This window comes from Odocoileus virginianus, chromosome 11 (genome assembly GCF_023699985.2).
Source record: "Odocoileus virginianus isolate 20LAN1187 ecotype Illinois chromosome 11, Ovbor_1.2, whole genome shotgun sequence".
Classification (NCBI taxonomy): Eukaryota; Metazoa; Chordata; class Mammalia; order Artiodactyla; family Cervidae; genus Odocoileus; species Odocoileus virginianus.
The window spans coordinates 47,267,786-48,421,218 of record NC_069684.1 but is presented as its reverse complement, the minus strand read 5'-3'; the positions used below and the strand labels follow the sequence as shown (position 1 = coordinate 48,421,218).

The 1,153,433-nt window shown below is 39.5% G+C and overlaps 8 protein-coding genes, 5 long non-coding RNA genes, 2 other non-coding genes and 2 pseudogenes across 32 annotated transcripts; 9 read left to right on the top strand and 8 right to left on the bottom strand.

The window, feature by feature from the left end:
* The first annotated feature begins 4,078 nt into the window (after nucleotides 1-4,078).
* Nucleotides 4,079-90,169, top strand: AHCTF1 (AT-hook containing transcription factor 1). Of its 9 annotated transcripts, none has more exons than XM_070474413.1 (38): nucleotides 4,079-4,355; nucleotides 19,212-19,339; nucleotides 21,643-21,896; nucleotides 25,182-25,362; nucleotides 29,978-30,185; nucleotides 31,794-31,910; nucleotides 32,442-32,489; nucleotides 33,225-33,309; nucleotides 34,630-34,780; nucleotides 38,719-38,851; nucleotides 38,956-39,137; nucleotides 39,560-39,621; nucleotides 40,465-40,593; nucleotides 45,246-45,336; nucleotides 46,248-46,337; nucleotides 47,005-47,145; nucleotides 47,808-47,912; nucleotides 48,789-48,882; nucleotides 50,331-50,454; nucleotides 50,611-50,667; nucleotides 51,550-51,696; nucleotides 52,252-52,439; nucleotides 54,837-54,968; nucleotides 61,458-61,602; nucleotides 61,683-61,814; nucleotides 62,486-62,636; nucleotides 64,055-64,205; nucleotides 64,536-64,643; nucleotides 68,083-68,275; nucleotides 69,679-69,882; nucleotides 70,550-70,964; nucleotides 74,874-74,997; nucleotides 76,913-76,995; nucleotides 77,963-78,171; nucleotides 79,659-81,492; nucleotides 85,943-86,076; nucleotides 87,141-87,223; nucleotides 88,908-90,169. In XM_070474413.1, the coding sequence occupies exons 2-38, from the start codon at nucleotides 19,219-19,221 to the stop codon at nucleotides 89,095-89,097; spliced, it is 6,996 nt and encodes a 2,331-aa protein (XP_070330514.1). In that variant the 5' UTR covers nucleotides 4,079-4,355; nucleotides 19,212-19,218; the 3' UTR covers nucleotides 89,098-90,169. The 9 variants fall into 9 exon arrangements, with proteins under 9 accessions (XP_070330514.1, XP_070330513.1, XP_070330515.1 ...); XM_070474412.1 differs by having other exon boundaries at nucleotides 4,079-4,485; XM_070474414.1 differs by lacking the exon at nucleotides 4,079-4,355 and adding an exon at nucleotides 4,818-4,920.
* A 5,653-nt stretch (nucleotides 90,170-95,822) lies between these two features.
* LOC110151847 (kinesin-like protein KIF28P) lies at nucleotides 95,823-161,467 on the top strand. Its single transcript, XM_020915283.2, has 22 exons — nucleotides 95,823-98,613; nucleotides 104,237-104,440; nucleotides 108,187-108,222; nucleotides 113,104-113,328; nucleotides 116,384-116,538; nucleotides 121,931-122,042; nucleotides 123,188-123,255; nucleotides 125,678-125,787; nucleotides 130,966-131,072; nucleotides 132,194-132,284; nucleotides 133,816-133,870; nucleotides 135,361-135,484; nucleotides 136,782-136,926; nucleotides 140,638-140,756; nucleotides 141,404-141,511; nucleotides 148,185-148,459; nucleotides 150,366-150,500; nucleotides 151,354-151,520; nucleotides 151,756-151,862; nucleotides 152,130-152,277; nucleotides 152,850-153,043; nucleotides 156,613-161,467. The coding sequence occupies exons 1-22, from the start codon at nucleotides 98,455-98,457 to the stop codon at nucleotides 156,763-156,765; spliced, it is 2,997 nt and encodes a 998-aa protein (XP_020770942.2). The 5' UTR covers nucleotides 95,823-98,454; the 3' UTR covers nucleotides 156,766-161,467.
* On the bottom strand, nucleotides 157,850-187,831 carry SCCPDH (saccharopine dehydrogenase (putative)). Its single transcript, XM_020915253.2, has 12 exons — nucleotides 187,549-187,831; nucleotides 184,856-184,968; nucleotides 179,413-179,493; nucleotides 177,163-177,292; nucleotides 174,874-174,923; nucleotides 169,053-169,183; nucleotides 168,286-168,403; nucleotides 167,379-167,498; nucleotides 167,232-167,288; nucleotides 161,263-161,374; nucleotides 159,738-159,819; nucleotides 157,850-158,487 (listed from the first exon to the last, which is right to left on the bottom strand). The coding sequence occupies exons 1-12, from the start codon at nucleotides 187,736-187,738 to the stop codon at nucleotides 158,382-158,384; spliced, it is 1,290 nt and encodes a 429-aa protein (XP_020770912.2). The 5' UTR covers nucleotides 187,739-187,831; the 3' UTR covers nucleotides 157,850-158,381.
* Nucleotides 187,832-187,957: 126 nt separating this feature from the next.
* On the top strand, nucleotides 187,958-210,608 carry LOC110151819 (uncharacterized). Its single transcript, XR_002318169.2, has 4 exons — nucleotides 187,958-188,526; nucleotides 189,816-189,884; nucleotides 200,214-200,301; nucleotides 208,051-210,608. It is a non-coding gene; the product is annotated as an uncharacterized lncRNA (long non-coding RNA).
* LOC139037518 (uncharacterized) lies at nucleotides 196,540-199,611 on the bottom strand. The gene is made up of 2 exons (XR_011490387.1): nucleotides 198,111-199,611; nucleotides 196,540-197,954 (listed from the first exon to the last, which is right to left on the bottom strand). It is a non-coding gene; the product is annotated as an uncharacterized lncRNA (long non-coding RNA).
* On the bottom strand, nucleotides 201,442-228,733 carry LOC139037517 (uncharacterized). Of its 3 annotated transcripts, XM_070474419.1 has the most exons (13): nucleotides 228,619-228,733; nucleotides 224,007-224,132; nucleotides 222,260-222,327; nucleotides 221,364-221,448; nucleotides 220,391-220,461; nucleotides 219,258-219,282; nucleotides 214,337-214,395; nucleotides 213,838-213,862; nucleotides 209,195-209,242; nucleotides 207,887-207,934; nucleotides 205,900-205,952; nucleotides 205,425-205,533; nucleotides 201,442-203,834 (listed from the first exon to the last, which is right to left on the bottom strand). In XM_070474419.1, the coding sequence occupies exons 1-12, from the start codon at nucleotides 228,644-228,646 to the stop codon at nucleotides 205,447-205,449; spliced, it is 723 nt and encodes a 240-aa protein (XP_070330520.1). In that variant the 5' UTR covers nucleotides 228,647-228,733; the 3' UTR covers nucleotides 201,442-203,834; nucleotides 205,425-205,446. The 3 variants fall into 3 exon arrangements, with proteins under 3 accessions (XP_070330520.1, XP_070330521.1, XP_070330522.1); XM_070474420.1 differs by lacking the exon at nucleotides 209,195-209,242; XM_070474421.1 differs by lacking the exons at nucleotides 220,391-220,461; nucleotides 221,364-221,448.
* A 10,812-nt stretch (nucleotides 228,734-239,545) lies between these two features.
* On the top strand, nucleotides 239,546-244,096 carry LOC110151826 (histone H3.3C-like). Its single transcript, XM_020915254.2, has 2 exons — nucleotides 239,546-239,951; nucleotides 243,842-244,096. Exons 1-2 carry the CDS (start codon nucleotides 239,649-239,651, stop codon nucleotides 243,947-243,949), a joined length of 411 nt encoding a protein of 136 aa, XP_020770913.2. The 5' UTR covers nucleotides 239,546-239,648; the 3' UTR covers nucleotides 243,950-244,096.
* An 11,138-nt stretch (nucleotides 244,097-255,234) lies between these two features.
* On the bottom strand, nucleotides 255,235-256,630 carry LOC110151797 (hypoxanthine-guanine phosphoribosyltransferase pseudogene; annotated as a pseudogene).
* A 3,378-nt stretch (nucleotides 256,631-260,008) lies between these two features.
* Nucleotides 260,009-270,108, top strand: LOC139037516 (uncharacterized). The gene is made up of 2 exons (XR_011490386.1): nucleotides 260,009-260,126; nucleotides 267,128-270,108. It is a non-coding gene; the product is annotated as an uncharacterized lncRNA (long non-coding RNA).
* Nucleotides 270,109-273,872: 3,764 nt separating this feature from the next.
* Nucleotides 273,873-368,098, bottom strand: CNST (consortin, connexin sorting protein). 3 transcript variants are annotated; one of them, XM_020915202.2, is made up of 12 exons: nucleotides 368,007-368,098; nucleotides 343,734-343,942; nucleotides 333,973-334,401; nucleotides 315,822-316,027; nucleotides 306,940-306,970; nucleotides 304,834-304,920; nucleotides 304,288-304,402; nucleotides 302,066-302,087; nucleotides 301,791-301,887; nucleotides 292,042-292,928; nucleotides 278,182-278,317; nucleotides 273,873-276,502 (listed from the first exon to the last, which is right to left on the bottom strand). In XM_020915202.2, the coding sequence occupies exons 3-12, from the start codon at nucleotides 334,349-334,351 to the stop codon at nucleotides 276,297-276,299; spliced, it is 2,166 nt and encodes a 721-aa protein (XP_020770861.2). In that variant the 5' UTR covers nucleotides 334,352-334,401; nucleotides 343,734-343,942; nucleotides 368,007-368,098; the 3' UTR covers nucleotides 273,873-276,296. The 3 variants fall into 3 exon arrangements, with proteins under 3 accessions (XP_020770861.2, XP_020770860.2, XP_070330510.1); XM_020915201.2 differs by lacking the exon at nucleotides 343,734-343,942 and having other exon boundaries at nucleotides 368,007-368,096; XM_070474409.1 differs by lacking the exons at nucleotides 333,973-334,401; nucleotides 343,734-343,942 and having other exon boundaries at nucleotides 368,007-368,094.
* Nucleotides 368,099-368,405: 307 nt separating this feature from the next.
* TFB2M (transcription factor B2, mitochondrial) lies at nucleotides 368,406-386,600 on the top strand. Of its 2 annotated transcripts, XM_020915265.2 has the most exons (8): nucleotides 368,407-368,842; nucleotides 369,522-369,610; nucleotides 376,201-376,354; nucleotides 376,687-376,835; nucleotides 379,461-379,550; nucleotides 382,064-382,126; nucleotides 384,581-384,732; nucleotides 385,869-386,600. In XM_020915265.2, exons 1-8 carry the CDS (start codon nucleotides 368,533-368,535, stop codon nucleotides 386,044-386,046), a joined length of 1,185 nt encoding a protein of 394 aa, XP_020770924.1. In that variant the 5' UTR covers nucleotides 368,407-368,532; the 3' UTR covers nucleotides 386,047-386,600. The 2 variants fall into 2 exon arrangements, with proteins under 2 accessions (XP_020770925.1, XP_020770924.1); XM_020915266.2 differs by lacking the exon at nucleotides 379,461-379,550 and having other exon boundaries at nucleotides 368,406-368,842.
* A 13,431-nt stretch (nucleotides 386,601-400,031) lies between these two features.
* SMYD3 (SET and MYND domain containing 3) lies at nucleotides 400,032-1,116,852 on the top strand. 4 transcript variants are annotated; one of them, XM_020915229.2, is made up of 12 exons: nucleotides 400,035-400,296; nucleotides 555,335-555,398; nucleotides 576,404-576,511; nucleotides 578,044-578,101; nucleotides 579,808-579,944; nucleotides 951,411-951,478; nucleotides 953,009-953,111; nucleotides 962,849-962,959; nucleotides 1,007,925-1,008,012; nucleotides 1,012,340-1,012,514; nucleotides 1,096,809-1,096,917; nucleotides 1,116,539-1,116,852. In XM_020915229.2, exons 1-12 carry the CDS (start codon nucleotides 400,133-400,135, stop codon nucleotides 1,116,638-1,116,640), a joined length of 1,287 nt encoding a protein of 428 aa, XP_020770888.2. In that variant the 5' UTR covers nucleotides 400,035-400,132; the 3' UTR covers nucleotides 1,116,641-1,116,852. The 4 variants fall into 4 exon arrangements, with proteins under 4 accessions (XP_070330507.1, XP_070330508.1, XP_020770888.2 ...); XM_070474408.1 differs by lacking the exon at nucleotides 400,035-400,296 and adding an exon at nucleotides 419,989-420,008; XM_070474406.1 differs by lacking the exon at nucleotides 962,849-962,959 and having other exon boundaries at nucleotides 400,032-400,296.
* LOC139037591 (small nucleolar RNA SNORA18) lies at nucleotides 431,329-431,459 on the top strand. Its single transcript, XR_011490473.1, has one exon. It is a non-coding gene; the product is annotated as a small nucleolar RNA SNORA18 (small nucleolar RNA).
* Nucleotides 760,413-760,526, bottom strand: LOC139037605 (U2 spliceosomal RNA; annotated as a pseudogene).
* Nucleotides 770,222-770,328, top strand: LOC139037620 (U6 spliceosomal RNA). Its single transcript, XR_011490495.1, has one exon. It is a non-coding gene; the product is annotated as a U6 spliceosomal RNA (small nuclear RNA).
* LOC110151810 (uncharacterized) lies at nucleotides 1,023,730-1,025,421 on the bottom strand. The gene is made up of 3 exons (XR_002318164.2): nucleotides 1,025,045-1,025,421; nucleotides 1,024,814-1,024,956; nucleotides 1,023,730-1,023,971 (listed from the first exon to the last, which is right to left on the bottom strand). It is a non-coding gene; the product is annotated as an uncharacterized lncRNA (long non-coding RNA).
* Nucleotides 1,085,296-1,150,064, bottom strand: LOC110151811 (uncharacterized). 2 transcript variants are annotated; one of them, XR_011490385.1, is made up of 3 exons: nucleotides 1,149,496-1,150,064; nucleotides 1,148,176-1,148,264; nucleotides 1,085,296-1,087,486 (listed from the first exon to the last, which is right to left on the bottom strand). It is a non-coding gene; the product is annotated as an uncharacterized lncRNA (long non-coding RNA). The 2 variants fall into 2 exon arrangements; XR_002318166.2 differs by lacking the exon at nucleotides 1,149,496-1,150,064 and adding an exon at nucleotides 1,148,892-1,149,002.
* Between the last annotated feature and the right edge of the window lie 3,369 nt (nucleotides 1,150,065-1,153,433).

The following is a 1,153,433-nucleotide window of genomic DNA, read 5'->3' as shown; positions in this document are numbered from 1 at the left end:
TCCCTCAGTAGAGTATCAGACCTGACTGTTCTCATGTCCGTCACTTTCCAACACGGCAGAGTCAACTTTTAACACGGCTTCCTTAGAGGCAGGAAGCTTCAGGCAAGTGGAAGATTTGTGACTTGTGAGTAATACTTACAACACCGTTGACTAAAAGAAGCATAAAAATTACTATGTGCCCCCTATAATTTGGTATAACAATGCTCTAAGGCAGGCATGAATCTTGAGGAATTAAAGATTGAAAATGAAAAATGCAGTGATATGTAAGTACATAACCTGTAGCTCACCTAGCAGAATTTCAGGATCCATCACTAACAGTGATCTTTGTGGTTAAGAAACAGAGAAACCATAACCATGATAGTTTTAATTAAAACATTTAGTTAAAACATAAACAGAATTTAAAGTAGCTTTAAAAGAGGAAGATGTGAAAGAAAGGGAGAGGTAGAAAGGGAAACAATTTTTAAGACGAAATTAAATTTTAATATCATGTTTATGCAAATATTACTAGTGTTCATTGGAAGAAAATCTATGACTTTTGGGGGGTACCATTCATGAAAAACAATTTTTTTTTCAAGTGCACAAAGACTATATTTTAAACAAGGAAAATATTTACATTGCTTTACAACTATATATTTGATTCAATGTCTATTTTTTTAAACAAAACAAAATTCATCCCCAAATCATTTGATAAATCTGTTTCCCCCTTCCTTAGAACAAGATGTTCAACCTAGAAAATGTGTAGGGTCCTTTTTGATCAAAATATTGTATATATTTTGCTTTTTGAATGGTGAAATCAATAAGTATATAGCCATTCACTAAATAATTATTTTTGCATTTATTTAGATGCTGGTCACTATTCCATCACTGGAAATAAACAGGAAAAATGTGACTCTTCACCACCAATCTTATTGTCAATTTGAAAAATCAAGGTTGGGGTACTGCTTGCTATAACCAACAATCTCCACAATGATGAAAACAGAGCTATCAGGGCAGAGGCATTGCCACTGTCTGAGGCAGACAAGCTCCGTTTTGTTGTTGCTGCTAAAATATCATGTTGTTTTTTTTCCTATTACTTTGCAAAACAAACGAGTTCTAATTCAGAGCACTTCAATGAGGTTCTAAGTTCTCTGAGATCAGACGGCTGTCTGTTCCTACCAGGGTGCTGGATTGGTAGTGAAATAGCTCTTGAATAAAACATTCCAAATGGAAGCGTCCATACTAGTTATTACCATTTTCTAAGCCTTTTACCAAAATAACTAACAACTGATCATATAAGTAGAAAGAGAATGAAGTTTTGAGTGGGGCACATACTTCCCTCTACTCTTTGCAACAGTTGTGAAAGGAAAATAAGTAACAGCCTTTCTTTTCAGGTGAGAAAACAGGCCAAGAGAGTAAAGCAATTCCATTAAAGTCATGTTTCAAGAAAGTAGTGAAATGGATTAAAACTTGAGTTTGTCTGGTTTCAAATAACCATGTTCTTTCCACTACAGAGTGCTTCCTACAGTGAGAGGAAGCTTGGAAGCCTTGTTTATCAGTCCATTCTGTGGAACACTGATGAGACAAAATGTTCCACAAGCATAGATGGACTCATGCGACGGTCAAGTAACTTTGGGAAATGCTGAGCATATTAAAGGCAGTGAGGTATCACATAAAAGAAATGTTTAATTTTATCTTTTCCTCAAACTCATCTGACTACCAAACCCAGATTTTTGTTTACATTTTAATACTTATTAGCATCTCTTGAAACGAAAACAATTTGGCATGTGCTTTTTCCTTCAACTTTTTGGTTGAGACTCAGGGCGTGTGGGGTCTTACTTCCCTGACCAGAGCTTGAACCCCTGCCCCCTGCATCAAAAGTGTGGAGTCTTAACCAATGGGCCTCCAGGGAAGTCCTTGGCATATGATTAAATGACTGAAAAGAGAAAAGATGAATGAATGAGAGCTTTAAAGTAGAAATTCAGTTTACAAAGCAATTGAAATAAAAAAGCTAGTAGTTATGAGGGAAGCATTTGAAAAAAGTATAAGATCCAGTCTGTTTTCAGTGTAGCTGAGAGATGGGGGCATTGGGTGGATGGATGGAGTCAGAGTCAAAAGGGGAGGCAGACATAAAATAATACACACAGCATATTTTCAGTACAAGTTTTTAGTGATTAATATGGGCTGAAGTTGAGAAGATTTTGAGAGAAAAGAGTCTTAGTTGGACCATTTTCAGTGGAAGATGATGAGAAGCAGAAACGTGTTTGCAGGGAAGTGAAGCAAAGATTCTCAGGAACTACAAATAAAACAGGACAGGTAGGATTGGTCCAGATTATAGACAACCGTACAGAAACCATACCAGCATTCTGTCAGTAATTATGGAAAGAAAGACTAAAATCTGAAGGATAGTTTTAGAAACTCAGTTTGGATAAGTATGATGATTTTGAATTTTACAACTGGTAACAAATTCTTGTCTAAGGAATCCGTTGAACCTCTAAGTCATCCTTGCTCTACCAGCATTCTGGAGTTGAGAATCTGCTTCTTCAGATTACAGAGAAGTACAGCACCTATGAACTGAGTATAAAATGGTGCCAAGAAAAGGAAGTATAAAATGGAGGGCAAGACCAGGACATGAATTCCCACATCTGTTTGGAGAAGTCTATTTAAAATAGTCAAGACAATCAAAAACCTCTTTAACTTCTTCTCTGCCACAACTTAGCTAGTACCTTTTGTAAACCACTATGTTTCTGATGGCCCAGTGGATAAAGAATCCGCCTGTAATGCTGGAGACCTGTGTTCCGTTCCTGGGTGGGGAAGATCCCCTGGAGGAGGGCACCGCAACCCACTCCTGCCTGGCGGGCTGCAGTTCCTAGGGTCGCACAGAGTCGGACACGACTGAAGCGACTTACTTCGCAAACACGCCTGTTACTTTTAGAGATCGCTGTCAATAAAGAGACAAAAAATATGGGGGAAAAAGAATATTACATTTCTAAAAGACAAACTTTGACAAAAATCATATGCGAAAGGATAACAGAAAAGGATAAACTTTCCTGGTTAAAACAAAAGTGGCTTGCTAGAATCCTACCCCTATCTCCCGTTTTATTATTTTTCTTATTTATTATTATTTTCACTTTCATTATGGTTATATTCCCACATCTGTTTGAAAAGTGTGTGGTGCTGGGATTGACGTCAAAGATCCCGTGTGCTTAGTCACTATGTCGTGTCCAACTCTTCTGCGACCCCCATAGACTGTAGCGCATCCTGTAGCTCCTGTCCATAGGATTTCCCAGGCAAGAATACTGGAGGGGGTTGTCATTTCCTTCTCCAGGGGAGCTTCCCAACTCGGATCCAACCCGCCCTTCCTGCATTGGAGGCGGATTCTTTGCCACTGAGATACCAGGGAAGCCCATCAACTTCAAAGATACTAACCACAAATAAAAGAAATTCCACAATGAAACCCCAGGGTGACCAAGTATGCAACACTGGTTTGGGGTAAAATTTTGATTTAGAAGATTACACTAGATCTCGTGAGCACCTTGGCCACGAAAGCACGATGGCATATTCAAACATATAGAAGAGGGGGAAAGAAGCTTTCCCCCAAAGTCAGGCGCCCCGGCACAGAAAGTCGTAGCAGGGAGAATGAAAAACACCGAGGGCAAAGATTATCACTCGGCCGCCAGCAAGCGGAGCCAGAAGATAATGTGACAACTCTCCCGCCACGGAAGACTCCGGGAGGGATCGGGAGGCGGGCCCTACCTCGGGTACAGACTACCACTCCCAAGTCCGCCCTGGGCTCAAGGGCTGGGCAGCCAAAGAGGCTCAACGCGCAAGGCATTATGGGACTCGTAGTCTTTGTTCCCTTCAGCTCTTCGGAGGCAGGGCGCTCCTGTTTTATGTAAATACCCGGCCCTTTCAGACCCTGCTTCCTTTCCTCCCTTTCCCTCCCTCCGCCCCCCACCCCCACCCCCTCTCCCATGTTCTTTCGCGGAGAGTTTGAAATTCCCGCAGAGCAGGCGCCAGAGGCCAGAACCCTCGCGAGAACTCAGGTCTCCGCGCCGCGATCTCCTCTCTGTCTCCCACCTCCCCGCCCTTCCCCGCCCCTCCCCTCCCCTCCCCGGTGAGTGGGACTCCGTGTGCCTGCCGGGGGTAATGCGCAAAGCCGGGCCTGCGCTGCCGAAGCGGAGGAAGCAGAGGCTGAGTCGCGTGGGGGAGGACCCGGAACCGCGGCGCAGGCACCGGCTGCGTTTTACGCGCTGAGCGGTCGGCCGGTCTGCAGCCGGCGAAGGCGCTCGCTGAGTCGGGGGTGTGTGGATCTCAGCTGGCTGGGGCGGTCGCAGGCGGAGGCCCGCGAAGAGGCAAGCGGCTTCCGCGGAGCGGAGGTGAGCGCGCCCTGCCGGTGGCGGCCGTGCCTCCCGGGAGATGCTGTGACGGACTCGCGCGGGAGGAGCTCGCGCCTCGCCTCGCGCGCCCACTGGACTCTGCGGCGGCTCGGTCACCCGCCCTACTCTGGTAGGGGGAAGGGAAGCAGGGGGTTGGGCCGGGGCGGCGGAGGGTGGGTCGGCGCGGCCTGGGCCCGGAGCCGCGGCCCGGCTTCTCCCGCCGCGCCTGGCCCGCCGGGCCCTCCTCGCGCCGGGCCTAGGCCATGCTTATGGCCGTTCAGCGCGCAGCGGCGGCCGGGCTCGCGGAGCCGGCTCGAGGGAACGAAGGCGGGCGTTGGCGGGTGCGGCACGCTCCATGGCTCCGGGAGTTTGTTATATAACCTTCTTCTCTGCCGAGCGGCGGCACATGGCGGCGGAGAGGCGCCTTGGGGTCCAACCCCCGCGCCTAACGCGCCGGCAGTCGGGTCCTCACTCTGTCCGGGTGGGCCTGGACCGCGGCGCCTCTTCCCACGGTCTTCCGATGCGGTTGAGACCTTGGCGAGCTTTCCCCCTGGGCAGCCTGCTGGTACTTTGAGTCTCTGTTACGTTGATGGGTGCTCCGCATGCTGCCGGACGTGGCTATGATGAGTCTCGGGCGGAGAAGTTTGACCGGTGATTTGAAAAGTGCAGTGAATTGGTCCGATAAAGGGGATTTAAAATAACTGTACATCTTGGAGTGGGTACTAATTTGCCTTGCCTTGTGCCTCCTGGAAACTTGAGGACGATGACTTTTGCTACTCGTTGACTGTTTTGGGGGGACGTGGGGAGGTTAGTTTGTTCTCATAAGCCAGCGAGGTTCAAACTATCCGTCATTATGTTTTTTCAGATAGGCAGTTTGAGAACGTAATTGATAAAAACCTGGGTCCTTTAGAATAAAATACAGGTCTCTTGGAAATCTTAAATTCAGTTTATCCTTAAAATTAAAGAGACAGTAGATTTTAAGAACTTTCTTTAGTGCTCTTTGATTGATTGAGTCTGGGAGGAGAGAAATTAGGATAGATTTATTGATTTTGGAGGATTTGATTATGGATGACAAGCCCAGCTCAAGTTTAATGTCTTGGGGGATGCTCGTGTGTTAAAGCTCAATGGGAAGCCTGCATTCTCCCCGTACTGTAATTTTTGATTCTGATTTTTCAATAACCTAGTTCCAAAATGTCACCAATTGGCAAACAGCAATAATTATTATTTTTTAAATTTCAAAGATTGTTTACAACAGTTTGGGGATGGACATATATTTATTTTTAATTTTAAGGAATAAAGACTTGTTTCTTTCCTAACTTAAAAAAATTCCTGGAGATTTTTCACTGTTTTCTTCAGAATAGAGTTTCATTTCCCTCGCTTAGGTCATCGGTCTCAACAATAAATCTTGTCTACTGTCCACCCTCAACTCTTCACAGATGTATGCTTCAGCTATTCCAGAATCATCCCCAGTCCTGGGCCCGTTTTCTTGAGATGTGCTTTGATATTCCTTTGCTCCTGTCCTTCAGCCTGGAGTGCCATCTCTGCCTTTTCAAAGTTGCATGCGTGCTCAGTCACTTCAGCCTGTGTCCGACTCTTTGCGACCCCATAGACTGGGACCTGCCAGGTTCCTCTGTCCATGGGATTCTCTAGGCAAGAATACTGGAGTGGATTACCATTTCCTTCTCCAGGGACTCTTCCTAACCCGGGGATCGAACCCTCGTATCTTATGTCTTGTGCATTGGCACTAGCGCCATTTTCAGCTTTCAAATCCTCCTTAGCTTAAATGCCATCTTTTCTATATACTTTAGTTTCTCTGTATCCCATTTTTCTTCTTTCCTGGGATCTCACAGAGTATATATCTTAATTGCAGCATTTATTCTCATGGTTTATTATGTATCTCCTAGAATATAAACTCCTTGAGGTCAGGAAGTAGGTTATCTTTGTGCCTTTGTATTGCCCCCCCAACGCTATGTTTTAAAAGTAGTTGGTGTTTGATAATTGTTGAAGTTTGAAAGAACAACTACTAAAAGACTGGAAGTTTCTGGGTCCCTGGATAGTTTACATTTATATCATAATTTTTAATCTTTTTTAAAAAGTAAAAATGCGTACAGAATGTTTCGTATAAATGTTTGCTCAGTATATGCTGCAGTACAGTTATTGAACAACTAGTTTAGAGTTTTATTTTCTGTGGTGGAGTTCAGCAGCTTTCTAGGATGAGTGTATTTCACACAGCTGATTTTTGGTATTGTGTCAGTATCTTTCCCAGTACCTTTGCAGAGTTTGCTTCTTAATATTGAAACAATGTATATTTACTTAAAAATAAGTTAGATCCAATATTGAGTTTATTCTTTTTAATACACTTTATTTTTTAAAGCAGTTTTAAGTGGAAGGTACAGAGATTTCCAGTATTTGCTTTCCCTGCTCTAATTCATGCATAAATTTCCCCATTAGCAGCATCCCTTAGTAGACTGGAACATTTGTTACAATTGATGAACCTGTATTAACACATCATCACCCAAAGTTCCTAGTTTACCTTACTCTTCACCCTTGTGGTGTAAATTGTCTGGGTTTGGATAAATGTGTAATGGCATGTATCTACCATTCTAGTATCATTCAGAGTAGTTTTCACCACCCTAGAAATCTTCTGTGCTCCCCTGTCTTTCCTTCCCTCTCTGTTAACCCCTGGCAACCACTGATCTTTTTGTCACCATAGTTTTACCTTTTTCAGAATTGTCCTATAATTGGAATCAGGCACTGTGTAGCCTTTTCAGATTGACTTTCTTCACCTTATAATTCGAATTTAAGCTTTTTCCAAGTCTTTGCTTGATGACTCATTTCTTTTCAGCACTGCATAATATTCCGTTGTTTGGATGTACCACAATTTATCCATTCACCTTCTGAAGTCCATTTTGATTATTTCCAGGTTTTGACAATTATTAATAAAACTTAAAAATATCCATGTGCAGGGTTTTGTGTTTTATATAAGTTTTACCTAACTCCTTTGGGTAAATACCAGGGAGCATGATTGCTGGATCTTATGCTAAGAATATGTTTAGTTTTGTAAGAAACTGCCCAGTTGTCTTCTGAAGTGGCATTGTACCAATTTGCATTCCCAGCATCAGTGAATGAGAATTCCCGTTATTCCACATTCCCACCAGTGTTTGGTTGTTGTCAGTGACTGGATTTTGGTCATTCTACTAAGTATGTAGTGGTACATCGTTGTTTGAATATGCATTTTCCTAATGACATAAGATGTGGAACATCTTTTCATGTGCCTATTTGCGGTCTGTATATCTTTGTTAATGAAGTGTCTATTAATAGCTTTGGCCATTTTTTAATTGGGTTGTTTTCTCATTGGGTTTCAAGAATATTGAGTTTTTAAAAATTGATTTTGTTATTCAACATGTCAATTCTTGCCTTGCTAGTATCTTACCATCCTAATTTATGACATGTTTAGGACCTGTTGTAAGGTATTGTGACCCTCTGGAATTCATAGGAATAAGATACGATTTTTGATTTTTGGGAATTCATAGTGTTCTGGGGAAGACTGACAAATACAAATAGTGGATTTCAAAAATCATTTTTAGGATTGCTAACATAAATGTGGAAAGGAATGAGCTCAGAAATGAGATTAAATCGGAAAGGATTGATTTACCCAGACCACACTGGGAATCTAGTCCTTAAATGATGTGTGGGGCTTTGGCAGATGGAGATGGAGGAAGGAACAGCATAAACAAAAGAATGAATATGCCAGGTAATAGAAAGCTGATGAAGGAAGGGCCTTGGGGAGACAAACCTGTGAAGACAGGCTGACCCTGCCAGATTGTGGAGGACTTTGATTACCTGTGACTGAAGATGTCTGTCTTTATATGCAGTAGAGGAGTCATTGGAGGTTTTTGAGAAGGGAATGACGGTCCATCTGTGCTTTATCAAGAAAATAAACAAAATTTTTATTGACATTAGGCACAGTGTTCCTGTTCTACTTATCTAGAACTTGGAAGGAGTTGAAAGTTTGTAAAATACTTTTTAAGGGGTTGGTAATATTATGTCATCAAGGCTAGGACTCTACCTAATTTTGTACAGTACTGAACACAGCTGCTTGATGTGTGTTTTGTGAAGAGAGAGATACAGATATAGATGATATATATATAGACATAGATGTCTTTCTATAAGATGTTCTTTCTAATAAAATTTTTAGAAGTTCTCTTTAGTGTGCTTAAAATGTTAACAGTTCACACTGTAAATTCAGTATATGAAAGGTTCTGAAGCCAGAAACCAGTGTTTGCCCTGTATTTTCAAAATGTTTGTGTGCTCAGTCGTGTCTGACTCTTTCAACCCCACGGACTGTAGCCTGCCAGGCTCCTCTGTCCATGGAATTTTCCAGGCAAGAATGCTGGAGTGGGTTGTCATTTACTTTTCCAGGGAATCTTCCCAACCCAGGGATTGAACCCGTCTCCTGTATCTCCTGTGTTACAGGTTGATTCTTTACCACTGAGCTGTCATAGAAGCCCATCACAGATTCAAAGGCTCACTTCTAAATTTGGAAAACTTTTTCTTTCAGTGAACTTTTTTTTGAACTCCTTTTGTGTCAAAATTGACCACTTTGTTGTCAGGAAATGACCTTCTTTATTCCTGATAATATTTTTTGCTCTGAATTCTACTTTGGTGTTAATAAGTGGCTTCTGTTTGTTTTGTTTTGTTTTTGTTAATGTTAGCATGATACATCTTCTGTTATTTACTTTTAACCTATCTAGGCTTTTTATTTATAGCGTTAAGAACCTGGTAGCAATATGTTCCTCTTTAGGCCTTTCTGCTGTTTTGTGGTTTGTTTCCCTTGTATTATAAATATGTTATGGACTCCTGCTTTAAATAGATGATTGCCTTTTTTTTTTCCTTGACGATTGTCTTTTAGATGATTATCTTTTGTTTTCTTTTTTGATGATTGTCTTTTAAAAAAATTTAAAAATAAGGGGAAAAAGTGTTTTGACTGTTTTTGGTGGTCTGTATTTTTTTAAATAGATCCAGGTTTCTGTCTGGTAGCATTTTGCTTCTGCCTGAAAGAATTCTTTTAACATTCCTTGTGGTGTAGATCTGGTGATGATATCTTCAATGCTCCTTTGTCTGAAAAGTCTTTATTTTACCTTCATTTTTGAAAGATAGTTTCACTGGATATAAAATTCTAGGTTCACAACTTGCTTTTTTTCACAACTTAAGATCCATTACTCCACTGTCCCTTGCTTATGATGTTTCCAGTGAGACTTCTTTGAATTATCTTTGTTGCTCTGCAATGTGCTACTTTTAAGATTTTTTCTTTGTCCCCTGATTAGGATGTATCTTGGTGGAATTTCTTCATGTTTCACATGCTGGAGGTTTACTGACCTTTTTGATTTGTTGCTTTGTTCAGTTCAGTTCAGTTTCTCAGTCATGTCCCACTCTTTGTGAACCCCATGGACTGCGGCACCGCCAGGCTTCCCTGTCCATCACCAACTCCCAGAGTTTGCTCAAACTCATGTCTATTGAGTCAGTGATTCCATCCAAACATCTAGTCTTCTGTTGTCCCCTTCTCCTCCTGCCTTCAATCTTTCCCAGCATCAGGGTCTTTTCTAATGAGTCAGTTGTTTGCATCAGGTGGCCTGAGTATTGCAGCTTCAGCTTCAGCATCAGCCTTCCAGTGAATATTCAGGACTGATTTCCTTTAGGATGAACTGGTTTGATCTCGTTGCAGTCCACAGGACTCTCAGGAGTCTTTTCCAACACCACAGTTCAAAAGCATCAATTCTTTGGCGCTCAGCTTTCTTTATGGTCCAACTCTCACATCCATACATGACTACTGGAAAAAAACAGCTTTAACTAGATGGACTTTGTTGGCAAAGTAATGTCTTTGCTTTTTAATATTCTGTCTAGGTTTGTCATAGCTCTTCTTCCAAGGAGAAAGCATTCCTTCTGCAGTGATTTTGGAGCCCAAGAAAATAAAGCCTCTCACTGTTTCCATTGTTTCCCTATCCGCTTGCCATGAAGTGATGGGACTGGATGCCATGATCTTAGTTTTCTAAATGTTGAGTTTTAAGCCAACTTTTTCAGTGTCCTCTTACTTTCATCAGTAGGTTCTTTAGTTCCTTTTTGCTTTCTGCTGGAAGAGTGGTGTCATTTGCATATCTGAGGTTGTTGATATTTCTCCCAGCAATCTTGTTTCCAGCTTGTGCTTCATCCAGCCTGGCAGTTCACATGATGTACTCTGCATATGAGTTAAATAAGCAGGGTGACAGTATACAACCTTGATGTACTCCTTTCCCAGTTTGGAACCAGTCCATTGTTCCATGTCTGGTTCTAATTGTTGCATCTTGACCTGCATACAGATTTCTCAGGAGGCAGGTAAGGTGGTTTGGTATTCTCATCTCTTTAAGAATTATCCACAGTTTATTGTTATCCACACAGTCAAAGGCTGTGGCGTAGTCAATAAAGCAGAAGTAGATGTTTTTCTGAAACTCTCTTGCTTTTTCCATGATCCAGTGGATGCTGGCAGTTTGATCTCTGGGTCCTCTGGCTTTTCTAAATCCAGCTTGAACATCTGGAAGTTCATGGTTCACATACTGTTAAAGCCTGGCTTGGAGAATTTTGAACATCACTTGGCTAGTGTGTGAGATTAGCGTGATTGTGCGGTAGTTTGAACATTCTTTGGCATGGCCTTTCTTTGGGATTGGAATGAAAACTGACCTTTTCCAGTCCTGTGGCCACTGTTGAGTTTTCCAAATTTGCTGGCATATTGAGTGCAGCACTTTCACAGCATCATCTTTCAGGATTTGAAATAGCTCAACTGGAATTCCATCACCTCCACTAGCTTTGTTCGTAGTGATGCTTCCTGAGGCCCACTTGACTTCTCATTCCAAGATGTCTGGCTCTAGGTGAATGATCATACCATCGTGGTTATCTTGGTCATTAAGATCTTTTTTGTATAGTTCTTCTGTATATTCTTGCCACTTCTTAATATATTCTGCTTGTGTTAGGTCCATAATGTTTCTGTCCTTTATTTTGCCCATCTTTGCATGAAATATTCTGTTGGTATCTGATTTTCTTGAAGAAAGCTCTAGTCTTTCCCATTCTTTTGTTTTCCTCTATTTCTTTGCATTGATCACCAAAGAAGGCTTTCTTATCTCTCCTTGCTATTCTTTGGAACTCTGTATGCAGGTGGGTATAGCTTTCCTTTTCTCCTTTGTCTTTTGCATCTCTTCTTTTCTTGGCTATCTGTAAAGCCTCCTCAGACAAACATTTTGCCTTTTTGCATTATTTTTCTTGGGGATGGTCTTGATCACCACCCCCTATACGATGTCACGAACCTCCGTCCATAGTTCCTCAGGCACTCTGTCTATCAGATGTAGTCCCTTGAATCTATTTGTCACTTCCACTGTATAATTGTAAGAGGTTTGATTTAGGTCATACCTGAATGTTCTAGTGGTTTTCCCTACTTTCTTCAATTTAAGTCTGAATTTTGCAGTAAGGAGTTCATGATCTGAGCCACAGTTCGCTTGCTCCCAGTCTTGTTTTTGCTGACACTATATAGCTTCTCCATCTTCGGCTGCAAATAACATGATCAGTCTGATTTCGATATTGACCATCTGGTGATGTCTCATGAGTAGAGTTGTCTCTTGTGTTGTTCGAAGAGGGTGTTTGCTATGACCAGTGAGTTCTCTTGACAAAACTCTGTTAGCCTTTGCCCTGCTTCATTTTGTACTCCAAGGCCAAACTTGCCTGTTAGTCCAGGTATCTCTTGACTTCCTGCTTTTGCATTCCAGCCCCCTATGATATAAAGGACATCTTTTTTTCTTGTTAGCTCTAGACAGTTTTGTAGGTCATAATTTTCATCAAATTGAGGGAGAATTTGGCCATTGATTTTTCCAGATATTTCTGTCTTCTTTTGGAGATTGAAAAGACCCTGATGCTGGGAGTGATTGGGAGCAGGAGGAGAAGGGGACGACAGAGGATGAGATGGCTGGATGGCATCCCCGACTCTATGAACTTGAGTTTGAGTAAACTCTGAGAGTTGGTGATGGACAGGGAGGCCTGGCGTGCTGTGATTCATGGGGTCGCAAAGAGTCGGGCACGACTTAGCAACTGAACTGAACTGAATACATGTATTAGGTCACTCAGATTGTCTCATAGCTCACTGATGCTTTCTCCTTTCTTTCCTCACCCCAGTCTTTTTTTCTTACTGTGCTTCATTTTAGTGTCTACTATGGATGTTTAAGTTAACTTATACTTTCTGTGTCTAATCTGTTAATCCCATCCAGTATATTTTCTCATTGCTAGAAATTTGATTTAGACTTTGGATATCTTCCATATCTTTCCTTAATGTGTTCATGCTTTCCTCTATCTTGTTGGATGTAGCGACTCTAGCAAGAATAACTTAATTGATTTACGTTTCTTGTCCAGTAATTCTAACTTCTGTGTGATTTCTAGGTCTGTTTCAGTTTGTTGTTTTTTTCCACTAAAGGGTCGTATTTTGCTGTTTCTTTGGATGTCTGCCATTTTTCAGTTGGATGCCAGACACTGTGAATTTTATTTTCCTGAGTACTGGATATTTTTGCAGATATTTATATATTCTTGAGCTTTGTTTGGGGATGCAGCTGAGTTTCTCGGAAGCAGTTTTATTCTTTTGAGGCTTGCTTGTTTTAGACCAAAACAGCCTTTAAACAGGGCCTGATTTTTCTCCCCACCCCTGAAGTAGTCAGGACCTTTCTGAGTACTCTGCTCAGTACCCATGTTTTAGGGCCCCCCCCACACACACACTCTGGAGTTATACCTGGGCCTGTGAACATTTTGTGGATCATTTCCAGTGACTCATTCCTTGGTCTCTGGTACTTTCCTTATATGCTTATGTTAATCATATGAAGATCCAGGGGAACCCACTGCAGATCCCTGGAGTTCTTTGTGTGACCCTTTGTACTAGAGTTACTCCACCCTGTGAATTCTAGCCACCTTTGAGTTCTCAACCCTGTTTCAGTTCAAGGAAACCCTTGGGCCTTATTTGGGTTCCCTCTCAGCTCTGTGTCCTGGATTCTCTCTATACATAGTAACATTGTTCAGTCCTAGAGGTCATCTTGTTTTTCTTCTCTGTTCTACCTATTGTCCTGTTTCTGAACAACCTGTTTTCATATGTTTTCTTTTTTTTTTATAAGGTGGGAGAGTATATTGGGAATCGAAATGACAATTATGTTCTTGAATATTATGACTGAGCCATTTCTTCTACATCATAATACTTGGTGTTTTGTTTTTTTTTAATTAAAAAGAATGTAACAGAAAATACATCCAGCCTGAGAAATGAACAATTTTCAAAAATTTGATTATTGTGCACCTGTCAGATGAGTTTTAGAATCACTTTGTGAAAGTCTTCTAAAAATTCTTTTAGGGTAATGTTGATTGAATTGCAGTGATCATGGAACTTTTTTGCTTAATGGCCATGAACTGATTATACTTTGGGTAAAGCTACCCAGAGTGTTTGGAATTTTGAAGGTTTTAGCTCTAGAGAAATGATTTTGGTTTCAAGTTTAATAGGAAAAATGTATTCACTTCAGTTTACCATTATATTCTTTTAAATCAAGGCATTAAAGGGCCATCAGAGATGAAATCCTCTTTCCTGCCTAAATTTGTGTAAAATTTCCTTTGGTGCTAAAATGTTTAGAAGAGGTATACAATCAATTTCTGAAAACATAATGCTTCCAGCATCTAAAACTTGAGCCTAGGTTGTCATGTAAATATAAGATGTTAATATAAGAGGCTAATGAATGGACAGTACTTTTCACTGACTATATGTTATAGTAATAATAGTTTAATTTAGTTTGATTATACTTTGGATCTGTTTTGGATAAAAACATTTCCACCTTTAATGACTGGGAAATCTCAAACATAACTTTTTTTTTAGTTTTTTTGAGTTAATGCTAACAAATATGTTTTTTGAGGTAGTCGATTAGACTTTTGTCTAGAAGATAGCATTTATAGCCTGAATAGAAAATTGTAGCTAATGTTTTATTAACTTTCTGAGTAACCTTTTCAATTCTGTTTTTTCTTTTCACATAAATTGGTAGTGGGTCTAAGTACTTGCCAATTATAGAATGACCAGAAAGAACAGGAAACTGGAGATCAAAAGACCAATAGTCTAGTCTTTGACAAAGACTGAATCACTGGAATTCAGAGATTTATTTATTTGTAAAATGAGTGGGTTTTATTAACAGTTTGTATTGCATGGTAAAGGGTGGAAAAATAAATCACTTATTATGTAGTTAGTCAATATTCTTTGTCCCCTTTAGTGAAACTAGTAGGGTTAAAGTAAGTAAGATCGAATCTGTCCCCTAGAGAACTTTCTAGTTGGGGATACAAAGAGTCAGTTGCAGAGTGCGTAAGTGCCATCCATGATAGGGAAAGTACCAGGTTCATCAGAAACAAACAGAATTTTAACAACCTGGACAATGAAAGTTTTCTTTGTTTTTTTTTTTTTTGAAGAATCATTTTTTTAACTAAGTCCTCAAAGTTTCTGCATAGTGATGGAATCATTAACCCAGAGAAGAAACAGAAGAATAGAAACAAATCTGTAGAGAGGAGGAAGAAAGATTGTTTCATTTTGGAAATGTTGACTTTGAGGTGTCATGGTAGCAGCGACATAGGGAATGGTTAGTCGTGTCTGTCACTTTGGAAGGAATGTGGTGTTGCTGTCTTAGAATATTTGAAGCCTGGATTTTTTTCTTCTGATGATCTGATGTGATGATCTGATGATGAGATAGAGGATATAGCATGGCATTTTCTTTTTCTTTTTTTAAGAAGAGTGATTTCATTTCTAGTGTCTAGAAATAATATCTAATTTAAGAAAATTTCCATTTTAAACATTTTATTAATTTTTATTTGTCTCTGCTCGGTCTTAGTGATGGCACTTGGGATCTTCAGTCTTTGGTTGTGGCATGTGGGATATAGTTCCCAGACCAGGAATCTTTAACCTGGGCCCTCTGCGCTGGGAGCTCGGGGTCTTTCTGCCACTGGACCACCGGGGAAGTCCCAAAATGGCATTTTCTTGATTGTTAAGTGAATATTAGTTTGATTGGCACCTTCTTCCCATCTTAGGTTATATAAATATCTCCTGTATTTTCAAAGTTTTATTTTTATTTTAGATTTGTTTTTTTAATTAATTATTGATTTTATAAAAATGAAAGACATTAAAAAAAATTGAAGCCATATCAAAACATAAAGAGAGGAACAAATCACCCCAAAGTAAGTAGTGCTACTATGTTGTATTTCAGACATCGCTATAGCCAATACCAATAGAAGATTTCATAGAGATTAGTTTTATGAAATGAAATAGACTGTAAATGTCACTTTTTAGAAAGATTTCACATACAGAATAGTTTTATGAAATGAATAAAATTAAAATAATGTTATTTTTTAGAAAATTAATTTTATAAGAAAAACTGAAAGGACAGGAATTTAGTAATTTCTGTGTTTAGTAATTTATGATAATTCCTTTAACACGTCAGTCATTTGTTTCTAAAGGTGATAGTTTTTGGTTTGGTTTGATTTTTAAGAAACATCTTTTAGGCATGCTCAGTTTCTCAGCTGTGTCTCTCTGCGACCTCTCAGTCTCTTTATGTGTCTCTGAGTTGTGACTCTTTGTGACCTCATGGACTCTAGCTTTCCAGGCTCCTCTGTCCATGGGATTAATCCAAGCAAGAATCCTGGAGTGGGTCACCATTTCTTCAGGGGATCTTTCCAATGAGGGATTGAACCTGCATCTCCTGCATTAGTGGGTGGATTCTTTACCACTGAGCTACCTGGGAAGCCCTATCTTTTAATGATGTTTGTTAACTATTGTTTTGACATAGTTTCAGTCTGGTAGTATTGATTTTATTTTCTGAGAATGGCCTGGGCTGAGGATTAGAGTTGTGTGTGGTCCCTGCTGGGGAACCTTGTACCTCGGAAAATGACTTGTACCTGGTTGATGTCGTTCTCCTGGTAGGGACTGTCCTTTGGACATTAATGTCTTTCTCCCAAGAAAGTAGCACAGTGCTCTGGAATATGGCACTCTAACGAGGTCCAGGGCTTTCCTGATTGTTGGTAAAGAGCAATGCAGGAGACCCCCATTTGGTTCCTGGGTTGGGAAGATCTGTTGGAGAAGAGATAGGAAAGAGGTCCAGTGTTACATAGTATGTAATGAGAGGCTTTTTAATCTGGTATTTTCCTCGGGTTATCTATATTCACCCTTTTAATTTACTTCTTTCCAAACTGAAGAATATTCAAATTCTATGGATTTTTTAACTAATCTTTTTTTTCCTGTATTATTTCATTCTGTACACATACACATGTACTTTTATTCATTTTGTAGCTATTAGAGGAGTGTATAGTGGTATGTGTGTGGATCACTTGTTTTGCTCTACCAACGCGTAGCTTCTTTGCAGGAAATGAGTAGCAGATTGTCCCAGTAACTTTAATTGAATAATCCATATTTCTGCTCTGGTTTGAAATATCCAAATATCGTCTAAATTTTTGTGGTTCTGTGTCTAAATTACCTGTTTCAGTGACTTATTTGTGCATCACTAGCATATTATAGGTATTACAGTTCATCTATTTACCAGGGCTTTGACAAACCATTCTTTCTGTATCTTAGAAGTTGTGTTTGATCATTATTCTATCTGAAGCCTTCCCTTAGAATTCCCTTTAAGGAGGATCTGTTTGTGCAAAACTTAAGTTTTTGTCAAAAAATGTGTTTTCATATTTGTTTGGGGGGATCATTTCAGTGATAGATAAATTACATGTTGACAACCATTTTTGCTTAGAATTTTAAAGATATTCCAGACTTCTGATTTCTGCTGTTGTTGAAAAGTCGCTTCTTTTTATTTGATCTAGAATTTACTGCTCTTCCTGATTTCAGTAAATTTGTCTTTACAAATCTCGGAAACATCTTTTAGAATATTGTCTCTTTCTTGCTGTTAGTATTATATTTGGGGGGATTCTGAATAAACATATGTTAGATTTTTTCCCCCTGTATTGTCTGTAACTTTTAAATACTCATCTCTGTCTCTTGTGCTGCATTTTTTTCTCTCTACAGCTTTTCTTATCTTTTGAGTGTGTTTTTGTTGACTATTAAGTAGGTGCAAAATAATTATTTGTTAAAAAAAAGAATATTTGTTGAGTGGGTACAAAAGAATATTTGTAAATAACAAAGAAGCATGATGCAAAGAATACCTGTGTGCTCACTACCACGTTTTAGAAAAAGAAAGCTAATTACTTGGTGTCCCTCACTGTTCCTCTCCATCCAGTCCCCTCTCTCCTCTCACTTTGTGTTTATGGTGTCCTTTGTTTTATTCAGTTTTGCTCCATGAGTTTGTATTCTTAGGCAATAGTTTGTTTAGTTTTGCAGTCTTTTAAACTTTATGTAGGGTTTCCCTAATAGCTCAGTTGTAAGTGTAGTTCTGCGTGTATTTTCTCTACTTTTAATATACTTTGATGTTGGTCCGTATTGTTGCATTGTAGCTGCTACATTCTCACTGCTCCATTGAGGTTTTTTCCCCCCTTGAGTTCTAAATTTTACTTATTTCACTTTTCATTCCAGCAGTTCTTCCCCCATTCCCCAAATCTATTTGACCAATTTTCATTGTAATTTTTAGTTTATTCCTCATTAGCAAGCTAGATCTTTGGTTTCTTTAAACCTATTAAACATACCTATTTTTTATTCTCTTATTTCAGTATCTGAATGAAGTCTTTGATAGGTTAATTCTGCTTGCTATTGATCATGATATCCTTGTTTTGTTATTTTGACTGTAAGTTCATTTTCTTTGAAACTTCATCTTTGAGAACTCTTGAGATTCTAGAAAATATTTGGTAGTTTCTGTGGGTTGCTTGGAGCGTTACCAACCTGAGACTACTTTATATGATATTTTTAACCTGAGTATTTTCTGGTACCATGCCTTGAATTCTGGATACTAATTTGTATGAAGGGAATTTTTCTTTTTCATGTGTAGAAACTTTAGGTTGTGGTCAAAATGAACTGCTCCCTCTCCTGCACAGAGAGTGTTTCTCTCACTCACCTATTTGCTGATACAGCCCTGTGGAGTTTAATGGGGTTGGGGTGGGGTGGGGGGAGGCCCTCAGCTTCCATTGGCTTTGTTAGCCCTAAGGTTTTTTTTCTTTGGACCTCAGGATGCTCAAAACAAGATTAGGGTCATCAGGACTGTATTTAGTAGCTAATCTTCAAGATCCAAGCCAGCTTTTATATCTTGCAAAATTCATACTGTTTCTACATTTGGATTTGCCAGTAATCATTCAGAAAGATACTTTTAGAGTTCAGCCGTCATTTTTTCTTGTTTACAGTGGGAAAGTCATTTAGGACTTTCTAGTCTTCTATATACTGGAAAGGAAAGAATTTTTTTTTTTATCCAATTAAAGACATATACCACACTCAGTTCCTGAGGTGAGTTTGGCATTTTTCCTGGACTTTCTCCTCTTTTACTGTGGTGGTAACTGCTCTAAAACAGTATGATTTTTTTCCTGTTTTGTGTGTGAAGTGCTTTTTGAGAGTGAATGTAGCAATGCGATTAATTGCATTGAACCCAGCCTTCAAAGAATCTGTGTAGGATTCATGTGTATCCTTAGGACATCTGGTTTAATGAATCTTTACTCTCCTCAGGCTGTTTGGGAAATACTTTCTTAGAGAATATCCCAGACCTAGAGGCACATAATATGTATTTCATAATCAGATTTTAGTTTCAGTTTATTTACTTTTGTATGGTTATCTTTTTCTTTTCTCCTTCTGGCTAGAGATAATGAAATGTCTATGGTACAAATATATCATAATAATCTTACTTTAAAAATTATTTGCAGTGGAAGTATGCGAGACCTAACGGCGCAGGTGACTAGTGGTCTTCTGCAGTTCCCAGAAGTGACTATCCAAGCCCTTGGAGAAGACGAAATAACATTAGAATCTGTGCTTCATGGAAAGTTTGCTGCAGGTAAAATAATGTTGCTGAAAATTTACTTATTTGATTTGTAAGATTAATAGTAATAAACATATACTGTGATTCCTTTAATGTGGAAGAAAAAAAAGCAGAACCCACTTAGAGGGGTCTTATATGTAAGTATATTACATCTACAACTGCATATGTAATAATTTCTACTTCCTTGAGCACATTTTCATTGAATATCCTGGGATATTATAGTTCATTTTTCTTTATTACAATACCGTATATTTTATACCTTTTCATATTGAGTATCTGCATTTAAAAAGTAGAAATAATACATGGCTGGTTTTTCTTTGTAATTAGGCAGAGTTGATGAGTTTAGATTAGTACCCGAGTAATCCTGTGGGTAGAAAAACCTGACTGTGGTGCCCTGTGTGTGCATGCTCAGTCACTCTTTGCGACCCCGTGGACTGTAGCCCATCACGCTCCTCTGTCCATGGATTTTCCATGCCCTCCCCCAGGGTATTTTCCCACCCAGAGATGAACCTGCATCTCCTGCACTGATAGGTGGGTTCTTTACCACTGAGTCGCCTGGAGGTCTGTAGTGCCCTAGGTGATAAAATATATTCAGAAAGTCTTATTGCTCAATTCCATTAATCTGAACAATACCTTAATAATGATCATGTTTTAAACTATGTAACATAGCAGAAAATTATACCAAAGAAACCATTAAATTAGGGATTTCAGTCTAGTGAAATATATTGCAGAAGATTTCTCTAAAAATGAATTTGATAGCCACTCTTCCTAGCAGAAAGACAATATAGACATATAGATTAGTAATTTACCTATTTATGGAGCTGTTCTCTTGACTATTAAAGGTAATAATACTACTTCTGTTCCCTGGTGGCTCAGATGGCAAAGCGTCTGCCTACAATGCGGGAGATCTGGGTTCAATCCCTGGGTCAGGAAGATCTCCTGGAGAAGGAAATGGCAACCCACTCCAGTATTCTTGCCTGGAAAATCCTATGGACAGAGGAACCTGGTAGGCTACAGTCCATGGGGTCACAAAGAGTCAGACATGACTGAGCGACTTCACTTTCACTTTCTCTTGACTATTAAAGGTAATAAGACTACTTCTGTTACATACTAGGCACCATAACAACTTTTAATTGAGAGACTACTAGGTTTTTCTAATTAGGCACTTTTCTTTATAACTGAAAATCAGATAGGTTAAGAATTTGGTCCCAGTACACAGAAAGCAAGTTGTAAAAATGAGCTTTGAACCCATGTTTTCTGGGTCCCACTGTGCCATGCTATTTTTCAAAACTCTTCTATCAGCTGTAGTCTAGTATATACAGCTACTTGTTTAGATACGTGGTTCAGTTCATTTCAGTGACTCAGTCGTGTCAGACTCCTTGCGACCCCATCGACTTTAGCACGTCAGGCCTCAATTCAGTAGTAAAAGTTACATTGTGCATCTAACTGTTGAAGGAGAAATTGCAGGGGCTAGTTCTTGATTCTTCTGTGTTACTCACTTCCTATATATTATTCATCAGCAAGCAAATCCTCTTAGTTTTGCCTCTGAGATGAGTCTCTAGCCAGTTCACTCTTGTTTGTTCATGGCCGCCAACCAAGCACAGGCTATCATCTCCCTACTGCCGCTCTGGCCCCAGCCTTTTGTCCATTTGCTGCTTAGCAGCTGGACCGGCATTTAAAACCATAAATCAGATTGTCGCTGCCCTGCTCAAAATCCAGTTACTTTACCTTGCATGCAGAATGAAATCCAGATAAGACTAGTCAGGGGCCTCAAAGGGCTTCTGGTATCTCCTACTATTATACTAGTTATGTCTTGTCTCCTAGATTTTGAACTTTTCAGCAACAGAATCATGTGTTATATATTTCTAACTCCTGTAACACGTAATTTAACTCTTAATGTATAATGTAGTAAAAATATGAGTTTGGGAGTTAAGGAGACTTGGAATCCACTTTTGGCTCTGGTATTCATAGCTCCATGGGTTTTGGGCAAGTTTATTCATTCATACAGTTGTATGAAAGTTTAGTTGTCTTATTTCTGTATTGAAGTGTAACAAGGAGTAATGAGATAATGTATTTAAGCATATAGCACGGTACCTTTACTGGTTATTTTATTCTTAATGCAGTAGTAGTTCAATTTATTTTACTGTTTTGAGGACCACTCTGTTCTATAAATGCTTAGATTTCAATTTGAAGATAATGAGTTATAGATTATATATGTAACAGAGCTTACTGCTATTTAGTTTTGTTGCATACAGTATTAAAATAAGAAAAAAAAATTTTTTTTTAAATAAAAATTTTTAATTTCTTTTTTCTTTTAGGGAAAAATGGACTTGCTTACTTGGCCTGTGGTCCACAACTTGAGGTAGTGAATTCTCTAACAGGAGAGCGGTTATCTGCATATAGATTCAGTGGAGTAAATGAACAGCCTCCTATAGTCCTAGCTGTGAAAGAATTCTCTTGGCAGAAGAGAACTGGATTGTTAATTGGATTGGAAGAAGCAGAAGGGAGTGTTCTCTGTCTTTATGACCTTGGTTTATCAAGAGTGGTTAAAGCCATTGTTCTTCCTGGACGGGTAGGTACTGCTTAAGATATATGGCATTCTGTTTTCAAAACTAAAGCCCTGCTGGTTACATGGGTATGTTCACTTTGTAAAAATTCATTGAACTGTATACATTTATTTTTAGATTACTTTTGGGAAGTTTGTTATTTTTCATTAAAATGTTTAAAGAGGTTAAAAATACTATCAAAGCAACATAACATTTAAAGTAAAACTTTAATTGGATAAAGAAGATATATGTATATATACATACATAGTGGAATATTTCTCAGCCATCAAAAAGAATGAAATAACACCATTTGCAGCAACATGGGTGAACCTTGAGATTATAATACTAAGCAGATTGTCAGAAAGAGAAAGATAAATGCTGTATGTGAAATCTAAAATATACAAATCAACGTGTCTGTGAGACAGAAACAGACTGACAGATGTAGAGAACAGATCTGTGGTTGCCAGAGGGGCTGGGCGGAGAACAGAGGAGGGAAGGGTTGGGGGGTCGGGATTAGCACAGGCAAACTATTATTTACAGGGTGGATAAACAACGAGGTCCTGCTGTGTGGAACAGGAAACTATATTCTATTCCGTGACAAACTGTAATGGAAAAGAGTATATAGAAGGAATATATATGTGTATAACTCAGTCACTTTGCTGTACAGAAGAAATTGACACACCATTGTCAATCAGCTGTACTTAAGTAAAATTTAAATTATAGCTTACTTTTGGTTAGAAAATTACAAAGTAAAAATAATGACATGTAGTGTTCTAATCTTTTATATGACAGGTATCATCTAAGTCTTATTGTTAACTTCCAGTTTTATGAGGACACTGAAAATTTATAAAAATACTGTATTCATTACTATGACATGTTTTCCTTGCCTTTTTTATTTTTTCTCTTTTAATTTGAGACTGCAGCCTTGGAGTAATATGGGAAGTATGTCTTTATTACCATTTATGATTTGAGTAATACATTTAAATAGTGGGTTTCTTTATATTCATATTTATTAATTCTAACATATGTATGCCTTCTATATGCCAGATATCTTATCTGGTAGTAGTTATAGAAATCGAGTTGTTTCTTCAGATTTATTACTCCTTTTTTTCCGTGGTGAGAAAATGTATACACTCACAAATACATACAGTCAAAAATCATGAAAGAGTAGATGCCTGTGTGAAAGAAGTATGCACTTAGATACATACAAAAGTATATGTAGGTTTGTATGCATATGTATATATATATATATGTAATATATATAGTCTTAGAACAGAATTTTTAAACTTAAAAGGGAGCTTAATGACAAAAGATAGTTTTTATAGTGAAGAAACGGACCCAGTGGGCTAATGTAAAGTCTGAAATAATTTATAACCTGATATCTTAAATGTACTTGCCAGTGATAATGATTTTAAAGCCAGAATTATTTGGCAGTTTTTTGAGTGCTTACTGTAAATCAAGCTATGTGCTAGATTTTACAAATAAGTAGATGAATTGAACTTGGTCCATGCTGTCCGAAAAGGCTTGTAGTCTAGTAGGAGAAGACAGATTATAGGATTATAGCATAAATAAGTACTTTGATAACATTTTAGCACTCGGGGCATGAAGAACACCTGGATGACTTCTACTCACAAAGATTGGACATTTCAGGCTAAGAGACCCAACATGGAAAATGTCACAGTATTTGGAACATTTGGGAAACTAGACTTATTTAAAATGGCAGGGAAGAGTAGAAGGAGGAAGTGGGAGCCAGAAATGGTGAGGATTGAGATTGTGAATGGCCTGTTGTGTAGTTAGAGACCTCCTTCTAAAGCCTGTAGGTGAAATATTTAAAGCAGAATTGTAGTGTAAAAAGCCCTTTGGTTGGGTAGTTCAGGTAAATAAGGAAGATGAACTGAACTGAGGAAATGACATAAGAAATGAAGACTGTGGAACAGATTGCAAAGGTATATTCCTGAAGTGACATGGACAGAACTTGTTGAGTTTTAATTGGATGAGTGGTTGATACCAGATGAAATATAGGGGAAGGAAAAGATTGGGAGGGGAGTGATAGATATCTTCAAAAGGAGTTCAGTCAACTGACTTTTTTTTTTTTTTTGAAACAAGGGCACAGTACCCCCTCTTAAATTTGCTTTTAACTGCCTTTAAAATTACTTAAGGTAGCATTATCAATAGCTTCATATGTATTATTTATATGTGGAATGCTGATTACTTATCCTTCACTGAAGTAATTACAGAAAACATACTTCAGTGTTATAGACATTATTATCATAATTTAGAAAAGGAAGATAATCCATGAAATTATAGCTTTCAGAATTAGAAACACTAAAGAATGTTTTGTGTACTAATGAAATACTGAGAAAGCCAGTGTTTTGTCTGTAATATTAGGTTACAGCCTGAAACAAACTTTAACCTTACATTAACACGTAAACCACTGATAGCAAATTTTCTCTTTTCTTTCTAGGATGTTCATCAGTATTATAGTAGAAATCACCAAATACTTAATTATCAAGTATCGTACCAAATTAATTTCTGTGAATCAATAGGAAACAGAAGGAAAGCTAAGTGTAAACTAAAATACAGACTATTAGGTACAGACATTGAAAATTTGACTCATGAGATGAAAAGGGAAAATAGAACTCCATAGTGTAACAACAGTATGATTTTCTTTAAGTAATTTCAGTCCTTGTTAAATTCAGCCATCCAATTAGTGTGAAAGCTTTGTGTGAAGTCCATTATAATGTAGTGCTTTTGAAGGTTAGACCGCTTCAGGTTTTACGGCATAAAAAGGACTTAAAAAAAAAAAACGTAAACAGTAAATTTTTATGGAATGGTTTATTTTTTAGTCTTCTTTGGAGAAGAGGCTGTATATACTTTTACAGTAGCTGGTTTAGAGTTTTAAAGTAAGAAGCATCTAGGTTTGAATTTTAATGGCTTAATGACTGTGTGACTTGAATAACTCAGCTAAATTTTCTAAGCCTCAGAGTGTTTCATCTTTAAACGGGTGTAACTATTATATAGTCCAGTATCAAAGGGTTATCATGCATTAATTAGCATAATGTCTGGAATATGGTAAACTCTAGGTAAACATCAATTGTTGTTCCATCTGCATGTTGTAATTCTTACATCTGAAGATTTCATAATGTTACTCAGATTCACAAGTATCAAATGCAGATTTGTGCTTCTGTGTTGAAAATGTTAATATCTGTATAACTAGTAACCTGCTTTAACTTCAGAATTTGTTTCTTGTGTATTTAATTGTGTTTTCTCACTTTGTTTGAGGAAAACAAATAATACATTCTGCTTTCTAGGTAACAGCTATTGAACCTATAATTAACCATGGAGGAGCCAGTGCAAGCACTCAGCATTTACACCCAAGTCTGCGATGGCTTTTTGGTGTGGCAGCTGTGGTAACTGATGTTGGACAGATCCTTCTTATTGATCTATGTTTGGATGACTTGTCATGCAATCAGAATGAAGTAGAGGCATCAGGTAATTAATTAGTCATTCTTGGCTTAAAACCCAAAATTGAGCACCTGAATATTGTGATGCGTTGGGTTGTTTGTTTTTTTTTTTAATAATAATAATAAAAAAAAAGAGTCAAAAACTCATTTATGTGTCTTTTTAAAAATTGTTTGCTTGTATTGTTTTATTGTTTTGGGCGCTGTGGATTTTTTTTGCATGAGTTACTATGTTTTATTGATTAAGTGTTTATAAGCTAAAGTAGTTCTTGAAAGAGAGAGGGACATGTTCTCAGATATACAACTGAATAACATCATTCAAATTATTAAGTAAATACAAAGAAGGGCTGAAAGGTATAAAAATCTTGATCCTTATCAGACAATATAAAATTATCCAACTGTGTAGGATCTAGCATACTATTTATGTTCCTGTGGTAAGCCTAAGATAGAAATAAAGTAATTTGATAGAAAACAACAGTAATTTAAAAGTCTTCCCGCACAAAATAGCATCTTGAGGTGGAACTAGAGCTTAATTAATTAATAAGGAAAGAGAGGGCGGTGACTCAGTGGTAGAGGATCCGCCTGCCAGTGCTAGAGACTGGGCTTCTCTCTCTGACCCCACAAGACCTCACGTGCCACAGCTACTGAGCCTGCACTCTAGAGCCTGGGAGCCGCGGCTGCTGAAGCCTTCTGGGCCTGGAGCCTGTGCTCCGAGGCAAGAGAAGCTGCCCACGCTGAGAAGCCAGCACATCCAACCAGAGCATGGCCGGTGCTCACCACTAGAAAAAAGCCCACCCAGCAGTGAAGATGCAGCACAGCCAAAACTGAATAAATAAATAAAAATTTTTTATAGAATATAGAGAGACAGTTTCCCCTTTTAGTACTATTGTGCTTAGTCGCTCAGTCATGTCTGACTCTTGGAACCCCCTGGACTGTAGCCCGCCAGGCTCCTCTGTTCTTGGAATTCTCCAGGCAAGAAGACTGGAGTGGGTTGCTATTTCCTACTCCAGGGGATCTTTTCAACCCAGGAATCGAACCTGGATCTTCTGCATTGCAGGCAGACTCTTAACTGATTGAGCTAGAGGGAAGCCCCTTTTTTTTTTTTTTTTTTTTTTAAGTACTATGGGTATATTTATAAATCTACTCTTGAGTAGTAGTTTGTTTTTGTGATTCATGTTACTCTTGATTGGTTTATGTAGGGAGAAGAGCTAACCTAAAAACTTTAAAAATATGTCTTTTATCTATTAAGTTTTAGGAAAGGACTATTTAACCTTGAGGACCTTCTTGATTTTTAAAATAGTCCTGTAATATTAGTGCAGATCTTTTTATTTTGGGATCAGCTAACAAACAGATACAAATAATCAATATTTTGTCCCAATATATAATAATGAGTATGACTATTAAGAACTGTTGGTATGTAATAAGACTGATTAAAACTACAAATTTGGTAAAAATTATGTTTGACAAGAAATTGAAGAACCAGATTATCTGATCAAAATTTAGATCTGCAAAATATTATGTAGAAGAGTTTGATTTGGTAGAAATAATGGCCCCAAATGCACTTAAGGGAAAAAAGTTCTCATAGTGATGGAAACTACACCTTGAGATTTGAGGTGTGTATGTATTGAGGTCTGATTGGTCTTAATAAAATTTTAGGTACAGTATAAATGAAAAGAATCGATTAGTAAGAATGGCAGTAACTAAAAATGAATTTGTGGACTATTAGAAATGATTTAGCTACTCTTTGTAAAAAATTGATGAAAGAATTAAATAGTCTTAATGGAGTTTTGCTCCAGAGTGTGTTTGGTGCATGATATCATTACAGTTGTAAGGCTAATTAAAATATCGGTATTCATAATTAAAACTCATCAGATCGAAATAGTAGAGTTGAAAACACATTTTATTTCAGTAGTCAGTAGTTCCTTTCCATACAAGAGTTAATTTTATAGTGACATTTTATAATTTTAATTTTATAGTGAATTTTTTCTCAACTATGAGAATTAGGAAGCTGGTGAATTTTATAGCATACAAAAAGTTGAGTTTTGGGGTTTAAGCAAAATGTATATTTTTGTTTACATAAATAATTTATGATTACAATTATTTAGACCACGGAAACACACACAACATAGAAAATGAAGTTCCTAACATTTATCATACTATAAGTACTGTTAACAGTGTTTCTTATACATTCCAAACTTAATAGTGTTTCTTATACATTCTTTACACACATCACTACATAAAGAGTCTGCTTTATTTTCTAGAATAACTTTACAGTATTCCATTGAATGGATTAGTTATTTTGGCAAAGTTTAATCACTTGCTATTTTCTGAGGAGAAAAATCAGAAGCAGAATGGATTGGGGGGTACTCATACAACTATAATGTGATAGGATTTTTTCCTCTTCATTAACAGCATTGAGGGAATATACCCTTGCACAACAGTTAGAGCAATAAATGAGCCTGAATTTTTTAAATGTAAACATTTGGGACATTGTCAAGTAGAATAATAAAAGAATTCCCACAAACCTGTTACCTAAATTCAAGTTAGTTCATATGGTAGATTCAAAATTTACCATATGTGCATCTGTTCTATTTCCCTTTCCTCCCTTCTTTCTTTTAGTCTATTAATTTAAAGCAAATAATGATTATTTTACTACTAATCATGATGCCATTTACCACTGTTGAAAGCATTAATGATTACTTGGTATAGTGTTAATTACTAGTCCATAATGAAATTGCTATGATTTTCTCTAAAGCATCTTTTTGTATTTGAATTGTTTGAACCAGGATCCAAACACATTACATTTGACAGTTTGCATCTCATGTCTGTTTAAATGTAGAACAATCCTCCCTCTATCCTCTCCTTATTTATTTATTTTTAGTTCCACTGTGTTGCTAAAGATATTATTTTGGAATGATCTATGTATCTTCACATGGTGTCATTTACATTTTATATTTTCTGTAAATGTAAGTTAGCTCAGATTAGATTCAGATTTAACATTTGACAGGTATGTTTCAGAAGTGCTGGCTATTTCATAATGTTTCACATCAGGAGGCACGTTGTGTCTTGTTTTATATTTAGTGATCAGTGGGTTTAGGTGATGACAGCATGATCCATCCACCTTTGTACCAGTGGTTCTCAACTGGGGGTGATTTTTTTGCCCTCTAGATTTTTGGTCATATCTAAAGATAGTTTTGGCTGTTAATACTGGAGAGAGTAGGTGCTAATGGCGTCTAGTAGACAGAGGCCAAAGATGCTGTTAACATCCTTACCATCTTTCTAAATTCCATATATATGTGTTAGTATACTGTAATGGTCTTTATCTTTCTGGCTTACTTCACTCTGTATAATGGGCTCCAGTTTCATCCATCTCATTAGAACTGATTCAAATGAATTCTTTTTAATGGCTGAGTAATTCTATAAAGCACAACAGAGAATTATCTGACCCAAAATGTTAATAGGGCCAAGGTTGAAAAATCATACTTGAAATTAGTTGTTTCTCCATTGACACTGTTGCCTAGATCTCTTATTTTAATAGGGCTGCAAAAATGATTTTAAAGTTCTGATAATCTAAAAGAAGAATTTTTTTTATTAATTAGGCATATTTGTTTATCTTGAAATACAATTTGTACAGAAAAGGCAGAATAAATGCATATTCTGCTGTTTATTTAAGTACTGATTTTCCGAGTAAGAAGCTGGTACTCAGCTACTTTCAGTGGTTCAGTAAGGTCTCTTAAAAGTAAAGAAGGTAGAAACTCATGGGGTTTTACATAATACTTACTATGCTTTATTCGTTTATTTTCATTATTTTTTATTGTTGTTCTTAAAAGTGTCCTGTTTTTGCTAATGAAGTCACCTTCATGGAATCTGACACATCACCTTAGAGTTTGATAGCTTCCTAGATTTCTGGCACAAGATATACCAGGCTCATCTTACATACTTTCTGTTTCTGACTTGGAACCAGCCATTCTCTGAGGGGAATATTTAGGTTGTTACTCCTGAATTTGAGTAAAGAAACCGTCAGCTTTGTTTATGATGTTAAGGAAGTTTATTCTTCTTTACTCATTTGTTTCTGGCTGTGCTGGGTCTTTGTTGCTGGGCACAGGCTTTCTCTAGTTGCAGTGAGCAGGGGCTGCTCTCTAGTTGCGATGCACAGGCTTCTCAGCATTGGCTTCTCTTCTGCTGAGCACGGACTGACTCCAGGGCTCTCAGGCTTCAGCAACTGTGGTACCCAGGCTCTAGAGCGCAGGCTCAGTAGTTGTGGCGCATGGGCTTGGTTAGTTACCCCACAGCGTGAGGGAATCTTCCCAGATCAGGGATTGAACCCGTTTCTCTCTCCTGCATTGGAACGCGGATTCTTTACCGTTGAGCCACCAGGGAAACCCCAAGAAAATTAGTTCTGTTAAAATGGGTAACATTTGATATGTACTGTGAGATTTTAAAGATATTACACAATTAAATGTGTTTTGAAAATTATAACATTTAAAATAAAGGTGGCTAGTTCATATAGTCAGTATGCTTTGTTATCACTAATCTTATTTTAATTGACCCTAGTAGTTTTCAGCTGCTGATTGAATAATGGGTGACATACTTGGTTTTATGCTGTTTATAGTTTGTTAATCTTACTTGTCCTATTTGTTTTTTAGACCTTGAAGTTGTAACTGGTATCCCAGCTGAAGTGCCGCACATCAGAGAAAATGTGATGCGAGAAGGACGCCATCTGTGTTTTCAGTTAGTCAGCCCATCAGGAACAGCCGTTTCAGCCCTTAGTTACATAAACCGGACAAATCAGCTTGCTGTAGGTTTTTCTGATGGCTATCTAGCACTTTGGAACATGAAAAGCATGAAAAGAGAGTAAGGACAACTTTTTAGTTATTTGATTTATTAGTAATTTTTTTCTGAATATACTCAATTACTAATATTTAAAGATTGGCATAAACAGGAAAAGATAGGGTAGACTAAGGATTGAATGGCTGCATAAGTTTCCATTGCATGAAATAATGACTTAGTATAAAAAGGAGTGACTTAGCATATCAATTTAAGTTGAGTCAATGTATTTAAAAGGAATTTTGATGAATTTTCTACTAGTCCAGTGGTTTGGACTCTACACTTTAACTGCTGTAGTACGGATTCAATCCCTGGTCAGGGAACCAAGATCCTGCAAGCCGCACGGCACAGCGGGAAAAAAAAAAAAAAATCCCTCAAAATCTGGCATTTTAGTCATTGTGGAGTTCAGTTTGCTAGTAAACTATGACTCTACTAAGATACCTGGTATGAATTCTTTCAGAAGTACTTTTCTGCATAACCATAATAATAGTAGTAGTTTTCAGTTGACAGAAAAAAAACAGACTTTTCAAGAAAATGGCAAAATACTGTATTTAAAATTTTTATGCTGTCAGAAACTTTCCCCAAATATAATTGTTTTGATACTTTTTAATTAAGCCTTTATTAAAATTGCTGAGGAATCCATTTTATTACTTTACCTTTATTTATTGAATTATTGAATTAACTCCATTTATTGAGGGAGGTAAGGCACTATAGGTTTTAAATCATATCTCTTGAATTAAATAGATACCTATTTGTCCTTTAAGTTGTCAATTTAATATTTCTTCTTTTTTCTTCCAAGTAATATCGGAATATTTTCTTGAGTAACTTGTCTTTCAAATGAGTCAACAAAATAGTCACCTTTCCAAACTTTCTGCTCAGTTTTTCTCACCAACAAATTGGTGCCTACTTGGCAGTGTTTGGTTGATTATAAATGTTTGCCAAGTTTAAAGTGAAGGAGAGAGAGAGAGATGGAAAATAACAATGTATATATACCAGGTCTATTTTTTTTTTTAAAGTAAACATTGACTGTCCTTGCACTTCCTCACACTCAGTTTTTCTGTACAGTGCCAGTGGTGAAGTGACATGCTGTTGCCTAGTAGCTCCCTATGGGAATTCCATCTTCACTGTCTTTGTTTATACCCTTTTATCAGCTCTTGTCTTTGAATTGTTCACAGAGGAATGCCTGGAGAACCTGTCTTCTAGAGGATTTTCTTGAGCTCAGTCTTCTCTTCACTAATTATGCTTTTTCGAGGGATTTGTGAGAACTCTTCAGATTCTAACTCATTCTGTTGTAGTAATGGGAAACTGAAGCCGCTAAGGTGGAGTGTTGTGGTGGTATTTCATCTCTTTTTAAAGTACCTGTTATTGGGGAACAGGATGTAGTGGCATACATTTATATGACTAGGAGGAATAGTTCGTGCTTTAGTGAGTCTGACCCTTCCCAGTTCTACCTGGGAAATGGGATGCCATGCTCATTTTCTTGATGTCTTGTACCCTGTGTGTTTTTGAGGATAAGATGATTGTAAGAGCAGTAGTTGTTCTAACCCAAATTCTTACACATGAGGCATCTTCTTCCTTTTTCATGACATTGTAACTTAGAAGTATGAAGTGTACTGATTTTTGTGCCTGTTATAGATACTACACACAGTTGGAAGGTGGAAGAGTTCCTGTATATGCTGTCACTTTTCAAGAACCTGAAAATGATCCTCGCAATTGCTGTTATCTCTGGGCTGCTCAGTCTACACAAGATAGGTAAATGTGACATATGTGGTTTTTCATAATATTTGTCAAGAGTGGCATGGCAGTTAATTTCTTTTGCAAAGCTTTATGCTATCTTGCCTCTTTTTAATGAGAGCCACATAATTCAGTGAATTAGTAAGTGGCAGTTGAAATGACTTTAAAAGGTAAATAATTGTTCCTATATGTTTGAGTAAGTCTGAGGTATCAGTAAGAAGAAATTGCGCTTGCTTGACTTGTTTGGATGTAATATATATTTCAGAGAGTAAGCTGATAACACATGAGTAGGCAGCTTCTCATTCCTCAGACAGTTGTTACGGCTTTCTGTGTTCTCTCATAAGAACATCTTTTCCTCTTTTATAATCTCATTTTTTTTCTTTATTGTATATGCCTCTCATTTTTATCTATCCCTACTTTGTTCTCTAGTTCTTCTGTTGTACTTGTTGTTTGCAGTATATTCCTAAGGTTAATTTGGTTAGTTTTTCCTTCTCTCTCATAAGCTTTAATTTTATCTCAGTGTAGCTTTTGAGAAATCTTTCCTTTCAGTTTAATTTTCAGCTGGTTAAGCTCATTCATTTCCAGTGCTGGAACAGTGTAAGTATTGATTTTCTCTTATTTTTCATTGATGTTTAGTGCTTTGTTTGGTGTTATCAATATGTTCTCTTCCCAAGGCTGTTCTACTTTAAATTTTAGATACCTGAATTGTGGTCAACTTAGGTTTTTGTGTTAGCTTCCGTCACTTTGAGGTTTTGTCTTAAGCTTTAGTACATCAGTGAAAGAAGAATTAATTGATTTGTCACTTCTGTCAATCCTGGAGGAAAATTGAAATAAAAATATAGAGACAGCTATTGGAATAGTCCTCATTAGGTCCATATTTCCATCCAAGTGTGATGTGGGCTGGCAGCAGCTTGAATAATGTGCCTTATGAAGACTCCATATGGTGAATAAGAAAGGACATTTATCTCAACAATTTTTGTATCCCATTTATTTTTTCTTCCAATACTGTCTAACTAAAACACACCTATTGAAGAAAGGGAGAAAGAATGAATTTTGAGTAGAGTTATAGTCTCAGTCATGTAAGGTGTCACCTACAGTACGCAAGCAACATAAGCTTAAGTTAATTAGAATCAATAAAAATTAAATCAGCTATTATTTCAAAGGACTACATTTTGTGAAAACAACCAAGTAAAACTAAATTCTTTATAGTAACCTCGGTTTTGTCACATGCACTCAGTATTTTATGCAAATTAAACTTATTTGAGCAATAAGAGGTTCTTAATGCATTAATATGGTATTTAGTATTTCTCAGCTAATTTCTGTTTCTTTCAGTGAAGGGGATGTTTTGAGTTTACATCTGCTTCAGCTGGCCTTTGGTGACAGGAAGTGTTTGGCATCAGGACAAATCTTATATGAGGTAAGTGGTGATATGGGTTGATAGTATCAGTTTTGTTTATTTGCCTATTTTAAGTCTTTGTTTTAAGATACTGAGATATTACAATGTTTTCTTCTTTTCAAGTTAATACTGTATTCATAATGTAAAAAGTATTAGATTTAGGGACCAGGACACTGGTATTTTACCAAGGTGGCAAGCTTAAAATCTTCAGGTGTAATTTTTCTCCAGAATGAGGAGATTAGACTCAAGCTTACAGCCTAGTTGGTAGCCAGGAGAAAGAACCCCGCTTCATTGCTCTCACACAACAAGCAGCGAGCCACGGGTAGGCCTTATAGTCCGGACGCCTACAGTGGTAAGAGAGGATATTGCATCCAGCATTTTAAATGACTGTTTCTGGCTGAATTCTTGAGGAAGTAGTGAAGTGCTGCTAATAACCAAATAACCATATCTGGTTAGCTGTCACAATACTTTCTTTAGAACAGGCGTTTCAACCTCGTATTTGAGGGTGTGTGGTTGGGTTTTAGGGAGTTCCTGAAGCCCTTCAATTTTGTGTGGTATTTTTATGATCACGGTGTCCATGTTGTCCCCGAACCCCCCTCTTCCAACTCTCCAGTTCCACATCTGTGGATTCAGTCAATCTTGGATCAGAAATACGGAGGTGGGGGAGGAATTCCAGAAGGTTCCAGAACACAAAACTTGACTTTGCTGTGCCACAGCAACTATTTATATGGCATTCACATTGTATTAGGTATTAATAAGTGACCTAGAAATGATTCAAAGTATATAGTAGGATGTGTGTAGGTTATATGCAAGTATTACACCATTTTGTGTAAGAGACTTGAGCATCCACAGATTTTGATATTGGAAGAAGGTCCTGGAACTAGTTCTTCGTGGCGAACAAGGGAGAATTATGCATTCTTCTAGAGAAAATTTCATAGCTTTTGTCAAATTCTTGCAGGGATCAATGAATAAAAATTTAAGAACTAGAGTAAGAACTTCAGTAAAAACGTAGAAGTAGGTTTGCTGGTTTAGAGAATGTATGTATTTGTAATTTCATTGCTTAGGTCCAGTGTATATGCCAAACAGTAATGCATGAAGGTTCCTGTGTTTGACAACTTTAGAAGATTTATTGGTAATTATTTTTGAGAAACAAAATTAGCCTTTTTATTTGTGTTTTATCTCATGTGCAAATTTTAGAGCCTTCTTCAATAATTTGTTCTCTTCAGTCTTAACTTTTTTGTTTTCTTTATATTGTGTGGAAATTCTTGAACATTTAATTTTAGAATAACTTTTTCTTAGAACCCTATTAAGATACAGATTGGTGTACATTTTATATTTCAGGGGTTGGAGTACTGTGAAGAAAGATACACACTGGACCTCACAGGTGGCATGTTTCCTTTGAGGGGACAGACTGGTAATACCAAACTTCTGGGATGCCAGAGTATAGAGAAGTTTCGATCTCATGGTGACAGGGAGGAAAGCATGAATGAAGGTTGGTTTAAAGCACTTTTATTATATATCATGTGAATGCTTAAGAGTTGTCTTGATTTAAGATATATGACAGGTATTGGTTTCTAGAGTTTGTACTCCTGGCAGTTAAGAAGTTCGAATACTAATTGTGGGATTTATTAGGACTGTGTGAGATCCGAGATATTTCTTGTTCTCCAGATTGTGTTGTGTAGAACTCAAGAATTGAATAGATTAAGGAAATGAGCACCTTCTTTATTTTGACCTGGCTCTCAAAACACACACACACAAAAAGGTCTCTAGTTGTGACTGGTATGAGTAGTCTCTGAATAATGTTTACTTCTGTATTTTTTGAGACATACACAGCAAACATGCTTTTGTTGCCTTGGATTTTCTGTTTCCTCTAGTGTCATCCCTTCTTCCTGGTAAATATCGTGACAGAATGAAAATGGCATAGATTTTAGAATGCAAAATGGATTCAAATCCCAGCTCTGTCACTAGTTGTAACCTTTCACAAATTATTTGACTAAGCCTTTGTTTCCTTATCTGTGAGTGGAATAATATATTTATACCTTCCTCAAAGGGTGGTTGTTAATAATTGAATGGGATAACATGATAGGTTTATTCAGTTCTGGGAGTGCTTAGTGGGGGCCCTGGTTTAGCTTGTTCGTATTGGGATTTATTCTCCTGTATAGCTTATTCATCCCAGAGATTTCCTTTGTCCTGGTCCCCATTTTTCATATCCAACTAAACATATCAAAACAGAATTTATGGAACTCAGTCTCTTACTCCCCACTCATATTTTTTTTATATTTCCTATTAGTTATGTCTTGGATTTTTACTTTCCTTTCTATTGGTCTCTCATCTTTGCTCCTATCTTTCCATTCCACATACCATTTGGGTACCTGTCTCTCTCCCCTACCACCACCTGCCTTAGCATATAGCTGGATCAGTCCTTCTCAGCTAGAATTCTTCTACAGAATTAAGCCCTAAAGCGCAAAGGCATCCATTTTAAGTATTAATTCTCTGGGCTTCCCAGGTGACTCAGAGGTAAAGAATCCTCCTGCCAGGAATAGAAGGAACATACCTCAACATAATAAAAGCTATATACAACAAACCCACAGCAAGCATCACCCTCAATGGTGAAAAATTGAAAGCATTTCCCCTGAAATCAGGAACAAGACAAGGGTGCCCACTCTCACCACTACTATTCAACATAGTTTTGGAAGTGTTGGCCACAGCAATCAGGGCAGAAGAAGAAGTAAAAGGAATCCAGATAGGAAAAGAAGAAGTGAAACTCTCTCTGTTTGCAGATGACATGATCCTCTACATAGAAAACCCTAAAGACTCCACCAGAAAATTACTAGAGCTAATCAATGAATACAGTAAAGTTGCAGGATATAAAATTAACACACAGAAATCTCTTGCATTCCTATACACTATCAATGAGAAAACAGAAAGAGAAATTAAGGAATCGATACCATTCACCATTGCAACAAAAAGAATAAAATACTTAGGAGTATATCTACCTAAAGAAACAAAAGACCTATACATAGAAAACTATAAAGAAAGAAATCAAAGAGGACACAAACAGATGGAGGAATATACCGTGTTCATGGATTGGAAGAATCAATATTGTCAAAATGGCTATTCTACCCAAAGCAATCTATAGATTCAGTGCAATCCCTATCAAACTACCAAAGGTATTTTTCACAGAACTAGAACAAATAATTTCACAGTTTGTATGGAAATACAAAAAACCTCGAATAGCCAAAGTAACCTTGAGAAAGAAGAATGGAACTGGAGGAATCAACCTGCCTGACTTCAGACTATACTACAAAGCCACAGTCATCAAGACAGTATGGTACTGGCACAAAGACAGAAATATAGATCAATGGAACAGAATAGAAAGCCCAGAGATAAATCCACGAACCTATGGTCACCTTATCTTCGACAAAGGAGGCAAGGATATACAATGGAAAAAAGACAACCTCTTTAACAAGTGGTGCTGGGAAAACTGGTCAACCACCTGTAAAAGAATGAAACTAGAACACTTTCTAACACCATACACAAAAATAAACTCAAAATGGATTAAAGATCTAAATGTAAGACCAGAAACTATAAAACTACTAGAGGAGAACATAGGCAAAACACTCTCCGACATAAATCACAGCAGGATCCTCTATGACCCACATCCCAGAATTTTAGAAACAAAAGCAAAAATAAACAAATGGGACCTAATGAAACTTAAAAGCTTTTGCACAACAAAGGAAACTATAAGCAAGGTGAAAAGACAGCCCTCAGATTGGGAGAAAATAATAGCAAATGAAGCAACAGACAAAGGATTAATCTCAAAAATATACAAGCAACTCCTGCAGCTCAATTCCAGAAAAATAAATGACCCAATCAAAAAATGGGCCAAAGAACTAAACAGACATTTCTCCAAGGGAGACATACGGATGGCAAAAAAACACATGAAAAGATGCTCAACATCACTCATTATCAGAGAAATGCAAATCAAAACCACAATGAGGTACCATTACACGCCAGTCAGGATGGCTGCTATCCAAAAGTCTACAAGCAATAAATGCTGGAGAGGGTGTGGAGAAAAGGGAACCCTCTTACACTATTGGTGGGAATGCAAATTAGTACAGCCACTATGGAAAACAGTGTGGAGATTCCTTAAAAAGCTGGAAATAGATCTGCCATATGACCCAGCAATACCACTTCTAGGCATACACACTGAGGAAACCAGATCTGAAAGAGACACGTGCACCCCAGTGTTCATCGCAGCACTGTTTATAATAGCCAGGTCATGGAAGCAACCTAGATGCCCATCAGCAGACGAATGGATGAGGAAGCTATGTTACATATACACCATGGAATATTACTCAGCCATTAAAAAGAATTCATTTGAATCAGTTCTAATGAGATGGATGAAACTGGAACCCATTATACAGAGTGAAGTAAGCCAGAAAGATAAAGACCATTACAGTATACTAACACATATATATGGAATTTAGAAAGATGGTAACAATAACCTTATATGCAAAAAAAGAAAAAGAGACTCAGATGTATAGAACAGACTTATGGACTCTGTGGGAGAAGGTGAGGGTGGGATGTTTCAAGAGAACAGCATCGAAACATGTATATCTAGGGTGAAACAGATCACCAGCCCAGGTTGGATGCATGAGACAAGTGCTCAGGCCTGGTGCACTGGGAAGACCCAGAGGGATGGGGTGGAGAGGGAGGTGGGAGGGGGGACCGGGATGGGAAATACATGTAAATCCATGGCTAATTCATTTCAATGTATGACAAAAACCACTGCAATGTTGTAAAGTAATTAGCCTCCAACAAATAAAAATAAATGGAAGGAAAAAAAAAAAAATAAATAAATAAAATGTAAAAAAAAAAAAAAAAAAGAATCCTCCTGCCAGAACAGGAGATGTGGGTTCAATTCCTGGGTCAGGACGATCCCCTGGAGGAGGAAATGGCAATTCACCCCAGTATTCTTGCCTGGGAAATCCCATGGACAGAGGAACCTGGCCGGCTACAGTCCACAGGGTTGCAAGAGTCAGACATGACTGAGCTTGCACACGTGTGTGCGCACACACACACACACATAGTCTCTTGTATTCACAATCATTTATTTGTGGGAGAACTTTCATTCAAATCATTTTCTATGATTTCTCCTTACAGCATCTTGAAGTTGCCAAACTTAACTGAAGCCAAGCCAAAGTTACTCTTTTTCTGATGAATACATTTTAATAAGGTCTTGAAATAGAAAAACAGTCAAGGCAGAAGTGAATGAATCTCTTGTTACAGAATAAATGATAGAAATGTGTTTTAACAAATCAGATATGAGTTAAACCTCTTAATTTATGGGAAAATCTTCCTAATTGTATTTGTTGTATTTATTTTGATATTATTTATTCTGTTTCTAAAAATTATCTCTTCTTTCAGCTCTGTCTCCTGACACCAGTGTTTCAGTCTTTACCTGGCAGGTGAATATATATGGACAGGGAAAGCCTTCTGTATATTTGGGGCTTTTCGACATAAATCGTTGGTACCATGCGCAAATGCCAGATTCATTAAGGTATGATTTCTCTATCTCTGTCTATATATGTATGTATTTATATTTATAGGAATTTTTATGTGTAGTAGTTTATTGACTTAATCATTGTATAAAATTTCTTTTAGATCAGGAGAATATCTGCATAATTGCTCTTATTTTGCATTGTGGTCACTGGATGCTGTTGTAAGTAGGACTTCTCCACATTACATCTTGGATATATTAGTACATGAGAGAAGTTTAAGTCGAGGAGTTCCTCCTTCATATCCACCTCCTGAGCAGTTTTTTAACCCAAGTACTTATAATTTTGGTACGTATTTATTTAACATTACTTTTTGAGAAAAATAACATGTAAGAGTATGTATATTTGTGCTGTGTGTAGTGTATTATCGTTCATCTCTCATTATTATTAGTTAACATATATGGATAAGTTATGACGTTAACTTGATATATGTACACAAGAAATTTAATGATTATATGTTTTATAGAAAAATTACCAGCATTTGAATTTGCTGTAAAACATTAGCTGTTTCATATTAAGTGAAGTTGTGATAAGGTTTGGTGTCTTGTTAGGATCGAAATACATGGACAAATTATTTTAAAATTTATTGTATGTAGTAATACCATGCCTTGCCTAGTAATCTGTTCTTAGAATAAATTTTGTTGTACTAATACCATCCCAAATATAACATGTAAGTGGATTTTTTAAGTCTTTTTTCTTTTTTTTTCCAGATGCCACTTGTTTGTTAAACTCAGGAGTTGTTCATGTAACATGTACTGGCTTTCAGAAGGAGGTGAGTCAGAAATAACAATTTGGACAGAGTGTTTCTTCTTGAGCTGAAGTCAGATCATGGATTTAAACTTTAGTGTTATTTATAAACTTTAGTGTTATTTATATAAACTACTCTTTGATCTTAAAAGTTAACTTCTGCTGGGTATGTGATATAACAGCTAGTAGCATCAATTACTGACGTCAACCTTCTAGGAAGAGGTATTAGGGTGTTTATAGCAGCTTTATATGGATGTTAGCTCCTGAACCCCAAGCAAAAGTCAGTCAGTACCTTACTTTAATCCACCCTCTTAATTCTCTTCCTTCTTAAAAAGCTTATGGGTAAAGGAAGTAATGCAAAAAAGGTACCTAGCACAGTAGCACAGTGACCAGCTCAGGGTGGGTGAAGACTCTATATTGAAAATACTTTTCCAGGAAAACATGAAGTGGCATATCCTTAAAGTGATAATCAGCTAGATATGGATGAATGTCATATTTATACTTCATATCAGATCTCTTTCACATTAGACCAAGAAGAATAAACTTCAAGATTTTTCTTTTGTGTGTATTAAGTTTGTTAAGATCTGTTACCAAGTCTGTCAGCTTTATAGAAGATAACAGGGTTACCTTCTATATAAGCAATTTAAAATACCATTATCAGGAGTAGCATCTGTGACTGACAGACACTGGTTACCTCTCTTCCTTGCAAGAAGTGCAGAAATGCGGTCTTCCACAGTTTTCAGTCACTGCCTTTTAGTTTTCTTCATGTTGTTAAGTGTAAAGTAGGGTAATGGGTTTATTAGTTATTCTTAAATTTGATTGCTTGAATTGATTATTGACTGATATCTTATTAATCAATCTGTTATAGACTTTGACTTTTTTAAAGAAATCAGGGCCATCTCTCAATGAAGTCATTCCTGATGGCTATAATCGATGTCTTGTGGCTGGCCTTCTCTCACCAAGACTTATTGATATTCAACCTTCCAGTTTAAGTCAGGTGAGAGATTTTTAACTCTTGTTTCTTTTGGATCATGTCATTAGCTTTCTATCACAACAAAAATCTATTACATAATTTCTTAAAAAGTAAGTTAAGTAATGTAATGCCACCGTTGCATGTCGGTAGCCATGGTTCTTGGATTTGGCTTAAAATTCATACCTCCAGGATCCCATAGGTACACCAGGTCTGTAGACTAGTGAAAAAAAGCTGACTTAAAACTCAGCATTCAGAAAACAAAGATCATGGCATCTGGTCTCATCACTATATAGCAGATAGATAGGGAAACAATGAAAACAGTGAGCCTTTATTTTCTTGGGCTCCAAAATCACTGCAGATGGTGACTGCAGCCATGAATTTAAAAGACTCTTGCTCCTTGGAAGAAAAGCTATGACCATCCTAGACAGCATTTAAAAAGCAAGGATGTTATTTTACTGACAAAGGTCCATCTAGTCAGAGCTATGGTTTTTCCAGTAGTCATGTTTGAATGTGAGAGTTGGACTACAACAAAAGCTGAGCACCGAAGAATTGATGCTTTTGAACTGTAGTACTGAAAAGGACTCTTGAGAGTCTCTTGTACTGCAAGGAGATCCACCCAGTCAATCCTAAAGGAAATCAGTCCTGAATATTTATTAGAAGGACTGATGCTGAAGCTGAAGCTCCAATACTTTGGCCACCTGATGGGAAGAACTGAGTCATTTAAAAAGACCCTGATGCTGGGAAGGGTTGAAGGTGGGAGGAGAAGGGGACGACAGAGGATGAGATGGTTGGATGACATCACCAACTCAACAGATATGAGTTTGCGTAAACACTGGGAGGTGGTGATGGACAGGGAAGCCTGGTGTGCTGAGTCCCTGGGGTCACAAAGAGCTGGACACGACTGAGCGAGACTGAACTGAACTATAGGCTAGGACACATCATGGATGCACCAGACATGTCATGAGTAGAGGTCATAGTTGTTTTAATAAGCCCTTGATGTGATTTCTGATGGTTTGAGAACCACTGCTTTATAAAAACTGCTCTTATGAAAGCCTATTAGTGAAGATTCCAGGTTTCTGCAAAACACAAGACAGTTAAAAGAGTCAGACTTAGTCACCGGAAGCCAGGCTTAATTTCCCAATAGATGCATAAATAAAAATATTATAAAATCCACACAGTTTTTAGAGTCACAATACATTTTACCAGTCAGGAGACAGTTTTAAACAGTGTTGTCTGATGACAACTTATAGTTCACATTTTAACTTGGTATTTGCTGGAAGTAAACAAATCCCAGGTTGTTTTTCCTTGAGAAAGAGAAAATGTTTTAATAACTCTTTCCCCTCAAATAATGTTTGAAATAAGTTATTTAAATAATTTCTGAATGTAGCGTAATGAATTGTTAGGGAAGGAACCTTTTAAATATCAGATGAATTGTGAATATTGCTGCTGACGATTTACACCTGCAGCTGGAATTTAATACCTAATGTCATGAAAATAAGAGAAATAGTCAATCTATTATCAGGATTTTTTTTTCCTTTCTCCCCTCCTCCCTTTTGTATTACTGTACTGAGCAAATATTGACCATGTAGTCATATTCAGTTAACCCTCTACCCATGAGGGATTGGTTCCTGGACGCCCATAGATACCAAAATTGAAGGATGCTCAATTAACTTATATAATAAGGTGTGGTATTTGCATATAACCTGTTCACACCCACCTATGTACTTTAAATCATCTCTAAAGTACTTAATACAACATACATGCTTGTCAGTAGTTGCTGGCACACACAAATTCAAGTTTTGTTTTTTTAGAACTTTCTGTAATCTCCCCCCACCCCCAAATGTTTCCTGTCTGTGCACCCTAGAGCCCATGCTCTGCAACAAGAGAAGCCACTGCAATGAGAAGCCCAAGTACCGCAACTAGAGCAGCTCCCACTCGTGGCAATTAGAGAAAAACCCACGCAGCAATGAAGAACCCCATAGCCAAATATAAATAAATAAGTTTTTTTAAATAAGAAAAAATGAAAAAAAATTAGCTGTAATTCAACCATTCAGCCATGTTAGCCAAATAACATTTAATATCTTTTTGTGATTATTTTGAATCTGATGATCCAATTCTTGGTTTCTTTCCACTTGCATGGGTAAAACATGAATAATTTCAATTTGGAAAATTGAAGTATGTGGAGGCATGCAAATATTGGCATTTTGTTGACTTTTTTCATGTATCTTTTTAAAAACTTCCTAAAATAGACCAAATTGAGCTGAATTGTTTTAGTAATGGCTACGTAGAGGTGAAACAAAAGAGGCGAGGAAGAGATTCCTGCAAAATGTTAGAGTGGTTGCCATGGAGGGTGGGAGGAGTGAGTGGCAGTGTCTTTGGATTGGGTAGCAGGAGGCAGGGCTTCTGGGAAATACTCTCCGTCTAGACTTGGACCAGCTTCCGCAGTGTCTAGTTGGTAATTGGTTGTTAGTTATACGTATGGTATGTGGGCTTTCTGACATGTGTACTTTCCTGTATCTCTTTATCCTGCCATATACAATAAAAAAATGATAGCATATATACATTTATTTGTTTTCAGGGTTCTGTTAATTACACATTGATAGGCTTTACTTTTTCTCTAATTGGGTTGTTTATGGAAATTCTTTATAAAATATGTAGATATTTATCCTGTCATAAACCTTACAGATAGTACCCCTTTTGCTTACTCTTCACTGTTTCATGATATCTCTTACCACATTCAAAATAATATTTTTATAGTCAAATGCATTTTATAGCTCTGACTCTGGCTTAAAATTTAACATTTAACACCTGAATGTTTCTTTAATAAAATAAAGGTTCAGTTATTTTTTCCCCAGATTATTAGTCTAGCTGTGTTATATCATTTGTGAAACAGGACCCAAAATATTTTTTTCTCATGCTACTGAAATATTGCCTTTATCTGATATTATATGTCCGTATCAACTGGGTTCTATTTCCGGGCTTTTATCTTATCTCATAAATCTAGTTACCTATTTCTATACCATTTTAATATATTGCTTTGATATTTGGAAATGCAGCCTGGTTTTTTAATCTGTAATTTTTGGAAATTCATAGGCACTTACTCTTTTTATTAATTATAAGATGGTTTTATCCAGTATTCCTGTTGGAATTCTTTTGAGAATTTTATTATATTCACATGTTAATTTGGGGGAGAGTTGGCATTTGTATCTTTCCATTTATTTAGGGTTTATTTTTACATCTGTTGTAAGAGTTAATGGTTATTTTCTAGTGAGTTTCTATTTTTATCCCTAAATGTTTTATAGTATTTTTTATGAGTAGACCATTTTCCCCATATTCATCCAGAAATGGAGTTGATTTTTGTATATTCATTTGATGCTATTAATACTTGGCTAGATTAAAATCTCTTAGATTTTCAAGGCATGCAGTCATCAGCAAATATAGGCTTTCTGCACCCCTCCCGTCAGTTTATTACTTTATTTTCTCATGCCATTTGGTGGAATCTCTACAAATTATAGAAAAATAATGGTACTACCAGACATCCTTGTTTTGTCCTTGATTTTAATGTAAATTGTTCTATTGAATCTCCATTTAGAATCATGCTGTAGTTTTGGGGTATCTTTATCATATTTTAGTTCTCTTTATTCCTTATCTATTTAACTCATCTATTTATTCCTGTGATTCCTTTTTAAAAATATCTTTGTTGTAATGAATGAAATTCATAGATTCTTAAAGTATAAAATAAATTGTACATAAAGTGTAATAAAACACCTTTGTTGAGATTTAATTCCTATAATTCAGTTCAGTGGATAGAGTTGTGCAAGTGTCACAACATTCAATTTCAGAATATTTTTATCACCTCCCTCCAAACCCCATACCAGTCAATTCCTTTTTCTCCTTTCTTCCAGTCTTTGGTGACCACTAATCTACTCTGTCTTTGTGGATTTATTTGCTCTAGACATATTGTGTGTGTGTCAGTCACTTCAGTTGTTTGTGTGTGCATGTTAGTCGCTCCAGTTGTGTCTGACTCTTTGTAACCCCATGGACTGTAGCCTGCCAGGCTCTTCTGTCCATGGGATTCTCCAGGCAAGAATATTGGAATGGGTTGCCACTGACATTTTATATAAATAGACTCAAATATTATATGGCCTTTTGTGACTAACTTCTTTGACTTAGAACAATGTTTTCAAGATTTATCCATGTTACAGCACATATCAGAACTTCATCCCATTTTATGGCTGTGTAATATTCCACTGTATGATATACCACATTTTATGTATCCATTCTTCAGTTTCAGGGCATTTTGGTTGTTTTCATTTTTTGGCTGTTAGAAATAATGCTTCGTATACAGTTTTTGTGTGGGTGTTTGTTTTTCAGTTCTCTTGGGTGCATACCTAAGTGTGAAACTGCTAGGTCATATGATAACTTTATATTTAAGATTTTGAGAAACTACCAGGCTGTTTTCCAAAGCGGCTGTCTCACTGTAACATTCCCACTAACAGTGTACGAGGATTTTCAACACCATCACCAGTGCTTGTCGTTTATTTGTGTATAGCCATCCTGGGGAATCATAATGATTTTTAATCCTTTAAAATTTTGTCTTGTGGACTGGAACATGATACCTCTGTCTCTGATCACATGTCCTTTCTTTTTTTTTTTTTTTTTTAAACATGGTTTAGGAAGAACAGTTAGAGGCTATATTGTCAGCAGCAATCCAGACAAGTTCTCTGGGACTTTTGACAGGGTGTATCAAAAGATGGATAACAGAAGGTAAGATTATGATTTTTAACAATTAAAAAATACTTTGTAGTTTTAAAATTGTCAATTTACTGTTGGGAGGGTTAAGTTAACTTTATTTTGAGATGATTGTGGATTACATGCAATTGTCTATTTCTATAATTTTGTCATTTCAAAAGTGTTCATAAATGGAATCCGACAGTATGTAACCTCTTAGGGTTGACTCTTTATCACTCAAAAGTTCTCTGGGGATTCAAGTTGTGTGTATTACTCTTAATAAAAACACTTCACACACATGCACTGTTTTTCTTTTGACCATTTGATCAGAATAAAGTTGAAGGCATCGTGCTTCTTTATTCAAAGTATTTCAATATGTTTCCTTCTAAGAACAAGGATATTCACTTAACAAAACACTTTGGAGTTAGAAAAATCAGGAAAATTAATATTGATACATGCTATTATCTAATCTACAGATTCTATTGGAATATCATTAATTGCCCCACTAATGTCCTTTGTAACATTTTTAGGGAGAGGGAATTCAGAATCCCATCCAGAATATATTTTGTATTTAGTTTTCATGTTGTTTTACTCGCTCGTAATATTGTGTAATTCTTCTTAAGCATTTGTCTTTGAAGAAATTGACATTTTTAAAGAATATGGGCCTATTATTTTGTAGCCTGCCTCTCAGGTTGTATTTGTTGATATTTCCTCATGATTAGATTTAGAGTTTACATTTTTCATAGCAGCATCACGTCAATTGACACTCTCCCTAATGTGATGCCCTGAGCACAGATGCAGCCGTTTGTCTCCACCAATATTGATGTTAACGTTGCTCACTTGGTTAGGGTGGTTTTTGTCAGGTTTCTTCACTGAAAAGTTTCTAATTTTTTTTTTTTGTAATTAGTAACCATTCTTCATTTTTCCCTTCCATATTTACAAATAAGAACAACCAAATTCTGCTGCTAATTTACGCTTTGTTCTTGAATGGACATGGAATAAAGTGATTCTCACAAAAGAGGAATTTGACAGACTATGTAAGTATTATATAAAAAACTAACTTTGGTTTATGTCTTGAGTACATAACAATAAATTTTTAATTATTTTGAAGTTGCAAACTCTGAAGAAGTCCCAGAAAGAAACTATTTCATTTTATATTAGAGTGACAAAATTATTTTTTTGATCAAGATTTTGCAACAGATTGTTTAAATTGGCAACATGTTAGGCATATTCACAGTAACAAGTTTCAGAATTATGTCTTTTGATATAAAATGCACAAAAATGCATTTGTGAACTCAACCTTAAGCTTGAAATGAGAGGACAGCCAAGTCTACAATATATTATAGCAAGCATGCAGTTAATATTAATTTTAGTGTCTCACTTTTCTAAAGACTGGAGGTGGAAGAAAGAGTTCTTATAAAATAATGATCACACAGCAACATAGTACTGATTTCTAGTGAATCTGAAGTTGAATCTATATCACTTTTGTCTGTGCTCACCTCATTCTGCATTTTTTAAAAGTAGAATTTGTAGCTGTCCTTTCTATATTCCTTGAGGATATTTGTCATTTGAAGCTTGTCTTTTTAAATCTCATAATGTAGAGTAATTCTATGATTAAAGAAATTTGAGATACTTAGCATTTATTATTTTAATTAAGTCAAGATTTAGTGTGTCAAAACTAATCTTGTCTTTTATTCTTGAAAGGTACACCGTTATTTGATGGTTCATGTCGTTTCATTGATCCACAAACTATACAGTCTCTCCAGCAGTGCCATTTACTTCTTAGCAATCTTAGTACAGTCTTAAGCTGTTTTGCAACTGAGGCCCACGACATCACTGAGAGAGGTGTGCTCCTTGTCTTATGTAAATGAATATTTCATTGACTTTTGCTTCTTAGCTTGGGACAGAATATATTTCCTATGCATTAGATGGATTATTGGGCAAAGAGGCCATTATTTCTCAAATGCTAGACTTTTTTTTTTTTTTTTTTCAAATGAAAAGCTACGAATGTTATTAGATGAACCATGAGTCCATGATTAAATAAGGTTGGGAAATTGGGGATTTAAGGATTGTTAAGGCAGTGTGTTAGTGGTAGAACTTCAGATTTTTAAATTATATTTAACTTTTTGTGCATAGAGTTGGGCTTCATCATTTTTCTCCTCTGGTTTTCCATTGAAACAAAATAGCTAGTTCCATATAAAGGCCTGGTTTGAACAGCCTGTATTAATGATATTGTACTAGCTTGTTTTAATGTATAAATCTGATTATTGAAATTAGCTAAATGGGAGCATAGCTAATATGGAAGCATATTTACTTAAAATGTCTATTTTAGTCAGTGAGTTGGTTTATTTTGGAGATTATTTGTTCAAGCTAAATTTGTTTAAAAATACATGCATATTGTTTAAAATCACCAAGTAATTACTGTTTTTGAAAACTGTAGAGTGCCTTGATTTTTCATTTGTGGTTGATAAATTGAAAACTAAACAACTGATTTCAACTCTTTACAGGTCTTACAGATTTAAGCAATAAGTATATGGTTACCCAGCTCATCTGTCAATATGCACAAGTGGTTCTTTGGTTCTCTCATTCTGGGCTTTTACCAGAGGGCTTAGGTAAAATATTTCCTTAATCTATATATATTAATGGTAACATTCTTAAATCTTTATAATTTTGTTGTTCTATTGTTGGGGTTTCCTTTCTTCTACCACCTCTCTTGGGTTTTCTTTTATTCTTACCTTCTTTTCTTGTTTTCTCTTAGTACCTTCAGTGCTTCACCCCATGCCTGATATACAGATGTTGTGTGCATGTTTATTGGGTTGAAAAAAAGAATATTTGGCAAAACATGGCTTCTGAAGATGGGTTCAGTGATATCACCCGCTATAATTTAGATCCATAGAAGTATGAGTTTAAAATCTAATTTTCCCATCTTTTTCTCTTCAAGGTTCTTTTAATATAGTTATTAACCAATACTTTTTGTCATCAATTACTTACCCCATTTTATCTAAAAATTCATGCTAATACCAGGAATTAGAGAATTTGACTTTTACTACATTTGTGTAGGACAAAAGCCTCTAACTTCTTTTATTTCCAGGATTCACAGACTTAGAAGTGTTTCTGCCACTGTGCATAATTACTGTTGATCTTATTCTTTCATAATTCTCTTAGATTTTTTATTTGAACAAATAGTGAATTTGCTTACTTTTAGATTATAATTTGTGCCTAAGGGAGTAAAATAATTTTCTATAATAGTTTTTCTAGGGTCTTTAGCTGGCATCCTGTTGTTACAAGACTTTCTTGAGACACTCAGTTTTCTCATTTATGCATCTGTTAATAAAGGGGTGTGCAGTGTTCTTTTATTACTTTAAGAAGCCTACAATTTAAAGAACATTATTAAATTGTAGTAAAATATCAATTATGTAACCTTAAGTTTATGGGGAGTGTTTTGGAAATATTACTAGCTTTTCTTCCAACTCTTATAAAACATCTAGATGATGCTGTGCAGTTGTCAAGGTTATGCTACAACTACCCCGTAATTCAGAATTACTACACCAGTCGTCGACAGAAGTGTGAGCGTTCATCAAGGTATAGTACATCCAGAACCTTCAAAAACCATTTTAGAAGTTACCTGTATAAGAAATCAAAGCTTTCTCAGAATAGAATTCATTATGTTATTAAAAAAAAAGATTAAATGGGTGGCATTCTCAGTAAAGTATATGAATTTGTCACCAGCGTGACCTACTGTTTACATCTTTATTTTGGAATTTGAATATAGCTATTTATTATTTCTAAATCTGTTAACCACATGATTGATTTATTGGAGGAGATTCTATAAGTATACATTTTTTCCTGAGAATTCTTATTCAGAAGAAAACTTGAAGCAACTGTTACTAAAGCCGAAAATATGTCATGTTAGTTATTTTACGTTCTTTCCATTAACATTTGCATTTCAGCACTTCATCCATTTTTTTCTTTTATTGCCTTTATCTCTCTTTTCTTTAAGTATAAACTCCCCCTTCCCCTTAAATACATATGTAGTTGGGTCCTTTGAAATAAAGATATAAAAGTAATAAAAGAAAAAAGAGTAATGTTTTACAGCCTTGATTCTACCTTGGAGTTATAAATAGCCTTCTTCCTCAAGTTGGAATGACAGAATTGTAGAGTGGATTATAACATTTAGAGCAATTATTCACAAACCTTGATTTCAGGTTTGTTGTCAGAATCACTTGGAAACCTGTACAAAGTTACGCATAGTTAGAGGATCCAAAATCTAATCTAGGATTGGATTAGAATAACTAATAACTAATCTAGGATAGTGAGCATGGACTTGGGAAATGTATAAGGTGTATTTAAAATTTCTAGATTTGTTATTTCCTAAGTGTATGACCTTGAGCAGTTTGGATAAACTTTCTAATCCTATTTGTCACAAATTATAAACTCGATATAAAGTAAATAAAAAGATGAAATAAAATATATGCAAGGCACTTCTTTCAATGCCTTATTCAAGAAAATTCATCCAATAAGTAGTAACTGCTACTGTTGTTATTAATATTAGATGAGGAAACAGACAAGATCAGTATCTGCTTATCACCTGTGTGTGCTCAATAATATATAATAATATGTATTAGGAGGGAATTAATGAGGTTTAAAAACTAGTCCAGGTGATAAAACTGAAAGTAAAACTTTTTTGACTTTGAACTACAGTATTACTTTCTCTATACTGAGATGTCATGCTCTTTGGTAATTTGCTCAAGATGGTAAAAAGTAAACAGCATTTTGCTGACTAGTCCACTTTCTCCCCTGGAACCTGACCTTCACTTAACCAACTTGGCTAATAACCAAACTTGAGGCTTCTTCAGGGTTTATCTGACTAACTTTATTTGATGTCCAGATTTCTCATGATGGGATCCTGTCCTCAAAGTTCTTCTGCCTTTGATAGTTGAGATTGTTACTTTTAAGAGTTTGGTGCTGGTTGTTCTGGTAATAATAATATGCACTAATGCTCAGTATCCTTAATGTTGCCCTTATTGCAGAGGGAAGTGGAACCCTGATTGCTTGATGATTGATGGAATGATTTCTCAGTTAGGAGATCGAGTAGAGAAGTTGTGGAAACGGGATGAAGGAGGCACAGGAAAATATCCTCCTACTAGTCTACATGTAGGTTTACAATAACATGATATCATTTAGTCTCAAAAGTTGGGCTGGGAGAGGGAGGAATGCTTAATTGGATTTTTTCATACCTGGCATGGGCTTGGGAAAACAGGGAGCATAAATGAATGAATATGTAAAATGCACTGAATTTTTTTTTAATAGGCGTTACTTGACATATACCTACTAGACAACATTACTGAAGCAAGCAAGCATTCTGTTGTATCCTTTAAAGTTTTATCAAGTAATTCACATATTACCAAAATCATACAATGTCAGAATAATAGGACCCTTATGCATCTAATCCAATCTCAGTTTCACATTTGAATTTGTTTTAAAGAAAATATTCTTAATCCAGGACCTGTTGGTTGGATTCAGATGGTCTGTTGTTAACCTTGAAACTATGCAAAATTTTTATGTTTATTTTTCTAGAGATACAGTTCTTGGCTTTCATCAGACTCAAGTGTGTCCAGGACATTCCCGAAGTTAAAGACAGCTCTAGAACATTGCTAGCAAGTGGTCATTCTCTATGAGATTTTATGTGCTGGATGGGAATGCATTAATTAATGCATTAGCTTAAATTACTTAGGCCTTGTGGTCTCTTAAATAAGATTTTTGTACTAATGTCTATTTCTTAGTCAAAATGCCTAGTTTTATTCATAATTTATAAAATAATGTGTTTGGTTAACTGCCAGGGTTTGCTGGATAACTGGAATTCATCTTTGGCTTTGTTTCTTAAATTTGTTAATCTGCTAACTTGGTGAAGAAAGTATGCTTTAGTTCATCGTGTGGTGCCTGTGTGCTAAAGTTGCTTCAGTTGTGTGTGACGCTGTGGACTGTAGCCCACCAGGCTCCTCTGTCCGTGGGGATTCTCTAGGCAGGAATACTGGAGTGGGTTGCCATTTCTTCTCCAGGAGACAAAGTACCTTTGTGGTGGTACTTAATAGAGAATGAATGAAGTTGGTTGTGGGGTTGGCTGTACCCACATTTAATAAAACTGTCTTAAGCCTTTTTTTCTGATATCTTCTATTGTTACCTATTGCAGATATACATGTAGGAGTTTTCCTTTTTGTTTATTGTCCTTAATCCTCTTTTTTTTTAAAGACTATTTATTTGCTACTTGATATTATGTATTCCTTTCCAAACAAAACGGATACTTCCATTGAATCATTTCCAACTGCCTTTGCCATTTCTTGGGGCCAGGTTAAACTTATTCAAGGGTTTTGGCTAATAGATCATAATGACTATGAGGTAAGTCTGTATAGTTCATTTAGAATGTTAAGCTTTTGTAAACTATTAGAATTTTAGGAAAAATACATTTAATATTAAAGATATGACACAGTCTACCTCCAGAGGTATTTTAAGGATTGAGTTTAATCAGTACCTTTATCAAGCACCATTTCAGGCAATAAGAATATACAAAGATAAAATAGTTTAGAACCCCAAGAACCTTATTGTCTAAAGAAGGAAACATACAAACAATTACCAGTAGTGCAAATATAGTGATTTTTATGTTACAGATATATTTGGTGTGTTGGGTGAACCAGAGAAGCCAGAATTTGACATTGATTTATGAAATTGATGATGGAAAGATTTTATATACTCACTTGACAAGATCTCAAAAGTATGAGGCTTTTGATAAGACTTTTACTTAAAATAAAATATACAGTAGATTAAAGTAGATATTTTCAGATATATTTAAACTGGTTTTATTTTAATTTGCATAGGTTTAGTATATTGCCCTTTTTTTTTTCAGTGTGCAAAGCATTATGTTTAATTTACCAATTTTTACTGTCATTTTTGCAGAGTGGTTTGGATCTTCTGTTTCACCCAGCTACCGCAAAACCTGTGTCATGGCAACATTCAAAGATTATTGAAGCCTTCATGAGTCAGGGTGAGCACAGACAAGCCCTCAGATATATTCAGACAATGAAGCCAACAATGTCCAGTGGTAGAGATGTTATCCTTCACCTCACTGTTTTGCTTTTTAATAGGTAAGTACCTATTTTGAAAGTACAGTCGAACTCTTGGCCATGTATTAATAAAATGGAACTGATGAAATAGAGTAATATATATTTTAATTTGGTTGCATTGCACAGTATTCTTCATCTTTCATCATTGAGAAGAATGTAATGCACCTTTTACCTAGAATAAGATGAATAAAAGAAGTAATGAGTAAAAGGGGAAACAGACTGAGGTTTAAAAATTATGTCGCTTTCTACCTGGCAGTATTGACAGTTTTCTGCGTGGACAGTTGAGGTTTGATTATGCTGAGGAGCAGCCAGAAATAGAGAAAGAATGAAGTTTATGCTAGTTGATAAATTATATTCTTTGACGGTATATTCCAGTGATGGTACTCTTGATATTTTTGTTAGTCTTGCTTGGGTGTTGCAGTTCTTTAATTTTGTTGTTGCATTACAGCAATACCCAGTTGCTATAATACTTATATTTGTCATGTATATACTAACTGAAGATTAAATGGCATGATTGGAAATACAGTGGTCTGGTTATTGGGTTTTCTTGATACCTAGGTAGTTGGGAAACTTGTTTGGGACTGGAATTTCTTAGATTGTAACTATTTTTATTTAATTCATACTGGTTTTTTGTTGAATCTTATTGGTTGAGTCATTTTATATTGTCTTTATATATTTAAAAATTGGCCACTTTATTCACCCCAGATTGTCATTTATGAATTACAGCTCTGAGGAGAGAGGATTGAATCTTTACATTTCAGACAGATCTACAATTTAATAATAGACTTGTTAGACATTGAAACTTACATTGTCCTCAAAAGTAATGAACTGCTAAAATATTTGTTGAAATAATTTTGGTTAGCAAAAGTATTTGGCTCAGCTGAATAAATCAGGAATGAATATAAGAACAAAAAGTTAAAGAAGCTAAAGAACATAAATGTTTGATAAATGGGTTAAGGAGTTCTAGTACTTGATAATGTTTACAATAATGCAGCCTTTATATAATGTAGTTTCAAAATTGTATTTCTCGAGTACAGTAAAGGCTCAGTTATCTAGTCTCCAGAAAAATAGCATCATTAAGTGTCCTTTACAGTAAGTGCAAAAGTTAAAACAGGACCACTCAGAATGCCATTTGTGAGATAGCATGTTTTCAAATTCAATAAATGTTTAAAATAATTACTGAGGTATTGTTTGGTTTTCTAGCTGTTGTGTGAATTTATATTAATAATGATACTGTTTATTAATTAATCTACATTTTAAAATGACAGTATTGGAATAATTACTGATTGTAACAGTTGACAGTCTTTAGACTCAGATAGATCTGAATTTATACCGGAACTCTGCTACATTCTGAAATATGATCAGAAGCAGTTAAATTGTCCTTTCTGAGCCCAGGTTTCCTCCTGGGTTAATAATGACTGCTTTGCAACATTTTGAGGTTTAGTTAAATGGCATGAGCACTATTACAGTTGCAAGTAGTAAATCATTAGTAAATGATGGTGAAAGTGAAAGTTGCTCAGTTGTGTCTGACTCTTTGCAACCTCATGGACTGTAGCCCGGCAGGCTCCTCTGTCCATGGAAGGAGCCTGAAGGGCTCTCCAGGCAAGAGTACTGGAGTGGGTAGCCTTTCCCTTCTCCAGGGGATCTTCCCAACCCACGGATCAAACCTCAGTCTCCCGCATTGCAGGAGGATTCTTTCTGGTCTGAGCCGCCAGGGAAGGCCCAGTAAAGGCTGCTAGATGGAGCCTTCTTGAATTAACCATCGTTGTATCATTTGTTTAACTTTCTGGCCTAACGCCTGCCTATATCCTCTACCACCTCTTCTTTATTAAGACTATATTTCTCTTTCTGTGAAACCTTTCTGCTGGTAGCTTTTAAGTTATATGAGCTTCCTTTATGGACATACCATCACAGTTACGGCAAATAGGTTTACCTAAAAGTAATCGTGATGCACAGTACACGATAGCCTCAAAGTAACAGTTTTGATTTTCAGCCCTTAACATCACGTATTCGGTCTTAGTAAAATAGAAGTACAATAGAACTGGAAAACCTTTTTGTTTAGGTGTAATCATTATCTTTATTCTTTCCACTTTCTGTGGGTTTCATTCTGCTCTACTTTTTAACTCAAGTTGGTTTCTCATTTTCAACCTTTTATCTTTACTAACATAAAAATATAAATCTGAATGTTCTGCATATTACTTTGGCATCATCCCACAATTTCTTTTATTTTTTCCTTAAGTATTTTAAATTTTCATTATGATTTTTTAATTTTCTTATTAATTGTTTAGAACCTTTAATGTACAAATACGGGTTTAAAAAATTCTTTTCTCTTTTAATTGCATTGTGACTGCATAATGTGATCTACACATGGACATCAGATGGCCAACACCAAAATCAGATTGATTATATTCTTTGCAGCCAAAGATGGAGAAGCTCTATACAGTCAGCAAAACCAAGACCGGGAGCCGACTGTGGCTCAGATCATGAACTCCTTATTGCCAAATTCAGACTTATATTGAACAAAGGGGGGAAAACCACTAGATCATTCAGGTATGACCTAAATCAAATCCCTTATTATTATACAGTAGAAGTGACAAATAGATTTAAGGGACTAGATCTGATAGACAGAGTGCCTGATGAACTATGGACGGAGGTTTGTGACATTGTACAGAAGATAGGGAGCAAGACCATCCCCAAGAAAAAGAAATGCAAAAAAGCAAAATGGCTGTCTGAGGAGGCCTTACAAATGCTGTGAAGAGAAGAGAAGCCAAAAGCAAAGGAGAAAAGGAAAGATATGCTCATTTGAATGCAGAGTTCCAAAGAATAGCCAGGAGAGATAAGAAAGCCTTTCTCAGTGATCAGTGCAAAGAAATAGAGGAAAACAATGGAATGGGAAAGACTAGAGATCTCTTCAAGAAAACTAGAGATACCAAGGGAGCATTTCATGCAAAGATGGGCTCAATAAAGGACAGAAACAGTATGGACCTAACAGAAGCAGAAGATATTAAGAAGAGGTGGCAAGAATACACAGAAGAACTGTACAAAAAAGATCTTCATGACCCACTTAATCACGATGGTGTGATCACTCACCTAGAGCCAGATATCCTGGAATGTGAAGTCAAGTGGGCCTTAGGAAGCATCACTACAAACAAAGCTAGTGGAGATGATGGAACTCCAGTTGAGCTATTTCAAATCCTAAAAGATGATTCTGTGAAAGTGCTGCACTCAATATGCCAGCAAATTTGGAACACTCAGCAGTGGCCACAGGACTGGAAAAGGTTAGTTTTCGTGGAAATGCCAAAGAATGCTCAAACAACTGCAAAATTGCACTCATTTCACATGCTAGCAAAGTAATGCTCAAAATTTTCCAAGCCAGGCTTCAGCAATACGTGAACTGTGAACTTCCAGGTGTTCAAGCTGGTTTTAGAAAAGGCAGAGGAATCAGACATCAAATTGCCAACATCCTCTGGATCATCGAAAAAGTGAGAGTTCCAGAAAAACATCAATTTCTGCTTTATTGACTATGCCAAAGCCTTTGACTTTGTGGATCACAATAAACTGTGGAAAATTCTGAAAGAGATGGGAATACCAAACCACCTGACCTGCCTCTTGAGAAATTTTATGCCGGTCAGGAAGCAACAGTTAGACCTGGACATGGAACAACAGGCTGGTTCCAAATAGGAAAAGGAGTACGTCAAGGCTGTATATTGTCACCCTGCTTGTTTAACTTATATGCGGAATACATCATGAGAAATGCTGGGCTGGATGAGGCGCAAGCTGGAATCAGGATTGCCTGAAGAAATATCAATAACCTCAGATATGCAGATGACACCACCCTTATGGCAGAAAGTGAAGAACTGAAGAGCCTCTTGGTGAAAGAGGAGAGTGGGAAAGTTGGCTTAAAACTCAACATTGAGAAAACTAAGATCATGGCATCCGATCCCATCACTTCATGGCAAATAGATGAGGAAACAATGAAAATAGTGGTAGACTTTATTTTGGGGGGCTCCAAAGTCACTGCAGATGGTGACTGCACCATGGTGGAAAAAGATGCTTGCTCTTTGGAAGAAAAGTTATGACCAACCTAGACCCCATATTACAAAGCAAAGGCATTACTTTGCCAACAAAGGTCCGTCTAGTCAAAGCTATGGTTTTTCCAGTAGTCATGTATGAATGTGAGCATTAGACTATAAAGAAATCTGAGCGCCGAGGAATTGATGCTTTTGAACTATGGTATTAGAGAAGATTTGAAGGTCCCTTGGATTGCAGGGAGATCCAACCAGTCTATCCTAAAAGGAAATCAGTCCAGAATACTCATTGGAAGGACTGATGCTGAAACTCAAACTCCAATACTTTGGCCATCTGATGCAAAGAACTGACTCATTGGAAGAGACCTTGATGCTGGGAAAGATTGAAGGCAGGAGAAGAAGTGGACAACAGAGGACTAGATGGTTAGATGGCATTACTGACTCAATGGACATGAGTTTGAGCAAGCTCTGGGAATGGGTGCTGCTGTCCATGGGGTCGCAAAGAGTCGGACATGACTGAGCGACTGAACTCATGTGACTGAAGGAAGATTTGCTGGATTTCTCGGTGGTTTAGTGGTTAAGACTCCTCACTTCCATGACAGGGAGTGAGCTTCGATCCCTGATTGGGAAACTAAGATCCTGCATGCCTTGCAGCGCACCCAAAAAATAAACGAAGAAAAATGAAAAAGAAACGTTTGCATGTTGCCTCCTATAGTACGTATGTGTCTATTCCTTGTAATACTGCTAACTTTTTGTATTTTGAATACAGTATTAGGTACATAAGAGTTTAAAATTGGTATTTTTTAATGACTTTAACCTCTTATTGTAGAATAACCTTCATCACGAGTAATTGTTAATATAGCTACAACAACTTTCTGTTATTTATGATTCATCTTTTCCTAATATTTTAACTTTTACACTAATGACTGGGAATTAGTAGTTGCTTGTTTACATTTCTGAATTATTTTTTTCATTGTGATCTCCATGATCCATTTCAAAAGACTGTTTATATTTGATCTGTCATTTTTAGAGCCTGTCACAGGAGTGTTTCTAAGGCTGTCTTCTTGCTGTGTTGCCAAGAACCCCCATACATTTCTTAACTTTACTGTTAGCATGCTAGTTTTAGCCTTTTATCAATTGAAGTGATTTTCTTACTGCTTTTGTTGGCATCATGCCTTCCTGCCATGGGGAGCAGGAGAGTAGTGGGCATATGAGAGTTACTTGTTTTAAAATTTATGTTTAAGTGTTGGCCCAAAATGGAGCATCAGTTTCTTGAAGTTGAAGGTAACTATGCCTTCTCCTGCTGTGGGAGAAACTGAGAGAAATATACTATCATTTGTCTTTTGCTTTCTTTCAGGTATGCTTACTGTTATTAGATTAGTTTTTGATAAGTCATAAATAAATTAATCTTATTAGTATATCTGCTCACTGGGAGTGGATATCATACTTTAAAGTGGAAAACTTGAAACATATCCAGGGACTTCTCTGATGTTCCAGTGGTTAAAAAAATCTGCCTTGTAGTGCAGGGGACATGGGTTTGATCCTTGGTAGGGGAGTAAAGATCGCACATGCATCAGAGCAACTAACCCCTTGGGCAGCAACTAGAGAATCTGTGAGCTGTGAATATCTCACATGACACAGTGAAGATCCTGTGTGCTGTAACTAAGACCTAATGCAGCCAAATAAGTATATGTGTGTGTGTGTGTGTGTGTGTGTGTGTGGTTATATATATATATACATACACACACATTATGTATAGCATATATATAATATTTTATATATGTGCGACCGCATGGACTGTAGCCTGTCAGGCTCCTCTGTCCATGGAATTCTCCAGGCCAGAAAACAGGAGTGGGTGTCTGTCTGCTTCGCCAGGTGATCTTCCCAATCCAGGGATTGAACCCAGGTCTCCCACATTCTAGGCAGATTATCTACCATCTGAGTCACCAGGGAAGCCTATATGTATATAGTCTGGGAGAAGAGGGGCAAGAATATGGTTCTTTTTGTTTTTTGAATAATAAGATATTTACATGCTTTTTTCTAAAATTACAAAAGGATACACAGTAAATTCCCAGCCTCCTAAGCTTCCTCACAGTACCCAAACAGTGTTAATAATCTCTAGTGTATCTTCCCTAAGACATTCTGGGACATACTGAACAAATGCACATGTATGTCGTGCCACCCCTCCCCTGCTTTAAAAAATACATGCTGTCATCCATCTGCAGTATATTTTTAAAAGTAATTTAGTTTGGAATTCATTTCCTGATAGTACATAAAGAGCTTCCTTATTTTAATTCATGATATTTCATTATGTGGATGTACCAGTATTTGTTTAACTCCCTTCGCTTAGAGAAACTGAGTGGTTTTAGTCTTATGCCATTTCAAACACTGCTGTGTATGAGTAACCACCCATTTTACACAAGTGCAAATTTATTTTGTAAAATCCTGGGAGTAGAATTACTGGGTGAAAAGTGTAAGCGTTAGTCCCTCAGTTGTGTCCAACTCCTTGTGACCCCATGGACTGTAGCTCACCAGGCTCCTCCGTCCAGGGAATTCTCCAGGCAAGAATACTGGAGTGGGTTGCCATTTCCTTCTCCAACTGGGTGAAAGGATATTTGCAGTTTTAATTTTGATAATGGCATATTGCCTTCCATGTATGTCGCACTTTGTGTTATACCCTTTAGATAGATATTTATCCAGTTGATTGGTGAAAATGGTTATGTGATTAGTCTCAATATAATAATAGTGAGACTTCTTTTTTTCATAAAGAGCTATTTTATGAAGTTAGAATTGCCTATGTTTTATGACTTTTTGTCTCTTCTATTTCAATATTATTTAATCCTCTCACTGTTTCTGTTACTATTTTGTGATTTTTGTTTTATCATTTAAGTTTTTGATACAGCTGAAATTTATTTTGGTTCAAGCATTTTGTAAGAAGATTCCAGATTATGAAAAAGTAAAATAGTACTATAGTACTATGAAAATTCTATACACCCATCCTACATCAGATTTAACAGATACAAGATTTTATTATACCCACTTCATCTATTTCTTTATATTAAAATTAATGATTAGATGTTCATTCATCTTTATTATCTACTTTTCTTTCTATAGAAATGGTGTGCTCATTTTTAACACTCCCAGATTTTTGATTTAGGGAAAAAAACTCTCTCTTAGATACTCAGGTTATAACAACCACACTGTCATGCCTGTCCTGGTAGAAAAAGGAGTGCAAGGCAATTTCAGATGTAGATTTTTAGGTAATACCCCTAAATGTTTTACTTATTTGCACTTTTGTTTTTTATGAGTTTTGTAGAATATGTAAAATATTCTAGTCAAACAATAAAAATTTTAGGGTCCTGAACTGCCAACAGTGGGATTTGCTTCCCCAAGAAACTTTGTATCTACAGAAAGTTTGGGACAGTGCTGCTAAAATTTCCTCAGATGCATTTTCATTATGAATAGTAATTGCTGTAACTTTGTTCATGTATTCTGCATTTTTTATGCATGTCAGTTATTTATTTACAAGTTGTTGTTTCAATTTTTGTGATTATTTCAATAAAAGCTATAGTTAAAGCTTTTGGTAGGGGGTGCTGTGCCTGGTCTTAGTTGTGGCATGTGGGATCTACTTCCCTGGCCAGGAATGGAACCTGGGCCTCCTGCACAGGAAATGCAGAGTCTTAGCCACTGGACTATTAAAATCAAAATTAATCTATTCACTTAAAATTAGGAATGATGACTTTTTTTTAGAAAATCATTCCTATCTACTTGCCATTTTTTATTCTACTCCTGCTTCTGCCTTGACACTTATCAGCCCTTCCAAAAATTTTACATGTGAAACTAATCATTGTTAATCTTAGTGTGTGTCTTTCAAGACATTTTGTTATTTATGTAAATACATAAAGATTTATAGGCTTTGTTTATTGGTTAATTTTTAGAAATTCTTATTATTCATGTTGTTTTAAGCTTATTTTTACTTATCAGTGTATCATGAGATACATTGCTTCATTTAATGACCTATTGCCTACAGAAGGATGTTTCAGCAGCCCCACTTGTTTCTAAAACTGATTTGACCTAAGTTCTCCCATCAGATCTTGCTGTAGATAAGCCAGAATCTTCTTACTAAGATTCACTAAGCTAGGTCCTCTACTTTCCCGTAAATACAGCATGCTGTTTCTGTCTCTGCGTCTTTGCTCATTTTCTTTTCTACTCATCTTATGCTCACTGTCAACTTTCTTAAGAACCTCACTTGAATATTTCAGTTCTGTCCAGATCACATTAGATTTTTGTCTTCTTGAACTCTTTTCAGATGGTTCCTGACTTCCGATGCCTGAACTTATAATTTTTTCAACTTTAAAATGGTACAAAGCAGTATGCATAAATGAAGTAGTAACCATACTTTGAATTTTGATCTTTTCCTAAGCTAAGTATATGCAGTGTGATTCTCTAATGATGGGCATCGACAGTGAGCTGCAGCTCCCACCCACATGATCACACGAGTAGACAACTCATACACTGAAAACCATTCTCTAGCCAAACAACAATTCTGCTTTTTATTTTTGGTGGAATAGTCGATAAATTACATGAAATAGTCAACATTTTATGATGAAATAAAGTATTTAAAGATGCCTTATTTTCTTTACTACTTCACAGTGATTAGTATTCAATAAAATTTTAAAGTACTTTTAAATAATATGTACATAGTATCTTTTGGGGCTTCCCAGATGGCTCACTGCTAAAGAACTCACCTGCCAGTGCAGGAGACACGAGTTTGATCCTTGGGTCAGGAAGATCCCCTGGGGGAGAAAATGGCAGCTCACTCCAATGTTCTTGCCTGGGAAATCCCACAGATGGAGGAGCCTTGCAGGCTACAGTCCATTTTGGTTGCAAAGAGTAGGACATGACTTAGATGCACGCACAAAGTATCTTTGGGATTCTTCAGGTGGATGTCTTGTTTTGAACATTTTAAATAGCTTTTCTAAAACTAAACTTTGATAAATATTGATTTCAGGTGCATGGTGGAGGCCTGGACTTTACTGCGACAGCATTCTAATAGGTTGAATATAGAGGAGCTGCTCAAGCACACATATGAAGCCTGTCAGGAGATGGGCTTAATGGAGGATTTACTGAAGCTGCCGTTCACAGACACTGAGCAGGTAATGATTTGTCAGTGTAAACTTACATCCAGAAATTCAGGATAAGTTAGTAGCTTACAAATCTATTTTGTTCTTTCTAGGAGTGTTTGGTGAGATTTTTACAGTCCAGCGCAAGTGTTCAGAATCATGAATTCCTTTTAGTTCACCATTTGCAGCGTGCCAATTATATTCCTGCCTTGAAGCTGAACCAGACTCTGAAGATTAATCTTATGGTACAGTTGAACTTGTTTTATTATGGGGGGGACAAGAAAATAGGGAAAACAGATGACTTCATTATATAAGAGCTTTGTATAGTCTTGAATTTAGAAAATCCTCACTTTCTGTAGCAGAATTGACAAACAGGGTGTTGTTACTTATCCAGTTCTTTTTATATGTGCCATTTCTGTTTAGGTATCTGCCCACAGTCTTGCCAGACTAACTACTTTACGCACTCAGGGAAAATAGCAATTGGTAGAGGACAACAGTAGGAAATAAATAGTGCAAAAAGCGTGGACTTTAGGGGTTGGACTAATTGTTCATTGGCTCTGTGTGTTTGGAACACACTCTGAACCTTGGTTTCCTTAATTGTAAAATGACAGTATCTTTTGTGAGGATGCACAGAGGTGTGTGTGATGGAACATGTTGCTTAGTAAATGAAAATCATTGCTTTTATTAGTTGTGAATAATCAAGGCTGGGAAGGAGAGACTTGGAATTTATTGATGGGTAAGAATTGATGAAGCAGTTAGGTTGTGTGTATGATGTCTTTGGTTTGCAAGAATGGGTATGTAGAAAGGAGGAAGGTATTCTTGTGTATTCATAATTATATTTTAAATAGTAAATAATAGACATAGCGCCTGACATTTTTGAAGATTAAATTTTTACCAGTTATGTTATATTCTATAGAATGATCGTGATCCTCGTTTGAGAGAGAGATCAGTGACTCGAAATTCTATAATAGACCAATATGGGAAAATTCTTCCTAGAGTCCAGCGAAAATTAGCCATTGAGCGAGCAAAGCCTTACCATCTGTCAGCCTCATCAGTTTTTCGAGAAGGTAAGATTTCATTGAAAAATGTCCTAAAATATTGTGCTAGAAAAGATACTGAATGATTATCTTCTGAAACCTTTGTTATCTTCTGTTTAGCTCAATTTTGCTTTGATTCATCACCGTGATGCTTTGTGGTTTTATTTGTTTGTTTTTTTACTGGTGGTTCTACCCCAAGAAATCAAAAGATTCCTTGGAACTTTAAACTTTCTAGTTTATTTAGTACAGAGTGACAGAACTCTTGATTTCATTTGAAGCCTACTAACTTTTATTTATTTATTTATTTCATTTATTTTTTATTAGTTGGAGGCTAATTACAGTATTGTAGTGGTTTTTGCCATACATTGACATGAATCAGCCATGGATTTACATATGTTCCCCATCCTGATCCCCCCTCCCACCTCCCTCCCCATCCCATCCCTCTGGGTCTTCCCAGTGCACCAGCCCTGAGCACTTGTCTCATGTATCCAACCAGGGCTGGCGATCTGTTTCACCCTTGATAATATACATGTTTCAATGCTGTTCTCTCAGATCATCCCACCCTCGCCTTCTCCCACAGAGTGCAAAAGTCTGTTCTATGCATCTGTGTCTCTTTTTCTGTCCTGAATATAGGGTTATTGTTACCATCTTTCTAAATTCCATATATATGCGTTAGTATACTGTATTGGTGTTTTTCTTTCTGGCTTACTTCACTCTGTATAATGGGCTCCAGTTTCATCCATCTCATTAGAACTGATTCAAATGAATTCTTTTTAATGGCTGAGTAATATTCCATTGTGTATATGTACCACAGCTTCCTTATCCATTCGTCTGCTGATGGGCATCTAGGTTGCTTCCATGACCTGGCTATTATAAACAGTGCTGCGATGAACATTCGGGGTACACGTGTCTCTTTCAGATCTGGTTTCCTTGGTGTGTGTGCCCAGGAGTGGGATTGCTGGGTCATATGGCAGTTCTATTTCCAGTTTTTTAAGGAATCTCCACACTGTTCTCCATAGTGGCTGTACTAGATTGCATTCCCACCAACAGTGTAAGAGGGTTCCCTTTTCTCCACTCTCTCTCCAGCATTTATTGCTTGTAGACTTTTGGATAGCAGCCATTCTGACTGGTGTGTAGTGGTGCCTCATTGTGGCTTTTATTTGCATTTCTCTGATAATGAGTGATGTTGAGCATCTTTTCATGTGTTTGTTAGCCATCTGTATTTCTTTTTTGGAGAAATGGAAGACTACTAACTTTTAGAAAACATGTAGAATAATTATTTCACCATCTCCTAAAAGCCAAAACTTAAATTTCCGCACAGACATTGCTAAACCAAATATAATTTTAACTACTCATGTTTTGTTTTCTCCAATCACTTTGCCATATCAGTCTACTTTAAAATCCTGGTGTTAGAAATGAAATTAAATACTACCTTTTTTGTTTCACAGTTTCTAGACCAAAACCATTATCAGCAGTTCCAAAACAGGCTGTAACCGGGACTGTGTTAACAAGATCTACTTTCATCAATAATGTGTTATCTAAAATTGGAGAGATCTGGGCAAGTAATGAACCTGAAAATAACATCTCTGTCTACAATAGGTATGTTTTTCTTCCACCTTTTACAATCATGCTACTTGCTTATCTTCCCTGGGTTGTCAGCTGCATTCATATACAATCCAGCATTAGCGCTTATTAGTGTATATAGGAAAAGTGTTTTGTGTTGTCTACTTTTCTTGCAAGAAGAACATTCTTTATTCTTAAATTCGAAATCGGTTATGTTCATTGTTATTGTAAATAAGCAGAAATATACATGGTAAAAAAAAGAAAGCCCCCTTCCCATCTAACCTCACCTTCTTAGAGTGTTTGTATTGATAATTTAGTCTTCTTTGTGATACATAATCAAAAGTTAAGTTTTTATTTTCTCTGTAGTCCTAAAGTAGAGGAACCATCTCCTGTAGCATATTCTCTCCCAGATCCAGAGCTGCCTGAGGCATTTGTTGGAACACCAGTTACAAAGGCATCACAAAGAATTTCTAGGTAAGAATTTATTTAATCATTTTTAAAAGGCAGTGTTAGACAAGAATTACACTGGTAAGATGTTTGTCTTAAGTTCAGTTACTTCACTTAGTAATGGTATTCCCTAGGTTCATCCATGTTGCTTACAAATAGCAATATTTCATTCCTTTTTTTGACTTAATTCCATTATATATATATATATATGTCCATTATATATTTTTTAAGGAAGCTCCATACTGTTTTCCATGGTGACTATACCAATTTACATTCCCACTAGCAGTGTAAGAGGGTTCCCTGTTCTCCATACCCTCTTTAGCTTTTATTATTTGAAGACTTCTTGATGATAGTCTGACCAGTGTGAGATGATACTTAATAATTACACTATAATTTTAAAATTATCTTTAAAGTCTTCATAAGTACTGTTTTAAATTCTTGAAGGAGTTTTTAATGCTTCCTTTAAAAAAAATAATTTGGGCAGTTTTTTTAGTAATTTTAAGGAACTTTACATCAGCTGATAATCTACTTAGAATTTTGGCTTAATGATTTCAGACTGGTTAAAGAAAAGCAAACTTTGTTATATTAAAATCATAAGCAAAATAAATTATTAATTTGTTTTCTTTAATCTCTCTGATTCAGACCCATGAATGAAGGTTTTTTTTTTGTAACTCCCAGCTAATCTTGGTTGACTTCTTAAAACTTACTCCTGTTTAGCTGAGCCTACTAAAATGTCTTAAGTGGCTTTAGTACAGTAATACTTTTGTTTTTAATCCTATGGTTATTAGAAAAGTAAATAGTTAAATTCAAATTTTGCATCCAAGTTGGAACTGTGGTTGTTTATTTAAGAGCATTAGAGAGTGGAGAAGTGTTCATAATCACCAATAGCAGAGTACAAAAATTATCTCTTAATGTAATGATTCTTTCTCTTTAATAATGTGATCATAATTGTTGAAAAATTTTGACTTCTTACAGTTTATCTGTGACAAAATGACCTAATTTTTGGAAATAGTTATGATACTAAGAATAAAGGTACTCAGAATAAGTTAATAACTTAAAAACAATTGGGCGCAACCCATTTGTAGTATACATAATGGACATCTTTTCAAATCATGAAAGGATTTTCCCTTTTTTGGGTTAGATTTTATTAAATTGAGATTCTTTTCCTTTATTACCATAAGGAGATGGTGAGAAGGTTGCTTCTGACATGGCTTTTTTTACCAATAGTTTTGGTATTTTCCCCACAAGTCACTTTTTCTCAGTTTCTTTGTACTTGCATAGGTCTGAAATTCAAGAAGGGAGAGATAATAAGTGTTCAGGCCTACTAATGACCTAAGGACTATTATGAGAATCCTTTAAAGCCAGTGTTAATGCATATGGAATAGAGCTGATTGAGGTGTGAATATTTACCTTTTATAAAAATCATTCCACCTCTTGCTTCTATATTTTTCAAATTGGGTGTGCGTTGGTGTAAGTAAAATTTAATGGATTGTGGTTTAGTATGGATAATATCAATGGGCACTGAATATAATAAGGCTAAATGCCGTTTTATGTAATTCATGTTTTGTATATGTGTATAATCTAAAATGCATTACTTACTTGGATCATGGTCAAAAAGTTGTTGAGGAAATAAAAGACCTAATGTGACATTTAACACTTTCTTCAGAAAACATTCAAAAAAATTTTTCTTAATATCTTTTGTAAGTATAACTTAAACACATCAAGTCTTGTTAGTATAAGAATTTCGCTTAAAAAAAAAAAAAAAAGAATTTCGCTTTTACTGAGTACGCTTACCACTTGTTGCACAGACCTTGCTTTTGAGAAATAATCTTTCCTAAATAGGCACCTTAAACATAAATTTCAGCCCAATGCAAGGCATTTAACAAAATACCTATTTCAGATAGCTCAATAAAAAAGTGAGCAAAAGATTACAAATATATAATTTGAATGCAAATGAAGTAGAGAAGGAAAGAAGAATTAGAAGACGATAGAGAAAGAAATGTCTAGCAACCTGGTTGAATATTCTTGGTTTGCTAGAAATCTCAGAGCTGTGCTTAGTACAGAATAACAAATGCAAAGATGCTGTATTTAGAGGAAGAAAATACTTCCTGTAAATATTTCCCTACCGTATAAGTTGTCTTGAAGCACCTACCTATGATTTTGGTTGGTCTGCCATCTCTTATAGCAAAAATCTTGAACTTAAAAGATAGAATGGCAAAGAAGGCATAGCAGCAAGAAATTATTATTTCTGGGCACCAGATATATTTTTCTGGTTATTCTCAGTTGAAACACATAGGTATCTTGGGGTAGTGTTTTTGTTGCTAGGAATGTAGCCATAAAATAAACTATTAGGAAATTGGGACAGGAGTGACCATATGTTTATGAATGGTCCACAAAAACTGTAATCTGAAAATTTCACCTTCAAGTTTATTTATTTGTAAATTAGGTTTTTAAGCTGTTTGGACTATGCATACTTAGTACAAGTCATCAGTGAGATCATTTTTATCATTTGATAAGAATGTCCAGGACACTGTAGGAAAAAAAAACTTTGAGTATAGTCCTGGGATTCTCTTTTGCTACTAACCTCATTAATTTGAGAAAATTAACATTTCCTTTGGTTGCTAAGTGTAGTGGATCAGAACCTTAAAGGTAAATAAACCAGTATTCATTACATACATTACATGTAGGTGAAAGGAATTTCTATGTTGATGAAAGTGAATTTCAGTGAATGGCTTGCTAGGGAAGCGTTAGCTTGTTTTCTTGAGCGCTTAAATCATTAACAGTTTGTCTTCATTTGAAAATAAATGCTTTGCACATAGAGGGGCTCAGTAAATATTGGTTAAGGGAGGGAGGAGGGCCCCCTTTTGGGGGGTGGGGAGCATGATCCGAGAAGGAAATGGCAACCCACTCCAGTACGCTTGCCTGGAAAATCCCATGGATGGAGGAGCCTGGTAGGCTGCAGCCCACGGGGTCGAGAAGAGTCCAGACACTACTGAGCGACTTTACTTTCACTTTTCACTTTCATTCATTGGAGGAGGAAATGGCAACCCACTCCAGTGTTCTTGCCTGGAGAATCCCAGGGACAGAGGAGCCTGGTGGGCTGCCGTCTGTGGGGTCGCACAGAGTTGGACACGACTGAAGCGACTTAGCAGCAGCAGCAGCAGCAGGAGCATGATCAAATTGCTATCTAGGTTTCATAATTCTCTTTTTTCACTACTGAATGAATTAGTTCTGATTTTTGAATTCTCTTTTTTCACTACTGAATTAATTCTGATTTTTGAAACTAAGGGTGGCATTACAGACAATAATGTACTTGTCTGGATTTATATTTTCATATGGTTATCATATTTACCAGTGAGTATAGAAGTTTGCATAATTAAATGGGATACTAATTATTTTTGTTTCTTAAGTATAACTCAAATATGTTACCAGGATTTTTCTATTTATATGTATACTGTGATTATAGGCTGCTGGATTTGGTTGTTCAGCCTGTCCCCCAGCCTTCTGAGTGTTTGGAGTTTATTCAGCAAAGCCCCACAAGGTCTCCTTGGTCCCTGGCATCTGGTTCATTGCCAGTAAGTTCACAATTAAAAGGATCACGTCAGAATGCCTCCAGGGCTTCAGAATTACATTTACTTGAAACTCCTCTTGTTGTTAAGGTAAATATTATGTTACATATCTAGCATCTAGTGCTCATAGTGAAGCTAGGTAGTTCCTTACAAATAGCAGAGAGAAGTAAAACTATTTATAATTGACATCTCTGGGTAATAGGGATTTTAAGCCTTTATTTTCCCTTTTTCTGTGGATATGTTTCCAAAATGCTTACTGTATTATAAATTAGCCTTTTTTCTTTGAAAAATGCTTTCATGTTCATGTTGTGTTTTTTTTTTTTCCTGATGATACCATTTTGCTATTCTTTCATCAAATGCTTTCTCATAAAGTGTTACTCTTTCCTACAATCAGTAGGAAATTGCTTTTTCCTTCACCCTTTCAGATAAATTACCAGCAGAGAAACCACAGCTAAACTTGTGATGACAGGTGACAGTGGACTTTACTTTCCTGTTGGAAAGCCATTTTCACATATGTTGTCTGCAAGTTCCTTGTCCAGTATTCTGGATTAAGTCCTGGAACTTTTTATTTCCTTTTTCCTTAATTTTTTCTGGATATCCAGCATTTAAAGTGAAGCCAAGGAATTCTTATTTTTCAAATTGGATAAAAGATACTTCAATAAATGCTGTTCCTAAAATAATTATTAAAAGAAATTGAAATGGTGGTTGCTAAGATTAAGTTCCTAATATTTAATATCTAGTATAGTATTTCTCACTTTTTTCTTCTATAAAAAAACACTCACATTTTATGTTCTCTGCTGTTAAGTTCAAATGAAATTAAATGAAGGAGTAATTTTGTACTTGCTACTAAAAAGAATCTGGAAAAAAATCAATATATTCTTATGGTGGATCTAATGGAATTTAATAATCTAATAGGATCCAGTAATTTGTTTACGAATCCTTTAGAGGAGAGGTTAAGTGAGGAAATTGTTTTTGCTAACTAGTTCATCTGCTAATTATTTGTAATCATTGTAGTAAACCGTCAGAATTCTCATAGGTAATTCAGTTACTATTGGATTCATGTAATGGAATTATATTTTTCTAAAACATTCTTAAAATCAGTCTTATTAATTTAGATTAGCTTGCCGTAATTAAACTAGGTTCTGTTCACACAGTATCATCTCTTTCACCTACTACATTTTTCTAAGCAGTAGTTAAATAATTTATCTTGTATCAGCACTTTATTTTTTAAGTTGAACTTAAACCTGGGAATAATCAAGGTTTAGAATGATTATAGATGCAATTTTATGTTTTATGCAAATTTATGTTATAAATAGAAAGCTCCGAGTAGAATTTTATGTTTTCTTTCCAGTAATCTATAATAATTCTTACTATTGATGTTTTTATTAGAGATGAGAATTTAGTCACCATTGCCACTCATTTGGCTTTGTCTGTCCTTACGTAAGTGTCTTTTACAAATGCTAATGGTGAATTGCATTTGCTCTGTGTCATAGAAAGCTAAGACTTTGGCTATGTCAGTTACTTCCTCTGGATTTGCTGAGTTCACTCCTCAATCCATCCTGAGGTCTGGTCTTCGAACAACACCTTTAGCATCTCCCTCTCTGTCGCCTGGAAGATCTCTTACTCCTCCTTTACGACTCAAGGAAACTAGAATTTCGTTCATGGAAGAAGGCATTACCACGAAATGGACTGCTGGAGTAAGTTTGATAATAGTTGGAACAAAAGGACTTCTTAATAAGAATATATTAAGCTCCTATCAATGTAAATGATATCACTATAGATTTTTATATACAGTCTTGCAGATAGTCATAAAATCAGAAAACATTAGTTCAGAGAGAAACTTTAGGTCCTTGGCTAAGCCAAACCTATCATTTACAGGTGAAGAAAATAGGACTAGAAGCACCAAGTTAAATTGTCTATAACCACATAGTTATTTGATGGAAGAAATGGGACTGGAATTAAGATCCATGGTTGGTTTTGTTTGTTTGTTTTGTAATATCTTTGTTTTTTAACCTGTATTGTACTACTTCTCTTGGTAAGTTCCTAGTTTGTTGTCTGTTTGGGAGGGTATGTCTTCAGAGCTTCACTATAGGTTAATAGGAACCCATTGGTGGTTATTGGGCATCTTGCCTATTCTGTATTTTAGTCTTTTGGAAGTACTGATCTATTACCAATTAGAGAATCATTAACAATTAACTTTTAATCATCAGTCTGAGGAGAATGGATTTAGAGTAAGTAAATTTTGATGGAGAAAAGAATTTGTAAATAGAACAGGGAAAGGGTGGGTATGATTGGGGTGGATAAGTTAGACTTAACTGATTTTTACTAGTAAAATTTTTTTTCTCCAAACTCTTTACTTAATAGACTATAGATGACAGCAAAACAAAAACATTTATTACTGCATCTTTACATAAATGTGGAGCTCCAGCAGAAACTGAATGGCTGAAGAACAAAGATAAGACAACATCTTTCCCCCTGGATAGTCCTGAAAAGGACCATCAAGAAATGGATGTCAGGCCACAGGATACAACTTCACAAAGTTTGGAGAAACTGGATGTGAGCGTAGAAAATAGCAATACTTCCACCAGATCAGACCAGACTACCTTAGAGTATCAGGATGCTCCATTACCAGAAGACTTTGAAGATATTTTGATAGCCTCTAAGTCAGTGAGCTCTTCCACTGAACTGATTACTAATTTAACTGAACAGACTGAGAAGAACAGTGATAAAGATACATTTGAACCAGGAGTAACTCCTCCAGAGCCAGAGAAACATATGGGTAAGGACTCATCCCAGATATTCAAAATGGCCATTGATATCCTTCAGTAAAATTTGTAATAGAAGTTTTTCTACCATAAGAAAAGCAACAGGGTTAAATAATTACATGATCATAGCACAGTGGGTTCTAGCCATAGTACACATATCTTATGCTTTCCACTTACAAACTTTCATTCTAAGTATGTATGAGGTTTGAGGAGAGGAGAACTTAATGTGTGTTCTATTTTCATTTGGAAATGAAATTTAGAAAAGAACAGTAATGATTAAGGAAGCAATGTCAAATATCAGTGTGACTTAAGGTCTTCCTATAGTTATGAGAAATAATACTACTACCTTTACAGACTAGATTAACTTACCCATCCAGCAGCCTCAACTTTCTAGAAAGCTGCTCAGAAAATAGGAAATTCATTCTACTCTCCATCCCTACCTCCAAAATAATCACTAGAAAGTGAAAATGAATGTCCAAAGACCCATGAATTTATTGTCTTTATATTCATTTATCAAAAAATGTTTGAGCCCCTAATCTTGTGCACCGGACAGGGTCCTGCTTTGTGTGTGTTAGGTGTTAAGGATAAATAAAGTAGAAGATAATAAAAATGTGCTAGATGTTAAGGATAAAGTAAGTAGACGTGGCACTTGCCTGCATGTAATATAAAGTCTAGTGAGTGAGTGATAGTTGCTCAGTCATGCCTGACTCTTTGCTACCCCATGGACTGTAGCCTGCCAGGCTCCTCTGTCCAGGTAAGATTACTGGAGTGGATTGTGGATTATGTCAAACAAGTGTGTACAATGCAGTTTGATAAATGCTATGCTGGGAGACACAGTAGGAACCAGTGGAACACAAGAAAGAGGAGAGACTTTGCTTAGAATTGGTGGATCAGAAAACTTAGTCTATTTTTATCTTTCTTACTCCTGCACAGATTTAACAAGCTTATTTAAAGATAATTCCTATCTTTAAATCTGTAAAACTGGTGTAAAAATGTGTGTCATAGTGATTTCTTTGGGAAAATATTTTCTACCTAGGCTGAACTAAGGTTTCTTAAAATGTGAATCCGGTGAAGTTGGGGTTAATGTTGTCTTTATTTAATAAATATACACATTATTAATTTCTCTAAGAATTACAGTTCAGTTCAGGTCAGTTGCTCAGTTGTGTCCCACTCTTTGTGACCACATGGACTGTGGCACGCCAGGCCTCCCTGTCCATCACCAACTCCCGGAGGCTACTCAGACTCACGTCCATTGAGTCAGTGATGCCATCCAGCCATTTCATCCTCTGTTATCCCCTTCTCCTGCTGCCTTCAGTCTTTCCCAGCATCAAGGTCTTTTCAAATGAGTCAATTCTTCGCATCAGGTGGCCAGAGTATTAGAGTTTCAGCTTCAGGATCAGTCCTTCCAATGAATATTCAGGACTGATTTCCTTTAGGATTGACTGGTTGGCTCTCCTTGCACTCCAAGGGACTCTCAAGAGTCTTCACCAACACCTTAGTTCAAAAGCATCAATTCTTCAGTGCTCAACTTTCTTTATAGTCCAACTCTCATATCCATACATGACAACTGGAAAAACCATAGCTTTGACTTGGATGGATCTTTGTTGGCAAAGGCATGTCTCTGTTTTTTAATATGCTATCTAAGTTGGCCATAACTTTTCTTCCAAGGAGCAAGCATCTTTTAATTTCATGGCTGCAGTCACCATCTGCAGTCATTTTTGAGCCCCCCAAAATAAAGTCTGTCACTGTTTCCACTGTTTCCCCATCTATTTCCCATGAAGTGATGGGACCAGATGCCATGATCTTAGTTTTCTGAATGTTGAATTTTAAGCCAACTTTTTCACTCTCCTCTTTCACTTTCATCAAGAGGCTCTTTAGTTCTTCTTCACTTTCTGCCATAAGGGTGGTGTCATCTGCATAACTGAGGTTATTTATATTTCTCCCGGCAGTCTTGATTCCATCTTATGCTTCATCCAGCCCAGCATTTCTCATGATGTATTCTGCATGTAAGTTAAATAAGCAGGGTGACAATATACAGCCTTGACATACTCCTTTTCCTATTTGGAACCAGTCTGTTGTTCCATGTCCACTTCTAACTGATGCTTCCTGACCTGCATACAGATTTTTTTTAAGAGTCAGGTCAGGTGGTCTGGTATTCCCATCTCATTTTCCAGAATTTGTTGTGGTCCACACAGTCAAAGGCTTTGGCATAGTTAATAAAGCAGCAATAGATGTTTTTCTGGAACTCTCTTGCTTTTTCGATGGTCCAGTGGATGTTGGCAATTTGATCTCTGGGTCCTCTGCCTTTTCTAAATCCAACTTGAACATCTGGAAGTTCACAGTTCACATACTACTGAAGCTTGGCTTGGAGAATTTTGAGCATCACTTTACTAGCGTGTGAGATGAGTGCATTTGTGTGGTAGTTTGAGCATTCTTTGGCATTGCCTTTCTTTGGGATTGGAATGAAAACTGACCTTTTCCAGTCCTGTGGCCACTGCTGAGTTTTCCAAATTTGCTGATATATTGAGTGAAGCACTTTCACAGCATCATCTTTTAGGATTTGAAATAGCTCAACTGGAATTCCATCACCTTCACTAGCTTTGTTCATAGTGATGCTTCCTAAGGCCCACTTGACTTTGCATCCAGGATGTCTGGCTCTAGGTTGGTGATCACACCATCATGATTATCTGGGTCTTGAAGATCATTTTTCTATAGTTCTTCTGTGTATTCTTGCCACCTCTTCTTGATATCTTCTACTTCTGTTAGCCATACCATTTCTGTCCTTTATTGAGCCCATCTTTGCATGAAATGTTTCCTTGGTATCTCTAATTTTAGAGTTCTCTAATCTTTCCCATTCTGTTGTTTTCCTCTATTTCTTTGCATTAATCACAGAGGAAGTCTTTATCTCTCCTTGCTATTTTTTGGAACTCTGCATTCAAATAGGTATACCTTTCCTTTTCTCCTTTGCCTTTTGTTTCTCTTCTATTCACAGCTATTTGTAAGGCCTCCTCAGACAGCCATTTTGCCTTTTTGCATTTCTTTTCCTTGGGGATGGTCTTGATCCCTGCCTCCTGTACAGTGTCATGAAATTCCGTCCATAGTTCTTCGGGCACCCTATCAGGTCTAATGCTTTGAATCTATTTGTCACTTCCACTGTATAATCGTAATCTTAAGAATTTAGGACTGTCTTTATAAATAGCATATCTTTAGAAGTTCACATACTCTTTTGATGTGCTGTGTTCCACTAAAATATTTGAATGGCAATTGTTTGATGAGGATGTTATTGGCAGTACTTTCACTCAGTTCAGTTGTTCAGTCATGTCTGACTCTTTGCAACCCCATGGACCTCCAGCACGCCAGTATTGAGTAGCATGGAGGCTACTCCATACTCAAACTCACTGAGTCAGTAATGCCATCCATCCATCTCATCCTCTTATCATCCCCTTCTCCTACTTTCAATCTTTCCCAGCTTCTAGGTCTTTTCAGATGAGTCAGTTCTTCACATCAGATGGCCACAGTATTGGAGCTTCAGCTTCAGCATCAGTCCTTCCAATGAATATAGTATTTTCATTGATTAGTCCTAAAATGATGAGGCAGTCTCAAATAGACATTTTTGTTTTGTGGGGGGGATTATATAGCACAGACTTTAGAGTGAAATCAGCTAGATTTGAATCTTACACTAGCTCAGCTAGTTACTAACCCGTTAAGCCAAAAGTATTAGTTATAGATGAGAGAGGGGGTTGGGATGGGATTTGGCCTAGGCTCAGAGAATTAGAAGGAACTGGTAGTCTGATGCCAAAGGAATAAACTAAAAGTATGCAAAAAAGCAGACCCAACAACTTATTAAAAAGTAATAAACCAAGACTGGCAGTGATTGCTAAACATTTAGTAAATATATATGTTCTTAACTGTATTATTTACAGGCACCTTAGAAGATGCAGAAACAAAGAATGGCTTAGTTGTGGAGGGTGTACTTTCGGAATTAAATCACTTAAGCCCCATTCAAGGAGTTGAAGCTTCTCTTTGTGTACCTTCAGTCCATGAAGAGTAAGTTTATAGAGAAAATTTCAAATATTGATAAAGTTTAATGAAGCTGTGAAACAGTAGTACATATTGGTATTTGTTCCACGCATAGATTAGCTCTTATTTAGATCTTTGTCTCTGTCATTTCCATTTTGGTACTGTAATCTGTCATATAAGAAATTCATTTGTACAGTTCAGTGTTATTTAGTAGTTATTATGAAATGATACCAGATGTTTCCTAAACATATAGAGACGTGATAAATTGAGGCAGAACTCTTTAGATCACCAAAGAATATTATTTTTGTTGCAAAACAAAAGTTTCGCTTATGGTCACGCATTCTTCAATGCTCTCCTGTTTTCGGTGGTCTCAGAGTAATCCGGTATGTATCCGTAGCACCAGGGCAGATCATACGGGAGCTGGTTCAGAGGCAGTATTGATCCTTGCCATTTGGTTGCTACAAGACTCAGGTTAGAAGTTACTGTTTTCCAGTGATAGCTTGAACTATTATGCTCCCAATTCTTCAGTTTCATTTAGCACTTACACATTCAGCCAGTATACTAGGTGATATAGGACAATGCTACTTAAAGTATGTACTAGTAAAGTTGATGCCAGTTACTGAAGACTTCACTGTCTGCAACAAGATAGCAGCTTGTATTAAAATACTTATCAGTAGCCTTTTTGGAAGTTAGCTGAACTAATCATTGAGGTAATTGATTGACCTTCTGGCATAAACTCCTTATCTCATTGCAAGACTGGACACATTGTATATCAGCACTTTGGAGAAATGAATGCTTTTGTAGAGAATACAATAAAAAGTTGCAGCTTCAATTATCAAAAAGTTGTAAGGATATAATTTACTAAGATTAACCCACATAAAACATGACAACTTAAGAAACTGTAAATGCTTCACTGTAAGTTCTGAGACCACCCATAAAAAAGTCAGTATTATAATCGTCACCTCTCATACATTGAACTCAGTCATATTCTTCACTTCTGAGAGTGAAATCGTGGTATCTGCAGTCCTTCATGGAAAAGGAGGGAGAAAATAGTATGAAAGGATCATCAAGATTGTTGTTTAATTCTAAGGTTTTAAATTTTTTAATGAAAATAAGTATAAAGTATAATGGTTCAGTGGATTACAGCAACAACAAATCAAAAAACAGTCACTTGATCAGAAACTTGGCATTCATCAGTGACAATCTAGGCAAATATTCAGCATCTTGGCGAGCTGATTCCTTTTTAAATGTAAACTTATTTTGTTGTTGGTTCTTGGTTATCCTTACTGTAAACATTGTGATTGAGATAAGTCTTACAAATATACCTATAAATAAATGTGTGCATATTCCAAATGCACACTTTTTCTTGAACTTTATAATTTATTTGTCCCATTTAAAAAATCAGCATGCTTTAGTTGGCTTCAGGGGAAGGCCACCTCAGAATGCAAAGGGACCACTGTCAATATCTTCCTAGAACTTTTGTCAAGTAGATTAATAGAGGTCACACTGGTCTCCCATTCTGAGTCATTTATCATACTTTTCCAGTTGGCCTTAAGATATTGAATCTACTGAGTATATAGGGGAAATGTCCATAATATTTGATGAATTTACTATAAGAACATGGCCACTGATAATTAAAAATTGACATCCGTGTAATTGATACTGACCAGCATTTTAAAATCATTTTATTTGTAGTTTAAGGTTATGCCATTGTTTTCAACAAAGTAAAATATTAGAAAATAAGAAAAACAAATACAACATTACTTGTTTCTAAATTCACTTGTAAATTATATAATATTATTCAGAATGAACTTGCATTGTATATTCTCTGAACCTTGGTTTTCATCAGTAGAGGGAAAAGTAAGAGTTGGGGCAGGGTTAAAGCAGGTCAGAGCAGATGGGATCTTCTTAAATACTGAAGTATATGCTTCTGTTCCTGAAGGGAACTCACCGTGAAGTCCACAGAACATGTTTTAGACGAAGAACTGGTCTCTCTTGAAACCTGTACCTCTGCAATTAGAGCAGGTAACAATATATGTATGTATTATTTTGACTTCAGAATCATTTCACTTTAGTGTTTTGTCTAAAGAGTGTTCTATTCTTAGGGCAAAAGAATCTGGACAACAGTCCAAACTATTATGTGTTATGCCTCTCCAGTTGTTTCCCTAGCTAAAAATAGAATTCTGAGGAAGCATGTCAGCTATCAGAGCAGTTGGTTGCTTATAAAACACTCTGTAGTTCTAACAGTAGAAGTCTTAGAATGGTTTTTGTGGACATATTTAAAGAGGAAAAAAGTAAATTACCAGTCCCCACCCAAGACTGTGTACCTGTTTTTTGACCTTCTAGGTTTCAGGTATCTACACAGGGTTACTTCCATATTTATTCTGTGTTTGTGATAACTTACAGCCAAGATTGGCTTATTGTTATTAGAAAATAATCACAAATGTCTGAATTTGCTCCAGGGAAGATTAACAGATGTATGGAATTCATTTGACTTTTTTTTCCCCAGTGAATTTTTTTCCTTCCTTCCTTCCTTTTTTTTTTTTTTTGGAGTGTCTCCTCTCAGTTAGACACTGGCTTTTCAGAGATGAGTTTGTTTTGCTAATTCATTTCTGCAGTGAATATTACTCTTTTTACATCTTTGCACGTTCTGTGTCAGTGTTTCTTTCACATAGATTCCCAAGCATGGCCTTGCTAGGTCAACAGGTGTGCACAGGTTTTTAATATTTTATTGTTTATATTTTATCTTTTTGAAAAGCAAATATGTATTGTCTAAACTGAGTGAGTGGATTCTGATGAAGGAGGAGTATTGTATAGATCCCCTTAGGCTTTTCCTCTTCGAAGATGTTAGAAACGTTTTGACACTTGACAGTTGTTCAAGGAAACATTAAGTGCAGTGCAGCCTTTCCCCTTCTGTTTGCTTCCCCAATTATGTATATATCTCTTTTGTTTAGCTTAAACCATGGAAGATTTACTCATTTTTTTTTTTCAGCCATGGCCGAAGTCCCTGGTGATGGTGGAAGATCTGGACCAGTTACCTCTGAAAGCCCTATGGTCTCTGAACATAGACTTGACCAGGAAGTAGAGTTGAACTTAAAAGAAGATCATGAAATAGAAGTTGATGTACTAAAAGCAAGTGTTGACCTACCAGAAGACAAGCCTCCAATTTCTGATGATCCTCCTGATACTCAAGAAATTCATGTAAAAAAAATAATTTTTTATTTCTTTTTTAGTCTCTCAGTGTTGGTTTAGTTAGGTTTCAAACCATAGCTCTAATGTAATCATGTATTTCACTACTATATAGAAATCCCTTTATAAAAATCTGTGTTTGAGAAAGTATATAAAATACATCATCCTTTAAGAAATTGGTTTCATGAAAACCAAAAGACTGTGTTAAAGAAGTGACAGTTTCAGTAATTTTCACTCAGTATCCAGTTCAAATGAAAGGTCTTTTAGCCATAAGAAAACAGATATTAGCTACTCTTGAAACATGCGTGACATCAAAACTATCCAGAGCATATATCTGAAAATAGTTGAGTACAGTTAGTTAAATAGAATTCTCTACCATTTTCCCTCCCTTCATACTTGTGGGAAAATGATATTCTGCTGCCTGGGGTTTAACTTATATACTCCAGAAAGGTGGGATTTTTTTTGCTATTTAAAATGACTTACATTTCCTAAAAATCCCACCAAATCTGTTTTATTATCAACAAGTAAGTTTTGCATGATAAGTGACTTTAAGGTGAAGAAAAATAATCTCTTCTAATTATTTATGATTGTATAGTAGTTGGGAAGTTTAACTCATAAAAATGTCTTGGTTATCCATATTCAATTTCATGAGTATTTTCACTGTGAATTAGATGGATAAAGTCCCTTTTCCTTCAGCCAGGAAGTTAATAAAATTTATGGGCATAGTGTAAATGGGAATCCTCATTTCTGGGTATTTCCAGTCTTTCAGTGAATGTGTGGGGAGTGGGAAAATGTCATTGTTTAGGTGGGTGGTAATGTTCTACCTTCTTGGTCAGGAGATCTCTCTGTTACTTTCTGCCTCCTCCTTTTTCTCCCCTTCCCTTACCAAAAGGTAAATGCAAGGACCATTCCTTCTTCCACCAAACCCTTGCAAGAGAGGTACTGAACTTGAAAGCCTTAGGAATTTCATGGTTTATGCAGCCCCAGCAAAGGGAAGAGGATTGAGTCTAGCCCAAGGGAGCTTATGTAGGTGAACTCTTCTTCAACCTTATGGGGATCATGCTGTTTAGGAAAAGTGTGGTTAGTTAGGTAATTTGGGGATTATCATTAGAACATAGTTTGGGGGTTGTTTCTTTTTCTCCGGTTCATTTTTTTTTCCTTGGGTAAGAATAGAATAAGTCCTTAATTATTGCAACTGTTAGCATCATTATAATTTTTAACATTTTTGTTAAGACTGTCTTTTTTAGCCAGGGAAATGTAGACTTCTACTTTAATTCCATTCAGAATTTCGATCTTTTTCTATCTAGTTATTTTGACTGAGTGAGAAAGTCTGATTGCTTAAATAGCTATTTTAATAAAGTAAACCCTTAAGTATATGCCATATTGATGTAGTTTATGTTTAACAATTCATACACCAAGGGTGAGATGGTCTTTAAAAAAATTTATGCTTTAGGTTAAAATACATATGTTAACAGTCTCTTATCTTTAATTTATTTTAGGTAATTGAACATGAAAAGCTTGAAGGTCAAGATTCAGGACAAGAGGCTAGGAATCTTTCATTTAATGAGTTGTATGCCTCAGGAACTCTTAAGCTTCAATACAATTTTGATACCATTGAGCAACAGTTTTGTGACTTACCTGATAATAAAGACTCTGCTGAGTGTGACGTTGCTGAGGTAGATGGAGAACATTTTGTGACACAGAGCAACTTTACCTTGATTTTGGAAGGTGAAGAAGGAGAAGTAGAGACAGATGATTGTGCAGCATCTGATGTGTTAGCTAAAGCAGCTAATGCAGCCGCTGAGGAAAAACATGTATGCAGTGAGGACAGTGAGAATCACAGACATGTTGCAAATTTGCCATCTGTCATAACTAGTGATCAGGAGTCCCAGAGGGTAGAGACATTACCATATGTGCCTGAACCAATTAAAGTAACAATTGCAGAAAATTTATTAGATGTAATTAAAGACACAAGAAGTAAAGAAATTACTTCAGACACAGTGGAACAGTCCATTCAAGAAAACATACCTTTAATAAGCCAAAAGGTAATGTGTTCCACCAAGTTGGCCAACTCTACAACTAATACTGTTCAGGAAACAAGTGCAGTGACTATAAATGTCAGCGAGGTTAATGACATGATTTCCTCCCGAACTCGCAAGAGAGTACGTGTCCAAAACCTGAATGTCAAATCAGCACAACAGGAAGAGCCAGCAGCTGTTGCTACTCCTGAGATGCTGGGGCTTTCAGTTACAAAGAAAACTAGGAAAACGAAAGAAATTGCAGGGGCTTTGGAAAGTGCCTGTTCTGATGACAAGGAAGTATCTCATAACCAGCAAATACCTCAAAATTCTGTTACTCCTAGGAGAGGAAGGAGAAAAAAAGACGTTAATCAAGACATATTAGAAAATGCTAATTCTGTGGAACAAGAATTACAAGTTACTCCAGGTAGGGAATTAAGAAGGTTAAAATCATCTCAGCTGTTGGAAGCAGCAACTGAAGAAAGTTATTTTAGAAAAGAAGTTAAGCTTTTGTCTGCTACAAAAAGGACTCCTAGAAGAACTAAATCTGTAGAAAATCAGGAAGGTGTTGAAGTTATAAATGATCTGAAAGTCAGCAAAGTAGCAGGTCCTAGCAGAAGTACCAGAAAATTGAGAAGTACTAATTTGGAAGCTTCTGAAGGTGTAGGATATAAACAAGAAGGGGAGTCCACTGAACAACAACTGCCTATTCAACGTAGTAAAAGGGTTAAAAAGAAAGAAGTTAGTGCGTTGGATGTTATAGAAGATTCCAAACTTGATTCCTCCCAGTTGACTATTCAAGCAGATTTTGGCACGCCTGCTACACCTAGGAAACGTGGTAGACCAAGAAAAATCAAAACATCTGAAGATGTACAATCTAAGGCTTTTACGGAAGCAAGAAGTCTCAAGGAGAGAGAAGGTCTCGGCATCCAAAGGAGATCCACAAGAAACACCCCAGCTAAAAGTGAAAATACTGATGTCGGAAAACCAACGTTAGAAGAGTCAGTTTCCATGCCAAATGAGGAACTTGCTGCAGTGATGAGCTCTAAGAAGAAACTTACAAAAAGGACTGAAAACCAAAGCCAAAAACGTTCATTACGTTCAATACCAGAAAAGAACATAGATGAAGAAACGGCACACAAAGAGCCAGATGACCAAGAAGAAAAATTGCTTGCTACCGTTGCTTTGACTAAGTCTTCCCGTAGCACACGGACTAGATCTAGCAAGGCCATCTTGTTGCCGGACCTTTCTGAACCAAAAAATGAGTCTCTTTTATTTTCTCCTCCTGTGTCAAAGATTCCAAGGAAAGAGAAAGGTACTTTTATTTCCGTTTGAAGAATAATTTCCATCTCATTTAAAGTCTTCAGCTTAAACTTAAATCAGTTCAAACATGATTAGATTTTGTTAAGGCACTATTGGATCATATCTCCTAAGAATGATTTTTGGTTACAGGGAATTCCTCTCCCTTCCAAAAAAAACTTTTTTTGATCTTTTAGTAGTTGAATATTAATGTTTTAATTTTAAAGTTTATTTTTAGATTCAAGAATTTTCTGCTTCACTGTGACTTTTTAAATCTTATAATTAACTTTGACATAGGTTTAATTTTTTTAGAATAGGATCATTTCTCTTCATTCTGTCCTTATAAGTGACTTGCTTTTGGTTTTTCCCCTAGATAGAACCTTCATTTTTGTCTCATATTCCAGATGATTTAAAGTCCACAACTTCAAATTGTTTTGAAGGGAAGCAGCAGTAGAATTATCTTGATTATGATACAGAAATTATTTAAATCCTTATTTCTTGTTGTCCATGAACTGACAAGGCTACATGCCCAACTTCCCTCACTGATGATATGAGCTTTTAATTGTGTTGTTTGATAGGTATAGTTCATGTCATCTCAACAGGAGTGAAGTCTCTTACTCTTCATGTATAGTGTCTGTTAGTCACTCAGGCATGTCCTAGGCTTTGCTATCCCATGGACTGTAGCCCACCAGGCTCCTCTGTACATGGGATTCTCCAGGCAAGAATACTAGAGTGGGTTGCCATGCCCTCCTTCAGGGCATCTTCCCAACCCAGGGACTGAACCCAGGTCTCCTGTCTGAGCTACCAGGGAAGCCCATGTATAAAGCGGAGATATACATAAAGTACATAAACAGATGCACAGTATATTTGTGCTTTTAAGATTTCTTGTTGGGCAGAATTCAGTGAGGGAGACAGTTAAGAAAAAGATCTAAAAAGGTGTGCTGATAAAGCAGATTAGGGACTTGTAAGTAAAGTGGGTGACTGTTGTACTAAACTCTTGCATGTATTTTTTAATGCATTGGTGAACATTCTATATAGTTGCCTCCTGACTTGAGGAAGGCCAGAAGATGAGTCATTTAAAAATCCACAAATTAAAATTTTCTGTCTTCAGCATTCTCTGTGCAGAAACCTCTTTAAATATATTGTATTCGTGCAAGTTGTTTTATTTACATAAGAGCCTAGGAAAGGATGCTTTGCCATAGATTTGATCACTTGTTCTAAAAATGAATCTGTAATTATTAGGAATTCCTTTTTCGCATCCCATCCCACATTTCTGAGTACATTTTGATTTTTATTTTGGTTTATTCATGCTGTTAGGAAAGTGTGGTTATTCCTGTCTTTCCATGGAGGAAAACGAAATGACCAAATATGTGAGATTTTAGCTAACTTTACTAAGCTACTATTTTAGATAAAAGTTAACATGAAAAAGGGCAATGAATGGTAGAAGAATGTCATTAACAATTCTTTCATACTTTTCTCATGACTATCATAGCCAGACACCTCAATAATTCTGATCTTTGTTATCTTTATGTTCTTCATCCATATACATATTAACTGTAACTTTTTTCTGTAATAAAAATAATACATGCCTGCCACAGAAAATTAGAAATTAAAAGTATTTAATGTAGCCATCTAAAGGACCAGTAGCGACTGTTTACATCTGCTTGTATGTCCTTCTAGCTGAATATATACTTTGTTTTTTTATAAAACCCAATGTGTAATAGTTTGTGTGCATGTTTACGTATTACTCCTCCCATCTGCTACTTATTTCATGAGCATTTTTCAGATTCTGGGAAATATCCTCAAAACCCTGCGTGTTCATGGTTTGGTGTTTTGTGTTTTACAATTGATAATGTGTAAAAGTTTACATGTGTAGCATTTCACCTCACTTATGTGCCACAGATTGCTCAGACATTCTCCTGGTAGATGTTTGAATCATTTTCAGATTTTCTAGTATTAAAAATAAGCACCTTCTAGTATGAGTTAAAAAGAAGTTTGGAACTTATCTCTCATTTCTGCCACTTAACTAGCTTTCTGAATCTTGTTTTCTCACCTTTATAGTGAAGGTAATAATGCCAACTCTGTAGGATTCTTGTGTATTCACTACTTTAACAAAGCAATTGCTGCCAAGATTAATTTGCTTTCTTACTTTGCGCTTAGATCATAGGTTCTACACTCTTACAATTCCTTCTTGTCCCTTGTGCCAACTAACTTTTTTAGGGAGGGATAGGAGGTACAGAGAAGAGTGGATACAGAAATAACATGATTAGAAAGCTGGAGGCCATCTTCTTTTTAATTGAAACATGTCAAAGAAACACATATCTTAGAATCACTAGCTAAAAAGAATGTAAAGTTGGACATTTCAATAGATTTTCTGTAATTCCGTTACTCAGCAGCGGATATTTAAGAAGGGTTTGCTTATATGCCTGAGTCTATACTAGGGTATACATTTATCAGTTCATTTGATTCTAAGTATAACCAAGTGTAGTATAGGTACCATTATCCTTTTTTTCCACAGTGAAGAAATTGAAGTTCAGTGAAACTGAGCACCCATGACACCCAGTAATGAGTAAATAGTGGTGTCTTGGGGCCTATTCCCACTGGCTGATGAGAGCCAATTGCTAAATACTCAGGAATTTTTTTTTTGAGTCAACCACGGAACATTTATAGCACTGAAATAGGCAAATGCTGTAAGTCAGAGCTGTGTTTTTGTTGTTGTTTGTTGTTGTTTTCCTTCCCAGAAAGCTGTTTACCAGTATATTACTATAGGACTGAATCTATAGGACTTTTGAACTTCCTAGGCCTTACGTCTGGCCATCAGAGCTTTACCCCAGGAAGCTTACAGAAGCGGGCAAGAAATTGACATACAAAGAACTGTAACCAACTCTTGTCTGGCTGATAGAAGCATATGGAAGGAATGTGGAGCTAAACATTTTTGCATGTGATAAGACATTTTTGTTCCTTTGGGTGCAGAGGGAAACTCGGTGAGGAATATGAGTTTGTCTTTGAAAAGCCAAAGAAGCTGTTGCTTCAGGTAGCCTGGAAGGAGAAAAATAGAATATATCATTTTTATAGAAAGATTATAGGTTTGTCTGTCTGTTTTTTTACCCACACAAGAGGAGAATTACTACCAGTGCCATTTATGCCACTTGTCAGCTAGGAGCAGAGAGGACTTTTATTTCTGACCTCACTCCTCTTTTTTCTTTTATTAAGAATCACATGCTTTAAGAGCAGAATTTGGCATTTTTTAGAACTCTTGATTGTCCCAGTAGATGAAATAATATTGAACTCTATAATTTGGAAATTTTCTTGCAGAGATTGGTAAATTACATTCTTTATATTCTTTAAATAATAATATAACATGCAAGCATCTGTAAAACACTTACTAACATATACTAACATTATTCTAATCTTTAATCTTCACAGTAATGTTAAAGCACTATTATGAATATTATAGAAACTGAGGCACAGAGAGGTTTAGGTGACTTGCTTTTGATACCACAGCTTGTAAATCCAGAAGCTAGGATTTAACTTGCAAACTGGTTCAGCTGTACCCTGCCACTTCCATGATTGCATTGCTAATCACCATTAATACAGAGGCAAGAATGTGATAAATATTTTTAATTACATATTTTCAACTAATTTGTAAACTGTTTCTGTTTTTCTGTGGAATATCTTCCTATCAATCTGTTTTTCTATATTATTACTTTTCTGCTTGCTTTCTTCCTTTTATGCTGTGGACTTTTCTGTTCCTCTTGCCTGGAACAACTGGCTCAGAATGAGCTGAAAGGAAAGAGTTTGAGTGTCTACTTTGTAAACAAAATCGCTTTTTAAAATAAAAACCTTGCAGCTGGAGAAGTAGGAATTAAGGAACAAAGTAGTTCAGGTTATACTGACAGGTTATACCATGGAAATATTTGCAGATTAGGTTCCTTACTATCATAATAAAGCAAATATCACAGTAAAGCAGATCACGCACATTTTTTTGGTTTCCTAGTGCATATAAAAATCATGTTTACACAATACTATAGTCTTTTAAGTGTATGGTAGTATTAAAAATAATTCATTGGAAAAATAATGCTGATCATCATATGAGTTTTAAGTGAGTCTAATCTTTTTGCAACAATCCAAGATCACTGATTACCATAGCAAATACAGTTAATAGTGGAAAAGTTTGAAATATTGCGAGAATTACCACAATGTGCCAGACAGACATGAAGTTAGCAAATGCTGTTGGAAAAATGGCGCTGATAGTAAACTTGCCACAAACCTTCATTTCACCTTATTTTAGACCTTCAGATATGCTGAACCTCACCTCTTCTGTTGTGCCTTGCTTTATTTCCCTTAATCACACTTCACAGGTGTTAACTTTTTTTTGCAAGTTGAATTTATCTGTGTGTGTGTGTGTATATATATATATATAATGCATATATATATGATGTTTTGTTCTTTGCTTCTACCTTTAGCTAAAAAAATAGAGGCTCCTGCACAGCTGCAAGAATTAGTTTCAGACTTACCTTCTCAATTTGTCTCCTCACCTCCTGCTTTAAGGACCAGGCAGAAAAACCCATTGAATACATCCAGACGTACAGATGGACTGGTAAGAAATGCATGGTTTTATTTGTATGCATGCTTTTTATTTTTTAAGCAGTGCTTCCTAGGTAAACTTCTTTAAAAATAGCAGGTGTTTATACTCAAGACCAAAATTATCTTTTGGGGATCATAGCTTTAAGATAGATTGGTATGTTACTCTTGGTGTATTATTGGCAGCTGCAGTTGAAATTGCCTATTAGGGGAAAGGTTTTAAGACTGTAGTGTCCCATAAGAATTACTTGAATCTATTTATTTAAAATGCAGGTCCCAGGCCCCCTGGAATGTCATCCACAGACCACACTTAGAGTGTATCAGAGTTGACTAGTTTTATGTAACTCTAAATTAAAAATAGTTTATGGATTAAGTATAAGCTTGAGAGCTTTATATTTACCAATCTTAACTCATCAGCATTTCTTGAATTATCTGCTCTGAGCCATTACTATGCAGTGACAAAGACACAAAAATAATTCAGGCAGATTCCTTGTTTTTCAGGAGTTCAGTTTAAATGAAGAGGCAGAAATACAAATAATTATTCCACAGAACAATAAGAATCATTTATACTCAGATAACGCTGCAGACAGAAGGTAAAGGAGACAGGCACTGCCGGAAGAGAGGACAGCAGATGCAGAAGCACAGTGGCCTGGCAGTGCCCGAGGGTGGGGGTGGGGCTGTTTACAAGCTGGCAAATAACCATGTGCATGTTTTAAGTAATTTCAGTGAAAAGTGAACTCTAGGGAGGAAAAAATATTTGATGGTGGTCTAATCCTTACGCAGCAATGAGAGCCTTGATTTGGACAGAGGCAGTGGAACACTGCAGTGGACAGTGGAAACATTCCAGAATAAGATTGATAAGATTTGGAGATGAATTGAATGTGTGGGGATGCAGGATAATCAGCTGTCCTAGATGACCAAGGTTTCTACCAAAAAAATACACAGAGTCCATTTGATTATTTATTGAGGTTAAATTCAGCTAGCACTGTCTGGCTATAGTCCTTGACTCAGAACTTTTTCAGTTTAAATTTTGAATATTTAATTAGCTAATATTGATCCTTCAAAAATTTTAACCCATAGGAAAATGATGGCCAATCAACTGAAACTGAGGGAAAGCAACAAGTGAAAAGAATCAGGACTGCAAAAACAAAACAAGCAAGCAAGTAAGACTTTTTCCAGGCTGTCATTTTTATTTTCAGTTTTGTTTCTTAAAATTATATTGGTGAAGACTCAAAAGAGAGAAATGAAGCTCATCAGAAAAAGGTCATTCTTTGGGGCATTTATATGCACTAGCTCTGTGTAATTGTTAGATTTCACTGCAAAAGGTGACTTTCTTACATAGCATGGAAGTCAGTCAGTCAGTTCAGTCGCTCAGTCGTGTCTGACCATTTGCCACCCCATGGACTGCAGCACGCCAGGCCTCCCTGTCCATGATCAACTCCCAGAGTTCACCCAAACTCATATCCATTGAGTCAGTGATGCCATCCAGCCATCTCATCCTCTTGTCGTCCCCTTCTCCTCCCACCTTCAATCTTTCCCAACATCAGGGTCTTTTCAAAAGAATCAGTTCTTCCCATCAGGTGGCCAAAGTATTGGAGCTTCAGTTTCAGCATCAGTCCTTCCAGTGAATCTTCAGGACTGACCTCTTTTAGGATGAACTGGTTGGATCTCCTTGCAGTCCAAGGGACTCTGAAGAGTCTTCTCCAACACCACAGTTCAAAAGCATTAGTTCTTCAGCGCTCAGCTTTCTTTATGGTCCAACTCTCACATCCATACATGACTACTGAAAACACCATAGCTTTGACTAGACAGACCTTTGTCAGTAAAGTAATGTCTCTGCTTTTTAATATGCTTTTTAACACAGCATGAAAAGCCCTTCTTTAAAAAGGATGAGTGAAGGGCTTCCCTGGTGACTCAGACGGTAAAAAATCTGCCTGCAGTGCGGGAGACCTGGGTTCGATTCCTGGGTTGGGAAGAATCCCTGGAGGAGGGCATGCAGCCCACTCCAGGATTCTTGCCTGGAGAATCCCATGGACAGAGGAGCCTGGGGGGCTACAGTCCGTGGGGTTACAAAGAGTCGGGCATGACTGCACGACTAAGCACAGTAGGGTGGGGGTAGTTGAATACTCAACAAAGCTTTGTTTTTTTACAATGAATTTGGGGAGGGGAGTGCAATGTTTCACCTTTTCTTTAGTGAAGAGGGATAAAACTATCAGTAAAAGTCATTAAAAACATAAAAGTCCTGTGATTATGTCACTATTGGCAATTAAAACTTTATCCATGGCAAAATTACTCCCATTTCAGATATATTTTGCTTAGATATGGTTGAATTTCGTAAAAGTACAAAGTAATTCATTTTATCTTTAAAAACTGATTTAATGAGAGCTTTTGACTATAATTAATACACTACATGTAAATTGTCTTTGTGTATATGTAGAAAACTACTTCATATTATGAAATACATACATAGTTTCTAATTGCTGGTATTTGAGAATTCCCATTTCTCATATATTTTATGAGCCTACTGAGCTCTCCTATGATCCGACTACTGATATTTGGCCCTTCCTTGTAAAGCAGTATTATTTATTAATACATATGAAATATTTAAATGAAAATTCAAACAGTAATTGTTTTGAGGATCCCAAACATAAAGGATAATTTCTGTCATGTGAATTTTTAACTCTGCTTCAAATTAGTTTATTTGACCAAAGTTTTATTTTACTTCTCCTTTATAAAATGAAATCTCTAGAAAAAGGTAGTATCTAAGATTTCTTCATATATTGGGAAGTGGACTACATTTTATACTATAACATGTTTATTCTTACTTGAGTTATATCTTTATTTCAGAAACACAGAAAGAGAAAGTTGGTCACCTCCTCCAGTAGAAATTAAGCTGATTTCTCCCTTGGCAAGCCCAGTTGATGGAGTCAAGAGCAAACCAAGAAAGACTGCAGAAGTAACAGGAAAAACTGTTGGAAGGAGCAGGAAGAAGTTGTCTTCTTTTCCAAAGCAAGTTCTACGCAGAAAAATGCTGTAATTTTTTCAAGTTTTTTAATGTACACCTGTTTGTAAAGTCATCAGAATTGTGTGGATTATTAAAATCATTAATTTGGAAGAAAATAATTTATATAAATTATTGTAAATTTTTGTAAACAGTGTCTTCAATAAGTAAAGTAACTCCATATGGAGTGTGATTCTTTTAGTCCAGGCAGTTTTTTCTATTTTATATTAAGACTTCATACATTTATATAATATGTAAATATGGCTTATTGGAATGTTAAATAAAGTATACTTTACAGTAGTCTGTGTCTGTTAGATTTTTGAGAGGGGATTTCTGTTTTACTAATGATTTTATATGCTAGTAGATATTGGTTCCATTTTCTTTGTCTATAGTTAAAAGTATTAGACCAGTTTGAAGATGACTTAACTTTTTTTTTTAAGTTGCTGTTTTATAATTTATGCACTTTGCTTCTGTGATTAAGACTTCTAATCTTAAATTGAGGGAGGTTGTTACTATGTTGAAATTGAATTATGGGCATGTAATTTTGCCACTTTTTTGTAGTTTAACATATTTTGTGTATTCTACCTCAAATTAGTAATTTTCCAAGTAATGCATTGATTAAATATAATGTTGGCATTTCTTGTTCAGCAAGCTTAAAGGCTATTATCTTTGAAGTCTCTTAATTATTCAGAGACTAATTATCCAGGTTAGACTGACCGGTTCACTGCTCACTAGCAACTTCTTAAAGGGGTTTGAGTAGTAAGAAAGGAAATGTTTAAAAAGAAAGCTGTTTCGTGGCTATTCAGTGCACTTTGTATGTGCCTAACATTAATAGAATGAAAAGTTTGAACAAATTTTATAAACATTCTTGCTGTGAAGGAGCTTGCTACTGAATCACAGAAATCCCTTAACATTCAGGTTTTAAAATGACAAATACTCATAAGACCTCAGGCACAGAGTATTGAGGATGGGTAAAGAGTGTGAGTAGATGTGGAAAAAGGAAAAAAAAAACCACTCTGTTTTCTGCAATGTGACTGTGTGCAATTAAGTGGTGATACTTGATGTGGGCTGTAAAATTCATCAATAAATAAGTATTGTAAAATTATAACAGGTAAATTGATAGTGTGTAATGAATGGACCATTAATAATTGATTGTCTAGAAACAGACAGCTTTTGTTGGCTAAGCTTTCAGTGTTTCAGTGTGAAGCATAAGCGGTGTACCTTCTACATTATTTTTCTACCAAATAACAATACGAATAATGGGAAAATGATGAAAACGCCTATGCCAAGTATTGATGGTGTGAAAGTAGCAGTACGAGTGCGGCCGTTTAGTCAGGTTAGTGATAAATGTTCCATTGCCTTGTTGAAAGTTTGACTATGACTTTCATTTTATTAATTTTTTAAATAATTATTATCAGACTTGTATTGAAGCTGCTTGTCCTTTACCGAATATTAAATTTATTTAAATGAACTTGTTAAATGAGTAATTTAAAGATCTAAATTAAACATAATTCAGAAAACAATTTCATTCCTTTGCACAAGTAGCACAATAAAAAAAGAAATTGACAAGAAAAATGTTTTGTCAATAATTTTTTAAGCCAATGCAGTTTGGTGAATATAGACATGTGCTATGTATTTTTAATAATGTACTTCTCCCCCCCCCAAAAAAAAAACAACAGATCATAAGCAAACAAATTTGCAGTTCTGAATGAACTCTATGTATTTTATATGCTTTTATGTATAATTGTATTTGTATAACTTTTTACAAAAATACCAATCATTAAACTGTTGCTACAACATTTTAGGATAAAATATGAGTTATACTTATTCTGGGACCTTTAGCAATTGCCTGTCTTTGATTATCAATAGAGTAGTTGAATTTTAAGATAATTGTGAACAGTTGATCCATTCAGCAGACTTTTGCTTATTTGTTGTGGATCAAACATGAACTCGAAACTGAGGATACAGAGGAAAGTCCGTGTTCTCTAGCAGCGTGTAGTCTTATGTATGTTATTAATTTACCGCAATATGTACCATGGCAATGTGAATCATCTTGGCACCCAGAGAAAGACTGGGTACAGTTCATTCTGCCTGCACAGAACTTGAAGACTTCCTAGAGCTAGAAGAATTTGAGATGACCATAAAGGAGATAAGTAAGATCTTGATAAGAGTATGCTGAAACAACATGCAAAGCCTTATTTGATAATAATTCTGAATGGGATACAGTGTAGTGATGACCTCATATCACATCTACTTTCTCACTTTGTATAGTTTGCTGCTTTTATTCTCGTCTGTTAATACAAAATATTGCTTTGCACATATTCAGTTGATATCAATTCTGTCCTATCCCTTAACATTCCTCTATATTGCGGAAAATACTTTAGGAATCAGGCAGACGTGTGATTAGATAACTTTATAACTAGACATGAGTGTGGTTATGTCTCACTTAAGTGGAACCGTTAGATAAGGTTTCTAAAGTGGCCTAGTTTCTCAGGGAACAGATTCAAAACATGTCAGAGTTAACTTGTGATCAGTAAATTAAATGACCACATTGAAGGACAGTTAACTATGATATAGAAATGGGCAGTAAAACAGTTATATATTTAGGTCCTCTTTGATTCATATCTACCACCAAAGTTGATTATCTTAGGCTGGAATAGTAGGAGGAAAGAAAATGAATTCAGAAAATGGTTTGGGGGTAGTTACGGATCACATCCGAACAACTGTTAAACTGCCTTGGTGACCTAGACCCTGCCTCGTTTTCTAACTTCATATCCAGTCTTGCTTTCACTGTGGGATCAGAGATCCAACTTGATGAGACTTCCTTTGTTGTAAGACAATGGCTGTCAGGAGCCTTGGGGGTCTGGGGGTACACTGGGTCTTTGTTGCGATGCATGGGTTCTTCATTTCTGTGCTTTTTGTTGCAGTGTGGGCTTTCTTTAGTTGCAGCAAGTTGGAGCTACTCTAGGTGCAGCGTGTGGACTTCTCATTGCAGTGGCTTGTTGCGGAGCATGGCTCTGGAGCTGTGGGCTTCAGAAGTTGCAACTTGCAGGCTTTAGAGCACTGCCTCAGTAGTTTTAGCACACAAGCTTAGTTGCTGGCAGAATGTGAGATCTTCCAGGATGGGTCAAGGATGAAACCCGTGTTCCCCGGGGTGGATTCTTAACCACTAGACTACCAAGGAAGTCCCGACTATCAGGGGCCTTTGAAGTCAGATGAACTTGAGTTCAAAACCTGACTTTATCCCTTACCTCCTGTGTGGTTTTGAGCAAGGTTTTAAGCTCTGAGCCTTGATTTCCTTAAGTCTAAAATAGAGATGTTGGTACCTCACAGGATTGCTGTTAGAAACACTAGTTGAAGTAATCTGTAAATTACTAAGCACGATGTTTGACAAGTACTTTCAATATTAGCTACTATAGTTATTTTCACCGTTGTGTTAGTCACTCAGTATCTGACTCCTTGCAACCCCATAGCCTATAGACTCCTCTGTCCATAAGATTCTCCAGGTAAGAATACAGGAGTGGATTACTATTCCTTTCTCCAGGGTATCTTTCCAACCCAGGGATTGAGCCTGGGTCTCCCACATCGCAGGCAGATTCTTTACCATCTCAGCCACCTTTTAAATGGTTTTATTAAGATAATTTACATAGGACACATTTAGCTCACTTATGGTGTATAATTTAGTGACTTTTAATGGATTCACAGCTGCAACCATCACCACGATCAGATTTATAACGTTTTGAATCACCTCATTGCCCTAGTCCTAAACAACCAGTAAACTAATCTCTGTTTCTGCATATTTCCCTGTTGTGTACAATTCATATCAATAGAATTATATAGTCTTTTGTGGCTGCCTTCTTTCAGCATAATGTTTTCAAGGTTTATCTATGTTGTATCATATAATAAGACATGATATTTTTATGTTGTGTCATCTCTGTTGTATCAAAAGTTCATTTCTTTATGGCTGGATAATATTTCATTGTATGGATATACCACATTGTGTTCATCCATTCCTCAGTGAATGTGGGTGGTTTCCACCTGTTCGCTGTTAGCTTTTATGAATCATGCTGCTATAAATATTTGTTTACAGATTTTCGTGTGGACACAAGTTTATTTCTTTTGGTTATATACCTAGGCATGGAATTGCTGAGCCATCTAGTAACTGTGTTATCTTTCAAGAAATTGTCAAGTCTTTTCCAAGCAGCTACACCTACTTGGAAATTTTTATATTCCTACTAGCAGTGTATGAGGGTTCCAATTTTTCCAATCCAAGCCAACACTTACCTTACTTCATTATAGCCATTCTAGTTGGTGTGAAGTGGTATATCATGGTTTTTTGATTTGCATTTTCCTGATAACTAATGATGCCATGGATCTTTTCATGTACTATTGCCCATTAGTGTATCTTCCTTGGGGAAATGTCCATTCTGATCCTTTGTTCATTTTTAAATTGAACTATTTATCTTTTTATATTGAGCTGTACTTTACATTTTCTAGTTACAATTTCTTATTAGATATATAACTTGCAAATTTTCTCCCATTCAAAGGGTTACCTTTTCATCCTTTGAAGCACAAACATTTTTAATTTTGATGAAGTCCATTTTTAAAAATTGTGCTTTTGGTGTTTTATCTGTCTTTGCCCACTCCAATGTCATGAAGATTTATATTTTCTATTTTAGTTTTAGCTCTTACATTTGTCTTTGGTCCATTTTGAGTTGCATTTTATATATCATATAAAGTAATGTGAAGTAATGATCCAAGTTCATTCTTCTGTGTGTGATCATCGAGTTTTCCCAGTGCCATTCCTTGTAAAGGCCATTCTTCATTTTGGCAGCCTTGTTGAAAATCAGTTGATCATAGACGTTTGGATTTGTATCTGGACTCTCCACTTTATTACATTAATCTGCATGTCTGTCATTATGCCAGTGCCACACTTTCTTGATCACTGTTGGTTGTACTAAATTGTGAGATTGGTGTTAATCCTACTTTTTTTCTTTTTTAAGATTGAAGATTTTGGCTATTCTGGATGCCTGTCAGGTCCATATGAATTTTACAATCAGCTTGTTAATTTATACAAAGAAAGTGGGCTTTTGATAGAGTTGAATTGAATGTACATCCGTTTGGGGGGTTTTCTCCTAATAATAGGCTTCCCTGGTGGCTCAGATGGTAAAGAATCTGCCTGCAATAATGCCAATTCCTTTGATCTATGAAATGGGGTGTTTTTCTAAATTTTAAATCTTTAGTTTCTTCCAACAATGTTTTGAGGTATTCAGGGTATGTTTTGTACTTCTTTTGTTAACCTTATTCTTAAGTATTTTATTCTTTGTGGTAGTGATAGAAATGAAATTTTCTTAATTTCATTTTCAGATTGTTTAAAGTGTATAAAAACAGTCTATTGTATATTGATTTTACATCCTGCAACCTTACTGAACTCATTTGCTAGTTGTAATAGTTTCTAGTGGATTCCTCAGGATTTTCTAAGATCATATCATCTGCAAATAGCCATCATTTTACCTCTTCCTTTTCTATCTGGATGCTTTTGTTTCCTTTTCTTGTTTAATTTCCCTGGTTAGACCCTCCCATGCAATGTTGAATAGAAACATCAAGAGTAGGAATCCTTGTCTTCTTCCGTTCTTAGAGAGTAGTAGTCAGCCTTAACTGTTCAGTATGATAGCAGTCATGAGTTTTTCATAGATGCCCCTGTGAGACTGATGAAGTCCCATTCTGTTGCTGATGTGTTTTGAGTGTGTTTATCATGAAAGAATGTTGAATTTTGTCGTATGCATTTTCTACATGTTGAGATGATACGTGATTTTTTTTATTCTATTGATACATATTACATTGATCATTATTTTAAAGTGTACCCAAGATTTGTTTTAATCAGATATAATGTAACAGATTCAGCATCACTGCCTTATAGAATTTTCAAGGGAAAGGAGCATTTCATGTAGCCATACAGGGAAGTATCAAAGGGAGAAAAGGATGCCTGGCCCACACCCTTATTGTGGTTTCCACAGGAAGGAATGGGCAAGGCACAGCAGGCAAGTTTGAGCAGTTTTAGGATTGGATAGTTAGTATAGTTTCCATGAAATCTAGACTTCAGTTGGTCAGGTGCAGCCTCGTTGTTAGGTTCCTGGTTCTGGGGTAATGTGAGTTGGGAGAAACACTGGCTTGGGGTATGAATTAGATAAAGGAGGTGCTTGGGATGTGGCCTTCAGATTGGTTGATATGCACGAAAGGTTAAGTTGTTCACTATCTCTATGAATTCATGGATGTCAAAGGTCATAAAATTGAAACAGAAACGTTTTCAGATGTTAAACCCAATCTTGCATCCCTAGGATAAATCTCATTTGGTTATGGTATATAATTCTGTTTATATGTTGCAGGATTCACATTAGTAATGATTTGTTGAGGCTTCTTGCAGTATCTTACAAGAGATACTGGTTTGTAGCTTTTTTTTCTTGAGATATCTTTGTCTCTAGTATCAGGATAATAATACTGGCTTCATAAAAATAAGTTAGGGAGTATTCCCTCTGCTATGTTTTGGAAGAGTTTATGAAGAATTGGTATTAATTCTGTAAATGTTTGATAGAATCAAGCAGCCTAGCCATTTGTTCATGAGTAGTTTTGTTTTTACTACAATCTCTTCATTTGTTATGGGTCTACTCAAATTGTCTATTTCTTGAGTTTTTCGTACTTGGTGTCTAGGAATTTGTCCATTTCATCTAAATTATCTAATGTAATCAGTTGTTTATATTATTCCTTTATAATCTTTCCTTTATTTCTTTAATCTGGTTTCCTTCAGTGCTGTGAATATATTTATAGTTTTTACTTTTCTGGTAACTCCTGCATCAGATCACTCAGTTTCTGTTTCCAGAAATAGAGTTGCCAGTTTGTTGCCAGTTCTGTTGCTTCCCTTCAAGTATATGGATCTTATTTGCCTATTTCTTTGCAGTCACAGTTTTTTATTGGACAGACTGGACATTTTAGATAATGCATTGTAGCAAATCTGAGTGCTGGTCTTCCCACCCCTCTGTAGCTTGTTACTGTTATTCGCTTGTTTATTTGTTGTTTTGCTGAAAGATTTGCCTCCTGCTGAAGAACGTTCAGGTTCAGAGGATTCACTGGCAAAATAACCACTTTGTCTTTAAGTAGGCAAGAATTAAGGAAGTTTCTTACAGTAAGTTACAGTATGAGGACAAGCAATATAGCAAGAGATAAATATATATACATCACCAAATTGGGGAAACACTACATCCAGATTCAAGCCACAGCCCCAGTTGGAAGATCCACAAGCAGTATAGCAGGAAATACATATCCATATACATCACCAAATGGGGGAACACCTATATCCAGAGTTAAGGAACACTGGGAAGTTCCTGGAACAGCAATCTGGAATCCCCAGTTTGAAGGTCTTAGGCAGTGCATCCATTCCATGGGTGAGACTTGAGAGTGCCATCCAAAGGAGTCCTGCTTTTATCGCTAAGCTGCAGGCTGGCTGGTAGTCATCAGCTTACATACAAATATGCAGGTTTGGCTATTGTGTTAAATGTTCATATTTCTAGTCGTAAGTCTCAGAATGTTCACTGATCCCTGGGATCTGGCCAGATTCCCAAGGCCTAGGAAGTTTTGTGACTCATTCCCGTTCATGTTATTTATTCCCTTAACTGTTGGTTCTCCAGGCCTACTTGCAGCATTCCTGCCAGTCAGCAGTTTGGCATGTAATTCCTTTCAGGGTCTCTGATCAGTCAAAGGCCTATTGCTCTTTCTGAAGCCTGGACAAGACTACTTGTATGAACTTCCCCAACATTTGTTTAGTGATTGGCTGGATTATTTTAGTGAAGTCTTATCTCCTACCTGGTCACTGTGGGATGGTAACAGTTTTTATAGGGCCCCCTTTCTCTCTTGACCACACCAAACTGTGAAGTCCACTGATTGCCAACTGATTGCTCTGTTTTCAACAATATCCAGGGGCATAAATTGCTCTACGAACTATTTCAATCAAATTCTGGTTCATTTTAAAGGATTAGTTTCTGAGATGAGTGATTGATATTTTTTCTGAGTCCAGGTGGGTTCCTCCCCAGCAAACCAGACAAAAAAAAAACGTGAAAGTCACTCAGTTGTGTCTGACTCTTTGCAACCCCATGTAGCTCTCCAGGCTCCTCTGTCCATGGAATTTCCCCAGGCAAGAATGCTGGAGTGGGTTGCCATTTCCTTCTCCAGGGGATCTTTCTACCCAGGGACTGAACCCGGGTCTCCTGCATTGCAGGCCAGTTCTCAACTATCTAAGCCACCAGGGAAGCCGAACCAGAGAAACCTGTACTTTAACCTGTCATCTTGAATCTCTGAATTGCCCTTCATCACAGCCACCTCTGTTCTTAAGAGTGCTCTTCATGTGGAACTTCTCTAAGGGGGCAAAGGAAGTCAGTTCCTTTGGGAAGAGGTTAAGTGCCCAGGCAAGATCTCTAAACCAGGGCTCTGGATTTGTGGGTGGGGACACAAGGAAGCTACTCTGTATGATGGCTCTGCTCTAGAGCCCAGTGTTTGGTCAGTGTGGAACAACTACCTGCAGTCTTCTCAGCTTTGTCTCTCCTGGCAAAGAACCGCCACCTCGGGAGCCAGGGCAAGTGTGATCAGCACCCCAGTATTCTCAGCACGCTGCAACCAAGGTAGTGGAAACTGGGTAAGAGAAGGGGCTCCCACCTCTCACCCACACTTTCCCACATGAAGCCTCAGTCACAGGTCGAAGGCGGCAGGGTGAGAAATGCCGACGCTCTCCTCTCAGGAAGAAATCCCTCCTCCTGGGACCCAGGGAGAAGGAGCCCTGTGCTCGCAGCTCCAGCGGTCTGGAGTTGTCTCTCCTTGGCTGAGCTGACAGTGGAGAGAGAAGGAATAATCTTGCTTAAACACCATGGACTCTCCTTTCTTACAAATTTTGATAGATTTCTTGAATAGATCTTTCTTCATTGGCTGTTGCTCTTAGAATCATTTCCATTTCCTTTTTTTTTTTTCATTTTTTAATTAATACTTTTCACCAGTTGGAGAGTGGGACAGTGGAGCGTCTTACGTTGTCATGTTGGGAATGGATCTCTGATGCTGTAGTTTATGCTATTAGCATAGTTGAGGGTTAGATATGCTATTCTCAGAAAGTTAATACGACTAGAGACAAGCCTTTCAAAAATTCTGAGGACCCATAACAGCAACTGTTGTCCTAACAGCTGCTAAGAGTAATCAGAGAACAAAATGAATGAATGGTAAGTTATTGGCTTAATTTCTTACTAGATGTAAAGACCTGCAAAAAAATTGGATGACAGGAAAACTGTAATGATTGACTTGAATTTGTGATTTTGACTATAGAGAGAGAAGAATTCTGGGAGCAAATGTGTGATTTCCATGCATTCCAGGACCACCACCATTATACAAGACCCTAAGAATCCAGGACATACAAAGACGTTTACTTTTGACCTGGCATATTGGTCTCACAGTGGATTTCAAAAGGATAAAGATGGTGTGTTTATTTCAGCTGATCCTGGCAGTAAATTTGCAGGCCAGGTAAGTTACTTTAAAATAGCATCAATGGAAGTTTTTTTTTTTTTAAGTGTTAACAATATATTAGTACCTTGATTTTTTATGAAGTCCAAAAGTGTAGCTGTTGCCTAAGTAATTTTTTAGACACTTAAGTCTGTTATTTTTTATGTATTTACTTGTTTTGAAAAGGGAATATTGGTCAAGTCAGTTATATTTTCCTCTCTGATATAAGCAAAATAAGCCAAACTTGTGTGGCACTTGGCATTTGAGAATTTTGGTTTTTTGAGTACCATGTGCCATACACTATTCTGCCTGAAAGTTGCTCAGAATTTGATGTAGGGAGACAGGCAAAAAAGTGCATTCAAATGTTCCAGGTTCTATAATAATATATGTGGGATACAATGGAGTACAAATGAAAAGTGGTCATTTCAATGTGGATAGAGCTCATTAATCTGCATAAATCCATGTGTTCGTAATTTCCACTTTGAGAAAATTTCAACCATAATTTCTCCAAGTATTTTTTGTCTCCCCTTATTCCTTCTATGGGTCCAGTTACATGTATGCTTGAGATTTCCCCATAGGTTACTGAGGCTGTGTTCATTTCTTTCCAACCTTTTCTCTCTGTTCTTCTTGTCTACCTACTCATCTTAAAACTCAGCTCAAAGATTATAGCCTTTATTAAACAACGCCTAAAAATACTCTGTCAAATTGTTCTGACTTCACAAACGGACTGAAAGAATTTCATAGGTCTTCTCGGAAGTATAACTAATGAGTCAACTGTGGGAAAATGAAATTATGAAAGAAACTTGGAGCATGGCAGGAAAAGAGTGGGAGGGAGAAACAAAGAGGAGATGAAATAAGCAGAATACAAATAGCAAGATAGTAGATTCGGTGCCAACCACTGGTTATTTTATCAGGTGTAAATAAACATGCTAATTAGATGGTACAGATAATCAGATTGGATAGGAAAAGCTGGATCCAACTATGTCATCTTAAGTGTGTGAGTGCTCAGTTGCGTCCCACTCCTTGCAACCCCATGGGATGGAGGCCTTCAGGCTCCTCTGTCCAAGGGGTTCTCCAGGCAAGAATACTGGAGCGGCAGCCAGTTCCTACTCTAGGGGAATCTCCTGTATCTCCTACATTGGCGGGCAGGTTCTTTATCACTGAGCCACCTGGGAAGCCTCATATTTGTCTACACAAACACAATTTAAATAAATAGATACTCATGTTAACACTAAAAAGAAGAAAACTACAGATGCTATATTTATATCACACAAAGTAGACTTCAGTACAAGAAATATTGCATACATACCATCCTAAGTGGGTATGTACTTATTAACAGAACTTCAAAGTACACAAAGCAGAAGCTGATGGACACCGAAAGAGAAATATTCAAATCTACCATTGATTGGTGACTTCATCACTCCTCTCTGAGTAATAGAGCAAATAACCCCAAATCAATAGTACAGATGACCAGAACAATATTATCAACCTAATTGACAACTATAGAACAATTTTGTTACCCTCCGTTCAGCTACAGCACTACACAATTTTTTTCAAGTGAGCATGGACTTTATGGTAAATTATATTCTGGATCATAAAACTAGTCCCAATAGATGTAAGATAACTGAAATCATACAAAGTATCTTCTCTGACCACAGTGGAATCAAACTAGAAAGGAATGACTGAAAGTTATTAGGAAACTCCACTAGTATTTAGAAAATGTCTTCTAAATAATCCATAGGTCAGGGAATAAAGAATACAAGAAATTAGTAAATATTTTGAACTGAATGAAAATCAAAACATTTATCAAAACTTGTGGGATGCAGCCAAATCAGGACTTAGAGCATTAAGTGATTATATTAGAGAACAATCTCAAATCAACAGCCTAGGCTTCCTCCACCTAAGAATTTAGAAAAAGAAAAGTATAGAAAAAGCACGAAAGGGATCAAAGAAAACTAATATAAGACAGTAAAATAATAGAAAAAAAATCAATGAAACCAAAACCTGGGAGAAAGGAGAAAAGATACAAAATACAAAGATGAGAAATGAAACAGATATTGCTATGTATCTTACAGACATTAAAAAATAATAAGAGAATATTATGAACAACTTAATGCCAATAAATTTAACAACATAGATGAAATGGATACAATCTACTGAAGTCCACACAAAAATAGACAACTCAAGTATCCCTGTATCTATTAAAGAAATTTATAGTTTAACTTCTGCTCCCAAAACCTAAGCCCAGATGACTTTTCTATGAATTCTACTAAAGGAAGAAATAGTGATAATTCAGAAAAAAAAAAATCTTGTAGATGATAGAAGGACCATTCATTTTTGAAGCCAATATTACACCAAAACCCAGCCAAATACTACAAAAAAACACTATAGATCAATACCCTTCTTCATGAACATAGACACAAACATTATTAACAAAATTTTAGCAAATAGAATCCAACAGTATATTTTTTAAAATACATCATTGTAAAGTGAGACTTTATATCAGTTTAACATATGAATATCGATGTAATTAATCATATGAACAGAATCAGGAGGGGGAAAATATATATGATCAGATGCAGAAAAAGCAATTGATGAAATTCAATACCCAGTCATGATAAAAAACTCTCAGCAAATTTGAAATTAGGAGGGAGCCTCTTAGAAATAGAACTTCCCTCAAATACGTAAGTAACATCACCTTTGATGGTGAAACACTGAATGTGTTGCCCCTCAGAATGGGGACAAGGCAAGGAGGTCCAATCTCATTATTTCTATATAACATCCCCTGCAGGCCCCAGCCAGGGCAATAAGGCAATTAATAGGAAATGAATGATATGCAGATTGAAAATGAAGAAGTATAACTACTTGCAGATAACATAATTATCTATGAAAACAGCCCTAAGGAATCTGCTGAAAAAGAGGGTGAAAAGCTACTACAGTGAATAAGTTTGTTAACCAAGGTCAATATACAAGAATTAATAGAATTTCCCTATGCTACATGCATGTTTATTTGTATCCAACTCTGTGACCCAATGGACTCCAGCTCGCCAGGCTCCTCTGTCCATGGGATTCTCCAGGCCACAGTATTGGAATGGGTTGCCAGTTCCTCTTCCAGTGGATCTTCCCTACCCAGGGATTGAACCCGCCATCTCCTGTGTCTCCTCTATTGGCAAGAGGATTCTTTACCACTGAGCCACCTGAGAAGCCATCTCTCTATGCCAGCAATGAGCAACTGGAAATTAAGATTGTAATTTACTTATGTAATTACATATACTTATAATCACATATAATTACAATAATACAATTGTAATTAAGATTGTAAAATATCTACAGCAACATCAAAACCATGAAATGGTTAAATTTACAAAATCTATGCAAAATCTGTGCACCATAAAACATTAAGAGGAGGAAGACAAATCAGAAGACTCAACATTATTAAGAAGTCATATTGATCAACAGATTCAAAAAAATCTCAATCAAAATGCCAACAGTAACTTTTTACAGAAATTACACTATTTCAATAATTTACATGGGATTGTAAAGGACTTACAGTAGCCAACATTAATTTGAAGAACTGAAACCCACTGTAGATAGATCTACAGTAATCAAGACAATTGATAAAGAAAATGTATATATATATGCAGTTCTGTGCTTAGTCACTCAGTCATGCCTGACTCTTTGCAACACCATGAACTGTAGCCCACCAGGCTCCTCTGTCCATGGGATTCTCCAGGCAAGAATCCTGGAGTGTGTTGTCTCCAGGGCATCTTCCCAACCCAGGGATCAAACCCGGGTCTCCTGCATTGCAAGCAAGATTCTTTACCCTGAGCCACCAAGAAATATATATGTATATATACATACACAAATAGACAATAGAATATTATTCAGCCATTAAAAAGAAGGAAATGCCACCATTTGCAACAACATGGATGGGCCTTGGGGACATTATGCTAAGTAAAGTTGGACAGAAAAAGAAATACTAAATGTGGAATATTTTTAAAAATGAACGTGATAACAGAGAACAAATTAGTGGTTTCTAGAGGCAGGGACTTAGTGTTCAGTGTTGGAGTTGAGTGGGGTGAGACAGATATTTGGGTGAAAATGGGAAGGTCATCAAAAGTTACAAACTTCCAGTAAGATAAACAAGTCCTAGAGATGTAATGTATAGCATGGTGATTATACAGGTGCTTTGCTTTATTGCACTTTTCAGATACAGCATTTAGGCATTTTGTTTTTGTTTTCACAAATTGAAGATTTCTGGCAGTCCTGAATCAAGCAAGCTTAAGTCAATTGGTGCCATTTTCCCAACATTGCTCACTTCATGTCTCTGTGTCACATTTTAGTAACTTTCCCAAATATTTAAGACTTTTTCTTTCTATTTCTCATCGTAATCTGTGATCAGTGATCTTTGATGATACTATTGAAAAAGATTATGACTCCTTGAAGACTCAGATGATGGGTAGCATTTTTGAGCAGTAAGATATTTTTTAATTGATATATACATTTTTTTAGATGTCATGCTATTGCACACTTAATAAATTACAATATAGTGTAAATATAACTTTTATGTGCACTGGAAAACCAAAAAAATTGTGTGACTCATGTTACCGCATTACTTTCTTTATTGTGATGGTTTGGAACTGAACCCACAGTATCTCTGAGGTATGCCTGGAGTTAACAATCCAACATTGTATATTCGAAGGTTGCTAAGAGAGTAGATTTTAAGTGTTCTCATTGAAGAAAAAAATGTTTAACTCTATGAAGTAATGGGTGTGAACTTCTGGTCATCATTTCTCAATAAATTATTCTGGTAATCATTTCTCAATAAATACATATATCAAATCATTATGCTATACATTTGAAACTATTTAATGTTATATGTCAGTTCTATCTCTGTTTTTAAAAGACAGTTTTAAAAGACTGCAAGAATTGTGATAGTTGACCTTGAACTTCAAGCAGTCTACTCAACCATGGAACATATCCAGGGAAACCAACCACAAACCACTTTTAACACATTTGATCAGCCACAACACCTTCTCCATACACTGCATAATTTTTTTTACTTTTCTTGAAATAATATGCACAGTATGCCAAAATGTTGCTTTTATTTTTCCATCTTCAATATTAAAATGGTTATACAAAAATTCACCAAATTCTGATAAGTTTTTATAAATGCACGCTGAGATGACAGCTGTCACAATGCAATGTAACAAAATTTTTTCAAATGAAGTTAAAGACTATTAAGAGTTACTACAACCATCTTTCAGAAAAAAACGAACGCTTTGGCCAACCCAATAGAAAACACTTTGGCTGGTCTGTGTCCCTTGCAGCCTTGAAGTTTTTGTCTAATTGCTGAATTTTAAAGACCTATCCCATGTTTTGTAAAATACACAAGTCCGTTACTGATGGGTACTAGCTAGTTGAAGATCTGTGGTGATCCCATGGTGATCAGTATCTTCCAAACTGACAAATCTTTTTTTGGTTTCCAGCTTTAGTCCATTGGTTCTAAGATAGCATCTGAGTTATATTTCAAGTAAGTTGAATGATACTAATTGAGGTGGAATTCTTCAAAACCAGAATGTTAGATTTTAAAAGTACTGTGAAAAATCTGTGCTGAACATAATACCTGCAATTTTCTTTCCAGAAAGAGGTTTTTCATGATCTTGGCAGAGGAATTCTGGACAGTGCTTGGCAAGGCTATAATACTACTCTCTTGGCCTATGGGCAGACTGGTTCTGGAAAAAGCTATTCCATGATTGGGTTTGGTGCAAACAAGGGTATCATTCCAAATGTGTGCGAAGAGCTATTTCAAGCAATTGAGAACCGAGACAAAAATCAAGAATACCAGGTATGTATTATTATAGAATCTCTTCTTTAAGGAAAAAAAATTTGTTTTCATTTTGGAAATTCCTTGCCTCCAGTGGAAGTTATCAGCATATCTATTTTAGGATAATGTTAATTTTCCATACCAAAATCCTTATATCATTACAAAATCAAATAAAATGTTGAATTTTTCTGGTTCTATGGAGGCAAACCCAGGAAAATATTTTTTAAAGGCACTTTGAGTGTCATAGAAGCAGACATCTTAAGGTGTGTTCTCATCTTAATTTATTTTTATTTCTAAATTAAGAATATTATCTTGTTTCTTAACTGTCTTAACATAGTTTCTTACTTTTCCTAGAAAGTGAAACACCTGTACACAGAAAACTATAGTACACTGATGAAAGAAACTGAGGAAGACACAAATAAATGGAATTGCATCCCATGTTCATGAGTTGGAAGAATTAATATTATTTGAATGCCCATACTACTCAAATTTATCTACTGATTCAATACAATCCCTATCAAAAGTCTAATGGCAAATTTCACAGAAGTAGAAAAATTCTAGAATTTGTATAGAACTGCAAAAGATCCCAAATAGTCAAAACAATCTTGAGAAAAAAGAGCAAAGCTGAAAGCATCACACTCCCTTGTTTAAAACTATACTACGAAACTATAATGATCAAAAAAAAATATGATACTACACTGCTATATTTAAAATGGATAACCAAGAAGGACCTACTGTAAAGCACATGGAACTCTGCTCAATGTTATGTGACATCCTGGATGGGAGGGGAGTTTGGGGAGAATGGATACATGTATATGTACGACTGAGTCCCTCCTGTTCACCTGAATCTATCACCACATTATTAATCAGCTCTACCCCAGTACAAAATAAAAAGTTTTTTAAAAAGTGAAAAATAATTACAGTATTCTTTAGTGTCAGACACTCACTTTTTCAAAAAGTGTTTTTTAGAAGTTTCCTGATTTTATCTTTTTCTTTCAGTGGTAGGATTTTAAATAATTTCTCTGGAATTATATTTTCAAATATTTAGGAATTCATTAAATTTTAAATTGAAAAAAGTATGGTACTGGTACAAAAACAGACACAGAGATCAATAGAACAGAACTGAGAGCCCAGAAATCAACTCATACATATATGGATGATTAATTTTTGACAAAGGAGTGAAGAACATGCAGTGAGAAAAGGAGAATCTGTTCAATAAACAGTGTTGGGAAAACTGGCTAGTCACATGCAAAAGAATGAAACTAGACCACTATCTTGTATCATAGGGCTTCCCTGGCGGCTCAGATGGTAAAGAGTTTGCCTGTAATGCCGGAGACCTAGGTTCAGTCCCCTGGGTCAGGAAGATCCCCTGGAGAAGGAAATGGCAGCCCACTCCAGTATTCCTGCCTGGAAAATTCCGTGGACAGAGGAGCCTGGCAGGCTACAGTCCATTGGGTTGCAAAGAGTCAGACGTGACTGAGTAACTAAAACTTCGCTTCATCTTATACCATACACAAAATTAACTTAATATGTATTAAATACTTGAATGTAAGACTTGAAACCATTCAATTTCTAGAAGAAAGCATAGGCAGTAACTGCACTGAAATCAGTCTTAGCAATATTTTTGTGGCTCTGACTCAAAAGTAAGGGAAAGAGAAGCAAACATAAACAAATGGGATCGATAAAATGAAAAACCTTTTGCACAGAGAAGGAAATCATCATTAAAATGAAAAGGCAGCCTATTGAATGGGAGAAGATATTTGCAAATCATACATCCAATAAGAGGTCAATTTTCAAAATATATAACGAACACATACAACTCAACAGCAAAAAAACAAACTACCCAATTTAAAAATGGGCAGAGGACCTGAATAAGCACTTATCCAAAGAATATATACAGATGACCAACAGGGACATGAAAAGATGTTCAACATCACTAATTATTAGGGAAATGAAGCTCAAAACCACAATGAGATATTGTTACCAAAAGTGGGGTAACTGCTCGCTGCTCAAAAGCCAATATAGATGACTGTACAATTTTTTTTTGTCTTTTATTTTCATGAAGTGAAGTGAAGTGAAAGTCACTTAGTCGTGTCTGACTCTTTGCGACCCCATGGACTATACAGTCCTTGGAATTCTCCAGGCTATAATACTGCAGTGGGTAGCCCTTCCCTTCTCCAGGGGATCTTCCCAACCCAGGATCGAACCCAGATCTCCCACATTGTAGGCGATTCTTCACCAACTGAGCTATGAGGGAAGCCCATTTATCTTCATACTAGTTTGTTTCATTGGTTGATCCACAGCCATTATTATATATTTACCTTTACTAGTGGGATTTTTCATTTCCTATAGATTCTTACTTGTTGTAGCCTTTTCTTTTTCCACTTAGAGAAGACCTATTAACATTGCTTCTAGGGTTGACTTAGTATTGATAAACTCTTAGTTTTTGCTTGTCTGGGAAGTTCTGGAAATGGAGGGGCTAGGGCCATAGCCAGGCGTGAGCTGAGGCTTCTCCTCTCTCAGCGGCTGTCACTGCCCCGTAGGGAGCGGCGTCGAGTCCCAAGTTGCCAGAGCAGAAGCCTAGAGGGCTGGGTCCCAGAGGGCTCCCGCGTTCTAAGTGTCTGCTCTCCCCGCTCCCAGCACCAGCACCCTTACCCGCAGAGGGCAGCAGTGCTGAGACAAGATGGGTGGAGTGGCTACTGGACTCTGGCTGGGGGCGGGGCACGCCAGGGCAGTTGCAGGAAACTGACCAGAGTCCCACGCAGTTCTAATCTGTCTTCGGTGCCTTGTTTCTGGAGTGAGCAAGTGTGGGCACATTCTCACGAGTGGAGTCTAGGTTGCTTACAGCCCGCTGTGAGTCCCGCTGGTTTCCGGCCCCGCTCCTGGGACTCATGGCCACTAGTGACAGATCCTGGGCTGGGTTGCCCATTTTGTTTTCATACCTCTCACTCCCTTCAAGCTGGTAATCTCTCTCCTCTTCTGTGTCCCTCCCAGGGGAGCAGACCCCAAACTGATTCCTTCTCTTCCTTTCCTACCTAATTCTGTGTGGATCTCTTCCCCCGCCTTGGTTGTGTAAGAGTCTTTCAGCCAGTTTCCAACTAAATTTTGCTGAGAATTGCTCCATATGTGGATATATTACTGATGTGTGCATGGAGAGAAGTAAGCTTCATGTCCTCCTATTCTACCGTTTTGACCTTCCCTCCCATTTGTTCATTTTAAACCTGTGATGCTCTCTGAAGCTAGCTGGAAGTTCTTGGGAGGTGGGGTTTGACTGGCCAGACTCACCGAAGGGTGGCTAACAGACAAGCCAGCTTTTCCCGAGGAGGGTATAGTGGTGGCAAAGTGTCAGTATCTCAGAGCCTTTTGTCTAGACTAGTCACTCAGTTTCCTCCAATCTTCTGTTTAGGAGGTAGGAGATGGGCTAACGTTGCTCCAAATGCATGGTAAAGTAAAGACCAATCTTTTTCTCTGCATATGTTCAGATTGGAGAGTGAACAATAAAGAAAAAGCTTTTTTTTCTGTTCACAATCGAGACCCAAACACACACACACTTTTGAATCTGTTTTTGGTTTATATTAAGAACTTCCTCCACATCATTAACATTATTTCAGAATCTCATATTGCATGTGAAGTTGTGTTTCACTATTTTAATATTTAGCTTTTTCCTTTGTTGTACATTTATGTTGTTTCCATAGTCCTTTTTTTTTTCTCCCAAAGGTGACTGTTTCAAGAGAATCTTAATTTACTTTATGCTCTTTCCTATACAGGTTACATTCAGCATGCTGGAAATTTACAACGAACAGGTAACAGTGATTATATTTTCTGACAGACAATTCTGAGTGATTCTCTGCAGCTTAAAAAATGGCAGGGGCTTCCCCCCGTCCATCCTACAGATAAAGTCAACACCCTTAAGCCTGGCGTCAGCTATCCAGCCCTAACCTACCTCATTTTAGCTAGGTTCCACTTCATCTTATGTCTTTCTATCTCTACACACTCCTTGAATCAGCCACATAGGAACTTTCTCCCTTTCCACAATACGTCCTTCCCTCCTACATCTATCCTTCCTCTGCCTGGAATACCCTTCTTGGTTTCTCTGGTCTTAGAGAAACCACTGAACTTCAAGTCCAGTTCAAATGTCAGCTTATCTATACATCCTAAAGCAGTTGGCTTCAGTATGGGGGTTGGCTAACTTTATCTTTAAAGTACAGACATAAAGTATTTTAGACTTTGAGGGCCTTAAAGTATCTATCACAACTACTGTACTCTGCCCTCAGAGAGCAAAAATGGCCACAGCTGAAGTGTAAGTGAAGTGTAAGTGAGCTGTGTACCAAGACAACTTTGTTTATAGACACTGAGGCTTGAATTTCACATAATTTCCATGTGTCACAAAATATTTTTCTTTTGATTTTTTTTCAGCCGTTTAGCAAATCTGATCATAGTTGGAGTATGGTTTCAGATCCCAGCTCTCTCAGTTATTAGCTTTGTGACTTTGGACAACTACTTTATCTCAGAGCTCAGATTGCTTATTTATAAAGCAGAGAATTTAAAATAAGACACAACCGGGGACCTCCCTGGTGATCTAGTGGCTAAGACTCCACACTCCCAGTGCAGGAGGCCAGGGTTTGATCTCTGGTCAGGGAACTAGAGCCAACATGACGCAGCTAAAAATCCTGCCTGCTGCAGTGAAGATCAAAGATCCCCCATGCTGAACTAAGACCCAGCACAGCTAGATAAATAAATATTGTTTAAAATAAATACAATAAACTAGACTGCACATTGAGATGTAGTGCTAAGCAAACACTCGGGGTTCAGAAAGTCCTTTTTCATTCTACCCTTTCCCTTTGCCCTTACACTATAAAATTTTATTTCCATATTTATATTTCCAGAACAAAGGATTACACCTTTCTATTTGCAATACTTAGTATAATTTGGTTTAGTTTGGTTTGGTTTAGTATAGTTTGGTTTAAAATGGATGCCCCTAAGTTTTGCTGCATGGATAAATTCACAAAGGTATCTTTAATTGTAAGTTTCTTAAGGGCAGTTTCATATCCTAAGATTTCTTATATAACTCCAAACACTATCCAAAGTCTTGCACTTAATCATTGCTAAATAAACATTGATGGAATAAATCTGTCCATGTTTTTCTCTTTATATTAAGGAGAGAAAATACCCATTTTGTTTCTCATATGCTTCCATGAGTCATTTACTATTGTTGAAGGTTGATAGCAAATTCAAATGGGTTGTTATGCTAAAGTCACTGACTAAGTTTCTATTTCTTTCAAAGTGATGGGCCTGGAAGACAATATGACTCCTTTATTTCATACCAAATAGGCAGCTTCACTTCATTACCAAGTTCAGATGGAAGGAACAGGGAAATGGCATCACCTTGTGGACCCCCTACTGATACCTATTAATGAAGATAATCTCTCTGGAACTTTGTTTTCTCATCTCTAAAATAAGGACATGGACATGCTTATAACCTCTTCATGTCTCACCAGCTAGGAGTCTGGTATTTTTCCAGTAGTACTTCAATAGTCAAAGTGAAGTTTGTTAGATACTTTTAATGTTTCAGACATCACACTAGACTCTGAGGATGAATAAAACCTAAGAAGTGATTTCTGCCATGGAGAAGCTTGGTGGGAGACTTTACAACCTCTCCATACATTCATGTATGCTGCATGAATGGTAAAAAGTCGTAGAAGAGAGAGAGCAACTAATACTACCTGTGATTGTTGGTGCTGTTTGTAAACAGAGGAGTTAGAATGGGTCTTGAAAGATGCATGAGTTTGGTGAGCCGGGAGGAGGAGGGTTGGGGGCATTTTAGGTGGCATGGTTAGTACCAGCAAGTCCAGGAACATGTGAAAGCACACGGGGTTTAAGGAAACAGTGAGGGCTCTAGGTAGCCAGAGTTAGAAGCATGCAGGGAGGTAAGAATGGGGAAGCATCAGGAGATGGAGCTAAACATCAGTTGCCAGAAGGCAAAGGCCCTTTGGTACACAATGGAGCATCAGCGAAAGATTCTAAACAGGGAAATAAGAGAATCAGCCTTGGTTTTAGAAGATTTCTCTAGCAGCAGAGTGAAGTTGTATTTGAAGGAGTGCCAGATAGAGGCAGAGCTAGGAGAGTCCCATCGGGGCTGAAGTGAGTGAGGAAGGTCTCATGATAATCACTGACTCTATCTCCAGGTACAACCTGGAGAGTCCAGTGCCAGGAACTGCCCTCATCTCTGGGCCCTCTCATTTGCATTCTATCTGGTTAAACCTACTTAGCTTTTTTTCTAATGAGCCCTATTCAGACATATCTTCAGCCTTAGATGCCACTTGTTAACAATTTATGTCGCTCAGTGGAAGTTATAGAAAAGGCTTCCTAGCTAAGGCAGAAGTTGTCACCATTTCAACATCTTCCTATCTTTGGCTCTTCTGTCCACTGTCCTAATTTTTCTTGCCTGAATTCAATCTGTGTGTGATCTTGCCTCTGTTGCAGGAAGGGGAACCCTTTCCTGGGCCAAGAGTGAGTTCTTACCTAGCCCTCAGAAAAGAATTATCCGAGAGATACATAGGACAAAGCAAAAGACCTTATTGGGAAGGGGCGCCTGGGAGGACGGCAGTGGGGTAAGGGGATCCAGGAGAACTGCTCTGCCACGTGGCTGGCAGTCTGGGGTGTTGTGGTGATGGGGTTAGTTTCTAGGTTGTCTCTGGCCAGTCATCTCGCTTGGCCCAGAACTCAGGGTCCTTCCTTTTGGCATGAGCAACTCTCAGCTAAGATGGACCCCAGCATGAAGGATTCTGGGAGGTTAGTAAGACATATTATGGGGTGGTGTCTGCTCTCTCCTTCTGGCCCCTCCTGAATTCTCCCAGTTAATTTTCTGCGCCAGTACCAAGTTCCTTATCAGGAGGGGCTTCCTGGTGTGAGACAGCTCCTGCAAGTGGTTATCACTGTGCCTGGCCCAGGGCGGTGGTTTCTGTCAGTGTTTCCCGAACAACTTGACTCTAGGACTTAAAGCTACAGAATATTTGAGCTGGGGGAGATCTTAGAAATCATTTAGTCCATTCCCATCCTCTTATGAGGAAAAAACTGGCAGTGTAGGAGACTCTCCAAAGCTCTCACAGTTAGGAGGCAGAACCAGAAGTAAGAACCCAGGTCAGATTCCCAGCCCAGACCTCACTGCATCATGTAACACCAACTCTCCTCTGCAGGGCTCAGGCACTAGCAGGCTCCCATAGCTCGACCTGCTATGCCTGGGCAGAAGTGGCTTTCTGGGGGGAAATGCAACATGGGCTTTCACCTGAGGCCACGGTCTAAGTGTGACATCACACAAATCTCCAATAATAAAGATAATAATAATAATAATAATAATAATAATGAGATCCAAAGAATTACCTATATTCTTGTGTTAGGTTTGCCTATAGCAAATCCTGTTTGGCTTAGATAAGTTTCTTGGAAGTAGAGATTCAGAGTGGTAGCGTTTGTGGCAGCATGATTTAACCTAGGTAGAACATTAGGTACTTTGAATGTTATGAACTTTTAATTAAGTTTCACTTATAACTGTTCTTAGAAAAGTAAGACTTCATTATTTAGTGATACAAAATTTGTGACAATTCAGAAAGAGATCATTTATTTTTATGTTATCCACAAAGGAGTTGCTAATCAACTGCAAGAGTTAACAAGATTACTAGGAGCATATTTAGGTTAATAAAAAACCAATATTTTCAACCACAAATGCTTTAAAATCACCACTGGGACTTCCCCAGTGGTTTAGATGGTAAAGAATCTGCCTGCAACACAGAAGACAAGATTCGATCCCTGGGTCAGAAAGATCCCCTGGATAAGGGGATGGCTACCCACTCCAGTATTCTTGCCTGGAGAATTCCATGAGTAGAGGAGTCTGGCAGGCTCCATGTGGTCACAAAGACTCAAACATGACTGAGCAACTAACAGTTTCACTTTCATTTAAAGTCAGACAACTGTAGATGCCAACTAAAATTTTTTTCAAGCTATAGAAGCAGTTCCCCCAATATCCTACATGCAATGTATTAAACATTTCTTGTTAACTTAGCTCCAGTTACACTGTTCTCTCCAGAAGCATTTCACTGGGTGCCTACTATGTGTCAGGAGCTATGTTAGGATTTACTAGTCAACTCCTGCCCTCAGGGAGTTTGCAGTCTGGTTGAACTGCTCTTGTTGTTTAGTCATTCAGTCATGTCCAATTCTGTGCGACCCCATGGACCGTAGCCCACCAGGCTCCTCTGTCCATGGGTTTCTTACTTCTGGTTCTGCCTCCAAACTGTGAATACTGGAGTGGGTTGCCATTTCCAGGGGATCTTCCACACCCAGGGACTGAACCTGCGTCTCCTGCATTGGCAGGCAGATTCTTTACCATCTGAGTCACCCAGGAAGCCCTGAAGTGCTCTAGGTACTTGAAAATAATAAAACTGAATTCCTTAAAAAAAAAAAAAAGCTTCTGATTTCACTAACTACAACAGGTTTCTCTATTTTCTTATTTGTCATTTCTCTGTTTCTTACTTATCTAAGCTATGAGGCTGTCTGGTACCTACAGAACTTTAACCTTTATTTATTCATCCAATATATATTTACTGAGCATGTAATATATTCAAGGAGCTATAGCAGTGAAGCAAACAAAACTCCGTGCCTTCCTGAAGTTTCCATTACTTGTTTTGCCACAGGTAAGAGATTTGTTATCCAGGATCAAGAAACCCGGAGGGCTAAAAGTAAGGGAGGACCAACAGCTGGGCTTTTATGTGGATGGTCTGAAGTCAGTGCCTTGTGAGAACTATGCCCAGATTGAAAGACTGATGGAACAAGGAGCAAAAATAAGGACCACAGCTCCGACCAGCATGAATGCCAGCAGCAGCCGGTCTCACATGGTCATCACCATTCAGTTCAAGCAGGTGAGATTCAACTGGATGCCAGTGTCCCCACCTCTCACCAAGGGGGTCTGGGGATGTGTTCCCAGTAGCATTATGGGCTGCTGAGTATTATGGAGTTTTTTTAGATTTGATCTATGGATTAAGATAGCTATTTCCAAACATAGACTATAGGGTCAGAAGCAGGAGAAAGTAAGACACTTGTCTTTTCCTGCCTCCCTCCCGCCACATCCATGCCCCACTCTGGCCTAAGTGATCCCATTACTGATAGAGGGTCACTAGTAAGGTCCCAGAAATGCCCACAGGGCTAAAGGCTGTTTTCCCTCAAGTAAATTACATACTTTGAGAAACAGGTTTTGACCCCCAGTTTGATGAAATTGTGGAAATAGGAGAATGAGTCTGTGGTTTGTCATGGAAAATTCCTATTAACAGTCCTTCCGTGCATCACCAATATAATGATGGTCAGCTTTCAGATCCATGAGCCTAGAGGACAACCAGATACTGAAGTGTCTTTCTGAAATTTGAAATTCCAAGATAAAGCCTTTGAAACCACATCATCCATGTAATGCTCCACTAGCTAGAATCTTTGATAAGCTAAAGCACACTTTTCTCCTCCATTCTCCTTGGTTGGGAATGATGTAGGGAATGATAGCTACAGTTATGGACAGTTTGATTCAGAAATGGTTATCTTAAAGCCTGGGTAAGCAATTTTACCACCCCCTTCTCCTAAGCCACAGCACTAGTAATAGATAAAACAGTAATAAATGAAGATCGTCCTGTTCTAACCAGGATTGGTAAAAGAACACTAGACCATGTATGACTCCGTTTACCAGCTCTGAAATTGTGGGAAATAATTTACCTTTCCTGAGTCACAGCTTCTTGTTCTGTAAAATGAGACAAATAATTATCCTCGTAGAAACGTTGGGAAGTTTAAATATTACATTAAAAAATTTTTATTTATCTTGTTTTTGGCTGGACTGGATCTTCATTGCTATGCAGGCTTTTCTCTAGTTGCAGTGAGCAGGGTCTACTCTCTAGTTGTAGTGCACAGGCTTCTCATTGAGATGGCTTCTCTTGCTGTGGACCACGGGCTCTAGAGCACAGGCTCAATAGTTGAGGTACATGGGCTTAGTTGCCCCATGGCATGTGGGATCTTCCAGCACCAGGGTTTAAACCCATGTCTCCTGCATTGACATGTAAACTGTTTACCACTGAGCCACCAGAGAAGACCAAGATACTACATTTTAAAGAACTCTGTAAACTTCCCTGGGGACTCAGATGGTGAAGAATCCACCTACCATGCAGGAGATCTGGGTTCTATCCCTGGGTCAGGAAGATCCCCAAGAAAAGGGAATGGCTACCCAACTGTAGTATTCTTGCCTGGAGAATCCCATGGACAGAGGAGCCTGGCAGACTACAGCTCATGGGGTCGCAAAGAGTTAGACAGAACTGAGCAACTAAGAACACAAGTAAACTTTTAATTATTATCCACTTGATTTTACAATGTAGGTAAGATGTTACATTAATAGACTTCATATGAATATAGCATTCACTCCATATTCATAGACTTTTTATGTACTATATTTACAATGAATATAAAGTGTTACATTCATAGACTTTATAGACGGTTTTCTGTGCTATTTTTTAATTTGGAATTTTAGAGGTAGGAGATAAAATTAACTGGATAAAAACAAGCATACTCTGTTTATTGGTGTCAGTAGCAATATTAGCACCTAAAGAGCCTCTTGATGAAAGTGAAAGAGGAGAGTGAAAAAGTTGACTTAAAGCTCAACACTCAGAAAACTAAGATCATGGCATCCGGTCCCATCACTTCATGGCAAATAGATGGGGAAACAGTGGAAACGGTAGCTGACTTTATTTTTCTGGGCTCCAAAATCACTGCGGATGGTGACTGCAGCCATGAAATTAAAAGATGCTTACTCCTTGGAAGGGAAGTTATGACCAACCTGGACAGCATAAGCAGAGACATTACTTTGCCAACAAAGGTCCATCTAGTCAAGGCTATGGCTTTTCCAGTGGTCATGTATGGATGTGAGAGTTGGACTATAAAGAAAGCTGAGCACAGAAGAATTGATGCTTTTGAACTGTGAAGTTGGAGAAGACTCCTGAAAGTCCCTTAGACTGCAAGGAGATCCAACCAGTCCATCCTAAAGGAGATCAATCCTGGGTGTTCACTGGAAGGACTGATGTTGAAGCTGAAACTCCAATACTTTGCCCACCTGATGCGAAGAGTTGACTCATTTGAAAAGACCCTGATGCTGGGAAAGATTGAGGGCAGCAGGAGAAGGGGATGACAGAGGATGAGATGGATGCTGGATGGCATCACCGACTCAATGGACATGGGTTTGGGTGGACTCCAGGAGTTGGTGATGGACAGGAAGGCCTGGCGTGCTGCGGTTCATGGGGTCGCAAACAGTCAGACACGACGGAGCAACTGAACTGAACTGAGTGTATGCCAGGCATGATTAGAACCATTACATCTATTATACTTTATCTTCATCCCAATAATATGCTATCATCCCAATTTTACAACTGAGAAAAGTTAAATCATTTGCTCACAATTACATGACAGCAAGAGAACCTGTAGCATTCTTTCCACTACATGACTACACCATCCTGAACAGTTACTTATTTTGCAAATTTCACAGTATCTTTAAAATATTTATTGATTGGGAAGTGGTTAGGACTCTGCACTTCCACTGAAGGGGGCACGTGTTTGATCCCTGTCAGAGAACTAAGATCCCACTTGCCACCTGACATGGCCAGAAGAAAAAGCACTTAATGATTACAGAAATATTAGGACAATAGTTGGTATCTAATACATAACTGGAAATAACGTTACAGAAGGGAAGGGGCAACTGAGATGTTTGGACCTAATAATGTTATTGTAAAATGTCATTATAAAGAGAACGACATTTTAACTTGCAAATTTTATTATATCTTTTTTGGGTGTGAAATACAATTAGAAAAATATTTCAGAATGTAAATGTAAAATAGATTGACTTCTCGTGTAGCCTGCTACGCCTCTAATAGCATTACTTGTGGTGCTTTCCTGCAGGTTTTCCTAGACAGAGACCTCACCAAACAGTCCAGTATTAACTTGGTAGATTTAGCTGGAAGTGAAAGACAGAAATCTTCAGGATCGGAAGGAGACAGACTGCGGGAAGGATCACGAGTTAACTTAAGTTTAACCAATTTAGGAAATGTCATCAGGTAAATAATCAGTGGGCAGGTACTTATTTGTGCCATAAAAATGACCTCAGATATCAAATTTAGATTAATCATAACCCTTGGTTCATGACCAACTGGCATCATTGGTTTATTCCTGGTCCTCTCCTAGATTTTATTTTAAACTAATTAATTGCTTTTAGATGAAATAACAAACACTAATAAAACTACCACCAAATCCAAAAACAGTTGGACGTAATCACCATCTTGCTCCCCTTGGAGGTGACCATCATCTTGAATTTTATGTTTTATGTATGTCCCTCCCTCCCACTTTCTTCCTTTTCTCCCCTTCCTTTCTTCCCTCTTTCTTTCTTTTCTTATTTTATCATACATGAATATTATATTCAGTAGCACTGATTTTTGAATTTTATAAAAAGGTAAAATATTATATTATTTTCTGGATCTTGTATTTTTAAAGTTATTTAGGTATAAATTACATTATAGTAAAGTGCACAAATCTTAAATGTTCAGCTCAATGGATTTTTATATATGTATATATCTATGTAATTAATAACTAGACTGAGATATAGACATTTCCAAAACCCAGAAAACCCCCTCATGCCTTCTCCTTCTTTTAATCCCAATGAAAGAAATTAACCTCTGTTATCAAAGATTTATTTTTGCCTAGCTGTATTGATTTTCATATAAATGCAATCACTTATACCAGATCATTGTCTTTTATATCTTGCTTCATTCACTAAGGATTGTTTCTATGGGACTTATCCATGACGTTTTGCTTAGCAATTATCCGTTCTTTTTCATTGTTATGGATTATTGTATTGTAGGAATATACCATTATTTATCCATTCTTCTACCGATGGGCATTTAGTTTGTTTCCAGGTTTTAACCATTATGAATAAAGTTGTTACAAACGTTCTTGCACATATAATTTGGGGAAAATAATTACTCATTTCTCTTAAGTATATACCCAGGAGTATAGTTTGTTTTTAGATTCAACATTATTAACAACATCCATCTGTCTTAAGTGTGGCTCTAGTTAATTTATTTTCTGTTCTTTTACTAAACATTGTGTCTATGAGATTCATCCATATTGTTACAGTAGCAGTTGTTACAGCATCCATGTTATTACTTCTTTTTCATTATTATGTAGTCATCCATTGTGGGAATATGCCACAATTTATTCCTTCATTCTCATGTTAGTTGTTGATTTGGTTGTTTCCAAGATTTTTTTTTTTTTTGCTTTTACAAATAGTGCTACTATGAACATTCTCATAAAGTCACTGAATATCAGTATACTAAAGGATTTTCTGATATCGACAAAGAACTGAAATTATTGTGCTTTATATATAAGGTGTGTGAATACCTAATTTTTCAAGATGGTGGTAAATTGTTCTCCAAAGTTGTTGGTCCAGTTAACACTCCCAGTGGCAATGTATAACATATCCCATTAATCCACATCTTTTCTAAGGCTTGATGTTGTCAGATTTCTTGACATTTACCAATTAAATGGGCATAAACATACTTTGGGCTTCCGGGATAGCTCAGTTGGTAAAGAATCCACCTGCAATGCAGGAGACCCTGGTTCGATTCCCGGGTCAGGAAAATTCCCTGGAGAAGAGATAGGCTCCCCACTCCAGTATTCTTGGGCTTCCCTGGTGGCTCAGCTGGTAAAGAATCGGCTCGCAACGTGGGAGACCTGGGTTCAATCCCTGGGTTGGGAAGATCCCCTGGAGAAGGAAAGTGCCTGGAGAATTCCGTGTACAGTCCATGGGGTTGTAAAGAGTAAGAGACCACTGAGCGACTTTCACTTTCAAACATACTTTACTATGGTCTTGAGAGTCCTGGTTACTAGCAAGCTTGAGCAACATTTGATTTCTTTTTTAGCAGTATATTTTCTCTCAAAAATACCTGTGCTTATGTTTTCCCCTTTATTCTATTTATTTATTGTCTTTTTCATTGATCTGTAGATGTTTTAAACATATTTTTATTACTCTTTTCTCAGGTGTATGTATCATAAGTATCTTCTTCCAGTTAGTAGATTGTGTTTTCACTTGTTAAAAGATGTCTATTGATGAGCAGAAGTTATGGTGTATGTTTTGCATTTTTTCATTTTCTGTGTCTTGTTTAAGAAAATTTGTACTTAAACCCTATCTATCTGGAGATGATTTCTGTGTATAGTGTAAAGTAGGCATCCTTTTCTGCCGGGGTCCAGCCCCAGCAGGATCCAGGGGAATCCTCAGGATGAACGGCATCGGCGAATGAGAGAGAGACAGTGAGACAAAGCTCGGGGCTGAGTCTGGAGTTTATTTCTGCATGGCCCCTTTATACCTTCAACAACATCTTTTTGGGGGAAGTGCATATTGCTTACAGACAGGTCATCTCAAAACATTACAGCAACTTGACCTTCAACAGAAACAGGATGTCACTCACATACGTTTTGTTCACAAGAGTCTTTCTCATCATTTGGCCTTCAGGCCTGCTGACATTTTATGGCTTGCACCTGGTGTGACTTAAGCAACTTCAGTAGCCGACCCTGTTTTTCTTATGATTAATCTATTTTCTTTCTAATAGGTGTCATCTCTATGGGAACTAGTTAGGATTACATTTTTACAGAACAGAAATGCAAAGGACTGCAAAAACAGTAGATATAGCACAAAACAGGCTCTTAGTCTAAAAGTTAATTACCTGCAAGAAGTCACCAGCTAATCTCTATCTGAAGTATTTTCTATTAGGCACATTTGTGGCTATTATATTTGTGGAGCTTTTCTCACCCTGCGAAGGGGCCTATGCTTAATAGTTGCTTTTGTTAGCATACTGTGCTGAGGATGTTTAAAACAATCATGAGCACTTTTTGCAATGAGAGCACACATTTATCAAACAAGCCAGAATGCCAGCAAAAGGGTTTGAATTGAAGCATTTCCTTCATCCCTGGCCCCTTCATAGGGTACCAGCGTCTAGAAGATTTATTAATTAGGGTTTTAAGTTGGTCCTCATTCAGGGAAAGAGGAGCAGGAGAGCTCTCGGCAGGCAACACAAGAATCCACAGCAGGGCAAATAAGAACAGCAGAAAAGAGGGGGAGGATACAGGGTGGGGTAGAGGCCGAGGCCAACCTGGAGGGTCCCTTATCCTAGACGGCCTTGCCTGTCAGGTTTTTTCCTCATGACCTCGTCATGGATGGGGTCCTGGATGGCCTTGCCTGTCCAGTATTTTCTTCATGACCTCATCATGGGCGGGATCTCCCATAATGGCTCCCGGCACTTTTCATTACCTTTTTCTTACAGATTACCAATTTTTTTTGTGTGTCTCATTTGCTGAATAGTCTGTCCTCTCCCCAGTGATCTTCTATGCTACCTCTGTCATATGTCAAAATTCAACATTTTTTAAAAAAACTATTTCCTGGCTTTTTCGTCTTTTCAGTGGTCAAAGTCTAAAAATAATAAATACTTCAACCTAATCCTGGATAATGGGCTTCTCAGGTGGTGCAGTGGTAAAGAATCCACCTGCCAGTGCAGAAGATGCCAGAGACACAGGTTCCATCCCTGGTCAGGAAGATCCCCTGGAGAAGGAAATGGCAATCCGCTCCAGTATTCTTGCCTGGAGAATCCCATGGACAGTGAAGCCTGGTGGGCTACAGTCCATGGGGGTGTAAAGAGTTGGACACAACTGAGCGACTGAGCACACACATCCTTGGATAATATGAAGATCTCCATCTTACATATGTCACTGTTGACATGTATTCTAATTCTATTCTTTAACCCCCAAATGTTATTATTACTGTTTCATACAGTTAGTGTTCATTCACATTTATCTATTTTTTAAAATTATTTTTATTCATTCCTTCTTAAACTTCAGAGCTGCTATATAAAACAATTTCCTTCTGATTGAAATATTCTCTAGATTCCCCTTGATGACCATTTGCTGACAGAAAATTCAGGTTTTGTTTGTTTGAAATTTCTTATTTCAACTCATTTTTGAAAGATAATTTAGCTGGGTATATAATTCTGCTGCTGCTAAGTTACGTCAGTCGTGTCCGACTCTGTGCGAACCCATAGATGGCAGCCCACCAGGCTCCTCTGTCCCTGGGATTCTCCAGGCAAGAACACTGGAGTGGGCTGCCATTTCCTTCTCCAACGCATGAAAGTGAAAAGTGAAAGTGAAGTCGCTCAGTCGTGTCTGACTCTTAGCGACCCCGTGGACTGCAGCCTACCAGGCTCCTCCATCCATGGCAGTTTCCAGGCAAGAGTACTGGAGTGGGTTGCCAGTGCCTTCTCTGATATAATTCTAGATAAGGAGTATTTTCTTTCAGCTTATTAATGATACCATTCTACTGTTTTCTGTTGTTGGCCTAATTGCTGTTCCACTGAAGACAATCTTTTTCCCTAACTACTTTTAAGGTCTTCTTTTTTGGTGTTCTCTAATTTAATTCTGTTGCATTTTATTTATCCTGCTTGGAATTTCTTAGTCTCCATAGCTCTGATAGTGATTTTCATCAACACTCGAAAATTCTCAGTCATTATCTTTCACATATTGCTTCTGCACATTTTTTTTTCTCCTTTCTCTTCTGAAACTTCAATTACCCTATTTGAATCTTCTTTTCCCGTCCTCCATGTCTCCTAACCTATCTTTCTGATTTTTACTCTCTATGTCTCCAGGCTGCAATCTAGATTTCTTCTGAACTCTCTAGTTCACTAATTCAATTATTACAGTGTCTACTGTTGAACTTATCTATAGGGTTTTTAATTTCAATTGCTGTATCTAATCCTTTCTAGATGATCATTTTGTTTTCTTTTCTGTACCTGGTAGCTTAAGTTTTTGGATTTCTTTTCTTTGTTTGTGATTATAATTTATCAGAGATGGGATTTCCTCCCTCCTCCCCACTCTTCAGTGCCTACACTGCTCCCTCTGAAGCACCCTGAGTGACATTTACTTATCATTCACTCTTGCTTGATTCTGTAGCCTCTCAGGTCCTAACTCTATGGGATCTTCCTAAGGCAATATGAGAGAAAGACCAGAAAGGATTTAAATGTGCTCCCCATACCTGTCTCCACATTGCTAGCCTACTACCCTCTGCCTCAGGTCAAAACCCTTCTCTGTACACACACAAAAAGACCCTTCTCTGCAGGCTCTGGGTTTTCCTCCCAAGGTTTACTGTGTTAGTGGCCAGATCTGGGCCTCCCTCTCTGTTATGGTTTCCCCGGGGTTGACCTTGGAGAGGGAGCCAGCTGCTCCTATCTTCAGTACTCCAGTGTCCTTGTACAGAAGGTATCTCAGCTATTGGATGTTCCTTAGTGTCACGTCTGGTATACAGGGTTGACAAGGATATTTGAGGGCTGTTTCTGACCCACACACAAAGAGGCAGCTTTCTTTGCGATATATTTAAAATGTTTTATTGTTTTATATTTTCTTTTCATTTAGTGCTCTGGCTGATGCAGCCATGGGGAAGAAAGTCCTCCACGTTCCCTACAGAGACTCTGTACTGACCAAACTGCTCCAGTCAGCTCTGGGTGGGAACAGCAGAACTGCTCTGGTAAAGTGACTTTCCTACCACACTTTAGACTGTTTAGACTCATGCAGCTCTCATGATTGCTGTTTTTATTATCATTAAAGTTATTCTTCACAAGAATCTTGTCAGTTCTTGACAGGATTCTCAGTTTCAGTGCACTTACTGTGGAGCCTCATTTCCTTCCTTCCTAAAGTGAAGAAAACGATATCGCCTTGAAACTGTGGTTGTGATGATTAAACGAAATATAATGAACAAGCTTTAAAAGTTGCAAAGCTGGACAAAGATAAATGATTATTCATCAGGCCCTTATGCTCTGAATCATGGCCTCCAGGTCCATAGATTAGGAGTCGCCACATGGGCAGTCACATTCCCTCCTGTTCACGCTCAGTGATTCTGCCCACCTCCAGCTCATCAAAATGTTTATTTTCTCACTTGAATTCTAGAATAGTTAAGCTAAAGTCAACACCAGATTTGAAACCATTTAAGTGGGTACTCAGTAATGATTTATTTATTAGTCTCTGCAGTACTACCATTCAATTGTCATTTAAATTCCTGAGGAAATCTGTTGGGGACTCAGTGCTGAGGGTTGTGTAGTACAGAGGTTAGCAGCATAGTTGTTCAAGTCAGGGCAGGTTCAGGTCCCAGCTCCACCAGTTATAGGTGACCTTGGCACATTACTCTTATCTAAGCCTCAGTTTTCTGAGTTATAAAGTTTAAACAAACCACAAGTTCCAACATATTCCATGAATGTTAGCTGTGTAAAATCAACAATAGCAATGTGCTGTGTGTTTAGTCACTCAGTCGTGTCTGACTCTCTGTGACCCCATGCACTGTAGCCCACCAGGCTCCTCTGTCCATGGGGATTCTCCAGGCAAGAGTACTGGAGTGGATTGCCTTGCCCTGCTTCAGGGGATCTTCCCAACCCAAGGATCAAACCCAGGTCTCGCGCATTACAGAGGGATTCTTTACCATCTGAGCCACCAGGGAAACCCAAGAATACTATAGTGTGTAGCCTATCCCTTCTCCAGGGGATCTTCCTGACCCAGGAATCAAACTGGGATCTCCTGCATTGTAGGTGGATTCTTTACCAACTGAGCGACCAGGGAAGCCCAACAATAGCTATATATGCTATATAAAAAACAAAATCTGAAAAGGATATTTGTTTACAGATAGCAGCAATAAGTCCAGCTGACATCTGCTATGAGGAAACTTTATCAACACTAAGATATGCTGAAAGGTACGATTATGAATACTTATTATCTATAGTGGTTCTAAGTTCTAAATCTGGCAAATTCTTCTAGTACTCTTAAACTTGATGAGCTGGTGTCTTGGGAAAGGGTCCAGAAAAAAGAAGAACAAAATGATTTGTGAGAGAAGAGGGAGAGAAAAGAAAATAAGTAAGAGGAGACAGAAATAGGGGCTCAGGGCCCTCCTAGCCTGTCATTCTGTCACTGCAGTCCTGGATGGGGGAGGAGCCACAGGCTCGAATTCATGGGAGGAGCATTGATCCCACCCCTGAAGTGCTCAGTTCTCTGTCTCCCTGCATTTTTCTGTCAAATAGCATTTCCATTCATAGATGCTCCTTTTGTCCTATGGGTCACAGGTAGAGAATAGTGGCAGTCAGGGAATTTTTGTGCTAATGATAAAGATGAGCATGTAAGAGGCTCCCAAAGCTGGGAACCAGCCCTGCGCCCTGCCCCTTTCCCGCTGTTTCTCAAATCTCCAGGCCCCACACAGCAGGTCAGAGGCGGCTCTTCCCAGGGAGGGGCTGTCCACACACATTCCTGCCTTCCCACTTGGCCCAGGAAGCAAGCCCACCCCTGGCAGGTTAGTCCTAGCAGGAGGCTGTGGCTGAGCCGAATTTCTGCTTTTCAAGGCAGGCAGAAATCTGCTTCCCCTGACCCTTTTGGGAAAGTGAGGGTCTGGGGAGAGGGAGGCTCTAACCAGGAGTTGGAACCCCATGGTGTCACCACCCCTGCATCCCATTCAGCATGGCCGACATGGAGAGTCCCCCTCTGCAGCTTTCCCATCAGCTTCGTTCAGGAGCTTGGAGTTCTCAGCCAGCGTTCCAGGTGACTGGAGCTGGCGTGTGAAACGAACCTGGTTCCTATTCTAATACATCACTTGTCAGGTCTACGGGCCAGTGTGTCAGACAGAATCTGGCCCTATTCCCTCCAAGACCTGAACCTTACTGCCTCTTGGTGAGTTCACATGCTGAAGGAGGTGACACCTCCCTCTCTGGGCTGAGTGAAGACTCTGTGAGATGGTTCATGAACCATTTCTGGCTAAGTTCTGCCTGGCACGGCGCTGAAGCTCAAAATGACAGTTGTTATGATGTTTCCAAGTAGTTCTCTTGGTTGTTCCGTGGCCTCTTCTCTAGGGAAAGGCCTTTGCGTTTTAGGGACAAACCCTTGCATTCTCATTCCTCACTGCCAGGCCTCAGTATCATTTTGCTTCATTTGTTTTTCTCTGTTTTCTTCCAGCATCTATGCTAAAAACTCAGAACTTAAGGTTGAATTTTGCCTTTAGTATTATGTGCTGTGCTCTGCTTAGTCACTCGATAGTGTCTGACTCTGCGATCCCATGGACTGTAGCCCACCAGGCTCCTCTGTCCATGGGATTCTCCACACATGAATTCTGGAGTGGGTTGGGATCTTCCCAACCCAGGGATCGAACCTAGGACTCCTGCACTGCAGGCAGCTTCTTTACAGTCTGAGCCACCAGGGAAGCCCTTAGTATGTAGAATGTTCATTTTCTCTCCACTTGTCGGATCTAAACTGTTGCTAGCACTTTTTACGTGAGAGACTGTGTGATGCCGAGGAAGAAGAAAATGATCCCCAAGGGTCCTGGGCTCCAGGCCTGGATCTGTTGTGGACCCTGTGACTGGGGGCAAGCCTTGCAAACCCTATTCCTCAGGGAGAGGAGTAAGGCTGCCAGATGTAGCAAATGAAAATATAGGATGCCCAATTACATTTGAATTTCAGGTAAAGAACAAGTCATGTTTTAACATAACTATGTCCCATGCAGCACTAGCCAGGAGTGAACAAGGACAGCAGTCCCCAACCTTTTGGCACCAGGGACTAGTTTCGTGCAAGACAATTTTTCCAGGGACTGGGGGTCAGGAGAGGTGGGGAAGGGTAGTAGGGGTGGTTTGGGGGTGATTCAAGCACATTACATTTATTGTGCCCTTTATTTCTGTTGTTATTATATCAGCTCCACCTCAGATCATCAGGCCTTAGATCTTGGAGCTTGGAGATCCTAAACTAGGCAAAGTCCAAGCCCACTCCTGGCCTGGCACTCTTGGCAGAGCAGTTGCTGGCAGCCTCCAGGGTTTGTGTTGTTACAGAAACAGTAGAGATTGAAGAGATTGTTTTCATTAACCAAGTCCGCCCAACTAGGGGAGTGTGTTTGGGGCCCAAAACACATTGGGGGGTGGGCTCCAGACTTGGGCTGAAGGGCTCATGTTTGAGCCCTGGATGCCACTGAGTCCCTTCTGGTCTTAGTGGTTTACTGGAAACTTACACAGTGGAAGCTCAAGTTACTAGGAAGTAAAAAGCTCCCATTTTGACCACTCGAGACCAGTTTCCCACCAGTGCTCTGGTAGTACTGCTCCAGCTGCAAAAGACCCAGGGCCTGAGTGTGTGTCCACCTTTGCACAGGGCTAAGAAGATCCGGAACAAAGCTGTTGTCAACACTTCCACCCTGATGAGGGAGTCCAGGGCAGAGAATGACAGACTGCTGCTCGGGTGTGGAAACAGCACAATGGCAGGTAAACTGACTCAGGAGTCAGCGCAGGTCCAAGGCAGCAGTCAGGAGGCTGGAAGTGGGAGGGAGGGAGAAAGGGGCGCGGCCAAGCCTGGTTGCAGGGTCGGGGCTGTGGGGAGATAGGCGAGTGGGGGGTGTTGCACTGGAAGGGCAGGAGCCAGGAGCCCTTGCATTTAGTCTGAGGGGAGCCCTAGGGCAGGCCAGGACATCCCTGGACCTTTGTCCAGGACATTTTGGCCTGAATGTAATTCTCATGTGACTGTAAGAAATACTGGCCCTGGCCTTTTGAAATGGTCATTTTAGTCTCATTTTTTAGTTGCCATTTTTATTTTGAGGCTGTTCTTTCCCCCGGGACTACTCTCTCCTTAACCAGATTTGGACAGTGGCCATTTGGCATTTGTTCTGCTGATGGCCTCCTGTAGTTAAGTGATGTTTTGGGACCCAAGAAGCGCTAGCCCCCGAACCCTCTTCTAAGACTCTACTCAGCCCTGGATGCACGTTAGAGTCACCTGGGGACTGGGCACCACTTGGACCAATTACCCATCCCCAGGGCAGCGGCTCACCTTAGGTGGCTCCACTGGGCAGTTATTGAGAACCATTGCTTTGAGTGAAGGTTTTAGTTTTTTGTGTGGCAGCTTGAGTTGTGTGTAACTTTATGTGCATTAACAATTTAGCATAGGATTTGTGAAAAGGGCAAAATATAAAACTGTTGAAGTAGAATTGGTAAAGGCGTTCAGCATCAAAAGAGCCAGAGCAGAAGGTGGGGAAACCCTGTACTCAGTGCTCTTAGCGGAGCGTGACATGTTGTCCTGCCCTTGGTACCTGTTCCCCTTCCCCAAGTTGGGCTCCCTCAAGCCACATGGGTCCTCTCTCTGGTGGTAGTGGCTCTTCTGACCCTAACACACACAACTTCATGGATGTTCCTCTTGAGGGCAGGTTGTTTCCACCTGGCATATCTCTGTGTTCCCACGTCCTTACTCAATAAGGCTTCAGCCTCAACACGGAACTTCCTAAATTAGAGTCTATACCCATGTCTGGTCCAGGGTGACACTGATGGGTCACAAATCTCTGCACCTGGACAAGCCAGATGTTGACCTAAATGTTGCATCTGATTCCCATTGTTCATAAGCATAGACACAGAACTAATGAAAAACAAGGGAAGATAAATCTTTGATTCTTCCTAAATCCCCTGACTTGACAGGAATTCCCTGAAACCGTCTTGCATGCCCACACAGTTGAAAAACATAAAGTTGAGCTTCCTGCTCTTCTGATAAAGGATCTCTTTGCTCTAGTTTCCTATGAATTAAAGGGTGAACCTAGTCTTTTTTTAGTTTTTTAAGAAGATTTTTTATTGAAATATAGTTAATTTATAATATGTTAGTTTCAAGTGTATACAAAGGGATTCATTTGTATATAGATAGATAAGTATATACATATAAATGTATATAATTTTTTTTCAGATTCCTTTCCATTATATAAAATTCTTTTTCAGATTCTTTTCCATTATAGGTTTTTATGAGATAGTGAGTATAGTTACTTGTGCTATATAATATGCCCTTGTTGCTTATCTATTTTATATAGAATAATGTGTATCTTTTAATCCCAAACTCCTAGTTTACCTCCCACCTCCACCCCCAGCTACCCCTTTTGATGATTATAAGTTTTTTATTTTTTTTATTTTTTAAATGTATTTTAATTGGAGGCTAATTGCTTTACAATATTGTGGTGGTTTTTGCCATACATTCACATGAATCAGCCATGGGTGTACATGTGTTCCCCATCTTGAACCCCCCTCCCACCTTCCTCCCCATCCCATCCCTCAGGGTCATCCCAGTGCATCAGCCCTGAGCACTCTGTCTCATGCATCAAACCTGAATTGGCGATCTATTTCACATATGGTAATATACATGTTTCAATGCTATTCTCTCAAATCATCCCACCCTTGCCTTCTCCCACAGAGTCCAAAAGTCTGTTCTTTACATCTGTGTCTCTTTTGCTGTCTCGCATATAGGGTCATCGTTACCACCTTTCTAAATTCCATATATATACGATAGTATACTGTATTGGTGTTTTTCTTTCTGACTTACTTCACTCTCTATAATGGGCTCCAGTTTCATGCATCTCATTAGAACTGTTTCAAATGCATTCTTTTTTATAGCTGATAATATTCCATTGTGTATATGTACCACAGCTTTCTTATCCATTCATCTGCTGATGGACATCTAGGTTGCTTCCATGTCCTGGCTATTATAAACAGTGCTGCGATGAACATTGGGGTACACGTGTCTCTTTCAATTCTGGTTTTCTCGGTGTGTATGCCCAGCAGTGGGATTGCTGGGTCATATGGCAGTTTTATTTCCAGTTTTTTAAGGAATCTCCACACTGTTCTCCATAGTGGCTGTACTAGTTTGCATTCCCACCAACATGTAAGAGGGTTCCCTTTTCTCCACACCCTCTCCAGCATTTATTGCTTGTAGACTTTTGGATAGCAGCCATTCTGGCTGGTGTGTAATGTTACCTCATTGTGGTTTTGATTTGCATTTCTCTGATAATGAGTGATGTTGAGCATCTTTTCATGTGTTTGTTAGCCATCTGTATGTCTTCTTTGGAGAAATGTCTGTTTAGTTCTTTGGCCCATTTTTTGATTGGGTCACTTGTTTTTCTGGAATTGAATTGCAGGAGTTGCTTGTTTGTTTTTGAGATTAATTCTTTGTCAGTTGCTTCATTTGCTATTATTTTCTCCCAATCTGAGGGCTGTCTTTTCACCTTGCTTATAGTTTCCTTTGTTGTGCAGAAACTTTTAGTTTTTTAGGTCCCATTTGTTTATTTTTGCTTTTATTTCCATTACTCTGGGAGGTGGGTCATAGAGCATCTTGCTATGATTTACATCAGAGAGTGTTTTTGCCTATGTTTTCCTCTAGGAGTTTTATAGTTTCTGGTCTTACATTTAGATCTTTAATCTGTTTTTAGTTTATTTTTGTATATGGTGTTAGAAATTGTTCTAGTTTCATTCTTTTACAAGTGATTGACCAGTTTTCCCAGCATCACTTGTTAAAAAGATTATCTTTTCTCCATTGTATATTCTTGCCTCCTTTGCCAAAGATAAGGTGTCCATAGGTTCATGGATTTATCTCTGGGCTTTCTGTTTTGTTCCATTGATCTATATTTCTGTGTTTGTGCCAGTACCATACTGTCTTGATGACTGGAGCTTTATAGTACAGCCTGAAGTCAGGCAGGTTGATTTCTCCAGTTCCATTCTTCTTTCTCAATATTGCTTTGGCTATTCGAGGTTTTTGTATTTCCATACAAATTGTGAAATTATTTGTTCTAGTTCTGAAAAATACCTTTGGTAGCTTGAATCTATAGATTGCTTTGCATAGTATACTCATTTTCACAATATTGATTCTTCCAATCCATGAACATGGTGTATTTCTCCATCTATTTATGTCATCTTTGATTTCTTTCATCAGTGTTTTATAGTTTTCTATATATAGGTCTTTTGTTTCTTTAGGTAACTTTATTCCTAAGTATTTTATTCTTTTTGTTGCAATTGTGAATGGAATTGTTTCCTTAATTTCTCTTTCTGTTTTCTCATTGTTAGTGTATAGGAATGCAAGGGATTTCTGTGTGTTAATTTTATATCCTGTAACTTTACTATATTCATTGATTAGCTCTAGTAATTTTCTGGTGGAGTCTTTAGGGTTTTCTATGTAGAGGGTCACATCATCTGCAAACAGTGAGAGTTTTACTTCTTCTTTCCCAATCTGGATTCCTTTTATTTCTTTTTCTTCTCTAATTGCTGTGGCTAAAACTTCCAAAACTGTGTTGAATAGTAGTGGTGAGAGTGGGCATCCTTCTCTTGTTCCTGACTTTAGGGGAAATTTTTTCAGCTTTTTACCATTGAGGATAATGTTTGTTGTGGGTTTATCATATATGGCTTTTATTATGTTGAGGTATGTTCCTTCTATGCCTGCTTTCTGGAGGATTTTTATCATAAATGGATGTTGAATTTTGTCAAAGACTTTCTCTGCATCTATTGAGATAATCATATGGTTTTTACCTTTCAATTTGTTAAGGTGGTGTATCACATTGATTGATTTGCAAGTATTGAAGAATCCTTGCATCCCTGGGATAAAGCCCACTTGGTCATGATGGATGATCTTTTTATTTTTTATTTTTTTATTGTTCTTTTTCATTTGGCTGATCTTTTTAATATGGTGTTGGAATATATTCTGTTACAAAAATACCAACAGTATTTTTCAGAGAACTAGAACAAATAATTTCACAATTTGTATGGAAATACAAAAAACCTTGAATAGCCAAAGCAATCTGTTGGAATATGTTCTGTTTGCTAGGATTTTGTTAAGGATTTTTGCATCTATGTTCATCAGTGATATTGGCGTGTAGTTTTCTTTTTTTGTGTGGCATCTTTGTTTGGTTTTGGTATTAGGGTGATGGTGACTCTGTGGGAGAAGGCAAGGGTGAGATGATTTGAGAGAATACCATTGAAACATGTATATTATCATATGTGAAACAGATCATCAGTCCAGGTTCAATGTATGAGACAGGGTACTCAGGGCTGGTGCACTGGGATGACCCTGAGGGATGGAATGGGGACGAAGGTGGGAGGAGAGTTCAAGATGGGATTTAAATAAATCAGATTAAGAAAAAAAAAATAGAATGAGTTTGGAAGTTTACCTTCCCCTGCAATTTCTGGAAGAATGACTATAAGTTTGTTTTCTAATTCTGTGAGTCTGTTTCTGTTTTGTAAATAAGCTCATTTGTATCATTTTTTAAAGATTCCACATATAAGTGATACTATATTATATTAATATTTGTCTTTATGATAATCTCTAGGTCCATGCATATTGAGGCAAATGGTGTTACTTTTTATGGCTGAGTAATATTCCCTTGTACATATGTACCACGTCTTCTTTATTCATTCCTCTGTTGATGGACCTTTAGATTGCTCCCATGTCATGACTATCGTGTCTAGTGCTGTTATGAAGATCCTGGCCTTCACAGCACTTTCCAGGCTCAGTTAGTGCAGTTCCGTTTCCCACTCCTGCTGAGAGTCCCTTGTTTTCACTCAGAACAGAATAGCAACATTCTGCGCCTCACCTTTGACACTGCAAACCTTAAAGCTGGCCTCCAGTTTCTTAAAATACCTCCCTCCTTCCAGAGCTGCCAGCCTGTTTACTTGGGCCTCCCACTGACCAGATGAGCTGGGCGAAGCAGCTGGAGCAGGCCCGGTGGGAATGGCAGCAGCACTATGTGGCCATCGCCCAGGTGAGCTCACCACCTCTACCTGCTGAGGCCGACTACCTGGGAGGGGGATGGGGCAGCCTTGCACCTTAACCAGACACTTGGTGATGCCTGGGCAGCTGACAGGTGGATAATTGGGTAATCGGGCAATATATCTATTATGTGTAATGTGTGATTATGACAAGTGATACATGACATATGACTTTAAATTATTGGCAGAGTTGGGGATAGAATGGCAGGGCATGAAAAGGAAGGAAGCAGAGAGGCCTTGGTGCATCTGATGCATGAGGCTGAGGATAGAATTCAAAGCTGTTGAAAATAAGAATTTGAGGAAAATTTGAGGAATGTGATTGTCTTCTGGGGACTGTGTTGTGATCCTGAACCATGGATCTGGCATTCACCACCAACTCCGGATCATAAATGGGCTGTGATGTGAAGTTTGTTCCTGGGCCAGGGAGATGCCTTCTCTGCCTTCTGTTAACACTATACCTCCCATAACCTTACTCCCCAAAGCTATGGGGACAAGCTCCAGAGTCATGGGCTAGCCCTGGAGGACTTTAGCAGTGGTGGGAGGGATCCAGTCCAGATTCCAGAAGGTTCCTGGAGCCAGAATAGATGGGAGCCTCAAGTGTTGGGAGTGGAGTGGGGTGGAGGTCTGTGGCTGCAGGGGGTCAGGATGAGTTAGGGTCCAAGGACACTAGAGGTGTGGGCATAATGTGGCTGCACACATTAGCGAGAAATGCCAAGAAAATGACCTTCTGTGTAATCTGGAGTGCAAGAGTCAAGAGGGGTCCAGAGTGAAGAACCTAGGACTCTTGTTTTGTGTGGATAGTTACAACCAGAAGGACTTTCATCCTCTTTATCAGAACTTCCGGATTCAAAGCTTTCCTTGTGCCCATATAGTTTATTCCAGTTCTGTTTGACTGTCAATCCTCTATAACCACAATACCAATCACTACCTGTATTAAAGAATGAAATGCATTTCCATAACCAAGAGAAGGCGATGCCACAGGCCCCATTTTGCCATCAGCACCTTTTGGGTGATGAGGTCACTGGAGGACTGGGAGCAGTGGATGGGAAGGAACTCTGCCCTTTGCGCTGTGCTGCCCCATCTGGTGAGGCTACCCTCCGTGTTTCTCCTCCAGGAGCAGCAGATGATGAAAACCTTCCCCCACCTTCTCAACGTCAATGAAGACCCGCAGCTCACGGGGGTTCTCAAGCACTTCATTCAGGCTGGTACTTACCCCTCTCAACTCGCACGGTAGGAAAGCAGAGGGAAGACAGTCGAGAGGCACTTACTTGCCTGCTGGCTTTGGTTTGTAAGGTCTCTGGCCAAACTGTCTGGGCCTGGACCTTCTAATTTGCAGAGTGATGTTAACTGACCTGGTACTTCCTCAGAAGTTGATTATGGTTCTGTTCATGCCTCTTGCCCGGGCATGTTTCTTTTTCTTTTTAATTTTTTGTTATGGTAAAATACACATTATAGAAAACTCACCATGTTAATCATTTTTAAGTGTACAGTGCAATGACATTAAGTGCCTTTGCATGGTTGTGCAACTATTTTGTGTGTGTGTGTGTGCATTCACATGCTCACACGCACTCAGTTGCTCAGTTGTGCCCGACATTTTGTGACCCCATGGACTGTAGCTCACTAGGCTCCTCTGTCCCTGGGATTAGCCATGCAAGAATACTGGAGTGGGTTGCCTTTTCCTCCTCCAAGGGATCTTCCAGACCCAGGGATTGAACCCACGTGTCCTGCATCTCCTGCATTGGCAGACAGAGTCTACCACTGAGCCACCTGGGAGGCCCTGTGCAACCATTACCTGCACCCACCTCCAGATTGTTTTTGTCTTCCCAAACTGAAACTCTGTCCCCATTATGCAATAACTCCCTGTTATCCCCTCCCCTAGTCCTTGGCAACCACCATTCTACTTCCTGTCTCTATGAAATTAACCATTCCAGGTGCTTTTATAAGTGGAGTTATACAGTATTTGTCCTTTTGTGTCTGGCTTACTTCACTTAGCATAATGTCTTCCAGGTTCATCCATACTGAAGCATGTATCAGGATTTTCTCCCTTTTTAAGACTGAACAATACACCATTTTACATGTTTACCACATTTATTTATCCATTCATCCTCTGGAAAATGGCACCAGTATTTCGTCACATCTGGCTTCTGCACTCTAGCCCTATGCACACTCAGGACAGGAGAGGCTCTTGCAGGACAGTAGTTGGGGCTGGAGATAGAAACTGACATATACTTGCTACTATATATAAAATAGATAATTAATAAGAACCTACTGTATAGCACAGGGAACTCTATTTAATACTCTGTAATGACCTACATGGGGAAATAACCTAAAATAGAGTGGATATATGTATATGTATAACTGATTCACTTTGCTACACAGAAGAAACTAGCACAATATTGTAAGCCAACTATACTCCAATAAAAATTAATGAAAATTTATTTAAAGTAACAACAATAAATCCATTAAATGTTAACATAAATGACACACTCTTAAATTAAAAACATTTTCCTAAGCAAACAAACAGAAAGTTAGTAATATCACAAAAAAGGCAGAAATTAAAGCAATTATCCCCCAGGCAAGGTGATGTCCATGTACCATCATGATTGAAAATCACAGTGAGAAAATGCCTTCAAGTGATCCACTTGGAGAGGAAATGGCACTTCCTAAACATCAGATATGTTACTAAGATCAAATCCTGAAAAAAATTGAAAAAAAAGTTATTTTAATTCTTTTCAGGTTCGTGTGATGCTGGTCAGGCAGCTTCAAATGCCATTACTCTTCAAGGTTTGGGGTAAGTGGATAGACTCAGCACCTTTGTCCAGCATTACAGAATTGAGACCCCTGCATCCAGAGGACACTCTCAGAATTCATCTAGTCATTGTCAGGGCAGGCTACAAGCCCTGCCAGACAGCCAAGGATGAGAACTGACCAGATGTATCTTGGGACCCACTCTAATACTTATTATGGAAGATCGCATGGGAGGGTTTTCTTCCCTCACCGAAATCCCTCTTGCTGGGCTCAGTCTGTTTTCTTGGATCTGGTCTTGGGAGAAAGGGACTTATTCTCACAAATGGACCTGAGTAGATGGGGGCAGGAAATAAAGAGAGTTAAGAGGACAGGCCCAGTACGGTGGCGCGGGCCTTTCATGGTCTCACCACCAAGAGCAAAGGCATCTCTGTGCTCGGAGCCCTTGCCAACTGGACTAACACAAAGCCCAGACTTGGAGCTGATCCCTCCCTGAGGGACCCAAGGCAGGTTTATAAACTCAGAGTAGGGGGCCACACTTCTGTGGCCTCTCTCCCGGGGAGGCTGCTGCTCCAGGGTTCCGCCCCTGACTCCAGCCCCGCTGTGTCGTGACTGACCACAGATTTCCAGCCAGTAGACTCGGGGCATTACTGACCAGTCCCCTGTGACAGACCTCAGCCCTCCATAGCCCACCCCAGCCCTTGTGTGTGGCTGTATGCGTGAGTTGGCAGCAGAGAGTGGGTGGGAGGGTGGGGGGCGGTAGGGAGGGGCCTGTTGGTACTAACTCACCCTGACCTATGGCCTCTAGCCCCTTTCCCCCAGTTCTTCCTGGGGATCCCCTCATCCCTCTCTCCAGGCCACTTCCTGTGGGGACCCTGGTCCAAAAACCCACAGGTCTGGAACTGGCTGGACTGCAGCTGAGCTGAGGTTAAAACCTTGCTCCTGAGGACCCCTGAGCCTGAGTGTGTCTCAGCTTCTCAAACATTCACAACAGCCGAGGAGCCCAGGGACATTCTAGAACAGTTAGGCCACACAGATGACATCTGTTGGGAGCCAAACTGATGCCTCTGATACTGGCCCCAAATCTTGTAACATCTCAAGTCTGGATTTGTATAGATAAAAACCAAGAAACAGACCTAAACTTCTCGGCGATGTGTAGGCTTGTTATTAAATCTCCTTCCCAAGAGTCTCCTCTGAAACACCTTTCTTTCCATTTCCCTCCACTCCGTCCCACCGACTTGTGAGTCCCTGCGGGCTCCAGCTTGACTGTGTCTCCTGGCCCCAGGGGGATGGGGAGGGGTTGGGAGTGGGGGTTGGTTCTACAAATAAACAATTGCTTTGTTGTCTCCCCTCTTGCTCAAGGCAGGGTCCCTCGCACCCACCTCTCCACTTCCACCCACTGAGCACACAGGAGCCCCATCGGATGTCCATAGCAGCTGCAGGCCTTACCTAATTGTGCAAATAAGAAAGAACTGCCTACACTGTTCACAAAACTGTGATTTATTTGGTCACTTAGACACATTCTTGTCCTTTTAGAATTTCAGATAAACATGCTTCCTTCACGAATTCAGGTGGTAAAGTGACGGTGACTCCATATGGCAAATGCAAGGTCATCGTTAATGGGGTGCCCATCACGACCAAGACGAAGCTGCAACATTTGGTAAACTCCCCTGTGGAGCCACAGGATTTCCTATGTCCAACCAGGAGAGCTGGAGTGAGGCCGGCAGGGCTAGGCACTAAGTCCCTCCTGTCCCTCTGCCACCGTGTCCCAGTGATGATGAGGTCACAGCTGTGGACTTGGGAGACCTGAAGTTAACTCATCAAGTGTCTGGGGGAAGTCATTTCACCTCCCTGGACCTTGCTTACAAAACAGAGGGGTGAACTAGGTGTTTGCCAAGATACTTCCAGCTCTAACGCTGTATGATATTTTAGATTTTAACAACCTGCCATGGAGGGACTTCCCTGATGGTCCAGTGGCTAAGATTCTGAGCTCCCAATGCAGGGGGCCCGGGTTCGATCCCTGGTCAGGGAACTAGATCCCACATGCTGCAACTAAGACCTGACACAGCCAAATAAATGAATAAATATTAAGAAGAAAAAAAACCCTACCATGGAGAGGGACTGCCAGCACCTTGCCAACAGTGGGCTGTCCACATCTCCCCACCACCCTGCCGGCAGCACAGGGGTTCCAGACGCCTCTCCTGTCCCTTCTCCATGCTGAAGCCACAGAAAGTCTTCTATTTTATTTTATTTTTTTTAATTTGAGGATAATTGCTTTACAATGTTGTGGTGGTCTTTGCTGTACATCAAATCAGTCATATATATAAAACCCCTCAATCTTGAGCCTCCCCCCACACCCCACCCATTCCAATCCTGTACACAGAGATCCTTTTAGACTAGCACACTGGAGCAAGCTACTCCTTTCTTGGAAATCCTTCAGTGACTCCCCCTTTTATGAGACCAGAGCGAGCCCATCACCTGCCTCTCTGGCCTCACTGCTCTGCCTGGGCTTCCCTTGGTCACAGGACCCTTTGATGCTCAGATCTTCCAGGCTCTGGTCAACAGTACTCTTCTCAGCCTCACCAAAACTTAGCACTCTTGAAGTGTCACTTTCAATAGTGCACCTTCCCAGAGGTCCTCTGTAATCCCCAGTGTGAATTAGCCCGGTACACTCTGTGGAAGCCCTGCCCTTTTCCTCCCCATCCCGCTCAGGCTGTGATTACAGTCAAGTCCTAGAGGGGAGGGATGGGTCTGTCTAGTCCCCACTGACTCCCCCAGTGGCTGACAGATTGCAGAATAAAGGATTAGTCAATGAAAGCACAAAAAAGCAAGAGGCCCCTCTTCTCTCATCTACAGGTCTCTTCTCTTGGGGATTCACGAGGTCCCGTGATCCTCGCAGAGGAGCTGACCTCACCCACTCTACCCTCCTCCCTCTGAGCGCACTATCTCCTTCCTAGGACCGGATTATTTTGGGATCCAACAGCGCCTACCTCTACATCGGGTTTCCTTCTGAGCGAGGCAGTGAGGACTTGAACAGATTTGATTATGACTTTTTCCAGCTGGAGAGAGCCGCTGCTGAGGGAGTGAGCGCTGACAAGCTTGGTGAGCAGCCCAGGCCAGGCTTCTGGCATTTTCCATGGGTGGATGTGACTGTGTGCAATCCTGCTTTCCTTAAGAAAATAATCTTTGACTGTTACTTTTACAATGTTTAGAAAATTAAGGTATGATTTTCATATAGAGTAAGCACATGTGGAAGATTTATTTAATTCATAAAATTAATTATGAGGGTAAAGATGCTAATGTAGGTTCAATCCTTGGGTTGGGAAGATCCCCTGGAGGAGGGCATGGCAATGCCTGGAAAATTGAAGGATACTCCAGTATTCTTGCCTGGAGAATCCCATAGACAGAGGAACCTGGTGGGCTACAGTCCATGGGGTAGCAAAAAGTCAGACATGACTGAGCATCCTTAAACACTTCATTGTGTTATTCCTAAGGAAAAGGACTTTCTCTTAATAACTACAGTACAATTCTCAATACCAGAAAATTAACATTGATACTATTATTTACTCTATGAATTTCATGCATATTTACCTAATTGTTTCAAAAATCTCCCTTTTAAAAAATTGAGGTACAGGGTCCAATCCAGGACCACATTTAGTTGTCACATCTCTTTAATGTCCTTAAATCTGGAACAATTCACCAGGTCTGTTTTTGTCTTTCATGGCCTCAACATTTTTGAAGAGTAAACATCAGTCATTTTTTTTAGGTTTTTAAGATGTTTCCTCATGATTGGATTGAGGTGATAGGTTTTTTTTGGCAGGAACACCAGCGAAGTGATGATGTATCCTCTGTGCCTGCATCAGAAGGCACCTGGTGTCAGTTTGTCCATTTTTGATGGCGTTAATTGTGATCACTTGGTTAAAGAGCAGGCAGGACCCTGCCCAGACCACATATTTCTTATTCTCACAGTGAGAAGACTTCCCTGACCACACATGTGCAGAAAGACTCCTTAGAGGTTCAAAGAGGAGTGACCTTTTGCCTTCAGTCTTTCCCAGCACTATCTATCTACACATCCTGTACTCTTTTTCCTTCCTGATAAATACTTTACTTGCTTCCCTACTTTCTGTCTTTGTGGGAATTCTCTTCTGCAAAGCTGAAGGGCCACGGCCCTGGTCACTGTCCACTGGTCTAGTGATGAGGATTTGGTGCTCTCACCGCCAAAACCCCAGAACCCCACTTCAGTCTCTGGTGGCGGAACCAAAGCCCCGCTTCCAGCCGCTGCAGGCTGAGGCCACCTGAGAGCAATCCTATCTTTTCAATTAATATTTTATGGGGAGAGACTTTGATATGTAGATATCCTATACCTCATTACAATTTCATCCACTAGTTTTATCATCCTTTGATTGTTGGATGATTAGTATGGATTTTTGTCAAATGGTGAATTTCTAGCTCCACAATTTCCTCTACCTTTATTTGAAAAAACAAAAGTTAGTATAAGAAATGTTTTATCTGTTGATTTGTTTATTCATTTATTTATGTCAGTGTGGACTCAGACTCCTGTTTTACTCAATAAGTTATCTGTTGCTTTCATAATTCATTTTGATGTGCAAACTATCCTCATTTTGGTCATTGGGCACCCCTTCAAGCTGGATTCTGTGTCTTCCTGACATTCCTCATTAGGCACTAGCTTACTTTCTGACATCAAAAATGTTTCAGGTGCTTCTTTTGGGTTTTCAGTCCCAGCTCAGGGACTGAAACCACCATACTAATCACCCAGCTCAGGTGTCAGTCATTTCCCCAAGGATCCTGATTCCTTTTAGTAAAGAATTACATTTATAAATCAAGATCTAGGGATACATGTGCAAACTGCTATCTTAATACATGTGTTCCCCCACACATATTAAAGCTTTACCTATTCTGTAAAACCATAAGTTCATACTCATACGGCCAATCCCAGTTCAATAACGTAGAGTTTATTTTAGTTTTCCCTGAATTGGCAAACATAATGTCTGTCAATTTTCCTCCATCTGTTCTCTGGATTCTCTCCCCTCTCACTATCTCAAGCATTTGTCTCTGAGAAGGCCCTTCTCTTTTGCATCACTAAAGGCTCTCCATGGATCATTCCATCACATGCAAATGTCCTCCACTATCTTCTGCCATAAAAACAAACCTAGAAAGTCCTACATGGACCCACATCTCCATTTGTTGTTCAGTTGCTCAGTCGTGTCTGACTCTTTGAGATCCCATGGACTGCAGCACACCAGGTTTCCCTGTCCATCACCATCTCCCAGAGTTTACTCAAACTCATGTCCATTGAGTCCGTGATGCCATCCAACCATCTCGTCCTCTGTCGTCCCCTTCTCCTCCTCAATTCAGTTCGGTCGCTGTCTTACCTGACTCTTTGCAAACCCATGGACTGCAGCAAGCCAGGGTTCCCTGTCCACCACCAACTTCCGGAGCTTACTCAAACTCATGTCCGTTGAGTTGGTGATGCCATCCAAGCACCTCATCCCCTGTTGTTCCCTTCTCCCGCATTTAATCTTTCCCAGCCTCACGGTCTTTTCCAATGAGAAAAGACCTCTAGCTACTCTAGCTCCTTCTAGATACATCTCCCTCTAGCTACTGCTGTATTTAAACTCCCCCACAACAACCTGGGAGTCCTTGTCCGCAGGAACATTCAGGAGCTTTGTCAATTCTCTTTGTTCATCTCTTGCGTTGCCTCAGATGGAGGTTCTTGACCACCTTGCCTCCCCTCTCATCCCCAGACCCCAGGTCACTCCCCTCAGAGGAGGCTGTGGTAGCAGGGCCCACCTGCTGCCCACCCGCACCCCCAACCCCGTCCAGTCAGGCGAGTGTGGGCTCTGCTGAGGCCTCTGGCTATGTTGAACTCCCAAAGGTGGAATGTTTCACGTTGTGCCTGTGCAAACTTGTCTTATAAACTCACGAGCAGAGTGTTGTGGGTGCAGCTACATATGTGCAGAATAGATCGTCCCTTTTTCCTGCACCAAACGTTTTGCTTCAGAATTTTAGCAAAATAAATGGATTTGAAAGTGACCTCTTTGTTCGTTGTCTGCAAGGTACTGAACAAAACAAGTCTACAAGATTCTAATACCAAACCTGCACACCCTATATATTCATTTACTTATTTACAGAGTTGAATTTCCCAGCTGCACAGTGATGTTGAATAAGCCCCTGACCCTGGTCAAAAGTGTTTAGCACCAGCAAAGACTGAGTCCTCAGCAAGGTGGCTGTTGGGCAGCTCTGGGGATTCAGACCTAAGCACAGGAAATCCCTAAATGACTGAGAGTTCTTGACAGGAGGCAGCACCAGCCAGGGTCTGGCAGGGGGATTGGCTCACCCATCATGTCCACGATCCCCTCCTCTAAGCCACCCCAAACAGAAGTAAGGACAAGTTACTTCTGTGCCAGCTGTGGTTTCAGGAGAAGCCCCCAGACCTTCCTTTAGCCAGCTGTATTATTCTTGCCCCAGGCTCCTCACTGGACAGTCTGGAGCTACCTTGGGTCAAGGACACAAGACCAAGACTGAAAATCATTGGCAAGGAACCTCCTGTCACAATGTTGCCAAGATTCATGGGTTGAGATGAGCAAGGGAGGCAGTAACTTTTCTTTCCTACTTAGTTTTCTTTCTTGTTTTTTAAAAAATTACACGTTTATAAATTTAAAATAGAAATATTTGATGAACAGTTGAATGAATGACTGAATGAAGGAAGCAAAGAGCATGCAAGTTTATTCATGGCTGAAAGGTGTCCCAGAGCCAGTGAGTGACCTCCCCTCCCTCTCCAATCTTTCCTAGGTGCTATGAACAGCGGGGATGGGAAGGCGGACCCCAGTGTCCTGGCCGTGTTCCAGGACTACGTCAAACTGATGCCACTGGTTGCAGAAGCAAATCAAATGAGCGAAGAGCTAAAGAAGGTAAGGGCAGAAAATGGTAAAATCTGGGTCTAGAAAGGACCTCAGAGGACAGATTCAATGAGCCCCTCTTTCCCACTGCCCTGCACTGGCTTCATAGTGTAGACATGCCAGATACTCAGGCCTGGACAGGGCAGGTGCTTTGCCTGAGACCCCACAGTGAGCTAGTGACAGGGCCTCAGTCAAATACCCCAGGCCTCCCCAGTCCCAGCCTCAAGTCCATTCCTTCTACCTCTGGCCCCCATGGGTCCAGGACCACCAAGACACCAGACCAATGCTTGCCCACCCCATGGTCACCCCACCCCAGATTTTCCTCCAGAGTCCTTCTCTGGGTGCACGCACCCTGATGGCTTCTCCACCCCAGAGAAGGCCTGGGTTCAGATGCACTCCCTGGTGACACAGGATCCCAGTCATCAGGAAACTTGCACAAGAATCATTCACTTTGGGAGGCTTACACATGAAATAGTTCCAGGATGCTGCTGAGAAATTCTGGGTGCTTTGTCATTTCCCTTGATGGGAATTCCGAGGAGCAAGAGGTAGATCATCTTCTTTCAGAAAGTCTGAGTGTGGAGAGGATGAAAAATAAATTGCAAAGATGGTACATGCTGAGAAATGTAGGGTTATTTAGTGAGAAGTGTTTTTCTTACCAGGGACTTAATATGGAGCTGAAAGTGAAAAATTTAGCTTCATCAGATTCCAGGGGCTGTGACCTACAAAAAGAGGTCACGGTGAAGGTGACCCATCAAAGGACTCATCAGGTGAGGCTGCCCCTGGGGGCTGGTGTGCAACTCCATGAGGGGTTTCTGAGGAGGTTTCCTAGGGATACAGATTAGTTTTACATGTTACAGCCTGTGGAGCCCCAGTGAAGGGGCAAGATAGGCTCCAAGTATGAGTGGGATTCTGGGGGACCAACTCTGGGGAGAGGAGGACCCTCCGAGTTTCCCCTTCTGGTTCCTCTATCGCACACAACACCGAGACCTGGGATCTTTCCCACCCACAGGCAGTGAACACTTTCTGTTTATTTTTATCATGACTCCAAAGTTTTAGTATCCGAAGGAAGCCTGAAAGTTTGTCCAGCTGAAAATGGTGTTCGTGTGAGTGCCCAAGAGAGAGGGCTACCATTCTGAGCAATGAGAAAATGCACAGTTTCGTTAAGACTCCAGAAGGTGGGCTTTCCTGGTGGTCCAGTGGTAAAGAATCCACGTGCCAATGCAAGTGTTATTGTTGCTGTTCAGTCGCTCAGTTGTGTCCAACTCTTTGTGACCCCATGGACTGCAGCACACCAGGCTTCCTTGTCCTTCACCATCTCTTGAAGCTTGCTCAAACTCATATCCATTGAGTCAGTGATGCCATCCAACCATCTCATCCTCTGTTGCTCCCTTCTCCTCCTGCCCTCAATCTTTCCCAGCATCAGGGTCTTTTCCAATGAGTCGGCTCTTCGCATCAGGTGGCCAAGTATTAGAGCTTCAGCTTCAGCATCAGTCCTTTCAGTGAATATTCAGTATTTATTTCCTTTAGGATTGACTGGTTTGCTCTCCTTGTAGACCAAATGCAGGGGACATGGGTTTGATCCCTCGTCCAGGAAGATCCCAAGTGCCTCAGGGCAACTAAGCCCATGTGCCACAACTTCTGAAGCCCACACGCCCTGGAGTCTGTGCTCCTCAACAAGAGAAGTCACTGCAATGAGAAGCCCGTGCAGCAAAACTAGAGAGTAGCCCCCACTCTCAGCAACCAGAGAAAAGTTTGAGCAGCAGTGAAGACCCAGCACAGCCAAATAAATTAGAAAATTTTAAAAAGGACTCCAGAAGAGACCATTTTATAAATTCCACAGGCTGGTGCATTCCCCCATGTGACATTACTGACTGTCAGGAAGGCCCTTCTCAGGCACTTCAGATGCCTCTTCTCTCCCTCTGATGAACAGAAGAGTGAGGCTATAGCCAGTGTCCCTTATGTTTTCGGAGCAGCCCTCCAGCTGAATGCACTCCTTAGTGCATCTTCAGAGGATGTGCCGCTAATTCTCAGGTGACCATTGGGTAGGCTGCTCCCTCCCAATCCTTGGTCACACGTGCCCCCTTAGAAACAGTGAGTCTTGTAGTGACCATGCTGCTGGAGAAGGCGCTGGCTGTGGCTGGGGACTTGTCTGTCATTGGATGGTCTGGTCTACTGAACAACTGACTGACTGGTGCCTCTCTGGGTTTAACTTTTCTGCTTATTGCTTTTGTTGTTGCTCAGTCACTAAGGCATGTCCAACTCTTTGCAACCCCATGGACTGTAGCATGCCAGGCTTCCCTGTCCTTCACTATCTCCTGGACTTTTCTCAGATTCATATCTGTTGAGTCAGTGATGCTATGTAACCATCTCACCCTCTGTCTTTGTGGCTCCATACAAATTTTAGAATTGTTTGTTCTAGTTCTGAAAAATGTCATGGGAATTTTGGTAGGACTTGCATTAAATCTGTAGATTGCTCTGGGTAGGTATGGACTAAAGGTATGGACTCTTTAACAGTATTAATTTTTCCAATCCATGAACACAGGATATCTTTGCATTTCTTTAAATCATCTTTAATTTCCTTCACTAGTGTCATATAGTTTTTAGAGTATAGATCTTTCACCTCCTTGGTTATGTTTATTCCCAGCTATTTTATTCTCTTTTTTGAAATTATAAATGGGACTGTTTTCTCAAGTTCTCTTTCTGATAGTTCATTATCAGTGTATGGGAAAGCAACAGATTTCTTGTATCTTGCAAATTTACTGAATTTATTTAGTAGCTCCAATGTAGACTCTATGGTTTTCTAAATATCGAATTATGTCATCTGCCAATAGTGACGGTTTTACATCTTTCCTTCCAATTTGGATGCCTTTACTGCTTTTTATGGTCTGACTGCCATGGCTAGGACTTCTAATACTATGTTAATTAGAAATGCTAACAGTGGGCCTCCTTTTCTTGTTCCTGATTTTAAAGAAAAGGCTTTCAGCTTTTTACCATTGAGTATGATGTTATTAATAGCTATGGATTTGTCATAAATGCCATTTATTATGTTAAGATATGTTCTTTCTATACCCACTTTGATGAAAGTGTTTATCATGAATGTAAAGCCAGTTTTGTGGTGCTGAACTCTTTCACCTTTTGCTTCTCTATAAAATTTTTATCTCTCCTTCTCCTTTAAATCTGAATTATAGCCTTGCTGGGTACATATTCTTGCTTGTAGAGTTTTTTTCCTTCCATCATTTAAAATATGCCATGCCATTCCCTTTGACCAAAGTTTCTGCTGAAAAGTTAGCTAATAGCGTTATGGGAGTTCTCTTGTATGTTGCTTTTCTCTTTCTGCTTTTAAGAGTCTGTCTTTAAGTTTTGCCATTTTAATTACAGTGTTTCTTGGTGTAAATATCTTTGGGATCATCTTGTTTGGGACTCTCGATGCTTCCCAGACTTGAATGTCTGTTTCCTTTCCCAAGTTAAAGAAGTTTTCAGCTATTATTTCTCAAATAAATTCTCTGCACTTTTCTCTCTCTCCTCCTTCTGGGACCCTTATAATGTAAATGTTAATATGATTAATGTTGTCCCAGAGATCTATTAAACTGTTTTCTTTTCAAAAATTATTTTTTTCTTTTTATGTTCAGCTTCAGTAATTTTTACGACTCTCTTCCAATTTGTTGATGTGTTCCTCTGTATCATCTAATCTACTATTGATTCTTTCTAGTGTATTTTTTTCATTTCAATTATTCCTCAGCTCTGATTCTTTTTTATATTTTCTAAATCTTTGTTAAACATTTCGTTGTGTTCCTCCATTCTTCTCCCAAGTTCTTTTATCATCTTTATTTGCTGACAAAGTTCCGTATAGCCAAAGCAATGGTTTTTCCAGTAGTCTTGTATAGATATGAGAGTTGGACCATAAAGAAGGCTGAGCGCCGAAGAATTGATGCTTTTGAACTGTAGTACTGAAAAAGACTCTTGAGGGTCCCTTGGACAGCAAGGAGATCAAACCAGTCAATCCTAAAGGAAATTAACCCTGAATATTCATTGGAAGGACTAATGCTGAAGATCCAACACTTTCACCACCTGATTTGTAGAGCTGACTCATTTGAAAAGGCCCTGATGCTGGGAAAGATTGAAGGCAGGAGGAGAAGGGGACAACAGAGGATAAGATGGTTGGATGGCATCACTGACTGAATGGACACCAGTTTGAGCAAGCTCTGAGAGATGGTGAAGGACAGGGAAGCCTGGCGTGCTGCAGTCCATGGGGTCGCAGAGTTGGACATGACTGAGCGACTGAACAACAACATACTCAGAATTCTTTATTGGGTAGGTTGCTTATCTCCACTTCACTTTGTTCTTGTTGTTGTTTTTTTTAATCTTATTCCCTTATTTGGAACGTATCTCTTTATTGCCTTATCGTGACTAATTTTCTGTTTTATTTCTGTATGTCTGGTAGGTTGCTTACATCTCCCAATCTTGGAGAAGTGGCCTTTTGTAGGAGACAGCCTATGTGTCCCAGAAGTGCCCTCCCCTCTGGTCTCCAGGGCTATGTGCTCTAGGGGTGTCTCCCGCATGGGCGGTGTGGGCCCTTCTGCTGTAGTGGGATGACTACTGTGGGTGGTCTCGTAGGCCTGGCTGCCTCCTGGTCTGGTTGGTTTCCAGGGCCTGCTTTTTGGAGGTTGCCAGCCACCTGTGGTTGGGGCTGGGTGGAGGAGGTGGCTAGCCACCTGAGGTGGCTAGCTATAGAGGCCCAGGGGTCCTGGGCTAGTCCTGGCCCATTGATGAGTGGAATGGAGCTGGGTTCTGTTTTCAAGGCCAGGGGTCTTGGTGCTACTGTTGCCTGTGGGTGGGTGAGGCCGGTTCCTGATGTGTCTGGCTGTGGGACCTAGGGTGTCCCACTGCTGGTGTCAGCCCACTGGTGAGTGGAGCTGGATCCTGAGGCAGCTCTTGAGATGTCCAAGTTTCCCAGAGCTGCCCTGAGCTTGCTGGTGGGCTGGGTGGAGGCTTGTGGGGTCCCAGGGCTATTGCTGGCCTGCTGGTGAAGCCAGGTCTTAGGTCTCTGGCTGCAGAGTCCTGCAGGTCCTGGAGTTGCTGTGGACCTCCTGGTGGTGAGCTTGTGTCCTGCAGGCTCTGGGTGCACGGTCCTGTGGGGCCTAGAGCTGGTTTTGGTGCACTACTGGGCAGGCCTGGGGCCTGGGCCCTCTGGTGGATGGGGCTGGGTCCCCTGGCAGCCAGGGGTTCAGGGGCTCCTTAGGAAACAGCCTATGGTGGTTGGGGCTGTACCCCTGCCACTGCCTGCTTGGTCTGAGGTAACCTAGGACTGGTGCTGACTTGTTGGCGCATGGGGCCAGATCCTAGGGCTAATAAACTAGAGGGAAGACTCAATCCAGTGCTTGTCGGCACTTGTATCCTCTTGGTAGAACAGCCCTCCCTGCCCTTCCCAAGGCTTTCATCAGCATCTGTGTCCCCTGGGGGAGCTCCAGTTGCCTCTTGTCTCTCCAGGAGGTTCTCCAAGATCAGCCAGGGAATCTGACCCAAGCATATTTCAAACTACTAGCTCTGTACTGGATTTTGGAGCATGTGAGATCTTGCATGGGCGCTTTAAGAGTGAGGGGCTTAGCTGATGGATCAGATGGTAAAGAATCTGCCTGCAATGCAGGCGACCCCGGTTTGATCCCGGGAATGAAGAAGGGAATGGCAACCCACTCCAGTATTCTTGCCTGGAGAATTCCATGGACAGAGGAGTCTGGCGGGCTACAGTCCAAAGAGTCAGACACGACTGAGCGACTAACACTTTCACTTTAAGAGTGAAGTCTACATTTCCTACAGCCTTCTAACTCTCCTGAAAATAAGCCCGGCTTGGCCTTCAAAGGCAAACATTCTGGAGGCTGGTCTTCCCAGTGCAGGACTCCCAGGCCAGGGTGCCGGATGTGGGGCTCAGACCCCTCACTCGTTGGCGAGAACCTCCGTGATGGTAATCATCTTCCTGTTTGTGAGTTGCCTGCCTGGGGGCGGGTCATGATTATGCTGTGTCTCTGCCCCTCCTACCCATCCTCTTCTGGTTCCCCCTTTATACCTTCAGTTGCCAGGGATCCTTTCTGCTTGTCTTCGGTTCTTCCTCACCAACAGCTGCCCTGTAAATAGTTCTAATTTTGGCATGCCGACAGGAGGAGGCAAGCTCAGGACCTTCCTACTCCTCCATGGTGGCCATGCCTCCTGGTAACCACTTCTGATGTGGCATTTATCATCAAGCAATTTTCTGCCTACCTGGAATTCTTCTTATTTTGGCTTATGCTTTTGTCCACTCTCTCAGTAATCACTGCCCTGTCTCTCACCTACTGAGGGGACGGACCAGTGCCAGGCTCTTTTCCTGGATTTTCTGCTTACTGGGTGTGAGCGCACCAATTTATTATCTTCTAGTTCAGTAGATTAGAAGCCCAACACTGGACTTCTCTGGTGGTGCAGTGGATAAGAGTTGGCCTGCCACTGCGGGGGACAAAGGTTTGATCCCTGGACTGGAGAGATTCCACTTGCTGTGGAGCAATGAAGCCCATGTGCCACAACTAGAGCCCAGGAGCGGCAACAGCCGAGCCCGTGTGCTGCATCTGTGTGAGGCCCACGTGCCTACAGCCTGTGCTCCGCAACAAGAGAAATCACTACTGTGAGAAGCCTATGCATCTCAACAAAGAGTAGCCCCCACTCAGCACAGTGAGAGAAAGTCCACACAAAGAAAGCCCAGCACAACCAAAATTAAATAAAATTAATAAATGAATTTGTAAAAAGCGCAACGCAGATGTCTCTGGGTTAAAAGCAAGGTATCAGGAGGGATGTTTTGCTCTCTGGAGGCTTGAGGGGAGAATACGTTTTGTTGCTTTTTCAAACTTCTAGAGCCACTTACATTCCTTGGCTCATGGCCATCTTCAAAGTTATCCATATAGCATCCCTGACCCTGCTTCTGTTGCCATCTATATTTCTCTGACCCTCTCTTCTGCCTCCCTCTTCTACCTTTAAGGCCCATGTGATTACACTGGGCCCATCTGGATAATGCAAGCTAATCTCCCTATTTTAAGGTTGGTTGATAAACAAACTTAATTCCTCTTTGCCATGTAAGATAACATATTCACAGGTTCCAGAGACTGGAACAAGGATATCTCTGAAAGTCTTTCTTCTGTATACCACAAGCTCAAACTTTCATCTCTCCTAGGAAAGTGTTTTCTAAGTCCATCATTTCCTCTAAGTCATTTCCTGGGATCCAGCAAAGCTGAAGTAGATAGGTCAGCAATGAATGTAGTGCTCTTGAAGATCCTCACCAAAGCTGAGTTTGATGACACTGTCATTGGTCTTGGATACCCAAAACCCAATCCATCAGAGACAGCATGCTGGGAAAACCATAGAAATTAATTGTTAGAGCAGCAGATGGAATCAAATATTGATGATGTACCTTTGTGTTCCCAGGTGTGGATTTGGTCAAAAGCCAAATTTATCAATAGGAAATTCCTAATGGAGGAACTTTACCAGCGTTTTCTTGATGGAGAAGACAGCCAGGTAGCCCAGGAAGATGACCCTTTCTGGGATCCTGTCGAAGTTGTTCACCTGGGTTCTGCTCACATCTGGCTCCAGTCCCTTGCCTACTGCATGAAGTTCGAGGAACAAGTGGAATTTCTGAACTGTGATGGACTGGAAGAGGCAGTGTTGCATATCCACATAAACCCCTGCTCCCCGACAGGACAGTGGGTATCTCCGCCACCCCCTTGTCTAGTTCTGGGTCATACAGAAAACTCACAGCAAGCCTGAGTTCTCCTGGAAGGGGAGAACTTGGTACCCTGAAGAGGTCACTCCTGAGACAAACAAATGAGCTCGTTCATTCATAATTTGGCCTCATCATATCTGATTTTGCCAAGGCAGCCAAATCAGCTGCCCTGGAATATTTAAAACCTCACATCCAGTGGTCTTTGAGCAGCTCACACTGCCCTAGAGGACCAAAGGAATGAGGAGAATACCCTGCAGGGGCAGGACTGTAGTAGAAGGAAACATGGACATGAGCCCAGAGAGCTGGGTCGGTAGAGAAGCCAAGGGTGCCATAGAACCTTCCACCCTCCCCCGCCCTTCCTGGCACCTGTGAGGTCTGGGACCCACCACACACATTTGTTCTTTCCAGCATTAGTCCTCAGCCTTGCTGACCAGGCCCAAGAGCCAGAAGCAGGAAGCTGATTTTGTAGCTCACCCTGCGTCCCTGGACAGGCTCTGTTGATTTCTTTGTTCCTTTTCTCAAGGAAGAAGCTGTGGTATCTTTGTTTCCTTATGTGGCCCCATTCTGAGGGGTTATCTGATCTTTGTGTTAACTCCACTGTATAACCTTTACTGTCCCCTCTGGTTGTCTCTGGGGCTTTCCTGGTGGCTCAGATAGTGAAGAATCCACCTGCAGTGCAGGAGACATGGGTTCAATCCCTGGGTCAAGAAGATCCCCTGGAGAAGGAAATGGCAACCCACTCCAGTGTTCTTGCCTGGAGAATTCCATGGACAGAGGAGCCTGGCGGGCTATAGTCCACAGGGTCACATAGAGTCGGACATGACTGAGAGACTTACACACACAAAGATTGTCTCCCGGTTTCCTCTCTTTGGGCCAAAGGCAGTTGAGAGAGTTTTTACAAAAGCTAACACTTCTTAGCAATTCTAAGTAAAGAGGCTGGCAGGCCTGGTCTGGGTGCCAGTGTCCTCAGGGGCTAGCCGATGCAAACTTTTTGTCTTTCTGAAGAAGAAACAGTCAACAAGTGAGCAACAAAACTGCCAAGTCTTGTGACTAAAAGACTAAGATGGCCAGTGCCTCGCTGTCTTTATTGGAACTCTAAGTAACTTCCTGGGCATTTTGCTACCCCAGGCTCCTAGGCTGCCTGATGGTTATATTTCTCACTCTGAATTAGTAAAGTGGCATTATAGTTTACAGGTTTCAATCTCTGTGAGCTCAGTTGATGTGAGAGAGGTGCCCTGTTGGAAAGCTGTCCAAACTGTTTTCTGAGGCTGTAGGCCTGGAGTTGACTCTGAACCGTGAAGGGTTCACAAGGAGAATGACACCTGGAGAGTGGCCAGCCAGCTGGCTTTCTCTAGGTGGCAGCCCCTCTGCCCACTGGGGAACCTACCTAAATCTTCAGTGGCAGTTTGGCGTCCACACATGGGTGCATTTATTGCAAGAAGCTGTTATATTCCTGTCTCCTCCTTGAGATAGTCCATATCTTAAAGTACAAGAACAGAGTGGGCTCTTGTGATATGTCTCTTGAATGAATGAATTCTACAGCTGGTAGTATCACCCATCCTTCCTTCAGAGAATTTGGCTGTCTCTTAGGGCTTCCCTGGTGGCTCAGATTGCAAGGAATCCACCTGCAATGATGCAGGAGACCCAGCTTCGATTCCTGGGTCAGGATCCCTGGAGAAGGGAATGGCTACTCACTCCAGTATTCTTGCCTGGAGAATTCCGTGGACAGAGGAGCCTGCCCGGCTGCATTCCACTGGGTGACAAAGAGTCCACCACGACTGAGTGACTGACACACACAAGGCCTCTATGTCATCTTCACTGACATCAGTCTCACTTGCTTGGGCCCAGGGTAACCTGTGATCAGTGTTTACCTCTTCTGTTTACAGAGCACGTGGTGAGGAAGATGTGGTTACTGACCCAGTGGACCTGCTGGGCAAGAGGATGGATTTCCAGATTCGCCTTGTGCAGTGCCTTGGCACCAAGTGGCTGAAGGAAGATGCGGAGAGGGGTGTTCAGATGGGGTACCAGCCTGCCCTGCCGAGCTGCTGAGCGTGAACCACCCGGCCTGTGTGCCCTGATGGGAGGGGGCCTCTCCTCAAGTTTTAAGAATGAGTTTATCATGACATTTGCTTAAGTTTTTCTGCTTGTTCAACTCCCCAACGACTATTTTCTCCTTCTACTTAACAGAGGGAGAAGTTACATGTCCCTCCAGGTCACTGTGTACAGGTCAACATGTACTGATTCTTCTAAGTAATTGAAGCCAAGAGTCAGGCATTTTAATTATCAGAAAGAGCATCTAGTGAACTTGTGTTATCAAAGTAGGATGATTGTGTTTATTTTCTTTTTTTAGTTGGAAACAAAAGGACTGTGTGTGACGATGTGATAGAGGCACCAGATATGCTTAAACTAATTAGGCTAAAATGATACTAAAAGATGAAGCAATAAAGAAGGGAGATTTTGAAGGACAAAAAACAAACCACAACCTCTTATGGAAAATTAATAACTTTATATTATCTAAGTAGAAAGTATCAAAATCCTTTTCTCTTTTTTTTAGACTTTTAGTAAGTATTATCTATGTAATGAAGATATCTGTGTTGAATAGCTGAGATGTTGGAGATGGCAATCAGGAGAATCAATTGTAGGTCATCTTTTATCAACTAAATGGTAACCCACTCCAGTATTTTTGCCTGCAAAATCCCGTGGACAACAGAGCCTGGCAGGCTACAATCCATGCGGTTACAGAACTGGACACGACTGAGCATGCACACCTTATCAACTAAACAAAGCAGGCTACAATTCCTTGGCTTATCTGACACTTTCCTTTAGAAATGTATCCCTTATGGTTTTGAATTATGGTTTCTGTTCTTTTCTCAGGTACAGAATTTATGATCTTCCAAGCACTTTATATACCAAGCCTGTATGGAAAATTGTGAATCCCCAAATTGATGAGACTGTCCAATTTACAACCTTAAATGCATCTCAGGAGTTTCTGAATTATTTACAGACAAACGCTCTCATTGTTGATTTATGGGGTCTTCAAGGTACCATGCTTACCTCCCCTTTTGCATGATGCAACTTCCGTCAGATGTCATGATGTATATCTTAGGGCTGCAGAGGGAGGTTGTCAGGGTCTTGACAGCGGAGTCCAAGAGGTGTCTCTCCTGAGCCTCTGGGTTTTGGTCCACAGTTGATGACATGGTTTAAACCTCCTCACACAACACTTCGAGTGGAGGATGAGACATTTCTTTCCTGATGGGTCTCTCCCTCACACTACAGAAGGCTGTGCTGAACTCAGCTGCTCTCGGCTGAACCTCATGGTCACAGGTGAAGGCCACATCCTGGTGGACACGAAGAAAACTTCCCCTCTGATGGACACAGGTCAGGTGTGTTTATTTAAGTCACATTAAAAATAGATGTCACAGATGACTGAAAAAAAAATCTCAGATAATAGTTGCTTGGGGATCATCAATGTTCCCTCCCATTAAAAAGCCTCTTTCTTGATTTACTCCTGTGTATCTTGAGGGTCTTAAATCTTGGTTACCACCCACCCCTCACTGCACCCCATCCAGTTTTCATAAGATAGGAACAAGGGCCAGTCTCAAAGGATATGCAAATAATGCACGTAAGACTAACCCAACTTGTTTCTGTAGAGTACATCAAACCAGATACCAGAGCTTTATCTGAAGCTGCTCAAGTTAGAACAGGAGACAGAACTGCTCAGAAACATAAACAGAGTCCTCAGAGAGGAAAATATTCTTCTTAAAGAATCTGTTGAGAGAACCAGTTCTAGTCAACAAGGTGAGAGGCCACTCAAATCTTGGTGTTTAAACTTCTACATTTGTGATGTGTATTTTCTTTCTAAGAAATGAGCTATTAAATGAGTTCATATCTTGTTTCAGTTTTTTTAAAAAAGCAGAACATTTTTTCCTTGTAAGATTTCTTTGGATGGGTCCCAATTGGTACCTGATAAATGAGGATGTAGTACAATGCCATCAAGATAATTAAATATATAAATATGTGGATAAATAGTTGGTGGTCACTTAGTCATGTCCGACTCTGAGACCCAAAGGACTGCAGCATGCAAGGCTTCCCTGTCCTTCACAACTCCCAGAGTTTGCTCAAATTCATGTCCATTGAGTTGGTGATGCCATCCAACCATCTCATCCTCTGCCACCCACTTCTACTCCTGCCCTCAGTCTTTCCCAGGATCAGAGTCTTTTCCAATGAGTCAGCTCTTCACATCAGGTAGACAAAGTATTGGGGCTTCAGCTTCAGCATTAGCCCTCCCAATGAATATTCAGGGTTGATTTCCTTTAGGATTGACTGGTTTGAGATGAACAAATAAAGGTTCTCTTATCTTCCACCTTCAGCACATCAGCCTTCCAGTACCCGAAAGATCACTTGGATGACAGCACAAGGGCCAGCAGCCAGAGAGAATAATCAAATGTGCACCACTCAGCAAGCCAGCTACGACAGAGAATTCGCCAGAGCTCTTAAGGTGTTCTACCAAAGCATGAATGTGGCCAGAGGGCAGTTTCTCAAACTGAGACATTATAAACCTCCTGTAAGTATCCAGCATCCTGGGAGCCAAAGGATTATCTTTCCCTTAAATATAACTCTTGGATAGAACAGCATTTCCCGAGGGTGGGGTGGGTGTGTGTTTAAGAAGAGCAGGTCAAGGCCGGGAACACTGTGAGTCTGCTGCTTTCAGGCTTCCACCCACCTCTGCTCCCATTTTTCACTTTAGTGTATATCTGGTTGGTTCAAGGAGGCTGTGGCCCCTGCAGGATTGAGATTCCTGCACTTTATGACATATAGAATATCCCGGAAGTACACATTTGCTTTATTGTTATAAAACCAAAGAAATATAATTCATCACACTAAGATATTATAGGAGAAAAATCATGGTCACTTCAATAGATACTGAAAAAGCATGTGATAAAATTCAGCAGCCTCCCACAATAAAAACCCTTAGCAAACTAGGAACAAAATGGACATTTCTTACTGACAAAGGCAGTCTTAAACACACAGGAAGCATAATCTTAATGGTAAATCATAGATGTCAGCTATCTTCACTTTTTTTTTACATTGTACTTTAGGTTCTAGCCAGTGTAGCAAGGCCAGAAATAAAAGGTATAAAGATTGGAAAGGGGGATAAAAAGTAATAATCATAATAGCAAACATTTATATAACACTTGGGGGCTTCCCAGGTGGCACTAGTGGTAGAGAACCCGCCTACCAATGCAGGTTAGATGTAAGAGACATGGGTTCAATCCTGGGGCAGGAAGATACCCTGGAGAAGGGAATGCCTACCCACTCCTGTATCTTGCCTGGGAAATCCTACATGGATAGAGGAAACTTGTGGACTATAGTCCATGGGGTTGCAGAGTTGGACACCACTTGACAACTAAAAACAACATAATACATACTAAGTGTTTTTATATTTACTGAGTTCTCACAACCACCAGATGGGTGTGTGTATGTGTTAGTCGCTCAGTTATGTCCAACTCTTTGTGACCCTATGGACTGTAGCCCACCAGGTTCCTCTGTCCATGAAATTCTCCAGGCAAGAATACTGGAGTGGGCCGCCAATCCCTTCTCCAGGGGACCTTCCCGACACAGGGATTGAACCCTGGTCTCCTGCATGGGCAAATTCTTAAGCACTGAGCCACCAGGGAAGCCCATAAATCAGTATAAAAACTTAAAAAATTGTTGCTATTTATCTAATAAAAATCAAAGATGCACCTCCCCTATAAGCCTGCAACCCAACTCCTCTTCTCCACAGAGTAAACTGGTTCTGCAGAGAACTGCGCCCTCATGCCTTGAGGCAGAGGGTCTTGGAGTGTGGTCCTCCCCTCAGCAGCTGCAGCATTATCTGGAATCTTGTCAGAAATGCAAATTCCAGGGTCCCCTCCCAGACCTACTGTGTCAGAATCTCTGGATGTGAGGTCCAGTCAACTGTGCTTTAACAAGCCCTCTAGGTGATTCTGCCTTCAACTCAAGTTTGAACCACCTCTCTTGGCATGCTATGTATGTAATTAATTAATTTTTCTCCTACCTATCTGGAATGGCCCTTGTTATACACTATTCCTGAAAGAACTGGGAAGATAGTCATTCATTTTCTGTTCTGTGGTTCAGATGGTGGTCCAGGTGAAAAATCCTGTAGAAACCCACGCATATATGCATAAGATGGTATTTTAATCATTTTCCATTATAGCCCCCCAGATGGGAACATCCTAATGCACATCCACAGAAGATAGGTAAATTACGGCACAAGTGGCCAGAAAACAGGCAAAATATAGGGCTGGTTAGAGCTGCATTCTAGGTGGCAAGAAAATGACGATCGACTTAGGTTAGTGGTTGCTTCTGGGAGTGGGGAAATGGGTGTGACCAGGAGGAAATCAAGAGACAGAGTGTTTTCTTGAGCAGACATGTTTAATTTGTACCTATGCATACATTTTGGGCACTCTTGGATATACCAGTTCAGTTCAGTTGCTCAGTCGTGTCCGACTCTTTGCAACCCCATGGACTGAAGCACGCCAGGCTTCCCTGTCCATCACCAACTCCTGGAGCTTGCTCAAACTCATGTCCATTGAGTCGATGATGCCATCCAGCCATCTCATCCTCTGTCATCCCCTTCTCCTCCTGCCCCCAATCCCTCCCAGCATCAGGGTCTTTCCCAATGAGTCAGTTCTTCCCATCAGGTGGCCAAAGGATTGAAGCTTCAGCTTCAACATGAGTCCTTCCAATGAATAGTCAGGACTGATTTCCTTTAGGATGGACTGGTTGGATCTCCTTGCAGTCCAAGGGACTCTCAAGAGTCTTCTCCAACACCACAGTTCTAAAGCATCAATTCTTCAGCGCTCAGCTCACAATAAAGAAAGAAGGAAAAACTAGTGTGGTGAAAGACACTAAAGTGAAAAATAAGCCACAACCTGGGAGAGTCTATTTGTATTGTTGTTGTTGTTGTTCAGGCACTCAGTCGTGTCCAGCTCTTTGTGACTCCATGGACTGCAGCACACCAGGCCTCCCTGTCCTTCACCATCTCCCAGAGTTTGCTCAAACTCGTGTCCGCTGAGTCAGTGATGTTAATATCCAGAATAAACAAACAACTACATATTTATTTCCTTAAAATAAGAAAGACAACACGTGGCAAAACACATTGGAAAAAATGGCCAAAGTATTTGAGCAGGCATTTCACTAATCATCAGGGAAAAGAAACTAAAAGGAGATGCCCTGACACACTACCTGCCCCTTGCCTGCTCCCCATCTCTGTGAGCACCGTTCACCTCCTCTTACCATTGCTCACAGGCTCCCTGGCCCACAGGGGTACCTGCAGTAGTCCCTTCTCCTATAGGGCAGGGGTATACCAGTCAACTCTATCTATGGGAGAATCCCCACCCACATGGTCCTTTGCAAACTTCAGAACGTCTACAGTATTATACCAGTCCCCAACATTTGGATTCTCTCACCAATTTTCCCTGTTGACAATAAGTAACCAGACCAGACCTGTTCCTAGGTGAATTGTTGCCTCTGGTAGCAGCTTTCAAATGCAGCTTTCCAGCTCAAAGGGAGACCTTACTGGGCACCCCTTCATGTACACACATCATCCTTTTACCGTAATGAAGTGAGTCCATTAAGATTGAAACTAAGCGGGACACTTCAGGCCCTTCTGAGTACAAATCCCCTCCATGTTCCTCATTTCTTGTTTGGAGAAAAAGACTTTCCTCTCCTAGACCTTCCCTGAGTTCCAAAGAGCAGATCAAGCAATTACTAACTAGGGGAGTGAGGGAACACAGACACAAAGGAAAAGCAAGCCCAGCATCATCTTTTCCATGATTGTCAGCTTAAAACAATGCGCTGACTTATGACCCCAAACTGTGGAGATAATGCTCAATCAAATGGCCCTAAGTGTGAGGTGAATCACACTGACTGAAACCACTCACCCTGGCCAGCCAGCAGGATGGATCTGAGATGAGTCTAGGTCTCTCATCTTCAGAGCTGGCGCCTTCTTAACTAATACAAGCTTCTCTGCTCCAAACTTCACTATTTCAGCTTGTTTGGCTTCACTGTGCATCGGGCATATGAATTTGGGGTTTGACAATATCATTTTTTCCTTTCATTTATTTTTAGGAAGATGATCAAATGCTTCGGTCATTTGTACACCAACAGTCACAAATGCTAAAGGACTTTGGGGACCTACTTGAATCCAGCTTGTGGAAACTGAAAAATGATGTTGCTCTTATAGTGAAACAGAAGAAAGAATGTTTATTGCATATGGAATAGTGTTCAGTTCAGTTGCTCAGGCCTGTCCGACTCTTCGCGGACATAGACTGCAGCACGCCAGGCTTCCCTGTCAATCACCAACACTTGGAGCTTGCTCAAACTCATGTCCATCAAGTCAGTGATACCATCCAATCGTCTCATCCTCTGTCGTCCCCTTCTCCTCATGCCTTCAATCTTTCCCAGAGGATACACCAACTGAAAACATTTGAGCTTTGAGTTGTCAAGATTATTTAATTAACTTGGCTATCGGAGCTGAACTGTGAACTCAACCTAGTCAACCCATTTCTCACTCACACAACCTATTACACTGCTTTCAAGCAAAATTCCTTTTTATTTAAAATCATGTAAAAATGAATTCAGGCTGAAGGTGAGGTGGAAAATATGAGCAGAGAATGGTTAGCACTCTGAGCAAGAGGATCAACAGCCTGGAGCTGAATCCATGACTAATCAGTTCTGTGGTTTGGAGCAAGCGTTGTCCCTTATCTAAGCCTCTTTCCTTATCTGTTCTTTAAGTTAAAGACACTCTTTCTTCTATACAGTTTGTACAGCTGCTGCTGCTGCTAAGTCACTTCAGTCGAGTCTGACTCTGTGTGACCCCAGCCCACTAGGCTCCCCCGTCCCTGGGATTCTCCAGGCAAGAACACTGGAGTGGGTTGCCATTTCCTTCTTCAATGCATGAAAGTGAAAAGTGACAGAGTTGTCTCCTAACATGAGTAAGATTCTTATCAGTTTCATGCCTCTCACTGTATTGCAGAAATTCCATAAAGGAAATGGTTGTCCTCTTTACATGATGAATGTAACAGAACACTTATTTGTGTTTATGGTATGATTACAAAAGGAAAAGTTTTTGCCTTATTTTTGGGCTTCAGTGGAAAATGTAGTTAAATATAAAAAGTAAATTAGACAAAACTTTTGCTTAGGTAGTGAAAATCAGTAGAAACTTACCAGCTATATCCTTCAAACTAACCACAGGTATAGAACCAGGGAAAATGAATGATAAACCCAGTTATTAGCAGGACACAGACCACTTGGGAAGCACATTTCTACCATTACTCAATTACACAGATATGTCCAAACACAAATCCACTGTTCAACTGACAATCCTTTATTATTAAACTTAGGTAAGAGTCCAAAATCAGTCAGTGTAGATGGGTGAAAAACTAGGCTAAAACAGCAAAAACTGCAGTTTCATTTGGCAAAGGCCTACACTATGCAGAGAAATTCATGGGAAAGTGAGATCCCATTTGATACCATGACAGAAAATAGCAGCCACTATCTCACATGACCACCAGCCTGGGTGTGTCAGCAACACAGACAGAGCCACCCATCCCATCCTCTGATCTGCCAGCTCACTTATAAAAAATGACCATGAATTCTTCAATGAAAAAGTCAGTCAAATATTGTTTTCTCTCAAAAACAATAAAATCACAAAAATCAGCTAAGATTTGAAATTTAGGGTAAGCTAGTACAATTTCCTGCTTTTTAATGTATACATATTTTAGATTTGACAATCTTTTCCACATATAGTCAGATAGATTTATAGAAGCATTTCAACATATCAAATTAAAAAGCTGTTAATTCATACATTTTATGACTTCAATTAATTATTAAAATGTTTAGACTTCAGTGCTGCTAATGACACTAAATTCAATGCCACGTTCGTTGAGTCTGTCAATCAACTTTGTTCTGCAGAAAGCTGCTCCAGGCGTGAAGACTCCACCCCTGAAAGACAACAGGGTGAAAACAGTGCACAATGCCCAGCTCCAGCCCCTTCCTCTGCTAGTATGATCTGCTGGACAGCTAGCTCTCAAATCAATGCAAGACTTATAAAAACCTGATTCTTGATTTCCTTATGGATTGTTTTCGGTTCCATTTCTAAAACCAGCCAAGTGAGCAGTAGCTATTATTCAAGAGGAAACCAGTACCTAGCAAACCTGTCTAGACTGGTTCAGTGATAAGGAGACTGTTTCCACAACGCTGGTGTGTGTGTTGGAAGGGGCACATGGAGGGTTATCAACCCAAGTAACAGTTGCTGTTTATAAAGTCAGCCCTAAGACTCGGGAAGATTAAATATACACATGCGTGTGTGCTAAGTCGCTTCACTTGTGTCCAACTCTTTGCAACCCCATGTACTGCAGCCTGCCAGGCTCCTCTGGAATTCTCCAGGCAAGAATACTGGAGTGGGCTGCCATGCCCTTCTTCAGGGGACTGTCTCTACCTAGGGATTGAACCCGTGTCTCTGTCTCCTGCACCGGCAGGCGGGTTCTTTACTACCAGAGCCACCTAGGAGGCCTCTAAACACACACGTGGACAAAATAAACTTAGGTGATCGATCCCTAACAGAGCACACACAGGACAAGCAGGGTGAAAAAGAAGTGGTTTTTTTAAGTGTAATGGCTACCATTCAGAAAATGCTAAATATTTTCAAAGAGTATACAAATATTTGAAGAAAATGTAATTAAGTTTCACTTCATATAATTTTTATGTTTATTACTTACTAGTTTTAGGTCATACCTGATTTGTTTCTAAGCCTGCAAGCCTATGCTTATTTGTAAAGCTGGCCTACTTTTAGGCTAACAGCTAAATCCTCCAGTAAGATAGTGCACTTAATAATTATCTAGCCAGGATGCCATGAATCAAGGCACTCACTGCCAGCTGGGTATCATTCAGCATGGATTAAGGGCTCCTGCCAATAACACTGAACTATGGTGACCTTTTTTGAGTAGCTAACTTTGGATCTAAGTTATTTTTTGAAGGAACTGAAGCCAACTTACATGGCTCTCAACTTCTGTCTCCTCTCATTTATTTCTGCACTGTTCCTAGAAGTCAGTAAGGAACTGTCCTCACGATTTTAAGTTCATCTCTCTCTTCGGATCAAACGTACTGTAAACCCAATGCCTGAAAACTGAACTAAAATAAGCTAAAATATAAATGAAAAAGATATCTTTAAATTTGAAGAAAACCAGACTTACGCCTTAGGAAGATCAGAGACATCATTTAGAAGAGTCATGGCTGCCTGGACCATGGCTATGGGGGTAGCTACATAGCCAGCTTCTGCAGAAAACCGGTGATTAAGAAAAAGAAAGTGTCCATAAACTAGACATTTAACAGCTCCCAAAAATCAAATGGTAAATTTTATATCTTAGTGTACAGAATTTCCTTAATATTCTGTTCATGAAATAACAGAAATAACAATTAACATTTATATAGTCCTTACTAAGTGTTAGGAACTGTATTAAGTGCTTTAAATCTATTAAACTCATTTAATCCTCTTAACAATCATACAAGGTTAGTACTATTTTATATCCATTTTACAGATGAGGAAACTGAGGCATAGAGAGGTTAAGTGCCTCATTCACATTCACAGAGTTAGACACTGGTTGAACCAGAATCACATGCGGGCAGCTAGCTCAAGCCAACACTCTTACCAACGATCCTGGATTTATTCATACACTGTGTGATCTTTGCGACCCCTTAGACTGCAGCCCATTCAGCTCCTCTGTCCACGGGATTCTCCAGGCAAGAATACTGGAGTGGGTTGCCATTTCCTTCTCCAGGGGATCTTCCCGACCCAGGGATCAAACCCTGGTCTCCTGCACTGCAGGCAGACTCTTTACCATCTGAGCCACCAGGGAAGCCCAACTCATACACTAAACTGACCTTTATCAATCAAATACACTAAACTTCACTTTAAAAAACAGACTCAGTTTCTTAAAGGACAACTGAGTAACTCTCAAAGAAGTCTAACTTTAAGAAGTAACTTTAAAAGAAGTCTATAAACCAGTAGAACATTGGTGTTTATATCCATGTCAAATAAGAACACAGCCTATCCTAAAAACCCAAGTGGAAATTTGAAAAAAATGCAAGATGCAAAGATATCTTTGCTATTGGGCTTCATTAAAACTGTACAACAGATACCTGTGATCTATTAGGAAGGAGAGTAATGAAATGTAACTCACAGTGGGACTGTCTCTGTATAGTTCTCTAAAATGTACAGTACTAGTTACTGAATGTTTTGGGGTGAGTTTTTTTTAACAACCTATCAAAATTTTTACCCTCCCTGGAAAAACACACATGTGCACATATTTTACAAGCAATGTCAGGGTGATCACAGACTCCAAAGAAAGCTTGGACCACAGCCTTGATTACAATTATGCTACTGTTATAAGTAAAAGGCTTTAAAGTGACCCTTGAGGAAGAGCACAGAACAGATAAATATCGATCAGTCCCTTGTCTTCTCATATTAAAAATTCCATTCAGAATTACTGAGTCATACTGAAAGAAAAAAAATCAGAGAGGGACACAACAATAAAACTGAATAATACCAATAATTCCAATCCTTTTGACAGAATTATCATTTTTGTATTTATCATTATTAAATAACTGTGCAAATTTATTTCTAAAACAACTTTTAAAAAGAAATTAGGACTAACACACCACTTTATAGCTCAAGACAATGTAAAACTCCCAAACGTTCTTAAGTCACATGTGAAATACCTGGTCCTTTCACCTGAGTACAAATTCTGATATTTGGTTTGTTCTTAACAGGAGAGACGTCTTGGCTGAATCCTTGACCAAAAAATGTCATCGTAAATGATGAGGCATCAATCTGAGGAAGAGAAAGCAAAGAGTTTATTCAATAAATATGTCATTTCCTCCTTGAACACAATAAAACATTCTATCAACATTATACTTCATATAAGACATTTTTAATAGATAACAACAATCAATATTCTATTAGATAGAATATCCTGTCATCCTTAACTAAGCATGGAACAACAAATAATTCTTTGAAGAACCGTAAGTTTTGTTGACTGGTGTAATGTTCTGGGGACAGAGGTAGTGAGGAATAAAGCTGAATCTTAGTGAAGAATAAAGATGAATCTTAGGCTGTGGCTGAAAGAACAGCATCACTAAAACAGGCAGTTTCAGAGGAAAAGCTGGAGGTAGTTTTTATTTTTGGACAGAATATGTTACTCTGGTTTTAGATATGTTTCAGATGAGAAGACAAAAATAGTCAGCAAGTAATGGTAATATGGGCCTAGGATATAGACACAAAACTGCTCCATTTAGAAGTATAAAAATTTGATTCAAAATTAAATTATAAAAGATTTATCCAAGCATCTGTCATAATCACTAAACTTAGATATAAGGTAACAAAGCCATGGTGAACAAATTTTTATTAAGTATAAACCAAGGGTCAGACATTATGTTAGGTCCTGAGACATAAAGTATTTATAAAATAAAATATATGGCACTTCTAGAGCTTAGTTTAGGGGAAGGGGGAAGATTGTGTGTGTGTGTGTGTGTGTGTGTGTGTACACACACATGAAATCTAGTAACAATATGAAACATGAATTAGAAGTACAGGGCTAGTTTAGTGGACAGCATTATTAAATTTACTGAGCAGGAGGCCAGGGTTTTGAATTGTGTGTGTCCTCACAGCACACATACATTCTAATACAGAAGTTTATTACAAAGAAAAGTAAGGTAGGTACCAGAAAGGAGAAATCATTATTTAAAGGCAAAACCAGACAAGGTGGCTATAAGAAATGAAAATTACAGCCCATATCTCTGATGAATGTGAGTGCAAAATGAAAGTGAAAGTCAGTCAGTTGTATCTGACTCTTTGCGATCCCATGGACTGTAGCCCGTCAGGTTCCTCTGTCCATGGAATTCTCCAGGCTAGAATAATGAAGTGGGTAGCCAGCCATTCCCTTCTCCAGGGGATCTTCCCAACCCAGGAACTGAACCCAGGTCTCCCGCATTGAAGGGGGATTCTTTGCCAAGTGAGACACCAGGGAAGCCTCAGTTTCCTGTGCAAAGTCCTCAGCAAAATATTAACAAACTGAATTCAACAATACATTGAATGGACCATAAGCTATAATTAGGATCTGGCTATCAAGCTAGTGATAAAGAACCCGCCTGACAATGCAGGAGGCATAAAAGACATGGGTTCAATCCCTGGGTCAGGAAGATGCCCTGGAGGAGGGCATGGCAACCCACTCCAGTATTCTTGCCTGGAGAATCCCATGGACAGAGGAGCCTGGTGGGCTACCGTCCATAGGGCCACAAAGAGTTGGACACAACTGAAGTGACTTCACACAGCACAACACAGCACATATTATACTTAAGTGGGATTTAGTTTAGGGATGCAAACATGTTCAACATCCACAAATAAGTCAATGTGATATTCCACATTAACAAAATAAAGGATAAAAATCATATAATCATCTCAAACACAGGAAAAGCACTTGACAAAATTCAACATCCATTTATAAAAAAAGTCTCAACAAAGTGTGTATATAGAGGGGACATATTTCAACATAATAAAGACCATATATGACAAACCCATAGCTAACAGCATACTCAGTGGTAAAAAGCTGAGAGCTTTTCTGAAAGCTTTTCTTCTAAGATCAGAAACAAGACAAGAGCACCCACTCTTGCCACTTCTATTCAACATAGTATTTGGAAGTCCTAGTCACAACCATCAGACAAGAAACAGAATACAAGGAATCTAAACTGGAAAATAAGAAGTAAAATTGTCACTGTATGCAGAGGTCATGATATTACATATAGAATATCCTAAAGGTACCACCAAAAAACTATTAAAACTAATAAATGAACTCAGTAAAGTTGCAGGATATAAATACAAAGTTAACATACAGAAATTCATTGCACTTCTATATACTAACAATCCAAAAGAGAAATTAAGAAAACAACCTTATTTACAATCCCATCAAAAGGAATAATACCAAGAAATAAATCTAATCAAGGATGTAAAACACTTGTGCTTGAGAAACTATGACACTAATGAAAGAAACTGAAGATGACACATAGAAATATATACCATGCTCTTGGATTGTAAGAACTAATATTGTTAAAATGACAATACTACCAAAGAAAATCTACAGAGTCAATGCAATACCTATCAAAATACCAATGGCATTTTTCACAGAATCAGATAATTCTTAATAATAATTAAGATTATCAAATAATATCAGATAATCAAATAATTCTTTTTTTTTTTTTCAGATAATCAAATAATTCTTAAATTTGAAGTCTAAAGACCTCAAAGAGTCAAAGTAATCCTGAGAAAGAATAACAAAGCTGGAAGTATCATCTTCTCTAATTTCAAATTATAGTACAAAAGTACAGTAATCAAAACAGTATGGTACTGAGAACTCCCTGGCGATACAGGGGTTAGAACTCCATGCTTCCACTGCAGAGAGCATGGGTTCAATCTCTGGTTGGGGAACTAAGATCCTGTAAGCTGTGCAGCATGGCCAAAAAAATCCCCAAAAACCAGTATGGTATTGGCACAAAAAAAAAAACAGACACATAGATCAATGGAACAGAATAGAGAGCTCAGAGATAATCCCACACTTACATGTTCAATTAATCTACAACAGAGGAGGCAAGAACATACAACAGAAAAGACAGTCTCTTTAATAAACTGTGTTGGGAAAACTGGACAGCTACATGCAAAAAATCAAACTGGACTACTGTTTCACAACATACAGAAAAACAAACTCAAAATGAATTACGAACTGAAATATAAGACTTGAAACCACAAAACTCCTGAGAGGAAAACATAGGTAGTTTGTTCTTTCACACTGGTCTTAGTGGTTTTTTTTTCCATTCATTTTTATTAGTTGGAGGCTAATTACTTTACAATATTGTAGTGGATTTTGCCATACATTGACACGAATCAGCCAGGGATTTACATGTGTTTCCCATCCCGATCCCCCCTCCCTGGTCTTAGTATTTTACTGGATGTCTCCTTAGTCAAGAGAAACAAAAGCAAAAATAAACAAGTGGAACTACATTAAACTGAATTCTGCACAGTGAAACTATCAACAAAACAAAAAGACTGCCTACTGAACGGAAGAAGATACTTGCAAAAAATGTATCCAATAAGGAGTTAATACCTAAAATATACAAAAATACATACAATTCAACCAAACAATCTGATTAAAAATGGGCCTGAATAGACATTTTTCCAAAAATACATACAGGTGACTAACAAAACATGCTCAATATCAGTAATCATCAAGGAAATGCAAATCATATGATCCAGCAAGTCCACTTCCAGATATTTATTTGAAGCAAACAAAAACACTAATTTGAAAAAATATATGCACCTCCATGTTCACTGCAGCATTATTTACAATAGCTGACATATGGAAACAACCTAAATATCTGCTTATGTGTAAAGAAAATGTAGTGTGTGTGTGTGTGTGTGTGTGTGTGTGTACACGTACACAGACAAACACACAGAGGAATCTTATTTAGCCATAAAAAAGAATGAAATCCTGCCATCTGTGATGACATGGATGGACTTCAAGTAAAGTAAGACAAAGATAAACACTGTATGTTCTCTCATTGGTGAGAACGTAAATCGGTACAGCCACCATAGAAAACAGTATGGAGGTTCTTTAAAAAAACTAAAAACAGCTACCATATGATCCAGCAATCCCACTCCTGGTCATATATCCAGAATAAAGGAAAACTTTAATTCAAAAAATAAATGCATGTCAATGTTCATAGCAGCACTATTTATAATAGCCAAGACACGGAAACAATCCAAGTGTTCATCAACAGACAACTGGCTTAAGGAGATGTGATATGTATGGTGGTGGTGGTGGTTTAGTCGCTAAGTCATGTCTGACTCTTACGACCCCATGAACTGTAGCCCGCCAGGCTCCTCTGTCCATAGGATTTTCCAGGCAAGAATACTGGATTGGATTGCCATTTCCTTCTCCAGGGGATCTTCCCGACCCAGGAAATGAACCTGGGTCTCCTGCATTGCAGGCAGATTCTTTACCGACTGGGCTATGAGGGAAGCCCATGATATGTATATATACAATGAAATATAACTGTTATAAAAAAAGAATGAAATATTGCTGTTTGAAGCAACACGGATGGACCTAGAGAATACCATACTAAGTGAAGTAAGTCAAACAGAGAAAGACAAATATTATGTGATATCATTTATATGTAGAAATTAAAAACTGATACAAAATATAAACAAACTCAGACATAGAAAATAAATTTGTTACCAAAGAGCAAAGGGGGGGCAGATAAATTAAGAGTAGGGTATTAATAACTACAAACTACTACACACAGAATAGATCAGCAACATGGATTTACTGTATAACAGAAGGAACTATATTCAATACCTATAATGCAAAATAATGTGAAATATATATTTATGTATAACTCAGTTACTTTGCCGTATACCTGAAACTAACACAATATAGTAAATCAACTACACTTCAGTAAACAATTACATCTGACCCTGTTATCACCTTCTTTAAAATACTGGCCTGACTTACTGCTTTGCCAATGACTCTTAGACCTGGGACTTTATACATCAGAGTCACTCAGGGAGCTTTTTTCAAATACACGTTGTGACCCCGGCATCTGGACATTCTGATTCAGGAGGTGTGATGTGAAACCTCATGGCAGAGATCTCAGCTTTGGGAGAGAGCCCAAAACGGATGACCAGAGATGCAGGTTTGACAGGTGTAGAATGTGGCTTGGGCACTGGACTTTTTGAAAGCTCTTCAGTGATGTTAATGCACACTCAATTTCATAAAAGCATTATTCAAAATAGACAAAAGATAGAAGTAACCCAAATGTCAATGCACAGATGAGTGGATAAGCAAAATAGGGTATATACAATCAGCCCTCTGTATCCCTGATGAACTAAAATGGTTAAGATGGGAAATTTTATGTCATGCATATTTTAATTTTACTACAATTAGAAGGAAGTGGTGGAGAAGGGATACAGGAGAGAAGAGAGAGGGAACTAAGGTAGTTGTGATGGATTTGGAGAAAAATCTGGAGTGACGCCTATGTTCTTGATTGGGCAGATGATAGTGCCACCAACTGACATGGGAAACATAGAAGGAAGAAGAGGGTCTGATGGAAAGAAGTTCAGATTTTACACGTTATATTTGAAGTGCCTAAAGCAGTCAGATTGAGGATATTGGACAGGTGACAATTCAATTCATCTACCATGGGAATCCAGGGTGTGTGAAAGAGGAAAAAGGAAGTAACTTTGGGAGAGGGACAGAGGAGGTAAAAAGGATGAGATAATGAAGGAGTAAAACTGAAGAACAAAAATTCTGAAATTTCTATGATGTAAAGAGAGCACAATTTCTGGAGCCAAACAGCTCAGTTCTCATTGTAGCCTGGCCATCTACTCACTACAGGACTTTGGCAAATTTCTTAGCCTCTCTGTTACTTATTTTCCTCATTTATAAAATGGATATAACACCTCCCTTAAGGAGTGTTTGAAAAGATTCAGTAATCTAATGTATATAAAGAACATAAGAATGTTTGAAACACAGGGAGTGCTTCATCAAGCTTAGCTATTATTATCACTGCACTGAGGAAAAGTAAAAACAAAATTAAGAAAAATATTATTTTAGAGACCTAGATACAAAGGAAAGAGTTACCTGTTTTTGTGTTGGACCTTGTTTTGAAAAATAACCAAAGGAGAAGAGCCATGGGAACTAAAGGGGAAAAAAAAATACCATTAGTTGTATTTTTTAAAATTCATAGAAAATACTTCTATAGGTTTAATTTCATAAAAACTTACTTACTTTTATGAGAAGTTGCCTTCCAATGCCAAACCTCACAAAGAATAAAAAGAAGAGACCAGCAAACATCAGCTTAATAACAGAAGTGATGCCTCCCACAGTTACATAAGCAGCATACTGAACCTAGATGAAGAATATAAAATCAGAATGTTATGCCTTTCTTAGACCAAGTAATGCAAAAATGTTAGCTACTAATAACTTACTGTATAGTCAGAAATGTAAAATGAAAGCAATTTTCACTTTATGAATGTGTTATGTTCTAAAAGCTTGTTTAGAAAACAGACACTACAGGGACATTTTTTAAAAGGAATTGTTGCAAACAATAATTAGCTCCCCCTGCTTGAATACAAATATGAAAAGTTCATAATCATATACCTGAGTTTAACAATTATACATTATAGAATGTATACTCCACTTACAACCTCTTTAAGAAAATTTTTTTTTAACTTAAATAGTTTCCTCTTCGAGTCTTGGCAGTGGGAATAATGACCTCCCTCACCAATTGAGGACGGGTGGTAGGACGGGACTCCAGAGGTAGCAAGGAGAGAAGAGAGAAGAACCCAGACATCTCCATAAGCAACAGAGAGAGTACTCTGGCAGCTGAAACTCTCAACAGGACTGCTGGGTGAGTACAACACCAGGATTTCCTGCACTGAACTTGCTTCTACTGTCTCATGTAGAAAATATATTCAGAAGGTCAGATCTGAATTGTGGGAGGAGGCTATTACCACCCCCATAAAATTCAAAATGCTCTACACTACTAATTCTTTATGCTCCCAGAAACTGAATCATGCACTATTCAACTCTTTCTCTTTTGGATTTATAAACATAAAAATCCTACATTAAACTGATAGAGGAAGTGAAACCAACTAGAATACTCTTTATTAAAAAATAAATCATATACACTTACAGGTGACTGCTCTAAATTTTCATGCAAGTAACGCTGAGTTCGCTTCACAACAGACACATCTGCTCCCAAGAAAGGAATGGAATAACTGTTGAGTTCTCTGCAGTAAGAAATTGGCCACCTGCAAGACAGACCCATGTTGCATCTTTTCCATTTACAGTGACCACAACTTTAACTGGTAAATTTTTGAATAAAAACCTTAACTCTTGCTGAGGCAATTAATGATAACAATAATGATGGCAGATCTGCTCTTCATTAAAATTTACTTTAGTATTCATCCTCTGTTCTCTACATTTGCACCCAAATAAGTGACAAGTTAGAACACTAGTGTTCTTCATACCATGGGCACTTAACACATACATAATTTAACCACGTTTTGTACCCCAACAATCTCCCCAGATAATGATAAAAAGAACACTCATTTCAATAGCCAAACTCTGAGTTCAGAGTTCTCACATATAAATACTATTAATATATTGATTAATATATATAAGATCATCAGATTTTTATTGTATAAAATTTAATTGATGTTTAATTTTGATACTGATGCTGAAGTCATAAAACTAGTTTTCCCCAGAATCCAAATGTATTATTATATATGAAGTAGTTAAACTTAGTGTAACATATTAATTATATTTTATTTATCTTTGAAAACAACAGTGAACTCACTACGAAAGTCTCCAGGCTTTTTAAATAGCATATGGTATTAACAGTCAGATAAACAACAATAGGCTTAGAAAAACTGAAGAACAGATTTTGAGATAATATACCTTCTTTTCAATTTTGGTCCAACAATTGGGACAGGCTTCATATCTGACTCATTTCGTAGTTTTTTCAAATTACTCTTATCTCCAAAACCATAAACTGCTGACTTCCAGGTACCATCATGAAGGACCAACCCCTAACAAAATAATTCAAGAGTTAAAGAAACATGTAAACTCATACAACACTGTAAATCAACTGCACTCAAAAAAAAATTAAAATATTAAAAAGAAACATGTCAAGGGATAATTACTAAAAAGTAAAACCAAGTCATTTATAATCAATACAAAGGACATTTCATCTTATTTGAGCAAGGCATAATCTCTAATTCAATAATCTTGAGATGAATTTTTATCACTGGCTAGGCAGCAGTAACTGCAGAAGGAAATGGCAACCCACTCCAGTGCTCTTGCCTGGAGAATCCCAGGGACTGGGGGAGCGTGGTGGGCTGCCGTCTATGGGGTCGCATAGAGTCGGACACGACTGAAGTGACTTAGCAGCAGCAGCAGCAGGCAGCAGTAACATTCATTAATACAATCATATTCACTGTTTACACCCTTTTTACATACTACATATTTACAACATGTGCCCTTTCTTCTTTCCTCCTACCATTATTTATACTCTATAAACAAGCCAGTGAGTTTCACTTCATCACTTTCACTTAACTATCATGATTGCTTTAAGCAGGAAAAAAGAAATAATAAAACCATCAGAAGATTCATGTTTTCACATGACAGCTTTGATGAAACTGAAAGGTAGAGAGATACCAATCTAACTTCCATTTTGTTACAGATTAATCACTTCTGTTTTGCTAAAACTAAAACAGAGCTAAAAGTCTTCTGAGTTTAATTTGTGAAACTATTCTCAATCTGCGCCTAGCCAATTTGACCTATTTGCAAAGATATCTTAAAATCAGGGGAAAACAGATTTTTTAAAAACTTGAGTATCTTCTTATACAAATAAGCCATTAAAAAGACAAAAATTACATCTCTTTTAAAAAACCTTTTACTTTATTTTGCTAAAAAATAGAAAAGTGCACAGAACATAAAAGCATAATTTAATGTAATTATGAGGCTAACATCTATTTAAGCCCAGAAAGCTTTCCTTCTTTCCTGCCTTTGTGATAATCAAGAAAAAACATTTTTTTTTTTTAGTTTTACCACCTAAGAATTCATTTCTAGACAGTGTAGTAAATTTTGCCTGTTTCTAAATTTTATAGAAATGGAAACATATAGTGTATATTTCTTGAGTTTTGCCTCTTTTGTTCAAAATTGTGATGTTGGGCTTCATCATGTGTTAGAAATACCTCTTTACTCTGCAGCTGATCATAACATTTTCTTTGATTAAAAAAATACTCAATTTAAAAATTTTAAATGTATACAAAAATACTATATAGCATATTAGAAATTTGCTGAGAGATGATTTTCTAAGTTCTCATCACAAGAAAAAAAATTATAACTAAGTATGGTGATAGATATTAACTAGTGGTGATCATTTTGTAATACATACAAATACTGAATTATGTTGTACATCTGAATAGTATAATGTTATATGTCAATTACACCTCAATAAAAATAAATTAATAAAATATATTTCTGGGCAAAAAGAAGCCATTCCTGACCTTGAGGCCATGAAATGTCACCTTCTAAAAGCTTAGTGTTTTGCCTTATTCATTAAGGTCTATAACCCACCTAAACATTGTTTCTCCATACCCATCATCTTCTGAAAACTCTTTACCATAAATCAAGTGCTCATATATGCACAAACTACTTTGAGCTCTTTATCCTGTTCTGTTGACCTATTGCTATCTCCCTGCCAATATTACACTGACTTGATATTCAAGAGCATTGTTCTACCTTATTCTCCTTTAAGAAAGTGTTGCCTATTTTCAGCACTCTGCATTTTCATACACATTTTAGAACTAGTCTGTCAAGCTGCACACTAAAAGAAAACAAGCAAAAAAAAAAAAAAAGACCTGTTTGGGATTTTGATTGGAATAATATAGGATTATAAATCAATTTAAGGAAAATTGACATCTTAGCAAAATCGAGTATTCCAATCCATGAATATGGTGGATTCTTATATTTACTTGCCTTCAGTTTTGGCTGCAACGGTTCTTTGTTGCACACACAGGCTTCTCAAGCTGTGGTGTGTGGGCTTCTCGTGTTGTGGGGCCGAGCTCTAGAGCACACAGCCTCAGTAGTTGCTATGCATGGGCTCGGTTTCTCTGTGTCATGTGGGATCTCAGTTCCCGGACCAGGGATTGAACCCGCATCCCCTGCACTGGGAGACAGTTTCTTAACCACTGGACCATCAGGGAAGTCCCTGAAAGTACTTGATTTTTTAATGCTACTATAAATGGTCTCTTTTTCAAAACAATTCATTTTCTAACTGTGGCTGGTATATAGAAATGCAACTGATTTTTATATTTCTGTTTTCCATTCTAGTCTTCTAGCAATAATAAAGACTAGAGTGGAAATAAACAAAACAAAGAAAAGAAAAACAATAAAGTCAATGAAACCAAAGCTGGTTCTTTAAAGAAATCCATCAAATTGAAGAACCTTTAGCAGGACTGACAGAGAAACAGAGAGAGAGGGGGAGGGGGCTCAAATTGCTAAAATCAGGAATGAAAGAAGTGGCATTACCAATCTTACAGAAAGAAAAAGGAGTATAAGGAAATACTATGAACAGTTGTATGCCAAACAAATTATATAACCTAGATGAAATGAACAAATTCTCAAAAAGACACAGTTATGGATCAAGTTGTGTCCTTGCCCCAGATTTCTATGTTGAAGGCCTAACTCCCAGCACCTCAGAATGTACCTTATTTGGAAATAGGTTGTTGCAGGTTTAACTAGTTGAGGGCATGCTGGAGGAAGTGGACCCCCAACCCAAAATTACTGATGTCCTTATACAAAGGAGAAATCTGGACACGCACACACATTATGTGACGATGAAAAAGAGGTCTGAGTGATGCATCAACAAACAAAGGAACACCAAAGAGCACCAGCAAACACCCAAAGCTAGGAGAAAGCATAGAGCTCCCTCACAGTCCTCAAAAGAAACCAACCCCGCCAACATCTTGATCATGGACTTCTAGCCTTCTATCTAGATCTAGACTGCTAGCTAGATCCAGACTGTTAGCTAGATATAGACTTCTGGCCTTAAACACTGTTTCCCTTGTTTAATCCAGTTTGTGGTACTTTATTATGGCAGTCCTAGGGAACTAAACCAGACACAAACTATCAAAACTGACTTAGGAGTATATAGAAAATCCTAAAAACCTGTAAGAAGTGAAGAGACTGAATTCTTGTTATCTCTTCACTGATTTCTAGTATATAATTTCTAGAATATAATCATATTATAGCCTGAAACACACTAAAACAACAACTGGCACACTATTTCTGTAAAAGGTCAAACTAAGTATTTTGGGGTGTGTAGGCCAAATATGGTCTCTGTTACACATTCTTCTTTGTTTTCCATTACAGCTCTTTAACTATATTAGAATTACTCTTAGCTTGCAGCCACATAAGAGCAGGCTGTGGGCTGACACCTGCACTGGAGCTGCACTATCCAGTATGGAAGTCATTATACAGCATATATGGAAAACTGGCATCATCGTGGGAAGATGTACTGGACAGCACTGTCTTAAGAATATGATTTGAATCCTCTGAAATTCTTTGAATCTTGCTTTATGGTCCAATACATTGTCTATGACTCAATTTTTACATAAAGTAATAAAGCTTAAGGGGAAAAGTAGAAGAAGGAGCAGGAGGAGACCAATCCTGGGTCAAGGGATGCATAGAATCAAGGGAGTTATTTTTGTCCATCCTTGGAAAATTAAGGCTCCATATTTTGCTTTAAGGGGAATGAGAAGGCGCTGCATTGATTTTGATGTTTTCAAATCTTTGGTCTGGATCAAGCTCCAACTTTGAGTCCTTTTAATAACAGGACTTAACAATATTTATTGAGTGATTACTAAATGTCAACCACTGTTCTGATTTATATTCACTGACTAATTTAATCCTCAAAATAATTATATGAAGGAGACAGTATTATCATTTTGTATTATAGATCATCTCCTGCTGCTCTTTCAAAAGAAGTCTTTTTTTTTTTTAGCTCTACTTATTTTCTCATTATCTCCCTGTAGTGGACATCTGTTTTTGTCAGTTCTACACTGTTCCCCTGCAGGAAATTTTAAATTCTGCTACCCTGTCTTCTGCTTACAAAACTCTGTTTCCTATTTGGAATTTGTTCCATGATGTTCAGAAGGGCTTGTTCCTACGATCCCCCTCCAGAGGCCCATGACCCAGGCAGGCCTGGGCTATCTGAGTACTCCATTATACCCCATGTCTCACTGTTTGGCTCAAGAATGACCAAATAAACCAATACCTGAGTAATCTTCCCTAATTTTGCATATTCAAACTCTGCCAGCTGTTCCTGGGAGATCATGAACCTTAAGTACAATGTGTATCTGAGGCCGCCAGCACTTCCCCACCATTGAGAGAGCCTCCACTGAGGAACACAGAATCTCTGAAGAGACGCCAAGAGGACAAGGGGAAAAAATGAGTTCTAATAACATCAGAACATCCAGATCCAGCCATGCTGTTTACCTGCAGACATTCGGTTACAAGAGTCAATAAGCTCCTTTCTGTTTTGTTTAAACCAGGCTGAGTTGGCTTTCGATAACTCATGTTCCCCAGAGTTCCAAGCACATCTTTCATTCTCATTTCTGTGCTTCTATTTTAGGTTGCTGCCTCTCACCTTCCAAATGCTATTCACTTTTCAAGGTTCAACTTAATAAGGCCTTCATGAGGCACTCTCAAATTATTCAGTCCTACTATCACTTCCCTTCCCTCTGATACTCTAGCAGATATTATTTGTAACACAAATTTTAGCATGTTTTACAGAGTTCTTTGTGTTCACCAATCTGAACCCATAATTCAAAGGAAAAGACTCATTACTTAAAACGTGCTCCACACCATCCCACAGTTACATCTTGACGAAACTATTTCCTCTCCCTTATCTACATCTCCTCAGCACCAATCTTTAAAATTCAGTCCATATCCCAGCTTCTCCAAAAACTCCATGATTTCTGGCCTCCTAGGAAGATGTAGTCCCCAGTCTCAGAATCCTACAGTATTTCACCTGACCTCTTTAATAATAATTCTTGTCTCCTGCTAGTTTAAGTTATTACCTCTTTAAGGATTTGCATGTTGTTCATTGATATGTCACACTATCTTGCACTATTACATATACTTGCATTACACAATACCTAAAATACTATTTTTTTTAAAAGAGAACAAATACTTATGAAGCCTCAAGTATAGACACAGAATTGGGTTACACACTATTGGCAATAAAAGTACTACCACAAAACATGGTCCTATCCATAAAATGCAATTATCTTATGTTCCCAAATAGACCATAAATTCAGTAAGATTACATTTACATCATATATTTCCTGTATGGCCACAAGAGCATCCAACTCCAAGTTAGGCACATAATAAAAACGCACTGATCTGCAGTAAGGTGATAATTTTCTAGGGTGACACCATTTCACCACATAACAATGAGAAATGCTTAGTGTTAGGATAAAGGTAGCTGATTCTAATATAATGAATTGGGCAATTGTTTTAAAATAAATTCTAAGTCAAAATAATTCTCAGCAATCTTTAATTTTTAAAATTAAACCTAGTGACTTTCATGCACTAAAATTTACAACTATATATACAATTTAATTAATTTAAACCTTTTTAACAGGCAAGTATCATTTCCAAAATGTTTTTTCATATTAACTTAGAAGACATGTGACAAACAAAAACTAACCTCAGGTCCTGAATGTATGGTCAGGAAACTTTCCACAGCAGTTAGTGTACCTAAAAGAGGGGGGAAATGGTAAAAGTAAAAATCAAATAAAAATCTACTAACCCAGGACAAATAATAATAAGCTATTCCTATTCATTTAGGAAACATTTTTATTAAGCTTATAACTGACATAATCAGGAAAATCTGTGCTATAACAGTATTATTAGGTTACTGTAAACAGATTTAAGGAGCAGCTAAAGCCAGATAAATTATTTTAAAAAAGTACTTTAACATAAACTAACTGCTGGTACTGACAAAATGTTTTCCAGCAGTCAAACTGCCACTGCAAAAAATCTTTTCCAATAAGGCAACAATTTAGCTCATTCATTCTGGCAGCCCATCAGTTCTCAAAACTACACCTATGGGAATTATTCTATCTTCCAATATGAAAGCTTTCAAGAAGACTCATTAGTAGTGACTTATAATAAATGTACAAAAACCCTACCAAAGTGGGCCTTTGTGATGGCTTATTAAATACTTAAAGTAAGGCTGTTTAATTGAAATAAAAATGTAGAGAGTAAAAATAAAAGTAGAAAACCAAGGCCAGAAAAAAAGGGGAGAAATCAATTATATTAACCATGAGAACTAATATATATGTAGAGTGGTTAAGAATTTAATTAGTCTTTGAGCTTATTGAGAGCAGTAAGACAAAAGAAAAACATAATGGGCTAGCTAATTCTTAAAATGTGATAAAACGAAATACATCCATTTCTTAAGAGACAGTATTCCCAGTTTTAATTCCAAGAAAAAATTAAAGCATGAGGCCTTAGAAAGCTGACAGTGAGTAAGGTGATGAATAACTATGTCATCTACAAAGATGTTAACACCAGAGAAGAACTAAAGCCACATGAACACCTTTCTTAACACAATGAATGTCACAAAGCAGCAGCCAACAATGAAACACTAGAATCATTCCTAATAAAGAGAAGGGCATGAATTGAATAACTTTAAAATATCTGTCAAAACCAAAAATAGATCATTAAATTCTAGGTCATTGGAGAGGATTCTGAGAGTTGTTATGAGAATGTGGCCAAAAAAAAAAAAAGAGAGAGAGAATGTGGCCTGAATATATGGCTCTGTGATCTAACCCTATGCACAGGAAGAACATGCACCACCTAATATGTATGTATGTAATAAAATGTGAACCACGTGAATCAACAATTAGCTGGGGTATTTGCTAAAATGCTGACTCCTAGCTTTCAGTATCTGAAAAAAAGTTTTAAAACAAATCTCAAAGTAGTATTTCTCCTTTAAAAGTAAAAAAAAAAAAGGACTTATCCAAAATAACAACTACTAAATATTTAAGAATAACCTCAATGAGAAACGTGTAGGAACATCATGAAAAACAGTCCAAGCTTTTTTAGTAAATGAAGATCTAGTAAGTTTTTTAATAAATGTAAATATACTAGATCCATGGGTTGGAAGACTAAATAAGTATTTTAAAGATGCTCAATTCATGCCCTTTTCTTTAGTAGGAATGGTTCTAGTGTTTCATTATTAAGTATGATGTTAGCTACTGCTTTCTGACATTCATTATGTTAACAAAGTATTCTATTCCTCAATTTCTAAAAATCTAAAATCAGTAAATGGTATGCATGTGCATTACATTTGTGGAGCTTCGTTATCAAAGCTACCTTTCTAACATAAACTGGAACACATTCCATCTTTTTAAGCTCTGGAATGGTTTATACAGAACTGGACTTACAGGCTTTAGATCATTTCCTAAAGGGACATTTTTCTGTATATGTATGACATTAGTAACTTCCATTGTTTTACTACATTAGTAATTTTTTACCATTCTTATTGTCTCCATTTTTATAAATGAGCTAAAAAAAAAGATATCAAAAACTTTGTTCAATACTTCCCAGCTTTGTTCATTAAAAAATTAAAATTTTTCAATTTAGTATGATACTTTAAGATGTAGTAATTCCTAAACAAAGCAAGTTTGAATTTAAAATGCTTGCTAAAAAATTTTTCCACAACTAGATTTCCACAACTATAACCACAACTAGATTTAAAAAATGGAGAATTCCTTCCTTTAGAACACTTATAGTACTATCCATACCTCAAAAACCAATAGTGTCAGTAGCATTTTCTAACATGCAGAGTTACATTAAAACAAAGTATGTGTTTTAATATTACCCACTAATAATTATGTTTCTTTTCCCAAGCAGATTTGAGTTCATCACAATTACCAACATGAAACCACTCTATTTTAAATTCCATTATTGCTTATTGATCAATAATTACCATTCATTTTATTTCTGGTATATATTACTCCCAGATCTGCTGGAATGGAGTCAAAGCCACTGCTTCCAATGATATAAACCCCCTTTTCTGCAGCTTTCTCATGATACTTCCAATACATTAGTTCCAGAAACTAAAGATTCAAGACAAAAGATCTAAATCAGAGGTACATAGAAACATCTAGATCAATATTAAAAAACAAAGCAATTAAAAAGCAAATTTAAATGTAAACAATTTAAAAAACAAAGCAATTAAACTGTGAAAATGCTAACTAAGATGCCTCTGCAGCAAAACATTAACTGTGAAAATAGTTGGCACTTATTCAGCAAACATACCTACTCTGTTCCAGGTGAGAGAGATGTTGATCTGAATTAATTCATTTTTTAGAACAATTTTTAAATGTAAAAGTAATTGCTATTATGAAAAATTAATATAAAAATATACAAAGAAAGCCAAACAAAGCTACCCCAAATCACATCTTCCTGATGAACATCATTACAAACACGGATCTGTGCGCATATATAAATAGAAAGATAAGAATGGTCAGAAAGGAGGGGATGCAAGAAGGTAATAACATCTGTTCAAATTCTTTGCCTGTTTTTTAATAATTACTTTTTTAAAACAATTTTAGATTTATAGGGGAAAAAATTGAGTAGTAGAGTGTTCCTAGGCACTCTGCACTCAGCTAACCCTATCATTTCATCTTGCACATTAATGTGTTATAATTTATGAACCAATGTTGATACATTATAACTAACTGAAGTCTATACTTTGTTCAGGTTTCCTTTGCTTTTACCTAATGTCCTTCTTCCATCCAGGATCCCATTCAAGATACTGTTCTACATTTAGTCATCATGTCTTCTTAGGCTCCTCTGGCTGTGATGGTTTTTCAGAATTTTCTAGCTTTTTATGACCTTTACAGTACTGTCCAGGTACTTGGTAGAATGCCCCTCTACTGAAATTTATTTCATGATTTTCTCATTATTATAGTGAAGTTATAGGTTTTGGGGAGGAAGATCACAGGGGTAAAGTGCCACTTCATGATGTCATATCAGCAGTACATACTGTCTCACAAATATATGGTTACCAAAGCCAGGGGGAGGGTGGGAGAGAGGGATAAATTAGGAGCATGGGATTAAAAGATACACCACTAATATAAAATAGATAAACAATAAGGATTTACTCTATAGCACAGGAACTATATCCCATAATGGAAAAGGATCTGAAAATACACATAGCTGAAACATTTTGCTATACATCTGAAACTAACACCATATTGTAAATTAACTGTACTTCAATTAAAAGAGTACACACTATCAACATAACTTATCACTGCTGATGTTGACCCTGAGCACCTGGCTGAGCTACTGTTCTCCAGTTTCTCCACTGTAGAGCTTTTCTTTTTCCTTCTCTGTTCTCTACTATACTCCCTGGAAGGAAGCGACTGTGTGCAGCCCACACATAAGAAGGCAGGCGTTGTTTCCCCTCTGAGGGCAGAGATGCTACATGAATTACACGGAATTCTTTCGCACAGGAGATTTGCCTCTTTTCCTCCCTTGCCCTTTTTTTAAACTGAGTTACTTAAATTTGCATTTTCGGTGTACACTCTTTCTGGATCACTATTAGGTTTTGATACCACATTCATAGTACTTTACAAGGTAACTTGGAAGCTTTTCACCATTTTCTTTGTTCTAGAATATTTTAAATAAGAGTCAGTTTTTCTTACATTCATGCTTCTGACTTCTTGCATCAGTCTTGGTAAGTTACACTTTCTCAGCACTTTCCAGTATCACCAACTGGTAAGCTCTAAGCATGTATATACTATACTGGCACATGATGACAGGACTGAGATTATAGGGACATAGCAGGTTATAGTTATAAAGGAATCAGTGTAGCTTTGTTCTTAAAATACTCCACTCCCTGCAGTCAGGCAAACTTCGAGTCCTAGCTTTTCAACTTAATGGTTGTATGAGCAAGTTTTAATTAATTCTGTTTACCACATGCAGTAGTGATATAAATCAACACATACTATACACAAAGGCTTTGAAAGAAATCAGGTTGTTGGGAACAAATTCAGAAAAAATGAAGAGAATACCTCATCACCATGCTTTCCTTCAAGCTTTTAATGAAATACTATCTTTAAAAGGTAGGGAGGAATCCTTTTACCTTCTAAAATATGTCTGCAAAATTGCACCATTTTTCATGTGAACAGAAGTTGTATTATTAATTCTGTTCTCTTTTCATTTTACATACCTGAGGTTCTCCAGAGATGTCAATACAGCTAGTTCCATTTTCAATACATGCTTTTATTACAGGTTCTCCATAAAATCGGTACTGGGAGAATAAAGAAAACCAACAATTTACTCTTACTTGGCAAGCTTAAATGAAGGAATACCACTGAGTTTTGGAGATACAGTCTTGGTTATCAAGAAATCAAATAGTCTAAATAGAAAATGAGAAAATAATATAACTGCAATATACTGACACTCACAATGTAAATAAAGGACTGATGGAATTATCTCTAACTGAAGATAAACTCAGAAGTTTCATAGAATCAGTGACTCATTTGAGTTGAATTCTGAAGAACAGTAAGGATTTGCCAGGAAAAAGAAAATCCAAACAAAAGAAAAATTATAGTAAAAGTGTAAAGAAGAGTGATGCCCAAGATACCTGAAGCACAGAATATGAGAGGGAAGTGTAAAGATGAGTCTGGAGAGAAATACTTGGGTCAGATCAGGAATGACTCTAAGTGCCATGCTATCAAGACTGAACTTTATCTTTTCTGCATTGCTGAGTCCTCCTGGAGGATTTGAAATAGGACAGTGATGAAAAATTTATAGCACAGACATATCACTCTGCCTGTGGCATTAGAAAACAAAACTTATGGCAGGTAAGAAATGAAGGACAAAACTAAGGAAGGGGAAGGATTTACTAAGGGTGAGATACACTTAAGAGAAATTATTTGACTTCCTGATTAGCAGGACATGGAGGCCAAAAACCAGTGGCTATATTAGACAAAATAAAGAAAAATAGGATGAAGAGATTTGGAAGGGATAAGTTTAATATCGGACACAGTAGATAATCTGAGTGATTTTATCTCCCAAACTATTTGTTGCTCAAACTCAAGGAATTAAATGTTTAAAAACTGTACATAATAGTTAATACATCAGAGTCAGTCTCATTTCAAAAGAAGCATAATGAATTTTTCCTTTTGAGAGCAGGGTAGGAGAAGAACAAGCTCCTCTGCTTCTCTCATTCCTCACAGCAAAAGATGGAGAATGGAGATGATCTGCTTCTTCTAGACTTTAAGAAACAGGTAAAGGGACACCTAAAAGACAGGGCACTGCAGGGACTGACCTTTTCAAGCAGGTTACAGGTTCCTCTCTACCTAACTCCACAGCCTCATCTCCACAGCCTTCTCTCCCCCTTCTTAAAAACAGCAAATGACACTGGAATGACAGGACTGGGAAAGTGTGTTTAAGTTCTAGTTCATCCTCTGCCACTAGCCAACACTAAAATTACTGAAGCACTTCACTTCTGAGGCAACACAGCATAGTGGAACAAACAAGGGCTTTCCAGGCACCAAGACCTAAGTTCACATTTTAAATCCATCATCTACTAAATTGTATGAATTTATTTACAAATCACGGGCATGGATTACTATACTAATATACATTTTTAAACATACATAAAAGTCAAAGTCTATTTTCTTCCTGGACTCAATGGATCATCTGAGGTAATATTTACACACATCCATTTGAAACTCATTTAGTGACTTCCTTGGCCTCCTGATTATTTTACCCCCAAATATCTCAAGCTACCAGTAGTCTACTTGTGTCAGAATCACCTGGGCCCTCGTTAAGCCTGCTGGTTATTCAGTCCCCCGCCAATGCCCTCCAGTAAGAAGTGTTGTGGGTTAGACTCCGGGAACCATCATTATAAATAAGCCTCACTGATGACTCCAATGTACATTAGAGGTAGAGAATTGCCTCCCTAGACATTGTCCCCAGAAAATCTCACCTACTCTCTGGATTTTAATTAAAATATGTATGCTGATGACTTTCAACTCCTATCTTCAGAGCTGCTCACTGATGAGGCTGCTTCATCTGCAGCTTCTGTCATAAAATTCAGGATCCACAAAAGCACAGAACATGTGGCAAAACTAATTTCTCTTAGGCTTCATTTTCCTTCCTCTATTTCCTCTTCATCTTGATTTCATCACTTATTTACAGAAAATAATTCCATTATAATTCCATTACATATTTCCCGTCTTAACTTAAAAATATCTAGCATACACCTCAGTTTCAATATATCCAAAATCAGATTCATCATCTATCTCTCAAAAGCAGTTTTCCCCTCTCCACTTCCGAGCGCAGAAGACCATAAAGAATAATGCTTAAAAGTATTCATTCAGTCATTTTCTGTATATTTTGACATACTGCTTGAGATTCATCATCTATCTCTCAAAAGCAGTTTTCCCCTCTCCACTTCCGAGCACAGAAGACCATAAAGAATAATGCTTAAAAGTATTCATTCAGTCATTTTCTGTATATTTTGACATACTGCTTGTTTATAAATGCCTGATTAGTTCTACACATATCATTTAGTTCTCATGAAAGAGACCCTCACAAAGTAGAGAAATGGGTTTTAAAAAATACCTTCAAAGAAACAAATTATGACACCCAAACTAGCAAACTGCCATCTACCCTGGGAGAATAATCCATATTACAAAGTAAAAACAACCTTCAGAGTGTAGGTTAAGGAGCAGAATGTTTTGGAGGCAAAAAGCTAGAGAAGATTGTAAACCATCCAACTGGAAACATCCAGAAGGTAATTAGATCCACCAGTCTGGAGTTTAAGGGGTAGGTTTTCAGTGGAAATAAGTTAATGTAGGCACCATCAGCATACAGATGGTACTGAAAGCCATGGATTTCTAATCTTTCTATGACCCTAAGAAATTCATTTCACATAGTGACTCCATACACAAATGTTATCTGACATGAAACCTTCATGAACCAATACTTACCTTTATTATGTGCAATTCATCCTGTTTTCTACTTCAGTCTATCAAATTATTTTGTTTTTACTGCCTAGTCTTAAATCCACTGAATTGATTTCACAAGGTTTAAAAAATACTGGCCCAGTTACAATTTCTGTTTAGGGTAACGAAAATGTTCTGGGAATAAAGTGCTGATAGTTCTATGAGACTGTGAATATACTTAATGTTACTAAAGTGCATACTTAAAAATGGTTAAAATGCTAAATTTAATGTTATATGTATTTTACCACAATCATAATCACATTTAAAAATGGTCCAGCAAATGTAAACAGAAAAGAGTTTCTAAGGTGTAAGCTCCAAGGCCTCTGGCATTCACAGGAGGATAAAAAGCTGCGGGGGTGGGGGTGGGTTGGGCGGAACTAGGAAAGGGCAAGAATTTAGAAACTAAATGAAGAAAGGAAAAAGTGATCAACTGGAACAAACGCTGAGTGGTTTGACTAAGGTGAGCAATGAGAACTGACAACTGGATTTGACAGGACAGGGATGTTGGCATAGTAGTTTCATTGAAGGCCTAAGGATAAAAGCCTGACAAGACTAGGGAGAGGAGAAGGTGAGGAAGAGGAGACAATAAATAAAGAGAACTTTTTCAAGGAGTTTTGCTAAAAAAAAGAGGCACAGAAAAATGTGAGTAGTTAGAAGGGTATGTAGAACTAAGGGATGTTTTTCTTTAAATGAGAGATATAATCCCACATTTGTATGTTGAGAGGAATAATCCATCAAGATGGAAAATTTGATGATAACAAGAACACATGTAACTATCAACCTGTAACTATAAAGTCTTTCAATATGGTGCCCAACAGAAGCAGGGGCAGTTTTTCCTTATAAAAGGAGGTAAGGCAAAGTCAAGGCATAATGCAGGTAAGTAGGTAGTATAAATTCTCCCACAGGCAGCGAGAGGAGGAGGGAGAAAGGGAAGGAGAAAGAAAGAAAGACAAAGAAAGGAAGAAAGTTACCAGGTAAGAGTGAGAAAAAAGGAAAAAAGGAATGGGATGTCAAAAGTATGAGAAAAAAGAAGTTATAAAACTGTTGCTTCAGAGAATAGAAGAGAAAATAGCCTAGGGAGATAGAACTGCTGGATGTACTGAGACTGCACATGAGGTTTGTAATCACACATTTTAAGTGGGACCAATCAACATCATGATGCATTTTTTTCTCCAGCCACACTGGGTTACACATGTTCAGGTAAACAGTAAGCAGGGAGCTGGAACAATCAGGGCTCGGGTCTTTCCAGAATATGGGTAGGGAGGGACAAGTTGGTTGAGGATGTGTATAAGACAGTGATTCAAGCCAACAAACCACAGAGCCACATTCTAAGCTAGTTAAGAACAAAATAAATTGAAATAAACAATAGAAATATATTTTATTTTATGACAATCAAAAATTTTCTGGTTTCATTTAACAAAATTATCAACAATTTCCTAAATGCTTTGATAATTAGGACTGCTTCCTCAGATCAGTAAATGTCACCAACATTCACTGTGTTACACAGACCACAAGTATCTCTTTCTCATCCAGGCCAACAGCAGCAGCCAGAGGTTCTCTTGTCAAAATATCTGGGCTCAACCACATCTCTCCCCCTCTAACACTCCTACCCTGTCCGTGGCTTGCTTGCATCAGTCTACTCTTGGTTCCCTACCATCTATTTTTCCTCTCAGAAGCCAAAGAATTTCAAAACTGTAAATCAAATTATGTCAACCTGCTTTCAACCATTCAATAACTCTGTCAAATTCAGAAGAAAATTCCAAACCCCAACCTTGACCTTTCAGACCTAACCACCTAGCTCCTGGATATCTCTCCAATCTAACTCCCCATCTCTCTGCCCTGCTCATGCCCAACTACACTGGCCTCTCTCACATTCCTCCGTCTCTCCAAGAACATGCTCATCTCAGGACCTTTGTATTTGCTCTTCCCTGCAACTCAATACCCTCCAATATACACAGTTTATTCCCTCACTGCATTTAGGTCTCTCTGCAAAGTAATACACACACCGCTTATTCCCTCACTGCATTCAGGTCTCTCTGCAAAGTTCCTTATAGAGACCTTCCCTGACCATCCACCCAATAGAGACTGGTGTGTCAATCGTTTTCTCTCTCTTCCCTGTTGTATTTTTCTTCAAAGCACCTGTCACTTACCCACTATTACAACATTATTTTTCTGTCTCCCCACTGGACTATCAGCTCCATGAGAGATTTTCTGTGTATTTTCTATATATATATTTCAATAAATATTTATTGAATAAATGAATGAGTCCTTTTAAAATATCTTTCTTTGTACATGCATTAACATATACACTGGTACAGCAGTACACAATGCAATTTTAAAAATAAATAAAAAGATTGTGGGTATCTGCTCACTTTTTTAGTTAACGGGTATATAGCACACAAAAAAAGCAATTATAACTGTAGCCACTAAATAAAACAGCAACAGTCCTAGAGTCTAGCATCACTCTCTCTTTCAGGAGACTTTGGTCGTATTCATTTGCTTCTCATGAGAAGTAAAAACTCCTTATAAGGGGTTAAGGTTCTGAATCAATTCTTCTGTCCCTTGCCCTTATGTTTCTCTGGAATACAAAATACCAGACTCTGCTAGAAATGAATAGATTTTTTGTTCTGACACAAAGAAGGGCAGATTACTTACTGGGCCTACACAGTTGAGGACAACTGTTGCCTGTTTAGCCATTTCATCAAGTGAGGCTGGATTAGAGATATCACAAATTATTATTCCAACTTCAGATGGCAGTGTCGGTCTTCCTGAAATAAAGAATAAATCATTTTAGGCAAATCCCAATACAGTATTAGATCTCCTAGATCTTCCTTTCTTAACAACCAGTGATGGCAAATGTACTAAGAGCTAACTCTTCCTCTCAAACAAAAGATAAAACTGTTTTTAACAAGGTAATTTAAAAAAGGGAAAAGACTATGAGGAAAGTGGAGTTAATGCTAAGGGTTAATAAAACGTTGTTGTTGTTGTTGTTTAGTTGCTAAGTTGTGTCTGACTCTTTGCTGCCCCAGGGACTGTAGTCCACCAGGCTCCTCTGTCCATGGGATTTCCCAGGCAAGAATACTTTGCCAGTTCCTTCTCCGGGGGATATTCCAGACTCGGATCGAACCCCTGTCTGCTGCACTGAGGGGATTCTTGACCACTAAGCCACTGGGGAAGCTCCCAATAAAATAATTTATTAATGTTTAAAAGAAAATCTAACATAAGAAATGTGTAAATGCACTGAGGAAACCAGATCTGAAAGAGACACGTGCACCCCAATGTTCATCGCAGCACTGTTTATAATAGCCAGGACATGGAAGCAACCTAGATGCCCATCAGCAGATGGATGGATAAGAAAGCTGTGGTACATATACTGAATGGAATATTACTCAGCCATTAAAAAGAATACATTTGAATCAGTTCTAATGAGGTGGATGAAACTGGAGCCTATTATACAGAGTGAAGTAAGTCAGAAAGAAAAACACCAATACACTATACTAACACATATATATGGAATTTAGAAAGATGGTAACGATAACCCTGTATGCGAGATAGCAAGAGAGACACAGATGTATTGAACAGTCTTTTGGGCTCTGTGGGAGAGGGTGAGGGCGGGATGATATGGGAGAATGACACTGAAACATGTAAATTATCCTATGTGAAACGAATCACCAGTCCAGGTTTGATGCATGATACAGGATGCTCGGGGCTGGTGCACTGGGATGACCCAGAGGGATGGGATGGGAAGGGAGTTGGGAGGGGGGTTCAGGATGTGGAACACATGTACACCCATGGCGGATTCAAGTCAATGTATGGCAAAACCAATACAATATCGTAAAGTAAAAGAAATAAATAATTTAAAAAAAAAGAAATGTGTAAATGACAACTCTATGTAAAATGCCAATTTTACAAGTTTTCAGAAGATGATTTTCCTGACTTCCTCTCCAGGAAGAATTATAAATGCAGTTTCTTATCAACTATTAAATAACTACATATAATAAAATTGAGGTGGAGAGGAGTTAACATTAACATAATGAAACAAAACAGGACTGAAGCGTAAAACACAGTCTAGGGGAAAACATTCAGGTTCATAATAAGGAAATAATTGGAATAAACTGAATCAATAGAGTACGAAGGTTTCATGGGTCAAGGTATATTCCCTGCAGTAACCTGATGTGTGTACTGTAAGTGGCAGTTAACTAGGCTGTATCCGTACCATCTTCTTGAACAAAAAAAAAAAAAAAAAAAAGGAGGAATTTTTTAAAAGGAAATTTTAATAATGAAAGTATTTCTTCTGGAAAAGTAAAGAAAGACCAAAAAGCTCTTTGGAAAAGATTCTGTACTTGGTAGTGGCAGCAGGAGAGCTGCAGAAGAGTCAGCCTACATGGTATCTCCTGTACAAACCACAAACAAAATAGGTTCCAAACTCCCACCATAACAGGGTTCTGTGTAGAATTAGAAGGAAGTGAGATGAAGCTTAAACAGAAGAATGAAGAATATCCAGAACTCTAACAGGTGCTATTTGTCTGTATGAAGGGGCAGTAGGGTGAAAAATTACAGTTAAAAGCAACCGACTCCTAACCTAAAAGTCTTCCTGCAACCCCAGGGCCATGAGGTTAGAGTGTCTGTGTATGTGACGACTCCTCATCATCTGAACTCCCAGCATTTAGAATAGGACCTGACGTTTAAAAGACCACTCAATAAAAACATGTTCCAATGAATGCAGAAGGAGTAAGTAAACACCCAAAACAAAACCACACCAAAAAACTTGGGGAAGGATTAATAGTGGGACTACTGGAGAATTCTTACAAGCAAAAATGAAGTTAAAAATTAAAGCCACCAAAAAAAAAAAAAATTAAAGTCACAACAATGTTATCATTAAAAGTCCTAAGCTTTCTCTCCCATTTCCAAAACACGGCAAAGAGAGAGTACAAACAATGCTGAAGAAGCCAGTGCTCTACTGTTGTATCCGATCAAGTATCTAGAATTTCCAGCCCCTGAACCCTGGAAGTAGGGTACAAGGTACCCCTGCTCTAGACGGGGAGGGAGCAGAAAGGAAAAACTAAAGTTCCTGTTTCGCCAGAGGGCATTCCCTAAGGGAGAAACTGAAGGGGGGATTTCTCTCTTTTTGTTTTAGGAAATGGGGACAAGCTCTCTGACACCATGTGAAGCATTGCTCTCTTCTTCCTGGCCTCTAGCAGGTTTGGGGACCTCAACGGGCACCCAAGGGAGAGAAGCGCCTATTTCAGGCGACGGGAACCCCTCAGCCGGGAGAAGGGGACTTGGTGACAGCCGCGGCGGCGGGGCCGAGCCCGAGGTCCCGGGGCGTCCCAGCCCACCCCCTTTACCCAGCTTCATGGCAGCCCGATCCAGCACTCGCAGCAGCTTCTCCCGGGAACGGCCCGCCACGGCCCAGGGCAGATGGGAGGTCCGCTCTGGGGACACCTGCTCCCGCGCCACCTCCTCGGTCACGAACTGGCCGGTAAAGCCAGAAGCGCCGAACACCACCAGGTGGAAAGGCCTCTGCTGGGTCGCCATGACGAACCCACAGCGATGCAAGGCCCGGGCGGGCTGAGCCCACGGCGCCTGCGCCTCAGGCAGCGACCACAGTACCGGGCGCAGCAACCGCCTCCGCCGCCGCCGCTGCGATCTCAGCAGCCGGCGCGCCGCGCTCCCGAAGTCCAGCGCGCGCCGCCTCGCCACAGCCAGGCCCGAGGCCCCGCCCACGCCTTCGGGTGCCCGGGGGGCTGCCACGCCCACTCCTCACGGGTGTTCGCCCGAGGGGCTGCTGGGGGCCCTGGCCCGCTTCCCAGGTTGGCGGGAGCAGACGGTGGCCATCCTCCGACCCGTCGATGGTCTGGCACAGCTCTGATCATCTTTTCGCTCTTCCTCAGGCTGGAGGGAGCGGCGGCTGCAGCCAGTTACTCCTGGGTTTTTTGTTTTTGTTTTTTGTTTTTGGCAAGAGGAGGCTGCTCAAAGCGAGAGTTCGCGAAAACCTGATGGATGGGAACTCTGCCCACGCCAAAAATCCTTATCTTTTTGTTTGTTTGCTTACGAAGCACGTTACCCAGAGTGTCTGCCAAGCCAGGTGGAAGTGGAGGGTGGACACGGTATCTGGATCACCCTCCCAGGGCCCAGGGCCGACTTTGCAGCGCCCTCTGCCGCAGGCTCCGCCTCCACCGTCTGCGTGCCCTCCGGTCACCTCAGGGACCCTCCTTGGTGATGCAGAACACAGTTAACGGTGAAGCTCCGCTTAATAAGGACTATTGTCCAGGTCACAGCCTCTCAGATGCCTCTGAGGAGCTATTCTGAAGAGATGGGGAGAGGTCAGTATATATGGGACTTTAGTGAAGGGGAAGCAAGCACACAGTTTGGCAGAAGGTTGTTGCTTACTTAGGAGGCAGAGATGTCTCCGTTAATGATTTTAGTGCTTTTCTAGGTATGAGAAAATGTAAGGGATTGGGCTCATAAAATCTCCTCCAAATAGCTGACTATCTGAAGATCTGTTCTGCCAACTTTCCCCAGGACACAGAGTGGTTTTTGCGGGGTGGGGGGGGGGGGGGAGTGTTGAAGGTCAGTGATTGCAGAGGCTAGTGACTCCATTCTTGTAGAACCAGATGGCGAGTGACAGCTTTTAGTTGACTGTATGCATATGAAATATTAGAAGAATAAATGGCAAATCTTTATTTTTAAAAAGAGCTGTGGGAGCTTCCCTGGTGGCTCAGTGGTAAAGAAATCACCTGCCAGTGCAGGAGACAGGGTTCCGTTCCTGATCTGGGAAGATCCCAAAGTTGCAGAGCTACTAAGCCCGTGCATCACAACTATTGAGCCTGTGCTCTAGAGCCCAGAAGCGGAAACTACTGAGCCCACATGCCCTAGAGTCTGTGCCCTGCAGCTAGAGAAGACAGTGCCATGAGAAGCCCTGGCACCGCAACTAGAGAGTAGCCCCTGCTCTCAGCAACTAGAGAAAAGCCCGTACAGCAACGAAGACCCAGGACAGCCAAAAATAAATAATTTTTTAAAGAGCTGTAAAATGCTTAAAAACACCTTGCATATCTTAAATAGTCAATACACATTAGCTATTGTTAATAGTAATAGCAATAATTATTGAGGAATGGGTTTGTATGAATTAGAGAGGAGGAAAGGGACTTGTACTTTTCACTTTTTAACCTATTTATATTGCAATAACTTTTGTTTTTATCTATTTGACTGTGCCGGGTCTTAGTTGCAATATGTGGGATCTAGTTCCCTGACCAAGGATCAAACCTGGGCCTCCTACGTCAGGAGTGCAGAGTCTTAGCCACTGGACCACCAGGGATGTCCCTAAACTTTAAAAAAAAAAAACAAAAAACAGCAAGTATATTACTTTTATAATCAGAATTTTTTAAAAAGGAACAGGAGCCCGCTTTGAGAAGGGGCTAGGGAGCAGCTGTGGGGATCATCCCGATCATTTGCAGTCCTGCTGCTGAGGCCGGTTCCTGTTGCCACCTGGACAGGATTTTTGGTCCACTGTCACACACAATAATATGAATAAATCTCATAAACACTAATTTGAATAAAGAAAGTTGGGTAAAGAAAGAATACATCTGTATGATTCCCTTTATTTGAATTTCAGAACGAGGCAAAACCCATCTATGGTGACAGGAGTCTTGGAAGGATTTGCTCTTGTGTTGAGCAGTCCCAGGTCAGGCTCTTTTCTTTTCTTTTTTTTTTAATTTACTTTATTGAACTAGAGTTGATTTGCAATGTTGTATAAGTTTCTGGTGTACAGCAAGGTAATTCATTGTACATATATAAATGCTATTTTTCATATTCTTTCCATTATAGTTTGTTATAAGATATTGAATATAGTTCCCTGTGATATATAGTAGGATCTTGTTTCTTTATCTATTCTATGTGTAATAGTTTGCATCTGCTAATCCTAAACTCCCAGTCCATCCCTCTCTCATATCCCCTTCCCCTTGGCAACCACAAAGTCTGTTGCCTATATTTGTCTGCTTCTATGTCCTAAATAAGTTCATTTGTGTCATACTTTAGATCCCATGTATAAATAACATCATGGTATTTGTCTTTCTCTTTCTGGCTTATTACACTTAGTATGATAATCTCTAGATCCATCCATGTTGTTGCAAATGGCATTATTTTATTAATTTTATGGTTGAGTCGTATTCCATTGTATGTATGTACCACATCTTCTTTATCCATTCATCTGTTGATGAGCGTTTAAGTTGCTTCCATGTCTTGGCTATAGTAAATAGTGCTGCTATGAACATAGCATGTATCATTTCAAATTATAGTTTTATCCAGATATATGCCCAGAAGTGGGATTGCTGGATCATACGGCAACTCTAGTTTTTTAAGGAACCTTCTTACTGTTTTCTATAGTGGTTACACCAATGTACATTCCCACCAACAGTGTAGGAGGTTTCAGGCTGTTCTTAAAGTAACCCTCTATTTGATGGATTTCCAAGGAATTCCTTCTCTCTAGGAACCAACAAAGAGGTTCATTTCAATCCCAACATAGCACCAAGAAGGGAAGATGCCTCCCCCTACAACAGAAGATGGGTTGATTTGTGGACAAGGCTGCTGACCTTCACAGAGATGGAGACCCTGTCCTCTGAGGCTCAGGGGTGAAGGGTAGGAAGTAGCAGGGGAGGGGAGTGAGAAGGGAGAATTCAACTGTGAGTGGTTGCTAGGTAACAGCTTTTCTCCTTGACCATCAGCTGGGAGTGGTTGCTAGGTAACAAAGCTTTTCTCCTTGACCAAATTCTAGCCAGGCTCCTCTGAGCCCTGTTCACAACCAGGCTTCAACCTTGGTCTACAAAGACCTGGGCAAACACTGATGTAGTTTATAACAGCTCAAGAATGCAGCCCTAGGATGACACTACACTCCCTTAAAGTGCCTTCAGGAGAAACATCAGGGCTGCAAAAATAATGTACTGTGTGTTGCAGCCAATGCCTGAAGATAGGGCTTCTGTCTCCCAGCCTCAGTGGAAGGGCAGGAGCCTGACTTCAGTAAACACTGATTAGCAAGTCCAGATTGGTAGCACACAGACCAACTGCTTACCACCTTTTGTGATTTTTCCCTGACTCTACTGAGTTCATCTACGTCCCTATTCCCTCCTGATCCCTTTAATTGTCCAGACACCTCTGTTGAGTTCAGTTTACACTGGACTCTTTTCCCGACTGTAATAATGTATTGCTGATTAAAATCTGTCCTTACACATTAACTAGTATTTGGCTTTGTTCATCTTTGATGTAGTAAACCATAAAGAGATAAATATAGGAACATTGAGGTCATCCTAAGGGTCCATTTGCAGCTGAAAGAAGAGAAAAACCAACTTGCACTATGCAGGTGGGGCCGCAGCACTCTAGGGCCCAGCAGGCAGAAAGCAGACATGGACATGACCCATATGAGGACATGGTGTGGCTGTTATGGGTAAATGTGAAGGGGCAGAAGGATGGGGAGTCGGTTAGAAGGTTTTTTGATTGCCAGAATTACCTGCTGAGCTCCAGCGAGTAAATTATGCCTCTAAACATAAGCAGAAAGCAAGGAAAGCAACAAATCCAAGTCAGAAATTCCCTCATGGGCGTTTAGAACACATTGTGCTGTCAGCATACTGAAAGCTGCAGAATGGTGCAACACAGGTCCAGTCTTTCCGCCAACCTCTGCCCATCCTGCTGGAATGACTCAATGAAAAGGAATTAGTTTGGGTTGATCTTATAATAAATCAAAAGAAATTAAGGTTTTTTTTTTTCACCAACTAAAATAGCTATTTCTTTTTTTCTTCCCTTTATTTTTATGTATGATTTCCTCCTTTTTTCTACAGTTAATCTAAAGATATGTCTGTTAATGAAAAGTCCTTTGTATAAATCCTCAGAAATCTGTGCTTTATTATTTTTAACAAATGAAGTAGCCAGTGGTGCAATAAGACCAGTTATTAAATTTTCAGAAATTTTGTGAGCCAGTTGACGCCATATTGGTAATTTGAAATCAGCCATGGTGGGAGTATTCACATTATGAAAACTGGAAAGCACTAGAAATCTGGACTTTTCCTTTAAGAGACTGTTAATATTCACCAGCATATCACCAGAAACATTGTAAAAAAAAAAAAGGTAAAAATCGAGAATATTGTAGAAAGCAAGAGAAGTCTGAAAAAAGCTCTTTGATGATAAAATTAAAGATCAGTTTAAAAGAGAGAAATCTAATTTTCCTGACCCTGTCAATGAATCTGTTTGTTATAGGCTAATTATTCAACCTCTGGTTTCTGAATTTCCTTTGGGTAGAAAGATAATAGGACCTGATGACAAGCCCTTATTTAATAAAAGTATGATAAAGCCGTGCTGAGGTTCATGGGGTCACAAAGAGTCGGACACGGCTGAGCAACTGAACTGAACTGAACTGAAAGCATATATGTATTTAAGCAGTGATAATTTTCTATTTTGAAGTGAATGTACCTGATCTTATAAGTGATATAACTTTGTCAGGCAGTGTCATCCTCAAATAATGACCTGAGGTATCCTGAGCAGTCTTTTTCAATTTGCAAACCAAAGATTGCAAAGACAACGTCCCATGAAGCAATACATAATATCTTAATCTTCCCATATGCTCAAAAACTTAATCCTTCAGAAACATTTTACTCATATCTACCTGCCAACTGACAAAAGTCAAACAGCTTTCCACCCTTCAACAGCGAAAACAACGAGCCTTCAGAGAGATCAGAGACCAGCACAGAAATCTCACAGGTGCTTCTATATTCAGCAAATGACATGACATTCCTGCTGAGGCCCACAGGAGACCACCATGCCATCTATAAAGAGTACTGAGTTGATATTTTTGTACTGCTATCTGTCATTTTTAGTGCATGTGATACTTGGAAAAAAAAAAAAAGCCTAAGATTAACATTGTGTGAAACTGAGAACCTACTATGTGATAAAAACCATGCACATCCCTTTTAGACACTGCTGTTGCTGCCAGCAAGTAGAGACTTTTATTAAGCTGTAGTGAACAGAAGTTCTCCAGTCAACCTTTGAGCCTTGTGTTACAAAGATCAAATTTTGAAACATTGATCTATTAGGAAACTCTGCATACCACACTGCCAGTTTACTGGTAAGACAGGCAGTTAGACTATTTGGTCTGTATTTCCAGAGGACTCATAGTAATAATAGCTACCTATTATGTACCAAGTACATGCCAGACACTTTACAAATATTTACAGCTCTGCAAGTTACACATGTACTTTTCATATTGTTACCAAACTGAACTTGGGTTGGCTTGTCCATGTGCAACAAAGCCAATGTAGTCACAGTGTAGAGGACCAAGCAAGAATGGGCAGCTAATGCTCAGAAGACCCATACTCCCTGATGGTTTTCAAGGCAGGCTTTTGAGAGGCAATATTTGGGATGAGTGTTGCAATTCATGGACTTAATTTTGATTGGTTGGTGTTGAGGTAACAAGATGCTGTTTTGGGAATCTTTAATCATCAGCTTTCTGGTTCCCCTCAGTCTGGGGTCTACATAATGTGGTCAGCATGTAGGCACCATCCTCCACCTGGGTGAGGGGCTTAGTTTCTGCAGAATAACCCAAAATATTCATCAGATTGTTATATATATCCTTTGAGGAAGAACTACGACTTTGTTTTATCCCTGAAGAATTGTTAAAGCTGTCATTAACTTTCTTGCTGGACTGCTTTTCCTTTTTTCCCCTGTTTCCTCACTTCCTTAATTAGTAACTGCTCTTTGAAAGTTAGAGAAGGTCTAGGAGACTAAAGCCTTTTCTCAACAAAGAAGAAAAGAGGGACAGTGATACCTCATTATAGTTTTGATTTTCATTTCTCTAATAAGTAGTGATGTTCAGCATCTTTTCATGTGCCTATTGGTCATCTGTATGTCTTCTCTGGAGAACTGTCTTTTTTAGGTCTTCTGCTTACTTTTTGAATAGGATTGTTTTTTGTTGTTGAGTTGCACGAGCTGTTTGTATATTTTGGAAATTAATCCCTTGTTGCCTGCATCGCTTACAAATGTTTTCTCCCATTCTGTGAGGGGAGGGACTCTTTTGGTTTTGTTAATGGTTTTCTTTGCCGTGAAAAAACCTTTAAGTAGTCCTGTTTGTTTATTTTTGCTTTACTTTTCGTTGAAAGACCAATCAAGAAAATATTTTAAAATATTGCTGCAATTTATGTCAAAGACTGTTCTGTGTGTTTTCCCTTAGGAGTTTTAGAGTATCTGGTCTTACCTTTAGGTCTTTATTCCATTTTTAATTTTATTTTTTAAAATGAAAATTACTGCAAAAATCCATGATGAACAAAATATGAAATTTTAAAATAAAGACAGAACCAGTGTTTCTGGTTTTTGAGCAAAAAAAAAGTAGGGGTGGGGGCTCAAGATTTGTGTTGGCATGGGATGGTGGTAGCTATTAAGGCATCAGTTTTGGTCATGTTAAGTTTGGGATGTTTATGTAACATCCAGGTGAGGACTGTCAAGTAAGCAATTAGAGATTCTCTATTGCAAGTGAGTTCCTGGTGGGCTACAGTCTGTTGGGTCGCAAAGAGTCAGACACAACTTAGTGACTGAACAACAGCAACAGCGAATTGCAGCTCAGGGTTGAGATCTGCCTGGAGTTATATGTTTGGAGTTATTGGTGTATGTTGGTATGTAAAGCCATGTAATGTGACTGGATAATCTTATTAAGATCATGAGTATAGGCAGAAAAAGGAAGAGGACTAAGAACTGAGCCCTGGGATACGCCATTCTCTAGAGTAACCCTGTTCAATACAATAGTCTCTACCCACATGTGGCTATTACAATTATATTTTTAATTAAATCTAAAATTCTGTTCTAAAAAGTAGTCACAGGTGGTTTTTTTTTTTTTTTTTTTTGGCCAAGCAGCATGCAGAATGCAGGATAGTTCCCTGACCAGGGATCGAACCTGGGCTTCACAGTGAAAGTTCCACATCTTAACCACTAGGCCACCAGGGAACCCCGACTAGCCACTTTTTATGTGGTTAATAGCCACACGTGTCTACTATATTTTCCAGTTCACATAGAGGACGTTTCTGTAATTTCAGGAAGTCCCACTGGCCCGTCTGGATTTAGAGTGGAGGAAGGTGAAAAGAAATCAGCAAAGGAGAATGAGAAAGGACTAGAATGGTACAGATAAAACCAGGAGAGTGTAGCATCTTGGAAGCCAACTGAAAAAGTGTGTTTCAGAGAAGACACTTGTTCCCTGAGCCAAATGCTACTATGCTCAATCATGTCCAACTTTTTGTGACCGTATGTCTGTAGCCCGCCAGACCCCTCTGTCCATGGGATTTCCCGGCCTAGAAGACTGGAGCGGGCTGCCATTTTCACCTCCAGGGGATCTTCCTAATCCAGTGATCAAACCTTCACCTCTTGCATTGGCAGGGGAGTTCTTTACCTCTGCGTTACCTAGGAAGCCCTGATAATATGTTATGTAATATGCTATCTTGTTCCCCAACAACCTTTGTCCTTTCACTCAATAGTTGTGATGAGCATTCTTGTACATATATCTAATTTCTTGTGTGTCCTCATGTCCTGGATATATATCTAGGAGTGAAGTGCTGAGTTACAAAGTTGGTATATGTTTAGCTATAGTAGATACTGCTTAACAGTTTTCAAAAGTGGCTATTTCAGTTAACATTCCAATCATTTAAGAGAATGTTCCAGTTGCTCCATATCCTTACCAGCACTTGGTATTGTTGTTCTTTAAAATTTTTAAGTCATTCTGGTTGGCATATAGTGGCATTTCATTGTGTTTTAAATTTTGTCTTTACATGGTAATTATTGATATAGATCACCTTTTTGTATTTTTATTGATCATTTGCTTATAGCAGTTATTTTCTCACTTGTGAAGAATGTGTTCAAAGTATTCCCTTTCCCCAACTTTTTGGTCTTATCGCTGATGTTAAGTTTGATTACTTGATTAGGTGATATCTGCCTTAATTCGCAACTTGAAAGGTTCCTTTTTCTCCTTTGTCATCAGTGAGTGATCTGTGGGGAGAGACTTGGAGACTGTATGAATATTTGGTTCAGTGGTGCTACCATCTATTGATGTTTGCCTTGATAAGCTATAACAGTGATAGTACAATGGGCACTCGTATTTTTTGGTTTCTTAGTTGGTTTATTTGGGTCTTCTCTCTTTTCTTCTTGGTGAGCCTGGCCAGAGGCTTGTTTTGTTTATCTTTTCAAAAAAAACCAGTTGGTTTTATAGACTATTTTCTATTTTTTTATCTCTATTTCCTCTTCGTTATTTCCTTTCATCTGCTGACTATGCTTTGTCTATTCTTTTTCTAATTCTTTTAGGTAGTAGCTTAGGTTGCTTATTTGAGATTTTTCTTGTTTTTGAAGAAGGCCTGTATTGCTTTGAACTTCCCTCTTAGGACTGGTGTTGCTCCATCCCATAGATTTTGTATGGCTGTGGTTTCATTGTCATTTGTCTCGAGGTATTTTTAAGTTTGCTCTTTGATTTCAGCATTGACCCTTTGGTTTTTTAGTAGCATGTTGTTTAGATCAACTGTATTTTTGAAGGGACTCCAAGTGATCCTAATAGTTTTGCCAGTTTTTAAATTGAGTTGTGTGTCTCTTAGTGACTTGCAGGAGTTCTTTCTTAACAGACGTGCTTCATCAGAGATAAGAAAGCAAAGTGTCTCCCAGTCTGTGGCTTTCATTTTAACTGTCTTAATAGTATTTTTCCTGAACAGAATTTCTTAATTTTCATGAAGCTCAGTTTATCATTTTTCTTTTAAGGTTAGTGCCTTTTGTGTTCTATTTAAGACAACCTCGCCTACTCCAAATCTATGTGTTCATCAAAAACTTTGTTTTCCTTTACACATTCAGGTCTGTGATCCACCTTAATTGAGTGTGTGTGTCAGATAGAGTGTCAATATTCATTTTTATACAGATAGCCAATGATTCTATCAACACTTACTGAAACAAATGTTTAAATTTATTAAAAACAGAACATCTGAAAAAATTTACGAGCCAATTGGAAAGATTTGAACACTGAATATTTGATGGTATTGAAGTGCTGATGTTATTTTTCTTAGGTGTGACAGTGGTACTGTAGTTAAATATTTTAAAAACTTGCAGAGATTCCAAGTGAATTTTTTTTACTGGTACAATGATACAGTTTCTAGGTTGGCTTCAAGATAATGCAGAAAATATATTGGCATCACAAGTTAAAAGTTCTTTGCCCACCCCCCCACCAGGCAGAATAATTACTTCTTCTCTCTGGATAAATTTGTTATGAAAATTAAAACCCCAGGATAAGTAAGGAGGATTATTATGTTACATGTAATAATACATACTTATTTCCTCATGTACTGTTTCCAGTCAATTACACACCCACACCTTGCTGTCAGGCAGCTCTCACTGGTGTTCTCAACTACTGCCTGTACATGTCAGTATTTGTATCCACCAGGGTCCAATTAGGAGAGAGAAATCACTGTGTAATCCTAACATGAAAAGTTCAAGGTAAAGAATTCTACATCACAGTCAGTCAGTTCAGTTGCTCAGTTGTATCCGACTCTTTGCGACCCCATGGACTGCAGCATGCCAGGCCTCCCTGGCCATCACCAACTCCCAGAGTTTACCCAAACTCATGTCCATCCAGTCAGTGATGCCATCCAACCATCTCATCCTCTGTCTTCCCTTTCTCCTCCTGCCCTCAATCTTTCCCAGCATCAGGGTCTTTTTCCATGAGTCAGTTCGCATCAGGTGGCCAATAAGGGATTGACTAGTAACAAATAAAGAGAACCTTAACCAGTATAGAAATAGCAGATATAAAGACCAGCCAGTACCCACAGGAAGAGAAGCAGCATCCAAGGAAGAGTCCCCCCCCCCCCCACCCCAGCTTTAGGCTGAGGTCCAGATCTGTGCAGCTGTGACTTACCCAATGGTAGAGAAGTTATTGTTGGTGCCAGACGGTGGAAGTTTCTAGGAAGCTACTCTCTGAAGTGTGAAGGAAAAGTGTTCATGGGCAGTGGTCTTGATCACTAGAGGCACTCCACTGTAAAACTGCATGGGAGTGTGGAGACACCTAGGGTGGGGTCGGGGAGGTGGGGTCTGTGGGTGCTGCTGGCTGCAGGGCAGGACAGGGCGGAGGCTGGGCACCAGGGCACCTCTGAGCGCGGGAGGAGCCGGGTGCACGGTGTCCCCGCAGGTGCAGGAAAACTGCTGAGGAAGCACCCTAAAGAAAGTGAAAGTGAAGTCGCTCAGTCGTGTCCGACTCTTTGCGACCCCATGGACTGTAGCCTACCAGAGTCCTCTGTCCATGGGATTTTCCAGGCAAGAATACTGGAGTGGGTAGCCATTTCCTTCTCCAGGGGATCTTCCCAACCCAGGGATCGAACCCGCGTCTCCTGCATGCAGGCAGATGCTTTACCGTCTGAGCCACCAGGAAAGTCCTTTTTCTTCTGTATTGTCTCTCTGGCGCCCTCTATTGACAAAACTTCAGCGCCAGCGCCGCAGGAAAAATTAGACCAGAATCCATCTTCACAGGCAGGTCCCAAACCACGAATAATGTGGAACTGAGAATCAGTCAATCCGTAAGTGACACAATACCTAAAATAATGACTTTGTGCCGGGGAAATATTTACTTAGATTTGGATTTAGAAGCAGAAAAGCAGCCAGTCAGTATTTAACGCCTTTTATGTGCTGTGTTTAGATTTGACTCAACAAAAACCACTGCAATGATGTAAAGTAATTAGCCTCCAACTAATAAAAATAAGTGGAAAAAAATAATAATAAAGTCGAGGAGCTACAACAGAGGGGGGGGGGGAAGTAAGCACTAATAAAACAACAAAAAAAGAAAGAAAAAAAAAAGAAACTGAATGCCCTAAAATTTCCCATGAAATTTGAAGGGGATGAAAATAAATGAGTGAGCAAAGGCTTGAAAAAGGCTTGAAAGAGGCTTGAAAATCCCCTAACAATATTATTTAATTTAGAATAGATACATCTCAAAATTATATTTTTATAACTTCAATAACAAGTTAATCCCTCTCCTCAAGGTTGTGAATCAATAAAAACTATGTGAACGCCAAAAAAAAAAAAGGGGGGATTTGACTCAAATAGAGATTAGGCATTGTAGATTATTGAGCAGTAGTGTGATATGATGGGAACAGTTCTATCACATGTGGACAATTCTTAGATACCTACAATCATTGTACAGAAAAGTTTGCTTCCTCTCTCATAATTAAAGCAATTAAATTTAAAATTACTTCTTTGTACCATTTTATACCACTTTATTTGGCAAAAACAAATGAGATAATGAAACCTAGTACTGGTCAGGTATTGAATATGGATATACGCAACATTGTCAGCATCTTCAGTTTACTGCAAGAGTTAAGGAAAAAAATTTAAAGAATTTTAAAATAATTACATTCCTTTATTCAGTAATTAATACCTCCAAGTATATTCTTTAAGAAATGATTCAAAATAAAGATTTACCTGTTTAAGATAGTATTATCATTATTAATAATTATACAAAATATTATATTTTAAAATTAATGTTTTAGTAATATATTGACAAAATTAATGTTATAACTATTGTCAATTAATGAGATTAATAATTATAATAATTTTAGAAGTAGAATGCCCACATGTCCAGTGAATAGAGAATGGCTATGTAACTGAAGATATGGCAACACCAATGTAAAATGATAAATGCAAAAACAACATGAAAGCACAGAAATAATGGAGATAAAATTAGGCAAAATGAAAACGAAGCAAAAAAATAAATTGTTTTTTCCATCGGACTTAATGAATACTGTAAAAACCACTGAACTGTACACTTTAAAATGGTGAACTTCATGATGTGAGAATTATATTTCAATTTTTAAAAAAATTCTAAATGAGACTACCAAGATATGTAAAATATTTCTATGGTAAACTAAGGAGATATTTTGCTTATGTTTTCCTCCAAAGTTTAATATTTCCTATTACTTGGCAAGATTCATTATACAATAGCAAATGATATTTTTGATATTTGTTACAGTGTTTATAAGGAGTCAAGAGACAGCAAGAGGAAACTCTGGGGACCAAGGGCTCCCCTGCCTCCCCAACATATTCCTTCAGGAAAGAAGGTAAGATTGAGTCATGAGGACATGAGTGTCAGCATTGAAAACGCTTAGGATTGTGGGATTCACAGGACAGAGTGCAGTAGGACACACCATAAGAGAGGAAAAAACAAGGCATTTTGTATAATTGATGAGCATCAGGAACAAAACAAAACAGGTTGCTCAGTCCCAATGCCCGCTGAGAAGTGGAAAAATGCTTAATAAGTTGCCAAACATCAATAATAGAAACAGTTATCAACAGGGTTATGACTTTTAACTCTGTCAACACACATATGCCTTTAGCAAAAAGGCATTAGATCAGAGACCAAATAAGCCAACAGAACACTGCAAACAATGTTTCCATGTTAATTATTATAACCCATACCCAGACATTGCTTCTTTATAGTCACACACATGTATCCTGACCAAAACACAACCCATTGTGACCTTAATGAGCTAATCATTTTGGTCAGTGCTGAAATCATCACAAATTCAGGTTTAATTGTAATTTTAGTCCATAATGGAGAGTATAATTTAGAATTATCTACTAAATACAATGCAAGAATGATTCTCATTTTTTTTTCAGCTATAATAATATCTATGTGTATTTTGTCTTCTTCTTTGAAAATACATTGTTCATAGCAGCTTGGGTAACAAGATGACAATACAATTAGTTCCGAAGAAGTTTGTGAGTCACTTTGTCATATCTGAGCCAGTATAAGTTTATTGGCATCAAATATGCAGATAAGTTTTAATATTTATTATTCTTTAGAGAAAAAAACAAAGTCAGAAACTGAACATAAATTTATAGACTTGTTAACATGTGATGCATGCTCAGTCACTTCAGTCATGTCCGACCCTTTGCGATCAATGGACTGTAGCCTGCTAGGCTTCTCTGTCCATGGGATTCTCCAGGCAAGAATACTGGAGTGGGTTGCCATGCCCTCCTCCAGGGGATCTTCCCAACGCAGGGACTGAACCCACGTCTCTTACATTTCCTGCATTGCAGGCAGATTCTTTACCACTGAGCACCAGGGAAGCCCAGATTTTTTAATACTTGGGATTAAATAGCAGATTTTAAGATGGGGAAAATACTCTTTCCACTAAATCCTATGGCATGATATTTTCCTTCTTTACACAAATAATTTTTTCTCTCTGTTCTTTTGCAAAGAAATCTGCCTTTTCATGCATCCCCACGTTTTCTTTCTTTTCTCTATAGTTCTGCATTCCAGCCTTTATCCTCTCAGTCAGCCCATTAACACAGAAACAAATTTGGTTTGCAATCAAAATGTTTTTTTATTAAAGTTGGTTTTAGAATTTGTATATATGTACCATTCAGTGTCACTCTCAATAAATCATAGTTATTAAAAAATACCAACTTTAGGTATAGGAATGTAAAGAAACATCAGAACTTCAAAAAAATTCATGAACTCATTCCTAGTTTCAGCAAATTATGTGTATGAATCAGGTTAAAAACTATGTCCTAAAATTTTTTCTACTTTTAAAGAGTCTAATAGTAAAGAAAAAAAGGGAATAGTCATTAAGAGCTGGAGAATGAGGTGAAATATAGTAGGCTGTATTATTAGGCAATATCTTAAGTAATATATCAAGTATGAAGTTTTCCCCAAAAAATTAAAAGCAGAACTACAATACAATCCATCAATTCCATCCTGGGTATTCTGAAGAAAAAAAATAATTTGAAAAGATATATTTAGCTCTGTGTTTATTGAAGCATCATTTTAATGGCCAAGATAAGGAAGCAGCCAGTGTCCATTGATAGATGAATGGATAAAAAGATGATGTGGTTACTCATGGAATGGAATGATATTCAGCCATAAAAGAGAATGAAATCTTGCCATTTGCTACAACATGGATGAAACTAGAAAGTACTATGCAAAGTGAAATGACAGATACAGATGAATAGCATATGATGTGACTTATATGTGGAAATCTAAAAAAACAAAATAAGTGAAGAAACACAACAGACTCATAGATACAGAGAACAAACAACTGGTTGCCAGGGGGAAGTGGGATTGAGTGATAAATAAATTGTTGCAGGAGATTAAGGGTTGCAGACTTCCAGTTCCCAAAGGAATGAGTCAAGGGGATGAAATATACAACATGGGGAATATAGTCAGTAATAGTGTGGTAATTTTGTATCACAGCACATGGGAACTAGTCCTGTTGCTTGATCATTTTGTTCTGTACCAGGATGTGGAGCCACTGCTTTGTACAGCTGAAAGTATCAGGATGTATGTCAATTGTACTTCAGTTAACAAACAAAAAAGGACTTGGAGTGATGAACCCCTACACAAATGCTTAACGATTCTTCATGGGTGTGACCATTCTCTTTTCATGGGTGATGCTATGAATTAATAATGAACACTAAAATTACATCATAGATCAGAATTAAGAAAACTCAGAAACAAAGACATGAAACTCCCAAAAGAATAAGAAAATATTGAAAAGCACACGTAAATGAAATTTAAACAGAAACATGCTGTCAAATAATGCCTTGTAAGAAATGAAACAGTAAGGAGGTAGAACTTAAACACTGTTTAAAAACACTCCTGGAAAATAAATTAAGCAAAAAATTATAAAATATTTCTTGAGTGTGTTAAAAGTGAAATATAATCATAAGGGATCTGATATTTGAAAGATTCAAGGACCTGAAAGAGAAAAATCAATAAAGATGCAAAGCAAATAATAGGCATTATTGTCCAAATTTTTCTTATAATATTAAAAACAACTTTTAAATTGTCTTTTGAAGAGAACCATGTGCATTCACTTGTAATGACTAAAGGCAGATGATATTCTAATGAACTTACAGGGCTTTAAAGAAAAACAAATATCTTTTGGGCATCTAGAACAAAAGAGCAAGTGGCGTATAACAGAACAAAAAATCAGAATTCAAACTTTGTGGAGAGACATACTCTGTGCCGGAAGAAGATAGAGCAATGTATTTGAACTGCTCAAGGAGAGAAATGATGAATCATGAATTTTCTAGCAGGCAAGTAACTGGGTATCAAAGGCCCTGTCATTCAAGTTATCGTGAAAGATCTAGGGAAATACTGTTCCCATGATCAAAAGAATGAACAGACTTCAGAAAACAGAATCCTTAGAAAGACACATCAGGACAGATGGTATGGACTAAATTCACCGTCACCTGATGTAATGAAGACTGAATGAGGGTGACATGAGAGAGGGCATGACCTTGGTGGTGGGCACGAGGGTGAATGCCTGACAACAATTCATTCAGTCCTGCCTCTGATAAGGGTGATTTTCATAGGAAAATATGTTAAAAGCAACTAGATAGATGAATGTCATTTAATATAGAAAGCTTCCATAGTATATATAAAACATATATCTGAACATAATACTAAAGCTATACAATAAAAAAAAACTAAGCTGTATTAATGAGGTTCCTTAGGAGATGAGCAGTGAGGCCAACCCTGTTCCTTGTCCAGTTGGAAACCTCCTGACTCTGTACTGCGTCCTTCCCCTCTGAGGCCCAGGCTGAGGCCCCCAGGTGAAGGCCTTCACAGGTGTCAGAGCAGAACCTGCCACACAAACACAAGGGCTGGAATCACTGAGGAGGCACAAAGACATGGAAGAAGGCTCCCTGGGCTGTGTGTGTAGGGAGTGTGCAGGAGCCAGAAGACTCCACAGGCTGGGGAAGTAGCCTCAGGTCCTGACCTCCCCAGAGGTCAGCTCCACAGGGCACTGGGGTCTCTTTGCTGCTCTTTGCTGAAGGTGTTGTCTGCTAGCAGAGAGGGACTATGAATGTCCCTCTGGAGCAATCGAATTGGTCGTTTGTCTGGGTAGCCTTCAAGTCCCTGGACAGAGAAACTGGTGCAGAGGAAAGGGGAAGGTCTGGGGATCTGGGGCAAAGAAGCCGAGCGCCTCTCCCCTGGAACCTGTGAGGAGCCGGGGCTCTGATAACACAGGTGGGAGGGGTGACCCTGCCCCTCCAGCCCACACAATACCACTAATCATGAGATCTGCCCGGTGGAAATGACAGAGACATGGGCAGCTGCCTTTATCCCTGATCATTCCTTCTAGATCCCCTGGAGAAGGAAACAGTAACCCACTCCAGTGTTTTTGCCTGGAGAATCCCATGCACAGAGGAGCCTGGCGGGCTACAGCCCACGGGGTCGCAAAGAGTTGGACACGACTTAATAACTAAACGACAATGATTCTAAGCCCCCAGCAGAGCTTTGCCTGTGCTTTTAATTTAAAAAAATCCTTAAGCTGTGGTAATAAAAACATGGATTTATCTCAGTGGTATATTGCAACATGAAAAGTTTACAGAAGACACTGCTTAAAATGTAATAAAAAAAAGTGATGTTCATGTTAAAATAAATACGAATAAGTAAAAGGTACAAAAAGTAACTTGAATCCTGCCCTGTAACTCATCCCAGGCGAACCCTGATTTGAATTGTTCTCAGGTGTTTAGTGGGAATTTGACACATAGACTAGAATCTACAGAACTTCAAACTTCAGTGTGAGAAATGGTCCCCCCAGGCGACCTAAGTGCTCCACTGGCCTCCCCAGAAGCTTGGACAGCTCCCACTCAGGTTGGGATCCTTCAGTATCCTCTACTTGATGCCAGGACTACTAAGCACCACAGGGATGCCAGGCTGGGCAGGTGGGGCTGTCCTGCTTTCTGAGCACTGGGGGACCTGTGTCTTCTTCACTCTTTTTTCCCAAACCTTTGGAACTGAGGAAGTCAATGCCATCACCTAGTGATTAAGTGGGGGTGCCCTGGGCTGACGACAGGCTTGAAAGGGCAGGACCAGGTCTGCGGATGGCGATGATGCGCCACTCCAGTGGTGCTCTTCACAAAGAAACAGTTTGAACAGCATCTGCTGGAGTCAGACACACGCTGGCTCCTCCCCTCCAGTGTGAGAGCTACTGGAGGACAACACCTAGGAACCTCGGGGTCTTCTGTGAAAGGATACCAGTCCCCCTAGGAGATATGCTCAGCTCACAGCATTCTCCACCTGTCTGCATGAATCATTACAATCCTCTTTTCTCCACATTTGTGTCACATGCAATAGCAGCTGCCTCAGTGTTTGTGCTGGTCTTTCCGAAATGCCATCAAGTAAGTTAGGGGCGTGAGGGAGAACACGTGCACTTGTGTGCCTTACCTTTCATCCCCCGCCTCCATATTTATGTCTCCTCCTCCATGTCATCTTCTTTGCTGACTGCAGACCCAAGAGCTTCTCTTAAGAGGAGAAGGAGAGAGTATCTTGACATCTGGAGGGAAGAAAATGGTTGCATGTGTCCAGAGCTGTCCAAGGCAGCAGAACACCCACGTGGGGGACCCCAGGGCAGGGACAGATTTCAAAGGGGTCTGACTCAAAGCCAGCTTCCTGCCTGGACCACTCTGAGTAGCTCCACCAGATTCAATGGTGCAGAAGTGGGGTCAGGAGCCAGGGAGATGCCAGGGGGAGGAGGGCTGCAGAGAGCTTTTTATAAAAGATCCCAGGACACATGTGCCTGCATGAGGTCAGATCCTTCAGGACAAGAATCAACCAAAATGGGGATGCAAAAGTGCTACAAAGAGGAGCTTATGATTAGAAGAAAAGAGAAAGTGGAGAAGAGATGAAAGAAATAAATTACATGCAGACTGGTGCTCTCCTGATCCGATTCTTCATTAGACTCGAAGTAGTAGTCTAGTGTCCAAGGGCAGCAACGATGCAGTGGCCAAGAGAAAGGAAAGCAGAGAATTAGAGTCAAGATGAGAACTAGGGGCCTTGATGCTCCTGGGATCATGTAGCCTGCTCTCAGAATCCCTTCTTTCCTCATGTCCATGGTCCTTCCAGGGCACTGATTGTTTCATCCCTGCAAAGAAGGAGTGGGTCTCTGACCTCTCACATACTTTTGCAGCCCTCAGATTCCCTACATGTGACCATGAATGAAGGCCTGTGTCATCCTGTTCCTCCTTCCAGCAGCCTCTGTGTTCAGCATCTCTGTGCATGAGGTTGCCTTCCTCTCTCTCCATCCTCCTCCTCACTCCTTCCTTTCCTTATTTCTCTCTTAATTAGTGCTTCTTTCCTTTCTCCTGTCCCCCTCCATCAATCATATAGTTTGCCAATATGGGCACATTGGAGGAATGTCCACGAGTATACTGTCACCGTCTTCAGTCAGACGATGGATCAACTAGGCAATCCATCCTTTCCATGGAGTAGCAGGCATGGGCCTGATACTGTGTGGGCCACATAAGAAGTGACTGTCCTGAGCCTGGGGTGACTGGAGGCACCTGGGAGATACTTAATCCTCATGCCAACTCCATAGGTCTCCTAGCCCCTGACAGAAGATGAGAGTCAAATCAGAGGAAAAGTAAGTAGTCCAAATTCCCTTAATGTGAAAATGATTCAACACAAGTCCTGCATGAATACACCGTACCTGCCCATGTTTGCCCTGAACCGTAAAGAGACGGAAGGAGCAGACCAGGGCAGGCCCGAGGAAAGGTCACAGGATGAGCGTAACGGAGGCTGGGGCCTCTACAGAGGCATGTCTGGTTGGAGCAGAGGGATCTAAGATCAGCAGGGCCCTCTGGCTTTGCTATCCTGAAGCTCTGTCCTGAGACCTGGACAGTCACAGGCGACAAAGGTCGGCAGTGTGTGAAGCAAGTCCGGCAGCCCCTGCACACGGTCCACCAGAACTCCTGCCTACCAGGGAGGTTCTCTAGGGGCCACTGGATATGGACATCCCAGAAATGGAAGTACATTCATGACGCAAGCCTTGGGTGAGGTGAGGAGGCAGACATGAGATCAAGGATACTGGAGCATACGCAGTAACCCCAGAGGACGGATCCTTTAACTCCTCCACACTGGGGGTGCCCTTTACATGAGGAACAAACAGTGAGGGCAGAACATGAATGTGATGCCATTAAAGTACAGAGGGAGAGACTTCTCATCCACCTCCACACTCAGCAGAAGAACTTGATGTCCAGGTTCAAGTGCCAATGAGAGTTTTGTGTCCCAGCAGATTATGTGCATCATAGACCAATAAAGAAAACAACACCAAAATCTCTCATGCATAATACCCTCAGGGTGCTAATCAGAAACCATGCGTTCACAGTAGGCAGTAACAAAAGCAGGAAAAATCGTAGGTAAACACTTTTTGCATACCAAAGGCAGAAAAGATGATTGTAGACAATACCACATTCAAAGACCATGGACACATTTCCATTTACTCTTATATATTTAAAATACAAAGGGCTTCCCTGGTGGCTCAGTTGGTAAAGAATTTGGCTGCAATGCAGGAGACCTGGATTCAGTCCCTGGGTTGGGCAGATCCCCTGGAGAAGGAAATGACAACCCACTCCAGTATTCTTGCCTGGAGAATTCCATGGACAGAGGAGCTTGGAAAGCTACAGACCATGGGGTCACAAAGAGTCAGACATGACTCAGTGACTAACACTTTCACTTTTCATTTAAAATAAAACAAAAAACCCCACACCAAATCCAATTTCTACCCATATTTCGACATTTCCCCCCAGTTCATACATATCCACCTTCCTCAGTCTCCAAACAAGCATGTGTAACCCAAGTGCTCCCAGGACCCCTCTCCTATTGGACCCTACCGGAGTGTCATTCCCTACCTGTAGCATCTTCATCCTGGCTGCTATATGTGCTCTCCAGCATCTGGCCTGTAGAAATCCAAACATGAGTGATAACATTGTTAGAAAGTGTGACCAACCTGTCTCTCCTACTTCACTTGAGGTTATTGTGGGTCTCAGAGCATCACCCTGATTTTTTCTTCCAGATTCTCAGGTTCTCCTTATTATGTTCCATGGAGTAAGACCACTCGATAAGACATTGCTCACAGTTAAAAAGTTCATATGAGAGAAAGATTCTGAAGATGCACCTCTAAACTTCTCACTTCTACAGACCCATGAGAGCTCTTCCCTCTAAATTTACAAACCTGAAATTCCAACTGTATGAACAAACTTGAAATGTGCCTAGTGGGATTGAGCGATTGGATGAGTTTCATGTTTTATATTAATAGAGTGAGTTAATTATTGAATTAGATAACTGTGAACAGGTACCTTTGGCTAATGGCTATCACACTGTATAACACAGATCTAAAGTATCAAAGATGAAGGAGCTATTGTTGCTCTTCCTGTGGTTTTTCCTACTGCAGAGTATTGTGCTGGTCTGATCTGATCATTCATTTGTAAGTATTTCCTGAGCTCATGCATACAAGCCACAAATTCTCAAAGTGTAGAGGGAGAGAATTTATTCTGGTCCAACAGCTGACACTCAGATGAAGAATTTGGTGTCCAGGTGCAAGTGCCTATGGGAGTTTTGTGTCCCAGAAGATTGTATGCCACGTAGGTCAGTAATAAACACAAAACCACAATCTCTTGTGCACAATACCCTTTGGGTACTCATCAGACACCAGTCTTTCAAGTTGGCAGTGACCAAAAGAAAGAGCAGACCTTATAGAAAAGATGGTTTTTACATACAAAGGAAGATGTGCGCGCGTGCTAAGTCACTTCAGTCGTGTCCCAACTCCTTGTGACCCTATGGGTTGTAACCGGCCAGGCACCTCTGTCCATGGGATTCTCCAGGCAAGAGTCCTGGACTGGATTGCCACTTCCTCCTCCAGCGGATCTTCCTCACCCAGGGATCGAGCCCTCGTCTCCTGCCTTGCAGGCGGATTCTTTACCTCTGAGCCATCAGGGAAGTCCACAAAGGAAGATAAGCAATTACAATCACAGCACAGACAGAGCTCGTGGCCAGTCCTTCTTACTTTGAATATTAAAATATGAAAAAAAAATGTGAAATGGACATTTCTACATGTATTTCCTGTTTTTCAATGTCTACATCTTCCTCAACAGCATGTGTAACCCGAGTGTTCCCAGGAGCCCTTTCAAGTTGTACCCTACCTGAATGTCATTCCCTACCTGTACTGCATTTATTTTCACTGTCATATATGCTTTCCAAAATGCATTCTGAGAAACAAAAATATGAGTAATAAAGTTATTAGGAAGTGTGACCCACACATTTCTCCTGCTTAACTTGAGGTTATTCTGGATCACACAGAGAAATCCTGTGGTTTCCTCCAGGTTCTGAGATCTTCTCTGGGCTCTGTGAACTCAGTAATCTTCAATAAGACATTGGTCACAGTTGCAAACCTTCAAAAGTAGGGAGAAGCTGAAGAATAACCTTTCAACTTCTCACTTCCATGAATCTATCTATAGTTCTTACCTCCAAGATAACAAACCTGAATTTCTAGCATTTAAAATGTGACTAGTATGACTATGCAGTTGGATGTTTTGTTTTGTTTCCCTTTAATAGATTGGGTTAGTTATTGATGGAATTAATTGTGAACAGGTACACCCACCTAGTGGCTGCCATTGAATAGAGCAGCTATAGAGATACAACGCCAAAGAATGCTCAAACTACTGCACACTTGCACTCATCTCACACACTAGCAAAGTAATGCTCAAAATTCTCCAAGTCAGGCTTCAACAGTACATGAACCGTGAACTTCCAGATGTTCAAACTGGATTTAGAAAATGCAGAGGAAGCCAGAGATCAAATTGCTAATATCCGTTGGATCATTGAAAAAGCAAGAGAGTTCCAGAAAAACATCTATTGCTGCTTTATTGACTATGCCAAAGCATTTGACTGTGTGGATCACAACAAACTGGAAAATTCTTAAAGAGATGGGAATACCAGACCACCTGACCTGCCTCCTGAGAAATCTGTATGCAGGTCAAGAAGCAACATTTAGAACTGGACATGGAACAACAGACTGGTTCCAAATAGGGAAAGGAGTATGTAAAGGCTGTATATTGTCACTCTGCTTACATAACGTATATGCAGAGTACATCATGAGAAATGCTGGACTGGATGAAGCACAAGCTGGAATCAAGATTGCTGGGAGAAATATCAATAACCTCAGATATGCAGATGACACCACCCTTATGGCAGAAAGCAAAGAACTAAAGAGTCTCTTGATGAAAGTGAAAAAGGAGAGTGAAAAAGTTGGCTTAAAACTCAACATTCAGGAAACTAAGACCATGGCATCTGGTCCCATCACTTCATGGCAAATAGATGGGGAAACAGTGGAAACAGTGAGAGACTTTATTTTTTTGGCCTCCAAAATCATTGCAGATGGTGAATGTAGCCATGAAATTAAAAGACACTTGCTCCTTAGAAGAAAAGTTATGGTCAACCTAGACAGCATATTAAAAAGCAGAGACATTACTTTGCCAACAAAGCTCTGTCTAGTCAAAGCTATAGTTTTTCCAATAGTCATGTATGGATGTGAGAGTTGGACTATAAAGAAAGCTGAGCACCGAAGAATTGATGCTTTTGAACTGTGATGTTGGAGAAGACTCTTGAGAGTACCTTGGACTGCAAACCACTTCATCCTAAAGAAAATCAGTCCTGACTGTTCATTGGAAGGACTGATGTTGAAACTGAAACTCCAATACTTTGGCCACCTGATGCGAAGAACTGACTCATTTGAAAAGACCCTGATGCTGGGAAAGATTGAAGGTGGGAGGAGAAGGGGACAATAGAGGATGAGATGGTTGGATGGCATCACCGACTCAATGGACGTGAGTTTGAGTAAACTCCAGGAGTTGTTGATGGACAGGGAGGCCTGGTGTGCTGTAGTTCATGGGGTCGCAAAGAGTCAGACATGACTGAGTGACTGAAGTGAACTGAACTGAGAGACACAGATGAGGAAGGGGCATTCACCCCTCTCCTGTTTTTTTCCTTGTTGCAGAGTAGTTTATTGGTCTGATCTGAGCATTCATTTGTATTTCCTGCTTTCATCCACATGTGCCAGGAATTATGTGAGGCCTTTGTGTTGTTGATGTTTAGTTGCTAAGTCATGCTGACTCTTTTGCGACCCCATGGACTGTCCATGGGATTTTCCAGGCAAGAATACTGGAGTGGGTTTCCATTTCCTTCTGCAGGGGATCTTCCTGACCCAGGGATCAAACCCACAGCTCCTGCCACGTCTCCTGCGTTGCAGGCAGGTTGTTTACTGCTGAGCCCTGAGGAAGCCCCATTTGAGGCCTTGGGACACACTCAAACAGTAATGTCAACAGCTAGGTCATAGATGAATTCTTAGCAGGGGGCATATAAGCTGAGGTGCTAGGGTTTGCCCGGTGCACCTGTGCTAGACATAATCCAAGAGGAGGGGCAGGGACAGGGTGGACACTTTCCTGGAATCATGAACCCATCCTTCTCACCCCAGCTCTGGAAGGGTCAGGAGGTCAAGGACAAAGGTCCTAACAACTTGTATACAGAAAACTTCAAAACATTGCTGAAAGAATTAAATAAGAGCCACTAACTGGAATGATAGCATCACCAATTCAATGGCCATGAATTTGAGCAAACTCCAGGAGATGGTGAGGGACAGGGAAGCCTGGAGCGCTGCAGCCCTTGGGGTCGCAAAGAGTCGGACCCAACTTAGTAACTGAACAGAAAACAAAGTTGGAATGAAATGCCATGTTCATACACTGAAGTCAATATTGTTGAGATTTCCATACCCAAAGTGATGTACAGATTCACTGCAACACCTAACAGAAATCCAATGGCATTTTATAGAAAGGGAAATTTTTTTCTTAAAATATGTAGGAAACCAGAGAGAACCCAAAGAGCCAAGGCAATCTTGATAGCAAGAACAAAATTGGAGGCTTCACACTTCCTGAATTCAAAGCATATTGCAAAATCACAGCAGTCAAAAGAGTTGGGTAATGGCATCAAAACAGGCAGATAGACCCATGGACCAGAAGAAAAGCTTTCAAAGTCATTCTTACATACTGAAACAATGACCTTCACCAATGTTCTAAGACTGTACAGTGGTGAAAGAATAGTCTCCAGCAATCAACAGAATGAAGAGACATCCTACAGCATGGGAGAAAATATTTGCAAATCTAATATTTGAGAAGGGAGCTAATATCCAAAATATATAATAAACTACTAGAACTCAATTGCATCATAAAGGGCAAATAATTCTGTTTTAAAATGGGCTGCAAACTTGAATAAACATTCCTCCTAAGAAGATATATGAATAGCCAACACACATATGGAAATGTGCTCAACATCACTCATCATCCTGGAAATGCAAATCTAAACCACAGTGAGGTATCACCTCACACCCATTCAGATGTGGGTGTGAGTAAATAAAAAATTGTTTAAAGAAAATCAAATTGGTGCAGATGTGGATAATTGGAAATTTCGTACACGGTTGGAGGGAATATAAAATGATACAGCCATTATGGAAGACAGTACGAAGTTTCCTCAAAAAACTACAAACAGACCCTACCATATGATCCAGGAATCCCAAATCTGGTATATATCCGAAAGAAGAGAAATCAGCATCTGGAAGACAGATCTGCAATCTCATGATCACTGCAGCACTATATACTATATACTATACATGATATCTGAGATAGAAATACAGCCCCAGGTCCATAGGCAGATATATTGAGGAAGAAAATGTGGTGAATATATAAAATGAGGTGCCATTCAGCCTTTATGGAAGATGGAGATCCTGTCATTTGCAGCATCATGAACAAAGAGAACACTATTTGAAGTGAAATAAGCCACTCACAGAAGGATGGATACTGTATGAGGCCATTGAAATGGGGTATCTGAAATAACAGTCATAAGCAGATTGTAGAAGGGTGGTTGCCAGCAGCAGGAGGAACTGGAAATGGGAGTGTTAAGTCCTGCAAGATGAAAATGTTCTAAATATCTGCTATACAAAAATGTGCATATAGTTAAAAATAATGTACTGTACACAAACAACTTGATGTTAGAGCTCATGTCATGTGTTTTAAATCACAATTAAAAATAAGGGAAAATAAAATGCAAAGAAAAGAAAGAGGGGGGAAGGAAGGAAAGAGGAAAATGGAAGGTGTCTGGAGTGTCACAAAGGCGGCTGGAGACAAAGACAGAACAAGAGAAAGTTCCTCTCGCAGGTCTTAAAGAAGATGCCTGTCCAGTGTTCACTCCAACAAGATGGCCCTGTGCTTTCTCACCCCCAGTCAAGAAGGACCCCAAAGAGCATCCTCCGTGAGGGCCTGACTGGGCTCAGGTGCTGTACCCCGATTCCTGATCTTGAAACCAAGCACCTGATCACCACGGGGCCTGGGTGCCTTCCTCTGTCTTCCTTCTGCTCCTCTAAAGTGTTTCCTCTTCAAGTCATGCCCAAGGATCTTGGTGCTGTTTCCACACATGAGACCACTAGCCTTATCTTTGAGTTCTTATTTACAAAGCTAAGACATGGAAGCAATGCAAGTGCCCATCAACAGATTCACAGCACATGAATTCATTTATAGACACTCCCACACCCATTTACACAGACTGACATCACCTAACCATCATACAGCTGCTTCCTGGCATGCTAATTCTTGGCCTTAGTTCTTTACCTGGAAAATTACATTCCATCCCCAGGTCCCGTATTCCCAGTCCCAGCAGGAAACCAGAATCGGGTGGCTCTCCACAGGAAAACCAGCAAGAAAGCCCCATCTTTCACACCTTCTAAACTTTTCTACCCGAGTGATTTGAGGATACATACCGTTTTCACTTTCTACTGAGACCACCTGCAATTACAGAAGAGAAAACACTATGAGGATCAGGTCATGCTGTGGCCCATTTGCACAGGTTTTTGTTCATTTGGTGACAGTGGAAATCCAGGTGGGAAAGACTGGCAAAGTCAAGAGAACCCAGCAAGAACAGAGCAAACCTCCTCAGGCCAAAAGGCATGAACTTTTCCTGGAGAATGTGTCTCCCAAGTTCATTTTTCTTGGCTGTGACAAGATTATTTTCCTAGGAGGAAAAATTGCTGAAAGAATACGAACTCACTACTGTACAGTGTACAGCTGATGTTGTCAAGTTGTTAATTCCCTTTGGAATCCAGTATCATCAGTTGGTAATAGACTCCCACTCCATATTCTCCCACTCAAGGAAATTGTATGCATCATCTAGGATGCACATGTTCAGTTTTCCATATCTTAATTCCATAGAAAGAGATATAGATTAACCTTTCTATCTCAGGGTAAGAAAGGTGAGCTTACTTTAGAAATAGGTGAAGCTTCTTCCTCTGCTCTGTCCTTCAACGAATCCTCCGGGGGAGCTAAGCAGACACAGAGTAAATGTTAACACCTTAGTTGTATTCATCAGAAGCTACTCAAGTAGTTTGGCTTGATGTGGACAAGGGCTGGGATTGTGTGGACATGCGTGCATGTGTACATGATCAGTCACTTCAGTCACATCCAACTCTTTGTGACCCTATGGACTGTAGCCTGCCAGGCTCCTCTGTACATGGGATTCTCCAGGCAAGAAAACTGGAGTGGGTTACCACATCCTCCTCCAGAGGATCTTTCCAACCCAGGGATCAAACCTGCATCTTCTGTGGCTCCTGCATTGCAGGGGGATTTTTTCCCTTGAGCTACCGAGGAAGCCCTGATTGTGCGCATGTGGGTGGTTAATATGTTTAGATTAGGCTACCTTTGGGGAGTTTGGATGATGAAGACAAAAGAGTAAAAAAATGAAAACAGAGCCACTGACTTTCCATCTCTGGAGAACCTAATCATGTGAAATAGTCTGTAAAAGAGTAAACACTAAAATGCATGCTTTGTTTCACTGACAGAATCCCGTGACTCCTGCTGTCTGTTTCACAGGTGAACTAAATTCTACTCTCTCCTTGTTTTCTTCCAAGATCACTTCTTCCTCCTGGATTCACAGTTGCTGCTACTGTATTTATAATCATATCTAGAGGATTTTGTACTTGATTAAAAGCAAACATCATTGGGGAACTGAATTCCATGTGAGGCAAATCATGATATTATATTTATTCACTTTTAGCTTTCATAAGGAAAATCAAAAACAGCACCCAGTTGTGGATGTGACTGGTGATAGAAGCAAGGTCTGATGCTGTAAAGAGCAATATTGCATAGGAACCTGGAATGTTAGGTCCATGAATCAAGGCAAATTGGAATTGGTCAAACAGGAGATGGCAAGAGTGAACATCAACCTTCTAGGAATCAGCAAACTAAAATGGACTGGAATGGGTGAATTTAACTCAGATGACCATTATATCTACTACTGTGGGCAGGAATCCCTTAGAAGAAATGGAGTAGCCATCATAGTCAATGAAAGAGTCCGAAATGCAGTACTTGGGTACAATCTCAAAAACGACAGAATGATCTCTGTTTCCGAAGCAAACCATTCAACATCACGGTAATCCAAATTTATGTTCTGACCAGTAACACTGAAGAAGCTGAAGTTGAACGGTACTATGAAGACCTACAAGACTTTTTATAACTAACACACAGAAAAGATGTCCTTTTCATTATAGGGGACTGGAATGCAAAAGTAGGAAGTCAAGAAACAACTGGAGTAACAGGCAGATTTGGCCTTGGAGTACAGAATTAAGCAGGGCAAAGACTAATAGAGTTTTGCCAAGAGAAGGCACTGGTCATAGCAAACACTCTCTTCCAACAACACAAGAGAAGACTCTACACTTCGACATCACCAGATGGCCAACACCGAAATCAGATTGATTATATTCTTTGCAGCCAAAGATGGAGAAGCTCTATAGAGTCAGCAAAAAGACCAGGAGCTGACTGTCGCTTAGATTATGAACTCCTTATTGCCAAGTTCAGACTTAAATTTAAGAAAGTGGGGAAAACCACTAGACCATTCAGGTATGACCTAAATCAAATCCCTTATGATTATACAGTGGAAGTGAGAAATAGATTAAAGGGATTAGATCTGATAGAGTGCCTGAAGAACTATGGATGGAGGTTCGTGACATTGCACAGGAGACAGGGATCAAGACCATCATCACGAAAAAGAAATGCAAAAAAGCAAAATGGCTGTCTGAGGAGGCCTTACAGATAGCTGTGAAAAGAAGAGAAAAGCAAAGGAGAAAGGGAAAGATATACCCATTTGAATGCAGAGTTCCAAAGAATAGCAAGGAGAGATAAGAAAGCCTTCCTCAGCGATCAATGCAAAGAAATAGAGGAAAACAATAGAATGGGAAAGACTAGAGATCTCTTCAAGAAAATTAGAGATACCAAGGGAACATTTCATGCAAAGATGGGCTCAATAAAGGTCAGAAATGGTATGGACCTAACAGAAGCAGAAGATACTAAGAAGAGGTGGCAAGAATACACAGAACTATACAAAAAATATCTTCACGACCCAGATAATCATGATGATGTGATCACTCACCAAGAGCCAGACATCCTGGAATGTGAAGTCAAGTGGGCCTTAGGAAGCATCACTATGAACAAAACTAGTGGAGGTGATAGAATTCCAGTTGAGCTATTGCAAATCCTAAAAGCTAGTGCTGTGAAAGTGCTGCACTTAATATGCCAGCAAATTTGGAAAACTCAGCAGTGGCCACAGGACTGGAAACGCTGTTTTCATTCCAATCCCAAAGAAAGGAAATGCCAAAAAATGCTTGAACTACCACACAGTTGCACTCATCTCACACGCTAATATAGTAATGCTCAAAATTCTCCAAGCCAGGTTTCAGCAATATGTGAACCATGATCTTCCAGATGTTCAAGCTGGTTTTAGAAAAGGCAGCGGAACCAGAGATCAAACTGCCAACATCCGCTGTATCATTGAAAAAGCAATAGAGTTCCAGAAAAACATCTATTGCTGCTTTATTGACTATGCCAAAGCCTTTGACTGTGTGTGTGGGTCACGATAAATGGTGGAAAATTCTGGAAGAGATGGGAATACCAGACCACCTGACCTGCCTCCTGAGAAAACTGTATGCAGGTCAGGAAGCAACAGTTAGAACTGGACATGGAACAACAGACTGGTTCCAGATAGGGAAAGGAGTACATAAGGCTGTATATTGTCACTCTGCTTATTTAACTTATATGCAGAGTACATCATGAGAAACTCTCAGCTGGAGGAAGGACAAGCTGGAATCAAGATTGCCAGGAGAAAAATCAATAACCTCAGATATGTAGATGACACCATACTTATGGCAGAAAGCAAAGAAGAACTAAAGAGCCTCTTGATGAAAGTGAAAGAGGAGAGTGAAAAAGTTGGCTTAAAGCTCAACATTCAGAAAACTAAGATCATGGCATCTGGTCCCATCACTTCATAGCAAATAGATGGGGAAACAGTGAAAACAGTGGCTGTCTTTATTTTGGGGGGCTCCAAAATCACTGCAGATGGTGATTGCAGCCATGAAATTAAAAGATGCTTACTCCTTGGAAGGAAAGTTATGGCCAACCTAGATAGCATATTAAAAGAGACATTACTTTGCCCATAAAGGTCTGTCTAGTCAATGCTATGGTTTTTCCAGTGGTCATGTATGGAGTCGGACTATAAAGAAAGCTGAGCACCAAAGAATTGATGCTTTTGAACTGTGGTGTTGGAGAAAACTCTCGAGAGTCCCTTGGACTGCAAGGAGATCCAACCAGTCCATCCTAAAGGAGATCAGTCCTGGGTGTTCTTTGGAGGGACTCATGTTGAAGCTGAAACTCCAATACTTCGGCCACCTGATGTGAAGAGCTGACTTATTTGAAAAGACCCTGATTCTGGGAAAGATTGAGGGCAGGAGGAGAAGGGGATGACAGAGGATGAGATGGTTGGATGGCATCACCGACTCAATGGACATGAGTTTGAGTAAACTCCGGGAGTTGGTGATGGATAGGGAGGCCTGGCGTGCTGCGGTTCATGGGGTCGCAAAGACCCGGGCACAACTGAGTGACTGAACTGAACTGAACTGAACTGAAGGAAAATAAAATATAAATGTTAGAAAATACTAAGATCTTACTGCTTAAAAATTGACACTATCAATCATGTGCCATTTTCTTCCCCGTCTTCTTTTTGTAAACAATGTGTGCGTGTCCGCTGATAGGTGGCAGTTCACACTCCCATGGGCCATCCAACCAGAGGAACAGTTCATTACAGAGAGGAAGGCTGGAGTGAGTGCTGATGTCTCTAACCCAGCCGTGCAGGAGGTTTGGAAAAAGGCTGATTGGCACCAGGTCTAACAATCAAATTCATTTAGACTTCTTTGCCACTGTGCCATCAGTGAGTGTTTACAGGATTCTAGCATTTCTAAGGCTTGTGGTAGTAGTATCCAACACAATAAATACCTCCCTCATTCTTGCTGTGTTGGGTCAAATGCTAAACAATGACCCCAGCACTGAAAGATGTTGACCTGCACTGTCCTATGTGGAACCTCACACCTCTCAGAATCTGTGAGCTGAGCACAGTGTGCTGGCTTTCTGGGTGTGCTTCGTACGCTTGACTCTGCCCAGGTTGGCTACTGAATGCCTCAACAGCTGCCCTGGGTTCTGTGAGCCACCTTAGAGTGATGGCCAGTGTATGGGACCTCTGGATAGCCTAGTGCTGCCAGGCATGTACACAGAGCAGAGATCCCCTTGACCCGGGACTGATGATCCTGTGGCTGAGTGATAAGTACAGGTCAGTGGTCCAGAGCATCACATTGGGACCCTCATCTGGGTTCCCATTTTGACTTTTCCCTTTAGGAAGTCAAGAGTTTTGGCCATTTATCTCTGTCCCATCTCTCTCTGAGGAGAGAGAATATCATCCAAACCTCTGGGAACAGCTGTGGTGAAGGAAGAATGAGGTGGTGTTTTTTTTTTTTTTTAACAGAAAGTTGACAGGAGTGTTCTGTGTAAGCGGGATATAGCTCTTGGGGGAATCAACACATTTATACACACAGAGTGACAATCATACCTGTAACCTCACATGTGGACAGCCTGTTAGTCCTCACACACACAAGCCAACATCATCTAAATGATCTCACAGCTTCCAGGGACTATACAACAAGTTCAATACTCTTTTGAGGGAAATTCATTTCTTTCACTAAATCCTTCAACCCTCTTTCCTAGTGGGAACCCAGAATCAGGGTGTTTCTCCAACCAAAGCAGGCAAGACAGCCCCACATTCTTCATTACTTTTTCCTCTGAAGAGGAGTAGTTTCAGAATACGTACAGTTTTCACCAGCTGTTGCATCCTCCTGGGAAGAGAGAGAAGAGGACACTGTGAGGACTCACAGATAACATAGAACAAACTAGAGGTTACCAATGCGGAGAAGAAAAGGTTCCCCTTTCCTCAGTGCCATGAGTGTTGGACGGATTTAAAGGGTACAAACTACTTTGTATAAAATAGAGGAGCAACCAGGATGTATTGTAGAGCTCCGAAAATTACAGCCATTCTTTTTTTCTTTTAGGATTTATTTGTTTATTTAATTTTTGGCTATGCTGGGTCCTCAATGCTATGTGCAGGCTTTCTCTATTTGTGTCGAGTGAGGGCTCCTCTTCATTATGGTGCATGGGCTTCTCCCTATGGTGGTATTCTTCTTGTGGACCACGGGCTCCAGGCGTGTTTGCTTCACTAGTTGTGGCTCACGGGCTCAGTATTTGTAGCTCTTCTGCTCTATAGTGCAGGCTCAGTAGTTGAGGCACATGGGCTTAGTTGCTCTGCAGCATGTGGGATCTTCCCAGACCAGGGATTGAACCCATGTCCCCTGAATTGGCAGGTGGATTCTTAACCATTAGACCACCAGGGAAGCCCAAGCCATTATTTTCTAACAACTTTTATGCAGTATAATTGGAAAAACACTGAACCACTATGCTATACATTTAATATAATATTGTAAATCAACTATAATTCAATTAAAAAATTTTAAACCTCTGGGGATGGCAGCATCCTGTGAATGGTGGGTACAGTTAGTTCTTTGGGTGACTTTAGGAAACCAGATTGGAAACAGGTTGTCGAGTTTATGGCCCCAGTGAAACAGTGAAGACACCTGCAGAAAACTCTTGGACTATTCATGGAAGAACTTCCCAAGTCCATGTTGACTGGCAAATACAAAATTCTTTTTCCAGTGGGAAAATACTCTGTTTGGGGAAAAAGCTATCTTCCAGTTTCTAAGTGATGCTATCATTTTTGAAATGTCCTTTCAACCAAGTATCTGTTGGTAATAGACTTTCACTCAACATTCCCTCGACCAAGGAAATTGTAAGTATCATCTATATTGAACATTGTCAGATGTCTGAATTTGATTGGGAAGGAAAAAGAGATTAACCAACATTTTCATCTCAGGTAAAGAAAGGGGAGCTGACCTTGGGAGTAAGGGGGATCTCTCCCTCTGTCCTGTCATTAGGCAGGTCCTCCAACAGGTCCGCAGGGGGAGCTAAGAGGACAGAGAGTAAACATCAGCATGTTGGTGGTGGAGCTCAGGAACTAGAGAGAGTTCACTGCTGTGGACGTGGGATGGGATGTGGGTGGTTAATAAATATAGACTGAACTGTGGTTTGGCATCATGTTGGTGGACTGAAGGAAGGCAAGGTGAGAAGAAAGTAAAAAGTGGGGAAAAAAAGAAGCCTTTAGTTTTCTAGCCATGGGGATCATGCTCAATAGGAAATAGTCTGAAAAACAAGGACCCCTCTTGACCCAGGACTGATGATCCTGTGGCTGAGTGATAAGTACAGGTCAGTGGTCCAGAGTGTCCACGTTGGAACCCTTGCCTGGGTTCCCATTTTGACTTTTGCCTTTAAGAGGTCAAGAGCTTGGGCCATTTATCTTCTGCCCCATCTCCATCCGAGGAGAGAGAATATTATCCACATTTCCAGGAATAGCTGTGTGAGGGAAGAAGGAGTGTACAGACAGTGAGCAGTGGTGATGAGTCATTTTTTTTTTACAGAGCCTTGACAGGTGTATCATGCTGTGTGAGTGGGAAATAGCTCCTGAGGAAACAGGCACTCCTCCACACACACAGATTCACAATCACACCAACAGGCTCACACAGGGACACTCAATTTTCATTGACACAAACCCACACCCGATAACCACTCTCGTATTTTCAAGGGACTGTGCAACATGGGGTTGCTCTTTGCTGCATGCATGCTCAGTTGCAACCCCATGTACTGTAGCCCGCCAGGCTCTTCTGTCCATGGTATTCCCAGGAAAGAATATGGGAGTGGGTTGCCATTCCCAGTGGGAAATCAATTTCATTCGCTGCATCCCCACCCCTTATTCCCTGTAGCAAGCCGGAATGGGGTGTCTCTCCAATCCCAGCAGGCAGGACAGTCCCACCTTCTTCATCAGCATCAGCTAAATTTCTCATCAGCAGAGGAGTGGTTCCAACACATATACTGTCGTCATTGTTTGTCCCATCCGCCTGCAATCAGAGAAAAGAAAACACTGCGAAGGTCACAGCATCCTCTGCACTGTGGGCTCAGGTCTGCTCTCTACTGGTGACCTTAGGAAACCATCTGTAAAACCAGAGTTGAGTCAGTTTCCTCAAAAGAAAACTGTGAAGACACTTTTGGAAAAGGCTTGAGCTTTTCATGGAAGATTTTCCAAGTAAGTCCATGTTGATCAGAAAAAAAAAAATCATTATCAAGAAGGAATATTTTCGGGCTTCCCTGGTATCTCAGTGGTAAAGAATCTGCCTGCCAATGCAGGAAACACGAGTTCAATCCCCGGTCGGGGAAGATCCCACAGGCCGCGGAGCAGCTGGGGCTGGGCGCCACAGCTATTGAGCCTGTGCTCTGGAGCCTGGGAGCTGCAACTACTGAAGCCAGCGAGCCCTAGAGCCCGTGCTCCGCAGCAAGAGAAGCCCCCGCAATGAGAAGCCCGCACACTGCACCTAGAGAGTGGCCCCTGCTCTCTGCCACTAGAGGAAAGCCCCCACAGCAGTGAAGACCCAGCCTAGCCAAAAATAAATAAATAAATACAAATTATATTTTTAAAAAGAAGGAATATTTTCCGCAGAAGAAAATGCTCACTCTGCTCACTTTGTAACTGGTCCTGCCCTTCTTTCAAATGTTCTTTGAATCAGTTATTTGTTGATAACAAACTTTTACCCAGCATTTCCCCAAACAAGGGGTTTGTATATGTCATCTATAACATACAGTGTCACATTTTCATGTCTGAATTAGTTAAAAAGAAACAAAGCAAATTTTTATCTCAAAGAAAGGCGAACTTACCTTGGGGGTAGGCGGGGCCTTCTCTGCCCTGTCACTGGGCAGGTCCTCCAGCACGGCCTCAGTGGGAGCTAAGAGGGCATAGAGTAAGAGTCAGGATGTCGGTGCTGCTGCTCGGGAATTACTCAAGCCTTATCTGACTGGACGTGGGGTGGCTGTGTGTGGATGTGAGGGGTTGAAAAGTATGGACTGAGCTACTATTGGGCCTCGTCCTAGGTGGACTGAAGGAAGGCTAAGTGGTGGCTCAGATGGTAAAGAGTCTGCCTGCAAGGCAACAGACCTGGTTCAATTCCTGGGTGGGGAAGATTCCTGGGAGAAGGAAATGGCAACCCACGCTAGTATTCTTGCCTGGGAGATCACATGAACAGGGGAACCTGGTGGGCTACAGTCCATGGGGTCACAAAGAGTCGGACACAACTGAGCAACTAACACTTTCATGGAAGAGAGGCACTTGGAAAAAATGAGCAACTGAGCCTTCAGCTTTCAAGTTCATGGGAACATATTCAATTGAATAGAGTCAGTCTCAAAAAGGGTACACTAAAATGCAGGCTGTTTCGGTGTGAGTGTCTCATGGCTCCTCCTGCCCATTTTAAAGTTCAGCCAAATTTCCATTTTTCCTGAAATATTACAGGATAGTTTCACACATGCTGCTACTATGTTCCTCATCTATTGATTGGATTTTTTTTACTTCTTTTATATATATATATATTTGAAATATACATAATATTTACCCTTGTAATAATTTATATGTAGTCAGTTTAGTGATATTACCTTCACAATGCAATGTACCCTTCACAATTATCTGTACATAATCTTTTTCATCATATCTTAACCTCTGTACCCATTCAGAAATAACTCCACCTTCACCCCTGCTTCCACTTTTTAGTAATCACTGCTTTCTGTCTTTGATTATCTGGCTATTCTGTTTACCTCATATATATGGAATAATACTTTTCTTGTTTTTCTGTGCCTGCTTGATGTCACGACTGATATATATACATATATATATACATATACATATATATATATATTGTCTATCCATGTTTGAATATGTAACATATTTCAAAATTTACTTCCTCTTTCTGGCTGAATATTATTTAACTGCAAGTATATATTACATTTTATTTATCCATTGATCACAATGAAATTCGACATAGGTTCCTTCTGTGAACAGTGGTGTACAGATTTCTGTATGGTGACACCTGACATTATATATTTGTCAGAACTCACCCAATGTCACAGCACAATGAGTGAACTTTAATGTAAACTTGGACTTTTAATTAATTAATAATGCACCGGCATTGTTTTGCTAATTTTAACAAATGTACTGCAGTAATGTTAGATGTAGTTAATACGGGAACCTGCAGGGACTGAATATGGGAACTTTCTGTATTATCTGTTCAACTTTTATTTTAGTATGATTTGGTGCTAAATAGTATCTAATCATATTTTAAAATCTGGAAATGAGGTTTCAGGGATAGATCTATTTCAGCTAATATTAAAAAACCAGCTAAGGTCTAAACATGACTGAGGCCATCTTAACTATTAAACATAAACTGAATTTTGAGTTTTAAATTCATCATCACTTTTATAGTCATAAAACTACCAACTGAGTCAGCCAATTTTAAGTTTCAAATAATCTAAAAGAAGAATATGGCTTAGAATTTTTATAGTTCTTTCTTAAATATGGAACGCTGAATGAGCTAGAATAATCGCTCTTGAATGAACTTAGAGCTACTTTTCACAGTACCTTCTTCTGAGTCATTGATAGGGTGCACCCTGTTGTGTGGCCAGAAGTGGATTATTCTGGCCCAGCTAGTGGGTGATTTTCTTGACTTCAGATGAATGTTTCTTCTTTCACCCCTGAAGCAAGATCCTGGAAAATGAATTACAGCAGACAGAACTACTACCTTGATTTCAGAAGATGACAATGAAATTGCTAATAACTGGCTCACAGGCCAGTCTTTGACCCCTTATTAACGGATAGCCCAGCAAGAGCCTCCAGAGTCAAAGCTGAACTTAGTAAGATCTTGTCTTTTAGGTTTTGTGGGCAAACACCTTTGTGTAGCAGAGACATTCTAGATATATACAGCAAAGCACAGTGACCATGCCTGAAGGCCTGATTTCAAATCCCCTTTATTAGAAGCACATACCTGAGAAAGTGACGTAGATTTGTCTGTACCCCAATTCCCTGTTCTGAGATGTAGAAATGTTAATATGACCCACATATTTATATTGTGTAAAGTGGCCAAAAATGATTCATTACAGGTAAAGCCTTGAGAAAAATAAAGGACTGCTGCTTCATGATTGTTTTATGAGTATTCACTTATTGAACGCCTGCAAGAATAAGCTAGGTATGTGCTAGTGGTTGAACCCAGAGAGGTGATTTGGATGGTGCCAGAGCAAGGGAGGAGGGAAGCATTCTCTCCAGCCTATGTGCAAGAAGGATGCTTTACAGCTCACAAAGAACATCTATTACTGTTTCCTCTGATCCCCACATCAGTCCAGTTTCAGGTGAAAGCCATAAAAAGCAGGTGCTGTAATCCATGTTTTCAGTGGTAGACACTGCAATTTAGAGAAACTTTCCAAGAGTCACAACTATGATGAGGAACTATGATGAGTGATGGATCTGGGACAGGAATGTACTTGCTTGCTGATGACAGAGTTCCCTGAACCCCCTGAGAACCACCCAAGACTGAGATAATGTGCTGCACCTTTGAATCAAGAGCTCCCCTCCCCATACTCACATTCTCAAATCCTCCCGCCCCAGTTTACGGGGGGTGAGACTTGAAGGCTCGAGGAGATGTCTGAGCCCAGACGACAGTCTACATCCTCTTCCAGTATGTTACCTCCATGTTTCAATCCCTGATCCATATACAGGAGTTTCCTCCAAATAAATCCCCTCTAAAGGACCAACATCACTGACTCAATGGGCATGAGTTTGAGCAAACTCTGGGAGATGGTGAAGGACAGGGAAGCCTGGTGTGCTGCAGTCCATGGGGTTGCAAACAGCCGGACTCGACTTAGTGACTGAACAACAACAAAGGACCAGAGGAAGTTCAGCTGTGGCCATCCTCCCCAGCATCTTCACATTGTCACTGTCTCACATGACACCTTCACAATGACCAGGTGACCACCTCAAGTGACCAGTGAGTAGTCTGTTTGGTTTGAAGGGCTCTCAAGATGGCTACTGAGCATCAGAGGGCTTAATAAGCCATCAGATGGCTTCACAATGGCCTAAGCCAAATGCCCCACTCTGCCAAGAATTATCTTCCCCTCAGCTGAGCAAACCTGTGTGGGCAGTTAATGTGAACTCACTAGGGAGGTGGCCATCTGGGCTGGTGCTTTGATGGTTTAGGAAATCTAGTCTGTGATGCTGAATGTCTCACTGACTTTCGATCTAGGTACATGTTGAGCAGCCTGGACCAAGGCCTGTTTGAGAATGGGCAGGAGATCAAGTCTTTCTTCACCGAAATCCAGTCTCTGCTCTATAAACATCTCCTCCATCTATAGATCCTGTAGAGGTAGGAACAGAGTACCATATTCCTTTAGAGAGTCCCCTCCATGTCCTCAGCCTGAACACCCCAGCCCATGTCAAACCTTCCCTCCTTCAGTTGCCAAATACTCATTACTTAATTTGATGGCACTGTCCCTTCTCACTACACTCCCAGGCAATACCCAAAGAGTCTATGATCCTGTCCTCATCAAACCATGGAAATCTTGCCTGGAAATCCCAGTTGCTTTCCATTCTAAAAATGTCTGCATTTCAACTGCCATTATTTGGTTTCGGATTTTGACATCTACATTCAGAAGAGCTGAGCTGTTCCCCTTTCCTGTGATGTTTATTGCAGGGGTGCATCAAGATTCTCCTGCTTCAATGAGAGTTGTGTGATACAGTGCCTGTGTCTCTGCTCCAGAAGAGTGTACACAAAATTGAAGAATTAAGATATAGAATTTTTTCCTGACAGAAATTAAAAAGTACCTTAAGTAATACAACAAAGTTAATTAATAGATTTATATCAATAAGTCTATATGTAGAGTGGTGGAAATGAAAAAAAAAAAAAAAACGGTGAGAATATTTTCACTCAAAGTTAATCTCCCATTTGAAGGAATAGCCTTTAGAGGATCAGTATAATGTACCTAAAAATAACAATTTGGATTTCCCATTTTCAAACATTTGAGGTATGAAGGTGAGAGCTTCTCACCTGTTACCAAATTTGAACCTCTCAGCTCATAGACTGACAGTTGGAATGGAAAACAGGATGAGCATCATCACATTACCATGGAAACCAGTCATCACAGAACTTTCAGGGTGAAGGCAACTCTGCCCACTCTGAGTCCACATGCTCTGCCTAGACTAGTGTGTGTTCCCATGGACAAGTGTGGCATTTCAGAGTGAACATTTCATTTCAAAAATTGAATCCTAGCCTCACACATTATTGGTCTCTGATTAAGAAAACAAGTTATGTGAGAGGAAAAGACCTCCCCAAATACCTTTGATAAGTCAAAATTTTAGGGTGAGGAGGAACAAAACATGGGGAAGACTTTACATAGGAAGAACGCCTTACTGCTCATGGAGAATATCTATTAGCTTCTCATCTGATCCCTGCTACAGCCCAGTTGCAGGGGAAGACAAATGCAAAGCAGGGGCTATAATCCATATTTTTTCAGTGGAAGACATCATAGTTTAGAATAGCTTTCCAAGAGTCACAACAGTGAGTGGATCTAGGATAGGAATGTTCTTGGTTCCTTGAGGACAGAGATCCCTGAACCCCTGATAGCCACCCAGAGCTGAGATCATGACCTAGACCCTTGAATCAAGAGTCCCCCTCACTCTTTCCCTCAAATCCTCCTTCTGGTGAGTGTTGATACCCTAGGGAGATGTTTGAGCCAAGATAACCATCCAAAATCCCATCCAACATTTTCATCCATCTTTCAATCCTTGATCAATGATACAGGAGTTTCCTTCAGACAAAGCACCTCTGAAGAACCAGGGGAAGGATAGCTGCCATAGCTGTTATCCTCCCCAGCCTTTACACATTGTCAGCTGTCTCTCAGGACACCTTCACAATGACCAGGTGACCACCTCAAGTCACCAGTGGTCCATTTGGCTCTCAAGATGGCTCAGAGTTCAGAACAGTCTGAACCAAATGCCACATGATGGCTCTGTCAAGAATTAGCTTCCTTTAGCTGACCAACCCTGGATGAGCTGTTAATGTGAACTCACTGGGGAGGTGGCCGTCCGGGCTGATGCTTTGGTCATTTAGAAAATCTAGTCTGTGATGCTGAATGTCTCAGTGACTTTAGATCTAGGTATATATATATATATATTTAATTTTTAATTTTTTTTTCCCATTTATTTTTATTAGTTGGAGGCGAATCAGTTCTAATGAGATGGATGAAACTGGAGCCCATTATACAGAGCGAAGTAAGCCAGAAAGATAAAGACCATTACAGTATACTAACACATATATATGGAATTTAGAAAGATGGTAATGATAACCCTATATGCAAAACAGAAAAAGAGACTCAGATGTATAGAACTGACTTGTGGACTCTGGGAGAAGGCGAGGGTGGGATGTTTCAATAGATCTAGGTATATTTTTGAGCAGCCTGGACCAAGGCCTGTCTGAGAATGGGCAGGGGCTCAAGTCTTTCTTCACCAAAATCCAGTTTCTATAAACTCCTCATCCTTCTATAGACCCTGTAGTAACAGGGACAGAGTCCCATATTCCCTTTGAGCATCCCCTCCAGATCCTCAGCCTGAATACCTCATCCCAGGACTCTCTTTAAGGACTGCAGACAGACACTCCTTCCCTGAACCAGTTGCCAAATGTTCATTCCTTAATTCAATGGCACTGTCTCTTCCCACCACACTCCCAGGTAACACCCAAGCAGCCTGTGATCTTGTCCTTATCAACCCATGGAAATCCTGCCTGGAAAGTCCGGTTGCTTTCCTTTTAACATTTCTCCTGCTAATATTTGGTTTCAGATTTTGACATCTACATTCAGAAGAGTTGAGCTGTAATCCCCCTTTTCTGTCTATTGAAGGGGTAGCATCAAGATTTTCCTGCTTCGATGAGAGATGTGTGATGTTTCTTGTGTCTGTGCTCTGCAAGGGTGTGTATAAAATTGGCATTAGAAATAGCATATTTTTCTAAATTTAGAAAAATATTTGAGGCAGCCAGGTTGATAGCAGAATTTTAAAGATACCTTAAGTAATATAACAAAGCTGTACAATAGACTTACAAGTCAATAAAAAAATTACAGTGGCAGAAATGGGGGAAAAAAGGTGAGAAAAAATATATTTCTTCATCCATTTGAAGAAATAACCTGCCTTTAGAGTATCAATATGAACATACCTCCAAAATAACAATTCAGATTTCCCATTATTCAAACACTCGAGGTGTGAGGGTGACAGCTTCTCATCTGTCACCAAATTTGAACCTCTCAGCTCACAGAGTGACAGTTGGAATGGAAGGTAGGATGTGCATCATCACATTACCATGGAAACCAGTCATCATAGAACTTGCAGAGTGAAGGCAGCCCTGCTCTGTGCAGACTATTGTGTGTTTTCATGGACAAGTGTGGCATTTCAGAGTCAACACTTTACTTCAAAAATTGAATCCCAGGACCACACATTATTACTCTCTGATTAAGAAAACAAGTTATATGAGAGGAAAAAGACCTCCCCAAATAGAGTTGCTATTGAAATTTTCAGAGTGAAGAGGAAAAAACTAATATGTTGAGAATAAAAAGAAGTTTCATTCTTGGTGGAAATACCATTTCTACTATTTCTGAGTCAGTAGACATTTGTTTATCAAACAACTAAATTTTTTTCCAGATGAAAAGCAGCAATAATAAGAATTCAACTGTAAAATGTCACATTCTCTCTCTGAGCATATACTTAACAAATCTTTGTCTCATTCGTTATTACTTTCTTTTTCTCTGAATGTGACTAATTTTGTAGACTTGATTATGTCTCAGTCCCTGTGTATTCATTAAAAAAATGTCCTTGTCATTGTTTATGCACAAGATTGTGTATCAACGAGCTAAAAGAATAAATAGTGTATTTTCACCAGTGAGTTGAGTGAAAATATATAATTAAATCTTTCCTATACAAAAAATTTTAGATAACCCAAACTGTAGGATTAAATATATGTTCTGGCTCAAAATTTAACACCTAATCACACCATTCCTGTGTTAGGTCATGAAATCTAGCTTTGAAAGTAGCAGCCCCACCCCTACCTCTGGCCTCAGTACAAGTAAAAATTCTAGAAGATGAGAGAATTGCCATGTTTAAAACAAAGCAGGTAGTGTTCAAGTTTTGGAATGCTTTGTACAAATCTCTATCATTGCTGATACACCACAAAAACTACAAGTAAGAAATCAAACAGGGCACTGATGAGGTATTACAAGAATATAGATGGTGTCATGTTTTCTTCAGGATTACCCTATCTCAATTGCTGTTCCTCAGAGTGATTGAACAAGGATGAAAAAGAAGAGGTAAAATTATACATCTCTAAATTAAGAATTTTATTGCATCCCAGCTTGGTAGAAAATAATATATGTGCTACCATGTATAAAATAGGTAACGAATGAGAACCTCAGTTCAGTTCAATTCAGTTCAGTCGCTCAGTCGTGTCCGACTCTTTGCGACCCCATGGACTGCAGCACGCCAGGCCTCCCTGTCCATTGCCAACAAAGTTTACTCAAACTCATGTCCATTGAGTTGGTGATGCCATCCAACCATCTCATCCTCTGTCATTCCCTTCTCCCGTCTTCAATCTTTCCCAGCATCAGGGTCTTTTCCAATTAGTCAGTTCTTTACATCAGGTGGCCAAAGTATTGGAGTTTCAGCTTCAGCATCAGTCTTTCCAATGAATATTCAGAACTGATTTCCTGAATGGACTGATTGGACTGATTGGATCTCCTCGGAGTCCAAGGGACTCTCAAGCGTCTTCTCCAGCACCACAGTTCAAAAGCATCAATTCTTCGGCGCTCAGCTTTCTTTATAGTCCAGCTCTCACATCCATACATGACTACTGGAAAAACCATAGCCTTGACTAGGTGGATCTTTGTTGGCAAAGTAATGTCTCTGCTTTTTAATATGCTGTCTAGGTTGGTCATAACTATTCTCCCAAGGAGCAAGCATCTTTTAATTTCATGACTGCAGTCACCATCTGCCGTGATTTTGGAGCCCCCCAAAATAAAGTCTGTCACTGTTTCCACTGTTTTCCCATCTATTTGCCATGAAGTGATGGGACCAGATGCCATGATCTTAGTTTTCTGAATATTGAGTTTTAAACCAACTTTTTCACTCTCCTTTTTCACTTTCATCAAGAGGCTCTTTAGTTTTTCTTCGCTTTCTGCAATAAGGGTGGTGTCATCTGCATATCTGAGATAACTGATGTTTCTCCCAGCTATCTTGATTCCAGCTTGTGCTTCATCCAGCCCAGCGTTTCTCATGATGTACTCTGCATATAAGTTAAATAATCAGGGTGACCATATACAGCCTTGACATCTTCCTTTCCCTATTTGGAACTAATCTGTTGTTCCATGTCCAGTTCTAACTGTTGCTTCCTGACCTGCATACAGATTTCTCAAGAGGCAGGTCAGGTGGTCTGTATTCCCATCTCTTTAAGAATTTTCCAGAGTTTGTTGTGGTCACTGTATAGCATAGAGAACTCTACTCTGTTCTCTGGTGACCTAAATAAGGAAATGAAAGAAATAAGGGATATATGTCCAGGCATAGCTGATTCACTTTGTTGTAGAGCAGAAACTAACACAACATTGTAAAACAACTATACTCCAATAAAAATTATTTTTTTTAAAAGAAAAGTGTGTGTGTAGATAAGAAACTTGAGGAACGAAATAAAAAAGAATTGGGGAATATATTATGAAAAATACACTCATCTGAGGGGAGGAACAGCATTCAAAAGACAACACTGAAAAACAGTTAAGATTTCCATTCTTGGAAAATGATGGTAACAGAGGGTTTCCCTTTCTCCTGCCACCTGAGTATCTGTAAATGAAGAAGACAGGAGTAAACATAGGAAAAGCCCTGAGAAAAATGCTCGTCAGAGTGGCAGTGCCATATAACTGCTCAGTTACTAAATCTGGAAGAAATACAGACACGTAACAGTTGTTGCTTCCAGATACAAACCCAGGAGAGGAAGGAAACAGATTGTAGGGTGAGTTCTATGGCACCTCCTGAACTTGCACATTTGTGTTATTTTTCTTGCTCTTAAAGTAATTTTTAATGAACTAACCTCCAAAATTGTGGCATTGAATACCCACTTTATTCGTTCATGGTCACAGGGCAAGTTTAGACAGGGCACAGTGGGAAAGGCTCTTTTCTGCTCTGTGATGCTGGGCCCTCAGTAGAGAAGCTCTGGGCTGAAGGATCAGGACAAGTAGAAGCTAGAATCCTCTGGAGGTCACTTCACTCCCACACCTGCAGCTGAAGCAGGATTTTCTGGAGCACTTCCGTGACACCTCCCCCGCGGGGCCTGGACTTCCAGGCACCAGGGCAGGCTCAGGACAGTCAGACCTCTTACTTGGTGGCTGAAACCACCATAGGGAGTAACCTGAGTGACCAGAGAGCCCTCTTGCCTTTTCAAGCAAAGCCTTGGCTATTGTAATGTGTTATTTCCAGGAGATTAAGGAAAAAACCTGTCTGAGGTCAAGATGAATGGACAGACAAGTTCCTTTTGCTAAGGTCCTCATCTTGACCTTATAAATACTTGAGGGAAAGGCAAAACTAAGCCAGAGAAAAGTCTGATTACTTGATAAGAAATGCACTGCTGATCGTCCTGTAGATTTGCCAGTTACTGTGTGACACTGGATAAATTATTTCATGATCAGGAACATCTGAATGAATGAAGTAGCAAAAAAAAAAATCTTTACACATTCCCTATAATACCTCCTTATTAATACCTGTTTTACCATTCTACATTTTTTTTCATTTTAATATATTACTAAGATGTTTATTCTATGTCACAATGGTGCTTTCCAGTGTTCACAATTTACAGTTTCAGTTTGTACAAATGTAATTCACTAACATAAGGGACAGTTATTACTATCACAAACTATCCCTAAAGAGAAAACACAGAACTCTGAAAATGGTATGACTTAAAACAGATTAATGCAACATGGTTTTTGATTTTTTAGCCATTTTCTAAACACCAGCATGTAAACTTGTCTATTTCATATGAGAGTTAAAACTTTATTCACTGAGAAATTATGTTAATTTTAATTATCTAACTTGTTAACTCAAGAATTTTGCGTTAAAAGAAATTTCTTTTTAAAGGGTTAATTTGGGGACAACTTTTTTTCTGTTTACAATGTATTTATCACCTCCTTTCTTTCTCTTTCTCAAAAAAAAAGAAAAAAGATTTGGAATTCACAGAAACGGAACCATTCTACATTTTTAAGAGAAATGAGTACACTAATGACCATAAGACACAGCTTCTGTATGTTTTTATATATGAAATAATACGATGACTATTCTTAGAATGGTAAGAATATGAGGGGCTGGAAATAACATTTAGGCATGCCAGACTTCCTCTGTTGGCTTAAGATCCCATCCAGACACCCCCATCCCTAATACATGTGAATGGCCGTTTATTCTTCATTTTCAAACATATTTGCCTGAATAAAGTTAAAGAAACTTTTTTAAAAGTAGGACTTTCCTGACGGTCCAGTGGTTAAGACACCATATGTCCACTGCAGGGGACACAGGTTAGATCCCTGGTATGGGAACTAAGATCCCACATGCTGAGTGGTGCAGCCAAAATAAATACATATGATTTTTAATGATGATATAAGCTATAGGGTATTAGGGTTGTAACCAAACCCATTAGTGAGTACCTGACATAATTTATTTCTTGCTGAAAAGATTTCCTATAGAATATAATTTGCTAGCTATGAGAGTGTAATCAAAAAGGTCTTGGTCTCAGTTTTAAATCTAAAATTTATCAGTTATTATGTGACACTGTATAGATTATTTCATGCTTTTTGCCTGAGTATTTTATATGTAAGATTGAATTAACCATGTCACCTACTTTCAGCAATGTTCTGAGTATTAAATGAGATTTTGTTTAAATGCTAATTTCAGTTTTGGTGCACGTTAGGGGTTCAATGGAGAAGGAAATGGCAACCCACTCCACTGTTCTTGCCTGGAGAATCCCAGGGACAGAGGAGCCTGGTGGGCTGCTGTCTATGGGGTTGCACAGAGTCGGACATGACTGAAGTGACGCAGCAGGGATTCAATAAATGAGAGCTAGTAAATAGTTGTAAAACAGTGACAGTGGTAGCAACAGTAGTTGTAACAATACTCAACAATACCTCAACAGTATTGCAAATATAGTAGTTCAGTTCAGTTCAGTCGCTCACTCATGTCCGACTCTTTGTGACCCCATGAACCCTCAATCTTTCCTAGCATCAGGGTCTTTTCAAATGAGTCAGCTCTTTGCATCAGGTGGCCAAAGTATTGGAGTTTCAGCTTCAACATCAGTCCCTCCAATGAACACCCAGGACTGATCTCCTTTAGGATGGACTGGTTAGATCTCCTTGCAGTCCAAGGGACTCTCAAGAGTCTTCTCCAACACCACAGTTGAAAAGCATCAATTCTTCTGTGCTCAACTTCCTTTATAGTCCAACTCTCACATCCATACATGACTACTGGAAAAACCATAGCCTTGACTAGACGGACTTTGTTGGCAAAGTAATGTCTTTGCTTTTTAATATGCTGCCTAAGTTGGTCATAACTTTCCTTCCAAGGAGCAAGGGTCTTTCAATTTCATGGCTACAATCAACATCCACAGTGATTTTGGAGCCCAGAAAATTAAAGTCAGCCAATTTCCACTGTTTCCCCATCTATTTGCCATGAAGTGATGAGGCCAGATGCCATGATCTTAGTTTTCTGAATGTTGAGCTTTAAGCCAACTTTTTCACTCTCCTCTTTCACTTTCATCAAGAGGCTCTTTAGTTCTTCTTCACTTTCTGCCATAAGGGTGGTGTCATCTGCATATCTGAAGTTATTGATATTTCTCCCGGCAATCTTGATTCCAGCTTGTGCTTCCTCCAGCCCAGCGTTTACTATTGCAAGTAGCGCAAGTATACCTCTTGCACTATACTTTGATATTGTGAATTCTTTGTCTTTTTTCAAACATGATATCTTCACATGTAATGTGGTTGACTGAAATCTGTAAAATGTTTATATCTGTAATCATCTATAGATAATCTGGAATAATTTAATAAATTGTATTTCCTTTCCTGACTAGTAAACACTATGCTCTTTCTCAGCCTGTGAGTTTATTCTCTACTCTTTTTATAAGATAAATCATCAGAGAGAATCTTTATGAGAAACAATCCCCTAAAAAAAAATAATTCACTCTTGTTATTTGGTTGCTCAGTTGTGTCTGACTCTTTGGGACCCCATGGATTGCAGCATGACAGGATTCACTCTTGGATAACACTTTGTTCTCTTTTGGAAGCATGGTTAACTAGAGTAATTTTAGAAATATTCAATATGGTAGAATTGAATAATAACGCATGAAGAAAAACCCAGAGTATTAAAAAAAAGCCTTTATTTATGACTTTTCTAAGTAGAAACAGAACATTTCTAAGTAGAAATTCACCAAATAACTTGATAGAATTAATAGAAAAATAACATTATCTTACCAGCATGAAGTATTAATAGCCAACCCAGTGTTGGTACTGAAAGGCCAAAAGGATAGTACTTGATACTTGAAATTACCTCAACAGTTTATTAAATATAGACATCTATTTCTATATATATCAAATTTATGTAGTCGCATAAGAATTTGAGGCTATATCTTAATTAAAATTCTACTTATGAAAGCATTTATATTGAATGAAACAGTATAAAACTAAATATTCAGTACCTGATCAGTCTTCCTTGATAAATGGTGCTTCAACAGCTGGAGAACCTACTCACTAGAAAGGAGGTAAGATCTGCAGAAAATATAATCTGAGCTTTAGATTTTAAGTTCTAATAGCATCCAGAAGAATTTTTAAAACCTAGGAATAATCTTAACAAAGAAGATGAGAGATCTTTACAAACTATAGGACACTTATGACAGAAATTAAGGATTACAAAATAAATGAAAATGAAAAGGTAGTCTATGCTCATCAATTGCAAAAATTAATATTGTTGAAATGTCCGTGTTACTCAAAGCAATCTATAGACTCAATGTAAGCCCTACCAAAATTCCAAAAGCATTTTCTACAGAAATAAACCAAACAGTTCTAAAATGTGCGTGGACCCACAAAAGACCCAAATAGCTGAAAGAGTTTTGAGAAAAAAAGAAAAGCTGGAGGTATTATGTTCTCTGACTTAAAATTATATTAAAAGCTGTAGTAATCAAAGAAATTGACTTTATTGACTATGCTAAAGCCTTTGACTGTGTGGATTACAACAAACTGTGGAAAATTCTTAAAGAGATGGGAATACTAGACCACCTGACCTGCCTCCTGAGAAATCTGTATGCAGATCAAGAAGCAACAGTTAGAACTGGACATAGAACAGTGGACTGGTTCCAAATTGGGAAAGTAGTAGGTCAAGGCTATATATTGTCACTCTGCTTATTTAACTTATATGCAGAGTACATCATGTGAAATGCCAAGTTGGCTAAAGCACAAGCTGGAATCAAGATTGCCAGTAGAAATATCAATAACCTCAGATACGCAGATGACACCACCCTTATGGCAGAAAGTGAAGAACTAAAAAGCCTCTTGATTAAAGTGAAAAAGGCGAGTGAAAAGCCTGGCTTAAAACTCAGCATTCAAAAAATGAAGATCATGGCATCTGGTCCCATCACTTCGTGGCAAATAGGTGGGGAAACAGTGGAAACAGTGGCAGACTTTGTTTTCTTGGGCTCCGAGATCACTGCAGATGGTAACTGCAGCCATGAAATTAAAAGACGCTTGCTCCTTGGAAGAATAGTTATGACCAACCTAGACATCATATTAAAAAGCAGAGACATTACTTTGCCAATAAAGGTCCATCTAGTCAAAGCTATGTTTTTTTTCAGTAGTCATGTATGGAGGTGAGAGTTGGACCATAAAGAAGACTGAGTGTCCAAGAATTGATGCTTTTGAACTGTGGTGTTAGAGAAGACTCTTGAGAGTCCCTTGGACTGCAAGGAGATCAGACCAGTCAATCCTAAAGGAAACCAGTCCTGACTATTCATTGGAATGACTGATGCTGAAGCTGAAACTCCAATCCTCTGGCCACCTGATGTGAAGAACTGACTCATTTGAAAAGACCCTGATTCTGGTAAAAAATGAAGGCAGGAGGAGAAGGGAATGACAGAGGATGAGATGGTTGGATGGCATCACTGACTCAATGGATATGAGTTAGAGCAAGCTCCGGGAGTCGGTAATGGGCAGGGAAGCTTGGCCTGCTGTGGTCCATGGAGTCACAAAGAGTCAGACATGACTGAGCAACTGAACTGAACTGAATCAAAGCAATATTGTATTGGCATAAAAACAGACACATATTCAATGGGACAGAATAGAGAGCCCAGAAATAAGTTCGCACATCAGTCATCAACTAAAGGAGCCAAGATACAGTGAAGAAAAGGCGAGGGTGGGATGTTTCAAGAGAACAGCATCGAAACATGTATATTATCTATGGTGAAACAGATCACCAGCCCAGGTTGGATGCATGAGACAAGTGCTCGGGCCTGGTGCACTGGGAAGACCCAGAGGGATCGGGTAGAGAGGGAGGTGGGAGGGGGGATCGGGATGGGGAATACATGTAAATCCATGGCTGATTCATGTCAATGTATGATAAAAACAACTACAATACTGTAAAGTAATTAGCCTCCAACTAATAAAAATAAATGAAAAAAAAAAGAAAGAATAGTTTCTTCAATAAATGATGTTGGAGAAAATAGATGGCCACATGCAAAAAAGGTAACCAGACCCCTATCTTACACCATACACAAAAATCAATGCAAAACAGATTAAATATTTGGACATGATACCCAAACCATGAAATTCCTAGAAGAAAATATCAGAAGTAAATTCCATGACATCAGTCTTGACAAGGGGTTTTTGGATTTGACACCAAAAGCAAAAATAAATGAGAGGACCACATCAAACTTAAAACCTTCTGCACAGGAAACAATTTTAAAAATGAAAAGGCAACCCATAGAATGAGAGAAAATATTTGCAAATCATAAATCTGATAATAGGTTAATATCCAAAATGTATGTAATCATGCAATTCAATGGGAGGGGGGAGGCACTATGATAAAAAAATGGACAAAGGACCTAAATAGACATTTTCCCAAAGAAGACATACAACTGGCCAACAGGTGCGTGAAAAGGTGCTCAGCATCACTAAGTAACAGGAAGTACAAATCAAAACTGCAGTGAGATATAACCTCATAACTGTCAGAAAGCTTATCATCAAAAAGATAAGATGCTACAAGTATTACAGAGGATGTGGAGATAAGGGAACCCTCATACACTGTTGGTGGGAATGTACGTTGGTACAGCCACTATGGAAAACATTATGTTGTTTCTTCAAAATAAAAACAGAACTACAGTGTGATACAGTCATTCCACTTGTGAGTGTTTATCCAAAGGAAATGAAAACCGGGTATCAAAGAGATGTCTCACTCCCATGTTCATTGCAGCATTATTCCCATTAGCCAAGGTATGTGTGTGTGTGCTGAGTCCCTTCAGTCATGCCCACCTCTGTGCGACCCTGTGGACTGCAGCCTGCCAGATGCCTTGTCCATAGGATTCTCCAGCAAGAATACTGGAGTGGGTTGCTGTGCCCTTCTCCAGGGAATCTTCCTGACCCAGGGATCTAACCCTTGTCTCTTATGTCTCCTGCACTGGCAGGAGGGTTCTTTATAGAAGCAACCTAAATGTCCATCAAAGGATGAATGAATAAAAAGCCACACACACATACTCAATGGAATATTAACCAGCCACAAAAAAGGAGGAAATCCTTCCATTTTCAAAAACATTGATGGAATTTGGGGGCATTGTGCAAAATAAATAAGCCAGACTACATGCTATCACATACATGTGGAATCTGGAGGGGTAGAATGTCAAATTCATAGAAACAGAGAGTAGAAAAAATGATTTCCAAGGGCTAGAGGCTGGGAAATAACAAGAGAGTGGTAAATGTTACAGTGAATAAATTACAGTGACAAGATTAATAAGGTTTCAGGATCTAATGTTAAACATGGTGACTATAGTTGATAACACTATTTGTAACTGAAATTTGCTAAGAGTAGAATTTGGATTTTCAAATACAAAAAATTAATAAATACAAAAAAGACATAAATATTTGGAGTGATGGATGAGAATTCTTTTACCATGTATATGTATGTCAAACCACCATGACATACACTTTAAATATTCTACAATTTTATGTCAATTATGCTTTAACAAAGCTGAAATTATAGATTTATAAATAAATAAAATTCAAAGAATGAGATTTTAAATCTTTCACTGGCTTTTTTTCAGTCATTAGCTTAGTCATAATTTATTCTCTAAAAACATAACCGGACAAAGAAATACACTTCATATATACTGAGACCAATTTGATCCAGACTCTCTGATAAGAACAGAAGTTAAAAACAAAATGGAAAATAAGATTTGATGGTGAATTGATACAAATTTACATACTAGCTCTGTAGAAATGGTTTTGAAAACTCTGGCAAGCCATTTGCTTAATCTGAATCTCAATTTTCACATGTATGTATTTAAAATAACAAGAATGTGTTGTTGTAACCACTGAATTTGGGAAAATATTTTTAAAACTGAGAAAAACTTCTATGGAAAGCAAGTGTATTATCTGTTTTGCATGAAACTAATAATCTGTATTTTATTATTTGTTATTTACTGAAGTGACAGATAAAATGTATTGGTGAAATGTATTTTACACATAAAGTCAAGTCACTCAGTCGTGTCTGACTCTTTGTGACTCCATGGACTGTAGCCTACCAGGCTCCTCTGTCCATGGGATTTTCCAGGCAAGAATACTGGAGTGGGTTGCCATTTCCTTCTCCATGCCCAAATAGCATTCAGTGATCCACCTGTCTTAGAAAATTTTATTATCAATAAAATAACTGTATTTTAAGACAATTATATTTTAAGCCTAATCTGCTATTTATGAATACATAGTCTTTCTAAGGTATTTCAGACTCTTCAAGATTTTTGTTTTGTCTGATCTTTAAAAAACTGCCAGTCCGTCAGGGTAACAGGAAGAACAGCGCGGTGGAGCGGTTTGGTCGTTCGTTAGAGGGGGTTCCGCCCTTCGCCCGGCTCTCCGTTGGGCAGCAGAGGAGGCGCCGCGTTCGAAGAAGTGGCCTAGGACTTGGGCAGCGGTCTCAAAGAAAATGGCCCGGACCAAGAGGTCAGCCTGTAAATGCAAGGGTGGGAAAGCGTCCCACAAACAGCTGGTCATCGAAGCGGCAGGGAAAAGCGACCCCTCTACCAGCGGGATGGCAAAAGCTCATCGCTACAGGCCCGGGACCGTTGCCCTCCGAGAAATCCGTCCTTACCAGAAATCCACCCATCTTCTGATTCGGAAGCTGCCTTTCCAGAGGTTGGTGAGGGAGATCGGCCAGGATTTCAAAACCGGCTTGAAGTTCCAGAGTGCCGCCATCCGTACGCTGCAGGAGGCTAGCGAAGCGTACCTGGTGGGTTTGTCTGAAGAGACTCAGCTGTGCGCTGACTGTGGTGACTCCATGCGTCGCCATCACGCCCCAAGGACATCCGGTTGCTCGCTGGGTAGGGGAGGGGGCCGGAGGGGAGCTTTCAGTGAAGACAGTTTTTGTGGTGTTTTGTAGTGAATTCTGTAAAATACTGTGGTGTTTTGTAGTGAATTCTGTAAAATACTTTGGCTTAGTTTGTGACTTTTTTTGGCAGGAAGTTGTTTACGTTGCGTTTGTACTTAAGTCGTTCCATCTTTCACTCAGGATGAATGGGAAAAGTGGCCATTCACAGACCTCAGTTAATATGAGCACTGTTGCTCAGAAAAGACAAGTTGTTAATATGCGAAAGGGACGAGTGATATTTCTTGCTTCTCATGATGCATGTTTTCTGTAGGTTAATGACCTGTTGGGTAATGATTATGGTACTAGAATTGATAAACCTATACTGGGTCCTTTTGCAGTAAAAGTGATTATGAGTTGATCTAAGTGTTTTTAACAGTTGGGGCTGTGAAGTCTGACCATACATCACTGTGATAGAACGTGGGCTTTTTCAAGGGATGAAGATACAAGTCTTAACCACAGTGTAACTTGCAGTTTCCTTAAAAAAAAAAAAAAGTAAACCTCGAAGCTATAGAATACACTAGGTGCATTTATAACAGCTATTTTGTATATTGTAGTGTCGGCGTTTTAAAATTAAGTGTTTCACATTGACATGTAGTGGGGAGTCTTGTCATTAAGCCGTGTGGGATTCAGAGTATAGTTGATTTTCTCCTAACTAGAGTGCACCTGTTTTCCTACATAGTTAAAGTGCTTTTGCACATTATACCTTGTATAAGTCCTCATTGTACCACGTGTTAACTAACCCTCTAGGTGATAATGCAAACACTGATGGGGGGATTGCTTTATAAGGGCCCTAGAATATAATACAAGATATTCATACCAACATCATCTGTTACTTATAGTTAGTGCAGCTTTTCTTTGTGTTGTGGTTGGTTTCATAGCTATGTTGAGTTGTTCTCCATCAAGAGGGAACAACGCTGAAGTTATTTTCCTTGTGGAGTTTGTATTATAATAATCCTTTGAGTAAACTTGCTGTGGGGGCACACATAGCTTCAGTTTACAGAACCTCTGTCAGTTAAAATAGGGCTTTCCAGGTGGCACTAGTGGTAAAGAATGTGCCTGCCAATACAGGGCGAAGACGTGGGTTCAGTCCCTGGGTTGGGAAGATCCCCTGGAGGAAGAAACAGCAGCCTACTCCAGTATTCTTGCCTGAGAATCCCCATGTAGCCTGGCGGGGGTCATGAAAGAGTCAGACAGACAGCACTGACGCGACTTAGCACACTCACTCACCAGTTAAAATGGTGTCATCTGGCATAAGGTCCAGCGAAAATCATTTCATAAAGATGTCTTTCCAAGTGATTTTAAAATTTATCCTTCTACTGAAGTTTTTAGGTCAGTTATGTATGTTGACTAATTTTACAAGTGAACTTATTTACCAAAAAATATACCCCAATCCATCTTTTATACTTTATAATTAGTACACACCCAATATATTTCATATTTTAATTCCTTTAATACATTTACATTTAATTTTTAAAATACAGTTATACCACTGGTAAAAATTACTTTGTAAGAATTTCTATTTAACCGTTCTCTCTGGGTCATGTAATTTAGGCACATAGTTTGAAAAGAAGTTGGTACAAACTCCTAGTGAAACCCCAATCAATTTTAATTTTTTACAAAGGCTTGTAGGTGTTTTCGGAGAAGGAAATGGTAACCCACTCCAGTACTCTTGCCTGGAAAATCCCATGGACGGAGGAGCCTGGTGGGCTGCAGTCCATGGAGTCGCTGCGAGTCGTCATGACTGAGAGACTTCACTTTCACTTTTCACTTCCACGCAGTGGAGAAGGAAATGGCAACCCACTCCAGTGTTCTTGCCTGGAGAATCCCAGGGACGGGAAAGCCTGGTGGGCTGCCGTCTATAGGGTTGCACAGAGTCGGACACGACTGAAGCGACTTAGCAGCAGTAGCAGCAGCAGTAGGTGTTTTGAATTATTCCTTCGATCATGTAAAAAACTGAATGGGAAAATGCAGGTGCATTTATGCAAATAACTATCCTTAATGAAAACATGAAATCTCATATGACCATTGCTTTTACTTATTTATACACAAAACATGCTTAAATGTTGTGATATGTATAAAACCATACAGAAGGTAACATTAAAAATAAATAAACCATCTGTAAGTGGACCAACAGCCTCTTATATCTAATCGTTTCACAGTATTTGCTGGTTTTTTAAATTTAATTTTATGAAAATAAACAGATTTTTAAAAATGATACCATAAATTAATGTTTTGTTTTGCTGCAAAAACTACTATGATTTTATCATAGGAAAAATTAAGGAAACAGACTTTTAGTTCCAATTCTGAAAACATACTAATGTTCCTCAACATAGTTAATGTAATGGTTAATACACATTTATAGCTGGAACTAATATGAGTTTTTTTTTTTTTTAGTCATTTGGCTTAATATTTCCTTAACATAGTAGATATATTAAGAAAATTTTACTGTTATTTACATTGCTTTTATTGTTGTTGCAAGTACAATCACACAGTCACTGACATTTTATGTATTTAATTTATTTATTTATTTTGGGGTCTTCATTGCTTTGCATGGGCTTTCTCTGGTTTCAGCAGGCTACTCTTCGTTTCAGTGTGCAGGCTTCTAATTGTGATGACTTCTCTTGTTCTGAAGCACAGGCTCTAGAGGCTGCAAGCTCAGTAGTTGGGGCTTAGTTGCTCTGAGCCATGTGGAATCTTCCCGGATTAGGACTGAACCCATGTCCCATGCGTTGGCAAGTGAATTCTTATTCACTGCACTACCAGGGAAGTCCTATTTATAGATGTAATTATTTATTAAAATGTAATCACTAACTGACAACATAAGATTATCTCATCAACAATTAGATATTGACATGATACTGAAACAGCTATAACATATTTTTGTAAATACTGATTTTTTAATTTTATTTCTTTGTAAAATTTGCAGCTATGATAAAAAATGGTTTACCCAAATATAAAATAAAATGAAATTTAAAATGTGGAACCAAAGTTATTTGTGTTCTAATAGATAATTTTTAAGCAAGTTCTGCCATCAATAATTAGGTTACTATTATAACATGATAATGCTGTCTTTGATCACTCTTTTGTATTTGCTGATATTATAAAATACAAACATATTTTTCTGAGGGATGACCTGAGTTTGGCTTTTTGCATGGTCAAATAGTTCATTTCCCATGTTAAAAATTTAAGGTGGCTTTGTATGATTTTATTTCATTGTGTTTTACTTCAAGGACAGAGAAGCAGCTGCCTAGATGGGTTGTCATTTAAGTGATGTTGAGCTGCTGAAATGAGAAAAGGTCAAGACCTTGCAAAGTGTAAAGCTGTCTTCAGATTGGCCTCTGCTCTTCTTTTGCGTTACTTTCTTCAGGCTCTTTCTTAGGGCTTGTGATTTAGTATGTGCTGTGCTTGTGTGTGTGTGATCAGTCAAGTCTGTCTCTTGGCGCCCCCATGAACTGTAGCCCAGCAGGCTCCTCCATCCAAGGAATTTTTCAGGCAAGAGTACTGGAGCGGGTTGCCATTTCCTACTCCAGAGGATCTTCCTGACCCAGGGATTGAACCTGCGTCTCTTGCATTTCCTGCATTGGCAGGTGGATTCTTTACCAGCGTGCCACCTAGGAAGCCCTCCTGGCTACTGGGCACTACTAAAGCAGCCTCATCCTGTAACATTCAGTAAGATGTCTTAAGTGAGTACTGGCTGAGATGAAGTTTCTTTCTTGATTGTTTTTTTAATCTATTTTCTTTCCACTCAACAGGTTGTATTCCTTGAGTCCAAGCAGCATAGTAATCTGGCAAGAATGTACTCCCAGAGTAAGAGCTTTCCATGGCTTGAAGGAAAAAGGAGACAGCCACAACCCATGTAAGATGAGAACGGGGGCCTGAGAAGAGCTCTGGGACACTGCTGAAGTAGCCCCGAGCCTGTGGTGGAAGTGCTCATTCACATCCCTGAGTTTACTGTAAAACAAGCACTGTCTCAAAACACAAAGAGAAAAGTAAAAAATAAACAGGAATCCCTGTCTCTCTGGTATTTATGTTCTAATGGGAGTGGAGAGGAAGCAGATGGTTAATGAATAATGAAAGCAAATTACATTAGTGAGGAATAAGTGTGACAGGGAAGAATAAAGCAGGAAATTGGATTTGCTATTATTAGAAAATTGAAACATTAAAAAGTAAAGTCTGGGTTGAATCAGTAAAAACTTTACACTTAAAAATAGACATAGGCTTCCCTGGTGGCTCAGTGGTAAGGAATCCGCCTGCCAATGCAGGAGACACGGGTTTGATCCCTGGTCCGGGAAGGCCCCACATGCCTCAGAGCAGCTAAGTTCGTGTGCTGCAAATGTTGGGCCTGTGCACTAGAGCCTGTGCTCCACAACGAGAGAAGCCGCCCCAATGAGGGGCCACAGCTGGAGAGTAGCCCCCACTCGCCACAACACGAAGAGAGCCCTCGCTGCAACAAAGACCCAGCACAGCCAAAAATAAATAAATGAATAATTTAAAAAATAACCGTAAAGTAGGTGGGGTCACTGGGGCTTCCCTGGTAGCTCAGCTGGTAAAGAATCCACCTGCAATGGAGGAAATCCTGATTTGATTCCTGGGTGGGGAAGAATCCCCTGGAGAAGGGCATGGCTACCCATTCCAGTATTCTTGGGCTTTCCTGGTGGCTCAGATGGTAAAGAATCTGCCTGCAATGTGGGAGACCTGGGTTCGATCCCTGAGTTGGGAAGACCCCCTGGAGGAGGGCACGGCAACACACTCTAGTATTCTTGCCTGGAGAATCCCCAAGGACAGAGCAGCCTGGCAAGCTATATAGTCCATGGGGTCACAAAGAGTCGGACATGACTGAGCACCTAAGCACAGCACAGCATAGGTGAGGTTACTAGCCATATGAATAGTTCTGGGAAAAGTGTCTAAACGGAGGAAGCACATGTGCAGTCTTGGACATCTCCTTAGCCTCAGGAGTGATAGATGTAGTCATCTCATCTCTTTGTTCCAGCAGAACTCAGTTCCTGCCGTTAACTTTATCCTTGAGGTGTCAGAGGAAACAAAACTCCAGTTCACTCCACTTGACGAACTCCAGTTATTCAATCCAGAGGCCCAGCTACCTCCTACCTCAGCATGAGACCAAGTTTGTTTTATCCTAAGAGCTAAAAAGATAGGTATGAGAAGGTCATAGCTGATTTTTGGCTGAAGCGGAGAGAAAGAGATCAGAAGTAAGGTTTTAGGCATGTTAAGTTTGAGAAGTTTCTCAGACAGCCACGCGGAGATGCTCAGAAAGTATGTAGGATATCAGTTCAGTTCAGTCTCTCAGTCATCTCCAACTCTTTGCGACCCTATGGACTATATGCATACAGCCTTGACATACTCCTTTCCCAATTTGGAACCAGTCCATTGTTCCCATGTCTGGTTCTAACTGTTGCTTCTTGACCTGCATACTGATTTCTCAGGAGGCAGGTCAGGTGGTCTGGTATTCCCATCTCTTTAAGAATTGTCCACAGTTTGTTGTGATCCACACAGTCAAAGGCTTTAGCATAGTCAATAAAGAAATAGATGTTTTTCTGGAATTCTCTTGCTTTTTCTATGATCTAACAGATGTTGGCAATTTGATCTCTTGTTCCCCTGCCTTTTCTAAATCCAGCTTGAACATCTGGAAGTTCTCAGTTCATGTACTGTTGAAGCTTATACAAAGATCCATGTATCTATGCGTTTACTTATTACCTCTAAGCTTGTTTTAATTTTTAATTCAATGATTTTGCATGATTATTCTTTTTATATTGCTGTCTAATGAAACTTCTACTTTATTTGTCTAATGTGAGTGAATCAGTAATTGGCCAATTAAAAAGCTCAAATTGGCAGATGCATAGCTGACTGTTCCTTTGAGATCAATGCTCACAGATAGATGTAAACTACAGAAAAAAATCCTCATTTGATATTTTAAGGATTATGGTAATAAATATTTTCTAGAAATATTTAAGGCAAAAGGAGATCAGAGCAGCAGAGGCTGAGATGGTTGGATAGGACATTCAAAGGACATGAATTTGGGCAAACTCTAGTAGACAGTCAAAGACAGGGAAGCCTGGTGTGCTACAGCCCATGGGGTCACAAAGAGCTGGACACAACTTAGCAATAGAACAACAACAATAAATATTTTCTAGAACCTAAATTTTTCCCATGGAACAAATATAATTGGTAACATTAAATATTCAGATAAATATATGTTGTATTTTCATATGTAATTCAGTCATATATGCATGTAAGTGGTATAGATTTTAGAAATACAATCCCATATTCCAAATTCCAAAAATGTTGATCTGTACTGAAAGAGATACTGTCTGAGTTACTGACCAATTGGCCACCTGAATCAATCAGTACTTACTGTAGAAAAAGACATATTTACAGGTTTTCAAGTCAAAGGTATCAAAGATAGGGAATCAGACACTTATAAAATTGTTTAGGTACTAAAGAATTAAAAGCCAAGGGGAGAATTTGTAGGTTTCAAATTTTACTCATGAGTTTTGGGGCTTCCCTGTTGCCTCAGATGGTTAGGAATCTGTCTGAATTGCAGGAGACTTGGGTTCGAACTCTGGGTCAGGAAGATTCCCGCTGGAGAAGGAAATGACTACCCACTCCAGTATTCTTGCCTGAAGAATTCCATGGATAGAGGAGCCTGGTGGGCTCCAGTCCATGGGGTCACAGGGAGTTGGACACGACTGAGCAACTAATGCTTCACTTCACTTCTCACCTCACCACTTTGTCAAGATACTGTCACCATTACTACTCCGGCCTTGTAAAGCCAGGCAAGTGCATGAGAAATAACCCATATTGATGGGGGATAAAAAGACCCCAAACCCTTACTTGTAGAAAAGCACAGAGTTCTGGCTGTTCAGCTGGAACCACCGTCTTCCAGTAATTCACCAAAATGACCGAAACGAAGGGAACGAGGGGAAGCACCTGTTATGTCTTCTCCGTGTGCTCAGTCGCTCAGCCGTGTCTCTTTGTGACCCCATGGACCGGAGCCCACCAGGCTCCTCTGTCCATGGGATTTCCCAGCAAGGATACTGGAGGGGGTTGTCTTCTTCTTCTCCAGGAGACTCTTCCCAATCCAGAGATGGAACCCACATCTGCACTGGCAGGCAAATTCTTTACCACTGAGCCACCTGGGAAACCCTAGGCCTTCAGAAAACATGGAATTGTTCCTTTGGCCACATACATGTGAGTCTACAAGAAAGCTGATATTGCAGACATCAAGGGAATGGGTACTGTTCAAAGAGGGATGCCCCACAAATGTCACCACAGCAAATCTGGGAGAGTCTACAATGTCACCCGGAATGCTGTTGCCATTGTAATAAACAAAGGCGAGATTCTGGCCAAGAGAATTAATGTGTGATTGAGCGTATGAAGCGCTCTAAAACCCTAGGTTGCTTCTTGAAACATGTGAAGGAAGATGATAATAAAGAGGAAGCCATAGGACTTCCCTGGTGATCCAGTGGCTAAGACTCCACGCTCCCTAGTCAGGGAGCCCAGGTTCAATACCTGCTTAGGGAACTAGATCCTGCATGTTGCAACTAAGAGCTGGCTCACTCAAATAATTAAATATTTAAAAGGAAAAAAAGAAGGAAGGCAAAGAGAAAGATTGTTGGGTTCAGTTGAAGTACCAGCCTGCTCCACCCAGAGACACACATTTCATGAGAACCAATGGAAAGGAGCCTGAATTGTTTGGATCCATTCCCTGTGAATTCATAGCATAACAGGTGTGAGAAAAAAGATCTGGATGATAAAAAACACATATAAAAACTAACAAACATGTACTTCTGCTCACCACTCACTTAAGTGAAAATGTCCTGAGAGAGTGAAACTCTCTCAAGGTAGAGATCCACAGTTGAATCAATCACTGTATCCATCTCTGGGGAATGGTTATGTCTTGTTTTTCCTAATGAAGATACACCGTTCTATGATAATTAGAGATAAAATTATAAGGTATAGCTGCACCAACACATCTTACATGTAATATTTAGGAAGAAAGAAAATAATGGCTAATATATGCTAATTAAAATGAAGAATTTGCTGCTGCTGCTAAGTCACTTCAGTCGTGTCCTATTCTTAGCAACCCCATGGACTGCAGCCCACCAGGCTCCTCCGTCCATGGGATTTTCCAAGCAAGAGGACTGGAATGGGGTGCTATTGCCTTCTCTAAAGAATTTGCTAGCTATTTCTAAATGCTTAAAACTAGTAATGAGGGGGGATCGGGACGGGGAATACATGTAAATCCATGGCTAATTCATGTCAATGTATGATAAAAACCACTACAATATTGTAAAGTAATTAGCCTCCAACTAATAAAAATAAATGAAAAAAAAAAAAAGATAACTTTTTTTCTTAAAAAAAAAAAAACTAGTAATGAGATGCTGGTGCTTTTAATTTCACTTTTCTACTACATAGTCTGTCTCTTTCTTGCCCTCAAATCATTTTTGTTGCTTATGATTATTTACTTGGTGAAAATGTCTCAGTAGCCCTACATGCACTAGTTTCAGGAGTCTTCACTAATTAGACAGGAAGTACAATGAAGTACCCTTTGGAAATCTTCTGGATTCCAGACCCACATCCCTTCATAACTGTTAGGTAGCAGTATTAGTCACTCCAACCACCATAATAACCCACACAATTGCCTGCTGGTTTCAGAGCCATGAAGCACAAACTATCTAGTATGCAGTCTCAATGCTCAAATCTAAATCCTTCCATATAGATTCAGTTGAAATTTAAGGGTGATACTTCTTCCTAATTAATGCTCTAAATTTCACGTAAGACTTAGCTATGCTATTAATTCATTCACCTATTAGTTCTGGAACCAAAAGTATTAGATGGGGCTATAAAAATGGCTGTGTTCTGCTACTATAAAAATATAAAAAATCAGGACTTCCCTTGTAGTCCGGTGGCTAAGACTCCACACTCCCAAAGGAGGAGGCTTGAGTTTAATCCTTGATCCGAGAGCTAGATCATGCTACATGCCACAACTAAAGATCCCACATGCTGCAACTAAGATGGAAGATCTTGTATCGAAAACTAAGACCTGACCCAGCCAAATAAATAAGCACATGTTTTAAAAAAATAAGTAAAAGTTCACTTAAGGGTGATTGAAATGCGCTTTTTATCACATTGCTTGAAAGCTCTTTTTATCACATTTTGATTGAGAATTTAAATTCCCAAACTAGTAATTTTCCACTTACAGGCTATTCCATGTTAACAAAGTCAACCAGTCCACCATCAAGTCTTGCAGTGATTAATCTTTCATACTGTTTCTTTTATAACAGCCAGTTTACCTCCCTAACCCATGCCTTCAAAGGGCACATTATTCAGGGACGCATAATAATTTAAGGAGTTATTTTCAATTTCATGGCATGGAAAACCAGTATATATATTCCACTTAGGACCTTCCAAAACAATCTGCAGAAGTAAAACAACTTCCAGCTGCCATTTTTGATGATCTAGTTCTTGGAAACATTTTTGATTCTTCATTATATTTTATTCAAGTCGTGTAAAGAAGCCAAAAACCTCTAAGTATTTCAAGCAAGCAAAAGTTAACATAGAGAATTGGTACTTATAAAACCATTAGAAGTATTAGATGAATGAAAATCTCCAGATTGCTTTTTGGGTTTTTTAGCTGTGATTGAAATAATCAGAAATTCACTGTTAGGACAAATGTTATAAAATGACTGGAAATCGTCACTGATTACTGAGACCTCCATGAATATTTGTGGAGTTAAGGGAGAATAGGGGCTTTCCACACTGGTAAAGAATCTTCTTGCCAATGCAGGAGACATGGGTTCAATCCCTGGGACAGGAAGATCCTCTGGAGAAGGAAATGGCAACCCACTCCAGTATTCTTGCCTGGAAAATTCCAGAGACAGAGGAACCTGGTGGGCTACAGTCCGTGGGGTAGAAAAGAGTCAGACACAACTGAGGACAGCACATACAAGGGAGAATAACTTGCAGGACCTGTAATGTGTGATTATAGGACTCACCCAGAAGGGAAGGAAATAATTCCACTGAAATAAAAGGAAAAAGAAAAGACCTCAACATAGACGTCCACCTCAGGGTTTTGATGTAATGAACATGGAAAATATGATACAGATTGTTGCATTTTGATTCACATTTTTGTGGATACTCTTTAAATGATACAATATGAAAAATAGTTAACCTTGAGAAAGTTAGAGCAAACATTATCTCTCTTCTCCCACAACTTACAGTCTAGGGAGAAATACAGATGAGTAAGCAGAGTATCTAGGGACACTTTTCTAGATTCATGAACTGATCCTTCTCACCCCTGGCTCTGGAAGAGCCAAGAAGGCAGGGGCAAAGGGCCCTAAGGAAATAAACCACTTGTATACTGAAAATTTCAAGACATTGCTGAAAGAATTATATAAACTCATTAATTGGAATGACATGCTATATTCATACACTGGAAGACAATATTGTTGACATTTCCATATTACCCAAAGTGATGTACAAATTCACTGCAACACCTAACAGAACTCCAAAGCCATTTAAAAATAAATGAAAAAAAAATTCTTAAAATACATATGAAACCACAAAGGGCCCCAAAGAGCCCAAACAATCTTGACAGCAAAGAACAAAGATGAAGGTTTCACATGTCCTGACTTCAAAATATTATGAAGTCTGTAGCAATTGGAACAGAATGACACTGGCATAGAAACAGGCAGATAGATCCATGGACCAGAATGAAGAGTCCCCAAATAAACTCACACATATGTGGCCAAGTGATGATTTCTGAGTATCTAAGATAACACAATGGGGAAAGGATAGTCTCTTCAACAGCAACAGAATGAAAAGGCAACATATTTGCAATCCTTATACCTTAAAAAAACAACTTACACCCCAAATACATAAGAACTACTACAACTCACTTGAAAAAATATGTTTTTAATGAACAAAAGAGTTGGATATATATTACTTCAAAGAAAACATACAAATAGCCAACAGACATTTGAAAAGTTGCTCAGCATCACTAATCATCATGGAAATGCAAATCAAAACCCCAGTGAGATATCACCTCACACTTGCTAGGATGTGTATTATAAAGAAAAAAAAATTAACATAGTAAAGTTGGCAAAGAAGTGGAGAATTAGAACTTTTGGCCGCTCTTGATGGAAATGTAAAATGGTGAAGCTGTTATGGAAAACAGTGTGGAGGTTCCTCAAAACATGACAAAAGAAGTCACACTTCCAGGAATATAACCAATGGAACAAAATCGTTATAACAGAGAGATAACTGTCACTCCATGTTCATTGCAGCATTTTAAACACTAGCCAAGAAGGGTCGATCTCGGGTGCAGTGGGAAGCTGGAAACTCACAGGTGTGTGGAGATGGTCGCTGCATTGAGAGAACGCAGCAGGCAGAGCTCCCAACCCTGGCCCAGTCTCAGAGCACACCCATCCTTGCCCTGGACGGGCAGGTATGTTTACGTAAACTGTTAATATTTCCAAGCCATTGTCTGGAGACTGGGACACCTTTGTTGGCATACACTGTTCCCCAGAAGTGCTCCAGGGCTTAAGTCTGCACAGCCTGAAAAGCCTTATAAATACCCTATCTGCAACACTCCTATTGCCACAGACAAGAGGAAAGATGAGATGGTAAACACAAAGAGCTATGTATTCCTCTGCGAAAAGCTACTCACAGGTTTGTATTTACAGACATCCTCCGTGTGATTTCAGGCCCTTGGGTAACTGTAAGCTATTTGGAAGACCCCCAGGGGTTAGTCCTGTGCAAATGAGCAGCCCTAAGGTTTCCACCTTCCTCAAAACAATCTCTTTCTTCTAGGCCCTTCGATTCATTAGTAAGGTGACCATATGTCCTAGTTTGCATGGGACAACCCCTGTTTGCATCTACTGTCCTGGAGTAAGTAGAACAGCTCCAAAGTATCCTAGTTTGTTCCATAAATTGTAGACCATCCTCTCCCTTAGCCATACCTGTGTTTCAAGTTAATTCTGCCCTCTAGCGGTTAGAAAGTCCCGGACGCAGATGGCCCTGGAGGAGGCCCCTCCGGGGTAACATCTGTACAGGTAACATCTGACGTTGCCTGCAGGGGTGTGAGGGACAAGAGAGGAGAGCAGAGAGAGGAGAGGCTACCTTGGAAAGTGGAGCTGGTGTCTACACCCCAGGAGACAGGTGAGTCCCTCAACTCCAGAGGGACTCTCATGATTATTAATAAACACCCCTGGGAAGGCAGAGGGCAGGTTACAAAGGCAAAATAAGCCAGGTTCCCAGACCCCAAGAAACTTCTAATTGAGTTGAGTAGACATAAAAAAATAAACAACAGCACAAGATCAAGTGTGCCAGGCCCTTGCAGGTGTATATTTATTGAATCATTTATTCATTCAACAAACATGAATTAAAATATCCCGAGCTCCATGCTAGAGATATTTGTTGTCTAGACTGGTATAAACTCCAGATAGAAGGTGCTATGTGTCAGAGCTGTGGTGGGTTCATTGGGTCTTATTCTAAAGTTGCCTTGCAAGGTTCTCATGAAATTAACTTTTTTTCTCAGTTTTACAGAACATTTTATTATTATTTTAATTTTATTGAAGTATGTGGAATTTAAAATAGGACACAAATCAATGAAGCAACAACAGACTCACACCATAAAACAGACTCACATCATAGAAGACTTGGGGTTGCCAAAGGAGAGAGAAGTTGGGGAGGGAAGGATTGGAGTCTGGGATTAGCAGACGCAAATTATTACATATAGGATGGATAAACAATAAAGTCCAGTTGTATAGCACAGGGAACTATATTCAATATCCTTTAACAAGCCATAATGGAACAGAGTATGAATATATACATGTATGTGTGTGTTAAATTGCTTTATTCGTGTCTGACTCTTTGTGACCCTATGAACTATAGCCCACCAGGCTCCTCTGTCCATGGGATTTTACAGCAAGAATACTGGAGTGGGTTGCCATTTCTTCCTCCTGGGGATCTTCCCAACCTAGGGAGTAAACCCATGCCTCTTATGTCTCCTGCATTGGCGGGCAGGTTGTTTACCACTAGCACCACCCGAGAAGCCCCCATATATGTATGTATGACTCAGTATAACTGAGTCACTTTGCTGTACAGAAGAAATAAACAACTTCACTTATTTTTGCATGATGGTAAATAGCATTTAACCCAACATACTGACCCAGGCATTGGAGAAGAATGAAAGCTCACTGGTTTGCGCTGGAAGAGGCAGCTCTGGAGCTGTGATGTGGGAGGAGGAAGAAGTGATATGGCTGGAATGGGGAGCTCATTTCCATCCTGGAAACCCAGCCCATCAACACCGTAAGTGGAACTTCCCATCCTACTGATCTCTGAATGCCCAAAGTGCCAGGTACTGAGTAATAATATTTCGATAAATGAATAAATGGAAGAATATTCCCACAGCTCTAAAATATTAACTAAAGAACCCTCGGGGGCCTGAGGGAGGGCCTGGTCTAGCTGCTTAACCATTTTGAGGTCTTAATCATGTGAATTTGCTTCTCCTAGAGAATGGGGACAAGACCGTGTTTTTGTTCTGATTCTGAACTCCGGGCATGGGAAGCAGTCACCATCTCTGCCGACCTAGACAGATCAGAGGCCCTCTGGGATCCCAGCTTCAGTGAAAAGCTGAGCTGGTGTAGATGGAAACGACAATGAATCTTTGTCCAATTTAAAATGCTGATTAACGAGCTCCCAGGGCTACCCACAGGCACTCCCTGGGGAGGTGATCCTTCTGGCAGAAGGGGTGACTCAGGTCATACATTTGCATAACTGGATCTACTTGCTTTCTTGAGAGTTTGAGGGATTCTTGGTCAATTGCTGAGCCATATCTGGAAGACTCCCCGTATTCCACCTACCTCCTTCCCTTGCTCATCACCTGTTCAGCCACTGACTTGATGGAGAAGACCTCGGTCACTCAGAATGACCTCAGGCGTCTCTAACCTTTCTTCTCTGTCCCCTCACCCTCACTTCTCTTCTCTGCCCCTGAGCCCTTGGTCTCTTTCTCTCCCTCCTCTTCTGGGGAGCACAGGCCATCAGTCATTCCTCTCCCTCATCCTCAGTCCCTCCTCCCCACACACCTTCTCTTATCTGCACACTTCTCTTGACCTTGCTGTTCTTTCCAGTTACCTCTTCTTTCTTTTTAATTTCAAACTTACTTTTTTGTTTGAAAAGCATTATCTGTATATTAGAGAAAGTTGGAAAATACAAAAAGGTATCAGAAGGAAAAAGATTGCCTATTATTCCACAACCATGAGATGACCACTTTTAAATTAACTGTCCTGATGATGCCTAAATTCCTGTGTGTGTACAACACACATCTTCATAAACTTGGTGGCATGTTGCATTCACTGTTATAAAATAATTTCCCATTTAATGTATCTTGGACATTTTGTCATATGATATTGTTAAAATATATATTTTATGATTGCTATCTCAAAATGACTGTATTTAACCAATTTTTATTAGATATTTAATGTTTTCTATCTTTTTTCTTTTATTTTTTTTATTATTTTTTTTCCTTCATCAACTTTTAATTTTATTGATCTTTTTTTTTTCCCTTTAATGACAATCTTTTTTTTTTATTAGTTGGAGGCTAATTACTTTATAATATCTTTTTTCTTTTAAAGAGTCAGTTATTATTTTAAGAATTTTTATACTGAAGAGTTCAAAAGAGGTGAAAGTAAGTGTTACTCATTTAGTCATGTTAAACTCTTTGTGACCTCATGGACTATAGCTTGCCAGGCTCCTCTGTGCATGGGATTCTCCAGGCAAGAATACTGGAGTGGGTTGCCATTTCTTACTTCAGGGGATCTTCTTGACCCAGGGATCAAGCCCACGTCTCCTGCACTGCAGGCAGATTCCTCACTATCTGAGCCACCAGAGAAACCCATCAAAAAATGGTAGCTTTTTTATAATTTATTGACCTGTATTTAAAAGGAACTTTTGACAAAGATTCACTGGAAATAACCTGAACAAGCAGGAGCATAGTTATTACTACTGAAACCTACAAAAATAGTTCCAGGACAGAGAGTTTATCCAATATAATAACACCTCTAAATACTGTCACTGATATAAAACACTGGTTCTCACTTTTCTAAACACACAGTGGTATAATTAATAATATTCAATCACTTCTATTCTTTATTCAGTATATAAAAATTAAAATATCAATTAAAAATGAACATATCCTCCTCTTTAAATGTTTCTCACAGATGTAATTTCAATATTTTTATTCAATAGTGGTGTGGTTTAAGAGATTTTTCATTCATGAGTCCAACAACAATCCACCTCAAAGGGAACTGACAGTCTATAGGCTCACAGTGCAAATAAAAGAGTTCAGGAATGCAGCTACAGACATTTCTAAAACACAAAACAGATAAAATTCTTAGAAGATACATGCAATAAGCTCTGCTAAGCAGCTGGCCATAGAACTAGAAGATTTAGTAATTTTACTGGTGATTTCCATGGGACTCCAGATGTTACCAAACTCAGCCTTAACTCTCAGCTTCAGATTTGTATTTTGCTTTTCCAGTTTCACTAATGACGCAAACATGATTCAAACCCCTGAGGTATTCATTATAGTCAAGGGCATACCTTATGACAAACTTGTCTGGAATTTCAAATCCAACAAAATCTGGTCTATAGCCAATGCTTCTAGGGGTCCTTTTCACCAGCAAGCTGGCAACCTCAACCATCTTTGGATTATGCTGCTGGACCAAGGACAGCAAGGCTTGCATTGTTTTGCCCATGTCAATTATATCTTCAACAATCAAGATGTTCTTTCCAGCCAAAGTTGAGAGATTATCTCCACCAGTGACTTTGATGGTGCCTATTGACCGGACATTACAGCAGCTCTTAAAAAATCTAGTCTGATAAAATCTACAGTCGTAGGGATGGACCTATCACTATTTCTGTCCAGCTCTTTAATGCAGTCCAGCAGGTCCGCAAAGAATGTATAGGTCCGCCTTGGGCACACAGAGGGCCACGACGTGGTGGCCTCCCATATCCTCCATCACATCCCGGGCCAGCTTTTCCGTCCTGTCCAGAATGAGTCCATGAGATATAAACACCTTTTCCAAGTCCTCAGCACAATGGTTAGGTACACAAAATAAATCTAGGCCATAACCTGGTTCCTCATCACTAATCATGATGCAGGGGCTGCGGCATAACGGAGTTGGCTGGTGCAGGGGCCGAGGGCAGCCTGGCAGGAGGCGGCGGGGCAGCGCGGGGGAAGCCAGAGGGCCCACCCGGTGCTCTTCCTAGTGTCTGCTGTTTTCCGCTGTCTTAACTGTGGCCATCATTTATTATCTATGGGAATAAATTCCTAGAAATATAACGATGGGTGTATGTCAACATTTTTCAGGCATTTGCCATTTTATCAAATTATGAGCCAAAACATTTGCATAAATGTGTATTCTCCCGGCAACTCTGTATTTGCCTTCTCTGAGCACCCCCTGGGGATATTCCCTCCCTCAATGGGGTATTGCCATTTTAGAAAGCAATTGCTTTCCCTGTGCTATACAGTAAAAGAATATGGAAAATAACGTGTATATATATATATATATATATATATATATATATATATGTATGAATAACTGAGTCACTCTGGTAGACAGCAGTAATTAACACATTGTAAGTCAACTATAATTTTTTTAAAAGTTGCTAATTGAACAATATTCTCTATCTCCAGGTTTTCCGTATTTTCACCACCTATTTATTTTTTTAATCTCTTGCAATGTGACTTCTGGTCTCAGAGCTTTTCTAATCCAAAAGTCTTTTTCAGACTTGATTCTTCTTGTTCCTTTGATTTATTTCTTAATCTCTTGAGGCTCTGCATGCCATGCAGCCTGGAGCCCTGAAGTTAGACCTCCCCCTATGGGGCTCCACAGTCCTCTAGCAGACTTCTCGCTGGCAGCCTCTCTCAGTGAGCTTGAGATTCCGGACTTTGGGGCAAACTTTAATACACCCAAGATCCAAATGGATGGATGGATGGATGGATGGATGAATGGATCATAAACCTGTGTCCTCTCCTTAGTCTCTGGCTCTTCCTACACCTTTGGCTTTCCTGCTCAGACTACAAACACTCCTGTCTCCCTCTACCACCACCATCAATAGTCTCCTCTGCTCCAGTTGGGGTGATATCTCTAGGGCTGGATCCTAGCTCATGTCTCTACCCAGAGACTCAATCCTGAGACCTGGACAATTCTATGTCTCTTGAATGTCTTCTTCTGGATGTCTGTCCAGTTCATCAACTCCTGTCAACAACTTTGATATCCAATTCAAAGTCTCCCTCTTTCTCTAAGACCCTCTTCCTTACTTCCTCTACTTTTGTTTGTGGCTAAATGGACCATGACACATGTGACTCCTCTCCCCCTCTTGCTCCCTGTCTAGCACCTATTGTCCACAAGCCCCCTAGGAGAACATCTTCCTGGTGGATTTCTCCCTCTTCAGCCTTCTTGCCAGTCTCACAGCCACTGCTTTAGCTCAGGCCGTCATCTTCTCTTCTCTGGACAATCTCATTAACTTCTTTGCTACTGATACCCTTCGCCTAGCCTCTTCCTGCTCCAATTCAGCCCATACTCTCAGTGGTTACCAAAGGCTCTTACCTGAGCCATCTCCTTGAAGCATTTCTAATCATCTAAATTATCTGCTTAAGATTTGTCGTTAGTCAGTAGTTCCTCACTGACCACAGAATACCCACCTCAACCTCTTCAGACCTATCTTATAAAAACACTTTCAGTTTTAGCTCTGGTCTTTACTCTTAGCCTAAAGTCCCACCCCACCCAGCAAAGCTCAGTCTGATATGGTCACTCACATGTTACAGGAACGTGCCTTACTCTTCCCCATCTACACATCTTTGTTGATGTCATTCTTTTCAATTGATTTACCATGCTTCAGGGACCAGATTAAATCTTACATCTTCCACAGAAACAGCCCTCATTCTTAAAAAAATTAAGTGACCCTTTACCTTCTGAATTCTTACACCATTTACAAGTAACATACTTGAACATCCTTGTGTAGGTCTGTCTGGCACGGAGGAAGTTTCCTGAGATGAAGGCTGGAGGCTGGAGGGACTGGGATGAGCTAATCACTACACACTCCTAGTACTTACCACAAAATGCATTAATAATGCTAACTTTTACTGGGCATTTACATGAGAAAGCATATTGCATGCATTGCCTCATTTAATTTTCACAGTACGTGAGGTAAACTGGTAGCTATGTAGGAGGGACTTAAGGGCTGCGGTCTAACTGGAAGCAGAAAATGACAAGTAAACATGTTGTTTTTACTTAGATTTTTATACAGATTCAAGGTGGCTTTGGAGGATGCCGAGAGCAGTTATGGAAAAGAGGGACAAAATCTTCCCAGCCTACCACTTGGAAATGCAAACTGCTAAGGTAGGAGTTCTTATGCTCATTACACAAATGAGAAAATTGATGCTTAGAGAGGTTGAGTGACTTGCCCAAGGTCACACAGCTGACCCAGGTGGAGCTGGACCTTGAGCTCAGTCCTTGTGATGACAAAACCCAGGCTTTATGGCATCATCATTATTGCAGTACAGCTTGTCTTACCAAAAGTTTCCCTCTTTGGAGGTAGGATTTTGCTTTTTTTACAAAGTTATTTTTCCCAAATCAGTTATCACAATGCTTACCATGTAGTTGGAGCCCAGTGACTGTTGTTTGAATGGATGAGTAAATGAATAGGGAGTGAATACAAGAGACATAGCCATCACAGTAGCCTTTTTCTTTTTATACTCAGATTACTGTCCTCAGAAAATCCAGTGATCTTATGTCCAGAAACCCCCCTTGTCCCTTCTTGGGTAGAGAGTCTATGTTTGCCTGCATACATTGGTGTAAATACATTGGCTGGCCTGGCCAATGCTAAGATTTCCTGGACGAAGTAGTGTGGATATAATGATACTCACAGCTACGAGAGAAGACAACAACAGCATTTTAAAAAGCTAAGATTGTTGCATGACTCACAGCTATCAAGCATCCTTTATTCCTCTAAGGGAAGGAGCCATTTCCTGTAATTTTCAAAAAAGCTTATAATAAAGAGAAGCCATGTATTTAAAAAAGGCTGCGATTGGCTTCTTGTTCAGCAGCTTTAATTATGTAGCTGTACAATTACTCCTTCAAGCATAACCTGGCTAGCTCTGTTACTGAATTTGATCTTTTACAACACTGGGCTGGATGTGTGCTAAAGTGTACTGTCTATCTAGGATACAGTAAAACCTCGGGATTTTGTTATGGACTGAACTGTGGCCTTCCGAAATTCTTATATTGAAGGCCTAACTCCTGTACCTCAGAATGTGACTTTTTGGAAATAGGGCCTTTAAAGAGATAATAAAGGTAAAATGAAGTTAAATGGGTGGGCCCTAATCTATTATAACTGAAGTCTTTACAAGAAGAAGAGATGAAAACATAGACACAAGGACTTACCCAGTGATCAAAACTCCATTTTCCAATGCAGGGGGCGTGGGTTCAATCCCTGGTCAGGGAACCAAGATCCCACATACCACAAGGTGTGGCCAAAAATTAAAAGTAAGTAAATAAAAAATTTGCATGTATGCACTTCCACTTACCACCTCACTCTTCTAGACTCCCTCAAATTGTATGTAATCATTTTATATTGTTAAGTTAGACTTGTTCCCATTATGGCTTGCAATTGTAATTATCTATTATTTTTTTGTCTGGCTATTGATTGTGAAAACTGATAAACATGTTTTACTATTGTGGGAAAAAAACAAACCAAGGACTTCCCTGGCAGTCCTGTGATTAAGACACACTTCCAACTGCAGGGGGCGCAAGCTTGATCCCTGGTGAGGGAACTAAGATCCCACAGGCCACGTGGCCTAAATAAAGAAAATTAAAAAAAAAAAACAGACACACAGAGGGAAGACTATCTGAAGACAGGGAGAAAGCAGTCCTCAGCTAACCTAAGGAGAGAGGCCTCAGAAGAAATAAAACCTGCTGACACCTTGATCTTGGACTTCTAGCCTCCAGAACGGTGAGGAAATAAATTTCTGTTGTTTAAGCCACACAGTCTGTGGTACTTGGTTATGGCAGCCCTAGCAAACTAATACAGATATTAAGGTCTTGATGCAGGAAAAAACTTGGAGGGCATCCAGCCCATCCACCCTTAGGATTCTTGCTTTCACTACTTCACATCCCCCTCATCTTTCTAACAGTGTTTTTCTTTGAACATCTCCTCTTTGAAGATCTCCTGATTCATGTCAATATATGGCAAAAACCACTACAATATTGTAAAGTAATTAGCTTCCAACTAATAAAAATAAATGAAAAAAAAAAAAAACCTAAAAAAAAAAAAAGATGCTTATTTCATTTCAGGCAGCTTTGACTAACAGTGAGCCTTGCGGATGGAACAAAATCTTTGTCCAAATTCTGAAGGCAGCTCTGCAACTGTGCTATCACCAGCACAGAGCAGAGAACTGGCACAATCTCTTTGCAGGCTGGGTTCCTTGGGATGCAGACTCTGAAGTGGAGTTTAGGGGCAGGATGTTTATAAAGGAGCGTCCTCAAGATCAACACCTGTGGAAGAGAGGGGCCAAAGCAGGAGTGGGCAGAGGGAGATGTGGACCTGAGTACAGCCCCAGCCACAGCCTTGCAGAACCCACAAGGGTCTCTGGCTTTGACTCATCATGGGATGTGGCCCCCTGGGTGGGGCTGTGATCTTGACAGGCGGCTCATGGAAGCTGAGGGAATTCCTGATGCAGAAGAGACCTGTATGCAGAAGAGTAGCCTCTCAGTCAAGGCCTAGCCTGTGGAATCTCTTATCTGAGGGTGAACAATGTGAGCCTGCCATGGAGTTTATTTATGAAACAAACTCACTCACAGAGCTTCCCTGAGCAGCTGTCTCTAGGAATCTTTATAGCTCAACTAGAACTGGAGCTGGGTCACCAAGTAATCTCACCATAGCACCCCAGCAGTTAAGGCAACAAGTCTGGGCAGGCTCTGGAAGCACACCACTGTGTTTACCACAGAAGCCTGGGTTTCCAAATGACATTTGTAATGAATGTAGTCTAAGGCATGCTATTAGCATATGGAAACACATACCACTACTGGCTTCTAATGACTGTGCAGGCATGCTAAGTCACTTTGGTCGTATCTGACTCTTTGCAACCCTATGGACTGTAGCCCACCAGGCTCCTCTGTCCGTGGGGATTTTCCGGGCAAGAATACTGGAGTGGGCTGCATGCCCTCCAGGGGATCTTCCCCACCTAGGGATCAAACCCACATCTCCTGCAGCTCCTGCATTGCAGGTGGATTCTTTACCCCTGAGCCATCAGGGAAGCCCTAATGACTGTCCACTGAACCCTTAATTTTTTTTTATTTCTGCCTGCCCAGATCCTGGAACTCAAAGTACCTGTGAGACTAGTTTTCTTAGAATAAAATTTTAAAAAATTTTAATTTTGTAACCTGTACCTGCTTCTTCCCTCATCCTCACCAAGCGCCACCCAAATAATACTCCACTTGCACAATAATTTTATTAGGCAGTGACTGGGGAGACTGCACTAGACTGATTTCTTTAATAAGAGATTTGTATTGCAAAGGGCAATAAATTCCATTTAATGAATTAGGAAAAATTTTCTTTGTCTGCAATGTCAAAAGTCTTGGGAACATTTGTGTGAAACTGATATGCTTTCAATTTATTCATGTGATGTTTCTGACCTTTACTGCCCAGTGAAATGGTCTGGAAGGCCTTCCATTAATCTGGTTTTATGGGAGCAAAGGGTAATGTGAAAGACAATGTTTCTGCAGAAGTAGGAGAGGAGCCAAAGCAAACACTCCCAAACAGAATCAACCCAAATGACTGGAAGGGGGATAGAAGGGGAAAAAGACAGCTGAGCATGTGGTCCAGAGTGGGACCATGCCCAGAGAATGCTGGGCCTTCTGACACAGGGAGCTTGAAGCCACATGTGCAAGGGAGGGGTGATCTCTACTTGTTTTGCTCTAGTACCCTGCACTCTATTTTCAAGACACACATAGGGGTCTTTAAAAAAGCCAAAACAATCCTATTACATTTAAATTCTAAAAACTGCCCTACCTTGCCCTGCCCTCCCTTCTCTTTGCTCTTCTCTTCTTTTCTGTAATCATAGGAACAGAGCCGCAGAGACCTGGACTTACAGCATTTATGCAGAGTCACCATCAATCTACATGAAGCTAATTCCCATGGGCTTTGATGACAAATGCTTTCTTTTTGTCTGCAGCCTTGATTGGTAGATAAGAGTTAGAAGGTTGGCTCTGCTTGGCAGGGGAATTGGTGGGCAATCGGGAGGGTGCAAGCCTTGATTGGAGGAAAGACGAGGAGATGAGGGCCTGGCTCTGATTGGTAGGGGAGCCTACCATTTGCAAACCCTTGACTGGTGGAGAGGAGAGAGGAGTCATGCTCTGATTGGCTGGGAGTTCTCTGAGCCATGTTTACCTCCGTGCCTCTGGCGACTGGTATTGCCTGTTTCAAACCGCTTGTCTGCAGCTCTCCCTCTCTCCAGCATGGGGTCCACTTTGGAATCTATCTGGGTGCTAATCCCTCCTCACCCCAGAGGGGCGCTGCTGAATCCCCACCTGCCATGCTGTCAGCCTCCCCAGGTTGTAAGGAGGGCCTTCTCCAAGCCACCAACTCCACTTTTTTCAAGGGCAAGGGCCTAGCTTGTCTCCAGTGATCACTGCTGCAGAAAGCATGAGAGGCATTGAAATAGCATGTCAGTAATTCTCTTTGAAACTTACTAGAAAATATGAAAAATAATGCACCTCACCTCCTTGTCCCCATCTGTAGATTTAGAAACATTACCAAAGAAAGCAAAAGGTTTTCTCCCCAGTGCCTGACTCCTCATTGGTTTAACTGACTTTGAGGACCTGCATTAACAGCTGCTGATGACAGGCTTTGTGCCCTTCCCGGCCCCCACTTCCATCCTCTTCTCCAGCGGTCCATGTGTTTTCATGAGGTCTTCAGGCTCAGATTGGTGAACCCACCAAACATTCCTCCTTGTAATCATGTGAGGCAAGAGCTGATGTCTCAGAAAGGCATCTGGAAATTGAAAACTGGGTTTCTCTCCTTTTGAGGTCTTCTGAGGCTTCTTACTTCTCTCAATTTACCCTTAATGGGAATAATAAAACTTTTCATTTTCACCAGAGTATTTCACAGAATAACTAAAAAAAAACAAAAAACAAACAAACCTGTAGGTGACAATGTAGGGAAAAACAATACTATTAGAAATAGGAGCTAGAATATTTAAGGAGGAAAGGGCGAGGTGTGGGAGGGTCCTAACCCATAAGTAACCCAAGAAAGAATGTGGTGGCTGACTGCACTTTCCACCTTGTAGCTAAGACAACACGCAGAATGTGAGGTCACTGGAAGGTTGTTGTGGAAGTTTCCCCGGGGACACTGTCTCTGGGCCTCGGGGGAAGGGAAACAGGTGCTGGGCGGAGGTCTGTTGGCTGTGTGAGCACCTTCGGAACAAAGGCTTTTGCAGACAGGTACCTCTCATCTCAGGGCTTCCCTGATAGCTCAGTTGCTAAAGGGTCCGCCTGCGATGCAGGAGACCCCAGTTCGATTCCCAGGTTGGGAAGGTCCCCTGGAGAAGGGATAGGCTACCCCCTCCAGTATTCTTGGGCTTCCCTTGTGGCTTGGGTGGTAAAGAATGCACCTGCAATGTGGAAGACCTGGGTTTGATCCCTGAGTTGGAAAGATCCCCTGGAGAAGGGAAAGGCTACCCACTCCAGTATTCTGGCCTGGAGAATTCAGGGGGTCATCTGAATTTAATGACCCCAGTTTTCAGTTTCCAGATGAGCTTCTGAGACATCAACTCTTGTCTTACATGATTACAAGGAGGAATGTTTGGCAGGTGCATCAGTCTGAGCCTGAAGACCCAGCCCATGGGGTCACAGAGTGGGACACGATCGAGTGACTTTCCCTTTCACCTTTTCACCTCTCATCTCTCCCCACTCTGTCCTCATTCAGGCTTGCACTTGGGATTTTTGTTTTTTACCATTTTGATGTTAGCCATATGAATTTATTGTTATTTAAATGATTGATCTCTTAAGTGTTTATGCCTTGCTAGACTGAATAGTAACTAACCAGACGGGGGAAACACACACATGCTCAAAATGCATGATTTCTGAAATCCGGTTTATCTTTCATTGTTTTCCCCTCTCTTCTTACTATTTTTGCCTCTGACAAATTAAGGCTGCTTTGCAGACGTGTAGGCAGACATGGCATTTACTGCGTCCTGTATTATATCTGCTGCAGCCAGAAAGCTCTGGGGAGGGTGCTTCCCAGGCCGCACCAGGAGCCTAGCATCTGTGCCCAGACTGTGGCTCTGCAGGGCCCGGCCTGGCCTGCTCCCCCACCCTCCCCTTCCTGTCCTTTTGCCAATTCATCACTCTGCGCAGAAGGGAAGCGACCAGATGGATTTTGGCCACCGCTAATGTACTTCTATTTATGAGTAATCATTTTAAACAGAAAATGGGGTTTGCTGTCCCGAGAGAAGGTCAGACAGAGAAGACCAAAGCTCTCATCCTGAGAATCTGCTTTCCCTGAGTGAGAACAAAAAGGCAGAGGGGCTAAAAGGTTGTTGTTGGTGAAGAGCAGTAGCAGTCGAAAGCTAAGCCTATGGATACACCAAATGGAAAAGCCATCCATCTTTTTTCATTAGAGGAGGAAATGAATAATTTAGTTTTGGCTAGGTACAACCACCCCAGTCATATATCGGGAACAAGGGCTCAATAAAAACTCGATGACCTAGGAGCTAAAAAAAAGGAGTAGTAGAGGACATATTTTCTATTTGTGTCATTGTTGTTGTTCAGTCACTCAATCGTGTCCGACTCTTTGTGACCCCATGGCAGCACACCAGGCTTCCCTGTCCTTCAATATCTCCCAGAGCTTGCTCAAACTCACGTCCAGTGAGTCTGTGGTGCCATCCAACCATCTCATCTTCCGTCGTTATTAGGTGGTGCCATCTGAAAGCCAGGAGTAAAACACAATTCCATGAATTCAGATTGTTGACGGTCACGAGCACCGTAGGACAAACATCACACAGATCCACATTCGGAAGGTTTTTACTACATTAATTTTTTGGCATCACATTCTAAGCTCTGATTGAATTCTCCTTTCTGTGTTAGACTGAAAGCCCTTTAAAGCCTCCAGACTAAGTTTTGAGTACTACCTGTGTGCACCTGCTCAGCTGTGTCAGACTGTTTGCAGCCCCGCAGGCTGCCCGCCAGGCTCCTCTGTCCATGGGACTTTCCAGGCGAGAAGACCGGAGTGGGTTGCCATTTCCTTCTCCAGGGGATCTTTTTGACCAACAAATTCTGGCCGCTTTCTGCCCTGTTGTAGACACGTTGATTCTAATCGCTGAGTTGATGCACTGTCTTCTGTCTATACACCAAGAAACTGCAGGTGCTGAGGGAGTCCAGAAAAGGGGGCTGAACGCTGCTCCCCAGAGCTCCTGGCGCCTAAGTCACTGCTCCCTCTCGTCCTCGGAGTCCGTGCTATGCTGTGGCACCAAGAGGGGTTGCCTTCATTTCGTAAACAAAAATATAGGATGCCCAGTTAAATTTGAATTTCAGATAAACAACCAACAATTGTGTAGTATAAATTTGTCTCATGTGATCACTGGCATCCTGTATTTTATCTGGCATCCCTAGGCTATGTTTAGACTGTTTGCCAGGGAAGTCTCTGCCTTCTCACCAGGATCCCCTAGGGTCCCTTACAAAAGCCCCGCACACCAGCTGCCCCGTGCCTGTGGCCTGCAGTACGGGGCAACTGCCTCTGCTGTTTTTTTCCCACATGTAAGACCCAGAGTGGACTTCCCTGGTGACTCAGTAGTAAAGAATCTGCCTGCCAATGCCAGAGTCCCAGGTTCGATCCCTGAGTCAGGAAGATCCCCTGGAGAAGGAAACCTACTCTAACCCACTCTAGTATTCTTGCCTGGGAAATCCCATGGACAGAGGAGCCTGGTGGGCTACAGCCCTTGGGGTCACAAAAGAGTCGGACACAACTGAGCAACTAAACAGCAGCAAAGACCCAGAGTAATAGTGATCTAGTGTACAAAGTTGTAGGAAATAAAAAACAGTAGGAGGAGGATGCAGTGGCACCCCCAGGAGAAATGCTCTGTAGATATTTCCATCTTCAAGTTCATAAGTGGAGAATCTTTGACTTATTCTCTTGATCTTGACCTTAAGGAAGTCACTGGAACTCCTTGGATCCCAGCTTCATTTCAGACATAACAATGCCCACCTGATAACTCTAAAGGAACATGGTCTTAAAGAGCCAGGCAATATATGACCCAGCAATCCCACTTCTGGGCATACACACCGAGGAAACCAGATCTGAAAGAGACACGTGCACCCCAATGTTCATCGCAGCACTGTTTATAATAGCCAGGACATGGAAGCAACCTAGACGAATGGATAAGGAAGCTGTGGTACATATACACCATGGAATATTACTCAGCCATTAATAAGAATTCATTTGAATCAGTTCTAATGAGATGGATGAAACTGGAGCCCATTATACAGAGTGAAGTAAGCCAGAAAGATAAAGACCATTACAGTATACTAACGCATATATATGGAATTTAGAAAGATGGTAACGATAACCCTATATGCAAAACAGAAAAAGAGACACAGATGTACAGAACAGACTTTTGGACTCTGTGGGAGAAGGCGAGGGTGGGATGTTTCGTGAGAACAGCATTGAAACATATATATTATCTAGGGTGAAACAGATCACCAGCCCAGGTTGGATGCATGAGACAAGTGCTTGGGCCTGGTGCACTGGGAAGACCCAGAGGGATTGGGTAGAGGGGGAGGTGGAAGGGGGGATATATGTAAATCCATGGCTGATTCATGTCAATGTATGACAAAAACCACTACAATATCGTAAAGTAATTAGCCTCCAACTAATAAAAAAATAAAATAAAATAAAGAGCCAGGCAATACTTACATACAAGAGCTGCTGCATAGCTAGTTTTTCCTCTTCCTTTGCAGGAAAGAGACACTTTCCAAGGTCACCAAGTGCCAGGGCTTCTGGAAATGGAGTGTTGTTTGGGTGATGGATCTTGGTGATTCCAGACGTTTCCGCTCTCTGCTCTGGAGGCTCCGTTGTTTGGGGGACTGCAGCTGATGTGGTTTCTCTGATGACTGCCCCACTTCTCCTCCTTCCTCTTTGCCAGGGCTGGATACAAAGTCTGGACCCCAAATTCAAAGGATCTGAGAGAGCATCTGCTGAGGCAGATACTATTAACTGAAACTCCTGATTCAATGTTGTTTTGGAGACTAGACATGTGTCCAGATCACTATCTTTCCTCATGTTCAGACTTGAAGGAATGCATCAGGCTGGGGCACCAAGCCCCAGATCTAAACAACTGTGACCTGAGTTTTAGGATGATGGACCACAGCACTTAGCACTTTGTTGAGAATGGACCACCTGGCAGTCTCTTCCTCCAAAGGGGCTTTGGGCAAAGTTGGCACTTCAAGTCTCTGAGTGGATTTCCACCTCCTATCCTCATGCACAACTTCAAAGAACCTCCGCCGACCCTGATGCCGCCATTGCATTTATCCACCAAATACAGACTTCCAAGTGGTCCTTCCTCCATGATGGCAAATAGAAAGCTTTTGGTTGTTCAAAAGATCATGAAGTTACGTTAGAAATACATAGAAGGGGCAATTCCCTGGTGGTCTGGTGGCTAAAATGCTATAACTCCCAGTGCAGGGGGCCTGGGTTTGATCGCTGGTCAGGGAAGTAGATCTAACATGCCACAACTAAAGATCCCAGATCCCGTGTGCTGTGACTAAGACCTGGCACAGCCAAATAAATAAATAAAATATTAAAAAAAAATAAATATATAGAAGGGGAAGCTGAAGTGCAGAGAGGAGACTAAACAGCTAGTTGTTGTGATCTCATTCATCACCCAGATTCCAACTGTGGGGACTGCCTCCCTTCTTTGCCTTTTATTTACCACCAAACTATCCTATATCCTAATCTCCTCTCTAGTGATGGTTGAACTACTATTCCTATCTTGATAATTTAGTTTTTCCAATCAAGAAAAAATGAAATTAAATAAAAAGCAGACTGCCTATATTTATAGTTACTTTTGGACTAAGTTCCTATCCGGACCAGAGCTTAGGCAAGGATTTTTTTTTTTTCCTTCCTTGTTTAGTTTGTGCAGATCTTGTCAACCCCCCAATCTTGTATTTGGAAAATAACAACCAGCCATTTATGGGCTGTCATCATTCTGATGAATGATATGAGCCTTCTCTGCTTCCTAAGTGCATATCTTCTTCCTGACCCTTGATCCAAGGCAATTAAGAAAAGCAATAAAATCACAAAACCTCACTCTTGATCAATGTATTCCGGTCAGAGGGAGATCAGGTTGTCCTTACAGAATACCTATAATTAGATTGGGTTTGAAATTTGGACTGCTACATCAAGTAGAAAAAAAAAAGCATAGTCTTTTCTCTATGCATTTTTTAAGCATAGAAAAAAAATCACCATCCCAACATTTCTGAAGGAGCCAGAGAGATCCAAAAGCTGTGAACAGACTTAGGACTGAAATCAAGGCATTTCAAACTAGGGACCTTATTGTGACACTTTCTAAGTAGACAGTTGTGTAGTAGTTAGGTCTTGTACAAACAAGCGGAGGTACTTGGAAGTCACCAAAACTTTTGTGTAGCCCAAATAAGCAACAACAGTGAAAGGGAATAAAGTATTCTTATAGCAACGATTCCCTTACCACTCATGATACCTTGAGATGCTGTGAAGCTACAAACTGAACTTCTTTTTTTAATAACAGTTTTATTGAGGTATAATTTATGCACATAACTGCATCTATGTAAAGTGTACAATGCATTTTGAAAGATGTATAAACCCGTGAAACTATGACCACAATCAAGGTACATTTCTATCAATTTCAGAAGTTGCTCTGTGACCTTTATAATTCATCTTCCCACCATCCTTTGCCCCTCAAGGATCTGTTTCTGTTACTATGGGATTAGTTTGCACTTTCTAAAATTTCATATAACTGGAAACATACAATATACAGTCTTTTGTTCCTGGCTTCTTTAACTCAGAATAGTTATTGTGAGACTCAACCATGTTTGTTTGTGTATCCATAGTTTGTTCTTTTTTATTGCTGAATAATAGTCTATTGTGTTAGTGATGAACTATGGGGTGTTTCCATTTTTTGGCTATTATGGCTGCTATGGACTTTTGTCCATTTTATCTCTCTTAGGTATGAACCTAGGTGTGGAATTGCTGAGTCATGCGGAGATCTGTACTTAACTTTATAAGAAACTACCAAGCTGTTTTCCAAATGGTTGGTGCCATTTCATATTCCCCCTCGCTGTGTATGAGAATTTGGTTGGTTCACATCCTCACCAACACTTGGTAGCAAGTGTGCACACATGCATGTGTGGTAAAATATGTGTAACATAAAATTTGCCATCTTAACTATTTTCAAGTGTACAATTCAGTGGCAATAAGTATATTTACAAAGTTGTGAAGCAACGCCACCAGTATCTTAAAAAAATTTTTTTTCTCCTCCAAACAGACACAGTAAGTTTTAGCTTTTACATTTATACCCATATAACTTTCCTCTCCCCCTTCCCTCAGCCCCTGTTAACCATTGTTCTACTTCATGTCTCTTTGAATTTACCTATTAGCAGATGTTTAAGTCAAATCACACTATTTGTTCTTGTTTCTGGCTTATTTCACATGACATGTTTTTGAGGTTTGTCCATGTTTTAGTATGTACCATTTCATTCATCTTGTTGTTTTGATTTGCATTTCCCTGATGATCAATGATGTTGAGCATCTTTTCATGTATTTATTGGTCATTTGTAGATCTTCTTTGGAGAAATGTGTATTCAAGTCTCCTGCCCATTTTAAAATTGGGTTGCTTGTCTTTTTGTTGAACTATCAATGATCTTTCTATATTCTGGATATTAAACCTTTACCAGATATCTGAATTGCACATATGTCCTCCCTTTCTGTGGGTTGTCTTTTCATTATCTTGATAATTTCCTTTGATACACAAATTTAAAAAATATTTTTTGAGGAAGTCCTATTTACCTGTTTTCTCTTTTGTTTCTTGTGCTTTTTGTGTCATACCTAAGAATCCATTCCCAAATTCATCATTATGAAGATGTACCCTTATGCTGTATACACCCCTGAGTTTTGTGGATTTAGCTCATATTTAGATTATCAATCCATTTGGGATGATTTTTGTATATGTTGTGAGGCAGGGGTTCCATTTCATTCTTTTGCATGTGGAAATCCAGGTGTCTTGGAACTATTTCTTTCCTCACTGAATGAACCTGATGCCCTTATCATAAATCAACTGGGCAAAGAGGTACAGGCTTATTTCTGGATTCTTAATCCTATTCCATTGGTCTATGAGTGAGTGAGTGAAGGTCACTCAGTCGTGTCTGACTCTTTGTGACCCCATGGATTATACAGTCCATGGAATTCTCTAGGCCAGAATACTGGAGTGGGTAGCCTTTCCCTTCTCCCGGGGATCTTCCCAACCCAGGGATCGAACCCAGGCCTCCCTCATTGCAGGTGATTCTTTACCAGCTGAGCCACAAAGGAAGCCCCCACTGGTCTACAGGTCTATCTTTATGCCAGCATCACACCATTTTGGTTACTGAAGTTTTGTAGTGGGTTTTGAAGTTGGGAAATGTGAGTCCTCCAATTTTGTCTTTTTTCAAGACTGTTTTGGCTTTTCGGGCCCCCTTTCACTGCCATATAATTTTTATAATTGGTGTTTCTACTTTGGAAAAATAGGCTCTTAAAATTTTGATAGGGATTATATTCAATCTGTAGATCACTTTAGGTATTATTAACTTAACAATATCTCCCCATTCATCGATACCTTTCCATTTATATAGATATTATTTAATTTCTTTTATGTTTTGTAGTTTTCAATGTACAATTTTCTCTTCCTTGGTTAAATTTATTCCTGGGTATTTTATTCTTTCAGATTCCATTGCAAATGAAATTGCTGTCTTAATTTTCCTTTTCTTAATGTCCTTAATTTTACTAAAGAATGTTGAATTTTGTCAAATGTTTTTTCTGCATCAGTTGGGAAAATCATGAAGTTCTTTCCCCTTATCCTATCAATGTGATGAATTACACTGATTTTCTTAGGCTGAACCACCCTTGCATTCTTGGGGTAATGTCAGTCTTTTAATCATTCCAGCAGGTGTGTGGTGGTATCAGTTCTCATTTGCATCTTGATGACTAATGATATTCAGCAACTTCTCATGTGCTCATTAGGCGTGGTGTATGTATACACCACGCCTAATGTAAATAAATTTATCCAGTAAAGGCCTTGTATTCAGTACTGAAAGTGGTTTTAATGGGTTGTCATAATATTGAGTTGCATGAGTTCTTTACATATTCTGAATACAAGGCCTTTACTTGATAAATTTATTGTGAATTTCCTACCCCCCATCTTCAGCTTGGTTTTTCATTTTCCTAACCATGTTCAAAGAGCATGTGTTTTAACAGCTGATCAATTTTTTTTCCTTTTATGGTGTACTTTGTATTCTAAGAAATCTTTACTTACTCAAAGGTTGTGAAGATTTTTTCTTGTTTTAGAAGTTTTATAGTTTTAGCTTTTGCATTTAGATCCATTTATTTCAAGTTAATTGTTGTGTTGTGTGAGGTAAAAGTTTAAGTTTATTCTCCAGTGGGACACAGAGTTGTTGCAGCATTATTTGCTGAAGATGTCCTTTCTCCCCTAACTGCCTTGGCATGTTAGTAGATCATTTGAACACATACACAGGGCTTTCCTTTTGCCAAACCACAGTTTTGAGTATTGCAGCATTCAGTTTTGAAATCAAGAAGTTCAAGTCTAACTTTTTGTTAGACTTTTGTCAGTTTTGTTTTAACAAGTTCACCGCTATCTTCTAGGTCATATGCATCTCCAAACATATTTTAAAATCAGCCTGTCAACTTCTAAAAATTGCTGGAATTCTAAGAGGGACAGTGTCAGGTCTATGGATCAATATTATTTTCGTAAAATGAGTTAGCAAGTGAATTTTCTCTTTAGTGTTTTGTTGGATAGGTACTATTTCTTACTTAAATGACTGCTAGAATTTACTGGAGAAGCATCTAGATATGCAGTTCTGTGAGAAAGTTTTCCATTGTGCTATTCAGAGCTATTCAGACTTTAGATTTTGAAGAAGGCTCCTGCCAAGAAGCTTTTTACTCTTGGAAAACTCATCCACTATTAATGCCACAGATGCTAACAAGAAGCAAAAAGTAGTAATTACCAGAATTTTGGCTGGAGAAGATTCCTGTCTATCAAGGTGCTATGCAGGTGGCCTAGACAGAATTTTACTTTTATTCCTAATGCATGATACATGGTAGAAAGGAATGAACTTAAGTTTCCACCTCCATGAGTAGTAGTATTCTGTTTCTTCATGCTCCCCTCCCTTTCACAAATATATTTACCTTGTCAGACGCTAACGTCTTTAAGCTGGTACTATGTCTTGTTTCGAGAGCCCCAGCACCCAGCTCAGTGCTAGGTAAACTGTAGGCATTCCAGTTTGTCAAGGTATAGATAACAATTAACACTGTCGCTCATGGTACTGCAGTGTTTTGGGGGCAACAGGCAAGAGACTGAGTTTAGGACTTAACTCTTCTTAGGACTGTGAAGAACAGATGCCTAGTAGCCTCCACCAAGAGAGACTGAAATGCTACCAGAATTCGTTAAAGAAAATTCTTTAGCACATAAGGCTCACTAATTTATCCTTGATGTTATTGAAATATCAGCTGGCACTAAAATTTGTACCATAAACCTTAGATCACTCTTATTCTTTTTGAAGATGGAAGCAACATGATAGAAGTGAATGCATAATGGATTCTGGAATTACAAGGCCTGATTTAAGGGATGTATGCTTACTAATCTAAGCATCAAATGAATAAATGTGCAAATACTATGTACACTTCATAAGTAAGTATACAAGTGTACTGAAAATGTTAGTTGCTCAGTTGTGTCCGACTCTTTGTGATCCCATAGGCTGTAGCCCACCAGGCTCCTCTGTCCATGGAATTTTCCAGGCAAAAATACTGGAGTGGGTTGTCATTTCCTTCTCCAGAGGATCTTTCTGACAGAGATTGAACCCACATCTCCTGCATTGGCAGTTGGATTCTTTACCACTGCACCACAAGGGTAAGTTAATATTAACTGAGCCCACAGAAATAAATAGAGTTATACAGGTCAGGTTGGTGGGAACACAAACATTTAGTCTCTCTCTGGATTGGGGTTAAATGCCACAAAGTCAGCTTCAGCAATACAGGTACTAGGTAAAAGATTTCTTTGTTCTTTTCCCAATCTTCCCTCTTCATTTCTCAATTCCTATCCCTTTCTCCACCTTACCATTTCAGCAAGACCCAATTCACATCTGTCCTTTCAAAACATGGCCTATCTCCAAATTTTAAATCCTCTTAGCATAATACACAAATTCACAGCTCAATATAGTAAACCTCCCAGAGAGATTTGATTTTTAAATCTGAAGGAATGAATTTTTACAGTGAATTTCAGTGGCTGTTTCAGGCAGATGGGGAGATGTTTTAGAAGCACAGGAGCATTACATAGGGACCTATTAGACTACCCAAAGTAATCCACTTGCGGGGCCAGACCAACTTCTGAAATTACTTTACTTTCACTTTAAATAAAGCGGCTTTTCTCAGTTCCCAAGAGGTTCAGATAAACTCTCTGAGACATTTTGTTGGTGTAGATTTTAAATTACAAGCTTGATCTGTCACCCCCAATACAGTTTTTAAGGAAGATTAGTTACAAATCGTTGTCAGTACTTTCCAATGACAGAAAAAAATCACATGATAGTAAAACTGGATGAATTCTTTATGTGAGAGATAACAATTCTCTCATCACCAGATGGAATTACTCCAATTCATGCAATAAATGACCATTACATTTTTAAAAGTTGCCCTAGTTTTTCTAGGTGAGATTTCATGCCTATTTTAAATCAAGACATCAGTATGCTCTTGAGCTCACCTCACTCTCCATGGGAAGCAGTGAGGACACACATGGTTGTTCTGAGATACCACTGGACTCCAGAGGGCCACAGTGTCATCTCAGATCTTTCACCTCTGTGTGAAGGTGCCTAGGAGATCTTCAGTTTCAGAAGCAATGGCCCTGGTGGCCAATGTAACACTACAGATTATTTAGAACTTCAATAGTGATCAAAAAAAGGAGCAGGAAGGAAATTTTGACTTATCTTGACATAAAAGCGGCAGAAATCAGCATTGCCAAATTTCTGTAACTATAAATCATGAGGGTAAAACAGAAGAGGTTCGTCTATGTAGGGGATACCCACACAGTAGACTTTGTGAATGTCTCTTACAGAACCACATAAGATAGTACCATCAATATTTTATATATTTACATACAAGTTGAATACAAATTCTTAAAATTTATAATAGAACATTAAAATAATCTTCTAATAAAATCAGCCTTAAGTATAAGGAATCTAGATTTCAGTATCTTGTACACTTCTAAATAAATATCTTTGATCTATAATCCTTGAAAATATTATAGTTTATGGTGGCATGATAGAGACAAGTCAAACAGTATTATGAGTAAAAATAAAACATTAATTTAAAAATAAGCCTAAAAACACACTGGGTTGAAATTATAGAAAATCAAAACACTAAGTATACAGTAATTAAATATCAGGTATAACCAAATGCGTGCTAAATGACACAATTTCAACTTCTATAAAAAGCCCTTTAAAAATCATAAGTCTAAATAAATAAGCTGAAACATGAAGGGATGTACTGTACCAGCCAGTAACAACTAGTAAGAAAATTCTCTTTTTCTTTTAAATGATCCTAACTGAAAAACATGAAATAATGATCATTGCTAAAAAACTATAATTCATGTGTTTTGTTTCTTTTAGAATGCTATCAATGAGATTAAAAAGTTAAAGAAAGGCTTCCTAATTGTTAGGTCACTACTTTAGAAAAGGAAAACTGACAGATTTAAATAAAAATCAGACATTTGTCTATTTAAGATATGATTGAATTTTCATCTAATGACCCCATATTAGGTCTGAATCAAGCCCATGATATGAATGCACACTCAAGTATCTGAATGTCTGATCTGTTAATACTGAATTATATATGATGATTTAATTTCATTCACTAAAGTATTAATTTATTTTACTGAAGACCAGAATCAAAACATCTAGAGCAGGAACTAATATCTTATTTATCTTTGTAGAAGGGGTCTTAGATTCTCAGAACATAATAGGTGCTCAATAGGTCTTTACTGAATTGAGCTGAATCTGGCATTCATTACAGGAAGCATTGAATCCATGATGAAACTGGCTGCCTGAGACTCAGAGGGAGCTATTCAGTTTTATCTCTAGGCCTGTGATGAACTTCTGGCTAGTTAACCAAGTTAACTGTCACTGTAACTGCCATAGTTTCTCAATTCAGGGCCAAGATTTCTGTAACTCATCTGTTTCACAGTTAAGCCTTCTTGAAAGTTTTGTGCCGGCACATTTATAGTCATGTTGAAAGAATAATCTTTGTTATTCTATGTTGGGTTTTTGCTTATGACAGCTGTCTGAAATACACACACACACAGAAAACCATTTTGCAAGTGGAAAACAGAATCTGGAAAGAGTGCACAAAGCCTAAATTACATAGCTCTGGAGGTGAACTAAAAAAAGACACTGAAACCATAAGGAAACTCCTTTTCATTACACACACACTTATTGCGTGATGGCTGGAAGCAACGTCTTTGGACCAACAACTGTAAATCAAGAGTGTCCTTTAACCATTAGCTTGAAGGTAGCCAAAAATGGTTTGGCTCCAACACTGCCCTGTCCAGTTCTGCACAGTGTAGCTCATTACACCAGGAAGCAGCGAGGAGGAGGTGGACATGCCGTCCAAAGACCATTCCTTCCATCCACAGTGCTCAGATCAATATCATTCCATTATGTGATTATTCTAAGAGTTCCTCTGGATTGCCATTTACAGTTGCTGTTTCTGATGTTTGCTGTTCCTCTGTGGGGAACGGGCGGGGGCGGGTGCATTACAGAACTCCTGAAATAAAAGCTGCTCAGAAAGTTTCACTCTTTGCTTCTCACTGCCAGCATGCCTGTCCTTCTTGAACGCTTGCTAGGAGAGGTAGATCCAGTGTTTAAGTTCTGCTATTCCCTGTAGTAACTTAGTGTAATAGAAGTCCATGTTGTCTGCAAAGTCTGTACAAACGGGTGACTCCATGTCCCCAAAAGTGCAGTATAACGCAGTTCCTCCCACACTAAGCAAAACCGTCACTATGCAGAGCAAGACCAGTAAAATACAGGAACCACCTCCAACCTCATCTGCAAACAGGAAAACAGAGTAAGGTTAAGCTGACACAAGAGTCAAACTCTAGTATCTTGTCTCACTGACTAAGGTAACTAGATGTTTCTAATATTAGTCCTCTATGGACAGTCCCTGATAGAAAGCTAGTGTACCAACGACTGTATGAGGACCTGTTACCAGTGGAACTTGTGAATGCTAAAATTAAAACTAGTTCATTTATCCAATGATATAACCACTTCCATTAAAAGAGAAGAAAGAATTTGGCAGTGTATCTCAGATCAAACACATGTGGTTAAGGATTTTTATAGAAACAGGATTATGTAATTGTATTCTCCTTTGATTGACATATTTAGTTTAGCAGATCTTCATAGTTAATAGACCTTAAGAGATTTAATAGTTTATACTTAGTATACTTTTAATAATATATATATATTTTATATATATTATATATAATAATATAATAATAGTATACTTAGTATACATACAAATAAAAAGGATTGTATCATTTGTGCTGTGTTTCTTAGTTTTTTGGGGGGTTCTGGTCAGTTCAATACTTTTATCATCTTTTCTGTTTTTGCCATGATTCGCACTCACCCTCTCATCTTTGTGAGCAATCTGTTTTTTCAGCTATTTCTCCTTTATCATATATTTATTAAAACATTTAGATACAATTTATTTTAAAACATCTATTTTGTTTTATTTATCTACATGCACTGACGCTGTTTAGAGTTGTGCTATCCAACATGGAAGCCAAGAAGCGCAGGTGGCCACTGAGGACAAGTTATATGACTTAGTCTGAGATGATATGGTTCCTAAGGGAACTAGGGACTGTCAGTTCTAAATCCAGGGTTCCTCCTACTAAGCAACAATTCAGTACTGATAGGTACAAACAAAGAACTGAGCACTTTATCTGGAGGAGACTGTGATAGTTACAAGCAAGGTTCAGGGTAAAAATGAGGAGTGAGAACAGATTATTTCCACGGCTCCTGCCAGCTTTATAGTTGTAAAAATTGAGAAACATCTACTGCTATCACTTTATGTCATACTTAGAAATTGTGTCTACACATTGACATCATTATTTAATAAGGCAGTTGTTTTATAAACATGAAAAGCACACTGGTAGATTCTTGGCCACATTTCTACTCACTCTGATTTACCTAGGCATTAGGTAAACTTAACAACAACCTTAAATACAAGCCCAGGAGGGAAAAAAAAAAATCTAACAATAGCAACAGTGTTAAACTACTGCTCCTGAGAGACACTTTTTTTTCCATAGAGTAGAGAAGAAATCACCAAAGAGAATATATTTGTAATTTATAAATATCTCCCTCAACAATCAAGGAGTATTGACTGCCACTGAAAAGAAGACAAAAACAGCAGGCTCACTAAAAACAAAAAGTCAGAAAACAAAATACTAAACAAAGAAACTGAAATGAGCTCTCAACACTGACAACTATCTGTGGGACAGGAAGGCAAGGAGATGGATTTTGCAACTGGTCACTTATTTGAGCAAATAGAATACTTAGGACTTACTTAAGAACTGATGATAGTTCACTTCTCTGTGTTTCTTTATATAATGCAACTAAGTCTACATATTCTTGACAAATCCTATTACCAAACGTCTTATTGTACATTAATTCATCCTTTTGGCAAACACTGATCAAATCTGTGCCAGAGACAGTGCTGAGCACTCTACCTTGATCTAAGCTGTCGTCTATTTCCTGGAATCTCACTCTTCGCTTGGATGGTTTCTGCTGCATCTGGGCAGGATGATCTCCTACAGTGTCATTCCTCTTCTTCAATATAGAGACCAACCCTTCAGCAGGAACAGCCTGGCAGAAATGATAAGAACCGCCTGTTACATTATGGTAAGACACATCAGTGATACTTTTACATGTAGTGGTAAGAAGGCTAATTCAATTCAACAAGTACTGCAATTCCTATTAGAGTTTTAACCATAGGAAAAAAAATATAACAATTATCAAAATTTTACAGAATAACACTTTCACTTGTATTCAGATACTGCCAAATACACACTTCTAAAATACTGATTTCTTTTCTAAAGCCTTGAATTGAATCCAGGGCCAGGCAGTGTGATACAGCATCGACTGGAAATCAGACCTCCTTTAAAGCTCCCCTTACCTGTTACGTCATCTATAAAATGATTCCTAACTGCCCCTCTTTGCTTAATCATGAGTGCTGGGTTGTGCTTTACAACAGAGGCTTTTTTTCATTCATCGGCAACTTTTAAGACATGAATATGTGAGGCTAAAAATACACTTGATACCAACTTTTAACATCAAAATCAGTGCTGTCCTCAATTTCTCTGAGAAACTACACATTTACTAAATAATGTTACAGTGCTCTAAACACTTTAAGAACTCTTCTAGAATATCTCTCAGACCTAGTTTACTAGGCATGTATTACCATGTAGTATGCATAGTGTGGCAAACTATGGCCAGTAGGCCAAAGGCCCACTGCCTAGTTTTGTAAATACAATTTAATTGGAACACAGCCAAGCTCACTCATCCACATACTGTATATGCCTGCTACGATGGGAAAACTAAATACAGGCCAGAAAGTAAAAAATATTAAATCCTTGGCCCTTCATAGAGTTTGCTATTATCTCTTTAGTTCACACCTCTACCCCTTTCTATGCTGTCTTTCTGGTTTTCACTTGGGATACCTCTCTTCTCCCTCCACCCCACCCCTTATTTAGGATCAAAGAAAAAACAGAAACCCTTGCCATTGTGGAATGAAAAGACTCCGAGGTGTAGGGAGAAAGAGAAGAGAATTGGTTCATAGAGCCAGGTTGGGAAGCTAGAGGCCTTATTGAAGGCCCCCTAAGCGGTAGGTTGATTCACACAGGTTGACTTGTGGTTGCCTGCTTGGACAAGCTGTAGGTGATGACATAGTTGGGCACTGTGTGCCTAACACTGTACATGTCAGTGATTTGCTGGTATCACATCACTGTAAGCTGACCACTTCCTGTAATGTCATTTATCTGATCAATGGTATAAAATACTTAATATGACTTGGAGTTCCAGCCAACTCCAACTTGGAGTTCCAGTTTATTTGATAATAAACTATATATAAATATAGATTCTATTAGTTCTTTTTATAACTCAAGGCTTTTAGGGTCAAATAACTCAATACTGTCTTCTACTGGGCTTCCCTGAACATGAATCTATAGAAACCATTATCTCAAAAAAAAAAATAAATAAATAAAAAAATCAATGTTAGTAATTTATTCTTTTTATAGAAAATATGTATTTCAGATGATGTATTTCTTTTGAGAAAGCTAAAGTACTTTAGTGACATTAAAATGATAAGTACAAATTATGTAAAGGAATAGTTTTTCAATCTTTCATCAGAAAGCAAAACATTAAAGAGAATCTTCATAAAACAAAGAAAAACTTTACGAGTATCATGCTGAAACTGGGTACTTAAGGGAGAAAAAGAAGTCCTAATAAGTTTCTAAAGGGCAAGGCATGGAAAATGGAAATTAATTTTTCATAGATTCATTTACTATCGATTTTCTCCATAAAATAGTATTTACCAAAAGTGATGTCACCTATCACAGGTGCTTTCAAATTGCTTTAACTACTTAGAATAAACAATTCTATTAAGAATAGCTCTGAAGAAGACCCCCAGAATTGCATTACTATTAACTGTATATCATTGTGACCTGAGTTTTGAATCTGTAAATTCAAGAAACAGACCCAACAGTAAATTGAAAGAACTGCAACTATGAATAAATGGATGGTGAAAGGCCAAGAGAAACTCTCAAAATCATCTGGAAAGACACAGATGGTGCTTCTAAGACCTAGAAGTTATATTAGGTGTAGGAGCTGTTAGGCCCCCACTTTAGCTCCTGCTTGGCCTAATTTGGGGTGTTTGGCTCCAGAACTCAAGTAGCTACAGGATACAAGCCTTTCCAAGTGGCCCCATCTCATTTACCATGGGTGGCAGTGAACTTTGGCAAATTTTTGAAAGAGGGAAGAAGAAAGAGTATGAGAAATTACAGTTATGTGGGATGAGCCAGCATGCTGTCTTAACACCCTCCCCACTCAACCCTTAATTCCTGGCAAAAATCTAACCACAGGCTTTACTTTCTTTTCCTTTTTCTCTCCCACCAAGAACATGTTTCAGCAAGACAGTGTCTGAAGTGAAGGAATGTGCTCTTTTCCATTATTTCCTTTCAGTCTTGCTCAGGGATCTTCTCCAGGGATCCTTCTTTTTTAACTGCCCTCTGGTCCTACAGACTATAGGGATGGTGGGACCAAGTTTAGGCATAGGAGATGCAAGCCAAAAAGGAAACTCTTAGAAGACAGGTCTTTTCTATTCTGGGAGGAGTTTCGAATAAAGGTCTTAGAACCTATCCCTAGCATGGCAATTCCTACTTACCATGCTAAGGCAATTGGACAAAAAATTTCAGAAATGATATCGGTAGAGTTTAATTTTATGGTAGAAGGGCAAGTTAGTTAAAACAAGATCATGGTGTTAGTCTGGGGTCTCATTCAAAAGTTTGCCAAGTGTTTCTAAGTTTAGGGGACACAGAAATGTGTCTTCTTCAAACTACTTAAAAAAAAAATTTCTATGTTTCTATGCCTTTTAATTTTTTAATCATAATGTCAATATTAAAAGGTCAAGAAATTTTAAACCTCAAAAAACAAAGCTTTAAAAACTAAACTTAGGTAATTCTCTGGTGATCCAGTGGTCAGGACTCTGTGCTCTCACTGCTGAGGGCCCAGGTTCAATCCCTGGTTGGGGGAACTAAGATCCCACAAGCTACATGGCACAGCAAAAAAAGAAAAAGAGAGAGAGAAAATAAAACTAAACTAAATTTAGTTTCCCACTTCAATTACCAAATTCCTTTCCTACCAAAACAAAGTATACCAAGACTTTACACTGAGAACAAAAAGAATCTCTAAGCTGCAATTAGTGTAATTGTTACTGGTACTACACTATGAATTAGTGCAGAATTTAAAAAAATAATGAAATATCCACCTGGCCTAGCTCTGCATGGGCTTCCCAAATTGCATTAGTGGTAAAGAACCTGCCTGCCAATGCAGGAGATTTAAGAGACATGAGTTCCATCCCTTTGTAGGAAAGATCCCCTGGAGGAGGGCATGGCAACGCACTCTAGTATTCTTGCCTGGAGAATCCCATGGACAGAGGAGCCTGGCAGGCTACAGTCCACAGGGTTGCACAGAGTTGGACACAACTGAAGCGAGTTAGCGTGCATGGTAGCTCTGTATATTTGTAAATAAATAGCTCTCCTGCAGTTCCCCTCAAACATCAATGATCATCACAAACAGCATTTTAAGAATGAACTGGTTGTAAAAACAAGATTATTCTGCAACTCTGCTGGCACAGGAAATCATAATATGACAAGGAAAAAAACACTCAGACAGGCCTTGCTATTAAATCTGCCTCCTCAAAGGAGAAAATAGATATTAAAAAATATTATTTTATTGATCTAGGCTTTGCTCAACCCAGAACCTTAAGGCTGGTAAATTTTGCTTTGTTTGCAACTAACTTGATAATTAATATTCATAAATCATATTAGTATATTACAATTAGCTTGAACGCCAGCAATCTCACTGTAGAAACACATGTCAAGTTTTCTGCTACTCTTCTTCACTGAAGGAAAAAGTCATGGTTCTCTGTTTAGTCCTTTAGATCTGGGTTCCATAATAAGAACTATAGTGAATCTCTATGCTTTCTGTAAAGACATTTACATAGTAATGTCATCAGTTCAGTTCAGTTCAGTCGCTCAGTCGTGTCCGACTCTTTGCTACCCCATGAACTGCAGCACACCAGGCCTCCCTGTCCATCACCAACTCCCAGAGTCCACCCAAACCCATGTCCATTGAGTCGGTGATGCCATCCAACCATCTCATCCTCTGTCATCCCCTTCTCCTCCTGCCTTCAATCTTTCCCAGCATCAGAGTCTTTTCAAATGAGTCAGTTCTTTACATCAGGTGGCCAAAGTACTGGAGTTTCAGCTTCAGCATCAGTCCTTCCAATGAACACCCAGGACTGATCTCCTTTAGGACGGACTGGTTGGATCTCCTTGCAGTCCAAGGGACTCTCAAGAGTCTCTTCAACACCACAGTTCAAGCATCAATTCTTCAGCACTCAGCTTTCTTTATAGTCCAACTCTCACATCCATACATGACCCACTGGAAAAACCATAGCCTTGACTAGATGGACCTTTGTTGATAAAGTAATGTCTCTGCTTTTTAATATGCTGTCTAGGTTGGTCATTAACTTTCCTTTCAAGGAGTAATCATCTTTTAGTTTCATGGCTGCAGTCACCATCTGCGCTGATTTTGGAGCCCAGAAATATGTCATATTAATTATGTCATATTAATATGTCATACTTAAGTCCTATTTTACAGATGAAGAAGTCAAGCTGAGACAGCTTAAATAACTTGCTTACATTTGTAGCACCAGCTATTGGCAGAGTTGAATACAAACACAAGATTAAACCTCCTGCCATTTCCTTAATGAGAAAAGATCTTATTTTCCATGATTATTAAAATTTTGCTTAGTGTCATTTGTTATATATTACAATTAAAATGAGATGAACAGAACTTTCAAATAAACCTAGTAAGTTTCTTTTGTCTTTCCAAAGCACTTTATACAACAAATCCTTATCTTATAAATCACCTGAATTAAGATATACTTAAACTAATGGCTAAATCTATCTATCTAGAGACACTGGGGAGGAGATGGTTAGATGAAAGATCATTTGTGTCATTCAATTCATCTGGAAGTAGATTAATGCTACTACTACAGCAAATTAACATAACAAGTCACAGCTGGAGCAACAGGAACTGAGGCTAAATGGAGGATAGTCATCTTCTAGAAAGAAACACAATGGTTATCTCTAACCCCACGATGCTGCATCTTAGAACACTGCAATTTGGAGAGTGAAAAACAAATGATGATGAAGTACAGTGATTCTGAATTTTTCCAAGATTAATTTAAAAAGGAAAAAAGTTTTTTAAAATAAAAATATGAGTTTTATAATGTACCTAAGTTTCTAAATTAGGCACTATCTGTTGTTTTTGTAATTAGGTTTTATTTGTTTAAAGGGACAATTTAATAAGTATAAAATAGAAATGGGTAAGAATGTCAAGACACCATTCCACTTTTTAATCCCCAGTAAATCACTTAAAAAGGTAAATTCCAAAACAGAACTCGTGATTCTCTTTCCCTCAAAACTGCTCCATTAGAAAATCTTGTTAGTTCCTCCTTCATAAAAATATATCTTCACCACATCCATTGCTACTGAGTCTTCACTATTTCTCACCTGAATAATTGCAATAACTGGATCGATCCCCTTTCTCTGGCCTCTGTCTTCACTTTTCTAGTCTCCGTAAAGCAGGCAGGAAACAAATAAAATCACATCTTCTGCTCAAAATCCATTTCAAAATGTTACCACCAATTAAATTTAATCCTAGTTCCTTACCTTGGTCTACGAGGTCCTCAAGGAACCAGCCCAGCTGGTCGTCCCCACCTGAACGTCCGACTGTCCCGTTCACTGTGCTCTAGCTTTGCTGGCCCTCCTGCTGGTCCGCTCACTGCCCTCCCCTCCACCCTGGCTAGCAGAGCCCATTCCTCCAACCTACCCAGCACGTGGGTCTCTCTATACCCCTTCATCCTGCTAAAACTTCTTCAGGGCCATTATCAATATATGAAACAATACTGTTTATTTTTATGTGAACTTAGCTTATTACATGTCTCTCCCTCTAGAGAGTAAGTATCATGAGGGCAGGTGAAGTGAAGTGAAAGTGAAGTCGCTCAGTCATGTCTGACTCTTTGTGACCCCGTGGACTGTAGCCTACCAGGCTCCTCCATCCTTGGGATTTTCCAGGCAAGAGTACTGGAATGAGTTGATCTGTATTCACTGGTATCTCCTTAGTTTCTAAAATACAGTAGGTGCTCAATAAATATGCCAAAGAGCAAATGAATATACAGATGAGCAATTTATACAAAGCTCCTAACCTATACTTACTCAAATAACATAGCCTTTCCCCTTAAAATAATCAAAACCAAATCTATCCTTAAAGGTGATTTATTTTTCTAAGTGAACTAGGTCAAAAGAAGAAAAGAGAAGAAGGGGAAGGCTTATCATATACAGGTGGCTGTTGGGCTTTGCAGAGAATAAAAAAATGCATTCAGCAGGATCCCCACCCTTCAGGAACTTGCAATTTAGTGAAGAGGGAAATATACAAACACGTGTGTGTGTCCTTTAATAACAGGACAGGTAGACAGAACTTTGGGAGGAATGATGTTCAGGCCCCTCCCTCATCTTCAAGTCAGAGGAAAAAAACATTATGGACTTGGGTGTACTTAGGAGTATATCTACCTAAAGAAACAAAAGACCTATATATAGAAAACTATAAAACACTGATGAAAGAAATCAAAGAGGACACAAATAGATGGAGAAATATACCGTGTTCATGGATTGGAAGAATCAATATTGTGAAAATGAGTATACTACCCAAAGCAATATATAGATTCAATGCAATCCCTATCAAGCTACCAACAGTATTTTTCACAGAACTAGAGCAAATAATTTCACAATTTGCATGGAAATACAAAAAACCTCAAATAGCCAAAGCAATCTTGAGAAAGAAGAATGGAACAGGAGGAATCAACCTGCCTGACTTCAGACTCTACTACAAAGCCACAGTCATCAAGATAGTATGGTGCTGGCACAAAGACAGAAATATAGATCAATGGAACAAAATAGAAAGCCCAGAGATAAATCCACGTACCTATGGACACCTTATCTTTGACAAAGGAGGCAAGACTATACAATGGAAAAAAGACAACCTCTTTAGCAAGTGGTGCTGGGAACACTGGTCAACCACTTGTGAAAGAATGAAACTAGAACACTTTCTAACACCATACACAAAAATAAACTCAAAATGGATTAAAGATCTAAATGTAAGGCCAGAAACTATAAAACTCCTAGAGAAGAACATAGGCAAAACACTCTCTGACATAAATCACAGCAAGATCCTCTATGACCCACCTCCCAGAATATTGGAAATAAAAGCAAAAATAAACAAATGGGACCTAATTAAACTTAAAAGCTCTTGCACAACAAAGGAAACTATAAGCAAGGTGAAAAGACAGCCCTCAGATTGGGAGAAAATAATAGCAAATGAAGCAACAGACAAAGGATTAATCTCAAAAATATATAAGCAACTCCTGCAGCTCAGTTCCAGAAAAATAAATGACCCAGTCAAAAAATGGGCCAAAGATCTAAACAGACATTCCTCCAAAGAAGACATACAGATGGCTAACAAACACATGAAAAGATGCTCAACATCACTCATTAACAGAGAAATGCAAATCAAAACCACAATGAGGTACCATTACACACCAGTCCGAATGGCTGCTATCCAAAAGTCTACAAGCAATAAATGCTGGAGAGGGTGTGGAGAAAAGGGAACCCTCTTACACTGTTGGTGGGAACGCAGACTAGTACAGCCACTATGGAGAACACAGTGTGGAGATTCCTTAAAAAACTGGAAATAGAACTGCCATATGACCCAGCAATCCCACTCCTGGGCATACACACCACGGAAACCAGAACTAAAAGAGACACATGTACCCCAATGTTCATTGCAGCACTGTTTATAATAGCCAGGAGATGGAAGCAACCTAGATGCCCATCAGCAGACAAATGGATAAGGAAGCTATGGTACATATACACAATGGAGTATTACTCAGCCATTAAAAAGAATACATTTGAATCAGTTCTAATGAGATGGATGAAACTGGAGCCCATTATAGAGAGTGAAGTAAGCCAGAAAGATAAACACCATTACAGTATACTAATGCATATATGTGGAATTTGGAAAGATGGTAACGATAACCCTATATGCAAGACAGAAAAAGAGACACAGATGTATGGAACAGACTTTTGGACTCTATGGGAGAAAGTGAGGGTGGGATGATCTCAGAGAATAGCACTGAAGCATGTATATTATCATATGTTAAACAGACTGCCCGTCCAGGTTGGATGCATGAGACAAGTGCTCAGGGCTGGTGCACTGGGATGACCCAGAGGGATGGGACGGGGAGGGAGGTAGGAGGGGGGTTCAGGATGGGGAACACATGTAAATCCATGGCTGAATCACATCAATGTATGGCAAAAACCGCTACAATACTGTAAAGTAATTAGCCTCCAACTAATAAAAATAAAGGAAAAAAAATTAAAAAAAAAATAATGGCAGCAGCTAGCATTTATTGAGTACTGCCCATGATGGGCACTGTGCTTGGCACTCTACATGCTAAAAAGGGCAGAGCCTAGACCTCAAGGGTGAACAAGATATAAATGTGTGGGTAAAGAGTTGGTCACTCCAGAGCAGACTAACACAGAAGGTGAAGACGAGAGGTGACAATATTCGAGTAATACCTGGAGGCAGCAGGGAGGCCAGGCTGACAACATTAACAGTTTTAGAACAAAGGAACAGCAGGAGATGGTGTTTGAAAGGTAAAGTGGGCCAGATTACCAAGTGTCTTGAATATCAAGCCATTTACTATACAGCCCTTATCCTGGAGCCAAATGGAGTCATGGGAGAAGACTGACAAGCAAACATTATTTTATAGCAGAGGTTTAAACTCACAGTCTATGTGTTAGATCCAGACCCGCAGGTGTGTTTGGTTTCACCTAGAGAATTTAAAAAAGCTATTCAGCTTTCTAGACAAGAAATGGGAACGTTCCCCCATCACCTACAACTGAGTCATTTCATTTACCCGTGTTGCCTGAGTGGCTGGGTGATCCTATTGAGACACTACTTTTATACCGTATTAAATATAAGACCATTTGAAGGGGGAGAAGATGATACAAGCAATGGGGAAACTTATTAAGTAGTTACTGCAAGAGTCCAGAAAGAGGCAGTAAAGACGTAAATTTAAAGAACGATTTAAATGGAAAAGAAAAGGAGCTGGGTCCAAGATACATGACAAATAAGAGATGCAGTAAGTAATCAGAAAATTTAGAGGGCAGGATAAAAAAGAAAGGCAAAGATGAGACCATCTGGCACAGAGAAAAGATAGGTAATCCCTGGATAATCCTCTGGGGCTCATTAGACACTTACATAAATCCTGGGTCAAGCATTTTCCATGGACCCTCTTACGTTATTGGAAGACTGTATTTCCTCTATGGTGATGAAGCTGGGCTTACCCTGCTCCCCTTAAAACAGTCATTCAAAAACACCATGATTGCTGTTTCTACGACCCTCCTTTGTCTGAGATTCACCAAAGAGCTAACTATATGATTTCCTAAAATCCTGCTGCTTTATCCTAGCCTAGCATCTTACGTTGGTAAGGGAATCCCACAGTGGTTACTCTTAATGTAACTTAATCCCCGATCCCACCCAAGAGACAGAGATGACTGCTGCACGGAAGTCACTTAGATTAGTTTCTCTGGAGACAAACTTAATACCAACTCTGTGTTGTTACCTTTCTCCCCGTCAGAAAGTTCTAGGTTATGTCCTTCCCTATTTTGGTTCCTGTGAGACAGGTAGACCTAAAGCTAAGTAATGCTGCCAATATAGACACAGGACAAGGAACATGTGTTGTCCTCTTTCAGATTAAAAGTTTTTTAAAGACCCAAGCAGTAGTAAAGGAGTAAAGAAATTATGATATTATTTCTAAAAACAAAAATCACTTCAATCTGAAGCCTTTAGTTTTCTGAACATACGACATCTCCGCCAACAGATTACATATACATATGTTAAATGAAGAAAAATGAATGGTTTATTTCCATATGGCATATCATGTTGCTAAAATCTGCTCATAAAGGGATCTTTGAATTATATACTATGATTATTTTCAATGTGAATAGATTAATTTTTGTAAAAATCTATCCAATACTTGATGTGCTACTTATTTAGAAAACAAAACATTCCCTCTTCTCCACATATGTAATAGTCTACTCTGAGTGGACTTTTATTATCAATAGCAGTATGAGGCTGGATCCTAATGCCTCTTTGAATTTGTATAGCATATATCCTCCTAAGGTTCTGATGCTAGGAACAGCTAAAGAGTTTAAAGAAAAGATAATGCAATCCTCCCAGGTTCCAGAACAAAGCAAGTCAGGGATGTATTAGCATTACTAGGTTGCTGGGTAAGAGGAGTTTGGATTCTAACATTAAAATAATGTCAGTGTATTATGGATATTGAGATAAAATTTCATCTTTTTCTAAAAACTAGGATACTCAAATTCAGTAAACAGGTAGTACTTGCAGTCAGACAACTGTTGGACTGAGGCTTCACACATATAGCCTCTTTCTCTGAATTTTTAATCACTGCATCTGTAATGTCATGGCACTCAGAAGTTACATAAAAATCACTGAATGAGGGGATAAGTGAGTGAATTGCTCTAACGTACAGACACTCCACATGTGATAAACTTTTTTCTTAAGAATCTAAGAAATGAACATAAATGTTTTTGATGCTTTTTGAAAACAGCAGAGAGGGGTAGAATGGGGAGGGAGGTGGAAGGGATGTTCAAGTGGGAGGGGACACGGGTAAACCTATGGCTGATTCATGTTGATGTTTGGTAGAAATCAACACAATACTGTAAAGCAATTATCCTTCCATTAAAAACAAAGTTTTCTAAAAGATTAAAAAAAAAACAGTAGATATTATACGTTTGATGACAGTGTGTCAGGTTCTAGGTTCTTTTTTTTACATAAGAAAGAACAGCAATGCTTCGGATACTAAGCTATTATTTTACTCAGCAAAATTATTCTGGCTTTGAAAACATTTCCCAAACCTAGAAAAGTTTCATTTATACATATTTCTTTATTAATAAATTAGATTAGTGTACATGTTTTTAGTTCTCTATGAGATTTTGTATAAATTATCTCATCTTAATGAAATAATGATGAACCTAAGTGTTTTAAATAAAACAACAAACACTTCCACTGTGCTGGTAATGGTTATCAGGGTCAAGTTCCACTGAAGACAGAGCTGAGCCATGCAGAAATGGCAAGAGAATGAAAGCAGAGAGAGATATGGCAATGAGACAACATACCATTATATTCTACCATAAACACAGTGGCAGAAAGTGTGACAGGCTGTAAGGAGATCTGTGAGGGGCGGAGTCACTGACAAGAAATGATAAATTTGGGAGAGAAGGACTCATAAGGAAAGCACGGTTATATGGAGGAACACAGGCTACGAGCCTCAGTGCCTCCTGAGGGCAGGAAAAATATCCGTGAATATTGTTTAGTTATTAAGGAATTATGTTCTGTATCCTCTGTTCACAAAAGTATGGACAAGTGTGGCAGAAGAGAGTCCCTCAAATGCCGTGAACTTCTGCTTCCTCACTGCATCTTCATCACCTGACACACGGAAGACATCCTAACACAGTTTCACTGAAAGCACGAAATAAACAGTGTTTGGATTAAAAAGAAGTTTGCGCTTAAAAGCAAACCCCCTATTACCTGAACTAAATTTACTGAGCTCAAAACTTCATTTTTAAGGTACTAAGGAAACAGTAAGCACAGTGATTTTCAAAGTTTAAAAACTTTTCCTGACACAGTTAGGCAGATTTTATTAAAGTATATTTTTTAGGATGGGGAAGGAGTATTCAGAAACAGTCTGTTTAGCATTATCATAGAAAAGTAAACTAGCATTGTCAGTCATATGCAGCTTTGGGGGTTTTAAAAACAGTACAACTTAACAGACCAATAGACTTTTAGGAAAGGGGACTATCGTGTATAAAAAGTAATTTCGCAGGAAGGACAATTTTAAGATGTACATAGCATAATCTCCATGGAGGAAACCTAGGAAAAACTGACATGAGTTTGAGGAAGGACTATTCCATTTAGTTGTAGTACAGTGTTAATTCAACAGTTAATTCCCCACCATAAATGTCCATTAAGGCAGGGAAGCTCAACAGGAGCACTCTGTCCTCCACAGTTTATATTTAAAAAAGCAAAACTAGACCATACAACAAGTCAGCTTGATTCAACTTGAAAAGAAGCAGTTAGACAGTAGTAAACTTCTGGCATTAAACCTAGATTTGAATATGGTTGTGACTTTGCTTTGATAATTCCCTGTACCAGAAGTCTGATGACAATAAAGAGAAGGAGTTCTGGGTCCAGTGTTATACTGTTAGATCTATTTAAAATCTTTTTTTTTACTATTCTTAAAAATTATGATACAAAAATTATATATACACACACACACATATAACATTGCCATTTTAACCATTTTTAGGTGAAATTATATTCATGTTGTATAACCACCACCAATATCTATTTCTAAAATTTTCATCACCCCAACAGAAACTCTGCACTCATTAAGCACTACTAAACAATTTTAAGGAAAAAATTAAGAAGAAAAGTCAGTTTATGGAGGATTGACTGTCAATGGCAATAAAAAGATCTACTTAAAATAAAAAGAATGACTATTTTATCTATTTTGTGAAGAAAAAAATTTAAAAAATCATTGTTGATAGTTGACTATAAACTGCAAGAAAGCAAGCTAGTAACATGACAGTAATTATCTTAGGACGCTCTCACAGGGTTTCATTTCCATATGTACTCTGTTGTCTACTTTGGCTTGGCTACATTTCCATCTTCTACTTGATAGTTTTTTATTTCAGTGATAACGCAGAATCAGAAAACAACAGATACAAATTAAAATAAAAGCTTACTTGGAAAAAATACAAGATGAGAGAAGAAAAGCCGTTAGCATCCTAATTCTCAGAGAAATAAACAGAATTAGACGGTAACTCCATAAGGCTGGTAACAGCATTTGAAGTCAGCATTTGAAGGCTGAGTCAGTATTTGAACTAAGGTTGTCACACACTGCTCTTTCTACTAGGCCAGGCTGCCTTTTGGAGGTGCTATAGTTTTGGTATGGTGCCCCCTGCCCCTGCCTGAACTTTAAACAATTGTATTCTCAAACAAAGGAGGATGGTCACTTTGATATCCTCTCCTGCTCTCTGTTTTGGTTTTGATTAGCTTAAATACTATTTAGAGAAACTTTAAAATTTTGAATTATTTGTAAAATTTGACTTAGTCAAGGAGTATTTAGTTTGTTCAAACCTAGGGCTGATAAATCCATTCAGTATTTCCAACTCTTACTGTATCTTAAAATGTTTCATTCATTGTTATAATGTTTTAAAGACTTTCAAAACACATTAGTATTAAGAAGAAACAGTAGTATTTTATCTTCTAGATGTACGACAAGAAACATAAGATTTCCTTACAAGAATGTAACTAATCTTATCTTGTTCATAATTCCCAGGCCTGCCAAATGAAAATTATAAAAGTATGAAAAATGGTGTATATAATACTTATTATACTGGAGGCATGCAATATAATTAGCTGAGGTATAAACATCATGATTATACATAGTGAGTCAAAGTTTATGCTAACTAAATTTCCCTGCTACGTTTGAGGCCAGAGAAAAATTCACAAAAGCAAGGCAATATTTAACATATATGTGCTTTCAAATTTCATCTTACTTTTAAAATTATATTTATATTAAATCTCAAATTTACCTCTGCGATCTCTATCCTTTTTGCAAGATCATCGAGAGAGAGACAGCTTTCATCAGAAGGCAGGTTCTCCTGTAGGCTATAGGATGCTTCTTCAGGAGAAAGATCTTGAAGCAAATCAGAGTCTTCCTCTTGGTTATCTTCATATGAGAGGGAATCTTCAGTATCTTTTAAGCATCCTTCTAAAAGGCTGTTCAAATAGTCGTCTGTCTCTTTACTGACTTGTTCTTCCTTATCTCCCTGTTCCTCTGGGGCCATATACACCTCTGGAAGCACTGTACTTAAATCAGACACTGGATTATTTTCACAAAGTACACTCTCAGAGCCCTCTGAGTCAGCCTGCCCCTGTGGTGATTTTCCATCACGCTCTGTGAGATCAGGTTGCTGCAGCCCATTTAATTCATTGTTCTCAAGTTGGTCTGTGGGCAACGCCTCAGAAGCATCCCGGAGTGGCAACCGGAGTTCCTTTCTTTGTGAGTATTTACCCTCAGATATCAATGCAGGAGGTATATGATCAGAGCCTGGTAAAATCAATGGCTCTGTCACTGACTGGCTGGAAACCTTAGGGTCTTTAGCAATGTGCTCTCTTTCGGCCACGTCTTGGCAGGCCTCTGTCTGAGCCAGCTGCAGGCGGCTGTCCTCCTCGGGAGTGTTCCCTGAGGAGTGGGGGCTGGACCTGCTCCCTGCCGACTCCGAGGGCTGGGCGTGGAGCTCCTGCGCGGCTTCGGCGCTGCAGAGTGGCTCCTCCGTGTGGCCCTTCCCTGCAGTTACTGGGAGGCTCCGGGGATCTGCCTGCCTGACCATCTCATCACAGCAGGGACTGCTCTCCGGGGCTTCTTCTTTACGTTGGTTCTCTTTTCCTGATTCCATGCCAAGACAAGTTTCACTCTCTGAAGATGAAGAAAAACAAGTGGTTTTAAGATTCAACACGGCATTTTGTACAGAAGGGAAGAGAAAGGACACGAATTGTACGGTGGGACACAGTAATACTCTGCACCTCTGAAATGGAAATTCTACCTGTTGGATTATAGCATCTTTAAGTAGAAGAAATACTCTAAACATTTAGTAAGTAATCCTTTAGATATAAAAATTAACAGAGATTATTCAAAAACATGTTAAGGACAAGAATATATTGCTTAGTCTTCATTATAATTGAAAAAAGTCATTTTTCAAAGGTTTAAAAGACATTCTAAACTTTATTAGCTGCATCTATTTAAACAAATATTTTAAATATTTTAAAGTGTGGGAAAATTATTTTCAGTATGTTTATGAAATATACTGTATTATATTGTAAGAAAAACAATACTGGTTCTGATCTACTAAGGCTAATTAAGGAAAATGCTGTGCTGTGCTTAGTCACTCAGTCGTGTCTGACTCTCTGTGACCCCATGGACTGCAGCCCACCAGGCTCCTCTGTCCATGGGGATTCTCTAGGCAAGAGTACTGGAGTGGGTGGCATGCCCTCCTCCAGGGATCTTCCCAATCCAGGGATTGAACCCAGGTCTCCCACATTGCAGGAGGATTCTTTACCACCTGTGCCACCAGGGAAGCCCAATAATCCTGGAGTGGGTAGCCTATCCCTTCTCTAGAGATATTCCTGACCCAGGAATCAAACCAGGCTCTCCTGCATTGCAGGTGGATTCTTTACCAGCTGAGCTTCCAGGGAAGCCCCTAAGGAACATAAATCTGTTTAATTTATTTAAGCATCATTAATAATAAAGTCCTTAATTAATATATTAGAAAATTACTTGTAACTTCTCAAGGGGAAGTAGTAACAGGTAGTGGTAAAAAGCAAAGCATAAGTCTTGGTACCAGGGAGAAATAGGTTTGGAATTTTGACATTTCTTTCAATTTCTATTTTAAATAAAATCAATTTAAAATAATTCCCTTTGACTTTAAAATTAAACTATTAAAAACTTTCACAAAATATATACTAAATGCATACATAAATTAGTAGATCACAGAGAAGCTTGTTCATGATTCAGTTTTTGGTTGATTGTGCTATGTCACTTCAGTCACTTTCACTTCGGCTAAGTTAAAAAGTCACTGACTCTTTGTGATCCTATGGGCTGCAGCCCACCAGGCTCCTCTGTCCATTGGATTCTCCAGGCAAGAATACGGGAGTGGGTGCCATGCCCTTCGCCAGGGGATGTTCCTGACCCAGGGATTGAACCTGTGTCTCCTGCCTTGGCAGGTTGGTTCTTTACCACTACTGCACCTGGGAAGCCCTTTTGGTTGATCAAGCATTCCTAACTCCTGGCATGTTGCACTTCATGGGGTTGCAAGGAGTTGGACTTAGCAACTGAACAACTATCACAGAAGTTTTAACTTTTTCTTTTTCTTAACTTTTTCTTTTATCATATATTATTTAATTTAAAAATGATGTAAATTAAGTAATATATGATGGGCCAAAGGTTAAAATCAAGGATGAAATATAGTGATGATTATATTATACCTGGTTTTTCATCTATTGGTACATCAATAATTACCAATTAGCAACGGTGGCACATACCATAACAAAGAAAAGGCAAGACTTAAATGCCATCTTCTGATTTCAGAGAATCAGGGAAAGAAACTGGCAACCTCAGCTCTGCACTGCTGAGCTCGTATTACTTCTCCCAACACCTTAAATCAAAGTCAGATGAGGAGAGGACAAGGAAAAAGAGGTCTCTTTGGGGGAGAATAGAGCATTCTTTCTTTTGTCCCACCCCAAAGAATCACTCAGGGAGATGGTAAAGCTCCACGAGATGGTGAAGGACAGGGAAGCCAGGCTTGCTGCAGTCCAAGGGGTTGTAAAGAGTCAGACATGAATTGACCGTTGAACAACAACAAAGAATCGTTCAAAGTTGGGAAGGCTGCAGAAAACCATTTTAATCCCCATTAGGTTGTCAGCTTCACCACTGAGCTTGCTGGTCTGCCTCTCTGTTAAGACGGGGGAGGTCTGAGCAAAGAGGGCCCCAGCTAGCTGCAAAGGGATCCAAGCTCTCCTCTCCAAGTTCCCAGTACCCAAAGGTTCAGAAGACAGCCCTCCAAACACATCCATGGTATTCAAAGAGTTAAGAGCATAAACACATGGCAGAGAGGCCCTCACAGCAGAGGAATGGGGTATGCTGTCTCAAGCTGAAGGTCAGTTACCTGAAGGACCACAAATGTCCAGGAAAGTGACTTGGAAGTAAGCTCCTCCTCACTGGGTCCTGCCGGAGCCACCAATGTCCCTATAGACTAGATTCAGGCCTATGCACTAATCTAGAGAGCTCAAAAGGGAACAGACCATGCACCCAGCCCCCACAGAGCTGGTGGACAGAGAAGGGCTTTGAATAAAATGAGATTTAAGTGTTAAATTTAGAACGGAATAGGACTAAGTCATAAAGAATCAAAATGAGATTATTTAATAGCTATAAATTACTGAAAAGTTAGAGAATCAGTCTGAGATGGCATTCTATTGTAATAGGGAAGAGCAAATTCTGACTCTATGTTGGATCTGTTTCTTTTATTTTAACCTTTGCTTTTTATTGCTTTTGTTATTATAATTACCATGGACAACTGTAAGCATACACAATGGCCTGCCACAGGGAACCCTGCCCCTCCAACCTGTTAAACTAAAGTACCTTTGTTAAGCTCACAGAGAGACATTCTGATCCTGCTCACCTGTGAAAGCCTGCAGAAAAGAAATTAACATAACCCCTCCACAAGACTGGTTATTTCAGAGATTTCTGCAAGACTTAGGACCTTTTTACTTTATTTCCTCACCTCCTTCCCATCTCTGTTCTATAAAAGAACCTAACATCCAGGATCCCATAAGATGGTTATTTTGAGACATTAATCTGCCATCTTTTTGGTCTGCTAGCTTTTTGAACAGTCGTATTCCTTGCCTCCAACATCTCGTCTCTGATGTACTGGCCTGTTGTGTGGTAAGCAGAGAGTGGGCTTGGACTCGGTAACAATACAACCAGAAAGTGAAGTGGCCGACTATAGTTACCAGACAAAACACAATCAATTTAAGTAGTTCCTAATGAAGCAAGATAACACCTAAGTGGTGTGTAATAAAGACTATCATCGGTACAATGTATTATTTATAAAATACTAGCCTGAAAACAGTTGCTTCATTCCACTATTAGAAACAATATAAAATACTAAAAAAATAGTAATTTAAGATGTAAAGGCAAAATTTTCAAACTAGATCAAGACAGTAGCTGTAATTTATGTGTGATGCCATATAAAGTATAAATGATGTTTTTAATACATATTCAGTCTCCAAATCAAACAAGACATATGCTATTTTATAATTTGTTGTATCAAATTATGCTTTTGGAGAAAAGCTTAAAACCTGTCTTGACTGGTTCTGCCTTAGTCTTCCATCTGTCTGATGTCTGCTCTCTAGGGGCAGCTACTTTTCAATTCCTTTAGCTGTTTCTGCTCATATTTACCCTCCATTTCTAGAGAAGATTTCCACTTTTATCTATTGACTTTTCAGTTTTAGAGACCACCTACTAACTTCCTACTAAGGAAGAGAGTTAGTTCTCATGGTTCTTTAGATTCCTTTCTCCCACAGTGATGTTTTCTTTCCCCTCTAGCTCCCATTACAATTCAACATAAATCTGGGGCAAATCAATATTCAAAGTTTACAGTACTATGGCTTTGTAAGTATTCACAAGATACCCAGACTGTATATTATGGCACATTTTTCTTTCTCATTTATGTTGTTTTCTTTTGTGTTGATAACAGCCTCATTACTTTGTTAAAAATAATTTTAATCTATGCATCTTTGAACTCTGACAGATAACTATGGCATAGGTAACAACAGATAATCTTTCAGTTTTAAGCCACATTCTTCTTGAGTCCCTGACCTGGAACTCCTTTCCAGGCTTGCTACACTAGTATTGTCCTCGAATTTCCTTTCCTAATGATCCTAGGAATTCATTTTGGCTCTATTTTGGAAACCTTGTTTTCTCCGAATCCCAGGTCTTCCTCTTTGTTTATTTTCTCTATAAGGACATTTCCTAAGAAAATGTCCATGGAAGGTAAACGTTTTAAGATTATTCACATCTGAAACTCTTTACTCCTTCACCACTGACTAAAACTTTGGTTGGGTAAAGTTTTCTAGGTTAGAAATCATTTTCTCTCACAATTTTGAAGACACTGCTGTATTGTCTAACTTCCAGTAGGGATTCCTACCTGGTAGAGAGGGGATATAAAGGTCTAAATGCTTCTTGCACAGCTTTTTAACTTAAATTTAGAGCCACTCTCTGTGCTTCTAGTTCCCAAACCCTCTCAGGCAGAAATGAACCTTTTCCTTGTAGACACTTAGTTTTCGGCTTTCTCTGGTATGTTAAGTTGGGCTTCCCTGGTGGCTCAGTGGTAAAGAATCCATTTCCAATGCAGGAGGTGCAGGTTCTATCCCTGGGTGGGGAAGATCCCCTGAAGAAGGAAATGGCAACCCTCTCTGGTATTCTTGCCTGGAGAATCTCATGTAGAGAGGAGCCTGGTGGGCTACAAACCATGGAGTTGCAAAGACACAACTGAGTGACTGAGCATGCATGGTATGTTAAGCCAGTTGTCACCCATCCATCTGCTTTCCAGCTTCCAACATTTTCTGGATGTCATATCTGCTGCTGGTTCCTTGCCAGTTCTGTCCTCCTGGCTTTCTGCCTTTAAGGGTCCCTTTGTGACATTTCAATAGCATTTTTTAAAAAAAAGTAGAAGTAAATGGTTGATCCACTATGTTTAACCAAAAATATATTCTGAATTTTCTACAAGCAGGTATTGTAGTATGAACTTATTGCCAATGTTTCTGTTAATACTAACATGAATTTCTGTTAACCAGCTTTCTTGAACCCAAAGATCTAGTAAGGTAAGTCTACTAATCCCTATTGCATTCACTCAAGACACACTAAAAAAAAAATTCTACTCTGATGAAATAAAAATGGAATTACAGTTGAATGTATGACATACTTAATAATACCAAATTAAAGAGGTAGTTCTCAAATGAGAAGTTGGACTTAGTTCTAACATGTGCTCTACAAACGCACATGCCTTTGAGTTACTCTCTCAACTCTCATTCTGCCATGAATTCTCTTTAGGGAAAAATTCCCCATGTAATTTATGGATGAGACTAAAGCATTCATGAATTAACATGTTTCTTACAGTTTCTCAATATCTCACTAATTATCATTGGGTAAAAACATTTTAGTGATATCAGGCTTGAAAAATAAATTTTCAATGTTAATACTTATTTTGGCAGATTGATGAAAAAATGTGCCTTAATTAAGTCTGAAATGTTGATAATAGTATAAATTAATACAACTTCTACAGAGGTTAATGCAAAACTAAAAATGTATACACTTGGTCCTCAGGGAAAAGCAAGTTAAAAACCATAATGATATGCATATCTACTAAAATGACTTTAAAGAAAAAAAAAGACTGACAATATTAAATGTCAGCAAGGATTTAAAAGCAATTGAAATTTTCATATATTGCTGGCAGGGTATAAAATGGGACAACAGCATTGTAGAACTGTTTGACAGCTTCTGATAAAGTTAAACATGTGTCTTCCCTATGACCCTGATTCTACCTTCAGTTCTTTTTACCCAAGAGAAATGAAAACATATATCAACAAAAACAAAAAAACAACTTCCTATCAGTTTTATTCATGATATCTCCAACTTGGAAACTACTCAAATGTCTATCAACAAGTATGTGGATAAACAAATCGTGTAAAGTTAAAAGAATACTACTCAGCAATAAAAAAGAATGTGTTAATGGTATATTTAGTCATAAGGGTAATTCTCAAAAGAAAGTATGCTGAGCAATTCTATTTGTATTACATTTTAAAACAAGGAAAACCTATCAATAATAACAGAAAGCACTGGTGGCCTGGGACTGGAGGTGGGAAGGACTGAGTATAATAATATTGGAAGAAAGATTTTGGAGTGATAAAAATGATCCATATTCTGACTGGGGTAGTAGTTATATGGGTGTACACAACTGCCAACACTCATCATATTGTACACTTGAGATGGGTACATTTTATTGCATGGAAATTGTACTTCAATAAAGTTGATTAAAAAGTGGGAAGAGATGGGACTTCCCTGATGGTCCAGTGGTTAAGACTCTGCTTCCAGTGCAGGGGGAAAGAGTTCAATCCCTGGTCAGGGAACTAAGATCCCATATGCTGTGTAGATAGCCAGAAGATAAAAATAAATCAAAGAATAATAAAGTAATTTAAAAAAAAAAAGTGGGAAGAGAATGATAAATGGAGAACTCAGGATAAGGACTACCTAGGGGCAGGGAAGTGAAGCAGTGATGGGATAGAAAGGAACACAAAGGTAGTTTTAACAGGAGGACTGACAATAATCTAGTCCCTCTGTTGGGTGTAAGGTTCACAGGTCTTCATTTTTTTAATACATTGTTATAATGTATATATGTGACATATTTTCACATATAAATATTACTTAATAAAAATGAATTAAAATATAATAAAAATACACGGGCCTCAAGGTCAGAAAACAGGGTTTTAACTTTGCAGTTCTGTTTGGATAAGTCATTTACCTTCCCTGAGTTTCTTAAAATGACTTAGCCTACCTTAAATCAGTTAAGAGGAAAAGATGAAACAATATACATAAAAGTACACTGAAAATATAAAGTAATATGTAAATAACTTGGAGACTTTAATCATGGTAGATTAATTAGAAAAGTAGCAATGAATAACACATAGAGAACATTAATGGAATACCAGCCACAGGGGGTAGTGATAACATGGGGAGGAAGTGGTGGAGGAAGGGTAATGAGAGCAGTGAGCATGTAGTTTTCTTACCTTGTGCCAGGTACTGTTCTAAACCTTAGTGAAATTACTAATTTAATCCCCATAAAAATCCTATGAGGTAAAAAATAACCCACATTTGGAGCTGAGCAAAGGGAGGGACAGAAAAAAGTTAAGCAACTTGTCTATGGTCACACAAATTTTTCTTTTTGGCCACACTATGTGGCATGCAGGATCTCAGCTCCTCGATCAGAGATTAAACCTGTCCCCTGCATTGGGAGTGCGGAGTCTTAACCACTGGATTGCCAGGGAAGTCTCTTAAGGTCACACAAACTTAAGTGGTGGAGAGAGGATTCAAACCAGACAAGTTTGATACCAGAAACAACCACACACAGACAAAAGCAAGTTATTTATTATATAAGGAGTTTAAGACCAAGACATACATAAAGAAAGAAAAGCAAAACTCTACACTGTAGAACATGTAAGATATTAGAAATAAGGAATATGGGGTAAAACAAAGAGAATATATTAAATACAAACCATTTAAAGTAATATTTTCATATTTCTATTTTTTTCATATTCTTTCTTACATTTCTCTGTATTTATTCATAGAATAACGCGTCTGGGTAGACTATGAGAGATTTGACATTTTTCTTTAAAAGATACTATTTTATCAGACTTGGCAAGATTTCTTTCTCTAGAATTTAGTTCACACCCTCCCCATAACATGGTTATTAATGAAATGTCTGCACTGTGGAATTTGATAATCCACACAACTTCCTTAGCAGAAGCATGCTGCAATTCAGTTAGAAACCAGAAGACACAGGTTCTAGTTGTGAGTCAAAGCACCAAGCAAATGGCTTATGTGTGGTATCTCAGTTTCCCGGTCTGCGCCACACATCCTGCGGCAGAGTCCAAGCTGGAAGCAGTGCCGAGCTATTGCTGGGCAGAGTCAGACTCAAACTTAGAATAGCCTTCTTCCCAATGTGCACAACACAGAGACATATTCACACCCAAACTAGTGACTGATTTGTGATGTATCCCCTAAAATGTTTATGAAGCTCATTATATTCTGATTTCCAACATAAAAATGACCAGAAAAGAGAGACAGGAAGAACAGAATATAGTAGGATTAACCTAAGGCAACCCAAATTTGCCACATAAGAGAAGAGGGGATAAAGTAAAGATCTGAGGGGGGAAAACTTAAGAGAAAAAGGCAAGTGAAATTGAAGGCATCATCACTGTCATTTTATCTCCTTAGGCAACTCAGTTAAGACATGTGACGCTGCCTGTTTAATATCACCATTTTCAGGCCCAGGAATATAAAGTAGTACTAAAATCATAATACATGGAAAAATAAATGCCCTAAAACACAGTTTTAAAAATCTATGTTTAGTTTCTAAAGTTTTTATAATGTACATACATTATTACTATAAGAAAATAAATTTCTAAAACTCTTAACTTTTGACATAAGACACAGTGATATAAAACATAACTATAAATGCTTTAGAAATAGATATATATAAAGTACCCCATATTAGCCAACAAAAAAAGAAGAGAATAAATTACCATAGATAAGCTATCAAGATACAGAGCTTATCTTGATAATATCTAGATTTACAGAAAAAAATTTCTGGTAAAGTTTGTAAAAAAATTGTTGGTTTTTATACAGAAAAGGATGCTTGAATACACTAAAACCAATTCCCTTTCAGAGCTTATTTGCACAGTCTTGTCATATTCTCTTAGACACATATAACCACTACAGAAAACATGTAATAATTTTATGTTTTTATAAGAATTTAGATTTTACAATTTCTACTACTAGATATCTAAAAATAGGATTATATGATGTTAAAAAAAAACACCTTGCTTTGCTATTTGTCTAGGAGCAGTATGTGCAAAAAAGCTCCTTCACAGCAACTCAGATGTAATACTTGTAAAATATTACATGAGGCAGGCATTTTTAATGTCTACTTCTAATTTAAAAACATACCCAGCTCTTTGGCTGTCGCTCCTCTTTCCTTTGGATCTTCAGTCACTATTAACTGCGTAAAGCATTTCCTTCCCAGAGACTTCTGGACAGCTGCTATCTAAAAAGTTTTTCAAAAAGAAAGGAAAAAAAAAAAAAACTTTGGGGGAAACTGTTGCATTAAGTTAGAAAGCTGAAAACAATTTGAGGAAGGTTTCATTATTTGCTAAACCAGTCCATACAACAAAACATGATACTCTACACTGTTCCTATAAACATTTTCAAAGAAAATCTCTTACCTTATCTTTGGATAAAAGAGGACTGTAGGAAAAAAGAGAGAGAGGAAAAAAAAGAATTAAAAAAGATATTATAGCAGCAAAATGCTTCCAAACAAATGTCACTGAAACGGCTGTAAAAAAAAAAAAATACAGCTTCTCTGGATTCTAATATTAGCACAGAACATTTCCACTGCTGAAACATTACCACTGGTTCACACAGTTCAAAGTGCAACTATATCATGTGTTAATCTTCCTAGATGGCCAATAACTAATGAAAACCTCCAAAGAAGCTATAAATACTGAGATTCAGCGAGGGGAAGAATGTCAACCTTTTGCTAATAATGTATTTCAAGAGTATTTTACACATATTAAAGTTTCAGTTTATTTCATTATCTAAAGTTGATTATGGTGGAAGATAATTTTATTCCCATTTTCCACAGAAAAGGATAAAAAAAGACGTAATCTGTAAATAAACTTTAGGGAACATTCAAGATAAAAAAATGCATACATTCACCAAAAAGCATACACAATACTGTTCACAGCCATTTTATTCATAATATTAAAAAACTGGAAACAATCCAAATGTCTATTAACAATATAATGGATAAATAAATTGCTGCACAGTCATATAATGAATCCACACAGGAGTAAAGCAGAGCAAACTACCACTGCATGTAACAACATGTAACACAGATGTAATCATGTGCAAAAAAGCTAGATACAAAAATCTAGTCTGTGTGATTACATTTATGCAAAACAAATACAAATACAATACAAATACAGGCAAATACAGTGTTACAGAACTCAGATAGCAGTTACTATCTGAGGGGGATAGGTGCTGACTTTGTACACAAATTAGGGGGCTTTCTGAGGGGCTGGACTGTTTTGATTCTTGGTCAGAGTATTAGTTACATATATGTATCTGTACATGTAAAAATTTAGCTGTGTACTTTAATATTCAAACATTTTATATTAATTTTAGGAGTATAATTTGGGATAATTATCAAATATAAGCATAAAATTTTAGGTTTGGTTTACAATACTATTTACTGTTCACAAATCAGAAATTCTCTAGTGATGTGAAGCAATGTGACCGAAGACCAGTTTTTAAATTATGTGTTAGCACTAATAAGGACCTACTGTATGGCATAGGGAACTCTATTCAATACTCTGTAATGACCCATATGGGAAAAGAATCTAGAAAAGAGCAGGTATATGTATAAAAGGATAACTGATTCACTTTCCTGTATATCTGAAACTAACACAACATTATGAATCAACTATACCGCAATAAAAATTAAAAGAACATTTTGTGTTGGCAAGTTGCCTTATATTTAAAAAGAGAAAAAAAAAAAGAAAAAAAGTCACATCTATATTAGGTTCAATAAATATTTATTTTTAAATAATTAAAACATTTCTAACACATTCAACAATTATTAGATCCCTGGGAAGAGCAGAAAAAGTGTTCAAATTCAAAATACTGAATATCTTGAAAGTAAGAAAACAATCTCCCTTATCTATTTTTAACATTCCATTATTTAGAAGTTTTACACAGCCAAAAGTTAACCTATTTAACATGCTAAAATTAGGTTATAATGCAGAATCCATAAAAAGACTGTTTCAAAAGTTCAAACTAACACAAGAAAATTGTACATCCCAGGGATCTGCACTAGTTTAAAAACTATCATCCCCCCTCACCTTTATAATTCTGAGTCTTCAAATAATAAATTAAAATATATATATTTAAGTGCTTTATTATTACTATGTTCAGTTTTAAAAATCCAACTGTTTGATACAAATCAAATAATTTAAAATTATCTGGTATTCTGATTAAATGCATTTGCATTCCAGTATTAGGCTACTCTTAAAAATGTGTTTTTACTACAATATACAAACAGTGACAGACATACAAACACTGAAAAACAATTATAATAAAAAATCCTAACATAAATTTTTCCATCTGAATCACCTAAACTCTTAAGCAAAAAGTAATCGAAATTAGAAGTTACATTTAAAAATTTATAATTAGAAGGTGCTTAAATTTTGTAAAGCAGACCTTTTGCTAAGTTTAGTGTAAGAAACTGAGATAAAAGCTAAGAAAGGAACCTAATCATTTTATTAATTTTAATTTCTCCAGTTAGCATGAACAAAACAGAGAAATGAATTTTGCATTTTAAATATTCAGTACTACAATGCTTCTCCAATATTCTATTTCAATTCATTGTAAACAGTCAAGTACTTACTCTTGATGTGTTGCACAAAATTTAGCAAGCCGTTCAAAATCTTCACCATTAAATCCTTTTTCTGAATTCCTCAAAGGTGTAACTGTATGTGGTTGTACAGTTTTCCATTTTGTTTCTAAATTTGAAATATTTGTTAGTCACTAGCTATTACAAAACATGTTTAGAAGGGAAAAAATACTTAACTGGCACCACTGATTATCATGAAAAATTTATCTTTTCAGCCCAAAGTGAACACAGAAATAGCTAAGTGATTGCTTTTAGATCTAAGTATATATCCCAGAGACTCAATCAGCCAAGGACATCAGAAGAAATGAAAAATTTGCAAGTGTTCTTTTCTTGGCACTGGCATGAAAAACAAAATACAAAGACAAAAACTTTCTTAAAATGAGGTAAACTTGCGGTAAAAATGCTACTTTCTTTGCAACACTAACTTGACTAGAAACATCTACTTCCTGACTTAGAAAACCAGGTCAAATATGTTAACTTTCTAGATAGCAATTTGTTAGATTATTGATAATTCTGCATTCTACATTAGTTTGTACTCACCCCACTGTTCTTGAATGGCAGAAAGATTTGCGAGCAATTGCTCATGATACAGTCGTTCGAGCTGAATGAATTTCATTGCTTTCTCATCTGAACAGAAAATTTGAGGAAAATAGGAATCCAGGCTAAAGAATAATGTCCTAGATCAACTGATAATTTTGAAGTTTATCAAAAAACGAGAGGACTCTAAATATTTTTAAATTTAAACAAAAAAGTAAGGTTTCTTGGTTTTGAAGTAGGTAAATTTTAATGTTGCATATCATGCAGTAGCTACCTGGTTTCTATTCTATCAGTAAACAGGAGACACAAAAAGAAGGTTTTAATGTTCAAGAAATGCCTGCTTGCTAATAATACCTAGCAGAGTCAATTAAATATAATTTAATTGGAAATAGGACCCATATGGAATCCATAATCTAAGTGTCTCCCCCTCCTTTTTCTCTCCTTAAATTACATTCTGTCAAGCCACTATGTTCAGTTCAGTTACCCCCTAGTCAAATGTTTGTTTGTGATTTCAACTCCCAGTGATCCTTATTTCTCACTGAATGCTTTTTTTTTTTTTTTGTAAAGTAACTTGCCACAGTGATTTTTATAATTATGTGATTTGACTTTTTTGGATAGATTTTCTTATGAACTTCTGCCTTCTCCATCTGTATCACACATTTAGCATTATACGAGGTCATGACAAACTGTCCAACTGTCTAGCTTCCTTTGGGCCATGTTCTAAATGTTGACCCAGAAAGAAGGGAGAGAAAAAATTCATTGTTCAGCTTTTAAGCCTTCCCATGGTCACTCAGAGGTTCAGTTCTCTCTCTCATTTGTGACTTAAAGATATGCCAGGGATCATAAAATAGACCAAGGAGAAGCAGAGACAATTCTATTTCCCTCTGCTCGTAACTTAAAAATATACCAATGTTTCTCACACTTCACTGAACATAAATGTTATTTGAAAATCTTGGTAAAATATAGATTCATGAGTCTGATCCCCAGAAGCTCTGATTCTAAAGCCCACGAGTCTGCATTTCTAGGAAGTTCCCAGGGAAGTTGATGTGATCTGCACTGTACTACCTCATACTCATCATTTGGGTAGTTCTAAGCTTCATTTCCATAAGAATTTGATTTCCTCCAGACTTAGTGATGAACAGCCACTGTCTGAAGTTTCTACCACACTTTACTAGTTTACTTGATAGGGTTCAGGATGACAACTGCTTGTCCCCTAATCTGTAGTGAAAATCAGTAAGGTTAGGAGAAAAATGAAATCACACAAATGGGGAAATAAAGATACTAAGGATGAGTTCTCTCTAGAATGTATATATGGGACCTTCTCTGAAAAAATAAATACAATTTTAAGAGAGGGAAATTGGAATAAATCTTTCTTTAACAAAAGTTATGGGCTTCCCACGTGGTGCTAGTGGTAAAGAACCTGCCTGCCAATACAGGTAGACGTAAGAGACGTGGGTTCAATCCCTGGGTCTGAAAAATCCCCTGGAGAAGGGCATGGCAATCGACTCCAGTATTCTTGCCTGGAGAATCCCATGGACAGAGGAGCCTGGTGGGCTACAGTCCACTGGGTTATAAAGAGTCAGACATGACTGAAGAGACAACACAAACAAAAGTTAACATGCAGTCTTTCTTGACAGCAGTTATTCTGTTCATTGCTAATGAATAACTCAATCTTCCCTTTGCTATATATATATATAGCTATAATATGAGTCATGAGATTTGCTATGCATAATACAGCTGACGAACTCTACCATATGAATATTACTTCAATTGTACTTCTGTTTAATTCAAAAGAAAACAAATCCTACAGGTTTTTATTCTTTTGTAACGTGCCTTCTCCCTTCCTCCACACACAAATATTTAGATTTTGGTAAAATTAGAGCTTGTCCACAGGAGGTCAAACTTGGGTGGTTCTAGAGAATTTTTTGGGGTAACAAATTTCCTACATCTTGCTTTCTGAGATGGTTACATGGGTACATGAAACAAAATCCAGTGAAAACAACAGATCATACATTCATTGTAGGTAAATCTCAATTTTAAAAATGGGCAATTCACTAAGCATTCTTAGTGAACACTTGGCATTTCTTCTTGTAATTAAAAAAAGGATACAGTCCTCCTCCTGGAAATAAGACTCTGCTATCTGTTAAAAGCAAATAAAAAGAACAGCATTGAAACATGTATATTATCTAGGGTGAAACAGATAACCAGCTCAGGTTGGGTACATGAGGCAAGTGCTCGGGCCTGGTGCACTGGGAAGACCCAGAGGGATCGGGTGGAGAGGGAGGTGGGAGGGGGGACTGGGATGGGGAATACATGTAAATCCATGGCTAATTCATTTCAATGTATAACAAAAACTACTGTAATGATGTAAAGTAATTAGCCTCCAACTAATTAAAAAAAAAAAAGCAAATAAAAAACAGGGAAAGTTAAATTAACAGTTGAATAAAAAGACAAATTTGGAAGAAACCAAAACTTTGAAACTCTCAAAGTCTTTGATATCAAACTAAGAAAACTCTTATTTAACTATATTCACCAGTTCAGAAAAAATATGACTCTAGGCACAAGACACATTTCTGAAGTCACTTGTCTCAAGAAAAGCAAACACAGACATTCTTTGGTCCGTACACAATCTCATTCTTTCTATTCTATTTCAAGTCAAAGCAAACATCACTGATTCATTAGAGTTTAGAATAAGAACTCTAAAGAGGGAGAGAAATGCTATCCAGGCTTATAAAAGTAGAACATGAATGAAAGGGTGGCTTTATCATAAACTAAAAAACTGAAATATGTCATGTCACAAGGGATTTTAAAACCCATTTGTCCCATTAGTATTTCACAAACTACCTCCTGGGACACTGATTTTTCATTCTCTTTTGATATTTCAGAAAAGGACAGACCAAGTGTTACTAGTTGAGCGATGACGTTTGGAATATATGCAAGGTGCTGCGCAGGATAAGGGGCACTGGATGGAAGGGCAGGGTCCAGGGACGCAGCACCTGGACCCAGCTGATTCATTCTAGGGCAACTTTAAATTTAAAAATTCTTTGATTCTAAAAACTTTGGGATCCTTTATTCAGATATAGCATTTATAAATGGAACAGTAAAACCAAAAGTATACATGGAGAAATATTTGCATGAATTGACTATTGTCATACTTAAAATACTTAAGTAGTTTACACTTTCAAACAGTTTGCCCTGATTTTTCCTAAGTCTCTAATGAAAAAGGTATTCTGTTTATGGATCACAATCTCTACTCTCCAGGAAGCTATCAGTACCCAGAGCAATAAAGCACTAGTCAAACCTATAAATTAGAAATGAAAAAGGAATGAAGGAAATAGTTGCCGAGCTTAAAATTTATTCTATATATCTAACATTCTTCCAGGAGCAATACAACAATATAGATGGACCCAATCACCTCCCTGTAAATTGTCAGTTTAATCAATTAGCTTTCAGACTTCTGGGACAGTTCCAGTCCCATAAGTGCAACAATAAGGATAGGATCATGAAACCCAAGGCCTCAAAAGTAGAAAGGCACTTCCAGGTGATAGGGCAGCTTGAAAAATAAACATACAGGGTGCTTCCTCATATAAAAACCTATTCTTGGCAAGTCGAGCAGGGTGAAAGAAGGTGTGATTTTCTTGGATGCCCCAAATGTCTAAATCCGGGAGGTAGCTTGGTAGAGCAGAAAAACATGAAGTTTGAAGGTGAAAAACCTGACTGTGTTCTAGACCAAGCTTTGCTACTACCAGCTGTGTGACTCTCAACGTGTCATTTCATGTCTCAACCTTGGCTTCCTTATTTGTGAAACAGGGTCAATAATACCCACAACTCTAGGAGACAGAACATGTGTCTAGTACAGTGCCCAGGACGCAACAGCAAGTGCTTAAGATGGTTTGCACTTGCTGACTCTGGACCAGAAATGGTTTACTCTACCAGTGTAGACTAGAATCGTGAAGAAGTGAGTTGAAAATCACTTTGGGAGGGCAGTAATTTTAAGGTTTTCCTGGTTTCAGGCATCTTTTATCTACAGGGAAAAAAAAGGAATTAGGAAGGTGTATCTGTTTGTCTGCAGTCTCAGAGTGGTTTCAAGGATCCCAGTGAAGCCATTTCTGCTTGAGTCAGAGAGGAGTTTCAGGACATGTTCACTGAGCACAGAGTACTTGAGAGCACCTGAACTTCTCCTTACTTCTATATGAAAAACTCTCAAGTTTATGACTTGTTATACATGTAAAGCTAATCTGCCATTATATTAACAAAGTCAGTGTATAAGAGATTACTCAAACCCAAGAAAAATAATTCTTTTTTTTTGGCCATACTACACGGCCTGTGGACCTTCCCTGATGAGCGATCAGCCCCATGCCCCCTGGTTATAATAATGTGTCATTCTGATAGTATTACTGTGAGGATTAAACGGGCTAAAAAACCTAGAATAGTGCTACTAAAACAGTATTTCCTATTTTAGTATTCTTATTATTGAGGCTGTTATTAGTACTGTTATGCCCATACTGACAGAGATTTACAATGGATGCTTGGAAAACAAGAATCAATAAAACATATTAAGTGCCAAAAGAAAAAAGAGAGTTCAGAGAGCTAAAAATGTAAGTGAATATCTGCAGTGATCATAGTCATTAATATCAAATGTCCTTTAGCATATACTCATCCATATAATATGTTAAAAATAATAACTATCCTGTAATTAACTCTACATTAATACTTCCTTATTTCTGTCAGTGGTACTACCATTCCTTCTAACTGGGTATTCCTATAATTAATCTTCTCTGATTTCTTTATCATCCCTTTTTTCATTATCTACACCAAGTCCTTATGTCAAGATTCCAAATTCACCTCTCCGTGTTTCCACTGTCAGCACCTTAACCTAGAAGCTATTCTCATTTTATGTTTGAATTATAAAGTTACTCTTTTACCCCTTATCTTTATAAAAAATATACATTTATATGGTTTAAAGAGTCAAATGGTTCTATAAGGTGTGTTAAGAAAGGCCCTACTGTTCATGTCCTATTCTTTCTTCAGGAGTAAGTGCTTAGGTATCTCTTTTTAAAAAAATGCTATAGCTCTAAATATTATGCTTATATTTGCTATTTCTTGATTTTTTCAGTTTTAGAAAATGGGGATGGAGTCTTTTGCTCCTTCCTCTACAAACATATATCACACACACTTTCTCTCACATATTGACCTATCCCATATTGTTATGTTGTATGTAGTAAAAGGTAGATAAACATTTAATGTTTACCTTATTATGAGTAAGCCATGCAGTAAACTCTTAATATTTTTCCTTTGCTGAAAACTTTCTGTTTTCTCTGGAGTTTCTTTTTTTTCTTTTTTTTTTGGGTATAGTTTTCCACGCACTTACCGCTTATACAACTCTAGTCTATCAAGAGTTGAAATCTTCCCTCAATGTATTCAGACACACCAAATATTCAGAAATTGGAAAATGATATAAAAGTTTCTTCCTAGACCCTCTGATTTGCTCAAATAGAAATGGGTACTATCTCCTTCTTGGTACAAAGCTGTCATCTAAGACTCTCTCTTCACCTAGAGATCCCCTTCACCCATCTCCAGGGTAGCACCCCATTTTCTTGTATCTTAATCTTTCTGTTCCTTGGTTTACTCTCTTGTTTCGGTGGAGCACATCATATAGTGACTCCCTGAGAAAGGATGAAAAGCAAATATCACAGCCCCTGATGTAGGAATATTCCTGGTATAGCTGAGGAAGTGCTAGGAGCCCAGTGTATCTGGAAAGAAGTGAATAAGAAGGAGAGTTTTAGGAATTAAGGTCTAAGAGGTAACAGGGCCAGATCATGGAGTGTCTTGCCATGGTAAGGATTTTGGCTTTTACTCTGAATGTGAAAAGAAGTCAGTGGATGGTTTTGAACAGAGAAGTCTCATGATCCCAGCTAACATTTTATCTGGATCACAACGACTGCTGTGTAGAGGGGGGAAAAAAAACCTAAATGGAAATAAAGGTAAAGCAGAGAGGGTTCTACAATTAGTTTACTGCAAGAATCTGAATGAAATCTCATAGTGTCTTGTATTGAGATGGCAGCAATGAAGGAGGAAAGAAGACATCAGAATCTGCATGGTTTTTAAATAGATTGGCAGGATCTGCTGACTGGATATGGACATGGGTAAAAGTGAAGCATGACTTCAAAGTATTTGGTCTCAGCAACTAGAGGGATGGATATGCCATCTAACAAAAAGGAGAAAAAAAAAATCAAAGTCTGATTTTGGGCATCTTAAGTTTGAAAGGCCCATAAGATGCCTCAGGAAGCTGGATGTTTAGTCTATACCACAGAACTGAATCCTCAAGCACTCCAATGTTTAACAATCAGTAAAATTTGGAGGACTCAACAAATGACCCAGAGAAGGCATATCCAGTGAGGTAAGATATAAATGTGGAAAGGGGGGTCCTAAAAAGCAAAAGAAAATGCTGCAAAAAAAAAGCATGTGATCAACTTGTCAGAGCTTCTAATACTTCCAGTAGGAAGAAAACTGAGGACTAACAACTAGATTCACATGAGCATGCAACATGAAGATCAATCCTGGCATTTACAATGCAATTCTGGTGGAGTAGTTGGCACAAAGGCCAGACTGGAGTGACTTCAAGAGACATCTGAATATGGAATGTTACCTAGGTAGAATTCTTGCCCAATATATTTTAACCTGAATCAAATCATGAAGAAATAATCAGACAGATCCTAATTATGGGACATTTTTACATGAATTCTTAACTCTTCAGATGTGTCAATGTTATACAAGCAAAAATAAACAAACAAATAAAACAGAAGGCAGGGAACTGTTCTGGATTACTAAGGATTAAAGAATGTTCACAACCAAATGCAGTGTGTGCTCCTTCACTGAATCCTGGATCAGAAGGGAACTAGTTATAATGAATATTTGTAGAATAACCTGAAGAAACAAATATAGGCTCTGTATTAAATAATACTAAACCAACATCTCATTTCTTAGGGTTGATAATGGCATTGTAAGTTATTTAGGAGAGTGTCATTGTTCTTGGGAAATTTATGTGCAAGTATTTAAGGGTGAAGTGATGTAATGCCTGAAAATTACTTTAAGATGTTTCATGGAAAGTAAATATGTAGGGTAGGGTTGAGTGGGAGGAGAGAAAACGAAAATCTGGCAAAATGTCAACAACTGTCAAATTCAAGTGAAAGGCACAGTGTGAACTTCTGGGAATTACTAAATAATGGGGAAAAAAAAAGTCACTCCACTTCTCTCTGACTTATGTTTCCCTTGAGACTAACTGACAGGATATTCTGTATTCTTTTTTTTTTTTTAATTTTTTTAAATTTTTTTTTAATACTTGCAGGATATTCTGTATTCTTGGACTATGGAAGGCAGTCACCAGCTGACTCCTGCTGCCCTGGTGTCTCCGCTTACTGCAGTTTCAGCCATCTCTTTCCAACAAGCAATGTTTGAATCAGTGACAGAGAAATACAGTTATACCACTTAATGTTTAATTACTTTTATGTTAAGCATACCAAGTGTTATTGATATGTTAAGTACTTTTACATGCAGTATTTCAATGAGTCCTCTACAACATTACAGACGATGAAACTTAGTTTGTTAGCAGTAGGGTTAAGAGTTAGATTTTAAAGTAGAGCCAGAGCCCATACTTTAAAGGCACCACTATACTCTCTAATCTTCTTTGCCGGGAGAGGACAGACTGCTGAGGTATTTCAGAAGCATATTCTGTAGGTTATGCAAACTGATATGTTCCTAGGGGATGAAGGTGGAGTTTTACTTTGAGACATTAAAAAAATGAAATAATCTGCATCTGATCAAGACTATCATCTTCCTGACTAAAAATGTGATCTTCTACTAGATCTGCTTCAGCTATAGGATCACCTGCTAGTAGAAAAGAGCATTCTCCTTATATTTAATGTAACAATAGCCCAGTGACATAAACTGCTTGAAAAGATTTGGCTACACTTAGCTGTTTTACTCCAAATGTCCATTTCCCCAACTTTCTATTGAAATTCTATAGAAGACTTCAAAGAATAGTAAAATCAACAGTCATATACCTTTTATTTAGATTTGTCAATTATTGACATTTTGCCAAATCTTCTCTTTCTCTTTCCATTTCTTACACATTTCTTCCCCACTGAAATGTCTTAAGTTGCAGGCATTATGTAACTTTATCCTAAATACTACTTGCACGTGTGTCTCCCAAGAATAAAGACACTCTCCTACATGACCTTCAATTCCATTATCAATTTCAAGAAATTTGACAATGATGCAATAGTTATTATCATTATATAGTCAATATTCAAATTTCTGTCAAGTTGTCCCCAAAACACATGCTTTGAGAGATGTGGGTTTGATCCCTGGGTCGGAAAGAGCCCCTAGAATAGGAGATGGCAACCCACTCCAGTATTCTTGCCTGGAAAATTCCATGGATGGACGAGCCTGATGGGCTACAATCCATGGGGCTGCAAAGAATCAGACATGACTGAGCAACTGAGCACAAAACAAAGCCCTACAACCATAAGGAACCTGCTTTGTGAGGGAGTCTTTTATCTCCCATTTGTACAGATGATGACAGTACATCTCTAGATTGTTTGGAGAATGAAATAATAGTTAGTATAAATATCCTTCACAAACTCAATCCATTGTACAAATTCAAAGAAGGCTGAACTGTTTATAATAGCCAGGACATGGAGGCAACCTAGATGCCCATCAGCAGACGAATGGATAAGGAAGCTGTGGTACATATACACAATAGAATATTACTCAGCCATTAAAAAGAATTCATTTGAATCAGTTCTAATGAGGTGGATGAAACTGGAGCCCATTATACAGAGTGAAGTAAGCCAGAAAGATAAAGACCAATACAGTATACTAACGCATATATATGGAATTTAGAAAGATGGTAACGATAACCCTATATGCAGGACAGAAAAAGAGATACATGTATATGTATATTATCTAGGGTGAAACAGATAACCAGCCCAGGTTGGGTACATGAGACAAGTGCTCGGGCCTGGTGCACTGGGAAGACCCAGAGGGATCGGGTGGAGAGGGAGGTGGGAGGGGGGACTGGGATGGGGAATACATGTAAATCCATGGCTAATTCATTTCAATGTATAACAAAAACTACTGTAATGATGTAAAGTAATTAGCCTCCAACTAATAAAAATAAAAAAAATTTAAAAAAAATAAAATAAAAAAAGAAAAAGAAAAAGAGATACATGTATAGAACGGACTTTTGGACTCTGTGGGAGAAGACGAGGGTGGGATGATCTGAGAGGATAGCACTGAAACAAGTATACTATCAAGGGTAAAACAGATCACCAGCCCAGGTTGGATGCATGAGACAAGTGTTCAGGGCTGGTGCACTGGGAAGACCCAGAGGGATGGGATGGGATGGGAAGGGAGGCAGGAGGGGGTATCAGGATGGGGAACACATGTAAATCCATGGCTGATTCATGTCAATGTATGGCAAAAACCACTACAATATTGTAAAGTAATTAGCCTCCAACTAATAAAAATAAATGAAAAAAAAAAAAAAAAAGAAGGCTGAAAGATTAGAAAGCTGCCTTGGTACTGGTGGTTCTCAACTACAGTTCTCAACTATGGTAAACATGTATTATATATGTTAGCAACACACCAGAGGTCAAAAAAGTAGTACACATTTTCTCAAAGGCATTCCTCAAGCCCACCAAGGAGTTAATGTAAATTTGTAAGAATATATGTTTTCCTGCCTTGGGACAAAAACTATTTTACTTTTAAAAAATTATTCACTGCTTATCGCAAATGTTTAATGAAACAGGAAGAGTGAGTGAAATAAAACAGAAGCTTCTTCCATTCCCATATATGAATTATTTTCATTTCAAAAGAAGATAAAATGCAGCTCATAAATACTTTAATCTTTTGAGAATTATCTCGTATAAAAAAACTTCTATATTACTGTCCTTAAGGTCTCCCAGTCTCCAGGCTCTCCGTCTTCTAGTTTACCCTCTCAATCATCAAGAATTATATTTCTAGAATTCTAATTTTGGCACCTGCATAATTAAAAGCTCTCAGCCTCTAAAAGCAAGACCTTAATGTTACAAGTTATCCAATCTTAATTCTTGTCTCTCTTCCATCTTAATCTTCAAAATAATATCCCAGTCATGTCTTTGCAAAGGCTGATCTCTTTCTGTACCAGTTCACATTCTTTATCTATTGTGAGCCTATACATCCTGCAAAACCCAGCTCAAGAATCACCTTCTTTCTGCCTAATGTCCAAAGGACAAAGTTAATCAGGCATTTTGTGCTTTTGCTGAACCTGAAGCACACACCTACTCTAATACTTTATACAGACTTCTACCATTAGTTACCTACATAATTGTTTCTCCTATTCCACAGTGTCTGTCTTAAGGACATGCTCTTATGTAATCTATTTCCCCAGTGTCTAGCTTAGTTTTGGGCACCTTGGTGGTACTTACTAAGCACTTTCTACGTTGACCCATTTGTGCACTACGCCGACCCTCATCTGTACACACTAAGAGAAGGGGCTTCCCTCGTGGCTCAGTAGTAACCAATCTGCCTGTAATGAGACACAGGAACCGCGGGTTTGATCCCTAGGTTAGCAAGATTCCCCAGGAGGAGGAAATGGCAACCCACTCCAGTATTCTTGCCTGAGAAATTCCATTGAACAGAGGAGCCTGGCAGGCTACAGTCCATGGAGTTTCAAGAGTCGGACACAACTTATTGACTAAACCACCACCACCACCAAGTAAAAGCAGCTGGTGATTGTATGAGCCACAGACCAATGATCCAAGCCAACATGTGGCCACCAGTCAGAGATGTGCCAGATTTCCTACCAGCTGCGGACCCACGGTCACCTTCTCCTGGACTCACCAATGACAGCTGGAGCAGAATCAATGACAGAGAACTGCACTTTAGATTATTACAAATATTGGCCCCAGAATTTCAGCGAGGCTACAATTGAAAGTTCAGCAAGATACCTGGTGAAGGCAAAGGGGAAGTGCTCTTGAATCCAACTGCTCAACTTCACCTCGTATGAGTGAGCACAGAGACTGCAGAACCAGCTTTGGGGCTTCTAGTTGATCGTTAGCATTTACTTCTGCAGAGTCTTCATCACTAACTGCATGTGTGGCTACACGTAGTACATTTTCTTGCATTAAAGGTGTGGTATCTTCTGAAGAAAGTCCTTTGAGAGTAAATAAAATGCCTATGTTAGAATAAATTTCCACCATGGTAGAACACCTTAAAATAATTATGCCTTTTAACCATAAACTTTTCAAATAAAACTGATTATATGAAAAAGAAACCCCATAGAAGCCACAAGTTATTCTCCTCAGTAAGTTAAGATTGTGCTTGACATCTGATTCTTTGTATTAGCAATTAGTTAACAGAAGCAATTCTGTTAGTTCTATATAAACTTTTCTATTTACAATACATTATAGATTAAGAATATAATTTATATTCTTAATTAAGACTACTAAAAAAAAGAGATATCTAAAGAGAAGTATGTAGGTTAAAATCTGACCAAAAACTTGACTCTCCCAAAGGAAAAATGAATTAACTATAATTTGAAGTCATACCTTGCCCCAAATGAAATAGCACTAAATGAGGAAGTAAATGTGGCTCTCATAACAAAGGCTAAGGAAGTTACGCCTTCTCTAAACTCTGGTCTGATAACTTTAGAACTACCTCTGGAGCCCAGGAGAGCAGAGGGAATCAGATGTCCAGAGCTAATGGTCACAGAAACTTTCTTCCTAGTAAAAAAGAATAAAACAAACTTGGAAAAAAAAAAAATCAGCGAATAAATCCTCGGCCCAGAGCTCCTGAAATAACACACCAAATTTTAAAACTCTAAACATACCACATTATAACTTTACCCTTCACTGAAATCTTAGCATGAGTTCTAATTTTCATATTGAAATTGAATAGACTGTGTGCATCTGTACTTACCTTCAGCTAGTCCATCTTGGGAAGGATCTTTCTCAGTAATTTAGTATATGCATACCATGACTGAAGATGCCTTCGGCCTGGAGATGGCCTGCCATTTTATTTACTGTTTTCTTTCCATTTCCTCCAAGCCACACTACTATACTCAAGACACTAAATTACATTAAGTCTGTGATAAGGCTAATTACCCAAATTCTATACTTCTCTTAATTAAATTCTTCTTAATTTTTCATTAAATGTTTGGTAGAATTCACCAAGGGGCTTCCCAGGTGGTTCAATGGTAAAGAACCCACCTGTCAATGAAGAAGACCCAGGTTCAATCCCTGGGTCAGGAAGATCCCCTGGAGGAAGGCATGGTAACCCACTCTGGTACTCTTATCTGGAAAATCCTATGGACAGAGGAACCTGGAGGGCTATAGCCCATAGGGTCACAAAGAGTCAAACACGACGGAGTGACTGAACAACAACAATAACAAAATTCACCTATGAATTAAAAGTTAGGTAGAATTCATTTAATGAAAAATAAGTGTCAATCCTTCTCAGACTTTTCCAAAAATCAAAGAGCAGGAGAACAGTTTCAATCTCATTTTTTTACAAAGCCAGCATTACCCTGATACTAAAGCCAAATAAAGATATTACATAAAAAGTAAACTACAAATAAATGTCTCTGATGAATACAGATTCAAAAATTCTCAACAAAATACTCAGCAACTCAATTCAACAGCACATTTAAAGGACTGGACACCGTGATCAAGCAGAATTTATTCCTGGGATGCAAGGTTGATTCAACATACATTAACCAATCAATGTCATACAGCACATTAACTGAATGAAGGATAAATATCACATGGTCATCTCAATGGATGTGGGAAAAATTATTTAACAAAATTCAATATCCTTTAATGATAAAACTCTCAACATAGTAGGTACAGAAGAATGTACCTCAACATGATAAAAGCCATATATGACAAACTCACAGATAACATCATACTCAACAATGAAAGGTTAACATATTTTCCTCGAAGATCTGGAACAAGACAAGGGTGCCTACCCTCACCACTCCTAGTCAACATAGTACTGGAAATTCTGGTCAGAGCAATCAAGCAAGAAGAAGAAATGAAAGGCATCCAACTCAGAAAGGAAGATGTCAAACTGTCTCTGCTTGCAGATAATATAATGTTATAGATGGAAAACCCTCAACCCTTCACTAAAAAACTGTTAGAACCAACCAACAAATGATTTCAGTAAAGTTACAGGATATATAATCATCATATAAAAATCAGTTGCATTGCTATATACTAACAGTGAACTATCTGAAAAAGAAAACCATATTATTTACAATAGTATTAAAACAACAAAGTACTTAGGAATAAATTTAACAAAGTAGATGAAAGCTATTGTTGTTGTTCTTCAGTTGCTCAGTCATGTCTGACTCTTTGCAAACCCATGGACTGCAGCATCCAGGCTTCCCTGTCCTTCACCATCTCCCAGAACCTGCTCAAACTCATGTTCATCGAGTCCGTGATACCATCCAACCATCTCATCCTCTGTCGTCCCCTTTTCTTCCTGCCTTCAATCTTTCCCAGCAGCAGGGTCTTTTCTAATGAGTTGGCTCTTTGCATCAGGTGGCCAAAGTACTGGAGCTTCAGCTTCACCATGTGTCCTTCCAATGAATATTCAGGATTGACTTCCTTTAGGAATGACTGGTTTGATCTCCTTGCTGTCCAAGGGACCCTCAAGAGTCTTTTCCAACACCACAGGTCAAAAGCATCAATTCTTTGGTGTTCAGCCTTCTTGATGGTCCAACTCTGACATCCGTACATGACTACTGGAAAAACCACAGCTTTGCCTATACAGACCTTTGTTGGCAAAGTAGCCCTCCAGGCTCCTCTGTCCACAGGGATTCTCCAGGCAAGATTACTGGAGTAGGTTGCCATGCCGTCCTCCAGGGGATCTTCCCAACCCAGGGATAGAACCCAGATCTCCTGCATTGCAGATGATTCTTTACCATCTGAGCCACCAGGGAAGCCCATGAATACTAGAGTGGGTAGCCTATCCCTTCTCCAGGGAATTTTCCCAACCCAGAAATTGAACCGGGGTCTCCTGCACTGCAGACGGAATCTTTACCAGCTGAGTTACCTGGGAAGCCTGAAAGCTACTGAAGAAGACACAAATAAATAGAAAGATATGCTATGCTCATGGGTTGGAAGAATTAAAAAATAACTACATTACTCATAGCAATCCTCAGATTCAATGGAATCCCTATCAAATTGCAATGGCATTTTTCAAAGTATTAGAAAAGGTCTTAAAATTTATATGGAACCATAAAAGATCACATATAGCCAGAGCAATCATAAGCAAAAAAAAAAAAAAAAAATTAGTAGCATCTGACCATGAGATTTCAAAAACTACTACAAAATTATAGTAATCAACAATAACATAGTTGGCATAATAACAGATGCACAGAACACTGGAACACAATAGAGCATCACAATAGAGAAATACATTTGTTTCTACACATTTATGATCTTTATAAAAAATGCAAAGAACACACACAATTAGAGAAAGGATAGTTTCTTCAACAAAGAGTGCTAAGAAACCTGGTTTTCCACAAGTGGAAGAATGAAATTGAACTCATCTCACTACATATGCAAAAAATCAACTTGATATGGAATTGAGATTTGATTGTAAGACCTGAAACCATGCAACTATTAGAAGAAAATATAGGGGAAAAACTTCCTGACACTGATGTAGGTAACACTGTTTCGGACATGACACCAAAAGCACAGGCACCAAAAGCAAAAGTAGACAGATGGGATTTCATCAAACTAAAAAGCTTCTTGCACAGTAAAGGAAACAATCACCAAAGGGAAGAGACAATCTATAAAGTGGGAGAAAATATTTGCTAACCATCCATCTGAAAAGGGGTGAATATCCAAAATATGTAAGGAATTCAAACCACTCAATCGCAAGAAAACAATTTGAATGAACTGTTGGTGGAAATGCATATTGGTACAGCTATTATGAAAAACAGTACCAACACTCCTCAAAAACCTAAGACTAGAACTACCCTATCATCCAGTAATTCCACTTCTGGGTATGCACACAAAGGGAACAAAATCAAGAATCAAAACGATTATCTGCACCCCCAGGTTCATTACAGCATCACTACAGTAGTTCAGATATGGAAAGAAACCAAGTGTCTGTCAATGGATCAACAGCTGAAGAAAAGGTGACACACAGATAAAATGAAGTATTATTCAACTGTGAGAAAGAAGGAAATGCTACCTTATATGACAACTTGGATGAATTAGGAGGTCATCATGCTGAGTGAAATAAGGTAGGCAGAGAAAGACAAATGCTACATAATTTCACTTATAAGTGCAATCTAAAAAATAAAATTTTAAAGTGAAACTCAAAGAAGCAAAGTAATATAATGATGGTTACCAAGGGCTGGTGGGGGCAGATGGGGAGATGCTGATCAAAAGGTACAGAGCTGCAGTTATGTAAGATGAATAATCTAGACGTCTAATGTACAGGCATGATGACTCTACATAATAATACTGTGTTGAACACTGAAAATACACCAAGAGAGTAGCTTTTAGCTGTACTCATCACACAGTAATAAATGATAACTATGAGATGAGACATGTTAATTAGTCTGACTGCATTATGTGTATCAAATCATCATGTTATACACCTCAAATATGCACAACTTAAATAAATGAAATGTAAAATACTGCTGTGAACAAGGCTGTTCAATCATTCAAGAAAACTGAAGATAAGGGTACCTGTGTAATACAAGTATCTTCTAGCTGCTCCACACCCCACATGCTGTATTTTTTTAACCACTGTGACTATTTTGCATAAACTGTGGATTGCATAAACAGAAGCATATCAGAGTTTGCAAGAAAATAACGGAATGGCCGTGCAAAAAGAATTATGCATCATTCCACACTAAAGAGCAGGTTTCTGTTTTCAGTGTTGTTAAGCTTTTAGGGAAATAATTTTGGGGCTTCCCTGGTAGCTCAGATGGTAAAAAAAAATAACATCTGCTTGCAATGGAGGAGACCCCGGTTCAATCCCTGGGTCAGGAAGATCTCCTGGAGAAGGGAATGGCCACCAACTCCAGTATTCTTGTGTAGAGAATTCCATGGAGAGACCGAGGGGTCACAAAGAGTCGGACACGACTGAGCGACTAACACAACACAACACAGGATGGCGCAACGGTAAGCATCCGCCTGCAATGTGGGAGATGCAGGCTTCATCCCTGGGTGGAGTAGACCCCCTGGAGAAGGAAATGGAAACCCATTCCAATATTCTTGCATGGGAAATCCCATGGACAGAGGAGGCTGGCAGGCTGCAGTCCATCGGGTCGCAAGAGTCGGACATGATTAGTGACTAGACCCCCACCACCAAAGAAACATAAATTGTTATCATATATGTAGTTAAGTGACAAGGATATATTTTACATATAAAATTCAATAGGAAAACAATAGTTGGCCAAATTCTAGCTACATCAATTTTTAAACTACTTAAAATACATCCTGATTAATTTCACATTGCTAGAATAAAAAACTTGCATTGAGAAACCTATTCCCCCAAAGCTAGAAGAAGAATGACAGGGACATAAGGGCAGCCCTGAGTGCCCTCCCTGTCTCCAGCACTTATTGGCTATTCCTATGGCACATCAGTCAATCCTTCACTCCCTAGCCTCCCAATCGATCTCTAAACTGGGTGTTCTACCATCTTATAAAACTATTTTGAGAATTAAATGAGATCGTAAATGTAAAAGGCAGGTATCCTCCCAAAGATCATCCTTAAAATAATATCCTGACGCTTCACAGTCACTTGAATTAAAAAGGTCACAGGACTTGTAAAGCACTTCTGAGACAGCACTGTTTTTTTAATTTGAAGAAAACATTAAGAGGGAAGTGTAAATAAAGCTAATGAAGCTCATATTTCTATTGCCATATTGAATAACAGGAATTATAAAAACTATGTTGGAATATCAAATTGCTTATTTATTACTCACTAATATTATAAGTTTGAACATGCCTGAACTTAATTTTAGTAAAGACAATAAGGAAAATAAATACTTGTGTAACCATGAGTACTCAGAATGACTAGCATGTTTTGAATTGATACGTTCATAATGTACTAGAACATTTTAAAGTAGTCGTAAGAAAGCATTTATGTCATAATATGGAAGTTCCAGTATTTTCCCATGTGAATTTCAAATTATTTTTCATGTCACATTGGTCTTAAAAAGTTTTGCTTGAAAAAGAATGTCACCAATTAATAGGAAAATTCCTTCTAATAACATGGTAAAGACATATTTTAATGGTAAAGATACATTTATTGTGAATGAGAAAAGCCAAATCAAAACATATACTGGTACATATAATTTCACCTTCACTACAAACTGTCATTCAATATAAATGAAGCTTTCTTGTATCAGATATGAATCTATACATCCAGACAGGAACAAAAAATTCTATTTGTCTTCATCTGTGGGCTACGGTTAAAACTTGCTGCTAACCAATTTGGAGTTCTATTTGTAAGTATATGTGGGTGGTGACAGTCAAATCATAGGCCTTCATTTCACTTAATATCTGTCAACTTCGTCAAGCTCTAAAATAGACATCACAGTTTACATGTACCTATTGAGGTTTTACACTTAAAAAATTACTTGTAACTGCCTTGGGCCAGAGATTAGAGGAGTAACTTTACCTGAGAGATTTTACTCAATTTATCATACCATAAAATTCGTAACTGAACTGTGTGTCAGTTTTGACATGTAGTTTTATTCAACTCAGAATCTGTCTCTCATAGTGGTCAAGAGACATATCCAGGGGAGAACAGTGCTGGTACCCTTTACCTTAACTCATTAGGGATGTATTCTAACACTAAATTACTAGGAGTATTCTCCTTTAATAATCTAGCATTGATCTGCCATTTGTTAATATACTGAAGAGATAGTAACTATTTCTCTACATGACAGGGAAAATGATGTAACTACATAACTTAAATGCAAAAATCTCATAGCTAGTACTTGAGGTTGTAATTAATCAAGATAATGAAAATTATCACAGGCAAAATGGGGTTTGAAAAGATGCTACAATGAGACATCCAGGTCTAGGTAAAGATAGCAGCAATGACTATACTTAGGATAAAACAGTGAAAGTAATGATGTAAACTAGGCTGATGGGGATGTTTGGGATGGAAGAAGGGTTATTTAAAGGCTTAATGTATTTCACCTCTACGTTCACAGTAGAACTATCCACAATAGCCAAGAAATGGAAAGAACCTAACTCCATTGACAGATGAAGGAATAAGGAAGATGTAGTACCTACATTCAGTGGAATATTACTCAGCCATAAAAATGAAATAATGCCATTTGCAGCAATATGGATACAACTAGATAATATCATACTAAGTGAAGTAAGTCAGAAAGATAAATATCATATGATATCACTTGTATGTGGAATCAAAAATACAACACAGATGAACCTATCTATGAAACAGAAATAGACTCACAGGCACAGAGAACTGATCTGTGGTGGTTAATGGGGAGAGAGTTGGGAGAAGGATGGAGTAGGAGGCTGGGGTTAGCAAATGTAAGCTAATATATATAATATATATAATATATATAAATAGTATATAAATATTATATATATTATATAAATATTATATATATTATATAAATATATAAAACAAAGTCCTACTGTATAGGATGGGGAACTATATTTCAGTATCCTATGATAAACCCAAATGGAAAAGACTATTTTAAAAAACAATGTCTATTTATATAATTCAATCATTTTGCTGCATAGCTGAAATTAACACAAAATTATAAAACAACTATACTTCAAATTAAAACAATAAAAGTTCAATCATTTCAAATACTGTCTACTACTATTCAGAGTATAAGGATGCCTTCTTATATGCAGGTTAGTGTGACTTTAGAAAACAACCTGCTTTTTGTTCATGCTGGTCCCTCTGCCTGGTCAGTTAGCTTTTGAAGGGTAGAGGTATGCTTCATCACTGTGACATCAACAGTAAGCACGGTGCCTGACACACAGCACGTACTTAGAACACTTCTTGGGGAAAATGTGGATTAAACATTATGTACCACAGGGTACACTACGAGCCTATATTCACTATGCCACTAAATCCTCACAACATTATAAAGTAGGGATGAGAAATTATAGATGAAGCAACTGAAATTAATCAGAGATTAAATGAGAGCCTTGGCTTGGAAGTCAAGTGCCTGGCTGTGAATTCAAAAATCAACTGCTTTCTAGTTCTGTAACTCTAGGCAAGTCAATCTCTTTAATCCTTTATTTTTCTACCTGTTAAACAGGAATATACCCTATATGGACTCTCCTAAGAAACTTCATTTAGATGAGAGGTAAAGAAACAGTCACGTCTGACTCTTTGTGACATGTATAGTTGCAAAGACTCTTTGGACTGTATAGTCCATGGGATTCTCCAGGCCAGAATACTGGAGTGGGTAGCCTTTCCCTTCTCCAGGGGATCTTCCCAACCGAGGGATCGAACCCAGGTCTCCAACATAGCAGGCTGCTTCTTTACTAGCTGAGCCACAAGGGAAATCCAAGAATACTGGAGTGGATAGCCTATCCTTTCTCCAGTGGATCTTCCTGACCCAGGAATCGAACCAGGGTCTCCTACATTGAAGGCGGAATCTTTACCAACTGAGCTATCAGGGAAGCCTGCCCATCAGAACAAGACCCAGTTTCCCCCTCAGTCAGTCTCTCCCATCAGAAAGCTTCCATAAGCCTCTTATCCTTCTCCATCAGAGGGCAGACAGACTGAAAACCACAATCACAGAAAACTAGCCAATCTGATCACAGGACCACAGCCTTGTCTAACTCAATGAAACTATGAGCTATGCCATGTAGGGCCACCCAAGACGGACGGGTCATGGTGGAGTGGTCTGATAAAACGTGGTCCACTGGTGAAGGGAATGGCAAACCACTTCAGTATTCTTGCCTTTAGAACCCCATGAACAGTATGAAAAGGCGATGAGGAAGCTGTGGTACATATACACCATGGAATATTACTCAGCCATTAAAAAGAATTCATTTGAATCAGTTCTAATGAGATGGATGAAACTGGAGCCTATTATACAGAGCGAAGTAAGCCAGAAAGATAAAGACCATTACAGTATACTAACACATATATATGGACTTTAGAAAGATGGTAACGATAACCCTATATGCAAAACAGAAAAAGAGACTCAGATATATAGAACAGACTTGTGGACTCTGGGAGAAGGCGAGGGTGGGATGTTTCAAGAGAACAGCATTGAAACATGTATATTATCTAGGGTGAAACAGATCACCAGCCCAGGTTGGGTACATGAGACAGGTGCTCGGGCCTGGTGCACTGGGAAGACCCGGAGGGATCGGGTGGAGAGGGAGGTGGGAGGGGGGACTGGGATGGGGAATGCATGTAAATCCATGGCTGATTCATTTCAATGTATGACAAAAACTACTGTAATGATGTAAAGTAATTAGCCTCCAACTAATAAAAATAAATGGAAAAAAAAAATAAATACTTTTAAAAAACTGAAAGAAAAAAAAAAAAATAGGACACTGAAAGATGAATACCCCAGGTCGGTAGGTGCCCAATATGCTACTGGAGATCAGTGGAGAATGAACTCCAGAAAGAATGAAGAGACAGAGACAAAACAAAAAGAACACTCAGTTGTGGATGTGACTGGGGATGGAAGTAAAGTCCAATGCTGTAAAGAGCAATACTGCATAGGAACCTGGAATGTTAGGTCCATGAATCAAGGGAAATTGGAAGTGGTCAAACAGGAGGTGGCAGGAGTGAACATCGACATTTAGGAATCAGCGAACTAAGATGGACTGGAATGGGTGAGTTTAACTCAGATGACCATGATATCTACTACTGTGGGCAAGAATCCCTTAGAAAAAATGGAGTAGCCATCATAGTCAACAAAAGGGTCTGAAATGCAGCACTTGGAGGCAATCTCAAAAATGACAGAATGATCTGTTTCCAAGGGAAATCATTCAATATCACAATAATCCAAGTCTATGCCCCAACCAATAATGCTGAAGCTGAAGTCGAACAGTTCTATGAAGACCTTTAGAACCTTCTAGAACTAACACCCCCAAAAAGATGTCCTTTTTATTATAGGGGACTGGAATGCAAAAGTAGGAAGTCAAGAAATACTCAGAGTGACAGGCAAATTTGGCCTTGGAGTACAGAATGAAGCAGGGCAAAGGTTAACAAGAGTTTTGCCAAGAGAACGCACTGGTCATAGCAAATGTTATTGGAAGGACTGATGCTGAAGCTGAAACGCCAATATTTTGGCCACCTGATGCAAAGAACTGACTCTTTTGAAAAGACCCTAATGCTGGGAAAGATTGAAGGCAGGAGGAGAAGGGGACAACAAAGGATGAGATGGTTGGATGGCATCACCGACTCAATGGACATGAGTTTGAGTAAACTCTGCGAGTTGGTAATGGACAGGGAGGCCTGGTGTGCTGCAGTCCATGGGGTTGCAAAGAGTCGGACACAACTGAGGGACTAAACTGAACTGAACACTGCTATTTATTCACAATTCCATGATCTATCTACTTTCAACTAAGAACATTGAGTTTTCAAAGAAAGATATTTGGAAACAAAACTACATTCACTGCTTAAAAAAAAAAAAAAACTTTCCCTGGAGAAAGAAATGGCAACCCACTCCAGTATTCTTGCCTGGAAAATTCCACGGACAGAGGAGCCTGGTGGGCTACAGTCTATGAGGTGGCAAAGAGTTGAACATGACTGAATGACTAAATGACAACAAGAGGCAGGATGAAGATTTCCAAGGTGTTCAAAAAACGGTTTGAGAGGACAGGGAATGGTGATTGACTTGATGTATTTAAGGGAATACTTGATGAGGCTTGAACTTTGAACTTCCAGTTAGTGTTAAAGGGAGTCCTCGGGCTTTTTTAATCAGCTTGCTCTGGCTAAAAGGGAAGAAACTGTCCAGAAGACTAAAAGATGTCAGTGGGGATTCCCAGGTGGTGCTAGTGGTAAAGAACTCTAGGAGAAGTGGGTTCAATCCCTGGGTTGGGAAGATTCCCTGGAGGAGGGCATGGCAACCCACTCTAGTATTCTTGCCTGGAGAATCCCATGGACAGAGGAGCCTGGTATGTTTTCTGTGGTCCACATGGTCACAGAGAGTCAGGTAAGACTGAAGCGACTTAGCATAAAGGTTATTTTTATCCTAGATTAATAAAAAACAAAACTGTCCTTGACCCAACTGTTGACAGTCCCTCTCACTACATTGAGGTTAGATCAACTAAAGAATCTGAGAATTCAGAGACAATGAAACAAACCAAACTCCACCACTTCCTTCAGGGTGAACCAACACCCTTTTCTCTGATCGTGTTTCATCTTGCTAAGGCTAGTAAGCAGGAATTGTTCTGAAGAAGCGTGGCTGGCAACACACTCAGAAAGTGTGTGTGAAATGGTCCTGTGGCAAAGCATGTTAAGTTGGACATGAAACAGAACTTTTCTTTAAACACACTTCAAAATTAGAAAATGTCAAATAGCGTAGTTTAACTATCAGGCTCAGTTTGAAGTCAGACTGGCTCGGATCAAATCCTGAGTGTCATCTGTCAGCAGTACAATCCCGGGCAAGTTACTTCTCTCTGTGCTTTCGGATTCTTCCCCTAGAGATTGAGGTTAATCGTGGTACTTAACAAGAAGATTAAATGAGATATTTCATACAAAGCAGGTATCACAGTGGCACTCACACACTAAGTGCTCAGAAAATGTTCAAGAACCTTTGTTTTTAAAACTCAGCAAGCTGCAATCAAATTAAATTAAATATGTCCGTGACAGTGAATTTGGAACTCTCTGAATTGTTAGTTGGTGATTTTTTAATATGTAACATAAAACTTAACATTTTAACCCTTTTGAACTGTATGAAAAAGTAACATTACATTCACAATGTTGTACAATCATCACCACTTACCATTTGCAGAACTTTTCATCACCCAAACAGAAACTCTGCACCCATTAAACACTAACTCCCCATTTCCCTCCTGCTTTACATCTGGAATCCTCTGTGGATGAAAAATGTTGCCTGCCATTTCAGTAAACAAAGGATGTTGCGGCCATCACATCATTAGCCCCTGCAGCTGCCCAGCTGGTAAGCCCTGAGAGAACTCAGGATGGACACAAACAAGCTGCCAGCCACTGATATCAGCTACTGCAGCCTCTCCCCCATGGTACATCCTGAGGGTATTTAGGATGGAAAAAAGTAAGATACAGGCCCTAGATAATTATAATGCATATCAAAGGAATGATTTCAGTGAGCCCAGACTCTCACATCTTCCTATACATAGAAAAGCACTGAATTTATTAACTTGAGAGGTCTAGTTTTCTTTATTTAATGGTAATTTTTCATCTGGTTTTTGTTGCAAAAACTGCTCTGTTTCCCAGTTGTTACCTTACCTCTTGGGAACAGTCTCTCTGGAAAAAGGTTGACTCCTGGGTTTAAATCCTCAGAAAGTCTGCCAAATTAAACAATCTCTCTTCTAGGTTGTACTTTTTTTTTCAAGTCAACAGCTCTACTCTACTTTCTGTCTCCATGAATTTGCCTAGACTAAGTACCTCTTCTAAGTAGAGTCACACAATGTTTGTCTTTTTTCGTCTGGCTTGTGTCACTCAGCACAATGTCTTCAAGATTCATCCATGTTGCAGCATGTATCAGATTATTACCCCTTTCAAGGCTGAACAATGTTTCCATATATATATATTTTTTTTCTTCATATATTTTATCAATGGACATATGGGGTGTTAACACCTTTTGGTTACTTTGAATAAGCTGCCCTGAACACTGGTGTACAGCTATCTGAGGCATTACTTTCAATTATTCTGGGTACATATCTAGAAGTAGAATTGGTGGATTTAATGATAATTCTATGTTTAACGTTTCAAGGAATTACCAAACTATCTTCCAGGAGCTCTACAGAATTTAAACTCCTTCTCAACCAACGTATCTTTATGAGGCTGCAATAGTTATGCGTTTCCCCCTCCCTCCATCTCTAAGACAAAAATAATATTACTTCCCAAAGATTGAGGTGATGATTCTTAATTAACAATATGTCTACCTCAAAAGTTATATGATACAGTAGTATTCTTCAGAGTATTTTAATTTAAATCCATGCCTCTGGACATAGTTTATGGATTCTTTTTCCTGCTTGCTGAAATCTGCTGTTGAATCCCCTTAAGTGAAATTTTCATTTCAATTACTGTATTCTTAAGTTCCAGAATTTTGGCTTCACTTCTATTAATAATTACTAAACTAGATTTTATATACAACAGATGTGAAAAAGAAATGAACTTCATGAAACTCCAAGGGAATTTAACAAATGCATGCCCATGAGAGCTCCCACAGGCTGTCAGAGGGGAAAAAAAAAAAAAAATCCCACCTGCCATATCAGTAAACACAGGATGTCGCAATCATCAAGCCATCATGCCATCACATCACAGCTGCCCAGAAGGTGAACCCTGAGGGAACTCAGGATAGAAACAGGATGCTCACTATTTAGTAGTCAGTCACTGCAGCCACCCCGGTGAGGTACCCAGAGAGTCAGGACAAGAAAGCACAGGATACTGGTCCCAGAGGGCGGAGGTGCATACCAAATGGGTGATCTCAGCAAGCCCTTGCATCTTCCCATTTGTAGAGAAGTACTAAATTCCTTAACTCGAGATGTCTCGTTTTCTTTAATTAACAGCGATCTTGTAATATTCCCACTTCCTGGCCTTTGTTGTGAAAACTCCTATGTATCTTGGCTCCTCCCTTACCTATTTGGAGCAGTTCTGATGAGAGGCTGCATCCTGGGCTTAAGTTCTGTTTTGTCTGTCAAAGAAAGTATGATTCTCAACCTTCAGGCTGTGATTTTTTTTTTTAGTTGACAAAGATAATTATCCTATCAGACAACAATTCAATCTTGAAAACTGTGCTACTACTTGGAGTGTCTCCTAAGTGCTTGGGTTCACTCTATTATGTCTTTAATTTAATCCTTAGCCAATAATTTATAAGGATCCAGGTTGAGAGGATTCAGGTCGCTTACCTTAGGTCACAGGGCAGCGTGACTGGAGCCTGAGATCTTAATCACAGCCCTGTGCTGCTCCCTCTAAAGGCAGAGGCCGCCACCTGAGGGCACAGGAGGAGAATTCGCTGCCCCAGCAGATGGTAATTACGCTATAACTACATAAGATAACCCTCTGACCCCAGGTTAGGTCAGAAAGGAGCTGACTCATTTTTCAACCTTGTCCCTCATAATACTAGTATGTAGTGTTAAGGAAAAGGAAGGAATATTTCCTTTTAACTGCTTAAATGTGTTTAGCCAACAACTGAAGATATTTAAACGCTGAACACTCTTCTATTTTCATAGCACTAACTTGAACCTTTGAAAGAGGAAATTTTGGAAGGAAGAAGGAACAAAGCATAGCAAATTTAGCATAGAAACTGCATACTCATATATTAAAATTTATTTCTGATTCATTTCCCAAGTTCATGGCCAAGACAGGCATCAGCATACACAGGCGATTTGAGGAATTTTAGTTATGCAATGGTTCTAAGAATCATAACATGAAATCACAGCAATGAAGACTTTTTTTCAATGTCACTATAAGGAAGGAAAGACATAGAAATAGCCACAACTTTATTTTACAACAGAGGAGCCTTGGTGGGCTACGGTTCATAGGGTAGCAGAGTCAGCCACAACTGAACGACTGAGGACATGAAAATTACTATGAATGCTTCATGACTTTTGGGGGATGGGACTCAAGGCTGAAAGACCACCCCTTTCACTACCTAAATCACCTGTTTTAAGTGTTTTAGTAGGAATGTGCCATCATAGCAGTTTCTGACATAAACATATTCAAAAGAATATCCTTATTTTCTTCTCAGATGCCACGAAGGACACTTATCTTGAGAGGGAAGAACAACACTTCTTTCAGCTTGCTTGCTTTGCTGAACTCCTAAAGAAGTAGAACTTCAGAAAATTTAACGAGCCACACGAAGCCACGGTCTGGTTCTGTAAGTTTACCTTATTATTTAAGCACCTTGATATCCAGCCAGACTGTCTTAAACTCAGAAACCATTATTTCCTTTCTCCTTTCATATAAAAGGCTCACTGAGGGCACACAACTGCCTGAGTAACCTAAACTCAACATTTAGATTTTATATATAGCAGATCTGAAAAAGTACTTCAAGAAATGAACTTCATGAAACTCCAAGGGAATTTAACAAATGAATGCCCATGAGAGTTCCCATAGCCTGCTTCAGGGCAGAGTAAATAGAATGACTGTTGATAGGTACGGGGTTTCTTTTTGTGGTAATGAAAATAAACTAAACTGTCTAAAACTGACCATGGTAATGACTGCATGGCTTTGTGAATGTACTAAAAATCACTGAATTGTACACTTTATTATATGAGTGAATTATATGGTATGTGAATTGTATCTCAATCAAGCTGTTAAAAAAATTTATTGGTTTTAACTATAATTCAATAAAACATAAAAAATGTATTGATTTTCACTTGTTTTTAGGATATTTACCTAAGCTCCACCAGATTTGGCCACAGGGAAAACTTGATGGAATGCAGCTTGAAACCCTGTTTAGTTGACTATATCAAGGGGCTTCCATTCTCTTTGGGAAAAAAAAATTCTCGTAATATAATGACAACTAGATTTTCCTGGGGACAAGTTCCAGGTTTTAGCATGTTTACAGAAATTCGAACTCCAGAAAACCAGTAAATAATGATGTCTCCTAATACTACTACTCCAATTTTTTTTCCCCTAGTACTAGCTACTGGATACATGAAAAATTACTACAATTTAAGCATAATGTGTGCATGTATGCTAAGTCACTTCAGTTGTGTCTGTTGAGTCCCTATGGACTGTAGCCTGCTAGGCTCCTCTGTCCATGGGATTCTAAAGGCGAGAATACTGGAGTGGGCTGCCATGCCCTCCTCCAGGGGATCTTCCCGACCCAGGGATTGAACCCACAGCTCTTAGGTCTCCTGCACTGGCCGGCGGGTTCTTTACCACTAGCACCACCTGTAAGCATAATAGTAAATAAGTTCACCTTAATGTTTGTTTCCAATAAACAACTGTTGAAAGGGCACCCAGCTATAAAAAACTTACTTCAGGTTTGGGATTGAACATCATGTTTTATATGTCTTTCAAATCACATTTGAGAAGCTATTCTATTATTAGAAAAGTATTTATCTGCAAAATTGTGAGACTTTATTTATGTAGGATCTTGGAATTAAATACTGAAAAGACCAAATATGCCCATGTCTAGATCTCTAACTATAAACTCTCTGCCTTTTTAATCCTAACATGCAGAATGGATTAGCAGAACATAAGATGGAAGAAATGTTTGCAGAGGGCTTTTACAGTACTCCAGTTAAAGATGATGTTTAAAAACAAAAATGTACCAATGTATTGCTTACACATGAAAAACTCAACAGATACACTAGAGAGGAATTACTAAATTTTAATTGAGTTTAGACTGTACCATCTCGATTCAGAAATCTGAGAAATTCACAGTTCAAAAAGGAATTTTATAGATATATGTAGATAAACATCATCATTACACAGATGTGGAAACTAAAATACAGAATGGTTAAGACTCACCAGGTGACCAAGAACCAGAAGTAATAAGATTTGAACTTAGGGTTTACAACTCATAATTCAGTTTTTTTATACTCTTAAACTCATTTTATTAAAGGTATATAAAATAATTTTAAAAATAATCTGTATAAAAAGTGTCCCTAAGTTTTATAAATCATATATTTCAAATGCATTAGGGATACCAATTCTATACATATCTACTCACTGGATAATAAGTACTAAATAACTTGAAATTATATAATCATACCTAGGATAACTGGAATAAGATCATGGAAGAAATAAAAGGAGCCATCACTCTTGAAGCTGGGACTGACTGACACACATATGCAACTAGGTCTCAGTTCTTAAAAGCATCACGAGGTCACATTAGAGAGGAACAAATAACTCTTGACTTATGTTTACAGAATAAATCAATTTACATACAAATAGCACTGTATATATCATCTGTTTACACTTAGGTCTTTTAAGAAAATGCTTTCAAATCTCTCATCAAAATTTTTTTTGTGTTAAGTTTACTAAGAAAAAGCAAAGAAAAAGGGATCCATTAATTGGAAAGCCAAATGATGAGTTACAGTAAAAAGCTGTCAAATTGCCCTACTGAACAACCAAGGATTTGTAGAAACTGAAAAGTTTCATATTTTACTCCAAATAAACAAACACAAATAAAAAACAGGATATGGACAGACTGACCATATTTCTCAATCAGCCAAAGAAGAAGAGAGCAGATGAGACAGTCCATTTCGTCCTCCAAAGCCTCACACAGGTTGGAGGTGTAGGTAAAGTGGTGCTACACTAAGGTGTCCCAGACTAAGGTGTCCAGAACTCTCTAGACCCCACATGGTTCTGATCAAAAAATAACCAGAGGCTGCCTTTTCCCATGGGTGCCTTGTCATTCAGGCAAAAAAAGTCCATAGCTCCAAATTTTAACTGGCAAATTATACGCCAGATGAAAAATACTCTGTAACCAAAGTAATATAAAGCTAGATGTCTTACTCAACATTGTTATATGATGTATATTACTATACATTAATGAAGTAAGATGTAAAGATCCAAAAAAATCTGTGTAAGACTGGACTAGCCCATAAACTCACTGGTTAGAAATCAAAGCCAAAGTGACAACGGAAGGAAATTTTTAATACTGATATTGGTAGAAAATGGTCTAATAGATATAGGAAAAGGCTATACATACATAAAAAGCATCTAGTGAGAAGACATGTACAAAAAATGCCAACTTCAACACATTTGTTGTAGAATACTGGGAATAGCCATGTGGTTAAATACTTCATAGTACACCCATACAACGAACACTATAGAGACACATGTCACATACATGGCATGCCACACAGCTGTGGTTTGCATGTGCTATCACAGAACTAGCTCTGGAACATATTAAGAGAAGAAAAGCAAGAAGCAGGACAATACACACAGTATGGGATGGGAAGACTGTTTATTCTTAGTTAAAAATAATTTAAAAACAAATACCTTGTGGTATCTTCCTTACAGTGCCTCTTTTGCTTCTTGAACTTCTGCTTCCAGGTATCCTGTGGTCCTTTCTCAAGAAGGGCTGCCTGTCTTTGGGGCTTTCACAAGAAATGTTTTCCGAGTTCTCACTTGCAGCCACCTCACAGCTTGGTGTGCAGCTTTCATTATTGTTCAGACTGTCCTGCTGAAACACTTCAGGTTTGCCCATTGCACTGTCACTGCTGGTCAGAAGCTCAAGCCCATCCCCATCAAGTTGATTTTCATTTTCATCTGATGCAGAAGGCAAGCATGTTACTATACTTTCCACGCTGTCACCAGGATGACATCCATCTTGTGGTTCTATCTGCAGATTACATGCAGGAGTTTCGCTGTCATCCATTAGAGCATCTTTTGTTGAACCATTTAAGTTTCATTAAAGTCCTTCAATGTCTACAATGACAAAAAGAAAAATCTAGTTCATTTTTTGAACTCTGGATTTTCAGTGATCTTTGATTTTCCTCTTCTCCTGGATTGTTTTACTGTAAATATGGAAGAAACAGAAATTACAAAGGCTCACTCCTATTTCTACTTTTCTTACAACCCTACCCCACCTCACCTGGTTCCTGTTTGAATACAATGGTTCTAAATCCTGGGTGCATGTTTATTACCTGTGGAGCTTGTCCAATTTCTACTGTAGACCTATGAAATCAAAATTTCTGGGGGCTAAGCCTAAATACCGATGTATTTTTTGAAGTTCTCAAGATATTCTAATGGTGCAAAATGCTGGGACCACCTCCTTGATGAAAGAAATTATTGGTTAAATAAGGCTGTCTGCTAAAACCAATCATTCATTTTATCCCTGGACACTTAACAGACATGTGAAAGTTACTTGTATAAGTCCTTATATGGCCAAGCGGCAGCAATATTTATAAATGAAAACATTTAAAAATAGTTTTAAGATAAATTTTTTTAAAAGTATATGGGGGAAAATTCAGGTAGCATATATTCTCATTACATACTTTACTTTCTAAAAATAAGCCCTGAAAAGTACTTTAGAATTGTCAGCAAATTTCTTTTATTCAGTTTAAAAAAAGAGAGAATCATGATTAACTCTAAGCTATTTAGTTTAGACTTGGAAAAAATGTAAATCTACTTCAAGAATCCTTGTAACATTTTAAAGACATACAGATAAGACTTTAAGCCTTGTATCAGTCATGTTTTTTTCCCTTCTTCTGATCCGAAAGTATATCATATTTTAAGAAAAATGATACCAGCCAGATTTAGGTATTTTATGCTTGCCAAGTTTTGCTTTGGGTTTGAATCAAATATAATTCAGCAATTTTGAGAAAAACACAGTGATAAGAATTTTGTAAATTCTTCAAATTAATAAATAGAAATGCTATTTGCTCTTTAGAAACAGCAAATATATAAATATTATATTTAAGTAATTTTTTTAAAAAACAGGAAAACAAAGTATAAAACAAAACATGAATCCTACACTGACTGTATCACATGCTTTCAATTATCTTACAACTGGAATATTTTAGCTGATTCAGTACTGCCTATCAAATATAAAAAATATCTAAATCTGGCTGGTATCATTTTCCTTAAAGTATATACTATATTTCTTCATTAACAGATACATAATATAAAAAGTAAAAGGACTTAACTTGACTAAGAATAACTTAGTTTAGACCTAAAATGAATTCAAACTAGAATATAATTTTTAATTGAAAAGTGATTAATACAGTATTTTCAGGATCTGTATCATGAGAAAATCCAAATTCTAGCAAGAGCTTAAAAGTGCATGTGGCTAATATGGTGTCCCATGATGGATAAAGAGATAAGCAAAATATAACATTTATACAACAGAATCTTATTCAACCATAAAAAGGAATAAAGTTCCAATACATGCCACATCATGAATGAACCTTAAAAATAGTAAGCCTGACACAAAAGGATAAATACTATATGGTTTCACTTATATGTAATACTCATAACAGGCAAATGCACAGAGATAGAAACTAGATTAAAAGGTCTGAGGGCAAAGGCGGAAGTTACTGCTTAAAGGCTACAGAGATTTTGCTTAGAATGATGGGTAAGATCTGGAAAGAGACAGTGGTAACAGTTACACAACAGTACCACTGAACCGCAGGCTTAAAAATGGTTAAAATGGCATATTTTTTGTCATATATTTTTACCACAATAAAAGTAAAAATAGTGAAAATTTTATGTGGCTATGTAAGAGAAATGTCAGTTCTTAAAACTGTCAACAGCCTCAGCTGTTTTCTAATGTAAACAATGAAGTTATTTTCTGGCATGTATCTGCAGTTGGAAGCATAAAGGTTATTTTTATCTGAAAGAGACACAGAGATCTCTTGCCAAGGCGGAAGGCAGAAAGCGATCTGGAGCCCCAAACAACAACAGTCACCTCTCGCTGAGTCTGTCAGGTGTTAGAGATTGTGCCAGGTGCTTCACGGATCTGATTTCTAATCCTCCAAACAGGCCTACGTGGAGGTATTCATACTGTGTTTGAGATGAAGACTCTGGGGCTCGGAAAGGAAAAAATATCTTGTTTAAAATCATATTTATTCCTAGAAATAAGTGGAATTGAATCTGAAACCAGGTCTTTCTGATTTGAATCCTGTGCAGTTCAGCATAATGTCTGAGAACACAGGCATACCTAGGCTCAATTTCTGGCTCTGCCATTTAACAAACTGTCTACGTGACCTTAGGCAAATTACCTAGCATCTCCAAGCTTTAATTTCCTCTTTGTAAAAGTGAAGAACTGTAATACCTACCTCAAAGAGTCATTTTTGAGGCTTAGATGACATGGCAGGTATAGCATGTAAGCAGAGTACCTGGCCCACAGTAAATGTTCAAGAAAGTCAGCCATAAATACTGCCCCCAAAATCTCACAGATGGGCATAGTAGCAGGTTTATTCGAGTGGCTTAAGGTTCAGAAACAGAGCTTTTCTAAACCTCCTGAAAATTAGTAGGTTCCTAATAACAGACTAACACTAAGCAGCATCATTTGAGAATGCTGAAGTATTGATTTATGATAGGGATATCTCAGCAAGCTCCTGGGACTTCTAACTATCTCTTCTATACACCATTTCAGATGATAAAGATATCTAGAAATTAGTGATTAAGGCTCCCTGGTGAGTATAAAATCACAAATCACATTTTGCAACTTTATCAAGCATCATGTGCCAGTTAAACTGTTCAAACCAACACTCTATTCAATTCTCACAATTTCTCTAGCACATGGCCAATTTTTAGTTCTATTATACTAATGAAGAAACTAAGTCTCATAATCTCGTCAAAGCTCAGCTAATAAATTTAGAAACAGAACATGGAATGGTTGTGATCCTGAGGCTGCACTCATTAATTATGCTCTATGGACAATGGCGCAAAGCAAGTTAATATTTCGTTCCAGTTGTGGCGTACCTCAGATAAGAATCTCACCCTACAATAGAGGACACACTTCTAACAACCAAGAAGCTCAAGTTCCTGGAAGTTCTCTCTTTCCCTGGGAACTGCTGGATTCACACAATATACAATTTATTATCTAGCCCACCTTCTTCAGTTGAGAACTTAAAAAAAAAAAAGATGTATAAACTAATATACTATTTATGTTAAATATCTATTACCAGTAAAGTGTGTCTTACTTCTTTGGGTCTAGAGACATTTTGCCTCCTATTATTTTGTAAAGATGTTTTATTATTGAGAATTAGTTTAATTCTCAAAAGCCCACTTTGTAAACTATTTTCTAATACTAATACTTTTAAGTATGAATGTCCTGTAATTATTATTAGACACTGACCAATTCTTTGTGGCTTGGTGCAAAAGTCACTCCAATTTGTCTTCTCTGACTTCTACATTCTGTAAGATATAATGTATACCTCTACGGCATGCATGCACAGAGTTTCTCCCAAATACAGTTTTCTGCAGTGTATATATGTACATATGTATATATGAAGGAGTATGGGACTTATTTTCTACAGTTTCCCTCTAAAAAGCAGAAAGGCACACAGATTTCTATATACTCCTCTGCCTATACTCTGAGAGGTAAAGGAAACTATTACATAATATTTGGCTTCTATCTTCATTTCTAACAAATTTCATTTGTAACACTTTAAGCAGTAGGATAATATTCTTAATGGGATGTCAAATTAGTATAGTCCTACTGCTTTCAGAAACAGTTATAAATTAAAGTGTTATTTTTGTCTCTTCTTCCTCCTCTTTCCTTTCCCTCAATGCTACACTGACAGCATTTCAAAAAGTTGATATTCATGATACCTGTTATTGCACTATATAAAAGCATTTAGCCAAGAGAAAATCATAGCAAGAAGCCTCAGTTAACACACAGTACTTTAAAATATGCCCTAATATTATATTGACTTTCCTAGTGGCTTAGTGGTAAAGAACCTGCTTGCCAATGAAGGAGATGCGGGTTCAATCCCCAGGTTGGGAAGATCCCTTGGAGAAGAAAAGGGTAACGCACTCCAGTAATCTTGCCTGGGAAATCCCCTAGACAGAGGAGACTGGTGGGCGACAGTTCATGGGGTTGCTAAAGAGTTGGACACAACTTAGCGACTAACAACAACACTGGAGGTTAGAAGTCCAGTTGAAATAGCAATCTAAGTTATTTGTTGTATCTAAATTGTATGTCTGTTATGTGAGAGACCCTGTGACTGCACCAATTCTCACAAAAGAAACAGTGACACAGTGCAGTCACTGCATAGCACTGACTCGGGCATAATTTTTGCCAGTTTTTGCCTTTTTAAAGCATGATAGTAAGTGCTGCCCAAGTTTTCAGCCTCTTGTGGTAAAAGAGCATACCAAATATGTACGTTGCATAAAAGTTATTTGACATGTTGACTCCACACTGAAGAATTTCAAGCAAACTATTCATGAGGCTTACATAAAACTTGAAAAAAATTTTTTTAAAAACTCTGAGGAAGCAGCTTTAAATAAATAGATGAACAAATCTACATTTTGTCAAAAAAACAATCTCACTCCCAGGTATGATTTGACTTAATTTTTTTTTTTTTACTATCTGAGTCATCAGGGTCCCTGACTTCTTTTTTTTTTTTTTTAATAAATTTGACTTCATTTTTTGATACATCTTAATGGATTATCTGGCAAGACTAAATATCAAGTGTCACTAAAATTAAAACATTAATTTATAAGAATGGGTAAATATGTAATAATAAATTTTTTAATTAAAATGCTTTAAGAAGATTTTGAGTGCCATTTTTCTGTAATTCATGTAAATGAGGCCTAAACACTACACTTACTTTTACCTTTGCAAGAAGCCAAGATTCTTCTTAAAAATTAAGATGCAACCCCAAGCTTAAATTTGATGACTTACAGTCAAACCAAAATTGAGAAGAAGACAAATTACCAAAACAATAACATATTCTATTAACCATAAATTCAAATCTGCCTACTCATAATAACTCAGAATTGAGGAAGAAATTCACTACAAGCCTACGTTGTGTCTATGAAGGTAGCTACATATCACTTTACATTTTGCCATCTTTCTCACTTGATGTGTTCTAATACTACTTATACCTCATTACTAAACCTACAGTTTTCTGTGATTAATGTTTTGTTTAGACATATGTACTTGTAGGAAATATTTAGTATATCAGCAATCAAAAGCATGCCCCAGAAAAACAATTCTCAAAAATTTTGCAGCCCCAAATTAACAATTCATTTTTTCATTGAGATCATGTGCATACAAAATACACACTAAGAAATAAAAAATAAAAAAACTGAAGCAAAGGTTAGACTACACACACATGAAGTACTCTGATACATTCTCCATTCTGTTCAATACTATTTCTTATTTTCTTTAAATGCTACTCAAGGTTCACTAGGCAGATTTCATACCCCACTAATGAGCACCAATCAGAGCAATAAGGCAGTTTCTAGGAAATAATAGAATCTCAACCTGAAGACCACAAACTGAGCACTAGATAAGTTTGCAATTATCTCCACAGTTTTTCTGAAAATGATGCAGACCATATGACACTCAGACATAAACTTCACTTAAAATGTTATCCCCATAATATCAATAAAATAATTTTTGCTAATTTATATCATTCCCTTCACATTAAAATTTAGCTAAAATAATACGCTTGATTCAGGGTCCTTTAGTTGACATTTTCAGTTGTTAGCTATATTCTGTCTCTACGTTAACCAATGGTAACCACTAACTACATATGGCTCCTGAGTAATTGAAACATGAACTGTGAGACTAAGGAACTCAATTTTTACTTTAATTTTAATTAATTTAAATTCTAAAACAGTTGTTGATTCAATTATTGAAAAAATTATGCATGTTTGGAGTAAACTGGGTATGTGAATTTGCTTTTTCACCTAAATTTTAGGAAATCTAAATATAGATCAAACATTGCCAATAAAAAAAGTGTCCAAATTGAGATGTGCTATATTTGTAAAATAAACACCATATTTCAAAGGCTTATTGGGAATGGCAATAGTGTAAAATAATAGACCTTTAATAATTTTAAATGTTTATTACATGCTAAAATAACATTTTGATCTAATGGATTAAATAAACTCTCTTATTAAAATTAATCTCACCTTTTAAAAATAAATTTAAAAAGTTAGTTTCATCTTTTCAAACACTTTTCTAATGTGGTTACTAGAAAACAGAATTCTATATATGGCTCACATTCTATTTCTATTAGACCATGTTGCTCTCCATTATACTGCACTGATGGTGCCACCATAGCCAAAGTCATGGCTCATAGCGAACCACTCCATTTATGATTCTTTCTTGCTAATACTAGTTATTCGGTTAGCATTCCCTGAGTACAGACATTATTATTACTATAATTTAACAAGGTAAATACCTAGTGAAAGAAATAGATACTAAAAGCTTTTAAAATTAATTTGTAAGTACTTGGTTATATCCTATTTTCAGGATCATGTTGTCCCCCTTTTTGGGTACTTTCCCATATTCAAAATATTCCTGGTACTTAAGAAATGTTGAATAGTAATTATAACAAGTAAGATGCCTGGCTCCAAACAGGGAAAGGAGTGCGTCAAGACTGTATACTGTCACCCTGCTTATTTAACTTCTATGCAGAGGACATCATGAGAAACAGTGGGCTGGAGGAAGCACAAGCTTCAATCAAGATTGCTGGGAGAAATACAATAACCTCAGATATGCAGATGACACGACCCTTATAGCAGAAAGTGAAGAGGAACTGAGGAGCCTCTTGATGAAAGTGAAAGAGGAGAGTGAAAAAGCTGGCTTAAAACTCAACATTCAGAAAACGAAGATCATGGCATCTGGTCCCATCACTTCATGGGAAATAGACGGGGAAACAGTGGCAGACTTTATTTTTTTGGGCTCCAAAATCACTGCAGATGGTGACTGCAGCTATGAAATTAAAAGATGTTTGCTCTTTGGAAGAAAAGTTATGACCAACCTAAACAGCATATTAAAAAGTAGAGACATTACTTTGCCAACAAAGGTTCACCAAGTCAAAGCTATAGTTTTTCCAGTAGTCATGTATGGATGTGAGAGTTGGACTATAAGGAAAGCTGACAGCCGAAGAATTGATGCTTTTGAACTATGTGTTGGAGAAGACGCTTGAGAGTCCCTTGGACAGCAAGGAGATCAAACCAGTTCATCCCAAAGGAAATCAGTCCTGAATATTCATTGGAAGGACTGATGCTGAAGCTGAAACTCCAATACTTTGGCCACCTGATAAGAAGAACTGACTCATTTGAGAAGACCCTGACGCTGGGCAAGATTGAAGGCGGGAGAAGGGGACAACAGAGGATGAGATGGTTGGATGGCATCACCGACTCAATGGACACGAATCTGAGTAAACTCTGGGAGCTGGAAATGGACAGGGAGGCCTGGTGTGCTGCAGTCCATGGGGTCACAAAGAGTCGGACACGACAGAGTGACTGAACTGAACTGAAGATGCCTGCATGGTAATCTTTCTAAATAATTTCTATATGATACTATGTACAAAGGTAAGCTAGAATGTTTTATTTAATAAAAATAAAAAGCTCTATCTCACAATAAGGAATTTACTCTTAATAAATTGAAAGCATAGAAAACTTAGGTCTTAAGAAGATTAAAAATGTAACAAAAGACATAGATGCAAAGTATTACATATAAAATGGATACACAACAAGGTCTTACTGTATAGCACAAGAAACTATATTTAATACCCTGGGATAAACCATAACAGAAAAGAATATAAAAAAACAATGTATATATGTGTATAACTAAGCCACTCTGCTATATAGCACACACTGTAAATCAACTATACTTCAATAAAAAAATAAATGAAAAAATAACAAAAACACAACAAATTATATAACAGATTCTTTACCAGCTGAGCCACAAGGGAAGCCCAAGAATACAGGAGTGGGTAGCCTATCCGTTCTCCAGCAGATCTTCCTGACCTAGGAATCGAACTGGGGTCTCCTGCATTGTAGGCAGATTCTTACCCACTGAGCTAGCAAGGAAGCTCAAATGAAAGTGAAAGTGGCTCAATCGTGCCTGACTCTTTGCAACCCCATGGACTATACAGTCTATGGAATTCTCCAGGCCAGAATACTGGAGTTGGATAGCTATTCCCTTCTCCGGGGGATCTTCCCAACCCAGGGATCAAACCCAAGACTCTCGCATCACAGTCGGATGCTTTACTGTCTGAGCCACCAGGGAAACCCAAGAATACTGGAGTAGGTAGCCTATCCCTTCTCCAGGGGATCCTCCTGACCCAGGAATTGAACCTGGGTCTCCCGAATTGCAGGCAGATTCTTTACCAGCTGAGCTACCAGAGAAGCCCTATATAACACAACTAAAAGGATATAAAAAGAAAATCAAGAAAAACAAATGCTTGATTATTGTAAAATGTGAAGGTAATGATTCTAAGAGAGAATACAGCAAACATGGATTTTATTTATGCATAGAAGGTATTCTTGCAACAGCCCAGAGGGGTGGGATGGGGAGGGAGGTGGGAGGGAGGTTCAGGAGGAAGGGGATGCATGTATACCTATGGCTGACTCATGTTGAGAGTTGGCAAAAACAAAATTTTGTAAAGCAATTATCCTTCAATTAAAAAATAAATTAAAAAAAGAAAAAAATTACTAGTTGATGTACATTAGATTTCCTTACTGTATGACCTACATCACTGACTCTTTTATAATTTCTCTTTATATTTCTGTATTGAGATTGGTGGCTTGAATTCCAAATCAAACATAACATCCAGTGAACAACTACTTTCTTCAGCTGTATAAGATTTGTTGCTTAATTTGTTCACTCAGTTTATTTTTGTGATTTTTATTTTCACAAGTCATATGGTACTATTTAAAATATCTTTAACTTTTTCATAGCACCTTTTTCCTTTTTATCCCATTTTATTAATTTTATTAAAATATTATAAGCATATAATTATAAAGAAAATACTCATTCTTAGGAGTCTGAATCTATTGTTTGTTGTTTCTGTTGATCGTGGCGAATTATTTTGTGATTTTGGATAATCTGCTCTGTAGGGATCTTGCATAGGTAGATTTAAGGATCACTTCTTCCAGATTGCTTTAGCTTTTCCCAGGTATCCCTGGTTATGTTACCAGACAGGGCCAATTATTGTATTAATTCTTAACTGAGGAAACCATTAATATGAACCTCAAACTTCAGAGTTAATAGACTCATGGTTACAAACACAAAAAGAAGCCACTTTCCAACAGAGTATCAAGGCAGAGACAGAAAAACTCCTTACCTCTTTGCTACTAGGCAGACGCCCCCTTCCCCTAAATCCATCACTGGAGGACTGAGACCCTCAGGGTCCTGGCTGTGTGTGCAGCTCTCAGTTCCAATGCCCTGCTCAGGTTCCTTGGCTTGGACTTAAGGCCTCCTTTTCTGTCCCGATGTGGCAGTTAAAATCCAAGTCTACTGGATAATTGTTCCTATTCTGATGTCCTAAAACAGCTGCAGATTATATGTGATTATTTATCAACATTTAATGAATGCCAGGTATTACACTAACACTTCACGCATCTTATTTCATTTCATTCTCATGGAAATCCTTCTATTTTTCATTTCATTCTCATGGAAACATAAAGGGAAATGAGTAACTTGCTCAAAATTTATATAGCAAGAAAGAAGCAGGACTGAGATTTGAACCGAGATTTATGTGAATCTGGAATGTGCCCTGTTAATTACCATACACTGCCACTTTTAAAAACATCTTTCTAGTGCCTAGGCTAGTGCTAGATGCAAAGAAACCACTCAAGAATTTTCTGTTGAATGAACATTCTCCTTCAGTGTGTAAGCTTGGTATTGGAAATCCTGAGAAGAATTAAATATTTGGTAGATTTTTAATGTGCTTAGTTGCTCAGTTGTGCGTGTCTCTTTGCGACCCCATGGATTGCAGCCTGCCAGGCTCCTCTGTCCATGTGGATTCTCCAGGCAAGAATTCTGGAGTGGGTTGCCATGCCCTCTTCCAGTGGATCTTCCCAACCCAGGGATCAAATCCAGGTCTCCCACACTGCAGGCAGATCCTTTACCAACTGGGCCACTGGGGAAGCCCAAGTATAAAGCAGTGGGTAGATTACAGGATATGACCCAAACTACTGAGTAGAAATAATGTTGGATGGCACTTCCAGCTATGATTTATACTTGAATCACAATATTAAAATGTTTGATGGACTAATTACGAAATTCTAATGATAGCAAGATGCATGATATTGTGATGAGTAATTGTTGCATTTGTCATTTGTCATCATTATCGAGACAGAATGCTTCCTTGAGAAGAACTTACAGGCTATTGGAGAGCACATGTGTATAACATACATAGTCAGACATAATGAATAAATACTTAACAGAAAAAGAGAAAACAAGGGAAAAAAAAGTTAACCAGGGATCTGTAAATTCATAGGATGATAAGTGAACATTTCCTGATAACATCAATTGACTCCAAAAACTGAGGTGGGAACTATTTGTATGTTAAAACAGATGTTATGAAGCATGATTTAAAAAAACATAAAATTCCAAAAAATATTTAGGTTCAAATACATGCCTTCATAGAATGATTACACTTATTGTGAGGAATAACCATAACAACAGAATGTGAGAATAAAAGCAAATATTCATACAGTCTTATTCTGTGCCCTGGATATATTGATACATTTAGCCTCACAACAATCCTCTTAGGTAGTTATTATTAGCACCTCTATTTTATGGGTGAGCAAGCCAAAGCACTGATAGGTTAAGTACTTCTCAGGTCAAACAGCTGTCAGAATTGAAACTCAAACCGAGGCTGACAGGCTCCAGAGTCTGTGCTGCCTCTGATGACGACATACAAGGTACAACCTGAGCTAAGTTGTTGAAGATGAAAAGTTGGGACAAATTAGGAGGAGGAAAGGAAACTGTAATATAACTTACAATACATATAATACCAATTTATTCTTTGTCCTTAGAGAAGTCCAGTCATAGATGGAGACAGCTTACACTGGATCTATGCTAACACATTTACAAAGACCTTTTTTTTTTTTTTTAATGAAGTAAACACTGTATTTTAAAAAATATCTAGTGTAGCCTTTTAGGCATCAGGGACTGGTTTCATGGAAGACAATTTTTCCACAGACAGGGGGTGAGGGGGTTGGTTTCAGGATGAATCAAGTACATTTACTGTGCATTGAATTTCTATTATTACGTTGTGATACATCATGAAATGATTATACAATTCACCACAATGGGAATCAGTGGGAGCCCTGAGCTTGTTTTCCTGCAACTAGACGGTCCCACCTAGGGCTGATGGGAGACAGTGACACCGAAGTGTGTTGCTTATGTCCAGTCTACTCTGTGATTTTGTTTTGGTTGCGGTCCTTGCAGAAAACTCTGCTTCACAAAAACAGGATGGTGGAAATATAAGCAGGCTTTTCAGGGCTTCTGTGGAAATCTCAGGATATTCTGCCTTGACTTTGATCTAGAACGTGTGAAGATTTGAAGGTGACTTAAACCTACTTTTAAGGCCACCATCATTTGTGATCTCAAGTAGTTGATCCTCTTCTACCATGGACAAAACTGATTCACCTGGCGTCCATTCCTTCCCAGTTGAGGGGTCTTTTGTGGTAAGGGAGTAATGCTCAAACTCTTTTGAAAGCTGAGGCAAGTAATAATGCATCCAGTTGGGAGAAAGAAGGCCCTGGCTCAATCTCTTTCAAAATCTCTTTAAACGTTCAAAACATCAACAATCCCAACTGTTCACTCATCGCTCCCATAATTCCAGTCTGGCTTCGAATGCAGTCACTCTATCTGCTGACTTGAACACAGTTGTCATTCTCCCCTGAAGTGACAGAGTGAGTTCTTTGAGCAGGTTGACTATGTCACACAAGTAATCAAGTTTTGCCACCAGTTCTGTGTCACTGAAATATGCTGCCAGTGGTGACTGTTTTTCTAAAAGAAATCTCTGGAGCAGCTCTTGTAACTCAAAAACTCTGGCCAGTGATCTTCCTTCACAAAGACACCTCACTTCTGTGTATAAAAGCAGATGTGTGTGCTCTTCTGTCCATCTCACTGAGCTGTGCTAACAGATGTGAATTATGGGTGTGTGCTTAAATGTGATCTTTTTAATCACACCCTGCAAAACATTGTTATGTTCAGGTGACATTTTTCAGCTAGCCAGCATTTCTGCATGGATGACTCACATTCAGAAGCAACCTCTTGGTGACCTGAGTAGTGTAACCAGAAAGTTTTAGTCATGGCAGCAGCTCTGTCTGTATATACTGACATGGAATGACCAATTCCATGTATCACCAATTTCCTGATATGTAATCATTCAAAGACTTGAATAGTTCTGCACCTATGGTGTTGGCTGGTATGGTGTTGGCTGGCAACAAAGGTGCGCGTAACATATCCTAATGTACATCCTCCTGAAAAATATATGCACAAAAATAAGCACTGTTGCCTTGTCGTTAACATCAGTAGACTTGTCAACCTGGACTGTGTACCACAGTGACTCATTAATCCTCTATTAATTATGCCTCAATGCCTCAATATCCTCTGCAAGGAGGAACATGTGCCATCTTGTGAACTGCAGTCTCTTCTAAAAGTTCACGACAAATATCCTAAGCAGCAAGCAGGATCAACTCTTCACCAATAGGAAAGGGTTTCTTAGCTTCAGTAATGCAGTTAGCCACTAAGAACAATGCTCTCAGTGCAGAAACATTTGATGAAGTGGTGGCCTTCAATAACTGCTTCTGTTCTTCATGTTTACGCTTTTTCCTTTGGAAAATCTCCAAAGGCTTGTCCTTTAATGCAGGGTGTTTCATCTCCATGTGGCAAAGCAGTTGTGAAGGTTTCATGACTTCAATGGACAGTCAGTCGCGACATATTATAAAAAGCAGGCTTGGAGAATATGAATCAGTTGTTTCAATGAACCCATAACTTAAGTAGGACTCTTGGTATTTTCTTTAAAATGCAGCTTTCTTTTTGTTGGCAGTGTTAGAGTCTTCTGCTGTCTCATCATTGGGTCTTTCTCTCTTTTCAAAGAAGCTCTCCAGCAACATTTGTTTTTCACTCATTTTGGTGAAGGTTATATTGTGGCTTTCCCAAAATTGTGTGAGACAAGTATGCAGTGTAGGAAAAAGAAATGGATGGAAGTGGTATATAAAATAATGGATGGACCACACATGGACTAAAATAAGTGTTGGATTCTGACTTAGAGCCTGCTACCAGATGTAGCTTAGTTGTCACTTGCCACTCACTCATTGATAGAGTTTTGATGAGTCTGCAAACAATTGATGTATTATGGTTTCTGCAGTTAACCTCTTTGCTAATGAATCTGCATCTGCAGTCACTCCCTAGCGCTAGCATCACCGCCTCAGCTCCACTTCAGATCATCAGGCATTAGATTCTCATAAGGAGTCCACAACCTAGATCTCTCACATGCTCATTCACAGTAGGGTTCTCATTCCTATGAGAATCTAATTACAGGAGGTGGAGTTCAGACGGTAACGTGGGCAATGGGATGTGGCTGTAAATACAGAAGCTTCTTGTACTCACCCACTCACCTCCTGCTGTATGGCCTGATTCCTAATAGAGTTGGGGACCCCCATCTAGTGGGTGCTGCCTCAAATTTGCTTACTTATTGCTTTAGGCTTTTTCACAAGCTATTCCAATGCAAGTATATTATTTTCTAAGGTAGAATCCAAGTGCCTGACGTAAGAGAATGTATTACTTCTTTTGCAATGCTTACCAGAGCAAAGCTCTAGGCGCATAATAGGTGCTAAATAATGACTGTTCAGTTGAACTAAAACACTAACATCCCTTTTTCACTACCTCTTACCTAAGGAAATAAACTTAGGAAAAATGGTTACATCACTCAATATTTAAACTTTATTTAACAAAGAAGACCCCACAAATATTATCTGGTAGGAAACAGAAATAGAGGGGAAACTCTGAAAGAGCACTTTTGTCATTGAAAGATTAAATATAAGGGCAAGTCAGCAAATCTGAAAAAAAAAAAAAAAGCAGCATGAATTAGAACAAAAAGCAAAGATTCAATTAAATGGGGCCACTCTACCTTCTGATCCAGAAAATTTTGAGTCTCTAATTACAAATCCTTCATTTTATGCTATGTAAATTAAAGGATAAGGTTTAACTATTCAACGAACATACAGAAGAATTGTTTTAAGTTCCTTTCAAATATAGAGATGAGACAAACAGAACTAGACCAAGGTCAAATTTATTTTAATCTAGAATTTCCTTTTTTTCAATAACAATTTTACTTGAAAGTTTCATCATCTCACATTCTTGATTGGATTTCTCCACTAAAGAAAAACATAAAAAGATATTCCAATAAAAATTATGACCACTCTTACTGAAATTAAGAAAATATATTATTTTACTAATAGGGCTCTCCTGAAATTTTAAAAGTAAAAGGCTAAAATAATAGAGTAACCTCAGAGGTCCAAGTGAAAGTAGCAATATAGTTTGAGAATTTGACTGATGGGTGTAAAATAGTGGATGAATTACAGAACATCACCCTGACTACTACCGAGTTTCCTTGGCCCAAAGTTAGTTCAAAATCAGACCCAGAAGAATGGTCAGAAGGTCTAGAAAGAGAATTAGAATAGGGAAGTAAAACTAGGAGAGTGAAGAGGCTATTGGGGGGGGTGTGTGTGTGGCGGACAACAGTCAAAATAATAGTGCAACAGGATTACTGTTTACATTTTTATTTCAAAAGAATTGTCCATGAAGATGTTTCAACCACAAAAACATCTGCACCTAAATCATTTTAGTACGTTCTTTTCTTTACTAAAAGGAATATGTCCAACTTAGCAATCTTCAAAAAAGCCTATAACTTTGCAATGATCCATCAACAACAGAGGGTAGGATGACTTCTAAAAAGCTAAGAATTGAATTAAGAGAATTCTCTGGTGGCCAGTCATTAGGACTCCTTGCTTTCATTGCTGAGACGGCCAGTGCAGTGTGACCAAAAAAAAAAAAAAAAAAAAAACCCCAAAACCCAAAATCAATATTTTATGGAAAAAGTGTTACTTTATTTGCTCCATATTAGAACAAGACTTCCAAAGGTTTGCACTCTGGCCCAAGCTTGAATTTTGAAGGTCAAATTTCCATGGCTCCCAGAAGGCAAAGTTAAAACCCTTTAATAACATCTACTGAGAGCCAACCAAGTCTATAACACCAGGCTCAGTGCAGTGTACACTGCGGGTGGAGTAGGGTGGAGCGGGGTGAAGAGGAGCATAGGTCAAAAAGAACTGAGGTGTAATTTGTGTCCAAAAGTGCTCTATTTGAGGTGACAAAGCATATATGAAAGAAAGAAATCACAGGAGAAGGCAAGCTATTAATAATAATTGAGAATAAGTCAAAGGAAAAAAGTGATAAAAAGCATAAGAGAAAAAAACATTAGGCTACAAATATTGAAATCTGAATTCTAACCAAGCCCTAAACTTGTTTGAAAAGCTTGAGCAAGAAAACCCTCTGAGCCTTAATTTCTTCAGCAATAAAATCATGTGCCCTTTTAATTCTAACTATTTATGTCATTATTCCTCTTGAATGGCTATTAAAAGAAATAATTATGATAGTCCTTAAGAACTGATAAATTATTTTTACTTAAAATTTAAAAGATGCAAAAATAGAATTGTTTATAACTTCAATACAATTATTAAACCAAAACAAAATTTAAAATTAATACAAGCAATAAAAACACCAATAATATTAAAATTAACATTAATTTAATATGATGTATCATGCTGCTCTGTAAAAATTAAATGTCTGTTCATAACTTGAATTTGGTGTTAACTGTGATGACACAAGGTTCCCTCGAGTTCAGCAACTCTATTTACCATGAGCACCTTAAGACTCAGCTTTCCCATTACTTTTCTCTACCAACTACTGAAAAACCTTTGTTTTTACAACATGCTATAATGTTGCTCCAAAGACGTAACTTATTAATTTTACCCTGTGATTATAAAAAGAAATTTGAGCACTGAAATCCTATAGCAGAAAGTTGTTTATGGCAGTGTTCATGATGATCTTGAATAAGTTTATGCTTTTTTCTTTTGGGAGAAGGAAATGGCAACCCACTCCAGTATTCTTGCCTGGAGAATCCCAGGGACAGAGGAGCCTGGTGGGCTGCTGTCTATGGGGTCACACAGAGTCGGACACAACTGAAGTGACTTAGCAGCAGCAGCAGCATATTCTTTTAGCTTATCATAAAAATGAAAATAGGAAAAATTTTAAATTCTAACAATTTTTTTCTTTTTATACTTCTCTATGTTTTATACATTCTCTATGATAAACATGAATTTTTTTCCAACTGAGCTTTTAAACGCTAGCTTTACTGAGATATCACTCACATACCACAGAATTTACACATTTAAAATGTACAAGTCAACTGTTTTCAGTTAGTCACAAAGCTGTGCACATACGTCACAATAAATTTTGGAACATTTTCATCATTCCAAAAAGAACCTCCCTGCTCCTCAATACCCACATACCCATTAGTAGTCACTTTCCATTCTCTCAGCTCCCCCAGCCAGCTCTAGGCAACCACTGGTCTACTTTCTTTCTCTATGATCAATCCATTCTGAATATTCCATATCAAGAAAATCACATAATATGTAGTTTTCATAATTATCATCTTTCACTCAGCATAATCAAGGTATATCTATGTTGTAGCATATTATCAATACTGCATTTCTTTTATTGTCAAATAACATTCCATTACATTGATTTACCACTTTATCTGTTAATCAGTTGATGGATATTTGGGTTGTTTCTACTATCTGGCTATTATGAATAATGTTGCTACAAACATTCTTATATAAGCTTTTGGGTTGTTTTTATAACATCTGTTTTCAATTCTTTTCAGTATGTTCCTAGGAATGGAATTATGAGTCACATGTTAATTTGATGTTTAAGTTACTGAGAAGGCATCATATTATTTTCCACAGAGGGCGTGCCATTTTACACTCTTACCAGCAATGTAAAAGGTTACAATTTCCTTATCTACCGATATGAAGTAGTATACGTAGTTTTGATTTGCATTTCCCTGACGGCTAATGACGTCGAGCATCCTTCCATGTATTTATTGGTCATTTGTCTCTTTGGAGAAATGTCTATTCAGATCTTCTGCCCAATTTTTAAGTAGGTTATTATTTACTGAGCTGTAAGTTGCATTATTTCTGTTCTCAGAAAAAAAAATTTTTTAAAGGCATTGAACATATGCCAATATATGTTTTTTAATCACTAAGAATGTGGCAAGGTTACTATAAATACTGAGTGTTATGAAGAAACTTCCCTCACTCCTGATGTCTTCCTTTGGATTCATCTCTGGGGAGGTACACTGATTTATCAGTTTGGTAAATTTGGTAATACCTAAGCTGAACTGTCTCAGCCATCTTTCTCTCGAGTGACCCCGCCAACAGAGAACAGACTGCTCTGCTCCGTTGTTCTGGCTGGGTGGGCCTCCCATACAGGAAAAGACAAGGGGAGAAAAGATTGAAACGAAGACTAAGAAGGAAAAATTAGACAGATGGGCAATAAAGAGAGGTGGGATAAGACAGGCACTATAGTACAGATACAAAGACTAGGAGTCGATAGAGAAACATGAGTGTGATAGGTTGGCTGGATGGGAAAAGTGTAAGAAGTAGCTAGAGGCCTACTGAGCTGCCTTCTCAACTCACACTGCCCTTTGTTGTTGTTTAGTTGAGAAGTTGTGTCTGACACTTTTGAAACCCCAGGGACTGTAGCCCGCCAGGCTTCTCTGAGAGCCTGAGGGTCCTGGAGGGCTACAGTCCATGGGGTTGCAGAAGAGTCAGACATGAGTAGTGACTAAATAACAACAATCTTCTACTGAAATAGGCATTGTCACATGCTGTTCAGTTCGAATATAAACTGGCACAATTTATCAGAAAACAATTTTGTAACATGTTCCTGATAGCTCAGTTGGTAAAGAATATACCTGCAGTGCGGGAGACCCAGGTTTTATCCCTGGGTCGGGAAGATCTGCTGGAGAAGGGATACTACCCACCCCAGTGTTCTTCGGCTTCCCGTGTGGCTCAGCTGATAATCTACCTGCAATGTGGAAGACCTGGGTTTGATCCCTGGGTTGGGACGATACCCTTGAGAACGGAAAGGCTACCCACTCCAATATTCTGGCCTAAAAACTTCCATGCACTGTAAGTCACAGAGTTGGACACGACTGAGTGGCCCTCCCTTTCAGGGGAAAGATTAAATAAATTAGCTTATACCCTAGATGTTTAGTTCAGTTCAGTCGCTCAATCATGTCCGACTCTCTGCGACCCCATGAATCGCAGCACACCAGGCCTCCCTGTCCATCACCAACTCCCAGAGTTTACTCAAACTCATGTCCATCCAGTTGGTGATGCCATCCAGCCACCTCATTCTCTGTCACCCCCTTCTCCTCCGGCCTCCAGTCCCTCCCAACATCAGGGTCTTTTCCAATGAGTCAACTCTTCACATGAGGTGGCCAAAGTACTGGAGTTTCAGCTTCAACATCAGTCCTTCCAATGAACATCCAGGACTGATCTTCTTTAGGATGGATTGGTTGGATCTCCTTGCAGTCCAAGGGACTCTCAAGAGTCTTCTCCAACACCACAGTTCAAAAGCATCAATTCTTCAGCACTCAGCTTTCTTCACAGTCCAACTCTCACATCCATACATGACCACTGGAAAAACCATAGCCTTGACTAGATGGACCTTTGTTGGCAAAGTAATGTCTCTGCTTTTTAATACGCTATCTAGGTTGGTCATAACTTTCCTTCCAAGGACTAAGCATCTTTTAATTTCATGGCTGCAATCACCATCTGCAGTGATTTTGGAGCTCAAAAAAATAAAGTCTGACACTGTTTCCACTGTTTCCCCATCTATTTCCCATGAAGTGATGGGACCAGATGCCATGATCTTAGTTTTCTGAATGTTGAGCTTTAAGCCAACTTTTTCACTCTCCTCTTTCACTTTCATCAAGAGGCTTTTTAGTTCTTCTTCACTTCCTGCATAAGGGTGGTGTCATCTGCATATCTGAGGTTATTGATATTTTTCCCAGCAGTCTTGATTCCAGCTTGTGCTTCTTCCAGACCAGGTTTCTCATGATGTACTCTGCATATAAGTTAAATAAGCAGGGTGACAATATACAGCCTTGACATACTCCTTTTCCTATTTGGAATCAGTTTGTTGTTCCATGTCCAGTTCTAACTGTTGCTTCCTGACCTGCATACAGGTTTATCAAGAGGCAGGTCAGGTGGCCTGATTCCCATCTCTTTCAAAATTTTCCATAGTTTATTGTGATTCACACAGTCAAAGGCTTTGGCATAGTCAATAAGCAGAAATAGATGTTTTTCTGGAACTCTCTTGCTTTTTTGATGACCCAGTGGATGTTGGCAATTTGATCTCTGGTTCCTCTGCCTTTCCAAAAACCAGCTTGAACATCTGGAAGTTCACGGTTCACATATTGCTGAAGCCTAGCTTGGAGAATTTTGAACATTACTTAACTAGCGTGTGAGATGAGTGCAATTGTGCAGTAGTTTGAGCATTCTTTGGGATTGCCTTTCTTTGGGGTTGGAATGAAAACTGACCTTTTCTAGTCCTGTGGCCACTGCTGAGTTTTCCAAATTTGCTGGCATATTAAGTGCAGCACTTTCACAGCATCATCTTTCAGGATTTGAAATAACTCAACTGGAATTCCATCACCTCCACTAGCTTTGTTCGTAGTGATGCTTCCTAAGGCCCACTTAACTTCACATTCCAGGATGTCTGGCTCTAGGTGAGTGATCACACCATTGTGATTATCTGGGTCATGAAGATCTTTTTTGTATAGTTCTTCTGTGTATTCTTGCCACCTCTTCTTTAATATCTTCTGCTTCTGTTAGGTCCATACCATTTCTGTCCTTTATCAAACCCATCTTTGCATGAAATGTTACCTTGGTATCTCTAACTTTCTTGAAGAGATCTCTGTCTTTCCCATTCTGTTGTTTTCCTCTATTTCTTTGCATTGATCGCTGAGGAAGGCTATCTTATCTCTCCTTGCTATTCTTTGGAACTCTGCATTCAAATGGGAATATCTTTCCTTTTCTCCTTTGCTTTTCACTTCTCTTCTTTTCACAGCTATTTGTAAGGCCTCCTCAGACAGCCATTTTGCTTTTTTGCATTTCTTTTTCCATGGGGATGGTCTTGATTCCTGTCTCCTGTACAATGTCACGAACCTCCGTCCATAGTTCATCAGGCACTCTGTCTATCAGATCTAGTCCCTTAAATCTATTTATCACTTCCACTGTATAATCATAAGGGATTTGATTTAGGTCATAGCTGAATGGTCTAGTGGTTTTCCTGACTTTCTTCAATTTAAGTCTGAATTTGGCAATAAGGAGTTCATGATCTGGGCCACAGTCAGCTCCCGGTCTTGTTTTTGCTGACTGCATAGAGCTTCTCCAGCTTTGTGGAGAAGCTTCTCCATCTTTGTGGCTTTCTGCCACTAGGAGCCCGCTGAGGTGCAGGCCTGAAGGAACGCTCCCAGTGGAGGCACTGCAGTGCCCAAGGTGACGCACACTCGCCTCCCGGGGAAGGAGCGGCGAGGCCGGGGGCCTGGAGGGTCGCGGGGATGGAGTGCTGGGTGGTGGCAGCGGTGTGCGCGCTGCTGCTGGTTTTCCTGCCTGCCTGGCGCAGGCCAGTGGCGGAGGTCAGAAGCAGTCAAATTTGGCAATTTGGTTCAACCTAGTAGGAGGGTCGAGAGGAGCTACTCCACGTTCAAGGTCAAGAGGGGTGGCCGTGAGGAGATACCCCTCGTCCAAGGCAAGAGAAACCCAAGTAAGACGGTAGGTGTTGCGAGAGGCCATCAGAGGGCAGACACACTAAAACCATAATCACAGAAAACGAGCCAATCTGATCACAGGACCACAGTCTTGTCTAACTCAACGAAACTAGGTCATGCTGTGTGGGGCCACCCAAGATGGTCGGGACATGGTGGAAGGTCTGACGGAATGTGGTCCACTGGAGAAGCGAATGGCAAACCATCTCAGTATTCTTGCCTTGAGAACCCCATGAACAGTATGAAAAGGCAAAATGATAGGACACTGAAAGATGAACTCCCCAGGTCAGTAGGTGCCCAGTATGCTACTGGAGATCAGTGGAGAAATCACTCCAGAAAGAATGAAGGGATGGAGACAAAGCAAAAACAATACCCAGTTGTGGATGTGACTGGTGATAGAAGCAAGGTCCGATGCTGTAAAGAGGAATATTGCATAGGAACCTGGAATGTTAGGTCCATGAATCAAGGCAAATTGGAAGTGGTCAAACAGGAGATGGCAAGAGCAAACGTCGACATTCTAGGAATAGGCGAACTAAAATGGACTGGAATGGGTGAATTTAACTCAGATGACCATTATGTTTACTACTGTGGGCAGGAATCCCTTAGAAGAAATAGAGTAGCCATCATGGTCAACAAGAGTTTGAAATGCAGTAGTTGGATGCAATCTCAAAAACGACAGAATGATCTCTGTTAGTTTTCAAGGCAAACCATTCAATATCACACTAATCAAAGCCTATGCCTCAACCAGCAACACTGAAGAAGCTGAAATTGAACGGTTCTATGAATACCTACAAGACCTTTTAGAACTAAAACCCAAAGATGTCCTTTTCATCACAGGGGACTGGAATGCAAAAGTAGGAAGTCAAGAAACACCTGGAGTAACAGGCAAATTTGGCCCTGGAGTTCGGAATGAAGCATGTTAAAGGCTAATAAGAGTTTTGCCAAGAGAATGCACTGGTCATAGCAAACACCCTCTTTCAACAACACAAGAGAAGGCTCTACCCATGGACATCACCCTAGATGTTACAACACCACAAAATGTGCACATTGTGAATCTACAATAAATATAACTTAAAATCATAAATATGATCTCAGCTATGCCTACACACACTCCAGGGACACAAAGTACACATACAGAAACGTTCACAGTTCTTGCTGTTGGCTGATGGGAGTACTTTTTAAAAAAAAAAATTCTCTGTATTTTGCTGTATTTCTTTTCTGTATTACCTTCTGTATTTCTGTATATTTAACACACTATATTTTTCTATTCAAGAAAAACGTCATTGAATCAAGGACACAACATTTTTTAATAACTCCTAAGAATGCTACACAGTGAATCAATATATTAATACTGTTCACCTCTTTATAAATAATACAAATAAATACAAGGTTATCACAAAGTTTAGCAAATTAAAAACAAAACAACCAATTTACTAAGTGCTCTGTGCTTAACACTGAGGAAGGCAGTCACTTTAACATGCATTATATCATGTAATAAATGTGTTTTTCTTTTGGAAAGTGTTTTTATCCACTATTTCAAAGGACTCTCATTGCCTTAAGACCCTATTTTAGAGCAGCAAATAATCACTGGATATACTTGCCAATAACCTACAGAAACAGGAGTTCCTACAAAGCCAGTTCTCAAGGGCACAAAGTAGAAACCTCTATGGTGGAACACTATAGATCTTAAAAATGAATTCATCTAAACTGTTACATAACTTTTCCCTATTATGTTTACCAAACCCTATGTCAAAAAGGTTGTGTTTAAAATTCTGGAAAAATGAGGAAATAAATTCTACAAAATATTTAGTAAATTAACTATAAATTAGACAAAAACAATAAAGGTTTTCATGTAAATTTCTTTCCTTTTCTTAAAAAATTACCTATACATATTTGAGACTTGTATTTTTCATCACATGTTTTGATGAAAGGGCTCATTTTTACTGCATTTCACACAGTGCTTAGTATAATGCTGATCACCTATGGGCTCAAACATTAGCCAATGAACTAATAGGAACTAATGCTAGGTTCAAGGTCATTGACAAGTTACCATATTTCCAAACTATTCACCAAAGTGTAAATGGACATTTTAATGGGCAGGTTCAAATGGATATCAGTAAATTAAAATCAACCTATCAATTCAACTATGATAAAGAACAAAATCATTTTAATAGTATTTTAAAACTATAAACCTAAGCTAGGAGCTCCTCAGTTTACTCTCTAGTCCCCTTTTGAACAAAAGGTAAAAATTTATTAATTCTATCATTTCAGAAGTTAGGAAATTTCAAAAAGAGTTTAGGCTGATATGTTTACTTTTAATTAAGGTTTTCTCTCATAAGCCAGAGGCAGATTACTGTTCAGAAAACACTACCTTTGAAAAGCAATGATACTCCAATAAAAATCAATTAATTTAAAAATACTAATAAAATTTTAAAAAGAATACACTATCTGTGTTCTACATAGGAAAATCAGTGACTTAACAGACTTATGGAATACATGTTTCTTTGTGTCTCAAAAATCTGTAATGACATTATTGTCTGGTCAATTTAGCAACTGTCACCCTAGTCTTAAATTTTACTGAGCATCAAAACACTCTATTCATCTCAGGTGAGTCTCCATATCTCCAACTACCAATATCCCATTGTCTGGTTCTAAATTCCTATTCTTTTTAACTCTCAATCTTTACTGTCATTACCTCACTACCATTACCCAGTTCAACCACATCAAAAACTCCAGATTCAGGAGTTCCCTTGTGGCCAAGTGGTTAGCATTCTAGGCTTTCACTGCCAAGGCCTGGGTTCAGTCCCTACTTGGGGAACTGAAATCCCGCAAGTAATGCATCATGGACCAAATGAAAAGAAAAAAAAAGAACAAAATTAAATTATTAAAAAACAAACCAAAAACGCCAGACTCCTGCATTTTCTTTTTTTAAACATTAGTCAGACTCCTGACATTCTTTCAAGCACAGAATTCACATATCATCTCTAGCTACTTCCTTTGTTATCTTATACATCTATTGCACCCACCCTATAAACCCCAGGCCTGATCAACCTGACCACCTTCTCTGCTCTTATACCCAGACTGCTAAAGAAAATCATAACTATGCAGATTGGAAACTATAAAAGCAGTATCCATCCAACATCAGGTGCAACCTCAATGCTGGCCAGACAGCCTTCCTCAATTAGCTCCCAGAACCACATCCCCAGAGCTACACTAATCTTCACCAGTGGCCTCCAGTCCTCTTCCTATTCCTAACTCAGTAGTCTCAACTGGGCCACAGGTAAACAGAAGTTACCAGATGTCAGTTGGTAATCAGTTATTTTCCCTTCTCATCTCAGTAGCAGAATGTTACTATATAGTGTTCAAGGGTAATCTCTCTACTTGTACCCAGTTTCTTACTTTTTTCTACTTCATCAGGAGCATGCGTATATAATCAACCTATCTGTGAATGCATTCCTTTCACTGGGTAGGGGAGCCTCATAAAATGCAGCTTTCCTTTATCCTGATTCTGAGTTTATTAACAACTCTTTGAACTGCCAGGAAAAATTCAACCACTAAGAATTAATCATCTTTCTGTAAAATGCACAGATGGTAAACAAATTTTAAAAACAAACAAAGTAACCACAGAACTGTGTAAAGGCATACAAAATAAAAGGTAAGATATTTGAGGGAGATCTGCTTTTTTAAAAAACAATCACTGTGCCTTTTCTTATAAAATAATCTATTAAATTATTTTTGTCATAAATAAAATATTATCAAAAAAACAAAGCTTATATATAGGAATGTTTATAAAACTATAGCTGCTTATAAGGATTAGCAATTTATAATCAAGCTCAAATTAACTCTGTGAGTCTTATCCTCTTCTGGGTCATGGATCCTTTGAAGAATCTGACAAAGGCTAAGAAATGTTTCCTCAGAAAAATACACATCAAAAAAGAAGAAAAATGCACATATACTACCACTAAGTTATGAGAGCTATTTCAGGTGGCTCACAGACCCCTTGAAGCCTGTTCTTGGACCCAGGGTTAAAAACTTTGTTTCCAGAGATTATATTTTATCCATGTCAAATAGGTAGATACTGTTTTCCTTTCCTATAATAAAATGTCTAAATAAACATTAATGATATTAATTCTTACTGTGATGCGACACAACAGTGACATGCTAATTTATATCTCTAGCATACCGAAAGTTAATAGGAAGGCAAGAATGGAGACAGGTGTAAAAGTGAATATGCCTTCTCACCCTTAGCCATTCAAGAGAAATATTATGATGGAGGTTTGGGGAAAAAAAAAAAATTCCAGAGTAAGGCAGCTTATTCTAGGTAAGAAATTCTTAGAAAAGAATAAAAAAAACCAGTACAGAAAAAACCTGTCTCAGAGGAAGATAACTTGCAATGCTTTGAAAGACTGCTGATAGAATACAATTTTTCCCCAAGATATTTTATTTCAGAGGAGAATATTCCCTAAAGGAAACACATATGACAAAAGAGACACTATTAAATTTATTCTAGCAGGAGTTCCTTGGCAGTCCACTAGTTAGTTAGGCCTGAGTGGTTTAACTACTGACGGCCCAGGTACAATCCTTGATTGGGGAACTAAGATCCCACAAACTGCATGGCACAGTCAAATAAATAAACACACACACACACAAACACATATACTGGTTGGGGAACTAAGGTCCCACAAGCTGCATGGCACAACCAAATAAATAAATAAATTATATATATGTGTATATATTTCTAGCACTGTCTCATATTAGTGCAAAGTTTCCCTGTGTAATAGGGAAGAACAAGTCTGACATCTTATTGGATCTATTTCTTCTACTTTAACTCTTTGTATTCTATTACTTTTGACAGAAGTTTAGAATGTTGCCAATAGCCTAAAATATACAGGACAGCCTAATCTCAAAGACTCTGATCTCTAAAGGTGAAATACTTTTCTGTTCACATAAGGATAAAAAATAACATCTGTCTTGCTGGAGGATTATAGGAACACTGACTGGCTACCTGGAAAGCAGCAAGAACAAAGGATTTCCGCACCAAGAAGTTCCCAGCAACCAACCACAGGCACATTCCTTTTGGCATAAGAGAAGACTGACTTCTAACTGGAGGAATGGTTCTCTGGGACACCAGTCCATCACCTTTTCAGTCTGTTGGCTTTCTGAATAAAGTCACTATTCCTTGCCCCAAGAACTCGTTTCCCAAGCAGTATTGCTAACATTTGTACTCAAAGTTTCTTCCTGGCAAGTCCACCAGACATCAAAGGTAGGACAAGAGAGATCAATGGATTCTGACTGCTAAATTAAAGCTTCTGCCCAACTTTCATTATAGGCAAAAGGACTAATTTTTGAAAAACCATGTTTCCCTTAAATTAGAATTCAGCTTCCTTTCCCCCACCCCTCTCTCTGGAACACAATTACTTCTGTAACAGAGAAGAAAGAGAGGAAAAAAGAAAGGAGTAAAATTTGTTGTACTCTGACCACCCCCCCCACCCCCACCCCCCCACTGCCAACGTTATACTAAACCATGACCTATTCTGACTTTTGAACTTTACATGGAAGACAGAATAGGAAAAAACCAAAAGGTGAAGTTAGGCAGAATAAACTATAGGAGATATTATTCTGGATATCTTTTTACACACTTTGAAGCACTGGAATAAAATGAAAACTCTCCAGCAAAATATACAGTTTTATGCAAAGTTTTATACAACTACGTGGAAACTGTCATTTTAAGACAGTCTTAGAACATCTGTTACATCACCATAGGTAAGTGTTCCTGAAGCAGAATTTTTGTTCGTAAGTTTTCTGCACACACACATTTACTCTTGGAGGCTGTCAGGAAAAGTAAGCCATATTCTCAAGGGTCAAAGACCTGTCATGATTTACTAGGGAATCCCTAGGTTTTCCCCAGGTAAACAGCTGAAAGAGGACAAAAAGGCTGTAGGCATCAAAATCCACAAAATTATAAATTAACCAAGAGGGTACCTAATATAATAAAAAATTACCTCCTGAATTAAATAGTTTACTTTAGGTTAATTTGAAATAGATCTTTCTCTGGCTAGCAAAAATATGAACTCTGGTTGACATAAGACCTATTAAGTCAATTTTAAACTAGGGTTCAACCGTAAGACTAATAAGACAAACCATTTCATCTTACAAAACATTTAATTATATGATCAAAGAAGTCACATGACATTGCCTCTCATTTTGGCTCTTCACAGTGCTGATGCAATGCTATAGGTATAAACTCTAATTGGAATGACAAAGAACTCCAGAACATTTTTTTTTTAACTACTGAAGCAAAAGGAACCTAGTGATTACTTTGTAAACTGTCGAAGAAAATAAAGCCTAATGACTGATTGTGGATTAGGAAGTCACAAATGGATATAAAGTCTTTTCCTCATGAAACTAAACTTTGCAATTTTCTAATCAGCATAGTTTATACCAAATTTCATTTCTCTTTTAATTTGGGTTGAACATGAGGGAGGAAATCAAGCCTGTTACTTGCTATGAATCCTTCTGAGACCTGACTTAAGAGATGCTTTTCATGCCCACAGTGGAAAAAAGAAAAATCTAATCTTTGGTGCTTCATAAGGGGAAAAAAAAAAAACTCCATGAGGATTCAATAAATAAAATGCAAGTTCACAAAAGTAAGTCCTTGCTGAAAAATCTTAAAGGAAGATGTTTCAGTTCATTTAATACTTTTAAGATTTATCTGTATAGTGTTAATACCTGTAGAAGAGAGAAATAGTGAACAAGAAAAACAATGCATGCATAAAGTAAAAATACAAGTGGTATGCTCTCCAATATCCAGGAACAACAGTATTCTTTATGTTATTATTAAGTTCACATATTTTAAGGGAACTATTTATCTAAAAATCTATAACATAAACGGCTCTTCAAAACAAAAGTCTTGTTCAAAACCTTCAAACAAAAAGGTTGTTTGCCTTCATTCAAGTTACAAAACCACAGCCACCTAATTCACTGGGTTTTCAAGATGCAGCAAACATAGAAAAAATGTAATTATTTAATCAGGTAGTAGTTTTCAAAAAAAATCAGTATTCTCATAAGAGGATTTAATGGGTATGGCAATTACAAGAAAGCAAGAGAGTTCCAGAAAAACAACTACTTCTGCTTTACTAACTACGCCAAAGCCTTTGACTGTGTGGATCACAGCAAACTGTGGAAATTCTTCAAGAGATGGGACTACCAGACCACCTTACCTGCCTCCTGAGAAATCTGTATGCAGGTCAAGAAGCAACAGTTAGAAATGGATATGGAACAACAGACTGGTTCCAAATCGGGAAAGGAATACGTCAAAGCTGTGTACTGTCACCCTGATTATTTAACTTATATGCAGAGTACACTATGTAAAATGCTGGGCTGGATGAAGCACAAGCTGGAATCAAGATTGCCAGGAGAGATAACAATCTCAGATATGCAGATGACACCACCCTTACTGCAGAAAGCGAAGAAGAATTAAAGAGCTTCTAGATGAAAGTGAAAGAGGAGAGTGAAAGAGCTAGCTCAACATTGAGAACATGCCATCTGGTCCCATCACTTCATGGCAAATAGATGGGAAAACAGTGACAGACTTTATCTTTTTGGGCTCCAAAATCACTGCAGTTGGTGACTGCAGCCAAGAAATTAAAAGATGCTTGCTCCTTGGAAGAAAAATTATGACCAACCTAGACAGAATATTAAAAAGCAAAGACATTACTTTGCCAACAAAAGTCCATTTAGTCAAAGCTATGGTTTTTCCACTGCTGGAGATCAAACCAGTCCATCCCAAAGGCAATCAGTCCTGAATATTCATTGGAAGGACTGATGCAAAGCTGAAACTCCAATACTTTGGCCACCTGATGCAAAGAACTGACTCCTTGAAAAAGACCCTGATGCTGGGAAAGATGGAAGGCAGGAGGAGAAGGGGATGACAGAGGATTAGATGGTTGGATGGCATTACCGACTCAATGGACAGGAGTTTGAGCAAGTTCCGGGAGCTGGTGATGGATAGGGAAGCCTAGCGTGCTGCAGTCCATGGGATCGCAAACAGTCAGATACGACTGAGCAACTGAACTGAAACACAGGTATTGTTAATTCCTAAAATCTCTTGTGAAGTTGCTCAGTCATGTCCAACTGTTCGAGACTCCATGGACTGTAGACTGCTAACCTCCTCTCTCCATGGGATTTTCCAGGCAAGAATACTAGAGTGGGTTGCCATTTCCTTCTCCAGGGGATCTTCCCAGGGATCGAACTCAGGTCTCCTGCACTGCAGGGAGACTCTTTACCATCTGAGCTACCAGGGAAACCCTTAAAATCTCTTAGGTACAGTCAATTAAAATATCAAATGCTCCAATGTTAATAAAAATGACTAAATCTGTCATTAAAACTTTTTAAAAATTTATCCTACAGTCAAAGGGAAAAATAATCTTGAACTGTATTTTGACAAACACACACTACCTTTCCTCTCCACATGGCTAATGATGATGAACGGGGGTGGTGGGGGCAGGGCGGGGGAGCCCTAAGAGATGGCAGGGAGGAGGTCATATAAAGGCAAAAAGTTTCCATCTCCAAATATGGTAAAGAGCAGAATCTGAAAACTGTGACTAAACAATTTAAGAAATCTCAAGCTATTATAAGATTCAGAACTTTTTAATGATGTATTTTTTTTGAAGATTATTCAGATATGATTTTTTTTTATTTTTTATGAAAGAATATTACAAAATAGTTATTTCAAATGCATTTTTAAAAAGTATCCCTTGGTTAAAAGGAAATGTAATTTCCCCCCAAAGGAATGATCCATAAATAAAGAAAAGGCTATATTCACAAGAATCTTCAAAGCCCTAAACAAAAGAACACACTCATAAGAGTACTGAGACATAGGTTACTGAATGTAGAACTTCTCAATAAAAATATAATCCTCGTAGAGGCCACTTAAATTGAGCTTTTTAAAAACTTCCAGGACTTCACTGGTGGTCCAGCGGTTAAGAATCTGCCTGCCAATGCAGCGGATACAGGTTCAATCCCTGATCCAGGAAGATATCACATGCTATGGGGCAACCAAGCCCATGCACAACTAGAGAGCAGCCCCAGCTTGCCACATCGAGAGAAAAGCCCATGCAGCAGCAAAGACCCAGCACAGTAAAAAATAAATAAAACTGAAAAAAAAGTGCAAATTGCCAGACTCTCAATTATTCATCCTTAACTAACTAAAGAAAAACTGGCTAAGGCTAATTTGTAGGAACAAAACAGTGTATTTCCTCTCTTATCCAACTAAAATGGTAGCAACAGATAGCCACCTATATTTAAAAACAAATGAAAATGCTACATTTTCCTACATAACATACATGCACCTCTCATGAAACAAGCAACAACCAGTAACTATCCCTTGCCCAAATCTGTCCTTGATCCTTTAATACCACACACACTGCCAACACTGTGCTAGGTCTATACTGACCAGATTTTACAGAAGGAATCTGTTTACTGATCAGATAAATTTAAGATTTATTTACACCATAGAAGTTGTGGAGGAGGCAAGTTTCTCACATTAAATTAAAATGAATATTAATTACTCCTTCAGGAACGCTTTGACATTAAGTGTAAATGTAAAACAGTGCAGCTAAAATAGTATTTAGGTAAGTTTAACAGAATACAGACATCAAGATAGGAACAATGAAGGGTCATAGTAACCCACTGAAGTCTGTGAGCTGCAGAGTTACCTTTCCAGGCTAGCTTTCAGTCCTAACAGCTCTGAACAAGAGATGTTCCATGTAAACCACCATCTCTGTTGCAAAAACAAGTTAAAACACCTTTCTAGTCAATGTGTCAGTAGCTTTCTCTAAAAACTGCCATATTTCCTTTACAGTTTACCCAAACCACCATACACATTTGTGTTTTGCTACTACTCCCAGTGTTTTGGAGTCAAAAAACATACCCTCTTCCTTCCTAATTTCTGCTAAAAAGATTTTATCTTTCCTTTGATAACACCATCCTATAGAGAAGCACATATACAAAACTCTTAGCCATACCTGAAAGTGCTTCAGGAAATGTCTCCAACAGCAGAGATTCTACCTGTTCACCAGAAGCTCAAACTTCTGTCTTCAGGCTCTCCCTACTTAATGCCAACAGACTAAGTAGACAAAGACCCATACAGTTCCTTGACACATTGTTGACATGCAGATGTAAACAACTGTAACAATGACACCCCAGGAAATGACTGAGCACTCTATACACCTCATGACCCTCACTAAACAAGCACAGGGCAACCTGTTCATCCTCCTCATTATTAACGCAGTCAACACCAAGAGGAAGAAGCTCTTCAGGACTTTCATCCTGCTTAGAATCATCTCAGTTTGAACATCCTAGCACTTTAGGAAAAGGATTTTTAAATTTTCCTCACAGAGTTTACCCCAGACTCTCAGGATAAGAAGACATCTTAAGAATCACACAGAAATCCTATAGATAATATGCTAGCCAATAAGGTCTTAGCCACGAGCTAAGACCAGTAGCTAGTCAGAATTCAAATTACTGTAAATGTAAAATACACACGAAATTTCACAGACTCAGTATGAAAGAATGTAAAATATCTCATTGTTAACTTTTAAAACAGATCACTTGTTGAAATGATATATACAGGATTAAATAAAACATGTTGAAATTAATCCTACCTATTTCTTTTTTACTTTGGTAATGTGACTAAAAAACTTTAGTATCTCTATTGGACGGTACTACTGTAGACCCACAGCCTTAATTCTGACAACAAACTTTACCACCTGGCATTTCCCAATCACAACAGTAACATAAAAGTAAAAAGAAAAGAAGTATTTTGGTTTCTTTATCAGTTAAATTGAGATAATAATTAAAAAAAAAACTTGAAAATAGTCAGTAGAATCATTTTGCCTGACACCAAAGAGATATTACATTACTTCAAAAAGGCAAAAATAGTACCAGATGCAAAAACTATATTTCTTAAGAAAATAAGAGGGAATAAACAACCAAGGTTTTTCTAATAAAGTAGGTCTAAATGCTGATTATAAGGTTCATCTTTAAAGTAAAACAGACATTTCTTTCATTTCTAGCACCTGGGACTTCAGAAAAATAAAATGTGTAATATTCTGTCCCTTGTGTTATTTAAGCACCTACAGCCTCAAACAAACCACTATTAACACTATAAAAGGGGAGATTTATCATAACCTAATTCTCTCATCCAAAATCAGAAGAGAATAACACTACTCAAAAGCAAAATTTAAAATGACATCAATTTCTCCAGGGCTGAATATTATGAAGAAACCAAATTTTAAGATAAGTATTTTTATCACAATTTTTAAAAGTATATTTTAAAAGTGAGAAATTGAACCACATAGTTCTGTAACTGAACTATTTCTTCCTTTACTGTAATACACCTTTCTGCTTTGACTTTAACAATATTTAGACCTCCAGAGCTCCTGTCTTTCTGAATCTACAAAAATGCTTTTATAAGGAGAGAGGGGACAACTCAGTAAAAGGATGGGAGGTGGTCTGGTGTTCACTCAGGTGTTCAGAGGGTGCAAGAATAATAACTTCTAGAGAACTGTCAATGGCAAAATCGCATTTTAAAAAGAATTTTTAAAAATTAAGACCAAAGGGTTCCCAGGGCTCCACAACAGTTGATAAGATACTTTCTACGCTGTCCTAACAAATTTATCGTCGGAGAAAGATCACAGTTGGCCATCAATTCCTTCTCCATTTGATATTCATCAGCTGAGTAAATCCTCAGACTTCTATTTGCTAAGTGATACATTCCTTAGAAACCTTTTCCTTGTGCATTTAAAATGCCAAGATCAATTACGCGGCCAGTAAAGTATGCAGAAAGAATGGTGCATATTTTAAAATAGGAAGTTGAATGCCTGCAGCTTCCTGCCTTGGTAGAAAGAGTGATGCTGTTAAAGCTCTTGAGTATAATCCTTAAATACTGAAATCACTCTCAAAGAATTGAGGCTTCTAACACTGCCTAAGAGGTTAAAAAGACTGCCAAAATTTCCATTAGGGCATCCTATTTTTAGAGTCTTTGGAATCTCTCTTTTAAATTGCATTCCACAGTAGGATGTGTTGGACTAAGTTCACAAAAGAAACAAAATAAGCATGCTAACACCTTAATGTTTCCAAGCTTAGGAAGGAATGCTAAGCTTTTACATCTTTTTTTAAAAATCTTAACTTTACACCTTTAATAACACGCAAATAAAAATAAAAACAAAGGTAAATATTGGCCCATTGGCCCGGAGGGAGGAATGGAAGGGAGGCACTAGGTGCTTCTTGACAGCCTAAGTGGCGAGGCGAGGGCGGGGAACAGGTATGCAGGAAAATACAAATCACCCGCAGAGGTGGAGAGACTGTGGGCAACAGAATGAAAAGGAACAGAAGCGCAGAGGAAGCCGCAGGCTCCGCGGGCAGCCGGGCGAGGGAGGACTTCTGGCGCGAGTGCCCTAGGGAGGGAGAAATGGGCGCGCGGCGCAGGGAGAGGCCACGGCGGCGAGAGAAAAAGAGGAAAACAGGGGAGCGGAGAAGGGGCGGAGGTGAGGGAACGGGGCTCCACTGCACCCGGTGGGCAGAGGCGGCGCTGCCAGAGGAGGACAGCGCCGGGGAAGGAACGAGGGGGGCTCCCAAAAGCTTTCCCCTCGGCCGCCAGCCGGCAGGTCTCCTGCATCTCGCTCTTCCTCTCCTTACCTGGGAACAGGAGACGCAAGGAGGGCTACCGCCGGGCGCCGAATCTGTTTCCAGCCCCGCTCGCTGACATGGCGGCCGACGAGCTGTCACAGAGGTTGCTCAGGTCTCCCGCCGGTCGGGTGGAGGAGACACCTCTCGCCTTCCCGCCCCGCCTCCTTCTGCGCACCCCTCCCGGCAGGCGGGCGGGCGGCCGGCGGCCAGCGACCGCGGAGCATAGAGCGCGGAGGCTAGAGAGGAGGTACAGAGGGCGGACGACCATAGAGTCCGAGTTCAGACACCGCCTAGATGGGGCCTTCTCTCTCCCCGGCTGTCCACTCGCAATCCTCCGGCGTCTGCGCCGGCACGGAAACGGAAGTGACGGCAAAGGCAAGACAGAGAGGTCATTCGCAGGCACAGCGCGGAGTGTTTACTTCCGCCGGCCTAGTCCTGGAGTAGGGCTCAGTGGCACGTGGGGTGTACCCTGTATGGAGTTAGTCGACAATGTAACGATCCTGGTCGACCCTGGGACAGGCCTTAGAGGGTGAGAATGTGGGTCCCAGGGGCGAGAATTCCCTCTCGGCTGACGCTTTCAGCCTTTACCCGCGCTGGGCGATCTTGCGTTGTGAATTCCGTAGCGGCGAGGTGGAAGGACGTCCCGGCAGAGAACTGTCGTGGCTTGTATGATTTCCATCCTCAACTGGAGTCCGATGTGGGATTTGTAAAAGCGTCCTCGCGCCTGTACAAGTCCCGCTCCGAGACCAAGCGGTACGTAACCAGTCCGAGATTGGCTGAGACCATGGTGCGCATGCTGCGGGGAAAACGAAAAGCTGGCCAGCTAATCCTGGAGTGCAATCCAGGTGAGTCCCTCTCGGACTGCACTTTCATGTCTGCGTATTGTCAGAAGTATGACCTCTTCGTTTAAGGAACTTTTATGGCCTGTGTTAATCGTGACTTCACATATTTCTGTTATCAGTTTGCAGTTCACAAAATATTTTGATAAGACATGCTCTTAGATTTCACTATCTTCCCAAAAGAACTTTTCATCTTACTCTTTAGTGCATTTTCCATAGACCGTAGCAGGATGCTGGGAATGCAAGATTTATAGACTTACTGAAAAATAATTTCTTTAAAGCACCATTTCCTATCATGAACAGTCAAGTTCTGTTTAGGTTTCGCAGTATCTTTGCTATTAAAATATTCGGATAGTCCATAAGTAAGTGCTAAGCTAGAGGCACCCTTTTTTGTTTGTTTTTTCTTGAGAAGTAGTGAAACATTGTAATTAAGAGCGCGGGTTTTTCACTCTTTCACGGAATGCTTTCAGAGCCATGTAGCACCACGTACTGGTTGTGAAGTTGGAGTAAAGTGACTATCTAATTCCCGGTTTCCTTATGTGTAAATAAGGAGTATAATATCTACTTTGGGGATGTTGTGAGAATTAAAATTAGATCATACAGGTAAAACATCTAATTTCTTTCAATTGAAAAAGATTATGGTGTTTCTTTTGCAAATAAACTTTTCGTTCTTTTAATGTGCTAGGTCCTGGAGTACTGACCCGAGCATTGCTTGAAAGTGGTGCCAGAGTGGTTGCCCTTGAAAGTGAGAAAACTTTTATTCCAGAATTGAAGGTATATTTTTGTTTTTAAAAATAATTTATTGTTCAGTCAGCTACATTCCAGTGTTTTAGGGAAGTAAAATTAAGCACACAGATTATTTTTAAAAAATCACTCTTACAGGCTATGCCATGAATATCTCCTTACCCTCAATGGATAGAACAAAGTAGGTATCAGTGATTGCTGAATGACTGAAAGATAGGATTCAAACTTGTGTTTGCTAATTTCAGCTCTGCTACACATGGGTGACTTTGAATAAAATGTATAACTGGTGTCTCTAGGCTTGTTTCCTCAACACTAGTGGACTATCCTGTGCCTCTTTCCTAGAACGGGCTTGGAAGGGAGCTTAGAATCTAGTTGCTAGGACTATGCTAATCCTGGACTTAAGGACTCAGAGGCAAGAGAAGTTTGATGTATTCTTATAAAACTGCACAGAGTAAAGGTATTATCCAAATGGGATTTTTAGTGAATTCGGCTTCATGTATGGCTGACAAGTTCAGTAAACGGTAAAGTGGAAATTTCTGGCCTCATTGACCGCCTCTTTTTCTTTCTTTCTTTCCTTTCCTTCCTTCTTTTATAAATCATTTGATTCAATTCAGGAAAATAAAACCATACAACACATTTGATGGCTGTTTTTCTACAACTGAAAAAAATCAAGATTATAATAAGGTTATTTAATTGATGTTAAATCTGCTGAAATTCCAAAAACATGACAAGAAAAAGAACACATAAAATTGTTCAGAGATTCAAGATCTTGAGTGTGATTTAGTAAACAAAGCCATCTGTAATTTCAACCTGGAAATTAAAAACAAGATAACTTTTATTTTGGTACTTAGAAGGGTGCCTACTTTTGAAGATTAACCTACATGTTCAGAGTTTTGCCAAGAGAAGGCACTGGTCATAGCAAACACCCTCTTCCAACAACACAAGAGAAGTCTCTGCACATGGACACCACCAGGTGGTCAATACTGAAATCAGATTGATTATATTCTTTGAAGCCAAAGATGGAGAAGCTCTATATAGTCAGCAAGAACAAGACCAGGAGCTGACTGTGGCTCAGATCATGAACTCCTTATTGCAAAATTCAAACTTAAGTTGAAGAAAGTAGGTGAAATCACTAGATCATACAGGTATGAACTAAATCAAATCCCTTATGATTATACAGTGGGAGTGACAGATTAAAGGGATTAGATCTGATAGACAGAGTGCCTGAAGAACTATGGAGGCATGACATTGAATAGGAGACAGTGATCAAGACCATCCCCAAGAAAAAGAAATGCAAAAAGGCAAAATGGCTGTCTGAGAAGGCCTTACAAATAGCTGAGAAAAGAAGAGAAGGTAAAGGCAAAGGAGAAAAGGAAAGATATACCCTTTTGAATGACTGAAGTGAAGTGAACTATAGATATCATTAATATGTCCTGTTTACAGTTTGTTATCCTGTAACACAGTGGTTGATTTTCTATAAGATCAAAGTAACAGTCTCAAAATAATTGAATCAATGAAAAAAGGATAATTAGGGTCTGGAGAATTCCTCACACACAGTGTTTCTTGAGAGAATGTAAGACTACTGTTGAAAATGTTTCTGAAACTGTTAATATAAGCACAAAATTTAAATGTCTTAACTCTTCATTCGCACCTCCTCTTAGCAATAACTTGAACTCAGCCTTTAACTCGTTATAAAGTGCAGCCAAAAATGGAGAGGCTCCATACAGTCAGCAAAAAGAAAACCAGGAGCTGACTGTGGCTCAGATCATGAACTCCTTATTGCCAAATTCAGACTTAATTGAAGAAACTAAGGAAAATCACTAGACCATTCAGTTATGGCCTAAATCAGATCCCTTACGACTATACAGAGGAAGTGACAAATAGATTCAAGGGATTAGATCTGATAGAGTGCCTGAAGAACTATGGATGGAGGTTTGTGACATTCTACAGGAGGCAGTGATCAAGACCATCCCCAAGAAAAATAAATGTAAAAAAGCAAAATGGTTGTCTCAGGAGGCCTTACAAATAGCTGTGAGAAGAAGAAAAGCGAAGGCAAAGGAGAAAAGGAAAGATATACCTATTTGAATGCAGAGTTCCAAAGAATAGCAAGAGGAGATAAGAAAGCCTTCCTAAATGATCAATGCAAAGAAATAGAGGGAAATAATAGAATGGGAAAGACTAGAGATCTCTTCAAGAAAATTAGAGATACCAAGGGAACATTTCATTTAAGATGGGGACATTAAAGGACAGAAATGGTACAGACCTAACAGAAGCAGAAGATATTAAGAAGAGGTGGCAAGAGTGCACAGAACTATACAAAAAAGATCTTCATGACCCAGATAACCACAATGGTGTGATCACTCACCTAGAGCCAGACATCGTGGAATGTGAAGTCAAGTGGGCCTTACGAAGCATCACTACGAACAAAGCTAGTGGAGGTGATGGAATTCCAGTTGAGCTATTTCAAATCCTAAAAGATGATGTTGTGAAAGTGCTGTACTCAATATGCCAGCAAATTTGGAAAACTCAGCAGTGGCCACAGGACTGGAAAAGATCCATTTTCATTCCAACCCCAAAGAAAGGCAATGCCAAAGAATGCTCAAACTACCACACAAATGCACTCATCTCACACACTAGTAAAGTAATGCTCAAAATTCTCCTAGCCAGGCTTCAACAATACATGAACCGTGAACTTCCAGATCTTCAAACTGGATTTAGAAAAGCCAGAGGAACCAGAGTTCAAATTGCCAATATCCGTTGGATCATCAGAAAGGCAAGAGAGTTGCAGAAAAACATCTTTATTGACTATGCCGAAGCCTTTGACTGTGTGGATCACAACAAACTGTGGAAAATTCTTAGAGATAGGAATTCCAGACCACCTGACCTACCTCTTTGGAAGTCTGTATGCAAGTCAGGAAGCATCAGTTAGAACTGGACATAGAACAACAGACTGATTCCAAATTGGGAAAGAAGTATGTCAGGGCTGTATAGTGTCACCCTGCTTATTTAACTTATATGCAGAATACATCATGAGAAACGCTGGGCTGGATGAAGCACAAGCTGGAATCAAGTTTGCTGGGAGAAATATCAGTAACCTCAGATATGCAGATGACACCACCTTTATGGCAGAAAATGAAGAATTAAAGAGCCCCTTGACGAAAGTGAAAGAGGAGAGTGAAAAAGTGGGCTTAAAACTCAACATTCAGAAAACTAAGATCATGGCATCTGGTCCCATCACTTCATGGGAAATAGATGGGGAAACAGTGACAGACTTTTTCTTTTTGAGCTCCAAAATCACTGCAGATGGTGACTGCAGCCAAGAAATTAAAAGATGCTTGCTCCTTGGAAGAAAAGTTATGACCAACCTAGACAGCATCTTAAAAAACAAAGCCATTAATTTGCCAACAAAGGTCCGCCTTGTCAAAGCTATGGTTTTTCCAGTAGTCATGTGTGGATTTGAGAGTTTGGCTATAAAAAATGCTGAGTGCCAAAGAATTGATGCTCTTGAATTATGTGTTGGAGAAGACTCTTGAGAGTCCCTTGGACTGCAAGGAGATCCAACTAGTCCATCCTAAAGGAAGTCAGTCCTGAGTATTCATTGGAAGGACCGATGCTGAAGCTGAAACTTCAATTTTGGCCACCTGATTTGAAGAACTGACTCACTAGAAAAGACCCTGATGCTGGGAAAGATTGAAGGCAGGAGGAGGAGGGAAAGACAGAGGATGAGATGGTTGGATGGCATCGCTGACTCAATGGACATAAGTTTGAGTAAACTCTGTGAGTTGGTGATGGACAGAGAGCCCTGGTGTGCTACAGTCCAAGGGGTTGCAAAGAGTTGGACACGACTGAGCCACTGAACTGAACTGAACTGAAAGTGAAGAGCCATTCAAAGTTTTGTGTGAAATCATATATATGTGCCAGAATAAAAGAGAAGTAATTAAATAGAACCTTTGCAACCCTAAATCAGGGCCTTAAGTGGTGCTCTTAGCAAGCAGTGCTTCCAGCCACCTAAAGGCTCTCAGTTGTACTAAAAACTAAAAGGATTTTCAAGATTAATGCTTGACTCAGCATGTTTACCTAAGTTTAAAATCCTTCTCTCCCTTAGTCTACTTCCCTGATAAAATTCCTCAGATTCCACATTAACAGTGTTTCAAACAGTAAGTTTGTTTTCCTATTTGGATGTGCTAGAGATACACATGTTGCAAGTTGTGTTCTATAATGATAAATTGTCACAACTTTTGTAAATCAACTATAGTTGTGGTTTTTTCCCCTAATAGATCGAGTTACATCTCATTTGAATTTTGAAGACTATTGTTGCAGAAATAGCTGTGTGTATTCAGTAGAAGAGACATCATCTTTTGTGGTGGTTGTTCAGTTGCTCAGTTGTGTTCAACTCTTTGCGACCCCATGGACTGCAACTCACCAGGCTTCTTTGTCCTTCACTATCTCCCAGAGTTTGATCAAACTATTGTCCATTGAGTCAGTGGTGTCATCCAACCATCTCATCCTCTGTCTCCTGCTTCTCCTCCTTCCCTCAGTCTTTCCCAGCATCAGGGTCTTTTCCATTGAGTTGGCTCTTCACAATAGGTGGCCAAAATATTGCAGCTTCAGCTTCAACATCAGTCATTCCAATGAGTATTCAGGGTTGATTTCGTTTAGGATTCACTGGTTTGATCTCCTTGCAGTCCAAGGGACTCTCAAGAGTGTTCTCCAGTACTGCACTTCGAAAGCATCAATTCTTCAGTGCTTAGCCTTCTTTATAGGCCAATTCTCATATCCGTACATGACTACAGCAAAAACGATAGCTTTGACTAGATGGATTTTGTCAGCAAAGTGATGTCTCTGCTTTTTAATATGCTGTCTAGGTTGGTAATAGCTTTTCTTCCAAGGAGCAGTTGTCTTTTATTTTTATGGTTGCAGTCATAATCCACAGTGATTTTGGAGCCCAAGAAAATAAAGTCTGCCACTGTTTCCATTGTTTCCCCATCTCTTTGCCATGAAGTGATGGGATTGAATGCACTCTCCTCTCTCACTTTCATCAAGAGGCTCTTCAGTTCCTCTTGACTATCTGCTGTAAGGGTGGTATCATCTGCATATCTGAGGTTATTAATATTTCTCCCAGCAATCTTGATTCCAGCTTGCACTTCATCCATACCAGCATTTTGCTTGATACACTCTGCATTGAAGTTAAGTAAGCAGGGTGTCAATATACAGCCTTGAAGTATTCCTTTCCCAATTTGGAAACAGTCTGTTGTTCCATGTCTGCTTCTAACTGTTGCTTTCTGACCTGCATATAGATTTCTCAAGAGGCAGGCCGGGTGGTCTGGTAGCCCCATCTCTTTAAGAATTTTCCACATTTTGTTGTGATCCACACAGTCAAAGGGTTTAGTAGAATGAAGCAGAAGTAGTTGTTTTTCTGGAATATCCTTACCTTTTCTATGATTCAGCAAATCCTGGCAGTTTGATCTCTGGTTCCTCTGCTTTTTCTAAATCCGGCTTGAACGTCTGGAAATTCTTGTTTCACGTACTGTTGAAGCCTTGATTGAAGGATTTTGAGCATTATCTTGCTAATATGTGAAATGAGTGCAATTGTATGGTAGTTTGAACATTCTTCGGCGTTGCCCTTCTTTGGTATTGGAATGAAAACTGACCTTTTCCAGTCCTGTCGCCACTGCTGAGTTTTCCAAATTTGTTGGCATATTGAGTGCAGCACTTTTAACAGCATCATCTTGTAGGATTTGAAATAGCTCAGCTGGAATTCCATCCCCTCCGCTTGGTTTGTTCATAGCAGTGCTTCCAGAGGCCCACTTCCTAAGGCTTTTGTGGTAAACCGTGTCTTGTTTCAGCTCGTTTATGTCTTCAGCCTGTGCTTCAGTGTCCAGGTCTGCAACTTCCTACCTGCATCTCCACTTAAGTCCCGTAATAGGTGTGTCAAAATTATCATGACCAAAAATATATTGTTTCCATTCCCAACTCTGTTCCTTTCTCTAGCACTAGTTTTTTTTTAAGGGTCCTCTTGAAAGTAATCATTAAATACTAAATTTAGAAATAGAGTCATTTATAGGTTGAATTCAAACAGTTAAGATAGCTTAGTTGTTTTTTTTTTTTTTAACTCATAACTTTAAATTGCAGATTTCACTGAAACCTTGATAAATATCTGTAGAATTTTCTGTGCATGAGAACCTCAGTGTGCACATCAAAACCTTGCTTTCTTCTATTGGATTTTTAGTAACTTCGAATTAAGTTTGTAGAGTCTGTAACTAATACTTCCTTTCACTAGTAAGTTCTCAAGCACTGCCAGGTGAAAAACATATGGGCAGTAAAAAGATTGAGGTGTATTTTATGTCTTCTGGCAGGCAAGGAGCTTTCCTTCTGTTGCTGGCTGTGACTTTAGGAAAAATAAAGGAAAAATTAACAGGAAATTAGTGAGTGCCCTACAGAATGAGCCAAGTTTGGTGAAGGACTGACTGAATTGTTCTGGGGAGAAAAAGAAGTACTCTCTTGATCTATCTAAAAATACTTTCTTGAATCTTTCACTTTAATATTTTTATTGTTATGTTATAAAGCATCTTGCCATTTTTAAACACTAAAATTTCTAAACAATTTCTGTCTCTTTCTAGTCCTTAGGAGACAGTGTGAATGGAAGACTAGAAGTGATCTATTGTGACTTCTTTAAACTGGACCCTAGAAGTCATGGCACAGTGACACCGCCCGTTATGACTTCAGATATGCTTTTTCAATATTTGGGAATGAAAGCACATCCTTGGAAAAAAGGTGATTTTTGTCTTTCAGTAAAGAAGTATCTTATAGTTTGTCAGCTTTCTTTAGCCATATACCAGGTTTGTTGAGATTTGTGTAAATATTTACATAGTACAGTTTATGGGCAGTTGCTCTTAAATTGATTATGGCTTTCCCTCACCTAGATTCAGTCAAAGCAGTTTTGTAGCGGCTAAGTTCTAGATCAGGAAATGGTGCTAAGGCTTAGTTATCACTGAAGTAACTTTAAAATAATATAGTTTGTTAACCTAATTTGAATCAGTAAAGTATACACATAGGAAAAAAATGTTAAGAGTTTATTTAAATGCTTTTGCTTGTGTTCTTAACAGGTTTCCCTTTAAAAGTAGTTGGGATCTTACCAGTTAAAACTGAGAGAAACACACTTTGGAAAATTTTACATGACCTGTATTCCTGTTCTTCTGTATATAAATTTGGACGAGCAGAACTAAATTTGTTTATCTCTGAAAAGGAATGCCGGGTAGGTTGTTACAAGTACCTGATTAGTTTTTTGTTTTGAAAGAGTGCTGTGATTTTTATCAGATTAGTCTTAATCTGCGTGATTTTAATTTGGTCTCATGACATTTGAGAGTACCAAGGTTGTTTTAAATTTCTGTAGAGCACTCCTTTATTTTTTAAAAGGTTTTTTGTGTGATAAAATATTCATAACTAAAGTTTACCATTGTAACTCTTTTTAAGTGTACAGTTGCATGGCAGTAAGTACATTCATGTGTGGTACAGCTGTTACTAGCATCCATCTCTTCACAGAACTTTTTCATCATTCCATTCTAAAACTGTGTGCCCACTAAACAACTCATTCCCCTTCCCCCATCTCCTGGACCCCTAGTAACCGTTGTTTTATTTTCTGCCTCTGTGAATTTGACTAGTCTGTGTTCCTCATGTAAATTGAATCGTACAGTATTCCACTTTGTGCCTGGTTTATTTTACTTACCGTGCTGTCTTTTTAGGGTTCATCCAAATTGTAGCATGTGTCAGAATGTCATTCTTTGTTAAGGCTTAATAATAACTCTGTAGTATATTTACACCACCCCACCATCTTTCATTTATTCATTTTTATCAATGGATATAATTGACATGTAGCACTGTATAAGTTTAAAGTATATAGTATAATGTTTGGACTTATCAATTCAGTCGCTCAGTCATGTCCGACTCTTTGCAACCCCATGATTCCCAGCACACCAGACCTCCCTGTCCATCACCTACTCCCAGAGTTTACTCAAACTCATGTCCATCAAGTCAGTGATGCCATCCAGCCATCTCATCCTCTGTCTTCCCCTTCTCCTCCTGCCCCCAATCCCTCCCAGCATCAGGGTCTTTTCCAATGAGTCAACTCTTCCCATGAGGTGGCCAAAGTACTGGAGTTTCAGCTTCAGCATCAGTCCTTCCAGTGAAGACCCAGGACTGATCTCCTTTAGGATGGACTGGTTGGATCTCTGTGCAGTCCAAGGGACTCTCGAGTCTTCTCCAACACCACAGTTCAAAAGCATCAATTCTTCAGCACTCAGCTTTCTTCACAGTCCCAACTCTCACATCCATACATGACCATTGGAAAAACCATAGCCTTGACCAGACGGACCTTTGTTGGCAAAGTAATGTCTCTGCTTTTTAATATGCTGTCTAGGTTGGTCATAACTTTCCTTCCAAGGAGTAAGCATCTTTTAATTTCATAGCTGCAATCACCATCTGCAGTGATTTGGAGTCCCCCCAAAATAAAAGGTTTTGACTTACATACAGAATGAAATGATTGTCATAATAAGTTTGGTAAGAATCCATCATCTCATGCAGATAGAAACTTTAAAAAAAATACTTGTGAAGAGAACTCTTAGGGTGTATTAATTTGTTTCTTGAAGTATAATTGATCTAAACACTACGTTAGTTCCTGATATATAACATGGTGATTTAAAATGTCTATGTATTAGAAAATGATCACCATGGTAAATCTAGCTAGCATCTGTCATCACACCGAGATGTATTATTATTGACTATATTTCCCAGACTGTACCTTTCATCCCTCTGATTCATTTATATTGTAACTGAGAGCATGTGCCTGCTAATTTCTTTTACCTATTTCATTTATTCCTACACCCCCTTACCTCTGGCAGCCTTCCGTTCTATCTGTAATTCTGTTTCTGTTTTATGTTATTTGTTTTTTAGATTCCGCATGTGAATAAAATTATACAGTATTTGCCTTTCTCTGTCTGACTTGTTTGACATAGCTTAATACTCTGTAGATCCATCCTTTGTTGTCAAAAATGACAGGAGATTTTTCATTCTCTTTTAATGCTGAGTTATATTTTGTGTGTCTGTGTGTAATATGTATATATGTGTCTATATATACATACATATTTTTAAAGAACATATCCATCTTTATTCATCTTCTTTACCTATGGAACTATCAGTGGGCACTTAGATTATATTTCTTTCTTGGCTGTTGTGAATGATGCTGTAGTGAACATACAGTTGTAGAGTTTTTATTCTCTGAAATAGGGCCGCCTCTAGTCCTCGAAAGTTATGTTTCTTTGCTGCTCAGAATGCTTCATGTTATTCATGTTTTAATCCAAGATTACTGGAAATGCTTATTTGTTTAAGAGCTACAGATTGGGATGGGGGTTATGGGGGACCAGGGGCCAGATAGGAAAAGATGATTTGCTCACCCAAATGCAAATAGTAAGTAAATGGTGACTGTCCCTGGAAAGAGATGAACTTCCCAGACGGCTCAGTGGTAGAGAATTCACCTACTAATGCAAGAGCCACAGGAGACGCGAATTCAATCCCTGGGCCAGGAACATCCCCTGGAGTAGGAAATGTCAGCCCATTCCGTGTTCTTGCCAGGATAATTGCATGTGCAGTGGAGCCTGGTGCACTACATTCAGTCCATATGTAGCCCATCAGGCTCACATGTTAAATGTACAGCATGATATATTTCAGTGTGAAAGTTTAAGGAGACTTTTACTTGAAATGGTTAAGATTTTGCATTTAATTCTCGTTTTATTTCATTTCTAGACACTATTAAGATATTCCTATTACCATTTCTAGATACTATTAAGATCTGACAGTTGATTTTGGTATATTTTCCTTTTACTAGAAACTAACGGCAAATCCCCAAACTCCAGGCTTGTATCAGTCATTAAGTGTGCTCGGTCAAATAGCTTGTGGGATTAAGGTACTGTGTACGGTGAGTAAAATCCTTCTAAATTTCAACAAAGAGCTTCATTGTTTTTCAAAGAGGCTGCATTTCCATAAGCAGTAAATGAAGAAAAATTAAATTTCTTTTTTCCCAAGTATTTAAGATAATAGAGCACTGTGGTGATGTTTTGTGTCACAAATATGTATTTCATTGTGAAAGTTTTTATTCTTTTACAGGGGAGATTTTACCTTTTTAAAAATTTGATAGCTAATAGTTAATTACAAAAATTTTTTCCCTTCTAGCTAAACATTTTTCTTGTTTTTAATGGCTATTTAATATCTCATTATAGAGTATTCTCCTTTTTAGTTTATTTCCTTAGGCAAGATCAGAGCTATCAAATAGAGACATAATACAAACCACATCTGTAATTTTACATTTTTAAACAGTATCATTATGAAAAGTAAAAAAAGGTTATTATATAATTTACATTTTTCTTTGTGTACTAAAAATCCAGTGTATATTTTACACTTAAAACCAATTCAGACTGGACACATTTTATGTGTTCAGGAGCTACATATGACTTGTGGCTACCATTTTGTGTGTGTGTGTGTGTGTGTATGTCTGCCATTTTTAATAGAGGCCTAAAATATAACGAAAAAATGATAAATACCATTTCTTTCATAGCATAATTTGCCCATTCTGTTTTTTATTATGGTAGATTATCCATCAGACTATTGTTAGAAGGAATATGTTTGTGAATATTTTATGAACCCTTGTTCTTCCAAAGATATATTTGTTTAATTTTAAAGTCGTGTACAGTATTTCTCCATGTAGTCTCTTCATTGCTTTTGTCCAGGATCACCTTAAGATCTTCAGTACATACTTGGTCGTTAGAATGTAATCTCATTTGATTTTAGCTTTTGTTCCGATTTTGGTTTTTCCCTCCAAAACATTACCAGGTTCTTAGTTTAGATCTCTCGTACCTTGTCTTATTTCTATCATGCTGTCATCCTTTTTCTGTATTCCTAGAAATTTTTTTCGCCTTTGACCTTCATGGCACTGATCGTGCTTTCTGCCCATAGCATATAATGCAATCTTGGTGCTGTAGTTCTTGGTTTCCCTAAAATCCTCTCTTAACCCCACTGATCTCATTCTGTTGGCTTTGCATCTCAGCTCTTCTCTCCTCCTGACTTTTGTTTAGTTTCTTCATAGAGGCCCTCAGAGGACTTCACCTTTCAGGATAGTTTTATTTTTTTGCAGTATTTATTTTCAAAAGCCCCATGTTGACTTTTGCATTTATTAACCTTCAGAAAGGACAAGTTGCTCCAGACCCAGCATTTTAAACAGTTTTCCATTACATTAATATGTCTGCTACTGGAGGGTCCATTGTTAAACCCGGTTCCCAAGGCCTTGTAGGTTTTCCTCTCCTCTGGGTTTGGTATATAGAAGTGAGGTCTACTGTGCCCACTGCAGGGCCCTCAACTACTGTGGATAGACTAGGTGTGGGAGTATGCTGTGACTGCCTGCTGTTCCTGCTGTTGCTCTGCCTTCCTTCTCTTCGTGACATTCGAGAAACTTCTGGGAATTTCACAGAGGGGCAACAATTGCATTTTTCATTCTATGTCAGCAGCAACTGCAATTAGTAAAAATTATCATTTTTCACAGTAGCCTTTTAAACCTTACACCCGCTATTATGTCTTAGTCTTTTAAGTCTGTGTCAAATGCTGTTCTTTTGGAATTAAATGTGTGTGTGTGTGTGTGTGTGTGTGTGTGTATGAAAGTGAAAATTGCTCAGTTATTTCCAGCTCTTTGCAACCCCATGAAGCCTGCCAGGCTCTTCTGTCCATGGAATTCTCCAGGCAAGAATACTGGAGTGGGTTGCCATTTCCTCCAGGGGATTTTTCTAACATAGGGATTGAACCTAGGTCTCCTGCATTGCAGACTGATTCTCTACCATCTGAGCCACCAGGGAAGCCAAATATGTGTTTAATGTATGTACACATATTAAGTACTTTCTTGTATATATACACATACACACATACATCACACACACACACAATTTTTCAGTTGGTCATCTTTTAAAATTGCTTCACATACAAAATTGTTTGTCTCAAAGTTAGATACAAAGAAGTAATGATTCTTTTAAAAATTGACTTAGTTTGTCTCCTTACATGTCCCAGCATATTCATATCAGTGACTTTTCCACTAAAGTAGGGCAGAAACATCCTCAGTATTGATCTGATGGCCCCTAAACTGATTGTGCCTATAATAGAGAAGTGCTTGCTAACTTAAGAATATATTTACATAATTATATTAAGGGCAGCCGTATTTATCTAAGCAAGTAATAGAGTTACCAGTATTGGGATAGACCTTTGACCCTCCTTTTATCTAAAAAAAACAGAGAAGAAAAATGTGTATGATTTAACTGTCACATATTTTTCTTAAATTCAGTTAGACTTGGCTTTAATTCAAAAGCCATTTTTTAAGGCAGTAATGATGTGTGGCACTTTGTCCGAAAAGAAATGAAAGAAAATTTTTTTTTTAACTTATCTTCCCTCAAGGAGCCTTCCTCATCATTTGACATGTATACCATCAAGGGACAGCTGGAAAGGCAAAGGCATAGGGTAAGAATGAATGAATACCTTTTCCTTTCTTCTTCTAAATGTAACATTCTTTGTTTTCTTTTGCATTACCTGGTATTCTATTATTTACTGAAATTTTTAATTTTAGAATATCTAGAACTTTATAAAAAATATATCTTATTGCTTTTAATATATATTCAAATTATTTTGAAGAAGAGTTGTATTTTTCAGCTATTTATACAGTGAATGCCAGCATAATAATAGGCTTAAACCCAGATTCTGTCTTCTCTTTTTAATTTTTGAATTGAAGATACATCTCAAATTTGGAAAATATGGTTATTTTAATATTCATCTAATTTGATAAACTAAAAACAAGATTTTATTTTTTCCCTTTATAACAAACCAAAGTGATGATATTATAAGGTGATTTTCCATTTAGATTATATAGAGCTACTTATAACAATTTTGGGGCTTAATTCAGAAGTTCCACTTGGGGATTAAAATGCTAATGTGCCCTAATCTCAGTGTATTAGCTCAGTCTGACATTCCCAATCACTTCCTACTTTTTTTTTTCCTCTTGCCACTAAAGGAAAAAGGAAAATTTTCAATTTTTAAATAATCCTGATTTCAGAGTAACCAGCGATCATTGTAATTTTAGTTGTATTTCCCTGTCTATAAACATAATTTATGTAGCCTCACAAAATAGGAGTGCGTTTTGGCTTGGCACCACTGGGTATTTATCCACATGACCTGAAAATGAGTAACTCCCCTACATTTGATACACTTTCTCATTTTCTCAATGAGAGTGTCAAAAGGTAAAATATTTTTTTGGCCAATATAATTGTTTAAACTTTTAGAGATGAAGATGAAATAACCAAATGTTACATTTCATGAGAAATTTTTATTCAGATATTTCATGTGTGTCTTAGATGTTGGTGTGTTCATAATTGTTAAGAAGCTCTTTTAGATATTTAACAGATTTTCTAAAGCACATGATCTTCATTATCTACTTGGTTTGAGGTTTCCACTTTTTTGAAGCCATGTTTTTGTGTTGTTCCTGGAAATTTTTTCCTAAGCTATTAAATACGAATAGCTCTTTGTTGACATCAGGGAAGTTTTTTTTCTTCCTTATTTATCAAATGAACCAATAGCTGTAACTCCAGATCTATATACAAGGTGCTTTAAAGTCACCTTCAAAAACTTGTTAACAACGCTTTCAATTGTAGGGTTTTCCCCTCCCTAGTTAATAATTGCTAAATATTTTAAAATTTTACTGCCTTGCTTTTTTATTAACTTATTCAGCTACAAGCTACAAGAATTCAAAAGTAGAAACCAAAGCTGATTGAAATTTTCTTTTTTGGCCATCGTGTCTTCCACAGATAGTATTTTTGTTTACATATGTGTATGTATACATTTATTTTTATAAAGAAAGGGATTGTTGTTTAGTTGCTAAGTCATGTCTGACTCTTTTGTGACTCCATGGGCTGTAGCCCACCAGGCTCCTCTGTCCATGGGATTTCCCAGGCAAGAATACTGGAGTGGGCTGCCATTTCCTTCTCTGGGGGATTTTCCAGACCAAGGGCTCAAACCCATGTCTCCTGCTTGACAGGTGGATTCTTTACCACTGAGCCACCTGGGCAGCCTAAATAAGAGATTACTAGCTAATATGTGAGATTTTTTAAGAACTCAAACATAAGGCTCCCTCTGCTCTGAGGAATTAATTTTAGGGAGGAGAAACAGCTTAACGTTACATCAAGTCATATACAGTTTTTATTTTAATCTGTATAACACCATATACTAGAGCAGGTTGGCAAACCTTTTGTGTAAAAGAGAGTAAATATTTTACTCTGCAGGCCACATACAGTCTATCCTTTGTGGGTTTGTTGTTATCGTTTGTTTTCTAAGAATCCTTTATATATCTAAAAACCATTTGTAGTTCCGTAGTATACAAAAACAGGCAGGTCATGCTTGCTAATCCTATATTTTTTTAAACCAAATAAAAATTATAAGGCAACAATTTTTTTATGTTTAGTATTTGCTGTCATGCCTCAAATACAGAAGAGACTCAGTATGTACTAGCATCACATTTAGGATCTCACTTTCCCCTGCTTACAAGTTAATGAGCTATTACTCTTTCATGGTGCTGGCCAGAGACACATACCCCTGTGTCCCTTGGAAAAATGTGACATTGCTTGGTTGAGTGGTGTGCATGCGGTGGGTTTGCCTTGCATCTGAGGAACACAGCTGGGGGCGTCCGTCCCTTTTATAGCAAACCTTTTGTCCTGTAGAGGGGCGGTGTCTCATCCCCCGGGAGAATAGCCCAGGTTAAGAGCAACTGGGGCCTTGCTTTATTGGCACATCCAAAAGGAAGCTGTAGAGGCGCTCAGGGTCCATAATGAGTCTCTCTGCCGAAAGGTGAACTGAATGCAGCAGTGAACAGTGTCTTTCACGGGCAGTATTTTATGACTAACACGTTTTCTTTTCCTTTCTCTGCAGGGATCATTAGAACAAAACCTGTGTTTTATTCAATTGACTCCTCATAGAAATTTATTTTCAGGAACCTTAACACCTTTTAACTATGATGTATTTTTTCACATGTTAAGGCAATGTTTTATGAAACGCAATGCCAAGCTAATAGACCACTTACCGTAAGTAAGAATTACACAAGCAGATACAAACGTAGCAACTTAATGTGAGAATTGTGCTTTCGTGTTAAGAGCTTTGTTTTTTTTATATCTTTTACGGCTTCATTAACAGTGAGGGACCATGTTTTCACTCATCTATTAATATTGCTTCAAAATACTTCCTTCTTGCTGGTACACATATTGAGGAAAATATATTTTCCACATAATTTTCCAATTAAGCTCTCCTGAGCTTAGTTATTTTTTCCCCCCTTCTTTGAAAAAAACAACTAGGGATGCCTTAAAATTTGTTTTATCTTTGTCGCAATTAATCTACTTGAAGAACTGGCTCCTTGCCACTGGCATTAGTGGTGGCATACCCACCATCTGCCTCTTGTCATTGCCTGTCCTTGGTTCTGTTTCCTAACCAAAGTAGGCACAAATCATTATACCTCCCTAGTCCTCCTATGTGGGTCAGACTCTGTATTTCTATCTAAAGCTTTGGAGATCCTATGAATTGCAAGGATGTTTATACCTGTGACCAGGATTCCATTCACAGTCAGAAAAGTATCAGAAATATTTTCCACCAAAACATTTTACTACAGTTCTTTACTTGTTATTGTCAGAGGCTCACTGGTGGTTTCTCGATAGACCAATACAGAATAAGACAGTGCTTATTTATTTATAATTATAAATTATAGGTTTATTATCTGCTTTGAATGTATTCACAGTAATATTTACACAAAAATGTGAAAAATTATTTCCTCTTTGAAAACAGTAGTTTCTGCTGTTTGTATACTTATTGAACTTCTACATAAACCTAAATGGAGTTAATAATTTTTTTGCAAAGAGAGTTAAAAGGTGAAACAGGTAGGCAGCATAATTTTTTTGAAGGACAAATGTTAAACTAGTGTTTTGCTTAAGAATCAATTAGAACACATTAAAGCCTAAATCTGCTCTTTGCATTGCAGGCAAGCCATGAAACTTTAGGAATAGACATAGTTAAAGCTATTTATAATATGCAGGCTCTTAAACTGAATATGATTAATTTACATATATTGTTAGACATTTAAACCTGGGCTTAGAAACCACCTCTACAGCATTCACTGCCTGTTTTGTTATAAAAAAGAATTAAGTAGATTTATTTTGTATTTATTTTGCAGTTCATTGAGTCCCATTGATGCAGTGCATATACTGAAGCAAATAAAAAAACATAAAGATGTGAGAGTAATAGATATGTACCCTGAAGACTTTCAGCGCCTTTTTGAAACCATAGAATGTTCGAAAGATGATACCTGTAAGTGGTTATATGATGAATTCATGGAGGATACACTCTCATAGTGAAGTGGACTGCTAAGACATTAACTGGAACTGTTTATTATTTTGAAAATTATGACACAAATGAAAAAGCACTGAGTTTGAAAAGCTCACATCCTTTCAGAAGATATCTGTTACTGTTTTGCACAACTAGGCAGATCATTTCTTCTGCCACTAATAATGGTTTATTGAATAAAACAGTGGTTGCTATTTTATCCAAATGAATGAAATGAAAACGTCTGTTAATTGTGGATTTAATCAAATTGAATTTGTCTTGTTTTATATTCCTGTCTGTTGTACGCATACTGGTAGTGATAGGGTATTACTAGATGAAATTTAGTTTTAGAAATTCTTTTGGCCTTATATCGTACGCTGTATTTAAGTTTTCCATTTTCGCTTTCGATTTTTATATCCTCCTGGGGGAGCAGAAGAGTGTACATAAACATGGAAAGTAAACTGATTTAATTGGTTTGTTTTACTTTTCAGTTTATTGAATGTATTATCAAGTACTGTACAGTTATTTAAATTTTAATATGGTTTAAACTTTTTTAGAAATTAAAATATTTTAAGTAATAGGATTTTGTGACTTTTGTTTCTATCTGTTCAAACATAAAGCTGACCCTGACTTACCCACTTTAAATTCTGTCTTGTATAGTCAGTGTACTTCATTGAGTCATTCAGTCTGTGTTATTCAAAAGTTTCATGCATTTTTGTTTCGTCAAGAACATCCGAAGTTAAGACTTTTACATAAACCTAAATGGAATTAAGAATATCTGTTTTCTTAGCTCTTTGAAGAAGCTTCTAGATTTTACCTGAGGCATATCTAACCTCCTCTGTTAAATTTCTTTGGTGTTATATATAACACTTCATAATACCTAAGACATATTATTAGTAACTCACTGTAAGGCACATTAGTAATAATACTTAGCAAAACCATTTCTTCCTGACTTTCCTGCTATTGTCCTTGGTTTACAGTCCAGCTAGAAACTGAGTCCTTTTTTCTCTTGTAATTCCTATCCTGCTATTACATAATCTGCCTGATCTTTATAATGTCTTTCAGTCTTCCTTCTCAGTCGTATGCCTTAAGTCTAAATTTCTCCTGAAACTTAACTACTTCTCTCTCATTTTCATTACATCTTGTTTATTACTGCTATATTAATCTTTCTAAAACATTTATTTCACCATAGATGCTTCTAAGGCCTTGGTTTCCTAATGAGTAATAGTGGCATTTATCAGGGTTATTGTCACGAGTGGTGGGGCTTCCCAGGTGGCATTAGTGGTAAAGAACCTGCCTGCCAATGCAGGAGATGTAAGAGATGTGGGTTCAGTCCCTGGGTCAGGAACATCCCTGGAGGAGGGCATGGCAACCCACTCTAGTATTCTTGCTTGGAGAATCCTGTGGACAGAGGAGCCTGGCAAGCTACAATCCATGGGGTCACAGAGTCAGACACGACTGAAGTGACTTAGCAGCATCAGGTGTGGTAGTGGTAAATGATATAATACAGAGTTTAAGAAAAGAAATTAACAATTATTCAACAAAAGATAAAGTCATTAGTGAGGCTTAATATGTGGGGATAGTTGCTCATGGTAACAGGTGCCCCAAGAATTTTGAATTAAAGTTAGACTTGTTGCACAGTAAAAACACAGGGGAGTCAATAGTAACCAAAGCCTCTGGAGAGGTCAGTTAAGGAAAAATATACAACCAATATAATTATCAGTTAGGCCAGTTTCAAATAAATGGTGGGAGTGTGTGCTTTGTGATAAACTTGGCTGTATAGGGCAAGAAAAAGAAGTCAAGATGTAGGATGGGTCCCTATAGTTCTTAGTTTATTTTTCTTAAATGAGACATTTAAATAGGTTGTTCAGTGGTGTTTGACTTTTTGTGACCCCGTGAGCTGCAACACACCAGGCTTTCCTGTCCTTCAGTATCTCCTGGAGTTTGCTCAAACTACGTTCATTGAGTCAGTGATGCTATCTAACCATCTTGTTCTCTGCTGCAGTCTTGCCTTCAGTCTCCCAGCATCAGGGTATTTCCCAGTGGGTCAGCTCTTCACATTAGGTGGCCAAAGTATTGGAGCTTCACCATCAGTCATTTCAATGAATATTCGGGGTTGATTTCCTTTAGGATTGACTGGTTTGATCTTGCAGTCCAAGGGACTCAAGAGTCTTCTCCAGCATCACAATTCGGAAGCATCAATTCTTCAGTGCTCAGCCTTCTTTATGGTCCAGTTCTCACATCCATACGTGACTACTGAAAAACCATAGCTTTGGCTATAGGGACATTGTTGGAGAAGTGATGTCTCTGCTTTTTAAAATGCTGTCTAGCTTTGTCATAGCTTTCCTTCCAAGAAGCAAGCATCTTTTAGTTCCATGGCTGCAGTCACCATCTGCAGTAATATTAGAGCCCAAGAGAATAAAATCTGTCACTGTTTCCATTGTTTCCCCATTTATTTGCCATGAATTGATGGGACTGGATGCCATGATCTTAGTTTTTTGAATTTTGAGTTTTAAGCCAACTTTTTCACTCTCCTCTTTCACTCTCATCAAGAGGCTCTTTAGTTCCTCTTCGCTTTCTGTATAAGGGGTGGTGTTGTCTGCATATCTGAAGTTGTTGATATTTCTCCTGGCAGTCTTAATCCCAGCTTGTGATTCCTCCAGTCCATGACATACTCTGCATACAGGGCTTCCCAGGTGGCTCAGCGATAAAGAATCCACCTGCAATGAAGGAGTTTCAGGAGACAAGTTTAATCCTTGGGTCTGCAAGACCCCCTGGAGGAGGGCATGGCAACCCACTCAAGTTTTCTTGCCTGGAGAATCCCATGGACGGATGAGCCTGGCAGGCTACAGTCCATAAAGTTAAAAAAAGTCAGACATGACTGAAGCGACTTGGCACACACCCATGCACTCTGTGTATAAGTTAAACAGTGTGACAGTATACAGCCTTGATGTATTCCTTTCCCAATTTGAACTGGTTCATTGTTCCATATCCAGTTTTAACTTTGCTTCTTGGCCTGCATACAGGTTTCTCAGGAGGTAGATAAGATGGTCTGGTATTCCCATTTCTTTCAGAATTGTCCATAGTTTGTTGTGATCCACACAGTTAAAGGCTTTGGCATAGTCAATGAAGCAGAAGTAGATATTTTTCTGGAATTCCCTTGCTTTTTCGATGATCCAGTGAATGTTGGCAATTTGATCTCTGATTCCTCTGCCTTTTCTAAATCCAGCTTGTACCTCTGGAAGTCCTTGGTTCACTCATTGCTAAAGGGTAGCTTGAAAGGATTTTGAGCATTACCTGGTAGCATGTGAAATGAGCACAATTGTATGGTAGTTAGAACATTCTTTGGCATTGCCCTTCTTTGGGATTGGAATTTTCTAGTCCTTTGGCCACTGCTGAGTTTTCTGAATTTGCTGACATATTGAATGCAGCACTTTAACAGCATCACCTTTTAAAAAGGATTCAGTCCTGTCAGATTCTTTGTGACCCCATGTCCTGTAGCCCGTTCGCCAGGCTCCTTTGTCCCCAGGATTCTCCAGGCAAGAATACTGGAGTGGGTTGCTATGCCCTCCTCCAGGGGGTCTTCTTCACCCAGGGATCAAACCCATATCTCTTATTGGCAGGTAGGTTCTTTATCACTAGCGCCACCTGGGAAGACTTTAAACATGTTACTAGGTTACAGGAATGAAGTCAGCTGAGAAAATCATGTTAAATAAAGCTCAGAAGGATTAGCTGATGTTTTTAAGAAATGGTATGATGTCAAAAGACCAGAAAAGTACATTTTGTGGAAACTAGATAAAAGAGTTGGGTATGGGTGCTGATACAGATATATGCAGGGAGCAAAAGATGAATTAATGCCTTTTAACTGGGAGAACCTGGGGACAGGAAGGATCAACCTGAAATAATGGACATGAAGCTAACAGGACCTGCCAGTAAAAAAAGGATCTGAAGCTGGGTTATACCAGTGATGGTTCCTTGTTCATTACTTAGAACCCTGAGCTTTCAGTCTTTACACTGAATTCCTGTTTCCCTCTCTTTCTGTCTTACACACATCCTCTGAGCCAGAGTGATGTCTGCTCCTGATAAGAGACCTTAGCTGCAGAGCTGCTTAATCTCTACGTGGTGTCTCTTTTCTGATGGGCAGAAAGAGGATTTATAAGTTTACTTGCACAAACTGCCTAGGATGGTGTCTGACAAATAGTAGGCACTCAATTAATGTTAGCTATTAGTATCACAAAAAACAAATCGCCATTCTTGTTACCTTTCCCTGTATTTTGTTTCCCTCATTGCTCAGTTGGTAATGAATCTGCCTGCAATGCAGGAGACCAGGGTTCAATTCCTGGGTTAGGAAGATCCCCTGGAGAAAGAAATGGCAACTGACTCCAGTATTCTTGCCTGGAGAATCACATGGACAGAGGAGCCTGGCAGGCTACAGCCCATGGGGTCGCAAGAGTCAGACACAACTTGCCAATAAACCACAACTGGTATATACTCTTGAGAAATATTAGGCAGTGTCACTTTTGGTGGAGTGGAAGAGGGGATTTGAGAATGACAAAGATTTGTCAAGTGCTGTGGGCAATTGGGGAATTAAGGAAAGGCTAATACAGAGGGTCTAACTAAGAATGGAACAAAATTTACAGTTGTATCATTTTATTTTACACTACTCTTTCATTGTAGGACTAGAGCAATGGTGAAAAAAGGACAATTAGCTTAATATAAAGTGAAAGTTGTGTTTGAGGACATTAGCTATTAGATCTGTGTGTGTGAGTGATTTGTGTTAGTGAGAAATTAGTCTGATATTCACTGTCTTTCAGATGGGATGGATGCAGCTTAAAGTCAGTGATGGTGGGGCCACATCTGTGTGGGGAGCAATTTGACTGGTGTCCCCAGCTTCTTACTCCTTCAGTCTACCACTATATTTATGCCAAAGGCCACACTGCTTACAGGCTGCTCCTGGACTAAGCATGGTGAAAGTACTGAGAAAGTCCCCATCTGATGACACAGAAATCCAAAGGGCACTTTGGCGGTTTTCCTGGTGGTCCAGTAACAGAGACTCTGTGCTCCCAATCCGGGTACTTGGGATCGATTCCTGGTCAGGGAACTAGATAGCGCGCTACAACTAGGAGTTTGCATGCTGCAGCTAAAGATCATTCATACAAAAGCTAACATCTGGCACAGACAAATAAAAATATTTAGAAGACAAAAACATTTTATCTTTTTAAATTTATTTTAATTGGAGGCTAATTACACAATATTGTAGTGGTTTTTGCCATACATTGACATGAATCAGCCATTGGTTTACATGTGTTCCCCATCCTGAACCCCCCTCCCACCTCCCTCCCCATCCCATCCCTCTGGGTCATCCCAGTGCAGCAGCCCCGAGCACCCTGTCTCATGCATCGAACCTGGACTGGTGATCTGTTTAACATATGATAATATACATGTTTCAATGCTATTCTCTCAGATCATCACACCCTTGCCCCCTCCTACAGAGTCCAAAATACTGTTCTTTACATCTGTGTCTCTTTTGCTGTCTCGCATATCGGGTTTTCGTTAACCATCTTTCTAAATTCCATATATATGCATTAGTATACTCTATTGGTGTTTTTCTTTCTGGCTTACTTCACTCTGTATAATAGGCTCCAGTTTCATCCACCTCATTAGAACTGATTCAAATGTATTCTTTTTAATGGCTGAGTGATATTCCATTGTGTATATGTACCACAGCTTTCTCAAAAACATTTTCAAAGGGCAATTTTGACTTAAGGACTCCCTATTGAACCAAAACTTTCTTTGAATTTTGCTGTGTTTTGGGACTTCCTATCCAATCTTCCTGCCTTTCCTCTCTCTTTCCATAGATCACCCTGCAGTCAGAATCTGAAGCCCTTCCTGCCTTCTGCTCCCTTCTCTTAAAAACTTTTTACATGTCTAATCTTATCTTAGCATCTGCCTCTCTATGGACCCAAACTTACTGAAGAGTCAAGGAATGTGAAAGTAATAGGGAGAAGAATGGTTGGAATAATTGAAACATGTGTTAGAAAGTTGAGTCATTTAAATTCTGATAATAAGATACCAGAGATGGAGTGATTACTAATTATGCAAAGATCCAGTACTACGTAATTTGGGATTAAGCACTTTGAAAGATATTTTGCCAAAAGGCCTTTCATTTTTGCTGGCGGCTGAGGATAATGAAGGGTCATTTGATTCATTTGAATACCCCAAACCTGGTGAGTTTAGTAGAATGTCCAAATGGAATACTGGGGACATGGCCTGGTGTCTCTGAAGAAAAGGTTTCACTAGAAAAGTAAAATAGCTGCCCATACAATTAGCTCTAGGTAAGATCATGGCTAAAGATTTCTAGGAGAGCTAAAAGTTTACAACAGGAGATCCTTTTTCAGTAGTATTTATGAATCTTCTTATGTGTTTGTTTTGGAATATTGATAAATTTCCATTAAGAAAATCGATATTTTTCTCTATAGAGTATATAAGGACGCAGTCAGCATAAATGCAGAAGGTGATTAGGACCAAAATAGACTTGCTCTATATTAGCAGAATTTAAAAATAAAAGTTCTTTGTTATTGTGCAATATAACCATTTGTTCTCTCATCACTGAAGTGTAGAATAGCAATTAGCAAGTTACTTAACTGGGTCTTGGTTTGTATGTGCATGATAGAAGGATTTAACTATGTGCAAGGAGATCCAACCAGTCCATCCTAAAGGAGATCAGTCCTGGATGTTCATTGGAAGGACTGATGCTGAAGCTGAAGCTCCAATACTTTGACCACTTGATGCAAAGAGCTGACTCACTTGAAAAGACCCTGATGCTGGGAAAGACTGAAGGCAGGAGGAGAAGGGGACGACAGAGGTGAGATGGTTGGATGGCATCACCGACTCAATGGACATGAATTTGGGTAAACTCCAGGAGTTGGTGATGGACAGGGAGGCCTGGCATGCTGCGGTTCATGGGTCGCAAAGAGTCTGACTCGACTGAGCGACTGAACTGAACTGAACTGAATATTCTATAATTATCTGACTGTGTTTTCAAAAGTTTATTTCCTATAGGGAGGAAAACTTCTTTTTTGCCCACCACATAAGGAGGATCTTCTAAAGAATGAAGTCAACATGAGAAAGCATGGAAATAGGGAGACATCACTCTGTTATTTGAACCCCTGGCTCCAGCTATACCTGAAGCCATGGTGGTAGTGATTTAGCTGCTAAGTCGTGTCCAACGCTTGCAGCCCCATGGACTGTAGCCTGCCAGGCTCCTCTCGGGATTTCCTAGGCAAGAATACTGGAGTGGGTTGCCATTTCCTTCTTCAAGGGGTCTTTCTGACCCAGAAATGGAAACTCCGAGCTTCTGCACTGCAGGTGGTCTCCTGTATTGCAGGCGGATTCTTTACTGACTGAGCCAGCAGGGAACCCCACCTGAAGCCACATAAATGTTCAAAGCAAAGGAAATGCCTGAAGTCAATCCATTTCCTATTTTGTTTAAAGTAGTTTGGGATTGAGTTCTGTTACTTTTAATTCAGAGTTCTTATATAAATACTCTCTTAATAGCACTCATCAATAGCATCCCGTTCCTATATTAATACAGAGACTCTTCCGAGTTTAACTACTACAAATTAGCAGGCGTCTAGCGCCAAAGAATATGCCATGATCTTCGTTTTTTGAATGTTGAGTTTTAAGCCAGCCTTTTCACTCTCCTCTTGCACTTTCATTAAGAGGCCCTTTAGTTCTTCTTCACTTTCTGCCATAAGGGTGGTGTCATCTGTGTATCTGAGCTTATTGATATTTCTCCCAGCAATCTTGATTCCAGCTTGTGCTTCATCCAGCCCAGCATTTCGCATTCTGCATATAAGTTAAATAATCAGGGTGACAATATACAGCCTTGATGTACTCCTTTCCCAATTTGGAAACAGTCTGTTGGTCCATGTCCAGTTCTAACTGTTGCTTCTTGATCTGCATACAGATTTCTCAGGAGGCAGGTAAGGTAGTCTGGTATTCCCTTCTCTTGAAGAATTTTCCACAGTTTGTTGTGATCCACACAAAGGCTTTGGTGTAGTCAATAAAGCAGAAATAGATGTTCTTCTGGAACTCTCTTGCTTTTTTGATGATCCAACGGATATTGGCAATTTGATCTCTGGTCCCTCTCCCTTTTCTAAATCCAGGTTGAACATCTGGAAGTTCTCGGTCCATGTACTGTTGAAGCCAGGCTTGGAGAATTTTGAACATTACTTTGCTACCCTATGAGATGAGTGTAATTGTGTGGTAGTTGGAACATTCTTTGCATTGCTTTTCTTTGGGATTGGAATGAAAACTGACCTTTTCCAGTCATGTGGCCACTGCTGAGTTTTCCAAATTTGCTGGCATATTTAGTGCAGCACTTTAACAGCGTCTTTTGGGACTTGAAGTAGCTCACCTGGAATTCCATCACCTTGACTAGCTTTGTTTGTACCAAGTGATACTTCCTAAGGCCTACTTGACTTCAAATTCTGGGGTGTCTGGCTCTAGGTGAGTGATTACACCGTAATCACAACCACCGTTGTGGTTATCTGGGTCGTTAAGATCTTTTTTGTATAATTCTTCTGTGTATTCTTGCACCTCTTCTTAATATCTTCTGCTTCCATTAGGTCCATACCATTTCTCTTTGTCTTTCACTTCTCTTCTTTTCTTAGCTATTTAAGGCCTCCTCATTCAACCATTTTGCCTTTTTGCATTTCTTTTTCTTGGGGATGGTCTTGATCACTGCTTCCTGTACAATGTCAAGAATCTCTGTCCATAGTTCTTCAGGCACTCTCAGATCTAATCCCTTGAATCTATTTGTCACTCCCACTGTACAATCGTAAGGCATTTGATTTAGGTCATAATTGAATGATCTAGTGGTTTTCCCTACTTTCTTCAATTTAAGTCTGAATTTGGCAATAAGGAGTTCATGATCTGAGCCACAGTCAGCTCCCAGTCTTGTTTTTGCTGACTGTATAGAGCTTCTCCATCTTTGGCTGCAAAGAATATAATCAATCTGATTTTGGTGTTGACCATCTGGTGATGTTCATGTGTGAAGTTGTCTCTTGTTTTGTTGGAAGAGGGTGTTTGCTATGACCAATGTGTTCTCTTGAGAAAAACTCTATTAGCCTTTGCTCTATTTCATTTTGTACTCCAAGGCCAAACTTGCCTGTTACTCCAGGTATCTCTTGACTTCCTACCTTTGCATTCCAGTCCCCTATGATGAAAAGGACACCTTTTTTTTGGTGTTAGTTCTAGAAGGTATTATAGGTCCTCATAGAACCGTTCAACTTCAGCTTCTTTGGCATTAGTGGTTGGGGCATAGACTTGGATTACTGTGATACTGTGTGGTTTGCCTTGAAAATTAACAGAGATCATTGTATCATTTTTGAGATTGTACCCAGGTACTGCATTTTGGACTCTTTTGTTTACTATGAGGGGCTACTCCATTTCTTCTAAGGGATTCTTGCCCAGTGTAGTAGATACAATGGTCATCTGAATTAAATTTCCCCATTCCAGTCCATTTTAGTTTGCTGATTCCTAAAATGTTGATGCCTGCTCTTGTCATCTCCTGTTTGACCTCCTGTTTGATTCATGGACCTAACATTCCAGGTTCCTATGCAATATTGTTCCTTATAGCATCAGACGTTACTTCCATCACCAGACACATCCACAACAGGGTGTTAGCATGTTGCCACAAACTAATTCTGAGCCCAGAGAGCAAGTTTATATTATAATATTATAATATAACATTATAGTTTCTATAGCGAGGGTGAAAAGATAATTTAGTCTTCCCTCTAACATAGTTGCCTAAAATTTCTTTTTTTTTTTTTTTCATTAGCAGCAGTTTGAATTGTTTTCTTTCATCCTCTTAACTAATTGGTGATTCCATGTCCTTCACTTCCTCTGCATTATTTTGTACTGGCTGTGCCTTTCAGCTGAGGGCAAGCCCCTGGGGGCTCCAGCCCTTTGATCTCCCTCCACACTGCCCCAGGTCCAGTTCCAAGAAGTACCTGGTCCTCCCCATTCCCTGACCCTTGTCTCTGCCAGGTTGGTCTTGGATTGGTGAGTGAAGTCTGGATCATAATGGTCCGAAGCAGCGACTCATTTAGCCTTTTCTCCTTGGGATCAAAGATGTGAATGTGGAGGGACTGCTGACAATCTCAAGACTGCCACCAGGGAATAGAGGATGACCCCCAGTGCTCCGTGGCTTCCATGGGCCTGAGACTCCTGCTTCCTTCTTTGTTCATTGAGGAAAACTAAGAGCCTTGGAAAGGGGCTTTTCAAGTGAAGGACTCTGAGTATGAAGTTTCCTTAGTCTCTGTCCACTGGCCAAGCATGGGACAGTGGGTGACCTATTTGGTAAGAAAGATGCTTTGCAGGAGGTAGGCTACTTCCCAATTCTTGAAGCCCTCATTTTGTTCATAGTTGGGTCCCAAAGATCCTCAACACTAGGCTCAGTACTCTAAACTCAAATCAGGGATTATTTAACTCATTCCAACTTTACATTCTGTGGCTCAACATTGAGTTATCTTGGTTTCACATAACATCTCAATAACTGAAATTCTTGGACTTTTCTGGTAGTCCAGTGATTAAGAACTCACTTGGCAATGCAGGGGATGTGGGTTCAATCCTTGGCTGGGGAACTAAGATCCCACATGCCACAGAGCAACTAAACTTTTGTGCCACAACCGTAAAAGCCCAAGTGGCCCCAACAAAGAACCCCTTGAGCTGCAATAAAGACCCAGTGCAGCCAAAAATACCCCCAAACAATAAAGAACCCCCCAAATTAAATCCTACATTCTTTCTGTGCCTTAAACCTTCAGTTGAAGAGCTCATGCCTTCTCTTGCCGGTGTACTGGTCACAGGCACACAGCATCACACTCAGTTTCATGAAACAACCACAAGAATAGGGACTGAAACCCTGCCATTCATTCATCTGTCAAATCTCTGCATGCTAATTATGAGCAAGGCATTATTTAAGAGTGCAAGAAGATGGAAGTTTGCACGCCTGAAACTGCCCATGTTTTTTTGCTTTGTAGCTATCTTTCTGATGCCCAGCATCTGCTTCTGAGATCAAAAGTTTTGAGTCCATTTTGCCATGTATGGGCCCAAAGAGAGATCTCTTGTGCATAGCCCCTTGGACACTGAGCTTTTCTGGAAGCATATGACCTCTTGTGGTATAAGCATCTTGATGAGAGTAACTAGCTTCTCTTGGCTCTTGTGGAAGTATCTGACACTTGTTCCAGGCATTTCTTGCCTGCCCTGGCTCCTGCTGTTCCTGAAAAATGAACGTGAGCAGGGAACGAAGAAAAATAAAGGTACGTGTTAGCAAAAAGTGCCTCTGTAACTCTGCATGGGAAGACCAGATGGGCAGAGCCCAGGTATTGCACTTTAGATACTAAAGAGGCTGGGATGTAGTGACAATGGTTTTCTCTCTTTAACACAGACCGAAATAAGAGTTATTTAACCAAGCTGTCTCTTCCATGGAAATGTCCAGTTAGGTGAACAGTTGGAAGTGTAGGGCTCTTCTTTTCTTATTGCATCATTGTCTGGGATATTGCTTTTTTCTTCATGGGAGGTGATGGCTTACCACCAGCCAAGTTCCAACCAGTGGGAAATGAGAAACTTATATATGCACGCACTAGGAAAAAGTGAGACTGCAGGAATAGGATATTTTTCTAAGAGTGGGGCAGCTGGCTTTCTGCATCAGAGGGAAGGGAAACAAGTCATACATTAGAGGAAAAGGGATTATGTCCGGGTAGCTGGAACCACATCCCAGAAAGGAAGGACTAAGTCATCTCCTCTCTGAGTATGGAGCCCAGCATCATGTTTCCCTTGAGAACTCTTTTCACATGCTTTAGTGACAGGGAATATTCTATGGTACAGTTAGCCCCTGGTTCTCTGGAACTCCTTATGACATATTATTTAGTTCAGTAAGAGGTTTGTGAGTTGATTCTATGTATTATGCTTCATGCTAAGTACTGGTATGAGATGATTATACCAGTAGTGTTGGTGAATGCTCAGGCATTAACCTAAACTTACCTTTCCTCAGAATAACGACTCCCTACATTTGTAAGGTGAGTTAAAGATTTTTAAAAATACTTTCATAGGATTTCTTCTCACCACTTTGTCAGGTATTATAATCTTCATTATAACATTACTAAACAGGCTTGGAAAAGTCGCCAGAGCTCACACAGCAGAACTGGGACTCAAAGTCATGTTTTTGAAATCCTCACCCACAGCTCTCTCCACTATAGCACCATTACTGCTAGACTACTTCACGAAGTGCAGAAGTTTGCCTCTCAAGGTTGTGAAAGTCAAGCTATTCTTAGGGTGCGAGAATATTACCTCAAAGATCACTAACTAATAGCAGAGGTAAAATGTACATTTACAAAGAAGAGTTTTAGCAGCCCCCACTTTTACCAGCTGATCAAACTTAGTTTTATTAGTAGCAAACAACCGGATATTATGCACACTCTGATATGATCTGATGCAATGTGAAGTGAACAATCTATATTTTGTAGTGTGTTTTTACTAAAAAACACTTAAACTTGAATCAAGTCAAACCTCTATTTTCTAACATCTAGATCTAGCCTGAATTTTATAGGGCATGCAGGGAATTGAGGGACAAGGGAAATGACACTAGGAGAAAATAACAGGCAAATACAGAATTTGGAACATTTTAACAAGAATCCTCGCTTAGGATCTTAAAAGGGTCAATGTCATGAAAAAGAAAATGCAGTCTTGTTTTAAGAAGAAAAAGTTACCAAAGCCATTCTTAGAATGAATGTGTTTTTTGTTTGCTATTATAGAATAATTTTTTTTGGTTGCATGTCTTGTGGGTTCTTAGTTCCTGGACCAGGGATTGAACCCACACCCTTGGCAGTGAAAGTACAGAGTCTTAACTACTGGATCACCAGGGAATTCCCAGAATAAATTTTTAAAATTTGGAATATCTTTGTTTTTATATAATTTTAAAGTGATTGAAAATAGCACAAATAATAATGATCATAGTTGTAACTGACATATATATTAAATACTATGTGCCAACACTGCTATATGCATTTTACTTGTTCTAACTAAATCTCCACAACAGCACTGTGTGGGAGGCAGTATTATTTTCCCCATTTTTTGATGCAGAAACTGAGGCTCAGAAGTTTGATAGACTAGGCAAGGTCATTTAATAGGTATCATTACCTATTACAAAGATCATTACCTATTATCTTCCAAAGGAGAATGGACAACCTCTTGGCTTCAGTTTTTTAATTTAAATTGGAATATAATTGCTCTACAATGTTGCATTAGTTTCTGCTGAAACAACACAACATGAATCCTACAAACAGCAAGAATTAGCTATATTTATACATATATCCCTTCCCTTTTGAGCCTCCCTCCCACCCCCAATCCCCATCCGACACTTCTAGGTCATCACAGAGGAGCGAACTGAGCTCCGTGTGCAATATAACAGCTTCCCGTTAGTTATTTGTTTTATATATGGCAGTGCTACTCTCTATCAGAATAATTTTCTTAGATGTGATGATATTGTTGTTTTACAGAATACTGTTTGTATTCTGCGGAAATGCATGTTACAGTACTTAATTATGACATGTCATGATGTAAAGTGTTAGTTATGAAACGTTATGATGTCTGCAGTTTTCAAATGGTTCAACACAACTTACTTTGAGGTGTTTGAATCACTATTATAAACGTACATACATAGCGGGAGAAAATGAGCAGAAACTGCAAAATGCTAAGAAGTGTGTGATCCAGGTGGAGGGTATACAGGTGTTCACTGTGCTCTCAACTTTCTGTCTGCATTGAGAAATGATCATAATAAAATGTTAGCGGAGGAAAAAAACCGCCTCTCCTTGCAGCGCCGCCCTGGGAACGAACGGTCAGGGGAGCACAAATGACAGCTCACGCCTCCTCGCCCCGGCCGGCGGGGCCCGCCTTGAAGGGACCCCATCTGGGCATGCTCAGAGGCCGCACGCGCCCGCCCCGCCCCTCGGGCGTACGTGTGCGCAGAGCGCAGGCGCGTGGCTCCCGGTGGCCCACGAGACCCTAGCTGCTAGTCCAGGCAGACGCCAGAGGTGTCCGATCTCGGCGAGGATGGAGCCATCGAAGGTGGAAAAGTTCAGCACCACCGACAGGGGAAACGGGCTGCGCGCGTTGGCACCACTGCGGCCGGGAGAACTGCTTTTCCGCTCAGATCCTTTGGCGTACACGGTGAGCAAGGGGAGTCGTGGTGTCGTCTGCGACCGCTGCCTTCTCGGGTACGTATCGCCCTCGCCCATCTGAGTCCACAACAGTGCGGGGTCCGGGATCCCGGGGACGTAGCGGGGCAGTTCTCCCCGGACTCTCCCGGGCCGTGGCTGCACTAGAACTCCGCGGTGTTGCCCAGATGCTCAGCCCCGTACTTCCCTTAGACGCGCGGCTCCCCGAGGGCACCTCGCAGCAGACCGGCTCCGCCTGGCCGTCGCCCGAACTGCCGCGGCAGGTGGCTGGAGGGACCCCAGGCTCATCGCCTGCAGCTGTGCAGGGCACAGCTGGACCCGCTGCAGGATGGGTTGGGGAGAGCCGGTGGGCAGACTCAAAAGGAAGCGTTGAGTCGTGGGTAGTTTTGCTGGGGAGCAAAAAAAGTCTGTGTCCTGGGCTATAAGCTTCGTTGGTGCAGTTGCGGAAATCACAGTTGGCGGAGGCAGGGGTGAGTGGGAGCAGGGATGGTGTAAATCGGGATCACAGCGGAGGCCTAGCCAAGAAAGTACTGAGCTTGCAGGAGGCGGGAGACTCTTGGTGTTTACGGAGCACTTCCTGTGGTCCAGATTCTGTTGGGCGTGTTGATAAGATGAACGGGACATCCTTAAGAATCTTTTAAGTAGCAGATGAGTGAGTGAGATGATTAATTACAGTGTATCAGAAGGGCTGAAATTGAGATGCCTCCCAGGGGGCGCTAGTGGTAAAGACCCCGCCTGCCAATAGAGACATAGGAGACCTGGGTTCGATCCCTGGGTCGGGAAGATCCCTGGAGGAGGGCATGGCTACCCATTTCAGTATTCTTGCCTGGAGAATCCCATGGACAGAGGAACCTAGCAGGCTACAGTCCACAGTGTCGGACACGACTGGAGCGACTTAGCACACGCAGGCACTGTACAGTAGGACCATAGGTTATTGAGGTTCCATAGTGTGCTTTGCATTTAATAACTGTGCAGGCAGCTCTAATTCTTAGCCATCTAGCTAGATGCAAGAATTTATGTGAAAATGTTTTATAAGCCTGGACACATTGGACCAATGTAAAGTGCTCTGCGACAGCAATTTATGGAAATGTGTAACATAATATTTATGCACAGTCATAGGAATTGTATTTAAGGAACAATTGTTATTGAGCTATTATAGGTCAAGGAGAAGAGCTCTGTTTGAGATGGGCAGGATGATTTTTTCCCCAGGACTTCTTTTCCAGACCTATTAAGCTGGGATTGGGATGGTGGAGGTGAGGGGGTTAAGTGCAAAGCTTAAGTCAGTAGCTTGACCATTAATACTGTTATGTCCTTATTTGTTTCATAATTGAGGAATTTATTTAATTTCATATCTTAAAGTTACTTAATTGTATTTTATTTGTTGCTTCCTAAAGTAATGATCACAGTAACAATAACAAAAATTTGTTGAGAAGAGAACACCTTGACATTTCTGTAAACTATGTGGTTGAAAACAATTCATTCCTTTCAAGTAATGAAATGCTGAAGGCTTCAGCGTTGAAAGGTATAGATCTTTGATTCTTATTCAGACAAGTTAGAAAGCTGGGCCTTTCCTCCTGTCCAAGAATATCCTGTTCAAGAATATCCTGCCAAGATATTCTGTAGTTGGACTAGAAAAGTTTTGTAATAAATACAGTATGACCAAGTATTAATTAAATTATCAGAGCTAAACTTGAGTCACAAGACAGATGAAATAATAATCATCCCTTTTCCAAAATAAACTACAGCCCTTCGTGTGTAGGGTGCTTCTTGATTTACCATACAATTCCGTTACTGCTATCACTTATTTTTCTTATTAACAAAAAGTGTCATGATTTACATTTTTTAAAAAAGGTATTTCATGAAATGGTATTGGGGAGTTCTCAGCATTCTTTTAAAGTTTGGAGGAAACCCAGCTCTGAAAATGGGCGGGACCGGGGGAGTTCCACCGTTGAAATTGCACTGCAGAAGTAGCTGGAGCTGGGGCTCCGGGAGTGCATGGCCTCTGATGCTGCCTGGCAACTCTGGTTCTGCTGCATGTGTCACCAGCATCCTGACAAGGGGCCCCACTGCTTGGGGAACTGGTTATTGCTGGAAAGTTGCTGTCTCAACTCTGCTTCTTTGTGATGTTAGTTTTTATTTTTGGGGTGTGGGAGGGGATGTGTTGCACTGCAAGGCTTGCAGGATCTCAATTTCTGGACCAGGAATTGAACCCAGGCAGTGTTCAAATAGTGTGTAAAAGGCATTCTCTGGGTTTACAGCTGGGTTTTCTGAACTATACCAGCACCAGGTGCAAGTAAACTGCTGCAGTGTTGTAGACTCTTCCTGAGGGCATGAGCTTGGAAGGTGGAAAGACTAGTGAAATCCTCTCAAGGGTCATAAAACCTTGAGAAATGCCTTGAAATCAGGATTTGCACATTCCTGGGCAAGGGCTAATGGGTTTACTGGTGGGTCAAGGACTTGGAATAAATAAAATAGAAGGATCGGTAATGAGGTGGGTTGGGAAAGGTCTTGTTGGATATGACTTCCATTTTTCTTTTTTTGAGAGGGAGTTATAATTCCTGTTTCTTTTGCTTCTTCCTTTTCTTCTGCAAGGAGGTTTGGGAAAGGGCTGTATGTCAGAGCCCTGAGCCTGAAAACATTTGGTCCATGTGAATGCCACAGCAGAGGACGTTCTTAATCAGACAGCATGACCTGCTTTGTGGATAGCAGTAAGTTCTCCTTCTTCAGAGAGCCTGGTGCTTGTTCAAGGGCTCAAGAACAGAGCGACCATGGAGACAGGGATGGAGGCTGGTGCCTGGACCTCAACAGTGCAGACTTCCTCTCACCACAGCCATCGTGGCTTCTACTGTTACAGTTTGTGAGGGATCCTGAGTTCCCCAAATGGCAGCACATGTCTGGGGACAGCCAGCTGGCCAACTGGGTTGGGTTTTTATTTTAGACCCTTTTGTCATGAAGGGATCACTGATTTGTTCTCATTGGAACACTCATGTTTTTCAGTGCACTTGGATTTGCCTTTTCTACTTGTGCTGCATCTCTTGAGACCGTATGAAATCTTCTGTGAAGGCACAGTTTTCCTCTCAAGGTTGCCTCTGACCTTCAGAGAGAGGGAAGTGAAGCAATGGGCTGCTTAATACCTATGGTTTGACTGCTCTTGATTTATGCTGTCATTTGAAGCAGCTGATTTCATAGATGTGGTTCTTAAACTTCAGTCTCAGAATTCCTTTACTCTCTTAAAAATTATAAAGATTTCCTAGGAGGGTTTTTAAAAAAATGTACTTAGGACCCTGAAGAGGTGTAAAGGAAACCATAACCACATGAATAATATGGTTATATTTGTTGATTTTGCTGCTTAAAAATATAAATTGATAAGTTTTGTAATTATGTATAGTTGGCCATCCATGGATCAAAAAATTTTCAGGGGACAGAAAGATTATAGAAAGTTCCAAAAAGCAAAACTTGAGTTTTCAGTGTGAAGGCAACTATTTACAGACCATTTAACTTTTATTTACAACTATTTCCATATATTTATGGGGGTTCTCTGGAGGCTCAGACAGTAAAGAATACACTTGCAATGCAGGAGACCTGGGTTCAATCTATGGGTTGGGAAGATCCTCTGGAGAAGGGATTGGCAACCCACTCCAGTATTCTTGCCTAACGTACATTTACATTGTATTAGATTGTATTACAATTGTACATTGTATTAGATTCTAGAGATGATTTAAAGTATATGAAAGGATGTGTATAGGTTCTGTGCAAATAAGATGCCATTTTACATAAGGGACTTGAGTATCTGTGGATTTTATTATTGATAGGGTCCTGAAACCAGTCCACAGCAGATACCAAGGGACGGCAGGATTTAAACATAATAAATCATTACATTTTGACAAGGATTTTAATGAAGTGGATTATATTTTCAAAGCAAAAGAAAACTTAGTGAGAAAACTTGCTTGTTTTACATTTTTGAATATCTCTTTACTGTCTGGCTTAGTAGAAGACCCACAGATTGTCATCGCTGCTCCTGCATTTAGTGTATTGTAAAATCATACTTCATTTAGCTTCTAGAAGACTCCACTGTATACTATGAGAGGAAGAGAAGAGAACAGACAAAAAATGTCTTGTTATCAAAATAGTTTTGACCTCGTGGGCCTCCTGAAAGGGCTTCTGAGTCCCTGGACCATCCTTTGAGAGCCTCTGTTGTAAAACACTGTACATGTCTTATAACATTTGGAGAGTCTGGGGTTTCTTCTTTAATGTTTGTTGTGACCCACAGATAATATTTGGCTTTGGTTTTTGCATAATCTGCCAGGATGTATTGGGATCAGGAACTAAAGTATAGAGTTAGTGCTTGTCTGTTAAAATGACTCACTTCTCACTCCGGCTGGTTCTGGTTGTTTAAGAGTCAAAGGATTTGGATGGTGATTAACCTTGATTTTCAAAGGAAAGTAAGAGCCATTTTCTACTTACTTGTTACCATAATACATGTTGATTGAAAATTATTATTCAGTAGGTTACTATCATTTACTAAGCAATGGCAGGGGCTTCCCAGGTGGCACCTAGTGGTAAAGAACCCGCCTACCAGTGCAGGAGACATAAGAGATGTGGGTTCGATTCCTGGGTTGGGAAGATCCCCTGGAGAAGGAAATGGCAACCCACTCCAGTTTTCTTGCCTGGGAAATCCCATGGACAGAGGAGCCTGGAGGGCTACCGTCCACAGGGTCGCAAAGAGTCGGACATGACTAAGTCGGAAGTGACTTAGCATGCACTAAGCAGTGACAGGCATGATTTTAAGCACTTTACCTTATGTACTGCTTCATTTAATTCTCATAATGACTCTAAAACAGCACGTCCATTATGTTCCTTATAAGCACAGATAGGGACTAGAGAGCTTTTATACCTTTGTAGACTGTGAATTGGTGTGCTCCTTTGGAGGGCAATTTGGTAAGTACCTAGCAAAATTGAGCACTTTGATTATTTTGACTCTATTTTAGGGGATTCTGACAAATAAAAATAACATCAGTTGCACAAGGATACTTAGCATAGCATTTTGGTGATGAAAAGAAAGGGAGAGAGAATTTTAATGTCCATTAACAGGGACTGGTTAAATTATGCTGCAGCTATATTGTAGAATACCACGTGGCTGTTAAGACTGAAGTGGATCTTTTTTCTGCAGATGTGGATGGATGTCAATAACACATTACTGGGTAAATAAAGTTGTAGAGCAATGTATGTATTTGAAAATCTTTGTATATGTGCCTGTGTATAGAAAAGATCTGAAAGAACATCCTTCCAGATGTTAGAATCGTAAGAATTATCTTACGATTACTTTTGGAGAATGAGACTTGGAGGGGGGGGAAGATATCCCTTGCTCCTTTATATATTTTGTATTTTTCAAAGCTTGTATCATTTTTTGTAATTAGAGATTTGAATAAACTTTGAGAAAATCTTATGTTTCATTTGGAATTGTAAAAGGGTGCTATTGCTTGGGATGAAGATGTTTTTGAAATGCTTGCCAGTTTATGTCTGCTTTTTTTTTTTTTTTAAGTTGCATTTGAAGGAGAAAGAAATGGCAACCCACTCAAGTATTCTTGCCTGGAAAATTCTGTGGACAGCGGAGCCTGGTGGGCTACGTCCATGGGGTTGCAAAAGTGTCAGACATGACTTAGCGACCAAACAACAGTCCCTTTCTTTGTAAAAAAAAAAAATGTATGTATACACATATGTAAACAAAAATACTGTTTATGGAAGACATGGCTGAAAAAGAAAATTTCAATCAGCTCTGGTTTCTATTTTTGAGTTCTTATAGCTGAAGAATGTCTTTGCTGTTTGACTTTTGCAGATGACAGGGTTTAGGAAGTATGCAGGTTTGTGCAAATATGCATGTATGTACACATACATGGGCTTCCCAGGTGGCACTAGTGGTGAAGAATCCACCTGCCAGTGGAGAAGATGTGGGTTCAATCCCTGGGTTGGGAAGGTCCTCTTGAGTAGGAAATGGCAACCCACTCCAATATTCTTGCCTGGAAAAATTCCATGGACAGAGCAGCCTGGCAGGCTGCAGTCCCTGGGGTCGAAAAGAATCGGACATGACTGAGCACACACACACATACGCATATAATATGTATTTTAGAAGTCATGAGTTCACATCAGTACTTTCAATTCAGATTTGTCTCCTCAGGGCTCTTAACACTTTTCTTCATTCCATAATCCTTTTTTCCTCAATGAGATCTCTGACCCTTGAAAGCCTCAGCATATTTACTCATTTGCTCAATTCTGTATATCATCTAAAATTGTTTCAGAATTGCTTTGCCCACATTGTTACCAAAAGGACCAGTACGGAATTTGTTTGGGATTTCCCCTTTCTTTCTACTCTGCCAGAGACTGAGAATATGTCATTAAATACTGTATTCGTTTTACATTCTTTCCTTTTTTCCCCCCTTCGGTATGTTTATTGGTATTCATTAGAAATACAGTTGAATTCATTTGTTTTACTTTGCTTTGTTTTAGTTTTTCTCCCTTATCCTTTTGATTTAATTTTGTATTTTGAATATATGAACATTCATATGCTTCCAAAACTCAAATTATAAAAAAGAGAAATGTCACCCCTTCCATATTCATACTGTTTCCCACTCCCACCCATGCCGGTAACCAACATCAGTTTTCTGGTGTATCTCTCTCTCTCTCTGGTAAAGAGAAACACATGTATGTGTGTGTGTCTTATTTTCCATTCATATACAAAAGGTAGCATAGTGTATTTGCTCTTTTGCACATGCTTTCTTCACTTAAAGAATCTACTGGAAATCACTCCGTGTTTACAGAGATCTTTCTTACTCTTTTTTATTGCTCCATAATACTCCATTTTATGAATGTACCACAGTTTCTAATTTTGCTATGCTTGTACATTTAGGTAATTTTGAGTATTTTGCAGTGGTGAGTAGTGCTGTCATGAACAACCTTGCACATAGGTATTTTCATATTGTTTCAGGTGTATACTCGGGGTAAAGTCCTAGGAGTGGGATTGCTAGGTCATAGTGTGAATACCTGTGAGGGCGGGGGTGGTACCATTTTCTGTTTCCACTAGCAGTGTATGAATGCTTGTTTCCCTCAGTTTCACAGACTTAGTATGTAGTCAGAGTTTTGAATTTTTACCAATCTGATGGGTGAGAAGTGGTATCTTAGTATATTTTTGATTTGCATTTAAATTGTACTATCAAAACGTTACTGTGTGTCAACAAAATGTAACTAATTTTGCATATACTTACTATGATTGCATTTTGCAATTCAATATACCCTGTACTATTAAGTTTATGTATGTTAAAGTAAAGAGCCATTTTCCTGAAAAACAATTGTTTTATCAGTAGAGTTAAACATCTTTTCATATGCTTAAAGGCCATGTTGATATCTCTTTGTGAATTATCTGTATATATCTTTAGCCCATTTTTCTGTAAGACTTTTGTTCTTTTCTTTCCTCCAAGTTTAAAACATTTTTTTGTCTATTAGAGATATTAGATTTATGTTTGATAAATATTGCAAATATTTTCTTGCTGGCTGTCCCTTGTCTTTTAATGTTTCTTGTGATAGAGCGATTCACGCATGTTTTCTTCTAGAACTTGTTTACTGGGTTAGCCAGCAAGTTGTTTGGGTTTTCCCATAGCTGCTTATGGAAAAACCCAAAAGAATTTTTTTTTTATTAAGTACAAGGGAAAAATACAGTAACTTTACAATGGGAAAACTTGGCAGACATTATTTAAACAGGTAATCAAAGTTAGTATCACAGGTAATCAAAGTTAGTATCACCAGTAGCAGCACAAATTGACATCATGTGCTTCTTGATATGCCCTGAACAGGATACAGCATCACTTTTGTGATATATAGATGCCAGAACATGCAACCTGAATTTAGTCGTGAGGACACTTCAGTAAACCCAGCTGTGAGTACATGTTAAGTCACTTCAGTTGTGTCCAAGTCTTTGTGACCCCATGGACGGTAGCCTTCTAGGGTCCATGGGATTCTCCGGGCAGCAATACTGGAGTGAGTTGCCATGCCCTCCTCCAGGGGATCTTCCCGACCCAGGGATCCAGACTGTGTCCTTTGTGTCTCCTGCATTGGCAGGCGGATTCTTGACCACTAGCGCCACTTGGGAAGCCAACTGAGGGAGAGTCTACAAAGTAACTAGGCAGTGCCCTAGTTAAAAGTAACTAGGCAGTGCCCTGCAAAAATGTCAAGGATGTGAGTGACGGGCAGAGACTGAAGAACTCTCAAAGGAATTCAGGGAAGCCTGGCAACTAAATGCAAGTGTGATCCTGGCTAAAGAATTGGACAGTTGTGGGACACCTGATGAAATTTGAATAAAACCCATAGATGTGATAAAAGTACCAAATCAGTGTTAATATTTTGATTTTGTTAATTGTTCTTTAGTTTTGTAAGATACTAACATGGGGAATCTTTTTGAAGGACACCTGAAAATTCTTTACTATTTCTTACAACTTCTAAAAAGACTGATAAAAATCAATCTGAAATTAACAATGAAAGCTTTATCTTTTTGAGATAGATAATGGATGACGTGACAGGCTGTCTGGTGTTTAAAGTAATGGAATTGGGAGGTACTGGGGAGTTTTAAGTTATGTAAGATTGGTTATGTATTGATAATTTCTGAAGCAAGATGATGGGTTTTTTATTATACTATTCTCTCTACTTTGGGGAATGTTTGAAATTTTCTATGAAAAGGAAAAAGAAAAGGAAAGGAAAAGAGTCCTTAAGTGTCTGCTCACTCTTGGCCAGTTGTATTTAAAAGTGAGACACCAAAAAGTTTTAGGTTAAAAAAATTCTGGGAATTTATTTGTACAGATTCTTTCCCAGTGGGTCACTATATATATGGTCAGCTGGTGTCTCCCAGCTGTCAAGGCTATTCTCTGAGGCTGGTCAGTTTTTGTGGGAAGGGATTATATCATTTAGGGTTTGATCAGAGAAGCAGAATCCTTGAATGACAGAGGATAAGGATTATAGAGATTAGAGTTGACATGATAGGTTGGTAAAGATACTGTTGTTGTTTAGTTGCTCAGTTTCATCCAAGTCTTTGCAACCCAGTGAACTGAGCACACCAGGCTTCCCTGTCCTTCACTATCTCCTGGAGTTTGCACAAGCTCATGTCCATTGAGTTGATGCCATCCAACCATCTCATCCCCCTTCTCCTGCCCTCAATCTTTTCCAGTATCAAGGTCTTTTCCAATGAGTCGGCTCTGCATCAAGTGGCCAAAGTATTAGAGCTTCAGCTTCAGCATCAATCCTTCCAATGATTCAGGGGTGATTTCCTTTGGGATTGACTTGTTTGATCACCTTGCTGTCCATGGAACTCTGTAGAGCCTTCTCCAGCACCACAGTTGGAAAGAATCAATTCTTTGGCACTTAGCTTTTTTGATGGTCCAACTCTCATATCTGTACATGACTACTGGAAGAACCACAGCTTTGACTAGATGGACCTTTGTCGACAAAGTGATGTCTCTGCTTTTTAATACTCTGTCTAGGTTGGTCATAGCTTTAGGAGCAATTAATTTCATGGCTGCAGTCACTCTCTGCAGTGATTTTGGAGCCCAAGAAGATAAAGTCTCTCCCTGTTTCCATTTTTCCCCCATCTGTTTGCCATGAAGTGATGGAACTGGATGCCATGGTCTTAGGTTTTTGAATGTTGAGTTTTAAGCCAACCTTTCAACTCTCCTCTTTCACCTTTATCAAGAAGCTCTTTAGTTCCTCTTTGTTTTCTGCCAGTAGGGTGATGTCATCTGCAAATCTGAGGTTACTGATATTTCTAACCAAAATGATCACATGAATCACAGCCTTGTGTAACTCAATGAAACTATGAGCCATGCCATGAGGGCGACCCAACACGAATTGGTCTTGGTGGAGAGTTCTGACAAAACATGGTCCACTGGAGAAGGGGATGGCAAAGCACTTAAGCATTCTTGCCTTGAGAACCCCATGAACAATATGAAAAGATGCTATTGCCTCTGCTTTATGTAGTGGGCCTGAAAACTTGGTAAGTCAGCAGAACTGGTGGAAAGATAATCTGATATCAAGTGGAAGAAAGGAAGAACAAATTGGAATCCAACTAGAACTAATAGGACCATTGGAACCTGTGTCTATCATTGCCTTCCCCCTCAATGACACCGATGGCCTGCAGAAATTGCTGATGCTTTTTGCCACAGTACTGTTTGCCTTGAAGAACATTCCAGAAGAGATAATGGTGGGAATTGTTGGAGGAAAGAGTTTGCCTGCTGCCGCAGGCCATACAGTGAGCCTTTAGATAAGTGACAGTGTATACAAGCTGCAACAGTGCATGGTACCCTACACAGACTTTCAGAATACAATATCAGTTGCTGCACTTCTGCCCTCCAAATCTCACCCATGTTTTTTTGGGCAACCTTCATGTAGAATCACACAGAGAGGGAGTTTTGGTAAATGTAGTTCCAGTTTGCTATGTTGCTAAACTGCAGAAGCCACCACAGGTCACCCCTTGTCATCTACACATACTTCATTTAACTGTACTGAACTGTACTTAACAGACAAGTGCAAACTCACTCTCCCACCTGACTATCCTTTGCACAACTGAAAACACTAGCCCTCTCCCAGAAAGAGTATCCAAAGTCTCTTTACCCATCTTTGGGTGATTTCATTCTTCTTAGAGCTGAATCACATTCTCCTTTCAATAGTCTATAACTTTGATATCCAGGGATTACTGTGATTCTCTGAGATCCATCTGTCTTCTCCGTTGCTATATAGGCAAGGTAAATGAGGATGTGGGAGGGATCATCACCTTTGCCTCTCACCAACCACTGATGGTAGCATTACACCCTCCAGAAATGCAGTGATGGTTTTGGTTCAGTGTTTAGGAGGGTAAAGACAGTTCTAGTGGCTTCCACTTGAGCCGTAGGAGCCATTACTGCATGGGTTAGGGAATGAGTGGGGATTCTAACATCTGTTGATGATGTTCTTCCCAAATATGCATTCTAGAACTGGAGACTGTAACCGTGAGGTCGATCTGGGGGCTTACCAAGCCCACTGTGAAATGAATGTGAGCTAAAATCCTGTTGATTCTCTGACTGCCACAAGCTTCTATTTCTGAGAGATTGGACCAAATTTTGGTTCTGGGCTAGTGCAAAGTTATCCTTGTAAATGGCTGTAGATGTCTTTTGGGAAGCCTAGGAGGAAAATTTATGTTATCCATATTTGGCTCTGTGGTAGAGTTCTTCAAGGACCTGACCTTCCTTTCTCTCAAGGGGCTCTGGGTCTGTGAAATGGTTCAAGTCTGGGAATTGGTGGGAGGAAAGGGGGCCAGGGGATGAGATGGTTGGATGGCGTCATTGACTCAATGGACATGAGTTTGAGCAAACTCCAGGAGATAGTGAAGGACAAGGAAGCCTGGTGTGCTGCAGTCCATGGAGGTCGCAAAAAGTCAGACACAACTGAGCGACTGAGCAAATACAGCACTTTATTTTTTCAGTGATGTAAGTCATACTTCTGTTTGCCAGACCTAGAAGTTTTCTCCGTATATTAATCAGGTAAAACTTCAGTAGATTGCCTTTCTATTTCAGTTCTAGGGACACAGTGATTAATTAGGCTATGTCAAAGATCTCTGCAGTTCAAATCTTTCTGGTTACTGCTTTGGCTGTCTTTATAGTATCTACTCCCACCTTCTCTTTGGTGACTGAGTACTGTCATCCCTTCTACCATGGGGCCCCACTGTCCCCCATTCAGTTTTGGGAGCCCTGTTTGATGGCAGGAGTTCACACTTTTATTCCTGGCCTCTGGAGAATAGCCACCACGGAGCTCTTAAGGGAGGCCAGGGCTTCTCTCATGCAGGTATTTCTTTTACTTGGTGAATGGCAAGTTATCTGGATCCTTCCTGGGATGTGGTTCAGGGGTGGGTAAGCAAGTCTTACATATTAAATCCACTCAGCATTGTGATCTCCTTAAGCCATCAGATAACTTCCTCCTCAGTGTGTGAAACTTTGGACATTGCAGTTTCATTTAGTGTAGGTCACCTTTAAATTGGAAAAGACTCGGATGCTGGGAAAGATTGAGGGCAAGAGGAGAAGGGGATGACAGAGGATAACATGGTTGGATGGTGTCACCAACTCCATGGACATGAATTTTAGCAAACTCCGAGAGAGTGAAGGATAGGAAGCCTGGCACGCTGCGGTCCGTGGAACCGCAAAGAGTTGGACACGATTGAACCACTGAATAGCAACAAACTTTAGTTCAGCTCTCAGCCAACCAAGCAGACTGTTAAGAGTCATTTCCAGCTGCTTGAGCCAACCTATTGAATTCACAGTCTTGGCTCCATATCAATAAATCCACTTACATCAATAAATTCAGCTCAATCCAGAATTATTGGGGCTTCCATGGTGGTCCAGTGGTTAAGAATCCACCTGCCAATTCTGGTGATGTGGGTTTGATCCCTGGTCAGGTAACAAAGATCCTACATGGCATGGGGAAGCTGAGCGCATGTACTCTAGAGCCTGTGTTTCACAAGAGAGGCCCTTGTGCCGCAACAAGACAGACCACGTGCTGCAACTAGAGAAAGCCCACTCACCACAGTGGAGACCCAGAGCAGCTGAAAAAATCCAGGGATTTCCCTGGTGGTCCAGTGGGTAAGACACCAAACTCCCAATGCAGGGGACCTGGGTTTGATCCCTCGTCAGGGAACTATATCCCAGTTCAGTTCAGTTCAGTCACTCAGTCGTATCCAACTCTTTGCGACCCCATGAACCACAGCATGCCAGGCCTCCCTGTCCATCACCAGCTCCCAGAGTCCACCCAACCCATGTCCATTGAGTTGGTGATGCCATCCAACCATCTCATCCTCTGTCATCCCCTTCTCCTCCTGCCTTCAATCTTCCCCAGCATCAGGGTCTTTTCAAATGAGTCAGCTCTTTGCATCAGGTGGCCAAAGTACTGGAGTTTCAGCTTCAACATCTGTCCTTCCAGTGAACACCCAGAACTGATCTCCTTTAGGATGGACTGGTTGGATCTCCTTGCAGTCCAAGGGACTCTCACAGAGAGTCCACTGAGAGCCACAGAGAAGACCCACTGCAGCCAAATAAATAAAAATAAATAAATATTAAAAAAAATCCAGCGTTATCTTTCACCTGAACCCAACACTACAGCACTCTTAGCATCCTTTCCCATATGTGTTTCCCAAGTTTTTGTTGATATAAATTGGCAAAATCTTGCAGTTCTTTTGGTGTGTTATTCACCTCCAAATAGGTCACTTTTTTTAGCTTTGTCCTTGGGGCCCAACCAGACTCGAATCTGGCCATAGATCTAGAAACCCTCAAAGGTGGTGAAAGTAGTTCCAGAGAGGATCAGTAGTCCTTTATAAGGCACTTGGCATAGGGAAGGCCTTTGCAGCTTCTTCAGGCAAAGGGAAACCAACCTCTTCAGAGTACTTTTACTGGTAAAGGTGATTCAACATAATATGGGAGTTCAAGGTGCCAAGTTTCATGAGTATCTGCCCAAATGTTTGCATTTCATATTTAGGGCCCCACTCCTTACCCATCAGTTCCCTCACTTTATGGAAGAGTTAAACACATGAGTTTGGAAATTCAGCTTATGTTGTCATCCAGTTCTTGCTGAATGTGGTCTGTGAATCGGTAGCATCTCTGTCAACTGGGAGCTTGTTAGCAATGCAGAGTTCTCTGCTGCACCACAGACTTACTGAGTCAGAATATACATTTTCTGTGTGTGACTTCAAGATATCTGTGTCACTTGTATTTACATTAAATTAAGGTAGTGATTTCTATAAGTACTTTTAAACTTTGTAAGTTCTCAGCAGTCCAATAATTGGGTAAATATTACATTTGAGATTATTTTGGGGATTTTTATGATTTTTTAAACTTTTAAATCTATATATACATCTAAAATTTTTGCAGGTTAATGTTTTAGATGATTTCTACTTTCTATTTGGGAGTTCTGCAAGCAGTCTTAATTAGATGTGATGCTCCCTCTGGTGGACAGTGGATGAAAAGCATGCAGACATTTTTCAGGATACTGAGGGGCTTGGTTTTTGGCTATTAAAGCTTAATATGGGGACTTCCTGGTGGTCCAGTGGTTAAGAATCCTCCTTGCTAATGCAAGGGACACAGGATTGGTTCCTGGTCAGGAAACGACGATCCCACATGTGGTGGAGCAACTAAGCCCACATGCTGGAACTCCTGAACCTGCAAACCACAACCAGAGACTCCCGTGCCACAACGGAAGGTCCCACCCGAGGCAGCGAAGGTCGCACGTGCCACAACTAAAGACCCAGGGCAGCCAAATGAATGAATACATGGTTCCCGACCCAGGGATTGAACCCCTGTGTCCTGCATTACAGGCAGATTCTTTACTGTCTGAGCCACCAGGAAAGCCCAAAGAAATATTAAAAAAAAAAAAAAAAATTATTTTCTCTGAGTGATCATCTTCAGGACCCTCCCTTCCAAACTGTTCTCAACCTCTGACGTTTCCCATAACGTTTGTTTTGAATTTGAACCCAAAATACTCCAACCCGAATCACATTTTGTCATAATTATCTATATAAAACTCACCGTAATGAAAGAGCGCTGGGCAAACTGATACGGTAACAGTGCCTTATTTTTTGGTTTGGCCATGCTGTGAGACCTGTTGGATGTTAGTTCCCGGACCAGGGATTGAAGCCGAGCCCTTGGCAGTGACAGTGTGGAGTCCCAACCTTTGCGTCACCAGGAAATTCCAACAGTGCCTTTTTAATAATATTGATCATGTTATTCACATTGAGAGTCAAAAGATCTTGTCTGAAACTGGTAGTTGAGTTTGTGATGATGTGGGAGAAAAATTGTGCCTTTGATCTATTTATAATGGAATTTATTACTATGAAATATTTTGTGCAAATAATTTCCCCCCTTGCTATAATGCTTACTAGGATGAAAATAATAAATTTGACTGGGTGCAATGACCTTTTCTTCTATTTCACATTTTGATCTTAGAACTCAAATGGTTGCTTTTCCAGGGGCATAGGTATATATCTGAACAGTTCCTTTTCAGTTCACCCATGTGACAAACACCTTAGACATTTTGTTTTAAAAGTAAAAGTTGTCAAAACCATTACTTCATTTGTCTTAATCCAGTAAAAAAATTGCCTTTTTAAAGTGAGCTTGTTGCCATTTTACTATTTTACACATGGCCTATTCATGTTCAATTTAAAATACTTAAGGGCATTTATAGTCCTGGATTAATGTTGATTTTTATTCATTACTTTGGTTGAAAATTATGATGTTATGAAGTTCTCTGGTTTGTTTTTTTTTTTTGTTGTTAGCCGTCAAAGCAAAAACGATGAGAGAAATCTCATAAGGAAATAAAGATAGATGGATAGATCAACAGATTTGGCTTCATGAAAGAACTGTCTTATAATGGGAAGCCAAGAAACTGAGGAAAATATTTGTAACACAGAAAGGCATATATCTTTAATATATAAAATTCATTCAATAAAAGAACTAGGACCTTCCCCCTCTTTGTTGCAGTCTCTAAACAGTTGTGAGCCTCAGATTTCTCTGGGAGATTTTCTGATTCATAGGTTCTCAACATTGTCTACCCATTGGAAGCAGCTGAGGAGCTTTAAAAGAATACTGATGCATGGGTCCCACCCAGAGATTCTGGTTTATTTGGTTTAGAGTATGGTTTGAGCATAGAAATTTTAAGACTCTCCAGGTTTTTATAATGTTCAGTCTGAGTTCACAACTACTCTCTTTTTCACCATAACTAACTCCCTTCTTTGTGTCTTTAAATTCAAGTGCTAGGGTGAAATTGGCACAGCTGGGTTTAGTCAAGCTGCTTAGGATACCATAAATAATTCTGCAGTTGAATTTCAAACTGGATATTTACATTAGCATGTTCCGTTCATATTTAAATAATCATCATATGTGAGACAAGCATGTATTAAGTTGTGTTTTTGATTTCAATGGTTGTGATATTTCTCACAAATCAACTTCATGAGTATATAAAAATTTAATTCTTGTTGGCATTTTTCAACTACTGTGTTTGCTCTTGTTAAGAACTACATGTTAATTAGAAAGATTGATGTTGTACAAGTGATCAAGAAAAGAATGCTTGGATATTTAGGAAATAGTTTCTCTGGATTGTTTTTTATTTTTTGACTGTATGATATTAGATAGTTTACGTGCTGAAAACTTAACCATTTTACAGAAGACTTTCTTAAAGTCTATGAAACATTGGTGTTCACTCCTTGTAAAATTTACTTATAGAATTTTAAAAAATATCCAGATATCTGGGCCACATCTTTAAAGCCCTACAGGTAAGGCTGATGCATAGGTAAGGCTGAACTGAGAACTTTTTGAAAGGGGGGGAAAGATATAAGTAAATATAAGTTAAATAGATAATAGCTATGGGGTATAACTAATGGAGAGATACATATAGATTCTATTCATGTCTGATCAGTCACTTCAATCATATCTGACTCTTTATGACCCTCTGGACTGTAGCCCACCAGGCTCCTCTCTCCATAGGATTTTCTACAGGCAAGAATACTGGAGTGGGTTGTCATGCCCTCCTCCAGGGGATCTTTCTGATCCAGGGATTGACCCTGTGTCTCTTATGTCTTCTGCTTTGGCAGGCGGGTTCTTTACTACCAGCGCAACCTGGGAAGCCCATAGATTCTGTAGCAGATCATTTTGGCTATATTGGAATGTTATTTGTATGGAAGGTTATAGTGAATAGGGTTGGAATAGATTCTGGAATACAGAAAGCCTTGATGGTCAGGCTAAATAATTTGAGCTCTATTTTGTAGGTATTGAGGAGCTCATAAACATTTTTGAGTAGCAATATGAAATGTACAGAAGTTGAGAAGACTTGTGCAGGAGAACTGGTTTGGTGAATGTGACTGGGGAGAGATGTGGAAAGACTGGAGATGGGGATTCCGGTTAAGGGAAAATTTCCTTTACTTGCGTATGAAGTAGTGAAGGCCTAAGTTAGGAGGGTGTTAGAGAGCCTGGCAATAAAACAGGTCCTTTTGAGAGAAGAGTTGATACAGTTCATTGACTGATTATCAGGCGAGGGAGAAGTAAAAGATGAATGCAGGTTTTTGGCTTTAATTGTTGGAATAATGACACTAGTAGCAGTGATAGTGGTGCTATTTGAAGTCATTGGTGTGGCTGAGATCCTCAGGTAATAAGTTACTGAACAAAAGATAGCACTGTTGAGGATCAAGCTTAAGAAAAATCAGTTTTCGGAGCTGGGAGACAAGAGAAGGCTATTAAATAAGGTAACAGTGCCCTTTTGGGGGGCTTAGGTTTTACTGTCTGTGTAACATAAGTGATTTAATTCTCTGAGCCTCAATTTTACTGTTTTTGAAATGAAGGGGGCTTGAAATGAAGGGTTGAATGATTTCTGACATCCTTTTGAAACTCTTCCACAGTTCTTGAGATCATTCCTGTATTTGTTGCCTCTTCCTCCCTTTTTTTTTGTAACAGATTTATTGAGATATAGTTCTTATACCATATCATATATTCAGTGATATAACATAAAAGACCATTTTTTCTGTTTTTAACTGTGTAATTAATTGTCATTTAAGTACATTGAAATGTTACACAACCATCTCCACAATTTTAGCACACTTTCAACACCCCCAAAAGAAACCCTGTACCTTAAGCCTATCTTCTACTCTAAATAAACAGAGGAAAACCTTATGATTTAAACCCTTGAATTCAGCTTGTTTTCCACCTGCCTTGCAACCAAATGAATTCACAGCCGCATAGAAATCACTCAGTTCAAATCAGCTCCTTGCCATTTTGACCCGCTAGGTGGCAGTGTGGGAACACCAGGTAGGAAACGTGAATGGAGGACTCTTTCTCGTTTCTATTTCTGCACAGCTACATCAGGCACTACACAATTACATCTGTTTGTGGTAGTAGGTGTGGTTGCTATGCAGGCACCCTCAGAGGACTGAACGTCTCCCACCCAAAGACTTTGATAATGCCGAATACTGTCTTTACCAGTCGACCGTATTTCCAGTCACCTAAACCTATCTTCACAGTCCGCTCTGGTTTCTGTGTATCATTTGTTAACTCCAGTGCCTCCTTTATCATTTTCATTGCTCTGTATCTTGGAATCCTGTTCAGTCTTCAAGCCAGTGTTTTCATTTTAGCTTTTGGCTCCAGTAATTCCTTGGGTCTTTTTTCACCTTTCCTGTTGCTTTTCCTTCTTCCTCCTAGTCTGAACATCCTCTGCGATAGTGATTCTTGACTTTGCTCTTGGAACCACCTGGGGAGCTTTAAAACCTCCTGATGCTCAAGCTACACTCAAGGTTAATTCAGATTCTGTTAAATCAGATCCTTTGGAATTGGAACCCAGACATCATTATTATTTAATCTCTAAATTGCCTACTAAATATTTTTATCATCCTTTATCTTTTATACAGTGTATGAGAAATGAGCTAATTTAACTAGATCCACTCTAAGTTCATAATATTTCAGTATTCCAAGTGATGTATGTCTTGATTTTTTTTCTTGTTTGTCTGTTACTAGTTCTTTTCATTCTTATCTGAATATGTCTCTTTTCTGTGTTCCCACTGCCTCTGGCTTAGTACAGGCTCCTGTCTCTGTCAGTACCCCCCTCTACCCAAAGACTACTAGGAAAGTACAAGCCATTGAATGAAGTGGGGTTTATTAATTCATTGCAATGAGAAAACTCACAGACCGTGGGGGAATTGTGGGGTGTCTCAGAGGATATTGGAAGGGATTTGTTATAGGATTTGGCTTGTATTTGGCAAGTGGTTTGGAGAGGGCTCAAGGAAGTAAGACTTTGCTTGAAGTTGGATGTGGTCAGGAAGCTGGGCAATTCAGTGATTTAAATCTTACCTAGAAGGCAGGAGGAATGAATTGAGGCTACAACTATGATTGATAAAGAAGCTGCAGTCACCTGTGTTAGGCAGGATGGGGAATGTTTGATCATTTTTGTGACTTGGACATTGTTCATGTTTTTTGTTCATGGTTAGAGAGAGGTCTTTTTTTTTTTTTTTGTCTTGATCCATCTTTGCCACAGAATAGCTTTGTCTGATGATGATGCTTGTGGAATTACCTTCAACAGGGGGACACCACCCACTAGCTATGAGTGTTGGGCAGCTTCTAGCACTGTGTCTACAGCCAACACCTGAGACGTTTTCCTTATACTTTGACATTTTCTCCTTTCCTCAATTAGCCAAAGCTGATCGTGCCAGGCTGGCTCTGACAGTGAGGGGCAGCTTCTTTCTAGAGCAGTTTGTTAGACGACTGTATCTTTTTTATAGATCTTCCCTCTTTCGGTTTCTTTTGTGCAGTACTGACATAATAGTCTCCCTTAATGAATGTCCCTTCAATGACTGATTCTTAGCGCTCTCAGATTAGCAGGTGGTCCTGTCTTATCCGGCCCGTCTCTGCTCAGCTTACCTCCCAGTGTACCTTCTGTCTCGGTCGGACTGGTTTCCTCTGAGCCAGTCATTCTCCCCTTGCTCTTGGCTGCTGTCACGTGTGTTGTCTTTGCTGGTTTTGTGAGTTGAGGGAAGTGACTTCCTGCTCTGAAGTGACTTCCTGCTCTGATCTTTGCTTTCTTCACCTTGAACGCTGCCTCTCAGGTATTCTTAGAATGAAAAGAGATAACATGTCTGAAAGTGTTTGGTACGTAAGAGGCGTTCATACTTAACGTTCTTGCTCTACTTCTCACTGATTGCCTTCACTGATCTGCGGTATTAGGTAATATTACATAATTTAGTTCCCAAGTTGGTTCTTACTAGATTTTATTTCGCATTTGGTTTTAGCCTCCTTGAGGACAAGAATGTAGTCTTATTTTCCTGTGAATTTCCAGGGCCTGGCACAGTACTGAGCATACAGGGATGCTTCATAAGCGTTTCAGTTTCTGTGATTTACAGGGTTATCAGAGCACTGTGTCTACAGCCAGCTCCTGAGACGTTTTCCTTATACTTTGAAACTTTCTCCTTCCCTTATTTAGTTAATATGCTCTGTCGGTACTACCAGTTAAGAGAGCTAGTATATGTTGGGCCACAGGCTGAATTCTTTTTATCAAAATTATAATTCTATGTAATCACCAAGAAGTTTATATCAAAATAAATTTTAATAGGTGAGTATTTAATTTACTTGTTAAAGATGACTGAAAGTTCAAAGAAAGTAAATTTTAAACATAGATAACTTCATACCAATGTACTTTTATTCTCTGCCTCAGCCTACATGTAGTCAGCTACAGAGATAATTTTAGTTTTTTTTAAAAAATTGAAGTATAGTTGATTTACAATGTTGTGCCAATCTCTGCTGTATAGCAAAGTGACTGAGTTATACACATGTAGACATTCTCTTTACAGAGATAATTTTAAATAATTATTTAATCGTGTATAATTTTTAGCGTTGATCTTTCATGACTCTGTGTCTTTGAGTGACACAAGATAATGAAACTCTCTGATTTCCTATTATTTTTATTTTTGAATGATTTTAATGATTTTTAGAGTATTTGATTTTCAGCTTCTTTAGTTTACTCTCAAGTTGCTGTCTAATAAAGCAAACTTCTCTTCCGTCCTTTTTCTTTCTCTCTAGTTGTTTAAGTTTGGGTCTTCTGTCCTTTTTCTTTCTCTTTAGTTGTTTAATTTTGGGCACCTTAACCCCTGGACTTTTGTTTCCTCATTCATAAAGTAAGAATAATATCTATGTCATGTGATCTTTATGAAGGTTAAGTGAAAGAACACATCTGAGAGTACCTAGTATAATGCCTGGAATATTGCTGTTTCTCAAAGTATGACCCACAACCATCAGAATGAGCTGGCAGTGGGCTTATTTTAAAATTTGTTTCTCTGTGTTTCTCATAATTGCTACCATTTTAGGCACAGTAGTGTACATTCTTACTAGACTACCTGGGTGATGTTGGTATGCAGCAAATTTTAAGACATGCTTCCCTGCAGGATAAGAACACATTCCTTATGGAATCTGTCTTTTTGCCTACTTTGTCGTATTGGCACTGAAATTTGAGAATACTAGGGTGAAATAAGTATTACTTGAATGTAAATATTTGCAGCATATCTCAATAACGGCCTGATTAAAGTTTTTACTGTTTTTCTCTATGCTTAGCTCTGACCTTTTTCTTGGCAAACTTCACTTTTATCTATCTTAACTTTGCTTTTTGATTGATTTTCTTGAACCTGACCTTTTAATATTGGAGATCTATAGTAAGATCTTCTGTTGTCTTTAGTTAAGATGTACAACTCAAGCTAGCAGATGATTCAAGAAGTCTGCTTTAAAATGGTCAAGGAAGAACTGTCTTTAGTCATTAATTTATCAGTTACAGAATGAGTAACTTGATTTAAATATAACTTGGAGCCCACCTCTTAATGAGCAGGATTTAGTGAGCAGTGCATTTGTGGATGGTCAATTTATTGGCAGGTCAAATGATTCATGTACTGGGCATCGGAAATGGAGAAGCATAGTAAGTGGCAGCTATGTTAGAAACTGAGCTTAGTTTTCTGCAGCAGACTGACGCCTTCTGAAACTCTTTTCTTGTATTTTGAAGCATCTCCTATTTTTTCTTTTTTCTTTCTGTAGATCAACAGATTACTCAATTACCCTGTTTGTTAAAGTGTTACTCTCTTTTCCATGTACTCATAGCATATATCTTTTATTCTGTACTACATTGTATTTTAGTTAATTACTTGAACTTGCATTTATTATATAATTTTCTGTCTCCCTTGGAATCTCTGATTGCAGGAACTATGTCTTTTAGTACTGCCAATATATACCAATTCTGATGGTTCTCCCTCATATATATTAAATTCCTCAGTCTAGTTTTCAACCTTATTTTCTTTATTTTTCTTTAGTACAGGTAAATAATTTTATTTTCCTATCTTGGAGACTGTGATCCTCTGCCTTCCTTCTAGGTCCAGCAGCCATCCTTTTCAAAGAGTGTTAACGCTCCTTCTTCTTTCTCTCAATGTTGTCATTTGGAGAACAGCACATTGTTTTGTCTTTAAGGCTTTTGATCATGGATGAGAATGAGTGTGATGTGTGGACTTCTTTTGGGGGGAGCCATTACTCTTTTTAGGGAAGCAGTTACTCTTTTTTGAGATTAGTTTTTAATATTTATTAACCTGTTTGTCTACATGTTGTGGTAAAAAAAAATATAGCTCTTTACTTGAGGCAAGGAGATTTAAGTTTGAGTCCTTCTTCTGTTACTTGTCAGATTTGTGACTTTTCACTTGCCTCATCTGATAAGATGATAGTTCCTATCTATATCCATGGGATTATAGTGAAGATCAATTTTTTATACTTAATATTATATACCAAAGAATTGTGTAAATATGGCATATTATCAAAATCATCACTTGCATCCCTGAAATAGCTTTTAAAAAAATGAAAGAATTGGGTTTTTCTGTTTCTGGCTGAAGCATTCAGAAGTTGGTATAGTTACTTGTAGGTGAATGTCACCTATAATGTCTTTTGGATAATTAATCTGTTATTACTCATTCTAGAGGAATTTCAACCTGTTAATACTTATGTCATACCTGTTAAGGAGCTTTGTTATCAGATACATTTTGGTTCGGGTTCTGGTTTTGCCATTTACTAGAATTTTCCCTGATGCTCAGCAGGAAAGAATCTTTCTGCAATGCAGGAGATGTGAGTTTGATCCCTAGGTCAGGAAGATCCCTGGGTGAAGAAAATGGCAACCCATTCCAATATTCCTGCTTGGAAAATCCCAGGGACAGAGGAGCCTGGTAGTCCATTAACTCGCAAAGAGTTGGAGACAGCTTATTGACTAAACAACAACAACAACAACAAGCCATTTATTAATTGTATGAACCTGAAAAATTACTTGCTGAACCCAGCTTCTTCATTGATAAATGGGGTTGATAGTAACAATAACAACAGGACCTACCTTATGAGATTGTTGAAAGAAAGAAATGAGAATACCTGTGATAAAGTATCCAGCATCCAGTGCAATGCCTGAGATATTATTTGTGATTGATAAGTAAATAGTAATAGTGATAGATGGTACCACCCTTATGGCAGAAAGCAAAGAGAAACTAAAGAGCTTCTTGCTGAAGGTGAAATCTCAACATTCAAAAAACAAAGATCATGGCATCCAGTCCCATCACTTCGTGGCAAATAGATGGGAAAACAATGCAAACAGTGACAGACTTTATTTTCTTGGGCTCCAAAACCACTGCAGACGGTGACTGCAGCCATGCAACTAAAAGATGCCTGCTCCTTGGAAGAAAAACTATGACAAACCTAGATGGTGTATTAAAAAGCAGAGACATTACTTTGCCAACAAAGTTCTGTATAATCAAAGCTATATGGTTTTTCCAGTAGTCATGTATAGATATGAGAGTTGGACCATAAAGAATTCTTCGGCTGAACGCCGAAAAATTGATGCTTTTGAACTGTGGTGTTGGAAAAGACTTGAGAGTCCCTTGGACTGCAAGGAGATCAGAGCAGTCAATCCTAAAGGAAATCAACCCTGAATATTAATTGGAAGGACTGATGCTGAAGCTGAAGCTCCAATACTTCAACCACCTGATGCGAAGAGCCGACTCATTGGAAAAGACCCGGATGCTGTGAGGGATAGAAGGCAGGAGGAGAAGGGGACGACAGAGGATGAGATGGTTGGATGGCATCATCAACTCAACGGACATGAGTTTGAGCAAACTCCGGAAGATGGTGAAGGACAGGGAGGCCTGGTGTGCCGCAGTCCATGGGGTCATGAAGAATCGGACACGCTGAGAGACTGAACAGCAACAAAATGGTGAGAGTGAGTATAGAGGATGATGATATTTAACACTTCTAGAGTACTCGCCTTGTCAGGAACAACGCCAAGGCTTTCAGCGTGCATTATCTTATATAATCTCACAAAATATCTTGAGGTCTCTGTGAAAGTGTTAGTCACTCAGTCGTGTCTGACTTTTTGCGACCCCATGAACTGTAGCCTGCCAGGCTCCTCTGCCCATGGAATTCTCCAGGCAAGAATACTGGAGTGGGTAGCCATTCCTTTCTCCCCGGGATCTTCCCGACCCAGGGAATCCAACTCACCATCTCCTGCTTTGTAGGCAGATTCTTTACTGTCTGAACCGCCAGGAAAGCCCATGAGGCCCATGAGGTAGATATTCTTATTATTCCCATTTTATAGATAAGGGAACTAAAATTTAGGTAAGTTCTAACTTGCCCTAGGCATCCAGCTAATGCTATTATTCCTGAAGTCAGAGCCCATGAACTTTATTATTAATTAAGCTTTTCTTTCCTGTTGAAATTTGTCAGATGTCAATAGTAATTATACATTCTGTGATGTAATAAAATCAACGATAAAATAATCTCTCTTAGAGATTAGGGAAAATTGTACAGACAAGATTGAATATATAAAACCCTTTCTTGTAATGTGTAACTAGCCCAGTAGTTTAGAGAGTTAGGTCGAAAGTTATGTATTTTTTGTCCTTCATTATCTTAAAAACTTTTTTGTGAATAGCATCGGTTAAAACAGTGAAAAAACAATGATCCATTTATTAATATATGAAATATTATTTGTAATTAACCACAAACTACTTGGACTGCATTGAGACTTTGTCTTTATCACAAAGACCCCAAATAGCAGAATGGCTGAAAGGGGGAGAGAGAGAAAGAGAGAAGAGAAGAGAGAGATACAGATTATTATGTTTTCTGTGAATGCTCATTGCTGGTATTTATAAATATATATATTTTTTCTCTGTTGTGCTGTCTTATTTGCTCCATGCTCTTGTAAGAAAGCTGATGTGAGAGTCACGGCTGTATGAGAGAACATAATTACATAATTACACAACCTTCTTTCCCATAAATGGTCCCTTAAGCCTTTAGGTCAGCAATAGAGATAACTTAGTGGCTGTTCTTGTAAAGAACAAAGAAGTTCTATAGTTTTGTTTTTAGAGAAAGCAATCTTTGTGTTTGCATACAACAATGCTTTGGTAAATGCTGTGTATTTAAGGGAAGAATAGGGTACCTTTGGGGGCTCAGTGAGTATTTTGATATTAGTTTTAAAGCATATTTTCATGCTGTGAATGATAACTTGTGATAAACTGATGCTCTGGGTGTCTTAATGGTTGTTCTTTTCATCGCCAGTTTAGTATGACTCATTATGTAATGCTCTTTAATGTTTTGCTTGAATTAATGTGAATGTTTTATGAGAATACCAGATTTCAAGGACTTATCAACAGCTTAATTCTTAGTTTAATGTTAAAGCACATCAACTGAGGTATATATATCATCAAGGGAGAACTCTTCCTTTCATTGCCTTAACTTAAAAAGGAACATTAGAAAAGAAGTCATGTGGGTGCAGTAGAAAATCAGTTTTGTTGCTGTGAGCAGTAAATCCTCTCTAAATGTACAACTGGGTTTTGTTTAGGTTCAAGAGAGGGCCAGTGAGATCAATCTGGTTGCGTAAGAACATATGGTCTAAGTCAGAAGAAACCTGAAATTTGGGGTAACTAGTTTTATCTCTTTGGGAAATCTACTTACAACCATAGACTCTTGGGAATCTTAGAGGTTCCCTGGTCCCCCTTTGCTTGTGGTGTAATGTTTTCTTCTCTATGTTCTTGCCTGGCAGTTTTCCAGGATCTTATTGGACATTTCTCCTAGTGAGAAATATATGACTTTGATTTTCTTGCACTTGAAATTGGATTAATACTTGTTTCTCACTGTCTCCTAGGTTATTGTATTTATAAAAGATGTGTAGCTTGTTACCTTAATTTTACCAGCTGAAGTTCTCTTAGTTCAGGGGCTGGCCACATCTTTAGAAAAAGGTGCTGCACTGAGATGAGTAGCTGTTTATCCTAGGACCTGTGAGAGGATGGGTGTGTGTGCCTCTGACTGAGCATTGTGGAGAGCCTATCTTGGTTGTTGCTGCTTATGCTTGGCCATGATCTAGGCCAGGAAAGGGAATGAGATGGCTTCCAGCCATTGTAGCTGTTAAAAAAAAAATCTGATGGAACTTGTATCACATGGGTGCTTTTGTGTTTGATGGAACTAGATACATGACTAATTAATTTGTAAAGTGATAAAAAGTGCCTAGTGTGTGCCTGTAACTTTGAGGATTGGGTCGGTGAGGAGGAGTGCCCTGACTTTACACATGATAGCCTCAACTGAGATCATCAGTAGAGAGGCTGTTTGTCCTGGCCTGACCCAGAGTGTCACGTCACCTTTCATGCCAGACTGAAAAGAGTTAGTGGCACACAGTCACATCCAACTCTTTGTGGCCCCATGGACGGTAGTCCGCCAGGCTCCTCTGTCCATGGGATTCTCCAGGCAAGAATACTGGAGTGGATTGCCATTTCCTTCTCCAGGGGATCTTCCAACTCAGGGATCAAACTCGGGTCTCCTGCACTGCAGGCAGACTCTTTACCCTCTGAGCCACCAGAGAAGCCGGGATTCTCATGGTGAACTGAGAATCACTTTAATGAGAGATGGTATGGACGTGTTTTAAGCTCCTCAGAGAAAAGATGACATACTGATCTGAAGGTCTTTGGAGCAGACTTATTTATTAACTTTCTAAGCAAATATTTGTTTCCTTATTTATGGCTGTGCTGATCTTTGCTGCTGTGTGCGGGCTTTCTCTAGTTACGGAGAGCGGGGGCCACTCTCTTGTGCTCAGGTCTCATTGCAGTGGCTTGTCTTGTCATGAAGCGCAGGCTGTAGGTGCTTGGACTTCAGTAGTTGCAGCACATGGGCTCAGTAGTTGTGGATCACCGCCTTAGTTGCCCCGTGACACGTGGGATCCTCTTGGACCAGGGATCAAACCTGTGTCTTCCGCATTGGCAAGCAGACTCTTAACCACTAGACCATTAGGGAAATCATCGAGCTGATTTATTACATTCATAATCTTTGTGTAGCAAGGTTCCCTGTTGGTTCTTTTCAAAATTGAAATTTAAAGAGATCCTTTAAAACAACAACAACAGCACAACGAAAAACCTTGCTTGCATTGCTTTGAAATTTGCTTTTAATTTATCAGGAAGACCCAAAATAGCAGGATGGAAGGGCTTAGGAGAGGATTGATTGCTATATTTTTTGTGAATGCTCATTGCTAATAAAATTTATTTTTGCTGTGCAGTGCCATCTTATAAGAGAGCCGAAGTTGTATGAGAGAGCATAAACACATACCTTCTGCTTTCTCTTAGACTAGGAACTAATAGCTATGTCCAAATAAGTAGTTTGTAAGGCTTACCTTGCTAAGAGTTGGGAAACATATTTTAATACAGTGAAAAATGTGTTGCTTATTGTTGAAGCTGGTTGATGAATACATGAAGGTGCATCATGCTTCTTTGTATGTTTTAATATTTTATTGTACAAAATGTTCAATTAAAAACACTGTAAGTATGTGACAAAATCTCACATGGAGTCTTAGGAGCTAGACTTCTAAATCTTATTAAAAACAAATGAGGAGACTTGAACTTCTGGCAGTGCTTACATATGTATGTTCTCAAGAAGGCTGAATCCAACAAAGGTTATAGCAGAGGGAATAGTTTCTGGTCCACCTGGTACTAACCAGTTTCTTCACTATTTAGCAAGATATTTATTTAAAGCCTTCTACTTGTCAGTCATTGTTCTAAGTACTGAGCAACAGCAGGGGACAAAACTGACAAAAATCCCTGGGTTGTTCTTGACACATGCCAAGCACATTACACGTATTTTCACACCTTATCCACAGTGCCCAGTGAAATGCTAGATGGTGAGGTATACCTTCAGTGAAAATGTGTTAAATGAATAACTGTATGGGGTAAGTGTGATTTTTATTCCCATTTGACAGTTGACGTCACTAAGGCTTAAAGAAGTTACTTGACTAAAGTCACACAGCTGTTAATGACGGAGCTAGATCTTAAACTCAGGTCCCTGTGACCTCAGGTCCATACTGTGAACCGTGACCTTGTACTGCCTCCAAGATACAGGATAGGCGGCTACAACTGAGCCCTTGCGTGTCCATAGACACTTTCTCACCCGCTATCACTTTTACACAGACGAGCCTTAGTATCTAGGTGAGTGGGTTGTTGTTGTTTAGTTGCTAAGACGTGCCCGATATTTTTGTGACCCCATGGACTGTAGCCTGCCAGGCTCCTCTGACCATGGGATTTCCCAGGCAAGGATACTGGAGTGGGTTGCTGTTTTTTTTTCTCCAACCTAGGGATCAAACCTGAGTCTTCTGCATTGGCAGACAGCTTTTTTTTTAACCACTGAACCACCAGAAAAGCCCTTAGGGTGAATATCCTGAGATGTAATTAAATTAAATCTCCTATCATTTAAAACATCAGCTATTAGATATTCTTATTGTGGTTTAAGTTGGTTTATTTTTCTTGTCTTAAGTCTTATCTTTAGTCTTAGTCCCTCTTATAATATTTGGTAAAATACTACTCTAGCACTATGCTCTCATAGTGGGTCTTCAATAGATGTTTTTTAGAATAAAAACCTGGGAGGGTCTAATAGCTAATTTTCTCAGTCATCTTTGTCCTCAGCTACATAGGTTAGTGTGTTTACTTGAGATTCACCTTTATGTTTTTCCCATCCAGTTAGTTGATATTTGATAATTGGTTGTCTTACTACCAATACTGTAGATGTAGGTGGCATTTGTGATACAGTATAGGTATAGGCTTTTAAAAATTAAAGATCCACTTGGTGTGTGAGAAATACTTGTTATCTCTGTTAAGCAATCAATAACTCTACCTTAGAAATGCAATACCTGGGTCAGAGGAGATATCATGGGCTTTGGAATCAGATAGAGCTGAATTTATTCTTTTTTTTTCAGCTACTATGTGACCTTCGACAAGTTGCATAAATTCCATGAAGTTTAACTTTCTCTTTTATAATATAAAGGGTTCTATAATATCTCTTGCAATAATAATTATGTGAGTGGTTACTATATGAAAAACCAAGAATTATGGCATAGCAAGTTTAGATAAACCTGCCCTTAGGTCACACAGTCACTAAGAGTGAATATAAATCCAGATCTACCTAATTGCCAAACCTGTACCTATATGCTGATAGGAAAGCCATAAAAAATAGTCCCTTCTACCCTTTTTTTCCAAGTAGTTTCTCTACGTTTCAAAAAGAACATTAGAATATATTTATGTTGAAAGGTGATTTTAAAATGCAGTGCTTTTTTTTTTTTAGTATTCTTTTTTTAAAAAAGGTACCCGTTGGAGAAAGTTTTATAGATAATTTGGTTCATAAGACCAGATTTTAATTTCAAAATCTAATAAGTGCCTTGATTATATCTATTCAAATATTACATAAAGAGGAAAAATAGAGTGCATGAACACAGAAAACTCTGGGTAGTCCTCAAAAGAGACAAGATAATTTTTAGAAATGGCTTGACTTTGAGAAAGAGAAATGAGGTTTAAATATATTAGGAATTAACCATATTTTAATGTTGGTCTAGATTCAAACAAGTAAGTCTATTTCAGTTCGTGTCAGAGGTGTCTTTAAGTGTAAGAACTTGAAGCGTGTTGTTTTTGGTAGACAAGCATGACTAGTTGGAACAATATCTTTTTGTAATCCCGCCTTTAAAAAGTTGCTGAGCAGGAGAAATCCAGAGACAAGCTGTCTTTGAAGCTTTTTGTGGCATATTTGAGAATTGAGTAGTCAAGAGCTTTGTGTCTTAATGATGTGTCTGCTTTTATGTGTAATGTTCAGTCAAATGCCAAGTTCTAAAAGCTTGTCTACCTCCCCACTCCCCGTAATTAAAAAAAAAAAAAGTTGTTTTTCTTCTGTATATCTGCATGGGAATAGGAGAAATAGGCTTTTGTCCTAAGAATAGAAAAAAAGACATTGCACAAATCAAGTGTATTTTAGTTGGGTCTAGAACTTCCTTGTAAATTGAAACTCTTCACATAGATTGAAAACAGCACCTTGATTCAGTACTTAAAGTTAGGATATAAATGCCTTTTTGCTTAGGTCACTGGATCCTAAGTTAAATATCATTCTCTTCTAGTGTATAGTTGGGCAGCAGAGTGAAGTGATCTAGAATTTATTACTAAAAGTGTGGTCTGTGGACCAGCAGCATTAGTGTCTTTTGGAAATGTAAAATGTCAGACCCAGCCCTTTAGCCAGCTTAATCAAAGTATTCAGGTGATTTGTGTGTGTCTCAGAGTCTGAGAAGCACCAATTGAACATGAGCTATGGACATGAATCTGATACTTTCTCATGTTGTGACATTGGGCAAGTTATTTAACCTCCTGAGTTTCAGTTTCCTTATTTGTAGAACAGAGATAATAATGGTATATGTGCAGTGCTTAGAGGAATGGAGTTCACAGGAAGTGCTTCATTAGAATTAGCAGGGTATTTTTAAGGTGTAGGGTACCCTATGTGTAGCACATAAGTAATTACAGAGTAAAATGCCAATGTTTGTTACCATGAACCCCATTATTAATTTATTGGTAAGGGTATTAAAAATAGCTCTAGGATCATATACTAGTATTATCTTTCTGTATCAGTGTTACTTGTCATGGAATAGCAAAGTGAAAAGTAGATAACTTACAACTTTTGAGCATGAATAAAATCAATTTAAGTACAAATTCACAGTAAGAACTTTAAGCATCCCATAAATCACCAGAAGGTTGTAGTTGAGGATTTGACCACCTTTGCCAAAAGTACCAAAGGCAACACCTTAAGTTTATCATAGGGCTGTTTTCTTTCTACCTGAATTGCCTCTTAAAACTGTACCTTGTTAGAAAGAGGGTGGAAGAAAGGAAGGTGGAGAATGACCTGCAGACTCTCTTCTTCCCCCCACCTCTTCCTGTCTACCTTCTTTCCTCCATTAACCTCCAAGAGTTGTTGACTTCTGCTTTAGATGTTGGAATCCTCTTATACATATTAGTGCCTACATTTTATAATCCTATATGTAGAATTAAGTTTTGCTATTAGTAATTGTTTAATATTAGTTTTTAAAAACACTAGTCAAACCTTGTTACTCTCTAATTTCTATAAGAACTGTGTAAAATGTATGTCTGTCTTGTCTGTGGGGGAAAACTACAGACTGCAAAGTTTAAGTAAAAGCTGAAAGTGCCCCTTTGAGGTCTGTCCTGATGGGGCTTTCTTTATCTGTAAACCTACATTGTTGGAAATGCTTCGTAGAGTAACTATGTGGTTTCCTTTACTCATAGAACTGTTAGGTCAGTGGGACAGAATTACAAGACAGAGTTGCCAAGTAAACTATGAAAAACGTAACAGTCAGACTTCTAAAATCTTAGATATTGGCATATCCCAACAATCTGTACTGTTCTAAGGTGTGATAGCTTAGGAGTGGATGTGATTTGAATTTAGTATATTTTTAGAGAGTGTCAAATTCAGAACTAGCAGATCTATCTTCTGACCCTAACCATGGTCCTAAAGTAAATTGCTTCAGGAAATTGGATCCCAAAGATTACCATCTTTTTCCTTAGGTGGGAAATTTTGAAGTGTGTCTGTATTCCATTGGAGATCAAAGAGATGAAAGAATTTTGTGCTGATTGACGTGACAGCTGTGGATTGGGCCCTTCTATTTGAAAGGGCTATCTTACCTTGAAGACTTGGGAAGAACTAAGGTGAAGCAGTAGAAAGAATCAGAACATGTGCAATTCCTTAAAAATTTATTGGCTTAAATAAAAATTTCACCTGTGTTATACATAATTAAAAGACCCTTTACACTTTGTGCAGAAAAAAAAAAAAGCTGGAAGTGCCCTAACGTAGAATTAGAATATTTTATATTTTATTTCACTTTATTTAGGTGTTAAATGTGATTAAGCATATATAGGATTAGGTTGGGCTTCCCTGGTGGTTCAAATGGTAAAGAATCTGCCTGCATTGCAGGGCACCCGGGTTTGATCCCTGGGTTGGAAAGATCCCCTGGGGGAGGGCATGGCAACCCACTCCAGTATTCTTGCCCGGAGAATCCCATGGACAGAGGAGCCTGGTGGGTTACAGTCCATGGGGTTGCAAAGAGTCAGACACAATTGAGCAACTGACACTTTCACTTTTTTTTTTTTTCAGGATTAGGTTACAAATAAATCTTGGGAACTTTTGGTAGGCTTATGGTATACTGAATTTGATGGCCCTACAGATTTGTTTTGTTTTGAATATCAAACCCTCAGCCTTATTAGTGATAGACCATTTGGAAAAAATGACTTTGGTGTATGGCATCAGTTTGCCTCCACAGGATTGGGCAACAGAGCCAACTTAGTCTCCTGGCATCACTGAATGACCCCAGGCTTTCCGCTGAGGGGCAGGGCTGCCTCTCTGCAGGTCATGACGCAGATGAGTTACCCCAGGAAAGAACTCTGAAGGGACTGAGCCATTTGTGTCCAGCTTCCCAGACCCGCCAGTCGTGTAAGTCATAAATGGGTCTTGGACTTTCAGTACATGTTGTGTGTCTGCTATTTTAGTACAGAAAAATGTTTCTTGACCCTTACAAGACCTATTAAAAAAGTAATGTCCTGAGCCAAAAGCAAATGAAGTTGTAAAACAATGTTTTTAGAAAAATGGTTCTGAAATAAGCCTGGAGTAGTGATTTATAGAGCTAGTCATAAAAGATTTTTCTTCCCTGAAATGAACAGAGTACCCATCAACAAAAGTAACCAAGAGCCAAGATACTTTCTTCAGTTTAAAAAAACATGTATAATAAAATAAATAGTACCATAATAAATCAGATTTATTCTGAATATACTCTAGACCCAGACTACTAAAGTAGTCTCCAAGATATAAAGCAAGTTAGACTTAGTTTACTGGTTTTCCTTATTATCAGAACCTAGCAGCGTAAAAGGATTAACTAAAGCATTAAGATACATGCTAAATAAGGGAATGTAAAAGATTAATAAATATGTATTTATTAATGGAGACCAGATTGACAAGAAACTCTTATTTGTTGGTAATAATCAAGCTGTAAGAAAACATAGGAAATCTTTAAATAGAACTGTTTCATTTCCTCCATTCAATTGAACAACAAATATTGTCAACTGTTCCTTTGGTGTGTAACTTGAATTTGAACGTTTCTCTTTATTTGCACAGCAGCCGACATTGTCTAAACAAACACACATGCATACATACACACACAAACACAAGCTTGTTTATTTCTGTGTAGCTATATCCATCTGTTGGTACACACATACACTGTGTGTGTGTATGTGTTTTAAGAGAAGAAATGGTCTGACGAAACTTTATGTACTACATTTGGGTTTTGGAGAAGTAAACCTGAAACAGTTCTTTTTGTTCTGGCCTAGACTTGGGTGTTTATCTTAGAGCAGAAGCAGGGAGCATTAAAATACGTAGAGGCGGTTATGTCATCAAAGAAGAGTGAGTCCATGGTATACAGGCCTCTATATTAGCTTTATTGGGTGTACCGAAATCATGAATTTGATCTCTTAGATCAGAAATGTTGGATATGTGTCATGCATGCTAGTATTCCTTTTTTCCTGAGCACACTTGACTAACTTCCTATGGTATTGTGGAATTGACTTCGAGTCCCTCTTAATACCTTTCTCTTCCTAGCAGGCCATTATCATCTGATTATAGATTATAACATGAAGCCCTTTCAGACTTATTGTATAAATGAGGGCCCTGGGCAGTGTCATCTCCTAAGGCTTCATATACCATTATTGTGTTTAGGACTCTGAAACCTTTATGGCTTAGATCCTAGTTACAGTAGCTAGACTTAAACTCTAGAGTCTCTCCTCTGCAGTGGGCAGCAACTGAAGTCTCTGTTTATTTCTGTTAGCTTTATTTTGGCTGCTTGCATCTTGCTCTGCCTGCATGCTCAGTTGCTCAGTGATGTCCAACTCTTTGCTACCCCATGAACTGTAGCCCATGAGGCTCTTCTGTCCATGGAATTTCCCAGGCAAGAATACTGGAGTGAGTTGCTATTTCTTTTTCCAGGAGATCTTCCTGACCCAGGGATTGAGCCTGTGTCTCTTGCATCTCCTGCATTGGCAGGTGGGTTCTTTACCACTAGTGCCACCTGTGAAGTCCACATCTTGCCCTATCTGTGTGTGATGTTTGAGTGTCAGCCAAAAATTTTGGTAGAATTTATACTTAGAAATTGGGGGACACATGCTCTTCTCTTTGAGTCTTTCTTTTTTCATTTCTTCCCTGCATTTGCTAGCTGTTTTAGTTGCCCCAAACCCTGGTTTTTCAAACCAGTAAGTTAAGTCTGTGAATTTTTATTTTAATTTTAGCTGTCCCGCATAGCACAAATTGGGACCTGCCTTCAGAATAAAAGTCATTCAAACCAAGCAAGCAACCTGGAAATTCACGCAGGACTATTCCCTTCTTCCAAGGATAACCCCCGACTCCGTATCTCCCCACACTTTTGTCTTCTCCTGTGATTTTCTCTCTGCTTTTGTAGCTCTCCAGTGCCTTTGGTAGTTGATTTTTTAATATTTTGCCCAGAGTTTATAGTTGTTATGGGCAGGAAAATTGCCCCATATAGGAGCAGTTACCCATGGCTTCTTTGTTCTTTCCTTTTTTATGTAATTTATTTATTTTGGTTGTACTGGGTCTTCATTGTGTGGGCTTTCTTTAGTTGTGGGGAGTGGGGGCTGCTCTCTCATTGTGGGGTGCTGGCTCCCTATTAGGGTGGCCTCTCTTGCTGGGGAGCAAAGGCTGTCGATGCAGGGCCTGCAGTGGTTGTAGGACTCAGTTGCACGGCATGGACTCAGTTGCCGTGTGGCATGTGGAATCCTCCTGGACCAGGGCTCGAACCTGTTTCCCTTGCATTGGCAGGTCCTATCCATTGTGCCCCCAGGGAAGTCCCCTGTTCTTTCCTTTTTTTAACAATTGACATGTAGCTAAAATACCACAATTTATTTATTTCTAATACTGCTTCAATTATACTGGACTGAAGCTCTGTAACCACTAAGTAGTAACTCTCCTCTCTTTCTTCCCCAGCCCCTGGTAACCCCGAATCTAATTTCTGTTTCTATGAATTTGCCTCTCCTAGATACTTCATATAAGTGGAATCATATAATATGTGGCCTTTTATGACTGACTTCTTTCACTTGGTGTAATGTTTTCAGGGTTTATCCATGTGGTTGCATATATCAACTTCATTCCTTTTTATGGCCGAATAATATTCTATTGTATGTATATATTTCATTTTGATTATCCATTCGTCAGTTGATGGACACTCACATTGTTCCAACTTGTTGGCTATAATATGTAAGTAATGCTGCTGTGAACATTCACAATATAAATTTTTGTGTGGACATTTTCATTTTTCTTGGGAATATGTGTAGGACTGAATCATGCATGTTTTTATTTCATGTGTGTTTAATTTCTGAATTATGTATGTTTAATCATTTGGAGAACTGCCAGATTGTTTCCCAGTGTGGTTGTGCCATTTTACATTCTTACCAACATATGTGGAGGGTTCTCATTTCTCCACATCCTTGCCAGCATCTGTAGTCTGTGGTTTGGTTGTAGCCATCACAGTGGGTTAGAAATGTATTTCCTTGTGGTTTTAATTTGTAATTCCCTGATGGCTGATGTCTCCCTTATTCTTAAAATACCTAAGTCTCTTGACTTGCATGTAGTACCACACTTTCTTGGTTTCCCTATTATCTCACTGTCTACTTCTTAGTCTCTTTTGTTGATTCTGCCTCTTCTGCCTGACCTTGAAAAATGGAGTTCCTCAGGTACAATCTGGGTCGTCTTGTCTTTCTGAACATTTTTCTTAGGGAACTTTGTTCAGTCTCAGAAATATCTTCTGTAGTAGAGGCAGTCCCTCTAGGCCTTCATATTCCTTGACTTTTAGATATGATATCATGAGACTCCCTTAAAATAACCACCAAGTGACTGGCCAAATTAAAATCTGTGGTTCTAAAATTGTGAGCAGTTTGCTTTTGGTTTTCTAAGTGTTAGTTTGAACTTTAGATGAGTGTGTATGTTGGTGTGGGGGATAGAGAGGGAAGCTTTTGGGCACACTTGTTGGCAGCTGAAAATTCTGAGGATTTTTTTGGAGCACCTGGGAATTTGCTCACCTGCTGAGACCTTCTCACATGTAGAAGAGCTGTTTCTCATCTGACCAGAAGCGGCTCAAGGAGTCAGTGTCATAGGTGACTGACAGGTTGCTGGGATGGTGGCTTGCTTTCTTCCCTTCTGTACAGGCTTTATTGCTTAGTGAGATTGTGGAGCATTCCTTCTGACCAGGAATCGCACTTTCTTCTCCTTTTGGGTTAAGGACAGGTGGGAGTCAATAATAAGTAAATTTTTATATTCAGTCTGCAAGTGTTCTGTGTCATTTTGTGATACCAAAGGTGAACCTGAGATAATCTATTACCAAGTTTGTGTGTGTGTGTGTGTGTGTGTGTGTGTGTATGCACACTCAGTCATGTCCGACTCTTTGCAACCACATGGATTATAGCCTGCCAGATCCTCTGTCCATGGGATTTCCCAGGCACGAACACTGAAGTGGGTTGCTGTGGCATCCTCCAGGGGATCTTCCCAACCCAAGGATTGAACCTGAACCCATGACTCCTGTGTCTCCTGCATTGCAGGCGGATTCTTTGCTGCTGAGCCATCGGGAAAGCCTTAGACAGGTTTATTACCAAGTTTACACCCAAGTTTATAAGCCTGAGACAGATATTTGTTCATATGCTAAGTTGTGACCCACTCTTTGCAACCCCATGGACTGCAGTTTGCCAGGCTTCCCTGTCCTTCACTATCCTAGAGTTTGCTCAAACTCATGTCTGTTGAGTCGGTGATGCTATCCAACCATCTCATCCAATGTCGCCCTCTTCTCCTGCCCTACATTTTTCCCAGCATAAGGGTCTTTTCCAGTGAGTCAGCTCTTTGCATCAGGTGGTCAAAGTATCAGAGCTTCAGCTTCAGCATCAGTCCTTCCAGTGAATATTCAGGATTGATTTCCTTTAGGATTGGCTGACTGTCTCTTAAAACATTACCTGTAAATTAATGATTCTCAAATGTATGTCTTCAGTTTCCACCTCTATCCTCAGCTCCAGGAGACTACCTGTAGGGCAGTGAAATGTCAGGATGACGGCTTATAATATGCATTTGGTTCAAATTAGAAGAGAAGGCCATTTGTTTTCTAATCTAAGCTATAGATAGGGTGAGTAAAAAGTGCACAGAAAACATAAAGGAAACAAATTCCAAAGGGGGAAATAGTGCAATAAATTCTGATCTAAATATGAATCAAATTAAAACTTGGTATGCTTTGGAGCAACTGGTAGTAGTATTGTATTGTGACATTCAGTTCAGTTCAGTCGCTCAGTCGTGTCTGACTCTTTGTGACCCCATGAATCGCAGCTTGCTAGGCCTCCCTGTCTATCACCAACTCCCGGAGTTTACTCAAACTCGTCCATCGAGTCGGTGAGGCCATCCAACCATCTCATCCTCTGTCGTCCCCTTCTCCTCCTGCCCCCAATCCCTCCCAGCATCAGGGTCTTTTCCAGTGAGTCAACTCTTCGTATGAGGTGGCCAAAGTATTGGAGTTTCAGCTTCAGCATCAGTCCTTCCAATGAACACCTAGGACTGATTTCCTTTAGGATGGACTGGTTGGATCTCCTTGCAGTCCAAGGGACTCTCAAGAGTCTTCTCCAACACCAGAGTTCAAAAGCATCAATTCTTGTGACATTAGAGCATTCTTTCTCTAGTAGCCAAAAGGTCATGACCTTATAAGCATAGAGAACGAAATGTGTAGGGAAAGAGCAAATTAGCCAACATGGCATGGTCAGGTTCTTTTGCCCCATGTTTTGTAAATGATTATGTAATAGCTGAGATCACTTATAGCACTGTGCATGCAAGTCATGAGGTACTCACTTGGCCATGTGCAACTTTTTGTTCTGTAAGCATATGTAAGCTCCACCTGGAAAGCCCTTGTGGGTGTGTTCTGTTCGGTCATGTTATGACTGCTGCTACAGCTGTTGTGCCAGCCAGGAGAGAAGAAACATGTCTGCAATTCCTATGGCTCATATTTTCTTCCAGCTTCTTCTTAGCTCAAGTCTTGTCTACCATGGATTCAGCAAACAGTGTGCACAGTGAGATACAGTGAGACAGCTGTAATCTTAACTTATCTTTTGACCCATTATTGAGCAATATCCTTTATTGGTTTTTACCTTTAGAATTATCCTTTAAACCAGCGGTCTTCAGAGTTGAGTCCCTGGACCAGAATCATCCCTGGGAACTTGTTAGAACTGCAAAGATTCAGGCCACATCTCAGATCTGTAGAATCAGAAACTCATCAGGTGAAGTCCAAGTCTTATGTTTTAACAAGTTTTCCAGGTGATTCTGATTCACATGGCAGTTTAAGAACCACTGCTACAGACAGTGCATGAATGACACATAAAATTATGGCTATGTAATGGAATGTAAATTTTATTTAAAAAATATTTATTTATTTGGCTGTACTAGGTCTTAGTCTCCTTTATGCAGAATCTAACCCTCTGACCAAGGATAGAGCCCAGGGCCCCTGCATTGGAAGCATGGAGTCCAGCCACTTAGCCAAGGAAGTCCCTGGAATGTGAATTTTAAATCTTAACAATATAGGATAAAAATGAAGCAGAGCTGAGGGAAGTTGGGAGGAGATATAGAAGAATGGGTACAGGTTCTGATAGTCTTGTTTTGTGAAGGAGTCATCAAAGTATTTTGTATTTGATAGAACAAAAAAGAAATTGGAGTATATCTAAAAAGTAACTAACGAACTAAAATTAGTGATATACATTGAGAGGAATAGAGAGGGTGTTTTTGGCAAGTGTAAGTTAACTAAAGCATCAGTCCTATCAGAAGTATCTCACAGATACCTATAGGTGATAAATGAAGCTGCTGCTGCTAAGTCGCTTCAGTCGTGTCTGACTCTTAGTGACCCCATGGACTGCAGCCCACCAGGCTCCTCCGTCCATGGGATTTTCCAGGCAAGAGTACTGGAGTGGGGTACCATTGCCTTCTCCAAGGTGGTAAATGAAGAAGTATTGGTAAAAGTGAATTATTTAGAAAATTGAGAGTAACTGCAGGAAAACTCCTAAAATGAAATGGTTAAATATGGTTGCCTTTAGAAACAGGAGATCAGAGCCCTTGGTCCTCCTTGACTTTTTAACCATATGCTATATATTACTTTGATTACAAATTTAAAGACAAAAGAAAACATGCTTCAATTGTGGAGGAGTATCCACTCATTAAATTGCAGAAAGGGCTACCTGTCACTGTTCTGAGTTCTTTTTCATATGGTTGAAAGCCTCTGATTCTTGTAATTACACATGGCACTTGTGTTTGAGCGTTAGATGAGTGGGTTTGTAGAAGTGTGGTGTGTGTGTTTTTCTGAGGCCCCTGTGGCTTGTGCTGGGTAATTAATCTTTAGTTTATATTCTTCCCATGTTTTTTTATTACTTAAAGAGCATAAAAATCATCGGCAAACTAAAATCAGGCATTTTAGTTCAATGCTTACATATTTTTATAGAATCATCCATAGCATAAGACTTCATAAGTAACAACTTAAGTTTTTATTTCCCAAGATAGGTCTGAATGTTCTCCACTTTCTATATTTGAATTGGGCTTCCTGCTAACTAGCTTTTAAAGGCTAATGAGATTAAGAGTCAAATTTGGTGCCTGTGCAGTTCTTAACCTAGTTGACTTTATGAGCTGTCTTTCTCCATTTTTATAGAACTTCTTTTATATCCAAATGTAATGATCTATTTATAGATAAGAGATAAAGTGTTTTAATCTTTCTCAGGGGATCCCTGATGAGCCCCAAATGAAATCCAAGTGATACAATAAGCTGAGCACCAGTGCATAATTGCTATACTAGCTGAAGCTTTAATCCTCTCATAAAATATTTATCTATGCTTTATATCACAGATTAAAGATCTTTTCCATCGGAAGGTATATTTTATTAGTTTTCTAATTATGGCTGACATGAAAGACAAAGTGTGAATGCATTCTTAGTTTTAAATATGTTTTTAAATTGGTTAAACCACTTAAAAAGCTTTATTTTGGAATAATTTTAATATTATAGAATAGTGAAGGAATAGTACAGAAGACTCACATGTCTGTTATCCAAATTCAGCAAATTTTAACTTTTTGCTACATTAGGTTTATCATATTTGTTTTTTCCTCTATCTATACTCACACTCATACACACACACACACACACACACACACACACATTGGCACACACTATTTTTTGAGTATGCTGCATCCATAATGTCCATTTTACTTAATATTTTATTGTGTCTTTCTTAAGAACAGCAATATTCTCTTATATCACCACTGTACACTCAGTAAAATCAAGAAAACATTTACACAATACTTGTATCTTTAGTCCATATTGCTAATTTTGTCAGTTGTTCTAATAATGTCCTTTGTGTGTTTTTCCCCTTCCCATTCAAGATCCAGGGTAGAATTGCATGTAGTTGCTATTGCTTGGTAGTTTTCTATAACCTGAAATATTCCTCAGCCTTTCTTAGTCTTATGACACTAATATTTTTATGATGTTAATATTTTGGAATAATGCAGGGTGGTTGTTTTATAGTGTGTTCCTAAAACAGGATTTGTCTGGTGTTTCCTCATGGTGAGATTTGGATTATTCACCCCCAGCCAGAGGGCAACATAAACGATGATGTGTTCTCAGGGTCTCATGTCAGGAGGCACACAATGTCCATGTGCTCCTCACTGATGAAATTTTGATCGCCTGGTCAAGGTACTGCCTGGTTTAAGTAGGTAATATTTTTCCTCTTGTAACTTGTAAGCCAGTCTGTGGGGAAGATACTTTGAGACCATGGAAACATCTAATCCTCATCATTTTTTTCTCCATATGTTTAGCATCTCTTTATGATTGGTTCTTGCCTGAACCAAAATTTACTATGATGGTTGTAAAATGATGATTTTTAAATTCATTTACTCCCTCCATATTTATAAGTGTTTATTCTTTTCAAAGGAAGAGCTCCCCCTTCTTAATTACTTATTATCTGTTGATATCAGTATGTTAGGTTCAAAAAAATAAAAAGCTGATTTTATTCAGTGAGTTACAATCCATTATTGTTCTTTTTGCTTAGATGTTGAAGTTATCACAGATTTGACTAAAAGAGCCCCTTAAATCTGGCTCTTGTATTTTTGATCTTCCGCTATATTTTTTGAACACATTTTTTTCTCTGGCACAACAGAATATTTTAGGTTTGTCTAGTTTAGTCTCCCTCCTTGAATCAGCCATTTTTATGAATTCCTATAGTTTCTTTTTTTAAAAAAATTATTTTAATTTATTTTTAAACATTTTATTGAAGTATAGTTGATTTACAATGTTAATTTCTTCTGTGCAGCAAAATATGTGATTCAGTTACACATATATGTATTCTTTTTCACATTCTTTCTTTTATGGTTTGTCACAGGATATTGAATATAGTTCCCTACTATGCTATATAGTAGGACCTTGTTATTTATCCATCCTATATATAACAGCTTGCATCTGTCCTTTAGCTTCTTTTGATATCCTAACAACCACATCTAGACTATGAGGTAGAGAAATTTATGATATTTAGGGCTTTTTCCACCAAGGGAAAGTGTGGGAAGAGGAAAAAGACCCAGATTAAAGAAGTAGTTGGTAAGACTTGACCTGTTGGGGAGGTGTGTTTGATTTTGGAGGTGGTGACAGTGGAGAGCAGAGAGCCAGTCTGGTGGGTGGCCACAGAGGTGGGCCAGATATGACAGCTGGTTCTTCATGGCATGTTTTATACTTGTCACACCGTGATTCCACAAGTTCTGGAGGCACTGAATGGGCTAGTGGGTCCTGGGTTTAGGATGGAAAGGCTGCCATGTGTGGTGACTGTGGCTGTGGACCACGGCGGTGCGTGGTGGCACAGTCCCTCGACAGCCCATTTGGCAGGGGTAAGGGATGGAGAGAGGGGTTAAGTACAAAGGCGCACCGCAAGAGAATTTGGGGAATGATAGAACTTTTCTGTCTATGCATTTTTGAAAAATTATAGAATTGTATATCAAAAGAGTGATTTTAACAATATATAAATTTTTTTAAAAAGCATGTTGGGTGCTTCTTGTCAAGGTAAAGAGAAGCCATCCTACATTGTATGATAACTCTAGTTTATCAAACATTATGCGTCTTTTGGCCTAAATAATGGAATGATACCAATTTCCCAGTGTTTTAGTGATAGATGTCCTTTCAATGTCTCTTCCAAACTCTAGAAATTCTTCCATTAATTTATATTTTAGTATCAGCACTGAATCCCTATGCCAGAGCAAGAGTTATTAGCAGGGTATTTGACACAATTCCAGAAGTAGATGCTATCATATTGTGGCCATCTTCAGAGTGATGGCAGTGTAGAGTTCCTGCAGGTGCATTACTTAGTAGGTTTGTGAATTAGTCCATTTTTCCTGAAGCAAGTCACATTGTTGGAGAAAGGATTCAAATTATCTGGTAGAACACTGTCTCCTGCTACCTCTGTTGGGTTTGATGAGACATATTTTGACAGGAATCCATCAGTTGGTATTTGGGCATTTCCCCTCCTCCAGCTGTATTAAATATATAGTTGAATATTGTGAAAGTTTAAAGTTTACAATGTAATGATACATGTATATATTGCAAAATGTTTGCCACAGTAATGTTAGTCAACATATCATTCACCTCATGTAATTACCATTTTTTGGTTGTTCTTGAGGGTAGTTTTCCATCTTCTTCTTATTACCATCTTGAAGGACAGTAGCATCTGGAAAGCATAAATAAGAAGTTTAGTTGAGAGCTTTTAGTTTTATTTAGTTTATCCCTGCATTTTGTACTTCTCACTTGCAGGGAATTTGTTTCCTAAAGCAGGAAGATACACAAAATGACAGTCTCAAATCCCTTAAATCAAGTTAATGAGAGAGTATATAACACAACCATCATCATTCTTCCTTTGCTTTAACATACTGGACCGAGTAAGACCTTACTTAAAATAAACAAACATTCCCAATCTCTGGGGGAAAAAAGACCCCACAGAACAATATGTTAGTGCTAAGTCCAGATTAACCATGACCAATGGGCTGGAAAAACTGAAAATCTGGTGGACTGCTTCTTCAACCACCACCCTAAAGCCACACAAACTTCAGTTTAACCAGAAACCATCTGGGAGAGGAGGAGCTGTTCCCCCCATGTGGAACAGCCCATTTTCTAGCCTTGTGGGGATTTATACTATTGAATATCATTTTCTCTTGTGTTGTTAATCTTTCTCTCTTTACTGACTCATCCTTTCAAGCACTTAAATGTGTTACATTGCCTTCCATCCCAAATAAAATGGCACCCCTCTACCTTAGTCTCTTGTCTCTCAAGGCTGCTTTCTGTATTTATCTTCTCTTTTTCATAAGCACAGTTCTCAAAAGCTGTGTTTACAATGGAAAACTCCACTTCAGTTTCACATGTAGGCTTTCCCTTCCCCTAGCATCTGAAGTTAAGATTTTAGATCTTTTCAGCACCTGTTCCTAGGCCATCTTTTCAGGACACATTCTTTCTTATCCTCTGGTGATCTCGGGTATCGTTGCAATTAATTATAGACTAGCAGTTCCCCAAATTATAGTTTTAGTGTAAAGAGGCCTCTCTTTTGAGAGATCTGTATATTCAGCTGTCTGCTTGATATTTCTTCTTAGATATCTCAGAGGTGAACATGTTTAAAATACTGTGTTTCTCAGTCGTCTTAAATCATCTTTCCTCCACTTTATTTCAATTATTGTTAACACCATTTTTGCCCCTGTGATGCCTTGGGAGGGATCTCTGACATTCTCTCTCTCTCTCTCTCTGCCATATCAGTCCAATAATCAGTGAATCCTACTGGTTTTAGCAATGAAGTATTTCTTTTTTTAACTTTAAAATTTTTTGGAAATGTTTTTTAAATACATGTTTATCTCAGTATCTCTACTGGCTTCACCCTAGTTGAAACCATCATGCTATCATGCCATAACCTCTCATATAAACTACTGTAGTAGATTCCTAATTTGTCACCTTGTATCCATTTTTATTCCCCTCCTAGCGATTGTTCTTTTTTGTTTATTGGAGTGTGACTGCTTTACAATGTCGTGTTAGTTTCTGCTGCACAAAAGAAGTGAATGAGTTGTGTATATACATGTCTCCTCTCCCTCTTGAGCCTCCTTCTCCTGCCCCCATCCCACCGGTCTAGGTCATCACAGAGCGCAGACCTGAGTTCCCTGTGCTATACACCAGCTTCCAACTAGCTATCTACTTTACACATTAGGTATATATGTCACTGTTAATTGTCAATTTGACCCACCCTCTCCTTCAGTTCAGTTCAGTCGCTCAGTCATGTCTGACCCTTTGTGACCCCATGAACCGCAGCACGCCAGGCCTCCCTGTCCATCACCAACTGCCAGAGTCCACCCAAACCCTTGTCCATTGAGTCAGTGATGCCATCCAACCGTCTCATTCTCTGTCTTCCCCTTCTCCTCCTGCCCTCAATCTTTCCCAGCATCAGGGTCTTTTCAAATGAGTCAGCTCTGAAAAAAAAAAAAAAAAAAGAGCCAGCTCTTCACATCAGGTGGCCAAAGTATTGGAGTTTAGCTTCAACATCAGTTGTTCCAATGAACACCCAGGACTGATCTCGTTTAGGATGGACTGGTTGGATCTTCTTGTAGTCCAAGGGACTCTCAAGAGTCTTCTCCAACACTACAGTTCAAGAGCATCAATTTCTCAGCGCTCAGCTTTCTTTATAGTCCAGCTCTCACATCCATACATGACCACTGGAAAAACCATAGCCTTGACTAGACGGACCTTTGTTGACAAAGTAATGTCTCTGTTTTTTTTAATATGCTGTCTAGGTTGGTCATAACTTTCCTTCCAAGGAGTAAGCATCTTTTAATTTCATGGCTGCAAACACCATCTGCTCTGATTTTGGAGCCCAGAAAAATAAAGCCAGCCACTGTTTCTACTGTATCCCTATCTATTTGCCATGAAGTGATCGGGCCGGATGCCATGATCTTAGTTTTCTGAATGTTGAGCTTTAAGCCAGCTTTTTCACTCTCCTCTTTCACTTTCATTAAGAGGCTTTTTAGTTCTTCACTTTCTGCCATAAGGGTGGTGTCATCTGCATATCTGAGGTTATTAATATTTCTCCTGGCAATCTTGAAAACCCTCTCCTTCACCCCACCCCATTCCTGCTCTACCAATAGATAGCTATTGTTCTTAATTTAGGGCTAAAAAATCCTTCCATGCATGCATTCCTCCCCCCACCTCCATCTTGAGCCATTTCTTACCCCTTTCCCATTCTTTCTTCTCTTTCTAATTAAGTCCAGCTGTCTTTATGGTCTGTATTACTAAATTTTGCTTGAGTTCTCCTTCTTTCCATACCTACTACCAATGTCAGAGTTTAGACCTCTGTTATTTCCCTTGAATATCATCCCTGACAGAGCCTCTTAAAGGTGGTTTTACTGCCTCCTGACTTATTCACCAGTCCATCCTCTTAGCCACCAGAATAAGTTATGTGAAATTTGTTTGGATCCTGATTTCTTATAACATCAAGACCCACTCAGTGGACATTAATCTGAGCAAACTCCAGGAGATAGTGAAGGACAGGGAAGCCTGGCATGCTGACGTCCATAGGGTTGCAAAGAGTCAGACATGAGTTAGCGACTGAACAACAAGTCTAAACTCCTCAGTGTGTTTCTTTAGTCCTGCAGTCCCGATCGTCCTCCCCACTCTGGGCTCATCTCCTGATTGTCTCTGCCCTGAACTTGTTTCAGCTAGACTGGATTGCCTGAAGCCAATCCTCCTGTCCCCCACCGTACCCAGCAAGCTGATTCTTTTCTCGAGGGCTGTACTCGAAATTCCAGGCTTCTCCCCACATCTATACACAACACACACACACACACACATGCACACCTGCCTAACCCCCCCGCGCCCCCCACCCCATCCAACTTGGCTACCTTTCTGTGTTAGATTTAGCTCCTTCATGGAATGGAACCCTTCCTTGCTCTACCTACCACCTCACACTGCATTAGGTACCCCACTCTGTTACACTTCCCAAATTAAATTACAGTTAGGCTTATGTGTTTGTTTCTTTTCTAAACAGTGAGTACCTTTATGTCTTTAGAATTAGGCAGATGATTTAGAATTTAGATAATGAACACATAAACATGAGTGTTCTGAGAGCTAAGGAGTATGTACCACAGCAAAAATCAAATAATAATACTTTTACTATGTTAGAAAAAAATATGTGTGGATATTTTCTCAAATATAATTTTTTTACATACATTTTTCTTAACTTTCAGTTGCATATTTCTTCTTAGCAAAATTAATGAATAATTATGCTTCCCAGAAGGCACTAATGGTAAAGAATCCACCTGCCAATGCAGGAGATGCAAGAGATGCAAGTTTGATCCCCAGGTTGGGAAGATCCCCTGGAGAAGGAAATGGCAACCCACTCCAGTATTCTTGCCTGGAAAATTCCATGGACAGAGGAGCCTGGCAGGCTACAGCCCACGGGACTGAAAAGAGTTGGACATGACTGAGCAACTGAGCACACAATGATATATGTTCGAAAAAACATGGAAATGGACTGCTAATGACAGGTTTTTGTTTTTCTACAGAAACATGCTTATGACATGATCACTTTCTGCCATTAAAATTGTCCTAAGTTTTTATGATGAATTTGAAAAAAATTTGTTGAAGTATAATTGATTTATAATGTATTAATTTCTGCTGTACAGAAAGGTGATTCACTTACCAGTTCAGTTTGGTTGCTCAGTCGTATCTGACTCTTTGCGACCCCATGGACTGCTGTTCACCAGGCTTCCCTGTCCACCACCAACTCCTGGAGCTTGCTCAAACTCAGGTCCATCGAGTTGGTGATGCCATCCAACCATCTCATCCTCTGTCATCCCCTTCTCCTCCTGCCTTCAATTTCTCCCAGCCTCAGGGTCTTTTCCAATGAGTCCGTTCTTTGCATCAGGTGGCCCGAGTATTGGAGTTTCAGCTTCAGCATCAGTTGTCCCAGTGAATATTCAGGACTGATTTCCTTTAGGATTCACTGATTTGATCTCTTTGCAGTCCAAGGGACTCTCCAGAGTCTTCTCCAACACAGCAGTTCAAAAGCATCAATTCTTTGGCGCTCAGCTTTCTTTATAGTCCACCTTTCACATCCATATATGCCTACTGGAAAAACCATAGCCTTGACTAGATGGACCTTTGTTGACAAAGTAATCTCTCTGCTTTTTATTTTTTGTCTCTGCTTTTTAATATGCTGTCTAGGTTGGTCTAGCTTTTCTTCCAAGGAGCAAACGTCTTTTCATTTCATGGCTGCCGTCACCATCTGCAGTGATTTTGGAGCCCCCCAAAATAAAGTCTGTCACTGTTTCCATTGTTTCCCCATCTATTTGTCATGGGGAAATAGTGATGGGACTGGGTACCATGATCGTTGTTTTTTGAATGTTGAGTTTTAAGCCAACCTTTTCACTCTCCTCTTTCACTTTCATCAAGAGGCTCTTCAGTTCCTCTTCCTGCCATAAGGGTGGTGTCATCTGCATATCTGAGGTTATTGATAATTCTCTCTGAAATCTTGATTCCAGCTTGTACTTCATCCAGCCTGGCATTTTGCATGATATACTCTGCATAGAAGTTAAATAGGCAGGGTGACAATATACAGCCTTGACGTACTCCTTTCCCAATTTGGAACCAGTCTGTTGTTCCATGTCCAGTTCTAACTGTTGCTTCTTGACCTGCATACACATTTCTTTGGAGGCAGGTAAGGTGGTCTGATATTCCCATCTCTTGAAGAAGTTTCCACAGTTTGTTGTGATCTGCACAGTCAAAGGCTTTGGTATATACATATGTATATGCCACTTATACATATGTATATATTCATATTCTTTTCCATTATGGTATCATAGGACATTTATTATAGTTCACTATGCTATAGAGTAGAACCTGGTTGTCTGTCTGTCCTATATATAATAATTTGCCTCTGAGAATCCCAAACTCTCAGTCCTTTCCTCCCCTTGGCAACCACAAGTCTGTTCTCTATATCTGTTTGTCTGTTTCTGTTTTGTAGATATGTTCATTTGTGTCATGTTTTAGATTCCACATTTAGGTGATATCTTGTGGAATTTTTCTTTATGACATTTTGTTTAGTATGATAATCTCTGGGTCCATCCATGTTGCTGCAAATGGCGTTATTTCATTCTTTTTAAGGGCTGAGTAATATTGCACTACACACCCACACACACACAAACACCGCATCTTCTTTATCCATTCAGCTGTAAGTGGACATTTAGGTCATTTCCATGTCCCGGCTATTGTGAGTAGTGGTGCTGTGAACATAGGGGTGCATGTATCTTTTTGCACTATAGTTTTGTCTATGTATATGCCCCGGAGTGGAATTGCTGGATCACATGGCAATTCTAGTTTTAGTTTTTTTGAGGAGCATCCTTATTGTTTCCCATGATGACTGACCAGCTTACATTTCCAGCAACATGTAAGAGGGTTCCCTTTCTCCATACCCTCTCCAGCATTTGTTATTTGTAGACTTTATAATGATGACCATCCTGCCTGGTGTGAGGTGGTAGCTCATTGTAGTTTTGATTTGCATTTCTCTAATAATTAGGGATGATAAGCTTCTTTTCATGTGCCTATTGGCTATTTGTGTGTTTTCTTTGTAGGGTTGTCTACTTAAGTCTTCTGCCTGTTTTGAATTGGGTTCTTTGTTTTTCGGTTGTTGACTTGTATGAGCTGTTTGTGTATTTTGGAAATTAGGCCCTTGTTGGTCACATCATTTGTAAGTATTTTCTGTTATTCCATAAGCTATCTTTTTGTTTCGTTCATAGTTTCCTTTGCTGTGCAAAAGCTTATAAGTTTGAAGAGGTCCCATTTGTTTATTTTAATTTTCTTTTAAATTTGTTTGCACTAGGTCCTTGTGTGGCACGTGGGCTTCTCTCTAGGTGTGGCTCACGGGCATCTCTGGGGGATCACGGGCCCTAGAGCATGCGGGCTCAGTAGTTGTGGTACATGGGCTTAGTTGCTCCACGGCATCTGGAATCTTAGTTCCCTAACCAGGGATTGAACTCCTGTCCCCTGCATTGCAATGCAGATTCTTAACTACTGGACCACCAGGGAAGGCCCCCATTTGTTTATTTTTGCTTTTATTTCTATTGTCTTGGCAGACTGACTATGATGAGTTTTAAAGTATCAATGTTTCAAGGCATTCCACATTATTTATGTTGTTCTGCATAATTCCTAGAGCAGCATGTACTGGGTGCTCAGGAAAGATTCTTCTTGACTAATCAAGGGTATCATAACTCCTGCTAGCTGATAACGATTGGGAGTCTTTAGAGAGTAAATGTGTTTGAAATCATTTTCCTTGAAAATGAAATCAGATTTTTAGGTTTAAGATAATGTGGAAAATACACAAAATGCCAGGATACACCCAAGTGTCATTTGCTGTATTCTTCTTACATTCTCTTCAATTAATGTTTTTCAGAAATTACCTTAGACCATTTAGAGGCATTGTAGACTTTTAATAATATTTGAACTCTGATATTTTCTGCCTCATGGTCGTCTTTTTCTAGGCTAACTTGTCATCTCTTGTAGCGCAGTAGTTACCCTGGTGATGATTGGGTTTTCTCCCAGTCGGCATTCATTGTAAGTAAGGCAGAAACTTACTAAATTTATACTCGGCTAATTAAGAGTTTATAGTAATTCTGACATGCTGATTTGAGCTTTTCTTTGTACTGTTTAAGGCAAAGAGAAAAGGATTTGCTTAGCTAATTAAAACTAAACAAGGAGGACTATTTAATGTACTTGAGGTGAACCAATAACTGTTTTCAAGCATGTAAAATAAACACAAACTAAGGATACACCAATTAAAATTATATTTTATTAATTTAAGCACTAATGGATTCTCTGAGGCACAACTTCTGTCTGGTATTTGTTGAGGTTATTAAGAAATACTGATCCACTGGTATTTTTCAAACTCTTTGTTCATGACTTACTTAGAAATACATATTATATAGCTATCCATTGCGAACACACATGTAGCTGAAAGAAAAGTTATAGAAAGCAATATTTAACCTTACCACTTATTTCTACTTTTATTTTCATATATTTCAAAATTTTAAAAAGTACTTCTAGGAACCCACTAATTGATCAAGACTCACATTTGACGTAAGTACTTTGCTAGATTATGAATGAGTGCAGGGTCCATGGCTTCCTAGTCATCCTGTTGCCAGATGCTAGCAGTGCCTGGCATGAAGTAGGTGCCCATTAGATGCTACTTGAATACATTGGAGGTTGGAAAGATGAGTAAGAAATGAAACAGGATTTATAAAAGAAGTAGATGTTTCTGGCAATGAAGTTTTTGGATGTAATCAAGGCAGCAGAGGCAAAGCACTTGTGGTGTTAATATTTACTTAAGATTTTTTGTTTTTGGGTAACAGAAACCAGTTTGAGCTAGCTTAAGCAAAGATGAATACACTAAAAGGATTCAGGGTGTCTTACAGAACTGAAGGGCAGGGGTACATCTCACAACCTGGGAAGGGGTTGAAACTCGGACTGGAAAGGCTTCAAGATCCCAGGCATGTTCTGCATTGTGTCACCTGTATTTCGTTCTGCTTCACTGCTTTAGTTTTTTTTGTTTTTCTGCAGAATGGTTTGCTGTGATGCCCGGTCCACATGACAATTTATGTCCAAAGCTCCTTCTTTTATATTTCAGTCCAGCTTTTTTTTTTAATTGAGTATGACTTGTATATGTTAGAATAAATTGGTCTTTTGATATGTGCTGTGTGATGGATGTTAGTAATCTCAAGTCACTGCTTTTAGATTACATCTGCTCTGATACCTTGCTCTAAAATTAGTGTTTCTAATGTCTTTGTTTTGCCTTCTGGGTCATATGAAGACACTCTGTATACATGTATGCATAAATAATTACCGCTTGCAAAAGTGTTAATTAATTCAGCATAGTTTTGCAGCATCCATTCCTATTACTAGGTTAGGCTATAGGATGGTTACAGAGATTAATATAATGTATTTAGAATCGTTTTGCCCCTTGAAGGTTATGGCCCTGTTCCAACGAAGTGATCCACTGAAGCTTTGTTCATGATGTTAGCTCAAAAATTAATCTTCAATTTTCCCATACCTCCGTTTCATCTCTGCCTGCCCCATTTGTCTCTTTCACCTCTATCCTTTTCATCTGGGATGAAGATCTTATTTCACCTTTCTTCACTTTCACTATTTGTATTCTACACATGGGCTCAGGCTAATGTCAGTCCTCGAAGCCTTATCCAGGACCCCCCACAGTTATGAGCTGACCTCAAGGAGGGGCTCTTTACTAGGCATAGCCTGGCATGCCGGGCTCCTCTTGGACCCAAGAAAGAAAAACAAGAGAGCTGGACCAGAAATTACAGTTCTTATCTTCAAGAAATGTATAGACAGATGAAGAAGATAAAGTCACAAGTGTTATTAATACATCATTATAACTGTCATAACTCAAGTTTGAACACGGTACCAAAGGAATGTTTATACCAATGCCTGTCACATAGTAAGGCCTTTAGAAGAACTTGTAGAATCAGTACAGTGAGTGTGTTCATCTGTTGTAGCTTCACTGTAGAGGTAACAGCTGAGCTGATTTTTTTGCAGGATCTGTGAAAGTTGGAAGATGGGAGGGTAATGGGTTGACATTTTTCCTGTAAGAACAGCTTGTGTGCAGGAACTAAGCTGTGAGCTGGTCAAGTGTGAATGTAGCATTGGTACATGTAGCATTGGTACAAGGTAGGAGAATAGCGGAAGAGATTGGTTAGAGCCAGCTTGAGGAAGGTCTTACAGGTCATGGTAGAGAATCTGGACTTCGATCTCGGAGCTACATGAGAATTTCCAGTGAAGGAGTAATGAGAGGAGATTTTCTCTTTAAAGGCTACTCTGTGGTGAGTCTAAGCTTGGGGTGGCAAGGAATGGGCAGTATAAGCATGAACTGTGAGGTTGTTTTAAAAGTCCAGGCAAAGACACTGAAGACTCCATCCACCTAAGGTCTATAGCAATGAGGGTGAAAAGTACTTATATTTGATTTACTTTGGGGGGATAGATTTCTCAGGATTGTTAGCTCCAGCACAGGATCAGATTTAATCGATCTAGTCCACTTCGTGTATGGGCTGGAGGCTCAGGTGCACCATCCTCTCCCTTCTGTGTCCTCCTCCGTGACTGTCATCCTGTGTTTTCCTGGTTAATCATCCCTTAGCTATTTCTCTTGTTTTCCAGCCTTGCAGCTACTTCTTAGAACTGATTGTAAAAGTTTGGTTGGTCTTTTTGGCTATCACTTACCCTCTGGTGCCACCCATTTGTGGATGCTTGGGATACTAAAATGAAAAAAGAAAATCCAGTCTTACGGGGATGATGGACTTATGCACAGTTCCAGTAAATGGTGATGGATGCTCTCATTGGGGCATGGACAGAATTCTGTGGAAGACTGGAGGAAGGACCATCTAATGCTCCTGGAGTCAGTTAAGGAAGAAGAGAAGAAAACTTTCTAGTTTAGTGCTGGTGGAAGCACATTTCAGATAGGAGAGAAGTTTGAGGGGGTCTGTGGGATACTCAGGTGAGGGTCATCGGGAAGGTTGATGTGATGGATCGGGAAGAGCAGTAGGTCTGGATCTTGACTGCCTGCTAGGGAAACTAAACAACAACAAAATCATGACCTGGTGCTACTTATAGAGATTCTGATTTAATTAATGTGGGATGGGGACCCAGCTTGTTATGTTTTAAAAGCTACTGAGGTCATGCTAAGGTGCAGCCAAGGTTGTCAGTCACTTTAATTCTAGAAATTGTGGAATGCAGGTGACAGCTGATGCCTTGGTCAGTTTGGGAACAGGGAGAATTAGAAGAAAATAGAATTAGACAAAAACCCTTATTAAGAAACACCAAGGGCTTCCTATGTGATCATCATGAAACTATGAGCCATGCCCTGTAGGGACACCCAAGATGGATAGGTCATGGTGGAGAGTTCTGACAAAACGTGGTCCACTGGAGAAGGGAATGGCAAACCACTTCAGTATTCTTGCCTTGAGAACCCCATGAACAGTATGAAAAGGCAAAAAGATAGGACATTGAAAGATGAACTTCCCAGGTCTGTAGGTGCCCAATATGCTACTGGAGATCAGTGGAGAACTAACTCCAGAAAGAATGAAGAGATGGAGCCAAAGCAAAGACAACACCCAGTTATAGATGTGACAGGTGATGGAAGTAAAGTCTGATGCTATAAAGAGCAATATTGCACAGGAACCTGGAATGTTAGTTCCATGAATCAAGGCAAATTGGAAGTGGTCAAACAGGAGATGGCAGGAGTGAACATCAACATTCTAGGAATCAGTGAACTAAAATGAACTGGAATCAGTGAATGGGTGAATTTAACTCAGATGACCATTATATTTACTGCCGTGGGCAAGAATCCCTTAGAAGAAATGGAGTAGCCATCATAGTCAACATAAAAGTCTGAAATGCAGTACTTGGATACAATCTCAAAAATGGCAGAATGATCTCTGTTCATTTCCAAGGCAAAGAATTCAACATCACAGTAACCCAAGTCTATGCCCTGACCAATAATGCTGAAGAAGCTGAAGTTGAACGGTTCTATGAAGACCTATAAGACCTTCTAGAACTAACACCCAGAAAAGATGTCCTTTTCGTTATAGAGGGCTGGAATGCAAAAGGAGGAAGTCAAGAAGTCCTGGAGTAACAGGCAAATTTGGCCTTGGAATACAGAATGAAGCAGGGCAAAGACTAGTAGAGTTTTGCCAAGAGAATGCACTGGTCATAGCGAACACCCTCTTCCAACAACACAAGAGAAGACTCTACACATGGACATCACCAGATGGTCAATACTGAAATCAGATTGATTATATTCTTTGCAGCTGAAGATGGAGAAGCTCTATACGGTTAGCAAAAACAAGATAGGGAGCTTACTGTGGCTCAGATCATGAACTCCTTATGGTGAAATTCAGACTTAAACTGAAGAAAGTAGGGAAAACCACTGGACCATTCAGGTATGACCTAAATCAAATCCCTTATGACTATACAGTGGAAGTGACAAATAGATTCAAGGGACTAGATCTGATAGACAGAGTGCCTGAAGAACTATGGATGGCGGTTCATGACATTGTACAGGAGGCAGGGATCAAGACCATCTCCAAGAAAAAGAAATACAAAAAGGCTAAATGGTTGTCTGAGGAGGGCCTACAAACAGCTATGAAAAGAGAAGCAAAAGGCAAAGGAGAAAAGGAAAGATATACCCATTTGAATGAAGAGTTCCAAAGAATAGCAAGGAGAGATGAGAAATCCTTCTTCAGTGATCAGTGCAAAGAAATAGAGGAAAACAATAGAATGGGAAAGACTAGAGATCTCTTCAAGAACTTCCCTGATGGCTCAGAGGTTAAAGCGTCTGTCTGCAATGCGGGATACCAGGGTTTGATCCCTGGGTCGGGAAGATCCCCTGGAGAAGGAGATGGCAACCCATTCCAGTATTCTTGTCTGGAGAATCCCATGGTCAGAGGAGCCTAGTAGGCTACAGTCCATGGGGTCGCAAAGAGTCGGACATGACTGAGCGACTTCACTTTCTTTCACTTTCTAAGGGAACATTTCATGCAAAGATGGGCTCAATAAAGGACAGAAATGGTAGGGACTGAACAGAAGCAGAAGATATTAAGAAGAGGTGGCAAGAATACACAGAACTGTACAAAAAAGGTCGTCACAGCCCAGATAATCATGATGGTGTGATTACTCACCTAGAGCCAGACATCCTGGAATGTGAAGTCAAGTGGGCCTTAGGAAGCATCACTACGAAGAAAGCTAGTGGAGGTGATGGAATACCAGTTGAGCTATTTCAGATCTAAAAGATGATGCTGTGAAAGTGCTGTACTCAATATGCCAGCAAATTTGGAAAACTCAGCAGTGGCCACAGGCCTGGAAAAGGTCAGTTTTCATTCCAGTCCCAAAGAAAGTTAATGCGAAAGAATGCTCAAACTACTGCACAATTGCACTCATCTCACATGCTAGCAAAGTAATGCTCAAAATTCTCCAAGCCAGGCTTCAACAGCATGTGTACCATGAACTTCCAGATGTTCAAGCTGGATTTAGAAAAGGCAGAGGAAGAGATCAAATTGCCAATATCCACTGGATCATTGAAAAAGCAAGAGAGTTCCAGAAAAAACATCTACTTCTGCTTTATTGACTATGCCAAAGCCTTTGACTGTGGATCACAACAAACTGTGGAAAATTCTTAAAGAGATGGGAATACCAGACCACCTTACCTGCCTCCTGAGAAATCTGTATGCAGGTCAAGAAGCAACAGTTAGAACTGGATATGGAACAATGGACCGTTCAAAATAGGGAAAGGAATACATCAAGGCTGTATATTGTCACCCTGCTTATTTAACTTATATGCAGAGTACATGGGCTGGATGAAGCACAAGAGGAATCAAGATTGCGGGAGAAGTAACAACCTCAGATATGCAGATGACACCACCCTTATGGCAGAAAGCAAAGAACTAAAGAGCCTCTTGATGAAAGTGAAAGAGGAGAGTGTAAAAGTTGGCTTAAAACTCAGAAAACTAAGAATATGGCATCTGGTCCCATCACTTCATGGCAAATAGATGGAGAAACAGTGGAAACAGTGACAGACTCTATTTTTTTGGGCTCCAGAATCACTGCAGATGGTGATTGTAGCCATGAAATTAAAAGACACTTGCTCCTTGAAAGAAAAGTTATGACCAACCTAGACAGCTTATTAGAAAGCAGAGAGATTACTTTGCCAACAAAGGTCAGTCTAGTCAAAGCTATGGTTTTTCCAGTAGTCATGCATGGATGTGAGAGTTGGACTATAAAGAAAGCGGAATGCCGAAGAATTGATGCTTTTGAACTGTGGTGTTGGAGAAGACTCTTGAGAGTCCCTTGGACTGCAAGGAGATCAAACCAGTCCATCCTAAAGGTAATCAGTCCTAAATATTCATTGGAAGTACTGATGCTGTAGCTGAAACTCCAATACTTTGGCCACCTGATGCAAAGAATGGACTCATTGGAAAAGACCCTGATGCTGGGAAAGATTGAAGGCAGGAGGAGAAGGGGACAACAGAGGATAAGATGGTTGGATGGCATCACTGACTCAGTGGACGTGAGTTTGAGTAGACTCCAGGAGTTGGTGATGGACAGCGAGGCCTGGCATGTTGCAGTCCATGGGATCGTAGAGTCGGACACGACTGAGTGACTGAACTGAACTGAACTGAAGGCCTTCCCAGGTGGCTCTAGTAATAAAGAGTCTGCCTGCCAATGCTGGAGACTTAAGAGATGCTGCTTTAGTCCCTGGGTGGATAATATTCTCTGGAGTAGGAAATGGCAACTTGCTCCAGCACTTTTGCCTGGATAATCCCATGGACAGGAGAGCCTGGCGTGCTACAGTCCATCGGGCTGCAAAGGGCGGGGGACTTGACTAAAATGCCTTAGGATACTTGCAACTTAGAGGTAGGTATAAGGATGTGCGAGCCGAGGAGAACCTACCTGTAAACATAATTCCTAAATCTTAATTATACCCTGTTTTAATTAAGTTATTAATGTGAGTTTTGCATAATTCTTCCCTTTTATGACCCACGGTGAATAGTCTTTCTCCTGATACCTTAAATGCTAGATTCATGTATATATATTGTTGATTGACAGACTGATGCAAATGATAAACATTAATCCTTTGGTCATTGATATAGAAAATCATGACCTTTAATTTTTATCAGTAGCAAATACCTATACCTGCTTCCAAGTTTATTTAAAAGAAGGCTGCATGAAAGTAACAATTTCCAAGAATCTATTTTATTTTCTGAATTCTAAGTCACCTGTCATTTTTGCCATAAATTCTTTGAGGCATGAAATAGCCTGTCAGTTGTCTGTTGCTCTCAAAGTTAATGAATGGTTATCAATTTATCATGGGTAATAACCTAACTGCAAATTGTAAAGAAGGCATTCTATCACTTCCTAGCATTTTTGCCTCAAGGCTGTATCTGCCTTTTCCACAGGATATAGAGGCTCAGTGTTCCCAAAGCTTTCAATAGTACACATTTCTTACTTGAAAACCTCTTACGCTTGGTAATGGGGCCATGAAATATTAGCTGTTTATATCTTGCTTTTTTGAATAGATTTTGCATAAATAAAATTTCTTGATGTAGGATTTCATAGTTTTACATTGAACCAGTACAACATTATAGTTTTAGAGATATTTAATTTTATTTCCAATTCACATTCCAGTCATTCATTACAAGTACAGTGTAGTGATGTTCCAGCTTTGTAGGCTCTTGGTTAGGCAGTTAATGATTGGAAAAACAGGATTGTTTCAAGGAGCCTTACTTTTTAAAGGCATGCCATTTTTTTTTTACCACCAACAAAGACAAAGAACTCTGTAACATGAGCCCTTTTAGATCAGGAATTGGACTTGACTGTATATTTATTTAAAAACACAATAAACCGAGTCCACATCTTACTCAACTTCACATTTCAGGTACTGAGCATAGTATGAAAACTCAGTACATATTTGTTGAATTAATGTAAACTGCCACCTGTACTTCCTCAAAGTTGGGTTATCTTAGGGATGGGAGGACGTTGATTTAATCTCATCACCAGTTTTTAATCTTAGCAGTATAAACAGAGGTGACTATGTAGCTACATGTGCTTATTTTCAGTTACAAACTCAAGAATTTCAGTCCCAGTTCTTTCTTTGTTAATGAGCTGCCCTCAGAACTTGCTTCCAGTTCTGTAACAGGCATTATATAAGATTTCCTTGAATATTTTCTTTTCTTTTTTTTTTTTTCCCATTTATTTTTATTAGTTGGAGGCTAATTACTTTACAACATTGCAGTGGTTTTTGTCATACATTGAAATGAATTAGCCATGGATTTACATGTATTCCCCATCCCGGTCCCCCCTCCCACCTCCCTCTCCACCCCTCAGTTGGAGCCTAGCATAGTGTCTTGTGAATATAGTTGTGATTAATTAAATTAATTAGTTAATATGCTTTGTTAGGTGGGAGAATAGACATTACTGAGATTTCTTTAAGATGTTAGTATGTTTTCAATAATCTCTGATCAGTTATTACCATTGTGATAGATTATTTACCTGTGTCTGTTAAAACTTCAAATCCTTTTAGCTTCTGAAAGTTAGAGGAAGTAAACTGTTCGGATTGACTGCTTCTTGTGTTCTTATCCCTAACTCATATGTGGGAAATCAGGGAGAGAATTAGGTTGCCTCATCCATCTCATGTATTGTTTTGTTCTCTTCCTGTGTTTAATCTGTCTCCCCAACCGTGAAATAGGTATTTATCTTGATGGAACCCTATCTTACATTTTCTTATAACTGCTGCAGAAGTGTGCACATAGTAGGAACCCCCTAAATTATCGATTGGTTGCTTAGCTGACTGATGAGTTAAGGGGTATCCTTGACAATGAAAGCATCTTCACCATCTCCATGCATGACAGTTTCTTAATGGTTGTGTATCTGTCTTCGAATCCCAGGTTCTCTCGTCAACTGATTTCATATTAAAATGACCTTTTTTTTTTTTTCGGGAAGTGTATTTCTATATACTTGTTCAGGATTTCTCTTTTTGCCTCCTGTGAACTGTGTACTCACATAGGCTCTAATGTGAGTCAGCTGGCCTGAAGCAGCTGCCTTCATCCTGGCATGAACGGCCTTCATCAAGGTCTCTCAGGGAAGAGGAGCCGATGGGAAGATCTGTGGTCGTGGTTCCATCAGATTCCCTCCCCCTCTCCTTGTTTCGAGATTTGGTGCTTCGTTGGGTGATAGAAATGTGGCCTGCTGTGCACACACAGTGGAGGTTCACTGATAATGTGCTGGAGAGTTACTTCGTGTCACATCCCCGGGCTTCCCTGCTCTTTGTGTATGCTTGGCTGCTCAGTCGTGTCTGACTCCTCGCGGCCCCATGAACTGTAACCCGCCAGGCTCTTCTGTCCATTGAATCCTCCAGGCAAGAATACTGGAGTGGGTTGCTGTTTCCTGCTCTAGGAGATCTTCCTAACCCAGGGATTGGACCTGATCTTACCACTAGCGCCACCTGGGAAGCTACTACACCACCACCACCATAACATTTTGCATTTTTCAGTTATGTTAAGGAAAAAGTCACCTATTGCTGTTTTGCTAAGGGTTAAAAATCAGCTGAGCACTGAAAAATTGATGCTTTTGAACTATGGTGTTGGAGAAGACTGTTCAGAGTCCCTTGGACTGCAAGGAGATCCAACCAGTCCATCCTAAAGGAAATCAGTCCTGCGTGTTCATTGGAAGGACTGATGTTGAAGCTGAAACTCCGATACTTTGGCCACCTCATGCGAAGAGCTGACTCTTTGGAAAAGACCCTGATGCTGGGACGGATTGGGGGCAGGAGGAGAAGGGGACGACAGAGGATGAGATGGTTGGATGGCATCACCGACTTGATGGACATGAGTTTGAGTAAACTCCAGGAGTTGGTGATGGACAGGGAGGCCTGGCGTGCTGCGATTCATGGGGTCACAAAGAGTCGGACACGACTGAGTGACTGAACTAACTAACTAACTAACTAACTAACAATCAGGAGTGGTTTTATAATTTTTTCAAAAACATGTTTGACATATACTGACATGGTCATCAACTTTTGTTTTTTGACCTATTTGTGTGGTTATTATTTATATGAGTAAAGTTAATATTTAATAATCCTTCTATTACTAGACTGAACATTTTGTGCTCAGAGCATATCTTTCATTTAACGTATCCCTGAGTTCTTTTGGTCATCACTTTAAGAGTTTTTGCAGTAATTTTTAATATCGTCTTTGTCAGATTTTGGTGTCAGTATGATGCTGTAAATATTTGACAGTTTTCTTTCTTTCTCTATACCTTAGAAAAATTTAACTTGTTTTATGTCTTCATTTAAAATTAAAAAAATGTTATATCAGGAAGGGAACTGAGAGATTTCGTCTAGTTGTCTTAATTTTACAGATGAAGACCCAGTGACTTGTTGATAGCTGCTTGATGGCAGCTGCTTGGGATGTGGAATTAGGGCTGTACCACAGAGGTGAGGACTGTTCCTGGTAGCTCAGTTGGTAAAGAATCTGCCTGCAATGCAGGAGACCCAGGCTTGATTCCTGGCTGGGAAAGATCCCTCGGAGAAGGAAATGGCAACCCACTCCAGTGTTCTTGCCTGGAGAATCCTATGGACAGAGAAGCCCAGCAGGCTACAGTCCATGAGGTCGCAAGAGTTGGACATGACTTAGCGACTAAACCGTCACCACAGAGGTGAGGAAATAAAATTTACTGAGCATTCACTTAGGTATTTAAAACCAGTATCATAGTTTTTGATGTACTCATTAGATGTGGGTTTGCTTATTTGAACATCAGGTTAAAAATCATATTGTTTTTTAGAAGCAGACCATTTACAAGAGCAGTTTTAGGTTCATAGCAAAGTTGAGTAGAAAGTACAGAGCCTCCATATACCTCCTACCCCCACACATGCACGGGCTTCCCCACTGTCAACATCCCCCACCAGAGTGGTACACTTGTTATAACTGATGAACTCACATTACCACATCGTTATCATCTAGAGTCCATAGTTTACATTAGGGTTGAACATTCCATGGGTTTTGACAAATGTATAACTACATGTTTCCACTAATAAAATACCACACAGAATAGTTTCGCTGCCCTAAAAATCCTGTGCTCTGCCTATCAATCTCTTCCTCCTCCCAACACCTTGAGACCACTGATATTTTTTTTGCTATCTCTATAGCTTTGCCCTTTTCAGAATGTAATATAGTTGGAATAATATATGTAGCCTTTTCTGACTAGCTTCTTTTTCTTAGTATAATATGTATTTAAGGTTCCTTTATGTCTTTTCAATGGCTTGATAGTTGTATCTGTGTGTATGTGTGTGTGCATGCATGCATGTTGAATAATATTCCGTGGCCTGGATAAAATTCTGTTGGCTTTGGATGGCTGAATGCCTTTACTGAAGACCATGACTCAGTCTTCTTTTAATCCTTAGAATCTAGTCAGTCAGCTTACAGATGTTTACTGAAAGCTACCCATGTATATTAGGGTTCTCCTGGTGGTCAGCAGTACAGAATCAGCCTGCAATGCAGGAGCTGCGGGAGACCTGGGTTCTATCCTTGGGTCAGAAAGATCCCCTGGAGGAGAGCATGGCAACCCACTCCAGTGTTCTTGACTGGGAAATCCCATGGACAGAGGAGCCTGGTGGGCTACGCTCCATAGGGTTGCGAAGTGTTGGATACAACTGAAGCGACCTGAGCACGCATGAACAAAGTATATTGTCACTCTTCTTGATTCTAGTGATACAGCAGTGATCAAAACAGTCATGATCTTTGCCTGTCCTCATGGAACCTGGCATAATTTCCAGAAGCTAGCAGCTGCCTGGTTAATGTGATTGAAATGGGTTTGCTCATGGTCCCTCAACCCAGTTGAAAATTTTCTTCTTTAAGGAGTTTGCAGTCATGGTAATGTGCATTTATTTCCACTAGGTGGCGGTAGCGTCATGTAGCCAGAGCAGTTTGCCCCGTAATTGTCACTAATTGTTTGCTTATAAATAAATATACTTCTCTTTATAATAAGTAAAATTTAAATCGGTTTATATTAATTAGAATGTAATTACTAATTAAAATGAGAACTTTTAACATACATTTCAGGATGAATTCCAGTAAGTAAAATTTCTCATTTTCGTAAGTTTGTCTTCCTTTGTTTAATAATGAAACATTTATTGGGATTTGGCTACGTGCTAGGCATTGTACTATTGTTGGGGATTTAGAATTGAATACGATTTCCTTTTTGTCTTTGACATGTCACAGTTTGATGAAAGAGATAGGAAAAGAGATTCAAAAGTACAATGAAATGTGTACGTGTTAAGTGTCCCATTAGATGAGTATTGATAAACGTATATACATGTGAAAGAAAGTTAGTCGCTGAGTTGTGTCTGACTCTTTGTGACCCCTGTGGACTGTACGTCCCAGGCTCCTCTGTTTGAGGAATTCTCCAGGCAAGGATACTGGAGTGGGTGGCCATGCCCCTTTCCAGAGGATGTTCCCGACCCAGGGATTGAACCCAGGTCTCCTGCATTGCAGGCAGGCTCTTTACCCTTTGAGCCACCAGGGAAGGCCGAAAGACTTATATACACGTGTTTAAACCCAAATCCCTATCATGTTAGATCATTACCTCTTGGAGTGGCTATTTTTAAGGGCCATGTGTAGGCTGAGTTAACAGAAGCAGCCTGTTGACCGAGAAGTAAGCGTGATGAAACCAAGCGTTTCCTGAGAGAGTAGTAACCTGGTTTCTTGAACTTCTGTTTATTAATTTAAATTCAGTCCTTTTCAGTCCTAGATGTACTTTAGATCTGTGTGTGGGACTTTACATGAGCTGGTTTTGGTGGTTTTCTGTCACTTGCAGTCAGAACATCACTTTCATGCTGTGCTTAACTTTCTAAGATGAGGGACTTGGCACCATATTGCTAATAACATAACTTAGAAACAAAAGATGACTACCAACCTTAATAGCAGGTTATTGAATCACAGAGTTAAGTGTTTCAATGCTGAACACTGTAGCCTAATCACAGCAGCTAACTTCGCTGAGGACTTATTCTGTGCCAGGCGCTGTTCCTCTTCTGTGTTCATCATCTCTTTTTAGGGCAGTTAGCAGTAGGTGGTTACTGTTCCCTCAGTCAGGAACATTGGCAAGGAAGCTGATGTTCAAAGAAATTATAGCACTTCCATAAGGTCATAGCTAGAGGAGTCAGATCTTGAAACCCAGGTCTCTCTGGTTCCAAAGCAGCCCCCCCTCGGCCCCCCTCCGCAATATATCATACTGTCTTAGAAGAAGGGATTTTTAAGATACGGAGCAGAAACATCACAAAAATAAAATGAGGACCTCACCTCCTTTTATCCTAGTTGTGGAAGTAAATGAAGACCAACCGAATGAGACCAACCAATGGCTATTCATTTAGTGCTTGCCGTAACAAGGGAATCAACCATGCTTGTATTTGTCAGAGATTCAAAGGCAAATAGGGGAGTGGGAAACCTTGATAGTGGAAAGGAAAGTTCAGGTGTGCCTTGATGAGAGGCTACTTGTGGGGAAGCTGTAGGCAGGCTAATTAGAAGCAGGTCATCCTATGCGACTGGGCTTTCCAGATGGCTCAGTGGTAAGGAATCTGCCTGCCAATACAGATCGATCCCTGGGTTGGGAAGATCCCCTGGAGCAGGAAATGGCAACCCACTCCAGTATTCTTGCCTGGGAAATCACATGGGCGGAGGAGCCTGGTGGGCTACTGTCCGTGGGGTCACAAAGAGTCGGATATGTCTGAAGAGTAGCACAGGCCACATTCTCTGGAAGGTGTAGTGATAGATGAAGCAGTGGAACCCAGGCCAGTTTGACTATAAAACTCATGTTCAAGTAAACTTTGTGTTTTGTTCATTTTGCCTCAATAAAAACCAACCGACCAAACAACAACAGCAAACTAAAACTGTATTAGTTTCCTAGGGCTGCCTTAACAATTAATACAAATTCGGTAACTTAAGGGAAAGATGTCTTTCCTCCTAGTTTTGGAGGCTAGAAGTCTAAAATCAAGGTTTGGCAGGGCTTCCTCTAAACATTGTATTGAGGAACCCTTTCTTGACGCTTCCTAGCTTCTGGTGCTCCCAGAAATTCATGGCATTTTTGGCTCCACAGTTCCACTCTCTGCCTGTGTTGGTGTGTGGCTTTCTTCCCCTCTGTCTGTGTCTTCTCTGTGTGTTCTTATAAGGACGCCAATCACTGGATTTAGGGCCCACCTAATCCAGTATGACTGCATCCTCACTAATGACATCTGCAAAGACCCTGCTTCCAAATAAGGTCACATTCTGAGGTTCTGGGTGGCCATGAGCTTCAGGGCCACGCTATTCACTCCAGTACAACACTTTTGTGAAAAGACACTTGACCGTAAACAAGAGTCTGTTTTTGGACTGCGCTGTTCCTTTGGTATATGTATCTGTCTTTGTAACAGTGTACTGTCTTGATTACTCTAACTTTGTAGCGAGTGTTGGCATCAGATAGTGTGAGTTCTCCAAGTTCATCCTTTATAAAAATTGTTTAGGTCCTTTGCTTTTTCATATACATTTTAGAATCATTTTGTCAGTTTCTATAAAGGAGCGTGCGGGAGGTGTTCCTTGGCTTGTGGTTGCATGACTTCAGTCTCTGTCTCCATCTTCATGTGGCCTTCTCTTCTCTCTTTCTTTTCTCCTGCCTCTTTTAAGGAGAGTTGTCACTAGATTTAGGGCCGACCCAGGTAATTCCAAATGGAGCTCATCTCCTGATCCTTAACCTCTTTACATCTGCAAATATCCTTCTTCCAAATAAAGTGAGTTTCACAAGTTCCTGGGGTTAGGACATGTTCATAATTTTTTAAACCCACTCTAAGAACCGTGCTCAGTCTCCAGCTTAAAAAATTGTTTTATTATAGAATGCAAAACAAGGGGCTTCTCTGGCTGTCCAGTGGTTCAGACTCTGTGCTTTGGTTGCAGGCGCGGGGGCGGTGGGGTGCTGTCTGGGGAACTAAGATCCCACATGCCGTGCGGCCCAAGGAGGGGAAAAATACAAAGCAAAAACAAATCATAGTTATACCCTGAGTATATGATGAATGTCAGGATTCATTCTTTTCTGATCTTATATCCTGTAACTACCCCCAGCTTACTGGACTCCAGCCACACTGCCTTCTTGCTGATCTTCAAACATTCCAAGTAGGCCCCTTGCTCTATTCCCAGGGCTGGGGTTTCTCAACCTCCAGATGCTACAAGCTACTCAATCAAATTCATCTGAGTCTCTGCCTCGTGTTATTTCTTTGGAGGGGTTTCTCTCTACTTTAAATACCAACTCTCTATCATTTTTCATCCCATACACTGCTTTGTTTTTCTCCTAAGCACTTACCCCCATCTGATATATTACATAATTATTTTTCTTTCCGTTTTTGTCTTCATAATGAATAATGTAAGCCCCCTGGTAGTAGGGACTCTGTTGTTCTTCAATATATCCCCAACACTTAAAAAGGCATCTGGCACATGGTTAATACTTGAGAAATTTTTGAAATACTTTGAATGAATGAGTAGGTGATTTTCTTCAATAGAGAAATAACCTTAAAAAAGGTGACTTTAATCATACTGTATTAATACTCAGATTTTTAAAAAACAGCAGCTTAAAGAATTTGCTAATTGTCAATTTTGGGGCAATTTGAGTATTAAGAAAGAATAATAATTCTGATTGTAGCATTTAGAATAGGTAAAAATCCACTAGTCTAGTCCCTGGAGGAGAAAATGGCAACCCACTCCAGTATTCTTGCCTGAGAAATACCAGGAACAGAGGAGCCTGGCAGGCTACAGTCTAGTTCAGTTCAGTCATTTAGTTCTGTCCAACTCTTTGCAACCCCACGGACTGCAGCACACCAAGCTTTCCTATCCATCACCAACTCCTGGACCTTGCTCAAACTCATGTTCATCATGTCGGTGATGCCATCTAACCATCTCATCCTCTGTTGCTCCCTTCTCCTCCTGCCTTCAATCTTTCCCAGCATCAGGGTCTTTTGCAGAGTCAGCTGTTTGTGTCAGGTGGCCAAAGTATTGGACCTTCAGCTTCATCATTGTTCCTTCCAATGAATATTCAGAGTTGATTTCCTTTAGGATGGACTGGTTGGATCTCCTTGCAGTCCAAGGGACTCTCAAGAGTCTTCTCCAACACCATAGTTCAAGAGCATCAGTTCTTCGGCGCTCAGCTTTCTTTATGGTCCAACTCTCCCATCCATATATTATTACTGGAAAAACCATAGCTTTGACTAGATGGGCCTTTGTCAGCAAAGTAATATCTCTGCTTTTTAGTATGCTTTCTAGGTTGATTATAGCTTTTCTTCCAAGAAGCAAGTGTCTTTTAATTTCATGGCTGTAGTCACCATTGGCAGTGATCTTGGAACCCAAGTAAATAAAGTCTGACACTGTTTCCACTGTCTCCCCATCTATCTCCCATGAAGTGATGGGACCAGATGCCATGATCTTAGTTTTCTGAATATTGAATTTTAAGCCAGCTTTTTCACTCTCCTCTTTCACTTTCACCAGGAGGCTCTTTAATTTCTCTTTGCTTTCTGCCATAAGGGTGGTGTCATCTGCATATCTGGTTGTTGATATTTGTCCCTGCAATCTTGATTCCAGCTTGAGCTTCATCCAGCCTGGCATATCGCATGATGTACTCTGCATACAAATTAAATAAGCAGGGTGACAATATACAGCCTTGACATACTCCTTTCCCAATTTGGGACCAGTCTGTTGTTCCATGTCCAGTTCTCACTGTTACTTCTTGACCTGCATACAGATTTCTCAGGAAGCAGGTTAAGTGATCTGGTATTCCCATCTCTTGAAGAATTGTCCACAGTTTGTTGTGATCAACACAGTCAAAGGCTTTAGTGTAGACAGTGAAGCAGAAGTAGATGTTTTTCTGGAATTCTCTTGCTTTTTCCAGTGGATGTTGGCAATTTTATCTCTGATTCTTCTGCCTTTTCTAAATCCATTTTGAACATCTGGAAGTTCTCAGTTCATGTAGTGTTGAAGCCTTGGTTGGAGAATTTTGAGTATTACTTTGATAACATGTGAGATGAGTACAATTGTGTGATCGTTTGAACATTCTTTGGTATTGCCTTTCTTTGGTATTGGAATGAAAATTGACCTTTTCCAGTCTTGTGGCCACTGCTGAGTTTTCCAAATTTATTGGCATACTTAGTGCAGCACTTTAACAGCATCATCTTTTAGGGCTACATTCCATGGGGTCGCAAAGACTGGGCATGCAGACATTATTATTATTATAGTCCATAGTGGTATTCAAAAAGGGTAGTGGGGTAAGGCGGAAAACAGAGGAAATAAAAAAGCCAAGCTCTACCATAGAAACAGAAATCCCCCATGTAAATACAGATGGATGATAGAGCATCCCCATTGTGAAATAGTCTCTCAAAAATGTTTAACTTGAGGCTAATCAAGCCTGTACCAAATTGAATATTTTAGGAAACACGGGGGATCGAAAAACAAGGTAAGTGCCTGAAGAGGAGAATAGTCAAGTTCGAAATACATGACATTAAATAAAGAGTTTTCCGGAACTTTTCAAAATGTCATTGTCATGAAAGGGCAGACTGTGTGTGTGTGTGTGTGTGTGTGTGTGTGTGTGTGTATGTGTGTGTGTGTGTGTGTGTGTGTGTGTGTATGTGTGTGTAGGTGTGTGTGTGTATATATATGTGTGTGGGTGTGGGTGTGGGTGTGTGTGGGTGGGTGGATTGGTGTGTCTGAGAGAGAGAAACTATTCTTTACCCTCATAAAAGCTAGAGAGACATAATTGCCAATTGTGATCTATGAAGTTAGATTGGATCCAGGTTGAAGGGGGTTAAAACAAATGTTCTTTCGCCCACTGGTGAAATCTGAACACAAACTGAATAATAGATAATACTACATAATTGTTTATTTTCTTGGGTGGAGTAATAATTTGTGATCATACAAAAGATGTTAATCTTAAGAATCTTAAGAATCACATGCTGGAGATTTTAGGGTAAGATATGATTTCTGCAGCTTTCAAGTGGATGAGCCAAAGAACATCCACGTTTATGTATGTGTGAAGAGATGAAGCAGGCGTGGCAAATTGTTAACAAACGTGGAATTAGGGGAAGGATATAGTAGTGACCATTGTATTTTTCCCCCCTCAACTTTTCTTTTTGAAAAAAGTGGGAGGAAAACAATTTTCTTACAAAGCTGGGAGTGAAAGAGTAGAGATTGGTAATCCAAGTGATGATTACGAGACGATTAATTCCCCAGGGAAGATGAGGCTGCCTTGAACTGGGAAAGGATGTTGACTGAATTGACTAAGCATAAAGCTGACCTGTCCCCTGTGATTTATGATGTGTGTGTATCCGTATCGCTCTCCTTATGTGTGTATTTCTGTAGTCTATAAGGCTGAAAAGGAAATATTGGAAAGACAGTCATCCTTTTATTGAGAGAATCAATCTTAAAAGACAGGTACAACAACTTTAGGTAGGTGGCCTGTGAGTAAGTTTCTCTCTCTGATATTTGTGAGAACAGCTCTGGTGATTAGATTTGTTTTCAAAGATAAAAAAAAATTTTTTTTTCCTGTTTTTATCTTTTCATAAGCCTGAAATTTCCCTCTGGCTTTTATAGTCAATAATCAATTTTTCTGTCTTGAAGGAATTTGAATCATGCTACTGATTTTACAAGTATTCTTTTTTTTTTCATATTGCATTTCATTACTGAACATTAGTAAAGTTTATGGAACCAAAAAAGTATAGTACACACTCTAATCCACTTTTTTAATCACCAACCCAATTTCTCAGAAAAGACAAAACATCACAGATTTTCTTACAATTAAATCTAGTTTCCAAAGCAAACATTATAATGATAACAATGCATTTAATACTTTAGTAAAACTTTCATTTATAGGATATGGTTTTGAAAGATGTATATCTTTTTTTTCTTAATTACCAGCTTATATATCTCTATTTTTATTCTTTTTATTTTATTTATTTATAATTGAAGGATAATTGCTTTACCGTATTATGTTGGTTTCTACCTAACATCAACATGAATCAGCCATAGCTTTACCCATGTCCCCTCCCACTTGAACATTCTCTAAGTTATGGTGTGACAAAATTAACTAGGGTGCCAATTCTAAATTGCTATTATGCAGTAATTGAAATTCCCTTTTAATAAAGCAGTGCCATCAGATTTCTTCAGCTTATGGAGGTTCATAAAATTTATCTCCATATGGTACCAATCTCAATCATAGATAAGTATTAATGAATTTTTAGAAATGAAACTTCTCTTGGGAAGAGATCAAAGAGTTAGCTTGAATGGGTTTAGATAAACAGCATCTCTTGATACTATCTCTAATGTGAAAGTCATCATTTACTAAAGATTAGTACGTTGCAGGAGAAGAAGGGGATGACAGAGGATGAGTTGGTTGGATGGCATCACCGATTTGATGGACGTGAGTTTAAGCAAGCTCCGGGAGTTGCTGATGGACAGGGAAGCCTGGCGTACTGCAGTTCATGGAGTTGCAGAGTTGGACACGACTGAGTGACTGAATTGAACTGAACTGAACTGAATATGTTGTCTGGGCTTCGCTGGTAGCTCAGCTGATAAAGAATTTCGCCTGCAATCCAGGAGACCCTGGTTTGGTACCTGTGTTGGGAAGTTCCCCTTTAGAAGGGGTAGGCTACCCACTCCAGTATTCTTGGGCTTCCCTGTTGGTTCAGATGGTAAATGTGGGAGACCTGGGTTTGATCCCTGAGTTGGGAAAATCCCCTGGAGGAGGGCATGGCAACCCACTCCAGTATCTTGCCTGGAGAATCCCCATGAACAAGGGAGCCTAGTGGGTTGCAGGAGCCAGTTCATGGGGTTGCAAAGGATTGGACATGACTGAGCAACTTAGCACAGCATAGCACACAGTGTATTGTCTCTCCCAGATCCCAGAACTTATTGGATAATATAGCCTTTTTATTTTTGGCATTCTTTGAAGGATTATGTTGTTTATATATAGTAAATTGTTGTATCTTTTCTTATTAAATAAAATTATTTCTAGAGTTGTCTCTGCTTACTTTCTGTTTGCTGCATGTAATGATGCACTCTGTTTCATAGTTTGTCCACTAATAACATAAGCTATGATTTTGGACTCAACTTCCACAAAAGCATTGGGAGACTGTGCAGTATCTTCTTTGTTCTTTCAATATTTGGTCTTTGTTTTTAGAGGCAATTGATATAATTACATCCTGAGTCTCTGATTTACCTTAGCAAATGGGGAGGTAAAGATGCAAGAACAAACCAGTTCTAGAAAGGTTTTAAAAAATGAAATAGAATTAACTGTCTGTGGTCTTGAATGAGCTTGATCTGTGGGGCAATTCATTGATTATCTGTTCATATGTTGTTTAATCTTAACAGATGTCTAGTAATACCTTACTTTTTATGAGTCATTTATGTTAATTTCTTCATGTCTAGGACTTTTTTTTTTTTTTTGAATGTCCACTCAAAGGCAAAGCTCTAGGCTCATTTCAGAAGTGAAAATGTTTGTGAAATTAAGCCTAGGTCATTCAGACAAATTAAGTTCTTATCTGCTCTAAGCTTTCCCAGACAGATGGCTGGCTGGAAGTCCCCTCCATACTTGCACAAATTAAATTCCAAATCTCTTGGTTTGCAAAAGACTCTCTCTTCACACCTGTAGGGGTTTTCTAACTAAGCTCTCTTGAGTTCATTTCCTTTGTTAACTGTGTCAAATACTATTAGACTCTGGGCACCTTAAACTCAATTTGAAATTCAGATAAAGATTTGAGAGTAACTTAAAAAATAGCAGAATCTTATTAGTGCTGTTTACCCCTTAGGTCAATAGTAAGAAGGGATGATTCTTATGTTCTTAAACTGTGCTGTGATTGGGGTTAAATTCATGGAAGTCCATTTTAGAGACATAGGATGGGCCTGTAATTGAAAATGTCTCCATTTTGTGTGAGTTGACTTGATTTTGTTAACAGTGCCCTTACGCACAGCCTAGATTACTGTCTGTTAGCATTGATTGAATGTTTATGACATGGCAGGTTTTGTACTAAGTGTCTCTTGCTATCTCATCTAACCTTCACACCAATTCAGTGAAGCACAGTTACTTATAACATAGTCATCATCATGACCTGATGACCATCACTCCTGTTTCATAGTTGAGGAACCTGAGCCTCAAGGAGGTAAGGGACTTGTCATAAATGTCCTGCTTTGTTGAAATATGTTCCTTTTTTATCCAGTTTGTTGAGAGTTTTTATTGTGAGTGGATGTTGAATTTTGTCCAGTGCTTTTTGTTTCATGTACTGAGATGATCATATGGTTTTTTCTTTCATTTTTTGAATGTGATATACCACACTTATTCATATGCATATGTCAAAAGTCATACTCAATGAGGAAAGACTGAAAGCTTTTCCTCTCAGATCAGCAAAAAGGCAAGGGTGCCCACTCTCACCATTCCTATTCAATATAGTACTGTGAATCCTAGCCAGGGCCATAAGGCAAGAAAAGAGGTAAAAGCCATCTGAATTGAAAAGGAAGAAGTAAAATTGTCTCTGATTGATGATAACATGATCTTCTAAGTAGAAAATTCTAAGAATGCCACTAAAAAACTGATAGGACTATTAAATTCAGTAGACAAACTCTAATCAAATGTGTAGCATGGTGACTATAGTTAGCAATGCCATATTGTATATTTGAAAATTGCTGAGAGAGTAGATTTTAAAAGTTCTCTCCAAATACACACAAAATTGTAATTATGTGAGATGATGGACGTGTTTACTCACTGTGGTGATCATTTCATAGTATATACACATATTCAATCTTTATATTGTACACTTTACACTTGTACAATGTTATATGTTCAATGATATCTCAATAAAGGTCATCCAAAAAGAAAAAGAAATTTGTTTAAAAGTCAGTACTCAAGTGGTAGAGCTGGAATGCAAACTCTGAGCATGACGATTACAAAGTCCAAGCTCAGCCCTCACTATGTTGAACCTGTGTATCTTAGAGCTTTTACTGTGTTGCCCTGTATCTTGAGTCTGCTTCTTTACTTAGGACTTTATGACTGATAGTTTTCAGTTTGTGTGCCTGACTTTCCATTTTGAGTTCCACTCTGGAGCTGTTCTTAGGTTAGTAGTCTTCAGAAGGGATATATATACACCTGGCACTTCATAGAAACTTTCTAGGGATTTTGCATGCAAAAGTAGTTTAAATGGTATTTAGTTGCTCAATGCACATATCTGCTTTCCTGAAATAGTTTGCCTGAGAGCACTTGTGGTTGGCTGGTTCTCCTTTCCTACCTTCCCTTTCACAAATTGCTTTTCTCCTATTTGGCCACAGAATCACTCATGCTTCTCACCCAGCATGAATCTTTCGGTAGTTGATTGCTTCCGGATGCAAAATCCTCTGGCTCTCCAAACAAAGGCACCATTTGGCAATTCTTAGCTCCTGAGTAAGAATCTATAGCAAAGCAAACAGAGCTCTGGTCAGAATTCTAGATGGGACAGAGCCTTATTTTATCTTGCCAGCAAATGCACCACAGGTGTCCATGACTTATTTCTTTTAGAGTTGAACCTTGATTTCTGTGTGTATAGAGAGGGGGAGGGGTTACTGAGAAGGCAGATTAGCACATTTATTTGCAATGAAAAATGAAGTCAGGCTTTTCTGAAAGATAATAAGTTTGATTTGGTGTATTGATTTGCCAGTGAGGACATGCTTAGCAATTAGATTGTTTGGTAAGCATATTTCACAAGTAAATGGGTGAAATCTACAGTAACTAGGGTTGCAACAAAAATATATTTGAAATACTATTGGCATATATATATATATATATGTATGTATGTACATGTAATAATAATAATATAAATGTTATTCAACCATAAAAAGAAAGGAATCTTGCCTTTTGAGACAACATGAAGATCCTGGAGGAAGTTATGCTAAGTGAAATAATCCAGACACAGAAGGACAATACTGTATGATATCATTTATGTGTGAAATCTAAAAAAATTGAACTTATAGAACCAGTGAATCAAATGGTGGGTGCCAAGGGGTGGAGGAAATGGTGAGACCTTGATCAAAGGGTACAAACTTTCAATTATAAGATAAATAAGTTTTAGAGAGCTAATGCATAGTATGATGACTATAGTTGGTAGTACTGTATTATCTTCTCATCACAAAAAAAGAAAATAACTATATGAGGTGATAGAAGTGTTGATTAATTTGATTGTGGTAATCATCTCACAATATATATGTATATTAAATTATTGTGTACACTCTGAATATACAATTTTTCTTTGTCAATTTTATCTCAGTAAAACTAGAAAAAATAGAATGCATACATAATATATATATGTGTATATATATAATGTTGGAAATTCTTCATTAAGGTTATGATTAAAATTTAAGAGGTCAACTTAAAAATGTCAGAGGAGTACATTCTTTTAGGAGGTGCAAAAGCAAAGAACTTGAAGCACATGGTGTTTGATCGCTGTGCCCTTTTTACCTATATCAGCCTTGATCAAGACTGGTTAGAGCCCCTGTTTGTACAAGGAAGGATTTAGGACTGACTTGTCCTAAGTGTTTTAAAATTAGATTATGTATTTGAAGCACTGTAATTAAATTAATCTCAGTTGCCACATCTCTTTCCTTAGAGGCTGCCTTTTAGTGATATGTGTGTATAAATTGTATAGGAGATGGTTTCTGTTTGAGGAGTTATGTTCTAGAGCTTCCTGATAGATTCAGATTTCAAATTTTATTGATGTCTGGCTGTGTGTTAAATTCTATTAGACACGTTGGCTGATATTAAGCTTGTAGTAGACGGAGAAATGTCTAGTTTGAGGATCACACTCAAAGGTATTAAAGAGTTTAACAGTTAACTATAATCTTATTCCTTGATGAAACCAGAGCTGATTGGCAAGAGGAAGTTGAGCAAAACTTCTTATGCCAAATATATGTAGGTGAACCAAAATGTTAATGCAAGGAGTAAGACAGTAAAAAGCAAACATGACTACAAGGAATACACAAACAAGTAGAAATACCACAGTTTTTTCATTTAAATAAGAACATTTTAAAGACAGTGAGTTTCAAGTCTGAAGTCAGATTTGTGGAGCATTTTGTGTGGGAAGTTGGTAGGCAAGAATCCTAGAGAGTAGAGAAGTTGGCCTGAGGTTGGGTGGACACAGTGGTTAGGTGCCCAGTGGGAATACTAACCTTCTTTTTCAAGTCGTCAGGTTCCTGCCTGAGGTAATCTCCTATGGCCATCCATCCATTCTCTTTTTGCATTGCTTCATCCCCCAGAAGCTTTGAGGGAGTAGAACCAGTGTTTGCTTTAATGATTTTGCTCTATCGGTGAGTTATAGCATATAGCTATATCTATAAACCTCTGGCCTAGTTTCATACCTGCTTCAAAAGTGTTTTGTTTTAAAACTTATTCTCCAACTGGTCTCCAGTTCCGCATCCATACATTAGGTTATCATACAATTGCCTTTCTTTTTCTCATTTTCTGTGTGACTACTTTTACTCTTTTTACTTTTTCTTACTAAACCTTTTCAGTTGTCTTTTAATAAACCTAGGGGGTGGGATAGGGAGGAAGATGGGAGGGAGGTTCAAAAGGGAGGGGAAATATGTATACCTATGGCTGATTCATGTTGAGGTTTGATAGAAAACAGCAAAATTCTGTGAAGTAATTATCCTTCACTAAAAAATAAATTAATTAAAAAATTTGCCTTAAGGGCACATAATTTTTGTCCTCTGTGCTCTAGTTCTGATAGATTGTTACATTACCCCTTCTTGCCTGATGAAAAGGTACCTCATGGTATGACTCAAATAACACCTCCACTGTGCTCCCATAGTTGTTATATAACACTTCTCATATGATATAGTGCATAATTTATAAATTGGATTTCTCAGCTAATTTGTGAGAAGCATGATGGTATCTGTCATTCTTCATTGCTTTTCTTGGAGCCTATCCCATGGTAGACTTTTTATGCTTGTCGATTGAATGAATGGATATATGTGAACATCAAAGGCATTAAAGAGAAAGACGTGGGGAAAAAAAAAGCCCAATAATAGTATTATTCAACATTTATGGTATGTTTCTTATGTGCCATAGTAAGTGTTTTGTGTGTACTAACTCATGGAATCCTCACGACTCCATGAATTACTTCTCAAATTTTATTTCTTAGATTAAAGACAAGTGAGAGTGGCTTAGAAACTCGGTTAGTTCATTCTTAATTGAAAATCCAAAGGAAGCTTTAATGGTCTATTTTGGCCCACTCTAGGTGACATTATACCCTCAAAGTTAAGACTCTGGGTTCTAGAGCCAGGCTACCTGGATTCAAATTCTGGCTCTGACTTTAGTTAGCTATGCAGATTATTGGGCAAGTGTGCCTTCATTTGCTCATTTGCCAAGAGGATGACAGTAGAATATACATTATGTGATTATTGTGGATACTGAATAAGTTAACTGTGGTCTTGGAAAAGGCTCTTGAGAGTCCCTTGGACTGCAAGGAGATCCAACCTGTTAGTCTTAAAGGAAATCATTCCTGAATATTCATTGGAAGTACTGATGCTGAAGCTGAAACTCCAATATTTTGGCCATCTGATGTGAAGAGCTGACTCCTTGGAAAAGACCCCGATGCTGGGAAAGATTGAAGGCAGGAGGAGAAGGGGATGACAGAGGATGAGATGGTTGGATGGCATCACCAACTCGATGGATATGAATTTAAGCAAGCTCCAGGAGTTGGTGATGGACAGGGAAGTCTGGCGTGCTGCAGTCCATGGGGTCACAAAGAGGCGGACACGACGGAGTGACTGAACTGAATAAGTTAATGTGTGCAGCACACTTAGGCAGTGCCTATTAAAAGGAAACAGCCACTAAATGTTAAGTATTTTTATTTCACAAATGACTCCATTGACACTTTTACTTAATACAATTAAATGTCTTGAATGTCAGATTTGTGGCCATCTTCTTTGTGAGCTTTTTCATGGGAGAAGGCTCAACGATATAGAGAATAAGGAATATATTCTCCGTGTTCCTCACTGTTAGTTGCTCAGTCATGCACAACTCTCTGCAGCCCATGGACTGCAGCCCACCAGGCTTCTCTGTCCATGGGATTTTCCAGGCAAGGATACTGGAGTGAGTTGCCATTTTCTTCTCTGGGGGATCTTCCCAGGGATCAAACCCAGATCTACTGCACGGCAGGCAGATTCTTTACCGACTGAACTACCAGGGAAGCCCAGGAAATCCTATTCTCCGTAGGATTTAAAAATGACTTAGACCCTAAGTTTCAGTCTTGTTAATTTAGGGAAATTAAGAAGCCACTCTTTGTGCTCGTTTCAGTGTCCCTGTTGAGACACTAGAATGTTTTCCAGTTTCTTGAAGATTTCCAAGCTTCAGTGATGTCGGAAAAGGAGTGACCTGTGGTACTTTCCTCACAGGGTTCTTGTGAGGGTGAATGGAAATGGCTTGGAGTGCTGTGATCACATGCTCTGCCACGCTGTCTCAAGCCATGACTCTGCCCTGTAGGTGAAGTGACCCTGAAGCAAAGGCATTATGGTACTTTAATAAGTAAACATCCTTGAACGAAATCTAAGAAAGAACCACATTAGAATGACTTTTACCTGCAATGATCCTCTTTAGAGACTTTTCACTTTGCTGTGAGCCTCCTAGTGAGGTCTTTCAAAGTCTTGGGGAAAAGTTTTCTCCTCATAGGCCTGTAATATGTGAATGCTTATGGATGGCAGACCAAGGGGAGAGGCACAAAATGGAGATTAAGCGTTACCTATAATTTGCTTCTACATAAATATGACCAGATTGGAGGGCCTTGTTTCTCCCATTAACAGGTGTGCACAATTCCCAACGGCCTGAAACCAAGCAACAAGCATAGATATCTTTACAACACGTGGCACCGAGGGCATTGTTCCATTCACGAAGGGATTTCCTCCTCAGGAAAACACAAAAGAAGGGGTAAACCAGGACATTCAGGAAGACGGTCACAGATGAGAAGTCTCCAACCCTGTAATTATGACAGGGATTTTGTGAACTTTTTCGTGCTGCTGCTACAGGTTGTTTGAATCACCCCTCTCTGCACTTCTGTACGGTAGTCAAATGTGAGGCTTTCTTTTCTAGTCACATCAGTGTCAAGATTTTCACCTTTACCTTAAATATATTTGTATTCCTATTTTAATTTAGTTTTTGTACTTAAAATTTTTTTTCATAGACATGCACTTGTTGATTTGAGGAGAGTTCCCACAGAAGTTCTGCCTGAAAGACTTCTGTACTTGACTTTGTAATAAAAAAAAACTACTATTATAATCATTTGTCCTGCAACCCTAAATATCACTAAATATTTAACACTCAGTTGTTCATCAGTATAATGAGTATTATGATACCCTCTCATAGGCTTTTTGTGAGGATGAAAGAACTTATGGAGAGTGCTAACTGTAGTGCTTGGCAGATGATAAGGACGTAATATATGATAGGTATGTACTTTGTTAGTCATTTTTTAATGATATTTAATGACATGGGACACATAATCATGTTGAATTATAAAAGTAAATTACAAAACTGTATCCTGGGCCCTGAAAAATAAATCTTATATATATTTTGTGTGTGTATTGATTTAGCAGTGGTTATCTTTCTAGGTAATTGCATTATTATCTTATATTTGTTTTTCTCATTATTTCACAACTTAAAAAACTCCCCATAGCCATGACTATTTGAGAGAAAATTTTTTTCTTTACTCTCTCCCTTTTTTTTTCTTCTTCTTCTTTTAATTAAGAATGCTGTTGAAAACTGTCATGACTGCCTACAGAAATAATGTTTAACTCTTTTTGGCCAGAGGATAAATTGAAAATACTTACCCTCTTTAGGATAGGATGTTTACTTTGCAGGATATATTGATGACATTTGGTGGTATTGGTGAAAGAAAAGTGCAGAATTAGAGGGTGGCTGGTCATTATATACCTTCCCAAAATCTATTTTGACATTTTTGAAACATTTCCACAGTAGGTTTTTATCTGTGTGAGGTAATATTAGATGACCTGATCTGCCAATCAAATTTTTATTTCTCACATGTTACATTTGGATTAAAAGAAGATAAAATCTTGACTGATCCAATGGTAATAAAATTTCTATCAGAATTTCACATAAAAACCACAAAGTTTAGTAATGAGTGTCTTCATGTGATGATATTAAGAATTTTAGAGTATATAACATAGCCCCTTCTTTTTAAACAATTGATAGTGTAGCTTGAATAAAATACAAAACTGGACTCAGAAGCAACCATGGGAAATTATGCATTATTGCTAGAATAACTTAAAAAGTGTGTGAAGAAATTAAATTTTATATAGAAGTAGACCTTTTATTTTTACTCCCATAATTCAATTCAAGAAATGGTGACTGTAGACACTGAGATTACAAGCATAGTGAATGCATTGAAAGTTCTGAGGAAGTTTGAGTTCTTAGGTAGGTTACATATAGTCTCTGTGCATACTTAAAGTTCAGTTCAGATCAGTTGCTCAGACGTGTCCAACTCTTGGTGACCCCATAGACTGCAGCACGCCAGGCTTCCCTGTCCATCACCAACTCCCAGAGCTTGCTCAAACCCATGTCCATCGAGTCAGTGATGCCATCCAACCATCTCATCCTCTGTCATCCCCTTTTCCTCCTGCCTTCAATCTTTCCCAGCATCAGGGTCTTTGCCAGTGAGTCAGTTCTTCACATCAGGTGGCCAAAGTATTGGAGCTTCAGCTTCAGCCTCAGTCCTTCCAATGAATATTCAGGACTGATTTCCTTTAGGATTGACTGGTTGAATCTCCTTGCAGTCCACGTGACTCTCAGGAGTCTTCTCCAACACCACAGTTCAAAATCATCAATTCTTCAGTGCTCAGATATCATCAGAGTTAGATAATTTGGGTGGACTGAAGCTTTTCCTTGGGTTATTACAAATTCTAAATTAGCAGAACTGAAGAAAATGAAATCTTCTCAGACCTAGGATATGCTGGACCTATGACTTTCTATTCAGACCCATACCTGGCCATCTATTCTTAGTGATGGGTTGTGGTGATAAGGACACTTGTTTGGCAGTCAGAAGTTCTAGGTTGCTTCTAGCACTAACCTTAGCTGTGTACCCAGACAATCTAGTTTTCTTGTTTAGGTTGTAGTAAAGTGTATATAGCATCAAGTCAAATGTATCACCTTAACCATTTTTAATTATATGTTTCAGTGACGTTAAGTCCATTCATATGGTTTTGCAACCATCACTACCATCCATTTCCAGAAATCTTTTCATTTTACAAACCTGAATCTTTGTACCCATGAATAGTAACTTCCCCTTCCCCTTTCTGTTTTTTATCAATTTAACTACTCTAGTGAGTGAATGAGAGAAAGTTGCTCAGTTGTGTCCGACTCTTTGCAGTCCCAAGGACTGTAGCCTGCCAGGCTCCTCTGTCCATGGAATTCTCCAGGCAGGAATACTGGAATGGGTAGCCTTTCCTTTCTCCAGGGGGTCTTCCCAACCCAGGGATCGAACCCAGGTCTCCCGCATTAAAGGCAGATTATTTACCATCTGAGTCACTCAAAGTACCTCATACAAGTGAAATTTTATGGAATTTGTCTTTCTTTGACTGGCTTATTTCACTTAGCATAATTTCCTCAAGATTCATCCTTGTTGTAGCTGGTGTCATAATTTCCTTCCTTTTTAACACTGAATACTATTCCACTGTATGTATATAATACTTCGTTTATCCATTCCTCTGTAGATGGATACTTGGATTACTTTAGCATTTTGACTATTTGTGTAGTGCAGCTGTGAGCATCGAAGTACACGTGTCTGTTCAAGAAACTTCTTTAAATTCTGTTGTAAATATATCCAGAAATGTAATTGCTGGATCACATGGTAGTTATATTTTTAATTTTTTTAGGAACTGCTGTACTGTTTTCCAAAGTGGCTGTACCATTTTACATTCACACTAACAGCACATAAGGGTTCCAGTTTCTCCATATCCTTGCCAATACTTATTTTCTGTTTTTTCGCATGCACTGTGGTTGCCTGTATGTGTGATGATCAGTGTAAGTTTGTCGATATGTTGTTTCAGGTTTGTTTTGGATAATCTGAATGAACTAGACCAATGTTGCCTAAACTTTCTGGAGTTGGTAGTAAGAATACTTGCCCCATACCTGTTGAATCAGAATCTCCAGGCTTGAAAATCTACGTATTTGATCCTAGGTGATTCTTACTGCCAGGCAATTTGAGAAATACTGATTAGAACTTTATTTGCCTTGATTTTTGGTCAGATAGATTAATAAAATTTCAATAATCTCCCTCTTGGAGATTCATAATGAATATCATCTGAGTAAAAGATTTGTAAAAATACCTCTCCCAAAGCTCTTTTATCTTAGTCTAGTCCAGCATTTCCTAGTTTAAGCATGAGCCCTCTTTTGAACTGCATATTTAACTTCTTATTCTAGGCTATTATGCCTTAAAACATAGTTTGGTCGTTCAGTTCAGTTGCTCAGTCATGTCTGACTGTTTGTGACCCTGTGGACTGCAGTATGCCAGGCTTCTCTGTCCATCACCAACTCTTAGAGCTTGCTCAAACAGATGTCCATCGAGTCCGTGATGCCATCCAACCATCTCATCCTCTGTCGTTCCCTCCTCCTCCTGCCTTTGATCTTTCCCAGCGTCAGGGTCTCTTCCAGTGAGTCAATTCTTCCCATCAGGTGGCCAAAGTATTGGAGTTTCAGCTTCAGTGTCAGTCCTTCCAGTGAATATTCAGGACTGATTTTCTTTAGGATTGACTGGTTTGATTTCTTTGCAATCCAAGGGACATAGTTTGGTAGATATTAATTTAAACTGTTTCTTAACTCATATTCTGTGGGAAAATTTGACTGTTCTGAAAATTTTACAGCTCAAAGGTCTTACTAGACTTAGTGGATTTACAACCTAGCATAACATACTCAGGCCTTAACTATCAGTTAATTCCCTGTGTGAAAGAGGTCTTTTGTCTTCTATGTGCCTACCATATCCTGTCTGCTTATAACTAAGGGAGTTTTTTTTTTTTTTTAAGTGGTTTCTTTGGATTGTTTTAATTATTTTAGCCTTACATTTGTAGACTTATTTATTGTAATCTTTTGTCACTAATGAAAGAGAAAGAAGATTTTCACACAAGAAGGAGAAATATCCAGGATTCTTCTTGTTTCTGTAGTAGTCAGAGTGATTCTGGTACTACAAAATGTCCTATAACTGACAAAAATGAAGCATAGCTTTTTGTCTGCAAAGCAGAAAGTGCTGGGTGTTACCTAGAATCAAAAAGTCTAGTACAATAGCTTCTAGCCACTTGTGGTTATTTAAGTTTGATTTAAATTTTAAAATTTAGTACTTTAGCAAATTCTCTGGCGGTGCCTTGGCTAGGACTCCTTACTTTCACTGCTTAGGGCACTGGTTCAGTTCCTGGTTGGGGAAGTAAAAATCCCACAAGCCTCACAGCTCAACCAAAAAAGAACCAAAAAATAGTAGTTTAACCAAATACCTACATTTTAAGTGTATGGCTAGTGGCTCCTGTAGCTATAGAACATTTCCACCATTGCAGAAAGTTCTGGCAGGCAGTGCCCATCTAGAGGACCTGAAACATGATTATACTTTACTGTTTTACCTATATGAAGTATGTCAAAGTTGCCATGTGTAATTCATGGAGATGATTTGCTGCATGGAACCATGGAGCCAGAAAAGTTTTCTTTATATCTGAAGATAAAAATTTAGAATTAGAAAATAAACCCATTCAAAAAACAAAACAGCAACTGTATACTCTTATAAACTCAAACCCATTCAAAAAACAAAACAATAGCAACTATATACTTGTACAAACTCAACTGTATAAACTCTTAACACCCATGAAAATGATTTTTCATAAAACCTTTCAAATCAATTCTTTAAACATTTTTATTGAATTTTTATACATATATAGTGCATATGTTAATGTGTATACACAATGTATATAAAATCACATGTTTATGTATATAAACTACATATAAATTATATATGTACATACATGCACATGTGCACATACACAACATACATATTGATCAGTTTTTATAAACTGAAGACCACAGTGTCACCAGCATCCCATATGCCTTCTTCCTTTTGTTTTGTAAGTATTGCAGTGCTTGTTTATTTACTAACTAATGAATTATCACTTCCAAATATTAACTGAATTTGAGAAACCAGACTACAAGAACATTCTTCAATTTATGAAAAAAAAATTGAACTTTGAAATAAAATTGATTTGAGGTTGCACCTCCAGTCCTCTGAAGTGAATAATATCTTCAATTTGTGAGGTAAAATAGACACTTTTAAAAAATAAAATTTTTAGTGGAAGTGCTCATAATAGAATAATTATAAAATACAGCTTTTAGTTTTTTGAATTATCTTTTATTAGACATGACTATTCAGTTCAGTTGCTCAGTCGTGTCCAACTCTTTGCAACCCCATGGACTGCAGCACGCCAGGCCTCCCTGTGACTATAAGAAGTAACAAAAGCCACTATTTGTGAACATCTGAGAGAAACTTTCTTGAGTATTTAATAACAGCTCTTCACTAGTAGCAATCCTAAAGGAAATCAGTCTTCAATATTCATTGGAAGGACTGATGCTGAAGCTGAAACTAATACTTTGGCCCTCTGATGCGAAGAACTGACTCCTTGGAAAAGACCCTGATGCTGTGAAAGATTGCAGGTAGGAGAAGAGGGGAAGACAGAGGATGAGGTGGTTGGATGGCATCACCGACTCAATGGAGATGGGTTTTTGAGCAAGCTCTGGAAGTTGATGAAGGACAGGGAAGCCTGGCGTGCTGCAGTCCATGGGGTCGCCAAGAGTCGGACATGACTGAGCGACTGTATTGAACTGATTCACTAGTAGACTTCTGTTTGGGAAACGTGGAGGTTACTGGTCCTCTAGAGCACTGAAACATCTATTTCGTGTACACCGAGGAAGAAAAACCTACAGAATTATCTTCAGATTTAGGATTACAATATATATTTAACAAATGAATATAACAGCTTGAATGATTAAAGGCTCCCCTAAAGGGACAATAAAAATGTTGCTATTTGTTCCAGTTGTAAAGCAAAGTTTAGAGCTCTGATGATGATGAAAGCCAAAGCATGTTTATACAGATTGTTTTATGCCTATGTATTGTTCAGGATCTGCAGCAAAGACTTTCACTAGCTACTGTAGGCTAGCTTTTCTCAGATTTCTTTTTGAAATTAGAATTCGCAAAAATTTATATCTTGAGTTAGTTCAAACAAGTATTTTTATAATTGAAAACAGTAAATAACACCTTACTACTTGTGATCTGGGATATATTTTATTCTATTCATCTTTAGTCCCTTGTTTAGATCACTTAAAGAGTGCCTGTATTGATTTTACAACCCACTGATGGATTGCAGCTGCCTATATGAAAATTCTGTTCTGGTCACCCACAGCAGTTGCTAATTGAGGGACTGTGACTTCTTCCTCTGTCTACCTGTGGGACTGTTGGTATAGATGCTCCTCTTCATGGATACTATTGGTTATCCAAATTCAAGTTTGCCTCTGTTAGTAAATGTGAACACCTACCACCTGTTAGACTGTGTGGCCACTGTCTCCTAATCTTGCTTAACTCGTGTGTGCTCAGTCGCTCAGCTGTGTCCGACTCTTTGCGACCCCATGGACTGTAGCCCACCAGACTTCTCTGTCTATGGGATTTCCCAGGCAAGAATATTGGATTGGGTTGCCATTTCCTTCTCCAGGGGATCTTCCATACTCAGGGATCGAACCTGCATCTCTCGTGTCTCCTTACTTATGTCTCCTTAAAGTTTTTATAGTGGTTTAGGGTGTGCCCACTCTCCTGTGACAGGGTGTTCATGTGATCCCAGGAAATAGCCATGGTGAAGGTAGTTTTGCTCAGAGAGTCTGCACTTGACTACCATCACGCCTTCCTCCACTCATTATTTTTTTAAATTAAGATAAAAAAAGTGCACAATTGGATTTTTAGTATGTTTAGTGTTGTGAAAATATCACTGCGATCTAATTCTAGAAATTTTATGTCACTGTGAAATCAAACTCAGTAGCTCCTGACTTCCCCCTTCTCTACCCTCTGGTAACTATTAGTCTATTTTCTATCTCTCTGAATTTGCCTGACAGTTCATATGAATGGAATCACACAGTATGTGGTCTTTTGTGACTGACTTCTTTCAAGGTTCATTAAATGCAGTAGCATGTGTTAGTACTTCATTCCTTTTTAAAAAACTGAAGTGTAACTGGCATATAACAGTAACTTAGTTTTAGGTGTACACCATAATTTGATGTTTGTATATATTGTGATTTTATTCTTTTTTGTGGCTGAATAATGTTTCATTGTCTGCATATACCACCACATTTTGTTAATACATTCATTAGTTGATGGACATTGGATTCTCCCCACCCCCCAATTTCTATTATGAATAATGTTGCTGTGAACATTTGTGAACAAGTTTTGTGTGGCTGTAAGTTTTTATTTCTCTTGGGTATATACCTAAGGGTGGTATTGGTGGGTCGTATAGAAATGAGGAACTGTCAAACTTTTGCACAGTGGCTGCACCATTTTATACAAGCAATGTATGAGGGCCCCAGTTTCTCCACATCCTCAAAAACAGTTGTTATTCCATTAAAAAAGTTAGTATAGCCATCTTACTGGGTATAAAGTAGTGGCTCATTGTGGTTTGATTTGCATTGTCCTAGTGATAAGTGATTTGGGCATTTTTTATTTGCTCATTGGCCATTTTACATCTTCTTTGGATAAATGTTCAAATCCTTTGACTATTTTTAAATTGGTTTATCTCTTTATTGTTGAATTGTAAGAGTTCATTATTCTGAATAGTAGACCTTTATCAGATATATGATTTTTCAAATATTTTCTCCCATTTTGTGTGTTGTCTTTTCATTTTCTTGATAGTGTCCTTTGATGCACAAAAGTTTTTAATTTTGATGAAGTCCAACTTACTGATTTTTTTCTTTTGTTATTCGTGCATTTAGTGTCATACTTAAGAAAGTACTGTCTAATGCAGGATCACTAAGATTTATATCTGCATTTTATTATAAGAGCTGTAGCTCTTTCATTTAGTTCTTTGATCGATTTTGAATTAATTTTTGTATTTGGGGTGAGGTAAGGATTCATAGTTTTTATGCTGATACCTAATTGTGCCAGTATTATTTGTTGAAAAGGTTATTTTTTTCCTCCTCCTGTCTTTTTTTGAGACCTACTTACACTTCTCTTTATAGGAGGGAGAATGGAAATTGTCAACTCGCGCATTGGTTCAGTAACATGGATCCAATATTTCACTTCTTTTTTCTTAAACAACTTTATTAAAGTATAATTTAAATACCATGAAGTTCACCCATTTTAAATGTATAGTTTAATGATTGTGAGAGGAGAGAGAAGGTAAGGGAAAGAACCAGACCCCATTCTAGAATAACTGTTTGATACCAAAGGCTGTAATTGTAGATATAGCCTATGAGACAGAATGCTTCTTCTGTTCTGAAAAATGTGTCATGCCACTTATCTTCTAGTAATTTCTTGATTGTTTCCAAGATGAAGATATAAGACAGAGTTTCTAGGTTTTTACATAAAGGAAAGTCTAGAGAAGCTCACAGATTGTTGGCCTATACCAGGAAAGTAATTTCTCTGGGCCTGAGTTAAGTACATTTTTCACTGTCTTGCTCCAGCTGTCTCTCATCATTCACCCGTAAGCCTATGCTTATAAAGTCCTCTTGATGGTTGAAAATTCATTTACTGTGTGTGGTTTTATTATAGAAATGTGATCATGTGATATAGTTGCAGGAAGAAAGATATAAATAAGAGACAGTGCTTTATTGACTAGACTTTATTTTCCTATTGTTGACATCGTTTATATTTTGGCAAAAGGGAGTTGGATCTCATAAAGAAAAAATTCCCTCTGAACGTTTGCCAGAATCAGTTTACTGTCATTTCTAGTTAAAAAGGTTTTCTTTTTTCAAACTTACCATACACCTTTTTTTGCATAGCAGATGGGAAAGATCAGTGAACTGCTATAGAGATTACAGGGTTTTTCTGTATTTTGATCTTTGATCTTAAGGCAGCTTTTAACCCTGTAGTAATCTCCCAAGAGATTTGAGGAAATATTTTGTAAAACAAAATTATGGGGACTGTGAATACATAATTGGTGTTCTCAAAGCATTCTGTCAAATGTAGAGTAAATGCTTTTAAGAAATCATTATCAGCTGTTATGTTTTTTATTAAGCTGATTCCTTAGGTTTATGCCTAAATACATTATTGTAATTTAGTTTGGAATTTATTCTATTGTTAGGAAAATAGACTTTCCTTGATACATCAACAAGCAGCTGGAAAAAATCACCTCAGTGAACAGCCAAAACTCTCTAATTAAGTTTTCAGATTAAAAATTATATTAGAGTATTTTAATTTGGAATTTGGAACGGTGCTTTTGACTTTTTAATAAGCTTTAATCCTGATTTCATAGTCTTATCTTTTAGCAAACAAGTTCATCCATTAATAAAATCAAAATTGTGCAGAAAGAGCATTTCTTCTACCCTTAAAACATGACCTCCTCCTCTCCACAAAAAGTGGGACAACTGCAAGCTTATAACTTGTTTGGAACTCATCAGAGAGCTTAGGTTCCAGGGCTGCCCACTGGTGTGAGGTCTAAGGAGAAACAGTCCCTACAGTGAGACATGATCACTTACTTAGCCGGGGCAGCAATTGCTGGGCACTGGCAAGAGTTTGGCTGAAGAATTCATGGATGCTGAATGTGGGTTGGTAAGAGAATGTGAAGACTTTGCAGGCTGTACTAGTAGGTAGAGTTTCTATACACTTGCAGCCTTTTCCTCTGTGAACTCTACCAGGTGTTCCCCTCCAAAGACAGGTGAGACTCCTGAGAAAGCATCCTCTGGTGGTGTAGGAATTGGTAAGAAGAGCCACTGCCATAGATGAAGCAAGAAATTATGCCAGTACACTTGTTCCCTGTCTTTTGTTTCTCTTATACTGAACAAAAGCAGGGGGAAAGGCAGAAAAATCACGTTGCCTTCAGTTCAGTTCAGTTCAGTTCAGTTCAGTCGCTCAGTTGTGTCCGACTCTTTGTGACCCCATGAATCGCAGCACGCCAGGCCTCCCTGTCCATCACCAACTCCCGGAGTTTACTCAAACTCATGCCTATCAAGTTGGTGATGCCATCCAGCCATCTCATCCTCTGTCGTCCCCTTCTCCTCCTGCCCCCCATCCCTCCCAGCATCAGGGTCTTTTCCAGTGAGTCAACTCTTCACATGAGGTGGCCAAAGTACTGGAGTTTCAGCTTCAGCATCAGTCCTTCCAATGAACACCCAGGACTTATCTCCTTTAGGATGGACTGGTTGATCTCCTTGCAGTCCAAGGGACTCTCAAGAATCTTCTCCAACACCATAGTTCAAAAGCATCAATTTTTCGGCCCTCAACTTTCTTCACAGTCCAGCTCTCACATCCATACATGACCACTGGAAAAACCATAGCCTTGACCAGACGGACCTTTGTTGGCAAAGTAATGTCTCTGCTTTTAAATATGCTATCTAGGTTGGTCATAACTTTCCTTCCAAGGAGTAAGCATCTTTTAATTTCATGGCTGCAGTCACCATCCGCAGTGATTTTTGGAGCCCAAAAATAAAGTCTGACACTGTTTCCACTGTCTCCTCATCTATTTCCTGTGAGGTGATAGGACCAGATGCCATGATCTTAGTTTTCTGAATGTTAAGCTTTAAGCCAACTTTTTCACTCTCCTCTTTCACTTTCATCAAGAGACTTTTCAGTTCCTCTTCACTCTCTGCCATAAGGGTGATGTCATCTGCATGTCTGAGGTTATTGATATTTCTCCCAGCAATCTTGATTCCAGCTTGTGCTTCTTCCAGTCCAGCGTTTCTCATGATGTACTCTGCATAAGTTAAATAAGCAGGGTGACAGTATACAGCCTTGACATACTCCTTTTCCTGTTTGGAACCAGTCTGTTGTTCCATGTCCAGTTCTAACTGTTGCTTCCTGACTTGCATACAGGTTTCTCAAGAGGCAGGTCAGGTGGTCTGGTATTCCCATCTCTTTCAGAATTTTCCACAGTTTATTGTGATCCACACAGTTGAAGGCTTTGGCGTAGTCAATGAAGAAGAAATAGATGTTTTTCTGGAACTCTCTTGCTTTTTCAATGATCCAGCCTTAGGGCACTGTTAAAACCCTATTTGCACTTGAGGGTAGGAAGTAGCATCAGAGCTACACTTGGGTGGCATGTTGGGTTCAGAACCACAGCTGGGTAAGGGGCAGGAGTAGTGAGAAGGCCACATCCTTGAGACTCAGTGCCTTTCCAAGATTTATGCTTAATGAGAACAACAGAAAATCCCTATTCCTATCACAGAGTGGTGGGTATCGAGTAACAGGTAACAGCTGAACACTGCTGGGACACTGGCCAGACCATGCAGACCTCCATGAGGTGCAGCACAAAGGGAAGACCTAAATATGAGAGCAGGGCAGACATTAAGAACCAGTCCCTATTCTAATCACTTTAAACACAAGTTACCAGGAGAGGAATTAGAAGACTGTGATGCCCCAAGGATACCATATCCACAGTAGATCTCAAACATAGCCTGATTTCTGACTGGAGGAAAGTAAGTGAAATGTGCTCAGTCATATCCGACCCTTTGCAACCCCATGGAGTATAAAGTCCATGGAATTCTCTAGGCCAGAATACTGGCCTGGAATCCTGGAATACTCCAGGCCAGAATACTTCTCCAGGGTTTCTTCCCAATTCAGGGATCGAACCCGGGTCTCCTGCATTGCAGGCAGATTTTTTACTAGCTGAGCCATCTGACTAGATTAATTTAAACCTTCACCCTAAAAACACAGCGAAAGAAAAGAGTTATGTTGCTTTCTATGCATAAAATCTACTACCTTAGTTCTTAATCTGCTTCACAAGTTCAACTTTCAACAAAAAAATTAGGTGGCCTACAAAAAGGCAATCAAAAAACCCCCAATACACTTATTGCCAAGAGACAAAGTAGTCAACAAAATCAGATTTAGGTATGACATAGATATTGGGACTATCTGACTTAAAATAACTATAATTACTGTATTGAAAGCTCTAATTAAAAAGGTCAAAATGGATTACATGGATAGTTTTAGAAGCTATAAGAAAGAATTAAATAGAAGCCCTAGAAGTGAGGAAAAGCAGCAATGAAAAATGCCTTTGATGGGCTTATCAGTAGTTCTGACAGCCAAGCAAAGAATCATTGAGCTTCTGAATAGGCCAATAGAAATTAAAGGAGAAAAAAATCAAAAAAGAAAAAAAAGTAAAGTAAAACACAAAATAGAACAGAGCATCTAAGAGCTATGGAATGATGTTAACAAGTCAAATGTAAGCACAATTTTTATATTGTAAACCACTAAAGAAACTGGAAAAAGTAAAACTATAGGAAGAAAAGACAGGTCAGGGGTTGTCAAAGCTGGAGATGGGGAAAGGTTTGACTGCAAGGGGCAACATGAGGGGACTTGGGGGGTAATGGAACTATTCTGTATTGTGACTATGGTGTTGGATGGATGGCTCTATCCATCTATCAAAATTGAACTGTATACCACAAACAGTGTGTTTTACTCTTTGTAAATTAAAAACAACAACCAGAATGTGAGAGGAAACCAAAATGGAATACAAATGAATAACATATCGCTAAAGAGAGTGGGGAGGAAAAAAGCTCACCTAATTAATGTTGGAAGATAGTCTTTTGACTGGATCTTGTAAGGCTTAGGACAAAAAAGAGCTGCACACAAGCATTGCACTCTTGTTGGCATATTTGTTTCTCACAGAGATATGGATTAGCAATTCTGAAACTATATGTTTATTAGAGTTGAAAAAATAGGTACAGTAGATAAGGAGATTCAGCTTTCTGCCAGAGAAATTACAGATAAGGAATGTGACCGATTAGAATGAACCCTGTGGTGCTGGATTGCATTCAGAAGTATCAGTATAAACTCATTCTGAATATTTTAGTTGCATATATAAATAGATAAAGAAATAAATATAGGTGCATATGTATGTGTTTGGTAGTATATTTACATATACAGTTGACCCTTGAACAACATGGGTTTGAACTGCATGGGTCCTCTTATATGCTGATATTTTGCAATAGTAAATACTGTTTACTATAATACAGTGCAGTATTTACTATACTACAGTAGTACATGGTCTGGGGCTGGTTGAACATGAGGATGCAGGGGATCTGATGCTATGGAGGACTGGCTGACTATAGTTATACAAGGATTAACCCCCACATTGTTCAGAGGCCAACAGTGTTTCTTATCACTGTCCATGGAGAGGGTCTATCTAGAATCAGAGACAGCACATTGACAATGAGCACACCTGGTTCCCATATCTTGTTTTCTAAATACCATTCTCCAGTTAATAGAGTTAGGGTTCCTTTGAGTATTGGTTAATCCCAGGACTGGATGAGAGAAAATGCAAGATGAACCTGGAGCATCTTGTAGTACCAGAACTAAGAAAGTTCTTAAAAGAAGCATGTGGGCCTGTTGAGAGGCATAGGAGCTAACCTGAAAGAGCTCTCAATGACCAAAGCTGGAAAAATTTGAACCATAAAATATCAGAGTAGTTTTAGACTATAACTCACAGAATAAAGTAATATTTAGGAGCCCAGACTGATGCAAATAAATTAAAAAAGTGAATAAATGAGTGGGGAGGTAGCATATAGAAGAATTTGAATTGTAAATGTGGAAGGGATGAGGGAAGTAGAAAATTGCCATTAGAATACTATAGTAGTAATTTTCACAGGCAAGATCCAGTGATGGATGCCAAAATTAGTGGATGAAAGTGTGATTAGAAACAGGATATTTGCAGAATCTTAGAATGTCCCTTCCAAGATATTAATTACAAGGGAAAGAGAGTATCTTTACAGTGAATTAACCTGGAAAATACCACCTTAACCAAGACAAGAGCACCTCACCTTTGTGGTATTCTTGCCAAAATGCATAACCTCAATGTAATTGTGAAAAAATATCAGACAGATGCTAAATACTTGATCATTTCAATGGTATCAAATGTCAAAGACAAGGAAAGACTTAAGGGTTACCACAGACTGAAGAAGACTAAAGATATACAGGGTACCTAAATGCGTTGTAGAATCCTGGACAGAACAAGGATGTTAGTGCAAATATTTAGTTGAATGAAGTCTGAGTAAAGACTGTAGTTTACTTGATGATTTCATCAATTTTTGTTTCTTAGTTTTGATAATTATGGTATGATTAAGTAAAATGTTAATATTAGTGGAAATTGGATGAAGTGTATTTGGGAATTCTTTGTACTATTCAAGTTTTCTGTAAGTTTAAAATTATTTTAAAATAAAAAGTTAAAGGGACAACTGTAGGTTTTTTTTTTTTAAACTGCTGCCTGATGACTGAGATACTTTTATAGTATTTTTATAGTATATTTTTATAATAAAGCTCCTATCTCCAGTTAAGAAATTTAAACTTGTAAATCTCCATTCACTTTAGGAAGATTAAGTTCTTTTGCATTCTCCTACTTTTGTTTCATAGTTTTATTAAAATAAGGAAGAAGGTTTTATGACTAAATTTTCCTCTCAAATATTTTGGAATCTATATATTTTATTTCTTAAGTTGGTGAATTTGAACATAACTACTACTAAAAACTTCTGGCCTCCCAATTTTTAAAAACTTGGCATTTGCTTCCAACTCTTACTTGTATTGTTGATTCATGAAATGTTGAGTAACGACTATGTGACAGGTGTTGAGCTGGGACACAAGGTACAAAGACTGTTAAGGTAGGTCTGTCCCCTTGATGAAGTTGCAGTACTGGATGTAGGAAAAATTGTACTAGAGGAAATCTCATTGTCATGGGGGACATCCTATTGTGTGTGGTTTTATTTCTTCAATCTCTTTGTTCCTTCTGTTTGGAATGTGTCTTTTGTTTAGAATCTCAACACCTTGACACTGTTACTTTTCCTCCACCCTCTAAAGCCATTTAATTCTCAATATTTTCTGATGACTTTCCTAACTCAGAGAAGAGCAACAGGTTTTGTCTTGGTTGTACTGTATCTAGTATTACAGTTTCTCAGGTGATGCAGTGGTGAAGAACCCACCTGCCAATGCAGGAGATGTAAGAGACACGGGTTCGACTTGGGTTGGGAAGATCCCCTGGAGGGGGCACAGCAACCCACTCCAGTGTTCTTGCCTGGAGAGTTCCCCGGGACAGAGGAACTTAGTGGGCTACAGTCCATAGGGTCACGCAAAGTCAGACATGGCTGGAGCGACTTACCACGCACACACAGTTTCTCAGAATGCTTTTTGCTTAACAAACTACTCTTAATAAAGAAACTTTGGAGTATAAATAAATTGCCTTCACTTAAAATTCTGCTGCTCTGTTTATTTTGTGGTCTTACTCATGCAATAAGAAAATTAACTTATGAAACCTCTTTGTAGAAAAAGGCATTTATACACATTTTGCAAGAGTATCAGACAAGCAAATCTCACTAAAGCTTATTCATTGACTCTAGGTAAAGAATTATGTTCAGGGGCAAAAATAAAGTATCAGTTTACCTTGATGCTTCATTTAGTTCTTATCACATTAGATAATGATTTTGGAGGGGTTATGATAACTCAAAACAGTGAAAGGTTGTCAAAAAAAAAAAGACTATGGACTGTTTTGTCATGATGAGAGTATAGCTGAAGGATGTTGGATCTGGGACTGTTTTACATTATTCTTGTGTCTTACCTGCATTCTGCCAAATACTTTTAATTCTTCCTACTTTCCATCCTTGGTATATTCCATTTGTCCCTAAGCTGTTGCTATGATGTTAGTCTACTTGCTGTTAAATGTGAACCTTCTAGTTCTTAATGATGGTGTCAGAGGAGTTGTGCTGAATTCAGGTTACACATGTTTATTAAATGTCTTCTATGTGGTAGGCTGTGCAAAATCCACTTTCATACGCCTTCTTTCATTTGATCTTATTTAGTTAAACGAGACTGTGAAATATAGCTGACACAGAATACCATTTTATTGTGTGGCCTGAATCGTCTTGGGCGAAGTGTGTGGGATTACTAATGGGATTCTGGAAGGCAGTGGAAGAATGGCATAAAATATGTATAAAGGAACATACAGGAAGGCTGATAAGACTGGAAGATAAGCTTGTGTGTATGTTTTGAAAGTCACCTCTAACACTAAATGCTAGTGATGACACCTTTGCTTACATAAAATCATGATGAGTTTACATTTTAAGATGGGGTACTTTGGATGGAAATAAATTGCTTTATTATTAATGAATCTAGGGTGAGGGTAATGTGTGCCACAGTGGTAGCACATGATTTACTTGCTGATTGGTAATATCTTGAATTCCATTATATGAAAACTTTCTTATTTACAGTTCAATCTGTAATGTATTTGAGCTAATTTTGAGCTTTGTTAGTCATAGCTTATGACTTTGTTTGCCCTTTGTCTCTTGGAAATATTCTAAGAATGATTCTAGAGTAATCATTTATTATGTAGTAAAGTCTCGTAGAATATTGAAAACTGAACCTGACACAGTAAATAGAATTTTTTCTCCTGAAGTGGGCCCACTGAAGAGGATCTCTTGCTGTTTCTTGACTCTATGCAGATTACATATTTTGAGTTTTTGATAAACTGCATCCCAGGATGTTTTCTCTTACTGCGTGCATGCCAGGTTGCTTCAGTTGCGTCCAACTCTTTGCAACCCTGTAGACCAGAGCCCAACGGGCTCCTTTGTCCATGATATTTTCCAGGGAACAATACTGGAGTCTGTTGCCATGCCTTCCTCCAGGAGATCTTACTGACCCAGGGATTGAACCCACATCTCCTGCATTGGCAGGCAGATTCTTTACCGCTAACACCACCTGGGAAGCCCCTTTCTTACTGGGTGCCCTCTAATTAACTTTTTAAAAAGCACTGAACACTAGTACCTCCCCACCTCCTTTAAAATTGTTCTGTGAGAACAAGGAAAATGATTAACTTTCTAATTGATGTATGGGTGGCATCACTACCTAAAATACTTTCATTAAAGCAACTTATTTTTTTTTTAATCTTTAGCCAAGTTAAATATGTAATCACTGTCCAGAGTAATTACAATGAAAGAATGGATGTAATTAGGAATTGCGTCTATCTTTTTATAGCCCATCCCATAACTGATAGTTCTGCTTTGTACATGCAGTTGATAATAAGTGGCTCTGATAATTTCCTTTGAGCAAGTGCTCAAGGAGCTGGTACTTTCACACTTATGGTCCAATCTGAGTTTGACATAACTTTTTCATTACTACTCTAGTGTGGCATCTGTAGTCATACAGAGGGGTCAAAAACTTACACATAGTGTCTGATGTCTCTCTTTTTCTCCTGCACTGTAGCTGGAAATGTGGATTTTTAGGAACTGACTGATTTTTATAATTTCAATAAAGATAAAGGAGACTTTGAGGTTTTTTAATGACTCCTTAAGAAAAGAAGAACTAAGTAAAAATGAAAATTTAAGATTGAAGTTTCACTGCCTAGGTTGAGCTTGAACAGACTGTGGCAGAATTGGAGAGTAATTAATGTAGCAGATATATATAGATTTGTTCCTTTTAGAAATTGGTCATACAAAAGGTATGACCTTGTTCATATACCTTTTCATAAAATTTTGCTAAGCAGGGTATTTGTCAGAGTTTTGATTAGTTTCTTTTTTCCTCAAAAAGTTAGCATTGTAATTAAAATTATTTTGCTCAAAATAACAAGTTTGTTATGCTTGCTGAATTTGAGAATCTTTCAATGTGTGCTTTACAACTCTTTTTGTTCAGGATAAACATCTCAAAATTGGATCCTGCTCATTCTTTGCAGATGCTATTTTCCTTTCCTTCCACCAGATGACTTTCTCTGTTCATCTGGGTCACTTTGACTCGGCTTGGATGGATGCTCAGTTGCTCGGTTATGTCTGACTCTTTGCAACCCCATGAACTGTAGCCTGCCAGACTCTTCTCTCCATGGAATTCTCCAGGCAAAAATACTGGTGGGTCACCACTTCCTCTTCCAGGGTGTCTTCCTCTCCAAGAATCGAACCTGCATCTCCTGTATAGGCAGGCAGATTCTTTACCACTGAACCACTTTTGGCTCAGCTCAAGGAGAGTCTGTTCTGACCTCCCAGTGTGCACTCCACTCCCATCCCTGCCACTCCACTTAAACTGCTTTTAGCCAGGCCATCAACAGCCTAAATCCCTGAGAATGTGTTTTGGTTCTTACTCCATCTTGCTGTGAAATTTGCCACTATTGATGTCTCTTTTTCTTAACATGCTGTTTTCCTGTTCTCCTGATTTTCTTTCCACTTACATGGTTGTTGCTTCTTATTCTTTGTGAACTCTTCTGCTCATCCCACTAATGCTAATGTTCCTCAGATTATTTCTCTGGGTTCCTTTTTTTTCCCCTTATGTGTCACATCCTCTCAGTGAAACATCTTATTTCATAACTTCAGCTATTATTTGGTCCAAATGGTGGTGGTTTAGTTGCTAAGCCATGTCAGACTCTTGTGACCCCATGAGCTGTAGCCCGCCAGGCTCTTCTGACCATAGGATTTTCCAGGCAAGAATACTGGAGTGAATTGCCATTTCCTTTTCCAGGGGATCTTCCTGACCCAGGGATTGAACCTGGGTCTCCTGTACAGATTCTTTACCGGTTGAGCCACCTGGTAAGGCCTAATGAGTCTTAAAGGAGTCCAGATGAGTCCTAAATAAGATTCCCAGTTCACATCTTTCTTTTGCTTTCCTGACTCATATCTAGCTGGATTCTGGGCCCTTGCAATAGGTGAGAAAAATTACCAAGATGTCCCAGAAGCCCTTTAAATTCAGTGTCTCCAAACATTCTTTAGGGGATCCCCCTTGCTTCCTGGTCATGTCGTCTCTCTACTTGAAAACATTTAGTGCCTCTTCTTGCCTACCAGTACTCTATATTTCTAGCTTCATTTTCCATTGTACCTTGGCTTCAGTGAAATAAAAATACTTAGCTTTCTACCAGAATGTCCTGAACCTGCCCGTATCCTTTTTATTTTCTTTTGTTTCTTGCCTCCCTCATCTCTTACAGATGCTCGCACAGTTCTGATGCTAGCTTGATACTGAAACTTTGCCTGATCCAGTTAGTCTACATTCCTCTTTCCTTTTTGTGAAATCTTACATGTTTACTGAGGGCTTCCCAGGTGACTTAGTAGTAAAGAATCCGCCTGCCAATGCAGGAGATGTGGGTTTGATCCCTGGGTCAGGAAAACTCTCTGGGGGAAGAAATGGCAACCCACTCCAGTATTCTTGCCTGGAAAATCCCATGGACAGAGGAGCCTGGTGGGCTACAGTCCATGGGGTCGCAAGAGTTGGACATGACTAGCGACTGTGCATATACACATATACACATATTTTATTAAAATCCATTTAATGACATTACCTCATTCTGTTAATTATTCTGTATAATTATTTAGTACTTGCCTTACCTCCCCTACCAGCCTATAATATCCATCAGGCTGGAGTTAAAACATTTTCCCTCAAAGAACCCACCCTTTAGGATTGGCATACGGTGAGCATGTCCTAGCCTGGTGTGGTGTCTGACTGAGGGGTTGAGGAGTGATACTTCTGGCAGCTCTCAGTTACCTTTCACATTAAGTTCTGGGCCACAGCAGAACTAATTTCTGTTCCATTTTTCAGCCTGCATGTGGAGTCAGACTAGACTCATGTTAGATATATGTGGGGAAGCAGTTGTAGATTTTTTCGATCTCTGGCTGTTCTCACTTATCATATTATTAGAGTCATATTATCTGACACTAGCATGAACATTTTCTCCCACATTTCAATATCTCTGAAGTTAGGATGAATTTTACAGTTGATGACCTCTTACCATAGTAACTGTCAATGTGTCTCATCAACTCCCGCCTGGATTTGGTGGCTAGCTTCTCCCTGACACTCTGGCCTGCTGTCTACATGCTTCTAGCCGATGAACACTCTGAGGCAGAGAGTAGCTGTGGCCCATGGTAGAAAGCTGTAAGACAGTAAGGGAGGGGGGTGCTGAGTAGACAAGCAGCTCATGCTCCGTTGGCATCCCGGATCTGTGTTGAGATTAGAGGGTATTCTAGTTTCAAGCCCAAGTGAGGAGATGGATGTACTCTCTGGGCTTTGTTGTCTGCTGGGTGTCTTATCTCCAGGACCTGGAGAGCTAGTCTTCTCTGAGTGGGCCCATTAATGAGTCAGGGAGCACTTTTGCACTTTTTCTGTTGGAAGGAGTTGGGGGTCTCCTCCACCTCAGGGCCTGATCACCTCTGCTCTTCCCAGGTCTCTGTCCAGGCCTGCTCAAAACCCTGGACTGGCTCTTAGAAGAAGCTGTTCTTGCTGTGACCAGTTTTACATTGAGCCTGTGGTTTTTGCCAATTAAATGTAATCAAATGGGATAAATTAACATTGACAAGATAATTGTTTATTTTTAAAACAGATAATTTTTTTGGTTTTATTTGCCTCTGCCAAGATGAATTCTAATGTATTTAATCCTTGTCATACTATGAAATAAGAAAAGTGTAATTTTGCAAACAGATATGTTGATGTGACTGTTGCATGTTGATCAAGGAACTATGCAGTACATGAGATACAAAATGGTTCCATGAACCAAAGACTAGGGTTTTGCAAATAACTATTTCCTTTGAATATTTTACTTGATTTTCTTCTTATATGTCCTTAACCACTGTTTTTATTTGGTGATATCTAGTATTTCCAAAAGCTTATTTGAATGAGTAGGTATCAGTAACCTAGTTGGCTAATTAAAAACATCTCTTGATTTTGAAAACCATGTGCAGTGTGACAGATTGAAAGGGAATATGCAAAATGAGCATATTACAACAAATCACCTGTGAAACCTACAGGTAAATGTTTACATCCATTAGTAAAGATGTTGATTTTCACCTTTATTCCTAGTAGACATGCTGAGTCAGACTAGCTTACACATATTGCTTGGTAGTCACTTTTCTTGCCAAGTTTTCCTAAGTATACTTGTTTTTTCTTGTTCATTTCTTGCTCTGATTTCCTTTGAATTGAATATTTTTAAATATTCCATTTTATCTCTTTTATTGGTTTATTAGCTATGTTTTACTTTTTGTTGTTGCTCTAGGATTTGAAATATTTATCTCTAACTTATCTGTTTATCTCTACTATTAAATAATATCATACATAACATGTAATGTTTGGATGTTATAATAATAGTATACTTCATTTGCCCCCTCCCATTTTTGGTGCCATTTCATCATAAGTTTTACTTGTATGTATTATAAATGCCACTGTATATTGTCATTTTTGCTTTAAATGATAAATTATCTTTCAAGTAAAATTTTAAAATGTGGAACAAAATTTTTTATTCTTTTCTTTTTTTGGCCAAGCCATGCAGCGTGTGGGATCTTAATTCACTGACCAAGGATCGAACCTGTGCCCCCTTCATTGGAAGTGTGGAGTCAAAGTTTTTGTCACATAGGTAGCATTTCTAATATATCTTTGGATTTATCTGGATTTCCACCTGGTATTCTTTTCCATCAGCTTCCTTAAAAATTTTTAAGTTTCAAGTCTTCTGGTACCAAATTATCTTTGAATTTAACTGAGATTTTTATTTTGCTTCATTTTAAGTGTTTTTGTTTTGTATAAAATTCTGGCTTGGCTTGTTTTTTTTTCTTGACAACCCCCCCCCCCCCCCCACTTTCTTTAATTTCAGCACATTAAAGATGCTTCATTGTCTTCTGTTTGCATTGTTTCTGAGATGATTTCAGTGGTAAAGCCTTCTTGGTGACCCGGGAGGTCTACATGATTTGAAACTTCCTGGCTTTTTGGCCTCATTTCCTCCTCTTACCTCCCTCCCTCATTCAGGCAGGCTGAGTGCTTATCTGGTATGGGTTCTCGTATTTATTGTTCCATTTTTATGGGCCACTCTTCTCAGATACTCTTATGTCTCCAGCTTTCACTGCATGCACGTCATCCTATGAGAAAAGCATTCTGTGGTTACTCTCTACATAATAGTAATACCTTCCATTCTGCACTTATTTTCCTTCTGACCCAACTTAACTTCTATCCATAATGGCTTTCACTGTGTCACTTTTGTCTTGATTTGTTTTTTGTCTTGTTTCTACTATTGAACATTAAGTCCACCTAGGAAGGGAACTAATGTTTTCTTTGTATTTTAGAATAGTACCTGACCCTTAATAGGGATTCAGGAAATATTTGTGGAAATAAAGAAAAGAAAGACAGATGGATAGCAGACTTCAGTTCATTTAGGAAGTGATGGTATAAATTTGGGGCATTAAAGATAGCTATCTGTATCCTTAAAAAACATATTAGATATGAGGGTACTTATGAGTTGTGTGGAAACCTCATAACCTCTGTTAATAATTCTTCAGCTGACCATGAGTATATTACACTCTCTGAGCCTGACAGCTGAAGGAATGGAGTCAGACAATGTCTAAAGTCCCTTGCAACTTTTCATTCATCATTCTAAACAAGTTTATAATGAGGTCTCCTTCCTAGTTTTTCCTTCAAAAATCCATTGTAATCAGATTAAACATGTAGTAGGGAGATTAATTGTATCATTTTATCTGAGGAAAGCCTTTGTTTTTGATTGCCCTAAAATTCTTAAAAAAAAAAAAAAATTCTTTGATCAGTCATCAAAATTGCTCTTCCGTGTTGTTCTATCCTGTCTCCAGTATTCCATATCACCATTCCTACTCTGTATCCCATACCTGTTGTACATTTTATTTTTTTTAGATGCTGTTTTTGTTCCTTCCATTAAGGATTCCTGTCTTCCATTCCTATTTGTGAAAATCCTTTCTGTCTTTCATGTTTAATATCAAATACTATCTTTTTTTGTGACATCTTTCTCAGTGCTCAGAATTAAATGGTTGTTTCTTAATCTGAACCTCTTTTGGACTCTGTTGGAATGAAATACTATATTTGAATATGCTTAACAGATCATAGGGCCTCAAAACTTCTTACTGTTTTAAAACAATAAATAATTTCATTGTTTCTTGACATAGGTAGGTATGTTGGTGCAGTAACATTGACTGTAGGAAAAATTGTGTAGCCAATGAAGTTTTTTTAACCCCATCCTTCCTTTTCCTTTGGAGGAGTATTGACTTCTCTTTCAATGTTAGTTTGTTTTTCAGTTTGTGCTTGATAGTTGGGGCTTTGCACTCCAGCTTTCCTCTCCCTAAGCAGCAGCCTCCTCTAGACCCATTTTAGAGTTAAAAATCTCTTCTCTTTTTTATATTATTGTCTTTATTTATCCTGTGTTATTTTCAGGTACTTTCAAATTCTCTACAATTGTTCTTAGTATATTTTACTTAGTGTTTTAAATCCTATCAGATTGCCTTTAATATAGACTCTAGGGCTCTGTGGATTTCGATAAAATTAAAAAGTCACATTAAACTTTAGTTTTAAGGTCATCTTTTTCCCTATTTCTCTCATGGATTTGAAGGTTGCCTTTTTGATTTTATCATTTTATTACATTTTATTGCCTTTAGTGTTTATACAAAGGACATCTCTTGATATCTTTTTATTCAGATTCTTTTGATAACTTTACTGGTTTTCACATATCAGTAAAGGAATCTTTAAAAAAGGAAGGTAATTTATCAGGCTCTTTACTGTTCTTTATTGTTAGGTACCTCAAAATGTACATCTGTTTTAGCCTTATTGGTAGTTTTGTTTATTTGAACACAGTGAAATATTGATATAAATTAAATAAACTTCTTCCTGTAATTAGTAATTTAGATTAGTCATCAGTTAATGATGTAAAGTTGATCCTTACCTATTAGATATGACAGTGCAAAAATTGAAGAATGGATATTTGAGGAATTTAGAGTTAATTTCATTGAAAGATATCTTACTTTTATAAGATCATGTCTTGACATGTACAGGTATACCTTGAAGATATCATGAGTTACTTTCCAGATCATTCCAATAAAGCAAATATATCACAGTAAAGTGAGTCATAATGCTTTTGGTTTCCCAGTGCATATAAAAGATATGTTTACACTATACTGCAATCTATGAAATGGGCAAAAGCATTATATCTAAAAAAGCAATGTACAAACTTTAATTAAACAATACTTTTGTTAAAAAATTGTAGCCATCATCTGAGTCCTTTGCTGGTGGAAGGCCTTGCCTTGATATTGGAGGCTGCTGACTGATCAGGGTGGTGGTCAGTGAAATTTGGCATGGCTGTGGTATTTTCTTAAAATGAAACAGCAGTGAAATTTTCTGCGTCAATTAACTCTTCCTTTCATGAATGATTTCTCTATAGTGTGCAGTAGCATTTTACTCACAGTAGTTGTTCAGTTGCTCCTTTGTGTTTGACTGTTTGTGACCCCGTGGACTGCAGCACGCCAGGCTTCCCCATCCTTCACCATCTCCCAGAGCTTGCTCAAACTCATGTCCATTGAGTTGGTGATGCCATCCAATCATCTCATCCTCTGTTTTCCCTTCTCCTCCTGCCTTCAATCTTTCCCAGCATCAGAGTCTTTTCCAATGAGTCGACTCTTCCCATCAGGTGGCCAAAGTATTGCAGCTTCAGGTTCAGCATCAGTCCTTCCAATGAATATTCAAGATTGATTTCCTTTAGGATTGACTAGTTTGATCCTTGACTTTCAAGAGTCTTCTCCAATACCAAGTTTGAAAGCCTTGATTCTTTGGTGCTCAGCCTTCTTTATGGTCCAGCTCATACATTCGTACATGACTACTGGAAAAACCATAGCTTTGCCCTTTGTTGGCAAGGTGATGTCTCTGCTTTTTGATACACCATCTAGGTTTGTCATAACTTTTCTTCCAAAGAGCAAGTATCTGTTAATTTCATGGCTGCAGTCATGGTCTGCAGTGATTTTGGAGCCCAAGAAGATAGTCTGTCACTGTTTGCATTGTTTCCCCATCTATTTGCCATGAAGTGATGGGACCGGATGCCATGATCTTTGTTTTTTGAATGTTGAGTTTTAAGCCTACTTTTTCTCTCTCCTCTTTCACTTTCATCAAGAAGCTCTTTAGTTCTGCGCTTTGTGCCGTAAGGGTGGTATCATCTGCATATCTGAGGTTATTGATATTTCTCCTAGAAATCTTGATTCCAGCTTGTGCTTCATCTATCCCGGCATTTCGCATAATGTACTCTGCATATAAGTTAAACAAGCAGAGTGACAATATACAGCCTTGATGTACTCCTTTCCCTGTTTTGAAGCCATCCATTGTTCCATGTCCAGTGCTAACTTGCTTCTTGACCCACATACAGGTTTCTCAGGAAGCAGGTAAGATGGTATTCCCATCTCTTTCAGAATCTTCCAGTTTGCTGTGATCCACACAAAGGCTTTGGAGTAGTCAGTGAAGCAGAAGTAGATATTTTTCTGGAATTTCCTTCCTTTTTCTATGATCCAACAGATCTCCTCACAGTAGAACTTCTCCCAAAATTAGTCAGTCCTCTCAAACCCTGCTGCTGCTTCATCAGTTAAGTTTATGTAATATTCTAAACCCTTTGTTGTCATTTCAGTGGATTGGAATGGATTCTAGGGCTTCCTGGTGGCTCAGACAGTAAAAAATCCGCCTGCAGTGGGGAATGGATTCTGTCTTACAAAACCACTTTCTTTGCTCATCAGTAAAACAGCTTCTCATTCATTACATTAAAAAAAAAATTATTGGAGTATAGTTGCTTTACAGTGTTTTGAATCAGTTACACATATACATATAAATGACAGAGTATTAATTAGGATATCTGTTTGGCTGAAGTAACAAAGACCAAATTTAACAATGAATTAAACAAGGCTGATGTTTCTTTCTCCCTCATATAAAGTTCCATGTTGGTTTCTCTGTGATGCCACCCAGCACTGGCCCAACTTCCCTCTGTATTTTTTTGTCTTCGTTAAAGGTTTATCATGAGATTGCAGCAATTCAGCGACATCTTCAGATTCTGCTTCTAATTCTCTTGCTGTTTCTACCACATCTGTAGTTATTTCCTCCACTGAAGCCTTGCACCCCTCAAAGTCCTCTGTAAGTGTTGGAATCAGCTTCTTCCAAACTCCTATTAGTGTTGATGTTTTGACCTCATCCCATGAGTCTTGAATATTCTTAATGGCATCTAGAATGGTGAATCCTTTCCAGAAGGTCTTCAGTTTACTTTCCCCAGATCCATCAGACAAATCATTAGCCTTAACAAAATGTATTTCTTACATAAACAGACTTGAAAATCAAAGGTACTCTTTGATCCAAAGGCTGCAGACAGATGTTATGTTGGTAGGCCTGGAAGCGACATAAATCTCCTTGTACATCTCTATCAGCTCTTAGGTAGCCAGGTGCTTTGTCAATGAGCAGTGATACTTTGAAAGGAAACTTTTTCTGAGCAGTTGATCTCAACAGTGGGCTTTAAACATTCAGTAAACTATGTTGTAAACAAATTTGTTGTCATTCAGACTTTGTTGTTTCATTTATAGAGCACAGGCAGAGTAGACTTAACATAATTCTTAAGGGTCCTAGATTTCAGAATGGTAAATGAGCACTGGCTTCACCTTCAAGTCACTAGCTGCCTTAGCCCCTAACAAGGGAGTCAGTCTGTCCTTTGAAGCCAGGCATTGACTTCTCATCTCTAGCTACCAAAGATCTAGACGGGATCTTCGTCCAATAGAAGGCTGTTTCATTTACATGAAAATCTGTTGTTTAGTTAGCTACCTTCATTAATTATGTTAGCCATATTTTCTGGATAACTTGTTGCAGCTTCTACATCATCATTTTTGGCTTCATTTTGCATTTTTATGTTTTGGAGACAGCTTCCTTCCTTAAACCTCAGGAAGTAATCTCTGCTAGCTTCAAACTTTTCTTATGCAACTTCCTTACCTCTGTCAGTGTTCACAGAATTGAAGAGAGTTAGGGCCTTGCTATGGATCAGGCTTAGGTTTAAGGGAATGTTGTGGCTGGTTTGACCCACTTTCCATATCATTATAACTGTCTCCATATCAGCAATAAGGCTGTTTTGCTTTCTTACCATTCGTGTGCTCGCTGAAGTAGCACTTTTAATTTCCTTCCAGAAATTTTCCTTTACCTTCACGACTTGGCTAACCATTTGGCTAAAGAGGCCTAGCTTTGGGCCTGTGTTGGGTTTCGACAAGCTTTCTTCACGAAATTTAATCATGTTTAGCGTTTGTTTTAAAGTTAGAGACATTTCACTCTTTCTTTCACTTGAACATTTAGAGGCCACTATAGGGTTATTAGTTAGCCTAATTTCAAATTGTTGTGTCTCAGGGAATAGGGACACGGGAGGAGAGGAAGGGAGAGAAGAGCATCAGAATGCACAGACAGTATCTGTCAAGTTCACCGTCTTACATGGGTGAGGTGCGTGGTGCCCCTAAACAATCAGAATAGTAGCATCAGAGATCACTGATCACACATCACTATAACAGATAATAATAAGAATGAAAATGCTTGAAATGTCGGGAGAGAGACGTCAGTGTGACACAAGAGACGTGAAAATGAGCAAGTGCTTTTTGAAAAATTGTGCTCAATCCAGAGTTGCCACAAACCTTCAACTTAATCTAAAACAAATGCAGAATCTGTGAAGGGCAATAAAGCAAAGCTTAATAAAATGAGTTAAACCTGTTTTAATCATGAAGATGTAGTTGGTCCTTCCATACACTTTTAAATGCCTTACCTACTCCATTATTTTTAATTCTAGTGACAATTCCATTATTAATCCCATCTGTTAATAAGGAAATTGACAGAGAATTTAGGTAAATAGTCTCAGGTCATACAATTGGCAGAACTGAATCTAGAACTCCGGCTTCTAGCAATAAAAGAGCCTTTGCCTCTCCCGTCCCCACTTTTAGGGCTTCCCTGGTAGCTCAGAAGGTAAAGAATCTGCGGGCAATGCAGGAGACCCAGGCTTGATCCCTAGGTTGGAAAGATCCCCCGGAGGAGGGCATGGCAACCCACTCTAGTATTCTTGCCTGGAGAACCCCATGAACAGAGGAATTTTGCGGGCTACTGTCTATGGGGTTGCAAAGAGTCAGGCACAGCTGAGTGGCTAACACTCCCCCCTCCTCCTACACATACACAGTTTTATTTTATTTTTTTTTTCCATTTATTTTTATTAGTTGGAGGCTAATTACTTTACAATATTGTAGTGGGTTTTGTCATACATTGACATGAATCAGCCATGGATTTACATGTATTCCCCATCCTGATGCCCCCTCCCACCTCCCTCTCCACCCGATCCCTCTGGGTCTTCCCAGTGCACCAGGCCCGAGCACTTGTCTCATGCATCCAACCTGGGCTGGTGATCTGTTTCACCCTAGATAATACACATGTTTCGATGCTGTTCTCTTGAAACATCCCACCCTCGCCTTCTCTCACAGAGTCCAAAAGTCTGTTCTGTACATCTGAGTCTCTTTTTCTGTTTTGCATATAGGGTTATCGTTACCATCTTTCTAAATTCCATATATATGTGTTAGTATACTGTAATGGTCTTTATCTTTCTGGCTTACTTCACTCTGTATAATGGGCTCCAGTTTCATCCATCTCATTAGAACTGATTCAAATGAATTCTTTTTAATGGCTGAGTAATATTCCATGGTGTATATGTACCACAGCTTCCTTATCCACTCATCTGCTGATGGGCATCTAGGTTGCTTCCATGTCCTGGCTATTATAAACAGTGCTGCGATGAACATGGGGGTGCATGTGTCTCTTTCAGATCTGGTTTCCTCAGTGTGTGTGCCCAGAAGTGGGATTGCTGGGTCATATGGCAGTTCTATTTCCAGTTTTTTAAGAAATCTCCACACTGTTCTCCATAGCGGCTGTACTAGTTTGCATTCCCACCAACAGTGTAAGAGGGTTCCCTTTTCTCCACACCCTCTCCAGCATTTATTGCTTGTAGTCTTTTGGATAGCAGCCATCCTGACTGGCGTGTAATGGTACCTCATTGTGGTTTTGATTTGCATTTCTCTGATAATGAGTGATGTTGAGCATCTTTTCATGTGTTTGTTAGCCATCTGTATGTCTTCCTTCGAGAAATGTCTGTTGAGTTCTTTGGCCCATTTTTTGATTGGGTCATTTATTTTTCTGGAGTTGAGCTGGAGGAGTTGCTTGTATATTTTTGAGATTAATCCTTTGTCTGTTGCTTCATTTGCTATTATTTTCTCCCATTCTGAGGGCTGTCTTTTCAACTTGCTTATAGTTTCCTTTGTTGTGCAAAAGCTTTTAAGTTTCATTAGGTCCCATTTGTTTATTTTTGCTTTTATTTCTAATATTCTGGGATGTGGGTCATAGAGGAGCCTGCTGTGATTTATGTCAGAGAGTGTTTTGCCTATGTTTTCCTCTAGGAGTTTGATAGTTTCTGGTCTTACATTTAGATCTTTAATCCATTTTGAGTTTATTTTTGTGTATGGTGTTAGAAAGTGTTCTAGTTTCATTCTTTTACAGGTGGTTGACCAGTTTTCCCAGCACCACTTGTTAAAGAGGTTGTCTTTTTTCCATTGTATATCCTTGCCTCCTTTGTCAAAGATAAGGTGACCATAGGTTTGTGGGTTTATCTCTGGGCTTTCTATTCTGTTCCATTGATCTATATTTCTGTCTTTGTGCCAGTACCATACTGTCTTGATGACTGTGGCTTTGTAGTATAGCCTGAAGTCAGGCAGGTTGATTCCTCCAGTTCCATTCTTCTTTCTCAAGATTACTTTGGCTATTCGAGGTTTTTTGTATTTCCATACAAATTGTGAAATTATTTGTTCTAGTTCTGTGAAAAATACCGTTGGTAGCTTGATAGGGATTGCATTGAATCTATAGATTGCTTTGGGTAGTATAGCCATTTTGACAATATTGATTCTTCCAATCCATGAACACGGTATATTTCTCCATCTGTTTGTGTCCTCTTTGATTTCTTTCATCAGTGATTTATAGTTTTCTATGTATAGGTCTTTTGTTTCTTTAGATAGATATACTCCTAAGTATTTTATTCTTTTTGTTGCAATGGTGAATGGTATCATTTCCTTAATTTCTCTTTCTGTTTTCTCATTGTTAGTGTATAGGAATGCAAGAGATTTCTGTGTGTTAATTTTATATCCTGCAACTTTACTGTATTCGTTGATTAGCTCTAGTAATTTTCTGGTAGAGTCTTTAGGATTTTCTATGTAGAGGATCATGTCATCTGCAAACAGAGTTTCACTTCTTCTTTTCCTATCTGGATTCCTTTTACTTCTTTTTCTGCCCTGATTGCTGTGGCCAACACTTCCAAAACTATGTTGAATAGTAGTGGTGAGAGTGGGCACCCTTGTCTTGTTCCTGATTTCAGGGGAAATGCTTTCAGTTTTTCACCATTGAGGGTGATGCTTGCTGTGGGTTTGTCATATATAGCTTTTATTATGTTGAGGTATGTTCCTTCTATTCCTGCTTTCTGGAGAGTTTTAATCATAAATGGATGTTGAATTTTGTCAAAGGCTTTTTCTGCATCTATTAAGATAATCATATGGTTTTTATCTTTCAATTTGTTAATGTGGTGTATTACCTTGATTGATTTGCGGATATTAAAGAACCCTTGCATTCCTGGGATAAAGCCCACTAGGTCATGGTGTATGATTTTTTTAATATGTTGTTGGATTCTGTTTGCTAGAATTTTGTTAAGGATTTTTGCATCTATGTTCATCAGTGATATTGGCCTGTAGTTTTCTTTTTTTGTGGCATCTTTGTCTGGTTTTGGAATTAGGGTGATGGTGGCCTCATAGAATGAGTTTGGAAGTTTACCTTCTTCTGCAATTTTCTGGAAGAGTTTGAGTAAGATAGGTGTTAGCTCTTCTCTAAATTTTTGGTATAATTCAGCTGTGAAGCCATCTGGTCCTGGGCTTTTGTTTGCTGGAAGATTTCTGATTCCAGTTTCGATTTCCTTGCTTGTGATGGGTCTGTTAAGATCTTCTATTTCTTTCTGGTTCAGTTTTGGAAAGTTACACTTCTCTAAGAACTTGTCCATTTCTTCCAAGTTGTCCATTTTATTGGCGTAGAGCTGCTGGTAGTAGTCTCTTATGATCCTTTGTATTTCAGTGTTGTCTGTAGTGATCTCTGCATGTTCATTTCTAATTTTATTAATTTGATTCTTCTCCCTTTGTTTCTTAATGAGTCTTGCTAATGGTTTGTCAATTTTGTTTACTTTTTCAAAAAACCAGCTTTTAGCTTTGTTGATTTTTGCTATGGTCTCTTTAGTTTCTTTTGCATTTATTTCTGCCCTAATTTTTAAGATTTCTTTCCTTCTACTAACCCTGGAGTTCTTAATTTCTTCCTTCTCTAGTTGCTTTAGGTGTAGAGTTAGGTTATTTATTTGACTTTTTTCTTGTTTCTTGAGGTAGGCCTGTAATGCTATGAATCTTCCCCTTAGCACTGCTTCTACAGTGTCCCATAGGTTTTGGGTTGTTGTGTTTTCATTTTCATTCATTTCTATGCATATTTTGATTTCTTCTATGATTTGTTGGTTATTCAGAAGCGTGTTGTTTAGCCTCCATATGTTTGAATTTTTAATAATTTTTTTCCTGTAATTGAGATCTAATCTTACTGCACTGTGGTCAGGAAAGATGACTGGAATGATTTCACTTTTTTTGAATTTACCAAGACTAGATTTATGGCCCAGGATGTGATCTATTCTGGAGAAGGTTCCATGTGCACTTGAGAAAAAGGTGAAGTTGATTGTTTTGGGGTGAAATGTCCTATAGATGTCAAATACTTGGTTTAAGATTCCATTTGGAGAACAAAAGGGTTTTACTGTTTCAAATAAAAATGTTAAATGCCATTGGACTGCAGAGTTCATTTAGTTATTATTACTTATCCTTTGGCATCACTTTTACTGTGATCTTGATGCATGCTTTAATTCTGTATTGCTGTTTAACTTTCTGATGTTTGTGACAAATATATTTACATCTTGAACTATATCCATATGGATATAAATTTCCTACAGATACATTCATTAGACTGGATTTTCCTAGAGAACTTTTATTTCGTTGTGTCTCCTATGTGGCACCCAGCACAGTACTTTGACATATAAATTATTCAACAAGTAAACTTATTATAACTAAGTTTTTAGTTATAAACCCATATTTTTGTCCTTGGGAAAACAATTTTACTTTGGTGTAAAATATGCTACTGATAATAAAGATCAATCTTGAGAATGTCATATGAGAGGAGCTGTTCGGCCCCACCCACCCCCATTTCGTATTCCTACAGTGACACATATCAATTTGTAGGTTGGAACAAGAAAGAAGTCATCATCTACAAATATATGGAGCATACTTTTCCTGCAGTGGGATGGCTCATGTGCCTTGTGTATTCTAATTAAGCTTTTTTTGAAGCTTTGCATTCAGGTCTGCATTCTTACTTGATTAATATTCACCACTACTATTTTTATGCAGATCACATGAAAAATGAACCCTACATGCCAGGATAGCTTGCATGAAATTACTATTCATCAGCATGAATCAATAAGCCCACAAGTATAACAGTATCCGCTGGGAAAAGTAAAAAAAAAAAAAAAAACACTGTTACTAAGGTCATATAATATGAGAGAAAAAGGAGAAAAAATTCATTTTTGCATTGTGAAACATAAAAATGTTTCAAGATAAAATTAGTATGACTATCTAAGATCAAAACCAATAGATGAAGTTCTGTTAAATTTTACTGCATGCATGAACCTTGAAAACATTAGGCTAAGTGAAATAAGTCAAACATAAAAGGACAAATGTGGTATGATTTTTCTTATACGAAATACCTAGAACAGGCAAATTCAGTGAGACAGAAAGTAAATCAGAGGTTACTAAGGCCTGGTGGGAAGGAGAAAGTGGAACTCATTTCTTAATGGTAATAGAACTTTTTGAGGGGGATGATTTAAAAATTTCAGAAACAGTGTTGATTGCACAACCTTGTGAATGTAATTTAGGCCATTCAATTGTACCTAAAATTGGTTGAAATTGTAAATTTTATGTTATCTATTTTACATTTTAAAAAGCATATTAATTATTGGGATGGAAATTTAAGCATTTTCTTCAGTCTTTGAATGAAGAAAGCAACTGGTTTCACAGACAGTGAACCAGATCACACCGTTGGCCCAGGGCTTTCTCTCTGCCCATAAGTGAGCCTTGCATGGCATGCCTCCAGGTTGTATATGGTAGACCTGTGTGGGTCAGGTGGACAGAGGAATCTAAAAGTGATCAGCTTATGAGACACTGTAGTTGGAAAAGGAGCTGACTGACCCAGAGTAGGAGACATGTGAATTTTTGCAAACTTGGAAGTCCTAAAAGAGTGAAAATGGAAGAAAAAGAAAACGAGGCAAGTAATGCTGAGAAAACAAGACCAGAAGTGCAGTGGAGAAGGCAGCTTGCCTGGGGAAGCTGGACACCTTCCTTCTGTGCTCTGAAAGCACCCAGGTGGTGTTAGTGGTAAAGGTAAAGAATCCGCCTGCCAATGCAGGAGACAAGGGTTCGATCGCTGGGCGGAAAGTTCTCCTGGAGATGGAAATGGCAATCCACTCCAGTATTCATGCCTGGGAAATCCCATGGACAGAGGACACTGTGGGGCTACAGTTCATAGGGTTGGAAAGAGTTGGGTGCGACTGAGCACACATGCACATGCGCATGCATGTGCACACACACAAACACACCAGTGTGCATGTGCACACACACCAGTGTGCATGTGCACACGCACACATACACCAGTGCACACACGCACACGCACCAGTGTGCATGCGCACACACACACACCAGTGCACACACGCACACACACCAGTGCACACATGCACACACACCAGTGTGCATGCGCACGCACACACACCAGTGCACACACGCACACACACCAGTGTGCATGCGCGCACACACACACCAGTGCACACACGCACACACACCAGTGCATGCGCACACACACACACACACACCAGTGCGCGCACGCACACACACACACACACACACCAGTGTGCATGCGCACGCACACACACACACACCAGTGCACACATGCACACACACCAGTGTGCATGTGCACACACACACACACACACCAGTGCACACACACAAACACACCAGTGCGCATGTGCACACACACAGACACCAGTGCACACACACACCAGTGCGCGCACGCACACACACACACACCAGTGTGCATGCGCACGCACACACACACACACCAGTGCACACACACACACCAGTGCACACACACACCAGTGCGCGTGTGCACACACACACACACACACACCAGTGGACACACGCACACACACCAGTGTGCATGTGCACACACACACTAGTGCACACACGCACATGCACACACACACACACACACACCAGTGGACACGCACACACACACCAGTTCAGGATTGTGGTATAAGGAACACACACCCTGAAATCACCCAGCTGTTCATTCGTTTCTCTACCCTTTGTAAATCTTCCTGCACTGGACCGAGAGACCAGGGGTCATGTCCATCTCTGTATTCTCAGAGTTTGGGACATGAAAAGGACTCAGTAAGTCAATCAGATACCAGGGAGAAGGGAAGGCTGTGGTTGGCAGAGACAGAATCAGCAGGCCAAACGACCACCAAGAGAGACGTGTGGAACTGCAGAAAAAAGGCAGTTAAAAATGGCTGAGGAAAAAAAAAATGGCTGAGGAAATACCTACATTTACTTCAGTTCCCTCTTGAAATACAACAAAAATAACAAAGGAAAAAAATTTTCTTTTAAGAGGAGGAGGGAGAATTGGCATAAACAGAAAACAATGTAAAAAATAGGAGGAAGAAAACACCCAATGTAATTGTAGAAGCTGATTTTAAAAGTCAGAGAGTCGCTTCGAAGGAAAATAAAAAGTTGAAATCTAAACAGGTGATAGAAAGTGAGTGTTTGCGAACATCCTGAACCTATGAAAGAATCTTGAAAGATGCCAATGAGCTCTCCCTGATGTTGCATAGCCTGGGAGTTGCCCCTCTAGGGGGCATCAGGCATAGCTGAGGCAATGGTGCAGGGCTGAACACTGGTGCTGGGCAGGGGTGGGATGTTGCAAGTGACAGTCTATGCTGTGTTGTAACCCCTTTGCACACTTGAACCCCAGAGCAATGCAGAGGGGCTTATACTCCCCCAGCAGGATGTGGGAGGACACTTTTCTGTTTTTCTGGGGAATTTTGACCAGCCCTAGTTCCCATAATCAGGCTTTCCCCAAATCACTCAAGGCTTCTGTTGTCTAATTTGGTAGTCACTGAACAATGTGAGGCTACTGAGCATTGAAATATAGATGGTCTAATTTTAGATAGTAAAATTCACTCTGTATTTTAAAAACTTCGTAAGAGAAAAAATATAAAGCACCTCAATAGTTGATATACTGATTACATGTTGAAATGATATTTCTTTTCTTTTCTTTCTTTTTTTTAGTATTTATTTGGCTCCACTGAGTCTTAGTCGTGGCAAGAGGGATCCTTAGTTGTGGCATTCTAACTCTTAGTCATGGTATGTGGGATCTAGTTCCCTGAGCAGGGATCAAACCCCGGCCCCTACACCAAGAGCTCAAAGTCTAAGCCACTGCACCGCCAGGGAAGTCCCCCTGAAGTGATATTTTTGATAAAGTAGGTTAAATAAAACATTTTATTTAAATTAACTTAACCCATTTCTTTTTAATGTTGCTACCGGAAAGGTTAAAGTTACATATTTCCACTGGACAGCACTGCTCCAGAATGAAGCCTTCTACTCAATAGTTGGCTTTTGCTTACCGACTTCAAAACAGCTTTCAATATTCTACCATAGAGGGGATAGTCAAAGTTCATTAGACTTCTGAGGAAACATGTTAGTATGAAGGACAGAGACAAAACAAACTTTTATTTTTTTTAAGTAACTATCTGGAAATGAGCAATGCAAGAGGAAGAAAACAAAATGAGATAACAGAAAAAGCTGTTCTGTTGTTGTTAGGGAAAAGTTACTGAACCCTGTTTTTTTTTTTTTTTTTTAAACTCATAAAATAAGTATTTTTGGAAATTAAAGCCCAAGTACAAAAATGAACTGTGGGGCAAAGTAATAGCCTCCTAAAGATATTTATGTCCTAATCCTGGAATCTATAACTATGTTGGGCTTCCCAGGTGGCACTCGTGGTAAAGAACCTGCCTGCCAGTGCAGGAGACATGAGGCACTGTTTCGATCCCCGGGCCAGGAAGTTTCCCCGAAGGAGGGCATGGCAGCCCACTCCAGTATTCTTACCTGGACATGGACAGATGAGCCTGGTGGGCTACAGTTCATAGGGTCACAAAGAGTCAGATATGACTGGGGCAGTCCCCAAGAGCTATAGTTTTATTTTCAAGAAGCTGTGGCCCTATCCAAACCTGGTCTTCTGAACGGCCAGAGAAGATATTCACACACTTGGCATGGTTTCCCAGGGAGCTGAAAGATTCAGCCCCTCTGTATCTCTGATCCACTGCCTTGTTCTAATATATCAAATCCCCACTAACAGAAAGCTTTCAAGGTTAAGTCTTCAGAAAGAGTATTAAAATGGAAATATTAACAGGGAGAATCGCGCCCACTAAAATTTTTGCATAGGTTAAGGAAGAGAAACGGTTATGCAGAACAGCAAAAATGGTTGATTGGAAAGAGAATCAGCCATCTTCGGTGGAAATTTGATAAACTTTACCATTTTCTTTGTCCGAGTTCTAAAATATCCCTATTTTTATAAGACAGGACCCTCTTCTCCCAACTCTGGAATCCTGAGCCTAGAGACAATAAATCTTATCTGAGTTTAGAGAAGAAAAGATTACAAATTGGCGAGGTAGTTTTTGGATAAAAATTACCAAGAATAAATCTGGGTTAACAGTTCTAAGTTAGATTTATTAGTTTTATCTTCTTTTTAGATATTATCCTTGTTAGAATAATATAAAATATACCCAAGCCTAAGTTGTCAGCCTTAAATTACGACAACATTTTGTTACAAATGCTCTTCTGCTCACTGGATTTGCCCAATATGGACTGAGAAACCTGACTCCAGTATTTAGGCTTACTCGATCCAGACATGTGTTTCCATTTACATATGTGTTTCTACCTGTGAACATATGTATGTGAACGTATGTGAGACTATACATATATGTATAAATGTATTCTGTCTATATATATATGATATAGATAGAGTATATACATAAAAGCCTTCAGAATGTTGACAATGAGAAGTATTTACATGATACCACACGTTATACTTTGGCCACCTGATGTGAAGAACTGACTCATTGGAAAAGACCCTGATGCTGGGAAATATTGAAGGCAGGAGGAGAAGAGGACGACAGAGGATGAGATGGTTGGATGGCATCACCGACTCGATGGACATGAGTTTGAGCAAGTTCTGGGAGTTGGTGATGGACAGGGAAGCCTGGCATGCTGCAGTCCATGGGGTCACAAAGAGGTGGACACGACTGAGTGACTAAACTGAACACATTAATCTATCAGTTCTTCTAGCAGATTTGTTCTAAATCTTAACCTGTGTGGAGAAGAGGAATGGTTCTCTTTTTATCTGGATTTTTCTCTGTGTCCACATACCTGAGTTGGGATATCCGATTCTTACTTCAGGGCTTTGTTAGTTTAATGGATAATGTTTTTAGCTTTTCTTAACATATTTTCTAAGAATAATCCCTAGATGCCCTCTTTTGCTCTTCTCTAATATATTCGTATATCCTTCACATTTCTCACTGTTGGCCTTGTTTATAAAATTGTGTGATGCCTCAGCCCTCAGTCTCTCAAGAGACTGCCTATTCCATTTTGTGTTTTGAAGCCACTTCTCTCTGACTGCTCAGCGGTTAAGGAGGAGCCTGGAGGTCTAAGCAGAAAAATGATTTCCAACTGGGTGGACACAGGGAGACACTTCTGTGTTACACCATTAAATCTCACGTACTCTCTTTCCATGCATAAAGAGCAATTAAAGGGAATTATCTCTTTAATCACTTCATGTTTGGTATTTACAATAGCATGTCAAAAGAGGATATTTAATCCTTAAGGTTAATGGTTATGATTTTTAAGAATTTTAATCATTTGTATTTTTTTAAAAGTCCCATTTTGATTTGCTAATCCAACCTCATGAATGTAGCTGTGATTTAGTCGTGTCCGACTTTTTGTGACCCCCATGGACCATAGCACCCCAGGCTCCTCTGTCCATGGGATTTCCCAAGCAAGAATACTGGAGTGCGTTGCCATTTCCTTCTCTGGGGGATCTTCTTTACCCAGGGACTGAACCTGGGTCTCCTCCATTGGCAGGCAGATGCTTCACCACTGAGCCACCTGGGAATTCCCCTGTTGGGAAAAGAACTGTTGTAATTCCATTAGTAATCTTGGCTGGTGAAAATTAGCTGTTTACTCAGTTATGCCTAGTGAATTTAGTCTTGGAAGAGGGTATAGTCTTATGATGAGGGGCATGGATTCTGGGGTTCGAATATGAGCTGTGCTATTTCCTATGTGGTTTTAGGCAGCTTACCTTATTTTCTCTAGCCTCAGTGTTCTCATTTGCAAAATGGGGCTAAATTTGGTACCTATCTCATCGGGTTATTATGGTGATTAAATAAGAAATAGCACAGTTCCTGGTATGTTGTTAGCACCAGTTTAATACTTATTGTCAACAGGCAGAAAGGTGTAATCGAATTAGACAAGCATGGTTTATAATCCCACCACTGAGGTGGCGGTCAGAGTGGAGGTGTTTTTTTTTAATACGAGATCTTTAGCAAACTGTCTAACTTCTCTGTGTTGATTTCTTCAAACTAAAAAGTTCAGTAACCTTCCTTATCAGGTGATTGGAAGGTCTGGTACAGAGCAAACTTATAAAACTTCATGCTGTGCTCTTCTCTTCTCCCTTTCTTTCCAGTTCTTAGTTCCATTTAGGAATGCAAATTCAGAAAATCTTTTACTTCTCCACCCCCTTCTCTTAAAACTCAGCAAGTATTCTTTTATAACACATGTTAAGTAGTTGTCATTCAATCTGTTTTGTTTTACTGGGATCTTTTTTTCTTAATGCCTGCCCTATTTTTTGGGCTAAATTATAGGAAACGAGTAGAAGGCATTGAGAAGAGATCGAGTATTAGAGAGCTGTAAGGTTTTATGTCTAAAGAATAAATAGAAAATAAAAAAATAGGCAACAGAATTGCTTTCATTAGATGCTTTGTGGTAAGAAATTAAAGAGATGCCTGGTAGGTCAGGGAAATGAAATACAAGTCCTGTGTTTTGTCTTTGATTTGGTGATGGAAATAGCAACATCAGTAAACTATATGCAGGCTGGGAGAGTGCTGGAGGAACTACCCAAGGGATTGTGAAGTCATTCTTATTCACCTAGTGGGTAAAAATGCTGAGAATTTGAGGTGATCTGATGGTGATCAATCTAAGGTCATGTGCCTTTTCTGTAGCTTCTTGGGGATGTGCTGAGAATGGTAAATTCAAACCAAGATGGCTCAGCCTGGAAGGCAGTGATAATAAAAAATTAAAAAAAAAAGAAAGAGGAGGGTTAGTAGTTTCTCTTTTGCAGACTTGCTTCAGGGTAGGGGTTAGGATAGGGAGGGACCAGGACTCTATGGAGAATTTGCAAGTTTCATTTTTCCCTTCATTTATCCTGGGCAGTCAGAAAGCTGGTATTGGGGATATGGAGCTCTGAGGATAGTGAAATATTGATGGAAGCAGCACGGTGGATATCACATGATTCCATTCTGTGTACCACCAGCTTGTTTCACAGAACTATGTCCCCTTTTTATAAACACATATTTGGAAACAGACACACAGACTGACTATCCTGAAGGAAAAAAAATCTTAGCTAAGATAGCTCCTTATACACATGGTTTCAAAACACAAATATAATGCCCAAATAATACAATAAAAAAGAAATAAATGGAAGTTATCATAAAATAGTATACATTGCCTTATATGAATGTTTAGGCATAATTAGAATTCATGGGAGAATTGCTGTAAATATGCAGCTCTAATGAAGACTGATAGAAATGTATGGAGTTGGTGATTCAAATAGCATGACATTGTCATCTGAAATGTTGAGCAACTCTTGGTAAAGCTTTGGCCAAAAAGGTATGAATCTTCTTTAGTTTACCTAGTAATAGCAATCCTGGAAAACTCAGCCTGTTAAATTACTAAGACAATGCAAGGATTGCTTCTGCCCATCTGTAAAAAGGAATTTGGTTCTAGACCGAAGTGTGCTCGCTGAAAGCTGTGTGGGATTGTGACATGTAGGGTAGGATGTAAGCACCCTTGTGTCCTGCAGGGTGAATGCCTGTGGCTCCTCCCCCCCCCACCAGTCGTTGTGAAATCCTGTCCGCCCTCACAGCTGGCTCCCACACCTCCCAGGGATCAGTGCCAACCCTCCTGAGCTGAGCTTGTTTGCTTCCACATTTGCAGGGGGGTTAGAAGGCCAGATAGTGTTGACTGCTGTGGTCACATCCAAATCCCAACAGACTTCCCCCTTCTCTGCCATTGCCAAGCTCATTAAATAAGCTGTCTGTTTCTAATAATATTACCTAACAGCTAGCTTGGAAATGCTTTGTTTGTTTGGGAAGGGAACTTTCAGCATGTAGGGAAATATTGCATAATGACTGCGAGCAGAAACTCTGGATCCAGATTGCCTGCATTCCAATTCAGTCACTGCCATTTGCAAGCTGTATGATCTTGCATGGGTTACTGAACCTCTCAGTATCTGTTTTCTCATCTGAAAAGGGAGAGGTCCATGGAGTTACTTACCTTGTGGACTGTTGTGAGGATTTCATTAGTGGCCACATGTAATGTGCTTTGAGCAGTTCTTACATAGCACTGTGCGCAGTGTGGACACAAGACTTGTGAGAACAGTGAACAGACCTTTAAAAAGTGAAACAGGAAAGCATTAAATTGTAAATATACAGTGCAGGAAATGAAATAGATCATGTATTTTGATTTTCTCTCATAGAGAATCTTTACCAGAGCTCTAAATAGATTTTAATGGGTAAAATTCATCATATTCTTTCCTTTCCGTACCTTTTGGCAATGATAATAATGGTTAATAGCTAACAATTATAGAGCTCTTAACATGTACAAAGCATGGTACTAATAGGTTTATAAGTATTGTATCATTTAATTTTTAAACAGATCTATGAAGTTGTTACTATTGACTTCATTTTTACATATAGAAAAATGAGACAGGGTGAGTAATTAACTCAGAGAGTCACGGTTTAGAGAGTCAGACTCAACCATGCAACTCCAGGGGTCCATTCTTTTTAATCACTGGGCAGCCCTAAACAATGAAATGGACATATACAGACAGTACCAAGAGAAACCTCAAACACCTAAGCCTGTGAAAAACCTCAGATAATTGTGCAGCGTGACTAATCCTTGACGTTTTTCTGGTTGACTCTAGGATTTTTATATTCAGCCATCTGGTGAGGGTTTTGTTTTGAATAGTTTATTACTTATTGACTGATTTCTGACTGTGCTGGGTCTTCGTTGTGCCCAGGCTTTTCTCCACTTGCAGTGAGCAGGGGCTCCTCTCTCCTTGTGGTGCGCGGGCTTCTCGTTGAGGAGGCTTTCCCTGTTGCAGAGCGCAGACCCCGGAGCAGCGCGGTTTTGGTATTGTGACTCTCTGGCTCTAGAACACAGGCTCAGCAGTGTGGTGCGTGGGCTTAGTTGCTCTGTGGCATGTGGGGTCTTCCTAGACCAGGGATTGAACCTGTGACTCCTGCTTTGGCAGGCAGATTCTTGACTGCTGAGCTACCAGGGAAGCCCTGGTTTTGTTTTATTATTTTTTTTTTCTTTTTTTTTTTCCATTTATTTTTATTAGTTGGAGGCTAATTACTTTACATCATTGCAGTGGTTTTTGTCATACATTGACATGAATCAGCCATGGATTTATATGTGTTCCCCATCCCGGTCCCCCCTCCCACCTCCCTCTCCACCCGATCCCTCTGGGTCTTCCCAGTGCACCAGGCCCGAGCACTTGTCTCATGCACCCATCCTGGGCTGGTGATCTGTTTCACCCTAGATAATATACATGTTTCGATGCTGTTCTCTTGAAACATCCCACCCTCGCCTTCTCCCAGAGTCCACAAGTCTGTTCTATACATCTGAGTCTCTTTTTCTGTTTTGCATATAGGGTTATCGTTATCATCATTCTAAATTCCATATATATGTGTTAGTATACTGTAATGGTCTTTCCTGGTTTTGTTTTAAATATGCATTAGCGTCCGGATCAGGACTGTTCAAAAGTACTTTCTTTAATGTTCAGTATGGTAACCAGCCAGTAGTCATATGTTGCACTTGAGCACTTGAAATGTAGCTAGTGTGACCGAGGAAGTTAATTTTAAAATTTTATTGAATTTTAATTAAATATGACTAGCCACATGTGGCTAGTATTAATGCAGGCCTAGGTAAGTAAAGGAGATACAAAGAGAAAACGCTGGACTTGCAAAACCACCACCCTGTGTTTCAGCAGGAAGGAGTCTGTTATAAGATATAGAAAATACATAGAGGGAGTGGGACTGATTTCTTTCTGCCTTTTTGGACATGGGGACCTCAGTGCCACGCCTTCGGAAGTATCCTTTGTTTAGCAGGTGGGTGCCCTGTGGGAAGTCCTCTGGTGTGTTCACAGGTCCTCGGCTTCAGCATCCCTGGCACTGCTGAACTGGCTCCAGAAACCTTTAATTATTGCAACATATGTTTCAGTTTTTAAGCTGGAAGAAATTTATTCCCTTCAGCCCGAAGTCAGCACAGATGGGATCTACAGCTGAGACCTCAATATGAAAGAGCTAAATTGCTGACCTTTCATAGTTGCCATGATGCTGCTGACCTCAACAGCTGTGGTTGCCACAGTATGTGGAAAGCTTTTCTAACAAAAAGCAAAAAATTTCCATTTAGAGCCATCATTGCGATTTGAATTCAAGGTAGATAAGTGAAAGGTGTTGTATGCTGCTGGCTTTATTTTAAAGAAAAGCTACAGTATTAGAACAGAAGAATGTTGCTTGTGTTCAGGGTGTCCATGAATGTTGTAGTGTGCATTCCAATTTAAGTGTGTATTCAAACAGGAATAAATTTCTGTGACAACACTGACTATGACATGGGATATCTGAGATGTTTCTGTGCTTAGTACAAATGTATATATACTTAAACCCAGATATTTCTTATTTCTTGAGTTTACAAAGTGGTATCATTGCTGAGTGTAGTATTATGGGATATTTTGGGTATTCAACATTACAGTTGCAAGATTCATCTGTTATTGCATGTAGCTGTAGTCTGCTCATTTTCATAGCTGTATGATATTCCACTGTATAGGTTATATCACACTTCCTTCATTCTCCTGTCAGTGAACTTCTGGGTTACTTCCTGGTTAAATGTTCTTTCAGTTGATTATGCTTTATGTTGTGTTATTGTTGGGAGGTAGCAAGGATGGGGCATAGATTATCCACCTCTGAGAAGGAGAGAACAGTAGGAAGAACAGTCTGGAATAAACTATATATTTAAAATAAGGAGAAGAGCTGGGAACCTACATATTTTATTTTGGGGGTATCTGAACTGTCACATATGCCATCTCATTTACTTCTCAAAACAGTCATGGGAGAAATTTTATTATCTTCATTTAGTAAGTGAAGAAATGGACCTACACAGAGGAAAACCAACTTTTCCAAGATCACACAGCTCGTAAGAGCTGGAGCTAAATGTTCAACCCGAGTGCTTTCTGACTTAAATCCTTTATGTTTTCTATACATAGGGCTGACTAGAACAGTCAGGATTATATGACCCTGAGAGGAGACAAAGTCTAAATGGAAAATCTAACAGGATACTGTCAGACTCTGTTACTTAAAACAACAAAGTCAACCTAGCACCAGGAAATTTGATTTTAAGATGGACTACTAAAGGAAACAAAAGGAGTTTTCTGCTCCAGGCTCTGCGTATTGCTCTTCAACACAAGTCTTTCTGACTCTGCCTTCTGACTTGGACAGTGACTTATCCAACCAGCTCTGTGGTCTTAATCTTCCAGAAATTTACCTTCTGTCAGGGATGAACCAAAAAGTCATGTCATCCCAGGGTTACCCTTCATCAGCCACTCAATCAGAGTGAAGAATAAATTGGCCCTGTTTATCAGCAATCTGCCATATGAGTCCGTCCCCCCCCCCCCCCCCCCCGCCAATGGTGAGTCTTTACGAAAAATTAGGATAGAATTGGGTGCCAGGGACTTCCCTGGAGGTTTAGTGGCTAAGACTTTGTGGTGGCGACCCAAGTTCGATCACTGGTCAGGGAACTAGATCCCATGTGCTGCAACTAAGACCCGGCACAGCCAAATAAACTAAGTAAATAAATAAAATGAATTAAAGAGAATTGGGTGCCATCCTGGCATATAAGAGCACTTTGTTTTTTTCAGTCTGTAGTAGTTTTTGATGGCTACTGTGCACCTCATAGTAAAGTGTAAGTATATATTCAACTTTTATTTCCATGATTTTAAATTATTGACTGCTACTGCTAGCCCAGGGATCATACAGCCAGGGTGATTGTGCATCTGAATAGAGAAAAATCTCTTTGGTAAACAGAGGCTGGAAATTGCCATTGCTCTTTGCAGGTGGCTGTTGTACTTGTTCATGTTTTATTTAGGTATTTAGCAGTGCCATTTGAGTTTTTAATTAAAGTTGTGCCTGCATTTCAGTTGTTTATGAAGCCTCACATAGATTTAATCATCAGATCAACTTGATGAGGATTTGCAAAGGTGATCTTTATTGCTCCATGCAGTGGCTTCCAGCCTCTATCTGGAATGTAAAGGAAGCATTGATTCATAAGAACATTACAAATAGCTCAGTGATCATTGGAGTATATTGAATGGAGATGAAATGCAGAAGTCTATTACAGACACTCTGTCTCTATTAACCTCTCTAACCTTCCATTTACTTTGATGGATAGAAGGATTTGTGCCCTGAAATCATGGCGATATCACGTGTTCAGATGTGGGATTATCTTTAAGATGGTGTTGTTAATCATTTTAGCACATCAAGACTGAGTTTAACTGGTTTTGAACAGTTTTGCTTTACATTTTATTATGATATTTCATAAATTTGGAGAATAGATAATTAGGAAATGTCTTAAATTTACTCAGTAGGATGAAAAAAATATCTGTATTTTGTTATTTACTGTATTTAGAATTTCAATATTTTAATTCCATATATATTGAACTAATGTTCCTATGATTGCAATAAAAATACTGCACTTCTGTTTTTGCCATTCATTTGGAAAAAGAAAGGATGGATGAACATAGTGTATACTGTTTAGAGAGGTTATTTTTTTCTAGGGTAGAATGGATTATAATAATAATCTTAAAATAATATTTGAGTTTCTGGGCTTTAAAAACATTGTTATTGGGATGTTTTAAAACTTTATATGGTTATTACATACATTATTTTTAGAGTTTAATATTATTAGTGTTTTCTATTTTAATGATTCTTTTTGGTTACCTAGAAATATTTTCTTTTTTAGCTCTGAAAGAAAGCTTTGGTTTGAAAATGATCACTAAATTAATCTAAGTATGTCTTAAGATACTGTGATATTGATATTCAGCTGCCCCAAACATTTTAAAAAAAACTAGTATCATATTCATTGAGTATTACCAGTTTCTTTTGACTTACAAATGCAATTTAATTTTGTGACATATTTGAGTTTCAGTTGTATCTGAAAAAAACGCAATGGTGGGTATAAAGCAATTTCTTTCCATGCGAATCTTTTCATTTTTCAGTATTTCCCAAAGAATACACTCACAGATACCATGTAATTCATAGTCGGTTTTTCCTTTTCTGCCCAGGATAATTAAATGAATAAAATTAAAATATACTAGTTTTTTTATTGCATGGCTAGTATTTTTCATTTTGCTTCTTTTGCTTTTTTCTTTTAAATCTTAAGTTTTCCATCTAAACTGCAGTAGCCTGAGAGTGGCAAGAATTTGGAAGTGGCTAGGAATTTATACTGTATCATTATTAGAAGTCATCAGTTCAGTTTGGTCACTCAGTCATGTCCGACTCTTTGTGATCTCATGGACTGAGCATGCCAGACTTTCCTGTCCATCACCAACTCCCAGACCTTGCTCAGACTGATGTCCATTGAGTCGGTGATGCCATCCAACCATCTCATTCTCTGTCATCCCTTCTCTTCCTGCCTTCAATCTTTAGAAGTCATAAAATAGCACAACTATTTTATGTTGTCAACCATGTTATTATTTCTTAAAGTTATCTAGATACCTCAAGGACTTTTAGCAAATGGATCTGAAATGAAAACTTGAAGTGTAAGTCATTTCTGGTGTAGTTGCAAAACTTAGTTATTAAAAAAAAAGCACTTGACATACTGTGTTTTAGTTCCCTTGTTAAATTATTTTACAGCTGAAGACTAAGCTTTGTGAAGGCAGGTACTATTTTTGTATTGTTTGGTGCTTATTCCTCACTGCCTAAATAGTATCTGGCTTAATACATAATTGTTAAATGAATAAATCAATGAATGACATCTTAAACTGATGACATAAATTTAGCCACTTAGGAATCAAACCTTTTTTTTAGGATTGAAAGTGTGAAAGTGTTAGCCGCTCAGTCGTGTCCGACTCTTTGCGACACCATGGACCGTAGCCCACCAGGCTCCTCTGTCCATGGGATTCTCCAGGCAAGAATACTGGAGTGCGTTGCCATTTCCTTCTCCAGGGGATATTCCCGACCCAGGGATTGAACCCGCATCTCCTGCACTGCAGGCAGATTCTTTGCCACTGAGATTATGTACCTTAAATATGGGCTTCCCTGGTGGCTCAGATGGTGAAGAATCTGCCGACAATGCAGGAGACCCGAGTTTGATCCCTGGGTTGGAAAGATGACCTGGCGAAGGGGATGGCTACCCATTCAAGTATCCTTGCCTGGACAATTCCATGGGCAGAGGTGCCTGACAGGCTACAGTCCATGGAGTCACACAGAGGAGTTTCTTTGCCTTTTATTTCTTAAAAAAAAAAAAAAAATTAAGGGGGAAAAAGGCAATATTGAAAATTATAGTATAAAATATGACTATAATCTTAGTGGTCTTGTTGAATGGCTTTTTAAAATTAATTTTTTTATTGATATATAGTTGACTTATAATATTAGGCTCTTTTTAATCTGAGGATTAAAAACTTCAGGGGAACCTAGTCATGGGAGGCAGCCCATACTTTTTGAATTTTACCTCTGGGAGCTTGACCAGGTTCTTACAGTAAATGTTGGAGAAAAATTCCCTCATGCTTCAGGCAGGGGGAGGGGAAGAGGAGCCATTCTGAAAAACACCAGAGCAGTTTGCACTTCCTTACAATGCTTCCCTCAGAAGAAGTTAGTTTATCATATCCTAACCTGCTGGAGTGTTACTGGAGCCTAATGGACCTGGAGGAAGGGAAATACCCACTCCAGTCAGCTCTAGTAGATGGGAGATACTAACCTCCTCTCTGCCTTCCATGTGGGAAGAGGGAACTATCCAACTCCAGTCCACTCTAGCCATTCTCTCAGTTAAAGAGACAGAAGAAAAAAACCCCCCAAGAAACCCTGTGATGTTCACAGTCCAGAAGCCCTGGCTCATTAAAAGGCGGAAGCCTAATCAGGAGACTGCTTTTGCCCAACAACTCACTACTTCATTATTAAAGGTCTATTTACAGCAGTTCCTTTTACCCAGGACATCATATCCAGCTATCAAGAAGAAAAAATCATAAGACATACCAAAAGGGGACAAACACAGTTTGAAGAGAAAGAAGTGTCAGAACCAGATATAACAGAGATATTGGAATTACCAGACTGGGAATTTAAAACAGCTGTGATGGATATGCTAAGGGCTCTTATGGATAAAGTAGACAGTATATAAAAACAAATGGACAATGCTAGCAGAGAGACAGAAATCCTGAGAAAGAAACCAGAAGAAATGCTAGAAATAAAAAAATGGTGTAACAGAAATGATTCATTTCTTTAATATCTACTAATATTACTATCTGCTAATATCTACTGGATATGGTTGAGGAAAGAATATTACTCACTGCTAAAATGGAATGATCTACGAAGCCATGAAAGACATGAGGTACTTAAATGCATATTGCTAAATGAAAGAAGATAATCTGTAAAGTCTGTTTGTACAGTACAACTCCAATTATATCACATTCTGGAAAAGGAAAAACTGTGGAGACAGAAAAAGACCCATGGTTGCTATGGGTTGAGTTGAGAGGAGGGGTGAATAGGTGGAGCACAGGATTTTTAGGGTGGTGAAAATATTCTGTTTGACACTTTAATGATAGATATATGTTATTGTACATTCATGAAAGCACAGAAAATGTACAACAGCAAAAGTGAACCCTAATGTAAACTGTGGACTTTAGGTGCTTATAATGTGTCATGCATGTAGGTTCACTGATTGTAACAAATGTGGTGTGGAGGGCGTGTTGATATGGGAGTGGCTATGAATGTATGGGGGGGGCCACGGAGTATATGGGTGATCTCTGTACCTTCTTCTCAACTTTTCTGTCATCCTAAAAGTGCTCAAGAATTTGTTATAAAAATAACATGAAAGTAAAACAGTGTAGCATGGGAGAAAAAATATCTGAAAGTTGATTTATCTTTCAAGATATTTTTCTTGAGTATTTTCATGTCATAGCATTGCTTCAAAATTGTTGTTGTTTAGTTGCTAAAGTCGTGTCAGGCTCTTCACAAATCAATGGACTGTAACCCAGCAGGCTTGTCTCCATGGGATTTCCTAGGCAGGAATACGGGAGCAGATTGCCATTTCCTACTCCAGGAGATCTTCTTGACCCTAGGGATCGAACCTGCATCTCTTGCCTGTCCTGTGTTATGGGTGGATTCTTTACCTCTGAGCCAGGGAAGCCTGTAGTCAGCCTTTTATCACAGGTTAATTGAAAACACTGGGCTTCCCTGGTGGTTCATGCAGTAAAGAATCTGCCTACAGTGTGGGAGACCTGGGTTCGATCCCTGGGTCAGGAAGATCCCCTGGTAAAGGGAATGGCTACCCAATTCCAGTATTCTTGCCTCAAGGATTCTATGGACAGAGGAGTCTGGTTTGTAACAGTTCATGGAGTTGCAGAGTCGAATATGACTGAACCACTAACACTTTTCACAATTCAAAGCACAGCTATCTCTGTGTGTACCTTTTGTTTCTGCAGCTGAGCTGCAATAAGACCCATTCAGCTTAGTAGTGTACGTGGACATTTTGCAGTCATGTCAGCTCCCTGTTAATGCGCTTCACCACATGAAATCAGTGAAATAGTCTCAGCCTTGTTCACAAAGCCCTGGTCTCTCAACTCCCCTTGTTTAATTTGCATTTTCTATTTTTACTCATCACTTTCATTTCAAAATTGCTCCACTGAAGGGAAAGTGTGGTCTTTAAAATCAATTTGATATCTAGGGTGAAACAGATCACCAGCCCAGGTTGGGTGCATGAGACAAGTGCTCGGGCCTGGTGCACTGGGAGACCCAGAGGGATCGGGTGGAGAGGGAGGTGGGAGGGGGGACCGGGATGGGGAATACATGTAAATCCATGGCTAATTCATTTCAATGTATGACAAAAACCACTGCAATGATGTAAAGTAATTAGCCTCCAACTAATAAAAATAAATGGAAAAAAAAAAAAAATAAAATCAATTTGAATTTTTTAGGAGTAGCAACTCATTAAGAAAATAGTAATTGTTTCACATGCTGTGTATAGTCCTAGGAACACTATTGTGCTTTAGAACTTTTTTGCTTTTATTCCTCCTTGACTTTCTCCTGATCATGAACTCTCCTTCTATTCCTGATAGCATTTTTGTACCTCTGTTCTTTCAGTCTGGATGCCTTTTAGGCCCACTGTAAGGCTATACTGTCCCCTTTACCAATAATTGTTAATCCTATATTGCATGCTTCACTAATGCTTCACTAGATGTTTTAAACTTGAAGCTTCATGTTGGTGAAATAAATTAGACCTTCCTTTATCAGTGTTTTCTCAAATGCGTTTACATAAAATGATGGCTACCAATTTAAAATTTTCAAATGGTTACATAATTGGTTTAGTGCATATGCATGATCTGTAGTGTTCAACTCTTTGAGACCCCCATGGACTGGAGTCCACCAGGTTCCTTTGTCCATGGAACTTTCCAGGCAAGAATGTTGGAGTGGGTTGCCATTTCCTTCTCCAGAGGATCTTCTCACCCAGGGATAGAACCTGCGTCTCTTGTGTCTCCTGCATTGGCAAGCAGATTCTTTACCACTCAGCTACCTGGGAAGCCAGTTGGTTTAGTAATTGATTACAACTCTGTATTTCTTTTGATTAGCTTCTTTTGGACTCTATTTAATATGACATAATATTATATGTTTTGTGTGTGTGTGTGTTTGTGTATTGCGTCCTAAATTTTATAGGCTAGGGATGAATCAGTTTAATATATTTACCATCTTCTAAAAAGCAGCATCATGACAGCTTTTATTTCATGTGATATGTTAGATTTTGCTGCTTACTGTTTCAAAGATTATATATCTTAAAAGCAAAGAGGCTTAATATTCAAAATAGTTCTTTGCAATTCCGTTTCAGATATAACTTCTTTTTTTTTTTTTTTTTACAGGTTAGAATAGTGCTTTTCTACTATTAAGGCAATATGAATTACCTAAAGGTATTTTTAAGATGCAGGTTCAGATTCCACAGTTGTGGGATACTGTTAAGCTCCCAATTGAAGCCAGGCTTCTGGTACTAGCAGTTGTCACCTTCTGTCATTTTGGGAGGAGGATATTATCAAGAAGGCTTCTTTCAGTGATGGCTGAAGTCTCCCGTCACTCAGATGTCCTCCCAGCGGGTAGGTCTCACTGTGAAGACAGAAGCTAGGTTAGTGATCCCTTGAGGATCTTTCATGCCTGTAAGGTTCTTTTGCCTTACATCTGTATGATCCCACCCCTCAGAGGAGAAGGGGCACCTCGTTTGAGGAGAGGCTGGACCCATTCTTTTAACTGACCTCTGAATTAAGAATGTCAGGAACTTTACTTGTGTTTATAATATATGTAGAGGCAGACCTACATTTTAGCTTGGAGACAGGCTTGGCATGACAAGTGCAAGCAAAATTTAATGAATCTAATAATTTAAGTGTAGCAGACAGTCCCATTTAATAGAATACTTCAGTAAATCTTTTTGAAAAGTGAATATAAGGAATTCCTTGTTGTTACTGTTCAGTTGCCCAGTCATGTTCGACTCTTTGTGACCCCGTGGACTGCAGTATGCCAGGCTTCCCTGTCCACTGTCTCCTGGAGTTTGCTCAAATTCATGTTCATTGAGTCAGTGAAAATGAATATAAGCCATTCTTTTTAAAAAAAAAAAAAAGAAAATTCCCTAATTTTCATTCTTGTTAGTGTTTCTGTTACTGGCTTTAAAAAAAGAAGTGTTATTCTATATGGGCACACATTTTCACATTTTTTCAGACTTGCTGCATAAATAATAAAATGGGAAAAGCATGGTGGTGTACACTTTTTTCCCTTAGAATACACTAAGTAATTTGCATGGTTACCAGGTGAGAATTTTGTTTGCCTTTAACTAAGCATTTAACATAAAATTGCAAAAACTATATTGTGTTTGTTGAAATATTTGAATGAAGGTGGAGACTTTCTTTTAAAAATCTCAACCATTATTGGTCTTGGCAGTCTAGTGGAAAGTACTTCTCTATGTAAATGCACATATTCATTTAGCAAATATTTATTCACTGTGTAAAATGTGCAGGGCAATGTGGGAGACACTGATGAGGTTACAGAGAGGTACCAGATGCGGTTCATCTTTTAAGGAAATCCTCATTGCCTTTAATGCATTTATCAATCAGTCTGAGTTCACTGGTCTTCCTTCATAGTGTGAGAAAATCTAAGTCTTCTTATTTGATTTGATTGCAGTTTGTCTATGGTATTTTACAGTAAAGTATAGATACACTTTGTCTCTCTTCCCCACTCTGTTACCAGGCAGTATCTTTAATGACATCAGTGAGATGATGTTTATCATCTGTATCTGTCATATTGTATTTGAATAATTTAAGTGAATTATTTAATATCTTCTTTTGAATATAAGTATATCCTGGGTTCACTAACTTTCAGTGCTTTCATCTCTAACAAAATTAAGAAATCTTATTCAGATTGCATTTAATTTTTATTTTTTTATTTTTATTTATTTATTTTTCCTATTTATTTTTATTAGTTGGAGGCTAATTACATCATTGCAGTGGTTTTTGTCATATATTGAAATGAATTAGCCATGGATTCAGATTGCATTTAAACCCTTTATTTTGAGAGCCTTTCTTGGGACTCTGTAAACTTCTAGTTTGCATGTATTCTTTATGTCAGATAAAGTCTGCTCTGCTCTCTAGTAGTGTGGAGGGAGAAGGTGAGAGAAATGTTTGAATGAGTGCGAAGGGTAGGACAGGCTTGTCCCATTTCCACGACAGGACTCGAGGCCTGGGCCTCGGGAGGTTGGAATCCTCCCCTTGCGATGGAACCATTGTGTGGACATTCTGCTGCTTTCCTTTTCTAAAGGAAGGACAGAGCCATATTCAGCCATATTCAGAGCCCCAACAGTCTCTCCTTCTCAGACTTTAGAACAGAGCTGAACTAATCAGAGGAGTCAAATTATGTCATCTTTTGGTTGTCTATTTTTTTCTCCCTGTGACAGTTTATTGAGATATTCACACACTACCACACTGTACCATTTACTCATTTAAAGCATATAGGTTAGTGGTTCTTAATATGTCTATAGAGTTGTGGAACCATCACTATAATCAATTTTAGAACATTTAATCACTCCAAAAGAAATTCTGAACCTCTTAGAGGTACTTCTCGCTTCTCCCATCCTCCACTGCTCCCACCCCTGCCCTTCGCAACCAGTGGTCTACTTTCTTCCTCTTTGGATTTGACTATTCTGAATATTTTGTATCAGTGGAATCATACAATATATGATCTGTTGTGACTGACTCCTTTCACGTAGAATTATTTTTTCAAGGTTCCTCCACGCTGTAGCGTAGCAATACTTTATTTCTTTTTTATGGCTGAATAATAGTCCATTGCATGTCTCCATCACACTTTGTTTATCTACTTATCAATTGGTTGACATTTGTTTCTTTTCACTTTGGAAATATTATGAATAGTACTGGTATGAGTATTCATGTACATAATTTTGTGTGTTTCAGGTTTTCATTACTTTTATCTGTGTATTTAGGAGTGGAATTGCTGAGTAAACTCTATGTTTGAATTTTTGAGGAATTGCCAGATTGTTTTCCAGAGTAGCTCTTTATTATTTTTTGAAGCCATTTCTTCCACCTTTTTTCACTTTCCCTGCCTTGATTCAGGTCTTGATGCCTCTTGCCATACTGAAGAGACTCATTGTAGGCAGTGGTGCAGTGGCTAAGAGTATAGGTTGTGGAGTCAGATGAAATCAGTGCCTAGCATGTGACAATAGAAAGTTATTGAACTTCTGCCTACCTCAGTTTCCAGCTAAAGAATTATATGTTCCTATCTTCCATGCAGTTAGATGTGGCCATGTGACTTAGTGTGGCCAGTGAGATGTAAAGAAACATTGTGTGTGATTTCCAGGATGGATCTTTGGAGGGAGCTTACTGAAGGGGATTGCGTTGGTCTGTCGCTTTTACTTCTTGCTGCCTGGAATTGGATATACTGTTTGGTGCTCTAGTAACATCTTGGTTTCACCAGTAACTATTTGAGGGAGCTGGATGCCTGGTCATCATGAATCTGTCATTCCAGTTCAAGCATCCCAATTTCCTGTCTTTGTTTACATGAGAGAAACTATAGACCCCTATGTCATCAAGCCACTGTAACATTGAATTTTCTAGATACAACCACATCTGTTTTGAAATTAATTTTACTACCTCCAACCTTTCCCTTACCCTGTGCCTTTCCAGTCTGTAGGTTTTATTCATGACTGGCCCCTTCATATTTTTACAACTTTGTCTCTTGCTGCATCATGCGATTCAGCTACAAGGACTGCCCTCTAGCTGACATCTGTGCATCTTAAGTGCTGTTCCCATTGTCTGCAGTGCCGACGTCACCTTTTAACCTCATTAATTCAGCAAATTCTTACCTGTTCTGTAGTTTTGATTTCATTGATCATTTATAATGAGTTCTGTTCTAGTAACTCTTTGTTTCTAATCTTGAGTTTTCCTGGATCTTTGTTACATGTTTTGATTAAAACATTTGTCATTTTGCATCAAGGTTATTTTAAGAGTAGAATGTAGGTAAAATGAGTGTGGCCTCTGAAGTCAGCTAACATCCAAAGTTATCCATCAATACTGGACTTGTAGCTACATATGGCTCTTTTCTACCCTAATCTCACTCAATTCCTTATCCTTTCTTAATATTGTTTCCCCTATCCTTTCTTCTCTATCACCTGGAACGTGCTTTATCATCAGCAAAACTTCAGGCAATATCCTGGGGGTCTTCTCTGAATCTTCTCTTCTTGTTGCTCTAAGTGAAATCTGACTGCCTCCTAAGGACAGTACTTCCTGTCCTTCCAGGTAGTGGCTGTTTTTTTTCATATCCAATGTTCCTTGGTGTCTAGAGAAACTGCATGTCTTTCTCACTCCCATTGCTGCTTTCGATCATGTCCCTTCTCCTTCGAAGTTACAGGTCCTTGGAAGCGTTTGCCTTTATATCCCCGTCACCTCACCTTCCAGTTACTCCTTTACATTCATGGCTCACTTTTTCTGTCTTCATCATTACTCTTTGTGTCATTCTTGGTGTAGTGAATATCCACCCAACACCTGGCCTCTTCATCCCCATTTCTTATTATCTTTCCCTTTTTCCCAGTTTAGCTACCTCTTCCTGTGGTCATACTCCAGAACCTGTGGTGACCAATAACTATTACTTCTGGGTTCAGTATCTGGGTTCCCACTCTCCACCGACTACTGTCTTACAGACGGCTCCCACAGTACTGATACCACATAATAAGTGGGACGGTAAACATTGTTGCTGCTCCTGCTTCTCTCTCTCTATTGTAGCATCAGTCGTTCTTGAAAGTAAGAACTGCATCTTATTATGATCCCTATTTCTACAGAACCTACCATAGTCCATTGTACAAAGCAGTTCTTAGTGATGTTTATGGGCCCAGTAAAATAAAGAGCAGTAACAATAGGAAGAATTTGTCTTTCAAAAGTTCCTTTTATCAGAAAAAAAGATAATTAAAATTTACCATTTAAATATCACATGGTTTTAAAAAGCCATTTGAGTAATGACATTTCAAAAATTGTTTTCTTTCTCATTCCCTCGGGGGAAAATAGATGTTATAATTTATTGCCATTGGGATTCTTTAATTTTAGTCAAGGTTGATCAATTATAAATTTCCATCATCCAAAGATGATTATAACTGAGCTATAAATAGGAAGATTGCTTTTTAGTAAAATGAGTCAGCTTACCTGAAAAGAATTAATTATCTTTTCAGTGTTAGAAAACTTTTTACTACTCACTTAATGAGTGGAAAGGAGAGGGGAGTGGATGTGTTAAGATTTTCTCAGCCTTTCTTATAATCTTTGTAGAAAAATATTCAATGCCACTGTAATATTTCTGATTTTTTTTGAGATAAGAGAAAGATATGTAGAAGTTTTTTACTTATTTGGGTTGGATGTTGACTTTCTAGAACGTTTAAAACTAATGTGTACCAACAGTTTTCCCAGAAGCACTAGTTTCATTATTAGTATATTTATGTGTGGTTGCTCATTATATCCATGAATATTTCAGTAAATAACCTCTACTTATATTGCTATTATACTTTTCAATAATTTTTCGTAGTTATATATATGAAGGACTTGAAAATGATTGGGAAAAATATTCCAAGGATTTATAAACATTCAAGGTTTTATAAAATTCTGAATTTCTGTAAGGTTAAACTTTTTAATATATTAATATGATTTTTACCCAGCACTTGTGGTATTTCAAATAGTATCTGGAAACATCTTTTAGAGTTTGCCATTAAAAAATTCCCTAGGTAATAATAACATGGTTAAGATTATAAGGAGCCCTTCCTATAAACCAATCACAGTAAGTTTTCCCCATATTTTATTTAATTCTTGTTATAGCCATGTGATTTTGGTGTTATTATTATTCCCACTTTAGTGCAGTGGTTTAGAGAAAGTAAACTGAAAATTCAGTTCCAGGCCATATGGCTTCATTGTCAGTGATTTACCTATTGTATTTTTCTTGTATTGCCTAATTGAGGAATAAATACGGACTTGATCTGTGAGAAATTAAATCATGCATCCAACAAGAGATCAAACTCAGTAAATGTAATCTCTTTAAAAGAAAACACAGCTGAAAATGGGCAAATTATATGAATAGGCAGTTCACACAAAAGAAACCATGAATGGTGAATGGGCTTGCAAAGATGCTCAAGCTATATTTATCAAGAGAATACCCAGTAAAAGCACAATGAGATAATATCTCACACCCATCAGGCTGACAGAAAGTAAAATGATTGTCAGCAGGGTTGACAAGATATTATTTAAAAGAACTGTGCTACTGTGGAGAATTCCATGGACAGAGGAGCCTGGAAGGCTACTTTACATGGGGTCCCAAAGAATTGGATATGAATGAACAAATAACACACACACACACACACACACACACACACACACTGCTGCGGGAGTGTGAATTTTTACAACAGCTTTGGAGAGCTGTTTGTCGACATGTGAAATATTTCAAGATGTGTATTCTTATAACTCAGCCATTCCACTTCTACAAATATGTGCTCTGAAGCAGAAAAAGTCAAAGTGGAGTCCTGAAACTTCCGGGCTTTCCCCAAAGTACTTTCAGAGGATCTATAAAGTGAAACCATTTTTATAATAGTGTTAAGATAGTATTTGCCTTTTTCATTCTAATTTTCTCATGATCATACAGTGAATTTTTTCAGAGGCTCCATGATGACTGATTATTCAGCAGATTGAGTTCAGAAACATTGATGAGAATTCAGCTGCATTTATTAATCCATACACTTAACAGCTTTGCATAAATACGTAACAGTGACACTCTCCTCACTAATTTATTTTTGTTTTGTGAAATATAGTTATTTTCATAAAAATATATCAACATGTAGAATTATCATTTTAAATGAATTAATAAGTATTTTAAAAATTTCTTAATTTTAGTCTTTAATATAGGAAATATGGATAGATGTTACCCACATAAGTAAAACCTCTTTGGAGTCCTTCAGTAATTTTTTTTTTTTTACATTGAATTTGTATTATATATTGGAGTATAGTTGAGTGACCGTGTTGTGCTCATTTCAGGTGTATGGCAAATGCTTCAGTTATATGTATACATACATCGATTCTTTTTCAAGTTCTTTTCCCATAGAGGTTATTACAGATTATTGAGTAGACTTTTCTGTGCTGTACAGTAGGTTCTTGTTAATTATGTAGTAGTGTGTATAGGTTAAGTCCAAAATAGTTTTGAAAATCATTGTATATGTGTACAATGCAAGTGTTCACCATAGTATTGTTTATAAGAGTAAAATAATAAACCCAAATGTCCATCAATATAGATATGCCAATTCTATCAATGTGGAATGGTAAAATAAATCGTGATATATCTTTATATATATGCACATACATACACACACATTCATCCATATTTCTCAGATATTCCCTACCTTATGTGTCAAAATGTTTTTGAGGCTGTATTTTTCTATTTATAAGTGCACAATAAAAATAAATGCAAAGTTTATTAAAAATTAAACATCAGTTCATAACATTGCAAGTTTGTTAATCTTTACCTCAAAGTGTTAGCCACTTAGTTGTGTCAGACTCTTTGACAAGCCATGGAGTATAGCCTCCAGGCTCCTCTGTCCATGGAATTCTCCAGGCAAGAATACTGGAGTGGGCTGCCATTCTCTTCTCCAGGGGATCTTTCCATCCCGGGGATTGAACGTGGGTCTCCTGCATTGCAGGCGGATTCGTTACCCTTTGAGTCACCAGGGAAGCAAGGTAGAAGTAAAAGTGGTGCCAAACAGAAGCTTCTCCATTTGACTAGAATGCACGATAAGCACCTTTTATAGGACCTGGTTTTTCAGAAGGTAGAACATGTTTGTTGTTTTATTTCAAGAGTACTGTACTGTGTGCTTGTTGAAAAAGAAGCATCATTTAATTGTGTCTTTGTATAGACACTTCCACTGTAATGGCTTAAACAAACAGAGACTTATTTACTGATTCAAAGTCTGGATGTTGGTAGCTGCTGGCTATTGGATGTTATCAGGGTCTTTCTGTCTGATAGTATTTATTCTCTTATTGTTTCTTGTGCTCAGAAAGTTGAAATGGGCAAAATGCCTCTCATTAGAAATATAGTTGATTCTTTTTATTTACCACAAGCACTAAATTAGCCGAAACTGAATCAGTGCTCCTAGGTGATATTCAGAGTTAGGTTCCTATAAGTCACTGGGCATATTTTAATCAACAATCATATAACCCTATTTTGTGTGTGTTTCTGTTTAAGGCATATTATTTAATGTAAATTGTTGATTCACTAACATTGCACTCATCGCCGGAGAAGGCAATGGCACCCCACTCCAGTACTCTTACCTGGAAAATCCCATGGATGGAGGAGCCTGGTGGGCTACAGTTCATGGGGTCGTGAAGAGTCGGACACGACTGAGCAACTTCACTTTCACTTTTCACTTTCATGCATTGGAGAAGGAAATGGCAGCCCACTCCAGTGTTCTTGCCTGGAGAAGCCCAGGGACGGGGGAGCCTGGTGGGCTGCCGTCTATGGGGTCGCACAGAGTCGGACACGACTGAAGCGACTTAGCAGCAGCAGCAGCAGCACTCGTCGCCAGCAGTACTGTAACTCATTCCTGAATGAAGCTTATCTAACACACGTATTTCCTGGGTAACATACATCATAGCTTCCTGTGCTTAGGACACTAGGTAACATTGCAGTACTATGCTAGCTGGCCATCTAAAATAGCGAAAACACCAATGAAAACCGAAAAAAATTAGAGAAGTGTGGCACTAGATAGACCGTACAAAGGGTACTTGTTCACAGTTACGAGAGCTGAAACAAGAAAGCAGAGTGTCCCTTTGTTTGACCTCAGCTGGGAACATGTGCATTGGGTGACTCAAAAGTTTTCCCTCTCTACACATATCCACACATGACTGCAAAAATGCTGCAGGTATTGATTTGGAGTTATAAATAAATGTTAGTGAGTCAGCAGATTTTCTAGTAAAGAATCCATGAGTAATGAGGATCAGCTGTATTCCTTTACAAGCCATTAGCCAGAACTGGATAACATGGTCTGCTCTCAGAAAAACCAGTGTCCATGGGCATGACACTTTTACTAGTTCAGACCAGTGATGATTTATGCCCCTGGAGTTGGCAACCTGCTTGCTCTGAAATCAAAAGATTTCTTGTATTTCAACAAATCACAGTTCCCTTGGCAGGGAAGAGTGAAGTGGTTGTTGGGTAAGCAATGGACAGTGCCTGCTGTGTGCCCAAACAAGTGCTTGGCATCTGGAAGGGACCCAGTACATTTTTGCTGAAGAAGGAATTGGTGAATGAATGACAGGGTCAGTTTTCAAAACAACCTTTGATATCTCTCATACCTCAAAGATTTTTCCATTTGCATCTGAAATTTTTTTTTTGAATGGACAAAGGCAATTTTTAATTTTTTGTATATTTAATCCAACAACAGAGGGGCAGTTTCATATTATTAATTTGCGTGTAGGGTCTGGTGCCAGATTATTTGGGCTTGAATTCTGGCTCAATAGCTTAACATCTTGGTGGCTTTGGGCAAATTACTTAACATGTCTTTGCCAAAATTTCCTCATCTGTAAAAGGGATGACAATAATAGTATCAACCTCTTCAGATTGTGAGGATTAAATAAGTAGAACAATTATGAACCACCAGTAACAGTTACTTTTTATGTTATATGTATATAGCATATACCTCATAAATGTTAAAATAGGGAATCTACCTGAAAAAGAATTTAGAATAATGATAATAAAAATGATCCAAACTCTTGAAAACAAAATGGAGTTACAAATAAATAGCCTGGAGACAAAGATTGAGAAGATGCAAGAAATGTTTAACAAGGACCTAGAAGAAATAAAAAAAAGTCAATTAAAAATTAATAATGAAATAAATGAGATCAAAAACACTCTGGAGGGAACCATGAGTAGAATAACAGAGACAGAAGATAGGATAAGTGAGCTGAAATTTTTTTAAAAGTGGTATTTTGACTGGCTAGGTCCAAGTCAAAGTGAAAGATAATGTAAGAGAATAAAGAAATTTTACTTTATATGGATTAACTTCACGTTGAATAAATCAGAAAATTCTTAGCTGCAGCAGATGAGATCTAGTTTCCTGACCCAGGATTGAACCTAGACCCCCTGCATTGGGAACACAGAGTTATAGCCACTGGACCAACAGGAAAGTCCAAATAAGTCAGAGAAAATAATAAAAAATGAAACATCAGTTGAAGTTGAAACTTGTGTTCAGAAAATGACTGAGTAGCCTAAATTTCATTTGATCGAACTTTAAAAAAATTTTTTTATATTATTCCTTTTCAGAAATTATTGTTTTATATGTTGAAAGATATTAACTCTAGAAAATGTTTTAAAATATACTATGATAACATAGATATCATTATTTATTTTCATTTATTTTTATTAGTTGGAGGCTAATTACTTTACAATATTGTAGTGGTTTTTGTCATACATTGACATGAATTAGCCATGGATTTACATGTATTCCCCATCCCAGTCCCTCCTCCCACCTCCCTCTCCACCCGATCCCTCTGGGTCTTCCCAGAGCACCAGCTCCGAGCACTTGTCTCATGCATCCAACCTGGGCTGGTGATCTGTTTCACCCTAAGTAATATACATGTTTCGATGCTGTTCTCTTGAAACATCCCACCCTCGCCTTCTCCCACAGAGTCCAAAAGTCTGTTCTATATATCTGAGTCTCTTTTTCTGTTTTGTGTATAGGGTTACCGTTACCATCTTTCTAAATTCCATATATATGTGTTAGTATACTGTAATGGTCTTTATCTTTCTGGCTTACTTCACTCAAATTATCAGGTTCTCATATAGTATCTAAGTAAAAATATTTTACGTTTTAATACTACCATTTGTAGCAAACACCAGTAAAAAATAAAATCAATTAATAAAATATAATTTCATTTACATTTTGTTTAAACAAAGTATACATTTGTGTTTACTATTCCCAACATTGTAATAAATTGTAATTCAAATTCAATCTCTTTGTCTGTGTCCTGCCTTAGACCAAGAACAATTTAAAGTAATTAAATAGTAGTACATATTGGCTTTTCATTATTATGCTTATTTGGTTATGGAAGTAAAATAATATTATTACATAAAATTGGAAAAGAGGAAAAACAGGGAAAATCACCCCAATTTGTATCACTCAAAGAAAAATTTAAACAATTTGGTCTATTTCTTTTTCTTTTTTTCCCCCTCACATTTCAAGAACTTAATTTCATAAAGTATATGTAATGTGAAAAATCTGTTCAACTTTCTAGGTAGCCTTTATTATTACTATTATAGATTAGACTAGCTTACAACTTTAAGGACAGAGATTCATATTTATTACTGTCATTTGTAGAGCAATAAATGAAGCAGCTAGGATTAAAGTTTGCTTCTTCTAGAGCTTTTATGCTCAGTTTACCTTCTCTAGTTCATACCTGTTTGCATACTGAGAAATTTCAGGGCAAATGAAATTGTCTTCTTGTACACTTTTAACTTCCATTTTGGTCCATTGTCATAGTTTCTCCTGTCTTTTCTCTCTAGACCTTTTTTCATGTTGAACACTCTGGTAGTTCTCTCCCCTTCCTATACCTTCTCAAAGCAAAATTTCTATTCCCAGAAACCTCAGCTAAGTTTTTAGAGAAAAATAATATGATTATCTGATTAAGGTAATTCATACTGAGTTGCAAATAAATTGTAGTCTTAAGTCTTTTGCAGTGATGTGTACATTTTATCACAATGTGCTATCAAGCTCAGAAAGGTTTTTGATAAGTATAATAGTGAGTGTAATATTGTGGAGCCATGAGAACATCTTGTATTGGCGTAGCACCTACTCGCTGTAAGAGGGCCACATGGGCATGAAAACCCTTACAATCACTCCTGTTAACTCTCATTAGTTGGCTATCAGCTGATGATCATTCTCTTTATAAATATCTTGGGAATTAATAATTATAATGAATTGACTGATGAAACATTTAATTCTCTGTCTTCTATGGGCTTGTCTTTTAAGGTTTCTTTGGGACTAGGTCTGCAGAGTGGTTTTCTTTTTTTTATATATATAAATTTAAAATGCCACTTTATTCAAACTTGAGAATGAGTTATTTGAGATTTCATTATTACTTACTTCCAAGAGGACTTGAGGAAATTTAGAGTTAAAAGTTAAATAAAGTAATATGCTTAATTATAAAATATAACAGGAAAATTTTAAAGTAGCTAGAAGGAAAAAATGGTCTCTAGGCCTCTGAAATGAACAGATTAATATGATTAGATGGTGAATTTGCCTTTTGGATTTCTCACTGTTGGAGCTAAAATGGAAATATGCTGCTGTTTTATTTTTTAACCAGAGGAAGCATGATTGATGATTCCTTCATACTGATAAAGTATACTCTGAATTTGAAACCAAGATGAACATCTTTTGCCATTTTGAAGGCTTAGGTTATAGTATATTAATGAAAATATTGACCAGATTTTCTTGTACCTTCTTTGAAATTTTACCTATGGTGCTTTTATTTTTATGATTATGCAGTATGATATTTATAATAGCAATACTTATGTATTTAAAGCATATCTGATTTCAGTCTTTAGGCAAAAGCATTTTTTTCCTTCATCCTGATTTAAAACTATTTTAGATTTTAAGATGACTTAGGGAAATTGAATGTATTAATGTCTCTTAGACTTATCAGAATTGTATTATTCGACTAGGCCAAAGAGATTTCCTATTTAGAAACAGAGATGCTGTCACTGGAACAAATCCCTCTTCAACAATTCATTTTGGTCACAGCTTTCTTCACTTATGGGTCCTTTGCCTAGAAAACATCTTTAAATCTCCAGGTTTCAATTCTTAGCTGTTAGAATGACCCATAGCACAGCTCACAGTATCCAGTTTTGAGGGGAAACATATAATGAGAGTTTAAATCTAACTCTTGCAAAAATGTTAATTTCTCCTTAACCTATAACAGATATTACTTTGCATAAAACAAACAGAATTTTAGGAGCTATCATTGCCTTTTAATATTATTGAAGATATAACAGCCTTCTCTGATTTTAATTTCCACAAATGAAACTTTCATAAAATGTTTTTTGCTTCTTGAATCAGACCACTTTGATATTAATCATTCTGATCAAGTTAAAAACAGTAGCAAATACAGACTTTAGTGAATGTAAATTGAGCAGTGAAACACTTATGATGCGAGTCAAATTTTGAAACTAGAGGCAAATACCCATGTATTATGGGTACATGTGGGTTTCAGAAAAATGGTGAATTGTCTGTGTGCTTGAAAGGGATGATCAGATTTGTGGCATTTGTGGGTTTTGCTTTTTTAGTAACCATGGGAGGGGCGTGGGATTTTCACCCATGGCATAGAAATAGGCAAAATTATCTTGAGACTTTGCAAATATACTCAAAAGCCTCAGTTTTCACTCTATGCTCCAATACTTTGTTAGCAGACACTTTATGTAAGTTACCTGGTGTAGCCTACCCCACAGTCTTATGAATAATCACTCATTCTCACTTTACAGAGCAGAAAATTGAGGCTACCAGGGGATACAAAGTTACACTGCTGGTAGGGCGTGGGTTTAGTGTCTAGGTCCTTTCCAGCTGCTCTAACAAAATGCCACAGACTGGCTAGTTTATAAACAACTGAAACTTTTCCCCACAGTTCTGGAAGCCAAGATCAAGGTGCCAGCATGGTCACTTTCTGGTAAGGGCCCTCTTCCTAGTTCATAGCTGGCACCTTCTCACTTTGTCCTCACGTAGTGGAAGGGATAAGGGATCTATCTCTCTGGGGTCTCTCTTATGAAAACACTAATCCCTTCATCAGGATCTTACAGTGGAGTACAGGTCTTTGGCCTCCTTAAGCAGATTTGTTCCTAGGTGTTTTATTCTTTTTGATGCAATGGTAAATGAAAGTGTTTCTTGAATTGCTTTTTCTGATCTTTTGTTGTTAGTGTATAGAAATGCAACCGATTTCTGTGTATTAATTTTGTAACCTGGAACTTTTCCAAATTCATTGGTGGTTCTAGTAGTTTTCTGGTAGCATCTTTAGGATCTTCTGTGTATATTATCATGTCATCTGCAAACAGTGACAGTTTAGCGTCTTCCTTTCCAATTTGGACTCCTTTACTCCTTTTTTTCTCTGATTGCTGTAGCCAGGACTTCCAAAACTATGTTTAAAAAAGTGGTGAGGGTGGACATCCTTGTCTTGTTCCAGATGTTAGAGGGACAACTTTAGGAGGACAAAGACAGTGAAAAAAAGAAGTTTCTGAGTAAGGTGGTCAGCCTGTCTTGACTAACTTGTCTCAAATACTTTACTGTGCTTTTCTCTAAGAGCTAATTGGGTTTAAATTACTTGTGTTTCTTCAAGGATGTGATGGTGCCTGTGAATCACAGATTCATTTTCCCTGAAATGTTAACCATTACATTTTCTTGTTTTGGAATTTAAGTATTAGAAATAGGAAATAAAGTGATAGGGACTATAGAAAAAGGAATCCAAACCAATTCTGTTATCCTGTGATATAAATCTATATTATTTTGATCACCTCTGCTGTTTTGTATTAAAAACCATTGGATAGTTAGGTAGATGGTGGATATGAATCTCTTTAATTTTTAAAAAGGCCTTTGGGCCCAAACCAGCACAATTATCATTTTAAAACAAAAATGGAGGATCCCTTTAACGTGTTATTATAAATATTTATGCCTAAAGGAGTTCTTTATGTTTAGCATTTTCCAGTGTATTTTATTTGGCCAGAGTAGATGTTACACTATCCTTGAATAGAATGACATGATTTTATTTGGGATAATCTCTTTTTCATAGTGTAGAATTTCTTTTGCTTCAGAAATTTCCAGGGAGAAACAGCCAGAAACTTGGTAAAGTGGCATTAACATTTCTAATGAATTCTGAGACTTAAAAGCAGTTTACAAACATAAAAATCCTGTAAATAAATATTTCTATGGGATTTTTGTTTTAAAAATTGTCTTTAGACTTCCTTCACTTATTTATTTTGGCTTTCTCCATTTAAAAACAGATGGAGAGTTTTTATTCTTTAGAGTTTGCTCATGACATTCACTATTTCTCATACATCATAGAGCACCTTGGGTCTTAAATATATAAAAAATACTTTAATAGGAATTCTGTTCAGAGAATCTTTTTTAAAACTTGTATAAAAGCCTAGTGTACTAAATTAGACATCCCGTAAGTCAACACTCTAGCAACTGTAAGTGGTACAGGCTTTACTGCATGTGCTCTGGTCTTTTTCTTAGCTCAGACTTCTTCCCAAAGAAATCAGCTACAAACTGCATTTCCACAGTGATCAGCCACAAATTAAAATCCAGTCTTTGAGATACTCGGTGTGCAGAAGATCCCTGGGCAGGGATCTTCACTGTGAATAAGGAAGCTTTACAGACACACACTAGTCTCTGTGTTGCTTCTGATCATACTGGACTCTGCTCCATCTAGATGAGTGTGCTTCAGCAGGTAGGGGGGTCACCTGGCTTTTCTGTGGTGGCCGAGCCTTTGCCTGTAGCTGATTGGTCAGTGGTGAGCCAGTTACCTTCCATAGTGAGAATGGACTTTCAAGAAGACATCCAACTGCTAGACATACTGGGAAACTTCTAGGACATCAAGGTGTATTACTAGGGAAAAACCCTGTGTAGTAAATATATTACCTATGAATGTGTTGTAGATGCACTCTTTTTTTTCCTCTAGAGGAAGTTTAAAATGGATTCCGTAGGTGCCGGGGCTGGATGAAATTTGGCAGTCAGTGGAGTTTGTTCATTTTTTAATATCCTTTCCAGGGAACTTCTTTCTACCTGGCAACTGCCTATATTATTTTAGGGCAGTTTCTGAATAGTAAGGATGCTTTTCCCCCTCAGATAGCCAAGAAGGACAGATGTTCCCTTAAACAGTAGTCTGCTGCTGCTGCTAAGTCACATCAGTCGTGTCCAACTCTGTGTGACCCTATAGACGGCAGCCCACCAGGCTCTCATCCCTGGGATTCTCCAGGCAAGAATACTGGAGTGGGCAGTTGTTGGTATTTAAGGGAACTATTTAATTCCCTTTCTTTGGTTTCTTTTATAAACATTTTTATTAGAGTATAGTTGATTTACAATGTTGTGTTGGTTTCAGGTGTATAGCAAAATGAATGTTATACACATTCAGGTATTCACTCTTTTTTAGAGGCTCTTCCCATATAGACTATTACAGAGTGTGAGTAGAGTTCCCAGCACTATATGGTAAGTCCTTATTTGTAGTTTTTCAGTCGCCAAGTCATCTCTTTGTGACCCTGTGGACTGAGCATGCCAGGCCTCCTTGTCCCTCACCATCTCCAGGAATTTGCCCAAGTTCATGTCCTTTGAATCACTGATGCCATCCAACTAACTCATCATCCATCACCCTCTTTTCCTTCTGCTTTCAGTCTTTCCCAGGGTCAGGGTCTTTTCCAATGAGTTGGCTCTTCACATCAGGTGCCCAAAGTATTGGAGCTTTAGCTTCAGTCCTTCCATAGAATATTCAGTGTTGATTTCCTTTAGGATTGCCTGGTTTGATTTCCTTGGTGGCCAAGGGACTCTCAAGAGTCTTCTCAAGCACAGCAATTTGAAAGCATCAGTTCTTCGGTGCTCAGCTCTCACACCTGTACATGACTACTGGAAAGACCACAGCCTTCACTATGGACCTTTGCTGGCAAAATGATGTCTTTTCTGTTTAACAAACTGCCTAGGTTTTTCATAGCTTTCCTTCCAAGAAGCAGTTGTCTTCTAATTTCGTGGCTGCAGCCACCATCTGCAGTGATTTTAGATCCCATGAAAAGAAAATCAGTCACTGCTTCCACTTTTTCCCCTCCTACTTGCCATGAAGTGATGGGGCTGGATGTCATGATCTTAGTTTTCTTTATTTTGAGTTTTAAGATGGCTTTTTCACTCTTCTCTTTCACTCTCATCAAGATTTTCATTAGTTCCTCTTTGCTTTCTGCCATTAGAGTGATTATCATCTGCATATCTGAGGTTGTTGAAATTTCTCCCGGCAATCTTGATTCCAGCTTGTAACACATCCAGCCTGGCATTTCTCATGATGTACTCTGCATAGAAGTTAAATAAGCAGAGTGACAATGTACAGCCTTGACGTACTCCTTTCTCAATTTTGAACCAGTCCATTGTTCCATGTCAGGTTCTAACTGTTGGTTGTTGACCTGCATACAGGTTTCTGAGGAGACAGGTAAGATGGTCTGGTATTCTCATCTCTTCAAGAGTTTTTCACAGCTCGTTATGATCTCTGCGTGGTCCACTGGAGAAGGGAATGCAAACCACTTCAGTATTCTTGGCTTGAGGACCCCATAAATAGTATGAAAAGGGAAGAAGATAGGACACTGAAAGATGAACTCCCCAGGTCAGTAAGTGTCCAATATGCTACTGGAGATCAGTGGAGAAGTAACTCCAGAAAGAATGAAGAGACAGAGCTGAGCAAAAACAACACCCAGTTGTGGATGTGACTGGGGATGGAATCAAGGTCCGATGTTGTAAAGAGCAATATTTCATAGGATTCTCAAATGTCAGGTCCATGAATCAAGGCAAATTGGAAGTGGTCAAACAGGAGATGGCAAGACACTTTAGGAATCAGCAAACTGATTAGGAATGGGTGAATTTAATTCAGATGACCATTATATCTACTGCTGTGGGCAGGAATCCCTTAGAAGAAATGGAGTAGCCATCACAGTCAACAAAAGAGTCTGAAATGCGGTTCAGTTCAGTTCAGTTGCTCAGTCTTGTCTGACTCTTTTTGACCCCATGAACCACAGCACACCAGGCCTCCCTGTCCATCAACAACTTTCAGAGTCCACCCAAACCCATGTCCATTGAGTTGGTGATGCCATCCAACCATCTCTTCCTCTGTCTTCCCCTTCTCCTCCTGCCCTCAATCTTTCCCAGCATCAGGGTCTTTTCCAATGAGTCAGCTCTTCGCGTGAGGTGGCCAAAGTATTGGAGTTTCAGCTTCAGCATCAGTCCTTCCAATGAACAACCAGGACTGATCTCCTTTAGGATGGACTGGTTGATCTCCTTGCAGTCCAGGGGACTCTCAAGAGTCTTCTCCAACACCACAGTTCAAAAGTATCAATTCTTTGGTGTGCAGTGTCTTTATAGTCCAACTCTCACATCCACACATGACCACTGGAAAAACCATAGCCTTGACTAGATGGACCTTTGTTGGCAAAGTAATGTCTCTGCTTTTCAATATGCTGTCTAGGTTGGTCATAACTTTCCTTCAAAAAAAGGAGTAAGTGTCTTTTAATTTCATGGCTGCAATTGCCATCTGCAGTGATTTTGGAGCCCAGAAAAATAAAGCCAGCCACTGTTTCCACTGTTTCCTCATCTATTTGCCATGAAGTGATGGGACCAGATGTCATGATCTTAGTTTTCTGAATGTTGAGCTTTAAGCCAACTTTTTCACTCTCCTCTTTCACTTTTATCAAGAGGCTCTTGGATGCAATCTCAAAAACGACAGAATGATCTCTGTTCATTTCCAAGGCAAACCATTCAACATTATAACCATTATGGTTATCCAAGTCTATGTAATGATGACAAAGCTGAAGTTGAATGGTTCTATGAAGACCTACAAGACCTTCTAGAAGTAGCACAGAAAAAAGATGTCCATTTCATTATAGGGGACTGGAATGCGAAAGTAGGTAGTCAAGAAATACCTGGAGTAACAGGCAAATTTGGCCTTGGAGTACAGAATGAAGCAAGGCAAAGGCTAGTAGAGTTTTGCCAAGAGAACACACTGGTCATAACAAACATCCTCTTCCAATGACACAAGAGAAGATTCTACACATGGACACCACCAGATGGTCAATACTGAAATCAGACTGATTATATTCTTTACAGCCAAAGATGGAGAAGCTCTATACAGTCAGCAAAAACAAGACTGGGAGCTGACCGTGGCTCAGATCATGAACTCCTTATTGCCGAATTCAAACTGAAATTGAAGAAAGTAGGGGAAACCACTAGACCATTCAGGTATGACCTAAATCAAATCCCTTACAATTATACTGTGGAAATGACAAATAGATTCAAGGGCTTAGATGTGATAGAAAGAGTGCTTGAAGAACTATGGACGGAGGTTTGTGACATTGTACAAGAGGCAGTGTTCAAGACCATTCCCAAGAAAAAGAAATGCAAAAAGGCAAAATGGTTGTCTGAGGAGGCCTTACAAATAGCTAAGAAAAGGAGAGAAGCAAAAGGCAAAGGAGAAAAGGAAAGATATATCCATTTGAATGCAGAGTTTCAAAGAAAAGCAAGGAGAGATAAGAAAGCCTTCCTCAGTGATCAATGCAAAGAAATAGAGGAAAACAACAGAATGGGAAAGACTAGAGATCTCTTCAAGAAAATTAGAGGTACCAAGGGAACATTTCATGCAAAGATGGGCACAATAAAGGACAGAACTGGTAGGCATCTAACAGAGACAGAAGATGTTAAGAAGTGGTGGCAAGAATAAACAGAAGAGCTATACAAATAAGATCTTCACAGCCCAGATAATCACAATGGTGTGATCACTCACCTAGAGCCAGACATCCTGGAATGTGAAGTCAAGTGGGCCTTAGGAAGCATCACTATGAACAAAGCTAGTGGAAGTGATGGAATTCCAGTTGAGCTATTTCAAATCCTGAAAGGTGATGCTGTGAAAGTGCTGCACTCAATATGCCAGCAAATCTGGAAAACTCAGCAGTGGCCACAGAACTGGAAAAAGTCAGTTTTCATTCCAATCGCAAAGAATGGCAATGCCAAAGAATGCTCAAACTACCACACAGTTGCACTCCTCTCACACACTAGCAAAGTAACGCTCAAAATTCTCCAAGCCAGGCTTTAGCAGTACGTAAACTGTGAAACTCTCTATGTTCAAGCTGGATTTAGAAAAGGCAGAGGAACCAGAGATCAAGTTGCCAACATCCATTGGGTCATTATAAAAGCAAGAGAGTTCCAGAAACAGATCTACTTCTGCTTTACTGACTATGCCAAAGCCTTTGACTGTGTGTATCACAACAAACTATGGAAAATTCTTAAAGAGATGAGAATACCATACCATCTTACCTGCCTCCTGATAAATCTGTATGCAGGTCAAGAAGCAACAGTTAGAACTGTCTATGGAACAACAGACTGGTTCCGAGTCAGGAAAGGAGTACATCAAGGCTGTATAGTGTCACCCTACTTATTCAACTTATATGCAGAGTACATCATGAGAAACGCTGGGCTGGATGAAGCACAAGCTGGAATCAAGATTGCCGAGAGAAGTATCAATAACGTTAGATACACAAATGACACCACACTTATAGCATAAAGTGAAGAAGAACTAAAGAGCCTTGATGAAAGTGAAAGAGGAGAATGAAAAAGTTGCCTTAAAAGTCAACATTCAGGAAACTAAGATCATGGCATCTGGTCCTATCACTTCATGGCAAATAGATGGGGAAACAGTGAGAGACTTTATTTTCTTGGGCCTCCAAAATCACTGCAGATGATGACTGCAGCCATGAAATTAAAAGATGCTTGCTCCTTGGAAGAAAAGTTGTGATCAACCTAGACAGCATATTGAAAAGCAGAGACATTACTTTGCCAACAAAGGTCCGTCTTGTCCAAGCCATGGTTTTTCCCGTAGTCATGTATGAGTGTGAGAGTTGGACTATAAAGAAAGCTGAGCACCAGAGAATTGATACTTTTGAATGGTGGTGTTGAAGAGTCTTGCGAGTTCCCTGGACAGCAAAGAGATCCAACCAGTCCATCCTAAAGGAAATCAGTCCTGAATATTCTTTGGAAGGACTGATGTTGAAGCTGAAACTCCAATACTTTGGCCATCTGATGCGAAGAACTGACTCATTTGAGAAGACCCTGATTCTGGGAAAGATTGAAGGCAGGAGGAGAAGGGGATGACAGAGGATGAGATGGTTGGATAGTATCACCAACTCAATGGAAATGAGTTTCAGTAAACTCCGGAAGTTGGTGATGAACATTGAGGCCTGGCATGCTGCAGTCTGTGGGATTGCAGTCAGACATGACTGAGCAACTGAACTGAACTTAGCACAGTCAAAGCCTTTAGCATAGTCAATGAAACAGAAGTAGAGTTTTTTTCTGAAATTCATTCGCTTTCTCTATGATCCAGCAACTGTTGGCAGTTTGATCTCTGGTTCCTCTGCTATTTCTAGACCTAGCTTGTACATCTGGAATTTCTTGTTTCACATACTGTTGAAAGGTTGAAGGCATAACCTTTCTAGCATGAGAAGTGAGTGCAATTGTTCAGTAGTTTGTACATTCTTTAGTTCCGCCCTTCTTGGGAATTGGGATGAAGGTTGACATTTTCCAGTCCTGTGGCCACTGCTGGCTTTTCAGATTTGGTGACGTTGTAAGTGCCATCCTTAGTCGCTCAGTAGTGTCCAACTCTTTACGACCCTCTGGACTGTAGCCCAACCTCTGTGCATGGTGATTCTCCAGGCAAGAATACTAGAGTAGGTTGCCATGCCCACCTTCAGGGGGTCTTCTCAGCCTAGTGATTGGACCCAGATCTCCTGCATTGCAGGCAGACTCTTTACCGTCTGAGCACCAGGGAAGCCCACTTTAATAGCATCATCATTTAGGATTTTAAAAAGCTCTGCTGGAACTCCATCGCCTCCACTAGCTTTATTGGCAGCAGTGCTTCCTAAGGCCCATTTGACTTCACATTCCAGCATGTCTGGCTCTAGGTGAGTGACCAAACTGGGTCATTATTATCTTTTTTGTACATTTCTTCTGTGTATTCTTGCTATCTCTTCTTGGTCTATTCTGCTTCTGTTAGGTCTTTACCATTTTGTCCTTTATTGTGCCCATTTTTGCATGAAATGTTCCTTTGATATCTCCAGTTTTCTTGAAGAAATCTCTAATCTTTTCCCTTCTGTTGCTTTCCCCTATTTCTTTGCATTGTTCATTGAAGAAGGCCTTCTTGGCTCTCCTTGGTATTCTCTGGAGTTCTACATTTAGTTGCATAAATCTTTCCCCTTTTTCCCTTGCTTTTCACTTTTCTTCTTTCCTCAGCTATCTGTAAAGCCTCCTCAGACAACCACTTTGCCTTCTTGCATTTCTTTTTCTTTGAGATGGTTTTGGTCAGTGCCTCCTATACAATATTACAAACCTCTCTCTATAGTTCTTCAGGCACTCTTTTATCAGATCTAATCCCTTGAATCTATTCATCACCTCCACTGTATAATCATAGGGGATTTTATTTATGTCATACCTGCCTGGCCTAGTTGTTTTCCCTGTTTTCTTTAGTTTAAGCCTGAATTGGATAGGAACTGATTATCTGAGCCACAGTCAGCTCCAGGTCTTGTTTTTGCTGACTGCATAGTGCTTCTCCATCTTCGCCTGCAAAAGATATAGTCCATCTGGTTTTTGTATTAACCATTTGGTGATGTCCATGTGTAGAACTGTCTCTTGTGTTGTTGTAAAAGGGTGTTTGTTATGACCAGTGCATTCTTTTCACATAATTCTCTTGGCCTTTGCCCTGCTTCATTTTGTACTCCAAGGCTAAACTTGCCTGTTACTCCAGGTATCTCTTGATTTCCTACTTTTGCATTCTAATCACCTATGATGAAAAGGACATAATTTTTTGGTGTTAATTCTAGGATGTCTTCTAGGTCTTCGTAGAGCTGATCAACTTCAGCTTCTTCGACATCAGTCGTTGAGGCATAGATTTGGTTAATTGTGATGTTGAATGGTTTGCCTTGGAAACAAACCGAAATCATTCTGTTTTTTTTTTTTGAGGTTGCACCCAAGTACTGCATTTCATATTCTTGATTTTGTATTGTTGATTATAAGGGCTACTCCATTTATTCTGTGTGATTCTTGACCACAGTAGTAGATACAGTGGTTATCTGAATTAAATTCACCCTTCATGGATCACTGCCTTGTCATGGTGAAGGAGCTTGCATAACTCAAGGAAGCTATGAGCCATGCCTTGTAGGGCCACCCAACATGGATGGGTCATAGTGGACAGTTAGGAGAAAACATGGTCCACTGGAGGAGGGGATGGCAAACCACTCTATTATTTTTGCTGCGAAAACCCCATTAACTGTGTAAAAAGGCAAAAAGATATGACACAAAAAGATGAGCCCCCCAGGTTGGAAGGTGCCCAATATGCTACTGGGAAAGAACGGAGGACAAGTACTAGTAACTCTGGAAATACTGAAATGGCTTGGCCAAAGCAGAAATGACACTCAGTTGTGGATGTGTCTGGTGATGAAAGTAAAATCCTACGCTATAACAAACAGTATTGCATAGGAACCTGGAATGTTAGGTCCATGAATCAAGGTAAATTGGACATGGTCACACAGGAGATGGCAAAAGTAAACATTGACATATGAGGAATCAGTGAACTAAAATGGACGAGAATGGGTGAATTTAATTCAGATCCTTATTAGTTATCTATTTTTTATATAGTAGTGTATATAGGTCAATCTCAGTCTTCCAATTTATTTGTTTCATTTCTTAGAGACACCGGTTTCCTCTATATCCACATACAGCTGACCCTTGTTGACCCTTGAATAACACAGGTTTAAACTGTATAGGTCCACTCATATGCAGAGGTTTTTTTTTGTTTGTTTTTTTTCTTCACTAAATACACTCTACAGTGTTACATGGTTTGAGTTTGGTTGAATCTGTTGATACAGAACCTTGGATACATGGGCCACACTATTAACTTACAAACAGATTTTCGCCTGCACGTAGGGTCAACACCCCTACACCCTGCATTGTTTAGGAGTCAACAGTATAAATTTTTAACTTGTATACTAGAAGAACAATTAATTTTGCCGGACTTTTATTTCTTTTCCATACTTCAGTTACATAGGCTATTGGAGAAACTAATTATGAGCCAACTTTTACTTGGAAGAGAAGACTTCACTTATGCTCCATGAATCACTTTCTCTGGGGCACTGAGCAAGCTGAGAAGTTTCTCTGAGTTGACTTTGTGTTTAATAACATATCTGAGTTTATATGAACAAGTGATAAGGGATCCCTTTTTGCTTTTTTGCAGTGGGATCTAAAACTTCCATTTATTTTAGTATACAATAAAATATCTTCTCTAGTTTAGAGGTAGCATACTACTATTTGTCTCTTGAGGGGAAGAATAGATAAAAATTAATCAGTTTGCTGTTACTGATACATTCCTAACCTGTTTCTTTAGATTCTTTTTTATTTAGAAATTCTAGTTCTAGATGCACTCTTGAGATAATCAGTTTGCAAACAGGATGTTTTCCTCACTTTTGTACTCCTCTGAGATTATTATATTTGGCCTTATAATATGCCCAAATTTTGTCTTCAAATTTAGTTTATATTTGTTGCTTATACAAGAGGAGGAAAACCAATTAATTTGAAATTAGAAGGAAACTTAACTCATGTTCCTTTGCAGTGCTAGAATTTCCTTTACATCGTGTCTGTAAATGTATGTACCAGATTCTCCTTGAACATGTCAGAAGACTGAGAACTCCACTGTTTTGGGGGCATTTCTTTTGAATTTTGAGCTGTTGCCACAAAGATCTTTACCTTTAGACAAAATCTGCCTGTCTCTACCTTCCATTCAGTATTTCTTGTTTTAGCCTCTGGAACTGCCTAGAATAGGTGATCCTTTTTATTCAGGGGCTTCTAATTAATTCTGCTTTTTATTTGACCTGTACATTTCTGATTTTTTAAAGAAAAATATGAATTTTTCAATTAGAAATGATATGTTGATTTTTAAGAGAAAGAGAATGTTTTCTTAAGCTGTCTGGTGGCTGTGTTTCTAACACTTATTTTTCTCTCCCTCTGCTGCCCAGCTTTTTTCTCTGTAGGGAAACCTTACCAGTATGCTATTACTCTGAACCTTACCCAACAGAGAAAAACAGTAACTCTTCAAAGGCTCAGTGGGTCCTCTAATCAAAGACACAACTTTTCTCTTGGATTCAGTTGACTGTTTGTTTTTGTTTTTTATTTTTTTTGAAACTTGAGAAGTTAAGTTTATTTATATAGTTATATGATGTGTAAAAATAACCCAAAACATTTAAATAACTCATATTAAAGAATTTTTCTTTATGCATCAAATGGCAACTAAATTATCCAAGTACTTTGAATCATCCTGCTATTCATTTTGTCTGTGCTAAAATTCATAAAAGTCTGTGGTTGAAAGCTATGGAGAGGGGAGGTGAGACTTTAATACCTGCTACCAGGTTCACCACTGACCTTCCTGGGTGTTTTGATTCTGCTTGTTATTTTTAAAAATTGAGATGAAACGTTTTATATAGTTGGGGATCTTTATTTGCAGGCAGCAGAAATAACCTCTGAACAACTTAGACAAGAAAAAAGGAAACGAGGAAAAATCTGAGGAGCCAGGTCTAAGGAAAGGCAGGATTCAGAAGCGCCCCAGGGACCTTGTCCTTAGGAGTGTTCTTGCAGAAAGCATTCTCTCCCAATTTTGGTGGAAGTTCTCCAATTGGCTTGACAGACTTTCTGCTGGATATCTTTTGGCAGTTTGGAACTTCTTCTGTTTTCAAGTCTGTTGGAAGTTGCCTTTGTTTTCTCCCACAAATATGCTGATTTAATCAATTCTTGAAGCCTGTAGTGTTTTTTTTCTGATAATATTTTTGGTTTTGTTGTACCTTTCCAGGTTGGGGAGTGATGGTTAGCTTTTCCTATTTCCTACTTACTCTGTCTTTTTTTTTTTTTTTAATGAGGAGCATTAAAGAGATTAAAAAGTTATACCACTACAATCAATGTAAGCGTTTAAAGCTATAAATGTTCCTTTTAGTATTGCTTTAGATTACATTTTGAGTTTTTTTTTAAATTATGTAATCTATTTTCTAGTTTTCATGACAATTCTTTGATTGTTGAATTATATAGAGGCAAGCTTTTAAATTTCCATAAATATGACATTTTACTGGCTTGATTTTTGATGCCGATTTCTAATCTTAATTCTTTTATTGTTGGAGAAAGTTATATATATATATATATATATATATATTGATTCTTTGTAATTTTTGAGATTTGCTCTGTGGCCTAGTATGTGGGCATATGTTGTAAAAGGCCAGTGAGTGCCTGAGGAGAGTGTGTGAATACACATGCATATAAAAGGTGCAAGGGTCTGTGTGTTACATGAAATCAAATAAATTGTAGAGCTCCTCCTTCTTTATCTGCTTGATCTATGACTTCCTGAAAAAGACTTGTTACAGTGATAACTGTTATGGTGATATACTGGTATGGTACTTAGTATATTCCAGGTACTATTTTAAAGGCTTTACTTGTACTAATTTATTATGTATTCCTCATTTTTATCTTAGATCTAATACTTTTACTTTACATATTTTTAGACTGGGTACACTTTTTGCTGGGTACTATTACCTGGTGGTTGGAATCTCTTAATCTTTGTGTATTGACTTATTCATCTCTAGTAATATTTTTAGCCTTAACATCTTTTTTTTTTTTCTGATACTGATATAGTGACATAGGCTTTTTTCTATTAGTATTAATTAAATTTTAATATTAAAGTTACTATTTGCCCATCATATTCTTCTCATCCCAAATTTGTGTGTTCTTTTATTTGAAGCATGTCTCATCAATTGCCCATGGGTGGATTTTGCTTTGATCCAGTTTTGTCTAGTAGTGGTAGTGGAGTATGGTCATTAAAAACAAGGACTTTAAGGCCGTATTGTTTGGATTTGGGTTGTTGTTTGGAATGTTGATATCTGACAGCTGTAAATCTACACTTGGGGGAAGGAGGTGTTTTGACTTTGCTTTATTTAGACCTTTAACCTCTCCCGGTGTTATATGCTCCTATCTCACTCTGTTCTCCTGTGAGTGAGGTACCTGATATATTCATGTTTTGATTCTCTGTGGTTTTTGTTCTTACCCTTTCAGTGTCACCTACTGCATCGCACTTTATATGGTGCGTTTCCTTAGTCATCTACTTCTTTTTTTTTCTTTTTTTTTTAGTCATCTACTTCTTATCTCTTGAAAATGTACTGAAGTATCTCTTAAATGAGCATAATAAAACTGTTTACTTACAGAATTGTCTGAAGTGAGTCAATAGATATAAAGAAGTTTGAACCATACCTGGCACATCAGAAGTGCTTAGAAAGATTTCTTCTTATTTCATTACTGATATTAGTATTATAGTTTGACTTTTAATGCTCTTGGCCACCTTGAAAGTATCTGTAGTCCTGTCTGTTATTTATCACTGTGAATTGCATCATCAGATTTATTGTTTTTATTTTATAATGTGGGCTTCCCTGGTGGCTTAGTGGTAAAGAATCTGCTGTCAGTGCAGGAGCTGCAGGAGGCAGGGGTTTGATCCTGGGTTGGGAAGATCCTCTGGAGAAGGAAATGGCAACCCATCCCAGTATTCTTGCCTGAAGAATCCCATGGGCAGAGGAGCTTGGCAGGCTACAGTCCATAGGACTGTGAAGAGTCAGACATGACTGAAGTGACTTAGCATGCATGCAGAGTCCTGTCTATTATTTGTCACTATGAGTCTCATCATCAAATTTATTGTTTCATTTTATAATAAAGTATTTCTTTGTTTTGACTTTTTTATTCCTCAGGCGACCTAGGGGGACATAACTTTGGTGTGTCTCAATTTAGCATGTTTAAAATAGTAATTGAATTTAATGGAAATTAAAAATCATTTCCTAGAAAGAGTATATTACAATTAACCTACATGACAAATTTAAACTTGGGCAGTTTTTATATTTGAAAGGCATAGGATACTTTGAGTTAGTTGATAGACTGGATTCTGAATTTTGTATGCAGAGATTAAAAACTCTCTTAAAGTGATTTTTTTGCCTAAGTGGGAATCTCTGTATTTTCATTAAATTTATGTTAAAAAGAACTTTAGTGGTGGAGATTGTTACACAACAATGTGAATGTTCTTAATGCCACTAAAACTATGCACTTAAAAATAGTTAAAGTGGCACATTTTATGTTACATATATTTTACCACAATTTTTAAAAAAGAACACTAGTTTTTTTAAAAAGTCACTAGTCTCACACTAAAAGAAGAAGTTCATCACTGTGAAAATCTAAGTCTCATGGACTATACAGATGGAGTGAGTGGAACATCTTGGTGTCAGCATGATGACTTACATTTTCTTTCTTTCTTCAGCCATATATGATTCTCATTCATTTCCTAATGTGAACTTTATTTTTTAACTTTATTTTTATTCTTTAACAGGAAGGAAAAGCTGATGCGATGCTCTCAATGCCGAATCGCCAAATACTGTAGTGCTAAGTGTCAGGTAAGAATTCTGCTATACATAAGTTCTCTACTCTTAAATTTGTTCTCCGTTATGCCTGTTGAACTGTTTCTTCATAATCTTTTATTTCTTGTAACATTGTTTTCTTTCAACTTAAAAATCATATACATATATGAAAAAATTATATATATAATATATAAACTCTACATAGTATATAAATATATACATGTATATGTGTGTATATATGTGTGTCTGACTCTTTGTGACCTCGTGAATTGTAGCCCACCAGGCTCCTCTGTCCATGGAATTTTCCAGGCAAGAATACTGGAGCAGGTTGCCATGTCTTTCTCCCAACCCAGGGATCTTTCCGATGCAGGGATCAAACCTGCGTCTCTTGCATCTCCTGCACTGGCAGGAAGGTGCTTTACCAGCTGAGCCGCCTGGGAAGCTCACATGTCACTGAAGAAAAGTTAAGTGTTCACTCCTATCCATCTTCTTGTCTTCTTGACCTTAATCCCATTTACCAGAGCTAACCGCTGTTAAGTTTCTTGTGTAACTTTGAAGCATTTTTTGTGCAAACACATTCATGTATCTTTATCTTTTGTTTTAAAAAGAAGATACAGGTTATTCTGGCACAGATTCTTGTATACTTTGATTTGTCTTTTCATTTAATAATCTATCTAGAGCAACTTTTGTTGTCATTTTGTTTACTCTATTACACGAATGTGCCACAATCATAATTTCCCCACTAATGAATGTATGATTTTTTTCCCCAATATTTGGTATTGCCAGTAGTACACCAATAAACGTCCTTTTGTGCACATTTTTGCACACTTGTGCAAATTAATTGTAGGACAGATTCTTCCACATTATATTGATTAGTAAAAGGATATATGTAGTTTGTATTTTTAAAGATAATGCCTAGTGCCTTTAATTTGCAACAGCTGACAGTCTGTGAGAGTACTGCTGTTCACATCTTTGAAATTCTTTAAAAGATGTATAATTAACATTCAACACGACCTTTTCTTCTAACCTTATGATTAATCATTTAATAAGAAATTTAATTATGCTCTAATGAATTGTGTCATAATAAAAAGTCTTAATTGGAGGTTTTGTGTTTGTGTCACTTGTCACCCACCTTCCATCCATACATTTTGCTTCTTATTTTGGTGTGTGTGTGTGTGTGTATGTGTGTGTGTACATGCATACATGTACACACACACATGTGAAAATTCCTCTTTTCCTTCTTTTAAATCTAGACTGTGCTTATCTGAAGGATTTTTGCTATATCACTTTTTCCTTTGAAAGTAATTTCTCCAGACTATAAATAGAGTGTTCTAAATGGAAAAGAAACTGAAACATAAAAAAATTAGAGGATCCATTTTAATAATATTCTGCCATCAGTCCAATTAAATTATCTCAGAGGAAACACTTAATCTCTCTGGGCCTTAGTTTCCTGTTTTGTACTACTAATAAGAGCTCATATGTTCTAGACATCTACTCTATGCCATGCCCTATTGTATTCTATTTATTCTTAACAAGAATCTTCAAAGGACTAACTGTTATTATTATGCTTATTTCACTATTAAGGAAACTGAGGTGTAGAATAGCAAGCAGTCTGCCAAACATTCTATAGTTTGTAGGCTCTGCAGTTTGTTAAATGAATCCAGGTAGTCAGAATCCAAACTCTTTTTTTTTTTTTTTGTCCCGTGACATGCCTCTTTATTTATTTTTTTTTTCCATTTATTTTTATTAGTTGGAGGCTAATTACTTTACATCATTGCAGTGGTTTTTGTCATACATTGAAATGAATTAGCCATGGATTTACATGTATTCCCCATCCCAGTCCCCCCTCCCACCTCCCTCTCCACCCGATCCCTCTGGGTCTTCCCAGTCCACCAGGCCCGAGCACTTGTCTCATGCACCCAACCTGGGCTGGTGATCTGTTACACCCTAGATAATATACATGTTTCGATGCTGTTCTCTTGAAACATCCCACCCTCGCCTTCTCCCAGAGTCCACAAGTCTGTTCTATACATCTGAGCCTCTTTTTCTGTTTTGCATATAGTGTTATCGTTACCATCTTTCTAAAGTCCATATATGTGTGTTAGTATACTGTAATGGTCTTTATCTTTCTGGCTTACTTCGCTCTGTATAATGGGCTCCAGTTTCATCCATCTCATTAGAACTGATTCAAATGAATTCTTTTTAATGGCTGAGTAATATTCCATGGTGTATGTACCACAGCTTCCTCATCCATTCGTCTGCTGATGGGCATCTGGGTTGCTTCCATTTCCTGGCTATTATAAACAGTGCTGCGATGAACACTGGGGTGCACGTGTCTCTTTCAGATCTGGTTTCCTTGGTGTGTATGCCCAGAAGTGGGATTGCTGGGTCATATGGCAGTTCTATTTCCAGTTTTTTAAGAAATCTCCACACTGTTTTCCATAGTGGCTGTACTAATTTGCATTCCCACCAACAGTGTAAGAGGGTTCCCTTTTCTCCACACCCTCTCCAGCATTTATTGCTTGTAGTCTTTTGGATAGCAGCCATCCTGACTGGCTTATAATGGTACCTCATTGTGGTTTTGATTTGCATTTCTCTGATAATGAGTGATGTTGAGCATCTTTTCATGTGTTTTTTAGCCATCTGTATGTCTTCCTTGGAGAAATGTCTGTTTAGTTCTTTGGCCCATTTTTTGATTGGGTCATTTATTTTTCTGGAGTTGAGCTGGAGGAGTTGCTTGTATATTTTTGAGATTAATCCTTTGTCTGTTGCTTCATTTGCTATTATTTTCTCCCAATCTGAGGGCTGTCTTTTCACCTTGCTTATAGTTTCCTTTGTTGTGCAAAAGCTTTTAAGTTTCATTAGGTCCCATTTGTTTATTTTTGCTTTTATTTCTAAAATTCTGGGATGTGGGTCATAGAGGATCCTGCTGTGATTTATGTCGGAGAGTGTTTTGCCTATGTTCTCCTCTAGGAGTTTGATAGTTTCTGGTCTTACATTTAGATCTTTAATCCATTTTGAGTTTATTTTTGTGTATGGTGTTAGAAAGTGTTCTAGTTTCAGTCTTTTACAGGTGGTTGACCAGTTTTCCCAGCACCACTTGTTAAAGAGGTTGTCTTTTTTCCATTGTATATCCTTGCCTTCTTTGTCGAAGATAAGGTGACCATAGGTTTGTGGATTTATCCCTGGGCTTTCTATTCTGTTCCATTGATCTATATTTCTGTCTTTGTGCCAGTACCATACTGTCTTGATGACTGTGGCTTTGTAGTAGAGTCTGAAGTCAGGCAGGTTGATTCCTCCAGTTCCATTCTTCTTTCTCAAGATTACTTTGGCTATTCGAGGTTTTTTGTATTTCCATACAAATTGTGAAATTATTTGTTCTAGTTCTGTGAAAAATACCGTTGGTAGTTTGATAGGGATTGCATTAAATCTATAGATTGCTTTGGGTAGTATAGCCATTTTGACAATATTGAGAATCCAAACTCTTAATGTCTCTTCTAACCCTGAATTTCATTCTTGCTCTAACATTCTGATTAGCTGTAGCTTTCCATTTTCTATTGTAATCTCCTTTTTATCCCTGACCTTTATTTTATTTTTAATAAGGATGTACATCCTTATGAGTACATCCCCAAGGAATGCAAACAAAAAAAATACAAGAAATAGGTTAGAAATAACATTTTCCTAATAAAAATAAGGAACATGAAAATCAATTGAATGTGCTATACCTAATTTTGTAAACCAAAAATTCTATCAGAATTTTAAAGATGCTAGAGTTATATAAGATCATCAGCAATAATAGCAACAAAAAGCAAAATATGAAAACAAACCCACCCCTTTTCTGCAAGATAAATTGTAGAAAGACTGTCCATGGTGATGGTTTAGATATTTTATTCATGTGAAACTGAGCTCCATGTTTCAGGGAATTTCAAGTTAAGAAGACTCCATATAGAACAAATGAATTATCATGTTACCTGATACAGATTTTCTTGATAAGCTTCCTTTCTGTTCTCAATGACCTGAACATTTACTTTTATTTTCCCTTGTTTTTATGAATGTTTTCCCCAGTGCTACTCCCTCCTTTTATAGTAGACTCAAGAAACAAAAAAGCAAAACCCATTATCTGATTAGAATGAGTAGAGGAAGTCTGGTGGGTAAGTTTGTCATTTTGATTCATTATAGTGCGTGTATTTTTACCACATATATTAGCTGTTTACTGTAGCATTAATAATAATGTCATCGTCAGATACTGTAGAAGGTAATGGGAAAATAGCGAGTAAGATGAAAGATACCATCTACAACACAGTTAGTGCATATGTTTGTGTGTGTGAGGGGTGGGGGATGGAGTGTGTGCCCAAAGCTGGCGTGGGAGTCAGAGGATGGCTGGAACATATGCATTTAAACTGCTCTGTTAAACTCACCCTTAAGGTACAGCATTAAACACTGTAATTATTGTGGATACCTACAAAGGAGCACAAAATTAAACTGACAAACTGCACTATGAACTGTAATGAACAAGAGCACTTGGAATGGAAATTGATAGAGAAGATGTGAATTCATAACATAAAATCTATAATACGTTTACCCGAGGGGGACATAACTTTTGTTCACCAGCTTAGCATTTGATGTGTGGGGCCATTGCATCAGTGAGTTGTCCACAGGAGGCTGAGATGTTACTGGGTGTAATGTCCCCTGAGTCCCTAAGAAAGATATCAGTGGCATCAGTTTTCACACCTCATTTTTAAACATAAGTGAAACCAGGATGCATTTGCATTATAAAAGTTAGCATATTATAGATTAATACAGAGTAAAAAGTCTTCCTCCAGTGTTCTTCCCCCATTCCTACTTCTGTTTTTCAGAGGTAATCTCTTTGTTTTGTGAGTGGAGAATATATACTAAAACTGTTAGTATGTGTTTCATACGTAGTATACACATATGTACAGATTTACTGCTATGCACAGAAATGTTTATATTCTGCCGTGTAGACTCTGTATTGAGGTGTCAGATATTGTAATAGATGGGTTGTGGCTTATATATGGGATCCAGTTTTATATCTATATTGGCATAATCAGAATATCACTGATTGTTATGAGTCAAAGAGGAGGAGCAGGCTAAGTTTTCTTACAAAAATTCTCAAAATTTGTAATATTGATAGCAAATAAACCAGTTTCAGACAGGTTCACCAATTATTACTTCATCTCTGATGGATTTAATTTGATTCACAATATGTACATTTCTAATTGAATTAAGTGCTGAGCAAAATAAGCAGCTAGGCACCACATCAAGCTGCAGTTTATCTACTTTTTAAAAGTACTATATTAGCAGGAAGAGGCTCTATTTTATGTTGGTAATTATAGAGCTCTTTAAAAATGTGAATTATATTTTTGAGTTTGCATTTGATGTTTAGTTGTAGAATGATTTGATTCAGTTTTGTTGAATCCCACATTAGTGAGCACTTAGCAGGGTGATTTAATGAGTTGTCAAACCCAAAATGATGATAATGAAGAAAGCCAGACTGGGCTTCAGGCTGCTAAGATATGCACTGGGTGCCCTGTAGAGAAGTTGGCTTCATGTCTAATTGTGAACAAAAAGGGAATACTGTATAAAGGTTAAAATTATTTGATCATGTTTAACTTTGGATTTCTACAGTGTTCTGCAGGCTTGAGCCTTTCTTATCTCACTTTATGTTTGCTCATGGAATGATCCCCGCTACTCCCATGGCTTCAATTGACATCTCTGTGTTAATTTTTCTCAGGACTCCATCTCAGGCCTCTTCCTTTCTCCTGAGCACCAGACCCACATCTCATGGGCACCTCTCAGATCTTGTGTATCTATACCTGAGTGCATTATCTTCCCCCAAACCTGCTTTACTCTGTGTTTTTGAACATTAGTAAATAATCTCACCAACCACTTAGCAGTCCCAGGTGCCATGGTGTCATCATCTCTGATTTACATTCTTCTTGACCCCACGTCCCATTCACCACCATGTTCTGCTTATTCTACCACCTGAAGGCCTGCATTGGCTCACTTCTCTCTAGCTTCTCTACTACTCTTGTGCATGTTATCATCATCTCTTTTCCAAGGTTAGCTGCAGTCTTTAATCTCTTGTCAGCTTCTATTTTCTACACAGGAACCAGAGTGATTATTTTTTTTCTAGGGAAAGTGTTAGTTGCTCAGTTGTGTCTTTGTGAAGTGGACTCTCTGTGACCTCATGGACTGCAGCCTGCCAGGCTCCTCTGTCCATGGAATTCTCCAGGCAAGAGTATTGGAGTGGGTAGCCAATCCATTCTCCAGGGAATCTTCCCGACCAAGGGATCAAACCTGGGACTCCTGCATTGCAAGCGGATTCTTTATTCTCTGAGTCACCAGGGAAATGCCAGCATAATCTCTCACTTGCCAGTTTTAGACCCTGGCCCTCCTTTTCCTCAGGATGAAATTCAAACTTGCAGACTTTACCGTGTTTTTACTTCAGGACCTTTGACTGTGTAAGTTCCTGGACCTAGACCAGAAGTCTCCCCCTAGCTACTGAATTTCTATTTATCCCTTAGAACTTGGATTAAATGTCACTCCCTTCTTTCCTAACCCCCTGAAACTAGTTTGTATTCTGCAGATATAGTATAATTTGTTGAGTGAGTGAATGAATGAATGAATACCTTTCATTAGTGATAATTGTTGAATTAGATTTTAAAAATTACAGCATCTCTAAATAATGTCTGTAGTAATATTTCTTTTTAATGGAAATATAAATAACATTTAATGCTGTGTTAATTTTAGATGTACAACATAATGATTTGATAGGTGTATATTTGATAGATCATCATGATAAGTTTAGTTAACATCCATTACCACATGTCATTATAATGTTTTTTATTGTGATGAGAACATTTAAGATCTATTCTTTTATCACTTTCAGATATACAATACAGTGTTGTTAACTATAGTCACCATCCTGTACGTTACATCCCAGGGATTATTTAATTCTTATAAGTTGGAAATTTGTATCACTTGACCATCTTTACCTCCTCCCTGGTCTCCTGCCTCTGGTGAATACCTACCTGTCTGTTCTCTGTATCTATAAGTTTTTTGTTTGTTTTTTTCTGACTCCATGTACAAGTGAGACATAGTAATATTTTTTGATTCACCAGTATAGGTATTAACTATTAACTTCCTGCTCTGTTGGACAGGGAATGTAGCTTACCTATGTCGGGATCTCCTTCCTGTCTCTCTTCTTGTATAGCTGTATCAGGATCCTCCATTCTTCCAGAGTTTATCCAACAGATACTTACTGAGTACCTGCTAGCTAGTCACTGTTCTAAATTGGGATTAAGGTGGTGGGCAGTTAGCAATGACCAAGTAAACAAGGCCCTGGCTTTTATAAAGTTTATTGGAGTGAGGAGACAGTAACAAATGCCATGATTGTATTAATATAAGTGAGTATGATTTGGCCGAGTATTAACTTGCCATTACATGGGTGGTTACAGAGGGACTTCCTGTAGAGGTGACATCTGGCCTGGAATCTAAAAGTACCTAGTTTTGGAAATGTCTGGGAACAGATTTTTTAAAAATTAATTTATTTATTTTAATTGGAGGCTAATTACTTTACAATATTGTAGTGGTTTTTGCCATACATTGACATGAATTAGCCATGAAAAGATTTTTTTTAAGTGAAAGGAACTGTGAATGTAAAGGCATTGAAGTAGGAAAAAACCTGTCATTTTAGAGGAATGAAAAGAAGCTGAATGTAAACAGATTCATGAATTCATATAAAAAAATGAAAATGATATTTTATACATATATAAAAATAACCTTCCAACCCCTATTACAAAGGATTTTCAACACCAAGAGTGAACCCTAGTGTACACTGTGGGCTTTGGGTAATAATGTTGTGTCAACATAAGCTCATCAGTTTTAACACATGCACCACTGTGATGGGGATGTTGGTAACAAAGGAGGCTATATGTGCGTAGGGGCAGAGGATACATGGGAACTTTATGTACTTTCCTCTCAATTTGCTGTGAACTTATAACTGCTTTAAAAATTAAGATCTTAAAAAAATTAATTGTATGGAAAAAAAAGCAGTTGCAGTTGAGACCAATGAGTTAAGACTTGAAGGACTTGATCATTCATTCATCTATTAATTTACTCAGCAAATAGTAGTGCTGATGCCAGGACTTTTCTTGACTCTGACAAAGTATTTTTTTTTGCCACTTTATTTATTTTTAATTGAAAGATAATTGCTTTACAGAATTTTGTTGTTTTCTGTCAAACATCAGCCATAGGTGTACCCATGTCCCCTCCCTTCAGAATCTCCCTCCTATTTCCCTGACACAGTATTATTGAACAAGACACAGAAAATCCTTGCCTTTATGGAGCTTTCATTTTCCTTATGAGACAGATATATAATATTGTCTTATTTTTATGCCTAAAATAAAGGGGGTAAGAGAAAATGATGGGGATTAGGAGTCTATTTATATATGTATGTGTGTATGTATATACAGATACACATATATACATATACCTATCTATATTTATCTTCTCTCTATATATCTAATACATAACACTGAGAAAGAGTTATATCCATATCCATGTCTATAGGGATATAAATATTTCTCTATCTAAGACCTCTCAGGAGGTGGCATCTGAGTGGAGACCTAAAAGAAGTAATCAAGACATGTGAATATTGGAGAAAGAAATTTCAGGTTGGATGTACATCAAATGTAAAAGCAGGAATGAATATGGTGTGTTCAGTGACGGAAAGGAAAGCCAATCTGGTGAACCAGAATGAACAACAAAGAGAGTTATAGAGATAAGATTAGAGAGATAGGAGGAGTCAGGTTATGAGGCAGTTGTTTTCTATGGCTAAAAATAAACATTCTGTTTTCTGTGTGATGGGCTGCTACTATAAGGTTCTGAGAAGGGAGTGGGGATTAGTAGTATGGTCTGATTGAACTTTTAAAGGAATTTTTCTGGCTGCTGTGGGAACAGGTTATAGGAGGCAAAGGTAGAGACAGAGAAACCAGTTAGAGGTTTCTCTATTTGATTATGGTAGTCTGGTTGCTATATGATGGTGGATAGGACTAGAGTAGTAACAGCAAAGAGAACTGGTTAGATCTGAGATATCTTTTGAAGGAAGAACTGACTGAGTTTGCTCATGGATGCTCATTCATTCATACATTCATTCACGTTGAGAACTCAGCATGTGTCAGGCATTGGTCTAGTCAAGAGCTCTGATGGTTTGGGTTAGAGTGGTATCTGTAGAGGTGGTAAGAAATTATTGAATTTGAGACATATTTTGCAGGTGTAGCTAAAAGAGTTTGTCGATAGATTAGATGTAAGAGGTTAGACAAGAAGAACAATCAGATATACAACTTTTAAGTTTCTCGCTCGAGAAAGTTTGGGTGAATGGTGGTGCTATTTAGTGACTTACAGAAATCTTAGTGAAAAGCAGGTTCCAAGAGGAGAATTATAATACACAAATGTTTAGTCTGTACCGATTAAACATCTGCATGGAGGTATTGAATAGGCAACTGGATATTCTTGCTCAGATTGCAGGGGATTAGACTGTGTGAAAAAAAAGTAGGGGAATTGAACATGGGGATCAGAAAGGGAGAATCAAGAGTGATTCCTTGGCTTTTGGCTTTAAAAACTGGGTAGATGATTCTCTTTACTGACATGGGGAAGCAAGTGTAACAGACCCAGTTTTAGGTGGAAAAAAAAAATCTGCTTTTGCTGTGTTAGAATTGTGATAACTATTATATGTCTATTAGGTTAAATTTCTTTTTCTTGTGTTTGTAGCTTTAAACATTGTGTGCAAGCCTCCATCTATGTTTTATCAATTCTAAACAGTATCTCTTGATTCCCTACTTTAAAGGTGAAGATATTAGTATTCCCACTCTTTCCTCTTCTCTATCACTCCATTTTCCATAGTTTGCTAGTTGTACCTTTACTCTTATGTTGTCAAGGTTAATGATAATTGCATGCTGTTCTAGAACACAAAATCTAAATTTAAGTATTTTAATTTTAAAAATTCAAAATCAGTAAAAAGTTACAAATAAGTGATTTCAAAATATCACTTTCTAGATTCAGATTCAGTGTAATCCTACTCAAAGTCCCAAAGATTGATAGTTGATTAAAATTTATGTGATAATGTAAAGGACTTAAACTGAGTCCTTTGTTAAAAGGAGAGCAAAGTGTCAGGGTATAGAGCCCTTGATTTAAACACTTATGCTAAAGCTGCAGTAATGAAAACAGTGGTTTTAGGAATAGACATATGGTGCAAAGAATAGAATGGAGAGTTCAGGAATAGGCCTTGTTCTGTGTTCTTTCTGTGATAGGTAGTTGTGGCTGCAAGAGGAAACTCGGAGAAGCTCAGGAAAAACAGTTTATTATACTCATATATCTAGAAACAGGCGCATGAATTGCCACATGGCATCACATGGGGGGAGCCTCAGAATGGTCAGGAGGCAGAAAGGAGAAGAGAGGGGGAATCAGAGGCTAGAGCCTTTATTAAGGTTTCCGCAGGAAAGGCAAGGAAGGGTAAGATAAACAGTTTCAGACTGGCTAATTTGAATAATTCCAGGGAGATTTGAGTTATAAGGGTGGTCTCTAGTTGCCTGGTACCTGACTCTGTGGAAAAAAAAAAAAAAGCAGATGGAGAGGTAGGTCTCTGATTGGTTAGTTTGCATATCAAAGACATGCTCCCTGCTGAACCTTTTGCTGTCTATTCGTAGGTGGTACTAGTGGTAAAGAACCTACCTGCCAGTGCAAGAGACATGAGAGATGTGGGTTTGATCCCTGGAGCAGGAAGGTCCCCTGGAGAAGGGCATGGCAATCCACTCCAGTATTCTTGCCTGGCAAATCCCATGGACAGAGGAACCTGGTGGGCTACAGTCCACAGCGTCACACATTGTTGGACATGACTGAGGTGACTTAGCACTCATGCACAAGAACTGGCTAGCTCTGGGATGGGTAGTCTCTCTCCAGCCAGAAAGGTTTTTAAGATGTCGGAACATCATAATGTATAGAACAATTTAAAAAACATAAATACAATCCCACAAATATATAGCCAGTTTATTTTCTACGGAGGTGCCAAGGTAATTCAATGTTGAAAGGAGGGTCTTCTGTGTGTGTGTCTGTCTGATTTAAGTTTTTTAATCCTAATATTGAAAACAAGCTGAAATAAATGAATTCAAGCATTCATCAAAATGAAAACATACACCACATAAAGAATTAATCAGGAAGGATGATCTTCAACAAATAGTGACAGATATGCATATGGAAAAGAATTGATATATATATAATGTATATATGTATATATATATATATATATATATATATATACAGCACTCTCCCCACCACCCCCACCAAAGTCTCTTATAGATTACAGGCTTAAATGTAAAAGCCAAAGCTATAAAACTTATAGAAGAAAACTTAGGAGAAAATCTTTGAATTTTCTAGGTCAAGTTTCTCAGGCTGAACACAGAAAGCACTAACTATATAAGACATATGGATAAAGTGGACTAGATCAAAGTTGAAAATGAAAAGGCAAGCCACAAGCTGGGAATATGTTTGTAATTCATATATATCCAACCAAAGAGTTGTATCTATACTTTTTAAACAGTGCTTGCAATTCAATAGTAAGATAATCCAGAAACGTGGACAAAAGATTTGAATAGACACTTCAGTGAGATATACAGAAAAAAGACTCAATATCATTAGTCAGAGATATCCTATCATAGATATGAAAATGAAAACCACAATGAGATTCCATTATATACCCACTAGAATGGCTAAAGTGGTAAAGACTGACGATACCAAGTGCTAACAAGGAAGTAGAACAACTGGAACCTCATACTCCGCTGGTGGGAATGTGAGATATTATAACTGCTTTGGAAAAGTATGGTGCTTTCTGAAAGTGTTCAATGTATACTTACCAACTAACCTAGCATTCTACTCCTAGGTAGGTGTGTGTGTATATTTGTGTGTGTGTGTGTACACATACATATACATGTAATTTACTGTTTCTCAACCATAAAAAATAACTATTTATGCATACAGCAACATGACTGAATCTCAGAAACATTTTGCAGAGGCAGTAAAGCCACATGGAGAATAGTAGTGTGCTCTAAAACAGGCATAGCTAGTCTGTAATAATGGAGACCAGATCTTTGGTTGTTGGGGATGGAGGGCTTGAATGTGAAGGCCCACAAAGGAACTTTTGGGAGTAATAACATTCTATATCTTAATTTTGATGTTGTTCACATCAAACTATACTCTTAAATGGGCACATTTTATTGTAATATAATTATATCTTAATTCATTCTTTAAAAAACATTGCTCACTCCACAACTATTAAATAGTTGTGATCACTAATAAAGTGATCATAACCTTAAGCCACTCAGAGAATGAGACTGTTGTTTGAGGAACCCATTATAAGGGGGTAAGCGTGAGGGAAGGAAGACCAAGCAGAAAGTGAAAGCAGTGATCTGGATCAGAGATACTTTTAGCATTACATTCAACTCTAGCACTTACTCAAAATCATGCCAGTAATAAGGAGATGTTTTGGGACTCTCTTGTATAGAGATTTCTAGTTAATACTTTCTTCTTCACTCACTCCTTAATCCCATTCTCTGCCCCATACATCGTCTTCAATTCCAGATTCTTGTTGGAGTTCTGCTTGGCAGGAGTTGAAGATTTTGAAGGTAACTAACTCAAAAACTTACCTACCACTTTGAGGCAGCCTCATTTGCTCTGTTTCTTTAGCCTGTCCTCTTATCCTCACTTTCTGACTTACAGAAAAGAGATTAAACCCTTCATCCTCTGATGGCCCTTCTAGTTTACTTTGGGAGTTGAAAACTTGGTAGATTACTTGTGTTGGGGAGATAAAATGCATGTACCTCTGCCATGTTCCACTAGAACTCAGCATTGACATTTCAATTCATCTAGCATGGAGATTTATTTCAAGGAAAATTGAAAGTGTGTAGAGAATTATTTATTTTGCCCTTCCAGATAAAATGTATCAGTTGCATCATTCCATCTTGATATGACTTCTCAGTAGATCAGAGGTTGGCAAACTTTTTTGGTGGAGGGCCAGATAATAAATATTTTTTATTTTTTTATCAATGATAAAAGATCTATGATTCTGTAATATCCATTCCTAACAAATACGTGAATTATGTCAAAAAGGCATGAAACCTCCTTGCGCATGCTTTGTGGATTGTAAGATTTCTGTCATAGCCCTTTAACTCTGTTGTTGTAGCATGAAAAGAGAGAGTGTAAGCTGTGAATGTGGCTGTTTCTGTAAAACTTTCCAAAAATAGGTGTCAGAATGGATTTGACCTGAACCTTGTACTAGATGGTGATTGACTTACTTTGGGACACATGTTGTTATTTATTATGAGGTTCCTCAATTAGCCAGGAGACTGTAATTCCCATTTTCCTAAGGAGTAATTATTTATTTAGTCAACTTCTTGTCCTGTGACCATCCTCTTGCCTTACTCTGTCTTTATATTTGGCCCTATCTGTCTAATTTGATTAAGGCTGTGGGAAGGCACTCTTGTTCTACATTTGATACAGCATCCAAAAAGCTTTTAAAGTGATAAGTCTAATGTCTATCACGAGGTCTCTAGCATGCTCTAAGGAGATTTTATGCAAGATTTTAATCAATACCTGTCAGTCAACTGTAGCTTGTTACACAGACTGCTTAGCTTTCCAGTTTTCTTTTCTCAGATTCCAGCTTTTCAGGTCTTCAGGCATGTGTCAACCTGCAGTTCATTAGTGTACTACATTTGCAGCATGAAGAGGATATTATTTATTTGCCATTAAGAGGTCTGCAAGTGAATGGAATACTGTTGGGTCTTCTTTCCTGCAAGTCACATGGCAACTCAAATATCCTAAGTTTTGCTCATGGGAGACAAACTGTAGATGAGTGTGCATATTAATGGTTATTAATTGTGGCTAACAAAGGTTATCAATCACAAATGAACTTGTTGAATAAGCTGGCTTAAAAGAATTCATTTTCTTTTTTCCACAGTTTAAGCCAATTTCCTTCATCTTTAAATGATCCCAAATCTGAGGAAAATACCATTACAAATTTTCATAAGTCTCACATGAGGAGGTTTCAGGGGCTTTCGACATGGCACTAGTGAGAAAGAACCCACCTGCCAATATAGGAGACGTTAGAGACGTGGTTTTGGTCCCTGGGTTGGGAAGATGTCTTGGAGAAGGGCGTGGCAACCCACTCCAGTATTCTTGCCTGGAGAATCCCATGGACAGAGCAGCCTGGCTGGCTACAGTCCATAGGGTCACAAACAGTCAACACAATTGAAGCTTATTTAGCGTTTATCCACGAGGAGGTTTCATGCCTTTTTGACATAATTCACATATTTGTTAGAAATGGATATTATAGAATCATAGATTTTTTTTTTTTTAATCATTGAGAAGCTGCCTTAGAGATGATTGAATCCAGTCCGGTTACAGAATAAATGTCTAGTGAGCCCTTAGTTGTAAATTAGATGTATTTTACCCAGGCTGGGCTCACTATATATTGACCCTTCCCACATGCTATCCCACAAAATAATAAGCTGCCCTAAAATGAGTATTTAATCCAACCAAAATTCAATGTTAAATAGTATTTAAATGGGTTATTAAGCTGTAGTGGCTTGATGTCCAACTGAGGGGTGAAAACATTACGATAATAGTGTAAAGTTTATTTTGTGTAAGAAAGAAGAAATTAATGGATGTTTTCTTTCTGTCCTAACATTTCATCAGTCCTCTCCTTTCGTAATTAAGCAATCAAGACCATCTCAGACTGGTCAGAGCAAGAATTGTTAGGGATTTTCCTGATCTTTTTGGATGGCCTAAATTTAAAATAAACAGTGGTAAATATATAGTAAATTATATCTCCTAAGTGGTACTTATTTTAGAATAAATCATCAGATATCTATTGCACACCTCTTATATGCATGATACAGTTGTGTCCAACTCTTTATGACCCCATGGACTGTAGCCCTCCAGGCTTCTCTGTCCATGAAATTTCCCAGGCAAGAACACTGGAGTGGGTTGCCATTTCCTGCTACAGGGGGTCTTCCTGATTCAGGGGTCAAACTTGCATCTCTTGCATCTGCTGCATTTGCAGGCAGGTTCTTTATTACTAGTGCCACATGGGGAGCTCAAAAATAATAATATTTAAAAATTGGTGAGTTTACTGAGTCTTTGTCTTACGAAAGATCTCTTTGGTGTTATAAAAGAATTTATTGAAGCATTTTTTTTAATATTTAAAAATTAATACATTTAAAGGATTATTGGAGTTACAACCAGGTTTTCCAAAATAAACAAACATTAAGAAGTTGTGTTTATTAATAGTGATTTTAATTTTTTCTTTTTCATATAAAAATGCTTCCCCCTGAATCACCATTAACAGATATAAGAAAGATAATTATGTTTGCTTCTATTTATAAATATAATGTATGATATTTGTAAAAGATAACAGTATTGGGAAGCTATACAGGGAAGAACAAAATTGGCTTTTTGTTATAGGAAAAACTGGAAAATTAGTGCCAATTTTCTAATATTTTAACAAATCTACAGTGAGCATTCTTCAGCTTATTTATGTATATCATTTAAATTAGGGTTAATCACATTATAATATTACTTCTGTGCCAGCAAAATGCACATTAAAAATTTTGATGTTCTCTACTAAACACTCATCAGAAGGATTAGGGAAATTTATAATTCTAATAACAAGTTAGAGAGCCCTCACTTGCCTACACCCTAGAAACTTTTGAATACAGTTATTTTCATTTATCTTTAGCACACTAACGGGTCACCTGTGATATTTTGTGTCTATTGCCATTTCTTTGATCACTGGTTTTTTTTTTTTTTTTTTGTATTTTTTGTTTATTGGCATTTCTTTTTTAGGCATAAATTTTCTCTTCATGTCTTTCACTTTTTCCCCCCTAATTTTATGGAAATATTCACCCTTTTTTTTAGTTATTCTATAAGACCTCCTTGTATTTTGGAGACATTTAACACTATCCACATACATAGTTTAGATTTTGTCTTCCTAGTTTGTTCTTTATTTTTCAACCATATTTGAGGTATTAGGTTTTCTTGTTTCTGATATACAAGTTATTTATTTTTATGTTGGTTAGCATATACATCTTTTCATTTATCATTTCTAGGTTTTATGTCCAGCTTTAGAAACCCTTTTCCAACCTCATTATTATAAAAATGTTAATTCCTGTAAGGCAATAGTTTAATTATAAGTATAGAATAGTATTTTATAGTTTTAATCTATCTTGTGTATATAGTGACCTCCTTTTTAATTTAGCCTAGCTCAGTGGTTTTTCAACGTTGGCTGCACATGAAATCTGCCGCAGTGATTAAAAACAATTTAGACATCCGATTCTATCTCAGCAGTACTGTGAGACTCTGTGGGATGTGTCCCAGGCTGTGTATTAAAATATTTTCTTATGTGTGTGTTGAATGTGTAACTGTAGCATTGTTCTAGATCTGGGGTTTTCAGCTCTTTCAGGCCTAACTCCATCTTTCTAAGACAGTTATTTTATTGTCCTCTCTACTATCTTGAAATGAAATTTCTTAGGTAATGCAGTTTACCTAGTTACATATTTCAAAATTCAATATCAATATAAATGCCGTAACTAGAACATAAAGGAGAATGAATATTAAAATAACTTAAAATAATATATACTTTTGTGTGTAAGTGCTCAGGCGTGACTAGACTAGAAGACGTAATTAAGAAGTCATATACTTGTACCTGTACAGAGTCACTGTGAAAAGGGAAGTTGCAAGATGCAGATCAGAAAATGTGTTTTATTGGTTAATACACATACCAAAACTGTTTTTGGCTTCAGTGATATGCTTTTGTGAAATATTGAATAATTGTAGCATTTAATTCTTAAATGCAATCTTACCTTAATTTCCCTAGAAAATTCAGTGCTACTAAAGCTACGTAAAAATGTCGTTGTATAAACAAAGGAGGTTTACTTCTAGGCTCAGATAATTATAAACAAGTTTGTCACCTTTCTAGAATGTCTGATCAGACATTTACAAGTCCTGTTGGATTTGGAACAATTCTTCACTGTATGGAACTCTCTTCAGCATGCAGGATGTCTAGCATTTCTGGCTCCTGACCAGTAAGTACCCATGGTGCTCCCCAAGCATTGTGTGAAACAAAAATACCCTCAATAAAATGCCCATACAACTCCCAAGATTAGGATTACTCCCGCTGAAAACCACTGGGTTTAGTTCATCAGTTTGTGTGCTGAGTCAATATAAATACTATAAAACATATGAAAATGTATATACTCTGAAGTTGTTTTTGAGTCATACATGTACTTATACATGGAATTGAGTCAAAGACATCTTAATTTCTTTTTTGCCCTATCTAAAATTCTTCTCTCCTTGCCTTTGTTTCTTAATTCAGTATTTTAATTTCCTTTGTCTTTCATGCTAATTTGTGCTTATTATACTTTATTGTTAATTTTCAACCATGAGAACAGAAAACATTACAATTAGTGTTGTGAATAAAATCTTAATTGTACCCTGTATTTGTAGTAATAGAAGAAAATAGGAAAAAGTAATTCAAGGGCTTATCTATGAGAAAGGGGTAGATATGTAATGTGTTTGTGTCCTTATGTAATGTGTCCTTGAAATCTCCATCTGATGACTCAGATGATAAAAAATCTGCCTGCAATATGGGAGACCTGGGTTCAGTCCCTGGGTTGGGATGATCTCCTGGCAAAGGGAATGGCTACCCACTCTAGTATTCCTGGCTGGAGAATCCCATGGACAGTGCAGCCTGGCGAGCTGCACTCCATGGTTAAAGTTTGTAGAGTGAAGATAATGCCTAATGGTTTTGTATGATTGTGAGTTTTTCTTAGAAGTCAAATGCAGTTGCTTAAAAGATTTCTTTTTAAACCTTTTCTGGTGGTTTGCTTCTATTAGTAAGCCTATGGTAAGCCAACAATTAATGTTTTAAAGACATGGTTTTTAGTATCATGGTTTCTAGTGGTATGACTACCTTCCATATTTATATAGATCTGGTTTAAGATAAAAATAATGAACTTCTTTTTTGCTTAAGCAAGTGGGAAGATAAGTACATTGTCCAGTGTTTCTGAGCAGTGATCTAGGAATAGTCTTAAGAGATATATTGTCTACTTTCTAATTATCACTGGGAATAAAAACTCATTTTAATTATGTTAAAGAAATAAAGTCATTTTTGACAAGAGCTTTCTAAAATTTAGAAGCTTCATTCTAAATAATGTCATCTAACAGATCTGTTGGTTTATTACCTGAGGTACATGTTATAGTTACTTTTCCCCGGTAAGCTTCCAAAAGGCTGAGATGCTCAAAACTGGAGGTTTTAACATGAAAGTTATTAAAGGGTGATCTCTAATATTTAAGTGTCAATTAAAATCTGCTCTTAAGATCATTTAATCCATTATCTCAGTCTTATTTTACTAGTTGCAGTTCTTTTCCAGCCAGACTCTTTCAATACCAAATGAAAACTCTTGCACCAAAGCTATGGTTTTCTCCTCAATCAATAATAAAAAATATCCATGCTCTAGTTTCCTGTTAGTGAGAATGACTGTGAATTTGTCTGCTTACCCATCCTCATTCAAAGACCAGCTGAAGGAAAGAAAGTGTATAGGTATCTCTGAGTCAGTACACTCCAACCTGACTTCCCAAAGGATGGCAATAACAGTAACAGGAAACTCTGTATTAACTTATTTATATAAGTTTCTTAAATACAGAGCATTTTAGAACTTTTAGTAGGCTAAAAATATTTTGAATCTCTAAGCAGATTCTATAATATGAAATGTTTTTTGAACTTATTTGACAGTGTAACATATTAATTTTAGGGATCTTACAGCACACTGGTACTTACTAATTGTTAGTCCAGGATTAGCCCCCTGAGCAACAGAAATCTTTTCTTTCACTGAGTTATATTCTATGGACATTAGAAGCAGTTCTATGAAAGGCCATTGTGTTGTGAGCTATTGTCGAAGACATTGTCCAGTATACTTATTAGGATTCTTGGAAGAAATCCCTCCTGTGATTTAATACGTGGTAAATCTATGTGTTTTTCTCTTCTGTCAGAAGAGAATTATGATTTCTTTTTGCCTTGCCTGTAAGGCAACTCATATAAATGTAGTGCACAGAGCGATCATTACTTCTCTCTCTTGTTTAGTTTACTAAGAATTTATACTCTCTCTTTGTATATTTATGTAGCTTGGTAGTTAGATTCCAGCTCTTGAGCCTTACTTTCATCATCTTTAATATAAGGATAATATCTACCATTTGGATTATTGTGAAAATCACGTGAAACATTTTTTAATTGCTTAGCCATGTGTCTAACACACTGTAGAATGCTAAGTAATACTAGAATACTTTTTTCCCCATAATTTTAACATTACATTTTGTTTCTAATTTTACAGTCTTATCTCCTACTCACCTCTCTTTGAAACACTTTTATTTGGAAATGAGTCAAGTATAAATGGGGCTTCCTAGGTTGCACAGTGGTAAAGAATTTACCAGCCAGTGGAGGAGATGCAAGAGATGCAGGTCCCATCCCTGGGAAGATCCCCTGGAGTAGGAAATGGCAACCCACTCATTTTCTTGCCTGGAGAATCCCATGGACCGAGGAGCCTGGCGGGCTGTAGTTCACAGGGTTGCAAAAGGTTGAACATGGATGAGCGACTGAGCATACACACACAAAGTATAAATACTTAAAAAAAAATCACATTAAGAGCATTTCCATAGTGAATAAGAAGGAATGAAATGAGGCAATTGTGTGTAGAGTTGCTAAAAGAAATGATGTACCCCTTGTAAACAATGTCTCCAAGCTTTGTTTTACCGGGAGATAGTGGTAGACAAACCGTACCTTCACCCAGCATCCTGGCACAGGCAGTCTTTCTGAGCAAAATGCTGGCTTGAACTTGAATCTCGGTCACAGCTTCAGAGTAGCTGCATCTCCTGTTTTGGTTATGCTGCATGTTGTGCTACTAAGTGGAAAAAAGAGACCTCCTGTAGGGGGATTTCATAGGCCCAGCATCTGGGAAGCAGATTTATAATCTCTGAAAGAAGACAATGTGAGTATCAGGCATTTCAGAGATAGAACTTACAGCTCTCATTTGGAAAAGAAATATTAGATATTTGGTCTACTGGTCTCCCTCTCACCAGGGTTAAATATTAGACACTCTGGATTGTATTTCCATATAGAAGTAATCCCATATGAAGGGAGTCATGGCGTTTCAGACTCAAGGAGAATGTCAGTCCATTTAGTCCTCTCCTCCTAGTGTTTCGATATTGGTGACTGGCTCTGTGGTCTCTTCAGCCCCACCAGCACATGGCTAGGACTCTGGGCTAAGTGACTGTGTAATTTATCCTCCCAACCACACTTTTCAGAATGTTAATAATTAGGCCAGGACAACATAAATAAACCAAGACAGTTCTGAGTAAGAATGGCCTTTGGTCATTTTAGCTAATAACTCCTTTCTATGTTATCTTAAAAAATGAAAGGATTTTCTATTTTTTAAAATTTTTGTTAGCCCTCCTGATATTTCTCTACTTACTATAGCAGCACAGAAATTCAGATAGCTATCTGTTCTCTTTTGATTTTTCTGAACCATGTGTTTTATTTTCTAATTTGGAGTGATGTTTTCTTTTTGTATTCAAAATCACTGTCTATTAAGGAATCCTATTTAATCACCTAAGAGACTATCTTATGAATTATTAAGAAAGACATAATCATTCTTTCTTTGGATGCTACCAGCCAGGTAATAACCACGGGGCAAATAAAGGATAGAGGTGAAATGGAAGCTTTTGATGTCCATGCTTGATAATTGCATACTAAATCCTGGATCAGTAATAGTATTAGAATATTGCTTTCCTTTTCTATTTGCAGTTATATTTAGGCTATTAAAATTAAGTTAATGTTGATGACTCTCAACATTCAAAACCCATATAAACAAAAGTTAAATTTTTTGTCTTATATGTCCTCCTCACTCTTGTCTTAACAGAAAAAAGCTTGGCAGGACCACAAGCGAGAATGCAAATGCCTTAAAAGCTGCAAACCCAGATACCCTCCTGACTCTGTCCGACTACTTGGCAGAGTTGTTTTCAAACTTGTGAGTATAAAACTTGCGAAATATGCTTGGGTTTTAACATAAGCACTTGCAATTGCATGTAGTATTCATATTTAAGGCTACATTTAAATCTGTGTTAAAGTAGAAGATGGATTATTCCAGGGAGTATCTTAAGACAAAACTTGCTATTTTCTATTAATCCCAGCATTGGTGGCAGTGATGAAGTACATGGCCCCCCTTTTGAAGGCCCTGTGTGTATTCTCCTGGGAATGGAGACATAAGGTCCTATGTTTGGGGCATGAGATGTTAGTGATTCCTATTACATTGCCTTTATTGCTGTTCTACTGAGAACTAATGCACAGGGCAAGTATATCATTTTTTGGGTTGCTTCTTTAAGTAAGATTTTAATTTGATGATTGAAGGAAGAGTGTTTTGTTTTGTTTTGTTTTTTAAAGCTAACATCCATTGAAATTGTTTCTCCCATCCCTTTTCCTACTTTGCCAAAGTGGCTAGTGGATTCTATGAAATCACTCTGTGGTAATACCTTTCCCAGGCTTTAGCATGTATCTCTTTATTGCAAGCTTCAGCTCTATTCTGTCCTGTTGTTTATTAACTTTTTTGGCAATAAAATTTTATAGGGGTTTTTAGGAATGTATAAGTGTATTCCTAAAACCAGTGCAGTGTTTTATATCAGCTACATCAGTACTAAAAAATGAATTTAGAATACCAAATGGGTATTGTCTTTGGACTGATTATACAACATCTGTCACATATACTTACTGCTATTTTCAAATGTATATATTGTATTGAACTAAACTCAATAATACACAAATTTATTTCAAAGCTTTAGTAAATTGAAATCAACTTTGTTATTATGCATTCCTTTAATTACTTTATATTAAAAGTATAATAATATGGTATTTGAGTCTGAACTTTGTCAACTTTATTAATATTGAGAAGATAGAGAACCACTGTTAGAGCAGAAATAGGTTGCTTCAGAATCACCCAAGGTACTAGTTCTCAATCTCCACCCCCAACCTCCTGAGTCAGAATCTAATAGAAAGCAGTTATAATGATTACTCCCTTCTATTGAGTACTTACTGTTTCCAGGCCATGTGCTAATTGCTTTATATGTTAAACATACTTTATCCCACAACAACTCAGTGTTACATTACTTCTTATGTGTGTTTCACATAGGGAAATTGACTCCTCTTGCCTCAAGGTTAAGTAACATGCCCAAGGTTGCACATTTTGTAATAAACTCTTGTTTTTTTTATTTATCTGTCTTTGCTTTTCTGTAATAATTAATAATAAAATCCTTGCAATGATCCAAGTCAGTGGTAGAACTGGGGAAAAAATAAAAGTATGGAAATGTTTTGTAAAAGAATTTTGTGTTTAGAAATTAAACTGGTGGGTCAAGTTGCAACACATTTTAACATGATGAAGAGAAGGAATATATAGAAAATTGTCTTTTTAACAGACTTGCATTTAAATATCTAAAGATACCTAAACATATTCATGTATATATTGGAACAATTTAAATTGTTTTTGGTGTTTTCCTTCTTTCTTCATAGATGCAAGAAACACCCTCTGAATCGGAAAAACTTTACTCATTTTATGATCTGGAGTCAAGTAAGTGATTGCCTATCAGCATTTTAAAAGTTCTATAATTTATTTGCTGAGCTGATGAGCTGCTTTATTTTTGCCTTTGTTTTTCTGTCTCTGTGAGGCAACAAACCTGTTCAAGTTTTTATGTAGACTGACACATTAGCTTATTTAGTTTATTCCAGGATAGCTTTGGCCACAGAGGGGTCTTAAGTTAGGCAGTGAGGGGAGTATAACCCTTAGTCAAGTTGACAAAATAATTTCACTTCTGTTTTCCCCTCCATTGTTCTCTTCTTCCACTTTTGGCTTCTTTTTGATGTCAGGGAACAGTAATATGATAGGGGGGCTCCAAGGAACATTTAGGTTCATTGGTCCTTTAGATAATATGGAAAATAGAAGGTACCGATGACTTCGGCTCTCTGACAGCACTGAGTCTTGTTCAGCTCCTAAACTACCGTGGCAGTGGCCAACCTCCCTGAGAACACTGAGAGGCTTTGCATCTGAGTGTTTAGTGAATGTAAGGTTTATTTTTCTTTCGTATTGGCACAGATCCTCTTCAGTGAAGTTGCAAATGACTTTAGCTCAAAAATAGCAAGAGCTTGTGGAGTAAATGTGCTATACAGTTTAACATTTCTGGATGGAGACAAATAAGATGATCTAGTACAGATTTATGGTTATGGAATCCTAAGGGCCAATGAAAATAAATTATTATTTAAGAAATCATTGGCTTAATTGTTCTGTTGCACAAGTAATTTAAAGAAAATATGTAGACCTGACATGAGCAACAGAGTAATGGTGTAGTTCATCTTGATGTATGTCTTCAAGTTTTAATAGAGAACTAATTAGTCATTTTTTTCTTGTTATATTACTGCAAGATAATTAACATCTCTTAAAGTGAGTTTTACTATGAACAGTAGCCCTGCTCAGTAGCAGTATCATTCATGCTGCCTTAAGTGAAGTGCTCCAAATGTTATTAATTGAAGTGTGCACTCTTAGCCTTCACAACCCTTTGTGGTATAAATGAAACTGAGTTTTTCAAGGAGTGATACTGGCTTTGGAACTTTCTCCTTCTGTTTGAATGGAAACCTTATATATCTTGTTTATTCATTCTTTAAAGAACTTGAAGATGTGATTTCTTTGGTTGATCCATGTTTTCTTCTTGATATACTTTCTCCTTGATACATATCAATTTGAGCTTAATTTAACCAAACTTGTCAATTTTTGCTTTCTGGTTTTTTTTTTTTTTTTTTTTTTTGCCTTTAAAATGATAATGGTAATCAGTCATGTCCTGATTGTAAATTGTTTCATGAAAAAGTCTGCTTAAATTCACTGACTAAATAAGCATTTATGGTGGTTTGAGCATGTGTGCAGGAGAATGTAGACAATCTGCTAACAGACATCATTACTGATTTTGGTTTCACTGTTTTTTCATGTGGGTGTGTGGATTTTGTTTTGCTAGGTGTTTGATCTTATTTTGAGAATTTAACTGGTAACGTGTATATAATGATTTGTAGCTGTCAAAAAATGAAAAGATAGGCATTTTTTTAAATTTATTTTTTATTTAAGGATAATTGCTTTACAGAATTTTGTTGTTTTCTGCCAAACATCTAATCTCTGTTAGAATGAAATCTAGGGCAGGAAATTTCTGGCTTAATAGCTACCGCTGAATACCTGAAAATTATCCACTGAAAGTTCTCTGTATGATAGTGCTATTTATTTTCTGCTTAAAAAAGATATTAACAAACTGACTGAAGATAAGAAAGAGGGCCTCAGGCAACTTGCATTGACATTTCAACATTTCATGAGAGAAGAAATACAGGATGCTTCTCAGCTGCCACCTTCCTTTGACATTTTTGAAGCCTTTGCAAAAGTAAGTGTTAACTTTGGTTTCTTTGCTAATGCCATAAATCAACCCTTTACTCCTTATTTTGTTGTTGATCCATGAAAATCCAGGACTCTTCATGTCTTTATCACTTCCCTGCCTTTATGAGTAGAAAATGGGAGAATGTATTGCTAGTAATGAAAAGAGTATTACTTTTTCTGCTTTATCACTATGCTTATTAACAGCCAAGAATGTTCACTGTTAGCTGTGAAAGCACACCCTCAAAAGAGTGTGCTTTCTTTCCTCAGGAAAGAGTAACATGTTCTATTATTTCTTACTAATGGATTTAAGTTTGCTGTTGAGTTCATTTCGTTTTGTGGTGGTGGTTTTAGCAATGGAAACTCTTTTGAAGTGGAAAAATTATTGGAATCCTTTTCTTGATTTAGTGAATTCTAAATAGAATGAAAATATAATCATTTCTGATTTAAAAAGGATTTCCTAAATTGCCTAAAAATTTGTTTAAATGTTTCAAGTCACTCAAATCTTAGATTAGGAGTATAAAATAGGTGTAAGTTAAGATCTCATTGTGGTCTATTGGCAGTGGTTATCTGAGTGCTCTTTTTGTAAGTGATTCTGGGGTTTGTTTAGGCTCAGAGAGACAGAATGCACTGGGTGATTCTTGATGTCTACCCTGGGACAGGGATAAAGGAATCAATATGTCCTGCACTATTATCATGTTTGCTTTCTTTACTTTGCCATACTGTGTGTTTTGATTTGTTTAAATATTTTATCAATGTTTTAATATATTGATATATTTTAATAATGTCACACGAGTGTATGCTCCTCAGGTTCTTTGTCTCATCACAACAAAAATTTGGGGTGACGGACATTAAAGCCCCTTGGCGGGTCACAGCTCTTGGAGGACAGGCCGTGTTATAACTCTCAGGTCTCGAATGGACTGTGTTATAGCTCTTAAATAAATCAGTGTTACAGCTCAGTGTTACAGCTCTAATTATTTAGATAATAGCAGGAAAATCCATCTTTGAGGCGTGAGGGCATGTGGATCCAAAGACGCAAAGAGAAGATCGCCCCATCGCTCGGGGGGAGAGGGAGGGAGCAAAAGGGGAGAAGAGGCTTTGGTTTCTCTGTTTATGTGCTCCTCTGTCCCTGGGCCTGTCTTATGTAAACTGGGCTTAGGCAGGAGCTTGTTTGTTTTACCTGAGGTCCTCACTCCTGCCCTCGGACCTTCCTTTGTTCTATTTTCCTGGGCTTTCCCTTCCAGGTCTTTTAGCCACCACCATTTTGGACTCTTTTCCCCTATTCTAACTACCTAACAATAATAAGCAAAATTTTACATTTGAGGGTGATTTTTGTTAGTTTTGCAATTTATAAGCGCACATCCAGTGACATATTTATCCTGTGAATATATTTAAACTATGTTTTATATTATAATCTGCTTATTTTCTAAGTATTTAATGTGGTTAGTATGATGGCTATAGATTTATTTTTGTTTTTCCCAAATGTAATTTTATTGTTTACAGTATGTTCTTATGATTTTCTGATACTATCATCTTGGCATTACATTCTGGTTTGCCTGTAATTTTAAATTGATTTCAGAATATAATGATTGCTTATGATACATCAGAGAGATTTCACATGTATATATTTCATATGCTTCTGAAAATTACAACCTATAGTAGTGCTATGTATACAGCACACACAAGCTCTTTTGATGTTACCTACTATACAAAGTAACACCTACTGAAAGATAAAAATATACCTATGATGACTATAACTTCATTCCTAGTGTTCCCTATTGTTGGAAAATGTTCAAGTGCTAATTGCTGAAGTTATTAGTGTTCATAATACGTATTTAAAAATGGTTTCCATTGTTTCATGTAAAATGTGAATTACTATCTTATTTCTCTGGTTTCTTTTAAAATAATTTTAATCTTATGAATCTTACAATGAACTTCTCTCTGTATTGTTTGGAGGGGGGGAATTCTGTCATTACAATTAACCAGGAAAAATTTTAATAATATGCTTTCCTTCTCCCCACATAATTATATTTGTTATTGCTGCAAAAGTAAAACATATTCATCTTTGTAATTTATGAGGGAATAGAACTCAGATCTGTGATTTCTACCTTAAAGTTTAGGTTAATATATATAAACCTATACTTTAACCTATATACTAACCTATATATATCTACATATATATACATATGTACCTGTATATATATAGGTAAATAATCAGAGGAAAGCAGCATTGACTTATGGCTCCTGAACTTTCTTGTAAAAGTTTTGTTTATATTTTATAGATTGTAGTTATTTTTCTGCCTATAAATTTGTCCTTAAAAAACTCTTCTCCCTCTCCCCTCCTCCTCTCCATCCCTCCTTCCTGTCCTTCACTTTTTTTTTTAAAGAGTAGAGTAGTATTAAATTAAGCTCATCAGTGTCCTGCAAAGCTTAGGCATGAACCTCTGAGTTTATAAATTTGCAAGTGTGTGATGATGTAGATCATGACAAATGCATTGCAAATGGGTGGGGAATGCTGCTCAGGAAATTTTATGCCCATCTCCCGCCCTCTCCCTGTCTTGCTGGGATAAAGAATTAATCAAAGAGAAGAAATGGGCAGTTCAGAGAGGGTGGCATCCTGTTTTGCGTCTCCATGTGCAGTCTGTCAGCAGTGGTTCCACGCTGGCCTGCATTTCTCAACCTAAGGAACTAGCTTTTGAATTTATGCTTTAAAGAAAGCTGACTTTACCTGGCTTCAGTAAAGAAAAGCCTGCTTTATGTTTTGCTTTTCCTCCCACTCATTTATATTCGTTGAGGTTTTCTGAAGGTATTAAACACGCTAAGCTTATGTTTCGGTTCATCTCATTGTCATTTAAGACAGAAGGAATTCTGAGAGCTTTTTCAAATTGGTTTCTATCTTAATTTTTTTTTTTGAGTTTTTGATTATGGACTTTTCCAAACACACACAGAAGTATAGAGACAATTCTAATGAACCCTCGTTTTTATCACTTGGTGTCAGTAGTTTTCAAACTTGTTTTATTAATGTATCTGATAGATTTCACACAGGTGTTCATCTCCTTTAAATTTCCAAACATTCCTTACAATTACTCTTTTGCTATCAGGCCTCTTGGCTTCCCAAGAGAGTGTGTGTTAGTGAATTCATTGATCAAATTATGCAAGTTTTGTTTTGCTTTTGTTTGGTGGTGAACTATGTACAAAGCACTCTTGGGCCAAGGTTATAGAAATATGTGGCTAATCTAACTCTGAAAATTATGTGCCAAGGCAAAGAACCTCAGCAAGTCAAAAGTCTTTCTTGGGGATATGCACATATTTGTCAAACTTGCACTACCTGGAAATGAAAGGGGTTGGTAGAGGATGAGAAGGTTCTTAATCCTAGGAACAAGTTTCTTCTCTGCTGAGCAGATAACTTTTTCTAGTAGCAGTCCATGATTAATTCCTCAAAAGTTGGCAGTTTATATTTTGAACATCCCAGAAAACACTGGGGTTTTCATTGAAAAATAGTGTATTTTGTTTTGGGGCTAGATTCTTAGTGCCTCTTGTGCTTCTGCTGCTCAAGACTTGGTTTTACTTAGAAAATTTATCCCCGCTCCCCTGCCCCACTTCATCACTCTGAAGACATTGTTGTGTAGTCTTCTTCCAGTTATGTTTCCAAGTATCCCTGGTTTTCACCACTTCCTTATTAGCAGTATCAGCCCCCCACTCCCCCCACCCACCCCACACAGAGCAATTGACAAATTGGGATTCAGAGGCCAGGAGTTTGCTGTATAAAATATCCTGTGCACTTAGGAATTTGTTGCCTGGTTGTAAAAATTAAGTGGGAAGGAGAAATTTTTCTAGGGTAAGAAATCAAGGAGAACTTCACATAGGAAGCAGAAATTAATGGCATGCATTTCAGAAGAGAAGATGCTGCTTGGAAACAATTAGAAAGAATGGTCTAGAAATACCTGTGGGGAGCAAGGGGTTACAGCTCCTCTAACCCACCTGTGCTAAGAAAAATTCATTCATTGGCTTCCTATAAAGGAGATTTGAAAAGGCAGTTGTTACCAGTGGAATACATGTTTCAGTTATATGCATTTTCAGTTAGTGATTACAATCAGAGTTGAATGAAAGCTTTGATGCTTAAAATGTGGTTTATTTTTGGTAGTAATAGAAATTAGAGAGGATGGTAGTGCCTCCAGAATTTCTAAATAGAGAGGCTACAGAGTGATGATCTGGTTGGATGGAAAGGTGGGAGTGGTTTGCCTGTAGCTTTATTTGCTTAACAGTTTTTTAAAAAATTTTAGATTGTACGTTACTTGAGAGTGGGGCTGAATGTAAATTAAAGCATCAGGTGTGAGGAAAGTGGTGGTTTACCACTGATGGTATTGAAGGTGGCCAAAGGATAGGAGATGTACTGCAGATGTTTGTGAGAATAGTGATGGCATGTGATTATCTGTATCTTCATCAAAAATAGAGACCATTCGTCTGCTGATGGGCATCTGGGTTGCTTCCATGTCCTGGCTATTATAAACAGTGCTGCAATGAACATTGGATAAGGAAGCTGTGGTACATATACACCATGGAATATTACTCAACCATTAAAAAGAATTCATTTGAATCAGTTCTAATGAGATGGATGAAACTGGAGCCCATTATACAGAGCAAAGTAAGCCAGAAAGATAAAGACCATTACAGTATACTAACACATATATATGGACTTTAGAAAGATGGTAACGATAACCCTATATGCAAAACAGAAAAAGAGACTCAGATGTATAGAACAGACTTGTGGACTCTGGGAGAAGGCGAGGGTGGGATGTTTCAAGAGAACAGCATTGAAACATGTATATTATCTAGGGTGAAACAGATAACCAGCCCAGGTTGGGTACATGAGACAAGTGCTCGGGCCTAGTGCACTGGGAAGACCCAGAGGGATCGGGTGGAGAGGGAGGTGGGAGGGGGCACTGGGATGGGGAATACATGTAAATCCATGGCTAATTCATTTCAATGTATAACAAAAACTACTGTAATGATGTAAAGTAATTAGCCTCCAACTAATAAAAAAAATAAAATAAAATAAAAAATAAAATAAAAAAAAATAAAAACCAAAAAAAAAAAAAAAAAATAGAGACCAGACTCATCTCTACTGGCTCTTTTTCAGATTGTTTAGAGAAGAGAAAATGTATCTTTTCATCTCTACAGGCCCTTCCTCCTTCCCACTCCCCAGCTTTTTTTCCCCCCACCTCTATTTTGAAGTAGAACTTCTGGTTAGATTTCAAAATGGATTTATACTGGCAAGGCAACTCCTATGGTTCAGTCTATTGATTGAGCTCTAAACATTTGCTACAAATATGCAGATACTATGTATGCATAATCATGAATATAAGCTTTCAAAAGGTGAGAAAATTACAGTTAGAGTACAAATTTAAATGGGAGGCTGAGTGTGATGGTTATTTTTTCAGACAAGTAAGTGAAATTCTCTCAACCTCAATTTCCTTATCTGTAAATGGGAATGATAATCATAATACTGGTGACTTAGTGGTTAAGAATCTGTCTGCCTATGCAGGAGACACGAGAGATAGGGGTTCAGTCCCTGGATTGGCAAGATCCTCTGGCGGAGGAAATGGCAACCCACTCCAGTATTCTTGCCTGGAAAATCCCATGGACAGAGGAGCCTGGCAGGCTACAGCCCATGGGGTCAGCAAGAGTCAGATACAGCTGAGTGACTGAGTGCACAAACAGAAAACACAAAAAATAATAATAATTACAGATTAAAGTGAGGATTCACTGTAAAGTACTTAGAGTGTCTGATGCATGTTATTAATTTCTGCTAATACTGCCCCATTTTCCATCTTTATTTGTATTCCAGTATAAAACAGGAGTGTAATCTGCAACTGACTGTAAATCAGAGTCACAGATACTTGCAACAGTTGTGTCCGCTGCTGGTATCCCACACTCAGAATTGCCTCTGTTGTTGAGAAGAAAATTTTGCAACCAGAAAATAGAACCTTTCCCATAGTAACTGGTTTCGTTTCAGCCTGTAGCTACCATGGACAAAAATCATTTACTGTGTCCTATATTCATCACAACTTCATGATTTCATGAAAATCCCAATTTCCTTGGGATTTTATGGAGGAAATATAAAAGCAAGCTTTCTATGATGAATGAAATATTTCTTACACATGAATCTTAAAAGGATGAAATTAAATTATTAGAGTTTTGTTAGTTGTCATGGCATAGTTTACTGAAATGACATGTATAGTATTTCTCTATTCTATCCCTTCAAATGTACACTGGTAATTATTGATAATGGTCTTTCTAAATATAGTGTCAGTAGACTTAGTTTTGAGCTTATTTCCAATGCATAGAGTGTATTTTTTAGAAACTATTGTACAGAGTTTTATATACTTATTTTTTTCCTGGACTTAGAACTTCCTTTTCTAAAAATGCATTTGGTAGACTGATGAGAATGTGATAAGCTCTGAACAATAAAATAGAAAATGGACTAGTTGCGTAAAATGTTTCAAAGCCAGATATTAAATTGGAAGCAACAAGAGTAAAAGTGACCTTTCTGACCACAAAACATATGTCATTGTTATTGCTGCCAGAGCTCTGCAAAGTACTTTTTAACTCGATAATATACAACTGCAACAGAATTTTTTGATTAACAATTCCACATCTGTTTGAGAAGTTTTTTTTTCTTTTAAACAAAATAATAGTTTTCCTGGTAGAACATTATTTTTATTCTTAAGGGTACATCTGTGACCTCCTGATCTTGCCTTCCAGACTCATGCTATTAGTGGCAACTGGTTTTGCAATATATACTGTGATTGCATACATCTGAAAGTGAGAATTTTAGGTTTTATTTGTATTATGATACTTAAAGTTTACATTCAGTTTCAGTCTGAGTAAATTCTTTTCACAGAGAGAGATTTACTTTTTATTGGAGATGCAGTGAAGAATGGGTTAGAACAAGAATCTTGCTAATTCATAGGATGAAAATAAATAGTGATTTAATATTTTTAATCGAGATATATTAGAAATAAGACACAAATGGTAATATATTAAAGATCATATACTTGCATTTGGTATATGCTATTTGTGTGTTAATAAATAGTCCCTGGTATTCTGCCATAACCTCATACTTTTAGCAAAGTATATAAGTCAGCATGGTGGAAAAAATTACTAAATAATCCCTCTTTGGATCTTTCTATTTGCTGAAGGATGGTGTACCTCAGTAAAAAGGAAGAACAAATTTGTTTCTGATGTATTCAGTTTTTAATCTTAAATTTTTCATCTAGTTAGCCCTCTCATTCTGGATGTAGGGTGCCTTATTACTTCAGTGTTGCTGTTAGGTTAATTTGTGGGACAAATATGGCCTCTGTTGTTTAAAAGGTCAGCAGTGTGTGTGTGCATTTGCCACTTGAGGGTTTCAAGTTCATGCAGGACCCAATTTTAGAACCTTTTCGTTGATCAGCTCAGTTGGATTTCACTACTGTAGCATGCTCTAAAGTAGTAAAGAAAGCAATCTTCTGAATTAGTAAAATGATGGATTATCTAATTACAAAGTTTATATGAAATGGCAGTATGATAACTTTGACTGCATTACTAAATGATCCCAGTGACTGATCAGATGTGCCTGGATTCCATTAAGGAAAAATATGCCATTAAATATTTAATACTAAAAACGAGCAGACACACCAGGATTGCTAACCTCTAATCACCAGGGAGCATGTATCTCAACATTTGGAGGTAGCTGCTAGATAACACATCTCTCTTGTCTTGCTCAGAACAGCTGTTAGAAGACTTAATTTCTGGGATTATACTTTTCTTCAGGTTTTAAGTAAAATGGGCAAACAGCCAACATACTTAACTGCATATAGATCTTGGCATTCTAATTATGAGAAGCTGATGCATTTACGATTTATGTTTTTTTTTTTTTTTTTTTAAATTTTTATTAGTTGGAGGCTAATTACTTTACATCATTACAGTAGTTTTTGTTATACATTGATATGAATTAGCCATGGATTTACATCGATTTATGTTTTTTTATACAATAGATTGACTCTCTGAGTAGATTCAAGAGATGATTATTCTCAAAAATCTTCTTCCAAGTAAAGTAACATTTGTAGGACACTTGGGATTTCAAAACAAGACTAAGTCATGTATTTTTAGTGATGATATTTATCTATTATATTCTTCATTATTAACCATTCAGTTATTATTTCTCTTCATTTATGTATAAATAACCTGTGATGAATGGATGTCTGTTTATCATAGTTAAGGACCAGATGCCAGCTAACTTCTGAAGTTCAGAAGGATAATTATTAAATTCTTAATCAACATTTTTATGTATACCTGTGTTGCTCAAGGTTAATTACATATATAATGCCAATACTTTGATTAAAACTACTGATGGATGAAAGTGTTTGCCAAGCCTTGTTGCCTTATCTATTTGTGTGTATAACTCGCCAATAATTCAGATAGAGGCAACATTTTTAAAATGACAATATGTCATTACGGAATGGCAGAGATTACTTTCATTGCTTTGCCTTTCCCTCTAGTGACAAAAACTTCTATTAGAGTACTGTGTCTCCCTACTAGAGTGTGACTTCTTAGAGCTAGGAATTACATTTATTTTGAATCCCCGGGAATCTTCATGGTACACAGTAGGCATTTAATTATTGACTGGGTCAAAGAATGTATGAAAACTGTACATTTTCTGTTTTGTGGAGAATACTTAGTTAAATATATTTTTAAATTATTACTGTAAATATGTAAGACTAGATAAAAAAGAATCTATATAATGGTAAAAATCATGAAGTTGAGTTGATAGCTCAGAATCACAGAAGCTGCTATATTCATAAATTCTTAAGGAAATTATGAATCATTACATTAATTATTCCAGAGTTCATCAGATTTTTTCTGCAAAAGTCCACATAGTAAATATTTTAGACTTTGTAGGCCCAAGAAGCAAAAGTGAATTATTACTGGCAATTTTTAATGCATGATGAGAGGGCTGCTTATGGTCTCCCTGGCAACTCCTTAACTCTTCTCTATAATTGAAAGCATCCATGGATAAAATATAAGTGAACTGGCATGGATGTCTTCCAATAAAACTTTGTTTACAGACATAGAACATTGATTTCATATAACTTTTACTTGTACTCAAATATTCTTCTTTTTATTTTTTCCCAACCTTTTACAAACGAAAGAAAACATTCTGGTTTTGCAGTCTATGCAGAAACAGGTGGTGGATCAAATTTGGTCCATGGGCCATTGCTTGCCAATCCTTAAATTGTTTTTTGTAAGCCAAAAGATTTTTTTGTGTGTGTGTGCACAATAGGAGATAGCACATGCTGTCAAAACTTCTCTAATTAAAAAAAAAATAGAAACTATTTTATTTAAATTACTTTTAGCAGTTACTGTTGCTTTTTAACATGCATTGGTTCTACAGTTTTACATTCCCAGTGACATTTGTAACACAATATGTATACAGTAATTATGTCTTGGGTTTATTATTTTTTATCCCCAGAACATTTGATTCAATAAATTTAAGATGTTTTAATTCAATAATACAGTAGAAAAGATGTAGTATTTCACTAAGGATTAGGAAGAAATAAAACTCTTAAATAGAAAAATATGTATACTTTATTAATATCTCATTTATCATAAACTATCATTATTAGTTTTTTGTTTGTTTTCTTTAACTACAGATGTTATAGTTTGTTATTTTGCCTTGAAAAGAAATGTAAAGACAGAGTTTTCTAGTAGAATTATTTTGGCTGTATCACTCAGGTTTAGAAAATTTTTTGTTTGAGTCTTCAGATCTTTTTCTTAGATTATGGATATTACCTTCAGATTTTATTGTGCTTTGACTATTTGTGTTATGAATGAGATGGACCTCTTATGGGAGGAAAAAAAGTTTTAGGGGTATAACACTAATAGTAATGAAAAATTATGATATGATGAACTTCTGTTAAATTTTATATCAGGGAGAAACAGTGACAGTCTTGAAGGCAGAAATTAGACATTGCTACATGATGTAGAAAATAAGGTGTTATGTTAGGTAAGCAGGTAAGTGTGGGGATGGCTTTTTCTGTAAGTCAGATGAAAACATGTGGCCTGATCAGGAGAGAAGATAGCCCAATTACTATCTGAATGGATCAATTTTCATTAAACTTTTCTTCAGTACCTAATGTTACATATTAAAGATACATATTTAGATAGCTGTTCCTTTGTACAGTATGACAAAGGAAGAACAAAAAGCCCTGTCATATTGGGCAAGCTGTCTCTGGCTCAGTACCTATTAGAACTTTGTCATTAGAGTGGTCCAAGGATGTAGCAGGCTGCCTTGGCATAGCTTGGAGCTTCCTGTCCCTGCAAGTGTCTCATTCCAGGTTAGAAGCACATGTCAGGATGAGTTATCTCCATGAATAAGATAAAGTGAAAGTGTTAGTCACTCAGTCGTGTTCAACTCTTTGCGACCCCATGGACTGTAGCCTGCCAGACTTCTCTGTCCATGGAATTCTCCAGGCAAGAATACTGGAGTGGGTTGCCATTTCCTTCTCCAGGGGATCTTCCCAACCTGGGGATTGAACTCAGGTCTCCCACATTGCAGGCAGACTCTTTACCAACTGAGCCACCAGGGAAGCCCATGAATAAGGTGAAGCTTGATGATTTGTAAGGTACTCGGTGTTTGTCATCTTCATGGTGCGTCGTGGAAGAATGCAGTATACCTTTCCCCATCCTCTCTACCCCAGTCCTGCTTATTGGTGAAATCCATGTGACTAGGATCGATCCTTCCATACTGTAGAATCAGTAACCGCTGGTATTTTCTATGTTGATCATTGGACAACTGTGAATTTTCTCTCTGTTTATTAGCTGTATGTCTTCATTTCCTAAATTCCAAGCTAGACTGTAAACTTTGTGAGAATAGGGGTCATGTTACCCAGTTCCTTCCTTAAGCATCGGAGAACCATACAATTTTAGGCCTGAAAAGATCACAGAAACTAGCCAGTTCCCTAGCCTCCCGGCCTCCTCTCCTCTACCTCTTTCCATGATGTACCAGTTGCGGTTAAGAGAAGGTTGATAAAATAATCACCCTGTAACAGGATGGATGCTAAAATTTAAGTCTTTGGAACTCGGTCAAATGTTCCTTCTCCTATCTGATGCCTGAGTGTTCAAGAATTAGTATCTAAGTTGAAGTAAAACTGTGATGGAGCAAACAACTCTTCATCAGTATCTATTCCTTATATATTTTTTCTAGCTCTATTGAGATGTAATTGACATATAGCATTGTATAAGTTTAATGTGTACAGTGTGTTGCTTTGATATACTCACATATTGCAGAATGATTAGCTAATGTTAGCTAACACCTCTATCACGTCACATAATTACCTTTTTGTGTGTGTGGTGAGAACAGTTAAGATCTACTCATGTAGCAATTTTTAAATATAAAACAGAATTACCAACTATAATCACCATGCTGTCCAATAGCTTCTCAGAATTTGTTCATCTTATAGCTGGATATGTTCCCTTTCACTGACATCTTCCCATTTCCCCAGGTCCACACTTCTCTATTCCTTATATTGAAAGTTATCAGTATAAAGCCAGGAAATTAAGAATAAGTTACACTGTAGGATTACTCTTATCAGCATTAGAAACTAGACTAGCGTGTTTCTCTAAAGATGAGTTTCAGTATCAGAGACTCTGTCTGGCTATGTTTAAGTGATGGTGACTTTCCAAACCATCTGGATGTATTCCGTCCAGATAGCTGTTATGAACAGAACACTGTATTAGATACTTGATGGTTTGTGGATTTGTTTTGTATTGCTCATTTTTTTGGTCCCATACTTACTGGGAAGCCAGTGGGTATTAGGCAGTGGTCTTTGTCTTATCTTAGTAGATCACGGGACAATTGAAAGATTTATCACAAGTGGCCTAGTGCTATAGTCACCCAATTTTATTTTTTATTTTAATTTTTGAACTCTAAAAAGTACTTTAACAAATAATAATCACATTCATTGCTTATAACAACCTTCTGAGTTGTTATTACTCCTTTTTCAGATGATGGAATGCTTAAGGTCACATTGTTTTTAAATAAAGGTGCCAGAGCTTTAACTTGAGTATCATGATTTTAGATTTTCCTTATCTCACCATACTGCATTCTGTGTTATGTTCTATATTAAAGCTCTAATTATGAACTACTCTAAGCCTTAGGAGCAAAACCAGAGTGAAAGAAATGGGAGTATGTATCTGATAGGATTTCTATCACCAATACTAAAGCACTGGTATAGTATTATTTAAATATTTAAATTATTTAATTGGGATTCCTTCTGTTTTCATAGAGGTGGGGACTCATGTCTTATACCTCTTTCCTCATATATTCAAATCTAAATAAGTGATAGCATGAGGGGTCAGGGGAGGGTGGGTTTTCCTATCAAATATTTCTGAGCTGATGCTGCCACAATGGTAGGTGAAAATAAAGATAATTGCAATGAAATTTACATAGAGTTAAGATAGTTTTTGAAATCTAGATTCCATAACCTTCAAGTACTGAATATTGAAACATTAATCATTCAAGAGCCGTCAGCTTGGTTCTGTCTTGTTTTCAAGCGATTATTGGATGTGTTTTTTCTTGTAATTCTGTAAATACTTATATTTATGGATTAAAACATTTTATAATACAATAGAATATATACAGTAAAGGATAAACTTATCTTTGGCTTCTTTGGCAACTATTTTTCTGTCATGTCTTTAAAATTTATGACATGAGTGACATAGGCAAATAATTTAGAAATACTATGTTTTGAACAAATACTTGTCAAATAAAAGCATTGGAACTACATATGACCAGATCTGACAATTGTGGGTGCTGTTTTAAGTTTTAATTAGCATTTGGTTTTAGTTTTGATGCTATAGGAAAAGATTACCAAGGCTCTGTTTATGCAGAGCTCTTTTATTAGGATTTGCTGAATTACAAACAGGATTACAAATGCCCTTTACAGCATTTTCTTTCTTCCCCTCCTGCTCCTCATGGCTGGCGGTAATTTATTGAATTAACAGCACCAACTCAGCATCTGAAGAGGCCCCTGTGACTTGCTGGTTGATGTCCTGGGGCCTGTTTCATCCTTCACAGCCTTTCATGGGCTCTTGGAGTTTCAGGTTTAGAGAGAGATTGGTAGGCTATGTTGTTTTGGTGCCTCGGGACTCTTTTGTAATAATCGGTGACTGTGGGTTTTCTTGTTTTGTTTGTCCAAGAGTCCATGGAACAGTACCCACTTAAACCTCAAGAATGCAGATATCATGGTGTGATATTGTCCAAATTTTAGAAATCTTTGAATTGCCTTTTGTGGTGTGACCTGCCCTTGTTTTTCCTTCTACACCTCTTACCATTTTGTTTAAAAAAATCATAATTTGTTAGTTCTCTTTCTACCTGTTGAATGACAAGCATTCTGCTGTCATGGCCTAATTTGCTGAGCCTTACTATTTCCTCTGATCTCCAATCTCATATTTTCTGCTTAATAAAAACCTTCACTTGCATGATCTGTTTTAACTTCAGATCCATCATGAACAATTCTTAAAAAGTATTGTCTTCTCTTTCTCCTCAATAGGATGTGCTTCTTCTCCACCTTTTCTGTCTTTCCTCTTGGCGTGGCAGTCTCCTGAGTCAGCCACATCAGGAATGTCAGAAATGTCTCTGAATGAATATTCTCTCTCTCTTGCCTTCTATATGCCCTGCTTATGCTGCTTTTGAAATATCTCTTAATTCTGTTTTTTTTTTTTTTTTCTCTCTATCTATTTTTTGCCACTGGCCTAGTTAAGGTTCTTTTTATCCTCCCTACGTGGCCTATCTAATGTTTTTTGCTTCTCTTTTTCTGGATCTCAACCCATTTTTGATACCACCTTTAGAGATATATGGGCTTCCCTTGTGGCTCAGCTGGTAAAGAATCTGCCTGTGATGCAGGAGACCTGGGTTCAATCCCTGGGTTGGTAAAATCCCCTGGAGAAGGGAAGGACTACCCACTCCAGTGTTCTGGCCTGGAGAATTCCATGGATGGTATATCCATGGGGTCGCAAAGAGTCAGACATGACTGAGCAACTTTCACTTTATTTCACTTCACTTAGATATATGTATATATGTATGTATGTATGTATATATATGTATATTTAATTAATCTGATCATTTGTATTCTCCTGCTTTAAAATGTTGATTTCCTACTGCCTATTATATAAAATCAAGGTTTTAAAATATGACATTTGAAGGCCCTGCAGGCCTCATTCCTTGCTTCTTTCCTGGAACTGGGTGACTGCTTGGATGGGCTGTAACTTGAGGGGTGTAACCATTTTCTTAGCACCTTGCATAGAAACTAGTAAGTTGCAAGGATTTAATCAATGCATGCTTTCTCTCTTTTCCATTGTTGCATTGTCACTGGCATCTTGCTTTTCCTTTTTCACATTATTGCATTGTCAGTGTGTTTCTTCACACTTCCAAAGCCTGGTAATATCTGAAGCATTGCTGCTGTGACAGTAGCAAATGAATGTAGTTAGGGCAAGTATGTCCTCTGGATGGGGAATTATTTTTGACAGGCTAAGATATTTTGAGCCCATTTGTAAAGCTGCCAGTAAATATGAGAACACACGAGGAGAGGTTATCAAAGTCAGCATGACTAATCAGCAAAGCCTGGTTATGGCTGCTGGGGTGTGTGTGTGTGTGTGTGTATGTGTGTATGTGTGTGCGTGTGTAGATGTGTAAGCAAGGAGGTAGAAATCATTGTGTTCCTTTGAATCCTAAGGTAATGTGCTTCTACCTGTAAGTCTTTCTGATTTGACAGAGGAAATTTAGCTTTACATGCTAATCATCAGCAGTAGTTGAGTGGGCTTCTGCTTTGGAGAAGGAAATGGCAACCCACTCTAGTATTCTTGCCTGGAGAATCCCAGGGATGGAGGAGCCTGGTGGGCTGCCGCCTCTGGGGTCGCACAGAGTCGGACACGATTGGAGCGACTTAGCAGCAGGAGCAGTTGCTTTGTCAACTGCGAGGTTGGTTAATTAGAGAATTTTAAGGATGTAATCAGATTTTGGAATTCCATTCCTAGAAGATATCTATGTGTATTTGCTAGTGGCTGTCAGGCAGGCTTCTAGCTTTTCTTTAGATACTTGCTAAACATAATTTTTCTATGCTGAAAATATTTTCCTCATATCCCGGTGATCTTTAGATATTCTTTGTCACTTCTTACCTCCTCAAAGTCACTTAAGAGAAACTTGCAAAGTCCTTTGAATTTTGTAGAAGCAAGGCGTTATGCTGTATAGTTAAGAGTTATAGCTCTTTCAGTTTATTGGGAGGGTATTTTCTACATGGCAAGGAATGTTTAGGCTTAGATGAACTTGATATTTAAAAGTTTCTTTTGAAAACAGCTTCATGTTTTCAATTACAAAATAATATAGTGGCTTAGTGAGTGTGATAATTCACATATATACTAAGAGCGATGAGCATTAGTTGAATAGGATTCAAAGTACTTTAAACTCTTGCCATTGGTCATTTCCCTAACAGTAAAGATTCCTTTCCTAATTCCAACCTCTGTATGTACAACTCTTTCCATTCTTCCTGGCAAATTCCTTTTCATTCTTCAAGATTCACTTCATATGCCCCCTTTTCTAGGAAGTCTTTCTCAACTTCCTTGGACATGTTCCATTATGACAGGAATGAGAAAGCAGAAGTACAAAAAAAAGCAGATTAAAAAAAAATCTAAGAGCAATAAGTAACTTCTATCCTTTCATCCCTCCAGCCAGGAGCTGTTGTCAGGAGTTGGCCAGTTTCTCACAAAGGGCACAGTCAGGGGTTCCAGTCCATCAGGGTTGAACGGCTGCCCAAGGTGACTGGCAGTATCTCACATCCAGACACTTGGAAGCCTTTCCTCCCAATCTAATCATGCCATTATCTCTTATCATTCTGGTCCTCTGTGATGAATCAAAGGATTCATGATTTTTGAAAAAGCAGATCTTAAAAAATTACCAATTTACTAGGGGCTTCCTTGGTGGCACAGACAGTGAAGAATCTGCCTGCAATGCAGGAAACCAGGGTTTGAACCCTGGGTCAGGAAGATCACTGGGAGAAGGGAATGGCAATCCACTCTCGTATTCTTGCTTGAAGAATTCAATGGACAGAGCGGCCTTGAAGGCTACAGTCCATGGGGTCACAAAGAATCGGACATGACTGAGTGACTAACATTGTCATTGTCGTATTTATAACAAAATGATAAGCATTAGGCATTGAATGATAAAATAGGTATTAAATAGTATACTGTATATTTTTTGAAAATATTGCTTATGAATAAATTCAGATTATGTGAAGTAGGAAAATTTGAAGATTAAGGAGGTCCTGAATCTTTTTGTGGAGGAAGATTCATTTTGGTAAACTTACTGCTCTATTTTTAAAACCTGGATTTCCATGTGTCTAGTTTTCCCTAAGTCAGAGCACATTTGTGGTTAAGTCTGCCCTTTTTTTTTCCCCCCTGTTGCAGGGACCAACTGTTTCTTTAATGGGCTTCACCAAGTTTGTGGGGCCCATTTGCCCTTCTGTTTCTAGAATTGGTTGGAATCTACTTGGCTAAATTGCAATTCATAGGAAGAGTGCTGTGGAATTTATCTTTTGGCCATGAGGCCATTTACTGACTTCCTCTTTTCCAAAACCTAATTAGTGTCCCTAAGAGCATTTCTATGCAAAAATACCTATTCCACAGTTTAGCTTGCTGTCTTCTAAATGGAATTTCAAAGCCCAATAACTTCAGCAGGTGTTCAGATTATAGTATACTCAGAGCATGAGAAAAAAAATAGCAGCCTGAAACTTCCTTCCCGGTAAGTCAAGGAAATAAGGGTAGTAGTCACACTGCCATTTATCCTCATGCAGCCACTCAATTCACTTCTGATGTATTTGACATAGTGCACCTTTTGGCTATTCTATTCCCTTTTGTGATAAACTGGCCAATCACTGAACTGATGCTTGACTGGAGTTGTATCCAAGTGCCTGTTCTAATGTTTTTATCTGCATATATTTTCTAGTTCAACTTTTCCACTCAAGTCATAATTTAATATGTTTACTAGAATATGAGTCCATTCTGTGAAATGGAAAGCCCATGAAGAGCATGTAGGCGTATACTTGCAAATATTTTTGTTTGTCTGTTTGGTTTTGGCCCTATTTCACAGCTTGTAAGATCTTAGTTACCCAACCAGGGCTCAAACTCAGGCATATAACAGTGAAAGTATTGAGTCTTTACCAGTGGACTGGCAGGGAATTCTCAACATTCAGTATTTTTGAACAATTAAAAATATATACTGATGTTAGAAATAGCTTTGTTCTGTTATATAAATAAAGAATGAGTGCTTTAAAAATTTTTTAGTGTGATGAAGCTTTTAAAATCTTAGGCAAGAAGGTAATTTTATATTTTTGTGGGTGAATCCTAGATTGGGTGCTTATTTTGATGTTGTTTTTTAGAATATTGACATTGCAGTCCTTTCCGTCTATTTTCAGTGACAGCAGAATCCCAAGTATAAGACAATGTGATTAATTCTTTCACATTGAAGTCATTTAATTGTTCTTTGCCTAACAGCTGCTTTTTATTCAGTACATTGAACATAGAGTTCTAGAGTGCCTTTGTGCAATCATAAATTTTAAATGTGAGCCATTCTTTCTCCGAAGGCTCATATGCTATTGTTGCTTTGATTTGTCAGTTTGGTAGGCTCTGTTGCTAGAGATTGCTATTGTAGTTGGCCAGGAGGGCATTCTTCTGGAACTAAACTCTTTCCCCAGCTTTGTCTGTCACTGTAGTATTTAGTATAATGTACTGGCAAAAGATAGGTGGGAGAAACATCAACAACCTCAGATATGCAGATGATACCACTGTAATGGCAGAAAGCAAAGAGAATCTAAGGAGCCTCTTGATGAGGGTCAAGGAGGAGAGTGAAAGAGCTGGCTTAAAACTAAATATTAAAAAAACTAAGATCATGCATCTGGCCCCATTACTTCATGGCAAATAGAAAGGGAAAAGGTGGAAGTAGTGACAGAATTCCTCTTCTTGGACTCTAAAATCACTGCAGATGGTAACTGCAGCCATGAAGTCAGAAGACAGTTGCTTCTTGGCAGAAAAGTGATGACAAACCTAGACAGTGTGTTGAAAAGCAGAGACATTACTCTGCTGGCAAAGGTCCGTATAGGCAAGGCTATGGTCTTCCCAGTAGTCACATACGGTTCTAAGAGTTGGACTGTAAAAAAGGCAGAATGCCAAGAATTGATGCCTTCCAACTGTAATGCTGGAGAAGACTCCTGCGAATCTCTTGGACAGCAAGGAGATCAAACCAGTCAATCTTTTTATTTTTTTTTATTTTTTTTTATTATTTTATTTTATTTTATTTTTTTTAATTTTTATTAGTTGGAGGCTAATTACTTTACATCATTACAGTAGTTTTTGTTATACATTGATATGAATTAGCCATGGATTTACATGTATTCCCCATCCCAGTCCCCCCTCCCACCTCCCTCTCCACCCGGTCCCTCTGGGTCTTCCCAGTGCACCAGGCCCGAGCACTTGTCTCATGTACCCAACCTGAGCTGGTTATCCGTTTCACCCTAGATAATATACATGTTTCAATGCTGTTCTCCTGAAACATCCCACCCTCTCTTCTCCCAGAGTCCACAAGTCTGTTCCATACATCTGAGTCTCTTTTTCTGTTTTGCATATAGGGTTATCGTTACCATCTTTCTAAAGTCCATATATATGTGTTAGTATACTGTAATGGTCTTTATCTTTCTGGCTTACTTCGCTCTGTATAATGGGCTCCAGTTTCATCCATCTCATTAGAACTGATTCAAATGAATTCTTTTTAATGGCTGAGTAGTATTCCATGGTGTATATGTACCACAGCTTCCTCATCCATTCGTCTGCTGATGGGCATCTAGGTTGCTTCCATGTCCTGGCTATTATAAACAGTGCTGCGATGAACATTGGGGTGCATGTGGCTCTTTCAGATCTGGTTTCCTTGGTGTGTATGCCCAGAAGCGGGATTGCTGGGTCATATGGCAGTTCTATTTCCAGCTTTTTAAGAAATCTCCACACTGTTTTCCATAGTGGCTGTACTAATTTGCATTCCCACCAACAGTGTAAGAGGGTTCCCTTTTCTCCACACCCTCTCCAGCATTTATTGCTTGTAGACTTTTGGATAGCAGCCATCCTGACTGGCGTGTAATGGTACCTCATTGTGGTTTTGATTTGCATTTCTCTGATAATGAGTGATGTTGAGCATCTTTTCATGTGTTTGTTAGCCATCTGTATGTCTTCCTTGGAGAAATGTCTGTTGAGTTCTTTGGCCCATTTTTTGATTGGGTCATTTATTTTTCTGGAGTTGAGCTGGAGGAGTTGCTTGTATATTTTTGAGATTAATCCTTTGTCTGTTGCTTCATTTGCTATTATTTTCTCCCAATTTGAGGGCTGTCTTTTCACCTTGCTTATAGTTTCCTTTGTTGTGCAAAAGCTTTTAAGTTTCATTAGGTCCCATTTGTTTATTTTTGCTTTTATTTCTGAAATTCTGGGATGTGGGTCATAGAGGATCCTGCTGTGATTTATGTCAGAGAGTGTTTTGCCTATGTTCTCCTCTAGGAGTCTTATAGTTTCTGGTCTTACATTTAGATCTTTAATCCATTTTGAGTTTATTTTTGTGTATGGTGTTAGAAAGTGTTCTAGTTTCATTCTTTTACAGGTGGTTGACCAGTTTTCCCAGCACCACTTGTTAAAGAGGTTATCTTTTTTCCATTGTATATCCTTGCCTCCTTTGTCGAAGATAAGGTGACCATAGGTTCGTGGACTTATCTCTGGGCTTTCTATTCTGTTCCATTGATCTATATTTCTGTCTTTGTGCCAGTACCATACTGTCTTGATGACTGTGGCTTTGTAGTAGAGTCTGAAGTCAGGCAGATTGATTCCTCCAGTTCCATTCTTCTTTTTCAGGATTACTTTGGCTATTCGAGGTTTTTTGTATTTCCATACAAATTGTGAAATTATTTGTTCTAGTTCTGTGAAAAATACCGTTGGTAGTTTGATAGGGATTGCATTGAATCTATAGATTACTTTGGGTAGTATAGCCATTTTGACAATATTGATTCTTCCAATCCATGAACATGGTATATTTCTCCATCTGCTTGTGTCCTCTTTGATTTCTTTCATCAGTGTTTTATAGTTTTCTATGTATAGGTCTTTTGTTTCTTTAGGTAGATATACTCCTAAGTATTTTATTCTTTTTGTTGCAATGGTGAATGGTATTGTTTCCTTAATTTCTCTTTCTGTTTTCTCATTGTTAGTGTATAGGAATGCAAGAGATTTCTGTGTGTTAATTTTATATCCTGCAACTTGACTGTATTCGTTGATTAGCTCTAGTAATTTTCTGGTAGAGTCTTTAGGGTTTTCTATGTAGAGGATCATGTCATCTGCAAATAGCGAGAGTTTCACTTCTTCTTTTCCTATCTGGATTCCTTTTACTTCTTTTTCTGCCCTGATTGCTGTGGCCAAAACTTCCAAAACTATGTTGAATAGTAGTGGTGAGAGTGGGCACCCTTGTCTTGTTCCTGATTTCAGGGGAAATGCTTTCAATTTTTCACCATTGAGGGTGATGCTTGCTGTGGGTTTGTCATATATAGCTTTTATTATCAAACCAGTCAATCTTAAGGGAAATCAACCCTGAATACTCGTTGGAAGGACTGATGCTGAAGCTGAAGGTCCAGTATTTTGGTCATCTGATGCAAACAGCTGACTCACTGGAAAAGTCCCTGAGGCTGGGAAAGATATTGAGGGCAGAAGGAGAAGAGGGTGTCAGAGGATGAGATGGCTGGATGGCATCACTGATGCAATGGACATGAACTTGGGCATATTTGGGGAGATGGTGAGGGACAGGGAAGCCTGGTGTGCTGCAGCCCATGGGGTCACAAAGAGTCAGATACAACTGGGTGTCTGAACAGCAACAACTAGCAATAATGAAGTGAGGGAAGATTGGTTTGACTTGTCATTCCTAAGCTTCTTTTATTTCTAGATTAAATTGGTGAAGTGGAGATGTAGGGTCACAACAAAGCAGTGACTTGGATATTTTGGGTCAGGAAGAAACAGCTTAATACGTTTCAGCTCAACAAATTTATGTTGTCTCTGTTTATAGCACTATGTGGAAAAAGAAGGAGAATTAAGACTTGATTTCTGCCTTGTCTGTTAGGAGACGTTAAAGAAGTCTATAAATAACTTAAAGATTTATATTGAAAGTTCCTTGCATAGATTAAGGACTATGCCTTAATCTTCTTTTTTTAAAAATTTGCGTGCCAAATTCAGCACACTATAGTTGCTCAGGATATTCTCTGGTAGACTATAATATTGTGGATAATGACTGTAGTAGTCCTGAGATGGACATCTGGTGTGGGGGGGTCATTTGATTTGGGCCTTTAAGGAAAGGTGTTGTAGGTGCAAGAGACAATTCTGACTTCCTAGAATTTAGCAGCTACTGTTGCCCACACTGGTTAGTGTGGGCCCTGCAGCTAATAATTAGACTGCTATAACCCTGGATGTCAAAGGAATTAGCATTCCAAAGAGCACTTCCTCCCCTGCCCCCCCAAGGAGATTTGTTTCTTTTTTTAAAAAATAGCTTTACTGATGTATAACTGACATACAACAAGGAGATTTTTGCTGCTGATTAAAGTTTAATGAATCTGACTATTTTGTGTCAGCAGCAGATAATTAAAGATTTTCCTCGAAGCCTATACCTGTGGCTGTCCCAGTGAGTCTCGCTTCCCTGTGTGAGTCCTCCATCTGCCACTGGCTCTTTCTCATCCTGGTGGGATTCCCCTGATTTGTTTTCACGTGGGAAGTTTGGCTGTGGACTGTGGTTTGTTTATTTTGAGTTTGTTTTTCAAAATAAACTGAGAAGGATCTTTTAAATGACATGAAGAAAAAATAGTAGCTGAGGTGTCTCAGGAGCTTTGGTGATCTCAGGTTTGGGATCCATGAAAGCAGACAGTTTCACAAAGGAGAGGACCACCATACATGAAAGGGCGGAGATGTTAAGGGGGAATAAAGTCAGCATTGAATTTAGCATTTAGAAATTCACTGGTATTTTTTAAAAAATCTTATTTTTTTAAGGGTAGGAAGCAAGTTTATTTATTTTGACCGTGCTGTACAGTGTGTGAGAGACTAAGTTCCCGGACCAGGGATCGCACCCGTGCCCCCTACATTGGGAATGCGGAGTCTTAACCCCTGGACCACCAGCAAACTCCCTCCCTGGTGCTGTTTTTATATATTGTGTGGACTGAAACTGTGAAGACTTTCATTTTTTTTACTTCAGAATAAGACCAAATGTCTAGTCACTCATTTCTTATTCTTATTCATTAAGAGGAACTAAAGAACCTCTTGATGAAGGTGAAAGAGGAGAGCGAAAAAAATGGCATAAAACTCAGCATTCAAAAAACTAAGATCATGTCATCCAGTCCCATCACTTCATGGCAAATAGATGGGGAAACAGTGACAGACTTTATTTTCTTGGGCTCCAAAATCACTGCGGAGGGTGACTGCAGTCATAAAATTAAAAAGATGCTTTCTCCTTAGAAGAAAAGCTGTGACAAACCTAGACAGTGTATTAAAAAGCAGAGACATTACTTTGTGGACAAAGGTCTGTGTAGTTAAAGCTATGGTTTTTTCAGTAGTCATGTATAGATGTGAGAGTTGGACCATAAAGAAAGCTGATTGCCGAAGAATTGATGCTTTCAAATTGTGGTGTTGGAGAAGACTCTTGAGAGTCCCTTGGACAGCAACGAGATCAAATCAATCAATCCCTAAAGGAAGTCAACTCTGAATAATCATTGGAAGGACTGATGTTGAAGCTGAAGCTCCAATACTTTGACCACCTGATGCAAAGAGCTGACTCATTGGAAAAGACCCTGATACTGGGAAAGATTGAGGGCAGGAGGAGAAGGGAGCAACAGAGGATAAGATGGTTGGATGGTATCACTGACTCAATAGGCATGAGTTTGAGCAAACTCATTCAGGGAGAGAGTGATAGCCAGGGAAGCCTGGCATGCTGCAATCCATGGGGTCACATAGAGTCGAACACAACTTAGCAACTGAACAACAACAACAGCCAAAATGGTAAGTTGTTTCTTAGGATGCCCCTATGAAAAACTGAGTTATTCTTTTTCATTCTTTGGGAAAAAACCACTTGCTTCTACCATATTTGAATTCAGAATTACTCCTAGCTAAATTGGTATGTTAATCCATTGCTCTGAAAAATCAGCGAGTATCTTTTGAAATATTTTGTGGAGGGCTGCAGAGTCATGGTGATTTAGGATTTTGCAAACTTGATTACTATGTTATATTCTATAATGAAAATATCCAGCATGAAGAAAGAAGCCAAAATGGTCTTATCTGAGCAATCATTTGCTTTAGTCAATCCTTTGTAAAGCATTATTTTTACAATATTAACCTGAAAAGTAGTGCACAAATATAATTTTGGGGGTTACTTATACCTTACTAAGTTGGAAGCGTCGGTTTATTTTAATGTATGTTGTGATCACTTGAGTATTGTACTAAGGCACTAACTAAAGTGATTATATATTGAAAAGCCATACCTGTTAATGGCTCTATCATGCAGGTGATGGAGGAGATGTAAACCAAATTGTGCTATTTTGAATAGGCATCTGCTTGAATAACAGAAATGTTCATATTTGTATATAGAGAATATACTTTTATTCATGAGCGTTAAAACAATAAAATATATCTGTCTCCGTGTACGGTTTTGGAGGAACATGATGGTGCAGGTAAGTAAAGCTTGAAGATACAGTCTCTTGACTGTTTTTAACTCCACTCAGAAATACATTTTGCAGCGCCCTTGGGAAGGTTCCCAAAATCAGTGGTGTCAGTGCCTGGCTTACTTACCAAGTCTAGGTCTTCCCAGGCTTGAAGGGAATGAGGACTTTCGTAAACTCATGGTTGAATGCTGCCAGTAGATATCAGTAGCATATTCAAGAGGAGGGCTGAGCTCTTAAACATCATACTTGCTTTTAAGGCAAGATAATAGTTGAAAAATCATAGGACAAACTAACTTTGTATACTTATGAAAAGGGGCCTTAAAGTATTTTTGGCTCTTTCATATTAGATTTTCTGATTAAAAATTCTGTGGTAATCAATAATAGTCAAACTTCAGTTAGCATTTTCCTTCTACATATGAATATGGAAGCTTATATGTTAATTTCAGATTATCTTTTTCAAATGGCTTTATTTCCTTTATCATCTCTCTTTAATATTCATTTCTTAATATCTTTATGAGAAAGTAGCTGTTATCTGCATATTATAAAATGGAGGCAATCTGACTTGACCATTAAATTTTTTTCAAGTGTAATAAAGCTGTGAAATTACTATGACCCCAAATATTTTATGTTAGAAGGACAATTTGTTATATATTGAAGATAACAAGGAAACTCTTATGCTGTGGCTTGTGCTAAAATGAGCTTTCGTATAATTCTATTAAATTGTTGTTTGAGTTTAACTTATTTCTTGGGGCAGTTTTGTACCTTATAAGATTTTAGAATCAAGTGTGAAGTGGAATCTTTAATCATTGTTTTTCTAAATGAAGTCTGTGCTTCTCCTCAAAATGTGAACTGTGAACTCTTTTGTATTCAGCAGTTATTGTGAGAGATTTAGAACACTTATGAAAGCTTGAAGCAACCTCTGGAAAAGTGAATTATTATATTTTTATAGAGCTTTACTTATTTCTTACTTCAAATAGTGTATCAAAAGTTATCTCACATTTCATGTGTGTATTGTAGAGATGTAAGACTAAGTGGGTGTATGCTAATAATACTTGGTTGAGCATTAAGGCTATGCTCAGTGATGGAGCTTAGGAATATAATTATTTTCAACCAAGATGAAAGTTTCATATCTCATGGGTAGTTTTAACGTAAACAAACAAGTCACAACCCAGAGAGATTTACCAGTGGACTATTCTTATATTATTTCTGATACAGATTTATTAATTTATAGCCAAGTGCTCGAAAGCAACAGAGGCAAGACAGAACGTTAAGTTCAAGCTTCATGTCATAGGTCTCTACACTGATCATGCTGTAAAATAGTCTTTTCAAGGTAGTGATGACTGTGACTAATTAGGAATGCTGGGGATTCAGAGAATACTCCCATTCCAGCAGCATGGGTGGGTGGGTGATTGGGTGGCCTTTAGGCTTTGGGCTGTGATTCACTTGATTTTGAGGATGAATGAAAAAACACTTTTTCCTCACTATTTTTTCTTCTTGTGTTCATAGAAGTCTTCTTTTTAAAATCATATTTTCAGTTTTTTTGTTGCTTGTCATTTACTAATATTCAGAGAAATATGTGATTTTTATGACATGTATGTGCATTACAGGAGTATCTGTTCACATTCATTATTTTTCTGTCTGCTTTGAGCTAGTTTTTTTTTTAATAGCTGATGTATATTTCTACATGTACTATGGTTACATTTATAGAAATATTTTTCAAATTTATTTTGCCTTGTACACATTCTTTGCTGTCATTTTGTATATGTAGTCTCCAGAAATTCTTTCAAATATATTTTATATTATGTTGTTTTCTTTTTTTTTTCTTTTCATTTATTTTTATTAGTTGGAGGTTAATTACTTAACATTTCAGTGGGTTTTGTCATACATTGACATGAATCAGCCATGGAGTTACATGTATTCCCCATCCAGATTCCCCCTCCCACCTCCCTCTCCACCTGATTCCTCTGGGTCTTCCCAATGCACCAGGCCCGAGCACTTGTCTCATGCATCCCACCTGGGCTGGTGATCTGTTTCACTATAGATAATATACATGCTGTTCTTTCAAAACATCCCACCCTCGCCTTCTCCCACAGAGTCCAAAAGTCTGTTCTCTACATCTGTGTCTCTTTTTCTGTTTTGCATATAGGGTTATCATTACCATCCTTCTAAATTCCATATATATGTGTTAGTATGCTGTAATGTTCTTTATCTTTCTGGCTTAGTTGCTAGTATCATCTGAAATATCAGTTCAGTTCAGTTTAGTCGCTCAGTCATGTCCGACTCTTTGCAACCCCATGAACTGCAGCACACCAGGCCTCCCTGTCCATCACCAACTCCTGGAGCTTACTCAAACTCATGTCCATCGAGTCGGTGATGCCATCCAACCATCTCATCCTCTGTTGTCCCCTTCTCCTCCTGCCCTCAGTCTTTCCCAGCATCATGGTCTTTTCCAATGAGTCAACTCTTCGCATGAGGTGGCCAAAGTATTGGAGTTTCCGCTTCAGCATCAGTCCTTCCAATGAACACCCAGGACTGATCTCCTTTAGGATGGAATGGTTGGATCTCCTTGCAGTCCAAGGGACTCTCAAGAGTCTTCTCCAACACCACAGTTCAAAAGCATCAATGTTTCGGCACTCAGCTTTCTTCACAGTCCAACTCTCACATCCATACATGACCACTGGAAAAATCATAGCCTTGACTAGATGGACCTTTGTTGGCACAGTAATGTCTCTGCTTTTAAATGTGCTATCTAGGTTGGTCATAACTTTCCTTCCAAGGAGTAAGTGTCTTTTAATTTCATGGCTGCAATCACCGTCTGCAGTGATTTTGGAGCCCCCAAAAATAAAGTCTGACACTGTTTCCACTGTTTCCCCATCTTATAGTACCATTATTAAATATTATATGCATGATGTGGGATTTTATTTACCAGTAAGATTATTATGCTTTTTTCCATGCTAAGTATCTGTTGATTTAAAACACTTAAAAATAGCTTTGTGGTGCTATTCCTTATTTTTAGGTTAGTAGAATGTAATTGCGTATCTTGAACTTGATATGTCCAACTGGATTCTAGTTTACAGTATATGAGCAGAACAATTCCTTTCCTCCTACAAAATCACTTTGAAGTCTCTGTCAATTATAAAAATATTTTTATAAATTTTTTGCCCTTGTTCCTTGTAACTTTGGGATTCTTCAGAGGAGCAACCAACTATATGTATGCATGTGTGTGTGTGTGTGTTTGTGTGTGTATTTGAGGGGGAAGGTGGGAGGAGGAGAAGAGAGAGAGAAGGAGATGGGTGGATGTGGGTGCCCTGGGTTATTTCCTACGTGGCAACGATTTCTTTGAGCTGGGTGGCAGCTATCCTTTTTAAGTCTACTCCTTTTAGTATAGCACTCCAGTTTGCTATATGCAGCCCACTCAGCTAACCTCAACCCATTCTTTCAGACTTAATATAAACTTAAACTTGAGCGATAGATTTTTTTTTAAGTCATTATAATTGAAGTAGTCTTCTTGCTTCTTTTCTCTACCATTTTGTTTTTGTAGTTCTTTCCATTTGGAATCTCTTTCCCTATTGAAAATCCACTGCATCCTTCTGTGATCAATTCCATCTTTGCACAAAAACTCTTCTAATTTCATATGATTGAAAATCTGGCTTGATGTTGAATGAAGCAAAAAAAGGATTTGCTTGCTAGGAACTAAAAGATGCCTCCTTTGGCAGTGCTAAATCCAGAGGCTCAAGAGCTATCATGAGGATCTGTTATCTCTCCATTGCTAGACTCTGTTTCTGTGGGATGTCTCCTTTCTTGGACAGGCTCTTACTTTTTGGTGGCAAGGCATTGGTTGCAAGCTGTAAGTTTTCACTCTTTCAGCTCCAAATCCAGCATGGAAAAGAATTTGTTTTTTTGGTTGCTTAAGAAAAATTCCTAAGATTAGTGGTGATTGTATTTAAATAGCATGGTTTGGGTCACAAATGAGTTTTTGAACCATTTTCTGTAACCTGGGGGATGTAGTGTTTTTTATTTACTCAGCCTAGGTCACCACCTACCCCTGACATTAGCTTCACGGGAGCAGGGAGACAGATAATGGGGAAGAGATAATTATCAGAGGAATATGGGTATGAAGGCTGGATGACAAAAATGGTGTATACCTTCCCGTTCCTTGGTTGCCCTAATGCAAATTCTGTGTCCCTCTGCTAAACTTCTCTGATACTGATGTTCAGCAGCACATATGATATCCTGCTTTGTGTTATAGTCATTTGTTTATTCACTTATTTGCCAGACATTTATTCCATGCCATTGATTTATGTAGGCATTGACCAAGAGGATGAAAATATGAAGATAAAGAAGACTCATCAGTTGCCCTTGGGGAATTCACAATACAATCTGTATCATTTGTTTGCCAACTGGATTGTAAAGCTTAGGGTATATCAGAAATATTACTGTGCTCCCTTGTAGCACGTAACATAATATTTTCCACAAAATAGATCTTGATAGATAGTAGGAAGTTCATGTGTACAGCTTACTAGTAGTCTTATTACTTCAGACTCACTAGATGAATGAATCTCAATTTGTGACCAGTTTGTACTCATACCTGAAAAGCATTCCCACTATACCTGTATGCTTCTTCCTGACTGGCAAGAAGTATGGTCTCTCTTTGTCAGATCGCTGTGGTGCTTGGAAATTCTTATGTCACGGTTACTTGTTGGTTTATCTTGGCTCCTGTAGTAGAATGGGATATTCCTGAGGGCAATGAATTGCTTAATACATGTTTGTTGATTTCCTTCTGTTGAATGATGGAGTGTATGTGCTTTGATCATGTGAAACAGTTTCAGTTCTTTTCACATTATCTCTTTATAGTTTATTTGCTCCTAAGACTTGGTTTAGATTTTTCTCTCAAGTTCTCATTTATGTTTAACAGGCAGTTTTGGGTTTTGATCTTCATATGGTGCTTTTTATATGTACAATTTGAACTGGTATTATTTTAATACCTGTCACAAAGTCAGAGTTGGTATTAATAATCACAGAGGACTTAGATCTCTGGAATACTAAATCTGTCTTTAGGATGAATATTATTACAGAAGAAAAATGAATTCTACTGACTGGTTGGGTGTTTTCTGTTATTCAGTCTGAAGTTAACATCCCTTGTTTTTATTTTTTCTGCAATAAAATTCAGGCTTTGATTTCCTGAGGTCTTTGTAATTGCTACTGAAAGAAACAAACTTGGTGTGCTTTGAGAAGGATAAGAGCCAACATTGAATATTGGCCATATACCAGGCACTGTTCCTTGCATATATTATCTCTTAAATTTTCCCAGTTTTGTGGGGGTAATACTATTATTATCCCTGCATTGTAGGAGAAAAACTGAAGCTTGAAAAGGTGAAGGAACCTCCCCAGGGTCACGTAGCGAGTCACTGACAGAATTGGGCTCCTAAACCATGTATCTCTGATTGCAGAGCCCATGGTGTAAGCGCAGATACATGTAAAACCCAAATTCATACTTTACCACCCATATTCTCTCCCACCACCTTGAAGGTTTAAAGCATCTTCATGCTGGTAATATATTAAACATTTGCTGGACTAATTTTTTCACTAGTATTCCCAAGAAGACAATTTTTTGTATTTCATCTCTTGTGTAATAACAGTGGTAGATTATAGATAGCCAACACATTATCTTTCATTTCTCTAAGTATCTCTCATTATTTGACACAAACGAAGGCCAGTGTCTACAATATATGCAAATATGTATTTTTCAACTGTGATAATATATGTAATCACTTATTTCAAACACTTGTTCATGTGTTTAAATGTTTATTTGCATTATAAGGAAAATAATAAAAGTGCAAATCAGAAATTCAAATGCTTCAGAAACCCTACCTCTTAGAGACCAGTATTTCCATCATTCCACAGATGGTGTTGGGTCTCCATCTGTATCTATATCTAACATATACACTCCCGCATGCACACCATATGTAATTTTCTTTTAATAGTCATATATTGTTCTGTGATACGCTTGCTTGCTAAGTTGCTTCAGTCATGTCTGATTCTGCGACCCTAGGGACTGCAGTCTGCCAGGTTCCTCTGTCCATGGGATTCTCCAGGCAAGAATACTGGAGTGGATTACTATGCCCTCCTCCAGGGGATCTTCCCTACCCAGGGGTCAAACTCACATTTATTGCGTCTAATCTGTATTGGCAGGCAGGTTCTTTACAACTGGCGCCACCTGGGAAGCCCATTCCATGGTATGAAACATGTCAAAATGTATATAACTAGTACTCTTTTGGGGATATTTCAATTTTTTTTAATTGCATGAAACATCAGTATATGTTTATTTTTACATAATAAAATTGTATTTTTTTTACATAGGATGAAAGGAAACTGAAGTTGCTCAGTCATATGTCTCTTTGTGACCCCATGGACTGTAGCCTGCCAGGCTCCTCCATCCATGGGATTTTCCAGGCAAGAATACTGGAGTGTTGCTTCGTTTGCTACTATTTTCAAAAAAAAAAAAAGAAAATACTGAAGTGTGTTGCCATTTCCTTCTCCAGGGAATCTTCCTGACCCAGGGATCGAACCCTGGTCTCTTTTATTGCAGGCAGACTCTTTACCGTCTGAGCCACCAGGGAATAAGTTAATAAAAATGAATTTCCAAAGAAATTTTTTGTGCATTTTATGAAAGTGAAAGTTGTTCATTTGTGTCCGACTCTTTGAGACCTCATGGACTACAGTCCGTGGAATTCTCCAGCCCAGAATACTGGAGTGGGTACCTTTCCCTTCGCCAGGGAATCTTCCCAACCCAAGGATCGAACCCAGGTCTCCTGCATTGCAGGCGGATTCTTTACCAGCTGAGCCACATATATGTTGCCAAATTGTGCTCCAGTATATATTGTATTAACTTATACCCCATCAGCACTGTATGAGTGCATTTTTTTTTTGCAGCCTTGATAGCATGAGATATTATCATTCTTTTTAATCCTTGTCAACCTTATAAATGCTGTAAGTAATATCTCTTTGTAATTTGATTTCAATTTCTTATGTTATAAAGTTCTGTTGGGTTTTGAATCTTGAAATTTTGCTTGATAGAACGTTTAGACTGTCACCGTTTTTCTCTGTGAAATTGAGGCTATGACAATTCTAAGCAGACCTAGACATTTTCTTTGGCTTTTAAAAGTAGAAATGTTTCTTCCTTCTTTAGGTGGTAGAGTCTAATATACGGGTAATGTTGTATGTTCTTGATGATTCAGTCATTATCACAACATTATGATTGCTTTTTGTATAGCTTTATTTTAATAGCCATTAGATGTAGTATGCTTTAACTTGGTGGGGCATATGCTTTACTTTTAGAGCAAAACTTCCATTTCACTTCTGTTATTTTATGAAAGAATACCTGGAACCAAATGTGGCAGTTCCTATATGATATCTGAAAGTGTACTGTAAACACAGGAAAACCTCTGTACTAGTCTCAGCTTTCTTCTTTACATTCAAGTACTTTAGATTTAGTGGTTTCCCACTAAATCTCACTGGTAAAGAATCCACCTGCCAATGCAGGAGATGTGGGTTCGATCCCTGAGTCAGCAAGATCCCCTGGAGAAGGAAAGGGCAACCCACTCCAGTGTTCTTGCTTGCGAAATCCCATGGACAGAGGAGCCTGGCAGTCTACAGTCCATGGGGTTGCAAAGTTGCGTCCAGCTACAACAACTTTGAATCCCATTAGGCATTAGCTGAGTTTGTTAGCTTTACTGTTCTTTTTGGTTATAGAAGAAAACTAATATTCAATATATAAGTATTTTTTCAATTCACTATGTTTGTAGTGCTTGATATTGCTACGCTGTTATATTTTATCTTTCCCTCTGCTTTTTGCCTGCAGTAATAGCTGCTGCTTATTATTTTTTAACCTCTGTAAGCATGTTTTTGCCTTTTAGGAATAGTTATCTTAGAAGTTCCTTCTTATTTCTCTTTGGTTTTTTGACAGAAAACTGTCTCTGAACCTGCAGGTTTAAATAGACAAAGGGAAAAAACCTCCGTTGTTTATTACCTTTCCAGAAGAGGGTGTAGCAAGAGAGGAAAAGAGCAACTATACTGTCCCATCCCTCTTCATATTAGGCATCTCTTAAAAATTACAGATGATGGAATATTCATCATACTGCCAAACACTCCTACACTCATAACTCACAAATAATATTGAAAATTAAACCCAACATGTTCTGTTAACAGGACCCAAAAAAGGAAAGTTGTCTCCCTCTAAAATATGATCATTGCCCTATGAGACAAGGGTGAATAGAGAGAACACATATTTAGGACTGAAATGGAAGTCTTGGAAGGAAAAATCTTTTAATTTAATTAAAATCATTACTAATCTCAGATAGACTCATAGCATCCTTTAATTGGTGCAGTGGATTTATGGCATTTACACATCAGAAAAAATAAACAACATTTTGACATTAGATGCCTAAGAAAATAGACTTTTTTTTTTCTTTTTTTGCTGGGAAATTTATTTATACTGCTAGGATTTGAGGGGAAAAAAACGGTCGATTGCTGCTTCCTAGTCTAAGTCAGTAATTTAAAGTTTTTTACCTTTAAAAACAAATCTGCTATTGTTTCTTTCACATAAGAATGGTTATTATATAGTCCAGAAACACTAACTTTTATTTGTTGAGGATTCAGATTTTAGTGTTAAGAGCATAGAATACAACAATTCTTGATGTATTATTTCCATTTTCTTACTCATCTGCCCTTTGAGGCTGAGCCTCAACTACTCTATTGAAAATGACTTCACTAATACACCACGTTATATCCTAAGTACAGATCCCAGTTTGCCTTTTCCGTTGCTATGTTCTGCTGAGCTCTCTGAGGCATGTGTTGTTCACTGCTGTCTTCTTGAAGCTCTCCTCTTAGATCCAAGATACTTTTCTCACCTTGTTTTTAAAAATTCCCCTGACCTTTAAATATTTGATCTCCCTCAAGGTTTATCCTTATTTCTCTTTATTACACTCTTTGCCACAATGTTTTCTTAAGGGGTATCATCCTCTTTTGTTAGATTTAGTTGTGCTTATTCACCAGTAAGTGCATCTTTATCTCTTCTGCAGACAGCCCCCCTGAGTTCCAACCCTGTATTTCCAGCTTCTGACTATTTACCACATGTCTCCACCTCACTTTTCAATTTGTTAAAGAATGAATGATTAGCTAGCACTTTCCCTCAAATTTGTACTCACTTGTATATTTCCTTCACCATTTAATGGTGTTGTTCAGTGGCCAGGTTGTGTCTGACTCTTTGCGACCCCATGGACTCAACAGCACACCAGGCTTCCCTGTCCTTCACCATCTCCCAAAACTTGCTCAAACTCATGTCCATTGAGTTGGTGATGCCATCCAGCCATCTCATTCTCTGTTGTCCCTTTCTCCTCCTGCCCTCAATCTTTCCCAGCATCAGGATCTTTTCTAATTAGTCAGCTCTTTGCATCAGGTGGCCTGAGTATTGGAGCTTCAGCTTCAGCATCAGTCCTTCCAGTGAATATTCAGGGTTGATTTCCTTAAGAGTTGACTGGTTTGATCTCCTTCCATCTAAGTTCCTCAACCTAGAAACCTTTGGTCTTAATCTTAATCTCCATAAGGACTTCCCTGATAGCTCAGTTGGTAAAGAATCCTCCTGCAATGCAGGAGGCCCCATTTCGATTACTGGGTTGGGAAGATCCACTGGAGAAGGGAAAGGCTACCCACTACAGTATTTGGCCTGGAGAATTTTATGGACTGTAATAGTCCATGGAGTCGCAAAGAGTAAGACATGACTGAATGACTTTCACTTAATCTCCATAATCTTTAAAAACAATAAACAAAAGTATGTAGTCTGTGCTAGCTATAGTTGTTACTTAAATTGTTAACATTTTGTTTGAATTTAATAAAATTTAAGATACTAGATTTTAAAGTTTTCTTTAACCTTAACTGTGATTTTGAAAAGGTGTCTTTAGCCAATTCTTTTCAGGGAACCTGGGGACATGTTCTGTAATTTTATATTTTAAAAGGTAGAGGGAAAATATGACATATAGAAAATTTGACTACCCATAGTTTTCAGGACTATGTTTCAGAAAGCAAGCGAGTTATTTTGTATATAAATTATGTTTGTAAAAATGGATGGTATTATATATAAGTGTATATTATGATAGTATATGTAATATAAATATATTACCAAAATAAAGTTATTTATAATTCTGCACTGACTGTATAAGAAAAGAGCTGGCCAATGAGGAGAAAAATTTCTTCAGTTATGCAAGTTGATACTTTCTAACAAAGCCAGTTTATTGTTGTAGTAGAGGGAGTGAATATTTTTACTCTGGTTGTCTTTGAGGACATTGAGCCTATATATGCTATTCTGTGAAATCATTACAAGCAGAAAAGGAATGCTTTGTTCACTGCTAAGGTTGTGGGGGGATAGTTACCATTTCTTGGTTTGTTGTAGAAACAAGTATTAAAAAGCTTACAGGAGAGAAAATCTATATGATTTTCATCATTACAGCTGAGGCTTTGCTGATTCTGTAGAAATTGTTCCTGTCTGCTTAAGCAGTCTGCGTGTCCAGACTTCAAAATGGTCTAATTAAAAAGAGTAACTTCCTTCTCTCTCTCTCTCTTTTTTTTTTGTTTAGAATCAATTTATTTTGAATATGTCCTTCTGATATTTTCTAGATAAAAGTAGAAGGTTAAATCATCCAAAGATGTCCAGGATTTCAAAATACAGCCCACCCCCCCCAACAAATACATGTACACATACACATAGAACAAAATACTAAAATGAAACCCTTGAGCTTTCTGTGAGAAATTTAGTCTTTATAATTCATACTTCCCTTGAGGATTGGTTTTGTTCTGCTTTTGATGAATTCTGACTTTCTTGTTCCATGGCTGTCATCTCAGTTGTTTAATGATTTATTTTTCTTACTCAGAGAATTGAATTTTCCAGATAATATAGCTATACTTTGTATTGGTGTCAAGGTCAAAATGTTTTAATTTTATTGATGGAACTCATTGTAACCTGAGGGTCTCTTGCTGTATATTTAAATCCTGTCATATCATCTAAAAATGGTCATATCTTGGCTTTTGGTCCAGCAGATACTTTTATTAAATTCCTTGGCTACATCTAGTTTACTTTTCTTTGAGAGAAATATAACGGAATTCTACCAGCATCATGATTGCAAATAGATTGTTACTATGGTAACCTGACAGTTTTTAATATTAGAGTTTTCTTGTTAAAGCAAAACTTACGACATTGGGGACCTTTCCCTGACTATGAAAACTTTATGGTGTCTCTTATAGTTGGCAGTACCCTGTGTCTGCTAAGAAAACTCTAATTCTTTAGCAAGAAAACCATTCATTTAAACACTTCATTTGCTCATCAACCCCTCAGCTACTATGTTAGGAAGACTTATACTTTCTCAACTGTAGTCCCTTTCTTTGGTGTAAGGTCTTCTAGAGTTGGTGCCAGTGAGATTTGTAAGAGACACTAAGTAAAGAGAATCACATTATTGTACCTGACACCAAAGAATTTTGCTATCGACCAACTGCATGAGTGGTCTTGGGAAAATGGCTTGGATTCCTTGGTTTTTAAAAATGATAAGTGGGAATATTAATTCTTGTCTTATTTGTCTCATGGATTTATTTTAATAAAGTGAACCATAAAATATTACTGTTTTTATTCATAGTGAATAATAGGAAGAACTAATACATTTGTACCATAATGGGTTTACGTATTATCTCATGTAACTCTCATAGTAACCCTGTGAAATAGATATTTTACTCTTATTTATGTATGAAGACATTTATAAGCAGAGCTTAATTGATTGGCACATAGATTTCACAGCTATTAAATGTCTAGGTGGATTTGGAATCAGTTCTTTTTCTAGTTCCATTGCTTTCCCTGCCAATTCTTGTGCCTACTGTGGTAGCCAGTATGTAGCTGACTCTATTTGTTGAATAAGTGAATACTGAACTGAACACTTCCTGGAAATACAAGCTTCAGGAAGACTGACCACTTACTGGTAAGCTAAATCTGGACTAGTCAAGAAATTAGAGATTAGTAATTTTTCAACAAGGTAGGCCCTGTTTGTTTCTATACTTTTCTTTAGAACTTTCTTTATACTCATTCATTAGGCCTTTATCAAACTTTGTGAGTGACGCTATGTGCCAGGGACTCACGTATGCAGAGATGAGTAAGACAGCCTTAGCCAGTGGTCTGGGTAGTCAGACCCTGTGGAGGGTATATGAACTCCTTTAAGAATATGTGATATTTCTATCAAGATAAGTTTGTTATTAAGGCCTGGAGACTGGTCCCGTCTTTGACCCTTTATTAATACTTAAAAATAACAAGAAATATATTACTCTGAAGTTCTGAGCAAGTTTAATGTGTCATAGACTCTAGGTCCTACAGCTGTTATACCAGTTGAGTCAAGCCAAATTATCATTTGTTCATCTTACAGTCTTTGAAAGTCATTGGGTGCCTGCTATGCTTGCTATATAAACTACTGGTTTATTTCTTCAAATATGAGAGTCACAGTACTGTCTACTATTCACAGGGGGCTCCTGCCCTTAGAGTACAGGGGAAGGGCATTACACCCAGGCTGTAGGTGCCTGGGGAGGCCATGAGAAAGGCTTTCAGCGTTCAGTGATAGTTGCTCTGTTGTGCCCGACTCTTTGCAACCCATGGACTGCAGCCCACCAGGCCCCTCTGTCCATGGAATTTTCCAGGCCAGGACACTGGAGTGGTTTGCCATTTCCTTTTCCATGGAAAAGTCTTTGCAGCTAGATAAATTTGGGACAAAAGTTATCAGGCAGAGAAGCAGTATATGTCAAGGCACAGATATAAAAGATGTTGTTTTGGGGAAACTGCTAAACAATTCAGTATGGACAGGATGCAGGAACTTGCTTAGAAATGAGGCTAAAGATAGGCTGGAGCCAAGGAGTTGGGCCTTATCTTGAAGGAGAACATATCTACATATATATATATATATTTTTTTTTTTTTTTTTTTTTTTTCTTTTTGGCTGCTCTGGGTCTTCGTTGTGGCACGTAGGCTTTCTCTACTTGTGGGTCTTGCAGACTTCTTTTGTCATGGCACACGGGCTTCTTGTGGCTTGCAGGCCCTTTAGTTGTAGCACATGGGGTTAGTTGTGCCATAGGCGTGTGGGATCTTAGTTCCCTGTCCAGGGATCTAACCCACATCCCCTGCCTTAGAAGGCAGATTCTTTTCTGCTGGACCACCAGGGAAGTCTCCATCGAAGTTGACAAGGGACATGGGATCTGGTGAGCGAGATGTGTGCTTTAGAAGCTCTTTCTGTCTCAGTTTGGAGGATGATGGGAAGAGTAAAGCTGAGACCAGAAGACTGCTACAGTTACCAGGTCAAGAATGTGGTCCTGTACTGTGGCACTGGTAACTGTGGCCGTGAGAAGGGAAGAGGGAAGGTTGAGAATATTTCTGAGAAGGTGGAATTGCTAGCACTTGGAAGCTGCCCACTGTGGGCGTGTTAGAAAGAAAGGAGCAAGGATGCCCATGTTTCTAACATGGCACACTGGGGAGAGGGTGGTAGTGCCCTAGGAAGACTGTGAATACAGCCTGGGGAGTTGAGAATAGGAAAGAGAGAAAGTGGAGGGGGAGTTGCCTATATAGCTCATGCATTTCACTTGGATGTGTTGAGTATGAGATGTTTGTGGGATATCCGGGTGGATGTATTCGTCTGGAAACTGGATATATGCAGCTGAATCTCAAGAACAATTTGGGTAGGAAGTTGAGACTTGAGAATATAGTATATATCCTCAAAAATTTAGAGAGGGTTGCTTAGGAGGTACAAATACTACAGGGACATGGTGGAAACAACGAAAACAGTTTAAGAGTATGGGTAGAACTCTGTGGAACAGGAATATTTGAGAGGCTGATTGCGTGTGTGTTCAGTCATGTCCAACTCTGCAACCCTATGGACCATAGCCTGCTAGGCTTTTCTGTCCATGGGATTTTCCAGGCAAGAATACTGGAGTGGGTTCCTTCTCCAGGGGAATCTTCCAAACCCAGGAATCGAACCTGCATCTCTTGCAACTCCTGCATTGCAGGAGATCCATTGCATTGCAGGCAGATTCTTCACGTGCTGAGCCATCAGGGAAGCCCCCATTTAAGAGACTAGCTGAAAAGAAAGAGAAGCCAGGTATGTATGATTGAGAGGAAAAGGCAGAGGAAAGCCTAGAGAAAAAAGTGTCATAGAAACCACGGGAGAAAAAGACATTTCAAGATTGAAGGCAACAGTCAGTTATGATGAAGACTAAAAAGTGTTAATTGACTTCAATGGTAAAGAATCCTTTAGTGGTTAGAGTGGTGAATGCCGAATCTTTTCACGAATTTTGGCTACAAATAAAAAATAAATAGGATGGTAGTTAAAAAGGGAATGCAGTTTTTTGGTTCATTGGTTGGTTGTTTTAAAGAGATTTGAACTTGGATGCATATTTAAAGGTAAGTGGGGTAGATGGTCATTGGTGATGAAGTGAGATTCCTGAGGTGAGAGCAAAGGGGTTAGCCTTGAGTCCTGGGAGAGACACTTCCCTCCTGAGACTACTGTGGGTTGTTCCACTGTGTGTGCTAGAAGACTTAGCAGAGTGGCCTCACCAGTTGGAGAGCCTTAAAGTGTCCTATATCCTCAAAAGAGAAATACATGTGCATCTGCCCCTGGAGAAGGAAATGTCACCACACTGCAGTATTGTTTCCTGGGAAATTCCATGGACAGAGGATCCCGGCAGGCCACAGTCCATTGGGTTGCAAAATGTCAGACACAACTTAGCGACTAAACAACAACAATGCCCACACTATACTATGTTATGTTACTTTGACCTCACAGTTCTCTAACTTTTTTAAACTCACCTTCTGATAATAGCTTAATATAACTCCCAGTTCAATAAAAAATTTACCTTGACCACATTTATATTAAAGTAGCCTTTTGGAAGCACTCTAAGGTGCCAATGAACCATTAGTAAATACCAAAGTACATAGTATGTGTAGAGGTGAATGATTTGTTGTACAAACTGACAATCAACATAGCTCAGAAGCGGACTGCTAGTTCTGAGACTCTTGATGAGGTCACCTATAAGGCCGTGGCCCATCACTGTCTTGAGGGGGTAATATGATGTAGTTTAGGGATTCACACTCCATTCCTGGTGAGGAGCTGCACCAAGTATAAAATAGTATCAGATGTGATCTGGCTTGTCTGCAGTGGGCATTCCTCGTATAGATGCAGTGAGAAAGGTTTTTTACCAACCGCGGCAACTAGATTTTTGTTCTTTGTAATCCTTCTCGATTTTATCTGCAAGTTTTCTCAAGTCATGCTTCAGTTTTCAGTCTTCACTCTTCACGTCAACTAAATTTGTTTTCTTGAAAATGGTTATCTCTTGACTTCTTTCCTTCTCTTTTTCAGTTCCCCTCATCCCTGCCTGATCTCGCTCTGTCTTTTTCTCAGTCCCTTATAAGAATGCAGACTGCTGTTTCTGCGAGACCTTTTAACCCCTGAATAATCTCAAGAAACAGGTTGACAATACCTGCTCACAGCACTTTAAGAAAGACTGTAACTGTCATACTTTTTACTGTGTCATATGGTTTATTACAGCAGACACCTGCAAAAATTACATTATAATGTGCTGGAGTGACTTGTATGTTGGAGTGGATTTTTATTAGCCATACATTTGCCCATAGAGAGATCATGTCTGCTTAGTATGTGACAGTTATAGTAAGTTTAAGGTCCAGACATATTGGTTAGTTGTGGGAGGTCGTCATGACTCCTTTACAACCTACCTGTATGATAATCAAATTCATTTTTTTCCCCAAGACCAATATTTTCTTCTTTCTATTATAATTAGCTTTCTCATTCTGCAAGTTAACTATGATAATAAATACTGAATACTTGGCATGTTTTCTCAAGTATGAAAATAAAGGCTTATACTTAATGCATAAATTACAGCTGAACGTAGGTCCAGACATATGTTTATTAGTGTTGCTGAAATCATTGGGACTTCTTGTCAGTGCTGTTGCAAATGTTCCTGAAGGGCCTTCAAGTTGCTTCCTTTTCTGTCCCCTGTAAGTAAAATAAATACATTTTACTTTGCAAGAATTTCAGATTTATTTATCCCTTTATTTGGAGGTCCAAATATAAACAGCAACAACGAGTACTGAGGAGTCCAGATGCTGCCCTGGGCTTGTTAGATGCCTCATGGTCTCTAAACATTTGGTCTAGTGTTTCTGGCTAAATGCCAGGAGCAAATTATACTTTCTATGCAACTGTTAGCTTACTGTCTCCCTTCTCAGAGCATGATCTGCAAAATGTACTCATAAGACATCAAATTTGAATTGTAAATTTGTGTGTGAATATTATTTTACAAGTAGTCAGAAAAGAAACCAAAGGGGAACATTTTTGTAATTTGTTAGCAAGCTGTACACATACTTTATAGCTGATGCTCATTTTGACCATATCATCATCAATATTGTGTAGGATATAGAAACACCAATATTCTCAAAGCTTTCTTTCTTTTTGTTAAAATTGCTTTATTAATTTACATATTTTCTGTTGTACTTAAAAGCTTCTTAATTGAATCATCATGAGGTAACAAATAGTCTAATTTTTTAAACAGGGGAAATTAGATATTTTTTTAATGTGGAAAACTGCCTGTCTAAAAAGAAGTATATAACCTCAGAGATTTATTATTACTTTTCTTCCAACTGTTCTGTATTTGGTGATAGGATAATTGATGATTAAGATGCCAGGTTGGTAAATTATGAAAATTGTGCATCTCATGTGTTTTTATTTCAGAATAAAGCTAGATTCCAATTCCCACCCCCCAATCTGGACAAAGGAAAAGATAAACTTGGAAAAAAGAATGCTACAGAATTTCCTTTCTTTATTTTGTGAGGTTTATGTACTTTGGTTCCTTCTGTTGAGTTAGTCCTAGTATTGCTTATTGATAGTATGAAAACTGAACTCCAGACACTTGAAAGAAAAGCAGTGGAATGAATGGCATCCTATGGCTGTGGCCTTGGTAGTTTGTTGATGTGTCTGAAATTCTCACCCCCCTGAGTTAAAGTCAAAGTTAAGTCTCGAAGTTTCTTATAAGCCCATTTTTAATTTAGACAAGGTTTTGTTTTACAGGTGCACTTCATTTGTGAAGAAACTTCCTATAGAAAAGTCATACCTATGGAGTTTATAATTTAAGAAATTAACTATACTTTTGCTTTCTGGGAGCTTTTGCTCCCTCCCTTGACCAGTTTCCTCTCTGCTCACATACCAATATAGTTAACTTGACTTAATTGCCTTTTCTTCTAGAGCTGTGTCAATTGCAGAAGTTTTGAATATCATTCAAGTATCCCCTTTAAGTATGGGAGAACACATTTTTGATCACCAAGAAGATGGCTTCTTTAAGATCAGTGTACTTAATTTTTATTGAGTTATCACTGTTTTCTCCCCATAGGCACACATACCTATTGTGATAAATACCCAAGTGATTCTCATCATCTGCATTGATGGTTGGGGGATTATTTTGAACACAGTGGGTCCCTCTATCCATAATATTTGCAAATGGCCTCAACTGAAGGAGACTTCCATGTAACTGACCTCGATTATTGCTTTGAATTCCTATTGGTGATTCTGTGGCCACTTGTAGTCATGTAAAATTCCTGCCAACTACTAGCAGCTGTGATCACATTTACTGAGCATTTTCTATGTGCTCTGAACTGTTCTCAGTACTTTACTTGAATTATTGGTAAAAGACCTGTTTGAGATCAGGGTCATTGGGAGGGTAGATTTATGTACACTGTTAGGTCTGCAAAGAAAGTATAATATCAAGGAATAATATTCAAGAAGTTAGAACTTGAGTCATAGAAATGCAGACCAAAGTGTGTCAACTATTTATTAACTTATTAACAAGAAAACAGTAGGGTTCCTGCTGGTCCCAGCATTTATATATATATATAAATATGTTATGTACATTGATACATGTTCATATTTTATTTACATATATATGCATGTGTGTGTGCTTACTCGCTCATTAGTATCTGACTCCTTGTGCCCCTTTGGACTATAGCCTGCCAGGTTCCTCTGTGCCTGAACTTTCTCAGGCAAGAATACTGGATTGGGTTGCCATTTCCTCCTCTAGGGCATCTTCCCTACCCAGGGATCGAACCAGCATCTCCTGTGTCGCCTGCCTTGCAAGTGGATTCTTTCCCCTCTGAGCCATCAGGGAAACCCACATATATGCATACATTTATAAATATATATATAAAATAAGATTTCTATGTTGGAGATGAAACTGGTAATGTTCTACAGTCAGTAATAAAACTATAAAATATAGTCTTTTTCTTCAAGAGTAGTTTATGTTTAATTTTTCTACTGGTTGGTTTGCCATTTTATTTAAGTATTGATATGCTAAATATAAAAGCTTAACATTAATCTCATGCAAATACCTCCTTTCGTTATTTTTAATCACTTGTTAGAAACTGGACTGTCGTGAATGGTGTATTTGAGGTTGTATATAATCATAATTGTCATGGAGTCTGAAATCTGGAATGAACCCTGGTCTTTGTTTATGACTGGACAGTGTGAAAAGTGGGAGATATAAACCCTAAAGATATGGCAAGTAGGGATGCTTGTCAGTTTCTGTGAGTGCTGTAAGCTCTATGTACAAATGAGCTTGTGCTTTTGATGTCATAGGTATGGCAATTTTATGTTTTTCTGGTCTTGCAGAAGCTGGTGTCATTTAGGGACCAATGGGGCAGAATATTGCAGTTTGGATCACATTGTTTAATTTGAGACCTCTAGTTACCAAAAAAAGACATAATCATAAATACATGTGAGTGGGAACCTCATTTGTGTGTGAGCGGGGGAACATTTCCTGAGGTGCCGATTATTGACAAGAAGGGGAAAGGGAGGGAGGAGGGTGAGATGGAGTCATCTGACACATTTAAAGCCTAGCTTAGCCAGAGTGAGGATTCTGAGGTCCTATCTCTTTGTTCAAGTTGAAAATCAAAGGTAAGACTTTAGGAGGGAAGTCATATAGGAGTTGTAATAACAGTTATAGCCTATGCTTATTGAACATTTACCTACCATGTAGTATGCTTAGCTCTTTGCATGGGATAGTTTGGTTTTACAAAGATAATCTTACTATATTTGATTTAGAAAAGTAGGGGACTTGACCATGATTACAGTTGTGGCCCTTCAGTCTGAATCCAGGGCCCATAAGCCAGACCACTGCTTTATATTCTTTGTATTCTGCACCATTGTTGAGTAGAAAAACTCTTTATTTCTTCTGTCTGTTTTACTGTACCAGGGAAGGTGCAGGAAGAGGGGATTAAATTCCAGTTCCTCCTAATGAATGATTTTGCAGTAGTGGTTTGGCGTAGGGTAGGATAACAGGGCAAGTGTTGACAATACAGAGAATCTAGGCTTATTCATTCCTGTTTGGGGAGAGAGATTCACCCTCAGTTTTACCTTAAATTGTTAGCAACCATAACAAACCAGATTCATGTATGATATTTTCTAGGCAGTTTTTGTTGACTGTTTAGTTATTTTAGTCATGAATACATTTTTACCGTTTTCCCCATAACATATGTTGAAACAGAAGTCTCATCTGCTAGAAGCAGTATTAAAAGTGCTTACATAACAATAATGTTGATACACAAGATCATTTGTATCCAAACAAAGAAGTTTAACCACTGTACTTCATTTATCTTCATCTGTCCCTAAGTGGCAAGAAAAGAGATGTTGAAAAAGAAGAGGAGGTAGGAAAAGAAAAATACCTTAACTTCTTGGGAACGTAATGTAGTTTTTGAATCTCTACATTGTATTTGTTTTTATGTTTTCCTTTCTTCTTTTCATGATTCCTTCTTTTTGTGGTTTTCTCCCCCCTCCCCCAGTAGGTTTCAGGTTCTAATAAAGTCCAGCACCCATGTATGTCATCATCCTCTAATGTTGGAGTCCTTTTTCTATTTGGTTTTTATAGCTAGATAGTGTTAAGCTGTGTTTCCATAGCCTTCTGTTTAACTCATGTCTTGGGAATGTCTTCTTCTCTTGCCACAGTTGAGTATGGGTGACTATATTCAGGAATCAAACCTTTTTCTTCCACTGCTTTCTTAACACTTAAGCACAGGTTGTGCTCATAGTATGCATTTAAAATCCACATTTGTTCAGTGTTATCTCCACTCATGCATTATGCAGACATTTTTGGGTTACATACTATACCCAGGTATTGGAACTGTGTTCAGTTCTGGGGATACAAAAATGACAATGACATAATCCTCTATGCTTAAGATGCTCAGTTTTCTTGTAGAGGAGAAACATCTGTTTAAAACAGAAACATTGTACTATAGTATGACAGAGCTTTCACCATCCATAAACTAATCATAAAATAACTATTTTATAATGTTACAAGTAAGGTGAATATGATAGTGTTTGGAAAGCGGCCAGCCACAGTCTCAGGCACATAGGAGATCATTAATATTTAAATTGAATCTATTATTATTCATAAAATACAGTAGGTCCTAAAGAAGAAGGAGATAACATTTTCCTGGGCTTGTTCAGTAAAGAATCTTGAGTTAACTCAGACCCATGATTCAGGCTATACCACTGTATAGGGTATGGTAGCCCTGCTTCCTTCTCACTTTTATGGTATCCAATCATATGCTAGAATTTAATTCTCAAATGTATCTTTTTAATGACTGCTAAGTGCTTGTGAGTACCCAGAGGGCAGATGCTATATTTCTATGTATCTCTGCTTTTCCATATTCTTTCAGAAATATGTAAGTGTTTGTTAGATAAATGGATTTTAGAATAAATTGGTAGATTCTAGGAAACACTGCTATGGAATACTAGGGTGATTTTAATTGCTGGGTCTTTGCAAATAAAATAGCCAAACTGAAGAAAGCATCTTTCCACTCGCAATTGTAGGAGTAGCCACACTTTTCCTGTCGTGTGTTTGGTATGGGAATCTGATCAAATGCAGTTTCAACTACAGGATGCAGTTGGGAGTTGTTGCATCTGACAGATGCAGAAAAGATGAGGCCAGCAGGGGTCAGTTTAATACCAGCTTACTTTGCAAGCACAGTGCTTTTTACTTCTCTGTAAACTGGAGTGAGAATAGAAACTGAAACATACAATCCAAATATTAAGCTTTTTAATATCAAGCTATAGCAGAGAATTGCCAAAAAATTAGGTAGAATATTTAACCAGTTTAAATGGATGACAAAGACTACTAGTGACAGAAAATAAACAATGGAAAATAGATAGATTCACTCTCTTTTTCTTGAGCTGGCAGAATAGGACTTTCAGCTAAAGTTATTTTCCTTACTGGCTCTTTTGTGTTGACATATGCCAGAAGAAGCATGGAAATATCATGTGTATTCTTTTGATCATAGTTATTTGGTAGACTTTATAACATTGCTTACATTTATGCCTGTTTTGGGACTACCTGGCTATAATGATAAACCACTACTCACAGGTTGCATATAAAATGTCAATACTTCACAGAGTTGTATTCATAATAAGAAACTGTACATGAAGTGGTGACTTCTGAATGCTAAACTTCAAGTGAAATAACAAATATCTCTCTATCTATTAGCTGGAGGTCATCGTGTTGTTTTGTTTTCAGCCACTCAGTTGTGTCTGAGTCTTTGAGACCCCATGGACAATAGCCCACCAGGCTCCTCTGTCCATGGATATTCTCCAGGCAAGAATACTGGTGTGGGTTGCCATGCCTTCCTCCTCCAGGGAATCTTCCCAACCCAGGAATTGAACCCAGGTCTCCTGCATTGCACGTAGATTCTTTAACATCTAAACCACCAGGAGAGGATTTGAATGGCTTTGCAGCCTTGATGTATGGGTTGACATTTAATAAGACTAGCCTCTCAAATGCTGAGAACACAATGTGTGCTAAAATTCAGAGCCTTGCCTGCTAATCTTAGTGACTGAGAATAAGTACTCTTCGCAGATTGAATAGTTGTTTTCTTGATGTCTGCAGTTCAATTCAGTTCAGTCGCTCAGTCATGTCCGACTCTTTGTGACCCCATGAATTGCAGCATGCCAGGCCTCCCTGTCCATCACCAACTCCCGGAGTTTACTCAAACTCATGTCCATCGAGTCGGTGATGCCATCCAGCCATCTCATCCTCTGTCGTCCCCTTCTCCTCCTGCCCCCAATCCCTCCCAGCATCAGGGTCCTTTCCAATGAGTCAACTCTTCGCATGAGGTGGCCAAAGTACTGGAGTTTCAGCTTCAGCATCAGTCCTTCCAGTGAACACCCAGTACTGATCTCCTTTACAATGGACTGATTGGATCTTCTTGCAGTCCAAGGGACTCTCAAGAGTCTTCTCCAACACCACAGTTCAAAAGCATCAATGTTTCGGCGCTCAGCTTTCTTTACAGTCCAACTCTCACATCCATACATGACCACTGGAAAAACCATAGCCTTGACCAGACGGACCTTTGCTGGCAAAGTAATGTCTCTGCTTTTTAATATGCTATCTAGGTTGGTCATAACTTTCCTTCCAAGGAGTAAGTGTCTTTTAATTTCATGGCTGCAATCACCATCTGCAGTGATTTTGGAGCCCAAAAAATAAAGTCTGACGCTGTTTCCACCGTTTCCCCATCTATTCCCCATGAAGTGATGGGACCAGATGCCATGATCTTAGTTTTCTGAATGTTGAGCTTTAAGCCAACTTTTTCACTCTCCTCTTTCACTTTCATCAAGAGGCTTTTTAGTTCCTCTTTACTTCCTGCCATAGGGTGGTGTCATCTGCATATCTGAGGTTATTGATATTTCTCCCGGCAATTTTTTTTTTTTTTTTCATTTATTTTTATTAGTTGGAGGATTCCAGCTTGTGCTTCTTCCAGCCCAGCATTTCTCATGATGTACTCTGCATATAAGTTAAATAAGTAGGGTGACAATATACAGCCTTGACGTACTCCTTTTCCTATTTGGAACCAGTCTGTTGTTCCATGTTTAGTTCTAACTGTTGCTTCCTGACCTTCATATAGGTTTCTCAAGAGGCAGGTCAGGTGGTTTGGTATTCCCATCTCTTTCAGAATTTTCCACAGTTTATTATGATCCACACATTCAGAGGCTTTGGCATAGTCAATAAAGCAGAAATAGATGTCTTGATGTCTTAGTACACTTCTTTTCCTAAGGTAGTAGGTGCTTGTTACTAAAATTGTTGAACTAAGACATTCTTATGTTAAGACTGAAGAATGTAAGAATTGTTAGACCTGGAAGATACCTGGAGTGTCATAAGCCTCTCATAGGTGGCTGTGCGATGCCCCATGGGCAGGGCTGCTGCTGGCAGAGCACTTCGGACTTCCTTTTTCCTATTTAAAAAAAAAAATTAAGAATTTTATTCAATTTAATTAATTAATTTGACTGCATTGGATCTTAGTTGTGTCTTGCGAGATCTTTTCGCTGGAGAGCACTGACTCCTAGTGTGGCCTGCAGTCTCAGTAGCTGCAGCACGTGAGTTGGGATCTTAGTTCCCTGATCAGGGATAGAGCCTATATCCTTTGCATTGCATGGTGGATTCTTAACCACTGAACCTCCAGGGAAGTCCCACTTCAGACTTCTTATAGTATTCTTTTCCATGATACCATACTATGTTTTTCTCTCCATACTGTGTGTTTGCTTTGGCTTGTTCACTATTCTGCATATTTGAATTGAATGTGAAATATACTATAGAAATCAAAAGCCTGCCTTAGTGTTGTAGCCTTCTTCAGTTGTAGACTAGAAGCCCATGCTCGTGAGTAAGGACTGGTGACAACAATCTCCTCTCCTGGTTTTAAAGGCTCCCAAAGGATTGTTGTGAGCCATGTCTTCTGGGGCCACTTAGAGCCAAGAGAGAAGGGTCTCCTCAGAAGGGAATAGGGCTCTGCTTCAAAGCACAGTGGGTTGCATGCTCCCAGCAGTGCTTGTAAGGACTGTTGTGTGGTCTGTGATCCGTATTTGATCTTGTTTTAGGGCTGAGGTTGCTAGACTAGAGTGGTATCAGGAAGGAACACAGGGCGGCATTACTCACTGAACTGAGAAGTGGGCTGTGGTCTGTACAACAGACAGGCAGCTCTGTCTAGCACTGGTGTTCTGAAAAAGCCTGCTTTTTTGGCAACATGTTTTCTTTTTAACCAGGTAAGAAGTTTCTCCCTCTGTGTCTTGATTAGTTCTCTGTTGTGGGTAAGAAACTGCTACAAACTTAGTGGCTTAAAATAATAACATACTTATTTTACAGGTTTCTGTGATTCCTGTAGTTAATTACTTCTGTATTATCTAAAATTTTATAAACCCATGATGTAGTCTCCCTTTAGTTCTAGTGTTCTAAGTTTCACATCTGGGCATCTTATAATACCTGACTTTTCTAAGAAAGAACAGTCATATAGCAAAAAACACTAATGTGAGCATAATGCTGACACTCAGTCCAGTGTTTTATTCTGGTACTTCTCTGAAGACAAATGGCAAACCACTCTAGTATTCTTGCCTCGGAAATCCCATGGACAGGGGAGCCTGGCGGGCTACGGTCTTGGGGTTGCAAAGACTCGGACACGATTTATCAACTCAACAACAAAAACTCCTGCTTTAAGCCACTACTGCTGGATGCTGTGGACTCTGTTTTCCAAATGCACATGATTATTTCCTGTTTTAAAATTGGTAACTTACTGCATATAATTGAAAGCAATGCAATACAACTTTAAGAAAATTCTACAGCTCTGGTTTTTCACTGATTCAGGTTGAGAGTCCTTCCATCCAGTATAAATTCATTCAAATTTTATTGACTGGCCCATAAACTCTGAAGTAAAATGTCTCACCACAGATGCAGGCAGCCTGAGAGATAGTCACATCCCATGGGAACATAGCCTGAATCATCTCTGACAGTATAGAGAGCCAATCTCAGCCTCACTCCCCTGCTGTCTGCAATGTCAGAATTCCGTTTTACAAATAACATACTAGAAATGTTAAGCCAATGCTATTAGGGTCATTCAAGAATAATACTTGACAGAATAAATGCAAGAGCCATACTGCACTGGCTCCATTATTTGCCACCAGCTATTTAACTTATAAGCCTCAGTTTCCTGATCTAGAAAATACGAATATATCAGCATCACAACATTAGGACTTCCCTGGTGGTCCAGTGGTTAAGACTTCGTCTTCCAAGGTAGGGGATGCAGGTTTGATCCCAGGTTGGAGAGCTAAGATCCCATATGCCTCGCTGCCAAAAAATCAAAACAAGCACTATTATAACATTGCAGTATTAAACTAATTCTTATAGTGATAATAAGAAGTGAAAGTGTTAGTTGCTCAGTTGTGTCTGATTCTTTGCAACTCATAGACTGTAGCCTGCCAGGCTTTTCAGTCCATGAAATTCTCCAGGCAAGAATACTAGAGTTGCCATGTCCTTCTCCAGGGGATCTTCCCAACCCAGGGATAGAATCCAGTTCTCCTGCATTGCAGGAGATTCTTTACTGTCTGGAGCTACCAGGGAAGCCAGTGATAATATAGGGATCATTCAATTCAGTATTTATCAATTTATTAATATTGGTTATAGTTACATTTTTAAGTATATCTACTAAGTATAGTGGCAGATCTGGAATGAGTAATGGTACCATTCAAAAAGTGAGCAGAAAAAAGTGTGAAACTTCAGGATCTAACCCTGGGTCTCAAATTGTATGCTTTAGATAAGGGTACAGTGGGATGGAGTGGGATTATTGGCATTTAGTGGGATAGATAAAAGGAAGATTTTGCTTATTAGTTAGGTTTGAACACATATACTTGTCTGTCTTTATTGATCCTAATTTAATAGTGAGAGCTTACAAATTCTCCAGCTACTTCAGATTAACCAATTTATCAAGGTAATGGTAATGTTAGAGTTTAGATCATTTTATTAACAGTGATATGATTTCCAGCTGATAACTGATACCTTGATAAAATACGCAAGAAATAATAGGGAAACAGGATCTTCCAAAACCCAAAAGAAATCTGGAGAGAAATTTGAATATGGACCATTTTACACACTCCACACCTGGGAATGGTAACTAAGTGAGGCTGCCTTCTCTTACTGCTCATACGAAAAGAAAGGACCTTCTTTTTTAGAGACTCACAGAAGAAAGATGAACTTTAAGCCTGGTCTGGGAGTAGAGGTCTATTGAAATGAAGAACTGGAATTAAGGTTGACTAAAAGCCTACTTTCCATTCAACAAGTATTGTTGAGCATACTTGTCTGTGCTCAGATAACTAAGGTTTGGTCTCTGCCTTTGGGTTGCATTACAGGGAGGCTGTCTAAAGGGTTGTAAGAGAGATGCAGAAAGAGTGGTCTGAGGATATATGGCCATAGTGTCTAGCTGGATGGTGGGGAGAGTTAGGGATGGCTTAAAAACCTTATCTTTGATAAGATCTCTCTGCTTCTATGCACCAAGAATGGTTTGCTGGTATTTGAGAAATATGAAGTTGAGTATGTTCAAATGAAAATTTGATAATGTTTCCCCAGGGCATTATTCATGTCAGATTTTAGAGGTTTGCTATGGACGTGGAATAGTCAAATAACATAAACCATATTTTTTCTATCTTTAGAATTGGGCTCAGAAGGTCATTTTATAGGTATTCTATCAGTTGATAAAACTTTGGTTCATATGTTAAGATATGATTATTAGCTTTTTAGATTATCTAAGCTATACTTATAGTTGTGGTCCATCTTTTTCCTTGGGCCAAGCATATACTCAGCTATCTCTAGGCTGATTTGTATTCATGCCATGCAAATATATTTTAATATTGCTCTGTTTCATCCTTAAAGTGCAGGCAAATATTCTGACAAAAAGTTGCAAAGTGAATTTTATATTATTCAGTACTGAGTATATATTCTGTATGTATCTTTGGGGCAAGGCATTTGTCAGGTTCATAAACCTAGTTATAACCATGTTTAATGGAAGAGAATTAAGAAACCATAGGAAATGAATGAGAAAAGAAAAATATTAGTTTCTGCAATTTAAATTTTTTACTTGGATTCATACTCCATTTTGAGTTTTTACTACTTAAAAAGACATTTTCTCTTTCTTGTTGTTTCAAAGACTGTGTTATAATATTTTCCTTAAAATAAAATTACTGCTAAGGATTTTGAGTCACATTGATCAAATTACTCAAAAATTTTATTTAATAACTGCCCCTATATCAGGTACATTTTGGACATATAAAGATGAATAAATGATGTTTTCTGTCTTCATAGACTTCATTATCTGGAATATAAACAACTTTTTGTAATAATTTTATTAGCCCTCTGATAGTAGTGTGAACAAAAAGTTTGGAAGTATGGAAGGAAGAACTATTAATTCTGTTATGGCAGGTTGGAAATGAGATTAGATCTGGTCCTGGCAGAAGGTATATAAAGTTGCCTGATGTTAAAAAGAAGGGGTGTGAAGAAGAAAGGCATGGCATTTCCGGTAGAGTTCTCTCCCTGTCCTTTAAAAATTGTCAAACTTTTTAGGAATCATAAGCTTTGATACTGGTGAGCAAAAAAAAAAGTTTATTAGATGAGTGTTAAGGATGACTAACATGGAGGAGTTGTTTGGGGGGTTTGCATGATTCCCTTTTGAAATAGGTTTTCAGCACACAAGAGAACTGAGAAGTTAGTGGTGTCTTGAGGAACAAACTTAAAATAAGGAGGTGAATCAGTTGCATCTGTGTTTTTATAAATAGCAAATATGTGGACCTTAAGCATTAAAAACATTTGTGAAGAATTAGTTAATGCAGAGCAGAAGATTCTCAAACTCAATACTTTGGGAGAAGAAAATCCATTTTCTCATTAACTGGAAGATTGTCAATGTGAGGGGATGGAAGTGATTCTGAGGTACTTTCACATAATCCTACTTAAAAAAGCAAGCACTGCGGGAGTATTTTCTGTTGTTTCTTTGGTTTATCAAGATGCCCCCACGGGAGAAGGCTTATACAAGCTGGACGGTGAGCTGATTTATTAAGATATGTGGTGGTCACTGAATGCTATACTGTGTCTGACATGTTTATTCCTCCTGCTGATTTGCTGACTTTTCATTGTTGTTTCGTGTTTATATTGAGACCCACTGAACATGTGAATATACTAAGACCTATCACCCTTGAAAGATGTGTTCTTTAAAAATGAGGATTGCAGGCTCTCTGGAGTTATTGTGTCTCTTTCTGCTGGTTCATATTTGTGAAATGAGGGTTTATTCTTTAAAAAATTTTTTTAAGAAAGGAAGAAAGAAATATATGCTGACCAATAACTTCCATCTGATCCATTATCAATAAAGAGCCATGCATGCACGATTAACTGAAGTTGAGTTAATGTTTCACAAAATCAGGATAAACAAAACCTGGCAGGATTATTTTTTAGGCATATTTCTCTTCATATGCACCTTTGATTTAAAAATCACTCTCCTTTAGGTTTTTATTTCTTCAAAATTACCAGTTGGAAACTGACATTCTTCTAGTAGTAAGATTTCTGGTACTATCTGTATCATAGAATTGCAAGAATTAAGCAAGAAAGTCTATGCAGAGTGTTTGGAACATGGTAAGCCCTGAATAAATAGCAGTTAGCATTTTGGGGCTCATCACCCTCAGGACTACCAACATCACCGTGAAAATCATCATCCTTGTAAGTGCTTACTTTCACATTCTCTGTTACATTAGAGTCACTGACAAGTAAAGAGAGATAGCCAGTTACATCTCAGATTTCAGGAATTTAAGAAGGCCTTAAACATTTTGAACTAAAAAGGATTTGGTCCAGACTGTGTGCTCTGTGTTTATGAAGACAGCGCATGCAGTCCCCACAGAATGGTTATAAAGCACTGCATTGCATTAAAAAAACTATTCCTTGAATGACTTGGTCTTGGTGAGGTGTGAGAAGAAAGTTGTATTGAACAAATATAGAAAAGTTACCATATTTCATCAATTCTCAGATGCAGATCTGATTTCATATTTTGTTTTATCTGAAATCCATGTGCTTTTTAAAGTCCATGGCATGTTGTAGATTAACTGATAGCATGTTTCTTTGTTGCGTAATTTTAAATGCATCTTAAAATCATAGGCATTTTAGATTTGATAAAATGTTACAAATGCTTACCTATGTGGTATTCACAAGAAGGGTGGTGAGCATCTAGACAAAGAGAAGTCAACACAACTCCTTAAGAGGAGGTCATGGGACTTGGGTAAACATAGTGTATCTGACTGGGGTCAGTCAAACCCTCTGGCTTCACTTCGACTATGCGACTAACGTTTACATTCATCAGCTGCACCATCCTAACTGCTTCTGTGTTATTTCAGGCTCAGACTTCTCATCTGGGCTACTTTGATAATAATCTTTTTCTTCTTTCCCTAATCTATCTTTTCAAACACTCTGAGAGTCCTTTTAATAACAGTCAAATCTTATTACTGCCCTCCTCAACAGTCTCTAAAATCTGCCTCCCAAGATGGCAGAGCGTGGTCCGGTCCAGTCTTCATTCTGTCGCCTGGTAGTCACATTTCCCTGGGCAAGTTTGTCAGCCTTTCTGAACTCACTGTCCTAATTGTAAGACTGGGATGATAATCATTCTTTATCTCAGCGGGTCATTATGTTTGCTATTTATCTTGCAAAGGGCTTGTTCCATAGTGAATATTTAGTAAATAGCAGTGTTCTCGCTTAACTCACTTTCTTCATCTGTGAAATAGGATTGATCATTTTTTTCCTTGCTAACTTGGTTGGATTGCTCTGATAATTGATGGAAATAATTTATATGAAAGCATAAATTATTTTTGTTCTTAAAATTATTATATTTTGTTCTTTAAATTACTATTTTCTGAACTATAAAATGCTTTGTCAAATTAGAGACTATTTTTATTGAAGCATTCTAGGCCTTAAATGAACTTATTCCATGGTTTCTTTCCAGATGAGTGTGCTACAGTGCACTCCAGTTGTATACATCCCCAGAATATACTAGATACTTTGATATATTGTTGCTGTTGTTTAGTCATTAAGTCGTGTCTGACTCTTGCAACCCCGTGGACTGTAGTCTGCCAGGCTCCTTGGTCCGTTAGATTTTTCAGGCAAGAATACTGGAGTGGGTTGCCATTTCTTTCTCCAGGGGATCTTCTCGACCCAGGGATTGAACCCGCATCTCCTGCCTTGGCAGGTGGATTCTTTACCACTGAGCAACCTGGGAAGCCCATGCTTTGACAGACTTGTGTGCTATATGTTTATGATATAGGAATTTTATTCCTCACTATATTTTCTATATCCACATCCATCAAGATCCAGTGCCAGTATCCTTACCTTTTCTGATTATACTAGAAAAAAATTGCTTTCTCCCATTTTCCCTCAGAAGTTGTAGGAGTTTGGGCTTCTTTGTAACATCAGTTTTATTCAGGTTTATATTGTGTCAATTGTTTTGTCTATTTTCTTATCCATTAGATCAAAAGTTACTTAAAAGTAGGGACATGTCTAAGAAATCATTTTGTCCACAGATATTGTCTAGAATTTGTTGAATGGAACAAGGCATATGAAAGCAAGCAAAAAGACATTCTCGACAATGGGGTTAATGACTAAAGAGGTAATGTGCATAGAACTTGTAGAGCCAGTCATGTTGACTGGAGTGGCTAGAGTGTTAGGAAAGTTGTGAGAAATAAAAGTTGAAAGGTGGGATAGCATCTTGTTATGGATGTCCCCAGCAACCAGCCAGAGAAGATGGAACCCACTGTATCAAGACAACTATATTCAGTTGTTATTTACCAACTGAAATTACCAACAGAATTTTCTTCTCATATTTTTACAAGAAAATCCTAGAGTATGCAAAACAGGAAATGGAGTTACTTGGGCAAGTTTGTCAGCCTTTCTGAACTGGGTGTTCATTGGAAGGACTGATGCTGAGGCTGAAACTCCAATACTTTGGCCACCTCATGTGAAGAGTTGACTCATTGGAAAAGACCCTGATGCTGGGAGGGATTGGGGGCAGGAGGAGAAGGGGACAACAGAGGATGAGATGGCTGGATGGCATCACCGACTCGATGGACATGAGTTTGAGTAAACTCCGGGAGTTGGTGATGGACAGGGAGGCCTGGCGTTCTGCAGTTCATGGGGTCGCAAAGAGTCAGACACAACTGAGCGACTGAACTGAACTGAACTGAAGGCAATATTGACTGCCCTGGTGGCTCAGATCGTAAAGCGTCTGCCTACAATGAGGAAGACCTGGGTTCAATCCCTGGGTCAGGAAGATCTCCTGGAGAAGGAAATGGCAACCCACTCCAGTATTCTTGCCTGGACAGTCCCATGGATGGTGGAACCTGGTAGGCTACAGTCCACAGGGTCGCAAAGAGTTGGACATGACTGAGCGACTTCACTTTCAAGGCAATATGATTCTTTGGCTATGCCTTAGAAATTGAAAGATTGATATATCTGTCTTTTGGTTATAAAGACTTCTTACATCAAAGTAATTAGCAATTTGGAGATAAAAAATTAATTATGTACTACCTATCAAGGAGAAATATAATTGTCTAAGCCAGTTATAATCTTATACGTTTCATTTAAGACATGAATAAATGGCTAGTATAATTTTTTTCTGAGATACATTTTTTAAATGTTCAGATTTAAATATTTAGATTTATCACAAATCTTTGGGTTTAATCATTCCTTTGAAAGGAATTGGTGTTTTCTTTTTGGAATAAAAAGGCAAAATTTGTTGAGGGAGTATGGAATAATTCAGAAAGAAGTTAGTAATTTATCCTATTTTTGCTACTAAGTTATAGGCAGTTATTTTGACTGGTAGTTTGAAAAAGAAGACTATGCCCATGTGATGCTTGTAACGAAACTGGATATGCAAATCACACACTTGAAAAAAATCAGATGGCTGTGTGATGGTTTATTTATACACTGGGTTGAAGGAATGTGCATCTGTAGAATGTGTCACCCTGCACCACATGTCCTATCTCTGTGTAAGTTTGAAGGACAGGTATTTGCCATCTGATGTGGGTTTCCTGGATGTTCATAATCAGTGAAATAATTACTCTTCTTAAAAATTATTTTTAAGACATGTATTTTGGGGTTGAATGGCAAGATGTTTTAAGATACTATCACCCTGAGTCCAGTTATCTATGTATGTTTATTTTATAGAGACAAGTCACTTACTTAAATAATTCAGTGAACCTTCACAAAGAGCTGGGTACAAAAACCTTCACAAAGAGCTGGGCTGGGTAGCATGCTGGATGTCAGGGACTGGCGCTGTGGAGAAGAGAAAGGGAAATGGGTTTGTAAGGTGGTGACTGAGCTAACCAGAGGGCCTGGTACATACAGAAAGTCCTAAGAAATTATTATTTTTAGTAAATTGTTAAATTATTAACTGAAAGGAAGGCCAGAGTTGAAATTGTGCTCTATCTAAAATGGGCAAATTAGTTAATACTCTTAGTTTGTTTCTTTGGCAGAAATACAGGGTAATAAAATCACCATCAGAGGGACTATGTCAAGATTAAATGAGTTATTCAACAAAATGGAAATATTACTGAATGGGAGAAAATATTTGTAAATGATGTAACCAAGTAGGGATTAACATCTAACATATATAAACAATTTATACAACTCAACATCAAAAAAAACAAAACAATTTGATTAAAAAATGAGCAGAAGAACTGAATAGACGTTTTTCCAAAGAGAGAATGCAGATGGCCAACAGAACACGTGAATAGATGCTCAGCGTTGCTAATCACCAGATCACAAGGGAAATGCAAATCAAGGTCACAATGAGATATCACTTCACACCTGTCAAAATGGCTATAGTGGAAAAGAAAAGAAATGAAAAGACCAAATAGTAAATGTTGGCAAGGATGTGGAGAAAAGGGAACCCTTGTACACTATTGGTGTGATGGACATTGGTACAGCCACTGTGGAAAACAGTATGGAGGTTCTGCAAAAATCTAAAAATAGAACTACCATATGACCCAGAAACTATACTCCTGGGTATATATTTGAAAAAATCACTAATTGAAAAAGATATATGCACCCCAAAATTCATAGCAAAATTACTTACAATTTCCAAATATAGAAGCAATCTAAGTGTCTATCCACAGATGAATCTATAAAGATGTGGTTTACAATACAATAGAATATTACTCAGCCATAATTTTTTTTTTGCCATTTGCAGTAACATGGATGGACTTGGAGGGTATAATGCTAAGTGACATTAGTTGGACAGAGAAAGACAAGTACTGTTTGATATCACATATTTGGAATCTAAACAATACAACGAACTAGTGAATATAACAGAAGCAAATTCACAAATAAGCAGCCAATTAGTAGTTCTCACTGAAGGAGCAATATAAGGATAGTGGAGCGGGAAGTACAAACTATTGGATGTAAAATTGGCCCAAGGATGTGTTGTATAATATGGGGGATATAGCCAATACTTTGTAATGACCATAAATGGAAAGTTACCTTTAAAAATTATATGAAATATTAAAAATTTTTAAAAGATTAAATGAGGTAAAATATGGGAGATGCCCCCTATGGGACATGCCCAGGAGTATGTCTGGCACATATCAGATAGTTAATAATTGTTGGTAAAATAGTGCAAAGTGAAAAAAAGTTTCCTTATTTTCAAGATGTGTCATGGCTTAGAACAGGGGATTCTTATACATTATGAAGTTGGACTTTAGCTGTCATTTCCCTGTATTTGCTTTAAAATTCTGTCTGAGTTTCACTAATAATCCAAAGGGATTTTGGACTCTAAGAAGAAAACACACATACACAAACACACCTACACACTTCCCTGCTCCTGCACTCATAATTATTCTTCTCTTGTTCACAGATTTAAATTTGCTTAAATCCATGAAATATTTTTATATTTAAATGTCCTCTGTAATAACAGGAGAATATGAGAAATGAGCGGAAGCAGCAGAATTATATTATTGGATAAAAATTTGGATACAGAAGGAGATGTGTAGGTATTGAAATTTCAGCAGCTTTATTCCCCTCACTTCTACACATTTTGTGGTTCGTATAAAAAGATTTATTGTGTTTTTTCCTTGAGATTGAAAATTGACAGACATAAAGCCCAGTGATGCCAAAGGGATGTGATGTACATGTGACAGGCTACTGTTTGTGCCTGTCTGCATGAAATGCCTCTCATTTTAAAGAACTTTTCCCTTTCTTTCTTAACAGAAAGAGAAAATGATGTGTTTTTCCTGCTAGACCACGGTGAACTCACTTGTTTTAGTCCTTATTGCTATTTTAAGAAAAATTTCTGGTGTGAAGTATATTAGATGCAGTGCAGTGTTTTCACTTGTTAAGGTCAATTCATTTTTTAATAATGTGTTTTGTGTTTATCTATCTTTAGGTTTAACCATTTAAAAAAATCTGATCTCTAAACTGATCATTTCATACGTAATTGTTTAAATACCATAGGTCATGTGATGACCTTTTATATTTTTAGATTTTTTAAATGTCTTTTATTTGAAGATTGTCATGTCTTTAATGCTAATAATGCCTCATCTTTTCTGAAATTGGATTTGAATCATCACTAAAGGATAAAATGCTATGACTATAAGGTGGCATTCAAAAGCAAGAAATACTAAATTTAAACTATTTCTTTCAGGTCCATGTTTTCAACTCTTTCAGAAATACTTTTGAGTTAAAATTGAAATGTCAAATAACATAAAACTTAAAACACACATTTGGTTCAGTATTACCATCATACAGCATTCAATATTAAACATTAATTTATTTCATGCTGCTGGCAGGACACAATGATTCAGTGTTTAATGAAAAAAAAATTGTCTGCTTGATGGCTTCCATGTATTGCAATAGAACTGTGCATGTTTATTTACTGTGGATTAATAGGCTTTGTTCTGCTAGTGCATACTTAAATATGATTTATAAGTCATGTATAAATATACCTATGTCAGACATAGTCTATACTGAAATCCACAAATTCTCTTTTTCAAAATATGCCTTTGTTTCTTCTATGAAAGAAATATTTATGAGAAGTTGTCTCTATCTTTTACACTACATTCCTTACAGTAACCAAGGCCTCTTTAAAACCGGGTGCTTTGCACCCGGGGGTTAATGCAGGTAGTAAAATCTTACTACGAATGAATGTGAAAGGGAAGCTGCTTTAATTAAAGGGAATGAATCTAAATAATACAATGTACTATTTGGAATGGAATTAAATAGCAATCTTTAACAGAGAGCAAATTTATTTCATTATATTTTGAAGTCAACATGGTTATACGTATTATTTGTTCATAACACTGAATGTGTGACCTTGGGCAAGTTACTGATCACTCTATACTTCAGCTTCTTTATCTGAAAAATGGATATAATCCTAGTTCCTACCTGATATATCAATAGTATACTTGGAATTGTCCGTGGCACTTAGCAAACACTGTGTGTTATCTTTTGTTGTTTTTATATATGATATGTAGAGTAGGGTAGGGAAGTGGGAACAGGATGAACCAGAGGATGAGCCATTCAGAATCAACTGAAATAGCACACTTTCCAGGGCCCTATTAGGGATGTGGGCTGGCTATTTTTGCACTTGAGATGAGCTCCAGTCACAAAATGATAATATTCTATGGAAGGTGTCTTATGTCTTGTTGTTTAGTTCCTAAGTCGTGTCTGATTCTGCGACCCCATGGACTGTAGCCCACCAGGCTCCTCTGTCCATGGGATTTCCCAGGCAAAAATACTGGAGTGAGTTGCCATTTCTTTCTCCAGGAAATTTTCCTGACCCGTGGATTGAACTGGTGTCTTATGTGTACAACTTACATAAAAATATCTCAAGGAAGACACTGCTATTTGAAGTCTGCTCAGGTTACTTTATATTATGAGAAAAAAAATGTCTCTCTATGAAGTTCCTTTCCCTCATCTCCAAACTTCAAATCCAGCAACATAATCCTCATGTCCAACTCAAACAGACTGCTGCTGCTACTGCTAAGTCGCTTCAGTCGTGTCCGACTCTGTGTGACCCCTTAGACGGCAGCCCACCAGGCTCCGCCATCCCTGGGATTCTCCAGGCAAGAACATTGGAGTGGGCTGCCATTTCCTTCTCCAATGAATGAAAGTGAAAAGTGAAAGTGAAGTCGTTCAGTCGTGTCCAACTCTTCACGACCCCATGAATCGCAGCACGCCTTGGCCACAGAATCACTCATGCTTGTTTGCAGCCCCACAGACTGTGACCCACCAGGCTCCTCTGCCCATGGTATTTTCCAGGCAAGAGTGCTGGAGTGGGTTGCCATTGCCTTCTCCTCAAATAGACTACCTACTCCCAACTCAAATCTCCCTGTTGATTTTCTCTTGTAAGAAATTACACCTGGGGCATCCCTGGTGGCTCAGTGGTAAAGAATCTGCCTGCCGGTGCAGGAGACGTGGGTTTGATCCCTGGTCCAGGAACATTGCACATGTGCCAGAGCAGCTAAGCCTGTCTGCCGCAGCAATTGAGCCTGTGCTCTAGAGCCTGGGAACCACAACTCCTGAGGCCACATTCTCTAGATCTTAAAGTAGTTGGAATTCAGGTTTTCATTTTAGTTTATTGATCTCTTAAAGCTAATAACTGTTACTGAAAGTTTTTTGGTTTTGTTGAGGTATAATTGGCATACAACACTATAGGAGTCTCAGGTATACTACAGCATAGCGATTCAATGTTTGTGTATATTGCAAAAGTATCACCACCAGAAGTCTAGTTAACATCTGTCACTGTGCATCCTTACAGAATTTTTCTTTATGATGAGAACTTTAAAGATTTTTCTTTCTTAGAAACTTTCAAATTTGCAACACCATGTTATTAACTGCAGTCACCATCCTATACATTGCATCTCCTTGCCTTATATTTTATAACTGGAAGTTTGTGCCTTTTGACCCCCTTAACCCATTTTGTCCTCCCCCAGCCCTCTGCCTGTGGTAACCACCTATGTATTCTTTGTATGTATGAGCTTGTTTGTTTTTTTTTTTTAAGATTTCACGTAAAAGTGAGATCATAAAGTATTTAACATTTTCTCTCTGATTTATTTTACTTAGCATAATGCCCTCAATGAACTTTCTTGTCTCAAATGGCAAGATTTTTTTCTTTTTCATGGCTGAAAAACATTCTAGTATATGTGTGTATATGTATGTATGTCTATTTATTTATTCTCATCTACACTTGTTATTTCTTGTCTTTTTGAGAATGGTCATCCTGACCAGCGTGAAATATCTTTTTGTGGCTTTGATTTGTATTCCTCTGATAGTTTTTGGTATTGAGTCCTTTTCATGTGTCAGTTGACCATCTCTGTCTGTTTCCACCTTCTTTGGTAAAAAATGGCTATTCATATCCTCTGCCTACTTTTTAATTTGGTTTGTTGTTTTACTGTTAAGTTGTTTGAGCTCTTTGTATGTTTTGACTATTAACCCCTTATCTGATACACAATTTGCAAATATCGTCTCCTATTTGGTAGGTTGCCTTTTCGTTTTGTTTGTGATTGCCTTTGCTGTGAAGCAGCTTTTTAGCTTAACGTAGTCTCAGTTTTTTTGTTTTGTTTTTGCTGCCTTTGTTTTTGGTGTCAGATGGCTACCTTTTAAAGTCTGACCTAGAACAGTTGTATTTACACTCTCAAATTTCATAGTTATCCTTAAAGGCATCTTTCAAAGTTACTTTTTTCCTCTTTTGCTTGGTAAAATTCTAAGTATATGAAAATCACCTTAAATGAAATCTCAGTTGTAATCTAATTTCAAATTGAATTAGACAGAAGCTGCCATTTTGTCAGTGTTAACAACCCTATTGACTATTTCTGATGTAATCAGTGGGCTCCTTTTCGATTATTCAAAGCGCTATATAAGTGTGATAATGTCTTACTGGTTTCCTGTAAACTTACGTGTTTAGTCTGGTGAAGATTTATTTTTCAAAATAAAGTATTCTCTTATGAAATTTGAACACTATCTGTCTTTACACCTAGCTTTTGTGAAAAATTGCATTGCGTGCTGCAGTTTTGCAGTCACTGAAAATAGTGTTCTGAACTTAGTTGCTTCTCTTTAAATAGATGTTCTATGATAACCAGATTTCTCAAGAAAGAGTTGAAGATGTAAGTATTGGACTATGAAAATGAAAATTTTCAAATGTAATTAGTCACAGTAGACACAAGGTGAGAATAGATTAGATAGTGTTGCCAAATTTGTCGAGACATGTTAGACTGAAGAATCAATGGAATCAATGTATCATATGAATATAGAGAAGTACATTTTTAAATGTTGATTTCATAGCAAGTTTTTTTTGAGACAGTTTTGCAGGTATGTTATGTATCAAGAGAAAGAAAAGGAGAAAGTATAGTTGGTGGGAGAATGAAGAAAAAGAGGAGGATGGAAAGGAATGCGTTTAAATTTACCCTGCAAGCACTTAAAATTATTAACGGACTCCATAAAGGCACATTGCCACAAGTGACTCAGTTTGGAGACAAGTTCTGATGGAACATGTTTGACTGACTGGGGCAACTTCTCTCAGCAGAAATGAGACAAAGTTTTAATATAAAAAGGACAAGATCACTTATCTGAGGGGGAAATAAGTTTCGAGTTCATAGAACATCCTATCTAAGAAACAGTTGCCAAAGCAGATATAGTGCAATGAAAGGTAAGGGCAATAGGTTTCATGTGATCTTATCTTAATTAAATGATAAGGAAAACTATTTTTCAAAGTACATAAACACATATATAACAACAACCACAGCACACACACACATATAAACACTTTTTTAAAGAGGAAAGAGAAGCTGTATTTTGATGTTGCTTTAGGTAAAGCTATTTAATCATATTGTACTATGATTCTCAAATGTGACTTTAAATGAAGAGTTTTATAGAACCTATTTTTTTTTTCAGGGATATTTTTCCTAGTACATTGAGAAAATTAAAAAAAAAAAAGAACCAAGCCCATACTGTATAATGGTCCATTGTGGGCACTTTTTCATGAATTAAAGTGTGGAATGTTGAATAACAGCAACAGTGATATTATCCTGTGTTTTTATTGCACTTAATAATTTTCACATCTTGTTCATGGGCTCAGTTGATCCTCAGAACAACACTATGAAGCTAGTAGGATGGTTTCTTCCTTCTTTAGATGAGGAAGTTGAGACCAGATCAATTACATGATTTGCCTAAAGGCATGGGTCTACAAACCAGGCTTTCAGAGCTTGACTTCAGGGCAATCAGGTGAGCACTAGAACATAAGCACAAGGAAGCCTCGGAGCAGCTTTGATTTAGGAAAATAAGTGTTGAAATACTGATCAGTAGGTGCTGGAGAAGACTTTTGAGAGTCCCTTGGACTTCATGGAGAGATCAGACCAGTCAATCCTAAAGGAAATCAACGTTGAATATTCATTGGAAGGACTGTTGCTGAAGCTGAAACTCCAATACTTTGGCCACCTGATGCGAAGAGCTGACTTACTGGAGAACTCCCTGATGCTAGGAAAGATTGAAGGCAAAAGGAGAAGTGGGAGGCAGAGGATGAGATGGTTAGATAGCATCAGCAACTCTATAGACATGAATTTCAGCAAACTCTGGGAAATAGTGGAGGACAGAGGATCCTGACTGGCTGCAGTCCATGAGTCACAAAGAGTTGGACCTGACTTAGAGACTGAACAACAACAAATTGATGGTGGAACAAATGACTCAGACTAAGCTTTATTAGCAAAACCACGCAGAAGAGGCAGCCTTTGTAAACTACTGAAAGCAGGCACTTAGATCTGAATGGAAGTTTAGTTTCCAGACTTAGAGAAATTAGTTTATAGATACTGATCTGGCCAAAATTTTTTTCCAATAAAATATTGTCTCTGGAGAAGCTTCAAGCTGGAAAGAAGGGCAACTTTTGGATGAGACAGGAAGAGTTTAAATCTTGTGAAATCTTTTCAAAATCCAAAATCAGTGTGTCGGAGCCCAGTTTCTGTTTTGTACCCAGACTTTTCCTGTGTATATTACATTGGTTAGAGGGCGTGTTTTGATTATGTGGTCAGGAACAGTCTGGGCAAAATTGTTAAATCATCAATTTTTATGTTATTGGCCCTAGCCTCACTTTCTTGTGGTTATTTTTCAGTTTTATGAAACGCTTTACTCCCACTTTCTCAATGACTCAATGCCCTTGTACTTCACAATTATGCAAAGAGATATCCTCACTTTCTGTGAACTATTTAAATCAAGACTCAAACCTTAATGTCACGAGAATGAATCTTCTGGAACTTTGGGTTCAGCCGGCTGGCAGGAGGAATTTTGGTGATGAACAAGAGTGAAGGCGGGAAAGGATACGTTCTCTTTGATCATGAAAACAAGTGAAGTTCAGAGGTAGCATTTATCCGTAGCAGTTACCCATCCGAGGGAATAATTATCTGGATTCTAGAATACCTGGATTCTTTTAGGATGGAAAGGCTACTAAATTTTTTCAAAGCAAACATTGTAACCCACTTCAATTTATCCCTGTGAAGAAAATAGGTGACATGTAGCTAGAAAATAAAAAATGCTACTGTAGTTTTTGTTTTCTTTAAAAAGCATTTTAAGGTTGTGTATTTAATCATAAGAAATTAAACTTGAGTTTTTAGCATTGTGCTTGTAACACATAAAGTTCAAGATCTGGGGCTCGAGATATTTCCTCCCAAGGTGCATGCACACTCTGAAATGCTGTTACCTGCTGGAGTCCAGCGTCTGGCTATTTGTTAGACTGAGCAGCTGATTTTTCACTGCGGTTCCTCTGTGGACTCAGTGCAAAGTCATACAACACAACTGACACAGCGGAGTAGCAGCCTGAATTCAGATCAGGAGCCAAGTGAGTTTACAGCTCTATCACCTTCAGGCCTAATAAGGAAGTCGTTTTAGCATTTGGCCTGTTAATCCATTTAATGATCAGATGTGTAATCTGGGTATTTGACACCTATAACTACCAGGACATATGCTGAATGTTATTTTCTCCATGAAAGCATTTAGTTATCAGAAAAATTGACATTTAGATGGCTTACCCATCCTGGAGATACTGTAATCATATTCAGCAGTGTAAAATGTTGGAATCAAATTGGGCATGAATTTTGGCAGAAACAGTGTGTCTTTTGGATATATTCTGTATGCCTCAGTTTCTGCATCTGTAAAATGGGGATGCTAAAAGTAGCAGCTTCATAGGGCTCCTGTGGGGATTAAATAAAATCATAGCTCTATTACTAATGCATGTTGTAAATGCCCCATGCCATTTATTGCATTTTATAGAATTAATTTATGAATATAACACTTTTTTGATGATATCAAATATATATATAATATAAATAATTCATTTTTTGTAAGTTATACTTGGTCTGCAATAGTATGGAGCACTCCACGTATTGTAATGACTCCACTTGGAAACCTCATTACTTGGGATTGCTGCTATTTCCACTATAACAGGAACCTTAGGTACTCAGACTCAGGATTATCCAGTAGAAAAATGTATATTGTACATTGCCAGTAGGATCACATTTGAATAACTAGAGCAATGTCCAGTTTAATATAATAAACACATTTTCCATTGAATTGGTGATGCTATCTAACCATCTCATTTCAACCATCTCATAATTTATTATTTTGAATAATAAATTTTTTAGAATATACTTAATATTCTCTATTTTCCTTTATTTGTACATTATATGTAGTAAGTATACTTGAATATCTTTATAATTTAAATGTTTCTTTGAATAAACAGGGTTGGTAATCATAACTGTAGGCTGAAGCTTATGTCCTAGAGATACATAGTTTTGGAGATGCCCTTGTTATTCCCTTCTTTTTATCAAATCAGTGGAGCTCCTTTAAGTCATACATCTGCTAGCTAACTGGAGTCTTGGTCTTGGCCTCTTCACCTTTGTTGGCAGCTGCCTGGTTCTTGGCATGTTCATTTGGGTATACCACTGTTCGTCTGGTACCTCCCTGGATGCCAACATCAGGAAGGTAATTTTATCAGGAAGAAATCAAAGTCCCTCTCAAGTGAGCACCCCACCCTGATTTATTGTCTTACTTTATTTATATTTGTAAGCTATTGGGAAATAAATTCCTTTGATTTCATATCACATTTCTCTCTTGGGTCAGAACATCTCATCAATATTGATGCTTTAACTTAAATGAGAATGCAGTACTAGTGTGTAATTCATACTGGGCACAGGTGGTGGTGACATGATCTTCAGAAGGTGAAGGCCCTAAATCCCTTAGGTTATTAAGCAGAAACCCTCCCACTCCCTAATTATTTAGCCATTTGTTACCTGCATAGTGAAACAGATTGCTCTTCACTATTGGTCCCTTACATTTGCTCAAAAGCCCATCACCCAGTTTTGTCATGGACAAAGCTGTGTCTTGGACTCTCCTCATTTGGATACTAAATTGGTAAGGGAAGCATAGTAACTTGGCTGTTGCCTCCCACTCTCCAATTTCATTTTCTGGTAACTCTCAGGCTTTATCATGTTTTGAATCTCTTGTTCTTTTTTGCATGTCATATCAGTGATTGGCTCCCGTGTGATCTGGGTCAGCCAGGCTTCATGGCCACTGACTTCCCTGGAGTAAACCTTTGTTACAAATTACAGATCTCATGATAACCAAACATAATCAGAGGGCGAGATGGCCATTATTTCTCTTTTTTTTCACAGCATGGGCCCAATAATGAGTTTATTAGATATAGGGACTTTGGTATATATACATTTCCATATGTATGTCTGGCTAGAGAAAATTCTCATTCACAGATGTCCTTGATTTATAAAATAAATCAAGAAAATAATTATTTGTGATATAGAAGTATGCACTATTTCGTTCAGTTCAGTCGCTCAGTCGTGTCCGACTCTTTGCAACCCCATGAATCACAGCACGCCAGATCTCCCTGTCCATCACCAACTCCCGGAGTTTACTCAGACTCATGTCCATCGAGTCAGTGATGCCATCCAGCCATATCATCCTCTGTTGTCCCCTTCTCCTCCTGCCCCCAATCCCTCCCAGCATCAGGGTCTTTTCCAATGAGTCAACTCTTTGCATGAGGTGGCCAAAGTACTGGAGTTTTAGCTTCAGCATCAGTCCTTCCAATGAACACCCAGGACTTATCTCCTTTAGGATGGACTGCTTGGATCTCCTTGCAGTCCAAGGGACTCTCAAGAGTCTTCTCCAACACCACAGTTCAAAAGCATCAATGTTTCGGCGCTCAGCTTTCTTCACAGTCCAACTCTCACATCCATACATGACCACTGGAAAAATCATAGCCTTGACCAGACAGACCTTAGTTAGCAAAGTAATGTCTCTGCTTTTTAATATGCTATCTAGGTTGGTCATAACTTTCCTTCCAAGGAGTAAGTGTCTTTTAATTTCATGGCTGCAGTCACCATCTGCTGTGATTTTGGAGCCCAAAAGATAAAGTCTGACACTGTTTCCACTGTCTCCCCATCTATTTGAGTCCTATAAATCAGAAACCTTTCTGAAACTTAGATGTTTCAACCAACAAAGGAAAGGGGAAGGAAGGGGAGGAAAGGAAAGGGAGGTTTGAGCAGGTCTACCCAGCAGTGCGGTATGACTGGGATCATCTCCAAGTTACACAGCTCAAGTCTGGCACTTGAAGTTTGGTTAAAATTGATGCAAGGTACTTTGCAGTCAAGATACATGCTCCAGGCTTAGTGAATGAAATCAAAAGCCTCTGTGTTCTTGGATCCGTATTACATTAAAACCTAGCTCATCTACCAGAGCTCAGTTCTGCCCTTTGGACTAATGGTTCACCTTGATCCTGCCTTCAAAGCCTCAGGTGGTTCCTACCACATGGCTTCTCTCTCCTTCCAGTGTACCCACAACCATTTCCCCAAGTAAGTATGTTAATTAATTGACTTGGTGTGGTATGTAAAAGAAACCAACTCTGGGTAGCTTAGGTCAAAGGGGAATTTGTTGACTGGATCTTGGATTATTTTGTGAGATTAAAAAAAAAAAAATTCCTTGGTAGCCAAGCCAGAGCTTGTGGACCTGCCCAGCCTCCAGAATGCTCCCTTACGTGTGACCACTCCACCAGTATCCTGTCTCTGAGCGTCTCTGTTTCAAACCTTTGTACCCTGGAATCAAAGTCTGTTTGGATCAGTTTGGGTTAAGCCTCAGTTAGCAGGGCCATGTAGCTCAGAAATGAGTGTTTGGTAAACATTTCGAGGAAAGGGGAGGTTGTTAAACTAAAGCATCTCATGGCATAACTGCTCCATAATCTAGGTGCTGTCCAATCTTTGTTTCTGTATTTATGATGGTTCCTTTGCTTTTGTCCCTAATGCCAGTCAAAAATCTCTATGTAGCTCACTGCTTACCTTCTCCGTGTTGCCTTTCCTCAGCATCGGGTCCCAATGACAGCATTCTCTTGCTTCCCACAGTAAATTACTACTGTCTTTAACTTAGCAGGCTCTATTCTGCATCATTTTGTTCTTCTGATAAGCTGAGATATTGACTCCTCCCAGATAGTTTTTTTCACTTCCTTTCCAACTGTTAGGAAAGCCAGGGCTAAGCCTTCCATTCAATTATTATGGCTTTCCTTAGTCAAAAATAGTTTTTAATATGATCTTTCTTTTTTCTTTCTCTTCACCACCTGTCTTTTGCCTTTGTCCTTGTGGTGTGATCCTTGATCTTACTGTACCTGTGGTTTACTTTAGAAGAAATGTAAATACTAACAGAAAAGATGGTATTTGTCACACAAGTTCTTTTTCTGGTGCCCTTGCACTACCTGGAATACCTCTGGCCACAACTCTGCTCGAATCTTGGTCTATTAAAACCTATGCCTATTGTCCAGGGCTTTGCCCACTGTCACTTCCTTTATTAAGTCTTTCCTTATCATCCTGATCCCCCAGCAAGATGTCAGAGATAGACATTTTTTTCCCCTTGAAGATACTTTTATTCACACTTTATATAAAACTTGACACATATGTTTGTCATTATTATTGTTGTTGTTAGCATTTTTATTAGGGGTGATTTTTATTAGGAGTGTTACTTTTCTGTCAGGGACTTCCCTGATAGCTCAATTGGCAAAGAATTCGCCTACAATGCAGGAGACCTTGGTTTGATTCCTGGGTCAGGAAGATCCACTGGAGAAGGGATAGACTACCCACTCCAGTATTCTTGGGTGTCCCTTGTGGCTCAGCTGGTAAAGAATCTACCTGCAATGCAGGAGACCTAGGTTTGATCCCTGGGTTGGGAAGATCCCCTGGAGAAGGGAAAGGCTACCCACTCCAGTGTTCCAGCTTGGAGAATTCCATGGACTGTATAGTTCATGGAGTTGCAAAGAGCTGGACACAACTGAGTGACTTTCACTTTAGGAGGGCTGATGGAAATTTGGAAAGGAGGGGTAAAATTCCCCAAGACTTGGCAACCCCGCTACCAACTGGATTTTAGTCTTGATTCTGACACTTGCTTCCTGATTGATCTGGGGCAACTCATTCCCCTTTTCTGGGCTTCAAACAATCTCATTTTTCAAAATGTCTTTGTTGAGTGTTACAAAAGCAAAAGTGATAGTTGAAAGCCCCTATAAACTTGTATGTATCTATAGAACTAAAAGAAGAAATAAGAGCAGCTCTGTAGCCTTCTAGACTTTTTTTTTCCCACATGAATATATGGAAAACTCAAAGTACTTTAACCTAAATTATGTCATGCTGTCCATGCCATGTGGCAACTTAGTTTGTGTTATTTGGTTAAAAATCTTGATTACATACAGTAATATTTCTCATTTGTTTTATCTATTATATTATAAAGAAGAACTGTAATTTAACAATCCCTTATTGATGAAAATGCCCTTTAAATGTTGAACTTTTCTTAAAACTAGGTCATTAATATATGCACGTAGTTTTTTTAAGTGTAAAATGAAAATGTTCCTTCCTCCATCATCACTGTCTCTGAAAAAAAAAAACAAACCCACTTCTAAAATATATTATTTTTTCTCTGATGGCTACTATCATAGTTTTAAATATTATATTCCTATGTTTCTTGATTTTTCTTATAGTATTATTTTATACTGCCGTAAACTATTCTTTTCCATAAACTAGAGTTCCATCCTCTGTACTTTTTCATTAGTTGAGTTTAGGATACTAAAAGCCAATAGAGAACATTTATAATATTCTAATTATATTAATATTATTAAACATAGAACCAAGTATGGTGGCAAGGTGAACAGACCTGCAGAAAATGAAATCCAATTAAACCTGTATTCTTTAAAAAAAATATTCCAAGAATCAAGATCAAGTAGATTCAATCCGCTGTTGATTCGGACATCTCAAGTCACCTTTTTTCTTGGATTCTTTGTCATTTCATTAAAGTAACTCTTCAGATACTCATTTTTCATATAGAAATCAGGGATAGTACTCTTATGACTTATACCCATGCATATTTGAATATTTTTATTGTTGCCTTAATAGATAGTTTTGACTACATAAGTTTTTTGACTAAGTTATTTTCCCTGAGAACTTTGAAACTGTTACTCCATTATCTTCTAGAATCCAGTGCAGCACATGAGAAATATAGCTTTAGTGTAGTTCTTGTACCTTTTGCAACTTACTTTTTTTTCTCTAGAAGTATACAGGGATATACAAACACACACATGCATGCACAGACACACGCAAACACACACTTTTAAATCCATGGAATTATCCCTGAGAATAGTAATATCTGAGTTTTTTTTTTTTTTTTTAATCTGACCCAATGCATAGTTTTTTTGGTCTGAAGCCTAGTATAGCTTTTATTGGCTTTGTGAAGAATTTTTCTATAATTTCATTTATTATTTTCTCCTCTCTGTTTTAACTATTATTTGCTTCTGAAAATCCTGATGAAAAGGTCTTGGTCTTCCTACATGTTAACCTCAAAATATTTTATTTCCAAAATTATCCATTACTTAGTCTTTCTTCGTACATATTTTGGGAGTTTCTCTGAACTTTGCTTTCAAAATTAGTCTTTGGCTATATTTATTCTACTAGTTTGTCCATATATTAAATATTTTATTTTAACTATTTCAATACTGTTTTGATTCCTACCTTGAAAGGTTGATGCAAAAAGGATTCTCAGTCATGGCCAAAGAACACAACAGATTGAGAGTTAAGTCAGAAACATTTTCAAGGTTTAAAAAAAAATTTTTTTTCTGTCTTATTTGGAGGTGATTGTTTTTAAGTATAAAAGCTAACTCATTCTCATTCTAATGTGAAATACTGCCTGAAGTGTAGGCTATTATCAGTAAAAACTACATACTTTTTTCATACATACTTTTATGTCGTCAAATTTAAATCATGTGTCCAGGCAACCACAGATTCAATTGACCACTGTTATAGATTTTTGCCTAGCCTTGTGGTTTAGGAGAAGGACAATAATAGATTAAGAAGACAATGTATATGAAGGGAATCTCTGCTAAAATATTTTCCATGTAAAAAAACACTTTATTATTGTCTCTTGTACGCAGGAAACGTTAACATGAAACACTGTCCTCTTTTTTTATTGAACTCTAAAATACACCATAAAAGGGGTTAGCTACAGGTCACGAATCAGCTACTCATCACTCAGCTCCCACACCTGAGAGAATCCAAGGACACTTAAATGCAAATACATTGCACTTTTTACTTTCTTGAGTGACCCCATTTAAAATGTATCTTGAGACTATTTGCATAGTAAAATTTTTAATTCTGAAGTGCTGACTCACTTCATTGGAGAAAATGAGGTTTTCAGTTGTGAATGTGAAAGCGTTCCTGATTTTCTGGATAATTTTCTTCCCATTTACTTTGGATAACACCACCTTATAAATAGGATTTAATTCACAGAAAATAGCAAACTGAAAGCTCCAGTGGTATATACTATAATCACTTATTTTCATATTTAAATACCTTATTATTAATGGAAAATAGCTTTAAAGCCATCCATGATATGCACCACAGCTAACTTAGTTTGACAGTGAAAGATGCTTTGTTGGTCTGTAATGGCAGATATAAAATATATACCATAAGAACACATCTTGTGCATATATAATCAAATTCTCTGTGCTTCATATTTTTTGGTACTATAAAAAGAGACAGGAAGCACTACTAATACCACTTTTACTTCTTTTTTTTTTTCCCCACAGTGTTTTCTTTTACCTACTATAAACATTTAAACATGTCTTTTTTTTTACTATCTGGTTGCAGCAGTTTTATATACAGAAAAGATACTTCAGTTCTAATGTGAATTGGGTTTATACAGGCTCCATCTAAACATTATTTGTGAAATATTCCAAACACACACAAAAATTATATTTCAGTGATCTTCAAAATGCTGAGGTTTCAAGTTTCTGTAATTCTGCTCTCAGACCAGGCAGTGTGTTCATCTCTGTGTGGCAGCCTGCCTTTTAGGCATCATTAATGTTTTAGATTTTCATAAATTCTGCCATGGCCTAACAGACCAAGAACCTGGTCTATAAACTATAACGTTGCTCTAGGAATTAAACAGCTACTAGCTTTTATTTTTTCCTTTTGGTCTCATCTTCAAATAAAGTGAAGCTTAAAAATAAGAATAAAAATTGGGAACAAAAATATTTTGAAACATGCTAGCATATGTGTGTGCATACATGCTAAGTTGCTTCAGGCGCTTTGTGACTCTGTGGACTGTAGCCCACCAGGCTCCTCTGCCCATGGGATTCTCCAGGCAAGAATACTGGAGTGGGTTGCCATTTCCTCTTCCAGGGGATCTTCCCAGCCCGGGGATCAAACCCACGTCTCCTTTGTCTCCTGTATTAGGCAGGCAGGTTCTTCCCCACTGGCACCACCTGGGAAGCCCTGCTAAAGTATTTAGTTTCTATTATATTAAGAAAAGAGCAGATACTCAGTACATTCAGGGTAATCCCCAACCCCAAAAAGGAAGAGAGAAATGAAACATTTTATAACTTAAGTTAAAATATCTCATCAATACAATAGTGACTTGAATCTCAGAGATGAAAGCTTGAAATTTAAAGTAGGAAATGCTTGAAACATGATGTGATTCTGAGTAAGCCTTAATGACACTTATATCACCCTCGGCTAAACTGACATTAGCTAATTAGCATTCCTTCAATACCAATAAACCATGGAGGACCTTATTTCTCAGTATTACCAAGGTGATTCTTTCACGGTCAGACTTTGCTCTGTGTTCACACTCTGTATTTCATTCATACTGTATGAAAAGTTACAGCTCCATTTGTTTCAGCTCTGCCAGTTCAACCACATAACCATAGATTACACAGAAGGCCAGGGTGTCAGTCAATTACTGAGCCCTGTTTTCCCGCCCAGATGTTCATTTGTTCTGGATATTAGGAATAATAAAATATTTTAAATTTATTCATTGGTTTGCTTTGGCTATGGGTATTTACATGTTTGTGCTCTAGTTTGTTCCATAGAGGGTTTGAGAAGACCAGAAGTAAAATTACATACAGTGCCTTAAAAGTATCCAGGACAAAGAAAACAGAATTTTTTTTTTTTAAATAGGAAGCCAAGACCAGAACAAACCCCAAAGCACAAAGACTCAGGACCTTAAGTTCAGCAAATGTTTTGTTCTTGTAAACTGTGATGTTGACTGCCACCAAACAGTGATTTTGTTTCCTTCCTGGTGGGGGGACCTCTCACACTGCCATGAGCCTGGTGAGTGGAGATGACTCCCTCTGGATGCGTATTTAGGGCTTCCCAGGTGGTGCAGTGGTAAAGAACCCACATGCCAGTGTAGGAGATATAAGAGACACAGATTCCATCGCTGGGTCCCATTCCATCCCTGAAGATCCCTTGGAGGAGGGCACGGCAACCTGCTCCAGTATTCTTGCCTGGAGGATCCCATGGACAGAGGACCCTGGCAGGCTACAGTCCATAGGGTTGCAAAGGGTCGGGCACGACTGAAGTGACTTAGCACACCGCACATAGATATTTACTTACCCCAGAGCCTTGCTGTCGCCTAGCTGAGGACCACAGTTGTACTTAATTTGCCTACATAGCCATGTATGGTTGTGTATCCCTAACCAGACTATAAGCAACTGGAGAGCAAGAATTATAGTTTATCATTCTGCCTCTTTCTCAGTGAATAATGTATTAATAATGTGTATGGGGAGGGATCTTAGTCTGGCTGGAAGATAGTGTGTAATTCGTATTCCAGCAGAGACTGAGACTGATTCTTCAATTTCAGTGAACTGGAAGGGGTTAAATATAGGATGATTAGGACAGAAACTAGTATAGCGTTTATGACACTTCCTAATTACGATGGATAAAATGGTGTTAACTCTTGTTTTTTTCTTCTATGATCATGTCCTTTCTGTCTCAGCCCTGCACTTAAGAGCAGATCTGTTAATGAGATATTTGACCTTTAGTTTTTCCCAGGTTAGTAGTTCAAAAGTAGTCCTATTTTTAGGACTGGGAGAATAGAAAGCTATGCAAAGTCAAATAGAAATCTGTGCTGCAAAATCATATTTAGTGTCACATTTCATGTTTCAGTACTCTGTGCATATCTGCACCCCCTACCTTTCTCCTTTTGAACTGAAACAGTCTCAGAGGTAATATAACCTGATTTTTTTCTCCCCTTTGTATGGGTTTCAGTCATTCCTTATGTTAATTTTGTATCTGCTTAAATTGACACATAATTTAAATGTAATTCTAATTCCAAATTGTGTAGTTACAAAGGCTTCTTGCACAAGTTTTAACTGATACGTAGAATTCTGTATTCTGAAGTTAAAATTTACACTGCAGCATGGTTCACTGTGTCAGGTATTTAGCATTTAGCATCTTGCAGGATAAATGCAATATTCTCTTACATGAGATCTTTAAGGTACTTTAATTTAAGATACATGGTGGTGTGAGAGGCCAGTAACCATCCCAGGGTGGCTTGAAGGAGCACTTCTTTCTGTACAGTGTATGTTCTTTAAAGGCAGCAGCCATTGCCTTCTCCCTCATTGTAATTCACTCTACATCCAGCGCTACTGGAAAACTAATGAAAATGCTGGGACTACAAGGCTTTATTTTACTGTTGAGAATTCTCAGTGGTTACAGTATTATGTAGTGCCTAATTCTCTTGGTGTCACATTTTTTTTTAATAGTGATTTTTATTTTCAGTGCAGTAATCCATTTCATTCATTAACCCCCTAACCACTGAGTAAGCTTCATGTCACAAAAGAACTTCCCAAGGAAGAGGCATGCATTAGGTTTATTATAAATGTAAATGTTCTCATCACTCCTAAATCTCTCTCTGTGTATATTTTTCTCACTGGCATTAAAAACTATGACTTTTAAGTCAAAGTAGGAAAGATCTAAGGGCTAGAAGAAGAGAGTAAATACTGTATTTCTCTTAGAGTATGATCTCAAGTGATTGAACTGTTGCCATATTAAAATTAGGTTAAATTTAATAAAATCTGCTGTTTGCTCCCATTGAGAAACTAAACTGGGACATAAGGATTTTAATGTCACTTCATTCCCCTTTCATTTTGTTTCCCATCCTTAACGCAAAATAAACATTGTGTATACCCTTTATTTTGAAAAAATTGATTGTTGTGGGAAGCTAAATGGTATTGGATCCTGTGTGTGTGTGTCTGATCTGTACAGATTTGTACCCAAAACAGTAATTGTCATTCATGCCATGCCTTTATGTGTCAAGTGCTATATCTGATGAACCACCAGCACCCTGGATGATTAAGGCGGTTTTGAAATGTTAGGGGATATTATCTCCAGGATATTATGAAATGTCTTAGGATCTTATTTTGAGTTATTCCCTTGCCATTTAAAGCAGTACTTTCTTTTTGTGTGTGTGTCAGTGTGTGTTTATACATACATTTTAGTAAAATTACCAAAAAATTGGTTTTTAATATGGAGTTTAGAATTACTATGTTGATGCTTATCTGAGCACTGTAAAAATATTACAGCTACACTGTTCCGTGTAGTAGAGATATGTATTTACTTTTTAAAATAAGTCCTCCTATTGCTGCTGATGTCAACTGCCCAGTGACTACAGAAGCTGCTTTCTGGACAGCATCTTTAATACTCTGAAAGTGTCCACAAGCCATTTCAAAAAAGCAGGAAACAGTATGGAAAACATACCTCTTTGAAAGTGGAATGTCAACTTCAGTGAGAGTAGGGTAAGAATGATTGATAGTTTAGGAGAACAAAAGACTGCTTTCAGAAATGAATGAGGACCAGAATCTAAGTGCATCCAATATAGTGCTTAGCAGTAACCCAGGAAACTCACAGGGGAAGAATATACTGAGTTCCTAATTTGAAAAATTCTCTTGAATAAAATGCGTTAGGTAGAAAGGTAACTAAATTAAAATACTTAGATGAAAATATAACTCATGTGAAAAATACTTCTAAGGAAGCTAAGTAACTGAGGAAGATACTATCATGATGGAGAAATTAATGCACAGCATATATGCACTGGACTTCTCAGATGATGCTAGTGGTAAAGAACCTGCCTGCCGTTGCAGGAGACATAAAAGACGTAGGTTCAATACCTGGGTCAGGAAGATCTCCTGGAGGAAGAAATGGCAACCCACTCCAGTATTCTTACCTGAAGCAGCCCATGACAGAGGAGCCTGGTGGGTTATAGTCCATGGGGTCACAAAGAGTTGGACACGACTGAGGTTGACTTAGCACTCACAAATGCATATATGCATTAGCACTAAACTGTCAAATACAACAGCCAAGAGCTGCATTTGGCTACTTAAGTTTAAATTAATTAAAATAAAATTTAAAATTACATTTTTAGTTGCACTAACCATATTTCAAGTGTTAAACAGCCACATGTGGCAACTGGCAACCATATTTAATGGTGCAGACATACAAAATTTTTATTATTGCATGAAGTTGTCTGGGATAAGACTGCTCTAAAAGAATTTCTTCTTAAGAAGAAAACAAAGATCATGATAGTGTTCTTTAATGATAAAAATAAGCCAAATGGTATAAATGTGAAAGTGAACGTGAAGTTGCTTAGTCGTATCCAACTCTTTGCGACCCTGTGGACTGTAACTTACCAGGCTCCTCCGCCCATGGGATTTTCCAGGCAAGAGTACTGGAGTGGGTTCCCATTTCCTTCTCCAGAGGATCTTCCCAACCCAAGAATCAAACCCTGGTCTCTCATATTGCAGGCAGATACTTTACCATCTGAGCCACCAGGGAATGAGTTAATAAATTTGATCTCTGATTCCTCTGCCTTTTCTAAATCCAGCTTGTATATTTGGAAGTTCTCAGTTCACATACTGTTGAAGCCCGTCTTGAAGGATTTTGAGCATTACCTTGCTGACGTGTGAAATGAGTGCAATTGTGCAGTAGTTTGAACGTTGTTTGGCATTGCTTTTCTTTGGGATTGGAATGAAAACTGACCTTTTCCAGTCCTTTGACCACTGCCAAGTTTTCCAAATTTGCTGGCCTATTGAATACAGCACTTTCACAGCATCATCTTTTAGGATTGGAAATAGCTCAACTGGAATTTCATCACCTCCACTATCTTTGTTCATTGTGATGCTTCTGAAGATCCACTTTACTTGACACTCCAGGATGTCTGGCCCTAGGTGAGTGATCACATCATTGTTGTTTTCCAGGTCATTAAGATTTTTTTTTTATAGTTCTTCTGTGTATTCTTGCCACCTCTCCCTAATCTCTTCTGCTTCTGTTGGGTCCATACCTTTCTGTCCTTTATTGTCCCCATTTTGCATGAAATATTCCCTTGCTATCTCCAATTTTCTTGACGAGATCTCTGGTCTCTACCATTCTGTTGTTTTCCTCTATTCTTTACATTGATCACTGAGGATGGCTTTCTTATCTCTCCTTGTTATACTTTGGAACTCTGCATTCAGATGGGTATATCTTTCCTTTTTTCTTTTGCCTTTCACTTCTCTCCTTTTCTCAGCTATTTGAAAGGGCTTCAGACAACCATTTTGCCTTTTTGCATTTCATTTTCTTGCATATGGTTTTGATCACCACCTCCTGTACAATGTCATGAACCTCTGTCCATAGTTCTTCACGCACCCTTTCTGTCAGATCTAATCCCTTGGATCTTTTTGACACTTCCACTGTATAATTGTAAGGGATTTGATATAGGTCATACCTGAATAGTCTAGTGATTTTCCTACATTTTTCAATTTAAGTCTGAATTTTGCAGTTTAAGTAGTTTATGATCTGAGCCACAGTCATCTCTGGGTCTTGTTTTTGCTGACTGTATAGAGCTTCTCCATCTTCAGCTGCAAAGAATATAATCAATTGATTTCAGTGACCACTTGGTCATGTCCATGTGTAGAGTCAATCTTGTGTGGTTGGAAAAGGTTGTTTGCTGTGACCACTGCATTCTCTTGGTAAAACTCTGTTAGCCTTTACCCTGCTTCATTTTGTACTCCAAGGCCAACCCTGCCTGTTACTCCAGGTATCTTTTGACTTACTAGTTTTGCATTCCAGTCCCCTGTGATGAATATGACATCCTTTTTGGGTGTTCGTTCTAGAATGGCTTGTAGGTCTTCATAGAACTCTTCAACTTCAGCTTCTTTGGCGTTAGTGGTTGGAGCATAGAGTTGGGTTCCTCAGGTATTAAATGATTTGCCTTGGAAGCAAAGTGAGATCATTCTGTCATTTTTGATATCATTAATATGTTAGTAATATTTTTTATATTAACACCTAATTCCATAGGTTATTTTAAATTATATTTTTAAATCACTATGTTGTCTTTTCTTTTTGGTGATGATTTACTTTGTTGTGCAAAAGCTTCTTAGTTTGATATACTTCCTTTTATTTACTTTTGCTCTTTTTTCCTTTCCTTGAGGAGACAGATCCAAAAATATAGCAAGACTGATGTCAAAGAGGCTGGTACGGGACTTAGACTCCTCACTTCTCAGGGGGTACCTATGTGGTTATGATATCCCTCTTCTGGGTCACCACACCAGGGGTGTGGGTTCTGATCAGACTGTATTGAATATTAGGAAGGAGATTCCTCCCACCTGTCTCAATGTGGCCTTTTCTATATATACTTAGTTGTGGAAAATCTGTTCTGCTAGTCTTCAGGTCATTCTTAGAAATGGTTATCCTATATGTTATTTATAGTTATCGTATATGTAACTATATCCTAATAGTTATCCTATTGTAATTTTCATAATGTCTGTCTGAAGAGGTGAGCTTAGAATCTTTTTACTCCACCATCTTGATCTGTACCTTCCTTCAGGTTATGATTTCTTTGTGTACCTTTAAAAAAAATTGTTAGCTTATGTATTAATTGTGTTTATGCAAACTTAAGTCCTTTCTGGTGTGGAGTATGAATTTGAGATAAATGACCATTTTCCTAGTTGTTAAAAAAGAGTTGATATTACTAATCTGTGCATCATAATTGAGAATGAATTGATCATAGGGACCAATTGGAAAAATGTAAAACATTATATACAGAGTGCCACAGACACCTGGAAAACACCATGTAGGAAAAACAGTGGTTCTTAAAGGCTTGGCGCATTTTCAAATTAAAAAATTTTAAGACATTTCTCAAATTAATGTTTAAATACTGTGATATTGAAATTATTTTATGTCTCTGGACAATGACATTGATGTTAATGCTTTATTTATGGGGTTCATCTGTTTAAACAACTGGAAAAACCCAGGCCCTGATTTTTAGGACTGAAGATATGTTTAATATTGTTGTAGGTGTTCAGAGACATTGAGATAGTTTCAGTATTATGTCAGTTTCTTGAAAGGTGTGTTATTTAACTTTGCAACATCTCTGTGAGATGGATAAGGGGCAATTTTCATCATTTTTTCTGTAGATTTAACATGTAAAAACCTTTTAGGATTAAATACATTTTTGATATTTTGTTCTGTGGCAGACAGACTGAAGCAATGTAACACCTATTATTAACCCAAACTAATTATTCAGTAGGTTATTGCTAGTCATTTCATTTAAATTGACACTAATCCCTTTTATTTTTAATGAGTGAGATAAATTGATTTAACAGGATGATAAGATGAACAAAAACTCAATGTAGAGTTTCTCAGGATAAAGTGTAGAATTTTTGGATATAAGCAAAGATAGTTTATTAGGAGATGTTCTAACATTATTCCTATAATTACTTTTAAATTAATGAGCTACTAATTGCAGACTTAGGCTAATTGTCATTATTAATGAATTATAAAACAATATTGGAGCTTTACTTGTGGAAATTATTTCAGGCCTCTAAATTGCTTATCTTAATCTAAATGATGCTAATGTGGTTTCTAAATTTATCTGAAAAAAATTTTTAAATCTGGCTCAAAGATCCCACTTCATTCATTTTTTTCATTTTTGGTTTTATTGCTATGGATATTTCCAAGGATAATTGAAACTTCTACAAGTAATGGAAGAATATGAAATAATATACAGTTAAAAAGAGGCCTTAATTCTTTTAGAAGAAAGATTGTATCTGGATGGTAGAGTTTTCAACTTATTTATTTTTAATTGAAGAACTATTGCTTTACAGTATTGTGTTGGTTTCTGCCATGCATCAAAACATGAATCACCCACAGGTACACATATGTCCCCTCCCTCCTGAGCCTCCCTCCCATCTCCCACCCCATCCCACCCTTCTAGTTTGTTACAGAGCCTTGTTTTGAGTTTCCTGAGTCATGCGGCAAATTCCCACAGGGTATCTGTTTTTTGTATGGTAGTGTATGTGTTTCCATGCTGCTCTCTCTATTGTCTCCCCCACCCCCCGCACCATGTCCATAAGTCTGTCCTCTGTGTCTGCATCTTCACTGCTGTCCTCCAAGTAGGTTCATGAGTACCATCTATCTAGATTTCATATATATGTGTTAATATGTGATTTTTGTCTTTCTCTTTCTGATTTACTTCATTCTGTATAATTGGCTCTAGCTTCATCCAGGAATGGTAGAGTTTTAACTGTTTTCATAAAATCAGATCTATGATTGTTGTCAGGCATCACATATCTTGTTTTATCTTCTTTGAGAAATTCATACATAAAAGGAATATCAGTAGCATTGAGGATTTTGAACTTTTTAACGACTGAAACCTAAATTGCCACTTCAACTACAATAAAAGATGTGGTCTAGATATTAAGATTTGTGAGTATTTGGGATTTTTTGCTGCCATTCATCAGGAAGTACAGGGAGGCCTTGAGATGGGGTGGGATAGTTCAAGAATCACCAACTAGCACTAAAGACGTAATAAAGGATGTGTGGGAATCAGAACAAGACATTTGATTGATTTTCTTATGCCTCAAAATGTTGGAAGTTAGAATAGATACAGTACCACACAGTTCAATGGTCTATGAATTTTTTGCCTTCCTTTAAAAATGTTATAAATTAAAGAGTCCTATAAAAAAAAGCTATTTTATTCTCATTAAACATTGAAAGCCAATTGAATTGCGCTGCTTTAGGGTCCCCTGAAGTCAACTTTGAAATTGAAATAAGGGAAATATTTTTATATAAGTGTAAATAATGGCATATGATGTCAAATCTAGTTTATAAATATATTTACCATAGTTTTTAGAGATAGATGGGACCTTAGAGAGTTATTTGAATGATTAAGTGTAAACTAGTATTATTTTTGTTTTATGCCTAAAGTTAAAGGGGCCAAAGGGGTCATCTGCTTAAGTTCAAAATGTTAATAAAGTTCCAAAGGAACCCAGTTGTGCAGCCTGGCATCTTAGGATGGCATTTTCTCCACTTCAGTGCTGTTTTATTTGGTCTTTCTAAGCACTCTTGAGTACATTAAATGGTAAGGAAGCATAAAACGATAGAGTATATAATGAACATTTCTTAAAATAGCTACATAGTTCTCTAATAGTGGAAAAAGTGAAAAGTGCAGCTAATCGTATATTGTGATGTGTCCCAGTGAAAATATTACTCTTTTCCTCCTCAGGGTCTACCTTTTTACCATGAGACATATGGAAAATTGGACTTGGTTAATATTTTCCATGAATTATTACTGAGGTATGGAATTTAATATGTCAGTCATTATACATGGAGTTATTAAATGTTAATTATTAATGCTAAAGAAAATTAGGAAGAACAAATAACTTCACCTAATAATCAAATGCTAAACAAATCAGAAATATGTCTTGAAACCAAGGAAGCTGAACTATATGATTTATAATGTCTTCCTGAGCTTTAAAATTGAGTGATGATGATTACTTACACACTCTTTGTTTTGCTGTTTTTCATTTAAAATAGATTTAATTTTTTTTTTTTTTTTTTTTTTTTTGCCTTTTTGGTGTATTTGCATCTGTCAGTTAAGTTCAGTTACTCATTCCAACTCTTTGCGACCCCATAAACTGCAGCATGACAGGCTTCCCTTTCCATTACCAACTCCTGGAGCTTGCTCAAACTCATGTCCATTGAGTTGGTAATGCCATCCAACCATTTCATCCTCTGTCATCCCCTTCTCCTTCTGCCTTCAATCTTTCCCAGCATCAGGGTCTTTTTCAGTGAGTTGGCTCTTTCCATCAGGTGGCCAAACTATTGGAACTTCAGCTTCAGCATTAAGTCCTTCTAATGAATATTCAGGACTGATTTCCTTTAGGATTGACTGGTTTGATCTCCTTGTAGTCCAAGGGACTCTCAAAAGTCTTCACCAATACCACAGTTTAAAAGCATCAATTCTTCGGTGCTCAACTTTTTTTATGGTCCAACTCTCACATCTGTACATGACCACTGGAAAAACCATAGCTTTGACTATATGGAGCTTTGTCAGCAAAGTAACATCTCTGCTTTTTAATATGCTGTCTAGCTTGATCATAACTTTTCTAACAAGGAGCAAGCGTCTTTTAGTTTCATGGCTGCAATCACCATCTGCAGTGATTTTGGAGCCCAAGAAAATAAAGTCTCTCACTGTTTCCATTGTTTCCTCATCTATTTGCCATGAAGTGATGGGACCAGAGGCCATGATCTTAATTTTTTGAATGTTGAGTTTTAAGCCAACTTTTCACTCTCCTCTTTTCACTTTCATCAAGAGACTCTTTAGTTCCTCTTCACTTTCTGCCATAAGGGTGGTGTCATCTGCAACATCTGAGGTTGTTGATATTTCTCCTGGCAATCTTGATTCCAGCTTGTGCTTCATCCAGCCTGGGACTTTGCACAATGTACTCTGCATGTAAGTTAAATAAATAGGGTGACAGTATACAGCCTTGACGTACTCATTTCCCAATTTGGAACCAGTCCATTGTTCCATGTCTGGTTCTAACTCTTGCTTCTTGACCTGTATACAGGTTTCTCAGGAAGCAGATAAGGTGATCTGGTATTCCCATCTGTTTATTCAAAGGTTAGTTTGATAGTCTTAAAGCAGAGTTTCAATTCTTTATTCCAAATATTCATTTAAAAAAATCAGAACAAAATGAAGTTGTAAAAGGACTAGAAATCATTGTGCTTCCCAGTTCCACTCAAAATAACTCATAGTTGAAAGAAGTTGGGCACATCAAAAATTTGCAGATGTAAATGGTAGCACAAATGATGACAGTGCTGCAGTCCATGGCTTGAGTAAAAAACCTTTAGTAGTTAAGTGAGATTATAATCAGCATTGAAAGGTGGACTACTCATTGAATATTTTATTTTTGCATAGTTTGTAATTGTCCTTCCAGGAGTCATTGATGAAAATATGTCCTTCATCTCATGTAAACTACTATGATGTAGTAGATGGCATCAACATTAAGTGGTCTTCATATAGCTTAAAATTTTTTTCCTCACTAATGCAAAGTGTATTTAGTAGGAAAGATGCTCCTTCAATAGCTTAATAGGAAGGCTGTGAAATTGCATTTGCAGTACACTTAGGAGTTCACTACCAGCTTAAGGCAGTTACCAGGGCTTAGTTATTAGCCCCTCAGCATGCCCTGTGAAAACAGAGTCCAAACTGTTTATAGAGATCAAATTGTTGTACTTTAAGTTCAGTTTAACAGAGAATATAGATGGGAGTTTACTTTGGGTAAAGGGAAACTCCCTAGAACAAAATGTGGGCCAGAGTGTAAAAAGAGCTAATAAATATGGATACTTACCTTGTGAAAGGTACTGGAACATAACATTGACTTTCATGAATGGAAATAATAGAAAATCAGATTTAATCTTTCTAATGAAAGTTTTCCCATTTCCAAGTAGAAGAGAACATTAAAATTTTTTGTGTGTGTATCCTGTGAGGTATGTCTCTCCTTGCTATCTTTTAATACCTACAAAATGCTGCTAATTTGCATGTTTATAAAAATGAAGATTATAGTTGATCCTAATCCATCCTCTAAACTCCTGATTAGATTTGGAAGAAAAATATGGACAGAGAGGTTGAATAAAAGAAATATGGGCCTGAGAGTTATTATATGTTGTGGGTCCATATCCATTATTCAGTGAGAGGATTTTTAGAATTAGTCTTTAGCAGGTTGATTTGAATGGGAAACAAAGTGAGAGGATTTTAAATATGTTCCATTTCTTATAGTAACTTCTATTGGTACCTATTTTGAGTGTATGTGCACACTCACATATACACACTTCTTTTGACTTACCTTCTTTGTAATTACTGCTTTATTTGTAAGCACAGTGAAACATTTTTGCTGATGTGGTTATGATTTACAGGTGGTCTACATTGGCCCCTCTTTTCTAGAACCTACTCCTGGTTCTCTTGGTTCTCCAGGCACATCTTTAGGTTTGTGTGGGTTTAGATGCAGTGAGTGAACATGCCTAAGCAATAATAAATGATTCAAACAAAATGACTTAAAAGCGGACTGACATTTCATTGTGTCTGGTTGGAATTCTCTGCTTTGAACTTACTTTGTCCATTGTTTTCAGTGGGAGATACTGCCATTCTTCAATATCAAATTAATTCCTTATTGCTCTTAATAAGATAACAAAGAACTGTGTATATAAAGATGAGAGGAGCCTTCCTATTCCAAAGAAGGATACGTTTTGCTGCAACGGATCTTGCTTTTAAAAAGAGACATAAGTGCCTTTATTTTATTTATTAATTTTTATTGGAGTATAGTTCCTTTCCAGTGTAGTACTAGTTTCTGCTGTAGGGCAGAGTGACTCAGCTGTCCGTATACATCTCGCCGCTCTTGTGTTGATTGCCTTTTTATGTAGTCGAGCACAGAGCACTGAGTAGACTTCCCTGTGCTCTGCAGGGGTTCTCATTAGCCATCTGTTTTATATGTAGTAAGAATCCACCTGCAGAGCAGGTGACCCAGGTTTGATCCTCGGTCAGGAAGATCCCCTGGAGAAGGGAATGGCCACCCACTCCAGTATGCTTGCCTGAAGAATCTCATGGACAGTGGAACCTGGCAGGCTACAGTCCATGGGGTCGCAAAGAGTCAGACAAGGCTGAGTGACTAACACTTCCTAACCATTTACTTAATCAATAATGTATATATATCAGTCTCAAAATCCCAATTCACCCCCCCACCCACCGAAATACCTTTATTTTATCATTACTGATTCTTTCTTGGCTTTCAGAGCACCCGCCTCTCTTCTTTCCACTCCACTTTCCTTTGTCAAAAGCATGAAGTGAGGTTGATGGTGCCCTAGAGCCTTTTGTTTTTAGATAACTCTTTTGGATAAAGCTTGGGTAAATGACTTCCGATAACTCAACAACATACTTAAAGAGAATATGAATGTTTAGGCCAACGTAGTACTGGCTACCTGATGTGAAGAGCAGACTTATTGGAAAAGAGCCTGATGTTGGGGAAGATTGGGGGCAGGAGAATAAGGTGGCAGCAAAGGATGAGATGGTTGGATGCCATCATTGACTCAATGGACGTGAGTTTGAGCGAACTCCAGGAGATAGTGAAGGACAGGGAGGCCTTGTGTGCTGCAGTCCATGGAGTTGCAAAGAGCTGGACACGACTGAGCGACTGAACAACAACCCACATACCAAGTTATTTTGACACGAGGCCCTTGTAATTGCTAGTTTCCTGGTTGGGATGGTCTTAAGTGTGTGGTTCTCGGTAAAAATGTCACTCCTCAGAAAGACCTCCTTGACCACTCAATCTAAAGGAGTTCCCCATGAAAGCTACTGTATTACAGTCTCTTTGAAGCAATAGTATTGTGTAAAATGTTGTTGTTCATTTCCTTGTTTACTTGTTTATTGTCTGTCTGCTGCATGAGGGCAGGGTCCTTGCTGGTTTAGTTCACTCTCTAGTAGCAATCCTCACAAAGAAATGGCATGTGTTCAAGAAGGATGCTTAAATAAATGTGCTAGAAATCAAAGGATTAAAATCCTCTTACAGATGAAAAGTCTTTTAACTAAAAGGATTTTTCAGTTCTTTTCAAGTTATAATCAAAAGTGATTTTGGAAACAGGTCAAACTGAATGCTATGATTTGATTAAGTTCATTTAATGAAATTATAGAACTTAGCAATTCACCATATTAGAATTACTGAAGTTTTCTATGTTCTAAGGGACCAATCAAAACACATGATTCCAATCAAGTGTGCTTGTCAGATAAGAGGATATGCTGCATAGAAGAGGAAGGGACTATAGAAGGGGTGGACCTCCTAAAGTGACACCAAGGTTAGGTGAAATCCTTGTATGCCTTCAATAGCTAACAGCATAGTGTCAGGTCCATAAGAGAGGCAGGAGGGTGCCGGACATCCTCTTTAATGACCACAACTCCATTCTGAGTATTTCTTCAAAATGTCAGAATGAACAAATATATAAAGTGTTGTGTGTCACCCTCAACTGGGAAAAGCAGACAAGAAACTAAAATCATGGAGCTTGGAAGGTTTCTGTGATATTTTCAACAGGAAACTCAGGCTGCATAGCTGGTTGGAGAACACCCCCACTCTTGTTCCTGGCTACACTTCCTTCTCCTCTGCCTGGTGAGATGTTTGTGGGTGGAGTGCCTCTATAGCTTCTTCCTTTCCTGTGCTCAGCTGTCCTCGTTCCTGCCTGCAGGGGACTTGCTTTTCTGAACCCTGGCTGCTCTCTCCCTCCTGCTGGGAAACAGAGGAGTTGGGAGGAGGGTTGTTTGCTGGAAGCTCCAGGGAGGATTCAACAAATTACAAATCCCCAATATCAGAAACATGAAATCAATGAATGAATGTCAAAGGCTGTGTGTATGTGATATGGAATATACTATTTAACTGTATAGAAAAGACATGCACATATTAGATGTTAAATAACAATATTAGAGCATTATGATTCAGTGTCAGATGAATCATGATTATTACTAATAGGGCAGTTCTGTCCCTTCATAACTACTTAATGACCCACTTAATAGATTCTGTTCATTCCTTCAGGGTATCTGTGAGAAACCACTGAAGTGTGATAATAGGGAGTTTAGAGTTCCTTGCAACCTCCAGTTTATATTGATGTTTTAGGTGTAAACTTTTCTCTTGTCCTAAATTTCAGTTACCTCAGATTCCTTTGGAAGGGAGTAAAGATGAAAATTTGGACATTTTCTTGTCAACTGGGACTTCATTATTAAATGGAAGAGTATATTTATTGAGAACCTACTCAATGACAGGTACTCTTGTTAGGAACTTTAATAGATTATATGTAATTCTCATAGGAACCTTGTGAATTAGGTATTATTATACCTGCTTACAAAAAAGGAGGTGGAGGCTCTGAGAAATTAAGTTCTTGCTCAAAGTTATACAGCTAATGAAACCCAGATGAGCTTAAATCCCAGATTTGATTTCTGAAATCAGCCCATTTCCATTAACATGAGTTATCTCCCTATGCTTCATTCCTTGTCTGTATAAAGTCAGGCTAATAATGGCTCCATATCTATTTTGTAAAACCGTGAGAACTCAATGAATATGAATGTAATACCTATACAAATTCCAAGCTCTATTATGATTATTAGTAGCATTAATTTGACAACATTACCAAAATGGTCTTTTAATTAACTGTCATTTTATACCAAGGTTTTTGAATACCCATCATGATTCTGTGAAGACTTCTATCTGCAACAGTGGATATTTTAATTTGTTAGACTCCGTGTGGTTATGTTTGGGTTTCTTTGAGAACGAGTTTTACACCCTTCCAATTGTTGGCAAATATTCATTCTGGAGAAAAGCTATCCATCTGTTCAGCTGCTAGCCAAAACATCACAGCAAAATAGCAGATTCAGCTCTAACATGAATCATGACGGGACAGTGTAACACAGAATATAAGTCATATCCTCATCAACAGATATGGAAAGAGGTATTGTCCATCTAAGAAATTTTAAGATTGTCATCATTTAAGGATAAAGCTGGGTTTAGAAGAACATAGCAACTGCCAAAAATTGTACTTCCGGATAGCACTTGAGTTGGAACTGAGTGAACAGAAATAGAGGGGGAAAACAAAAGGCTAAATTATTTAGCTTAAGCCCAGCCTCTATTGCAGATAGACTTGACATCTCCTAGACACTGAAGGAAAGCTGTTGGCACACCATAGGATGAAGGTCTACTTGACTAGATTGATCATCGTAGTAGCGATATATTCTTTTTTTTTTTTGCGATACATTCTTTTTCTTTTGTAATGTCTGAAATTACCTACAACAAGATTTACAGCAGTATATATGTTGTTGTTTTTTAATACATTTTTTCGAAGTGTTCTTTTCCATTACAGTTTATCATAGGATATTGATATAGTTCTCTGAGCTCTACAGTAGGATCTCATTGTTTATCCATTCTAAATGTAACAGTTTGCATCCACCAACCCCAAACTCCCAGTTCTTTCCTCTCCCTCTCTTCCTCCGCATTGGCAAACACAAGCATGTTCTTTATGTCTATGAGTCTGTTTCTGTTTTGTAGATAGGTTCTCCAATATATTCTTTTTTTTTTTTCCCATTTATTTTTATTAGTTGGAGGCTAATTACTTTACATCATTACAGTAGTTTTTGTCATACATTGAAATGAATTAGCCATGGATCCAATATATTCTTGAAGCACACAGATTCTTGATCTTCCTGAATGTTATTATTTTCCTTTTTTTTAAGGCATATGTCCTGCATGCAGCACTAGTATAATTGTGCTTTTGGCCAGAATGCCCAGGTATATTGCTTTCTTTGTTTTGCTAAATACTTTTTTGTCATTAAACACACAGCAAAAATGTTTATGACATAAAATACAAGGCACAAATGATAGTAAACAAAGACAGGTATAGCAATCAATCAGCCTGACAAATAGAACATTCCCACTACTTTTAAAGTTCCCTCTACCTCCTTTATCTTACTTCCCTCTCTCCTATGATGGAACCACTATCTCAGATCTTAAGTATCACTCACTAGCTTTTCTTTATATAGTTTTTCACATGTATATTATAATTGATGTTTTAGTTTAGTTTTATGTGTTTTTAACCTTATTTAACTGAAGTCAGAGTAAGTTTAATTTTTTCTTCTTCTTCTTTTTCTTGGCCCAGTATTCTGAGAATTTATTCATGATGATAAATGTAGCTATAGCTCATTCAGTTTCACTGCTGTATAGTTTACTATTATGTGAGTATATCATAGTTTAGTTACTTTCTGTTTTTAACAATTACACACTCCAGTGCCATGAACATTTATATACTTATCTCCTGTTGCAAGTATACGGGAGTTTTTCTAGGGTATATAACTTGTAATGGAATTGTTGGGCCGTGAGTAGGCTTATGTCAGCTTCACTAGATACTATCAAATTATTTTCCAAAGGGACTGTATAAATTTATACTTAACCAGCTGTGTATCAGAGTCTGTATTGTTTCAAATTTTTGCTGACTTCAGACATTGTAGGATTTAAGAATTATTGACAATTTTTGTGTTTACTTATAATTTTATTTTGTAGTTCTAAACATTTTTGTTTAAACATTAAAGAATATTTTTATCTTTCCTCATTTTTGTAATCTTTTATTTTTAAAAAATGTTAAACATTTACTTTAATTGACAACCCGAATTGCAAAACTTTGCGAGTTTAATTCAGCTATATGATATTTATGCTGAGTCTTCCTCACTAGTTTTAATTCTTTGTGATTTAAAAAAAAAAACTGTAAGCTTATGTGCTTTTGAAATTCTGTGAGGTTTGTATTGAAGCTGTTTTCATCCATAGTGAATTTGCTTTTTGTTCTGGTGACTCACTAGGACAATCTAAGGTTAATTTCTGTGTTTGAGACTTCTTGGGCCAGAAATGTAATGTTAATTTAGGGTTCATGCTTGCTTGACCAATTATTAAGTTAATGGCTTTGAATTCTCTGGAAAAATATTACTCCACTCTATTCCTGCACAAAGAGTGGAGAGGAGAGCTGGGCAGCCCAGGCTGTTCACTGCACTCCACTCTATTCCGTGCTAGAGACTAGTTTGGCAACCTCCTTGTTGTTCCTGCTGTGGAAAAAGTTTATTTGAATTTACTCTAAGGGTATGATCCTTGGGAATCCAGGTCTATTCAGGAGTTTGACCCAGGCACAGTTCCTAGCGCTTTTTCCCTGGCTGCTGTCAGAATGGAAGTTCACGGTCCTCGGGTTAGCCATGAGTCCCCAGTGAAAGAGCCAGCCTCAGAGTTTATTTACCTCTCTGGGTTGCTGCTTTTGCTTCACTGCAGTCATCTAGTGATATTTTTCTTTCTTGTCATCTAAATGATTAATTTTATATTATTTTTCAATTTTCTCTTTTTTGATGGAACTTCTTATATACCTTAATTTTTTCTTTATTTTTTAATTTTAAAAACATCCAATCATGTAGAAAAATGAGGTAATGAAACAGGAAGTGTATCATCTCGATTCATTAATTGTTAGTATTTTGTCATATTTGCTCTTGTGTGTGTGTTTGGGGTGGGGGGTGGTTTCTTGAACCATTTGGAAGTCAGTTGCAGATATCATAACACTTGACCCTGGATGTTTTGTTGCACATCTTCTGAAAATAAAGACTTTCTACTTTATAATCACAGTACCATATAACACCTTAGAAGATAAATAAGAAGTCTTTCATATTTTATTGAAGGCCTAGTCTGTATTCAAATCCCCCAGTTGTTATACATTTTTTTCTTTAAAATGAGAATACAAATAATGTAGTGATGCAGTTGTCAGTAGGGCTATTTGGGTTATTTGGTTCACCATACTTACAGATGTGGAAAGACACTTGGTTGGTTGACTTTTTCTGAAGTTTGCCCATAACTTTTGTTTTTTAAGTAGCCAGAAGTAATGCATCTTTTGCTCTTTACTCACTTTCCTTTGAGTTGCTGATTATTTAGGTATGAAGTTAAAGAACTGTAATTCGGTTGAAAAATTATTTTTATGTCCTTTTTAAAGAGTGTCACCTCTCAAGTGGAAGATACAGAGGTAGTTAGCTCATTGACTTTCCCCCAGATAGTTGTAAGTTTTAAGTTCTGTCACAGTAAGTGGACTGACCTCACCCAGGATTGTATCCTGGGTATGCTTTTTTATTTTATTTTTTTAAGACATTTGACTTTCTTTACACAACAAAACCAATCTGTTGTTGAACTTTTGTTTGAATAACTGAATTCTGCTGACCCCTATTTTGTCTTGCTGCTGGTTAACCCAGTTGGGTGAAGATGGGTAGAGAATGATGAAGATGAAGATGATAATGATGAAGTTACTTATGGGGAAAAGACAGATGGATTAGGATTTCTTATTAAATATAAATCTAACCTATTGTTGCTCCTTATTACTAGCAACTTTCTTTAGGGCTTAAGGCTTGATGAATTTAGTGTTGCTTGACATATTTTTTAAATGGCTGAGGATTAAAAAAATATATTGCTATTAATAATAATAAGCATCATGTAAGAAATATGACTGTGCTGCTTCTTTTTGATGATTTCATAGTTATTTATGTATTTAGCTACCCACATGAAGCCCCCATATTTGTATTTTTCTTTGCTACTGACTTCACAGCAGCTCAGTAGGACTTTAAATATTTATATTTTCTGGCACCTGCCCCATGACAATATACATAGACCATACATACAAAGATGTATTTAGTGAAGAGACTGTGCAACTGTTTTATCACTATCCTGATCTTCATTGGAAATGAAGCTGCTTTTTCAAACACTGTTTAGGCTTGCTATCTAGCAGTCAGTAATTGTGGCGATTATAATCATGAGCTTCTCTTCAGCATGTGCATGGCTATGGTGGTAATAACTGGTGAATTGTTGCATTTTAATATGAATGAACAAAAAATAGAAAGCTCAGCAGAAGCATTTGTTTGAGAGGTAAAGAAAAGAAAAGAAGATGTACCCATGAATTTTAACTTACTAGATAGTAGAAAAAATGACTTTCATAATAGAATATATATGTATGTATGCTTTTATAGTACCACTAACATAAGCATGAGCATGTAATTTTAGAATTCAGCAGGTTTAGCTGAAAAATGACTTTTCTTCCTCCTTCTTTGTATTTTTAAATTATCACCCCTCAGTAATTAGAAGGTTCTGTGTCTTCATTTTTTGACCTAAATATCCCATTAGCTGTCTATGGAAAGCTTTAAAAAATATTTGCAGTGACCATAATGGAAAAATGTTGAGTAAACAGAACCATCTCTTTACATGACAGAACCCAGTGGTCTAAAACAGTTGCTATCTTAGCCCTACTTCTTGGGGGTATATTTGTTGTATGGCTATTTATTTACTTCAGTATGCTGATTTTTAAATTTCTTGTTTTTTATCTTAACTTCTTAACAAATTAACTGATGCTATTAGCTTTAACGTGTTGGTTTCAAACCTCATCATTCATTTTTTTTTCCTTTTACTTTACCCCAGATATGGTTAATTGAGAGTTCTGTTTGTTCTTCCTTTGAGATTTCTTGCCATGTTTGGTTTAATATTCAAGCACAGACTGGACACTTCTAGCTAGATTTCTATGGCATTTGATACTTGTCTCTTTCCTCTTCAGTCCATCTTGTGTGTTTTTATCAAATAAATCTTTTAAAAAATGTATCACCCCCCTACTGATTTATGGTCTAGGATGGCAAGATCAAGAGCACGCCTTGAAGGAGCACGCCTCTCCTTGTCTTTTTCAAAATCATATTCATAGCTTGGCATTATGAAGACCATGTTCCATTTAGGCTAATACCATCACTTCTTAAAAAAAAAAATGTCTGGCAGCTTCTAGAAGGTGGGGAGGAGAGTCTATATCTCAGTACCTAGAAGATTAAACCATGACCAGTTTACTGCAACTTCTGTCTCCTGATGTTAGGAAGTGGATTTGGTGTTACAAGAGAGCCACCAGCCAGGGCAGGTTATGGGGCCAGTTCTGCAGAGCTCCTGACAGCAGGTGTTCAGAGATATAAGCTGGGATACTCAAGGTCCCTCTGAAAGGCATTTCTTGGAGGAAGAAGAGCTGTACTGAGGAAAAGAAAGCACCAGGAGAGGAGGAAACATTCTTTAGTCATATGAAGATTTAAAACTAGGTTTACTCAAAGTTTGCAGTTGTTTTGGGGATCATGGGAAGGTCAGTGAGCTGAGGGGAGCATCAGGGTAGAGCTGATCTTGACTTTTGAACAGGGCCACCTGGACTGGAAATGCAGTAGGATAGTCCCAGGCTGACACAAACCAGGAAGCTGAGTGTTCCATTGCCCTGTTGTAGCAGACCTTAGGTGGGGGTGGTGGGAGTGTGGGCCTGAGAACACCTTTGGCTTCCTGTTTTGCCCATGCTGTTCCTTTGAAATAGATACCTTTCTCCAATCTATTTACCCAGTTGTCACATTGCTATGATGGAAGGAGCACAGATTTAGGAGGTCTGCTGACCTAGACTTGAGTTTTGTCTTTTTGCTAGTTACCTGGCTGACCCTGACCAAGTTACTTCCCCATTCAAAACTCCAATTTCCTCCTTTGATAGTGGAGATATTGATACAATCCTGCTGATATAAGGAATGAAAAGTCTGCCTCTCAGTTTTTGGACTTAGGAAATTGCTTTTTTTCAACACCTATAGTCACTGATAATCACATACCCATATGTGTGTGTGTGTGTGTCTGTGTCTGTGCCTGTGCCTGTGTATGTGTGCCTATGTCTGTGTGTGTGTCTGTGTCTGTGTGTGTGTGTCTGTGTGTGTGTCCGTGTCTGTCTGTGTGTCTGTCTGTGTGTCTGTGTTTGTCTGTGTGTCTGTATGTGTGTGTCTGTGTGTCTGTGTGTGTGTGTGTCTGTGTGTGTGTGTGTGTGTGTGTGTCTGTGTGTGTGTGTCTGTGTGTGTGTGTGTGTGTGTGTGTGTGTGTGTCTGTCTGTGTGTGTGTCTGTGTGTGTGTGTGTGTGTGTGTCTGTGTGTGTGTCTGTGTGTATGTGTCTGTGTGTGTGTGTGTGTGTGTGTGTGTGTGTGTGTGTGTGTCTGTGTGTGTGTGTGTGTGTGTGTCTGTGTGTGTGTCTCTGTGTGTCTGTGTGTGTGTGTGTGTCTGTGTGTGTGTCTGTGTGTGTGTGTCTGTGTCTGTGTGCGTCTGTGTGTCTGAGTATGTTTCTGTGTTTGTCTTTGTCTGTGTCTGTGTGCGTCTGTGTGTCTGTGTGTGTGTCTGTGAGTGTCAGTGTTTGTGTCTACGTGTGTGTGTCTGTGTGTGTGTCTGTGTGTGACTGTGTGTGTCTGTGTGCGTGTGTGTGTCTGTGTGTGTGTCTGTGTGTGTCAGTGTTTGTGTCTACGTGTGTGTGTCTGTGTGTGTGTCTGTGTGTGACTGTGTGTGTGTGTGTGTGTCTGTTTTTTTGTGTGTGTGTGTCTGTGTGTGCCTGTGCCTGTGTCTGTGTGCGTGTGTGTGTCTGTGTGTGTGTGTCTGTGTGTGTGTCTGTGTGTGTGTCTGTGTGTCTGTTTTTGTGTGTGTGTGTGTCTGTGTGTGCCTGTGCCTGTGTCTGTGTGTGTGTCGTGTGTGTGTCTGTGTGTGTGTCTGTGTGTGTGTGTGTCTGTGTGTGTCTGTGTCTGTGTGTCTCTGTGTGTGTCTCTGTGTGTCTGTGTGTGTGTCTGTGTGCCTGTGTCTGTGTATGTGTCTGTGTCTGTGTGTGTGTCTGTCTGTGTGTCTGTGTTTGTCTGTGTGTCTGTGTCTGTGTGTCTGTGTGTGTGTCTCTGTGTGTCTGTGTGCGTGTGTGTGTCTGTGTGTATCTCTGTGTGCTCCTGCTCAGTCACTCAGTCGTGTCCAACCCTTTGTGACCCCATGGTCTGTACCCCACCAGGTTCCTCTGTCCATAGGATTTTCCAGGCAAGAATACTGGAATGGCTTGGCATTTCTTCCTCCAGGGCATCTTCCCAACCCAGAGATTGAACCCATGTCTCTTGTGTCTCCTGCCTTGGCAAACTTTGAGTTCTTTACCAGATGAGCCACTGGGGAAACCATATAAATGTATGTGTATACATGCATGATACAGAAGATTTAAAGATTTACTAGTTTCCATTGTTTCTCCTAATTTCATTTGTTTCTCTGCATCTTTGACACTTCTGTCTCTCTGCTGGCAGGGGCTTTGCAGTTGTAGATAGCATAATCCCCTGCTCCACATCATACTAGAAACTCCTTTTGTGAAAAGACAGTGCATTCTGATATAAGAGAAATGCTTGCCTGAGCCCCCTATATCTTTGGAAGATCATAGACAGAAAACAATTTATTGAAATATATCCCTAACATCTCAGGAGTATCCTATCCATGTTTGTATGCCCTGTGCTTGGTGCATGTTTGCTGAATTGTTAAAGGATGCTTTTCTTTACATTAAGTTAAGTTATATGCTTTTTTTTTTTTTTCCCATTTATTTTTATTAGTTGGAGGCTAATTACTTTACAGCATTGCAATGGTTTTTGTCATACATTGAATTAGCCATGGATTTACATGTATTCCCCATCCCGGTTCCCCCTCCCACCTCCCTCTCCACCCCATCCCTCTGGGTCCTCCCAGTGCACCAGGCCTGAGCACTTGTCTCATGCATCCAACCTGGGCTAAGTTATATGCTTTTATTGTAACTGTTCTCTGTGAAAATATTGACAAAATTTATCAGATATTTATGGAAATGAAGACTTATTCTAAAAATACTTTTGAAATTTAAATACTTCAATTTGCCAATACTTAGGAGACCAATGAAGGATGAAGTTCTCAGTGGAAATTTAAAAATCTATTAATCATTCAAAGAAAATTCTGATATAGTTTACTTACTAGGACATTTTTTTCATTTCAAAATATGTAATCATTTATTAATATCATGATATGTTTTCCTCCACTATGTTTTCTATACATATTTGTATGTTATTTTGTTGTTTTTCTTTTTATTATAAGAATTATTTCTTTTCATAAAATATTCCTGAAAAATATTTTAATAGTGCTTGTCATATGCTGTATCATTATTCATTTAATCATTCTTCTAATACTGGGCATTTAAGTATTTATAATTTTAAATGTAATTAAAATAAATATCTTTTGTTAACATCTTTGATTATTTCCTTAAAATACTTTCTTAGATAAACAATTACTATGTCAAAATTTTAAATGTATGTATATATATATTTTATATCAGTAGGGTGTATATTTTAATCCCAAACTCTTATTTTATCCCTAACCTCCCTTTCATGTTTAGTAACAAGTTTGTTTTCTATGTCTGTGAGCCTTAAATAAGTATACATATATTTTTTAAATTTATTATTTTTTTAAATAAGTATATTTTTTTAAGTTTTTTTTTATATTGCCAATATTCTTCAGAAAGGTAGATTTACTTTACCAGCCTGATGTCCTTTGAAGTGCATTATGGCCTTTTAATCTCATCGTAACCTTGCCAACACTGTTTTCGTAAAAAATAAAGACTTTGGACTCTTATTTATTCACCTAGTCTGTGTTGCAGATATATTCCTTATTAACTGGGACGTTTGTTGTAACTAAACAAATACCTGAGGTCATACTTTATTCTTCTATATTACTTCTGCGTTGCTTATTGATGTGACTGTTTCTACCACAAGATTGTACAGGGTTCACGTTTTCCACACCTTAATGCTGCCTGTGAAGATATGAGCATATATTGTTCTTAGTTGCTCAGTCTTGTCCGACTCTTTGTGACCCCATGGACTGTAGCCTGCCAGGCTCCTCTGTCCATGGGGATTCTCCAGGCAAGAATACTGGATTGGTTAGCCATACCCTCCTCCAAGGGATCTTCCCAACTCAGGGATCGAACCCAGGTCCCCTGCGTTGCAGGTGAATGCTTTACCATCTGAGCCACCAGGGAAGCCTGTATTAGGTGCTCAGTAAGTAGGCCATATTGGTGTATTTAAAATAAGAATTCTTATCCCTCCTCCCAAAGTCAGTTCTGGTATCATGTGTATCTAATTTAGCTTCTAAATCACATCATAAACACCAAATAATTTAGCTTGTAAGCAGTGTCCATCCGAGAATCTTATGTTGTGCTGTCAGTGGAAAGTTACTGGAAAATGTAACTAGTGGTTAGTAAGAATGTAACCAAGATGGGAGCTTTACCAGAGATGTGAGATGTGTATTAAACCAGTTTCTGAAAATCATTTGCTTTTTGTATTTAATGGCCGTACCTTGTGGATCTGCATTTAGAATGATAATTCATGCTAATGTCTTTCATCTCCCACGAGGTAGCAGAAATCAGTTCTAAAGTGGCAGAATGAAAGGATATAGCAAATAAAGTCAATGAGCTGTCAAAGAATTTTTCTTCATCAAACAAGTCCCAAAGCACCATGTGTTATACTGACCTTCCTTCACTCTTCTTTTCTTGGATCCTGATGCTGATTTGGTTCATGGTTTTTTTTTCCCCCCATAATAGAAAAATTAACAAACATGTTTGGTCAGTGAAACAGAAGGTATTTGAAAATAATACCTTGGAGTAGTGTCTCAATCTTCAGGAAAATGGTGAAGAGGAAATGCAGCATTGATTGCTGTTGCTAAGCAACAGCTTTCACCGCAGATGTGCAGAGGACAGTGGTGGCGTCTGTCAGCACACGATGCAGGCTCGAAAGCCGTGCAGTACTGTGACGTTTCTGAGGAATCAGAACCAGGGCCCAGTGCTTCCTCTCTCATCATTTTCTAAGATCAGTATTGGAGACATTAAGATCATATTGTCAAACACATAGACTGAAAATTTTGGATCACTTTGGGAATTTTTAGAGAGCTAACTGTGAATGGATTTGTAGAGCCAACTCTAAAGGAAACAGAATTCCTATTTCCTTCCAGAAATATTATCAGTTTTCCCATTCATGCATTTATCCATTCATCCATGAATATGTTCACACATTCATTTAGCTTAGTGTTCAAGGCACTATGCTGCTCTTAAGAGTGGTACCACTTGTATTGCTGATGGGTGCACTGTAGGTGTGATGCTAGGGGATTAGAGGTGGCTTGTGACAGTGCACATGTGCTTTAATGAAGAGGCTCTTGGGCCTTCTTTCTAGGACTGTAGCCCTGGAGCTTTAGGGCATGTGAAATCTCCTGGGCAGCTTATTAAATGATTTCTCAGCCCTGTTCCTGGCAATCCTATTATCAAAGGTCTGGAAGGTAATTTAGGAATATTCATTTTAATCAAGCTCCATGAGTTATTCTGATAGTGGTACCACTCTTAAGAAATACTGAAGTAGGTGGATTAGAGGAGATTTCGCCACTGTTACCAGGCAAGTTTTAATTCAATTAAAACTGTCACCTGTCAGTTTTAATTCAATAATGGGACTACTTGTTGTGATTTTACTTGTTCATTCAATCTGTGCCTCTTCAAACTTGATTCTTTTTTTTTTTTTCCAAAAATTTTTATGGACTGTTTTGAAAGTCTTTATTGAATCTGTTACAATATTGCTTCTGTTTTATGTTTTGGTTCTTTGGCCATGAGGTGTGTGGGATCGTAGCTCCCCAACCAGGGATCAAACCCCCACCCCGTGCTTTGGAAAGCAAAGTCTTAATCATTGAACCACCAGAGAAGTCCCTCCAAGTTGATTCTTAAGTCTTTCCATATTAGAACTGCTTTTGATTCAGTAGAGTGAGACTAGTTGGGGTTCCTTCTAGAAACTTCTGTGGGGCTATCCCTTCTGAGGATGGTGGAGCCCATCATCACTGCATGTGACTCACCCATGAGCAAGAAATGAGAGTACATATAACAAAGTACACAAGCAAAGCTTGGTGTAAATCTGCAGTACAAACCCCAAAGACTAGATTTCCAAACTGCCTTTTCATTGAAAGAAAAAAACAAGTGAACAAGCAAACACCCGAACCAACAGGTCACCTATTTTTTTTAACCCCAAAGCTAAGGACATTTTAGTGGTCTGTCAATTGTGAATCTGGCCGATCCTTTAATAAAATCTTGTGTGCTTATATAGTTTTTGCATAAATCAACAAATAATTATTTTTATACAGTCTTTTAATAAGATATTTTTTTCCTTTCTCCAGTTAAATATGCTGCAAAGCCCAGTTTTGGTCCTAATTAGACCTTGTTTGAGATCTTGGCTTCATGCCATGTAGTAGTATAGACTAATAACATACGGTTCTTATTAGTTTATATAGTTTGTTAACCATTCATCTATCAAGCTAAATGACTTATAAGTGACTTGTACATTTAAAACTGTTCAAAAGTTATTAAGGTCTGTAATTTATCATCACGAACACTTCTGACCTTATTCTTGGTCCCTTACCAAAATGATGTTCATTGAATATATATGACACAATAGGAAGAAAATTAAGTTGCACTAAAGGCATTACCAGTATGTGTAGGGAGGTTCAAAATATTGGCAGTAATCAAATAGAACTTAATTTATATGCTTTGTAATAGAGACATTTTTCATTGCTCTTATATTTTCTAAATTGCTTCCATTTTGAAATTAGGTGCCTTCGTTTTGGACCATATTCAACAGTGAAATAATGTATTTTCTGGATCTAAACCATCATATATGGTTTGACCTTTAGCTGAATCAAGTAGTAAAGATCAAAATGAATTATGCTTGAGTGGAACGGGATTTTAATGTTGCTCTGTGCTGTGTTTTTCCTCATCCCACATGCTGTTTAATATTATTAATTCAGCTTGAATGATGATGAGACCAAAAAAAAATGACTCTAGTTGTTTTTGGCTAATACATTCTTGGATGTTATAGAAGTGCCTGTAACACCTGAATGGTTCCACAGAAATAGCAATGCATTTTTATTTTGCCCACAAGAGAAAATGCAGCATGATTGCCTCTAAGCAGCAGAGAACAGGTTTCTAGATGTATGTTCTTTCCCAGGTACAAATATATAACTTCCATTAGTGCTAATAGGGCCTGTGTGTTTGCATCCAGAAAGTCAGAATTTAGAATATGACAAGCAACGAGCATTTGAGGAGTTATTACTGAACCTTTCAAATAAGCTGAAAGGCATAAATGACTTTGAGTACTGGGTAAGTGTGATAATCCCTTGGAAATGAACTATTCAGAATATTTAACTCTATTATCAATGAAATATTAAAAGGGGACTATCCACATGTTTAGATTCATTTCAGCTTAGTAGTGTATATGTACACTTTGCCATCATATCAGCTCCCTGGTAATGCACTTTACCACATGAAGTCAGCGGAATAGTCTCAGCCTTGTTCACAAAGGCCTGGTTTCTCAACTCTCCTTGTTTAATTTGCAGCCATTATAATGGCTCTTGTAGCAGCTCTATTGCAGAAACAAAAGGTGCATACAGAGAGCTGGCTGTGCTTTCAGCTAACCTATGATTTAGGAATGACTGTAATTCAAGAATTATTTTATGTCATAGGGACACAAAGTAAAATGTATAATCTTACTTTCCAGAATAGATGCATCTAAAAAGTTTGTCACCTGAAGTTTTATATACTGATTTGCTCTTCCTTTATATTTTCTTTCTATAGATAAATATTCATTTAGATGAAAAGACATTGCACCAAGATATAGGCAATACTAAGAAGGTTTCAAGTCTCTTAAGACTTTAGAAATCACAGATTTATAGGAAATAATAATTTTTCTAATAAAACATGACAGCTCCCAAATAGCTGAGCTTATTTTTATGTTGGTGTCCTGAAGGAAAAATGAGTCAGTTAGCTGCTTTGGAGAGTCACCTGGGAAGTCTCAACCACGTAGCTCTTTATGTGATCCCGTGTCATGCAGCAGTGTACACCTTTAACTGGTTTACGCGAGACAGTGGTTTAAAAGGTAGCATTGACTTAACAGGTAGGTACAGGGTGATTATTGACCACTCATCTCAGAAAACTCAAAAATTACATGTTTCTTCTTCTGTAAATTATTCAAGCTCAATTTTCTGTCTAATATAATGCTTATAAAAAATGGCTCACGATTTCCCCAAATGTACAAGCATAATTAATAGTAGTCCAAACAGAAACTTGAACTTGAATAGAGCTCATGTGAAAGGTGAGAGCTACAGAGATGTCAAGAACAGATTGGTGGCTGCTGCAGGTACGGGTTAGAGGTGGGAGAAATGAGTGTGAAGTGTCAAAGGTATAAAAAAATAAGTCCTAGGGATGTAATGTACAGCATGATGATTATAGTTACTAATATTGTGTTGCATATTTGAAAGTTGCTAACAGGATAGATCTTAAAAGTCCTCTTCACAAGGAAAAAAATATTTTGCCAGCTATGTGTGATGATGGAGGTGAGCTAGATTTCTTGTAATCATTGCACAGAACTGTTGAGGGCTGAACAATGTGGAGGTTAGGGTTGCTCACCCTGGTGCAATGGAAAATCGGTGGGGGATTTTCTGTTTCAAAATGTTACCCATGTTTTAATCTGTAGAGATAACTGCAGTTGTTTTTCTGTGTTTATGTGTTTTTCTTTCTGTTATTACACAGTTGATATCATGTTGTATATGAAATTTTTATATTCTACATTTTTGTTTATTATTGTATTAAAGGCATTGTTGCATTTCACTAAATTCCTTGTAGATCCGGATTTTAGAATGCAAAGGAAATCCTATTGAAAAGATATGCTAAAATTAGTATAGTTTTCTCTTATTTAGGTTATCCCTAAATTTTTGCCAGTGTAAGTACCATTGCAATAAAGTCATGATTCCTTTTTTGCTACCTGTTCCACTATTTAATGTATGTTTTATATATTTTTTAAACTCAAGATTTGCTTGGGACTTCCCTGGCAGTTCAGTGATTAAGACTCCATGCTGCCACTGTAGGGGGTGTGGGTTCTATCCCTGGTCAGGGAACTAAGATCCTACATGCCATGCAACCAAAAAAAAAAAAGATTTTCTTAAGGCCCCCTCCTTTTGCCAACTTAAATGTTTTTGGTATATTTGCTTTTCTTTTTTTAAAAATTAATAATGAAAATTTTTCAGGGTATAAAATTTAGTTATAAGCACAGTGTTAGCTGTAACCTATACCTTGAATTTTTTTTTGTTACTTTGTAAGAAATAGGTTGTTGTGTCTAGTTTTTGTTTTTTCAGATGAATAGAATTTTGTATTTACATTCAGTAATTTCTAGTTTCAGAATATGTTCAATGTATTTATTACAGATTTGTTTTATAGGTAAATAGTTGTTCAAACTCTTTTCATGAGACAGCCCTCAGATGGGGAGAAAATAATAGCAAATGAAGCAACAGACAAAGGATTAATCTCAAAAATATACAAGCAACTCCTCCAGCTCAACTCCAGAAAAATAAATGACCCAATCAAAAAATGGGCCAAAGAACTCAACAGACATTTCTCCAAGGAAGACATACAGATGGCTAACAAACACATGAAAAGATGCTCAACATCACTCATTATCAGAGAAATGCAAATCAAAACCACAATGAGGTACCATTACACGCCAGTCAGGATGGCTGCTATCCAAAAGTCTACAAGCAATAAATGCTGGAGAGGGTGTGGAGAAAAGGGAACCCTCTTACACTGTTGGTGGGAATGCAAACTAGTACAGCCACTATGGAAAACAGTGTGGAGATTTCTTAAAAAGCTGGAAATAGAACTGCCATACGACCCAGCAATCCCACTTCTGGGCATACACACCAAGGAAACCAGATCTGAAAGAGACACGTGCACCCCAATGTTCATCGCAGCACTGTTTATAATAGCCAGGACATGGAAGCAACCCAGATGCCCATCAGCAGACGAATGGATGAGGAAGCTGTGGTACATATACACCATGGAATATTACTCAGCCATTAAAAAGAATTCATTTGAATCAGTTCTAATGAGATGGATGAAACTGGAGCCCATTATACAGAGTGAAGTAAGCCAGAAAGATAAAGACCATTACAATATACTAACACATATATATGGACTTTAGAAAGATGGTAACGATAACCCTATATGCAAAACAGAAAAAGAGACTCAGATGTATGGAACAGACTTGTGGACTCTGGGAGAAGGAGAGAGTGGGATGTTTCAGGAGAACAGTATTGAAACATGTATATTATCTAGGGTGAAACGGATAACCAGCTCAGGTTGGGTACATGAGACAAGTGCTCGGGCCTGGTGCACTGGGAAGACCCAGAGGGATCGGGTGGAGAGGGAGGTGGGAGGGGGGACTGGGATGGGGAATACATGTAAATCCAGGGCTAATTCATATCAATGTATAACAAAAACTACTGTAATGATGTAAAGTAATTAGCCTCCAACTAATAAAAATTAAAAAAAAAAAAAAAAACTCTTTTCATGGATATTTTTCAAAAAGTGCAATATTATTTGGAGATGCAGAGTTGGTGTAGTTAATAATCCAGCCTTGTAGGTAAAATCTTTCACAAACCATACTTACGGATTGACCACTGTATTTCAGTCTTCCCCTACAATTGTCTTTGTTCGTGTTCATTTCTAATGGCTTTTGATTTTCGTATTTTGATATTACATGACTGAATGGAAAAAGGTTCAAAATTATTTCATCATAGGATTGGTATAAATGTAAATTGACCTACAGGCTTGGTTTTTGCTCTGAATTTTTTATAATCTTATTTATCTTATTTTATTTTGTTGAAGTATAGTTGATTTACAGTGTTTCAGGTATACAGCAAAGTGATTCAGTTATACATATACATGTTATTTTTCTAGATTCTTTTCCATTGTAATCTGATTTTAATTTGTTAACTGTTTGTTTTGATTATAGTTTATATATCTTTACCTGCTCTCTAATTTTTAATCTTTCTGTTTCATTTTATTTCTTGGCCCTATATTAAGTTCTTTGTCCTGGTGTTGGCAGAATTTTTTACATCTGTTTTACCAGCTGACAGATGTCATTTGCTTTGGTTCTTCTTTGGAGATGTGCCTTATTCATTGGTTGAATTTCCTGTCCCTGGCCTCATAGGCATTATCTTTTTCCTTGCATGTAGATCTCTTTATCTCTTTCCTCTAAAGCAGAAGTTATAAAACTTTTTCTGCAAAGAGCCAGATAGTAAATATTTTACACTTTGTAGACTGAGAGACAAAACTGAGAATATTATGCAACTACTATAACAGAAGCAAAAACAAATTTCTATAAATTTTTTATTGGTTCAATTCCAAATAAAAAATAATTGAATAGAGTTTTGTTAAATTTTGTTTTGTTTTCTTATAATATAGAGCTATGAATGAGACAAATATAGTTCTTTTGGAGAGGGATAACCTTTTGGTTGGGGGCTTTCCAGGTTGGCTCAGTATTAAAGAATCTGCTTGCCAGTTCAGGAGATGAAGGAGACGCGGATTTGATCCCTGGGTCAGGAAGACCCCTTGGAGGAGAAAATGGCAACCCACTCCAGTACTCTTGCCTGGAAAATTCCATGGACAGAGGAGCCTGGTGGGCTACAGTCCATAGGGCCACAAAGAGTCAGACACAACAGTAACTGAGCATGCAACCTTTTGCTTCATTGGGGTTCAGAGTTCTTACCATTCAGTTCAGTTCAGTTCAGTCGCTCACTCGTGTCCGACTCTTTGTGACCCCATGGACTGCAGCACGCCAGGCCTCCCTGTCCATCACCAGCTCCCAGAGTTTACTTAAACTCATGTCCATTGAGTTGGTGATGCCATCCAGCCATCTCAACTTCTGTGGTCCCCTTTTCCTCCTGCCTTCAATCTTGTCCAGCATCAGGGTCTTTTCAAATGAGTTGGTTCTTCACATTAATCGATTGCAAATATTCATCTGTAAAAGCCATTTTTAGCCCACAGGACTTAGAAAAACAGGGGGCAAGCCATATTTGGCTTTCAGTCTATAATTTGCTGCCTTTTGTTCTAATATCTTGAAGAATTTCCCAGACTTGTCTTCTTTTCTTCAGAATTGACTTTCTATATTGTCCATTTGGCTTTTTATTGTCTTGGATGCAAATTGAAAGTTTCCATTTATTGTTTTAAAATCTTATCCAGTTTCCTTTACATCTCAACCTATTGACTTTTCAAACCATGTTCATCTCTGTCTGTTGTTTTTTTTGAAGCCATGTTTTTTATGTTTCCCTGGAAATACAAAATGGAAGTCTTTAAAATAGTCATAGTAAGTCATTTGGAGATGATTTTCTATGTATCGCCAAGGGAATGCGCACTTTATCCTAAAGCTTCAATATTCATAGGCTTAGGCTATAATTCCAAATTTATACTTTTTTTTCATGAGGACAAATTTAAGTGCAGTCTGTCTCAATCTCAACAAACAGATAGTGGCTTGTCTTTTGTTCTCTCACTATTTACGTATCTTTCTCGTATTTTAAGCCAAGATTATGTTGTTGCACCTAGCTTCTCACTCATTTTCCCAACTTTTTCTCCTAGTGTGACTACGTTAGAATGAGGCATAGTCTTTCCCATCACTCTTCATTTAACAATTATGAGAATGAAAGTTACACCTGTATCATCAGAGGTAGCTTGCCCATCTTATTTAACTATACCCACAACGCCCCCACCCCCACCCCAAGTTTCTATGCTTCTTCCTAGACTGGTCAGTGTTCGCTCCTTGTCCCAGTTGTATTAATGTGGTTCCTGTGAAAAATTGAGATTGAATAGTAGATATGGTTAAGAAGTGCCTGCCAGCCCCAAAAAGAAACTTTAAAAGCTTTCTTAGGCAAATCTTTCCCTACCAGATGTTTGTGATTTATTTTATCTTTCTTCTAGTTAGAAATGAAGAATACTCCCTGTTTATATAAATTTATAGACTTTAAAGCTTCTTTTTCCCCTTTTCTTTAAAAATTTTTGTATCATTTAACCTTTTCTTGGATTGCTTTTTTCAGTTTTACTCTTCCTACAAGTGTCTCTGATAAATATTACTGTACATGCCACTTTTTCCTGGGCTACCTTTCTTGTGACAAGTTTTTTTTTTCCAATGAGCTTTATTTAGTAGTATCCAGACCATTGTCCTTTTCCACTTCTTATTCTGCATTTTAGATGGAAATATGAGGACACAGTATTCCATCTTGGAATTCTGGGAGGTGTTAAGGCTTTCAAAATAAGATTATTATAACAGCACAGGCCAAGGGTAAACATGAAAACATGGAAGAAGACACATCATAAATAAGAGACACATACATTTGGATAATAGATATGAGAATCTGATGGTGATAAACAGTGATTTAAAAGAGAGGAGTAGACGTAGGAATGATTTATACCCAGGAATTCAAATTGTGTGATGTTTCATATAAAATATTTATTTTATATAGCTTGGGTCTACAAAGAATTCAAATATAATGTTGATGTACAGTATCCATCACGTTCAGTTCAGTCACTCAGTTGTGTCTGACTCTTTGCGACCCCATGGACTACAGCATGCCAGACCTCCCTGTCCCTCACCAATTCCTGGAGTTTAGTCAAAATCATGTCCACTGAGTCGGTGATGCCATCCAACCATCTCATCCTCTGTCTGTATAGAAATGCCTCTCATGGTGTTCATTTTAGGTAATCTGAAGTCCTAATATGTGCCTTATGTGCTGTGGCATAGAATGGCATTCCCTGCTAATGCCTGGCAATGAAATGTTTGGAAAAAAAATTTTTTTAAGAAAGTTCTGAATCTTTCAGTACTTTTGGCAAATCTCTATTTCTATTAGTGAATCATAAAATTAATATTAATTATAGTCCTATGAATTTGGCTTTTTATTGTTAAATCAGCTAAAGTGATATATTTTCTAAAACTATATTAAAATGTAATATACTTGGTCTAAAGTAGCTAAGGTTTTAAAGTTGTGTTTTTCCCAACCTTTTGTGAATTTTATTAAAGCATAAAATACAAACTGTTCTCTTTGCCACTGTATGATTAGTTATATACTGGTCAGAATGACAAATTTACTTTCTGAAAAGATGCTGAGCTAGGAGTTCCGTTCAGGCAGTGCCAAAATTGGCTTTATAATACTATAATGGATACAAATCTAGAAATAAAATTGGCTATTGATTTTGCTTGTTTTGCATTGTAGTGAGAGAAAAATAATGTTTGTAATCTTTCATTCAGGCATACTTGTTCTGTGCAGAGTTTTTTTCTGTTCACTTTGTGTGGGTTTTTGTTTTTGTTATTTTTGGCCCCACTGAAACTTTCTGTGTGATACTAGCTCAATTTTGTGTGACATTCAGCCTGCTCAAATTCCTGTTTAGTTTATTCAGCTACTTCATTTACCCACAGAATTTATGTTGCTTTTACTTGAGAGAAATTAAAAATTCCTCATCTTTTCTTACAAGAAGGTTTCATATTGTTTTATGGGGGCATATTGGCTTCAGTATAGATTTTATCCCCTAGTTTGATTGTTATTCATCTATCATCTAGACCGTTTTTTTGTTTTTTAAACAATGATAGTTCTTTTATGGTAGGCTGGGTCAAAAATAGTTTTATGATTCTTTTGAGAGTAAGTAAAGATTACAGGAAGCTGAGCACCGAAAAATTGATGCTTTTGAACTGTGGTGTTGGAGAAGACTCTTGAGAGTTCCTTGGACTGCAAGGAGATCCAATCAGTCCATCCTAAAGGAGATCAGTCCTGGGTGTTCACTGGAAGGACTGATGCTGAAGCTGAAACTCCAGTACTTTGGCCACCTCATGCAAAGAGATGACTCATTGGAAAAGACCCTAATGCTGGGAGGGATTGGGGGCAGGAGGAGAAGGGGACGACAGAGGATGAGATGGTTGGATGGCATCACCAACTCGATGGACATGGGTTTGAGTAAACTCCGGGAGTTGGTGATGGACAGGGAGGCCTGGTGTGCTGCGATTCATGGGGTCACAAAGAGTCGGACACGACTGAGCGACTGAACTGAACTAAACTGAAACATTACAGGACACAATTCAAATTTCCAGGAAGGCCTAACATTTAAAAAAGAAAAAAAAGGACAAATAAAATTAGGTGTTTTTTTTTTTTTTTTGCCATTTTATTCTTTGGTCTTTTTATTCATTTTAGGTTTAAATGGTGTCTAGGTTTTAACAAATTATATTTTCAGAGTTTTCTGGTTTTTTTCTGTTACTTCGATATGTAATTGAAATTGTCCTGTGAATAAAGAACATTATTTCATATAAGATGTTCAATGGAAAATCTGACTCTTAACCTGGATGCTACATCAGAGGTGTGTGTGTTTATATGTTCATTTGCTATGGTCATGTCCGACTCTTTGAGATCTTACAGACTGTGGCCCGCCAGGCTCCTCTGTCCATGGGATTCTCCAGGCAAGAATACTGGAGTGGGTTGCCATGCCCTCCTCCAGGGGAATCTTCTAGATCTAGGGATCGAACCTGGGTCTCCAACATCTCCTGCATTGTCAGGCTAGTTCTTTACTGTCAGCGCCACCTGCAAAGCCCCCAAAAGATGCCCCTGTTGTTGTTGTTCAGTCTCTCTGTTGTGTCCAACTCTTTGCCACCCCATGGACTGCAGGACGCCAGGCTTCCCTCTCCTTCATCATCTCCTGGAGCTTGCTCAAACTCATGTCCATTGAGTCAGTGATGCCACCTAGCCATCTTCTCCTCTGTTGTCCCTTCTCCTCCTATCTTCAGTCTTTCCCAGCAGCAGGGTCTTTCCCAATGAGTCATCTCTTTGCGTCAGGTGGCCAAAGTATTGGAGCTTCATCTTCAGCATCAGACCTTCCAATGAATATTCAGGACTGATTTCCTTTAGGATTGACTGTTTTGATCTCCTTGCAGTCCAAGGGACTCTCAAGAGTCTTCTCCAGCACCACAGTTCAGAAGCATCAATTCTTGGGTATTCAACCTTCTTTATGGTTCAACTCTCACATCCATACATGATTACTGGAGAAGCCATAGCTTTGACTAGTCGGAAAAGTAATATCTCTGCTTTTTAATATGCTGTCTGGGTTTATCACAGCTTTTCTTCCGAGCAAGCGTCTTTTAATTTCATGGCTGCAGTCACCATTTTGGAGCCGAAGAAAATAAAGTCTGTCACTGTTTCCCTTGTTTCCTCATTTATTAGCCATGAAGCGATGGGACTAGATGCCGTGATCTTAGTTTTTTGAATGTTGAGATTTAAGCCAGTTTTTTCACTCTCCTCCTTCACCTTCATCAAGAGGATTTTTAGTTCCTCTTTGCTTTCTGCCACAAGGGTGGTGTCATCTGCATATCTTAGGTTATTGATATTTCTCCCGACAATCTTGATTCCCGCTTGTGCTTCTTCCACGCTGGCAGTCGCATGATGTACTCTGCATATAAGTTAAAAAGACACCACTACAGAATAATAAACCAATATCTTAGGAGCTATGTCTGGCTTTCAGGCTAATATAATAGAATGTAATTCTGGCCAGATGTATTGCCCTTCCAAATAAAGTTACATTTAAAAATTAAAACATAAGATTTTAAGATTATGAATGAAGGCCTGTAGGGTTCCCTTATAAGTGAAATTAATGAACATTAACCATCTCTTCTGACATTAACCATCCATTCGGACAATTTAGAGAATTTCTTGTCTCTTGATGCTTGACTTGGAGAAGGCAATGGCAACCCACTCCAATATTCTTGCCTGGCAAATCCCATGGATGGTAGCCTGCCAGGCTCTTCTGTCCATGGGGTCGCAAGAGTCGGACACAACTTAGTGACTAAACCACCACCACTTGATACTTGACTGTGTTCTAAGATGTCAAGCATGTAGATAACTGACCTTGTAAATAAATGAGATAGCAATATATCAGAATTTTCTTCTTAAGAAGCTAAAATTTGCCATTTGGAAGAAAAGTGGGGATTTAAGCTCTCATGCCATGTAGGAGGATATACATTACATGCTAGGCAGGAATCTTGCTGAAATAATGAAGGAATTAGGTAAATAAAATAAGCGGTGAGCCCTTAAAAAATTATTCAAGCTAGAATTCTTTGATTTATAGTTCCTCCATTCGTTTTGGTTGCTCCAAAGAGACAAACTAGTTCTTTACTCCGTAATCGTTTGTTCAGGATGCAGTGTTAAGCATTTGAAAGATGGAGATAAAATAGACACAATCTGCCTTCAAGGAGCTCACATTCTAAATGGTGAGGTTAACAAGAAAGCTGTGTCGACTTCAGCAATAACTGTTTCAGTAGAATGTGCAAAAAGGAATTGGTGCAAAGAAACCTGATGTCAGAAATGTTAGAAATGAGCGAGGTAAGAAATGGGGAAGGTAAGAGAGAGATCATGGAAAAAATTAGGGAAAAGAGATTTGGGGTCTACTTTTTTGGCCCACCTAAAGGTTTTTTGTTTTTTCTTTGCCACCTGCATATAAAACTTGGGAAATGTTATATTTCTAGGTTCTCTTGATAGTCAGAAGAACAAGGTACCCTGGGTTTTGTTTTCGCACGTGACTGAAGTTAACTGGCTGTGGGCCAAGTTTCCCATCTTTCAATGGGCTGGTGCTCGCTGGTTCTGCCCCTGGTCCATTGATGATCTACCCCTCTACTTTGAGGTGGAGACTCCTCGTTGGTGGTGGTGAATTACTAAGTCATTTCTGACACTTTGTGATCCCTGGACTGGAGACACCTAGCCTGGGATATTTTCACATCTTGGCATTTAAGGGAAGCAGCCAGATAGAACAGGGGAAAGATATGGGCTAGTGGTGGCCTGCTGGTGTTTAAATATGAAAAAGATTTGAGAGTGTTATTAATGAGGGAGAAGAACCAGGACCAAGTATGAGACTGGATGTGGGCCAGGCATGTTATAGGCTTAATTGTGTTGGTGTGGAATCTGTATGTTAAAATCTCAATCCCCAGTTACCTCCAAATGTAAATATACTTGGAGACAAAATTGTTTTAAAGTATTTTTTAATTGAAGGATAATTGCTTTACAGAATTTTGCTGTTTTCTGTCAAACTTGAACATGAATCATCCATAGATATATGTATATCCCCTCCCTCTTCAACCTCGCTCCCATCTCCTGCCCCATCCCACACCTCTAGGTTGATACAGAGCCCCTGTTTGAGTTTCTTGAGACATACAGCAAATACCCGTTGGCTATCTGTGTTATGTATGGTAATGTAAGTTTCCACGTTACTCTCTCCATACATCTCACCCTCACCTCCCCTTTTCCCATGTCCATAAGTCTGTTCTCCATGTCTGTTTCTCCATTGCTGCCCTGCAAATAAATTCTTCGGTACCATCTTTCTAGATTCCATATATATGCGTTAGTATGTGATGTTTATCTTTTTCTTTCTGACTTACTTCACTCTGTGTAATATACTCTAGGTTCATCCACCTCATTAGAACTGACTCAAATGCATTCCTTTTTGTGGCTGAGTAATATTCCATTGTGTATGTGTATCACAACTTCTTTATCCAGATTTATTTATCTGGATAAAGAAATCTGTAAATATACTGATTTATTCATCTGTAGATGGACATCTAGATTGCATCCATGTTCTAGATATTGTAAATAGTGCTGCAATGAATATTGGGGTACATGTGTCTTTTTCAGTTTTGGTTTCCTCAGGGTATATGCCTAGGACTGGGATTGCTGGCTCATGTGGTGGTTTTGTTCCTGGTTTTTAAAGGAATCTCCACACTCTCTTCCACGGTGGCTGTATCAGTGTATATTCCCACTAACAATACCTGGGGATTCCCTCTTCTCCACACCCTCACCAGCATTTATTGTTTGTAGACTTTTTGATGATGGCCATTCTGGCCGATGTGAGATGATATCTCATTGTAGTTTTGATTTGCATTTCTCTCATAATGAGCAATATTGAGCATCTTTCATGTGTTTGTTAGCCACATGTATGTCTTTTTTGGAGAAATGTCTGTTTAATTTAAGTCTTTTTCACACTTTTTGATTGGGTTGTTTTTCTCGTATTGAGTTGTATGAGCTACTTGTATATTTTGGAAATTAATCCTTTGTCAGTTGTTGCATTTGCTATTATTTTCTCCCATTCTGAGGGTTGTCTTTTCACCTTGCTTATAGTTTCCTTTGCTGTGCAAAAGCTTTTGAGTTTAAGCAGGTTCCACTTGTTTACTTTTGTTTTTACTTCCATTACTCTAGGAGGTGGGTCATAGAGGATCTTGCTTTGATTTATGTCATTGAGTATTCTGCCTATGTTTTCCTCTAAGAGTTTTATAGTGTTTGGTCTTCCATTTAGGTCTTTAATCCATTTTGAGTTTATCTTCGTGTATGGTGTTAGGAAGTGTTCTAATTTCATTCTTTTACATGGAGCTGTCCAGTTTTCCCAGCACCACTTATTGAAGAGGTTGTCTTTGCCCCCATTGTATATTCTTGCCTCCTTTGTCAAAAATAAGGTACCCATAGGTGCATGGGTTTATTTCTGGGTTTCTACCTTGTTCCATTGGTCTATATTTCTGTTTTTGTGCCAGTACCATACGCTTTCCATGACTGTAGCTTTGTAGTATAATCTAAAGTCAGGAAGATTGATTTCTCCAGCTCCAGTCTTCTTTCTCAAGACTGCTTTGGCTATTTGGTCTTTTGTGCTTCCATATGAACTGTGAAATTTTTTCTTCTAGTTCTGTGAAAAATGTGGTTGGTAATTTGATAGGGATTGCATTGTACTCTGTAGATTGCATTTGGTAGGATAGTCATTTTCACAATATTGATTCTTCCTACCCAGGAACGTGAAATATCTCACCATCTGTTTGTGTTTTCCTTACTTTCTTTTCATCAGTGTCTTATAAGTTTCTGTATGCAGTTCTTTTGTCTCCTTAGGTAGGTTTATTCCTAGATATTTAATTCTTTGTGTTGTAGTGGTGAATGGGATTGATTCCTTAATTTCTCTTTCTGATTTTTCATTGTTAGCATGTAGGAATGCAAGTGATTACTGTGTATTGATTTTGATTCCTGTGACAATGCTAAATTTACTGATTAGCTCTAGTAATTTTCTGATAGTATCTTTGGGTTTTCTGTGTATAGTATCATGTCATCTTCAAACAGTGAGACCTTTACTTCTTCTTTTCCAGTCTGGGTTCCTTCTATTTCTTTTTCTTCTCTGACTGCTATAGCTAGAACTTCCAAAACTATGTTGAATAATAGTGGTAAGGGTGGACACCCTTGTCTTGTTCCTGATCTTAGAGGGAGTGCTTTCAGTTTTTCACCATTGAGAATAATGTTTGCTGTAGGCTTATACTATATAGCCCTTACTATATTGAGGTAGGTTCCATCTATGCCCATTTTTTGAAGAGTTTTAATCATAAATGTGTGCTGAATTTTGTCACTTTCTGCATCTATTGAGATTATCACGTGGTTTTTATCTTTCCATGTATTAATATGGTGTATCACATTGACTGATTCACCTATGTTGAAGAATCCTTGCATCCCTGGAATAAACCCAACTTGATCATGGTGTGTGAGCTTTTTATGTGTTGTTGAATTCTGTTTGCTAAAATTTTGTTGAGGATTTTTGCATCTGTGCTCATCAGTGTTATTGCCCTGTAGTTTTCTTTTTTGTGTGTTGTCTTTGTCTTGATTTGGTGTCAGGGTGATAGTGGCCTCGTAGAATGAGTTTGGAAGTGTTCCTTCCTTGGAGACAAACTTTTTAAAGAGGTTCAGAATGAAAACTTTAAGGTGGAGCCCTAATCCAATGTGATAGATTTTCTTTTCAAAGAGGGAGAGATTCTGGGGAGGCGCACACACTGAGGACCACTGTGAAAGGCCACAGCAAGAAGGTGGCCATCTACAAGCTGAGCCGAGAGGCCTCAGGAGGAACCAACTTGACCTCAGACTTTAACCTCCAGAACTGTCGGAGAATAAATTTCTGTTATTTAATCCACCCAGTCTATGGTAATTTGTTATAGTAGCACTAGCTGATTAATTCATAGAAGTCCTAGAAGCAAGAGGGAGAGAAGATGATTTAGGTAGCAGAGGCTATTGGCTCTGTGAAAGAAGGGGACTCTGATTATTGTCTAGAAAAGTCCCCAGCATCTTAAACACATCTGACTCAACTCAATGAATGTTTATTGAGTTAATTTAATTGAATTACTAGTAAGAGGGCTTCCCTGATAGCTCAGTTGGTAAAGAATCCAGCTGAAATGCAGGAGATCTTGGTTCAATCCCTGGGTCAGGAAGAGCCCCTGGAGAATGGATAGGCTACCCACTCCAGTATTCTTGGGCTTTCCTTATGGTTCAGCCTGCAGTGTGGGAGACCTGGGTTTGATCCCTGAGTTGAGAAGATCCCCTGGAGAAGAGAAAGGCTACCTACTCCAGTATTCTGGCCTGAAGAATCCCATGGACTGTATAGTCCATGGGGTTGCAAAGAGTCGGACATGAGTGAGTGACTTTCACTTTTATTTCACCAGTAAGAAGAAAAGAGCACCAGAGTCAGAGGGATTCATTTTAGAAAAACGAAGGAAGATTGAGAGAGTTCTTAGTTTCCAGCTTTTGTTTTCTTTGTAAAGAGGTTGAGGAACAATCGGATTGGATTTGTCGCCTTAATATTGGACATCCCTGGTGACTGAGTAATAAAGAATCTGCCTGCAATGCAGGTTTGATCCCTGGGTCAGGTAGATTCCCTGGAGAAGGGAATGGCTACGCACTCTAGTATTCTTGCCTAGAAAATTTCATGGGCAAACGAGCCTGGTGGGCTACAGTCCATGGTGTCACCAGGAGTCAGACATGACTGAGCAGCAAACTCTTTGACACCTTAATATTAGCATATGGTGTCGCTAGCGTTGGAGCCTTTACATGTGAGTGAGTATTGCACATTTTGTTGAGTGAAAAAGGATTTGGGCTATATTTTGTCAGATATGTGAGGGTAAGAAGTCCTTGTTATCAAGAACTGTTGCTTTCAAAGAAGATTTGCATTTCTGAGTCTGTGCATGGATGTCGTTCTCATCTTGGTGGTTTGATTGAAGAGAGGTGATGGATTGGAGGAGTTGAGGAAAAGGGGACATCTCTGGAAATGCCTCTGAGGAAAAGGGGAGCAAGCTGACTTGGTTCCCATAGAACTTGCAGGCAGGGTCGAGACCCAGCTTGAGATTTGCAGTAAGAGGAGCCTTCTGACTTGGGTGGGAAGAAGAATGTAACATCAGCTTCATCCACCAGTTGGGGAGATCAGATATGTAAAATGTAAGATCACTTAAATGTAAATGACAAAATGCAATTTTTTTAGTTTGTAAGAGAAAAATGGATTTATAAGGCAATGTTTCAAGAACTTTGGAATTTTATAAAAAGACATACAAATCACTGTTTTTTTAAATTAAAATTCTTCAAATAATTAAAGTACATTGGTTGAGAATACTAACAAAAAGAAAAAAAATCACCCATAAGCTCACCATTTAAAAATAGCAATCACGAATATTTTGAAGTGCCTATTTCCAGAATTTCTCCTATGTATCAATAGAAATCACTTAAAAATAATTTTTAATAAATCTAAAAGGCCTGAAGGTGAATGATGTGAGAGAGATTACTATACTTGGGCTGACATGTCTTGGCTTGCAATGTGGCAGTGTTAGAGCAACTGTTATTTTCATAAAGAGGCTCCATTTCTGGGTTTCCTCTGAACATTGTCACTATCAGTTTGCTGGTTATCTCCTTCATTACCAAGGTCAGCAGGCCAAAACAGCTGTTACCACCACATTTCTGATTGTCTAATTAAATATTTCACATAAAGTGCATATACCATCTGCTTAGGTTAGAGACATAGTGACCCAAATAATAAACTGAATTGCTTGTGTGTGTTTAAGCTGATCTGGAGATGAACCCACATTTTTGACATAGTGGAAAAATGCTGGGCTTGCACTGGTTTAAAAAATGCTCCCGCTTCTGACCCCCTTTAGTAGGGCTGACTGTCATTCGGGATTAGTGATTAGTGATTTTTGCTTATGTGTCCATATTCTTACCTGGTGTCCCTCATTACTGGTATCATATGTATGACCTGACAGAATTAGAGGGATGTTCTGAGCTTATAGAGATGAGCAAACTCATTAACTTATCTCTAAGAATTGTATTTATTACCTTGGTATCACCATATTCTATCATTTTCTGTGGAAATGGTGGGTTTATCTGTAAGCAAATAATATATTTTTATTGAATGAAAGGGAGTCTGTATATATTATGTGAAAAAACCTGGATTATATGAAGATAGGAAATCCTTAACAGTTAGGAACAGTTGTCTTCAAGAAAGACTTGCATGTCTGAGACGGTGTGGGTTTAATGTTTCATATCTTTATACTTGGATAAGAAACTTCTATTTCTGTTGCCAGATGGAAAGACCTAGGTTTCTTTCTAAGTAACTTCGCCTAAGTAACTTAAATGTGAACTTCAGCATTTAAACTTTAGTAAAATAAGGCTGATAATACTTTATTTTTGGCTGCTTGGAGAATTAAATCAGATATGTGAAAGCAAAATGCCTACTACACTTCCTGAAGATTAGTTGGTTTTTCCCATCCCCTGCTCCTTCTCCATCATAGTGGACCTGTGTCTAGCATCCATATCTCCCTCTTCTGGGAACATCACCTCCACGTTTGCCTTGGTACCATCTCCTCCATCTTTAGATAGAGACGTGGTGTAATTGTTAATCAAGATCCCTGGTAAACATACAGCCTAAGCCAACCAATCAGATGCACTCATGATTCTTGAGCTATGCATCATGATTTGGCAAATGTGTAGAATAATGTCCTGAAGGGAATGACTAACCAGTAGTTTCTACTGTTTAGAGCCCTGCAACTGCTTTGGTCCCTTACAGCAAATACTTTTTTTAAACTTAAATTATCTGGGTTGTTTTGTTTATATTGCTTATACCCAGAGTCTGCTGACTAGTACACTTGACTGGTAAACTTGAATAATTTCCCCAAAAGGTACGTTCATTCGTGTATTGATTAGGTTCCTCTTTATCTGTCCAGTGCTGAGTGCTGGAGTGCATTCAAAGAAGAGAAAGATCAGGTTTCCTGCTCCCTCGGTGCTCTCAATTCAGTGGCTTCACAGAGGACATTTGGCCCCAGCACAGTAGCTCATGTGTTGTACAGTCTGGGGCATAACCCCAAATTAAATTTAATGTTAGGCATAGCAACAGCTAAGCTAACTCTAAAAAAGTTAATTAAGAATGTTTTAAATTTAAAAAAAAATCTCTTTAATTCCATAGTTAATTACAGTCTTATTAAATATTAGCTTTTACTCAGGCTTTTCACTAGTTTCATTTGTTTCACTTAATTTCATCTTTTTATTTATTCGATCCGATGAAGAAAATGTGTCTTTATAGTTTAATGTAAAAAAGTAGGTGACACTAGAAAATTCAGAGCTTTTGCTGAAAATTGTGACCTTTGATGATTTATGCTGATAATTTATTTATGTTTTATGTTGCTATTATAGCATTCAAAAGAGTAGACGAAGATCTAATAATTTAGAAGCACCAGAGGCATTGTTGGGCCAAGATGACAAGCCTTTAATGACTATCTTAGCTGGTAAAAGCCAGTACAATTGCTGCATGAATATTCATTTGAGGAGCATTCATTTGTACAAAAGTTGTAAATCTTACAACGTATAAATTAAAAAAAAAAAAGCAACACTATAAATCCTGGTCATTTTTTATTAAAAGTATCTTCAAATGTTCTCATCAAATTCATTTTGCCCTTTTTCTTATAATAAGCTTTGCTTGTAGAAAGAAAATAGAATTTCATTAGCCTCATCTGAATCTTATAACTAATAAACAGGTAGTGTTCAAATCATATGAAACTGCTGATAGTTCTAAAATCAGTCCTGCACTTTTCTCAGAGGCATTAATCACTTCCCTGGTTACATCTATTCTTAGAAAGGAGGACCTGCCTTGACTATGAATAGGGACAAGGTTGCCATCTGCTTATTTTCAGTGTTATTCAGAGCAACCCATTGGCCTGGTCATCACTAGATATGGTTAACCCGAAAGTCAAGGCTGTTTGGGCTTTACTTATTTTTCTCTTGTTGGGAAAGCAGAGATTGTGCTGAATATACCAAAGTCAGGCTGGTCTCCATCGTTAGTTATATCCTGTGTGCAACGCAAGCCCTTAGCTAGTAAAAATCAGTGTAGACGGTTGAACTGGATTCAGATCCAAGCAGTTGATCCTTGTTCACGCTCTTCACCACGATGGCAATGTCAAACAAATATTTAAAAAACAAACCCAAAACGGTATGTAATATGACTTAGTTTTGAAAAGATAGTTTAAATTTTCAAAATAAACTTTTAATTTTAAAACAATTTGAATTTACAGCAAAATTGTGAAGATAGTACAGAATTCCCCTATCTCCCACGCTGTTTTCCCTGTCATTAACACTTTACATTAGTACAGTACATTTGTTAAAATCAATGGACCAATATTGTTTTGGGGCTTCTTCTGCATACAAATATTGTCTCTTCTCCCTTATTTATTTTATTTATTTACTGAATATAGACTGATGGGTATTTATTTTACACTTTGGTTATAATTCAGTACTGCTTCATTTATGCTGTTGCTCAAAGCATTCCAGCTTTGGTCATTGTGAGCTCTTTCAGTTGACTTCTGTGTCCCTTTGACATATTCCCACCTTTGTGGAGTTTGTTTATAGCTCTTCCTTATTTCCTGGCATCACAAAATGCTCCAGACTTATCTTGTATATTTCCCACTCTACTCCTTGAATTCATCTTTTCTGCGATAAGCCCTGGTTCCTTTTATTAGAGAATGATATTAGAAACCAAGAGCTGGATGCTAGTTGTGCTTATTGCTACTGGACTGTCCTTGCTGCCAGTGCTTATAAAACGTTTTAATTCTAACTTTTTTTAAGGGGCCTGAGCAGTATTTTTAAATATCGGTAACCAAAAGTGTTATATAAATAGCTGTAAATTTGTTATTCCTTGGGGAAAGAATGTTCTATTGTAGCTATAGTCAAAAACTGCCAAAAATAAAATTAAAAATGAAAGCATGCTTTGTAAGAACATGCACTCTTGTCTTATAATTGTATAACTGTCTCCTTAAATTTGCCTTTACAGCTTTCTGATTTTTTTTTTGTTTTTTAAGCAACAGTTCTCTGGGTAGTGATGTGAAGAATACCATTTGTGCTTTTGTTTGTTTGCAGTGGACTTTCCATTTGTTTAATTTGGATTAGAGTTGGAGATGCCAGCAAATCAGCAATTGAATTTAGCTCTTGGAAGCTAGAGAATTACTGTCTTAGTTACACAACCGAAAAAAGCAAAAGGGACAAACTACAGTATCTGTGCCCTGGAGTAATTTTCAGAAATTTTAATAACTGGCACTGATTGAACGATGAGAACAGGATAGCCGGAAACAAGGAGGTTGTGTCGGGTGTATTTTGGACAAATATCACTCCTGCCCAAGCCTGAAGAACTGCCAAAGATCTGAGAAATTTTGGCTTATAAATATTATGAATTTAAAAATCTTTTAAATATCAGTGATATTACTAAAAGTAAGTTTTTTTAAAAAATAATCCAGAAATAACAGTAGAAGTTATTTTTGTTAGCTTCTATGACAGTGCTGTCCTGTGTATGGTAATATATTACTCTGAAAAAATCTTCATTCTTTCAAGGTAAAAAGCAGCCTGTTACCACAGGAAAGCCACCACTGCAATGACTGATATCTCTAAAAGTCTCTAAATCTTCTGGTTAAAAATTCAGCAAAATCAGTTTCCATAGAGCTTCCCAACCTGCTTTAGAGCTATATGGAAGAACCGTCCACCCATTTTAATAATCTAAACATGTGATGATACATTCTGGTGACCTGCAAAGTAATTACTTAGTAAGAGTTATTCTTTATCAGAATAGGGAAAGACTGAACCACAGAAGGTCAAATTTAGAAGAAAGGTGAACTATTATTATAATGTTCTTTCAGTGTGTGTGTGTGTGTTTTCTTGGGCATTGTGTCATATGGTGTAAGATTTCCTGGATCATTTTTGATTTCTGAACATACCTGTCCAACTGACAGAATGATGTATTGCCTTGAGGGTCACTGGAATATAGTCCCGATGTGCTTAAGTGTTTATGAAAGTTTACCTATTGTCACAGAGCCGCAATGTCGCATTACGTTATGTGGGCCTGCACTACAGTATTGCTCTTGAACTTTAAAAGAAGTCTAACTAAAATTGTACTCAACTTCAATTATAGCTCTTTCATTTGAAAGTGACATTATACTCATTTAAAAAAGTTTTGTTACATTCACTTTGAAAACCATTAAGTTATTTACTACTACTTACTTCACAGCAGCCCGAGTTCTTTCAGTCTCCTAGGCTAAAGTAAAACTGAGTAGCATAAACTTGACTTCTGTCACTTGCCTGGGAGTCATACTTCATATGGACCAGTGAATTTCCAGGAGACTGCAATATTATTTCATCTGTGCAATAATTTAATGTCTTTTTTTGATCCAAACTTTTGCTAAACATTCGGGAGAGGTTAGAATGTAGTCCGGGTTGGAAGACTCCTGCTCTCAATGGGCCAGGTAGAATGTCAAAAACTGCAGTGGTGTGGGACTTCCCTGGCAGCCCAGCAGTTGAGACTCTGTGCTTCCAATGCAGAGGGTCAAGTTTAATCCCTGGTCAGGAAATTAAGATCCCACATGCTGCGTGATTCCCTTTCTGTCCACCTGAAACTAACAAAACATTATCAATCAACTATATGCTAATAAAATTTTTAAAGAAATTACAGTGGTGAAAAATAAGATATCTGTAAAAGAGTTCATGCAGAAGGCTACAGGGTTCTAGTTAGAGCTTTGGTGTGACAGAAATCATCTTCATTGTGCTGGAAGGACCAAAGTGTAATTCTGCAGATGTTTTTGTGGAAAATCTTGAGTAAGGAGAAAGGACAGCAGAGTTGTCCCATAGAACTTTCTGTAATGATGGAGATGATCTGTATCAGGACCCTGTAGTATGGTGGTCACTGGCCGCCTGCATCTTTTGAGTCCTTGAAATGTGATGAATGTGCCTGAGGAACTGAATTTTTAATTTAATTTTGTTTTTAATTTAAATAGCACAGCTTTAGAGGTCTATGTTTGTCATGTATATTCATCAGATAATGTCCAAAAACTGGGGCATAATAACTAACTCAAAAAATGTTCAATTTCCCTCTAGAAAGTATGTAGTCTTATATGATACTTCTTTTAAATAACAACATAGAGAAGAATAAATCTCTTGTTTTAACTTTCCAAATATAGCACCGTTGCACATATATCTCTTAAATTTCAAGATGGAATCAGGAACTGTTAGAACTATGGAACTACAGAGAAATATACCTGAAAACAATACACCTGTCTTAATCATGTGTTCCCCAATGAAAGAGAACATAGCTGATAAATTTGTATCCATTTTGTTCCCCAGCTCAGGACTGGGTGAACATGATTCAAAATGCTTTGGTAGTTTTGCAATGTGTTTTCCCTCTTTGAATAAAAGGGGAAGTTTGAGAGGGGGTTCGGAGGTAAGAGGGAAAGAAAAGCAGGCCTAGAATTGGGGAAAGAGGAAAAGAAAGGGCAGTACCTGCAGAGCTAAGGGCACTGTGTTTGCAGCCTGATTGTGGAGCGAGTGGGGTTCTTGTAGCTATCCTGCCAGTGGCTCCTTCTGGAGGTGTCTCAGGAAATGGCACCCCACTCCAGTATCCTTGCCTGGGAAATCCCATGGACAGAGGACCCTGGCCGGCTACCGTCCATGAGGTCACAAAGAGTGAACAACAGCAGTAACGTAAGCGGTAAGCCATTTTCTCTTACCTGTGGTTAGCACTGGACCTGGATCTGGATTATACTGTGGGAAAGAGGCCTGGCGAGAAGTGTGGCTAGGACGCCAGTGATGGTGGTGGGAGCTGCTTGGCTGTCTGTGCAGGGTCAGTCAGACCACAAGGCCACTGAGGGGCTAGGCTTTTCTCTTGTCCAGGCACCCCGTCCAGTGTCCTGCGTAACCTAGACTGTTATCTGAGGGTACATTTAAAAGGTCTTACAGGGACTTCCCTGGCAGTCCAAGTGGTCAAGACTTGGCGTTTCCACTGCAGGGGGCACAGGTTCCATCCCTGGCCAGGGAACAAGGATCCTGCATGCCACATGGACAGCCAAAAAATAAAAATTATATTAAAAAAGCCTTAGTAAGAAGCATGTTCTAAAGACATGTTAAGCGGTATATACTTCAATTTAAGTTCCAGATAGTTGGTGATTTCACTTTTTTGGACTAATCTTCTCATTAGCTATTCCTATTCCTTATTGTATTTTAGCCATTAATTTATTCTTCATGCCTCTTCTTCCTTTTCCATCTCATTTACTTCAGAAATGTATGTTGTTAGTAATGTGACTCTCAAGTCATCTCTAATTTGTCAGGGGCTGCAGTCGTGGATTCCCTTAACTAGGTGTAATAAATGAGATATGAAGATAAATGTAAGCTAAGAATATTTCTAATAAGAATTTTTTTTGTTGTTTAACACGTTTTATTGGGCTTAATTAGAATGAAAAAAATAATCATAGTACCACCTCGCACCTGGTGTCTCAGGCAGTAAAGACTCCGTCTGGCTCAAATGGTTAAGACTCTGCCTGCAGTGTGGGAGACCCAGGTTCAATCCCTGGGTTGGGAAGATGCCCTGGAGAAGGGAATGGCATCCCACTCCAGTACTCTTGCCTGGAGAATCCCATGAATGGAGGAGCCTGGTGGGCTACAGTCCAGGCTTGCAAAGGGTTGGACACAACTGAGCGACTATCACTCACTGTCACTATGTCAGTCGCTCAGGCGTGTCTGACTCTGCGACCCTGTGGACTGTAGCCCGCCAGGCTTCTCCATCCATGGAATTCTCCAGGCAAAAATACTGGAGTGGGTTGTCATTTCCTCCCCCAGGGTATCTTCCTGACCCAGGGGTGGAAACCTGGGTCCATCTCTTGCGTCTCCTGTATTGGCAGGTGGATTCTTTACTATTAGTGCCACCTAGGAAGCCCCTTTCTTAGCATATTTGTTCTTAATTTAGTTCTACTTATTAGAATTTCTCAAAGACTTACTATACTTATTACATGAAAAGCCTCCATTGTCAGGAGAAATGCATCCTTTATAACTACATTCTTTTTATTTTGACTTCACATTTTACCATTTTAAAAATAATGAATGCCTTACCATTACCATGAAATGTAAAGATCCCAGTGAAATTTATTTTTCTCCTTCCCCCAAGAGAGAGCTGATCTCAGGTTCATTCTTTATTAATAACTAGATTTAAATCAGTTTAGTCTAATATTTATTCTTTTAAAGAAAATGTGATGATTATTCATTTGATTTTTTTCCCCAGTCCTTTAAAGCTCTGACTAAATAATAGTACATTTTAACATAGATAGGTGCCATAATTTCAGATTTCATCTTATTTTACAGTTACATTTGCTAAAGAGACTGTTGGAATGTGAATTTGTGCATAAAGTACACAGAGAGAGCCTTATCTATATCCAATTATGTGTAAATTGAAGTCCTTACAACTTCAAACAAATGTAACATTCTTAATTTTTCCACTGTAACTTTAGTGTTTTAAGATTTTCTGATTGTTTTCATATATATTTTTGTGGAGATGCTCAACTTTATAGTGCCTTCACATTACACATTACTGGAGTTTTTGATTTAGTGGGTCTAAGGTAGGGCTCGAGATTGTGCATTTGGATGAAGTTCCCAGGTTGCTGATGGCTGTTGGTCGTGGGGAACACAATTGAGAAATTGCTGATTAGGGCTTCCCTGGGGGTACAGAGGTTAAGAATCTGCCTTGCAATGAAGGGGACAACAGTTTGATCCCTGGTCCGGAAAGATCTCACATGCCACAGAGCAACTAAGCCTGCGCACCACAGCTACTGCTTCTGTGCTCTAGAGTTCAGGAACTGCAGCTGCCGAGCCTGAGGGTGCAACTACTGAAGCCCATGGCCACAACTAGAGAGTAGTCCCCGCCTTGCCGCAGCTAGAGAAAGCCCACGAACAGTGGCAAAGACCCAGCACAGCCAAAAATAAATAAATAATTTTTTTAAATGACGGGGTCAATTTATTTGATCCTCATAAGAACCCAGTATGGTGTTGGGCAGATATAGAGAGGAGCCTGAGACTTGCAGAAATTCACAACTTTCCCTGTGGCACATGATGCATTATTGGTTGATCAGAGACGAGAACCTGTGAAGACCTTTCAGTTGTCCTACTCAAGTCAAGAGTTCAGTTCCCCCGAAATTCTCTCTTGATTTCAAATGTTTGATATTTTTGATGCATTCTGTACAGAGCCATTTTTCTATGTAGATACACCCTCCCCCGGCATTCACATGTAATAAATATGTGTTTTAAATGGTCTCCCTTTTTAAAGATATAACTGATTTTAATGTGTTAAGATGTTCTAAAAATGCTAAGTCCTTCTGTAGAAACAAAAGGCTTGTATAATTTGTTAACGCTTCCCTTTATCATGAGGAAAGATGTTGATTTTTTTTTACCCACTAGCCTAGTGCTCTGGTATTTTTTCACTCTAATTTGTGGTGATGGTTTTAAGCAGAACCATTATTTGTGGATGCAGTGAATGAGGATGGAACATGAATGATCCAGGCAAGGAATCTTAAAATCATGACTCTTGTGTGTAAGACGTTGGCATCTAGAATGGACTGTGATGTGTGCTTTCTTTCTCTCCCTTCCCCACAATTTCTCTCTGAACTGGTTCAGGAAACTCAGCATATGTTTGTAGAATAAGTCAAACCTACTGTCAACCAGTATTCAGAGCTTACCTTTTGAGTGTTGCCTAGTGATCTTTTCTAATATTATGAAGAAAACATTGGTACACTTTTCCTGAGACTATTTTTTCTAGTTCCTACTTTCTATATTCTCTTGCTTTCCTCCTTTTGTTCTAGTTTGATCTTGGACCTTTGTAATCCAAACAAGGAAGAGAGAAAAATAGTGGCAGAACAGATTGAAAATCATGACCCAACTATGTTCACTATTATTAATTATTTTGTTTTTGTTGTCTTCTTCTCTGTAGGACAAAAGAAGCCTTGATATGTTTAACTTAGTCTTGTTGAGTATTAATTAAAAAAAAATTCTCCGTGCTTTCAAATCTGAATCTCACTCTGTGCTTCAAACACTCCTCTCCTGTCCCTGCTCTTTATAAAGCTTGTATTAAGCCTTAATGTTCGCTAGGCTATGTTTGGTGCTTTATATACAGCATTTTACTTAATTCTCACATTGGCCTTATAAGATACACTTTTGAAAAAGTTGCTGATTAGGGCTTCCCTGGTGCCTCAGCTGGTAAAGAATCCGCCTGCAATGTGGGAGACCTGAGTTCAATCCCTGGGTCGGGAAAATCCCCTGGAGAAGGGAAAGTCTACCCACTCCAGTATTCTGGCCTGGAGAATTCCATGGACTGTATAGTCCATGGGGTCACAAGGAGTCAGACATGACTGAGTGACTTTCACTTTCACCTTGAAGAAGTAGAGTTGTGGTGGTTATGTTATGTGGCCAAGGTCTTGTACTCTGTATGTAGAAAAGCTGGGTCTTGAATTCAGGTCTTTGGGATGCCACAGCTTATGCCTTTAAGGACTAGTTTATATAACTCCCCATGTGAGACCATTACTCAGAGGAGAGTTGTATTTAACAATCTCATACAAGATTAATAATAATTTCATGCTTATTTTTTTGTGGAGCCGAATTTATTTCAAGATTTAATGATCTAGATATCTTGAAATAAATTTGGCTCCACAAAAAATAAGATTCTGACTCGAAACCTGTCTCTGTGTTTCCTCTTGTTTCTCAGTTCTTTTTTTTTTTTAAAAAAGAAATTCTTGTAGAGAGAAGGAAAGAATTATAGCATTGTCCAGAGAGATGTGCCTCTCCTAAGCACACGTGATTGGCAGTATCTTGCCTTTGCTGTCCCTGGGAGTTTTTATTCTAGTCATCTAGTCTTTAAAGCAGTGTGTGATGGAGTTTCAATGTGTCTTAAAGTCACAGAGTAGTACTGTGATACAGACACCAATAAACTGCAGGGTGTGCAGTAGGGTCTTCTCTTGATTTTTCCCTTGAAATATTTGGCAGTTTTTAGAAAAAGGCAGCCACCCTGAGAGATTGAGGTGACCCATTTACAGGGAGGCAATTGAGGATATCTCCCAAAGCCTATTCATTTAAAATCCTTCCTTAGCCTCTCCTGTATCTTTGAAAATATCATTTTCATCTTTCCTGTTTTTTTCATAGGTACCTCTTCTTGTGTGAATGTGTTTTTTAACAACATTTAAAATACAGAATTCAGATTAGAATCAGGGTTTAGTGAATCTTTATTTTTAATGGTAACTCTGTACCATGCAACTAACCATGTCTTCCTTCCCTCTCTCCTTTTTTCTTCTCTCCATCCCTCACTTCCTCCCTTCCTTTTCTTTCTGCTCTGCTTTCCTTTCTTTCATCATTGCTTTAATAGAGAATACCTGGTGTTGATTCTTGGACTTTTCTCTTAGTAACTGAGTACCCTTGAGAAAATTTATTCATTCCTTTGAGCCTCAGCTTCTTTATCTGTGAAAAGGTGATGGTAATGTCTGTCGAGGTGCTTGTGAGACTTGGTAAAATAGTGCACACCACACAAGAAAGTGCCTCTGTGCAGTGTCTGGGTGGTAGAAGTGCCATTTCTCTTCTCAAAAACTACGTTTACCTTCTGGAAAATGATGATAAAATCAAAGCACAATGGCTGAAATATCACAGAGGTTAAAGGAACGGATTTTAGGCAGTCCTTATCTAACTGATAAGATAGATATCTTTAAAATAAATATGTCAACTAGAAATATTAGTAACCTGTGGCCCTTTAAAAAAGCAAAACGGAAATAGAGACACAGATATAGAGAATGAACATATGGACACCAAGGCGGGAAAGAAGGGTGGATAGGATGCATTGAGAGATTGGGATTGACATATATATGTTATTGATACTATGTATAAAATAGATAACTAGCTAATGAGAACATATATTGTACAGCTCAGAGGGAACTCTCTTCAGTGCTCTGTGGTGACCTAAATGGGAAAGAAATCCAAAAAAGAGAGGATATATGTATATGTATAGCTGATTCACTTTGCTGTATAGTAAAAAACTAACTCAACATTGTAAAGCAACTATACTTCAATAGAAACTAATTTTAATATATAAACAAGAAACTTTTAAAAAGTAGAGTTATTGCAGAGTTTCCATTTGGAGTGCTGAGAAAGTCTTGGAATTAGTGGTAATGCTTACACAGCATAGTAAATTTAATTAATGCCACTGAATTAAATACTTAGGAATGGGTAAAATGGCGAATTTTGTCATTAAAAAAAAAAGTCAGTTAGGTGGATATTCACAATGTTCCTTGGGGTGTTATCCAGTAAAAGGAAAGCTGAAGTTAGGTCCATGCTGCACAGATCCTGGGCAGAGCAGACCCTGTTTGTACAGTTCAGTCCAGAGAGAATAAGCTCCACCAGGGCAGGAATCTGCTCTCTTTTTCACTGCTTTGTCAGCACCTGCTGAATGAATCAATAGCCTTTTATCATCCAATGTTTTATGTATGCAACTTGCTGTCTAGCTCAACCAACTAGGTTCTCTCTGTCATTCATTGTCTTTAGACTGTTTTATAGCTTTGTAATATTACAGACATCAGATAGTAAAGCAAATGATCTTGTCTATGAACAGCTAATTGTGATCAGTGAATGCAATAGATTATTGCCCTATGTATAGTGATCAGTTTTTCCAATTTTGCCTACTTTTGCTTATTTCCAAATAAGCACTACTGATGCTTATATATTTGTTTGCTCTTGTGATTCTCTTTTGAATAAATTATGCCATCTCACTGGTTCCTCAATTAATGATTTAATAAAAGTTTTACACTTTTTTTGAGATTTATGATTTTAACTTAAATATTACTCCTTAACAGCACAATAGAAGAACACAATTCTGAGAATTAATGGATCTATTTATGTCACTTTTAATAAGGCACTCAAGTCACTCATCAGTGATTTTCTTATTTAAAAAAAAATGAGGTTGACTTAAATTGTCTCTGGTCTATGATTCCCCATTTTGTACTTTTATAATTTTATATTCTGTAAGTCCAAATACACTGTCCTACGTTTGGTAATATCTAGGTCAATGGTCATAAAACCAAGGAAGTTAAGTATCTTACATATGTAAAAATTTCAAGAGAAATTCTTTACAGTGTTTTTAGCACACATGTATAAATAAATTAGTATTAAAGATATTTTATTTGGTTGTCAATATTCCTAATGGAGGAATTATAATGCTTATGTTGCTATCGACAGTTCTCAGTAGAGAGTGAATAAATGGTGAGCATCTGACAGCCTACTTTTTAATAAAGAGAAGCATTTGTTTGATTGTAGAAATTATATCTTGGCTTATATCAGCACTTGCAGTCAGTGTAATTTTTAAACCATTATTATGTTCAAAAGAGCATTTCTGAAGCACAGAGCATTGCATTATGCCATATATGAGAAATAAATTTAAAATTTCACTCCTGCTGTCTGGGAAGTCACTAAGAAACATTGGTAGAGTAGGTGTGTCTTAACTCAGGTTGCTATAACAGAATACCACAAATTGGGTGGCTTAAACAATAGAAATTAATTTTCTCCCAGTTCTGGAGCCTAGAAGTCCATGATCAAGGATCTGGCTGATTTGATTTTTGGTGAGGACTCTGTTTCTGGCTTGAAAATGGCTGCCTTCTTGCTATGTCTTCATGTGGCCTTTCCTTTGTGGGTACTTGTGGTGAGATAGGGCAAGCTCTTTGATGTCTCCTCTTAAAAGGACACTAATTTTATTGGATCAGGGCCCCATCCTTATGACCTCTTAGGTACTTCCTTAGAGACACCTTCTATAAATATAGACACATTGTGAGTCAAGGCTGCAACATATGTTTTTTTTTTGCAGGGCCACAGATATGCAGGCCATAACAAGGTGTGATACTTTTAGAAGCAGAAATTACACGTCTAAGGTACAGATTGGGGATGACAGGAAGTACTGTCCTCCAGAGATGGCCAGGTCACTGAGCGTTGATGAGTCTGATGCTGCGAATGTGTGTACTGGCTTGGAAACTGTTAGTTATATTGTCCTATTATTGCTCATCTGTTTTTTTAACTATTATTTTCCAAGTATTTCCCCATAGAAGAAAAGGGTGATGTACTTGCTTATCTTTCATATTTAATGTAAAAACTGAGGTCTCTGTGGGTCAAGGTATGCCTTCAGGTTTTTTCAGCATTTGTAACAATATCTTGGAAAGGACAAGTGTTTTGTATTTGTCTCACTCCTAGTTTTCTACCTAACTGCCTTTACTGGTTTGATGTAATGGGGATACTGCCTCTTAGGGAATAATAAAGCATGATCTTTCTTGGATCTCAGGGTGGCTTACTTGGTTTAAAATAATCTAGTATGTGTGTAGATAGAGTTATTTCATGTCATCTGGCTTTATTTCCATGCCTAATGCCTTTTCTCATCATTTATTAAAGCTCGCCTTTTGGACTTTCATATATGTCGTATTAGTACCTTGTAAATCCTAGTAATTTCTATTACCAAGGTGTAAACACTTTTGTTTCTACCCCATCCCTCTCTGCCATTTTTATAGGGTTCTTTAACCTGCTGATGTTCCAGGATATTAACTTTAAATAGCCAGCCAAATAGTAGAAATTGCTTCTTTCTTAGGATGAACTGACCTCTTTTTACTTGGTTCCTTTTCAGATTCAGTTTGGAAAGCTAACTTTTCATAATCTTCTGAGCTAGTACTTGACTTCCCTGATGCTTGAAATTTGGCAGCCTTATTATTCTCAAGACTTTATACCAAGAGCACACACTACTTTATTTTTTCTGAACACTCTCCCCTGACTCAGTCAGAAATTCGATGTATATATTTGTTTGTTTATTCTTTGTAGGAAATGGAATTTCTGTTTGCATTTTCTCTAATTTATTCACCTTGCTTCTTCCTAACTTTACTGTGTCACTAAGGCATTTAACTAGGACATTTCTGGCTTTTGTCTCTTAAGCTAACCTTCTCATATTTAGCTACATGGGTAGAGCTGTCAGATTAAATGATGTCTAATGGACTGTATTTGAGTTTGTGCTTGAAAATAATTTTAAAACTTGTCTGATGTTTTCTCCTTTGTTTCTGGTTATTCCTGAAGTTCAGAAGTTTAGTCTATCTGAAAAATACTGTTGTCTTGAATACTGCCTCTTTTGCGTGGAAGTTTCGTTGATTGCCCAGGACTTATACAAGTTTCTAATACTTTTGTTGATGGCTTTTCTCTTACATTAAGGATGTCCTTGATCTTTATATTAACCTGTTCTTTGGTTCTAGAGTCTAGCTTCCAGAAAGCAACATGGTCAGTTTGAACAGACCTTAAACCAAAGCCAAAAATATCATTAAAGTGTTGATAAAGTTAAAGGGACTAAGATTATTTAACCTCCTAAAGGTAAGAGGTAAGGCTGTGGAGATGTTTAGATTTGTGCTCTTAGAAAAGATCCTTGTGTTCTTTCTATTAACCATGCCCACTGCACTTAGGGGCTTATGTAGAGTGCCTTTTCAACCTTGGTGGTGATTGTGCTTCAATATCACTTTTAAGGGGGCGTCCCAGGTGGTGCTAGTGGTAAAGAACAGACCTGCCAATGCAGGAGACATAAGAGATGTGGGTTTGATCCCTGGGTCGGGAAGATCCCCTGGAGGAGGGCATGGCAACCCACTCCAGTATTCTTGCCTGGAGAATCCCATGGACAGAGAAGCCTGGTGGAGTATGGTCCATAGATTCACAAAGAGTCAGACATGACTGAAGTGCTTAACATACACATATACACATCACATATAAGAATTAAGGGCCATTTCTTCTTCTAGGAAGGATTTAGGTTTGACTCATGGAAGATATCCTTCCGGTCACATTCAGTAGTGGAAAGAACCATTGGGAGATGGTCATTGTGGAATCAAATCTTACTCTCTGGATGAGGTGGACTAAGGGTGAAGATATTTGAACTTTGGTGGAGTCCTTTAGATATAGGATTCTAATCTGATCAAGGTGGTCGCTTTTGTCTTATTTTGCCATTTGTGACTGGAAGCTCTCCTTCTGGTAGAAAACAATGAGATGTATCAGCTGGTTCCTCAAATCCCTTTCTTCAGTAAGAGTGAGCAGTGCCCGGTAGGTGGTAGCACCGTGCTATACCAGGAGGAAGATTGCTGGATGAGGACGGTGCTTTGAAATGACTGGCTTCCTGATGATGCTGAGCCTGTACCTTCATCACTTCAGGACTCATCTTTCCGTTTTTACTGGTCAGGAGTTTGATTAGAAGAATTCTAAGGTCCCCTTCAGCTCAGTCTTACTGGTGACAGTAGGAGGGAGGTTATAATTGTTGAGGGGAATGAGACTAAAATAGGGGAGATGAGTGATAGAGGACCCAAGAGAGAGCAGGAGTACCTGGGGGAAGGCTATGGTGGTGGGATGAAGAGCAAGGATGGAGATGCAAATATGAGGTGTGGGGGTTTTAACCTCAGTAAGGAACTGATGAGAAGACAATGTTTACAGCCACTGATAATGGGTCCTTCCTAACTTTAGAAGTTGATCTCTCTCTCGCTAATCTCTTTAGTTGGATTAACTGGGCAGGATTTGTTCAAGTTTTTCTTTCTGTTTCCTTCATGATTAGGTTAAAGTTGTGTTTTTTCTTTGAAGATTTCAAAGAATTTATTTTTCAAAAATGCTCCTGCAAAATAAAATAGTTGTCTTTGTAAAATGGATAAATGAAGGTACAAGGTTGCTAAACAATTTATTCAGGAAACAAATATGCTAGTGTTAGAATCCAGTTTTTCAGCTCTCTCTGTTAGGCTTCTCAGTTTTCAGTTGTATGTCGGTATCTGGAGGACATATTACTCAGACAACTGGTGCTTGGCATGCAGGTAGCTGAAGTAATACCATGTCTCAAAGATGCGAGCCTTGCATTCCCTTTCATACTGGGGAATGGATCCCAAACCAGACCACCGTAGTCTATGTACTTGTTTCATAAGTCAGTAACTTGAGTTCTGTCTCTTATAAATAAAATTATACAAATTAAGAAAATATCCATACACGTGGGGAACAGAAATTCTGAGATTTCCTGTGTTTCTGTGTAGAGAGGATCTTTTGTTGTCCAAAATGCCATTCATGAAATGATATATAATTCCTAGCATTCTTGAATTTCCCAAGTCCCGTATGTGGCAAATAAGATGTCAGGCATACTACTGTTCCTGAGCCGTCTCGGCTTTGGGGGGTGGAGAGGTGAGATGCTTTTCATTAATTTTGTGCATAGACAGACTTTTTATATCACAGCTGCGTATAATTTCAAGGTCACCTCTCCCTCCCACTGGAGTGTAGGCTAGGCCGTCTGTTTGAAGGAAACATACAGGAGAGACATTCTCCTCCACTGCGGTCACTTTCACTGTCTGTAGTGTGTTCTTGGTGAGACCTCCATTTGCCGTTTTCTCTTGAGACACTGCTCTGCATAGTCGTTCCTCTGAGTGGAATGGAATAGAATGAGTTTTCCTCTGTGCACAAGAGCATTTGTTTGCACACCATGTTGGCCTCCAGTTTCTACTGCTTCTCAAGAGTGGAAATGCATGTGGAGAGAGAGATGATAGTAATTACCATAGTTTAAGTGAGCACTTCATTTCTCAGGAAAAAATAGATGCCATATGATGTACATAATATAGTAGAATATGTCATTTCCATGGTATTTGGTTGCTTTTTCCACATCTCTTTATGGCTCCTTATATCACAGACTTTGTTTATATCACGTCTGATGAGTGTTTGCAAAAGGAAGCATCTCTTGCTAGAAACTAGTTGCAGTCAGTTCTCCATATCCAGGGCTTCTTATGTGCAGATTCCGCATCCACAAATTTAACTGAGGATCAGTTTTTTTTTTTTTTTTAATTTTAGGAAGTTCCAAAAAGCAAAACTATAGTTTTCTGCTTGCCAGCAACTACCTATGTAGATTTACATTGTATTAGGTATTATAACGGAGAAGGCAATGGCAAACCACTCCAGTACTTTTGCCTGGAAAATCCCATGGACGGAGGAGCCTGGTAGGCTGCAGTCCATGGGGTCGCAAAGAGTCGGACACGACTGAGAGACTTTACTTTCACTTTTCACTTTCATGCATTGGAGAAGGAAATGGCAACCCACTCCAGTGTTCTTGCCTGGAGAATCCCAGGGACGGCGGAGCCTGGTGGGCTGTCATCTATGGGGTCACACAGAGTTGGACACGACTGAAGCGACTTAGCAGCATCAGCAGGTACTCTGAGGGACTTCCCTGGTGACTCAGAGGTTAAAGCATCCGCCTGTAATGTGGGACACCTGGTTTGATCCCTGGATTGGGAAGATCCCCTGGAGGAGGGCATTCTCCAATACTATTGCCTGGAGAATCCCCATGAATAGAGGAGCCTGACGGGCTACAGTCCATGGGGTCACAAAGAGTCGGACACGTCTGAGCGACTAAGCACAGCACAGTGCAGGAATTATAAGTAATCTCGAGATGATTTAAGTTGTTCTGGAGGGGGACTTCCCTGGTGGTCCAGTGGTTATGACTCGATCTCTGGTCAGGGAACTGAGGTCCCACATGCTGTGGAGCAGCTAAGCCTGCACATCATAGCTAGAGAGTCCATGTGCTGCAAGGAAGATCCTGCATGCTGCAACTGGGACCCAACACAGCCAAATAAATTAATATTAAAGAATAAATTATAGCACAATATGTAAATGTGTAGGTTATATGCAAAAATTATTCCATTTGATATAAGGGACTTGAGCATCCTTGGATTTTAGTCTAAGGGGTTCCTGGAAGCCAACTCCCACAGATACCAGGGACAGCCGTGTAGTGACTGCTATCCATTCTCTTCTGCCCTTTGAGGTTCTAAAATCAGGTGGCAAGCATTTACATCATGACTCTGAGAGAAAGGTGTTAGATATTTAATATTCTTAAAGATGCAGAATTTTTTAACTTTATTTGGAGATATTCAAATTAAAGGGAAAAAAAAAAAAGATCTGCTTGCTGAAGAGGCCCTAAGGAGACAGATGGTTTCAAAGCAGGTTATTATCTTTCTTTACTCCCACTCTTAGACATACTTAGATAATGGACAGTTTTAGATTTCTGACACAGAGGTGGGGGATGGTCCCCTCAAGGGCTTTTCAGAGCTAAAAGTTAAACCCTTACTGGTTCTTTTAGTAATGATATTAGGGAGTCGATCATTACTTTGAAAACTGACAAATAAAAGGAAAGTTTTTAGCTTGCTTCCCTTTACAAACTATACCTCATGTTTACCAAATAGTTGATGAGACTGTCTCTTTTTAGAGAGGTTCAGTCCTGCTAACAGAGGAAGGGGTCAGAAAGTCAGGATTTATTATTTTGTAACCCCCGGTGAGTTGATGAATCTAAGTGGTAAGTACCCCTTTTTATGGACATCACAGAGAGGCATCTTGAGATTATAGGTCTCCAATACACAACTTCTGAAGTGTTCTTGCCAAAATTTCAAACTGTAATCTGATCTGGCCTCTTTCTCTGACTACCCATGGACTGGAAGTACAGAGGGTAGGGGAAAAGACTGAATTAAATATCAGGGAAATACAATTTTAATCATCTAGACTGGGCAGTTCTACAGGGCAAATGACTTTGTTTCTTGAGCTATAACAGCGACAGCAGCAACAATGCAACAGAAATAAAAAGAGAAGGAGGGCTTCCCTGGTGGCTCAGTGGTAAAGAATCTGCCTGCCGACTCAAAAGACACGGGTTCGATCCCTGGTTTCGGGAGGATCCCACATGCCATGGAGCAAGTAAGCCTGTGCACCACACTTCTGAAACTGCTGTGCAGCAAGGGAAGCCACCACCATGAGAAGCCCGAGCTCCCCAAGCAGAGACTAGCCCCTGCTTGCTGCAACTAGCGAAAGCCCTTAAACGGCAGTGAAGACCCAGGGTAGCCAATAAATAAATAAATAAGATTGTTTTTTAAAAAGAGATGGAGGGGAAATCTATAGATTAAAAGAATTTATGGGATATGTCAATTCACCCTACTGTCTAGACCTTTTTTTGGGTATAATTATATACAAACTATAAAAGATTATAATGGGTGAACCGTGAACTTCCAGATGTTCAAGCTGGTTTTAGAAAAGGCAGAGGAACCAGAGATCAAATTGCCAACATCCTCTGGATCATCAAAAAAGCAAGAGAGTTCCAGAAAAACATCTATTTCTGCTGTATTGACTATGCCAAAGCCTTTGACTGTGTGGATCACAATAAACTGTGGAAAATTCTGAAAGAGATGGAAATACCAGACCACCTGACCTGTCTCTTGAGAAACTTGTATGCAGGTCAGGAAGCAACAGTTAGAACTGGACATGGAACGACAGACTGGTTCCAAGTAGGAAAGGGAGTATGTCAAGGCTGTACATTGTCACCCTGCTTATTTAGCTTATATGCAGAGTACATTATGAGAAGTGCTAGGCTAGAGGAAGCACAAGCTGGAATCAAGACTGCTGGAAGAAATATCAATAACCTCAGATATGCAGATGACACCACCCTTATGGCAGAAAGTGAAGAATATCTAAAGAGCCTCTTGGTGAAAGTGAAAGAGGAGAGTGAAAAAGCTGGCTTTTTTCAACATTCAGAAAACTAAGATCATGGCATCTGGTCCCATCCCTTCATGGCAAATAGATTGGGAAACAGTGGAAATAGTGTCGGACTTTATTTTTGGGGGCTCCAAAATCACTGCAGATGGTGATTGCAGCCATGAAATTAAAAGACGCTTACTCCTTGGAAGGAAAGCTATGACCAACCTAGACAGCATATTAAAAAGCAGAGACATTACTTTGTCAACAAATGTCTGTCTAGTCAAGGCTATGGTTTTTCCAGTGGTCATGTATGGATGTGAGAGTTGGACTATAAAGAAAGCTGAGCACCGAAGAATTGATGCTTTTGAACTGTGCTGTTGGAGAAGACTCTTAAGAGTCCCCTGGACTGCAAGGAGATCCAACCAATCCATCCTAAAGGAGATCAGTCCTGGGTGTTCATTGGAAGGACTGATGTTGAAGTTGAAACTCCAATACTTTGGCCACCTGATGTGAAGAGCTGACTCACTGGAAAAGACCCTGATGCTGGGAAAGATTGAGGGCAGGAGGAGAAGGGGCCGACAGCGGATAAGGTGGTTGGATGGCATCACCGACTCAATAGACATGGGTTTGGGTAGACTCTGGCAGTTGGTGATGGACAGGGAGGCCTGGCATGCTGCAGTTCATGGGGTCATAGAGTCAGACACGACTGAGCGACTGAACTGAACTGAATAATGGGTAAAAGGTTCTGAATGATATTAAGGAATTCATGCATATATATATATATATATATATATATATATATATATATATGTACTTAAGGGAATATTACATTGAAGTTTTAAAAATGAAGCCTATAATTATTTTTTAAAATATTTATTTATTTATTTGGCCCTTAGTTGTATCACATGGAATCCTTTGTTGCAGTGTACAGGCTCTCTAGTTGCAGTGTGTGGGCTCAGCAGTCATGATAGGCGGGCTCAGCAGTCATGATGGGCGGGCCCAGCTGCCCTGTGGCATGCAGAATCCTAGTTTCCCAACCAGGAATTGAAACTGTATTCCCTGCATTGCAAGGCAGACTGTCAATCACTGGACCACCAGAGAGTCCCAAACCCTATGAACATTGCCAGATGAATTGATATGATATTTGGAATTGGCTCAAAATAATACAGGAGGGCTAATGACACAAGGTGTAAATGAAGAAAGATTGGTCAATATTTTTGAAGCTGAATCTGGGTATGTGAGCTATTCTCTCTACTTCTGTATATGTTTGAAATAATCTGTCATAGAATTTTTTTTAAGAATCTTATGTCGAGATATGTAGTAAGGCTTCGGGAATAATGAAAAGGAAGTTGGGAGAGAAGAAAAAGAGATATAAAGTGTTTAGCGTGATACTTGGTATGTTTTATATATTGAATTGTATTGGCTATAATTATTTCTAAGCCATGCATGCACCCATTTATTTATCCTATTACTCTGTTGCTTATTTCAATAAATATTTATTGAGTGTATATGATGTGGCAAGCACCAAAACACTTCTGTCAATCAATTAAAAATAGAGCCCATCACACCCCAGTGATATTTTTGGCCTGAACTCATTCTACGGAGTTTCTGAACTCTATGTGAATAGCTTCCAGACTAGGGGATTTTAGATGGCACCCACCGTGTCGTGTCATGCCTGGCTTTATTCAAGTTTAGTGTTTAATATTCTTCTCAGGGTAGCTCTGACTAACCATCTGCTGGGTCTTTGCCTTCCTCTTGAATCATCCAGCTCTTAAAGGTCACGAGTGCCACCTCTTTGACTCCAGAAGGACCATGTCTGATTCCTGGCCTGGTTCATCCAGTGGCTGCCCATTGAAGAGGCAGCTCCAGCTTTATAGTTGAAATCCTATGGGAAAGCTCCCTCCCCCTGCCATTTCACCTTTAGAACTGTTGTTACACTCTGGAAGATTTTCCAATTACTACATCTAATTACAAGGAAGAATAAATTACTGAAGCAAGTTAAATTATCATGTGTGTCATAACAGTAATTAACATTCAAATAGGAAACCGCTGCCATTTTTATAAACATCTGAAAGTAGAGGCAGCACCCCTTTTGAAAGAAGGAAGCTAGAGGGTCTGAAACCTGGAGTGTGGATGGTCTGGGAGGGTTGCTAGGTTGTGCCTGTGTGCTAAGGAGCTTTAGTCATGTCTAACTCTTTGCAACTCTATGTAGACCATAGCCTATCAGGCTTCTCTGTCCATGGGGTTCTCCAGGCAAGAACACTGGAATGGGTTGCCATGCCCTCTTTCAGGGGATCTTCTAGACCCAGGGATCGAACCTGCGTCTCTTATGTCTCCTGCATTGGCAGGTGGACTCTACCACTAGAACCTCCTGGGAAGCCCGGTGTTTAGAATAATCTATCTGGATAAGATTGACGTGATTGGAGAGATTGATCTTTTAATTGTTCCTGTTTTAATCTAAATTCTTAGAAACATCAACTTGTCTCTGCATTTCTAACTACTTTGTTCTCATGACTGTACACATTTTCTTACCTCTTTTTTTCTCCATATTTCAAAGCAGATTGGACACCAGTCTGCTCTTAGGACATTTCATGTGCTAGGCGTTGCTTGGAAAGCAACTCACAGCCTTCTCAGAATCCATTTTTCAACAAGTCCCTGTGCATTCCTTAACCTTTTCAGTGCTCTTCCACCATGAAAATGCTTATTCTTCTCCTGAGTGGTCTCTTGACTTGATATTGTGCCTTTGAGCTCCTCTGTAGAGTGAACATACTTTTCTTGCTCAGTATAGCACCTAGCCTAGCGTTATTGTGTCTAGTATTTAGAAATTCTTAATGGCAGTACAAAAATTATAAACTCCAAGAGTTTAGGAGGAATCTCTTTTTTTGTTTGTTTTTAATTTATTTTAATTGGAGGCTAATTACAGTATTGTGGTGGTTTTTGCCATACATTGACATGAGTCAGCCATGGGTGTACATGTGTTCCCCATCCTGACCCTCCCTCCCACCTCCCCCCCATCCCATCCCTCAGGGTCATCCCAGTGCACCAGCCCTGAGCACCCTGTCTCATGCATCAAACCTGGACTGGCGATCTGTTTCACATATGATAATATACATGTTTCAATACTATTCTCTCAAATCATCCCACCCTTGCCTTCTCCCAGAGTCCAAAAGTCTGTTTTTACATCTGTGTCTCTTTTGTTATCTCACATGTAGGGTCATCGTTACCATCTTTCTAAATTCCATATATATGCATTAATATACTGTATTGGTACTTTTCTTTCTGACTTACTTCACTCTGTATAATAGGCTCCAGTTTTATCCACCTCATTAGAACTGATTCAAATGCATTCTTTTTAATAACTGAGTAATAGTCCATTGTGTGTATGTACCACAAGGAGGAATCTCTTTTAAATTATGTGGTAATGGTGTACAGAACTAGTACTAATGTGTCTGTAGCTGCTTTTAACCTCATTTGGTGAGTAGTGTGTAGGCAGTTAAAACTCAGCAAGGTTTGGGAAGATCATTTTAGTCTGCTATTAGTATTTGAGATTATGAATTGTTTTTATTTATTTAGTAGACTACTAACCTGTCTAGAATTTATTTAGAAAATTGACACCATAACTCTACCTTGGGTAATAATGAATTGTTATGATGATTTTTGTTCATGTTCTTCTTTGAAATTTATAAATTCTTAAATGATGTAAGGATAGTGAACAATAGGGTCTAATTTAAGAAAGCAGTGATCTTAATATAATAAATAGGTATCTCTGGTGTAATGAAAGGTTTGACTAAGTCATGGATATAAGCAGAGATCTTTGTACCCTCAGGCCAAATATGAATTGCAATGGTTCCTGCAATAAGCAAATTGTAAGCCTGACAAAAATTTCAAAACCTCTCTTCCTTTTGCTTTATATTTATTTTTTTTCCTTTTGCTTTATGTTTAAATAAAAATATTATGTATTTCTACCAATTTTAGTTAAACTCTGTAATTTGGGGATTCATACAGTATGTTTGTCTGTTCTTTATTTTTCTCCTTTTTAAAAAAATTGAAGGTGTCAAAGTGTTAGTCGCTTAGTCATGTCTGACTCTTGTGACCCCATGGACAGTAAGTAGCCCGCCAGGCTCCTCTGTCCATGGGGTTCTCTGGGCAAGAATACTGGAGTGGTTTGCTGTTTTCTATTCCAGGGGATATTCTGGACCCAGGGATTGAACCCAGGTCCCTTGCATTGCAGGCATATTCTTTACCGACTGATCCAATAGGGAATAGTTTATTTATAATGTTGTATTAGTTTCAGGTGTATGTCAAAGTGATTTCATTATACATACACACATACACATAGATTCTTTTTCCAATTCTCTGCCATATAGGTCATTAAAAGATATTGAATGTGTCTGTGGTTGTTCCCTGTGCTCTGGGACAAGTCCATGTATGTGTTCTTTTAGCTCAGGAGTGGCTAACCTCACCACCTAAGGGAAGAGCCAGCATTTACCAGCATCATTGACAAAAGTCCAGTATAAGTGTTATTCTCATTGCTTTGAAAATGTTTTCCTGTTGCCGATTTTAGGCCATGTATGCCATTTCTGTTTTAAATAACAAAAAATTACTTTTTGGTCAGGATATCAGTTCAGTTTTAAATGCTGTGGTTTTTTTTTTTTTTTTTTTTTTTAATGTTTTCTTTATCTGCCAAAGTCTCTGAAAAGCCAAATATGGCCCCAAGTTTTGGTTCCATTTTTGGATTTGGATGGCAATGGGAGGATTTAGGAATGACATTTAGGAATGACTGATGAGCTGGGACTCATGAGTGTGGTTGAGGGAGGCTAATTTTGTTTACTAAACTCCAATTTTGCAACTCTGCACTTGTTTCTGAGACTAAGTGTTGTGTAAAAAGTAAGAATTGTTTTGTGGTCACTGGTAATGGAGTTTTTGCTGGGGCCTGGAGGAGGCAACTGAAGGGAAAGGAGAGTGTTGAAATGGAATAAAAACGAGCTCCTTCGTGACTTTCTGTAACAGTAGCTTGGACTAGAAAACTTGTTCCCCATTCTCTTGCTGCTCTTGAATAAATAAATACCTATTCTAAAAGAACCATGGAAGATGTAGTAACTTGGGTCAATGCAAATTGCTTTTCATGGGGATTGTATTTAAGATGGAAACTCCTTTGAATAAATTACAGATTTGAAAGAGGTTTCTATTCTCTTTTATCCAGCATAATATATATCAAATTTGTGGCTAATTTACACGTTTCATTTACAATGTATTTAAAAGCCCTCCTCAGTGAATAGTTGGTAATTAGATGATTGACATATTCTAACACTTGACAATCATACACACCAGTGAGTTGTCCTCTATTTTTCAGGAGTATCTCCAACAAATATTTGAAACTTCCCGTAGCAATTGCTGCTCAGCAAAATTATAAGGGACTGACGGATACTGTATTTCCATAAATGGAATGAATGTTCATGCTGTAACACGCCGTCTTCCCGGATGGTTTATGAAGTACTTTCAGATCTGTGATGGAAAGAGTGGTTCAACTTGAGTAGGCAGATATGAATATTTATAGTGTTTTCATTCTTAGGTAGTGAAGGAATTGTAGAGTTTAGGGTACCTCTAAGAGTAAAAGTTACGTATAGAAAAAAAACTAACCTTTTTTGTTTGTCTTTTTTTAATACGTGAATAATTGTTATTCTGAATCTCAAAGAGCAGAGCAGTTATTTTGTTGAAGGCTTCCCTCGTGATTTAGTGGTAAAGAATCTGCCTGCCAATGCAGGAAACGTGGGTTCCGTCCCCAGGTAAGGAAGAGCCCCTGGAGAAGAAAAGGGCAACCCACTCCAGTATTCTTGCCTGGAGAATCTCAGGGACAGAGGAGCTGGCAGGCTTCAGTCCGTGGGGTCACAAACAGATGGACACTACTTAGTGATTAAACAACAGCAAAAACTTATCTCAGAGCTACTCTTTGTTTTATCTCACGTAACAGTTGGAAAATGTTGTGTTTATTGTCATAATTCATATTGAAATTCAGCTTTAATTTTTGGTGCAACAGAGGGATAGTTACCATGTCACAAAATACCATTATATAAGAGATAAAGAAGGAAGTTTGGCATCCCGCAGTCCATGGGGTCGCAAAGAGTCAGACATAGCAACTGAACAACAAAAACAGAATTTCGTGCTCAAGTATGATTTTATCAATAAAATTAATGCTTGTGTCTGTATCACAAGTGTCTCTTCTACATGGATTATATGACTTCTTGCATGTGTGCTAAGTTGCTTCAGTCACGTCTGACTCTTTGCCATCCTAAGACTGTAGCCTGCCCCAGGCTCCTCTGTTCATGGGATTCTCTAGCCAAGAATACTGGAGTGGGTTACCATGCCCTCCTGCAGAAGATCTTCCTGACCCGTGGATCGAACCCACGTCTCTTCTGTCTCCTGCATTGGCAGGCGGGTTCTTTACCACTAGCACCATCTGAGAAGCCCACATGATTCTTTAATCATACTTATATTTTTTCCCTCGAGTACTCTTTATTTAAATTGAGTTATAGTTCATAAACAATAACAGATACAGAACTAGATATAATTCAGTGATACTTGAATATTGATATGTAGGTATTCATGTAACTCACACATGTAACACACACATTCATGTACTCCCATCAGTATGTGAAACATTTTCATGATTGTAGAAAGTATTATAATATTCCTGATTTTAAAATTAGCGGAGAACCCTGGAGTAATGATCAGACAAAACCTCATTTCAGTTTGTTAGGTGTTTACTAGAGGAAAGCATGATAGAAAAAGGCAGATGTATTAAATATTAATAATTTAATAGTTGTTGAGGCTCTGTTCCATGCATGAGTTATTTTTAGCTCCCAGAGTAAATCCATTATTAATAAACAGATACTGTAAAATTTAAAATATTTACAGGTGACTACACTCTCCTCCTCCCTCAAAACTTTGTTATTGAAGTAAAATTATAGGCAAGGTAAATCAGGCAATTAAACTTAAAGAAAGGGACTACAATATCCATTTCATATAAATAGAATTTAAGATAAAGAAAATTTAATGGAATGAACTTTATCTCTTCCATAAAAGAAATAAATCTGGGTGGATGCCAGGATAGAAGGAGTTGGGAAGTTGGGTGAAATCCTTTAAAGGATTTAAGGGTCACAAACCTACTGTTATATAATAAATAAGCCATGGGTTGTAATATCCAGCATAAGGAATATGGTCAGTAACATTGTATGGGGACAGATGGCTACTAGACATATGCAGTGTCAAATTGATGTATGCAGATGTCAAGTCATTATGCAGTACACCTGAAACTAACATGATGTTGTATGTAAGCTATATTTCCCACCGAAAGGAACTATACTGTTTATTCAGATTCAGTTATCATTGAGATATCTATTAAAATTGATTCTTTTTTGTGGCAATGTTAATTCAGCCTTACCCATTCCTTGGGAACTAAGAAACTGTAATTATTGGACCAAAGTGGAAATCATAGTCATTCCCATGTCATGACCATAGAAAATTTTCTGATTAAAAAACAATATATTGGAGGGTGATTTGGAAAATGCCATGTATTTTGCTTGCAGAAATCTCTGAGAAGTCTTGAATAAGGTAGTTAGAGGCCACAAATACCACAAGAACTGTACAAAAAAAATATAAACTTTAAGAAATAATAGATTAATTGGAGAGACATACTACATTTGTAGATGAAGGGCTACGCATTATAAATATGGCAGTCTTTCCAAGCTAAGTATTCTTGAGACATTTTTTCCAGATGATTATTTAGATTTTACATGGAAGAATCAATAGACAAGATAGTGTAATATACAGAGAAGTCACGAAAGAATTAGCTTATAAAAATGTGAAAAATATTTAATCTTACTAATAGTCAAAGAAAGACAAATAGGGAAATGCCATTTGTCAGAAATTAAAAAGAAATGTTAATGCTGAAATGTTAGCAAGAACTTAAGTCACTTCCATGTTACTGCTATTGTTGTTTGCACTGATTTGTGATTGGTACAAAGTGAATTTAGGAGTATTTATCAAGAGTGTAAAATTATTAATTCATGGTGATCCTATTTGGTGCAACTAGTAATTGTACTTTATTTTAATGGAAAAAAAGAAAAGGTCCAGCAATGTGAAGTGGTTAAATGAATTATAAGTGAAACTAAAAAGAAGTTACTTGAACCATTAAGCATTTTTAATAATATGGGGAAATAACCATGGTACGATATTAATTGAACAATATATATGTATATATATAAAACATCATTCTGATATTTTGTAATCAGATGTATTTCTGGAAGGGAAGAAATCATAATGTGTAAATTCTCAATTTAGGATACCACAAAATAGTTAATTCTTGCTTATGATAACCAGGAATTATACCAAAAATATTCCTTTTCTTAACTTATAAATAGCTAATAAACTGCAATGTGGTTTTCTTTGATTGCTGGAAATCTTTGATTTCTTTGATCCATGGTTCTCTGCTAATTTTAAAATTAGGAATTCTATAATATTATAAATTAAAATATTATAATACTTTATATGGTTATAGATATTCTGCGTGTACTTATGGGTGCATGAGTCATATGAACGCCTATCAATGTTCTTAATCAGATTATATCTAAATCTATACATGTAATTCTTTGCGAATTATAACTAAGCTGAAAAACAGTGTTAGAGGGAAAAGTATAACATGTATGTAGTCTATATTATAGTATGTAGTATATATAGAGTCCCTTTCTTTTTCTTTGTATTGTTCTGTGATTCAGAGAAGGCAGTGGAAACCCACTCCCGTGTTCTTGCCTGGAGAATCCCAGGGACGGTGGAGCCTGGTGGGCTGCCGTCTATGGGGTCGCACAGAGTCGGACGCGACTGAAGCGACTTAGCAGCAGCAGCAGCATTCTATAATTTCTATACTTTCTGTAATGGTCAGAAAATTAAAAAAAGAGGCAGCATCTGGAATTAAGCTGCAACAAATTCTGGTTGTTACCAAATTTGAAAAATCAAAATCATTTCCATAATTTGGGGAAAAATGAGCTTATTAGTTACATTTTGGACCTAAGCTTCTTGCCATATTTGTGGAGTTGGAACTCAAATCTGGGACTGCCAGTGCATTGTATGTGCATTACATTATTCTGCCTCTTAATTGTTCTTTAACTGTGATCTGGGACAAGTAAGAACATTTTGATGACTAATCCAGGACTAATTTTTGTTTGCTTTCCCAAGAACATAATTTTTCTTTTTTACAGTAAGTTCACTTTTAAGCTTGCCCATTTCCTATATCATATAATTAGAGGTTTTTCAGAGAAAGTTTTTTGCTCTGTAACAGACTTTCATTAATTTCCCTTCTCTCTACTTTGTAAATTAATTTTGGCATTTTACCTTTTCATTTACTGATTTGCTTCCTTCCTTTTGATTTACTAATTTTTGACTACCCCTTCCATCCTATTCATTTGTTCCAGTATTGAGAATAAACTTGAATTTACCCATAACTCTTAATTCCTTTGCATCTGTCCTTTGCAGAGCTCGTGAATTATAATCTAAGTTAATCAGTATTTCAAGGTTTAAATTTGCTGGTGGAGGGGATGTGGGGAAGGAGATACATAAGCCTTTAGAAAACCCAAGTTCCCTAAGGAATTCAAGTGAAGTCAGGACATCATTCCTTTTTAAATCAATGTAAATGACAGGAAAAATTACAGGTATGAAACTGTATGTTATAAGCAGAAGATTTAATTGAACCAGAATATATAGTAAGAGCAAAGACCCTGAAGACTTTGGAAAAGACCCTGATGCTGGGAAAGATTGAGGGCAGGAGGAGAAGGGGGCATCAGAGGTTGAGATGGTTGGATGGAATCACTGACTCAATGTACATGAGTTTGAGCAAGCTCTGGGGGATAGTGAAGAATAGGGAAACCTGGCATGCTGCAGTTCATGGGGTCACAAAAAGTCAGACGCGATTTAGTGACTGAACAACAACAATATAGTAAGAGATATTGAACCCCTACCTTGGAAGAACATTTATTTACCAAATCTGGGATAGACTTAGAGCACAGAGGCCTTTGCACATTGATGTTGGATTGGTGTCACATGTTAGAACGTGCATTTCTAAAGACTGCAAAGCATAAAGGCAGCAGCATAGACTTAGCAGAAAGATGCATGTGACTTTTTGATGTGAGTGGGTGCGCTGCTTGACATGATTCCCCTGGTTGTGATGAAGTTTTTGTTTGTACAGTAGAGAGATTCTCAGGAGAGAATCTTGATGCTTCTCAATAATATGGTTTATTGTTCTCACTCACAGTGATGGATAGACATTTCAAAGAAATGACAGTTATAAAATACAGTAGCCTGCAAGCTTTCTCCATCTTTTTCATTCTAGGGACTGTGTGATGGGACAGAAGGTTTGGTCCTTGTTTAGTGTTTGTATCATCAAACTTTCTTCACAGATGTGGGTTCTACCTTCTGTTCTACAGTATAAGAATGCTTTTCCTATGTTGTTAAAAGTTATAAAGAACAATATTTTATCAATGCTTTTCATTATTTTGAGACCATTTTATACTTAACATTTATGCTTAACATACTTCCTTGCTTGAGTTCCTTTTTCCCTTGCTTGGCTAAATCTGGCAAAGGTTCATGCATTTCTCCTGTCTCTATGGGAATACATATGTAATTACATGGAGATGCTGTCCCTACAAATTTTATTGATTATTGACAATTTTATAGTTCTTACTTTGTTTTGGACACAATTGTAAAGTATACTACATTGATTATTTATTGCTCATCACACATCCATGAAGTTTAGTATTCATGTCTTCATCTTATAATGAGAATCTCTGGTTCAGAGACATAGCTCTTTCAAGGTCATAAAGATAGTCAGTTACAGAGTGAATCCAAGCAGTCTGATTTCAGAATATATCCTCTTAACACTGTACTGTTAACATCTTGTTTTGCATCTCATCTGCTTGAAGCAGTATGTTTAGAGACAAGTATCGGAGTACCTTGCTTAAAAATGACTAAAAGACAAACAATCCAGTTTAAAAATGGGCCAAGGGCTTGGATAGACGTTTCTCCAGAGAAGTTACACAGCTTGTCAACGAATACAGGAAAAGATGCTCAAGATCATTGGTCATCAGGGAAATGGCACGGTGAGGTACCACTTAACATTTACTAGGATGGCTATAATCAAAACAGTGTTGGTGAGGATATGGAGAAGTAGAATCTTTGTACAGTTCCTGGTAAGACTGCAAAGTGGTACAGCCACTGTGGAAAACAGTTCCTTAAAAAATTAAACATAGAATTATCATGTGACTAAGTGACTCTACTCCTAAGTATATATCCAAAAGAACTGGAAAACAATACTTAGCAAATATATGTACACATATGTTTGTAGCAGCACTATTCTCAAAAGGTAGAAACATCCTAGATGTTCATTAATGGATAAATGGATAAGCCAGTTGTGTTATAGCCATACAGTGGAATATTTTTCAGCCGTGAAAAGGAAGAAGTGTTAATGCATGCCATAGCATGGATGGATCTCAAAAACATTATGCTAAGTAAAGTAAGCCAGACCCAAAAGCCCACGTATTATATGAATCCATTTATATGAAATATCCAAAAGAGATAAACCTACAGAGATAGAGCTCGGATTGGTGGTTTCCAGGAGTTGTGGGAAGAGGGAGTCAGCAGCAACTGCTTAATAGGTACAGGGGGTCCTCCTGGGGTGATTAAATGTTTTGGAGCTAGGTGGAAGTGGTGCTTCTACATTTTCAGTGCCCTGAATGCTGAGTTGTTCATTTAAAAATTTTAATTTTTTTATATGAATTTCACCTCCATAAAAAATTAAATGAAAATGAGCAAGCTATCCCTCATCACCTGGCCTGCAGTTATTGCTGGTTTTAAGGAGCACAGGCTTTCATGTTCTATGGCAGAGCAAGGCAGGAAGGCACTATCTGGCAAACATTAGGTTGAGTACTTGACATGTGCAGGGCACAGTAATTGACATGGTTCCCCGGCTCTCGGATCCTGCCATCCTGAAGAATTAACAGAGACTGCCCCTCTGTGTTGACTGAGCTGATGCTCAGTAAATAAAGGGCTTAACATTTTGGATAAGCAAAGAACTAACATGCCTTTTCCCACAGCAAGTAGGAAGAAGAGAGTCACAGGCCTTCAAGCGTGTTCAGACAGCATGATGTTATCTTTCTTCTCGTTAGGTTAGGTTTCAGTCATGCACACTGGAAAAAATGATTCAGGTGAGAGGAATGTTCCTGAAAAGAGCCCTGTATTCATCGGTACCTTTTTCTTCCTGAATGTGAAGAGAACCTCCCATTGTGTGGCTCAATGTAGCCAGTGCCCAGAGATTGTTCCAGTTTAGTGTGGGCTTTTGATGTTCTCAGGTTCTTTTCTAAGTTGGCTAGGAGTTTTAAGTATACAGTGCATTCATCTCCACAGTATTCCTGAGGAGCTGAAAGAAAATAGATAGTGTTTTCCTTTAAAAAAAAAAATAGAAGGGAGACTTGGGACATGGCAAGAGGAAGCAGCTTGCCCGAGGTTAGGTAACTGAACTGTGCCTCACAGAGCATGTACCTTATTTCTCTGAATTCCTCACCTCTTCACTTCAGATGTATGTGTGCAGATATGTTTGCTTCTGTATAACCCACTTGTGTTACTGAGCTTGTTGATATTCAGCTCTATCTACATTTCAAGGTTTTTTACCCCAGACATAGAGTGATAAATGAAAATGTTTATTTGCAAATGTTTGAATCATTGTGTTCCCCAAGTATTTCTGCCTCGTTGGACAAATTTTATATGTCCCTCTGTTAACTAAATTTATTAAACTATAACCCACCTTCTCCCCTTTCAAACCTCCCATTCACTTTTACCAGTTGTCAATTAACCTAATCTAAAATACACATTCCAGTCTCTGGGGGCTTCTTCCTTTCACAGTAAATCTTGCCTGAGAATTTTCCTGGCCTGAGGCCATTCAGGTAGAATCTTTCAACCTTTAATTCTTCACTTTTGCTCCTTAGCCCACCATTGCTCTCCTCAGCATCTTTTCTCCGCCTGTCCCTCAAAGGAGTCTCCACCTACTTTCTAGATCCCACTCTTTTTTATTCTTTCAGGGACCTCACTCCACCAAGTTATTCTTCATTAGTCTTTCTTTTCAGCCTTTAAGTGTAGTTAAATCTTTCCTATTTTAGGAAGGGAGGAAGAGAGAAAGGAAGAAAGAAAGGGAAAAAAATGAAAAGCTCCTCTGTCCCAGCTGTTTCTCTACTTATCCTGAAATCAGTCTCTTCTTTCACAATCAAAACTGAAATTGTCTGCATTCTTAGACTGCATTTTCTTACATCTCATGAGTTCACCTGCCCATGAGTGCAGTCTGAGGTTCAGGCCTATAACTCGATTGAAACTGCTCTAGTTGATATCACCCTGTTGCTAAATCCAGTGAGTCCTGGGTCCTCTTTGTGTTGACTCCATGGTGCTGAAAACTTGGCCTCTGTGTACCAGTGCCAAATCAAATCTCAGAGACAGAGTTTCGGGTGAAATAGAAAGGAATAGCTTTGTTGTCTTTGTCAGGCAAAGGGGTACACGGTGGGCTCATGCCCTTCAAAACTATGTGTCCCAACTTGGGGAGGATTTGGTGAGGAGTTTCATAGCAATGGTTTCAGTGTGGAGTTGCTGATAAGGATCAGGGTGTTTGCAGGGCCTGCGTGCCTTTAATCTGGCCTCAGGTGTTCTCCTGATGAGCTTGTGTGGTTAACATCAAGTAGTTAACATCTTCCATTTGCTGGGGGTTTTAGTTCTAAGAAGAGCTCAAAGATACTGCTTTGTGTGTCCCTTGAGGTGGAACCAGGACCCTGCCCCAAGGCGGCACTGTTGCTGCCTTGGCTGCTCCTCGCTTGTCTCCGTATCCCCTTCCTTCCGTGATTGGCATCTGTTTGAACCTGCCCTGTGGAACTTAGGGAAGTTCATGGAAGCCGAAGCCTGTTCCCTCCAAATGAGGAATGTGGGAATGAGGGACTCAGAAGTGTTTCTGTGCCCCGGAGCCCTACAGGCTCCCGCTCAGCTTCATCCATGGCATAAAAAATGTGACTATGGATGGCTGCTTCTTGAAACACTTTCCTAGTTTATGTTTAAATACTTTTTCTATGTTTGTGGTTTATTTCCCCCCTTTTTTCCTTTGTCCTCTATATACTCTCTATCTGGGTGACCTCATTAATTCCTATAGGTTCGTTACCATGTATATGTGACTGATCCCCAAATTTCACCTGTGTTTTAGATCCCATTGTGTGTTTCCATCTTCTGGCACAACAAGCATTCAGTCTTTTGTGAGAGAATGAATAGACTAATGGATGGATATTTTCCTAATAGCACTGATTACTCTCCCAAAGATATTTGTTATTACTGTTTCTATTAGTCACCACTTAACAATAATGTAAAAAAAACAAAAAAATAGTGTAAACTCCGTGTGAGCAGAGACATTGTCAGTCTTGCTCCTTGCAAAGACAGTGTGCCTGGCACATGATAGATGCTCATTCAGTATGAGCAAGTGAATGAGTGGGTGTCCAGGAAGATCCTAGTGCTGGAAACAGCTCCTCTCTGGACCTAGCCACGTCAGTTAATTTTTCCACATTCAAGTGTGTTTCTCATGGACATCACTGAGAACCACAGTTATTATAAGAACTTTTTAAAAAATCATAGTCCCAGCAGTGTCGCTCCTCCTTGTGTTAAGTAGAAAGAACATTTTCTAAGAAATCTTTCTTCCTCCCTGCATCTCTCCTGTTACCTGAAAACTTTGTTTGCTTCTTGGTGGGTCCTTGAGCCAAAAGACACAAGCAAGCCAAACATCAGGAGAAGGAAGGATTTATTACTTGCAGCAAATAAGGAGAACACCAGAGAACTTTTCCCAAAGCAGTGTCTCTCTGAAGAGCAAAACTGAGGAAGCTATAAGTGAAGGGTATATGCCTAGTCATAAGGGGGCTTGAGCAGAAGACAGTTTAGTATAGAATTGGGGCAAAGTTTGCTGAGTCCAAGCTTTAGCTGATTGGAGTCTCAAGGGTCAGGTTCTAACCAGGCTGGGGTCTCAGCATGTACTTAAGTCCTCTATCTGGGTGGGAACCTTGGTTCCTGCAAATGACTCAAAAGTATGTATCAGATTGTTCTGTACATCTTTTGAGGAAGAACTAAGACTGCTATTGTTTCTCGGTTGCTTTTCTTTTGTTCCCATAGTCCCCCACATCCTTTAAGATCATTAATTACTTAGATCCATTCAAGGGCAAGCATGTGGCCAGCTTAGACCACAAAATGGCTTTGTCCAAAAATGGCTTCTCTTCTGTCAAAAAAATCATGCCTGGTTCTCTTTCTCCAGGGACCCTGTTCCCCAGCTGTTTTCAGAATATCTAAAGCAGCCTCTCATCTCATAAGAAGCCTTATTTTTATACCATCCTCCTTCAAGTCCCTTCCCTAGGAACCTACTGGGAAAAACCAGCTCAACACTACGTGTACATTTAAACTTCGTGCTCTGAATTGACTCGGCTAGGGTGGGAGTGAGAGAGGAGGCCCTCAAGAGAACTTGAACTAAAGATGGAAACATCCCTTCTCTCCTGAGTATTTCTTTTATTTAAAGGATCTCTACTTTAGATCTCTGAATCTTTGGTCTTCAATCCATGGAGATTCTGACTTTCATAGAACCTTCTCGCAGTTCCCTTTACCCTGAGATCCTGAGGTGTGGCTGAAGGCAATGTACCAGCACGGCGGGGGGTATACATAGTGGGCCTGGGAACCTCCGGGTTTCAGAGGTATTTTCTTTCCATCTCACTGTCTTCTTTGTTTTGGTTGTTATTGTTGTACTTGTTCCTTTTATAAAGTGACAGCAGCTAAATTTATTAACATAAAATGCTTACATGTTCCCTTTTAAAGAGTGTCTATATTAATAAACACTGAGCAAAGGAAGCTAATCTGAATTGGTATTTTTACTGAGCGCACTCTAATTAAACACTGGCTGATAAAACATCAACCAGATCCTTATGCCTCTTGGAAAATCTGATCTTTTTTCCCAGTCTAGCAGGCTGAGACCTGATTGCCTTTATTTCCAAGTTCAGAGGGCTATAGGTAAACAAAGATTAGAATAGCCTTGTGGTGAATATGCATAAGCCTATAAAATACAAGTATAAATTGGTTAAAGAGCAATAAAATTGTTTTAATTTTCATGAATGCATAACAGCATTATAAAGACATGAACATGTTGTCTATTTCAGTGAGCTGCAGCCTTACCACTTGATAGGCTTAACTATTTTCAAGGTCATTTCTTTTTATAAAATCAGGGCAAGCTGGAAAATATCAAACAGCCCCTAAGTATAGAATGAACTCCTATTTTCATTGTCATTTTATAGTCATATATAGTTTTGGTTTTGATTTTCCGATTTACAACCAGTCACTGAGTATAGAAGTCACAATAATTTATAATATTAGGAACATGTCATCTATTATCTCACCAGCAATTAATGTGCCAAGGATCTTTTCAAGTGAAAGAATGGCAGAAAAATAATTGATGTGTTCTGAGAATATGAATATTTAAAGCATCAGGTTAACAATACAGTTGAAGGTGATTAACTGTGCAATAGGTCGCTACAATAAGATAAATGTAATTGAGGCATCCAGCTGAAAGGATTATGTACTTAGCCCCTAAGCCACTTAGGATATATATATAAGTAAGCTGCTGGCACCCTACCGTTTCAACTGAAAATAATTTTTCCTTGCGTAAAGCAAATACTACTAACATAAGATCTTCAACATGAGTTGTAATTATAACACTTAAATAGGAAGTTGGAAGTTGTTCATTATGTAGTATATGGTATAATTCATATCCTTTTATGGGAATCCTGATATACTGGTAATCTCTACCTCTGGAATAACCCTCACATGTTACTGTGCTAAAGAGTTTGAGGTGATTCTGGGCTAGGCATCTTAACTAAGAAATCTGATCTCAAGATTCAAGATTTTTGCTGCCACCACCTGTTAGGAAGCGCTTGTTGTTTTGCAGTGATGCCTGAAAACCATAGACTGGTCAGCATTGTATAAATTTGGATTCAGAGGTAACACAAAATTCCAGATCCTTCTAAATAGGAGATAAGAATTTTAAATGATCCAACAGTATTCATACCATGCTGTTAACTTAAAAAGAATTCACGTGCTTGGTGTGGCTGCAGTGTTCAAATCAGTTGGCTACAACCTTCAGAAACACTTCTGTGTATTTACGGTGTTAGTCCACGCTCTCTCTGAGGTGACTTGTAGCTGTCACTTGTGCCCAGGATCTGACAGACTCCTTTTCCCAGAAGCACCGCCACCCCCAAATGCAGAGTCTCTTTAGCTTAACCTAGTTCTGGTGGGTTCTCTTGGAATAATTGAGGTAAGACTCTCCCTCCACTTAGGCAGTTTGGAGATGCTGCCTCTTCCGTCGATGGTCATTTCTGTGTGCCGTGACTTCACTATCATGCTTCTTTTTCACTTTGGAAAGATTGCTCCTGCAGGTGTCGCCTGAACACAGTCTTCCTCTGACAGATTTACCAGGGCGGAACTAATGTAGCTTAGCCAGCCAGATACGCTGCAGCTTGGTTCAGCTTCACTCACTGGTACAGGGAGTTCAGGGTTCTACCTCTGCCTGTCCTCTTCTCCGTGCTCCCTTAGGAGGCACACAGGCTTCTTCCTCTGTAATAACCATCTTTTCACAGACACACGTGCACGCGCATGTGCACACACATACACTGTTGCTGGCAAACTCTTACTTCCAAATGAAGCCTACCCTGACCCATGTGCAATCCTACTGGCAAACCTCCCATCTGTAACTCAGACTGGGTTGTTGTTATTGTTCAGTTGCCAAGTCGTGTCCGACTCTTTGTGACCCCATGGACTGCAGCATGCCAGGCTTTCTTGTTCTTCACTATCTCCCGGAGTTTGCTCAAACTCATGTCCATTGAGTCGATGATGCCATCCAACCGTCCCATCCTCTGTTTCCTTCTTCTCCTCCAGTCCACAGTCTTTCCCAGCATCAGAGTCTTTTCCAGTGAGTCAGCTTCTCACATCAGGTGGCCGAAGTATGGGAACTTAAGCATCAGTCCTTCCAGTGAATAATCAGGGTTGATTTCCTTTAGTATTGACTGGTTTAGGTTCCCCTATTAAACTGCTTCATTATACCTTGTCATTTTCATCATAAAGCATTTATCACAATTGTAATATTGTAGATATTTATTCATTGGTTTAATTCCATGAGGGTGGGATTAATGCTGGTTTTGTTTGCTAATGTATTCCCAGGGCTTAGCACCACACTTCCGGTGTGAAGTGTGTGATACATACTTGTTGAATGAAATAATTAGCATTCATAATTTTGGTTTGAAGGCTGCTATTAGTTTAACTAGGGAAGAGTAATATGAGGGTCTGGATAGAGGCCAGAAGAGTCATAGCTATATGTTGAAGGAAAAATCAGGACTTGGGAAGACATATTCCTGCCTGACAGTTATTTGAAATATGCTCTTCTTGGGCAGATCTGTATCTGATTATCTTTTTAGGCTTTGGAATAAAAATGTTTAGGTCGTATATTTATCATCAAAAATTTATTAAACAATTACTATGTTGTGGGCACAGTGCTCGGCTCTGGATACAGCTATTGAGAGGCCTAGAAGTAAATCAATGACTTCAGTAGAGTGTGATATGCTGGGATAGAGCATCTTCAGAATGAAAGAGGGCATGAAGGAGCCCCCCTGAGTCAGATATGCAGGCTGGGGGAGGCTGCTGGAGGCAATGAGGCCTGAATTACTTTTTTGGAGTCCCCATAGGAGATATAGTTTTATGAAAGTGGATGCAGCTTGGAAAAGAGGGAACAGCCCGTGTGTAGGGAGGAGGGATGTAACCTGGTATGTAGAGGAAGACAGAAGGAGCTCTGTCTTAATTGGTACTGGGGGGCACGCAGGTGAGGTGCAGCGTAAGTGGAGGCCAGAGGGTGGGGCATAGTTGGGGTGCTCCGAACCACTGTAATACACAGTAATGTTGCTGAGAGTTACACTGAAAGTCACTGGGCCCCAGAGAGGAAGAGAGGTCTCTGGAAGCAAACTGGCCTTTTTAACTACCACGGAGAAAACTGTCACACTTGGTGATCTGGGTTCAGCCACACCAGGCGCCCCTGCCAGCTGCATTTGCGTTTGCAGAGGACTCTGCTTGGAGGTGCTGGGTGGTGGTGGTGGGGAGGGCTTTGCTGAATAGTGAGGGGAGGGAATGAGGTTCATCTAAAGCAATTGCTGGAACTCAGGGCTTGTCTGATGTTACTGTCTGTCAGTCTCAGCATGCAGGGCAGTAACCTTCAGGGCGAGAGGTATAAGCAGCCTCCTCCCTTTCTTTTGAGACTCACTCCTCCTTTTAAGCTCCCCAGATTTAAAAATAATGGCTTGTCTTGGGTGTGACATGATCTCTGAGCATTTGCCCAGTACCTGGCCACAGGATCCACCTACAGAATCACTGCTGCCTGCCTCTCGGGTCATGCTGGAATCCTGCAAGCTCTAATGTGAGGCTGGACAACTGCCACCTTCCCAGCTCCCCGCTCCCTCCATTTTCCCAGACCTCTTTATTCTCCAATTCCTCAGGAAACTCAATTACCTTTACTTCATTATGCAGAGCAATTTAACTCTCAAACATCCTTAGGCTCTGGGCCCACCTTTGCAAATCCAGAAGCTCATTAATGTTTCACAGCACTGAAGCGCTGGCAGGAGCTTTGAAATTTCGCTCTTTTCTTCTTGCCTCCCCAGGTATCTCAGAGTGAAAAGGAGCTGTGTAGAGATTTATTTTCCCACTAATATGAGTTTCACTCCCCCAAACCTCAATATCAGAAAGAGATACAGTCAGTTTTGATTTTTAAAGAATTTTTTTTCTTCCCATACATACTAGAGAGGTAAAGAATCACATGGAAATCTATCTAGAGTACCAGGTAAATGAAAATATTAGAACAAATAAAGAAGTACTTCTTATAAATGTGAATGAATAGGACAGTGGTAATAACCAGAATGGATTTGGAAGAACGAGTTCTGTCAGTTCAATATTCTGAGTCCTCGTTAAAGCAGAGAGATGAAGGCAGTGGAAGAGGACGGGGTTATGAGTGTTATCCACTTAAAAAATATTCACAGCCTAAGAGTTGAGAATTATGTTTTATTCAGTGGGAATTTTTAGGACTTGAAGCCCAGGAGACAGCATCTGAAGTAATCCCAAGAGAACTGCTCCACGGAGGCAAAGGGGCTGCAAAAGGTCCAGGCAAGTTAAAGGCATGCAGCTTTCCAAGCTGCTTTGCGGTAGCTGTGGGACAGTGTTCAGAGCAAATGTAAATTGAGGTTTATGGGCAGAGCTTTGAGGAGGCTATTATTTTCTGATATGAAGGGACTGGCTGGACTGGCTGGGCCTTTTACCCTTCACCCTTCTCCATTCTTGCCCCCCGGGGATGCTGGTTTCCTGGGAAGTGACAGAATGGCCCTCAGTCAGCATAAGGAGAAAAGATACACATCAGGGGTATCAAAGGAAATATTAGAGGGAGCTTGGAGACCCAAGCTATGAGAAAAAGAACTTCCTTTGGGTAAATCATTTTATTTGGTATTCTATTGTAAGCAGCTGGATTTAATTCTGGCTGTTATACTTGTATTGAATTGAATTGAATTGAATTGAATTGAATTCTGGGCTTCCCAGGTGGCGCTCGTGGTAAAGAACCTGCCTGCCATACAAGAGACATAAGAGACATGGGTTCGATTCCTGGGTCAGAAAGATCCCTTGGAGGAGGACATGGCAACCCGCTCCAGTATTCTTGCCTGGATAATCCCATGGACAGAGGGGCCTGGCAGGCTACAGTCCATAGGGTTGCAAAGAGTTGGACATGACTGAACCGACTTAGCATGCACACATACATGTTTAGCATGTGCACATACATGTTCTTTCCCCACCACTTAATTTTTTTTAATTAAAAATTTTGTTTATTTGTTTATTCCGGGCTGTACTGGGACTTCATTGCTGGACGGGCTTTTCTCTGGTTGCAGTGAGCGGGGACTACACTCGAGTTGTGCTGCACCGGCTTCTCATTTTGGTGCTTCTCTTGTTGCGGAGCGCAGGCTCTGGGGCATGGGGGCTCCAGTAGCTGCGGCTCCCGGCTCTAGAGTGCAGGCTCACTAGCTGTGGTTCGTGGGCTTCGCTGCTCTACAACGTGTGGGTTCTTCCCAGACCAGGGATCGAACTTGCATCTCCTGCGCTGGCAGGGGAATTCTTTACCATTCTTTTCTTTTCTTTTTGTTTTCTTTTCAATTTATATGACCAGCTCCTTGTCATCATTTGGGGTTCCGTTGAAAAGAACCTCCACAAAGAGGCCTTCCCTGGTCCTTTCATCATAACTCTTCCTTTCACATTCCTGTTACATCTCTGTTTTATTATTATCAAATTGTTGACATTATCTGGAACGATCTTGTTTCTTTACTTCTTGGTACTGTACATCTCTCTGTAGAATTAAGCTGCATAACAACAAGGACCTAGTGTATCTTATTTATTTCTCTGCTTGCATGGAGGACTGTATCTGATGTGAAGTAGTTACTAGTAAATATTTTTTAAGTATATGTAAGATGTGTTACATGGATTAAATAGCCGCTTTTTAATTTAGTCAGTAATTTGTTGGGAAGAACAAAAACAAATTGAAGTAAAATCAATGGTATTAGACTGATTATATATATTTATATAATCTGTGCTTATGTGTCTATTTATGTCCCTGAGATCAATAAATTGCACACTTATTATGTGCTAGGAACTCTGACTTCTACCTTTTTATATTTTTCAACAGTTTGTATAAAAAAAGAAAATAAAAAATTTACCCCTTACTCTACCTTTCCTGGGTAGTTCTAAAAAACAAAAAAATTTCCTCTTTTCACCATTGTATATGTGTTTACTCTGAAATGTTTGCTCAAAGTGAAGTCTGGGATGTGTGGTGGATTTTGAAATAGAACTGCATTTCTGTCCCAGTAGAAAATGCTCTTTTACAAATATCTCAATGGCTTCATGTCAACAATGCGCCATTTTGCATGTCAAGACGCCCTTCTTCCCTTACTGTGCCTTTCAAAGGATGGCAGTATAGAGAATGAAATTTTAGTGTCAGACGCATCAATTACCACCCAACGGAGCTATTTCATTTTTCACCAGTGATAGAGAAAGAGAGTCGAGGGAATTATGAGTCTATTTTTAACCTTAAAGTCATAGCATTCGGAATAAGATATCTTCACTTAGAAACCAGTCCTGCCTTTGACTGTGGATCAGTACAAGGATTAATAATTCATTCTGCAACCTGCACTTCCTGAGCCAGTGCTCTCTGGCTCTTATTTAGAGGTCTGTTTGCTTCTCAGTTTGCACCTGCAACTGTCCGTTCATACTACTGTACATAACCAGTAGAGAGTAAGCCCATTAACCAGAATAATTTAAGCATCTCAGTTTTCTGCAATCTGCAGCTTACTGGGATCTCACTGGCAACATATTTCTTTATGAAGCTCATCTTTCATGCCCACTGTGAGTCCATATCCTTAATACACTGATCAGAAGCATGTGGTTCTGTGACACGTGAAAATTTAGAAGCCCTGTAATAGATGGCTTGGCTTGCAGAATCTCGAAGCAGCCATCAGCCATCATTCAGGTGTGTTTTGCGTCTTCACCTGCTGTTCCCCTTCTAGTGCAGCTGATCCCTTCTCAACCTTCAGATTCAGCTCAGACGTGTCCTCCGACAGGGCAGTGTGTCGCGGCTCTCCCTCTTCAGTCTGACTTGAATGCCCCCCTTTCTTGGCTCTTCAAAACTCTCTGTGAATATTCTAGAAAACAGCATTCTTCTGCAAGCATTAATTTCCTCCACTAGACTCTAAGCTCTTTGGGGCAGAGACTGAATCTTATTTGACTTCACATCCCCAACTCTTGGCACAGTGCTTCGTAGGCATTTTTAATGTTTATTGAAGGAATCAAAGAAATAGGTCTTGGTGAGTTACCCTTGGATTGTAACCATGATGGAGAACTTATTTTCATGGGAAAATAAAATAACTTAGGATTATAAGCTTTAGGGGATCAGCAGATGGCATTCTGAAAGTTCTTTTGTGAAGTTTAATGTCTAAACTGTTTAAAAACCTTGATTCTGTGTGGTGGTGAACTATCAGTCCTCTGCCCTCATCAACAACCTCTCAGTGGCAGGATTTTTACAAAATCCTTTTCATGTTGTTGTTTTATTTCCTTTCACTTATTTTTTTGTTACCAGTTCTTGAGTTTTGTGGATCAAGGGTAAGGACTGTCTGAGGAAAGGATCTTAGCTAAATTTATTGGAAATGATGAGCAAACTTAAGGAAGTCTTCAATAGTTAAGTGTTTGAAGTTGGGAGCCAAGGCAAGCCTCTCAGACTTTAATATTAATCTAATAAAAATTCTGTCCTTAGAATTGTCATAGCTGAGAATAGATAAGATTCTTGCCATGTTGTAATTTGGGTTCTGTCTCTCCTGCTGCCTCTGAAAATCTTGAGGGCAGGAAGTGGATCTTATTCAACTGTATTGCCAGTGTCTAGCATAATGAATGTTTGGTGAGAGATCAATCAGTAAATGAATGATGATATTTCCTTCTCAGCGTTGATGAGAGATCAGGCTATTGGATTTGATAACATTTTTTCTTTATACTGCAGGTTGGTTTTGATTACTATAGAGAAGATCTGCTTGATGGACTCAAAGTTTTATATTTTTATTTAATCAAAATGTATAGAAATATCAGTGTATTCATCCTACTGGGTTTCTGTTTTGAATCAAAAAAATTATAGAATGAAGGGATGAAAATTATATGTTTTATGTCTTTTATTATTCTCAAAGAATTGGAATTTGCCATGGAGAAAAAGCTAAATGGGAAGCAATACTCTTTTCCTTTTTAAAGTGATGCCAGATTATTTGTCATAATAATAATAACAAAACAAATTTCTTCATTCCTTTCACTCTCCTCATTGGATGCATGGTTTGTTTAGGGTAAAGAAGTTTAGGAATGAAGAAAACCAATTCATTAATTCATTTTGCTGATTTAGTATAATGTTAATTTTGTAGTAGCTTCATTTCTTTAATACATTGTTATTGTCATAAATTATGTAGGTTATGAGAGGTTGGAGGGATTGAGGAAAGATAAATAGAGGAAACAGAGCATTTTTAGGGCAGTGAAAATACTCTGTACGATACTAAAATTATGGATCCATGTCATTGTACATTTATCCAAACCTATAGAATGTACCACACCAGGAGCAAAGCCTAATGTAAACTACAGGCTTTGGATGGTTATGATGTTAAAATAGGTTCATCAGTGGTATCAAATGTACCACTCAGGTGGAGTATGTTGATAATGACAGAGGCTGTGCCTGTGTGGGGCAGGGGATGGGGCATGGGAAATCTGTGTACCTTCCTCTCAATTTTGCTGTTAACCTAAAACTACTCTAAAGATATTAAGTCTAAAAACATTCCCCTCAAAAGTATAAACAATAAAGAAAGAGTTCTTTCTATGTTGTAGTACTTCTTGCAAAATTTTGTTAAGTACATCCTATTTTTTTAATCCTTTTTTTGATGTGGAACTTTTTTTTAAGTCTTTATTGAATTTGTTACAATATTGCTTCTGTTTTTATGTTTTGTTTTTTTTGGCCTTGAGGCACATGGGATCTTAGCTCCCCGATCAGGCATAGAACCTGCACCCCCTACATTGGAAGGCAAAATCTTAACCACTGGAGTGCCAGAGAAGTCTCCGTCCTGTTGTGTTTAGAGGAAAGGAGAGGAGAAAATGCTGGATCTGAGACTGTGTTACAGGAAAGGTTAACTAGGAGGGGTAATGGCTTCAGCTTCCGGGGTCATTATAACACCACTGATAAAGTTATGTGGCCTTGAAGTGTGTATTGGACAACCTTCTGTGTTGTGAGCCAGGCTGAGACTTTGAAGACATAAACCCTCGATCACTCATTAAACCAGTAAACATATTTCCACCAGGAAAAAACCAAGAGCTAAATAGAGTAGCATCAGATAGAACCTTGGTTCCTTGATATCTCACTTTGCTGACAAAGTAATTTACAGAATCACTTTTTAAGTTTTTACTGGAGGTAGAATCAACAGAGATCGCATACTAAAGGCTTTGGATGCCCCAAGACTGATTATTTTCATAAATTCTTTATTTCATTGACTCATTCAGTACCGACTGGGCACCATATCATGTGCTTGGATTTAGAGACAAAATCATGCCATTGTTTTGACATTAATGAACTTACAGTCTAATGAAGCCACCAAAATATACAAGAGCGATTCAAGAGCAAAATGTACAAACTTCAAAATTTTCTGATTTTTGCATATGAGGTCATTGGAAACCAAAGCAAGGTTAGATTGAGAGCTTAATGGTGTCATAGTGCATATTATAAAATGTTAAAAATTTGAGTAATGGATATAAGAGTGTGGGGATTTTTCCTAGTAGTTTGGCTCTGAAGGGAGAAATAAAGTGAGCTAGAGGTGAATGGAGTTAGAAGGGGGCTTTGTTTTAAGATGGAAGTCTCTGAGTCAGATTTTAGGCTCAAGAGAGGTCGTTAGCAGAGAGAGAAAGAAACTAAAGATTAGGAAGTAGAAGTTATGACTGCTGAAGCAGGAAGGAGGCAAGAGAAGGAAGCTTGGAACACAGGAGAATGGATTCTTCCAGCAGGAGGAGGGCTATTCCTCTTAAATGGGGAGAGTTTAAAGAATGGGCACACGTGCTGTTCCTGGGGAAAGGGTTAGCTGCTGTGTCCTGCTCTCTGCGACTCTGTGGTCTGTCCTTGGGGTCCTCCAGGCAAGAATACTAGAGTAGGGTTGCCATTTCCTTCTCTAGGGGATCTTCCCAACTTTCGGGGATCAAACCCGGATCTTCTGCATTGAAGGCAGATTCTTTACTGTCTGAGCTAACAGACTGGTAGGAATTCATAGCAGATTGTGGCTTCTGTGAAATCAGGAGCAAGATCATCAGGTGAGGAGGAGCAGACACAGAGGACTGGGGCTTGAGCAGTGAGATGGAGGTTTGAGGGGACATCTGAGGAAATGGATCTGGACAATGCGACAAGGTTCCAGGGTCATGAGCAGGTTATAAGGGTAAACCAGGCACCATCTGTGTGTCGAAGCACTAATCCACAGAATTCCTCCATCACAGCTTGGCAGCCAGGTGTTATAGCAAAGAAAAATAGCAAACATTCATTGAGTGCTTACTTTGTGCCAGGCACCTTATGTGTAGTAACTCTCTTGGTTTTAACCACAATGCTGTAAAATAAGCTCCTGTCTTTACCATCTGCATTTTGCAGACGGGACTGGAAAGTTAAATACATCACTCAATGTTCTGCAGTTAATGAGTAGCAGGGCTGATGTTCAAGTGCAGGCAGTGCTATTCTGGAGCCAGCCCTCACTCGTGCTTTCCTGTTTTCGAGCCCACAAGTCATAGTGGACCACTCCATGTTGCATTCTGCTGAGTAGACGAGACTGAAAAGTAGTTGATGATGCTGGTGATAGAAGGGTTGAAATTGCGTGAAATTAAATGGTGCCCTTTGGGATCTGGGTGGATGGATAAAGGGATGGAGCTGGAGTGGGTTTAGGAGTTAGAGTTCCTTGGAGAACAGAGTACCCTAGGGACTAGAGTGCAAGAGGAGTGGTTAATAACAGGAGGGTATCACATGGGTCTGGAGGGAAGAGGTAAGGTTTTCATCCAACACACATTTGAAAGTTTACTTTTCCTGAGGTATTCTATTTTCTTTTACAACTTTGGCCATGTTAGGTGTTCTTATGGGCACTATTTTTTACTGATCAGTCTCTATACAATTTGCTATCTACAGAAAAAGACCTTAGTATTTGAGATATTTCAAGTTTTCACCTGAAAGACTTGAAACAGAGTATCAGCATTAATAGGGAAGAAATATACTGGCACTAATACCGCTCTGTTGGGAAACAGCAACTGTTAGCAGTAATATTGCTTCGTGTGGTCTGCAGCACAGTGAACTGTGTGATGAGTTTATTAAAAGTTTTTGGGCTTTAGATTCTCCAGAGTGAAGTGTGCTAGGCAACTTCTTCATCCACGGGTTACAGACAGAAAACCCCTATGGAGGACAGTGTATGAACACTGAACAGTGACTTACTGGGTTGTCAGGGCGTATCAATACCAAACAATACAGGTCAATATTTTTAAAAAGTCTCTTTACATATGAAGCTACTTGACAGCCCTCAGGGTCCAGGACTCACTCCAAAGCAATTGGGGACATAGGAGAAAACTTTAAAACCAGTTATATTACTATTCTCAGTGAGATTCAAGAGAACATTTCATCTATAGAGAAAGAAGAGACAGCTTTGAGTAAGGAACTTTTAGGAGTACATTTGTTCTTTTACATGATCATAAAACTGTATTACAAAATTTGATCATGCATAAAGCAAAGAGAATCTCAACAACTATAGCACAAAAACCCCAGAAATTCATAGCAAATATATAGCCCTCTCAAAATCTAACAGCCTGTTAATTTTTAAAATGCTATCTGCATCACTCAGAAAGGAATACAGCTTGGTTGGAAAGAGCAAAAGAAGAAAGGATATGTGTTTCTTGTTCTTTGTAGAAAGTTGTATTTCATATTACCCCAGGCAAGGTTGGCATGATTTGGGGTAGGACCATACCATTTCTTTTCTTTTTAAAAATGAATTTATTTATTTTTGGGTATGCTGGGTCTTCGTTGATGCACGTGGGCTTCATTTAGTTTCCAGAAGCAGGAGTTACTCTCTAGTTGCGGTTGGCTGGCTTCTCACTGTGGTGGCTTCTCCTGTTGCAGGGTGTGGGCTCTAGAGCGCTGACTCAGTAGTTGTGACACGTTGGCTGAGTAGTTGCAGAACCCATCTCTAGAGCACAGGCTCGGTATTTGTGATGCATGGGCTTAACTGCCCCGTGGTATGTGGGGTCTTCCTGGACCAGGGATCGCACCCATGTCCCCTGCATTGGTAGGTGAATTCTTAACTGTTGGACCACCCGGGAAGCTTGAGTCATACCATATCTTGATTTGTTGTAGATGGAGAAAGATGAACTATAGTATATACGAGTGATTCTCAAACTTTTGGTCTCAGGATCAAAGTTTATACTCTTTATACTTCAAAGTTATACTTTGAAGCATACTCTTTATACTCTTAAAAGTTATTGAGGACCCCAAAGATATATTTTTATAAGGGTTATATAAATTTTTGCCATGTTACAAATTTAAAATGGAGATATTTAAAGTGTTTATTAATTCAAGATAAATCCATTAAATATTAGTAAAAATATTTTTATGAAAAATAACTTTTCAAAGACAAAAACTAGTAAGAAAACTGACAATGTTTTATAGTTTTACAAATCTCTTTAGTGTCTGGTGTAATAGCAGTGGCTGAGTCCTTATATCTATTTCGGCATTCAGCCTCTTGTGATCCTATACAATGTGTGGCCTCTGAAAAACTCTGTTCACTTACTCACAAGATGATAAGAATAAGGAAGGCAGTAGTATCTTAGTATTATCTGAGAGGTCAAGACTATTTTCATAACAATACTAAGATACTAGTCTTGACCTCTCAGATCCTCTGAAACAGTCTTTGAGAGCTGCTTTGAGGACCACTGGTATACATAGTAGGTATGTTTTCCAAATAAATAAAAACCTACCTAAGGAGACAAAAGAACTGCATACAGAAAATTATAAGACACTAATGAAAGAAATCAAAGATGACATAAACAATGGAGAGATATTCCATGTTCCTGGGTAGGAAGAATCAATATTGTGAAAATGACTATCCTACCAAATGCAATCTACAGAGTCAATGCGATCTCTGTCAAATTACCATTGGCATTTTTCACAGAACTAGAACAAAACATTTCACAGTTCATATGGAAACACAAAAGACCCTGAGTAGCTAAAGCAGTCTTGAGAAAGGAGAATGGAGCTGGAGGAATCAACCTTCCTGACTTTAGATTATACTACAAAGCTACAGTCATGGAAAGGGTATGGCACTGGCACAAAAACAGAAATATAGACCAATGGAACAAGGTAGAAAGCCCAGAAGTAAACCCATGCAGCTATGGATACCTTATTTTTGACAAAGGAGGCAAGAATATACACTGGGGCAAAGACAACCTCTTCAATAAGTGGTGCTGGGAAAACTGGACAGCTCCATGTAAAAGAATGAAATTAGAACACTTCCTAACACCATACACAAAGATAAACTCAAAATGGATTAAAGACCTAAGTGGAAGACCAGGAACTATAAAACTCTTAGAGGAACACACAGGCATAGCACTCGATGACATAAAGCAAAGCCAGATCCTCTATGATCCACCTCCTAGAGTAATGGAAGTAAAAGCAAAAGTGAACAAGTGGGCCCTGATTAAATTTAAAAGCTTTTGCACAGCAAAAGAAGCTATAAACAAGGTGAAAAGACAACTCCCAGAATGGGAGAAAATAATAACAAATGAAACAACTGACAAAGATTAATTTCCAAGATACACAAGGTATACATTGAGGTCATACAGCTCAATGCCAGAAAAACAAACAACCCAGTCAAAAAAGTGGGAAAAAGACTCAAACAGACATTTCTCCAAAGAAGACATACAGATAGCTAACAAACACTTGAAGAGATGCTCAACATCACTCATTATTAGAGAAATGCAAATTAAAACTACAATGAGATGTCACCTCACACCAGTCAGAATGGCCATCATCAAAAAGTCTACAAACAATAAATGCTGGAGAGGGTATAAAGAAAAGGGAACACTCTTACTCTGTTGGTGGGAATGCAAATTGATACAACCACTAGGGAAGATGGTATGGAGATTCTTTAAAATAGTAGGAATAAAACCACCACATGACCCAGCAATCCCACTCCTAGGCATCACTCCTTTCCACCCTGAGGAAACCAGAGTTGAAAGAGACACATGTACCCTCCATTGTTCATTGCAGCACTATTTACAATAGCTAGAACATGGCAGAAACCTAGATGTCCATCAACATATGAATGGATAAAGAAGTAGTGGTACATATACACAATGGAATATTACTCAGCCTTAAAAAGGAACACGTTTGAGTCAGTTCTGGTGATGGTGGATGAACCTAGAACCTATTATACAGAGTGAAGTGAGTCAGAAAGAGAAAGATAAATATTGTGCTCTAATGCATATATACAGAATCTAGAAAAATGTTACTGAAGAATTTATTTATAGGGCAACAATGGAGAAACAGACATAGAGAACAGACTTTGGACATGGAGAGAGGGAAGGAGAGGGTGAGATGTATGGAAAGAGTAACATGGAAACTTACATTACCGTGTGTAAAATAGAGAGCCAATGGGAATTTGCTTTATGGCCCAGGAAGCTCAAACAGGGGCTCTGTATCAATCTAGAGGGTTGGGATGGGGCAGGAGATGGAAGGGAGGTTCAAAAGGGAAGGGTTATATTTATACCTATGGCTGATTCATGTCGAGGTTTGACAGAAAACAACAAAATTCTGTAAAGCAATCATCATTCAATTAAAAAAATAAATTGAAATAAAAGAGAGATGAAAAACTATGAAAAAAAATCTTTATGGCCTGAGCTGAACTGATGGTAGAAGTGTATCTAAATCAAATAAAATTGGCATGCAATTCTGTAGAATGAAATTACATGGAATTAAATGAGGAAAAGCCTCGTTCTGCTTAAAACATAGCAAGTCCATAGAAAATACTGGTTCCCGTCCTCTGCTCACCACTTCCCTCTTAATAAGTACCTAATTTGAGATGACATTAGTCTGAAAGTGTATAGGTCTTGCTTTACCAAGCTATACTAGTTAAGGATGAAAACAGAAATAAAATGGTACTTCCTGCTCTGTCTCCACATACCCAACTGCAGGTTCCTTTCTCCATATCATTTCTGCAGGTCTTTGGCTGTCTTGTCAAGTGCACTGTGCCTGCAGTATATGTTCGTAGACACTTTTCCCTCCATTTCTCCAGCACCATCATCCCTGCTTCTAGCTGCAAGGCATTCTCAGCTATCTTTCTCTGTTCAGGATGTGGGCTGTCTGCTGAGAGCCTCTTCTATCCATCACCCAGACTCTTTATCTTCATTTCCGGTGGCCAGTAGGTATTGAAAACACTTCCAGGGGTAAAATGAATTTTAAAGATAATTTTTCTTAACTAGCCACATATTTGCTTATCTAATCAAGTTATGTTTGAACCTATCTGTTGGTAGAATGGAAATTGTGGGAAAAAGATGAACAAATAATTGTTTATTCGGTGTCTGTTGAGTGGTAGACCCTAGGCTAGGACCTTTTTAAATCTTATTTTAATTTTTTGTTCTTTTTATAGTCTTTCAACACAGGCTTATTGTCTCTTTTTCACAAATTGGGGGACTGAGGGTCAGAGGTTAAAGTTACTTGTTTGTTGCCCTGTGTTTAGTAAGTAGCAGATCAGGATTTTAAACTGCTTGGTCTCAAACCTTGTACTTTTTCTACTGTCTCAGGAAGACTCACTAGCTAATAGAAACTCCATCCTGCATAAGAAGGACATAATGACATATGGAAAATAGAGAGTTACAGAGTTATTTTTTCCCCTCAAAGAATATTTAAGTTATAACTTTGGTAGAATTTTATTTCAGCCTGGAACCAAACTTCTAAACAAGTCTACTTTATCTGAAAAAAATCTCAAGTCGGTAACTGGGGAAAATTTTGCCAAATCTTTGGGGTTTTGGCAGGGCTCTAGATGGGAAAATAAGCCACTAGGCTCTAACCATAGTTTTATGGACAGGACATGGACGGGACTTTGTTGGTTCTGTCTCCCTTGGCCTCTTCCCTGTGTCCCCATCTCTGCCGCCTTTCATGGTTGGGTCAGGCCTTTCCTTTCTGGGATAAACTGTCTTAATCTGTTCCCTCCATGGCTACAGAGGAGAAGTTCTTAGTTTGGGTCCCAGTCTGTCATGTCCAGAATTAGTGGTATAGTAATTTTTTTTTTAGCAGTATAATATTGTATTATTTTAACCAGTAGATGTAAAACATTTTTCATCAGACCTTCCTACTAGCCCTACTCAGAAGGTGGGGGTAATCTGTTTCCTTTATTCTGGTGAAAACTCAGACCAACAGCCTTAGCAAACTATAGACAGTTAAGATGTTAGTGGAAGAATCTAAGAAATGATAAAACAGATAGCTGACCCCTAATTACAAAATCTTAATTACCAATTCACATATTCATTTAATATTTATATTAACTAACAACTTTTTATATTCTGTTACAAATTTGGGGTATAAAATACTTTGCCTGATTGATGTGCTTTATTCTAGATTGGATTTTTAGTGAGGTTTTGTGTATTTTGAACATGGCTTAATCATTTTATGATAGTTGGGACAGGCTTTTGGAATAATTTGGAATGAGTGGTTTTAATCACAAATCTGAAGGAAGATGAATTGAACTCCTCTTCCAAGTTTAATTATAATTACTGTGGTTCTCATGCTGAAATTAAAGCTGAACCTGAGATTGGTGACTTACTGTTTTTTGTTAAAATGAAATGTTCAGTGTGAGTGAGCTATAGTAAAAAATAAAAAACCTCATATAAGTGAAATACAATTAACTTCACTTGATCAAAGTAATTTTTGCCCCCATATTTACCTAAGTACTATATGTATCTATACATATAATATATATACTAGTATATAGATAGTACTATCATATATACATATATATAGTACTATACATATATATACTATATGCATATGTATCTAAGCTATATGTGTCAAAATTGTAGCAGAATGATGTGAATCTGATAGCCAAGAAATGTGATGTATTTTGAGAAGGAAGGCAGTGTTATTATAGATGTCTTATATATTTTCTTTAGGTATTATTTAATTCTTTGGGCATTTAAGTTGAGAAAGAAAAGATTTTTATGTTTTCTTCTGAGACTTAAATGATTAAAATATTTGTGCAACAAATTTATGTTTATGCTAAAAGTTACTGTGGTGTTTTCTTCTTTAAAATCAATCAAGTGGTGAGTCAGAAACTGAATTTCTTTTTTAATAGCTGTGGCTACAGAAGAACAGAGAGGTTAAATGGGCTCCCTTAGCTGTGGCTACAGAAGAACAGAGAGGTTAAATGGGCTCCCTTATATATAGAAGTAAATGGTTAATTCAGATAAAAAAATGTATAGTATTGTAACTTTCTTAGGACATGAGATAAAAGGGAGACACAGAAATCTTCAGGTTAAATTGTAGACAGTTGGTGTTTCTTTGAATATTAGGAAGCTTCCTGTCTTATATGGATACTTTCCAAGATGGTCCTTAGAATACTGACCTCTATTTTGAAGGCAATCAAGATCTGAAGCTAATTTTAATATTCTGTCTACTTGGCACATTTTGAATTTTGTCTGATGTAGCAGAAAATTTCCTAAGTAGAATAATTTTTTAAACATGATTACATTGGATTAGAGCAGTGAACACATTGCTCTTCTCAATAATGCTTCCAGCTTTTGAATTCATTAAAATAATAAAAAGCTTTTCTTTATCTGCCTCATTTTTTTTAATGCAATTTTGTCACAGAGCAAACTTAATCCTTTTCTTGGTGAAGGTAGTTAAAATTTCCCTTTTGAAAGGGAAGAAAAAATTCACTTCTTCTGGTTAATCTGATACCTTTATCTTCAGGGTCTTTTAAAACATCTTAGTAAAAGCAAAATCAAAGCAAAAATTGAGTCTAGTCACAGTGGTGCAAAGGACATGGTATTGCGTGGCAAGGTGGTGGGTGGAGCACAGAAATCTTCAGGTTAAATTGTAGTTCAGTTCAGTTCAGTTCAGTTCAGTTCAGTCGCTCAGTCATGTCCAACTGTTTGCGACCCCATAATGTGCAGCACGCCAGGCCTCCCTGTCCATCACCAACTCCTGGAGTCCACCCAAACCCATGTCCATTGAGTCGGTGGTGCCATCCAACCATCTCATCCTCTGTCCCCTTCTCCTCCTGCCCTCAATCTTTCCCAGCATCAGGGTCTTTTCAAATGAGTCAGCTCTTCACATCAGGTGGGCAAAGTATTGGAGTTTCAGCTTCAACATCAGTCCTTCCAATGAACAACCAGGACTGATCTCCTTTAGGATGGACTGGTTGGATCTCCTTGCAGTCCAAGGGACTCTCAGGAGTCTTCTCCAACACCATAGTTCAAAAGCATCAATTCTTTGGCACTCAGCTTTTTTTATAGTCCAACTCTATCATCCATACATGACTACTGGAAAAGCCATAGCCTTAATTAGACAGACGTTTGTTGACAAAGTAATGTCTCTGCTTTTTAATATGCTGTCTACGTTGGTCATAACTTTCCTTCCAAGGAGTAAGCGTCTTTTAATTTCACGGCTGCAATCACCATCTGCAGTGATTTTGGAGTCCAAAAAATAAAGTCATCCACTGTTTCCCCATCTATTTGCCATGAAGTGATGGGACTGGATGCCATGATCTTAGTTTTCTGAATGTTGACAGTAGGTGTATCTTTGAATATTAGGAAGCTTCCTGTCTTATGTGGGTACTTTTCAAGATGGTCCTTAGAATATTGATCTCTATTTTGAAGGCACTCAATATCTGAAGTTAATTTTAATATTCTGTCTACTTTGCACATTTTAGATTCCTCAGGACTCTGATCCCAGCCTTGCTCTTCATTGGTGCTGTGTTTTGAAGAAGTCACCTAAACTCTCTTGAGTCCCCATTTTTTCATACAGAAAGGACTTTGATTTAGCTCTCTGAGATACTTTTTAGTGCTTTGTTGTTGTTCAGTCGCTCAGTTGTGTCTGACTCTTTGCCACCCCATGGACTGCAGCACGCCAGGCTTCCCTGTCCTTCACCATCTCCCAGAGTTTGCTCAAACTCATGTCCATTGAGTCAGTGATGCCATCCAATCATTTCATCCTGTGTTGTCCCCTTCTCCTGCCTTCAATCTTTCCCAGCATCAGGGTCTTTTCTAATGAATCTAATGAGTTTTAGTGCTTACTGTTTATATAATTTAATCAAAGTGCAGCAGGAGGTATTATTTCCCAATTCATCCTTTTTACTTTTCATATCTCTTCGGACACCACACCCTCCATCAGCTACTACCCCATTGCTCTCATTTGCCTTACAGGAACACTTCTCAAAGGAAGTGTCATTATCCCTTGAATCTGTTTCTTATCCTCCATTTTTTCTTAAACTTACTTTATCACCCTTTGGCCCCCTCCACTCTAGTCAGACTTTCTGTCAAGGTGTCTACATTGCTAAACCCAATACATTTGTCCTAGGACCTGCCATGGACTGTAGGCTTTCCTTGCTACTCACCCACCTGAGAGCACTAGATGAAGCCTTCAAGTCCCTTGGGTGCTTAGGTGGTGCAGGTCTCTCCGTAGATCATTCTGATGGCAGACCTGTGACAGATGAGTTATCACTGCACCAGTAAAGGGCAGATCCCAGGAGTATGTTGGAGGCTAGAATGGGAAATTGTGGTTTCAACTGCAGATGTCACTAGGCAACCTGCAATTTGAAATCACCTGTATAGCATGCCTGGCCCTGTGCCATTGAATAGCAGGCAGTCTATACCTATAAGATTTTTCTCCATCTTTCTTTTTTTCCTTCCATCTTTCCTCCACCCTTTAGTCTTGGCCTCTACATCATAGCATGGAATTATAACCACAGAGCACATTCTGATTTACATTGCTTTCAACATGTAATAAAGGCATATTCTTCATGGGGGCTATTTCCCAGCTTTTCTCTCCTGTCTCACCATAAATGAGGGCTGCTCCCCTGGCTGTCCCTGCAGCTCATGACATGAATCCTCTGAGGCATAGCCCTTCTCCAGCAATAAATCAGCAGAGCTGGTCCTATTCCTGGGAGGGAGACTTTCCTTGGCCTGGGAAATTAACAGAGTAGGATACCCCGCTTTCCCTGAGGGTTTGCTGAAGCAAAGTTTGTTCACAGTGAAAAATGTGACATGCAGCTCCAGCTTTAACCCAATCAGTGAACATATGGGTTCAGATGGAAGCAAAATGGGATATTGTAAATATACTGCGTGCTTCTGCCACCAAGGCAAGAAGTGAGGAAGAATCTAATTTTTCTTGAACAGATTGTCCTCTGCCAAGGACTATCATCCTTATGTGCAGACGTACAAGAAAATGGCCCGAGTCTAACTCAAAAATCACACAGAGCCATCCATGGGTTCTCTGTCAGTTTACCCCAGTGTGTAGATGGACAGCACCATCACCCTTCACTAGATTAGCAACAGTCTGGAGCTTGAAATTTTAAGCTGTTTCCTCCTCTTTCCTCCAGCCTTCTTTCTGAGGCATCATCTCTCAGAATGCATTGTTGGCTTGTTAATTACAGGTCTATGTCTCTGGAGCAGAGACTCCATTATTTAGATTCCTCATCCAGTTTACCTCCTTTTTGTCATCCTGTTTCCCACTCCAGTTCTCTTTACCTTGCTTCCCTTTCAAGTCCCTTTTTTAAAAAAAAATTAATTAACTAATTTATTTCTTTGGCTTCAATGGGTCTTAATTGCGGCACGCAGGATCGTTCCTCACTGTGCACGAACTCGCTAGCTGTGGCTGGTAGGCTCAGTAGCTGTGGTCCTTGGGTTTAGTTGCCCCACGGCGCGTGGGGTCTTAGTTCCCTGTGCTGCTGTGCTGTGCTTAGTCATGTCTGACTCTTTGTGACCCTGTGGACTATAGCCCACCAGGCTCCTCTGTCCATGAGGATTCTCCAGGCAAGAGAATCCTGGAGTGGGTTGCCATTTCCTCCTCCAGGGGAATCTTCCCAGTCCAGGGATCAAACCCATGTCCTCTGCATTGCAAGGTGGATTCTCAACCACTGCACCACCGGGGAAGTCCCAGGCCATTTTATTCTGTCCTCGTCAAAACTCACCTTCAGGGAAGGTCTCCTAGCAGTCTTTCGTGCCTCACCATGCCTCAGGTCTGTGTGCTGTTATGTTTAAAGTCTTTCCTTAGCTGTGAAAGAACAACTTTTTCTGCTTGTTTGAAAAGGTCAGCAGGAGACTGTCTCTCAAACCCTCAACATTACCCTGCATGTACTTGTCCTCCTGAGTTCAGTCCACAAGCATTTCCCTCCTTTTGGTGCATTTGCATTCCTGTGGCTTGGATCCTTGAGACTCAGATGTTCTGAGCTGCTAGACATGTCTGGAAATTGGGTTTTAAGAAAAGGGTTAAGCGTGAGGTCATGTAAATTTTTTCATTACCTTTGTTCTTGCCTTCTGAAACGTCCCATGTTTATTCACTTAACTATTCATCCCCCTGTGGTGCTCCCTGCTGCTTCTGCTAAGTCGCTTCAGTCGTGTCCGACTCTGTGCGACCCCATAGACGGCAGCCCGCCGGGCTCCCCCGTCCCTGGGATTCTCCAGGCAAGAACACTGGAGCGGGTTGCCATTTCCTTCTCCTGTAGTGCTCCCTGAGACCTGTGTATTTTTCCTATGAGATCACAGAGCATACTATTATGTGGTGCTCAGTATCTTTTAAAAAATATTTATTGTTATTATTTTATGTATTTTGCTGTGTTGGATCTTAGTTGTGGCATGCGAGATCTTCAACCTTGTGGGATGCAAACTCTTAATTGTGGCATGTGGGATCTAATTCCCTGACCAGGGATCAAACTTGGGCCCCTTTCTTTGAGAGCACAGAGTCTTAGCTCCTGGACCACCAGGGAAGTCCCAGTGTCCAGTCTCTTACGTGTTTCTTCCAAATATGTAAGCTCCCTGAGGCCAGGTCTATCTTCCATATGGTTTATTATAATAAGTCAAACAGACCTGGAATAAATTCCCACATCTACTCCTTGACGGTGGCAAGACTCTTCGGGCTTTCTAAGCCTCTGTAGCAGAGGTATGATCTTGAATTGTCACTAAAAAGATAGTAATGCCTGACACATAGGAAGTACCAAGTGCCAGGCATTGTGCTAAGGAATCTACAGGAATTGTTTCATTAAACCCTCATGATATCTGTGTGATGAGTACTGTTTTAGTACCTGCTACTTGGGGATGATAAAGTCAAGGCCTTAAGAAGTTTGTTACTCACTCAAGATTACCCAACTAGGAAGGTGGGCAAGCTAGGAGTTAACACAGGATCATCTGACTCCAGATCCTGTGCTCCTTAGCTTGCAGGCTCCTTAAAGAGTAATATAGCAGCTGTTCAACAACCATACTTTGATAATCAAGATAAATGAGGGTGAAGCTGAGATGCCTATAGTGGCTTTAATTCTCTAAATATTTGCACAAAATTATTCAATGTGATCCTAAACAACTCAGTATTATTAGCCAAAATTAATATATTATCATTGTTAGAATAAAAGTTGCTCTTTATTGAGCAGCTACTCAGTGTTCAATGCTTAACTAATTTAAGTTAGTTAACATACTTTACATACCTAACTAATTTTTATAACAGCCTTATGAGTTAGGTGTTACTAGTATGCCCTCATTTTACAAATAAAAATCTGAAGCTCAGAGAAGTCAACAAAATCTGTCAAGTTCATATTGTAGCTATGATGGCAGTGCACAGATTGAAGGTTAGATCTGATTCCCAAGTCCATGTTCTTTCCACTACACACACCTAATTAATTAGAACTGTTACTAGAGAGCTCAGCCTATTTGACTGCATGTGGGACTTTCTCAGGGAAACTACCATAATCCTATACAGGGAAAAACCCTGTGGCCTCAGATAACTCCAGTTTGATATAGTCCAGTTTCTGCAAAGTTGTAGATGGATGTTGTGAACTGAGAATGGAATCATATTTTAAACAATTATTTTATTGACATGTGTGTGCTAAGTCAGTTCAGTTGTGTCTGACTCCTTGCGACCCCATGGACCGCAGCCCACCAGGCTCCTCTGTCCATGGGATTCTCCAGGCAAGAATACTGGAGTGGGTTGCCATTTCCTTCTCCTCTTTTATTGGTATTTCTGTTTTAAAAAATCTACTTCCAAGGAGTCTGACATTTTATAAAAGGAAAGAGCATAAACCTAAAAATGATTTTATCATTTTTCAGTTCCACAGGCCTTGTTTCTTAAAAGTGTATATGTATACAGTTTTCAGAAGTCGCATGTGCATGTACACCATACACTTTACTAACACAAAGAATAATAGCTGTGTTCTAGAGATTGTCTCCAAGCTCTTTTCAGGAAGATTAAGTGTATATTTTGTCTTGTGCTCCGCCTCTCTGTTGTGTCTGACTCTACAACCTCATGGACTATAGCCTGCCAGGCTCCTCTGTCCATGGGAGTTCCCAGGCAAAAATACTGGAGTGAGTTGCCATTTCTTTCTCCAAGGGCTCTTCCTGACCCAGGGACTGAACTTGTGTCTCCTACATTGACAGGCAGATTCTTTAGCACTGCCCCACAGCCTTGTCTCAAGACCGTGAATATGATATTTGGGTGTAATTACCTTTCCCATCATGTTCTTAAGATGCAACTACTTCCCCCCTTTAATTCTATTGGGCAGGTTAATGAGACTCAGTCTCCTGAAATGCTTCCATGGCACTCATAAACAGAGCCACACTTCTGTGTCATTGTATATCTTTAAATAATTGTGTGAGGTGGTGGCCAAGTTGTCTTTTAGGCAATTTTGTGCTACCCAGGGCACCTGTTTCATGCTTTCAGAACTAGCCATGTGTGTCCCCTTCAAGGGAAGTTCTGTGCCCCCAGTCTCCAGTGACATGGGAACATAATGATTATGTCCAAATATTTTGTATCTTTCTGTGAGATTTCTAAAGGTCTTATTTATGAAGGTTGTTAGTTATGCAGAATCTGCCTTTACGGATAGTTCTATGAATGGTTCCAATTAGATAGATTGCCAGTCAGTGTCAGCTAATTAAATTATGATATGCTCCTGTCATTAATAACAATTCTGACTGGAGAAAAGAAAGAAAAAGATAAAAGCAGATCCTTGAAATTTGTTGATAGAGAGGGTATATTACTCTGTCCATTCTTATATAATTAAGAGGAATAAAACAGCAGCTTCCCATTATGTATTTGAAATAGGGAAATCTGTTATTATTTTATTCTAGGGTATAATTAATTCACCTGTAGTATTTTAGATGCTATGGTGAAATGGAGTTTCATTAAAAACTATAGTTTAATAATAAGGGGTCAATCAAACTGACACTGTTGCAAACAGAACAATGAGCTTCAAATAGCAAAAACACATTGCTTCTTCAGCGTTAATCAGAGAAGAAATTGCATTGAGAGAGGGCTGGGTTAGAATTTTGAGGCTGGTCCCATCTCAGAATCTTGAGCTTCTGAGGGGAAATACTGCACAGGATTGCATCCAAGAGTGCCAGGGACATGGCGGTAACAGCCTCTCAAATCCTCAGTAATACTCTGGTGGGTACCTCCATCACCACTTGGCAGCTCTGCAGGGATGCTGTCGATCTGGGCGAGGAGAGGCTTGCTGGGCTGCAGAAAGTAGTTATAAGTACAGTCAGAGAATGAAAAAGAAATCTCTAGCTTTTCTTCCAGCGAAAGTTATAAATCTCTACAGGAGCTTCTAGAAGCAGTTTATTAACCATGCTGCTGCTCTGTGAGGATGAAAATATCTGACTGCCCACTATGAAAGCTTTGTAAAAGTCACCTTTTCTGCATTGAATCAAATTTCACCATCTCCGTCTAACGCCTTTTTGTGGGGTCATTTAGTTGGGTGTTCCTCCGGGTGAGTAGATAGATGACATAGACTTACCAGATGGAGGATCCAGGGCAACTTTGAGAAGTGTTGTGGCCAGGGAGAAGTTTCTTATGGGATCCCAAAATATAAATAAGCAAAATCTGGAGAATTTAGACTTTTACTAATTTTTTATTTTTTATTTTTTTTCTTTCTTATTTTTTTTTCTTTTCTTTTCTTTTTTATTTTTTTTTCCATTTATTTTTATTAGTTGGAGGCTAATTACTTTACATCATTACAGTAGTTTTTGTCATACATTGAAATGAATTAGCCATGGATTTACAAAAGTATAGTTTAGTTGATTTACTATATAAGTTTCAGGTGTACAATATAGTGACAATTTTAAACATTATAGTTCATTTATAGTTATAATAAACCACTGGCTATATTCTTTGTGCTGTGCAATATATCCTTGTAGTTTCTTCATTGTATACATAGCTAGACTTGTACTAATTTGACTTTATGAAATTCACATAGACTTGCGATTTGATTGTTTTGCTGTGAATGGACAAAGGAGGTTACCGGAAAAGAAGAAATAAGATGCAAAGTACTCCAAATTCCTTTTCTTGAATATATGGAATTGGCGATTTAAAAATCTGAGTGTGTTTTAAAGTCCCTATAGCATGTACTTGAACATAATCATTAAAGGTGTGTAAAAAATATTCCAATTAAGAATGTTTTAGGTAAGTGTGAGGTGAACTAAGTTCTAATTCTCTTTTTCTGTGTGATCTGGAGCAAATCCCCTAGGTATTGAAATACTCTTTTTAGCCTCCTGCTTTCATTAAGATATGTTTCTAAAATATTTCTGTGCCCTTGGGAAAGATCTTTTGTAAACATAAGGTTAAAAGGTTAATTTTAGGTCTTTGGTTTATGAAAAATTAAATTTCCTGGGAAGTTTAATCAGATATTAATATAACACCCCATCAGTCCTGTGGAACCTGCTGTGAGTTTCAACGTTACTCTTTATTGATTAGAACATGTTCTTTTTGCTGCTCATGAATTATTGATGGAAGATCCCCTCAGGGTGCTGAGGCATTGTGAAGGGGGAAAATAAAACCTCTTCCTCTGAAAGGCTCAGACAGAGCTTGGTGGCTGGGGTGCCTGAGGAGGCACCTCCCTGGGCTTCCTGTTATCTCAGTCCCCCTACAGCCCTCCCCAAATCAGGAGTTGCTGGAAAGAGACATAAAGGGTTAGACCATGCCCAGTGAACTTAATGGACCTGACCACTTTAGAAAACATGTTTCACTTACATTCGTTTACAGAGAGCGGTTCAAAGAATTGTAGGAAGTATTTAGGAAATAGATTCTTCTAATAGTGAACACGTTAGTCGCTCAGTCGTGTCTGACTTTTTGCAAACCTGTGGACTATGGCCCACCAGGCCCCTCTGTCCATGGAATTATCCCAGCAAGAATACTGGAGTGGGTAGCCATTCCCTTCTCCAGGGGATCTTTCTAATAGTTGATTGGAAAAAGTGAATTGATCAAAACACATTCTTTATATTTGTTTGGCTTTGGTTTTATTTTTTTTTGATCCCAGAAGCTGAAGATCATCGAAACAGTTGTTTTAATATTAACACCTTTATAATTGGTGTGTGTATATGTGTGAAGGGGGTGTGGGTCCTGAGAATGCAGCACTTGGAGGCAGAGTGAGAAAGGGGCAGATGAGAACTGTACGACATTTGTTCTATTTGTAAATTCAGTCTCTGGGGCCATATTCATAGAATAGGAAAAATAAGTCAAGCCCTATTTTGTGTTTGTTCAGCCTGATTTCATTAACTAGAAGAATATTTTTTAAAAATAAAGGTATTTTGCATTTTTAAAAGAATACAGAGGGAAAAAAGTATGTGTGTGTATGAGGCATATAAAGGCAAATGTGCTTATTCACTCAGTTGTGTTTGACTCTTTGTGACCTTGTGGACTGTAGCCCACCAGGCTCCTCTGTCCATAGGGATTCTCCAGGCAAGAATACTAGAGTGGGTTACCATGCCCTCCTCCAGGGGATCTTCCCAACCCAGGGGTCAAACCCAGGTCTCCCACATTGCAGGCAGATTCTTTACTGTCTGAGCTACCAAGGAAGCCCAGGAATACTGGAATGGGTGACATATCCCTTCTCCAGGGGAACTTCCCAAACTGGGAATCAAACCAGGGACTTCTGCATTGCAGGTGGATTCTTTACCAGCTGAGCTATCAGGGAAGGTTTCTTCTAAGATTCACGGTAATAATCTATGAGAGATATTTGGAGATTTACTTATTTTTAAAATGTGCTACTAAACAACAATCTCAAACCCAATGGTAGAATTATAAGTATAAAATTTAGTGGAGGGTCATTCTTAGTTGACCTTAAATGGGAAAAAAAAAAAAGAATTCAACTGAACTTATAACCCTCTAATTCCATCTGGGGACTTGCAGAGAAATATCTATGCATTCTTGGGTGAATTTCTGTTTCATTCTGTGACTTGGAGGAAAAATCAATGATGATCTAAGGCTGTGGTTGCTGCAGTGGGTGATTAGATGTTCACCATCTTCTTTAACCAGCTTTTGATCTGGCCACTATATTTAGGTTGTTATGATATCCAAAGGGCAGAAAAAAACTCTTAAGCTTTTGTAATTGGGAAACCAAGTGATACTTTAAGAACGTAATGAACCTTGAAAGTTGTTACTTACCAAGTGAAAATAAAAATGCCACATCAGGTAGACAGAAAATTTCCTTCTTTGATACTTCCTCAGTTCTGGCGCTATTTCTTTAGTAAATAATCTTTTATGTTCTACTGAGACTCTTCAATGCAAATCACCATATGTGCACCTTGGGGAGATATAAAAAATAGAAATTCATATTAAGATTGCAGCATGTTAATTCTGTAGGCTGGCAGGAGGGAGAACTGGGAGTAACTGCTAATAGGTACCGTGATAAAATTTTCTGGAATTAGATAGTGGTAAGATTGCATAACTGCAAATATACTAAAATCAGTGAATTATATCCTTCAAGAGCATGTATATTTTGGTATGTGACTTATATCTCATTTTTTTTTAATATCTCAATTTTTAAGAAGATCATTAACACTGAAATTCTAGTTATCATGTTGGTTTTGAGTAGTCAAAATAGTGGCTTAACTTGTAGTTACCTGTTATGTCTTCTATTTCTTATATTTTACCTACTGCTTCCAAATTAATTTTACTCAATCATTTATTTTATAATGATAAAAGCTTTCAGTGAATTCTCTTTGACTTTGGCAAGTCTGCATACAGTTGGGCAAACTGTACATTATACAATTCTTAAGGAGCGCCTTTTCTTATCTTGCTTTTTAGGGAAGATTCAAACTCATTGCTTCGCATTCAGGCCTATCTGTACCGTAGCTCCAGCATACTATTCATCAGCCTCATTTACTTACAGGTTCACTCATTCCTGTACTCATTTGTTTGATTTGTTCATTGGTTGCTTTGGTGGTTCATTCATTCTTTCACTCACTCATTCCTTCAGTAAACTGTATTCCGTATCTTAAAATTGCCTGCTGGTTGGTATGTTCTCTCTGCCTGAACTGCCCGTGCTCTGCTTCATCCCAGCTCTCTCCCCACCTTTTTTCCTCACTGCTAGGCATTCTCAAGCCCCTGTTTACATCCCGCCTCTTCTCTTCCACTTTTCTTTACCAGGTACAGTCAGTATTTCTTTTGTAGACAGTAGGAGATTCATTCTTCTTGACTGTCTCTAGACTCCTCCATGATGTCTCTCAAATACCTGCCTTTCTTCCAACTTTCCCATGTAAGCAAGAGGGACCTATGCTTTTAGAACTGATAATAGATACCAAACTGAAGAATGATAGCTGGGTAGGTTAGTTTTTTGCTGTTGTGTGATGGTAACTACAAATCAAGGAGATCTACGTTTTTATCATTTAACCTAATAAGCTTTCACCTCTGTAGAGTGTTCTGTGTATGGTTAATTCCAACCTGTTGGAACTATGTTGAGATGGTAGTTTGGGAACATATGCAACTCCTATCTGAGAGGATTTAAGAGTATGAATGATAGAGAAACCGGTACCAGTGACTGATCTAACAATCCCGAATAAATACTCTTGTTATCAGTGGGCACTGCCAGATTTAAGAATCCTCTGCTTTTCTTTTATTTTTTTTTCATTTATTTTTATTAGTTGGAGTCTAATTACTTTACAATATTGTAGTGGTTTTTGTCATACATTGACATGAATCAGCCATGGATTTACATGTATTCCCCATCCCAATCCCCCCTCCCACCTCCCTCTTTACCTGATCCCTCTGGGTCTTCCCAGTGCACCAGGCCCGAGCACTTGTCTCATGCATCCAACCTGGGCTGGTGATCTGTTTCACCCTAGATAATACACATGTTTCGATGCTGTTCTCTCAAAACATCCCACCCTCGCCTTCTCCACAGAGTCCGAAAGTCTGTTCTGTACATCTGTGTCTCTTTTTCTCTTTTGCATATAGGGTTATCATTACCATCTTTCTAAATTCCATATATATGTGTTAGTATACTGTAATGGTCTTTATCAGAACGGATACTGCACTTGATCTTAGCCAAAAGGCTGAGAAGCAATTCCTCTGCTTTTCTCATCCAGTTTCCTTTCCTGTTTGCAGAAGTGAACGAAGGATGGTTTTTGAACACCTTTTCCCCTTTTAAATGAGATAAAAGAAAAGTGAAGGTAGAAGTCACTCAGTAGTGTCCAACTCTTTGTGACCCTGTGGACTGTAGCCCGCCAGGCTCCTCTGTCCATGGAATTCTCCAGACCAGAATACTGGAGTGGGTAGCTGTTCCTTTCTCCAGGGGATCTTTCTGACCCAGGGACCGAACCCAGGTCTTCCGCATTGCGGACAGATTCTTTACCAGCTGAGCTACCAGGGAAGCCTTAAAAGAGATGACTCCTAGCAATTCTTTCTACTTGTATGATCTTATATGCTTCTCTTTTATTTAGAATTTTATTTTGGGTTGAATGTGAAAAGACTTCCAACTATGTATTTTTATTCTATTTTTACCTATATTTTTGGTAAAATTTCCACATTCAGGTGGTGCTAGTAATAAAGAACCTGCCTGCCAGTGCAGGAAACATAAGAGATCGGGTTCAATTCCTGGGTTAGGAAGATCTCCTGGAGGAGGGCATGGCAACTTGCTCCAGTATTCTTGCCTGGAGAATCCCATGGACAGAGGAGCCTGGTGGGCTACAGCTCATTGGGTCGCCAAGAGTTGGACATGACTGAGGCGACTTAGCATGTAGTCATGCAGTCCGCATTTATTTATTTAAGAAACTTTAGGGTAACTGATATTGGAATCACTTATTGTCTCTGTATTTTAATCAAATTTTTGTTACTTGGCCAATTACTTGTATGTTTATTGCCACTGACTTGTTATGAAATGACTCACGGAATGCTACTGGAAGTGATAATTCAATGGAAGAGATTGATATGTGTCTCTAATATGACTTACTTTATTTATGACCCTCCATTATTTTAGAGCATTCTGAAGCTTTCCAAATTTGGATAGCTTTCAACAGTTCAAATTATAGTATTTAATCAGATCATGCAGTATTATAATTAATCAAAAGCTATTTGAATTGCCTGTGTTAACCAGCCTCAATGTCTAACACTCAGTATAGAAGGATGAATGAGACAAAGGTCCCTGCTCTCGGCAGTACGTAGGGGAGTAGTGTAGACAGACCTATTTAATTAAGTAATTAAACTGTTTATTTTTTGCAGTTTTGTTATGTTATTTGTTTATTTATTTTTGGTTGCGCTGAGTCTTCGTTGTTGCATGTGGCCTTTCCCTAGTTGTGGTGAGTAGGGGCTATTCCTTGCTGTGGTGCACGGGTTTCACATTGTGGTGGCTTTTCTTGTTGTGGAGCACAGGCTCTAGGGAATGCAGGCTCAGTAGTGATGGCGCATGGGCTTAGTTCCCCTGTGGCACGTGGGATCTCCCTGGACCAGGGACTGAACCCATACCCCTGCATTGGCAGGCAGATTCCTAGCCAAGGCCCCACCAGGGACGTCCTAGACCTATCTTAAAAGGTTTGAATTGAAAAACTTTGAGGTATATTACCAAATTGTAGCTCTTCAACATATCACTGTAAGAGAAAGATTTACTTTTTTAATTTTAATGAGCATATTTGCATTTTAAATATTAGTAATGTTTTGCACTCAAATACTGATGTAGTTGTAAGTCAGAGAAGCTCTTCTTCCTTTCTAGTTCTTACTGCCTACTTCAGCATGATTCCAGGGCCCAATGCTAGTTCCTCCAGCACTAGGTACCTACTTTTCTTTGTAGCTTGACTATGAACATGTTCTAGGGGACATAATTTTTAGGTTGGCTTAGTGTACAAGCAAGCATCTGAAAAATTTGGTAAATCCAAACTCATTGCATATAGGTATAGAAGTAAATGGACAGCTACGTGGTTACTTAAGTCCTCCAAAAGTCATGTTTTGTTTTTAGAGATGCTATTTATAAATATAATGGTCATTTGGGAATAAACCAATGATTCACAGATTCTTTTGAGAAACTGTTTAAAACTAAGCACACGTAACAAAATTTGCATATACTTTCAAGGGTTTCATGGATCCTGAAATACAAAAGTGGACCTGCTAGGAGCAAATAAGAAGTATATGTTAATTTATCTTCTGAAAATTATATTACAAATGTATAATTTAAAATTTGCCTACATTTATAAATTATCTAGATCATCTATAAATTATATAAATGATCTAGCTGAGCTGAATACATGCATGTTTATTAAATGCTTTTATGAAAAGCCCCAATTTAAAATATGTCTTAATGGAATTTAGGTTGAAATATACTTTTGGAGTACTATTTCTAAAAGAAAATATTTCCAAGTAAAGGCGATTCCTCTTGAAATGTCAGTCATATGCCACTTCTAGAAGGAAAGGTGAGAAAATACAAACATTTTTCTTAATGTAATACAGCAAGTGACAAAGTGAGCTGACATGCTTATGAAGCTAGGTAGGAGATGTGGTTTGTACAGGAAGATTAAAATGTCATTTTATCTGAAGTTTCACTAGTCATTTCCCCAGGGCTGTCTTTGCCTGTGTATGGAAATGGTTCTTCTGGTACAAATATCATGCATTTTTAAATAGTTTGATCAAAACAATAATGTATTCCTTTTGAAGTACTTTTAACCTATCGATGGCAATGGTTTAATTATGGAGTTTAAAATTAAAACTTAGAATATAATTTTAATTATAATAATAAGGGCCACCACAATGTCAATTGCTAACTTAGCTCTGACTGTTATTAAAATAATGAAATGTTTTCAAGTATTGTTTTGATAGCAGTTGAGTTTATTGTGCTCTTACTCTGCTGCTTTTAAAAAAGTATGCTCATGAAAGAGAGAAAATTTTAATTTCTTTAGAAGGATGTTTCCTCATGCTGCTCCCAGTATAGTATACTCTTCCCTCCATTAGTTGCTGCCAATAATGATGACATTAGTCAAGAATCAGGTTTTAGGGCAGATTAGCAGTTGTAACAGATGGGCCTCTCCACCCTTCTTTTTGTAGAAATTCCCAACTAAGGAAAGTAAAAATTGAAAACTACGGAAGGGACAATGAGATATTATCATTATACAGCAAGTTTAATAACATTCAGGCCTTTGAAGGGTTTTGTTTTTTTTTTTTAAGTTTTCTAGCTTCTCCATTTAGTAAAATATGAAGATTTACTATGGAAAACACTCTCATCCTTGCCTGACATTATGGGAACTGGACCAACTGACATTTTCAGTAACTGCAGAGCCTGGGAGCTTTTTTCCTCAGTCGGATTATATGAGCTGATTTAAATGATGTGTTGTGGGAAAGTTACCTTCTCTGCATTAAATCAAATGTTCAATTTTTCAAACTGTTGAGGTTTGAGTGTTCTTTATGTATCCTAGATTCTAGTTCTTTATCAGATACATGATTTGGAAGTAGTTTCTCCTAGTATGTAACTCATCTTTTAATTTTGTTGAAGTCTAGTTTATCAATAGTATTTAATATTTTTTGGATAGTTCTTTTGGTGTTGTCTAGGAGCTGTTTGCCTAGTCCTGAATCCAAAAGATTTTACCTTTGTTTCTGGATTCACTATTATGTTTCATTGCTTGTGTGTCTGTGCCTTTAACAATACCACACAGTCTCAATCACCATAAACTGTATAGTATCTTGAAATCACATAGACTGATACATTTCCCTTTTTTCTTTCCCATTATAGTTTTAGCTATTCTAATTCCTTTGGCTTTTCAAATTTAAAAAAAAAATGTTTTTTTTAACTGTGGCATACGGAATCCTAGTTCTTCAACCAGATTGAACCCATGCCCCCCTGCAGTGGAAGCATGGAGTCTTAACCACTGGACCACCAGGGAAGTTCCCCAAATATATTTTAGAATAATCTTTTATATAGCTACAAAATTTGTTGCTAGGATTCTGATGCTAATTACATTAGATCTATGTATCAATCTGGGGAGAATTTACATTTTTTACTATATGACGTTTTCTAATCCGTGAACATGATATGTCTCTCCATTTACTTAGATTTTCTATAATTTCCTTTATCAACTTGTAGTTTTCTTCATGTAGATCCTATCTATGTTTTGTTAGATTTACAACTGAGTATTTATTTTTGAGCAATTATAAATGGTATTGGTTTTAAAATTTTGTGCATCTATGTGTTCTTGTGTGCATGCAGGTGCACAAAAACACACACACTCTTACTTGATCTTGGTAAGTTTACCTTGCATCCTGAAAAACCTGTGGTGATGATGTGTGTAAGTGCAGGTGTTCAAAAGCTTGTCTGATTCACAGCTTCATCTTTCCCCCTTCTTATGGATGGATGGGTGACTGCATGGTTCTTTCATTCTTTCACTCAGTAAGCATTCACTTCAAGGCAACCACCTTGTACATGGTTCTTTGTTAGACAGCTCGGATAATCTGGAGTTAAACCAAACAGAATCTTTGATCTTGTACAGTAGCAAGCTAGAGGGCAATGCAGGCAGCCACTGATAATACTAAACATGATACACTAGGCATCATTCCAGTGGTAAAACTCTGTGTGTGGTGGGAATGCAAAGGAAGAGACAAGTAACTGTAACTATGAGGATCAGGAATATCTTCTTGAAAAAAGTAGAATATGTGTGGAGTGAGGCTGATCAGTGGAGGGAAGGGCTCTGTATGTACCCAGTCCTTGAAGCCCTGGAGCTGTTGAGCTTTGTGGTCATATAGGGGACTGACAGTCTTCCCTGGTGGCTCAATGGTTTAAAAAAAAAAAGGAAAAAAAAAAGTCCACCTGGCAATGCAGGAGACACAAGACATGAGGGCTCGATCCCTGGGTTGGGAAGATCTCCTGGAGAAGGAAATGGCAACCCACTTCAGTATACTTGCCTGGGAGATCCTATGGATGGAGGAGCCTGGTGGGCTACAGTCCACAGGGTCACAAAGCGCTGGACATGATTTAGCGACTAAACAACAGGGGACTGGACAGATGAAACGAGCTTTGATTATGGAGTTCTTGAATGCTCTGGTATGAAGTTTGGACTTTGTTCTATAGTAAATAGGGAGCTATGTAAAGTTTCTAAGCAAGAGAATAACATGATTATGATGATTTAGTAAGATAATTCTGGTAATAATGTCAAAGATAGATTAGAAAGTAAAGGACTAGAGGAAAGTTAAACCCTTGTGATGGTTTAGGCAGGAGAAATGGAAATGCAAAATTGATCTCTTTCAAAATGGTCAGAATCATCTGAAATGCAGTGAGTGCATGTAACTGCTGCTTTTGATCCAAGCAGCATTTTCTCCTTGTGATTAGGAGGAGATTAAAATCCTCTGTTATCTAAAGAGAGTAAAAATTGGATTTTTGAAAACAGAAATGCATTGTTTTCACTTAAGATTTCTAGCTTCTTTATAAATAATAAATATAGGTTGTAATTTTCTTTGAGTGATGCAGTTTTGAATTTTAAAAGGGCAATCACTCTGTAAGAATCAATACATTTTAGCATACATTGGTATCCTTAGGGGGGGCAGTCACTCTGCATTACCTGTTTTGTAATTTAAAATTTTCAGCTTTGCAGATTCAGGGGTATAGTACTTGTAATAGGAGCTCAATTTGAGCAAATTCTACTGCTGTTTATGACACCAAAGATATGGAGGTCTAGAAACTAACTATATAAAAGAGTGAAGGAGCCTAAGTCTTTTTGGAGATAATTTTGTCTACATATTGTTGTTATTGTTGTTCAGTTGCTCAGTCATGTCTGATTCTTTGTGACCCCATGGACTGCGGCATGCCATGCTTCCCTGTCCTTCACCATCTCCCGGAGCTTGCTCAAGCTCATGTCCACTGAGTCGGTGATGCCATCCAACCATCTCATCCTCTATCATCCCCTTCTCCTCCTGCCTTCAAATTTTCCCAGTATCAGGGTCTTTTTCAGTGAGTTGGCTCTTCACCTCAGGTGGCCAAAGTATTGGAACTTCAGTTTCAGCATCTGTCCTTCTACTGAATATTCAGGATTTACTTCCTTTAGGATTGATTGTTTTGATCTCCTTGCTGTTCAAGGGACTCTCAAGAGTCTTCTCTACCACCATAGTTCAAAAGTCTCAATTCTTGAGCACTCAGCCTTCTTCATGGTCCAGCTCTCACATCCATATATGACTCCTGGAAAAACCATAGTTTAGACTAGGGATTAAGCCTTAATTCTAAACGATGGCCACTCAAAGTGATGTGATGAATTGTGTGAGTCACTCTGCAGGTCATTGTCTCTGGTCACCTGCTTCTGGAGGACCTGTCTTCTTGGGGATACTCTTTCCTTTCTTGGCATTTTTAACTTGTCTTCAGATTGTAGCATCACTTAATGTTCTTAGTTTTCTAGACTCTGTGCCTTTGACTAGGAGGAGACGTAGGTACAATTGCATCTTGATTCATCAGAACTTGAATTTATAGAAATACTTGAGATAATTCAGTGAAGGGCATACCAAAGAAGAATTTATTGTGATGCAGTTATGAATATTTATATGTTAAGAGTTTAATACTGTCTTTGCCTTATCAGATAACAGTACTGTAAAATTATCTTAAAATAATTCAGTCTTTAAAAAGAGAGAAAGAAATGTATTCAGAACTTCCTCAGCCTGATGGAGCATTACTCCTCTCCTGTGAACAGATGAGTTCTCTCCTGGCAACCCCTTCCTATAACCTCTCGTGAGTCCCTTGACACACGTGCCTTTTCTTATGTGTACCGAGTGCTTCATTCAGGGTTGATTAAACAGCAGCATCATAGATGCAGACTATCATTGTTCCCTCTGGTCTAGTTTGAATAGGGAACATGCAGCAGAAGATGCTGTTAGTTGAAAGAAAATAGCTCGGAATGTCAAAAGGTTAGTCCCTCAAAGATACTTTGAGAAATGAGAAAATGTAAAATGTCACTTTAGGAAGCTGAGATCAGCCATGCTCTTCTCTATTCTTAAGTTTTATTTTTACTGCATTTGATAAATTTCCTTTTGTCTCATGGAGTGTTTAGGGGCAAGGCACTCTTTGTTTTAGAGGTGTTAAGTCAACAATTACCTATCAAAGCTTGTAAGACCCCCAACTGAGGTGTTTAGGAACACAGGTGCATTAAAACATTGTTTTTTATTGTGCATATTTTGCTGAGGGTGTTGTTCAGTCACTAAGTTGTGTCTGACTCTCTGCCACCTCATGAACTGCAGCACGCCAGGCTTCCCTGTCTTTCACCATCTCCCAGAGTTTGCTTAAACTCATGTCCACTGAGTCAGTGATGCCATCCAACCTTCTCATTCTCTGTTGCCCCCTACCTTCAGTCTTTTCCAGCATCAGGGTCTTTTCCAATGAGTTGGCTCTTCGCATCAAGTGGCCAAAGTATTGGAGCTTCTGCTTCAGCATCAGCCCTTCCAATGAGTATTCAGGGTTGATGTTCTTCAGGATTGACTGGTTTGATTTCCTTGCTGTCCAAGCTGTCTGAGCCAGCAGGGAAACCCTTGCTGAGGGTGCCAGTGAGTAAAATTGGGATTATCACTGGGGCTGCGTGACCCAGAGACCTCTTTCATCTCCTGAGGGGAGAATGAGGATGTCTGAGCTCTGCCAAGGTCCATTGCATTGATCATTGGATAGACTTTCCTCTCTCACTGCCTGGACTTGACACAAATGCCAGCCCTACCGCTCACTGGCTGTCCATATTAAACAGCTTTCTTAGCTTCTCAAAATTCTGGTTTTCTCACCTGTAATAAGGAGGTTAATAATATTTACCTTGCAGGCTCTATTAGTAAGGATTAAATAAATCCTCTCTGTAAAGCACTTTACGATGTTTCTGGTACATAGAAAGTATTCAGTTAATGATAGGTGTTCTGTTCATTCTTTCCACAAATAGGTACAGACCACCTACTGTTTCAGCCCCCCTTTTTAGATGCTGGAATATAAAGCAAACAAAACAGGCAGTGGTTCCTCCCCTTGTGGAGCTTATATTTTAGTAACAGGAGGCAATGATAATCATAATAAATAAGTCAGTTATGTAGCATGCTAGAAATTGAGCAGAACTATGGGACAAAATTGAGCATCACTATAGGGACGGGGAGTGTAGATTGCAGAGTAAGTTGTGGTTTTAAACATGGAGTCACTTTAGGCCTTGTTGAGAAGATGACATTTTTTTTAAATTGGAATATAATTGCTTTTCAATATTGTATTACTTTCTGCTGTGCAACAAAGTGGATCAGTTAAATGTATACATATATCCCCTTCTTCTTGAGGCTCCCGTCCGCCCCCCACCATCCCACCCCTCTAGTTTGTCACACAGCACCAAGCTGAGTAACCTGTGTTATAAGGTTCCCACTAACCACCTATTTTACATATAGTAGGATATCTATGTCAGTACTGCTGTCTCAATTAGTCCCACCTTCTCCTTATCCCACTGTGTCTACAAGTCCATTCTCTACACCTGCATTTCTATTCCTCCCCTGCAAATAGGTCCATCAGTACCATTTTTCTAGATTTCATACATATGCATTAATACATGATATTTGTTTTTCTCTTTCTGACTTCAGTCTGTATTACAAACTCAAGGTCCATCTACATAACTACAAATGACCCAATTCTGTTCCTTTTTATGACTGAGTAATGTTCCCTTGTATATATGAACTACATTGAAAAGATGATATTTGAAGAGAAACTTGAAGGTCTTTGTTAATATTATTAACTCTACCAAATAGGGTTTTACTTTGTATATACATGTCTACCATTATTATGTGTAGTACTAATTGTTAATAATAACAAACTGAGACTTAATACTAGCAACCTTCATCATGGAAATGATGAGCTGTGTATCCAGTCACTTTAGCTTCCTCTCTTCCTTTCCCTTGCATGTCTCCCCTCTCAGTGTCTCTGCCCCACTGCAGTGAGTGTACAGATTAGACTAGTTTAGGAATTAGTTCTTTAAAAGCAATATAAAACAGAAAATAGAGAGTTGTTCTGCAGATTCAAATTTCCCACCTGTCTTTTGTCGGATACTTTCCAATAGAGTATCATGACATGGAAACAGCAGTATTTCTGAAACTACTAGGGCTCATCTCAGTTGCAGTTATTGACAAAAAAAGCTTGTACCTTTTCTGTGAATGAGAGTCAGTTAGCTGTTTATGCAGACTGGTTAGATGGTATAGCTGAAAGAACAGGAAACCTGCCCTTTCCAATCTCATATTCTAGTCGTGATCAGGTGATGTTTTCTTCTTCATTGCTAGCATCAACTTTTTTTGATACTGTTGCCCTTTGTCTTCCTCTATAGGAAATTTAGAATCTATTCTACAGTTTTCTCTGATGCAGCTAAAGCGGTCATTACTAGCCATATCGGATTCATTGCCCTCTCTTCATAGCATCTTTTGGAATATACCCCCTTTATTTTCAAAATGAAGTTTATAGATAATAGAACCACCTATACATTGAATTTTGAAACTAAAATAATGCTATAATTATAAAAAAGAAAGATAACTTTAAAATATTTATTTATTTAGCTGCCCCAAGTCTTAGTTGTGGCACACAGGATCTCTAGTTGTGGCGTGTGGGATCTAGTTCCCTGACCAGGGCTCAGAAACAGGCCGCTTCAGTGGAAGCATGGAATCTTAACCACTGGACTGCCAGGGAAAGTCCTGAAAGATAGCTTTAAATGCATTTTACTATGTAAATACTTGTTCGTTACTCTGCTAAGAGATGTAATGAGATAGTCAGATATTTGAACCTATATCTCATGCATAAGTTTGGATTAAAGAAAAGTCAAACGTGCTCACTTCGGCAGCACATATACTAAAGTTGGAACGATACAGAGAAGATTAGCATGGCCCCTGCGCAAGGATGACATGCAAATTCGTGAAGCGTTCCATATTTTTTAAAAATAAAATGCCATTCTCTGAAAAAAAAGAAAAAGAAAAGTCAAACAACATTCAACTGAGCATTGGCAAAAGTTCTTTATGTTTGAAATTTTGAAATGATGACTAAATAAGTATACACAGACACACATGGAGTAACCAGAAATGTAACAGCTGCAAATGCAGATGGATGCAGGTGTGTTATATTAAACACCATGATTTTGTGACATGATTTTCCAAAACGGTGAACAATTCTGATATAAGTTCAAATGAAAAAAAATATAATCCTTCCTCAATTTATATTCAAGGAAACTGCAGTCTTTGAAAATTTAGTAGTTATTAAAATGTGTAGGTGTATATGTACCACAGTTTCCTCATCCATTCGTCTGCTGATGGGCATCTAGGTTGCTTCCATGTCCTGGCTATGATAAACAGTGCTGCGATGAACATTGGGGTGCACGTGTCTCTTTCAGCTCTGGTTTCCTCGGTGTGTATGCCCAGAAGTGGGGTTGCTGGGTCATATGGCAGTTCTATTTCCAGCTTTTTAAGAAATCTCCACACTGTTTTCCATAGTGGCTGTACTAGTTTGCGTTCCCACCAACAGTGTAAGAGGGTTCCCTTTTCTCCACACCCTCTCCAGCATTTATTGCTTGTAGACTTTTGGATAGCAGCCATCCTGACTGGCGTGTAATAGTACCTCATTGTGGTTTTGATTTGCATTTCTCTGATAATGAGTGATGTTGAGCATCTTTTCATGTGTTCTTTTGCCATCTGTATGGATGAGGAAGCTGTGGTACACATACACCATGGAATATTACTCAGCCATTAAAAAGAATTCATTTGAATCAGTTCTAATGAGATGGATGAAACTGGAGCCCATTATACAGAGTGAAGTAAGCCAGAAAGATAAAGACCATTACAGTATACTAACACATATATATGGAATTTAGAAAGATGGTAACGATAACCCTATATGCAAAACAGAAAAAGAGACTCAGATGTTTAGAACAGACTTGTGGACTCTGTGGGAGAAGGCGAGGGTGGGATGTTTCAAGAGAACAGCATCGAAACATGTATATTATCTAGGGTGAAACAGATCACCAGCCCAGGTTGGATGCATGAGACAAGTGCTCGGGCCTGGTGCACTGGGAAGACCCAGAGGGATCGGGTGGAGAGGGAGGTGGGAGGGGGGATCGGGATGGGGAATACATGTAAATCCATGGCTAATTCATTTCAATGTATGACAAAAACCACTGCAATGTTGTAAAGTAATTAGCCTCCAACTAATAAAAATAAATGGAAAAAAAAAAATAAAATGTGTAGGAAACTTTGTGTCTCTAAGTAAATTGGAGTTGATTTCTAAATTTAGATAATTATAAATAGGAATTTTCCATCTACCGAAAAGTCCAGTGAGAAATTGGCAAGACTTGCAGGATACAAGATAAGTCTTTGTTATTGAAGACTCTCCTGTCTAGCATGCCCGTCTCCAGTTTCCCATTGTGATCATTGAAAACATCCAAAAATGGCCCCAGGGCAGTGCCACTCCCACTGAGAGCTACTGGTCTGCAGCTGTCCCTCACCACTTGTGCCCACGTGGGGTCCTGTCGAAGCTTCAGTGGTCTTTGCTTCCTGGCTTGGCTTGGCACCATGCTGCACCACGTGTGGGTGCCCCTTCCTGCTCTGGTACTGTTCTTGAAGCACTTTCCAGACGTCTGGCTGATAACTTCTAGGGATGCTGAAATCTGCTCAGGTGGTTTCTAATTCTCCTGATTCCTCAGCCCCTTTTCTTGAGATACATTTTATGCATTCTTCAAAGGTTATTATGTATAAAAGGAAGTGAATACTTGGGTAGTTTTCACTCCTTTTCAGTACCTTTCTGATTACGGAACTGGTTGTTATTGTTCTTGCTGGTGATTTATCGACTGATTGGCTGTTTTTCTTTCTGTTGTCATCTAAATTTCATGGCCACGTCCTAGTATTTGTCTGTTGCTCAGTATCCCTGCCACCACTTCTGATCATGATCATCATCACTGTTGCAGTTCTCTTTTACTGTCACTCCTCTTAACTTTATCAAAGTGTCTTTTGTGATATGTCGTCACTCCATTGGAGTATTTCTTTCCTCCCAGTTCATCAGTATCGTGGTCCTCTGCTGTGCTTTTAAAATTGCTGTAAACTCAGGGATCACTTCTTTAATACTGTTTTTTTTTATTCATTTTGTTTTTTGTTTACTCCTTTTTTGTTCTGTCTATACCAGAATGAGAAATATCTGAAAGACTTGATCTAGAAAGCCCTAGTTTCTTTGTCACAGAAACCTCTAGTATGTAATGTGATGTATTAATTACATTAATGTAATGTAATGTCATGTTTACCATATGGGCACAGTAAGATTTTGTCTTTCATTTGGTATGACAGACAATAGTCAGTACATGTTCTTGAGATGAGTGAAATGATCAAAGTTATATTCTAATGACTTAAATTGTATTCATTCTGCAGGGGGGTTTTGTGGGTTTTTTTTTTTTGAGAAAAATTAGATATGGATTCTATTTCAATATGTGGAGTACTAAAATACTTATTCAAGGTTTTAAATATGCCATCGTCATCATCTTTACTAACTGGAGGAAATTTCCGTAATGGTTGACACATCAGAAATCTGTTAAAGGAAACAGGGTTAGATTTTGTTTTGAGTAGAAGATCAAACTCTACTTTGGGGTTGTATGTGGCCTGGGATGAGACCTACCCAGGTCCCCTTGTGTGACCACGAGACATGTTCAAGCTTGAGACATCACAGTCAGTTGTTTTCTTTTTTAAAATTACGCTATTTGTGTGTCTCTCTGGCACTTAGGACATCTGCCTTATGTTACATTGGTCCTTTACTTATTTCTCCTCCCATTAGATTGAAAGCACTAGGGGTCATCTTAACAGTATTGTGCACTCACATTGCCTCACGCAGTGTGTGTGCTCGGTAGCTAAGTCATGTCCAACGCTTTGCGACCCCATGTACTGTAACCTTCCAGACTCCACTGTACTTGGAATTTTCCAGGCAAGAACACTGAAGCTGGTTGCCATTTCCTCCTCCAGGGTTTCTTCTCAGCCCAGAAATGGAACCTGGGTCTCCTACATCTCCTGCATCGGTAGGCAGAGTCTTTACCACTGAGCCGCCAACCATTGCATTTAATCAGTGATCAGTGCATGTTAGGGAATTGACTCTACCCACACTTCATCTTCTCATTAAGCACAGCATCTTCAAATTTTATGACATTTATTTAATCACCTTCAAGGAATTTTAGATGCTGATTCAGTTAATATTGGGCTTCCCTTGTGGCTTAGCTGGTAAAGAATCTGCCTGCAATGTGGGGGACCTGGGTTTGATCCCTGGGTTGGGAAGATCCCCTGGAGAAGGAAAAGGATACCCACTCCAGTATTCTGGCCTAGAGAATTCCATAGACTGTATTGTCCATGGAGTTTCACAGAGCTGGACATGACGGATCATGTACATGTGCATGCATGCAATGCATTTATAGATGACAGTGACAGAGGATAGTGATAGGGTGGCTGAGATGACCTGCATGCAGAATTGATGGGAAGATTGTCTAATGAAGGCAGGTGGAGAACTAGGCTCAGCCTTTGGTGCTGGGGCTGCTATTACTTTGATGGTTCTTGTATGAAATCACACATTTCTTGGAAGGAAAAAAATGGAAAATTTGACAGCAAGCATTTTTTTTTTTTTTGCTTTTAGTTTTATATTGGTGTGTGCTTAGTCACTTAGTCGTATCTGACTCTTTGTGACCCCATGGACTATAGGCTCCTCTGTCTCCAGGCAAGAATACTGACGTGGGTTGCCATGCCCTCCTTCAGGGGATCTTCCCATCTCAGGGATCAAACCCAGATCTCCTGCACTGCAGGCAGATTCTTTACCATCTGAGCCACCAGGGAAGCCCATTTTATATTTTAGTAGAGCCAATTAACAATATCAGGATCATTTCAGGTGGACAGTGTAAGGATTTAATCATACACAGACATGTTTCCCATCTCCCCCACACTCCCCTCCGTCCAGGCTGGCACATAACATTGAGCAGACTTCCCTGTACTGTACAATAGGTCCTTGTGGGTTATCCATTTAAAATATAGCAGTGTGTACTTGCCAGTCCCAAACTCCCTAACTATCCCTTCCCTCAACCTTCCCTGCCTGGTAACCATAAGTTGGTTCTCTGAGGACAGCATGCATTTCTGTGTGATGATTTAATTAGGTCTTTTGGACTTATATACTAGTAGTTTATATATTACCTTGTGTAACACAATAAAACCGTGTAATACAATTGAAATGCCTTTAGTTTTATTAGGAACAAAAATATAAAGATGCAGACCAAGGATTGTCACTGTTAGAAAATGTATTTTGAAAATTTTTATCTTTATTTTTTTTATTGGCATATAATTGCTTTATAATGTTGCATTAGTTTCTGCTGTGCAACAAAGTGAATCAGCTATATGTATACACGCAGGCTTAAGAAAGATGATACTGATGAACCCCTTCACAGAGCAGCAATGGAGACACAGACATAGAGAACAGACTTTTGGACAAGGATGGAGGAGAGGAGCGAGAGGGTGAGATGAAAGAGAGAGTAGCATGGAAAGATATACACTATATGTGAATAGATAACCAGCAGGAATTTGCTATGACTCAGGGAACTCAAATTGGGGCTCTGTAATAACCTAGAGGAGTGGGAATGGGCAGAAGGTGGAAGGAAATTCAAGAGGGAGGGGCCATAGATATAACTCATGTTGATGTATCACAGAAATCAAACCAATATGGTAAATAAATCATCAACCAATTAAAAAATAAATATAATAAAAAAATTCATGCTCTGTAAATAGAATCACTGACTTAAAGAAAAAAGAGAAGGTATTATTTTACAGCCCAGACTGACTTAGGCCACCATAGCTATGGCTCTTCTGTCTGGACCCTGATATACAAGCAACATGAAGTTCTCTTTAATTTTGAATTGTTTTGAACATACTCAGCTTCAGTTATTATCTAGTAGGCATTCTGGTACTTCAGAATTTTGGGTTTCTGTGGTTTTGAACTGCATTTTTGACTAAAGTTACTCAGTTTTTGGTGAGAGAACAGGAGGAGAATTCATTGTCGAGGATAGTCTCTTATTTCCCCTTATGTCTTTCTCTTTTACTAGACATCACAGAGCATTCAAGAGAATATGTTCCCTGGAAATCAAAATAAAAACCAAAAACTCAAAGTATGTTTTCTACTGACAGAAACTTCCTCTGAATAAATTCCATGAACCATAGATGTAAAATTGTGCCTCCTTTGGGAACCATGGGATTGGCCTGATGTTAGCAATTGCTGTATTCCACATTGTTTTCTTTCGGTACAGATATGAAAGTAGTTCTGCATAGCAGGGAGAATGTTTGCTTGACTTCTTGGTTAGGACATCAGCTGCATTTAGCCTGTCACGGCACACACTGCCATCTTGCATTTGTTCTCTGAGTTCCAGCTCTGTTATAAAGCCGGACTTACCAGAATGACCACCTAGTGTTCAATGAGAAGGTTCAGTAAAAGTTAAATGAAAGATGTCCTTTAGTCAAATATGTGATTTTTTTTCTTTAATGAGTAAGTGCATTTTTGAAAATTATTTGGCAACTGGGGATATTTCATTAACATGTAATAGGATTAATATTTAGTGAATCACTTTTGAAATACAGGACAGATGTTTGGGGCTTTAGCAATTTTTCATTTGGCAGTAAGGAGTAATTTTCAGAATTCTTAGTAACATCTTATATGAATACATTTTCATAAGAATGTAGATGTGTGTGCTGGAGATGAACACATGTATGTTCTTAATATTGTGTCTCCTTGGCTCCGTAAAATGTTGGAAATTTTTTTTCTTTTCTTTTGGTGTTATCAGTTTTTCCTTCCCAGACATTCTATAAAATATGTTTCTTTTTAAAATTTGAGAGAATAAAGGGGGATTTTTTTTCCCTTGGAAATAGATATATTTTCAGATATCATGGTAGCTTGTTGGAGATGATATGTTACTATAAAAGAGGATGTAGGTATTGTATTAACTGGTGTCTTATTCTGAGTGTGAAAATTTTCACTTAGTTTATGATATTTTGTTTTATTAGAAATCTTTTAGTAAATCTCTTTGTTATGTTATGAGGCTCCTGTCATGGGTAGTATTCCCAGATGCCATCATTAAGACTGTATTCTTTATCCCAGAATGACATCACTCATTTAAGGACCAGTGTCCAGAATTCATTCTTCCTCCTTGCCCTATATGGCAAGTCATTGAAAGCAAAAAGTGAAAGTATTAGTGGCTCAGTCATTTCCAATTCTTAGTGACCCCCTGGACTGTAGCCTGCCAGGCTCCTCTGTTCATGGGATTTCCCAGGCAAGAATACTGGAGTGGATTGCCATGCCCTCCTCCAGATCCAGGGATTGCAGTCTGAGCCACCAGGAAGGCCAGGGCAAGTCTTTATCCACTATTAAGAGTCTGGTATTAGCTGCAGTTAGTTTTAAGATGTGAAAGAGAAAAAACAGTGTTACTTGTTTGGTAATAAACTTATAAGTATGGAAACAAAAACGTACATTGTATCTCAGGTCAACCTCTGTTTAACAGACATAGATGACTGTTGTACTCTTTCATTTTTAAAAGATTACAATTAAAATGAACACCAATTAGAGCAGTTGTCCTTGACAAAATGGGAGGGGTTTCAAAATTTATGATAATGCTGGAAAGTAAAGTCAAACAAATGTGAGGCAAGGGTCTCAGCCTTGGTCTGACTCAATTGGCAGTAATGTTTAGCTTCCCACTGGTTCTTTGTTGCCACATATTTACTAAGTGGATTTTTAAAATACTCATCAAACAAGAAATATCATGCATTAAGATTATATCCTAGATTACTTTTGTTTTATCTTTAGTATCATGAAATATTACAGATTAGTACATAATACGGACTAGAGACTGCAGACACAACATGGTATTCTGTCTTAAAAGCTGTATTCATACTTTCTAATTATTAGTATATAAAACCTTCTCAAAGCCAAGACTCTGATTATTTTGTATCCCTACTGTAGCAGTGTGTGATGAACAGGAGATGAAAGAAGGCCATTCTTCATTTAGTCGTTCTGTGTCAGTGCTGAGTGAATATTTATTGAGCAAGTGCTGTGAGTCAGTCAAAGTGCTCAGTGTTGGTACCAACCTGTGTGATGCATGGTCCCTGCCCTTCTGGGTCTCCCAGTCTGGCAGGAGAGGCAAATGTGTGAATACCTAACCACAATCAGTTATTCAGTGGTATGTACAGAGTGTTCTGCAGGCACACAGGTTGGGTTGAGGATAATGATTTCCCAGAACAAGTCACATTCAAGCTTGACTGCCTATTGATCCATCGTCTATAGATCAAAATATTGGCCATCCAGTAAAGGTCATGAGCCAGACACTGTGCCAGATGCTAAGGATATGGAGATGAACATGATATACTCTCTGCTCTCAGGACCAAGGATTTACAGAAGACAGATACGTATACAGATGATTAAAATTCAACGAGGAGGGCTGTGAGTGGAATGCTATAGAGGGAGAAGAGAGAGACGGAAGAGGAGAGCTCACTGGAAGGGGAAGAGAGGACCAGCAAAGACCACGTAGGGATGACCCTTGAGCTTAGGATGCGGGACTGGGAATTCAGTAAGCCAGTAGTGGGTGGGTTGGGGTCTGGTTTCATGCAGAGGAACCTGATCTATGAGAATGTGGGGCATGATAGGGAATAGTGTTCTTAGCAAAAGCAGTATGGCATGTGCCAAGGCGCAGTAGGATTCAGGACACCTGACGGGTAACGCAGAGTCATGCAGGGGGAATGTATCGTTAAACCATTTACCTGCGAGAAGCGGGGACCCAGCCACAGCGCACGCCCTCAGAGGTCCTGGCCGAGTCTCTCTCTGGCTCTGTTGTGCCTGGCTTTCCTCTCGAAGGTGCTGCATGGCGCAAAGCAGCTGTTGGAGCATCAGCCATTGGTTTTGCACTAAAGAAGGCAGAGAAGCCAGTGAGCGCACACGCCCCATGCCTTTGCCTCGAGGTGTGTCGGTCAGATTTGAATTTAGGAGGATTTCCCTGACAGAGGATGGAGAATGTGTTTGTTAAGAGAACTGGCATGGCTTCCCTGGTGGGTCAGTGGTAAATAACCCTCCTGCCAGTATAGGAGATGCAGGTTCAATCCCTGGACCAGGAAGATCTCCTGGAGAAGGAATTGCAGTCCACTCTAGTGTTCTCACCTGGGAAATCCCATGGACAGAGGAAGGCTACAGCCTATGGAGTCGAACTTGGTGACTGTACTGATGAAACTGGCATTAGATTGACAGAAAGAGGTACCTGTTAGCTTTTCTTTTTTGCTTTTTTAATATTTTCCATCACTGAAAGTCTTGAGTTGGTATAAATGATACCTGGCTTCATCTGCTCACTGGGTGAAGATGGGCTGTATCCCATGTGATTATTGCATGTTTATTACTCGCCGGTGGTATTTGATGTAGGCTTCTAGGGTCACCATGAATTTTCAGTGCATTTGAAATGAAGGGTAGAACTGAGTTATATCTCCTGTGATTTCATTTTTTAGTAGGCCTCCTACCTGGAAAAAAGTATCATTTGCTTTTAAAATCATTTTTGCCCTTTGAATGGCCTTTGAGATAGCACTTATATCTTCTGGGCTTCCCTGGTGGCTCAGTGGTAAAGAGTACGCCTGCCAATGCAGGAGATGCGGGTTGCATCTCTGGGTCAGGAAGATGCTCTAGAGAAGGAAATGGCAGCAACACTCTAGTCTTCTTGCCTGGGAAATCCCGTGGACAGAGGAGCCTGGTAGGTACAGTCCATGGAGTTGCAAAGAGTCAGACATTAACTTAGGGGCTGAATGACAGCAATAACATATATCTTCCTCTTCTCTTTATTTTATTTTTATTTCATTTTCTCTAACATTTGAATTTTGGAGAAATAAACTAGAAAGCAGAGCTGTGTTCAGCTACTTTCTTTCCATTTAATCTCTCCTCCATTACATATTTAAAATAATTATCTGTAAAACTTTATGGTACTTCTGATTTATGTACTTGGTTACTGATAATATATAGGCACTTTCAGAACCACTTATTATTCTTGTAGTCCTTTTCCCTTAAAAGTTCATTATCGGAATTACACAGCTATTATTCACCTCCTGGGAATTTATGTCGTTTCTGCTACATTGTAATGGTATTGAGATCGAAAGATACATCAATAATCATATAGTAACAATTAATTTCCAAGTTCCTAACAGAAAGATATCCTGTCATAAAGAAAATACATACATTTGACCAGTGGTGAGAAATACTATTACTGCATTGTTTTTTTGGACTAAAGGAACTCAGTTTTTAGAGGAGGTGTTTTTTTTTTTTTTTGTACTGTAAATGTGAAGTTGCTGGCTGCATGCCTGACAAAATGGATACCTAAGTTGTTTCCTGCTTAGGAGTATAAGTGCCATTACTGGGTTTGTATAACCTGACGGATGAATCAGAATTCAGGGTGTACAGGAAATGACTTCTGTTGGAAAATGAAAAGCTCTTTTTTAAACAATGAGATAATCAAGTCTTATTGCTAGGCTGGATTTTTTTTTTCTGAATTCAGGAAACCTTTTATTTTGTAAAAAATTAATTTCCTTGTATTAATTGGAGGCTAATTACTTTACAATATTGTGGTGGTTTTTGCCATACATCAACATTTTGCATTGTATTAACCTGGCCTCAAGTTATTTTTGTCATCTGGGGAACCTGCTTCCTGTGTCCTGTTTAAGCAGAAGGGGGCAGTAGAGAAATCAGTTGGAAAGTCAACAGCCTGGTTTGCTTCCTCCTGATAGAAGTGGTTGTGCCATATAAATATACTGAAAGGAAATGAAAGTTGAAATTAATCCCTTTTATTTATTTAAGCCTAAAATTATTAGAAAAAAATTAAAAGCATGATTTAGATTTCTTGTCGGTTTTAGCTTATATAGATGTTGCAAGGTAGTTACAACATTTGTGGGATTTGTTCTGAAATCTGATCAGCAAATGTACAGTGTGTTATTTCATGCAGTTCTCATTTCAGTGAGGCTTGTTTTCTGCAAGATATCTTGTGTGTTTACAGAAAAGCAGATGCTCCAATGAGTTTTTCTGGTTTATTCTGTTTATCCATTGGAGTTAGAGTTTCTAAGGAAAACCATTTCATTTCTTGCTAAAACAAAGGGGAATTTAATGGCACTTGACTAAATTTTGGTTTCGAAGTCAGAGATCTAATTTTTTTTTTTAATTTACCTGCAAAAAATTTTTTTCCCCTATTTGTTACAAGGAGTGAGGTCTAAGCTGACTGACTGTTTTCATGCCCTTGATCTTTGAAAATGTGTTACAAATTAATTGAAGCAATACTGTTTTTCTGTAAAGAATGACCTAAGTCTTGCAGATGGCCTGGCTAACTAGTTTTATTTACTGTGTATGAAAGCTATTCTGTTTCTCATTAATATTTGATATTTTCCCCCTATGATTAAAGACATAGTAAAACAGCAGAGTTAAGGGCTTCTGTCTAAAAGCCAATCTGGTATTTTGATGTATTCTGCATTAAAGAACAATGTCTAATGCTTAACAAGTAGCTAGTACTTCTTTCACTGGTTTACAAGTGAAAAGAAGAATCATAAAGTTTTATTGGATCTCCCTCTGTAAGAGAACCAATGAAGATAAAGGTGCAGTTCTGTTCTGCAATCTATTACGTGTGTTTGTTTTTATATTGTGGTAAATTTAGCCTATTGATTTCTTTGTTATAGCCCTATTTTAGAGGATAAACTATGAAGAAAATGGCCTCAGTGTGATTTACGAAGTGAGAAATGTTAGTTTTGCTCTAAAGGTTAGGATGTGTACCATGGCCTAGTGTCTAGCAGAAACTGTGTGTGTGTGTGTGTGTGTGTGTGTGTGCGCGCGCACGCACATGTGCTTACCACACAAGGGCTTTACACAAAGGGTTAAAGTTCATTCTTACTGAAAGCACTTAGTGGCTCAACTGGTCCATTACCTCTTGATCCCAGTCCTTCTCATACTCTCCCTATGTGGAAGGTGTCATATGGTAAGTGCTAATTGTACAGAAGTAATGGAGTAGGAAATGGCAACCCACTGCATTATTCTTGCCTGGGAAATCCTGTGGACAGAGGAGCCTGGCAGGATAGAGTCCACAGGTTCACAAAGAGTCAGATACAACTGGGCAACTGAGCACAGCACAGCAGAAGCAATGGTTAGTCTTGGTGAATTGACCAAGGCAAGACTGTCTGAGTCCTCTGTCCAATGCCCTAAGAATCTTGAGGTTTTCTTCTCTGGCTGATGGGAGCAAGTTTTTGGCTCTGTTACCTCTAATTCTTTCAGGTGGTCTGTCCCCACGTTAGGGTAATGACCTCATGTGCCCGTGCTGATCAGTGGTCTGTTGAGTACTTAAGGGTGAGCACTTAAATTTGTAGAGTTTCCACTGTGCAGTTCTTTCCTCTCTGGCATTCTGAGCTGTGAGGTCTAGCTCTGTAGGTCTCCGTGTACTCAGCTTCATCATCTTAACTCAGGAAACCCACCAGGCTTCCCCCTCCCATGCCATAACTCTCTGCAGTGAACTGGGGTCACCTTTTTGTTCATTTCCCACCTGTCAGTGATCCCTGGTCTTTGTCTCGTGATGTTCAGTGTCATGAAAGCCTTTTTTTTTTTCTTCCTATTTTTCATATACCTTATCCAGGTTGTTTCATGTGGAAGGGTAGATCCAATTCTTATTACTCCCATTGGACTGGTAGCTGAAGTGTCTGTATCTAAATTCTCAATGCTATCCCCTGTCAGAGACCATCTGAACGTAGTGATTTTCTCTCTTTTTGATATTGGAGTTCTGTTAGTAGTGGCATAAGGTTTAAGTTATAGGTCCCACCATGGAGATCTATGCAGCATCTCTAAGAAGTCCCATTCCTGCACTGCCTGCTGGACTTCTCTTCCTTTTGTGGATTCCTAAGCAGGTTTCCAGGGAGTGCCAAGAGCACAGCCCCATCTCTGCCTGTTGACTGTGAGTCAACATGGAGTGGACATTCTCAAAAGGAGCAGAATGAGGTGGTCATTTCTAGGCAAATGTGTTTTTTACTCCCACAGCCTCTTTTTCAAAGGTTCAAGGATGAGATTGTAAATTGCCATAGTTTAAAGTCTCTCTATGTGCCAGTCTTGACCATATATACAGGTGCAGAAGATACAGGATGAGTGAGAAGCAGATGTCCTAGCCCCTGGGGAACTCTGTCTATGAGAGAAAAAATATGCTGATGGAAAACTCTAATACAGTGTGATAAGCTGTGGCTTTCATATTTAAAGACCTAGGCACCAGAGACACTCTCTGTCATTCCCATTTTAACACAAGCTGAACAATACTATTCTGGTGCTTTTGTGTACTTCGGATTTCTGGTGAAAAAAAAAAATTCCCTATTTTACCATTTATCAACAAACCATCAAAGAGCAAAAAAAAAAAAAAAAATTTTTTTTTTGGAAACATTTCTTCTTGCTAAGATTATCTCCAGGTGACACTTTTTATCACTTTACTAATTTGTAGTCACCTACATAGAATTCGCTGTTTGTTTATGTAATTTTTCAGATCGGTGATACGTTTTATTCTGTTTACCATGTGGAGAGCATTTCTAAGCCTTGATCTTTAAAATATGTATTCCCTTTGGCAGCAATTCTAGTGGAAAAAATAGGATTGTCTCTTTTTATTAAATCTCTTCTATCCTTTTTATAAAACAACCATGAGATGTTTGGTCTTCGTTGGTATTTTAACTTGTGCTTTAAGAAGCAGAATTATTTCTGTAAAAATATATTACAGAAGCAATGCTATTCTCCAAGATGTTATTAAATGAAATAATTTCATTTCCAGGTATATTTGCAAAAGTTCATTAGCTGGTTTTAAATTTTCTTTGTTTTATCTTTTGGTACCAATCAAGATATTACTTCTCAAAGCTTAGATTTTCAAAGCACACATAATCCACGTTTTTCAGCAATCTTGTCTTATGTAGCACATGAAAGAAGAAATACTGGAGCTATTTAGCTCTGATCTTTTTCTTGGTAGCCATCTATGTGAATTGTCAGTGGCTTCTCTTAAAGAAACCTAATTAATTTTCACCTGTTTAGGAGACTCTAGTAAAGAACTGATTTGGGAGAAACAAAGTAATCTAGTAGTACAGTCATTGTAGAACCAAAAATTTAAAATAGATTTATTAGAAAATTTTGGCCAGTTTTACATTTCTTCCAAAGTGGACCAATTTTGAAATTTTCACAACAGTCAGTGGAAATCTTAAAGAAAACAGCTCAAATTTTGACAACAATAAGGAAATGAGGTTTAACTCTTCTCTCTGTCTGATAATTTATCTTATCATTTGAAGAATAAGTTCATAAATTTGGGGCTGTGTATAAGTGCTGCACAGCCTTCATTATGAAATGACTTAATAATTAGCAATTTTAAGTATATAGGGGGTATGCACCCACTCTGTCTAGGGTAAGAACATATCAGGCAAGTAATATTCCTCCAAAACTAACTTCTGTGCAGTATGCATGAATTAACTGGTCATTAAGAGCTGGTTAATAAGCAGCTCTTGCTTGTCTATCATAAGCTGGCCTATCTTGTATCAGCCATACACTGAGCAGACCTTTTGCTAACTATATTGTTCACCCTGCATGGTAGAGTAATGTGGGAAAAGGTACTGTCGTTAGTTCGCTCCAGATAGACGGCTGTGATGGTGATGTTACATAAACTAGCAGAATGCTGTGTGGATGGAAAGACGATGTCCACTGTTTTGGTGAGTATTGTGCACTCCTCCTGGTCAAGAGGAGCCCAGAAAGAAGGATCGTCCATGAGCTGTGTAGAGACATTACCACATGGGTCAAAGCAGTCCTCCTCATGTAGAAGAGTTTATATCTATATATATGATAGAATGATAGATTTGAAATGATAGATTCGGAGCTCGAGTAAACTTGTTCTTGAGCAAAGCTTCCCAGAACAATGTTAAGGAAAAGCCAGAGATTCTTCTGGCTGCACTGAATTCTGCACCATAGTCAGTCCTTATATGTGTGGCGTGGAAAGACCCTCTGCTTGCCCAGTGTGGATTTTTCTCCCATCCATGCTGGCCCACGTGGGTTTCCTTCAAGATCATTTGCTCCAGAGTCAAAATATCAATAAGAGGAAGAGCATTTAACTCAGGAGGCCTTAAGACACCCAGAACACTGTTCAAACACTGGTTATTATGGATGGGATCACTTAGGGAGCATCAGTAGTATTAGCACCTGGATTCTTTTAGCTAGGAAAAACATAAGTTGTCTTCTTTGGGGGTTGAACTTTGTTAATGATTTATCAAGAGGGAGTATGAAACCTCCAGACATATTTATATCACATGAATACCTTGCTCAAATACCATGTTGTACCCAAGTGTTATGCTGGGTGAGGGTTTTCGGTAAAACAATTTTTTAATGTCATTTCTGTTGTATTTTGGTTGTTTCTCTTTGTGAAAGGATGTGGTGATTTATCTCGTGGGCAGTGAAAGAGAAAACATCTTAATGAAAGGGTCTTTCCTAAATTAGTATTTGAAGAATATTTAAAATCATAGCATCTTCAATTTCATAGCTTAGAATCCTTATGTGGAATTGTAGTAGTTTAGAATTAGATAAGACCTAAGAGATGATCTGATTGGACTCTTACTTTACAGATGAAGAGATTGAGTTCCCCCGAGCTTAACTGACTTGTCAAAGGCAACAAATCTAGAGACTAAGCTAAGACAGAGCCTGACTTCTGACTTCTAGATCCATGACCTTTCCTCACTGGAATTTGCAGTTTCTGTTTATTTGCTGCTGAGGTCTGCCACTTCTGCGAGTCTGTCTACCCTGGAGTTAGGTGTGCATTGCTGAATGAGAAATATCTTGGCTATGTGTCCTATTGAGGCTGCATTTGGAGCTCTGATTGTATTAGTGTATCACCATGCCTTGTTTGGTCTGCTAGCCCTACTCTTATCCTAAGAATTCTGCTTTCCTGTAGCATTTAATGGGGAGTCCTGGGACCTTGGAAGAAAGGCTTCCCTGCACTCTTGCCCAAGTCTCTGCCTCCTTCGTGCTCCCACAGGGCAAATTGACAGCCTCACTCTGAGGCCTGGCCTCTTCTCACCTGATTGGCTCCCTGGTATGCATCTGCAGCCCCAGGAGAAATTTATTTTAGTGAGACAAACAAACTTGGAGACCAAGGTATCTGTAATCAGTGATTTGGTTGCGAGTAAGAATTTGGTCAGAGACCTCTATTCTTGTTTTGTTGAGAGCTGACTATATGAGACTGTTGATGAAACCTGTTTTGTTTTTTTTTGTTTTTTTGGTATAGGTTAATAACTTTCCTGGAGGCAAGCAAGCAGTGTTTTTTTGACCATACAAAGATTTCAGCTGCAGAGAGAGATTTTTTTCAATCGTCTTCTTAGGATACATTACATTTCTTTTTTTTTTTTTTTAATAAAATCTGACCTTAAGCTTAAAAATAAGTTTGTCAGAAGCCAGTCTTATTTTCCCTTGAGCTAACTTCAAACCGCAAATGACTTGCAAGCTGCAAGGTGAATGCAGTGGAGCCAGCCTTAGAGGCGGATGCAGTGAATGGTAAAGAATCCATTTATAAAAAGCCTTCCATTCTGGCTCTTTCCAGGGCTATAACAGTATTTCTTTATCAGGCCCAGGATAATTTTATCTGTGTAACATGGTACAGTACCAGCCTAATAGGTAGTAATTTCCTTTATTAGACTTGTATTGAGGATGGATTAGTAATTCTGCTGGTTCATTCATCAGATATTTATCAAATATACTCTTTGTATCGCATATTGTGCTAGGTTCTGGCAGATGATTAAGAAATGGTCCTTTTCTAGGAAGAAAAAAGACAAATAAAATCACACCAATACACTGAATACAGTTCTGTGGCATATGTAGAGTATTATGGCTGCACAGGGCCAGATGTTAAGCCTTCCTGGAGACTTCCCAAGAAGGCTACACTGAAGGCAGTGTGTTAGAAGAAAGAGGACATAGCTCACTGGGCAAGGCCAAGGGGACGAGACCTTCTCAGGAGAGGGAACAGTGGTACAGAGCAGTGGCGGCTTGATAGCCCTGGGGTCAGTGCTGAGTTCAGTCTGACTGCTTCTGTGTTAGCTTGCTTGGGGGTGGGATAAAGTGAGTATTTGCTTTGCTGGTTGGACTGAGCTATACCAGTTAGTTTGAACTTCATCTTCTGCCCATCAGAAACTGTTAGAGGTTTTATTAATAAACAAGGGAGTAGGGCTTACCTGGTGGCTCAGTGGTAAAGAATCCTCTGGCCAATGTAAGGAGACCCGGGTTGGATCGGCATCAATTACTGAGCCTGTGCTCTGGGGCCTGGGAGCCACAAGTACCAGAAAGCCCATCCACCCTAGAGCCTGTGCTCCCCAACAAGAGAAGCCACCACAATGAAAGCCCATGCACTGCAACTAGAGAGTCGTCTCTGCTCAGTGAAGCTTTGAGAAAGCCTGTGTGCATCAGTGAAGACCCAGCATAGCCAAAAATAAATAAATAAAAATTATATATAGAAAAAGAAAGGGAGTGAAATCAGATTCTTGTTTGTGGAAAATGTTTTAGTAGCTAACTAGTAAATAATGAACGAGTGGATGCTGGAAGTGAGGACCCAGATTAAGAACCATTTGTAGCAGAAGGCGTAGGGTATGTATTAAAAAGCAGGCAGCGGCTATGATGTCTGAACCAGTTTGGATGGTATTTTTTAGGTGGATACGGAACTCAGTAAAACAAAGAATTTAGAAGAGGGTGACCTTTAGGACTGGATTAGTGTTGATGGCATTAATTATGGGAGGGCATAATCTTTTTGTTGAGATTGTAACTAAGGTTATTTTCTGGGATTCCTGCATTCATAGCCACCCTGTGACTCTCCCTGGCATAGCTCTTGCTCTGTTCGTATTGTCATGGTCAGTTGTTTCTCTGGAGCATAACCTGTCTGAGGTCAGGGGCTAGTTTTATTTGTTGTTGCTGTTGTTACCCCCACTCCTTGGCACAGCGTTAGGTTTGTACTAATAGTCCTGGGTTTCCCTGGTAGTCAGTCCATAAAGAACACCTGCAATGCAGAAGACCTGGCTTCAGTCCCTGAGTCAGGAAGATCCCCTGGAGAAGGAAATGGCAACCCATTCCGGTGTTCTGGCCTGGAGAAACCCTGTGGACAGAGGAGCCTGGTGGGCTACAGTCTGTGGGTTCGCAAAGGATCGGCCGCTACTGAGCGACTAAGCACATAAGCACAATAGTAGGTGCTTAGTAAGCACTTCAGTGTTTTGATGAGGCATCAGCCACCTATGTAAGGAATTAATCTATTGAATTCTTTCTTTACACAAGATTTTTGCTTTGTGTCAGAAACAAGACTAGCTAGTTCTAAAAGTCAGTTATAATTTTCAGTGTATGAGCAAGTTTCTCTGGGCTTTCTATTTTCCAGAAACTGCCCAGGCTTAGATCTGCCCGTTTCCTTGATGACAACTGATGGAAGTTCTTATTGTTGAGAGATTACATGATGAAGTGGGTGCAGGTACTGGGATCCAGGGCAGGCAACCCCAAAATGTACTTCAATGGCATATTGATTATTTTGATTTAAAGTTCCTTACAAAGCAACCTATGTAAAAGGGACACTCTGACCCTCCTTCTGTGACTCCCTGAAGTCAGGACATAAATCTGTCATGTAAAAGGTACTCTCTGGGCATCTGAAGGCAGAAGGATACCCCTTATTGCTAAATTTAGGAAATCTGGGGCCAAGAAGCCTGTATAAACAAATCTGTTACTTCTTTAATTTACTGCCCCAAGCCCAAACTCTGTTTAGATCCTTCACTAAGTAAGCATCCAAAGCCTAACTTTCTTTGTCCTGTTGATTTGTCACAAATGTGTTTGTTGTTTCTTTGCCTAAAAAATTATAAAAACTGCCTGCTTTGGTGACTTCTTAGGTCCCATTTCTAATGAGACCTGTGTACACATGAGATAAAATTTGTTTCTCTTCTGGTCATCTGTACTGTGTCAATTTTATTATTAGTTCAATCACAAGAACTCAAGAAAAGGGAGGGTAAGGTTCCTTCTCCCTGAAATATATATATATGTTAATATATACATATGTATTTTTTCATATTAACACTTGCTACTTAAAACTATGGCTCTGTGATATAAACAGTAGTTCTATTCTAGATTTGTTTCTTTGGGAGTTCTCTTTTTTGAAAAATACTCTCATGTTTATGATCTTCAGTTAAATACACTTATAATTGGTGTAGGGGGTTCCCATGGCATGGCCACAGCTGGAGGTCTGGTGGGCTTTTGTAAATGGCATTTGGAAGAATGATTAGTTTGCCAAAGCATTAGCAGTCTTTTGTATTGTTTCCATCTGTTTCTTGTCCAAAGAGACAAGTGTTGGAATTTTATTTATTTAATGAACTTTGTTTGAGTTAGCTAATTTTCCCACTGCCCAGAATTCTTGAGGGAAGTTGTGAGCATTTATCACAAGAAATTACTCTATTCAGTTCTTGCTCAGCAGCACAGAGGCAGGGGGTATCACTTTTATGGCCATCAAACACCTGATGTTTTGATCTTTTCTGTGATTAAGTTATAAAGAAGAAACTGTGAACTTGCTTGGTTCTTGTATTTAGTAAAATTTTATTTAATCATAGTTGATTTATAATCCTGTATTAATTTCTACTGTACAGCAAAGTAATTTGGTTATATATTCTTTTTCATATTCTTTTCCATTATGGTTTATCAAAGGACAAGGATACTGAATATAGTTCCCTGTGCTATACAGTTCAGTTCAGTTCAGTCGCTCAGTCGTGTCCGACTCTTTGCGGCCCCATGAATTGCAGCACGCCAGGCCTCCCTGTCCATCACCAAGTCCCGGAGTTTACTCAAACTCATGTCCATCGAGTCAGTGATGCCTTCCAGCCATCTCATCCTCTGTTGTCCCCTCCTCTTCCTACCCCCAATCCCTCCCAGCATCAGGGTCCTTTCCAGTGAGTCAACTCTTCGCATGAGGTGGCCAAAGTATTGGAGTTTCCGCTTCAGCATCAGTCCTTCCAATGAACACCTAGGACTGATCTCCTTTAGGATGGACTGGTTGGATCTCCTTGCAGTCCAAGGGACTCTCAAGAGTCTTCTCCAACACCACAGTTCAAAAGCATCAATTTTTTGGCACCCAGCTTTCTTTATAGTCCAACTCTCACATCCATACATGACCACTGGAAAAACCATAGCCTTGACCAGACGGACCTTAGTTAGCGAAGTAATGTCTCTGCTTTTTAATATGCTATCTAGGTTGGTCATAACTTTCCTTCCAAGGAGTAAGTGTCTTTTAATTTCATTGCTGCAGTCACCATCTGCAGTGATTCTGGAGCAACAAAATATAAGGTCAGCCACTGTTTCCACTGTTTCCCTATCTATTTGCCATGAAGTGGTGGGACCGGATGCCATGATCTTAGTTTTCTGAATGTTTATCCATCCCCAGTTTGTATCTGCTAATCCCAAACTCACAATCCATCTCTTCCCCACCCCAGCCTTGGCAAGGGCCATATTTTAAAAGTACAATTCAGCAGTGCAATAAGTTGTTTCTGTTTTTAGTTTCTTTTCTAAAGAAGGGAAAAATATATATATTTACATTTCTAAAGTTTTCTCATCTAGAACTTGTTCTGTGCCTAGGTCTTGCATTACTTTTTCTTATTTCACATTCACAGCATCCCTACTTGAGCACTGTTGTTATCCTCACCTTACTGTTAGGAACAATGTTTCAGAAAGCTCACAAAATCTACAAAGCTCCTTTAACAGTCAGTTATCAGAGGTTTTTTCAAACCCAAGTCTTGGCCATGAGGGGGGAAGCTTATCTCAGAAGCTTGTGAGATAAGCCTCTGTCCCCACAGCTCTGATGGGCTTGGAGGCTTCCACATGCAGACAAAATTGTTGGACATGGAAGCTGAAAGACTTGACCTCCTTTGGAAGAGGCGGTCACAGTTGTGCTGTGAAAATCAACCAGAGGGGGACATTTCAACTCTTTCTTGGTAACCATGGAAATCGTATATAAATTATGGCACCTGGCGTACTAGGACTACACATTTTAAGACATTAATAGTCTTTTGTCTTCTTTCTGTCAGTATGATGTAGGGTCATGTAACTGCTGGTGAGCTGCTTGGAAGGAGTAGTTTTACTTCCTTGGTTGTTTAAAAATTGTGATAATTTTTGTACTCTCATTATGAAATGGATGAGTTCAGAAAAACAGTTTGGAGAATATCTGTATTAAACCAAAGCATAAGCGATTTCACCTTCCATAAATTTAATTCCTGGCTTTGGCTTTAGACCTCAGAAATCTTCAATGAGATATTTTGTTGCATGCTAATAACCTTGGGGATTTATCTGCTGCTGTTGTGGCCCTTTGAGAAGGATTCTCCCATTGCAGAGGGTGCCTAAATATAATGAATGGCAAGAAGTATTGGGAATATTTCTGAGTGCTTAAACCCATCTGAGGTTTATTAATTTTCCAGATATGGGTTAACATGGTTCCATGAATAGGCACAAGGCCTAGAGAGTAGGATTAGGAAGGTTTCCAGGGGCTCTGAACTCTTGTCAAGCAAAACTGGCATGCTCGGCAGCTAAGTCAACTGAATAGGGAAAAGACTTTGAAAATGCTTTATCTCACTGCATAATGTCTGTAAATTTTATTCAATTAATTTACAGCTGCAGGGCTCATGAGGCTGAAATGAAAGTTTTGTGAAGTTTCGATAAGGAGGTAGCCAAACAAGTTGGATGAGCTGTGGATGCTTTGGAAATGAGTTGACAGTCATGCAAAAACCAGAGGTTTGAATTTCAGGAAGCGTGTCGGCTTCCACAGTGCCCATTTGATTCTCCGTGGAAAGCACGTATTTCCCACCTATCATTTCATGCATCTTTTCTCTCTCTCGTGTCTTCTCCAAGCTAACCTCTAACAGCGAAAGATGCATCTTTGATAGTTAAGTCTTATCAGCCCAGTATTCTCAGGAAGCCTGTTTTATTAGTGGAAATCAGTGGGAATCTTTCTTTCTACACTCTTTGCTCTTTAATCTTTCTTTTCAGGTTGTGGGCATTTTAAGAAAGTCTTCCTCTCATTAAAGGTTTAGGTGGCAGATGTTCCTTTGCTTGGAGTTCATGTCTGCCAGTAGCCAGAGGATCACAGATAAGGATACACAACACAGGTGTTCACATTCAGTGATACTAAATAGGCAGAAGTCCTCAAAATAACATCGACCACTGTCAAATATTAGTATTCTTTAATGACACGTTGCCATAAAACTCAGCAGGAAAATTTCGTGTGACTAAATTGGATTTAGTGTCTGTATTCGTATCCAATTCTTGTGACTCCATGGACTGTAGCCCATCAAGCTCCTCTTTTCTTGGAATTCTCCAGGCAAGAATATACTGGAGTGGGTTTTCGGTCCCTTCTCCAGGGGATCTTCCCAACCCAGGGATTGAACCTGGGTCTCCTGCATTGCAGGTAGATTCTTTACCATCTGAACCACCAAGGAAGCGCCAAACAGGATTTAGTAACCTATTTAAAAAGTCATTTTGGAAGCTGTCTCTGAAGAGGAGAGGAGGACATGAGGATTGGGGAAATACGTAGAGGTAGCTTCAGCTGTGTCTGTATTATTTTATGTCATGGGAGAAAAAGGTTTCAAGCAAATATGGAAGGTGAGGGTGAAGACATTGGTTGTGGTACTTGGGACATTGTTATATTATTGTCTTTGGTGGTGTTTTCCAAACTATCTCTGACTGAAAGACCATTTTTTTCTTTTCACTTTCAATCTATCATGAATGGTATGCACACCTGTTGGGCCATGACTAGCCTGTACATCTTGTCATCCATGCCACTTACCATGTAAATCCAATGAGATCCAGCCAGTACCTTAAGACAAACCCATGGATGGTGTATGTGTCATCCTTGTCAAGTTGCTATAAATGTTTCTAGGTGATTATTCTTTATTTTGGTTCTATCTCATGGTAGACCCATAACTGTATTCCTGGCCAGTGGCACACACTGGGGTTTGTATGCCAGAAATATTTCATAATAAAAGTGTTTAAATCATTTTGGAAATATTTCCATTTTCCAAATATTTCACATTAGCTGATTTACCTATTCTGTGTGTTTGACCCCAAAGTGGGCCATTCTTTTATTCCACAAGTTTGTCTTAATCTTGGAGCTCTGATAGGTGCCCCTAACAATGCAACGATGAATAGACATTGTTCCTGCCTTTGAGAATTTGCTAGGTAATGAAGATGGCTTGGTTCAACTTTTTTTTTTCTTGAATACTTGTTTTGCCCTAGGCTTTATATTAGGTAGTGAATATTCAAAGATATGTAATTCACAGACTTTTTTTTTTGTCATGGAGTTTCCCTTTTATAGTAGAGATAGATCCAGTATTTTGTGTTTCATACAGTCGTCTAAACTAAATGCTATGGGAAGCCGGAAATAGTCATGATTTGTAACTTGGGCAGGTTGAAAAGTTTTATGAAGGAGAAACTTATTTGAACTGGATCTTCCAAGAGGATGAGTAAAGATCTTTCAGTGACAAAGGGATAAAGTCAAAGGAACTGCGTGAGCAAAACTAGAGAGCTGTGACAGATCATGGCTTGATGAGAAGTGCTCAGTGATTGGCAGATGGATGTGAGTCTAGAATGTACCAAGACAGGTGAGGTTAGAAGGGTAGAGTGGAGCAAGGTGGTATTGGGGCCTGGACTTTCAGGCTAAGAAGTTTAGGTTTTTTCTTGATCACATGAGATGATTTTAAGGCATGATCAGATTTCCAGTAGGGCCCAGATAGTATAAAGAGTTATTCAGAGGAGAGGCTAGGGGAGGGGAGACTCTTGTAGGGGGTTTGTTAAAATAGTCTGAGTGGGAGGTGATAAAGACCTGGCTCTGGGAATTTAGAGGAGGGAATCAACCTAAGGACCATTTCTGAGCTGAAAGTGAAGGTGTGGGATGCAGGGAGAGAGACGAGGTGAGGGTCCAGACCTCCTTCACATAGATAAATGGAATCACAGAGGGACACATTTTTCCATGGATGAAAATACTGATGATTTTTGCAGCAAAGAGGCGAGAGCATAGAAATATCACTTTCAATGATCCCGATAGTCTCAAAATAATTGAAGTTATTTCAGGAATGGAAGAAGCAATGTAAAAATTGAAATAGAGGACAAAGGAAAAAATACAGATTTGCCCTAGGGAATGTAGTAGTAGGACCTTCTTTATTAAATAGCAGCTAGGATGGTTGACTTTCATTTTCTGATAAAGATCTTTAGCTCTCACTTTTGAACTCCACATGCTCATTCATTCTTCGATATTAATTGAAGGCTACCTCATGAGAAGCATTGGATTATGAGCTGGAGATATAAAGTTAAGTTGTAAGCCCTGCCCTAAAGGTGCTCACAGGCTAAATATAGGGAGAGCAATATGGGTCTGGGTAGGCAGGTTAGTAATAGGAAGGATGGCTTCCCAGGTGGCACTAGTGTTAAAGAATCTGCCTGCCAGTGTAGAAGATGCCAGAGACTCAGGTTTATCCCTGGGTTGGGGATACCCTCTGCAGAAGGAAATGGCAACCCATTCCAGTGTTATTGCCTGGGAAATTCCATGCATAGAGGACCCTGGCAGGCTACAGTTCATAGGGCCACACAGAGTCAGACCGACTAAGTGACTAAGCACACGTGGGTTATAGGAGGGATGGCTGATCTTGCTAATAAGACTGAGGGCCATGAAAGCACTGGAAGAGATAAGTTTCGAGAATAGTCTTAAGAGATGAGTACATGTTAGGTGAAAGAAAGTAAGAGGGACTTTTCAAGAGAGGGGAGTGTAGCGGTTAGAGGGAGAGGTGGGTGGGGCCCAGATTCTTGAAGGCCCAGTATGACATGGGAGAAGTTATGGTCAGATGAAGAACCTTTGAAAGGTTTCATTGGAGGAGTTAACTGAACAAATTTAGGTTTAGATAGATTATGCTGGCCGCTGTGGAGAGCAGATTACAAGTTCTACCTGCAAGGGCAGAATCAGGGAGACTAGCTGGGAGCCACTGCAGTAGCTCAAGTGAGAAATGAGCAGGATCTGAACCAGATAGGCAATATCAGGGATAGAATGAGGAGTAATATAAGAAATAGAAGGAGACATAGAGGTTGATTCAGGTCAGAAAATGAGAGAAAGGGAAGGCACGTAAGAAGGCACAGGTTCAAACTTGAACTACGTAAGTGGTGGGACCACCACTAAGAGCCTGGGGCAACCAAACTGGGGAGAAAGTTGATGAGTTCAGCCTTAGACTATACGAGACACCTGGAGATGTCTGGCAGACAGCTAAATGTTCATGTGCAGAGAGAGGACTATGGAGAAATTGAAGCTGGTGTGGATTTGGGGGAAGTCCTCACAATGTAAAAATAGGTAGTTAAAACTGATAATGGAGGAGTTTGCATTCATGGAGCTAAGAGAAATTCAAAGTTACACTTTTTCACCCTTTAGTTCAAACTTACAGGGAATTGACCTCAGAGGACAAAAGAAGCCAATTCAAATGCAACTGCTGGTATTTATTTTTTGCTTATCTAAACGAAGACAAGTGAAAAGATACTGAAGGGCCAAAGGGGCGATTCTTTTCTTTCCTTGGATTGTATAGTTAGAGAAATTTTTTAAAATGTAAACATGAGATAATTTGAGAACAGGTACAATATATTAACATAAGATGGTTCTAGTGATAAACCTACCTGCTAGTGCAGGAGACAAAAGAGATGCGGGTTTGCCCCTGGGTTGGGAAGATCCCCGGAAGAGGAAATGGCAACCCACTCCAGTATTCTTGCCTGGAGAATCACAAGGACAGAGGAGCCTGGTGAGCTACAGTCCATGGGGTCCCAAAGAGTTAGACACAACTGAAGTGAGTTAGCACACACATACACATAAAATATCATAAAATTTATATAAGCCATATTTTTAAAATATGAAAAGATAGAGTTATAAACTAAGCATTTAAGTACTGTGATGATTTAGAATAAGTTAAAAATACTGTCAGTTCTGGGAGATAGTGAAGGACAAGGAAGCCTGGTGTGCTGCATGCATTCCATGAGGTGGAAAGAGTCGGACACGACTTAGCGGCTGAACAGCAACAAAAATACCTCAAGTAGCATTTTTAATCAGGGAAGTTTCCTGCAAGTTTGTAGAATGTGTGCATGGAGATTGGCAGAGATTTAAGGAGCCCATTTTGTGCCAGGTACTGTGTTGTAAGAGGTAGGGGTAAATAGGCAGTTTGATAACATTTTTTAAAAGATAATACCCTATCTTCACTAAACCATTGATATGAATGTGATACTGCAGTATTTGTTGCTGTTTGCTGATGTTAGCTCTCAATTGGAAAATATAGAGATGTACTAGCATTGCAATTCTTTCTTGTCTCAGTCAAATCTTAAATTTGGCTGCCTCTGATTAGAGGTATAATTCTAAGCAGAACCAACCCTAGCATCTCAAGAAGTAGTTGACAGAACTTCATATATTACAAGCTTCTTAGTCCATAAAAAATATTAAAATAGATATAGGATGAATAACAACAAGGTTCTACTGTTATAAGGAACTACACTAAATAGTCTGGATAAACCATAATGAAAATAGTATATAAAAGGATATATGTGTATGTGTATGTGTGTGTGTATAACTGAAGTACTATGTTGTATAGCAGAAATTTGCACAGCAGTGTAAGTCAGCTCTGTTTCAACTAAAAAACCAAAGTGTTATTAGTAACATATGCATTGAAATAAGTTTTAGCAATTTTTCTGATTTCTGGAAGAGACTGAAACTTACTAATTCCTTTGCTTCAATATAGTGATCTATAACTGTAAGTTAAGCAGTAGTTTTTATTGATCTTGTTTTAGTTTGTTTTCTAAATGATAATATCTGTAAGACTTCATGGGGGAAAATGTACATAGAAATTCGATTCACAGGAGTCTGTATAACATTGTAAGCAAAGAAGCTTTGGGTAGCTGTGGATCCTTCTCTGCAGATTGAGTCACCCTCTCGGATTTGAGGTTATTCACAGATGCAAAGAAATTCAAGCCCAAGGAGAGGGGATGTGGCCGAGCTGACCTGTGAACAGTCCAGTGGGTGGGTGTCCTCTGTCTTGTGAAGGTACGCACACCCTGAATTTTGAAGCAGACCGCCGGGTGTGCTCGTTGGTCCCTTGAGCCAGGCTTGTCCAGTCCTCAGAGGCAGCAAGCAGACCGGGAGGTGGGGAAATGAAGGTTGCAGGCAGATTTGTACAGACAGTGAGTGTTAGAGTGGGATTGACATTGGCAGTGCTTGTCAGTGCAGTACTTGCCCATTGGAGAAGTCTGCAGACATTTGAGTGACTCATGACGGGGGTGACTTTACTCATCACATTGGCAGGTGCCACAGCTCCCACTTGACATGTGCCTTCTGATTTCTTCAGTACCAATCTGGCTTTTTCATGCAAATGTATTCTCTGTTAATCAACATTTCTGCACTGTCTGTTGAGGGTCTACAAAAAGGTTATGCTAATCTAAACAATTAGGCAAGGTGATGTGTTAGGTAAATGTAACCTCATGTATCCCAAAGATGAAGACATTTCTGATTATTTTTTTAATTAACTGGAAAAAAAACTCCAGCTTTTCTGTTCTATTAGCATGAAAAATTATGAGCTGCTTATATGTGTTGGACTGTCCATAAATACTTACTAGGCATTGTGCTGTTAATGGTCATTTAATGATTTAATCAGAAAGGGCTGGCTTTAGATTTCTGATGAGATAATGAGAATTGGCATTTAACAAGTTAATTGGAACTGGAAAGAGCTATTAAAAGGCCATGAGAAGGTCTTTCATGAAACTCTTGAATCTGCTTCAGTCTGAAGAACTTATTAAATTATGCTAAGGGTGTTTTTCCTTTCACTTTAAATCACCCATTAGGATCATCTAATCAACTTCTTGAATGTTGCTGTGGATGAAATTAGTATTAACATCATAATTGTTGGAATTTATATTTTTCCCCTCCAGTTGTCAGTGAATCAGTGTATAATAGACAATAGTCTTTCATAGCCACACTGAGACCAAACCAGAATCATTTTTAGGTGTCCTTTTTTTATATACATCTTTTTGAGTTTAAACTTTATTATTGTGGATATTGGTGACAGTTTTTAGTGTTCAGTTTCAGTAATTGCTTCATTGTTTCTTGCAGACATCGTTCTGTTTTTTGAACAGACAGCTTTGCCGGAGTCATGCGTTGCCCATAGATCAGTTCATTGTCAACACAGAGGCAGATGGAAAGATGAGGTGGTTGAATTTTGCTAGCCCTTTACCAATAACTCAGAGAATGCTGTTTATTTCACAGCCAACCATGGGACTGAATGATTGTTTGTGTCCAAATAAAGATCAAATTGAACTTTCCTCAAATTATTCTGAGGACATCACTTGCCTGTTCGACTCAAGGATATTAATAATAAGAACTACTATGTGCTGAAATCTTAAATACTTGTTTTGGACCTAGATTCACAGTTGGAGCCTCTGTCAACACTTTTTCGAGATACTTTACCAATCAATGAATGGTGAATATGGATTCTCTTTTGAACCAATAAAGAGCTTGAAACGTAGTTTATCAGACATTTTCATATGTGAAGACTTGCTGCCACCCCGTTTGTTTAGAGACTGTTGGCCAGTGAAGGTCTGCGTGCAAGCATCCATCTCCAGAGCATCACAGCTCAAGCTGTGCAGTTACCACTTTTAATTCTTAACACACCAGACGCAGGAAACTAGGCCGGCTAAATCTGTTAGTTGAAAATTGTTGTCGGTCCCTAGTATTGTTTAAAGACAGACTAACTGGAAGAGGTTGGCAGGAATTCCACATTTCTTTGCTGAGAGACAGCTTGGAAATAGTTTGGCAAAATGGCATTTTAGTTATTTTTGGAACTTTTTTCAATATTTTAATGTGTTTATAAGACTTAGTGTATGGTTTATGTTTTAATCAGAGGGTTCAAATGTGTATGCACACACACACATACCTGTCTTTATATAATAATGTTTATAAAAAGTTGGGTATAATAAATCTTTTATAATTTAAAAACTATTTTAATAGGATAGGGGAACCTATCTAAAGAAATACAGTGTCATATACTAAGCGATGAACATAACTTTGGTTTTTAACGTAAAATTGAAAACACTATACATAAAATAGGTTACTCAACATGAAAGTTTTTCTAGTATTTTATTATCATCATATAATTATTCTGTAAATGGCATACAAAACACTGGGGCAATTTGAGAAGAGAGATTTTATTTTACCTTTTTATTGGATAAAATATACATTTTATTGATAGCCATAAAAAATATAAAGAAATGAATTACACTAAGCTTTTTCATAGGAGTAATCATTATTCTAATAAGACTTTTAGGAATGATAATGTTAGTACTCCCCAAATAGGTGTCTATACTCAGCAAATTTCCAATAAAACCCCAATATAAATTTCACGACAAAATATAATTCAGAACTCTATGGCAGACAGAAGGGGTTGGTATAAATCAAGATACACCTGCAGCAGGAGGAGAGAGGATGTTGGCTGAATTGAACCTACTTTGCAAGGATTTCATTAAAAGTCTTAGTAATTAAAGCTCTTCAGCTCATGAATGGATACACGAATCAATCGAATAAAAGACAGAGCCCCAAAACAAAGCCAATCAATATGAAATTTGCTTTATAACAGATTGCTGGGCAATGAGGAAGGTGAATTATTTATTAAATGAAGCTAGTACTATTTTTTTTTGGTATTCACTTTTTTCACTTTATATATTACTATAATGTTAATACTAATATATATAAAATAAAGTAAAAAAATGTAAAAAAAGAATGTGTGTGTGTGTAATAAAGTCCATTGTGAATTTGTTATGCCTCTTGGCTATTCCTTTTTGCCTTTTTAAAATATTGGTGTATAGTTAATAATGTGTTAGTTTCAGGTGTACACCGAAGTGATTTAGTTATACATAATCTATTCCTTTTTTTTCCAAAACAATTTGTTTGCAAAAATTAGTAACTTGAAAACATTTTCATAGTCATATCTTCCTCTGATCCTGTCAATGAGCATAGGATTGTTGAAAGGATCAGAGATACCCTATCTCTCTTCAAAAGAGATATTTTAGAAGGAAATATTAGCTTCTTATTTATTAGCTTTAAACAATTAAATGTTTAAACAGTGGGCTCTACATACACAAGATAGAAAGTATTTTCTTCTAAAGTCTATGGTTGCTGCTTCTGGATCTTCATGAACCTTGTTAAGGCAGTGTGTGTTAATTGCTTAGTCGTGTGCAACTCTTTATGACCCCGTGGACTGTAGCCCATCAGGCTCCTCTGTCCATGGGATTCTCCAGGCAAGAATACTGGAGTGGGTTGCCATTTCCTTCTCCCAGGGGTCTTCCTGACCCAGGTATTGAACCCAAGTCTCCTGCATTGCAGGTAGATTCTTTACCATCTGAGCTATAGGGAAATCCCTCTAAGTCAGTAAGTTCTTGAATGTTCAGGATACCTGGAAAAAACTCAAAGCATTTGCATAGTGCTTTTAGCTTAGGGCTTTCTTAGTTGGCAATGGCCAATTATTTGAGATATGCTTATTGGCATGCAACAAGCAAATGAATGTGAACATCAGTAGTTTGAGAATTAATGCCATCTTCTTTCTTGTTCTTGATTTACACCTTTGCAATATTGTCTCTTTAGGTGCAGGTGTAAACATATTTTCCCCCCAGTTGCTTATTATTTTTGAGGGTGTGTATTTGACATTCGTATGTTTTCTACAGATAAAATATTAAAATGAATCTAATTTAGAAATAAGTAGACACAGGAAGGAAAAATAAGATTGTAACAAAAAGAGAAAGAAATGGCAAACCACTCCAGTATTGTTCCCTCGAGAACCCCAGGGACAGTATGAAAAGGCAAAAATACATGACACTGGAAGATGAGTCCCCCAGTCCACACATGTCCAATATGCTACTGGGGAAGAGGAGAGAAAGCTCCAGAAAGAATGAAGAGGCTGGGCCAAAGAGAAAGTGACACCCAGTAGTGGATATGTCTGATAGTAAAGTCTGATGCTGCAAAGAACAATATTGCATAGGAACCTGAAATGTTAGGTCCATGAATCGAGGTAAATTGGATGTGGTCAAGTAGGAGATGGTGAGAGTGAGCATCCACATTTTAGGAATCAGTGAACTGAAATGGACAGGAATGGACGCATTTAACTCAGATGACCATTATATCTACTACTGTGGGCAAGAATCCTTTAGAAGGAATGGAGTAGCCTTCCTAGTCAATCAAAGAGTCTGAAATGCAGTACTTGGGTGCGATCTCAAAAATAACAGAATGATTTCTGTTTGTTTCCAAGGCAAACAATTCAACATCACAGTAATCCAAGGCTATGCCTCAACCACTAAAGCCAAAAAAGTGAAAATTGAATGGTTCTATGAAGACCTACAAGACCTTCTAGAATTAACACCAAAAAAAAAAAGATGTTCTTCTCATCATAGGGGATTGGAATGCAGAAGTAGGAAGGCAAGAGATACCTGGAGTAACAGGCAAATTTGGCTTTGGAGTGCAAAATGAAGCAATACAAGAGACAACTCTGCACGTTGACATCACCAGATGGTCAATACCGAAATCAGATTGATTATATTCTTTGAAGCCAAAGATGGAGAAACTCTATACAGTCGGCAAAAACAAGACCTGGGGCTAATTGGCTCAGATTATCAGCTTCTTATTGCGAAATTCAGACTTAAATTGAAGAAAATAGGGAAAAACCACTACACCATTCAGGTATGACATAAATCAAATCCTTTACAATTATACAGTGAGAGTGACTAATAGATTCAAGGGATTACATCTGATAGACAGAGTTCCTGAAGAACTATGAACAGAGGTTCATGACATTGTACAGGAGGCGGTAATCAAGACCATCCCCAAGGAAAAGAAGTGAAAAAAAGCAAAATGGTTGTCTGAGCAGGCCTTACAAATAGCTGAGAAAAGAAGAGATGCAAAAGGCAAAGGAGAAAAGGAAAGATATACCCATCTGAATGCAGAGTTCCAAAGAATAGCAAGGAAAAATAAGAAAGTCTTAAGTGAACAGTGCAAAGAAAGAAATTGAGGAAAATAATAGGATGGGGAAGACTAGGGATCTCTTCAAGAAAATTGGAGATACCAAGGGAACATTTCATGCAAAGATGGACACAATAAAAGACAGAAATGGTATGGAATTAAGAGAAGCAGAAGAGATTAAGAAGAGATGGTAAGAATACACAGAAGAGCTATACAAAAACAAAGTCTTAATGCCCCGGATAACCACGATGGTGTGTTCACTCACCTAGAGCCAGGCATCCTGGAGTGTGAAGTCAAGTGGACCTTAGGAAGCATCACTACGAACAAAACTAGTGGAAGTGATAGAATTCTAGCTAAGCTATTTCTAATCCTAAAACATGATGCTGTGAAAGTGTTGCATTTAATATGCTAGTAAATTTGGAAAACTCAGCAGTGGCCACTGGAAAAGGTCAGTTTTCATTGTAGTCCTGAAGAAGGGTAATGCCAAAGAATGTTCAAACTACCATACAGTTGTGCTCATTTCACATGCTTGCTAGGTAATGGTCAAAATCCTTCAAGCTAGGCTTCAGCAGTACATGAACTGAGAACTACCTGAGAACTACTACTACAAGCTGGTTTTAGAAAAGATAGAGGAACCAGAGATCAAATTGTCAACGTCCTTTAGATCATAGAGAAAGCAAGGGAATCCAGAAAAACATCTACTTCTGCTTCATTGACTATGCTAAAGACTTTGACTGTGTGGATCACAACAAACTGTGGAAAATTCTTAAAGAGATGGGAATACCAGATCACCTTACCTGTCTCTTGAGAAACCTGTCTGCAGGTCAAGAAGTAACAGTTAGAACTGGATATGGAACAACAGACTGGTTCAAAATTGAGAAAGAAGTATATCAAGGCTGTAGTCTGTCACCCTGCTTATTTTACTTCTGTGCAGAGTGTATCATGTTAAACGGTGGACTGGATAAATCACAAGCTGGAATCAAAATTGCTGGGAGAAATATTAACAGTCTCAGATATGCAGATGATACCACTCTAATGACAGAAAGCTAAAAGGAATTAAAGAGCCTCTTGATGAGGATGAAAGAGGAGTATGAAAAAAAACTTGTTTAAAACTGAACATTTAATAAACTAAGATCATGGCATATGGTCCCATCACTTCATGGCAAATAGATGGGAAAAAAGTGGAAACAGTGACAGATTTTCTTTTCTTGGGCTATAAAATCATTGTGGATGGTGACTGTAGCCATGAAAATAAAAGATGCTTGCTCCTTGGCAGAAAAGCAATGGCAAACCTAGACAACATATTAAAAAGCAGAGACATCACTTTGCTGACAAAGGTCCATCTAGTCAAAGCTATGGTTTTTCCAATAGTTATGTGTGAATGTGAGAGTTGGATCATAATGAAGGCTGAGCACCAAAGAACAGATGCTTTCAAATTGTGGTGCTGGATAATACTCTTGAGAGTCTCTTGGACAGCAAGGAGATCAAACCAGTCAAGTCAGTCCTAAAGGAAATCAGTCCTGAATATTCATTGGAAGAACTGATGCTGAAGCTGAAGCTCTCTCTAATACTTCGGCTACCTCATGCAAAAAACTGACTCTTCAGAAAAGACCCTGATGCTGGGAAAAATTGCAGGTGAGAGAAGATGGCAGCAGAGGGTGAGACGGTTAGATAGTATCAGCGACTCAATGGACAGGAATTTAAGTAAACTTCCGGGAGTAGTGGAGGACAGGGGAGCCTGGTGGGCTGCAGTCCATAGGGTTGTAAAAATTGGACATGACTTAGCAACTGAACAACAACAGAAATTAATATGCTAGGTCAGAAGGTGTATGGTCAAGTCTGATTTAGGCAGGAAGTGAAGGGATGTGTGACTACCCAGGCGTGGCACAGCCCTCCCAGTGGGAAGTACTGGTTGGGAACTTGGATGGGATGCGGGTGCAGGCAAGGAGTTGGTTTTGGAGACTGGAAGAAAGGAGTGAGGGAGAGTTCAATGTGTCTGTTTGAGAGCTCTGGAGTAATAAAGAGCCTATTGCTTCTCCAGTCAATTCTCCTCAGGCAAGTAGAGTTTGCATGGCCACATTGGCAACATGAGGGAGAGAACCGTGGAGAGAACCGTGGCATGGGAAATGTGGAGAGGTTCCCTGTGGCCAGTGTCAGCTGGCTTGGAACCTTTTCAGCCAGCCTGGTTCTTGCCCTTTGTTCTGCCTTTGTTATCCTTTCAGAGAGCTGGATACCACCACCACCACCCCCCACCTCACCCCTGCTGAGTGAGGCTCAAACCAGGGAATCAACATAATTTACAACCCCTCCCAACTCCTATTCTGTGCTTTTTCTTTGCACAAGTTAGGAAAACAGTGGGTTTAAAGGAAATAAGTTGAAATGATTTCTTTTCTTGGGGAGCAAATAGAAGATCAGTGTGATGTTTCTTTGTTTGAAAAGCTATCTTTTTCGTATGTTTTCTAAATTTTCCACTTATTTAAGAACTCAAGAAATGAATAATTTGTAATGGAAGAACATTTAACTGGCTCAGTAGGGCGACTTTAAATTGCATATCTGTGCCTAGTACTCACGAAGCTCTTTAGATTCCCGGATTATGCATGAGAATTTGGACTGAACACATACAAATCAAAGACTTGGATAAAAAGTGTTCATGCACAAGCACAGAGCCCATCATTTTCTTGCCTTTGATAAGATGGGCAGATCATGTGGCAGTTATTATAAGTGTCTCTTCTCATAGACTGTGCTTGTCGTCATATAATTGGAAGTACGGTTTAGACGATAAACACTTGCCAGAGCCATGGATCCTTTGTTCAACAAAAGCTGGCTCTGGTATCTTTTTCATATACGCTGTTTTCTCAGGTCAGTACAATGTTATTAACTCAGACCGAGGCTCTGGTTGACAGTATATTCTAGTAGGATCTTTGTGGTCCTGCTTCAGAGCGCTCGAATCCATCAGAGTATCTAAAAAAGCATTCCCTTAAATACAGTGGACTGAGATTGCCAGATTTCTTCAAAGATTATTCCCGTTTAAAGGATTTAGACCTCAGCTCTTCATTCTTCCCACTGTCATAATTTTCTGAGTGCTGAGGCCTTGCAGATCTTGTCTCTCTGTTTATTCAGTTATAGATTTTGCCAACAAAGAGGCTTGAACCAAGGTCTGCTAATCCCCTGGTAAGGCTAGTGAAGGGGTTAGTTTTTCATATTGTCTATTCTGCTTACTTTGAGTATGTTGGTTGAAGAAAGCTCCAGACATAAAGCAGCTCTAAACACTTAAGCTAATAGAAATAAGCATGAGTGCATATATTTTATATATGCATATATATTCAGCAGCAAGCTATTCTACATTTGTTTTAACATTCTTTTGGATTTTTTTTAAAGCAAAAGATACTGCTGTTTACTTTTCAATTGTAAAGGGAATAGTGTTTGATATCCATAGATTTTGCTTACTCAGTCCTCACAGAATTGCCATTCTAGTATTCATGAAGAAAAATATTTTCTAATTTTTACCAAGTTTGGGGGAAATACGACTAGAATTGTGGTTTGAGAGAAGGTGACTGTCTTTGAATGTTTAGCTTATTTAGAAGGAGTGTTAACAGTGGTCCTGATGTATGAACATACCGCTAGGACTGAAGGTGATGTTTCAAGTGGTTTCTCCTTCAGAGCTGCTTCACCAGGGCTCTGTTACTGGCTTCATTGACTTGTTACTTGCATGGCATACACAGCTGTCCTGCCCTGTGTCTCCTGCTGATAAACTACCAGTATAACTGTCTTTAACCCAGGCCTCTAGGCTTCTATGCAGTCTTCTCCAAATCTTTAGGCATGCATTTGTCTTCTCGATCTGTGTTTTCAGAGAACCTTGTGCTTACCTTATCACCTAACAATTATGTTTGCATGTCCGACTCCTTTACCATATGGCAGGACACTGTATCCTAATCATCTCTGTTCTTATAGTGTCTAATAGAGTGTCTGGTATATAGTATAAGTCCAATAAGTATTTGTTAAATGAACTATTAGATAGCTAAAGCCTAAGAAAGATTGAGATACTTAAATGACTGTGGAGTACTTCCTTCTTATACATACGTTTGACTTTTTTTCTTCCTGTTAAAGACAGGCATGTCAAGTTGTATTTCTGCTAGCTACCAGGAAGCCCATGGTATAGACTGAGACTCAGAATCAAAATCAAAATATCATGCATCAGTGATAGGGTGATATGTGCAGGGGGGTTTGGAAAACCAGGGGTGGACCAGTCCACCCAGTCCAGGCTGAGAGAGCAGAGGAGGCTGTCTGACAGGGTAGCTGCTGGAGTGGAAGATGATGGCTGTAGTATGGAAAAGTCATTGATGTGAGGAGGGGTCATACCAATATGAAGGTCCCTGCATATACTCAAGGCCAAAGACGAGAAAAGTCTAACCAAGGCAGGGAAGAGAACATGGCAAAAAGGAACCACATTAGAGAATGTGAGATAGTTGGTCAATTTTGGTGCTGCTTAGATATGAAAAATAGGAACTGGGGTAAATGTTAGGTGTGTTAATATTAAGAAATTTCTGGTATTTCTGGGGGGATACTTAGACTTGAAGAAGTGAGGTGCAGCTCACATGGTATAGGCCTTTAAAGCTCTGAGAGACAGCCAGAAATATCCCTGTAAATTGTTTTGGCAAAGTCAAAACAATTACTCTGGACCTTTGTGTACCTTCCTGTGTATCACCTTGAATGGTGATTCTCTGAACTCAGACAAACCAGAGGTTTCTGAAAGTCTGTAAAGTTATGAACTGTGGAAGAGAAAGCACTGTCTAGAGGATCACTCAGGCAAAGCCTGAGTATCCAGAGAAACACTCTAAGTCACAGTTACTTGGATGTGAGTGGTGCAGTGTTATCCATTGAGCAGACTTCACTGCCTCATTTCTTATCACGTGAGCTTGGGAAAGTTACATAGCCTATTGAAGGCTGCTTAGGACAGAAGACTGTGACCCTTCATCGAGTCTGTGTATGGATTAAACTGGGGATTAAAAGGTGAGGCATATGGAAAGCCCCAGCTTTCTCTTTCATTCTTATTTGCAGTATAAGGTTATCACCAGCCTTCATGGCAGTGTTTTTCCTTTGACCAGAAACAGCCTGAATGCTAAAACCCCTGCATAAACCTAGAGGTCTCTCTCTCTCTCTCCCAGGCAATTGCCTCTGTGACTGGGGCTGGAAGAGTCTCTGCAGTGAATATATAAATTCTCCCTCTCTGACCCCCGCCCTGCCATTGGGAACCACCTGTTGGAAACTCATTTGCTTGTGATCAAGTGGGTTTTGAGGTTTTGATGGTCCTGTCCCTGCCCTGATGAAGGATGTTTATCAGGTGACAGAGCACACAGCACACATACTTTACATAAGCCAGAAATTTGCATAGATTGTGTGTTTCTTCTTTTTCTTTTTTAAATCTGATGTGGTGGAAAAGAGAAAAATGCCAATAAATGAGATTTATTTACATTTTAAGTATATCCAAATAAGGCACAGAGCCTTCAATAATATCTTAGAACTTTATCTGTTGGAATTTTAAAAATAAGTTAGAAAATTGTTGCTCAAAGATATTGTTTTCTAGTGTTAGAAATTTCAAATTTTTAATGTATAGGGTTATTTTCCAAAAAGTAGGAATGTGTTTATTCCTGGTTCTCCAGTGGTTTCCCCTTATCTGATGGGTCTTGGGTAATTTTAAACAGCAGCTCAAGTTTGAACTGTGCCCTGTAAGGATTTTGAAGTTATTTTAACATTTTCTCTTTTGGAGAAAAATAGACATTTGAAATAACTGCAGCCACAAAAAAGTAAGATTAACCCCACAGCTATGCAGTTCAATTAATCACATTTTATCATAAGTAAATGTAATAGTCCACACATGGCCTTTTATCTAAACTGATGTCTTATGCTTGAAGTAAGATTTGGGGGCTTCCCTGGTAGCTCAGTGTTAAAGGATCCATCTGCCAGTGTGGGAGACATAAGAGACACCAGTTCGATCCCTGGTCCAGGAAGATCCCACATGCCGAGGAGCGACTAAGCCCATGTGCCAACCATAGAGCCTGTATTCCAGAGCCTGAGAACTTCAACTGCTGAGCCTGGCTACCCTAGAGCCCGTCCTCCACGGCAGGAGAAGCCACGGAAACGAGAAGCTTGTGCGCTGCAGCTAGAGAGCAGCCCCCAGTTGCCAAAACTGGAGAAAGGCCCATGCAGCAATGAAGAACCAGCACAGCCAAAAATAAAAAATAAAGCAAGATTTGAATAGATAACGTGCATAATTGGAACAGAATTTTGTATAATATAGGTGAGTAATAGCTATAAAGGCTTTTAAAGAAAAAAAATGTATTGAATGATTAAAGAGCAGTTATCTCTGTTTCTGAGATTATCATCAGCTTTGCTGGTGATAAACAGTGATAACTTGGTTAAAACACCTATTTTCTTCTCTGTTTTGTCTTCTAAGCCCAATGGAAAGGTTACAGGTGTTACAAAGAGTCATGTTTATAAAATATCCCTTGATAGTAGAGATGAAAGTAGCATTTGAAGCACAAGATTAATATTCCTGATGCAGCATTTGCACCAAGTTAATCACTCATGCCTGCTGTCACTCCTTTTTTTACTGGGTTAGTTCCATACTTTTCCAGGAACTATTAGGATTTCTAGTGAAGCTACAGTCATACACAGGACTTTGTCTAAATCACTTGAGTATGTGTTTAAAAGGAGCAGTCTGTCAGTGTGCAGTGGAAATGCCAAAGCACAAATCACTAGCATACTCTCCTTGACCATCAGAGAAAACAACCACAGCCAAATTTAAAGCACATTTTCCCAGTGTGAAGCCAGAAGTGATTTCAGTTCTTGGCTGACATCAGGGTTTTGTTCAGAAAGAGCACACCATCTTCTCTGCTTCCCCGGTGCCCATTTAATGACCAACTTATAGCTGTCACTGAGGGTTGAGAAAAGAAGAGCTCTTGTATATGATTAGCTTTTTGTTTTGCCCCTTAGAACTTCTTTCTTTCCCTTTTAGGACATACAGACTGATCATGTACAAGCTTGTGTCTTGGTCAGTTTTGCTGTTTGTATGCTTCTTTATAGAATGTTTCTAATATTTTTTCACTGATATTTTATGGATCTGAAATTTAACCCTGTATTTGAAAGTTTCACCTTTTCTTTGATTCCCCATCCAGTGGTAGACTGAACAGTAGACTCTCTGAGGGCACCTCCTAGAGGGTATTGTTGTTCAGTTGCTAAGTTGTGTCCTACTCGTTGCAACCTCTTGGACTATAGCAAGCGAGGCTCCTCCACTCTCTTCCGGAGTTTGCTCAAATTCATGTCCGTTGAGTTGGTGAAGGACCAAGGGGAAAAAACATACTAGATTTTTCTAGCCTCAGAAATTGAGAATTGGAAATAAAAATTTTTCCCTACCCACATTTCTCCCAATCTCCCCTACACAAACACCTCTCTCACCCCCCAAAACTATGCTAATTTTGGAGTTAATTATTGAATAATAGCACCATAGAAAGTCTGAATGATTTGTAGGATGAAACAGTGTTGCAAATGTGTGTGGCTGGCATTTGGAGGGGAACAGATGGTAAATAGAATCATTCATTGTGTCTATTCATCTCCTTGACTCTTCAACACCTTTACTATTACTGAAGATGAAGGGACAGCTTTCTACCAGAGGCCTTGGCTGAATAGTCATAAGCCTGTTTTCATGGGTGTACAAAAAATATGAAAATCATGATCATGTGAAATGGGAATGTTTTTGGGAGCTGATAACTTCAGTGATCTGTGAAGATTTTATGAAGATCAAAAATATTTCTGGCAGTCTTAAAAGAACAGTTTAAGTAATTTGGGACAGTTTGATTCCAACTAGAAATATGGATGAGTTGGATATACATCTTTTCTAAAATAATAATTCTCTGGATCAAATATTTATAATTAAAATAGATCCTAAGAATAAAGATATTATTTGTGGACATGGAGAATGTAACTGACTCCTAGTGCCTAATGTTTTAGTTATATGAAAAAGAATGTACTAGGAAAAAATAATCTTTTAAGAAATGTATTTATTTATTTATTTGGCTGTACCAGGTCTTAGTTGCGGCATGCAGAATCTTTAGTTGTGGCATTTGTTGTTCAGTCACTCAGTCATGTCTGACTCTTTGCAACCCCATGGACGGCAGCACGCCAGGCTTCCCTGTCCTTTACCATCTCCTGAAGCTTGCTCAAACTCATGTTCATTGAGTCGGTGATGCCATCCACCCATCTCATCTTCTGTCATACCCTTCTCCTCCTGCCTTCAAATTTTCCCAGCATTGGGGTCTTTTCCAGTGAGTCGGCTCTTCGGATCAGGTGGCTAAAGTATTGGAGGTTCAGCATCAGTTCTTCCAAGCAATATTCAGGGTTGATTTCCTTTAGGATTGACTGGTTTGATCTCCTTGCAGTCCAAAGGACTTTCAAGTGTTGTGGCTTACTAACTCTTAATTCCAGCATATGGGATCTAGTTCTCCAACCAGGGTTTGAATCTGGGCTCACTTCATTGGTTGTGTGGAGACTCAGCCACTGGACCACCAGGGAAGTCCTGGGAAACATGTCTTTATGCACTGAAATTTCAAATAAGAGTCAGGTAATTACTCACACAGAAGTCCAAGGATTCAAAACTTCTGAAACTAAAAATTATGGTTGAAATTCTCCTGAATATAGCATGTATGTATATAGCATGAATGCATACAGACATATGGACTTGTTAACCAAAACTGCAGAAATGGAGACCTGATTGCAATAAAGACACATTTATTTGCAGTTTGCTAGGACAATAGCCCAAGAGACACAGATTTCAGAAGCACTTAAACATGGACTACAAAATGGAGGAAATTTATCAAGGCAAAAACTGCAAGGCCACAGTGAGTTACATAAATTGTTTCTCAAGAATTATAATTGGAGCTACCTAGAAATAAGGGTGCTTGTGAAGCAAGGATTGGTTGGGGGTCTGAAGTTGTTGCATGGTTACAATAAAGACCTTGAAACCCTGAAGTCACAGCTGAAAAGTGTTGTTCTAAATATGGTTGGTGATGTCCTTGGGTTTGATACCATTCAGAAAAAATTCATGTTCTCAGTGGAGCAGGGACATGTCTGAGAACAGATCCTCAGTGGCGGCACTACTCCATTTCTGTATGCCTTAACCACAGTTACTCCAATGTAATTTCAATTTGTCATCATATTTATAAGATAAATAAACATGTGACTCCCTCCTGTTGAAATTATAAGCTTTTCTGAAATCATTAAAATGGGATGCAATGTAGGAAGTATATTATGGCGCATACAATTCTCATTTTTCAAAACATTTTGTGATGTGGTACTGAAGATAGAAATGGATGATCATTGGTCTCCTCAGACTTACCTCTTGGGTAAAATAAAAATTTTGACTAGATTCCTTTATGAAATTTCTCTCATTCCTCTCAACTTTTAAGCCAGAAAGAATAAGAAATTGAGAACTCCTGAAGAGTCCACGTGTGTACGTGTTTGCTCATGTGCTTTTACATGGGTTACATTTCTGTGGCATTTCTGAGCTTTGTCAGATGTGTGTTTCCTGCTGAATATTTTTATGGTCCCTCCCTTAATCTGTGTTGTAGGTTTCAGAAATTGTCAACTCATGTACCAAAGGGATCCAGAGAAGAATAAGAGTATTGCATTGGCTAGAAAGTCATTGTATGAAACAGATTATAAATGACACTTTATTATTTTTTAAATTTAGATTTAAATTTTGCTTGCTATAAGTCTAGTCAGTTAGAATTGGGAGTCTGTTTTGATGAATGTTCGGATGATGCTGAGGAATGGGCTCTGGTTTAAATCTTCATGTGGAATCCAGAGTGGACCTGAACTGTACTGTAATCTTGTATCACAGCAATGTTGGAACTCAACTTTGCCAAATGGAGGGGGGTTTTCTGTTTTTTGTTCATTTGTTTAACATACTAAAAATTAAAATTAAGATGCATAAGCAGGTATGTGTGCAGCTGTGCTCAGTTGCTTCATCATGTCAGACTCTTTGCAACCCTGTGGACTGTAAGCAGGTATAGTCTTGTCATATTTGTAAGTTGAGTTGCTATGTCAGTGGGTTAAAGTATTTTGTGTAGAACACTTTGCTTATTTGGAGAAAAGTGTCCTGGGGCCCACAAAAATTAACTGCTTCTTAAACTTTTTTCCCTTGCAGCATTTATAAGAGCCTCTACTCCTCAGATTTTTTTCTTGCCATTGCTTTCCCATTGTCTCAAGAGAAGAAAAATACCTGTTGAAATCTGAAGGAGAAATCAGGAGATCTTTCTTATATTTACTTGTTCAGCAAATATTTGTTGACTTACTCAGTTCAGTTCAGTCGCTCAGTCGTGTCTGACCCTTTGCAACCCCATGGGTTGCAGCACGCCAGGCCTCCCTGTCCATTACCAACTACTGGAAAGACCATAGCTTTGACTAGACGCACCTTTGTTGGCAAAGTAATGTCTCTTCTTTTTAATATGCTATCTAGGTTGGTCATAACTTTTCTTCCAAGGAGCAAGTGTCTTTTTATTTCATGGCTGGAGTCACCATCTGCAGTGATTTTGGAGCCCCGATAAATAAAGTCTGTCTTTTCCACTGTTTCCCATCTATTTGCCAGGAAGTAATGGGACTAGACGGAGAAGGCAATGGCACCCCACTCCAGTAGTCTTGCCTGGAAAATCCCATGGACGGAGGAGCCTGGTAGGCTGTAGTCCATGGGGTCACGAAGAGTCGAACACAACTGAGCGACTTCACTTTCACTTTTCACTTTTATGCATTGGGGAAGGAAATGGCAACCCACTCCAGTGTTCTTGCCTGGAGAATCCCAGGGATGGGGTCGCACAGAATCGGACACGACTGAAGTGACTTAGCAGCAGCAGCAGCAGCAATGGGACCAGATGACATGATCTTAGTTTTCTGAATGTTGAGTTTTAAAGCAAGCTTTTTCACTCTCCTCTTTCACTTTCATCAAGAGGCTCTTTAGTTCTTCGCTTTCTTCCATAAGGGTGATGTCATCTGTGTATCTGAGGTTAATTGATATTTCTCCCGGCAATCTTGATTCCAGCTTGTGTTTCATCCAGCCCAGCATTTCTCATGATGTACTCTCCATATAGGTTAAATAACCAGGGTGACAATATACAGCCTTGATGTACTCCTTTCCTGATTTGGAACCAGTCTGTTGTTCCATGTCCAGTTCTCACTGTTGCTTCTTGACCTGCATATAGATTTCTCAAGAGGCAGGTCAGGTGGTCTGGTATTCCCATCTCTTTAAGAATTTTCCACAGTTTGTTGTGATGTTGACTAACTAGTACATGCCAAATATGCTGGAACCCAAGGATATAGAGAAGATTAAGAAGGGAGGGAGGGAGGTCCAAGAGGGAGGGGTAACTAATTCACTTAGTTGTGCAGCAGAAACTTTAGAACATTATAAAGCAATTCTACTCCAATTTAAAAAAAAAAAAAAAGGAAGGACAATGCAACTGATTTCATGGAGCTTATAGCCTAGTGTTGGAAGAAAGATGCTGTACAAGAATTTAAAAGAGCAAAAGATTCTAATTCCCTTAAAACATGAGTGACAGGATGAATCTGGAAATAGGCAAATGGACTTGTAGATTTGGTGGCAAGAATTGTGGGGTGCTTTCTGGCCAAAAGCTTAGCTTGCTCTAAGATGTAGGAAGAGCAGTCATATGCTGGAAATTGCCAGCAGGGTAAATGAGGAATGTGGATTTGAGGAGAGTTAGGGCCTTCCCGAGGGGCACTAGTGTTATGGAACCTGCCTACAAATGCAGGAGACATAAGAAGAGATGTAAGTTTGATCCTTGGGTCAGGAAGATTCCCTGGCAAAGGGAATAACAAGCCACGCCATTACTCTTGCCTGGAGAATCCTATGGACAGAGGAGCCTGGCAGGCGACAGTCCATAGGGTTGCAAAGAATTGTACATCACTGAAGTGACTTAGCACACACACAGGAAGACCAGAAGATAGTCATGACAGAATGGGGAAGCCAGCATTGCAAGATAAAATTTAAGGCTAGTAGAGAGTTATTTTCACAGAGAGGGACGCGATCTTCTCAGTCATGTGGTTTTCCTTTTCCCCAGATTTATTCAAGTTCTGGACCTAGGCAGTGGGAAGGCAGATAATCTTAGCAATTCTTATTCTTCAGTCATATGAAGGTATTAGTATAGAGGGTCCCTCCATTTTCATTTAGTTATTATGTTTATTCTGGCAAGTATATGGAGGATTTATCCCTTTGTTAAAAACATTTGAGTCATAAAAATTTTTCAAGAGCTTATATGATCAAATAAGTTGGCAAAATGGTTAACATTAACATCGTGTGCACTATAGAAAGCAGTAACTCTTAAGAAAAAGACATCTTTCTAAGGTATTCTGGCTAATGAACCCTTCTTTGGGAGCTAAGGATAATGGTATTTGCCTGCCTGAGAAATAAGCTACAAAAGTAGCTAATTTAAAATGAGATTAAATTAAAGAAGATATTTTAAAGATGCTTAATAAGTGTACATGCTCAATAAATTTTTCCATCTTTCCTTATTTAGTTGCTCTTGATTTCTCTTTCCTTTTCGTATATATAGACAAATGAGGTCTTTTATATTGTGTATTAGATTAAGTTGTGCTATTCTGTGCTGAGCGGGTATTCCTAAGAGAGAATCTTGAATATGTTCAATTTTCCTTTTCAAATATTTAGAGGGAATATTTCGACACTAAGGATCTTATGCATTCCCTAACCCCATTAACCTTTAGTTTTAGTTCCACATGATTTGCTACTTTGGTCTGGCCTCAGTCCCTGGGACGCTCATCTCGGTCTCAGGAACGGGAGCTGGCAAGCAGCTCTGGTAGGCTTTGCTTGGGGTCCTGACCAGAAGAAGCATGTCAGAGCTTGTCATTATTGCCTAAGCCAGTCGTAAACAAGATTTCCAGCTCAGAAGTTCAACTCTAGAGATCAGTGCATTGAGAGGAATTTTAAGTTGTGTTTACTTGTTCCATTAGGTTGGGATCTTCTTAAAAGAAAATCAATGATAATGCCTCATAGGCTGTATCTATGATGTTTTTTGCCTTTTACAATTAAGTTGCATCCATATTACTCCTCTTCTTGTATTGTATTTGGCAACATCCTTCATGATTTTATACTGTCGACTAAAAAATATAGTCACAACCTAAAAGTAGAGAGTTCTTTTATTTGGTGGGAATGTTTAGGACTCTGAGCCCCCGGGAGACAGCATCTCAGTAGCTCGGATGAAACTGCTCCAAGGAGGCAGGAGGGGAAGTTGGGCTATATACAAGTTTGCAACAAAGGGAGCAGGCAGTCTGAACATCAAAAATCAGGTATCATTTAAGGGATTAAGCATTCTATGTGGGAGGAGGGGTGGCAGCATCCACTGGATCCCAGTTTGGGGAGCCTACATTCATATTTGGAGGCCAGAAATCGCTGATGGCTGTGACATTTCTTGTTTGTTCATATGGCAGGAGGTATTTTCATTTCATAATGTACACATACACACATATTCATATTTATCTACATAAGATTAGGCCTTGTGTCAACACACAGCTTAATATACTTGCCATAACAGAATATGACTGAAAGTTGATGGAACTGAGGAATTCTTGGGTGTATTTTGATTTCGCCATGTCTTGCTCCAAAGCTATAAAAGTACTAAAGTACCTTTGCCCTTAACACATACCCACGCACACTGTGTCATGTTTATAGGTAATAATAGCAGGAGAGAGTAAAGAGAAATGAGCGACTGGTGCAGCTGGCACTGCTCCTGAGCATTCTGCATCTGTGGGAGGGATGGAGAGAAGCGCTCAGTGTCTGTGTGAAAGGAAGCCCCATTTCCTTAGAAGACCTTTTGTGAACCTTCTTGGTAGCTCTGCTGTGTTTCATTTGTGCAATGTTTGAGTCTGTTGTTATCCAGCTCATCACAAAATTTCCAACTCAGAGGATGATTTAATTCCCAGAGATGGAGTTTTTAAAGTATTTCATTCCTTTTGTTTGTCCTTGTCATATCATTGTCTCAGGGACTGAAGCATTTGACTGCCTTCCTCACTGTGCTTTTTTGGTAAAAGTTCAGTCCTCTCCTGTCAGTTTTTTGCCATTCAGCTTTCTTTCCAGGGTTGTCAGAGGTATGAGGTGTGCGCCTAGTGACAAACTTCGTGACTTCCTCAAGGTACCTGTTGCAAGCTGACCTAAGCAAATTTATTTGTGACTAATTATGTGGAAATATGTCTGTAGCCTCCAGTTGTTAGAGGGAAGTGAGAACTGAAGGTCTTGTCATACAAGCAATTCCAGGCAGGGTGGTGTAATGAAAGCAAGCCTCAGACTGTATCACACACGAATATGAACATTACCTCACAGAGGCACAAAAACTGTCACACCACCTGTTCTGTAAACTTCCTGAAGCCCCTTGTTGTCCTCTGAGAGCTGCTACAAGCACCTTACAAGGAATCGTTTACTGGAGGTAGAGACAAAGGTGTTTTAGTTCAGGATTCAGCTATTCAACCTAGTCGGTTGACAAAGCTCCATTCAGCTTTCATTGTATTTTTAAATATAGGGGATTCTAAGATGTGCATGCTGTACTGTATGGGGGTGTCCATACAACTTATTGTTCAAGCCAGAATACTTCTGAGAACAAAAGGAGGAGCTATTTGTAATTATTCTACAGTAAGTGGTGTAAACCAGGGCTATACCACGTATATTGGAACCTGTGACGATTCTAGCTCTGGGCAGGCTAGGTTTGCATCCCCTGCTCATACAAAGCAAAGATACCTATTTACATTGTATTTTTATCCATGCATACTTAATCGCTCAGTCATGTGTGACTCTGTGCAACCCCATGGACTGTAGCCCACCAGGTTCCTCTGTCTATGGGATTCTCCAGGCAAGAATACTGGAGTGGGTTGCCATTCCCTTTTCCTAGCAAAATTTCCTAGCAAAAATTATTTCTATCACCTTTTATGCAAATTAGTGTAACCTTTAAGGTTGACCAGAGGAAAAGATATTTGAAACCTTTTTGTAGCTACTTCTGACTTGGTAACATAACATGTCAGAAAATAACTAACCACTCCTGGAGTAATGGCTCACTAACCTACTTGAGATGTTAACTAATACCTTTTGGATGTGAATTGAAACTCACTAAAACACATCCATCACCCTGTAATACTTTTTCATTGAAGTACTTAAAAGTTACTATAGAAAGAGTAACGATGCCTTTGCTGGAAGACAAAATCCTGGTGGTTTTAAAAGAGAAAATGCAGTATTGCTTAGTGTGTACAGTATAAACACAGCTTAAGACTGCGTTAAGAGAAAAACACAGGTAGACTCAGCCTTTAGCAACAATATATACTCTCTTTTATGTCTTCTGGGTGCTTTAATCATAAAATATTAGTGTGCATCTTTGGGGGTAAAATAGTGTGCACTAAAGAATACAGATAGTCACTTATAATTTGCAATTACTCTATTTTTTAAGTAAATAATTCAACAGCAGCACTATAGGATCAATAATCAGTATGCTGAAGAATGAGTAATGCAATTGATTTACATTCTTTTGTTTTCACTGATAGGGCAATAACAGTTTACCTTTCCTATATTCTGCAGGTAGGCATGTTTTTAAAAAAAAAAATGAAAATAAGATTACCGTAGAAATACAGAATGAGCACATGCCATAAAGTCATTTGCCTAATGAAAGTGGCAGTCAACAGCATGGTAAAGCTGATTCCCCCCAGGTCCGGAGATTAAGTTTCAGAAGCACTAACTGAAGTAAGGTTGTAAGATTAGTAAATTGGTTAATTTCATAGGGCAATGAAACTGTAATCTTGGGGTTATCTTTGTACCAGAGAAAAATCAGTTGTATCTCTATGGACAAAAATCTACAAGTTAACAAATAATAGCAGTATGGACCCTGAGAGATAATAAAAAAAAGTAAGCCAAAGATGCAGGATCCTACATTGCTAAATAATCCTCAAGTAGGCCTGTGAGACAGATCCACTCTGACATTGAAAGGACACAAAATTATCCTTATTTCCAAGTTTTTGATAACTTTTCCTAACAAAATTTTTTGTTTAGTTTGATTTTGGCTTAAATTGAATTATGTGATTCTTCAGCAGATACTGCATTGTGACCTTTGTATGTGTTTTGTCTGTTTTTTTGTTTATCTGTTTGGATCAAGGGCTGGAACTTGGAACTCAGTAAGGAAGAGGCTAATGGCTTTGACTTAATCTGAAATGTAAGCAAGACCAGCTGTGTTGTTATTGGTTTGGAGCTTTTATTTCGTGTGAAGGGAGCTCTTAAAAAATCCAGGAGCTCAATTCGGCCCTTAGGCCAACTGGAAAGAAGTACATTTATTTAAAACTTTTTCTAGCAGAGGGAATGATGTATTCGATTCTCAGCTGGCACACTAGTAATTAAGAGATAGAAGCTAGGAAAGAAAGACAAAGAAAATAGTTTTATATTTAACTGTGCTTATAGATTGTAAGAAATATTGTCTTCTTTTATAGTTCCCTATCCTTGCAGAATTCACATTCTAGTTGGGAGATAGACAATAAAGAAGATAAGTAAGGGGTTGGATAGACTAAAGAAGATAAGTAAGGGGTTGTGTATTTTGTAGCAAAAGAGTACACTGAACTTGAACACTTAAGTTCAAGGTATCTTAAGAGCTTCCTCCTTTGTGTGGTAGGAAAGAGTCCCTGATAATCTTTCTTTTTCATTAGCATTAGTTCTCGTTCCTTCTAGATTCCCCAGCTTTCCTAAAGGACTCTTGCTCCACAGACACGGTTCTCCTAGGGCATTGACTTAAGGGTTGATGAAGAAAGTTAAAGACGATTTAAAGATTATTGCAGTTTTATTTTCCTGTACAGTACTAACATTCCAAATTACCCCCAAAGGGTCTGAAAAGGCCTTCTTTCCCCAAACTATCTCTTTACTTGATCTTCTCTTTCCTCTTTCTCCCCCTCTCATTCTTTTACGATTATTCAGACTTTAAACTGCTCTGTGGTGAGTCATTAGAGATTACATTTGTCAGTGAAAATAATCAATAAACAGTCTAGGATATGAATAGAAGAGTTTTATTTGAGCCAAACTGAAGACTATACCCTGGGAGCCACAGATTTAAAAAGCACTTGAATTGTATTCCACAGAACTACAAAATGGGAGAGAATTATAAAGGCAAAAAACCACAACGTTACATAAATTGTTCATCAGGAATTAGGATTGGAGCTGCCAAGAAGTAAGAGTGCTTGTTAAGCAAGGACTAGCTGGGGCCCGAAATCATTGCATAGCTATAAGAGGAGACCCTGAGATCATAAGGTTGCAGCTGCTAACAGATAATGTTTTGAGAATGGCTGGTGGTGTCCTTGAGTTTGACACAGTTCAAAACATTCATGTGCTCAATGATGCAAGAACAAATCTGAAATCACATCAACAATGGCCACTGGCTCCATTTCAGATACTTGAACTGCTATTATATATCTTCTTAGAACAAAGAACAGACATCAAACATGACAGGGGTACATTCCTTCAAGTTTTGAAAAGAGATTAGCATGTACACAGCGAGTCAGCATGATGTTGGTGTCTGGGAAGAGAGCCTCATCTTTGAAGGAGTCCTAGCATGGGTCTCATCGGAAGGGGGAGGGTCACTTATCCCTGACTTCAAAGTAGACTGTCTAAACAATCTGGTAAATGCATTCTTTTCTTTTCTTTTTTTTTTTTTAATGTGAAAGCAGATGTAAAATATATGATTGACAGGTCATAAGACATGCTGTTCTAGTTAGCATAAAGTTCAAGTCAAATCACCTATAAGCCAGAGTGACTTTTTCATACCTCGATATATGAAATTTTCTTTCATCACATCCATTTGCTTACAAAGGTTTTTATAATTAGTAACAACATTTATGACTTTGTATGAAATGTTTATTAAATTCTATTCTTTTGGGGGACAGATTTCATTTCCTTGCTATATAGCTAACATACCCAGTTTGTTTTGGGTTATGGGTTTTTTTTGTTTATTTATTTATTTTTTTGCACCAGAGACCAGAACTTGCAGCCAGAGTATACACTGAGCCACTAAGCTCATGTTTACTCAACACTTCCTATACGTCTTGAAGTCTGCTCGTGACCACAGGGATTGCGAAGACACACAAGGCACAGTGTTGTGTGCCCTGAGTCAACTTGGAAACTTACAGAAATAGTTTTGCTTACCTACCCAGGTGAAACAATTAGAGAAAAATAATGAAGAATACAGTAGAGTCTACTTGGGAAGTAGGGATGGAAAATAAATTAGGTTTTTAATTTATCACATAACATGAAAAAAAGTATCGTCCAAACCGTCTTGATAATTTCTTAAATGGCCCAAATGTATAAAAAATATCTCTGTTAAGGACTCTTTAACAGAAGAGTCCTTAAGTTGTTCAGATGTTCTTTCAACATGAAGGGCCTCTTTCAGGCTTGATCAGCCCCATCATCTCTTGAATGTACATGTAGTAGGATTTGCAGCGAGATTCACTTACCATCAGTATCTTTATGATATGACTCTACTCTTTGTCATCTAGCTCCGAAATGTGTGTGGTGTACTCTGGCACGCCTAAGAGGACAGGAATGATTTTTGACCAGAATGAGCAGGGATGGGCTCGTGGAGGGCTTTATTTGTTTGTCTGTCCTCTTTCTCCTTGAGGGTAGCCCAAGATGTTCTTTTGTTCATTGACATATGTCTGGTGCCTGGAACCATGATATGAACTAGGTATTTGATAAATAATTGTTGAATGACTGAATTGAGTCATTCTCGATTGGCCCAGATTGACCCTTGGGTCACTCTTGTCTCTTCCCTCTCCCTTATCTCCACATGAAGTCAGTCAATACAATGAGTCAGTTCTACCTACTGAATCACAGAATCTCTATGTGTTTCTCTCCATCCCTACTGCCCACCTCTTAGTTCAGGCCACCACTGTAAGGATCACTGAATTAGCCTGTAACTGGTGCCCTTGCTTCCTGTCTTGTCTTCTTCCCTTTAGCCAAGAATGCTTCCACAGGATGTGGATTGAAAAACTATCCATCTTTAAATCCTTTATGACTCCCCACTGGCTTCTAATAAAGGTCAAACTCCTTAACGTAAATAGAAAACCCTTCATAATCTGTCCCCTGCTTACCCCCCAGTCGTTTTTGACCACAGAAGCTCCTTCTGTGCTTCTGCCATATTGAAATTCTCCTATCCTACCTGCTTTCTGTCCTCAACATAATTCCTGTAACTCATGTTCCATGTCTGAATTGTGTCCCTTCCACTCTCCACCTCATTCTTCAGGGCTGAACCTTTTCAGTGTATCTTTCTTTGGACTCTCCAGTCTGGATGAATTTCCACAACTTTATGCTCCCATAGTGTCCTGATGCTCTCTCTCTATGATTAGGGTACTTATCCTGTGGCATTGAAATTGCTTATCTACCTCCTCCAGTATTCTGTTGTATCTCTGAGGCCAAGGACTATGTCTTACGAGTTTTGTTTGTTTGTTTGTTTGTTTTATAACTCTAGAAGCAAACAGAGGTCTGACATAGAATGTGAAATAACTATTGAATGGATGAGTGAAAGGCTAGTTCAGTGGGACTTGAGTGTTGCACTTGAAAGGTAGATGGACTTCATATACTCTCAAGATTGAAGTGAACTGAATATTATTAGAGATGAGACAATATCTCTGTTGTAGGGTAGAACGGAACCAGTTTAAAAAAGAGTGTATTTTGTTGTTGTTAGAATTGAAATTTGACTGTGTTAGTGAACATTGGAAATGAGGGCATCTGTGCAGTAATTGGGGTTTATGTGGCATTTGAGTCCTTAAGTCATTATATTCCTTTTTTTCCCCTTGTCTTCTAAGAGTAAAATTGGGATAACAATAGTCCAATAAGGAGTATTTTGGGGGAGAAATATTTGAAGTGCTCAAATAAAAGTTGCCCAGATGTTTTATAGTGAAAAGAAAAGCTTATATTATCTCAGTGTTTGTTTTTTTTTAAAGTGTGTGTGTATGTTTGTGAGTGTATCTCCTACTTGGCTTATGGAGGATACTTTAAAAGAAGTTGCCGAGATATACTTTTATTGAACACTGGCAATATAGATTTTTATTTGAACTAATTTTGAAACTTGAAAGAAGGGAAAATATTAGTTTTTGTTTTCATTTGACAAACCATTATTTCCCCTTTTAAAATGAGAGTGTCACCAGAACAGGAAAGGCATACCAGAGCGTGTATAAAAAGTTCTGCAAGAATTTTTGCCTCAAAAAGAAATCTCTTTCTTCCCTCAGGTTTGTGGTGTTATTTTGCACTCTTTTATGACCTTTTACTCAATGATGGGTATTCTGATTATAGAAAAAGTTTATTCCTCTATTCTCTCCTTTCTTTTTTATTATTTTAAATTCTTTACTCTTCCGTGTATTTGTTTCATGTCGCCTAGAGGGCATGAATTGGATAAGGCAGCCCCGGTCTTGGCATGGTTTCTGGGCAGCACCATAGTACAATCTGTTTTCCATGCTGCTGCTTTGGAAATTATTTATCTTTACACATTTAGCTCCCATGTCAGGCTATCGTCTTCTTGAGGGACTTTGTAGGATTCAGCTTTGTACCATTACTTTTTAGCACAGTTTCTGGCACTGAATAGTCTCTCAAAGAATATTTGTTGTAAATGGAGAAGCATGATAATTCATAGTTCAATTATTTATAATATAGTTTAATTATTTACAATAATTGTTTATAATTTACAATAATTATTTACAATAGCTAGCAGTATTTACAGTAACTAGAACATGGAAGCAACCTATGTCCACCGACAGATGAATGGATAAAGAACCTGTGGTACATATATACAATGGAATACTACTCAGCCATAAAAAGGAACATATTTGAGTCAGTTATAATGAGGTGGATGAATCTAGAACCTATTGTACACAGTGAAGTAAGTCAGGAAGAGAAATATAAATACTGTATACTGGTGTATATACATGGAATCTAGAAAGAGAAATATAAATATCATATACTAGTGCATATATATGGAATCTAAAAGACAGTACTGATGAATTTATTTTCAGGCCAGCAGTGGAGAAACAGACATAGAGAACAGACCTATGGACAGGGGGAGGGGAGGAGGGAGAGGGTGAGATGAATGGAGAGAGTAACATGGAAACTTACATGACCACATGTGAAATAGATAGCCAACGGGAATTTGCTGTATTACCTAGGGAAATCAAACAGGGCTCTGTGACAATCTAGAAGGGTGGGATGGGGAGGGAGATGGGAGAGAGGTTCAGGAAGCAAGGGACATGGGTGTACCTATGGCTGATTCTTGTTGATGCATGACAGAAAACAACAAAATTCTGTAAAGCAATTATCCTTCAATTAAAAAATAAAGTGGCAAAAAAAAATTTTTTTTTGGTGAACTCCACTGCTTATCAAATAAGGTCCAAGATTTTTAGTTTGGCATCAAGACCCCAAATTACATATCCAGCATTTTCTTGCCCACATCACCTCTATACACCAGCCATATTGGACTACCCTCCTTTGTTTAAATGCCCTAAACTTCTCTGCTCTCCTATTTCTATCTTAGGTTCCCCACCCCAATCTTACCTCTGAAATACTCATCAAGAACCAGTTCCTCCTGATTCTCCAACTGGAGATAGTGTTTCTTCTTTTCTGCTTCCATGTGACAGTCAGTCTTGTTTTCTACCTGTGTGTATAGCTTACTTATTCCACTTAAGTCTTAGAGGATGAGCCCTGTCTCAGTCATTATGATGACTTTTAATAAATACTGTTACAGTAAATATGTTCAATAAATGCAGACTCACCATGAAGCAACGCGTTTTCCTGTTTTTATTACTATTATTGTTATTATTATAAACCCTAACCGAAAGTAAGACAATTAAATCATTTATCTAGCTTGACCATGGCAAAAATGATAGGATGCTAATGTAAGCAGTTCAAATAAAGGGGCCATAAAGGGCAAGTGACTGATGTCAGCCACTTGGCTTATTCATTATTATTTTAGTCAGAACCATTAATGGTCTTAAATTATTAGTTTATATAGTAGTTAATCAACCGTGCAGTGAAGTCTAAGATTCTGAATTGTTTTTAAAACCCAGAAGAGTTACATTGAATCAGATTTGATTCTTCCCTGAGGAAAGTGGGATCTATGAGAAGGACCCTGAAATCTAACCTCGCGTGTCCGCCTTGGGTGTTTTCAGTGTGGGTGAGTGGGTGGATTGTACTGAAGAAACTCTGCTTGGCTGCATGTGTAGGAAGTCTCAGCTCCACTGTGTCTTCTCATTTCTTCAGCATTTGAAATGCAAAGTGGGAATTGTGAATGGACACAGCAGAACTAGAGATGGATTTGTTGTTTTGCCTTTGACATCTCTTTCTGTGCTTTCTTTCATTCTTTTTTTTTTACCCCAGGTTAAAATTCTTACTTTTTTTTTTCATTTATTTTTATTAGTTGGAGGCTATTTACTTTACAATATTGTAGTGGGTTTTGTCATACATTGACATGAATCATTCTTCTTTAATTGAATGAAAAGTAGAGAACTAAAACATTTTAATGGACGTATGCGTTTGTGTACATGTTTAAATCTGCCGATGTGTCTCCTGCCACTTCTTATGCAAATGACCATATTGGCAAGGAATCGATGCATGAGATCATTGCTGGCTGAGACTTTATAATAGCATTGCCAAAAGTATTTTCCCTGAAAAACTAACGCTACGTGATGGTATCGTGGTAGAAGGCTTGGGTGGTATAACCCCTGGAGAGTTTCAGTGTATATTTGCATATTAAAGGAGAGAAATTCTGCTTAGAAAAAAATGTTTAACTTTGTTTATCCCAGTGTTTCTTAAACTCATACAATGGCAGAACAGTTGTTTCAAATATCACTTATGTCTTACTTACACTGTACAAGTTACCCTACATTGGGGAGCTAAAACAACAAATATTTGTTTGTTGCAGATCTGGTGATTTTAGAGAAGTCCAAAATCTAGGTGCCAGAGGACTCAGTGTCTGGTCAGGGCCTACTTCCTAGGTTGCAGACAATTGCCTTCTTGCCATGTCCTCAGGTGGCAGAGAAGGAGATTCTCTCTGTGTCTCTTATAAAAACACTAATCTCATTCATGAAGGCCCCACCCTCATTACCTAATTACCTATCAAAAGCCCCACTTCCAAGTGCCCGTCACATTGATGATTAGGGCTTCATCATATGAATTTAGCAAAGGCAGAAGTATTTGGTCCATACTGACTTATCCTGAGAGAAATGCTGCTTTATTTTACTATGGTTATTGTACCTTTTAGGTGTCGCTCAGTTGTGTCCAACTCTGCGACCCTATGGACTGTAGGTCACCAGGATCCTCTCTCCATGGGATTTCCCAGGCAAGATCACTAGGGTGGGTTTCCATTTCCCTCTCCGGGGGGTCTTCCTGACCCAGGGATTGAACCCTTGTCTCCTGCCTTGGTTGGTGGATTCTTTACCACTGAGCCACCTGGAACGCCCTTTTTCGGTGTGGTGCCATCTTACATTTATTTTCTGTCTATCCTATTGGTTTTTGATCCACTATTCCTCCTTTCTTGCCTTCCTTGGCTTGACTGAAACAAATTTTTATTGACTATTATCTTTTAGTCTTGCTATACCTCTGTATTCTTTTTTAGGGATTATAATACACATAGTTACATGTTCACTGTCATTAGTATTTACATATTTCAAAAACCTCAGAATATGATGGTTTACTTTTTTGTTTAAACAGTCATATGTATTTTGAAGAAATACAGAGGGGAAAAGTCTTTTATGTTTACCCACATAACTACCATTTCTAGTTTTTTCATTCTTTCTTGAAATTTCTACCTGATATCATTTTCCTTCAGCTGGAAGAGCTTCCTATAGTACCTCTTGAAGTCAGGAGGTCTGCAGGCAATGAATTCTCTTAGTTTTCTTTTATATGAAATGCCTTTATTTTTATTCTTGTATAATAATTTTTGCTAGATATAGAATTATGAGACAAGGTTTTCTTCCCCTCTCAACATGTTTACCACAAACTTACTGGCATAGAACCATATAAAAATTCTGTCTTACAATTCTGGAAGTCAGAAGTCCAAAACTGATCTCAGCTGGCTAAAATCAAGATGCCAGCAGGGCTGTGTTCCTTCTGGAAGTTCTAAGGGAAAATCTGCCTCCTAGTTTCTCCAGCTTCTAGAGATTGCCAATTTCCAGACTCCTGGCCCCACCGTCAAAGCCAACAGTGTCAAGCTGACTCTTTATCATTGCCATTTCTCTTGTACCTTCTTTCCAGTCTCCTTCTTCCATTTCTAAGGACCCTTGTGATAATCTTGGGGCCAGCTAGATAATCCAGGATAATCTCCCCAGTTTAGAGTCAGCTGATTTGCACCCTTAATTCTATCGACAGCCTTAATTATCTGTCACATAACATGGCCCACCGGCTCTGGGGATTAGGATTTAAACATTTTTAGGGTCCATTCCTCACCAACCACAGCACTTCAAAACTTTTGTTCCACTGCCTTACCACCCTCTACAGTTTCTGGGAAGAACTCAAAAATAATGTCCCTGTAATATGATTTTCTCTGGCTACTTCAAGATTTTCTCATTTTGTTTGTTTGTTTGTTTTACCACCAGATTGAGTATGATACCTAAATATGAGGTTTTTAAAAAATGTACCCTACTTGCGGTTTGTGGAACTTCTTGAATATTTTTTTTTTTTCCTTTTACCAAATTTAGTCAAGTTTTGGTCATTGTGTTTTCAAATAACTTTTTCTACCCTGCTTCCCTATCTCTTCCTGTTCTTTCTCTGGACTCCAGTTACACACGTTAGACGTTCTGATATTTTTTCACAGGTCTTTGAAGCTTTTAAAAGTTTTTTCCAATCTTATTCTCTTTGTTCTATAGATTGGAGGATTTCACTGACTTTTTTTTGTTATTGCTACCCACTATTAAGTTATCCAGTAATTTTTTTATTACATATATTGAAGGTTTTAGAATTTGCATCGGATTCTCTCTAGTTTTTAAAACATTAACTTTCTGATATTGTTTCCTATTTGTTCATTTATTGCAGGCATATTAGCCTTTCTTCCATTGGGCATAGTTATAAAACCTGAATAAAAATATTCTTATCTAGCTATTGCAACATTTATATCCTCTTGGATTGGTCTCCACTGATTGCATTTTCCCCTGGAAAATGGATCTCCTTTTCCTCTCTCTTCACATGTCCAGTAATTTTGAATTTTATCCTGATTATTTTGAATATTTTCTAGGATTTGGGACTCTGTTATATTTCTCTGAAGAATCCTGGATTTTTGTTTGTTTTGTAAGCAATTAACTCGGCTCAACTCATAACCCAAACTTGGTTAACTCTGTGAAGGGCAGCTTTTCAGTCCCTTTGGCCTTAGCTGGGCTTATTGGCATCTGCTTGATCCAAGTGAATTTCAGGAATTAACCAGAGATTCAAGTGGATTTTATGCAGTAAATTTAGAGTTTCCCCTTTGTGCTATTGTTGAGACAGTTCTTCTCACCTTCTTTTTCTTCAAGTTTCAGTTGCCCAGTTGATACAGACTTTCCTTCAGTCACAAAACCTTAAAAACAAGGAACTCACCAAATGTTGTTCATTTTTTATCAAATGTTAATTCCCCTACAGTATCTGTGTACTTTTCATTACTCTCCAGTGCCTTCAGATACTTGGTTTTTATATTTTATCCAGAGTCTGTAGTTGTTGTATTTGGGAAGGTTGGTATGGTAGACGCTATTACCAAAAGCCTTATTATAACTTTTAATAAGTTTCTTCTAGTGTATATTTACAGCTTTTTGGCAAGCCAATAAAAAGGAAGATAATTTTTTTCTCCTGTTTTTATTTGCAAAATGTGTTTTACTCAGAATTTGTCTGACTCTCAGAAGTATCCAAGTATATTCTTTGGAGGTACAGGCCACTTCTTAATTTAGTATGATCCTATCTAGACATTTCTCTGGTATTAAAGACCTAGACCACAATCAACTTGCCAGTTACTATATTTAATTTTTTCTTTGGAAATTGTGCCTGAGTCATGGACATCTTTTAAGTTGGAATATTAATGGAGTGATACACTGCAGGAACTTCTACAGTATCTACCAAAGTGCTTTCTTTCCTAGTACCTTTAGGTGCTAGGCTTCTTCAGTACTAAGCAGTCATGACATGATTAATTACAGGGAGCTATAAATAATCTGAAATCTTAAGATATATAATCGTTTAATTTTGAAAGATCCACGCAAAGCTAAAACCCGCCCTGGTTACAGTCCTCAGTCCCTGTTTCCTCTCCTCCTACCTGCCCACCTTCCCTGAGGTAACCATTGCTAACATTTTGGCATGTGATCTTCAAGACTACACATACCCACACATACACACACAGAAAAATAGAGAATTGTTCTGTGCTGTTTTGATAGGTAGGATTATATTGTGTGTGTGTGTGTGTGTGTGTGTGTGTGTAGCATCCTTATTTTTACTTACTAATAGGCCTTAGATATCTTTTCATATTTACTGCATACAGATCTACTACATTTGATTTTGTATACTTCTGTTTTTCTTAGAGTTAATTTATCCTATTGTAATCTCCTTAGGAAACCCTTCAACTAGTATTCTTAATTGAACCAGTAAAGCCTCATTGTTTTGGAACCTACTTACTTTGAAATTTGTGATAATTAGACCAAGAATAGAATTAAAATTTATGGCTGCCAATTAATGACTTTAAAAGGATATTTTTTTCTAACTAAGAGATAAATAGCTTTTAAACCCTAGTTTAAAATGTACCAATTACATATAAAATTTTATCTATGTTTCATTACCTAATGAAATAGTAGCTTGTTCTGCTAACAGTATGCGTTTGAAAGCAATAGAAGGTACATGCCATTAAAATAATTCCACAATCCGATTTGTCACTAATTAGGACTCTGCCTTTGCAAAGTTAGACACGATCATTAACTTCACATCTTATTGCACTGCCTTACTTGGTTCTGTTACCTTCTGATTAGAGTTCTGACATATCTCTGGGTGAAGAGTACTCCCCTTGGGCCTGATCCCTGAGTAGTTAGGGGAAGGGAATATAGACAGAGATTTTCTCTTTTGGTATTCTAATAGCCTGAAATGTTTTTAAAAAATCATTTTGGATATCATTTTCAAAAGGTAAAATGGGAATGAGGAAAGGGTGTTTTCAAATGGATGCATTAAATATTTATAAAGTCTCTTACAGATTGCTGCAGAAATACCCAATTGTGCTTCTGGCTAAATACCAAGGAAGTATAATTGGACTTGATCGATATTAAATACTACTTTCTCTTTTTTCTTCTTTGAGAATTTAACTCAGTTGTGGCATCTTCATAAATACCCAATTGTATTTCTGGCTAAACACCAAGAAAGTATAATTGGACTTGATCGATATTAAATACTACTTTCTCTTTTTCCTTCTTTGAGAGTTTAATGCAGTTGTGGCATCTTCTCTCATCTTTCACAAAGAGGTAGGTGAATGTCATCCCTGCAGCCATCAGGGATGGGGAGGGGAACAGGAAACGAAGAAGACCTAAGACATAAGCTATTGGCGTGCGTTTAGGAATTGCCAGTTCACCCCTCACTGGTTTTCTGTTTCTCTGGATTTTGTGGCTTCCAAGTCTCCGTTGCCTTAAAATAAAGAAGAGGAGGGTGACCATCTCTCAAAGCACAGATTCAGACCTAAGAAGTGAGCACCAGACCCATGAGCATGACAGGAAAGTGGGATGTTGTAATTCACTTCTCGCAACTGAGGCAACACATCCTGAGGATGGAGGGGAGAGTGATGGGGTACTCTCTGCAGGGCCTGCCCAGTGCTAACTCCTGAGCAGGTGGCTGAAAAAGAGAATACTGCTGCCTCTGACTCAGGAATGAGCCTGCAGAGAATGTTGAATTCTCTGTTGAATGAAGAATGAATGTTGAATGAAGCAACAAAGCAATTCTACATGCTTTTGGGGTTGGATAGAGATAAGTTTGAAAGCAGCTTGAAGTGATATCTTTCAGGATTACAAATGCCATCTTTCTCTTTTATGATGGCTTTGTTTCTTGATTTGAGGTTGTGTTTATTTGACTTATTAACATTAAAATAATTAGGAAAATAATACATGCATTCAGGAACTTATGTTTAATTTCTGACAATATTTTTGTCCTTAAATGCTTAGCATGGTTTATTTGCAAACACAAATATGGTGTATCATTGCATATTAACATTTGTAAAGAGACTTCAAGATTTTTGTCTAGTTTAGAAACATAATCATAATTACATGACAGTATTCTTTTGTTTATGTGGAATGTGTTGGATATTAATGTTGAGTTGAAGGTATCTGATTTGAAGCTTTCCTCATACAGAAGAAAATTTTCCTGCCTCAAGCAAATTCTCCTAGTTTGTTTTCTTTTTATTAAACATTAACACTTTTTTTTTTAGATTTTTCTTTCAAAGTTTTTCTTTTCATGGCAGAACAATATGAAGCAGCTGTAACGTCAAGATTAAGAACCCAAGGTCCAGAGCCAGACCACTGACTTAGTAGTTTGCCATTGGACACGTTATTTATCATCTCTGTGACTCTGATGCAGTATCTGAAAAATGGAGATAACGATACAGATGGTGTTTTACCTAGTTGATCACTGTCATTTTATTTTCAGATGGGAGCTACCTTGTTTCCTGATCAGACATACTGATTCTTCCCATGTTGGTTTTGGTGTTTTATTTTTGTTAGGAAGATCACCTTTTCATTAACCATGTGTGTGTACGTGTGCTAGATCACTTCAGTTGTGTCTGCCTTCTTGCGACCCTATGGACTGTAGTCTGCCAAGCTCCTCTGTCCATGGGATTCTCTAGGCAAGAAAACTGGAGTGGGTTGCCATGCCCTCCTCCAGGGGATCTTCCCGACCCAGGAATTGAACCCACGTCTCTTATGTCTACCTGCATCGGCAGGCAAGTTCTTTACCACTAGTGCCACCATATTGGTCCTTTCCCTGTGGAGCTATGTGTGGTGATTCTGGATGAATGACTTTGCAAATTGTATGCCTGTTATGTCTGTAAAACTGATTCCCTGCCAAGAGTCATGCATACTGATTCCACATGAAGGAGATTCTTTGATTTGTTACTAATGAGTGGTATTTATTATTGTGGTTTTTATTAGTGTAACTAACAAATGCTAACATAATCCATTATTACTATTGACAGTATACTTACATGCATTATTCTACTCTTGGTAGAGATGTGGAAAGTGTGACTGGCTGGAGGGTACAGTCTCTTCTGCTCTTATTCTTCACCAGCGTCTCATATTCCATCCCAATGGTATTACCCTCCTGAGCGTTGCTTTGATCAGCATGGGCATATTAAGCTTAAGGGTTTAGTTTTATTATCACTTTTGATTTTTTCTTTTTCAATTGTATCATTAGAACACAAGTTTTGTTATGAAGAAGAGAATTATAAAACACTGACTTGAAGGAAGCAAACTGCATCCCTTTAATAAAGGCAGTGACAGGACAGCTTTTTACCTCTTGGGTGTTCTTTTTTTGCTGACTTATAGTTTAATTTCCATTGTCTAGACTTACTGGTCTAGATATAAGCAAAATCATCTGGAACTGATGTTTTTCACACTAAACCCTTCTTTCTGATCCTAGTTTCCAGGAGGCTTCTTCCTCCAACCACACCTCCAGATGAAAATTACTTAATTAACCAAGAAATATTTAGCTGTCCTTAACTGTTTTTCTAAATAGTCACATATGTTGAATTCACTTACGTTGAGAATTGACTAGCCAGTTGCAAACCACAGATTCATTCTCATGAACCTCTGCACAGTCTGTTTTCCCCCAAAATAAGGTCTTGTTGGGGACCGTTTGCGCCTCTTCCAGCAGCACCAGCTTAGTTGGCACTGGGATATGTGGCCCTCATAACTGTTTGTGGTTTTCCTGCCTCATGACGCTGATAGAGCCAGTCCTCTCCAGAGCGTGGGGTACATACAATAACATGCATCTGAAAGTTCCAGTTTTTCTTCCTGGTTGCTGTAATACCTATGTTTTTCATTCCAGCAAAATAATAGAATGGATTTACATCAAGTTATTGAATGAACGTGTCAAATGAAAATAATCTCGCTTGTTACATTCCTATCCAGGAGTAAGTTGTCCTTAGTTTTGGTTATTGAGCTCTGCTTTTCCTGGGAGAGCCCTGAGCCTGTGGGCCCTGGGAGGGCATTAGAGAGTGGAGGAGTGTCTGTATTTGTACCAGGAAGCACAAGTCTGCAGATTAGCATTAAGTATTTGAAGAACCCCTGCAGTCAGATAGCTCAACTCAAAATCGTGTGCTAATTAAGAACAAAACTGAGCTCCTCCTCTGGCTGTCTGTTATACAGATATGTAAAAGCAGTTGTGGTATTAGAGCTTAGTGTATTTTAGTACTGATGATAGGGTTTAGTCTAGTTTATCACTGGCAATAATCATGATCCTTATGACATACCCAGGCCCCCAGTTCTTCTAATCCATCTTTATTGAACTATCCTGTCTCCGAGTGGCTGTTACAGTGATCTCAGAAACGACTCTAGCAGCTCTTATTCACCAGAAACTTTTACTTTTATTGACTCTCTCTGAAAGTTTACCAATTCCAAGAAAGGTTATTCCAACTAAAATAAAGTATTAAATTCTTCCATCCACTCCTCCCATTCCACCCTTTAATTATCAAACCACTGTCACACCAGATAGTAAACTTTAAATATTTTAACATTTTTCCCAGCAGGGAAACAGCAGCACATAAAGCAACATGCAATTATACTAAAAAGATTTATTTGTCTCTGACCCAGGAAACTATGCATCAGTGCTTTGAGGTGATGAAGTCTGCCCTTCCCACACTGGGGGAGCTAATGAATTAGCATAAATACCTGTGAGTAGGTTAAATACACGCAGTATGACAGATAGCACAAAAAGTGACCTTTAAACAATTAACAAGGGTTTAAAAACCCTGATCTATCAGGTATTCTAGAAGGTGTTTGCTTATACATTTAGAATTTAGTTCAAATTATACTGAGCAGTTTAACGTCTTCTTTTTCTAAGTCATGGTTCATTGTCAGGTTCATTCACAAGAGAGTTTCCATCTGATCATACTTATTTAGAAATTGTTATTATTGTGGACATAAACTGGCTAAAACCATTTCACTGTGAAAAATAATTTGAAAAGAAAAAGTAATGTAAAAAAATATTAAAAGACTGATCATTTAATTAACTTTAAAAAGTTGAGATAACATTGATTTATAAGGTAAGTTTCATATATACATTCTAATTCTACTATGTACACACACTACAATATGCTCACCACCAAAAATTTAGTTCCCATCTGTCTCCATACTAAAAGACTGATCTGTAACCTATAGGAAAGAACAGTTTTTAGATGTTTTCTTAAAATGTCTTGTGTATACACACATTGTTAATATGTGAATTATAAATCTACTAAAATTAAACCTCCTAGGATGTCCACTAAGCAACTTTTGATTAGCCCAGTTTGAACTGCTGCCTTTGCAGTTGAGATAAATTAAACTGAATGCTTTAAAAATTTAAATTTAATTCAGAAAGAGTTTTTATCCAGCAATTAAAACTAGTAAGATTTAGTATTAAATTTTGATATTTTTATGGTAACAAGCCTTGAATTTTCTCCAGGATTTTATTTTTCCCAACTCTGTATGAAATGTCTTCCCTCTGTGTTCCCTTCTCTTTGTAGTTATTTGTTGGGGATTTCGTAAAGCAAATTAATGAAAATTATTTCCTGCTTGAGTGTTTATAAAGCAAAAACAGATGCAAAGGAAGAAAAAAAAACTTGGAAAAAAGTTTTGTCTGATGTCAGTAATAGTTAGATTATTGTTGTTATTGTTGTTCAGTCACTAAGTCATGTCCGACTCTTTGCAGTCCCATGGGCTGCAGCACGCCAGGCTTCCCTGTCCTTCACCATCTCCCAGAGTTTGCTCAGACTCATGTCCATTGAGTCAGTGATGCTATCTAACCATCTCATCCTTTGCTTCCCACCTTCTCCTCTTGCCCTTAATCTTTCCCAGTGTCAGGGTCTTTTCCAACGAGCTGGCTCTTCGCATCAGGTAACCAAAGTATTGGAGCTTCAGCATCGGTCCTTGCAATAAATATTCAGGGTTAGATATTATAATAATGAAAACATGGGGGAGGGGGAAACAGAATGAGTTTGCTCATTAGGTAGGCATTAAAGTTATCTTACTCAAACTCTTCCAGAAAATTGCAGAAGAAGGTAAACTTCCAAACTCATTCTATGAGGCCACCATCACCCTAATTCCAAAACCAGACAAAGATGCCACAAAAAAAGAAAACTACAGGCCAATATCACTGATGAACATAGATGCAAAAATCCTTAACAAAATTCTAGCAAACAGAATCCAACAACATATTAAAAAAATCATACATCATGACCAAGTGGGCTTTATCCCAGGAATGCAAGGATTCTTTAATATCCACAAGTCCATCAATGTAATACACCACATTAACAAATTGAAAGATAAAAACCATATGATTATCTCAATAGATGCAGAAAAAGCCTTTGACAAAATTCAACATCCATTTATGATTAAAACTCTCCAGAAAGCAGGAATAGAAGGAACATACCTCAACATAATAAAAGCTATATATGACAAACCCACAGCAAGCATCACCCTCAATGGTGAAAAATTGAAAGCATTTCCCCTGAAAATCAGGAACAAGACAAGGGTGCCCACTCTCACCACTACTATTCAACATAGTTTTGGAAGTGTTGGCCACAGCAATCAGGGCAGAAAAAGAAGTAAAAGGAATCCAGATAGGAAAAGAAGAAGTGAAACTCTCTGTTTGCAGATGACATGATTCTCTACATAGAAAACCCTAAAGACTCTACCAGAAAATTACTAGAGCTAATCAACGAATACAGTAAAGTTGCAGGATATAAAATTAACACACAGAAATCTCTTGCATTCCTATACACTAACAATGAGAAAACAGAGAAATTAAGGAAACAATACCATTCACCACTGCAACAAAAAGAATAAAATACTTAGGAGTATATCTACCTAAAGAAACAAAAGACCTATACATAGAAAACTATAAAACACTGATGAAAGAAATCAAAGAGGACACAAACAGATGGAGAAATATACCGTGTTCATGGATTGGAAGAATCAATATTGTCAAAATGGCTATACTACCCAAAGCAATCTATAGATTCAATGCAATCCCTATCAAGCTACCAATGGTATTTTTCACAGAACTAGAACAAATAATTTCACAATTTGTATGGAAATACAAAAAACCTCGAATAGCCAAAGTAATCCTGAGAAAGAAGAATGGAACTGGAGGAATCAACCTGCCTGACTTCAGACTCTACTACAAAGCCACAGTCATCAAGACAGTATGGTACTGGCACAAAGACAGAAATATAGATCAATGGAACAGAATAGAAAGCCCAGAGATAAATCCATGAACCTATGGTCACCTCATCTTCGACAAAGGAGGCAAGGATATACAATGGAAAAAAGACAACCTCTTTAACAAGTGGTGCTGGGAAAACTGGTCAACCACCTGTAAAAGAATGAAACTAGAACACTTTCTAACACCATACACAAAAATAAACTCAAAATGGATTAAAGATCTAAATGTAAGACCAGAAACTATAAAACTCCTAGAGGAGAACATAGGCAAAACATTCTCTGACATAAATCACAGCAGGATCCTCTATGACCCACATCCCAGAATTTTAGAAACAAAAGCAAAAATAAACAAATGGGACCTAATGAAACTTAAAAGCTTTTGCACAACAAAGGAAACTATAAGCAAGGTGAAAAGACAGCCCTCAGATTGGGAGAAAATAATAGCAAATGAAGCAACAGACAAAGGATTAATCTCAAAAATATACAAGCAACTCCTCCAGCTCAACTCCAGAAAAATAAATGACCCAATCAAAAAATGGGCCAAAGAACTAAACAGACATTTCTCCAAGGAAGACAGACAGATGGCTAAAAAGCACATGAAAAGATGCTCAACATCACTCATTATCAGAGAAATGCAAATCAAAACCACAGTGAGGTACCACTACACGCCAGTCAGGATGACTGCTATCCAAAAGTCTACAAGCAATAAATGCTGGAGAGGGTGTGGAGAAAAGGGAACCCTCTTACACTGTTGGTGGGAATGCAAACTAGTACAGCCACTATGGAAAACAGTGTGGAGATTTCTTAAAAAGCTGGAAATAGAACTGCCATATGACCCAGCAATCCCACTCCTGGGCATACACACTGAGGAAACCAGATCTGAAAGAGACACGTGCACCCCAATGTTCATCGCAGCAACATAATAGCTGTTTATAATAGCCAGGACATGGAAGCAACCTTGATGCTCATCAGCAGACGAATGGATAAGGAAGCTGTGGTACATATACACCATGGAATATTACTCAGCCATTAAAAAGAATTCATTTGAATCAGTTCTAATGAGATGGATGAAACTGGAGCCCATTATACAGAGTGAAGTAAGCCAGAAAGATAAAGACCATTACAGTATACTAACACATATATATGGAATTTAGAAAGATGGTAACGATAACTGTATATGCAAAACAGAAAAAGAGACTCAGATGTATAGACTTGTGGACTCTGTGGGAGAAGGCGAGGGTGGGATGTTTCAAGAGAACAGCATCGAAACATGTATATTATCTCGGATGAAACAGATCACCAGCCCAGGTTGGATGCAAGTGCTCGGTCCTGGTGCACTGGGAAGACCCAGAGGGATCGGGTGGAGAGGGAGGTGGGAGGGGGGGACCGGGATGGGGAATACATGTAAATCCATGGCTAATTCATTTCAATGTATGACAAAAACCACTGCAATATTGTAAAGTAATTAGCCTCCAACTAATAAAAATAAATTAAAAAAATAAATAAAGTTCCTTGAGGGCAAGAACTGTACATTAATTACATTGAATCCCACTCAGCTCTTAATACAATGTTTTACTTAGGATGTTGTCAAGGAAGTTTTGTCAAGGGGATAGAAATTAACAGGACTTTGAGCACATTCTCACATTTGAGGTGCTAATAATTTCTAGTGTGAATTCATTGATAACAGTGTTTCAGTATTTAGTATTAATTTGATTTTTCTGGCTGGTTTTGGACTTGAGTTACATTTAGAGGTGATGAAACAAATTAAAAGGGTTGCAGAGTAGAATCTGAAGAGGATTTTCTCATAGTACATTTTAAAATAGCCTTAGTAGTTAAATCTGGGATGACAAAGTAGGTATAATTGTGGGGTGTTTATTCCCTTTATCCCAAAGAAACTTCATTGATTTACCATAGCATTCCTTTAGATAGTGAGCATCTGAAGTAAATTTAAATTTTGATTTTGCACACAACTCATTTTACACCTAGGTTTTCAGACGTGAGTTGACCAAATAAAACAAAGTGCACATCTGAACTCGCTTCTGAGTTGTGTTCCTGAATCCTCTGAGGAAAATCTGGGCACACCTGTGCATGCCTTTTGTTAGACTGACTTAATTGCCTGAAGTTGAGCTGAGAACCAGAAGTAAAATATTTTCTTTTTTAAGATGTGCTTTGGATTCAGCTAGAAATGGGTCGCTGAGAAACATCAAGGGTTCACTTTCTCTAGAGAAAAATGCGATCATGTTTTCTTTTCCTGTCTTTTTCTTCTGCCTTTTTCTAGAAAGAACTTAAGTTTTAAAAAAGGAAAACAAAATGTATAGAAATAATCAGGATAAGAAGTTAAGGAAGGAAAGTAAGTTGAAAGCAGACTGGGGACTCGTATACAAATTTCATGCCATGAGAACCTAGACAGTCACAAGAGGTAGACCACACATTTGGCTGTTAGCTTTTGAACAAAGCCAGTATAAATAGAATAATATGAATAATGCACGACTCCCAATGTTTCTACCAGAACTAAGTTGAGTGCTCTCTCAAAGACTGAGAGATAAAGCTGACCTCAGGAGAACCCTTTGCTAAAATGATGACATTTAATCAATTAACAAATATTGGTTGAACCTAAACAGTTTGTCAGTCACCGTAGCAGACACTGTGGATGCACAGACCATACCCTAAAGGAGTACATAGTTAGTGTGTGCAGATAAATAAATGAAGTAAACTTGGAAATCACAGTGCAGTGTAGTAAATGCCATAGAGGGGAGGAAGCTCAGGGCATCATGGCACAGTCCAGACTCAGGGAGGGAGTGTATCTGGGGAGGGTTTCTGGAGGAGTTAATGTCTCAGGAAAGTCCTAAAGGATATATGCTTCTGATCCTTGGCAAAAGCAGAAAATGTTCCAGGGAGACAGAGCAAGTGGTCTGTACAAAGTGCCAAAGGCAGGGAAGCGTGATGCCTTCTGAGAATTGTACGTCATCATTCAGTATGACTGCAACAGAGAATACAAAAGGGAGAGAGTTCTGAGAAATGAGACCGAGAACTCAGGCGCACCCACTAAGCTGTTGGTACAAACACTGTGGTTTATGCTGAGCGCTATTCCTGGGGTTTTACTTGTTAGGTTGGTTTTTTTGTATTTTACCAAATTTACCACTTTAAGACACTTTCTGTGGACTTGATGTGGTTTGCCACACATTTGATCTCACAGCATGAATCAGTGCATTTTTCCAGTTGTTATCTATTTGGGGAAATACTTAATATGGTACCCAACTGCCCACTTATATATCTTGTTTCAGCTATCTCTCTCTGTTATTTTACCCTTAAGTATTTACAGGAGTTTAAAACATCTGTTTCTAATGAGGGTGGCTACCTGCATAAAACCAGGATTATGTTAGAAATGAAAAAGAAGGAATATGTGTCAGGTAGGTGACCAGTAATATATAGTAAGTGAAAAGTGTAAAAGTGTTAGTTGCTCAGTTCTGTCCAACTCTTTGCAACCCTATGGACTGTAGCCCGCCAGCTCCTCTGTCCATGGAATTCTCCAGGCAAGAATACTGGAGTGGGGATCTTCCTGACCCAGAGATCAAACCTAGGTCTCCTGCATTGCAGGCAGATTCTTTACCATTTGAACCACTAGGGAGACTAGTGTATGCTTATATGCTAAACAAATGGGTATTCCCGTAGTGGTGAGAATGACTGCTTCCCCACCTTCTGACTGGCCCAGCAAAGCAACAGGAAGATAAAATGAGACCTGGGGGTCTCCGTTGGTAGAATGGGATCAGATTCATTCTGCAAATGGGAACAGCAATAACTAAAAATTCATTAAAATTGACTAGTCATTTAAGTAAATTGACATGTTATTTAGAGAAACTCTTTTAAAGCAATAAATTTAGTGATCTCTGCAGTAGCTCTATTTTATAGCACTGCCAAATTTGAAATTATAACTTAAGTATTCTGCACTGTCTTCTGTATTTTCACTTTCATGATAATACTTACATGCCTTCCAATATAAATGGATTTTGTGTAACAAATATTGCTAGTAATTAGGCTTTTTACCAGTTTCAGCTGGCTTCTACAAGCAAGAAACACATTTCTTCTTCATTAGTTCTCCTAATTGAGTTTCAGAAAATGAAATATTACTATGCCACAGAATAATTGTCTTATTTGCCTTTTTCCTAAAGCTTCTTACAAAAGTTTAACACCTTTTAAAAGGAAAGGACTGCTTGTTGTTGTTGTTGTTGTTGTTGTTGTTTTTAATCTATCTATCCCTCAGTATCAAGTCTAAAATTATTTCTTATAACTTTGGGAGATAGTGCTTTTAGTTCTGGTTCTCAAGACTGTGCAATATGACTAATGTCAGCTCAACATGCCACTAATAAACATGAGTAAAAGTACCCTAATTCCAGGGTCATAGCAGATGAAACACCTCCAGTTGGTCAAGTATCTGCTCAATTTTAAGCATGTTGAATTCTTTTTTTAAAAAATGTCATTGGAGTATAATTGATTTACAGTTGTTGGTTTCAGCTGTACAGGAAGTGAATGCATTATACTGATTATATATACATCCTCATTTTTTATATATCCTTTTCCTATATAGGCCGTTATAGAGAGTACTGAGTTCCCTGTGCATACAGCAGATTCTTGTTAGTTATGTTTTATATATAATGGTGTGTATATGTCAATCCCTGTCTCCCAAATTACCCCTCCTCTCCCTTTCCTCTGGTAACCATACGTTTGTTTTCTAGATCTGTGACTCTATTTCTGCTTTGTAAATAAGTTTATAAGCATAATGCATTCTAATGTAAAAGCTTTCCTATTACTGTAGAACATGTATAATCATTTTAATTTGAATATCCTTTCCTTTTCTATAATAATTGACTGTCCTTTATTATACGAGACTCTGCTACTTTGGAAAACCTAGCAGCAGCATGCCACCTGACTTGACCACACATCCATCATACCCCAAGGATCTGTTGCTTTCTCATGTACTTATACTGATTTGGAGCCTAGAAATGTAGGATATGAGTAGGCAAGTGGGTACCTTTGTTAACTGTAAGAAACATTATCCTATACATTATTTTTATTACACTAAAAGTCCTTTTCTGTGCTGCATGACTGAAATTTTCCAACAATATTTTATTGTTTCCCCAATAAAACTGATTCTGCTTTTCTGAGCCACTTGGATTTGAGTTCTATAGACTAGCAAAATGTTTTTATATGGCCCTTCAGACTGCCAGCTGTTATGCTTGGCTATAAAAAGACCTCCTCAAGCTTCCTCATACAGGCTTTTTAAAAGCCATCCCCCAAGTTTTTGAGAAAGAGTAAAATTTTTATTTCCCTAGAAAGAGAAAGACAGGGAAAAGCCCCAATTCTGCCAAAGAGAAATGAATCATTTATTCTTTCATAAGATAATATGCTGCTTTAGGTTACTGACTGGGGTTTGCTTCTATCATTCATGGTTTCCATCATACATTTTTAATGCAAAACTTTATTTGAAGAACAGTAGAAGAGAGGAACGGAGAGAGGACAGGAAAGAAAGGAGGGAGGGAGAGAGGAAAGCACCAATGAGTTTAAACCACCGCCTAAAAAGCTCCTTTTTTTTTTTTTTTTTACATGTAGCTATGCTTTCCATATCTAGATATTATAGGTGGAGTTTATGGAAGAAGAATAAGAAAAAGGCTAATATTTATTGAGAATATATTATGTCCCCAACATTATGTTAAAGTATAACATCTATTGTTTAATTTAGTCACTACAAAAACCTTTTGAGGTTGATATTATTATAATTTCAATTTTACCTTTGAGAAAATTGCAGTAAGAAGAGATGGCATCTCTTCTTAGATCCAGGATTGGGACCTGGGAGGTGTGATACTTGTGCTCATTTAGGGCATGTGCTCTTAATTGTGTGTTCAAATGTTGACTGAAGTGAGAAATAGCCCAAGACAAAAGTTTTGAACTCTTTACAAGAGATTCTTAAATGTGAACAGAAGTACCTGTTTTCCACGCGTTTGATTTTGATTGATTTTCATGGCTTTGCATCTTAGTGCTTCCCCTCCCTCCCCTGCACACCTCCTCCCCAATATGTGGGATCCTGCTTATGCGTTGAGTCCCCTCATGTATTTGGGCCTGGTGTGGACACAGATAGAAAATCTTTGAGTGCACGTCTTGTGAAGACTGAATCATCAGACAGTGCTTGCAAACTGAGCTCTACTGTTTACTCTCTGTGGGACCTGGATAAAAAACTTTATGGTGCCAAACCTTAGTTTCCTCATCCATACACCTGTTACTGGAGTGACAAATGAAACAGATGCTCCCCAGGTATTTGTTTGATGAGTGAATTTTTCTCCTCTTTTCTTCCCTTTCTTCCTGCTTCTCATAGCAGAGGGGAGATGACAGGACACCTAGTGGATATGGCAGTATAAAATGAAGGAAAGCAGGGAAGAGAGGCATAATAAATTATATTCTTGCTAATTTGTTGGTCTCTTTTTCCCCCCTTATCAACTTTACTGAGCAATAATTGTATATAATTAAACGGATCTATTTAATTGGATGAGTTTTGACAGTTTTATACATCCATGAAACCATAATCACACTCAAGATACAGAACATTTTCATTACTCTAAAAAGATTTCCTGTTCCACTTTTTTCCTTATACTATTTTTTATTGCAGTAAAATATAGGCAATATGAAATTTAACATTTTAACCATTTTTAAATACACAATTCAGTGGGATTAGTACAATGTTGTACAACCATCACCATGATCTGTTTTCAACAATTTTCTACTCCAAATAGAAACTATGTACCCATAAAAGAGTAACTCCTCATTCTCTCCTTCCCTCCAGCTTTTAACCTCTAACCTACTTTCTTTCTTATGAATGTGCCCATTCTAGATAATATTTCATGTAAGTAGATTTATATTTTGTGTCTGCATTTTGTGTCTGCCTTTTTCCACTTAGCATAATGTTTTTAAGATGCTTCCATGTTGAAGCATCTGTTAGAACTTTATTCCTTTTTATTATTGAATAACATTCCATTGTATGTATACACCACAGTTTGTTTATCCACTCATTTGTTTGGTATTTGGTTATTTCTGTGTTTTGGCTGCGGTCATTAAGGCTGCAATGAACATTGGTATACAAATACTTGTCTGAGTCTGTTTTCAATTCTTTTGGTTTTTTACCTAGAAGTGGAATTGGTGGATCACATAGTGTCTCATTTGAAAAGACCCTGATGCTGGGAAAGATTGAAGGCAGGAGGAGAAGGGGACGACAGAGGATGAGATGGTTGGATGGCATCACCGACTCGCTGGACATGGGTTTGGGTGGACTCCGGGAGTTGGTGATGGACAGGGAGGCCTGGCATGCTGCGGTTCATGGGTTCGCAAAGAGTCGGACATGACTGAGCGACTGAACTGAACTGAACTGGTAGTGTCTAATTTTTCAAGGAACCACTCTAATGTTTTCCAAAGCAGCTGCACCATTTTGCATTCTCACCAGCAATTCATAAGGGTCCCAGTTGCTCTACATTTTACCAGTACATTTTTGTTTTTGATAATAGTTATCCTAGTGGATATGGGCGTCCCTGGTGACTCACATGGTAAAGAATCCACCTATAATACTGGGGACCTGGGTTTGATTCCTGGGTTGGGAGGATCTCCTAGAGGAGGGCATGGCAACCCACTCAAGTATTCTTACCTGGAGAATCCCCATGAACAGAGGAACCTGGCAGGCTACAGTCCTTGGGGTCACAAAGAGTCAGACACAACTGAATGACTAAGCACATCCTAATGGATATGAAGTGGTATCTCATTGTGATTTTGATTTGCATTTCTCTAACAATTAGTAATATTGAGCATCTTTTTATGTGCATACTAATGACCATCTGTATACCTTCTTTGTAACTGAACACTTTTCTAGTCCAGCCCTCTGTCCATCCATCCCCAACTACTGATCTCCTTTTTTGTCACTGTACTCTATTTGCATTTCATATGAGCAAAATCATTCAGTTGCTGCTGCTGCTGCTAAGTCACTTCAGTCGTGTCCAACTCTGTGCGACCCATAGACGGCAGCCCACCAGGCTCTGCTGTCCCTGAGATTCTCCAGGCAAGAACACTGGAGTGGGTTGCCATTTCCTTCTCCAGTGCATGAAAGTGATAAGTGAAAGTGAGGTCGCTCAGTCATGTCCGACTCTTAGCGACCCCATGCACTGCAGCGTACCAGGCTCCTCCGTCCATGGGATTTTCCAGGCAAGAGTACTGGAGTGGGTTGCCATTGCCTTCTCCAAATCACTCAGTATATACCCTTATAACCAACTTCTTTCACTTAGCATAATGGTCTTGAGGTAACACCCACTTTGTCGGTACTATCAGCAATTTACTCTTTTTTATTGATGAGTAGTGTTCCATTATGTAGACATACCACATTTTTGTCTTTCCATTCACATATTGGTGGATATTTACTATGAATAAATTTGCTATTGACATTCACATGTAAATTTTTGTATGGACTATGTTTTCATTGCTTTTAGGTAAATATCTAGGGGCATAGTGGCTAGATTATATGGGTTTATGATTAACTTTATAAAAAACTGCCAAACTGCTTTCCAAAGTGATAATGCCATTTTGTGTTCCAGCTGGCATCATATGAGAGTTCCAATTGCTCTACATCCTTGCCAACAATTAGTATGGCCAATCTCCTTAATTGAAACAATTCTAATGGGTGTGTAGTGGTATCTCATTATGGTTTTTATTTGCATTTCTCTGATTAGCTAATGAGGTTGATCATCTTTTTATGTGCTTTTTGCTGTTTTATTTTTCTTTTGAGAAATATTTGTTCATATCTTTTCCACATTTTATATTTTTTGGCTTCATATTATTGAATTATAAGACTTCTTTATATAACATGGATATGAGTACTTTGTCAGATATGCATTGCAGACATTTTCTCCCTGTCTGTGATCTTCCTTTTTGTTTTCTTAATGGTATCTTTTGAAGAGCAAAAGTTTTAATTTTGGTAAAGGTCAGTGTAATATTTTTTACTTTTATGGTTCTTTTTTTGTGTGTCTTTCTTATTTAAAAATCTTTGACAGCAGAAATTCACAAAAAGTTTCTTATAGACTTTTTAAAATTTAGCTTTCACGTTTAGATTTATAATATATTTTGAAATAATTTTTTCACATGGTGAAGTTAAGGTTGATGTTTCTTTTTTTTTTTTTTTTTGGCTGCACTTTACAGCATGTGGAACTTCCCCAACCAGGGACTGAACCCTCATCCCCTCCAGTGAAAGCCTGGGAATCTTAACCACTAGACCACCAGGGATGCCCTGATATTTATTTTCTATGCCTATATTCAGTTGTTATAACATCATTTATTGAAGAGACTTCCCTTCTATTGAATTACCTTGTCATCTTTGTTGGAGATCAATTGACTATATATAGTCAACAATATATTTATTGTCACTGTGTATATATATATATATACATAACAATGTATATAAGATATATATATAACAATATATTGACTGTATATAGTCAATTGATTTATATATAAATCAATATATATATATAGACTTAAATATATAAATTTTTATATATAAATCTATTTATATATAAAGGAGTAAATAAATCTCTAGATTTCCCAGCAAGAATACTGGAGTTGGTTGCCATTTCCGTCTTCAAGGTATATTCTCAACACAGAGATCGAACCTGTGTCTTGTGGGTCTCCTGCATTGCAGGTGGATTTTTTTACCTCTGAGCCACCAGGGAAGTCAGATCTATATATGTATGGCTCTGTTTCTAGATTCTCTATTCTGTTTATCTTGTCTCCAATATTTTACCATCTTGATTTGTAGAGCTTTTTAATAAGTCTTGAAATCAGGTAGTGTATACCCTCAAACTTTTTCTAGGCCAAGCAAAGTACAAAGATTGCAAAGGAGCCTCCATTACCCTAAAGCTTATAGTGTTCTCACTGAGTTCAGTGGGGCAGCTGCCACTAAGAGAGACTGTCACTTGCCCAGAGTCACAGAGCTAGTGAATATTGGGACTGGGATTCAAGAGAACTCTGCTGTCTCCAGAGACCATGCTCTTAGTCGCTAGTAGTCAAGATAATGTATTTGGGAACTACAGATATTTATTTAAAGATATTCTTAGCAATTTTTTGCATGCCTATTTTTCTCACCTCTATTTCTTCCAACCTAAAATATATATGCAAGTTATATGGGTGGTTAGATATACTCATGGGAAGGATAGATAAGTCTTTAGTCCACCATCTCAAACTCACAGTGGACATGCCTATCATTGGAAAGTCTTGTCAGGTTTATCTCTGAAATACATTTTAATTAGCCTGGATTTTCCCCCCCTTTTGTCTATCTCATCTAGACACCATCAGTCTTGTACTATCAGTATCACGTAGGAAATCATTAGAATTTTCCAAAGTTGTCTTTTCTCATACTGCCCCATCAATGTGCTGGTCAGCTGGCACTGTTATCATGCCCTATGTGTGAGGTCTCAGAATATGGAAGACTTGGATTTCACTTGTTAAAAGTTGTCTGGAACTTCGGTTGTGCCTAACAGTTCTTTTTCTTCCTCCTTTTAAAGGACAAGAAAAATGAATGGGCTGTTTTATAACCCCTTTCAGTCCTCTGATCTTCAGTGAGGAAAATGTTGAAAGGCATGGTGCAGCTGTTTTATGTTGCAGTTAATAATCTAATTAAATGTATCTTATTCAGATCATTATGGACTTCATTAGAGCTGGACTTTTTATAAGAAAGATGATGAGTTAGATTTATGCAGAATCATCTGGGTCTTTTAAATTTTGTGATCATGCCAGCAGTGCTTGATGAAAAAAAAAAAGTTCAAACCTGCCTATCTGATTTAGTTGGTTGGTTGTTTTTGAAAGGTTCTTGCTTCCAATTTTGCTCACGTTTTTGTGAGCAGACAGTTTTCACAATGATTAATAAGTGAAGTTTGTTGTTTCAGAGACAGTACCATTGGGAAATGATGCATCATCTTCTTAGAAGGCTATGTATCATTTGAACATCCTGGTGCATATGGGAAATAAAACATCTAAAGTAATTGGCATTATCTAGGTCAAAAAGAGAAGAAATTACATTTTGCCTGCTGTATTTTCTGAACTGGAGAAGAAATTAGTTTTCTGGTCTTCAGTTTAATTGCTGAATTTTTCCAGTGTCAGGGAGAAGTATCTAAACTGAAATTGATTTGAAAATAGAAAGTGACTCATGTTAGCCTTAGTCACATAATTTGTATATAAAGGTTTCAGAGTATTTTTACTCTGTTTTAGATATGATTATCAACTTCTGCATGACTTCCTAGTCTATCACCTTAAAAGGGAAATTGATATGAAGCTGTGCTCAACAAAAATTTCATATTTTTAAAGAATTCTTCTTAGGATGTCTTCCTCTTCATGATTTTATATTTTATAAGTCAGGGTATGTCTATGGTCTTGAATTCCTCATCCTTTTAGCTCTGATCATAGATCCTAATGACATGCATAGCTTTTCCCCATTTGGATAATTTATTCTATCAGTTTAACTGTGGTTGATCCCAAGCAATTCTGAGTTGTTATTCAGTAAGAGGCAATATTGAAATATAACTTGATGGTTGATACTCTGTTGGAACTTTGGTCTTGCCCACTTGCTTGAAGCCAGGAAAGCTGCACTTCCCTCACTGTCTCCCAGTTGGTTCCTATCTGTGTGTGGCCTGCATAAGCATTCTCTACTCGAGTGGCACAGGAACAGAGATTTTCTAACCATCTCTTAGTATTCAGAGTTTTAGTTTGAACTGCTTGCAAGGATCCAGTTTTCTTTCTCCATACCCCTAACTCCTGATCTTCCTCATGCCTGGCCTAGGGTTTCCTTTAGCCTTTTTATGGTCAAGTCATATACATTGAACCTGATGTTTAGAACCAGTTCTTGCCTGTGCTTTTTCTTCCCTCCTCCACAGTGCTTAATATTGTTCCCCCAGGCAGACTATCTTTGGTTATTCTAGGTGAACGGTGCGCCGAGTCTGGCCTACCCCTGAGACCCTCATCTTTTGCCCAGCCTCCCATCTAAGATACCCTCCTCTTCCATATCTGTGGGCCTGCATCCTCAGAGTCAACCAACCACAGATCAAAAATATTTGAGGGGGGGGGGGGCGGAAACAATTCCAGAAAGTTCCAAAAAGCAAAACTTGTTTACTGTGTGCCAGCAACTGCTTACATAGCATTGTATTAGGTATTACAGATAATCTAGAGGTGCTTCAAAGTATACAGGAAGGTGTGTATAGATTATATGCAAATACTATCCTGTTGTATTTAAGGGGTTTGAGCATACAGATTTCAGTATCTTTGAGGGGTCCTAGAGCTAATCCTCGGCAGATACTGGGGGCTACTTACTGTACATTGATACTCTTTGAATTCCTAGTTGGCTAAGATTATATCTATGAAATCTTTTTTTTTATATTGGACCAGACTTACCTGTCTAGAGACTATTGTGGGGCTAGAGCTTTTTGATGATCTCCTTAATTGAATAACGATATAAAAATTCTAGACTGTGAGTCTAGTGTTGGCCTATACTAAACTTCTCATCTTTCATTTTGAAGTGAAAAGAACATTGGCTTGTGGTTTATGGCCCTAATCTTTGTGTGCTTTGGTGAAAGACTGCCCATGGGCTGTATTAACACAGTCATTGCCTGCTCTCTAACTTGTATTCCTTATTGATATTTCTTCATATAGATCTTATTTTTTGTTGCTAAATTTACCCTATATGTCATATGATATGTATTGCTACTTTTGTTGAGTATTTTTATTAAATGTCTAGCTGTTTATTCCTAGTATAGTGAAAAGTTAATGATTTTTTGGTATATTTATTTGTATCTATGCATCTTAGTTAAATCCTCTTATTAATTTAAATATTTCTTTCAATTAAAGTTGGATTTTCAAAATATATAATCTTACTATCTGCAAGCAAAGACTATTTGTGTGCATATATAAAATTTATATATATAAGTATGTATACACGTATTTTTCCTATATCAACCAGAACTTTCAAAATAATATTTTAAAAGAGATCACGAGAGCCATCCTTGTCAAGTTTCTCTTTTTAATAAAAATACTTGAACGCTTAACCATTTAGCATTGTTTGCTATTGGATTTTGCAAAATTGCCTTTATCATGTTTAAGTAATTTTCATTTTTCCTAATTAAGTATTTTAAACACACCTCTTTATTGACCTAACCTGTTGTATACAGGCTGGTCTCCATAAAGGCCTCTTTACTGTTCTGCAGCCTTAATTCAAATAAACAATTCACCATAAAATTTTGTGCCAAGTGAAGGGTGCTAGAAGTCAGTTTACTTGATCAATTTTTTTTCTCAATGATCTGACCTCTAGCCTCTCTACAAAATATGAGCTAGCATGTGTCATCTTTAAATTAGTTCTTTCTTTAGGTACCTACATAATTTCTTTCCGAAGCCATCCATTTACATGAGAGTCTTTATTCTGGCATAGACATTAACAAGTTTATGTTCATTTCCCCGAAAGTAAAATGGACATCATGTGATATCTTCATTTTTCTACTGTGTATTCATCTAGAACATGTTATTTTGGTGTGTGTAGACATGGACTTATTTAAGCCATTTATCATAAATTGAACCATAAATCATTATCAGTTCACTGCAGTTCAGTCACTCAGTCGTGTCCAGCTCTTTGCGACACCATGGACTGTAGCACTCCAGGCTTCCCTGTCCATCACCAGCTCCTGGAGCTTGCTCAAACTCATGTCCATCAAGTCTGTGATGCCGTTATAGTTTACACTAAGAACTGAATCCAAATAATGACTTTTTATTGCACAATGAGCACCCCCTAACTTAGAAAAATATACTGTGTATCAATTAAAGTTAGATCAGTGTTTAGTTATTTACAAAACTGTTGAATTAGAGGAAAATTGGAGTATGTTATTTTGTGGAATGATTTATTTTCATTTCTAAATACAAATCTTAGGCAAAAGAGTCTGCAAAGGAACTTCATTGAGATCTGGGAGAAAAATGAAACATACCTAGAAAATCTACTGTTTCTCACCAGGATCTACCTACCTACGGACACTGCAGCAATCGTAGCAAATGTTGAATCTTCTTAAATCTAGTGTTCTGACAGGTTTTCCTTTACTTATGGATCCCAGCAATCCTTGGTGAGAATCATTATTCAGTTTCCTGTCTGTGTTGAGGATTTTTGCCTCTTGCAGAGTCCTAATCCCAGTGTTTCTGAGAAAAGAACGTACTGTCATAGTTTTGGGACATTGCCAGGGAAAAACTACCCCCTCAGACAATTATTTTGTATTTTCCTTTTACTGCACATGTAATACATTATTCATCAGTTTCTAAGCATGTTCATTATAAATGCTATTTAATCATGTTTTAAAAGTAAACAGCATTTATCAAATTTTCAAGTCGGTATCCACTTTAAGCCAGCATCTATTCTTTATCACAAACCTGTGCTCTGCACGGGACATGTGTGTCTATCTTTGTCCCATTACTTGTGCAAAGGCTGGGAGCTACCCCTCTGTCCCCTTGAGTTATTTCCTCTGTTTTTGGTCATTCCCCATATTAAAATAATCAAGATATGTTTTAGTTATGTACAGTAGTTAATTTTGCTTTTCTGGACTTTTCTGAGTATCCATGATGGTTCAGGCATTTTGTTTTCAAAATATGTGAGTGTCTTAACTGACTTGCTTTTAGTGCTTTGCACAGTACTATGAGCTCCATGAATATTTGTTTGATTGAATGGCAGCAATGCATGGTGAAACTGATGAATTATACAATGTTGTGTGTGTTATCAGAAATTCTTAGATTTCTTGATTCCTTTTTGCCTGTTTTTGATAATAATGGCAGTGAAGACAGTGTTAGTCCATGCAGAAGGTAGAATGGATGATGATGATAATGATGTGTCTGTGTACTTATGTGCAAATGTTGGCCTGTATTTATCTGTATGTAGGTAAGGGTGAAGATAAAGAAATAGAGTGGCTGAAAAAAAGAGATAAAAATTTCCCACTGTGTTCCAGAAATAGTTTTAGGCACTTTGATTTTTCCTTTAGCCCTCGAGATATACTTATTAAGTATCTACTAAGAACAGACATTAAAGCTCCAGGGACAGCCTCAGTAAGCTTAGCCTAGTGGAAGAGATAGCAGGAAACTATGTGGTCAAAGCTTTGATAAAGGTAGGGTTCACAAGTCAAGGCACAAAATAAGGCCTCCATACTAGAGTAGAATTCAAGAAAGCTTTCTTCAAGGAGTGAATCTTGGGTTTAGTCTTGAAGATGAAGAAGGAGCTAGCTTGACAGAGAAGGGAAGAAGGGGCGTTTCAGCCAAAGGCAACAGCAGCCATGGAGAATTGATTTATACAGCCTTAATTTCTTCTTGGGGGATAGAGGAGAAACATTTTGAATTTAAGATGTCACGCTAGGTGCCTCTTTTAGAACTGGTTCATTCATAGTATTAAATTCTTTCATATGGGTGGAGATACTAACAGTGCTCAAAAAGAGCAAAACTATTGCCACTGAATGTTCTTTGGTTTGGTGTGTATACCTCTTGATATACATGGCCTGTCATGCTCCTTTTGCATAACTTGCAATTAGGAATTTAGAGAGACTCTGAGTATGTGGTTCTTTTTTAATTGCAGCATGATTGATGTACATTGTTATGTTAGTTTCATGTATATTATGTAATGATTTGATATTTGTATACATTGTAACATGATCACTATAGTAAGTCTAGTTACCATCTGTAATTACACAAAGTTAATACAACATTATTGACTATTTTCCCCATGCTGTACATTACACCCCCATGACTTATTTATTTTACAACTTGCTCCCTTTTATTCATTTAGCCATCCTCCCCTCATCCTCCTTCCTCAGGCAACCATACGGTTCTTGAATTGTGATTATTTTTCTGGGATTTTACCCCCAGTTTTTTTCTTGTCATATTAATTTGCTTCTATTCACAATTTTTCCCCATTGTTATAATATGCAGTATATATTTGTGAATCCGGAGGAACATCTTAGAAATTTTAGTTAGCATATAAGAGTATAAAAAATCCTAAGGATTATCTGAATGAGAATAGGCTTTAGAGGGGCACTGTTAAGCTATACATTGTCATTTTAATATTCATTCTAGGATATACAGATAACATGCCTCAACAGCCTATTTTATTTGGGAAAAAATGGATGTTAACAATCAGATAGCCTCAGGGTCACATCCTCAAAATGTCACTTATCAGTCATATGACCTAGGACAGATTCCTTAATCTTTTGATCCTCAATTTCCTTTACTATGAAATGAACACACACTGAAACTAACTCTATAGGTGAAGGTGTTAGAGAAAAGTGTTACAAAGTACCTCAATAAGGGCTTTAAGGCATAGTATAATAACTTCCTTATTGGTAGTTTCATCTAGGAATACAAACTGTTTATTTGGTCAAGTCTTTTATTTTTATAATAAGGATTTCATACTCTCTAAAGTTAGCTAGATATAACTCCTTTTGAATCCACTGGGAAAGAGATTACAACCCCTCTAATTGTTTCCCAGAACCAGAAATTAAGATTTTCCTAATGTAGCCAGTGTATTTGATTGCTTTAGCTATGAATGTTTTACTAGCTCTCTTTAGAATTACTTTCTTGTAGATTATAACCATTGTTGAATTGCCCACAAGGCAGATTTCAGGCTGTTGCGTGCATGCTTAATACCCCAGCAGCATTGAGATGCACGCACAGGCAAACATACACATATACAATTTACTTTCATAAAAAGGGTCAAGTCCGAACAAGTTAACCAGAAATTTACTATTAGAAGTTCTGTAAAGATGTATTTAATTTCAGCATATGCAGCATTTTTCTTTTGATGTATAGTGTTTTTATTTTGAAATCTCCATTGTGGGAAGAGTAAGGAAGATCAAATGTTTTCACTGCATGGGGACTTTAAAGTCCCCTCTGGATGATAGGTAAGTCTTAATTAGGAAGTAGTTCCTAGTGAGTAGTTCCTCACTGGTTATACATCAGAAATGGAAAAAGCACAACCATCTGTCTTGCAGTTATTTGCCATTTGTGCAACATTTAACCATTTTCAAACAAAATTCTAAGCAGCAGGCTATTAAGACACAGTAGAATCAGTGAAGGGTAGACTATAAAATGTTAATGCTCTGTAAGAATTTAAGAGTCAGCTTAGTATAGGAGTTGTCCAAATACTTTAGCATAAAACCCTTTCTTTAAATGAAAGAGGATACAGGAGCCCACCAGGCCATTTTGGTAAGAGTATATAGAATGCCTGCTGAGTGTGAGGGGGATGGGGATCCCCAGAGTCTGACACCTCTTCCTTGGTTGCCCCACCCCCAGGCTGTGGGACTCCGGGGAGTTTCTGGGAAGCAGAGTTTGTAACTACTGGTTTAACATAACCCCAGCTGAGAACCCTGACACCCAGAAGGCTTTATCCCAATGTGGCTGAATTCAAGAGTATTTCTGGCTCTGGGAGCTGCATTTGGAACTAATTTGGCAAATTCCTATCAGAAAGCAGTGTTTGGAGGGCATTGTCAGCTTTTATTGGGATAGTTCCTTTGAGAGAAGGAAAGTGTTGTGTCAGAGTCATTCCAAGTCCGAGTTCATGTTTGTGTAAGAGAAAAGATAAGCAACAGCATTTCTTAGATCTCTGGTGACAAAGCACAAGTAGTTGACTTTTGAATATGCTGTGATGCATTAAAAGCCAAGAGTTTTAATCCTGGTGGTTTTCCTATTTCTTTAACCCCTTAGGTTGGAGCTAAATAAATCCTCCTTTTTAATCTTTGCATGTTAATAACATTCAGATCGTGATGCAATAAATATCCAAAACAGCCCCCAGTTACTTGTAAACCAAAGCATTAGAATACATCCATTTGAAAGGTGAATGCTTTCCCTGATTCATTACAGTGTCTTATTAGGTGACTGAAAAAATCCAGTTTAAAACTACCCAAGATTCATGAGACAAGTGCTCTGGCCTGGTGCACTGGGAAGACCCAGAGGGATCGGGTAGAGAGGGAGGTGGGAGGGGGGACCGGGATGGTGAATACATGTAAATCCATAGCTAATTCATTTCAATGTATGACAAAAACCACTGCAATGATGTAAAGTAATTAGCCTCCAACTAATAAAAATAAATGGAAAAAAAAAAAACTACCCAAGAGAAATGTTTTATAATACTTAATTGTACATAGCCACATATTATGTTGGGCATTCACTATAACTTAGACAATAACAGTGGTACTGATTCACCCTGGATTAATATAAGTTACTTTTCTAGTACTTGGGATGGATTTGGGCTGAACCACTCTCTTTTCTTCCCAAATCTCTTTTGATCTCCTGCTATGATGTTGAGAATACTCAGGCCTGCTCTATGTCTTTGAAACACCATAAAAGGTAATTGGCAAAGAGAGGATTGAACCCATGACCTTGCTTCCACTGCAACAGGACCTAATCAATTGAGAAAACTCCTGTCCGCAGCTTTTCTTTCAAGGGTTCTCCTCTCTTTATTGCCATGTAACTGATGTTTGCTATCTTGTGACTCAACTGTCGCCAATTACCCCTACCCTTTTAATCCCACATGGTATTCTTGCACATTAGGCGCTTAGTAAAATTTATTGAGTCAATTAGTAAATGGAGACAAGAAGTCTCTAGCCAGTTTGTAAGCATCAGTTATTCCTTTGAGGAATACAGTGATATTATGGTCGCATTTCAAAGGCTCCCTCAGATTATCCTAGGTATTGTGCTTATTATTGAGCTGTGTCTGTCTTCTTCTCCAAAGCCTATGTTTACCTTGGCCATCTTGGTTTTGTATGTTGGCCTTTGTAAATGTATATTTTCTAATATATATTTTCTAGGCAATATCATGAGATGAGGGTGGGTATATATCTGCCTATATCTATGTTTACATATGGATGAACATGTAATTTGTACATCTGCATATACCCATATATGGAGAGGAGGGCATCTAAATATGAGTAAATATGTTCTGTCATGGACAGAGCAACTGATTGTAATTTCAAAGATTATTTTTTACCTCCACTGAAAAATTTTAGATTGTTATTACTCATTACTAGTATTATTGTGTAGAAGGTAAATTCATGGTGAAATCTCAAAATCTCCACAATCTGTGTTTTGTTCCTTCGCCTGTAACTGGATTTGCTTCTTCATGACAGGAGAAAATAAGCAACGCTAACTGCGGCTTTCAAATATTAAACCCCAGTAGAGACTTGAATGCCCAACACTTTTTTCCTATGAGGAAAACCTTTCCTAGTTTATGGAAATAAGTATTTAAATTGGCAATGCTTTAATTTCCCCGTTTCTACTTCCAAAATGTCCCTGAAGTTATTTGTTTTTTAATTTGTAGACAGCGGAAATTCGCTATACTGAATTCACTACAAACTAAGGCCAAGAACCCTTATACCCTGGAGCAAAATTATACAGGAAGTGGTGTGTGGGTCTGAGATGGAAACACTGAGAGATTGCCTTCATGGTGAGACCTGCAGCAGATGTCCCATATGTCTGCTGATGGAAAGATGGTGGGGTGGGTGTGCCATCTGCCTCTGTACATGATGCAGTGGAGAATTCTTGGAATTTTTACAAGAATATGATGTAAAAACTCTTCTGAGTTCTAAGTTCCTTAGTATTTATGTAGAGAAGTGGTTTTTACGGTCCAGAATCCAGTGGGCTGGGAGGTCACTCTCGCACTTCAGGAGTAGACAATTTGCCTCAGCCATGGTGCTCGCTCTATTTCATGTTTCAGTCTTCCTTCCATGGAAGATTTTATTTGGGAAATAGGTTTCACTAATTGAGACATGCTGTTAAAACTCTGATCTTAGAAGGCTGAGTGGTCTCATTAATAAATAGACTATTGATGGTAGCACAGGCTTACCTGATTGAATTTAAGATGCAGGCTTTCTGCTTTGAGTTTCTTGTGGTTTTCCTGACTCCTTGTTCTTTTTTTGAGTGTAACACAAAAATCTGAAACCATAAATAAAAGATGAATTCTACCATGTTAAAATAAACATTAAAAAAACATCTGCATAGCCAAACCCCTATAAAAAACAAGCTGGGGAAAAAATATTTGCAGCTCATAACCTAGGGAAGGGATAATTTGCTTAATGCTGGGTCTGTGAGTACAGTCCTAAGGCCAAACTCAGTCTGCTTTTATAAACTGAGTTTTTTAGAACTTGATTTATACACCCATCGGTTCGCATCTTGTTTGGGGCTGTTTTCACCATACGGTGGCAGACTTGAGCAGTTGCACAGAGATCATATGGCACACGAAGCCAAAAAGATTTACTGTTTGGCCCTTTGTAGAAAAAGTTTGCCACTCTTCGCTCTAATGCATAATGAGTTCCTACAGCTATGAATCAATATGGACAAGACTAAGCAGCTCAGTAGAAAAATAGGCAAGGGGTTTGTATGTCAGTGTCTCAGCAAAACACAAAAACAGCTAACAGTTTTCAAATGAGGACTCAGATTAAGCGGCAAGATGAAGGGAGTGAACGAGGTGTGATGAGATACTCAAAGAACAGCAAGCGCAGGAAGCCATCACCATCACACCGGGTGGAGGGCACACAGAGGGAAAATAGTGTTACTAGAACTCAGTGAGAATAGTAGCAGGGGATGACAGATGCCCCAAATGAAGCTGTAAATATGGAGGCATATAGCCACCTTGAGAAGCATGGCATTGGGATGAGGCAGAAATAGGAAAGAAATGCCTTGATATCTCTCTCCTACCTTCCAACCTCCTCCTGGTGCCTCCCAGTTACTGACCCTTGCCAGGCAAGAGAGGTCAGGTGAAGCTGTCCTCAGGGGTCAGCCTCCTAGGGCACAGATGAAAAAATCCTCAACTTGTTCATAATAAGAGCAATGTAAGTGAAAACTTACACTGAAATGTCTTTGTTTTTTTTTTTTCCAACTAGATTGGCAAAGAGCAAGGTATTCACTGGTACCCTGTATTAGCAAGGGTGCAGAGAAACAATCTCTGTGTGTGCGTGTGTGAATATATTTTACAAATACATATACCCTTTGACTCAGCAACTACACTTCTATGAATTTATTTAATACATACTTTAGCAAATACTTGAAGTGACATTCACTGCAGCCTTATTTGTAATATGAAAAGAGTGGAAATAACATTCACCAATAGACTGGTTATTTAAATTAAGCTATGTCTGTTCAATGAAATACTATAAAGTCATAAAAAAGAATGAGGACACTCATTCTTTATGCCCTCATATGAAATTAAATCTAAGTTATATTGTTTAGTGTGCAGAGAAAATGAAAATGGACTGTGTAGTATATGACCATTTGGGTAAAAATTAGGAAGGAAAAGAATACATAAACATACTTTTATATGCATAAAAGTAAAACTGGTTAAGTTGGATGCCTCTAAAGAGGGGGTACTGGGCAGGGAGACTTTTTTGTGGTTTTGAACCTTTTCAATTTTGATTCATGTCAGCGAATTACCTTTTTTAAAAAAAAAGAAGAATTATTGCTTTGCTAGGCAAAGGAGGACACACCTGGCTCTTACTCTCAAAAATTGTGTCCCCTACCTATTTAAAAATAAAGTAAAAATAATCTTATGGACAAGTTAATTGCAGTCTTAGGTAGCTTTCATATGAAAATTTCATTTAGGAGAATCTCAAAATTCTAGTCCCTAACTTGTGACTTCTGTTAATTTCACAAACAAGATCTGAGAAGCTGATTGGGAGATCCAGGTTAATGGGCTGGCTCTTAAGGCTTCAGTGAGGACACTCTGTCTCCTCCTCAGCCCTGTTTTGTTGGCCAGTTGGTCATGGTCCCAGGTACTGCCTCTTAAATCTTTGTTTTCCTCAGCATACTTGAAATTAATAACACTGTTTATTTATTTTTTAACTAGTCTCTATCGTTGTGCTTTCAATTAATTCATTGTGCTTTCATCCTGCCCGTATCTATTGGTCTATATATTGAGATTTTTCTCTCCATGTGTCATCCCTCCTAAAGATAGATGTATGCTTTAGTTATTTGGAGCTACGTCTTTTGAATATTTATTTTGACATGGAGCAAATTGTGGATTATCAACAAGTAAACATTTGGACAATCAGGGGATCAAAATATAGGAACAGATCTGGATTTCTCAAATCTGTCTCCTTTTATTTTTTTTTCTGGGCAATATTTGCCTGAAGTGGAAAGAACTGAATATGGATGAGCGCATGTTGCAAACTGATTTTCCACCGTAATTGCTTTGCAGTACGAAAATAGGCCGAGAAAGTAGATTGAGAATATAGGCAATCAGAGATGAGATTCTTACACCTGCCAGATACCACGTGTAGCACACGAGCATCCACAGAGAAAGTGAAATGCTGCTATCTTGTGACAAGAGGTTCCAATTAATGTGATTCGGAGGCATCTGTCTGCCAATAGCTCACCTCATGAAATGACAATACTGTCCTGATGTTGGAGTCTGTCAAAAGGCTCATTTGGTGAGTGGCAGAGAAGTCATCTCGGAACTTTGCTGTAGGCTGTGACCCTCATTCCCTTCCATTTGTTTCAACTCAGGACCAGCAGCTTCCAGGAAACTCTCCTAGCTGGAAGACTTGCAACAAGATGGCATTTACACAATAAATGCTATTCTGAAAACATATGTTCCTTAAATACATGGCTATGGAGTAGGGGTTTAACATCACAAATTGCCAGGTTTTGATCACTGGAATAAAGATATGTTTACCACCTTCATTTTGGCGTGAAAAAGATTTGCACAGCATTTGGATCATTTCAGGCCCTAATTTAGAACTGAAGAGTTCAGATGGGGCCACCTGGTAATTCTGTATCCTGAGGCAGTGACCTGGAGGATAAGGTGTGGGTATGTTTGTCCTGCCAAAGACTTTGCTCCTCATTTTATTTTGGGGGCTAGAACACTCTGGTGCTTCATCCACTGTGCATATGTGTGTGTGTGTGTGTGTGTGTGTGTGTGTGTGTGTTCCTTTCCTTGGCCTGTGTTGTAATTAGGAGCTTCATGCAAGCCAATTTATACAGTAAGAATCAGACAGAGGGTCTAGAGCTCTCTGGGAAAGCTCTCTCTGAGCATCAGCAAAATACTGAGGTCAGCTGCCATCCTTCAGGAGGCCAAGGCCATGTAGCAGGCACTAGGACCAAAGGGGCCCTGTGCCAACCTTAGCATCCTGCTTGGTCGTGCCTTGCCCCCTCCCAGCCATGTGCCCAGATCCCAGCTCCCGCCCACCTCTCCCTTCTCAGCACGTCTGTTGCACTGATGGTCTCTTCTCCACTTACTTGTTCTCTGACCTCTTCTTGTGTGACTTTTCCTTCCTTAACTAGATGTGAAGCCAGGTTTTATCCTTTCCTCTTTTTTTCTTCAATGCCTGTAATGGAATATACAAACTGATTTTTGGCCATAGTTTTTCTTTTGATGGTGGCCTTTGGCTAACTAAATCAAAATCCACTGCTGCCTGCCCCACTATTCACATTTTTAACAAAGAAATTTGGTGGTGTCTGAATTGCACAGTTTTTCTGTGGGAATTGGGCCAATTTTGTTTGATATGAAATAATGCAAATTTTCCTGAAAGTCTAGATTTACAGAAAAAAGGCCAAGAAAGACTTGTATTATTATCAGACTGTTTTCATGGCGTTATGTTTTCATTTGAGCCACGAAAATCCACCAGAACACATTCTATTTATGAACAACTTCCTGGAGGAAAGAAACAAACATTTAGTGAGTCTCTGTTTTTGCCAAGAACAGACTGTTCCAGGAGATTTTCAATATAATATTTAATAATTTATTGTTCACTTCCATATATTATTTAATCCTTGTGTGATCTTCTGAAATATGCACTACCTTTAAAATTTGTTTTAATTAAACCTTTTATTTTGAGATAATTGTAGATTACATATATTATAATTTTGTCATTTCAAGAATGATATACAAATAGAAACATATACTATGCAACCTTTTGGATTTTTTTTTTTTTCACTTAGCCTAATTCTCTGCAGATTCATCCATGTTGTTGTGTGTATCAATCATTTCTTCCTTGTTTATGATTTAGTAATATTCCATTTATTACTAAGTAGTTTAACCTTTCACTCCATGAAGGACATTTGAGTTGCTTCTAGTTTATGGCTATTACAAGTAAAGTTGCTATAAAATTCATGCACAGGTTTTTATAGAAATAGGAGTTTTCATTTCTCTGGGATAAATACTCAGTAGTACAATTCTCAAGCTGTGTGGTAGTTGCACATGTTGTTTGAAATTTGCAGGGATCCTCTAAAGTATACATTTTCTTTATTTACTACTGCTACTATTGCTACTACTACTATTAATTATTTTCAGATGAGGAAACTGAAGCTCAGAGTAGTTAGTTCTGTTGCCCAAGCTTACATAGCTAGTAAGTAGCAGAGCTATGACTTGAACTCAGGTCTGTCTGACTCCCCACATCCATACATTTTCCAGTCAAGGACTCTAATACGGTATGTAGTCTTTACACATAATGGTGGAACGAAAGACTGAGGATGCTGTTTTTGCCTGACCTTAGATCCCTAAAAGTGAGGAGGTGGTTTAATGGTCATGCTACTTGAACATGAGAGGATACAACAAGCAGTACTGGTACCTCAGTACAGAGGTACCAGAGTCCATGATAGACATTGTTAAATTACAGCTCCTAGCATTTCGATGCAAAGGTAGCAAGTTTTATGATCCCTGCTTTGCTGAGAGGTTGAAGGGACTTGTCCAGTGAATCAAGGGCAAAGCCCAGGCTTGGATAGATAGAAACTCTCCATCCCTTTTCTATCTGGTTGCCATCTGTCTTTCAGCTTGTACATCCTTCAGTGCTGGGACAGGCAGTTGCTGATAGTTGATCCTCAGAAAGACAGATGCCATCAATTATTGCTGTGTTTGTGGGAAAGATGAGAGTGGGGGAAGGAGGGAGGAGACTGAGACAAATCCAGGTGTGAGCTGATGTGCTTGTGGCAGGTATTGAAACTCTGACGATGTTTATAGTTATTAGATGCACTGCAGGGAATTGCAGCCCCTTCCTGTAATCTAAAGGGTTATTTCTGGCTGACATCTTGACAGGAAACTGTCCTTGGGGAGAAGAGTACTCACTCAGTGTGCTTGATCAACAGTTAATTATTAATACTCCATGCCCTAAAAGGAGAGTGTTATTACCTGGGTGCCTATTATGGAGCTATTGGTATTCTGCTTTTTTATTCTGGCAAAAAGGATAAAGTTTTATTAAGCAGTTTCAGAAAATTGCAGCCACAGAATTGCACATTTCCGCAAGAGTAAAGGGTCTTTTCTATACAACTTTAGAGCCTGTGTAATTTATGCTATTACAAAAAATATCTCTTTTGTTTCAGAGATTTTAAACAAAGGCAGGGTCGTCATCACTGCTTTCTGCAACCTAAATATTGTTTCTGAATTAAAATGGCTGGTTTCAGTTAAGTCCCAGCAGACTACGATGGAGCCGGAATGAAAATGACCTGGTTTTATGTTCATAGCAGCAAAGCCTTTTGAAATCAGCTTCTACCATAACTTAACATCTTTGTAACCTGAAATAATGTTTATTTCCTGGGGTCAATATTATTTTTATTATAATAACAGATTTTCCCAGTTAATTCTTCACTCAGTTTTAGATCTCAGTGTTGAATGCATAATAAATACATAAGTAAGATTCCAGGGTGGTCTGAGCTTAAGCTCTCACTCCCTCTTTTCTTGGCAGATAGGTAATATGCCATCAGGATTGTTTAGTTTGATCTATTGTAGTGATTATCATGCCAATGATCTTTCCTTTGTTTATGTGATTTCCTGTGAGAGCCCTATATCATAGTCATAAATGCTATTGCTAGAAGCATATAGGGAAAAAAAGACTTTAATGTGTAAGGTAGTTCATTACCAGGAGGGGAATCCACTTTTAATTTTATCTGCAAATGACTTATACTGCCTCAGTGAATTTCTTTTTAAAAAAAAAAAACTGATTAATGTTTTTATTTGGCCATGTCAGGTCTTGGTGTGTGGGATCTATCATTGCGGCGTGTGGGCTGCAGAGAGTGCGGGCTCAGTGGTTGTCGCCCGGGGCTTAGTTGCCATAAGACATGTTGGATCTTAGTTCCCAGAAAGTGAAAGTGTCAGTTACCTAGTTGTGTCTGACTCTTTGCAACCCCATGGACTGCAGCCCACCAGGCTCCTCTGTCCGTGGATTTCACCAGGCAAGAATACTGGAGTGGATTGCCATTTCCTTCTCCAGGGGTTCTTCCCAACCCAAGGATCAAACCTGGGACTTCTGCATTGCAAGTGGGGTTTTTACTGCCTGAGTAACCAGGGAAGCCCTGACCAGGGAGCGAAGCTGCGGCCCCTGCATTGGCAGGCGGCTTCTTAATCACTGGACCGCCAAGGAAGTCCCTGCATCAGTGATTTTCAAACAACGTTCTGGGAAAGCAGCCCTGTCCTCTCACACAGACATGTTCATTTCCCCTTCCCCCGAGCCCAGACACATACACACATCGTCCTTCCATCACATCAGATCACATTTATTTTGTGATTCTATGTATTTGGGGTTTTTCTTAATGCATTGATCGATGTAAGGGTTCCACTGCAGAAAAGTTTGAAAACTATAGTCAAGATGCTTAATAAGTCTTCTTAGGACTCTGTCATCGATGAAACATGGTAAATATACATAATCTGTGTGTTGGTATGTACTTATGACCTTCTTTGTGACAAGTTTGGCAACAACGGAATTTTGAAAGAGCTTATTTTACAAGTTTTTTTGTTTTTTCTTTTTTAAACAAAACAGCCTAAGTTGATTGGCCATCTAGAATACAGTGTAGCATGCTCTAAGTATCTGCTTGATTTTCCATGTCCTATAAGATGCTACTTTTTACCTACGTGGTTCCTCTGCTGCTGCTGCTAAGTCGCTTCAGTTGTGTCTGACTCTGTGCGACCCCATAGACGGCAGCCCACCAGGCTCCCCTGTCCCTGGGATTCTCCAGGCAAGAACCCTGGAGTGGGTTGCCATTTCCTTCTCCAATGCATGAAAGTGAAAAGTGAAAGTGAAGTCTCTCAGTCGTGTCCAACTCTTTGCGACCCCATGGGCTGCAGCCTACCAGGCCCCTCCATGGGATTCTCCAAGCAAGAATACTGGAGTGGGGTGCCATTGCCTTCTCCGTGTGATTACTCTAGATGTATTTTAAAAAGGACCAACTTGTCTTCTCCCAAAGACAAATGGAAAAACTACAATTTTGTTAGGCAAGTGAGTGTTTTGAGGTTCCGTGCTTACACTATGTATATCCTATAGTGGTGGTGGTGGTGGTGGTTTAGTCACTAAGTCATGTCTGACTCTTGCGACCGCATGGACTGTAGCCTACCAGGTTCCTCTGTCCATGGGATTCCCCGGGCTCAAATACTGGAGTGGTTGCCATTTCCTTCTCCAATGCATGAAAGTGAAAAGTGAAAGTGAAGTCGCTCAGTTGTGTCCAACTCTTTGTGACCCCATGGACCACAGCCTACCAGGCCCCTCCGTCCATGGGATTCTCCAAGCAAGAGTACTGGAGTGGGTTGCCATTTCCTTCTCCATTATATCCTATAGATGAACATAATTATATGGCATGGATTTAAATGAGAGTACTTGATCTAAAGGGAAATCCCTGGTGGCTTAGAGGGTAAAGCTCCTGCCTGCAATGTGGGAGACCTGGGTCGATCCAAGACCCAGGTTTGATCCCTGCGTCGGGAAGATCCCCTGGAGAAGGAAATGGCAACCCACTCCAGTACTCTTGCCTGAAAAAGCCTATGGAGGGAGGAGCCTGGTGGGCTACAGTCCATGGGGTCGCAAAGAGTCGGACACGACTGAGCGACTTCACTTCACTTGATCTAAGAGTTCTTTATGATCTTGTGTATAGAACTTAGGGAAGGTTAGAAGAACTCTGTTTTTGAAAAAAGAGCAGCCTTATTTCTGGGACAGGGTTCTCTTTCGAACACTTGGGATTTTTTATATAGCTCCCTAGTTCATTGAAGTTCCTGTTGCTGGGTCTTAGTAACCTCACCATGTCCATTGATTGTCTCTCTCTACCTATCTACCTCCCTACCCATTTATAATGTAATCCTGATCTATTCAGATGACAAAGGGAGAAATTACACCCACTGTCTCTATCAAGATGGTATGTTGCTAAGGTTCACAGGCAGACCCAAGTCCCTCTCTGTCCAAAAGTACTGAGTCTTGGAGAGTCTGTGTCCTCTCTGTGGTTTAGGCCAGCAGAGTGTACAGGATACCCAGCCAGTTTTGTTTTTTTTTACCCCTGAGTTACAGACTTAGACTTAGCATTATTCTCTTCATGATTCAGTTAATTCCAGTGAGCTGACCCATACAGTCACTGATACCGCTTTTTGGTTTATAGAGGGATGTTAGGAATCTCTGAGTTTGGCAATCATTTGGATGGAGGAGACAAATCTTACTGATAGTGCTCTTATGTTCAAAGTGACCTATTTTATTTCTGTATTTGTTTTCCTCTTGGACCATATCTGTCATAACTTCCTTTCTAGATGCTATTCATCAATATAGTCTTTTAACTTTTTGTTGTTCAGACGGAGATTATACTGAGGTTCTCCTTTTCTGGAAAAAGATGAAGCTGTATTGTGTATCCTGGGTTCAGACTGTGGGCCTATTTCTCAACCCAGCATCCTGGGTTCATCCACCTACAGGGCTCAGCTGCATTGGCCAAGAGTAGTAGTGTGCCTGCACTTTTCTGAGTGTATCCCCGAGATCTTATCAGTACTTTACGATACACTGTTGCTCATTCACACAGTCTTAGGGACCAAGGCTATTCATCTGTGCCCTCTACAGTTAGCATGTTCCAGGTAAGTGGCAGGTGCTCAGGAAAGTTCTGACTGAATGGATTCTCAGCCTTCTGCTGGAATTCATGTCTATCAGATAAAATTACCCATTTTTAGGTAGCTTTTTTTTATCAACTGTAATATAGGCCCTAGCCATACCATCTGGATTATGTATTAAAAAAAAAACTATATTGTATATCTATTACTGTGCCTGAGATTACTATTTTTTGCTTCCATATCATATTGCAGAAGGCAGAATATGGTGAGATGTGGTTGAAAAAAATACTGGACTGTGATACAAGAACTGATTTTAGCTTGAGTTCACTCCTAGGTGACCTGACCAAGACATCTGACTGTCTGTCATTTGATGATCTCTTTAGTTTCTTATTTCATCTCCTCCCACCTAGTATAGTGGTAGTCATACATATGGTAATTTGAAGGAGTTAATCTGTCATTGTTCTCTATTTATTCTCACTAAATGATCAAAACCTTTCACAAAGATGTCTCTGAAATAATAGTTTATAGCTTTTAGGTTTGTACTAAGAACCAGTCACTGTTTTAGAGCACTTTATAGAAATTAACTCATATGATCCTTAGAATAGTACTCTGAATGGGATTCTAATAGTGCATACCTTCATTTACATTATGAAGAAACTTAAACTCCAGAGAGATTAAACAACTTGCCTAACATGAATAACTAAAAAGTGGAGAGCCAGGATTTGAACTCATGTGGTTTAATTCCTCTTTTTTTCTATGTTATCTACATCTGTTTGTCTCAAAATCAAAGCCACAGCTTCATTTTCCAAACGGGACTAGGGCCCAAAGTGAAGCATTCATTCTCAGCATCATCCTATACACGGAAAAGAATTGTCTTCTTGACCATTCTCAAATAGTAGTGACTTTGGAAAATGAAAAAGCATGACCCTTTTCTGTTGAAAACCATTGGAGGAAAAAAAAAGGAAAATGGTTCAAGCAACTTCATTTGGTCATTTTCCCAGATTCAGTTTTCCTTGTATCTGAATTCCATAATCTAATAAGACATATTTGACTTATCAGTTAGAGCTTGCTGTATTATCTAATCTTCATTTTTCTAATTGCTAATTTTAAAGACTACAGTTCTGAAAGGAAACCCATAAAAGAGGAGATATGTGTATAGCTGAGTCACTTTGCTTTACAGCAGAAACTAACATGGCAATGTAAAGCAATGTATTCCAATAAAAGTTATTAAAAAATTAAAATAAAGGACCACAGTTCAGCTGGACATGCATTCTAACAAAGCTTTCCATCAGTGCTTTCAGCATATCATTTCTTGAGACTGTAATCACTGATTAGCAAGAGTTTGCTTTTTAAGTAGATGCATCTCCAATTCCCATCACTTCTACCTCTTAGCTGTTTTCACTCACCAAGGATATCCAGTCCAAGACAAATACCCAGTAAGTTTGAGAGGAACAAATATCTGCCTGTGTCCTAGGTGGAGAGGCAGCCCTGGCTGGGAAGTTTAGACAATGAGTTGGTAGGGAGGTATACATTATTGCTGCTCTAAAATTTCCTGGGCTAACAAGTGACCTTATTCTTCCTAAATTATATCCTACTGTCCTGATGTGAAAAAGAAGCAGCAGAAAATTCTTCACAGAGTTCAAATTTAGATAAGAAGTTTAGAGTTATGGTTACGATTGCTGTTTACTGTTATGATGTAGGATCACTCTCACATCATGAAAAGTGTAAAAGTGGAAGTTTTCCTTTGCCTAGCAACTTGTCATTTTCCAAGAGAACCCATAGTTGGTATGTATCCCTGCACGTGCGCGCACACACACACACACGTGTCATGTACATACATATAGAGGTATGCTACTTGTATTCATCTACAGCTTGCAGCAATGACTCAAGGCCATCTTAACATGCTAACAAATATAGGTCTATCCTTTTTTTAATGGTCACTTGTCGGCCAAAAAGTTTGTTTGGGTTTTACCAAGCATAGTGGGTATTCCCTGGTGGCTCAGACGGTAAAGCGTCTGCCTACAATGCGGGAGACCCAGGTTTATTTCCTGGGTTGGGAGGGTCTCCTGGAGAAGGAAATGGCAACCCACTCCAATATTCTTGCCTGGAAAAATCCCATGGACTGAGGAGCCTGGTAGGCTACAGTCCATGGGGTCGCAAAGAGTGGAACACGACTGAGTGACTTCACTTCACTTTACTTCAAGCATACTGGTAATGCTATATCATAATGATTGCTAACACTTGTTGAACTCTAATTCTGTGTCTGGTATTTTATTAAACCCTTTACATTTATTCTCACTGAACGATCAAAATTTGCCATTCACCAAGATGTCTCTGAAATAATAGCTAACAGCTATTAGATTTGTACTAAGAACCAGGCACTGTTTCAGAGCTCTTCATAGAAATTATGAAACCGTAGATGAGGAAACCAAGGTTCAGAGAGGTACAGTAACTTGCCCAAGGTTACACAGTGAGTATGTGGTGGACTGTGTATTTAAACCAAGTGGAACCAGGATTTAAACCAAGGCTGGTGGCCCCAGAATCCATATGTGCGCTATAATACATGTTACCAACCCCCTGCAAATAGACATTCCTCTTTCTTTTATACCATGACAAGTATTTCTATAATGAACTTTGTACAGATGTGTACATCTATATACATGCTTGTATACATTTTTATGAATATTTCTCTTTGATATGTAATTTTTGGTGTTTGAGAGCTGAATTTTTGTTAATCATATTGACTTGTGCAAAGAGGTTACAGTCTATCTCCAGAGGGCCTGATGTCTTAAACATAGCAATATATCATCTTGATAATGACAAAGAATTCAGTTCTTCTGTTGTTTTATTCGATTTTTGTTTATTTAATACAAGGTCAGCCAGTCTTTGATTCTGTTCAGCGGTACTGGCTCCCAGGTGCCAGTCGAGTCCATGTTTTCAGCTATCAGAGTCATTGAGAGCCTGGGAGAAGAATCCCTGATTATGGAATAATTCGGGGGACTTACTCTTCAGGAGTCTAATCTTCAAAGAGGTCACCTGCTTAATACTGAAATGATACAGTCCTTTTGCAAAGATATCTTATGCTCAGTGTCACCCTGCAAAGTGCAGTTCCATTTTTCCACTTTCCATTTGAATGGGTTTAGATTTGCCTAAAAAAGTGAAGGAATAATATACAAATAAAACTTGGTGTGTGAAACGTTTGCCTGTATTGCTGAGAAAGCAACAGAACTGTAAAGCCGAGATGGCTTTTCATCAATAGGGTGATTAATTACTACATCAGAGAGTGCAGAGGCTAATCAATAGTATAATGATTGATATGTGAATTTCCTGCCTCCCCAGAAGCTTCTCCTGCACCTCTGTTTTTCTTTCACATCTCCCTACGGATCTTTATACGGATTGGGCAGCTGGTTGGCAAAGCAGGTGTCTTTGTGGCTGTAAGATTCCAGATCCATCGGCTGCAGTCCTGAGCATGGGCTCCAGTCCACACGCTCCTGTTGCCTCGTCACAGATTGCCCTGTGGCAGGGGCTTGTGTGATAGTGTGGATAGATCCAAAGTCAGAATATACTCTCCCCACCATAGGCAGGGACTCTTGAGAGTCCCTTATGCTGCAAGGAGATCAAACCAGTCAATCCTAAAAGAAATCAGCCCTGAATATTCATTGGAAGGACTGATGCTGAAGCTCCAATTCTTTGACCACCTGATGTGAAGAACTGATGCATTGGAAAAGACCCTGATGCTGGGAAAGATTGAGGGCAGGAGGAGTAAGAGGGTGGGCAGAAGATGAGATGGCTGGACGGCGTCAGTGACTCAACGGACATGAATTTGAGCAGGCTCCAGGAGATAGTGAAGGACAGGGAAGCCTGGCCCGCTGCAGTCCATGGGGTCGCAAATATTTTACACCAAGACAGAAAGATATAGTGGAATTCTGCACCTGCATCATGAGGCTTCAGAGCTCCTCTGTCTTCCCTGAACTCTACTGGGGGCAGCTATTGTCCTCCCAATCTTTGCCCTGAGTGGAGAGAGAAGATGGTAGAGAGGCTTTTCATCTGCATTTGGAGAGATGCCCTCCACTTTTCCTTTTTCTCAGATAATGTAGTGATTACCTTGTGATAGCCATTGTCATTGTGAACAGTTGCTGGTCATCTTAACAAAGCAAGTGATGTTCTTTTTAGCTTTTATTTTTGCAATCAAATTCACCAGTGATCCAGACAAACCTATAAAGATTTGTCCTGGTAACTATGTAAATATGCTCATGCAGTTAGGCTTTATAAAAAAAGCGGGGGGCTCTGGGTTTCATGCAATAATGAATGTTGAAGTTTCAGATTCAATCAAAAATAAAGATCAAGTTTTATTTTCCATTACAGAGTAACATTCCTTTTAGCATACAACTTAAAGAACCTAAAAAGAAAAACCATAATGCTGCGAGTGAGTGAAAAGTGGCTCGGTCGTGTCCCACTCTTTGCGACCCCACGGACTATACAGTCCATGGAATTCTCCAGGCCAAAATATTGGAGTGGGTAGCCTTTCCTTTTCTCCAGAGGATCTTCCCAACCCAGGGATCGAACCCAGGTCTCCTGCATTGCAGGCAGATTCTTTACCAGCTGAGCCACCAGGAAAGCCCATAATGCCGTGAGGAGGATAGAAATGAGAGAGGCCGAATAGTGGTTGGTACCATGGGTTTTATAATCAGGCTTTCTGATTGCAATCCTGGTTCAGACCTAGAAAAAGTTATGTAAACCCCTGGCCTTCGGTTTCCTTATCTATAAAATGGGAATAATAACTATAATAATAGTATCTACTTCATAGGCTGCCATGGGATTGAGTTAACACACGTAAACTCATGTAAAGCATTTAGAATAGTAAGTAACACCATAGAAAGCCCCCAATTCAAAAAATGTTAGCTACTATTTTGATTGTTGTTATTATTAAATAATAATTATTATTTTGTCATTTTCACAGGCTTTTTTTCTTGTAACAAGTCAGGAAAGAGACAAAAGTATTTTATATAGAGTAGTTAAAAATTTGAACAAAAGCTAGTTTAGTGCATGTAAGAGAGGAAACAGAATTTACAGGGTTTGTAGGCTTTTGAATTATGCAGACTGAGAGTTCTCGTTATGTAAGTTCCCACAGCTCATTAGGGAATCAAGACCACAAGAAGCCCCTCTAATGAGTTTAGCACTTTCTCACTGGAAATCACAGATTCTGAGACTACTGTTTTACCAGTGGTACTTTTTTCAAGGTATTGTGTCGAAGAAAAGGGAGACAGCATAGGTTTTTGTTTCGCCGTTAGCCTCTAGGTAAGTTTTATTGGACTTCGCATTCTCTTCCCGTGCAGGGGTGGAAGAAAGTAGATGTCAAGTCTGTCAAGAGGATCAGATTATGTTCAGGTGGATCTGGGACAAAGACATTGCTCTGATTGGGTAGAGGAGCTCCTGAAATCTCTTGGTTCTAAGAATTGGATGCTTGTGAAAATGATAGTAAACTGTTGTGGCAGGCCAGTAACAATTCTATAAGCAAGAAGACACATGCTCTGTGTGCAAAGAGAAAAATGTTTTAAAATCTCCTTTATTTCTAATATATCATATATATTCTTTTTACCCTCAGCTTTATGGAGGCATATATAATTGACTCTTGTTATAGCTCTTCATGTTATTCTACTATATAAAAATTTTCTTTCAGGAACCTGAATTCCAAGAAAGCAAGGATTTTATTTTTAATACTTCTCTTTATTTAAAAGATGTGTATTTACTAGTTTTTTGTTTTTTTGGTTTTTTTTGCACTAAGGTCCTTGGTACTGGCATTACAGGATTTGAAACAAATTGTTATTTGTCTTCCTTCTTGTCGGCATTTAAAATATAGCAAATGCAGCCAGATAATCTAGATATGGGTTCTTGACAATATTGCAAACACAGATTTAAGACTGAATGATCAGGTGAGTGTCTATGTGAAGACCTCACTTGTGAGAATCCTTTGTGGAAACAGTAATAGCGACTTTTTTTTTTTTTTTTTTACAATCACTTTGGATTATAGGAGGCCCTATGATCAATATTTATAAGTCAAATTCAGAGAAAGTCATTGTTTACATTAACAATACTTCCCCTTTTACCCATTCTTCTCCAATATCTTGTTTTGGAAGAAATCAAAAGACTACTTATAAGCAGTGGAGAGAATATGCATGCTTGTGTACATGCCTGTTCAGTTGCTTCAGTCTGTCCAACTCTTTGTGACCCCATAGACTGTAGCCCGCCAGACTCCTCTGTCCCTGGGATTTCCCAGGCAAGAATACTGGAGTGGGTTGCCCTTTCCTCCTCCAGGGGATCTTCCTGACCCAGGGATCATACCTGTGTCTCTGGTGTCTCCTGCATTGACAGGCAGGTTCTTTACCACTAGTACCACCTGGGAAGCCCAGGAGAGAATATAGAACAGGGTTTTTCAACCTTGATGCTGTTGATATTTCATTCTTGGTTGTGGGGCTGTCCCGTGCATTGTAGGATGATTAGCAGCATTCCTGGCTTCAACTTACTAGATGTGCATCACACTCCCCCTACCCAGGTAACAGCAACTCAAGTATCCGCACATTGCCAAATGTCCCCTATGGGGCAAAATTATCCCTGTTTGAGAACCAGTGGTGTAGAGAATAACAGAAATGCCTGAAATTCAGAAAACAAGTGGAACTCAGAGGCAGTAGAAAAGCAACAAACAGTTCAGATTTTCTTAATCAACAAAGTAAAAGTTCTTGTTAAGAAAATAAAAGAAATTAAGAACTAAGGAAGACGTCAGGAAATTATTTGCAACACTGAAACCAAAGAATTAATACCTTTACCATACAAAGATCATAATAAACTAATCAATATAAAATTGACATAGATTCATTTAGACAAATAAGCAAAACATATGAAACCATTTTCACACAGAAAATATACTAGCAAACATGACATGTTCAAACTCATATATAAAGCTGCTAATATATCTTGTTCTCACTATTTCTCTGTGGTTCAGTAGCAAAAGTTATTAGATGAAGTCTGCTTCATCAAATTAGGAACCTTGGTTAGGAAAGGGTCCTAACCAAGGGATAGAGGAAAGCCACAATGGCCCAGAGCCGAGTGTCAGAACTCAGGGGAAGTGAGGAGAACATTCCCAAGTCCACGTCCAAGCAAGACCAGGGGAGAGTGACAGACATGACTTCTTGTTTTAGAAGGGGAGGAAATTAGAATGAACTCTGACAATAACAATGGACTGGTTAAAAATTGGGAAAGGAATGTGTCAAGGCTGCATATTGTCACCCTGCTTATTTAACTTACACGCACAGTACATCATGCAAAATGCCTGGCTAGATGAATCACAAGCTAGAATCAAGATTGCCAGGAGAAATATCAACAAGCTCAGATATGCAGATGATGCCACTCTAATGGCAGAAAGTGAAGAGGAACCATAGAGCCTCTTGATGAGGGTGAAAGAGGAGAGTGAAAAAACTGGCTTAAAACTCAACATTCAAAAAACTAAGATCATGGCATCTGGTCCCATCGCTTCATGGCAAATAAATGGGGAAAAAGCAGCAGATTTTATTTTCTTGGGCTCTAAAATCACTGTGGATGGTGACTGCAGCCAGCCATGAAATTAAAAGACACTTGCTCCTTAGAAGGAAAGCTATGACAAACCTAGACAGTGTATTAAAAAGCAGGGACATCACTTTACCGACCAAGGTCCATATTGTCGAAGCTGTGGTTTTTCCAGTAGTCATGTACAGATGTGAGAGTTGGACCATGAAGAAGTCTGAGTGCAGAAGAAGTGATGCTTTCGAGCTGTGGTGCTGGAGAAGACTCTTGAAAGTCCCTTGGATAGCAGGGAGATCAAACCAGCCAATCCTAAAGGAAATCAACCCTGAATATTCATTGAAAGGACTGTTGCTGAAGCTCCAATATTTTGGCCACTTGATGCACAGTGCTGATTCATTGAAAAAGACCCTGATGCTGAGAAAGATTGAAGGCAAAAGGAGAGGGAGGCAGCAGAGGATGAGATGTTTAGATTGTATCACCAACTCAATGGACATGAATTTGAGCAAACTGAGAGACAGTGGAGGACAGAGGAGCCCAGCATGTTATAGTCCATGGGGTTACAAAGAGTCAGACATGACTTAGTGACGGAACAACAACTGTTCACTGAAGGTATTGGTGTGAACTCATGGTATTCAGTAGAGAGAGTTGTAGAAATAGACACGGATATAAATCTTTGTGTCATTCATATAGATATTTCCTAGCTCTGTCCACCAAGAGGGTCTGTGAGCAGTGACATGGTTCTCTGCTAGTCTGAGACCTTGGCTTCTAAATACTATTTCAACTTTAAAGTATTCCATGGACAAATTGCTGATTTTAGGGCTGGGATGGAGAAGTAGAAGATGAGCCTGGAATATCTTACTGTTCCATAAAGCAGGGGTCCCCAAACTCCAGGATCTAATGCCTGATGATCTGAGGTGGGGCTGATGTAGTGATAATAGGAATAAAGTACACAATAAATGTAATGTACTTGAATCATCCCCGAACCATCTCCGCCCCCCACGGAAAAGTTGTCTTCCATGAAAATGGTCTCTGGTGCCCAAAGAGTTGGGGATCACTGCCATAAAGTAAGGAAGTGTTAAGAGTTGGGGACCACTACATAAAGTAAGGAAGTGTTCAAAGAAAGGTAGGGAATATGTCAGAAGGACACAGGAAAAAGCTTTAAGCGACTCTCACTAGGCAAACCTGGGTCATTTTGAGCCTAAAAATAGTGATAGTAACAGATTATAATCTGTTGAATAAAATGGGAATTCATGATCCTCTACTGAGCTAAATGACATCAGTGCTTAAAGTCTATATTTGAGGAGAAATGAGATATTTGTGAAATCTCAAAGTAACTCCCATACCCTCAAATACTTATTAACTACAAATGAAGATGAGTGACTTCACAGTGGAGAAGCCTGGCAGATACCACCTTAGCCAAGTGATCAAAGTTAATAGCATCAGTGGTAGAACTGATTGAAATTAGGTACCACCTGATAGGCTCCAATGAGAACACAGCATCATTACTGTGATAGTCTAGCCAAAGATGCATAAATTGAATCTAATCACGAAGAAACATCAAGCAAACCCAAATTGAGGGACATTCTACAATATAACTGGCCTCTAATCTTCAAACGTGTCAGTGTCAGGAAAGATAAGGAAATGGATGCTTTGAACTGGATCTTTTTACCATAAAGTCATTACAAAATGATTGGCGAACCTGAAATAGAGTCTAAGGATTAGATGGCAGTGATACGCCAGGGTTAATTTCCTGATTTTCACGATTCTGTTGTAGGACAATGTTGTATAGGAAATACACGATTTGATGGGAGTCGGGCAGCTACCTCTCAAATGGCTCAGAAAAAATAAACCGTCCTGTTTTTTCAACTTAAGCTTAATATTCTTTTGAAATAAAGAATAACAAAATTAAAAATGGCAGTGCTGATACCTTGCTGATATAACCCTTTGGATATCAAATTAACAATATGTATCAAAAGCCTTAAATGTACCTGTCCTGAGGTATTTGTATTATAGTGTTAAGTGGGAAAGTTCTATTAATAAGCTGTACCTATAGTGACTTCTTTACCATGTAGAAAATATCCTTAACAGACTGGAAAACCCCCATCCCCGTTATTCAAGGCAGCTCTGCATGGCCATACATTGGCTAAACTTTTTTTCCCATAATATTTTTCAGTATATGTTTTAATTTCCATTAAGGTAGTTCTGTTTCCATGTATTCTTTTTTTTTTTTTTTTAACCTTAGCCAGCTCACTGCACCCACCACCATCCCTGCTTCATCTCAGCCTGTCTCTGTCCCTCCTATCCCTTGCATCTCCCTGAGGACAGGATTTCTTCTGTTTTCTGTGTTGAAACATTTTCAAACATGTGCATTTATTCTGTAATTTTAGTCTTATGTTCTCTTTCCTTCATACTGTAGAGGCCAGTGTTAATGCTTTTCTCTTTCTAATCTGCATCTGCCAGTAGACAGACAAGATCGCCCAGTCATGAGCTTCATTAGATGCCAGCTAGAAGTCTGAACACTCATTCATCAGTGCTGTCCTCAAAGAGAACTCCTTTCATATTGTTGAGTAAGGAATCTTCTCTCATCTTCAGTTATAATACTGAGGCTAGATTCCATGCAGCCTCATAGGTATTTTAATGGGAAATTAAAAGAAGATAGCTTCTGAAGTCCAGAAGGCCTCAAATGAACTTTAATTAAACATCTACTATAAATAAAGAATCCTTGTAAAATATTCACAATAACCTTACAAAGGATTTGTTATATTATCATTGAATACTGGGAAGTGGAGTTAATAATGTGACTGGTTAATCAGCTGGTATGCAGTAGAGTCAGGAATAAGCCCACACCTCTTAGTTCAGAGTTCATGCTGTTTCATGAAACCCCAATTCCTCCAGAAATCACGAATGAAGTGTTATCTGATCACTAGGAAATCGCATCGCCTTATCGTCACAATTTGTTGCTTAGGGCACGTACTTTAGGACAAAGTTGCTAATGAAAGCCAAATTTCAATGATGCTTTTGAATTCTAGGAGATATATTTTGACTTTTTCTTTCCATTCTTCTCTCTTTCTTGTATTTACAGATAATATTAATAAGATAGTGTGAACTGTACACCAAGAGGCTCCTCAGGTAGAGTTTTTAGGCTCTGTTCTCCAAGTGTAGGCATTGAATACTATATGACAGTTGAAACAGTGCAAGAAAAGCCCGTTATCTCTTTGTAGTGCAGCCTGTGATTTTCCATGTAATTTTCCTCTTACCCACTCATCCACTTTTACAAAAATACATTTTTTAGTACTTCTGCAGCTCAGCATTCCAAACTGTCTTATACCTGGCACGTCCCTTTAGGCTCGTGACTTGCCCATCCATCATCTTGATCTCAGCCTTGCTGCATTGGCAAGATTTCCATTGTTAAATTGTCCTAATAATAATAAAAAAATGCAACCCTCAAACTCAAAATTAAATAAATTTAATATATCAAGCCAGTAACTATTATATTGTAGTCTAGAAATCATATGGTAACTGCTGTTACATAATAAAACCATGCATGTGAATAAAAAAAATGAGCATGTGACTAAAAAAAATGAAACGTAGGTGTTGAATGAGAGATTCTTGGCATGGCAATTTTCTCATATTTAAAGGAGACACAAAAAAACCTATGAAATGTAATCTGTCTTCTTGGCACGTTCGAGAACAGTCCTGAGTTCTGTGTTTTCCTCATGGAAATGCAATTTCTATAGCTATTTATTCCTTCTAAATATTAAGCATGTTCTTTTGGTACAGAAGTGCTTATGACTTCTTGGGTGACAAGTGCTTATGAAAAATGGACAGTAGAGTGTTGTTTCTTGATGTGAATTAATTAACAGACTTCTCAGGTCCTAGATTTCTCAATCATTTGCCTAGAATGTGCCCCACACCTTGTGGCGCTTCTCTTGTGTATGTGTCAGGGGTGGGAGAGGATATGCATGTCTATGGTAATTGAAAATCAGAACAAACGTGATGGAAATATATTTCCCTTCTGCTTCTTCCCTGCGGTGGTGTGTCCTTGAGGGAATTTATGCCCGTGTGTGCAGGAAGGGGTGTGAGGATGGTAGGTGGGGATTGGTAAAACTGCAGTCACACAAATTCCAACCTTTCCCTGCTCATGTTTGCATTTACTACGTGGGAACATATGTACATGCTATCGATAGAGGTGATTGTGAAAACTGTTGATGCCTCCTGCAAGGTGAAATCGCAAACTGCAAAGGTTTCTTGCCAGGGAAAATGTTGAGCCACCTGTTGTTTAAACCAGAGAACAGCTTCAGGTTCTGTTGCACAAAGATGGAAGCCAATGCCAGGAGGGAACACTAGGGAGCTTTTCATTGTCTCTTCACAGGGAAGCTCCAGGGCCTCATTTACAACCTCATCCATTCGTTATAAAGGAGGCTAGCAAATATGGCTTTTCACAGTGTATGGGAAGACGATTTACATTGAAAATACACATTGGTCCTTGTTTGCATTGTCATTTTCCATGCTTTCTTCCACACCGTGAAGCGTAAGGCTCTCCCTTTTGGTGCTTTTTTTCCCTCACGAAAACAAAAGAGGAGTTTATCTTCCTTACATCATTGATGGATGAAAATTAAGAAAGAAAGTGCTCTAGACCAGTGTCACATCCACCAAGCAGCTCGACCACAGTTCATGATGGCCAATACTGGTTGCTTTTACTGCTGGCCATACATGGATTCCACCTGATGTGAAGAGCCACGTCATTGGATAGACCTGATGCTGGGTAAGGTTGAAGGCAAAAGAGGGTGGCAGAGGATGAGATGGTTGGATGGTATCACCAACTCAATGGACATGAGTTTGGGCAAACTCTGGGAGATAGTGAAGGACAGGGAAGTCTGGTGTGCTGCAGTCCATGGGGTTGCAAAGAGTCGGACATGACTTAGTGACTGAACAGTAACAGCAATGTGTGGCCTTGTTTTCATATCAGATGACTTGTTCTGCCCCCAGGGTGTTTGTCCTTCTGTGGGGAAAATAGTTTTGTTCCTAGAGGTAGTAAGTGCCGGTGTTAAGTGTGTGTAGTGGAACAAATGTGAACTTAGTAGGAGTTTCTGACAGATGGTGTGTGATCATATAGGTTTCAAGCCATTTTGATTGCTAGAGATCAACACCCACTATACAAATTTACCATGGTTTAATGCAAAGGCTTTCACAGAGTTAAAGAACTTTACCTGTTGAGAAACAGGTAGCTCCGTCAGAAAGCAATGCAAGGCCAGGAGAAGGACATCACCTGGTTGGATTCCAGTCTCTCAAACTGTTGCTGGTTTTTAGACCATTTCTCAACATTCTAAACTCTAAGCAGCTTACACTGGAGCCTTGGGGAGTGGGGATTCCCACCCACAGCATTGACAGTGGCCTAAGTAGCTTTCTAAATCCTCCCTCTTCCTCATATTCCTTTTCTAAATTTCTCAGACACAGGTGCCAGACGTGTATTGCTGACTTTCTGACCCTGCTAAACCACTGGCAGTAAACCCTAAGTTGTCCTACTGAGGATTGACACCAATCAGTGGTGTCCATGTTGGCTTTTAAATTCAAGAAAGCCAAAGCTCAGATAGAGTATTTAAAAAAACAAAGAAACAGTAATAGATGGGAGGCAGAAGATATTTGAAGGCTACTTCTCAACCTTGGAGGCAAGTTTGCAAGTTCTTAGGACCTTGATTTCCTTATCTGTGATATGGGAAATGCTGGTCAGATTTGATGAGATTTTTGAGGTCTCTTGTACTTTCATGTATTTGGAATTAATCTTATAATATGGCATTGGATATATAAATTTAAAATCCTATTTAAAATGTAGATTTCCAGTCCAATTGCAATACTGGGCTTTCCCTTCCCAGGAACACATGTGATAGCCCTCTTTCTAGCCTCATGATTCTGGGAGACGCTTCCATGTGTTTTCTATGACAGAAACTCTCCACAGTCTTCATAGAAGACTCATAAATAAACTAGGATAAGCATAGTTTTCCTTGGGGAAATACCATCTTCCCTTAACCTTTTTTCAGCCTATTATTTTTGATCTTCAAAAAATTTAAATAGGTGACACAAATTTTATATCCATAAAGAGCACATCATAGTGAATATCTGATGCCTTAAAACAGCTATGTTTTGGCAGGTATTTTAGACCTCTAATCCTTAAACATGGGTAAGAATTTCCTTTAATCTAAGAAATATTTTATGATGAATATTTAAAGATGAAGAAACTTACTTTTCCCCATCTCCTGTTCTTTTTCCTATTTGGATTTTCTCTGTCATAACTATTCATTCTATGAATCAGTGAAGGTAATTCATTTAACTGCTTGCCAAAAATATACTCAGATTTCTCCTGCAAGAACTCATTTTTAGGCAAACCTAAATAGTAGCAAATGAAGAAAATAAGGAGTTTATTAAACTGTGCTTACTCTGGGTACATGTTGATCTGACTACTTGCTTTGTTGGGCATTTCTCTCAAGGATAGAGGCTGGGTACGGCTGTCACTGGTGAGTGTTTCATGCCCAAGCTTAGGTCCTTACTTTCTGTATGGAAAAGCTTCATCACTGGTGTGAGGTCTGGTAGTCAACTAGTATAAAAGTAGAGGTCATATAAAGAAAGCTGAGTGATGAAGAATTGATGCTTTTGAACTGTGGTGGTAGAGAAGACTCTTGAGAGTCCCTTGGACTGCAAGGAGATCCAGCCAGTCCATGCTAAAGGAGATCAGTCCTGAATGTTCATTGGAAGGACTGATGCTGAAGCTGAAATTCCAATACTTTGGCCACCTGATATGAAGAACTGACTCATTGGAAAAGACCCTAATGCTGGGAAAGAATGAAGGCAGGAGGAGAATGGAACAACAGAGGATGAGATGGTTGGAGGGCATCACCAACCGGATGGACATGAGCTTGAGCAAGCTCTGGGAGTTGGTGATGGACAGAGAGGCCTGGCGTGCTACAATCTATGGTGTCACAAAGAGTCGGAAATGACTAAGCGAGTGAACTGAACTGAACTGATTTGATCTATAAAGTGAAAGTGTAAGTCACTCAGGTGTGTCCGACTCTTTGTGACGCCATGGACTATGGCATTCTCCAGGTCAGAATACTGGAGTGGGAACCTTTCCCTTCTCCAGGGGATCTTCCCAACCAAAGGATCACACCCAGGTCTCCCGCATTGCAGGCAGATTCTTTACCAGCTGAGCCACAAGGAAAACCCAAGAACACTGGAGTGGGTAGCCTGTCCCTTCTCCAGCAGATCTTCCTGACCCAGGAATTGAACTGGGGTCTCCTGCATTGCAGGTGGATTCTTTACCAATTGAGCAATCAGGGAAGCCCATTTGATCTATAATAAACCACATGCATTAAAAAAAAAAAAAAAAAGTAGAGGTCAATTTTTTAAAATCCATTTTTAACCATTTCATATATTTTGACTACAACCAAATTGTTGCTCCAAATAGAAAATATGATTCTAAATTCTGTTTCCCATCAGAAATTCAGATAGGTGGAGAAGCATCTTGTAACACCCACTAATACCATTCCCAATGTCATTTTAAAAGTCATCATTATTATTATTTCAAGCTCTTAAGGACATATGTTTGAGCAAACTCAGGGCGAGAAGCCTGGCGTGCTGCAGTTCATGGGGTTGCAAAGAGTCGGATACAACTTAGCAACTGAACAACATTCTTATTGAGGATAGTACTAACTTTATAATATACATAGTCTAATATGAAACAATATCACCTCCCAACAGCTTTTTCCCTTTCGTTCTAGTTGTTCTCCTTGGGGTCACAACAGTATTCCAAAGGGTTTTTGTTTCTCATTTTTAATGAAAAAGAATAAATTGCTTAATGTTTCTTTTCTTTTTTAAATGATGAGAACTCTGAGACCTGATCAGAAAGGTTGAGACTTGTCTGAAGACTCTTGCTATCTTCAGCATTAGAAATATATGGTCTAACTTGGAATCTGATGTTCTTTCCACTACGTAATGCACACATGCATGCATGTGTGCATGCTAAGTCACTTCAGCCGTGTCGGTCTCTTTGCAACCCTTTGGACTGTAGCCCACTAAGCTGCTCTGTCTGTGGGATTCTCCGGGCAAGAATACCGGAGTGGGTTGCCATGCCCTCTTCCAGGGGATCTTGCCGACCCAGAGATCGATCCCACTTCTCTATGCCTCCTGCATTGGCAGACGAAAGCAACCTGGGAATCCCATGTTATACCTACAAGCCCATGTTACTTTCTCCTTTGATACCCTTTCATGCATATGAGTAGGTCTATACATATACATGTTGCAGAGTCATTAGGGGCCAGTTAAAAATACATATTCATAAATGTTTCCATGACTTCAAAAAGTGTGAAAACTCCTAGTTTAGATGACATGACAAGAATACATTGAAGTTAGGATTGTAGAATCTTCCCACAAATGGAAAGGACACTTAAGAGAAGGTTCATTAAGTCCTCTGGCTTCAGGCTCTTCTGCCCCCAAAACCACCTGGACGAATCACCACTGAACTTTCTATATGTTAGTAGGGTGTTTCCCCCATTACAGGGGTCCACAGAGCGTTGGACTTGACTGCCACAGTCTGGACAGGTATTGTGACGCATACTGCATTAAGTGCTTTGAGTATAATATCTCAGTGCAACGCCACGTTACACACGCTTATAGATATTTTGTTTGTTGTGACACTGTTTTACATAGTTAGGATTTATTGAGTGTGGACTGCGTAGGGGTCAGGCGTTTCACGGCAACGCTGGTTTCCTTAGTTTTTTGCTTAAGGAGAAACTGTGACTGAACGACTTGACCAGAGTCACAGTGCCAGCAAGTGCCTTGGCTGGTACTTGAACCTGGGTCGGTCTGACTCCAGACCCTAGTAAGTTCCTGGCCCCTGCACTCTGCCATCATCTCACCCGGAAAAGGGGCTGCAGTGTCTCAGTGGATTTGCCCACACTCTGCAAGCCTGAACACAGTCAGTCCTGTGGTTTAATGTCTTCACCGGGATGCTGAGGGCAGAGGAGGGGCTCTTGTTTTCAAAACAAATGACTTTGGCATTCATGAGAAAAGGACGCCTAGGAAATTGCCAGCACCCCGCCTGTGTGTCGACACTGTTGCTTTTTGTTTCCCTGGTTTGCTGCTCCTCATTAAACCGCTCCCTCCCCACGTTGCTGGAGAAAGGAAAAGAAAACTTCAGAGATGCAGCTACTCCCAAAGCACTGTTGTTACTCGAGCTTCTAGCACTGACTTTTCAAGATTTGAAAGATAGTGGTGGCATTCATCACTCCCACCAGGATCTCAGCCCAGCTGACTTCCAAGCACAGAAATGTAAATGGGCCCAGGGAGCCGGCTGGGGAGGGCATTCTCCTTCCCAGAAATTCAGGCTAAGCCAGTTGTCAGCCCAGAGGAGCGCCCACCTTTATTTCTTATTTGTGTGGAGTTGTAGAATATGCAAAGGGCCCCCAGACTTCACCGAGGTGAGCAGGGGCTCATGTGTTCCCTGCACGAGCTCCGGGCGTGTGTGCATTAGGGCCTGATTGCCACTGTGTCTCCACGGTCACTGGGACCAGCCATCGAGCATAGCCTGTGGCCCTTTATTTTTGTCTAGAGTTTAGGGGCCCTGAGTTTTTTGGTTTTTTTGACCCTCTCCTCTTGCCTTATTTACAAATAAGGACAGGCAGGAGAAGGGAAGGGACTTCATTACTGTCACAAAATCACAGTACCCGTGGTCCCCCTCCAGACAACCCACATCTGGGAACAGCACTCGTTTGTTGACATTGCTTTGTAGTAAATGTCTTTGTTGTATGGACAAGGGCCATGGCTTATAGTGTATGTGTGGGGTTTTTTTTTTTTTTTTTTTTTTGGTATAAGATCACCCCCTTGACATTGGTAATAGCTTTAAAAAACAATGATTTATTTGGCTGCGCTGGGTCTTAGTTGTGTCGTATGGGATCTTTAGTTGCAGCACACAAACTCTTAGTTGTGGCATGTGGGATCTAGTTTCCTGACCAGGGATTGAACCCAGGACTCCTACATTGGGAATGCAGTCTTAGCCACTGGACCACCAGGGAAGTCCCAAAATTTGTTAATTGACTCAGTGCTGTCATTTCTCAAAATTTCAGTTTCATTCTTTTTTAATGAATTTAATCCTGTTTCTCACTTCCAAGTACAAATTGCCCTGGAGTGTATTTCTTGTCTTACCCTTCTGCTTTTTCTTCCATTACTTAAATATGTATATATAAATTTATATATTGTGATACTTTACGTGAGACCTACGCTCTGAACAGATTTTTAAGTGAGCAATACCATATTCTTATCTAGAGGCACAGTATTGCACAGATCTCTAAAACGTGTTCATCTTTCATAACTGAAATTTTATATTCATCAATTAGCTGTTCTCTCTTTTCAGTTCCCCCAGTCTCTGCCATTCTGTTTTTTGCTTTGATATGTTTGCCTATTTTAGATAGCTCATATAAGTGGAATCATGCAGAATTTGTGCTTCTGTGAATGACTTGTTTTACTTAGCATAATGTCTTCAAGTTTCATTCATGTTGTCACATACTGCAAGATCTCCTTCTTTTTCAAGACTGCATAATATTCCATTGTAGAACCTTACCACATTTAAAAAATACATTCATCCTTCAGTGAGCATTTAGATCATCTCCACTTCTAAGCTACTATAAATGATGCCATAGTGAACACAGAGTTAATAGCTCTTTGAGATCCAGATTTGAATCTTCCATTCTTTCCTTATCTCCTGTTCTTCTCCTAACTCTTCCATCTCTCCCTCTATAGAATGAACATCCAAAGTGTTAGAATCACAGATCTGTTTTATTAAGGAGCCACAAATTCCAAGGGCATTTACTTATTTCTTCAGGCATTTATTACTATCAGTTGTTCTGTGTTTAATCTCCTTCCCCTACTTTTTTGAACCTTAATGAGATATCAGGCAACTATCTTGGTTTTCCCTTAGTTATTAAAATTAGCCCAGTTCATCTGACTTTAATTTTAACTTTACATCTAATTCAAATACCTTTCTCCCTATCACAGATTAGACTTAAAACTCAGGGAACCGAAAGGAGAGGGGATTGGGAGCCTCTCCTTCCCCTCCTTCCCATTCCTTCCTGTGATAACTTTGGCACATATGCCCTGGTGGGCCAATTGGAGGGTGAAAGTGTTAGTTGCCCAGTTGTGCCCGACTCTGTGACCCCAGGGACTGTAGCCTGCCAGCCTCCTCTGTCCATGGGATTCTCCAGGCAAGAGTACTGGAGTGGGTTGCCATACCCTTCTCCAGGGGATCTTCCCGACCCAGAGTTCAAACCCAGGTCTCCCACATTGCAGCCAGATTCTTTGCCATTTGAGCTACCCAAGAAGCCCATCAGTCAGAGGATGGTTCAAGACAAAAAATTCTGTTTTCTTTCCGGGAGAACATGCTGGTTGTCCCTACTACCCTATAATACCCTCTGTAATAAGTATCCAAATATTGAACTATTGCAGCATGCCTATGTGGGTAATTTGAAGGGCCCTGTCCCCCTGTCTTCCTCCCGCCGTTGTGGCGGTGCTGGGTGTGGAAGCTTCGTCCTAGTTCTGTTGGCACCTCTGGGATTAGGCATCCGCATGATGGCTCAAGCTCAGCTGCATTGTGTGGGATCCGCCTGTCCCATGGGACACACGTGTATTTGTGATAAAACAATTGACAGCATATAGGCTACACCACTGCCTTCTTGCGAGCTCTCCAATTCTTATGTTCTCTGCTCAGGTCGGGGGAGGTGAGCTCAGGAAACTGGCTGCTCAAGTAGGCAGCTCCCCAGGGAACTGACATTAGACTCACTTGCTCTTTTTAATTTTTTAATTGAAGTAGAGTTGATTTACAATATTGTATTTATTTCTGCTATACAACAAAGCGGCTCAGTTATGCACATATGGACATTTTTTTTAATATTCTTTTTCATTATGGTTTACTCCAGGATATTGAATATAGTTCCCTGTGCAATATAGGAGGACCATGTTGTTTATCCATTGCATGTATAATAATTTGGATCTAATAACTCCAAACTCCCAGTCCATCCCTCCCCCACCGCCCCTGGGCAACCACAAATCTGTTGTCTATAAGACTCACTTCAAGATCCCCTGGAGGAGGGCATGGCAACCCACTCCAGTATTTTTGCCTGGAGAATCCCCATGGATAGAGGAACTTGGTGGACTACAAGTCCATAGGGTCACAAAGAGTTGGACATGACTGAAGTGACTTAGCACGTATGCACACTTATCAATATGCAAGAGCATTCCCTTCTGGAAGGGAAAGCACCCTGTCCCATCCCCTATAGAACCACTTTTCATCTTGAAGACAAGGCCAAAGATAAACTTGCATTTTTTTCAGACTCCACAGTCTGGGAAGGACAAGTGTGGTCATGGAGAGTTGGTAGCAGAGGTCTGCGCTGGTGGGGAGGATAAACAGCTGTTGGCCGTTTATCTGACAGTCTCTTTAGACTGTGGGAACTTAGCATCTCGTCCTCAGCTTTGGGCTTCAGTTCTGGACCAGTAGGGAAAGGCTCTCTCAGCCATTAACTGGGGTAGCAGGAAGGAAGCGGGGAAGGGAAAGACCAGCATTTTTTTGCCAGGAGAAAAATCATCAGGAAAGAATAATCCAGCTCTTCCCCTCCCCCACTCTTCTCTGGCTGCTCCTGTTCTTGAATTTCTTGATGCACATTGCTGCTATGTTCTCGAGGTTTCAGAGTCCTTTGTCTCGTTCATTGTCGTGTCACCTGTAGCCCTGCTGTGTGTTTGTTGTGTTCATGAGGTTGGTTGATACGGTAGTGGGGTCCATGTGGAGGGCTTCTACATGGCGAGCTCCCCACACCGTGCTCCACCTGTGTTCTGTGTGGGCAGGAAAGGCAGCTGTTTGCTGGTGTGAGACAGGTCAGTGTCCCATACCTGTTGCCTTTACCTATTGATCTGAATTTAGCCTACTTCTGATTTTTTTAAAGACATCATGAAAACAGACCTCACTGATTTACCTTGCTGTCTTTGGCAATGACCAAACTTGAAGAGGCCCCGGGAACAACAGACACTAGCTGGTTTTCCCTGATCCACCATCTCTCTTATTCACAAGAAATCTTCTCAGAGTAAGTCAGAATCATGCATGGGTTGCTTACCATGGCACAGTTTTCTCACACATTTTCTAAAAATGTGAGGGAAGACAGCTGTGAGGGAAGGGCTTTCCATATTCTCACCCAGTATTTCCATCTGGTAAGGTGGGGCGCAGGTTTTAGCTGCCCTTTGCTAGGAAGAGGTGGGTCTGCCAGAGCCTTCCTGAGCTGTGCCTCTCCACACATATTATCTGCCCTCTGTTACCCCAACCTCAACAGCATTCTTTGTACACGTTCACCACTCCTCATTGACCCCCCACCTTCCCTTTCCAATCAGTTATAAGTCAGAATGGCAAGACTTGCTTTCCCTACAAAGTATATTTTAACTCCAACAGCCTTAAATGTCGTCTTGGGGGACCAGTGCATATAGTTAAATTTAATAATCAGGGCATGTTTTTGTGCTTTTAATGCAAACATACGTGCGTGCTCAGTTGCTTTAGCCGTGTCCGACTCTTTGCAACCCTATGGGCTGTAGCCTGCCAGGCTCCTCTGTCCATGGGGATTCTCCAGGCAAGAATCCTGTAGTGGGTTGCCAAGTCCTCCTCCATGGGATCTTCCCAACCCAGGGGTCGAACCCAGGTCTCTTGTGTTTCCTGCATTGCAGGTAGGTTCTTTAGCCACTGAGCTACATGGGAAGCCCTTTAATGCAAACATCAAACCCCAAGTCTTTATTTTTTAAACTAATCTGAAAACATTATAGTAGATTGATACCCAAAATTACAGTCAAGACCCCCCAGTTCTCCTTTTCTCTTACTCTAAGTGCCCATTTGTCTTCAGAGCACATGAAAACCCCACTCACAGAGCTCAGAAGCAATCTGATTCTCAGATGCCACATCTGGCCCAGAGGTCGGCTCTGAGCAGACTGGAGATAAACTCTAAAGATTCCTTTATTTGGCTGTGCCAGGTCTTTGTTTCTGCACATGGGGCTTTACTTGCAGCATACAAATTCTTAGTTGTGGGATATGGGATCTAGTTCCCTGACCAGTCTGGAACCCAGGCCCCCTGCATTAGGAGGGCAGAGTCTTAGCCACTGGACCACCAAGAAAGTCCCAGACTGGAAATAGACGTTACATATCAAGAGATGTGTGCTGAGCTCCCTCCAGGGCTGGTTCGAGGACATCAGGGTCATGATAGTGAACGGCCAATAGGGGAGCATGGAGGGACTTGGTTTCCCTGCCTTTTCTTTACTCTTTTTGCAGTTTTCACGGAGCTCTGTGATAGGACTCGGTACTGAGCAGATACTTCCATTTTATTTTTGCAATATCATTCTAAAGTTGCCTCTTTACATCTTTAAGCCACGGCCATATTGATAGTTGTGGAAAACTGGAGATGAGGGATGGAGCCCTCCCAGCTGGTTTGACCTACTTTCTCACATCCTCTCACTTTAGCTTCTTTGTACCCTGGCGCCCCAGCCCCCTGCATAGCTAGGTGACTATCCCTATTTTAAATGACCAGACCAGTGTACAGGGGCGTTGTCCAAGGTCAGACAGCTAGTCAGTTGGTGAGCCAGGGTTTCAATCCATTTCCAAGTGTAGTCTTCAGTCCCCCACATGTGATCACTTTCCTGCTGTAAGCATTTGCTTTGCTGCTGTGGCAAAGGTTTATAGTTTGTCTGCTGAGTCTCAGGAGCGTGGGGATCTCTTAGGCTTGCCTTAACCTCACTGGCGAATGATTGAAAAGATAGGAAGAGCCCCCGTTTGTGAAGTCTTTCTTTGCCTACATTCTTAATAGGACCCTCCTCCCGTTAAAAGTTTTCATTGTTACTCCATTTGTTTATAGCTGATAACATCTGTCATCACACGGTCTCCCCAGGGAACAGTGTTTCGTGGCTCCCCGTTTCATGTTGTTGTCAGTAACTAAGTCCCGTCTGACTCTTTGTGACCCCATGGACTGGAGCATGCCAGGCTTCCCTGTCCTTCACCATCTCCCGGAGTTTGCTCAGACTCATGTCTATTGAGTCAGTGATGCCATGCAACCCTCTCATCCTCTGTCATCCCCTTCTCCTCCTGGGTTGTTCCCAACTCAACTCTATGGCTCACCATAATCTAGTCCTAACCCCCACATAATGCTTTGTGTGCACGTGTATTCTTGGGCTCCCAAGATAGAGTCTCCTACATGAGGAAGCTGGATGAATGCCTGGAAAGGTTATTTTGTTTAAATTCTTTCCTTGAAGTTCCTTTGGTGAGGGAGCCAGACTGGAAATCATACCAGAACAGTTGTGTTTCATAGTTACAGTGTAATCGGGAAACTGTAATTCATGGCCATTAAATTGCTTCCTTTGAAGTGGAAGCAAAACCAGAACAACTTTTATGGCTCTTTAACCCACAGGATTATAGTGCACATGAATTAAAGTCAAGTGTGTTGTGAACTCTCCCAGGTACCTTGCCTGGCAGAGTTCCATCTTCACTCTAGTGCTCATTAATAGGTTGACTCTCAGCTGAAAACTGGAGGGCAGGTATCAGGATCCTGGAAGGGCTTTTCTTGTTTCTCACCTCTGTGTTTTTATCAAACAAGACAGAGGACACTTATTGTGAATGCTCGACTGAAAATGAAAATTGTTCTTTCTTTGTTGTGTCTCTTCAGAAAGGACAGCTGAAAAAAATTAGTGTATACTTAGCACTTTCTAAATGTCAGCACTGTGCTGGCCATTTTACATGCTTGTTTTTAACTGAAGTCTCACAACAATCCAGTGAAGTGGGTGTTAGCATTCCCATTTTACAGATAGGAGTGATACAGACTTGTGAAATTGAATAAGTTCAAGGTCACTCAGTAAGTGGTGGGGTCTGAATTCTGGCCGAGATCTGAACCAAAGTGTGTGCCTTGCCCTCACCCTATGTTGCCTCCCAGAACTCATGCCTGATGTCACAGAAAAATCTACAGTACTTCTGGAGCCCCATATTCTGGGTCCTAATATGATTAGTATAATCAGTTGTACAAATCACTGAGATTTACACTATTGTAACTTTTCAAGAGAATTTCATAGGAAAACCAGAGAGAGAAAGAAAAGCAATAAAAGTGTATGTTAGTATTTAATGATTATATATGAAATATTTATATTATATGTATAAACATATCTTTCATGACATCTATATCTGATTTTTTCTCTTTTCTTTTTATCTGATTTTAAGAGAGGAGATGCTGAAAATAGATATAGTTAGAAAAAATATCAAATTTTTTTCATTAAAAATTTCATTGAGAGCTGAGTTAATTTTAAAACAAGGGGGATCTTTCAGAATGTGGAATATCAAGTTATGCTTCACTTGTTCTAAGAGGAGGTAACCTGTTGGACAGAAAAAAAATTTTGAACTTAAGTTGTATGTATTTCTTGGTAATAGATTTTGTCATCTATATTTATTGCTTGGAATATTCTCAATATGGACTTAGTCCTAGGCAATTCTGCTCTAATGGCAGAAAGCTAAGAGGAACTAAAGAGGCTCTTGATGAGGGTAAAAGAAGAGAGTGAAAAAGCTGGCTTAAAACTCAACATTCGAAAACCTGAGATCAGGGCATCTAGTCCCATTGGTTCATGGCAAATAGATGGGAAAAGTGGAAGCAGTGACAAATTTTTTACCTTGGGCTCCAAAATCACTGTGGACAGTGATTGTAGCCACAAAATTAAAAGATGCTTGCTCCTTGGAAGAAAAGCTATGACAAACCCAGACAGAATATTAAAAAGCAGAGACATCACTTTGCCAACAAAGCCCATATTTGTCAAAGCTGTGGTTTTTCCAGTAAAGTTGTGTATGGATGTGAGAGTCGGACCGTAAAGAAGGCTGAGCACTGAAGAATTGATGCTTTTGAATTTTGGTGTTAGAGAAGACTCTTGAGAGTCCCTTGGACAGCAAGGAGATCAAACCAGCCATTCCTAGAGGAAACCAACCCTGAATATTCATTGGAAAGACTGGTGCTGAAGCTGAAGCTCCAATACTTTGGCCACCTGATGTGAAGAGCCGACTCATTGGAAAAGACACTGGTGATGGGAAAGATTGAGGGCAAGGAAAGAAGGGGGAAACAGGATGAGATGGTTGAATGGCATCACTGACTCAATGAACATGAGTTTGAGTAAACTCTTGGAGACAAGGAAGGACAGGGCCTGGCATGCTGCAGTTCCTGGGGTCCCAAAGAGTTGGACGCGACTAAGGGACTGAACAGCGGTAACAGTTCTGATTAGGTCATTATAAGTCCCACCACTCCACTAGATGGCGCTGTGGTAACATGGATATGCCTAATACCCCACCATGGGTTTGAGAAGCAGGTGAGAACTCTGTTCTTTTAGGATGTTCCAAATTCCAAGGAAGTGTGAATTAGCGCTCCATTGGTATAATAGAATTTTTTCACATATCTGACTCTGGCTCCAGTTCTTCTCTATGTCTTCACTTGGTATTTCTTTGTCCTTTTACCATTCTTTCCCTCTAGATCTTCAGCCTTTCTTCCTACGTCCTGCCCACCAATCCTGTTTACGTATAACCTTCACTCTTCACATGCATTTTCTCTTTGAGGGTACATAACACTCTTCCATTGTGTGGTGATAGACTGAGACATTTATGAGCCATGCAGTGGGACCAACTACTGGGGCTAGTTTGCCGGGAGATGGTCATCTTGTCCTTCAGGCTGCAGTCTTTGCTCACGTCTGCATGGTCTCCTTGGTGGGCTCAACTTGCTGCTTCTTCCTACAATGAATTTGGTGCTTTCTCAAAAATGGTGGGTTTGGCTCTAGGAAATACAATCAGAAGAAGGAAAGGGACTCTGGCATGGGGTGTAGAATATTGGAGGCATACAACTTGATCGTGATCTTCTTGGGCATCATTCAGAACCAGGACTGACAGGGAGCTGCCAGGGCCGCTCTCTAAACCCCTCATTTTGAAGTGAGTAGAGCTCAGGAAGATCTTTATCTCCTGAGTAAGCTGCCAGTTCCAAAGAGGGAGAGCCTTGATGTGCAAGGAAGGAAACCATCTGTGAGAGCTGTTTACTGTAGGGTCTGCAGTTCTGAGGATTACTCAAGAGAAGTGACCTCTGCTTGACTATCATTTGTAATTCAAAAGGGGATCATGAAAAAATATTTAAACTGTTTTCAGTCGTCCCCATCAAGTGTTCCTCTTTGCTGTGTGAGAGAATTAATATTTCTGTCTTCATACCCCAGCTTTGCAAAGCCAGAGATCACCTGGTGGGAAACAGGCATACTTCTCAGATGCAGAGATTGGTAAGGCTGGCTGATGTAAAAACTTCCCCCTTCAAAGTGTGATGAATTCCTCATATCCTTTGGTTTCTAGGATGAAGCTAGATTCTGTCTCTTCATAGTTACCAAGAGCAAGGAGAAGCTTTCAAAACACCTACACCCTATGAGGTTGAAGATAGGTTGGCAAGAGGAGGAGGTGCTTATGGGAATCAAACTTGTAGGTGGGCAAACATGTTTGGACTTGCCTGGCATGTTTTCTGTTCGATGTAATTCATCTTCTGTTGAAATAAACCTTCCTCACTAGTCAGAAGTCCATTTTCCCAGATGTTGTTTAATTCACACTAACAAATTACAATGAACAATGTAACAATATTTAATGTTTAATCATTAATATTTAATAAATAATAAAACAAAATATAATTTTTAATTTAATAATAATAAAACATAAATGAACAGTGTTAACAGATTACAGTGACGTTCAGGTGAACCGGTTGAAAGGCAGTGTTTACAACTGGTCTATAATGACCCTAACTACGGCTCTTTCTGGTGACCTGAGGAGTTAACCTGCCTCCTCTCTTCCATCGGAGGAGCAGGACAGTGGCCCCGTTTCATCAGCCATGGGTGAAGTAGTGTAAATAAATTTGTTGCTTATTGGTGGATTCTTCCTTGCCACCACAGGACTTTAAACATTAAATGAAGTCTTAGGTGAAACAAGTCAGTCTTTATTTAAGTGATGTAGACTTTCAACCCATTAGCATATTTTTTCCAAGAAATCTTTGATCTTTTTGTTTTCCAGTGCTGAATAAGCCAAAGATGAATTGAACAAATATTCTTTAATGTTATAGTTAGACATGTTTTCTGCCATCCAGAATCCTACAGTTTACTAGACAGCAGGAACTCATTGAATAACCAGTGATCAGCGTAAGACCTACTGACCTTGTATTTGAATTCTCTGTTATCTTGATTAGGGAATATTCAAAAATGAAACTCCTTAATAACTGTTTTCTTGCTGTTTAGTCATAAATCATGTCTGACTGTTTTGCAGCCCTGTGGACTGTAGCCCGCCAGGCTCCTCTGTCCATGTGATTTCCCAGGCAAGAATGCTGGAGTGGGTTGCTATTTCCTCCTCCAGGGGATCTTCCCGACCCAGGGATCAACCCTCATCCCTTGCACTGGCAGGTGGATTGTTTACTGCTGAGCACCAGGGAAGGGCCGTGACTGTTTTGTGTGCTAAGTTGCTTCAGTCATGCTCAACTCTCTGCGACCGCATGGACTGTAGCCTTCCAGGCTCCTCTTTCCATGGGATTCTCCAGGCAAGAATACTGCAGTGGGTTGCCATTTCCTTCTCCAGGGGATCTTCCCAACCCAGGGATCGAACCCACGTCTCTTGTATCTCCTGCATTGGCAGGCATGTGCCTTACCACTAGCACCACCTGGGAAGCCCCAGGGTGACTGTTTTGGTCTGTTGCAAACTAAAGAATGAGAATGTACTTGTGCCTGTGTGGTGGTGGCCGGGGGAGGGGGGAGTGGGGAAGAGCCCTTTGACCCCAGCCCTGGTTTAAGGTGGGCTTCCCAGGTGGTGCTGGTAGTAAAGAACCCACCAGCCAGGGCAGGAGAAGTTCGGTCCCTGAGTTGGGAAGATCCCCTGGAGGAGGGCATGACAGTCCACTCCACTCTTCTTGCCTGGAGAGTCCCATGGACAGAGGAACCAGACGGGCTACGGTCCAAAGGGTTGCAAAGAGTTGGACATGACTGAAGCCACTCAGCACGCACGCTGTTTCTGAGGGTGTAGAGAAGTTTCCTGTCATCTTCAGTCCTGGGGCATGATTGATGTAATAGGACATTCTAGAGAGAAATGGAAAGGGGAAGCCTCCTACAGACCACAGCCTCTCCCCCACTGGGTGGGAAACGATAGAGGTAACATTCCATGTCTGTCTTCACCTCCCATTTCCTTTTTTCCTTCCGTGATCTCTTCTCCTCCTCTCCTCCTTCCTCTCCTCTCTTCTTCCCACATCTGCTGGGAAGCCTGGAGAAGTACTGATGCCTTTATCAGCGCCCTGCCTTCTGTCACCATCTGGCTGGCTTGAGGGTAAGAAGCAGGGAGGGGCAGAAGAAGCAAGGTAGCTGTTTGTGAGCATTTGTCTGCCGCCTGGCGGGCACAATGCCGTCCTTGAAAAAACAAGCACCGAGATTTATGTATCTGATCATTATCAAGCGTCTTTATTCTGAGGAGTTAAGCAAGAGGAAAGAGTCTTCAGTCAGCCATTATGGAGAGTAAATGGGAGTCAGGAACAGTCACAGCTTATCTCATTTACCTTCTTGACAACCTGGTGAGGGAGGAATCATTCTTCCCATTTTGTGGCTGAGAAGCTAGGATTCAAAACACCAAGAGAAAGGGTCCACACTGTGCCCCGTGACCAGGAGACCGTTGATAAATGCTTGTTAAATGAAAAACTAAAGGAGGTGATAGGGACTTCCCTGGTGGTCCAGTAGTTAAAACTTCATCTTCCAAAGCAGGGAGCCCCAGTTCGATCCCTGGTCAGGGAGTTAAGATCCCATGTGCCTCATGGCCAAAAACCCAAAACATAAAACAGAAGCTATATTGTAACAAATTCACTAAAGACTTAAAAGAATAAAGTAAATGGTAGGGCTGCGATTTGAAACCAGATTTTATAACTTCAAGTCCAGTGAGCCTTCTGCTTTATTATTCATCTTCCTGGAAGGGACTTGGGTGAGCCTAAAAGATCAGTGGTATCCTGTACTATTTATTCAACAGTTAATGTCTGATTTTGAAAGAAGAGGAACACGTCAGTTTCATTAACCTTTATCTGTCTTTTACTTTGCATGTGTGTGAGCTAAGTCACTTCAGTCATGTCCAACTCTGTGCAATCCTGTGGCCTGTAGGCTGCCAGGATCCTCTGTCTATGGGATTTTCCAAGCAAGAATTCTGGAGTGGGTTGCCATGTCCTTCTCCAGGGGATCTTCCTGACCCAGGGATCGAATCCGCATCTCTTACATTGCCTGCATTGGCAGGCAGGTTCTTTACCACTAGTGCCACCTGGGAAGCCCCTCTCTCACTTTAGTTAGTCTGTAATTTTTTTATACACCTCTAACCTTAACCTCTTTTGGTGGAGGTACCCTTTTGTCTTTTCTACTGGCACAAGGGTCAATTCTGAAAATATGGATTCTGGGTCCAGACTTCCTGAATTTAAATCTGCCACTTCCTAGCTATGTGACCTTAGGCAAGTCATTTAACCATTAGATATCTCAGAATAACCAACTTTAACATAGAGCTTACAGTAGAAGCTACATCAAGGGATCACTCTGAGGATTCTATGAGTTGATACATGTATAATACTTAATTCCTGGTATAGAAGAAGTACTATATAAATGTTAATATAACCCCATTGTGCATATTACCATTATCCTAATTTTTTTCTACTTCTGGAAATAAACTTCATGACAGCACTGTGTCATTATCACATTCTCTTTCTTTTAAAAAATACTTTATGAATAAGCTCTCTTATGTTGTTATTTTTAAAATTTCTACCTTGCTTTCTCCCTTATGTTTTGTTTTCATATTTAGTTGTTCTTATTGTGGCAAAATATGCCATTTTAACCATCTTTAAACATACATTTCAGTGGCATTAATTACATTCACACTGTTAGGCAATCATTACCACTCTTTATTTCCAAAACATTTTCATCACCTGAAATAGAAACCAAACCCCATTGACCAGTAATCTCCATTCCCTTCTCCCCAACTCTTAGTAACCTTTCGTCTACTTTTATCTCTATGAATCCGACATTCCATTTATCCTGTAATGACTGTCTTCTTTCACGTAGCATGAAGTCTTCAAGGATCATCCAAACTATAGCCTTTATGAGGACTTCATTTCTCTTGGTGTCTGAATAATAGTTCATTGTAGTATATGCCACATTTTCTTTATTCTTTCGTCTGTCCATGGACATCTGGGTTGTTTCCACCTTTTGGCTTTTGGGAATAGTGCTGCTGTGAACACTGGCATATCTGTTTGAACTCCTGCTTTTAATTCCTTTAGGTATATACCTAGGAGTGGAATTGCTGGATCACATGGTAGTGAAAGTGACTCGGTCGAGTCTGACTCTTTGTGACCCCATGAACTGTAGCCTGCTACCCTCCTCTGTCCATGGGGATTCTCCAGGCGAGAATACTGGAGTGGGTTGCCATTCTCTTCTCCAGGGAATCTTCCCAACCCAACGATCAAACCCAGGTTTCCCATGTTGCAGGTGGATTCTTTACCATTTGAACCACCAGGGAAGCTGCTGTGAACGTTGGCATATTTGTTTGAACTTCTGCTTTTAATTCTTTTAGGTATATACCTAGAAGTGGAATTGTTGGATCATACGGTAATTCTAGGTTAATTCTTTGACGAACTGCTGAACTGTTTCCCCAGCAGCTGTATTGCTTTGCATTCCCACTAGCAATGCACAAGGGATCAAGTATCTCCACATCCTTACCAGTATTTTTCTTTTTTCTTTCCTCTTCTTTCTTCTTCTCTTTTCTTTTTCCCTTCCTCCCTTCTTCTTTCCTTCCTTTCTTCCTTCCCTTTCTCTCTTTTTCTTTCTTACAGTCATCCTAACAAGAATGAAGTAGTGTTTGCATTCTGTTTGTTACATAGTTTGTCATTGTGTCATATAGTCTGCCATTGTGTTTGTCTTGTAGTTCCTCACTAAAATTACAGCTATTAAATAAAATGAAGCTAATTTATCATAAAAATCAAGCTATATTTCAGATGTGTGTCCCTGGTTAGGTTACTGACTTAGAATTATTTATTCAACATGAGTCATGTCTTGATAAAACTTATCAGGTTTCAAAGCCACGAGAGTTCCAGAGAAGAAAATTTCATTCTGCTTCTCTTTCAGGGTTAGTGATCTCCCTGCCCTCCCAAAAGGTGGTGATGTTACCTAAGTGGGGCTCTTAGCAGGAAGGTGTCTTCTTGTCTTCACTTCTCTTTTGAAGAAACGCTGTGAGCCAAGCCTCAGAGGAGCCAAACCTGTGACTGTACATTTTGGAATTCACTCGCTCACAGGTGTTGGCAGCCCTGGCCGGGGTCCAGCACAGCGTTTTCCCTGGAGGAATGCCCCGCTCTGGATTTCCTTGTCTACAGACTGTGTTATTGTCCAGCCTTTCAGCTGGGATCAGGGAGAGGTTGGTCTGTCTGTTGCCAGAACAGCGCCTACGCATGACCTCTTGTCTGAGCACCTGCCAGAGAACACTCCTATCTCTTCGGGGCAGCTGAAGCCTTGAAGATGCACCTGATAGTGGCTGGGCCCACTCCCAGCTCTTCTCACTGCGCCCAGACAGTCGGGCCCTGGTCCTCACCGCTTACTTTTGTCCTTCCCCCTGTCCTCGTGTACTCCCAGCCGCCTTGAGTTGGGTCTTGTTTCCTGGTGCTGTTGGACGCTCTGGGGTTCTGAGGAAGGGCGAGGACTCCCGAGTGTGGGCTGAAGCCCTTGCTCATACTGCGCTATTTGCATAGCTAAGTGACCTGGAGACAGTTCCTTACAGCACAGCCTGCTCTGCCCCAAGCCCAAGTCCCAGCTTTTTCCAGGAAAAACAGCCCCTGCCTTGCCTGATTCACAGCTAAGTTTGAATGAAATCACATGAGATGAAAGTGCACTGCTCACCAAATATGTTAGTTGTTAATGTCTCTCCAAAGCTTCTTGAGGCGAGAAGGAGTCTTTTGTGTCTTAAAGCATAAAACCTAAGCTCAGTAAACTCCAGCTAAAAGAAAGATGCTCACACTTCTGATTTCACAGGGAAGTCAGTTCTCTAGCTATCCCCTCCCCCAACCACCACTAAGCAACATTCCCAGTTATATTTGATTAAGATGCTTGCTTCTTGGAGAAAAAGCTATTAAAAAACCTCAACAGCATATTAAAAAGAAGAGACATCACTGCTGACAAATGTCTGTCTAGTCAAAGCTATGGTTTCTCCAGTAGTCATGTACAGATGGGAGAGTTGAGCCATAAAGAAGGATGAGCATTAAAGAATTGATGCTTTTGAATTGTGGTGCTGGAGAACTCTTGAGAGTCCCTTGGACAGCAAGGAGATCAAACCAGTCAATCCTAAAGGAAATAAACTCTGAATATTCATTCAAAGGACTAATGCTGAGGCTCCAGTACACTGGCCACCTGATGCGAAGGTCTGACTCATTGGAAAAGACCCTGTTAACTGGGAAAGATTAAGGGCAGGAGGAGAAGGGGGCAACAGAGGATGAGATGGTTGGATGGCATCACCAACTCAATGAACATGAGTTTGAGCAAACTCTTGAAGATAGTGAAGGACAAGGAAGCCTGGCGTGCTGTAGTTCATGGGGTCACAAAGGGTCAAACATGATTTAGTGAGTGAACAAAAACAGCAGCACTCAGGTGACAGATTCAGTTTCCCTGAGATGTCTTGTAACAAGTTAGTCTTTTTCTTCCTGTTCCTGGTGCTATTCCATTTAAAGGGGGCTCCCCACATTTAGCATCATTAAATAAATTCACTAAATGTCTCGTTGTGTCGGGCAAGTGTGTCATTTCTTAGATTAAAGTCCATTCCCTGAACTGAGTCCGGAAGCCCCAAGAGCCAGAGGTGACTGCACTCGTGGAAGGACGCCCCACATACCCATCTCCCCAAAGCAGATGCCCTGGCTGTCAGCACCAGCTAATGTAATCTCAGTGCCAATTCGTAACTCAGAACTTTTCTGGAATGTAGGTCATGTTAGAACTTTTGTATCTGGGGCAGACTCCTCCTTCCAAAGCACAGAGGCATGTTGCTGAAGAACAGGGAGGAGCTGGAGGAAGTTGAAACCTGGGACTAATAAGTAGCTCTTTCCTCTCCACTCTCTTTCCACAATCACAGGCTTTGAGGTTTTTGTGTCTCAGAAAGTGTCCCCTCTTTGGCTGTGAATACTGGAAAGCCAGCCAGCCCTTGTTCTGCATGCTATTCTTGATTTTGTTGGGTTCTTGAATCCTGGGTTTAGCTATTTTTAAGCTACTGCTACCTTATATTTTATAAATATATGTATTATTTCATACTTGGAGGTAGAGGTCTTGTGTCTTCTGATTTTCAAAATGTGTCAGGAATTTATTGAATCCCTGCTGTGTGCCTAGCACTCTTTCTGACCCTGTGAATGCATTAGGTAACTAGATAGACAAGGTCCTACCCTCCCGGGTTTACCTATTTGTTCCATTCTCAGGTTGTTAGGTCACAGTGTTTAAAGTAAAATAACATCCATATCATGAGTTCTAGTCTATGCACACCTGTAAAAATTACACAGAGAAAAGTTCTGTTCACCACAACACTCCACATCCCTAATCGCAGCTGCCTAGTTGGTGGTTTTGCACCATCGATCTCAAGGATCTGGAGAAGTTAGGACCTGCTTTGGATGGTTTGTCGCCAATCAGCCAGCAGGTTTTCACTGAGCATCCTCTGTGTACCTAGCAGCATATATTTCAAAATACGTCCTGCTATTCATTAAAGCAGTATAATGCGTGTGTTCTTTTTAGTCAGACAAGATGGCTTATTTATGTGTGTGTGTTTGTATGTAAAGTAAAACAAGAACATCTATTAAAAATTCATTGCATTGAGCATTGTTAACTGCCAGAAATATATCATGTGTTGAAAATTAGGCACTGTAATGAGTATAATCTCCAGTCCAAAAACTACAGTGCGCAAGAGATAACACTTAACATTTTTTCTCTAAAGCTGCCCAGTTTCTGGCTCAGATTCCTTTTTCCACTGGTGTGGTGGAAAACCGCCTCCCTCTGGAGGTTCCGGGGTCACTCCAGGACCAAGTCGGTGGGGCTTGGGTCTCCGTCTCAGGGCTGGCTGCTCTCTCTGCTGCTTCCTTGCCACATGGAGGACTCAGGAGTCTCGCTTGAAGCTGCATGTGGCTGTGTTGACCCCTCTCCTCCTCCCACTGAAGTGTGCCGCCAGCCTGTTAGCACTACCAAGAATCACTCAGACCTCCCGGTCTCCCTCGGCCCCCCACTACCTCTGCTGAGCTTCTGGGCAGAATCTGCTCCCTGGGAGAAAAAGAAAGAGGAGAATACAAATTACTGTCTCGAAATGTCATCCACAGTTCACATTTGCCTAATCTGTAAAGATTTCCCAAACACGTTGGCATAAATTACCTATTGAATCCTCATGGCAGCTATGAGTTTGTTTCTGTTCTCGCCATTGTTCAGGTGTGTAAAAAGGCTTAGTTTACACACTCACTTGAGGGGAAATCACACAGACAGTAAAGAAGCTGTGGCGATCTTTCTGCAGCATCGGACTTCACAGGCTGTCCTCAGGATTACAGAGCCGCCTCAGATGTGTAGTGTTCCCAAGCACAAAAGTTAGTGTAGGAAGTAGACATGAGAAACATGCCAGTGAATGATACGCTTTGTTTTACTAGTATTTATTTGTATTTAAAAAAAATTTTTTTTTATGTGGACCATTTTTAAAGTCTTTATTGAATTTTTAATTTAAGATTGCTTCTGCTTTATATTTTTTGGTTTTGTTTTTGGCCATGGGGCACGTGGGGTCTTGCCTCTCTGACCAGGGATCACACTTGCATCCCCTGCATTGGAAGGCAAAGTCTCAACCACTGGACCACCAGAAAAGTCCTTTTATTTGTATTTTTTTAAAGGAGTTAATTTCTTTGAAGGTTGAGTTTTAGCAACTGTGTCCTTTTTATGGTATCTTCTTCTCTTAACAAACTTTTCTATATCTTTTAGTTTATCTCACACTGTAACACCTGGTATTGTGATCTGCTTATGGTAACTCAGTGGTAAAGAATCTGCCTGCAATGCAGTAGACCCTGGTTTGATTCCTGGGTCAGGAAGATCCCCTGGAGGAGGGCATGGCTACCCCACTCCAGTATTCTTGCCTGGAGAATCCCCAGGGACAGAGGAGCCTGGCGGGCTATAGTCCATTTGACCGAAAAGAATCAGACATGACCGAGCAACTGACAACATACATAACATCCATATGGATGGATAACAAAGGGAAGTGGTTGGTGAATTAAATATATATGTTCTTAACTAAGGGCATAAAACTCCATTTATGACTGAAGTCTCCTCTGTTTCTGAAATGAGACCAGAGATGCCTTCTGCCCAAATGTGGAGGATGACCACAGTGGTGAGGAAATAGCCAGAGCTCTGGGCTATGAGCCCTGGGCTCCCCAGTGTACCAGGAGAAAGTGCCTCTGCCCAAGGTTGAGGACAGGGGTCTAACATTAATCCAAGGTGCCGACCCCAGGAGAGGGTAACCTTCCCACATCGCCTCTGATGAGCCAGCACGTCCACAACAGGAGTTCAGGAAGAAACCCTGCCGGCCAGGTGTCTGTCTGTTCTCGTGCGTCTTTACCCCAAGGTCCCAGCAGCTCCCTGTCTGCCGACTCCCGTGCCTTCAGTTTGTGGGACCAATTTCTGACTCTTGAAACACACAGGAGACATCTGGGGAAGAGTGTAAATAATGATAATCACAGAGTAGTGTCTAAAGTATAGGCTATGAAGCACTTAATAGTGTGGGCAGATTTTCCCTGGATTTAGGATTGGACTGCAATTTCCACTTTAAAATTGCTACTTATATGACTTGGGAGATATAAGCATAGAGGAAGCTATTCTAACATTTTTTTGTGTGTGAGGAAAAGAGCAGTCAGAAGAAGGCGAGAGAAAGATGATGACCAACCAAAATGGACAAATCCTCTGGCTTCCTTTCCATACTTCCCAACTAACCTATTTTCCAAGCATCTGAAGTGCTTAAGTATGTGGGGTTCTTAATTTTGTGTGGTTCTGAATGGAATATCAGATACTGAGTTTAATGTCTGCTTTTTTAATTGTGGTAAAATATACATAACATAGACTATCATCTTTTAAATTTGTTTTTACAATGATGTAAAGTAATTAGCCTCCAACTAATAAAAATAAATGGAAAAAATAAATAAATAAATGAAATCAGAAAAATAATAATAATAAATTTGTTTTTAATTGAAGGATAATTGCTTTACAGTATTCTGTCTGTTCCTGCCATACATTAACATGAATCAACCATAGGCAGACACATACCCCATCCTACCCCCCTAGATTGTTACAGAGCTTGGGTTTGAGCTCCTCACATTATACAGCAAATTTCCACTGGCTGTCTCCTATTTTGCATATGGCAAGGAGATCCAACCAGTCCATCCTAAAGGAGCTCAGTCCTGGGTGTTCCTTGGAAGGACTGAGCTGAAGCTGAAACTCCCAATACTTTGGCCACCTCGTGCGAAGAGTTGACTCATTGGAAAAGACCCTGATGCTGGGAGGGATTGGGGGCAGGAGGAGAAGGGGACGACAGAGGATGAGATGGCTGGATGGCATCACCGACTCGATGGGCATGAGTTTGAGTAAACTCCGGGAGTTGGTGATGGACAGGGAGGCCTGGCATGCTGCGATTCATGGGGTCGCAAAGAGTCGGACACGACTGAACTGAACTGAACTGAACTGAAGGTATATGTTTCCTCTCTACTCTCTTAATTCATCCTACCCTCTCCTTCCCCTATTGTGTCCACAAGTCTGTTCTCTATGTCTGTGTCTTCATTGCTGCCCTGCAAAGAGGGTCATCAGTACCATCTTTCTAGTTTCTTTATGTATACATTAACTATTTTTAAGCATACAACTCTGTGGCATTAGGTACATCCACAGTTTGTTGACTTCCCTGGTGGCTTAGATGGTAAAGAATCTGCCCGTAGTATGGAAGACCTGGGTTCAATACCTGGGTTGGGAAGATCCCCTGGAGTAGGGAAGATCCTCTGGAGTAGGAAATGGCAACTCATTCCAGTATGCTTGCCTGGAGAATTCTGTGGACAGAGGAGCCTGGCGGGCTACAGTCCATGGGGTCACAAAGAGTCGGACACATCTGAGTGACTGACACTTTCACAGTTTATGCAACCGTCACTACCATCCATCTCCAGAACTTTTTCAGCTTGGCAAACTGAAGCTCTGTATCCATTAAACAGTAACACTCCATCTCTCCTTCCCCCAGCCCCTGGCATCCACTATTCTACTTCCTGGCTTTATGAATTTGACTACTCTAGGTCCCTCATATAAGTGCACTCATAGTGCCTGTTTTTGAACCAAACCTTTAAGTGTGATTGCTTTTTTTCAAGTTTTAGTATTGCTAATGTTTTATAAGTTATGTATATTTACTTGCATTAATTTCATCCTCTCTGTTAGAGTGCCAGTATAGTACAGTGACTTAGAACATGGATTCAGGTATAACTCACCTAGGTTCCAATCCCGATTGCCTTTTCCTAGTGATGCAGCTTTGGGCAAGTGGATGAACTTCTCTGTGTTTCCATCTCCTCAGCTGTCACATGGGGGTAAAAACTGTGCTCACCTCCTAGGGATGTAGTGAGGAGAAAATGAGTTAATAAGCATGGGATGCTCCAAACTGTGTCTGGCACATGATAAAGACTCAATGAATGTTGAGTAGCAGGAGCAGCAGACCTACTGCATCCAATGCTTTTAATAATTGGGACTCCTGGGACTTTCCTGGTGGTCCGGTGGTTAAGACATCGCCATCCAATGCAGAGGGTACAAGTTCAATCCCTGGTCTGGGAGTTAAGATCCCACATACCTGAGGGCCAAAAACATAAAACAGAAACAATATTGGAACAAATACAATAAAGACTTTAAAAATGGTCCACATCAAAATAACTCTTAAAAAAACATTATTTGGGACTCCATTTACATTTTACAATTATGGACACCGAGCCTTGATGGGTTTCACACACTAGAAAGTAGCTGACCCGTGACCAGTCCAGGCCTCGTGACCACATTCTAGAGCCGTGCTTGTTATGTTGAATGGCTTCCTTTGTTGAAATCTTTTGGAAGAACATGGTGTGACAGCCAGCCTCCAACATGATTCTTGCCTCCAGGTAGTCACATCCTTGTAAGGAATTCTCTCCTACCTTGGACTGGGGTCGGTGTGCATGACCAGTAGAGCATGGTAGAACTGATGGTATGCTGTTTCTGAGAGTGGGTTATTAAAGACTTTGGCTTCTGTTTTGGTCCTTCTCTTTCTTGGGCTTCTCACTTGGAGAGAAGCCTCCTGCTTCCTTGTAGCAGCCGTGTGGAGCCTCTGGCAAGCAGCCAGTGAGCCCCTGAGGCCTGCCTACAACCGTGTGAGTAGAATGCTTATGGGAGTGTTTCTCTTTAAGGCTTTGCAGCAGTAGGTACATTTAAGTTGGGCCCTGTCTCACCGATCGCTGAACCCAGGATAGGCAAGGCCCAAGTGGGGAAGCTAGAAGATGAGAGGAGCTGTAGGAACTGCAGACATACCTTATCTGCTGGTTGTTGCTACAGCAAGTCAAACATGCTTTATTCTCTAATGGTTGACTCTGACACAAACACTGTTTCAGGTATTGCTCATATAGGTATATGGTAGAACTGATGGTATTGCTTATATAGGTATATGGTGGAACTGATGGGGTCTCAGAGAGTCAGACACGACTGAGCAACTGAACTATATAGGTATACAAAACAAAGGTGGCTTCTTGCAAAGTGAGTACATCATGATGTGCATGTACTTTGCTATAAATGATCTCAGCTGTTACTTAACCATGCAAAGTCATTGTTTACAGAACATGGGGCGAGAGTGAGAGGCTGTGGGGTGAGAGAGCCTGACCATTGGCATCTTGGCTAGTTTCTATTCCCCTACAGGCCCTAAAAGTTGGAGAGGAGCTTTTCAGAAGTGAGACAGGGCACTTCAGGTAGAAACCTGTCATCATAAATGTTGTGAATTTTATGACAGGCACTAATTATGTAAATAGTCCTAAGAAGTTATGGAATCATAAAGTTAGAAATGATCCAAGTGTTTATATCTCACCACTCCCCAAGAGGCGATTCTGAATAAGTTGGAATGTTTGCAGTCTCAGTAATAGAAAAAGAACTTCAAAGCAGCATGGATATAAAAGAGAATTGCTTGGTGCGTGCGTGCTAAGACATTTCAGTCCCACTCTGTGCGACCCCATGGACTGTGGCCTGCCAGGCTTCTCTGTCCATGGGATTCTCCAGGCAAGAATGATGGAGTGGGTTGTCATGCCCTCTTCAAGGGGATCTTCCCAACCCAGGGAATGAACCCCATGTCTCTTACGTCTCCTGCATCAGCAGGCAGGTTCTTTACCACTTGCAGCACCTGGGAAGCCCAAATTCATTCTGATGGGCCCCATTTAGGGCACATATGCAGCCTCCCTTCACACCAGTCACTGTGGCCAGAGGAACAGCATTTGCTGATTAGTTTAAGCTGTGTTATTGCTTCTCCCAAGGGGGCAAGTGTCAGCTGATTGGTTTGGGCCAATCAGGGCCCACAGTAAGCTGAGGCTGGAGCCTCTTCCATTATATTACACGCTCAAAGGGTGGTGGTGGGGATGAGGGGAATGGATGCTTATCAAGAGTTGCTGCTGCCTCAACCTGGATACGTGTCAAGTGGGCAGAGGCGCCACTTGCTCTTGGGTGATTGAGGACCCATCTCAGGCCAACCAGAGTGCTTGGAATTTTACCTAATCGCCTCTAGTTCATAACAAGAGTCTTCTGAGGTAAGTCATATTCTGTAACTGAAAAAAACTGAGACTCAGAGAAAGTAAATCGACCAAGGCTGCATGCCTAGCAAATGGCTGAACCAGGGGTGGAACCGGCCACATCTGTTTGCAGAGACTGAGCTCTTATCTATTATGTCGTGATGTCCTAGGAGGGAGCTGCTGCCATGTTGGGGGAGTTTTGATTGTTAGGGCTGGTGTGTGAGTGGAGCTGTGGTTTGGGTCATCTGTTTAACCATGTAAAGCTGAACCTGCCTCCTGGTGAAACTCCTCTGTATTTTATTCCAGTTCTGAGGTCCAGAGCAGTGGTTTGCAGGCCAGCAGGGCCTCAGTTCCAGAGATGATCCTTTAGCATATACAGGTTTGGGAACTGCTACTTTAGAACACCGGCTTCTCAGGTGGCCCTGCTGGTAAAGAACCCACCTGCCAATGCAGGAGACATAAGAGACTTGGGTTTGATCCCTGGGTTGGGAGGATCCCCTGGAAAATGGCATGGTAACCCACTCCAGTATTCTTGCCTGGAGAGTCCCTTGGACAGAGGAGCCTGGCAGCCTGCAGTCCATAGGGCTGCAAAGAGACACGACTGAAGCAACGTAGCATGCATGCCTGCACTTTAGAGCATAAGCAACTTCTTCTCTTCTTCCATGTCACAAGTCTTGAAATATTTAAGAATGCTGTTTCATCTCCTGTGGCCATTTGCCTCTTCAGGTTCTTGTGTTGTGCTTTACAGTTGAGATTTCAGAATCAGAAAGACTGTATTTGAACCCTCCTCTCTGTTGTTTATAAGTCATATATTTCAGGGAAGTTTATTATCCCTAAGCCTTAGTTTCCTTATTTGTAAAATGGGAATAATCAGCCTATATATTTTTTTTTAAAAATTGTTGCAAGGAAAAAGTTTAAAAAACATGTGGCATTTCTTAGCATGATACTGGCACACAGAAAGGGTTCAATGGATATTACTAGCTGTTAATAATTATTAAAGTCCCCTGCTTCCTGTAGCTCTTTTTAAAATTGTATTTTCAAGATCTCCTTTACCCCTCGTTTTTGGTGCCCTTTAATTTTTCTCTTAAAATGCAATTCCCCTGCATTTTCTTTAGAAAGTGGGTAGTGGTATGGGGTGGGTAGATGTTAGCACACAACTCTAGGCATCTGACCATGTCAGCAAACAGTAGGACTGTAACTTCCTGTGGTCTGAGTGTGACATTTCTCTGTGTGCAAATATCCTCTAGATATTCAACATCTGGGAATTTCCCATCCTTGCATTAAGTTCTTATCTCTTGGGAAATTTATCAGTGGACAATTATAGACATATCTGGATTATTCAAGATTTTTTGGATATTCTTCGGCTTATTTTCAGGCCTAAACTGTGTTTGGAGGCATAATATGAGTTTCATCAACACAGTAGGTTGTTTCCCAGGCCACTATGATCTGCTTTCTCTGGTGTAGATCTGTCAGCATTTTCCTCTGCAGCAACCATGAAGACTGACTTTAAGGGAGATATCCTCTCCAACAGAGTGCATTGCCATTTACGTAAAATGCAAGTGTTTTGTTTTTTTTTTTTTAGTTCTATTTATCTTTGTTTCTTGATCCTCAGACCCATGTTTACTTGATGTGTCCATGTGAATGAGTTTCTGTAAAACGCCTGTAAGACAAGGCCATGACGATTGAGTCCTGACGGAGATGGTGCCCAGCTGGCCCTCACTGAGGCCTGAGGGTGCAGGTTGCGCTTCACACTGAGGAGATGGGAGTGGAGTGTCCTTCGATGGTGCTCGGGATGGGCCATTCAGCGCAGTCAATCCTTCAGTGAAGACCATGAAAGTGCCAGGAGGCTACCAGCTTCAGTCAGCTAATTGGGGCCTTTACGACTGGCCTTAGAATTTCTTGTAATTTTGTTTATGGTCTCATAATAATATGAAAGCAGTTGGGCTTACTAAGAGCTGTGTAGGTAGTCCATCCTCCTTGGCCCAGATGCAGGAGTAACCGTGCAGTTTCATGTAGCACAAACATGTTCTGAGGCACTGTCTTTGATTCAAATGTCAGGAAACAGGTACTTACAGAAATGAAAAATTCCCAATACCAGCTTCCCTTGGGTTTCCCTGGTGACTCATATGATAAAGAATCTGCCTGCAATGCAGGAGACCCGGGTTGGATCCCTGGGTCGGGAAGAACCTCTGGAGAAGGGAATGGCTACCCACTCCAGTGTTCTGGCCTGTAGAATTCCATGGACAGAGGAGCCTGGCAGACTGCAGTCCATGGGGTCATAAAGAGTTGGACACAACTGAGCAACTAACACTCTCCCTTTTTTTTCACCAGCTTCCCTTAGCTTCCCTCATTCTAACAACTAGAGGAGAAAAACTGAGAGACATTTCAAAAAATGTCTTAACAGACTCTTAATCATTCCCAAATCCAATTTCATGTCTCCTTCCCCAGTTCCTTGAAGAAATGAAATGAAAAACAGATTAATGTATTTGAATTGAGGTGAAAAAAAAATATCAGACATTGGTGGTCTGAAATTTAGTGTTTCAGTGACTGCCAGAGGAACATGTTCCCTTGTTCAGGGTCACTGATCCATTATTTAAAACTTATTTTTAGTAAGGTTCATACTGTGAACGAGGTATTACTCTCAGCAGTAGCACTTCAAAGATTTATTTCTGAGAACCCTACAGTCTAGTGCAGCGGTCACCTTAGGAACAGACCATTGGCTTTAGTGGAGGCAGGTGCCATGTGGAGTGGGAGCAGGAAGGGGATCTGAATCCAAAAGGACTGGGGAAGGTTTTGGAAAGAAGTGAGAACTAGTGCAGGAGTTTAAGGATAGATAGTTTTCCAGGCAGAAGGAATAGGATATACAGACGTTTTAAGATGTGAGCGAACATGACATATTCAAAGATGTAATTAAATAGTTTGATATTGCTAGAGATTAAAATATGAGGAGGGAGTGACTAGAATTTAAGTTAGACAGATGAGGAAGAGCCAAATGTTACAAGCTCCGAATGCCATGCACAAGAGTTAAAATCTTTATCTCAGTAGTTATGGGAGCTACTGAATAATTTTGCAAAGAGGACTATAGATCACTGTGTTTGCAGTGTAGAGCTTGGAAGGGGAGAGCTTAGAAGTAAGGAGTTCATTGGTGCAGACTGGATGATGTTGACCTAAGTGGGTGCAAAGGTCATGGAGATGGGAACAAATGGCCAGTTTTGAGATATGCGGTGGATTGGACAGACTTAGGATACGATTGGGTGTGAGACATAAGGACATGCTTGTCCTTGCAGAATGGTTTGCATGAGTGGCTAATGGAGCAGGGGGGTATTATCAGATGGAAAATAAAGAAAGAGGAACAGGAAATTAAGAAAGAAGACCAGGAATGAGGTAGAAGGTAATGGGTTGGCTTTTATGCATTGATATCTTTGAGGTGCTTGTTGGACAAATAGAATTGTCTAGTTGATAGCTGTGTATTTGAAGTTTAGGAGAGAGGTGTAGGTTTGAGAGTTATCAGGATATAGAAAACAGTTGGAATACAAGCATAGATGAGAATTCTCAGGCAAAATGTGTAGAGCGAGAGGAGGAGGGCCAAGAGAGAAGGACCTAAGGAGTACCGACACTAAGGGGGATGTGAAAATGTATTCCTACAAAGAATACCAAAAAAGGTCAGCAAGAAAGGGGTAAGAGACCCAGGATGGAGAGACCCTTGTGGCAGGTGAGCACGCCAGGCATCGTGGAAAAGTTAAGATGGGGGCCAAGAAGTAGCCTGGAAGCTCTAGTTATGCAGGAGCATAGGTGGTGCAGGTGCGGTGAGTTTGAGAGGGCAGCTGTCAGGCTGCAGAGTAGCGAGGAGGAAGTGGGAAAGTAGAAAGTGATACGTGGAGAACATTCTCTTAAGGATTTTGGATGCATACGAAAGGAGAGAGAAATACACTACACCCATTCCCGACGAGGTCAACGGCGATTATTGTTTGCATTATTAAATGAGAGAAATCTGAACATGTTTATATGCTGAGAGAAAGAGGCAATATGGAGGGGAAGTCTTAAGAATCTGGGAAGAGAGGACAGTCAATGCAGCAGGTTCTAGAATAGTGTTTCTGAAAGTCTTGTTTGGGGGCAGCAGTATCTACATCACCTAAAAATTTTTTAGAAAAGTACATTTTCAGCCCCTATTGAATCAGAAACTCTGGGTTTGCGGCCCAGCAGCCAGAGTTTTAACAAGCCCTCCAGGTGATTCCGATACACCCTCAAGTCAGAACTCCTAGAAGGAAGGGCTTTCCTGGGGGCTCAGGTGTTAAAGAATCTGTCTGCAAGGTGGGAGACCTGGGTTCGACCCCTGGGTTGGGAAGATCCTCTGAAGAAGGGACTACCCACTCCAGTATTCTGACCTGGATAATTCCATGGACTGTATAGTCCACGGGGTCGCAAAGAGCCGGACATGACTGTGAGAGACTTTCACTTTCACTTTTCAAAGGGAAGGGAGAGGGGTGAGATCCAGAGCCCGGTGGGTACACACACCTTACACAGGAAGGGAAGCATCTCTGTAGGTTTCAAGTGCAAATAGATTCTTGGTAAATGGTTGTGAGGTTGCTTCTGATTGAATAATTTTTCTTTTAGAAATAGAAACTAGCTTTGCCTACGAAAGATTCCAGGAAAAGAGTAGGCTTGATTGAGTCTATCCTAATGTAATACCCATTTAAGTTTTGAAAGTGTTGCCTTATAGTTGAACTAGAATATGATTAATCTGAAGCTAAAATGTAACTTTATTCTTTCTCTTATTGGATCTTTTTCCTGGCCATTTCTTACAGGTACAAGTTGTTTTGCTTATTGGTTTCTAATTACTTCCAACAAGAACTGTCCCTATCACACCATGTGTTTGGAAACTATGTCTTTAGGTGTTTGGGGTTTTTGTGATTTCAATGGGGCTTTTTACAACATTGTCTTAGTCATTGGATACCCTGGGAGATTAATGAGATCACATCACTCAGAACCAAAATAAAGATGAAAACAAGTAAGGAACCATCATATCAATAAGAGATTGACAGATATTATTAATAGATTCTTATTAACATTCTCACATGGAAGGTTTGAAATGATCACGAGAAAAGCAGGACATATATCTTAAAAACAAAAGCCAAACAATTAAGAAAATCTGAGTGTCTGGTCAAGGGTCCAGGTGGCTCACATAGGCTGAACTTTTGATCTCGTGAAAAGGTGGTTGCCATTTCATCTTATGACTTCAATATTATGAAGGACTTTGACAAAGAAACATCATTTTGACATGCCCAATTCTTATAGAAAAATGATGAAAGTGAAAGTGAAGTCGCTCAGTCATGTCCGACTCTTTGCAATCCCACGGCCATGAGATTCTCCAGGCAAGAATACTGGAGTGGATTGCCATTTCCTTCTCCAGAGGATTTTCCTGACACAGAGATCGAACCCAGGTCTCCCGCATTGCAGGCAGACTCTTTACCGTCTGAGCCACCAGAGGGCTCTCAATCTGCTGTAATTAGCCATTGATTTCCTTTTGCTATCACCTTTTGAAGAATGCATTTATATTAATTCTAATCTAGGCACAGGATCCCTTAAGGGTGAGAATTTGAAAAGTTACAACTGAAAATAATGTCCTGAAGGCTGTGGCAAAATGAGGAAGGGGAGAGATGTTAATATCTACTATTAATAGATCTTCATTGCCAAGTGTTCTCATCTGGTAGCAGGGGAGCAGGGGCATGTTGGGGCATCATGTACCATCATGCAGAGCGCCAGCACTTTAGAAATTGTTGTAAGAAACACCTGACCTCATCCCTCATGGTGTGACTGCAAAAAGGGAATTCCTACTTCTGAATGGAATACAGCACTCCTCAAAGCAAGTCTAGTGTGATTTTTTTTTTTTTTTAACCTTTGGCTGATTTTTTTTTTTTTTTTTTTTGCTCATCCTATGGAATAAATAAGTTTTCTTAATATTATAAAATAATTTATATAGACTGTACATTTTCCCATAGTACCTAAATTATTAATAAATATGAAGTAAGGGGGCTTAAATATGTGTCTGTATGTGTGTTAGTTGCTCAGTTGTGTCCGACTCTTTGTGACCCCATGGAATGTAGCCCACCAGGCTCCTCCATCCATGGGATTTTCCAGGTAAGAATACTGAAGTGAGTTGCCATTTTCTCCTCCAGGGGATCTTCCCAACCCAGGGATCAAACCCAGGTCTCCTCCATTGCCCACAGATTCTTTACCATCTGAGCCACCAGGGAAGCCCAAGTGGGCTTTGGAGACAGTTAATTTTTAAACCTTTGTTACATTGAGATTTCTTTGGTACAGTATTTAACTTATTCTACTTTTATTGTAATGTCAGGTCAGCCTTCAGAATGGTATTTTGATTGTTTCATATTTGATCAGAAACTGAGAAAATAAATGCCACTTTTATTTAAATCTAAATGTGATCCTGTCATAACAATAATTAAAACCCCCTACTGCTTTCAACGATGGTAATTCAGTATTACCAAAAACATTTTAAAGGAGAATATGTGTGGATTAGGAGAAAGTCAAAGCTCTACAGGCCTCCTATAAAGAAGACACCACAGTGCTTAGAGCCCCAGGGAGCATGATTGTGCCCCAAATCCCTTGAGGCAGGACCTAGAGTCTTCTACCCAAGCCTGCCTCCAAGACATGTGCATAGAAGCAAGAGCTCTTTTGAGTGAGAGGGGAAAAAATGGAAGAGAAAAATAATATCAAAATCTTCCTTTATGCAACAAGTTCTATGTGATCATTTTCCAAGTTAAAGGACCCTTCCTTACTTTAAATCTAACCATAAACAGTTTTATTGGAGCCAGAACTTACACATGCTTTTAATATTAACACTAAAGGATCTTGCTTAGAAATGTCTGGCTTTTCTGTTTCTTTCTTTGCTTTTGTTATGGCAGGTTAGATTGAGCTTTTTCTTTCAGATCTGAAAGTCTTTTTTTTTTTTTTTTTTTTTTGCTCAGTACCTTGAACATTTGTGTTTATAAATGTTTGGCTTCTGACAGCTGTTTTGGGTTCAACTGTGTAAGGGACCCCTTAAATTTGAACCGCTTTGCAAGTGTTTATTCCCTTGAAACATTTCTAATGTAAATGTATATATATAGAAAAAGGATTTTGAAAGGTTCTTCATAGTTAGGTTTAATCTGTCCTGACAGGCCAGCAATTTTGATTTCTTATAGTGATTATGTCCTGGTTGTTTGTCCAGCCTGGGCTCCCAGAGTGCTCCTATGTACCTAGTTGACCAAACGACATACAGTGGCAGCCCTAGATACTCATGGTTTGGCCTCTCAAAGCGGGCAGAGCCTCTGGACATGGGCCTGGCCCCGCAGGCATCCTGCTAGTACTTGCTATGCTATTGCTACTACCCGTCACAGAATCTCACCATTTATTTGGCTATGTGTTCAGTCTATGTTCAAAGGTTTATCAAGGACCTGGTGTAAACAAGGTGTTCCAGCTGTCAGACAAGGTTCCTATCCTCTTAGAGCTAAAACTGTAGCATCAACACTATAGGATGGTTCAGGTTAGAGGTTGGCTGATTTTTCTATAAATAGTCAGGCAGTAAATAAATATTTTAGGCTTTCTGGTCTTTGTTATAACTATTCTACTCTGTCCTTGAACACAAAAGCAGCCACAGACAATATGTAAGTGAATGGGCAAGGCTGATTATCAATAAAACTTTATTTACAAAGCAGGGAACTGGTGTATCAGATAATGGCAGCAGTTCAGTGGGACAACACCCATAACAGTCTGTACTAGGATTCTGCCTTCCAGACTGTAAGGCATTGCTCCAGTCAGCATCCAGCAGCCATAGAGAGCAAGTGCATTTCTCACCTTTTGCTGGTTATTGCAAAATTACTGACTGCTGCATTTGTCATGTTCTTGAAACTGTATTCTCTGCCTTGGATTTAATAGGTTTTCCCAGAGTCCTCAGTTAGGAAGTATCACCCTGATTTTCTCTACATGTCATATGTGTGTGATAAGCAGGAAGGAAATAGGCAAACTCAGGTCCAGACACTGAACTTGGAAGGAAGCATTTAATTCTGGCTCTCTTTCCAGCTTGGTAGTGAATGATTCTTTGCGACACTATGGACTGTAGTCCGCAAGGCTCTTCTGTCCTTGGGATTTCCTAGGCAAGGAGTGGGTTGCCATGCCCTTCTCAGGGGATCTTCCTCACCCAGCCACAGACCTCCCTCCTATGGAAGGACTTCCGTTTACTCTATGCGCAACCTTTCAGCTGATGCCTGGCACTGGGGAGGAAACAGAACTCAGATTTTGCCCTCAGGGAGTACACAATCACAGAGGTCAAAGAGATGAAGTAAATTCATGCCTTCTTTTCCCAATGTGTTTGACCACCTATCACATACATGCAAAGAAGATAAAAAGACCAAGACATAGGTCTTGTCCTAGAGAAGTTCACAGTAAAGTAAGCAGATAGTAATGCACAGCAAAATGCAGTCAAATGATTCAACCCAAGATAGAAACCACACTGCTTTGGTTGCTGAGTTCTCTTTCCTCTGTATGATTCTGAAGGCTGCCCAGAGTGCCGTGTATACTCATGGGTGAGGCATGTTACAGTATCATCTCCATTTATAGATGGAGAGACTGAGGCGCAGAGAGCCCAACCCCACAGCTGGTGAGCATCAGGGCTAGTATATGAATGCATGCCTCTTCCAACCTCCAGACCCTGAAAGGTAATTCTGCTCTTTAGAAGAACATATGCTGATGTGTAACATCCGGAGATTGAACTTTCTTTTTGGCCCCCCAAAAAAGTCTTGTAACAGTGTTTTTTATTTTTAGCAAAAATATGACTACCCCCTGGATAGTGAACACTGAATTATTAGAGACAATCTGGCGGCCGGGCCCTGGATCAGGCCCACAGATGTGTTGTTTGGCCAACACAGGTTTTTTTAGACATCTAAATTTGGACACTTAGTTTTCTAGGGCTGGAAAGCAAAATACGAAAACAAAGTACCACAAACTGAATGGCTTAAAACAATAGAAGTTGATTCTCTCACAGTTCTGAAGAAGAGAAGTCTGAAATCACCGTGTCAGCAGAGGCAGCACCTTCAGTGTGAGGCTGTCCCATTCCTCTGTCTTGGTGACAGCAGACCATCTTGGTGCTTCTTGGCTAGTAACTGCATTCGTCTAACCCTGCCTCTATCTGCACATGGGGCTCTCTGCGCGTCCCTCTTCTCACATCCTTCTGGCAAGGTGCACCATTCGTATTGGGTTGGGGCCCCTCGACTTTGTGATCTCAGGTTAACTAAATCACCCACGGTGACATACATACAAAGAAAGCACATTCTGAGGTCCTGGTGGTTGGTCCATGGTCCAGCATGTCTTTTTTGACGAGGACATAATTTCACCCCTAACAAATACTTTTAGATAGGACAGAACTTCCCTGTTCACCCCCACTTTACTCTCCTTCACCTCCTCTAGAACAGATTCACAGACCTCTGTTGCTTCTGGCCTCCTTGGGCATTTGGTTTGACTGTTTCTGCCCTCAGGATGTTTCTGTTTGGTGGTGTGGTGGTAGTTTCAGAGAAGGGTTGAATGCCAGACATTTAGTTGTCTAGATTTCCTTCACTAGGAAGCTGGGTTTATTCTTTTCACCAAAGACTGTTGTTGCTATTCTCTCATGGAGTAGAAAGCCACATTTTGTAACAGGGAGGTCTGGTTTATTTCAATAGCCATATACTTTTTTTTTTTTAATTGAGGTATACTTGATTTACAATGTTGTGCCAATCTCTGCTGGACAGAAGAATGACTCAGTTTTACACAAATATACATTGTTTTTAAAATATTCTTTTCCACTATGGTTTATCTCAGGAGATTGAATATAGTTCCCTGTCTGTATAGTAGGACCTTGTTGTTTATCCATTCTAAATGTAATAGTTTGCATCTACCTCAAATTCCCAGTCCATCCCTCTCCCCTCATCTCCCCTTTGGTAACTATAAGTCTAATGTCTGTGCATCTAGTCTGTTTTACAGATAGGTTCAGTTGTGCCATAACTTAGATTCCACATATAAGTGATATCATATGGTATTTTTCCTTCTTTTTCTGACTTAACTTCACTTAGTATGATACTCTCTATGCATCTACATTGCCACAAATGGCATTACTTTGTTCTTTTTTTTTTTTAATGGCTGAGCAGTAGTCCAATGGGCACATGTACCACATCCTCTTTATCTGTTCATCCATCAGTGGACATTTAGGTTGCTTCCATGTTTTGGCTTACAGTGAGTGAAAGTCGCTCAGTCATGTCCAACTCTTTGCAACCCCATGGACTGTAGCCTGCCAGGCTGCTCTGTCCATGGACTTCTCTAGGCCAGAATACTGGAATGGGTAGCCATTCCCTTCTCCAGGGGATCTTCCCAACCTAGGGAGTGAACCCAGGTCTCCTGCATTGCAGGCAGATTCTATATCGCCTGAGCCACCAGGGAAGCCTGGTTTATAGTAGCCAGATTACTTTAAAGATACATACCCACTGTGAGAGGGGTGGGTACTTCATACTAGGCTGTACTGCCCTGAATTTGTAGGCCCTTTCCTAGGTGTTTCCCAGGAGAGAATTCTTAATGAACGTGGTAGAAAGAACTTTTCAGCATGGATCACCATCATTTGGTTTAGCAGAAGTCAGAGCTAACAGGAGGAAATGGGAGAGGAGATTGGGCCGCATGAGCACAGGGGCGGTGTGGGGAGCAGTGCTAATGAGACACGAGACTGTTGGAGGGTAAGGCCACGCTGCGCTCCCCACAAGGCTTGTGGTAGACTAGCCATGCTCTGGAAGGCTGGGCGTGCCCTACCCTGGGGGATTCAGACTTTTGAAACAGCTCTCCCTTCCCACCCCGACACTTAAGCGTTTTTCCAGTAAAGATGATTCCTACTCACTCATGGAATAGGATGCCACACTCCATAAAATGGCTCTTTAATTTTCAAAGACAAAGAATACCTGTAGGATCAAATCAACTCCGTAAGTGATTAAAATGATGAATGGTGACTGTTGTACTTATTTTTTTATAGGAACACGTAGGTGACTTTTAGTTTATTGCAATTCTGGTTCTACTAACTTTTAATTTGCCGGCACACATTAGGCAAACTTTTTTGAGCACCTACCATTATGTTGGATACCATGAGAGACATAAAGATGGATAAAGTATGATTCTTGCCCTAGAGGAGCTTATAAATTAGTGGAGAGAGACAGTGCATACCAACATAAATAATAGCACTGGGAGTGGGTAAGGGAACAGGTCCTCAATTTCTCTGGTTGTTCAGACTTAGGTGATTTTACTGCATTGTTCACTGAGCCAGTATTTATGGAGCGCCATCATGAGCCAGGCCCACTGCTTGTATAGGGGTTTACCTGCTATGGTAACGCCGAGCACAGACTCTGGGGCCAGGCTGCCCTGGCTTATGCTCGGCTCTGCTGCTCAACAGCTGTGTGACCTGAGGAAGTGCCTAACCTCTCTTTGCCTCAGATTTCTTAATCTGTAAAATGGGGATAGTATTAGTATTCATAGGGTTTTGGTGAGGATTGCAGGAGCATGTACATAGACTGAAAGCAAGCACATGTTGTGACATAGCACGATTCCTGCCTTCCTCCACTGGTGCTGATAATAAGCACCAGAGAAGTAAAGGCACTATTACAAATTGTGGTAACTGGAAGGGCGTGAGAGAAAATATTATCAGGCAGTGGAGAGAAAATTAAAGAGCAAACTAGATTTTTTGGTTGGGGTGGGCTGCTACCCTGAGGGGGTGAGCATGCAGAAGAGAAGTGGGCAGGGAGAGCTGGGCACTGGGTAACAGGCAGATCTGATCTAGCAGAGCCTCATAGGCCATTTGAAGGAGTTTGCATTTTATGCCAAAGCAGTAGGAAACCATCAAAAGGTACGAAATATGAGTGTAACCAGATCGAATTCATGTTTTTAAAAAAGATGATTGTGATACTTTTGAGTGGATCCGAGAAGTCAAGAGGAGAAGCTGAGTACAAGGCTCTTACAATCAGAGGAGACAGAAGATGGTGTTAACGAGGAGGCTGGCAGCAGGGATGGAGAGAAGTGAATACATTCAAGAGACTTTCTGGAAGCAGAGTTGTCAAGATTTGGATGGGCTGGATCCTAATTGTTAGAGTCCAAACTCTGCGCTCTTCACACTGCCCCATTGCCGCTGAGCACTGCGCCCTTGCCCTCCAACCCTCTGGAGTTGACGGTGGAGCTTCAGGTTTGTGAACTCCACTTAGAGCTTCAGAAGCCTGTCTCCAACCCCTTACCCAGCAGCTAAAGTGCCTGTGACCTAGTAGTGGAGTGAAAACACAGCATAATCCTTATGATTTGAAATCTGATTTCCTTGTCTTCTGCTTTCAGGAGCTAGAGGTGAGGACAAGAAAGCAATCTGGTATCAGGGGACTTCCCAGGTGTCTCAGTGGTTAAGCATCTACCTGTTAATTCAGGAGATGCAGGTTTGATCCCTGGGTCGGGAAGACCTCTTGGAGAAGAAAATGGCAACCCACTCCAGTATTCTTGCCTGGAAAACCCCATGGACAGAGGAGCCTGACGGGCTACAGTCCATGGCATTGCAAAAGAGTAGGACACAGCTTAGTGACTCAACAATAATAACATCAGGACTTGTTAAGATATTTGAGGACATGGCCTGGGGTAAGAACACCTTTGGATCACTGGCCCCCGCTCACTTGTTTCAGTTGAAGAGAGTCGGTGGCACCCAGAAGCCCTCTAAGACCAGCTGTCACCAGGGCAGGGAGCTCAGTGGTCACAGGAGACCACGCCGAGGACAGTACACGGCTCACTTCAGCTAGGCTTTGCAGGCTGAGTCTCCTTCAGTCACTTACCAGCTATGTCACCTTGGACAGGTTCCTTAATCTTTCTAAGCCTGAGATTTCTCCTCTGAAAAGTGGGGTTAATGAAAGCTGCTCCACAGCATCGTTTTAAGTATCACGGATCATGTAAGCCAAGAGCCCACCACATAGTAGCTTCAGGTTTTCCCTCAGGAAGAATAATGTAGTCTAATCAGACTAGACTGTGTGTTCTGTTAATAGATTGTGTAAACTAAAATTGTGCAATAGCCAGTTTGGGTGCAACTAGGTATTCAAATGCAACATTGACATTTTTATATGTTGTTTTAATAGTCCTTATGATAAATGCCAGCAAAATAATACTTTTTAGAGACACTTGGTTTTTACACACACTTTGAGAGGTAGTAAAATCTCCCATTAATGCTAATAGCATTCTGACAGAGCGAAGACTTAGCGGTGTGACGAAAAGTAAGTTACCTTGCTCTTTTCTTAATGCAGTCTCAATTCTGAAGCAACACAAAGGAATGCTCTCCGTATTTATTCAGGGATTTGTGTGTGCGTTTGATAGGTACCATTTATCTCCAGCAGAGGAATCCACACTTCTGGCCTTTTTCCCTCCTCGGTTAGTTCGGATTTCCTCAAAACCCTTTGCCCTTTGAAGAGTTGCATGCTATTAAGTAAATGAACGGAGTATGTTTCTGGGCTCGCGCTGACAGATTTATGACAGGATGGCAAAGTCAGCAGGGAAAACAGGGTCAGGCACATACCCTGGCTGAGAAGCCCGGCTGATTCAGACAAGAGAGCTTCGCTTGTGCTTTTCCTCAGCGTAGTAGAGAGAGGTTTTGGCTGAGGTCTTGAAAGCGTGTGCACTAAAATAAGCTCTGTCATCATCTGTACTGGTAGAAGAAATGGTTGCAGTTGTTAACATTATTGCTATGTTTTGCTATGTCCTATCTGCTGAATAGTCATTAATGAATTATTGAGATAATTTTCACAGTGACCCCATGGTAATTCTACTTCATCCCAGGCCCTCAATGTTTTAGTTGAAATAAGAACTTCTACAGATCTATTCTCATTTCATCTTGCCTCCCCTTCGGACTTAACAAAGAGAGTTCACAAGTACTTACATTTGGGGGAAGATAGAGAGGTCTGTTTCCATTGTATTACCAGGGTAACACATTATTAACAATCAAATAATCAAAACCATCAAAAATCGAGAAAACAATCAAAATTACATGTTTTTAGAGGTTGCTTTTACAGGACACAGTAGCAGTCCCTGAAGTCTGGAAGTCTCAGTTTTCTAATGGAGAATATTATCAGCTTCCCTCGTGATCAGGGATGGGGAGAGGGAATGTTTCCTCAACAGTCTGTGGAGACATCTCCCACTAGCCCTGGGAACTAAGCCTCCGTTAGTGACCAGCAAAAGAAAGAAACCCCGAAAAGACCCAAACTTACAACACAGGAGGGACATAGGCAGCGTCAAGAGGTTTTTTAGTCCAGGAGCTGGGAAGCAGAGAGAAGCCATTTCTGAAGAGAGGATTAAAGTGCTCAGACCTGTGTTCGAAGATTGTTCTGACAGCAGTGCATAGATTGTAGCAGTGTTAAAATAAACTGAGGAAATAGTGACCTTTTCCATAGAAACTGTTAGGAAGCTAGAGAAATCTGGGTTTTCATTTACTGAGTTCAGGAAACATTAACTTTGTCACAGATGTTTCCCAGAGGTATGAATACATACTGCACTCCACTGGTCCTGAATGCAGGGTTTTAGGGGGAGTTAAGAAACACCTTTAAGCCACAAGGTAGATGCTTAAAAATGAAACATTCCCTCAAAGTGAGGCGTTAAGCAGTGAAAATATGAAGACATTAATACATGCTATTCTTCCTGCCTGTTGCCTTACACCAACCATTCCACCAAAATGATTTCTCCTATGGCTATGTGGCTAAATTAGTCACAAATGGAATTATTCAAGGAATGATGCATTTACTTTGCATTTAATGCTCTGTCATTACCACTCTGTTTAGGTCTTTGATCTCTGTTGCTTTAATTAAGAAGAAATTCTTGAATTATGCCTGGCCCTGGTCTGAGGGCTCCAGGAAGTCTGTGTCACACAGCAAGCAGGTCATTGGTGAGCCCACCAGATGAACTACGTCTGTGTTACAGATGCTTCAACACCCTTCGTAGTAGGTACATATAGATACCAGATGTGGTCACAGGCCAACCCTTCTTGCTTCTCAGACTGAAACTGTTCACAGTACAACCGATTTTCTTTCAGGGACAAGTCTGCTAAGTCACTTCAGTCGTGTCTGACTCTGTGCGACCCCATCCCTGGGATTCTCCAGGCAGGAACACTGGAGTGGGTTGCCACTTCCTTCTCCAATGCATAAAAGTGAAAAGTGAAAGTGAATTCGCTCAGTCATGTCTGAGTCTTCGCGACCCCATGGGCTGCAGCCTACCAGGCTCCTCCATCCATGGGATTTTCCAGGCAAGAGTACTGGAGTGGGGTGCCATTGCCTTCTCCGAGGGACAAGCTCAGGTTTCCATAAATGCCGCTATGTATGCTATTGACCTTCCCCCAGACAGCTTCTCCATAATCACTCAACAGGTATTGATCACCAGCTACGTGCCTGGCATTATCTTAGGAGTTGATGGAGGAAGTTCCACCTATGAAAACTGTGTTCAGAATTTTGAACCTCTTTCCAGTTCATTGATCTTGCAACTCGTTCCTAATTTTAAAAACAAACACACAAAAAAGACTTCCAGAAACATTCAGTCATATTTGAAATGGGTGTATTCCTAACAGTGAAATAAAGAGCTATAATGATACAGAGAACTTAGTACTAGGATATTATATAAGAATTATGATGGGATAAAAACCTTTCATCCTGTTTATTCTCCCAAATATCATTCATCACCTGACAGTGACAAGGAGAATGAGAAATAGAACTGATGAGACCAACAGTCACCTACAACAGCGGTCTACCCGCAGTGAAGACAGCCATCCGAGGTCTGATGGCTGCATTCACAGGGCAGAGTTTTGTGAGACCCAGGTGTCTGCATCAATGGCTGCCAAAGAGAAGCAGGCAGATTTCCTGCAGAACTCTGGAAAGGCTCAGAAACTGAAGAAGCCAGGTGCTGAGAAGGATGAGTTGACATGGAGAGCTTGAAAGAGAAGCAGTGTTTGAGAGGCTGCATAAGATCCTCCCCTCTCTCCCTACAACCCAGGGTGGTACCCCCTCATGCACACAGTTACGATTTCTGGAGCAAGCCCCAGACCCCAGGTGCAGGATAGGTTTTGAGGGTGAGTAGGAAATAGGGACGCTAGAGTAACTAAACGTTTGTTTCCCCAGGGTTAGATCTTTAGCAGTCAGGTTTAAGCAGAATTAAGGGAAAAAAAAAAACAAACAACTGTGCTTAGAAAAAAGGTTACAAGGAAACAACCTGTATTGTAGTTCCCAGTTGGAAAACTCTCAGTGATTTTTTTTCTTTTGTCCTTTGTTTTTCACATTTTGTTTAATGTGTATATTATTTTCATGCTAAAAACAGCTACATAATGCAGGAAAATAAAATTGTGATCAGGAAGAAAGAGGAAAATGGTTGTCAAGATTTAGTGAATGTGCTCCTGATAAACTTTGTTTTTTAGAGCAATTTTAGGTTCATGGAAAAATTGTAGAGAAAGTGTAGGTTTTTGTATGCCCGTTGTCCCCACACGAGCACAGCCGCCCCCACGACTAACATCCGCTCCGCAGTAGCGCATTTGTTACAGTCAGTGAACCTGCACTGACACATCCTCAGGGTTCACTCTCAGTGTTCTGTGGGTTTGGACAGATGTTTAATAGCATGGATCCACCAGTGTAGTATCACGCGGGGTAGATTCACTGCCCTCAGAACTCTCTGTTCTGCCTGTTCATCCTTCCCTCCCCATTAGCCTCTGACCACACTGATCTTTTTATTGTCTCCATAGTTTTGCCTTTTCCAAAATGTCATAGTTGAAACCATCATGTTGCTTTTTCAAACTGGCTTCATCACTTAGCAAGTAATACACATTTAACTTTCCTCTGTGTCTTTTGTGACTTGATAGCTCATTTCTTTTTAGCACTCTGAATATTTTCTTTTCTGGATATACCACAGTTTGTTTATTCACTCACCTACCAAAAGATATCTTGGTTGCTTTCAGGTTTTGGCAGTTATAAATAAAGCTGCATTTTATATGATTTCTATTTTCTCTCCTCTTAGCATATCTGTTAAATGTCTTTCAAAGCTGCATTTTAGTGGTTGCCCTAGAGTTTGCAATGTACACTTACAACCAATCCAAGTCCACTTTCAAATAACTCTATACCATTTCATGGGTAGTGTGTGTACCTTTTAATAACAAAATAATCTTTTTTTCTCCTTACTGTTCCTTGTGTAATTGTTGTCATTTGTATCACTTATATATAAGCATATATATATATATATAATTGACTGTATTGTTGCTATTATTTTGAACAAGCTTTTGTTAAGTCAATTAAAAATAAGAAAGATAAAAGATTGGTTTTTTTCCTAATTTTACCTTCACCTATTCTTTCTTCAGTGCTCTTCCTTTTTCATGTAGATCTGAGTTTCAAACCTATATCATTTTCCTTTTCTGTGAGAACTAATGTTTCTTATAAGATGGGTCTACTGGGAACACATTCCCTCAATTTTTCTTTGTCTGAGAAAGCCTTTATTTCTCCTTCACTTTTGAAGGCTAATTTCTTAGAGAACAAAATTCTAGGTTGGTGTTTTTTTTCCCCCTCTCAATATTTTAAGTATTTCACTTCACTATCTTACTTGCATGGTTTCTGAGAAGTCAAATGAGTTCTTTTCCTTATTCCTCTGTAGGTACGGTTCTTTTCTCTTCTGATTCTTTCAAATTTGTTTTTTTTTTTTCCCCCTTTATCTTCAATTTCTGAAGCTTAGATGTAATACCTTTAGGAGTAGGTTTTTTGGACATTTATCCCACTTGGGCTCTTTGAGCTTCTGAAGCTGTGGTTTGGTGTTTGGCATTTAATTTGGGGGAACTTCTCAGTCATTATTTCTTCAAATATTGCTTCTGTGTCTTTCTCTCTTCTCCTGGTATTCCCATCTCACGTATGTTATACCTTTTATGGTTGCCCCATGATTCGTGGACATTCTATTCTATTTTCACCCCTTTGCTTTTCCATTTTGGAAGGTTCTTTTGTCATATCCTCATGTTCAGAAATATTTTTTTCTTGGTTATGTTCGTCAAAGGCATTCTTCATTTCTGTTATATTGGTTTTAATCCCTAGCATTCTTTTTTGATTCTTTCTTAGAGTTTCCATCTCTCTGCTTACAAAATCCATCTATTCTTGTATGTTATCTACTTTTCCCATTAAAGCCCTTAACATATTAATCAGTATTTTGAAATTCCTTGTCTGATAATTCCAAAATTGCTACCATACCTGATTTTGGCTCTGATACTGTTCAGTCTGTTCAAGCAGTGTTTTTTTTTTCGTTGTTGTTGTTGTCGTTTTTTTGCTTTTTATTATGCCTGGTCATTTTTTCTTGAAAGGTTGACATGATGTAGTAGGTAAAAGGAACTGCTGTAAATAGGGCTTTCATAAAGTATGAGGGACTGGGAAGTGTTCTGTAGCCCAGTGATTTTTTAAATAATTTATTTTTGGTTGCAGGGTCTTCATTGTGGTGGCTCCTCTCGTTGCAGAGCACAAGTTCTGTATGCGGGCTTCAGTAGTTGTGGCACACAGGCTTTTAATTGCTCTGAGGCATGTGGGATCTTCCCAGACCAAGGATCGAACCTGTGCCTACTGCACTGATAGGTGGATTCTTATCCACTGCACCACCAGGAAAGTCCCTGTAGCCCCGTGATTAGGTCTCAGCCTTTTGAGACCTGGGCTGTGGACCTCGCCAGAGCTCTTCAGCTTTATCCCCTCTCTCAGGTGGGACGAGATGGCTTAGCGTAGGATATTTCCCTTCCCGAGGTCATTTATTCTCTGATAAAACCCCAGCAGGCTAGGTTCTGGTAAATGGTTTTCCCAATAGTGTCTTGTAAAGAACAGAATTCTGTGATGTTTATCAAGATGGTTCCTTTTCCCCTCCCTCTGCCGGAAACATGAAAGGATTTTTCTCGAGTACTCACTGTGAGGCTCTGGTCAACCTCTGGGAAGTAAAACTCACAAAGGGTGGGGTCCTCTACCCCTGAGTCCCACCAGTTTTTCACTCTCGGATTTGTCCACACTGAACTTGCAGCAGTTTGTCAATTACAGTTTAGGCTTTCCTGCGCCAGCACTGGTTTTCATGGAGGTTTCTGTTCGAGGATTTCTGTTTCCTGTAGGTTGTGGTTCTCTGTATCTATCTTTCCAGTTTGGGGGCAGCTGTCTGCCCTATGACCTCACTTCTCTCAGAGTTTTCAGCAGAATCATTAAATTTTCACTTGTTCAGCTTTTTACTTGCTGTTAGGATGGAATGGCAACCTCTAAGCTCCTTACATGCTGAGCCGGAAACTGGAAGTCTCATCCGATTTTTAAAACAGGGTTTTGGACCTTTTTATTTTCCTGAAGAAAATGCCAGCAGCAGGACCTGCATAGGCATGCCGTGGTTTCTAGTCTTAGAAGAATCTATAAAGAAGGACTTCATGTCTTACCCACTAAGCCCCCTGTGACTCTTGAACATTTAAAGTAAAATCCCAGTTTCTGGCAAGATCTGAAACTGTAGCTCTTTGGGTTTTGTCACATATTTAAAACATCATACCAGAAGTAAGCCCATGAGAGGCATTATTATATATTAAGGGCTACTGTGATTTTTTTTTTTTTTTTTTGCTTCCATGGATGTTTCTAGAAACCTTGTGAAACATTGAGATGATTGGTTTTGCAGCTGTTGAGGTCAAACCTTAGCCCAAGATTTTGTGTCTCTCTTTTCTCTTTACTGTTCAGCACAACCAACACGCAGAGTTCTGTTTCTCCTTCCCCTCCACCTCATCTACTTGACATGTTGATAGGAGCTTGGCCAGGCTGCCTGGCAACCGAACCGAAACCATATGGCTTGTTCAGTCACAAAGGATATTCAGGAATAAAATAACCATGTGGATGGCCCCGCACAAAGTCTTCTAATCACGGAGGCATTGAACTTTAGAAAGACTGTTGTGATCACCTAGTCCTTCCCCTTGTCTCACAGTCCTGGAATCAATGTTAGCAAAATTGTATTTCTGACAACACCAGGATTCTCTAATCATTTTGTGTAGAGTAACCTTGCAAGATAAGTGATAAAGAGAGATGAGGGAATGTGAAACAGTGAGAAATTCAGCCACTTGCTTGAAGTCCCAAAGGTGGTGGTAAAAACACAGAGCAAGAAGTGAGATTTGTTACTTGCATCTCACCATGAAGTCAGTGGTTTTCAAGCATTTCTTTTTCTCTCCCACCCAAAAAGTCTCCCACTTGACTTTCTTTAGTTAAGTGTTGGGAAATATGTGAAGTAGATGAGAACAGCTACTGACCCACATGGGAGGCTGTGTAGTGTGGTGGAGTGTAGGAGAGAGACTCCACAGTTGCACTGCTTGGGTGCCTCATCTGCAAAAGGAGGATGACCACTGTCCCTGCTTCAGAGGGTGGCTGTGAAGACAAACCAGAACAGTGCTTGGCTGTCTTAAATATATGATTCATCCATCCTTTCATTTGCACATTCAAAAGTTTTCATTGAATATGTTACTATATTCTAGACTCTATTTTAAGCACAGTTATGTCCCTGAAGAAAACAAGTAGATATCCTTGCTTTATTGACATGTATACATTATCATGTGTAAAATAGATAACTAGTGGGAAGCTACTGTATTTAAGCACAGAAAGCTCAGCCTGATGCTCTGTGATGACATGGGGGAGGATAGGGGGCCTTAAGAGGGAGGATATATAAAAATATATATATATTATATATAACTGGTTCACGTTGATATATGGCAGAGACCACCAAAACATTATAAAACAATTGTCCTCCAATTAAAAAAGACATTCTCATTATCAAGATTCTATCTGTGCTCAGTCGTGCCCAATTCTTTGCGAACCCATGGACTATAGCCCGCCAGACTCCTCTGTCCATGGAATTTTCCAGGCAGGAATACTGAAGAGGATTGCCATTTCCCTCTCCAGGGAATCTTCCTGACCCAGGGATCAAACCCATGTCCCTTCTGTCTCTTGCAGTGGTAGGTGGATCCTTTACCACTGTTCCACCTGGGGATCCCTGTTGGTGGTGGTGGTTTAGTTGCTAAGTCATGTCTGACTCTTTTGTGACCCCATGTACTGTAGCCTGCCCGGCTCCTTTGTCCATGGGATTCTCTGGGTAAGAATACTGGAGAGGGTTGCCATTTCCTTCTCCAGGGGATCTTCCTGATGCAGGGATCAAACCCAGGTCTCCTGCACTGCAGGCAGATTCTTTACCAACTGAGCTATGAGGGAAGCCCGGGAAGCCCCATTAGTGTTGGTAAAATGAATTTAGGAGAAGAAGACCTGTAGATATACCGCCTCTCTCTTCTTGGCTCCAGGGATTCTGAGGGTGCAATGTGCAAACCACTACAATAGGTAGGGCATTTTAACAGCCAGAACATCATTCAGAGGTAGAGAGGAGAGAAAAAAAATCATGGGATTATATGACAGCATTTAAATTTTCCATTACTGACATAAACCCTTCCAGAAATATCAGATAGAAGAGAAGGATGATTCCTCTGTTTGAGGGACCAGTTCGGATAGCTGATTAGTGACTTGTCCACCTTGCCATCCTTGGCCATTTCGGATGCTCACAGCTGTGTGTCTTGTTTTGTGTCTTATGCAAGCTGATACTGTAGGATGGAAGGATGAGAAGGAAATTTAGATCCAAAATGCTGACAAGATGAAGTGTTCTCTAAAGAGTCATCCCCTTTAAAAATGAAGTTACAACCCAGATGTCTTTTCTTAGCCAGCTGATGTGGGGAAAGTGGAAAGCTCCATAAAATTGTTTGGTTGAAAATTATGTCTTAGGAATCAGGGTTGACTCCGTTAAGAATGAGCTTGTGCAGCTCTGCAGAGAAGCATGAGAACCTTCTTTGTGTAGAGCTTAAGAGAAACCTGAGTGGATAATGAACCCTTCTCAGGTGGTGCTAGTGGTAAAGAACCTGCCTGCCAATGCAGATAGACATTAAGAGATGCACATTCAATCCGTGGGTCATGAAGATCCCCTGGAGATGGCCACCCACTCCACTATTCTTGCCTGGAGAATCCCAGGCAAGACAGAGAAGCCTGGCAGGCTGTAGTCCATAGGGTCACACAGAGTTGGACAGGACTGAAGCAAATGAGCACGTAATGAATCCTCATTCGTGATTATTTTCAGTTCTTCTTAGATACCTACGAACACTTGCATCTTATCTAACTCTGCCTTCGCTCAGTAATTTTCAAAGACATCTGGTAGTGTTTCATCAAACTGGATGGATTTTGAGGGGAATTTTTTTTTCTTATTGTTGCCATTTTAAGGGGCTAAATACCATCCAGGAGACCTTTGGCATTCACATGGAATATGTCCCGGGGCAGCTACAAACCTCCAAATGTAAAAATGCCATATAACATGTAATTCTCCCTTTTTCTCTTCCTGAAAAATGTAAAGTATAATTGAGAAAGTTAAGCAACCCAGATGTGTAATGATTCTGTAAATTCAGGATTAAAGTAATTTATAAAATTAATACCTGGTTATTGTTTAGACTGATTCTCTCCTATCACCAACACTGGTCAGTTGGTTTTCATGTTAGCGGGATCATTTTCAAGCAGGAAAAAAAGAGTTTTTTCCATTTTGCCCAAGTTTCTGCTTTCATTACAAAGAGCCAAGAATAACAGAGCCTATGAATCAGTCACTAGGTAATAGACCTTTTCCTGTGGACATCAGGCTTACAGCAAGGAGATTTCGAATATCTCAATAAAATTACAAATGATCACATATCATGTACCCTCAACATCACATATGCAAGTGTAAAACCCATGAATACTAAGTGTCTACTGTAGTGCAACAGATTAAATTTTGTAAGCTAATACCAATTTCCCCTTGGACCTGGATTTTACCTGCATTCATTTATTAGCTTTTTTTCCCCCAGAAGTCATCCTGTCCAGTGCTCTCAAATAAAATATGTAGATTTTACTCAGTTCTTTGTGCATGTGATACCTTATTGTTTAGAAAGAGCCATAAGACAGAGAAAAAGTATTAGTGCAAGATAATGAGTAGGGGGTTTTGGGCACTAGTATGTTGCATGTTGTTATTTAGCTGCGAAGTTGTGTCTGACTCTTTTGTGACCCCATGGATTATAGCCTGCCAGGCTTCTCTGTCCATGGGATTTTCCAGGCAAGAATATTGGAGTGGGTTGCCATTTCCTTCTCCTGGGAATCTTCCCAACCCAGGGATCAAATCCCTGTCTCCTGCATTGGCAGCTGGGCTCTTTACCACTGAGCCACCAGGGGAGCCCTAGTATGTTGCATAGCGCACAGTAAATGATGGGAAAACAAACAGAAAGCCTTTCTTAGAGTAGGAAGACATTTTACAGGCCTTCAGTTGGCTACATTCACCCAACTCTCTTCTCACCTTTGATTTTATAAATGGGAGAAGTGAGATGAAATAACGTATCTCCCTAAAGTCACACAGTGGAGTCAGGGCTAGGACCCAAGTTTGCTGACTCCTGTTTTGTCTTCTTGTTATTGTGCCATGGTGCCTTCTGAGACGTTGGCTCATCTTCATCAGAGAAATTCGGTCAGGAGTTGTCAGGAACCACAGAACATCTGAGCTAGAATGGGTGTGCTATATCATCTGTACCACTCCTCCCTTGATGTTAGGATTTCTTTGCCACCCTGATGGGTTATTATCTGGCATCTACTTGAACACTGGCTCATGAGATGGACAGTCCAGCTCTTACAGATTTTCTGTATGGGGATCCCAGTTAGACTACCCTCTGATTTCTGTCCATTTGTCCCAGTTTTCTTCCTTGATGTATCAAGCACTTTCTATTTGTTAGTGATACAAAGTGAAATAAAATGTGTCTCCTGCCCGCCAGGAGCTTAGTAGGGGAAACTGTCAAATAAATGAGTAATGAGGAGCCAGCAGGATAAGTACTCTGGAGGGTATGTGCTTTCTGTGCAGGAGAACATCTAAATCAGGCTGGAACCAGGTGAGGAAAAGCTACCTGAAGGAGGTGACCCTTGATCTGGGTTTTGGAATAAGTAGATAAACAGATGAAGAAAGAAGAGGGGGCATCTCAGACAAAGGGAAGAACCTGCAGAAAGGCTCAGAATCATTCTTTAGCACATCACTTTAGAGATGAGTATGATGATCTGTACAGCTGGAGGTAGGGAGATTTATGGCAAGTGAGGGGAGAGAAGGTGAGGAAAGGATGCAGGAGTATGATGCAGCCGCCTGCATCGTGTGCAGTTGTGTTTTCAGAAGAGTGTTTTATAGCCTTCACCCCTCTTGGTGAAAATCACTCAGTTGTGTCCAACTCTTTGTCACCCCACTATAGCCTGCCAGCTCCTCTGTCCATGAAATTTGCTAGGCAAGAATACTGGAGTGAGTTGCCATTCCCTTCTCCAGGGGATCTTCCTGACCCAGAGATCGAACCCCAGTCTCCTGCATTGCAGGCAGATTCTTTACCATCTGAGCCACCTTAAGATGCCTTCACATTTAACTTGTCCTACTTTGGAGCGTGATGATCAGAAAACTCTAGGTTCAAATCCTGACACCACCAGTCTGAGACCATTCTAGGCGTTAGTTTCTTCATCTGTAAATTGAGGGTGGTAGTAATTTTTCCCAACTTTTGTTTAGATAAAAGGATACGTGAAAGTACCTCACATAGTTCCCGACTCACTATAGCTGTTAAAAATCTTTCTCCTCTTTTCCTGAATTCTCTGTAATAATTACATCCAGAGGCCCTACCCTGGCTATTGTAAACTCTAAATCAGACTGTTTTGTTTTGGGGTTTTTTTTTTTTTTTTTGGCAAGGATCCTGTCATTTTTACCTAACCATACATTTCTGCATTATGGAGTGAAATTAAATCCAAAGTAAAGATTGCCCTTATTACTTCCTAAGGCTTTGAGAGAGAAAGTGATTAGAAAGGTAAGTTATGATTTTTCCAGATATCCTGCTTTTAGCAGACTAACTAAGAGAGTGAGATGATGAGGATTTCTGAGAGAGTTAGACAAAAAGGTCAGGGAAGTCACTGGATTTGATTGAAGTATGTGGAGGAGACAGTGTTTATATGACAGATATATTTTGTTTGAAGAAGGATTTTGAACCTACTCAAGTGTAGTAGCAATATGTCTGCAGCAGAGGATATGCTTTAGCTAAAAGCACGTGGGAGAAATATAGCCATCCTAAGAAAGACCCCAGAGTGTGAAAGAGTTGAATTATTTGCAGTGAAATGGTAACTCAAATTAGAAAGGAAAAGCCTTGCCTGGAGAAAAGTTGAAGTTAAAAAGTAAGGACTGGCTACTCTCTAATCCTGTCCAAGGATCTTTATCAAGAGAGGCAAGGGAGATGGGGAAGAGGAAATGAGACTAGTGGAGCCATGGGAAAGCGGGTGAGGGAGATTTAATGATGAAACGGAAGTGAAGGAAAGCATGATGTGTGTGGCTTTGTATTTGTATATTTGCTGTGTCAGAATAATGACTTTTCCCCTTCCTTCCTTCCTTTCCACAGCAGCCCCCTGCCTTTTTTTTTTTTTTGGCTAAATAGTCAGGTCTAAATTATAACCACGGTAAAATGAGGACAGCAAAACTCAAAGTGAGATGAGCTTCTATGAATAATACTCAGTTTCATGGAAAAACTTGTCTGTAGTTGACAGTCTTTTCTTTACCTTTGGATTTAATCCCTTTTCATCATTTTCTATACCAATTCTTTTGGAAGTAAATTGACCAGGGCTGCAGATAAACACATACTCATTTGGTTTGATGTAATTTGTCTTCCCCTGCATCTTCACCACTAGTGTTATCCTGAGAATTAGTTTATATTTCAGTAAAATGAGAAATAGACTAATAGCATGCTGGGATGGTGATCATTTTTTCTAAGTTTTACTGAAGAGCTGACATCAAATATGTTAAGGCAAAAGGCAGGGTAGTTCAGCTGCAAGTGAAAATGGGTCTGCAATGTTCAAATGGTGACACAGTGGAGAGACAGATCTTTCCCTAAGAGAATGTAGTTATCACTAGAGCAAGTCAGCTTGAGATGGGTAGGCAGAGAATGGAAATGCAAAGGTCATTTCTTACCACCATCCCTAATCCTTCCCAGGTATAGCTGAGCAAATTCATTCAGAAGAGAGTAGAAAAGGAGATGAGGTGGGGGAGAGGGTGCCTATGAGCCACCATGGTTTGTAGGGGCTCAAAAGTCAGCAGGTAGAATTAACACCATCAAGTGTAACACTCTATCCACCTAACTTGTGGTAGGCATTGTTGTTTAGTCGCTCAGTTGTGTCTGACTCTTTTGCAACCCCATGTACTGTAGCCTGCCAGTCTCCTCTGTCCATGGGATTCTCCAGGCAAGAATACCGGAGTGGGTTGCCATGCCCTCCTCCAGATGATCTTCCCGACCCAGGGATCAAACCTGGGTCTCCAGCTTGGCAGGCAGATTCTTTACACTGAGCCATCAGGGATTGCCACATCGCAGTTTCCACTTTCTTCTCTCACTTGCTCGGTATAGTTTACCAAAGTTGTCAGTTTATCTGAGTACCTGTCCAGTGCCAGCCTTAGGGGCTAACCTAATTTTACGAATAAATGTCTCAGATATTTGCTGAGCATATGAGTGTGTGTTGTGTGTTGGGCTTGCAGAGAGAGGCGATGGTGAATCACTTGTTGTCTTTCCTCAAGTCCATTTATCTATTTAAAAAATACTTATGGATGCTTCCTGTGTGCCAGACACATTAGTAAGTATAAGTGTGGAAAATATCTTGATTTATTTACATATCCTCCTGATAATAAACATTCAGGTCAATTGCAGTTTTTACATTTATAAATGATGTTACTATGGACATTTTTCTTGTATGTGTCTCCCAGAGATCCTTTGCAGGAGATTGTCTTAGGTAGTGAAAATGAATTAAACTATAGCTACACACATCAACGTATGTGAATCTTAGAAGCATAATGTTGAGCCAAAAACCAAACACATATAAGTTGCAACACAGTAAGAAATCAGTATGATACCATTCATAAGAAACAAAAAGCATGAAAAATAAACATGTTGTTTAGGGATACATGCATATGGGATAAGACTATCATAAAAACAAGGTAGTAAGTTACACAAAATTAAGACAGCAATAATTTCAGGAAGATGGAGAGAGAGTGAGATGGGGGAAGCACAAAAGCTACTGTACTGTTCCACCCATACAGGAAGTTCTGGTTAATTTCTGTTTATTTAGTGAGTAAATGGAACCTTGACATATATTTATATTGTTATATTTGTATTTTCTCTATATATTTAATTTTTATTTAAAATTCTTGGAGGTGTGAATCATGACCTCAAAAAATTTATGGTTTATTGAAATAGAAAAGACATATTAGCAAATAAATGCCACAAAGTGCTTGAGAGATATGACTCGTGGTGTCCAGTTGCTTATAGTCCCATGTAAAGATTAATTTTTACATAATTTCAATTACACAGTTTCAATTCAAAGTAGAATATGGTAAATGCCATATGAGTTAAGTGCTATGAGAGTATAGAGAAAATTGATAGGTTATAGGAAGGCTGCTTAAAGGAGGTGTCATAAGCTGGGTCTTGCAGGATGAATGAAATTATGAACTACGTAGATCATGAGGGAAGAATTTTTTAAAGAGGAGACACTGTAGGGCTTCCCCCGATGTCTCAGTTGTACAGAGTCCGCCTGCCAATGCAGGAGACACTGGTTTGAGCCCTGATCTGGGAAGATCCCACAAACCCCGGGGCGACAAAGCCCTGTGCCACAACTATTGAACCTGTGCCCTAGAGCCCAGGAGCTGCAACGACTGAAGCCCGAGCGCCTTAGAGCCTGTGCTCTGCAATGAGAGAAGCCCGCACAGTGAGCCCGCATTCCACAACTGGAGAGCAGCCCCCACTACTCTCTGCCCCCACCACAAGCAGAGGAAAACCTGCGCAGCAGTGAAGACCCAGCACAAAACAAGTAATAAATGAAATTATTAAAAAAATAAACAGGAAACACTGTAAACAAAAATGTAACATCCCTTGAGTAGAGGGCATGACTGAGGATGACAATGAGGCCAGTGGATGCAGAGGGAAGAAGGGATGCGGCTAGACTCAGGACCTTTAATGTCACGCTAAAGAACTTTGTCTTTATTCTGCAACTACTCAGTGGATCTCAGATTTCTCTTTATCTGGTAGCATTTTGAAGAATGGATTGGAAAAAGATGTAGGGAATGGGAGAGTTTGCAAAGAGCCTACCTTGGAAAGTTGCAAGCAAAAGATCATGAAGCAGTGGAAATGGAAAGAAAGGGATGAACGTGAGAGCTAACACAGAGATATGACCTGATTGGTAATTGAATTTGGAATGATCTACTGCTTTCTTTATCTTATCTTTTTGCCCTGGTTTTGCATTGACTCCTGCATCTGTCCCATCTTGATCTGCATCCTTGTATTTATTTAATTGCCACATAGCAAGCAACTCAGGAAAGGCGTTACCAAGTGCATTTTATGTAACATCTTTAACATTTATCTGGGAAAGATTAGCAGTATTTGCAACAAATGTTCATACCAGGGCAAATGGGTAAAGACTAAGGAGAAATATACTTTTCCTAATTACAATGTTGATAGTTCAGGATTTGATCACTTATCCGATTTAATCACATCAGTGCCTTAACATGTAAAGGTACTTCATGCGCTACACTTTAGTTTCTTTTCACTTAAAAGTATTACATCCACTGGGATTCCCTGGTGGCTCAAATGGTGAAGAGTCTGCCTGCAATGCGGGAGACCTGAATTCTATCCCTGGGTCTGGAAGATCCCCTGGAGAAGGAAATGGCGACCCACTCCAATATTCTTGCCTGAAAAATCCCATGGACAGAGAAGCCTGGCGGGCTACAGTCCATGGGGTCGCAAAGAGTCGGATACAACTGAATGACTTCACTCACTCACTCAGCACATCCATTAGCTGTTTTATTTTTAATTATTCAAGGTAAAGAGGATTATTGTGTTCCAAAAACGTTAAACAGAAAATCTCTTAAAATTTCAACAAAAATCATCATTGAAAATCTTTCTGAAGTTCTATGGGTATTGGTAGGTACAACTCACTAAACATGTTTTAACCTTAACTTGGTGTTGAGCTTCTAGGCTTCATTTATGGTATGTAGTGCTGTAGTTGAAGAACAGGCCAAAAACTAATCACATAATATACTTCAGAGAGTATTTATTGTTGTTCAGTCACAAAGTCATGTCTGACTCTTTGTGACCCCATGGACTGCAGCGCATCAGGGTCCCCCTGGCCTTCACCATCTTCCTGCATTTACTCAGATTCATGTCCATTGAGTCAGGTTTTTGTTAATTTTTGCTGTTCATTCTTGAACACTGAACCCTACATGTAAGCTCGTGTTCTTGACATTTTCTATCCCTACCACCTCTCCTCAGAATAACATCCTGAAAAATATTCTTAGTTTATTTGAAGATTTTATATGGTTTGAGTCCAGTATATCAATGTAGACAGGTTTCCCAATTATAGTAAATTTAAGTATGGAAGAAAAACATCTCACCTTACTTTGTTTCTTTCTTCAAATACACTGGACCAAAGAGGTCTAACTGTCTTGAATTCCTCTTTCGGGACATAACAACACTTTACCGAAAGGTATTTATTTTTATCAATTTCTGGGGTGTTTTGGGGATTTCATGATTACATGCTTGCCAAGCTCCTTTGTTTTAGATTCCTACAGCCTCCTGCTCAGCCTCTAATTGCTACCTATTCTATCTGATAACTGCCTTTCTGTTTTGATTCTAGTGCCTTCCTAACAGAAATGATATTTAGTCTTTGCCTTGATCTATCATTTAGGTATGCCCTGACCCCTGCATAGGGAAACGTAGCTGCGTATGTTCAAAAGGCATTGGCTGGAATGTGACAGTCCAACATGTATAGGGCATTTGGGAAGTTGAGGCTCTTCATTTTAGAAAGAGTTTTACAACTCTGCTGCTGTGGGTAGCCAAGGCTTTGTTTGCCTTTAGCCTAGTAAAACTTGCTCTGTCTACACTTTGTTACAAAACATATGGTTAGTGGGTGTCAACTTTCGGTGCTTCTTTTGCACAGAATCTTGGCCATGGTGGAAGCCATGGGAAGGGGGAGATACCTTTCTTTAATCAGTAGCAGGAGCATCTGGGGAGCCTGTATCACAATCTGCTCAGATTAGAACAGTGGTAACAATAGCGCCCACCACACTATACTCTCCCCATTTACCTGTAAGCTGCATCTTCATTGATTTGCTTCTGAAAATCACCTCTCTGACTTACTGAACTGAATTATTATGTAAAAATCATTGTCTTTTTTCCTATCCCTGTCGATCTTTTATTTTTCTTCATGACAAGCCAAATACATACTAGAAATTAGTAATCTTCATACTTATGTTTACTATCCTTGTGACTTTTTTGTTGTCAATTTACTGTTTCCTTAATCTCCTTTGCATGCCTTTTTCCCTTCTATTTCGTTTTTGCTCCATTTCCCAAAATGATCCTTGCATTTCAGTTTTGTGAACTTATCTTTTATTGATAATGCTTTGGTTTATTTTTTCCCCTTTAAATAGTCTTTGTAATAATAATCTTTACATAGGGGTATTTCTGTGTTATTTTCTTGGAAACCAACATTTCTTTTCCTGCCATTGATAACTTACTGATTTTTTTTTTTTCACAAACAGCAGATTAATTCTCTACTCATTGTCTCTAAATTCAAAGTTAGAAACCTTACATATGCAAATTCAGTTCTATTTGCTTTAATTATCAAACTCTGTTTCCTTCAGTGAATATGTTCTGTTTTGCATTTAGATGTTGCTAGAAAATGAGGAGAGAGTACGTGCAAAATAAGGCTGGAGGGAAAGAAAGAATCATTTGGGATTTTATTTTTCATTTAAAAAGCTAATTAAAATTGTATAACCTAAGCAAAGGAAAACTTTACTCTTTTGTGATCATAAGGGTGGACTGCTGGATCTCACAAATTAGGAAGTTCAGATGTTTCTTCTTTGTGTAGGCAACTCTGAGAGTGATCATTATAAAGGACAATACAAGGGAAGTGGGGAGTTTGCATGGCCAGACCACAGGCAGCATAATCTGATTTTTAATAGTTAGGATTCGTCTATGGTCATTAAGAGGTATTCTTAAAAATATATCTGAAGAGTATATTTGCATTATGATAAGGTGAGCATTAGGTGGACATTTCAGATATTTGTATAACCAAGGAATGCAGTGCACTCTTGGTCACCAAGGACTCTGGCTGGGGCTTTAGAAGATTACCCACTCTTTGGCAGTGAAGTGACAAGGGTGTTGTAGAAACAACTTGCCTTTTCTTCAAGTCCTGTGTGGTTTCTGTTTATGTCTTTGTGTATCTTTCTCAGTTCCTTATGTGTTTAGTCTTGAAGGCCAGTATTCTTGTTGAAAACTTGCTAAGATTCTGGAGCATTCAATTCCTATCTGTATAACTTGTCAGGCTAATGATCAGTGACTTGGAAATCTGTCTGCAGTGTCTGTACCCAAACTTTCGTCAAAAGTGCTTTCACTTGGTTATTTAGAGAGAGCTATATGGTAGGTGGGGGGAAAATGTGAGTTTGGGCTTTAAAGTAACAAATTCCTTTTCAGGGGAAATTGCACTGCTTAACTGAGTATTGAAAGAAGATACTGGGAACATATGTGCGTTAGGTCAGCCTCCAGAGTATAGCTAAATTTGCAAGACAGTTGACTTGGCTCAAGTGATGTAACTTTATATCACGATTGTCCTTTGGGTTTTGAATGACTTACAATAGTCTGTTTTGTGATGACTGATTCTGAAGATGGTGAAAACAATGAACTGACCATGGTGGTGAATGCCTTTGAGTGACACTAAGGGTCGAGGGGAGCAGCCCAATCTGTTAGTGGGAGAGGATCCGAGAGGTCAGAAACTCAGGGCGTGATGTGGCTGTGCTGACATAGACATCCTCAGATACCAGCTGTTTATGGACATCAACTGATATTCTTCCAGGAACCTGGAGCTCTACAGAGTGATGTTGTATTTTATTCATTCCAAGCTGCATATTTTTTATAATTTTACATCTCTGAAATTGGAATCTGTTCTATATGACTCACAACCTAACATAGTTTGGTTGTGTTTTTTCCTAGTGGTGTTATATACACGGTGTATCTTACTAATTATTGCGTTTGTCTTATAGTTATTAAACTGGATGGTAATAAAGATTTTGCTACTATTCGCTAAGCGTCCTGTGTGCCAGGAGACTTTCTGGGGCCTGCATGTATTATCTCACTTAATCCTCACAGTTCCTCTGGTTTATAGCTTTCTGATAAATTCTGGTCTTTTATTTTTGGGCTCTTCCTAATCTAAACTAATTGGCCAATAGTGTAGAAATGCAGTGATGGTGGTTTAGTCGCTAAGTCGTGTCTAGGTCTCGCGACCCCATGGACTGTAGCTCACCAGGCTCCTCTGTCTATGGGATTTCCCAGGCAAGAATCCTGCAGTGGGTTACCATTTCCTTCTCTGGAGAAGCTTCCTGACCCAAGGATGGAATCTGGGTGTTCTGCATTGCAGGCAGAGATTCTTTACCAACTTAGTCACCAGGGAAGCCCATAGAAATGCAGGCACATACCTAATGTAGCACATTTCATCCCACATAAAAAATACAGATCCCCTGATGTTTAAATGTGATCAAGTGGGAAGGCAGAAGGCACTCATGAAAGGAGAGAAAGCGATCATGGTTATTTCGGAGAGAGGACCATGTGGGAAGGAGTTCTTTCCAGATTCTGTCTCTGATCCCTCCCTGTGTGAGTGCCTGCAGATCCCATGACAGTCACGTGACAGAGTATCCTGGGCCTCATTTTCTCCTTCTTTCTTCAGCCGCTCGCTCTTTTATAGCTGATTGATCTTTCAGACTGCGCTGGGAGAGAGCATCCCTCTCTTCATGGCACTAATTTGGTGAAGGCGGTGGACTGCAGTCAGACAGTGGGAGAGTGGAAAATTCAAAAGCCATCCATTTTACTTGACATTTCCCAGCTGGTCTTCAGTAATCCCCAGCAATCCTTCGTGTGAATGATCAGGGGACGAGGAGGCCAGTCCGCCTCCCAGGGCTGTGGAAGAGCAGGGGACTCATGTGTTTCTAAATTGACCTGACAGATCAGAGTGGTGCCCTGCGTTATTGCAACTTGTATTTTGACATAGTGACTTATAAAGAAATATGGTCAGTAGTCAGGAAAATAATCTTTGGCTGAGGAAGGCTAAAATTTGTCAGAACTGGAGAGAAACGTGGCATTTGTTTTTACTTGTCTGTTTCACTGGGATCACCAGGCAAAATGGTGGAAGGGGTAGCGTTTGCTCCTTGCTCCTGGTGCTTTGGTGCATAGTGAAATTCGCTCAGTTGTGTCTGACTCTTAGTGACCCCAAGGAATTCTCCAGGCAAGAATACTGGAGTGGGTCACGTTTCCCTTCTCCAGGGCATCTTCCCAACCCAGTGATCGAAGCCAGGTCTCCCACATTGCAGGTGGATTCTTTACCAGCTAAGCCACTAGGGAAGTCCAGGAATACTGGAGTGGGTAGCCTATCTATTCTCCAGGGGATCTTCCCTGCCCAGGAATCGAACCGGGGTCTCCCTCTTTGCAGGTGAATTCTTTACCAGCAGAACTTTCAGTACATAAAAGGCCCTTAATAAATGAATGAATAAATCCTCGTATCTGAAGGCCCTGGTACACCATCCTTTCAGATCTCACCTTTCGATGAACTCCCTCTCCCAGTCTGTCCTGTGTATAATTCCTCCAGGACCGAGTTTCCTGCTAAGATGAGCTACATTTTGCTGTTGTGTGAGAGCAAGTGAATCTGTCCCAGAGAACATGCCCTGATCTCTCTGAGCCTGCTTTTCCTCATCCTTCAAACGAAGCCACAGCCCTCAGAGCTCCTTGGTGGGCTGGAGAAGTAGACGAGATCAAGTGAGGAATGCTTCCAAGGGCACCGCAGAAGTGTCAGCTGTCTCTCAGGCAACACATTTAGGTTTAGTCGTGGCTTTGCTGTCCTGGATAATTGTGGGTTCAGTGATGTGAACCCACACCTTGCATTCCACTCTTCCTGCATTTCCTTTCTGGTTCTTTTCTTTTTCTTTCTTTTTTTTTTTTTAATTGAAGTATACCCTTTCTGGTTCTTCAGAGAAAATAGTTAAATCAAGATACATATCAGAGGCTTGTGGACCTTTTTAAACCAAGAAAGAAATGTGATGGGTATTTCCTACCATCTGGCAAAATCCTAGGCCCCCTATTCCTTTTACTTGTTGGTGTTCCCTTTGTAATATCTGCTGTTATCAGATGTCACCACCTTTAACTTTTTAAAGTCAAAGGGGTCTGTATAGGTATTAAGTTTATGCCAGTTTTGTTCAATCTTAGGAAACAGATTTTTAGAATTTATCATTAAGTCGATATTTTCCCACTTTGTCTCAGAAGGAATAAGAAGTTTGAGTAACACTTGTGATTCCAGGTTCCTGGTCCCTCTTTTGCATTCCGATCTTCACTGAGTCTTCCCTGACCTGACCCAGCCCAGCTAGTGACCCCTCCACTGGGCATTAGTTCAGTTCTCATGTGATGTAGTTCATACAGCTGTCTTGCCTGCTGGTCTCAGAGTCCTTGAGCGCAGGGTTCTGACTGCATATTTTCTTATATTTCCAGAACCTGTCTATGTGATTTGCTGAGTGACTTTGTTGTAGGAAGGAATGGAGATAGGGAGAGAGAGAGAAGTGTGGAAGAGTGGAGGATGTTAAGAGAACTTTTTTTTTTTTTTGATTTTACAGTGATGATTGCCTTGGTTTATGAACATTTCTATGTAGAAGTCACAAAAGCTAACAGAGTCACTAATGTTCTCAGTCCATAATCATTCATTCAGCAAACATTTTTTTAACACACTCAATGTATCAGACCAGTCTGAGCCAGGAGGAGAAAAAGAATAAAGTGGAAGACCCACCCTCCTGGAAGTCAGATGTACAAAACTCATCATAATGTCCTGCATCGAGTGTGGCGGTGGATATGTGAGTAGCACTGCAGAAGTGCTGGCCCAGGGGCCTCACTTCCCAGCTGGGCAAGTCCAAAGGCCTTCCAGGAGGGAAGATTTTTCAGGTGGACCTCAAAGGATCAGTGGGAGTCCATTCAGTAGGTGGAAAAAGGAGAGGGGACAATTCTAGACAGAAAGATTGGCCTGCCCCACAGCCACATCAAGGTATTAAGAGTGGAAAATTCAAAGTCAGTGTAAGAGGCCAGTGTTGGGAAAGAGACTGGAAGATTTGGTCAGGACTAGATTCAAGTCTAGCAGTCAGCCTCTCTTCCTAGCCCAGGGCTTGTCTGTCTTTTTTTTTTTTTTTCCAAGTTTTTTTTAGTGTCTCAAGAATCAGTAGAACTTTATTCACTTCCATTCTTTCACCATTAACAGAAAACTGGAGAAAGCAAAAATGTTTTATGTGTTTACAAAGATAAATGACCTCTTTACCCAGGGAAGAGCAAAACCTCAAACAAAAACAGGGAAGATCTTTTTAAAGCTCATGATTCAAACCTAGACAGCTTATTAAAAAACAGAGATATCACTTTGCTCACAAAGATTCATATAGTCAAAGCTATGATTTTTTCAGTAGTTCATGTACAGATGTGATAGTTGGACCATAAAGAAGGCTGAGTACCTAAGAATTAATGCTTTCAAACTCTAGTGCTGGAGAAGACTCTTGAGAGTCCCTTGGACAAAACAGAGATCAAACCAGTGAATCCTAAAGGAAATCAACCCTGAATATTCATTGGAAGGACTGATGCTGAAGCTGAAACTCCAATACTTTGGCCACCTGATTTGAAGAGCCAACTCATTGGAAAAGACCCTGGTGCTGGGAAAGATTCAATACAGGAGGAGAAGGGGGTGACAGAGGATGAGATGTTTGGATGGCATCACTAATTCAGTGGACATGAGTTTAAGCAAACTCCAGGAGATACTGAAAGACAAGGAAGCCCGGCGTGTTGCAGTCTATGGGTTTGCAAAGAGTCGGACATGACTTAGCAACTGAACAACAATGTATTGCTTTGTTACTACAAAGTCCCACAGCCTAGCCAAGACTAGCAAACTTTATTTTCAGCAGTGTATGTTACAGAGGAAAAGCTATATTTAATCTGCTTTTCCAGATAACCCTCCTCTTCACTTTCTGATGGACTCTGAATGGGGAGAGAGGTCCTCCCTTAGGAATCTCTGTAGCTTACCACCGAAGTGGTGCAGGGCGTGTGCTGGTGTTTTATCTAGTCACCAGCTCAGGCTCTTGGTCAGAGAGAGGCTGGGAATAGTACCATTTATGTATTCATTATGCTGTTTAATTTAAAATGGCACCAGAAGAAAGGACAAATAATCACCTTGGGTCCTTGCCTTGAAATCCCACCCATCTGTTTTGTGTATGTCTGTCTGTAAGAGTGGCTGGAAGAAGCAGGGGAAAGGCTGATTACCTCTTAGAGAAAGAGGTTGGGTGGGGATGAAGCCGTGGTTTATCTTCTCTTTTACTTGACTCTGTGTTTCTGAAGATAAAGGGGCTCACCTTGAAAGATCACAAGAGGGACTGTCATCCCAGGGCCTCATTCCATACGCTGGACTACATGAGGAGAGTTGTGACTATCTCGAGTCTGGTGTCCTTTCTTCCCTGGCTCCTGCTCTCATGGACCAACAGGCAGTGTCCAGGGATCGGGGAGGCATGGAAAACCATGCAAGGATTGACCCACTGAAGTGCTTCCTCAGCTGTGTCCATTGCCTGCCAGAGACAGCTCCAAACCTGAGTCCCCAACGCACCCTGGTGCAGGTTCATGCAGCTTGTAGGTGAGCCCTGCACACTTCATGTGGTCTAAGGTGAAATACATGCTTCTGGGGTTTCACTCCCTGAGATGTCAGGTATGATCAGGACGATAAACCCTCACCTGCCAACATTTCTCCTGGAAAGAATACTCACCTTAATTTCTACATAGTGAGCGTAACCTTAGCTCATATGTGAATTTATCTTTCATTTGGGGATTACATTAAGCAGTTGGTTAGTGCTCGGTATTACCTTTCTCATGGAGTGTTTTTCTGTAGTTTTCTTTTTCTCCATTAACTTGATGAAAAAACACAGATGATTTGAGGCATACTCTGCTCTATCGAGTTCAGGCTCAGTCAGGCGACACATATCACCTAGCATTTAGAAGTGTACCACTGGAACTCAGAAAAATTGGCTTCCCTGTTGACTCAGATGGTAAAGAATCTGCCTAGAATGCAGGAGACCTGGGTTCAATCCCTGGGTCCAGAAGCTCCCCTGGAGAAGGAAACGGCAACCCACTCCCATATTCTTGCCTGGAGAATTCCATGGACAAAGGAGCTTGGCGGGCTACAGTCCATAGAGTCGCAAAGAGTTGGACATGACTGAGCGACTAACACACTTTCAGAAAAATTACAGTGAGGCATACTCAACTGCCCACGGGTAGATTTTTGCTCTGTTTACATGGAAAGAGTATAATGAAACTAGATGATCATGTATGAGAACAATTTTTGCGATTCAGGTCGAACAAAAGAATCTTTAAGTGTGCTCTGTGGAAAAGAGTTGAATTCATTGTGGTCATAAACTTTTTGGATAGGAGCATGACTCAATGAAATTTTTAACAGAAAAGACTCTTATGTCAGAGCTATGGAAACCTACAATATCCTGTAATAATTTATTTAAGAGTATCATAGTAGTTCTGAGCCTCAGGATGTGGGAGGAAAATTAAACAACGGAAATCATGTTGCAGGACTTTATATTTTTATACATACTTGACAGACATCTACAGTAAGTGGTTTTTTCATCAGATGACTTATAAGGAGGTGAAATGCCAGGTAATATCCCCAGGGAAAGAACAAATTTGTGAATATCGTTTCTGTTTGGCTTTCTATTATCAAAGACAGTTTTGAAGATATAGTAAGTTCTGCTGTGAGTAAAGCCCTTAAAAAATGAAAATGTGGGTGGATTTTAGAAAGCAAAGATGATCTCTAAAGGGGCTTCATTCTTTGAATCCTCATTTGCTAACACTGGATCATTTGACCTTGGGAAAAATGTAAAACAGAAAGCCCAAATTTATGATTGCTGTTCCTTCAATTATGATACTGACCTTGATGTTGATTTTAGCCTTGGCAAGTCAATGCTGAGTATTCTATATGTCTGTGTGCATGCATGTGAAGTCACTTCAGTTGTGTCTAACTCTTTGTGACCCCATAGACTATAGGCCACCAGGCTCTTCTGTCCATGAGATTCTTCGGGCAAAAATACTGGAGTGGGTTGCCATGCCCTCTTCCAGGGGATCGTCTCAACCCAGGGATCAAACCTGCATCTCTTATGTCTCTTGCATTGGCAGGCTGGCTCTTTACTACTAGCACCACCTGGGAGGCCCTCTATATATGTCTAGGGTACACTGTTTGTGACCATGGCATGAAATGTGTAAGACACTCTTAAAGTTGTGAAAACAGTATGTGAATGTACCAGGGTCTAGAAGCACACATTTCCAAATATGTTGTTACATGGGATGTGATAAAGTAGTTTACTTAAGTAAGATTATTTATTACCTGGGTTGTATTATAATACATTTACCAAATCAATAATATTCATTTAGTTCAGTCCAGTCACTCAGTTGTGTCTGACTCTTTGAGACCCCATGAACTGCAGCACGCCAGGCTTCCCTGTCCATCACCAACTCCTAGAGCTTACTCAAACACATGTCCTTTGAGTCAGTGATGCCATCCAATCATCTCATCCTCTGTCATCCCCTTCTCCTCCTGCCTTCAATCTTTCCAAGCATCAGGGTCTATTCCAATGAGTCAGTTCTTTGCATCAGGTGGCCAAAGTATTGGAGTTTCAGCTTCAGCATCAGTCCTTCCAATAAATATTCAGGACTGATTTCCTTTAGGATTGACTGGTTGGATCTCCTTGCAGTCCAAGGGACTCTCAAGAGTTTTCTCCCACACCACAGTTCAAAAGCATCATTCTTCAGCACTCAGCTTTCTTTATAATCCAACTCTTACATCCATACATGAATATTCATTTAACACAAGGACAGTTTTTTAATTTTTCCATTGAACAAGTGGTATACATGGTTTAATTTGCTTTAAGTTAGTTTTGTACCCAAAACAGCATTATTTATCAACACATAGGTTTTTTTAAATGCTCTTTATTTTGTATTGAGGTATTAACAATGTTGTGATAGTTCCAGTCATACATATACATGTATCCATTATCCCCTGGACTCCCCTCCCATCCAGGCTGACACATAACATTGAGCAGAGTTCCCTGCGCAGTACTGGAGGTAGGTCCTTGCTTGTTATCCATTTTAAATAGAGCACCGTGTACGTGTCGATCCCAAACAGCCTCACTATCCCTTCTTGCCATCTTTCCCCCTAGCAACCATAAGTTCCTTCTCTAAGTCTGTGAATTTGTTTCTGTTTTGTAAATAAATTAATTTGTATCCTTTCTTTTTAGGTTCCCCATATAAGGGATGTCATAAGATATTTCTTCTCTGTCTTACTTTACTCAGTATAACAATCTCTAGGTTCATCCATGTTGCTACAACATTATGTCATTCTTTTTTAATGGCTGAAAGTGAAAGTCACTCAGTTGTGTCTGACTGTTTGCAACCCCATGGACTATACAGTCCAGGGAATTCTCCAGGCAAAGAATACTGGAGTGGATTGCCTTTCCCTTCTTCAGGGAATCTTCCCAATCCAGGGATCAAACCCAGGTCTCCCACATTGCAGACAGATTCTTTACCAGCTGAGCCACAAGGGAAACCCAAGAATACTGGAGTGGGTAGCCTATCCCTTCTCCAGCAGATCTTCCCGGCCCAGGAATCAAACCTGCATTGCAGGGGCCTCCTGCATTATAGGCAGATTCTTTACCAACTGAGCTCTCTCTCTCTCCCTCTCTCCCTCTCTCCCTCTCTCCCTCTCTCCCTCTCTCCCTCTCCCCCTCTCCCCCTCTCCCCCTCTCCCCCTCTCTCCCTCTCTCCCTCTCTCCCTCTCTCCCTCTCTCCCTCTCTCCCTCTCCCCCTCTCCCCCTCTCCCCCTCTCCCCCTCTCCCTCTCCCTCTCCACACACACACACACCACATCTTCTTTATCCAGCCCTCTGTCAATGGGCATTAGGTCGCTTCCATGTATGATTTTCTCTGAGTATATCCCCAGAAGTGGGATTGCAGGGTCATATAGTAGTTCTGTTTTAGTTTTTTAAGGAACCACCATATTGTTCTCCATAGTGGCTGTACCAATTTATATTCCCACCAACAATGTAGAAGGGTTCTCTTCTCTCTATGCCTTTTCCAGCATTTATTGATTGTGGATTTTTTTATGATGGGCATTTTGACTGGTGTAAGGGATATCCATGCCAAATGCCGGGCTGGATGAAGCACAGGCAGGAATCAAGATTGCTGGGAGAGATATCAATAACCTCAGATATGCAGATGACACCACCCTTATGGCAGAAAGCGAAGAAGAACTAAAGAGCCTCTTGATGAAAGTGAAAGAGGAGAGTGAAAAAGTTGGCTTAAAGCTCAACATTCAGAAAACGAAGATCATGGCATCTGGTTCCACCACTTCATGAAAGTTAGATGGAGAAACATTGGAAACAGTGACAGACTTTATTTTGGGGGGCTCCAAAATCACTGCAGATGGTGACTGCGGCCATGAAATTAAAAGATGTTTGCTCCTTGGAAGAAAAGCTATGAACAACCTAGACAGCATATTAAAAAACGGAGACATTACTTTGCCAACTAAGGTCTGTCTAGTCAAAGCTATGGTTTTTCCAGTAGTTATGTATGGATGTGAGAGTTGGACTATAAAGAAAGCTGAGTGCTGAAGAACTGATGCTTTTGAACTGTGGTGTTGGAGAAGACTCTTGAGAGTCCCTTGGACTGTAAGGAGATCCAACCAGTCAATCCTAAAGGAAATTAGTCCTGGGTGTTCATTGGAAGGACTGGCGCTGAAGCTGAAACTCCAATCCTCTGGCCACCTGATGGGAAGAACTGACTCATTGGAAAAGACCCTGATGCTTGGAAAGATTGAAGGCAGGAGGAGAAGGGGGCAACAGAGGATGAGATGGTTGGATGGCATCACAGACTCAATGGCCTTGAGTTTGAGGAAGCTCCAGAAGTTGGTGATGGGCATGGAAGCCTGCGGTGCTGCAATCCATGGAGTCTCAAAGAGTCGGACATGACTGAGCGACTGAGCTGAGGGATATCTCATTTTAGTTTTGATTTGCCTTTCTCTAATAACTAGTGATGTTGAACATGTTTTCATGTGCCTCTTGGCCATCTGCATGTCTTCTTTGGAGAAATGTCTGTTTAGATTCTGCCCACTTTTTGGATGGGTTGTTTGTTTTGATGAAGTTAAGCCTCATGAGCCTTTTATAAATTTTGGAGTCTAAGCCCTTGTCGGTCGCATCATTTGCAAATAATTTCTCCCAATCTGTGGGTTGTCTTTTCATTTTGTTTGTTGTTTCCTTTGCTATGCAAAAACTTTTGAGTTTAATTAGGTCCTATTTGTTTATTTTTTGTTTTTATTTCCATGATTCTAGGAGACAGATTGAAAAAGATAATTGCTGATATTTATGTCAGAGAGTGTTCTGCCTGTGTTCTTTTATAAGAGTTTTATAGTGTCCAGTCTAACATTTAGGCATTTAATCCATTTTGAGCTTATTTTTGTGTATGGCATTAAGGAATGATTTAATTTCATTTTTTTACATGTAGCCATCCAGTTTTCCCAGCACCCTTTGTTGAAGAGACTATCTTTCCAACTTTGTGTAATCTTGCCTCCCTTGTTGTGGATTAATTGAACATAGGTGTCAACATATAGATTTTTAAATGAGTATTTTTGGTTTTGCCTTAGACAGTATCATGATTTCGTGACCTGATGTTTGCCATTACTATCATTTACTTTTCAAAATCCAGTTGGATTAGATTTCACAATTTTCATGTTCTAAGTGATGAGGCAAGAGAGAAGGTTTTAGGTGACAAATAACACACTGCAAGCGGACAGATTTGGGCACAACTGAAACAGCTTAGCACAGCATGCACAAGACTTTAATAGAGTTCATGTCACCTGGTAAAAATAAGATTATGTACTCATACATTCTCTGTCTAACATTTTCTAAACACTAGAAATGTCTGGAGGTGCTATGTAGGAATTCCAACCAGGTCAAAGTCATTATATGGAACATCTTGAGTCAGATTTATAGAATTATTTGCATAGTTTATTTGTAGAATTATTGTTTTTGTGTTCCTCCTTGCAGTCCTTGCTTGCTGTCTTTAACCAGTGGTCCATTAGGTTTGCAAATGAAATAGCATGTCAGTAAACGTTATAATGCCAGACCTCCATGGGGCTTGCAGTGCAACAGAGATGAGGCTCAGTGATGGGATCTCAAGCAGATTGGTTTGCCCTCACCTCCTCAAGCGCACTCACAACACAACATGGAGGCTTACCAGCTATTTCCTGATGAAGGGAAAATATATTGCAGCACTTGTCTTATATATTGATTGCTACAAATTCTACTTGAAACAGATGTCACAACCATCCTTACTGTTGTAAGCCTGGGGAACACTTGTAGATCCTGGAATTTATGATTTTGTCTTTGAAGAAAACTTCTTCCTCAGCCTGGTCTCCTCCCATTGTTCTTCTGGTCTGGAGACTGCAAAACCTCATCTTCAAGGCTAGGAAAAGACTGTAAATGAGTGCCCAAAGGAGAAAGTGAGATATTAGGAAAGGCCTGCTTTGAGTCATGAAAGAGGGATAAATATTTGCCATGTAGATAGGAGGGAGCAAGAAATAAAGATTTTAATCTCTTAAGGCTTGTAAGAATGTTTGGAAAGAATTCCCTATTCAAGAAAAGATCATATTCTATGGAAAGAAAATAATATTCCCTGACTAAAATACTTATCTTACTTGTGAAGTTAGAGAATTGTTAGTTCAAGGAGTAGCGGGGAGGGCCGTTATTTTGAATGAAAACCCCTGCTTTTGGTTTTCATATTTGCCTACTCTTCTTCCTTTCCTTCTGTCCACAGAGCTTAATAAAACTAAGTGCAGTAAGCTTCCTTTTGAAAAGGTACCTTCCCTCCCTCTAGTTAATAAACTCTATGTGTCAAAAGTCCTGTGTCGTGAGCATTCTATTTATGCTTCAAATAGAGAACTTTTTAAGGAGATGCAGATGGTCTTTGAGGAAACCACTTTATATTCGGTTCAGAAACTGAGTTCCCTTATGTTTAAATGTGTTTTAAAATTTATATATTTTGAAATTGAAAGCATTCTTTGAAGTAGGCTAGAAACCAGCTAAAGCTACTTGCACACAAGACTCAATTCTTTGTAAAAATCAGTAATTGGGCTGGGTGGGGGCGGCTGGGAAGTGGATGGCTTCTGTTAGGGTGTAGAATTACTCTGTTCTGAATCGTGGTTAAGCTCTCTTAGGGCTGTTCAGCGTTGTCATTAAAGGCCATTATGCCGGTGATTTTCCCTTGTGTCTCAAACATCTTCATTTGTCTGGCACTATAATAGAAGGCTTCTAGTTCAGAAAATTTGACCAAAAGATTTGAAATTTAAATAAGTGGTATTGATTACTGCAGAGGAGTTTTTAAACTCAAAACAAAAATGTCAGGTTCTGGACCTCGAACATGAACAAGATGACTGAAGAATTTGGTTTATAGAATATTTTAAAGTTCACTTTAGTTTTTGTTGTTGTTTTTACAAAATAGAGATGTTCCATGGCTACTTCTACCGACTCATTAAGTTTTTACCATCTAGAAAGGCTACAATTTATCTTATAAAGACTTTCAGTTATTTCAAAAGAAAAATTATAAAGAGTACACATAATGTTGCATTCAATAATTATGAAATACTTTAAATGTATGTTTTAGTTTCATGTCATGGGAAATATTATAGTAACAGTCAAGCTTAGTTTTTAAAAAATATTTTTTTAACCTAATTGCTTTCGAAATAATCCCATTAATAGGCTTTTCTATTGTGTGAAATATTCATTCCTTAATTGTTTAACCTGTTTAATTTCCTAAGAAAATGTTTTATATAGAGATAATATTTTGGAAAATGTTTAAACTTTTATTTTTGGCTCCATAACATTCTTTTATCTCTAGGTATAAAGAGGAATTCTTTTCACATTTTAGTAGTGCACATATGGAAATATTATCTACCTATTATTTCATGCAAAAAAGATAAAACCTGAGGGCTAACTCATATCCACCATTGCTATCAGTTATATATGTCAAAAAAATTCCTGTAACACTTTTCTTAAATCACATATTACTGAATGGAACCAATATTTTTTAATAAAAGTAGATGTATGCAAAAAGTTAAACTTTTATTTGCTAGCTCAGTAACACTAGCACATAATAGCTCTCAGAATACAAACGAGGGACTTGTTAAGAATTTGTTAAATAAAACTTTCAAACAGTCCTACTTATATTGTGGAGAGGGACAGAATGAGAGATGGTGACAGATTGATAATAGTGAAAATAGGAAAAGAAGGGAAGAAAATAAAGAATAAAAAGAAAAGATGGAAGAGAAGTGAAAGGAAAAGAGAAGGACCATCACCTATCTATTCACTGGTTCATTCATTTTCCAAATACATATTTTTTGCTCAGTGTATTGGACCTCTGGCATTTTAAGCAGAGAATTAAACAAGTCCTTAATGCTCCTCTGATGAATACTACTGCCTTCCCCTTCACTGAACTGAAAGAAAAGAGGATGAGACAAAGCTGAACTGGAATAGAGAGAAAGAATGGACAAAGAAATATGAGCAGAAAATATAAAAGTTGGATGCCTAAGGACAAGAGAGATGGAAGGTTAACTTCTACTTATTCTTTTTCATGGTATAGAACTACATCCATCTCCCCTTCTCCACACCTACAGGATACCTTTGATTTGTTTCTGGCATCTTCTCATACCCTATTTGCATAATGACTCTCTGGGCTTGCTGAGGTCTACACCCAAGCAACCATCGATTGGAAAAAAATGTTTTTTAGTGTCTTCCATGTGCCAGGCACTGTGCTAGGCAGGGAGATACAGTGGTGAATGAAACTCTATCACTGCCCTCTGAGTATTTTATGATCTAGTTGTGTCAAGTAAATGGATAAATGATTCAGTGCGATAAATGCTGCTAAGGAGATAAGTAAAAGTCAGCTAAGTCTTGGGATCAATAAGAGTTTCCTGAAGTAAGAGAGAGCCAAGTTGATATTTCCCCTTGTTAGCTTGTCCTTTTTAAAAATTCCATCAGAATGCCTATTTTGGAAAAAACCTTTCAGTTTCTTTATGGTTCAGAAAAAATTTTTAAGTTTGGTTTGATTCAAAAGTTAGTAAATTAGATTTGTTTGACCTGGCTTTTCATTGGTGAATTATTTTAGGTAAACTCCTGATCACACATTTAAAATAGATGTTCTAATTTATATTTCCTTTAAAAGATTCATACCCATTTAAAGATATTAATGAAGTTTTGAAAACAAAGCACAGGATCTTTTGTCCTGTATTTTTAACATCCATCTTATGCATAAATATGTATAGGCAGTACACTGTTACAGCTTAATGTGAAACAGATGCCCTTAAAGCAATTTAATGAGTGTGTGTCTAAAGTATGTATATGTACACCAATTTATTTCCTGACTTAAAACTGCAGTTTTATCAGACTTTTAGAGGAAAAATGCCAAATCACGATAGGTTGCACTAGATTTCATCTAAGAGCTCTTTGGAACAGTGAAAGAGACTAAAAGGACTGAATGCTTTTTCATACTTTATGTTCTTTCACGTAAAGCTGATTTAGAGAAATTCCTATCACTGCTTTTTCCTTTGCAGAAACTTTAAAACAACAAACTAGATCCATTTATAGTTGCTGGTTCATCTCAAGTCTGTAGTGGCCTTTTCTGTCTTCTTCTTGATGGGCTTTGTTCTCTTTTGTCCTGAATGTCTATGTCCAGTCCTAACTGTTCCCTGAACTCCAACTGCTCATTCTTAGTCTTGGCTTGATGTCTACTAGGTCACTTCAAGTTTAGCATCTCTAAAACAAAGCCACCGGAACTCCTCCCACCTCCAGTGACCAAACCTGGCTCCTTTCACAGTCTTCTTCACAGATGTGGCGATGGCAATCTTGTCCAGGTCCCATACTTGAACATTATCCTTGGCTCTTTTCATCTCCATAAGCAATCCCCATTTCTGCAGCTACCCACCTCCATGCCACCATCATCTCTTGCCTGGGCTATTGGCTTGGTCTCCTAAATATTACCCCTATTTCCAGTTGTGAGTTTCAATAGCCATTCACTACAGAACAGCCAGGGTGATCCTTTCAAAACAGAAATCAGATCCAGTCACTCCTTGGTCAGAATAAACACAGTGGCTTTCTGTCTCATTTACAGTAATATCCAGGCATGGCTATAAGTCCCTATATGATCTAGCTACCTCTCTGATCTCATATCTCACCCCTCTTCTTCTTACCTACTCTGCTTTTTCCATATCAGCCTTGCTGTTTTTTTTGTACCCAAGAGTATTCCCACCTCAGGGCCTTTGAACTTGCTTTGACATGAACCACCATCACCTAGATACATACATGTTCATTTCCAGAGCTCCTTCAGATTTCTGCTTAATTGTCCTAAAGAACTTTCCTGAACACCTTTTTCTGCCCTTCTACTTTATTTCTTTCTTAACATTTATCCACATGTGTAATTTTTCTATCAAATATTTATGTCTTCCCTGCTAGTACTGAAGCTCCATGAAGGCAGGAATTTTTATTTTTTTCTTTCTTGTTTTATCCCTAATACCTAACAGGCAGGATTTATGGCCAGGCTCTAGATTTTTAAGTCCCCTGCTCTTTCTGTGGTTGTGTATGCCCTTCCATAGGTTTTAAGTTCCCCAAGTGCAGTGATTACATCTTTTCCTTTGCCCCATCCCCTTATAGGATATAGGACTGTACTGTACACTCAGTGTGGGGTTCCAAGTGCCAAGTCATGTGCCGTACATAGCCTGATTGAATTACTCCCTGTGCTCATATGGTTGGTCATCAGCTTGGATCGTAGACTTACTCAGGATGTACTTCACCCTTTGTAGGAATAAAAGACAAGTTGCTGTTATTCCCCAGATACACAGTGGCATTTAGAAACTATAGGCAGTTTGTTTGCATGAAAAATCTAACATGGTGAGAATCTGGTCCTCAATAAATAGATTATTTGTATTCTGAATTGTGAATACTTGATGGAGAGGATTAGATTGTGCTGGTTTAAGCCTGAGGGTTTTGTGGTGGTGGTGGTGGTGGTAGTTTTTTATGTTGATATTTGATGTTGATATTTCTGCATTTAACCACCCTAAGTTCTTTTTTTAATGTATACAAATTATATATATATATATATATGTGTGTGTGTGTGTGTGTGTGTGTGTGTGTCTATATTTAAAGAACAGGATCACACTCTACATTGTCGTTCAGTCACTAAGTTATGTCCAGCTCTTTGTGACCCCATGGGCTACAGCACACCAGGCTTCCCTGTCTTTCACTATCTCCCAGAGTTTCCTCAAACTTAGGTCCAATAAATTGGTGATGCTATCCAACAATCTTATCCTCTGTCACCCCTTCTCCTGCCCTCATTCTTTCCCAGCATCAGGGTCTTTTTCAGTGAGCCAGCTCTTTGAGTCAGGTGGCCAAAGTACTAGAGCTTCAGCTTCAGCATCAGTCCTTCCAGTGACTATTTAGGGTTGATTTCCTTTAGGATTGACTGGCTTGATCTCCTTGCTGTCCAAAGGCCTCTCAAGAGTCTTCTCCAGCACCACAATTCAAAAGCATCAATTCTTCAGTGCTCAGCCTTCTTTATACACTGTATACTATTTAGATTTTCACGCATCTTATCATGACCTACTTATTGTGTCACCATGATATTGACAGAAAAATATAGTTTTTAAAGATTGTCCATATGTCATCAGTTCTCAAACTTAAGGAAAGTATGTCCCAGACATGTTCTTTTACAAATGGAAGAGTATCCATGTTTGGCTTGAGTCTTTCCAAAGCAACTACTAAAAGGCTCTTGTATTTTATTCTGACAATTTTTGTTCTTTTGTCTATGAGGTTTCTTAGGTGACAGGTAATCCTGACTGTTTCCCTCTTGTTTTTACAGGTGATCTGCAACTCTTTCACCATCTGTAATGCAGAGATGCAGGAAGTTGGTGTTGGACTATATCCTAGGTAGGGTGGATGCTATTTCATTTACTGGAAGGAGCCACTTTAATTCCCACCCAGCTCCCCAACCTTTTAAAAGTAGTTAGAAAGGCTATTACATGCAGCTGGTTTGAGAGCCAAGCTTGAAACTTAATGATAAATTATAAGAAAAATGGAAAATTTGAAGTTTAAAGAAAACAGTTTTATAACCCCACATTATATTCTATGCTATTAATGGAGAGGCAGACCTCAGACCTAAATTCTTATTGGGAATTGTACTGAGGACTACCCTGTGGCCAGTGGTTAAAGCTGTGTGCTTTCAGCGCAAAGGGTGTAGGTTTGATCACTGGTCAGGGAACTAGGATCCCACATGCTACAGGGCATGACCAAAAAGAAAAAAAACCCCACCAACATTTAAAAAGTAGTTAGGGGTTATGGGTGCTAGTAAACCACCCTGCCCTGATCTTAATCCCTAGCCTTCTGGGCTGATCATATGATTATTACACCAGACTTGCTGTAATGGGCCAGTTGGGTCCATTTTGTCTTTTGGCTCAGCCTACTCTCAACCCCAATGCTCCATGAGGTGGAACCCTCTTAGGCTCTGGTCTCCCGAAGAGCTCTCTCCAGCTCTCACCAAGGTGATCTGTATTGCTGAGCTGCTAGATTCTCCTTCGACGAGCACTCTGAGTTTCATTTTGTTTTCAGGCTATTAGTGTCCAAATACAAAGAGGGTCTTTCTTATAATTAACTGTGAATCTGAGAAGTCAGCTTCTTATTTCTCATGTGTTATAAACCACAGATCTATGGTATGGATCAATAAATGACTCTCATAAGATTATTGTGATGATGAAATTTGATCAACAAGCTCGTGTGCTAAGAAGGGGTTTTCTACATAGTGAATGCCCACTTAGAGTTATTTCTCATTGTTATCAAATGTGGTGGCAGCTTAAATACATTCCCTTCCCCGAAAGAAAAAGGTATTCCTCCAAGGTAACGAAATGACTTGGCCATGGCCTGGAATGCATGAGGGTCTTGGTAGTGAGATAATCTCAACATTCTGTTGAAGAGGAAGTACTTCTAATTATTCTGTGACATGGTTGCATGTGTTTTAGTGAAGTTGGCAGTTCCGCTGAAGGAGTTCAACAAATGCGATCCAGAGTGGGAAACTCAGGGGTATTTTGGCTGCTTCCTATTTACCTCAGAAGTAAATAAGGTATCCCTTTACCGCAGAAATTTTTCCTTTGCAAAGCAGTTTGTTTTCCCTCATCTTCATGTTGGGTCACCTTAGTAGCTGGTGCCTAATGAGACAGCCCCCTCCCCATACCCATCCCCTAAAGTTTATTAACAAACTTCCCTAATGAGCTTTAACCCAGGGAGCCTTTCACTTCGTGGGAAATAGGCTGGTGTCCCCAGAGGACTCAATTCCTGGTACACTGTCAACCCTACCTGTCCCCCTGCCCCTAAAGTAAAGTGTCTTTTGCCATTATAGTTGTTAAATTTAGAGGTTTGCTTCTGTCTACAGAGCCACAGTGTTCTCCTTTTTTTTCTTTTCTCCAGTATGTCTTTGCTCAATCACAGCTGTGACCCCAACTGCTCGATTGTGTTCAACGGGCCCCACCTTTTGCTGCGTGCAGTCCGAGGCGTTGAAGCGGGGGAGGAGGTGAGGAGCCCCTGTTTCCCACTGGCCGGCCTCTTTGTTCGTTACAACCAGTTGTGCCTGAAGGGCAGCTTTTCATTGTCTTTCTGCTGAAGAAAATGTATATATTACCTCTACCCACATACATGTGTTAATGTACAATATTTGCTTTTCTCTTTCTGACTCACTTCAGTGTATGACATTCTCTCGGTCCATCCATGTCTCTATAAATGACCCCATTTCATTCCTTTACATGGCTGAATAATATTCATTGTATGTAAATATCAAATCCCCTTTATCCATTCATCCATTGGTGCACTATGGGGACCTGCATGGGAAGAAATTCCGAAAGGAATCAGCTATACTTGTGTACATACATACCTACATACCTACCCACCTACATACATACATACGTACATGTGTACATACGTACATACATGCATACATACGTGTACCTACAGCTGATTCATTTTGCTGTACAGAAGAATCTGACACAACATTGTAAAGCAACCATGTGCTGTGCTGTGCTGTGCTTAGGTCGCTCAGTCGTGTCTGACTCTTTGCAACCCCATGGCCTGTAGCCCATCAGGCTCCTCTGTCTATGGGGATTCTCCAGGCAAGAGTACTGCAGTGGGTTGCCATGCCCTCCTCCAGAGGATCCTCCCCACCCAGGGCTTGAACCTAGGTCTCCTACATTGCAGGCAGATTCTTTACTATTTGAGCCACCAGGGAAGCAACTATACTCCAATAAAAAATTTAACTAAAAAAAAAAAAACCTCTACCCAGACTAATTTAACCATCATTGCTTCCAGATATAGGTGGGCTAACTTTTTTTTTTTAATCATCATCTTCTGGATGATGGAAAGTTCCTACTATATGTGTGTGGGAGAGACGTGTGTGTGTGTGTGATATTGTGTGTGTTCTGTGCATATGACAGTTCATCGGCCTCTTGCATCTCTGCAAGTGGTCATCCTTCTGTAGTCAGAGAGGTCAGCCCAAGATTGTGAAAGATCTCAAGGGTTTACTTACTCCCAAGGCCATTAATTGCATTTCAAGGGTGGTTCATTTTTACCTTTGTGTTAAAAAAGCAAACAGGTTTTATTCTTTCAGGTTGTCACTGGGCCTTGACAAACCTATCAGCGTCAGCTTCTTAGAGTAACTGTCCAGGCAAAGATGTGAAGGCAATAGAGGACAGAAAGTATGACCTCCAGCGCTGAACTGGCCTTGACCTTTCCAGTTCTGCAGGCTGCCCAGCCAGCCTCTTTTGATGAGGACCCTTCTCAGAAGTCCAAAGGCTCACAAGACATCTGGGGATGGGCTACTCCAGCACTGCTGAACCTGAGCCTGGGTGTACACAGTTCCTACCCTGAATTCTGGGTTATAGATATTTATGCTTTTCAGAACCCAGTTTCCCTCTACCTCCAATTTGCTAAAGTGGATATTTATTGCAAGGAAAACAGACTATCATAAGCTTTTATTGCATTTATGCAGCACTCAGCCAATAAAACCTAAACTCAGAGGTACCATATTTTATGTAGACAGGGATTTGGCTTTGATAAGACTGCCTCCAAACTAAGTTGCAACTGAATAAGCTGTCTCTTATCAGCCACTTAATTGAATTTCCAGTGTTTAGGATCGGTGTAGTAGGTACATGGGGATATCTGTCAACAATATGTGGAATTTAGATTTTTTTCCTTGGACCATATGTGACTTCAAGCCAGGGAAGAAGGGGACTGCTATCCATTTTCAACAACGTTAGTTTGGGAGCTGAGCGATGACTGCCTTTTGATAATGTTGTTGTTGTTTTATTAAATTTAAAAAAAAAATAGGTAACTTGACAAGCAAATAGGAAAACTATGAGAAACAGTTGGAGTTCTCAGAAAACAACAAAGAAATTTCTTCATATCTTGTTTTCTAGGCTTGGCTACCAATTATTCTCCTTGGTTAGTTTTCATTTAGTTGAAAAACAGCATCTTTTAGTGCTTATTTCATGTCCTTCACTTTCCATCTCTGGAGAAACAAGCAAATCCTTCCTCTTGCCTGACACAGAGTAGTTCTGCTCAGCATCTGCCCAGTAGACTCAGATATTTTCCCCTATGGTCCTTATCCAAATGGCTTCTCAACAGAGAGAATTGTCCCCACAAGTCCTTTTAATACCAATTTGTTCAGAAAATAAATGTCTCCCTACCATTATACACTTTCTCTGCCCAGTGGCTCTGTCTTCCCAACATTTCTTACCTGTCTTAATGTTATTTACTCCTCAAATATCATCTCTTCTGTAAAGCGTTTCCTGATTTCTCAAATTATAAGATTTTTTTCTCTGAGACCTTAGGTCTCAGACCTTAATATTTCTTTGGCATTTATTCTGGCTCTTTTAGTGACTTCTCCATTCAGCGACGAGCTTCATGAGGACGGGCAGTTGTGTCTTACTGTGTCTCCTTTGGCCTTCCCCGGTGGCTGGGTAGTAAAGAATTCCCCTACCAATGCAGGGTTTGATCCTTGGCTTTGAGATCTTTTTTCTTTTCTTTTTTTTATTTTTAATATCTATTTTTATTTATTTATTTTTTAATATTTTTTTTCCATTTATTTTTATTAGTTGGAGGCTAATTACTTTACATCATTACAGTAGTTTTTGTCATACATTGAAATGAATTAGCCATGGATTTACATGTATTCCCCATCCCAGTCCCCCCTCCCACCTCCCTCTCCACCCGATCCCTCTGGGTCTTCCCAGTGCACCAGGCCCGAGCACTTGTCTCATGCACCCAACCTGGGCTGGTGATCTGTTTCACCCTAGATAATATACATGTTTCAATGCTGTTCTCTTGAAACATCCCACCCTCGCCTTCTCCCAGAGTCCACAAGTCTGTTCTATACATCTGAGTCTCTTTTTCTGTTTTGCATGTAGGGTTATCGTTACCATCTTTCTAAAGTCCATATATATGTGTTAGTATACTGTAATGGTCTTTATCTTTCTGGCTTACTTCACTCTGTATAATGGGCTCCAGTTTCACAGAGTACCTGGTAGGCTACAGTCCACAGTGTCAAAGAATTGGACACCACTGAGTGACTGAGCATGCATGCTCATACACATGCACATGACTCCTTTAGTATCCACTGGATCATGGAAAAAGCAAGAGAGTTCCAGAGAAACGTCTACTTCTGCTTTACTGACTACAGCAAAGCATTTGACTCTGTGGATCACAACAAACTAGAAAATTCTTCAAGAGATGGGAATACCAGACCACCTTACCTGCCTCCTGAGAAATCTGTATGCAGGTCAAGAAGCAACAGTTAGAACCGGACATGGAACAATGGACTGGTTCCAAATTGGGAAAGGAGTATGTCAAGACTGTATACTGTCACCCTACTATTTAATTTATATGCAGAATACATCATGCAAAATGCTGGGTTTGATGAAGCACAAGCTGGAATCAATATTGCCAGGAGAAATATCAATAACCTCAGATATGCAGATGACACCACCCTTATGGTAGAAAGTGAAGCAGAACTGAGGAGCCTCTTGATGAAAGTGAAAGAAAGTTGGCTTAAAATTCAGCATTCTAAAAACTAAGATCATGGCATCCGGTCCCATCACTTCATGGCAATTAGATGGGAAAACAGTGGAAACAGTGACAGACTTTTTCCTGGGTTCCAAAATCACTGAAGATGATGACTGCAGCCATGAAATTAAAAGACAACTTGCTCTGTGGAAGAAGAGCTGTGACCAACCTAGATAGCATATTAAAAAACAGAGACATTACTTTGCTGACAAAGGTCCATCTGGTCAAAGCTATGGTTTTTCCAGTAGTCATGTATGGATGTGAGAGTTGGACTATAAAGAAAACTGAGTGCTGAAGAATTGATGCTTTGAACTTTGGTGCTGGAGAAGACTCTGGAGAGTCCCTTGGACTGCAAGGAGATCCAACCAGTCAATCCTAAAGGAAATTGACCCTGAATACTCATTGGAAGGACTGATGCTGAATCTGAAGCTCCAATACTTTGGCCACCTGATTCGAAGAACTGACTCACTGGAAAAGACCCTGATGCTGGGAAAGATTGAAGGCAGGAGGAGAAGGGAATGACAGAGGATGAGATGGTTGGATGGCATCACTGACTCAATGGGCATGGGTTTGAGCAAGCTCCAGGAGTTGATGATGGACAGGGAAGCCTGGTGTGCTGCAGTCCATGAGGTCACAAAGAGTCAGACACGACTGAGTGACTAAACTGACTGAACTGAACTGAGAGTTAGCAGAATTTGAAAAGTGGCTACAAGGTTGTGACAAAGAGCAGAGACTTGATTCACATTCAAGTTTGATTTTAAAGAGAGGGAGGATTTTTCTTTTTCTTTTTAAAAGATTTTATTTATTTTTATTGAAGTATAATTGCTTTACAGAAAAGGAAATGGCAACCCCCTCCAGTATTCTTGCCTGTGAAATCCCATGGACAGAGGAGCCTGGTGGGCTACAGTCCATGGGGTCACAAAGAGTCGAACATGACTGAGCATACACACACACAGAATTGCTTTACAATTTTGTGTTAGTTTCTTCTGTACAACAATGCAAATCATCCATACGTGTATGTATGTGTGTGTGTGTGTGTGTATCTACACCTTCCCTCTTGAGCCTCCCTCTTAACCACCCTCTATCCTACCCTCTAGGTCATCACTGAGCTGAGCTTCCCACTAGCTATTTTATACATGGTAGTATATATATGTCAATCCTACTCTAAGAGAGGAAGGATTTTTCAAAGTCTATTTTCAATTCAGAGCCAGTATTAGAAAAATTTATAATTGTGACAGTATAATTTGAGAAATGAAAACAGAGTATAATTTTAATTTGATCTTATTATCCACTCAGAAATACATAATGAGAAGATGGGCTTCATGTAAAAGGGATTCATTTTGCCTTGAAATTTTCAAGTAAGCAACAAATTCAATATCCAGCAAATATCTTTCATGGTATCACTCTAATGTTGGAAATGATATACTGCATTTTCCATAAGAGCTGCACTAAAATGGCAAAGCTATGGTCAGTAGCATTAATATTTTAATGTGATCTTGTTCTTTGCCATTAAAACATCCACTGATCAATGGCAAAGTTTCAGATATATGTTCCCACTAAATGAGCCCTACATTGAGTGAGCAGATTCTCAGTTAAAACTGGTGAGTCTTTGATAAAGGTTTTTAGCTCTGGTTGATAAAATGATTTAGCTGTCATTACTAGTTAGTAATTTGGATTTTTTTTTCCAAAAAAATTATGGATAAAAATGTTTTTGCTGTTGAGACCTTCAGTTTTGATAGTGTATTTTGCAAACTTCACTGGCATGAAAGAGGCCCAAGGAGAAGAATGGGGCATTCTTTGTTGGAGGAGTAATATTTGAGCCATTCCTGAAGGAGGAGAGAGTTCTGAATAGGCTGAGAATGGGTGAAAGGGCATTCATTGGCTGGTGAAGGTCAACACCATATACATTGCATGGTGTACATTGTTTCAACATAATTGTGTTGGATATACATAATTATGGGAGATGGTAGTGGGCAGGGTAAAGGATCCACCTGCAATGCAGAAGACTCAGGTTCTAAACCTGGGTTGGGAAGATCCCCTGGAGAAGGAAATGGCAACCCACTCCAGTATTCTTGCCTAAGAAGTTCCATGGACAGAGGAACCTGGTGAGCTACAGTCCATGGGATTGCAGGAGTCAGACATGACTGAGCAACTAAACCACCAAAGGGTGCAGGGGGAGAGTTTGAGGCTAGAAAGGCAGATAGAAAATCAGCTTGGGAAGCCTTGTATACCCTCATCCTATATTCAGGGAGGAACTGTCAGAACTTTGTGTAGACAAATGATGTGATCAAATGTGAGCTTTAGGAAGATCTCCCTTAAAGCAATTTAGAAGATGTACTGTAGGCTAAAGGCAGCAGGGAGGCAGCTGGAAGATCATTACACAGTCCAGTTAATGGTTCCAGGCAGTTACAGGATACTGAGGGAGGCCGAAGGAGTCTCTTTATTGGGATTAAATGAAATAACTAGCCTCCTGCTGCCCATTCTCTGGCTGGCATGATCACTCATGAGTTTTGGCCCTTGTAATAAACTCAGGTTTGTCAAGCATATTTCTCTGGTGAGTCAGGCCCTGGATTTGTTGGTTTCACTCTGGGCACATTGTAATCACCCAATAACGACTACTGGTTAATCCTGATATTTGGGGCTGATGACTAAGAGTCATTGGGCTGGATGGAGAACTAGAGTTGTAGGGACTTTTCTGGTGATCCAGCGGCTAGAACCCGCCTGCCAGTGCAGAGGACATGGGTTCAGTCCCTGGTCTGGAAAGATCCTACATGCCACAGACCCCTAAGCCCATGTGCCACAACCACTGAGGCTACACGCTCTGGCGCCAGCATGACCCAGCTAGAGGGTCTGTGTGCTGCAGCGGAAGACCCCACATGATGCAACTCCTACTCCCCATCCTCTTCCCCCACCCAGCACCCCACCAGAGGCATGAGCCACGTTACTGTAAAAAGAGTGTCAGCCTGAATCAGTAGATGTGGGTGCAGTTCCCAGATGGATCTAAGACCTAGGCTGGTTTTCACTGGTGAGTGCCCAGCACCTTGTAATGTCAGTAATGTCAGTGTACATTCCTTAAGGACAGACACTCTCGTTTTCTGCATGTGGAGCCGCATGTTATAGCCACCTCACATGGGAAGGCTTTAGAGAGGGCCAGCCAGCTGAGGCTGTAGCTGCTGTCACCCTGGTGATGGCCAGGCTGGACTTGACTTTCTTCCCCACTGACCACTTTGACAAGGCCTCCCAAAGCCATGTTTTCTGTCAGAGTATGGCCTCCCCTGCCCTACCATGCTGTCAGACAAGAAAGATTAGGCTTTGTAGACGTGAGATGCTTTCTTTTAAGTCTCAGAAAGCCACATGGCGTGTTCTGCTCTAGGGAGTGTTTGTCATCTCCCTCAGTGGATAATCCTGCCTCCTTCCTCTCCTTTACTACCCGCTTCTTCCCCCACTACACAGCACCTCCCCGCTTAGTTACTTCTGCACATAAAAGCAAATAAAGAACTAATCTATGCAGTATGTCACTAGCTGATCTGGTACAGAAAAAGGAAAACTAGAGGAGGATGAGGAAATTAGGACTACTTGGGTGAGGTAGGAGTCAAGTTGTTATTTTAAATAAGGTTGTAAGGGGACTTCCCTTGTGATCCAGTGGCTGAGACTCTGAGCTCCCAGTGCAGGGGGCCCTGGGTCAGGGAACTAGATCTCACATGCCACAGCTAAAGATCCTGCATGCTGCAACTAAAGACCTGGAGTATCCAGATCAATAGGGTAGTAAGGTTAGATGTCAGTGAGAAAGTCAGTTTTGATGGAAACTCAAAGGAGCTGAGGGAGGTCACCATAGTAGATCTTGGGGAAGGGCAGAGGAAGCACCCATGCACAGGCCTTGAAGCCGGTGTGTGTGTGAAACCCCGGTGAGGCTGGGCTGCCTGAAGCAGCCAGGAGGAGAGAGGAGATGGGAACAGACCTTTTGTGAAGCCGTTGCTGCTTCCACTACCTGTGATGAAGGATCAGTTTCTTTATTATTTTTTTTCCTTAATCCATTGTCAGCTACTAGTTTTATAAGATTTAATGAAAATGAATTACTAGAAAAGTGAACTTAAAATAAGAGCCTAATGTTTTATTATTTGAGCCACATAAAATTTCTCTTACCAGATTGATGTCAAAATTTCTAAATGTTTGCTTTGCATTTCTTTACTCACTTCAACATAGACCAATAACCCACGCTGCAGAACCATACTTTGAGTCGTGTTATGAGAATCCACTGTAAGGACTTGGCTGTTGCTCTAAGCTAAAGGAGGAGCCGTTGGAGCATTTAGAAGAGAGGAAAGATCTGATCCAACTGACATTTTAAGTGAATTACTCTGGTTTAGAGGATGGAGTGCAGGCAACTCAGGAGAGGAGCAGGGATGCTGATGAGACTTGCATTTTACAGGCAAGAGATGATGATGGCTCAGACCAGGATGGAACAGGAGGGAAAGGTAGAACGTGGTTGTTTCTGGATGTATTTCTATGGTTGAGCCCACAGAGTTTCCTAGTGAATTGAGTGGGGAAAGTGAACGGAAGGGAAGTCAGGGGTGACCCCACCTTGGGGATGACCCCAAGGTCTCCACTTGGATAACACGAAAGATGAATTAATGTCAACTGAGACTGGGATTGTTCCAGCTGTGAGGGAAAGGTTGGGGAAATCTGGAGTTCCATTTTGTATGTTTTGAATTAGACTTCCAGTAGATAGATCTAAGAAATGTTTAAACATCTTGATGTTACATAAAGACCTGCGTCTTGAAGTGAAAACTTAGGGCTAGAGAGAAACCTGGAATGTCCCTGAAGTGTGCCCTCTCACCTGTGGTCTTTCACTGTCCGGTGCAAGGCATGTTGTTATTCACTCGCTAAGTCATGTCCGACTCTCTGCAACCCCATGGACGACGGCATGCCAGGCTTCCCCATCCTTCACTACCTCCTGGAGTTTGCTCAAATTCATGTCTATTGGGTTAATGATGCTATCTAACCATTTCCTCTGTTGCCCTGTTCTCCTCCTGCCTTCAGTCTTTCCCAGCATCAGGGTCTTTTCCAGTGTGTCAACTCTGCATCAGGTGGCCAAAGTGTTGGAGCTTCAACTTCAGCATCAGTCCTTCCAATGAATATTCAGGGTTGATTTCCTTTAGAACTGACTGGTTTGATCTCCTTGCTGTGCAGGGGACTCTCAAGAGTCTTCTCCAGCACCACAATTTGAAAGTGTCAGTTCTTGGCACTCAGCCATCTTTATGGGCCAACTCTCACACCTGTACATAACTACTGGAAAAACCATAGCTTTCACTGTTTGAAAGTAATGTCTTTGTTTTTTAATACACTATCTGGGTTTGTCATAGCTTTCCTTTCAAGGAGCGAGTGTCTCTTAATTTCATGGCTGCAGTCACTATCCTCAGTGATTTTGGAGCCCAAGAAAATAAATCTGTCACTGGTTCCACTTTTCCTTCTTCTATCTGCCATAAAGTGATGGAACCAGATGCCATAATCTTAGCTTTTTAAATGTTGATGAAGGTGAAAGAGGAGAGTGAAAAATCTGGCTTAAAATTCAAGGCAGGACATAGTTTATATTTAAAAGGGTCCAAGGAAGTCAAGTTAGGTACCTTCATCAGTGATCGCATCCTGGCATTAAGTTCTCCCTATTTGGAAAGTGTTCCATCTTTTTAAATCCTCACAAGTGAAAGAACTGTCTGCTCATTTCCAACAGTCCAAATCTGGTTGAACCTAAGTTCCATGAAGCAGCTATAGAACTGAGTAGGATTTAAGAGGAATCTGGCTACATAATCTGCCATCCATTTGATTGCCAGGATTAATATGGCTTCTCTGATTGCCAGTGGTTACAGAAAGTATTACCAAAACATACTAATACCAAACATATAACAGCTCTTGATATTTTCTGTTTAGTGAATAAAATGGGCAAAAGTGCATAGAGTTGATGAGCCCAATTCTTTAAAATATTAAGTATATGATATATCTAACAAAGACTGGAAGGTAATGCCTTAAAATTTTTTACTCGTGATTATTTGGGTGGAGAGACTGTAAGAAGTATCTCCTCACACTTTCTGGTGTGTAACTAAAGCATGTTTTACTCTAACAATTTGAAGTAATAGCCGGTTTAAGAAGGTGGGCGCGGCAGCCATGTGACGCCTCCCTCTCGCCTCCCTCTCTCTGGCCTCGCAGCTCACCATCTGCTACTTGGATATGCTGATGACCAGCGAGGAGCGCAGGAAGCAGCTGAGGGACCAGTATTGCTTTGACTGTGACTGTTTCCGATGTCAGACCCAGGACAAGGTATGTGGTATGGAGCCAGCTTGAAACACCACCCAGGCAATATCCCCATGATTTTGCAGAGAACTCTGCTCTTATCTCCCATTGACCCAAAAGTAAATGACTCTCAGTGAATAATAGGAAACAAAAGTAAATAAAACAATACATTGTGCTGCATATGTTTTATTTCCTGGAACTCTTGTCAACCACCAGGCAACAAGAGGTTTAATGTCAGGTAAGGATCTATGGAGTCTAGAGGGAATGTGGGTGTAAAACATGTAATTAAAAAGATGGGGTGGAGAGGGAGGTGGGAGGGGGGACCGGGATGGGGAATACATGTAAATCCATGGCTAATTCATTTCAATGTATGACAAAAACCACTGCAATGTTGTAAAGTAATTGGCCTCCAACTAATAAAAATAAATGGAAAAAAAATAAATAAAAAGATGTTGGAGGCCAGAGTGCTATTAGAGCCTATAGCAAGAGGGCTAATTACGTTATGAGTGGTAACAGCTATTGCTCAGTAGTAAATACACCAAGTTTTATTGAGTTTTTATTTCTTTAAAATTCCTCCTATAACCCTTTCTGCTGCAATACTTTATCAGATGGAGATTCCTTATCCAGGAACTTTTACTTTCTGAGAAATGAAAAGTCAAATGCCCTAAAGATTATAAATGAACTTTTCTCATATTACTCATATACCTTCCTTACACTGAGCCTATTTATTCTTAGTTTGCACACAATTAGGTTGTCTAATGAACTCTTACTTTTGTAGAGTGTTTTACATTTGTTGGACTTCTTTTGTAATTATTATCTCATTTGAACGTAAGACTTATAATTAGGAAACAGAACTCAGAAAGGTTCAGAGATATGCCTCTGGACAGGATGAAGGAAAAGTGGTAGTACCAAATCTCAAACACTGATCTTTTGATAAACCTAGTGTTCCTTCTACTATACGACAACTACCTGTGACTTCTGGTGCCCACATCAGTGAAGAAAGGTAGTTGCTTTCACTCCATGAGAAAGGAGCAAAAGCTCATCCTAAAGATGCAGAAGTCAATGATCATGGTTAGTTTTTCATTAAAAATAGCTTATAGAGCGAGAGGTTCAAGAGGCGGGGGGGCATATGTATACCTATGGCTGATTCATGTTTTGGTATGGCAGAAACCAATAAACATTGTAAGACAGTTATCCTCCAAATAAAAGAAAAAGTTAATGGTAAGTTTGCTAATAGGATGTGCCTTCTGAATCAAACACCATCTTGAATTAATGAAAATACACATTGATTTGATTAATTTGATAAATCTGGTACTTTAATTTACCATAACCATGCCCATCACATAGTTTAAAAAAAACATTAATTATAGAAAAAACATAGATTATAGAAATAAGTGAATTGAATGGAAAAAGTTGGATCCATTGCTAATAGCTCCCCAAGATTCAGTCTACTTAGGTGTTTACATTTTGCCATTCACAAACATTCCAGGAATCACAGATCCCCTAGAATTCCTCCTTAGAGTTTAACCTGGAATGGCTGGGAGCAAGCTATCTTCCCATCAGCCTACTTGGTTAGGGATGGGAAGGCTGTTGGATTTAATGCCTCTTACCTGCCATTTTTGAGAAGGGCATGGCAACTCACTCCAGTATTCTTTCCTGGAAAATCCTATGAACTAAGGATCCTGGTGGGCTACAGTCCATAGCATCTCAAGGAGTCAGACATGAGCTAATGACTGTGCATGCAAGTGTACATGCCATCTATATGGCAGACCCTCAATTTTTTTTTTTTTTTTTTGAGTGATTACTTGATTAAAACTCAGGTCAGGTTCACTTTTGGCTTATTGTTATAGTTGAAATCTGGGCTGAAATAATAGGAACGGGTTTAGCTACAAATAACAGATAACCCAAAGAAAACTGGCTGTAGTAAGTGTAATATGTTTTTCTCAATAATTCTAGAGAAGCAGCCCAACATGAGAACAGCTCCTGGTAGGTCTCATCACAGACCCAGAATCCTTCTGTCTTCCTCCTTCGACAGCCCTAGTGTATGCTTTTGTCTTCATGGCCCCAGGATGACTGCTGCCCCCAAGCCCCAGTCATTGCATCCAAGCTCTAGACAGGGAAAATAAGGGGTGTAAAAGACAAAGAACAAAGAGAAATGCTCCTGGGGATTTCCACCTGTATCTTATGGGTCAGAGCTGTGTCACATACTATTGCAGCTGTGAAAGGGGAAGGAAACAGAATTTTGGCTTTTCAGCCTTTAATCCAGAAGAAGACAAGGAAGAAGAAGTTGTGAATAGCTTTTTGGTAGCTGATCTGTAGTGTCTCTCATATCCATTAAGACACTTTTCTTTACTCCTTTGAGTTCAAAGTTTGAGATAATATTAGGATTGTCCAGAGAAAGAGAATGAGCAGGGTGTATATGTGTGTTTGTGTGTGCACATGCATGCACACATGTAAAGAGACAGATAGGTTTGTTGGTTGATTATAAGGATTTGGCTCATGTGATTGTGGGGACTGACAGGTCCCAAGATCTGCAGTTGGCAGGCAGGAGACCCAGGGTTGCTGATGGTATAAGTTACAGTCTGAAAGTTGGTAGGCTCAGTGATGCAAGAAAGACAGTATTTTAGTTTGAGTCCAAAGGGAAGAAGAAAGTGAAATCACACCTAGAAGGTAGTCAGGGAGAAGGAGATAGCTCTTACTAGTGGTGGGGTCAGCCTTTCTGTGCTATTCAAGGCTTCAACTAATTAAGTGTGGCCCACCCACACTGGGGAGAACAATCTGCTTTAATAAGCCAATTTATCCACATGTTAATCTCATCCAAAAACACTCCCATGGGCACACCCAGAATAACGTCTGACTAAATACCTGGGTACCCTATGACCCAGTCAAGTTGACATATAACTTGAACCATTACAAATACTGTGTTAGAGGTAGGCCAAGCCATATCATCAAAAAAGTACTGGAGGCCAGGAGGAGTGGCAGCGTCTGGCTTTGGGAAGGCTGTTGGTGCAGGAGCCCCCAGGCATCTGGCATGCACCCACCCCACCACTATCATGATACTCAAGGGGAAGGGTCAGCTCCACCAGAGGGGTGGAGAATGGGGAGCCCAAGAGATGGGCAAGGTTGTCGGCTAAGCCTGTTCCTGAAAATGTCCTGTGGACATGAGGCCACAGAGGCAGCAGGAAAGGATACTCTGCAGACCAAAAAGTGCACACAAAAGGAAAAAAGGGAGCAAAGGGAAAAGTGGCCAAAGTGCCTAAGCAAGTAACTGAAAAAGATTTACCTGTAGAGAGTGGGGAAACTAAGAATGAAGCAAGTCTAGCCTCTGATAAAACAGGAGAGAAAAAAGCCATCTGATTAATATCACCTGCTACGTCATATCAGTGACCCCTGTCTCCCTTCTTGCATGACCCAGAGGAATATTTTTATCTAATATTTTGTAAATACAAGACTTTCAGAAACTCTGGAGACATTTTTAAGAAGAGAACTTCACTTCCTTCCCTTTTTATGTGTAAAGGGTTTTTTTAAAAAACAAATTATTTTTTGGAGCATAATTGCATTGTTTCTGCTGTACAATAAAGTGAATCAGCTATATATATATACACATATCCCCCACTTTGGAGCCTCCCTCCCACCTCCCCCCCCCCCCATTACACCCCTCTAGGTCATCACAGAGCACGGAGCAGACCTCTGTGTGCTATACACCAGCTTCCCACTAGTTATCTATCTAACACATGATAATGTATATATATCAGTCCTGCTCTTCCAGTTTGTCCCTCCCTCCCCTTGCAAGGGTTTTTTTAAGAGGTGAAATCATGTCTGTTTTTTTAGTTTTTAGTACAACCAGAAAATAGTGGGATATTGAATAAGGAGGTTTGACTGTCTTGAATGTCCGCTTAACATACCATAGATGGGGATTATTTTTTATATCTTAAAATACAAAGCATATTAAATGGCAGTTTGAAGTCACATTGTATATTTACTGTGAACATTTGAACTTCCATTCCTGTGTTGTTTTCAGTAGAATCATTTCCCAAAGAAAATCCCTTGACCATCCCTGACAGAATTGCATGCTAACATCTTTGGTCATGGTAGTGCAGTTTTCATAGTAACTTTGGTAATGTACTGTGAAAGAAAACTGAAAATTTGAATATATAGTGTATATGATATTAAGTTGTGAATTAGTGAAATTTATAATGTAATAACAATATTTGAAGATATTGGCACTTAAAATCCTATTAAGAAAAATTTGCCTTCAATTTTTAAGCTGGAAAGTCACCAGAATAACTGTTTAGGAAAGAATCACAGTGACATGATTTTTCAGATTTTAAGAATTATGTGCAAATTGAAATATCTGTGTACTGATCCTCAAAATAGCCTAGAAGATCTCTATTATTAAAAAAAAAAAATGCTTGATTTCTTTTTCCAGTCCATTGTATATCTATCTTGGGCAAGGCATTCTTCCTCTGTGATTTTTTATGTCATCTGTTATACAAGGGAGTTGTATTAAGACTTGATCATCTTAAGGCCCCTTCTGGCTCTATTATCCCTTATTTTTATGAAATGTTTCCTAGTGGAAGTGAGTAGGATATATATTTAGATGAGAATATAAACTTGATTTCAATTAGTTCATCAGTTATATTTTCAAGTTTCTATTTGAGAATTTTCTTCTGTTTAGCGATATAAACATCCCTTCTGAATTTGCTATACTGTTTGTTTGATTTAAAAAATACAGAGATGAATTCAGCTTAGTGCATCCCCAAAAGAGCATACATTCAAAATTAGTTCAGAAAAAATTATATTTACTTCAGTTCCTAGATTTAAAGTTTTCAAGCTTATTTTTCTGCTTTTCTTGGAACCTAGAAAATTCATCTCAACAGGTTTCTGCATCAAATAATATTTATTATGTGCCTACATCTGCATGTTACTGGAATTGCCTGGTGTCATGTTTCAGGAAGGCAAGAGGCCTTATAATAACAGGGGTAATTTGCATTTGTGGACTTAGCTGTCATTTGTAATCAACAACAACTTAATTTCTGGAAGAAATAAAACTTACCTTCTAGAGGAGGTTTTGGAATGATTTGGCTTGTGCAGGTCAAAATCCAAGGCAATAGAAACAGAACAGACTAAATGGAATTGATTGTTTCCATAAGCGTGTGGATAGTACATAGTATGCTTCCTTGGATGTCACATGTTTTACTGCAAAAGAAAAAGCTGTGTTTACTTTCCATGTCACTTTCTTTCCTAGTACCTGTTACATATGATCTTTCTTCTAAAACACAAGGTCAATCTATTCACAGCCCTGTTGCCTCATTCCTAGATTATTGAAATAGCCCCTAACTGGTCACCTGACGCTCAGATTTCTTTCTCTTTCTTCTGTCTTGTACATAGTTTCAGAGTAAGTTTTCTGAAACAGCACTACTTCCATGCTGTTGCTTTGTTCAGAATTTTTTAAAATATTGAGTGTTATCTTTAGTCTTCAAGATAAACTTCAAACTCAGCATGGCATTCACTGTCCTCCAGGATCATGACCCCAAGGTCCCCTTGGTTTCTTTTTTCTCTTTTCCTTTTCCCTCTCTTCTCTTCTTCAATTGTCTGATCTAACTTGTTTAATCTAATTATAACCTCCCCCCCCATCCAAAAGATTCTGAAGTGGCTTTCAGGCACACGTGCATACATAATACACATGTATGCTGCAATATATACGTGTATATGCCATATAACAGCAATACATTTTATATTGATTTGTGACATAAGTCACAAAAAATCAGACAGGGGCAAGTTGGAACTCAGAATGCATGCCATATGATCCTATGTAGTGACAAGAAATAAATCACAAATTTGCCCTGAATTTCTCAGCAGCCAAATATCTGTGTACTGATCCTCAAAATAGCCAAGAAAATCTCAATTATTTAAAAAAAAAAAAAAAGGGGGGGCTGGATTTCTGTGCTGGATTCCAGTCCATTGTGTATCTATCTTGGGCAAGGCATTCAGCCTCTCTGATTTTTTTCATCTGTAATACGAGGGAGTAGTAGTAAGACTGATTTCAAAAGACCCAACAGCTGGAAGGCTGGGCACATACATGCTCCTCAGCTGAAGCAGCTTTTTCCTGTCTCTGAGTCCCTCGCCACGGGTCCCACTGAGACTGAATGATCAATATCCTTGTCCAGACATCTACAAAGATTTAAATAGCTGATTTTTATCATATTCTTCAGTGTGGCTGAATGCCATCTTTTCACATTTGTAACTTAATCGAAGAAGTAAGGAAGGTGAAAAATTTTGTAATCTAGATTCTCATCTCTTTGGCTTACTTCATTCCAGGAGTAAAACTTAGAGAACTATATAGAAGAAAGCAAAGACTGCATATCCTTCAATTTAAAAAAAAGTTTTTTTTTATTAAAAGTCAAAGTACTAGACCCACATTGAAAAACTTAGTACATACTCTCTCCTGCTGCTCCCCAAGTCTTGCCCCCTAGAGGTGCCCCATTTCAGCTTCTGGCATTTACTCTTTATTTCTAAAACTAAAACCCCCTTAAATCACATCTTATTTTGCTATTGGGTTGGTTTAATGACTTTTTTATTTGTAGGATTTCAAATTTGCTTTTTATTCCCAATCTTCCAGTTTAGGTTTTATTTCTACTTGTTTCTGTTCTATAATTTCTTATTCATGTCCAGGACATGCTTCTCTATTATGTATCTATTTGCACATCCTAATCTTACTTTAAAGTCTTGGTCGTTCAGTGCTCTAGTTTATTTTCCTGGAGTGAAATCATGTTCAGATTCTTGATTTTTTTATTTTTGTTGAGTACCTACCTTAGCCTTGCGTTTCACTATGTGTTTTGGAATTCTGTATGGCAGGCCCATTTTTAGTGGGATGTCTTCTTATCTTGTTCCTTTTTCTCCTCCTCTGCACATCTGCTCTCTCTGGTTGCTTTCTGCTTGCCTCCCTCAGGCCCCAGCTCAGAACCAGACTTCATGGCATTTGTAAGTGTGGACCACAGTGATGTTGAGATTGCAGACCTGGTTACTTAGGCGATAGGCATCTGACTCTGTACCCAGAGAGACTCTGTGTGTCTTCTAGGCTTTCCAGGGCCAACAGTTCCTGTAAATATTTATCCCCAGGAAACATGTCATCATCCTTTTTTTTTTCAGCCTCTTTTCATAACCAGGGAAGACTCACCCTTGCCTTTAAGCTCACCTTTCTTCTGTGAAGCACTTTTCTCACTCTTAACCATTGGGACCAAACGCATGTCTGTGATGGCTGGCTTCCAGACCTGAGGCTTTGGCTTCGGTTTTGCTGACTGCTCTGCTTTTCTGTTACTGGTCCAGAGAGATGTTTATCTTGTTTTCGAATTAGTAAAGCCATTTTTGTTTCTCTTTTTATGGTTTACTTATCATTACTATCACTTTGGAGTAGAGGTGAGCACCTCCAAGTCTGAACTTACAACAGCTTGTTAAAAGCCTGCTGTTCGCTTCTCACAGCTAAGAATTCAAGTCTTTGGCGGCAGAAGAAAATACGAGAATAAACAATGATCTAATTCTCCCGAGGGCTTCCAAACATGTGTGCACTTTTCCTGGTACCAGCCTGTCTGCAAAGCAGGGATCTGTGTCTTGTATCACTGGGCCTTCTATGGACAGAGAGTTGAGTAGAGTCATTCTGAAAGTGTATCCATTTCAAAAACCGTTTAATAGATGGTTCTGTAGGGGAAACACCCTCAGAAACTCCTCGTTCCTTGATGCTACAGTTCTAAGTTCACTTGCTCTTATTTTCTTCTGTGGGGTTTCCCTGATGGTCTGCCATGCAGGAGACACAGGAGATGCAGGTTCAGTCCCTGGGCTGGGAAGATCCCCTGGAGGAGAAAAATGGCGACCTACTCTAGTATTCTTGCCTGGAGAATCCCATGGACAGAGGAGCCGGGTGGGCTACAGTCCAAAGGGTCAGACATGACTGAGCGACTCTGCACACACATTTTCTCCTATAGAAATAAAGCAATGTTAATAACTGTCTTTGGTAATTATTTCCATTTCTTTTCGCACTCTCTTTTCTTGGGTCCCTCTGAGGCCCTGCACAACATCTGTGGGTTACAGAGCCCAGCGTCCCTCAGAGACACGGCTAATGCTGACGCCAGGCAAGAGCAGCCTTGGTTCCTGTGTGTGCTGCGCTGTCCCTTCTTTGTCACTGCTAAACTGGGAAAACTGGGGAGAGGAGGCAGGATTGACTCAAAGGGAAGAGCGAGGATTGTCTGAAGAAGAGGTGGAGGAATGTAGAGTTAAAACTGTATTCAAAAGAAATGAACGTTTTCTGCCCAAGAAAAAGTTTTTTTGGTAACTTGAGTCTGTTTGAAATATGAGCAATTACTGAAAGGTCATTAGAAAACCAATTTTTTTTTTCTGCTGCCTTCTTCTATTTTGCTAAATTAATTGTAAGCAGAAATGCCTCATGGTAGGAATGATGAGCCCAGTCAGCTCTGAATTGTTTTATATTTCGAGTTTTAACAATCTAAGCAGAATGTGTTTCCTGTTTCTAAAGTTTTCGTCATAACAGAATTACATTATCTTCAGAAGATTAGGAAGATTTGGCAGGAAACTGAAGGAAAGAGAGAGAAAGAGTGTGTTGTGCATGTGTGTGTGTGGTGAGTTTTTAAGCAGTAAAACCTAACAGTACTGTATGTTACCTGTCTTACTTCTCCAAACAACCTGAAGGATGGTTTTTCCAAAAGTGGCTATCATTAATGTTAAAGTGAGGAAAGGAGTTTACTGGCTTTATAATCACCTAACCCCACATGCGGTGTCACTGTGAATGCCAGGGCAAGGCTTCTGGGCATGGCACGGTGGGCATAGCAGGCTGTGAAATACACACTGCAGCTATGGCGTTAGCCCTGGGGTGTGCTGTTTCCACATCACAGGTCACAGCGCTTCAACACTGACTTCCCCCCAGAGACCATGTGGCTCTGGTTTATCCAAAAGCGCACCCCAAGGCTAAGAAGAGGGTCTCGCCCCAATTTGTGGTGATGTGAATTCCATCTCACAACCTCTACAATTCTTGCGTACAAATTCTTTTCTCCTGGATTTTGGTGTAGAAGCAGCTCTGGCTTGGGGAACGGATTCAGTGGCGGCAGCTCCCGTGACAAGGAAGTATGTATTCTGTGTCCTGGGCACATTACCTCACTCAGCACGTGGCACGCGGTGTTCAAGGGGTCCTGCAGAGTGAGGCTGCTGTTGTTGTTTAGTCCGTAAGTCGTGTCCGACACTTTGCAACCCCATGGACACTTCCAGGTTCCTCTGTCCATGGGATTTCCCAGGCAAGAGTCCTGGAATGTGTTGCCATTTTCTCCTCCAGTGGATTTTCCCGATCCTGCATTAGCAGGTGGATTCCCTCCCACTGAGCCAACGGGGAAGCCCTAGAGTGAGGTACTCTTCCTCAAAGAATCTAATCATCATAGTTTTGTCTACTCAAGCTTCGGGGCTCTTACTGTGTGCCGGGCGTGATTATATACCTCCCCTCACTTAATCTCCATCATCTTATAAGAGGGTGGTTGCTGTTCTTCACACTTCGCAGATGTAGTAACTTCAGGAGCTACATTCTTAATTGCTCCACTGTATTGTCTCTGTAATTTCATGAATAGTACATACATTTTCCCTCTCTTAGTTTCTAAGTACGGGAGTATAATTTGCATCCATTAAAATTCACTCTTTTTACTGCGCAGTTCTGAGTTTTGACAAATACATGCCGTTTGCCTCACTGCAACAACCCAGATACAGATCAATCCCATCACCCCCCCCAGATTCCCATATAACTGCTTTAAAGTCAGCCTCTACCCCAACCTCCAGCCCCTGCTAACCCCTGATCTGCTGTCACTATAGCTTAACCTTTTCCAGAATGTCATATAAGTTGATCCTAACAGCCATTTGATTCTGTCTTCCTTCATTTAGTATGATGCATTTGATACTCAGGCTTTTTTTTTTTTTTTTTTTTTTGTAATCTCAGCATTTGGTTTCTTTTTGTTGTCAAGTTGTATTCTATTATGCGGCTGTCCCACAGTTCATCAATTCGCCCACGGAAGGGTGTTTATTTTCCAGCTATTGGTGGTTATCGATGAAGCCACTTTAAATATTCATATATAGGTTTTTGTGTGAATATAAATTTTCATTTCATTTGGGTAAACCTAGGAGTAGGATTGCTGGGTTGTACAGTAAATATATGTTAAACTATATAAGAAATTGCCAGCCTATTTTCTAAAGGAGCTGTACCATTTTGAATTTCCCACCATCAATGAATGCAAGTTCCAGTTACTTCACTTCCTTGCCAGCACTTGATTTTATCAGTTTTGTTTTTGTTTTTAATCATTCAAATAGACTATATAGTTATATCACTTTCTGGCTTTAATTTGCGTTCTTTAATGGCTCATGGGGCTTTCCAGGTGGCTCTAGTGGTGAAGAACCCACCTGATGCAGGCAACATAAAATATGCAGGTTCAATCCCTGGGTTGAGAAGATACCCTGGAGGAGGGCATGGCAACCCACTCCAGTATTCTTGCCTGGAGAACCCCCATGGACAGACTAATGATTTATTATTTTTGTGTGCTTATTTGCCATCTGTATAACTTATTTGGTGGTATACTTGTTCAAATCTTTTGCCTATGTTAAAAATTAGGTCTTGTCTTCTTCTTGAGTTTTGAGAGTTCTTTAATCTGCCTCCGAGTCTTTTATTAGATACATGTTTCAGAAAACTGTTGTCCTTGTCTGTGACTTATCTTTTCATTCTCATGAAAGAGTATTTTGAAAAAAAAAAAGAAAGAGTATTTTGAAGGGTGGAAGTTTAATTTTTCTGTCATTCAGTGTTCATTCTCTTTATTTAACAGATCTGTCTTCTGATGGTATATCTAAGAAATCTTTGCCTAACCCAAGAGAATAAAGATTTTTCTATGTCTTCCATTAGAAATTTTATAGTTTTAGGCTTGATCTATTTTTTAGTTAATTTTTATATGTGGTACAAGGTTTATTTATTTGCACACGGATGTCCCATTATTCCAGTAGCATTGGTTGAATCACTATCTTATGTCAGACAATAGTATGTCATAGAAAGAGTGCAGTATTAGATACAGGAGTAGTTGAGTTCTAGTCTTGGAGCACCTACTCGGACACTGGTGACACTAGCCAGAGATCACATCCGAATGGCGGGTAACAGGGCAGTTGACTGTCCATGCTTTAGAGGCATGCAGAGTCTGCTGCCTCCTAACCGTTTGACGTTGGCAGGTTTCCCTATAATAGTCCCTCGTTTTTCCTTTTGTAAGATGAGAATAATCCATATCTGGCAAAGCTGCTTGCAGGGTTCAATTAGATCATGTAAGTCTAGCTCAGGAGGTGGTATTTCCTCAGTGATGGTGGCTATTATTGTTATTGAGTGGTCTGAGGAAAAAGTCTAAATGGAAAGTTGTAGGAGTTACAGCATCCGCCGTTCCCATCATTTGCTGATCAGGTTCCCCGAAGTGCTCACCTAATCTTCTTGACAGCTTTTGAAGTCTCCCCGCTTCAACTTTTAGTCATCTCTGTCTGCTTCCTTCCCCTTTTTTGTTCCTAATGCCTTCTGTTTGGCTCCAATGCCTTGTATTGTGATTAGTACTTTTCTCTCTTGTATTCACCCTGTGATACCCAACCCTCCCACCCCCGCCTGGGCGCTCCCTCCTGAGAAGGGACCTGACCTGTGTTCAGACTGAGGCATCTCACGACCCTTCATCGCACGTGACCCTGTTGATTCCCACATTTCCTGACGAGGCTCACACTGAAGGGTGTGTGGTTGGGCTGTGTGTAGGGGTGTGGGGTGTGTGCGGGGAGGGGGCTGTCTGAGTGAGCAGGAAGACAGCAAAGACAGCAGGAGTGACCCCGGCCAGCGTGCCCAGCAGGCCATCCCCCCCCCCCCCCCCCAGATCCCCAGACAAAGCAGATGTCATCCTGGACTCTTTTTCCTCAAGTTCCCTCCCAGAGGAGATGATGCTGCTTTTAGGATTTAGCACGCGGGAATTCTCCCTTTCTGAGTGTGGTTACACTTAGAATCTTTTGCCCACGATGAAACAGAAATCATGGAACTCCATGGAAATGGAGGCCAGACAAGACTTCCCTTGCCGCTGATTTCTCACTACAGTGCAGAGGGGTGTCTCCCATACTCTCTCAGCCCTGAGCCTGAGAACAGGCCTCCTCAGCAGTCACAGCAGCTCAGGGCTCCAGAGTGGGTGAGACCAGCTACTCTGCAAGGCACGGGCAGCAGGGGGTTGTGCCTAAAACCTGTAGCCGGCTCAGCAGTGACAAGAGGAAGGATGTCCCAGCAGTCAGGAGTGGGAAGGTGGGGTATTCTCATTCCTCCAATTGTCATAATCTGTGTAGGAATTAAAGGGAATATGATGCCACTCAAAAATAACTTTTATTTATTTAATTTGCAAAGTACATCCCCCCCCACCCCAACCCTGTATCTATTTGCTGGGCACAACAGCAGACTTGAAGGCTAAGAGTTTTTATCCATGGTACCTGCCCAAAACCCTTCAAATATGATGGGCTTGACTTCCCAAACCTTTGGAATCCTATAGGTCTCTGTCACACAAACTTCCACTGACATTTCACAGTGGTGATGTGGGAAGAACCAGACTAAATAGTGAATCTCATGATAACTCCTTGGGGCTCACTATTTGTGTAGTTATAGACAGGTAAAGAATCTGCCTGCAGTGTAGGAGAGCTGGGTTCAATCTCTGGGTCAGAAAGATCCCCTGAAGAAGGGAATAGCAACCCACTCCAATATTCTTGCCTGGAGAATCCCATGGACAGAGGAGCCTGGTGGGCTACAGTCCATGAAATCACAGAGTCAGACATGACTGAGTGACTCAGCAGCAGCAGCAGACAGGCCCCTGCAGCAACACCACCTCCATGAAGGGGTGAAGCTGGGGAACTGGTGTCCTTGGTGCGTCCAAGAGGATGTGTGATGCGGCTCTGTGAGTTGTGGATGGGGGGCTACCAACTGTGGTTCCACTTTCTTAGCCCCTTGCTTTGAGAAGTAGCTCTAGGGCTCCAGGTAAATAGGGCACATTGTATGTGTGTCTGCATTTCTCCACACTCTTACCCCAGAACCTGCTGAAATGATGGTAAGATGGGGCTCTTCCTACGTATTGTTGAGTGCATACTTTCAGAGCCTAAGAGATAGGCACAAGAAAGCATGCTTTTTACTTAGATCCATAAACAAATATCACAAGAGGCTAGTGATAGGTTAGAAGGTGTCAGTTCAGTTTGACTAGCTGGAAGAAACACTAGGCACCTGCTTCAATACCTTCCTTTTACAGAGAGTAAAAGTGACCTGGACAGTGAGTGATGTTAGAGAGTCAGGACCAGAAAACCCAGGGATCAGGGATCCTAACTCTGGGGCGATGCTCTTTTGATGAGGCACTGTGCGTGCTGTACCTGAGCGTGGGGGCAAAGGTAAAGGTTAAAAGAGAAAGTTGGCTAGAAGTTACCCTTTGACTGTCTTTCTTGCAAGATCACTTCCATTTGTTCACTCATCTTGAAGTGCTTCAAATAATATCTTTATCCAGTTTCTCATCTCCTTTGGATGGCAGAACTCTAGAAATAAAAACAGAAAGTGTATATATTTTAGATTGTTTTTGTATTGTTTAGATAGATTGTTTTACCACTGGATAATTTAGTGTATTTTAATTGTAATGTCTGTCCAAGACCAAGAACTAATGTTCACTAATGCTTCCACTAACCACCCAGGAGGATGAGACTCGGTTGAGCCTGTAAAAAAACTAAACCACTAGCATCTAGTGGTGCATCTGAGGAACCCAGACTCACACTCCACAACAAGGACTGTGATTTCCAAGAAGTCTTTTCTATTCCCAGCCTGAGCAGTAACTCTCAGGAAATCAGGCTTCTACTATTGCTTAGGACTTAGGAGTGGACTTGGCTACTGTTTTGCTTATCACTCATCCACAATCGCTATGTATCTCCATTCTTTCAGCAGACCTGCTTGAACGTTTACTTCCCTCCTTCCTTTTTTCCCCCTTTCTTTCTTCCTTTCCCAAGTATTTAATGAAGTAAGGCTTGTAATACACCAACGATGGTAATCCTAAGAGGAAAAGATCTGCCCTTCCTGCACATTCTAGTGTCGACATAGACACCAGACACACAGTTCTGTCAGGACAGCAGTTATCGTAATGGAAGCCTGTGTTAAGTGCAGTGGGAACAGAGGAAAAGAAAAAAAAATAATAATCCTGCACAGTTAGAGAAGACTTCACAGAAGAGGTGATATTGACCTGAGATTTAAGGGCTATACAGGCGTTTTCAGTGAAGCAGGTTCAGAGGAGCATTCCACACTGAGGACTCACCCTGGGAAATGTCCTGGAGGTTTGGACAGTATAGTGTATCATCATCGTTCAGTTGCCAAGTCGTGTCTGACTCTTTGCGACCTCATGGACTGCAGCACGCCAGGCCTCTCTGTCCATCACTGTCTCCTGGAGTTTGCCAAGCTCATGTCCATTGAATTAGTGATGCCATCCAACCATCTCATCCTCTGTTATTCCCTTCTCCTCCTGCCCTCAATCTTTCCCAGCATCAGGGTCTTTTCCAATGAGTCAGTTCTTCACATCAGGTGGCCAAAGTATTGGAGCTTCAGCTTCAGCATCAGTCCTTCCAATGACTATTCAGGGTTGATTTCCTTCAGAATTGATCATTTGATCTCCTTGCTGTCCAAGAGATTATCTAGAGTCCTCTCCAGCATCACAGTTTGAAAGCATCAATTCTTTAGCACTCTGCCTTTTCTATGGTCCAACTCTCACATCTGTATCGGGAAACTGCATATTGTTCAGTGTTCCTGGAGGATAAAGTTTGGTAAGTGTAGTGACGGGGGGCAAGGGGAGAGGTAAGCCAGACAAAGAGTTTGGATTTTCATTACAGAGTAATGGGAAGCCATTAAAGAAAGTGAGGGTTGGCTTTTGACCAGCAGCAGCCAGGAAAAATATAATTATGTGTGTAGAAACAAAAAAGTCAGAAACTGTTCTACAAAGGAGAATCAGAAACTCTCAAAACAGGTGAGGAAATTAGTGAGGTTCTCATACTATTACATCCAGAAGAAAGGCTTTTCGAAAGCTGCTCTTGCATGTTTGTGATGTTACTGAGGTGTTACTGAGTCCAGCTCACTCTGCTTGCTGCACAACAGGCCAATAATTGGGTGACGAGTTGTTAAGACAAGGAATAGTGACTTTATTCAGAAAGCTGTGTGTCCAACAAGATGGTGGACTAGGGTCTTAGAGTACCCTCTTAAGGGATCTGGATGCTAGCTCCTTTTATGCAACAGAGAAGGGAGGAGGTGAGGAAGTAAAGTAAAAAGGCCATAAATCCTGCAAAATATCTCTCAATTTGGCCAGCCTCTGGGAAGGGACGTGTCAATTTCTTCTTTCCTGAAGCCATTCACAGGTGGGCAGGGTCAGGGTGTTTCCTTGTGATCACAACAAGGGTACTTTAGTTTAACATTCAGGCAGAGAGGCCATTATGTATGCTTACAGCTACAGACAGCATCTTTTTAGTGAGTATAGTAACAAAGCAAGGGAAAGCCAAGGTTAAAGTAAAAGAAACAGATCCAGTATGGTGTCAGATTTTGTTCTTCCCTGCCTTTTTCCCTCCCCACCACCCCAGAGAGTGAGATGTCACTGGGTGCAGTTAATATCAGGGGATATGGCAACTGGTCTATTTCAGATACTCATCTGCTTACAGGCTGTTTCTGGGTGCTTCAGTTAAAGACTAGCATGTTTACCAATTGTGCTGAGTATTAATTGCTGAGGAGAGGGTGTGATGGTTCTCTGAACTAGTAACTGTACTCCTTGGTAATTAGGATATTGTATTGCTTCAGATGCAGACATCAGCATGTCTGCTGTTCTCCTTCAACATTTATTGCCCAGTCATTTTCAGACCCTGAGAACTCTTAAATAGTAAAGGAAGAGATGTGAGCTTTCTGTCTCTCCGTTTTTGATATGTAAATTGGAACCCTGAAATTGTTAAAGCATTGATAATGCTTTCCTGTCCATGAAATTAAAATTTGAAAGCTGCAGCTAAGGGCTCATGAAAACAGTTGTCTCCACATTTGTCATTAAACCCTTTTATGCAATAAATTTGTGTATCCTTAATTTAGAATCATCTTGCTTTTTCTCAGAATTTAGTCAACGTTTATGTTTTTTTCAGTGCCTTCTTATGCTAATTTCTTTATTTATTGTGCTTCTCAAAGTGAAACACAGAAAACAGCAGCCAATTAATAAATTATGTTTCTGCAAATGAAATAAAGACATGTTAATCACTTCTAAACAGTTAGGCTGCATTCAACATGGAGAGTTCCTCAATGGGAATGGCACACACCTTCAGAAGATGAGAAGAACTCCCTGAGTTTGACATCGTGTCAGTGAATATCTGCTTTTTTACAACTGTGTCTTGTTATGAATAAGGTCAATTAAAGTCATGGTAAGAATTGTGCAGACTAACTGCCTTAATTACATAGCATTGCCTTTCAAGCTCAACAAAAAGCCCAGGGCAGCTCTCTTCTGAAGCTGGAAGTCACCATGTCCAGCAGCCATAACTTAAAAAAGGGACAAGGAGAACCTCCCATGTGCTCAGAGAAGCAGAAGTGCTGTAGAAAAATAAGATTCTAAGGGGAGATAAGGGAACAGGACTCTTTAGCCTGCAGGGGAAGGGGCAGGACTGTATCCAGGCAGGGCGACCTGGAGTTTTCAGTGGTAACTAAGCCTGGGGAAATAGACTTCAATTGCAAGTATTTGGATTAGACAGGGCTCCCCTGGTGGCTCAGTGGTAAAGAACCTGCCTGGCGGTGCAGGAGACAAGGCTTTCATCCCTGGGTGGGGAAGATCCCCTGGAGTAAGAAATGGCAACCCACTCCAGTACTCTTGCCTGGGAAATCCTGTGGACAGAGCAGCCTGGAGGGCTACAGTCCATGGGGTCGCAAAGAGTTGGACACGGCTGAGCGACTAAGCAGCAACAACAGTGACCGTTGGATCAGATGTACTGACCTTCCAGATTTTTGTTTTTTAAAGGCATGACGGTGTTTCCCCTCTAGGGGATCTTCTAAGAACAAAATCTTTCCCATCTGTCTCTTGCTTGGATTCCCAAGAAGCTTACCATTCTTTAAGTTCTGGAACCGATTTGACTCTAATAGTTCCCTGGATAAGTGAGATCGGGTGGACAGGGGAGAGTTGTTTTTAAAAATCACACATTCTGCCCCAGTAAAGAAAAGACTTTTTAAAAATCACCCACTGTAGGTTTGGGTCATTTCACCTTTATCTACTCATTTGCATGACATACATGTTTAGCAAGCATTTGCTGAGTGTCTGCCATGTACTCCAAGGCCTAAAAGAAGACCCTGTTAACTGAAGCTCCCAGAAAGCAGGCCAGAAATAGGCAAGAATGAAAAGAGGGTTAAGCCTATTAGGTTGGTGCCTGAATTCTTACACTATCGGGCCATCTGTGTGTGTTGCGATCTCCTGTTGGTTTCCAGGGATAAAGATGTTGAGAGGTCAGAAAGAAGCAGTCCTCCAGGCTTCCCTGGTGGTCCGGTCATTAAGAATTCTCCTACAAATGCAAGGGACACAGGTTCAATTCCTGCTCCTGAAAGATCCCACATGCCGCAGGGCAGCTAAGCCCATGTGCCACAACTACTGGGCCCATGCTCTAGAGCCCAGGAGCTGCAACTGCTGAGCCCATGTGCACCTAGAGGCCGAGCTCAGCAACAAAAGAAGCCACTGCATATTGATGTTTGACAGAAAACAACAAAATTTTGTAAAGCAATTATCCTTCAATTAAAAATAAATTAATTAAAAAAAAAAGTCACTGCAATGAGAAGCCTATCCATCACAACTAGAGAGTAGTCTGCTCACGGTGACTACAGAAAGCGGCAATAAAGACCCAGCACAGCCAAAAATATAATTAAATAAATAAAATTAAACAAGGAAAGGAGGCAGTCCTCCTCCCTGGTCCTTCAGGATCAGCACACAAAATGAAGCAAATTAGTAAACAGGAAATAGAGTTTACTTCTATAACTCAGTCCCAATATTTTTGTTTGTTTTGTTCTGTTTTTTAAGCATGAAAGTAAAAGTGGCTCAGTTGGTCTGACTCCTTATGACCCCATGGACTATACAGTCCACGGAATTCTCCAGGCCAGAATAGTGGAGTGGGTAGCCTACCCCTTCTCCAGTGGATCTTCCCGACCCAGGAATTGAACCAGGTCTCCCACATTGCAGGCGGATTCTTTGCCAACTGACCTATCAGGGAAGCTCTTTTTAAGCATGATAGAGTGGCAAATAGACGGGGGGTGGAGGGAGAGCTTAACAATGAAAGGTGGTAGACCATTTTGTTCCTTACCCCAGAATAAGTGGAAGATAGCAAAATTATCACAGGATGTCTTGGGTTTCAGACTTTTCTTTGGGTGGTTTCAGGGCTTGAACAAGACAAGTTCAAGTTTGTTTCAAGTGCGCCCCTTAGTCTTTGTGCTGGGAGCCTGCTTCAGATGTTATCTGGATTTTTCTGGGGTAACCAAATACCATTTTATAGTCTGGAAGAAATAAACTGTTGCCGTAATGCTGTTGGTTTAGCATCTAGGTGTCAGGGTTGTACTCAGGAGCAGATGGATTTCTGATGTTATTAACAAAGCTTTTAGGGATTGTCTATGCCCTTTCCACATTTGTCATTTCAGAACTTAAAGACTGAATGGACAGGTTTAAATGTAAAATCACTAATATTGTCCATTAAGGGCAGTGACCGACTATCCGTCTCAGTTTTTCTCTGGAACAATCCCAGTGCCGCTGTGTTAGCAATTAGAGAAGCTTAGTCTTCTCTTCCTGTAAAATATAAACGGTTGAAAACAGTTTGCCTACGTAAGTCCGTCTGTTGACTGAGTTTTTCATGCTGCCGTAAGCTCATCCCAATAATTTTTACCCAGGAAAATTACTACTCTTCGCCATCCAGCCTTTCAATTAAGTGTGCTTTGCTATGAGACATAGCATTTAGATTTTTATTAATTTAAACATTTTGTGTCAACAGAAGGTAGATCATTATTAACTGGTACAGTGTGGTGTTTCACAAAATACAGACGTGTCATAGAAAAGTAATTAACTTCCTCATTCTATTGCCGAACAGATGTGTATCTGAATAAGAACGGGGCCCCAGGGTGCTCTGGCACATTTATTTATTTATTTTAAGTCATTAAATTGTTGACTCAGAGACCTCATTGCAGGTTTTCCAAACTTTGTTCTCTTTTCCATTGCTACCTCCCACCCCCTTTCCCCTAACCTGTGGTTAAAAATAGGTTTAGAGCAATCACCCAAAATGATCAATTCATTTTTGGCTTATTGTAGTCACTGCAAGCTATGGATGGGTTCTCTTTCAGATGAGATAAGGGTTTGATGACTAAGAGAGTTGAAAATACAGAGGATATATGGGGACTTTTGTTGCAAACCTGCAGAAGGTATAGGGGCAGCTGTTGGAGGCAGCCGGGGGCTGGGTTAATCAACCTGACCGGTGTTCACTGGCCCACATGCCAGAGTGAGGCCAGTCCAGACCATGTGACCACACCAGCTCACTGTCACTTCTTTCCTTCCTTCCAGTAACAGCTCTGATACTCTGAGGATTTCTTCTGCTCCACTCTCTCCTACCGGGACTGCTTGCTGAAGGGGTGTGCTAAGCTAAGTGGTCTGCCTCTTGCTACCCTGCTGCTCCAGCATTTATCTTTTGTGCAGAAACCAGAGGGGTGTTTTTCAGGAGGGACTTCTCATCCTTGCCCCATTCACTGGAAGGAGAGATGGAGTGATCCTGATGAGGTCACCATGTGGCCTCTGCTGCTCACCTTTCTGATTTCAACCCCTTGGCAGGGACTTACCAAGCTCTTTGCTATCTGGGGTCCTTGCACAGGGCTTGCCTGTGCTTGAATCAGTCATCTGTGTCTTTGTGGCTCCCTAGCTCTTCGTCATTCTTTAGCTCAGCCTCCTCGGACAGGCAGCCTTGACTCCCCTGTGAAATAAGGTGGCTCCTTCCACATTATTCCCTGATGCCTCTCTGTCTCCGTTAGAGCACAGTTACCATATGTCATTATTGTTTGTAGTTGCCTGTGTGCTCACTTGTTAAGAAAGTCAGAAGGGCTTTATCAGTCTTGTTTTCCATGGTGTCCTCAATGCCTAGCACACTGCTGCCATAGTTACAACTGATTGTAATAAATTTGTGTTGCATGAATGAATTGGTCAAAAAATACTGCTATTTGCCTACTATTAAGCTTGCTGAAGCTGAAACTCCAATACTTTGGCCACCTCATGTGAAGAGTTGATTCATTGGAAAAGACCCTGATGCTGGGAGGGATCGGGGGCAGGAGGAGGAGGGGACGACAGAGGATGAGATGGCTGGATGGCGTCACCGACTCGATGGGCATGAGTTTGAGTAAACTCCAGGAGTTGGTGATGGACAGGGAGGCCTGGCGTGCTGCGATTCATGGGGTCGCAAAGAGTCGGACATGACTGAGCGACTGAACTGAACTGACTGAAGCTCTGTAGGATATGCCAAGTAACTGTATTACTAGAAGCTTTGAAATGATTTTTGCTTGTAAAACAACTTCATAATAGTGTAAATGATGGGCTTCAGGAAGGAATATTCTCACCTAATTTTCCTCCAATAGTTTCTAGGTTGGAACATGACCTATCCCAGTTCCCAACACCAAGGCTTACAAACCTGCATGTAAACCACCCGGAAAGACTGGGTGCATTGTTCCAGTGACCTAGTCGTGAGACCCCCTCTCATGTGCCGTCTGAGCTCCTTGCATACTTTCCTCTCAGAAAGCACACATTTCCAGCGTGTATGAAACTAGACTTTATTCATACAGGGTGGTATGTACCACAATGTATGATATTTCTAAGCTGATCAGGAGCATAAGAAAATGGCAACCACTCCAGTATTCTTGCCTGGGAAATCCCATGAAAAAGGAGCCTGGTGGGCTACAGTCCATGGGGTTGCAAAGAGTCAGACAGGACTTAGAACCACAGGAGCATAAATGTTATTCACATTATCCTGTTGGATATCTGTGTTTTTTATAATTAACAAAGTGTAAGAGAGTAGTTTCATAGAGGCCCGTAAGCCCAGGACTGGAAAGGACCTTAAAGGCCCTGCCCAACTAGGGCAGGAACCTCTTCGGGGTCATTCCTGCTGGGTATAGAACTCAATATGAACCCATTTTTGGTGGAGATCTTAGCATACTCAGTGTCTTCAGGTAGACTGTTTCATTCTCAGGCAACTGTGATTGTCAAGTTAATTAACCTCTATTAACTTGTCTTTTTAAACTTATATCAGAGTTCTAGTTCTGCTTGGTGGAGCCTGTGCAAGTGTGCGTGTGTGCTAAATCGATTCAGCTGTCTCTGACCCCATGGACGGTAGCCTACCAGGCTACCCTGTCAACAGGATTCTCTAAGCAAGAATACTGGAGTGGGTTGCCATGCCCTCCTACAGGGGATTTTCCTTACCCAGGGATCCAACCCACATCTTTTACATCTCCTGCATTGGGAAAAGGGTTCTTTACCACTAGTGCCGCGTAGAGAGTAAATAGCATCCTTACTCCACCCATCAGAGTATTGGAGGCAGGTAGAGTAGTGCAGGGGGCTTTCCTGGTAGCTCAGCTGGTACAGAATCTGCCTTCAATGCAAGAGACCCTGGTTCGATTCCTGGGTGGGAAAGACCTCCTGGAGGAGGGCATGGTAAGCCTCTCCAGTATTCCTGGAGAATCCCGTGGACAGAGAGCCTGGCAGGCTACAGGACCAAGCACAGCACAGGGTAGCACAGAGCACTCAGGCCATCAGTTAAACAACCAGAAGCTCAGTTCCATCTCCATTACTTTCTAGCTGCTTGAACTTGAAGATGTTGCTTCATCTTTCTCAGCTGCAGTCTTTGTATCTATAAATTAGGGACTGAGTGGTGTTTCTCTTCTACCTTCTTGAAATGATTAAATGAGATAAAACACTTAAAGTAACTAGTTCAATATATCTCAATAAATGTTATTATCATTTTTTTCCCCTGCAGCTTGCCAGATCTCTGAAATTCAGCCTTATCTGTAAAATAAGGAAAAGAATTCCTACCAATGAGTGGTCCAAGGTTGACTTCGTTTAGTCCTAAGACATGGTTGATTGGTCAGTCAGCTAGGAGTCTATACATGCATTCTCATCCTAACCAGATTTCATTGTTTTCTTAAAAAAAAAAAAAAATCACTCTACTGACGTATGATTGACATGCAAAGAGCTGTAAATATTTAATGTATTCAACTGAATGGATCTAGAGATAAGTACACACCAGTGAAACAGTCACCACAATCTATGCTATAAATACGTCCATCACCTCCAAAACTTTCCTTCTACTACCCTTATTAAGTTTTTGTGAAAGAACAGAGCATGAGATCTACCCTCTTAGCAAATTTTAAGTGTACGGTGCAGTGCTATTAATGGCGGGCACTATTTTGTAGCATAGATCTCAGATGTTTATTACCTTGCCCTCAGAACGTCATGAAAGACTTAAATACCTGTTGAAGTAGAAATATATGTTATTAGTAATGTTCACCCTGTGCACTTGTACAGTCTCTGTGAGGAGATGAGTGCAAACTGCAAGGTTTGTTCTTCTTGTTCCCCTGCTGGTACACTCAGGAATACCACTTTATCCTTTGAAGTCTCAGTAAGCATTAGCCAAAGACAGACACTGAGTGGCCTGATGGGAGGGGGCTTACGTGCTTATTATGCACAATTTTATTTTTGTCTGTGTTTTCTCAGGACCTCATATGCCACCGCTGTGGGCTTCTGCTGCCACTCCCTTTCCTCCAGTTCGTCAAGAGGAATAATAATTGTTTCATGCTGTTTCTGCAAAGTTCTTTGACTACCCTGGGACATTAGGTTCCTCTGGAATTAAACCTAAGAACTTTCCTAAAGATACCTTGTTCTGCTCTGTCCTGTTTGAGAATAATTTCTCTGGGGAGAAACGAAAGGGGGAATAACCTTAGAGTCCTGTAACTCTGTTCTCTGTGTTACCTGTTGATGTCATACGACTCACCCCAAGCTGTAAACCCCTTCGTGCCTGCTTCCTGCTCACTGAGCCCAGAACCTTTCCTGAAAGCCACAGTCATTTAGCACTCCCTTACAGTCCCCTGGTGACTGCTCCTCTCTGGGACTGTCCTGGGGCTGTCTGCTTTTGTCCCACCTTCTGTTAGGATACAGCTTGTGTGTGTGTGTGTGTGTGTGTGTCTATTTAGCAGCTACTGTGAGGCGGTTGCTGCATTGAGCACTTCACACGCATTGTTATTTTGTGCAGTCCTGATGCTAGCCGTGTAAGGTCGATTCTGCAGTTCTGGTTCCTGTTGGGAAATGCGTAGCAGCTACTTTAGCATCATGCTGTCAGATTTTGTTCAGGATGGGGAAGCAGTGCCATTGTATGAATAGAAATGGGTACAGCAAATGTGAATTTAAATGATTATCAGGAATTTTACAAGCTTATAGTTTCCCAATAGTTTAATGATGAATGTGCCCTCATTATCAAGACTACAGGTGTTTTGTTATAAAATGAAAACACATTAAAAATGGGAGTGGAGACATGGGAAAGCAGTTCTAAAATCTCTTATTAGCATCATGAAACCTAGATTACAGAAGTGTCACTGGTCTTCCTGGAGGTTAAACAAATGTGTGTTGGTTTCTTGGCTGAATTGTAGTTTGGAGCAACGAAAGGTTATTTATCTGCTCATGTGAAAACCTCACCATGACTGGCTTCCCCTCCTTCCAGTCCAACTTCATGTTTATCTCACCTCCTCCTTTTCTGCCATCCTGCCCCCATGGAGGAACAATAGGTCTGAGTTTGAAGCGAAGTCAGAGACCTTGGTATTCCTTAAAGCACATTCCTTCTGGTGCAGGCGTGGGCATAGGGGCCTCTGCTCTTTATACATTTCTGGTGGGGCAGGAAGTGAGCGTTCTGTGGATGCCTTGGTTGGTTGTTGGTAGTTTTGTCGCTCAGTTGTGTCCGATTCTTTTGCTACCCCATGGACTGTAGCCCACCATGCTCCTCTATTCATGGGATTTCCCAGGCAATAGTACTGGTATGAGTTGCCATTTCTTCCTCCAGGGGATCTTCCCGACCCAGGGATTGAACCCGAGTCTCCTGCATAGGCAGGCAGAATCCTTTACCACCGAGCCACTTGAGAAGCCCCTGGAGATGCCTGGAGTGAACTAAAGCCCCCAATAGATATAAAACTGGCATGTCCCACAGAGTCATCTCCCACTGGTGATGAAAAGCAGGTTCCCTCATGTATGAATGAGAAGTCTCTGAGAACTCTCTGAATGAGGTTCTATCTACACTTGTACAGAGCAAGAGGGATATTTCACATTTGTCTACTTCCAGAAAGGAATTCCGTGCCTATTTTAATTGATAATGAGCATTGAGTAATATTAGAATCTTACTTTCAAGTAATCTAGGAAGTTAAACAAATAGTAAAATAGCAATGTTAAAGGAAAATAGCTGGGACTGTGTACTTTGACCCGTTGAGTATGACTCACAAAGAAAATAAAAACTGATTAAGACATCATGATTTTATAAATCATCTGTAACTGGCATCATAACATTCCCTGGGGCAAGAGGTATGAAAAGTGAGGATTAGGTCCTCTTGTCATTTGGACACCCAGAATTTGATAGGGTCCCTATCAGACATCAATGTTCAGACTGTACCTATACCTGTACTTTTTGGGGCAGAACTGAGATTTGACATTGCCCACAAGCCGGGTCCACCTGAAAGATCCTCATGGTCCAGGAGATTCGGTGAGTATTCTTTGGAAGCAGGAGTATACTGAGTATGTGCTGCAGTGTGTGTTTCCGGTTTTACCCAGGATTTCCAGCGTGCCCTCCGTGAGATCACTGTCCCTTTCTGTACCTCCTTCTCTTCCCGTGAAGTGGGGACATCTCTGGTCATTGTCTGGTAATGTTTATGAAGCTCCGTCAGACTTTTGTCTGGAAGGCTCTGTTAGCAGTAATGCCTGCTTGGTTTACGAGATGGTTACAGGAGGTGGGGGCAGGGTACCGAACATAGCTGGTGCTTTTATCTTTGATGTTATAAAAAGGTCCCCTGGCCAAGGGCCAGATTGGAGTTTCCTGGAATATAAAATGCAGATGTGTGCTTTTATGCCAGGGAACGCTCGCCATGCCTTCGGCCAGCACTTCACTTCCAAGACAGGCATGGTGGCTAGGGTGAGCATTTGAGTCCTGGTGATTTTGTACAGGGTCTCTTGTCAGTTCGAGGTGGGGCAAAAAAAAGATGAACTGTGGTCACCTCCTCTCCTAGACCTTAGAGAGAGTGGTCTCCTTGCCAGACCCTCAGCTTATGAGTAATGCCCTCTGAAATGACCCTCCCCACCCCAATTCCTGCCAGCTTCCAGGAACAAAGCTCTATGTGAATTAATTCACAGACAACAGAATTATTTTAGAAGAACTGGAGGAGTGCTGGCTTTTCTCCTCTGGGAGACAAATGCAATTCTGGGCTCTTTATTTCTGAAAATATGACTGAGAAATTAAAGATAATTCTTCCCCTCAAATTGGGACATTTCTTTGGAACGTCTGCCCGTGTGGCACACAGTCTGTGGATTTCAGTGCTGCCTTACAAGGTGTTAGTGAGAATTGGTGTATTTGTGCAAGCCAGCTCTGAAAAGGTAGGGGTTACTAATGGAAATTGCATTAACTGGGGTTAAGGGACAGATTCTGATGTCACATTAAATCATTTCCTTTGGTTGCCCTTATGATTACCTCCTAAAAGAGTACATCTAGACTTCTGTTCAGGACTCGTTATCCGAAATTGTTAGCATGAGCCCCAACTAAATTAGTCCGTAAGTTTGAGAGTTAGTCACTCAGTCGTGTCTGACTCTTTGTGTCCCCATGGACTGTTGCAGCCTGCCAGGCTCCTCTGTCCGTGGGATTCTTCAGGCAAGAATACTGGAGTGGGTTGCCCTTTACTTCTCCCGGGCATCTTCCTGACCCAGGGTCTCCCACATTTCAGGCAGATTCTTAACCATCTGAGCCACCAGGGAAGCCCCCAGTTTGAGATCACATATTCAACAGTCTGATGTACTTGCTTTAGGAAGTAAGCAAATACCATGCTCTCGTGTGAGTTTGGAATATTCCCAACATTAATCATCATACATACAAGTGTTCAGGGAGACATGTGGATTAAATAGTCACTGTCAAGTTCTTGGTTTGGTAGAGTGTACATCTGGGTTGGGTCTAGTCTTTGTTCAGTCCTCTGCATACTTTCTCTGCTCTGACTGGTATATTTTATAGTGAGAAAAATCAGCTTAAAATAGAACAAAGGAAAAAAATAGGAGGAAGGTGTTTGTAATCTGTTGCACAACCACAAATTTCAAAATCTTACCCTTCAGAATTTCAGGTCTCTCTTCGTACAGACACCACAGACACAGGTGACTGATGGAGTGGAATGATAGGTTTCCATCTCCATGGTAACTTTAATCAGGTTCTCACCTGGGGAAGCTGAGCCAGGAAGCGTTGTTAGCCTCCAGCGTGCACAGCTGGCCAGCAGCAGAGCTGGGCTTGGGGCTCCAGCCTCCTCGTTTCCATTTCCTGCTGCTGCCTGTCACACACTCCCTTATGCCAGGAGCACGAAAGTCAAGTCCTACCGTTGTTCATCTTAGTTATAACTGTCTCTGGAAGAGCCACATCTAGTTCATTGTAACTGTTGCTCTAGAACATTGCCTCTATACTTAACTTGGGTCTGTTCAGCTGCAGTTTCAAGCATCTTCCTCTCTGTTTGCAGAGGAAAGTGAAAGCAGCTATTCCTAAAGAAGGAATGAGGAGATGGAGGTGTAGCAGACAGACGGAGGTGAGGGCTGTGGTTTGTGTCTCCCTTAAAATAACACCTGCCCTGAGATTTGGGGGTATGCTTTACCTTAATGAGGGTTGCCACTCGGACGATTTTTCCTATAAAATAATTTGCATTTTTTCCCAGTCTCAAACCTTCCTCCTTGTGGTGGTTATATGACAGGATTGGCAGGAATCTGCTAGGAATTGCAACAAATTCTGCTTAAGTGTGCTTTTGCAAACAGAGCCAATAGCCTCCTGCTTCAGATAACCCCACTATATATTCTCAGGAACGTGTCTTTTTTGTGGGAGGAGTGTCTGCTACCTCAGTGTCTTCACACTGTCTTTACTTGCCTTTGTATATCAGCCAGTCATGCTAGTTTTTCACATGTGCACGTGTCCTCAGTCCTGTCTGACTCTTTGTGACCCCATGGACTCAGCTCTCTAGTCTCCTCTGTCCACAAAATCTTCCAGGCAAGAATACTGGAGTGGGTTGCCATTTCCTTCTTCATGGGATCTTCCCGAACCAGGGATGGAACCCATGGCTCTTGCGTCTCCTGCATTGGCAGGTGGATTCTTTACCACTGTGCCACCTGGGAAGCCAGTTTTTCACACATGGTTACATTAAAGACATATTTCCAGCAAGCACCACTGACATAGGTAGGCTTTCAAGCTCCCCCAAGTGTGTGGATGCTAACTATTTTTTTTTTTATTCCCTCTAAATTGACGTGATTTTATATAAGCAAATGAGTTTAATTCTCAGAGAAGAAGCTTTGGTCACTGTGATGGGAACACCCAGCACAGAGGGAGGGGAGGTGTTAAGGTCACAGCTGGGAAGGGCCAATGGTTCTTAGTCATGCTCAGGGTTTTGATCACTTTGCTAGAAGCTCTGAAGGGGCATGCCCCTTCCTTCTGGCAACTCTGTGTTCCTGTATGTGTAACCTTGACCCTGCAGTGTGTGGCCTTGTGGAAATCTGAGGCTGCAGTAGAGTTATGGCAAATCAAATTAAACGGGCATTGGCAAATGCTGACAGCAGCAGTGGGGACAGAATGTTCAGTGGAGGTGAAGTGGACCAGCGCTGCCATGGGCAGATTTCGTGAACCTCTTCAGCATCAGCGCTTGTTTGGACTGGCTTAGTGCTCCTAGTTGCCCAAATGCTCCTCACCTGGATCCAAGACAGAGACAGGACTGGCTATCTGGAGGAGGCCTGCCAATCTGAGAAGACCTCTCTTCTGGGGTCAGCCAGATCAGAGTCCACGAGGGGGCTAGAGCTTTGGTCAGGCTATTGGAGATGCAGAGTTTCGAGCCTGGCTATAGATTCTTGGTGCACATCCCTTGCAGGCACTGAGATTTCACCATTTTATGAAGAAGAGGAAAGAAAGGAACTTTGCAAGGTGATTGTACTCCATGCATATCTGAATGACATCCTTTTCATCTGCATCCGTGTGACCTGTAGCTACCATTAGCACAGAACCCAGTAGAAGATACACAGGGGATTGTGCCTGTGGAGGGCAGAGGTTCTTGATGCTTGAGAGGAGTTTGGATGACTCAGTTGAGGAAGAGCCTTCCAGGCAGAGGGAATGAAATGCACAGAGATGTGGGGGCGGGCAGAATGGTTCTTGATTACATTGTAATTTGCTCCCTCCTTCATGAGGGTGAGACTTTTTCTCCCTCCCACCAACAAAACAGACTCCAGTCAGACCCCTGATTTCTAGGATGGGAAGTGAAAACTCAGAGCACGATGCCACTCATGACATTAGTGCTTCTAGTAAAGGTTAGAATGTGCATCTACTCAGGATTGTTACCACTGAAAAACTTAGCTTTAGCTAGATTAAATATCTTGCCAAGATCACTCGGCTATGTAGCAGAGATTCATTTTAGGACTAAATCCAGTGTTCCTTTCACTAAGTTCTAATTATTGTGTACTGCTGCTTGTTAATTCCTAATTAGAACATTCTGCAAGTTGAGGATGCTTCATTGAGAGAACATTCTTTTTCTTCTTCTCTGTCCATAATGCCCACTGACTGGTTTGTGGTTGATATGAATAATAGTGAATGCTCTTATTTTTAACCATTTTTACACTTTATGAAAGAGCTATTTTTCCCCTCAAGTTAAATCTGAAATGATTTCAGTAGTTTGTTTGTTTTTTCAAAAAAAGTTGGAAATTGGTTCCTGTAGAGCTGTTTCCTGTGGATCATAAAGATTTTGAATGATGTTGTATATTAATCTATTGAGTGAATGAGTGAAAGTTGCTCAGTCATGTCTGACTCTTTGCAACCCCATGGACTGTATACCCTGCCAGGCTTCTCTGTCCATGGAATTCTCCAGGCCAGAATACTGGTGTGGGTAGCCATTCCCTTTTCCAGAGGATCTTCCCAAGTCGGGGATTGAACCTAGGTCTCCCACATTGCACGTGGATTCTTTACCATTTGAACCACCAGGGAAGCCCATATTCTATTAGTCTCAGTATATTATCTATGAACCTGAAGATCTCAGTAAAAAGCACTGCAAATTAAACTTTGCTTCTCCCATAATTTTGATTTCAGGACTTTCCAATTTCTCTCCTAAGTGCAGATACTATATCTGAACCTCATTTTGCTGTAGAAACAAAGCAGACCACAAAAAACTTCTTCTTCTTTTAAGACACTAGAATTATTGAATTACTAGAAAAGTTTATGTGTTCAGTAATTTTATTTCCCATCCTGTACTCATCTCTCTCCAATCCAATCTAATTAGAGTTTGCATGAGGATTGGATAACAGGAAGTACAGAGAAGCAGATTGCCTTTCTCCTTTTCCTCTTAATGTGAACCATCTGAAATTAACCCAGTGCAAGAGTTTCAACATCAAATGCTTGTGAGCCAAGTGAACACATCTGTGTAAGTGTTCCAGATGCAGAGTAGGTCTGGATGGCTGCCTCTGATGTTTGAACCTGATAGAGCCACTGGCCACTTCCCCAAGGATGTGCTCAACCAGTCCTGCTGGATTCCAGCCTTATTCTATTAAAGAGACGCAGATTTCCAATTCTATCAGGGACCACTAGCAGCTGGCAGGGATGCTGCCTACTCTGAAACCCAGAGGAAGCATTTGGCCAACTGAATGTAACTGTGTGGACTGACACCCTTTGATGTAGTGGATTGTCTCATATCATCTGGTACCTATTTTTACTCTTAAGGGAGAAACGTTTATTTGTTGAGCAGCTTTGCATGGGGGAAGTTGGATGGCCTTGCTGATACATCCACAGGTAGTTGAGGGCAGGGGCCTGTCTGCCTCCTGTCTGGCAGGAGGCTCGGGGTGATGTCGGAGGTAGAGGCTAGGGGAGTCAACAGAGCTCACTTGTGCACAGTCTTGATGCTGCTGTCTGGGAACACAGGTCGTGAGCCTGCATGGAATTCCGTATGCTGGGGTAGAGGTCACCTTTAGGTTCTAGACGGATATCTAGTCATTTGGTAAATACCAACAGTTCCAGTAAGAACATGTCATTTTCCGACATAACTATGACATAGTAGTATTAGAAATAAGTCCAGATAGGAATATGGAGTAAAGAGAATAATCTTCCTGTTTCCTCGGTTGAGATTGTCCTTGTTGTTGCAGAATTAAGGTATTTTTTTTTTTTTTTGTCGTTTAAAAAATGTATTTATTTATTTTTGGCTGTGCTGGGTCTTTGCTGCTGTTCTCTGGCTTTCCCTAGTCGTGGCGAGCAGGGGCAACTCTCTAGTTGTGCGCGGGCTTCTCGCATCTTCTCTTGCTGTGGAGCACTGGCTCAGTAGTTGTGAAGCAAGTGCTTAGTTGCCCTGCAGCGTGAGGGATCTTCTCAGACTGGGGACCGAACCCATGTTGGTTCGTAACCACTGGACCACCAAGGAAGTCCAAGTTATTTTGTTCTTATAAACTGTTACCCGTGGATCATAGGAGGTGTTTCCTCTCTCTGCATTCATTTACGCTGTCACCAAACATTTACTGAATAACTCACCATGATGGCACAGGGGTAGATATGATTAGGTCAAGGTCCCTCAAGGAGTTCTGAGCTGATTGAGGAAACATTAGATCATTAATGACACCTTGGTGCTAAGAGGTTTGCAAGGTTTCCCTGGTGGCTGGGTGGTGCAGAATCCGCCTGCCAGTACAGGAGGCATAAATTTGACTCATGAGCCAGGAAGATCTCACATGCCACAGGGCAACTAACCCCGGAGGGCCCCAACTACTGAGCCTACACACCCTGGAGCCCATACTCCACGAGAGGTCACTGCAGTGAGAAGCCTGCACACCATCAGAGAATAACCTCTGCTAACCGCAACTGGAGAAAGCCGGCACAGCAATAAAGACCAGCACAGCCAAAAATAAATACATAAATACATAAATAAAAGTAGGTTTGTTTTTTTTTTTTTTTTTTTTTAAAGACAGGTTTGCAGAGTGGCTATGATGCTTCAGGAGGGCTGGGCTGCCTCAAAGGGTGGATAGACAAGATTTCCAACTGAGAACATTTGAAACTGTCTCCTATACCTATCAATAATTACCTTAAATGTAAATGGGTTGAATGCCCCAACCAAAAGACAAAGGCTGGCTGAATGGATACAAAAGCAAGACCCCTATATATGCTGTCTACAAGAGACTCACCTCAAAGCAAGGGACACATACAGACTAAAAGTGAAGGGCTGGAAAAAAATATTCCATGCAAACGGAGACCAAAAGAAAGCAGGAGTCGCAATACTCATATCAGATAAAATAGACTTTCAAATTAAGTCTGTGAAAAGAGACAAAGATGGACACTACATAATGATCAAAGGATCAATCCAAGAAGAAGATATAACTATTATATATGCACCCAACATAGGAGCACCGCAATATGTAAGGCAAACGCTAATGAGTATGAAAGAGGAAATTAATAGTAACACAATAATAGTAGGAGACTTTAATACCCCACTCACAACTATGGATAGATCAACTAAACAGAAAATGAACAAGGAAACACAAACTTTAACGGACACAATGGACCAGCTAGACCTAATTGATATCTATAGGACGTTTCACCCCAAAACAATCAACTTCACCTTTTTCTCAAGTGCACACGGAACCTTCTCCAGAATAGATCACATCCTGGGCCATAAATCTAGTCTTGGTAAATTCAAAAAGATTGAAATCATTCCAGTCATCTTTTCTGACCACAGTGCAGTAAGATTAGATCTCAATTACAGGAAAAAAATTATTAAAAATTCAAACATATGGAGGCTAAACAACACGCTTCTGAATAACCAACAAATCATAGAAGAAATCAAAAAAGAAATCAAAATATGCATAGAAATGAATGAAAATGAAAACACAACAACCCAAAACCTATGGGACACTGTAAAAGCAGTGCTAAGGGGAAGATTCATAGCATTACAGGCCTACCTCAAGAAACAAGAAAAAAGTCAAATAAATAACCTAACTCTACACCTGAAGCAACTAGAGGAGGAAGAAATGAAGAACCCCAGGGTTAGCAGAAGGAAAGAAATCTTAAAAATTAGGGCAGAAATAAATGCAAAAGAAACTAAAGAGATCATAGCAAAAATTAACAAAGCTAAAAGCTGGTTTTTTGAAAAAATAAACAAAATTGACAAACCATTAGCAAGACTCATTAAGAAACAAAGGGAGAAGAACCAAATTAACAAAATTAGAAATGAAAATGGAGAGATCACAACAGACAACACTGAAATACAAAGGATCATAAGAGACTACTACCAGCAGCTCTATGCCAATAAAATGGACAACTTGGAAGAAATGGACAAGTTCTTAGAGAAGTGTAACTTCCCAAAACTGAACCAGGAAGAAATAGAAGATCTTAACAAAACGATCACAAGCAAGGAAATCGAAACTGTAATCAGAAATCTTCCAGCAAACAAAAGCCCAGGACCAGATGGCTTCACAGCTGAATTCTACCAAAAATTTAGAGAAGAGCTAACACCTATCTTACTCAAACTCTTCCAGAAAATTGCAGAAGAAGGTAAACTTCCAAACTCATTCTATGAGGCCACCATCACCCTAATTCCAAAACCAAAGATGCCACAAAAAAAGAAAAGTACAGGCCAATATCACTGATGAACATAGATGCAAAAATCCTTAACAAAATTCTAGCAAACAGAATCCAACAACATATTAAAAAAATCATACATCATGACCAAGTGGGCTTTATCCCAGGAATGCAAGGATTCTTTAATATCCGGAAGTCAATCAATGTAATACACCACATTAACAAATTGAAAGATAAAAACCATATGATTATCTCAATAGATGCAGAAAAAGCCTTTGACAAAATTCAACATCCATTTATGATTAAAACTCTCCAGAAAGCAGGAATAGAAGGAACATACCTCAACATAATAAAAGCTATTTATGACAAACCCACAGCAAGCATCACCCTCAATGGTGAAAAATTGAAAGCATTTCCCCTGAAATCAGGAACAAGACAAGGGTGCCCACTCTCACCACTACTATTCAACATAGTTTTGGAAATGTTGGCCACAGCAATCAGGGCAGAAAAAGAAGTAAAAGGAATCCAGATAGGAAAAGAAGAAGTGAAACTCTCTCTGTTTGCAGATGACATGATCCTCTACATAGAAAACCCTAAAGACTCTACCAGAAAATTACTAGAGCTAATCAACGAATACAGTAAAGTTGCAGGATATAAAATTAACACACAGAAATCTCTTGCATTCCTGTACACTAACAATGAGAAAACAGAGAAACTAAGGAAACAATACCATTCACCATTGCAACAAAAAGAATAAAATACTTAGGAGTATGTCTACCTAAAGAAACAAAAGACCTATACATAGAAAACTATAAATCACTGATGAAAGAAATCAAAGAGGACACAAACAGATGGAGAAATATACCGTGTTAATGGATTGGAAGAATCAATATTGTCAAAATGGCTATACTACCCAAAGCAGTCTATAGATTCAATGCAATCCCTATCAAACTACCAACAGTATTTTTCACAGAACTAGAACAAATAATTTCACAATTTGTATGGAAATACAAAAAACCTCGAATAGCCAAAGTAGTCCTGAAAAAGAAGAATGGAACTGGAGGAATCAATCTGCCCGACTTCAGACTCTACTACAAAGCCACAGTCATCAAGACAGTATGGTACTGGCACAAAGACAGAAATATAGATCAATGGAACAGAATAGAAAGCCCAGAGATAAATCCACGAACCTATGGTCACCTTATCTTCGACAAAGGAGGCAAGGATATACAATGGAAAAAAGATAACCTCTTTAACAAGTGGTGCTGGGAAAACTGGTCAACCACCTGTAAAAGGATGAAACTAGAACACTTTCTAACACCATACACAAAAATAAACTCAAAATGGATTAAAGATCTAAATGTAAGACCAGAAACTATAAAACTCCTAGAAGAACACATAGGCAAAACACTCTCCAACATAAATCACATCAGGATCCTCTATGACCCACATCCCAGAATTTTAGAAATAAAAGCAAAAATAAACAAATGGGACCTAATGAAACTTAAAAGCTTTTGCAAAATAAAGGAAACTATAAGCAAGGTGAAAAGACAGCCCTCAGATTGGGAGAAAATAATAGCAAACGAAGCAACAGACAAAGGATTAATCTCGAAAATATACAAGCAACTCCTCCAGCTCAACTCCAGAAAAATAAATGACCCAATCAAAAAATGGGCCAAAGAACTAAACAGACATTTCTCCAAGGAAGACATACAGATGGCTAACAAACACATGAAAAGATGCTCAACATCACTCATTATCAGAGAAATGCAAATCAAAACCACAATGAGGTACCATTATACGCCAGTCAGGATGGCTGCTATCCAAAAGTCTACAAGCAATAAATGCTGGAGAGGGTGTGGAGAAAAGGGAACCCTCTTACACTGTTGGTGGGAATGCAAATTAGTACAGCTACTATGGAAAACAGTGTGGAGATTTCTTAAAAAGCTGGAAATAGATCTGCCATATGACCCAGCAATCCCACTTCTGGGCATACACACCAAGGAAACCAGATCTGAAAGAGACACATGCACCCCAATGTTCATCGCAGCACTGTTTATAATAGCCAGGACATGGAAGCAACCCAGATGCCCATCAGCAGACAAATGGATGAGGAAGCTGTGGTACATAAACACCATGGAATATTACTCAGCCATTAAAAAGAATTCATTTGAATCAGTTCTAATGAGATGGATGAAACTGGAGCCCATTATACAGAGCGAAGTAAGCCAGAAAGATAAAGACCATTACAGTATACTAACACATATATATGGACTTTAGAAAGATGGTAACGATAACCCTATATGCAAAACAGAAAAAGAGACTCAGATGTATAGAACAGACTTGTGGACTCTGGGAGAAGGTGAGGGTGGGATGTTTCAAGAGAACAGCATTGAAACATGTATATTATCTAGGGTGAAACAGATCACCAGCCCAGGTTGGGTGCATGAGACAAGTGCTCAGGCCTGGTGCACTGGGAAGACCCAGAGGGATCGGGTGGAGAAGGAGGTGGGAGGGGGGACTGGGATGGGGAATACATGTAAATCCATGGCTAATTCATTTCAATGTATGACAAAAACTACTGTAATGATGTAAAGTAATTAGCCTCCAACTAATAAAAATAAATGGAAAAAAAAAAAAAAGAAACTGTCTCCTAAAGGACAAATGGGAAGAAAGCTGGAGAAATGAATGGAAATGGCAATCCAAGGCTTTTTGCAACTCCATGGACTATCTCCAGGCAAGAATACTGGAGCAGGTTGCCATTTCCTTCCCTGGGGATCTATCTTCCTGATTGAGGAATCAAACCCACATCTCTAATGCCTCCTGCGTTGACGGATAGGTTTTTTTTACCACTAGCGCCGCCTGGGAAATGGCAAGGAAAGAGCAGAAAACTACAATCTTAGTCCTAACAGAATCCAAAGGGCAAAGATTCCACCTGGAAGACTAGGTGTACTGACAGTAAGATGGGGCCAGGGGATGGGTCAGATTTGGGGTGGGGCCATGAGAGAAAAGAATGGGAATGAATGACAAAGAATGAAATATCAAGAGCAATAATTCAAATTGTGGGGGAGTTTGTACCTGGTCGCTGAGAGGGTGGGGGCAGATAGAGGAGCTTGAGGAGTTGAAGGGGGAAGGGAGAAATTCAGGAGAGTCATTCCTACCCAAATTCTGAGAGCAGCTGGCACAGTCCCGCCTTAGATGAACTATTTCCACGTTTTTATTGTTTAAAGTGGAGCCACTTTCTAAGGACTCTTCTGGAGCTGTGTGGGGGAGTGGTCTGCTCTAGGCTCTAAAGTGGTCAGGTGGTCATGAGACCAGCTTCTTGTTTTACCAGTGAGGCAGCTGGGGGCAGACAAAGGAGGACGTGACAGGGAAACACGGGGGTCAGGACAGGGGTGCTGTTGGGGCTGGAACCAACAAAATTCTCTTCATCATTTCCCAGCAGAGAGAACCTTCTTAGGAATCCTTCTGCTTATAGCCTGAGTTATGTTTATCATTTGTAGAAAACTCAGTAATACTACGTTTGATTCAAAACACACATATATATATACACACACACACACATACACATACATATAATGTATAATATATTTTATGTATAAAATATTCTCCCACCACTGAAAACAAATTTCAAGACTCATTCATTCAAGCCCTTTTTACGTGGTAAAGCTGAAATTCAAAAAGGAATTAAAAAAAATTTTTTTCCTAAATGATAGTAAACATCTTTGATATGTTTAGATAAGAAATAATGAAATAAATTTACTAATTTCATACCTCAGGGCTGTGAAAAGAGCACACTAATTTGCTCCTATATTTGCAGATTGAAAAAGGAGAAGATTTAAGTTCCGCTTCCCTAAGTAGTCTTTCTGTTTGTGGATATATGTTACACATATACGCACACACACTCCCTTTGAATGGTCTCCTCCTGACTGGCCCCATTTTAGGGACAGTTACAGGAGAATGGAATTGGGAGGATCAGGACATTGAAGTGAGGGGAGGTGTGTTGGGAACCTGAAAGTGGAGACTGTCACCTTGGTGAAACACTCCAGGTGTGGATGGTTAGCTGTTAGTGAATGTCTAGCTCCAATATTTAGTGCTCCCTAGAGCTATTGTTTCTGAATGTTTGGAAACAATTTCCAAGCTTGCCTGCTCTTCTATTAAGTAAATAAAGCCTTAGGCTCAAACCATAGAACAGTTAATAAGATAGTGGTGGGGATTTAGTTGTGAATATAATTCCCATATGAAATTGTTCTGCCTTGGGCCATGGTGAAGGAATACAGGTCCCACTGTGGGCTCCATGTTGGAGGAGTCCATTGCCTTTTTCAAGGGCTCAGACTAGGAAGATCATAGGACTTGATCTATGATCAATTGAATTGAATTGATTGAGTTGAATATATGTTCAACTTACTGTCTCACAGACATGAGTTTCACCTTTTAAGCAAGCCTAGGAAAAAAGCAAATTCAAATTAAACATGAAGATGGTGGAAAGAGCATGGCTCTGGAGCCAGACAGACTTGGATTTGAATCTTACCTCTGGCAATTCGATGTAGAAGGGACATTTGTAGGGGTTACTTAAGCTTTAGGACTATCTTGTGCCACCTTTGTAAATTTTAGGTACTGATGCCCTACAGGGATGGTGAGAGGAATAAAAAAGAGACACATAAGAGCCATCCTGACTGTTATCATATAAATGTTCATTTTCTCCTTCCAGAGCCATTCTGCAGATGTTTAAGTGATCTTTTGTTCCATACAAGGTTTTGTGCTAGGTATTTGGAAGTGGCAGAATCAAAAAGGTGAAGAACCTGCCTGCAATATGGGGAAACCCAGGTTCAATTCCTGGGTCAGGAAGATCCCCTAGAGAAGGAAATGGCAACTCACTCCAGTATTCTTGCCTGGGAAATCCCATGGACACAGGAGCCTGGCGGGCTACAATCCATGGGGTCACAGAGTCCAACTCGCCTGAGCAGCTAACACTTTCACTTATCTTTGAAATGAGGATGATATGACATGTGCAAAATGACAGCCCAGGAACTGTAACTGCATTAGCCTCCTTGTCACTCCTGGAACATTCAGGCCTGCACCTGCTTCTGTACCACGGGACTTACTGTTCACTCTCCGTAGAATTCTTGTCTCTGCTCCTCACCTCCTCCTCCACTCATGAGTCATCTTCTCAGCAATGCCTTTCCTGATCATCCTAAATTCCCTGGAACCAGTGTTCCCCTTCCCCCTTTCCTGTTTGTTTCTCTCTCTGACAAATATATTTTTCACGTGTGTGTGTGTGTGTATTCTGTCATCCTGAGCTCCTCCTCCCTCCTCATTGTGAACACTGTGGTTGTCCGATGTCTTTACTTCTCTGTCAGCTCAGTCGCTCACTCGTGTCTGACTCTTTGCAACCCCATGAACCACAGCACGCCAGGCCTCCCTGTCCATCACCAACTGCCAGAGTCTACCCAAACCCATGTCTGTTGAGTCGGTGATGCCATCCAGCCATCTCATCCTCTATCATCCCCTTCTCCTCCTGCCCTCAATCTTTCCCAGCATAGGGTCTTTTCCAGTGAGTCAGCTCTTCACATCAGGTGGCCAAAGTATTGGAGTTTCAGCTTCAACATCAGTCCTTCCAATGAACACCCAGGACTGATCTCCTTTAGGATGGACTGATTGGATCTCCTTGAAGTCCAAGGGACTCTCAAGAGTCTTCTCCAACACCACAGTTCAAAAGCATCAATTCTTCTGCACTAAGCTTTCTTTATAGTCCAACTCTCACATCCATACATACTGGAAAAACCATAGCCCTGGCTAGACGGACCTTTGCTGGCAAAGTAATGTCTCTGCTTTTTAATATGCTGTCTATGTTGGTCATGACTTTCCTTCCAAGGAGTAACCATCTTTTAATTTCATGGCTGCAATCACCATCTGCAATGATTTTGGAGCCCCAAAAAATAAAGTCAGCCTGTTTCCACTGTTTCCCTATCTATTTGCCATGAAGTGATGGGACCAGATGCCATGATCTTAGTTCTCTGAATGTTGAGCTTTAAGCCAACTTTTTCACTCTCCTCTTTCACTTGCATCAAGAGACTCTTTAGTTCTTTGCTTTCTGCCATAAGGGTGGTGTCATCTGCATATCTGAGGTTATTGATATTTCTCCCAGCAATCTTGATTCCAGCTTGTGCTTCCTTCAGCCCAGTGTTTCTCATGATGTACTAGGCATGTAAGTTAAATAAGCATGATGACAATATACAGCCCTGACGTACTCCTTTTCCTATTTGGAAACAGTCCATTGTTCCATGTGTAGTTCTAACTGTTGCTTCCTGACCGGCATACAGGTATCTCAAGAGGCAGGTCAAGTGGCCTGTTATTCCCATCTCTTTCAGAATTTTCTAGAGTTTATTGTGAGCCACACAGTCAAAGGCTTTGGCATAGTTAATAAAGCAGAAATAGATGTTTTTCTGGAACTCTCTTGCTTTTTCGATGATCCAGCAGATGTTGGCAATTTGATCTCTGGTTCCTCCGCCTTTTCTAAAACCAGCTTGAACATCTGGAAGTTCATGATTCACATATTGCTGAAGCCTGGCTTGCAGAATTTTGAGCATTACTTTACTAGCATGTGAAATGAGTGCAATTGTGTGGTAGTTTGAGCATTCTTTGGGATTGTCTTTCTTTGGGATTGGAATGAAAACTGACCTTTTCCAGTCCTGTGGCCACTGCTGAGTTTTCCAAATTTGCAGGCATATTGAGTGCAGCACTTGAACAACATCATCTTTTAGATCTGAAATAGCTCAACTGGAATTCCATCACCTCTACTAGCTTTGTTAGTAGTGATGCTTCCTAAGGCCCACTTGACTTCACATTCCAGGATGTCTGGCTCTAGATGAGTGATCATACCATCATGATTATCTGGGTCACGAAGATCTTTTTTGTACAGTTCTTCTGTGTATTCTTGCCACCTCTTCTTAATATCTTCTGCTTCTGTTAGGTCCCTACCATTTCTGTCCTTTATTGAGCCCATCTTTGCATAAAATGTTCCCTTGGCTTCTCTAACTTTCTTGAAGAGATCTCCTGTCTTTCCCATTCTGTTGTTTTCCTCTATCTCTTTGCACTGATCACTGAGGAAGGCTTTCTTATCTCTCCTTGCTATTCTTTGGAACTCTGCATTCAGATGGGTGTATCTTTCCTTTTCTCCTTTGCTTTTTGGTTCTCTTCTTCTCACAGGTATTTATTTGTAAGGCCTCCTCAGACAGCCATTTTGCTTTTTTCCTTTTCATTTTCTTGGGGATAGTCTTGATCCCTATCTCCTGTACAACCTGTCACGAACCTCCATCCATAGTTCATCAGGCACTATATCAGATCTAGCCCCTTAAATCTATTTCTCACTTCCACTGTAGTCATAAGGGATTTGATTTAGGTCATACCTGAATGGTCTAGTGGCTGTCCCTACTTTCTTCAATTTCAGTCTGAATTTGGCAATAAGGAGTTCATGATCTGAGCTACAGTCAGCTCCTGCATCTTGTTTTTGCTGACTGTATAAAGCTTCTCCATCTTTGGCTGCAAAGGATATAACCAATCTGATTTTGGTGTTGACCATCTGGTGATGTCCATGTGCTGATGTCTATGATGTCCATCTGATGAAGTCTATGATGGAATAGCCATCATAGTCAACAAGAGTCCGAAATGCAGTACTTGGATGCAATCTCAAAAATGACAGAATGAGCTCTGTTCATTTCCAAAGCAAACCATTCAATATAACGGTAATCCAAGTCTATGTCCCAACCAGTAACGCTGAAGAAGCTGAAGTGGAACAGTTCTATGAAAACCTACAAGACCTTTTAGAGCTAACACCCGAAAAAGATGTCCTTTTCATTATAGGGGACTGGAATGCAGAAGTAGGAAGTCAAGAAACACCTGGAGTAACAGAGAAATTTGGCCTTGGAGTACAGAATGAAGCAGGGCAAAAGGCTAATAGCATTTTGCCAAGAGAATGCACTGGTCATAGCAAACACCCTCTTCCAACAACACAAGAGAAGACTACACATGGACATCACCAGATGGTCAACACTGAAATCAGATTTACTTCTGTATCCTAGAGCAATGCCTGCAGGCATTCAGTAGATCCTAGTTGAATAGGTGGATGATCAAATTAATTACCTTCAGATACTGGGAGGGTGGGCTTCCCAGGTGGCACTTAGTGATAAGGAACCTGCCTGCCAGTGTAGGTGGTGCAAGAGATGTTGATTCGATCCCTGGGTCAGGAAGATCCCCTGGAGGAGGGCATAACAGTTCACTCCAGTATTCTTGCCTGGAGAATCCCATGGACAGAGGGGCCTGGTGGGCTACAGTCCATAGGGTTGCAAAGAGTCCAACACTACTGAAGCAACTTAGGACCCTCATATGCACTGGGAGGGCATGTGCCAAACTCCAGTGGTCACAAAAGCAGAAGTATGTCATGGACTGTATTCGTTTTCTGTGGCTGCTGTAACAAATTATTGTAAAATTAGTGACTTAGCACAAACTTCTTATCTATAGTCTATGGATCAGAAGCCTGACATGAGCCTCATTTGGCTAAAATCAAGGTCTTGGCAGGGCTACTGTCTTTCTGGAGGCTCTAAGCTAGAATCCATTTCCCTCACCTCTACAGCTTCTGGAAGCTGCCTGTACTCCTTGACCTGAGGGTCCCTTCATCTTCCAGGCCAGCAAAGGCAGGTTTAGTCCTCCTCACATCACATTGCTCTGATCTTCTCTTCTGCCTCTTTCCTCTTTTAAAGACCCTTGTGATTCCACTGGGTCCACCTGGGTGGTCCAGGTTGATTTAAAGTCATCTGACCAACAATCTTAGTCCCACTTGCAACTCAATTCCTGTTTGCCATGTAAACTAACATATTCACAGGTTCTGGGGATCAGGACGTGGACTTCTTTGGGGATCCATTGTTCTCCCTAACATAAGGACTAACAAGTGAGACATTTTGCCTAGAGCCTAAGGTTTGAGCTGCCAGTAGTGAAATAAAAAACAAAAATTTAATCAAGAATGGCCATGGTTGTCACGATTTAATATGTGGGCTTACATGGGAGGTACTGGGAAGTTACTCAAGGCTTTGGAGTCATGTGTTGGAACTGAGGCTTCAGGAGATGAAGATGGACTTACAGCAGGTATTTGGAAGGAGATTGATGTTTACCTCTTTAAAAGCAATTGACTTTTATTTCCCTCTTATACATACAGAAAGCTAGGGTCTTATTTAGAATTTCCTAAACAAAGCAGAGTCCATTTATGGTGTCTTTTTAAAAACCGTCCTGTCATATTATACATGCGTACAGTGCATATATAGAAAGACTCATAAATCCCTGTTACACAGACACACTCACACTCTCTCTCTCTCTCTCTCACACACACACACACACACACACACTTCCTCATACATTCCCACTCTGCTTCTCTTTGTACTTGAGATCTCTTTTCCGTGGTACTTACTAGCCCTCTTTTTTTTCCCCCCTGCCCTGGCACACCCAAGTGACTTGTATCTTCCCACCAGTAACACAGGCTTATTTACTCAGGCAGTGATTCTCACAGGGGTCATTCTGTCAATATAAACCTTCCCTAGTAGGTACGTAAGAATCTCTAGGGAGATACATAGTGTTTGAAAAAGTCTGCCCTCCTTCAGTTTAACCATCACCCCACAGTGGCTGTGATTTGATATAACTTCCTAGAATTGTTCTTCTCCCTGCCCCCCACTGAGAATCTAGTGGATATGGAATACCTGGTTTTGAGTAGAGTCTGAGAATTTCTTACCTTTTTAATTAACTTGTTTGGCTGCGCCAGGTCTTCACTGTAGCACATGGGATCTTTGATCTTCATTGTGGGATCTTTAGTCTTGGCATGTGGAATCTAGTTTCTGTTCCAGGGATCGAACCCAGGCCCCTTGCATTGGGAGTGCAGAGTCTTAGCCACTGGACCTCCAGGGAAGTGCCCCAGAATTTCTTACCCTTTGATTAACCTCTTTAAAGCAGCACCATCCAGTAGAACTTTCTGTGATGACAGAACTGTTCTAATATATCTGTACTGCTCAATATGGTAGCCACAGCCACATGTGGCTACGTGCTCTTAAAATGTAGATGTATAGGAAAAACAAAGGACCCAGTAGGAGGATGGCCAATAAATAAATGGTAGCTCCTACTTTCATTTTAAATTGCCTTTTTAAAATTTTTTTAGTTTATTTTTGGCTGGGCTAGGGCTTTGTTACTCTTGCCTGGAAAATCCCATGGATGGAGGAGCCTGGTAGGCTGCGGTCCATGGGGTCGCTAAGAGTCAGACACAACTGAGAGACTTCACTTTCACTTTTCACTTTCACACACTGGAGAAGGAAATGGCAGCCCACTCCAGTGTTCTTGCCTGGAGAATCCCAGGGACAGCGGAGCCTGGTGGGCTGCCGTCTATGGGATCACACAGAGTCGGACACGACTGAAGTGACTTAGCAGCAGCAGCAGGGCTTTGTTGCTTCACAAACTTTTCTCCAGTTGCGTGCAGCATGTGGGAGCTACCCTTTAGCTGTGGTGCTCAGGCTCCGCATTGCACTGGCTTGTCTTGTAGTGGAGCGCAGGCTCCAGGGCACTCGGGCTTTAGTAGTTGCAGCTCCCGGGCTCTAGAGCACAGGCACAATGGTTTAGGTGCTCCGAGTCACGTGGGATCTTCCCTGATCAGGGATCGAACCCACATCTCCTGCATTACAGGTGGATTCTTTACCACTGAGCCACCTGTGAAGCTCTGAATTACTTTTTAAGTTATTTAATGTTTTTTTTAGTTTTTTAGTAATCAAATTGGTTCACATGGGTGTAATTGTACTCATCTTTTACCTATCCTCATTTTGATTGATGACTAAATATTTGATCAAAGTGTTATTCATGGGTCTCCTGGCAAATAATTTTTGCTCTTGCCTCTGTCTCTTTCCTGATAAATACATACATGCATGTGCGCTGAGGCGCTTGTCATGTCTGACTCTTTGTGAACTTATGAACTGTACCCAACCAGGCCCCTCTGTCCAAGGGATTCTCCAGGCAAGAATATTAGAATCTGTTGCCATGTGCTCCTCCAGGGGATCTTCCCGACCCAGGGATTGAACCCAAGTCTCTTTTATCTCCTGCACTGGCACACAAGTTCTTTACCACTAATGCCACCAAGGAAGCCCGAATATATTCATACATACATATATGAATATATGTAGACTTTACTGAGACATAATTCACATAGGATACAATTCAGTTACAATGTACAATTTGATAGCTTTTGTGTAGCAATTTGTAGCTTTTCATCATATCAGAAAGTGATGAAAACTATCACCACAATTGCTTTTAAACATTTTCATCACCCCTAAAAAGTCATCAGCAGACCCTCCCCAATTCTCTATACCTATCATCTCCCTGCCCTGGCCATTTGCTAATATACTTTCCTATCTGTATGCATTTATCTACTCTGAGCATTTCATATTGGTGAAATCATATAATATGTGGTCCTTTGTTAGTGATTTCTTTTACTTAGGATGTTGTTGTTCATGTTTATTTATGCTGTAGCATGTTGTAGTACTTCAGTTCTTTTTATTGTCAACTAGTATTGCATTGTGTGATTATGCCACATTTTATTGACCCAGTCATTGGTTCATGGTATTTGGATTTTTTCCATTTTGTTACTATGAATGATGTAACTGTGAACATTTATGCTTAAGTTTTTGTATGAACATATATTTTCATTTCTCTTGGACATGAGTGAAATTGTTATATAATAACTCTGTTTAACTTTTAGAGTAACTGCCAGACTCTTTTCCAAAGTGGCTACACTATTTTACTTTCCTACCAGTAATATATAAGGATTCCAATTTCTCCACAACCTCACAAACATATATTATCTTTTTTATTATAACCATCCTAGTAGGTGTGAAGTAATATCTCCTTATGGTTTTGATTTGCATTTTCCCGTTGGCTAATAATGTTGAGCATCTTTTCATGTGCTCATTGTTCATTTGAATATCTTTGCAGAAATGTCTATTCTTGCCCATTTTTTTAATCAAGGAATTTGTCTTCCTCTGTCCTTTTAATGTGGCCTGAACAGGATGCTGATATGCTGACTGGTGATGAACAGGTATGGAAGGAAGTCCAAGAATCCCTGAAAAAAATTGAAGAACTGAAGGCACACTGGAGTATCCTTTTACCTATGGACTGAGATGTTCATAGGATTGCTTCCTTACTGGTTGGAGCCTGGTATTAATGAATTCAAGTCCAGGGTTTGACCTCTCCATGAGCCAGAGAGCTTCATTCTGTTCCACACTCACAGGCTGCATCCCTGACCCCAGCCAACAATTTCAGTAATGGCAAGGAAAGATTGTGGTAAGGTCAACGTGAATTCCTCACCATCATTAGTTGATAATCAAAATTTATAGCTAGGATTAGTAGGATAGTATGGAGTATGCTCTTTACATATGTACAAGGTAACAAATTTCTGGATTCCCTTCCTCCCATGACCTACATCTCTATAATATATAACTTAAAATCCTTATAATTTAATGACTATAGTCAGCCATGACTACAGTGGTAGTTGGAGTTGCTGCATAGTACATTTTCTTGGCATAAATAGTAAGGACCGTGAGTGGGTCACATTTTAGAGTAAGGAGAGACCGTATATGATGAGGTCCTCTGGGAAGGCTCCACCGATGTTATCCTGTGTGAAAAGTAGCCCAAATCAGGGACAAGGTTTAGATAGGCAGAGGCTGAGAGGGAGCCACTTCCAGTAGTGGAATTAGCTTGAGCAAAAATGTGACAAAAAGAAACCACAAGGTAAGGAGAAAGAGACTAAGGTAGATTAAAAAAAGATTGCAAAACATTGTCAGATAAATTATATCCCAGGCGCTAAGAAAATCTACAAATGAGGTTTCCAAAGTACAGTGTTCTTTAAAGAATTGGAGAAGAGCAGGAGAGGCAGTTAGACAAATGTTCCTATTTTTTAAAGGTGAAATAAGTAATTTCTGAAATCTATAGTTCCAGTGAGTTTTTGTTGTTAGCAGTTTTGGTAAAGAATCTCAAGCTAGTGACAAAAGGAATGGAGAGGAAGCTGTGATCACCAGGATGCTGCAGGGGTTCATTAAGAGCCGGTGAGTTCACAGAGTCATGGCTTGCTTTGGTAAAGTTTGTATGTAGACTTCAGAAAGAGATTTGATTTTAAGAAGTAACCAAGAGATTTATGCTAGATGCTAGTGTGACCAGACGTCTCATTAAATGGTTGAATAGCCATACTGCACAACTGATGCTTAATGGATCACTAACACTGTGGAGTATTCTGTTCCCAAACCAGTCCTCTTCCTTTGATTCAGTACCTTGTCTGAGGATGCAGAGCACAGGTTCATCAAATTCTCAAAAGTATATGGAATGGAAGGATGGCAGAGGTGGGATGACAAAATCAAGAGCTCAAAAGATCTTTGAAGGTTTGAATGATGCAATGATGCCTGAGATGAAGATGAAATTCAACAAAAGGGTATCTCACATCTTCTATTTGGGCCAGAAAGTTCAAGTGTATAAATATGTATAAAGTTTGACAACAGAATCTGTGATAGAATTTTAAGGTTTTTAGTAAACATCAAAATTCAATAACGCTTAAGAGTATGATATAATCTACCCCCCCCCCCAGGGGAAAAAAAAACACTCCTGTGATCTTGGACTCCATTAATAGAACTAGAGAATAGAAAATGAGAAAGGTAATAGTATTAGTCCAATCATATCTAAAATTTTCTCTTCAGTTTGGGGTAGGACACATTCAAAGGGATAAAGAAGAAAATGAGTTTTGAGGCATGGAACCAGGATCAAGTGGTATTTGAAACTCTGCAGACAGGATGGGAGACAATTGGAAAGCAGTCGAATCTGAGAGCAAGAGGGCTGTTCTCAGGCCCAGAGAGCTGTTGTTACACTTCAGAAAAGACTTGTTCTGGGTAGTGCCCTGAAGAGAAATTAGGGCCCAAGGATGATCAGTTCAGTCTCAGTGGGATGAGTTTTACTGACAGCATTGTGCCAGGTGCCTTACTGGTTATAGCCCACTTATGGTCCAGGAAGGATTAAGAAGACACAAGCCTGCGCTCCCAGCCCTCATAGTAGTTGGGTAGTAAATACATAGATTAATTTTGAGGGACATTGAAAGCACAGCAGTCAACTTTGGGAGGTTAAAGAAGGTTTCACAGAGGAGGCGACTGCCTGGGAGGGCTAGGAGGAGTTCACCAGGCAGGCGGTGGAGAAGGGGAGACCCTGAGGGAGAAGCCTGTGCACGCACGGAGGTGCAGCCACCTGCGGCCCAATTACAGTTGTTCAGTGTGAGAGACGGGAACGCGGTCGGGCCTTGCTTCAGTGTCGTGCACCGGACTAGATGTCATGTGTAGGCTCGGGGACCACGGGAGGATTGTAAGCAGTGGACGATGGTAAGAGCCCAGGGTTGTCAGTCTTTGAGTCTCAAGGAGTTAACTCCCAGGTGGATTCACTGTGTTCCCCTTTCTCTTTCCCCCTTAATTTTCTTAACAGTCATGGGAAACTCTGCAGAAAGGTGCCTGTCCTGGCATCAGTACTCTTTTCTCTTCAGATAGGCTGTCTGCCCTGTTCTCCTCACTGGAACAGAATGACTTGTGGTAAACACCCAGCAAATGCCAGGGACTAAACTTTTGAGCAAACATACATGTCAGCATTAGCTTGGGAGAAAAGCCGCTTAGTTAAAATTATTCCATTTTTTTGCTCACTGAGGTGTTTTTACAGGAAAGGTTTGCCTTGTTTGCAGGAGACTTGCCAGTGTTGCGAAGGAAAGTCGTCATGTGGTTCCTGCCAGCTTGCTGGGGCATAAAGCAGATGTATTCCTATCAGCGGCTGCATCTGGTTTTTACTTCCAAGGCTTGTCACCTCAAACCTCTTTAAAATGAGTTGGAGCATATATAAATGAATAGGCAAATAATAATGGCAGTCTCACAACTTGATGTTAAAATAGGGTCAGAGTCTTGCCACAGAAATGTCTGGGCATTGTGTAAGAGACAGTTGTTCCTCCTGATAATCCATCACATAGCTAATCCTAGGATGAAAAGCCACAGAGGTTAGCCTGGAGTTTGTTACAAAACCAGTGCATTGCCTAAGACACCACCTCCCCCAGCTTCTAGGGAATGCATGCAGTAAACTTTAAGCACACATGTCAGATGAGTAAAACAGAAAGCCACAAAGTCACTTTTCTTCAGTAAATGTACCTCTTGCAAGACCACAGTTAACTCCTCAAAGACAGGACTTGGCCTAAAGTGATAGAGTATCATGTACAGAAATGCTCATTAGCCGTGTATTTTGGTGCTTGAAGTTCTACCCAGGTAGTCAGGCCTGTAGTGCGAGGTATTCTGCCTTCAGACAATTATATATTTCTTGTGAGGATTAGTAAAGATATGAGCTCTCGGGAGTTTAGGGGAAAATGGATACATGTATGTGTATGGCTGGGTCCCATTGCTGTTCGCCTGAAACTACCACAACATTAATTGGCTGTAATGTTAATGATAGTTCTTTAGTCATGTCCGACTCTTTGCCACCCCATGGACTATAACCCCCCCAGGCTCCTCTGTCCTTGGAATTCTCCAGGCAAGACTAGTGGAGAGGGTAGGCATTCCCTTCTCCAGGAGATCTTCCTGACCCAGGAATCGAACCCAGGTCTCCTGCATTGCAGGCAGACTCTTTATCTTCTGAGCCACCAGGGAAGCCCCTCCCCAGTACAAAATAAAATAAAAAGTTAAAAAAGAAAGATATGAGCTCCCACTCACATAGCTGACTTGATTGGTTTATTTAAACTGTTTACTAATGTGTTGGAAAGCAGTGCCCTGAGAGTCTGAATGCTGGAAGAAGTAGATTTGGCTGAGCACACACACATTGTTTTATAGACTTGGATCACTTTTGTTTTATACTCAAAAAAATTTGAGATCCAGTAGAATGGATTTCTTTCAATTGCTTCCCCTTGTGTGCGCCTATGGGTTGTGTTTTTGGCTTCATATATGCCCAAGGTTCAAACGACACAGAAGCAAGAATGAGCTCCTCCTTTTTTAAAAGGAATCTCTCTAAAGCTTCTTTAATTTCAGATGAGTTTTGAAACAGCAGCTAACAGAGTAAATAATTATAAAGTGAACTTAGTCTTTAGCTCAGTTTAATAAATAGCTGCATTCATTTGAGGACTGGGTTTCAAGAGAATTCATCTAGTAGGACTAGGAAGGAAGAATGACTCTCTGAAAGTCTAATCCCCCAAAGCACAGGCTTGGTTGGAAGATGGTTTGTTGATGTAAACAGAATTTCCTTCTCTGAGACACCACTTACATGTTTTTGTTTCTCGAGTGTGTTTTCAGGCAGCTCATCTGTGCAAAATAATGGGCACTTCCTTCCCTCCTGTGCCTGGGAGCTCTTCAGCCTTGTAGAGACTCTCATTTTACTTTTGTTTTCCCTTGATGAACACAATGAATCCTTAACTGAGGTTAATAACAGAGTGGGAACAGGTTCTGGCCATGTGCCAGTCGATCATAAGCAGTAACGCTGAGCGGCTTCCTGATATCAACATCTACCAGCTGAAGGTGCTCGACTGCGCCATGGATGCCTGCATCAACCTCGGGCTGCTAGAGGAGGCGCTGTTCTATGGCATCCGGACCATGGAGCCTTACAGGTGAGTCGAGGGGACAGGCTAGAGTAAGGGGTGAAGGCTCGAAAATGTGACCTCATGCACATCACTGCTGCTTTATAAGCGTGTTGCATCTGCTGCTCGCTGTGTGTGTAAAGCCAAACCTTTGTTCATTGATGCATTCATTCATCATCTATAAAGTTCCTTCCATGTGTCAGACCTCTGTCTGTGCAGGGACTAATGAGATGCTGTCTTTCTGTGGAGCCAGTGATTCTAATAAAGTGCACTGCTCGAGGTGGCAAAGGCAAGTGCAGAGCCCGGGGCTGGGGGAGCAGAGAGGAGTGCAGCACAGACGTAGCTTGGGGGGTGGGGCTGTGGCATTAGCTCTGCTGATCCAGGAGAGGATGCCGTGGGGGGCCCTCCATCTGGCTGACAGCAGTGCTGGTTTCTTTCACTTCTCAGGGCTTCATGATTCTTGGGGAGCCTTCACTTGAATCATTTGACCTCCTAACTGCTTTATGACCCAAGCTGGAGAGCAGGGAGACAGCCCTCTCAAACACATCATTGAGTCAGAGGAAGGAACTATTGGTCATTGTTTCTTGACTGGTCTCAGCTTCTCCAGGCCAGTGTGTGTTTTGCCCCAGATCAGAGGAACTTTGCGAGGAATAGCAGTGTTAAAGTCAGGTGCTGAGAGTTTGACACTGGTGGGTGTGGGAGCCTGGTTTGCAGCGGGCTAAGAACCTAAAGCTGTGGAGGTGATGGTATTACAGTTGAGCTATTTCAAATCCTGAAAGATGATGCTGTGAAAGTGCTGCACTCAATATGCCTGCAAATGTGGAAAACTCAGCAGTGGCCACAGAACTGGAAAAGTTCAGTTTTCATTACAATCCCAAAGAAAGGCAATGCCAAAGAATGTTCAAACTACCGCACAATTGTATTCATCTCACATGCTAGCAGAGTCATGCTCAAAATTATCCAAGCCAGGCTTCAACAGTATGTGAACCGTGAACTTCCAGATGTTCAAGCTGGATTTAGAAAAGGCAGAGGAACCAGAGATCAAATTACCAATATCCGCTGGATCATCGAAAAAGCAAGAGAGTTCCAGAAAAACATCTACTTTTGCTTTATTGACTATGCCAAAGCCTTTGACTGTGTGGATCACAACAAACTGTGGAAAATTCTTAAAAGAGATGGGAATACCACCTGACCTTCCTCCTGAGAAATCTGGATGCAGGTCAGGAAACAACAGTTAGAACTGCACATGGAACAACAGGCTGGTTCCAAATCAGGAAAGGAGTACGTCAAGGCTGTATATTGTCACCCTGCTTATTTAACTTACATGCAGAATACATCATGAGAAGTGCTGGACTGGATGAAGCACAAGCTGGAATAAAGATTGCTGGGAGAAATATCAATAACCTCAGATATGCAGATGACACCACCCTTATGGGAGAAAGCAAAGAACAACAAAAGAGCCTCTGATGAAAGTGAAAGAAGAGAGTGAAAAATAGGCTTAAAACTCAACATTCAGAAAACTAAGATCATGGCATCTGGTCCCATCACTTCATGGCAAATAGATGGGGAAACAATGAAAACAGTGAGAGACTTTATTTTGGGGGGCTCCAAAATCACTGCAGATGGTGACTGCAGCCATGAAATTAAAAGATGCTTGCTCCATTGGAAGGAAATATATGACCAACCTAGACAGCATATTAAAAGGCAGAGACATTACTTTACCAACAAAGATCCGTCTAGTCAAAGCAGTGGTTTCTCCAGTAGTCATGTATGGATGTGAGTTGGACTATAAAGAAAGTTGAGTGCCGAAGAATTGATTTTGAACTGTGGTGTTGGAGAAGACTCTTGAGAGTCCCTTGGACTGCAAGGAGATCCAACCAGTCCATCCTAAAGGAAATCAGTCCTGAATATTCATTGGAAGGACTGATGCTGAAGCTGAAGCTCCAATACTTTGGCCACCTGATGCGAAGAACGGACTCATTGGAAAAGACCCTGATGCTGGGAAAGATTGAAGGCAGGAGGAGAAGGGGATGACAGAGGATGAGATGGTTGGATGACATCACTGATGTCATGAGTTTGAATAAACTCTGGGAGTTGGTGATGGACAGGGAAGCCTGGTGTGCTGCAGTCCATGGGGTCGCAGAGTCAGACACGACTGAGCAACTGAACTGAACTGAAGAACCTAAGTTTGGAAGATGAGATAGATCAGTCTAGAATAAGGACACAGAGACATACATATCACCATCTGAGGCTGGAATAGCCATCTCCAGCATGAAACAAGGTCACCAAGTGTGGTGAAGGTGCCTTGAAAGCATCTGAGACCTGCAGGAGTTAGAGGTGGGGGATGGTTGCCTAGGGGAAGCAGGGGCGCTGTTCCAGGCAGATGTCGAGTTTCTCAACTCTGAAGACCGTATGATGTCAGCCCTAAGGGACTGAGCAGAGGGAGGATCCAGTCTAGACTTATGCAACATGGACAACAGGCAAGGGAGTGGTCCTCAGGGAAGGAGGAGAGGGAAGCAGAGCCCTGGGTGCCATCTGTCTGCACTTGAGGAAGAGCCTCAAAAGACAGTGGAGCGGGGAAGTTACCAGGATCCACGTGATAAGAACAGAAGCAAGTCCAGGGTCTAGGATATCAGTTCAGGCAAAGGAAGGAAGCTGGAAATGACATGCTTGGTCAGGAAGCCAGGAGCATGGTGCAGACCCACCAACCAGGTGCATGGCAGAAGTCCACAGGCCAGCCACGGCACCCGGGTGACCCTGAGGGTGTTTTTCAGAGCTTCTCTAGGTGGTTTCTTCCACTGCCTTGTGGTTGAACAGCTTTGGAATCCAGACTGTGAGTCAGCTTTAATCAAACTTTTAAGAGATTGCCTTGAGGGCTGAGACTGTAGACTTTCCCATGAGTGTGAAATGTCTGTTAGATATGATGAATCTTGTGGGTTCTCAGAAAATAAGAATTGAATACAAAGAGATAAGACTTCGTTCACTTTCTGAGCCTCTGTGTTGCAATGAGAGGCAGGTTGGGGACGGTTGGTGTAACCTCTCTGAACTCAGGGCTGGGTGTCAGGACACTGAACTGCAGGCTGCCTGATGAGTGAATGAATGCCAGCCAGGAGACAGAAAATCCTCCTTCCTCCAGACCCCCCTTGGCAGCCACTCACCCCATGTTGCTGGCTGGGCTGGACGCACTGACCCTTCCTATCCATCCTCCCCTTCCTTTCTGCAGCCAAACCACCCCCACCCCCAGTGCAGAAACATACATTGGTCCCCTGATTCATTAAGAAGGCAGCGTGCCTTCGAGGGAGCTCTTTCTGCACGTACTTTTGAATCCTCTTTTCTCCATACCCGCTGAGGCTTCTCTGAAGGACTTTCTTACCCCTTCATTAACTGGCAGTTTCACCAACTTAAATTTGAATCAAACAAAGATGCCTTTCTTGTAAGTGAGGCCAAGTCCACCAGAATGTACTCCATGTTGTTTGGAATACATTTGCTTATGTTTCTTTGGTGTTTGGCAGGTCGGGTTCACTCTGTAAATGTACCCTCTGTTCTTAGGCTGGGTGACATGTTTCCAAGCTTCCCTCCATTTTTCCTCCTGGAGCTTGTTACAGAGTTGCTCTGTGGTGTTCTGTATTTCAAGAAATCAAATCTGCAGTGATCCACTTCAAATGAGTGGGAACTGAACGGTTTGCTTTCAGAGCTGTAGCAGAGAAGACAATGAGTAACCCAGAACCAACAGAGTTAAGAGAAAGGAGAGAGGGGTGGATGCTGGCAGACTTGGTCTTTTTTCCCCTCAAGCCCTTTAACAATTGTAAACTGTGAGGTGGGAATCCCAAAGTGGGCAGTGGGTTTTGACCCACTCAGCAGTCTACACCATCTCCCAGCAGATGCTCTTTGTTTTATTGTGTTAGCCCCTCAGTCATGTCCAACTCTTTGCAATGCCATGGACTATAGCTCACCAGACTCCTCTATGGAATTCTCCAGGCAAGAATACTGAAGTGGGTCGCCAATTCCTCCTCCAGGGGATCTTCCTGACCAGGGTCTTCTGCATTGCAGGCAGATTCTTTACCATCTGCACCGCGGAAGCCCAGCAGATGCTCCGGGGGGCCTTTTTGTCCACCTGTAGCCAAGGTCATGGGCAGGTTAGGCATGCGTTACTGAGAGGTGACTGGGTTGCCGTCTGCTGTAACAGGTTTACAATGTTGATATTACCATTTTAAACAACTGGATTGAGGTCAAGACTCTCATAGAGATTTTGTCACTGCTGACCTTGGTGAAATCGTAACTGCCACCCTGAGAGAAGGTGTCCATTATTCCATTTTTATCCAATACAAGTCAATGCATTGCCCTCAGCTCCCTTCTTGCCACTCCATTTATTTTTACTCAATAGAAGTTCCTTTTATGATGCAACATAAAATATCAAGTTCTTTATGTTCCATAAAGCAATTTAGAATTAATTCACATAGGACAAAAAGTGTAATCTTGAGTATTGACTCATAATATGTCCCCTGAGGGTATCTGTGCATGTATCTCTGATTATATATTCAGGGTCATCTGTCGCTTAGCACTGCAAACATTAAGCAGAACGAAAGTAAGTTAAAGATACTTCACAAATTTTATTTAAAAATTTAATTCAGTCAAAACTCAGCCATATGATACATTGGGTCCTGCAAGTTAGTTTGCCAGTTGGTAGTTTAGAACTTGGAAAGCATTTTCTTTTTCTTCCATTTATTTTTGGAGGCTAATTACTTTACAATATTGTAGTGGTTTTTGCCATACATTGACATGAATCAGCCATGGATTTACATGTGTTTACATGTGTTCCCCATCCCAAGCCCCCCTCCCACCTCCCTCCCCATCCCATCCCATCCCTCTGGGTGGAAAGCATTTTCTTATTGAAGAAGGTGTTAAAGATCATGCTGAAGTCCCCTGGACCAGCCCGTGAAAGTCTGCTCAGCATCATCAATGTAGGCCATAAATTAAAAAAAAAGAAAGAAAGAAATACAAAAAATCAAAATTGTGCATAGTTTTAAAAACTAAGATTTGAATTATGTTGAATACAAATGAAACTGGATTTTCTTTAGGAACCAGAGGATGATATGGAAATATAGAGGCTTTTTAAGGCTTCAAGGAATACTTTCAAGATATTTGCACATTCTGTTAATTTTTATGGTAAGAACAATGTATACTTTTGGGAAAGGACATTTTCAAAACAATGGAAAGGTAAAAAACAGCCCTCATCTTTCACACTCCTGTCCTACTCCCTAATGATAGCCATGGTGAGTTTCTTTCTGAACTTTTCAATGTGTGAGGCATTCATCTGAATATATTTCAAAGCCCCACTATCCCCTCTTTCCTCACGTTCCCCTCCTTTCCTCACTTTCTCTCTTCTTCTTGTCTTTCTTAGGAAAAGACTCGGTCCCAATCCTGATCTATTAAATATGCCTACTAGCGCGGCGGGTGGGGAAAGAAAGGTGAGAAGGAGAAAAAGAATATAGAAGCAGTGGAATTCTCCTCTGTGGAAGAGAGAGAAGGGAAAAAAATAGGGTCTCTCTCTGTCTCATGTTCTGTAACTGACTTTTTTCACTTTATAACCAATGTGGACATTTGGGCCTCATTCTGTACCTATTCTCTTTAACAGACAGCTAGTGTATCATCTCATGAGTGTACCAGAATTCATCCCTCTCATTTTCATGTATGTTTACCATGTCAGACAATACTATGGTTAACAGCCATGTACTTGGATTCTTGTGTTCCTATATGACTGAATCCATAGGGTGAATCCACATGGTAAATTCCTTAAATGCTAATTTGCTCTAGCAAAGGTGATGTTCATTTTCAATGAGATAACTATTACCAATTTGTGTCCCCCATCCACCAAAATGTCTGTCTTTCTTCCAAAGGATTAAGAATAGATGGCATGATCTTGCTGATATCTGATTTAAATTCATTTCACAATATATAAGGACCTTCTGATTTCCCTGATCAAGGTCTGCTCTTATAGAGTGACGTTTGCTTGGACTGATTTACTTGTCCACAAGTAGTGCTGGGTGTGACATTTTGTAAATTACTTTTAAAGATGCAGAAGAACAGGCATGATGAAGGATCTTAAGCATGAGTGTGTATATGATGGTGCGATGATCTGAGAAAGAAGTAAGGGGGTATGAAATCCTCCTCAGGGGGAAGAAAGCATGAAAGAGTAAGATTTCATCTTAGGTCAGTTTCTGTGCTTTGTTGTAAGGAAAAAAAAAATGGTGGGAAGAATGGAAGTAAAATGCATCTAGTGGTTTATGTACATGACATAATTACAAGTACGAGTTTGTAAATCAGACATTGCCAGTAATTACATAGCAGCCGCCTCCATTTACATTTTGCCAGTAATTTTTAACTTTTCCCTCAGAAGCTTTAGCAGATAAGTTAATGAAATATAAGGTTTCATCAGAGCAGTACCTTCTACTACTGTTTCCAAACTGGCTTTTCTTCTGAAGATGTACAGTTGGTCTTTTGTGGGTTTTTTTGTCATCCATCAATATGACGTTCTCGTCTGGGAGCCAGCAGGGCGTGTGCGTGCATGTTACCCGGGTGCACTCACTTACTCAGCACTTCCTGGGCCTGCTCTGTTCTTCCTTCACGTCTCCATATCACACAGACCTTGTGAGATGGCTCCAGGAGGATGTTCCTCTCCGTATCCCTGTCACTGAAGCTCATCCCTAGACCGCAGGGTCTTGTGTGGTAAGACTTCCCTCAGCCACACTCCTAGAGGAGGACCCAGAAAATCAAGCCAAGTCAGGTCTCCACCCAGGAGTGGACGCGAGCATCTGAGTTTCACCCAGTGCTCTGTTCACTTGCCTTGTTTGCCATCTACCTTCCATGCTGAGCTTTACAGAATTATTTCACCCAATGAATGAACAAATGTTTTATTCTCTGCTTACTGATGTGGACAGTAATCCCTTAGCCACTTAGTCATTTTTTTTATACACTGTAATTTTCAATTAAAGTATCTTTGGTGGCCAACCCCCTGTATAAGGTTTTTGAGCCCTGTGTGCATGTTTGTGTAAAGCACAGAGTTACCCAATACCTCTAACCACAGCCTCTCTCTTTGCTGCCAGTTCTGTGAGCTTTGTTTCTCAGCCATTGCCTCTTGTCTTGACACTGGGGCAGTGACCACCTGCTTGGCCATGGGGGGACGGTTCCATTGAGATCTAAGTGCTCTTAATTTTACCCATTTGATAGCAGACCTTTAATTTAATACCAAAGACTGTCTTTTTTTGGGGGGGAGTGGCAGAATTATTTATTTATTTGTTTTTGGCTAGGCTGGGTCTTCGTTACTGTGCGAGCTACTCTTTAGCCGTGGTGCACGGGCTTCTCGTTGCGGAGCATAGGCTCTAGGCATCCAGGCTCAGGAGTTGCAGCTCCTGGGGTCTTGAGCACGGGCTCAGTAGTGGTGGAGTGTGGGCGTTGCCCTGTGGCATGGGGGATGTTCCTGGCTTAGGGATCGATCCCGTGTCTCCTGCCCTGGCAGGAGAACTCTTCACCAGTGAGCCATCAGGGAGGCCCCCAGAGGGCTCTTTTAATTTAGAATCTAGAAATATAACAAAAGGAGAATGCAAAGGCAGAGAGGGGAAAGGAGAAGACAGTGAGGGCAGCACCTATGATGAGCTGCAGCAGTTCAGATGCACCTGTGTTTACTAAACTACTGACTCGAGCTCCTGCCTACTTACTCCCGTTTTCCAGGCGTGCATAATCTGGAGCTAGTGTGAGCCTGTTGATAGAATAAAGGAGAGCAGGGTAAGCAGTTTCTCTCACTGTACTTTCCTCAGGGCAGAAGAAAAATGAAAACATCTCACCTTCAGTGGTCCACTCCTCTCAAAGTACCCTAACTTCCCCTTTTGCTACCATCTTGCTGAAGATGCCACCTGTATGTTTGGGGAAAGACCTATTTATCAACAGTGTGCTGGATGGTTCCAGTTATATATGAGAATAATCCAGCTTTGTGGTCTTAGTTCTGAAAGAAATAAAGGACAGTCTGTGCTTGGAGTTGGCATGAGGCTCTGACAGTCTCTGAAAGAGATGAGGGGTGGCCACGAGCCCACCCATCCTCCTTGATGCAGCGGTTCCTCTGTCCATGGCTGCCACCCAGGCTCTCTGGCCTCTGAACAAGGGCTGCAGATTTTTCCAGAGCCCCTAGCTCAAAACAGGCTTAGGGCATGGGCCAGCTTCAAAAACCAAGTCTTCATCCAACCTGGCTATTCCCAAATAACTGGGCACTGCTGGTATATGTACAGCCCCTGCTGGGAAGGGAAGGTGACCCACACATTGCCCCCAACATGTTGTTCATAGCAGAACACACGTAAAACCCACACTTCCTCCTGCCTCCTGGCCGTACTGCTTCTGATGTTTGTCTCCTGGCTACAGGAGGGCCACCCCCTGATCATCTTTCAGAGACCCCACCTTCTGCTTTGTCCTGGACCCTAGTGTTGAAATCTTTGCTGAACTTTATTCGGGCCCCCATCCTACCCCCCACCCCGTCCCATGCTTGAGTTATTAGATCAGCCCATTGCCCATAGCCACATTCCTCCTCTCAGACAAGAAGAGCCTGCAGCCTCAGGCCAACCTCATCTGTTCCCACGCTTACTTTGACTCTTGAAACCCCAGGCCAGGTGGGGACATAGGACCTACCTCTCCCCTGTTGCATTTGTCTGATTCTCAGTAAACAACTTCCCCGTGGCATCAGATGAAAGCCATGCTCCACCCTGGGATCAGGTACCTGCCCAGGAAGGCATTTCATCTTCTGCGTTCACCAGTGTGTATCCTCTGAGAAACGGTGTTCAGTCCTCCTGTTTATGAAAGCATTTCCAGAAGAAAAACATTTCTCATTCCATTTCACACTTTTTTTTTTAACTTTCACAAGCCATCGCTGAGTACTTTGACTTTGCTGACAGAAATCTTCCGTTTCTTATTACAACAAATTGTACCCCGAGCAGCAGGATATCAAATCCTAGGGAATCTTTTGGGATGCGTTGAATTTCTCCTGTTGAATCAATCTCTTGCTTGGCTGCCCCTGCAGGCACATAGCTGCTATCTCTTTTCCTTTTTCTTAGCTCTTGGAAGAGAAAGTAGGAAAAAAAAACAAAAAAAAAAATTCCATTTTCCTCCGTAGGGAGCCAACAGAAAATCAGGCAGGCCTGAGAAATGGGAAGTGACAGATACAGCTTCAGAAGGTTCAAAAAGAATCCATGAAAACCAACCTTAATTTCATATAAATACATGTTTTATAATTAAACAAAAATGTTTTGTTTTTGTTTGTTTTGTTTTTCACATTCTATTTATCTGTGTTATTTGAGTGAAGTCCATACTGAGTTTTCAGAAATTCTCCAAGGATAGATGAATGGACCTTGGATTAAATTGCACAAGTAAAGCTGATTTATCAAGCCTCATACATTTGATCACTTACAGAGAGTGGTGATGGCAATTTGTAAGGAACAGTAAGAGGTCCTTGAAATAAATGAAAGATGGGGAGTAAATAGCCCCCAAAATGATAGGACCCAATTCTTGAGAGAGCCAGGTTATTTTGAGCTGGAACAATATCCTCCTGCCTAGATAGTTCAAAGCTCATGAGAACATGAAAAGTCAGTGTTAGTCGCTGAGTCCTGTCGGACTCTTTGGACCCCATGGACAGTAGCCTCGGTCTATGGAATTCTCCAGGCACGAATACTGGAATGGGTAGCCATTCCCCTCTTCAGGGGATTTTTCCAACCCAGGGATCCAACCTTGGTCTCCTGCATTGCAGGCAGGTTCTTTACTGTATGAGCCGCCAGCATACTGCCTGGGGTGGGGAGGGGGTATGTGTGATATGTTCAAGGGATGCAACCCAGCCAGGGACGAGGAAACTGGCGTGCAAGGGGCGGCAGTTTGCGGCCTTGAACAGCGCCAACGGCGGGGCCCTGGGGGCCGCGAGGGGAGTGGAGACAGCACCGGCTCTACAAAGAATGCATGGCTGATGGAAGTGGTGCTTCCCACACAAAGCGCACGAATCACGCGATTACACTGCCCTTCAGAATTAAAGAGAAACAAATCGGCTCTTGCTTGTAATGGGAACTATCACCTTAATATCCTCCCAGAGTGAGATGAATCGGTTTCAGCCGTCACAGAAGCATCCGCCAGCTATCCTTTAGCATCATCTTTTGAGAGGACCGGGTGAGAGGACGGTAAGAGCTCTCCTCCACCTTTCAGCTTCCCTCCACTGAAAAGTAATTGCTCTTATTTATTAAGAGCCTCCTGTGGACCAGGCAGCTTGCTTCTCATCCTCTCTGCACAGTGAGCAGGAAGCTACCACATGCGGAGGCTGAGGCTGAGACCTAGGTGACTTGCAATCTCCGTGGCAGAGCTGGGGTTCAGACTCGGGCCTTACGTTTATTTATTTTATTGTGATTATAATTTTCCAGAAGAGTGTTTGAGTCAGCTTGACCCCGGATCTGCTTGATTATAAAAGTCAGGGTTGTTTCTACGCTGAGTAGTCTTTCCAGCTCCACCACCCTGCCTTCCTGCTACATGCATCTCATGATTCTTCGTTACCAGTGACAGAAACCCAACTCAGGCTGCCTAAGCATTGAGGGGAGTTTGCTGCCCACAGAACCGCTCAGCCAGAGTCGCTGTGACAGAAGTCAGGGATCCAGGCTGGGTCATCAGTCGGGTCTCTGCCTCTCTTACTCCTAGTCCTTCCTCCTCTCCCCACATCTGTTTCTCTCTGCTCCTTCCTCTGTGTTGCCTTTATTTTTTACCACACAGGCCATCTCCCCACAATGCAGTAGAGACGATGGCTTCCAGTAACTCCTGTTCACGTTCTCCTAGCTCTGTGATAGAAGAAGAAGTATTTCCTCTAGCTCTAAATTTTATTTTTTTTAGTTTTTGGCTATGCCATGTAGCGTATGGGATCTTAGTCCCCTGACGAGGGATCAGAACCGCAGCCCCTGCAGTGGAAGTGGGAAGTCATAACCACTGGGCTGCCCTGGACATCCCTCCAGCTCCACATTTAAGAGTATGTGTTTTGGGTGGACTTGTTTGACACCTTTGGGTCTCATGCTTTCTGCTGCCTGGACCAAGGGAGACGATAGGCTGGCAGCCCTTCCAGTAACAAGGTAGGAGATGGACAGAAACTATTCAAAAGCTTGGATAGTGGGTGAATGATGGACAAAGTAGAATGTTCTCCACTGTACTAGTATACTCAGAGATGGTCTAGTAAAAATTATGGAAAGAAAAAAATTCATATATATTACCATGTGTAAAATAGATGGTGCCCACACGTGTCCGACTCTTTGTGACCCCATGGTCTGTAGCCCGCAAAGCTCCTCTGTCCATGGGATTCTGCTGGCAAGAATACTGGAGTGGGGTGCCATTTCCTCCTCCAGGGGATCTTCCCCACCCAGGGATCGAACCCACGTCTCTTGAGTCTCCTGCAGGTGGATTCTTTACCACTTGTACCACCTAGGAAGCCTGTGTAAAATAGATATAGCATAGGGGGCTCAGCCCAGTGCTCTGTGACAACCTAGAGGAGGGTGATGGGGCGGGTAGGGGTGGGAAGGACAACCTAGAGGAGGGTGATGGGGCGGGTGGGGGTGGGAGGGACAACCTAGAGGAGGGTGATGGGGCAGGTGGGGGTGGGAGGGACAACCTAGAGGAGGGTGATGGGGCAGGTGGGGGTGGGAGGGACAACCTAGAGGAGGGTGATGGGGCAGGTGGGGGTGGGAGGGACAACCTAGAGGAGGGTGATGGGGCAGGTGGGGGTGGGAGGGACAACCTAGAGGAGGGTGATGGGGCAGGTGGGGGTGGGAGGGACAACCTAGAGGAGGGTGATGGGGCAGGTGGGGGTGGGAGGGACAACCTAGAGGAGGGTGATGGGGCGGGTGGGGGTGGGAGGGACAACCTAGAGGAGGGTGATGGGGCGGGTGGGGGTGGGAGGGACAACCTAGAGGAGGGTGATGGGGCAGGTGGGGGTGGGAGGGACAACCTAGAGGAGGGTGATGGGGCAGGTGGGGGTGGGAGGGACAACCTAGAGGAGGGTGATGGGGCAGGTGGGGGTGGGAGGGACAACCTAGAGGAGGGTGATGGGGGCAGGTGAGAGGGGGGAGGGAGATTTAAGAGGGAAGGGATATATGTTTACTTGTGACTGATTCACATTGTTCTACAACAGAAACCAATACAACATTGTAAAGCAATTATCCTCCAATTAAAAATAAATTTAAAGAAAAGGAAAAATCCCAAGGTGGGAAAGAGAGTCCAAAGGCTGATAAATAAAAAGTTATGACATGGGAGAGAAAGAAAAGACAGCATTGTACCGTTAGGAATGAAGTTCTGCAAAAGCAGATTCCTCGAATTGTAAAAGGAGCAGCTGGATTCAGTTGGACCAGAACACAGGTTAGCTGCTTAAGAAGTCTGCTGTAACAGGAACGGATGGGTCAGGGTGCTGGTGAGGCCCTACCTAAGGCAGAGAAGTTGTGTGAAAAAGTGTACCCGATGGCAGCATGTGATACATCTTGTGCAGGGTTTTCAGTCCCTGTGTGTATTACCTGTTTCTGGCTGTAGGCACCAAGGAACATAACCAGAACGCATTCAGTTTGGAAGTGCTGCAGAAAGAGTACACTTTGATTTCATCAAAGCGTTTGATAATGTCTTCTGGTACATTTCCTATAGATGGAAAAAATAGGCTAGTAAAGTTGGTTTATGCCTTTTAAACAGCCATTTCTGAACTGTTGCCATTAACAGATTGATAGACTCCTTTGGGCAAACATATAATGGTATGTGTCTCAAAGCTCCACTTTTTTGGTTCTGAATCAACATTTTTATTAAAGACTTAATGAGATGAATACATAGGAGTTATGTATATCAAATTTGCAAGGGATGCAAAGCTAAGTAGAATAATTAATACTTTGGAGGACTAAACCAAACTTCAGAATTATCTCCTTAATTAGAAATATTTGGCCAATACCAACAACATGAACTTAAACAGGGATACATGAAAAAGTCTGCATTTGTGATGAAAAATTCAGTAACAGGCTGGAGAGTTTTTGTAGTATTTTGTAGTAGATAATTTTTGGATGCCCCACCAGCATTCTTTTTCTTAATAGAACCTCAGATGTCCTAGCCATGTAGTTTATATGTGATTGATTGACCACAGGGGCAGTTCATGATTAGCTTAAGCTAGAAAATCATATTTCTCTGGTCTCCTGACTCAAGTCAGACCAGTTAGAGCCAATGATGGTCTATTCTTAGACTTTTATTTGTAATATTAAGAAAGTAAACTTCCCTTTCCTATGCCTCATGATAGAGGAAGCATATGGCTGCAGGAGATGCAGGCTGCTAGGTTATAGAGAGAGAGAATGGAGAGGAAACCCAGGAAACACAGGTAAGGAGTGGAGAGAGATCCTGGTTCCCATTGCTTAAGCATTGCCTGAAACCAAATTCAGCCCTGTAGTATTGAGTTACACAACACTTAGGCTGATAAGTGTCATTTCTTATCAGCCAGTTTGAATTGGACTTCTTGGCTCATATAATGTAAAGAATCCTAACTGCTGTCTGTGGGGGGTGGTTGCAGGAGATGAGTGCAGTGCAATGGCCAAGAAAGATGATGTCGCCTTATATTGCATGTGCAAGTCGCTCAGTCATGTCCGACTCTTTGCGACTGCATCAACTGTACAATCCATGGAATACACCAGGCTAGAACACTGGAGTGGGTAGTCTTTCCCTTCTCCAGGGGATCTTCCCAAACCAAGGATTGAACCCAGGTTTCCCGCATTGCAGGCCAATTCGTTACCAGCTGAGCCTGTATACTGCATGATTGTAGGTAATTGGAAGAGACTGGATACATGCATCTACCACACTGTGTCTAGAGAGTTCCTCGCTGAGAGTGACCAGAATGAGAAGACTCTTGTAGTGACATTATATGAGAAATGGTGGATGAAAAACGGAGAGGTTTTACCACAAGGCGAAGAGACTTTGTGAAGGAATGGGAGACCGTTACACGTTTTCAGATTTAGTGAATTTCAGCTGTAAGTGTAGGAAGGGGGAGAAGGAAATGGCAACCCACTCCAGTGTTCTTGCCTGGAGAATCCCAGGGACGGCCGAGCCTGGTGGGCTGCCGTCGATGGGGTTGCACAGAGTCGGACACGACTGAAGCGACTTAGCAGCGGCAGCAGCAGTGTAGGAAGGGAGTAGACTCTTCCTCATAACCCGAGGAGGAGGAGCTAGAATGTAGGACTTGGAATTAGAAGACGACACTTAGCATGCCAGGATATTAGGAAGAGCGGTTTATGACAATTCAGGTGCCCAGTAGTGGTCAGTTCTGTTTTGAAGAGTAGTAAATTACCCATTTTTGGAAGTGTGTACACAACAGGTGACCATCATTTGGAATTTTATCAAAATAATTCCCTTATTAGGTGGGAAGCTTGTCCAGATGAGCTTTAATGTCCCTTTTGGCTGAGATTGTGAGTTTCAAAACCCTCCAAAACCTCTTCAGTTTTAGTCACAAATAAAGTACAAAAACAACCAACTCAACTCTGATTTTCCATTGCCTCGATTATCATTAAGTTATGAATGATACATAATTTTCCTTCCTCTGCCTGGCTCTAAGAGAACATCCTAAGGGTAAGTGTGGCTATAATAGCTTATAATCTTTTTCTATAACTTGGTAGGTGGTAGAATAGTATATATAATAATGCATAGAGAGAATAATATATATCATTCTCTATATAATAATATAGTTATAATAATACATTATTATTCTACCACCTACTAAGTGTTAGTTGCTCAGTCTTGTCCAACTCTTTGAGACCCCATGGACTGGGGCTTGCCAGGCTCTTCTGTCCATGGAATTCTCTAGGCAAGAATACTGGAGTGCCATTTCCTTCTCCAGGAGGTCTTCTCAACCCAGGGATCTAACCTGGGTCTCCGGCATTACAGGCAGACTCTTTACCATCTGAGCTACCAGGGAAGCTCACCACCTACTAAGTCGTATATATATATATAACAGAGTGGGGCTTCCCTGGGAAGGTATAGAATTGCAGGAGGTATAGAATCTGCCTGCAAAATGCAGGAAACCCGGGTTCGATCCCTTCCTGATCTCAGGTCAGGAAGATCCTGTGGAGAAGAGAATGGCTACCCACTCCAGTATTCTTGCCTGGAGTGTCCCATGGACAGAGGAGCCTGGCAGGCTACAGTTCATGGGGGTCACTAAGAGTCGGACATGGCTGAGCAACTAATACTTTCACAGAGTGATATTGCTTATGTTATATGTATGTATACATATACACTGATACACACACACACACACACATATTCATTCATATATATTTTAAAGGATACATTTCTTATCAGCTGCATTTGTTTTAAATTGAAACAGTTGCTAACCTCTAGAAAGTGAGAGATTTTTACACTTTAAAAAGCCTGAATTTCTAGCTTTGCTTGGGGAGTCGATATCCTGGTGACAGTGGATCCACATCCCCGAAGCGTTACTCGCTGGGCAGGGCAGCAGTGGCTTTTTAAACCTGGCTTGTGCTCTGTCCGTTGCCAAGGTCCCCACCGTTCCCGGACCAGACCAGCTTCAGCTTCACTCAGCCGCGTCCTCCCCGCCCCAGTGGGCTTGTCGGTGTGTGATCTCTGCCCCGAATGTTGCCTTTTTCCCTCCTGGCCCTGAGCTGGCAGTTAGCACAGAAGCCACTGGGAGCAGGAGAGAATTAAGATGTGGAGGCATGCTGCTTCTCAGACCCAGAGAACATGGAAGGAGAAGAAGAAAGCTGACACTTCATTCTCACCCGTTAGTTTTCTATGACAATACAAGATTTTAATTTTAAAATTTAATAGAAAATGTGGCATTTTTCACTCTTAGAAATGGATGAATAAAACATAAGAGTTTGCAGATTTATAAAAATGTAGCATCTGGGTAAACGTTAAGTACCTTTTCCCATTAAGTTCCCTTGTTATCAGTTTCTAATGAACTCAGAGTCTACTCTTCCCCAGGACCTCTGATGCACACGCTTGACCCCATTCTTGTTATGTTCCCCAAACTATGTTCCCTGGGGATAATTATTCTTTTGATCTGATGTGAAAAACCATTATGGTCAAGTGAGTCTGGAAAAAGGTAGGATAAAAAAACAAAAATGGCTTCAGATCAATTTGCTGAAAATCAATTACTGGTAGCCAGCTCACTAAACACCAGTTCCATGATAGACCTGTTTGCCACATATGCCAAATTTACCAATGATGATCTAGCAGCTTTTTAAAAAATGTTCAGTCAGATGACCGGACCTTGAAAGATACTTTCCTGAATATGAACGAATACTGAGATGTTCTCCAAGATGTTGGGAAAATACAAATTCTGGAATGCTAACAAAAATGAAAATTCAGTTTATTTGAAAAACTCCTACTTGAAATAGTACACTTTTTCTATCTAATGGTTCAACGTTTCATATGTGACAGGATTGCTTCAGCTATATTTGATTTTCTTCTATACTTTCAAAATGTCATTTAAAATTTTTTTTAACATTTTAAGCATTTTTAACATTCTTTCTAAGATTTGTTTACCAATTCCTTAAAAGCTTACTAGCCTTAGTTCTGTATTTCTATCAATTTAGAATTTAAATTCAACTTAATTACTTTAAAATTCTGGTATCTTTAGGGAGCTTTTGAACTTATATTTAATTTAAATGTTCAACTGCTAGAAATACTAAACTATGGCTGATAAGCCACTGAAGGAATTATGGAATAGACAAACTTTACATGCTTGACATTTTAAACAAAGTTAAAAAAAAACATTCAGAAACATCCAAAAGAAACCAGAAGCAACCTAAACAGTCTTATTTGTGGGAAAGTATCCATTTCTATTAATTTATATTTTACTAACTTTTTGCAAGGTTAATACTTCTTCGCCACTTGAACATTTCTGTCGAAACTTTGAAGACATTCCCACTATAAGTCATGTCCTGAAGGGAAAAAAATGACAGTTGGTAAATTTGTTAAAATCAGCAAATAATTCATCAAATTTATCCTGCAGTCACTTGACCTGCTTTCAGATGGAGTTAAACTGATTTATTTTGTGCAGAACTTCTCAAGGTTTTTAATAAACTAGTGTACATTTTGAATGTCTAGAAGAGGCATTTAGAATAAGATGATAGTTTTCAGTCTCAAACAACTGCAAAAGGCACAAACCATGAAGGAGTTTCACACCACTACTTGGGTGACAGGGGTTGGCCTCGCTTTGGTGCTTTGGGGCTTTGTATTTAAGTCCCATTAATTAGATTTTAAAGCTTTTTTTAAAACCTCGTATCTTGTTTTTAAAATAACAGGCTTCTGCCTCCCTACTTTCAAGGTTGTTTCTTAAGAGCAACTTTTTAAAAACATTACTGTTTTCAGTATTTCTGATAGTTATTTTTATACCTCTGAATAATGTTTTTAGATTTAGGTTTCTTGTGTATTACCTAATAAATTATCAACTCCTGGCTAAGAAAAACTAAAACTCTACCTTATACTATCCTCTTTTCTCTATCCTTCCTCTTTCTTTCCATTACAAAATTATATTGTTTAATTATCTTAATGGATACCTGTGAAACTTAAAGCAATATACTGAAATTTCTATTTCTCATTCTATCCACTTCAGGCATGTCCCTTGGTTTCCCACTCTATTAGATGGAGATTTAGTATTCCTGTTCTTGATGAAGAATTAAGATATAAAATTCTCATCAAAATGACTTTCAATGGCCATTTTAAAAGCCTGCTACCCTGTCTTCTAAGATCTATTATTTCTGATTCTACTTGGATTTGGGTTTCTTTGTTGATCATCATTTTATCTTTCTGTAAGTTTTTAGGCTCTATTCTTCTGTTTGATGTTCTGAAAGTTCACATTGATGTTTCTAGGCATAGATTTTTTTCATTTATGCTACATCCTTTCATTTTAAAGACTCTTCCTTTATCTCTGGGAAATTTTTTCTTTATTTTTTTCTTTTTAATTCAATTTCATCTGTTTTCTCTGTTCTTTTGTCCTGAAAGTCCTAGTAGTTGGATGTTTCTAGTGTCTTGGATCTTTTGCTTTATGTTCTGAGAGTTATCTTTGACTTTATTTTCCAGACCTTTATTAGAATCTTTATATCTCAGCAAAAATTTTGTTTCTAAATTGACCAGAACTCATTCTTGAAATTTTCCTTTTTCATGGCTCTCTATTCTATTTTCAGACTCAGCATCTTCTCGAATCTAAGGATAATTGGTCTTTCAAAAAATTCTTTCCCATTTGCTGAATGATCTCTGTTTCTTCAAGTTTTTTTTTCCTTCAGTTTATTTGTTCTGATCTTTTTTCTGTGCTCTTTCCTTGAATTTTACGTGCTTCTTGATTCATATTTTTTAACAACTTTGTTGAGGTGTAATTCACATGCCATGTCACTTACTCATTTAAAGTTTACAGTTGCTTTTAGTATATTCAGAGAGTTGTACATCTAATACTATCATCAATTTTAGAACATTTTCACTATTTCCCTCTAAGGAAACGCTATGCTCCTTAGCGATCATCTATCCCCTAATCTTCTCCCTCAGTCGCACCCACCCCCACTGCCCTAGGCAACCACTGTCCCTCTATATTTGAAAATAAACGATTAGAAAGGTCAACTTGTTGCTCCGTGGGTTTCAAAATGCAGTCGGTCAGAAGACAGTGCTTGAGAAGGAGGAAAAGGCAGAGGCTGAGACTGAGTAGAACCCAAGTCCTAGAAAGCTGGGTGTGGGAATCAGGACCTTGGAGAGCCCTGAGAGGGGCTGGTGTTGCAGGTGAGCAGTCAGACCTTCTGTATTGATCAGCTTCACTTCTGTGTTCAGGATTCAACCCTGCCACAGATGTTGATTCAGTGCCTGTAGACTGGGTCCCATAAGGGGAATGGAGGTGAGGGGACATGTGTATCTCTTTCACAGCTCTGTCTCCTGCACTTGGCATACTGTCTAACACAGTAAGTATTATATATTGGTAGAAGAATTCAGTGCCATTTGTTTATATAATGCCTTACAATTGCAAAGCACCTTTGGTATCCTCATCCCTTATCTGAGATAGGCAGGTGTGCAAAGGTGGATTCACCACCTTTGACATGAATGAGATGAAACTGCAGGATTCTCCACTTGCATGAGCCCCTTCTAAAACCCTGTTCTCAATCATGCGTTTGCATTCTTTTCTTTAAAGAAGGCCTACAAAATTATATTTTGTAGAGTCAGGCATCAGAAACCCTGAACTTAGGTTGTCCTCTCTAGATAACAGCAGATGTTTGTTATTGTTGTTCAGTCACTAAGTAGGGTCCAACTCTTGGCAATCCCATAAACTGCAGCATGCCAGGCTTCCCTGTCCTCCACTATCTCCCGGAGTTTGGTCAAATTCATGTCCATTGAGTCAGTGATGCCATCCAACCATCTTAGATATGATTAGCCCCAACTTAGAGCTATTAAAGCTGTGGCTGAAAGAGTTGGGTGCCTCACCCAAGGTCACACATCTAGCAAGAGGCAGAATATTTCATACCTGAATGACTTTTCCCGCTACTTGTCCCCCTCACCTCCCCCTGCCCCCCAGAGGAGTGGCTTCTGATTGGTTCCTGTCCCCAGGGCAGCAGCCACTGGGTTTGTCAGCAAGGGATGGGCCCAGGGCAAATGGTGAGGACTATAGGTGGCTGGTTTCTATTGCCCCCCAAGCTCACGAACTGTCTCTCTATCCAACAGGAACCAAACAGGGAAAGCCACACACACACCTACGCCCCACCTCCGCCTACATACTTAGGTTTCAATTATGAAATACCTTTTAAAGTATCTTCTCTAAACAGAAATACTGAATTCTCCTTTCCACTTCTGTTTCTGAATAAGACTTATAATCTTGTGTTGTTTCATGGTCTTCAAATAAAATGTAAGGTCTAAGGGGAATGAAAAAAAAAGTCAGAGATCATATTTTCAACTGCCAACTAATTTGGTGATTCTCCCAGGTGAGAAAATCAATGTCTGCTCTGGAGAGGTGAATCATGCATTCCATTAGGTTGTGCCACCGTGATTTTCTTCTGTGAAAATTAACTTACCCTCCATGCTTTTCAGTTTCTCAGTGAAGTATATTTCATGCTTGCCTTTCCCCAAACACAGATATATGTGTTTTGAGTACAAATCTAAGCCATTGATCCCCAGAAGAGGTGGTCTGAATCTGTTGGAGGATTGAACTAAATACCTCAGAGGCGGAGAAGAAATCTCCCAATGTCTCAGGTCTGAGTCTCTGATAGCCAGCCAGCCTCCAGGCTAACATGAGACCTGGCTCTAGGGGTTTCATTCTTTCTAGAACATCCTTATTCTCAAATTATTGATCCAGTAGCAAGTTGGTCCCCTTAACTCACAGATAATACCATGGTGTGATCGGAAACGCCAAGGTTGCAGAGACTTCTCCTTCTTTCCATGCTGCTTCTCTCGGTGTTTGCATCTTCACCCTCAACCCTTCACTGGCCCAGGCTTCACCTCGACTTGGTGTTTTTGTTTTTATAGTTTCATTTATTTATTTTTGACTGTGCTGGGTCTTTGTTGCTGCCTGTGGGCTTCCTCCAGTTGCGGTGGGCAGGGGCTATTCTGTAGTTGTGGTACGCGGGCCTCTCATTGCAGTAGCTGCTTCTGTTGCAAAGCACAGACTCTAGGGCACTCGGGCTTCAGTCGTTGCGGCACATGGCCTCAATAGTTGCAACTCCCCAGCTCGGGAGCACAGGCTCAGTAGTTGGGGTACATGGGTTCAGTTGCTCCATGGCATGTGGGATCTCCAAAGACCAGGGATTGAACTTGTGTCTCCTCCGTTGGCAGGTAAATTCTTTACGACTGAGCCACTAGAGAAGCCCCTCCACTTGGTGTTGACTTGTGCTCATAATAGCATTAGGATACTTTCTTCCCTGCTCTCAAGCAGCCACTGCCCCAAGCCCTCTGTACAGCTACACAAGCTCTTGTCCTGGAACTTTCCCATCATCCAGGAACCAAAAAGGGTGGGTGCCCACACCCCTTCTGGGATCTGCTCCATTGCTATGACTGGCATCATTTCTGATTGATGAGGAACTATGCCATACTGCAAAAAATCACCCCAGCTCCTGACAAAGTCTGATCACTTGGGAAGGGGGCTGAATTGTGTAATAGGCTCCTGTTTGATACCCAGTGCATGCGTACTGAGTCACTTCAGTGGTGTCTGACTGTGCAACCCCATGGACTGTAGCCCAGCAGGCTCCTCTGTCCATGGGATTTTTCCAGGCAAGAATACTGGAGTGGGTTGCCATGGCCTCCTCCAGGGGATCTTCCCGATCCAGGGATCGAACCTGTGGTTCCTGCATTGCAGGTGGATTCTTCATGAGCCACCAGGGAAGCCCATTTGATACCTTTGGCAAGCCAGAAGCAGAGTTGTTCCTTTAAAGGTGGATTCTCAGGGCTTGTCTCAAGGCACACCTTCCTTTTGACTCTGCTTTATCAAGGTTTCAGTGACACTGGTGACAGTACAATCACAAAATGAGGCACTGGAGCCACCTCTGTGTCTGAGTCAGGACATCCTTGCGAGCACCGTCGCAGTCTCCCCAGCTGTGCATGAGTGAGTGCCTGCTAAGCCCCACTTCCTTATAAGAGTATGTGTGCGAACTGAAGAATGTGTGCAGCCGGCAAGGCCAGCTTTCGCCTGTCAGCAGCTGAGAATGTTTAGGACAGTCCACCGACTGGAAACGTGCACCATGGCGAGGTGCTCGGCTACAGATGGAACTTGTAAAACCCACATTAGTGCCTCAGGTGGCCTTTGGATGAGCTTGGAATTAACCTCCATAAACACAGACTCCTCTCTCAAGATGTCCTTCAAGAAAAAAATCACTCTTGGGCTCCAACCCCTGAACACTGCAGGGTGTGTGTGGCCCGTCTGGGGCCGGGGGCTGCAGGGGGAAAGCCCCATGGCGGAGAGCAGCAGAGACTCAGATCCAGTGTTGTTGGAAACCAGCCTCACTCCTCAGCTCAGCGTAAGCCAGGCCATCCCGGACTGAGTCATTGCTCTGGCTTTATCCTGTCTCACCTCTTAGGTCTCAGGTGTCTGTTTATGTATAAACCAAAGGGTGTCACCCTTGTCCCCTGGCCATGGCAGTATTTAACCAAATTGGCCAGAAATGGTTTTTGCCAAAAAATATTTTCTCGGTGGGCCTCCCTGGTATCTCAGGGGTAATGAACCCACCTATCCGCCTGCCAATGCAGGTTCGATCCCTGGGTTGGGAAGATCCCCTGGAGAAGGAAGTGGCAACCCACTCCAGTATTCTTGCCTGCGAAATCTCATGGACAGTGAAGCCTGGCGGGCTAAAGACCATGAGGTCACAAGAGTCACAGACAACTTGGCAGCTAAACAACAACATTTAAAGGAGCAGGGACTTCTGGCCTGGCAGGAAGGAGCCTGGCCACCTGGGCTCGGGTGTTGGGCTACAGAGGCACCTCTGAGATGACACGTGGAGGACCAAATAAGTGAAAACATGGAGCTGTCTCTGCCTAACCAGAAGCCACCTGCAGCTACAGTCCTGGAGAGAGAGGAATGGAAAGGATGAGGAACTGAGGTCTGTCACTGTTGCCAAAGTTAATGCAGGAATTAGCTTCATTGAGCACCACATGCTGGTGCTCAGCATGTCTGTGCAGCAGACTTGGTCTGTGGCATCACCACCCTCTTCCTCAATGCCATTCCTCTTGTATCCCTCCCCTGCCCCCCCCAAGGGGCTCAAGGCCCTACTCTTGTCTCCATATAGTCCTTTCCAAACCCGTTCTCAGATCCTTCTGTCCCACGGGGTGTCTCCTGACTGGCAAGTTAAAAGCTGGCTTTCCCAAGTGAAGTCGCTCAGTCGTGTCTGGCTCTTTACAACCCCGTGGGCTGTAGCCTACCAGGCTCCTCCATCCATGGGATTTTCCAGGCAAGAATACTGGACTGGGTTGCCTTTTCCTTCTCCAGGAGATCTTCCCGACCCAGGGATTGAAGCTGGGTCTCCCTCATTGTAGGCAGACACTTTACCATCTGAGCCACAGGGAAGTCCAAGGACACCTGTATTTTAACAGAAATCAAAACATGAAGCTAGGGGCTTCCCTGGTGGTACAGTGGATAAGAGTCCCCCTGCCAGTGCAGGGGACGCAGGTTCAACCCCTAGTTCCGGAAAATTCCACATGCTGCAGAGCAGCTCAGCCCCTGGGCCACAACTGCTGATCCTGCACTCTAGAGCCCACAAGCTGCAACTACTGAGCCCATGCACCGAGATCCTGTGCTCCACAAGAGAAGTCACCGCAACGAGAAGACTTTGCACCACAACGAAGAGTAGCTCCCGCTTACCACAACCAGAGAAAAGCCCGTGTGCAGCAACAAAGACCCAGCACAATCAAAAATAAATATTAATAAATAAAAAGCATCAATCTAAGTGGTTGAAGCTCTAAGGACCACAGTCTGGTCACTAGGCACCAACCAGTGCAGCGACCCCTGGGCCGTCTTGGATCTTGCAGTCTGCACATTAATCTCCTTACTTGTCCTTAAAACTCACCTCGATCAGAGCAGACTGTATGACAGCAAGTCTTGGCTGCCCTTATGATTCTTGTGCATGAGCAGTATAAATGCTGACAAATGTGGGCAGAGAGAAAACAGGAGAAGGAGGGAGAAAGAACATTCTGATCATGTCCAAAGAGAATAAGACACCTTAGCTCTGAGCGATGTCAGGTTGTTCCGGTACTCACTTCGGGGCCCTGACATCTGTCCTGATTGTGCTGCACACTCCAGAGACCGCTTTGAATGGCTCCTGCCTCTCTGGATTGTCCCTGAGACCTTCTCAAAGCTGGGGCATGGGAGTACCAAGCTTATGCAGAATTGAGGCCATGCCATGTGGTGTCAACCATGAGATCATCCCCAGTGTGAAGGAAGTTTGCAGAGCAAGGGAATTCCATGCTACTCATCTTCTCTGTGCCAGGCACTGGCTAAAACATTTCAGACAAGTCACTTCATCTGATTCTTACTGTATCATTGCTAGATGATGCTAGTGGTAAAGAACCTGCTTACCAGTGCAAGAGACATAAGAGACTGGACTCAATCCCTGGGTCAGGAAAATCCCCTGGAGAGGGACATGGCAACCCACTCCACTCTTGCCTGGAGAATTCCATGGACAGAGGAGCCTGACAGGCTATGGTCCATGGGGTCACAAAGAGTGGGACATAACCAAAGTGACTTAGCATGCATGCATGCATCATTGCCAATAGGACATCCTTTCAGTCATCCTTGTGTTGTTATTCCCATTTTACTAATGAGAAAACCAAAACGCAGAGAAATTGAGAAACTTGCCCCATGAGATAAGATTTGAATCATGGACCATCCAACTTCAAGTCCATACCTTTTCTACCATATCGTTCTTTTTACAAAAGATGACAGATTTTTTTAAAATAAAATGAACAGCTGCCCTTGTTGATCTCTAAACCCACCTTGTCATATAGCTGAAAAGCCTCCCCTTCCCATAATCTGGAATTTTTCCCCAGAGATTCCCCGTAGGAGTTAATTCATTTGATGGATGGCCCTCTACACACCTGTGTACTCATGTGTGCCTGCTGCTAAATGCTGCTGTCATTAGTAGGAAAAATACAATCCTGTGTCCTAAATGTCCTTGTCAGTAGCCAAGACAGAGCCTGACATTAGATTGCCCTCTTTGGTTTTCCGCTTGTGGGCTGAGCCATCGTTACCCAGAACATTGCTGTGATCTTCTGAACAGGAAGACTGCTCCATCGAGGCCACTCAGGATGGTGAAATGAGGTTGGCAATCATAATTTGCTTCCTCAATTTGCAGCCTACTGGGCTGCCCATACAGTGTTCTTGAGAGGATGTTAAAGAGCCTGGATCAAAGAACAGGAGTGCATTCTATTAAAGTCGTGTGTGAGTCCTGGCCGTTAAAAGACAGGAAGGTTAATGGGGGGAGGGTGGGGGGCCTGGGGTGCAAGGGCAGGGCTTGGCTGCAGCCCGCCGCCTTCATGGTGGAGCATGAGCAGTTCTGATAGGATTCTCACGGGGTCAGTGCTGGAGTGCTCAGATGCTCAGTTAGAGAGTTTTTCCTCCCCGACACGGTGGCAGAGGCCAGCCACTCCCCGAGGACTGTCAGCATATCCATACACAGCTCACAGAAGTGCAAGCACAGCCTTCCCAGGGTGAGGGAGAGGTCAGAGAAATCCATTTAAATGCCTCAGAAATGTCGCCGAGGATGGCAGAGGCTCTGAAGAGCATTTCTTTATGAGGAAATGTGGTCATGTCAGGCAGGCGGGACTAGAGGCAGATTACGGTCCAGAATCCAAGGGTCCGGACCCAGTCCACTGCCTTCCCCTCTGTTCCAAAGAGTAAGTCATAGATGTAGGCAAAGAAAGGGCTCTGAAATGGGAAAAAAAAATGGCTCTGTGATCAAATTAATTTGAGAAACAGTGGATTAAATGAGGTGCCTCTACAGTTCGCTTCTTTCTATTGTAAAATACTGAGCACGTTGGTCTATATTCTAGTGCATCTGAAAGTGCAGTAAATCTTTGAGTCAGTGTCAGCAACAGGGTGAGGCGAGTGACGTGTGTAGGGTGCAGGGTTTAAGAAGATGCCCACTCTCAGGGTCCTGCAGGTGAGACCTGGGAGTGAGCATGCCCAGCACCTCCCTCACCTCACCCTCCTCCCGCCCCAGGTGGCACCCAGTGGGGGTGTGGATGCTGAGGCTCCCCCGCCCGCACAAAATGCTGGGGCTTAGTCTTCCCAGAGATCTGCTCAGCTCATGACAACTTGAGTGAGTGCTTAAAATAGCCCACCAAGGTTAAATGTTGACTTAGACCCTTTCTTTCCTTGACTCTTTTTAAAAAAAATTATTTATTTTATTTATTTATTTTTGATTGCGCTGGGTTTTTGTTGCTCCACACAGGCTTTCTCCAGCAGTGAGCAGGGAGCTACTCTTCGTGGTGGTGCACAGGCTCTAGAGCATGGGATCAGTAGTTGTGGGGCACAGGCTTAGTTGCCTCTCAGCATGTGGAATCTTCCCAGACCAAGGATTGAATCCATGTCCCCTGAACTGACAGGCAGATTCCTATCCACTGTATCACCAGGGAGGTCCCTTTCTTTAACTCTTAAAATGCCTTTTAAAAGACTGTTATATGTCAATGTATGGCAAAACCACTACAGTATTGTAGTTAGCCTTCAATTAAAATAAATAAATTTTTTTTAAAAAAGGAAGAAAGAACGAAAGAAAAGACTATGAATTGCAGTGGAAAAAGCCTAGCAAATGACACCTTAACCATATAGCATTCAGATTAGCATCATCACTGATACTGTGTGCCTATCATGGCAAACTTTGATTCTGTTTACACCAACCTATAACCCCTATTTAGTCATGAGAAAAACCCAGATCAGGGTGCACTGAATAGAGTAACTTGGCCAGTGCTCTTTGAGACTGTTTAGGAAAGATTAAGAAACTGCCATGGTCTAGAAGAGACTGGGGAGACATGACAACTGAATGCAATTTTGTCCCTGAATTGGATTCCAGAAGAGAGAGAGGACATTGATGGAAACACTAGTAAATCCAGATAAAGTCTGTAACTTAGTTATCAGTAGTACGCCAACTTTGGTTTCTTAGTTTGACGAATGTTCCTTGGTAATGTAAGATTTTAACAACAGGTAAAACTGGAGAAGGATTATGGGAATTCTGTACTGTCCTTGCAACTTTTCTGTAAATGTAAAATTATCTGCAACCAAATGTTTTTAAAAAGAAAAGACTGTTATGAAGTAGCACCGTAAAGGTAAATTTTCTGCCACCCTGCAGGCAGTGTAGTTAAAGTTGATAGCAATAACCAGATTTCAAGGAATGGGTCATAGAAATTTCAAAATGAGAAATTGGTGTGCTAATTCTTGAAATGATGAGTCCTTCACTATTAAGAACCCTAACTGTCTCCAAGCATTTATTAAAAGCTTCCAGCTCACACTTAAGTTGATACCATCTAGTGACATGTTACTCAGTAAAGGAAAAGGGGAAGCTATAAACTTATCAAAAAGAAAAGGCACATGAATCTAATATTCCTTTACAGGATTCAGAGTTATATTTTTATCCTAAAGTTGCAAAAGAAGTCAAGGTCATGAAAAGTTTATGAAAAGCAATTCATCATTATGATATTTAAGATAACTTCCAAAGGTCAAAAGTGATTCAGAAAACCTTTAGAATCTTAAAGCAAAGAATTAGATACAAACCATTACTGAGATACTGAAGAAAGAAGTCTGTTAAGTGCCTGTAGAGATAAATTGTAAACTCTTATAACTTAAAAACAAAACCGTGTAATTGTAATCAGGTGTTTCTTCCTTGTCCCTTCAAAAAAAACTGCTGTCGAATCAGTGGAGAGCTTACAATTGATGAATCAAGGAATAAAACAAAAACGGAATACATATTTTCAAACTTAAGTGCCCAGGGAACCCTGGGGTTCCATGGAGCACCCTTGGGTGAAAGTGTTCTACCCTACTTACTGTCTATCCTTTTGTTACAAGATGAATTCTCAGTTATAAAAAACTGTAGCTGCAAAGTTTGGGATTGAGTGTGCTACATGCTGATTTATTGAGAATTTCTGCGACTTCCTTGGTGGTCCAATGGTTAAGAATCCACTTTCAGTGCAGGGGACTCTGTTTTGATCACTGGTCAGGGATCTAGGATCCCACGTGCCTAGGGGCAGCTAAGCCCCAGTGCCACAACTAGAGAAGCTGCCGCACCACAATGAAGGCCCAGCACAGCCGATAGAGAGAGAGAGAATTTCTGAACCCAGAGGGGCTCTGCTATAAGTGACCCCTAAAAAGTGGAACCCAACCTCTTGGCTTATTACTGAGCCAGGCTTTAAGTCACATGAGACATACAGATCCTTTTCAGATTCTCTGAATGTGGTAAGGCTGTCCCAGACCTCCCATTCATTATACAGTAAGGCTGAAAATCATGGAGGTACACAGAGTTGACAAGGCCTTCCCTCCCGCCCTCAAGAAATGTACTGAACTCTAGGAAGCTAACACCCATCACTGAGGGAAGAAACAGGCTCTACTCCTGTAACACCGGCTTGGGTGATGTCTGGCAAGGTTTCCAGTTCAAGACTCCCTACTTGTGAGCCAGGGTTCTCCTGCATCACAGACACACACACGTTCATAAACCCTGGCCTCCTCCAGAATCAGCCTCAGGTTATTGAGAGACATTTGAAAGTTGTTGTCCTCAGAGCCTTGCTTGGCAGTTTTCGGTTCTCTGGTGAGTGAAGGGCTAATGTGTCACTGCACAAGGACTTTATTAATCCAGTCCCCTGCTCCAGACTTGACCTTCAATCACTGGAAAATAAGAAAACACTGAGAACAACTTCAACCAAGTGAAAAATGCTCTGTTGGAGCTCCGTCCCGACATTTGCGTGAGTGCAGCCTTTGTGTGAGCGCTGCGGTAAAGCAGCTGTCCGACAGCTCTGTTTCTAGCTGATGGAGTTGTTAATGGCTCTTCTGGGGCAAGGCAATAAGGGCAGAGCTGGCCCCTGCTCTGGGAGAAAACCAAATGAGAGAGAAGGTTACTGAGGCACATGCTTTGCCCCAAAATAGACATGGATGGAGGGACTGTACTTACCAGAGAGATGTCTTGACTCCTTCCCACTGGTGAAGATGAGTAAAGACACTTAGTTTCTTTGTATATGTCATGGCTAGAGTTCTCTCACTGTATACAGAGCAGCCAATCCATCATTTGAGGTCCTGTGTGTAGCTCCGTTGAGAAGGACAAGCATTTATTAGCCTCAATAAGGTACAGAACTGTCATTATAGAAAAACAGTCACTCATGGTGGGCCCTGGCTAAAATACTGAGAAGTGTGTCATTCACACAAACGTATGGACCCAGACTTGTGAAGTTCAAGTACTGTTTACTTGGGATTAGCTCAAGTTTGGGTAAGAAGCTGTGGAATTTGGATGTGGTTGTTGATAGCACTGTTTGTGGTGAGAGAAACCAGGCCAACGCTTGTGAAGAGGGAAGGGGGCAGGGCAGGGACGTGGGCTGAGAGGCCACCCACCACGAACCTACATCTTACTCTAGATGGTAATTCTGAAACTCAGTCTAGGCATTTTGAAGCTGGAGGGTGACATGTGGAGAGGAAGAAGAAAGAAATATCTGTCTCTTCTAAAGACAGGTATTGTCTGTCTAGGGTTTCCCTGGTGGCTCAGTGGTAAAAGAATCTGCCTGCCAATGCAGGAGACACAGATTTGATACCTGGGTCAAGAAGATTCCCCTGAAGGAAGAAACGCCAACCCACTCCAGTATTCTTGCCTGGGAAATCTCATGGACAGGGGAGCCTGGTGGGCTGCAGTCTGTGGCGTCACAAAAATGTCAGACATGACTTAGCAACTAAACAACAACATTGGCTCTCTCAGGTGAAAGACTTGTGAATGTGGTGCCACCATAAGAAGTTGTAAACCTTACCAGAGGCAGTGTTTTGCCAGGAAAACCAATGATCTCTGAGCTTTCTTTTTCTGTGGTAGTTTGGGAAATATTTGCTGACTACACTGTCACAAACTCTTGTTCTAGAAAGTTCCCTAGAGGATCATTCTCTATAGGTTTACAGAAGATAAAAGACAAAGTTGTTCCCAGGCCAGCTACCTTATACCGCTACCTTATACCAGCTACTTTAAGCCACTCACTTATACACATAGCTATTGAGGTCATCTTTTACCATAAAAGAAATACTAGATTATGCATCATCTTTTCTTTTTTTACAGCTCTATTGAGATGTAATTCACAGAGTATACAGTTCACCATTTAAAGTGTGCAACTCAATGGCTTTCAATATAATTACAGAATTATGACTCAACTATCTTTTTAATGCAGTTTTAGGACATTTTCATTAGCAGTCACACCACAATCCTCTCAGCCCCCAGTACCTAGTAATCTACTTTTTTGTCTCTCTGTATTTGCCTATTCTGGACAGTTTATGTAAATGGAATCATACAATACATAGCCTTTTTGACTGGCTTCTTTCACTTATCTTATTTTCAAGGTTCATCCGTATTATAGCATGTATTAGTACTCTGTTTCTCTTTATTGAGAAATAATATTCCATTTTATGGATATACCAGATTTTATTTATCTATACATCAGTTGATGGATATCTGGGCTCTTTCTACTTTTTGGTTGTTAAGAATAATACTGCTCTGAACATGTTTGCATGAATTTTTGTATGGACGTGTTTTATTTATTTATTTTTTAATTTCTCCGAAGTATATACTTAAGAATGGTATTGCTAGATCATGTGGTTATTCTGTGTTTAACTTTTTGAGGAACTGCCAAACTGTTTTCCAAAGTGGGTGCATAATTTTACACATTCATCAGTAGTGTATGAAGGTTCCAATTTCTCCATATCCTTATCACCAGTTGCTATTATCTGTTCTTTGATTCTAGCCAACCTAGTGGATGTGTATTGGTATCTCACTGTTGTTTTAAATTGCCTATTATTATTTATTCCTTAGAGAAGTGTCTGTTCATATACTTTGCTCATATCTATTCATACCCTTTATCTTTACTGAGTTGTAATAACTTTATATATTCTAGAAAGAAGTTCTTTACCACATATAATTTGCCTGTGTTTTCTTTCATTCTGTGGGTTATCTTTTCTTTTTGTTTATGCACAAAAGTTTTATTTTAATGATGTTCAATTTATTTATGTTTTCTTTTGTTGCTTATGCTTTTGGTGCCATATCTAAGAAAACATTGCCTAATACAAAGCCATGAAGATTTATGCTTGAGTTTTTTTCTACTAGGTTTATAGTTAGATTTTCTTCTACTAGGTTTTCAACTCTTATATTTAGGTTTTTGATTCATTTGGACTTAATTTTTGTATATGGAGTGAAGTGTAGGGGCCCAGCCCTACCTCATGTGGATATGTAGTTGTTATATATCATTTTCTAAGAGAAAAAAAACAGAAGCCATTCCTGAACAGTCACTCTGGTTATGTTAAAGCCCAATTGCTCCACACACCTGTATCCCACAGTTGAGGGAAAGGTGTTGGGAGAACATAGAGACCTTTGACTTTAGTGAAAACAAACACCTGTTTGCATAAAGCAGGTATTTTCTGGAGTGAGAGAGCTAGAGCTGGAATCTTAAACCTTTGATCCAAGCACCAGTCCTCTTGCTCATTAACCAGAGAGCCGTGGGCAAATCACTTAAGGCTGTCTAAGATTCAGTTGTCTCATCCAATGAAAGGGGAGCTAATTGGAATAGAATACATCCCAGGAGAACAGAAAGTTTCTCTGCTTAGTGTAATCTTGTATACCTAGGACCTAGAATAGTGCTCAGAACACAGTAGGCTCTCCAAAGTCTCATTTGTGGATTAAATAAAAAAATACCTCCATTATGCAATCCCCTAGGTTTATTATAAGAAAAGTCGTTTAAAAAAACAATGTGCTCAGATATCTTATGAACTATAAGATGCTACAGAAATGTATGGTTTCTTTTCTTTGTCATGGAAAGAGAGATGTGAGTAGCTGTAAAAATGCAGCAAACCTGCAAATGAGGTGAATATATATTTTCTAGAAGGTGCAATTTCATTTTCAAGGTACTAAAAACCCAGTGATCCTTTAATAAAGTTAATTTATTAAAGATTTTGAGGTCATAAAATGTTAATGCCCTTTTCTAGATTTTCACACTTCACCCTGGAGAGAATTGGATCTCCCAAACCTTCCTTTAAAGCAAGCAGTATTGTAGTGAGGGTGGCAGGGGCAGAGGAGGAAGGACAGTGAGACTGTGTTGTCTTTCAGTTATTTAATAGCTGTGTAAGAACTGGGAATTTTCACTATTCTTTTGTATTTCTCTCTGTTCAAAATTCCTTTTCATCTTTTTTTTTCTCCTCTAGAAATTAAAAGGTAGTATTTTCATATCCCCTTAAAATGACTGAATGTAGGATTTAACCTCTCTTTCCTTGTGTTTGCCCACTTAGGGCCTTAGGACACAGTTCTGATGCAGAGAAATGTTAAAGCCACTGGTTAGATGGGGCCCAGCACCCACAGCAGCAGGAGAACTCCAACCAGGAGACAGAAGACTGGGTTCCAAGGCCCTAATCTTCACTAGGTAGCTCTGTAACCAGACAAGTCACTACATGTCTCTGGGACTCAATTTCTCATCTGGAAAGTAAAAGTGTTAAGGCAGATGTTCCCTAAAGAAGCTCTTATATCGCGCAGCTCCGTGGTGCATCTGGTCAGAAAGCATTGCATTTATCAAGTGCTGGCCATATCCCCAGGATGCTATTAGGAGGAGAGGTGGGAAGGGGAACATGCATCCTTCCTTGGAGGATCACAGCGCACTCTATAACGCTACCTGGGAGAATGTGTATCTGACTAGATTAGGCCACCCAAAGCAAAGGGGAAGCAAACTACAAGGAAAGTCAGTGGGAGCATTTGGTCAGGAAGGAGTGAGTCTTGATCTGGGCCTTGAGGAGGGTATGAGATTTGACTTGAGAATCACATGCACAGGTCAGCCAGATGAGGAGTGGCCTGGTGAGGTGGGTGGCAGGTGAGCAGGGCAGAGAGCCCTGGACTGAGAGTCAGGGATTCAGGGCTCCACCCCTCTTCTACGGCTAAAGGGCAGTGCATCCTCGGGTGTCACCTCGTGCTTCTGGTCCTCTGCTTCTGCTATGTCACTCACTGGGAGGAAGAAGTAAAGATGAATGCAGCAGCAGGCTATAGAGTCAGAGGGGCCCTGGAAAAGTGTCAGAGATCCAGATTGCTGCACTCTGAAGTACCGTGTCCTTGAATATGTTCTTTAATCTCCCTGGGCCTCAGTTTTCTCATCTGCAGATCATAACCATGATCTTTAAGGATTACTGTGAGGACAGAGTGAGAGGATCAGTTAGCACAGTGCAATAGCTCATCAGCTGGTGGGGGTGGTGGTCATATTATCAAAGCTCTTCTGTGAGTAAAGTGAAATTGAGGGGTTGTTTTTTTTTTTTCAATTTGGAGTATAGCCAATTAACAATGTTGTGATAGTTTCAGGTAGACAGCAAAGGGCCTCATACATATTCGCATATCTTCTCCCCCAGACTCCCCTCCATTCAGCCTGCCACATAATATTGAGCAGAGTTACCTGTGCTATATATAGTAGGATCTTGTTGGTTATCCACTTTAAATGTAGAAGTGTATAGGGAAGCAACTTGATAAGACTGGGCATTTATAGAACCTAGTGGAATAGGGGACTTCCCTGGTGGTCCAGTGGTTAAGACTTCACCTTCCATTGCAGGGGATGTGGGTTCAATCCCTGGTCAGGGAACTAAGAATTCACTTGCTTTGCAGTCAAAAAACCAAAAGCATGACAGTATTATAACAAATTCAATATATCCTTTAAAATACTAAAAAGAAAATCATCTATTTGAAAACAACAACAACAAAACTTAGTGGAATATATATTGGAATAATATTCATCCATAAAAAAGAAGGAAATCTTGCTCTTGTGACAACATGGATGAGCCTTGAGGATACTATGCTAAGTGGGATAAGACAGTCACAAAAAGAAAATACTGCGTGATTCCACCCAGATGAGGCATTTCAAGTAATTAATCTCATAGAAACAGAAAATAAAATAATGTTGCCAGGGGCTGGGGAAAGGAGAAAAGGAGAGTTGTTCGGTGGGTACCGAGTTTCAGTTTTGTAAGATGAAAACATTCCAGAGATCTAATCCACAGCAATATGAATATACTTAATATTACCCAACTGTAAACTTTTTAAAAATTTGGTGGAGTGAATAAAAGATGCGTATTCTTCCATCTTGATTTAATAAGTATTTAAATAAATACAACATAGAAAACACTGCGCCAGGTGCCAGAGGTAAAAGCAGGGATACAAAGATAACCAAGGGGAGGTCCCTGCTTTCCAGGAAGAAAATAACTGACAGTTTTGAGACCTCAATTCCAGTCCGAGATGAGCCACTGCTGGGGCATGACCTTGGGCAAGTTACTTACTTCTTCCAAACGTGAGCTTGCTATAGATGTGAAATAAGAACAATTTATGTCTGTCTCACAGACTGCCATAGGAATGAAGTGGAAATGTATTTAGAACAGTGAGCACAGGCTCAGTAAGTGCTCTTATGATCGATTCCTCTCTCAGAGGGGCTTACAGTCTCATGGGAGAGGTCAAAGAAACGCCTGCACACAGTAGAAGTCACAAAAGTGGTAAGAAAAGTGGAGGGACGGGCAAGGTGTTCAGGGAAGGCCAAGGATGGCCTCATCCCGCCCTATGAACACCTCCTGGTTTGATGATAGGGATGCAGACTAGATGGAAGGGCCGCCGTCATGGACTGCATGTCTGTGTCCCTCACAACTTTGTATGTTAAAGCCCGAACCCCCAACATGTCGGTGTTGGAAGCTGAGGCCTTTGGAGGTATTAATATTAGATTTAGATGAGGTCATGAGAATGGAATCCTTGTGATGGGATTTTAAGAGACCAGAAAGTTAGTTCTTTCTCTCTGCTGTGTGAGGACACAGCAAGAAGAGGGCTATCTGCAAGCTAGGTAGAGGGTTCTCACCAGGAACTGAATCTGCTGGCATCTTGACCTTGTACTTTCCAGCTTCCAAAACTGTGAGAAGTAACTGTCGTTGAAGCCACCCAGTTTATAGTATCTTAGTGTGGCAGTCCCAGCAGACTAATATAGCCACTTAGGAATCTCATGCCAGTGACTTAACAATGGTAGCATCTCCTTCTTGATCTGGAACTGGGAGAGGCGGAAACAGTTGGAGAAAAGCCTGAGACCCCCAACAGGTGTGAAGTCTTCTAACAGAGGTGGTTCGGGGTGGCCGCTGAGAGCTCAGAGTCTAGGAGAAGGTGGGCACAGACTGCCGGGAGTCGTGGTAGAACCTCTTCTTTTAACATCTGTCTTATGGCACAGCCGTGTCCTCAAGTGTTTGGGTGGCTCCTCGGGGGTCCTCCCTAAGGGTGACAGATCCAGATCCCTGCTGAGCACGGGTGGGTCTGCATCGTCAAAGTTCCTCAGTGAATGCTTGGCTTGAGGCTTGAGAGAACAATGCCTTACTTACGCCTTACTTTTGTCCCCCCATCACCCCTTCATCTCCTTGTTCTTTTATACAGCTAACCTTTATTGATACTCAATATGGAAGAGGCAGGCTTCCCCAGTGGCTCAGTGGGAAAGAATCCACCTGCAATGCAGGAGATGTAGTTTCAATCCCTGGGTCAGGATGATCCCCTGGGGGAGGGCATGGCAACCCGCTCCAGTATTCTTCCCTGGAGAATCCCATGGACAGAGGAGCCTGGTGGGCTACCATCCATAGTCTTCGCTATGAGGTGTCTCTTCTTTCAGGCCATTGACTTATTAAATGGTGACGTACTTTGGATTAGTGGCTGGCTGTGTGCAGCGCTGGGTGGCTGCGAGGAGCACCCCAGGGCCAAGGCTGCACAGACTCGACCCTGTTTTCGGGTCACAGAAAGTGTGGTCCCAGGCCTCCGGGTCCCTGTGCGTGAAGGACAGGAGCCATGCCTGCCCCACGGTGCCCGGGGCCCCGCCAGAGCTTCTGCTCCAGCGCCATCTCATCCAGAATCAAGACCAGGGACTGAATCAGGGAGGTCATTCCATGTTTCTTTCCTCGTTTGGCATTCTCCCCACTGTGCCTGTCCTCTCTCTCTCCAACAGAAAAAGGCAGCAGAAATCCCACGTCCAGACTCCTCTTAAAGGTCGCCCGACCACCTCAGTGAACGACCTAGGGGGAGAAAACACGAGAGAGAGTCAATAAAGCAAGAGCTTCGGGAATGAACATCTATGAATACCATCCATAGGGCTGAATTTGATAAATCCTACTGGGCCGGTTGGCATGAGTGGGAGCTTTGCCTGCACAAAGCCGTTGGCCCAGGACATTGCAGTGGTGTGCGGCACCGAGTTTTAAAGGATACTTGCTTTTATTTCCTGTCTTTCTTCCCTGCCTTTATGAGGTGAGCTGCTTCGGGCACAGATACTGCAGCCTTGAAAAGAGGAGCACGCCCACACCTGTGGGGGGAGGAGGCAGGCGAGTACAGAAATGCTTAGGGAAGGGATAGAGAGAGGAAGAAATTATAAAAATGAATTAAAAAACTGTCCTAAAGAAGGTGGGAAAGAAAGAAGATAGGAATCAGGTTCTCAAAATGTTTTTCCTGTGTTCCCTTTTGTATGTGTTTATCTATCCCCGTTCTTCTAAAGCCAAAGGCCCCTGTCACTTTGTTCGTATATGCATGGTAAGTCACTTCAGCCGTGTCTGACTCTTTGTGACCCCATGGACTATAGCCCACCAGGCTCCTCTGTCCATGGAGTTCTCCAGGCAAGAATACTGGAGTGGGGTGCCAGGCCCTCCTCCAGGGGATCTTCCCGACCCAGGGATCAAACGGCATCTCTTATGTTCCTGCGTTGCCAGGCGGGGTCTTCACCACTGAGCCACCTGGGAAGCCCTCTGTCACTCTGATTTCACGCCAGCGGGGCTAACTGGCCTCCTCCCCGACAGGGCCCTAGTGCCCGTGGGGTGGCAGACAGAGACTGTACTAATTAGGGAAGCAGAGAATGAAAACCCTTCTGCTCTCACAGAGTCTGCGCACTTCAGGGCACTCGCCCGCACTGATGGAAGCAGAGCAGGGCATGCCTTGATCATCCTCTAGTTCTGTTTATTAAACACTCACTTTGGCTCAGCCCTGTTCTGTAGATTTGAGGACAGCATCACTGGAAGATTTTCTTTTTTAATGGGCTTTATGTCACATGTGTAAAAATGTCTTCTGATTGGAGAGTTGCAGGAGGTATTGAGACCAAGTGTCACGCGGGCGGCTGGAGGAGCCACGTGGAGTGGCAGTGGCTGAAGTGGATGGCAGACCAGTGGGGTCGCGGTGGCTGAGTCCTCGACCTCAACTGTGTAAGTGGGCACCATGCAAAGAATGCCACACCCATATAGCTTCCCCAGAAAATGACTAAGTCCTTGGGACCGTGTAACAGCTGGCAGCATCTAGCTTTTTCTAGGCAGATGAAGGGGACCTCTCGCGGTCAAGGTCGCCTTGGACTGCATAATATATGGCTTTGCAGCGGCTCAGCTGAATATCACATTGCGTCAGTCTCCCATTCTGAGCTGCGTCTGAGGATGCTGCTCAGCCAAGCATGACCACAGCAATGTCAGAGTGAGCCCCACACCTTGGTCTGTCTTGATATACAATAAAGGTGTTGTGCCCCCCAGGAACACTCTCTGTGGAGAGTCTACCAATGCTGCGATCTGCATGGAAATAGACTTAAATTTTCTCTTCTCCTCAGCTGTAATCCATTTGGAGAAAACCTCGGTTTCTTGGCACAGATAACTGGGGAGAGGCTCATGGTAGGAAGGAACTCCTGGATCTGTCGTTCTGTTCCCATTGAGCTCCACTGGACAGGCTGACCCCTCCTGCACACCCCATGGCTTTGCCACAGACCTCTCTGAGGTGCCCTGGCCCATCTTTTTCCACAGAGCTATTGTTGTTGTTGTTTAGTTGCTAAGTCGTGTCTGACTCTGCAACCCCGATGGACTGTAGCCCACCAGGTTCCTCCGACCATGGGATTCTCCAGGCAAGAATACTGGAGTGCGTTGCCATTCCCTTCTCCAGAGGATCTTCCCCACCCGGGGATCGAACCCATGTCTCCTCTATTAGCAGGTGGATTCTTTATTGCTGAGCCACCTGGAAACCCCCCACAGAGGTGCTCCACTCTTTTAAAAGAACCATGAGCCGCACCTTACCCACTTGCCCAGAGAATGTAAACACTGTGGGGCAGCCACCGTGGACACTTGAAGGGCAGCTCTAGTGAATGGCTGGATCACAGGGTTTGCAATCACCAAACCCAGGTCCAAGGCCTCAGCTCAGCTACTTACCAGCAGGCTGCGTGGTATTATTCAGTTCAGTTCAGTCGCTCAGTCATGTCTGACTCTTTGCAACCCCATGAATCGCAGCACGCCAGGCCTCCCTGTCCATCACCAACTCCCGGAGTTTACTCAAACCCATATCCACCGAGTCAGTGATGCCATCCAACCATCTCATCCTCTGTCATCCCCTTCTTCTCCTGCCCCCAATCCCTCCCAGAATCAGGGTCTTCTCCAATGAGTCAACTCTTCGCATGAGGTGGCCAAAGTACTAGAGTTTCAGCTTCAGCATCAGTCCTTCCAATGAACACCCAGCAAGTGGTATTATTAGGGCATGTCATTTCTGAGTTTGTGAAAACAGAGATTCTAGTCTATACCTCAGAGGGGTTGATGTGATGAGACAGTGGCTGTGGACAAACTTTATAGGCTACAAAGTGCTAAAGATGTTATCCTTTGTTGCCATTCTTACCTGGGAATGGTGTTCTAATGCCGTCAAGCAGGATAGCAACCACACAGAGGCACTGCCAGAACACGGTGGCTTCTGCCCCCACCCATCAGGTTGTCACTGGCAATGGGATCTGAGTACTTACTTGGGTGTGATGCCTCAATGTTAATATGCATCAGGATCACCTGGAGTTTAAACATACAGATTCCTGAGGCCCAAACCCTCTAATTAATCTCTTTGGTTGGTCGGGATCCATCTATTAGCTCCCCAGCTATTCTGATGCAGGTCATCCATAAACCATACTTTAAGAAAGATTAGAGAGCACCGCTGAGACTAGATGACCGTGGGGTAGAAGGGGAACACAGGTGTGATGTCCATGTGCACCCCTGGGCGGGAGGCAGGGGTACTTCATTCTGAGTTAACCAGCAGTTCTTCTGGTTCTGCCTCCATGACGTCCCATCTGTCAACAAGCTTCCTCTGTGTGTTCCTGTTTCCTTCTGGTTGGGATGTTTGACTTCTTGTCATCGTGGATAAGAAGCAATGCTGGGTCCGAGATTTCCGTTGTTAAGTTTTGAATCTATTTATAACTTTAGACGGAAAGCTGAAGCGCATCCCAAACCAGAGCCTCAACCCTTGCCAAGTCAGTGCGAATTCTTAAGCCACACACAGAGTTCATCCCTGCGCATCTGGGCAGGACACCCTGGGGTATAGTGGCGGTGGTGGTTTAGTCACTCCGTTGTCTCCAACTCTTGTGACCCCACGGACTGTAGCCGGCCAGGCTCCTCTGTCCATGGCATTTCCCAGGTAAGACTACTGGATTGGGTTCCCATTTCCTTCTCCAAGGGATCTTCCCGACCCAGGGATCGAACCTGGGTCTCTTGCATTGCAGGCAGATTATTTGCCACTGAGCCAGTGGGGAAGTCTGGTATAGTGGTGTCACAGACATAAGAGGGCCTTCTATTTCATACACTGAAGAGCCCACTATTTGGTCACAACAGTTTCCTGGCTTGCCTTCAAGTTGTTTTCCCTGAAGCCTGTACCTGTGAAATCATGTGACTTGGCTGGGACTCGAACCCACACGGCTGGGACTAGAACCTGGCCAAAATCCACAGTCTTCCGACTGAGATCACACACCTGGTTTCACAACTTAATGAAGCTCAGGTTCGTGAAGTCTCACTGCAGAGAAAATTCAGTGAGAGGTAAAGTGATAGATAAGAAGTGGATTTATTTAGAGAGACACACACGCCACAGACAGAGCGTGGGCTGTCTCAGAAGGAGACGGCAGCCTTGAAATATGGTGTGGTTAGCTTTTATGAGCTGGGTAATTTCATAGGCTACCTATTCTGGGGAAGTGAAGTGAAGTGAAAGTCGCTCAGTCATGTCGGACTCTCTGCGACCCCATGGACTATACGGTCCATGGAATTCTACAGGCCAGAATACTAGTGTGGGAAGACTTTCCCTTCTCCAAGGGATCTTCCCAACCCAGGAATCGAACCCAAGTTTCCCACATTGCAGGCGGATTCCTTACCAGCTGAGCCACCAGGGAAGAGGCAGAGACTTTGAGGAATTGGGCCACCCCCCAACTCTTTGGTCTTTGATGGTCAGCCTTGGAAATGTCATGGCTCCTGTGGGGGTATCACTTAGCACACTGATGTTTACAGTGAACATATACTGAGGCTCTAAGTCCAGTTGGAGTCGATTTGTCCACCATCTTGGACCCATGTGGTTCTCATCAGTTTATGTCGTGTCCTGAGGCTGTGTCCTTCTTTCAAATGTTCTGCCCTGCCCCCTTCCCTCCTGTTTCACCTGGAGATGTAGAGAAGGGATTGAGACCATTTCTCACTCTGGCCTTGTCCAGCATGGTCTTTTGGGCTTAGTTTACTCTTCACCTCAAGCACTAACCAAGGCCCTTTTGTGAGGAAGTTGTCTTGGGAGCCTTTAATGAAGAGAATGTGTGTATGATGGAACCCATGGTATGAGGTCATTCCTAAGCATCTGGAACCTGAGGAAAACATACTTCTGGGAATTCCAAAGTTCTGTCAGGTAGAAGGTCCCAAAGCTTTCCTCGTTGGAGCTCCTGACAGAGCCAGTACAAGCTAAGTGACCTCAAATCCTTTAGAAAGAGAAGCTCCTCAACAATTCCAGGCACACAGCACAGGAGATAAAAAAACATGTCATTAATAAAGTCCTGCAGCAGCATCCATCTCACAGGTCCCTGGGGCTGCTTACATTCAGTACTAGGACACGGCTAAACAAGTGTGTAACAACAAAGCTCTCTTTTTACCCCCAATTAAATGAGATTTAAAAAAAAAAGAATTTTTCTTTTAAAAAAGCTGAGCTGTATGTGTTCTTACACTTGTGCTGCCTCACAAATTTTTCCATCTTCATTTTCTAATATTTATATGCAAACAAAGGTTTGTATAATTGGACACGGCTATAAATGACATTATTAAATTGTTTCTGTTCAAGGCAGGAGGATACCAGAAATTTGAGTGCTTTCCCTCAGAACTGTAGTTCAAATCTTTCTTAATAGTTCATGTAATAGTCATGTTTTACTCGTCTGCTAAAGCGGTGTGCTGACGTTGACTGAAGTTCCTCTTTGCAGTTGTTAACACTATGAAAAGACAACACTTGGACTTTTGCTGACTTTTCTTTCTTCCCCCTTCTGATTATAAAAGTTATACTATCTTTTTTTTTTTTAAAAAAAAAAAGGGGTACAACAATGGACACCTCCCCCCAACAACCATCACCTCAATGCAACTACAATTAATATTTTAGCTCATTCATATCAGTGATTCATCTATGCATAGATAAGGCCCCATGAGGTAACCCAAGGGAAAGAGCAGTTTGGGTGCTAATATGCTTATTACATCTAAAAGCTAAATTTTGCCTTTCTCCTGAAGACAGCTACCACCCTTAGTCCCACTTCTGCTCTGTTTCCAGAATCTTTCCCCCAACTTCTGGTCTTATTTGGATGCCTTCTGTGAAGCATCTAGAAATCACAATAAAGTCTTTGATGGGCAGGTCATTAGCTCACCTAGTCTTCAGCCTTGTTGTAAAGGTTGAGTAAATTGGTTAGACTGGTACTTGGCCTTCTGAACCTTTGTTGTTATCTCTTTTCAGATAATTACTATTCATATACTTCCCCCAAATTCCCTTAGGCCAGGGAATAGCTTCCTTTCTTGCCACCTATAGGGTGTGATTCTGCCTGGGCAGCGTGCCTCCTTCAGGGCTATTCATTCCGTCTTCTTCTGAGGCCAGCTGCTGAGCCCGCACCTAGGGGAGGGAGGTGTGCCTCTCAGGCTGTGTGCTGACCCTTGTGAATTTTATCTCAGGGATTTTTTTCAAATGAATAGCAGTCATCTCACTGCCTCTCCACCTTCATCTTCCTCTGGACCCAGGCTGCATCTCCATCCTTGCTCAAACCAAACTCTCAGGTTTGCTCCTTGGATGAGATTCACTCACTCATAGTTGTTGTTCAGTCACTCAGTCGTGTCCGACTCTTTGCAGCCACATGGACTGCAGCACACCAGGCTTCCCTGTCCTTCACTGTCTCCCAGAGTTTGCCCAGACTTATGTCCATTGAGTCAGTGATGCCATCCAACCATCTCATCCTCTGTCACTGCCTTCTCCTCCTGCCATCAATCTTTCCCAGCATCAGGGTCTTTTCCAGTGAGTTGGCTCTTGGCATCAGGAGGCCAAAGTATTAGAGCTTCGACTTCAGCATCAGTCCTTCCAATGAACATTCAACAGTAGTTCATTCCAAAAGAGAAAAAAAAATAGGTCATTATATCCTGACAAACAAGGTAGTGCTTCTCACTCACCCTACCCCTTTGAGTGGGTGCCTGTCTCCTTTTTCACTCCTGTTACTGGGTGAGTCTCTCCTGCTTGGCGATGACTGGAGATGTCGTCCATCAGGTTGTGCTGACAAGGGGATGGTTCCCTAGGGCTGACCCCAAGCATGCTTACCGGACAACACAGCTCCCTCCCTCAGGTAGGAGGCGGGTTGCCGGTGTGATGTTGGTCATAAAGGAGAAAACTGAGAGGCACGCCCTCCCAAAGAACACGGTGAAGACATGTCTGCGTTCACGCCTTGCCCTGTACATTCCTTACCCAGCAATTGAGGGAGCTGGAGGAAGGGGGAGGGTGTTACGATCTGCAGGAATAGCTTCTGCTCGAGGAGGGCGGGTGCCTTCAGGCCTGGAATCGTACTGGATCTTCTGAGCACAGACCTGCCCTCACCAGTGCCGGGGTAAAGCAGTCATGACTCGGAAGCACATAGAATTTTAGAATTATAAGGAATGTAAGAGTTCTCCAGCCCATTCTTACATTTTCTTGGGGCAGAAGAAATGTCACGGAGGGAAATGAGCCGCCCACACGTGTGCCTGACTGATGTGGCCTGCAGCCCAGTCCTGTCCGTGGGCTGACTCAGGCCCCAAAGGTCAGACCAGTCTCTAGCCACTGAACATAGTCGTCACCTACTTCCAGAAGGACTTGCCATATCCCTGTAGGTGGAAAATCAATTTTGAAACAATGAAGGACTGATGGCTGAAGCTGTAGCTCCAATACTTTTGCCACCTGATGCGAAGAGCTGACTCCCTGGAAAAGACCCTGATGCTGGGAAAGATTGAAGGAGGAGAAGGGAGTGACTGAAGATGAGATGGTTGGTTGGCATCACCCAGTCAATGGACATGAGTTTGAGCAAAGTCTGGGAAATGGTGAAGGACAGGGAAGCCTGGCATGCTGCCATACATGGGGTTGCAAAGAATCAGACATGACCGAGCAACTGAAAAATAACAATGCAAATAAGACGAGGGGGTGGTGGTGCTTTTTTCCTAAGCTAGTATGATGTAGTGGAAAGAACAAGGGCTTTGGAGCCGGGCCAACCAGTGGTCAAATCCAAATTCCTCCACTTATTAGCTGGGTGATCTCAGTGTACTAAACCTCTTAGAACCTCACTTTTTATTATTCATGAAGGTAATAAGACAAATCTTCAAGAATTCATCAAAAGTATTAATGGAATAATATTCATGGTACACCTGTATCACTCATCAACTTATTTTTAACGTTCAAGAAATGATAGTTATTATTTGCTTGTGATTAGAGATTCATTAACTCTTCACTGATTTGTGTCTAGAAAGATGGCTTTCGCCAAATATTAAGTTTGTTATGCATATGGGGGGGGGGGGCTGGCAAGAGAATTGTGGTTGAAAAGGCAAAATGACCGGAACAGCCAAATTGTATCATTATCTGTTCCCAAAACCTCTGATCAGATGGTTTTCCAAATTCTGAAGATCCTAAACCCCAGTCCTTTAAAGAAATAATGTTAAAAGTATAGTGTTCAGAAACCCAAGGCTTTCGCCATTTGTTCAAATCTGTCTGAGAGTGCAGATCCTAAAAGCATAACAGATATTTAATGGAATCTGTCTTTTTGATGATAATTACAGCATTCTGAAGGAGGCTTTAAACACATCAGTATACATGAACTGCTGCTTCAAAATTACTTGCTTCAAGGGGGCATTCAGTCTCTTGTTCAACTTTCAAGTTAGATAACTACTGTTTAAATTGATGGCAGGTGTTTGATCTATAAATAAGAGTTGCGCTTCCTACCTTAGCCCTCTGTTTACCTGCTGCCCGGTGTTCATCCGCATCACACCAGGATACTGGGGAGGTCGGAGGAGTCCGCAACAGGGATCTGCCCGAATGGGACAGCTGCAGTGCAGCCTTCACACTTTAACATTCTGAGAGGGGCTCCTTCTCCGTTCAGAACAGGAGGCCCTGTTGAGTTGGAAGATGCACCAATGAGCCTGAAGGGAGATGAGAAAATAATACTGGAAGGATAATGAGCACTAGGAACTTTGGTCAGAATATCTGATAACCTCAGTAGCTACTAAAAAAATCTTTCCTAGTCTTTTTTTTTTTTTTTTCAGTCTGCCTCAAGGTTGAAACTGCATTTCCTCTGTCTCTCAGGCCACATGGTTTTAGCGGCCAATCCATCTGTAGCATCCTGCTGCCAACATATTTTAGTTTTCTACTAAGGACTCCGAGGGAAACTGGTCCCCTCTCCACAGCTCTCAGTTCACTTCTGTCATTCAAACTGTCGCACTCTGATGCAGACCAGGGGCTCATAGGCACCCTACTGGCTTTCCTCTTCCAGCCTCAGCAAACCTAAAACTGCTGTTCAGGTCCATCGATGTGCAATCCCTCAAGGTTCCAAAGACAGCAGGCCAGCAGGAGCACCGCTCAGAGCTAGCCCGCCCGGCCTGGAAGGAGCGGCTCGAGTGGAGACACAACTTTCAGTCGATGGTGGGGAGGTGGTGCTGGAGACTGGCCTCCTGACCACTCACGTTCACTCGTCAGTTCCAGTCCTATTTGGATGAGGACTTTGCACTTCTAGAAATGGAGTCTGAAACATTTAGGGGAGACTTGGACTGGATGCCCCCACTGAGAGTACCACAGTGGCAGTGGGCATTGCCTGGGGGAGGCGGGTCATCCGTCCTTGGCCCACTTGGGGAGCTCCGGATTGGGTTCTAGACTCATGGTTCTGTGTTCTGTGAACACAAGCCTCTCCCAGCTTGCTGGGCAAGAGGCCTCTGCTTAGTACCCAGCAAGGAGGTGGTGCTGGCTCATAAGAGCTGCTCTAGCTCTTGAGCTGGCTATCTGGCTTCAACCCACAGAGCACAAATCAAGGGAGGCGAAGCTTTCTTCTTCTGCCCAAGCAGGAGGGAGAACAGAAACCTACTGAAATTGGCTTCTGCTTGGGAAACGGACGATGCCCACAGCAGCCTGCTTGCCTAGGTGCACCTCCTCTGAGACCAAAATCAGCTCTGGTGGCAAATTGGGCATATCAGCCACCTGGACAGGTCCCTATATCTTGAGTCTCGGTGGAGACGAGAGAGAAAGCTCACCATCTATAATGAAGACTCAGTACAGTTTACTCCAAGTGCTTATAAATAATGAACTGTCAAGGATTGAGAGGAGCTTCTGCTGCCACCAGTTCCCCATCCCTTCTCAGCAAAGAACTGTCCCTGAGCAACGTGGCCCTGGGGAGAGCTGTGTGCTGGGCTGGCTTGGATCCTGACTTCAGCATCCTCACTTGTTCTTCCGTCTAGATCGACCAGGTTCTGATGTTTGATGTCTGCCGCATCTCGCTTCCTCAACGCTGTGGGCTCACAGTCTGTACTTGGGGATCTATAGAATGGCATTCCGATGCTGTCCTCCTTTATCCCGAACCTGAGTATCTCGTGTCTGTGGGCCCAGCTGCCACCCCAAGGAAGTCAAGAGCATATACCCAAGACGGGATACATCTCAGTGTTGATGAAAGGGTTAAGGTCTGCTGCTTCCTGCTCTTGAACCACAGGGCGCAGGAGGAAAGGGCCTGTGATTCCTTTGTACATTGGGACCCACATGGCTGGGATGGGATGGCTCAACCCAGCTCCTAGGTCCCTGAGAGAGGAACATGCAAGTCCCACCCAAACCTCGTGCAGTACTGTGTGTTGATGCAGGTTGGATGCAGAGGGTTGGAGAAGAGTGCAGATAATTCTGAACATTTGCCTAGCAGATGAAATTGCAATCCAGCGACCGAATGGTCACTAACACCGAGGTGATGAACCCGCCAGCACTGAGCAGCAGAGGCCAGTGCCGAGCTCTAAGGTTGGAGGCCTCATGAAAAATTGTATTTTGACTCTTTTTTTTTTTTTTTTTTTTGCTTTTTATTATTTTTAAAAATTTTACTGGGTTAGTTTCTGCTATACAGCAACACGAATCGGCTATACATATATATACATCCCTCTTTTTTTGGATTTCCTTCCCATTTAGGTCACCACAGAGCATTGAGCACTTATGCTACATGGTAGGTTCTCAGTTACCTGTTTGATACACAGTAGTGTATATATGCCAGTCCCAGTCTTCCAGGTGTCTGCCCATTTGTTCTCCAGCCTAACTTTAAACAAGCACAGTCGCATTTCTTTTCATATAAAAAGTCCTGTGCTGCGGGGGGTGGCACCCCCAAAGAGGCTGAGGCATTCCACAGTCTAGATGGAGACACACACACACACACACACACACACAGAGCAAACACCGCAAGAACCTTGGGGCACCTAGGAGCCAACCTGTGCTTGGCCTCCACTCACCCCCTGCACCAGCTCTCAGGAGGCCTGCTGTCTTCCCGGCTGGTTCTCTGATAAAGTGAAAGTGGTAAAGAGCTAAGCTTGTACCTTCTTGAATTCTTCTGATCTCCATTTTTGCTGGAGACTCTCATAATGGTGTTATTTTCTACCCCTTTTCCTTTAGAAATAATGTCTTTGAAACATCGTGGAAACAGGTGGGAGAGGAGTGGGTGTATATATAAGTGCTTTGGGGTGGGGTCCACAGGCCCACAGGAGTGCCTCGCTCCTAGGAACAAAAGAAAGAAGTATGACATCTTTGGATCTGATTTTAGTAAAGAAACACCCCGGCGCAGAGCCTTTATCTGTTTAATGTACCAGAACTCAACTGCAGGAAACTGGTTTCTCTATTAGCATACTACCAAATGTGCAGAGCAGCTGCCTGGGAACGGCCAGTTTATTATTGCTGGGGGCCGTCCTGGGTTATGATCTGGAAGAATCTGAATCACCCTTTACTTTTTTTCTTTTTTCCTGCTCTCATTTTGATTTTGGCAGTGGAAGAAGAAGAGAATACTCCCAAGAGATTCAATTATTTCCTTTCAAAATTCTCTTGGAATCATAATGACTATTAGAAATTGAAGGCACCCATATCTCATGCTAGTCAGCCTAACTGGTAATTAAAGTGCAATTAAATTTTTCACGGTGTGGATTGTGACTATTTTTTTTTCAAGGAAATTACAAACTCCAAGCCCTTGAGAGTTACAGGATTAATCTATAGACATTTAATAATTCAGCTTTGATCAGATGCAGTCATGGATGGGTCTCTGAAAAGGAAGGGGAATAGTAAAGTATTGTTTTGTTATTAATGGTGCATTTTAATTTTATTTGGTTTCTCAGAGACCAGAAAATAACTAACCAGTCCAGGAATTAAAGGCCATTTTCAAATTGGCTGTTACTGCTCTCACTAACGTGTGCCAGTAATGACATCTCACTGCCAGCCTCGCTTCCCTCAAATAGCTTTGCACAGTTTAGGGTCCATTCCTGACTTGTCACCAGTGGACAAGGAATTAACATTTGGCCAGAAGTTGGGAGGCTTAATTGGCTGACCCTGTCTGGCCTTAGCCAGATGTTTTTCCCTCCTCTCATTCCCTTCATCGCTTTTTCTCTTTGTTGGTAGAAATGCCTTTGCGTGGCAGGGCTGTGCTAATAAGTGATTTCTTGAATTTGGATCTGAGGTCCGTGTTCTCACAGAGACCTGGTCAACTCCCCGGTCTCTGACAGCAAGCCGGCCCGAGGCGGAGCTGAATACACCCGGAGCAGAGCTCCCACCTGCCCGCAGCCCGGCCTCGACGCTAGGGGGCGCTCGGGTGCTGGCTGGGAGGGGACTCAACGTGAGTGGCAGCTGGACCTCAACCTGCTTGTGATTTGTAGCCAAGGCCCACCTTCATGCCCTGACCTCAATCAGATTCATTTTTAATTTAGGGGAAGACATGGCTTTTTAAAAATATATACTTTTGAAAATTCATCTTAAGAAATACTTATATCCTGTCCTAAATTGGCAGGGTATAAGTTTATGGGTAAATTAGTGCAGTGTAACATAGCAGCTGAGAGTTTAGATAGGAGTCAAATAAGGCTGTGCTGCAACTCCATTGCCATGAGGTCTCTTATGTTAGATATGGGTTACTTAGTGTCTCTGAGCCTCACTTTTCCCATCTCTAACGTGGGTGTATTGATAGAGCCTGCCTCATAGGGTTGTAATAAGGATTAAAGAAGATAAACCTTAGTAAATGCCTGGCACAAAATAAGTACTCAACAAATACTAGCTGCTAATGTTTTAATTATTGATCTACAGTATGGAACATTGACATTCTTTTGGGGGTGCATTTTAATTCTACATCCTTACTTTGAAGTGCTTTTAGAATACTTTCTAACACCTCTCCAGACTAGAATTCTTCTCTTCTTCCTTTGATCCTTCCTATGAATATCAAAGAAGCTGAACCACTGGAAAGACTGTCTTACTCATCACCATATTCCCAGCAGCTAACTTGTTCCAGTGCACACAGTAGGCCCTCAATATGTAATAGATGACCACAAAGATGGAAGGAATGTCCAAAACCAACTAGATGATGGAGCAGAAAAGAAAAGAACCACTCTGGTCTCTTTATCCTCTGTCTTAAGTCATACGCTGCATACAGAAGCTTTAGTGAGGGACTCAGGAGTATAAATTATGTTAAACTCCTAGCTGCAGATTCTTCAAGTAATGTGCGTGAACCTGGATTCTGAAGGCATATTTATCAGGTGAGACAGCAGCTACTGAATCTCATATTAGCTCATAGGATAATGGCACAATGCATCATCAGTTGGAATTGGGAACAGTACACAATTTTCACTTGGTTGTCTGGAGCCACGGATGGGGTGAATACTGATTTTCAAATGGTGACTAATAGATGGTAGAAAGGAAAATATTTTTTTTTGGTTCCAACTTATCCTTTGCCCATGCCGCACATTTTGGCAGTAAATTAAAATCTATCTTTTATTTGCCTGAAACAATAAATTATCAGAGCAGAATGTGGGCAGGAAGACTTAGGACACAGATGAGCAGATGGCTATTACTTTCTGTATCACATATTCACAAATGTTTAACCAGTTCAGAAAAGAGACAAAATTGACTTGGAATTATTTGTACTAGTATTATTCTAATATGTTTATTATTAGCATAATATGGGAATATTCCAGTAGTTTTAATCTAATAATTTGATCATTTTAACCAAATCTTAGCTGTTGGCTTGTGCAGTCTTACACAGCCCACCTAAACTTGAGCTTCTTGCCTATGAATGAGGACATAACAAACTTGCTTCTTTTTTCTTTTACCCAGAATCTTACATAAACAATCAATCCCTGCAGTTTTCAGCTTCCTGGGCCTTGACCCCATGGATTTGTAAATCAGACTAGAAGCCTAAGGTTTTTTTGAATGTTTGATAAGAAACGGATTCTGCCTCTTTGTGATTCAGCATTTTAAGTCAATCTGGTCTAGCATCATAAGCTTTTGTGTATATCATAATTATTATTTGTGTGTGAGTATGTTTTCTAGTGGGAAGACTCATGGACCTGAAAAGTTCAGGGGTATCTAGCTTTAGTCATAGCTGGATCCAGGGCTCAAACAATACAACACTGTTTCTCTCCAGCTGTTTCCCCTTGTGTTGGCTTCATAATCAGGTACATCAAGTTTTTTAAAATGTGTCATTTTTCTATTAATTTTTCTTAATTCTAGAAATAGTGAATTTGTTCTTTGCCTTGAACCTTCACCTAATTCCAGTATTCCAGAAGGCACCTCCAAAATTGTCCTTCTGTTTTATAAAAACCATTTAGCCTCTATGTGTCCTGGCTTTGTGTTTGGATTGTCATTTATCTTCTTTCTATTGTACTGCACTCAGAGGCAGATCTGTAGAACTCTACTTTCCATATCTATCAGGGATCTTCTGTAGCTTTAGCCATATGAAATTATTGATAGCCAATCATTTCTGATCTATGAAATTGGCGGGTTCATTACAGTTCAACCTAAAATATCAGGTTTGCAGTGGTAAATGTTTTATAGCAGCAGCAGCAGGAACCTTGCATAAATTGCTGTTTTTGTTGTTGTTGTTGATGTTTTGTTACTGGCACCTCTCCTGGCCTCAGTGTGATCTATAAACAGCTGGAGGCAAATGACAGAGTGCTTGAGCATATGGCAAGTCATTCATAACTGAGCCCCATGCCCAAGATGACCATCTTTCATGTCACAGTTGGAGGTTCTGGCATACCGTTCCAGAATTTCACCGTTAATTTAGGTTCTGTGAATCAGATAATGAGGAAAGATAGGAGACATTTTTAGAAACTGCAGCGCCTTACTGCCAGCCCTGTGAGTCTTAAAACATTCATGCTTTTTAACTCACTTCTGTCTTTGTTGGTGGGGTGAGGAGAGTATCCTTAAATCCCCAAAAGGCCAGTCTGCCTATGTGCTAAGGCCATTAACACAGACTGGAATTTCAGAGCTGGAGAGGACTCTAAAGACGATCTAGCTGCAACCTGCTCACTTTACAGATGAGAATGTCAGATCTCAGTGAGTTAAGATATGCACCCAGAGTCAGAACTAGGACAAGGCTTGTGGCTCTGGCTTCCTGGTCCTGTCTTTTTCCTCTTATTCAATCATTTCCAGGAGCCATGCTGGCCTTCCAGAGTGAGGAGTCAAGTTCATTCCCCTCCCTCTTCATAGCTTGACTTTTTTTCTTTAATTATGAAATTTTAGGTCACAGACGGACACATGAGGGAACATTAGAAACTGGAACCACCTTAAATGCCAGAAATCTTCAAAGTCCAGAGACAGGCCCTAGACTACAGTTTGCAGCCACTGACCCCGGGCATCCAAAGCATGGGCAAATTTCATCTCTAATACCACAGTCCTCTGCTTTGGGAGGCATAAGATTTTTTTTTTTTAAATCTTAAAAACTAATCATCTTGCAAGAGATTAAATTAGTTTTGATCTTACACTAAGTAGCTATTTTTATAATTTATAATAAAGATGAAGAAAGAGTCATCTCAGGATTTGAGAAGGTGAGGGGTTAACATTTGACTCTTCACTCTAGGACTCATGTATAGTCCTCAAACAACCTTATTGCAGCCTGTTGCGCTGGTGACCATGAAAACTCCATCTTAGGAACACTGTCGGGTCACATTTCTCCCATTCTGTGAGTTTTCAGTAATTTTTTGCTTATATGCAGGTGTACTCTGAAAGTAACTCAAATTATTTTCAGTAAATCAAATGATTATAAAATAAAACACAGTGAAATATGTTCACAGCAATGTTTATAACATTCCTGAATTCAGGTCCCTGGGAATCACTGGACTGAATTGTATAACAGACAACCTTCCTTTAATGGACTGGTATAGCAAAGACTTAATCAAGACTCTGTAAATGACATTATCCTTTGGAAGAACATGATTTGATGACATTATTCCAAGTTCGTTTTTTGATGTTCTGTTTTTGTTTGTTTACCACTCATGTTTTCTTCTTGTGCCATTGTTTTTGTGTAGATCCTTCCCCAAAGTCATTTTTTTTTTGAAAAGTAAATGCAGAATTCCCCTTTTATTTTCATATAATTATTGTTAGTTTCAGCCTTTCAAACTTGAGGCTTTTTAAAAAATCCTGACTCCACTCCTCTGCAATAAGGAGGATAACTGGCCTTATTGACTCACTTGATGTACTTTTAGCTCGTTAATTCTTCACAATAACCCTCTGAGATCAGAAGCATTATCCCCATTTTATAGATGAGGAAATGGAGAGTCCAGTGGATTAAGTAACATGGCCAAGATTATAGAGCTATTATCCCTTCCTCTGGACTTGTAGCAGCTGCAGGTTTCATAAACATGTCTTAAATATCTTTATCCAGATCATGGCTACAGACATTGACTGAATCCAGGCCGGGGATGGCCTATTTCCAGTGCCCTCCAGGCTGGAGGGAAACGTTAATCAACATCCTCTGGGAATCGTTTTTTCAGCCACTTAGTGATCTACCTTGTCACATCTGATACTCTGTTTATTGACATTATTATTGTTTTTGAAAATGCTTTTACGTATAAAAGCATCAAACACATCTTTTAAAGTTTAGCTATTTTAAACATTTGTGATTGGTTCTGGTATAATATGTAGCACACCCAGACAAAAAAATAAACTTCTTTAAGATCGAATTCTCTAAGTGGGGCTGTTTATTTGGTTTGTCCACCAGACACTTGACTTTAAAAGCCAAATTGGACCCAGTGCATTCTGGCATCCCAACATGCTCTGTAATGAGAACTACATAAAATTCATACAGTTATGTACAACTAACCACAAACATGCCCCATTCTGATAGTTTCTGTTTCTTCCCCACCAGAAAGATAGTGCTAATCTTTAGCCATGGTGTCCCAGGAAAGAGTTTCTTTCATCAGCCACACCGAACCCTTTTTCCAGGTCCTGGGGACCTGCCCATGAGCACCTCTCAGTGTCCCATAGGTGATACTGGGTTGGCTACTGCGTATTTTAGGATCCTTATTATTAATTGGGAAAAAAAGTCCTAGTCTTTCCTTATGCTTTTATATAAAATGTAGTCTTTAGAAAAGATTTTCATCCATTGTTATCCATTTGTTGTTGTTCAGTCGTTCAGTCATGTCAGACTCTTTGCAACCCCATGGACTGCAACACATTAGGCTTCCTTATCCTTCACTATCTCCCAGAGTTTGCTCAAACTCATGCCCATTGAGTTAATGATGCCATCCAACCATTTCATCCTCTGTCACCCCCTTCTCCTGCTCTCAATCTTTCCCAGCATCAGGGTCTTTTCCAATTAATCCACTCTTCCCATTCAATGAATTCCAATGAATGGCCAAAGTACTGTTAGCTTCAGCTTCAGCCTCAGTCCTTCCAATGAATATTCAGGGTTGATTTCCTTTAGGACTGACTGGTTTGATCTCCATGTAGTCCAAGGGTCTCTTTTTTTTTTTTTTTTTTTTAAATTTTTATTAGTTGGAGGCTAATTACTTTACATCATTACAGTAGTTTTTGTTATACATTGATATGAATTAGCCCTGGATTTACATGTATTCCCCATCCCAGTCCCCCCTCCCACCTCCCTCTCCACCCGATCCCTCTGGGTCTTCCCAGTGCACCAGGCCCGAGCACTTGTCTCATGTACCCAACCTGAGCTGGTTATCCGTTTCACCCTAGATAATATACATGTTTCTATGCTGTTCTCCTGAAACATCCCACCCTCGCCTTCTCCCAGAGTCCACAAGTCTGTTCTATACTTCTGAGTCTCTTTTTCTGTTTTGCATATAGGGTTATCGTTACCATCTTTCTAAAGTCCATATATATGTGTTAGTATATTGTAATGGTCTTTATCTTTCTGGCTTACTTCGCTTTGTATAATGGGCTCCAGTTTCATCCATCTCATTAGAACTGATTCAAATGAATTCTTTTTAATGGCTGAGTAGTATTCCATGGTGTATATGTACCACAGCTTCCTCATCCATTCGTCTGCTGATGGGCATCTGGGTTGCTTAAGAGTCTTCTCCAGCACCACAGTTTGAAGGCATCAGTTCTTCAGCGCTCATCCTTTTTTATTGTCCAGCTCTGACATCAGTATACAACTACTAAAAAAACCATAGCTTTGGTTACACAGACCTTTGTTATTAGCAAAGTATGTCTCTGCTTTTTAATAGGCTGTCTAAATTGGTCATAGCTTTTCTTCCAAGGAGCAGGCATCTTTTAATTTTATGTTACATTCACAGTCCACAGTGATTTTGGAGCCCAAGAAAATAACATCTGTCACTGTTTCAATCTTTCCCCATCTATTTACCATGAAGTGTGGGACCAGATGCCATGATCTTCATTTTTTGAATGTTGAGTTTTAAGCCAGCTTTTTCACTCTCCTCTTTCACCTTCATCAAGACTCTTTAGTTCCTCTTCACTTTCCACCATTAGGGTGGTGTCATCTGCATATCTGAGGTTATTGATATCTCTCCCAGCAATCCTAATTCCAGCGTGTGAGTCATCCAGCCCAGCATTTTGCATGATGTATCCTGCATAGAAGTTAAATAAGCAGGGTGACAATATACTCCTTACTTTGAACCAGTCTGTTGTTCCATGTTTGGTTCTAATAGATTTCTTTTTTTTCAGTCAGTATGAGGGCTTCCCATGTGGCAACAGTGGTAAAGAACCTGTCTGCCAGTGCAGGAAATGTAAGAGACGCAGGTTTGATCCCCAGGTCAGAAAGAAAGAAATGACAACCCACTCCAGTATTCTTGCCTGGAGAATCTCATGGACAGAGGAGCCTAGCGGGCTACAATCCATAGGGTTGCAAAGAGTTGGACATGACTGAAGCGACCTAGCATGCCCTACAACAGTTCCCTCACTGCTTGTTTACACAGGCATGCTAGGACTCTGTCGCATCATTCTCTGCCATTCTTACTATTATTCATTCATCAACTTCTTAAATATTTAACTATTTATTATCTCCCACTTACCAAGCACTATTAGATACAGTATATTTTTAAAAAGCATATAGGAATCCTGCCACCAGGCAGCTCATACCCTGGTGTGAAAGGCATACCTTAATGTGAGTGCTTAGTCGTATCCGACACTTCGCAAACCCATGGACTTACAAGTAGCCCATGAGTCTCCTCTGTCCATGGAATTTTCCGGGCAAGAATACTGGAGTCTGTTGTCATTTCCTCCTCCAGGGGGCCTTCCTAACCCAGGGACTGAACCAGCATCTCCTGCATTGGTAGGCAGAATCTTTACCACTGCACTACCTGGGAAGTCCCATACCTTAATGACATGATTCTAAAAATACAGCATGTAGTTCAGCACTGTGTTAGAGCTATGAAGGGAAGATACGCTGTTATGAGAGCTTAAGATGGAAGGACCTGGCTGGTCTGGGGTGAAGAGGAGTGGCATTAGAAAGAGAACACTGCCCTCAGAGAGTGATATGAACCAGCAAGGGGCTGAGCCAGTCTCAGAGAAAAGCTGGCCCACTGGTCCTGAGGCAGGAGGGATATGACAGACTCAAGAATTTGCACAAAGGCTAGTGTGCTTGGGGGCGAGGACGACGTGAAGGATGGGGCAGGACGAATGGCCCTGAAGGAGGCTGGAGAAATGGGCACGTGCCTTAGGCTGGCTGCTTTGCTACCTTGGTAGTGGTTTCAAGTTTCTGTTATTAAATGCAGAGGCCCCCACAGGGTGTCTGGAGGTGATGCCACTGCTCGCGCAGCTGGTGGGAATTCCTGAGCTGCAGCCTGCGGTGGGCAGTTGGGCAGGCACAGCCCGTGGCTGGGGTTGCCAGGAGAAGCGTCTCCTGGCTCAGCAGCCCATAGAACCTACTCCAGGGCAAGATGGCTGCCTCGTCTGTCAGCGCTGCCGCGGGCATGCAGGAAGAGTGATGTGCCTGCGCAGTTTACCCCCGTGATTAACGTTATTTACGCTTTCCAACCAAGCATGAAAATGCTCATTTGCATAAACTCACTCATTTAGTCTGCTTCAGGGCAACTAAATCTACCTCTTGTCATAAATATCCCAGACTCCATGCACTCATGCCCCAAAAGTTGTCGTTTCACCGGAAAGGAGAGGAGAAGGACTTCTGGAGTGGAAGGTAGGTGCCTCCCCGTCTATGACCACAGTACCTGGTGGTTCTGGAGGATGAACTGCTTGCAGACCCTTCACAGAAACTAGTTCTGGGGTCCTGAACAGGTTGGGTCTGGGTGTGAGAAGCAGAATAGGTAGAACCCGGTGTTTGGATGAGACAGGACACGGTGGACGTTCCTGCGGGGCCGTGCCCTGCGCACCATGAGCTCCGCGCCGCGGCGCTCCTGGCTGGCCAGTCTGTGTGGTTGGATGCACCCCCTCCGGTCGCATTCTGCACCTGACCTGCAGGGGGCGCTTTCGCACGCAGCCCTGCTTCCTGAAGGCCTCTGGTTAAGAGGAGAGGCAGGGCCTCTGACCCGGAAGGGCTGGGGCCATTCCACAGAGTAACGGAGTGGGTGGGAAGGGCATGGACACGGGGCTGTGGAAAAGTCACAAGGATGTCTGTGGTCAGGGAGAGGCAGTGGAAGCAGAGGGAGTGAAGGAACAACAGGGCTGAGGGGCTGATGATGTGATCTAGGGGGGAAATGAAAGACAGAAGTGAGAGAAATAAGAAAATAGGGAGCAAAGGCAGGATGGTGATCTGAAGAGACTCGAACAGCGAGGGCGAGGGGTGCAGCTTGGAGTGATAACCCAGAAAGGCACGAGATACAGGAAGCACTGCCATGGCAGGGCTAAGGATGCCTGCCCCCAGCTCTTGTTCAGCCTCATACGGAACAAGCCCTGCCTAGAGAAAACGGAGCGTAAGGCCCTTGTCCCTCACTTGCTTGCTCTGGAGTGAACAGGCTGAGAAGCTGGTGACACTTCAGCATGGAGAAGGCGCAAGGTGTGCACGCGTGCGGGCAAGCGCTGAATAGACAGGGCTCCTCACTCAGAAGGCTTCTCGGACTGTAGTTCTCTGTAGGCGGGGCCCCTCTGGCTTGCACTGGGAAATGCATCCTCTGTGCGGGCCTGAGGGACGGAAGCCAAGCCTGGCACCACCTCTACTCAGGGGCGTAAAGGCCTGGGCCAGGCGGTGGGGTAGGGCGGCTGGGGCTGCCATGCTCAACGGCAACAACTGGGTGTGAGAAATCTCGCATGTGATTTCCCGAAATTTGAAGTAGCCAGTAATAGCTAAGAATTGTATATATATTTAAAGGTAAGATAATTTAAAAAAAAAAAAAAAGGTTTTAAAGATTGTTTCTATTTTCTGGACTGTGATTCATTTACTTAGGGTAACACTGGACACTTACGCCTAATCTTTAATCTGTTTTCTCTGCCCCAAACTGCTAATCTCACATACTGAGCATCCTTGAACTCGTATCGTGAAAAGTCTTACAGCTTTTGAAAATCGAATTCCCTAGAATCGTATCGTGAAAAGTCTTACAGCTTTTGAAAATCGAATTCCCTAGAATACACTGGTAGTAATGAGCATTGATAATCTCTTGGTTCAGCTTTCTTTTGGAAACCAGAAGCAAATGAGGAGACACACCTTGACATAGTTTTGAAAAGCTGCCAGTAGTGGACATTTGCAGCAGACCTGAAATCCCTTCAGAGTTGGCCATTTCCTGTACTGACATTAGCAGCTTTCCTTCAAATGAAGGCAGGCCCTGTTTAAAAGAAAACATACACCAAATCCCCTCATGTTCTGTGTCCAGCAATCTGGTACTTGAATAGAGAGTTCCTTGTAGTGACTGTTTAGAAAACTTTCACTCATACTAACAAGCAATTTCCTCCATCATCTGGTTCCTGAGTGCACTAGCTAGTATAGATATGTCTCCTTTCAGAGTCATCATGATTTCTTAGGGGCTTTGCACTTTAATCATGGCCTTTCATTTTTGACAGACTAATCAGAATAGTGATGCCTTCTGCAGAGACAGAAAGGAGAAGGAAACACTGAGACTCCTCACTTTACCAGCTATTTGCTGCCTGAATGAAATTGAGAGACTAGGGCAGTGATCAGGTTGGAGTAAAAGAGCTGCCTGTTACTCTCTCCATACATCCCACCCTCTCTTTCCTCCCCCACCTCCATAAATCTGTTCTCTATGTCTGTGTCTCCATTGCTGACCTGCAAATAATTTCATCAGTACCAATGGGAATTTGCTGTATATCTCAGGGAACTCAAACTGGGACTCTGTAACAACCTAGAGGGTGAGGATGGGGAGGGAGGTTCAAGAGGGAGGGGACACATGTATACCTATGGCTGATTCGTGTTGATGTTTGGCAGACACCAACACAATTCTATAAATCAATTGTCCTTCAATTAAAAAAAACATGAAAAGATGCTCAACATTGCTCATTATTAGAGAAATGCAAATCAAAACCACAATGAGATATCACCTCACACTGGTCAGAATGGCCATCACCAAAAAGTCTACAAGCAATAAATGCTGTAGAGAGTGTGGAGAAAAGGGAACACTCTTGCACGTTGGTGGGAATGTAAATTGATACAGCCACTATGAAAGACTATGTGGAGATTCCTTTAAAGAGTAGGAATAAAACCACTGTATGACCCAGCAATCCCACTCCTAGGCATATACCCTGAGGAAACCCAAATTGAAAGACACATGTATCCCATTGTTCATTGCAGCACTATTTATAATAGCTAAAACATGGACACAACCTAGATGTACATCAATAGATGAATGAATAAAGAAGTTGTGGTACATATACACAATGGAATATTACTCAGCCATAAAACGGAATGCATTTGAGTCCATTCTGATGAGATGGATGAACCTTGAATCTATTATACAGAGTGAAATGAGTCAGAAGAGAAAGATAAATATTGTATTCTAACACACATATACAGAATCTAGAAAAATGGTACTGAAGAATTTATTTACATGGCAGCAATGGAGAAACAGACACAGAGAATAGACATGGGCTTGGGGAGAGGGGAGGAGAGGGTGAGATGTATGGGAAGAGTAACATGGAAATGTATATTACCATATGTAAAATAGATAGCCAACAGGAATTTGCCATATGGCTCAGGAAGCTCAAACAGGGTCTCTGTAACAACCTATAGGGGTGGAATGGGGAGGGAAATGGGAGGTAGGCTCAAAAGGGAGGGGGTATATGTATACCTATGGCTGATTCATGTTGAGGTTTGACAGAAAACAACAAAATTCTGTAAAGCAGTTATCCTTCAATAAAAAACAAATTTAGAAAAAAAAGAGCTGCCTGCACATGCAGTGACTACACTGTGTTTCCTTCCAAATTCAAATCAAGATATACCAGAGTTTTGTGCACATCAAATCCCACTGATTTGGCCTCATGGGTTTTGAATTTATGGTAGTTTAGAGAAGACTTGGGCTGATGCTCACATTTTCAGTATCTATAGAAGAAAAAAAAGTTTCCTAAAAAGCAAATGATGGATATGTAGGAAATTATAGGGGACATACTCATTAATGCTGCCGTTAAGCATGCTATCCCAAATAAACACTGATAATCATGGACAATTCCTCACTATTTATTAAAGCAGGCCCTGGCAGAGTCTCTATCTGGCAAGATTCTAGTAGCCAACACTCTGTTATTGTACACACTTATATTTAAAAAAAAAAAAAGAAATCAGTCTCTGTCTTACTAAGAAAATCCAAAATTTAAAATTTCTATTAAATAAGTTGTTTAACCGGCCCAACTAGTCCTGATAAATAAAATTATATTTTCTTTTTAGAAAATGTTGAGACAACAGAATCTTTGCTTATCATGTTGTTGTTGTTCAGTCCCTCATCATGTCTAACTCTTTGTGACCCCATGGACTGTAGCACACCAGGCTTCCCTGTCCTTCACTATCACCTGGAGTTTGCTCCAACTCATGTCCATTGAATCGATGATGCCATCCAACCATCTCATCCTCTGTTGTCCCCTTTTCCTCCTGCCCTCAATCTTTCCCAGCATCAGGGTCTTTTCCAGTGAGTCGGCTATCTGCATTAGGTGGTCAAACTATTGGAGCTTCAGCATCAGTCCTTCCAGTGAATATTCAGGGTTGATTTCCTTTTGGGATTGACTGGTTTGATCACCATGCTGTTCAAGGGACTGTCAAGAGTCTTCACCAGCACCACAATTCAAAAGTATCAATTCTTAGGCACTCAGCCTTCTTTATGGTCCAATTCTCACATCTGTACATGACTACTGGAAAAACCATAGCTTTGTTTTGACTAGATAGGACCTTGGTCGGTAAAGTGATCTCTCTGCTTTTTAATTCACTGTCTAGGTTTGCTATAGCTTTTCTTCCAAGGAGCAAGCATCTTTTAATTTCATGGCTGCAGTCACCATCTGCAGTTATTTTGGAGCCCAAGAAAATAAAGTCTCTCACTGTTTCCATTGTTTCCCCACCTATTTGCCATGAAGTGATGGGAATGGATGCTATGATCTTCATTTTTTGAATGCTGAGTTTTAAGCCAGCTTTTTCATTCTCTTTCACTTTCATCAAAAGGCTCTTTAGTTACTCTTCACTTTCTGCCATTAGGGCAGTGTTATCTGCATATCTGAGGTTATTGGTATTTCTCCCAGCAATCTTTAAACCACCTTGTGCTTCATCCAGTCCAGCATTTTGCATGATGTACTGTGCACAGAAGTTAAATAAGCAGGGTGACAATATACAACTTTGATGTTCTTCTTTCTCAATTTTGAACCAGTTCATTGTTCCATGTCTGGTTCTAACTGTTGCTTCTTGACCTGCATACAGGTTGCTGAGGAGGCAGGTAAGGTGGTCTGCTATGCCCATCTCTCTAAGAAGTTTCCACTGTCTTGTGATCCAGACAAAGACTTTAGTGTAGTCAATGAAGCAGAAGTAGATGTTTTTCTGGAATTCACTTGCTTTTTTCTATGATCCAACAGATGTTGGCAGATATGGAACCAGATCATCTGGTTCCTCTGTCTTTTCTAATCCAGCTTGTACATCTGGAAGTTTGTGGTTCATGTACTGTTGAAGCCTAGCTTGAAGGATTTTGAACATTACTTTACTAGCATGTGAAATGAGCGAAGTTGTATGGTAGTTTGAATATTCTTTGGCATTGCCCGTCTTCAGGACTGCAATGAAAACTGACCTTTTCCAGTCCTGTGGCCACTGCTGAGTTTTCCAAACATGCAATATATTGTGCTTCTGTTAGGTCCATACCATTTCTCTCCTTTATTTTGCCCATCTTTGCATGAAATGTTCCCTTGGTGTCTCTGATTTTCTTGACAAGATCTCTAGTCTTTCCCATCCTATTCTTTTCCTCTGTTTCTTTGTACTGTTCACTTAAGAAGGCTTTCTTATCTCTCCTTGCTGTTCTTTGGAACTCTGCATTCAGATGGATATATCTTTCCTTTTCTCCTTTAACTTTCACTTCTCTTCTTCTCTCAGCTATTTGTAAGTCCTCCTCAGACAAACATTTAGACTTACTGCATTTATTTTTCTTGGGGATGGTTTTGGTCACTGTCTCCTGTACAGTGTTACAAACCTCCATCCACAGTTCTTCAGGCATTCTATCAGATCTAATTCCTTGAATCTATAGTCACTTCCATTGTATAATAATAAGGGATTTGATTCAGGTCATACCTGAATGACCTAGTGGTTTTTCCTACTTCAATTTAAGTCTTAATTTTGTAATAAGGAGTTCATGATCTGAGCCACAGTCAGCTTCCAGTCTTGTTTTTGCTGATGGTATAGAGCTTCTCCATCTTTGGCTGCAAAGAATATAATCAATCTGATTTTGGTATTGACCATCTGGTGATGTCCTTGTGTAGAGTCATCTCTTGTGTTGCTGAAAGAGGGTGTTTGCTTATCATACATAATACCAACTTCCAGATAATTCATCATCTGAATCCCCAAAAGGAAATCAGGCTTCCCAACCCAAGAAGTATGTTTCCTTTCATATCAGGGCATTGCTATATAACCTTCATATTTGCAGAGAGCACTATTGTCAGTGTGTCTTGTGTAGGTAAGTTTGGCCAAAAAGACAGAAGTGTGGTCTACGGCAACTGTTTTCTAGATCCCGTGGCTGTGTGCAGCTTTCGTTTGTTTTTTTTTTTTTTTTTTTTTTAGTAAAAAGCAAATACCTAGGCATTTGTATTTTTCAAAAAATTCCAAGGTAATTCTGATATGCATCTGAATTTTAAAAAGTGATTAGAAGTTAAGGCTATGGTATTTCTAGTAGTCATGTATGGATGTGAGAGTTGGACTATAAAGAAAGCTGAGCACTGAAGAATTGATGCTTTTGAACTGTGGTGTTGGAGAAGACTCTTGAGAGTCCCTTGGACGGCAAGGAGATCCAACCAGTTCATCCTAAAGGAGATCAGTCCTGGATGTTAACTGGATGGACTGATGCTGAAGCTGAAACTCCAATACTTTGGCCACCTCATGCAAAGAGCTGACTCATTTGAAAAGACCCTGATGCTGGGAAAGATTGAGGGTGGGAGGAGAAGGGGATGACAGAGGCTGAGATGGTTGGATGGCATCACCAACTCAATGGACATGGGTTTGGGTGGACTCTGGGAGTTGGTGATGGACAGGGAGGCCTGGCGTGCTATGGTTCATGGGGTCACAAAGTCGGACACGACTGAGTGACTGAACTGACTGAACTGACTGACAAGTTTTTCTATTAAATGGAAGGTTTGGTGAAATAGAATTCTATTATTTTTCTCTTTACTAATCATGATATAATGGTATTGAATAATAATTACATAATCACAATAGTAAAAGATATTTAACAATTTGCACAATCAACAACCAGACAAAAAAATAAAAGATAATTATGACTGCAAGCCATAATGGGAACATGATTAACCTAACAATATAAAATAATTACATACAGTTTAGGGGCTCAAGCAGAGTGATGTGGCAAGTGAGGGTGCATACATGCACATGTGTTCATCTGCCCAGTCTGTGTCTTTTGGTTGCAAGATTTGATCCATTTACATTTAAGGTAATTATTGATATGTATGATCCTGTTACCATTTGCCTAAATGTTTTCGGTTTATTTTCTGTAAGTCTTTTCCTTGTTTCCTGCCTAGAGAAGTTCCTTTAGCATTTGTTGTAAAGCTTGTTTGGTGGTGCTAAATTCTCTTAACCTTTGTTTGTCTAGAAAGCTTTTGATTTCTCCATCAGATCTGAATGAGAGTCTTGCTGGGTAGAGTATTCTTGGTTGTAGTTTCTTCCTTTTCATCACTTTAAATACATCATGCCCTTCTGTTCTGGCTCATAGAGTTTCTGTTGAGAAATCAGCTGATAACCTGAAGGGAGTTCCCTTGCATGTTTGTTTTTGTTATTCAATCACTCAATTGTGTCCAACTTTTTGAAACCCCATGGACTACAGCACACTAGGCTTCCCTGTCCTTCACTCTCTCTCAGAGTTTGCTCAAACTCATGTCCATTGAGTGGATGATGCCATTCAACCATTTCATCCTCTGTCACACCCTTCTCCTCCTGCCTTCAATCTTTCCCAGCATCAGGGTCTTTTCCAATGAGCTGGCTCTTCACATCAGGTGACCAAAGTATCGGAAGTTCAGCTTCAGCATCAGTCTTTCCATCGAATATTCAGGGTTGATTTCTTTTCGGATTGACTGATTTGGTCTCCTTGCTGTTCAAGGGACTCTTAAGAGTCTTCTCCAGTACCACAATTCGAAAGCATCAATTCTTAGGTGCTCAGCCTTCTTTATGGTCCTACTCTCACATTTGTACATGAGTACTGGAAAAAACCACAGCTTTGACTATACAAACCTTTGTCAGTAAAGTAATGTCTTTGTTTTTTAATACACTGTCTAGGTTTGTCATAGCTTTCCTTCTAAGAAGCAAGTGTCTTCTAGTTTCATGGCTGCATACAACACCTGCAAGTGATTTTAGAGCCCAAGAAAAGAGAATCTGTCACTGCTCCTACCTTTTCTGCTTCTGTTTGCCATGAAGTGATAGGACCGGATCCCATGATATTTGTTATCTGAATGTTGAGTTTTAAGCCAGCTTTTTCGCTCTCCTCTTTCACCTTCATCAAAAGGTTCTTTATTTCCTCTTCACTTCCTCCCATTAGAGTGGTATCATCTGTATATCTAAGGTTGTTGATATTTCTTCTGGAAACCTTGATTCCAACCTGTGACTCATCCAGCCCAGCATTTCACATGCTGTACTCTGTGTATAAGTAAAATGAGCAGGGTGACTATATACAGCCTTGACACACTCCTTTCCCAGTTTTGAACCACTCAGTTGTTCCATGTCTGGTCCTAACTCTTGCTTCTTGACCTGCATGCAGGTTTCTCAGAAACAGGTAAGGTGGTCTGGTATTCCCGTATCTTAAAGAATTTTCCAGTTTGTTGTGATCCACACAGTCAAAGGCTTTAGTACAGTCAATGAAGCAGAAGTAAGATGCTTTTCTGGAATTCCCTTGCTTTCTCTATAATCCAACAAATGTTGACAATCTGCCTTTTCTAAATCCAGACTATACATCTAGAATTTCTTGGTACATGTACTGCTGAAGATAGCTTGAAGGATTTTGAACATAATCCTTCTAGCATGGGAAATGAGGGCAATTGTCTGGTAGTCTGAACATTCTTTGGCATTGCCCTTCTTTGGGATTGAGATTAAAACTGACCATTTCCAGTCCTGTGGCCACTGCTGAGTTTTCCAAATTTGCTACCATATTGAGTGCAGCACTTTAACAGCATCATTTTTTTGGATTTTAAATAACTTGAATTCCATCACTTCCACCAGCTTTGTTGGCAGTAATACTTCCTAAGGCCCACTTGACTTCACACTCCAGGATGTTTGGCTCTACATGAGCAACCACACCACCCAGTCATTAAGATCTTTTTTGGACAGTTCTTCTGTGTATTCTTGCCACTACTTCTTAATCTCTTGTGCCTCTGTTAGGTCCATGCTGTTTCTGTCCTTTTTTGTGCCCATTCTTCATGAAATCAGATGTTCCCTTGGTATCTCTGTAATTTTCTTGAAGAGATCTCATCTTTCTCATGATACTTTTTTCCTTTATTTCTTTGCACTGTTCACTTAAGAAAAGTTTCTTATCTCTCCTTGATATTCCCTGAAACTCTGCATGCAGTTGGGTGTATATTTCCCTTTCTCCCTTGCTTTTCACTTCTCTTCTTTCCTCAGCTATTTGTAAAGCCTCAACCATTTTGCCTTATTGCATTTTTTTCCTTTGGGATGGTCTTGCTCACTGCCTCCTGTACAGTGTTACAAACTTCTATCCATATTTCTTCAGGCACACTCTATCGTATCTAATCCCTTGAACCTATTCATCACCTCCACTGTATAATCCTAAGAGACTTGATTCAAGTCATACCTGAATGGCCTATTGGTTTTCCCTACTTTCTTCAATTTAAGCCTAAATTCTGCAGTAAGGAGCTGATGATATGAATCACAAATCAACTCCAGGTCTTGTTTTTACGGACTGTTTAAAGCTTCTCCATCTTTGAGTGCAAAGAATATGAGCAATCTGATTTCGGTATTGACCATTTGGTGATGTCCGTGTATACAGCTGTCTCTTGTGTTGTTGGAAAAGGATGTTTTGTTATGACCAGTGTATCCTCCTGACAAAATTCCATTAGCCTTTGCCTTGCTTCATTTTGTACTCCCAAGTCCAAACTTGCCTGTTATTCCAGGTAGCTCTTGCTTTCCTACTTTTGTATTCCAATCCCCTATGATGAAAAGGACATCTTTTTTTGGTGTTAGTTCTAAAAGATCTTGCAGGTCTTCATAGACCTGGCCAACTTCAGCTTCTCTGGCATGAGTGGTTGGGGCACAGGCTTGGATTACTGTGATGTTGACTGTTTTGCCTTGGAAACAAACGGAATCCATTCTGTCGTTTTTGAGATTGCAACCAAGTACTGCATTTCGGAGTCTTTCGTAGACTCTGAGGGCTACTCACATTTCTTCTAAGGGAGTCTTGCCCATAGTAGTAGATATAATGGTCATCTGAATTAAATTCACCCGTTCCATCCATTTGAGTTCACTGAGTCCTAAGATATTAATATTCATGCTCACCATCTCCTGCTTGACCACATCCAATTTATCTTGATTCATGAGCCTAACACCACGGATTCCTATGCAATATTGTTCTTTTCAGCACTGGAAACATTAGTCTCACCACCAGACACATCCACAACTGGGCATCATTTCTAATTTGGCCCAGTGGCTTCATTCTTTCTAGAGCTGTTAGTAATTGCCTTTTGATCTTCCCCAGTAGCATGCTGGACACCTTCTGACCTGGGGTACTCATCTTTCAGATCTTATCTTTTTGCCTTTTTGGACTGTTCATGGGGTTCTTGTGGCAAGAATACTGTAGTAGTTGGCTATTCCCTCCTCCGGTGGACTACATTTTGTCAGAACTCTCCACTATGACTCGTCCATCTTGGGTGGCCCTGCATGGCATGGTTCACAGTGTCAAAGCCCCTTCACCACCACAAGGCTGTGATCCATGAAGGGGCCTAATAGCTTATAGCACTGTAAAAAGATTAACTGGTAGAGATAAGACCAGTTTTGCACTATACTAGTTATGTGACTTGGAATAATTATTTAACCTCTATGAGATACAGTTTTCTCATACAGAATGGGAATAATATTAAATTCACATTACTGTAAGGATTAACTGAAGTAAGGACCCAGCGCCTAGAAGAGTGCTTGACTAATTCTCGGTACTCAGTAAATATTCCAGGACTGAAGGAAGCTGCAGGGTAGGGGTGGGGGGTGAGGAAGGTGGGAGTGGAGGGGAGGGAGATATGTAAAGCCCCTAGGCACACAGCAGTCTTTGATCCATATTTGAGAAAGAAACAAGAACAGTGACATGAACAGAATTCCTCAGAGCAGCCTTTTGGGGAAGAAATTTACATGTGCCACTAACACAGACACATAGACTTGTTTCAGATTAGAATGTTTTCATAAATCTAATCAGGTGATTCTGTGTCATTGGGCCTGACAGTGAAAGCTAATCAGAAAAAAATGAGAAAAGAGCTACTGATGGGAGGAGGGAGCGGCTCCAAGAAAAGGGAGTCAGGCATTCTGGGGAGAAAAGCAAGAGGGGAGTGTGGGGGAGGGGAGGAGCCTGCCTGACTTGCAGGAGCTGCTCAGTGTCACTTCTTCAGTGGCTTCCAAACACATGTGACCTTCTGGGTATCAGATGCAACCTGGCTAGAGGCTAAAAAGATGAGAATTTCTGTTTAATGAATTGAATTTCTATAGGACAAATGTCCACCGATGCTCACATGAGTATGCACACATCGTTTCCCTCCCTCCCCTCACCCTTCTCTCTCTCCATTTCTTTCCTAAGAGACAGATAAACTCATTAACTATAGAAAATGATAATCCATCTGGCTGAGCCCTGCTCCATATCCCTACTCAAGAAAAACACAGACTGTGAGCACATAAACCTCGGTTAGCGACAGAGACACGCGTCACAGTGCCCTGCACTGGGACTCCTGCCGTTTCCATATGCCATCTTGCAGAGTCACGGAGTTAGTGGGATAAACTGATCCCCTGCATTAACTAGTGTTGCAACAAGTACTTTGGTGCCCAAGAGGGATCTGGAAAGGCTCTTGCTGTGCTTACCAGACCTCTTCGCCTAGGTGAAATAATAAGTTGTCTTTTTCCCAGTTGATTTCATTCCCTGCAAAATGCCCAAAACAGTTTCATAAAGAGGTCCCTTGGGAATGAGCCAAAAAAAGAAAAAAAAAAAAAAAGCCAGTTTGAGGAAATGACTGAATTCTTAGATGCTGGGGAGGAATTGCTTGTCTGATAGGGACATCCCTTTGTAATGGCACAGTTCTCTAAAGAGAGCTGAGCTGAGTAGCTCACTGAAGCCGCCTTTCTTCCTGCCTCCTGTGCATCTTTTCTTAATGACGAACACCAAATATATGTCTGTAATTACAGAATGGATTCATCTGTATCACTCGTCTTTCTCCTTCCTGGGCTTTTGAGGTAGATGCAGTGCTTTTGCAACTGAAAAATAAGATTTACTCAGGAATGTACAGTGAATTGGGGCTTCCTAGGTGGCCCCAGTGGTAAAGAACCCACCTATGGTTCCTTATATAGGAGCCGTAAGAGCCACGGGTTTGATCCCTGGCTCAAGAAAATCCCCTGGAGGAAGGCATGGCAATCTACTCCAGTATTCTTGCCTGGAGAATCCCATGGTCAGAGAAGCCTGGCGGGCTACAGTCCATAGGGTCGCAAAGAGTCAGACATGACTGAAGCAACTTAGTAGGAATGCAGTACACACATACAGTGATTTAGGCAAAAAATTCTTTATTCCATAGTGGAAACTAATGAGGTCTGCTGGTTAAACAGAACAGAGAGTCATAGAGTCTTGGATTAAAATTCAGCCCTGTTGCTAAGTTTCAATTTTTGGTTGATCCATAAAGATGCTCAAATGTTTTTCTTAAAGTTCGCTGTTTCAATGGAAATGATTCAAGCAGTGGTGCCAGAGAATCACGTTGTAAGCACACTCACCACCCATCATGGCTTGTCTATGGCAATTCCTGCTTCAGAAACTTGGCTGCCACTCTGTCTCTAGTTGTGCCAGGGCCTCCCTCTCTTTTTAAAGCCTTCACATTTATTGGGTGCCGGCTGGCCTGGTTTGTAGCTGGGTGTGAAAGGTACCATTGCTGTGGAGCCTCAGGTCCTGCCTTGTCAGAGCTTTGCTGTACTGACTATAGACACTCTCCCTGGCTTGGACCTGGCACACGAGTGGGTGGGTGAGCGCAGGCTCATGTGGCCTCTGGGGTTGACCAAGCTGATACAGCAGGTACCATAGTGTGCTCTCTCTTTCTGGCTGCAAATCAATATGATCCGTGTCACCTGCATTCCATACTCAGAACACTGACTTTTCATCAGCTCTTTGAATACAAGTGTTGTCTTGTGCCCAGTGACCTTTGTACTTACCGTTCCTTCTGCCCAGATTATTCATCAGTCTAATTTTGAGTCATCGATCAGACCCCAACTGTTTCCTGTTCTCAGAAGGTTTTTCCTGACCTTCCAGTTTAGAGTAGGTCTCCTGCTATTTGTTGTTATGTTGCTCAGTTGTGTCCAACTCTTTTGCGACCCCATGGACAGTAGCCGACCAGGCTCCTCTGTCCATGGAATTCTCCAGCCAAGAATACTGGAGTGGGTTGCCATTTCCTTCTTCAGGGTATCTTCCAGACCCAGAGATCGAATCCACATCTTCTACATTGGCGGGCAGCTTCTTGATCACTAAGCCACCAGGGAAGTCCCTGCTACAGACCCCTACAGAAGCTTACCTGGTACTCAACAGACTTGTCAGTACTTCACCATGTCTGGCCCATCCCCAGTGATGTAAGCATCATGAAGAGAAGAACCATTATCTGCCTTATTTCCTCTTTATCTCCATGAAAAGGAAAAAGGAAAGTGAAGTCGCTCAGTCGTGTCCAACTCTTTGCGACTCCATGGACTGTAGCATACCAAGCTCCTCCGTCCATGGGAGTTTCCAGGCAAGGTTACTGGAGTGGGTTGCCATTTCCTTCTCCAGAGGATCTTCCTGACCCAGGGATCGAACCTGGGTCTCCCACATTGCAGGCAAACGCTTTACCATCTGAGCTACCAGGGAAGACATGTCTCCATAATGCCTGGCATATAATGGGTGCTCAGTAAATAGAGAATGAATGAATAAGTAAATGAATTAACAGATGACCGATCAGATAAATGGGTTCTCCTGGTTTCTCTCTCCCAGAGTGTATGTCATATCAATGGTGGGGATTTTTCTTTGATCAAGAATATGCGAGGAGTTTTTGCTTTTCAACTAGAAAGTTCAAATGCCTGAGCAGGGAAATCCATTAGCCAATTGATATAGTCCTTGTGCCAGCAACATTTTGAGAGAGGCTAAGAGAAATCAGCTATTAGTGTTGAATAAAATTGGAAAATGGTGGAAATAGGTACAATGGGAAGCTTATGAAAGTCTTTTTACTTTAGACCTTACCTGTCTGGCACCAGTATTTAAGTTTTTGAAGGAAATTTCCAAAACACAGGCCACACAGTTCTACTCAAATGTAAATACTATTCTATAGCCATTAAAGGGTTTGGGCTCTCAATAAAAGATCTGGGGTCATTCCTTGTTTGTATTACCCTAGTCACATGTTCTCTGTTCATTGAATTCAGTGGTCAAATGTTGGCTTTGTTGAGTTCTTTCATTGGCCTAAAATTTATTTTTGTATTGGGATCCTTCCTTGCCCATAGATTGCAAAGTTGCAAACTACTAATAATCCCAGGTCTATGCTAAATTTCACTGGGTTCTGGTGCCATTCTTACTCTGTGTTTGGTTTGGAATGCCCTCACCCACTCTGTGCAACAACTTTCCATTTATAGCTGAATGGTGATAGTGACATTTGGGTACTGCTTAAGAAAATACTTCTCAGTTTAGTTCAGTTGCTCAGTCATGTCCAACTCTTTGCAACCCCATGGACTGCAGCATGCCAGGCTTCCCTAAAGGTCCCTAACCAATGGCAGATTATCATGCCACGTTGTTGTTTTTGTTCAGTTGCTCAGTCAGTTTGACTCTTTCTGACTCCCTTTCACTATCTCCCGGAGTTTCCTTACACTCATGTCCATTGAGTCAATGATGCCATCCAACCATTTTATCCTCTGTCACTCCCTTCTCTTACTGCCCTCAATCTTTCCCAGAATCAGGGTCTTTTCCGATGAATCCACTCTTCACATCAGATGGCCAAAGTACTGGAGCTTCAGCGTCGCAAAAGTCCTTCCAATGAATATTCAGGGTTGATTTCCTTTTAGGATTGACTGGTTTGATCTCCTTGCTGTCCAAGGGATTCTCAAGAGTCTTCTCCAGTATGACAGTTTGAAAGCTTCAGTTCTTCAGTGCACAGCCTTCTTTATAGCCTAACTCTTCATATCCATACATGACTACTGGAAGAACCATAGCTTTGACTATATGGACTTCTGTCAGCAAAGTGATGTCTCTGTTTTTTAATATGCTGTCTAGGTTTGTCACAGTTTTCCTTCCAAGGAGCAAACATCTTTTAATTTCATGGCTGCAGTCACTGTCCTGTGATTTTGGAGCCCAAGAAAATAAAGTCTGTCACTGTTTCCATTTTTTCCCCATCTATTTGCCATGAAGTGATGGGACAGGATGCCATCTTAATTTTTTGAATGTTGAGTTTTAAGCCAGGTTTTTCACCTTCCTTTTTCAACTTCATCATCAAGAAGGAGCTCTTTAGCTCCTCTTTGCTTTCTGCCATTAGGGTCGTATCACCCTAATGCTATGTGGCTTAGTGCAAGTTAGTGGACTCTGAGCAACTTTCCTGGGTTTAACACTGTCTTTAAACTGAAAGGGCTGAAGTATAGATGATCTCTGATTCCTTCTAACTCTGAGCAGTCTATTATTCATCCTAACAACTGTAAGCAAAGCACATGCCAAGAATATCATCTGGCCAGCCAAATGCCATGAAAGATTGGGAGGAGAGGAAGGCAGATGACATATCTCATAGTAATGTCTTTCAAATCCCAACAGTTTAGAAAGTAGAATAAAAGCCTAAAGGGTCCTCTCTTTCTAGTCACTGTTGTGGAGTCTGGTCAGGCGGTTTGAGGCCCTTCCTGGCATCTTACATGACCTCACAGAACTAAGCAAGCTAATGGACATTTCAGTAGCAAGGCTGAGGGTGCAACCAGCATACTGCTCGCCTTGGCTATACCATGGTTAGTGGTCAACTACCACACTTATGAACCTCAACTCACCAGAGTTTTTTAAAAAAATTCCTGAGAGGTACCTGTGTCCCCAAATACTTTTCCTTCTCACTAACAGAAATGCATCACCTGCTTATATTGTTTTGAATTTTATCCATTAGAAATTCTTTGGGTTAATGAAAATTTCTTCTTCAGAAAGCAAACATCTCTCTGAAATTATCAATCATTAACAAATATAATTTAATAGGATTGCATTTTTTTAACACCTTGATGAAATCAGACTATTCGAAAGGAAGATTGGGAGTTTTGATTGGGTGAAGAGGTTTCTTTCTTGGGAAGTGGGGAAGGCAGCTTATGTGAGGCACCTCTGACAAGACCACTGGTGAGTTCTCCAAGCTGAAGGGAAGAGTTTTTAAAAGGAGGAGATATGAACTGAGTGAAGACAAATGGCACTTACTTCAAAACTCTGATGTCAGTTCTGGAGCTGGTCCAGCCCCAGCTTGATGGGCTTGATGAACTGCTTAAGGAAAAGACTGCCCCACAGGAACTTATTGAGTCTAAAACTATGGTGCATGTGTGCCAAATCGCTTCAGCCATCTCTGACTCTCTGCGACCCCAGATTCCTCCGTCCATGGGATTCTCCAGGCAAGAGTACTGGAGTGGGTTGCCATGCCCTCCTCCAGGGGATCTTCCCGACCCAGGGACTAAACCCACGACTCAGTTTCCTGCATTGGCAGGCAGGTTCTTTACCACTAATGAAACCTGGGAAACTGCCTGCAAACAGAAGCCACATAGGTGTTCAGAGAGTTCTTTTCCTCAGCAGTGTAAAGAGCCCTTTCTAGCAAGAATAGATGTAATTTGCAGAAGTGTTAAAAAAAAATCTACTTTCAACTGTAAAAATACTGAAATATCCAGGGCATAGCAAGCCAACTGTTCTGCCCTGTGATATGTGTGATCTTGAAAAATAATGAAAATGGAATAAGTCATTGTAAAGATACTGCTCTAATGAACATAGTTCTCTTTGCCAGCCTTTCTTCCTGCTAGCACATTATATTACTCCATCAACCTGGTAGAACATCAATAATGTCTTCAGAGAATAGCTTCTAAGAGCGGAGATGCTCTATGGCAGGATTTTTTAAAATAATGTAATTTGGCATTTCTCACTTTTCCTTCATTTTGCACAGAGAAAACGGAAGACTATGATAAATATTTTCCACAAATGGCACCTTAAATGGAAACACAGCTGGCAGCAACAGTAACCTGCTGTTTCTTTGGATGCTGGATTCCCAGTTCTCTGTGTGAACCATGTTGGCAGATTCACTGGTTCCACATTTTTTCAACAGTTTGTGTTTTTTTTCCAGTTACATGATGAATTTGGTTTCACCTGTAGGCGCCTGGTGGCAAGAGGTAATGTCAGGCTGCTGGCACGCTTGTACTCAGGGGCATCAGATTTGTGTACTAGGGGCTAATTGAAATTAACTGGAGATATTTTAGGTGTACCTTGAGTGGTTAACAAAGTGCACAGAGCTAATCTAAGGCAAAACTTATATGGGGGAGATTTAGTGAGGCAGAGATGCAGACTGAAAAGCAAACAGATTCAGGAAGCAGTTGCTGGGCTCTGAACTCAGCTTTTCCATTTATTGGCTACACAGCTTCGTGACCAGCCAGTGACGCGGGCAGAAGTGTTGCTCGAACAGATTGAACCTATAAGGCTTCCTTCCACCTTCTGCCATGTATGGGAAGGTTGCATTCAAAGTTGTAGCCAGTTCTCAACCTCCCAAGTTATTTCCAGATTTTCTTGTGGATGTCCAGTTTCTCAGGTACCCAGGTAACACGGAGAGTTTGTCTCAGTCATTCTGTGGCTCATCCAGGCAAGCAGGTTATAGACTTCTGCTTTTCTTACTTTTTCTTACTTTTTTTACTCTAAGTTCTAGTTATTTTGTTGCTGTTGTTGTTTTGAGAATAAGCACTTTTAAATCTGTTCTTTGCTTTTGGTCAATTTATCATGCCCTAAAGTGATGGCTTTTGGCAATTCTGTCCAGCTTCATACTCTTTTTTGCAGAGGACACTCTCGGATCCCATCATCTTTACCAAGTTTACTTGCATAAGGTTATTTTAGAATAAAAGTGCTTAAACAGTGCCTGATATGTAGCAAGGACTCTTAACTGTATTTGCTATCATTATCATTATTCTTATTAGTGACAGAGACAACTCTATAGTCATATATCTAATACATATTCATAGTCATCTGTTACAGAGTGTTTTTTTGCATGAGAGCCTCTCTCCAGCCTCTTACTTCTAGAAACTCCTTTACTATATAAACCAGCTGTCTGCAAACTTTCTGTAAAGGGCCGGGCAGTAAATATTTAGGCTTTGCAAGTCATACAGTCCAGTCACCTACTCAATTCTATTGAGTTAGCCTGAAAGTAGCTGTAGACAATATATAAATGAATAAGTGTGGATGTATGCCAATAAAACAATTTACTAAAACATGGTGCAGGTGGGGTATGGCCTTCGGGCTATAGTTTGCTGACCCCTGCTATTGACTCACTGTCTCATAGATTCTACGTCTTAGCAGTGCCATCTGCTCTGCTCCAACAGGCTATATTTTCTCTTGGAAATCACTGAAAAAGAGAACATCTCTGCTTTGCGGCACACATTCCATCTCCTCCCAAAACCTGTGCTCTTGGAGCCTAAGACTTCTTCAAGAGCTCGGGGCGCTCTTAAGAGTGCCTGACATCTGTATGAGCTGATTTCGCTTCTGGAATATACATTAACAACACTCTGTTGTTGGATATCAACACACTGTATTACAGATACAGACACACAACTGGGTTAACCTTACTGATGGCAAGCTGTATTTCATCTTCTATTTAAAACTAGATTGTGCAACTTTTTATTAGTTGTTCATTTTTATAAATCTAGTTTTTTCCTTCAAAACAAAGGAAAGTTATGTATGTACATTTTAAAAACCACAATGTTCCCTTCTTCATTTAGGACTCAATCTTTTGAGATCATTAAACTCATTGTTGTTTAGTAGCTGTGTCCGACTCTTTGTGACCCCATGGTCTGCAGCATGCCAGGCTTCCTTGTCCTTCACTATCTCCTGGAGTTTGCTCAAACTCGTGTCTATTGAGTCAGTGATGCCATCCAACCATTTCATCCTCTGCCACCCCCTTCTCCTTTTGCCTCCAATCTTTCCCAGCACCAGGGTCTTTTCCAATGAGTGGCCAAAGCACTGGAGCTTCAGCATCATTCCTTGCAATGAATATTCAGTCCTTGCATGATTCCCTTTAGGACTGACTAGTTTGGTTTCCTTGCCATCCAAAAGACTCTCAAGTGTCTTCTCCAGCACCCCAATTCGAAAGCATCAATTCTTCAGCACTCGAGCCTTCTTTATGGTCCAAGTCTCACATATGTACATGACTATTGAAAAAACTATAGCTTTGACTATATGTACCTTTGTCAGCAAAGTGATGTCTCTGCTTTTTAGTATGCTGTCTAGGTTTGTCATAGCCTTTTTTCCAAGAAGCAAGTGTCTTTTAATTTCATGGCTGCAGTCCCAGTCCTCAGTGATTTTGGAGCCCAAGAAAATAAAATCTGCCACTGTTTCCATTGCTTCCCCATCTATTTGCATGAAGTGATGGGCAATGGTGGTGGTTTAGTTGCTAAGTCATGTCCGACTCTTGTGACCCCATGAACTGTACAGCCTGCCAGGCTCTTCTGTCCATGGGATTCTCCAGGCGATTGACCAGATGCCAATTATAATTAATCTGATTGTTCTTTACACAATGGTTTTGTACCTAGAAATTAAAACAGAACATTAATTCAGTTATTTAAGACTATTAAGTATTTATTAAATTAAATACATATCATTAAATATAATATTTGATATATTAAATATATCAAAGGGTATATAAATTAGGGATGAACTATTTAAAGAAATATATATATCCAAGTTCTTTCTGGACATAGAAGGATTTTAGAGTACTTGAATCCTGCTTTCTTTCCTACTGACATATATGATGTACTTAGTATATTTTTTATTTTTACTGTATTTATAACCTCCTAAAATTGTTTTGTCAGTATTTGTAGACTTGCCCATATAAGCATTCTTTTTATTCTTCAGTCCTTGAACCTCTGACTTCCCATCTTCACTCACTTCCCTTCTACCGGAAGTATATAGATTTAGAAATTCCTCTAGTTAAGATCTGAGGTGACGAATTCAGTTTTTCTTTGTCTAAAATGTCTTCATTTCAACCTCATTCCTTTTTTAAAAAATTACACCTTAGGTTTTTTTTTTAAGATTTAGGTTCACAGCAAAATTGAGTGGAATATAGTGAGATTTCCCATATACTCCCTATCCCACACATGAATCCCCCATTATCAACATTCCTCACCAGAGCGGGACACTTGTGACAACTGAAAAACCTATAATGACACATCACAGCCACCCAAAATCCATAGTTTACAATGGGGTTAACTCTTGGTGTTGTACATTTTATGTGTTTGGACAAATGTATATATATGTATACGTAAAATGTATACGACATTTTCCCATCATTATGGTGGTATATAGAGTATTTCACTGCCCTGAAAAAACCCCTGTGCTCTACCTATTCATCCCTCCTTCACCTCGGAACTCCTGGGAACCACTGATCTTTTTATTGTCTCCATAGTTTTGCCTTTTCCAAAATGTCATACAGTTGGAATGTAGCCCATTCAGGTTGTTGGTGTCTCAGTTTTATACACTTAAGGTTTGCTCCTCCATATCTTTTCATAGCTTGATAGGTCATTTCTTTCTAGCACTGGATAATATTCCATCGTCTGGATGTATCAATAACAGTTTATTTATCCATTCACCTACTGAAGGACACTTCTGTTGCTTCCAACTTTGGACAACTGTGAACAAAGCTGCTATAAATGTTCATGTGTAGGTTTTTGGTTTCAACTCCTTTGGGTAAATACCAAGGAGCACAATTCCTGGATACTGTGGTTTAGCCTGATTAGCATGTGTAGTTTTGTAAGGAACTGTCAATCTCTTCCAAAGTGGCTGCACCATTTTGCATTCCCACTAGTGATGAATGAAAGCTGCTGTTATACCTCCTCACCAGCCCCTAGTATTGTCAGTGCTCTGGGTTTTGGCTGTTCTAACAGATGTATACTGATATGGCATTTTTTTTAGTTTGCATTTCCTTGATGACATATAATATGGAACATGTTCATATTTTCATAATCATTAATTGCCATCTGTGTATCCTCTTTGGTAAGATGTCTGTCCAGGTTTTTGACCCATTTTTTAAATGAGGTTTTTTGCTTATTATTGGCTTTTGAGAGTACTTTGTGTATTTAGGATAACAAGCCTTTATGAGAAGTGTCTTTTGCAAATGTTTTCTTCCGGTCTGTGGTTTATCTTCCCATTCTCCTGACATTGTCTTTTACATAGCAGAAGGTTTTATGTTAATGAAGTCCAGCTTATCAATTATTTCTTTGACTTCCCTGGTGGCTCAGACATTAAAAGCGCCTGCCTGCAATGCAGGATACTCGGGTTCGATCCCTGGGTCGGGAAGATCCCCTGGAGAAGGGAATGGCAACCCACTCCAGTACTCTTGCCTGGAAAATCCCATGAATGGAGGAACCTGGTAGGCTACAGTACATGGGGTTGCAAAGAGTCAGACACAACTGAGCGACTTCACTTTCACTTTCATCGTGGCTTTGATGTCGTAACCAAAAGGCACCACCAAACCAAGACTGGTTTTTGAGTGATGGGTGTTAAGATCTGTGCTTTCTTTTTTTTTTTTTTGCATATGGACCGCCAGTTGTTCTGCAATCATTTCTTGAGGGGGATAAAAAAGAATACTGTCTTTGCCCCATTGTATAGACTTTGCTTTTTGGTCAAAGATCAGTTGACTGTGTTTATGTGGGTCTTTCTGAGCTCTCTACTCTGTTCCATTGATTTTTTGGGTTGGTCAAAAAGTTCCCTGACCAACCCAGTATTTTGTCTTTTCTTTCACAAATACAATATCACACTGTCTTGATTACTGTAGCTTTTACAGTAAGTCTTGAATTTGGGTAGTGTCAGTCCTCCAACTTTGTTCTGTTTCAGTATTATGCTAGCTATTCTGAATCTTTTGCCTCTCCATATAAACTTTATTTTTATTACCTCAATCTTGGTTTCTTATTTTTTTTTCATTTATTAGTCGGAAGCTAATTACTTTACAATATTGTAGTGGTTTTTGCCATACATTGACATGAATCAGCCATGGATTTGCATGTGTTCCCCATCCCGATCCCCCCTCCTCATCCCACCCCTCTGGGTCTTCCCAGTACACCAGCCCTGAGCACTTGTCTCATGCATTCAACCTGGGCTGGTGGTCTGTTTCACCCTTGATAGTATACTTATTTCAATGCTATTCTCTCAGAACATCCCACCCTCACCTTCTCCCACAGAATCCCAAAGTCTGTTCTGTACATCTGTGTCTCTTTTTCTGTTCATATGTGTCTCTTTTTCTGTTGTGCATAATGGGTTATCGTTACCATCTTTCTAAATTCCATATATATGCATTAGTATACTGTATTGGTCTTTATCTTTCTGGCTTACTTCACTCTGTATAATGGGCTCCAGTTTCATCCATCTCATCAGAACTGATTCAAATGAATTTTTTTTAATGGCTGAGTAATATTCCATTGTGTATATGTACCATAGCTTCCTTATCCATTCGTCTGCTGATGGGCATCTAGGTTTCTTCCATGTCCTGGCTATTATAAACAGTGCTGCGATGAACATTGGGGTGCACGTGTCTCTTTCAGATCTAGTTTCCTCAGTGTGTATGCCCAGGAGTGGTATTGCTGGGTCATATCCATATAAACTTGAAAATGGGTTTGCTGACATCCACAAAATAACTTGCTAGAATTTTGTTTGGGATTGCACTGAATCTATAGCTCAAAATGCAAAGAACTGACATTTTGACAATACTGACTCTCCCTATCAGTGAACATGGAATATCTTTCCACTTATTCTGATTTTGTTCATCAGAGTTTTCCAGTTTTTCTTAAATAGATCTTCTATATATTCTGTTATAGATTTATACCTATTTCATTTGTGGGGTGCTAATGTCTCATTCTTTTTGTTAAAGTTCTGTTAAATTATAATCAATTCACTCATCATACAACTTACCCAACCCATTTAAAGGTATGATTCAGTTTTTTTTTTAATTATGTTCAAAGATATGCCACCGTTCCTACAGTCAATTCTAGAACATTTTCATCACCTCCAGAAGTATACCTTTCACCTATCCATCTTGATTCTTGAGAAAGATATTTTTAAAGATACAGAATACTAGTCTAGGAATCACTGTATCATTCTACAGGCTTCCACTGTCAGCCTTATTGCATCTCTTTTGAATGTAATCTGTCTCCAGTGATTGGCAAAAGGGGAGGCTTCCCTATTAGCTGGGTAGACACTGAGCTTGCCCTTTTGACCCACAAGCTCCCAAAAGCAGATGAAGCCAGAGGTTTCAGCACACCAGTGTAGCAGTAGTCTCACCATTCTCCTTACTTCTCTCTTCATTTAGATTTTGGCCTGATGGTTCTTTACTATCTTGCCAGCACATCATTACTTTTAAAAATATTTTATCTACCACCTTACATTGTTTTCAGTGAAATAATCAATATGGCTTACTAAACTTGCCATATTACCAGTAAAAAGCATCAGAACAATTTTCATAAATCTGAACTAACAGGCTCAAATACATTAAAATCTAACTTATGAAAACAAGATTTCTACTCAAGAGCTTCTTCTTGGGAGCTGATCTCAGAGTGAAATGAAATCTGTGTATTCAGATACTAAGGGGACTTAGAGTATACATCTAGAACTTCAGCAGTGTCTTTTGTTGCCCATGTAAGTGAATAAATAGACCTTATTATAGGACAAGTGGAACTTTTCTAATGAAAATCTCATTGCCATTTTTTCCCAAGCATTTAATGACTAAATTATAGTCACCGTATAATTCAGTCATGCTGGCTGGCCCATGGCATCTCCCCACTGTTAGCCACGCTGCCAGTGGACCAGGCAGCACATAAGCAGGTCTGGCAAGGGGATGAGGAAATTTGTGCACAAGTCCAGGGTTAAATTAAACTAATTAAACACACCTAGTTGAAAGTTACAAGCATGGGCAATGTCTTCTCTGTACATGTTTTCAAAAAGTAAGCTAAAACTCAAACTTTTAAGTTCAAAATTGGACATTTAACTCTATCTACATCATAAGCCTTTCCTTAAGGAGGCAGCTTCTGGCTACTCAGCCAGTGTCTTCCCAACCTCTCCCAGCCCCAACAGGCTTCTCTTTGCTACACATTCTTTTCTTTCTTTGGTTTTGTTTCCCAATGTTGAGATCTTTTTTTTTTAAACAACAACAAAAATGCATCATATTATAAGTAAAGCTACTCTACCACTATTCCTGGATTGTAGCCCTTTGCCGGGGGGGGGGGGGGGGGGGGGGCGGGGCGGGGCGCGCTGGGTCACAAATGAAAGTCAAGGATGTTTATTAAGCGCTCCTTCTCTTCTTTGCTGAGCCCTGAGCTCCAAATTCTGTGTCCCCTTTGAGACTGCCAAAACTTCTGCTTAGTTCTTTAGCCTAACTGCCTCTCCTTTGAAATCAACAAAGGGAAAAGGAGCAACAAAGGACCACCTACTTGAGAGTCTATTCTTTCTGCCCTTTGAGTCATTCAGACTCCAGTCCCTCAGTCATTCTTTGACACCTTCAAACAGTTTTATAAATATTTTGTCTAATGTTTCTTGTTAGCATGGAGTTTGGTCTGAAAAAAACTAATCCATCATGCCTGGAAGGAGAAATTATGCTGAAGAGATTTAAATCAAATCACAGTCATTACAGCATTTTATCCATGCGTATTTCAGTTCGTATCTCAAAAAAATGGGGATCTTTTCTTAACAATGCCATTTCATGTTCACATTTCCTAGATTGACTCAGAAATGTCTTTTTATAGTTCAGTTCAGTCTGGAGAAGGAAATGGCAATCCACTCCAGTATTCATGCCTGGAAAATTCCATGGACTGAGGAGCCTGGTGGGCTCCAGCCCATGGGGTCGCTGAGTTGGACACGACTGAGCCACTTCACTTCACTTCAGTCACTTAGTCCTGTCCGACTCTTTGCAACCCCATGAATTGCAGCACACCAGGCCTCCCTGTCCATCACCAATTCCTGGAGTCTACCCAAACCCATGTCCATTGAGCTGGTGACGCCATCCAGCCATCTCATCCTCTGTCATCCCCTTCTCCTCCTGCCCCCAACCTTTCCCAGCATTAGGGTCTTTTCCAATGAGTCAATTCTTCGCATGAGGTGGCCAAAGTATTGGAGTTTCAGCTTCAGCATCAGTCCTTCCAATGAATACCCAGGACCGATCTCCTTTAGGATGGACTGGTTGGATCTCCTTGCAGTCCAAGGGACTCTCAAGAGTCTTCTCCACCACAATGGTTCAAAAGCATCAATTCTTTGGTGCTCAACTTTTTCTTCACAGTCCAACTCTCACATCCATACACGACCACTGGAAAAACCACAGCCTTGACTAGACAGACCTTTATTGGCTATCCAGGTTGGTCATAACTTTTGAGTTAAAATGAAAAAGGTCTACAAATTACCTTTGACTGTTGTATCTCTTAAGTCTCTTTTAATCTAGAGTCTTCTCCTCTGCCACCTTTTTCTTTTCATGCCATGGACCTGCTAAAGATCCTGGGTGATGACAGTTCTATAAAACTTACCATATTTTGAATTTAGCTGGTTGCTGTTATTTGTTCCTCTACCAATTATTTTTCCTGTGAAATGGAATTTTATGGGCTTGATTAAATTTCATTTCTTTTTTTTTGTCAAGGATCCTTTATAGCTGGTACAAAATCTTACTATAGTCAGCTCAGACAGCAGGTCATGTCTGGCTGTCCCATGTTAGTGATGCTAAGATTGATGACTGGGTTCAGATGGTAATAACCTTACACATTGTAAAATTTTCCATCATTCTTTGATCTACTGGTTTCATCTAGTGATACATTTTTCATGGATTAGTTATTTCTTCAAGAATTGCAAAATGCTGATTTTTCTAATTATTAGAATTAGATTTCACATTTATCAGCTAAAATTCATACTAATACATTATAGCTACTTGGTTATGCTAAAATACAGTTTATATAGTTAAGCTCTTGTTTTAAACTCAGTAATGCATTTTATATGAGTTCTTAAAAAAAAAAGAGTCCTAACAATAAGTGGTTTTTGCTGCCATACAAATGTTAGGACTGCTACCTGTAGTGAAGAAATGTGACTGGTAATTGCATCATGTGGGAAAACTTCAGCAAGACCAATAACATAGGTCCTGCCATCGGGTGTGTTTTTCTCTATCCCCTTTTATTTGAGACATTCCAGTTCCCTGACCTGAAGCCTTCTGGGAGAAGATGGCAGCAAGATCTTGGAGCTCGTGGGTCTTGGTTAAACATCTTGGAGCTTGTGGGTCTTGGTTAAACTAGCATGTGCTGCTGCTTTTCTCTTGCTTGTTTAAACACCTTCCTTCCTGTATACTTCTCTGCACCACAGGAACACGAAGGGCACTTTTTCCTTTCTGGGCCCAGCATCCTGGACCACATGATTGCTAGCACTATACCCACGAAAAGAAAATTCCTAACACCAAACAAGCAGAATGCCTGGTTGAATGAAAATTTTGTTATTATACGGTCTGCTTGTGTTTTTGTGGCAGCGTTTCGATTTCTGAATCTTGGAGTCAACTCTGACTACCAGACCTCAGCAGGTCTCCGGGTCCTTATCCAATCAGCTGCAGAGCATCTTTCACATCAGCTCCTTCTCTTCTGTTCTTATTACCACCATCCTGCCTCAGGTCTCTCTGCCTCTAGAGTCTCACATTCAAACTCCTGTTTTAGTCCTTGGGCATCCTTCATTCCTTCTCTGGTTCAGGCCCTCAGCCTGGCCTTGATTCCTGACGGTCCTGTGATTGAAGACCTCCTCCCTCCTCCTCACTGTCACATGCAGAAAGCTGACGAAAGCCGTGCCCTGGGTAGAGAACTTCTCCCAGCAGGAGTGAGCTTCACCAGTTTTCCTTGGGGTGCTATTCCGGCAAGTAATCATGATGCTTATTCCATATGTCAGCTGGGAGGCCTCCAGAAACAACCCAGGCACATGCACATCACCCCTGCCAGAGCTGCGAGGCTGCTCCGTAAATATTTATGTGGAAGTCCTCCCAGACACTTCCTTATCCTCTCCTGATTAAACTCCACTTCGTTTTTTTAATATCTTTAAGCAACCAGAGCAGGTACCTGTCATGGAGTAATTATATGCACCACTTTCTCTGCCACCATAGAACCCAAGATTTTCTTTGCTTTTGCTAACTGACATGACAGACATCCACTTAATAGAATGATTATTAGTATGAAATTACTTTTTGGCCTTTAAATTTAATTATGGTACATTCATAGCAATAAAATAAAGTTCCAAATCCAGGTGTGCTTTTCAAGGAAAGTGTCCAAGGCAATTAAGTACAGGGCAATGGCGTCCTATACTTAAGCCTTTTGTCCGGGGATCTTAAAATCTTTTCCACACAAGTAGATAATGATGTTCATTTTGTAAGGGGGAGAGGTGACGTGACTGATCTCTTGGCAGGCTCAGTAGATGAAGGAAAAGCCAGGACCCAGGTGTCACCTTTGTTTCCCTCCGTCCCCTCCCTTTTTAGTTCTTTAAAAGAAACACAGCCAACATTCTATTAATTTAAATACCTCCCTCTCTCGGGTACTGCTTTCCATTTCTTTAAGAGCCTGAATGAACAAAGTTTCTATATCACATTTCATGTGGGCAAGAGCTGAGGTTCAGGGCTAGGGAATGGTGTACAGATAGTATACTAATTGGAGAACATATGTGTCTCTTGATAAATCCACCTCACAGTAGAGCCTAAATGTGGGTTCTATGGCATGTTCATAAGTGAAAAGCAGAACAGTGCTTGGCACATGACAAGCCCCGTATAAGTCATGACTTGGGATTACCTTTTGGAGGCCTATAGGCAAGTACCTGTTGTCTCTGGACAGGCAGCATCTGGAGTGCACCTTCAGTCAAGCCACTCAACAGCAAGGATGTATTTCCATTCCTCCCCAACCAAGACAAGCCTTCCCAGATCCGGGGAGCCCCGTTCAACTCTCCTCTTTGTAACTCCTGCGTCATTTTCTCAGTTCATTCCACACAGCTGAACTGACCATTGCTGTGTACTAAGTCATGCTCTATCCTGTGATATTTTTAAACTGTTGTATGAATGTCTGTCTTGTGTCTAATGGGATTATGAGCCTCAAGGGAAAAGATCACGTATATACAGTGTACTATCTCCTCCAGCCCTAGGATCGATCTCACTTATACAGCAGGCGCCCAGGAGACTCTCAGGATAGACGATGTAGGAGGAAGAAGAGGCTGAACTGTTCACATTTTGTTGACTCTAATATTAGTAAGTTCTTGTTGAGTCAAGGTGAAATTACACTGGGTCTGAAACATAGTCCTTGGTTTTCATTCTTCAGTCCACTGAAACACTCTGTTCTATTCCGCTGTGTGTGAAAGAGGTCAGGTATGTGTGGAGTTCTTGCATGCAGGACATGGTGGCCAACACAGATGGGGTGTCTGAATCCAAAGCTCTGGAGTCCAGTGATGACAGAATGAATACACAGGGGCAGTAGGAAAGGTGGACTGCAATCAATGAGACTCTGCACTTGAGACTCAGAGGACTTTGTGGTTAAAAGGAGGGTTGTGGGCATATCATTGATTTACTTAACAATTATATACTGAGAGGCCAGCTTCTGGTCCAAGGCTTCCTGGGTACTGGAGCTTCTCTTAGTGTTTAGTAGAGAGGCATTCCAATCCTGTCACTTTCCCCTAGTGCAGAAGGCATCCCGGGGACCAGGAGACCAGCAGTGAGCTTCTTCCCTCAGCATCGTGTTCTCAGGCTGCAAAGCTGGTTCTGCTTAGGGGCTCGTTGACATTCACAGCCAGCCTTCGCTCCCACTTTTGTGTTCTCCTGATGAAACGCTGATTGCATGGGTGAGAGCTACTCACGCTGCTTGCCATTTGTTTTCTCCCAGGATTTTTTACCCAGGAAACCATCCCGTCAGAGGTGTACAGATAATGAAAGTTGGCAAACTGCAGTTACACCAAGGCATGTTTCCCCAAGCGATGAAGAATCTGAGGCTGGTGAGTGTGCCAAAATCACATGCAGTTCTTTCTGCCTGTTGGTAGGCCCCTTCCTTGTGATTTCTATCAACTATATACCAGTGTGCAGACACATGCATTAATACACACACGAATCTGTGCACAAACACATGCCCATAAATGTTTAAAAAAAAACTAAAAACTCATTAGAGTGTTTGCCAGTTTCTATCGCATGAACATGCCCACCATCACTGATTTTAAACTACTAATGTCAAATCAACCAGTTCACAAAACTCAGAAAATGTAACAATGAACTCTTACTAACTGGTGTGAACTGACCTCAGACACCCGCTGTACCCATCTGTCTCCATGCCTCCCCGCCCTCGGCCCACAGAACAGAGTCTATATCTACAGCCCCTTAACCACCTGTCTGGGGACCACCTTCACAGCCTCCCCACCTCCACACACATTACAGACAGTGTACACTGAGACACTCACCACTGCCCCAGGCATGCTCACACTTAGGGCCTTTCAAAGCTGTCTCCTCGGCCTTAAATGCCCTTTCCCCAGCCCCCTGGGCCTGGTATAACTCTCCTGACCCTTTAAAGCCCAGCTGGAATGCTGTCTTCTCCCTGACCTTCTGCAGTCTGCCCCCTCTGTCAGCTGAGCTCTCACCACACAGCAGCACAAATACCTGGTGCCCCTCCCCTCAGGAGGCTGCCAGGTCTCTGTGGCTGTTCTGAAACCAGCTCAGCATCAAGCAAAGTCCCTGGGACTCAGGAAGTATTCACTGTTGGAAGAAGGGAGAGGTCAGTACAATCCTTGCAATAAGTGCAAAGCGACCAGTGGGAGAACTGGGTTCATGTTGGGATGCCATGTAAAGGATGACACCTGTGCTCACCCTCTCCAGGCACCTCCGCTGCCACTAAGGCCCAGGGCTCTCTGCTGTCCTGACCTCTCCACCCTGGCAGAGCTCACATGCTCCTCTGGTCCAGGCACTGGACTGATGACGTGTACGGAGAACTGATGTGTGGAGTTTCAGGGGCAGCACCTTCCCGAGGTCCTCTGGGCCACGATGCCCTTGTCTGCAGGAGAGTGGAGAGACCCAGGGCCTGAAATGGGATCTCTCAGGAAGTGTCTATGGGCTGGTTGTCCACATTTAGATGAGAAAAATAACAAATGCCTAAGGGATACTTACCATGCCATCATGTTATCCTGCTGCTGGCCTTACAAATAGGTGAGAAGGACAAAGGAGAAAAGGAAAGATACCCAACTGAATGCAGAGTTCCAGAGAATAGCAAGGAGAAAGCCTTCATAAGTGAACAGTCCAAAGAAATAAAGACTAGAGATCTCATCAAGAAAATTAGAGACACCAAGGGAATATTTCATGCAAAGACAGGCACAATAAAGGAATGAAACAGCAAGGACCTAACAGAAGCACAAGAGATTAAGAAGAGGTGGCAAGAATACACAGAAGAGCTGTACAAAACAGATCTTAATGACAGATAACCATGATGGTGTGATCACTCACCTAGAGCCAGACATCCTCAAGTGTGAAGTCAAGCGGGCCTTAGGAAACACTACTACAAACAAACATAGTGGAGATGATAGAATTCCAGTGGAGCTATTTCAAATCCTAAAAGAAGATGCTGTTAAAGTGATTCACTCAATATGGCAGGAAATTTGGAAAACTCAGCAGTGACCACAGGACTGGAAAAGGTGAGTTTTCATTCCAATCCCAAAGAAGGGCAATGCCAAAGAATGTTCAAACTACCACACAATTGCACTCATTTCAAACACTATCAAGGTAACACTCAAAATTCTCCAAGCTAGGCTTCAACAGTACGTGAACCGATAACTTCCAGATGTTTAAGTTGGATTTAGAAAAGGCAGAGGAACCACAGATCAAATTGTCAACATCCATTGGATCATAGAAAAAGCAAGGAAATTCCCAAAAAACATCTACTTCTGCCTCATTGACTATGCCAAAGCCTTTGACTGTGTGGATCACTACAAACTGTGGAAAATTCTTAAAAGAGATGGGAATACCAGACCACCTTACCTGCCTCCTGAGAAACCTGTATGCAGGACAAGAAGCAACAGTTAGAACTGGACACAGAACAATGAACTGTTCCAAAATTAGGAAAGGAGTATGACAAGGCTGTATATTGTCACCCTGTTGGTTTAACTTCTGTGCAGAGTACATCATGTGAAATGGTGGGCTGGATCAAGATTGCCAGGAGAAATATCAATAACCTCAGATATGCAGATACCACCACCCTAATGGCAGAAATTGAAGAGGAACTAAAGAGCTTCTTGATTAAGGTGAAAGAAGGGAGTGAAAAAGCTGGTTTAAATCTCAACATTCAAAAAACTAGGATCATGGCATTCGGTCCTATCACTTCATGGCAAATAGATGGGGAAAAAATGGAAACAGTGACAGACTTTATTTTCTTGGGCTCCAAAATCACTACAGATTGTAACTGCAGCCACGAAATTAAAAGACACTTGCTCTTTGGAAGAAAAGTTATGACAAACCTAGATAGCATATTAAAAAGCAGAGATATCACTTTGCTGACAAACATCTGTCTGTATAGTCAAACTATGGTTTTTCCAATAGTTATGTATGACATGAGAGTTAGACCGTAAAGAAGGCTGAGCGCCTAAGAATTGATGCTTTCAAACCGTGATGCTGGAGAAGACTCTTGAGGGTCCCTTGGACAGCAAGGAGACCAAACCAGTCAATCCTAAAGGAAATCAGTCCTGAATATTCACTGGAAGGACTGATGCTGAAGCTCCAATCCTTTGGCCACCTGATGGGAAGAGCAGACTCATTGGAAAAGACCATGATGCTGGGAAAGATTGAAGGCAGGAGAAGAGGGCGACAGAGGATGAGATGGTTGGATGGCATCACTGACTCAGTGGACATAAGTTTGGGCAAACTCAGGAAGACAGTGAAGGACAGGGAAGCTGGTCATGCTGTAGTTCACTGCAGATACAACTTAGCAACTGAGCAATAAGAACAAAGCGATACTCAAAAGTGATATTCCCTTATGCTGGCTTTTGTTGAATACCAGCCCTGTTGTCTTTTCCTGAGCTCTAAGTGACATCAACAGGAAGAATCCTAGGACTCCTGAAGGCACTCATCACTTCCTATTTCATTCACCTGGTCTGGCATCTTTAACCCAGACTGACAGAAGAACACTGGAAGGTTCCTGCAGTCTCAGAAGAACTTTCCTTTTCTGCTCTGGTGAATGGTGGTCAGTCAGTCAGATCAACTGGGCAGAAAATGTTTATTGAGGATGTTCTCCCATAGAAATATTGTGGAGGAAAATTCTTAAGTGTATGATGTACCCAACAAGGGTCACCTCCAAGTAGGTATTTTACAGATAATCAAATTAATCCTTTATGGGACTAGAAAGTATTAATAATGCTCATGCGTACATGGATGCTCTGGTCCTCATGACGGCCATCTGAGGCCAGTGGGCCAGGCATTTTCATGGCCATTTGAAAATCAAAGGAGCTAAGGCTTAGAGTCCCACTGAGGCAGAGCCAGGTCTAGTTTGTCCAATTTAATCTAACACATATGGACCTGTGCTGGCCATTTACTCGCACAGTAAGATTCTGCTCACCCAATTACAGCATGCAGTTGGGGTTTTCCCCCATCAACAAACATCTCTCAGACACCAGCTGGGTGTCCTACAAATCAACTCAACTCGGACACTGTCTGCCTGGAGGGGGCATCAGATTCCACAGCCCACAAGATCCTCTTCCACTTCAGATGCCAGTCACAAGCCCAGGTTGTCACATCGGCTTCAGGCTGACTGGCTACAGCTTGCGGGTTCCAAGGATCCCACCATGCCCTTGGATTAGTTTGCCAGAGCAGTTCATAGGACTCCAGAAACATCTTACTTACTAGATCACCCGTTTATTATAAAAGGCTGTACATCAGGAGCAGCCAGATGGAAGAGATGCATACGGGGCAGGGCACAGGGACAGGGCATGGAGGTGCCAGGCCCCTTCCCAGTGTACCACTTTCCTCAATTCTCCATGTGTTCACCCACCTGGAAGCTTTCAAATTCTGTCCTTCAGGGTTTCTATGAAGACTTCATTACAGACTCATGATTGATTAAATCATTGGTCATGGTGACTGATTCAACCTCCAGCTCCTCTTCCCTCAGAGATCAGGGGTTGGACTGAAAGTTCCAACCTTCTAATCACATGGTTATCCTAGCAAACAGTCCCCACATTTAGGTGCTTCTAAAAGTCATCTTATTAAAATAACAAGAGACACCCTGATCATTTTCATCACTTAAGAAATTCCAAGGGTTTTAGGAGCTCAGCACCAGAAACAGGGATGAAGATCAAGTGTATATTTATTATATATCAGTGTCACACAGAGGGATGGCCCACACACTTCCATCTTTTTGCAAGTTCACAGGACCTGAATCTAGAAGCAGGTCAGTTTCATTTTGCAGAAAGACTCACCTCCTGAGGTTTCTCAGGGCTCAGGTGACCCAGAGAAAGGAAAAGAAAGATATATACTTGCCTTTTAAAATTTATGTTCTTGGACTTCCCTGGTGGCACAGTGGATAAGAATCTGCCCGCCAACACAGGGGACGCAGGTCTGATCCCTGATCTGGGAAGATCTCACATGCTACAGAGCAACAAAGCCCATGCACCACAACTTCTGGGCCTATGCTCTAGGGCCTATAAGCCACAGTTACTTAACCTGTGAGATGCAACTATTGAAGGCTGTGAGCCTAGAGACTGCTCCCTCACAGGAGAGGCCACTGTGATGATAAGCCTGAGCAGTGTAACGAAAAGTAGTCCCCACTCTCTGCAACTAGAGAAAGCCCGTGCACAGCAATGGAGACCTAGTGCAGCCAAAATAAATAAATATTAAAAAAAAAAAAAAAACTGATGTTCTTTTTAGACTGGCACCCCTAGATATTCTTTCTTAGAAACTCTGGAACTAATAGGATGGAAGAAAGAGTTTGAATAACAGTTCCAAAGGCTGAGTTTGGAACAAAAATGAGAAAAGCTTCAGAAACAAAAATGCGTTACAGATTCAATTAGGTCCAGCCTCCTCCAGGAAAGGAATCCATTTAGCCCAGCTCTGATTTGGTTTAGGCCCCCATCTCCACAGGGCTCAGCTGAAATTCTTGTGATTGCTGCCACTGGACAGCCCTGGGGTCCCTTCACAGTACCTCCCTCCTGCTTTGTCCTGTCTCTAATCTATTTTCATTTCTTTCCATTTATTTCTAAGAAGAATTCTGTTAGCCACTAATTTGACTTCTTAGACCTTAAGGGCAACCGTCCCCATCTGGGCTGTCTTATCAGGGAGCCTGCTTCTTTTCCATGAGCTCTGCACACTGCCGACTCCCTCGCCCTGGCGAGACTAGCTGCTTTGTTAGCAGTGCCTTGTTAACTGAAGTCAGAAGGAAGAAGTCAGACCTCATCCCCCTCAATAGCTACTTTTATTGAGATGTAAATTACACTGTAATGCTTTTTCTCTTCTCATTTCGTATGTTGAAGCATTTTACACTTTGAGGATCTTTTAAGCTCTTCCTGGACCCGAATAGGGAGCCCAGGCTCGGTCCCACACAGGGCTCCTCTCCCACCCACACAGTTATGAGCTATTTCAGCACATTCAAGGAAAGCTCTGAGCACAAGCCGGTGTGTGTCTACTCCAGCCTGCACCCTGATTTCAAGTCCTCCCCCTTATATCGATGATTTAGAGCCTGCACATCTATTGTTCCCATTTCTTAATCTGCTACAGTGATTCTTAACCTCTTTGGTCATGTTCTTATTTATGAATTGTGTGAGAACCACTGACTCACCAGAGAAAATGTACACACATAGAACATTTATATATGTATATATGGTGGGGAAAGGGGATATAGGGACCACTTGAAGACTCTCCATGGACTTTCTCAGGCTAGCAGTGTCTAGGTTAAAAACTAGGTGTGTATCATCACACATGTGGACAGATGGGAGGGAGACGGGGAGGACAAGAAGGTGTGCAGAAGTGAGGTGCCATAATCATCAGTGATGCCTTCAAAGAGGAGTCTGACAGTCTCTGACTCTGGTACTTATGACAGGCCCCTACTAACCTGAAATAGGGACAGTAGTTTCATGAGTATGTTTCTGAACCAAGAAAGGAGAAGATAAGAGAATGATCCTAAAATGAGTGCATAGTGATTAAGTTACATTAAAGGAAACAAATAGAAATTTACCTATCAGAAAGTGTAATCCTAGCAGTGAGGAGCCAAGTGAGGAACCTGTACTTGTACCTCTACCAGGCAGTAAACAAGATATCATCCACCATACTCCTGTTGGAGCAATGGTGGAGAAAGCCAGCTAAAACAGAAAGTTGACATAAAACTCAGAATCTTGGTGTCATACTCAAAATGTCCAGGTTTCAATTGAAAATCACTCACCATAAGAAAGATGAAGATTTTAATCTTGATGAAAAAAAAAGACAAACAAAAAGAAAAAAAAAAAAAGACAATCAATAGATGCCAACTCAGAGACAATAGATTTTAGACTTATCTGACAAAGATTTTAAAGCCCATGATAAATATGCTTAAATAGTAACTACAAACATCCTCAAAACAAATGAAAAAATAGAATACTGCAGCAAAGAAATTAACACAGACGAAGCAAACAGAAGTTTAAAAGCTGATAAATACAACTGCAAAAATATACAGACTGGAGCTTAACAATAGAACGGAAAGAAGAATGAATTAATGAACTTGAAGAGCAATAAAAGCTGTCCAATCGAAAAAACAGAGATAAAATGACTAAGAAATTCAGCAAAGCAGGAGGATATAAATTAACATACAAGAGTCAGCAGTGTTTAATTACACTGAGAGGGAACAATGCCGAAAGAAAATTAAGAAAATAGTTCTACTTATAATTGCATCTAACTACTTTAGCATCCTTGCCTTGAGAACCACATGAACAGTATGAAAAGCAAAAAGATGCGACACTGAGAGATGAACCCCCCAGGTCAATAGGTGTTCCACATGCAACTGGAGAAGAGCAGAGAAATGGCTCCAGGAGGAATGAAGAGGCTGAGCAAAAGCAGAAATGACGCCCAGTTGTGGATGTGTCTGGTGGTGAAAGTAAACTCAGATGCTGTAAAGAACAATATTGCATACAAATCTGGAATGTTAGGTCCATGAATCAAAGTAAATTGGAAGTGGTCAAACAGGAGATGGGAAAGGTGAACATGGACATTTTAGGAATCAGTGAACTAAAATGGATGGGAATGGGTTAATTTAATTCAGGTGACCATTATATCTACTACTGTGGACAAGAATCCCTTAGAAGAAATGGAGTGGCCCTCACAGTCAACAAGAGAGTCCAAAATGCAATACTTGGGTACAATATCTCAAAAACATCAGAATGATCTCGGTTCACTACCAAGGCAGACCATTCAACATCAAGGTAATCCAAGTCTATGTCCCAACCAGTAATGCTGAAGAAGCTGAAGTTGAACAGTTCAGTGAAGACTTACCAGATCTTCCAGAATACCAAAAAGATGTCCTTTTCATCATAGGGGATTGGAATGCAAAAGTAGGAAAGCAAGAGATACCTAAAGTAACAGGCAAGTTTGGCCTTGGAGTACAAAACGAAGCAGGGCAAAGGCTAACAGAGTTTTGTCAAGAGAAGGCACTGGCCATAGCAAACAACTTTTTCCAATGACACAAGAGATGACTCTACACATGGACATCACCAGATGGTCAATACCAAAATCAGATTGATTATATTCTTTGCAGCTGAAGATGGAAAAGCTCTACACTGTCAGTAAAAACAAGACCGGGAGCTGACTGTGGCTCAAATCATGAACTCCTTATTTCAAAATTCAGACTTAAATTGAAGGATGTTGGTAAAACCACTAGACCATTCAGGTGTAACATAAATCAAATCCCTTATGATTATACAGTGGAAGTGACAAATCGATTCAAGGAACCAGACCTGATAGAGTGCCTGAAGAACTATGTATGGAGGTTTCTAACACTGTACAGGAGGTGGTGGTCAAAACCATTGCCAAGAAAAAGAAATGCAAGAAGGCAAAATGGGTGTCTGAGGAGGCCTTACAAATAGCTGAGAAAAGGAAAGAAGCAAAAGGGAAAGGAGAAAAAGGAAAGGTACACCCATCTGAATGCAGAGTTCCAAAGAATAGCAAGGAGAGATAAGAAAGGCTTCTTAGGTGAACAATGCAAAGAAATAGAGGAAAGCAATAGAATGGGAAAGACTAGAGATCTGTTCAAGAAAATCAGACATACCAAAGGAACATTTCATGCAAAGATGGGCACAATAAAGGACATGAAAGGTATTAACCTAATAGAAGCAGAACAGGTGGCAAGAATACACAGAAGAACTATGCAAAAAAGGTATTAATGACCCAGACAACCATGATGGTGTGGTCATGCACCTAGAGCCAGACATCCTCGAGTGTGAAGCCAAGTGGGTCTTAGGATGCATTACTACAAACAAAGCTAGAAGAGGTGATGGAATTCCAGCTGAGCTAGTTCAAATCCTAAAAGATGATGCTGTGAAAGTGCTGTACTCAATATGGAAGCAAATTTGGAAAACTCAGCAGTCACCACAGGACTGGAAAAGGTCAGCTTTCATTCTAATCCCAAAGAATGTTCAAATTACCATACAACTGCACTCATTTCACATGCTAGCAAGGTAATTCTCAAAATCCTTCAAGCTAGGCTTCAACAGTACATGAACCAAGAACTTCCACATGTACAAGATGGATTTAGAAAAGGCAGAGGAACCACAGATCAAATCGCCAACATCCATTGGATCATAGAAAAAGAAAATTCCAGAAAAAACATCTACTTCTGATTCACTGACTATGCTAAAGTCTTTGACTGTGTGGATCACTACAAACTGTGGTAAATTCTTAAAGAGATGGGAATAGCAGACCACCTTAGCTGCCTCCTGAGAAACCTGTATGCAGGTGAAGAAGCAACAGTTGGAATCGGTCATGGAACAATGAACTGGTTCAAAATTCAGAAGGGAGTACATCAAGGCTATATTTTGTCACTCTGCTTATTTAACTTATATGGAGAGTATATCAGGAGAGATGCCAAGCTGGATGAGTCACAAGCTGGAATCAAGATTGTTGGCAGAAATATCAATAACCTTAGATATGCAGATGACACCACCCTAATGTCAGAAAGTGAAGAGGAACTAAAGAGCCTCTTGATGAAAGTGAAAGAGGAGAGTGAAAAAGCCAGTTTAAACCTCAACATTCAAAAAACTAAGATCATGGCATCCGGTCCCATAATTTCATGGTAAACAGATGGGGAAACAATGGAAACAGTGACAGACATTTTCTTGAGCTTCAAAATCACTGCAGATGGTGACGATAGCCACAAAATTAAAAGATGCTTGCTCCTTGGAAGATAAGCTATGAGAGACCTAGATAGCATATTAAAAAGCAGAGACATAAATTTGCTGACAAAGGTCTGTATAGTCAAAGCTATCATTTTTCCAGTAGTCATGTACGGATGTGAAAAGAAGAAGAAGGCCGAGCACTGAAGAACTGATGCTGTTGAACTGTGGTGCTGGAGGAGACTCGAGAGTCCCTGAGACAGCAAGGAGAGCCAACCAGTCAATCCTAAAGGAAACCAACCCTGAATATTCATTGGAAGGACTGATGCTGAAGCTCCAATACTTTGGCCACCAGATGTGAAGAGCTGACTCATGGAAAAGACCCCGAGGCTGGGAAAGATTGAGGGCAGGAGAAGAAGGGGGTGAAAGAGGATGACATGGCTGGATGGCATCATTGACTCAATGGACATGAATTTGAGCATAGTCTGGGAGATAATGAAGGACAGGGAAGCCTGGCATGCTGCAGTCCATGGGTTCACAAAGAGTCAGACATGACTGAGTGACTGAACATCAACAGTAAACAAGATAAAATACTGAGGAATTAACTTAACCAAGGATGTAGGAGACTATACACTGAAAAGTATAAAGCACTGCTGAAAAAAATAAGACGACATAAACAGAAAACATCCCATGTTCATGATTGAAAGACTTATTACTGTTAAGATTTAATAGTACCCAAAGCAACCTATAGTTTCAGTGAAATCTCTTGTCAAAAGCCCAATGACTTTCTTTTTTTAGAAATGGAAAGGTCCATCCTAAAATTCATATGAAAGCTCAAGGAACCCTAACAGCATAACAATTTTGAAAAAAAAAAGTTGGAGGATTCATACTTTTTTATTTTGAAATTTACTGTTAAGACTGCAGTAATCAAAACAAGGTGGGACTGGGATAAAGACAGCCATGAAGGCCAATGGGATACATGAGAGAGCTGAGAAATACACTCTCATATATATGTCACATGACTTTTGACAGGAGTGCCAAGACCACTCAATGCAGAATGGACAGTCTATTCAACAAATGGTGCTAGGGAAACTGGATATCCACATGCAAAAAAATGAAGATAGATCCTCACCTAATACTATATTAAAAAGAGTAGTGCGTGGGTTAGACTTAGTATAAGAGCTAAAACTACAAAACTCTTAGCAGAACACACAGAGGAAAAGCTTCATGATACTGAATTTGGCAATGTTTTCTTTGAATATGGCACCGAAAGCACAGGCAACAAAGAAAAAATAGACAAGCTGAATTTCATCAACATTAAAAATGTACACCAAAAGACAAGATCAACAGAGTAAATAGTACAAATCAACAGGCAATGCATAGAATGGAATAAAACATCTGCAAATCACATTTCTGGTAAGTGGTTAAATACCCAGAATACATAGAGAATGCATACATTTCAACATCATCAAAACAGGGCAGTTCAAAAATGAGCAAAGGATTTGAATAGACATTTCTCCAAAAAACAAACAGCCAAAAAGCACATAAAAAATAAGCTTAACATCACTAATCATTAGGGAAATGCAAACAACCAGAATCAATGAGATACTGCTTTTCACCCACTAGGATAGATATTATTAAAAAAGAAAGAAACACACAAAAGAGAAACAAGTATTGGTACAAAACTGGAGAAACTGGAACCCTTATGTATGACTGACAGGACTACAAAATGGAAAAAGCCACTGTGGAAAACAATATAACAGTTCCTAAAAAATGTGAAACAGAATGACTATTTGATCCAGCAATTACATCTCTGGTTATGTACACGAAAGTGTTAAAAGCAGGGACTTCAACAGATATTTGTACACCAGTGTTCATAACAAGTGTTATTAACAACAGCTAAAAGGTGGAAACAACTAAATGTCCATGGATGATGAGTAGTTTAAAGCTGGAATATTCATACTATGATATATTATTCAGCCTTAAAAGTGAAACTACATGGACGAAACTCGTCGAACATTGTGTGCATGCTAAGTCGCTTCAGTCGTGTCCAACTCTTGGCGACCCCATGGACTGCAGCCCACCAGGCTCCTCTGTCCATGAGATTTCTCCAGGCAAGAATACTGGAGTTGGTTGCCATGCCCTTCTCCAGGGGACCTTCCTGACTCAGAGATCGAACCTGTCTCCTGTAGCTCCTGCATTGCAGGCAGATTCTTTACTGCTGGGCCACCAGGGAAGCCCCAAGTGAAAAAAGCCAGTCACAAGAAGACAAATGTTGTATGATTCCATTGATGTGAGGTAACTAGAGTGGTCAAAAACAGAGACAGGAAGTAGAATGTGGTACCCAGGACTTAAGAGCGAAAGGAATAGAAAATTCTTATTTCGCGGGTATACAGCTTCAGTCTGGAATAATGCAGAAGTTATAGATATGGATAGTGGTAGTGGCTGTACAACAATGTGAATGTAATTAATGCCACTGAAAATAAAATATCTACCTGCAGATTCAAGAAGCTAAGTGAATCCAAATAAGAAAAATCCAAGAAAATGCACATCAAGGCATTCTAGTCAAACTTCTGAAAACTAAAGACAACAGTATCTTAAAAGCAGCAAGAGAAAAATGATACCTTGCCTATAGGAGAAAAACAATTTGAGTTACAGTGGCTTTCTCATTAGAAACCATGGAGGCCAAATGTACAGTGGTGCATTTTTCAAGGACTGAAAGAAAAGAACTGTTAAGCCAAAAACCAGCATTCAGCAAAATAGCCTTGAAGAGATAAGGGGAAATCAACACATTCTCAGATGAAGGAAAACTAAGGGAATTTGTCACCAGCAGACCTCTTCTAAAAGAATTGCTAAAGCATTTCTCTAAACAGAAAGGAAGTAATAAAAGCAGCAATCTCTGAACATCAGGAAGAAAGAACATGGTAAGCAAAAATAAGGGTAAATGAAATAGACTTTCATTCTCCTCTTAAGTTTTTTAGATAATCTTTGACAGTTGAAACAAAACTTATAACACTATCTTCTGTGGTTCTATATGTAGTGGAAATGTTTAGGACAATTATATTCAAAATAGGGGAGGGTAAAAGGCATAAAGGGAGGTAAGGTTTCTTGAACTGGTAAAATGAGGACACCAGTAGAAGTGTGAAGAGATACCATACACAACTGAATATGTCCTTGTGTGTGTGTGTACATGTCTCATTGCAAATGACCCTGATGCTGGGAAAGACTGAAGGCAAAAGGAGAAGGTGGAAGGATGAGATGAGATGGTTAGTTAGCATCACCAACTCAATGGACATGAATTTGAGCAAACTCCAGGAGACATGGAGAACAGAGGAGCCAGGCATGCTGTAGTCCATGGCGTTGCAAAGAGTCAGACACAATTTAGCAACTTAACAATAACAACAATGTCTATGTCTATACATAAGACCAGAGTAACCATTTAAAAATCTACACAAATACACTAAAAAACATTACAGAATAGAATTCTTTAAAATAGTTAGCTATCCACTGGAAATGAAAGAAAGAGAAAAGCGAAAAAAAAATCAGAATAGACATAAATTTTTCTTAATGGCAAACTTAAAGCCCTAATATATGAATGACATTATGTAAGTGATCTATGTAAGAAGTGTAAATTTCTTGTCTAAAATATACTAAATGACAGAGATTATTAGAATGGATTTTTTTAATGATCTAACTATGCTGTCTATAGGAAACTCACTTTAAATATAGCGATACAGGGAGGTTGAAAGTAAAAGGATGGAAAAAGATATACCATGAAAGCACCAGTCATCAAAAGAAAGCTGGAATGGCTATATTAATATCAGATAAAGAAGACTTCATAGCAAAGAAAATGATGCTAGAGACAGAGAAGGATATTATATTTTGGAAAAAGGAGGTCAATTTACCAAGGAAACATATTAAAAGCAATCTTAAATGTGTATGCATTAAACAATCCAGTTGAAAATATGGGAAACAAAAACTAATAGAACTAAAAGGAGATACAGGCAATAGACTTACGGATATGAGTATAGCTGGGGACTCAATACCCACTGTCAACAACAGACAGAAGAAATGGACAGAAAATCAGCAAGGAATATAGAATAATTTAACAACATCACCAACCAACAGGATCCAATTGACATTTATAAAACTCCATCCAGCAATAACAAAATACATGTTCTTTTTTTAAGTACCCACAAAACACATACCTAGAAGGACCATATTCTGGGCCATAAAACAAGTCTCAATAAATGTAAAAGGATTCAAGTCATACATGGTAAATTTTCTGACTCCAGCGGTGTTAAATTAGAAAACACTAACACACACACACACACACACACCACAATATTTGGAAGCAAAACCAAATCCTTGGTCTGTGTCTGTGACTTTGTCCACAGAACTGATCTAATCCAATCTCCTCGTTATTCAAATGAGGAAACCTAAGTTCAGGGAGGAGACATGATGTCTTCAAGGTCTCTCAGGTACTCAATAAATAAATATGCCTTGGATCAACTGATTAGGTAAACACAGCAACACAAAGTCAACTCTTTATGGAATAGCTACCCCCACTGGAAGACACACACCTCAGCTCAGCACATCTGTCACCCCTTCTGGGCTCCTTCCTCTGGACACTCAGCACCTCTCATCTCCCTTTGTCACACACTGTCCTTCCATAACCTTGTTTCCTGGTTTTGCCAAGCTCCTCCCAGGGTAAAGGCCAAGTCTTACTCATTATAGCTGCTTAGACAGTATTTCACCTGCAATGTGGGAGACCTGGGTTTGATCCCTGGGTTGGGAAGTTCCCTTGGAAGAGAGAGGATGGCAGCCCACTCCAGTATTCTTGCCTGCAGAATCCCATGGACAGAAGGGCCTGGTGGGCTACAGTCCACGGGGTCACAGAGAGTCAGACACGACTGAGCAACTGAGCACAGCACAGACACTATTCAGTGTATAGACCTTTTAAGGCAATTTTGCCTGCTAGGAGGACAGGTCCTTCCAGCGGGTCCTGCACAAGGTGCAGAGCGCAATGATGCTGCAGGGGTGCTGTGAGCTCAGGCAGGTCATCAAAGGCCTTGGGATTCCCTGGTGCCCCTAGTGAAGGGCCCGTCACGGCTCTGGAGCTACCTGATGTGTTGTATGTGGGTCTGTCTTCTTACACGTCCAGCCCATGCCCACCACCCGCTACCCCACTACTCTGCTTTCATCCTGGATGGGCAGAGGAAAATGTGCCTGCATTTCCCTCTCTTGTGATCTGACTGCAGAGGATTTTATCATGCATACATTTCTTTTCTCTCTGATTTATATCCATATTTAAATCCTGCTTGGGGAAGTCATTTATTGGATTCCCTCAGGCTTTGGGGAGAGAGTATATGAGATCCTTGATAAGCTTAATATATTTTTATTAAAAATTAATAAGAAAGCTATATTGTTTGCAACTTTAAATTATAATTTGATTCAATTCATTTTATTTAATATATGATCACAATTCTAAAATTACTTTTAAAAAAAAAAGCTGTGATGAGATTGAAATCAGTTCTGGGGACCCTATCTTTTAAAGACCGCATCTTTACTCCTGGGTGAACCATGCCTGTCATGTGGCAGACAATCTGTGCTTCCATCCTCCTGTGACATTTAGAGGCAGTTCACGGGGGTAGCAGCCCCCCTTGAAGGCTTCAAATAGGTCCTCAGTGGGAGATTACGCCAGGCTCTTTTTAAATGCTACCATTAAAAAAATAAAATTTAATGGAAAGAGATAAGCTTTTCCCAGCACAGGCCAGCTCTGGTTTTATACTTTCTTAATCTGTTTTACATACTGCTGCAGGAAATTAAATCAAAACTGTTCTGACTTGTCTATGTGTGGCAGTTGGGCAGGGCTGAGAGAAGGGAGACACAGAGCTACCGGAAACAATTGTTCTGGTTTGTCAGAGATTTACTGTAACTTTGTTTTGAGGTAGGGGAGCCCTCCTCTTCTTGCTGGGCTGAGGGGCTGTGGCCACCACAGAGAGCCAGTCTGTGCTGACAGCTCCCTAGGCTCCCTTCTTACATCACTGAGAATCGTGCCCCAGCTTACCTGGAGGCCCAGGTGGCATCCACAACAAGGACCAGATGTCTTACCTGACCAAGTCTGAGTTTCAGCTTCCTGTGCACCCAAATTGACATATTACTCAGCACACACAGAACACAGTCATCACCATATTTTGCACATTACTAAATCCTATCTTTTTTTTTTTTTTCCTTTTCTTTCCCTCCTATCCCACCCATGGCTCTGAGAAAACTACAGTATTTACTTGGTTCATCATATTTATATTTAGTTTTACCTTCTAGAGAAATGATATGGACTTTTTTCCCTAGGCTCTTCATATTGGTCCTCTGCTCCCAGCTAGGCCCATTTCTGCTCTGCTTCTAGCCACCCCTGTAGATAAGCTCCTCTAATCTTAGTATCTCAGATCTTACATATACACACCGAGGGATTGTTCCCACCCCACTTTTGCTTCCAGTGCTGCATTCATCACCAAATAAGAATGAAGGTCAAAACCAGCAGCATCCTGCCTAGGAAGACCTTCGCGGCCCCTCAAGGTGTTGCAGAAGTCACATCTCAGAGACCCTCCAGGCCCTCTCCTTGGCCACTGCAGACTCTCAGCAGGGGAGGCCACACAGCACAGCCATGGAGTGAACACTGGGTTCACCCTGGGGCCACTCTCAGGCCAGACATGAGGACATTGGACCAGATGGTCTTCGTGGTGCTTCTGCACGGGGACAGGCTGGGAGGTGTGGAAACGAGGCTTCCCTTCCTGGCTGTGGCTCTGTGGCTCCTGAAGGGAGGGGCTGCGGGGCCAGAAGCCTCCTGCTGGCCCCCGCCCTGTTGTGGGATGAGCAGGAATGAATGGGAAGACTCCAGATCAGCCACCATGAACTCTGGCTCATAAGGAGTAGGCCTTATTCTCAGAGCTGGAAGGGAGGAGACAGCGAAGCGAATGACTATTAGAATGGCAGTGAGGAAGGAAGCTGCAGCTGTAACAGGTCTGAAAACATGCAGACGGGCCAGACCCTGTCTGAGTCGTACTAAGGTGACCGCCCTAGCCTCTGAGTCAAGTCCCTGAGAAACATCTTCTGGGGAGGAACCTGGAGAAATACATCAAGGAGGACAAAGAGAAGCTGGTCCGGGACTTCTGAGAAACAAAGCCAGGCCCTCAGCCTGCAGAGGAGAACTGTGAGGAGTGGGGAGGTGAGAGGCCCCACCGTCAGGCTGGCCTTTCTCTGGCCCCCTGTCCATGGGTGGGGTAGAACATTATGTCTCTTACTGCAAAGAGCTTTTCAGGCAGTGCTCCTGGAGCATTCACTCCTTTTATCAGATCACAAGTACATCTGGCCCTCTGTTGAGCAGAAGGGAGAACATGTAAGCAGCTTTTGAGTGAAAGAATTTCCCGTGAAGGGCTTTCACTATCTCTCCAGTCTCTCTGTCCAATCACGCTCTCACATATGCCTCTGCCTCAGACCCTGAGATGTCCAGAACAATGGAGCACCAAGGGGAGTATGGGCAGGAGACAGGAGACGTTTGTTCTCTGACTGGCATCAAATATTTGATTTTGATTTTCTGCCCAAAGACATCTCACCAAGTTTGGCTGCCTCCAAGGTGCGGGCTATTCCCAACACCTCCCCCTCCATCTCAGACACCCCTCATTCCACCCACTCTCGGGATTTGCTTGCAGATACTACACAGGGCAGACCCACTCAAGTTAATAAAAGCCAAATCCCACCACCCTGACTCCATCATAGCCACCTTCTGGTTTTCCAGCTAGGGTGTCACGGGTGATGGGTTTGCAGGATTACAGCTGACTCCATAAGCAGAGCTCTTTTCCAGGCTGGCACACCTGTGCTGGAGGTGGCAGGCCTTTCTTTCCCTTTCTCTTTTCTCTCAGCAGCTAAATCTAGACCCCATCTGTCTGCCTGTTTTCCTTCATTCCAGCCTAAAGGGAACATTTTTAAAGAGGCCCCAAAGCCAGGAACAGAGGTGGAAAGTGCTCCTAGTCTGGAACACTTTGCTTCTTCCACTCTCAGGTTTCCTCCTCAGGAGACTGTGTGCCTCAGCTTTAAAGTCTCTATGGCTTTAAAGATGCTCACACCTAGGAATCCCTCCTCTAGGAATGCATCTTAAGCCGATACTCAGCAAAGGCAAAAAAAAAAAACAACCCTATGCTAAAAGATCTACATCACAACAACAACAAAAAAAAATTGGTAGTGATCTGAATTTCTAAGAGTAGCTCAGTGAATAATAATCTATAAACCTGATGAAATGAACTGTACACAGCCATTAAAATGGTAATTATGGTTGGCTACAAGTTACCACTGAACAATCAATAGTGTTATTACTTGTTGAAAGCTTACTCTATCAGTTGTTCTCAACCCTGAGGACATGAGACTCTCCCGAGGCCAGGCTCACCTCCAGAGAACAGGATTCAGCTGACCATGTGTGGGGCCTGGGCACTGGTACACCTTTGGAAGCCCACTGGTTGATACCGCTGTGCACCCAAGGCTGAGAGCCATGGCACTGCCCGCCAGGTGTTCTTCTGGGTGCTTAAAAACCCCAAGCTGTGTTCACCTACCTCTTGAGGCACATTTACATGGAAGACAATGGATCTGATGACCTTTCTGTTTGTTGTCATTCAGTCGCTCAGTCATGTCCAACCCTCTGTGACCCCATGGACTGTAGCCCACCAGGCTCCTCTGTCCATGGGATTTTCCAGCCAAGAGTACTGGAGTGAGGCTGTCATTTCCTTCTCCAGGGATCTTCCCAACCTAGGGCTCAAACCCACATCTCCTGCAATGGTGAGCAAGTTCTTTACCACCGAGCCACCAGGGAAGCCCATAAATATCGTCACCGCACAGCCTGGCCCATATGGGGACAAACCCTTGACCCTGGTGTAATTTATTAGCACCATCCTCTAACCAACTGAGCTGACCAGCCCTTCTGTTTGGAATTCCCCAGTTTTGGAAGCTCAGGATGCTATGGTTTATCTTTAATTTACTGCAAAACTATTTTGTGGATATTTTGATTATTTATTGCTCTATAACTAACCATCCCAAAACTTAGCAAAGTGAAACATCCGCTCTTTTATTACACTCACAGATGATTCGGATCAGGAATTCAAACAGATCACAGGAGGAATGGCCTGCCTCTTTTCCATAATGTCTTGGGTGTCAGCTGGGAAGACTGGAATCTGGCCTATGCCAGAAGATTTACACCATAACAAAAAATTAGTAGTGATCTAAAGTTCTAAGAGTAGCTAAGAAATCTGGCTTAAATCATCTGGAGGCTTCTTTACGCACATTTCTGGTGTTTAGGCTAGGATGATTTTAAAGATAGGTTCACTCAGAGCAACTAAGCCTGTGTGCCACAACTATTAAGCCTCTGCTCCAGAGACCAGGAGCCGCAACTGCTGAAGCCTACATGACTTAGCAGCTGTGCTCCACGAGAGGCCACCACAATGAGGAGTCCACACACCACAAGCAGAGAGGAACCCGACTCGCCACAACCAGAGCAAAGTCTGTGCAGCAGTGAAGACCCAGCACAGCCAAAAGTAGAACATAAATAAAATTTAAAGATAGGCTCAGCTAGGACTGTCAACCAGAGCATCTACCCTTGGCTTCCCCATGTGGCCTGGGCTTCCTCACAGCATAGAAACTCCTGTTTCCAGGAGCAGGCGTACTAATGAACAAGGCAAAGGATGCATGGTCTTTTTGACCTAGCTTTGGAAGTTGACAGCATTAATTCCATTATACTCTATTACTGTAGTGGGCACAAATCCAGATTTCAGAAATATTTTGGAGGTAGAACTGACAAGATTTAGTGAGGAATGAAGGCAATGAATGTCAAAATGCAAATGCTATAATGCCATAAAACATGAAAAGAATACAAAAAGTATATGTTATATGTATCATATAGATGAGAAATACAGCATGAAAAAATGAAAACTTATTTTAAGGTGATAACAGCATGGTACTTAATCATTAATATTAATCATTTTAGCAACTCTTTGGAAACCTCTGTTAACTACCTACACCAAATCTAAGCTCTAATAATCCCTGAAGATCATTGTTGGACACCAGTTCCAGCGAGACTCAAGCAGTAAGTCCAAGTACCACATTAAGATCACCCTTGTCACTTCATTTCTAGTGTGGAGAACCACTGTGGTGATCATACTGTAGGCTGTGGGTTTCTCCGGGCTCCTGGCCCAAGAAAAGATGAGGAACAGGTGGGGACCTGCCTAACTTGGGGATCTAATCCATCTTCTTTTTCCTTCAGGCTTTTGATATTATGAGAGTAACACATGGCAGAGAGCACAGCCTTATTGAAGATTTGATTCTACTCTTAGAAGAATGCGATGCCAACATCAGAGCACCCTAAGAGAACCCCGCAGAGGGAGAGCCAGCTTGTACCTTTATTGAATGCCTTATTGAGGTCACACTATATTTTGTTTGTTGTGTGGACCTCCCCTATTGGAAATGCTGTTCCATATTTACTTAGGTAAATAAAAGCAGACATATGGTTTGCACACCACAAGAATCCTTAGTTGTAGAGAAGCATGATTATAATATAAAAAAATTTGGTTGAAAATACCATCTGGTAATTGTTTTCTTTGCTTTCTTTCATTGGTAATGTTAATGTTTAAGACCTCAACATTAAAGATAGAAAATCCTATTAAAAGCATAACAGAATAGGTTGTAACTTTCTCGTTGGATATATGTTGAGAGTTGGATAGAAATCAATGTTTTCACATTTGCTTCCAAGCAAAAGTTAATGTCTCTTTTGGCAAAAAGCAAGATTTTCAGATACTGTCCTCACTGCTTGTGGTAAACGATATGTGTGTCCATTATTCACTTCCAAATATGTCTCCAACACAAGAAGTTTTTTTCTAAATCTTAGAAATCATATTAAGTTTATTGGGTTTTATTAGAAAAGGACAGGCAATCTTAATGGAAAAGAAAAAAAAATTCATATGTCTCATGGCTCTTTGTATAATTCATTCTGAGCATTTCATAACTCTTTGTGTGTGTCATGCTTTGGGGGAAGGAATTTTTTTCTGTAATTCTCTATGTCTAAGGTTCGACCATGTGATCTGCACAGCATGAGGCACCATTACCCTGAAGGAAGCAGGGTTCTAGCACCCCAGCTCAAATCAGGCTTGCTCCTTTCCCTTTTTTTCTCACTAGTTATTCCCCAATCCCATGGCCTGCTTTTCCTCTTTCTGCTTTAGACAAATACAGAAACTTTTTCTTTTCCTCTAGTAGATGGCAAGGTAACTTCTCTTATGGCTCAGTGATCCTGTGAGCAGTTTAGTCCCCCGTCCTCAGAGGAGACTCTGGTAGTAACTGAAGCCCTCGGATTCCTGCAGCTGACAGGATTCTCCGAGAGCTTCCCGTCACCCACCCCTGATTTTACAAGCAAGCAAATGAGATAGAGGGAGTGACGGCAGAATCCAGAGCAGCAACTCGTTCCTTCCGGAGCCTCACCCACCCTCACGGAGGGAGGGGCAAGTCCTCTGGCCACACGGTTGCATTGCAGCGGCAGCCATCTCAGAATGACACGTGATTGAGCCGGGTGGAGCCAACCTCCTTTTGCAGCAGAGAAAGCTGACACCTGGAAACGAGCCCACGTGCCTCACACCTGGCAGTCACTGGGATCACAGAAACGTGCCTGATCTCCTGCATGCGGATGAGTCCCGCAGCCATTTCATCTGTGTGCTTGGCTGGAGCTGCTGTCTGTCAGGTATTAAGCATCTCTAATGCACACAGTATCTCTAATAGCCACAGCAACACCACAAGGTCGGTGTTTTGAAGCACATTTTATAAATAAGGAAACAGAGGGCTAGAGTTAGGTGCTCAGGGATCTCTCCTGATTTATTAAGTGACCTTGAGAAAGTGGCTGAACCTCAGTCTTTTTGAGAGACCAGTTCTAACCAATTCAGTAGATATATATTAAATGGTTGGAGAACTGCCAGGTGGGGAAATGGTAAAGAATCTGCCTGCCAATGCAGGAGACACAAGAGATGCAGGTTCAATCCCTGAGTCACAAAGATCCCCTGGAGAAGGGAATGGATATCCACTTGCCTGGAAAACCCCAAGGACACAGGAGCCCAAGGGCTACAGTCCATGGAGTCGACAACAGTTGGACACGACTGAGCATACATGTATATTAAACGATTATTGTGTTCTTAGGAGAAAGAGATACAAAATCTGAATAAGATGTACCCCTCATTCTCAACTTGCACAGTTATAGTATTTTTATTGGTTAGCTTTTACTGTACAATAAAATACTCCAAAATAAATTATTTTGTTCACTATTCTGTATGTCAGCAATCTGGACTGAACAGTTGCTTCTGGTCTGGCCCAATCTCCATACACCCCTGCTCTTGCAAAGTCACAGTGCAAGAGCATGGATGCGTGGAGAGGAAGAAGCTGCAGCCACATATGCAATCCACCATGGCAGCCCCCACGCTATTTCAGCATAAACTCACATTTAGTGAGTTTAATGAATCCATAAACTTGGCGTGGCTGATCTCAGCTGGGCACACTCACTGTCTGCAGTTGCTGGCAGGTCAGATGGGGAAACCAACAAAAACCTACTCAAAGCTATGGTTTTTCCAGTAGGCATGTATGGATGTGAGAGTTGGACCATGAAGAAGGCTGGGCCCTGAAGAACTGGTGCTCTCAAAGTGTGGTGCTGGAGAATACTTTTGAGAGTCCCTTGGAGAACAAGGAGATCATACCAGTTAATCCTAAAGGAAATCAACCCTGAATATTCATTGGAAGGACTAATGCTGAAGCTGAAGCTCCAATACTTTGGCCACCTGATGCAAAGAGCTGACTCACTGGAAAAGACCCTGATGCTGGGAAAGACTGAGGGCAGGAGGAGAAGGGTGTGACAGAGGATGAGATGACTGGATGGCATGATGAACTCAATGGACATGAGTTTGAGCAAACTTCAGAACATAATGAAGGACAGGGAACCCTGGCATGCTGCAGTCCATGGGGTTGCAAAGAATTGGACATGACTGAGAAGTAAACTCCGGGAGTTGGTGATAGACAGGGAGGCCTGGTGTGCTTCAATTCATGGCGTCGCAAAGAGTCGGACACGACTGAGCGACTGAACTGAACTGAGCAACTGAACAACAACAGAGGCCAAAGCCAATCAGAACGCCAGTCCAGAATAAAGGGTGGCTAAACTCCTCTCATGGAGAAGGTGATGGCACCCCACTCCAGTCCTCTTGCCTGGAAAATCCCATGGATGGAGGAGCCTGGTTGGCTGCAGTCCACGGGGTCGCCAAGAGTCGGACATGACTGAGCGACTTCACTTTCACTTTTCACTTTCATGCACTGGAGAAGGAAATGGTAACCCACTCCAGTGTTCTTGCCTGGAGAATCCCAGGGACGGGAGAGCCTGGTGGGCTGCCGTCTATGGGGTCGCACAGAGTCAGACACGACTGAGGTGACTTAGCAGCAGCAGCAAACTCCTCTCAAGGACTTCCCCGGTGGCTCAGACGGTAAAGCATCTGCCTACAATGTGGAAGACCCAGGTTCAATCCTTGGGTCAGGAAGATCTCCTGGAGAAGGAAATGGCAACCCACTCCAGTATTCTTGCCTGGAAAATCCCATGGACGGAGAGGCCTCGTAGGCTACAGTCCCTGGGGTCGCAAAGAGTCGGATGCACTGAGCGACTTCACTTTCACTTTCAAACTCCTCTCAGTCAGAAGAAATACAAAATGCACTGCAAGGGTACTGATCTAGGGAGAGGAAGATGCTGTGGCTATTCATGCAGTCCACCATGGCAGCCCTTAAGCTATCTTAGTGGTGCAGAACATTTGGTGAACCTGATGAAACCCACATACCTTCCTTCTAGGGAAACATACACATATGGGCAATTTGCTTATAGGATCAGGCATTCTCTTGATCTCCCTATGGCCCATCAGTTGATTCCCTGGGGTTCTTCATCTATGAAAAACAGACTTGCTGCCTATCAGAAACACGAAGAGTTTTAGATTCATTAGGAAAAGAAAAAGGTCATAACAGAAGGTAAAGGTAGCCAACTTACATGCCGAATGAGCAGAATTCACTAACAGAGCCCTGTGTTTGCCAATTTTCTGAATGAAAGTGATCAGTCAGTGATGATCCTGGATTAAGAGATTTGCCTTCATGCCTCCTAGAGAAAGCATGATAGACTTTTAAATCCCTCTTAGCTCACCTCCAATTTTCTGAGAAAAAGGCTCTTAAGAGGAAGGGCCCAGCTTGCACCAACTTTTAACAGCAAACATTTAAACAATGGTAAACATTTACCAAACAACTCTACAGGAAAACAATTTGGGAAAAGCGGAAAGGAGATGGAGAATATAATTTAAAACCCACGTCACTGGTGGCGGACAATTTATTGCTGCCCCAGCCTCCATGTCTGCTATTTCATTAATCCATAGTCATTGTAGCGGCAGGCTTTTTTCACATCAGTAACTTGACGCCATTAGTTGCTCCTCTGGGATGAGAACACATTTAAACTGAAAATGAACACACCGGGCATAATTTATAGCCATGCCATGTGGATGCCCAGACTGCAGGGGAGGAAGGCTGCCTGCAAGCCTGCTCACTGGGAGAGCTCAGCACAGGCTTCCTTCAGCCAAGCAAGAGTGCGGGGCGGGTAACAAGGGCAGTCACCCTGTGATGAAGCCAGACAGCCACAAACCACAGAGGCCCCTCAGTCAAGCCTCACTGCAGGGATGAAAGAGAAATTCCATATATGGGCGCCCTCCCCTGAGTTGTGCCTTGAAAACTCTTTTCTGGCCCAACCAGGAGGTGATGTTATATTCGCTCAGAGTAGCCCACTGGGCTTCCCCAGGGACATGGTTGTTCTGAGCATTGTCTGTGGAGCAGCATAAAGTATCGTGGAAAGCAAACACTGACACAGCTTTAGGAAAACACCAGAGCCCTGCTTTCGCCTGAGCTCTGTAAGAGATCGAGCTGGTTGCAGAAGCTCAGCAGCACCACCCCCAAAGTGGCACACTCAGTTCATGTTTTTGAGATCTGTAAACATCAAAATGCTATTGGCTCAGTCAATATATTCAAAACCAATTCGAAATACATCACAACTCTGAACATGTACACAAAGCTACATGTAAGATGGATAACCAACAAGGACCTACTTGTATAGCACAAGGAGCTCTGCTCAGTGTTATGTGGCAGCCTGGATGGGAGGGGAGTTTGGGGGACAATGGATACATGCACATGTATGGTGGAGTCCCTTCACCTGAAACTATTACAATGTTGTTACTGGGCTATACTCCAATACAAAATGAAAAGTTAAAGCATATTATCTTCCATTAAATAATACATCAAAAAACAATTCTCTGCTCTGCATATTTAGCTTAGCTCCATCATCATCTTTCTACCCTTCAGCACAGAAACTTAAGAGTCACTGACTCATCCCTTGTCCTTCCTCAGAGGACTAAGTTCCATCTATTTGTCCTCTGAAATGCTTTTTAAAATTTCAGCCCTTTTTATCCTTATCCATTCCCAGGCTCTTTGCAGGCCGCAGCACTTCTGCAAAGACTCCCTCACTGGTCTCCTTGCTTGCCATCTCTCTGTTTCCTGTTGTCCATCTAGCTGCCAGTCATCTTCCCAAAACACCTATCTTGTTTTTACCTCATATATCTCCTCTGCTCAGAAACTTACAGTGGCTCTCCATTGCCACTACACTCAAAAGGTAGTCTTCAGACTGACACTGAAACTATCAACTCTTATGCCTACTGATTCCCATGTGAACCTGCAACCTAGCTGGATCAACCCCCCCCACCCAACTCCAAGCTCCTGAAATATGCCCTCTTCTTTACCAATTCCTTACTTTGTTCACACTGACCCAAAACTACCTTTCTTCTCTATTTAAATTGAATCCATTCTCAAAGGTCTAGCCCAAGCCTCCTCCCCTTTTTTCTTTTTTAAAAACCATTCAAACATGTTACAGTCTATAACAAGAATTACTATTTTTGATGCTCAAGTTGTATCAGTCTTGGCTACTGGAATAGTCTTCAAGCTGGATCCTATTTCCAATGAGTTGCTATGTTTGGGGGAACACTTTTTTACTAGATATTCCAGGCTCATCTTACACTTTTGCACTGTAGATCTGGAACTAACCATTCTCTGAGGATCTCTGGCTTCTTTTACTAACGAAAGGTATATTAGAAGCCCTGATCCAGGTACTGTTTGCTTATTACTCCCAGAGTCACAGCTTTCTGGGCCTTTTTAAAATCATGAGCTCACACTGATACCACTGATTAAACTTCAGCATCTGCAGGGCTCCCCTAGTGGCTCAGCGCTAAAAGAATTCACCTGCCAAAGCAGGAGACATGGGTTCCATTCCTGACCTGGGAAGATTGCACATGCTGCAGACCAACTAAGCCCAAGCACCACAACAACTGAGCCTGTGCTCTAGAGTCCAGGCTCTCCAACAAGAGAAGCCCCTGCAGTGGGAAGCCTGTGCACAACTAGAGAGTAGACCCTGCTTGCTGAAACTACAGAAAAGCTTGCACAGCAACAAAGACCCAGCACAGCCAAAAAAAAAATTATATTTAAAAAAAATCCAGCATCCAGGGTATGCTTCTTCCTCCTCCTTCCATATTTGTACTTCTCTCATACACACACAACAGTTCCAAAATTATGACTATGACCACCACTAACAGCAAAACTACTAAGTGAAATTTAAGTTTTCTAGTGCTTTCTGTTGTTAAGCAAAAGAGACTATTTTCAGAATACTAGTTTAAAATTTTGAATTAAATTTTCCTATGTGATTATGTAATCAATTTGATATACAATTAGGTTTCTTTTTTTTATCTGACTTTACAGTTTGTCCCATTATTGATGTATGCTAGTATATAAATATCAAAGTGATATATTAATATATATTGTATTTTGCTACTATAAATAATGCCATAATGAAACACTGTGTGCCTATTTTTTATTGTCCTATGGCAAGAGATGTACACTCAGGATGATTTCCTAAAAGTGGAATTTATGAATCAAATGGTAAATATATATATAGTTCAGTTCAGTTCAGTCACTCAGTCGTATCCGACTCTTTGCAACCCCATGAATCGCAGCAAGCCAGGCCTCCCTGTCCATCACCAACTCCCAGAGTTGACTCAAACTCATGCCCATCGAGTCGGTGATGCCATCCAACCATCTCATCCTCTGTCGTCCCCTTCTCCTCCTGCCCTCAATCCCTCCCAGCATCAGGGTCTTTTCCAATGAGTCAACTCTTCGCATGAGGTGGCCAAAGTACTGGAGTTTCAGCTTCAGCATCAGTCTGTCCAATGAACACCCAGGACTGATCTCCTTTAGGATGGACTGGTTGGATCTCCTTGCAGTCCAAGGGACTCTCAAGAGTCTTCTCCAACACCATAGTTCAAAAGCATCAATTTTTTGGTGCTCAGCTTTCTTCAGATATCATATATATAGTAGGTACTGTCAAATTTACCTTGACAGGGGTAATATAATTATGCCTGTTTCCCCTCAGCCTTTCTAACAGAATGGATTCTTCTAAGCTGATAGGTGAGAAATGGTAGGTATCTCAATGTGGTTTAAACTTGCATTCTCCTTATTAGTGAAGTGGGATGTCTTCAAATATTTAAAGACTTTTTGCCTATCTTTTGTGAACCATCTTTACATGATTTTTGTCCACTTTTCTATCAGACTTTTTGTTTCTTCCCCTCATGATCTTTATATAATAGGGAGATTTCTCCTTTATAATAAATAATCTCTCAGCTTGTCATTTGCTTTTTGACTTTGCTTTACTTTTTTGCCCTGAGTTCCTTTGGACAGAAGTTTCAAAAACATTCCATAAGAACTCTCCTCGATGATAAACCAGCTTCCAGTTATAAAACTAGTAAGCACAACCAACTTTCCTCCCATGCTTCTTGAGTCAACAATTCATAAGTTTGTTAGGTAGGAAGTTAGGTATGAGGAAGGAGGAGTGGCCTAGCTAAAAAAGGATGCAAGCTGATCTCTAAACCCCATCCCAGACACACCAAGGAAAGCTCACAGATATGCTACAAAAATAACCACAGAGACTTTTCTCCCTCCTGCACATGTGCCCTAAGCAAACGGTGGATACAAAATAACCACAGGGACTTAAAGTAACCTTAGGCAGCTAGGAGCCCATTAATGGTTCATAAATATTCTACACATATATACATCTGATTATAACAGACAGGATTATGGGAAGACATACACAACAAAGCCTGCTGTCATCTAACTTGCAGCTGACAGTCGGCCTTGAGCATATGCCTATTTGCACTCCCTTTCTTGACTGGTGGTGGGTACAAGCCCTATTCTGCACAGGACACAGTCAAAAGGAAGACACAGGAAGTATAAAAAGGGGGGAAGCCAAGTGGGATGGGGAGGATGACTCCTTTGCAGTTGGTTCACTCCCACGTCTTGGGAATGTCTGTGTAATGAAAGATCTGTCTGCTTGAGCTGAACTGAGCTGTAACTTGTCTGTTGTTTTAAACCTTTTAGTCCATCATCCAAAGTTTTGTTGTAATGAGACAACAACTGAGGAAGAGAAATAAACTGACCTGACATTTGATGCCACACTTGATGTCTTGGGAGTGTTAACTCAAAGGTTGGGACCTGAACCCCAGCCACTGGCTTACTTTTCCAAGAGGCTCAACCCAAGTGCCTGAGGCTGGCCTCCCTGCCTTTGAAACCTTACGGCCTTGCACTCCTGACAGAAGATGCCTTAAAATGCTCTCTTGGGGGCAAGCTGACCATTCTTATCACCCACTGAGTGAAACAATTGAAGAGGAGAGGACATTTATGGATATCTGATAAAAGGATCCTCAGATATCAAGTATTGCTGATGGAAAATCCAGGACTGACTCTGTCTCCTTGTGAGGTTCTTAACCCAGCTACCCTTCTGCCCAACCAAGGGCTCTCTCCCCTTCTACTGTTGTCTAGAAACCATTAGACCATTGGATAAAGCCTCGAGAGGGACTGTCAGAAGATCCTTGACCAATCCTGAGAAAATTTGGTACACTAATGGGAGCAGCTTTGTCTTAGATAGAAAAAGGAAAGCAAGACATGCAGTAAAGTAGTCTTCAATTTGGAGACCACTGAGGCTAAAACTTTACCACCAGGAACTTCAGCCCAACTGGCTGAGCTCATAGCTCTGACCCGAGCTTTAGGGCCGGGGAAAACAAAAGCAGTAGCTATTTACACTGACTCCAAGTTTGCCTTTCTGGTGCTAATATGCACATGCTGCCACTTGGAAAGAGAGGGGCCACATGACCGCCCGAGGTCCCCAATCAAATATGCTGACCAAATCCTCAGGCTCCTGGAAGCAGTCCATCTGCCCACTGAGGTTTCCATCTCCCACTGCAGGGGACACCAAAAGCAAAGTAGAGAGGTGGCACGAGGAAACCAAACTGCCAATCAGGGACCTAAGAGAGCAGCGTTACAAAACTGGGACTAATAGGGGTTGCCACCCTAGTCCCACAGTCCACCTTGCCAGAAGCTGCTTCATATATGAAGGCGAGACACTCAAAGCTGAGAGTGAGGGCTTTCAGCAAGCTCGTGTGGGTGGTTCCAGAAGGAGGGACTCTTCTTTCTGCCTGGGAACATCGAATGCAAGTTGGTCAACTCCCTATATGCCACCACTTATTTAGTAGGCAAAGCCCTGGAAAGGCCTTCAGGGGAACAGGCCTCCAAACGACCATAAAACAAGTGGTCTCCTTGTGTCCCACTTGCCAATTAAACAACCCCCAAGGAGCTTGAAAACCCTACCTCGTCCAGCCCAGGGGAAGACTAGCAGATAGACTTTACCCAGATGCCAGTTTCTCAAGGATATAAGTACTTACTAGTCATGATAGATATCTTCACAGACTGGGTAGAAAGGCTTTCCCACCTGGACTGAAAAGGATGAAGAAGTGCTGAAAAAGCTACTCCATGAAATTATTCCAAGATTTGACCTGCCAGGCGGCTACAAAGTAACAACGGGACATCATTTACCTCTTAAGTCACCCAAGGGGTTTCTAAAGCATTGGCCATTACCTGTTACCGCCACTGTGCCTAGGGACCTCAGTCTTCAGGAAAAGTGGAAAGAGCCAACCAATTCTTAAAATTAGCAATAAAAAAGATAACCCAGGAGACCTCCTTCAGATGGAAAGAGGCTTTACCAATAGCCTTCCTCCACACTCACATTGCTCCTAAAGAACAGGTGGTTTTAGCCCTGATGAGATGTTGTATGGAGACCTTTTGGTTAAGTCAATGACCTCTTTCTAGATCCAGAGACTCAAACCCTCCAATCTTACACTATGGTCATTGGGCAATTCCAACAAGAAATGTGCTTGTGGGGTGTCAATCAGAACTCCAAGGATGGACTCTGAGGGACCACCACTATATGCCCCAGGGACTCAAGTCCTAATTAAGGTTTGGAAGTTAAGGTGACTCCTCAAAGGCTCAACTCCAGCTCACATGAAAGGGTCCCTACCCTGTAATACTTTCTACCCCCACAGCATTCAAGGTACCAGGGCAAGACTCCTGGATTCACTACTCTCAAGTCAAGCCACGGAAGGAAACAGGGGAAGACACCCAATAAACTTGTGAGCCTCTGGGAGACCTCCGATGTCTATTCAGGACAGATAAGTCATTCTGACAAACAACCAAAAAATGAAGTTCCTGGGATAAGCTTTCCTGGGATGTCCCTTGCATTCAGCCTGGGCTATGTTGTCGTCTTTCTCTCTCTCGGTTTGTGTTAGTCAACTCCTTTTCATGTCTGTTACTGGTTCTATAGGACCATAAGCAGGACACTGCAATGTGGTTCCTGCATCTCCTGTGCCTTACTGGTTTGAGCTACTCTTATACAGACCCCTTAAGTCCAGCCATCACAGAAATTATGAAGACTTTCAATAAGACTAGCTACTGGGTATGGCCCGACCCAATACTTAAGAAGCTGACTTATATCAACAGATCAGGACTGACCACCAAACACTTAATTTGAAACGAATCAAATCCTGGACAAGGTCACCAGAGCAACATCCTGTTTTCTGTCATTCAAGGATACGCTCTTACAGTCGTTCTGGCCTGTTTGCTTCCTGTTTTCTGAACTTTCTCTCTTGGTTTATTTCTACTCATGTCAACAAGACACAGGCTGGTTCCAATGCAACATGGATACCAACCCCTAACCTGACAACTTCCTCATACCGCCCCCCCCCCGATGGACATCAGAAGCTCTTACCAGCCCCTCTTGCTGACAGCTAGCAAGTGATGGATACTCAAGGCCCAACTCAGCAGGAAGTAGCCAGAATGAAAGACACCCATTTACCAAAGAATTGGGGTCCATACACTTGAGGAGGGGAACATCAGATAGGAAATTAGGCATGAGCAAAGAGGGGTGGTCTCGCCAAAAAGGATTCAAGCTGATCTCTAAACCCCATCCCAGGCCCACTAAGGAGAGCTCACAGATATGCTACAAAAATAGCCACAGAGACTTTTCTACCTCTTGTATATGTGCCAGAGGCACACAGTGGATACAAACTAACCAATGGGCTTCCTCAAGTAACCTTAGGCAGCTAGGAGCCTATTAATGGTTCATACATATTCTACACATATATACATCTGATTATAACAGACAGGATTATGGGAAGACATGCACAACATAGCCTAGTGTTACATGACCTGCAGCTGTCAATCAGCCTTGAGCGTATGCCCACTCCCTTTCTTGACTGGTGGTGGGTACAAGCCCTATTCTGCACAGGGCACAACCAAAACGAAGAGACGGGAAGTATAAAAAGGGGGAAGTCAAGGGGGATAGGACGACGACTGCTTTGCTGCTGGTCTGCTCCCATGTCTCGGGAGTGTCTGTGTCGTAAAAGATCTGTCTGCTTCAGCTGAATTGAGCTTAACTTGTCTGTTGTTTTAAACCCTTTATTCTGTCATTCAAAATTTTTGTTACAATGAGACAAGAACTGAGGAAGAGAAATAAACTGACCTGACGAGTTAATATTTTAAAATTCATTCTTCTACAATCCATTCTATGATCTTCTTGACTTCAGTCAGCACCTTGCCTTGTCAAGGGTCTTTACCTGGTGAAATGATTCAGATTTTCATACCTGACTGTCAGGGTCCTTAGTGGTTTTGCCTTTGTGGGTTACCTCAATCTTCACTAAACTAGATATACAATTACGAAGATGCACTTCAGAGAATCCCCTGAGCTCAGACATGGTTCTCCTTTACCCGAGTATATAGCACCAACTTGAAAGAGATCACTCAGTTCAACCAAATCAGTAATCTGTTTCTTCTGTTGATTCAGAGCCAAGAAGAGGCCCAAATAACTACATGGCGATCTCAGCTCCCATAATAATGGTGCCATTGCTGTATTTCCTGGAGGAATCTGCCTCCCTTTTCTAGGTGAGGAATGATTTAAGCCATTGAACTTAAGCCAGCAGATTCAAAAGTCACAGGAATAGGAAGCAAAAATCTGCAAATGCATTATTAACAGTAATTGTGAGAGAAAATTGTTTACAACCCCAAATCTTAAAGATAAATGCCAACCTAGTATGTTAAAAGTAAATGTGAAATAAGGGCTGTAAGTCTCCCTAATTGTGTTTCCCATGAATACTTTTTTAGGAAGCTACCTGATGATTTTAGCACTCTTAATTTTCTTGCCTCTCTTTCCTATTTTTCTGTCTTTTGTATTTTTATTTTACTTTATGAAAGATTCTCTCCATTTTAAGTCTCAAATTTTTATAGAATTTTTTCACTTCTGCTAGCATTTTTAACTTTCAAGAGCTCTTGTTTTATATTCTAATGTTCTTTTTAAATAGCATCGTGTTCTTGTTTTATGGATTCACTATCTTATCTCTCTAAGGATACTAATGACAGTGGGGAGAAGGTTAATTTCTTTTTCTCTGCATAACTGATTTTGACCAAATTGCCTTTTTCTTTTTATTATCTATCCTTCTTAAAATATTTTTTCTCAATATCTGGTGACCACTGGCTATCCATCATAACTTAGAACAGGATTCCATAAAAGAGTTTGGAGATTTTATGGCTTCTGATTATGGAATGTTGAGTTTTGTGGCACAACTCTTTCATGAGGAAAATGCTGGGGGGGGGGGGGGGCGGGGAACCACAAAAATAACTTTTAAAACACTGAAGAGATTAAGAAACACTGAGGTACTTTGAGGCTAATTTTTGGATGAAAGCCTGTAACAGAGAGGCTAATGAACTATTAGATATTGGAACCAAAACTGCTTGTCCACTAAAGGCATTTGTCAGTGCTGCACATTTGGATTTTAGAGACTTTGTGGGGAAAAGGGGACAGAAATTAAGACTCATGAAATCTCTAACATGGATAGACTTAACAGAGATTCTGTTTATATTGAACTGGGACCCCAGAAGGCTAAATGCTTATTTTAAGAGGAGACTGGCTCAGGAATGTCTTCATATTAAAAAGAGTAATAAAAGGAAAATGAAAGGAAAGGGGCGGCCAAAAGAAGACTTTGTGACAGTCATGCCTAGAGACCAGAACTGTTTATTTACTGTCCAGCCAGGCAAGTCTGGGTTAACCAATGAGCCTCAGGTTGTGAAGTGACTCGGGGGTGATTCTCAGCTGATAACGTCCCCAAATCTCCGGCAGAAACAAATGAAAAACTCTGGCAATGCCCACGAGTCATTTTTCATGAGCAGTTAATGACCAGTCAGGGGTAATCAGGAACTCAAGAACAGAAGTGACATGAGTTTGTATCAGGAAAGCAACAAAGAGCAGCAACACACTCACATTCCACGCATGGAAACATCATATGCATTTTAAGACAATTAAGTTCACTATTAATAATTATAAATGATAGGTTTTTAAATGATAGAGAATAAGGAACAAAAAGCGATATAACTGAAAAAGAATCATACAGATTCTAGACATAAAAAATAGAGTAAGTGAAATGAAAATTGCAATAGATAACCTTGTCAGCCAATCGGTCAGAGTAGAAAAAAGCTGTGTACTGGAAGATAGGTCAGAAGAAATGATCTATAACACATCACAGAGAGAAAAATATGAAAAAAAAATACAGTAAATAAGTGAAGAATGAGGAGGAAATAGTAATAAGGTCAACCTCACAATTGATCTAAGATCCATAAGAATAGAAGAGTAAGAACATGCAGGCTTCCAGTTCAAGATGGTGGAACAGAAGGATGTGCGCTCATCTCCACCTGAGAGAGCACCAAAATTACAATTATCTGCTGAACAACCATCTACAGGAGGATGCTGGAACCTACCAAAAAAAGAAGCTGCAGGGAGATGGTAGGAGGGGTACAATCACGATAAAATCAAAGCCCATATCCACTGGGTGAGTGACCCACAAACTGGAGAGCAATAATACCAAAGAAGTTTTCCCACTGTTGTGAAGGTTCTAAACCCGACATAGGCTTCACAGTCTGGGGATCTGACAAAGGGACTGGGAATCCCCAGGGAATCTGATTATAGGACTTCCACAGGACTGGGGAAACAGAGACTCCAGACATGGAGAGCACAAACAAAATCTTGCATGCACCAAGACCCAGAGGAAAAGAGGAGTGACCCCACAGGAGACTGAACCAAAACTACCTGCTAGTGTTGGAGGGTCTCCTGTGGAGGCGTGGGTCAGCAAGGGCTCACCACAGGGATGGGGGCACTGGCGGCAGCAGTCCTGGAAGGTCCCCCTTGGCATAAACCCTCTTGGACGTCATCATTAACCCTACTATAACCCGAGGCGGGGTCACCTTGGGTCAGACAACTAACAGGGAGAGAGCACAGCCCCACTCAGAAGCGATAACTGGATAAAAGCTTTACTGAGCAAGGTGCTGCCCACCAGAGCAAGCTTTTCCCTATCACCAGTCCCTCCTATCAGGAAGCTTACACAAGCCTCTTAACCTCCTCCATCAGAGGGCAAACAGAAGAAGCAAGAAGAACCACAATCCCACAGCAGCTAAAACAAGACCCACATTACATGAAGTTCATCAGGATGAAAAAGCAGAAAGTTAAGTCCCAGATGAAGGGACAAGACAGACCCCCCTGAAAAACAACTAAACAAAGGGGAGACAGGCAACCTTCAAGAAAAAAGAATTCAGAATAATGATAGTGAAGATGATCCAGGATCTCGGGAAAACAATGGAGAAGATGTAAAACGTTGTTTACCAAAAATCTACAAGAACTAAAGAACAAACAAACAGATGAATAAGACACTAGAAGGAATCCATAGCAGAATAACTAAAGCAGAACAGATAAATGACCTGGGGGACAGTGGAAATTATTGCCACAGAACGGAGTATAAAAAAAAATGAATGAAAAGAAATGAAGACAGCCTAAGAGGCCTCTGGGACAATATTAATTGCACCGACATTCACATTACAGGGGTCCCAGAAGGAGAAGAGAGAAAGGACCTGAGAAAATACTTGAAGAGATAATAGCTGAAAATTTCCCTAAACTGGGAAAGGAAATAGTGAACCAAGTATAGGAAGCAGAGAGTCCTAGGCAGGATAAATCCGGGGAGGAACACACCAAGACACACAGTAATCAAACTGACAAACATTAAAGACAGAGATGAAATATAAAAAGCAACGAGGGGAAAATGACAAATAGCATACAAGGGAACTCCCATCAGGCTATCAGCTGATTTCTCAACAGCATCTCTACAAGCCAGAGGGTAATGGAAAGGAAAGTGAAGTCGCTCAGTCGTGTCCGACTCTTTGCGACCCCATGGACTGCAGCCTCCCAGGCTCCTCCGTCTATAGGATTTTCCAGGCAAGAATACTAGAGTGGGTTGCCATTTCCTTTTAAAGTGATGAAAGGGAATAACCTACAACCAAGAATACTCTACCCAGCAAGACTCTCATTCATATTTGATAGAGAAATCAAAAGCTTTCCAGACCAGCAAAAGTTAAGAGAATTCAGCACCACCAAACTGGTTTTACAACAAATGCTAAAGCAAATTCTCAAGGCAGAAAACACAAGAGAAGGAAAAGATCTACAGTAAATAAACTTGAAATAATTAAGAAAGTGGTTAATAGGATCATACATATCAATAATTACCTTAAATGTAAATGGATTAAATGCACCAACCAAAAGACACAGACTGGCTGGGTGGATGAAAACATGTATATGCATGCACTTGCACCCATCACTGAGCTTTACCCCCTAAATCATATGTAATTATTTTGTATTGTGAGCTGAGCTTGACCCCCTAAATTGTATGTAATTATTTTGTGTTGTGAGATTTAATCATGTTCCTATTATGGCTTGCAATTGTAATTATCTTTTAATTTGTGTCTGGCTATTGACTGTGAAAACTGATAAACATCTTTCACTATTGTGATTATGTAACTGTTACTCACTTAATACCACTGTATCAATATTTGTCAACAGAAAAATAATAGAACTCTATTATCACCAAAACTACAACTTAATAGAAAAACCTGTAATCACTTTTTGAAATCCAGATGCATATCAGAATTACCTCGGAATTTTTTGAAAAATACAAATACCTATGTATTTCTTTTTCTTCTCTTCAGAGCTCCAGATATGCTTCTAATGAGCAGCCATGTTTAAAAACAACTGTACTATATGATGATCTTTTACTTTTACCTAGTTTCACTTTTTCTATTTCATAGTCAATGATCCCATTTCATTTATGTTTTCCAGTTTTCCCATCTCTTCTTTTTCTTAATGTTATTTCTCAAGCCTTTATCAAGCATAGTATACATAATTTATATATTTTATAAAACTTATTAATTTTTGCATAACTAAAAAATTCATGACATTTTGATTCCACTTATTTGACTTAGTATGGATAAAATCCTAGATTTCTAATATAAAAAATAGATATGCAACAAGCAACAAGGTTTTACTGTACAGCGTAGGAACTATAGTATCTTGTAATAAGTTATAATGGAAAATAATTTCACAAGTAATATATGTGCATATGTATAGTTGAATCACCTTGCTGTGCACCTGAAATATTATAAATCAGTTATATTTCAATAAAATATATTAAGGAAAAAAGAGTAAGAACATGCAGTACAAAATGGTTGAAAAGATTCAAGCACATAATGATTAAAATTTTCCCCAAACTGATAAAAACACTAATCCACAGATTCAAAGATCAGTGAATTTCAAGCATGATGAATAACAAGAAATTCACAACAGGTACATCATTGTGAATTTAAGAAGAATGAAAAAAGACAAAATCTGAAAAGTAACCAAAGGAAAAAGGCAGATAATCTTCAAAAGAATGCCAGTTAGATTCACAGGTGACTTCTCATCAGCACCAGAAGTCAGAAAAAATGGAAAGCTGTTTTCAACTGATTAAAGAAAATAACAGTTGCCCTAGAATATTACACCCTGCAAAAGTTCAATAGTAAGGATGAAATAAAGACATCTAAAAATAAAATCCAAAAGGGCACATAATAATATAGCATTAATATCTATAAGGTAGAAAAGAACAGAACTTTTAACAGAAACAGACATATCAACAATCATAATGAGATGTTAACTTAAAGATCAAAGAAAAAACTACAATGGAAATAAAAACGTATTCTGACTGATTGATAACCAAAACTTGCAGGATCAGTAATAGTTAGTCAGATATAGACAGTGTAAATATATAGGCTAGAAATGTTGCAAGGTTCTTGTACTATACAAAGAAAAAACAGGCCAAAAATAAATGAGTTAAGCACCTATCTCAAGAGCTTATAAAAAGCTCAGAAAATATACCCAACGAAAGTAGAAGGAAGGAAATGATAAAGACCAGGGGAAAATCTGCAAAAACACAAAGACAAAATACAGTGGGTCGATAAAAAAGTCTATTTTTTGAAAAGACTTATAAAACTGACAAACTTCTGGCAAAATTAATGAAGAAATAAAGAGAAGCTATAAGCATCTAGTATCAGAAATGAAAAGGAAACAGCACTCCAGATGCCTCAGCATTAAGTAAGAGAATTTTTAACAACTTTATACCAAAATTCTTGAATAGATACATGAACAAATTCCTAGAAAAATGTGATTCACCGAAGTTGATTCAAGAAAATTTTTTAAAATCTGAAAAAAAATTCACTAATGAAAAACAAGGAACACTTTATACTCTTTAGTAATCCTTCTAAAAGAATAATGAAAAGCTGAGTTGGTTTCACTAGTATACTCTTTAGTACTCCTTCTAAAAGAATAATGAAAAGCTGAGTTGGTTTCACTAGTGCATTCCACCAAAACATTTAAGGAAGAAAAGAATTCAACCCTTCACAATTTTTTTCCAAGGAAGAGAACAGTAAGGAGTACTTTCCAACTAATTTGGTACCTCAGTACCAAAATCTGACAGTATGGAAGGGAAAAGTACAAAGAAAACACAAGAATATAAACATAAGAACCCTAAACAAATATTAGTAAGTCAAAGTTCAGTTCAGTCGCTCAGTCGTGTCCGACTCTGTGACCCCATGAATCGCAACATGCCAGGCCTCCCTATCCATCACCAACTCCCGGAGTTGACTCAAACTCATTTCCATAGAGTCGGTGATGCCATCCAGCCATCTCATCCTCTGTTGTCCCCTTCTCCTCCTGCCCCCGATCCATCCCAGCATCAGGGTCTTTTCCAGTAAGTCAACTCTTCACATCAGGTGGCCAAAGTATTGGAGTTTCAGCTTCAACATCAGTCCTTCCAATGAACACACAGGACTGATCTCCTTTAGGATGGACTGGTTGGTTAGCAACACTTAATATGCTGGTAAGTCTAAGTAAGCACAAATAAAAGGGATAATACATTCAGTAAATCCACTACATTTACACACTAGAGAGATGTTATCATGTGAACATCTCAGGATGTGCAGAAAAAGCATTTAAAGAAAATTCAACATCTTTTCATGATTAAATAAAACCTTAATAATAGAAGGAGAATCCTTAAGAGGTAAAGGATATCTACAAAAACATATAATAAGCACCACACTTAATAGTGACCATTAGAAGTTTGCCTTTATTAGTAGATGAGTCTTGGAGACCTAATGCACTGTTTAGTGAATATAGGCAACAATATTGTATTATAATCAAACTTGCTAACAGACTAAATCTTAATTACTCCCATCACACATAAAGATGATTATTATGTGATGTGATAGAGGTGCTAGTACTATAATGGCATTCACATAAAAACATATCAAATCAACATTTGGTACACACCTTGAACTTAAATATTACACATCAAATATATTTTATTTAAAAAAAAAGAAATATTCTATCAAGAAATATTTTCTCAGCATTATACAGGAGCTCTGAGCCAGTGTCATAAGACAAGAAAAAGATTTAAGAATAAATATTAATAATTATAATCACTATATAACTATAATGGATATAATTATATAGTAATATTATATAGTATACATATAATATGTAATAAATACAATATGCAAACAAGTAATGTAATCATAATAATATAATTATAATCATTAGTCACTTTAATAATTTTTTTCAGAATAACAACTATATAATTTTGAAGCCTGGCGGGCTGCAGTCCATGGGGTCACAAAGCATCAGGCACACTTAGTGACCGAACAATAGTTTCTTTACAATGTTGTGTTGGTTTCTGCTGCACAGCAAAGTAATCAGCTATACACATACATATATCCACCCACTCTTTTTTATATTTCCTTCCCACTTCAGGTAGCAACAGAGAATTTAGCAGAGTTCCCTGTGCAATACAATAGATCCTAATTTACTATTTCATCCATAGTAGTGTACACATGTCATTACCAACCTCCCAATTCATCCCACCCACTCCCCTTCCTCACTCCCCCTGTGCATAATTTGTTCTATAAGTCTGTGTCTCTATTTCTGCTTTGCAAATAGGTTAATCTGTATCATTTTTTCTAGATTCCACATAAAAGTGATATAAGATACTAGTTTTTCTCTTTTGACTTTACTTCATTCTGTATGATAGTTTCTAGTTCCATTCACATCTCTGTAAAGGACACAATTTTGTTCCTTGTTATGGCTGAGTAAATATTCCATTGTGTATATGTACTACATCTTTATCATTCCTCTGTTGATGGACATGTAGGTTGCTTCCTTGTTCTGGCTATAGTAAATAGTGCTGCAATGATCACTGGAGCACATTTATCTTTTTGAATTATGGTTTTCTTCAGGTATATGTATGTCTAGCAGTGAGATTGCTAGGTCATGTAATAGTTCTATTTCTAGTTTTTTAAGTAATCACCATACTATTCTCCATAGGGGCTGTATCACTCTACATTTCCATCATCAGTGTAAGAGGGTTTCCTTTACCCCATACACTCTCCAGAATTTACGGTTTGTAGATTTTATGGTGATGGCCATCCTGATCAGTGTGAAATGAAACCTTATTGTACTTTTGATTTACATTTCCCTAATAATTAGTGATGTTGAGCATCTTTTCATGTTTTGTTGGCCATCTGTATGTCTTCTTTGGAGAAATGTCTATTAGATCATCTGCCCATTTTTTGATTGGGCTTTTTTTTTTTTTAATATTAAGCTGCATGAGCTGCTTATGTTTTGGAGACTAATCTCTTGTCAGTTGCTTCATTTGTAAATATTTTCTTCCAATCTGAGGCTTGTCTTTTCATCTTGTTTATGGTTTCCTTTGCTGTGCAAAAGCTTTTAATTTAATTTGTTTATTTTTGTTTTTATTTTCATTACTCTAGGAGGTGGGTCAAAACAGATTTTGCTGCCATTTGTGTCAAAGAGTGTTCTGCCCATGTTTTTCTCAAGGAGTTTTACAGTGTCCGGCCTTACATTTAGGTCTTTAACCCATTTTGAGTTTATTTTTGTGTACGGTGTTAGGGAGTGTTTTAATTTCGTTCTTTTACAGGTAGCTGCTCAGTTTTCCCAGCACCATTTATTGAATATACTGTCTCTTCTCCATTGCCTCCTCTGTCATAGACCAATAGGTGCATGCGTTCCCCTCTGGGCTTTCTATCCTTTTCCATTGATCCATATTCCTGTTTTTGTGCCTGTACCATGCTGTCTTAATGAAGAGCTTTGTACTATAGTCTGAAGCCAGCGAGCCTGATTCCCCCAGCTCTGTTTTTCTTTCTCAAAATTGCCTTGGCTATTCGAGGTGTTTTGTGTTTCCATACAAATTATAAAACTTTTGTTCTAACTATGTGAAAAATGCCACTGGGATAGGGATTGCACTGAGTCTGTAGACTGCTTTTGGTAGTATAGCCACTTTCACAATATTGATTCTTGCGTTTCAAGAACATCGTATATCGCTCCGTTTGTGTCATCTTTGATTTCTTTCATCAGTATAATATTCTGAATAGAGGTTTTTTTGCCTTGCTAGGTAGCTTTATTCCTAGGTATTTTGCTATTTTTGTTGCAATGGTAAATGGGACTATTTCCTTAACTTCTCTTTTTGATCTTTCACTGTCAGTGTATAAGAGTGGAAGAGATTTCTATGCATGAATTTTTATATCCTGTAACATTACCAAATTCACTAATTAGTACCAGCAGTTTTCTGATAAAATTGATAACTGGTAAAACTGATAAATCTTTAGCCAGACTCAGGAAGAAAAAAAAAGGAGAGGACTCAAATCAATAAAATAAGAAATGAAAAATGAGAAATTCCAACTGACACTGCAGAAACACAAAGGGTCATAAGAGACTACTATAAGCAACTATATGCCAATAAAACAGACAACCTGGAAGAAATGGACAAATTCTTAGAAAGGTACACTTTCCTTCACTGAAGGAAACACCTTCCAACACTGACCCAGGAATAAATAAAAAATATGGATAGACCTATCACAAGTAATAAAACTGTAATTAAAAATCTGCCAACAAAGGGCGGCCTGGGGTGCTGAGAGATACACACACAAACCTCGGCGGAGCAGACGGTGGGGTCAGGGAACAGAAAAGTGACACACAAGCCTCTGCCTAGCAAGCTTTGGCCTGCAGCACAGGGTGGGCCTGCAGGCAGAAGCTACAGCAAAGATCCCAGGGAGAAGCAGGGGGCTGGTGGCAGTGAGGATGCGCGCTAAGAGGGCTACTCTGACGCTGCTGTGGAAATACCACTGCCTAAGCCACTGCCAAAGCCGAGGACTGCTCAAGGCCATACTGAATCCATAGACACCCAAAACCTACTAGTGAAAACTGTGCTGCCTTTCAGAGAGATGAGATCCAGCTCCACCGAAATGAACACAGGCACAAGTCCCCCCAGCCAGGAAGCCGTCACAGGACACTAGTCCAAGCCCATCCACTGGGGGAAAACTCCACAACTAAGAACAACAAGCACCTTGAGAACTTTTTTCTTTCTTTTAAATCACACTTTTGATTCCTCCTACATACTTCGACCTTTAACTTGGCTTTTTGTGGAGTTATGGATTTTTCCTTTTTAAGATTTTTTTCTTCCTTTTTTGTAATTTTGGTTTTTTTCTGTTTTTTTTATTGTTCTTTTCCTGCTGTAGCTATTCTTTAATATATACAAATCTTTTTCATATGTCTATTTATCTTTGCTTTTCTATTTTTTCTTTTAATCCTTTCCTTCACCCCTTCCTTTTCTCTTTTCTCTCCCTTCTTTTCTTCCCCCTTCACTCTCTTTTTTCACCATGTACATTAATTTTTATGTTTTCTCTGCTATATTTCCCAGTTGGCGCTCCGCTGTGGCTCAGTTTTCTGGTCTGAGTGTTCAGTTAGCTCTGTTTTTAATTGATCATTGTCATTTTTGGTTTCCTTTGCTCACCAAGTGAGTCTCTTGTACTTTCTTTTCTCTGGAATACTTTGGTTATATTTGTGTGTCTGTAGGTGTGTGTATGTGTCCCATTGTTATTCTAATTACCTGCCTGATCCTGTATTTTCCATTTATCTGGGTTTGTCTTTTATTTCATGTTATGTTTTGCTTTTTGTCTTGGTGTGTTTGCTTTAATCCCCTTTAATCCCATAACAAACAACTCATGGAATCTCAGTCTTCCATCCAAGGACTGGGCCTGAACCACTGAATTGGGCGCATTGAATCCAGGATCTCAGACAGCCAGAGAACTCCAAACCCCAGGGGTTTAATTACTGAGACCTTTCAGGAAAGCCTACACTTGTGCACAAAGTCTGGTAACACCCAGCTGCCGATGGTATCCAGTGCAGGACACTTTTACCCAAACAACAAGCAAGACAAAAACACGAAAACCATCATCAGCAACAGGACTCCCATAGACACTCCAAGACATACCGCCTCACACAGCCCTACCCGTTGGGGAAAGAAAGAAAGAAAAAAAAATTCACCTGCTCAGAGTAGAATGCAAACACAAGTCACACTCAACAAGAAGTCAACACAAACAACTGAACCAACCTTTCCCACCAAGGGCAAAAACCAAAAGGAAGAAGGAATATGACCCTAAAGCCTTGGAAAAGGAGACCTCAAACAGAGCAAACTAGGGGAGGAAAAAAGATAAGAAAGAGAAATACAGCACAAATGACAGAACAAGGTAGAAACTTACAAGGCCAAATAAATAAAGAGGAAGCAGGCAAGCTACCTGAAAAAAAGAATTCAGAATAATGATAGTAAAGATGTTCTAATCCCTCGAAAATAGAGAAAATGCAAGAAGCAATTATCAAAGACATAGAAGAAGTAAAAAATAAACAGAGATGAACAACATAATTACTGAAATTAAAAATACTCTGGAAGGAACCAATATTAGAATAACTAAGGCAGAACAATGGATAAGTGAGATAGAAAATAGAATGGTGGAAATGACTGCTGAAGAGCAGAATAAAGGAAAAAGAATGAAAGAATTGAGATACCCTCAGGGACCTCTGGGACAATATTAAACACACCCTCGAGTTATAGGTGTCCCAGAGGAAGAAGAGACAAAGAAAAGCACTGAGAAAAATTTTGAAGTGATTATAGTAGAAAACTTCCCCAACATGGGAAAGGAAATAGTCAATCAAGTCCAAGAAGTGAAGAGAGTCCCATACAGGATAAACCCAAGGAGAAACATGTTGAGACACATACTAAATAAGCTAACAGAGTTTAAACACAAAGAAAGAATATTAAAAGCAGCATCGGAAAAGCAACAAGTAACATACAAGAGAAAAGTCCATACAATTAACAGCTAATCTTTCAGTAGAAACTGTGCAGATTAGCAGGCAATGGCAGGATATATTTAAAGTACTGGAAAAAAAAAAATCTACAACCGAGATTACTCTACTCAGCAAGGATCTCATTCCAAATTGATGGAGAAATCAAAAGCTTTACAGATAAGCAAAAGTTAAGAGAACTGAGCACCCAACAAACTAGCTTTATAACAAGTACTAAAGGTATTTATATAGGAATTAAAGACAAGAGACAGGAAAGATTACAAAAACAAACCCAGAACAATTAACAAAATGCCAATAGGAACATATATATCAATAATTACTTTAAATGTAAGTGGATTAAACACTCCAATCAAAAGACATACTGGCTGAATGGATAAAAAAAAAAAAAACAAGACCCATATATATGCTGTCTACAAGAGAGCCACTTCAAACCTAGAGATACACACAGACTGAAAGTAAAAGGACGGAAAAAGATATTTCATGCAAATGGAAGTCAAATGAAAGCCAGAGTGGCGATTCTCATTTCAGACAAAATAGACTAAGAATATTATAAGAGATAAAGGAGGATACTACATAATGATCAAGGGATCAACCAAGAAGACATAATAATTGTAAATACTTATGCACCCAACATAGGAGCACCTCAGTACATAAGGCAAACACAAACAGACATAAAAGGGGAAATTGACAGCAACACAATAATAGTGTGTTGCTAAAACACCTCACTTACACCAATGGACACATCATCAAAACAGAAAGTCAATAAGGAAAGACAAATGTTGAATGAAACATTAGACCAAACGGATCTAACTGATATCTTCAGTTCTTCCATCCAAACGCAGAATACACTTTCTTCTCAAGTGCATATGGAACATTCTCCAGGATAATCTTGGATCACAAATCAAGCCTCAGTAAATTTAAGAAAACTGAAATTGTATCAAGCATTTTCTTTCACCATAATGCTATACGACTAGATATCAATTACAGGAGAAAAACTGCAAAAAACACAAACACATGAAGATTAAACAATACATTTCTAAGTAACAAAAAGGTTACTGAAGAAACAAAGGAACTCAAAAGACTGCTAGAAACAAATGACAAATAAAACATGATGACCCAAAACCTATGGGATGCAGCAAAGTAATTCTAAGAGGGAAGTTTATAGCAATACAATCCCACCTCAAGAAACAAGAAAAACACTGAATAGACAACCTAACTCTATACCTAAAGCAGCTGGAAGAAGAACAGAAAAACCCCAAAGTTAGTAGAAGGAAAGAAATAATAAAGATCAGAGCATAACTGAAAAAGAAATGGAGGAAACAACAGTAAAGATTAATAAAACTAAAAGCTGGTTCTGTGATAAGATAAACAACACTGACAAACCATTAGCCAGACTCATCAAGAAAAATGGGGAAAAAAATCAACAAAACTAGGAACGAAAAAGGAGAGGTCACAATAGACAATGCAGAAACACAAATGCTCATAACAGACTATTATGAGCAACTATACACTAATAAAATGGACAACCTAGAGGAAATGGACAGATTCATAGGAAAGTTCAACCTTCCAAGACTGAACCAGGAAGAAATAGAAATTATGAACAGGCAATTACAAACAATGAAATTGAAACTATGATAAAAAATATCCCAAGAAAAAAAAGATAAAACCCCAGGGCCAGATGGCTTTATAGGTGAATTCTATCAAACACATACAGAAGAGTTAATGCCTATCCTTCTGAAACTCTTCCAAAAAATTGCAGAGGAAGGAACACTTCCAAACTCATTCTACGAGGCCACAATCAACCTGATACTAAAACCAGACAAAGATATCATAAAAACAAAATTATAGGCCAGTATCACTGATGAACACAGACACAAAAATCCTCAACAAAATTCTAGCAAACAGAATTCAACAAGACATTAAAAAGATCATACACCATGACCAAGTGAGGTTTATCCCAGGGAGGCAACACATTCTTCAATATATGCAAATCAATCAATGTGATACCCCATATTAACAAACTGAAAGATAAAAACCATTGGATAATTTCAACACATGCAGAAAAAAACTTTGAACAAAATTCAGCACCCATTTATGATAAAAACTCTTAGAAAAAAGGGCATAGAAGGAACCTATCTTAACATAATAAAGGTCACATACAACAAACCCACAGCAAACATTATTTTCAATGGTGAGAAATGAAGCATTCCCTCTACAATCAGGAATAAGACAAGGGTGCCCACTCTTGTCACTATTATTCAACATAGATTTGGAAGTCCTAGCTACAGCAATCAGAAAAGATATTAAGAAGAGGTGGCAAGAATACACAGAAGAACTATATAAAAAAGATCTTCAGGACTCAGATAACCACAGTGGTGTGATCACTCACCTAGAGCCAGACATCCTGGAATGTGAAATCAAGTGGGCTTTAGGAAGCATCACTATGTACAAGCTAGTAGAAGTGATGGAGTTCCAGTTGAGCTACTTCAAATCCTAAAAGATGATGGTGTTAAAGTGCTACACTCAGTATGCCAGCAAATTTGGAAAACTCAGCAGTGGCTGCAAGACTGGAAAAGGTCAGTTTTCATTCCAATCCCAAAGGAAGGCAATGCCAAAGAATATTCAAACTAATGCACAATTGCATTCATCTCACATGCTAGCAAAGTAATGCTCAAAATTTTCCAAGCCAGACTTCAACAGTATGTGAACTGTGAACTATCAGATGTTCAAGCTGGATTTAGAAAAGGCAGAGGAACCTAAGATCAAATTGCCAACATCCGTTGGATCATCGAAAAAGCAAGAGAGTTCCAGAAAAACATCTATTTCTGCTTTACTGACTATATATCAAAACCTTTGACTGTGTGGATCACAACAAACTGTGGAAAACTCTTCAAGAGATGGGAATACCAGACCACCTGACCTGCCTCCTGAGAAATCTGTATGCCAGTCAGGAAGCAACAGTTAGAAATGGACATGGAACAACAGACTGGTTCCAAATAGGGAAAGGAGTACATCGAGGCTGTATATTGTCACCCTGCTTATTTAACTTACATACAGAGTCCATCATGAGAAATGCAGGGCTGAAAGAAGCACAAGCTGGAATCAAGATTGCCAGGAGAAATATCAATAACCTCAAATATGCAGATGACACCACCCTTATGGCAGAAAGCAAAGAAGAACTAAAGAGCCTCTTGATGAAAGTGAAAGAGGAGAGTGAAAAAGTTGGCTTTTTTTTTTTTTGAGTTTTACTTAACATTTAGAAAACTAAGATCATGGCATCTGGTCCCATCACTTCATGGCAAATAGGGAAACAATGGAAACCGTGACAGACTTTATTTTTGGGGGCTCCAAAATCAAGGCAGATGGTGACAGCAGCCATGAAATTAAAAGACGCTTGCTCCACTGGAAGAAAAGCTATGACCAACCTAGACAGCATATTAAAAAGCAGAGACATTAAGTTGCTGACAAAGGCTCCTCTAGTCAAAGCTATGGTTTTTCCAGTAGGCATGTATGGATGAGAGAGTTGGACTACAAACAAAGCTGAGCGCTTTCATCAAAGAATTGATGCTTTTGAACTGTGGTGTTGGAGAGGACTCTTGAGAGTCCCTTGGACTGCAAGGAGATCCAACTAGTCAATCCTAAAGGAAATCAGTACTGAATATTCATTGGAAGGACCGATGCTGAAGCTGAAACTCCAATATTCTGGCCACTTGATAGGAAGAACTGACTCATTGGAAAAAAACCCTGATTCCGGGAAAGATTGAAGGCAGGCGGATAAGGGGTTGACAGAGGATGAGAGGGTTAGATGGTATCATCGACTCAATGGACATGAGTTTCAGCAAGCTCCGGCAGTTGGTGATGGACAGGGAAGCCTGGCCTGCTGCAGTCCATGGGGTCACAAAGAGTTGGGACGTGACTGAGCAACTGAACTGAACACCATGATCAAGTGGGATTGTATCCCAGGGATACAAGGATTCTTCGCAAATCAATCAATGTGATGTACCATATAAACAAACAAGAAAAAAACCACATGAACATCTCAGCAGATGCAGAAAAAGCTTCTGACAATATCCAACATCCATTTATGACTTTTGTTTGCCCAGACTTTACATTTAAACTGCCTTTATATGTACAATCAGAATAAAAACCCTTTACTAAACCACATGCAGATTTTTGGTTAAAAAGAAGATAAGGACGATCAAACCCAGAGGGGCTGCTGGGTTGACCAGTCTGTGTGCTGAGCCTTGAGGTATTTATGGTGAAGGCTCTGCTCTGAGACCCTGCAGGCCCAGGTCAAGGGATGTGGGTGGAGCATCCTCCTCTTAACCCCTTACCAGCTCTGAGATATAGCAACATTCATTTCACATAAAATGGCTAAGGGGTTTTTACTACTGGAAACAATTTGACATTAATTTTCAAGAGGTGCCATCTTTCAGTTCAATGTGTTTCACGGGTCACATGATCTTCGATTACCAAGGTGACACTCAGGACAATTTTATGGCAAATTGAATCCCAAATTACAGCCCCTAAAGGAGTCTGCATAACAATGATCTGTAAGGGCCCAGCAGGGGGTCTGAGCCAGGTTATATTGTCATCAAATGCAGTCACTAACGTAACATTTCAGTGGGAACAAGAGGAATGTATTGTTAAGACACATGCTTTTCTTTTTCCTTCAGAAAAGGAGGGCTCAAATCACCATGGACATGGAATAATAAAGACAGAATTATTTTTGCATGAATTGTGATTTCCTCCTGGCTGAGTTAAGAAACATGACCCACAATGAGAGGACGGGAATTACTCACCCTTCCTATTCTTTTCCCCTCCTCTCCTCTCTTTCATTAACCTCTCTGATTGTTTTAGTTCTACTGTAGGCATTTTATTCCTAACATTTGATAAACCAGTGTCATTGGAATAACAGAGCACAAGAAAGTCTGACTGGATTACTAAGCAAAACCTGTAAAAATAACAAGCATCATCCACAGACTACTCTCTGAGGTATTTCATGATGTGAATCCTCTGCACACAGCAATGTGCTGAGTTTTGCAAGATCCTAGTAAGACAGGCTTCCTACCTTTTGAGAACCTCCTATAGAAACCAGCGGAGAAGGCAATGGCACCCCACTCCAGTACTCTTGCCTGGAAAATCCCATGGACGGAGGAGCCTGGTGGGCTGCAGTCAGTCCATGGGGTCGCGAAGAGTCAGACATGACTGAGCGACTTCACTTTCACTTTTCACTTTCATGCACTGGAAAAGGAAATGGCAACCCACTCCAGTGTTCTTGCCTGCAGAATCCCAGGGATGGCAGAGCCTGGTGGGCTGCCGTCTATGGGGTCACATAGAGTCAGACACGACTGAAATGACTTAGCAGCAGCATAGAAACCAGATATTAACACTGATTTCACGTGGCTGCACATGCATTTACAATCACAAATATGAAACAAATATAAGAGATAAAAAAGTTGATTGTGCCCCATCAAGCAACATTCCCCCATGACTTAAGTAGTTCTCTCATACATTAAATATTGGACGATTAGTGAATTTTTATGATTCTTCAGGGAACATGGACTTATCACATTGCAAGTACATGTAAAAACTATACTCTGGAACTTCATTCTATTGGTTCATATTTCTTATGTATAGAATATAAATTTCTAACTAATTTAAAAGAATAAATGTTATTCAGTTTTTTGCTGTTCTGCTTTTCTTTAAAAACTTCAAATTAACTGCTATGTGATATGTGACTACTGAACGCATTTAACCACTGAAAATATGCCTATTTTGTGCAAGGCTCTGTTCTAGATACTAGGAAACAGTCACTGCAAAGCCCATCAGAGACACTGCCCAGTAGTGAAGACAGAACAGACAAAACAATGATGTGTGATTTTCAGTCACTAAGTACTCGTCTCCTGGGTGCTGAAGACATAGAATGAGCCTTCTAGAGATTCACTGCCAATTCCCAGAAAATGGAGGGTATAGACTCGAGAGAGAGGGAGTGAATGTGAGCAAGCACTCGCAAGACAGGAGTTAGGAAAGTGAAGAAATTAACTATTATGGAGTGGATTCTGTCTCCCTTCCCCAAGTTTGTATGTTGAAATCCTAACCCCAGTACCTCAAAATATGACTGCATTTGGACCAGGGCTTTCATAGAGGTGACTAAGTTAAAATGAGGCTACTAGGGATGGGCCTAATCCAATCTGACTGTTGTCCTTAAAAGAAGAGGAAATTTAAACATACAAAGAAATACCAGAGGGGTGTGTGCATGGAGAAAAGACCACGTGAGGACACAGCAAGAGGGTGGCCGTCAACAAGCCAAGGGGAGAGGCCTTCAGAGAAAACTTACCCTGCCAGCACTTCAGTACTGGTCTTCCAGCCTCCAGGAGAGAAAGTTGTTTAAGCCTGTGGTATTTTGTTATTGCAGCCCTATGTTAACCATTCTGTTGGGATTTTTAAGAAAAAACAATCTCAAAGTTCCAGAAGACTTGCAAGTACAGGACAAAAAAAAAAATTGTTTTTTCCTGAATTATTTCAGACTAAGTTGTTGACAAACCAGAAAGTTCCTGAGAGTTTTCTATAAATGATACAAAGATTCTTGCAGCTGTTGCCTGAGGATGTGGGATGTTAGTGAAAAAAACCAGGAGATTTCTTGTGTCCTGTCTCTACCGTAAGCTCTGTGGCTTTGGGTAAATTACCTCTGCATCCAGTGACAATGAGGCTAAATAACTTCTGAGTTTGCTTCCAACACATTGTGATTTTATATCTGAGGGACTTTTTTTTCTACCATGAGGGTTAAGGGCAAAAATGGTTCCGTACTGTCCACCAGTGCCAAGGGCACCTGCCCACCATCTGTCCCTGAGCTTGTCAGCCTGTGGCCTTTGACAGGGCGTCCAGCCTTACCTTCCTCCAACTGACCAGAAGCCTCCTGACCCTGCAGCCAAGCCCAGCTCCTGGCAGTCTCTTTCCTCGTGCCCCTGTGCTCATGTTCCTCACTCTGTGCCAAATGCCCTTCTGCCTTCCCCCCCATGCTCCTGGAAACTTTCTGCTCACTCTTTCTGATCATTCCAAGGAGACCTCTGTGCTGCTTAAGCATCTATTCACTCCCTGCAAAACTTATCACAGCAATGTAATTGCTCCTCTATTTGTCCTTCTTCCCATTAGACTCCAGATCTCTAGAGGAAAGGACTTGGGTCTCTTCCTTTCCTGCAGCCTCAGATACTGCTGCCAAGCATGGCTCACAATAGGTCATCAGTGGATAAACATGCCTTAGGAACTGCGGGCTAGACACTGTGCTGGGCTGGGTGGAGAATGGTCCTGCTCTTGGGGAGAAAGATAATAAAAGAGCTAACCACAACAGAAGAGAGAGTGACCATCACTGTGACAGAGGTATGCTAGAGGGGAAAAGGAAGTTCACCAGAGGGTACGTTTCAGACCTGGAAAACCTTCCATTAAGCTAGACAGATGCACACTTGGACTTCACCAATAGTACTTTGCCAGGGGCAGGTAGTGAAGCAATGTTTGCTAGACTCTAAGCTCGTAAAGGACTTAAGACCATGACTGCCCTCATTAACTGTTGTCTCCCCAGCGACACACTGTGGTAACCAATAAATATTTGTGCAATGAGTGCATGAATGAACCAACAACCAGGTCCTCCTTCCTGTTCTTTTCAAATGCTTTTCCTGCCTTCCCTCTCACCTTCTGATTTGTCCTTGTCCAAAGATGTGAGCTAATACTTAACCTAAAGGAGGTGGTGATGAAGATCAAAGACATTAACAAATATGAAAGCACTTACTACAGCATAAAGTGCTCTATAAACATGAGTCACTACTTACCATGTCTTCCCTTCCATGGGGCATGTTGGCTGAAGCCATTCTGGGCTGACCTGGTTGGGGTTCAGAAGCCCTTAGGACCTTATATTTTCCTGTCAATGCAAAAGAAAAAAAAAAAAAGACTCAAGCCTTTTCAATTTACCATTCTTTAGATGTGTCCTACGTTTTAATAAGGACCTTAGAGACTCCTTCCTTTGCAACCAGAAAAGAATAATTTGGGTGCAGTAATTAGGGTTCACGCAGTCATTGCTCCCGTGGACAGTCCTAATGAGGGTTTTTCTTTTTTCTTATTGAGCTCTCCCAAAGGGAGCTCTTATTAGAAAGAAAGGAGTTCCACAGTCATGGTGGGAGGCAGCCTGTAATATTAGTCAGGGTTCTCCAGAGAAACAGAACCAATAGGATGTGTGTACATACGGAAAAAGGATGTCTGTTCACTGCTGTGGGTCACACAGGAGTACGCAGGGGTTGAACCATGCTTAAATCATGAGCTGGGGCCGGTAAGAGGGGCTGCCACCGGCCTGCAGCCTGAGATGGCTCAGAAGGCTACAGGGAGGTGTTTGGTGGAGCAAAGCCCCTCCGCCCGTCTGTGCCCGAGTGAATTGAAACGCTCCATCAGGGACAAGGAGAAGCCTCCTTCCCTGCCAAGAACTCCTGAACCGAAAAGTCCCCAATTATCTGCTGGGGCAGAGCGAGAGGGAGACATGGACAAACCAGCCGACCTCATGCAAGGTGCCAGAAGCTTGAGGGTTCAAGTCGCTCCCTTCTCCTTCTCCAGGCTTGGCGTAGCGCGTCTAAGGCGCTCATTTTGGACTTTTACAGCACGGTCTTCCTTGTCTATTAAAAAAAAGGCACGTGATGCTGAGTGAAGTGGGTTTCCCAGGTGGCGCGAATGGTTAAAAAAAACCTGCCAGTGCTGGAGGCACAAGAGCCACAAGTTCAATCCCTTGGTTGGGAAGATCACCGGAAAGGAAATGGCAACCCACTCCAGCATCTTTGCCTGGAGACTCCCACGGACAGAGGAGCCTAGTGAGCTACAGTCCATGGGATCGCACAGAGTCGGCCATGGCTGAAGCCACTCAGCACACAGCTGAGTGAAGTGGAGAAGGACGGGGATGATGAAATTATTGCCTACCCATGCCGCCCCTGATACAGCCACCAGGTGAAAACAGTTGGCAAAGGCGGGGAGACGGAGCGGGGGAAAGCGGTAAAATCAGTTCAGGTTTTCAGGTGTCCAAAATAGGAAACTCAGGAGGCAGGGCCTCCTGGGAGAGGCTGTGGAGAAGGTAAAACGGATCTCCCCTCAGTCTCTTGAACCTTTCTTACCTCCAGTCCCCTCCACCTTTTTGCCTCACCCTCGAGGCAGGTCCAGCTTCTAAAACTAAGACGCTTCCTTTCTCCTCCACAGTTAGAAAACTTTCCAGAAAGATCAGCAGCCTGAAGCTGGTGTGTCTTGGTAACCCAGCGCTGAAGTCGCTCAAGCCCAGGGCAGCTGCACCGTCCCACGGGATCCGGGTGACCAGCGCCTCCGACGGCGCCGAGGCACATGGTGGATCGCTGTGCCCTGCGAAGCGCAGTCCCGGCCCCCCGCAGCCCCGCGTCCACGTGCAGACTGCGGGCGGGCGCGGAGGATCGCGTCACTCTACCCCGCCCCAACCCGCCCTCCGCCCGACTGAGCCGGGACCCTGGCGCCGCGCGCCCATCACGTCTGTGAACCGCGGCCGAGTCTCCGGCGGCCACACATTAGTTCAGGGTCTGGTTGCCTCTCCTCTGACGGGCATGTGTGCGTGCACAGTGCGGACTCAAGCCGTAATTCTTCATTTTTCACTTGTACTCGACAAAGACTCCATTACCACCTCGGCTCGCCCCGGGGGGCGGTGGCCGCAGGAGACGCGGGCGAGGCGGAACTGGCAATTTCCGCCCCCCCCCCCCCCCCCCGCCCCCCCCCCCCGCCCCCCCCCCCCCCCCCCCCCCCCCCTAGAGAAGGCTGCGCGTGCGCACAGTGGCCCGGCCGCCCCCGGGAGGCGCCTGCAGACCGTGCCCTCCCGGGCTGCTCCAGTACATTAAAGCGTTCTTTGTGAACAGGGGTTCGCGGGAGCTGCAGGGAACACCTCAGGGGTAGTCAGTTAGTCTGCAGCGAAGTCTGGAACCATCCGCCAAGAATGGCTAGCCAGGGCGTGAAGGACTCAGAGCTACACAGCACAGTAATCAGTTTAAACCTCATCACCTGAATCAAACCAGGGGACTCGTGAATTATATAGCTAAGGCATTTTGAAATTGTTTTTCCTAGTAATATTAGAGAGATTGAAGACATGTGGTCGACTTGAGAAACAAACTGAACCATCCTTGGTGGGGGGCGGGGAGGGTGTACCTGCATCCAGCAAGGCGTTTGGAGCGAGGCCTTGGGTCTGGGGTTCCACTTGATCCTGTGTCCCCATCTTTCAGGGAAGAGCTGGCAGCTATGCCCCCTGGAGCAGCTGCCTGCACCCCTCGAACGGGGGTTCTCCTCGGAGTGACTGAGGACGGGGAGCAGGCAGGGTCACAGGATGCTATGAACCTGGGACCAAGAAAAGTACCGTGCAGCAGAATCCCACCACCTGGGCCTTCATCAGTCATCCCAACTCTGGGAGCAGACTTTGGGGAGTGGGGGACTGACAACCCATCTACGTCCAGCAGGAGGAGACCCCTGAGGGTTATAAACGAATGGACTAGCGCTGAATGAGGCCACGGGATGACAGGCACAGCCCGTGGGAGAAGTGAAAGCATGTCTGAAGGGTCTTTATTCTAATTATTAAATGCCTGGCACTCTACTATCTTACCTCTGGTGAGCATTAGCAGATTCTGACATCCTTCTGCATACACCGTCTCCTTTTATTGTCAGAACCAGCCCGAGGGACCTCGGCCACACATTCACTTCTACACAGACAGGGAATCTGAACCCAAAGATCTCCCTTGATCCTCTCAAAATTGAGTGCAGAATGCTGTTTTCAAACTAGCACACAGGTTTGTGACTTATTGGCTAGAAGTAAAGACACATGTCAGAATTCTCAGGGAAGTGTTCCCAAAACGTGTATATTTATAATGTATATAAAAGTTCCTTTCTGAGAGCGATGACCCAAACCCTCTGTATGCTAACACTTGTGTGCCTAGCACTGTGCTAGACACTATGGGTCATAGAAAGATCTGCACTTGGAAAAGTTGAAGAACCTGCCACCCACAACATGCCAGTTTAGCATGAGGGTTATTTTGAGCTAAAGGCACTTGAAAAACCGCAGATATAAGAAGTATGTTCTAAAAAAAAAAAAAAAAGATGTTCTGATCTCCCCCTTTTCTTCCTGAAAACAGGAGATATAACTCCCCTATGAAAGATGCCCTCCCAGTACTAGGGAGAAGAGAAACGTTCTTATCATCAGGGAAGGGGAGTCAAGGCTGAGAAAACTCTGCACCAAGAGCCTTGTTAAAATAACTCATCTTCCTTTAGCCTCCCCACATATTTTAGTTCCGTGTCCACAGCTGCCTCTCTTCAGCCGAGTTTAAAAGCATTTAGGCTTTGCCACTTCTTTGGGTCTTCATTTTTTTTATATATATATATGAAGGCTCTCGTGGCACTTAAAGCTTATATTAAATAAATATGTATGTGTTTCTTATGTAAATCTGTCTTGTGTCAATTTAATTCTAAGGTACAGCAGAAGACCTAAGAAGGTTGGAGTAAAGTTTTGTCTCTGCTACACCTCCAGAGCCTAATATGGAGGCAGATACACGTCTTCCATTAGATACAAAGGAATGTTTAAGGACTTGGTGCATCTTAGAGCAAGAATGCATCCCACTTTGGAACTCCTTGATATATATTTGTGGGGTGAACAAGTAAGTGAGTCAATGAAATAGGAATTTATAGAGGAAGAGATGACTGTAAATGGGACCATTGGAGGAGGGTTTTAAGTTGTTCAGGTCACTCTCCATGTGTATAAAATCCCTTGTAATGTTGGTTTAAAACCTGGCCACTCTGTGTGTGTATAAAACGCCTTGTAATCTTGGATTCCTTTTGGGGGGAATCACTTCTAGGGATTTATCCTAAGAGACTTGCCAGAGATGCAAAAAAGAGATTTATGTTCAATCTGTTTATTGTAGCATAATTTATACCAAAAAAAGTGGAAACAATTTTAAGCTCCAATAGCAAGGAACTGTTGTAACGAAATGATGGTCAATCCACCCGATGGAATATTCTGGAGCCATTAAACATTAGTTGTAAGAACACATGTTCTTGACTGGGGAAATAAATGTGCATGGTAGGATTATTAGTGGTACCAGCGTTAGTCACTTGGTCGTGTCTGACTCTGCGACACCATGGACTTTAGCCCACCAGTTTCTTCTGTCCGTGGATTCTTCAGGCAAGAATACTGGTATGGATTGCCATTCCCTTCTCCAGAGGATCTTCCCGACCCAGGGATTGAACCCAGGTCTCCTACATCACAGGCAGATTCTTTACTGTTTGAGCTACAGGGTAAGACTATTATGGGGGAGGAAAGCAAATTTTGAAAAAGGGTTAAGTCTACGATTATCCAGTATTTGTACAGGTGTTTTTGTGTGTCTATTATCACAGTGGTTCTCTGAAGTGAGATTAAAGATAATATTTATTTTCTATTTCCAGCTTTTCAAAATCCTAGTTTTTTTTTTTTTTAAAGCCTTTTTCTTGCTGGCTCTTCAGGGAACTTGGGGTTTGTGGATGGAGCTCTGGTTTGGCGGAAAACCTTTGAGTTTTTTTTCTGAGCACACACAAGACGATGTAACATATACATCTGGACCTGGGACTGCTATGGAAGGAAGGTGCCCAAAGATGGATAGATGGAGGGCAATTTAACAATTACAAAAAAAAAATAAGTGGGAGAGAGAGAGTGAAGTCGCTCAGTCATGTTGGATTCTTTGTGACCCCATGAACTGTAGCCTGCCAGGCTCCTCCATCCATGGAATTTTCCAGGCAAGAATACTGGACTGGGTTGCCATTTCCTTCTCCAGGGGATCTTCCTGACCCAGGTATTGAACCCAGGTCTCTGGTACTGCAAGCAGATTCTTTACCATCTGAGCCACCAGGGAAGCAACTCAAAAAATAAGTGGACAACACACTATTTACCCAGCACAGAAGCTGGGAGCTCCCAGAGCAACTTCTCGGGTGACCTCCAGGTCACTTGCCCAGATGGAGAGGCCATGTTGGCTTGGGGGTACAACCTACCCCTCACTCCTAAAACCCTCAGCCTCCTGGATTCTTT

What these genes read in the sequence shown, in the direction of transcription:
- AHCTF1 (XM_070474410.1), top strand. Translation starts at nt 16,046, where the DNA reads ATGGGATTAATCCAAGCAAGAATCCTGGAGTGGGTCACCATTTCTTCA. An exon ending in CCACGAAATGGACTGCTGGA is followed by an intron (nt 69,883 to 70,549) that starts GTAAGTTTGATA and finishes TTTACTTAATAG; the next exon opens with ACTATAGATGACAGCAAAAC. An exon ending in TACCTCTGCAATTAGAGCAG is followed by an intron (nt 76,996 to 77,962) that starts GTAACAATATAT and finishes TTTTTTTTTCAG; the next exon opens with CCATGGCCGAAGTCCCTGGT.
- LOC110151847 (XM_020915283.2), top strand. Translation starts at nt 98,455, where the DNA reads ATGCATTCCAGGACCACCACCATTATACAAGACCCTAAGAATCCAGGA. An exon ending in ATTACTCTTCAAGGTTTGGG is followed by an intron (nt 133,871 to 135,360) that starts GTAAGTGGATAG and finishes TTGTCCTTTTAG; the next exon opens with AATTTCAGATAAACATGCTT. An exon ending in CCCTGCTCCCCGACAGGACA is followed by an intron (nt 148,460 to 150,365) that starts GTGGGTATCTCC and finishes TTCTGTTTACAG; the next exon opens with AGCACGTGGTGAGGAAGATG.
- SCCPDH (XM_020915253.2), bottom strand. Translation starts at nt 187,738, where the DNA reads ATGGCGACCCAGCAGAGGCCTTTCCACCTGGTGGTGTTCGGCGCTTCT. An exon ending in AAGGTCCAACACAAAAACAG is followed by an intron (nt 161,375 to 167,231) that starts GTAACTCTTTCC and finishes TCTCTTCCTCAG; the next exon opens with ATTGATGCCTCATCATTTAC. An exon ending in TACTCAGGTGAAAGGACCAG is followed by an intron (nt 159,820 to 161,262) that starts GTATTTCACATG and finishes GGTTTTCTGCAG; the next exon opens with AAGCTGGCTATGTAGCTACC.
- LOC139037517 (XM_070474419.1), bottom strand. Translation starts at nt 228,646, where the DNA reads ATGGGAAATCTGAATTGTTATTTTGGAG. An exon ending in AGATCCCCCTTACTCCCAAG is followed by an intron (nt 219,283 to 220,390) that starts GTCAGCTCCCCT and finishes CTCTCTTCCCAG; the next exon opens with GAGGATGCAACAGCTGGTGA. An exon ending in AAGCTTCACCTATTTCTAAA is followed by an intron (nt 213,863 to 214,336) that starts GTAAGCTCACCT and finishes CTGTAATTGCAG; the next exon opens with GTGGTCTCAGTAGAAAGTGA.
- LOC110151826 (XM_020915254.2), top strand. Translation starts at nt 239,649, where the DNA reads ATGGCCCGGACCAAGAGGTCAGCCTGTAAATGCAAGGGTGGGAAAGCG. An exon ending in AGGCTAGCGAAGCGTACCTG is followed by an intron (nt 239,952 to 243,841) that starts GTGGGTTTGTCT and finishes TCCACTCAACAG; the next exon opens with GTTGTATTCCTTGAGTCCAA.
- CNST (XM_020915202.2), bottom strand. Translation starts at nt 334,351, where the DNA reads ATGGATGACAGCGAAACTCCTGCATGTAATCTGCAGATAGAACCACAA. An exon ending in TGTAAGGAAGATACCACAAG is followed by an intron (nt 316,028 to 333,972) that starts GTATTTGTTTTT and finishes TTACTCTCAAAG; the next exon opens with GACTTTCTTCAGAAGATACC. An exon ending in AGCGACAGCCAAAGAGCTGG is followed by an intron (nt 292,929 to 301,790) that starts GTATGTTTTTAA and finishes CTTCATCTTCAG; the next exon opens with AGAGTGAAACTTGTCTTGGC.
- TFB2M (XM_020915265.2), top strand. Translation starts at nt 368,533, where the DNA reads ATGTGGGTCCCAGGGGCGAGAATTCCCTCTCGGCTGACGCTTTCAGCC. An exon ending in AATCCTGGAGTGCAATCCAG is followed by an intron (nt 368,843 to 369,521) that starts GTGAGTCCCTCT and finishes TTAATGTGCTAG; the next exon opens with GTCCTGGAGTACTGACCCGA. An exon ending in GGATTAAGGTACTGTGTACG is followed by an intron (nt 379,551 to 382,063) that starts GTGAGTAAAATC and finishes TCTTCCCTCAAG; the next exon opens with GAGCCTTCCTCATCATTTGA.
- SMYD3 (XM_020915229.2), top strand. Translation starts at nt 400,133, where the DNA reads ATGGAGCCATCGAAGGTGGAAAAGTTCAGCACCACCGACAGGGGAAAC. An exon ending in ATTTTATGATCTGGAGTCAA is followed by an intron (nt 578,102 to 579,807) that starts GTAAGTGATTGC and finishes TGCTTAAAAAAG; the next exon opens with ATATTAACAAACTGACTGAA. An exon ending in GCGTTGAAGCGGGGGAGGAG is followed by an intron (nt 953,112 to 962,848) that starts GTGAGGAGCCCC and finishes CTGGCCTCGCAG; the next exon opens with CTCACCATCTGCTACTTGGA.